The 1153433-nt window shown below is 46.1% G+C and overlaps 1 protein-coding gene and 1 long non-coding RNA gene across 7 annotated transcripts; one reads left to right on the top strand and one right to left on the bottom strand.

The window, feature by feature from the left end:
* The first annotated feature begins 131935 nt into the window (after positions 1 to 131935).
* LOC138515542 (uncharacterized) lies at positions 131936 to 133217 on the top strand. Its single transcript, XR_011282063.1, has 3 exons — positions 131936 to 132012; positions 132688 to 132758; positions 132852 to 133217. It is a non-coding gene; the product is annotated as an uncharacterized lncRNA (long non-coding RNA).
* A 344944-nt stretch (positions 133218 to 478161) lies between these two features.
* GAB1 (GRB2 associated binding protein 1) lies at positions 478162 to 1012312 on the bottom strand. 6 transcript variants are annotated; one of them, XM_069631205.1, is made up of 11 exons: positions 1011766 to 1011995; positions 772501 to 772795; positions 755379 to 755601; positions 725014 to 725603; positions 685141 to 685226; positions 655770 to 656073; positions 556913 to 557002; positions 523578 to 523677; positions 523279 to 523402; positions 497628 to 497750; positions 478162 to 479754 (listed from the first exon to the last, which is right to left on the bottom strand). In XM_069631205.1, the coding sequence occupies exons 1-11, from the start codon at positions 1011853 to 1011855 to the stop codon at positions 479596 to 479598; spliced, it is 2184 nt and encodes a 727-aa protein (XP_069487306.1). In that variant the 5' UTR covers positions 1011856 to 1011995; the 3' UTR covers positions 478162 to 479595. The 6 variants fall into 6 exon arrangements, with proteins under 6 accessions (XP_069487306.1, XP_069487308.1, XP_069487304.1 ...); XM_069631207.1 differs by lacking the exon at positions 1011766 to 1011995 and adding an exon at positions 832355 to 832373; XM_069631203.1 differs by lacking the exon at positions 772501 to 772795 and having other exon boundaries at positions 1011766 to 1012312.
* Positions 1012313 to 1153433: the final 141121 nt, after the last annotated feature.

Here is a 1153433-nt window from a genome sequence, read left to right as displayed (position 1 = left end):
GTGCCATTTTACTAAAGGAATCGATTGTGACCATAACTGCTGTAAATCCCAGAAAGGGAGGAAAGTCGACTACAAAGTCAGTGGATATGGTGCTCCAAGGCCTTGTGGGTGTTTTGTCTTGTTCCAATAGGCATATGGGTTTGCTCAAGCTATATTTGCACTGAGCACACAAAGGATACGTAAGTACAAAGGGTTTCACATCCTTTGTCATGTGAGGCCACCAAAATGAACGTTGTATGAGATCTAAGGTAGCCTGATATCCTTTGTGACCGGCCGTCTTTCCGTCATGGCACCAGGTCATAACCTGCCTTTGAAGAGACTCCTGGGAAGGACATTTGCTTTTCTCAAAAAAGAAATCATTCCTTCTTGGTGAAAGGCTGAAGAGGACCACTAGCTATAAAGTCTGAAGATGCTTTCATTACTTGTTGGAGGAAAGAAGTCACAGTATATATTATTCTGTTCTTGGGTAATATCGGTTCAGCTCCGCCAGGATTTGCAGATTCAGAATGAAAGCTCTGTGATAGACCATCGGCTACTCTATTCTCAGAGCCAGGAATGTATGTGACCGTAAAATCAAATTGCGTGAAGAAATAAACCCAGCGAGCCTGACAAGCATTGATACAATCCATCTGCTGAAGCATGCGCAAGTTGCGATGGTCGGTTCAGATTTCAAAAGGGTGAGCAGCCCCTTGCACTAAATGTCAGCATTCAATAAAGCATTTTTCATGACCAACAGCTCCTTCTCGATGACCAAATAGCTGCGTTCACTTGGGCTGAATGTCCTTGAAAGGTACGCAACCGGATGTTCCATTCCGTTAGATAGTTGTTTCAAAACTGCTCCTAAAGCGCCCGCTGAAGCATCAGTTTCCACAATAAATGAAACACTTTGGTCAGGTTGCTTGAGTATGGGTGTTGTACAAAACGAGTCCTTCAGTAGTTGAAACGCATCTTCAGCCTATGGTTTCCAAACAAAAGTTCGGTCTTTCTTCAGGAGATTGGTGATCGGGAGTAGTTTTTCTGAGAAATTAGGGATGAATTTTCAAACCCTGTATCTCCTTCACTGAGGTGGGAGCAGGCCATTTTAGTATAGCTCATATCTTATGTGTGTCCATTTCAATTCCCTTATCCAACAGCACAAACCATGGGTATGGTACCGAAGTGACCTCCAACAAACATTTCTCTGGTTTGATCAATAGCCGGTTAACGTATAACCGATCCAGAAATTCAGTAACATGAGCGTGGTGGTGTTCGGCGTATCTGGAAAATACCAAAATGTCATCCAAATATACAATGACCGTCATGAACAGTAGCTCTGAAAATAGTCTGTCCATAAACCGCTGAAACACTGCTCGCACATTCACCAGGCCAAACGGCGTAGCCCTATATTCATAGAGACTAAAAGGGGTCCTAAAAGCTGTCTACCACTCATCCCCTGAACGGATCCTTAGGAGGTGGTAGGCTCCACGCAGATCAAGCTTGGTAAACAGGACAGCCCCTTGCACTGCTTCTAAGATGTCCTTGATCAAAGGCATCGGGTATCTGCCTCGTATTGTGTCTCTATTGAGTCCTCTATAATCAATGCACGGCCAGAGCTCAGAAGAGTCTTTCTTTGGGATGAAGAACAATGATGCCCCAGCTGGTGATTTGGATGGTCTTATGGTGAGGCCTTCCCATTTTCTGTTAAGGCACTGCTTTTCAGTTCCATTCCCCCTTTTATCTGTAAATGCTGTGCTTTCCAGTGACAAATAGGCCCTTCATGGTCTCCATCTTTTCCCATACCTTTTCAGTAAAATGTTCCTTTTTGTCTGTTCATGTTCTGTCTTTTTATGGAATTTTACATGCAGGCCCTTCAGGATCTCCATTATGTGAGATTTGGGGGATAGCTCTGCTTTCTAAAGCTTGACCATGTAAAGGTGCAGTATGTGCCATTTTGGGGGTAGCTCTGCTGTCTGAATCTGGTGCCTGGGTGAGTGAAGCTTGTACTGCTGTGGCCCATGCTGTACAAGTTCTGTGTGAGGGAGGCTTACCCTGTTGTGGCTCTTGCTATACCCATTCTGTGTGATTGAAGTGTGAGAAAGCAGAAGGTGTCTCACCTGTTAGTCCCCGCGGGTCTGTCTCTCTCTCAGTTGGCCAGGGCACGGCCATCACCTTTGGATCCAGACCCTGGTGGTAGATCAGTGCAGGAGGATCACCTAGGTGTGGGGTCTTCGGGGAGTGGAAGTGGAACACCTGATGGCGAGATGCAGTATCCCTCTCCCTGCAACACCTTTACCCCATCATACCCGGTAGGATATATGGGAACTCTGCCCCCTCCCCTCCTTCCCTGCACAAACACCTTCCCATGGACAGCCCACTTTGGGAGAAAACAAACTCACACCTGAGCAGTGTACCTGAAATGTCCCACTACTATGGTCAGGCAATCACTGGTAACCATTTACACTTGACTTCCATTAAGCTTCCCCAAACGGATAACAAGAGCACACTCTGAGCAAGGCAAAGCAAACGAAGGAACAGCAGTTTCGAGACGGTAGCTGAATGAGGAAGAAAGATGGCAAACCAAGAAGGGTGCAGAAGGAGGGAGATACCCTTGACCTTTCTGACGGAAAGCCGTTACTTTCTAGAGACCTTCGGATTAAAAGGCATGAGGCCATAAAACCTGACTGAAGAATTCTGCATTGTGTGTCGGAGCTACCCGGGGCCCTCCGGCATGGCTGACCGAGTCGGGAGAAGCACCAGCCGTTGTGGTACCATCCTTGGATCAACAATCAAAGAAAGATCAACACAGCTGGTGAGTTGGGGAGACCGATGCAAGACCGGTCTGTGTTGAAGTCAAGGTTGCAAGTGGCAACATTGTATGAAGGGCAAAAAGATAGAGATTATTAACGGGTGTGATGAAAGACGTGAGGAAAGACTAATGGCAGATGGATGTATGAACTGTAGCAAAGACGATATTCGTGACAGAGTGGTCCGGCACCGCAAGTATGCTCAATTGAAGATCTCTGTGAGGTATTCAGCCAAGGAGTGCCAAAAGCGAAAGTAAAAGACAAAGAATGGAAAATGGAGTGAATCAAAGTGGTCCTGTAAAGGTTTAAACAAACTCCATTGCACAATCGAAAGTCTTCGGTTTTTGATGTAAAGGGGTCTGAGTCTGAATGAGGGAGATCTGTGGTCCAAGCCCAAACGAGGGAGACAAATTGCGAAAATTGTGCTAAAGGGTGTGTGAGCCCGAATGAGGGAGATCCATGGTCTGAGCCTCAAAAAGGGAGACCAGTTGCGAACATGTAAATGGGAAAATCCTGATAAGAAAGGAACTTTGGTGTTGGTTTGTTCCATTAGGCACTCTGCAATAACAGACTGTCATTGGGAGAGAGACTTTGGCAGAAGGCCCTGATAGCTGTGCTTTTAACTGTTTCCTTGTGGCCAAGAAGCCAGAGTGTTTGAGAAGCTCAACGTGCCGCCTTGTCCTGTGCTGAAAACGTGAGGAAGGGAAGCCAACTGCTCAACTATCCTGACATATTATTTCTTGAACACCTTTCTTTTGCCTGCATTGGTGTCCCACACCATTTGTATTTAGACATAAGGATGGGCAATAGGTTTATTATTATAGGCCTTTTTATTTTGAGAGACTCCACTAGGACTGCGTTACTATTATTTGATGGTCGTAGCTTGCTCCCATCTTTAGATTTAGGATTAGGTAGGCGTTCAACCAACCCAATGAAGTTCAATAAACACCCTTGAACTGTGATCACTTGTGTTTGTGTTCACTGTTTGATACCATGCCTTCCTTTCAGAAGCTTGTCCTACCGTGGCTCATGCTATACCTGTTCTGTGGGAGTGACGCTTGCCATGCTGTGGCCCACGCTGTACCTTAACACTGTGTGGATGAAGCAGGCCCTGCTGTAGCTCTATCTGTTCTGAGCGGGTGAAGCATTCCCTGTTGTGGCGTATGCTGCTCACTGTGTGAGTGAAGATTGCCCCCCTGTGCCTCATCCTTGTCCTGTTGTGGCCCTTGCTGTATTTTGTTCTACGTGAATGGAGCTTGACTTGATGTGTCCAATTTCATGGCTGTTATGTGTGAGTGACCCTTGTCTTGCTGTGGCCAACGATGCACCTGTACAGTGTGAGTAAAGCTTCCCCTGCTGTGCCCCATTCCCTAACTGTTATGTGTGGGTGAAACTTTACTTGCTGTGGCCTATGTTACACACACTGTGTGAGTGAGGCGTGTACTACTGTGGCCCATTCTGTACCTGCTCTATGTGAGTGAAGCCTTCCCTCCTGTGGCAAAGGCTGTTAACTGTGCGAGGGAAGCTTGCCATGTTGTGGCCCTTGCTGTACTCGTTCCATGTGTGTGAAGATCGCCCTGATGTGTCCCATGTATTGCCTATTTTGTGTGAATGACCCTTGCTGTGGCCCATACTGTACCTGCACACTGTATGCGTGATGCTGCCCTTCTATAGCCCATGCCCTAACCGTTCTGTGCGAGTGAAGCTTTCCTTGCTGGGGCCTATGTTGCACACTGTGTGAGTGAAGCTTGTACTGCTGTGGCCCATGCCGTTCCTCTTTAATTTAAGTGGAGTTTACACTGCTGTGGCCCTTGCTGTACCTGTTCTGTGTGAGTGAAGCTTGTCCTGATGTATCCAATGGTATACACTGTGGGAGTGAATCTTGCACTGCTGTGTTTCATGAAGTGCATGTTTTGTGTGGGGGAAGCGTACTGTGCTGTGGCCCTTGTTGTGCCTGTTTTTGCCTCAAAATAATCCACAAATCAAATCAAGGGTACAGGCCATAGTCAAAGCTGGGGCAGATCAGCAGTTTCAGATCCACACACAATAGCGTGACAGGAGACTACTTGTGGAGCACTTGTCCCATCAAGTCTACAAATTACATAACAAAAGAGCAAACAATAAGGCCACATTTGGGTTTTTGGGGAATGTTGTCATTCTGCAAGTCTGATAGCACCTGCTTCCTTTTTCTTGTGGTGGATAGCAGCCTGTCTCCACGACCGAGAGGAAAGACCTTATGGAAATTGGAAGAGCTGCGTATTTGGTAGCCTGTGCCAGCACCCCTACAGGCATGGTGTGGCACCCTGAAACAAAAGTGTGACTATGTTTTCCTAAGAAGCCTCCAGGGTTTGCATAACTTGTCTGAACAAGAGACGCAGGTAGAAGATGGCACAGCATGCAAGTGAGTACTGCGGATGAGTGCCAGGAAACACACATGAGCATGGCATGCGTCCCAAGTAAGATCCAGAGGGCGGTAACCTCCCCAGTCAATATTTTTCTCTGGACTACAGAATATAGATGCCATGGATCTCTTATTCATCCTTATCATGCAGCTGGACTGGGAGCGGAAAAGTGGAGGATCCAGTGCTCGACAATAAACACTACCCAGATTAACAGTGCAGGGTGTCTTGATTCTAGTAAAGCCACATAGGCAAGCATTATGTTTCCATTTATTTTACTTTTAACTCTTCAACTGCCATTTATTACAACATGCCTTCAAATTTAGCTTGAAAAAATGCTCAAAAAGGAAACTAAAACTACATTTCCGAATAGACTTCCATCTGTGAGTAGTTCTTTACATTCTTCTTTGGCCAATCCAATACTTGCCTGCCTGCTTATTGCAGTTCCTGATGATTACTCCTCCTCTTCTTTTGATGATATCACCGCTGAAGTTACATAAATCATCAACGAATCAGTCCAACGAAACAGGGCACTGTAAACTCTCCCGTTGGAAAAATGACTTTGAGGAACAGTTTACCAGCAAACTCAATCTATCGCCCCCTGCTTAAACTTCATGTATTCTTCGCCGCACTCTTTGATACTCCCCAGGAAGACAGCTAGACATCAATTAGGGAGGAGCAAAAGCAAATATTCAAACTTTCCAAAAGTATATTACTTGTCATTCTATTTCCCTGGACGGATATGTTGAAATCTCTCATCATATCCAGGGTGGGATAATGCTCACCTGTGTGTCGTTAATAGAATCAAGACTATTTGCACTGTCGGTCTGGTGTGATGAATCATATGGCATCATCACTTCTTCTCCTGAGACAGCCTCTGCCCATGTGACCAGTGGATGACAGCTGCTACTTGATTCTGACCCTGGGGGTGCTACATGAGGGAGGATCACCTGGGGGTAGGCGACCCTCGGTGGAGGACACAACATCATTGGATGAAGTCACATAAACCCCCATTCCTTTCAGTGATGTTCCATTCCTTCCTCATGCCTTGATTGCATAATAAAATACTCTCTCTCCACCTCCTGCCAAATCTACTTCAAGAGTTCCCCAATATCGTCCAAAGAACAGTGTATCAACAAAAGAGATGAGGAAGAGGCTGGGAACGGTGAGGATTAATCCCAACAAGAACCAACCTCAGTATCCCCAACATCAAATTTTAATAATATAAAAGGGCAGATATATGTTTGTTCTATGTCGTTGTGTTGGGGGTCGGCCCGTAGAACTCACCAAAAATTACAAAGTAGTCAAAAAGGAAGAAGTAACGCAATATTATTCAGTGCCCCAGGAGCAGCGGGAAAAAATATTCATACAGAATGCGGAACAGAACTGCATGAAAAGGTACTGTCAAAGAACCACCCTCAAAATGAACTTTTATAGAAAGTAAAATCACCTCTTCCTGACTTCTCATGGAAACGGCTACCCACCACGACACCACCAGAGCCTTGGCCCAAAGACATACTATTGAATAATTGTTGTATATTGGGAACACTCTAACCCTCTTCCCGGGAAAATGGTCTGCTGGTGATTTGAAACTGCTGTGGGTCTTTCCGACTTCACTAGAAAATCACATTTCATAAATGATTTTGAATTATAAAATTTTTATATATTCCTTTTTTATTGGCAGACCCTGTACGCTCTAATCAGTTGACCTTGCAAAATAACAACCTCTTTGTGCTTCTCTGAACGTTTGGCCAGGGATTGCATGCTCTGTACTAATCAACCGGCTGCAGTGGCCTTTGCCGCGAACAAAATGCTTGCATACGTTTAAAGCAGAAGCAGGCTCTTGGGGCCTATTTACCATGCTTCATTCTAACACTAAGTTTGATTATACTTACCTGGGCTCCAGGATTATGGATTCATTTTATTAGGTTTTCAATTTCGCAGATATCACAAAGAGCCCTACTCCCCTTTTAATAGCGCTACTATCTCAGCTGATAAGTGCGTTACTTCATACTGTGCTGGACTTGAAGTTTTATTAAATTATTCCCCCTGTTTATTAATTTATTAATAACTAAATCTTTTTGGACCTCCCGCTTTCTTTTAGCAACTTCATCTTTATCGATCCATATTTTCTCTAACCGTGTCATGTCTCCACCAGTCTCTTCCCAGCCATTCAGGTCCTCTCCAAACCAGACACACTCTGACCCATCTTTTAGGCATTGGATCCAATATTGGTTATAATTTTCAACATCAGCAGGCTGTGTAAACTCCCATCCATCAGGATCCTCCACTTCGTTTTCTCCCACTACTTTCTTCCTGTTTTTCATTGTAATGCTATTTTTGTCAATACTCAAGGGTAACATCAAATGTCCTTTTTGCTTATTAAAACATATTTTAAAAGTGTTCTTAATAATGCAGAAGGTGATGAGAAGCAGCACCAGCATGGGGACAGTCACTTGGAACAGTCCAGAAAGCCAGGTGGGCACCCATGCAAATACTCTGTCCAACCAGTCTTTTGCTTGCACTCCATTAACCTCGCCTGCCATCTTTCCCTGGAGTGTCCTTATCTCTTGTATAGCTGCACTTAAAGTTCCATTAGAGGCCTCACCATCAGGGTCCGCTGTCCACCAGCTTGACCCAAATCGGGCTTACACACCTCCTTGAATGTCTTTTAGGAGGTCCAAGACAAACCTATTTTGAAGGGCCACCAAGCTCAAGTCCCTCATCTCTTCTTTGATTGCGTTCAGTTCCTTCATGGTTAAATTAGTTAATTACAATAGCTTGTAGCAAGTCAGCTGCAGCCATTTCACATTGGCTGCAGTTTGCACTCCTGGAAGTAGCAATGAGGTGAAAATAGTCGCCTCAGAAGAAAACAGGAGATACTCCTCCGGGATAGCAGCCAGGTTGTCGGAACCTTTCCTGCAGAAGTAATTGCTTCCCCTTTTCCTTCTTCTCACTATTTTTCTTTGCTCATTTTGATGTGGCATATTCCCCTTCATAGCAGTGCTGTTTTGAGGCAGCACAAGTGCAGGGCTGTGCAAAGTGACGAGGGCGCACACTCCATTCCAGTTAGGCGGAAGCTCGGCATATGCTCTGGATCCGCTGGCCCACCACACATTCATCAGTGCTGCAGTTCCCCGTGCAAGCGCCGCATTCTGCAAAACCTTGGCACAGCCCGAATTGGCACCCATGAAAATCAACCAATTTGACCTGAAACTCAAAGGGAATCGTGTAAAGCTCCTTATTTCAACTGGTTAATGTTTTTCATGTAACCAAGTTAAGGCATGGGCATACTTTCCTCAGATAATGCAGCAGTTTCCATTAACCTTGGCTACCACATTTTGCTCAAAACCCACCAGTCCCTCAGGCACGACATTGCATTATTCCCCCCTCCCATTTGTCCCCATACTGTTTGTAATTCTCCCTCTTTATATTTTATCACTTTGTGCTTTGTATCCTGATTTTGGAGCATTCACGTTAATTTAACATAGTTATTTTTCTCCTTCATCCACCCAGGGAACAGCTACTTTGTTTCCCTTGAATAAACTTTGAGTTCTACAAAGAGACAGGTGCATCAAGCATCCAGCCTCCTCATAGGACATAACCTGGGGCAGAAAACCTTGGCCATCCCTACCACGTGTGGAATCAGAGAGCACACGTAGCACGCGCCATTTACTCTCTATCTCTTCCCACACACATCATTTCATCATAGCAGACATTGGAGGTCATCATGATTTGGGCGGTAGTCCTTAAATCCGGCGGAAATGGTATTAGCGCCGACAATACTGCGCTGCTGGATCACGACTGCAAATCCTGGCAGCGCTATTATAGTCGGTGCCAATACAGCCGGCTGTAACAGCGCTGGCTGTAATAGCACCGGCAACCAAACGTGCTATTAGAGACCCATCACAAGTACAGCGTTGGTGCTCTTAGCACCGGAAAACCGGTGCTAATACCGCCAAAAATACCCCCTGCCAAATGCTGGAGGTAAAAGAACACATGAGACAGCAATAAGGCCCCATGTTGAAACAATGCACACAGGAGGCCTACAAAAGACTCACCCATACACCATTCACCCTTCCCAACCACATGTTCACATTAGGAGCTGGGAGCCATGAAGTGGACATCCACATGCTGCGCCAGGAGCTACAGAGGCCTGACCACCAGGACAGGGCCCTGGGAGCACAGGGGAGGGTTGGGGAAGGAGGAGGAGGAGACCCGCACCAGCAAGGCGGCCAGCAATCCCCAGGGTCAGGCCAACACCTTGCGCCCTGACTCATGGGCATTTGGTGTCTGAGTACAGGCCGGACAGGGCAACCATCACCCAGTTGATGGACACATTCCAGGGTGACATAGGCAGCCGGATAGCCATCAGCTCCTCTGTGCTCCCACTTGTGAAGCCTGTGTTTGTCCTACAGTACTTCGGAGACTGGCAGCATCCAACACACAGTTGCCATGATGCATGGTATGGCCCAGTCCACCTTCAGTAGCATGCTGGGACAGGTGCCGGATGCACTGCTGTTGCATGTCAATAAGCACATAGCATTGGCAGCCACACAGGCACAGGTCAACCAAGTCAAGGCATAGGTCCATGCCATTGGAAACATTCCGAATGACATTGTAGCCCTAGACTGCATGAGGCCAACGCACTTGGATGTTGGGTGAGTAGAAATCCGGCATGAAAGGCATGCCAACATTCACCAGATGAAGGGGGTGGGGGGCAGACACGTAGGAATTCTTGCATGCCACCAGGAGACACTGCTGTTACGCTTACCTGGTATCCACGGGGGCATCACACAATACTGGATGGAGGTCGAAGCGCTATCCCAGACCCCTCTCTGCTTGGTTAAGTGCCAGATGTTGGGTAGCGCCTACAACAGGAGAATGGAGGGTTAAGATACTGGTTCTGTGATGAGTGGACTCCCACCTTCCTCTGGTCCAAATCCCCTCCCTTGGGGTTATTGCTCACCTTAGGTTTTTGTGCGTTGAACTCTCCGTCCTGCGTCTCTGTGCAGGGGCGCGTGGTTGGTGCGGGCGTTCCGTGGACCTAGTTGATTCACTGGTCCACGTGCCCTTATGTTGGGTCCAGATCAGCTGTCTTCCTGCTGAGTTATAATGGCTTTACCGTCTTTATTCTGTCTCTTTCCTCCCCTCCGTTTTCTCTATCTTCTTGGCGTCTTGCTCCACTACGCTGTTCCCTAACAATGTCTCTTTTTGTTTTCACAGGGATGGTTGCGATCTGGGAGTTGCCGCGCCGATGGCAAAGACCACAGTGAGTTTTTGATGCTCAGAACGCTGCGCTTTTTATTGGTGTTAATTGCTAACATGTGTTCTCTTCCCTTCTTTGTACAGGTTGAGGTGATGTTCCGGAGTGATGAGCGATCGAAGCGCTGCTTGCCAATGTAAGTGCTTTGTTAATGTTGACCTTGTTCTTTCTCCCTTGCAGGTTGCGGTGAAACCCAGAGATGGGTGAGGTAAGAGAAGCGCAGGGTGCTGCCAGGACTCACTGCTTGCCCAGGTAAGAATTGTTATTAATGCTGTCCTTGTTTCTTTACCTTTGCAGGTTGCTGCAAACTCCGGAGATGGGTGAGGTAAGCAAAGCGCAGGATGGATTCAAGACCGGTTACTTCACAGGTAAGTGTTCTTGCTCGCTAATGTTCTTCCAGGTTATTAATGGAATCCAGATCTAGGGCTTCAGGATCGGGCCGCCGGAGAAGCAGATGAGCAGGAGCTGGACACGCTGAGCGTTACGCTGCAGGAGTGCAGAATAACGCGAAGCGTGTTCTGCTGTTTGGGTGTGGTTTAAATATTCCAGGTAAAGTAGTTCCAGGCCAAGTAATTCCAGGCCCAGCCACACCCAAAACACTAGACCGCGTGGCTTGGTTCTAAAGAACTGAGCTGTGTGATAGGCCTCCATGTTGGATTAAGGTCCAAAACTGGTATTGCTTTATTCTTGATAATGAGCCTGGCGCCAAATGCCCCAGGGCTGACTCCATGTATGTTTCTGATGGAGTTTTAAGGCCATTGGGGCCAGTGTGAAGGGCTTTAGCCCCACTGCTGCCAGGGGACTGTTATACCTGAGGGGGTCAGGGCATGGATCGTGACAGAACTCCCCCCTAAGGCCCCTCTCAAGATATTTTCTGTGCCTGGCCCTGGTTTGGTTGGATGGTTCCGATGAAATCATCTTACCAGGCGTGGCACATGGACATGCTCGCTAGGCTCCCATGTCCTGTCCTGAGGGCCGTATCCCTTTCAGTCCACTAAGTAATATAACTTGGACCTGGTGAACTTAGAATCTGGGATGTCTTTGACTTCAAATTCGGGTTCTCATTTAACGAGTACCGGATTTGGTGGTGTTTTGACTCGAGTTCCAGGCAGAACAGGTTTTAAGAGTGACACGTGGAATACAGGATGGATCTGCATATTTGATGGAAAAGCTAGTTTTACTGCCACAGGATTTATAATAGCCTTGATGGTATAGGGCCCTAGATATATGGGAAGAAATGTTCGAGTTCCTCTTATGGGCACGTGCCGAGACGCCAACCAGACATCATCTCTGACTTGGTAGTCTGGGGCTTTTCTTCGGTGTTGATCAGAGAATCCTCTCTGTCTTTCTTTGGCTTGGATCAAGTGTTCTGCTGCTTTTTTGAAGACTTGAGTGATGGTCGTATGTAAAGTCTTCACCGTGGGCATTTCGAAGGCCATGGGGCTAGTTCGGAAGTATGTGGGTGCCTTCCATATACGGTATAGAATGGACTCTGTCCGGTACTGGTGTGTAGCGAGTTGTTGTAGGCATATTCGGCTATTCACAGCACATCCTTCCAGCTTTCTTCCACTTGATGTAACATGCACTGTAGGTATTGCTCTAGTGTCTGATTCGTCCACTCTGTTTGGCCATCAGTTTGGGGATGGTGACTAGTGGACAGAAGAATATCGATTTGGGCAATTGCACAACTCTTCCTCCAGAAGTTAGACATGATCTCACTCCCTCGGTCAGAAATCAGGACGGAAGGGAAACCATGTAATCGTACGATTTGCTCTAAAAACACCTTTGCCAGACTGTTGCGTTTGGTAGACCCTTAAGCAGAATGAAATGGGCCATTTTAGAGAATAGGTCAACAACCACTAGGATAGTGTGGAACCCTTGACAGGGAGGCAGATCTGTGATGAAATCGAGGGAGAGTGTGTGCCAAGGTGCAGGTGGAATTTCCAGGGGTTGAAGAAGGCCTGCAGGTCTTTGTTTCTGGTATTTATTCTGTGCACAAATGCCACATGACAGGATAAACTGCGTAATGTCCTTTCGCCAGGTCGGCCACCAATAATTTCTTTTCACCTTGGCTAGGGACTTGGCAATTCCTGGATGTCCTTCTATCAGGGGGGTCATGATAACCAGAAATGACTTGTTCTTGTAGTGCCTTATTCGGTAGATATAAAAGCCCTCTGAAATACGGGAGTTGGTTCTTTGTTGTGTAATGTTCACCTTGAGTGGTCTAGTCTTGTAGAGCCTCAGTGTTCATTAAGAGCCGAATTTCCTTTTGGAGTTCGTCCAGAGATAACATGGTTGTAAGTCCTACTAGTTTGTCACCTGGAATAATGGCCATCGGGTCTGGGGTTGAATATGCGTTCTCATCGATACCCATGAGGGATAGGGCGTCAGCTTTTCCGTTCTGGACTCCAGGTCGGTACGTAATTATGTAATCATATTCTGTAAAGAATAAAGCCCATCGTAGTTGACGGGATGATTGAGCCTTTGCCGTCTTGAGGTATTGTAGGTTGCGATGGTCGGTGATTACTGTGATTGTATGTTTGGTGCCTAGGAGGTAATGCCACCAAGCCTTAAAGGCTGCCTTGATCGCTAGGAGTTCCTTGTCTGTTATTGCATAGTTAAGTTCAGGTGTAGTAAATTGTCGCGACCAAAAGGCCACGGGATGTAACTGCCCTGTTTCGGGATCCCTTTGGGAAAGAACAGCCCCCATTACCATGCTGGAGGCATCTGTTTCCACTACATATTGGAAATCTGGGCAGGGGTGACGTAGCACCGGGGCTGAGATAAATCTTTTCTTGAGTTCCTGGAAGGCCTTTTATGCCTCTTCTGTCCATTGGAACATTTTGTTGTTTTTTTCGTAATAAAGAAGTGATCGCGTGCACAATCTGGGAGAAACCCGGGATGAATCGGCAATAAAGGTTTGCAAAGCCGAGCATACTTTGGACACCTTTGACTGAAGAAAGTGATCGCCAGCTAAGGATGGCGTCTACTTTGTGCATATCCATCCGGGGGCCTCTGGAGTGAGGACAAAACCAAGGAACTCGACGTCGTTGACATGGAAGGAGCATTTTTCAAGTCTGGCGTATAGCTGGTGCTGTCGGAGTTTTGCAAGGACGGAACGAACGTGCCTGACATGGTCCTGTTTAGACGAGGAGTACACCAAGATGTCGTCGATGTTAACTAGGGCACATACGTCGCTCAATTCCCGTAGTACATCGTTCATGAAGTACTGGAAGGCGGTGGGAGCGTTGCAAAGCCCAAAGGGCATCACCTGATATTTGTACAGCCCATACTTAGTACGAAAGGCGGACTTTCATTTGTCGCCTTTCTTTAAACGCACAAGATGGTATACCCCCTGAGGTCCAATTTGGTGTAAATTTGGGCATCCGTGACTTGGTCCAGCAGTTCTGGGATAAGGGGTAGAGGATAACAGTTTTTAACTGTTACCTGGTTTAGTGCGCAGTAGTTGATGCACATTCTCAAGTCCCCCTCCTTCTTGGGTACGAAGAATAGGGGCGAGGCTGCCAAAGATTTGGACGGGCGGATAAAACCGTTTTCCAGGTATTGGTCCAGATATGATTTCAAGTGGAGATTTTCAGGTTCGGTGAGTGCATAAATTCGACTACACAGTATTTGTGCACCAGGTATGAGGTCGATCTGACAGTCATATGGCCTGTCTTGGAAATCGTGGTATTCGCTTAGTATTGTACTTGTTACACCTAGTACCAACGCCTATTCATCTTGGACAGGTGTCTCTGAGTCAGACGGTGGCATTTCCACTTGGTAGCACACATGAGCACACTCATTGGAGAAGGCTAATTTTTTGGCTCGCAAGTCGATGTTAGGATTGTGAGCCACCAACCACGGCATTCCTAGAATCACCTGGAACTGAGGGGCCTTGATAAGGTCGAAGGCAATGGCTTCCCGATGTCCGTCTTGGCACAGAAGGGTCAATTCTGCTGTGCATTGAGTTGAAAGACCAGAAGCTATCTCTGTGCTGTCGACAGTGGAGACCTTCTCAGTTGTCGTTTTCTGACAGAGGGGAAGCCCCATCCTTGTTGCCAGGCCTTGGTCTATGTAGTTACCAACGGCTCCGCTGTCTATGTATGCCTCCACAGCATGCATCCAAGAAGGTTGTTGGTGACTGATCAAAATCACAGGCAGGGCAAGGTGTGAGGTCTGTGGCTCTTTTCCTTCGCTCGACAAACGGACCTCTATGCTTGCTGGGCCTGGAAGTTTTCCGACTCTTGTTCTCCTCCTTCTTTCTCTGTAGCTCCAACTGTTCTCCTAGGGGTTTTACCAGACTGAGGAAGTGACCTGATTTCCCGAAGTACAGGCATAATTGCTGTTGTCTCATTTTGTCTCTTTCGGCCTTGGTTAATGGGCTCTGTACCCCTCCAATTTGCATGGGTTCCGAAGGGTTTTCTGATATATGCAGAATGTTCTCCTTTGAGCATACATACACAGTCCGATTCTCCGTTCTGGTTCAATCTGTCTTTCGAACTTGCAGCCTGTGGTCTAGCTGCACCACTAGGTTGATGAACTCTGCACAGTCTTTTGGCGGGTTTACCACCTGAGTTAGGACGTCTTTCGATTCCCCCTGTAATCCTCGATGGAATAACGTTGGTTGTTTCCTAAGGCCGCCCAGTTTCAACGACAAGTCTGCTAAAAGTGGCGATATATGTTAACAAATCTTGGCTGCCTTGGAGGAGGTACAGAAGTTCGTTATCCAGAGCTTGGCCCGGGTATGTCGGGCGAACAGCTTTTCCAGCTCCTGTTGAAACCCCCTGAAATCCTGCATCCTGGCTTACTAACGGTATGGACCAATCCGCAGCACTGCCACTCAGATATGACAGAATGAAGGCAACCCGCAACTGATCGTTAGGAAAGGCTCCGGGTCTACAAAGAAAATGGAGGCGGCACTGGTTCATGAATACTGCATATTTTCTTGGGTCCCCCGCAAAACGTTCTGGTGGGGCCAAAGGAACTGCCCCAGGGAGGACCACCTGCACTGGCTTGACGGATGTGGCTGGAACCAATGGAATACTTCCTGGCAACGGAGCCTGCCCAGCCTGTGTTTGGAGCAATTGTCTGGCTAAATCATTGGTGCGGTACTTGGTGACAATCAACTCCCTCCTAAGGGCGTTGGTTTCTTGCTGGGCGGAGTGCACCTGGGCCCATAATTCTCCCAGTAACTGGGCTAGTTGGTCAGTCTCTGATGTTTCCATGACTCCTAGGTGGATGTTTTCAATTGAGGCTTCATGTTCTGTTGCGCTCACCTGGTATCCACAGGGGCGCCACACAATACTGGATGGAGGTCTGAGCGCTATCCCGGACCCCTCTCTGCTTGGTTATGTTCCAGATGTTGGGTAGCGCCTATAATAGGAGAATAGAGGGTTATGATACTGGTTCTGTGATGGGTGGACTCCCACCTCCCTCTGGTCCAAATCCCCTTCCTTGGGGTTATTGCTCACCTTAGGTTTTTGTGCGTTGAACTCTCCGTCCTGCGTCTCTGTGCAGGGGCGCGTGGTTGGTGTGGGTGTTCCGTGGACCTAGTTGCTTCACTGGTCCGTGTACTCTTATGTTGGGTCCATACCGGCTGTGACTCTGACTCTGCTTGCTGTCTTCCAGGTGAGTTATAATGTCTTTCCTGTCTTTATTCTGTCTCTTTCTTTCACTCCGTTTTCTCTGTCTTCTCGGCGTCTTGCTCCACTACTCTGTTCCCTAACAATGTCTCTTTTTGTTTTCACAGGGATGGTTGCGATCTCGGAGTTGCTGCGCCTATGGCGAAGACCACAGTGAGTTATTGATGCGCGGAGCGCTGCACTGTTTATTGGTGTTAATTGCTAACCTGTGTTCTCTTCCCTTCTTTGTATTTGTTCTAAATACATATTTATATATTTGTAACCTCCACGAAAACCACATACAAGGATTGCATATTTTATGGAGTATCTGTTTATCAAAATCCCCGAGCTGTGAGACCTTGTTTCGCCTTTTTGCAGTGATGTTCTGGAGTGATGAGAGATCGAAGCGCTGCTTGCCCGGGTAAGTGCTTTGTTAATGCTGACCTTGTTCCTTCTACCTTGCAGGTTGCGGTGAAGCCCAGAGATGGGCAATGTGAGAGAAGCGCAGGGTGCTGCCAGGACTCGCTGCTTGCCCAGGTAAGAATTGTTATTAATGCTATCCTTGTTTCTTTACCTTTGTAGGTTGCGGCGAAATCCGGAGATGGGCGAGGTAAGCGAAGCGCAGGATGGATTCAAGACTGGTTACTTCACAGGTAAGTGTTTTTGCTCACTAATTCCATTCTTGTTCTTCCAGGTTATTAATGGAATCCAGATCTAGGCTACAGGATCAGGCCGCCGGAGAAGCAGATGAGCAGGAGCTGGACACAGTGAGCGTTACGCTGGAGTAGTGCAGAATAACGCGAAGCGTGTTCTGCTGTTTGGGTATGGTTTAATTAGCCCAGCTAAAGCAGTTCCAGGCCAAGTAGTTCCAGGCCCAGCCACACCCAAAGCACTAGACTGCATGGCTTGGTTCTAAAGAACTGAGCTGTGTAATAGGCCTCCATGTTGGATTAAGGTCCAAAACTGGTATTGCTTTAATCCTAATAATGAGACTGACTCCATGTATGTTTCTGATGGAGTTTTAAGGCCCTTGGGGCCAGTGTGAAGGGCTTTAGCCCCACTGCTGCCAGGGGCTGTTATACCTGAGGGGGTTAGGGGCATGGATCGTGACAACAGCCAGCACTATCACAGCACCATTTTCCATGCATGTGTGTCACACAATGACCCCTGCACATGTTCCCCATAGCATAACACACATAAGGTGAATTGCACACACTTGTGAATGTACACTCACACACGGAAACCCAACAAACTCACCATGACACCAAAGAGCAATTTGACCCTGCCCACTACACAGGAATGCCTAGTGAGTCCAATCGAATACACATCCACAACACCATTGTAGATGAGCAGGTGAAGGCACAACCATGTACGTCCCCGAGATAGTGACCCCTGAATGGACATTCACATATCTGTCCAAATATAGGCAAATGATCCATCTACCAAAGACTCCAACAGCCACGGAGATGCCACAACCCATCACTCAACAACATAGTACGTAAGCAGGCAAATATGACGGGAGCCCCATCCTGAAGTAAGTGTTGCACCACAGTGGCAAAGAGACACAGGGTGTGGTGCATGCAGTATGGTCACCATAAAGGAAATGGGGCACATTGCAGAGCACACACTATGCACATGAAGACACAAGAAAGGACAAATGGAAACATGAACGTACTTGGTCAGCATGAGTGTCACACACATATCCATAGCCTTTGTTACACTGCTGCATGTACATTGACACCAAGCGCATGCATATGTAACCTGCCACATGTGACCTTACTCATTTACACAGACTGAATGTATAGGTCAGCCCATGCATGTCCCTAAAGATGGTGGATGTATACAGATATTGCAATGAGATATCATGTAGCTGTTGCACACATAGTCATAGTGCGTAGGGAATGATGTGTATCCCTTACACATCCACTGAACCAACCTAGGCCTAATGTACAAATCCTTTCCCCTGCTGGTGATTCTGGATACCCGCAGTACACCTAGCACATGGCCCCTGTGCGTAACCCTCAAAATCCAGCACAGCTGCCATATAACATTGCCCATAGGCATACACAAATTTGTCTTGGAATGGCATTTGGTTTGCTGAAGGCATGTTTCAGGTGCCTAGACCGTATAGGAGGGCACTGCTGTATGCACCTGAGGAAGTGGGGAAAATTGTACTCACCTGTGCAATGCTGCACAACATCAGCTGCCACAGGCATGTGCCACTGCCCCCGGATGCTAATGGAGGAACACCTGGGGATGTGAGTGACGGTGAGCATGCACCCATAGCTGAGCCCAATGCACACAGCGATGGGGTGAGGGAGGGGAGTTTGGCCAGACAGGAGTAGAATGACAATTAGTTCCGAACTTGTCGATGGGTACATGTCACAAACATCACTTGGCAAATAAATAGCACTTGAACGCAATCATGAATGTCCAAGCCTTTTATTGTAGTATGAACAGGATTTATTTTGTGTTGAACAAACCCCCCACGCCCCACCAACGCCCCAACACACATTCCCCCTCCCCCCTCCAACATTCCCCCCACCCCCTTCAACACCCCAAAAGAGTGCATGTGGGTTCATGTGACCGGGCCTCAGCCCAACTGTGTACTGTCCATCTATGAAGGACGTCAACGCTTCCCACGACTGGGGCCCTCTGGTGAGCGGCGTTGGGGATGGCGCAAGGAACGTTGCCTGGGCGAACCCTGCAGGGATCCCTCTGTGGGTGTCATGGAGGTTGATGGTATTGATCTCGCCAACTGCAGCCGCTGGCGGAGGAGATTGTTGGCCTACAGTATCTGCTCGGCATGAGCAGATTGGACCTCACAGAGCTCACAGACTCTCTGACCAAATCCAGTGAGGGCCACAGTACACCCCTCAACCATTCTACAGGTGCAGGGATTGTCCTGCACCATGGTCTTAGCTGCCCCCCGAATAGCACGGCTACAGAACAAAGCCCTCAGAGCAGCCCTAGGCATCAAAAAATCTGAACATATCTCCAACACCAGAAGAGACCACCACTGCCAGAATCCTATTTAAAACCTTGAGCATCACACATAAATGCATGGCCAACAAAGCCCCAAATACCTCAACAACACAGTCATGAAGAAACCCCAGACCAGACTCCTCAGATCCAATAAGAACGCATACCTCGAAATCCCAAGATACAAAAGAGAGAAAGCGGGCGGTAGCAGCTTTAAAATTCTGGCTCCCAGACACTGGAACTCTCTACCCGCCAATATTATGAATGAAACATCTTTCCCAAAATTCAAAAGTTCTCTGAAAACCTGGCTATTCAACAGGTACTAACTGAACCTAGAGCACTATCTCGCTCTAATTAATTGTACATATCTGACTGTAATGTATATAATTGACTGTTTTTCCTGTGTATCTCTGTGTTCACATTTAAGATTGCATTCTACCAATGTCTGTAACTACGCCGTGAGACCCCCGGGTCTGGGCGTATAACAAATGTAGTAAAATAAAAAAAATAAAAAATAATCACCTTAATGTGGTGGTTGTGCTCACCCGCCATTGCCTCAATTCTCCTCTGACGTTCCTCGATGATGTTCAGCCGTCCCATTACTGCAGCTCCCGTGACGATGGGTCTGTCAGGTGTGGTGTTCATCGGCCTGCCAGGTCTACGTGGGGTGGTAGGGGAGCTGTTATTGGACATGGCGGCCTGTCTGGTGGGGCTGCTGCGGGTGGAGGGGCTGCCTTCAGGTGACCCATATGAAGGGGTGTCCACATCGGGCAATGGTATGTGGGCCCGACGTCCACGTGCAGGACATGGGGAGTGTGTATTTCTACTGCCACTTGTTCTGGGGTCCCTTTGGGTGTGGCCATTTCCTGATTGCCACTCTGGCTAGGTGAGAACACTGGTGCACCATGTTGTCCATCAGTGGATGTGTGGCCGTCCTCTGTGTTAGTCCCACTGGTAGCTACCTCCACATCCTGCAAGCCCCCTGGTGGCTTTGGGCGTTTGAGGCGGTGACACCCCGATGGCTTGGGGACGTTGAGACGGTCTGAATAGGGTGCTGTGGGGTGAGCTAAGGTGTGTATGATGCCTAGATTTCTCAGGCCGGTCCCTTCTGAGGGTGGTGGTGCTGGTTGATGCGCATCTGGGCATGCATATGGATGGGCCTGCTTCCTCTTTGTCAACATTTCCCTGCGATGATCGCTGCGTGCCTGTAGGGTACATAGGGTCTGGTATGAGGAGATGTATCATGCATTTCATGGTTTACAGGGAGTGAGGGCACATTTTGTATCATGCTTGGCCATTATATGTTTGTTATTCACTATGTTGGGATTGCTGGCACGTACTACAAGGGAGGGACACTGCTCGTTCATGTTGGTGTGGCATATTCAGATGTCTGATGTGAATGCACAGCTCCCATGGCGCTGTACGTGAGGGGGGCTTTGATACACACGCACACATCATGTTGCTGTGGCCAGGCCATGGATATGTTTTCCTTTGGGGTAACCTTGATACATTGGAGGTGCTTCAGGCTACTCTGGATAAATAGGAGCACTAGGGTACGGTGGTACAAGGGGCCACTCATGGGTGGCTGTAGTGCATCACATGTATTGCAACCACAAACATTCACACTGGGTTGGAGGGGTCGGTCAGACACAAAAATGCATCCTCCTGGGTGCCAGTGCCTGCCTGCTTCCACTCCTCCAACTCCCTCAATTGTACCCATGTCAATTAGGGTGGTCATCTGCTCCTCCCACGGTGTGAGCTCCGGTGGTGGGGACCCTCCTCCAGTCCCCATGGTCTCACTCCTGTGCTGGGCCAGGAGCCCACGGACACGAACCCGCAAGTCATTGACCCGCTTCTGGCAGTCCTCCCCGTCCCTGGGCACATGGTCCACTGCTGTCACCTTCTGACTGACTGCTCTCCAGATCTGTGTGCGCTGATCTTTCACTGCTGCGGCCCATACAGCTTATCTTGATGGCCCATTACTTCCTCCACGAGTATAGTTAGTTCTTGGTCAGAGAACTTGGGTTTTCTGACCCTGTCCAAGGCAGATTTGCCCCTGGTACGCTCGTAGGACATTTTGTAGGATTTTCAGTAGTGGATGGCTTCCATAGGCTGCGATTTTCAGCGGATTGTGACTTCCAAAATGGCCACCGCTTTATTTCCTGATCCGGCGGTGATGCATTTCTTGCGGTGCTATTAGCTAATAGCGTGGACTAATAGCCCTGTTCCCAGCCACTGTTTCCGCTGGGCGCTATTTGCGTTAACGCCAAGGCCTTGTGCACATGCACGCCAACTCTTGATCTGACGTTCTTTACGCCAGACATCGCAGCGTTAACGCAAATATTGCTCGGCGCATAGAATGCCCGGATACCGCCCAACTCATGATGACACCCATTGTCTGTTAATGAACTTTGCTCTTCCTCAGCGTCGTGGTGGATGCCCTCCCCATCCCATTTCTCTTTTTGCATTCAACTGTGTTTTTGCTTTTTTCTATGAAAAACATATAAAATAAAAACAAGAAAGCTATACTAAAACATGTTGGGCCTCATTACGTGTTTGGAGGTAGCCATGGTGCTATTAGCGCCATGGCTGCCTCCAAAATCATGTCTGGGTCTGGGTTCTGTGAATGAGGAATTACTGGGTCATTCCAACCATGGAGGACCTGGTAATTCCTCATTACGGGCCCTTTATTAGCTCCTTGGTCCCCTTACGGGACCCGCAAAGGATGTCTGGTCTGACCAGACGTTCTGTGCGGGTCCCGCAAGGGAACCTTGTAATAGGGCGGAATGGGTTTACCGGCACCGGCACCATTACCAGTGCCGGTAAACCCATTCTGCCAGCCTCGTAATGAGGCCCATTATCATTATAATACTCAAAAAACCTAAACATTTCTTTTTCTGTGTCAGAAAAATGCCTAATCCAATCCTAAATCTTAGATGGGAACAAACTACAACTATCAAATAATAATAAGGCAGTCCTAGTGGTGTCTTGTCAAATATAAAGGGCCTATAATTAAAAATAAATATTGCCAATTCTTACTGCTAAATTACAAAATAGTGTGGGATTATCTTCACCAGAAAAGAAAGACGTTTTCACAAAATGCTAAGTCAGGATGGTATGGCTGGGGTCTCCCTTCCACATGGTTTTGGCACTGGACAAGGCGGGACTCCTGAGCACAGCACACTCCTGGGCCTCGCCAGCATGATGTTACAGTTTGTTTTCAAAATATCAAAAACAAACATTCTTTCAATAAATCTTCACAGGGTGATTACTCTTCACCTTAGGATCCCCCTCTGCCGGGCTCCGATCCCTCGTGCAATGTGGGCCTCCCTCCGTCAGGTTTACTTTGGCCTTTCATTCACAATATAACATTCAAGAGTTTCAATGTCTTTTTAAAAAACCATTCACTGTGGACAACCCTCAGCCGAGTTCACTCTTTTCAACACAATGTTCACAGGTGTATTACTGTTCACCGCCAATTCACAGGCATCCCTCAGCCGAGTTCAAATTTGCCAAATACACTGTTTACTGTGCTTTCTCACAATGCAGGATTCACTTCCCTTAGCTTTCCTTCTTGTCAACATGTCAGAGACTTTTGATTGTACAAGGTGTTTGACTCGACCCTTGTATGACCCTTCTGACTCCTCAAGCCAGTCTTTCCTAGGGCCTCCTGCTACTTGTAGTTTCAACAAAGGGGACCAACTAGAGTCGTTCGAATGACCACCCACGTGGTGCCTGACTACTCTGCAGTTGGTCCTGCACTCCTGTCGATGCACGCTACACAGTCATGCACATAATCTCCTTCTACCTTTTTCTGCAATGAACTCTGCTGGGTTTATTGTTGTACACCTCAGCACTAATATTGCTGGCTTAGTTGGTATTACCTCATAGCCTGAGGATATCTGGGTAGTCAGTGTTGATTTTGTTTTCTCCCGTAATTCATATAATGCATGTTCCACATACAGAACTACTGGGCACCCCATGGTTATTGTGGAAGCTTTTTCAATAGCGAATGTAGCAGCTGCAAGTGCCTGCTCACATGAGAAGTGTCCCTGTATCACTGCATCCAAAGACCCACTGTAGTATGCGAGTGACTTGTGTCCCTGACCCTTTTTCTGTGTCAGTACTGCTGTCATTACTTTTCCATCTGTATGTGAATGCCCAGATGCCCCAGGGTTAGGTGCGCTATATAATGCATAAATAAATTAATAAATAAATAAATGTGAAAACTGGTGAACATGTCCTTATAATTGGGATTTGCTAACACTGGTGCATGTGCTAGTTCATTTTTCAGCTCATAAAAATTCTCACCCATTTCGGCTGTCTATTTTATGTATGTCTTGTTTTTCTGTGCTTCTTTTAATGCTTGCAACAATGGCCTGGTGGAGGTGGAGTAATCAAAACCCCATGCTCTACAATAGTTGCACAAACCCAGAAATTCCTGCATCTCTTTTGCTGTTTTTGGTCACGGAGTGCTGTGTATGTCATCTACTCATTCTGGTGTTATTTTTCTCCCGTCTGCTGACACAATCTGACCCATGTACACCACTTCTTCTTATTGTAATTTCTCCCTGCCCATCTTGTATCCTTTGTCAGATAGCAGTGTTAGTAGTGCCACTGAGTCTTTTCTACACTCTTCTTCTGTTGTGCTGCACACTAACAAGTCGTCAGCATATTGTATTACTGTGCTCGCAATCTGTAAGTTGCTCAGGTCCATTTGTATCACTTTGTTAAAGATGCTAGGCCCTTCGCACTACCCTTGAGGCATTCTAGTATGTTCAAACTGCGTTACGCGATATGTGAAGGCGGTAAGATACCTGGAGTTTGGGTGTAGTGCAAGGGAGAAAAAATTATTCTTTAAGTAAACCATTGTGAGAAAGTGTGCCTCTGAAGGAACGCTGCTAAAAATTGTCACAGGGTTTGGAACCAATGATATTGTGCCTCAATAATATCATTCAGAGGTCTTAAATACTGTATAAAACACAATGCCCTTCCCTTTGCTTTCTTAATTGAATAGATAACAGTGTTGCAAGCTGACGAGGTCACCTTTATTATGCCCTACTGCCATAGGCATGCAATGTCTCATATATGCCCTCATCTGCCTCTCTTGATAGTGGGTATTGTTTTACCCGTGGCAATGGTGCTCCTTCTTTTAACTTAATGGGTACACGCCCTGCCGCTTTAAGTATTCCTACATCATGGGGTACTGTTGTCCACAAGCTCTTGTTCACTTTTTTCAAATCTTCCTGTAAATAGTAGGTTTTCTGTTTGTTATCTGGATCATTTGGGGCACTGCTCTTTCTGTTACACGAAGTGGGCAAGGTAGACTCAGCTCGAACACTACCTCTCCATCTTCGTTCTCTTTTGTTGCAAATAACTCTGTGTCATTTACTCCCATCACTGTCAGTGTAGGATCAATACATAATATTGATCCACATTCCATGTTGCTCTCATCAGTAGCAATCAGTATAATCATGTCTTTCCGTACTACTTTTTCCTCCAAGTATAATAGAGTGTGTGTTCCTGCACTAACTGTGGAGGGACACTGAGGCCTAAACAAAAACTTCTTGGACAGCCGCAACACCTTCCCCTCAATCCTTGGCAACCATCCCAGCAACATGAGCACTCCATATACAAACACCTCTATATGTGTGGGTATCCCTCTCATTGTGCTGTGTACATGGTATGCTTGAATCAGTACTACCAACCGGCTGGGTACATTCCTTTTTCTGAAAATGAAATTGTGGCATTCAATTTACTGAGTAGGTCCTTCCCCAGAATATTGATGGGAGTGTCTTTTGAATACAGCAGAGGTGATACAATGTGCTGTGTCCCTATCGTTAAGGGTAAATCTTTCGTCAGAGGTACTTTCAAAATCATCCCTGAAAAACCTTGTGTGTCCAGATATTTGTTAGATCATGGAAATTCTTCTTCCTTGATGCATGATCTGGTTGCCCCAGTATCTATAAGAAAGGAAAATCCCATCTGTTCTATCTGAACTGCTCCTCTGGTTCCTCCTCAGGGTCTTCAGTTACTGCTAGAACAGGACACCCTTGCACTGCCCGTGGGCATCCCTATTGGGAAACAGTATTTGTGGATGATGCAAATGGTTTACCACCCACCATTGTCAATCCAGTATACTGTGGTATGGCGTTCTGCCCCAATTTTGTTACCCCTTCGGGTATCTGTGTCTGCGCTGGTGCCTGGAGTACACTTACTGTACCTCGAGTTCCCGCCATTTCCCCATTTGTACCTGCACTTTTCCTTGGGTAGTAATACCCTGTGTTCGTGCAGGCTATATCTGCACTTGCAGTTGCTGTGGTATTACCTGCACTTGCTGTGAAGTCTGCGGCATATATGTCTTCTGTTGTTGTGGCATGAACTGCACCTGTTGAGGTGTCTGCTGCATGTATGCCTGTTGTTGTTGCCCTCCCTGTGCAACTGGTGGGCATGTTCATACGACATGTCCGAAATTCCCATATGTGTAACATTGTACTCCAAAACGTGGAGTCATTCCCCTGTATCCCATTCCTCTTCGACATATGTAGTATCCTCTCCCTGTCTGATACTGTCCCATGTATGCACCTCTCCAGACTGCCTGCATAGCCCTAGGCTGCTGCATGTTTATGAATGCTAGTTGCTTTTGCATCAGTAACGCCCCCCACTGCTGGTTGGGTGGCACCTGTGTGTTGCCTCCTGGTGGCATCATCGCAGCCACTGGAAGCCCCCCTTGCTGTGCCTGAGGACCCACTACTGGCCCTGTGAGTACTGCTCCCTCATGTGTATTTTTGCCAGTTTTTTCTGAACCAATTTGCTTTCTGCCTCGGTATCATAATCCACTATCTCCTTATCCTTCTCCTGTTTTTTCTTGCAAAAGTGCACAATTGTCACCTGTATCTCAGGCCACACCTTTACCTGAATTCCCACTATCTTTTCTAAAGAGACTTGTGCATCTGCTCGGGGCCCCTCGCTAGGATATGGTAGAACAAAGGTTTTTTTTATCCTTATCCTTCTCCTGTTTTTTCTTGCAAAAGTGCACAATTGTCACCTGTATCTCAGGCCACCCCTTTGCCTCAATTCCCACTATCTTTTCTAAAGAGACTTGTGCATCTGCTCGGGGCACCTCGCTAGGATATGGTAGAACAAAGGTTTTTTTTCATCCCATGACGGCTTATTTTTCTGCGTCCTTATTTCCTGTATGGATCGTATGTATTCTGCAGGGTCCTCATCAGGCTTCGCTTTGCGAGCCATTATAGAACCCATATCGGACGTGTCTGGATAGAGCTCCCTCAGAGCCTTCCAAACATGTGCTCGATAGCTGTTAAAGGGCCCTCAACGTGTATATTAGAGCTTAACTTCACCCCGGAGTATCTGGCCTGTTATCATATTTTGTCTCTTCTCTCCACGAACTGCCATCAAACATTTTATATCTTCTATGGCCAATGGTATTCCAGTTGTCTAATTCTCAAAAACATTAATCCACTTGCTCTCCCCCGCCATCAATGAAGGTAAACTGTGAACTAGATTATCCCTGTCCATTGTCTGCCATGGTATGTAATGAACCTCGTTCCTTGCTTTCTGTAAAAGTGGCATTTGTGTGTGCGCTCTGCATTTATTACTGTGTTGTGGTCTTTTTGCTACTGCTATTTGGTTTTTCTGCTGCACAGCCTGTTTCACCAGTCGACCAATGATTCTTCCCTTTCCTCCTCTTCTCTTTCAGCCCTTCTCCTTTCCTGTCTCTTATGTGTCAAAAGGTGGGTGTCTGTTTCGTCCTCCCCTTGATCTCTGTTAGCACTGTCATCCCAGTCTGATATGGTCAGCCCTTCGTCTGCCGTGTAAGTTTCACTATGGTCCGAATCCCATCCCCACTTGTCTATTTTAAATTTGATGCGTCCTGCTGTCCACCCCTGTTCATTTGTTCCCTTCTCGTGTTCCTTTCCTTTCTTCTCTATTTCCCTTTTCATAGTTTTTTCTGCCTCCTTGAAGACACTGTCAAGTTGTTGCTGCGCACTCTTTTATGTATTTCAAACATTTTCTCGTTCCTTTTCTGTCCTTGCTGATAACGCTTGTACTGCTCCTGTCTTGCCTTTTATGTGTTCCGTCCTTGTCTTGACTGTCTTGTTTAGGATTTGTATACCATGCAGCTGGTTTTAATAATGGGTATATCTTATACGGTGGTGGTGCACTTCCCTGCTCCTCCTCCTCTTTCCCTTTCTCCGTTTCTTTCTCTTCGTATAAATTCCAAAGCTCCAGAATATCCTGTCTCTTTTTAAGTTTTGCTCCTTTATATGCAGCTGCAAAGTACTTTCTATAATATCTCTATCGAGCGTTACCTCTCCGGGCCGCTCTTTATAACACTAGCCCACTGTGTCATGCACCCACTCAAAATGGTCCTGGGCAACTTCCTAACCATATGTCAAAGTGGGCATCCATGTAGTATGACGTAATTGCCTCCGCCTTATTTCTTTCTTTTTAAAATATTCTTCTCTCCTACCCCCTTTCTTCTTTTTACACATTTTTAAAATCTTAAACAATGTCACTCTTTCTTCAAACAATCCCACTCACTCAATGTTTAAACTTACCACTTTACTTAAGCACCTTATTTTCATCCACTCCGGCCTTCTCCACAGGCCCCACCCTTTCACACCTCACATTTAGCGCTTAGACACAATGGCCTTCTCCACAGGCCTGCCTTGTTAAAATCATAGTAGTATAAAAGTGGCCTTCTCTGCAGGCCCACCACCTTAACAATAAATCCCTTTATTAGTGAGTTAGAATACATTATTACTCTTCTCCATGCTCCACTGTATCAGCAACTTGAGCTACGCGGCTTTGCGCTATTTACACGTTAATTTGGCTCTGGCTCTTCCACCCCTTCCACAGCCACATAAAGCGAACACTACGATCACTTTTCGCAACACTGAAAATCGAACTGCTGCTTCTAACAAACATGGGCACACATATGCCCAAATAAACTCTTCCCCAAGGAAAAAAGAAATCATGCAACTATACCAATTTCCAGCTCTACATGCAACACCTGTCTAATAAGGTCCTCCACTTACTACGCATACCTCTGCTCTAGCGCAGATGTGCCACCATCTACCTGCTCCCTATCGGAACAGCAGACCTAATATCTAATACTAGCACAGTCAATCGCCCTCTTCACCACTAACAAGGGCGCGTCCTATACAACATAAGAGTCCCTCCCGCCGCTGGTGCTTTCATGCACGAGTACACTCACGTATCCTTTTAGGAGATTCTCCACTTTTTTTTCATTTATTTATTTGTTTTTGGTTTTGCAAGAAAACCTTTACAAAAACTATGGTCAAAATTCAAATCATACAAGAATCAAATATACATTCATCCTTAACAACACAAAAGATGGTCAATTACAGACTCAGAATAAAATTTCAAATTACGATCTCAGAAACCAGGGAATAACTGAATGGACCAGTTCACATTAACCAGGGAGCTCACTGGCATAAGCTGTCTTTTGGTAGTTCATTAGTATGGTAAGTTTCTCCAAAACTTTCACTATCGCAGCAGTGAGCATAATTTCCTGCCCGGAGATCAGTCTATTCCAGAATGCATCTTGGACTAAGCTCTCCTCTCTGGTTACGAATCTCCTCAGTGATGACGCTCTTATGGCCCATGTGCCTTTGCACTCCAGCAGTAGATGTTTGAGTGATTGCAAATTCGGAGAGTTGCAGACTTTACAAAATCTTAGAGCCTTCTCTCCCTGGTTTCTTTGAGCCAAGATTTCGCCTGTGTGGGCTAAATTCAATCTGAGTCTGAGAAAATTGTTTCCTATTATTTGATCGGGGAACTTTTCCAGATAACGTGGCATGGTGCTGAGTTTCCTGTCCACTGTCAGGAAGAGGTTTGGTGGTTTAAGACTTCTGACTCCTGCGATTGTTTGGATCCAGTCAACCATTTCTAGTTTTTTTTTTTTTACTTTCAAGGGGTTTTGCACAAGGATTTCTGTTGTTAGTTCCAGCCTGTGCAGAATGTGTCCATTTTTTTTCTAGACCAAGAAGTTGTTTTGATTTTGCTTTTTTAGGTGTTGATTTATGTCAAAAAAGAGAGTGGACCTACTGGCTGTAATTATGTTACGATAAAGGGACAGAAGTTTCCACTCTGCACGGCAACTCAAAGAAGTCAAATCCAATTCAAATCTCAGGCTAACAGAGGGAGTGCACATTGGGAGGTGAATAGATTATTTCCACAGGAGACCCTCAATTTTGCTCCAGTCGTAGTTCCACAGCAAAGGCTCCGCCTTAAGGCCATAAAGGAGGACCGGAACTGCTTTGCCTATGTAGAACTTCTTGAGTGGAGATAATGTGAATTTGCAGAATTTTCCATTCAGGTTTTTCATTTGTGCAATGATTTTTCCAAGGATAGATGGTATCACCTCGTTTGAGGTTGGATGAGCTAGGATTTCATATCCCAGATATATGAGCTCGTCCACACGAGGGATTGCCTTACTGTGCAGGACCCAGTTCCTTGAGGTCACCTTTTTTTTTGGATGTTTAAAGATCAGGATCTTAGATTTTGATGGATTAATTATCAGACCATTTAGTTTGGCGCATTCGTTGAGTTTGGTCAGAAGATGCTGCAACCCTAGTGCTGAACCGTCCAAGAGCACTAGGTCGTCCGCGTAGGCTAACCAATGGAGTCTTCTACCATTGATCCTGGGGCAGATTAGCGATGCCGAAGCCAGAAAATCTCCAATGTCCGATAGAAATAAATTGAAGAATAATGGTGCACCCAAACATCCTTGTCGTACCCCCTTAAGGACCTGGATTATTTCTGATAGGTTACCAAGATCATCCCGCCTCACGCTAATCGTGGTGTTCTTGTGAAGCTCTATGAGCAGGGCCAGGAGGGGAGCAGGTATCCCCCAGTTATGAAGTTTCTGCCAAAGGAGGGATCTGTCCATGAGGTCAAATGCCTTGGACAGGTCAACCCAAGCCCCATACAGCGGAGAGCCTTCTTTCTCATTTGAACTTTGCTCAGCAGGTTCAGGATGAGACCGTTAAGACTGGTGGAAAGGCCCTTCCTAAAACCTGTTTGGTGCGGGTGGAGAATCTGTTTTGAGTCCACCCATTGAGAAAGTTCTCTCAGTAATAGTCTCATGAATATTTTGCTATCTATATCCAAGAGGACGATGGATCGATAACATGTTGGACTTAGCCTATCAACCCCCTTAAAGAATGGAATAATAAGTGCGTTCTTCCATGATGGTGGGAAGATTTTTTCCTTTAGAATTCCTTGGTAGAGATGAAATAATAACTTTGCCCATAATTTTGGCTGATTTTTTAACACCTGGTAAGTGAGGCCATTAGGACCTGCCGCCTTTGAGGTAGAGGATGATGTTATAAGATCTTCAATTTCTTCTTCAGTGAATGCAAGGGACCATATGATGTTGCGGGGGGTAAAGTCTATGGAGCCAGTTGCTTCAAAGGTTTTGGACAAATAGTCTACCCACTTGTACTCCAGGACTAGATTGCAAAGGGAACTGTTTTGGCCAGTTTCAAGTTGGTTTAGTGCCGCCCAAAAGTTTCTGCAATTGTTTGCACTGAGAAGAGAAAGCATTCTCTCCCCATCTTCTTGGAGTTTTTGATGTTTGTGATTTTTAGACCAATTTCGGTAGATTTGTTTGGTCTTTTTAAGCTTTTGCATACAGCCGAGAGGGTCTTCTGCTCTATTCTGTCTTATGCGGCAGGGTTCTTTTCTTGTTGAAAGTTTCCTCGTCAAAATGATGAAGATGTATCTGTTTCTCCACAATTTTTACCTCACTTGGATGGCAAATGGACCACACAAACTTTCAAAATTTTTCTGGATGGATGTCTTCAGCCCATGTTTCGGGGAGGACTGCTGCTAAAAGATTTTTTTTTTTTTTAAATATTTTTATTTTATTTTAAGTGAAAACAGTATAAACAAACTTGTGACATTATACACAATAAACCAATGAAACACTTAACAAAGCACAACACTACACTCCCCCCCTCCCCCCCAAGAGCTCATCCACAGGGTAGTTCCGTATCGACCTGGTGTGGCCGGGTGACTTCCTCCTCCGAGGCAGTAGATTCTCCTCGTACCCCAAACAGACCAGTAATTAATGACCTCCAGGCTACTAGGTTGCCCACATCCTCCTCCCCGCATTTACTGCATGCCTCTTGCCAGACCCTGGTTTCAGCCTCCGCCCATTTTTGGAGATCCCTCCACCACATCTCTATCCTTGGTTTGCGGCATTGCTTCCAGTTCATAGCTATCCTCCTCTTAGCGAGTATGTACGCTAGGTCTCTCAGTTTCCCCAGATGTCTGGTGTTCTTTGGTCTGGAGAACCCCCCCAGAAGGCAAGCCCAGGTCGTGTCAATGCTTATCGAGACCCCTTTGTCAGCCAACTTCTGTGACACTTCTCCCCAGAAGACTTCAATTACTGGGCAGGACCAGAACATATGCGTCATGTCCGCGTTCTCCTCGTTACACTTCGGGCATGCTTGCCTGCTCGAGTTAGCAAACCTAGCTATTCTCTTGGGGGTCAAATACGCTCTGTGTGTGATATATAGTTGGATTTGCTGTAATCTAGCATTCCTGGACACTTTTTTATGATATCCCAGAGCCCGTTCCCACATCCCATCCGTCATCTGAACCCCCACCTCCATTTCCCATTCCAGTCTCAAGTCTGTCAAGTCCTTTCCCACTCGGGACATCACCACCTCGTACAATCTGGAGATCTCGTGTCCGCCCTCTGATATGTCATATATTGTGTCAATCAGGGCATCCGGATCCTCCGCTAACACCGTCTCAGGCCAAGATTTTCGGATAATCTGTACCAACCTGAAGTATGTAACATATTGGCCCCCATGTAACCCAGCTTCTTCTTCTAAGTCTGCAAAATCCTTGATGGCCCCATCTTGCCATATATCTCCTAACGTGGCCAACCCAACTGGTTCCCAGTACATTCTGATCAATGACTGCTGCTAAAAGATCATTCAATTATTTCCCTCCATGTTTGTATTTAACTACTTTCAATTTTCCCTTTGAGCCTTCCAATTCTTGTGCAGTGTGGGTATTGGAAGGACTCTGAATTTCGGAGAAATAGAGTTCCAACCTGGCGTGATCACTCCCCCCCCTCCCAGTCTAGGGTAAGGCAAGGGCAGTGTAGGGTGAGGGATGATGAAACAAAAAAGTAGTCTAGAGTTGACTGCAGCGTCCCTTGGCGCCATGTTGGTCCGGCCATTCCCACACTCCTATTTTTTTCAATTATCATGTCGACATCCCATGACTGAAAAAAGTCCTACCATTGTTTGCCTTTCTGTGTGGTGCTTTGTTTGATTTGGCCATTCCTCCTATTTCCTGGGTTAATATGGTCTGTATTCAGATCCCCCGCAACAATGATCTGCGCTCCCTCGTAGTTAGTCTTAGCCGTGGAGAATAATTCATGAAGGGTATCTATGAAGTTTTGAAGTTTCGAGCTGGCTGGGTTCCAATAGATGTTTACCAGAATGAGAGTGAACCGACAATCATTCTGCCCTATCTCTGCTTTACAAGCCTGGATACCCACCATGTTGTTACATAGCGGAACAATATTTTTTTGTGAGGCCTTGAGGTTTTGTACTGTGAAGCCCTCTATCTCAACGGAGTTGGCTAACCATGTCTCCTGAAGCAACAAGATATCATTGTGTTCTAAAAGGTCGTTTTTAAGATGCTTTTTCCTCAAGAAGCTCGGGTCTCTCGTGTTCCAGGAGACTAATCTAAGACCCCTCCGTCTAAAGACTGTTCTGCTCCTCACCGAGTTTCAGGAAGATTTGCGTAATGATTTCTGGGAGTTTTGTTTTCAAGTTCTCATTTAGTTTGAGACCAGATGATGCATTACTTTTGGGCCCTCTGGCCGTTCCGGCGGAGCCCATGGTAGTAAGTGCGTCCTCCACTCCTGACCGTTTTAACCCCGAATGGTTTCCGCACCTGCCTTCCTCCTCTGATTCGTATACCCAAAGACCTTCTTTGGCCAAGTCATCTTTGTTGATGATAAGTGCCTGTTTTGCCTTTCTGGAAGTAAGCGCTATCTCTACAAGAACAGTCTTCGCTAATCAGAAAAGTAAGGTACTCGATGTCCTCTGAGGCAAAAAGAAACAGGTTATAGTTTTTTTTGATTTCCGACAGTAGGACAGATCTACATAGTGATTTATTTTTATTCTGTTTCTCAAGTCTGAGCCATACTTTTGGAATTGTAAAGTTTGATGTCACAGTTTCCTCTTTTCTTGTAGCAAGGTTATGCTGATTTTGTTCAGGTTTCTCTCTTCCTCCATACTGAGGACATATTTCAAGATTTTTGGATTTCCCAGACCCATTCCGACAGTCAACTTCATTGAGTATGGAACTTAGTGGCATCTCGTCTTGGGTAGCTGACGCGGGAGATGCGTTGATTAGTGGTAATGTAGAGACAGTTTTCCCTAGCGGTTTTAAGAAGATTGGGGCCATTTTTATGGCAACTTGTCTGGGCTCCAAATTGGCTTCCTTTGTTTGCCCCTTGTGTGCGTTTTGTTTCAAAAATATTGGGGCAATCTTGATATTTGTATGAGCCAATTTTCCGTTTTGGTTGTTGGGAGCTGCAGGCGGCAAAATTATAGGAGCCATTTGCATAACGAAGTTCGAGGTTTGAGCTTTGGTGTCACTGGGACCTCCTTGCATATTGAACATGCCTTTTTTTTTCCTGTTTTTCCCAGAAGCACACTTGATGGCCAGGGAGTCATTTGGATTTGATGTCTGTGAAGGATTGATGACTGGGGATGCAATTGCAGTAGGGTCAGCTGCCTTTTCAGCTGAGGGAGTAGTCAGATTTTTCAAGAATGTGTTTTTCCCTATTTTTTTTTTAGCCTTATTTTTCTGATTTTTTGGTTTCTTCATGGTCTTATCTAATTGTGTGTAGAAAGTAGTCTCTTTTGGTTTGACCCCTTTATTCCTTTTCTGCCACTTTTTACGCTTAAGTTTCTGTGGTGCGTCAGAACTCTGGCTTGAACTACCAGTCGAGTTTTCTTTTAGGCTTTCTTTATGAGCAATTTGAGTGCTATCACTGATTTCTTCAATCACGTCGATGTCGACATTTGCCAGTTCTAACTCTTCCAGTATTGAATCCGAGAGCGGGGTATCATCAAAAAAATCCTTAGCCCCCTCTTGATTCAAAATCTCGTTCTGATTTTGGAGATTTTGAATTTCCAGAGGCAGTTTCTTTAGAAGCTCATGGGTTGTGGCATTGCCTTTTGCCCCCTCTTTCAATAGGTTTTGAATTTGGGCGATGTCCAGCCCTTGTTTAACTCCCTCTATTTGTGTTTCTTTTAGGATTGGAATCAGAATAGTATTCATGATGTTATTTACGGCTACCATAGCTGATTCGTTTTTAGTGATTTCATGTGACATTTCCAAAAGAAGGCCTGCTTGTTTTTGTACTTCTGTTTTTAAGAGTTCGAATAGTGAGACCAAGGAATTGAGTACATAACTCAAGGCTGCCAATGTACTTTCGGGAGCTGGAGGGGACCCTTCTGGAGGGGTGGCTATTATCTCTTCTTGTTGGTCTCGGTGGATAGGTGAACTCACCATATTTTCTTGAATAATGTCTGTGGATATTGAGTTTACTTGTGAGCCTTCTATAGGGGTTGTGCTGGCCAAAATGGTATGATTGTGAACTGGTAGCTGCCAGGTGGTGTCGATAATGTCGACCAGATCATTAGCACTCTTGTTCCTTTTCCTAAGGAAGTGATCATTGATTCTTGTCTGGATTTTTTCAGTCGTCAGAGTGTACTCCAACCCTCGTTTACAACTTTTCTGAATGTGGAGGTTAGGAAACCTCCCCTAAGGGGTTTGCTGTTTTTCTATATGGCTCGAAACATGGGTATTGATTGAAACCACCTGTGCTGGGGCTAGGCCAGAACCATTAGAAACCCCCTTGCCAGGTTCCCTCCCTGCCTCCAGATACGTCCATCTCTTCCTCAAAAGGTGAGCTCCATAATCTCATTACAGATGTAATATGTAAGATTTTGTGGCGATAGTGAGTGATAAACCCTGAATTTATTTACTTTTTTGGTGCGACCCCGGTGCGCCAAACAGTCGCTCAACAGTCCCTGGGCTTGACTCCTGACGGGCTTAACGCTGCAAGGGTGGTAGCCTTCCTCCTTTGAAGAGGCCCACAGTCACGTGGTCGGGGCACGTGTCACTCTCGCCCCGCCTCCTCCAGGAAGCTCAATGTTGCGTGGGTGAAGCTGGCAAGAGCCCATTGTAGCTCCCAATGCCGGGTACACAAAAAGCAGCCTCTGCGCAATGGGGAAAGTTCGTTTTTCAAAAGCACGTAGAATTCTCCACTTCTTTCAACCTGGAAGTCTCCCTTTAAAGGCCTACACTTTCGGTCAGAGTAAAGGCAGTGCTGGACCATGCAGACTTTTGGGAAATGGGGTTGACGGACCTCTCTTGGGCTCCTTGTACTGGCCAATAGATGCTGCCCCGCACTCCTCCGGGAGCACGGCTGGAAGTCTTCACGCCTCGTTCGAATAGCAAAGATATCTTGCTGGGGCCTCCAGAGATGTGTTGGGGGCTGCCTCGTAGAATTCACCAAAAATTACAAAAGTAGTCAAAAAGGAGTGTACGCTGGTGCAAGAAGTAACACAATTTTATTCAGGTCCCCAGACACAGCATGGACAGCAAATTCAAACAGAACGCAGAACAGAACTGTATGAAAAGGTGCTTCCAAAGAACCACCCTCAAAATAAAAATGTTTATAGAAAGTAACATAATTAGCATTTGTGATCGTGTGACACAGTAAAAACCTCCCCACACAGAAACGATTGGTCCTCGCACTTTGGACGCATAAAGAACTCCATATGTTGCGATTGATCCTTGGGTCCATGAACCTTCCCCCACTGCCCTCAGATACAAAAATGTAATGTCACAATCCACCCCCAATTCCCACAACAAACAATTATATAATTGAAACATTTGGGACGACCAGCGGAACTTCATTATTCTGCCCTGATTTCCTCTTCTTGACTTCTCATGGGAATGGCTACCTACCACGACACCGTCAGAGCATTGACCCATGGACATACTATTGAATAATTGTTGCATATTGGTAACACTCTAACCCTCTTCCCAGGGAAAAAGTTCAGGAAGCGATTTGAAACTGACGTGGGTCTTGCCGGCTTGACTAGAAAATCCCATATCATAAATGATTTTGAATTATAAAATGGTCATATTCCTCTTCCACTGGCAGACCCTGTACTCTCGAATCAGTTGACCTCTAAAAATAACACTTGGCCTGGGATCACATGCATTATACTAATGAACCGGCTGCAGTGGTCTTTGCCGCAAACAAAATGCATGCACATGTTTAAAGCAGAAGCAGGCTCTTGGGGCCTATTTACTGTGCTTCATTCTATCACTAAGTTTGATTATATTACCTGTGCTCCAGGATTTATGGATTTGTTTTAATAGGCTTTCAATTTTGCAGACATCAGAAAGAGCCTCCTCCCCTTTAATAGCGCTACTCTCTCAGCTGTTAAGTGCATTCCTTCATACTGCGCTGGGCTTGCATTTTTATCACACCGTCATGTGCAGTAGAGCCTGTCTGAATGCACAGAATGCTCTGCTAGGGGGAGCTGTTCCCTTAGGATATACAGTGGTCCAATTTGCATAGCTTTGTCTGTTGTCACCGCTGGAGGAATCTGTTGCTTTAGGATATATAGTAGTCCTACTGCGTGAATGAAAACCTGCACTTTGGCTCCTGTACACGGGCTGTAACACTAGTAAGGAATAATATACCAACAACTAAGACGAGGAAGAGGCAAGGAGCAATGATGATTACTCCTAATGCAAACCATTTTCAATGATCTAGTCGCTGGCGAAATTCAATTTGCCTGACATGGTTTAAAGCCATGCTGAGAAGAGAAGCATGACGTTCTCCAGTGCAAGGCAGAGCGAGGTACCAGTGGCATCGGAGACGGCCAGGCAGCAGAACGGAGTGAGAAGGAAACCCATTGTGCAACGTGCTCAGGGCAGCCATGCGGAGGCCGGGGTAGGATGCGAGGAAGCAAGTTGTGATTCCTGAGTGCCGAGGGAGCTGGAAATCTGACCGAAGACTGAATGCCTGTCAGAGGTTCTAGAAGTGGCCGCGAGAGACTTGAGAGGCAGAGAAATGCCCAACGTGTATTTGTCAGGCAAGAGAATGAAGGCACTTGACAGTGGAACTGGGGTCTACGCCCGACAATATGAACTTGGGGAAAATCAAAAGAAAGAAACAGAAGGGACTTTGGGCCTCATTACGAGTAATTGGCCATTCCTGGGCACCAGAAAATATTCTTCCTCATTCTCATTTGAGCCACATAGGGCTCAATGGGAATGGGGAAGCCGGATGCACCGGCACCGTTACCAACGGTGCCGGTGCATCCGACATGCTTTGCTCGCAGGTGCCGATATGGCCGCCAGGTCAGACCTGGCGGACGCAATGGCACCCGTGAGCAGAACTCATAGTTTGCCTGTACGGGAACTACAGTATCGGAATGCTTACCAGTACCGTAGTTCCCTGACCGGCAAACTTATAATGAGGCCCATTGTGTGTTAGGATCTGGCTGGGGAGTATACCAGATCTTTTGTAAAGCAAGCTGAATGAACTTTTTACAAAAATACAGGCCACACGCTTTATAACGAAAGTGCATGAAAGTCCTGGCTGGAGAATATAGCAGGCAAAGTCAAGTGTGTGAAACCAACTGTATAAAAGTCATGGCAGGATAGAATACCAGGCCAAGGCAAGTGTATACAAAGAACTGTAAAAGAGAATCCCAAGGAAAACCCATGCCTTTGGGGATTTTGAATTGCATTTGAATGAGGAAGATAACCTGGCAGGGGTGTATACCAGGTGTCCCGTGAGTCTGACACCCACATCATGGATGTCAATTGCAACCCCTGGTGACTCCCCTGCAACCTCTGGTACTGCTTCTGCAATCCCTGGCTCAGGAGATGCAGAGACCGTGTGAAACCAAAGGTAATAAAGACTCTAATGAGAGCCCTGTTTACTTTCGGCTGCTTCCACAAGCACATAGAGAACACGAGCAATGTATTTGCTACTAATGTAGCAAATAGTTCCCAATACCACAGAGTGAATGGCAACAATATGGGTGATCTACCTTAAGCTAGATTCGACACCAGATATATTAATAGGTTTGTAGAGCGCCATTACGCAATTAAAGCACTGTGGTTTGGAGAAGTGGATGGGTGAAGAAATGCAGAAAAGGCATGCTCTCTTTGAAAGTACAGCTTTGTTAAATGAAAATAAATTCACATTTCATCAGTTATTTTGGCTCCCGTGTTCTACGAATTTGTATGTGTTGTGACTCTCAGTGCTGTTACAGCAAGGAGCCTCACGCTGATGGTGTCAGAGCGAACCTTACAGTACATGGGTCCATTTATAAACGTTGAAAGGGTTTTGTCATGAGCACTCTACAGATATAACGCTACCACAAGGGAAAAGTGAGTAATTGTATAGCACTAATATTGCACACAGTAAATTTTGCTTGCAGTGTGCATAGCTGCCCATAGCCCCCATGCCATATTAGTTTTCTTTTGCATGCCCTCATTTTTGGGAAAGCAGTCATGGAGGCTAAAACTACAGGTACCAGAAAGCAAAATGCTGTAGAGACAGGGCTGACTGTCAGCGACCACGCATCACATGACACTTGTGCTAGCTACTGAATGATCCACATTTGACAGCTCATGGAAGCAAACACATGTGCAAGGGGAATTAGAAAGCCCCTGCAGTGGTTCACAGTAGACCATTTAGCCTATAAATCATTTTACATAAATTAAGTTAAATAAATACAATTGCCATATACAACCCTGAAATATTTTCCGACAGCAAACACTCCGAAAATTACTCATACTCTTTATGAAAACGAGTATTTCCGCAGTAATGGATTACTTAATATTTTCTGTGCTCCTCCTTCCGTGTCCTTTCTCTTTTGTGAAACTTCACATTTTTTTATCCCAGTGTTATTACAGATCAGATACTGTACCATTCGGTTATCTACATTGAGGAGATGGTAAACAGCTAAAAATGAAGATATGTTCAAAGAAACATATATGCCCAATATCATTCTGAGAATGACTATCAAGTCGTGTACTTTTATTTGCATTCTGGGACTTGTAAACAAAACTACAAATCCCAGAATGCAAAGAAAAAAACAGAACTGGATCTGGATAAATCTCTCCTAAATTCTATGTTGCATGTTGGTATGTATAGTGCAATTCTAATTATTTCCAACCGATTGTGTTTTAAAGGACATGCAAGTCTTGGCAGGGAATATAGAACACTTAGAAAAAAATATTTCAAACAACTTCTACTAAGTTATGTCATCCTAATCTATTCTGCCTGTTGCAGATGTCTGTGCCACATGCTCTTGGTATTAATATTTTATTCATATCGCGCTCGTACACAAGTGTTTCAGAGCGTGAAAAGGCAAAGGACGGGCACAGGGGAGAACAAAACAGCGATCTTACTAGGCCCAGTGACATTGAGAACGCGCAAGTGCACGGGGGAGGGGGAAAAGTGCATGGAAGGGGGGAGAAGTGGAAAGTGCGAAACAGAGGAGAAACAGATAAATAACAATAAATAAATGATAAAGGCAACAAACAGTGGTAGTGCAGCCAGCAATCTGTAAGTGCTAGGTTTAAGGCAGCAGACAGGGTAGGTCTGATAAGTGCAGGAAGAAAAAGAGGGGGGCTGTATGGGTACAGATACAGACCCCAGTGCAAGGGGTGGCCCGGAGGCAGTGCAGGAGGGTGGCAGGGTGAGCAGGTACCTGGGCCCGGAGGACAGAGGGTGGCCAGGTGCACGGTGCCAAGAGAGAAGAGATCAGCAGGGGAGAGGAGGAGTGAAGGCAGAAGAAAAGAGGAAGCTCTTGAGGGGCTTCCGGGACCGGAGATGGTTCTCCTCAAATTTTAGAGTGGCAGGGAGGCTGTTCCAGAGGGAGTCCCCAGTCGAAGACAGAGATCTACCCCAAGCTCGTTTCTTTGAAAAACAACTTACCCTCTTGCATAAGTGACCCTGCACCTCTTCACAAATAAACCAATGTTTAGCCTGTGCCTTTTCCATGCCGCTACTTTTGCCTCGTGTGTCCAAAAGAAATGGGTTATATGCACGCATTATGATTGTCATGAGAAACATATGCAGTATAAACTGCATGTTACCCTGTGTAAACTGTACTCTATTCAACTGAAGGAACATATATGATGGTTACTCTTGGAGGGTGATGATGACAGTATGTGCTCAGATTTCAGCAGATTTAGTGCAATGGCCACAATGGTGATGGGTGGGTGTACATACCTGTACTATAAGTGCTAGAAGTATGTGGCACTCAAACGTAATGTCATGTGTGTATTTGAATTTCAGTTTTCAGAATATGTCTACTCTGCATTCCTTGAGGGGCCATTAGTGACTGTGTATGCTGTTGTGGGGTGGAGGCCTTATTGAGATTGGGCCCCCGCCCTGGTAATGATTCACACGGATACCTTGTGCTCGTCTGAGGTCTCCAGATGCACCGCCCTCGTGCTCCGGACGTCCTATATTTATTAACATGGCCTTGTGACTTAACACGTCACACGTCTCTTAAGAGACATCTCACACGCCTCCTTTTTCATAACCAACATAACAACATTACATTTTCAAAACAGTCACAACAGGTGACATTACAAGGTTTATAAGGCAGCGTTCACCACAACGACCTGTTCTGCTGAGGCAAATCAGGGTTGTCCTCAAGGGATATCGACATGGGTGTAATTTTAGGGGGGGACACAGGGGTGTTTGTCCCCCCAACTTTCATGGCACACCATTTTGTCCCTATTCATTTGGCTTGGACACCTTTTCTTCAGATGTCATGTCCCCCCCAACATTTTAATCAAAGTTACTCCACTGAATATCGACTTCAAAATCCTTGAGGTAGACCGGTTGCCGGCAACATTCTCTCACCGGGTATCTTCTGTCTCTCTCAGGATTCTCCTCCCTCAGAGTCATGCCCCCTCCTTGATCTATGGATTCTTCCTCTCCATCGCTGAACTCCAGTCCTCTCATATCAGACTCATCACTCACAAAACCTGGCCACTGTGGGGGACTCGCTCTCCTCCCTCTGATAGGGTTTTCGCTGCCGCCTTCCCCAGAGCGACTGGCAAACTTGCGGAAGAAACTGAGTTTCTTGTTACTTCAGTTTGGCCATCTGACGCACTGACCATTGTACCTTTGTTAAACAAAAAGAATGGGTGCTCTGTTGGACTGGTAGCAGATGGGGCAGAAAGACCTAAGAAACAACAAAAGGGGACTGCTACCGTTGTTGGTACTTGGTTGGTTATTAATTTTAACCTAATTGTATCAACATATTAACACAAAATGTTTGTTTCATCTCTTTTTATGCCTACAATATGTCATAATAACCACTCGAATATGATAAATGAACCAAAGGTTTAATGTTCCTCAGTGAAACACATGAATGAAACGTGTACAATTAAAACCTTCTATTTGAGTAAAAAGTAAAATTCAATGAGACATAGAGAATTAAAGCGGCAGAGAGTCGTGATGCATAAACAAAGAAAGAGAAGACCTAGGGAAAATATTAAGCGAGGAAATCACAAATAGGAGGGGAAATATACAAAAAGACAAGGTAAAAACTCATGACAAAGGTTTGGAAAAAAGCTAGCACGTAAATTAATCATCAAAACTGTGCATACTAGATAGATGACAATATGAGTTCTGAAGTTGTACAGCCTATACCATTTTTTAGACATAGGGCTTCATTAGGAGTGTTGCGGTAAGGCAACAACGGCGCCGGTAGTGCTAGTAGTCCGGTCAGACCAGGCGTGCAGAGCGGCACCCGGGAGCAGAAGAGGATGGTAGCAACGGTACCGTTATGAACGGTACCGCTGCTACCATCCTTCCCATTCCCATTGAGCCCTATGAGGGCTCAATGGGAATGGGGATGTACCAGGTCCTGCGAAAGAGAATTCCTGGGCCCTCCAAGGTCGGAATGGCCCGCTAAGTCCCCTTTTGCGGGACCCGAGTTTGGGGCTACCTCCAAACTCATAATGAGGCCCATAGTAGTTGAAGCAGTGATTATTGCCGATAAAGCGCATAACGTGAAAACAGTGGAAAATCACATACATTCCAACATTAATTTAACTGATGAGGGATAGTTGCTCCCAAGTAGGGTCCATTTATATCCCTTTCCGATTTAAAAGGGGATTTTTCTGAACCAAAGAAAAAGAAACTAATGGGTCTGCCTCAGTGACAATGAAGGGAAACTTATTCCAGTGCTGGGGGTGGGGTTGTTTTAGACGAGGTAGGAGGGGACCCTCAGTCCAGGTCACGTTTCGGCGGGGTTCAGCTACCTTTGGTCATCACCACATCCATGGGTGTAGGCTCATGGGGTAAAGACATTTTCCCTCTCAGATATCTTGACTATAAAATCACCTTGTCACCTACTTCCAAGTGCTGGTCTCATTACCCTCTCTGACATTTTCTCTTTTATTTGCCCTTCTTCTTCGGTCCCTCACCATGTTGTCATCGATCACACCCGGGCTACGGATTGGGTGATCTGGCAACAGTCCTCTCGGGCATCGCTGGAACAGGGCCTCAGCTGGTGGTACCCCAGTTGAGCAGTGCAGGGTAGTGCGGTATACCGACAAGAACTGATAGCTAGACGCTTGCACTCTCCTTGTCCAGGAGCAATGCAGAATACTTTATTTAGGGTCCTCATCATTCTTTCCGCTTCCCCGTTTGCTCTCGGCCACACTGGGGTGATCTTGCAATGCTGGATCCCTAGGCGCTGCAGGTACTCAGAGAACCCTCCGCTCTGAAAAGGCGGCCCATCTTCTCGAGAACTGGTATTACGTTTTCAAGCGAGGTGGATTTTACAAACTCCTCCTCTGAATACCGTGACCATTGATCTATGAGCACCATGAAATGATTGTCCAGGCAGGTGGACCCAAAGTCCATATGCACTGTTCTCCATGGATTCGATGTGGGGGCTCCCGTTGATGTGGAAACGCTGCCTGACACCATACACAGGCTCGGACAAACTCTTCCACTTTTTCTTCAAGACCAGGGAACCAGACTTTCATTCATAGCTGGGCTTTGGTTTTGGCCACTCCCTGATGTCCCTTGTGGGCCAATTTCAGCACACGCGGCACCAGACTAGAAGGGATGACCATTTTCGACCCCCTGAGGATCATCCCACTGTCCATGAATATCAGTCCAGATCATACCTGCCACATTTGCTCCAGGATTCTCCTTGTATCATGAGTGCGCTTGTTTAGCTTCTCCAGTACATGTTTCCACTCGCTTTGCGTCCCTGCTGACTTGAGCAGTTGGAAACAGCTGTTTTCCACAACAACTCTTGTATTTCCTCAAGAGACGTTGATACAGATGTAGCCGCCAACATTATGGTAAGTAGGAACTTTTCTGTCACTTTTTCCTCGTTGTCCTTCCCCACTTCCTTTGCCTCTGGCATCTACAATGATCTCTGCCTTCTTGTTGGGGTCAAAGAACGCCACTGTGTCTTCAGTTGTAAGCGCGTTTTTAATCTCCTCGAATGCACTTTGCTCGAGGGCAGTCCATCTCCAGGCGTAGATTGCAGAGTGACTGTGATAATAGGGCCAAGTTGCGTATGAACTTCTCGCAGTACATAACCATACCAAGAAAACTACGTACTTCTGAGGCATTGGAAGCAGGGCCTGCCACCTGGATGTCCCTCACTTTTGCAGGGTCTGGAGAGATTCCTTCTTCCTGGAACACAAACCCAAAGAATTCGATTTTCCTTTGGATGAATGCACATTTGTCCTCATACAGCGTGAGTTCCAGCTGCTGAATGGGTGCCAGGACGTGCCCTAGTAGGTCCAGGTGTTCCAGTTCCGAGCTGGAGTAGACCATGATATCATCGTTGATGTTGATAGCTCCTTTCAGCCCAGCCAGCGCATCGTGGATCGTGTTTTGAAAAACTTCCGCGACAGAAGAGATTCTGAAGTTGAGACGCTTGTACCGATACAACCCCTGATGAGTAGTAGATGTCGTGATGTATCGGGACATGGGCTTGAATATCCGCCAGGATGTCGTCAAGCGTCAGGGTGATGTACCTTTCCCTTTTGATAGCTCTGTTGGGGAGTGGCATGTCCACACAAATTTGATTCGAGTCTAGTTGTTTTAGTTGGTTGGCAATCACAATCGGAGAAACCCACGGGTAGATCCTTCCACCTCTTCGATAATGTCCATGCACACGTTTTCGAGTTCTTTCTCCGCCATCGCTCACAGGTGAATTGGCAACCGTCTGTGTTTCAATGCTGTCGGCTTTATCGTTGGGTCGATGTGCAGGCGGACTGGCTCTCCCGTGGACTTCCCTATCCCTGTGAAGACCTTTGTAATTTTGTCAAGAAGGATCGGACATCTTGAATGTACACTGTGAATGCAAAATTTACGATATGCAAGGCCTCTTCCGCAGCACATCCCAGCAGGGTAACCTTGCTCACTTTGGTAACAAAGAATTTTGCTCTAATGGTGGTGTCCTCAAAGCGAACAGACGCAATGAAGACACCCTCCAGTGACAGTGGCACCTTTGCACTGAACGTGTAAATTGGTACTTGCGTCTCCTTCCGAGGTGGGGCCCCTGTTACTGACGGCAGGGCCAGCCGAATAAAGCATCACCAATCTTTTTGTACCTTCATCATCCTTCCCTGATTCTGCCAGAAACAGCTCCAGATGCTTCACACATCAAACTCTTGTAAGGGTGCAAAGGTCATCGACAGGCGTGGCATCCTGGCACCAGCCGGTACACCATCATCTTCATTCGCCATGATAACTTGTGCAGGATGTCACTGAACTCCCAGTGGGAATAAATGCTGCCTGTTCTCTTGTCTTCGCTTTGAGGACGTAGGGAGATATACCTCTGGTATGGCGTAGGTGCGCAGGTGGCGTGCAACTCGGTGCACAAGCCCTCCTGGTAGGAGCTGCAACCCAGGCAGGGGTGGTGGAATGGGCCAATCAAATTGTGACGTTGTTCGTTGTTCAGTTGTGCGTAAGGGCAGGGCACACAAATACTCTTAGAAGGAGCTGCAACCCATGTGCTAACACAGGTCAATATGGGTGTCTCTAGCAAACCACAAGGCAGCTTGTGTATTCCTCGCAGGAGGCTCTCAAGGCCTGCAGTCCAGTACTGGCACTGCAGGGTTCAATGTGACGTTTCATTTCATGGGCCTGGCGGCACTCCAAATAGGGCCTTGGCACACGAGGGGCAATGCCTCTTTCCTTCCACATGGGCCTTGGGCTGCAGGAGGAAGGCTATGATCCACCGTGTGTGGCAGGTGGCGTGCAGCAGAAGGACTTACTTTTCTTTTTTTTCCTTACTCACTGCCGGCGGCCCAGGCATCCCGCGGGGAAAGAAGGTAGCAGGCCGGCCGCAGGCGAGTCAGCGTTGCCACCGGAGCGGGCCGCTGTACATCCTCCACCAGCAGAGGGACATTGCAGAGACATGGCACAGCGTGTCAGCGGCTTCGCATCCACGTGGGTGACGACCCGACGTGGAAAACCGCCTCGTCACCAATGTGGTGGGGTAGAGGCCATATCTAGATCGGGCTTCCTCCCCTTGGTAATGGTTCACACGGACCCCTTGTGCTCGTCTTGGGTCTCCGGATTAACTGCCCTCATACTATGCTCCGGATGTCCCATATTTATTAACTTGGCTTTGTGACTTAACACGTCACGAGGCTCTTAAAGAGACACACCACATTTGGGTAATTCCCATTGCTTCACCTGAAGAAAAAAATGCACATTTTGGGCTTTAAACTCTTTTTCTTGTGGCCCCAAGTTGACCATACTGGGCTGTGACATTAAGACACCAGGATGCCTGTTTGGAGATACATGTCATTTGGGGTCAGTGAGCAATCCACGGCCAGAACCCTGGGACAAAGAGCCTTCTCCAAAGACTGGAGTCCCATCTCTTGTGTAAGAACCGTCTGTGTACCTGTCCCAGATGAGAAAATCATCTACATCTGAGGCCCACACTAGAACGTTTCTATGTGGGGGAAGCATGCACTAATTTAGTCTATGCAGCACCTCTTTCACGTGAGGAAGCTTGAAGTCCAAGCAGCCCACAGTGACCGATAGGACACATGTAATACATATGTTAAACGAGGGAAGCTCAAAGGGTATGGAGGATGTTCACACTACACAAGAATGTTGGCACATGCCAGACACTGGGTTAGGATTGGGGATGTGCCGATATGGTCTTTTACATAGGGTGCGAAAAATCCTTGCATCAGCCCTGGCCATCGAGAGAGGCAAGAAGAGAGAACGCTTGTTGCCACCCACACTGCATCCTACCAACCCTTCTTCACGTAACAAGTGTCATGCATTCAGCATGTGGCAGAATGTGCTCTCTAATTGCATACTTCAAAAAATGCAAACTCGTCCCAGTGTGTACTCCAAGTTGCACATGAGGATATTCGTAACAGCTACAAGCAGCAATATATTTTGTTGATGATCTTTTCTTGATGTTATTTAGAAACAAAAAGAGTGTATCTGGCGTAGTGAAGGGGCAGGACAGTACATGCAGGATGGGGACAGCACCAGCAAGTCTGGTATTCTGAAATATCAGAAAATTCAGTGAAGTCTAGTGCGCATTGCGGTTACAGGCCAATTCATGTCTGATGGGAACAACAGCACCTGAGCTGGTGTTCAGAAGGGATGACAAGAATGCAGAAGAGATCAGTCTACTCAGAAGTGATTTTCATATGTTATGCACTTGAATGTATGATGCATACTGTTTGGAGCCTAAAGAGAATCCTTTTTGTGTTTGTTCTTATTTTTGGATTCAATCAATTGTTATTTTCTCAATAATGGGCTTAGATCAGTTTTGTCTGTGATGTCATCAAGGACAAAGTTCACATCACAGTTCCACTGTCTATGTTATGGGGTCAAAGGTCATCTGGCATCACTTACTGTGTGATGTCACTTCCACTACCCCAAGCATTTTGCAGAATCAATGTCAGTGACCCACACCCAAATTGCAATACAGTTAAAAGAGAATCCCAAGGAAGGCTCATATCCTTAGGATTTTTTAGTTATCTTGAATGTGGAGAGAAACCTGGGGAAGGGAGCCATTTCCCCAGGAGTGGATTACAGCAACAAGATGAACAAGAAGAAGGAGTTCTCTTGAACTACAAGGAACTTGGTTTATTCTTTTGTTTGGCACTTCACATTTTGTGGAGAGAAATCTGGGGAAGAGAGTCATTCCCTGGAGCTGTGAACATTGACCATTTGAAACTTTTGTGGTGGAGTTTCAACGTTTGTGTTTGATTTGAACATTTGTGCGTACATTTACTTTGAACATATTGATACTGGATAATGGAGCCTTAGTTTTGGTAGAGGTAGGAAAATACCTCCTAAATTAGGGACAGTGAGGCATTTCCAACCCCTTTTCATTTTAATAAAGGTCTCTAACCAAAACCATGAGTCCTCTGTGTCTGCATTTCATTCCTGGCTCTTAACACTGGGCAATCTTTATTCTACATCAAGATGGAAGGCAAGCATTTTTTTTGTTAAAAGCTTTCCATTACTACGGAGACCATAGTTGAAATTGGTTTAACATAAAACGTCTTAAACGTAGGATCACAAGACAAATCTGCTGACTTGAAGGTGCCCTCCAATCTAGCCCCCATGGTAAAAGCTTTAAATGACAGAGCACTTCTAAGAAAATGCACACCAAACATTGACACATCTATGCCTACTTGAGACAATACCTTCATAACCCATCTGGCTAAAGCAGGAGTGAACACTGGCCTGAAAGATTCCTAAGCGCAATCAGCAACTGAGTCACACCTTGTGGCTTGTATTCCTCTGTCATTCTCGCTCATACGCGTTAACACATGTCACCGGGCATAGCTTACTATTCTCTAGTAAGTAATGGTATGAAATAACTCTAGAATGGGACTTAATAAGTTTTGCAACAGTAAACACAACTCCCTGGGCCTCATTACGGGTTGTAAAGGGATTTCAATCAGGCACACACCCAAGTCTCGCCCAGCATGTAGTGCGCACATGAAAATCTTATTTATTTTTATCTATAAGTTCAATATTCTGAATGATATATCACTCACATCACACCCTTCTCCTGATACCCCCCGGTCACACTGAACCAGGAATCAGGCCAGTTTGCAAAGGTAAATATTTATTTATTTATTTAAAATGTAAGTCACAATGTATTTAATAGGTAACAACAATCACCAATAGGGTGATAGAACACTGACTAATATCTCTAATGCACTGGGAATCAGGTAATGAACACAAAAATAATGCAGCACAGAAAAGAATCCAATTCTCCGATTCTCCCCTCACTGGAGTCTTCCTGATCAGAGAGGCTAGCCCTGATATTTGGGAATCTGTAGATGGATGACCACCCATCCATTTCTGGGAGGCGCTGATCTGTCAGTACCATATTTCCCATTGTGCTGAAGTCTACCATCCCTGCGGCCCTTGGTTCATATCAGCCAGTGAGCATGAGGGTGGCAGAGTCCATGGGACTGAAGGGATTACAGTCCCTGATGACAGGGGTCCCGAGGTTATGCTCAGGGGTTTCTCTGTCCCTTCTTACCTCATCTCTTTCAGCCCCTATTCCCTGATGAAATGCCAAAATGCCAAAATCTGACCCTTCTGCTTCTCTATTAATGCCTTACTGGTCTCAATGATCTGCTCCTGCATGGCTATCTGTTTGTGGAACCTGTCATTCTTTTCACACAGAGGCTCATTGTCTCTCTGTGCTTCCTAACTGGATTTGAAATACTGGGATAATTTTTGCTGCAGGAGACTCACCTCCTGAGTTTTGTCCTTATTGGAGTGTTCTTTGCCAGAGCATCCTCCACCCGCCTGGTGTGCTCTAGTAGCTTTTCATAATCAGTTTTAATTTCACTAAAATCCTGAAGGGCCAGCTTTCTTTCTTCTAACTTAGTTTTTAATTGGCTGAATTCCTGGCCTAAGGCATCCCTCTCCTGAGTTAGAGTACCCCTCTGCTCAGCCGGGTCGTCCATCTGTTTTTTCAATGCACTAGATTTCTGGTGCTCCTTATCTAATTCCTCTTGAGAGTGGATATCTTTAATAATGAATTTATTGTTTTCCTCTTTTAATTAGTCTATCTGGTCCTGTATGATGACTACCTGTTCTGCGCAAACTCTATTAAAAGTTAATTGTTGCGCCAGCTTTTGTTGACTCTCTTGTAAAGAGTCAAGCCTTTCTGACATTATTTTTGCAGTGTCTGTACTCGAGTGTTTTGTTCTGCATTCTCTTGCTGCAAGAGAGCCAGGTGTTGTTTGAGTTTGGTGATATACTGCCTAGCCTCTGTTTCTGATTCTTTGCTATCCTGGAGCCTCTGCCCTGCAGAGTCCAGATTGGACCGGGAATCAGGTAATGAACACAAAAATAATGCAGCACAGAAAAGAATACTTTTGGGTTGGTTTGAAACAGATAGCGCTATGGTTAGAAGTTCCCCCGGCAGCACCCCTCCACCCACCAATAGGCAATTTAAATAGCGGTGAGGAGAGAGCAGGAACTCAGGAATAATATAGATCAACAGAATATCACTTACGCCTTCCCCCTTAAACAAAAGAGAAAAACTGATTTGACTTTTCAATTGTCAGTGGCTTTGAAATTGGCTGAGCAAAAACGTGGTCAAAACCTCTAAATGTGGTTTTATAATGCTTAAATTATTATACAATTCTACGGGAGCCACTTTGAGCAGATGCAAGCAATCACAAGCAATGATTTAATCAAAAGAAAACATTTGCAATCTCAAAGGCAAGGAGGGAAATAATTTTAAGTTAATTCACACGTGTAAAACTTTGCAAAATGGAAAATCGCAGCAAACCTTTACTATGTGATTTTTGATAAGCTATTTTGCAATGTGGTTGCAAGCGCCTCAGCGCCTTCCCCCGGCGGAACCAGTCCACACACTCGAAATGAGATTTCTGGATTAGAGTTATACAACTAAAAATGACTAAGAAAGTGATGCTTTAGCAAATAGACAGAATAAGATAGCACGAAGATTTTGACACTGTTACTAATTATTAAAGAAAAGATAGTTCAGAGATATAGGTGGGACAAGATAATGCAAAGTATACAATAGTTCTCTAGCATCTTATTAATACTCACAATCCACTGGGATTTAAGATTTTAGGCCCATCAAGATTCTGGTGAATGGATCGGGTCTATCAAGGAAAGACAGCACATCAGGCACGGGACAGGATCAGCTAGGCCGGTCACTGGAACTGCACTGGATCTGCCCTTCTTGTTTCTTGATATTTCAGATCAGCGGGATTGCGAGTTCAGCAGGCAAGCATTATGGTAGCAAGCCAGTTAGTTTCAGGATGCTTTCCTACACCACATTGCTTCACTGGGCTGTAAGGATAAATTGAGGATTGTGGCCTAGCTGAAAATGATTCAGCTCCTGCTTGGCCTGGTCCTTGGCATCTGGATCTGGAAGGATGTTAAGCTGGATGTTAAATGCTGGAACAAAGTGCTTCGCTGGAATCAGAAGAGAGAGTCTGTCTGTGTGTTGTCGGCTGTCTCTACTTATCCTTTCAAACAACATCACAAAAATGGGTGTATGGCCGGCTTAGATTAACTCGCCCCTGGGAACTGGGATTGGATCAGAGCCTCATCTCCGCCTTGCATTCGCGTGATTGGTTCAAAATACAGATGATGTCAAATTCATGGTTTGATTTTTACAATCCTTAGAAACCTCCAATAGTCACTTGTATCAAAATCAAATTTTGTCCTGAATACATATGTACACATTTGTAACCTCTATGAAAACCACATACAAGGATTACATATATTATGGAGTATCTGTTTCTCAAAATCCCACAGCTGTGAGACTTTGTTTTGCCTTTTTGCAGCATTTTGTCCATTTCACCATGAACACATTTTCCATTTTTTCTCGAAATTTCCACAAATATGCATGTTTACCATAGGCATGTGTTTGCAAAGTTTAACAATTCTAGCATAAACACATTTCACTTGAAACCACATATATTGCCATTCCTGTTCCGAATATGTTACACATTTCCACTACATCTTGAAATGTAGAGCCAAAAATTAGACTAACAAATCTGTACTTTTTATTTTTTTCACCATTTCTGATAGCAAATTATAAGTCTCTAAAGAAATGTTCATTATACATTCTTAGCAGCAAATGGTCACCCTTTTGTCTGTCTCTGGAAGAAGGAGTAGCCCCCACCTTTTTTTGATTTTCCTCTGCAGGCCAAGTTTACGACCCTTTCACATGTCCATTTCCTGGCTTGGAGAATCTGCCATTGTTCAGTCCTTGGCTGCAGACAAAAGTCTGTCCAAACCTACAATTATCATGTGTCAGTGAGTTTCTGCTGAGAGGAATGCCCTCCCCTTGGGTGAAAACCTGTTTTGAACTCTGGCAGGCCCAGCCAGCCTAAAACAAACTTGTGGCATTAGATGACATGGATAAATTACATTCTTAAATTTAAACCTGTGGAATCAAAAACAGCTGAGATCCATGTTCCTTTCAGCAACAATCCTTTTATATTTGCTAATCCGGCAGATCTTTAGTTTTAGGCAACTTTAAACTTTAATCAGAAGAGCCCATTTGACAGGAGCTGTCACTCAGGTGGCCCAGGGTGTCTGCACACAGATTTTTGACAGGAACCGTCATTCACAGGCAATCCAGTTTTGCTGAGAAAATGTTTTGCTCTTAACATTTTAGGACTTTGTAAATTCACAGTGCTTCATTAAATTGAATGAATTTTAGCACCAAGCAAGATTTTGAGTTTTGTACAGTGTTTTGTACAGGCATTTTGGAGTTTCAGCAGCAAAGTAAATGTCATTTACAGGCACAAATTATGAAGTTTCATTTGCAAAGTGCTGCTTCTCCCTCTGTACTCCATGTTTATATATCATGGAGTCCACTGGCGCTTTTTCTGCATCATGTGCTCTGTTCTACCACACATGCACCCTGGGTGGCAGGTTGTGCAGCCATCTTTTTGTGAGTTGAAACACGGTTTTGAAGGTTTTTGGCACGCACAAAGGGTTTTGCCTCAATTTTGCTGTTTTTCGCACCATAGAAAGCAGAGTGAGACCGCATAGTATAGCAGAGTGGGTTAATACATCCCACAGGGTCTGGCAGTAACCCTGCCAGTGCTACCGGCGGGTTACCACCAGACCCGTAAATAATTACCGGCGCCTGACTTCCCGGTGCTACTGGGCTATTCCAAGTCAGGTGGCTGGGAAGTCAGGCACCAGCAATTTCGTTAATCCCCATTCCCATAGAGTGGCATAGGACTCTAGGAGAATGGGGACATGGAAGCACCAGCACCATTGTTAACGGTGCCGGTGCTTCCGTTACAGCTTTGCCTGCCGTGACCGCTGTGCCCGTCAGGGTCAGACCTGTTGGGGACAGCGGCTCCGGCAGGCAAAAGCACAGTTGTTACCGGACCAGCAAACTTAGAATGAGGCCCAATATTTCCTGTTTATTTCATGCACTGATATCTGAGATGTAACAGGGAAAGAGAAAGATTAAGAAGAGTAGACTTAGGTTGTCAGCCAGTCTAAATATCAGGGATAGGTTCTGTGTGGCGAGTCAAATTATTGTGCAGCACAACCATGCCTGACCTTTGATGGTGCCACCATGGTCCAACTTTGAAATATTTCTCGCACCCTCTGTGTCTACTTGTTTTTTCTTCTTTCCTTAGTTTTCTTGGAAGTGGGCTAGTTTAGGTAAGAGGATGTAGCCAGAAGCAAAGGCAAGGATATAAAATAATTCACGGGGAAAAGGCAATAGGAATAGACAGGGACAAAAAGGGTGCTCAGCCACGAATGTACTTTTGGGCGTCTGCTCCTCGCCTGTCCATGGTTAGCTGTGATGGTGAACTGTTGGTATTGGACTTGCGTATATGGCTTGTTTGGTCATTAGTGCAACCCGGGTGTTTAATATTCCTTTGCATTAGGAGACCAAATGTCTTGACAATAAATCTTGTTCATGTAGTTTTCATTTGCTATTTTGTTTCCTCTGTTTTTATTGTTTTTAATTTTTTCCACGCATACTTTTCTGTTATGGCTTGTGTAAAGGCCATAAGTGACAGAAGATTGTGGTTTTGCATTCAAGTACCAGAGCAGCAGAGACTGCTTACACTCGCTAAATTCTTCAAATTTCTTCGGATTCATATGCTTGTATTATTCATGTCATGTATCGTATTTGTATTTATTTTTTATTTATTAAACAGTAGGGGTGTCTTTTCTACCAGAGGAGGTACAGAAGATATAGTATAGATAGTGAGCACATTCCCTGGGTGGGATGCCTTTCCAGTAAATGATGGGTTGATGGGAGAGAGTGTACCAGGTGTTGAAGGTGTAGAATATTGTGATATAACCCAGAGCCAGTTACTAGGGAAGAGACATAAATAAGTTATACATTATTTATTAAATGCATAGTTCCAAAGTCTACATAGGAGCAATTTACATATTTACATACATGTCCCTGACATTTAACATTGTGCAAGTCCTGAAAGGATGTAACATATACTATGTTATATATACTATATAAAGCAAGATCAAATCAAGTGACGTAAGACTGCTGGTGTAAACATCCTTGTCATGGCAGGTGGAAAGCAGGTGGAAAAATCAAGTTTGTATTATGATCATTTGAACAATTTTATGTATTTAATGCTCAGTATATATTTAGTCAATATATTTATTTCTGTCTTTGTAAAGGTTGTTTAACCATATACAAATACAAAATAAAAAAATATTTACATACATGTTTGACATGTCAGGAGATGTGGGCAGGGTGTCGGATTGGGAAGAGTGGAGTCTGGTGGTAGGGGGCGCCTGCGTAATATAAGTCACAGAATGCATATGATTGTTAATGAACGGGTAAAATAGGAAGACAGTTTCTTCTGAATTTCTTTCCATACTTCACTCCATATCGTACTTACTCCACTTTGCACATTCTGTCAGTGTGTGTCGTGCACCGTTGTCCTGAAGTACATGGATTAGGAAATGTCTTCATAGCAGCAGGACAGGGGTCTAATTTGAAGAGAGAACTAGCCATAACTGCCAATATTCAGATCTTGGGGGTAATTAATAGAATTCAGCACAGAAGTAGCGCACGTGGGCAGCGCAGAGAGGGAGCGTGCACCAATGTGCGCCAGCCATGTGCGCCAAACAACATTCTGACGCACCGCATATTCATGGATTTCCCAAGCCATTTGCAGCCGTGGCGCAGCGAACATCCCGCAGCGCCAGTTACGCCCCCAAGAACACCCCTTGAGCAAGGAAAAGCCATAGAAATCCCCAATACGTCGCATAGGACCATGCTAACCCTGGACCAGCTTACAGGTCCCCTACACTGTAATCGTGTGAAAAACGACGTGTTTTCCGCTCGCCGGCAGACAAAACACGTGAAAATGTACTTGCGCACCCCCTTGAATACACGTACCCCACTCGCGGCAGCCAAAATGCGTGAAAATCTCCCCGCGCACCACCTTCAATACGCGTACCCCACTCGCGGCAGCCAAACACATGAAAATCAACTTGCGCACCCCCTTGACTACACGTACTCTGCCTGAACAAGGCAAATTGCATGGAAAAAGTCCCCCCTGTGATGTGGGCTGCCTGCGGGTCATGGTCAGGGGTGATGGGCTGCTTGTGGGTCATGGTCAGGGTGAATGGGCTGCCTGCGGGGCATGCCCAGGGGTGTAGGGTGGTCCCCTGTGGTGTGGGCTGCCTGCAGGGCATGGTCAGGGTGGATGGGCTAGCTGCAGGGTATGGTCAGGGATGTAGGGGGGCCACTGTGGGGTGGGCTGCCTGCAGGGCATGGTCAGGGTGGATGGGCTGCCTGTGGGTCATGGTCAGGGTGGATGGGCTGCCTGCGGGGCATGCCCAGGGGTGTAGGGGGGTCTCCTGTGGTGTGGGCTGCCTGCAGGGCATGGTCATGGTGGATCGGCTGGCTGCGGGGCATGGTCAGAGGTGTGGGGGGGCCCCTGTGTTGTGGGCTGCCTGCGGGGCATGTCCAAGGGTGTAGGGTGGTCCCCTGTGGTGTGGGCTGCCTGCAGGGCATGGTCAAGGTGGACAGCCGGGTATGTGTATTCCGGGGTACGCAAGTGAGCTTTACATGTGATTTCGCTGGTGCGAGTGGGGTACGTATATTCCGGGGTACGCGAGTGACCTTAACACGTGATTTTGCATGCGCGAGCAGAGTACATCTATTCCGGCGTATGCGAGTGAGCTTTACACACGATGCCGCTGGCGGGAGAGGGGTATGTGTATTCCGGGGTAGGCGAGTGAGCTTTTCACGCAATGTCGCTGGCGGGATCGGGGTACGTGTATTCCGGGGTACGCAAGTGAGCTTTACACACGATTTCGGTGGTGCGAGCATACCCCACTCCCACCAGCTACATTGCGTTTACAGCTCACTCGCATACCCCGGAATACATGTACCCCGCTCGCGCCAGTGAAATCGTGTGTAGAGGTCACTCGTGTACCCCTGAATATACGTACCCCACTCACGCCAGCAAAATCGCATGTAAAGCTCACTCGCACACCCCGCAATACATGTACCCCGCTCGCGCCAGCAAAATCGTGTGGACAGCTCACTCGCGTACCCCCATATTCATGCACCAGTGTGGTGAGGAGCCACATTCACCCCCTGCAGGAAGCCCACACCACAGGCCCCCCCTACACCCCTGACCATGCCCCACAGGCAGTCCAACCACCCTGACCATGCCCTGCAGGCAGCCCACACCACAGTGGACTACCCTACACCCCTGGGCATGCCCTGCACACAGCCCACACCACAGGGTCCCCCCCTACACCGCTGACCATGCCCTGCAGCCAGCCCATCACCCCTGACCATGACCCACAGGCAGCCCACACCACAGGTCCCCCCTACACCCCTGGTCATGCCCCACAGGCAGCCCATATACCCTGACCATGCCCTGCAGGCAGCCCACATGGCACCATGCACTTGTGAGCCCCACACAAGTCCCCTCTACCAGTGACGGGCACCTGCCAGCAGGCCCCAACACATGTCCCTTCCCACCAGTGACGGGCACCTGCCAGCAGGCCCAGACTCATGTCCCCCCACCAGTGACGGCACCTGCGAGCAGGCCTCGACTCATGTCCCCCCCACCAGTGACGGGCACCTGCCAGCAGGCCCCTACACATGTCCCCCCACCAGTGACAGGCACCTGCCAGCAGGTCCCGGCACATGTCCCTCCACGCCACCCCCATTGACGCAACCTGCCAGCAGGCCCGACTCATGTCCCCCCAAACACCACATCATAACAATACAGACCCATGGCCCTAATGCCAACCCAAATCCCACCCCCCCACACCCCACTACAAACATGCAACCATCCACTGCACACACTCCCTAGTAAATTACCCATGCCATGAGAGTCTGAAAAGAACCAGCATGCCCATGAATAAATGTCCTACAGAGCCACACAGTGGCAACACATGACTGAGCCAATGCTCAGAGATGTGCACGAAACCAATGAGAGTAGACCACACCAATAATGAAGATTTGTGGAATGTATTAAAAAGAAAACAAAATGACAAAATGAAAACCACACATGCAAATGAAGAAATTATGAATGCAATATCAAAAAGAAAGTAAAATCCAAGAAAGAATTAAAATCCAAGACATGAAAAATGAAAAGTGGTCCATCGCCAAAGTCCATAGAAATAAATCCAAAATTGAAAACCATAAAAAACCATTATGCCACTGGATGACGTAAAAAAGAAAGTATGTACATGTCCGGAACTATATACAATGTAGGTCACAAGGGTCCATGATCCCAAAAATAAAAATATATACAAAAAGGAGAAGCAAAGTCTGTGGACTCCAAATCATAAATTAAAAGAAAGGAAACCTATGCCTAAATAACTATGTACAAAGGCGGCGGGCTAGTCCGATGGCTCACTCACTCATGTTCCGGGCCACGGCATCATCGAACTCCATGTCGATGTTCCGGAGGTGGGGCTGTTCCCTGGCCTCGAGGTCTCGCAGGGATGCAGCCATGGCATCCACCAACTTGCTGCGAGTTACCTCAAGGCACTCAGAAGATGGTATGGAGGATGACTGGCGCATAGGGGGTTCAGTTAAGGAGGGGGTTGCAAGAAGACCCAGCACACGGAGGAACCCAGTGCTGATGGCCTGTCCTAATAGTTCGTCGCGCCCAAACAGGTATTTTGAAATGACGTGCATTGTCCTGACGAGAACCCTGCACGTCATCCCGAATACCATGTGTGTGCAACTCCAAACCAGCTAGGACAGGCTCAATCCGGTCATGGATTGCCACGTCCGCAGGGAGAGGAAGCCCAGTTGTTGTTCGCGCATCCAAACGGGTCTGGACGAAGGCATCCTTGCTGTTGCCGGATGATGCAGTCAAAGGATCGGGGACAGGATTACACACAGGCACCTCCACGGCGGCCTGTGCTGCCTCCTGTCTGTGCCCCTGGACTGCACCACTAGCACCAGTGGAATCCCCCCTTCCAGGCCCCGTGCGTGGGGCTGTCACGGCCTCCTCCTCAACCAAACCCCCCACCAACCTGGATGACTCTGTACCGTCTTTATCCATAGGCCCCTGTGGGGGCTCAGTTGCCCCTTCTGAGCTGAGGAGTCCACCTCGAACCTCCGCCTCTTGGACCTTCCCTCGGCAGCTGCGGCCATGGACGCGGCACCAGACTCCTCACTCCCGGAAGATATAATTACCTGGGAGGGGAGCTGGGGCTTGCATCTCTGGCTGGCGGTGGCATCCCTGCCGCTGTGCTCACGACACCGTCTCCACCCTCTTCATCAGTCGACTCTGCAGACAGGGAGAGATAGAACACATGTTCCTTGGGCATTGTACAATGGTCTGATACACACATGACAGTTGCACATGAGTGGCAGTGTTAAACTTCACAGAGGGCATCACACTCCCCAACACTCATATCATTTGAACCCACACACATACACAAATTAACAGGAATCGTGCAGCAGGCATCAGCTGTTAGGCAGAATCCTGTGCAGTGCCCTTAGGGACCACTACACACAATTAAGACTACAAGTGGTAATGCAAGTTCACCTTTAGTACAAGCCTGTACTACTATGTTAAAGTGGTATCAGTAGCGGAGCAGCCAGGCTTATCTCAAGAGTATATGAGCAGTAGCAGAGATTACACAAAGGGACCACAATTACTGTGACTCAAGTAAACACTGACTCAAAGTTTCAGGTAAAAAATATAGGTAAATCTATTTTTAAACCATTTGTAAAACACACACTTCTATTAAATCAAAACCACACGTAACATACACTACCAACAACCAATTCTCTTGGCACAGAATAACTCAAGGTAAGTATCTTATTTTTTGGTCGACCGGTGTTGTGAAACAAAAGACGTTACCGGGAATACATATGCGATCACTTTTTGACAGCTCGGTCGTATTAAAGAAACACGTATCCGTGGTAAGAAATGTTACCGGGGCAAAAACACACTTAGCACCTGGACTAACCAGAGAGAGTTGGGGGCAAAAATCAAAGGAAATACTTTTGTCAAGGCAGACAGAATCAGAGAACACTCGCTGACAGAAATACAAAAGTCAGTAGGCCGGAGCCAGTGTCAAGTGGAGCCGGGTTCCTGTTGTCCAGTTTCACACAGTTAGACAGTTCAAGATTCAACGTTGCCAGGAGTACTTGGATATTGTCAACAGAGGAAGCAAAAGTTATAAGAAGGAGGGAAGACAAGGGCAAGCCTTGGAGGAGGAGAAAAGGGATTTACCGTAGTTCCTCAAAGCAGAACACAGTACCTTATTCAAGGAAGAAGCTGGTGCCACAGCAGTTGTTCCTGGTAGTTTCCTGCAGACCCACGGTTCCTGGAGCTTTGGCAAGAAGGAGGATGTCTGGAGGGGTCTGCACCACACAGGGATGAAGCCAGCAGCAGCGACAGTGAATAAAAGATGCGCTCCTGTAAAACAGTAGAGGCTCTTCAGATGGCTATCCGGACCACTACAGCAGTGTGCAGCGATTTCGACCACGAAGAGGATCCTGTGGCTGTGGAAGATGAGCTGGTTGACCCCACCAGGCTCAAGGGAAGAAGACTCCAGAGTAGATCTTCTCTGGTCGTCGAAGGGTAGATAGCTCAGGACTGCAGCAGGGCTTTACGGGGATGGGGTAGTTGCAGCAGTCGTCTTCTTCTCCGCTTCTCTTCGGTTCCTTGTAGTTCCAGTGGCGACTCTGACTTCCAGCCCAAGAGTCCTGCCTTTTATGCGAAAATCCCCCATTCACACAGCCTGGCTGTCAATCAAGCAGAAGGGGGGGTTGTCCAGCCCGGACATCCACCTCAGCCAATCATGGCAAAGTGCGACTTGGTTTTCTTAGGATACCCTGTGCAGGGGGTGACTTTACCCCTCCCTCACATTCAGCCCACCTAGACCCAGAAGAGGGCTTCTTGGCAGAAGCCCGCCAAAAGACGGTGAACAAAGAAGGCAAACCTGGTTTGCCGCACAAAGTAAAACACAAGAAGGACTTTAACAAAAAGAAATGGCGAATAAACCTGACCGGAGCCAAAATAAAGAGTATTTGGTCAAGCTGGTTTATGTTCGAGGCTAATATAATAGCCTAAAACAATACCATGTTTATATAGTATAATCGCGGTAGAAAAGTTAGGGTAGATACCACTGCCACCAGCCAAGTCTAAATGTTAAAAGAGCAAAACAATGCTCCAGGAGGGACAGATAAAAAGGGCTAAGGATTAACCCTTTCCAATACTCCATGTAAGATGGGGTGTACTGGATCTGTGGTTATTTGACTATGTAAAGTTAATGACAACTTTACCCTTTTCTGGGGGACAGTAGTCAGCCCCAGAAATTGAGTCGTGGGGAAGTCTCAAAGACAACCCTGTGTCACTGCACTGAAGGTGCTGTGTAACCCACAAGAGAGTGGGGCTACTGAAGTGGTGTGCTCCAGAGGCTATAATCACAAAAACAGATGAGATACGCATGGCAAAACTCAGGTAAGAGTGGGGGAAAAGCTCACACTCTTACCAAGTGGAAAAAAGTAAACTCCAGAAATCCAGCAAAGCTGCTGAGGGACTCACTAGGTAAGGGAAATTAGCCATTGAATGAGAATTCTCCCTAACATCAGCATCCATACACACGCAACTGCATGAACATCCAAAGGTTGGCATGACATCACAAGCAACATGGGGAGTGCCAAACACATGCACACACGCCACCAGACAGACATGCATGTGTACATCTCCACCAGTTGTCACAGTGCAATCACCGGCAACTATGTCACATCTGCCAATCGGGTACATACATGTCTGTGTCACATGCATCCATGTGTCTCACAGTCACCCCCCCAAACAGACACACACCCATGTATACCGTGCACGTACATGAAGGCGTGACGAGCATCCATGTGTCACACCCCAAACATGGCTAAGTACATACACAGGCATGCAAACATGTGTGCATCTTCACATACAGTTATGCATCATGCTTTGGAACAAATACACCATTAATGTGCATCACACATGACTGGACTCACATACAGCACGGTCATGTCCCTGCACATACACATCCATACATGGGCCATGTCAGACATATGTCCAAGGTGCACACTCCTGGCACACCTCAACATGCACTGCGTCCAATGAGTATGCATGGACACTTACTGCTCGACTCCAGACGGGTCTGCCTCTCGAGGATCTGGAGGTGAAGCGCTGGGTGAATGCGTTCCAGGACCCTCATCTGGTCGGTGGTAAGCAGGACCCGGCACCCCACTGCATCCGCTGCGTCCAAGAGGTGCCGGGCCTTCCTGAGGGTCCTGGACCTGAAGTCCTCCCAGCGCTTATGGACATGTTTCAGGTTGTGGGTTGCCACCCCCTACGCGTTGATGGCACCCACGATGTCCAACCAGATACTCTCCCATACATCTGTGTCGGCGCATGCTTGACCAAAGAGGGCATCATTATGCACCAGGACTTGCTCCACCAGGATGCCAACGTCTCCTGAAGTGAAGCTGGCAGCCCTCTGCCTCTCTGCCGGGGTATCACCACTGGTCCCAGATGGTGTTTGGCCCGACATGGCAACCCTGAGGCAGGTGTGGGTGGGCAACTGGGTCCTGGGGCTGGGCTGTGGAGCAGTCTGGGGAGTCTTCTGTTCCAGCAGGGGTGGTTGCAGCAACTGCAACCCTGCAGATGGGTGATGTGCAGGCACCAAATAGCAGGGCACATAGCCAGTAGTCAGGCAGGCAGCAGCAGATGGCTCGTGGGAGGCTGCTCGGGGCTCTGAGGGGCAGGAAAATGGCCTTCTGGGCAGGAGCGTGGTCTTCCGTGTGTTGTCGCATGGCCAGCTTGATGGAGAGTGAATCCACACGTAAAAATCATCACGTTTGTGTGAGAATTGAGGAAAAGCCCTTATCGCATAAGCACGTAAGTGACGTGGCACACATAGGCGTTGCTGTGCGCAGGGGTTAAAGGTCTGCGTAGGACACCATTTTCTTGTATGTGCTTTTTGTGGAGAGCGAGCGCGTGATTCTTGTACTTCTTGTCGGTTGACACACGATTACGGTTGTAGTGCGTACTCCTTGTTTACTGAGGCAGAGCTCAATTCTTCTTTTGGCAGGGGGGTTGCCAACACGCGTGTCTTTTTTCCATTCATTCTCCAAGCAGACAGTGAGTCGCGCACATACTTTTCCACTGTGGTTGCCCCTGTGTGTCGTGCACCCATTCAGAGGTCCTTGTAGCCTGCGTGTACCACGTGTATGCATTTCTAGTGTTTCTGGGTGCCACAGCGTACTGCGGGTCCTTCATCCCACACACATGGGATACCAAGGGGTTGCATGCACGTTTGCTTTTGTTTTTGGGGTGCCTGAGCATAGCTTGACCCGTCATTTTTCACCAGGGGTCACAGACAGCCTTGCAAGAGCACATGGGTACCTGTTCTATCTAGTACCCTGCCCCCTCACCCCAAGTGCCCAGGACAATTGTTTTCTGCACATCCCATTCGCACAAGTACATCAATGCCATGGTTGGGAGGCGACCAAGTCATGAGGGAGGCAAATTTGGCGGCCCTCCAAGAGGTGTCCGTGGTAGGGGACGTGGCCAGGATGAGCAGGGTGGCCATGGTGGCCAAGGTGGCAGTGGTGGGCAATGTGGGCTGGGTGGCCCAAGAGGGCAGTGTGTCCAGGACCATTCAGGGACACCTATGCCCCCCCCCCAGTGGCTCAGGGAGATACAGCTGACAGCATCCCAGCTCAGGCCCTGCTAGCCCACACTGGATTGGTCACCGACAGGCATGGGATGACTCACAGGCCGACTTCCATGTCACGAAGTCCAAGCCACGTGTGGCGGTGAAAGTTGCTGTCACCAGGCCGCGTGGATCTGGCCCAGCAATTTCATCTGCTGCCCCGAGTAGCAAGGGTGAGGAGGCTGCAGGGGCAGCTACAGCTTATTCCACCCCAGCTCTGAGTCACCCAGCCGGGACAGTGTTGGTCCCGGACCCTCACATCAAGGCAGTTGTGCCACTTGGTCCTGGCAACAGCACCTAGAAGCCAATGCTTGCAGTGAGACCTTTGGTCATCGTGCCATTGCCTGCTTCCAGTGGCCAGTCCACTTGCGCTTCAGCCCCTACAGACCGGAGCGGCGTAAGCCACTCAGGGTCTGCACCACCTCTCAAGAGGAAGAAGCATGCTCTTGCGGAACCGACTGGGTTCCCCAGACACGGCTCGTCCCTCCGGCACGTCAAGGAAGCAGAGTTTCAATAATGTGGAACTAGACACACTTGTGGGCTACGTGTCGGAACATGGCCGCGACATGCTGGTGACAGTGGGGTGCAAGACTACGACTGCTCAGTGTAGAGCCCACTAGCAGTGCATCGCAGACCACATTAGTTCCCTTGGATTTGTGAAGTGGACAGCTGATGATTGCTCAAAGCATTTGAATGACCTGGCTGGCTTCTAATTACGCCTCTACTCTGGTGACTGGCAGTGAGTCACCACCAGAGGAGGATGAACTCACAGAAAATGAGGCAATCGCTGGAGTGTCCATTGCAGAGGATCAGATCCAAGGCGTGGGAGACCTGCCAGATCTTGCGACAATGTCCAGTGAGTGCTCATGCGTGTGTGTCCATACCATGTGTATGTTGCTTGGGTGATGTGTTGTCATTGAGTGCCAGGTCAGGCTGTGTAGTCATAACTGCTATATGTGACCCATGTAGTGCCTCCAAGCCATCCCCCGCCCTTGGGTTTGGGGTTCACTGTATACCTACTGACCAGTGCAAACACTTTGCACATGATGACTGCACTTTCCCTTAAACTGCCAATATGCCACAACATTGTTATTACAGTTTTTCTCTTTATTCTTCCTGATTGATGAAATCATTTGCATGCTGTTCTGCCCCAAAATCACCTTACTTCAGACAGGGATTTTCGCCCACAAAGGCCCACAAATGTGCACTTTTTACGCAAATGATTTCATCAATCAGGCTGATTGACTGCTGTGCACCTACACATGCACTGCACTCAATCACTTTTGAGCCCTGTTTGAATCTTCAACATGACAATTGGCTTGTGTCCAGAGGCGGACCAGCCCCCGCAGAGGGCGCTAGAGGGACAGCCTACACAGCGGGCTGTCCCCTATGGCCGCCCCCTTCTGGGGGGTGGCCAGCCTCTACTCTTCCTCCCCCAGTGAGGCGGAAGAGGCGTCCCCCAGGGCCTGACTTCCGGTCGGGTTCCCGGGGGACACATGTAAGGCGGGAGCTGCAGGCAGTCAGTCTCTTTATCCTGCAGCTCCCGCCGTTCCTGATGGAATTACAGTGTCTGCAAGTAATTTAACATCATTCAGGAGATGGCTCCAATACCAGGGTAATGGTAATGGCCAGACTTAATTAAGTCACTAGGCCAGAGATTCAGCTGGGTCGAGCAACAGGTCGCAGATGCTGACAGGCCGGGCATTCTTACATAGGCATAGCATGGCGCCTCTGCCCATAGCATCCTGGTGTTAAATGTACGAGGAGATGGGTTCTGTTCTCCTTGATGTTGCTAGCTCACTGATCTGCATATTAAATGTGTGTATAACAGCTTTTGATTATTTATTATCACAGGTAATTGGGATAATTGAGGATGTCAAAGGACCACATTGGTCTGGCCCCTGGATGATGGCCAGGAGCACGCATAATGATACTGACCACTTGGTAAGCAGTGGGACACTCCCACAAGGGACATGCCAGGGTAAGACTTGATGGTGGCTTATGTTCCCTGACAATTTGAAACTCTGGTTTATGTGCAAGTTAAGGGTCTGGCCATTTACACAGCACTGGGACCTTGAAAGGTTTGGTAAACTGGGGACTTCCCACAATGTACATACATATCTTAAAACTGGACGATGGCATAAGCCATGTAATAATTGAAAGGGTGGCTTGGTGCAAGTGAAGGGCATGGCCAGGAACGTCCAACAACTGCCCCTTTAAGTTGGGTAAAGTCAGCTGGGTATACTCAGGCAAGGTACACGCCGTGGTAAGGCTCCCAGTGATGGTGCACGTTCCTTGAGAGTTTAATCTAAGCTGCAACTTGTAGATCTTACAGCAAATGGGCAAAGGTTGGTAAGCAGCAGGATTCCCACATGACACGTGGCTATAGGGAGACTTGGATGTTGGCGTGCACGGACTGATAAAACATGCACTGACAGGTAAAGAATTGTAGTGAAGTAAGTACAACGGGTATGTCCGGCCAGCAAATATAGCACGATGACCACGTAAGGTGGGCAAGCTGGCGACACTGCCATAAGGTACACGCATACAGTAAGGCCGGATGATGATGCAGCTGCACTGATAAATGGGAATTACAGAGATGTGCCTTCGAGTGGCTGGACTAACAGACTGGGACACTGCCAGGGTCGGGCGGGCCACATTGGCCTTCATTGGTACCAGTGACGATGTAGTCTTGGGCCACCGGGTACCGGTGATAAAGTATTCCTGGGCCACCGGCAAGTGTGACGGGGCAATTACCGTGCCAGCATGGATCTCCTAAGGCAACGGAGTGAAATCAGGTTGCAGGGTGGCCCCAGTATGGCCCCAGTCCAAGCACCCCCTAGTATGTGGGGGTTTTAACTAAGTGAACCTCGGACTCAGAGGTGGAGCATGTGCCACCTGCAAGCAGCTGGGCACTTCTGATGCCAGGACTGATCTCCAGGGGTCATCTAAGTCCTAACTGGTCAACATGCGTTGGGAAGAATTAGATGAGAGGTTTAAGGTGTGAGTAAATGGGGTAGGGGAGATTTAGGACAAGAGGAACAAAGGTATGGGGCATTTTGGGCACCGAAAGCCACCCCCAAAGCGTGGCGGAGTATCAGAGCAGTCCTAGCCAATGAGGGAGTTTCACGCTCTAGCTTCGGCAGCAGCGGCTCAGGATTGGCCGTGCTCGAGTCAAATCCATGTACGAGCACTGACTCCCCTGTTTAGGGCTTTTTATGCCAACAACCTCCTTGTCAGTGCTCCAAGTGTTCTACTGGTAGTAACTGGTGTTGGCCTGGTAGTAACCAGAAGCATTTCAACTTGTGCCTTTGGCAGGTAGGGTGACATGGTTCACCCTTACCTGAGTGTAATGTAATGTGTGGCTGGGACCGTCCCAAGTTTATTGTTGCTCCAAATAAACTGTGACCTTGTATATTCCAAATAACCTTACAAAAGTTGTCTGTTATTATTTCATGGTGTGTGTGATATTCTGGACACAGGAGATGGGGGCAACCAATGGGGATCTCCCCGCTATGTCCAAGTGACCTACCATTGATGTATCCATGTGCCTCCCATCACTGTATTGGAACACACTGGCGTTGCTGCAGCATGTGACACGTGTGTTTTGTCCCACTCTTTTGCATGTTCTGTTTGATGATATGCGTTGACATGGATGGAGGACAGTAGTGATTGACTCCAACTGGGTGTCCTTGTCAGTTCTGGCATGGCTATGCTACGTGCCATCTGTGTGCTGGCATGTGTCATGTTTGTGAATGGTCCATGCCACTCATAGGCTAATGTGTGATGCAGGTGCTATGCACCATGCAGCACATGTGTTGCTTTTTCATTTTGTCGTCATCTGTGTCTGCTTTCAGGGTCCCCTTCCACTTCATTGTCACTGCATGCATGGCTGAGTTTGTATCATGTGTGACATGTCTGATTAATGTATTGGATGTGTACATTGTGATGCCTATGTGTGTCGGCTATGCTGTTCATGCGTATCTTCATGACTTCTCTTTTCATTTTGTGCAGGTGATGAGGCACTAGATGCTGTGGAGGAGGAGGAGATGGTGCAGGAGCAGGAGTACTCAGAGCACCAACCAGGCACCAGTGGAGGACGTGGGGTGGTGGCGCACGAGAATCCATTGGTCCTACAGACCATCCTGTCCACAGGTGTCTCTGGGTACACCTTCGATGATCTCTATGGCTGAGGTGCTAAATCAGGTATTGACACAAATGTCCCATCGCAGGTGAGTGTATCTGGCTGGGATGCTGTTCTATCCAACACACCTGCACTGGGGGTAGACCCCTCAATGGCCCATTCAGTGTTGGAATGTCTGCCTGTGGCAGTTACGGATGCAGGGTCACACTCCCCAATATTTGCTCCTGTTCCTGGGGCAGCAGATCAAAGGAGGAATGCAGTCCTGCAGTCCTGCAGCCATAGGCAGTGCCAGCACAGCAAGGTGCACATCACCTTGGGGCCAACAGGTGTCGTGTCTGGCAATGCGGTGGCCTTGCGCCACCGGGTAATACTGTGTGGGAGAACTCCATTTATGCAAATGCAGCACAACAGGGGGCATCATGTGAGATGATGGCTCAGGCCGTGGATAGGGTGGCCACTTCCATTCTCCCCCCCAAAAGGCAGGTGGAGCTCCAGCACAGGCAACGTGGTCCACGTGCCGCTCACACAGGCAGGACATGTTGGCCACCAACAGGGACTGATGGGCTGAACTGGAGGCTCTGCGCACAGCCAGATCTGCAGAGGCACGGGCCCACAGGGATACCCTGAGGGAAGAAAACAGCTCCCTCAGAACTACTCTGGGTGCACTTGAGGTGTCCCAGAGTACACAGTCAGAACAGCAGCTGGAGCAGCTAACACGCACAATCTCAGCTGAGCTCCAGGTAACCCGTGAGGAGATTTGTGCATCACGTGAGGCCTTGCAGGCAGAACTCTGTGCTACCTGTGAGGTGCTGCATTGGGACCTGCGGACCATCATGCTGCAGAACCAAACCTTTCAAACCCGCATGCTTGCTGCCATGGAGGAGCATGGCAGGGCTTTTAGTGGTCTGCCTCCCATACAACACACACCTTCTCATGTAGCACCAGAGGGTGATGACAGCGATGGCAGTTCTCCCACTATCGGCTAGCCGTGCAGGCCATGAGCCCATGGAGGGTATTTCTTTTCTCAACATCCACGCATGTGGGTGTTGGGGTGCACCCTGCACCTCCTCCCTCCTGGGTCGACTCCCCGCCCCCACGGGTCGACCCATGGGCATTTTTGATTTATTTTTAATTTTACATTTTTTTCCCTCTTTTTTGTCTATTGTGCATTCATGTTGCAGTGTGTTGCTTTGTGTGGCACTCATAGGCATCCACTGTGTGTTCCAGCTGGGCCCATGCAGGCTTGTATTGTGTTTGTGTTTGAGGCTTGGGGTCCAGACACATATGCCACTCCTGCTTCTCCTTTCCATGGGCTCACAAGGGTGGCACCGTGTGACAGTAACTTACACAGAGGCATTGGGCTTCCATCAGTTGTGTGGTAAGACTGTAGTCCAAACTATTTATACACCCCTAGTGGGGATTACTGATGATTTCTCCACTGCATGGTTGATATGTATGTTGTATTAGATATTGGTCATTATGCATATTTGCATGTAGATTCTTCATGTTTTACCTTGCCTGTCTCCATTGCAGATGCTGTTCATGTTGTATGCAATACCCTGCCACATTTACCTACCACCAACACACTGGAGATGGGAGGGGTCGATGTGCTGCCTTTGTCAGGTTGTCACACTTGGACTATTGTGATTGGTTACTGTCAGACGTTGCCACTGTTGGGTCCTGTATTCATGTTTTGTCATGATGGTAAGTTTATGTTCATGTGTGTTGCTTCTTTTTCATAGGTGAGATGGAATTGTTTGTGGCCTGTTTCCATTTGTGATGGTGCACTTTGTGACAGTTGTGTCATGTGTTGTGCATTCATTTGGTTGCTTTCACATTGCATGCCATTCCATGGTGTCTCGGGCGGGTGAGATGGGGTTTGGGAGGGGTTGGGTGACATACCAGTATTTTGGTGTGCTGTTGTGCAAGGTGCTAGTCCTTCATGCAGCATGAATGTGTGCCTTTTACTGACACAGCATTGCGGACTGAGGGGCGTGCAGTCATGATCGCCAACACCTGGTTTAGGCAGCGTGATGGCGTGGGCTGTGAGACGCCCCCAACTATGGCACTTGTCCACTGAAATGACCCAGTGGTCAAGAAATGCAGTACATTGAGCATCTTTTCCAAGCACAGGGTCGGTGATGTAAGGTCATCCTCCCACTCAGCGACCAGGTCTAGGATGATATGGGGTGGAAACCTGTACCTGCCATAGACCTGGTCATCAGGCATCCCAAAAAGGCTGGTTCTGGGTAAAATAATGCGGGGCCTGGCTATCCTCCTCCTCCTGCGGTGCCCCACGACCACTGCTGCGAGGAACAGTAAATTCATTGCAGCGGTATGAGCTTGTTTGTTGTTTGCGCGAACTTTTATGCTGTGCGGGGTGCTTACGCCAGCTTCTGCCTGGCGTATGTGTTTCCGGATTAGCGTGTCTTTTGTGGCACGTGGGTTTCTCCTGTTTGATTCCATGAATACGTGTTGTTAGCGCACGTGTGGGCGTTGCAAGGATTTGGCAGCGGTACTACCCCCGTAACGCCCACATTTTAACGTGTTGTTCCCCATTCCGCGTGTTCCGCCCCCTTTTTAGGTGTGTGCACTGCACTGTGTGCTCCTTCATTGGCCGTCTCACACAGCCATAGGCATGTCGCAATGATGTTTGCGCCACACGTGGCTTCAGCGCAGATCACAGGTAAGCCACGTGCAGCACCTTCTATGAATCGACAAACGGGCGCTTGAGTGGCTTTCGAACGTGTGTGCTGCGATTTTCACGCTTGCGCACCATTTTCAGCACACATTAATTCCATGAATTACCACGCTTGTGTTTAACGCGTACTTAGGTTGTTGCGAAGAAAGGTCTTGGGTTCTGCTACAACGTGTAACCTTGTGTAACATCACAACTGGCTCTTTCCAACCAGGATTTCTTTATCACTTTAAATCACTGCCAGCCTGCACAGAACGGCCATGTAAATTCTGTTCTCTATTTCAGTTGCTCTGAAAGCGGCTCTCTGAGGAATATTGTACACTTGTAAATACATTATTTTATTAACCAGATTTTATTTTGCTATCAACTTGGCACATTAAGGAGGTGAGGCATTGAGAAATAAAAGTATCACAGTTTGGTGAGCTGGGGTGATATACGTGATTTTTTTGAAACTATTTTACCTGATGGAGAAGTGACCAAATTTATTGAACCTAAAAACGAAAATCACTTTTTACTTTTTCTTTTTTTCATAATGCGGGGGGAGACCTCCTGCAGCTCCCCCTTGCCCCTCCCTACCCTGACATATACCCTTACCCCAAACCCCACCTATTATGCACTATACATATACCACATTACCTACCATTTTCGGTCAAATAAATTCGGTCACTTCTCCTTAGGTGAAATTGTATTCAGTGAAATCTACGGCAACGGAGATCGGAAGCCGACAGTCAGGTCTAGGCATGCAGTGTCCAGAATTAGCAAATTAAACACCAGAGCACACCTTCTCTCCGAGACACACTCACACAGTACTATTACAAATATCAAATAACATAACATAACACTCCGATATCCCCTTTCTGACTCAAGACAACAAGTAACCCAATTTCGTTATGTCCACTTTGATCGCACCCTTCATGTAAACAACATTGGTGGCTGAAGGCTTGAGGATTCAGTAGAAAGTCCCATACTAGCCTCCCTAACAGGAAATGTAGTTTGGCAGGGTTACATGGGATTAACTGCTGTAGGTTACCAATGATAGCTTTTCTGATTACTATGCAACGTCATAACACTGAAGAACGGTACAGAACTTGATGGAACATGATAAATGGCATACTTTTCTCCAAAAGCTTGTTCGCAGTGTAATATGGCACCTGGTCCATACACATGTTGCTAGCGGTGGCTGGTGATTTTTTTAATTGCAGGGGCGTGGATGGTTGCTCCAAATAGGCGGGAGCAAGTGAGCATAGCTATGGAGCCTGAAATTAACCAATGGGGTACGGGGACCTCTACCTCTGAGAAAATGTTTTATTGTTTAAAATGGTGCATTTTGCAGCACTTTCTCTGAAAAAATGGATAAAAGCCCACACAGTTTACAATTGGTTTTGTATGGCACCAAATGAAAAAATCCAATAGATTCAAGTAAACAACAGCGGAGATGAGCTCTTTCCAATGTATTTTCATGATGCCTTTTCCCACAATATATGCCAGTATAAAGCATTTTCATGACAAGTGCCAACACATATCCATGCAAGCTCCAACAATATATCCTAGTTTTACTATATACGAATGTACCCCTGTTGGTTTGCAAGCCTGTAAAAAATGCCATGCCACAGAAAGAAAGTATATCCAGACTGGCTGTATAAATGTAGACTAGTCCAGCCATGTAATAACACTTATCATGTTTGCTTTACCCTTGATGACCAGTAAAATATGCCATACCACCATAAGAAAATATATGCAGACTGGCACCACCAATGTAGGTCAGTCAAACCATGTAATTACACTTATCATGTTTGCTTTATCCATGATGCCCAGTCAGAAATGCTACGCCACAGTGTAGAGGAGGTCCCAAATGAAGCTTGCACTCCAGTCGCCCATTTTGAAGTACCAGGAACGTTCACACCGAGATATGTGACGTATGATGGGCAAATAAACCAGCAGGGAGCCGCAGTAGGGCTCTGCCCTGTACCTATCAGAAGAACAACACCTATTGAAGTACCAATACCCAGAAAACCATGGATAGTAAGGTAAACCCACCAGCAAATGAGATGAAATGAAGAGTGCCTAAGTACAGTCCCGCAAGAAACCAAAAAGATCTTAATGGAAGACGAATGGTGACATCACGAGGACCCGAAAGGTCATACCAATAGAAGGAACGAACAGTAGCTACATATAATTGAAACTTAAGAACAGAATATCCTTTCTCTGAAAGGTCAAGATAAGGAGGCATAGGCAAGCTAAATAACAATCAAATACACAAATTGAGAGAAACTAGATGTAACGCTCACCTGATTCCCGCAGAGGCGCCGGTCTTGACTGGGTGAATGCCGTATCTTCAAAGGTGATGTGTAACACACGGTTGGCTCTTTGGGCTGGACCTCTGTGCACTGTATGTCTGACTCGAAGAGTAATATGTCTGCAGATAGAAAATATGGGATTAATGAACTGGGGTTATTGGGTGCCTCTCTCCTCTTCCCTTTCTCTTCTCCTGTAGAACCCCAAAGGTTAACACCCTCACCTTAGGTAAGTGAACGCTGAGCTCTCCATCTGCCTCGGGGCAGGGTGCCGTAACCAGTTTCTTCACTGGATAAGGGTGCAGGCCTCTTGACCTCAGAGGACTGCTGTCCGTCGTTAACTGCACGAACGGTAAGTTCTGGGCACTTCAAATGTCTTAAAAGTCTTTTGTAATGATGTCTCTTGTTTTGCAGGGTTCCGGCGATGGCGGATGGCGGGCTGATGAGAGTTGAGGATCGAACCCGCGTGAGGAATAGAAGCGCCTGGAAGCACATAAGTAAGCGCTTGTAGCCTGCTTCACGATGCGCACTAACTGTCCCTTTTATCTTGCAGGTACAAGTTCGGAGCTTTAGAGAAGCTGAAGGGTGCTGGAATACCCACTGGATTCGGCGTGGGAAGGAGTAATGGCACGTGAGTAATAAAGTTGCCCAATGTCTTTAAACGCACCTTCTTTTGTCTTTCAGATGCGGGATGCAGCGCCGAAGGCCTCCGGAGCGTGCGCAGAGCTGGTAAGCGTTTGTCTTTCAGATGCCGGAATGCAGTGCGAAGACCTCCGGAGCATGCGAAGAGTAGGTAAGCCTTTGTCTTTCAGATGCCGGAATGCAACGCGAGGCGTTGGTGACAGCCGATGGACCAGGTAAGAGATGCGCTGCCACTGAAGACCGTAGTGCTAACCTGTTCTTTCTTTGTCTTTACAGGTGCTGCTGAAGACTGGATTCCAGGATGGTAAGCCTTTGTTCCCTTAGGCCCAGGATCAGAAGCAGAAGACACGATGAGCGTTCTGCTGCAGAGAATGCAGAATAACGCAAAGCAAGATTCATCCATCGGGTGTGGTTTAAATAGCCTCCTGTAGTGCTTAGGTGTCTCCTTCCACAGCCACGCCTAGGTAAGAAAAGAGTTCCTGCTTTCCAGAAGAGTTCCAGTGTTCTGAACCTAGGGAGTGGCTCCTGCCCCACCCAACAGGAAAAGTAGTCCCAAACAGAAGAGGATCAGGGGTTCAACTGGCAGGTAAGTAAGCAGCATGGTCTGCTGCAGGTAAGTCCACCCAAGCATTATGAGCCCGCCGCTTCCAGCGCTGGGACTGGGCATCTTTATGAGCCTGGTGCCACTGGCGCCAGGACAGGGTCCAAAAGGTCCCAATTGGGACTGGCTGGCACTCGGAACCGGGGTTATGGGTCTGCTTCCACGGGAGTCAGGCAAGTCCTGATCTTTTGGAAGCAGAGATCATGACAGCACCCCCCCTCAAGGCCCCTCCCAAACCGGGCTTCTCCGGGGGTTTGGGCTTGTTAGGAAATGTTCGATGAAATCTTTTGATTAAACGAGGCGCGTGGACATATTCTGCAGGTTCCCAGGATCTTTCTTGGGGACCGTAGCCTTTCCAGTCAATCAGGTAAAATAGTTTAGATTTGGAGATCTTGGAATCCAGGATGCTTTTGACTTCAAACTCCAGTTCTCCATCAACTAGAATAGGTTTTGGAGATGTAGTTAGTCGGGTTTGAGGTTGCACGGGTTTTAATAGAGAGACGTGGAAGACCGGATGTATCTTCATGTGAGGGGGCAAGTCCAACTTGACCGCTACTGGATTTACTATGGTAGTGATGGAATAGGGACCAAGGTATCTTGGGTTGAATGTGCGTGGTCCTTTTAGAGGTAGATATTTGGTGGATAACCAGACTTGATCTCCTACTTGATATTGGGGGGCTTCCTTCCGATGTTGGTCTGCTCCTTTCTTGTATTGTTCTTTAGCCCTTTGAAGGTGAGAAACGGCTTCCTTAAAGGCTTGGGTGATTGTAGAATGCAGGTGGTCTTCTGCTGGTGTTCCAAGATCTTGGACTGGATCCAACTCCGAGGTTCGAGGGTGACTACCGTATAAAAGAAAAAACGGGGTCTTCCCAGTTCCCGAGTGGACAGAGTTATTGTAGGCATATTCGGCTATCCAAAGGATATCTTTCCAAGTTTTTTCAGTTTGTTGTAGCATGCAGCGCAAATACTGTTCCAGAGTTTGATTGGTCCTCTCGGTTTGTCCGTCGGTTTGAGGGTGGTGGCTGGTCGAAAGTCTCACATCAATTTGAGCCGACCGACAGCAACTTCGCCAAAAATGAGAAATAAATTGACTACCTCGATCCGAAATTAGAACTGAAGGAAAACTGTGCAGTCGGACGATGTTTTCGAGAAATTCTCGGGCCAGAGTTGCTGCTGTTGGTAAGCCTTTGAGTGGAATGAAATGCGCCATCTTGGAGAATAGGTCCACGATTACCAGGATCGTATTGTATCCGGAGCATGGAGGTAGATCGGTGATGAAGTCCATAGAAAGCGTATGCCAAGGGCGAGGCCGGATGTCAATAGGGCGTAAGAGGCCGGCTGGTTTTTCCTTTTGACTCTTGTTTTGGGCGCATACTCCACAGGACATTATAAAGTCTCTGATATCTTTTTTCCAAGACGGCCACCATAAGTAGCGCTTGATCTTTTCCGAGGTCTTGGTCATACCGGGATGTCCTTCCATTAAAGAATCGTGATAACAAGAGATTACCTTTTTCTGTAAATCTGTGCTGGGCAGGTATAACCGTTCTTGGAAATATAATAGGTTGTCCTTCACCGTAAAGTCCTTTCCCTGCAGATGCCAATTCTGTATGTCTGCTGGAGTTACCAGTAGCCTGGCTTTATCCTTAACTTCCTCTATGGATTGTGTGGCGATTACACCTAGAATTCTTTGTTCGGGAATGATAGGTACAGGTTTAGGATTGATCAAATGTTCTTCCACTCCCATCCGAGAAAGGGCATCAGCTTTACCGTTTTTTGTACCAGGTCGATAGGTATTTATGAAGTCAAACTCGGCAAAGAATGGTGCCCAACGGAGTTGCCTAGAGGATTGAGCTTTTGCGGTTTTCAAATATTGCAGGTTTCGGTGATCTGTAATCACAGTAACGGTGTGTCGGGCCCCCAGAAGATAATGCCGCCAAGCCTTAAAGGCGGACTTGATAGCTAGAAGTTCCTTATCAGTAATAGTGTAATTGATTTCAGGAGGCGAGAATTTGCGGGACCAAAATGCCACGGGATGCAACTGATTGGTTACTGGGTCCTTTTGTGATAGAACTGCCCCCATGGCAAGGCTCGAAGCATCAGTTTCAACGATGTAGGGGAGTTCTGGGCGAGGATGTTTTAAGATCGGTGCAGAGATAAATCTAGTCTTCAAATTCTGGAAAGCTTGTTCCGCCTCGGTAGACCATTCAAAACGTTTGTTTTTCTTTAACAAGGCGGTGATGGGCTGGACTATTCGAGAGAATTCGGGGATAAACCTGCGGTAAAAGTTAGCGAAGCCTAACATGCTTTGAACACCTTTTACGGAGGATGGCGATGGCCATTTGAGAATTGCATCAACCTTCTTTGAATCCATACGCACTCCGCTAGGTGATAATATGAATCCCAAGAATTCAACTTCAGTCACGTTGAAAACACATTTTTCCAACTTAGCGAAAAGTTTGTGTTGACGCAATCTCTCGAGGACCATTTTCACGTGTTTCCGATGTTCAGTTTCCGATGAAGAATAAACGAGGATGTCGTCAATGTAAACAACAACACACACATCTATGAGCTCTCTGAGGACATCGTTGTCATGATCTCTGCTTCCAAAAGGTCAGGGTTTTCCCAACTCCCTTGGAAGCAGATCCATAACCCAGGTTCCGAGGGCCAACCAGTTCCAATTGGGACCTTTTGGACCCAGTCCTGGCGCCAGTGGCACCAGGCTCATAAATGTGTCCAGTCCCAGCGCTGGAAGCGCCGGGCTCATAATGCTTGGGTGGACTTACCTGCAGCAGACCATGCTGCTTACTTGCCTGCCAGCTGAGCCTCTGATCCTCTTCTGTTTGGAACTACTTTTCCTGTTGGGTGGGGCAGGAGCCACTCCCTAGATTCAGAACACTGGAACTCTTCTGGAAAGCAGGAACTCTTTTCTTACCTAGGCGGGGCTGTGTAAGGAGACACCTAAGCACTACAGGAGGCTATTTAAACCACACCCGGTGGATGAATCTTGCTTTGCGTTATTCTGCATCCTCTGCAGCAGAACGCTCATCGTGTCTTCTGCATCGGATCCTGGGCCTAAGGAAAAAGGCTTACCATCCTGAATCCAGTCTTCAGCAACACCTATAAAGACAAGAAAGAACAGGTTAGCTTTCCGGCATCTGAAAGACAAAGGCTTACCTACTCTTCGTGCGCTCCGGAGGTCTTCACACTGCATTCCGGCATCTGAAAGACAAAAGCTTACCGACTCTTCGCACTCTCCGGAGGCCTTCGGCGCTGCATCCTGCATCTGAAAGACAAAACAAGGTGCGTTTAAAGACATTGGGGAACTTTAATACTCACGTGCCATTACTCCTTTCCACATCAACCCCAGTGGGTATTCCGGCACCCTGCAGCCGCTCCGAACTCGTACCTGCAAAATAAAAGACAGTTAGAGCGCATCGTGAAGCAGGCAACAAGCGCTTACTTACGTGCTTCCAGGCGCTTCTATTCATCATACGGACTCCATCTTCAACTCACTTCAGCCCGTCATCCGCCATCGCCGGAACCTGCAAAATAAGAGACATCATTGCTAAAGACTTTAAAGACAATAGAATTACTCGAAACTTACCGTTCGTGCAGTAAACGACGGACAGCAGTCCTCTGAAGTCAAGAGGCCTGCGCTACCGATCCAGTGAAGAAACTGATTACAGCACCCTGCCCCGAGGCAGATGGAGAGCTCGGCATTCACTTACCTAAGGTGAGAGCGTTAACCTTTGGGGGTCTACAGGAGAGCAAAAAGGGAAGAGATAGGGACACCCCCAAAAACCCCAGTTCATTAATCCCATATTTTCTGTCTGCAGACATCTTACTCTTGAAGTCAGGCATACAGTGCACAGAGGTCCAGCCCAAAGAGCCAACCGGGTGCTACACATCACCTTTGAAGATACGGTAGTCGCCCAGTCAAGACCGGCGACTCTGCGAGAATCAGGTGAGCGTTACAATCGTTCATAAAATATTGAAAGGCGGCCGGGGCATTGCAAAGTCCGAAGGGCATGACCTGATATTCAAATAGCCCATACTTGGTGCGGAAGGCCGTCTTCCATTCATCGCCCTCTTTTACTCGTACCAAGTGGTAGGCTCCTCTAAGATCCAGCTTTGTATATATGCATGCTTTTCTGACTTGGTCCAGGAGTTCAGGGATCAAAGGTAACCAATATCTATTCTTAACGGTGATCTGGTTCAGGGCGCGAAAATCTATACAAGTTCTAAGGTCCCCTTCTTTGTTTCGAACGAAGAACAAAGCTGAGGAAGCAGGGGACTTGGAAGGACGAATAAACCCATTCGCTAGGTATTGATCCAGGTATTGTCGGAGGTGAAGATTCTCAGGCTCGGTGAGGGCATAAATTCTACTACAAGGAGGAGTAGATCCAGGTATTAGGTCTATCTGGCAGTCATAAGACCTATGAGGAGGTAGAGAGTTAGCCTGATCCTTCCGGAAAACATCTTGGAATTCTAGGTATTCAGGAGGTAACTGGGGAGCCTCCGAGGAAATTGCTGCCAGTGCAACACCAGGTCGAGGGTGACAAGTAGAGACACATTCTGGAAACTGAACCGTTCTTGCTCGCCAATCGATCTGAGGATTGTGCTTATCTAACCAAGGAATTCCTAGAATAATCTGGAACTGAGGGGCCTTGATCACATCGAACACGATCTTCTCATGGTGTCCATCTTGACTTACTAGCGTCACTTCTTGGGTGGTATGCGTTACTGGTCCGAGGTTATCTCTGTACCATCCACCGTAGTAATGACGTCCTTTACAGCCTTTGGACAAAGAGTCAGATTCATCCTCAAAACCATTTCATGATCCACATAATTGCCGATGGCACCGCTGTCGACGTAAGCTTCAATCGCATGTAATCGATCCGGATGTTCAGGGCTAATGAGGACCATAGGTATCACGAAATGCGGGGTCACGGAACTGGTTTTAACGTTCGGCAAGAGGACCTCTATTCTTGTCTGGCGAGGTTGTTTCCCTGCTCACAGTTTGTGACCCTGGTAACTGCAGCTCCTACTGCCTTCTTGGCTGGTTTCACCGGACAGTATCGAAGAAAGTGCCCCGAGTTTCCGCAATAGAGGCATAATTGCAGCTGTTTTCTCCTTTCCTGCTCCTTTTGTGTTAGTGGTCCTTTCAGGCCCCCTATTTGCATGGGTTCCCCAGAGTCTACTCCTTTGGTAGGAGTTGGTGGTTTGGAAAATACTCGAGCATCAAACTTGGAACGATCGGCCTTCCTGTTCTGCAGTCTGTGGTCAATTTGAACGACTAAGTCAATATAGTCTGAACAGTCTTGCGGGGGATTCACTACTTGGGCTAACACATCTTTGAGCTCTCCACGTAGACCTCTATAAAACAGCGTAATCCTTTTGTCCTCAGGCCATCGAGTTTCCACTATCAGTCTGTTGAAAGACGCAATATAAGCCAAAAGGTCTTGATTACCCTGTCGCAATGAAAGGAGCTCATTGTCCAAGGCCTGCCCCTGTGAATGTCTTGCAAACAGTTTTTCCATACTGAGCTGAAAAGCTTGAAAATCATGGAGAACCGGATCATCTTGATTAACTAGAGGGATCGACCAGTCTGCCGCATTGCCACTAAGGTACGAAAGCACGAAAGCTACCTTAGCTTGATCAGTTGGAAAGGCTGCTGGCCGGCATAAGAAGTGCAACCGGCACTGATTAATAAATACTGCAAACCTCTTTGGGTCACCAGAAAATCGTTCTGGCGGAGCCAGAGGTACATTCCCAGGTAGGTTGATCTGCACTGGGTTCGTAGAGGATGTTGAAGGAAGATTTGCCCCTGATGCGGGTAACGGAGTTTGTCCGGCTTGTCCGGCTTGTGACTGTAGCAATTGTCTAGCGAGATCGTCTGTTCGCTCCTTGGAAATAATCAGTTCCCTTCTTAGAGCATTCGTTTCCTGACGGGCTGCATGCACTTCTGCTCTTAGTTCCCCAAGTAACTGGGCTAGCTGGTCGGTATCCGAGGTTTCCATAGCGCCTGGGTGGGAGTTTTGCGATTGGCTTTGCTTTCTGTAACGCTCGCCTGATTCCCGCAGAGGAGCCGGTCTTGACTGGGTGAATGCCGTATTTTCAAAGGTGATGTGCAACACACGGTTGGCTCTTTGGGCTGGACCTCTGTGCACTGTATGTCTGACTCGAAGAGTAATATGTCTGCAGATAGAAAATATGGGATTAATGAACTGGGGTTATTGGGTGCCTCTCTCCTCTTCCCTTTCTCTTCTCCTGTAGAACCCCAAAGGTTAACACCCTCACCTTAGGTAAGTGAACGCCGAGCTCTCCATCTGCCTCGGGGCAGGGTGCCGTAACCAGTTTCTTCACTGGATAAGGGTGCAGGCCTCTTGACCTCAGAGGACTGCTGTCCGTCGTTAACTGCACGAACGGTAAGTTCTGGGCACTTCAAATGTCTTAAAAGTCTTTTGTAATGATATCTCTTGTTTTGCAGGGTTCCGGCGATGGCGGATGGCGGGCTGATGAGAGTTGAGGATCAAACCCGTGTGAGGAATAGAAGCGCCTGGAAGCACGTAAGTAAGCGCTTGTAGCCTGCTTCACGATGCGCACTAACTGTCCCTTTTATCTTGCAGATACAAGTTCAGAGCTTTAGAGAAGCTGAAGGGTGCTGGAATACCCACTGGATTCGGCGTGGGAAGGAGTAATGGCACGTGAGTAATAAAGTTGCCCAATGTCTTTAAACGCACCTTCTTTTGTCTTTCAGATGCGGGATGCAGCGCCGAAGGCCTCCGGAGCGTGCGAAGAGCTGGTAAGCTTTTGTCTTTCAGATGCCGGAATGCAGTGCGAAGACCTCCGGAGCATGCGAAGAGTAGGTAAGCCTTTGTCTTTCAGATGCCGGAATGCAGCGCGAGGCGTTGGTGACAGCCGATGGACCAGGTAAGAGATGCGCTGCCAATGAAGACCGTAGTGCTAACCTGTTCTTTCTTTGTCTTTACAGGTGCTGCTGAAGACTGGATTCCAGGATGGTAAGCCTTTGTTCCCTTAGGCCCAGGATCAGAAGCAGAAGACACAATGAGCGTTCTGCTGCAGAGAATGCAGAATAACGCAAAGCAAGATTCATCCATCGGGTGTGGTTTAAATAGCCTCCTGTAGTGCTTAGGTGTCTCCTTCCACAGCCACGCCTAGGTAAGAAAAGAGTTCCTACTTTCCAGAAGAGTTCCAGTGTTCTGAACCTAGGGAGTGGCTCCTGCCCCACCCAACAGGAAAAGTAGTCCCAAACAGAAGAGGATCAGGGGTTCAACTGGCAGGTAAGTAAGCAGCATGGTCTGCTGCAGGTAAGTCCACCCAAGCATTATGAGCCCGGCGCTTCCAGCGCTGGGACTGGGCATCTTTATGAGCCTGGTGCCACTGGCGCCAGGACAGGGTCCAAAAGGTCCCAATTGGGACTGGCTGGCACTCGGAACCGGGGTTATGGGTCTGCTTCCACGGGAGTCGGGCAAGTCCTGATCTTTTGGAAGCAGAGATCATGACACTAGACAAATTCACGGTGTGGGAAGCACGTAAGCAGGCGAGAGAGAAGAAGCACGGGTTCACACCTACGCTTAGCATCCGCCCAGCAGAGATATCAGAGCTTTTCCAGACGGAAGATGCAGTTTCGAGGCCAACAACAGTGAAATAATTGACGCATAGATGCTGAAGCAATGATTGATTGTAACCTTAATTAGAGAAAGGCCAGGTTACTAGAGGGCACCCCGCACCTGGCCGACAGTTCTGCATGCTGCTAAGCGAAGTGAAAGAATATGCATGGGGTTGGTGCCAACCCAATCCCAATGGACCAAATAATCTGAGGGTCCTGTAGTTAGTGGAACCAATAGGACGTCATACTTTCAGTGATGTCTACAGTAGTCATTTTTGAACGTAGGGCTTAGATGCCCACCTGACAGTGTTTACCCAATCCCCTCATCTGTTACAATATACAGATATAATACCTATATTAAAGTTACCTTTTCCTAACCAATAGAATTGCATGTTAACTTTTGAGTATTACACGTCAATTATGATGAGTTTTGAGAATAAATGTTACAACTTGTATGAAGTTCGTTGGAGTTGAAGCGAGAAGGACGATCGCATCACTGCTGATTTCCATGTCTCCCCGGTTTTTGTACTTGTCATTAAATGGACTCCCTTTGCCAAACCATTGAGTTGTCCTTATTGATTGGTGTTGGAGTAATACATCTGCACCCCCATCCATCTCAAGGGTGCAGCTATCGTGTCTTAAAGTACTGCGGAGCAAACCTCGGCTCTATGGGCTGGCCGGGGGTCTCCGGAGTACACTTGGTAGCAGAGATTGATGGTTTATCGATTATCGATTCTTGATTAGAATAAGACACCCATTGACCGTCGACATAAAGTAACTCTAGGTCTTTTGCAATATCACAAGTCCTTTGCCATTCAGCTGAGTAGACCGTGAAGCTCCCCGTAGACAGTGGTAGTGTAAGAAAAACTGCAGACCAGGGCCTGAAGGGACCCATGTTCCCCACGTCATCCCTTCCCATTCCTACGGGCAGCTGAGCGGGTGAAAAACTGAAGAAGGCGGTAACAAAGGTGGTGATCCCGAGGGTCCAGAGAGGAAAAATGAGAACGGTGAGTAAAAAAGATTGAGTGTTTTGGCAAAGGTGCATGCTTTAGAACAAGTAAAGGGAAAAAGTAACGAAGGGAAGGCGGTAAAACAAAATATAGTTAGAAGTAGAGAAGAATGTATATTTAAATAAGGGGATAATGACGCGAGAATAATTAAGTAAATAAAGGTTACCAGGGGGCCACCCGAGAAGAGAGAGGTTAGCGGGGAAGACACCCAAGAAGTGAGAGGATTCAACTTATTCCTACTCTTTTAATACAAGCGGCTAGAACAAATGTATCCCCATAGTCCCAAAGAAAGGGGAACAAATAGACTACCACGACGATTAAAGACGCCTTGAAAGGGGTACGTTTAGACTCCATGAAGGGGTAATGATTAGAGGCAGAAATACCTGCGTCGAGCTAATGTTCGTCTAGTCTGTCAAGTGTCTGTTTTACATGCTTCTTGTTGGGACGCCATACATTGACAACATTTCTTGGAGAAAACTGATTTAAATTTTGTGCGATTGAATAGCTGAGATAATATTGCATACGAATTGATGTTTTTTGAGTAAAATAAAAGGTATAAAATTTGTGAAAAATCTGGATTGGAGCTTGCGATGTTGGTGCTCGCTCATATTGTTGCAACTGTTTAAATCACGCAAAAGTGGTCACAAGTGTTATATAAGAAGAAAGGGAATAGATTTAAGCATGGAAGACATAACTCCATTGACACATTCATTTTAGAACTGTGGAAAATATCTGAATAAGAGAAGGGAGAGGATCCGCCAATAGATTTGATACTTAATGTATGCACAGAGGGAGGGTGAGACTCATACGGCGCCACCCGCCTCATCTGAAATGAAAGTTGAAGAAAGTAAAGATGAGGGATTGTACCCGCTGAGAGAACTTAAAGCAGCTACGGGGCATAGCAACCCTGCATGAGTCACCTACGCAAAGTAGTGATGCAAATCAAGGGAAAGATAAGGATAAGGATATTACCTCTACAGTCCCAAGGGACAAGGGGAGACGCGATGATGAAAGAAGGGATCAGGCACAGACAAGTGCGCCTCTCGACAAAGAGAGAGAAGGAAAAAGATGGAAAGGAAGCAAAGACAGAACTGATGCGATAGCATTCGCAAAAAATGAATGGACGGGAGGGCAAATTTTATTGAAGCTTGATGGCAACGACATTGATGACGCGAAACAAAAGGAGAGGTTAGTTGATGTACAGAGAAAAGGGAAAGAGAAGGAGTTAAGAGACGAAAGTATAAGAAACAAAGACAGACAAAGGCGAAAACAGCTATATCGCGAAGTGCAAGAAAGACAGCTCGATCGCAAACAAAGAGCAGAAAATGATCATGACAGACAGGAACAGCAAAGGCCAGAGGAAGAACAAAGAATACGAGAGAAAAGAATAAAGATATGAAGATATGAGGAAATTCAAAGGGCAGATGAATGTAAAAATGAAAAGAAAAAGGAAGAAGAAAGAGTAAGGGAAGAGGCGAGGAAGTGCAGAGAATTCGATGACAATGTAGAAAGTAAGCAGAGACAGAGAGCACGCGATCTTGAATATCTGGGGAGAGAGGTCAGAAAACCTGCTCCAGTAGTAGATTGCGAAGACATAGAAGAATTCTTTCCTGCATACGGTTCAGTATCAGGCACGTCTAGGGCAAATATGGAAGATGACTTCAACACCAGAAGCATCGGAGAAACGATCGATAAAATATGTGATGAAATGGGGCTGGAACAAACACCCCAAGGGGAGGGGAAAGATGAGCGCCTGGAGAGCACCCAGCTTTACGACACTGAGGATGTCACCCAAAGCAGTGGGAATAGGGAACTATCCCTGGATAGATTAGAAATCACTAAGAACAATGAAGATACCAGAAGTTGCACGAATTGAGGACAGACTATGTCTGGCTCGTAAAGGGACGAACGTGAGGAAAATGAGGAAGGGAGACGAGGCGCAAGGCGACTCCCAAGGGAAAAAGGAATAAGATGGTCAGACACTAGTGAGTCTGCACAAAGAGCATCAGAATCACCCACACAATTAGACCAGCATTAAGAAGTATCTCATGGTCAGAGGTGGGTGTCTTCAACGCCCTACAGAGACAGACTTATGTTCCTACAAGAAACTTGAAAATAGATAAGAGTTATAATTTTACTCTAATGGGCCAACCACTTGTACTGAATTTATTTCGGTGAGTATTCTCATAAGATGAAGATTCGGAGCAAAATTCCATAAATTAATGATTTAAAAAAGCCAATTCTATGGTTCCATAATTCCATAAATTCATTATTTTTTCAATTTTCCATATGCTATTTTCCAATTCCCAGTTTTTCTCTCAGTTTTTCTCTCATCACATGCGAACATCCATTTATTTTTTCAATTTTCCATATGGTTTTTTCCAATTGCCAGTTTTACTCTCTACACGTGTTTCCCCATCGCTTTTAGCAATGGTTCTTCAGGAGAGTTTATCACAATCTTGATAACCTTTTTTGTTGAAAAAACAATAATAATAAAAAAATGGAATAATAATTAACAAAAAGACCATTGCCACTTGATTTGCGACTTCATGTTTTTCTTAACATTCTTGTTCATTTGATAATTGCTATTTAATACTCACCACAAAAAAAAACTTATTCTTGTTCAATTACCCTTTATTTTGAGGTTACTTTTCATTCCAATCCTTATTTAAAGTATTTATTACTGTTTCAATAGACCTCTACTGTCAGTTTCTTTCAAGATCTATGGGGGATAGAGAAGGTCTTGTAGAAATTCAACAAATTATTTGGCTTTTGGAGTCCCTATTATTAACCACTAATTTATATTCTTAAGCTATATGCAGACAAAGAATTCCTCACCTTGGTAGTTTCTCCTTTCAAAATCCTCCTGTTTGTACAGATTCCATAGCAGAGTGCTGCCGGATGCTTTCGCGGCTACTCTGTGACCTGTTTCTCTATTTATAGCACTCGTGCAGGTCGCGTAGACGTCGTCACGCGTCACATTATTTTGCGTGACGTGACGACGTCATCGCGTACACTCGCGCTATGGCGGCCATTTTGTTTTAAGTGCGTGCCTGTCCGGACTAGAACTACACGAGCTCATGCAGTTAGTGAAATCTTGATACAAAAAGCTGTAAAGCTAATTTGTTTTGGTTATGCCTAAGTGTTAAGTTTATAGAGAAAGTTTCAATAGTTTTTTCTATAATTGTTTCTAATTAAAGTATTTAAATTTAAAATTTATATATTTAACTTTCCAAGCGAATACTTTTTTCTCATATGGAATTATATTACCAACCAAAATAATAAAAAAATGTTATATCCTCAATTTGTTTGACATTTTTTTTAACGTAAACATACATAATACTTATGTTAACCAAACAATTTACACACTTCACTTATGCAAGTTATAATTTCATGGCCACTTATGTCATTATTCAAAAACATGATATCATAGCCAATTATACATTTCAGTATCATTGTTTAAACCAGTTATGCATGTGTCCATTATGCATATCCACTTGCACTCCTGTTTTCTCAACATATCTTCTTTGTTCCCACCTCTTGGTGGTAGGGAAATTTTCTCCAGGCCAAATATTCTCAAACTTGATATATCAAGCATAGGATGATTTTCCAAAATATGCATTGCAATGGGAGATCTTAGATCCCGGTTTTGGATAGCTCTTAAATGCTCAAATATTCAGACTTTTAACTTTCTTATCGTACTGCCAATGTAGAGTTTTTTGCAGACACATTGTAGTCCATAAATTACAAATGTGGAATTGCAGTTGATAATTTGTTTAATTTGTTTCATGTTGCCATTAGGTAGTAAAATTTCCTTTTTTCCTGTGCTCAGATACGGGCATAATTTGCAATGTCCACACTTTTGAGTATTACCCCTGCCATAGATAGAAGAACCATGAGGGACGAGAGAGAGAGCTATACATCCTAATTTCCGTTGCCCAAGAAAGGGGGAGTAAGACCACAATATATTCCATGGCCACACATGGATCGAGAACATTTGAAGAACAAGCTTCCAATGCTGACATCGGTAGCCGGAAAGTGGATACACGAGTTAGAGAAAATGACAGAAAACGCTGGCTATAGGTGACATCAAAGGTCTCCTAATCGCCATACTTGGTGAGAGGGCAGACGATGTGTGGGCACGAGCAGGCTACCCTGGTGTAACCACAATTAATATTGTGCATGACGGAGATCCATTTAACAATTGTAGAGTCGCAGTATGGAAAGTGCTACGAGTGCTATACCCAGATACTTCTGACATGGGAGCTATAATGACACGAAAAATTAAGGCATCTGAGGATCCGTTAATTTATATACAGACTTTTCAAGACACATGGGTGCTCGCGACTCATGAATCTTGGACGAAATCTATACCTGTGTTCTACCATATATTGTACCAAGGGTTGCCAGAGCCGGTACAGAAACAGCTCAAGAAATTGGTAGGAATTGAGGCTAAGCCTTGGGCAGAAATATAGCTGACCATCGCACACTATTGCAGATTGCTGCAAGAAAAGAATCGCAAAAAGAAAGCTGCACGAAAGGGGGAGGAAGCGAAATTGGTGCAGAGGAAATTATCAAAATATGCTCTTGAGGGAGCCATGATAACTAGCGCAGCTGAATCGAGCATGCAGCAGGTGACTAATTCACAGCAGAATAGTCAGGGCAGTACTGGGTTTTATCCCCGGGGAAGAGGATTTAGGGGAAGAGTATGGCACAGTAATCAGGGAGGTTTCCAGAGTAATCAAGGAGGGTTCCAGAATATGCAAAATGGCAATCAAGATATGTCAAATGGGCAAATGATCCGACCACCGCCAGTATGTAGGTTGTGTGGAATGACAGGGCACTTAGGACGCACATGCAGAAACCAAGGCATGATGCAGAACGGCCAAGGGGCAGTAGCAGGCATGGCGAATCCACCTGCAGTTTTACAGCAGAGTGTTGCACAGAATCACAAGGTGCAACAAAAACCGCCATGAGTGCAACAAGGCATGCAACCTCAGAATATGGGGAATTTTCCACAAGGACAATCCCAACAGGCGCCAATGCAACTATCACAGACGATGAGCACAGGGCAGACCATGAACCCTGGAATTGGAAGTAGCAATGGGAATGGGGGAAATCCACCAGCACACAGTGGGCCAAATTTGTAAATGGACTAGGACAGCTCACTGGGAACCCTGATGTGTTCTATCCTATCAGTGACACCAGACTCTCGCAGGGAACCTAGTGTGGATGTCGTTATAGGGGATAAAGAATATTCCTTCCTAGTTGAGACAGGTGTAACACGCTTGTGCATACGTGAAGGCAAGTTTTCCTTGTCCGGCGAGGCCATAAATACTCAGAGTTTTAAAGGAGCTACAAGTCGTGTTCCCTTCACAAATGCACTTCCAGTCTCCATAGGAGAATGTGAAATGAATGTGCCTTTACTATATCTAGTCAGACCCGAGTAAACATTTTGGGTCGAGATTTAATGACAAAGTTAAATATGACAATCACGTTCACAGAGGAGGGCATAATATGTTCAACTCCAGGAATGCACTATTCAAATGTATACAAAATGATCAGAGCATACGCGGGACACACAGCCATGAGGGCTATAGCATTAGAGCCAGAAATATCCACATATGGTATGCGAGTGCTTATGGCAGGACTGCCAGGCCTTGCAGACAGAATCATGAGAACCCCTGATGAATTTCTATTCAGACCAAGAATACCGATGCACGAGGAAAAGGGACAAGTATTTCCCTTGATGATACACACAGCTGCAGTACATGGGAGAATGGCCTTGATTGATGGGTATGATGACAAGGGCCGACAATGGTGTTCAGTAATTTCCATTGAAGAAGGATATTGATTGACTGACATCACCGATGACGATCTGTTTGAAGAACAAGCAGATAAGGGAGAGAGAATGGTGGAAGTGAGTCTCACCTTTTGGGTAAAAATGATCAAAAGAGAAGTGCCTCAGAGAATGATGTTGGCACAAAACCGTCCTGAATATATTGATGACGACATGGCCCAGGTGCATGTCTCAGTATGGACTACAGGACCCTATGACTTAGGTCGCTTGAAGGGGGTTGGAGAAGTGAAGATTAAACTGAAACCAGGTGCCATTCTACCAAAAGCCAGTCAGTATCCCATGTCCAGAGAGGTAGATGAGGGGATATTTAAGTCAATTTCTGCAATGATGGAGCAAGGCATCTTTGTGACGTCAGAATCATCATGCAATACTGCAGTTTCTCCGATCAAAATACCAAAGGGAGGGTCTTGGTGTTTAATCCAAGATCTAAGGCCAATAAATGATATTGTTGAGGCCGAGTTCCCTCTAGTCCCTAACCTGGCTACAATCATATGTAACATACCCGTTGAGGCAAAATATTTCACGGTGATTGACTTGAAAAATGCATTTTTCTCAATCCCTTTGCACCACGACTCACAAGATCTGATGTCATTTACATTCAGACAGATGTGTCTGAAAAGCACGAGAGGGGTATTGTAAGTCTCCATCTATTTTTAATAGAGTCCTGCAGATGGACTTGAGCAATATTGCACTAAAAAGTGTTGTCCTGCAATACGTGGATGACATCTTAATTTGCAGCATAACAGAAGAGCAATGCAGGTACAATTCCGTTCAGCTATTGACTATACTGGCTGAGAAAGGATATAAGGTTGACAAGGAAAAGTTACAATATTGTCAACAGGAAGTGCTGTACATAGGCCAGCTGATCTCACATGAAGGAAAGAGAGTGACCCCAGAAAGGGCTGAAGCCATACTGAACACGGCTAAACCACACACGATAAAACAGATGCAGAGCTTTGTAGGACTATGTACCTATGTTAGGGCATGGGTCTTTGACTATAGCTCATACACTAAGCCTTTACTTCAGGCCCTAAAGAAAGCCCAAGTGACAAAAGAAAAGATTGAATGGTCTGAGACCATGGAGAAAGGATTTGCTGAACTCAAGCTATTTGCACAGCAGCAGTCCTAGGGAATCCCAACTATGCAGATGAATTTTACCTGTTTTTACACACGAATGGCAGCGTTATGACGGCAGTACTCACACAAAGGACCACATCGGGGTACAAGCCCCTGGCATACTACAGTAGGAATTTGGACCCAGTAATGAGAGGTCATTTTCCTTGCAAACAAAGTTTAGCTGCTGCAGCATTCGCCATAGAGAAGGCTACAACCATTGTGATGGGATGCTCCATGACGCTGTATGTCGAGCACTCACTATTTGCCATCCTAGAGAAACCAGAGGACACATTGACATCTCAGAGAGCTTCTGCTTATGAAGTGATCATATCAAATCCATCGATTAAAGTAGTCCGATTTAACACAGTGAACCCAGCCACATTTATAGCAGAGCCAGTCACTGAAGGGGAGCCAATACATGACTGTGCAAATTATGAAGAATTCTATGATGAAATTCCCAGGGTGAAAGAAAATGCCTTGGCAGAAGGAGAGATCGTCTTTATTGATGGTTCTTCGAGGTTCGATCAAAGTGATGGACAAAGATATACTGGCGTTGCTGTGATGAAGCATACAGCAATTGGAGAATTTTGAGTACGTATTAGTATGCAAATACCATCTCACTATTCAGCACAAGTTGCAGAATTATTGGCGTTGATACTCGCCATTGAGAATCACACAGACCAGGAAGTAACTGCGTACAGTGACTCCACCTATGTGACGTCAACAGTGCATGCAGGCTTGGCGCACTGGAAAAGGAGGGGCTAACTCCGAGCAGACGGGACGCCAGTGTAGCACGCAGCCTTACTGGACAGGCTGATCAAGGCACTACAGCTCCCAATGGGCATAGCGGTCGTGAAATGCGCCACCCACACGAAAGGGACAGATTTTATCTCATGCGGAAAGCAAGCAGCAGACACAGAAGCCAAGCGTATGGCATCCAAAAGTGAAACAATCATTCAAGTGGAAGTTATCCATGCCAACGAGGGAATGATGGTTGCATGAACTGCACCTGAAAGTTACAGTAATTTGGGGCAAACACAGCTAATGGAACTCCAAGGGGAGGCACCACATGAGGAAAAGAATCTTTGGAAAAGTCGATGGTGTTCTTTAAACCCCTCTGACAGCTTGTGACAACAAGACAGCACTGGTAAACCAGTAATGCCTGTAGCCCTATTAAAGATAGCACTGGAACAGTTACATTATCCAGCTCATATGACAAAAGAGAATCTAGCAGCAACGCTCGCTGAAGACTGGTTCACACCGAATTTAGCTGAGCATGTTGCATTCTTTATAGTAAACTGTGTAATCTGGCAGCAATTCACAGCTGGGCACACATTAAAAGTAATAAGAGGAGTCATCCCAAGGCCAAATAGGCCTTTTCAGCACTTGCATGTCGATTACGTCGACATGATTCAAGTATGTAACGGGTACAGATAGTTAATTGTTGTGGTGTGTCCATTCCCTAGATAGATTGAGGCAGGTCCATGTACACACGCAGATTCTACCTGTGCGGCTAAACGTTTAGTGAGAGAGGTGTTCCCTAGGTGGGGGGTGTGTGAAGTCATGAGATCAGGTGACAGAGCTCATTTTGCAAACGAGACATTTGAACAGATTAGCTTGCTGCTTGGTATAAAGCACAAGTTATCATCGGCGTATCATCCGGAAGGTAACGAATTCTGTGAGAAGTTCAACGGTTTGTTAAAGGAAAGGATAGCCAAGTTGAAGCTTACTCTAAAGAAGGGATGGTTGCACTGCCTTTTTTTGGCACTGTATGCGCTCCGGAAACAACCCAGTGCTGACCATCATCTTACGCCACACGAGATAGCCACAGGAAGAAGTATTAGAACCCCTTTGACACCCGAGATAGAGCTAGATGTGATGCCGAATCAACAGGAGAAATTTTAGGGTCTGAAATGCAAAACTACCTGAACTGCATGTCATCTTGCCTTACTGTAATTTCAGACCAGCTGCAGCGATGACGAAAGGGGTGCAGGGCAGCACGGAATACAAGGAGATACTACTACAGACAGAGCTCCAGGACTTTGTGTACCATCTGTTTTCCCTGGAGACACTGTTCTTGTAAGGAATCATACGAGGAAAAAGTGGGACGAGCCAAGATTTAACAGTCCCTTCACAGTGGAGGACTGCACTCCATCCGCAGTGAAACTACAAGGCAGGATAGCTTGGATTTTTCTGGGCAATATCAAACCATACATCAGAGACGGACCCCTGCCTGCACCCCAACAAGAGGAGTCTTCGAGCGACGGGGAAGAACCACAGCCCGTGCAGACGAGATCCATGATGAGGAAGAAGGACGCATGACCAGCCAGACAAAGATAAAGAACTTTTTGTAAATTGTGGCTTAAATTGGACACTTCCTCTAAGAAAAAAAAGGGAATAAGGACATAAAAACGGACACTCTGTGCATCCTAGTTGCAGGGTGAAAACGAAATTGCACGTATAAACCACCACATAGTCTGTTGTCTTTGAACTTTGGACTGAGGCACACTTAAGCCTTGATGAGAAAAGAATATGCCAAATTTTGACTGAGGACACTTACATTGGAAGCAACTACAGTCCACACCAAGACCCTAGTCAGAATCACTTATGGTGTCCCACAGTAGTGACATCACAAAAGACGTGATCACTTATTTTAATCTACTGCTAAGGTCATACACTTCATTGGTGGGAAGGCTCACCAATGTCACTGACTTTCTTCAAGATCCTGAAAACGAAAAGATAATAAAGAGATTGCTTACTGTTATTGCCGAACAATATCTCTTACTTCCTGAGTACAGTGAGACAGAACCAAATGTCTCAAACACAGATGGAAATAAATGAGCTTATCAACACATTGTTCTTTCGTATAATCGAAGACTGTCCAACTCTTGTCAGAAGAACAACAGACACACTCCCGTTTCTTCGAGATCCAGCAAATACAGAGCATCTAAGCCAACTTCTAAATAAAATTGTGATCTTAGTTGCACTCCACGTGAACGGACAGTGCAGACATTGTTTACATTAAAGAGAAAGCATACAATCCTGAAAAACTCAGCAAGACAGGATGGATTTCACTGTCACTAGAAGACAACAGGGTAGCTCACAATGTCGTTTTTTGTCCAGTCACTGACTTTCCAGAGCTAGTGGGGAGACCGTTCGGTGTTGACGTCCTCACATTCATCAGAGATCCAGCTAATGTTGCACAGATGGGCATGCTATTGCATGGAATCGTGCTAGAAATAGAGCTCTTGAACTATCAGCAGAACTATCTGAGGAGATACTAAAAGCCTTCCGCCGAGGGACAGATCGAGGAAGCAGTGCCAAGGACTTCACTTACTGCATTTGTTGTTATTTTGTCCTAACTCTCCATATTGACCAGCATAAAATATGTCCTCAGGACTGAAGCAAATTCGAGGAGTGGACTGGGAGCTTACTTTGAACATGCACAGTAAAATGACGTACGAGGAGTTATGTGATTTGATTTTTTCCCATAGCCTAGCAAAGGAACTGTATCCTGAGATAAGAGACAACCCATCACCCGCAAAAGGGGGGACACTTGTGGAGCACCTAACACTCTTAAACACAGAACCCAAAAGACGATATTGTTTAAAGGAGTACAATAAAAAGGTAGACATTTGGCGAATGATCGAGATGGGGATCTAGAGGAGCAATCTGGTTCTCCCGCAGGAGGAGAGACAACCACGTTTCTCTGGAAGTAAATGCTGCCGTCTGACTTACAGGAGCATAATGTATTTGTGTATCATATTCATTGTTGTTCTACTGTCATCAAGGATCAGAACTGCTTTTTTTTATTGGTTCACAAAACGTTCCAATTCCAGTGCACCCACCTAATGATGCACGCATGAAACCCACAAAAGCACCCAGACCTTACATAGTCATTCCAGTCCCTAGAAGATGGAGGAATGAATGAACTTGAAATTTATGTGATTAGCAATGACACACACACACACACACTTGTGGTAACAACCAAACAGAAAAGCCGGAGACAGGGTCGACAATGAATGAATGAGGAAAGGTTACAGACAACCACATGCATGCAAACACTGAATGTACACAAAACAGGCCTAGTGTGAATGACTGCAGAACCACAAACTAAAACAGTGGAGTAGAAGAGACTGCTTACGATAAGAAACTCCACAGCAGAGGGTGTGGAAAAACAGGGAGAGTTGGAAAAAAGGCCAATAGAAGCAGCCACATCCGAAACTCTTAAGAAAACAAGAACCAACTCGGAGAAGCTCTCTGCACGAACACAACTGATAGTAGACTCATTATGGCCGTCCATAGCCAAAGCAAGGAGAATACAAGAGGAACAGAAGAATAAAACCGCAGAGACTGTATTGCCAAACATATATGTCCTAACACAAGGGACAAGTACCAGTTCTACGATACAACCATGCACCAGACCAGTGTCAGGGTGGTTGAAATGGATATTTATAACCAACAGGAAAAAGATGTACGATGACCAAGGAAGAGCTGCCAGCTCTTGTCCACTCAAATGGCACCGATGAGGAAGCCTGCACTATGGACCAGGATACCTGAAAATCCTCCAGCCAGAAAGAGCCATACAGATGCATTCAGGGATGTAGTTATAGCCAACTACAGGAAAACACTAAGAATCAAGAGAAACATGCATGGAGATGACAACAAACTAAACGACTACCTAGATAGCACAGCACATCTGGGAAACAACATTTGGTACCAGCACATGAAAGAAGTTGGAAGATGAAATTCAGAAGGGGAGTGCTTTGTTTGTACATTCTTACCATACAGCATGGGGAAATCCAAGATCTTCGTAGCTGTAGAAATTGATGTCCAGACTGCATACTGTCTTTCACACATAGCCATGTGCAAAACTAGAGGTCAGTTTATGGGAAGTGACGCGTCCTTAATATGGGTAACTGAAACAGCCTATCCCGACAAAGATGATTATGTTCAAGACATTAAGACAAGAAACAGAGCTCATACTAGGAATCATGTGATCAAGTACGAAAAGCCTGGAGTTAAAGGAGCAGGGATAAGATGAGATGTGAACCCAAGACTAAGAGGGTAATTCATAGAAATTCGCATTAAAGTGGCGCACGCGGCTGGCGCACAGTGTCCCCGTGCGATACACTGCGCCAGCCGCGTGCGAAAAAATCCTTTTCATCGCACAGCGTATTCATGGATTTTAGCCTCCGAAACCATCCGTTGCGCAGAGTGGCACAGCGACCCTGCAGCAGCGCCAGTTACGCCCCCAAGAACGCCCTCGCAAAAGGAAAAGCCTTCAAAATTCCCAAATCATCGCAAAGGGCTGCGCTAACCCTGGACCAATTCACAGGGCTGCCAAACAGCAAACGCCAAGTGGGGGAAGTGTATTTCAGTAGTTCTTGGGAAGTTTCACACGCGATTGTCCTGGGTACGTGTACATCAGGGGTGTGTGGGAAGTAACACACGCGATTCCATCAGGGCACGTGTATTCCAGGGGTGCGCGGGAAGTATCACACGCAAAAACAGCAGGGTATGTGCATTTCAGGGGTGCGCAGGAAGTATCACACGAGATTCCATCAGGGTACGTGTATTCCAGGGGTGTGCGGGAAGTATCACACGCAAAAACAGCAGGGTACGTGCATTTCAGGGGTGCGCGGGAAGTATCACACGCCATTCCATCAGGGTACGTGTATTCCAGGGGTGCGCAGGAAGTATCACACGCAAAAGCAGCAGGGTATCTGTATTCCAGGGGTGCGCGGGAAGTATCACACGCAAAAGCAGCAGGGTACGTATATTTCAGGGGTGCGCGGGAAGTATCACACGCAATTCCATCAGGGTACGTGTATTCCAGGGGTGCGCGGGGAGCACCACACGTGAATTGCACGTGTGGGTCCTCCCAGGTGTTCCCTCTACACCCTCCACGGCCCCTGCAGGGCGGCCCACACCACAGGGGACTACCCTGCACATGTCCCGCAGGCAGCCCATCCACCATGCCCATGCCCCCCAGCCAACCCACATGTCACCTTGCACTACTGCTCACCAATGCATGTCCCCCTGCACCCCCAGCCCCCAGCATCCAGGGGCACCCTCCACCAGGCCCCCACTCATGTCCAACTCATGTCTTCCAGCACCCCCACGCCCCAGCAGTGCAGAGCACCCTCCACTAGGCCCCCATTCATGTCTCCCATCACCCCCACCCCCCAGCATCCAGGGGCACCCTCCACCAGGCCCCCACTCATGTCCAACTCATGTCTCCCACCACCCCCACCCCCCAGCAGTGCAGGGCACCCTCCACCAGGCCCCCACTCATGTCTCCCACCACCCCCACCCCCCAGCAGTGCAGGGCACCCTCCACCAGGCCCCCACTCATGTCTCCCACCATCCCCACCCCCCAGCAGTGCAGGGCACCCTCCACCAGGCCCCCACTCATGTCTCCCATCACCCCCACCCCACAGCATCCAGGGGCACCCTCCACCAGGCCCCCACTCATGTCCAACTCATGTCTCCCACCACCCCCACCCCCCAGCAGTGCAGGGCACCCTCCACCAAGCCCCCACTCATGTCTCCCACCACCCCCACCCCCTAGCAGTGCAGGGCACCCTCCACCAGCCCCCCACTCATGTCTCCCACCACCCCCACCCACCAGCATCCTGGGGCACCCTCCACCAGGCCCCCACTCATGCCCAACTCATGTCTCCCAGCACCCCCACCCCCAGCAGTGCAGGGCACCCTCCACCAGGCCCTCACTCATGTCGTCCAACTCATGTCTCCCAGCACCCCCACCCCCCAGCAGTGCAGGGCACCCTCCACCAGGCCCCCACTCATGTCCAACTCATGTCTCCCAGCACCCCCACCCCCCAGCAGTGCAGGGCACCCTCCACCAGGCCCCCACTCATGTCCAACTCATGTCTCCCAGCACCCCCAGCAGTGCAGGGCACCATCCACCAGGCCCCCACTCATGTCCAACTCATGTCTCCCAGCACCCCCACCCCCAGCATCAAGGGGCACCCTCCACCAGGCCCCCACTCATGTCTCCCATCACCCCCACCCCCCAGCAGTGCAGGGCATCCTCCACCAGGCCCCCACTCATGTCTCCCATCACCCCCACACCCCAGCATCCAGGGGCCCCCTCCACCAGGCCCCCACTCATGTCCAACTCATGTCTCCCACCACCCCCACCCCCAGCAGTGCAGGGCACCCTCCACCAGGCCCCCACTTATGTCTCCCACCACCCCCACCCCCCAGCAGTGCAGGGCACCCTCCACCAGGCCCCCACTCATGTCTCCCATCACCCCCACCCCCCAGCAGTGCAGGGCACCCTCCACCAGGCCCCCACTCATGTCTCCCAGCATCCCCACCCCCAGCATCAAGGGGCACCCTCCACCAGGCCCCCACTCATGTCTCCCATCACCCTCACCCCCCAGCAGTGCAGGGCATCCTCCACCAGGCCCCCACTCATGTCTCCCATCACCCCCACCCCCCAGCATCCAGGGGCACCCTCCACCAGGCCCCCACTCATGTCCAACTCATGTCTCCCACCACCCCCACCCCCAGCAGTGCAGGGCACCCTCCACCAGGCCCCCACTTATGTCTCCCACCCCCCCCTCACCCCCAGCAGTGCAGGGCACCCTCCACCAGGCCCCCACTCATGTCTCCCATCACCCCCACCCCCCAGCATCCAGGGGCACCCTCCAACAGGCCCCCACTCATGTCTCCCATCACCCCCAACCCCCAGCATCCAGGGGCACCCTCCACCAGGTCCCCACTCATGTCCAACTCATGTCTCCCAGCACCCCCACCCCCAGCAGTGCAGGGCACCCTCCACCAGGCCCCCACTCATGTCCCCCTGCACCCCCACCCCCCAGCATCCAGGGGCACCCTCCACCAGGCCCCCACTCATGTCCAACTCATGTCTCCCACCACCCCCACCCCCCAGCAGTGCAGGGCACCGTCCAGCAAGCCCCCACTCAAGTCTCCCATCACCCCCACCCCCCAGCAGTGCAGGGCACCCTCCACCAGGCCCCCACTCATGTCTCCCATCACCCCACCCCCCAGCAGTGCAGGGCACCCTCCACCAGGCCCTCACTCATGTCCCCCAGCCAACACGTCATCACAATCCAGATCCCAGGCTCCTATGCCCACCCAAATCCCACCCCACGCCACCCCAGTCCAAACACCCAACCAAGATTTACATCCATTCAAAATGGAAATACCCATTACATGATAGCTAACAAATAAGCAGTATGCGCATGAGTACAAGTCCGTCAGACCCACACAATGGCAACACATGACTGTGAAAACCCACATTGTGGCAGGCATGAAACCAATGAGAGAAGTCCACACATTGAAGTAAGAAACAAAAATGTATTACAGTGTAAATGAAGTGAATGAAATCAAAAGAAACAATAATGGGAAAAAAAATCAAAATGCTGCATGTCCACCAAAATAATAAATAATGAAAATGGGAATCCAAAATAAACGTAATGAAATTGTGTCCAAAGTCACCGTCCAACAAAGCAAATCCAAAGGGAAATTAAAGTGAAAATCCAATGCTCCATGGTGAAAAAATAATAAAAGATGAAGGCCACAAATCCACTGTCAAACTATGTACAAATAGCAAATCCAGGGTCCATGATCCCAACTATGTAAATGAAACCTACAATAAAACCCACCTAACTAATAACTATATACAAAAAAGTGGGGCATAGTCCAAGTGCCCCAAATTAAAAAAATAAAAATAAAACCTAACACTCCTGCTCAATGTCCCGGAGGCGGTTCTGTTCCATGGCCCCGAGGGTCCGCAGGGATGACGACATGTTCTCCTCCAACTCCCTGCGGATTGCCTCGAGGCACTCGGCCTGCCTCAGGGCCCTCCGCATGGAGTTCTCTACCCTGACAATCGTGAGCCGTGCCTCTTCTGTAAGCTGCCGCTCCGCATCTATGGCGTGCCCCAACCGCTGCCACACGGAAGACACTTCCCGTCCTGGGTCCTCTTGCCCTCCGGCCGATGCCTGCCCCTCCAATGTCGAAGGCCCCCGGGCCATCGTGGCTCCCACCTACAGCCTCCTGCTGCTGCTGTCCATGTGCCCTGTCCGATGGTGCCTGTACATCTTCCTCCAGCTGGGGTGCAGTTGTTGATGTGGCCACCCCTGCTGGACGTCTGACTCCCGACTGTGGCAGGGATCCGTTGTCCACCAGCCTGGCCGCACGGTCAGAGGTAGCTCCACAGGGCACCCAGGTGATACATGGGTGGGAAGATGGCATGGAGGACGACTGGGGCATAGGGGGTTCCGTTGAGGAGGGGGTCGGAACAAGGTCCAGAAAAAGGGAGGAATCCGGCCATGGTGAGCTGTACCAGTGGGTCAACGCGGTCAACGAGCCATGTGAGAAGACGTGCAGTCTTATCATGGAAAGACTGCAGGTCAGCTCGCATGGCCCGTTGACGCAACGCCACCCCACCCTGGACAGGCTCAACCTATTGCAGGATAGCGACATCCGCAGGGAGAGGAAGGCCAGTAGGTGTAAGCCAATCCCCTCCCTGAGGACGGGTCTGGAGGTAGGCATCCCTGCTGGTGCAAGATGATGCAGTGACAGGAGCAGGGACAGGATTGCACACAGGCACCTACGCGGTGGCCTGTGCTGCCACCTGTCCCTGGTCCTGCACTGCACCACTAGCATCAGTGGAATCCCCACCTCCAGACCCCGCCTCTGTTGCTTGCACGGCCTCCTCCTCCACCAAAACCCCCACCAACCTGGATGACTCCGTGCCATCTTCCTCCATTGGGCCCTGTGGGGTCCCAGCTGCCCCTTCTGCTGCCGAGGAGTCCAACTCCAACCTCCGCCTCTTGGACCTCCCCTCGGCAGCTGCGGCCTCGGACGCGGCACCGGACTCCTCACTCCCCGACGAGATCACAACCTGGGAGGGGAGCTGGGCCTTGCGTCTCCGGCTGGTGGTGCGACCCCTGCCGCTGTGCTCCACAGCACCTTCTCCGTCCCTCTTCATCAGTTGACGCTGCAGACAGGGAGAAATAAAACACAGGCATCAGGGCACTGTATAATGGACTCATAAACACATGACAGTTGTACATGAGTGACATTGGCAAACCTCAGACATGCCATCACAATCCCCAACACACATGTCATTTCAACTTGCACACATGAGCTATACCACAGCCATATCGCAACAGCCAGCACCATCCATACACATACAACAGCATGAGCAGGCAAAGGTGAGACAGACATCACATGTGACACAGGGAGTGCACTACACATGCACACACACCACCACACTTGCATGCATGTGTACACCTCCGCCAACTGTCGCAGTGTTCAGATCTGCATCTATGTCATACCTGCCAATCATTTTTCCACATCCTTTGCCATGCAAGCCTACACACACAAGCACCATCCATGTGTCACACATGAGAGCCCTCGCATGTGTCAGCCTCACGGCCCTGTACCCCCCCCCATACTTGGCCACATAAAACCACATGTGCAACCTGCACACTCCTGCCACACCACCACACGCACAGCTCACAATCAGTATGCATGTACACTTACCGCTCGACTCCAGACGGGTCTGCCGCTCAAGGACCTGGACGTGGAGCGCTGGGGATATGCGTTCCAGGACCCTCATCTGATCTTCCGACAAGTGGCCCCGGCGCCCCTTAGCATCCGCTGCTTTCAGGAGGCGCCGGGCCTTCTTGAGGGTCCTGGACCTGAAGTCCTCCCAGCGCTTCTTCACATGATGGAATAGACTGACTGCCACCCCCTCCGCATTGATGGCAGTCACAATGTCCGTCCAGATCTGAGTCTGTCCTTCCTTGTCAGCGCGCAACCTTCCAAAGAGGACATCATACTGCCCCAGGACATGCTCCACCAGGACACCAACTTCGGTGGCAGTGAAGCTGTTCCCCTCTGCCTCTCTGGCCGGGGGTTGCCACTGGTGCCAGATGTTGCAGTGCCCGACATGGCAACCCCAGAGGCAGGAGTGGGTGGACAACTGGGTCCTGGGGCTGGGCTGTGGAGCGATGGTATCCCAGTCGGGAGTCTTCGGTTCCAGCAGGGGTGGTCACAGCAACAGCACCCCTGGCTGATGTGCAGGCAGCAAATGGCAGGACACATGGGCAGCAGGCAGTCAGGCAGCTGCAGATGGCAGGTGGGAGCGTGCTCGGGGCTCTAGGCGGCAGTAATTCGGCCTTCTGGGCAGGAGCGTGGTCTTCCGTGTGCTTACGCATGGCCAGCTTGATACGGAGTGATTTGGCACGTGAAAATCCAGCTCGTCTGCGTGTAATTCGAGGAAAGGCCCTTAGCGCGTAAGTGCGTCAGCACACGTACGTTAATTCATTGGCCCAAAGGCCCCCAGGCGCATCTATGACGTCACGCGCATGGCCGTAGAGAATGGCGTGTGTAAAAAAAAATATACACGTCCGAGTGTCAAAGCGGGTAATTGGTGGAAATGGCCTCATCGCGTATGCGCGTCTGTGACGTGTGTATAAAAGGTACGTGGAGAACGCCATTTCCTTGTACGTGCTTTTCGTGGAGAGCGAGTGGGTGAAATCTGTACTTCTTGTCGGTTCACACGCGATTTACTTCACAGCGTTTCAAGTTCGTACTCCCTGTTACCTCCGACAGCTTTTTCTCTTTTCCTCTTTTTCCTGGGCCTGTTTCCTCAAACAGCGTTCCCTTCTACTGTTGTCCTGTCTCCTCAGACAGTGTACAATTCTTCTTTTGGCGGGGGTGTTGCCAACGCGCACACGTGCATATTTTTCACGCTTTTATTCCTGGCAGACAGTGAGTCGCGCAGGTATTTAACATCTGTGCTTGCCCCGTGTGTCACATACCTCTTCAGAGGTCATTCTAGGCTGCGTGTGACACGCATACGTTCATTCTTGTGTTTCTCGGTGCCACAGCGTAGTGCAGGTTTATTTTTCCACATTTATTTTTCCACACACGTCGTCTAGGAGGGGTTGCGTGCACCTTACTTCCCTTTTTTGGGGTGCCTGTGCGTTGCGTGACCCGTCATCTTTCCCCAGGGGTGACATACAGCCTTGCTAGAGCACTAGGGTACGATTACCATCTGGTACCCAACCCCTTTGACCCCCAATTGCCCAGGACAATAGTTCACAGCGACTCCCATACGCACAATAACATCAGTGCCATGGCTGGGAGGCGAACAAGCCGTAAGGGTGGCAAAGGTGGCCGAGCCCCAAGTGGTGGCCGTGGTGGATCCGGTAGGGGATGTGGCCGAGCATTGCAGGGTGCCCCTAGCCCCCCATGTTTGGAGGACCAGTCAGGGATACCCATGCCCCCCCGCCCCCCGGTTGAGGGTAACGTGGCAGACACCATCCATGCTCAGCCCTTGTTGGACCAGTCCACTGTGGAACCAGACCTGGCACAGGGTGACTCCATGGCTGACTTCCAGGTCAGCAGGTCTAGGCCACGTGCGCCGGTGCATGTTGGTGGCTTCAGGCCACGTGGATCAGGGGCAGCTAGGTCATCTGCTGCCCCGCGTAGGCAGGCTGGGGAGGCTGCAGGGGCAGCTGCGGCTCCATCCACCCCACCTCTCACACACCCAGCCAGGACAGTGTCGGTCCAAGTCTATCCTGCTGACATTCCCCCTGACACCATCACACTTGAGCTAATGCCTGCACCAACTCCCATGCTGAATGTGCAATCCCACACTCCTAGTACAGAGTCCACCGGGGCTCCTGCCCCTAGTGTCCAGAGCGGCGTAGGACACTCAGGATCCCCACCACCTTCCAAGCGGAAGAGGAAGAGTGCTCGTCCAGTAGAGGCTGATGCCCCAGACACGGCTACACAGTCCGGCCCGTCAAGGAAGCACAGCTTCAATGAGGCCGAACTGAATGCACTTGTAGAGTATGTGTCCGCACATGACCGCGAAATGGTGATTGTTGCAGGATCCAAGACCACACCTGCACAACGTCTGGCACACTGGCAGACCATCGCGGACATCATAAGTGCCCTTGGAATCGTGAGGCGCACAGCTACTGAATGCTACAAGCGCTGGAATGACCTGAAGCGCAGGGCAAAGAATAAGCTGGCCTCAAGTCATGCCGCTACTTTAGTGACTGGAGGTGGGTCTCCAGCAGAGGACATAGAACACACTCCACATGAGCATGTTGCTGGGACCTACGTCACGGAGGAACAGATCCAAGGCGTGGCAGATTACGAAGGCATTGTCCGGTGAGTGCACATGCATGTGTCATCCATGTGCATGGTGTGTGTGTGAGGGCTTCTGTTTGGGTGCCAGGTGAGGGTGTGTGTGCCTGAGTGGTTTGGGTCACCCATGTGCCTCATCCAATACATTCTGCGCACCAGCATTTGGGTATAGCAGTATCCCTTCTGCCAACATTAGACATCTAGCCAAACACCACGCCAGTTGCCCTTGAAGTGTCATCTTGCCACAACATTGTTGCTTATTTTTCTCTGTTTATTCAGGCAGATTGTTTGCATACCACCACTTTTACTAGGCATTTCTCAGTCCTATTGTCACATGTCTGACATGGCTATGGTACAGTGGACTGACTTTGTTTCCTGGATATGATTTGTTTAGACATGTCCCTGTGCTATAGGACCATTTTGGGCTGGCAGCTCCAGGTTAAACATTTGAACCATTTCAATGAAAAAATCAATTTCATGAGCAAACTAGACTGAATGAACAATTGGTGCCCTCCTCTCCCTCTTCACTTTATGGCTAGGGTACATGCCATCTGTGTGATGGCATGTGTATGCGACCTGCCAATCACAGGCCAATGTGTGATGCCACTGCTAGGCAGCATGCAGCAAATGTGTACATCTTCCATCTTGGTGTCATCAATGTGTGCCATCTGCCTCCCCTTCACACGGAGTGACGGTGCATGCATGGGAGGGTTTTAGTCATGTGGGACATGTGTCAATCAAGTACTGTTTCTGTAGCTTCTCAGCCCTAATTGGGTGCCATAGTGCTAATGCCTGTTTCCATTTCTTTTCTTTTATGTCTTTGCAGGGGATGACGCACATGATACTGCTGGGGTTGTGGAGATGGTGCAGACCCAGGAGGGGTCTCAGTGCCGACCGACCACCAGTGAGGGACGTGGTGTGGTGGTGGGTGAGAATCCACAACTGCTGCAGGTTGTGCTCTCAAGGGGTGTCTCTGGCTGCACCTCCCCCGAGCTGTATTCAGGTGTCGATTCGGATGATGAGACCTATGTGCCGTCGCAGGTGAGAGTTCCTGGGAGGGATTCTGTTCTGTCCGACCCACCTGCACCAGGGTTAGAACCCTCAATGGGGATGTCAGTGTTGGCAGGTACGCCTTTGGTGGTTACGGATGCAGGGTCACACTCCACAACATCTGATCCTGTTCCTGGGCCAGCAGATTAGAGGGGGAATGCAGTCCTGCAGCCTCAGGCAGTGCCGGCACAGCAAGGCGCAGTTCGCCTTGCCCCAGACAGGTGTGGTGCCCGCCGACGTGGTGGCTGTACGCCACCTGGCAATACCGCATGGGAGCAATCCATATACGGTATGGCAACCCAACAGGCAGCATCATCAGAGATGATGGCTCAGACCATGGATAGGGTGGCCACTTCCATTGTCCCCCACGAAAGGCTGATGGAGCGACTACAGCAGGCAACAGACTCCATCTGCCAGTCAGACAGGGATGACATGTTGGCGTCCGACAGGGACAGGCGGGCGGCACTGGTGACTCTGCGGGAAGCCATTTCCATAGAGTCCCAGGGCAACAGGGAAGCCCCGAGGGTGGAACTCCGTCACCTCAGGACGACTCTTGTTGAGCATGAGGCTTCAACAAACACAAGGACAGAACAGCAGCTGGAGCGTCTCACACGTACGCTCTCAGCTGAGATGCAGGCAACTAGGGCGGAGGTCCGGGCATCCCGTGAGTTGTTGCATGGGGACCTACGCACAATTATCCTCCAGAACGAGACCTTCCACACCCGCATGCTTGCTGCCATGGAGGACCAGACTAGGGCTTTGCGTGGGCTGCCTCCCATAGTGCCACCACCTCCTGATGCAGCTGCAGAGGGTGAGGAGAGCGACAGCAGTGATTCTCTCACAATAGGGTAGCCGTGCAGGCCATGAGCCCATGGAGGTGTTTTTTTCCGCAAGATCCACACAGGTGGGTTTTGGTGTGCACCATGTCCTCGGACCTCCTGGGTGGCCTCCCCCACCCCCCCGGGCCCATTAATGGCCATTTTTTTTTTAATTTTTTTTTTATTATTATTTTTTTTGGACAGTGTGTTGCCTTGTGTGGCTCCCGTGGGCATACTCTGTATTGTGGCTGGGCACATGCAGGCTTGTCATGAATGTGGGTCAGATGCTTGGGTTTGTGTGACACACACCCCTCCTGCTTCCCGTTTCCATGGGCTTGCAAAGGGTGTGCCCAAGTGACATTGACGTACATGGTGACGTTGGACTCCCATTTGATGTGTGGGCAGTCTGTAGTCAATACTGTGTATACATTCATAGTGCATATTGTTGTTGTATTGTGCACTGCATGTTGTATTGATATTTGCCTCTGCATCCATCTCATCCTCCTAATTTGCAGGTCCATTTCTCATGTCTTCACAAGGCGGTCTACCTTGGAACTGGAGTCCATGTTATAAGCAGTGCACCTACACTCTTGCGTGGTGCTAACACTGTATACTTGGAAGTGTTCGAAGTGCTGGCATTATCAGGTAGTGAGGCTACCAATTGTTTAAGTCTGTAATGTCATGTTTAAGGTAGGTTGGAGGTTGTGTAGGTGATTGGTATTCTTGGTAAGTATTTGGTAATGTGTGTTGTAGGTCCGGCATTACTGTGAACATTTCATGTGTGGCCAGTTTCCATTAGGGACACTGTAGGTGGTGACACTTGGGACATGTTGTGGGGATTAATTTGTTTGCTCTCACATTGCATGACATGCCATGGTGTGTTGTGTGGCCGTGCCGAGGAGGGGTTAGGTGACATGGCACTGTTCTCATGTAGTACTTTGCAAGTGGGTATTCATTTCTGCTGCATGGAAGTGTGTCTTTTGATGACACTGCATTGGTGGTGTTTGTGTAGGTAGGGATGCACACATTGTGACACTTCCACATGAACAATCTCAGGCTGCTTTGGTTCTGACAGTTGACTGTCCCTTTGTTCGTCATAATTGTCAGGTCGAGTCATCATTGCTTATCAGATGGTATGTGCCAGGGCTGTGTGCACTCCACAGGGGTGTGATTTCTATGTGAAGTAATTAGCCACCAGCTGCGTACGGGCTGCCTCACCCCGTGCCCTTTCCCCTCCCATGCGCAGCGGGCGTGCATGTGGTTGGGGATGTGGGGGCACCACCATGTCCACAGCCAGGCCCCGGCGTGTTGCAACATTGTGCAGGACACATGCTGCCACTATGATCCTGCACACTACTGGGGGCGCATATAACAGCTGCCCGCCAGAATGGTCAAGGGAGCGAAAGCATCACTTGAGCACTACGAATGTGCGCTCCACTATGCCCCGGGTTGCAATATGGGCTGTGTTGTATCTTACCTCGGGAGGCGTGATGGGGTTCCGAATTGGCGTCATCATGTGGGTGCTCAGAGGGTAGGCACTGTCCCCTGGTGAGGAGGTGATGGGTATCATTAGTGGGGTAGTGACATAACTCTGCATCTGACATGCATGCATGTGCAGTGGCATTCATACTCACCAAGCAGCCATGTATCGCCATGCCGCCTAGCTTCTAAGTCCCGGTTTAGGGTGGACATTCGGTAAATGAAGCTGTTGTGGGTGGACCCTGGATAGTTGGCATATACTGAGGTGATGATTCCCTTGGCATTACATACTACCTGCACGTTGATGGAATGCCAGTGCTTGCGGTTCCTATAGATGTGCTCAGATGCCCTGGGGGGACGTAGTGCCACATGGGTGCAGTCAATGGCACCTGCACTTTGGGGAATTGTGCCACACCGTAGAAATCCAGGGCGGCAGCCTGCCTTTCTGCAGGTGTCCTGGGCAGCTATATGTGCCTGCGGACTGATGGGCGTGCAGTGATGATGTTCAAGACCTGGTGTATGCAGCGTGACTGCGTGGCCTGTGACACCCCACCCACTATGGCACTTGTCTGCTGAAATGATCCAGTGGCCAAGAAGTGCAGTACATTATGGACCTTCTCCAGGGGGCTGATTGCTTGGGAGCACAGGGTGGGTGATGTGAGGTCATCCTCCCACTCACTCACCAGGTCCAGTATTATGTGAGGTGGAAACCTGTACCTCCCATACACCTGGTCATCAGGCATCCCAAAAAAGGCTGGTTCTGGGAGTGAAAATTCGGGCCCTCACTACCCTCCTCCTCCTCCTTTGGTAACCCACGGCCACTGCTGCTAGGAACGGTATATTCATCCTGGCGTCTGAGCTTGTTTGTTGTTTGCGCGCACTTTTATGCTGCACGGGTCGACGTACGCCTGCTTCCTGCTGGCGTATGTGTTTCCGGATTAGCACGTTTTTTTGTGCGCATGCCTTAGCCCCATTAAATTCCATGGATACGTGTTGTTGGCGAGCGTGTAAAACTTCCCGCTGTAATACACATACCCAAGCAAATCACGTGTGAGAATTCCCGCACACCCCTGTAATACACGTACCCAAGCAAATCGCGTGTGAGAATTCCTGCGCACCCCTGTAATACACGTACCCAAGCAAATCGCGTGTGAGAATTCCTGCACACCCCTGTAATACACATACCCAAGCAAATCGCGTGTGAGAATTCCCGCACACCCCTGTAATACACGTACCCAAGCAAATCGCGTGTGAGAATTCCCGTGCCCCCCTGTAATGCAAATACCCAAGCAAATCGCGTGTGAGAATTCCCGCACACCCCTGTAATACACGTACCCAAGCAAATCGCGTGTGAGAATTCCCGCACACCCCTGTAATACACGTACCCAAGCAAATCGTGTGTGAGAATTCCCGCACACCTCTGTAATACACGTACCCAAGCAAATTGCGTGTGAGAATTCCCGCACACCCCTGTAATACACGTACCCAAGCAAATCGCGTGTGAGAATTCCCGCAAACCCCTGTAATACACGTACCCAAGCAAATCGCGTGTGAGAATTCCCGCACACCCCTGTAATACACGTACCCAAGCAAATTGCGTGTGAGAATTCCCGCAAACCCCTGCAATACATGTACCCAGGCCAATTGCGTGTACGCGCACTTTCATCCAATTACACGCTATGATACTCTGACGTGCAGTGTTTCCATGTGTGCTCTGTCATCACGTGCTATGAGGGAAACACCCGCGCGCGTCACGTCACAGCCACGCTTACGCGCTAAGGCCCTTTCCTCGAATTTCACGTTGACGTGTAGGATTTTCACGTGCCAAATCACTCCGTATCAAGCTGTAAGCACATGGAAGACCACGCTCCTGCCCAGAAGGCCGAATTACTGCCACAGGAGCCTCCCACGAGCCATCTGCTGCTGCCTGCCTGCCTGCTGCCAGCAGGGGTCCAGTTGCTGTGTCCACCCCTGCTGGAACAGAAGACTCCCGACTGCTATACCATCGCTCCAAAGCCCAGCCCCAGGACCCAGTTGCCCACCCACTCCTGCTTCTGGGGTTGCCATGTCGGGCACTGCAACATCTGGCACCAGTGGCAACCCCCGGCCAGAGAGGCAGAGGGGCACCAGCTTCACTGCCATCGAAGTTGGTGTCCTGGTGGAGCAAATCCTGGGGCAGTATGATGCCCTCTTCGGATCGTCACGCGCCAACAAGGAAGGACGGAACAGGATCTGGGACGACTTGGCGGTTGCCATCAACGCGGAGGGGGCGGCAACCCGCAACATCCAGAAAGTCAAGAAGCGCTGGGAGGACTTGAGGTCCAGGACCCTCTTGAAGGCCCGGCGCCTCGTGGAGGGGGGCCGGGGCCGTATGAGAACCATCCAGGTGAGGGTCCTGGAACGTGTAGACCCAGCGCTCCATGCCCAGATCCTTGCGAGGCAGACCCGTCTGGAGTTGAGCGGTAAGTGGGCAAGCATTGCTGTGTGAGACAGGGCATGTTGCAGTGTGCTGGTTGTCTGATGCTTGCCTGTATGTGTGACATAGGCCATGTACGCATGTATGTGTGCAGGGACATCATGGTCATGCATGTGAGACCAGTAATGTGTGAACCACACGGTTGGTGCATGTGTTTAAATGCATCATGGGGAGCCCTATGCGGATTGGACACATGAGAGCATGCCAGTCTCTGTGCCTGGACATGGGTGGGAGTGAGGGATGGGTGCTGATGCCATGTACATGTATGGTATCCATGTCTGTGTCTCTGACCCGCGTGTCTGTGACTTGTGAATGCCATGGATGCATGACACATGTCTGTGACTATGTACAGATTCACAGATGCTGCCTAGTTATCCTTGTATCCACTGTGTCTGGGGTGTACAAGGCCAGATGGATGAAATTACGTTGATGTGTGTGCATGTGATAGGCATGACCCATGATGCATGTGAGTTCCATAACAACATTGTATGTTTGGAGAGTCCCTTGGACATGTATGCAAATGTCCATAGCATGTGCCATGCCTGTTACTGCGTGTGTTTTGCCTGCACTGACCCATGTTTTGTGGAAGTGATCTTTGACAGTGCCACTCATCTGCTATTGCTTCCTGTCTAGGGGACCATTGTACAGTACCCTGATGCTTGTGTTCTATGTCTCCCTCTACACAGCGGCAAGTGAAGAAGAGGGCGGAGACGGCGCTGTGGAGCAAAGCGGCGGGGATGCCCCCACGGCTGTAGCGGAAGGGGTGGGTGAGCCCCCACAGGGGCTTGCAATGGCGGAAGACGGTGTGGAGCCATCCAGGTGGTGGTTTCCACAGAGGAGGAGGAGGCCGCTACTGAGGCGCACATGGGGCCTGGTGGGGGCATCCCTGCTGGTGCAAGTGGTGCAGTCCAGGGGCAGGGGCAGGAGGCAGCACAGGTCGCCGTGGAGGGGCCGTGCATGTCACTGTCCCTGACACTGTGACTGCACCACCATGCACCAGCAGGGATGCCCCATCCCAGGCCCGTCTGCAGGTAGGGGGGATGTCCATGTCATCTGACTCCCCTCCACCTGCAGACGAGGGGACCCATGGCCGTATGGAGACAGTCCTGATTGGTGTCGCGTTGCGCACGGGTGTCATTCGTTATGACGTGCATGCATCCCGGGAGGAGCTTGCACGTCATCACGAAGAGCACCGTGCCAACGTGGCCCAGTTGGGATCGGCCGTGGTCGGGGGTTTCATACATGGGCCGACCAATCTGGCGGCCCTCTCCTCCTCTGTGGAGACTGTACGCCAGTCGTTCTCCATGCCGTCTTCCAGCCCAGATGCCACCAGGGCCCCTTGTGGACCTGCCCTGACCAACGCAGCCGGCTTGGTGGGGATCCCTGCCACAGTCGGGAGTCGGAGGTCCAGCAGGGGTGGACACCACAGCAACTGGACCCCAGCAGATGGAGGATGTGCCGGCATCATTGGGCACGGCATGTGCCCGACGGCGTTGGTGGATTCCATCAGCCTGGATGCCGTCGTGCTGGCAGAGGCAGTTGCGTCAGAGGCAGCAGCGGAGTCAACGTGGGAGGCATCATGGCTCAGGGCAATCTACATCGGAGGGGCAGGCATCGGCCGGAGGGCAGGAGGACCCAGGACGGGAAGTGTCTTCCGTGTGGCAGCGGTTGGGCCAGCAGATAGGTGCGGAGCGGCGGCGGGCGGAAGAGGCGCAGCTCACGATGGTCAGGGCGGAGAACTCCATGCAGAGGTCCCTGAGGCGGGCCGAGTGCCTCGAGGGAATCCGCAGGGAGTTGGAGGAGGACATGTTGGCGTCCCTGCGGACCCTCGGGGCCATGGAACAGGACCGCCTCCGGGACATCGAACAGGAGTTCGATGATGCCCTGGCCCGGGACACCACAGAGTGAGCCGCTGGACTAGCCCGCCGCCTTTGTACATAGTTACTTAGTGTAAGGTTTTATTTCTTTTTTTTAATTTGGGGCGCTTGGACTATGCCCCACTTTTTTGTATATAGTTATTAGTTAGGTAGGTTTTATTGTAGGTTTCATTTACATTGTTGGGATCATGGACCCTGGATTTGCTCTTTGTACATAGTTTGACAGTGGATTTGTGGCCTTCATCTTTTATTATTTTTTTCACCATGGTGCAATGGATTTTCACTTTACTTTCCCTTTGGATTTCCTTTGTTGGACAGTGACTTTGGACACAATTTCTTTACGGTTATTTTGGAGTCCCATTTTCGTTATTTATTATTTTTGTGGACATGCTGCTTTTTGATTTTTGTTGCCATTATTGTTTGTTTATATTTCATTCACTTCATTTACACTAATACATTTTTGTTTCTTACTTCAATGTGTGGACTTCTCTCATTGGTTTCATGCCTGTCAGGATGTGGGTTTTCACAGTCATGTGTTGCCATTGTGTGGGTCTGACGGACTAGTACTCATGCGCATGCTGCTTATTTCTTATCTATCATGTAATGGGTATTTCCATTTTGAATGGATGTAAAGCTTGGTAGGGTGTTTGGACTGGGGTGGCGTGGGGTGGGATTCGGGTGGGCATAGGAGCCTGGGATCTGGATTGTGATGACGTGTTGGCTGGGGGACATGAGTGGGGGCATGGTGGAGGCTGCCCCTGACTGCTGGTGGGTGGGGGTGCAGGGAGACATGAGTGGGGGCCTGGTGAAGGGTGCCCCTGACTGCTGGGGGCTGGGGGTGATGGGAGACATGTGTGGGGGCCTAGTGGAGGGTGCCCCTGGATGCTGGTGGGTGGGGGTGCAGGGGGACATGAGTGGGGGCCTGGTGGAGGGTGCCCCTGATTGCTGGGGGGTGGGGGTGGTGGGAGACATGTGTGGGGGCCTGGTGGAGGGTGCCCCTGACTGCTGGGGTGTGGGGGTGGTGGGAGACATGTGTGGGGGCCTGGTGGAGGGTGCCCCTGGATGCTGGTGGGTGGGGGTGCAGGTGGACATGAGTGGGGGCCTGGTGGAGGGTGCCCCTGACTGCTGGGAGGTGGGGGTGATGGGAGACATGTGTGGGGGCCTGGTGGAGGGTGCCCCTGGATGCTGGTGGGTAGGGGTGCAGGGGGACATGAGTTGGACATGAGTGGGGGCCTGGTGGAGACTGCCCCTGACTGCTGGGGGGTGGGGGTGGTGGGAGACATGTGTGGGGGCCTGGTGGAGGGTGCCCCTGGATGCTGGTGGGTGGGGGTGGTGGGAGACATGTGTGGGGGCCTGGTGGAGGGTGCCCCTGACTGCTGGGGGGTGGGGGTGCAGGGGGACATGAGTGGGGGCCTGGTGGAGGGTGCCCTGCACTTGTGGGGGGTGGGGGGGATTGGAAACATGTGTGGGGGCCTGGTGGAGGGTGCCCCTGGATGCTGGTGGGTGGGGGTCCAGGGGGACATGAGTGGGGCCTGGTGGAGGGTGCCCCTGACTGCTGGGGGGTGGGGGTGATGGGAGACTTGTGTGGGGGCCTGGTGGAGGGTGCCCCTGGATGCTGGTGGGTGGGGATCCAGGGGGACATGAGTGGGGGCCTGGTGGAGGGTGTCCCTGACTGCTGGGGGGTGGGGGTGATGAGAGACATGTGTGGGGGCCTGGTGGAGGGTGCCCCTGGATGCTGGTGGGTGGGGGTGCAGGGGGACATGAGTTGGACATGAGTGGGGGCTTGGTAGAGGGTGCGCCTGACTGCTGGGGGGTGGGGGTGGTGGGAGACATGTGTGGTGGCCTGGTGGAGGGTGCCCCTGGATGCTGGTGGGTGGAGGTGCAGGGGGACATAAGTGGGGGCCTGGTGGAGGGTGCCCCTGACTGCTGGGGGGTGGGGATGATGGGCGACAAGTGTGGGGGCCTGGTGGAGGGTGCCCCTGGATGCTGGTGGGTGGGGGCACAGGGGGACATGAGTTGGACATGAGTGGGGGCCTGGTGGAGGCTGCCCCTGACTGCTGGGGGGTGGGGGTGGTGGGAGACATGTGTGGGGGCCTGGTGGAGGGTGCCCCTGGATGCTGGTGGGTGGGGTGCAGGGGGACATGAGTGGGGGCCTGGTGGAGGGTGCCCCTGACTGCTGGGGGTGGGGGTGCAGGGGGACATGAGTGGGGGCCTGGTGGAGGGTGCCCCTGGATGCTGGTGGGTGGGGGTGCAGGGGGACATGAGTTGGACATGTGTGGGGTCCTGGTGGAGGGTGCCCCTGGATGCTGGTGGGTGGGGGTCCAGGGGGACATGAGTGGGGGCCTGGTGGAGGGTGCCCCTGACTGCTGGGGGGTGGGGGTGATGAGAGACATGTGTGGGGGCCTGGTGGAGGATGCCCCTGAAATCTGGTGGGTGGGGGTCCAGGGGGACATGAGTGGGGGCCTGGTGGAGGGTGCCCCTGACTGCTGGGAGGTGGGGGTGCAGGGGGACATGAGTTGGACATGAGTGGGGGCCTGGTGGAGGGTGCCCCTGACTGCTGGGGGGTGGGGGTGGTGGGAGACATGTGTGGGGGCCTGGTGGAGGGTGCCCCTTGATGCTGGTGGGTGGGGATGCAGGAGGACATGAGTGGGGGCCTGGTGGAGGGTGCCCCTGACTGCTGGGGGGTGGGGTGATGGGAGACATGTGTGGGGGCCTGGTGGAGGGTGCCCCTGGATGCTGGTGGGTGGGGGTGCAGGGGGACATGAGTTGGACATGAGTGGGGGCCTGGTGGAGGGTGCCCCTTGATGCTGGTGGGTGGGGATGCAGGAGGACATGAGTGGGGGCCTGGTGGAGGGTGCCCCTGACTGCTGGGGGGTGGGGTGATGGGAGACATGTGTGGGGGCCTAGTGGAGGGTGCCCCTGGATGCTGGTGGGTGGGGGTGCAGGGGGACATGAGTGGGGGCCTGGTGGAGGGTGCCCCTGATTGCTGGGGGGTGGGGGTGGTGGGAGACATGTGTGGGGGCCTGGTGGAGGGTGCCCCTGACTGCTGGGGTGTGGGGGTTGTGGGAGACATGTGTGGGGGCCTGGTGGAGGGTGCCCCTGGATGCTGGTGGGTGGGGGTGCACGGGGGACATGAGTGGGGGCCTGGTGGAGGGTGCTCCTGACTGCTGGGGGGTGGGGGTGCAGGGGGACATGAGTGGGGGCCTGGTGGAGGGTGCCCTGGATGCTGGGGCGTGGGGGTGCAGGTGGACATGAGTTGTACATGTGTGGGGGCCTGGTGGAGGGTGCCCCTGGATGCTGGTGGGTGGGGGTGTAGGGGGACATGAATGGGGGCCTGGTGGAGGGTTCCCCTGATTGCTGGTGGGTGGGGGTGATGGGAGACATGTGTGGGGGCCTGGTGGAGGGTGCCCCTCGATGCTGGTGGGTGGGGGTGCAGGGGGACATGAGTGGGGGCCTGGTGGAGGGTGCCCCTGACTGCTGGGGGGTGGGGTGGTGGGAGACATGTGTGGGGGCCTGGTGGACGGTGCCCCTGACTGCTGGTGGGTGGGGGTGAGGGGGACATGAGTGGGGGCCTGGTGGAGGGTGCCCCTGGATGCTGGGGGTTGGGGGTGCAGGGGGACATGAGTGGGGGCCTGGTGGAGGGTGCCCTGCACTGCTGGGGGATGGGGGTGATGGGAGACATGTGTGTGGGCCTGGTGGAGGGTGCCCCTGGCTGCTGGGGGGTGGGGGTCCAAGGGGACATGAGTGGGGCCTGGTGGAGGGTGCCCTGCACTGCTGGGGGTGGGGTGATGGGAGACATGTGTGGGGGCATGGTGGAGGGTGCCCCTGGATGCTGGTGGGTGGGGGTGCAGGGGGACATGCGTTGGGCATGAGTGGGGGCCTGGTGGAGACTGCCCCTGACTGCTGGGGGGTGGGGGTGGTGGGAGACATGTGTGGGGGCCTGGTGGAGGGTGCCCCTGGATGCTGGTGGGTGGGGGTGCAGGGAGACATGTGTGGGGGCCTGGTGGAGGGTGCCCCTGACTGCTGGGGGGTGGGGGTGCAGGGGAACATGAGTGGGGGCCTGGTGGAGGGTGCCCTGCACTGCTGGGGGGTGGGGGTGATGGGAGACATGAGTTGGACATGAGTGGGGGCCTGGTGGAGGGTGCGCCTGACTGCTGGGGGGTGGGGGTGGTCGGAGACATGTGTGGTGGCCTGGTGGAGGGTGCCGCTGGATGCTGGTGGGTGGAGGTGCAGGGGGACATAAGTGGGGGCCTGGTGGAGGGTGCCCCTGACTGCTGGGGGGTGGGGATGATGGGCGACAAGTGTGGGGGCCTGGTGGAGGGTGCCCCTGGATGCTGGTGGGTGGGGGCACAGGGGGACATGAGTTAGACATGAGTGGGGGCCTGGTGGAGGCTGCCCCCGACTGCTGGGGGGTGGGGGTGGTGGGAGACATATGTGGGGGCCTGGTGGAGGGTGCCCCTGGATGCTGGTGGGTGGGGTGCAGGGGGACATGAGTGGGGGCCTGGTGGAGGGTGCCCCTGACTGCTGGGGGTGGGGGTGCAGGGGGACATGAGTGGGGGCCTGGTGGAGGGTGCCCCTGGATGCTGGTGGGTGGGGGTGCAGGGGGACATGAGTTGGACATGTGTGGGGTCCTGGTGGAGGGTGCCCCTGGATGCTGGTGGGTGGGGGTCCAGGGGGACATGAGTGGGGGCCTGGTGGAGGGTGCCCCTGACTTCTGGGGGGTGGGGGTGATGGGAGACATGTGTGGGGGCCTGGTGGAGGATGCCCCTGAATGCTGGTGGGTGGGGGTCCAGGGGGACATGAGTGGGGGCCTGGTGGAGGGTGCCCCTGACTTCTGAGAGGTGGGGGTGCAGGGGGACATGAGTTGGACATGAGTGGGGGCCTGGTGGAGGGTGCCCCTGACTGCTGGGGGGTGGGGGTGGTGGGAGACATGTGTGGGGGCCTGGTGGAGGGTGCCCCTTGATGCTGGTGGGTGGGGGTGCAGGGGGACATGAGTGAGGGCCTGGTGGAGGGTGCCCCTGACTGCTGGGGGGTGGGGTGATGGGAGACATGTGTGGGGGCCTGGTGGAGGGTACCCCTGGATGCTGGTGGGTGGGGGTGCAGGGGGGCATGAGTTGGACATGAGTGGGGGCCTGGTGGAGGCTGCCCCTGACTGCTGAGGGGTGGGGGTGGTGGGAGACATGTGTGGGGGCCTGGTGGAGGGTGCCCCTGGATGCTGGTGGGTGGGGTGCAGGGGGACATGAGTGGGGGCCTGGTGGAGGGTGCTCCTGACTGCGGGGGGGGTGGGGGTGCAGGGGGACATGAGTGGGGGCCTGGTGGAGGGTGCCCTGGATGCTGGGGGGTGGGGGTGCAGGTGGACATGAGTTGTACATGTGTGGGGGCCTGGTGGAGGGTGCCCCTGGATGCTGGTGGGTGGGGGTGCAGGGGGACATGAGTGGGGGCCTGGTGGAGGGTTCCCCTGACTGCTGGTGGGTGGGGGTGATGGGAGACATGTGTGGGGGCCTGGTGGAGGGTGCCCCTCGATGCTGATGGGTGGGGGTGCAGGGGGACATGAGTGGGGGCCTGGTGGAGGGTGCCCCTGACTGCTGGGGGGTGGGGGTGGTGGGAGACATGTGTGGGGCCTGGTGGAGGGTGCCCCTGACTGCTGGTGGGTGGGGGTGCAGGGGGACATGAGTGGGGGCCTGGTGGAGGGTGCCCCTGGATGCTGGGGGTTGGGGGTGCAGGGGGACATGAGTGGGGGCCTGGTGGAGGGTGCCCTGCACTGCTGGGGGGTGGGGGTGATGGGAGACATGTGTGTGGGCCTGGTGGAGGGTTCCCCTGGCTGCTGGGGGGTGGGGTTCCAGGGGGACATGAGTGGGGGCCTGGTGGAGGGTGCCCTGCACTGCTGGGGGTGGGGTGATGGGAGACATGTGTGGGGGCATGGTGGAGTGTGCCACTGGATGCTGGTGGGTGGGGGTGCAGGGGGACATGCGTTAGACATGAGTGGGGGCCTGATGGAGACTGCCCCTGACTGCTGGGGGGTGGGGGTGGTAGGAGACATGTTTGGGGGCCTGGTGGAGGGTGCCCCTGGATGCTGGTGGGTGTGGGTGCAGGGAGACATGTGTGGGGGCCTGGTGGAGGGTGCCCCTGACTGCTGGGGGGTGGGGGTGCAGGGGGACATGAGTGGGGGCCTGGTGGAGGGTGCCCTGCACTTCTGGGGGGTGGGGGTGATGGGAGACATGTGTGGGGGCCTGGTGGAGGGTGCCCCTGGATGCAGGTGGGTGGGGGTCTAGGGGGACATGAGTGGGGCCTGGTGGAGGGTGCCCCTGACTGCTGGGGGGTGGGGGTGATGGGAGACTAGTGTGGGGGCCTGGTGGAGGGTGCCCCTGGATGCTGGTGGGTGGGGGTCCAGGGGGACATGAGTGGGGGCCTGGTGGAGGGTGCCCCTGACTGCTGGGGGTGGGGGTGATGAGAGACATGTGTGGGGGCCTGGTGGAGGGTGCCCCTGGATGCTGGTGGGTGGGGGTGCAGGGGGACATGAGTTGGACGTGAGTGGGTGCCTGGTGGAGGGTGCCCCTGACTACTGGGGGGTGGGGGTGGTGGGAGACATGTGTGGTGGCCTGGTGGAGGGTGCCCCTGACTGCTGGGGGGTGGGGATGATGGGCGACAAGTGTGGGGGCCTGGTGGAGGGTGCCCTTGGATGCTGGTGGGTGGGGGCGCAGGGGGACATGAGTTGGACATGAGTGGGGGCCTGGTGGAGGCTGCCCCTGACTGCTGGGGGGTGGGGGTGGTGGGAGACATGTGTGGGGGCCTGGTGGAGGGTGCCCCTGGATGCTGGTGGGTGGGGTGCAGGGGGACATGAGTGGGGGCCTGGTGGAGGGTGCCCCTGACTGCTGGGGGTGGGGGTGCAGGGGGACATGAGTGGGGGCGTGGTGGAGGGTGCCCCTGGATGCTGGTGGGTGGGGGTGCAGGGGGACATGAGTTGGACATGTGTGGGGTCCTGGTGGAGGGTGCCCCTGGATGCTGGTGGGTGGGGGTCCAGGGGGACATGAGTGGGGGCCTGGTGGAGGGTGCCCCTGACTGCTGGTGGGTGGAGGTCCAGGGGGACATGAGTGGGGGCCTGGTGGAGGGTGCCCCTGACTGCTGGGAGGTGGGGGTGCAGGGGGACATGAGTTGGACATGAGTGGGGGCCTGGTGGAGGGTGCCCCTGACTGCTGGGGGGTGGGGGTGGTGGGAGACATGTGTGGGGGCCTGGTGGAGGGTGCCCCTTGATGCTGGTGGGTGTGGGAGCAGGGGGACATGAGTGGGGGCCTGGTGGAGGGTACCCCTGACTGCTGGGGGGTGGGGTGATGGGAGACATGTGTGGGGGCCTGGTGGAGGGTGCCCCTGGATGCTGGTGGGTGGGGGTGCAGGGGGGCATGAGTTGGACATGAGTGGGGGCCTGGTGGAGGCTGCCCCTGACTGCTGAGGGGTGGGGTGGTGGGAGACATGTGTGGGGGCCTGGTGGAGGGTGCCCCTGGATGCTGGTGGGTGGGGGCGCAGGGGGACATTAGTGGGGGCCTGGTGGAGGGTGCTCCTGACTGCTGGGGGGTGGGGGTGCAGGGGGACATGAGTGGGGGCCTGGTGGAGGGTGCCCTGGATGCTGGGGGGTGGGGGTGCAGGTGGACATGAGTTGTACATGTGTGGGGGCCTGGTGGAGGGTGCCCCTGTATGCTGGTGGGTGGGGGTGCAGGGGGACATGAGTGGGGACCTGGTGGAGGGTTCCCCTGACTGCTGGTGGGTGGGGGTGATGGGAGACATGTGTGGGGGCCTGGTGGAGGGTGCCCCTCGATGCTGGTGGGTGGGGGTGCAGGGGGACATGCGTTGGGGCCTGGTGGAGGGTGCCCCTGACTGCTGGGGGGTGAGGGTGGTGGGAGACATGTGTGGGGGCCTGGTGGAGGGTGCCCCTGGATGCTGGGGGGTGGGGGTGCAGGGGGACATGAGTGGGGGCCTGGTGGAGGGTGCCCCTGACTGCTGGGGGGTGGGGGTGATGGGAGACATGTGTGGGGGCCTGGTGGAGGGTGCCCCTGACTGCTGGGGGGTGGGGGTGATGGGAGACATGTGTGGGGGCCTGGTGGAGGGTGCCCCTGGATGCTGGGGGGTGGGGATGCAGGGGGACATGAGTGGGGGCCTGGTGGAGGGTGCTCCTGACTGCTGGGGGGTGGGGGTGCAGGTGGACATGAGTTGTACATGTGTGGGGGCCTGGTGGAGGGTGCCCCTGTATGCTGGTGGGTGGGGGTGCAGGGGGACATGAGTGGGGGCCTGGTGGAGGGTCCCCCGACTGCTGGTAGGTGGGGGTGATGGGAGACATGTGTGGGGGCCTGGTGGAGGGTGCCCCTCGATGCTGGTGGGTGGGGGTGCAGGGGGACATGAGTGGGGGCCTGGTGGAGGGTGCCCCTGACTGCTGGGGGGTGGGGGTGGTGGGAGACATGTGTGGGGGCCTGGTGGAGGGTGCCCCTGACTGCTGGTGGGTGGGGGTGCAGGGGGACATGAGTGGGGGCCTGGTGGAGGGTGCCCCTGGATGCTGGGGGTTGGGGGTGCAGGGGGACATGAGTGGGGGCCTGGTGGAGGGTGCCCTGCACTGCTGGGGGGTGGGGGTGATGGGAGACATGTGTGTGGGCCTGGTGGAGGGTGCCCCTGGCTGCTGGGGGGTGGGGTTCCAGGAGGACATGAGTGGGGACCTGGTGGAGGGTGCCCCTGGCTGCTGGGGGGTGGGGGTCCAGGGGGACATGAGTGGGGGCCTGGTGGAGGGTGCCCTGCACTGCTGGGGGTGGGGTGATGGGAGACATGTGTGGGGGCATGGTGGAGGGTGCCCCTGGATGCTGGTGGGTGGGGGTGCAGGGGGACATGCATTGGGGCCTGGTGGAGGGTGCCCCTGGCTGCTGGGGGGTGGGGTTCCAGGAGGACATGAGTGGGGACCTGGTGGAGGGTGCCCCTGGCTGCTGGGGGGTGGGGGTCCAGGGGGACATGAGTGGGGGCCTGGTGGAGGGTGCCCTGCACTGCTGGGGGTGGGGTGATGGGAGACATGTGTGGGGGCATGGTGGAGGGTGCCCCTGGATGCTGGTGGGTGGGGGTGCAGGGGGACATGCGTTGGGGCCTGGTGGAGGGTGCCCCTGACTGCTGGGGGGTGAGGGTGGTGGGAGACATGTGTGGGGGCCTGGTGGAGGGTGCCCCTGGATGCTGGGGGGTGGGGGTGCAGGGGGACATGAGTGGGGGCCTGGTGGAGGGTGCCCCTGACTGCTGGGGGGTGGGGGTGATGGGAGACATGTGTGGGGGCCTGGTGGAGGGTGCCCCTGGATGCTGGGGGGTGGGGGTGCAGGGGGACATGCGTTGGTGATCAGTAGTGCAAGGTGACATGTGAGTTGGCTGGGGGGCATGGCCATGGTGGATGGGCTGCCTGTGGGACATGAGCAGGGGTGCAGGGTAGTCCCCTGTGGTGTGGGCTGCCTGCAGGGGCTGTGGAGGGTGTAGAGGGAACACCTGGGAGGACCCACACGGTCAATTCACGTGTAGTACTACCCGGCACCCCCGAAATATACGTACCCTGCTGAAATCACGTGTGGAACTTCCTGCGCACCTGGAATACACATACCCTGCAGGGTTAGCGTGTGGAACTTCCTGCGTACCCGGAATCCACATACCCTGCAGAATTAGCGCGTGGAACTTCACGCGCACCCCGGAATACACGTACCCTGCAGGATTAGCGTGTGGAACTTCCCGCGCACCCCGGAATCAACGTACCCTGCAGAATTAGCGTGTGGAACTTCACGCGCACCCCAGAATACACGTACCCTGCAGGATTAGCGTGTGGAACTTCCCACGCACCCCGGAATCCACGTACCCTGCAGAATTAGCGTGTGGAACTTCACACGCACCCCGGAATACACGTACCCTGCAGAATTAGCGTGTGGAACTTCCCGTGCACCCCGGAATACACGTGCCCAGGCCAATCGCGTGTGGGACTCCCCACGCACTCCGGAATACACGGACCCAGCCAATTCGCGTGTGGGACTTCCCGCGCACCCCGGAATACACGGACCCAGGCAATTTGTGTGTGGAATTTCCCGTGCACACCGGAATACACATACCCAGCCAATCGCGTGTGGGACTTCCCGTGCACCCCGGAATACATGTGCCCAGGCAAATCGCGTGTGGGACTTTCCGCGCAGCACATAATGCACGCACATGCTTTTTTTCACACAGCGGGTGTCCGTGTTTGTCGCATACCCCTTTGCACGTCATTTGTCTTAGAGGGCCACAGTATGTGACATTCATCATAGCTGTATATGGGTGCTTTTTGTTGGCGCACATTTTGGCGCACATTTATTTCAGGGGCAGGACACTACCGCCTGCTTTCTTGTGGCGGACGTGTTTGGGCCTGTGCGCTGGTTTGACCGTGCGCTGGTCTGCCCTATTGGATTCCATGAATACGTGTAGTAGGCGAGCGTGTGGGCATTCCGCGCACTTGCCTCCTGTACTTCCCCCGTGACGCCCACATTTTTACGAGTTGTTCCCACTCCGAGTGTTACGCCCCGTGTTCCGCCTACTTTTGTTGTGTGCGCCACGCTATGTGCGATTTCGCTGTGGCCGTGGCGCACGCCGTTAGATATCCTGTGCGCCGGCGTGCGGCGTGCACTTTTTCAGCGCACATCCGATATTTTTCTCGCGCACGGCCTTCCATGAATCGATGTGCGCTGGTTTCCCTGCGATTTTCGCACTTGCACTGCGATTTTCGCACTTTTACTGCGAATCGCATGTTTTGACACCTCTGCGCAGGAATTTTCGGCGCACATAAATTCCATGAATCGACACCTATATGTCCAACGAAAAACTCCAAAGTGGAAAAACAGAGCCACAATGCAGATTTTTATTATACGAGTATATAATCACCGAAGTGATTTTTACAAGAAGATGAACAGAAATTTCTCAACATATTTGTTCAATCCAATGCAGATTTGGGGAACAGTGCTTTCACCAGACAGATGGGAGAAAGGAGTGGTGATCTGCAGAGCATGCGTGATCACTGGACTCTACAAAGAAACTGTTGACATTGTGCAGAATGGACGCAAGCCATTATGGCCAAAACTTGCAAAACTGCTGACATGGGTCAAAGACAGAGGCGGACCCTTACAGATAGTGCCACTAGAAAGCCCAAAATTCTGCTTCAGAAATAACAGCACAAGAAAGATGGGAGAGAATAAGAACTGTGGATGAGTGGATGGGTGTTTGATGCTCCAGGAATGGTTCACGGAACTGCAGTAATTATGGATCATTATTGGGCATGCAGATCTAAAGCATACATCAGACTGCCAAGAGACTGGGGAGGCATATGCACAATAGTGAAGGTCCACGTTCCAGCGTTAGTGATCCCGAAAAGTGACTTGAATATTGACGGTTTCCCCAAAGCAGATGCTCACCTGAGGAAGAAGAGATCTGTGGAACTGATAACTCGAATGAAGAGAGAGAATTACTTCTCTGCTAAATCAGAAAAGTCCTTTGATGCAATCCCATACGAACATAGGCTGTTCAGCCTCACCTCAGCAGTGTTCACAACGATCTTCATGCTGAGAATCCAAGTTGGAGTAAATACTAAATGGTTGCAGATAACCAGATGGGAGCTACTGAAGTTCATCAACACGACCATAAAAGAATTCAATGTGATCAAGGAAGAGTTAAGAGCCATCCGACTGATGACTCTCCAGAACAGATATGTCCTTGACATGATCACAGCTATGGATGGAGGAGTTTGTGCAAAAATTGGAGAATCATGTTGCACATTTATACCATCTCACGATGAGGAGAATGGGACCTTAACAGAGGCCATAGATATGCTGACAAACCTGCAGAATCAGATGATTGATGAAACTGACGAAGTTGATGACAGTTGGTTTGGATCACTGTTCTTATGGGTCCCACAATGGATGGCGGATGCATTCAAGTTCTTGGCAGCCCTATTAGTGATGATATTGCTAGGATTATGTGTTATCAAGATAATAATCTCTCAGTGCTAGAAGACTGCGAAGAAAGCCATAGGGATGAAGATCATGATTGATGTCAAGCCAGGATGGAAGCCCAAAGACCTAACTGATGAAGAAATAAGAGACTTCGTGAAGGCCAGTATTCACGCACCAGAAGGGACAATGTTTCTCTATCCCAGGAAGCACATAAATTATGTGGGAAGATGGGTTTACTGCAGCCCAAATGGACAATGTCAACTAATGACATGGAATAAAGACGAACACGTAAGAACAGCAGGAAGCCTGAAAGGAGTAATAAAAATATGGTTTCAAAAAGACACTTCTTCAAACCTTCATGTATAGACCCAGAAGATGAAAAAAGAAGGAATCCAGGCAATGGAGTGAAGATAAATACAGAAGAACCGAGTAAGATGAATCCAAAAACTGAGGTGAAAGTGGTCGATGAATCGCCCAGAGGGGGGAGTGTAGAGGAGGTCCCAAATAAAGCCTGCACTCCGGTCGCCCATTTTGAAGTACCAGGAACATTCACACTGAGATATGTGACGTAAGATGAGCGGATAAACCAGCAGAGAGCCGCAGTAGGGCCGCTACCCTGTACCTATCAGAAGAACAACACCTATTGAAGTACTGATACCCAGAAAACCATGGATAGTTAGGTATCTATTAAGAAAACCCTACCAGCAAATGAGATTAAATGAGGAGTGCCTAAGTACAGTCCCGGAAGTAACCAAAAAAGTCATAATGGAAGACGAATGGTGACATCACGAGGACCCGGACGGACTCACAGATAGAAGAAATGGCGACACGAGAATGACCCAAAGAGACAAGACGCCATGAGAAAAGAGATTGCAAACTTAAAGTGAGAGAATACTATAAAAAACGTAAGAGAATTAAGCTGTAAGCAAAATGAACACAGTCGATCAGTTTACACCTGTACATATGCTTGGAACTGCAAGAAAGCTAAGAAAACAGTACGGCTTGCTATGCTAAGAAGAAGAATAGTGCGGCAAGCGCCATTATATATTAATCTACCTCAAATGAAGTACGTTAGTATAAGTATATTCCACTTTTCAAACAAAGCAGAATCAACTCAGGTTACTAAAGGCTGAATAAGCAGAGATTCATATTCTAACAAAACAAGAAGAGACAGCTGAATCGAAACTCGGCAGATGCAACTCGTGCCAGGAGAGCCAAGGTCATACCAATAGAAGGAGTGAACAGTAGCTACATATAATTGAAACTTAAGAACAGAATATCCTGTCTCTGAAAGGTCAAGATAAGGAGGCGTAGGCAGGTGGCAAGCTAAATAAGAATCAAATATACAAATTGAGAGAAACTAGACAAATTCACGGTGTGGGAAGCAAGTGACCAGCTGAGAGAGAGAAGCAGGGGTTCACACCTACGGTTGGCATCCACCCAGGCAGAGATATCAGAACTTTTCCAGACAGAAGATGCAGTTTCGAGGCCAACCACAGTGAAATGATACATAGTTGCTGAAGCGATGATTGATTGTAACCTTAATTGGAGAAAGGCTGGGTTACTAGTGGGCACCCCGCACCTGGCCGACTCAAGCAAAGTGGAACAATATGCATGGGGTTGGTGCCAACCCAATCATAATGGACCAAATAATCTGAGGGTCCTAAAGTTAGTGGAACCAATGGGACGTCATACTTTTAGTAATGTCTACAGTAGTCATTTTTGAAGGTAGGGCCTAGATGCCCACCTTACAGTGTTTACCCAATCCCCTCACTCCGTTACCATATACAGATATAATACCTATATTTAAGTTACCTTTTCCTAACCAATAGAATTGCATGTTAACTTTTGAGTGTTACACGTCAATTATGACGAGTTTTGAGTATAAATGTTACAACTTGTATGAAGTTCGTTAGAGTTGAAGCGAGAAGGACGATCACATCACTGCTGATTTCCATGACTCCCCGTTTTTTGCACTTGTCATTAAACAGACTCCCTTTGCCAAACCATTGAGTTGTCCTTATTGATTGGTGTTGGAGTAATAAATCTGCACCCCCATTCATCTCAAGGGTGCATCTATCTCGTCTTAAAGTACTTCGGAGCAAACCTCGGCTCTATGGGCAGGCCAGGGGTCTCTGGAGTACAACAGTAAGAATGTATATGCAGACTGGCACCACCGCATTAGGCCAGTCAAGGCATGTAATAATGCTCATCATGTTTGCTTTACTCTTGATGCACAGTAAAAAATGCCATACCACATGGACAGTAGGAATATGTGGACGGACTGGTTTCACAAATGGAGGCCAGTCAAGCCACATAATAACACATACCATGTTTGATTTACCCCTGAAGAACAGTAAAAAATGTCATACTCCACTAAGAATATTTGGCCAGACTGTTGCCACCAACGTAGGCCAGTCTAGCCACATAATAATATTTAGCATGTTTGCTTTACCCTTGGTGTGCAGTAAAAAATGCCATGCCACAGTAAGAACATATGGCCAGACTGGCACCGCCAATGTAGGTCAATGTAGGTCAATCTATGTAATAACACTTATCATATTTGTGTTACCTTTGATGCCCAGCAAATAAAAATGCCATGCCATAGTTAGAAAGTATATGTAGACTGATGCCACTAAAGTAGGCCATTCTAGCCATGTCATAACACTTATCATGTTTGAGTTACCCTTGATGCACAGTAAAGAAAGACATGAGCCTAGAAGCCCCCACCCTTAAATTTAGTGGCAAGCTCTCCCTTCACACAGGCAGGCAGGCACACACTCACATTCACACACATTCATATAACATACATTCTCTCATTTACCCACGCATTCATGCAGGATTCTGACAACTCCTTTCATGCACACATAGATAAAAACATACAGGTGCACATACAAATAAACACACTTCATATACATTAATCATACTTCACTTAACTGCTTGTGCCCACACAAGACCTCCCCTACACTCTTATCGGTCCAGTCAGTGTTAAATGCTGATAGTGCAATAATGAGAGGCAGCGGGCTAGACTTCCTATTCTCTGCAGGCCTCTCATTATGAGCTATATTTTTTGTGGGGCTCAAAGGGCTCCTCATTACAAACAATATGTACCGGGTAAACGCTCCCCTGTTCAGAGGCAGTCAGCACAGTCCCCTGTGCAAATAAAGCATTTGGGTGGTCTGTGCAGCCTGGCACTCAAACGAGCGGGCAGCGTCCACCCCACCCTCAAAGAGGAGCTGACACTGCAGTCAATGTTGTAATTGGACACAATTTCCTTGGATTCGGAACCAGCGAAAATGGTCTCCCCGGATTCAGAATCTGGAGACATGAAAAGCTCATGAATGAGCTGATACACACTGCAGGTACTGTGACAATGGCGGAGCGGGGCCCCCACAGCCCCATCGGTGTGGGGGGCCCTGCTGCTGCATGTCTGAGGTGTGCCACGTGTCAGCCCCCACCATGAATAAAGTCAGGGTGGGGCTCACTGCAACTGTCTGGTGCGTGGAAGGCAGTGCTCTGCCTCTGCTTCCACTGAACATGTTGGGCAGGAACCAGGAAGCTCTCACTCCATTTTGGTTCCTGTCTGCACGGAGCGCAGAGGCCTGGAGAGATGGCGGAGCTTGAAGTCCATAGAAAGCAGATAAGAAAGATTATTTTTTTTAAATGTGTGGATGTCTGAGTGTGCATGCGTGTCAGATGTGATTCTATATGTATGTAATATATTCATTTATATATATGCCAGAGTGCATGTGATTGGTGTAAGTATGTATGGGTGTGAGTGCACATGTCACGTGAATGAGGATGACGTGTGTAAATGTTCTGGAGGTGCATATGGAGAAAGCTGTGTGAATGTGTTTGCTGCATGGCGTGTGTGGGTAAATGTGAGCGTCTGGGAAGGTGTATGGGTGAATGAATAGTGACTGAATGGTTCGGTATCAATGTGATTAAATGTGTGTGTTCTAGGCGCTGGGAGGCCTCTGGGAAGGCATGACATTTCTTACTGGTCATCTATGTTAAAGCAAGAGTGATGCATGTTATTATGTGGGTGGACGGGCATTTTGGTGCAGCCAGTCTAGCCATTTCTTACTGTGGTCTGACATATTTTACTGGGCATCTAGGATAAAGGAAGCAGCATAAGTGTTAATACATGGCTAGACTGCCATTTCGGTCTACCCAGTGTAGCCATTTCTTACTGTGGAATGGGATTTTTTCCTGAGCATGTTTCCATGATAAAGCATGCATGATATGTGCTATTACGTGTCTATATTGGCCTACATTGTTGCAGCCAGTTTGAACATGCTTTCTTATTGTAGCATGGAATTTCTAATTGACAAAACCATCAGGAGTATGTTTTTATGTTGGGGTGCTGTCATATATTGGCAGATCCAGCTTGGGCATGTTTTTGTATCGTGCCATTACTGGCAGCATGTGCCAAGCAAACATGGGTAGGTTCTTATATGGAATATTGGCATATATTGGTGTAGCCAGCTTGGAAATATATGGGCATAGCCAGCATGAAAATGTTCCTATACTGGCATATATTGTGGGGAAAGGCATAATTGATGTGTGTTGGGGCATGCTCCTGTTTACTATTGTTGACTTGCATCTGTTGTGTTTTTTATGAGTTACCCTTCAAAACTGATTGCAAACTGTCTTTTTCACAGAAAGCGTTCTGTATAATGCAGCAGTTTAACTAGTTATTCAAAAATGTCCTCCCCTTAAACCCACCTTGTTTGGTTTGGCTCCATGGCTACGCTCGGTCGATCTCACATATTTGTGGCAAATATTTGCACCACTCCAATTAAAAAATTCACCAGCTACGGCTGGTGGCTGGTACATTCGGTTGCCAGGGGCCAGGCACTGCACTCTTGTTTATGCGGTCGGTGAAGGAATTATGCTTTAATTAAAATAAACATACTTACAGCTTTCTCCTAGTGCTGTGTGCAGCATTCCCCTGCAGCAGCATTATCATCATGTGCATTGCGCTTCCGTGCCAGTCCATACCAGCTTGGATTGCGGCACGACCCCTGCTTTGTTGAGGATTTTGCGAGGGGGTTTCAGCATGGCCCCCAGATGTTGTGCTATGCCTCTGTGCAGTTATCCGTTGTTCCCAGTGCTTGGAGAAAACTCCAGAGCATAGAAAAGCTCTGCTATGGCTTGTTTTTGTTTTACATTTAAGCCCATTGTAGTGCAATTAACTTAAGACTAGTGCGCCCTGAGGCCTACAGGCATGTGGCGCATTATAAAAATTAAAATAAGCAGAGACTGATCATGGAGAAGCCTGCACTCAGTGAGATTCTAGGGTAGCCGAGCAACTAGTCATCGCAGTAGACAGGTAGGTCAGCATGGGAGAGGAAGAGAGAAAGCAGAGGAGAAAACAAAGGTCTTGAGCTGCTTCTGGAACTTCAGGTGGTCCGGCTCAAGAGGGGCAGGGAGGCCATTCCAGAGGGAGGCACCTGCAGAGGAGAGAGATCTACCCCTCTGCTCTCTGCCTAACGAAGCGTCTGACCCTCAGAGAGTTTGAGGTAGCTGAGCGAAGGGCACAAGAAGGAAGGTATTTTGGAAGAGAGAGTTTGTTGTGGTGCAGGTCCTGGCCCAAGAAAGCCTTGTGGACGATGCAGAGGGTCTTGAACTTGATCCTTGTCGCAGGTTCGAATCCCGGCAGGGCCAAACTCAGCCTTTCATCCTTCCGAGGTTGATAAATGAGCACCACACACCGTGGGTAATAATGAGCAGCGCTCAGATACCTGGGGGTTCGTAGCACTATATAAATGCGAAATTATGATTAAAATTATTATTATTATATAGATTGGGTGATAGTTTGCCAGACAGGTAGGATCGGCAGAAGGCTTTTTCGAGGAGGGCCTGCACAAGGGAGTGCTTGAGGAGAATGGGGAAAGATCCAGTGGTGAAAGAGTGATTGCAGAAATCGGCCAAAGCTGAAGCGAGTGTGTCAATGTGTTCATTGATGCTTCTGGAGGAGCAGGGGAGCACCGGTTTGGACGACACTTTCATAGATCGAACCTGTCTAGAAACATCATCAGGTGTTGTCAGAGTGAAGGAGGAGAAAGGAGAAGGAGCAGTAGAGGGCAAGGAAGAAGAGAGACACAACAGTCTGTCCTGAGTTTTAGTGGTGAAGTGATGAGAAGCCAGGGCCCTACAGAGGGAACAGGAGAGGTGAAGACTCCAGAAGGATTGGTCAGCTCCTTGCAGATTTTAAAGAGTTTGGTCATTTTCTTCAAGGCCGCAGAGATGCAGGCTTGGATGTGGACTCTCTTCTTGGACAGGACAGAGAGTCTGCATTGCCTTTGGAGCAGACGGCAGGCCAGTTTGTCAGAGGATGCCCCCGAAGTCCTGCACTTCCTCTCAGCCAACCTGCACTTGCGTTTCAGGGCTGCAAGGTCAAGGTGTCATACCAAGAGTTGCACATGGAGGTAGGCTTCAGTCGGATTCTCATGAGAGGGGCAAGGATGTCTAGAGCGTTGGAGATAGAAAGAGGCAAGTTAGAGAGGGCTGTGTTGGAGTGTGAGTCAGTCGCAGGCATAGGAGGAGCAGAGAAGTTAGAGGCAAAGGTATCCACTGACACACGCTTCATGGGACGAATGACTGAGAAGGTGGGTGACAGTGCTGGGGTGGGCTTAGCCTGGGGGACAGAGAGTTTCAGGTGAGAGGAGAGCAGAAAGTGGTCAGTCCCAGAGAGAGGAGTGGTGACAGGGTTAGAGAGGGGGATGTCTGAGGAGATGAGAACATCCAGGGTTCATCCAGCAGAGTGTGTCGGACCACAGGGTAGACTGGAAAGAGAGAGAGAGTGTCGCCTAGGTTGCGGAAGAGCTCAGAGGAGGGATTAGAAGCAGATATATAGGGTAGATCACGCTCAATATTTTTTGTTGTCGGGGGAACGTGTTGTAATAGAGCGGAAACCATGTAGAGAACAAGTATGAAACACGATCCACCCCAGTCTCCTGTTTTTCAACTTAGTACACACCACCTTTGATACATATTTTTGTTATATTAAACAAAATATGTGACCGTACATCGCCCAGATTTAGAAAAATAATACATTTATTTGTCTTTCACCATAAGAAAATACACAAACACTTTTTTTTCTTTTTTCTCTTTTCTCAGGTTATCTCATTGCTGACTTTCTTGGTTTGCCATCAAATTGAAAAACTATTATACCATTTTCAGAACTGAAAATAATTCCCCACTTTTTATACCAAATAGTCTTTGTTCAGAAATATAATAACATTTCGTCAGGATGATATGTCGACGCATTTCGGCCCATATTTTTACAGAATGAACCCCATCCTGAAGTGGGTTCTTCAATGTTGTTCTAAAGGTCTTCTTCAGGACAAGTGATGAGTTGGATTTTATATAACTAGTTGGTCTTCTAACCCTTATTTAATTGTGTATCTACAAAATATAAAAACAATAAAACTAAATCAGTGGGCTGATTAAACTAATATGTCAGATGATATAGGTCAAAGTAGGTGTTGGTCTACTAACCTTGTTTGAGTAGACTTGAACAGGGACTGATAGTCATCAACTTCCGTTAGCTGAAGCCGAATGTGTCACTACTAAATAAACATATAGGGTGTTTGTTATAACCCACATATCATTTTTAGGATTTTTCATGATATATATCACTTCCTATTTCTTTATTCATGGGTAAGAATCCCTACCTTACTCGAGTAACAGAGGTACATCCATCACATGGGTCGTAGTTAGCCAGGAAGTTTCCCTTCGAAAGGAATATCTCTGGGGCAAATCACACCTGCATTTACTTTTCTATCAACCGATGTATACAGTCCTCAAAAACATTTTACATTTATTTCAAAAGCAAGGACTTTTTTTAACTGCCCAAGGTACTGTTATTTCCTTAGGAATTGTTTGTTTATCATTTAAAATATATCTCCACCATTCGCGTGTTACCACGGCTGGGGCGCAAACTGCTTCCTTTCTTTTTTTGTCTACCATTCGCATGCTAACACAGTCGAATGAGACACTGCCATTGTTATGCTACTCGAGTAACCAACTCTTTCCCTTTTCCCCCCTTCGGGATAATTTTTCTCTTCAGGATTGTTTGTATATCATTTTAGGGCAAATTGGCACCGTGCGCATGTTACCGCAGCTGGAGCCCCAACCTTTCTTCATCTCTACCCTGTACATTTTAACGTGGTAGAGTAATACACTGCAGGTACTTGGGTAAAAAGCCCTTTCCCTCGTGTTTTTCGCGTACCTCGTTCACTTACCCGCTTGTTTCTTCCTTTGTGTCTCGCTCTGATTTGATGCAAATGTAGAGAACAAGTATGAAACACGATCCACCCCAGTCGCCTGTTTTTCAACTTAGTATACACCACCTTTGATACATATTTTTGTTATATTAAACAAAATATGTGACCATACATCGCCCAGATTTAGAAAAATAATACATTTATTTGTCTTTCACAATTGATTCAATACATAAGAAAATACACAAACACTTTTTTTCTTTTTTCTCTTTTCTCATGTTATCTCATTGCTGGCTTTCTTGGTTTGCCATCAAATTGAAAAACTATTATACCATTTTCAGAACGGACAATAATTCCCCACTTTTTATACCAAATAGTCTTTGTTCAGAAAGATAATAAGACCTGGAATCGTTACATTGATGATATTTTCACTATCTGGACTGGAACAAGACAAGCTCTAGATAAGTTTAAAGAATGGTTGAATAATGAAGATCCGTTTTTGAAATTCACGATGGAAGTAGATGACCAGACATTACCATTCCTCGATCTAATGATGAGAGAAAGCCATTTTAGGCAAATTAGAAACTGTGTTGTTCCCGAAACCGACCGATAAGAACACACATTTACATTTTGACAGTTACCATACAAATTCTTTGAAACTCAATCTACCTTACGGTCAATATCTTTGAATCCAAAGGAATTGTTCAAACACACAATAATTCGATGAACATGCACATGATCTAACTAATCGGCTGAAACAAGGAGGTTACCCTAATGAATGTATCAGAAATGCCGGAAAAAGAGCAAGAAACACCAGACGGGAACTCTGCTTCACCGAAAACATCAAAGACACAGAGGTAGAAAAAATGACATGTGTTACCGCATATAGCCCAATAAGCTCTGCAATCAAAAAGAATATACTCAAACATTGGCCACTGGAGAATACACCTGATTTTCCCCCTCCTAAACCAAGATTTGCATTTAAGAAGACCAACAATCTTAAACAGATGTTAGTGCATAAATATAAGGAGGAAGATAAAGTAAAACTAAACTAGATCACATTGTGGACTTTGCCACCTGTAATAGGACATCATAACTGGGGGCAGTGTTCTTGTTTAGTTCTATACTTTTCGCGTTGGTTGTCAAATCACAAACAGATCACGTGTAAATTGAATGAGTTCACGAATTGCAAGACTGCGTGGGCAATTTACGGTATTAGATGCCCGTGCAATCTTTGGTACATAGGGAAGACGAAGAGACATGTGCGGCAACGCATATGTGAATATTGCTCGTGCCTGAAGAACAATGTACCTGATAAGCCCCTGGTTGACCATTATCGCCATAAAAAACACACATATGCTGACTTTAAATGGTATATGATTCAAACTATAAAAGTGAAAACCAGAGGGGGGAGGGCAAATATCTTGAATTAAAAAGATTAGAACAGAAATGGATAAAGAGAATGGATAGTGTAAAAACTGGTCTGAATTCAGCAATAGAGTAGAGCCTGTTATTTTAAATTCATTTACAAAGTCAATAATGTTTAAAACAATCAGGACCTGTGTCTCTCCAGTTTTCTCTATTTGTATATATGAGAAAGGAATAGTTGTATGCATCAACAAATAATAGTAATACTGTGGTTGATGCGAAATGTGACTGAGATATCAACGAAACAAGAACCAGTATGTTTTGTACAACAAGAGTCATCTGTAGAAACATTTATCTGTATAAGAAATTATTGTGCATATAATATCCATTGGTAAGGGAAAACTCGCTACGTGTTTTGTTGGTGGGCGCTTTGATCATGTCGAAACATCATAAATGAATGAATGCAGAAAAGTGTCTCTGAATACGACTGGGTGTTGAGCATGATATTATTAAATCCTGTATCAAATGTGCGTATTGAGCAATGCAAAATGTGTAAAGAAAGATTTATATTTCATCAGTGTCCTGTGATATATCATGCGAGTGAAAACAAATAGACATCTGCTAGTCCCAAGATGGACTACACATGTAGGGAGAGTCCTACACCTTTACCGTCGCCTTCATGGCCGTGAATACACAGAGAAAAACCAGCCCTATAACATCTAAAGAACTGCGTCACCCTGACTAAGGATCTCTAACTAGGAGATTGCATATAACACAGGTATGCCGCCTCACCCATATAATACAGGTATTCCCCCTCACTCATATTCTATCAATCAACAAAAAGAAATGTATAGTAAATCGAGGTGAAAGACCACGCTCAAACGAGGGGAACGTGCGCTCTATGGTGACAAATGAGTGATGAACATTAATGAAATAAATAGAAAACATCTTCTTTTGTGGTAGCCATGTACTGGAATTTATATTAGCTTTCTATTGAGGGAATAGTATCTGAATAAATCCTCTGTTTATGTTGATGAGGCATACTAATCGAAAGGTGACGGTCCCTTTAAGAGACAATCCCGGAAACCGCACAGGTTAGCGAACTTGGGAACAGTTGGGAGCAGTTAATGAAAGCGTCACGCCTCAAATCAGAGTGAGACACAAAGGAAGAAACAAACGGGTAAGAGAACGAGGTACGTGAAAAACGCGAGGGAAAGGGTTTTTTACCCAAGTACCTGCAGTGTATTACTCTACCACGTTAAAATGTACAGGGTAGAGATGAAGAAAGTTTGGGGATCCAGCCGCGGTAACATGCGCACAGTGCCAATTTGCCCTAAAATGATATACAAACAATCCTGAAGGGAAAAATTCTCCTGAAGGGGGGAAAAGGGAAAGAGTTGGTTACCCGAGTAGCACAACAACGGCAGTGTCTCATTCGACTGTGTTAGCATGCAAATGGTAGACAAAAAAAGAAAGGAAAACGTTTGCGCCCCAGCCGTGGTAACACGCGAATGGTGGAGATATATTTTAAATGATAAACAAACAATTCCTAAGGAAATAACAGTACCTTGGGCAGTTAAAAAAAGTCCTTGCTTTTGAAATAAATGTAAAATGTTTTTGAGGACTGTATACATCGGTTGATAGAAAAGTAAATGCAGGTGTGATTTGCCCCAGAGGTATTCCTTTCGAAGGGAAACTTCCTGACTAACTACGACCCATGTGATGGATGTACCTCTGTTACTCGAGTAAGGTAGGGATTCTTACCCATGAATAAAGAAATAGGAAGTGATATATATCATGAAAAATCCTAGAAATGATATGTGGGTTATAACAAACACCCTATATGTTTATTTAGTAGTGACACATTCGGCTTCAGCTAACGGACGTTGATGACATTCAGTCCCTGTTCAAGTCTACTCAAACAAGGTTAGTAGACCAACACCTACTTTGACCTATGTCATCTGACATATTAGTTTAATCAGCCTACTGATTTAGTTTTATTGTTTTTATATTTTGTAGATACACAATTAAATAAGGGTTAGAAGACCAACTTGTTATATAAAATCCAACTCATCAATCGTCCTGAAGAAGACCTTTAGAACAACATTGAAGAACCCACTTCGGGATGGGGTTCATTCTGTAAAAATATGGGCCGAAATGCGTCGACATATCATCCTGACGAAATGTTATTATATTTCTGAACAAAGACTATTTGGTATAAAAAGTGGGGAAATATTGTCTGTTCTGAAAATGGTATAATAGTTTTTCAATTTGATGGCAAACCAAGAAAGCCAGCAATGAGATAACCCGAGAAAAGAGAAAAAAGAAAAAAAGTGTTTGTGTATTTTCTTATGTATTGAATCAATTGTGAAAGACAAATAAATGTATTCTTTTTCTAAATCTGGACAATGTATGGTCACATAGTTTGTTTAATATAACACAAATATGTATCAAAGGTGGTGTGTACTAAGTTGAAAAATAGGAGACTGGGGTATTTCGGGATTAGAAGCATCCACGTGGACCTTGAGGTCTCAGAAGAGAAGTTGAGAAATAGAGGCAAGGAGAGATGAGGAGATGTCAGCCCACTCTGAGAGGAAGAGTGTGACCTGGCTGGGTGGCCTGTAGATGGTGGCCACAGTCAGAGAGAGGTCAGGGGAGATTGAGAGTCTGCAGACTAGGCATTCAAAGAAGGAGTAGGCCTGCATAGGAATGACAGAAGCAGGGACCCACGCCGGGAAGATGAGAGCTACTCCACCTCCGGGACGGTTGGTTCTGGGTTCAGAGAGGATCTTGTAGTCATCAGGGAAGAGAGTGTTGAAACTTGTGACAGAGCTTGTTGTGAACCAAGATTTGTTGAGAGCGAGTTCATCCAGGTCAAGGTCTTCGAGGAGGTGGCAGATGTCAGAGGAGTGTTTGATAGCAGTGCGAAAGTTGAGAGTAGGAACATGGAGCAGGTTGCCACATTTGAAAGTCTTCTGGGATGGAGAACAGGCTAGAGGTACACCCAATCAAAGTGGTAAAGGGGCCCGGGAGTGGGCTGAGGTGGTAGCAGGAGGCGGCACAGTAGCCAGAGAGGTGGAGGGAGGTGCCAGAGAGGCGGATGAAGCAGTAGATGGCGGAAGAGCCAGAGAGGTGCTAGTGGGAGTAGCAGGAGAAAGAAGGAAGTTGATAAGGCGTGAGTGACGCCTATCAAAAAGGAGGAGTTTGGGCTTGGGGCCCTGGACCAAGACAGTATCATTCAGATAGACATTTATGATGGTCTTGGAGGAGTGGTAGGAGGCCAAGAGGACCTCCCTCCAAGTGCCACCATTAATGGGCGAGGAAGAGATAGAAGAGAGAGCCGAGACCATATGAGGGGACCATTGGTCTGGTGATGAAACGACAAAGAGTATGTCAGTAGGAGTCTGTGTGGAGGAAGAGGTGATGTAGGTATCAGCGATGGGGAGGCCTCGTTTGGAGACTAGGATGTCCTTCTTGAACTTCTTCCTTCCAGACTTAGTGAGAGGGATAGGATAGGCGATAGAGTAGCAGTTATAGAAGATGGGAGAGACGGAAAGCACCATAGAGGGTTTGGGGAGGAAGGTAGACTGGAGGAGCCAGAGAGGGAGAGAGACAGCCCAGCGCTGCACACAAAGGAAGCACAGAAGGCTGCGATGAGTACACAGGAGGAGCGGACAAGAGACGCACAACATACAACCGTAACCCCAGCGGGGTGGGTATCTAGAGAGTGGGAGAGAGGATGATGGGAAACAGTTATCAGTACCACAGTAACCACAATGCAAAACCAGATTCGACTTTCCTAAAAGAGGGAAAGAGGCCTAGTTATAAGCACAGCAGCAATTCAGAAATCCACCCAAATTCTACTTTCCTAAAAGAGGGGAAAATGCCTAGTTATAAGCACAGCAGCAATGCAGGAAACCACCATGATTCGACTATCCTAAAAGAGGGGAAAAGGCCTAGTTATAAACACAGTAGCACAGTAGCAATGCAAAGCGATTTGTCTAGGGAAAGGAGGGTGGCTTAACAGATACAATTACCTGAGGTGCAAAAGGGTGGAGTGGTAAGCAGAGAGGAATAATGTGAGGCGTAAGTCAGATTAGTGGAATGGAATGGTTGCTACCTCCCGAACCTCACTGCACCTACTTGGCTGGCAGCAGCAGGATGATGGCTGCAGGCTTCTTGCTTCCCTGGCTGACACCGGAAGACACCATCTGGAGGTGTTTCAGTGGAGCTGTTCTTTGCTTCAGGGTCCTTTGCGAGGGGGCTGCCAGTCAGGGGCTGCCTGGAAAGCTGTCAGATAAGGGCCCAGTTCACCAATGGGAGCGCAGTGGGCGGGAGGAAGGAAAAGGGAAGCGTGGACAAGGGGGAGGGAGGAGCGGGAGAGCAAGCGCTGCAGCGCTGAGAGCGCCAACTAATCAAAAAATTGAATGAATAAAGTATGTGCCTGGAGCCAGGTGCTGTGGTGATAGAACGCTGACTTAATTAATTAAATAAGTTGGAGTCTGGTGCCTCGGCAGCAGGAGCACTCACCCTTGCTAGGAAGTCCAGAGAATACAGACGCACAGAGCCCGGAGGATGTAGACCCTCGCTAGGAACAGGCCTGTTCACCAATGGGAGCGTGGTGGGCAGGGAGGAGGGGGGTGAAACGGAAGCTTGGACAAGGGGGCAGAGGGAAGGGGGAACAGGGGCCCAGGTCCCCAATGGGAGTGCAGTGGGTGGGAGGGAGGAAAAGGGAAGTGTGGACAAGGGGGAGGGAGGAGCGGGAGAGCAGGCGCTGAGAGCGCGAACTAAATTAAAAATGTAATTAATAAAATATGTGCCTGGAGCTAGGTGCTGCTGCGCTAGAACGTCGACTTAATTAATTAAATAAGTTGAAGCTCGGTTGTTGAGCAGCAGGAGCATTCACCCCAGCCAGGAAGTCCAGAGAATACCTTGTACCGGCTAAACAGGGAGATAATACTTGAACTAATTAACCTAATCCAGGACGACATAGGGAGCAGGATCGGCATCTGGACAGCCATACCACCACTGTTGAAGCTGGTGACCGTTCTGCACTTCCTCGCCACAGGCACATTCGAGCACTCTGTGAGCCAGCTGCATGGCATATCGCAACCTGCCTTCTCCAGAGTACTGCTGGAAGTACTGGAGGCCCTTGTGCGCCATGTGGGCCAGCACATCGCTCTCCCAACCACCCTGGCATAGGAAAATTCCACCAAGGCTTGCTTCCACGCGCTCACAGGCATGTCAAATGTGCTTGGTGCATCGGACTGCACACACGTAGAGCTGGCGGCCCCCATGCCACAGAGGAGGTGTACAGGAACTGGAAGCAGTACCATTCGCTCTATGTCCAGGTGACCTGTGACGTCGACCTGACCATCACGCACTGCTGCGCCCGGTTCTCAAGGTCAACCCACGACTCCATGGTTCTGCAGAACAGCACCCTGCCAGCATACATGGTGCGGTACAGAGGACAAAGGACCTGGATGTTGGGTGAGTACATGGACAACTGCACACACATTGCTGCATGGGTCACAGGCCAAAGGGGGGGGCATGACACTGATGCATGGCCCACAACCACCATGCATTAGCGGGAAGAACCAGTGCATGTTCAATTGTCAGGCCACAATACACCGGTGTATCATCAGACTGTTGCAGTGTCAGTCAGTGACAAATCCATACCTAAACCATGAGGACAAAAACAGGCAGCACACTACAGGTACCAGAATGTAACACTGCCACTCCACCAAATCAAGTCCTGCAGTACACTGTCCCACCCAGGCCCAAGAGGGCATGTCCTTGCGAGGTGCACACATGCATACATACACTGACTGTGTAGAACCCTCAGTCACAAGCAACATCATTGCTGTGCACCATCTGCCATGCATGTCCATATTCAATGCGAGCGTAAAAGGGCCTCATGTAGTGCACTATTGCTACTCGCGTGTACGCTTGGTGCTCAAGTGTGACTGCAATCTGACAAGCATAGGGTTAGTAAGTCAGTGGATTAAATGGGAGATGGCCGAAATGTCCATGTAGTGGGTTGGCAGCTTCAGTGATGCCAAACCTGTCATGGGTTATCCGGTCCCACTGTGCATGTAAGCTGTCATGTTGCATTGATGCATGTCAGTGAATGTCCAGACTGCAGTGCGGGTTTCATGTAGTGTGTGCAGACACTGTTAGGACAGTGGCATAGCGATTACCAGACCAGACCATGGGGATACGCATGCAGGGCCTGTTAGTGGCTAGTGTAGTCCCACCCAGAGCAATCCATCCCGTGGAGTACAAAACTGCACAGTATGGATGATACACATTGGCCATCACAAGGTGCAGCACAGTGCAGGAAGCACGTACTTACCACAATCCAAGATGCATGATGAAGCAAAAATGCACAAACGTTCTATGAGAACGACAGTCCTGCAACATGCATGCCATGACTCACCTTGTGTTCCCCTCCTTGCAGGTGATTCTGGTTGTCTGCTACTGCCCTAGCTAATGACCCCCCATGAGCGATCCGCAGACACCGGAGGGGGTGGCATACAATCGTGCCCATGTGCGAACCAGGGCAACCATTGAGCAGACCTTTGGACTATTGAAGGGGCGTTTCAGATGCCTACATCATTCAGGTGGTGCACTTATGTACAAGCCAGAGAAGGTGGGGCACATAGTCCCGGCCTGTGCAATGTTGCATAAAATCTGCATCAGATGAAACATATGCCTACCCTCAGACATGGACAGGCCACCTCCAGAGGCCGGAGATGATGATGGTGGCGAAGCAGTACCAGCCAGGCACAGGCACGTGCACATGGAAGCCAGGGATGGGGGTATGGTCTGGAAAGAACTCATAGACAACGTCTTCTGAGGCCCCCACACTGTGCACTACCCATGCTACATTACTGCATTCAATGTGCTCACTCAATACGTTCCACCACATTAATATAGACTATCCACTAATTGCTTCAAGTGTTGAATGAAATGCATTGAAATAAACTACCATCTACAGTACAGAGAACAAACCGTGTTCACCTTACCCTCCCACCACACCCACTTCCCCCTACCAAAATACCCTCCTCCCCCTCCCCACACACCCCAAAAACAAAGTGTCTAATGTGCTTGTCCACAATGTCACCGCCTATGCCTTTTCATGGCACAGCCCTTGCCATGGGTGGTTGTGACCGTAAGTCACTAGGAGCAGCGCCTAGGACTTCTCTGGACTGAGCTAGCAGGGGTGTTGGCACTGGAGGGGGGGATCAGATCCCTGAGCCCCCATGCGCTACTGGTTGGCCTGCAGGGAGAGTGCAACAGTTGCCCTCCCGGACTCTGTGTGCGAGGAGTAAGAAGGCTGATTTTGTGCGGCCCAGGGCAGGGCGCAGTGCTGGCTGCTGGCTTGGACGCACTCCTGCATCATCCTGGATTCAATTAGCTACTGCCGTACAATGTCTGCCATTTCTTCATGATGGGCCTCCATGGAATGGATCTGTTTGTCCATTTCCCGTATGCTGGGCATTGGTGGGGATGGAGGGCTGTGGTGGGTTGAGGAACTGAAGGTGGGGGTGGGATGTGGGGTGAGGTCTGATGAGGCATCAGTGGCTTCCCCTCGATCCGTTGCCCCAGCCTTTTCAGAGGTGGTACTGTGATAGGGCGGGTGCTGATGTGTAATGGGCACATAGTATGTGTGCCTTGGCTGTGCCACTGGCTAAGTTGGAGGTGGTGGTGGCTGTTCAGCCTAGGCCACTGGCTGAGTTGGTGGTGGCTTTTCAGTCTGAGTCGCTGGCTGAGTTGGTGGTGGTGGTGGCTGTTCAGCTTAGGCCACTGGCTGAGTTGGTGGTGGCTGTTCAGTCTGAGTCGCTGGCTGAGTTGTTGGTGGTGGTGGCTGTTCAGCCTGGGACGCTGGCTGGGCTGGTGGAGCAGGCGTTGTCAGGGACTGGTGGTGGTGGGCTGTTGGGCAGTCCTGACTGATCTTGCAGTGTCGCTGTCAGTGGATGTGCCTGTTAGCATTAGATGAGGAAGCGGTTTGATACCTGTGTGTCCGTTTGACGCACTTGCATTACACAAATAACACATTGTATGTTCCCTTGCCTGGACATGATGTCCGGGGAGTCAATTGTGCAATGATTCGTGCATGCATACGTGTGTGGTGTGAGTCCATTTTTGTGGTAGTTATGGCACTGTGGCTTGTTGTCTGTGCATTGGGGATGTGGTAATTGACCAGTCATGCCATTGTGCACATGGCCAGTCCTCATGTGCGTGCATGCTTTCGGTGCATGATGCACCTCCACCCCAGGCATCTATGTCTGCACAGTGACCTTTGATGTTCACGTCAGATTTAGTACCTCTTTCCTTGGACACATTTCCCTGATCTGTTGGGTGTGTTCACAATTTGTGTCATAATGAGCATACAGGTGTGGATTGTTGTACTCACCGCCATCTCCTTTGGTCCCTACTCCCACCTCTGCAGATCCAATGCCTTCAATTCCATCGAGATGCATGATGGTACTGCATCTGTCTTACCACGGCATCAGCTTGAGGAGAGAGGCCGCCCGCCTCATGTGGCCATGGATTCCTGGCGGTGTGCTACCAAAAGATTCAGACTAGCAGGCGCAGGTCGTCACAGCTTTTGTGGCAGTCTTTGGGGCTTCGGGGGGCAGGCCCCACTGCAGTGACTTTGCGGGCCACCTCCTCCCATATGGCCGTCTTGCGCCATTGGCTTGTGCAGCGGTTGCCCCTGCCAAACAGAGCTTCTGCATTTGCGACAATGTGATCTGTTAGGGCGGTAAGTTCTGCCTCAGTGAAGCAGGGCTTGCAGAGCCAGACCTCAGACAGCCGTGATGTTGACCCTCCAGACATCTTGCCGGTGTTTCCGTCGATGCATGGCAACAGGAAATGCCCGATTTGAAATCGATTGAGTTTTCCAAAATGGGCACCCCCGAACTTCCAGTTCCTGCAATGACGCTGTTTCCGGTGCCGGTTGTTACCATTATCGGTGTTTCCGTGATGATGAGTGCCGGAACCGCAGTTACTGGCATGTTTTCTCACGGTAGTACCAGCATTTCTCTCTTTTGCTGTTGTTACCGTCACGCTGGTAACAGCGTTTCCGGTATTGCAGGGTGCACGCGCCCACGCATTCGGAATATGCCATTGATTCCGTAGCTGGAAATGATACTTCCGGATTGACGGTATCACCGGCATCCTTCCAGATAACTTGTAATGAGGGTCAATGACTTTAATCAGGTGATCATAGTGCATGTTCTTTCACTGAGTTGCTTTCAGTCTTGAAACTACATTTAAACCTAGATTAGATTGTTTTGGCTGAAATTACTTTGTATTCTGGTAAAGCTAGGTTTCAATACAGGAAATGGAAAACAAAGCTACTGTCATACTCTAACACACTATAACGATTTTCTACAATTGACTGCCTTGACTCCACTCTAGCCCCACCCTCATCGCTCCGCCCACACCCCCGTCCCCCAAGTAAAATATTGTTTTCTCATCTCATGCACTGCTTGGAGCTGAGGCTACATTGCTAACATGAATTGCTGACAAGACACAGTGGAACAGATGATTTTTAAAGGATTCTTTTAAAAAATCAAGCAGTATATAGTTCAGGAAATAATAGCAAAAGCCCAAGACCGCGTTTATGCCTGCATTTAAATTGTAAGAGGCGTCAAAGAGAGCATTTTCGCGTTCCCTCATGCCATGCGTTTGACATATTTCTTGAGCTATGACTCATCCCACTTATGTGAAAAGCCAAGGACGACATTTCGTTTCACCCCATCACCATGACATCCACCTATGATAGCATACGAATCGGAAGGGCGGCCTGAACCCCCAGGCGCTGCATGGAATATTAATGCACCTCATTTCCTCGATCTACACCTCCGTGGAATACTAAGAGGGGTCTTGTTTTCCATAAATGTATTGGACGGCCGCTTTCCCAGAGAGAAAATAACAGGGAGAGCAACAAGCAGATGAGGCCAGGATGGTGGACACAATATAGGGCCTGACTCACAGAGCGTTTTCCAGTGGGATTGCGCCATTATACAACGCTTCTGTGAATCAGGTCCATAATGTGAGTAGTACTGCATGCATGGATGAATCTCCCATGGGCCACTAAGGGGCATGTGAAGTGTATGTGGAGTCCATGTCTGGCAATATTTAGTAATGTTAAAAGCAAGTGGTATGCAGTGGTCGGCGTGTATGAAAAGAAGTCGTGGAACTATGTTCCCTGCTGGGCTGCCCCAGCTCCCCACAAACCCCATCACCACGCCCCCTCCCATGCGTAATCCAAACCCCCAAACGAACACGCCTGCTGTTTAAGGGAATGTTCAGTGCAAGTTTCAACTTCTACAACCAAGCCATTCCTGAACGGTTTCTTTTTAAAATAAAAGTAAACAGTCAGACTTAATTTAAAAAAGTAGGGGCGCACTGCTGTCCACCGCTTCCACCCACTTGTGATATGGCTGCAATGGTCACAACCAGTGGTATTATAAATGGCAAATGGCTTCTATTTTTCAAATACCATCTGATTACAGGTTGGCCTCACATGCGAGAGTTACAGCGTGTTATACAACGTTTTCTATTTTGTACACATTTTTTATGCATCCCAATACCGTAACTATCACATGCAATCCCAACCTGTAATTAGGTGGTATTTGAAAAATATGAGATATTTAAGATACCACTTGATTTTACGGTTACAATCGTACCTGTGATTTGTTTCTTATTATTTAAATTGACTTTCTATGAAAGTGGGGGTTTGAATAATTACACGCTGAACGATGACCCCCAGTTATTTTCGGATTCATGTTTTTGATTATTAATGCACTCGAGGGATCAGGGGGCGTCAGTGATTTAAGGGGAAAGAAAATGGCACTCCTACTGCGTGGACATCCTGTGTACTAGAACGTCCCATTTCTATTCATATTAAATTCGTTTTTCTTCAACAAAAAATAATTACCTAATGAAGCAGAAAGTGATTAGGTACACAACTAAGAGACATGTACATATGCAAACAGTGAAATTGACAGTTCTTTTGATCACAGCACACACGGGGTATCATGGCACTAAGGGCCTGATTCACATAGCTTTTTCCAATGGGATTGCGCCATTTAAAACGTTTCTGTAAATCAGGCCTTAAGCTTTCTTCACCCGCTCTACCTGTCGCCCTTGTGTTGCACTCGATCTCGCTACCCAGTCCTCTTCACGTTCACAAGCATACAGCAACAACCTTCTTTATGCCTTCGCGCCCTAATACCTTCGGGTCTGGTGCGCAATATAAATAATAAAAACAAACAAACAGTATAAAACATGATGGCTCAATGGTGCTCATTTTCCATGTTCATGGAATGTAAAAAACGTGAATAATGTTACTATATCATGTTTGTGCGTTGCGTGATAAATGTCCATTTACAGGCGGACAAATTTAACGGAAATAAGCACCCGGGTGAGGTTGGGGCAGTCAATCTGGTTGCTCAGACCGCGGGCTGAATCCCACGATCCAAGTCTGTGTTACAAACAACCTGATGGCTGCTCCCCTCCTCTGTCATCTTCCTCTCACTCCCCTTCCTTTGGTCACTGTTCTCTCCCCTCCCCACCCTGCACCCCGCTCACCTTATTCTTTTGGCTGTGATTTTGTCAGCGGCTCAACCGCTGCCACTGCACTAGCCTCTCGGGCCGCCATGGAAAACAGGCCCGCTTGGAGCCCCGTCTTCCAGCTCCACGGCAGCCATCTTAGTTAAGTATTTTGTATGAATGTTCATTTATACAAAATACTTTGTTGTTAGACGCCTCACCCCCAGCCCCCCGGTTTCCGGATTGCAAACCCAGGGTGCTAATAGCATTAATACCAGTGCAAGGGCCTTACCAATGAGCCCCGGTGCTGTTACTACACGATTATTGCTTAAATATGTGCATAAACCTTGTTCATGTGACACAGTTAAACCACACAGGTTAAACGTAAAATTTTGCTATTTCAAAATGCACAGGTTTTAGAATGTAGGCACTTAAAATCTGTACACACATTTGTTTGGTGGTGCTAAAGATGCACCATTACATGTATTCTAACACCAAATTTGCTCATAGCAATATCACCTGCTGAGAGCATGCTGAAGTAGTCTGAAGTAGGGAATAGCACAAGAGGCCCATATCACTAAACCAGCCATGCCAGCCCCTGTTACAAGCGACACGCTGAACTAAATAATAATTACGGTTTGGGGTACAGCACATAAAGCTGAGATTCAAAGCAGCCTTACTTTTCCAGACCATGGAAGGGGCAGCTTGCTTGTCACTCTACCTGAGACATCTCCCGGGAATCCTGGTTCGTGCTTTTTTGGGGCAAGCTTCCTATCCCCCAGCAGCCAGCCCAACCCCATCTACCATGCTCTGCAGCCCCCTCTAGGCAGTCCACCATCCTCACCTTCAACTGCCAGCTAGGCAGCCTGTCACTCTGCCGGCATTTCCCCCAGCAACAGCACCAGGCCAGGAGGAGGTGCACAGGAGCCAACCCCTTCTGGTCTGGTGCTGCTACAGTGTGCTGTCCTGCTTAGACCTGTTGAAGTTCCACACGGTCCTCCACTTCTGTACCACAGGCACATTTCAGTACATTGTAGCCAATGCGCATGGCAGCACCCAGCCCTGCTTCTCAAAAATCTTCTCACAGGTGTTAATTGCCAAGATGAGGTGGATATGCCATCACACTGCCTTCCCTAGTAACCGTGTGGCCATAAACCCTATAAAGGCAGAATTGTATACAATAGCGGGTTTCTCAAAAGTGGCACTCACACACATGGTACTTATACCACCCAGTTACCGCAGGGATTGAAAGACCCTTTTCTCGCCTCCCACTCGGCCGTTAGTGCTGCGTCCCACAGAACACAGCTGAGCCCCATGAACAATTTGGTCCAGTTACAATTGGAATGAGGATTCAACAAGGGAACCCTCCCGTCCCCTGCACACTTTAGGATGTTTGGACTAAGTCCACTACTGTTTTCTCATATTAATACAAAAAACATATAAACCAAAGAGTTCAGTTGTGTGTTTTTATAGCAAATGTTTATATCTAAAGTGTCAAATACACAATATTTCAAAAGGAGAAACATTTACAAATTCAAGAAGCAAAGCAGTGCAATAGTAGGTCACAATAAATTTGAAACAATGGTGGAGTCCAATTCATGTGGCGACGCGTTTCGAGGATACTTTCCTCTTCTTCATATGGCCAAAATTGAATTCTTCATACAAAAGGAAAAAAACAAAGGGGAGAACGTTTGTACAAGTTTTTTATACCTTGAGGTAATTCATTAAACTCATGCTGTACATTTCAGTCTCATCTGTGAGCCAGAACAGACTACATTGTCAGAGAAATTGTAATTAATCTAGTGCCACAAGGGCACATTAATTCCCAGTTAAATTCAGGGTGAGGGGAGAAGAGGTTCAGAGAGACGTTTCTAGTCCAGTGCAAGAGAAGTCGTCGTTCAAAAGTGTTTAGAAAGAATGTAGGTAGGTAAAGGAGCCATATAGGACAAGATATAAGAAAGTATAATTACCAGTAAGCAAAGTGTTCGAGGGCATCGGGTGCAGATAGAGATCCTTGGTGGTGAATCAAGCGATGTGTAGATCCTCCACGGGAAATATAGTTTGCTCTAGTCAAGAGGAAGACACAGCTGCAACTAAAATGAGGAGCAAGTGAGTAGAAATCAAACTATGATGAAAGGTAAGTTCAACCCTAGGCACTAGAAGAAATGTAGTACCTGTGGAGTGTACAAGAGGAGTGGCAAGTGCTGGAGAAAATATTCGAATGGCGTGGAAGCCTGATATATTCGGGGTTAATTCACATTAAACACTGTGTAACTTCTGTTCAACGTTCATCAAGAGTCAGCAAAGCACTTTAGAGAATACGACATAAGTGTGAGCTTGAGAGGAATATTAAAACAACATATATTGATACAATGCTATCCACAACTAAAGTGTTAGCTGATGAAAAAAATACCTTGTGGTATACGCTTAGCAGTTATGGTGCGCGAGCTGTCAGGCACAGCGTGCTGGCAATGCGCTTTCTTCAGTGCGCAAACTATGGGTAAACAATGTGTACAACAGCACGTTAGGAATATTCCGAACACCACTAATAATATTAAGATCAACTTCCATCCCCAAGATCGTAGTATTCCCCAAAACCAAGATCCTATTCCCCAGCTCCCTTCTACCGTGGGGAGTTCAGAGCTTAGAACGTGCATTTTCTTTATTGCTTCAAAGATCGTGGGGGAATAGTCATTGACATAAACGCAACATGCTGATCCCACTATTTTGCAAATTCCCCCACGATCAACCAGGATTACATCGAGAGCCATTATATTTTGCAGCGTCATTAACCTGATTCCTCTTTCTTCCAACGTCATGTTAAATAATATATCTGTTGTTGTGTTTATTGTATTCTTTAGGATTCTGGACAGTTGCCTTATATTATAGGAGTTCACTATCTGTCCTAAGAATGTAATTAATGATTTTGCTACATCAGTTGCTATTAAAACACCTTCGTCAGTCCTCTTGACTCTAGTTCTGGATAATCTGGCCATGGCTGCTGTTTCCAAGAGGAATACTCCTGGGAACAGTAGCCCTAGGTAACATGTACCTCCCCAGTTTCTGGGAAACCAAGGGTATGCTTTCTCTCCACATATAATATAAACTGGATCACCTACGTATACTGGTTCTATTTCCCATTTTAGTACCACTGTATTCATACAACCAGTATATGTTCCGACAGAAAAAGAGCCTTTCTTTTTTAGACAAAAAGGGACAGTTCTTGGGCTATAATTCACTGTGTAAAATGGGGAAATCACATCTTTGTTCACTTCTGTTCTTACACGAAACGTCATTACAGATGTTTTTTCTGGCCGGAACAATCTATCTCGTCTATTTTGTCGTGTTATCTTTCGTGTACTTTTCCTCGTGGGCTCTGGGGCTATTACTTGTGCTTTATGAAAAATGGAACAACCCACAGGCTTCATTATTATCTCCTCAAACTCATTCATGTTGGTTCTGTCTAATTGACCCGTATTACTCTCATTCCACTTCCCATAGAACATTGCACCTAAAGATGCACTACATGCAGAACCTAATGGTAATGGCTGCACATACCACCCTATTCCTTTTCCGGCATGCTGTGGTAAATGGGCACATACCCAGCAGTTTGTTTTCTTCAGGACTGCATGTGTCATGCTCATTATCAGAAGTAAGTTGTTATTTCCAAAACCTTCCCTGTGTTTTTCTTCATTGGGGGTAGGGTATAAGTGATCATCTGAACCGGGCTTTCAGTAGTGGATATATTAATTATTGGTAAAAACATTTCTAATGGGTGTATTGTTTCTACCCACCATAATATTAGGGCTGTCGATATTGGTGCTATCACGCTCATAAAGCACATTATTGTCGTAAGTGCCAGCATACAATTTGTTTTACCATGCGTTTTTCTTAAACATATAGGGGCCTCATTACGACCCAGGCGGTAAGTTACCGCCTGGGCCGTGACTTTACCACCATGGCGTAAACTACGTTTACGCCATGGTGGTTGGCGGACTTACCGCCCCATTCCGAGTTTGGCGGGGCGGTAAGTCCCCAATCCCCATTTACCCTTCCCCATTCCCATTTTTGCCCCATAGGGCATAATGGGAGTGGGGAAGGCGTTAATTACGCCACCGTAAATTACGGTGGCGTAATTAACTCCATGGTCCCTTAGCGCCATGGATTTTAACACCTGCTAAAAGCAGGTGTTAAATCCACCATGGCGCTAAGGGACCTCGTACTCAGGCGGTAAGGGTCGGCGCTGTTTACGGCGCCGTAAACCCCTTACCGCCTGAGTTGTAATGAGGCCCATAGTCTTTATAACTGACTCATTCTCAGCGGTTGTAGTGCAGGAGGAGGCTGGAACCGGTCCCGGCATGTTTTTCGTCATCCTTCTTCCTTATCACAGTTCGTTGTGGATATCTTGCTTCGTCGCGCTTGCTCTGGTGTCTATAAGTTCAATGGAATTCTCACAATTCAGTTTTGCCTGTCCTTTTTAGCCTGGATTCGATTATTCGTTTTTAGGCGAGATCACTTGTCCCTTCTTATACTGCTCAGAAGACCTTTGATCAGTTATCGCCTCAGTATCATGTGCGCCCAGCTTGTCCGCTCTGGTTCTGGACACATGTACTGTTATTATCTTACTTGCCATAGTACCATGTGTGCCCAGCTTGTCCATTCTGGTTCCGGACACATGTACTTTTTATGATCGCACCGAGGAGCCGCGAGTCTTGAATTGTCCGATTTGCACAATTCTCACGCTTCTCTCCTCTACACCCCTGGTTCCTTCTCCGTCCATGAGCTGAACCAGAGGTTGACATAAACACCAAAAAAAAAGAATGCGGATCACTTTGCCTTCCGAGGCCGCAGGTTGTATCGCCTTGCTCCTGGTATCGTATGATCCGTGAACAGTGCTGGTGCACTTTCAGATTCAGGCTTGAAGTCAGCCTGTGGCGCTACTGCAGGTGCTGGTGTGCGCCGCGCCAATGATGCAGATCTGTTTTTTGGCGTGCTGGTGGGCGCCAAAGGGGTACACGATTTGGTTTTGCTGGTATCTGCAAGGCAGATTTCACGTCGGTCAGCAGTGATGTCGATTCTGCTGGGCAACGTTGGGGCACTTTTTGTCCTTCCCCCTTTTTGGCAATCGTCTCAGGCTTTGTTTCGAGTTACACTTCTCGTTTTTGCAAATTAGGTGCCTGCTCACTGGCAACAGTTTCTTTAGTTTCTGGGACCGCTGTCTCTTTCCGGTCAGCAGTGTCAGGCAAGACTTTGGAATCTTTTTTGCATGGGTGGCATGGATCCACGACTTCCTTCCATCCACCCGTATAGCCGTCTGCGTCGCCAAAAGTACTTGATGGGGCCCGCGCCACCTGGGTGCTAATGATGACTTTCTTTCAAAGTTTTTTAGCAGCACCCAGTCTCCTGGCTCCAGCGCGTGCCCCGGACCGGTATACCGTACGGGTAATGCCTCGTGCACCTGCTGATGAATCAAACGCAATTTCTGCATTAAAAGGCCACAAAAAGTACTAAGCACAGGATGTTCTATCTCACTGAGTCGTTTTGGCTGAGGTGCGCACCAAACATTTGTCGGCCTCCCCATTACTATCTCGTATGGGGAGAGCCCAGTTTTAGCCTGTACAGACGTACGCATGCATAATAGTGCTATTGGTAATGCATCCACCCAATTCAACTTGCTTCCCGCACAAATCTTGCTAATCTTTGATTTAAGAATCCCGTTGTGCCTCTCCACAAGACCGGCAGAACTCGTATGCCTTGAACTATGGAATCTCTTATCAATCTTAGACCAGCACTTATCTGTAATACCACTGCACCCACAAAATGTGGGCCATTATCGGACCATAAAACACGGGGCAAGCCAAATCTGGAAAAATACTCCTTCAACATTACTTTTGCCGTAGTCATTGCTGTGCAATCCTTTAAAGGATATGCCTCCATCCACTTACTGAATGCACAGATTACCACCAAGACGTATTTCAGGTTTTGGCACCTCTCCATCTCTATGAAATCAAAATGAACTACCTCAAACGGCATGGAGGGCGGCCCAAAACTGCCTGTTGGTGTCACTGTTCCCTTTCCTACATTGTGTTGTAAACACGTGATACAGTTCTGCACCAACCTCTCTGCATTCTTTATTATGTTTACATTCTGCCATACTGTAGAAAGGTGCTGTTTCATTTTCTTTGCACAGATGTGCGTAGGGCTGTGGGCCATTGTGACCATTGCAGTCACATATGAATTTGGCAACATCCAGTTTGTAGTTCCCTTGTCCACCCAACAACCCTCCAAATTCAACTCAGCAGATCCCTCTGCCCATACCTGTATTTCATCGGCCGTAGCCTCGGCCTGCATTTCTAAGACAGTCGCAACTCCATCTTCTATCATACAGGGTACTTCCTCTGTCTGAACCGTCATCATCTTGGTATTCAAATCAGTGGCAGTTTGTTTCGCAATTCTGTCTGCAAACACGTTTCCCTCTCCTATTTTGCATGTTACTTTTCTATGTGCCTCGCATTTCACTATTGCTAGGAGCTTTGGAAACGTGAGTGCAGACAGCAATCGTACAATCAAAGGGCCATGTTGAATTCTGGCACCATGTGATGTCAGAAACCCTCTCTCAGCCCAGAGTCGACCAAAGTTATGAACCACTCCAAACGCATACTGACTATCAGTATATATATTCACATTCAAATTTTCAGAAATCTCGCAGGCTCTAGTTACTGCTATTATTTCCGCAGCTTGTCCTGAATTGTAAGGGATTCTTTTACTTTCTACAACACTCTCTAGGGTAGTGATAGGGTATGCGGCAGTTGCCGGGCCATCTAGTAATTTAAAACATGAGCCATCACAAAATAACTCTCCATCCGGCTCTTTCTGTGGAATATCACTTAAATCAACTCTCCCCTTGGTTTCTACCTCAGTGACCATTAAGTAATCGTGGCGGGGTGATTCATTCTTCCCAATTTCTTTTATGGTTAGTGGCATTAATTCTGCAGGATTCAAAGCGCTACACCTCATAATTTGGATATGGGGCGCGAACAAGATAATCTCATATCTTGTCAATCTAGCAGAGGTGAGGTGCTGCGTCTGTGTCCTATTTAATAGAATGTCTATGGCATGTGGCACCATCAAAATTAAAGTGTGCCCCAATAACATCCCTTCCGTTTGTTTCACTGACGCAGCAGCCGCCGCGACAGATCGCAAGGTAGTGCGCGCTACAGGGTCCAGCGCAGAAGAAAAATAGCCGCACGGCCTATTTCTTCCACCTTGTTCCTGTGTCAAAACCACCAATGCACATCCTTCACTTTCACACACAAATAGTCTAAAAATGTTCTTATAGTTCGGCGTACCCAAAACTGGAGCCGAGCATAATGCAGTTTTCAATCCATCAAATGCTTTCTGACATTCCTCATCCCACTGCAAAGGCATAACCGCATCTTTTCTAGTCAAATTCACTAATGGTTTCACAATTAACGCAAAATTACCAATCCATTGTCGGCAATATGAAGCCATGCCTATTATGGCTCTGACTCCTTTTTGTGTCTTTCGAATAGGCATACAAGAAATACTTTCTATGCGTTCTGGCGTTAGTCTTCTCCCTCCTTTCGAAAGTAGGTAGCCCAAATAAGCTACCTCCTTTCGATTATACTGAAATTTCTTCAAACTAGCTTTACGGCCATGTGCCGCTAGGTGTGACAGTAGTAATTGAGTGCTTTCTTTACAAATCTCCTCTCTGTCTGCAGCTAGCAATAAATTGTCTATGTATTGCAAAAGTACACAACCCACGGGTAATTCCAGCATGTCTAGCTGTTCTTTTAATGCTCTACTGTAAATACTTGGGACTTTCCGTATAACCTTGCGGAATCCGCATAAATGTAAATGATCGTCCTCCTAATGTGAACGCGAACAAATATCTACTGTGCTTGTCCACTGGAATACTAAAGAATGCGTTTTTCAAATCTATTACACTAAAGTATTCTGCTGAAACAGGTATCATTGTCAATATTGTAGTGACTTCTGGCACTAGAGGAAATTGCGGAATTACTACCTTATTCAATGCGCGTAGATCAATTATGAAACGGTATGGTACCTCATTACCTCCTTTTTTATAAACCGGAAAAATCGGGCTGTTGCATGTACTACCTGTGATTTCCTCTATTACCCCTAATTTCACCAAATCGGTAACAATACTCTTCAATCCTTTCTCACCTTCAACCGAAATTTTGTATTGGGGTATTCGCGGTAGGGTAACACCTTCTTTTAAAATAATCTTTACTGGCTCTATCTTTAAACATCCCACATCGTTATCATGCATTGCCCATATACAGGTTGGTACTTCACTTAGTTCCCCTGGTAACGCTTCGGACATGAATTCTGACACAGAGGCATCGTGTGGCCATATCGTTAGAAACACTCCGTCTGCCGTGCAATGTATAACAGAACCTAGTTTTCTCAACAAATTTAATCCCAACAAATTTTCTCCACAATTGTCTGTTAGAAGGAAAGGACAATGTTCGGTAAATGGTCCTATGGTAACTGGGGCCGGTTTGGACACTGGGTTTATGACTGGTGTACCTGCGAACCCTACGGAAATATTCTTTTGCCCTGGCAGTGGTATATTCGGAACCAAGTGATGGTCTATTGAACACTTCTGTGCTCCTGTATCTACAAGAAAGCGGTGCTCCTCATTCCCGACTCTCATTTCTACGTAGGGTCCTCTCTGATTCACGGGAATAGACACTGGTTCCGACCTCTGTCCTGGGCTGTCCTATTGGGGAAATAACACATCGTCCGATGTGTAATCATTACTATTACTGTAATACGTGTTTGGCTGTGTATCGAAAACATTTCCACTCTTCCCTCTATTTCCCCCACTCTGATTTCCATATTGTTGATTTTGCTGTCCCTGACTCTGGTTTGGGGCATTTTGGTTTTGGCCTTGGTTTTGATTACCTCCGTTATTATGATGCTGTTGCATACTATTCTTATTTGGTCCATTCGTCCATTCGCTCCTGGGTGTCCTCTATGCTGTCTCCTCTGACCAGACCCATTTCTATTCTGTAGATGCGGGCATTGCGCTCGCCAATGTCCTTCCTCTTTACAATATGCACACTGATTCGGCCCCACTGTTCCCCCATGCATATTTGAACTACTCCTTCCTTGTGCGTTCCCTCGCCCTCTATTATGTCCTACTACTTGCTGCATTAATACTCGTGTCTTTAGATTTACCCTATCCCTCTCTTCTTTTTCTTTTCCTGCAGTCACTCTGCGCTCATAATATTGGGCCATATGCAGTACTTCGCCCAATTTTTTGCATGCCATGCACTCTCTGATGTCATTATGAGATCCTCAATTGGAAGTTTTAACCCCCTCGCATATTTGTCAACAAATAACCTCTTTCCTGCTTCTGAATCCACATCCTGCCCGCTGAAGTCTGTGAATACTTCTTCAAATCTATTAAAATAATCTGTAGCCAACTCATCTTTGCCTTGTACACATGCAGTCAATTTGTCCCATTGGATTCTTTTCTCTGGGACAATTGTTTTTAACTTCTGTACTATAGGTGCTGGTTATGCCACCAGGTTCGGTCCTGGCCGTTGTGTCATCTACCTTCCTTATTTGTTTCCATATGTCTGCTGGCAGGATCACCGGGAATATTAGATCTATATCACCCATGGTAAGCACGGATGACTGTAGGCAGGACTCTACTTCCTTGTAAAACCCTGCAGGATTCTTTCTTATATCCGGAATCGTCTGCTTTATGTTGTTCACCTCTTGTCTGGAAAAGGGGACATGCACATATCGGGCAGTGCAATGGGCTGGTGTTACCTGCGCCTCTACATTGCCCGCTGCGGGAACCTCCACTTTGGACACAAAGGTAGGTGGGACCTCTCTCATAGGAAATGCCCCACTTACCGTCCCTCCCCCTTCTCTTAGATGTAACAATATTCCCAGATCCAATGATAGGGCTGTTTCTCCTGTCCCTCGTTCTAATGTTCTTCTATATACTGCCATTATTTCAGGCGGGCTGGCCTTATCTTTATCTAATAAATGTTCAACCATCGATTGTAGTGCTTTTCTTTTCATAGGCATGGAATATTCATCAAATATCTCGTGTATCTCCATTGTGGGAATACTAGGATCTGACATCCATCTAGACGCTTTTCGCATACATACTTTTAACTTGTCGCCCCTTTGTACTGATGACATCGAATGTCGTCCCTGTATATATGGCTCTACAGTTTCCTTTCTATTTCTCCCAATATCTTTACTCCTTTACCCGGGTGCAGTAAACATTTCGGCATAGTCATTATCTAATTCATCTTTAAGCTCAAAAAGTCTATACACATGTTCTCTCACTTCTTCATCCCTCTCCCTACAGCGTGCTAATGCATTCAAATCTAACAATCGCTGCGGTGGTAATTAGCTGTTTCCATCTCTCCACCAAATATTCACCCATGCATTCCAACACTACCTGTCTTTCGTTACTTCTACGAAAGTCATATATCAAAGCCAATGTTGCCGTCCCATCATTCCGTCTATATATATCTCTGCCTGTTGCTGCAATTCCACCTTCCTTTCTTTGCTGATTGTGCTGCGGGTTACCCTCGTGCACTCCCGTTGGTCAGTCCTGCCTCTTGCCCCCGTGGTTTCAACTTCAACCCCGAGAGGAACGGATGGTACCGAGTCTGTGTCTAAGGCGGGAGGTGCGGATGGGACAATGGGAACAGCGAGTGTCTGTTGTGGGCCTGGTTGGCTAGTAGGAAGTGTTACGTGCGCGGTCTGTGGCTGTGGGAGGGCTTGAGCTACCGGAGGGCGAGCTTGGGCTACGGGCGGGGTCTGGGCAATAGCTACTGACGTATCTGGTCTTACTTCTGATCTTGGGCTTTGTTTTGTATGGGTCTATATATTTTCTATCAATTCATCTGCCATGTGTAATTCTCGCTGTGGGTATATCTTTTCTATTTTCAACTGGTCACGCCTGCCTGCCCTTCTTAGACTCTTAGTCCACTCCTCCTCTTCTTCTTCTTCCGCTACCTCACCTTTTGATTTATGCCTGTGCACATGCTTTGTTCTGCTTTTAAATCGGAGCATTGCTTCCTTTCTCCAGTCTTTAATAGTCTCAAATGCTGCAGGACGCGCTTTCTTTCTTATCAACACCCTTTCCAAGCTATCTATCCTCGCCATCTCAAAACTACCATTAATCGGCCACTGATGGTCTTGTTGCTTTCTGGTTTGCCTATGCCAAGTCTCACAGAATATTATCGCACCCACTCCATACTTCACATACATCTCATACGCCGGCGTTCCCCCAGGTGGTACAATTTGGCCATTTTCCAAAGATTGTCTATCACAGCAGAAAAACCCCGGTATGGTGGACAATACCCCAGGCATGTTTCAACCTTCCCCCTGGTTAATCAACCTTACCTAGGACGTTTGATTTTGCAAAGTCAACTGTCAACCAATATCAGGATGCTTTCAATCGGGGAATGACTCACCTGATAAATCAAGTTGTCTGTATACTGACGCACCAAAGGACGTCGTGTCTGCGTTTCTTGGCTTCCGCCTCGTTTCGGGACCCTCGCCTCCTTGTTCTCTAGCCAGGCACGTCGATCAGGGATCAGATGTGTGCAGATCTGCAAAGGAGTCTCTCATCGCTTCTACAGGGCACCCCGAACACCTCTTGATCCCGGCTCGATCGTCCCGTCTCTGCCTTTCTCAATTACAACGTTACGCGAAGGAACAAGTGGGGGAGGGTCTCTATTCGGGCGCCCTCTTGAAAGGGGCCCCTAGGGGACCCTGACATCTATGGAAACAAGGCAGGTCACCACACAAGCTAGAGACGCCAGACACAAGGTTGTATTCCCAAAGCTAGGGTTTTATTGCAAAGCAAAAGTCTCAGTTGGCCAACTGGGTCTCACGCCCCGCGATGTGTATCTCTAGACCTCGAGGGACGCAAGAGAGTGAATTACGTACATCAGTTACATATATACAAAATGCATATCAAACAATCAGCTATGACATGTTTAACACCCCCCCTTTATTGGGTTTCTTTGAACTTGGTGTGATGATGGACATCTCCGACCACTATGACACCTTTAAACATCTATTCTAGTAACAATTTGCAATTTGGGAGTGCGTAGGCATCTTTCGGTTACAGAATAGAACACATAGCTTCTGTTCTTGGAAGGAAAAAGTTCCTCAAGGAAAAAATAAGTAAAATAATAAAAATTAAACTAGGAAAGGGCAACTCAAAATAACCATGGACTGGGGGTGGGGGGCCACCAAGGAGGGGGGAGGGACAGGGTAAATGTCAACTTTCACATGGGTGGATGTAAAAAAATGAAAAAAACAAAAAACCCTCCATGGGCTTATGGACCGCACGGCTATGGTGGACCGGGAGGCCTGTCTCTGCTGGCACCACCATCCTGGGTTGAATGAGAAGGTGGTAGTGGTGCTTGAGGCTGACCATGCAGTGCCCTGGCCTGGTCCTCAGTGGCAGCGGCCATGCGTGACACTGATGAATGCACCAGCACACTGAGGGCTTGGAGGTCACCATGCACAACCTCACGGTATGCACAGAGTTCCTCCAAGATAGTCTGCCTCAATGTTAACATCTCCTGTTGGAACAGTCTCCTGGTGGCTGCCTCTTCCTCATGGATTGCAGCTCTGTGGTCGAACAACTCTTGCCTAAGGACTTCCCTGTGTGCCAGGGATGCTTGCAGAGACCTCAGATCTGCCTGTCGGCTCCAGATGTTGGCCTCCATGCGCAGCCTGTGGGAGCAGCATGTGGACCTCATGACCTGCAGCTGTTGCTCCACCTGTGCTGCTGCTAGGATCATGGAACTGGCCACCCTATCCATGCCCTCAGCCAAACTCTCATAGGAAGCACCTGTCGGTGTGCGGAACACAACATCTGCTGCTCCCACTCGGTCTGCCCAGGCTGCACATGTCCCCCACGTGTGTGGGGCCCACACCTGCCTGACCCAAGGGACCAGGGCCCTTGCTGTGATGCTACTGTCTGTGTGCAGGACTCCAACCTTCCCTTAGACATCTGCCCCAGGACCAGAAACCAAAGCATGAGAGCGTGGCCTTGCATTCGTAACCACTTCAGATGGCCCTGATACCACTACCCGGCCTTGTGAAGGCACCGGACTCCCTGCAGATTCACAAGCCCCAACTGCTCCACAAATTGGTGCACTCACATCCGCCAGCATTGAGGGCTGCACATCCGATTCAGCATCAGAGCTACTGGAGCCGGAGGAGTCAAAATTGTATGCAGCAAGGCCCAGGATGGTCTGTAGCACCAGTGTATTCTCATGGCCTGCCACGCCACATCCTCCACTGGTGGTCTGAACCACCACAGACTCTTCATCCTCCTCCTCCTCTGCATCTGGTGCCTCCTCACCTGCACATGGACAGAAAAAGTGTCTACAGTAAACAGGTGTATCACATTGCAGTCATGCAACAAAATGCAGGGCATGTCACCATGAGAGAAACAGCATCCACACACTTATCTGATCATGGCATAAGCAGAATGGCAACATCATTCCCTGCTCAGGACCATGCTGCCAGTGGACAAATTGCCAACATACAGGGTCATTAGCAAGCACACTATGGCACAGCGAACTGTTGACTAATACCAATGAAATGGGCATGGTCATGTGGTTCAGTGATGTGCATTTACATGACATGTCAACAGTCAGACACACATATTCACATCCAAGTCTGCATCCATCACATGCCACACCAGTGTTGACCTTGCACAGGGACTGTACACAATGGGAACATGCCGTAAGTGTGGAAAAAAGGTAACAGTCCCAGTTGATGCATGACTGTAAGAGTTACACCTAGACAAGGTCTGTGAAGTGGAGAGAGTAAGTAAATGTACTTGGAAATAAGCACAAGGTACAGTGACCCACGGAAGGGACTGGGCTGTGGACCCATGGAGTGTGTGCTGAGTGTGGGAGGGTAACAGGGATCAGGCCTCAAAACGATTTGACTCAGGAGCCATTGCCATAGTGGCTGCGGGGATGTGCACAGTCTAGACATATGCACACTCACTCAGGGCATGCCGGAACACATGTTGGTTGTAATCTTGGATGTTCTATGTAGCATGGAAGCACCCATGTACATGTGTGAATAGAGAACCTATACCCTGCAGTGCATGAAGTGTAACTTGTTTTTCAGACACAAACACATGTCTAGCAGAGCAGAGTCACTGTAATCAAGGATTCAACTAACAAGAGGGCAAGTTGTGGTATCATGTTGCAGATGTTGGGTGGGTATGCTAGTGGGGGATGAGTACTGCAACACGGCCATGTTCAACTGATGTACAACACATGGGTTGCATCTACTTTTGAGTACACTGGACAGGGGTCAGTAAACCACGACATGGTTCACACAGGGCAGTCATTCAAATGCAGCCAGATGCGCACCACAATCATACATATTGGTGATGCTTCACTACACATACTCGGGATGCACAATCTTGGTCACTGACTGGACGTGCCCTCGTAATTTGGCAGGCCTCCCATGCCTTGCTGCTCCATTAGAATCAATTGGCTCATAGTCTCTTCATGCTGGGTGAGCTCGATCTCCTCTGGTGACCCCCCTCCAGTTGCCATAGCAGAGGCGAGGTTGGCACCCAGCTTGGACTTGGTGCGATGGGTGAGGTCATTCCAGCGTTTCACTACCTTTGCAGCAGTGCGCTTCTCAAATCCTAAGGCATTGATCTCATCCATGACATGCTGCCAATGCACCATATGATGAGCAGGCGGGTGTGTGCTCTCCAGGTGCAGGCATGTGTAACGGTGGTGCTCGGTCACCTAGTCCATGAGGATCGGGAGTTCATCATCATGGAAGTTCCTCTTCCTCAACATGCCACTGTCCTGTGCCGTGCCATGGGGTTGAGCCTGTTCCTTCTTTGCAGGCTTTGCCTTCTTGCCACGTGGTGTTGGTGTTCACCCTGTGTGGCTGGGACCACTGTGGGCTCCAGATGCCAGACCACTAGTGGCCTGCAGCATGGCATTACACCCTGGGACTGGGACAGCTGCTTCAGCTGCACGTCACTTACCCTCTGGGGCTGGGACAGCTGCCTCTGCAGGAGGTCCCGGACCCCTGCCACCTCTGCCCCCTTTCCCTCTTGGGGCCTTTCCACTCATGTTCCAGGTGTAAGTGAACAATGGATGGCACACCAAGCAATTTTCCTGGGCAATTACAGTGAGGGTGACAGTGTACATGATGGAAGACATACTTCTGTGGTCCACCAAGGCTCAAAAGTACCCCAGGTGACAAAAATACAGGATGCGTAATGCACAGGCACCCCAAAAAATGAACAAATGTGTACGTGAGACCAGGATAGCTTCCGTAAAAAGAAAAAGCGTTACGCGATACGCAATGGCACCCAGCAACACAAAATGCATACGCGAACCCCGGAAAGTTACACTAAAGGTAAGAATAGAGGTACGAGATACACAGGGGCACCCAAAGTAGGACAAATGCATACGTGACTCACCGTTAGCCTCGGAAAATACAAAAGTTGACACGCGTATGCACAGAGGCAAATCCTCCACCAAAATAAGAAGTCAGTACGGTCCCTGAAGTGAATGGATTGCGTGGCACCACAAAATTCGCAGTACTCCACTCGTTCATCTCCTCCCCTTTGCACGCACAGTCAGAGTTGTTTCTACGTGTACTTATGTATCCCCGATTCTGGTATGCTCAACGTCAGTGTGCAGCGTGTGTCACGTAAGTTACATGCCAAGGGCCTTTCCTTGGATTTCACGTGTCCACGCTAATTTATTTTGCGCAAAGTCCCATCACTCTGTTTCCAGCTGCCATCCGAATAATACACGGAAGACCCACGCTCCTACCTCTGTGCCTTTTTACCTGCCTCGTACTACCCTGTAATGCTGCCTACTTAGCCTTTTGCTGCTGACTGTCCAGTGGGTGTGCCTGCTGCCCACTTGCACTGTGTTTGGAGTGCCTGCTGTCCAGCCATTGCCAGTGCTCCTGTCTTTGGCCTTGTGACCACCTCAGCTGCTTCATCGGACTCCTACCATGCCATACAACCACCAACGCTCCACAGCCTAGCTCCAGGACCAACTTGCCCACTCACACCTGCCTCGGGGCCTGCCATATCTGCCCCATCATCTTCAGACCAGAGCGGCAACCCCATGACAGTGAGGCAGAGGGCTGTGAACTTCACCGCCAGGGAAGTTGACATCCTTGTGGAGAAGGTACTGGAGCATTATGATGCCCTCTTCAACCCAGTGATGCAACGCGGCAAGGAAAGACATCAGCAGAATTGGGACAGGATAGCAGATGTCATCAGCACAGAGGGGGTGGCATCCTGCACCTTCAAGACCGTGCACAAGTGCTGGGAGGATCTGAAATCCAGGACCCCCAACAAGGTCCTGCGCAACATTCATGCTGGTGCCACCGCAGAGGTTCACAGTTCGTGCAGGTGCCGGATGTCTAATACCAACATGCGGGTCCTGGAGAAGTTTTACCCGGCACTGCACACCCAGGTCTGCGAGTTACGTGAACGTCTGGAGTCGACTGGTGAGTATCCAGTTTGGGTATGTTTGACCGAAGTCAAACTGACCGTGGCAAACGGACCATAAAGCAATTCAGATGGTGCCTTTTTTGTCCCCACCTCCAATTTTAAGGAAGCGAGGGACACCCCTGCACCCCCAATATTGCTAAATGCCAAACCTGAATATCAGGGTACTCCCCTGCAACCCCCACTCTTCAGGGATGGCATGTAGCAATATATGCGGTCAAATTGGCCAGAAGGGCAAATAACCCATATAATATTCAGTCAAATTGGTCATTCTGTCAATTTGCCACGGTCAGATAGGCTAACACCGAGTATCCATGTAGTGCAATGCCGTACGGCGCATGTGCATGTTGCTGCATGGTGGCAGTGAGCCCCTTAGGCTTGCAGCAAGTATGCATCTGAGACGGATGTCTGCGTGCATGCCCCAGACATTGCTCTACATGTGTGCATTCAGACGATATGTATTTTGAATGAGAGATCACTTGCATTGTGTGTTGTAGTGCTGCCTTTCAGACCGTGCACATGTTTTGTTTCTTGTGTCTGAGAAGTGCCAGTGTGACAAGTGCGACACTTAAGGTAGTGTGCATGCATGATGTTCATGTGTATGTGCCAAAGATGTGAATGTGTGACTGGCCATCACTTATGCCTGGATGCAACATTTGCATTTGGACATGTGACATAGTCATGTAGAGGGATTACAGTTCACAGGACTCTGATGTGATTGGTCATCACACTGCTTGGGAGCTCTCAGTTGATGTGTGTGCATGACATGTGTATGTACTTGTTGCTGTGGCATGCTGACATGTGCAAATGATGCATGTGTGTTGAGCATACACAATAGATTGGTTGTGACAGTGGCAAGTACCCTGATGTGAATGTCTGGAGTGATGGGCAGGCATGCATCTGCATGGATGTGGATTGCATGTGTATGTGTGTGGGTGTGGAGGCTGATGGTTGTTCCCTTCACTAGTCATTTTCATGTGTATGTTGGTATTGCCATGCCCGAATTGGAGCAGTACACTGATGTTTCTGTTCTGTGTCTGCTTTTCCACAGTTGCATCTGATGAAGAGGGCGGAACCAGTGCTGTGGAGCATGGCACCCGGGATGCTTCCCCCAGGCAGAGGCACAGGGCCCAGCCACACCCCTATGAAAGCACATCTTTGGGGAGCGATGTGGCTGTGGCAGCGCTGGTAACATCAGGCATGGCTGCTGGGGTTAGGTTCAAGAAGGTGAAGGTGGGAGTGGACTCCTCAGCAGCAGTGGGGACAGGTGATGCCACACAGGGGCCATCCATGGCAGAAGACGCCCCAGAGTCATCCAGGTTGGCGGAGGGGGGAGGAGGTGGCCGTTGCAGCCCAGCCCATGGGGTCAGGTGGGGGTGGTGAGGTGGGCCTGCCTACTGCAGTCCTGTCCCAGAGGCTTGAGGCTGTGCAGGCCACCCTGGAGTTGCCTGTGCAAAATGGAGTCCCTGGGCCATCGGATGCAGCTGTATGAGCCTGCTGAGATGCCTCCACCCAGTCCCACCACCCAGTGTCAGCTGATATGTCCACCCTGACAGACACCATCTTGTGTTGCCATCCGGGACTATGTGCTACCCCTAAAGGCCGGGGTGGTGCGGCTTACAGCTGATATTTGTGAAGATCGGCAGACGATAGGTAGTCTGCTTGCACATCATCACAGTGAGGTATGCCACCTCATCACCTGGCTTGCAACATGCCTGTTCCTTGTGTTCCATGGACTGTTCACAGATGCACCCCCCTCCTTGTCTTCCTCCTCTGTGCATCGGTCACCCCCCAGGGTGCCTTCCGGCCCAAATACCACCAGGGCCCCCTGTGCACCAGTCCCACCCACATTGCCCAGTCTGGTGGAGCCAGCATCCCTGCCCGAATTGGGAGTCCAAGGTCAATCAGCTGAGGTGGTCACTGTGCCTACCCAGGTACCGACAGGCTCACTGGCAATGGAGGGACAGCAGGCACCCAGAAGCAGTGCACAGGCCGTACGCCCCTGGGTAGCATCATCAGCTCGGAGAGCATACACACATAGCAGGCAAGCAGTGGCACTGAGGCAGCAGGTGGCAACAAGGAGGAGACAGCATTTCTCATAGCAGAACATCCAAAGGGGGCGGTTGCGCGGTGTGAGGTCCACGTGGACCTGAGGGACAGGATGTCTTCCGTGTTCTGGAGTTATGGGCAGCAGATCAGAGCAGAGAGGCAGCAGGCTCGGGAAGCGAGGATTGTGTTGGCCAGGACTGGGATTACACTACGTTGGGTGAGGAGGTGGGCTGCCATCCTTTAGGCCACTTGCAGGGAGGCTGAGGTGATAGAGACACAGATGCTGGAGATGCTGCAAGCCCTCCAGGCAAGAACAGAGGTCTGCATGAGTGAGGACGTGGCACTGGACTCAGCCCTGGAGGAAAGGCTAAGTGAGATTGGCAAGGAGGAGTTGGACTAGCCCACTGCCTGTGTACATACTTCTTTAGGTGTAGGTTTCCTTTCTTTCTTTATTATTTTTCCCAAGACTTTCCAGACATTCCTTCCCCGTTTTCTTTATGGTATATAGTTGTTTAGGCATAAGTTAATGATTTTTGTACATATTCAGCATGTGCTATTTTTAGGTCCATTTGAAGTTTATTTTTGTACATATTTCTTTAATATACATTGTTATGTTTGTTACATTCCACGCTTCGTGCAGTTCATTTGTGTGTCGGCCTCTTTACTAGCTAGTTCTATTTTCAGCGAGTGCATCTCTCCATTGCAAGTCATGTGTCTTGTGGCGTGCAGGCTTGTGTACTGTTGTTGCTTGTGTATTTTTAGGTTAGCATTTACCTGTGCTGCATTACTGTGTTTTTGCCATTAGTGTAGTTGGGGTGGAGGGAGGTGAGCTCACTGTGGGAGTGTTCCAAGGTCACGTTCATGGCACATTAGTTTGCCACATTTGTTTGCCATTGCTGTGTAAAACACATGCTGTGCAGACACCTTCACCAGCATGTGCAGTCACACAATACCTTCTCTCATGTGCTGCTCAAACTCTACCATTGGAATGCAGTAGCGGGCCATATTTGCTCTTCCAGAGTGGCTGCACAATTCCCCTCTGTCATGCTCTCTCTTACTGCCCTACCATCGCCCATGCATGGCCCTGTCATGTGATTGTTCCCTGACAGGTGTTTTGCCACCCAGCTCACTCATGCTCAGGCTGTGACCCGTGTGGCCATTGTTTGTGGATCTTGCAACAGTATTTGGTATGTTTGATTCTGTCATGAGCACACATTCTGTCACTGTGCTTTGATGCCTTGGCAATGTGCCATGTGCAGCATGCACATGTTTTTGCATTCACCTGTCATATGTGTATGATGGGGGATGATTAAGGCCTGGAAGGGTGTGTGAGCAGATGCTCCACTCATGGATGGACCTCAGGTGATTCCAGTTGGTCGGATTTGCAGACTACATGGTTGGTGTTTCAATTCATGATGCTGTCAGACCACAGAGGTTCAGGTGAGCAGCAGACATGCATTGCACTGGTAATGTGTCAGACTGTCAGGGTTCTGCCTGGGGGGGTGTTACAGGTGAGGGTGGATGGGGGTGGTGTCCAGTCTGGAGGGGGCAGCCTGTGGGGGGTGTCCGGGTGTCACAGGTGTGGGGGCTGGGGCGTGGTGTCCGGTCTGGAGGGGGCTGCCTGTGGGTGGTGTCACAGGTGAGGTGGCCTGGGGGTGGTGTCTAGTCTGGAGGGGGTGCCTGTGAGGGGTGTCACAGGTGAGGGGGATTGGGGGGGGATGTCCAGTCTGGAGGGGGTTGCCTGTGGGGGGTGTCCAGTCTGTAGGGGACTGCCTGTGGGTGAGGGGGCTGGGAGTGGTGTCCACTCTGGAGGGGACTGCCTGTGGGGGGTGTCCAGTCTGGAGGGGGCTGCCTGTGGGTGGTGTAACAGGTCAGGGGGTTTTGGGGGTGGTGTCCAGTCTGGAGGGGGCTGCCTGTGGGTGGTGTCCATTCTGGAAGTCTAAAGGATGCTGCCTGTGGGGGGTGTCCAGTATGGTGGTGGCTGCCTGTGAGGGGTGTCCAGTCTGGCAGGTGCTGCCTGTGGGTGGTGTCCAGTCTGGAAGGGGCTGACTGTGGGGGGTGTCCAGTCTAGAGGGGGCTGCCTGTGGGTGGTATCCCAGGGGTGGGGGACTGGGGGACTGGGGTGTAGTGTCTAGTCTGGAGGGGGCTGCCTGTGGGTGGTATCACAGGTGAGGGGGCTGGAGGTGGTGTCCAGTCTGGAGAAGGCTGCCTGTGGGGGGTATCCGGTCTGGAGGAGGCTGCCTGTGGGTGGTGTCACAGGTGAGGGGCTCTGGGGGTGGTGTCCAGTCTGGAGGGAGCTGCCTGTGGAGTATGTCCAGTCTGGAGGGGGCTGCCTGTGGGAGGTCTCCAGTCTGGAGGGGGCTGCCTGTCGGTGGTGCCACAGGTGAGGGGGGCTAGGGGGTGGTGTCCTGTCTGGAGGGGGCTGCCCAGTCTGAAGGGGGCTGCCTGTGGGTAGTGTTACAGTTGAGGGGGACTGGGGGTGGTGTCCAGTCTGGAGGGGCTGCCTGTGGGTGGCGTCACGGGTGAGGGGGTTTGGGGGTGGTCCTGTCCAGAGGGGGTTGCTTGAGGGGCGTGTCCAGTCTGGAGGGGGCTCCCGGTGGGGGGTGTCCAGTCTGGAGGGGGCTGCCTATGGGTGGTGTCACAGGTGAGGGGGTTTAGGAGTGGTGTCTAGTCTGGAGGGGGCTGCTTGTGGGTGGTGTCCAGTCTGGTGGGGGCTGCCTGTGGGGGTGTCCAGTCTGGAGAGGACTGCCTGTGGTGGGTGTCCATTCTGGAGGGGGCTGCCTTTGGGTGGTGTCACAGGTGTGGGGGGCTGGGGAATGGTGTCCAATCTTGAGGGGGCTGCCTGGGATCTGGAGGGGGGCTTATTGCTGGGGTGCAGCCTGGGCTTACAAGGGAGGGCACTGGTTTTCTCTGCAGTGTGGCCTGGGCTTGTGAGGTAGGGCACACGTTTTCTTTGAGGTGCGGCATGGGATTGCGAGGTGAGTTGTGTGATTTCACTGGGTTGCGGCCTGAGCTTACGAGGGAGGGCGTGCATTTTCTGTGGGATGCGGCCTGGGATTGCGAGGTGAGGTGCACGATTTTGCGGGGGCATGGGCTGGGCTTGCGAGGGGAGGCGCACAATTTTGACTGGGCTACTGTATGCTGGGCTAGGGGTGGCGTGGAGGCTTGCGCCGTGTTGGTCCTTTGGCTTGCTTTTTGTTGTGCGTGGGAGCGTGTTCTGGGCGATCCTCGCGCAGCTTGTTGTGATTTGCACGACAGCAAGTAATGCATCTTGAAATCCATCAATACACGTGCCATGACATTTTTTTCTGGCGCCACAGCTAGTGCAAGGTCCTTCTCGTCGTGTGGCCCTTGCGCCATTTCTGCACCAGATTCCATGAATCGGGCCATTAGTCTGCGTTCCCCACACTGTACACACAACTGAGAGCCTGCACAATGACGTGGTGGGGCACGCGCTGCACCAATGATCTGGGCAATTCCAATAAATAACACCACATCTGTGTCAACGTGTCATTTTTTAGTAGAATAGTCAGTCCTGGTTGTATTCCTTGTATTCTGGGACTTTCTGTACCCCTTAGCCGTTTGAACGGAATTATCGCGGGTCACAGAATGCAAGAAAAAACACAGGACTGGACGGCCCACTGAAGCATGGCAGAAGGGACCCGAGAGCCAGGCATGGGGCACTCTTGACAAACTACCAATCATGTCGTCTTGAAGCCCTGTTGTGCATGCCCCTCATTGGCTATCATTGCGCCCCAAACTACGAGTATGCATGTTTTTGTGGGCTTCAGATGAACGGTTGGTCCGCCTCCGTGAGACATGCATGAGTCTCCACTATCCTTCATGCACAGCAGAAAAGCATATCGCTAAGAGCCGAACATTCACACTGGACCTTGCAAATCAAATAAACCAAATAAATGTGCACATTCAGGTTTCAAGGTCACAATCACTGAAATGCATATCACATAAAAATGTCTGCATAAGGAGGCTTCAGCCATAACACTCTTTCACGTACAGGAAGGTTTTATTTTATTTCTATTTTTATGACAATTACATCCCTCTTCCCTCCTCCACAAGCGTCTCTTGGCTCATCGCACCTCTATAGTGAACCCTGCTACAGTGATAGACATACCTGGACTTGCAATCCCATTAAATGGGCATTTGTTATTCTAAAGAACTGCTTCTAGTGTCTTTACAAGAGCGGTGGTGCACCAAACGGAGCAGCACTGCCTCCTTCTAGGTAGCCATGTGTTGCATGTTGCCAAACATTGCCATCAGACTCAGTGTGCCCATGCCCAAGAGGCCAGTGATGACGAGAACTCGGTTGATGGTGGCCATGGCGAGCAGGCATCAGGGCCTTGGCAGCAAGCAATCCATGCAGAATGGACTGGCTCTGCGAGAAGGAATGATCAACAATTTCTTGACATAAAGGTGAGTGCATGACTAAAATATAGAACATGCCCTCCACTCAACTGCTTCTCAATGGAAAAGTTAAAACAACTCAACAAACAGAATTTTATACAATGGAGAAAGGTGGACATATCACTGCTGAGGGGCATGTCTTGGCGGTGCTGGCAGATATTCATATGGTTGTATACTAATTGACCTTTTCACAATTGACCTTGGGAGAATTGACCTCGGGAGAATTGACCTAATTTAGAAGGTCAATTAGGACATATATGTGGGGCACCCCATGCAACCTCTCACCCAATCCAAAACCCCCTGCAAACCCCCACCCAATCCCCTTATATTATTTATAATCCAAAAACAGCCCAATACATGTATAAAATAATATAAAGGTCAATTGTGCAGAAGGTCAATTAGGACCACTATAATTAGGTCAATTGTGCAAAAGGTCAACTGTAAAAGGTCAATTTGGGTAATACCATTGATGTCACTTGGAACATGCATGTTTTTTTGTGTGTTTGGGGTGGTGCTCACTGTCGTGCATATGCACATTTGTGTCACAGGTGGTCTTGTCCACTCACACATGGCACATCCCATCATAGAGTTTTTCCATACACTTGGGCAGTGTACTCTCCTTCCACCCCAGTATCCACTCCTCCCATCGGCTGACATAGTTGACAGTCAGCCCATGCTGCTCCACCAGATGCAGCTTCAGAGGTGTCAGCAGCGAGACACCTCTTCTGTCTAAGTTCTCCCTGCAATTGTTGGCGACTAGATACTGGGCATGCATCCTTAGGTACTGATAGTGTTTGCCCAGCTGGCCTTCCATGGTATGGCACACCGGCAGAGTGGGTTCTCATGGTATTCCGGTCCTATCAGCCACATTGCCTCCTCCACAACACTATCCACCAGTGCCTCTAGCCCAGCACCCAAGAACTTCGGGCATCTTCCTCTTGACATGTTCCAGGAAGCTGATCGGTTGTGTAGGGAAAATAAGGAGGCAAGCTGGTCAGACAGGAAGAGGGCAACAGAATCTGCGTCAGGGACAGGGAATTGGCAGACAGGCAGTGGTTTCTGTTGGGGTAACTGAGAATGGAGAGGAGAGGACCCAGCGGCAAGCCAAAGACATTGTATGGAACGAGGGCAGATGGTGGTGTCAGAAGTGTGGGAGACACAGACGTTAGAGGGGAGCAGGATGTTGGGGGGTGAGCAAAGCAGGGAGGCAGAGCATGCATGGAGGGTGCTGTGTACTCATAAATGGCTTTGCAGCAGTCAAGGAGGGTCCAACTGCAGTTAGGGAGTGGGCAAAGAGAACAGCAGCATTGAGGGAGAAGGCACAGGGAGCAGCAAGGGAGCAGCAGCAGTCAGGGGACTTTGGACAGGGAACAAAAGCAGCAGTCAGGGCAGCACATCTGCCGGTACTGGGAGAACATATTAATTTGACGTTGGGCCAAAGCTATGAATACACTTTGTTGAAGGAAGGCTGGTGCAGGGGCTTGTACTGGTGGGTGTGTTTGAAACAAGTATTTTTTTCCAGTCTCGGGCCCAGTTTACAGCTTCAAGAAGCCAGTCGCAGTAAAGTGTCTTGCTGCTCCCTGGCTTTAGTTTCGCTTTGCATGGCCACAGTGACTAAGTGACACTATCATTCCATGTGGATTTTATGCACCAAATGACTGCGTTGTTTATAAACACAATGGGCCTCATTATGAGTTTGGAGGTAGCTATGCCGTATTTAGCAGCAGGGCTACCCCCAAACTTGGGTCCGGGTCCCGCAAAAGGGGCTTTACCGGGCCATTCCGACCTTGGAGGGCCCGGTAATTCCCTTTCGCGGGACCTGGACCTAGTACGTCCCCATTCCCATTTGAGCCCCCATAGGGCTCAATGGTAATGGGAAGGATGCTAACAATGGGCCCGTTAATGACGGGCCTATTCCTAACATCCTGGTCTGCTAGCGGGTCCCGCTCTGCACTTCTGGTCTGGCCAGGCGTCCAGAGCGGGACCCGCTGCAGAACTCGTAATGTGGCTGCCCGGAATGAACGGTGCCGGTCCTTTACCGGCCACCGTTCATTCCGTAGCCGCCAGCCTCGTAATGAGGCCCAATGTTAATTATTTGTTCTTCATATAAAGACTGCTGCATCATCCAGGAGCTGTACTGGCTACCCCTGCACACATGCATCATTATCAATTCTGCCTGTGTCACCCACAAAGCAGACACAAGCAAAACACCACTCTACTTGGCTGAGAATCTCTCCATCTCCAGAGACCCGTGTGCTAGCAACAGCCACATCACCAGGCTGGAAACAAAGAGATGCAAGAGGGAAAACAATGAAACAGGTGGTCTTTTTCTGCTATGCACCCAGTCTCTGGAATAAGTAATCAATGCAGATATGACTGCCCCCTCCATCCCACATTTCAGGTAGGACTTGAAGTCCCTACCCTTCAAAGTACATATTGTCAATCATTGATCGCTCCGCTCAACCTTTTCTGCCCTGTTGAGTTACCTTCCTCCCCTATGACCAATACCAATTCAGCTTCTCTGCTACTCCTGAAACCTACCTGGTATCCCTGGGTATCTCCCCTTTGTACAGTTTCTCCATTGCTTCCAAGAAAACCTACTTTTCGATTAGAAAGTACATTTGGAACGAGGACTGTGAGAACCTTGCCGGGGAATAAGCAATCCAGGGACTGTGAGTGCTAGGGCATTGTTTGTGTTGACCAAGTGATCCTCATAGGAATACGAATGTGGAGAAATGCAGGCGAGTTATGAAATGAACTCTTAGAAAATCGTCTATAAAGTCAAGTATGATATAAGCTGCAAGTAATAAAATGTAGCTCACGTTGCAATCAATTTGGAGAGTAAAGTTGTTAGGATTCATTGTAGTTGTTCAGGTGACCACTGAGGGGCTCCTTTGTATAATATGTTAAATAGCTAATGGTGCCCATTCACTAAAGAAAACAAATCTTCCTGCTGCCCATGTTTGGTTATAAAAGCAAAATCGATTGGTTTTGGTGGATCGCGCTCTGCCTCCTTGGAGTTAGTTGTACATAGTCCAAGCAAAGACAAGTCAATTCTGTCAAAATATCTTCTGATGGCGTTTTTCTTACCAAAAAATCAACCGACGCGTGTTTCGACCTGAGTCGTCTTCAAGACCTTAGTTTCCAATATTTCGTGTAATAACCAGTTTTATGCGTTGTGGATGTGTGGAGTGATTCCTTATGTAGAGTCTCATAGTTCACATTGACGAAGGATTGTATCCTCAAAAGCACTGTCGGTGATGGGCGCGCCGATTAAGTAAAACCTCCTTGGGTTGATCTGTAGCAGGTATTTTATATGCTGGGGACCGGGGAGTCAGCCCATGGACTAGGAAGTTTTCATTCAAGGCACCATTGATGGTAAAGAATTCTGATATTGGGACTTACCTCAGCATATGTAATACCCCCTACAGATCAACCCAAGGAGGCTAATTTTTGCAGAATAAAAACACTATTAGAAGATATTTTGACATAATTGACTTGTCTTTGCTCGGACTATGTACAACTAACTCCAAGGAGGCGGAGCGCAATCCGCCAAAACCAATGCATTTAGCTGTTACATACATTTAAGGTCTTTGTGGGTAGACCTTCTGGTATTGGCGACACAGCTCGCTGCTGTAATAATTTTTAGTGGTCATAGCGCACTCTAAAGGGTTTGGACCCATACACATCTTCACCATGTTTGGTTACAGTCTCCCTCCGTTGGCTTTGTAACAGTTATCTGTTCCAATTAGAAAAAATACTTTTGCATCCAAAAATAACTGTTCATTTTCCTCGAACCCCCAGATGGCAGGATTCAGTGCTTGTAAAGACTCTGCAGAATAGAGGGAAGGGTCTGAAAAAGGAAGCAAAGAACTTAAAAGATGATAAAAAGCCAACGTGAAAAACCCACAGGTTGTGCAGACAAAATCCCTCCATGCATAGTTGTGACCAAAGGGGCTCTTCAAGTATAATGAGCATGAAGGAGTTGACTCCTGGAAAGATCCCTCCCGCTCCCTTTCAGCTAGACTGTTCTGCGCTGTAGGGCTGAAAACGGAGAAGAAGGAATACAAGCCCCAGTCACTGTGCCATATGGCCCACAACCAGAAACCGTGCCCTGCTTTCACTCTGCCATGCTATATCGGGTATGGTAGGATGGCGAACCGGCCAGTATTTTGCAGGACTCTCCTACAGTTGGGGCCTCTGTCCCGCAGTCCGCAGAGTGTCTGTGCAGAACCCGGGATGTCACAACTTTCTTTCTTCACTCATCAGAGTTGCCCCCCTACAACTCACGAAACTCTCTTGCCCCTGCTCTCAAAGCCAGGAGACTCAATTAGTGCATTCAGGCGATCCTAGCAGTGCTCAGGCCCCAAGTGGAGCTGGTCCTAACACATCCTCTGGGTGGCCCTTTGCCATTCTCGGGCTAACCAAACCGGTGAATCCTCACTTCCCGTTAAGTCCTTCGGGGTCAAACCCAACTCTGGTAGCCTTCCTACAAGGAACAGTCTCATAACTCCCATAACCATGAATGGAGCGAAAAACCCCAGGCCACTGCAGTTGTTGAGGAGTCCAACTGTCCGTAAGGGTGAAAGTGCCTGTCATACCCTCCCTGGCTCCTGCAGCCAGCAGGTAATGCCTGCGTATAGCATCGGCAGAGGAATTCCTCCTCAGCTAAGATCAACTTGCAACTCCGCCAGGCTTTAGGGGTGGCCACCTGGGACCCCCAATTCCCCTGCACCTCTAGTTTTCATATTCACCTTATTTCCTACTCGCATCATGCCCTCTGAAGGGCACCACAAACATCCAGTAGAAAATCTCCATGCCCTCTGTCCAATAGGTGTACCTCATCCTGCGAGAAAGTGGTTGGGGCTATTTCTCACTGCAGAACCCTACTGTGCTCCTCGTACTTCCTGCCTGGCAATTATTTCAGACCAGATTCTCAGTGCCCCTCAACAGTTGTGCCAGGGGCCTTCTGACCTCCCGCATCTGGTGTAGCAGCCCTCCTTTGCCTAGCAGTGCAATGCCATTACCCTCAGGTGGATTGCCAAACCACAAGAGCTGCGGTCCATCTAAAACACCATCTCGACTTTTACCAACATAGACCTGTCGTTAAACTGGGCAGTCTATTCTAATAGTCAACCAATGGGCGATCCCAGCATCACCTGTTCCCCATGAACCATACTGAAATTCCTTCCTTCCGGTGGCCTTTTGCCATTCCCAGTCCTCCACCGCCGTGACATCTGTCTCTTTCGGTTTTACTTAACTCTGGGTGGCCGTTTGTCATTCCTGGGAATTTACTCCCATACCCTTTATGGAGTGCAGCCCCGGGCCACTCTGCAGTTGTTGTGGAGTCCAACTGCCCCTATGGTTAAGAGTGTCTGTCGTATGATCCCGTACTCACTTCCGTGTGGCCCTTTGCATTCTCGGGAATTACGGGTGGCCCTTTGCCATTAACGCTCATCCACATCCGGGGACGTTGTCACTTCCGATCTTACTTAAACCCGGGTTACCCTTTGCCATTCGCCGGTAATTCACTCCCATACTCTGTATGGAGAGTAGCCCTGGGCCACTCTGTAGTTGATGCAGACTCAGTCCAACTGCCCCCATGGTTGGGAGTGCCCTTTGCACAACCCCAGCCTCTATCGCTCAATGGTAGTCATTGCAGTTGCCAGCCGCGTAATCGTTCTTCATCAGCTGGGATCACGCTGTAATTCCGCCACGCCTTGTGTGTGGTCCAAACGCAAACATCGCTCTAAGTGTATATGCGAACCAACCTTTTTTTCAGTAATTTCCTTTCTCTATTCCCCAATGGTCAACAAACGGCATTCATTTTCCTTCCGAACGATACCATATCCGGTATCACTGAACTGTATACCAGGTGGTGCTAGCCCACCTCTGGGGCCCATTTCCCTCCCCCTTGGGGTTAATCCACTGGTGTCACTGTTGCTCAACACGTTGTTTCCTAACACCGTAATCCAAGAAGAGGAAACCTACTAATACACTTTTCTGCAAGGAAAGAAACATCACAAATACCTTTCCCAAAAGGAAGCAATATCCTAAATACGGCTGCCGCTGCCCTTCTGTTGGCATCCCCTGCCCTCCTGCCAGGTGTGTTATTTCTATTTTCTAAGGCTGCTGCTTCCCTTCCTAATTAATTACTTGGTAACCGCAGGAGTAAACCCCTCCATGGCCCTGCGATCGCATCACCCTCGGGTGGACCTAAAACATCTTGGACACATGGCCATTACTGGATGTGTTTTACCAGCGTGCAACAGGGCGCCTCACTCCATCCCTGAGACCCCGAGCCAAACCCCTTAATTCACTTTCAACCAACTGCCACCTCTGCCCATGCAGGGCACTCCTCCTTGCATGTGCCAAACCAATGGCCGATGGCCCACCTTTGCATCGGCTGTAAATAATAAAAAAAGTTATTCCAATCGTTACCCATCTTATCAGCAAAGATGCCATGCGTTATTTACACTGCAAGCAAAGAAAGAAAACCTGCTAATACACTTATTTGGCAAAAAGGAAACATCACACATCAATGTTCTCGTAGGAAGCAATGTCCAATTTGCAGCTGTGCAACACCTATTGGCATCCACTGCCCTGTGTACATTTCCAACACGGTTCCCTTTAATCCTCGTATAAATGTGGGCATCTTTTGATATTACTACATCCATAAGCACATCTGCTTCTGTGCCTTACTGTTATAGCAAGCATAAGGTCCCTCAGACCACGGGGCACTATTCAGGTTGCGAGCTACTAACCAGCCACGACAAATGACCTGCCACATCAGTTGTCTACATCCACCTGGCACACCACTCTTACTTCTTCAATATGAAAACTCTGCCTTAGAAGGCAGTGTACCCCATGTTTACTCGCCAAAATCAAGATTATTTTAAATGTATCTTTTTATAAACATTCTGCCTTAGACGCCATTACCTGGACAACCTGTCCTCCACATCCTTCTCGTAACTACTCTCTTGCCCTGTCCACTATAACATCCCATACGCACGGGGAAAATTGGGAAGCCGTCTAGCCCCATGCATGTATCCTTGGTTAACAGAATCTGATAATCTGCCCCAAGAGCGAATAGTTCTGCTGCCAAGCTAGCATGTTCAATGAACTGCCGCTTCTCCCCAGAGAACCACTGAGATGCCCCTTAGTTTTTAATCTAGTTGCCCTCGCCCTACGTGGCGTCCAAACCCGCGACCCTGAGCTTATGAGTCTCATGCTCTACCGGCAGAGCTGGCCGGGTGGCAAATGAACTTGGACCACTCAGTGTAAATTCAAGCATTATGGCCAAACCAACCTATTGTAGCATTAGCAGACAATTTTCCACTTGCCAATGGTTTTAAGTTAAATGTTTCATTGAGCGGACATGGTCTATTGCCCTTGCAATATACTCAGCAGTGTCCAGGATGTCAAGCTACAATCAACACCACTTTAAAGGCATGGTCTAGTAAAAATGTTTATTTTCCCTACGGGTCGGCCATGTTTTTTTAAGCCTAAGTGGCTCGATTTTAGAAAACTTTCCTATGGACCTTACCCGAGTTTTCATCCATTTAACGCACGTGAAAACAAGCACCAGGGACCTGCCATTTTCTGATAATCCTATCTTTTCCCCCATCGCCCTGGCTGACCTGCTTTTGCGGCACTAAATCAATTCCCCCGCCCCTGAGCCTGTCATCACCAGACTCGTACCGCCCATTTCCCAACGCCAAAGCACGTCTCGTGTCAACATTCGCTGCGCTTCAGCTAATGACGTGTCGCCATGGAAATGGCAGGACGCCTCTTTCCTCAATAAGTATAAACAGACCGTTTCACAACACACAGCAGCAGATTTTCGATTCCATTCCTCTCTCTGTGTTACTTTGAGTATTCTGTGACTCGTTTCAGTGCTCTGGTCAGTTACCTTCGCCGCTTGTAGCCCGTGTGAACAGATACCAGTACCACCGCTATAAATTATTTTAGTTTGTTTAACACACAATGGCTACAATAATGCCCTACATGTACGAGCCCGAGTATACCGAGGAGGAATTACTGGAAAGGGAAGCACGCAAAAACGATGGGGATTCGGACAGCAGTTGGCAGGACGAATCAACAGATGAAGAGCCTGGGCCTAGTCGAATGGACGGCGTCTCCACCTGGTGCACATGCAATCGGTGCGAGCTAATGCCAACTGAGGACGAGAACTGCTGCTGCCGAGAAAACTCAGGATGCCTGGCCTACATTTCGGAAGGCGAGCCACGACCGCAATGCATCACCGGGCTGCCAGACTTCAGGGCAGCCTGCCTCACACGGGCCGTGTTGAGAATAATGATGGTGCTTATGCACGAACTTCGCGCAACTGTTCGTCCTAGTAATCCGAGTAACGAGTAAGTATACTCTGCTTGTCATGCCACTCCTATTTCATGTTCTTCTACTATATCCAGAATTACATCTACATATCATTGTAACGCATGTAAGTCGTTCAATAGTGTGCATTGTCTAGATAGCATTTGTCCGTGCAGAATGCCATTAGTTACAAGAATTGTCATTGACAACAAACGTTTATTAAACTTATCTTGGTAATTTAAAAACAGTTTGTTTCATTCCTTTTCACAGGTGTTACAGGCTGGTGGCCTATCGTTCCTTTACATGGTGGCTCCACGGGAGGCTTGGACACCGCGTTCGAAGAGTGATACCCACCTGTGCCGTTCGTGCCATTAGAGAAACGTTCCCGAGTGACAGCGGTCAGTACATGGGATTTTCTCTCGCTGTGCTGCAACCTGACCTGTATAATCTTTAAAGTCTTGTATTTTTGTGTCATGAAAATAAGATACAAAATAAAACAGCACATATATTTTAACAACGTTTGTTTCGATTTTTTAAATGAATCAAGTGTGTCTCCATTCAAGGATGGACGTCAGACATCTGTGCTCCGAATGGGTGAAGGTCTGGTCGCTGTGAAGCAGGGTGGTCACTATCTATCTAAGCTAACATAACATATTCTCGATAATGCATGCACTAAATAACACTTGTTGAAAGTCTTTCAGTAGGTTATGTCTCTATAAAAGTCACACATATATCTATACTAACAATTACCATTGGATTATACAGGCCTTAGGGTCTTGACCACTATAATACACCGGTTGAAGTGTGGGTCTGTGCTCACAAGAATCTCCGGTATGTGGCATTTGTTATTGATAAGCAACAATATACTATCATTGATATAAAGGCAATATACTATATATTGATATAAAGGCGGTTCGCGCCAGTGGATGAGCGCTGGCATGGGGGGCTGTCAGGGGCGCGAAAGTCCAAGGTGCCAAACTACATGTACACTTCAAAAGGTGTCCCACGCCAAGGGGCCATCGGTCACATGGCCTCCTCAGACCCCGTGTCTCCAGCCAGGCCCCCCCTTGAAGCAGGCCGCCCCCCTGCAATCCACATAAGTGTGTCTCCATTCAGCAGTCTTCCTGTGCCTTATCTGCACGCCCCAGGCCCATCCATCCCACCCCCCTGTATCAAAGGCGGTTCGCGCCGTTGGATGCGCGCTGGCATTGGGGGCTGTCAGGGGCGCGAAAGGCCAAGGTGCCAAACTACATGTACACTTCAAAAAATGTCCCACGCCAAGGGGCCATCGGTCACATGGCCTCCTCAGACCCCGTGTCTCCAGCCAGGCCTCCCCTTGAAGCAGGCCGCCCCCCTGCAATCCACATAAGTGTGTCTCCATTCAGCAGTCTTCCTGTGCCTTATCTGCACGCCCCAGGCCCATCCATCCCACCCCCTGTATCAAAGGCGGTTCGCGCCGGTGGATGCGCGCTGGCATGGGGGGATGTCAGGGGCGCGAAAGGCCAAGGTGCCAAACTACATGAACACTTCAAAAGGTATCCCACGCCAAGGGGCCATCGGTCACATGGCCTCCTCAGACCCCGTGTCTCCAGCCAGGCCTCCCCTTGAAGCAGGCCGCCCCCCTAAGACCACGACATACATACGTCATTCATTCACAAACACACCCCTGTTTCTAATACTTTATAACCCACTTGATATGTCTCATGAGAACATCTTTGTGCTTTGCAAGTCAACTCCTGAACGTGTTACCTGGCAACCACTGAGAACTACGCTAATCTGCTCGTCGTCGTGCTATCCGTGAACTTCTGTGACCGCTTAGAGCAAACCCATCAGTGTGCTACCTGTGACCACCCACCTATTCTCCTGCAACATATTGCTCTGCTTGCTGAATCCAACTGTTTGTTGGTCAAGGTAAGGCCATGTATCCTAGTCATATTTCGCAGATTTTTAAATTTCTATCTATTTGCGAGTTGAGTACACAATAGTGCTAGGTTCATTGGTCTCATTGCTATTGACTTGAGTTGAAGAAAAAAGAATGGGCGGACCCTCTTTTTTAGGGGGCCTGACTCGAGAGGGTAGAGAAGTACAGAGATACGAGGGGGTTGAGTCAAAGGTTTCCCAAGCCAATAGCTTGATAGGAGGTCGCTGCAGCCTTGCAGGAAGAGCTAGATTATTACTAGCTCAGAACAAAAAATCACCGTGGAGGAACAATACAATATAAATTTATTTAACAGGAAGACATTTTTGAGTTTTTTTGTGCCATTATATGGCATATATGCATACAATAGATCTGCATTATAGTGGACAATGTACAATAGTGACAGTCTATTTTCTGTGTTGTTTACTTTCACAACACATTGACATTGTCGACACTTGAGTATGTGTTTCTGGTTCGGTAAATAGATGAGATGAGGCAGTGGCTGATAGAATTGGAGCAGCGCTGCACAGAGGATACCGAACTGTCTTCATGACTTGGAGGTCGATTTCAGACTGGGTGAATGAGTGGGGCGTCATCCTATAGTAAAAGAGGCTATGTTAAAAACGGTGAGTGTAGATTATGTACACTAATGGTGAGAAAAGCAAGGCAAGGGACCTACCATATGAATGTTGATTAGCGCCATGGCTGTGGTCTGAGTAAATAGCAGCTGCTGGAAATGCGGCTGCAGGGGTCGATCTGCAGATGTCAGAGGCCCCGATCTAAGTCAAAAGGGAGTCAAAAATGACTGGTAAGAATTAATCTGTGCAAGGGCCGTGACTGTGCGAAAGTCTTCATCGAGCTTGTGTACAGTGGGCGGCCAAGACTAGGTGTTTGAGGTGAAGAACACTCATAACTGATCTCCAAAATTAAGAGAGAGTTAAGGTGAGGCAAGCGTTGGATTGATACAAAAAACGCAATAATTGCAAGTCCGTTATTTAGTGTTGTTTTAATTATGCTAGGAGACCGATAATGTGCAGACTGTTTAATTATCAGTGTAGGGCGCGAGTAATCCAGGGATCTGGACAACAAGGGTGAATTGTAGGAGTGGAATTTAGGCGAAGCCCTCTGTGATGCGAAGGTTGGTGCACTCAATATGAGGGGAGAGCTGTGCCGTGAGACTTACCAGTGTCCGAGTCGAGAAAAGAGCTGTGTCACTGTCGTCGGTTGCGCTTGACTGACTGCGCATGTCAGTAGTTAAAACGAGGCCGTAGTGCTCGCAGGCACTGCGCATGCGTCTGGGGATAGTGTAAGTGGTGGACGCGGTCGTACTCAGTGCGTAGGTTCGCGCATGCTTGTTGGTCATGTGTGGTAGTGGACATAATTGAAACCTGGAAATGCGTAGGCCTTTTCACTCCTTGAAACATCAATTAGGAGATACAGTTACCGGCATGCAAGCAGAATTATTTATAACAATAAAGTCAATAGGTACTTATACTGTTATGATGCCAACAGTGTAGGGTTTCATTTCTAGTCATGTGTTTCAGTATAATACAGAGAAACATTGCGGCACTCCATAACATAGTGCCTCCGGAAACATTACAAATATAAACAGTATGCAATTGCTGTATCTTTTCTGTACAGACAGATGACCTTAATAGAATGCTCTGTTTTACTAAACTGAGTAAACTCTAAATTATGGGCAGCTGAAGGCTGAAGGGAGCGTACTCCAATTGTTAGAGGAGACACATGGGTGCATGGGTAAACATGGCAGGGTCAAGGCTCAATGAAGGGAGCAATTGGATATGGCTTCACTTATTGAAGAACAGGTTCCATTCGATGGAAATATTAAGACCCTGTCTCACAGAATCCAGGCGATAAATCCATTTTTGCTCAAGTTTACGAAGGGCAAGGTCCCTGTTGCCTCCGCGGGAAGGGTTGCCTACTGTTTGCAATATTGCCCAGAAGATGTCGTTATGGGTGTGATTCATCATCTTGAAGTGTGCCACTAGTGGTTTGTCTTCTATTTGGTTTCGCACGCAGGAACGGTGTTCGCAAATCCGTTGTCGAATTTCTCTCTTTGATTTGCCTATGTAGATGAGGTCACAGGGGCATTTGATGATGTATACGGACCATTTTGTTTTACAGTTGGTGAACGAGTTGAAGGTCCACTGGTTTCCTTTCAGATCAATGGTCTTGAGGTTGGCCGTGAGGTTACAGACGGAGCAATTGCCGCATTTGAAATGGCCTATCACAGGCGGGAGGTTCCACAGTGTGGTTTGAGTACTGTTAGGAGCATCCACTTCTGTGTACGTGTGTACAAGTCGGTCTTTCAGGTTACGACTTCGTTTAAAGGCGAATCTTGGTTTTTCTGGTTTAAAAGATTCTGTCTGTAGTATGTCCCAGTTTTTTAGGACTGCCTTTTTGATTGAGTTACTCAAGGGAGTAAAAGTGGTGACGCAGGTCATTTTAGAGTTGGATTGATCTCTGGTGGTGGGAGTGAGGCAAGTCTCCCGATTGGTGTGTTTGACTCTTTTTCTGGCCTGACGGATAATATGGCTAGGATATCCCCGTTCTTTTAGACGGGTTGCAAGTTCTTTGCTCTTGGATTCGTATTCCGTTAGTGTGGAGCAATTACGTCTGATACGTAAGAATTGGCCGTAGGGTAGGTTGGTTTTTAACCCTAGAGGGTGGAAGCTGGAATACTCTAGTAGAGTATTTTTGGATGTGGGTTTGCGATATAGAGAGGTGCTGAGGGAGTTGTTTAGGTTCTTGGATATTGCTAGGTCCAGAAAAGGAATTTGATTTGGACTGTACTTCATGGTGAATTTGATGCATTCATGTTGTGAGTTTAACCAATGCAGGAACACGTGGAGATTATCTTCGGTCCCTTTCCAAATCATGAACACGTCATCAATATATCTTAGCCAGCATCCAATTGATTCTTTAAAGGTGTTGTGTTTATTGTAGATGGAGTTTTTTTCAAAAGTGTCCATGAACAAATTTGCCACATCTGGGGCAAAAGTGGCTCCCATGCTGGTCCCGTGGCATTGTTGGTAAAAAGATTGTTTAAAAATGAAGTAGTTTTCCGTTAGAGCTAGTCGGGTACACTCAAGGAGAAAAGCGGTGGAGGGTTCTCTTGTTCGCCTGTCGTCTAAGTAGGTTTTAAGGACTTGCAGGCATTCAATTTGAGGGATGCTCGTGTAAAGTGATTCTACGTCCAGGGTAACTAGTAGGTCCACTTGTTCGGCTTGTATTGTGTCCAGTTTTTTTATCATAGACGTAGTGTCTTGGACGTAGGAGGGCATCTTGCTGATGAAGGGCCTTAGGAAGTGATCCACATAGATTGATAGGGGCTCTAGGACTGATCCGATGCCGGCCACGATAGGTCTCCCAGGTGGATTGGTTATGTTTTTGTGGATTTTTGGGAGCAGATAGAATGCTGGAATAATCGGATGGTTGTTGACCAGGAAAGCTTTCTCGTCCTCGTCGATCCAACCTTCGTCATATGCGTGACACATCAGGCTGGTGACTTCGGACAGGATCTTAGACGTGGGGTTCAACGGTATTGGTCTGTAGAACTTGGTATTCGATAGTTGTCTTATTACTTCAGTGTCGTATAGGGTGTTGCTCCAGAGAACGATACCATCGCCTTTGCATACTGTTTATATTTGTAATGTTTCCGGAGGCACTATGTTATGGAGTGCCACAATGTTTCTCTGTATTATACTGTAACACATGACTAGAAATGAAACCCTACACTGTTGGCATCATAACAGTATAAGTACCTATTGACTTTATTGTTATAAATAATTCTGCTTGCATGCCGGTAACTGTATCTCCTAATTGATGTTTCAAGGAGTAAAAAGGCCTACGCATTTCCAGGTTTCAATTATGTCCACTACCACACATGACCAACAAGCATGCGCGAACCTACGCACTGAGTACGACCGCGTCCACCACTTACACTATCCCCAGACGCATGCGCAGTGCCTGCGAGCACTACGGCCTCGTTTTAACTACTGACATGCGCAGTCAGTCAAGCGCAACCGACGACAGTGACACAGCTCTTTTCCCGACTCAGACACTGGTAAGTCTCACGGCACAGCTCTCCCCTCGTATTGCGTGCACCAACCTTTGCATCACAGAGGGCTTTGCCTAAATTCCACTCCTACAATTCACCCTTGTTGTCCAGATCCCTGGATTACTCGCGCCCTACACTGATAATTAAACAGTCTGCACATTATCGGTCTCCTAGCATAATTAAAACAACACTAAATAACGGACTTGCAATTATTGCGTTTTTTGTATCAATCCAACGCTTGCCTCACCTTAACTCTCTCTTAATTTTGGAGATCAGTCATGAGTGTTCTTCACCTCAAACACCTAGTCTTGGCCGCCCACTGCACACAAGCTCGATGAAGCCTTTCGCACAGTCACGGCCCTTGCACAGATTAATTCTTACCAGTCATTTTTAACTCCCTTTTGACTTAGATCGGGGCCTCTGACATCTGCAGATCGACCCCTGCAGCCGCATTTCCAGCAGCTGCTATTTACTCAGACCACAGCCATGGCGCTAATCAACATTCATATGGTAGGTCCCTTGCCTTGCTTTTCTCACCATTAGTGTACATAATCTACACTCACCGTTTTTAACATAGCCTCTTTTACTATAGGATGACGCCCCACTCATTCACCCAGTCTGAAATCGACCTCCAAGTCCTGAAGACAGTTCGGTATCCTCTGTGCAGCGCTGCTCCAATTCTATCAGCCACTGCCTCATCTCATCTATTTACCGAACCAGAAACACATACTCAAGTGTCGACAATGTCAATGTGTTGTGAAAGTAAACAACACAGAAAATAGACTGTCACTATTGTATACAAATCCACTATAATGCAGATCTATTGTATGCATATATGCCATATAATGGCACAAGAAAACTCAAAAATGTCTTCCTGTTAAATAAATTTATATTGTATTGTTCCTCCACGGTGATTTTTTGTTCTGAGCTAGTAATAATCTAGCTCTTCCTGCAAGGCTGCAGCGACCTCCTATCAAGCTATTGGCTTGGGAAGCCTTTGACTCAACCCCCTCGTATCTCTATTGACTTGAGTTTCCATTGCTATGCTATCAATAGATCTATTTTCATCTGTGTGTATTGTCATCGAATTGCACCCTTCGGGGGTCCAGTCTATAATGTAAGCATGTTTCCTTCTCGTGCAATACAGAACATCCAAGGGATGAGTCACATGTTCAGTTTTTAGTCACATAATTTATACATTTCTGCAACTTATGCAAATACTAAACCACACTTAATGAACTGGTATAGTTCCTGCGACCAAAACAAACCTTGCATTGATCATTGTATGATTCATTTACTTTTGTATCAAATCTTTATTCTTGAAGATTGTATAATAATGTCGATATTTACTTTTCAGATTTATCAACAATGCCTGCCTGTTCGATTAGCGGTTGCCCTTCGAAGACCCCTGCTAAATCTGAAGGCACTACAATGCATGTATTCCCGAAAACTGTTGATCGAATAAGAGAATGGGTCAGACATTGCGGATATCCACTGGATGAGCTGGAAAGTAGAGTCCAACAAGTCTTACAGGACAAGAGCGGTGATCGATACAGCATCTGCAGCCGGCACTTTTCCTTGGACATGTACACAACATCTTGGGTAACAAAGAAGAATAAACGGCGAAAGACGTGGAAATTGCTCAAACGCTATTCCCACTCTATTCGTCCACATTCCGCCACCGGTGAGTCAAGTGTCCGGATTTAGCTTTAGGCCTTGCGGTAGTGTGTAGGTATCCAAACTGATTAATTGATATTGTAGGTGTTCTATCCCTTGTAATAATTTCGATATTGATATGAGTGTATAGTTTTTTGAATAATGACATTTACCAATATATTCTTTTTCGATTTCATAACCCACAAACGCAATGTATATATATGGGAACAGGGAACTGTGCTGTATTGAGCATTTTACAAGTATTCCGTCGCCTTACATGGCTATTTTTAATATTGGCATTTCATTATCAATCATTAATTTACCTTTACAACTTCTTGACTATCCCTTGAATCTGAAGCAAGAACATTCTACATCCTTGACGTGGTCGCAGTTATCAACCACTTCTAGCGCGTATCAGGTAATCTTACTAGGCTAATCCGCTACAGACTTGTTTTATGCATGTCAAGTAATATTTTTATTTTATCGTGTAATCATTTTACCGAATGTTTGGTTAGTGCTTTCCAATTGATATACACCTTAGTTATCGTCCACTGGTGTTTGTTTTCAGTTATAATTAGTGTTATCCATACTAATGCAAGTACTGTCTTTCAGGGAGATGCTGAAGTGTCCGCCACATCTACAACATTTCTAGATGTTCTTCAACAGCAGGAGGTATGGATACTGACAGCTCCATCGAGCGTCATTATCAGAGCTGGAATTCTTGTCGTTTGATTGTTCTACACAATGTTTCATTCGTGGTTAGCCGTTGATATGTACCTGTGCTATCGACCCCAGGTGTGTGTTATGTTTTCAATATTGTAATCCTCACTAATGCAAGTACTATGTTTCAGGCAGTTGATGGAGCGTCAACCCCTGCACTTGATGCAGAGCCTGACATTCAAGTAAATCCAGGGGAAGTGGAAGCGGGACCATGCGTATACGAATCGGCGCAACAGCTTTCGGAAGTGCGCACTACATTTGCAACATCCATAGATATTCTTCAGCAGCACGAGGTATGGATAATGACAGCTCCATCATGCGTGATCATATAAGGTGATTCCATTTGCTATACTTTCTTCCCTATTAACGCAAGTGCTGTGTTTCAGGGAGACGACGAAGCTTCCACTACAATCACAACATCCAATTTAGATGATGCAGATGTAAATAAATCGGAGAAATAAGTCGATGAAATGTGCTCATATTTAGATTTTCCTTGATTCTTTTGGACAATGCATCATTTGCGGTTATCTCTTTATATGTACCTGTGCGTTCGACCCCAAGTGTGTGTTATGTTTCCAATATTGAAAACCATACTAATCCAAGTACTGTGTTTCAGGGAGACGACGGAGCTTCCAGCACAATCACAACATCTCATTTAGATGATGCATATGTAAAGGAATCATTGAAATAAGTCGATGAAATGTGATCATATTTGGATTTTCCTTGATTCTTTTGGACAATGCATCATTTGTGGTTATCTCTGTATATGTACCTGTGCCATCGACCCCAAGTGTGTGTTGTGTTTCCAATATTGAAAAGCATACTAATGCAAGTACTGCGTTTCAGGGAGATGCGGATGCCTCCTCTCCAATACAACCATTCATGGCAGTCCATGCAGAGCCAGAGGTATGGATACTGACAGTTCCATCGAAATAGATCATCACTGGTCGAATACTTGTCGTTTGATTGTTGCACACAATGTTTAAATCGTGTTTGGCTATTGAGATGTACCTGTGTGTTCGTCCTCACGTGTGTTTTATGCTAACAATATTTTGATGCATAGTAATGAAAGTACTATGTTTCAGGGAGACGATGGAGCCTCATTCCGTGCTGTCTATGCGGATACAGAAAATATAGTCGTTGCAGCGCAAGAGGAAGGGAGGACATGCGGAAACGAATCGGAGCTACAGCGTGCAGATGTTGAAGGTCGAGTCAAAAAAGTTGCAAAGAAAAAAAAACAAAAAAAGGTTAGTTACAAACAGTTCATAACTTGAAAAATTTTTTTGTGCTGGGGACTATTTTATGTTTTTTCCAGTCAATTCTACTACACTCAATCTTGTGTTTAAACTGAACATCCCTTTTCCAATCTCTCCTCCAGTTACCCGTGGGTGTCAGAACTATACACACACAGACAGTGAAGCGAATGAGAGATGTGGCTTGCCAGACCGTGTACACTATGGAGGAACTATTAATTGAGGCGAGGTGTGTTCAGGCTCGAGATGCTCATGTCCAATGGCCAGAACATGAATTAACTGTGTTTGGAGACTACAGCAAAGTTGCATTGGACCATAGCTACAGTGCGACCGCACCACCACAAGAAGATGTTATTGAATGTATTGAAGATAGCTCTGAAGTAGTTGCAGATCAATTTACACAATCTACACCCGCCAAAATTTTGCCGCCAAAAAACCTGTCGACATTGTTGTGTTCTCCCATCAATGTTGAAGTAATAGATGTTTAAATGACAGAGAATGAACCAGCCGCAGCATCCATAGACTCATCAGAACTTGATATCAGCGATATTACTTTTCAATGTGTTGAAATCTCCACAACGTCACAGGCCGAAACAACGTTGACGTAGGATGACAGTCTAATGAAAGAGAGCAAATACATTGTATTCGACAGTTGTTTGATGGAAATTATAAGTATGCTGAAATGTGTGCATTCCATTAGAGGGAAAGTATGTGGGAAGCCATTGATTAATGTGACTCGTCAAATAAAAGGCAGTAACGTCAAAATAAATGCCGCCTGTAGATTAAATCATAGGTTCTCATGGTCTGCACAACCGATGCTGGGGAAACTGCCAGCAGGCAATCTACTGTGTGCAGCTGCATCACTTTTTAGTGGTTCCAGTTTTAGAAAGTTAGAGGCTTTCTTTCAGTTTGTGGGACTCCATTTCATTTCTAAAGCGCTGTACTATAAATACCAACGTGATTATCTGTTTCCGGCCATTAGTGATGCTTGGAAAATTGAACAATTGTCTCTAGCAAGTACATTCGAAGGCAAATGATTCAGGCTAGCCGGCGATGGACAGTGCGACAGCCCTGGATTTTCTGCCAAGTACTGCACCTACCACTTTCAGGACATGGATAGTAAGAAAATTGTGAGTTCGGTGGTCGTGCAGGTAACACAATGTACATCGTCAGTGGCCATTGAGAAACTAGGATTTATAAAATCAGTGGAATATCTACAATCAAGGGGAATGCACATCGACCTCATAGCCACGGATAGACACGTTTCAATTGCCAAGACAATGAGAGAGCAGTTCCCACATATTAAACATCAATTTGACGTATGGCATCTTGCTAAATCAATCAATTAGAAAATCTCGGCTGCAGGGAAAAAAAAGGTTTTGAAAGTATTTTGCAGTGGTCACATTCAATCACCAACCATCTTTGGTGGAGCTCAAAAACTTGTGAGGGGTCAGTGGAAATACTACTTGAAAAATGGCGGTCACTGATGCACCACTGTACCAACGTTCACCGCTGGACAGCAAATGAACATTTCCACCAATGTGAACATGGCCCTTTGTCCCCAGAGGAGGCACGGAAGAAGAAGTGGTTGATTCCATCTTCACCGACACACAAAGCCATTGAGAAGATTGTTTTCGACAAAACTCTATCAAGAGATTTGAGAGGACTGACGGAATTCTGTCACACAGGAGATTTGGAGGTGTTCCACAATATGTGCCTAAAGTACAGGCCAAAGAGCTTGCATTTTAGCTTTCAGGGCATGAAACATCGCACTCTACTAGCGGTCTTGGCCCATAACAGCAATGTCGGACGTGAACAATCTAGGACTAGGGGTAAAGTAAGGATGCCTCGCTACACTAAGGTGTTTTCAAAACGAAGTAAGCAATGGGTGATCAAACCAGTCTATGATGATGCAGTTTGACTTTGTGAAAGGCCTTATTGTTGCTGTGTTAGAGAAGCACAGATATGGAATTTTGGCCGTTTCTGTGCTGAGCAGTGATCCATTGCCACCGAACATTGCGACTGTGCCATGCCCACCCGACGCACAGCTGATTGTGAAGTACAAATCCTGGTTTAAATAATTGCAATACGATTGTTTTTTTGTAAATAAATGTTATTGTACAGTGTACCTGTAAACCTAACCCCTACCTTCACCATCATGGGTGGCGAACAAGCTGGGTGTCATCTTTGAATTCTCTCCATTCACCTCACATATGTGTATGGATATATTTTTCTCATGTCTCATCTCATGTAAATGTAAATGCTGCGCACTGTTAACGGAGGGGAGGCTTGCGCATTGCAAATAATAAAACAAACAAACAAACAATAAATCTCACTTTTAACTCAACTCCTGTGGTACTTCATACTTTCCCTGACCTTCCGCCAAAAATTAAATGTCTCAATTTGGGCTGCAAAGCTCGCAGACAACGGGGACAAAATTGGGGCACTTAGAACGCGCCAGCCAAGCGGGCCGTGGCATTTGGGAGAGAAGCCAGTTTGCATTTGCACATTGAGGCTCACTACATCGACGGATTCTAAACTTCAAGTTCTCACAGATGCCTATACTACGTGATGTTGCAAATTAAAGAATGAGAAGGACAGTGCCCAGATGAGGCCGACAAGTCGCACTGGAAGTATAAGGGTCTATTGTTTTTTGACCTTGAGACAGGGACCATGCCGAAAGAACTACATTTGAAGGGAGTGCGCAATAACGTAAGAGACGATAAGGCAGAAAATTCAGAAACTAGACCGAGTTTCATTTTAGTTCAGTATACGAAAAATCGTTGTCAAGCGCACGGTCCGGTTTACAGACTGCATTACGAAGAGACACAATGGAAATTTCAAATATAATGTAAGTAAATCTTTACACGCTTTTATACCGGAATGAAGATTTAATGAATGGATGCATGAATAAATGAATGAATGAAGAGCTAGGAAAAGCAAGTAAAACGTGTTCGTAGTGGGCACATAGGCATGCAGGTCCACTGGTCTCACCGATCTCGGTGCTTGGCCCAGCCGCTTTTCCCTGCACTGCCTACCTGCACTACAGGACTGTCTCTGTATCATTCAGCCCCTTCTCCCGGCATTTACCTTGCACTTGCCACCAGCTGGCCCTATTATTTAATTTGTATTCAACTAACCATGTTCAGCCCTTCCCCATGCGTGGTCTGAATGACACCTGGCCTAGTAGGATCGTTGTCTGTCTGCCGTTGTTCCCCACCTGCCTCGTTACGCCTAGAAACACTTGAGTATAGGCGCGTTACAAATGCCATATCATATATCATGTCATTCCTCACGCATGCAGACTAACTGTCATTTATCATTGTGTGTTGGCCTCGATTTATCTCGTTACTTTTCGCATTGATTTTAGAGACGAACATACTCCATTGAACTATCCTTGCAAGCAAATAGTTTCTGATCGGCCGTAATAAATAAAATGAGTAATATTAATGAAGTTCGGCTAGCGAAACTAATTATAATTTTTTTGTTTTCATAACAGGTATCTGATCCCATTCTGCCACTGCGATCTGTTTGAGACACCGGCGGATGGATTCTTCAGCAGACACCTGCAGCTTCGTGTCAACAACTGGAGCACGATCACCATATTATGGGACGATCGCCAAGGGCCCACATGCCCTTACGCTGTACTAGTGGCTAGAAGCAACATATCAACCTTTACGCTGGACTAGTGCCTAGTTGATGGAACAGCCTTGCGGTTCACCGTGCTTCCAAAGTGATTCTTTTCACGAAAATGAACACCCTGTGTACCATAAAGGAACAGCGCGTGACTCAAGATGAAACGGAACAGTTATTGCGGATACAGATAAAAGAAAATAAATGGCTTTCGGAGTTCATATGGCAATTGCTGAATATTCTCTAAACATTTAATGTCAAATAAATGTACTTTACCAAACGTACTGTGTTGCTGTTTCATTTTAAAGTACAGTTTTATATTCCGAATTGTGGCGCGCTGTGTTGTGAGTTGATCTGTGTTGGTTTCCGGGTTCTGTGTGGAGTCGCGCAGAAGACGACTGGGCGCGTTTGCCTACGCAGCACAGTAACGTCACGGAGAGAGGCGGGGAATATGAATGTTTTGATAATGTCAGGCTCAGGGGCGGGGGAATTGATTTAGTGCCGCAAAAGCAGGTCAGCCAGGGCAATCGGGGAAAAGATAGGATTATCAGAAAATGGCGGCTCCCTGGTGATTGTTTTCGCGTGCGTTTAATGGACGAAAACTCGGGTACGGTCCATAGGAAAGTTTTCTAAAATCGAGCCACTTGGGCTTAAAAAAACATGGCCGACCCGTAGGGACAATAACATTTTTTACTAGACCATGCCTTTAACCCATCATCAAAGTCTTAAAAACACCAAAAGGCATGACATATGTGCTCGGACACAACTATTTGGCAGGAGGTGTGATGCACAGCGCTTGATCTCAGCCTATCCCACTTTTAGACTATTGACCAGTCCTGCTCGTCGGCTACAACAAGATCATTGGGCATCTATGCTGTTTTTCTTTGTGTTTGATTTTCCCGTTTTATAGGGGTGCACTTGTAGTATGCCCCTGGCTTCAGATCATAATATATACAGTAATTCACAAAAGGGATAACACACCAATTTTTGGAAGTAAACAGGCTGCGTTTTATTATAGAATTTTTCACAGCACTTATGACGGGGACCCAATAGTTCTAATCTGCCCTAGGGTTACCTATATAAAATCCAATGTCCAGCGGGAAAGTCCAAACGCCCAAGCCTGGACTAAAAATCCAACCAATGGACAATCAGAGGGGCCACCCACGCTGTCCTTGTCTGCTTGGGCCATTGGACACGAGTGGACCCCTCAACCCACAACCCGGGTAGCAAATTCATGGTTCTTGTTAATGCAACCTTTTGGTCATGGTCCGAACATGTTATATAATCTGTTGTGTAGGTCCCCGTCCACAGCGCCACAAGGCTGATCGGGCTACTGTCCGACAGCCCTCCCACAACTGCTCGGGCACAGACATTGCTGTGTACCCCCTAGTAAATCGTGAATGAAAACATCCACACCCTCATGGGAGAGATGAACACCATCTCCATGAAAGAATACTGGAGAGGAAAGCCTTAATAGCCCATGCCTAAAACTGTGGAGCCGGGGCGTGCACATGAACTTTGCCAACTCCATGTTCAATGTTCTTACTGACGAGTTCATGGCTGCGGGGCTCACCCACTTTCCCCAATCACCCCCCTCGATCATTTCTGACCATATTACTACCATACCCCTAAAATGATGCGCTGGAAAAGCCAGTTCATTAATGATAAATTCCCTCACCCGCTGCCTACCCTCCCTTGGCATGTCATTCCCCCAACATGAAGCACCAACACCTCGGGGTGAGGCAACCGTCCCTGTTCTAAAGCCTCCAACAAAAATTCCTGGAGCTGTTTCAGTCGCAAACCCCCAGCTCCCAACTAGTAACACGCAAATCCCTTACACATTTGTTTGTCATCCCACATCGGGTCTTTCAGCCTCGCAACCGATCTCAATACAAATGAATGGCAGCATATCCAAGCCACCTTAGGCACGGGCCTCACTTCTGTAAGAAAAATTTTACAGTTTTAGCAGGGCTCTTTTAATGCAGCTTTAATGCTATACAATAGTCGGCCGCACATAGCATTTAAAACATTCCGACTTCTACCTCCCAATAGGCTGTAATGATTGCATAGGCAGACCCACACCCGCCGCTTCGGTTGCCGCCCATATGCAGAAGGAGTGGGAAGTGAAACCCACGGTAGGTAAACCTAATGCCTGGCATGCTTTCTGCATCACCTTAGTAAATTGGAATTGTGTCAAAGGACCCATCTCCCCCACCCCCCAGCGTGGAACAATAAGCTCTGATGACCCCCTACCGGCCCCACCTTCAAGTAGCATTCCAAAAGGAATTTAAGGCACCACTCCTGGTTGGGCAGCAAACAATGTGACCCAGGCCCTCCAGCCTAACTTGTCCGCTTTAGACTTGGAAAAGTACAACCTTACTTGATCTCGGAAAAGCTGCGTTTAAACCCATTTCATCCCTCCCACCTGGTCTGCTCTGGATGATGCCACTAGCTCACTCACCTTAAATGCACCAAAAATTCCAAACTATATGCAACTGAAAACAGTACACCCTCATATGTAGACTCGCACACTGCTGGTAGAACCCCCAAAATACTCTGCAGGAGGGCCAATGTAATCAGCCTGCGTGAATCGGGGGGAACTGGAGCCGTCCTAGCACAACCCTGGAATGCCTTTTTATCACGAAATGAGTATCAAATCATCATCACCCAGCAACTTTGAGAAAAAGATAATAGCTGAAACCTGTTTCTTTGCGAAAGTCAGCAACCGTCTCTGGTTCCTCAAACACTGCATGTAGACAGCTACATTATACCAGTTACCCATCTCAATCAACTTGTTGTCAATGCAAAATCTGGAATCAGCCCACACCGCCACCTCATATGCCTTATTTGTCTTCAGGTGCACAGCAGAGGCTATTAATGCACCGAGTACTGGGCTCCAATGCCCCATAAATCCACCGGAAACTGCGCCATCTGCTCGTCCGCCATCGGACACCACTTCCGAAACTCCACCATCTTTTCTTTTTTTTCAATATCTTCTTTTTAATTTTCATTTATGGCATGTCAAGTACAAAACAACAAGAACAGAAACAATAAGAACAGAGAGAGCTAGTATATGGCAGTATATGGTAAGGTGCAGTCGCAGTTGTAAATAAAAGTTAGGCGCAAACCCTGGAGTATTTTTGTCCAAAGGGTCAGTTCTCTGGTGGCTTTGCTGCCCCACTCCCACCTGCCTGCCAGTTGAGTCAATATTTTGAGCACCATCGGAGGGCTGGGGGGTTTACGCACGGTCCCCGGGAACTGTTCTGCATAGTCGAAAAAGGGTGACCAGGTGTGGGGAAATTTCCCCATGTTGTTCATGGGGGCCAATGTGATTTCTTCCACCACAGCTGTATCCCAGCACTTGGCCCACCACATTGAGATTGCTGGACCTTCTGGGGATTTTCAATGGCGGGCAATGGTGATCATTGCCACCGTGAGGAGGTGGGTAATCAGCTGAGACATGAATCCAGATAGCGGGAACGCCCCATCCCCTGTCTCACCTGAACCCATAGACCTAGGATCCTTTAATTACAATTGTAATTGGTTATTTATGACGGTTTCTAAGTGCGAACCTGGGGATCGAACCTGGGTTGCTCAGCGTCGTCTTGCTTCCAAGACAAGCCCATTGCGCCTGAGCTATCCTCCTGAGAGGAGTACAAGGTAGCGATACTTTGAGATGGATGGGGATGTAGAAGTCACTCAAACATCAATAATCAAAGTGACTCAGAAAGTTGGCAAAATTTGGTGCCGTTTTATTTGCAATTGTATAAAAGAGGGAGTTACAACAGACATCAACGGATGTTCGCGCGATTTCTCTCAGCAAACATTTCATAAGTGACGTCATACTACGTGGCAAACTACAAAAACCTACTTGGGGATGTGATATGATTACAGGGAACATCTAAGTATACGTTCCATACTGAAGAGGGTTGTGATTGGGTTTCTACTGTCAGGTGGGCAACTAAGCCCATCCCAAGTGCACGTCATCTTTTTTTTTTTTTTTTTTTTTTTTTATTTGCATTTGGTTCATAATACACAACAATTCATGCAGAACCTTTACAAAATTTAAAAATATTACAAATGATCGTTTTACAATTACAAAAATAGCTCTAATTCATTCTCGATGTATTTACAAAAACTTGCCAATTCATATATTAAGGGTTTGTGACATCCCTGCATCATTCTGGTCCATAAAACTTCAAGACAGTCCTCAAATTCATTTTCCGCAAATTTCCTCAATTTGAGTGTCCTTATATTCTTAAAATGCGGACAGTACAGTATAAGATGTTTCAATGTTTCGTACGATTCATTACATTCAACAAATCGACATCCCACGCGATCATTTAATTTATTCATATCCCAGTTTTTAGTCCGTTCCCGTGTATGGAATAGATTCAATCTAAAGCGAATATATACTTTTCGGATATTTTCGCAAGGGAATAACGAAACATGGTCATAACGTGGAATGCGCTGTTTTACATGCATACTGTATTCCTTATATAACACATAGTTTTTAATTAAATCAATAGTAATACACCAATCCATTTCAAAAAGTTTTTTCTTAACATAACCGGGACGATATTGCATGTCCTCCACGGTTGTGTTTATATTACCTAAAATTTGTTGCATTTTCAATTGATAATTAAAAAGGGATTTTGGATTTTGCATACCCAACATTTTATTTAAATCGGTATACAGTGAGTTAATGGGAGGATAATGAATTTTAACGTAATTGGACAATTGTCTCCATTTCCAGCGAGTTGATAATGAAACCAGACCCAGTTCGTGTCGAATAATAGCATTAGGAGTTGACATCGGGAGAAACATTGCAGATTTTAAAAGAGAACCCTGTATACTGTCAAGCACGCTAGTCATGTCACACAGACAGATATCTAATGTGTACAATATGACACTTTCGACTTTCAATATCATAAAGTCTATTAGCGGGATTAAAGAGAATTTGCAGTATTGGCTATAAATCCTTTTCATTTGAGACAACAGTGGTCGAGTTTTGTTCCTAATAATATTTGACCATGCGTTAATCGAGTTAAATGCTGATATGTAATACCCTAGATAGATAGCATTGTTCACTTGGCAAATTTGTGTATTCAATATTTGCCATCTGAAATTCGCGTTTTTTGATTTCACGCCAAAGGTCATAATGGCAGTTTTTACAGGGTTAGGTGTCAAATTATGTGCTTTTGCAAAATTCTCAAATAATGAGAGTTTGGTTTGGAGCCCTACTGGAGTAGGGTCAAACAAAATAATATCATCAGCAAATGCAATCCATTTCAAATGAATACTCCCCACTTTAACAGAAAATAAGTCTCCCTTTTCCCAATTTTCACCGAGATCGGATAGGTATAAATTAAATAAGGTAGCCGCGAGATTACAGCCCTGTTTTACACCTATTGTTGTACGTATCGGGGCTGTGGTCCCACCTTCTGGGGAAATTCTTATTCTATACGAAGTGTTAGTGTGCAACTTAATAGTCCAATACATCAAAACAGCTGGGATCCCTAACTTCAACATTTTCTTCCACAATAAGTTACGGACCACCGTGTCAAAAGCAGAACTCATGTCAATCATTGCTATATATACAGGATTAGAGTTCCTTTCTTTTACTCCAGCGATAACATGCGACATGATAAAAGCATTTAGGGTTGTACTCATAGACTTCCTGAATCCAGTTTGATATTTCGAATACATATCATTCGCCGTGATAACTTTCTCCAATTCATTTAATAGAAGGATAGAAAAGATCTTAGCCTCAGAATCAATTAACGATATCGGACGATAATTTTCTGGGAGAGATGGATCACCCTTTTTAAAAATTGGTACTATATTGGCAGTAAGCCAAGAGGGTGGAACTTCCCCAGATTTAATAATAGAGTCAAACTTAAGTTTTATGATGTCAGCCCACAACACGGGATCTGCCTTATAAAGACAGGGGGGAAGGCCATCAGGACCTGCAGCTTTTGAATAGGTCAATCTGGAAATCGCCCATATAATATCGTTACAATCCCAGTTCAACCTTGGGATATTAGAATATTCGAGAGAGACATCAGGGACAAAGCGAAATTTGCAAGGTAGTTGGTATTTTGCCTTTATGAAGGCTTGCCAAGTGTGCTCAGGAATACAATTTAACGAAAACGTTGCCACGCGTCTATTATCAGCTTTCAGTGTGCGCCAAATTACTCGTGTGTCATGAGCTAAGATGGCACGAATTAATGTACAATTAGCATTGTTATAATTTGATATACGAGCAGATCTCAATTTATGTTTGTAGGCTAATAGTATACCATTCCTCCTTGTCTTACTAACTTCGCTGCCCAAGTTGCCTCTCTTTAAATGTCTCAATGCCCTGTTCTTCTCCCTTTTCAATAGTGTACATGTATGATCATATGGATGTGGATGTTGCACATTACTTTGTGTATTGCGGAATCGTTCAAGAGCTGTTGCAACTATGTCTGAATACTGCATATACAATGTATGATCGTAATTTCCCCCTGCACTTCTAATCCTCTCAATCTCTGAGGAGATTTGTGTAACAACAAAGTTGCATATTCCTTGATTCCATCTAATGGAATGGAAAGGACGATCTATTTCAACCATTGCCAGAGTAATGTTAGGTGTAAGCGAGTTAAATTTTAGTTGAAAGAAGGTAGAAAGTTGTGCATGATCACCTATCGCGATCCGACCTATTTCTAGGGGTGCCATATGCATAAACAGATTATGAGATACAAATATATAATCTATCATTGATTGCATAGATCCTCTTGACCATGTATTACCAAGACTCATGTCGTTTCTGACCATCAAGTCCATATCCCACTCCGTGAGGAGTTCTCTAAGTTTGCCTCCTCTGCTGCGTGAAAGAGTGGATGATTTAAATTTATTGATTATAGTCAAATCTCTACAATCGGAATTAAAATCACCGCCTATAATGATTTCACAAGTGCGGTATCTGATAGATATATCCAATAAACATGCATCTAATTCATCTAACATTTCATCAATTGAGATGGCAGCTGGATTCCAATATAAGGAAATTATCATAAGAGATGAGTACCTAAATGAGGGTATTACAAGATGAATCGCCAATATACTGACAGATTCCCAAGCTAATTCTGATTGAGCCTGCAAAGAGATCTTGACTCCAACCAACAAACCCCCAGATGGACGACCTAACAAAGATCTCCTTGCAGGAGATGTAAAAGTTAAATATCCAGGAATCACAAATGGGTCAGTTTTCATCGTTTCTTGTATCATTATTATAGTAGGTTGTTCTGAGTAGGTTAGGGCAGAATGCCATTTCATCAGGTTTGCAAACCCACAAGAATTCCATGATAAGAATTGCATGCGTGTATCAATGCATAGCTATTTCGCCGGGATCGGAGGATTCGGACATAAGATTGCCGAGAGCATAGGTTCCAACCATGGTAGGCCTTTTGTATTAGCTGCAAGTTTCAAAATTTCCATCATTCCTCCCTCCAACCCTGATTCAAGTTGCACGCACGGGCCACCTGCAGTTTGAATTTTATCAGTACCCTTGCCCGGAGTTTCTAGAAATATTAAGGCCTCCGATTCACAATCAAAAGCGAACAGCGTCAAACCCTCCTTTTCTATTTCCTCACGATTAAACCATATAAATTTCATTATAGCTTCAGAGGCGAGATAGCAGATAGCCCTATGATTATTTGTACTTGCCAGAGAAACCCTTGTAATATCTTCAGATTTGATTATTCTCAATTGAGGAATTTTTGAAAATACAGAGAATGTATAGGATCGATTAATACGATTACCCGCCAATATCTTTGCATCTCCCTCAAATCCGATGATGCATTGAGTTGCCAATTCACTTCGATGATGCCTAATAGCAGGTGTACTTTTTTCTATGTTCGTTAGAGATACAACCTGTGTAGTTGTCGTAGAAACCGCACAGGGATTCGGCTCAAGTGAAAATGTACTCCTACTAGCAGGTAAAACGTAATCCCTATTTGAGTTAATAGTGTTAATTTGATTCTCAAGTAGGGACTTACTCATTGCAGGACCATTGATGGAGATGTGGCTCGGGGTGAAAGGGGTACTCACGTTGTTTAGATCAATTGTTGATAAATTCCCCAAATGCGTCGTGGAAGGTACTTCAGATAGCTCCACTTTTTTCCCCCGTCCATTTATCATCACTACATTTTCCTTTTTATCAGGTAAGCAATTATCCGAAATTATTGCATCTGCGCAACTTACGTTCGTTTTGTTACTATTTCCAATTCCTACTCCTGATTCCATTACATTGGTCATTCTATGTGCCTTATTTACATGTGTTTGGATATTCGAGGCACTAATACATATCTCACTATATGATTTCCTCAGAGGTATTTTTAGGGGGACACTAATTCCTCCATCCTGATGCTTAATCTGATTTTTTGACGTGCAGCATCTACCTACTGAGGGGAAATATTCATTTAAGGTGATTTTAGGTGAGTTTTGAATAATGCAATCCGAGTTAGGCTTTACATTTCGATTTCCCTGTATTAAGTGGGCCTTTGGAATAGTTGTAACTGCATCTTGATGTATTACAGCTTTAGAAATTAGGGTTTCCTGAGTGTTCGATTTTTCCAATTGTGTAGTATAAGTTTTGCTCTTTCCCATATTCTTATGCACATCTACCTTCAATAATGCAGATGTGCCAAGGCTCCCACCCTTTGTTTCTACACTTGGTTCAGTTGCAGGTGTAAGGGCATCCTGACTCACTTTAATGAACTGATCGAAGTGTGTAGTAGAAGTTTTGTTCTTTCCCATATTCTTATGCACATCTACCTTCAATAATGCAGATGTGCCAAGGCTCCCACCCTTTGTTTCTACACTTGGTTCAGTTGCAGGTGTAAGGGCATCCTGACTCTCTTTGGACAACTGATCCAAGTCAATGATCTCCTCATCTGCAATTTCAAGGATAGAAGTAGATTTTATACACTTCTCCTCCCTCCTTTTTTTCGCAAGTCTTTTCACAGCACGCATATGCATCCTTCTAACCCGACGGGACATAAAAGTTGAAGTTTCCTCAGTGTGCAAGTTTTTGATTTCGGTCTCTTTTTGCTTCTCAATTTCATCTAACAAAGCTGAAGGACTATCAGGCTGATCCAATGTCAACACTTGGGAAGTAGGACTATGCAGCATATCGCAAGGCTGTGGTTTACTAAGTAGTTGTGAAGCTATTGTGTTATTTAATGCAATTATTGAAGCCTTAATCTCACTCAAATCGTTCTCACAAGAGCACTTCAAAATCTCTGATGGCACCCCATACATTTGCCCAGAGTTGTTACATTCTGGGTGATCAGAGAGCGAACATTGCGTGCTTTTCTCATGACAATCATTTGTAACTACTCTGGGTCTTTGTCCACCTATTTCATATTGCAAATATCTCATAGTATCGATTGCAGTTATAAAGCCCTCAATTTTATCCATCTTGGAGCAAAGAAAGTGCATAGTTGCCTTTAATTCCTTTAGTTCCAAGTGGGTAAGTTCATGGCCCTTATCCAGAAGATCTAATATTTTTGTGATCACAGGGAGGGGACTAGGAGATTGAAATTCAGCAATTCCCTTGTCGATTGTACTGCCCTCAGGGTCGTCATTTATAGACCTACTATGGGATTTGAGTTGCGTCATCTTTCGTGTCACACTAATACTCGACACTCTATTGGTTATACAAACTATAGAGCTCTTTGATACATGGCCCTCTATCATTGGTTTGGCATCCTTGTAGCCTTCTGGAATATTCCACACATTAACAGCAGGCAGGGTACCATACCAGGTGCAGGGAGAGTCGGCGTGACCATGCCCCCCCACCAATTAGCCCAAAATCTATCATCACTCTTGCAGTCTGCCAGTCAATTAAGGCTTTAAACGTGGCCTTGTAGAAGCTCTCTGTGCCCGAGAAATAAGGGGAGTATCTTCTTGGTTTCGGTGTAGCTCATCCCAATGTCTATTTTGATCTTACCATGTGACTTGGAGACCGCATTTTCAAGCTCTTTGCAGCATTTAATTCTATTAAATGATAAACCTTTGACGCCTTCAGTCTTTTTCCATTCCACCTCAAACAGGAGTTTGTTTCTTTCTCACGTTCATGTAACTACTGGATGGACAACCAGGCTCACGGTGGCCTCAACTTCTTGGTGCTGGGCCAGCCAATCCTTTTTTGTATTTCTCCATCGCCATCAGTTATTTTCCAACTGCACCACACTGGAAAACCCTTTCCAATCATGGGGTTTCAAGCCTTGCTTAAAGTGCACTTTGGAATATCTAGGTCCTATACATTCCTATGTATTATACATTGGCGCATCACTGCAACTATTCACTACATAGCCAGCCTTAAGATGACTTTGTCTACCTGCGTTACTGCGTCTGTACAAGTGTAAACGGATTTGTATTTTCTTCAGCGTTTCTGTAGCATGAGCATCTTCATTTCGAGCCTGAAATGTTGCTCATCTTTACCATCTCCTTTTCAGAGCTTATAGATTGTCTATGATTTTTTTACCTCCTGCACCTTTTCAAGTTGCATCTGCTCCATTCCGCATGACGTCACCAGTCTTCTCTTTCACTCATTTCCACACTTCCTCCGGGACTTTGTCCAGAAGGCCGTTATTTCTTCGTGAATGCATATATGTTTTTCTCAATGGATACCTTGTTTCCAAGATTTTCTGCGGCAGAGGCATCCTCACTGGAACTGCACGTTTTGCAATTTATGGTTCCCAACATATAGGCAGCATGTGGGCGGAGCTTTTGGTGGGGGTACTTGACTCTACCTCTACACTCCCCCTTCTGGACAATTCATCGACCACTCTCTCATCAGACTTCACATCATGACATCCTCGACTGAAGAAATGCTTCTTTGGGACCCATATCTTTATGACTCCTTTCAGGCATCCTGCTGATTTCACATGCTCATCAACACTCCAGGTCATAAGCATACATTGTCCATCTGGACTGCAGTAAATCCATCTTCCCACATACTTCTTGTGGTTCCTGGGTTACAGGAACTTCATTCCCTCAGGTGCATGGATAATGGCCTTAATGTACTCTCTGATTTCTTCATCTGTCAGCTCCTTTGGTTCAAATCCTGATTCAACATCAATCCCAATCTTCATTCCTACTGCTTTCTTTGCAGTTTTCTTGCATTGTGCGATTATTAGCCTGATCACACAGATCATCACCAACAGGGCTCCAAGTAACTTGAAAATGTTCACCATCCATTGTGGAACCCATGAGAATATTGACCCAAACCAGCTGTTATCACCAATGTCTTCCACTTCATCTTCCATCTTGACATGTAGGTTTGTCAGCAATGTTATGGCCTCTGTCAAGGTGCCATTCTCGTTATCGTGAGAAGGTATGAATGTGCAACATGATTCTCCGATTTTGGCACAAACACCTCCATCCATAGCTGTTATCATGTCCAGAACATATCTATTTTGAAGAGTCATCAGTCCTATGGCTCTCAGCTCCTCCTTGATAGCATTGAATCCGTCTACAGTGGTGTTGATAGTCTGCAGAAGCTCCCATCTGGTTATCTGTAACCATTTAGTATTTGCTGCCATCTGGATCCTGGGCATAAAGATTGTCGTGAATATTGATTAAGTCTGATTGAACAATCTGTGTTCATACGGGATGGCGTCAAAAGCTTCTATTGACTTGGCTGAGAAATAATTCTCCCTCTTCATTCGATTCAGGAGCTCAGTAGGTCTCTTCTTCCTCAGGCAGGTGAGCATCTGCTAATGGAATTCACCAATGTTCAGGTCGCTCTTCGGCATTACCAATGCTGGAACATGGACAATCACTATAGACCATAGTCCTCCCCAATCTCTCGGCAGCTTCATGTAAGCTCTGTATCCACAGGCCCAGTAGGGATCCATTATCACTGCTGTTCCATCCTTCATTCCTGGCATATCAAAGATTCGTCCACATTGCTGATTCTCTCCAACTTTTCTCATGCCATTGTTTCTGCAGCACAGTTCTGCACTAGCCAAAGGCACTTACTGCAATGGACCTCCTTTGTGTTTGTCAATAACTTTGCAAGCCTCGGCCAGAGAGGTTTGCATCCATTTTCCACTCATTCGATAACTGGTTTGTGATGACCAGTTACTGCTATAGCTCTGCATATAACTACACATTCTTCCCATCCGTCTAGAGAAACCACTGTTCCCCAGATCTGCATCTGGCCTCTTTCCTTGCAGCTTCGAACCTCTTCATCGGTTTTCTCTTTACAATTGAGTCTTCTGTTGATTTCCCATCTGATTCCTCCTCCCTTCATACCAGGCCGTTTGTATCTTATCACATGTTTCTTGGTGTGTGATCTCGCTCTTGTTTTCAAATCTTGGACATAATTATCTTCATCTGGCACTGACCATTCTGTTACCCATACAAAAGATGCTGTTCGGCCCTGGAATTGACCCTTTGTTAGGCAGAGTCCAATGTGATTAAGGCAATGAGCCGTTTGAACATCTATTTCAATAGCTATGAATATCTTAGACTTTCCCATAGCATAAGGCAGGAGTGCACATACATAGCAATCCTCCTCAGAAGTTCACTTTCCCACCTCTTTCTTGTGCTGATGCCACATATTGTTCCCCAAGTGCGCTGTACTGTCCAAATAATTGTTCAGTTCATAATCATCCTCCCTTGCACTTCTCTTAGGTCTCTGTTTCATTCTTGCCAAATGATTCTCCCTATGATGACCATAAAGTAAGTCAAAAACGGATCTCCGTCCAAAAGGAAGGTTTGGATTTTTTGTCACATAGGTACCTCTACATGAGCTACTGGAGTAGGGATAATCACATAAAGCCTTGACTGTCTCAAAATGTCTAGTTCTGCCAAGGTAACTGGAGTGGGAAGAATCAAAGGGACCATTGCTTTCTTGGGACCAACGAAATACACATTGTGAATTAGAGGAATCAGAAAAACAATGATAAAAGTAGAACAAGCATATATTATGCACCAATACATGAGGGTCCACCATCGACGCCTCTCCACTCGTCGTTAACTCTGCTCGCTTTCTGGATCTGCAATATGCTCTATGGACCACATGTTTATTTGCTTGTGATTACTTTTAAGGAAGGAAAAACTTTTTATTCAGGCAAGCTCATCAGATGCTCCGGTAGTTGCTGAATCTGTTCAATAATTTCTACAAGTAACTGGCTGATTGCTGGACAGTTTATGGAATCTCGCATGAACATAAAAGTGTTGGCGTCTCACCAAACAAGGTAGGGATGAACTTGAAGCAAATAGTAAAAGATCATAACAAGTAGCTTGTGGGCATCGTCATTAGACAGGACCATCTGTACCTCCAGTAAGATGCTCAGGTAATAGTCTGATCTGCTCCATTATTGCTGCCAATAGGTGTCTAATAGTCGGGCCATTCTTAGGATCCTGATAGAAAAGTATGGATGTCGGTGCTCCTCCCAACAAGAGCAGGGTAAGCTCGGAGTATAAATATGAAGACAGCAAAAAGTAGTCTGTGTACATCCGCATCGGACAGAACCATAGGCCCCTCCAAAAAGAAATTTACTAAGAAAGGAATCAGGGAACTGCTCCCTCTTCCAATCGTCAAACACAAAGTCCAGATCTGGCATGTTATATTTTACTTTTGCACTCCACAGTCCAATGTCAGCAAAGCTCCTGTGGCTCAAGAACAATATTTTTTTCATTTCTTGCTTAGCAGCTGTAAAGAGTGTCTCAGAGGAGCCACAGTCCAAATGTGCACGTTTATCTGTCTACTCGACAGTCTCTGCGTCCTTCTTCCTCGTCATCGATTAAGTCTGCACGTGCTGAACTTCTTCTTCTTGACTTGCTTCTGAATGGGTTGGGGGTGATGTGGCCTCTCCAGCGCAGACTCTCACATCTCCTTGGTGAATCTAAGCTTGCCTTCCTAGGACTTTAACTGCTGATTGAGTGATGTCCTCCACTAGGAAAGGGCAGCTGAAACGGGGCTTGTGCTACCTTCGTGTAAAGTTTCTAATTAAAACCTGATCCCCAGCAAAGATTTTTGGTACACATAGTTCTTTAGCTGTGGTTGCTGTATGGTCTTCATCTGGGTTCTGAGACCGACACCCCGCCCGCTTGACTTGATATGAAATGACAGAAATACTAGCCGTCATAGATGTTAAGTAAGCACGTAGCTCATCACCTAACAATTCTGCAGTTGTCTGGGCATCACTTCTAGTCCTCGATGGAGGAGTCAGAGGCGTTCTCATTTGCCTGCCTGTAACTAGCTCGTGGAGTGTGAGGTAGTGGTCAGAGCCGGGCTGATTTCTTAATGCATATAATGCCAGGGGCAGGGAGTGCAGCTACCCCTTTTGTCAGTTTCAACTTAGTCTTGAAAACAGTTGAGTCTCTCACATACCCTGTTCGCTTGCGGGTGATAAGCAGAAGAAAACTTGTGTTTTATACCAAGCAATAAGCTAATTTGCTAAAATACCTCATTCACAAAATGGGGGCCATTATCTGATCTCAACACCTCACATACTCCCCATCTGGGAAATACTTCTCAGACTAAAAACCTTGCAGCGCAAGGGGCGTCAGGGTGTGTGCATGAACCGGTCTCGATCAACCTAGAGAAGGGGCACACCACCACTATCATGTATCTGTATCCATTACAGAGCTGCAGCATATCAACATAATCAATATGTAAATGCTGAAAAGGACCATTTGGTTGAGGAATGACTCCTCTGAATGTTCGCAGCATATGCCCAGCAGTGAACTTTTGACATACGATGCAATTTACTACATAAAAAGCAACATGTTCTAGCAGGTTCGGTACAAACCAGTCCTCCGCAATGGTTGCTGCGAAGCTCTCCCTAGTGACATGCGCAGGGTAGTGTAGCGGTTCTAATTCCACCTTTAATAAGGCTACAGGCATCACCGCTTTACCAGTGCTGTCCTGTCGCCACAGTGCCGCAGAAGGGGATAAAGAACACCCCCTCCATGACCACAGGTTTTTCTCTTCCTGTTGGGATTCACCATGAATCTCCATCAATTGCATTTACGATAAGTGATTAAAACTTTCATTCACAATCATCATCACAACAATTTTTTCTTTCACATCAGGCGTATCAAAACTCATTATGTCAGATGAATATGCAACCCTTTTTGCCTCCTCATCCGCAGCTTTGTTTCCACGTGAAATAAAGTCTATTCTCTTAGTGTGCGCTGCGCACTTGACTATTGCAATGGCTACTGGGAGCTGTAGTGCTTTGATAAGCCTATCCAATAAAGCAGAGTGTTGCACCAGAGTGCTGTCTGCGCTGATGTAGCCCCTCCTTTTCCAACATGCTAACCCTGCATGCACGGTTGATGTCATGTAGGCAGAGTCACTGTACACTGTTACTTCCTGTTCTGCGTGTTTCTCAAGCACGACAATCAACGGCCCTAATTCTGCAGCCTGTGCTGAAAAATGAGACGGTAGTATTTCACTCGTTATTACTTCAAATTGCCATCAGCCTTGTGCTTCACTAAAGAGGCACCTGAATGCCTTACTCCATCAGATTGATCCTTGAAGAACCGTCAATAAAGAGAATCTCCCCTGCTGCCAGAGCATTTTCCTTCACTCGGGATCTCGTCATACAACTCCTCATAATTTGAGCAATCCTGCACTTGTTCATCCTCTGCCATTGGGTCAGCTACAAATGTTGCAGGGTTCACCCTTTTACACCTCACCATTGTAATCGCTGGATTCGATATGACTACCTGATAAGCAGAAACTCTTTGAGATGTCAGTGTACCCTTGGGTTTCTCCAAAAGAGCAAACAAGCATGCTCAACAAAGAAAGTCATGGAACACACCATTACTATCCTGGCAGATTTCTCAATAGCGAATGTGGCTGCAGCCAAAAATTGTTTGCAAGGGAAGGGAGCTCTCATTACTGGGTCTACAATCCCACTGTAATATGCTAGAGGTTTGTACCCCAACATAGTTCTCTTTGTGAGCACTGCTGTCATGACTGTTCCATTTGTATGCGAGAATAAAAGAACTCCTCAGAATAATTGGGAATTCCTAAAACTTGCCTTTTTTAATTAATCAAACCCCTCCTCCATCTCCTCAGTCCAATCAATTGGTTCCTGATTCGCCTGTGCCTTTTTTAGTGCCTAAAATAAGGGCCTTGTTTATGAACTATAATCAAATACCCATGCCCTAACATAATTACACAATCCTAAAAATGGTTGCATTTGCTTTATAGTGTGCGGTTTTGATATTTTCCAAATTGCCTCAGCTCCTTCAGGCATAACCTTCTTTCCTTCATGTGAGATTAACTGACCTATGTACAACACCTCTTCTTGTCAATACTGCAATTTCTCTTTGTCCACTTTATACCCTTTCTCAGCTAATAGCTAAATCAAGTCTCATCTACACTCTTCTTGAGGTGCTGCAGACCAAAATATCATCTACGTATTGCAGCACAACACTTGGCAAATCAATATTGCTTAGGTCCCTCTGCAGGACCCTATTGAAGATCGATGGAGACTCACAGTACCCCTGGGGGAAACGTGTACTTTTCAGCTTGGTCTGACGAAACGTAAATGACATAAAATCTTGGGAGTCCTTATGCAATGGGATTGAGAAAACGCATTTTTCAAGTCAATCACTGTGAAATATCACACCTCAACTGGGGTACTACATCGTTGCCGGATTTGGAAGTAGGGGAAACTCTAAAATTTCTTTCATCGGCCTCATGTCCTGAATTAAACACCACAACCCCCCTTTTTGATTTTTTGATAGGGTACACTGCGGTATTGCATGGTGACTCTGACATCATTAAGACGCCTCAATCCATCATGGGTGATATACTCTTAAATTCTCTCATCTGCCTCTCGAGACATTGGATAATGCCTTGCTTGAGGTAAAATTCCTCCTGGTTTCAGCTTAATCTTAACTTCTCCCACACCCTTCAACATGGCTACGTCATAAGGGCCCGTAGTCCATAAAGAAATTGGCATCTTCGCCATGTCTTCATCAAAAAATGTGAGACGCTGCCGCACTATCAACATTTTCTGTGGGACTTCTCGCCTTTCTGTCCTGTTCCAATAAGTAATGCTCATCTCGAACACTACTTCGTCATCTGACGGGTCATCTCTAAACATATCCTAGTCAGTAACATCAGTCAATCTACATCCTTCCTCAATAGCAATCACTGTTCTCCATGGCCTACCTCCATCCCAACCTTCAAGCATGGCTAGTTCTCCTCGCACTATGGCTGCCTTCAATTCCAAGGGAAAAACCTGTCCCCCCTCTTCGTCCATGGGTATCTGTGGCCTGAACAGAAACTCATCAGGTATTCTCATAATCTTGCCCACTATACCGGGTAGCCACGTTAACAAAATGCGTACCCCATGGTGAAAAACATCTGCCTCTAAAAGCGCTCCCAGCAAAGCTATTTGTCCTGTAAATGCCATGATAAATTCACCTACATTTATATGGTGTATTCCTGGTGTTGCACATACTATGCCTTCATCAGTGAAGGAGATCATATTTAGCTTCGTCATTAAATCTCGGCCCAGTATGTTAACTGGTGTCTGACTTGAATACAACAATAGAACGGACATGTCACATTCTCCTATAGCGACTGGCAATTTCTCAGTAAAAGGAACTCTACTTGTAGCTCCAGAGAACCCTTGAGCATTCATGGCATTATCTGATTAGGAAAATTGTCCCCTGAGCGAGTCGACCCTGTGTCTACTAAAAAAGAAAAGGATTTGCCTCCTATGGGAACGTCAACCCTCAGTTCCTCTTGAGGATTGGGTGTCACCGATAGTATGGTCAATTGACAACGTTAATGTATTGCCATTTCAAGCAATACATGAAATATCTTTGTCACTCTGCCTACTAACCCACAATTATGCAGACCATAATGTACTCTATCATGCATTTCTTCAGCGCCACGGCGCAGTTTGTAAACATGTCTTGTTCTTTGTTAGTCTAAATTAAAGCTTTGTATTGTTTCGATATTTCTGTACCTTAAGGTGTCTTCCTCTCGAGCTAGTAGCTGCCTAGCTCCGCTGCAATTCTGTGACCCTATGTCATGCCTTTGGTTAGGGCAGCTTTGACTCACTCCAGCTCTGTATGGTGTTCATAGTGATGGTTAGAGGGCCCCCGTCGGGCCTGCTTAAGATTATGAAGTGCGGATGGTGGGATCGGGCTTCATTACTCCTCTATTCGTTTCCAGCTTGGAGGATTCACTGTTTCCTGCAATGTGAAGGCATGAGACAGCTGGGCCACCAGGCAGCATCTAGTAATGTCTGGGACCCCTAAGCCACCTGTGGGTGTTTCACAGAGCATGACCCTTTTGGCCACACTTGGCTTTTCCCCTGATCAGATATATTTTAGGATCTCCTTTGCAGGGCCTCGAGTTCCTTCCTGGGGACTGTCACAGACAATGAGAGACAGTGGTATAGGAGCCTGGGGACTAAGTTCATTTTAAGGTCTGTGATCCTCCCAACCTAGGAAACCTCTTGTTTGTGCCAGCGCTTGAGGTCCGACTGTAGTTCCCTGAACAGATTCCGGAGGTTGACTTGGTATACCTTGTCAATTCTATTTGGGATTTGGACGCTTCCAGGTATGTAATATCGCTCCGCACCCATGGAATCGGTCCGCTGCTTGCAAGTGTTTCCCTCCACCTGCAGGAGATGTTTACCCGAGGGTGCTGGACTTTGAAAGGTTTACCTTGAAGCCAGACGCCTCACCAAACCGCTGTATCTCGCCCCACAGTTCCCCTAGGGAGGAGTCCAAGTTTGTGATGGAGAGCAGCACATCGCTTGCGTACAAAGATATTTTATAATTATCACCCCCAACCTGCAGCCCCTAAATAGTTGGGTTAGATTGAATTCTAGCGGCGAACAGCTCCATTGATAGGACGAATATGAGTGGGGATAAGGGGCACCCCTGGCGGGTGCCTTGGGTGCTCAGCAGCTTCTGTGAGTGAAAACCAATCACTCTTAGGGTCTGGCTCGGGGAATGCTAGTTAGCCAAGACCCATTTTGTAGATTTAGGGCCGAAGCGTGTCTGGGTTTTACCCACATAGCCCCAGTCGAGTAAATCAAATGCTTTATGTGCGCCCAGTGAGATAACGACTAATTCTGTTTCATCTCTGCTGGCGCATTCAATTAGATTGAGGATGTGTCTGATATTGTCAGTGTTGTGCCGCCTGATTCCGGGAAGGAGTTAAACAGGGTAACCAGGTGTTGGGTGAGAGTGTGGGAGTATGTTTTATAGAATCATGTGGTAAACCCATCTGGGCCTCGGGCTGCGTTCTTTTAGAGAGGTAATCGCTTCCGATATTTCCTCAAGTGAGATCGGGGCTTCAAGGGGGTCAGTTAATTCCTGCCGGGTTTCTCCCTGGGGAGCCGCTGCCAAGTATTGCAGTGCCTATTATAGGGTCCCCGGATATTGCTGTCTTATTGTGTTCTTTCATCGCTGCTAACTTATCCCCTTCTGTCACCCAGATGCTCGATTCGGTCCCCTTAGCAAGTGAATATTGTTCCAGGAGTGTATTCTTTTCAGTTTATATACTAAGAGCCGATTTGCTTTATTGCTGTTCATGTAGTAAAACAGTTTTGTGTATGCCAGGGCTCTGGCAGATATATCCGCTAGGTGCATTTCTAGTTTAGATTTAGCCTTTTCAGGTCTGCCTGTGATTTGTTGGATTGGGTGCTTTTATGTGTTTTTTTCAGCTCAATTACCCTCTTTTCAAGCTGTAATTGCTGCATTCTCCCTACTCTATTGCGAGCGCTGCTTTTGCTATTAGTTCCCCTCTTATAACTGCTTTCATGGCATCCCAAACCACCGGGAGGGGGCGCCCTTCTAATAGATTTTCGTTGAAATAGTTGCGTAAAGTGCTAGCAACGACGTCCTCCCTAACAACTGAGTCCTGCAGCAGGGAATCTTGTAGCTTTCATGGTTTCGGAGCATGAGCGGGGAGGCCCTTTCGCGCGAATACCTGCAAGCCGAGTGCATGATCTGAGATGATCCTAGGTAAAATATTAGTTCGCCCCAGTCATGGAAAAGGTGTGCTAGACATGAGAATCAGGTCGATTCTGGATAAACCCTTGTGAACATGTGAATAAAACGTGTACTCGTGCCTTATCGTTAAATAATCTCCAGATGTCTACAACCTCCACCTCCCTGATGAAGTCAGCAAATCCCACTGCTTTTGCATAATCCTCATGTGTGGGCTTCAGTGTTTTATCATTATCTGGATTCGGAAGTAGGTTGAAGTCCCCTCCTATCCTGAGACGGCCCTCGGCAAACGCCACTATGACAGGGCTGATAGCATTTAGAAAATAGGTTTACACGCTGTTCAGGTGATAAATCGATGCAAATGTAAGGAGCTGCTCGTGTAAGTACCCTTTGACCAGGATGTACCTTCCCATGGGATCCCTCTGCACCATAACCCTTGTGAGCGGCATATTCTCGCTAAATAGAATCGCAACCCCTCTTTTCTTTTCCCCAGCCGTGGCAAGGAAGCTTTTAGGAAACCTGTTAGATTTAACTCGCTTTTCATCTAGGGCCAGGAGGTGGGTCTCTTGGAGACAATGTCCGCTTCCAGTTCCACCAACCTATGCGTTACTGTTTTGTGCTTCCCCTGGAAATTGAGGCCCTGGACATTCTATGTCACCATAAGATCTTTGTCAGGGTCGCCAGCCATAGGTGTGTGATAGTAGGCTAAGTGTATACCCGCTGGACGTTATCCTCCCCTGCGGGCACCAGGTGGGCTGATACAAAATGCTATGCAAGTAATGTCCCACAACCTGCATTGTTAACTGATTTCCAGCTCTCTCGAACTCCCCCCACTTTATACCTCCCCTCCCTCCGAACCAAAAATATAATAACAAGCACCTCAGCATAGCTCGTATGCACTGGGGCTACTAGAACCAGCCCCGGCAACCAAACATACCATGCTAGGAACACATTCTTTAGGCTGCGTCCCTTTGTCCTGGGCTCCACATCTCTCTCGCACAGCACCATGAGACTGCTGGTTGCATATTTAAAATAAAGCTCCCCCGAGGCCTCATTATGTTTCTCATTTAGTGTCCTACTTGCTGCTGCCAGAGAGTTAGGTAATGCAGCTCAGTCCCACCCCATCATGGGAACATATCGGTGCCAACCCCAAGCATGGATAGTGAATTCAAGACTCTCAGGCTATTTTGTCTCTGCAAGGTGGGCCCTTCAGCTTTCGTCTTCTGTTTACCCTTGTCCTAAGGAGGAGCTATGGGCTTCTCCTTCGAATTCCGGCTCGCTGCTGGCTCTTCGTCCCTTCCCTCATTAGCGTCTGCTGGGTTCAACAGCTTCTCCGCCTTTTTCATAGTTCGTATTCGCCAATGTCTGTCCTCGGCCATGAAAAGTAGCGCTGTAGGGAAGCCCCATCTGTATGTTATATTCCTCTCCCTCAGCCAGTCGGTTGCTGGTTTTAGGCCTTTTCTTTTCATCAGTGTTGTAGAGGCAAGGTCATGGTGCAGGGCTACCGACATGTCCCTTAACTGGAACCGGGGAGAGTCTCTGGCCTTTCTCATTAGTTCCTCCTTCATTTTATAGAAATGCACCCTTGGTAGGACGTCTGGCGGAGAAGGTAGAAATTGCCTCGTTTGCGTGTGGTGCACCTGGTCTAGCTCCATTGGGGCCTCATCAGGGAGAGACAGCAGCTTTCGAAAGAGGTCCTGGACGAAACCGTGAAGGTCAGACTCGGGAACTGAAGATGGTATGCCCCTTATGTTACGAAGGGATTGGTTTTTTATTGTCCTCTAGCTTTATTTCCAGTGCCTCACATCTGGCTTCAAGTGCTGCGATCTTATCAGCGCCTTCACCGATCTGATAACTCTGTCCGCACAGTGCTGATTCCACCTCAGCCATTCTGCCTTTGACCTCCTCTAGTCTTCTATCAAGGCCTGTCATCTTATTCAAGAGCTCCTCCATGCCTTTTTGATATTATCTGGTCATGGCTGCTAAGAGGTCCTGTAAGTCGTTATTTGGTAACAGACTGCATTTGTTGCTCAGCGGGTGTTGCGACTGCACCTGCGTGTATCAGAGCCTCCACTCGCTCCCCGCTCTTGGTTTTCTCCACTGCGCCCGCCGTCAGTAAAGTGGAGATGTCTGTGTGTTTGGTGGCCTTAGAGGATTTAGCCATGTCGATTTATGTTGGGAGGAGTGGTATCCCCTGCCGAATAGCGAGTCCAAGAGGTTACGGTTGACCCCAGGATCCACCACCCCACGCTTGTGTGATTGGGTTTGCAAGACCCTAATCAGCTCGGTTGCCCATGGAGAGCGTTGTTGCTGGTTGATAGGTTAGTGGGGCGCAGTTTTGATTGCCTTAAAGCGGTGGCGTGAGAGTGAGGGTACTCCGCTGCTGTAGTGCTTTGTGAGGCCGCAGAGTATGGGGCTTTCCCACACCGCCCGGGTTTGCCATCTGCTGGGCAGACCTTTGCGCTATGTCCAGTGTGAAGATTCAGAGTGTGTGGCAACAGGGGTTATCATCCGCAGCAGCCCAAGGAGGCTAGAAATCCACAGGCTGGTTGGGGGACTTCTGGATGAGCTAAAGGCTCATTCCGTACCTCATATCCTGCTTCATGAGACACCTGCCTGGACTTAGAGGCCGTGCCTCCCCAGCTGAGTGGATACACCCGGGTCGAGCTTCCCTCCCTCAATGCCGGGACCTGGAGATATCATGGAGATATCAAAGCTCTTCCTGCGAGGGTGAGCGCTAATGCGAAACACCACCATCTTAAAACGAGGCAAAACATCTGCTGCATTATTAAGGTCACCCGGGACATGGCACACCCTAAACACGATCCCATATTGCAAACAGTACAGTATCAGCTTCTTCAGTAAGCGCAGGACCAGCTCACATTTTGCTGTTTGCCCGTTAATCAAGTCAACCACTGACATGCTGTCTGACCAGAAAACAATACTTTTTGCTACCAGCTTGTCCCCCCACACCCGGACCGCCACCAGTATTGGGAACAGCTCCAAAAATGTAACATTCCTGGTTAGACCAGACTCTGACCATCCTGCCGGCCTGAACTGCATGCACCACCATGAACCAAACACTGCCCCAAAACCCATGGAGCCAGCTGCATCCATGAACAGGGCCAGCTCGCTACTTGTGGCAGGCGGGGCAGGCCACATCACTCTCATTAAAGTTTTCCAAAAAAGTCAACCACAACCTTATGCCTTCCTTCACTCCTTTAGTCAGTCTAGTATCGTGGTGTTGTTCTTGTAAACCAGACATGGCCCTAACGATGTTGCGAGAAAAAGGCCTGCCCATTGGAATCACTCGTAATGCAAAATTGAGCTGGCCTACCAGCACCTGCAACTACTTAAGGGTCACTTTCTTTGCTTATATGTACCTCTCCAAAGAACCCCAGAACTCTGCAACCTTTTCCTTGGGTAGCTAGATTCCCTGGCAACCGAATCCAATTCTATACCTAGAAAGGTCAAACATGTAGCTGGCCCCGGTGTCTTTTCCGTTGCCAGTGGTACACCCAAAGATGTTGCGATTTCAATGACTGTTCTTAGAGCCTCCTCGCAAGACACCTTCCCTGGCCCACCCAAAAACAAGAAATCGTCCAAATAGTGAATTACTCTTTCATGAGCTGCGCTATCAACAAAGTACCATTCCAGAAAACTGCTAAACTTCTCAAAATAGGCGCATGACACTGAACACCCCATCGGCATACAAACTGGAAACCCAGGAGCTAAAAATCTGCCCGGTGCAATGGCAATAACCTAAAAGTCTATTGAATATCGGCCTTAGCCATCAGGGCCCCTTTCCCCAGGGCCACCAGCTTGCTTATTGCCAATTCGAGTGATGCATAACGCACATCACACAATTTCTAATCAATTCCATCATTGACTGATTCGACCCCTCGGGTATGACAGGTTGTGAATCAGCCTGAATTCCCCCACCTCTTTTCTGGGTACCAAACCTAAAGGGGAACAGATAAAACCCACGAACGGGCAGCATTGAGTTGCCCCGCAACCCTACCCAGAGTAAGTTATTTCCCGATTTTTTTCCTGGCTGTCTCTTAATCTAGCTGCAAAGACTCCTGATTCCTCGGGATAGACCCATTAATGGTGGCAGAGGAAGGAATCCTAAAACTCTTGCGAAAACCATGATACAAAAAAATGTGCATCTGCTGCACAGGGGTAAGTACTCAACCGGAATGCCAATGCCTGAAAATTGATAGGGGATTTGGCCACGGAAAACTCAGCTACATTTGCTGTCCCTGATTTCCCCCGCCTCAGCCCGACCATCACTTCTGTTCCCTATCCTTTTGCTTCTTGAAGCACTTTCTTTCAGTGTGGGAGGACCCTCCGCAAAAGGAGCATATGTGCTTAAATCTACAGGCAGCCCCTTTTATACACAACTTCATGTTGAACTGCCAGCATGCAGATTTTGGGTCGAAAGCCCTATTTGTTGGGCGAAAAGCATTGGATTACGCTGAATTGAAGGAATTTGGGGCCCTGTTATGCACTCCTGTAGGGGTCATCTCATCTAAACAACTGTTCACATCCCTTTAATCCCATCTCATATCCGGCTGATTGGCCTTCATCTGACAAAATTGGGTGTCATACTTCAGCTAGCTGCCTGATCGTACTTTCGCTGAGCGCACACAATGGTGTTAAGGTAATAAAATAGCCCACCGCCCAGTTCCGGCTTCTTTTCTGTCAGGACACTGGAATATATGGCGAAACTTGTGATCCAATCGGACCTTACTCTTATATACCCATATCTTCTTAGGCTTGAAAGATTCATCATTACCCTCCTGCCTCTTCTCGGAATTGGCCCCCCAATGGATCAAATCTAACACATCCAGATATTCGGCTCTCCATATTTTTTCCTTCATCTCATTAGTTAAATGCCAGAATAAACTACCCCCAGGGACAAACAGCGTGCAATACTCCCAGATGCGGTAATCAGTATAGAAAACTTTCCCTTGACCTCCCGACTAACACTGAGTAACTGCTTGTTCCCCTGCTTTGCCGGCCCAAACCTCGATGGGCGAAACCATGGGCCCCACCTCCCCCAGCCGGCATTGACAACAGAGGAGCGACTGTAGGCAAAATGTGGGGGGAAGGGACAGAGCCCCGCACCCCTGCAGAAACTAGCCCCTACAGCACACCAGGTGACCGCTGGATACTGGACCCTGCTACTGGCTGCATGGCCCCCAGTTCCACATAGGCTGCCCCGATGACTGGCTTGGGGTACTCCCCAGTCCTGCAAACATTCTGCCCCAATTGAAGGTGGGCAAAAACATTGAACTCTGGTTTGGGGGTGTTAAAGGGACCCCGTGGAGACCCCCAAAAGTATTTGTCCCATTCCGCCCAAACATTGTGTGTGGAAATTGTACACCCGGCCAACCCGGGACCTGTGGCCCACCTAGCGCCACACTGGGGGTTACCGCTTCTATCACATCGGGACCTGGCGCCTCACCAACAATCTGTCACATTCCTGGCCCTTGTGCAGGTTGTCCCAGCTCGTTAACTAGCGGGAGCACAGGTTAGCTCGCTGCCGGGGCTTCCCTAGCTGTTGCAGCCGTTAATGACCCCCTTGATGGACCGGCTAATGGAACTTCTGGGGCTGCAGCCCCAGCCTTTTCCTCTTCTTTGTTGGTGGCTCACTGCTGGTGCCTCCTGGGGCACCTTAGTCTTTCTCATTCTCGCACCAGGTGCCCTTGTGGATGGCCCCTGCTCGGGTGCCACTTCCACATCGGTGGCCCCATCAAGCATGTCATGTGCATGCCCTTCTCCTTGGAGATATCAAGAAACCTAGCCATCACAGCTAATTGTTCCTACGCCGCGCTTTTCCTGCGCACCGGTGCTCCTGCTTTGCTTTTTCTTGGGGCCATACCCTCTGGGTTGTCGCTGCCCAAATGCACTGTGCCGTAAAACCAAAAAGAGCAATGGCGAGGATACTATTATGACTCCCGCTCTCCACAAATACATACACCTTCATGACTGCACTGCACCTACCCCCTACAAGTGGCAGCAATGCAACCCATAGATCAACCAATGTAACCCGGCATTCTAATCGATTTTTAAAAAATGTTTCTACCATCCACCCGCTCCGTTGAAAATGTGTTGCTCTGCGCCGTCCTGCTTCCAAAACAAGCAAGTTGTCACCACTACACAATCCAAGATCAATTCTAGATCCCCCCATGCGGCACTCAAAACTCCCCCTCACTCCTTTCCCATCACTGCTTTCACATAAATCCCACAATTAAACAACTGAAAATGATATAATGTGGCTCATGCAAAATGATGCCTTCCTGTGAACAGAACAAATGAAGGCGCATCAATACACTGACTCCTGGACAGGAAGTCGCAGGAGAACAACTGCGGAAAAGCAAGAGGAGGATTCCGAGGGCAGACCCACTTATATACCTGGATCCCCCTGTCTCTACCAGACTGGACTGGGAGCCCCCGTTGCTAAGCCCACCCCACGCCCCCAGGAAGTCCCACTGAATGCAGGAGGCGCTGCCATGGGCCACGAGGCAGTCCCTAATGCTGCTGCTCCTGCAGGGTCATGGCGGCGCCTCCAAATTCCAGACTCGAGTCCCACTACACACCACCCCACCCCCAAGACAGCAAAGTCAACACATAGCCCTTTAACTTGGCAGGAACACTCTGCAACCGTGAACTCTTCCTAGTTCCTTCTGCTTGTTGAACTGTCCCACGTGATTCAGACAATCCAGCGCTGTTACCGTCACTAGCACATGGCATGACATCATCGTTCACCGCCCCTTCTGTCACTACTACAGGTTCTACGACTGTCTCTGGACAGCGGTTTCAGATGACTCAGGTAACAACCCTTGCCTTCCATCTCCAACACTTCCAGACCATCCTCTCACAGACCTCTCAGTTCCTAAACTAACCACCTCTGCACTGTTCTCTCCAATCTCACCACCCAGCGATCCTTCTATACCCTTGCTCTCCATACAAACGTTCCACCCGCTTTGTGGCACTTGACAAGTTGTCTCATGTTTCATTTTGTAGCAGCATCTAGCACTACAACAGTACCCAGCACTTGTCCAATTCTCTTGGGGCTCAACAAGTACGGAGTACACGTCCCTCTCACCCTGGCATTCCTCACATGCACTTTATCAAATACACGAAACGGCTCCACATAAACCTATTTCCTTCCATCAAACCATCTCTTGTACCTCTCCTGGCGCATCTCCGCTCTCTGAATAAATGCTGCTCTCTTCATCTTCCAACTACTCCGCTGCTAATTCGCTGACTGGTGTCCTGCCCCTCTAGGAAACAAACGGGGACACCCCAGTGGTGGAGTGTGTTGTGTGGTCCTGTAGTCCCACACCATGTCTCTCACAGTTGCTACCACATCCAATTTTGACATAAGAGCCCACTGCAATGTCACCTTCAGCACTTGATTAAATCTCCCCACAATTCTGTTCTGTCTGGGACAACACAGGACCTTAGTCTCCCGTTTCACCCCTGCGCTTCTTAGATGATCATCAAACACTATAGACTGAAACGATCCCGTGTCAGTCAGTATAACTGACAGAAACCCTTCCTTTCAAACCCTACAGTCTACGAATTCCACCACAGATTTGTCCGCCACATTATCCGCCCAACCTAAATATGGCCATTCACTGTGATGATCTATCAGGACTAGCATACATCTCTTACTCTGATAATGGCCAGGCAGTGGGCCTATAGTGCCCAGTGCCACTTTCTCCTATTCTCCTAGGGCTGCATCAGATTCTTGACGGGACTAAGGGGCCGCTCTCATGTTTACAGTTAAAAAACGTGACCATCACTTCCCAAGGACAAACCATTAGCACTGGAATTCAGTCGAATGGTAGTGCATTTATTTATTTATTTATTGTGTATTTGTAAGGCGCTTATACAAGTAAATTGTGTTTCAAAGTGCCCGCAGGGCAACAGGGAGGGAACATGGGAGTAAAATTAGATATACCACTGTAAGATAGAGGCGGACCTCCTAGGCCTTGTGGGCATTCAGAATATGCAAGTGCAGAGAGAGAGAGAGAAGGGGTGGGGGAGTAAGGGGCAAGTGCTGGGCTTATCAAGTGGGAAGTGCTAGGTAGTGAGCAGCTGTAAGTGCCTAGGTGGTGTATACCACCAATAAATAGGTAAGTGTAAGCCTGTGGTGGCACAGGCCATTGGATGCCAAGGCAAAGTGCCGGGGGGTTTGGGAGCAGAGACTGTAGGCGATTGGGTGTGGGAGGCCATGACCCAGGGGGTCACATAAGGACCCTGGTCAACCAATCTTAGAAGCTGCAAGATTTAGCAGAGGAAGGAAGAAGGGAAGGAGGAGATGAAAAGGAAAGTCTTGTGTAGCTTTCAGAATTTAAGGAGATCTGGCTCAAGACAAAGAGTAAGGGGGAGGCTGTTCCATAGGAGGGAGCCTGCTAAGCAAAGCGATCGGCCAACAGCTCACTGTTTAGCGAAGCATTTAACACACAGAGAGTTGGTGCCAGAGGAACGTGAAGATCTGGAGGGAGAGTATTTAGAGAGAACTTTAGTAAGTTGTAGATGGTGTGGTCCCCAGCCTCAGACAGCCTTGTGGAGGATGCAGAGGGATTTCAATTTGATCCTTGCAGCAACCGGGCACAGTGGAGAGATTTTAGCGCTGGAGAGATGACTGCATTAACAGTCATACACCAGTTGTTTAGCTAACAATTCGGGGAAGGCTGTAGGTGAATGATGCCATGGCGTCATCACCATGTCCCGCAAAATAATATTAGAAAGTGGGCCACCTTAGTAGCGTGGCCAGCTGTCCCGTACTTTGACTCTCCTGAATTTGGGGCCTCTGTCTTGCATCCACAGAGTATCTGTGCAGGACGCTGGATGTCCCAACTTTCTTTCTTCCCTCACCAGAGTTGTCCCCCCACACCTCACCAGGCTCGCTTACCCTTTCCCTTAAAGCCAGAAGACCGAAGTAGTGCATTTTAGGCAGCCAGCACACATTCGACAAACTAAGTATTTACCTCAGTTTGTGAATAGGTGTGCTGCCTGCCTAGAGCGCCCCTCCCTCCTGCACAGAATGAGAAGAGCCCTCAGACCAACTCTGCCTGCTTTGCTTCCCTGGGACTCTGCTGACTGCTTCCCGAACGCTGGACGACGACCTTTTCCCAGCCCTCACTGCCTCGAAACCACTGTTAACACCGTGGCACACGGGAAACCGTGCTGGACTGGCCAACAGGAAGCTCTGGAGATTTCCCAGTAGACCTCTATGTCATTGGTCTCTTTTGTATGGATACCCTAGTTTTCTGCTCCTCTTACCCTCACTCCCATACATCCAGCCCACTTTCTACCATCTCGTCTCATTCTCCACTTCCCTTTGAGGTTTATTATAAAGCTTAACATGTAACAAATGTTATGTTACATTTTTGTTATGGTTAATTATATTTTAATCCCTTTATTTTGAAAAATGTGCTTCATAATTCACTATTTTAGGCCATTTGTTTCCAAATATTCTTGTGGGGAGACCCCCCAAACCGTTCGTACAGTGCAAAATAGGGCCACTTTGAAAATAATTTCTAGGGCCACTTTTGGTTCCCAGTCCAGCACTGCTTAGTTTCCAATGTTAAGGATTTGGTTGTGATGGTCATGTTCACAGTTTTTAAAAAACATGACCATCACCTCCCAAGGACAAACCATTAGCATTGGAATTTAACCGGTTGTTAGTGCACATTTATTCACCAATTGTTTACATAACAATTTGGGGCAGGCCAAAGGTGAATGATGTCTTGATGCCATTGCCACGTCCCTCAAAATTATGTTAGAAAATAGGCCACCCTACGGTGTGGTACTCCCTGGTTGTCTGTATAATCCGGCATAGAGGTAGGGGATTAAATAAGAGGAAAGCTGTTGTCAATTATTCAACAGAAATCAGTCCAGTGACTGCTTCCGCCCGCTTACTGTATTCTTTCTGTGTATTGTCCACCAAGTGGTTGTCTGGATTCAGATCAAACCTAAGTGTGTGGTGTCTGGGTCTCTTTGAAATTGATTTAGTTTCACCATTCCATGGGTTTCAACTACACCTCATCATGTCCAAGACATCATGATGTTTACCACTAGCGTGAAAACTTGAAAACCAAACTGCCACATTGATAATGGAAGCTGATTAGGGGATGAATATTTATGTCTCCAGAACTCTTGTTAGACAGTACTCACAACCTGGCACCATTCATGTTATGAATTCTTCCTGGTCATTGGGAATGTTGTTTATGATGTCCACAAGACTTATATATTTGAGTTATTTTTGCCTGAGTGCCTCCATGTCACCTGTGATGAATCGAGGGATGTGGTCACTTCCCCCAAGGGGGGCGCCCCTTCCTGTGAGGCTAGGGAGGTGAGCCCACTACGCTACTTTCCCCTAAGGGTAGTGGTAAGCGGGACATCACAGGGAGAGACTACCCTCTTGGGGATTAGGACTCTCTTCCGAATAAGGAACTCTCTTCTTATTATCCCCCAAAACCAAGTACAGCTTCATTAACTCACAGACAACTTAAACTCCTCTTACATGTATTATTGTAATAATAACAGAAGAACAATGTCAATCTGATACTGTGAAGAGTAAGAACATGAGCGTAATGAGGAATGCTTGTCTGTCAAATACTGACACGAAGACGTCAGCAGGAGGCATAATGACTTTGATTCCAACACAAAGGAAGGACTTTCCTTGGAAGGTGGGGAAGCCCCACCTGTGCATCATAAAAGGAAGGGGGTCAAAAGAACAAGGAAGTGAGAAACAGGAGTATCAAACTGGCCGGATCGAGGAGGCTGGGAAACCGAGGGAGACACTGCCTTGCGTGTCCAAAAGCAGCTACAGAGAAGAAGGGACAGCAGCACGCTGTCTGATCAGCAGAGTGTAAGAAATCTATAAAAGTCCCTGGAGGGACGATCGAGAAGGGCCAGTGAAAAGCTGTATCCTTGGCGTGCCGAGTAGGTGATACACCAAACACAGACCTGAGCAGGTCTGTTCATGGGTGGAGAACACAACCAACATACCAAAGGAAGAAGGTGGTGGTATGGAACAGAGTCAAAGGAAAAACCCTTTCCTCACCAAAACCGGCAAAGAACAACAAAGTGTGTTGGAAGAGCGACACTGGAGGAATCAGAGAATCATTCTGACCGACCACAAAGAAGAGAAAGAGAATGCCAACCCGGAGGCGCAGAACCCCTTCAGTACAGGTACAGGGGAGAGTGGGAGAACTGGGGAGTAAGGTGTAAAGAGTAAAAACGACTCAGCGCCCCTGCATCCTTGCCCCAGAGATTGGCAAAAGTATATAAAGGGTGAAGATCACTCAGGGACCCTGCATCCGCGTCCCAGTGATTGGCCAAAGTATATAAAGAGTGAAGATCCCTCAGGGACCCTGCATCCTCGTCTCAGTGATTGGCAAAAGTATATAAAGAGTGAGGCTCACTCGGGCAGCCCACATCCTGGTCCCAGTGATTGGCCAAAGCATGTAAAGAGTGAAGATCAGTCAGGGACCCTGCCTCCTCAACCCAATAATTGGCAAAAAATATATAAAGAGTGAAGATCACTCTGGGAACCTGTATCCTTGTCCCAGTGATTGGCAAAAGTATAAGAAATAGGTAAGAGTATATGAAACCTGTTTGAAGTAAGGAAGAATTTCAAAGCTGCGGTATGTATTATATTGTTCTTTTATTATAATATGTGTGAGATACAAGACCCCAAGGGCATAGCTGCAAGGCAACCCCTGAATGGCAGTTGGAGAAAGGCACTGCTTACGTCATAGCTTTGGTGTGCAAGGTGAAACCAGCGAGGTGATCCATCGCGAGCACCGAGGACATATACAACATACCCCCTATAAAGGTAGCATAATGAAATACAATGGTGATTTACAAGAAAAATGTGCAAACAGGTAACCAGAAGGATGAAGCTACAAAAGAACGCTCAGTTATACAGTTCAAAATTCAAAATTTGGCTGGTCTTTTCCTCATATGGCTTGTGATCCTCACACTTTCTGTAATTTCCAGCCTGTTACTTCCTTCCTCTTCCAATTCCATAGGTTGAAACCCACCACCCATATATTCATTTAAAATGGTTTCCAGTTCACCAGAGTTCAGGTTTCCCTCTACTTCCTTACTGTATTGAAAACTATCCGATAATGATCCCTCTTTGAACCACTCATCCTCCTTGTTGCTGTGACACATACTTTCCTTAACACTTTCCCTCACATCAGTATTTTTCATCACTGCAACGAGGTTCAAGCTCCAACATTTACCATCACTGGTTATCACATGTTTCTCACTTACTTTTATAACTTTTATTGTGTCATAGAATTGTAAACACCCTTTTGATATTCAGAAAGGTTTTTTGATTCTCACCATATCACCCACCATTATACCATGCTGCCTTTCAAATGATCGTGATTCATCTCCCCATATTGAGCCATCACCCAATCAGGATAAGAATCAGAACTCATAGGCCTTCTTCTCATTACTTGAAATGGAGATATTTCCATCAACACATGTGGGGTTAAACAATGAGCCATCATCACATCACACAAACAATTTTTCCAATCCATCCCACTCGCTTTAGACAACTGCATAGAATCCTTGATTATGCGATAAGTGCGTTCGGCCAACCCATTTGCTCTCGGGTTGTATAATGCTGTGTGATGATTCTCCATACCGTGTTGTTCTAAAAACTTCCTCATTTCGTTTGATGCTAATTGTACACCATTCTCTGATACAATAGTTTTTGGATAGAGCCTTCCCTTCCAAACAGTTTTTCCAAATAGTCAATTACAACGCCTGTTGATATAGAATCTACAAATTCCACTTCAAACCACCTCAAGGTATAGTCAGCAACCACCATTTCAAACCTGTTCTCACAACCAAGAGTTGATATAGGTCCCATGAAATCCATGGCAATCTTCTCCCATGCTCTATCAGGAATATCCACACTACCTGTTTCCACCTTCAATGTTTTAACTAATTTGTCGCCAACAGAACAGGGAATGCATTGCCCCACCTCAACATCGACCATTGCGTGCATGCCAGACCACCAAAATCTAGACCTAAGTCTCTTTTTTGTTAAACTTTTCCCCAAATGACCTTTGTGGGCCCGCCTGATCAACTCGCCCGATAGAGCAAACAGAGGTACCATTCTCTCCCGACGGGCTAAACCCCATTCAGAGCTACTCAATTCATCCTTGATTTTGTGGAAGATTTCCTGGTCTCCTCCGACTTCGAAACTTGCTCCATGTGTACTATAGCCTCTCTTATTTCGTGGTCCTCAATCACTGCATTCACTCATACTTTTTTTGAAAAAACATTGTCCACATGCTCAATCTGAGCAATCCACTCCTCCAATATATCTTTGGCTGAAACCCCACCCTCCAAAGGAGCTCTGGATGGACAATCAGCTACTGTATTGTATGCACCAGGAACATATTAATTAAATTGTAGCTTTGTAAAGCAGGCACCCACCTGGCAATCCTGGGGGTCGCTAAACCCGAACCCTTTGTGGTGAACAAATGAGCCAAAGGCTTATGATCACTTCTAACTTTGTAAGGTATTCCCCAAATGTATGTCTAGAAATACAAAGACACCCAGTAACATGCAAGGCTTTCATGTTTTATTGTGGAATACCTGGATTCAGTGTCTGAAAAGGTTCTGGATGCAAATGCCACTGGCACTTCTTTGCCATTCCTGATCTGACTTAAAACAGCTACGAGACCATACACACATGCATCTATTGATACAATTGTTTCAGCTAGGGGATCAAATCTGTACAATGTGGGAGCATTCGCTATTTCTTCCTTAAGTCTCCTAAATGCCCCCTCCTCTGCCTGGCTCCAACAAAACTGCTTCATTTCCTTCAACAAGGAACATAAAGACTGTTTTTTTTATGGCACGATTCTCCACAAACTTAGAATAAAATTCTATAAGTCCTAAGAATGATTTTAACTCATCTTTGTTAGATGGCGCATTCACTTCCACAATGGCATCCACCTTTTCCGGTCACGGTATCATTCACTCCTTTGTGAGCCTATGTTCCAAATAGGATACCTGATGCTCTTTGAACTGGCATTTGGCTATTTTAACAGTTAATCCCACCTTTTCCAAACTCCGTAACACTTCCTACACTCTGGCATCAAGTTCACACTCATTTTTGGCCCCAGTAAGAATGTCATCCTGGAAACATTTCACACCAGGAACGTCCCCCAACATATCTTCCATTACTTTTTGGAAAACGGCAGATGCCGATGACAACCCAAATGGCATTCTTATAAACTGGTAAGCACCTATCGTAATGGAGTAATGAAAGCTTTTAAGGTGCGTGATAAGGGGTGCAAATCTACCTTGTAATATGCCGATGATAGATAAAGGGTACTAGACCATTCAGCATCTTCCATGGTCATGAGCATCTCACTAATCTTGGGCAAGGGGTGTCTGTTTACCCAAATCGACCTATTGAGATCCCTTAGGCCGACACATAATCTAATCCGCCCATCAAGGCTTTGTGTGACAACAATGGGGGACAACCACTCACTGCTCTCTTTGGGTTCAATTATACCCTGTTCACATAAACCCTGCAATTCTTCTCTCACATTCTCTCTCTCTCAAGGGAAGATTTCTCACTTTGTGCACACATGGTTTTGCTTTCGAAGACAATTGAATCTTATGGCAGTATCCCTTTAGTTTACCAATGCCTTGCCTAAAAACATTCTTAAATTTAGTTCCCGGTTCCTTAACACATTTTTCTGACCTGTCCATCCCCACCGATCTAACTTGTAGTTCTTTACCTGGGTTTAATTCAAGGCCTAATTTACTTTGCTGGCACCAACCCAAGAGACAATCCCCTTTGACAGCCACATACATGTTATGTCTTATGATTCTGTTGAGGGATGCTATGTCAACTCACACAAAATCCACAATTTCCATTTTACCACCACAATATGCTCTTAGCCTTATGTACATATAGTGTAACACATGTTTCTTTTCCCCAAAAATGTCTTTGTATTTGTCTTCAGAGGTGATGGTATATGGGCACCCGGAGTGAGTTAATGCTTTTAAAGAACACCCTGCTACCACAATCTCAACTTCTCAAGGAATGTATTGCTCTTCCTTATCCTCCCCTATTTCACCAGCAATGTGCACAACTTTGTTGCCCCACTCTGCTTTCTCCTCCCCCACAAACTGTACACTTCTATCTCCATCCTGAATCGTTATTGAATTTGCACAACCCTGAAAAATGGCCCATCTTGCCACACCTCCTACATTTAACTCTCATTGCGGGGGATTCTTTGGGATTCATTATGTGTTTTTCGAACCCACACCTGGAACATTGCCCCTTCCGATTGTCATGTGCTGAGGTATTGTTCCCTTTTGTTGTTGAAGACCACCCATCACCATTACTAGCCCTGCCAGGTTTGAAGTTCTTTTACACAGCACAAACTGTTGTTTCTTCACCCCCACTTACATTTTCACCCGCCGTATCTACTATGGCATGTACCAACTCTTTATTCACTTTAGATGTAACCCCCTTAAGGCACTACTTGACAATTCAATACCCTTGGCTATAGTCAAGGCTTCTAGTAGGGGAGGATTCTTCGCTTGCCCCAAATGTTCCTGGATTTTTGGATTTGATGTGTGCATCATTAGCTGGTCTCTAATATTTTCTTCCTCATTTGCTGTGAACTGGCATGATGCCAATAATACCCTTAGGTCTGCCACAAATGAATCTACCACTACCCCCACACCTTGTTTTCTAGAGAAAAACGTGTACCTTTCCAACACAATATTGATCTGTTTCCCAAAATGCAACTGTAACTTTTTCATAGCCATACCATATAAACCCTCTCCATCCCCCCTAGGCCCCTCTTCTGCCCCCTCATCCACCAATCAGGAGGTTTTTTAATTATTCTCACAGCTTCTGCTTCCAAGCAACACACTAAAGTAGAACATTTCCTCTCATCAGAATACCTTTCCCCACCAGACGCCACAAAGTAAAATTTAAATAAGTCTCTCCAATCCTCCCAAGGAATTAATGGTTCCCCACGTGTGGCCAAAAACTTGGGTGGAGTCTCCAAATTCTGCAAGCTTCAGACAGGAGTATCTCCCACTGTCACTTCCAGATGGAGCTGGCACAGTTCCTGAGATTGTGCCACTGTTGTATATTACACTCCTCACTGCTGATGGATGAAATGGTTCCAAAAAGGAAAGTCTTGCCAAAATGTGCACAACAACGTGTGTGCTGTATGCAGCAAATAATATGCCTGAGGACAGTAACTTCCCACACTATATGGGATCAGCTGCAGCCTTTCCGAATGCCAAGAATTCAGTATGTTGTATCATGCTAGGCCACCACAGGGAGGTGCAAACGTGCAAAAACCTTATGATGAGTTGTATCACCCTAGGCCGCCAAATGGGGGAGCCAACGTGCAGAATCTTATGATGAGGGCCTCCCTGCAACCTTCTGTCTCGTTGACACACAAGAAATATGCTATGACGTCCAACGAAGCACACAGAAAGTTCTCCACACAATATCAGCTTGAATGGAAGAGGCGACCTGGCTCAGCTCCCACTAGCCTCTCAACACACAGGCAATAGGGGTGTAGCCTCTGTCAACCACGCTTTCACAGTGACAGAGGAATGCTGGAATTCAGCAACGCCAGACACCTTGCATGTACCTTCCACCACACAACGTGCGCCGGCTTCCCCGCTTGGTGCCGCAACATAGCAAACACTGCCCACAGGTAATGGTGCCTCCACTTTCGGTGCTTCGATGACTGGCCACCCGCTCTCCCCTCACCCACTGATAAGTCATAATAGTGTGGGCACTTTCACCATAGAGCTGCCTCCAGAGAGCTGTCTAATTTCTCCGATGGGACACCCTCAACTGAGCGGTGTGACAGATCTCCGTCACAGTGGCACCAACACACCTCACCACCGTTAGATGTCCGGTGAGGCTCATATGTACCAAACTCGATCCTCGCCACTGCAGTCTACCTCCTCCGCTGGTCTCCTTTGCTGGTTCCGCTTGTCGCCAATGAAGTAAGGAAGAATATCAAAGCTGCGGTATGTATCATATTGTTCTTTTATTATAATATGCAGGAGATAAAAGACCCCAAGGGCATAGCTGCTAGGCAAGCCAGAATGGCAGTTAGAGAAAGGCACTGCTTACATCATAGCCTCAGTGCGCGAAGTGAGACCATGGAGATGATCCATCTCGCGCACCGAGGACAGATACAACATTGTTCCTGCGAGTGGCAAGACTGTGAGAGGAATAAGAGTAAGACAGAGACTTTGTCTACACATTTCAAGAAGAAGAAAAGTGTTTGGAGAAACCCGGTGAAGGAATAGTAGGAGCTATTACAAGGAATAGATAGAGACTATTTTAGGATTTCATATTGAAGAGGCTTGTGTTGTGTGAGGGAAGCATGGTATCACAAGTAGACACCGACACAAATGCTGCAAGTTTCAAAACTGTTATTGATGGTTTAAGAGGAGTTGCAATACTCCTATCTTGCCCTATAATTAAAATGGGAGTATTCTCGACCACCAAACAAAAAGGAAATACAGTCCTAGTCAGTCCTTAGTCAACATAAAATGGCCTATACTAATAAACCTACTGCTGGCCCTCTTTCTAATACAATATATGTGTAGAGTGAATGTGTAATGCAAAAAGGAAAATCAGTGTTCAAAAGAAATGTCAGTATGGCTGAGTAAACTCGTTTTATAGCACATGGTAAGGTGGCACACTTGGACTTTGCGTCACACTCTTACTTCAGACTCAAGGATGCAGTTTGTTTCGTGGACCAGGGCCCACTTGGCATTTCACGAAAAGTCACTAGTTTATCTGCTGGACCTCTCAGCTTTCTCTCACTCCAGCTGAGGTCACCTTTTAGCTTGTATTACAATTTAACAAACGTTTGTTTCTTTCTGGTTACCACAATTCAGTACAGGTTTCCTTCTGTAGGCCTCAAGCCTCCTTTTACTTTCCTTCTGCTGTCGAAGACTTTCAATACTGCAAGGCTTTTGCTCTTACCTTGGCATGACCACTTCAACCTTCTTTCCTCATACGTCACTTTTTCTCTCCTACACCAAAGCCTCTGGGTAAATGTAGTTTCACATTCAGGTTTAACTCTGCCGCGATCAAACCTCACAACAGTTCAAATCTTGCATCTCTGTCTCTTTCTCTTCCAGTCGCTTCTACAGCATCAGACAGAGAGCTAATAGGTACCAGGTGTATGTAATTAACATCAAGTGACTGACCCTGCCTGATCTCATTAGTGGGACATGTCCAATGCATTGCATGGGTGGTACTCCTTTTAGCCTCAGACTTCCTCTTCCTCAGCTCAGTGTTTGTGTGGGAAAAGGGGGGGGTCTGGGAAGTTGGAATATCCTAAAAAATAGGATGGGACAGGGGTATCTGGAAAGGGCGGATACTATGTCTGGCCATCAGGCATTCCTCCTCCACTCCCTGACTACCCCTCACCAAGGTGATCTCCCGCGCTTGTCCACCCCCAGGGTCTGGATCCAAAGGCAATGGCCATGCCCTGGTCACCTAAGTAAGGGATCCCTGGGGTCTAGGCAGTGAATCACCCTCTGGTTTTTCACAGCTGAGAAGCATTTCCAGGAGAAGGGAGTCATTCTGCTGGTCTTCTGTTATGTATTAATAGTGGTAGGGTTTGTAGAAAATGGGTACTCCCTGTTTTTGGTATCGAGATCAACTCTATCGATGGGAGGGTTATATGTCACCAAAAACAGTGATAGGTCAACTACCCCTTCCTTTAATCCCTGAGTAACACCAGGCTGAGTACAAGGTAATCTAGTTAGCCCTAAGATTAATCATCCCACAACTTCTTGACTTTGAAATAATGTAGTCATTTATTTTGATGCATTTTATGCAAAATTTAAAAAGGACTATAAATAAGTCCTGATCACAAAAAAACTAAAACAACCAAATCTGTGCTATCCACGTACAATCTAAATGGTGTGGTTGCACCATACCTTCCATAGTGAATAGGAACAAATGCAAGTAAACAAGGAATAATTCTTAAAAACGGGAAAAGCAGTATAAAATACTGTTGACAAAATTAGTTTCTTCACCAATTCTGGGATCAATGACCTTGATCCCTCCTGCATTCATGCATGCAACAGAGGTCTATAGAAGCAGTTGTTAATTTGCTAATTTAATATAACTCTTTTACAACCACTCTGTGTTGTTCTACAATGTGGATATAGGGTATAAAGTTGTACATTCAACAAAACTACCCTTTTTAAGTTCTTTGTGTGAATTGAGAGATAGGAAAAAGGTTGATAAAGATTTCCTAGTATAAAGTCGACATATGTTTCGGCCCTACTAATTCATGCGGTTCACTCTCACAGAGCCGTTGGTTTTGTTGGTGATGGCCGTCTTCAGTACAGAATAACAAGTTTGTTCAAAATGGTGGTTTATACTTTCCCAAGTGCTTCTATTGCAATCTAGAAAAATGTAAAAGAAAAGTTTTAAAAAAGGCTCTTTGTTAGAGCTTAGCTTAAAAGTTGTGGTAGTGGACTGTTTTTACTCTGCCACTTCATGGACTAACCTGTATATGTCTCAGATTCCTTTGGGAGGTATTAGGAGGAATCTTAATAGGATGGTTCTTAGCAACACCTGGCTCCTTAACGGATGCTTGATTCACAAGGTGTGTTCATTCATCATACCTATGGATATACATGGCTTTATCAGTGTCATTCTCATTAAGAATAAAGTGGTACATCGTCTGGTGTACAATGCAGCAGTTAATTGATAATATGGAAAAGTACTTTAGATATCTGTTATAGGGCAATCATTATTGTGCTGTCTTCACGACGTAACACTGATAGGCTAGCTTAATTTTATCAGTATGTTGTTAATTCCGTCTTTTCATGTGAAAGTGCACCAGCAAATATGAAAGATAAACAACAGGACATAGATTCCTATCTTCATCTAGTGTGCCTTCGTACATATATTATACTCCGAAAGCCTTTTGCATAGGGTGGCAGTTTAACTGTCATATAAGAGCCATTCAAAATATTGGCCCCATCTATTTCAAGACTGTATTTACTCGTCTGGGCTTATTAACTGCCGGGGAGCATGTAATTGCAAATAAAGAATATATATATATATGCCTGCTAAAGTTGGGAAACCACATACAAAGATTTGCAACAAAAATAGACGGTGGTGTGTAAAAAGGAAATCTCACTGCAAACGCCCTGTCACCAACGTACGACAGAACGTGCCGATGTCCTAATTATGGCGCACATCTTTCGTTTGAAATGTTTTCTAAAATGAAGACAACGTGGTAGCGCTTACCTCAAAGTGCCATACCCCCAGTTCCTAGTTGTGGTACGAGTCTGCTACGCAAGCGGTTTGGTCAGATCCATTCATTCCCTTCCTTATTTGCCGGAAGTGAAAGGAGCGATCACGTGATTCTACGTCACGTGGGCGTATTGATATGCAAGGAATACATATCTAATGGGATATGTAATTCAGTGCTGTAGTTCGGAACGATACATACTAGATATTAAACTTTCTAAATATATACGGTTAGTGAAAGTGTGGTATTAGGACCGTACTGCACTGTCAAACCACTGCAACATGACAACAAGAAAAATCTTTGTTAAATAATATCGGCACATGGACATATTGATGCGAAAGGACTACATGTCTGATGGGATATGTAGTTCAGTAGTGTGTCGACAGGATGCCTAGTAAATATTTAACTTTCTATCTAAAGGTGGTGTAAATATGATATTGGAGCAACACTTCACTTTCGGACGGCAGCATCATGACGCAGGGAGAACCTTTGCTGAAAAAAAAAAATCGTTATCATTTTTTGGGCAAGACATTGTCCCTGTGTTTTATTTATTATTATGCAAAAACATGAACACTCAATGGAGAGTTAGAATCTTGTACTTGTGCTTGTGTCAGATGTGGTCCAACTATGTTGTTACAGTTAGCTATTGGTCATATGGGCTGTACTAATGCCCGTACTTCTATGGAGGTTTAATTCGACAACGTACAGCCCGCATACACTTAGTATTCGAGATTAGTCTCATTACAGTCTATATTTATCATATAGCCTTTTGTAAGAGCCTGCAAGAGCATATATGAAGAGACAAGTGCTAATAGTGAGAGGTTTCACTGCATCCTGCAAGGATGTGTACATGCTGAAACTATTTGGATCGGTTCCCGAACAAACTGCTGCATTACAAAGGCGATAAAGGCAGTATTTGTAAGGCATTTTCGTGAAAAAGAGGAAAATTGGTCATAGCGGTACATTGGCATTGTTGAAAATGTCCAGCACAAGAAGGTGTACTTTATAAAAAATATGTTCCAATCGACCGCCACATTGAGGCCTTGCTTGACCGAGTTAGTATCGTAAATCCATCTTTGTTCACATTGTGTCAGGGCCAGATCGCGGTTACCTCCTATAGGTGCCTGTTTGACAACTTGTAGGACACACCAGAGCATATCTGTGAATTTATGCTGTTTTTTCACATAATGGGCTACCAAGGGTTTGTTATCTGTTTGATTTTTAATGCACAATTTCTGCTCACAGATTCGCTGTGTCACCTGTCGCTTTGTTTTCCCGATGTAGACTAAGTTACACGGGCAAATAATGGCATAAACTGCCCAGGTGGTTGTGCAATTAGTAAACTCCCGCAGTTGGACAACTCGTGTGCCTAAAGTGATGTTTTTCATGTCCCTGGTTTGCGGGAAAACTGAATATTTGCCACATTTGTGGTGGCCTGTCACAGGAAGTAAGCCCATAGCTTATTTTGTGTGTGTTTTGGTGTGGATGGTAGAGGATAGATGTGAACCAAGTTGTGTTTTAGATTTTCTTGCCTTTTAAAGACGAACCGTGGTTTTGAAGGGTTAAAGTCTTCTGTTTTCATCATATCCCAAAATTTGAGAATAGTTTTTCGAAGGGGAGCACTGATTGGACTAAATGTACGTACACATGTGATCTTATCCAAGAGAGTTTTCTGTGTGGTGTGTAGACATGTCTCTCTGGTCATGTGCTGAGCTCTCCTATAGGCTCTTTGTATTGTGGGTTTAGGGTAGCCTCAGTCTTTCAGTCTGGTCTTCAAAGCTAGACTGTGAGTTTTATAGTCAGTGATCTGAGAGTAATTTCTACGGATATGTAAAAATTGACCAAAAGGAAGTCCTTCTTTTAGACTTTTGGGATGAAAACTGGAGTAGTTTAACAACATATTCCTATCGGTGGGCTTCTTGTAAAGCACTGTTTCAAGTTGTGTCATGGTCTGTTTTAATGATTTCCAGGTCTAGAAAAGAAACCCTGGTGTTGTTTTGTTCAATGGTGAATTGAATACACAGGTTTTGAGTATTTAGCCATTTATAGAATTCCATGAGTTGAATAATGGAGCCTCTTCAGATCATAAAAACATCATTGATGTATCTCTACCAGGGTTGGATGTTAGATTTAAATGGATTGTTACAATGATAAATTGACTTGGTCTCAAAATCGTCCATATAGAGATTGGCCAGATCGGGGGCAAATGTAGCCCCCATACTGGTCCCTTTGTAGTTGGTTGAAAAATGTTGTACCGTATAGAAAGAGGTTTTCCCTTAGTGGTAAGTGGATGCATTCTAAAATGAATGCCCTAGGCACTTTCATTAAAGTAGTGATGCGTGAGTCCAGATATTTGGCCATCACAGTGAGGCAATCCTGTTGGGGTGTACTTGTGTAAAGAGCTACTACATCAAGAATGACAAGTATGTCTTCTGATGTTGTATGGATGTCTGTGATAGTATTGATCATACTTGTGGTGTCTTTTATGTACAATTGCTTCTTACCAACGAAGGGCCTCAGGAACCAGTCAGCGTACATCAACAAAGGTTCAAGAATAGAGTTTATGGCCGCTACAATAGGTCGTCCAGGAGGAGGTATGTTGAATGAACACACCTTGTGAATCAAGCATCCGTTAAGGAGCCAGATGTTGCTAAGAACCATCCTATTAAGATTCCTCCTAATACGTCCCGAAGAAATCTGAGTCATATATAGTTTAGTCCATGAAGTGGCAGGGTAAATACAGTCCACTATCACAACTTTTAAGCTAAGCTCTGAAAAAGAGCCTTTTTTAAAACTTTTCTTTTACATTTTTTCTAGATTGCAATAGAAGCACTTGGGAAAGTATAAACCACCTTTTTGAACAAGCTTGTTATTCTGTCCTGAAGACGGCCATCACCAACAAAACCAACGGCACTGTGAGAGTGAACCGTATGAGTTAGTAGGGCCAAAACATGTGTCGACTTTATACTAGGAAATCTTTATTTTTTTTTTTGTTGCAATTACATGCTCCCCGGCAGTTGATAAGCCCAGACGAGTAAATACAATCTTGAGATAGATGGGGCCAATATTTTGAATGGCTCTTATATGACAGTTAAACTGCCTCCCCATGCAAAAGGCTTTTGGCGTATAATATATGTACGAAGGCACACTAGATGAAGATAGTAATGTATGTCCTGTTGTTTATCTTTCATATTAGCTGGTGCACTTTCATTTTAAAAGACGGAATTAACAACGTACTGATAAAATTGAGCTAGCCTATCAGTGTTAAGTTGCGAAGACAGCACAATAATGACTGCCCTATAACAGATACCTAAGGTACTTTTCCATATTATCAATTAACTGCTGCATTGTACACCAGACGATGTACCACTTTATTCTTAATGAGAATGACACTGATAAAGCCATGTATATCCATAGGTATGATTGTAAAGACGCCGGAGGGGGGTGTCTGCACTTCCGCTCTCTATATGGTAGAGGAGAGGCACAGAGGATCCCAGCCCAGATTCTCTATTATTGGTGCGTGGTCGAGCAATCAAGGCCTAGCTTCTCAGGAGGTGATGCGGGCTGGTTCTTAAGTACAGTGTAGTCCCCAAGTACCCACAAAGGAATGTCTGCACACTGTATAGATTAAAACACAGTCTTTATATAATTAATATGCAAAGGTATATACAATATCACGATAACGCACTGTGTGCTCGGAAAATCAACAATGGCAAATATATACAGTTCTAAAGTGGTACCACAACGATTATTAGATCTCATTAAAGTGCATCAATTATACTGTCAAAATGTCACACAGATCAATAAAGAGGGAACCAGCAGTAGAGAGAGGAAGGAAAGCAAGATCGTTGAACAATTGGCAGAATGCTGGCCCCTTACCACTAAACACAGTTCTGTGTCGAGATCCCACCACCTGGGCAACCTGTAGGATAAAGATACAAGCCCAGTCCATATATTGTTCACACTAGACTTCCCAATAGTTCTGCAACCCCAAAGTACCTTGCGTTGTAGCGTTCCTCGCCGGGGAATCGACGGCCCTTCTTGAGTGCCCTCCCTTTAAGGCAGGAGTCACGGGTCGTCGAACGTCAAACGGAGAACAGGTTGAGCTACGACGGTGAAGTGGCCGCGTCGTTCCTAGCGGTGCCCGTTGACGGGGAAGCGTAAATGTCCTGCAAGGAAGAGGCGTGCGGGGCACCTCAGTGTCAATAGTTCTGGACCACAAAGAGTTTGAAGAACTGTGGCCCAGCAAGGGCGTCGAGTTGTCGGCATCTCTGTGGTCTTTGGGTGGTGGGAAAACCCACCGGTTGGATGCTCCTTGGCGCGTTGATGGTCAGGCATTCTCCAGCAGGATACAGCGGAGACGATGCGGACGAGAGCGTCCTTAGATCAATGAAGTTCTTAGGTAAACGGGAGCACGGCAGCTCCAGTCGGCGATGGCAGTCGTCCACAGTGGCGGACAACAGTCCAGGTGCTTCTCCTTGTGATTCCGCGGCGGTCCCCGTCTTGGGTCAGCAGCCTGTCGAAGGTCTGTCTACCAGGGAGCTTTGGCAAAGTACTGCTGGTGCACGATGGTCCCTTGTAGCTCAGGAAGAGGGCACCTTACCAGGTCCTCTCTGGGTCAGTCCTTGGAGGCACAGCAGCTTTCGTATTGTGAAGGAGAGCAACAGCAATTCTTCTCGTCCAGCAGGGCTTCAAGGTCCAGCAGGGCTTCAAGGTCAAGCTTCAGTTACTCCAGTTACTCGTCGTAGGGGACTTCAGCTTCTGAACACGCTTCCTAGTAGTGAGAGGTCCCCAGATATACTGTTGATCTCCCATTCATTCCGCTGGGTCCCACTCAAGCAGGCAACCAATCAGGTGCATAGTGCATTCAGGCCATTCACTCCTCTACAGACCCTGACAACAAGTTATGTGTATTGGGACAAGTACCGAGCCATTCAACACTCCGCACTGCATTCATACCGGTTTTGGGAAGAGCAGTCTCAGTCATTGTGTCAACCACCAGATACTAGACACCCACAATATAGAATGCGTATTCGTCACACACTCCATTCACCCAGGTCCCACCCACAGGCATACCCACAACATACGGTTGTTGAGAAAGCTCCAGCCAGTCTTGTCGGCACTTCCATACACTACCACATATGGAACTTCCACCCAACAGCCAGTCAGTGGGAAGGGACAGAGGTAGGGCTTCTCAGGACTTCCGGAAGATCAAGGTAACAGGTGATGGAAGGCAAGAGGCCATGGGGGCCATTTTGTCTCCATCAGGAATCTACCGATTCCAATGACAGGGCATGGGCATCCCAAAATGGAGGACGCTCAGGGCACCAGTCATTTCAGCACGGAGCTGCCACCAGCCCATACCCTGCTCTGTGGGTCACACACAGGTGCCCAGAAACATACACTAGGGGCACATGGCTGCACCCCTACCCATGAGTGCCATAAGGGTATCCCATGGGTCGGTTCACCAAACCAAGAGAGTGAGCTGCACCGCAAGGAGTCCCACATGAACTCCTGCGTGGAAAACACAACAGAACACATGATAAAAAGCAGTAAATGACAAGGATACGGAGGCCCTGTCCCTCCGATGCATTTCCAGCATCACAGTCGCCCACCCCCAGACTGAGGTTAGGGTGCCTAATCTCCCACGAGATGGACACCCTCATCCAGACGGTCAACATACCTTCTTGAAAGGCCATCTGCATTATCGTGACTCTTCCCTGTTTTGTGCTCTATGGTGAAGTCTAGCCCTTGCAGGCTAATGGACCACCTGAGCAGTTTTGGGTTTTCACCCTTCATCTGCATAAGCCACTTTAGAGGCTTATGATCTGTTTGGACCTTGAAGGTAGACCCGGTAAGGTAGGGTCTAAAATGCCTAAGGCTCCAAACTATACTAAAACATTCCTTTTCAACAGTAGCCCACCTAAGTTCCCTACCCTTAAGTTGTCTACTGATGAATATGATTGGATTTTCTCTTCCTTTGTCATCTGACTGGGACAAGACAGCGGCAATTCCAGTGTCGCAGGCGTCAGTTTGAACGACAAAGGGCTTGCTGTGAACAGGCGCACACAACACAGGTGCCCTACACAGACTTCCTTTCAAGCCATCAACGGCCCTCTGACAGTCTTCAGTCCAATTAACCTTCCTAGGCTGTTTGGGCGAAGTCAGAGCTGTCAGGGGTGCAGCTATGGTTCCATAGTCTGCCATGAAATTGCGATAATACCCAGTGAGGCCCAAAAAGGCTCTCACCTGGGTTTGAGTAGTGGGAGTCTCCCAGTCCTGTGCATCCTGTACCTTACTGGGGAGAGGTTGGATTTGACCCCCTCCTACCTCATGACCAAGATACATGACTTTCCCCTGAGCTATCTGGCCCTTGGTGGCCTTGATAGTGAGGTTAGCCCTTTTTAAGGCCTGCAACACTTTACTCATATGCGTCAAATGCTCTTCCCAACTGTAGACAGGAATGTCGTCTAAGTAAGCCACACAAAAGGCTTCCAGCCCACTGAGCGCATGGTTGACCAATCTCTGGAAAGTGACAGGGGCATTCTTCAACCCAAAAGGCATGACCTTAAACTGGTAGAGTCCCTCTGGTGTTGAGAACGCCGTCTTTTCCTTGGCATGGTCCATCAGAGCTATTTGCCAATAGCCTGAGGTAAGGTCGAAGGTGCTCACAAATTTGGCAGCACCTATGGTGTCCACAAGCTCATCAGCCCTGGGAAATGGGTGCGCGTCAGTTTTGGTGACGGCATTGACTCCTCAGTAGTCCACACAGAACCTCTAATCCTTGGTACCTGACTGGGAACTTGCCTTGGGGACAAGGACCACGGGACTGGACCAGGGATTGGTTGAGGGTTCAATAACACCCAGATCCAACATCTTGGCGACCTCAGCCTGGATGTGGTTCTTTACAGTATATGACATACTGTAGCACCTGCTTTTGACAGGCACTCTGTCACCAGTGTCAATCTCGTGCCTACACCACGGTGTAAGTCCTGGTGTCAGTGAGAACAGAGAGGCGTACTGCCAGAGCAAAGTCCTGCAGGCCTTCTGCTGCTCGACCGTCAGGTCGGGAGAGAGATGTACTCCCTCCACTGAGCCATCCTGAGGGTTGCTATGCAGCAAATCAGGAAGGGGCTCACTCTCATCCTCTTGTTGCTCTGAAACTAGTAAGAGACATGAGACTTCGGCTCGCCTGTGGAAAGGCTTGAGCCTATTAACATGGAATACCTGAGGGACTACCCCCGAGGCTCCCAGCTCAACCAGATAATTGACCTCGCCCATCTTGGAGATTATCCTGAAGGGTCCAGTCCACTTATCCGCCAAAGCCTGAGGCTTGGTAGGCTCTATCACGAGGAACTCCTGTCCTGGAGTCCAATCCACTTGCAATGTTTTAAGGTCATGCCAGTACTTGTTCAATTCCTGGCTGGCCTTGAGATTCGCTGTTGCCTGACCCATCATCTGTGTTAGCCTCCATCTGAGGCCTAACACATAGTCCCCCACTTGCTTGGCGGGACCTGGAGGGGTGGTCTTCCAACCTTCTCTGATTAAGGCAAGGGGCCCCCTCATGGGATGCCCAAAGAGTAACTCAAAGGGGCTGAAACCAACACCCTCTTGAGGTACCTCTCGGTAAGCAAACAGCAGGCATGGCAGGAGAAGATCCCACTTCTTCCTTAGGGGCTCTTCCAAAGCGCCTAGCATGCCCTTGAGAGTTTTGTTAAATCTCTCACCCAGACCATTGGTCTGGGGTGGTAAGAGGTGGAGAATTTATAGGTTACCCCACACTCTTTCCACATGGTTTTCATGTAACTCAACATGAAGTTGTATCCTCTGTCAGAGACAACCTCCTTAGGGAATCCAACACGGGTGAAAATGCCCAGGAGAGCCCTGGCTACCACCTTGGCAGTAATAGTTCAAAGGGGTATAGCCTCAGGGTACCTGGTGGCATAATCTACCAAGACCAGGATGAACCGATGTTCACCTGACGTGGGAGGGTCAAGGGGACCAACAATGTTGATGCCCACCCTCTCAAATGGTGTGCCAATCACTGGCTATGGTTGCAGTGGGGCAATGCAACGGCCTCCAGTCTTGCCAGACAACTGACAAGTTGGGCAGGTCCTGCAGTCGGACTCCACTTTACTCCCATGCGGGGCCAGTAGAAATGGGCAGAGAGCCTCTGCTTAGTCTTCTTGGTACCAAGATGACAGCCAAGGGCACCTCATACGCCAACTGCAGCAGGAAGGGCCTGTAAACCTGGGGTACCACCAACCTCTTGAGGGCACCAGGTTCAGGTTTAGTGGGCTCACTAACAAGGAGCTCACCCTCCCAATAAATCTGAAATGTCCTAGGCACTTCTCCTTGTGCCTGGGACAGGGCCTGTTTCCTCAGACCCTCGAGAGAGTGGCACTCTCTCTGTCCCTTACAGAAGTCCGCCCGGGAGGGTCCCCCTTCAGATAACAAGCATTGAAGGTTGGGATGATCCTCCGGGTTGAGAGCCTCTCCCACAGGAAAGTCTTCTGGCTCTTCTCTCACAGGAGTTGAGACGGGATTCACCACTGGACCCAGACCATCCGGAGCATGGATCCCAATGGGTGCTGTCGGAACAGCAGGAAGAGCAGGGGCTCCCTCCACAAAGGTGGCCTTCGTACTCTTCCATTTCTTTCGCGCCTTTGGTTTCCCCGTCACAAGGGTACCGGGCTCGCAGCCGGACCCTGTGTGACCTGCGATCAGGTGACTGCCACAGCAGTCATGGGTAGACCATCCGTGATCATCCCCAACTCGACCAAATCGTTTCCCAACAAAATGTTTGCAGGCATGTTGTCCTGAACCTGGACCCGAAGCTTCACTGCCTTGTCTCCAATCGTAATGTTGACTAAGGCTACAGGCGATAATTTGGGAGGCCCACCAGCTAACCTGGTGGTTCTCGGAGGAGCACCTACATAGTCCTCTGGCTTCAGCAGGGTCTTGTCCACCACTGTCACTGTCACCCCTGTGTCTCTCAAACCAGTAGAAGGCTGGCCATCCAAGAGGATACTTCTCAAAAACCTACAAGTGTTCTGTGGGATAGTCGCCAGTACTTCTGCGTACTGGTCCCAGGCCCCAAGGGACACTAAGGAAATCTCTACGGGAGCACCGAAGGTGATCCCAGTAGAGGAGGGGAGGACAGTGGCCTCTGCCTCAGGTACAGAGTAGGGATATAGGGATAAGTCAGGCTGACAGCCTGGACTCCAAGTACCTTACCCTTACACTTGGGGTCACCCCTTCGGTGATCCAGAGCCTCACAATCCCAACAAGTGCCAGGAGTGCGGGGTATGGTACTGGAACCATTGGGACCCTGCTTTGCAGCAGGCGGACCACTACTCTTACTCCCACCCACAACAGACTTATCCCCACTAGGTTTTTGGGTCTTCGGAGAGGAAGGTTTTGATTTACCCGACTGTGACTCCTTTTGGGGCTCCTCAGATTTCTGAAAGGCCCCCTTTTCTTTGTCCTTGTCCTTCCCACTGGAGTCCTTAGGGAAAACCCGGTGGGAGACCCACTTGTCAGCCAACCCAGCCAGCTTAAAGGGGTCCAAAATATTCTGGTCAGCAACATACTGACGCAGCTCTGGTGAACAGGCTTCCGAATAATTTTCAAAAAACAAGAGGTGGGACCATTCAACAAAAGTTTTCACTTTGTAACCATCAATCCACCCCATCATTTTCATGTGTGCAGCACTCCCCAGTCAATCCGAGACACATTCTCTCGTTTCTTAAAATCCCTGAACCGTTTAAGGTATTGGGTCAGTGTCTTGCCAAACTTGGCAATTAAAGCAGACTTCATGCCTTCATACTGACCCCTTTCTTCTGCACTCAGTTTCAGAATACAGTCATATCCAGTTTAAGGCACTTTGCTTAACAAACACTTAGCCCAATCTCTTTTATGAACATTGTGAATTGAACAAGCCATTTCGAACGCTTCAATCCATTGGAGGATACCAGAACCCTCTGCATACACACCAACCAAATCCTTCAAAAACTTGGTTGCTGGGGACCTGACACACTCAACTGGTTTAGCTGAAGTCTCCACTCGAGCTTTCTCTAACTGGATTCGCCGACATTCAGTGTCCTTGTCTTTGAGTTCAAGAACCCTATTCTTGAGTGCCACTTGCTGTGCCAACTCCTCTTTCTTAAGCTCAGCATCGATTTCCAACTTGCGATATTCAAAGTAACTCAAGCTCCAAGGAAGTGCTGGGGTTTGGAACAGAGGCAGCAGGAATGGTGGCATTCCCAGAATCAGATTCGGCGACAACCCTCGGGGTAGATTCCTCATTGGTTGCATCCCCCCCTTCAAGAGCTTCACAATCAGTCTGGTACTCCACCAGGGCCGCTATCAGCTCAGCCCTAGACTTATCCACAAAGTCTAACTCCCTGGCTTCACAAGCACTCTGTAGAGCCTCTAAGCTCATCCGAGTCAATTTACCATTCGCAATAGATTCCAGTGCTTGTAATGCAGTTATCTTGTACAAAACTAAACCTTAATTTAACAAAGTGCAGATATCCTTCGTAAGTGGCACGGTTATACACTGATTCTTAAAACCATAAGCATCCCACCGCTGCCACCAGTGTAAAGACGCCGAAGGTGGGTGTCTGTACTTCCGCTCTATATATGGTAGAGGAGAGGCACAGAGGGCCCCAGCCAAGATTCTCTATTACTGGTGCGTTGTCGAGCAATCAAGGCCTAGCTTCTCAGGAGGTGATGCGGGCTGGTTCTTAAGTACAGTGTAGTCCCCAAGCACCCACAAAGTAATGTCCGCACATTGTATCGGTTAAAACACAGTCTTTATATAATTAATATTCAAAGTTATATACAATATCACGATAACGCACTGTGTGCTCGGAAAATCAACAATGGCAAATGTATACAGTTCTAAAGTGGTACCACAACGATTATTAGATCTCATTAAAGTGCATCAACTATACTGTCAAATTGTCACACAGATCAATAAAAAGGAAACCAGCAGTAGAGAGAGGAAGGAAAGCAAGAGGGTTGAACAATTGGCAGAATGCTGGCCCGTACCACTAAACACAGTTCTGTGTGGAGATCCCCCCCACCTGGGCAACCTGTAGGATAAAGATACAAGCCCAGTCCATATATTGTTCACACTAGACTTTCCAATAGTTCTGCAACCCCAAAGTACCTGGCGTTGTAGCGTTCCTCGTCGGGGAATCGACGGCCCTTCTTGAGTGTCCTCCCTTTAAGGCAGGAGTCACGGGTCGTCGAACGTCTGACAGAGAACAGGTTGAGCTACGACGGTGAAGTGGCCGCGTCGTTCCTAGCGGTGTTCATTGGCGGGGAAGCGTAAACATCCTGCAAGGAAGAGGCGTGCGGGGCACCTCGGTGTCGATAGTTCTGGACCGCAAAGAGTTTGAAGAACTGTGGCCCAGCAAGGGCGTTGAGTCATCAGCGTCTCTGTGGTCTTTGGGTGGCGGGAAAACCCACCGTGTGGATGCTCCTCGGCGCGCCGATGGTCAGGCCTTCTCCAGCAGGAGAACAGCACAGCAGCTTTCAGATTGTGAAGGAGAGCAACAGCAATTCTTCTCATCCAGCAGTGCTTCAAGGTCAAGCTTCAGTTACTCCAGTTACTCGTCGTAGGGGACTTCAGCTTCTGAACACGATTTCTAGCAGTGAGAGGTCCCCAGATATACTGTTGATCTCGCATTCATTCCGCTGGGTCACACTCAAGCATCCAATCATGACTAAGGGCATTCATGCAGGCAGGCAACCAATCAGGTGCATAGTGCATTCAGGCCATTCACTTCTCTCCAGACACTCACAACAAGTTATGTGTATTGGGACAAGTACAGAGCCATTCAGCACTCCACACTGCATTCATACCGGTTTCGGGCAGGGCTGTCTCAGTCATTGTGTCAACCACCAGATACTAGACACCCACAATATAGAATGCGTATTCATCACACACTCCATTCACCCAGGTCCCACCCACAGGCGTACCCGCGTTTAGAAGGCTCCAGCCAGTCTGGTCGGCACTTCCCTACACTACCATATATGGAACTTCCACCCAACAGCGAGTCAGGGGGAAGGGACAGAAGCAGGGCTTCCCGGGATTTCGGGAAGATCAAGGTAACAGGTGATGGAAGGCAAGAGGCCATGGGGGCCATTTTGTCTCCATCAGGAATCTACCGATTCCAATGACAGGGCATGGGCATCCCAAAATGGAGGACGCTCAGGGCACCAGTCATTTCAGCACGGAGCTGCCACCAGCCCATACCCTGCTCTGTGGGTCACACACAGGTGCCCAGAAACATACACTAGGGGCACATGGCTGCACCCCTACCCATGAGTGCCATAAGGGTATCCCATGGGTCGGTTCACCAAACCAAGAGAGTGAGCTGCACCGCCAGGACTCCCACATGAACTCGCGGAAAACATGACAGAACACACGATAAAAAGCAGTAAAGGAAAGGATACGGAGGCCCTGTCCCTCTGATGCATTTCCAGCATCACAATGATGAATTAACACACCTTGTGAATCAAGCATCCGTTATGGAGCCAGATGTTGCCAAGAACCATCCTATTAAGATTCCTCCTAATATGTCTCGAAGAAATCTGAGTCATATACAGGTTAGTCCATGAAGTGGTAGAGTAAATACACTCCACTACCACAACTTTTAAGCTAAGCTCTGAAAAAGAGCCTTTTTAAAACTTTTCTTTTGAATGTTTTCTAGATTGCAATAGAAGCACTTGGGAAAGCATAAACCACCTTTTTGAACAAACTTGTTATTCTGTCCTGAAGACGGCCATCACCAACAAAACCAACGGCACTGTGAGAGTGAACCGTATGAGTTAGTAGGGCTGAAACGTATGTAGACTTCATACTAGGAAATCTTTATCACCCTTTTTCCTATCTCTCAATTCACACCAAGAACTTAAAAAGGGTAGTTTTGTTGAATGTACAACTTTATACCCTATATCAACATTGTAGAACAACACAGAGTGGTTGTAAAAGAGTTATATTAAATTAACAAATTAACAACTGCTTCTATAAACCTCTGTTGCATGCATGAATGCAGGAGGGATCGAGGTCATTGATCCCAGAATTGGTGAAGAAACTAATTTTTTCAACAGTATTTTATACTGCTTTTCCCGTTTTTAAGAATTATTCCTTGTTTACTTGCATTTGTTACTATTCAATTTGGAAGGTATGGTGCTACCACACCATTTAGATTGTAGGTGGATAGCACAGATTTGGTTGTTTTAGTTTTTTTGTGTACAGGACTTATTTATAGTCCTTTTTTAAGTTTTGCATAAAATGCATCAAAATAAATGAATACGTTATTTCAAAGTCAAGAAGTTGTGGGATGATTAATCTTAGAGAGAACTAGATTACCTTGTACTCAGCCTGGTGTTACTCAGGGATTAAAGGAAAGGGTAGTTGATCTATCACTGATTTTTTGTGACTTAATAGTGGTAGTGCCAGTTTAGGCTAGTTTTGACAGAGGATAGACAATTAAGTTTGGACTACATACCTGACAATGAGCAACCTAGTTTATTTTTGGTATGTAAGGGCATCCGTATACTAGGGTTAGTGAGGCATTTTCTTAATTATTTAAATAAAAGCAAGTTGAACATGACAATTTATCGTCCGTCTCCTCCTTCTGACCTACCACACACCCCATGCCTTGAATGTTTTATACCTTTTCAGTTGCTGTCCGTCGCAATTTGGTGACATTGTGTTTCACCTGGGTAAAGTGCTACACTTGTTCAGTGGATATTTGGTGAATGCAAATTCCGCATGTCCAATGTTTGTTCATACGGATGGACACTTTTCCTTTGGTTAAGCATCCATATTTGTGCATGTAATACTGAAAATCTTGTTAACAGGATTATAGTTTAAAAATACTTGTGTCCTCACCACAAACTGCCTGCCAAATAATACTGAAGACAAGCGGCCTCATTACAAGTGAGGTGGTAAGGGGTTAACGGCGCTGGTAAAGGTGCCGGTGCCGTGAACCCTGTACCGCCTCATTACGAGGTCCCCTCGCGGGACCCGCTCTGGACGTCTGGTCAGACCAGACGTCCTTTGTGGGTCTCGTGAGGGGACCAGCACACTAACAACGGGCCCGTCATTAACGGGCCCATTGTTAGCATGCTCCCCATTCCCATTAAGACCTATGGGGTCTCAAATGGGAATGGGGATGGTCCGGGGGCCCTCCAAAGTCGGAATGGCCCGGTATTTCCCCATTCAGGGACCACGGACCCAGACCCGAGTTTGGAGGCAGCCATGCCTTATTAAGGGCATGGCTACCTCCAAACTCGTAATGAGGCCCAATATGATTGTCTGAATTAAAGTACAATGTATACACGACATTTGTTTCCAAATTCCACATACTTTCCATCTTATTCACTGGTTCCCAATAAGTATTCAAAACAAGATTCTTATGTAAGTTTTGATTCTTCTCAAAAGTGAAAAACTGAGTGCTTCTGATCTGGCCATGAGCATGTATTAGGAGCCAGTTACTTTTGACTAGTTGGGCAATAGGTGGTCCTGCAGGCATTTGTCTCTATGTTACTGTAATAAAGCTGTCTCACACAACTGAATTATGATATGTCTGTTTATTGAATGATGTTACATCTATGCAGCCCCCAGCCATCCAGCCTCCTTCATTTAATCTCACCAACAGTTTCTCTCAGAACCAGGGGAGTTGCTAGGTCTGGAAAAGACCCGGGGCTAAGCTGATGTCATTACTGTTGGGACTGGGGGCTAGCTAGTCTTTTGGCTGTAGCTCCTGAGATTCTATCCGGGGCTACAACCAAAAGATCAGGGGCTATAGCCCCCTTAGCCCCCCCCTAGCAACGCCCCTGCTCAGAACCTATCTACCTCAAAGGGGCTCTGTAACACGCCGCATTCCAAATTCCCTGAAGATCTTCTCATGGTCACCAAACCCAGATACTACACACCTCCCTTCCTTCCTCACTCTCCCCCATTCAACCCTCTGCAACTCCTCACTTTCACCACCCTTCCCAAATTCCAAACTTGCACACCCCTGATCCTCAGAGCACCCCTCATCACTTTTCTGACTTGCAGCAGCTCACTATGCAACAGATACCCCTTCCTTATCCTCACCCAATCACCAGCGCATATTTCACTTACGCTCTCCTTTCATTTACGCACCTCAACTGCTCCTCCTTCTCCTCACATCTTCAACGCTAATCTCTTATACTCTCTCCCTTCCTAGCCGAGAGGGACATTTCCTAGTATTTCCCTTTCTCCCTCATCATCTTGAATGGACTCACCCCCGTCCATACATGTGGTGACAATCCTTAGAATATATATTCGCTATCTCATACACTCCTTCCTACTTTTGACACATGCGCCCGCTAATAGTATTGCATCCATAATGCTCCTGTTTACCCTTTCAACTGCACCATTACTCTCTGGATGATACAAAGTCATCCTCTTGTGCACAATTCCACACTTATTCAGATACTCACCCACAGCCCTTCAAACAAATTGTGTTCCAGTATCAGTATGACCACCTCACATGACAGAGGATTTTGAGGTCCAGTACGTGTGATCTCTAGCAGTGTGTAATGCAGGGTATGTCAGGTGCACTTCTTCAAGCTTTCCTGATTCTCTTTCCTGTCTCATAGACTTCCAAACATCATGACCCCAACACTAGAATACTATGGGCCTGATTCACAGAGCGTTTTCCTATCGGCTTGTGCCATTAGAAAACGCTTATGTGAATCAGGTCCTATGTCCCTTCCCCCAATTCAAGCTCCGGTTATTGTATGTAGGCTGCCCTAACTGGAAGCAAGTAATGTGCCCAAGGAGAAGCCAGTAAGGTGTTCTTACACACTTTTGAAAACAGGTATATTGTTGTCATCATCCATAGTGAAATCCTGAAAGGCTCATACACCAAACAATGAATGGAAACGATTTTATTAAATCACAGTTCTTTGCACAAGTTAAAGGAACATCAGTGGGTGCTACTTTTGTACTCTGTGTGGCCAATTTGTACATTGATATATATAAAACAATGTCATGTGCTGTATGATGGTAATACCGTTTTTGAACACATGGAAATGATACATAGATGATATGACATGCTTTGATGATGGCAATAATTGCAGTTTTCCAGAAACAGTTAAACCCCCTGAGTTGGGTGTTAGCTTATGACCAATGTCTCAGAATTCTGAGGAATTGTCAGGGAATGGGTGATTGTGAAACTAGTGTAGAGCAGCTCAAGACCAACCTGACACAACAAGGGTATCCCCATAAAGTAAAACATAAGCAAACCTGAAATATATGCAAAACATGCAGACTAGAGTGCTCTTTTGACTAAAACACAGGTCCAGACTAACTGTTATATCTGGGGTTGGTGACCACGAGAAGTGCAATGAGGAATGTGAGAGAGCCCCTATGAGGCTCATGGGGTTCTAAGAGAAACTGTTGGTGAGGTGAGATGAAGGAGGCTGCATGGCTGAGGCCTGCATAGATGTAACTTCATTCAATAAACAAATGTGTCACAATTTGATGGTTATTACATTGGTGATGAGGATGGGATTGGGAGAGTGATGGTGCCTAAATCATTGAGGGAAGAATTGATTGACATTGCCCATGTGGAGAACATTGGGATTTCGAGGACAAATGCTGTGTTAAGAGAGGATTATTGGTTCACAAGTTTTGATAGGGCAATAAAGAAGAGGCTGGAACTTTGTATTGAGTGTGAGAAGACAGGAAAAGTGGTGAAGGCGATGTCCCAGCCATTGATTAAAGCAGATGTGCCAAAAAGGCGATCCTGGCAAAGTCTATTGTTGCATTACATTGCATTGATTTATTTTCTGTCCTTCACTTTTAGATGTATATTGTTTGCCCTAGGGCCAGATCTTTTATGGTGCTCAACCGCATGTTTTGAGAAGCCATGAAAGCATATTTGCTAGGTCTATGTATGTCGTTTTGGGCGTGGAAACTCTAAAAGCTCAGAAAGATGAAACTACTTCTGATAGCAGAAGTGGTGGGATTGGTAAAGCCAATCACAATAAGAAGGTGGTCTCACCCCAAAAATGGATTGTACTGAATAAAACCATACACACATTTAGATTTTGTGTCTCAAAAACAATTTTTCAATGAAGAAAGATATCTGCCAACTAGTTAGATAGTCTACTCCGTGAAAAAACCACAACATGTCAATACAATAAAATGCATTCAATTTGATAAGGGGGAACTGGTATATTGCAACAAAAAAATGTATCTCCTTTTAATTACACTTTTCTGAACACAATAGACAATGGAAGCAGACTGCGGTCGTTTGAATGACCCTTTCTCTAAAGAAGAAATAATGGCAGCCATATCTACTTAAAACAAAGGAAAGGCATGTGGGCGAAAGGGTTCCTGATAGATTTTCATTCAATGTATCCCAGATGAGGTGGCCCCTAAACTGGAACCAGTACTTCAAGACATTCTGAAAAAGGAATCCCCGCCGATATCATGAAAGAGGCCACAATCATTTTGTTCCTAATACCTGATAAGAATACACCGAATGTGGATCACATCGATCTATATCTCTGCTAAATTTTGAGTATATATGAATTCGATACTATGATATTTGGACTTGAGTTCTTGCTGTTCATTCTATTTGTATTTTATTGCATGATTACTTGATTTTGTTTTAATAACAATGTCTATTTTATACTATGTAATTAACAAATGAAATGTATTTCTTTGTATGGTTTGTTAAAGGTTATTTTAACCAAATAACAATAACAAAAAAATATATATCTCTGCAAATACAAACTGAATAGTCTAGCGAAATGCCTGATATCAAGATTGGAACGCAACATACTACAACAGGTTCATCAAGGCAATGGGGGTTTTCTAAAAGGGAGGTGTTTGGTGGAGAATATGTAAAGGCTGCTAAATATTATTCAAGGTTTTAAGACTGAAGGTCGATTGTCGCTTTTGCTCGACCTAGAAAAGTCATTCGACAACGTCCACGGGGATGCCCGAAGGTTTCACATTTTTGGCCCCTTAAAGTTGTCGATCACTGTACTATATAATTGCCTAATAACCACTGTCCTGACTAACCGCAGGGCTCCATACTCATTTGTTGTTCAAGGAGCCAATGATTTCTCACTCAAAATGCGTGGGCTAGACTAAATTAAATCTCTTAGAATTGTGTCAGTACATGCAAAACCATGCAAAACCACTGGCAAACATCAATAAGAACAAAACGGGATTGTTTGCTCTATTTCTTCAATTATCTGCTCTGCTCTTTACAATCCTCATCCTGGTGCTGGCCCTTGATTTCCTACTGCTTGCCCTATGTGACGAATATGGACAAACGTCCCTTCTTCCCTGGGGGGAGCCACCCCCATTGAGGCTAGGGAAGTGAACCTTTTAAGCAAGACCCTCTCTAAGGGTCATAGAAAGCAGAACCTCACTGGGAGTGACTCCCCTCTAGGGGACAAGGACTTCCATTCCTACAAGGACCTCCTTATGAAGAATACTCTGTGCGCATATACGGGAATAGAGGACACTGATGTTACTTCTGGAATTGATTTTACATCATTGGCTCAAGGTAATTCTGGCATTCCCTTGAACTCAGCAACTGACAAAAAGCAACATACCTCTTTGAAGTACGGAAGCAAGAATAAAGGGACGAGGAACCTTCAATGGAAGATGAACAATACTATGCAGAGGCGAGCCTCTGTCGTACAGACGGCCTGGAGGGGCTACACCACAGAGCCAGCATTAGCATGGAGAGAAATGCAAAGAGAAGGCAGAACAGTTGGAAGGCTGGCATTGAGAAAAGCGATACAACCAGATAGGAGATGGTGACAAATGTACCTTATTATCAGGTGGCGTGACCACGCTGCAGCTGTAGTGGGTATGGGACCCAGGAAACCTCACTGAGGCGAAGACAAAACAGAGGAACAAATCATCCCCTTGCAATGCGAGTGGCACAGAGACTGCCAAATTGGGTAGAAGCAGGGAAGTAAGAGATGGGGACGGAAGGACCGCCTTACCTCGTGGCATGACCACACTTCAGCCGTGGTGGCTCTGTGACCTGGGAAACTATGCTGAGGCCAGGACAGAATGGAGGGACGAATCATACACTTGGAATAAGACGACCGTGGAGACAGCTGAATCAGGCAGAAGAAGAGAAGCAGATGCTTAAGTGTCGGTGACGCCGTGGACAAAAGTGAACGGCCACATCCCCACATGGTCGCCATCCCGCTGGTGCACACCCGAAGGCAAAGAAGGTACCAGGGCTACCCAGGGTAGAAGAAGGTGAGCAGGACCAAACAGAGAGAAAGAAACTGACAAGGAGGGTTATGGGAACCCTAAAAACCTGAGTATTGAATTCTAGCAAGAAGCACATAATAGACTGTGTGAAAGTTGTTCCTGTTGGATAATATCCTTAATGCTTTTGAATTAATGCGGTGTATCACAATAAATTAGCACAATTCATAAAAAACATTTTTTGCCACATCAATATATATTCAAAAAGTGTTTTGTCCACGTCAATTTTATAAAGGGATATATTCCATCAATCAATTATAAAAAGCAACATTTTTAAACAATTATGAAGCAAGTATTCAAACAAGGTGTGCATGCTAAAAGTGAATATTGATATTAATAAATTAGCACAATTCATAAAAAACATTTTGTGCCACATCAATATATATTCAAAAAGTGTTTTGTCCACATCAATTTTATAAAGGGATATATTCCATCAATCAATTATAAAAAGCAACATTTTTAAACAATTATGAAGCAAGTATTCAAACAAGGTGTGCATGCTAAAAGTGAATATTGATATTAGTGAAATTATATTTTATGGACATTCAATATAAGGTAAGTTTACATGTTTACATATTTACTGAAGGCATTGGGAGAAACAGTGTACCTTCGCACCAACAGGTAAAAACAAAGAAAGGTAACATATGTACTGATTACATATACAAGAGATGAAAAAGTCCTACAAAGAGTCTCAAAAATACAGTGGTAGATCCCAGTGCTCAACTGTGGCTGGCACCAAAGACAACACTCTCCTCTGAAATCAATTTGAGTGGAGATAGGCAAATTAAATTCTGACAAAGTAGATAGAGAGCAGGGTCGAAGTCTAGGACGTTTCGGCACCAATCTATTATGCGCCTTCCTAAGGACCAGGTCTCTAATGATGAGGACCATGTGTAGGTAAAGAGTAGAACAAATTCAGATGTGGGCGAGTAGCAAAAGAGTTTGCAGCTGGGAGATGTAAGTGTAAAAATAAGTGTGAGAACTAGTGTGAAAACGGAGGACTCACCTACAAGGGGTTTGTGGGCGCAGTGGGAGTAAGAAGAGCAAAGACTTGTTCGGGGGTTCAGAGGAATCCTGGGAGAGGAAAGGATGAATGACAAAGTCACTTCTGGTCTCCCTCAGTCGGGCTGAGACCATTTTCTTGATGTCGAAGACTTTCAAATGTATGTGGCATTTTCAACAGACCGCTGCAGAACCATTTTCACTTTCTCTTTCAGGTCACACTCTTGTGCTATTCGCCCCAGTGCTTCTTTGTCTGGGTAGTCCAATATCGTAAGCCTCAAAGTTCAATGTTCATCTTTTACTCTCCCCTTTCTCTGAGTTAATTTTGATCACTTTGCTTTTACAGTTCATTCACTTTATCACTACAAACATTTGACCTTTCATAGAGTCTTTTGGGTGGGCTACTTCCTTTCGCCAGACCACTGTGTTACTCAGTATTGCTGGTTTCACAGTTATCATTACTTCAAAGTTAATTCACAGGTCTGCCTTTTTTCACGTCTCATCCACATGCGTGCAGCATTCAATTGTGCGATATCTTGCACTTCAATCTTTCCTTAACACTCACCGGCTGTGTGTGTTTCTTTCTTGTCTTTACAGTTTTTCAATTCACAAGTCAAGATTAGCACCACAGGCTTGGCCTCGCCTCCCCAACTCTGCCGTTCACCCAGGAGAGTTGTTGGCGTCCTTCAAACACAATGCAGCCTTCTTGTTTGGGATTTGGCCTTCTCCATGTGTCGTTCGTGGCCTTTTGGAGGCAACAACCTCTTGCAGGGAACTCCTGGGTTCTTTACCCTTTTCTCCCATCCCTCGATCTGTTGCTCTGCTCCAGTAGGTTTGCTTGACCCCGGAGGTTCTGCTCTTACTCGTGTTCCACCTTGCTCAGAGTGTGACTATATGTTCTGCATTTTATCTATGTGAGGAGAGCTAATTGGTATCAGATGTATGCACTTAAAGTCAAGTGCCTGCCTTTGCCTGACCCAATTAACGGGACATGTGCAATACGATACATAAGGGATAGCCTCTTTACTCTCAGTCACCCTCTTCCTCGACTCACTGTTTGTGTTTAAAAGGGGGAAGTTGGGACATCAGAGAATCCTATGAAATAGGATTGGTCATGGGTATGGGAAAGGGGGGAATACCACATTTGACCATTGGTTGCCTCATCCCCACTCATCGAAGAGCCCTTACCCAGGTTATCCTCTCCCACAGGTCCACCCCCAGGGTCTGGATCCAAAGGCGATGGCCATGCCCTGGCCACATGAGAGAGAGATCCCCAGGGACTGGTAGGTAAGACACCCTTTGGTTTCTCACACTCTCCAGTAGCAAAATCACACATAAAACATCTCCTGAATGTATAGTTGAGCTTATGATTATTGTCCTTGAGAACAACTATTATAACATTTGATTGGACTTTCTGCAAATCTGTGGCACCACTATGGTTGCTACCTTTGCACCCGCTTGGCCATTCTATATATGGCACAATTTGAGAGAGATTTCATTTTTTCTGCCCCAATCCCTTTGTGACCAACATAAGGTTGTGGAGGAGTTACATTGATGATATTTTGTTTTAGTGTGACATGGTAATATGAACGCTATGGAGCCCTTCAATAACTAGCTCAATGTATGTAACACCAACATCAAGTTTTACCTTGAGTTCAGGAACAACACTTTACATTTTCTTGAATTGAGAATCAAACATAGTGATGGCAAACTAGACTGTGCCTTATTGAGAAAACCCATGGATTAGAACACGCTGCAGCACTACAAGAGCTACCATCCAGGCAGCACAAGGGACAATCTCCCACTAGGCCAATACTTGCGAATTCGCAGGAACTGCACCTCCTTGGATGATTTCAAATCCAATGCACAAATACTAGACACCCGTCTGTTGGCCAATGGTTACCCCAAGATGTCAGTCAACCACTTACTAAAAAGGGCCAGACATAGCCCTAGGGAATCCCTAACCACACCCATAACCTGATCATAGGACATGAACAGAACGACATGTGTGACTACATTTCGTCCTAACACCTTGGACTTAAAGAAGATCAACCGTAAACATTGGCACCTAGTCAAACGAAGTCTTCCACATGTTGAAGCGCCCCTCTTTTCCCTGAAAAGGTTGAGAAATCTTGGGGATAGTTTGGTCTACTCCCAATATAGAAAGAACAACAATTCTCTGACCCTTTGGAATCCGGGACCCTGTGTAGGCCATCATCAATGTGAGAATTACTCAGTGTGCAGATTCACAAAAAAAGTTAAATACTTTACCATCAGAGACAGAGAACGGACTCTTAATGAAATGATGAACTGCAAGAGCAAGCAAGTTTTGATTGATTGATTGTTTATTTATATAGTGCCTATACATAATGTGTTTCAAAGCGCTTCAAGGAGGGAGGGAGGGAACATGGGAAAATACAGTTACTTTCTTAAAGTCCTTGAAACAATACAGAATGAGAAAAATAACTATTGTAATAGGCCTGGCGACATTTCAGATGCAAGTGCATGTAACAGATAAGGCAAAGAGGGAAGGGAAAAGAATGAGAACAAAACAAGCAGTAACATTACTATGCCTGACGAGAATTGATGTAGTGCATTAGGTATACAAGAGGAAGGGGAAGGGGGGATTGGAGAGAGGGAGAAGGAGAGGAACAAAACAAGCTACTGTCCAAATAGGTCAGAGACAAATTGTATAGAGCGGGGGGGAGCGGCCGGAGAAGACAAGGAGGGAAGGAGGGGAGACAGACAATGCTATCAAAAGTCACGGGACAAATGATAAGAGTAAGTGCATAGGACAGTAAAAATATGGGGGTGGAGGAGGAGGGGAGGGAAGGGAGGCTGCAAAGCCAGGCAGCTACGATTACTATGCCTGATGGCAATTGGGATAGTGCCAGGCTTAACAGGAGAAGGAAAAGGAAAAGGAAAAGGGGGATAGGGGTTGAAGGTGGCTGCAACAGACAGGCAGCTATGGATTTTCTGTACCTTACGGCAGTTGAGGTAGTGCCAGAAGTTAACAAGGAGGCGGGGAGGAGGGAAGAGTAGGAGAGGAGGAGGAAAAGAGTGGGGTGAAGAGTAGGAAGGAGGCAAAAAAGGGGGATTCATGGAGGAGGGAGGGGGCAGACAAGCAGTTCAACAAGGGGCATGGGGGGCACAAAGACACTCACGTGAGGCATGGGGGCACACAGACACTCACAGGGGCAAGGGGGTACACAGACACTCATGGGGCATGGGGGGCATACAGACACTCACAGCGGCATAGGGTGCACACAGACACTCATGGGGGGCACACAGACACTCATGGGGGATATGGGGGGCACACAGACACTCACAGGGGCATGGGGGCACAAAGACAATCACGGGGGCATGAGGGCACAGACACTCACGGGCGGCAAGGGGGGCACATAGACACTCACGGGCGGCAGGGGGGCACACACTCACGGGGGCATAGGGAGCACACAGACACTCATGGAGGCACACAGACACTCATGGGGGTATGGGGGCACACAAGACACTCATGGGGGCACACAGAATCACGGGGGGCATGGGGGCACACAGACACTAACAGGCAGCAAAGGGGGCACACAGACACTCACGGGCAGCAGGGGGACACACACACCAGGGGGCATAGGGAGGACACAGACACTCATGGGGGCACACAGACACTCATGGGGGTATGGGGGCACACAGATACTCACAGGAGGCTTGGGGGGCACACAGACAATCACAGGAGGTATGGGGGGCAAACAGACACTCACGGGTGGCAAGGGGGGCACACAGACACTCATGGGCGGCAAGGGGGGCACAGAGACACTCACAGGGACACGCAATCTGGCAGTAACGTGGTGGACAGGGGTAGACAGGGCCCCCGTTGTGGGCCTTAGGTGGTGAGACTGCCTCCCGCCTCCCGGCTGCAGCTATTGGCTAAAGGGGCCATGGCAGCCAATGGGAGGGGGCAGGGGCTGGACCACAACAGGACAACATAATGCATACACTACATGCAAAACAACGCCCATCTTAGAAAGCCTCAAAGCATGGAGGCAGCATACGGCAAGAAATTGAATGTTAAGGAACCCAAGTGGGTTCTGCACAAAGTGCGCCATGATGGCCACGTGGGACCAACGAAAGTCAAGCACACTCAAAAGGTGCAATTTAGAGGCATTTTGAAGAATCACTCGCCGTGATTCAAGTAAAGTCGGCAATAAGTCAATCCTTACCCCCAGCAATACGCGGATTGGTGGGGAATTCTGCGTGATGATGTCCGGTGCTGGGGGGCAGAGGGAAGGGGCTCCATCAGGGTTCAGAGAGGCAGAGAACAGAAAAAGTTGTGTCCTGCATTGAATGTCCATTCAAACAGAGCTACGTGGGCCAAACCATACCAGCTGTTAACACACGCATCTCTGAACATAGGTCTCGCATCAGATGCAGAACCCCCAATGCACTTCTTGTTCACCATTATACATCAATTAACTATTAACCTGAGGGCATGGTCTGGTGGGGTCTTGAAAAAGCTTCTAGGACTGAATTCTGAATTAGCACTCCTTTACAAGGAAGCCCGTTGGATTAACCGGGTCCATCTCACATCTCAGGCCTAAATGAGGACCTTCAGCTACCCTACCAATGAATATTAGGGGTGAAAATATCCATTTTGCCTCTGTAAGGGATCAAGAGTAAGACTTAGACATAGTAATGGGTTTCACTATCCAACAGAACCATTTATTGTGCAAATAATAAGATGGTTAGGGAAAGCCTTACCTGTCCCTATGACTATGAGGGTTTTGCCCTACCTCAGCAAAACTAAAGAATGCCTGTGTCAGGACGTAGATTCAAAGAGTGTCCTGTGTCCTGTATCCAAACCCTAAACTGTGCCCTACATGCTAAACTCAGAATAATGTGTACAAGTGGAATCTGCAAGCTATATGGATGTAGCTTTGTCGCAATGGTTCAAAGTAAAACGTTCTTAAGTACCCAAAACAGAAGAAATACAACATTCTACTAGAACACAAATGGGGAAGGACCACCCTTACCCTATGTCTCTTTTATTCTTCTATTAGCTTTCCAATACTTCAAAAGAAAGTTTATTAATGTTCCATGATTCTCAAAAAGGGTTTCCACCCCTATATTCCTTTCTTGATTCAGTAATTTTCTGCATAGTTCATAAAAGGGACATCTTATCCTGTGAGCTTCTCCAGTACATTATACCTTTGTAGTCTTAGGAGAAGTACTACTTTCCCTTTTGCTCCATTCCTTCTCACAGTTCAATCCTTTAAAAGTATTACTTTTACTCCACTCAGGGAGTGGTGGGAAAAAGGTGAATCTTTTCTTGAATTTCCTTGTATCTATTCAACCCCATTTAATATTTCAGTTCTCTTACTTTATATCGCAATCGTCCTTAAACGAGTATGACTCTTCCCTTCTCTTTTAACAGCTCCTTCCTTTTACCCTGGTGTACTACATTGCCAGGGTGCTTGCCACGCTCTCACCAATTTCCAAACAGGGTATGGCTCTTCCCATTTATAATTAGTTACCACAATTCCACAATATTGTTCTCTTCCTTCCTTGTGTGCCCTTATACCAGGATGTCACACTCTTGTCTCTAAAATATAGTGTCACGTTCTTTCTTTACGTCTGGTTTACTCTACTGCTAGGCTGATTCACTCTTGATTCACAAATATACCTTCACTTTCTTTCCTTATTCCTGGTTCACTCTCCTGCCAGAATGTTTCACGCTTACTCCACTATTTCACTTTCTTTCCTTACTCCTGGTTTACTCTGCTGTCAGGAAGTTTCACTCTTGCTTCACACGTACAATTTCACTTTCTTTCCTTGCTACCGGTTTACTCTCCTGCCAAGCTATTTTAATCTTGATTCATAAATATAGCTTCAATTTCTTTCCTTACTCTTGGTTTACTCTCCTGCCAGAATGTTTCACTGTTATATAACGTGTGAGTCCCTGCCTCACTATTTGCTTGGTTCACTAGTCTACCAGGACTTTTCCAAACTTCAATCTCTTTCCTTTTCCTCCACAAAATAGCATTGCTCCAATATTGGGTCACTGACCCTTTCTTAGAAAGGTTTGTAATGAAATTAATTACCCCTTTCAATCATTGGGTTCTGGACACTTTTCCCACAGTGTTCGGGTTAGTATCAGCCTCTCTTCCCCAGTACCAGATCATTGATCCTTTCATGACATTGGGCCTCATTATAGGTTTGCTGGTCTGGAAACAAGGGTGCCGGTAGGCTCACCGGCACCCTTTTTTCCAGACCGGCAAACTACGTGTCTGCCTGCCATGGCTGCTGTGCCCGACAGGTCTGATCCTGCCGGGCGCAGCAACCACGGTAGGCAGACTCCTCACAGAAGCACTGGCACCATTTACAACACGCTTCTGACTCTACGGGAATGGGGACTTACAGTTTACCAGCGCCTGACTTCCCGGGCCACCAGAGTTGTAATCTCCCGATGGCACCAGGAAGTCAGGCACCGGTAAAATATTACGAGTCCAGGGGCACTCACCGGTAGCACCGGCAAGGTTACTGCTGGACTCGTAATGAGGCCAATTGTCTGTAAATGTTTTAGACTTTTTCCCCCCAGACACCGGGTTACAGCCCCTTTCTCATATCCATTTGCATCCGTCTCTCCACTGGTTTCAATCACTCTGTTGCGTGCTGGCAAGGTGGCAAGGAGACCCAAGCCTTGCTGTTAAGCGCTCCGGTGACCCATTCTCTTTCTTTGGGCTTACACGCACCCTTCAGCATTACTTGCGTTCTTCTGTTCTTCTGGTCTTCTCCACACTGGCTGGGAGTGCGACCCATTAGTCGCTCGGCTCCCGCTTTCCTATCTGCCGCTTCAGACAGCTCTGACTGCTTCTCACACTGTGCAGCAAACTTCTCCTTGTCTTGTATGTTACCACTCTCTTCAGCCTCTGTAATAATGTTCACAGAGGGCTTGCGCTTCTGGTTCCGACAAGTGCCAGCCCAAGCTGCGTCCTCCTCCAGATTCTGTCTCTCTTCCAGTGTCTGATCAGCTGCATTGGTTTTAAACTTCCCGGTCCTTATGATTACTTTCTAAAGACTAGAGTGCAGTATTTGTGTCCCGCCTCTAGTGGTCCTCATTGTTCTATCCCTCTTCCTCATCTCAGTACTAAAAACGGGGGGTCTGGTCTGATCTTCTCCTCTTCTTCCATACTCTCCCTTACCTTGCCTCCTCCTTCGCTCTCTCTATTACCTGCTCCTACTACTCCTACCTCCTTTCTGTCACCACCTCCGGTCTCACTCTATCTTTCTCAGCACACTTCCTCCTTCATACACACCGCTAACGTCTCCCCTCCTTCTCCTCTCATGCTCTCTTTCCTATATCTCTCTCTGTCACACACACTCCCCCAGCCACACTCTCCCACCCTCACTAAACTAATTGGTACCACTCTCTCTCACACAAATAATCTTACCTGCACACTCTCTCATACCACCGCAAAAAATCTTCGCAACACTTCTCTCTACTCTCCCCTCTACACTGCCTGCTCTATTGGTCCACCAACTCTGCCCTTGACCTTGCCAGAACACCTTTCCACCTTGTTGTTTTTTTATTTTTTTATTTTATTGTTTAAAGTGCACACCTAGCTCGTGAGCAGCGGGCCGCTGTACAGAGTGTGGGCAGCCAGCATTTGGGCTGGCATCTTTTAACAGTAGTGGAGTACTGTGAGTTGTGGTCATTGCATCAGTATGATATGATATATGATATCATATAACATTTATTACGTGCTTATACACGAGTGTTTCAAAGAGCGACGAGGCAAAGGGGTAACAAAGGGAGGACAAGACAGCGATCTTACTTGGCCAAGTGACATTGAGATCGCGCAAGTGCAGAGGAGAGGGAAGGGGAAAAAGTGCCTGGCGAAAGGGAGGAGGAGCACGTGCAAGACATAGGATCAAAGTGTTGAAAAAATAAGTGCAGCCAGCAGGTGGCAGTGCATGGGTTAAGTGCAGACAACAAGTGTTACATAACTGCAGGTAGGGGGACTGTAGGATTTCAGAAACAGCCCTAAGTGCAGGGTTACCAGCAGGCAGTGCAGGTGTGCAATTTGGAGGGCAGAGACCTAGGCCCGTGGTTCAGAGAGTAGCCAGGTATCCAGTGCAGTATTGGACAGGAGATCAGCAGGAAAGAGGAAGAGAGAAGGAAGAAGCAAAGAGGAAAGTCTTGAGCTGCTTCCGGAACCGGTGATGGCTCTGCTCAAGTTTCAGAGAGTCAGGGAGGCTGTTACAGGGGGAGGCGCCAGCCAAAGGGAGATATCTGCCCCTAACTCGTTGCTTAGAAAACCGACTTACCCTCAAGGAGTTGGAGGTGGAGGAGCGAAGAGTTTGAGTAGGAAAGATACTTCCGAAGAGAAAGCTGGGGCTATTGTGGCCCCAGGCCCAAGAAGGCCTTGTGGACAATGCAAAGGGTCTTGAACTTGATCCTTGCAGCCACTGGGAGCCAATGGAGAGATTTCAGGGCTGGAGAAATAAGATCCCTAGGCTTGAAGCCAAGGACAAGTCTCGCAGTGCTGATCTGGATGAGTTGCAGAGGACGGAGAGTAGAGGCGGGCAGATTTAAAAAGAGGCTGTCAGAGTAGTCAAGCCTAGAGAGAACCAGAGCTCTGGAGACAGTGAGCTTCTGGGGGAAGGAGAGGAGGTGAAGAATACCTCTGAGGAGGTGCAGTTGGTAATTTGACTACTTAGATATGTCAAAAATGTGAGGAAATAAGGAGAGTGTGGAGTCAAAGATAACCTTGAGGTTATTAGCCACACAGGTGGGAGCAGGAAGAGGGCCAAGGGAGGCCGGCTAGAGAGTGGTGGGAAAAAGGGGTGCAGGTTGGCCGATGAGGAGGATCTCTGTCTTACTTGCATTCAGGTGGAGATCCTTGATGGCACACCACTCCTGGATTGCAGACAGATAATCTGGGGTGAGAGAAGGACAAGATGCGGCAGAGGGGAGCCTGAAAGCGAGCTGACTGTCATCCGCATAGCTCTGGAAGTTGGAGCACAGAGTGGCAATGTGGTGGGCGGAAGGTGCAAGGTATTGGTTGAACAACCAGGGAGAAAGGTTAGACCCCTGGGCATTACCAAAGGTGAAGAGAGAGAAAGAGGAGAGTAAGGACCCAAGTTGGACCTGAGAGGGTTGGTCCGAGAGGAAAGAAGTCAGCCAGGCCATAGCCTTGCTCAGTGATACCCAGGTTTTCACGGAGCCAGTTGAGCAGATTGGCATGGTTGGCCGTGTCAAAGGCAGAAGACAGATCAACTAGAATGAGGACAGAGTGGAGATTAGAATCAAGGCTAGAGAGCAGGTCTTCATGGATGTTCAGGAGAGAAGTTTCCGTGCTTCTGGCTGCTCTGAAGCCAGATTGATGGTCATGGAGACAACCAACATATTCAGTGTGTGTATTAAGCTGGGAGATGGCCAGCTTTTACAAGAGTTTGCCCAGGAAGGGAGTGATAGAGATCGGGCGATAATCAGCCTGAAGGGAGGGGACGGCTGAGGGTTTCTTGAGAAGAGGGTGCACAAGAGAATGCTTCAGGGGGGAGGGAAAGGTTCAAGAGGCAAAACAATGTTTGCGGAAGTCAGCCAAGGCTCGAGTGAGGGTGTCAATGTGGTCCTTGATGGCTTTGGAAGAACCTGTTTTGACAAGTTTATTTTTTAGATTTGACTAGTCTAGAAACCTCGTCAGGGGAAAAGAGAGGAAAGGCAGAGAATGGAGGGGGGGAGACCCTAGGGGGACCAGACAAGGAGAGAGTGGAGGGAGAAGCAGGAGAAGCCGAGAGTTTGGGCAGGATGTCCTGGGTTTTAGAGATGAAATGAGAAGCCAGGGCCATACAGAGGAGAGGTAGAGACTGTGGCAAGATTGGCCAGCTCCACACAGATTTTAATGAGTTCAGCCAAGTTGCTAGATGCCGCAGAGACACAGGCTTGGTTGTGAGCTCTCTTTTTAGTGAGGACAGAGAGTCAGTATTGCCTTGGGAGCAGGTGGCATGCCAGTTTGTCAGAGGGTGTACAAGAAGCCAACCATTTCCTCTCAGCCACCCTACACTTGTGTTTAAGGGTGATGAGGTCTGAGTCATACGAGGAATTGCACTTGATTTTATGCTTCATGCAGATCCTCATGACAGGGGTAAGTGCATCAAGAGTAGCAGAGATAGCAGAGTGGAGCATGTAAAGGGCTGTGTCAGGGTGTGAGTCAGACAGAGGTGCAGGAGGGGGAGAGAAAGATGCAGTGAAAGGCTCAACTGACATACACTTCATGGGTCGAATGACTGAAACTGTGGGTGGCAGTGTGGGGGTGGGCTTGGCCTGAGGGGTAGAGAGAGAGAGATGGGAGGAGAGGAGAAAGTGGTCACTCCAGGAGAGAGGGGTGGTACGAGGGTTAGAGAGGGGGAGGTCTGAGGAGAGCAGAACATTAAGAGTGTGCCCTGCAGAGTGAGTCGGGCCAGAGGGAAGAATGGTGAGAGAAAGATTTGCAAAGGTTCCAAAGAGTCCTGTGGTGGGACAGGAAGCAGGTGGATGTTGAAGTCACCAAGGAGGAGGAGTTGAGTGGTTGAGGCCAGGAGGGAGGAAGAGAGGTCCGCCCACTCGGAGAGGAAGGAGGTGATCTGACCAGGAGGCCAGTAGATAGTAGACACTGTGAGACAGTGGCAAGAGAGAGAGGAAGCCTACAGACCAGGCATTTGAAGGAGGGATAGGCCTGCATAGGAATGATAGGGCCTCTTCCTTAATCTGCCTCTTTCCTCCCTCCGCCCTCTTCAATTAATCCAGAACATGACTGCGAGACTTATCCTTGGCCTAAAGTCCAGGGACCGCATCTCTCTAGCCCTAATAACTCTCCACTGGCTCCCAGTGGATGCACGGATCAAATTCAAGACCCTCTGCATCATCCACAAGGCTTTCTAGGTCCTGGGATCATTCTACATCCAACTTTCTCTCTCTAAATACCTGCATGCTAGAGTCCTTTGGTCCTCTAGCTCAAACTCTCTGGAGATCAGACGTTTCTCTAAGCAGAGAGTGGGAGGCAGATCTCTTTTATCGGCCGGAGTCTCCCTGTGAAACGCCCTCCCAACCCCTCTCCAACTTGGGACGGATCTCCTTGAGTTTCCGGAAGCTTCTCAGGACCTACCTTTTCTCCTCTTCCTTCCCTCTTCCCCTCCCTTGCTGATCTCCACCTGCCATTGCGACTGGTTGCCTGTGTCCCATATGAGTCTTACTGCATCCAGGCCCTCCCTTAACCAGTCCTCCCCTTCACCCCTTACCAACACTTGCCCCGTGCACCCTTCCCTGCCGAGCCTACTGATTCTGGTCCACACCCACCCTTGCACTTACCGTACCCCTACCCCTGGTCCAGCTGCTCCCTCACACTTAGCTTACCCCTAGTTTTACCCAGCACTTGCCCTCCTGGGCTCCCCCTAGCCCTTGACCAGCCCATGGGACCCCCTACTATGGCACTTCCTCCTCCTCTCCCTATCCCATCCTTTCCCCCTACCCCCCTCCTACCGCCACGCACTTCTTGTTATTGTACTTGCACAATCTGAATATCACAAGGTCTAGTAGGACCGTTATTGTTTTTTTCTCCTCTGCCCCCACACCACCTTTTGTCTTGTGGCACCTGGAAACACTTTATGCTGTATAGGCGCCATACAAATGTTCACTAAATAAATGAAGATGTGCTGCCATTATTCCAATTAAAGAACTCCTTCCTTGTCATTCCCAGGTGATGAGGCCTTCCCTTCTCTTTGTACAGGGCTTTGTGTATCAGCTTGTGTCTGGCTATGTGTTAGGGAGTTTTGCAGGTGTCAGATCCGTGCTCGTCTCACAATGAATGACCAGTGTTCTAGGTGCCTTGAGCACGTGTTAGAGGCCTGTGTTGAAGAATGAATGTCTTCCTATTTATTGGACCTTTCAGCTAATTCTAGCATATGTTGCATTTAGTTTACTCTCTATATCATCTTTTGGCATACTCTTCTCATGCATCTGGACATCAATGGCTGGCTGTGTTCCTATTAATCTAATTACTTGGGAGGCTGCTGTTTTGCATTCTGGGAACTGTTATCTTCCTTCTAGGTTCTGTTCATCCACTACTCCCTTCCTGGAGTTCTGACCTTGGTGCTCACTGTGCACTGCTATCTGTGTAACTTCAAAAGCTTCTAAAATAGATGTCTTTTTGAGAGTTTTACATGTCTGATTGTAATACTTTATCTAATTATTGGGCCTTCTACAGCCTCCAAGTTAAGAAAAAAAATTCTGCACTTATTGCCTCCAGATTGGCGACCTATATTCGTCTCTGGTCATGTTACATTCACCTTGTGAATCTGCCATACGTTGGGCTCCCTGCCCATTTATGCTGCATGTTACCTGCCTATGATTTCAACTGACCTATCCGTGTAGTGAGTCCCTCTCTTGGTATTCCGGAATCCTACACCCTTCTTTGCTATATACAGCACACTACTTGTGATTTCTGCTATCTAACTATGATTCCCTACTAGTGTCGCACAACCTAACTAATTCTCTATGGCAGAAGCGTATACATTGATTGTTTAAAACATTTTACTGGCGCCCGGGAATGGGCAATTACCGGGTCTGGCGGGCCGTAATGCCCGGTAATTGCCCATTCCTGGGTGCCGGGAAAAAAATGATTCCGGCGTTAGCCTTGCCAGTTCTACCGGCACGGCTGCCGCTGGTCTCATAATGAGGCCCATTGTTTCTTTGAATCTTAGTTTGTCTCATCTTTCACCCCAAGACTCATGTGGGGGTAGGGCTCTGCCTCAGCTGGTATCGTTTCTCACCTGTACAGTAATTTTGAGGCGTAGGGGCAGGAATTGGTACTTGCATATTCATCCAGTAGGGGCAGTAAGTGATACCTGCATATTCATCTCCCCCATTACAGGGGCGTTTAGCCTGACCTTTGTGAGCCGTAGTTGAGTGGTCACTGATAGTGGGATGGCAGTGTGGTCAGACCAGTCGAGTGGGATTGGGTCTGCGCAGGTGATGAGTGGGGGGGTGATGTGAAGGCTAAGTCCTGGGTGTTGCCTTTGTTGTGCGTGGGGGAGAGCAAAATGTGCTTAATGTCCATGGTCCTGGTCAGTATAAAATGCAAGATTCGAGTGTGGTTGTCGGCCTGTGACTCTGGTACATTGAAATCTCAGAGAAAGACATTATTCGATTGTGCTAATTTGCTAAAGCAGAGTTGGAGATGTCGGCAATGTCAGAGTCACCTCTGTGAGGTGGTGTGTAGATAAGTTAGAAGGTCATAGATTCCTTGTGCGATGGAGGGACTTGGCAGGCTAGTGATTCAAAAGAGCTTATCTGGGAAAGGAGATGATGAAGCATGGACAATCGCTGCTGTGAATGATTGTCACTCCACCTCCTGCCATCCCTGGCCGGTTGCCATGTTGGGTACAGTAGCCTTAGGGTAGGGGGACGATGAAAACATGTGGGGGGGGGGGGAGTTTTGGCTGGCTGGCCTTTTATAGCCCAGCCAGTCATTTGTGTCAGTGCTCCCCAGGGTTGCTACTGGATGTTGTGGTTACGTGTCTTCTGGGGCCAATAAAATCCTTTCTTTTCCCATCCTCTATTTTGTCTATATGGCGTTCTGCAAGCTGGCAGGGAAGAGTCTGCTTTCGCTGTGCGTGTTTGCCCCAGTGTGTACGTTTGTCACATTTCTTTTCTCATTTTCCGTTGGCATAGCAATGGATAGAAGCCACTGTGTGACTAGGCAAGCGCTGTTTGATATTCTGTTTTCTCATGGGGTTCTTGTTCGGATTCTCTCTGGATCCACCCAGAGTTTTCTGGTATGGGTAGCTCTGAAATAGAAAGAGAAGCGATGTGGGCAGAAGGGAGGCTACAAGTCATTTTGTTGAAGACAATGGTACCAATGATGTTACACCAAATCAAACTCTCAGGGGACTCAGGTACTTGGCCCTCCGCCCCAGCTCCCTCACCCAGCCTCTGGGGTAGGATTGGCTTTGGCAACTGCCCTGGTGGGCCCGCTACCCCACGCTAGGAGAGAGTCTATGCTCCCCTTTGACGGGGTCAAGAGCCAGACCCTGTCACAGCAGTCATGAATCCACACTAGTGCTATTTGTGCCCTGTCCCTTTTTTCATTGGTGATTTACAATGGGGTGATTTGCTCGCAGGAACTCCTTTCAAAAGCTGCTGTGTGGTAAAATAAGTATGAAAATTAAGCAGAAAAGGCTTACACCTGTCTTTATACTTGCTTACTTGCTCCAGAGCACTTTAAAATCTATTGTAGGCGGAGTGGGAGACTGGAAGAGGAATACTTTTTCTCTGTCTTATTCCTACTCTGCCTGCAAAACCACCTAGTTTTAACCTGCATGATATTTTTATGCTGATGTAAAACAATTGTTTCCTGTGCATTCAGCACCTGCTAAAAGCAGGCAAATTCAATAGGAATCCATTGTAATTGTTGCCTGCAAAGCATAAGCTGCAGACGACATTCACTTTCTTTAACAAAATGGATAGTAAAATGAAAGTGTACAGGAAAGTTTGCCTATATTTACTCTATACTTTTGCACTTGATTTAGTGGAAGATGTTAATGCTCCTCCACTAAAAATATTCACCTGCCGCCACTGACCTCAAATTTCAATGGCAGTGCCCCCTCAGGAGCAGCTATCACCCCTGGCACCAAAAGCTTCCTCCACCATAGCAGCCACTTGATATTACTGGCTGCACACAGTGGTGGCTTGTACGTTTCAGTGCCAGAGGCCAGCTCCCCCCCTCTTTGTTTCTAGACCAGGTGACAGATGTAAGGTTTGATTCAAAGGGCCTGATTCATGGAATTATTTGCGCCGTAAATAGGGATTTTACGTGCCAAACTGCGTGCAAAATCCCATTTGTCGATTCATGGAATCAAATGCGCAGCACTTTTTCATAATTTGCTGGGACTTCGCGCTGGCTCGGCACGTCTCTGCGAGTTGACGAATGCTTTTTAGAAAATGAGGATGAACAAGGGAAAATGTGGGCATTACGAGGGACAGCCTGCAAGCAGTCCATCGCACGCCCACTATTGCACAGAATGATACGTATTCATGGATCTGATCGTGCAACCTCTCGGCAGGGAAATGGTCACGCAAAGCCTGCATACTATCTGCCACTGGAAGGCAAGTTGAAGGGGGGAGGTCGAATTATGTCCCCCGTCCTGGAAGACACCCCAACTGGAAGAAGGACCAAAAACAATATGGCCGTCGATCGTACAAGCTAGCACCAACCCCCACTGCGCACACGATGGACAAGTGTCATGAAGGAGAAATACCCTCTCAGTCGACCCTACAAACCAGGACCAGTGAGAACATTACCGGGAGTGGATAAAGACACACAAGACGGAACCAGAGACAGCTATAAGGATAGAATCAACTAAAGCACTGAGAAGCCATGCCTCAAGTTGTTAGAGACCACATGCCATAGCAGTGTCAGACATGAAGCACACGTGCCATCTGCACATTCAGGACACCCACGCACCTAAATACACGAAGAACACATGCGTACAGTTTTATGAGATAGAGGACAGTGACATGCACATACTGTCTGCACGTTTATTTTGCCACTAGCTTATTGCAGCAACGCAGAAACCGCCAGAAGCAAGAAGATCATGTGTACATGCTTACAGATGCTTACATGCAAATAATCCCATGGAATGGCAGAAGCAGTCAAGGAACCTGACAGAGCCATAACGCACTAACCCATGGATGCAATACAGAAGACACATACGGGAGAACCCAGGCTATGGTTTAGGGAATAATAGTAGGCCACAATCGTCTCAGAAAACCTGAAGCCACGCTGAGTGCTGTGCAAGCAGAACTACCGCGTGGGGAACAAGGCCGCTGCCAAGGTTGGGATGTTGCAAGGCGACATTCTTTAGCCTGAACTGAAGTAATACCAGCAGTAGAGAAGCATAATCCCTCTTAAATGCAGAATAATTCAGAACTCCAGAGCTCACAAACACAGTCTATCGGCACGTGACCCAGCCAAGCTGACAGTGGGCCAAGAATTGGCAGCTGGGAAGAAGCAACCATCTCACAGACCAGACAATGGTCGCAACAAAGTTGTTACTCTTGAGATACACTTGTGCACTGGGAAAGGCGCACTCTCAAAGCAATGATGGTCTACACACGGTTACATCGCAGACACATAGTTGCACATAGCACCATGAACAGGTGCAGTCCAAGCTGGGAATTGATTTTGTCCCAGGCCTGGGGGCTGAAACTTATGGCCCTAGGGGTGGGTAGCTGGGGCCACCGTCCAATCATCAAGTCCACATACTGTAACAATTAGTAACGGTTTTCGGCCATGGTCCAGGCCTGACACCTGACATAGTAACATCCAATCCACTAATCTCTATAGGGGTTAGTATAGGGGGACTACCACTCAATAGCCAATCAGGGCTGGTGATAGGTTTCTGGAGAAGGGGCCAGGGTGTGACGTACTTGTGATGTAATATTCTATCAAAACTGGCCTGCGAGCCAGAGTTCTTCGAGCTGTGCCTGAATTTGCCTCTGTGCATTTGATCCCTGTTGGTTTGTTGGCTGTAATAAACCTCAGTTGAACTTGCTACTTGTCTGGACTTGCATTCTTTTTGGGAATGGGAAGGAGTTAGGCCTTCCATGAGTTCGATGTCCGCAAACTACTATCGACCCCACAGCTTGCCCGGGAGTTCTCCCTAACAAGTTGGTAGCAGAAGCAATGGTTTGGGGCGTCAGCCTGGCCAGAAGCTGCCCCCTTCGCTGCCGGACCTGAAAGGCTTTGGGACCTTCACGGGAATTGTGAGAAAGTCGGAAAAGCGCTGAACCGGGGAAAGGCCGTCGGGAGCAGTTTGGACATTATCCCGCCCACGATCGGTGAAGAGTCCAAGGCAGACCAGAAGAGCGAGGCGAACGGTTGATGGGGGGGCCAGTGGCCGAGCATCCCCAACAAGCATAGAACGTAAGTATTGGTCCAGGCAATTAGCAACGGAAGGTGTGAGGTAGTGTTGTAATGTATAGTACTGTGTAGTATGTAAAGAGTATTGGTAGCAGGTGCGCATGGAGTAGGGACTGGAGCGGAGGTAGAAGTCCCTTTTCTATGTCTAGGGTACGTTCAGTCTTCAAGGTAAAAGGTTCCGGTGGTAAACCGGGACTATAGACTTGACAGACTTGGACTATAGAAGTAAGTAAAGAAAGTATTCCTATGAATTGGGCATTTTAGTTCGGACCATAGATGACGGTATCCCTGTAAGGGTTAGCTGGAGCTATCCTAGATTACGGAAGGTGAACTAGCTGGTTACGTCTCCTGCAGAGAGACATTTCACGCGTTAGGCGATGCAGCGGGTGCAGTTAGTCACAAGAAATAAAAGTACACTCTGTCCTGGAGAGGCGGGAAGACAGCTGTGGTTTTTTTCTAAGGGATTTGTGGGGTTTTGTGGGGCCTTGTGTGGGATTGGAGCAACGGGTCGTTGTTCTATGTGTGCACAACTTGTCTACCTACCTGTTTGAACTTTAGCTTGGCGATGTCACCCATAGGTCGGTGCATAGGACAGAGTGTTGTGACGGTGAGGAGCTAGCATTGTTGACTTGAGATTGGTATAGAGGTGAACGAGTGGCGGTGCGCAGAAGGCACATACGCAGGATGGAGGTGGTGTGCCAGAGAACAGCAGAGCTGGGGAAGGAGGGGCTGTACATGTAGTACACAGTCTAAAGTGCAGAGCCGCTGGGCTCGTAGCAATTGAAGGCGACAACCACTGCATTGTAACTTTCTCCATCTGACAGCGTATTATCAAAACCCTCATTTAGAGGTCCGGTAAAACATCATAATGTACCCGATGAACCAAAGGATGGTGGGGGAGTAACGCCAATACAACATCTGTGCAAAACCACCTTATAAGAATAACATTGTTAAGTATAGTATACAGTGGTCAAAGGACACTGAGGGGAAAAGCATGAACCCATGGCCACCTAACGGCAGTTTCTCCAAGGACTTGCTGCAATCACTAATGACCCACTTACAGAGCACATACAAGGGGAAGAAGTTAGCAAACCAAATGGCCATATTCGAGGTCTGGCGCATGTTGCAGGAGGGGGTGGCAGAGAGGGTATGGATGATGAACCAGCAGGAGGTGAAAGCGGATGGCTCTGACCATTCCACACCTCCTGCAGCCCTCCCTGGTGTAATATCAAATGACATGGATGATGAACCAGGAATATATCCACTGAGAGAACTAAGGGCAGAGGAGGGGTATTCAAACCCAATGTTTAAACCAACACCATTTACCAAAGACGAACAAGAGTGAGGTACAGGGCAAGCCGCCAGCAGCACTGACCAAAATGAGGAGGGGCTGCAGTGTGCAAAAACAGAATTTGTGGGAATGGGGGCAGAGGAATGGATAGCCATGTAGATACTCCTGAGATTAAAGGGAAAAAAACAGAGGTAGCCGAAGGGGCAACTGAAGCAATAGAGGGATTGTTATTGGAACAGGGAAGGCGTGACTGGGTAGCGCAGGTGGAGGAGGAGGAACAGCAACGAAGTGACAAGTAAGCAAGGCTAGAACATGAGGACAGGGAACGGAGGAGGGAAGAGACATTGGAAAACGAGGAGCAAGAGAGAAGAAGGGAAAAGGAGCTGGAGATAGTGGAAAGGGAGCAAAAGGAGAAGACAGAAAGGGAACAGAAGGAGAGGGAAGAGTGGGAGAAGAAGGGGAAAGATGAGAAGGAGGCAGAGATGGCAGAATGGAGGAGGAAAATATTAGTGCAGGAAACACGTAAGTATGAGGAGAGAAGGCTGAGGAAGTTACAATTGGAGAGACTGGCAAGGGAATGGGCACGGGAAGCGGAGGATGCACGGGCAATAAGGGCGGTAAGTGAACAGATTGCACTAGAGTTGGACAGGAAAAGACGGGAATGAGGAGAGGCGAAGAGAAACAGGCAGCGCAGATATACATAGGGAGTGTTCAGCAGAAAGGGGCACCGCCCATCTGGGGACACGAGAGGGGGCGAACAAATGTAATTTTACAGACATCGATCTCAATGCAGAGCATGGCCCCAACCCAATCACGCCGAAATTTTATTTTTTTTGAAGGATTACTGTAGCAACATGGATGAAGGGTCTGACAATGACGTCGAACACAGTGACGACGAGAGAGGGGGCACAGAAAACTCTATCTCACAATGACAGGAGAAGAGACATCATAGGAGAGTAGGTCCCAAGGTCAGAAGGCAGGAGGATCAGATCGTGGAGAACACACACACCAGGCAACTGATGGGTGCTCTACACAGAACTCATACATCAACAGATTACGGGATCTCACAGGGCGCAGGATGGAGGAGACTGCACTGGCCCACTCCAAAGGTGGACTGTCTAGAGCACATGACAACACAAAATGAATACCAAGGATAGAACACACGGAAATATGTACAGACATGGAGGACGAACGGGACCCTTTCAAATTAGACAATACAGAAGAACGCCAGAAGAGAGGGAATCATATTCACAGATGCCCCTATTGGAGAGGGGCAGGACACGACCTCAGAATGTACCATGGAAGCACACAGACAAGGAAAATGCAAATGCAGACTACCCTCATTAAGTGCAGGAACGGGGAAATGGATATACGAGATGGAGAAGTGAACAGCAGGGCACAGGCTAGCAGTGCGAGACGTCAAGGGACTCCTGGTATCCATATTGGGTGACGCAGCTGATGACATTTGGAAAAGGGTGGGATCCCCAGGGGTGACTATCCAAAATACTGCCCATGATGGGTCACCATTTGCAAAGCAGCAGTATAGCAAGCATTGTAGACCCAATACACAGACACGTCAGACATAGGGGCTATTATGACATGCAAAATGCGTGACGATGAAGATCCCGTTAGTTATATTCAAGAGATTCAAGAGCTTTGGCGCCTTGAAACTCGAGAGCCAATGGACAAGACAATAGCAACCTTTTATCACATCTTGGTGCAGGGGTTACCAGTACCTGTAAAGAAAAGTTTGAAGAAACTGGTGGGGATGGAAGCATAGGGCTGGCCAGAGATAGGGCTCACCATAGTGCATCATTGTAGGTTATGTCAGGAGAAAGCTAAACAAAAAGCAGAAGAGAGGAAGGCAGATGAGGTGAAGTTAGTTCAAAGGAAATTGCCAAAATATGCACTGGAAGGGGTGGTAATAACAAGTCCCACACATCAGACACAAGCAGCGGCACCACAGCCACAATACCAACCACAACTGCCGTACCAGCCTGTGCAACTATATCCCCCGCCCCTGGGAGGAGGGTACAAGCGTAGGGGTGGATACAAACAGGGTTATTGCGGGGGGGATTCCAACGAGGGCGTGGCTTCAGGCCCCAGTCCCATTAACACTCAGGAGGATTTCAGGGATACAACCAACTGATGCCACAGGAACCAGGACTCTTTACAGGAGGGTTCCCAGGGCAGGGGAGGGAACCACTCCAGTGCAGGACCTGTGGGCAGCTAGGACATATTTCCAGAGCATGCAGAACCGAGGTAGGGGTGCAACAAGGGTGGAGAGATCAGGGGCAGCAGGTCTACTAAGGAGAACAGGACGATTATTATGCCCAAGACGCACAGCAACAAGGACAGGTGCAGAACACCCAACAACAGGTACCACATCCAATACAGACCTAGCCTCAGGCTGCACCCATGGCAGCCACCAAATGACAGCACCACAAAGGACAGCACCACTACCCCAATATTTTCAAGCAGAACAACAGTTAGCACAAATACAGGACCGCCACTCCCCAGAACCCATGGACACCGTGGCAACTGTACCAGTCAGAAGGTCGGGAGGAGTCACCATGGTTGGGAACAACCCTTTCACAGGAAACAGGTTATCTATGTTTCCCCTATAGGACAGCCCACAGACAAACTTGTGTTCCATCCTGTCCGTCACACCCAATCCTGCAGAGGAACCTCCCATAAGGGTGGCGATATGTGACAAAACTTTTTCCTTTATTGGTGACACTGGGGCGACTAGGTCATGTATTCGGGAAGGAAAATATGCGATGTCCGGCAATGCCATGAACACTCAAGGATTCTCTGGGCTCGAGAAGTGGTTCCTTTTACTGATAACATCGCCTTCTCTATAGGAGATCATGACTTATCTTTACCCTTGCTCTATTCCCGATAAGGACCTGTAAACATCCTGGGACGTGACATAAGGAGCAGACTGAACATGAGCATCTCATTCACAGACATGGGCATAATAAGTTCTACACCAGGAATACACATGCTAACTGCAAGACAGATTGTCCAAGCATATTGCGGGAACACGGTACAGAGGGGGGTTCCATCAGATCCCAAGATATTTCAGTACGGGACAGATGTGGCCTTGCATGGATGCCAGGTATAGCAGGGAAAGTATGGAGGATACCAGGTGATTACCTGTTCAGACCAAAGACACCACTAGACGAGAAGGAGGGAACAATTGTGCCTATAGACATCGAGGCAGTTGTGGCAAGAGAGGATTGGGTTGCAGCACACGCAACAGATGAACAAGGGTGTGCATGGAGGGCAATAATTGCAGTGAAAGAAGAATGCCGGCTGACCACAGTAACAGATGAGGAGTTGTTTTCGGAAGAAAGAGGAGACAGAGATGATGTTGGAAATGAGCGTGAGGTTCTGGTTACAGATTACCTACAGAGAGGTTGCACAGAAGATGGCAATGGCTTTGGAAGGGCTGCCGCCATTCTGGGAGGAGGATTTGGCAAAATTACCCGACAGTTTATGGACCACGAGTCCCTATGACGTAGGGTGCATAAAAAGCATAGGGCGAGTGAACATTAAATCAAAACCTGGAGCGATACTGCCACGAGTGAAACAATACCCCCTGACCAAAGAAGCAGATGAGGGCATTTATGAAACAATCAATGCCCTAATTGAAAGAGGCATCCTGGTACCATCAGAATCTCCATGCAACACTGCGGTGTACCCTGTACGCAATGCATGCAGATTGAGGGTCATGGCATTTTATACAAGATTTACACCCTCTTAACCACAGTGTAGAGGAAGAGTACCCTGTAGCAGCAAACCCAGCTACAATGCTGTGCGTCATTCTGGCAGAAACCACCTGCTTCACCTTGATTGATCTCAAGAATGCCTTTTTCTCAGTACCACTGAACCCAGACTCACAAGATTTGACTAGCTTTATGTACCGCAACCAGAGGTAGAAACATACTAGGCTGCCCCAGGGGTACTGCGAGTCACCCTCTATATTCAACAGGGTGATTCAGATGGATTTAGGCAACATTACCATAGAAAGCACAGTACTACAGTATGTAGATGACCTCCTTAATTGTAGCAAGACAGAAGAGGAGTGCAGGGCAGACTCAGTACACATACTCACAGTACTAGCAGAGAAGGGGTACAAGGAAGACAAGGCCAAACTCCAGTACTGCCGAAAGGAAGTACTGCACATTGGACAGCTGATATTTAAGGACGGCAGGCACATTGCCCCAAAAAGAGCACAGGCAATACACAACACACCACAACCTAAAACAGTTAGGGAGATGGAGCAATTCCTCGGGTTGTGTAACTATTGCAGAGTATGGGTTTTTGATTACAGCACCTACACCAGGTCACTACTAATTGCATTGAAAGAGGCTCAGAGAGGAGCTAAAACACTGTCTGGACACAAGAGATTACTGAAGCATTCAATGAGCTGAAGGAAGCAATATGCAAGACTCCAGTATTAGGGACTCCAGACTACAAAAGGGAGTTCTTCCTGTTTTCACACACCAACGGTGTGGTTATGACAGCAGTACTGACACAAAACCCCAGCATGGGCCATAAGCCAATTGCTTACCACAGTGGACAGCTTGACCCAGTAATGAAAGGACGCTATCTGTGCAAACAATCATTGCCTGCTGCAGCTTTTCGCACTAGAGTGGGCATCAACAATAACAATGGGGTGTACAACCACCCTTTACTTGGAACACACCCTGTTTACTGCACAAACCAAAGAGCACATTGACAACACAAAGAGCATCAGGTTACAATATAATACTATCAAAAGTAGAGCTAAGGATAGTAAGATGCAAGACTGTAAACCCAGCATTATTCATGGCAGACATCTATCAACCAGGAGATTGGGCTCATGGCTGTACCAAGAACAAAGAGCAATTCACTGAAACACACAAGGTAGAGGAGGATGCACTTGAGGGGGAGAGGTGCTCTAATTAATGGGTCTTCAACTATCTATCAAAGTGATGGGATCAGGAGAACGGGGGCTGCTGTAGTGAGACTGATGGAGGATTGGACAAGTGAGGTAGTGGTGAGTTCCTGACTACCACCTCATTATTCAGCGCAAGTAGCAGAACTAGTGGCCCTCATATTGGCTCTACAAAACAGTGTAAATAAGAGAGTGACAATATACTCGGACAGTTCATATGTCACGTCCACAGTACATTCTGGTTTGGCACGGTGGCTCAGGAGAGGGTACAGAAGGGCGGATGGGACTCCAGTACAGCATGCACTATTGTTGGGTGAACTGATTGAAGTGATAACATGCACACAAGAGTTAGCATTGGGAAAGTGCCAGGCACACACCAAAGGGGAAGATGCAATATCAAGAGGGAACAAAGCAGAAGACTATGAGGTCAAATGTGCGTCATATTTTGGAGAATTGTGGGAATTGAAGGAGAGGACACTGGCCACGGGAGGAGTAAGGCAAATGGTATTGAAGGAAGGGTGCAATTACCTACCAGAAACACGAATCATGGAACTGCAAGTAGCTGCACCCAAGGATGAAAAGGAACTCTAGGTAAAGAGAGGGTGTTCAATGTCCCCCACAGAATCCCTACGGCGACAAAACACTGGGAAGCTGGTCATGCCACTTGCGTTACTGAAAACAGCATTGATGCAGTTGTATCATCCAACGCACACAGGGAAAAAGGTAATTGTAGCACGTATTGGAGAATCATGGTTCTGTCCTAACTTAAATGCGCATGTGGCAAATTTTATCCGTAACTGTTTAACATGCCAGCAGCTCACTGCTGGGCACACACTGAGAGTTGTGAGAGGAGCCATACCTAGACACAAAGGCCCATTCCTGCATCTCCATGTCGACTACATGGACATGATCCAAGTATGTCAAGGATACTGCTACATGATAGTGGTTGTCTGCCCATTTTCAAGATGGATATAGGCTGGACCCTGTTCCCATGCCAACACTCTGCGAGCTGCTAAATTTCTGGTCCGGGAAGTATTCCCAAGATGGGGTGTTTGTGAGGCACTGAGGTCTGACAATGGCCTTCACTTCGCCAGTGAAATGTTCCAACATATCACTACCCTACTAGGAATAAAACACAAATTTGCATGTGCATACCACTCACAAGCGAATGCGTGTGTGAACGCCTCAATGGCCTCCTAAAGGAGCGCATTGCCAAAACTCAGCAGAGCACCAAGCTGAACTGGCTCCACTGTTTTGCCAATGGCACTATTCAAACTGTGCAACAAACCAGAGTCCGATCACCACTTAATGCCCCACAAGGTGGTGACGGGATGGCTTCTCCCACTGGGCACTAAAGGATTGTGAAAATGTTGCTGAAACTTTGGGTCAAGAAATGTTTGATTATGTCACTTCACTGGTTTCTAGCACTTCTTTTAACTCTCGCCAGATACAGCAGACTCAGGGATCATGCAGGAGAATACTGGAAACACAGATCAGGACACCCCTAAAGTGGAAATAGGTGATCTAGTGTTGTTAAGTAACTTTAGCAGGCTCTGGAACGCGCCCTGGTTTACAGGGTCTCATGTTGTTGAGGCAGTAACAGACAGAGCAGCACTCCTAGAAGGAAAGACTGTTTAGAACTACCTACAGGACATCAAGCCCTACAAAGCATCGGCCTTGCCCAGAAGCACAACTGCAGAGATCAACAGGGCCAACGTTACAATTACCAACAATCCACAAACGCAAATACCCCTGAACTAGAGATTACTGGCCACCCTATGGTCAGGCGTTCCCAAACCACTCAAATACCCACAGCACTGTTGGTGCAAATTGACCAATAAGAAACACTTCTCTGCTCCCTGCCCAAAACATATGCCATCGTCAAAACTACAACTTGGCTGCCTATATACATTTGACAGCAGTAACACGATTTAACCTTCTCTTCTCTCGCACATGCAGGTTATGCACATTTGACAGCAGTAACATGATTTTACCTTCTCTTTTCCTCGCACACGCAGGTTGATGCGACTATTGATAACATAGTTAGGAAAGTAGTTTGATGTTGCCTCCCATTTATCACTCCAAAGCATTTTCCAACCAATTAATTCACGCTATAAGAAGACCCAGACGCTTTAGAGCACGGTCCCCTATACTTTCTGGTATTTCTGGTATTCATAGAATATTTGACCCAAACATACCCCCAACTCTAACACAGCGTATACACCGTCCTGCCCACATTACGCAACCCATCCATACAGAAAATCTGGAAGGAAATCTTTGCATGCGAACTTAGTGATTACCTAGTTGGCGGAGCTTGAATGTTAGTCACAATTACTAAACAAATAACGCTTTTTATTACGAATTTCAGGCGGGCAACTTTATCATCTCTTCAACTGCTCACAAAAGCAGCATAAGTGGTTATGATGAATAAAATAAATATTGTAATGACTGTTGTGTGGTTCGTATTAGCCACTGGGCTTTTGGGTACTGTTTTCTGGCAGCTGTATTTTGCTTTGCTTGCCACCACTCTGTCCCTTACTAACACTCCCTCGGCCCAAGCAGCAACGACAACCATGTCAGGTGGAAGAGAAGACACTGCTGATAAGGTAAGGAGAGGTAAGCGCAGTGTTAGCACAGACATGAAGGGAGTTAACATGTATCTCACAATCACAGCACATGTAACAAATAACATGTGGTACAAGCACATATCCAAAATTGGAAAAGATACGATCAGGGAGAGCTGTTATGTCTGCTCTTTAATCCCCTATGCCACGAGTGCATCCAGAAGCTTTATGGGGGCTCAAATGGGAATGGGTAAATTGAATGAGGAATTACCGGGTCCTCCAAGATTGGAATGGCCCGGTAATTCCTCATTCAAGGAACCCGGACCCAGACCCGAGTTTGGAGGCAGCAAATAGCGGCATGGCTACCTCCAAACTCCTAATGAGGCACGTAGTAGTGGGAAGCAAGGCAATATGCCTCATTACAACTTTGGTGGTAGCCCTGCCGGTAAAACCGGCAGGCTGCCACCAAACATCCGAAAATTTCCGCGCCTGCGAATGGGCAATTACTTGGGCATTCCGGCCCTGCTGGACCCAGTATTTGCCCTTTCGCGGGCACTGGAAAAAAGATGCTCCCCATTCCCATTCAGCCCAATATGGCCGAATGGGAATGGGGAAGTTGGATGCACCGGCACCGTTAGTAATGGTGCCGGTGCAGCCAACATGCTGTGCTCACGGGTGTCACTCTGCCCGCCAGGTCCGACTTGCCGGGCAGAAAGGCACCCGCGAGTACAACTCATAGTTTTCCGGTCTGGGAACTACAGTACCAGCAAGCTTACCGGTACCGTAGTTCCCGGACTCACAAACTTATAATGAGGCCCAATGACTCTAGCAAAATCTGCAGTAAATAAGGTACAAGAAGAAAATGATAAATGCCTCAAGGAATGGGGCAGAAGCGCTAGCTTAGTGACATGGGTGGATAATGAAGCTGGATCACTGCCTATAATCCCCTGAAGACACTAGCTCTCTATTATCAACACAACGGCGATGAAGAAGTAGGAGAAAATGTAGGGTGCAGAAGGATACAGAAAATACCGGAAATGGGAGCAGGAACAGCAGTACTGGTGGACCACTATTGGGCTTGTGGATGCAAAGCATATAACAAGCTGCTGCCAAACTGGGGAGGAGTATGCTCCCTAAAATCTCTGGAGTACAGACATATGCAAAGGCCAAGTGGTTACAGATCACTCATTGGGAGTTGATGGTAACTATAAACTCAAAGGTGAATGGGTTCAACCCCATAAAAGAAGAGATCGGAGCGATAATGTTGGTGGTGCTCCAGAATAGTTTCTTTCTGGATCTCCTGACAGGTATGGAAGGAGGAGTTTGCGCAAAGATAGGGAGTTCCCGTTGCACATTGATACCTGCCAACAATGAAGATAACGGAATTCTCTCAGACGCAGTTACACAATTGGCCCTGATGCACACAAAGATGGAAGACGAGGCAAGAGGAATAGGGAAATACAACAGCTGGCTGGCATATCTCTGGTAATGGATGCCGTCCTGGCTGGCTTATGGATTGAAAGTGATAGTTGGAGCTCTAGCACTGGGAGCAGCATCATTGTGTGGAATCAAGATATGTACTGCTAGGTGTAAGAAGATGGCAGAAGAAGTCATAGGGATGCAAGTTCTAATGGAGATGGAGACTGGGGGAGCAATAGACGATATTGTGAAGGGAAGCGAGAGACTAAGAGAAAAAATTGCAGAATTTGAACTATTTCCGCCTGGAATGAAGGTAGACAACCGACGCAACCGAAAGAAATACATAGGGAAATGGGTTTGGTGGAGAACTGGAGGTGGGTGCATTTACATGTACTGGTCATTTGATGATCATGTAAACTACTATGGACATCTTGCAGGGATAACGAAGGTGTGCGGTTGGTGGACGATGGAGGAGATTGTGGTAGTTTGGTCGACAAGTCGACCAGAGAGGGGACTGTAGAGGGGAGGTCAAACTATGACCCCCATCCTGGGAGACACCCCAAATGGAAGAAGAACCAAAAACAATATGGCCACCGATCGTACGAGCTTGCACCAACCCCCACTGCGCACACGATGGACAAGTGTCATGAATGAGAAATACCCTTAGTCGACCCTACAACCGAGGACCAGTGTAAACATTACCGAGAGTGGATAAAGACACACAAGACGGAACCAGTTACAGCTATATGGACAGAATCAACTAAAGCGCTGAGAAGCCATGCCTCAAGTTGTTAGAGACCACATGACATAGCAGTCTCAGACATGAAGCACATGTGCCATCTGCACATTCAGGACACCCACACACCTAAATACACAAAGAACACATGCGTACAGTTTTATGAGATAGAGGACCGTGACATGCACATACTGTCTGAACATTTATTATTTTGCCACTAGCTTATCACAGCAACGCAGAAACCACCAAAAGCAAGAAGATCACGTTTGCATGCTTGCAGATGCTAACATGCAAATAATCCTAGGGAAAGGCAAGAGCACTCAAGGGATCTGACAGAGCCATAACACACTAGCCCATGGATGCTATACAGACGACACATACAGGATAACCCAGACTATGGTTTAGGAAATCATAGTAGGCCACAACCGTCTCAGAAAACCTGAAGCCACGATGAGTGCTGTGCAAGCAGAACTACCGCGTGGGAAACAAGGACACTGACAAGGTTGCGATGTTGCAATGCAACAATCTTTACCCTGAACCAAAGTAACACTTGCAGCAGAGAAGCATAATCCCTCTTAAATGCAGAATAATTCAGAACTCCAGAGCTCACTGTTAGGCAAGGTTTGTATGCACTACCCTTAGGGACCACTACACATAACTAGGACTACAGGTGTAAGCAAACCAACCTTTGGTATAAGTCTGTACTACACAGTTTTGGTAGCATTGCTGAGCGGCCAGGCTTATCTCAAGAGGGGAATGTGAGCTGTAATGATGTTACACAGAGGTCTACAATCACAAGTATAGACTCTTACACTCAAGGTTTCTTGGTAAAACACTTATTAATTTATTTCACAGTCAGTTATAAAACATTCACTAGAAGGAGGCAATATATCACACAAATATACTACAGTACTTTACACTGTGTGTTTCTGAGGCATTTAAACTACTTCGAATGGGGAGCAAAATGGCATTCAGAGTACTTTGAAGTAGGAGCAAAAAGGCATAGGTTATCGGAACATCACAAAGAAAGATCACAATTATTCTTAGACAGTGCAGTTACTTTCAGTTCACCAGAAGAGTCAATAAAATTAATAGGTTAGGCCAAATTCAATGGGCTAAAGTCTTGGATAGGATAAAACAGTTCTGGTAAGTAATACTGTAAAGTCTCTGTAAAAGTTCTCAGAAGTAGTTTGCGAAAAGAAGAATCATATGTTGGGTCACAAGTTGCAAATGTTTCAAGCACTTACGCAGTGAGAGGTAAGTTCTCTCGGTCGGGTTTTCACAGTACCTTACAATGAAGAAAAGATGCAGTTGAAGACTTCTGTTCCTGGCAGTTGCTACAGATCTCGCTGTTCCTGAGCCTCAGTCGTGGGGACAAGAGGGAGACCGTCGGGTGTGTAGAGGAGGCGCCAAGCACGATTTGCAATCCAACTGCCCATTTTAAAGTACCAGGAACATTCACACCGAAATATGTGATGTATGATGAACAAATAAACCAGCAGAGAGACGCAGCTGGGCTCTGTCCAGTACCTATCAGAAGAACAACACCTGTTGAAGTACCGACACCTAAGAAAACCTGGACAGCAGTAAGGTACCCATTGAGAAAACCATATCGACAACTGGGACAGAATGACGATTGTCAGAATGTAATACCTGAAAGAGCTAAAAAGATGCTGAAGGAAGACGAATGATGACGTCGTAAGAGCCCGGACTGACTCACATATAGAAGATATGATGACCTATGAATGATGAAAAGAGACGAAACACCATGAATAAGTGACATCCTGAACCTAAAGTGAAATAAGTGATGTCAAGATGTCAGAAATGATGCCACATGCACAATGAAGATATTCAGTTAGTTTAAACATGTACATATGCAAAGTAACCACAAGAAGAACAGAAATCGTGTGGCTTGCTTATGCTTAGTAGTAAGATAGATTGTGGCAAGCGCCACCTATACATATATCTACCTCAAGGAACACTTTATATAAGTATACTTCCACTATGCCCAAGAGCAGAATCAACCAAAGGTTACTAAAGGTCTCAAGAGGAAGTTTTGCAGCAAACAAATCGAGAATTAAAGACGCAGAGAAACTCAGACGAAGACAATCATGCGAAGAAGTCAAGGTCGTATCGGCTGAAATAGCCCAACAGTGAATACAATTAATGAGAAGAAGAACAGAGCATCCTGTTCCGAAAGGTCAAGATAAGACAGAGATGGCAGCTGACTGGCAGAATTAAATCAAATACATGAAATTGCATGAAGAATAAGACAATTTCATGGTGTTGGAATCATGTGCCCAGGCAAGCAGAGGGGATGAAACTTTCACACCTACGCATGGCCCTTGGCTATGCACGGACACCTTAACTTTCCCAGACAAAGAAGCGGACTCGAGGCCAACCACAAAGAAATAATTGACACATGACCACTGAAGTTATGATTGATATTAGCAATAATTGGAGGTAAAGTGGGGGTGCAGACAAACCCCCTGCACCTTGTCGGCTATTCTGCATGCTGCTAAGCAAGTGGAAAAGTATGAGTGGGGTTGATGCCAACCCAATCATAATGGACCCTGTAATCTAGGGTCCTATAGTTAATAGAACCAATGATATGTCATACTTTTAGTGACGTTTACAGTAGCCATTTTGAAGGAAGGGTTTAGTTGCCCCACCTGACATTATTTATCCAATTTCTTCTCTCCGTTACCATATACAGATATAGTGCATATATTAAAGTTACCTTCCTAGAACCAATAGAGTTGCATGTTAACGTTTTAAGAGTTACACGTCAGTGATGACGAGTTCTGGGTATAAATACTATGTTTTTTCTGAAATTAATTGGAGTTGAAGCGAGAAGGAAGATCGAGCGATTGCTCATATTCATGAACTCCCCGCTTTTTGTAATTGTCATTAAACGTGCTCTCTTTGCCAAACTATTGAGTTGTCATTATTGATTTGATGCAAGAGTATTAATCTGCATCCCCATCCATGTCAAGGGTGCTGCTACTCATCTTAAAGTGCTGTTTGGGAAACCCCCAGTCCCATGGGCCGGCTGGGGTCCTTACTGCACACTTGGTAGCAGAGATTGATGGTTCGATTAGAATCGATTATATAAGACACCCATTGGCTGTCAATATAAGTATCTCCGGGTCCTCGGCAATATCACGAGTCCTTTGCCATCCGGCTAAGTAGACCGAGAGGCTCCCCGTGGATAGTCTAAGTAAAAACCCTGCAGGTTGAGGTCTGAAGGAACCTGAGCTTTCCCCCACAAACCCCTTCCCACTTCTGTGAGCAGCTGATAGGACGAACAGCAAGGAGAGGTGGTAACGAAGGCGGTGATCCCGAGCATCCAGAGAGGAAAAAAATGTGGACAGTGTGTGAAAAAGACTAAACGCTTTGGCAAAAAGTTGCATGTCTTAGAACAAGTAAGGGAAGGTAACGGAGGGAGGTGGGACAAAAATAGCGACAGAATAAGAGTATAATATATATATAAAGGGAAAATATTGACTCGAGGGTAGCCGAGCAATAGAGAGATACCGGGAGGATACCCGAGCTAGAGAGAGATACCAGGAGGATACCCGAGCTAGAAGATAGGCCCAGATACCTACGTTTTAATATAGCACTAGAAGAAGCCTGCATTTAAAGTCCTGAAAAAAATAGGATGCTATAAGAGACCAAAACGATTAAAGACGTTTTTGAAAGAAATGGGCTTACATTCCCTGTCAGAATAATGATAGGGGCAAGAGATTTATGTAGCCGGCTGGATTCTGTCTAGTCTGTCGTGTCTGTCTTGTGTTGTTTTTTTCTCTGACGTCATGAGGTAAGAAAATGTTTTGGGGAAATAGCATGAAAAGTGTGCGATTACATAGATAAAATGTTGTATGACATGAATTGATGCTTGTTGTCTGAAAAAACCAAAGTACAATTTTTTGTGAAAAAATGGGATTGGAGCATGCGACGATTGGTGCTCGCTCATATTGTTGATTTTGTTTGAGAAACGTAAAGCATAACAAAGTGTTATATGAGGAAAAGATAAACAGATTTAAGCATGGAAGACATTACACCGTTAGTACACTTGTGCAAACAGTTGCCAAAATATGCACCTAGGCTTAAAAAGTACAGTGCAGAATGGGTTAAAGGAACCACCCACAAAATGTTTATGCCATGGCCCCAAGGCAGATCTTTATCTAAAACGGTCCTGCAACACATGACATATTTGCACGCCACGTATAATGGCAAAAAGTTAGATAAACGCCTAGCTAGTTTAGAGCTTTGGAAGATGTACCAAGAGGAAAAGGAGGAGGAGCCACCGTTAGATTGGATACTTAATATATGCACAGAGGGTGATGAAATGCCTTCCGCGTCACCCACCCCATCTGAAACGAAAAGCGAAGCCAGTAAAGACGAAGGATTATACCCGTTGAGGAAACTTAAAGCAGCCACGGGATATAGCAACCCGGCATATGAGTAACCTATGCACAGTGGTTCCTAGTGATAGCCTCGACATCCAAAGCATTGAATGCAAAAGCCTCGAAAAAAAAATGTATCGAAAATATTATTTTTTTTTCATTTTTTTTAATGGGGGGGTTCCCCCAACCACTGTTTTTTTACCCCTATTAAAACCCATTTTAATAAAATAAAAAAATATTATCTACAAAAGAAATGCATTTTTTCAATGCATTTTTTTCAAGGCTTTTGCATTCAATGCTTTATATTCGAGGGAATCACTGGATACCACGCATAGTAGTGACGAAAGCCCAGAGAAAAATAGAGATATCACCTCCAAAGTCCTGAGGGACAAGAAGAGACGCAAAAAGGAAAAAGAAGATCACACACAAGCAAGTACATCTCTAGATACGAGTAAAGAGGGAAAGAGATGGAAAGGAGATGAGGATAGAACTGATGAGATGGCATTCACACAGAACGGATGGATGGGAGGAGAGATTTTATTGAAACTCAATGTTAAAGGCATTGAGGATGTGAGACAAAAGGGAGAGTCAGACAATTCAAAAAGGAAAGAGAAGGAAAAGGAAAAAGTATTGAGGGGTGAAAGAATCAGGAAAAAAGATAGACAGAGAAGAGAGCAGTTGTATCACAAAGACCAAGAAAGGAAACGCAATCATAAACCAAGAGCAGCTAATGATCAGGACAGGCAAGAACAAAAGAGAATAGAAGAACAACAAAAGATACAGGAAAACAGAATAATGAGACGAAGGGATGAGGAAATACAAAGGGCAAATGAACATAGAGATGCGAGGAAACAGGAAGAAGATAGGGTCAGAGAGGAAGCTAGGAAGCACAGAGAGTTCGATGACAACATAGAACGTAAGCGAAGACAGAGGGCACGAGATCTTGAATATCTGGAAAGGGAGGTTAAAAAACCCGATCCAGTAGTAGACTGGGAAAATACAGAAGAATTCTTTCCTGAGTTCGATTCAGTACCAGGCACGTCTAGGGCAAATATGAAAGATGACTTCGACACCAGAAGCATCGGAGAGACGATTGATAGAATATATGATGAAATGGGGCTAGAACAGGTACCCCAAAGGAAAGGAGAGGACGAGCGTCTGGAGAGCACTTAGTTGTACGACACTGAGGATGCCTCCCGAAGTTGCAGAAATAGAGAACTGTCCCTAGATAGGTTGACACTAAACAGAAACAAGGAAGATGAAAGTAGTTGCACGAGTTGTGCACAGACAATGTCAGATGCAGAAAGAGAGGAATATGAGGAAAAAGATGAGAGAAGATGTGAAAGACGCTTCTCTAGGGGAAAGGGAATAAGATGGTCAGATTCTAGTGAGTCTGCACCTAAGGCATTAGAGTCAGCCACACAATCAGACCGACACAAAGGAGTATCTTACGGTCAGAGGAAGGTGTCTCCAACACCCTATGTGAGCAGACTAAGGACATTGCCAGGTAGACAGCGATGCAGGAACATTACCCCTGCAGTGCATAGGAAAATGATGAGGGAAGAAAAGGAGTGCCATGTGTTACAATTCCCGTTACTTGAAAAAAGGAGGAACGAGGCCACAGTATATACCCTGGCCACACATGGATCAAGAAAATCTGAAAAATAAGCTTCCAATGTTGACATCGGGAGCCGGAAAATGGATACATGAGTTAGAAAAGATGAAGGGAGGGAGCACGTTAGCTATTGGGGACATTAAGGGTCTTTTAATTGCCATACTTGGTGATCGAGCTGACGATGTGTGGACACGTGCAGGTTACCCTGGCGTAACTAGAGTTAATACTGCGCATGATGGAGCTCCATTTAACAATTGCAGAGCCGCGGTATGGAAAGCATTACGATTGCTATACCCAGATACTTCTGACATGGGAGCTATAATGACACGTAAAATGAAGGAGTCAGAGGATCCTTTGCTTTACATACAGAATTTCCAAGACGCATGGCTGTTGGAAACTTGCGAATCTTGGGGGGAAGTCCATACCCGTGTTTTACCATATTATGCCAAGGGTTGCCAGATCAAGTACAGAAGCAGCTCAAGAAATTGGTAGGGATTGAGGCCAAACCGTGGTCTGAAATACAGTTGACCATAGATCACTATTGCAGGCTGTTGCAAGAGACAAAATTGCAAAAAGAGGCTGCACTAAAAGCTGAAGAGGCAAAATGAGTGCAGAAGAAATTGTCAAAATATGCCATTGAAGGGGCAATGATAAGAGACGGATAGAACATACAGCAGGTCAATAATCATAGACAGGTTGATCAAGGCAACAATGGGTTTTACCCCAGAGGGAGAGGCTTTTGAGGAAGAGGTTTCCAGACTAATCAGGGAGGTTTCCAGAGCAATCAGGGAGGTTTCCAGAGCAATCAGGGAGGTTTTCAAAACATGCAAAACGGCAATCAGGATATGTCAAATGGGCAAATAATCAGACCACCGCCAATATGTTGGATGTTTGGGATGACAGGGCATTTAGCACACACATGCAGAAGCCAAGGCATGGGGCAAAATGACCAAGGAACAAGAGTAGGGATGGTGAATACACATGTGTTTTTACAGCAGGGTGGACATGGAGTTGCACAAAATCACACGTTGCAACAGCAAGCGCCGGGAGCACAGCAAAGCTTGCAACCACAGACTATGACACATTTTCCACAAGGACAGTCTCAACAGTCACAGATGCAACTGGTACAGACAACAAGTACACGGCAGGTACTGAATTCTGGAATGAGAAATAACAATGGTGTTGGAGGAAGTCCATTTACTCAACATGGGACAAAGTTATATACTGACTAGGACAGCTCACTGGAAAACCTGATGTGTTCTATCCTATCAGTGACACCAAACCCTCACGAGGAACCCAGGGTAGAGGTCTTATAGGGGATAAAGAATATTCCTTCTTAGTTGACACTGGTGCAACACACTCGTGTATACGTGAAGGCAAGTTTTCCTTGTCCAGCGATGCCATAAATACTCAGGGCTTCACTGCAGCAAAACATTGTGTTCCTTTTACAAAAGAACTTCCAGTTTCCATAGGAGAATTTGACTGATGAATGTGCCACTGCTATATTCGAGGCAAACCCCAGTGAATATATTGGGAGGAGACCTAATGACGAAGTTAAACATGACAATCTCGTTCACGGAGAAGGTCATAGTATGTTCAACTCCAGGAATGCATTATTTGAACGTATGCGAAATGATTAGAGCATACGCAGGACAAACAGCTATGAGAGCTGTTCCATTGGAACCAGATATATTCGCGTATGGAGTGCGTATATTAATGGCAGGGCTACCAGGCCTTGCAGGCAAAACCATGAGAACCCCTGATGAGTTTTTATTTAGGTCAAGAATACCTATGCACGAGGAAAAGGGACAAGTGTTTCCCTTGGCAATACACACAGCCATCGTGCAAGGAAAGATGGCACTGATCGATGGTTGTGATGACGAAGGCAGACAATGGTGCACAGTAATCGCCATTGAGGAAGGATACAGATTGACTGACGTCACTGATGCCGATCTGTTTGAAGAACAAACAAGTGCAGATGAAACAACAGTTGAGGTTAATCTCATTTATTGGGTGAAAATGATCAAAAGTGCCCCAGAAAATGATGCTGGCACAAAAACGTCCTGAATATTTTGATGACCACATGGCAAAAGTGCCTGCCTCAGTGAGGACTACAGGCCCTTATGATGTAGGCTTGTTGAAAGGAGTGGGAGAAGTAGATATTAAAATGAAACCAGGAGCAATTTTACCAAAAGCACGACAATATCCCATGTCTAGGGAAGCAGATGAACGGATTTTTAAAACAATGTCTGCTATGATGGAGCAAGGCCTCTTAGTGACGTCAGAGTCGTCATGCAACACCGCGGTTTATCCAATAAAAAAATCAAAGTGAGGGTCTCAGCGTTTAATCCAAGATCTAAGGTTGATAAATGATATTGTAGAGGCCGAGTTCCCTCTAGTCCCTAACCCGTCCACAATCCTATGTATATACCCGTTGAGGCAAAATATTTCAGGGTGATTGACTTGAAAAATGCATTTTTCTCAATCCCATTGTACAAAGACTCACAAGATTTGACATCATTCATGTTCAGACAAATGCATCTGAAAAGTACCAGGTTACCTCAGGGGTACTGCGAGTCTCGGTCAATTTTCAACAGAGTCCTGCAGATGGACTTAAGCAATATTGCATTAGAGAGCGTTGTCTTGCAATATGTGGACGAGATCTTAATTTGCAGCATGACAGAGGAGACGTGCATACACGATTCTATTCAGCTATTGACTGTATTGGCTGAGAAAGGATATAAAGTTGAGAAAGAGAAGTTACAATACTGTCAACAAGAAATGCTGTACATAGGCCAACTCATCTCACATGAGGGGAAAAGGGATTCCCCTGAAAGGGCTGAAGCAATATTGAACACAGCTAAGCCACACACGATAAAACAAATGCAGAGTTTTCTAGGATTATGCAATTATGTCAGGGCATGGGTCTTTGACTACAGCTCATATACCAACCCCTTGTTACAAGCCCTAAAGAAAGCACAGGGGACGAAAGATAAAATTGAATGGACTGAAACCATGGAAGAAGGGTTTAACAAACTGAAAAAGGCCATTTGCATGGCACCAGTTTTAGGGATTTCCAATTATGCAGAGGAATTCTACCTGTTTTCACACACAAATGGCAGTGTTATGACAGCAGTACTCACACAGAGAACCACATTGGGGTACAAGCCCCGGGCATACTACAGTGGGAATATGGACCCAGTGATGAGAGGTCACTTCCCGTGTGAACAAAGTTTGGCTGCCGCAGCGTTCGCCATAGAGAAGGCTACAACCATTGTGATGGGATGCTCAATGACGTTATTCATCGAGCACGTACTATTTGCCATTCTAGAGGAACAGAAAGGCCCATTGACATCTCAGAGAGCTTCTGCTTATGAAGTTATCATATCAAATCCATTGATTAAGATAATTCGATGTAAAATAGTGAACCCAGCTATGTTTATAGCAGAGCCAGTCACAGAAGGAGAGCCAATCCATGACTGCGTGAACTATGATGAATTGTATGATGAGATTCCCAAAGTGAAAGAAAATGCATTGGCAGAAGGAGAACTCGTCTTCGTTGACGATTCTTCGAGAATCGATCAAAATGATGGGCAAAGGTATACAGGCACCGCTGTGATGAAGCACACAGCAAATGGAGAATCACGCAGACCAGGAAGTGATGGTGTACAGTGACTCCGCCTATGTGACCTCAACAGTGCACGCAGGCCTAGCGCACTGGAAAAGGAGGGGCTCCCTCTGAGCAGATGGCACGCCAGTGCAGCACGCAGCCTTATTGGATAGGCTCATTAAGGCACTACAACTTCCAGTGGGCATAGCGGTTGTGAAATGCGCCGCCCACACGAAAGGGACAGATTTTATCTGACGAGGAAATCAAGAAGCAGACACGGAAGCCAATAGTGTGTCGACCAAAGACGAAATAATAATGAATGTGGAAATAACTAATCTGCATGAGAGAATGATTGTTGCACAAAGTGAACCTGAAGGTTATAATCATATGGAGAAAACCCCAAATAATGGAGCTCAAAGGGGAGGCACCACAGGAGGAGAAAACCCTTTGGAAGCGGCAAGGGTGTTCTTTAAAGCCCTCCGAGAGCTTGTGGCGACAAGACAGCACTGGTAAACCGGTGATGCCTATAGCTCTATTGAAAATAGCACTGGGACAGTTACACTATCCAGCCCACATGACAAAAGAGAATCTAGCAGCGACAATTGCTGAAGACTGGTTTATACTGAACTTGGCAGAGCACGTTGCATTTTTTATGGTGAACTGTATAATCTGCCAACAGTTCATGCCTGGGCATACACTAGGTGTAATTAGAGGAGTCATCCCAAGGCCCAATGGACATGTTCAACACTTGCATGTCCATTATGTCGATATGATTCAAGTATGTAACGGGTACAGGTACCTAATTGTTGTGGGGTGTCCATTCTCTAGATGGATAGAAGCAGGTTCATGTACACACCCAGACTCTACCTGTGCGGCCAAATTTCTAGTGAGGGGGTATTTCCCAGATGGGGAATATGTGAAGTCATGAGATCATATAATTTCTTCAGCGTATCATCCCCAAGGAAATGGGATATGTGAGAAGCTCAATGGCTTGTTGAAGGAAAGGATAGCCAAGTTGAAGCTTACTATAAAGAAGGGATGGTTGCACCGCCTTCCACTGGTACTTTATGCGCTCAGACACCAGCCTGGTTCTAGCCGCCATCTCACGCCGCATGAAATTGTAACAGGCAGAAGGATGTACACGCTACTGACACCTCGAGATAGAGATAGAGCTAGATGTGATGCTCAGCCAACAGGGGAAGTGTTAGGATCAGAAATGCAAAATTACTTGAATTGCATGACATTTTGTCTTACTGTTAATTTCAGGACAGCTGCAGTGATGACAAAAAGGGTGCAGGGTAGCACAGAACACAGAAGGAGATACTACAACAGACCAAATTCAGGATTTACGTGTTCCCTGGGGACACGGTCCTGGTGAGAAACCCACGAGAAAAACGTGGCACAAGCCAAGGTTCAACGGTCCTTTCAGAGTGGAGGACGTTACTCCCTCTGCAGTCAAGTTACAGGGAAGAAGAGCTTGGATCTTCTTGGGTGACATGAAGCCATACATCGGAGAAGACCCTCTGTCCTCACCCTGACACGTAGAGACTACAGACGACAGGGAAGAACCACAGCACATGCAGGCGAGATCCATGACGAGAAAGAAGGACGCATGACCAGCAAAACCAAGGCAAAAAACTTTTGTGCAAAGTTGGGGTTTAATTTTGGACATTTCCTCTGAGAAAAATAAGGGGATAGGGAAATATACACGGACACTCTGTGCATCCTTGTTGCAGGGTGAAGAAGAGAAATTGCACGCATAAGCCACAACATAGTCTGTTGACTTTGAACTTTGGACTGAGGCACACTGAAGCCTTGATAAGAAAAGGATTTGCCAAATTTTGATCGAGGACATATAAATTGGAAGAAAATACAGTATCCAGACTCTTTCAACACAGAGACTTTATTCGGACTCGCCTAAGGTGTCGCACAGTAGTGACGTCACTAAAGACGTTTTGATCTACTTCGAGTTAGTATTGAGATCGTACCCATCATTAGTGGGAAGGCTCACTAACATCACTGAATTTCTTCAAGATCCTGAAAACGAAAAGGCAATAAGGAGGCTGCTCACTGTGATTGCCGAGCAGTTCCTTTTGCTTCCGGAATACAGGGAGGACAAGACAAATGTCCCTGTCACCACAAGATAGCAGACTAGCAAGTAAAGTCTTCTTTCGCCTAATTGAGGACTTTCCAGAGCCTGTGGGGAGACCTGTCAGTGTTGACGTTCTCACTTTCATCAGAGACCCAGCGAACTCTACACAGATCAGCATGCTCCTGCATGGTATTGTATTGTGATGCAGGTCGAACTTTCTAATCATCATCAGAATTTCAGGAGAAGATTGTAAACTTTCCGACGAGGGACAGATCGAGAAAGTGTTGCCAGAGACTTCACTCTTGTTTATACTGACAAGGACATGACATGTCTTCTGGAGTGAAACAGATAAGAGGCATTGACTGGGAGCTTGTTTATTTTGAACACGCACAGTAAAGACTTGCTAAACCTATTACATTATTTGACATTTTCGTATACAAAAAAGAGAACTGTTTCCAGAGACAAGAGACAATCTATTATTCCGGCAAAGAAGGACAATCGTTCCAGTATCTGCAACCTACAAGCAGAAACAACAGAATCCAGAGCTAACGATATTACCTAGAATGTATTAAAGAGTTATTTTTATTTCCTTAGATGATTGAGATGGGCAACCAAAACAGCAATCTTGTCATCCCTCAGGAGGAGAGGTGCTCGTATTGTCCCGGAACTATGTGTTGTAGGTTAACCTATAGAGGAATCATGTACCTATGCATTGTATTCATTATTGTTTTACTGTCAATGACGATTCAAACTGCATTTTTTATTGGTGCACAAAGTGTTCCAATCCCAGTGCACCCACCTAATGATAAAAACATGAAACCCACAAAGGCACCCAGACCTTACATAGTCATTCCAGTCCCTGGAAGGTCTAATAGCAGAATGAGTAAACTTGAGATGGATGTGATTAGCAATGACACACACACACTTTTGGTAACAAGCAAGTTGAAAAGCCGAAGACAGGGTCGGCAGAGCAAACATGAGAAAAGGTTAATGAAAGACACACATATGCAAGCGATGAGTGCACATACACCAGGTCTAGTGTCAATAACTGCAGAACCACAGTCCAAAGAATGGGAGAAGTTTGAACAAATTACAATAAGAAGTTTCAAGTGAAGCCAAAGGACAAATGGAGAAAACGGAACCTTTAAAGAGACAAGAGGAGTTGGAGAATAAACAGAGACAGCATTGACAAGCACCCCCAATCCAGCAATGAAAGGGACAAGTGCAAGTCCTGCAAAACTGACACGTGTAGAGATGATAGCAGAATCAATATGGCAGTTCATAGCCCGAGCCAGGAAAACACAAGAGGACAAGGAAAGAATTACCAGACTGTCTCCTACTCAAATGGTACAGATGAAAATGCCTAGAACATGGATGGAAATGCCCGAGAATCCTCCAGCGAGAAGAAGCTATATGGATGCTATTAAGGATGTGATGTAGCAAACTACATGAAAACCTTGAGAATCAGCAGAAGCACACAAGAAGACAACAACAAACTAAATGACTACCTGGACAGCACAGCACACTTGGGAAATAACATCTGGTACCAACACATGAAAGAAGTTGGACAACTAAATTCAAAGGAAGAATGCTTTGTTTGTGCACTCCTACCTTACAGCATGGGGAAGTCGAAGATCTTCGTAGCTGTTGAAATAGATGTACAAACATCACACTGTCTATCACATATGGTAATGTGCAAGACCAGAGACCAGTTCATGGGAAGTGATGCTTCACTCAAATGGGCAACTGAAGCAACTAATCCAAATGAAGATGTTTAAGTCCAAGACATAAAGACAAGAAACAATGGAAAAACAAAGAACATTGTGATCAGATATGAGAAGTCTGGAGTTAAAGTAGGAGAGATCATAAGAGAGGCAAACCAAAGACTGAACGTTCAAGGGAAAACTCCAGAAGAAGCTTGGAGTTGGAAGAACAGAGGCCAAATGCAAATTTGGGGAACAGTGCTTTCACCAGACAGATGAGAGAAAGGAGTAGTGATCTGCAGAGCATGGATGGTCATCGGTCGTTACAAGGGTACCATTGACATAGTACAGAATGGATGTAAGCCATTATGGCCGAGACTTGCTAAACTATTGACATGGGTCGAGGACAGAGGAGGACCCTTGCAGATAGTACCATTGGAGAGCCCAAAATTCTGCTTCAGAAATAATGGTACAAGAAAAATGGGAGAGAATCATAATTGTGGCCGAGTTTTTGACGCTCCAGGAATGGTACATGATACTGCAGTGATCATGGATTATTATTGGGCATGTGGATCCAAAGCATACATCAGATTGCTAAAAATTGGGGATGTATATGCACACTGGTGAATGTCCATGTTCCAGCGTTGGTGATTCCAAAAAGTGATTTGAATATTGACAGCTTTCCGAAATGCAGATGCTCAGTGGAGAAAGAAGAGATCTGTGGAACTGATGAGCCGAATGAAGAGAGAGAATTACTTTTCTGCTAAATCAGAAGAAGCCTTTTATGTGATCCCGTATGAACACAGATTGTTCAGCCTAACCTCATCAGTGTTCACAACAATTCTGATCCCAAGAGTTCAGTTTGGAGCAAATACTAAATGGTTGCAGATAACCAGATGGGAGTTACTGCAGATCATCAACACAACCATAACATAATTCAATGCAATCAAGGAAGAGTTAAGGGTGATTCTGTGTTATCAAGATAATAATATCTCAGTGCCAGAAAACTGCAAAACAAATTGCAGGGATGAAGATCATGATTGATGTTGAGTCAGGATGGAAGCCTAAGGACCTAACTGATGAAGAAATAAGAGACTTTGTGAACGCCAGAAGGAACAAAGTTTCGATATCCAATGAAACATAGAAATTATGAGGGAAGATGGATCTATTGTAGTCCAAGTGGACAATGCCAACTAATGACTTGGAACAAAGATGAGCATGTAAGAACAGGAGGAAGCTTGAAAGGAGTAATAAAGATATGGACCACAAAGAGATATTTCTTCAGACCTCTATGTGTGGACCCAGAGGATGAAGTAAAAGTGGATCCAGAGGATGAAGTAAAGGTGGATACAAAGGAAAAGGTGAAAGTGGTCGATGAATCGTCCATAGGGGGGAGTGTAGAGGAGGCACCAAGCATGATTCACACTTCAACCGCCCATTTTGAAGTACCAGGAACATTCATGCCAAACTATGTGATGTATGATGAACAAATAAACCAGCAGAGAGCCGCAGTTGGGCTCTGTCCAGTACCTATCAGAAGAACAGCACCTGTTGAAGTACCGATACCTACGAAAACCTGAACAGTAAGGTACCCATTAAGAAAACCATATCGATAAATGAGACAGAATGACGATTGTCAGAATGTAATACCCGAAGAAGCTAAAAAGATGCTGAAGGAAGACGAATGATGACATCATAAGAGCCCGGACTGACTCACATATAGAAGATATGATGACCTATGAATGATGAAAAGAGACGAAACACCATGAATAAGTGACATCCTGAGCCTAAAGTGAAATAAGTGATGTCAAGATGTCAGAAATTATGCCACATGCACGATGAAGATATTCAGTTAGTTTAAATGTGTACATATGCAACGTAACCACAAGAAGCACAGAAATCGTGAGGCTTGCTTATGCTTAGTAGTAAGATAGATTGCGGCAGGCGTCACCTATACATATATCTACCTCAAGGAGCAATTTATATAAGTATACTTCCACTATGCACAAGAGCAGAGTCAACCAAAGGTTACTAAAGATCTCAAGAGGAGAGTTTTGCAGCAAACAAACCGAGAATTAAAGACAGAGAGAAACTCAGACGAAGACAATCATGCCAAGAAGCCAAGGTCGTATCGGCTGAAATAGCCCAACAGTGAATACAATTAATGAGAAGAAGAACAGAGCATCCTGTTCCGAAAGGTCAAGATAAGACAGAGATGGCAGCTGACTGGCAGAATTAAATCAAATACATGAAATTGCATGAAGAATAAGACAATTTCATGGTGTTGGAATCATGTGCCCAGGCAAGCTTAGGGTATGAAACTTTCACACCTACGCATGAACCTGGGCCTTGCAAGGACGCCTTAACTTTCCCAGACCAAGAAGCAGACTCGAGGCCAACCACAAAGAAATAGTTGACACATGACCACTGAAGAGTTGATTGTCTACACCCCCAGCTTCCCTCCAATTATTTCTACAAACTCCCTGCACCTGGCCGGGTATTCTGCACCCTGCTAAGCAAGTGGAAAAGTATGCGTGGGGTTGATGTCAACCCAATCATAGTGGACCATGTAATCTAGGGTCCTATAGTTAGTAGAACCAATGAGACGTCGTACTTTTAGTGATGTTTACAGTAGCCATTTTGAAAGAAGGGCTTAGTTGCCCCACCTGACATTGTTTATCCAATTCCCTCTCCCTGTTACCATATACAGATATAGTGCCTGTATTAAAGTTACCTTCCTAGAACCAATAGAGTTGCATGCTAAAGTTTTACGAGTTACACGTCAGTGATGACGAGTTTTGGGTATAAATACTATGTTTTTTCTGAAATTAATTCACGTTGAATCGAGAAGGAAGATCGAGCGATTGCTGATATTCATGAACTCCCCGTGTTTTGTACTTGTCATTAAACGGACTCCCTTTGCCAAACTATTGAGTTGTCATTATTGATTTGATGCGAGAGTATTAACCTGCATCCCCATCCATCTCAAGGGTGCTGCTACTCATGTTAAAGTGCTGTTTGGGAAACCCCCAGTCCTATGGACCCACTAGGGTCCCTGCTGCACAGGGGAATCCTGCCCTGCACTAGGACTGGTCAAAAAGCTGGCAAATCTTCAATTCCGGTAGCTGTAGTCAAGCACATAAACTGGCGTCCCTCTCCCTGGTTATTCGGCTTCCTGCAGCACTCTGAGGAAAATACAACCAGCTCCGAGAATGGTATCCTGGTGGCTTAGTGTCGAATTGATTGGTCCCACCAACTCAAAGGGAGAAGTCGTCCTTGCAGGGGCTCCTCTGTCGAGGTGAACTTGGCGATTCAAATCTGCCCCAGGGCTTCACTGGGCAAACCAACGGCCCAACAGTTACAGTAGCCGTCCCCTTCAAGCTTATCTTCGGTTCTTTCTTTCCAGTGGTTGACTCTGCCTTCCAAGCTGAGAGACTCGCCTTTTATTCAGTTCTCTCCCAATTCATTCCCGCCTAGATGTCACTCACCAAGGAGGGTGGCTGTCCTTGCTGGGCAGTCAGCCAGCCAATCATGTCAGAGTGCTTTTCGGTCTCCTAGGAGACTAAGCACAGGGAGTTTCGGGCGCCTCCCTCACTTCCTGCCCACCACAGACACTCAGGCACCAAAGGGGGTCTTCAGTCGTGAAGCCCGCCAAAGGCGAAGGAACAAAAGGTACCAAACCTGGTTTGGTGCACAGAGACAAACTCTAGAAGGACCTTTCCAAAAAGAAATGGCAAAAAAGAAGATTGTGACCTGTTTAAACAAAGGGGGCTCAGACGCCATCTTGAAAAGCATGGCTCCTGCGATTTAACGCTACCGGTCTCCGCGGTCGGGAAAGATCATGGTAGTTCTTTGTAAAACCACTGCCACCAGCCATTTCGAGAGAAAAGGGTAGCTTTTGACTGCTACATGAGTTTTTAGACACAGGGGATACTAAGTAACCCCTCCAGCACTCTATTGTAAGATAGGGTGTGCTAGGTCTATGAATTTGAAAAGACTATTAAAGTCAATTTCACTTTACTTTCTCTGGGAAACAGTAGTTTATCCCAGAGAAGGTATTTAAACCTTGGGACAGCCTAAAAGGCTTCCCTGTGTCACTGCAGTGAGGATGCTGTGTGACACAAATGAAAAGATGCCGCCTATGGAGTTGTTTTGACTCCATAACCAAATGAAACAAAAGAATAAAACACATCAAAATACATGAGAGTGGGGAAAAAAGGCTCACACTCTCTCCAGGTAAAAAAAATCAAGTCCTCAAAATCCAGCAAAGTTGCTGGGGGTCTCTAGGGTGAAGGGAATTGGCAAATGTCTTAAAATTCTCCTTAACACTCACAAACACGTTCTCTGGGCACGTGACCCAGCCAAGCTGAAAGTGGGCCAAGAATTGGGGAGCTGGGAAGAAGCAACCGCCTCATGAACTTGACAATGGTCGCAGCAAAGTTGTTACACTCGAGCTACAGATGTGCTCTGGGAAAGGAGCACTCTCACAGCAAAGAAGGTCTACACACAGTTACATCGTAGACACATAGTTGCACATAGCACCACGAACAGGTGCAGTTTGAGCTGGGAATTGAGTTTGTCCCAGGCCTGGAAGCTCAAAGCTCAGCCAATCACCACTTATGGTCCTAGGGGTTGGTAGCTGGATCACCGACCAATCATCAGGTCCACATACTGTAACAATTAGTAAATAACGGTTTTCGGGGATAGTCCAAGCCTGACACCTCACATAGTAACATCCAATTCTCTAACCTCTATAGAAGCAACTATAGGTGTGGAGATAGGTTTCTGGAGAAGGTCCCAGGGTAAGTTAGGCCTTCCATGAGGTTGATGTCCACAAACTCCTGGCAAACCGCCCTGCTTGCCTGGGAGTTCTCCCTAACAAGGTGTACAGACACTTGCGCAAACGATTCACAGCGCAGAGGTAAGATCGAGTGTCGGATTTAGGGGTGCGTGTACACATCCAGGGTTCCGATCTAAGTTAGGGGTGCACGTACGCAGTGTAGCGGGATACAGACACAGTTTATGGGTGTTTGCATGCAGATTTTCGGAGTTTTACCCGAGATACGATAAATATTATGCATGTTGTCGGGTGCCGGTATCAGTTACGGAGCCCCACCGCAGGGTCACGAAGTACAGGCCTGCTTGAAGGAGACATCATGCACTGTTTAAAGTGTGCATGTACTCGTGCCTGGGGGAGCACGCAAAGGTAGCTTTTTCTGGCTGTTTCTACTTTGCGTGGGGGCGTTCCGGCCGCAACTTGCGTACACAGTTACTTTGCGCGAACAATTCCATGAATATGCGTTCTCAGCACGCAGGCTTTGCAGGATCTTTGCGCACTATTCCATGAATCAGGCCCAAAATCTTGCCTGCATCTTTCACCTTGTGCAGCACTCAGCTGGCCCCAGCAGCAGCATGATGATCATGTGCATTGCGCACCTGCAACCGTCCAGGCCGGTTCAGGAGTCTGTGGCGCGGTATCCACTTCTTCGAGGAGCTTAGGGGTACCCCTTTAGCAGGGCTCATGCGAGGGGGCTTCATTTTATGTTACGTCACTGCAGACGGTTTTCTTTTCACTTTAATTATGCATAGGCATTGGGACAGGCCACCAGTGAACATTGTTTGACGAGACCAGCTGTGCATTGTGACCAGATGAACCATGATGAATTATGTCACAGTTCACATTTATTAATGTTCAGCATTTTATGAAGGATGTGAGCTTCTGAGCACTGATAGCGCAGCCATTGCTCAGTCTAGTTTGGCTTCCTCTATACCCACTGCAAGGCTGGAGGTGGTGTAAATGCACCCCATGCCACGGCTAATGAGTGCTCCTTTCTTAGAATTCATAGGTCAGTTAGTACTTCCTGTTTTTAACAGCCAAAGCCCATAGGGGCATGCCAGCATGAAAGGTGTGAAGGCAAGCTCATCAGACCTGAGTGACGTGGGCAGGCCTGCTTGTGAAGCAGAGAAAGTCCAGCATTCTGCGTGTCAATCGCACTCTGCACACCGGCCCCCTATGAAGATGATGATTGTGTCAGTGGTTCTGGCGGTGGTTGGGTTGCCCAGCAATTTCATAATCATGTTTGTGACCTGCCAGAATTCAAGGAAGCTGCCCGCGGCGGACCTGCTGGTCATGCACATCTCGTCCGGCAACATCCTCCAGCTCATCGGCAGGGTCTTGACCTCCTGCTTGCCACTGACATTTTCCGTCTGCTACCCCATGCACGAATTGTGCAAATTTGCAACCATGCTGCTCAACACAAACCAGAAGGAGAGCGTGTGGTGCACTCTTTTTCTCCGTGCATTTTGCTTGTCTAGGTTGCATGAGATGAAGAAACTGCACGTCACCAGAGCTGAGCCCTGCACCCATCTCCAGATCGTTTTACTTTTGCACTGGGTGTTTTGGGGACTCCTGTATTTACTGTTTGCAGTGCTCATCTCCGGGGACAGCCTAGGCCCCAACGGGTCCTCCTGTGCCTGCTCCCTTACTGAAGCTGTCAGTCAGGGTGATGTCTTGATGAACAACTTTGTGGTCGTTTATGGGTTGGTGACTCAGTACATTGTTGACGTCCTCCTGTCCATGGTGAACCTGAAGACCATGTGGATCCTGCTGAAGCACCGGAAGACCGTCTTCACAGTTGCAGAGGACAGCCGACCAGCGCACCGCGCACAGCAGGAGCTGCGCGCCGCACGCGTGATCGCGGTGCTCGTCATCCTCTTCGTGTCCTGCACCCTGATGAGCGCTGTGCTCCGGCATTTCTCAGGCACGCTTAGCGCACTTGTTGCCAGCAGGATCTTGGTGGACATGTTTGCTTTTGCGTGTCCATACATCATTGGGGTCGGATACAAGAACTTCAAGTCAATACTGCAATCCATGGGTACCAGCTGGTGCCCCCGCAGGGCAAACAGGGATTTGCTACCTGGCCTCACTCTCATCGAACGGATGTAAATTCGACAAACCTAGGCACCGATTGGATTTACTCATGCCCTCCAGTATGAACAATTATTGGGACCAGAAATGGTTATGTAGTTTGAAAGACACCCGTTAAAGTAGCTCAGCGGGTTGAGAGTGTCCTGCCCGTGATTTGCTACCGGCAGGTTCGAATTCCGGCAAGGGCAACTCAGCCTTTCATCTTTTTGAGGTTGCACTGGTGATCAAATGTCCTAGCACAGTAAACCGGTCATCATTTAGTGCTGGCTGGCAAATCGGAAAAATGTCTGCCCCAAACATATCCCTTTAACCATTTATGTGATGTTATGTATACATGTATTTATGGTGATTTGCACACTGCCACATTCTGCCAGGAGGACGTTTCTGTATTCGGTACACTGCGTAGAATCAGTCGATTAAAAACCAACATATTAAATAAGTGGCCCTGCTCTTCTTTACCAGCGTGGGTGCATGTGCCTTCAGATCGCGCTGTATTCCTGTTCACTGGGGTCAGAATGCAGTCAGTGTGATGATATGCCACTTTAGCTCAAAAAAGCTTTTATAATTATGCATTGGAAAAGCTCAGACTACCTTTCAAATGTCAAGATTTGCTAAACAATGCATTATCTTAAAAGTAATTTGTGTTTTCAGGGGTGTTGCTAGGTTTGGAAAAGATCCAAGGCTACGCTAATGTCGGGACTTTGAAAACCATGGCTCCCACGATTTAACGCTACCGGTGTCCGCGGTCGGGAAAGATCATGATAGATTGTTGTAAAACCACTGCCACCAGCCATTTCGAGAGGAAGGGGTAGCTTTTGACTGCTACATGAGTTTCTAGACACAGGGGATACTAAGTAATCCCTCCAGCACTCCATTATAAGATAGGGTGTGCTGGGTCTAGGAATTTGAAAGACTATTAAAGTCAATTTAACTTTACTTTCTCTGGGAAACAGTAGTTTATCCCAGAGAAGGTATTTAAACCTTGGTACCGCCTAAAAGGCTTCCCTGTGTCACTGCACTGAGGGTGCTGTGTGACACAAATGAAAAGCTGATGCCAATGGAGTTGTTTTGACTCCATAACCAAATGAAACACAAGAGTAAAAGACATTACAATACACGAGAGACTGGGAAAAAGGGCTCACACTCTCCCCAGGGAAGAAAAATCCAGCAAAGTTGCTTGGGGTCTCTAAGGTGAAGAGAATTGGCACATTTATGAGAATTCTCCCTAACATCCCCCCCCTACCCCAGACCAAGGGACAGGATGATTTAATACACCCCTGGATGAATCTCCTTGCTCCAGTCAGTCATACATTCTGGAGAGTCCATCAGCATTTTGGTGATCACACCCTGGCCTGTGTTCAATGGTAAAATTAAATCCCTGTAGGCTGATTGACCATCTTAACAATTTAGGATTTTCCCCCTTCCTCTGCGTTAATCATCTCAAGGTTTGGTGGTCTGTCTGAATCACAAAGGAAGATCCATACAAGTATGGTCTAAACTTCTTCAGAGACCACACAATGGCAAAACACTCACGTTCTATGGTTGCCCACCTTGTCTCAGGTTCCTTCAGTTTCCTACTGATGAAGCGGATAAGGTGTTCCCTGCCTTTCTCATCCAGCTGACTCAGAACTGCACATATACCTGTATTGGAAGCATCTGTTTGCACAATGAAGGTTTGGCTGTAGTGGGGAGCTCTTAAGACTGGAGCTTGACAATGGGCTTTCTTAAGTCCTTCAAATGCCTTAGTGCACTCCTCATTCCACCTGGATTTTTTGGGGGAATTTGGGTGAGGAGACCACATTCAAGGCAGAGGCTATGGACCCATAGTTCTCTATGAAGTTCCTATAATAACCAGTGATACCTAAAAAAAGGCTGTTACTTGGGTTACTTGGGTTTGAGTAGTAGCGGGGGCCCATACTTGTACAGCTTGTACTTTGCTAGGCAATGACCTGATTTCCCCTCCTCCTACCTCATGTCCAAGGTAGACCACTTTGATCTGACCAATGTGACATTTACTTGCTTTTATGGTCAGATAGACTTGCTCAAGAGCCTGCAATACATATCCTAAGTGGTCAACATGTTCTTTCCACGTAGGGCTGAACACTGCAATGTCATCCAAGTATGCCACGCAGAAGTACTCTATCCCATTCATAATTTGTTTAACCATCCTTTGGAATGTAGCAGATGCATTTTTTAATCCAAAAGGCATTACCTTAAACTGGTAGAGTTCTGCTAGGGTCGAAAATGCAGTTTTCTCCTTTGCATTGTTTGTCAGAGCTATTTGCCAATAGCCTAAGGTTAGGTAAAATGCACTGAGGTACTTGGCTGAACCAAGTTTGTCCACCAGCTCATCTGCCCTAGGTAAAGGATGGCCATCAGTCTTTGTGGCTGCATTTAGAGTTCTATAGTCCACACAGAATCTCAACTCCTTGGATCCTGCCTTTGACACTAATACAACTGGACTAGACCATGGACTTGTCGATGGATCTATTACCACGAGATCAAGCGTCTTGTTGACCACTTCCTTTATGTGGGTTCTTACATTATCTGACATCCTGTAACCTCTGCTTTTAACAGGTAGAGAGTGACCAGTGACAATATTGGGCTGGCCCCAAGGGGCTAAGCCTGGTGATAGTGAACACAGAGGGGCAAACTGATTTAACAGAGATTTGCACTCCTCCTGTTGTTCCAGTGTCAGAATAGAAGGGACGTGAACTTCTTCTATCATCCTATCAGAGACGTAGCCAGGATTGTCTAACAAATGGCGCCTGATGATAATGTAGTTGGGCCCACTGCACTGACACAAATATCTGTAAATGCCCACACAGCGCTGCTGAGTGGGCATTTACAGATTTTCGGTGGGCCTTGCCCCTCAGGCCCTACCCTGCCTACGCCTCTGCATCCCATCTAAAGGTTGTCCCCTGAGGAGGTCAGGTAGAGGTTCACTCTCCTCCTCCTCCTGAGCAGAAGCTAGAAGCATAGCTCCCACTTCTGGTCTAGAGACATAGGCTTTGAGACGGTTGGTGTGAAAGATCCTGGGGGCCTCTTTGGGATTGCCTAAGTCCACCAAATAATTAAGCTCTCCAAGTTTTCCCACAACCTTGAAGGGTCCAATCCATCTGTCCTGTAAGGCCCTCTGTCTTGTAGGTACCATAACTAGAACTTGCAGGTCTTGATAAAACTCAACAATATTGGCCTTCTGCTCATGCCAATGCTTCACCAGAGCCTGCCCTGCTTTCAAGTTATCAGATGCTTCTGTCATCATGTGTGTCATTCTCCTCCGGAGACCTAACACATAGTCAGTGACTCTCACTGGCTTGGGGGAAGGAGCACTCTCCAACCCCTCCTTAATTAGGACCAACTGACCTCTAACTGGATGAACATAGAGGAGCTCAAAGGGACTAAATCCAACTCCCTCCTGAGGGACTTCTCTATAAGCAAAGAGAAGGCATGGCAATAGAAGGTCCCACTTACTTCTAAGGGGTTCCTCTAAAGCACCTATCATGCTCTTCATAGTTCTATTAAACCTCTCTACCAACCCATTTGTCTGTGGGTGTTCGGCAGTTGAGAACTTGTAAGTCACTCCACAGTTGTTCCACATGGCCTGCATGTAGTGGGACATAAAGTTTGATCCCCTGTTAGAGATGACTTCCTTAGGAAAACCTACCCTGGTAAAAAAAATACCAAGTAGGGCCATAGAAGCTGTCTGAGTAGGAACATTCCTCATAGGTATAGCTTCAGGATACCTAGTAGCATGGTCTACTACAATCAATATAAATCGATTGCCTGAAGAGGTTGGAGGGTGTAAGGGACCAACAATGTCGATTTCTACCCTCTCAACGGGGGCGCCCGCCACTGGGAGAGGCACCAAAGGTGCCACATTCTTGGCTCCACTCCTGCCAGATGTCTGACAAGTGTGACAGCTCCTACAGAACTTTTCTACATCAGACTCACTCCAACTTAGGCCAGTAGAAATACAGAGAAAGCCTTTCCTTGGTCTTCTTAAAGCTTAAGTGAGCAGCTAAAGGAATCTTGTGGGCTAACTGTAGGAACTTATGTCTTATCTCTAGAGGCAACACCAAGTCTTCTGTAGTCCCCTGGGATAGACTAGGTAGGTTCACTGTAGAAGAGGCCATCTTCCCAGTACAACCTGTGCTTCCCTGGCTCTTGCCCGTCCAGCTGGGATGCTGCCTTTTGTCGAAGTCCTTCAAGAGTAGGACACTCTCTTTGACCTCTGCTGAAGTCTGCCCTACAGGGGCCACCTTCTGCCAGTAAAGACTGCAGCTCGGGGTGGTCTTTAGGATCCAGATCTCCAACAGGGGGAAGGTCCTCTTCCAGCTCTGAATCCTCAGCAGATGATTCAACTTCCCCTGGTTGTTTCTGGAGCAGTCACAGGTGTGGCTTTGGACAGTCCTCTTTGGGATGTCCTTGTTGGATGCACAGGAGTGCTATCTTGCTTTTTTCCTTGAGACCTTGCGTTTCCCATTTGTCTCCTTCTCCTTGGAAATAGAAGTTGCCATTTCCTGTGGGCTGGGTGTTATAGGTTCTCCTGTAACAACCTCTTGAGAGTCTTTTAAGGTACTCTCTCTGGCCTTCTTTGTCTGTTCCTGTTTCCTTTTACTGGGAGGCCAAGGAGTGCTTGATACAACTCCAAGAGTTTTTAAGTCATTCCGCAGCAGGACTCTCCCAGGAGCCTCACTTTGTACACTAACGTCTATTCTGACAGTCATGTTGTTGTACTGGATGAGAGCTGGCAGTCTTCTTGGAAGCAGTTGGACAGGGCCTCCAGCAAGCTTAGTGAGACCTGTAGGTGCCTTAGCAACATCATCAGGTTTGAAAAAAGTTTAATCCACCACTGTAATGCTGGCCCCAGTGTCTCTAATGGCAGGGGTCTCCTGACATTTACGACCATTTACAAGTACATAGACATCTAAATGCTGCTGTCCCCACAGACCCAGGGACACGAAAGAAACACTGGCAGAGACTCCAATGGGGTCTTCAGCGAGTAGTTGAAAGTGTCCACTTGCCATATGTACGTCTCCCTCTGGGGAAAAGGCTAAGGAGGCAGTTTGGACCCCTGAAGGTTTACCCTTGCATCTGCGATCCCCTTTCACATGGTCAGTTGGCCCACAAGCATAACATTTTCCAAATGTTTTGACAAATGGGGGGTTCTGCTGACCTCTCTCTGGTTTGGCACCAGAGATTTCACTAGTCTGATTCGGTTTCCGTTGTGGCTTACCCTTTTTCTGTTTGGGGCCCTCTTTTGGATTGGAGTTATTAGAATTTTCTTTGCTATCTTTCTTTTGCTGCTTCCTTTCCTCCTTTTTCTGAGTGGCTTCAGAATCCTTGTGAGTAGCCCTGTTGGCAACCCACAAGTCAGCAGCTTTTGCTAGTTTCTTGGGATCAATCTCTTTAGAGTCAGCCAATTCTGTCTCAGCTCAGGAGAGCAGGCATCAAAAATAGATTCTAACAAAAATAGATTTCTCATTCCTTCAAAAGTGTTAACTCTGTAACCCTTTTCCCAACCATCTAAATTCTTCAAACATTCACACACCCAGGTAGCCCAAGGGGTACCAACATGCTATTTGAGGGTCCTAAACCTCTTAAGGTACTGAGAAGGAGTTTTCCCGAATCTAGCTATCAAAGCTAGCTTCCCATTTTCATACTCCAATCTTTCAAGTTCCCCCACCTCCCTTACAGCATCAGTTGCAACCTGGGGGAGCCTAGACAAAAGCCAAGGAATCGACTGATTCCCTGTGAAACCCTGAATCCCATAGGTATACTCAAAATCAGCCAACCAATCCAAAATATCAAGCTTCACCATATATATATTCACACCTTCCTTGGGCATGCAAGGCCACTTAGGACTGGACGACCTAGAAGACCCTGGTTTAGAAACATTTTCAAGAGACAATTTCTTCATTTCAAGAGCATGTTGCATTTCCATTTCCCTTAGTTTGAGTTCATGATGCTGGTTTTTAGCTTGGATCTGTAATCTTTTGAATTCTAACTCGTCTCATTTTCTCAAGAGAGACAAATTATGATTAGGCCTGCAAGTTGCATAAGTTTCAAGCACTTTTGCAGTGACAGGTAAGTTCTCTCGATTGGGTTTTCACAGTACCTTACAATGAAGAATAGATGCAGCTGAAGACTTCTGTTCCTGGCAGTTCCTGCAGATCTCGCTGTTCCTGAGCCTCAGTCGTGGAGACAAGGGGGAGGAGGTCCGGGAAATCCTGCACTGCAGTGGGATAGGTCAAAAAGCTGGAAACTGGCAAATCTTCAATTCCGGTAGCTGTAGTCAAGCACAAAAACTGGTGTACCTCTCCCTGGTTATTCGGTTTCCTGCAGCACTCTGAGGAAAATACAACCAGCTCCGAGAATGGTATCCAGGTGGCTTAATGTCGAGTTGATTGGTCCCACCAACTCAAAGGGAGAAGTCGTCCTTGCAGGGGCTTCTCTGTCAAGGTGAACTTGGCGATTCGGCCCTGCAGCAGGGCTTCACCGGGCAAACCAATGGTCCAGGAGTTGCAGCAGCCATCCTTTTCATGCTCGTCTTTGGTTCTTTCATTCCAGTGGTCGACTGCCTTCCAAGCTAAGAGACTCACCTTTTATTCAGTTCTCTCCCAATTCATTCCAGCCTAGTTGTCACTCACCCAGCAGGGTGCCTGTCCTTGCCAGTCAGCCAGCCAATCACGCCAGAGTGCATTTGGGTCTCCTAGGAGACTAAGCACAGGGAGTTTCGGGCACCTCCCTAACTTCCTGCCCACCCCAGACACTCAGGCGCCAGAGGGGGTCTTCAGTCCTGAAGCCTGCCAAAGGCATAGGAACAAAGAGGCCAAACCTGGTTTGGCGCGCCGAGACATACTCTAGAAGGACCTTTCAAAAATGAAATGGTGAAAAAAGAAGACCGGGACCTGTTTAAACAAAGGAGGCTCAGACGCCATCTCGAAAAACATGGCTCCCGCGATTTAACGCTACCGGTATTCGCGGTCGGGAAAAATCATGGTAGTTCGTTGTAAAATCACTGCCACCAGCCATTTCGAGAGGAAAGGGTAGCTTTTCACTGCTACATGAGTTTCTAGACACAGGGGATACTAAGTAACCCCTCCAGCACACTATTGTAAGATAGGGTGTGCTGGGTCTAGGAATGTGAAAAGACTAGTAAAGTCAGTTTCACTTTACTTTTTCTGGGAAACAGTAGTTTATTCCAGAGAAGGTATTTAAACCTTGGGACAGCCTAAAAGGCTTCTCTGTGTCACTGCACTGAGGGTGCTGTGTGACACAAATGAAAAGATGATGCCTATGGAGTTGTTTTGACTCCATAACTAAATGAAACACAAGAGTAAAACACATCAAAATACATGAGAGAGTGGGGAAAAAAGGCTCACACTCTCTCCAGGTAAAAATCAAGTCCTCAAAATTCAGTAAAGTTGCTGGGGATCTCTAGGGTGAAGGGAATTAGCACATTTATGAAAATTCTCCCTAACACCTCACAAACACGGTATCTGGGCATGTGACCCAGCCAAGCTGAAAGTGGGCCAAGAATTGGGGAGCTGTGAAGATGCAACCGCCTCATGAACCTGACAATGGTTGCAGCAAAGTTGTTACACTCGAGCTACAGATGTGCTCTGGGAAAGGAGCACTCTCACAACAAAGATGGTCTACACACGGTTACATCGCAGACACATAGTTGCACATAGCACCACGAACAGGTGCAGTTTGAGCTGGGAATTGATTTTGTCCCAGGCCTGGAGGCTCAAAGCTCAGCCAATCACCACTTATGGCTCTAGGGGTTGGTAGCTGGATCATCGACCAATCATCGGGTCCACACACTGTAACAATCAGTAAGTAATGGTTTTCGAGGATAGTCCAAGCCTGACACCTGACATAGTAACATCCAATCCTCTAACCTCTATAGGGACAACTATAGGTGGACTACCACTCAATAGCCAATCCGGAGTGGAGATAGGTTTCTGGAGAAGGGCCCAGGGTAAGTTAGGCCTTCCATGAGGTTGATGTCCACGAACTCCTGGCAAACCGCCCTGCTTGCCTGGGAGTTCTCCCTAACAAGGTGTACAGATACTTGCGCAAACGATTCACAGCGCAGAGGTAAGATCGAGTGTCGGATTTAGGGGTGCGTGCACGCATCCAGGGTTCGATCTAACTTAGGGGGTGCACGTACGCAGTGTAGTGGGGTACAGAAACAGTTTACGGGTGTTTGCATGCAGATTTTCTGAGTTTTACCCGAGATACGATAAATATTATGCATGTTGTCGGGTGCCGATATCAGTTACGGAGCCCCACCGCAGGGTCCCAAAGATACAGGCCTGCTTGCGGGAGACCTCATGCACTGTTTAAAGTGTGCATGTACTCGGCCCCGGGGGAGCACGCAAAGGTACCTTTTTCTGGCTGTTTTTGCTTTGCGTGAGGGCGTTCCGGCCGCGACTTGCGTATACGGTTACTTTGAGCAAACAATTCCATGAATATGCATTCTCAGCATGCAGGCATTGCAGGATCTTTGTGCACTATTCCATGAATCAGGCCCAAAATCTTGCCTGCATCTTTCACCTTGTGCAGCACTCAGCTGGCCCCAGCAGCAGCATGATAATCATGTGCATGGCACACCTGCAGCCGTCCAGGCCGATTCAGGAGTCTGTGGCGCGGTATTCGCTTCTTCGAGGAGTTTAGGGGTACCCCATTAGGAGGGCTAATGCGAGGGGGCTTCATTTTATGTTACGTCACTGCAGACGGTTTTCTTTTCACTTTAATTATGCATAGGCATTGGGACAGGCCACCAGTGAACATTGTTTGACGAGACCAGCTGTGCATTGTGACCAGATGAACCATGATGAATTATGTCACAGTTCACATTTATTAATGTTCCCAGGTAATAGCATTTTATGAAGGATGTGAGCTTCTGAGCACTGATAGCGCAGCCATTGCTCAGTCTAGTTTGGCTTCCTCTATACCCACTGCTAGGCTGGAGGCGGTGCAAATGCACCCCATGCCATGGCTAATGAGTGCTCCTTTCTTAGAATTCATAGGTCAGTTAGAACTTCCTGTTTTTAACAGCCAATGCCCATGGGGGCATGCCAGCATGAAAGGTGTGAAGGCAAGCTCATCAGACCTGAGTGACGTGGGCAGGCCTGCTTGTGAAGCAGAGAAAATCCAGCGTTCTGCGTGTCAATCGCACTCTGCACACTGGCCCCCTATGAAGATGATGATTGTGTCAGTGGTTCTGGCGGTGGTCGGGTTGCCCAGCAATTTCCTAATCATGTTTGTGACCTGCCAGAATTCAAGGAAGCTGCCCGCGGCAGACCTGCTGGTCATGCACATCTCTTCCGGCAACGTCCTCCAGCTCATCGGCAGGATCTTGACCTCCTGCTTGCCTCTGACCTTTTCCGCCTGCTACCCCATGCACGGATCGTGCAAATTTGCAACCATGCTGCTCAACACAAGCCAGAAGGTGAGCGTGTGGTGCACTCTTTTTCTCAGTGTATTTCGCTTGTCCAGGTTGCATGAGATGAAGAAACTGCACGTCACCAGAGCTGAGCCCTGCACCCGCCTCCAGATCGTCTTACTTTTGCACTGGGTGTTTTGGGGACTCCTGTATTTACCGTTTACAGTGCTCGTCCCCGGGGACAGCCTAGGCCCCAACAGGTCCTCCTGTGCCTGCTCCCTTTCTGAAGCTGTCAGTCAGGATGATGTCTTGATGAACAAATTTGTGGTCGTTTATGGGTCGGTGACTCAGTACATTGTGGTCGTCCTCCTGTCCATGGTGAACCTGAAGACCATGTGGATCCTGCTGAAGCACCGGAAGACCGTCTTCACGGTGGCCGAGGACAGCCGGCCGTCCCACCGCACGCAGCAGGAGCTGCGCGCCGCGCGCGTGATCGCGGTGCTCGTCATCCTCTTCGTGTCCTGCACCCTGATGAGCGCCGTGCTCCGGCATTTCTCGGGCACGCTCAGCGCGCTTGTTGCCAGCAGGATCTTGGTGGACATGTTTGCTTTTGCGTGTCCATACATCATTGGAGTCGGATACAAGAGCTTCCGGTCAAAACTGCAATCCATGGGTACCAGCTGGTGCCCCCGCAGGGCAAACAGGGATTTGCTACCTGGCCTCACTCTCATCGAACGGATGTAAATTGGGCAAACCTTGGCACCGATTGGATTTACTCATGCCCTCCAGTATGAACAATTGTTGGGACCGGAAATGGTTATGTAGTCTGATAGACAGCCGTTAAGGTAGCTCTGCGGGTTGAGCGCTTGCTGCCGTGATCTACAGCTGGCAGGCTCGAATTCCAGCAAGGGCAACTCAGCCTTTAATCTTTAGGAGGTTGCACTGTTGATCAAATGTCCTAGCACAGTAAACCGGTCATCATTTAGTGCTGGCTGGCAAATCGGAAAAATGTCTGCCCAAGACATATCCCTTTAACCATTTATGTGATGCTATGTATACATGTATTTATGGTGATTTGCACACTGCCACATGCTGCCAGGAGGACGTTTCTGTATTCGGTGCACTGCGTAGTATCAGTCGATTAAAAACCAACATATTAAATAAGTGGCCCTGCTCTTCTTTGCCAGCGTGGGTGCATGTGCCTGTTGGTCTTCAGATCGCTCTGTATTCCTGGTCACTGGGGTCAGAATGCAGTTAGTGTGATGATATGCCACTTTAGCTCAAAAGAGCTTTTACAATTATGCATTGGAAAAGCTCAGACTATCTTTCAAATGTCAAGATTTGGTAAACAAAGCATGATCTTAAATGTCGTCTGTTTTCAGGGGTGTTGCTAGGTCTGAAAAATATCCAGGGCGACGCTAATGTCGGGACTCAGGACGTCATTTAGGGGTCGCCAGAGGTTGCGCCTGCAACCCATGAGGCCTCCTTTGTAACCCCGTGGTCTCCGTTTCTACCCCTAAAAAAAAAAAAGACACTTAAAAAAACCCATTAAATCGAGGCTCCTGGGCTGTGGCCTGCAGCATGTGGCTCTTTGTTTCTGGAGTGGCTGGTTTTCTGGTAGCTATTGCCGCTAAGATAGCTCCGTGGGTTGAGCACTCGCCGCTGCAATGTGTGTGTGATCTGCATATTGCAGGTTCGAATACCGGCAAGATCAACTAAGCCTTTCATTCTGCTGAGGTTGATAAATGAGTACCAACACAGGTTGGGTGATGTATGTATATTTGTCTATATGAAATGCTTAAGCGTAAGTGCTATATAATAACACAACATTATCGTTTGGCCATGGACGTCTGCTTGCATTCACAGTAATTTGGTAATATGGGCCTATACACGCTGATAATAATGATACATATGGTGATCCATTCTTGTATAAATGTATATCACTTTACAGCGATATCGTACCCATATTTTTTATAGTGTACTTTGAAACAATGCTATGTGATGCCACTTCCTGCTTTGTCAGAGGGTGAAAGGTCGTGTTCCATCGATTCCTGTGATGTCACTTTGGGGTAGGGTCAAATGACATCACTTCCTGTGATGTCATCATAGGTCAAGGGTCGTGTGGTGTCACTTCCGCTACCCCTGGCATTTTGGTGAAATTACATCCCCGCTCATGGCTAGCTAGCCTTTTGCTTGTAGCCCCGGAGCTTCTATCCAGGGCTAAAACCAAAAGACCTGGGGCTATAGCCCCCTTAGCCCTCCCTAGCAACGCCTCTGTTGTGCTTGCTTTCACACGATGGCCCTCATATTCTAAAGTCACGGCTCTCAGAACCACATTTGTGTCACACACATCTATTTTTGTGTTATTTTATAAAAATCAATCACACATACAAAACATAATATAAGAAATAAAATCAACGGACACTCATCCAGATTCACTACCCGCATTCAAATCAGGAAAAAAAGGTTTGCAAAAAATGTATCACAATGAAAATTAGGGATACAGGTCGGTCTTCCACATAACACATAAAAAACTCCTAAAAATCATTGCTACATTGTGAACGAAACGACCAAAAAGCTTTTGTCTGCCACTCAAAGTCATGTATCATTGGGTCTCTCTGCCGCTATTTTCTACTAGTCCCTAGCTCTTCCTACGTGAACCCAGTCACTCTCTGGAGTCCCTGCACCCCTCTGCCCTTTTCTGCTTACCCATGCCACATGTTTGACTAAAGTTCCCCTTTCAGCACCTCTGGCAGCCCCCCTCCTTCCTCTTCCACTGTTCTCTCTACCTTACCGTCTATCAACCTGTTCTGCAGACCTTGCTGTTTCTACATTGAATAACAATCTGCTCACCACTATGGACATATTCCACCCTCCTCCTATGTTTTTTTCCCTTTGTCATAAACCTTCACGGCCCTGGCTAACCCTTGCTCTCAGTTGGCTTCACTCAGCCCTCCGTAAAGCTGAGCGACGTTATATATATGATATGGCATTTATAACGTGCCTCTACACAAGTGTTTCAAGGCGCGACGAGGCAAGGGAGGGGAAAAAAAAACATTGTAAAAAATCCCACTCTCAAGCTGATCTCGATCACCTGTCTGCCCTTCGTTCTTCTTAAGATTACTCTCTTTCGGCTGCCAAAAAATGCTTCTCCTCCTCTCTAACAGTTTCCCTCTCCTACCATCCTTGCCTCCGTTTACAACGTATTAATAAACTACTTTCCCCCTTCTGCTGATCTCTTCGCCTCATCTATACTCTCAGCCTCAGAATTCTCGAATTATTTCACAACAAAAATGTCTACTATTCGCTCCTCTTTTTCTCAGACTCCTCCCCCTGTACCTCCCCCCTTCCTCTTCACAAACATTCTACAACTACTTCCTCCTTTTTTGGCTTACTGCACAAAAACCCAGACTCATTTAAAAGTGGAAAAGGTCACTTTAATGTGACAGGCCAAAGCTTACAATCAAAACGCTTAACTGGCTCCATGGCCTAACAAACTAAAGAGATATTTGAACAATCAATTAAATAACTTAAACATTTTCATTTTCATTTTCCCACAACAATTAAATAATTAAATAACCAATTTCCTCCATAATGATCCCTTGGATCCTACTGTCTCCTTGCCCCTTTTCCAGGCGTCCCGCGTTCTCCCAGGGGCCATGCCCCTCCAGGCTCAATACCTGTTCCCCCGGGGTGACCTGCTTGTGCAAACAGCGCCACCCCCTCCTTTCCCGTGTCATTCCCCCATTGTGCTTCCCTCCCCCACATCAAAAGGGGCCATGCCCCCGGCGCCCCGTCCCACTTCAACCCCTTTTAAACTCCCCTCTTCACCAAACTCCCCCTTCCTATGACCTGCAGCCAGCCTGACCTGCCACATCAGCAACATATATTACACACAAACTTTCACAATGCCCTGACCTGTCACACAAAACTACCAAACCCTACCCTCATAACAGACCCCAAAAAACCATAAACTCCCCATGACATCTAGAAAACCCCCCGCATAATCCCATGAACAATGGACCCCCCCCTATTCCATAACTGACATTACCCTAAAACCAAAATGAAGGGGTGGGAGGGCGGGACAATCACCAAGTCCTAACCGTCGCCTGCCTCCCGAACCTTCCCTGAGCCCTTAAGTACCCCCCCAGGGAGGCGCTCTGCACCCCCACGGCCACTCGCTGGCCGTGTGCAGCGCCAAAAACTCCCCGGGGGGAAACGCTTCGCGTTCTACCCGGGGCCCCACTTCTACGTTAACTGAACTGACACTTCTAACTTTTTATCTCAGGCTCACCCTACAGCCTCCCCTCTTAATCCCCATTCCTGCCTCTCCTGTTCCTCAAATGTATCCATCGCTACTTATCACTACTACTCTTATTAGCATGTTTGAAAGAAGAAGGAAAGATAGCATTACTAATATTCCTATACTTACAAAACCTTCCCTGGATTCCTCAATCCCATCGAACTTTCACCCTATCTCCCTTCTTCCCTTTCTTTCTAAACTCCTACAATGAGTGGCTTATTCTCAAATCTCTTCCTATTTTTGTTTTATTTATTGAGCATTTATAAGGGGCACTGTATATCAAAAAGTGTTTCTAGGCGCCACAAGCCTGCAGGGGGGGAGAGTCAGGGGTGGGCAGGTGATATAAAACAACAATAAGGTTCCCACTAGGCCTTGTGACATCCGGATCGTGCAAGTGCAGAAGCAAGAAGTGCAAGGGGGGTGTAGAGGAGTGGTGGGGGAGAGAGACATAATGCAGGGCATAAGATGCAGGGGGACGGGGTGGGGAGGGCCCATGGGACAGGGGCCAAGCAAGTGCTCAAGGGGGTGGGGGGATCCTACCTGATTCAACACTCTCTTCTACCGTCTACTTAATCTGGTTTTCGTTATGCTCACTCCACTGAAACAGCTCTTCCCCCCTGTAGCTAACTCTATTCTTTCCACTACACACAATAAAGCCTCTTCTATTTTAATTCTTTTAGATCTTTCTGCCGCCTTTGACACTGTCGATCACCCAACTCTCCACTCAGAACTGTCTTCTCTGGGTTTGTTTGGTTCTGCTTTGTAATGGCTTAACACTTCCCTTTCTCAAACTTCCTCTGTCTCATGGTCTGGCACTACCTCTTCCTCTAGCCCCCTCTGTGGTGTTCCCCAAGGTTCAGCTTTGGGCCCGCTCCTCTTTTCTATCTACACAATACCCTTGCATCTCTAATTGAATCCTTTAATCTTTCGTGTTCTTTCTATGCAGATGACTCTCAGATTTTCTTTTCTTTTTCTGATTCTCTTCACTGTCGTGTTACTTCTTGTCTCCAAGCGATACAACAGTGGATGTATTTGCGTTTTTAAGCTCTGAACCGCTCTAAAACGGACATTCTCTTCTTTCCTCCACTTTCCATTCCCTCAATCTTTTCCCCCATCCCTTATTTCCCGATCTCCTACTGGACTGCCCATAACGTAGGGTTTCTTTGGATTCTGCCAACACATCTCGTCTACCGCCTCATCTGCGGTTTTCATCTCTTTAATATATGTACAATTTGCCCCTTTCCATAGCTCTCAACCATTTGTCTCGCAAAGGCGGGTGAAATCACCCGATATTGTTTTTGGGGGGTGAGACACCCATTGGAATTAATGGGCGTGCAGGAGGTTTGCCGGGTGAGGCAGCCCTTTGCAAGGCGGGTGACACCTGCCAAAAGCGGGTGAGTTGAGAGCTATGCTTTTCTTTCCTCCCAGACCACTTATATCCTCTTGTTCTCTCCTATCTTCTCTAGACTTGACTGTTGGTCAGCCTGACTTGTTGGCCTGCCCGCCTCTCATTTCACCTCTCTTCATTGTATCCTCAATTCTTCCGTTCTCCTCCTCTTTCACCTACTCCCTCGTTCCACTCTTAAACAATCTCTTCCTATCTCCCTTCTTCCCTTTGACTCCCACCTTCTTTTTCATGTTCTTTATATTGTTTTCCAATGCTATCATGGTCTTGCTCCTCCCTATATCTCTTCCAATTTTTCTCCTTACATTCCTGCACGCTCTCTCCGCTCTCAGCACCTTCTTACGTTTCTGAAGCCTCCCTGTGCTCCTTCGCATTTCCGGTCATTTTCACTTCTGGCATCTCAACTATGGAACAATCTACCGCCTGACATCCCTGCCTCTCCCTTCCTTCATATCGTTCGATCCTGTCTTAAAGCCCATTTTCTACTGTCTCTTGCCTCTGATGGATCTATCTTTTGACATGCAACATATTTTTCTTTACCATTTTTTCTCATTTACTGTAAAGCGCTTTGGCGAAGCGAAAGCACTCAATAAATGCAAATAATATCAAAAATATAAATACCTTGATGTATGTTTAATCCCTTATCACCTGGTGACCTGTTGTCTGAATGTATTGAGTCAATGTACCTGCAGCGGGTCTCCACTTCTGGTCCTCAAGAGCCAAAGCCACTCCATATTTTCCAGATACACGCTGAAAAGGCATCTGAGCATAGTGACCGTAGTTGGCAGTTATTTAGCTAGTACGCAATGGTGTGGTCAAACCTTCCAGGAGCGGACTTGGAGGCCCCTGCCTGCTCCCCTGCTTGTACTGCCATTCGCACACGTCTTCCATGGTCCCTCTGAAATACCCATTTCCCCCGACTAGGGCAAAGTTAACAAATTCTTGGGTCTAGTTACTCGAAAATGAAAGGAGGGAAGACACACTTCTGGAGCTGTTGACAAAAGTGACTTCAGATATTGCAGAAATCAAAACAAAGCTATTTAACTCAGAGGAAACATATGTTGAATTGGCTTCTAAAGTTGACTCAGTGGAGGGTCATTTGAATACAAAGGATGAAAGCACCCGAAAAATGGCTGATCAGATCAGAGATTTACAGATTCAAAATGAGAATTTGACCCTCAAACTCTGAACAGGAAAACGTTTCCAGGAGGAATAATGTGCATATTGCTGGATTTCCTGAGAACGTGGAGAAGGGGTGTCCAGTGGATTTCCTGGAGAAAAATGTGGTTACACTTTTGCACCTAGACCCCAAAATACCCTTGGAAATGGATTACTCTTTCAGGGTGATCTGTGCTGTGGCCTTAACTCAGCGCTGAAGCGGCCACCTCTCCCTTTCAACATAGGGTTGGGGTGGGACCATAAATAGGCTTGTGCACCAAAAAAATACCTCCTCCCCATTTTTACTGTGCAGTTTGTTACTTTGTGTAGTTGGACCTGTGGACGCATCTTTGTGAACATTTTTGGTAAATGGTGCATTGTTTGGGGGAAGAGGGTTGCAGTGTATTCAAAGATAGGGTGTGAAGACAGAGGGGGAGGAGACGGGTGATTGGCATTCGGCAAGGTGCCCATTGAGGAGCGGTATCGACAAATCCTTCCTAAAGTGCAGGGGAGAGGAGTGTGGCCTGGCGATTATTGGTATCCATTTAAGCCCTGTTACAGTTTGTTTCTAGATTGGCCGTTTTTGCTTACCAACCTGGCAAGGTCATGGTTTTTGGTGTTTGCGTTACGCAGTTACAATCCACACGACACTGACATAAGCAGTGGACAAGAATCCAATTTTTCATGAGTGTCCTCAAAGAAAAATCGATGTCCTTACAGTATTCTTTTTTTAAATTATTAATTGGTGATATATCATGGGATGCAGAGGCGCTTCACTTTCTCGCATCTTACAGCAGTGACGTCAGACCTTGTGTAAACTGAAGCTTAGCACAAGCTGCCTGAACTCGCTGCTGTTGCATTATAGTTACCAACAGGAAACAGATACAGAAGGGTGGATGAATAAAAATAAGAAACGGGGTGCTTTTAACCAGGGGTTTCATCAAAACACGGAAATTGCGTACAGGAAGTAGTTGCCAGTGCTGGAAATGGAAAATAGTAATTGGGGGACCAGAATGTGCAACACAGTATCTCTATATAGGACCCAATCCTGGCTATTTGCATAAAAGCAAAGAGCATTATGGGAGCAACAGCATTATAGGAGCAACGTAATGTAGACCATTTTAAATGTTAACCTTGTCATATAGTGATTCAATAAGAAAACCTTTTAGGCAAATAATGGAATCTGCTGTTTTGATTGGTCCCAATATTCACCCTAATAAAGAGATGCTGTAAAATGCAGGATATATATTAGTTTGAACAGCTGCAAAACTGTATGTGAGGCTTGGCAGTGTCTGTGTGTTCTGAACGCACATAATGAGCAGACTGGATCTGCTCGATGGGTTGTGTAGGGAAGGGAGCAGCCTGTGCTATAACGAGACTCTGCACAAACAGCACAAACGCTAGTCTTCTGAAAGCCTCCATGAGGTAGTCGTGTTGTGGCCTGTTTCCTACAGTTGCCTATATTAGTCCTACAGTTCAGAATATAACTTGAGCCCTAGCAGCCCTGTCTTGCCCTTTGTGGTGAGGCCTACTAGACCCCTGGGACCACCAATCACTGTAAACAGTGCTTTGTTGCTTCCAGATGTGTATTATTTTTAATTTGTGTTTATTGGTTTATCAATCAAACCTCACACATCATCCTATAAAACACATAACATTCTATAAAAAAAGGCTGTAATGACTCATAACATTATAAAAATTCCCTATATAATTAACTATCCCAATTACTAAAAACAAAACACAGTCCAATAACCGAATCATTAAACAATATAATTAACAGGCGACACTATAATGCTGCCTTCAATTATCGCAATATCCTCCTGTTTAGGTTGCTCATATGCGTTAATATCCCAATCTAATCCTAAAACATCATTAACAAAATGCGCCACAGCAACACAAAGAGAAATGCGATTCCCACTCATTTCCCCCCAGATATCCTCCTCTTTCTTATGTGTACAGGAGCCTATTAATTTGGGAAAGTGTGGCATGCGTCTCTGTTGCAAGGCTGGGCAGGCCACGGTCAGATGTTCTAACGTTTCATGCACTGCCACTTCTACGCAATATCTGCACGAGCCCACCTCTTCCTTTACACTAGCTCAGACGTCACTGATCTCACAGGTGAGAGGCAGCTTTATCTCCACCCCCAATTGGGTGATTTTCTCAAGTAAGGGGAGATAACGCCAGGACCGTTCTCAATTAGATGGGAAACACGAAACCATTTACTTTTCGAAATGTCATCTCTAGTTATAATCCAGACCGACTGTTGGAGATTTTTTTTTAAACACTTAAGCGACATTCAATCAGAGCTTCTCCTTTCCATCCAAACTGCATTAGAATCTGCATCGTTTGGACCCACTTGTTTACAAACGGACGTGATTGTTAAGATCAGAATCTCCCGTAGTTTTGTGTATAGCGAGTCAGTCGGAGGTAGCAACACTTTACTATACAGGATCAAAGATCCTCACTGTTGGTATGATTTGAGGGATCTTAGACCAAATTCAGAAAGTAAGTTCTCAATTGGCACCACGCCCCTTTCTTTGGGTAAGTTTAGGAGGGATTTCCAAATCAAACCTTCCAGTTTGTCCCATTGAGCTCTCAAAGGTTGAGATTTCGCCCGTACATAAGGCAGGGAGCAATTTTCCCCTGTAGACCTTGAGAAGGGGCTCTATGGAAAATGCACCACAACTTTTATCAATTGTTTTTCATCTACGCCAAAAGAGGTAGACTTTTCATATGTGCATCATTGTAAGCGCTTGTAGATGAGATATGTTGTCCAAAATAGATTCCCTTGTATGTCAACCTTATCACCTGTTGTAACTTTATCTCATTCAAGTACCACACAAAATTACTCTTTCTAGCCATTTTGGGTTTGAAGATTAAGATTTTAGTTTTTAAGGGATTTATTTCAAACTCCAGGTCTCTTTGTTTTACGCAATTGTGTTCGAATTGCGCTGGAGTCCTATAGGCGTCTGGTCCAGCAGAATAATGTGATGTTATGTTAATGGACATTTGTATAGCGTCTTTCACCGTTGGCATGGTCTCAACGCGCTACGTCATATGCGTACGCCAAGTGCCTGAGCTAGCAGGGAAAGTGTCCCAGGATGCTAATATTGATTCCATATCTGCTATACATAAATTAAATAACAAAGGTTCAAGTATGCACCCTTGTCTCAAATAGGCACCCTTCTCATGACTAGATGTGTGCTACAGAAGTAATTACCATTCCTATATCACGCCAAAAGCAAAGACTGGAAACATCAATTGCTGATACTTTCCATTTTTGCTGCTGAAGGCAGCTGCAGTGCCCTGTCATACTGGAGAAGTCTGGACCCCTGTTGCTGCTGATTGCCGAGGCACCTGTTTCCTTGTAATGATGCAAGATGCTGCTACTGGGCTGCCAAGGTCACAGAAAGGCGCAGAGAAGCTGTCAGGAAGCAGTAAACTGAACCCACGTCTCTCTGTGCAGCTGCGTTCTGAATGTCCAGCAGAAGAAGCTATCTGATGCTGCAACATCCCACCAGTGTACAGTCATGTGCACAGAAGAAGAGTGTTCAAGAACTTACCCTCAGCGGACAAACTGACGGGAATACTGACTGAAAAGTTTCTGAAGGAAAAGAAACTGGGCAGAATAATGGACACCTTTGCATCGCCTCCAGGGGACAATTTCATAATACCCCCCAAAGCCCCGGGTGTGGAACTCAAGAAGGAGCAAGGTAAATACCGGCTCATTCTTTACCTCTCATACCCTTGGGCAATTCGGTCAATGACTAGCTTGACCCGTGGAACTGCTCTGTGAGCTACGTCACATTTGGTCAAGCTTTTGGCCTTGTCACCTGAATGGGCAAAGGAGTTCTCTTAGCGAAATTCAACCGAGTGGGCTTTCCGCCTTCTGCCAGCTCCTAGCATATCCACTAATCCACAAAGGAAGAAAAGAACCAACCCTTATGTTTGAACGCTTTATGAACAAACACGTAGTGCTCACTTCTTTTCCACTTTTCACGTTCAGGAGGGTGGCCATGGTTAGGGGGTGGGCTTGGGATGCATTGGAAGTGCAGGTTCAGGACTTTGTGTCCTGGGCACGCAACACGGGAAAGTCTAAAAGTTGGGTGACTGAGCAGTTGGCAGCGGTGGCATTTTACATCGAGCTGAGCGGTAAGGAGGTCCCCACAAAGAGCTTTGTGGTGCGTACAGCACCCCAGGGCTGGGCAAAGTTGGAAGGGCCTCAGAAGGATGGTCGCCTGTGCATAGATTTTGTAGCACTGACTGCACTCTTACGAGTAATGCCTGAAGTGTGCTACAATGCCTTCGAGGAGGCATTGTTCAGGGCAGCATTTGCCATCGCCTTTTTTGGAGCATTACGGATCAGTGACTTAGTGGCACGGAGTAAGAAGGACATGACGGGCAGGGCACTGATGTTGCGAGATGTTTCCTTTCATAATGGGGGAATGGTGATGACGGTTAGGAGGCCCAAAATGGATCAGGAAGGAAAGGGGAGGAATAGAACATTGAATAGCTCAACAGATGCAAGTGGTTGCCCCGCTACGCTGCTTTGCAGTACCTGGCTGGCAGACCGGTCATGGGGGCATATTTGCTAGTGTACGAAGATGGTTCCCTGGTAACTTTTTGCAGTTTAGGAAGGTGTTGGCACTGACGCTGAAGAAGTCCAGGTTTCAGGGGAGTGGTTGGTCTTTGCATTCTCAGCAGGGGATGACCAGCCAGGAAATAAAGAGGTTGTGCGGATGGGAATCTTACAGGTATAAGCTATATATTGCCCGGGGTGCTGGAAGGGTGGGAGGCCCGGGTCCCACTTGTAGGTCAGTACATGGTCAAGGGTGACATCAGTGGTTGATTGGTGGGACAGCCAGGCCTGGGTTTAGGCTGTCCCGAGGACTGTTTATGTTTTTCTGTAGGTAATTTCAATGACTTGCCAAATATCGCAAAAGGTGTGCTATGCAAATTATGATTAACATGGTGATAGTGACGTATGTAAATAAAATGACTTATTCAATGTTAATTGATGTGTGTTTTAAAGTTTTCTCATTACCTCAGCAGATGAAAAGGTTGAAGTCATCGGGCATTCCTTTGTGACGCAAGCAGAGATGAGAGCTCGTCAATGGCCTCGGAGGGGTAGTGAAATTGGGTTGAAAAGAACAAAGATGGTTTGGCTTGGTGTGTCAGGCATGTAGTGGGCTTCCCTGTTGCCCACTGTGAGAAGGCATTTGAGAGTGACTGCATCTCCTATGGTTTTGGTGATCCACCTGGGGCGTAATGACATTTCCTCGCTGGGAAGTGGGCAGCTGGTGCGTCAAATGCTGAAGGTCATAAGGACTCTAGAACAAATGTTGGATGAAATATAGATTGTCTGGTTGGAAATAATTCCCAAGGTGGGAATGGCGAGGAACATGGCCAAGTTCTGCGATTGAAAAATCAAGGAAGAGAATAAATAGGGAAATGGAGAAATGTATGCAGATGAGGGCCTGGGCTTTGCCAGCGTAGGATGCTCTGTGTGAAAGACCTGATTAACTTCGTGCCTGATGGGGTGCACCTATCAGACAGAAGACACATTGTTTTCCTGCTGGATGTTTTTGGGTCCCTTTGGAGCGCAGGATGCGGGAAGGAGCAAAGTGTGGGGATATTGGGGGTCACAGGAGGGCTACCCCCAAAGCATGGCAGAGTTACTGGCCGATCCTATCTGAGGAGGAATCACACTGCGGTTGTTAGCCACGAGCATTAACCGCTGGCTATAGGAGCTACGGCGGGCGCGATAGGCACTTTCACCTTTAAGGACATTTGGGCTCCTCAACAACTGCAGTGGGCCGGGTTTCTCTACATACAGGGGAATGGGAGTTATGGGACTGTTCCTGGTAGAAGGCTACTAAAGGCGTTTTTTGACCCGGAAGGACTTAAACGGAAGTGACGGGGTCACCCAGAAGGAATAATAAACTGAAGTGAGGGTTCATCAGTTTGGTTGAAGCTCAGAAATGGCAAAGGGGCACCCGGAGAATGTGTTTAAGACTAGGCCCCCTTGTGATCGCCTGTAAACTGACTCTGAATAAAGTGATCTGTTTTTCCTCCAATTAATTGAAAACATATAAAATGTGCAGTGGACCAGGGGCTAGCCCCGTATGCGTGCAGCTGCTTTCTGCATGTCTAGCAGAAGAAGCTGTTATCTGCTGCTGCAACATCCCACCAGTGTACAGTCACATGCACAGAAGTGTCTCTTCACAAGGACGAAGAATAAATAACAGCTACCTCACGCAATGTATCCGGGTGACTAATGTCTGTCACCTTCCAACAGCCACTCACTGTCGTTATGTGGAATTGGGTCCAGGCGCTGTGTCCACATCACGTGACCTTTAGTCATGTTGCGTGCAGTGCGCGAGAACCCCCAGAAGACATTTGGATCTCTATCTGGTAGGCAAAGACGGGCTCCTTCCAGTCTGAGGATGTGGCGAAAACGGGATGCATTTCCAAACATGTCCAATCCTTTCATCAATTGTTCTGGTTTAAAAAGATAGGACCTTGTATAGCATAGGGGAAACTATTTAAAGCTTCTGGCGAGGAAACCTCGTTTGCTCTTTTTCCCATTAATCATAAAATAAGTGGTGCTGGTTTTGTGAGTGGTGTGTGTTGGGTTCCAGCCCGCGGTGTGCGCACGCGGGGGCTGGAGTGTCCGGGCTAGGCCGCACGGCCTGTGGCGCAGCACCAGCGCGAGCTGCAGAGACAGACACCCGCACGCGTTGCTGGTCTGCCCCAGAACTGCCTCCCAAACGCGGGGGCGGGGCTTTTATTAGAGACGCCCTGCGTCACCGCGTAGCGGGACGCAGGGCGGAACATAACATTCCTCCTTTATTATAAAACAAACAAACACAATACAACTGCAATCAACTGTACGTTCACCGTTAGTCTACGGGGTGTGTTGGCTACCACACATAGTCACTTAGCTTGGCTGGCGGCCTCGTGGCAGTTCTCAGGCCGTATCGCCCTTCTCGGGGACTACCCCCCCTTGGCCCCTGATCTGGCTCACCTTCATTGGTGGTATCCTCGAGGCTAGGGGCATCCGGCGGTTCCCAAGTCCTGTCCCCCGCTCCTGTCTCGTCCGGGATGGATCCGGGCTCCTCTTCGCTGGACCGAGCATCCTCTTCCTCCCGGTGGTCCTCTTTGTCTGTCCACATGGTGTGGGGCACCGCCTTGAACCACGACGAATTCCTCGTCACTTGACGGCGTCCTCGTGTCACTGTCACCATGGTTCCGCGCCGATCACTGACGGTCCATGGCAGTTCATCGTATCTGGTGTCGAGTTTTGCCTTGGTGGGGTTGCGTAGCATGATGACTTGATCCCCTACTTGATGGTTGGACGGCCTGGCTCTCCTCTTGCCGCTCATGTGGGCATTGGCACTCCTTCTCCTCATTTCTGTGCGTTCTTCGTTGACCCCGTCCGGGGTCCTGCTCGGATGGTGCGGAATCGAGGATCTGATAACGGTGCCGAACATAAGGTCCGCCGGTGGTATACCGGTTGTGCTGTGGGGGGTGACCCGATAGTTTCTGAGGAAACGGTACAGATCAACTTTCCATGGGCTGGCATTCGCCTTGGATACCCTTAGCACTTTGTTAATTGTTCTCATGAACCGTTCCACATCCCCGTTTGCCTGGGGCCATCCCGGCATGATGTGGTGATACTGTATATTGAGTTCTTGCAAATAGTTCTTGAATTCCTCCCCTGTGAACGGCGGCCGGTTGTCCCTTTTGATGGAGGTGGGTAATCCGTGAGTTGCAAACATCTTCTCGATGGCCGGAATGACCACTTCCGCCGCGGTGGATTCGACTATTTCCACTTCAGGATAGCGCGAGTTATCATCAATGGCCACCAGTAGGTAGAGGCCTTCTCGTAGCTTACAGAAGTCAATGCTGATTGCCTCCCACCGAGAGCGGCCGCGTTCAGCCGATAGAATTGGTTCCGGTTCTGGCGGGGCTCCCGTTATCTGACAGGATAGGCACGTGCTGATTAGTGCCTCTACACGTTCCTCGATCTGGGGAAACCATACCCTGTGCCTTATGCGGGCCTTTGTTCTAGCCAGTCCTTGGTGTCCTTCATGTGCTAGGGCCACAACCCTGGCTTGTAGTTTGAGAGGAATTACGATGCGGTTTCCTCGGAGTATCACCCCACCTTCAGTGATCGACAGATCTTGCCTGACGGTGAACATGCCGGACAGAAACCCTTTCGCTTCCTCTGTCCTGTTGTGGGTGTGTCTCATGAAAGTCTTCCAATCACTCGAGATGATGGCATCTTTCACCAAGTCGCAACAAGGGTCCTTGTGGGTTTCCGACTCAATTTCCTCGATGCTCACCGCCTTAGGCCTCATTGCGCGTACCACTTGGCATATGTGTTCCTCAGTCTCTTCGGCCACTTGGATCTCTTGGTGGGTCGCCGCTCGCGGATGTCTCGAGAGAAAATCCGCGGGGTTTCCACTGCCTGGCTGGTAGATGAGATCAAAGTCGTATTGCTGAAGGTGTAGGAGCCATTTGGTGATTCGTGCCGGAGGGTGCGACGATGTCCCCATGAAGATGGGCAGCAGGGGTTTGTGGTCGGTGATTGTCGTGAACCGACGCCCATATAAGTAGAGGTGAAAATGCCGGCACCCCCACAACACGGCGATGGCCTCCTTTTCGATGTGAGAGTACCTCTGTTCGGTCTCCGTGAGGGCTCTCGATGCGTACGCTATCGGCCTTTTCTCTCCTTCCTTTGTTCCCTGCATCAGGATGGCACCGAGCCCAACCGGGCTTGCATCCACGAACAGTTCAGTGGGCAGCTCGGTGTTGTAATATGCCATTTTGGTGTCGACAGACAGGGAGTCTTTGATGCTTTCGAACGAGTCCTGGATTTCTGCCCCCAGTCCCACTTGGTGTTGGCCTTCGTCAGTTCCCGTAATGGCTCAGATAGGGTGGCCAGGTCTCGGATAAACCTCCCGCAGTAGGTGGCCATGCCTAGGAAACTGCGTACTTCCGTGGGGGTCATCGGTGGGCTTGTGGCCTGAATGTCTGCGACCTTCTGGGGGTCAGGGGAGATGCCCGTGCTGCCAAACTTGTAGCCAAAGAAGGTGATCTCTGATCTGAGGAACTCACACTTCTCCCGGTGTATGGTGAGCCCAGCCTCTTGTAGTCTGTCCAGTAAGGTTCAAAGCCTCTTGATGTGCTCTTCCGTGTCGGGGGCGTGAATCAAAATGTCATCGCTCACATTGAGGACACCAGGGATGCCCCTGATGACCTCTTGAATGGTTTGCTGGAATACCTCAGCTGCCGACGATATCCCGAAGCTCAGGCGTTTGTATCTCCGCAGTCCCAAATGCGTCGAGAATGTCGTGATATAGCGAGAGTCCCTGTGGAGTTGGTGATACCCCGCCTTCAGGTCAACCTTCGAGAATACACAGGAACCCGTGAGGTCAGCCACGATTTCATCGATTGTTGGTGTGATGTGGCGCTCTCTTTTAATGGCAGTGTTCGGGAGGCGCATGTCTATACAGACCCGCACTTTTCCAGGCTGTTTGGGTTTCCGCGTTACCACCATTGGCGAGACCCATGGTGTGGGTCATGTGACCTCTTCTATGATGCCGGCTTCTTCCAAAGCCTTGAGTTCCTGCTCCACTTGCTCTCTCATGTGGAATGGGGTTCTCCGATGTCTTACGGCCTTGGGCTGTACTGTTTCATCAATGTGTAGTTTGATGGTTTTGCCCTTCAGACAGCCTATTCCCTCTTGCAGCTGGGGGTATTGCCTCAGTATGTTCTCCACCTCCTCGCCCTCATCGACGTGGCAGACGAATTTAACCACTCCCAGATCTTCTGCTGCGTCCCCACTCAGGAGGCTTTCAATTCCTGCCCTCACGACATAGACTTTCGACCATAGTCTATTTTCACCGTGTTCCAGCATGGTGCGTCATCTGCCAATCACTGGTAGGGGCTTCCGGCTGCCGTATGCGTATAGCAGCGTGTCTGTGCTTTTCAGCTCTGGTGGAGGGTTTAGAGTCTGGAATGTGCTTGTGGGCATCACATTCACTGAGGCGCCTGTATGGCGGTGCAGAAAATAAAAGTCTCGTAGTCCGGGTTTAGTTGAGGGAGAAAGTGAGCCGTGAGGGCATCTTTCGCACTTTGGTATGCATCTTGGCCATCATCAACATTGAGGGAGTTGAAAATGCGCAATACCTCGTCACCCACACTGAGCAGTAGGTGTGCTTTCATCTTCCTGGCCGCCGTAATCTCCTTGCACTCCATCGCCATTTCAAACTTCTGGATCCACAGCTGCCATCTGGGTCCGCATGACGATGGGTCCGTGAAGGGGTCAAACGGCTGGATTAGAGTTGACGACCCTCCTTGCGTGCGCGGCTGGGGGGATGACAGCGACAGGTTTGCCGCAATTCTGGATGGCGTGGTGGGCCCAGGGGTTGATGTGCCGGCCGCCATGTCGACGTGTACCTTGTCGGTGTTGTCGTGATTCGCTTAGATCATCGCCAGTGCCGTGGAAATGGGCCTTCTCTGGACGTGCTGCGGTCCCCAGCCACTGAGTGATGAAGCGCAGGACCTGGTGTCTCCACGTTGTCCTGGTTGGCAATCCGTGTCGCTGCACTCAAATGGGGGGTGCCAGATGTTGAAATGGCTCCACCATGCCCAGCAGGAGATCGTGGAGCGAAGGAGAAATGCAGAGAAAAAAATTTTATTTATTTTTTTTTTTGGGGTGGGGGGTCACGCGAGTGATCCACCCCCCACCGAGTGTCCAAAAATGTCACCGCGATGGCTGTGGGCCATCGGTATGCTTTACACGCCGAGCGCGTGTTGAACTTCGTTCCGCCTCGTCGCCATTGTTGGGTTCCAGCCCGCGGTGTGCGCACGCGGGGGCTGGAGTGTCCGGGCTAGGCCGCACGGCCTGTGGCGCAGCGCCAGCGCGAGCTGCAGAGACAGACACCCGCACGCGTTGCTGGTCTGCCCCGGAACTGCCTCCCAAACGCGGGGGCGGGGCTTTTATTAGAGACGCCCTGCGTCACCACGTAGCGGGACGCAGGGCGGAACATAACAGTGTGGTCTGAGTTTTGTATATTTTCTCTCCAATTTTGAATTTTGTAAAACTTAATGAGTCTGGGACAGAAAGCCAGAGAGGAAGCTCAGCCGATTCGGTGACGGTTCCTGAGAACTGTGGGTACTTTGAAAACCACATCTAACGGTTTGCTGGAAATTAAACACCTGTATGCTTTAATCTAATTTACAGGTACTAAGCGGTTGATAATGGGGTGAAATATAACCGTATCATGGGATGCTAAGTGATGTTGATTTCTTTGAAAGTTGAGCTGTGAGTGCTGAGTTGCTAAGCTGGGAAAGCAGCTCAGCTGGTTCAGCGACTACGACTGAGCTCTGATGGGAGTTGGGGGATATGATTGCTGGGTATGTGGGTTGGGGGCTATTGGGATAATGGGTCTAGGGGGGCTATTGGGTGATTGGGTCTAGGAGGCTAGGGTGATTAGGCCTTAGGAGGGGGGGTATTGGGTTTGGGTCTAGGGCTACAGTGATTGCGTCTGGGGTTTAGGATCTATGGGAATGACGTCAGGGTTTTGGTGGGGTCATGGGGATTGCGTTTGACAGGGGCTATTGGGCTTGGTTATAGGTGTGCTATGGGGATTAGGCCTGGGTTTTTTTGGTGCCTGGGGTTTGGGGCCTATAGTGGTTGTGTCTTGGGGGCTTTGCTGATTGGGTTTGTGGTGGGCTTTCAGGACTGTGTTGAGTTGTTGGCTATGGTGATTGGGTCTAGGGGAGCGGGCTACAGTGATTGTGTCTGAAGGCTAGAGTGAATGAGTCTGGGGGCTGTATAACAGCCCAGGGATCGACAGACAGCACAAAGCCTATATGTGAGTCTACTTTCTTGAGAAGATACAACAGAAAAACAGGAGATTAGGTTTGACTGAGAACATGGAGTGGGGATTACAGAATACAGTGAAGGAATCCTCTTGTTTTAGGACCATGGTCATGAGTCCTTCCCTCGCTCCTCTAAACAAATCCACCCTCTTGTTGGCAAAAGGCAGGTACTCACAGTCTCTGGAGTTTTCAGTGCCCCACACTTCTTTCATGGCACTTTGTAGAACCGTTCTTGTCTTGGTTAGTAGTTGTCAGGATGTTGTGTTGGTCCCAGGTGCCTTCGGTCATCTTGGCAGTAGTCAGGCGCAAGGCTCTTATGCAGGTGTGGTATCTCGGGATGTATAGGCTTCTCTTGCTGTTGTGGCGCCGCTCTGACTCAGCTGGATGATTTTCCAAGGCTCCATACACAGCTCAAGCTCTCTCCACTGCTGGATTAGTTGGTAAATATGCTTGAAATGTTGGGGTCGTTCCCTTTTTGCCTTTCAGGTCCTTTCTCCACCTCCCGTCTTCGTATTCCTTCGTATTCATCCTCTTCTAATTTCTTCTCGTTTCTCCTCTTCGTTCCCTCCTTCCTCGGGCTCCTCATTGCCTCGCCATACAGCTCGTTCCTTCACTCCAACTGTCTCACCTTTTTCTCCCACAGCTCTCTCTTGTACTGTTCTACAGTCCTCCACTCTGCTCTCTCTCCCTCTCCCTCTCTACACACACTCTTTTTCTCCTCCTTCTCCTGTGTCCATAACTTTATTTTTCTCCATACCCTCTCGCCACCAAATCCTTCTGTCTTCTATTACTTTTGAAATTGTCACTCTTTCTTCTCCAATCTAATGTTTTCCTCCTTCTACTCCTACTACTCCACACTTCGCCCTTGTTTATTAAACCTCCACTTTGTTCTCTTTCTCCTCCACTCTTCTCCTTACCCCTCTCTGATAATTTGTCTTCCCATTCCTCCCCTCTCTTCACCTCTAGTCCTCTTACTCTCTCCTCCGCTCTAAATGCACTCCTCCTTTCACCTCTGCTCCTATCACTCCCCCTTTTCAAATCCTGTCTGGTTACTCTTTACTCCACTCCTCCTTTCACATTGGCTGCATCTTACATCACTGCTCCTCTGCCTCCGCCCCCTCTCTCTTTTTTCCATTCTTCCTTGCTGTACCGTCATGCTCCAAACGACTTCTCGCTCTCCCCATTCCTAACTGCCACATAGACTGTCACATTTGCTCTCCTTTTTATCCATGTTTTTTGTCCGACGGACACGGGGACTATGATGGGGCAAATGAATTCAGGTGTGATTATGTGGCTGTGTCGGCCAATACCATGTAGAATACAGAAGTGCCAGCTGTAAGCACCTGGATCCAAGACCGCACTGAGGGTTCCTTCTCTGCTTTCCTTTCCATGAGCATGCCACTACCTCTGTGATATCTGTAATTTCTCGCTCGCAAACGAGGATCAATTCCTGCAGACTCGGACAGCTATGTGGGTGCATAAGTGGGCGTGATTCCTGCACCGCTGGGGGAACCGTGCTCAGGAGTTGCTGTCTTCAGTCCTAGAAAATATGCAGATGCACCAGCAGGCGGTTCTGTGGACTTTATGGGGGTTGTAAGGCTGACGGGTAGAGTGCCCACACTTAGACCACCACAGATTGTTGGGGACAGTATGGCGGGGAATACACACAGGGCTATGGTTCAAGGAACCTAGGGTCCCATCAAATACTTCCTCTGGGGCCTGCATCATGGAGTGGGTGTCGGTCCCCAGCTTCCAGGGTCATCCTAGTCCCATCCATTAGCCCTGAGTTCGGGACATTGTCACAGAGGAATATATCGATCGAGTCTGGGGGCTATGGGAATTAGGTCTGGAGCAGGTATGGCGATTTGTTCTGGGGGGCTATGTGGGTTAGGTCTGGGGGTTGGAGGCTACTGTGATTGGATCTGCTGGGGGACGAGGTTATGGAGATTGTGCTTGATTGCCTATGGTGATTGTGTGTGGGGGGTGGTATATAGCGATTTGGTCTGAGGGCTATGGCAATTAGGAATGGAGGTTGAGGGCTATGGTTATTGGCTCTGGGGGCTATGGTGATTAGGCCTGCAGATATGTTGATTGGGCCCAGGGGTAGGAGGATATTCCGATTGGGTATGTGGGCTATGGTGATTGGATCTTGATGATTTGGAGCATTCTGATAGGCAATGCGGGGCTACAGTGGTGGGTTTAGGGAGCTACAGTATTTGGATCAGGGATGGGAGGTTGTGCTGATTTGGTCTGATGGCTATAATGATTTGGTCTGGTGGCTATAATGATTGGGTCTGGGGGCCATAGTGATTTGATTTGAGGGATGTTCTGATTGAGTTTTGGAGGCTATGATGAATGTGTTTGGATGGTCACTGTGACGAATCGAGGGAATTCCACACTTCTCCATAAGGGGGAGACCCCCCCAACCCCAGGTGAGGCTAGAGAGGTGAGCCCATTCCACAACACCTGCCCGAGGGGTCTAGGCAAGTGGGACCTCAACAGGAGAGACTCCCCCTTTGGGGACAAGGACTCTCATTCCTGTGAGGAACTCCCTAAACCAGTACAGACAATGGCCTACATGCGACTTTCTGGAAGGCCAAGAAGTTTCAAGCCGCAAGACTTAGATAAAAGAAAAGTTAACATATGTCATTTGCAACAAGAAAGAGCTTATCTCTTTAAAATGAAAGTCTCTGATCCACAGAGACGAGGACGTTGAATGGGGAGCGTATATTGAACGAGAAAGAGAACGAGAGAGAGAGACACGCATTCACGAGCAGGGGAAGGTCCCACGAGCGTCATAGCAGAAAGAGGAGGAGCGGAAGGGAAGCACAGAGAAATGTGGGGGCAAGGTATAAGGACAGGGAAGTGTAGGGGGGACAGGAGGTAAATGGGAGCAGGGGTGATCTTGGTGGCAGGAAATAATACAGGTTGAGGGCACATAGCAGAAATATGATGATATATGGAAAGGGAAGTGTGGTAGGTATTGGTTGGGGGTGATCATGGTAGGAGAGTGGGTCTTATAGTAGAAATATAGGGGCATGGTATAAGGGAAGTGTGTGAGTGGCACTGGTGAGGGTCATCCTGGTGGCAGCAATACAAGTGGGAGGGGTGAAACTCATAGCAGAAAATTGAGGCAAAGTACAAGGAAAGGTAACTGCATGGGATGGAGGGAAATGTAAGTGGGGGTGATCCTGGTGACAGTGATATAGCAAGGTGAAGTGTGAGGTAGGGTGGGGGTGATCCTGGGGACAGTGATATAAGGAGGGGGTTGCAAGATGAAGTGTTAGGTAGGGTGGGGGTGATCCTGGTGACAGTGATATAAGGAGGGGGTTGCAAGGTGAAGTGTGAGGTAGGGTGGGGGTGATCCTGGTGACAGTGATATAAGGAGGGGGTTGCAAGATGAAGTGTGAGGTAGGATGGGGTGATCCTGGTGACAGTGATATAAGGGTGGCGTTGCAGGTTGAAGTGTAAGGTAGGGTGGGCGTGATCCTGCTGACAGTGATATAAGGGTGGTGTTGCAAGGTGAAGTGTGAGGTAGGGTGGGGGTGATCCTGGTGACAGTGATATAAGGAGGGGGTTGCAAGATGAAGTGTGAGGTAGGATGGGGTGATCCTGGTGACAGTGATATAAGGGTGGCGTTGCAGGTTGAAGTGTAAGGTAGGGTGGGCGTGATCCTGCTGACAGTGATATAAGGGTGGTGTTGCAAGGTGAAGTGTGAGGTAGGGTGGGGGTGATCCTGGTGACAGTGATATAAGGAGGGGGTTGCAAGGTGAAGTGTGAGGTAGGGTGGGGGTGATCCTGGTGGCAGGAATACAAGTGGGATGTTGTCTCATTGCAGAAATATGGGGGTACATGGAAAGTGTGACTGCGAGGTGTTTGGTAGGGTGTGGTCCTGAAATTTGAACGATGGTGGAAGTCTGGGTGGATGGACCAGTTAGGACAATGAGTGAAGAGGGCTCCTGACTGCATTACTGGTGTTTGGGTGGAAGTGGGGCCGTCTAGTAAGGGATATGAATTGATTGGGGTACAGATTCCAGATGAGCAACTGGGCGGAGGTGCAATCAATTTAATGTAAAGAGTCCCAGATGGGCCAGGTTTAACAGAACAGTGTTTCGCTCTGCCTTTTCTGTTGGTCGTGCATGTCTATTTTATTTTACAGTATGAACTTCATTGAGCAATCACGCCCTTTCTCCCAGTCTATTGCACTCTCACTTAAACCTCTCTCCCAATGTGGTGCTCGCTCCCTGTTTCACAGAGACACCACCTCTCTGGCCCTTCACTCCCTCTCTGGCCTCAGGTCCAGCACTGATCGTTCCCTCTCTGGCTCCCTCACTGGCCTTTTGCCCACTTCTCCCTCACTGGACTCTTGCCCATCACTCTCTCCCTGGCCTCTTTCTCATCACTCCCTCCCTCGCCTCTTGCCCACTGCTCCCTCTCTGACCTTTGGCCATCGAGCCATCTTTGCACCACTCCCCCGCTCAAATGTTGCCTTCCCTTAGCATGGCTATTTACTGCAGGCTTTGTGTATTTCCTTGCAGTTTTTAACAACGGCCGATTTTGCGCCTTTTTTTGTTGCGATTGCGAGGGTGTCTGACTAATGCTCCTATAGGTGGGCTCCAGTTGGCCTTTTAGCCCTAACGGCCAGCTTTCTAGTAGGGATAAATCAGAGACCTGAGGACACTGCTGTTTTAGTGTGCCATTCAGCCTGCAGGTCACCATCGCAGAATACAGCCCTGAGGCTGCTGCCCGAGCAATCGTTGGGCCACTGGCAGCAAACCTATGAGGATTTATGGGGCGTTGTCGAGACTGCGCCCCTTTTAGGAAGTTGCTGGGTTCCTCTGGGATTAATCTGCATATGTACTGCCCCTTTCCATGCACTTCCCTGAGCTGGGAGTGTGTGAGTGGAAGAGGGAAAGGTAAGTAAGGGAGGCGGAGGGTGCCATGACGGCAAGAAGGGCAAGAGAAGCATGGTGAGGGTGAGGAGGATGGGGAGAAGGGCGTTCGGGGTGCGTGGGGGTGCTTTTAGGATGGGCAGTCCAGTACTGAAACGCAGCAATCTCAAAGTTACATTATCTCCGGCCTCTTATTAAGTACTTCTCTTTGCCCAAACTCCTTGGAAAGCTTTGTGCTAATGATACCTGGGAAAGAGTAGGTATGTGGTACTTTTAGTGCAGTCTCTCCAGTCTCCAGTGACACCCAGGGATTATCACATGCACAAGGTGCACAGGGGAGGGGGGGCCCAGGAGCCAGGAAGGAAACGTCTCAACCACCAACAGCTATTTGCACTACAAAAGGGGAAGGAGGCGAGAGGAGGCTGCCTTCGGAGCAAGGTGGGGATATCGCATTTGCACCCCAATATCACACTTTTCCACATTTCAGTATGATTTGTGGGATACTTGTCAAAAATGCAGCTTGCATACTTTAGTCAATCCTGTGGATAAAAGTTTGCCAGTCACTTTTACTTCCCAAAACCAGGCAAATCCTCCCACTGAAAGAACATGGAGTAAAACAATCACCCCCTATCTTCCTACCAAACTCTGCCCTTCCACTCGCTTAACCCTCCCCACATTCTCCTTTCTGCCAGACACCTCCTCCAGCCAATCCTTCCCATCCTGATTTCACTTTCGCCGTTGCCAGATATGCTCCCCTTCTGCCAGACACTTTCCCCACACACTCTTGCAGCAGGCACTCCCCACCCACCCAGACTCCACTTTCCCAGAAGACACTCACCAGACACCACCTCCACGCACTCCCCCAGGAGCCCCACACACACTCCCAGCAGACTCCCCTCACCCACTTCCCCAGCAGACATCCCACTCCCTTTCCCCCCACTCTGTCAGGCACCTCCTCCACCCACCAGCCCCGACACACTCTCCCTGCAGACCCCCCTCATCCAGCAGACACCCCACTCACCAGACACCTCATCCACCCCCACACCATCTCCCTGCAAGCCCTTTCCCCCACTCCGCCAGACACCCCTCCAAGCCCTCCAGCAGACCCCCCACACTCGCCCAGCAGATCCCCCTCTCCCACCAAACACTCTTCACCCCCACTCTGCCAGAGACCTTCTCCAACCACCCTGACTCCACTTCCTCAACAGACACCCCGCACCTCTTCCACCCACTGCCCCCAGCAGACACCACCCACTCTGATTTCACTTCCCCCATTGCCAGACATGCTGTCTTTCTGCCAGACACCATTCCACCCACTCTTGCAGCAGACACCGCTCCCCCACCTTGACTTCACTTCCCCAGCAGGCTCCACACTCACCAGACACACTTTCCACCGCTGCCAGACATGCTCGGGCTCTGCCAGATATTACCCCAGCAGTCACCCCACACTTCTGGGCATTCTCCCACTTCTACCTCTTACCGGCCCAACATCGCACCCACTCACACATGCTCCCTCCTGCGCAGACACAGGTCTCGGAATCCTGACATGGGAAACTCTACATCTGTGATACATACGTTGAATGCAAAACGCAGCAGCCCAACATTTTTGGCTTTATTGCAGCTCAGCAACGTATCCGTGGATTCAGATGGGGCTTAAAATGTTGCTGGCGTGGAAACACGGCCATGTACGTTGTGTGCATGTAAAATGCACTTTGCAGAGGATGTTTGCGCTTTATGTGAACATGCAAATGTTCGGAGTTGCCGATGTCGCCAGGGGTGACAGTTTGCAGAACTGTTCCGTCGGCATCACATTAACGGATGCCCCCTTGCCAATTAGTACGGGGACGTCCGCGGACAGGATTTGCACGAAGCAGCGTGGCCGGCGCCATTTACCTAGTTTTATATTTGATAGGGCTGATATTAAAACCGCATCTTCTGCGTTGAATGTATCGTCGTCAATTCTTTCCTCCATCTCCAGAGCTTCCTGGGACGCCAATGCAACCCAGGTTAACCTCTCTTATCGCGTGGGCAATGGCATCCCTTAGGGCGGCGGGCGGGGGAGGCCACACTGCTCTACACGAAGCGAAGTGCTTTATCTTATACCGTCGCCGGCCTTTAACAAGGCAGGCTAGGCCACGCAGCAGCGTATTTCTTCATTTTTCACACTAGGAGTTTTCCCCTTCATGCCGTTGTTGGCCTCATCTTGCCTTCCTTGCATCCTCCATGTGAGCTGCCTGTGTCCTTGCCAGTTCTTGAGCTCGCCCAGCTCTAGTACTCTCACTGAGGGTATGTCTGGCTCTTTCATTTGCTTTCTCAGCCGGAGGAGAAGCATTTCTGTATTATTCGCCCTCTAATTTCCCCCGCTTCATTGGTGAATGCACATGTGCACGTAAACTCTCGTAATCTGGTGTAAAACGCACCCAGAGATTCCATCAGACCCTGTTGCGCTTGACGCAACTGGAACGGGAATCTCCCAGTCTATATTCACCTTTGGGGTGAAATAGTTTGTCAGGACTCTACAGGTGTTCATACATGAACCATTGCCTGGTAGCAGGGGGTTTGAAGAGGCGGTGAACAGAATAGCATCAGAGACCTTTTCGTGACATCACCTCGCACCCCTGCCACAGCAAAGAACATGTCCACTCTCTCGCACCACACAGCCCATCGTGGCCCTAACGAACCTAGAGCCCCGTAAACACTTGTGGTAGCCCTGCCCAACCACAGCCACAAAGGGCTGCTCCGCAGATAATAAAAGATGACATGGACACCGCCATTTCATGTGCACCTTACTTTATTCACTCTATAGAATGAACCGCCCATGCCCCGGAAACCCTCCGTAGCCCAACTCACTTCCCTCTCCCAGCCCGAACGTGGCCCCTCCCCTAGCCAAACGACAGTGCTGACCTGTGCACCTAGTGCACAACATTACATCTCCCCCATTTCTTTTAACATATTAGATAAACATTGTTACCCCATCTCTTCGATCAGTCTGTGGGGTTTTATGCGCGACCTCTGAGGGCGTCTCTCTTGTCCTGACTGTGCTTCCCCAGGATCAAACCCTTGCTTGGGTGGTTCCTCTTTATTTTCGGACAACTCTCCACCCCCTACATACGAGTCATCAGAGTCGGACTCATGCCGGTAAGCTCGGGTGTCCTTGTTAGGACATCTGCTGAAGGGCGAGGTTTCACGGGTGATAGTCTTGCAAGACCCCCATTGAGCTGTCAGATTTGTGTCTCTTTTGTTGGTTATTTCCAGCCGCTCCAGTGCAAAAGCGGGAACCTCCATGAGAGTCGAGGCTGTTGCACTACAATCTGGTCTCCCACCTCTATACTGCTTTCCTTTGCGCCTCGTCTGGTGTCTGCCCGGTTCTTCATTTTCTCCTTTTGCACCTGGTCACAAGCCCTAGCTTGTTCTAGCGGGCTTATCGGATGAGTACTCAGGCCTTCTGGCAGGTGGGTGTGGATGGCTCTCCCAAACATGAGGTCTAAGGGACACACTCCCATGGTGCTGTGTGGGGTGTGCTGATACTTCCGAAGTAGCTGGTAGAGAGTCTGCTTGAATGGGCTGTTGGTGACGTTGGCCACCTGCAGAGACTGTTTGAGCTTTCCATGAAGTGTTCTGCAATTCTGTTGGCCTGTGACCATAGTGATCTGATTCTCCTATGTTGAAAGCCCATGTACCTTGCAAAATTTGTGAAGTCCTGGCTAGTGAATGGAGGGCCATTGTCCGATTTAATTACTTTATGGATGCCATAGGTCGAGAGCATCTGATCCACCACGGGTATGCCACACGTGGCAGAGCGGGAAACAATTATCTAAGCATCCGGGAAACGGGAATGTTCATCAATCAGCACTAACACGTGTGACCCATCCCTTAGTGGCCCGAAGAAGTCCATGGCCAGTTCCTCTCAAACTCCCTGCAGGAGTGGGGACATGTGTAACGGACAGGCGTGGGGTGGTGGTGCAATGACACGACATGTGGCGCAATCCTGGACTGTGTCCTCTATCATGGCGTCCAGCTTGGGGAACCAGACCTTCTGCTGTAGCAACCGTTTAGTGGACATCACCCCTCGGTGCCCCTCATGGGTGAGATGGACGATTCACTGTCGGAGCATGCTGGGCAGAACGACTCTGCATCGTTTCAGGACAATGTGGTCCTCGACCACTGTAAATTCCTCCTGCATCAGCTCTAGGCTATGGACGTCATCCTGTATGGCCACAGCCTGAGTTTTCGCCTGCGCCCTGGCGCGTTTCATTTTGTCCCCAGATAAACCGCTAGCAATGATGCGTAAGGCTGTATCACGTTCTGACTCACTTCTGAGGGTGGCCCACATAGTTGAGGTATGCTTCTACGATGGAAGGGCCGGCCCCCACCGGTCCCATCGGGTGACGAGACAGGTAGTCAGCCGGGTTTGCGTCTTTCCCAGGTCGGTGTGAACTGGATGGTCTCCAGTCAGCCCTCTGACTGGGGATCTCCATAAAGCCCTTTAAGATGAGTAGCAGTACCCTCAAGATATATGGGGATGCAGATTCATACTCATGCATCGAATACAGTGGTCGAAGGGAGCGGTGCTCCTATACTTTTTTAAATTACCTTTTACAGCTCCTATACTTTTATTTTGAAAAGAAACCATTCCAAAATGGTTTTGTTTAAAAATAAAAGTGTAGGAAGAAGTTGAAACCTTCACTTTCAGTGTGCTGCACTGAACGTTCCCTTAAACAGCAGGTGCAAGTGTTTGGGGGGGGTGTTTTGTGTGTGGGAGGGGTTGTGGCAATGGGGTTTCTGGGGAGAAGGGGCAGGCCAGCAGGGAACATAGTTCCACTATTTCTTTTCGTACACTTCGACCACTGATCGAATAACTATGACAACTCAATAGTTTGGCAAAGGGAGTCAGTTTAATGACAAGTACATAGAACGGGGAGTACAATGAACATCAGAAACTGCTCAATCTTCTCTCTCGCTTTCAACTCCGCTTAATTTCAGAAAAAAACACAGTACTTCTAGCAAAAATTCATCATTATTGACGTGCAATCTTAAAAACCTAACATGTCACGTGATTGGTTATAGGAAGGTAACTTTATCATAGGTACTATATCTGTATGTGGTAACGGGGAGAGGGGACTGGATCATAAGTGTCAGGTGGGGCAACTAAGACCTTGCTTTAAAATGGCCACTATGAATGTCATTAAAAGTATGACGTCCCATTGGCTCTACTCTCTATAGGACCCTAGATTACACGGTCCACTATGATTGGGTTGGCATCAACCCCGCTCATACTTTTCCACTTACGTCTAGCAGCATGCAGAACCACTAGCCAGGTGCAGGGATTTAGTCTGCACCCCAGCTTCCCTCTAATTATGTTACAATCAATCATTACCTCAGTGATCATGTGTCAATTACTGCTTTGTAGTTTGGCCTCGAGTCTGCTTCTTGGTTTGAGAACTATTAAGGAGTATGGGCATGGCAGAGATCCATGCGTAGGTGTGAAAGTCTCACTCTTCCTGCCTGCCTTGTCACGTGACTAGGACACCGTGAAATCAGCCTCTTCTTCATGTATTTTTCGTGTATTCGATTTAATTCTGCTAGTCTTCTACCATCTGTGGCTTATCTTGACCTTTCTGAACAGGATACTCTGTTCTTTTCTCCTTAATTGTATCCACTGTTGGCCTTTTCCAACCAGATACGACCTTGGCTTCTTGGCATGGTTACCCTCAGCTGAGTTCCGCTCCGTCTTAATTCTTGATTTGTTTGCTGCAACACTCTCCTCTTGAAACCTTTAGTAACCTTTGTTCAGTTCTGCTCATGTGCGAAGTGGAGTTTATACTGATGTATAAAGTGCTTTTGCGGTGTATATGTGTATGTACATGTTGGCGTTTGCCGCAATCTATTTACTATTGAGCATAAGCAAGCTTCAAGATTTCTGTGCTTCTTGCAGTTTCTTGCATTTGTACACGCTTAAACTAACTGAATATCTACATCGTGAATATGGCATACATTTCTTCATCTTGGGTTCAAGATGTCATTTATCCATATTATCTCCTTTTGACTTTTTTTTCCGTCAGCATTCTCTGGTCTTTTATCAGCTATATGTGTGTCCGTCCGATGTTTTATGATGTCATCATTCATTTTCCTTTATTATCTTCTCGGCTTCTTCGGGTATTCCATTCTGACAACCGTCATTTTGTCTTGACTGTAGATATGGTTTTCTCAATGGGTACCTTACTGTCCAGGTTTTCTTAGGTGTCGGTACTTCAATAGGTGTTGTTAATCTAATAGGCACTGGGCAGAGCCCAACCGCTGCTCTTTGCTGGTTTAATTGTTCTTCATATGTTACATACTTTGGCATGAAAGTCCCTGGTACTAAGAAGGGGCCGCTGGAGTGTGGTCGACACTTGGCACTTCCTCTTCAGGTGCACAATGGTAAATTTGTAATCCTGCAGCCGCAGGCCCCACCTTGCAATTCTTGGGGGCATCCTGTCCTTGAGGTTGCCGAAAATAGCCCGGGGGGCTTGATGGTCTGTAATGACCGTGAAAGTTTTCCCATACAGAAACAGATGAAAATATTCACAGGCCCAAACAACGGTCAAGCACTCTTTCTCAGCCTGCGAGTATGCTTGCTCTGTCTGCGTGTGGCTCTTACTGGCATATGCCACTACAAAGTGGTGGTGTAGATTGTCTCACTCCTGTTGAGTTGAGATGGCACCCAGTCCGACTGGGCTAGCATCCACAACCACTTCCGTGGTTCTATCAGCATGAACAAAGGCCACGTCTTCCGCTTTGGAAATGGCATTCCGGATGTTTTCGAAAGCTTTCTGACACTCCTGTATCCATTGGAACTCCTGGTCATGTTTGGTGAGTTGTCGGAGGAGCGTGCTGATGGTGGCATAGTCTTGCAGGTACCTAGAACAATACCCAAGAAAAGATTGCAACTCAGATATGTTCTGCGGTCTTATGGCACTGTTGAGCGCTGCCACCTTGTCCGGGCCAGGGCTCATTCCTTTTTTGGAGAAAATATGACCAGAAAATCTCAGTGATCCCTTGCGAAACTCACACTTGTGTTTATTTAGTTTCAGGCCAACGCCTTGAGTGCAGAACATATCCGGTGGAGGGCAGCATCGTGCTCCTCTGCGGATTTAACAAAAACCAGGACGTCGTCTGAATAGTGTAGGCAGTATGGTATGTGCTGAATGAACTTGTGAATTTCATCCTGAAAAATTTCAGCTGCGGACAATGTTCCAAAACGGAGCCGTTTGTAACCGAATAGGCCCATGTGCATCACGAATGTGGTGATGTATCTTGATTCCAGGGCAATTTCTAGCTGGTGATACCCTTTTGTGAGATACAGTTTTGAGAAGACCTTCGCTCCATGGAGCAGGTGAATCATGTCTGTGATTCGAGGCATCTGGTGTCTCTCTCTTTTTATCGCCTCATTTGCTCCCCTCATGTCTACACATAATTAGGTGGATCCCTCCGCTGCCTTCTTGGGGACTGGTACTATGGAGGATACCCAGGGTGTGAGCCCTGCAGCCCGTTCAATGATTTGTTGGTCCAGTCGTTTTTTGAGTTTATCCTCCACTTGTCTCTGCATGCTGATCAGGGTGCCCCGATAATGTTGGGCTATTGGCTTGACATTTGGATCTATGTGAATATGTATTTTACAGTTCTTAAGCTTACCAAGACCTTTGAATAGAGTTGGGAATGCTGTTTCGATGTCAAACAGTTTTGTCAGATATTTATGCGCTGGTAGAGGATGTGTACCAGCCCCATGTCTACTGTGGTCTTGAAACTGAGAAAACATCTGCTGTTGGTCTCCGTCTTGAGCATGTTTAGTTGGAGACGTGCTGCATGTGACTTATGTGAACATACTGCAGAAATGACACCTCTGCATGGCAAGGCTGTTGTGGACCCATATGGGTAAATGTCTATGGTCGATGGTCTCAGCTTTGGGGTTTGTGGAGACTATTATATGCCTCTTCACGCAGGATGTTAACTGTCACTCCTGTATCGATGATGAACTCATCAGGGGTGTCATTGACGTCCATGATAAACATCGGGCTGTGCTCCTTGGCCACCTCATTATTTAGAGTCCACACATAGCCCTTCTTTCTTTGATTATCCGTAGATGATACAGAGTCGCTGCTTGATGGTGACCGCACCTCTATGTATCTGACATGTCATCTGGGGTGCCACTGTGCCCGTCCGTCCGATGTTCGGTGTTCACTGCAGGGGTACAACCTGGTGCTCTCACGGTCCTCCACTCTGTACCTTCTTGTTTCACCACCAGCCCCTGCTGCGTGCTGGCTGGTCTGTGTGGCTCTCCATATTTCCTTTGGCATTCTACTCCCTTGGGGTGGAAGAGGAGCGTTCTTGCAAACGGCCTGAAAATAATGTTCACCTCCGGAGGCCGCACACTTTTGTCCTTTTGTCCTAGTGCCCGCATGTGGATATTCATAGCCACATTTGAAACACGTGGCATCTCTGTGTCTGGGGGCACTGCTGGTGGTTGCAGTGAGTTTGTGTACAATCTCACTTTTCTGTTGAGGCTGTATGGTCACTTTGTTCATATTGTCCATTTGTTGATCAATGGCGGATTCCATGCAGGCGAGTGCAAGTATTTCTTCAAGAGAGCGTTGTTTCTTCAACAATTTCTTTCGGAATGCCTGGGGTTCTCACCCTGCGATGACTTGGGAATGCAGCCTTCATTGTTGGTGTACCGGTGGAATTCACAGTGTTTAATTTTGATGAGCAGTTTCATTACAAAATTGTCAAGGGTTTCGCCCTTTTCCTGGGATGTCGTGTGAAAAATGTGTCTCTCATAGTCCACATTCGTGTGGGGTGCAAAATACTTAGACAGCGTTTCATGCAGATCTCGGGAATGATGCTGTTTCTGTGTCGATCACCTCTCCTATGATGTCCCACTGCTGAGCCCACTGCGAGTGAGAGCATGTTCCTCACCCTTGTGTCGTCGGTGAGACTCATGGCACCCACATGGAACTTGAAGTCTTTGAGACATCGCACCCATCTTGGTCCTAAATTGCTGGTTTGCACAGGTCAAATTCCGGGGGGAGGTGCATGAGTTGTCTCACCTGGTGTTTGCTAAAAAACATCTGATGATTTTGCTGACCCCGTTGCTGAAACCTCTTTGTCTAACATGATGAAGTTTCCTTTGCTGGTGAGGTGAAATGTGTGGTTGGCTTACTTTTGCAGCATTTCCTTTCCTCTAGTCATACAAATTGCACAGTCTTGCCTGGAGGCGTTTTCTGTGATTTCAATAGTGTTTTCCTGGCTCTTTTCCCTTCTGTTTTCTGAAGTACTGGTAGTTTATTCTGTTGCAGCTGTGGGTCACTACTGCTGTGTGGATATATGGAGCATTAGCATCTCAGTCTGCTTGATAATGTGCAATGTCCGTTCCACGCTGTCGCCGTAGGCCAGCGGTGAGTCCCTCTTTCTCGCATCTGGCGGGGCTGCGCGTAATTATATTCCCCCAGGTGGTGCCAGCAGTAGCCGCTGCTAATTTCCTCGGGTCGTGCTTTATTCACGTTGTGCCAGTCATACCTTTTGTTTAACGTTCCTCAACGTGACAACACCACCACTAGAGGTGAAGCAGATAATTAGGGCTTAACCCGTTGTGTGTACATGCGGATTTCCCTTTGCCTTGCAAATGCTATAGTTGCAAAGTAGCAACTTTCAAAGTCACCCAACTCTCAGAAGCAAGCATTTACTGATCTCCAGAAGATCATGGCAACAGCAGCTCTACTCTGTGACTATATGTTATTTTATAATGACAATCCTCTAGAATTTAACATTCCATCAGCAACACTGAAACCTGTTGCAATTTGTTGTGTTGTGCGTCCGGGGCTAATCGACCTTGTGAATGGATCCCTCACAGCACACTTATCAGGCATACAAATAAGGCGCGGACAGCTAGGATAAAGATCGTGCGTCTTTATTCTTCCAACTCCAAACTAATCCGACTCCCGTTCTTCCGCCCACACCACTCCCCTTGCACATCACTCTTGGGCTCTTCATCACCATCGTCGATGTATCGCAGATGTGGGAAACGTTACTCCCACAGACAGCCATTCAAACCATACCCGACTGACAATATGGAGGAGATAGAGTTGTCATCAATTGACCAAGTCGACTGGAAGAGTGGGAAAGTGCCTATCCACTCAAGGTAGATGGAGGGAAGCTGTTCCCATCGAACCAGAGGTGGAAAAGATACAACTGGTACTCAGTTTAATATCTGAATTCACTGGCTGAGGTGATCAGAGATGGCAACATGATGGAGCACACAGCAGCTCTGTGCTCGTTCAAATGACCTTGAAAGGTCAACTCAGTCTGATAGCTGTCCAAGGTCCCAAGGCAGGGAAGACACATTCTGTCCAATCTTTAAGTACCTTTCACATTAAGACATATTATGTTGCTGTGGGCAATAGTTTCTTCACTTTCCTGCAACTTTGTATTTGTTGTATGTGGAGGTGGTCCCAGGAGGAGCCACCAGATATTGCTATCCAATAATCAAACTAGCCCCTTTATATCGTATATGTAGTTTCCCTAAACTGACCAACCACATCCCTGATAGGTTTTGAGGGATGTAACCTGTTTTTGTGATGTCACTCATGGTTAAAACGGTGTGACACACGTTTGGATGATGAGAGCTATTGAAACAATATCCTGCTCTAGTGTGATCCCTGTCATTTTTGTTGGATAATAAAAACAGTACATTCTGCCCTACGGTTGCGTCTTCCGTTCTTGCGGCAGGGATTTTGTTGGGGCCCAAGTATCCTTTTGCTAGTAATCGAGGTGACTGCTAGAGAGCCCCTCCCGCTCCTTTACAAGTGGTAACAGGAGGATGGTCGCTTTGGGCATTAAACCCGCCTCGTCCCGCTGCATGCTTGCAGGGCTGCGTGGCGATCCACGAGGACTGACACTCAAGACTACGTGTGGGATAAAGTGAAGAGGTCGACAGGAGCCGCTTTGGAGGAAATTCCTGCCTGCTCCCCGTGGCACTCAAAGCAGATCAGATTACAGAGTGGCAGATTGTACGAGAGTGGGTGTCCGAGTGGCTTCAGGGAACCACGGACTGTAAGTAAAGACTCAACTATATGGCAAATATGGGGGAAGGAAAAAATCTGCTCAATATTATGATTCTGTGGTTTTGTCTAAAGGTTACCCGTTCTTTAGGTGGTCAGTGTAGGTGGTCATCTTAGACTGTCAGCTTGGTTTACGGATGAAAAATGAAAAAATATTATAAAAAGGTTACCTGTATTCGAGGCATCAGCTTGGTTTATGGACGGAAAAACATTCAATTTTTTTTTAAGTATACCCATGAGTTAGGCAGTTTAGCTTGGTTCACGGATGATTATGTATGGTTATCTGTGTACAGGTATTAGCAGGAGAATCTAACTTATATCACAGAAGGTGGTTTCATAATTTATCTCTTGGAGATGTATTCTTTATGCAGCAGTATAGAAGAGGGACCACGTGATTTTGAGGATACCCTGTTAGGCAGGAAGGAGGCCGTGTGTTACGTCATGTATCGATATTGTGTTTTTTGGTGAATAAAGCAGACATATATAGTGACGTACCAAGTATCGGGGACTTTTTCCTCTAGGCAAGTGATGATGTCACCTGTGAGGTGGTCGAGTGGGACTTAAGAGGGTACAGAAGGTAGTGGATTTCGTTTGTCGAACTGTTGCTTGAATCATTGAAAAGTGTCATGCCATTTGGGTGGCACTCAAGGAGCACATGAGTGGAGTTGTAGTCTGGGCCTTAAGGGCGTAAAACGCTGTGGGGGCAGTACGCGCAGCACGCCCTTGTTGATGGTGGTGAGCAGGAGAGGCTGTTGAAAAGATTCTATGTATTGTCATGGTTCGGAGAAATGTGATTAAAAGGTGGTGTTTATTATGTGAATTGCAAATTGACACAGTAAATTGGATGTGTTGAAATCCCGATTTGAGGTCAAGTAAGTATTGATGACTATAAAATAACGTGACAAAATGAGGGATGCACCCATTCAACATTTGTGCAAGTCCCTCCTGCGGTATCAAGACAAAATACGCAAGTATAGCACGGAATGGACTGCAAATTGGCAAATCCATGGCCCAAAGACGGAAGCTTTTCCAGATATGACCATGTATTTACATGCATTTATAAGGGGAAGAAATTAAGTAATTGGTTGCCTATATTAGAGCTATGGAAAATATTTCAGGACGAGGAAGGGGACTCCATCCAAAAGCAATGGATGCTGAGTCAACGTGATATGGAAGGAGAACCGCCTTCGGCTCCTCCTCCTCCTCAAACCGCAGACTTAGATCCGGCTGCAGAAAGTAAGGGATTTTACCCTTTAAAGGAGTTGAGAGCAGCAGCAGCAGGATATACCAATCATACTTTTGCACCTCCAGCGTATAGCAGCGAAGGCACACTAAGTGGCGCAAAGCAAGCGAATAAAAAAGCACAGGCTAACGGTGGCAAATGTAAGGAGCACAGCGAAATGCGAGCGAAACTGAAGGAAAATGACTTGGGAAAGACTGGACATAGCGGAGGTCATGAGGCAATAGTCCCGCCAAATGAATGGGTAGGTGGACAGATGTTGCTTAAACTGGATGGGAAGGCCACAAGCGAGATGGGGCATACAGCAAAGGAAGCTCCAAATCGTAAAGATACGGATGAGGAAGCTAAGGAATCGGCAGAAATAATGGAGGAGGTACAGAGAAGGGAAAGGGAAGAGAAGAAGGAAATTGATAGGTTGATAAAAAATCAAGAGCGAGCAGAAGAAAGGAGAGCGAGGAAATAGGAAAGAAAAAGCAGAGCGACATAGAGGAAACAGCGAGCAGAAGGCTGAAGAAGAGCAGGAGAGACAATTGCAAATAAAGAGGTAGAAAAGAAGGGTGGAAGTCGAGCGACTCGTTAAAGAGCTCTGACGCAGAGAAGAGGAGGAGGATAGGAGAAGTGAGCAGGAAAGAGACAAAAGTAGGGAGAGATTGTTTAAGAAAGTGGTGGACATTAAGACAGACTTGACACGTCTGAATGACGATGAAGGGGAAGGGAAACAAATTAGACTAGGGGAACTTTACAGGAGCAGGAGTAGGTGTACAACAGTGCCCTCGCAGAAGGGGGAACGTGGTTCTCTGGATCAGGCGAAGGGATAACAATGGGAGAAACCGATGTTAAGGAGACTTAGTTTTGAGGATGAAAGAGAGGAAGACAGTGGACCTCATTACAGGTCTGGCGGTAACCCCGCCGGTGCTACCGGCGTGTTGCCACCGGACACGTTAAAATAATTACCGGCACCAGTCATTTTATTAATCCCCATTCCCATGGTGACAATAGTATTGGCACCATGGGGTTAGATGAAGACCAACGGCAAAGCGACAATGACGAGGGGGAGAGGTCTTACCGCCGCTCCAGGGAAACAAATCACAACAGAGACACAGAATGGGGAGAAGGAGAAGACGTGGGAAGAGAAGAGGAAGACTAGAGCATCCTCGGGACAGGTGCAGACGAAATTACCATGTATGCCCAGAGACTCTCAGCCCTGCCAGGACAGAAACAGACAGAGATGACAAGGGCGTTTACAGCCACTAAAGACATTGGGAGATGGGATGGAGGAATGAGACTGACACCGTTTCCATTACTAGGGAAGGGATGACACTGGCAGTGGGCGACATGAAGAGCCTTCTTTTAGCCATCCTTTGGGAGGTAGTGGATGATGTTTGGAAAAGTGACAGCACAACACATGGCATATGACAGCGCACCGTTCAATAACTGCTGAGCTGCCGTATGGCAATAACTGTTGAGCAGCCGTGTGGCAAGCTCTGAGAGTACAGTATCTAGACACATCAGACATAAGCACGAGTATGGCACACAAAATGAGAGAAGATGAAGACCCACTTCAATATATTCAAGAGATTCAAAAACTTTGGCGTCTCGTGACGAGAGAGATGTGGGATAAAATGGTGGGTTTATTTTATCACATATTATGTCAAGGGCTGCCAGAACAGGTACAGAAGCAGCGGAAGAGGTTAGTGGGGATTGAGGCTAAACCATGGTCTGAAATCCAACTAACTATAGTGCACTATTGTTGGTTAATGCAAGAGAATGCGAGAAAGAAGCATGAGGAGAGAAAGCAGAAAAAAGCGAAGATAGTGCCGAAAATGATCGAAGTATACAATGGAAGGGGTGATAGTGATGAGTGGAGAGGGAGTAGTCACCCATAATATACAAAATCGACTGCAGGCAATAGGAGGAGGTTTCGCAGGAAGGGGTCACGCAAATTGATGGCCAGGGGGATGGGGAGGAGTGCCCCGGGGAAGAGGGTTCGGAAATCCGATGCAACAGAGAACAGATGCTTTTTTAAGGGGAACAGCCAAGACCAATGGGGGTCCAATACAATGCTGGCTATGTAGAAGGATAGTGTCATGATGCCTACTCTCGGGAAGCCAGTTCAGGGCCAGCGTCCCCGAAAGCAGACATCATGTCCCCAGGGAGGGACCCAGCAACCCCTTATAGGGGCTGTTTGGACATTGTCCTGGCACCTTTGGCGCCAGGCTCATAGAAGGCATCAGTCCTGGCACCATAGGCGCCAGGCTCATTATGGGAGTGCTTGGCTGGACTTACCTGATGCAGACCATGCTGCCGGATCCAGACTTTCTTGAGGTCTGAAAGGGACTATTTTACCTATGGGACTATTTTACCACTCGGGCGTGGCTGAGGAAAAATACTTACCTGGAACTACTTTGGGGGCTATTTAAACCACGCCCAGACAGCAGCTCACGCTTCGCGTTGTTCTGCATCTAGCAGCTGGAGGCTCACCGTGTCTGCTCCTGCATCCTGGCTCCAGCCACACCCGCCTGCAACCTGGAACACCTGAAAAGGAAGGAAAGGAGAGAAAGGTGAATAATTGAACTTTACCTACCTCCATACGGAGTCCGGAACCATCACTCTGACGATCCTGAGAAAAGACATTATTTTTAGAAGCACATCGCAACGCTTGCTGCAGCCCCGCGTTCCACTCACCTTCACGAGGCGCCCTCGGGCTCTTCAGCGACCATTGGCACCATCCGTCGCCTTTCAGTGCCTAAGGAGAAAAAGAGACAAAACAAAGGTGAGCGAAGGAACAGATTGAGGAAGGCCTGATTCTTCCACCTTAAGACTTACCTGATTTTTGTTGGGACAATCTTTCCACACCTCGGGTCGGCGCCACTTCTTTGGCACTGCCATACCCCGGCCCCTAAGGAGAAAAAGAGACAAAACAAAGATGAGCGAAGGAACAGATCGAGGAAGGCCTGATTCTTCCACCTTAAGACTTACCTGATTATTGTTGGGACAATCTTTCCTCACCTCGGGTCGGCGCCGCTTCTTTGGCACTTCCGGCCCCTAAGGGGAAAAAGGCACACGCATTAGTGGGTGAAAGCAAGATCACTAAGGGAACCATCCATCAAAAAGACTCACCAGAGTTACCTTCGGCGAATCCATTCCTCTACGCGGATTCTTCATCCTACATCTGAAATAGAGAAAAGGACAACGGACAATTAAGGCTTGAACTTTTGCAACTGAATACTTACGGCCTCATATCGGAAAAGTCAAGCGGAGTTGAATACTCACCAAACCCGAGATCCAGTGAAGTAACTGGAAATCAACGCGCCCCTGCATCGGGAGCAGAATGGAGAGCTTGTCCTTTCAGACTCTAAGGTGAGACTCTACGGGGAATCGCGGAGGGGGTTCGAGGAGTGTGAGAGGGGGGAGGGGGGGAATCCGACACATTATCCAGCAGAAAGTTAATCCCCTTTTCCATCTACAGAAGGATTCTTCTACGGGCCAGACAGGCGAGGTTTGGGGGTCCGGTCCAGTCCGTCTTCCGAGTCCTGCGCATCACCTTAGAAGAGGTCATAGCAGTCCAGAACAGATCGGCGCCTCTGTGGGAATCAGGTGGGCATTACAGAACGCGAAGCCTACCTACAATTTCCCACCTGGGCGCTATGGAGACTTCCGAGACAGAGCAGCTGGCCCAGCTATTGGGGGAATTACAGCTGAAGTTCATTCCGCTCGCCAGGAGACGAATGCCCTCAGGAGAGAGTTAATTGTATCTAAAGAACGAACTGATGATCTTGCCAGACAGCTATTACAAGGTCAGGCTGGTCAAACTCCTTTACCAGTTTCTGGGGGTAATTCCGCCCCAGTGGTTTCAAATAACCCTGTGCAAATTAATCTACCTGGAAATATGCCACTGGCCCCACCGGAACGTTTTGCCGGGGACCCCAAAAGGTTCGCCGTATTCATGAATCAATGCCGATTGCACTTCCTCTGCAGACCTGGGGCCTTCCCTAACGACCAAACCAAGGTTGCTTTTGTACTATCATATCTCAGCGGCTGTGCTGCGGATTGGTCAGTTCCACTGGTTACTCAAGATGACCCAATTCTTCGGAACTTTCAAGCCTTCCAGACAAGCATGGAAAGACTTTTTGCACGGCATTCTCAGGGACAGGCCCTGGACAACGAGCTTCTATCCCTACGACAGGGTAACCAGGACCTCTTAGCCTATATCGCAACCTTCAATAGGTTAATTGTGGAGACTGGATGGCTGGAGGATAAAAGAATCACGTTATTCCATCGAGGTCTACGTGGAGAACTTAAGGATGTCCTGGCCCGGGTCGTAAATCCACCCCAAGACTGCTCTGAATATATAGACTTGGTGGTCCAATTAGATCACAGGCTTCAAAACAGAAAGGCAGATCGGTCCAAGTTTGAGACCCGGGTTTTGGTCAAAACCCATGTTAACCCCAAGGGTGCCGATGTTACTGAACCTATGCAAATTGGAAGGGTTAAAGGACCTTTAACTCAAAAAGAGCGTGAACGAAGACGGCAAATGCAATTATGCCTTTATTGTGGGGCTTCTGGACACTTTTTACGAGATTGCCCTATAAAACCGTCTAAGAAGGCGGTAGGAGTCGCTGATAAGAACCTGATGGAATCCGAGTCGGGAAACGACCACGCCCGACAAGTGTAGGGGTCCGCTTGCCGAGCTTAAAAACAAACTCTCTGACCTCGCATTTCATCATGCCAATGGTCCTCGTAAATCCGAAGCAGCCTGGGCGGTTACATGCCATTAAGGCATACATCGATAGTGGGGCTATAGGAAACTATGTGGATCGTGAATTGGCTTTCAGGATCAACCTCCCTCTTTGCCCTAAAACTAGTAAGGTTGTCATCACCAAAGTGGATGGAACCGAAATCGCCTCTGGGCCGGTAACACACTCCACTACTGAAGTGACATTGTTGGGTCAAGACGGACATCGGGAGGCAATTGTGTTTGATGTAATCAAGGCTCCGCAATTTCAAGTAATTCTAGGAATCCCTTGGTTGGAAACACATAATCCTCGAATTGACTGGCGAGCAAAGAGGATAACCTTTCCAGATTGTGCACAAACCTGTTATCCAAGAAATCCAAATATTGGCCTAGCTACAGTAACCCCTGTCATTTTGCGAATACCGCCAGAATACCAAGAATTTCAAGACGTCTTCCAAAAGGAACAGGCCAACACTCTACCGCCTCACAGGTCGTACGGTTGCCAGATCGATCTGTTGCCCGGTGCACAACCCCCTTGCAGCAGGATCTATGCCCTTACCGAACCGGAGAATCTTCATTTACGACAATATCTAGATCAGTACCTAGCCAATGGTTGTCATGATGCCTACCCCCGGAGCACCAGGCCAGGCCCAGCACCCCCGGGAGCAGGCATCACGCCCCCGGGTAAAAGCCCAGCGGCCCTTTATAGGGGCTCTTTGGACTCTCTCCTGGCGCCGTTGGCGCCAGGCTTATGTTGGACATCAGTCCTGGCGCCATAGGCGCCAGGCTCATAAGGGGAAGTGTTTGGTGCACTTACCTGAAGCAGACCATGCTGCATACTCACCTGATGCAGACCATGCTGCATGAAGAACCAAGCCAAATGAGGCTTAGGAGGGACTATTTTTCTGAAGGAACTATTTTGTTACTTGGGTGGGGCTGTGGAAGAATACTCACCTGGAACTTCTTCCAAGTCTATTTAAGCCACACCCGGACAGCCACACGTGCTTCGCGTTGTTCTGCATCCCAGCAGCTGAACGCTTACCGTGTCAGCTCCTGCACCTGGACTCCAGCCACGCCCGCCTCGAACCTGGAACACCTGTAAGGAAAGAAGAGAAGAGAAAGGTGAAAACCAAGAACTTATTCAACCTTCTTACCTGCATCCGGAATCTTCACGCCAGCATTCCTGAAGGAAGACTTCCATTTAAAAGCACCGCGTTGCTCGCTGCAGCGCCGCGCTTCACTCACCTGTTCCCGAGACGCCGCCCGGCTCCATCGCGGCTCTCAGCACCGGTCGCCACATCCCTGCACCTAGGGGAGAGAAGAAGAGACAAAAGGTGAGCAAGGGAACACAAGAGGAAAGCCGAATTTTCAGCCATATTACTTACCGGCTTTTCTTGGTGAACCATTCAACATCTCGGGTCGGCGCCGCATCTTTGGCAGGTACCGCACCCCGGCCCCTATGGGGAAAGGACAAAAGACATTACTGGGGAATTATAAAGACATTTAGAGGGGTCGCCCTCAGCACTAACTCACCTGATTTTACCACTGGCAATTCATCCCCTCAACCCCTCAACTCATCGCCTTCGTTCTGCATCAGAAATAAAGGACAGATCACAGGTTAGGAAAAAACAACATAAAAGGAGGCTCACACTTGAACTTTTGCATCTTCATACTTACGGCGTATCGCTCAGAAAAGTCAAGTGGATTTGCCAGCGCCATTCTGAAAACCAGTGAAGTAACTGGACGAACGCGCGCCCCTGCACCAGAAGCAGGATGGAGAGTTCATCCTTCCAAACCATAAGGTGCGCTTAAACCGGGGGTTTTGGAGGAAGTCAGAGAAGAACGAAGGGGGAAAGGGGGGAGCAAGCACACTATTCAGCAGACAGTTAATCCCCTTTCTCATCTGCAGAAGGATATTCCTACGGGCCAGACAAGCAAGATTTGGGGGTCCTGTTCAATCGGTGGTCCGAATTCTGCGCATCACGCTTGAAGAGGCCACAGCAACCCAGACCAGACCAGCGCCTCCGTGGGAGCCAGGTGAGCGTTAGAGAACGCGAAGCCTTCCTACAAATTCCCACCCAAGCGCTATGGAAACTTCTGAGACTGACCAGTTGGCCCAACTACTGGGGGAATTACGGGCTGAAGTACACGCCGCTCGTCAAGAGACTAATGCTCTCAGGAGGGAAGTGATTGTAACAAAGGAAAGAGCCGATGACCTGGCTAGACAGCTTTTGCAAGGTCAAGCTGGACAAACTCCTTTACCCGGTTCCGGAGGGAACCCTGCTCCTGTGCTTTCCAGTAACCCGGTGCAGATTAATCTACCTGGACACATGCCGCTGGCCCCACCCGAACGCTTTGCTGAGGACCCCAAACGATTCGCCGTATTCATGAATCAGTGTCGTTTGCATTTCCTGTGCAGACCTGGGGCCTTCCCTAATGACCAGACCAAGGTAGCCTTTGTATTGTCATATCTCAGCGGCAGTGCTGCCGATTGGTCAGTTCCACTGGTAACTGAAGATGACCCGATTCTTCGTGATTTTCAAGGATTTCAAGCAAGCATGGAAAGGTTATTTGCTCGTCACTCCCAGGGGCAGGCTCTAGATGACGAACTTCTATCTCTGCGACAGGGCAATCAAGATCTCCTTTCCTACATTGCAACCTTTAATAGACTAATTGTGGAAACTGGGTGGCCAGAGGATAAAAGAATCACGTTATTTTATCTAGGTCTACGAGGAGAACTTAAAGATGTCCTGGCCCAAGTTGTAAATCCGCCCCAAGAATGCTCAGAATATATAGACTTAGTGGTCCAATTGGATCACAGACTGCAAAACAGAAAAGCAGATCGGTCCAAGTTTGAGACCCGGGTGTTAGTCAAGACCCACGCTAACCTCAAGGGGGCTGAAGCCTCTGAGCCAATGCAAATCGGAGGAGTTAAAGGACCTTTAACTCAAAAGGAACGTGAAAGAAGATGGCAGATGCACTATGTCTTTATTGTGGTTCCTCTGGACACTTTCTACGAGATTGCCCGGCAAGGCCGCCCAGGAAGGTGGTAGGAGCCGCTGATAAAATCCATGAAACCCCTGTATCGGGAAACGACCCCGCCCGACAAGCGTAGGGGTCCGCTTGCCGAGCTTGAAAACGAACTCTCAGACCTCGCATTTCATTGTGCCAATGGTCCTCGTAGATCCGGAACAGCCTAAGCGGTGGCATGCAATAAAGGCATACATCGATAGTGGGGCTATAGGAAACTACGTGGATCGTGAATTGGTCTCCAGGATTAACCTCCCTCTGCGTCCTAAAACCAGCAAAGATGTCATCACCACAGTTGATGGTACCGAAATTGCCTCGGGACCGGTAACACATTCCACAGCTGAGGTGACACTTGTAGGTCCGGACGGCCATCTGGAGGCAGTTGTGTTTGATGTAATCAAGGCTCCACAGTTTCAGGTTATTCTCGGAATCCCTTGGTTAGAGACACATAATCCTCGAATTGATTGGCGAGCAAAGAGAATAACCTTTCCGGAGTGTGCACGAACCTGCTAGCCAGAAAATCTGAAGATCAGTCTAGCATCAGTAACCTCTGTCTCCATGCAACTACCTCCGGAATATCAAGACTTTCAGGACGTCTTCCAAAAGGAACAGGCCAACACGTTACCTCCTCACAGATCGTACGATTGCCAAATCGATCTGGTGCCCGGTGCACAACCCCCTTGTAGCAGGATTTATGCCCTTACTGAGCCGGAGAATCTGCATTTGAGACAATATTTAGATCAATACCTAGCCAATGGTTTCATTCGCCCGTCAAAGTCTCTGGCATCCTCGGCTTTGTTCTTCGTGCCAAAAAAAGAAGACGACCTTAGAACTTGTATCGATTACCGCGCATTGAACCAGATAACTGTTAAAAATCGTTACCCTCTGCCTTTGATCCCTGAACTCCTTGATCAGGTGAAGGACGCTTGCATATACACCAAGTTAGATCTCCGGGGGGCTTATCATCTGGTACGAGTAAAAGAAGGCGACGAATGGAAAAACGGCCTTCCGTACAAAATATGGACTATTCGAATACCAGGTGATGCCTTTCGGGTTGTGCAACGCGCCTGCTGCCTTCCAATTCTTCATGAACGATGTCCTTCGGGAACTCATCCATGTCTGTGTTGTCGTGTATATCGATGACATTCTGGTGTACTCCTCTTCGGAATCAGATCACAGAAAACATGTCAGGGCAGTTCTCGAGAAATTGCGCCAACACAAACTATTTGCTAAACTTGAAAAATGTGTTTTCCATGCCACGGAATTCGAGTTTCTTGGTTTCATCCTGACACCTAAAGGAGTCCGCATGGACTCACGAAAAGTGGATGCTATCCTCAAATGGCCATCGCCTAGCTCCGTGAAAGGTGTTCAAAGCATGCTTGGCTTTGCCAATTTTTATCGCAGGTTTATCCCGGAATTTTCTCGTGTGGTTCAACCCATCACTGCGCTCTTAAGGAAAAATAAACGTTTCGAATGGTCTGAAGAAGCCGAGCAGGCCTTTCAGGAACTAAAAGCTAAATTTACCTCCGCACCTGTATTGAAGCACCCGCGCCCAGATCTCCCTTATGTCGTCGAAACTGACGCATCCAGCCTAGCCATGGGAGCTGTCCTGTCTCAAAGAGATCCCGAAACTAACCAACTGCATCCCGTTGCATTTTGGTCCAGAAAATTCTCGGCACCCGAGGTTAACTACGCAATCACTGACAAAGAACTGTTAGCCATTAAATCCGCCTTTAAAGCCTGGCGGCATTATCTACTTGGCGCTAGACATACCATCACGGTGATCACCGACCACCGGAACTTACAGTATTTAAAGACCGCCAAGGCTCAGTCATCTCGACAGCTCCGTTGGGCTTTGTTTTTTGCGGAATTCGATTTTGTAATCACCTACCGCCCTGGCTGTAAGAATGGCAAAGCGGACGCTCTATCCCGAATAGGAATGGGAGAAACTGATACTAACTCAGAACCTGTACCGATAATTCCCGAACAGAGAATTTTGGGCATGACTTCTTTACAAACGCTTGAAGACATTGAAGCTAGAGTTAAACAACTCCTGGACCCTATTGACTTACAGGATTGGGTACAAAAGGGATCTGACTTTACTATAAATAATGATTTACCTTATTTCCAAGGGCGCTTATTTCTGCCACACAAGGAATTACAAGAGCTCGTTATTTCTCGTTATCATGATACACTAATAGAGGGGCACCCCGGTATTGCCAAGACGGAAGAAAAGGTGAAATGACAATTCTGGTGGCCTTCTTGGCGAAAAGATATTAAATCATTTGTGATGTCCTGTGGTGTTTGCTCCCAAAATAAAGGCCAAAAGAAAAGACCAGCCGGTCTCCTTCAACCTTTAGACATTCCGCCAGCACCTTGGCACACCCTGTCATTGGATTTTATTATGGACTTACCTCCTTGTTCAGGATATAACACTATTCTTGTTATTGTGGATTTATTTTCCAAAATGGCCCACTTCATTCCATTGAAAGGTTTACCTTCAGCTTCAGTTCTAGCCAAAGAATTCCTTGAAAATATTGTTCGTTTACATGGATTCCCGCCTGTACTAATCTCAGACCGGGGAAGCCAATTCATTTCCCACTTTTGGCGTAGATGTTGTCAATTGGCACAAATCGATGTAAGATTATCGACTAGTCACCACCCTCAGACCGATGGTCAAACAGAGAGGACGAATCAGACCCTTGAGCAATATTTACGGTGTATGTTGCAGCAATCTGAAAGTAACTGGAAGACATTCTTTGGATAGCCGAATATGCATATAATAATTCGGAACACTCTGGAACTGGGCAAAGTCCTTTTTATTCTTTATATGGGCATCACCCTCGAACCTCAGACCTCGACTCGCCTCAAGGCCTCGAATGCCCGCCGTGGACCATGTGCATTCTACAATTACCCAAGCCTTCAAAGAAGCAACTACACATTTACAACAAGCCAAGAGAAAATACAAGAAGAATGCTGACCTGCATCGGAGTGAAGCACCACAGTACCAGATTGGGGACCAAGTATGGCTGGCTACCAGGCACTTATCGCTCAAGGGACCTCGAACTTTTAATCCAAAATATCTGGGACCTTACTCCATTACGGCCATAATCAATCCAGCGGCCGTTAAACTTGATTTACCAGCTAACATGCGAATTCCCCCTGTTTTTCATGTGTCACTTTTGAAACCAGTGCAACCTGGAACCAGACTAATCAAGCCTCCAGAACCCATTCAAATAGATGGAGAAACTGAATTCGAGGTGAAGAACATTTTAGATTCAAAGATGTTAAGGTCAAAACTTTTCTATCTAATCGATTGGAAGGGATACGGGCCTCAGGAGAGGTCGTGGGAACCCAGTGACCATGTACATGCACCTCGATTAATTAAGAAATTCCACCGGATCTTCCCAAACAAACCAAAACCCCCGGAGGGAACAATCTTGGGAGGGGCCTTGGGGGAGAGTGCTGTCATGATGCCTACTCCCGGGAAGCCAGTTCACGGCCAGCGTCCCCGAAAGCAGACATCATGTCCCCAGGGAGGGACCCAGCAACCCCTTATAGGGGCTCTTTGGACATCCTGGCACCATAGGCGCCAGGCTCATTATGGGAGTGCTTGGATGGACTTACCTGATGCAGACCATGCTGCCGGATCCAGACCTCCTTGAGGTCTGAAAGGGACTATTTTACCTATGGGACTATTTTACCACTCGGGCGTGGCTGAGGAAGAATACTTACCTGGAACTACTTTGGGGGATATTTAAACCACGCCCAGACAGCAGCTCACGCTTCGCGTTGTTCTGCATCTAGCAGCTGGACGCTCACCGTGTCTGCTCCTGCATCCTGGCTCCAGCCACGCCCGCCTGCAACCTGGAACACCTGAAAAGGAAGGAAAGGAGAGAAAGGTGAATAATTGAACTTTACCTACCTCCATCCGGAGTCCGGAACCATCACTCCGACGATCCTGAGAAAAGACATTATTTTTAGAAGCGCATCGCATCCCTCGCTGCAGCGCCGCGTTCCACTCACCTTCACGAGGCACCCTCGGGCTCTTCAGCGACCATTGGCACCATCCGTCGCCTTTCAGCGCCTAAGGAGAAAAAGAGACAAAACAAAGGTGAGCGAAGGAACAGATTGAGGAAGGCCTGATTCTTCCACCTTAAGACTTACCTGATTTTTGTTGGGACAATCTTTCCACACCTCGGGTCGGCGCCGCTTCTTTGGCACTGCCATACCCCGGCCCCTAAGGGGAAAAAGAGACAAAACAAAGGTGAGCGAAGGAACAGATCGAGGAAGGCCTGATTCTTCCACCTTAAGACTTACCTGATTATTGTTGGGACAATCTTTCCACACCTCGGGTCGGCGCCGCTTCTTTGGCACTTCCGTACCCCGGCCCCTAAGGGGAAAAAGACACACGCATTAGTGGGTGAAAGCAAGATCACTAAGGGAACCATCCATCAAAAAGACTCACCAGAGTTACCTTCGGCGAATCCATTCCTCTACGCGGATTCTTCATCCTACATCTGAAATAGAGAAAAGGACAACGGACAATTAAGGCTTGAACTTTTGCAACTGAATACTTACGGCCTCATATCGGAAATGTCAGGCGGAGTTGAATACTCACCAAACCCGAGATCCAGTGAAGTAACTGGAAATCAACGCGCCCCTGCATCGGAAGCAGGATGGAGAGCTCGTCCTTCCAGACTCTAAGGTGAGACTCTACGGGGAATCGCGGAGGGGGTTCGAGGAGTGTGAGAGGGGGAAGGGGGGGAATCCGACACATTATCCAGCAGACAGTTAATCCCCTTTTCCATCTACAGAAGGATTCTTCTACGGGCCAGACAGGCGAGGTTTGGGGGTCCGGTCCAGTCCGTCTTCCGAGTCCTGCGCATCACCTTAGAAGAGGTCATAGCAGTCCAGAACAGATCGGCGCCTCCGTGGGAATCAGGTGAGCGTTACAGATAGGTCATATAGCTCCAATTTGCAGAAGCAGGGGCGGAATGCAACAGAACAGGGGGATGCCGACATATCAGAGAGAGCAAACCGACTATTATGCCCAGGATCACACACAAGCATATGCGCTACAACCGGCGCACACACAAAACATGCAAGTGCAGCCATATTTTTTTTTTGTATTTGGTTTAAGTAAATCTTTACAAAGAAGACATCAACTTTAGGAACAGTTACAAGGAAATATGGAATATAAAAAAGTGTTATCAAAAGACTTAAATTCATCTAACAATTTCAAATCTTAAAATTTTCATTGTAAAACACAGAACACTCCCTAAATAATTTCAAATATATAGAATTATTAATTGTATCAGCTAAAAATAGGACAATAAAACATTTCGGCCCAATAGAAAATTCACAGCCCTGTAATGTGCGATTCAATGGTTAAAAAACGAGTTAAAGATAAATCAGAGCAACATTCTCACCCCACATGAGTCTAGACCAAAGGAGATTTTGAGCATATTCAGGTTCAAGATCTACCTCAGACTTAAACAGTCTGAGTCTAATGTATCTAAAGTGGGGACATTCAATCACCCAGTGTCTTAGTATTTCCAGGTGCTCAATATGATTGCAGAAACGACAAAAAACCTAATGCCTTCGATGATGCACAATACTTTGTCAGTTCCCTGGTAGCAAAGTGATTGAGCCGGAAGCACATATGAAGTGCATGTGCTTTATTGCAAAGGAAACATTTTATGTATGTTCAAAGATGGTCCCTCTTCATAGGGAATAAGGAGTATTCCCTGTGGAGACTATGGGTTCATATAGAATTAATTGTGTTAAGCCAATAATGACTATAAAGTTTATTTTTTACACTACAAGCACGATTGATAAGTAAGTCTTCACTTGAATCAATAACGCAAAGGAGAGAGCACATCCTTTGTCTATAAAGAATGACAGAATTACAGGAATATCCCACCAACATAAGACCCAAGTCAACATGTAGTGAATTACAGAGCGGGTTTAGAATTTTGAAAAATTTAGGAGCTGCATCCATCGATATCTAGTACATAGGGAGATAGGTCCCAATTCATGCCTAATGATGGCATTCGGCAGAGAACTAGAAAAACACAGCACCTCTTTCCAGACCCATCCCTGCAAGCAGTTCAAATAATCGGCCAGATCCAATAGACACATGTCTAATACATAGAGTAGGATAGGCTCAATCTTCATCAAGTAATAATTTGAGAGTGGTACCAGTGAGAATCTACACATCCTAGTATATAGGCATTTCATATCCGATAAAAGAGGTTGAATGTTTTCTAACAGGGAATTCCTCCACATGCACATGGAAGAGGAGTTGCACAAGTTGTATCCCAAATACCTAATTTCCAAGACTTGTTCAACTTTCTCTGTACCCATAACCCAAATTCATTGTTTTGAGTTCATGGGATTTTGAGAAAATGACAATTTTGGTTTTGAGGGCATTAGCCTGCAAGTTGTTCGCCACTGCATATTGCAAAAAGAAGTTTCATTTGGCTTGCAGCCCCAAAGCCGTCCTATCAAAAAAGATTAGGTTGTCAGCGGAAGCCAACCAATTCAGTCTTAAGCTGCCTAATCTCACTGGTATTATCTTGGAAGCATTCCACAACTTGTCAATATCACTAAGGTAAAGGTTAAACAAAGTGGATGCCAAGGTACAGCCTTGCTTAACCCTCGTGAACGTGATAATGGGACTTGTAAGGGTCCCCTGATGAGTGATCCAAATTCTGAAAGAAGTATTCCAATGTAATACTGCCACACGCTGTACTAAACTCAAGGGGGTTTATTATCTCAATAATTTGTTCAATAGTACATATATAATCACGCAGTCAAAGGCAGATGACTTATAAAGAGAGACCATTTAAATTGGACCTGATTGACTGTGCTTAACATTGTTTAAAAGATGCGCCAATATGGTAGCATTTAAGGGAGTCCCCTTCTCTTTCTGAAAAGCCAACTTGAAACCGTGAGAAGAGGGCTGACTGTTGCATAACCATTTCCAAATCCCTAGGAACCAAAAGTGCAAAGACCTTAGAAGAGGCATCAGTAAGGGCTATGGGCCTATACTTTGAAGCATCCAGGGGATCATCTTTTTTTAAAAATGGGAATTATAAGAGATTGAGTCCATGAAATTGAAAAGCAGTTAGATGTAAATATAGCGTCACATTTAATTTTCAGCAAAGGGGCCAAAAGGAGTGGATCATTTTTCTAAACAGATGAAGGAATACCATCTGGACACACCACTCTGGATGGATTCAATTTACATAAGGCCCATAACATATCCTCCTTCTCCCAGGGGCACGGACCCTGTATTCTAGTGCTCTCACATGGATTCATCACATCAGCAAAAGCTTGCAGTATTTTGTATTTGTCAGTAGAAAATGTAACCCATGCATCTTCAGAAACCTGAGACTCCATGATACCCTGAGAATTTCCAATAGTTTTGTTAATAGTAGCCCAAAAAGCTCCTGTATTATTATTACAAAGATGTGTAAGCATTACTTGATTATCCCTTATATGGATATCTATTCTTAGAGATTTGACAAGATTCTTGTGCGTCTGACAAATGCGTTTTTTTCCTTCAACATATTGTACCTGAGTAAGACTTTTGTTTTCCAAATTTCTAATTTTTCTGTTTTTGCGTTGTTTAGAAGCAGCAGTTTTCTCATCAAAAGCATACAGAGCTGGTTTCGCAGAAATGGCCATAGTTGAGCCAGCAACCCTCTTTAAACAAAGCATCACAATCTCAGTTAAAGTAGCAGCCCTATCAGAGGAAGACAGATCTACGTTAAACAATGCCTCAGATGATTCTACCTCTGATCTAAGTAGACAGGTACATTTATTACTTAATTTTTGGTTCCGTTTCAGTGAGATTCCTGATCGATCAAACGAAAAATAAGCGAGTGTTGGATTAAATTCAAATACTGGTACTCTAACTGGGAAATTAAACTCCAGCATCAGATGGTCTCCTAAACTCGGATAACGAATGTTCACTGGTCCACAATTCACCTTAAATCATGACAATACATAAAAGTAATCGATTCTAGAATGGAGGTTTCCTTTATGCCATATATGCGTGGGGAAGACAGATCTAGTGGTCTCCCCCAATTGATGAAGAAACAGGCCCCAAACCCTACCTCTTTGACCACTTAAAAAAATTGCAGGGCTGCATATTGAACCTGTGTTAAATTTAAGACCCTCTGAGCAATCACAATTGAAATCTCCCCCTACAATAATTAGACAATCTGGGCACATAATAACCAATTTCTCCAATAAATCTGATCAATTCGGAAGAAATCCCTCCAATTTATATTTGGCTGGATTCCAATACAGATTAACAAATAGAATTAACCATTTTTCTTCCAAAGAATTAATAGATACTGCTAGGAAACCTTTAGATGAATGGACGTATTGTAATGCAATTTCTAGATTAATATCAATTGCTATTGCTAATCCCTCCCTTGGTCTACCTGATTCACCTCATATAGCAGGAGTAGCAAAGGTTACAAAACCTCTAAGATGAGAGTGGGAAATGGCCATTGTTTCCTAGAACATGAGAATCTTACATGTATCTAAGGATCCTGGGTTGAGAAACCATCTATTGAGATTATTCAATCCACAAGCATTCAATGACAAGATGCTAATAGATCAGAGGCTAGGATTGAGACAAGCCCTGTTTGATGTCCATAAAGCTTTTTAATGCTGGTTCAACCAACAAACAATCCTGGCCTTCCTTGGTTAAACCTGAAATTTGACCCACCACTGAATCGGCTAAAGGCGAGGCATTGTTACCCAACTGCAGATCCTTGGTTACAACGGTTGGCATTTGGGTGCCATAAAATACAAATACATTAGAATCCTCCAAAGAAGCAATACAACATAGCTTACAAAGCTGCTCCCAGATGAGATTGGCAATTATATCAGATTGAAGACCACAAAACATGCGGTTGTTGTTAACCAAAGGCAACGTAATCCACCCAACGTCATCAGAATTCAATGGTCTGAGTTCTGGGATCAGTTTCAATAAATCCAGCAGCCTGGATCTATTCAGTCTACCTGTTCCATACATTTTTATATCACTCTCCCATCACATAAGCTTTGAGGTATAATGCTCATGGCTTGACTGCAGTTGATCGCTCTTAGGTGAACAGACTAAGGAGGGTACTGTCTGGTTTGTATCCAACAGTATGAGGGCAGTAGTTACATCCAAGACACTTAAAGGAAGTGGTACATGTAAAGCAATTGGAGTAACACGTCCTAAGACCAATGGCAAGTAAACTGGAGGGAAAACCCTAAGTGTTGGGAAGGTCAGGTTAAGGGCATCAAAACTGCTGTTATACAAACAAGGAACTGACCATATCCCATCAAAAATATTACTCTTTTTACACACACTGTTTTTTCGTGTGGTGCTCTACGAACAAAGGCTGAAAACTAGTACGCCTATAAAACCATAAATGTTGGACCCAAATGCTCTGGATATCTAATTAATTTGATATCTCAGGCTACCCTGGAGCATCGAGTGTTACTACCTTGGAGCAAAAGAAAATATATAGAAAAAATATAGAAAAAACTGCTGTGATAGCTTAGTGGCTATTTTTAATTGTACAGTTGTTGTTTAACAAATAAACATGATCTCCCAAAGGAGCATTTACAAAAAAATGGTACTTTCAAAAATCGAAACCATGAACATTAAAATGCACAGTGAATGACATCAAATACTATGGAACATACATTCTGGTATTTGACAAGAAATAAACATTTTCAAACCAAAAAACCATCCACACAATGTGTGATTGAATCCACAGCCTATATGATGAGTTGAAAAAACAAAATGAAGAAAATAAAACAACAAAAAGAAAAATCCTAACACATCCTGATTTTGTGTGATAGGGCAAAGCAACCAAATGCGACCCCCACCAGAGTCTGATGTATTGGTGGCCTCGGCCAAAGGACCGATTGTAAAGTCCTCGGGTTTGGAGCCCAGGGCATGTGTGGTTCCAAACTAATGCCAGAGGTCAGGTCCTCCTGATGACTTGGAGGGTCAGCTGGTGAGAGTTTATCAAGAGACCAATCCTAGGTCAACGTCGGTGGTTATATTCCTGCTGATTTGAAAAATGGGCCGTATAGCAATTACGTGTCCAATAAGACGTTTCGGCGGGCAGTGAAGGCTACCTTCATCTGGACCTGCGGATGTCGCTCTGAACAGAGAAGAGGGGGAAAGTGGAAAAAAGCTCCAATGGTCAGGGTGACCAAGGAGACGGCCCGTGCCAAATTAGCACAGGTACTGTATGGAACCGTGGTTCCAAAAGACTGGTGCCTCCGTGGGGTCCCGGAACCAGTCGAGCAGAGGGTGAGTTAGAGACCCGATGTATCAAAGCTGGGAGGCTACAGACATGTTGTAATTCGTGTCAGGATCCGGTGTGTGCGTCAATCAGTCAAACCTTGTACTTGCAGGTAAGTGGATCGTTCCAAAGAAGAAATCAAAGTGTAGCTGGAGATCCTGATCTCAGTCTTGTGCCAGACGGCTGATGGTTGAAGGAAATCGAGTTTGCTGAAATTTAGTTTTAACTTGTGTTCGGTGCTGCACCGTAGAGGTAACCCAGGAAACGGAAAAGGAACACATTGACAGATAGGAGGATAAGGGAAAGGTTTGCTGAAGGAGGAGACTTGCAAACTCAGCATCGTGGGGCGGGAGAATGCTAATGGCGGAGTATTGGAATTACACCCCGCAGGAAGTACTTGCTCAAATCTTTTTTCACCTCTCCCTGAAGGACAGGCACACCGTCTTCCAAGTGTGCAAGCAGTGGGCGGAGGCAGTCTGCACCAGTTCCGTCTGGCACAAGACTGAGATCAGGATCTCCAGCTACACTTTGATTTCTTCTTTGGAACGATCCACTTACCTGCAAGTACAAGGTTTGACTGATTGACGCACACACCGGATCCTGACACGAATTACAACATGTCTGTAGCCTCCCAGCTTTGATACATCGGGTCTCTAACTCACCCTCTGCTCGACTGGTTCCGGGACCCCACGGAGGCACCAGTCTTTTGGAACCACGGTTCCATACAGTACCTGTGCTAATTTGGCACGGGCCGTCTCCTTGGTCACCCTGACCATTGGAGCTTTTTTCCACTTTCCCCCTCTTCTCTGTTCAGAGCGACATCCGCAGGTCCAGATGAAGGTAGCCTTCACTGCCCGCCGAAACGTCTTATTGGACACGTAATTGCTATACGGCCCATTTTTCAAATCAGCAGGAATATAACCACCGACGTTGACCTAGGATTGGTCTCTTGATAAACTCTCACCAGCTGACCCTCCAAGTCATCAGGAGGACCTGACCTCTGGCATTAGTTTGGAACCACACATGCCCTGGGCTCCAAACCCGAGGACTTTACAATCGGTCCTTTGGCCGAGGCCACCAATACATCAGACTCTGGTGGGGGTCGCATTTGGTTGCTTTGCCCTATCACACAAAATCAGGATGTGTTAGGATTTTTCTTTTTGTTGTTTTATTTTCTTCATTTTGTTTTTTCAACTCATCATATAGGCTGTGGATTCAATCACACATTGTGTGGATGGTTTTTTGGTTTGAAAATGTTTATTTCTTGTCAAATACCAGAATGTATGTTCCATAGTATTTGATGTAATTCACTGTGCATTTTAATGTTCATGGTTTCGATTTTTGAAAGTACCATTTTTTTGTAAATGCTCCTTTGGGAGATCATGTTTATTTGTTAAACAACAACTGTACAATTAAAAATAGCCACTAAGCTATCACAGCAGTTTTTTCTATATTTTTTCTATATATTTTCTTTTGCTCCAAGGTAGTAACACTCGATGCTCCAGGGTAGCCTGAGATATCAAATTAATTAGATATCCAGAGCATTTGGGTCCAACATTTATTGTTTTATAGGCGTACTAGTTTTCAGCCTTTGTTCGTAGAGCACCACACGAAAAAACAGTGTGTGTAAAAAGAGTAATATTTTTGATGGGATATGGTCAGTTCCTTGTTTGTATAACAACACTAAGACCAATGGCAGCAACACTCCCCTATTATTAGCTTTCCCAGCAGATGGGGAAAAGGAGGTCAATTTACTTTGAATTGTCCCAGCACCCTTCTGTGGCAAAATAAAGGGTAAAATCATATATTCGGCACAAGAGATGTTATGCATAGGAGCTGATGAGACTCCCATGGCTACGGGAATCCCTGTGGCTAAGCTCATCTCCTATGAGATTGCGAAACAGTAGAACTTTGCTGCATCTTCAAGGAGGATGCCTTCCCCTTAGGATCGACCCCTCACACCCCTTCTTGTTCATGAGTATAATTTGAGGCATTAAGAACAATAATCTCATCCTCCATGGGTAAATTCCGTAATGATTTCAATGAAGAGTTATGTCCATGCATTTTCACTGCTTGCCTATTTTTAGTGTTTTTCACATTATTTTTCTTAGAGTTCCTGTTCGCGTTTCTTCTTGCTTTGCTTTAACTGCGCTTGATTCTGCTGAAATCCAAGAAAACAGAAGCTGGAGAATGGGGAGGCACTGCCTGGGTCTGGTTGGATGGACCTACCAGCCCAGTATCCGAGGTCTCATGAAGTTTCACAATGAGATACACAAGGGGAGTAGGACTATTCAGCAGGGAAAAATCTGACCCTGGAGGGTTTATACAAGCCTCCACCTCGAGCAGTCCCATAATAGATTCCCCATCCAGTCTAACAATAAGACTCTGTACATCCCTCTCCAACAAGGTCAATTTGAACGTATTAGTAACCACAATGCCCCAGAGGTCATCCCTACTCCTAGGTGGAGGGTCCACAGAGGAGTGCCCAAATGGTCCTTCAGGTAGTTGACAATCACCCTTCACAGGATTTAAGCCCAACAAAAGGCTGACCCAACTTTCCTGACACGACGATACCTGGCCAGCAGAGAGCAGAGAGTAGATGTTGACATTCGTCACCCACCAAAAGAGTATGACAGGCAACCGACGTTACCAACCCCACTTTCCTCACATACCCATCATGCACATTAGCCATTTTATAGCCACAAGCCAGAATGAAACCCTCCAATAGGTTAATTTTTAGCATAGATCTCCTTCAAAGATAAGCTCACTTCTCGAATTTCACATTGTGTAGTGTCGTGCCCTTTGTCTAGCTAATTCAAGATTCTAGCGAGAACAGGACATTAACAAATGACAATAGGAGTAGGTTCCTGTGGATGTGTACCACTCCCGAGTGGCGTTGAAAGAAGATCCCCCTGGCTTGAGACGTGGACACCCTGCACAGGCTGTAAGGAGCGTAATAAGCCAGAAGAGCCACTATAGTGCGCAGTGCTCTCAATTTGGGATGCCAACATAGACTGATTAAAGTAAATATCTGGGAGATCAGAATATGAACAGTAAGTAGGCAATTTCTCATAGGAGACCCCACCCAGGAATCAAGGGCTGAGTGTCAACGTGATGATATAAACAGACCTCATCAATCACAGTGGTAAGCATAGAACCTGATGTAGGTGGCCGTAAAGACAACCGCACTTGTTTTCCCAATTCAGTTAGCACAACAGGGGCCAAGATTGAAACATCTGAAACAAAGTTGTTATCAACACAATTCAGCAATAACAAGTCATCTATTGAAGTCTGTATTTGTTCACTCATTTGACATTCGCTCACTGCATGAGGGTTGATTACATTGTAGGCCCTGTTGGCACTGTACACATTGTCCACAACCAGCGAGGGGAACACCCACAACACTTCTGCCACACTTCACCCTGCTTTGATCATCCCTCACATTAAATAGCCCTTTTTTTAAAGGCACAGAATCTGTATCCAGTCAGAGGCAATTGAATGTAGAGGACAAGGCAAGTCTTGCTTCAAGGGAGTTCCAAAGTAAACTGCACACCCAGAACACTTCCGCCACACTTCACCATCGTGCAGCCATATCAGTCCATGGCACATGTCCCACAAACACAGGCACACATGCAGCCATCTCAAACAGCACAGCAAGCCCTGAGGGCAATCCATTTACAGGGACGGGAATGTCATATCTGCAATAGGACAGCCACCAGACAAACCTGATGTGTTTGATCCTATCCGTTACACCTAACCCGAATGAGGAACCATGTATAGGGGTGACAATAGGTAACAAGGCTTTCTCCTTGCTCGTGGATACAGGGGTGACTCGATCCTGTATTAGGGAGGGAAGATACCCAATGTGAGGCATTGTCATGAATGCGCAGGGATTCTCTGGGTTTCAGATTTGGGTGCTTTTACAGAACAACTCCCACTTTCTATGGAAGAACACAACCTGACTATGCCATTGTTATACTCCAGACAGACACCAGTAAACCTAATGGGTAGGGACATGATAAGCAGACTCAACATGACCATTTCATTTGCAGACCAAGGGATAGTGTGCTTGACACCAGGAATTCACTACATGAACGGGAGGGAACTAATTCAGGCATATTGCATGCAGACTGTACAGAGTGGGTGCCAGCAGACCTCAAGCTTTTCCAATATAGAGTGGGAGTGCCAATAGCGTGGCTTCCAGGGATACAAGACAGACTATTGCACCTACCCAACAAGTTTGTGTTTAGACCAGAGATTTATCTAAATGAGAAGGAAGGACAAGTCATACCGATAGAACTAGAAGCGGTTATAGTAAAAGATGAGAGAATAGTGTTGCATGGAATTGACGACATGGGACGATCATGGAGGACAGTAATTGCAGTCAGGGAAAGGTACATGTGAGGAACTGTTACAAGACAATGGTTCAGATCACGAGACATTGTTTTTCATGAGCATTACACATTGGGTAAGGATACATTATAGGGAAGTGCCACAGAGAATGGTTCTGTTGCAGAGGGCACCACCACCATTCCTTGATGAACACTTGGGGCGAGTACCCAGCATCCTATGGCCCAGCAGTCCATATGAAGTGGGCCTGTTAAAAAAGATAGGGGCTGTCAAAATAAAGCTCAAGCCATGGGCTATCTCACCAAGGGCAAGACAATATCCCCTATCAAGAGAGGCAGATGAGGGTATTTTTGAGACGATTGTCGCATTAGTTAAGCAAAATATTCTGGAACCTTCAGAGTCGCACTGTAACACAGCTGTGTACCCGGTGAAGAAGATAACAACAGGATCAAAGATTTTTATTCAGGATTTGCATCCTTTATATAAAACTGTTGAGTAAGAATTCCCGGTAGTCCCCAAGCCTGCGACAATTCTATGTAGCGTCCCGCCAGAAGCTACTCATTTCCTTCTTTTCGATACCACTTCATTTCACCAAGAGTCACAGGGCTTGACTTCCTTTCTATATAGAAACCGGAAGTGGAAACACACACGCTTACCACAGTGGTACTGTGAATCACCCTCCATCTTTAATAGGATTCTCCAAGTGGACCTCGGCAACATACAGATGGCGAGTACCGTTATTCAGTATGTAGATGACATTTTGATTTGCAGCAAATCTGAATAGCAGTGTAAAAATGACTCCGTACACTTGCTGACAGTATTAGCAGAGAAGGGTTACAATGTAGACAAGACTAAATTACAATATTGCCAGGAGGAGGTGTTGTACATTGGACAGCTGATATCGCAGGAAGGCCAAAGGGCAACTCCAGAAAGGGCGGAAGTGATCTTTAGAACGCCGATGCCAAAGAGTGAGAGAAATGAAGCAATTACATTTTTGGGCCTTTGTTATTATTGGAGAGCCTGGGCATTTGACTACAGCATTTCCATGAGACCTATATTAAGTGCCCTCCGTGAGGCACAGAGAGGGGATGGTAACCTATTATGGACACACAAAATGAGTAGAGCATTTGAGGAGCTGAAGAAAGCAACATGCACAGCTCTGGTGTTAGGGATTCCTGATTACCATGACAAATTGTATTTGTTCTCACACTCCAATGGAGTAGGGATGACTGCGGTGCTCAAACAAAAAACAATCTTAGGACACAATCCAATGGGTTACTATACTGGGTGTTTAGACCTAGTGATTAGAGGACATTCCCCGTGCGAATAAGCTTTGGCTGCTGCTGCATTCACAGTAGAAAAGTCAGCGAGTATCACAATGGGGTGCCGCAGCACACTTTATGTAGCGCACCCCCTCATCGCGATCCTTGAAAAACCCAAAAGCACGTTGATTACTCAGAGAGCATCTCGATATGAGGTAATTATCTTGAATCCAGCAATAAAGGTAGTAAGGTGCAGAATTGTAAAACATGTAACAATATGATGACATTCCTAAAGTGAGGGAGAATGTCCTTGAAGGGGGGGGGGGGGAGTACTTCATATTGGCGGGTCCTTGACGATAGACCAGGCGACGGGAGAAAGACATACTGGGATGGCAGTGGTGAAGATGAAATCAGGCAGGACTGTTGAAGTAGTAGCAAGCGAGAGATTGCCTTCACATTTGTTAGCACAAGCAGCAAAATGTGTGACTCTCGTAATGGCATTAGAAGTGCGCAAGGACCAGGAAGTTGCAGTGTATTCTGAATCTGCCTATGTAATGTCTACAGTATACGCTGGACTGTCACAATGGCAGAGGAGTGACTTCCGACATGCTGACGGCACACCGGTGCAGCAAGCGCCCCTATTGGGCACGCTCATAGATGCACTACAACTCCCATCAGCCATAGTGGTCGTGAAGTGCCAAGCGCACAAGAAGAGGGAGGACTTAGTGTCCTATGACAATGAAGCCGCAGAAGTGAAGTGTGCAACATATTTTATGAGTTCGATACTCCATTGAACTCACGTATACACGTTCAAAATATGATCTTGAAGGAAGAATGGAGCGCATTGCCAGCCACACAAACAATAGAGTTCCAAGAAAAAGCACTGGTAGAAGAGACAGAGCTATGGCTAAAGAGGGGTAGTTCAATATCCCCTATACATGTCTTGTGGCAACGGGAGAACACAGGCAAGCTAGTGATCCCAGTAGCATTATTGCAGATTGCACTCACACAATTGTATCATCCCACTCATCTAGGTAGGGACGTACTTGCCACAGACATTGGGGAAGAGTGGTTTGGTCCAAATATGGCGGATTATATAGCTGCATTCATGGAAAACTGTATTGTTTGTAAGAAATTCAGTGCGGGCCATACTTAACGCATAGTGCGAGGAGAAATACCCCACCAAATTGGGCCTTTACACCACCTCCATGTAGATTTTGTTGACATGATCAAGTATTGCAAGGCTACCGCTACATGATAGTGGTGGCAGTGTGCCCATTTTCCCGATGGATCAAAGCCGGTCCCTGTTTACACCCTGATGCTCTCAGAGCTGCACAACTCCTCTTTAAAGAGTTATTCCCACGATGCGGGGTGTGTGAGGTTCTGCGGTCTGACAACGGACCTTTCTTTGTAAATGAGACCTTTGAGCATATCACGGCTCTACTGGGGATGAAGCACAAGTTCTCCTGTGCTCATCACCCACAAGCGAATGGAATATGTGAGTGCCTGAATGGCCTGCTGAAAGAGAAGATAGCCAAAATAACAGCCACATTGAAAACCTAACCCCCCCATGAGGTGGTGATGGAGCGACGCATGCAACTCCCACTTGGTCCTCCCACTAGAGCAGTGACATACGCCCACAGTTCTTCTGGTGTCCTAGAAGATGAAATGCATGAGTACATTGCTTTCGATGATTGCTAGTGCTTCTTTTATCTCTCAACAACTTCAATCCTGGTGGGAGAGATCGAAGAAGAGTGTGGAAGACAACACCACAGAAACAAATCAAGAACTTGTTAAACCTTCACGACTTTATCCAGGAGATACTGTTCTCTTGCAGAGTTTTTTTCAGCCTTTGTTCAAGCCAAGGTTCGAGGGACCCTATCTTGTCAAATAGGCTCCTGACTGTGCCGTTAAGCTGAGTAGCAAAAAAGCCTGAAACTATATCGGAGCCGTCAAGTCCGGCTGAGGTGAGATCTACTCCCACCAGAACAAAGAGGATTTGATGCAAGACGAAGAACCAGACAAAGGGGAAGCACCACAGCAAAGACTAACCTGATCTACGGCTAGAGTTAGGGAAGGACAAAATGCACAATTAGATTAGGCACACTATCTTTTCTTCACACTAGGTATTCATCATGAAAGTAAAGAACTGGGTCAAATACATGATTCCCTACCTGCACACAACCTTTGAGGAGCACTTTATTAGATCTGTAATAGAATCAGAGACTGAATGGATGATACTGCCTCAATTGTTCTTTCATGCTTTTCTGCTTTATGTCGCACAAACCTACCCACAGAGACCCCTCTATCATAACATTGCTCAGAGACAAAATTGTAATTGGTTATTTAAAACACGCTTAATACCCAGAGGTTTCTAAGCACGGACCCGGGGTTTGAACATGTGTTGCTCCGCGTCATCTTGTTTCCAAGGTGAGTGCATTGCCCCTGAGCTATTCTCCCGAAAGAATGAGTTTGATATGGGAGTGGTTGTTATATGCACCGCTTTCCCAATATGTTAGATGAAGAGCTTAAATAATAATAACACACTTTTGAGGTTTTGCAGGGCATTTTTACAGATCTTTGGAGCAAAGGAAGAGGACATTCTGTACTACAAAAATGGGAACTGTTATTTGAACTGCGGTATTGATGTTTTGTGCCTTCTGTTGTCTCTACCTCCTTACCCTCTTTGAATTATGATGAATTTTATTTTTGCATCCACATGCCTTGCCCTCTATTACTGCGACCCCGATCCATGCTTTTACAGAAGCCATATCTGGGCAGATGACAAGCACTGCCAAAGAGGTAAAAGACTTAAATGCAGTGCAGGCGTAGACTTTGTCCAGGTAAATTCATACTTAACAGATTCAGCACATATTTCTAATAACATGTGGTACAAGCACATGACCAAGGTAGAGGTAAAACCCATGAAGGAAAGCTGTTAAGTATGTTCTCTCATTCACTATGTCATGAGTACATCCAGAACATTCGTAGCAACGGAAATTCCAAATGCCAGAGTACAATGCCTCATGCACTTGTCGCTTTGCACCACCAGAGGCCACTTTCAAGGGAGATGGGCTACATTAAGGTGGATGTCGCAGAAGACGTTCCTGTATAAAGATAGTTATATCAAGCCTCAACACATGATAGATGACTACTGCAGCACCGACAACACCATAGAATACATTTCTGATGGTCCAAACAAAAGAGAAGCAAAGATAGTGACACAAAAGGAATTACAATGCCCCAGGACAGGACAAAAGGAAATCAGAGGAATGCCAGGCTGCTGGGAAAGGCTGCAGTTACTACTATATGGACAAATCTACACAGCAGAAGGGTGGAAAGAGGGAATGGTTGGGAGCAAAGCACACACATTCTTATCAGTCCCAGTAGAAATAGTGCAAAAGGAAAACGACATTTTCCTAAAGGAATGGGAACAAAGATCAAAGTTGCTCACGTGGGTAGAAAATGAAGCAGGTCCCATGCCAATTCTACTACCAGAATGATGGGCCAGTGAAGCTTGGAGAGAATAAATAATGCAAGCAAATCTCGAAGATACCAGGCATGAAGGTTGCTTGTGCAGTGCTTATGAACCACTACTGGGCCTGCCGGTCGAAAACATACATGCAATTGCCAGCTAATTGGGGGGGATATGTTCTCTTGTACAGGTAAACACACCAGCATTAGTAGTGCCCTGGAAAGACATACAAGTAGATGGATTCCCCAAAATGGATGCTCATCAAAGGAAGAAGAGATCTCTAGAGCTGGAATGAATGAAGAGAAGGAACTATGCATCATCAAAAATGGAAGATGCATTGGATGCAATACCACCAGAACACAGGCTGTTCAGCAGGACCGAGATGTTCTATGCGTCCATTGTTCCATCAATCCAAGCAATTGTGAATGCCAAATGGCTCCAGATCACGCGTTGGGAGCTGATGCAGACAATAAATTTGACCGTTAAAGGGTTCAATGCCATCAATGAAGAATTGAGAGCTGTCAGGCTAATGACCCTCCAGAACCGATATGTTCTGGACCTCCTAACAGCCATAGAGGGAGGCGTTTGCACCAAGACTGGGCCTTCTTACTATACTTTCACACCTGCACACAATGAACAGAATGGGACCCTGACAGAGGCCATTACCCAACTATATGAAGTACATGCAAAAATTGAAGCAGAGACGAACGCCGTAGGAAAGCACGATGGCTGGTTGTCATACATATTCTCATGGATACCATCATGGATGGCCAATGGAATGAGGGTACTTGTAGCAGCGTTGGTACTGGTGGTATTCGGCTTCTGTGTCATCAGAGTAGCAATCCTTTGCACCTTGAAACACTTGTGTATAGGCGCGACATAAATGCCATATCATATCACAACGCAGGAAGACCACGGAAAAGACCACATGGATGAAAGTACTACTAGACTTAGAGACAGAAGAAGATGAAGAGACAAGGACATGTAATGCACTGAAATCACAGTTGACACAGTGTCCCCTGTTCCCATCAGGAACAATGTTTGATTTTCCCGTCAACACATGTGACTATTGGGGAAAATGGGTATGGTGCAACCCTAGTGGAGACTGCAGTTACCTGACCTAGAGTTTGGACGACTATGCAAAGTATCATAGACATCGCTGAGGAATAACAAAGGTTTGGCTCCTGAAATTGTATGTGAACAGAGAAGGTTGTCTAGGTAATGTGGTCGACTCATCGACCAGAGGGGGGATTGAAGATGGAGGTACAACTGTGGCCCTTGTGAGCCCTACCTGACTCACAGCCGAAGGCAGAGAAATGACAGATGTACACTCTTAGGCCCTTCACCACCATTGTCGATGTATCGCAGCTGTGAGAAACGTTACTCTCTCAAATAGCCATTCAAACTATACCCGACTGATGATGTGGAGGAGATAGAGTTGTCATCAATTGACCACTTCGACTGACTATAACTGGAGAAGTTAATGACATAATCACTGACATCTCGATGTAGGTGCACGTAGACATGAAGTACATAGGCATCAATGCACTAAGCTAAGTGAACATATATTGAATCATTGCAGGTAGACATGAAACAAATGCTTATGACGCACGCAGATAGATGGACATATATTTATATATACATATATATATATCCTTTGCCAAAGCAGAAACAGCAAGATGCCAAGAATACATGTATCCAGCTTACACATTCTTAATTGCAACTAACATGAAAAGCCATAAGAACAAAAATGGAAGGCGTAGGTGCACTGCAGTGCATGGGGAATAGCAGACAGACTTTGAATACATGGAGGGGCTGACACCTGATTCTGCTAAAGGCAGGCATAGATCTATTGAAAGAGAGGGCGTTGGACTCAGGAAAAACACAATATTTCGCCTTCATGGACCTAGAGCAGGCCTTTGATGGTGTCATCAGGGGGAGGCTTTGTGAAAAATTGAGAAGATGGGGATGACCGATAGACCTGGTTGAAGCCATGGAAGTCAGAGACACTGATACTTCCGTCCGGATCCGGCTGTCTAACAAGGGGACACTATCGGACAAAATTAACACCATCCGTGGACTAAAGCAGGGGTGTGCATTGGCGCCACTTCTGTTTTATCTATATATAGCGGATCTGGCGGAGTCACAAGAAACAGTAAGCTCTTTTCCACCAAAGATCAACGGGAGGGTGGTACCGTGGGTCCTCTTTGAAGACAATCCGGTCTTCTTAGATCAGACGCAGATCGGCTTGCAGAGAAGACTGCCTTTTGAGCCTAAATGGCATGAAGATTAATGTCAGAAAATCTAAAATTATGGCTATGAAAGCCACTGGTAAAAAGAAGTGCAAGAAGTTCACTTGGAGACTAGAGGGAATTCCCTCAGAAATTGTTGACACCATTATTTATCTTGGAGTGACAATAAATAAGAGTAGAAGCGAACTAGATCACTATCTATACCTGCGATCTAGGTTGTCTATACTGATAAACCAGGGAAGGAGCTTTCAGAAGAAGTATGGGAAGTTCACACTCATACCGATAATCTCATTTTACAAACAAAAGGTGGCCCAAATTCTAACCTATGGTGTCAGAGCTATCCTCCATCTGTCCTCCACTGTGTGGGACAAGCTAGAGGGTTTGTTCTGGCGTAAGGTCCGGAGGCTCCCTTACAGCTTGCCAACTTGTGCGATAAGGCTAGAACTAAAACTGGAGTCACCTGAATCCATGGTGGTATGGAAAATGATGGCTTTATATCGGAAATGCAACAAAGAGTCCCCTGCACGTCCATTTGAACTATTGGAATGTGGCAATGAGACTAGTGATAAACATCTAGGTGGTTGGGAACTTAAAGTAGAGTACATTTTGAAGGGGAGGGACATTGAGATTATGGAATTAATGTCCACCCCGTCAAAGGTTAAGAAAAAGCTCCAGGCCTGGGATTGGATAGATACTAAAGAACGCTGTAGGAAAGATACATTTGGGTGCATGATTATTGAGGATGGGAAAGGTATAAATGTGCTTCCAAGCTACTTGCAAAAGTTTCCATCCCCAAAGATCTGAGATATACTGCTCCGCTGTCATTTAAACATTCTAGATACAAGGGAGGTGCAGTGGAAGAGGAAGATCCCAGGGGTCTTAAATTTGCATTGTAGATTCTGCAAATTGGCTGAATCAGTGGAATGTCCTATGCATTTGATAATGGCCTGTAAATCACTAATCCAAGTGAGAAATTTATTTTTGAAAGGATACATGGATATGGGGGTGACCCTGGGCCCACTGGATTGGTGGAAATGGGTGTTTAGGGGTGAGCAAACAGTACTGGTAATCGCTGCAATTAAAATGTTGGAATTTGTGTTAACAGGAAATGGAGAGGTGGGAGAAAAGAAAAAAATGATTCCTCTTGCTAACATGATAGTTGTGAGTGAGGTCTATGAAATTGCAGAAGCAAATTGCCGATGAACTACGAAGGGTTGATTGGGATAGGCGACTGCTTAAATTGTGTTGATTTTCTTCTTTTAGGTTCTGAATTTAATTCTCAAGAGGATGATGTTGTAAATGTTAAAGGTTTTATCATATCTTTTTAGCATTTGTTTGTTCTTGATTTTTAAACCAATAAAACATAAAAAATAAAAAGAAATAAAGGCAGGCATACAGAGCTTCCAGTGCAGACACAGTGCACACCCCAGCCAAGGATGAGCAGAGACAGAAAGTTTCCAGTTACCAAGACCATAAGACACCTGCAAGAGATATAGTCTGAAATCCTCATAATTACAAGCAGGAGAGCTCCATTTCATTGTCTCTACACACGTGACCTGGAAGAGTGAGACAATGCCTATTCACACAAAGTAGATGGAGGGAAGCTTTTCCCATCGAAGCAGAGGTGAAAAGATGCAACTGCTATGCACGTTAATATCTGAATGTACTCTCTCAGGCGCAGGTGATCAGAGATGGCAACATGACGGAACACACAGCACCTCCATGCTCGTTCCAATTGTCTTGAGAGGTCCACCCAGTCTGGTAGCTGTCCAAGGTCCCAAGGCTGGGAAGACACGTTATGTCCAATCCTTATTTACATTTCACGTTAAGACATATTATGTTGCAGTGGCCAATAGTTCTCCACTTTCCTGCAACTTCGTATTTGTTGTATGTGAAGGTGGTCCGAGGAGGAGCCACCAGATATGGCTATCCAATAGTCAAACTAACCCCTATATATCGTATACATGTAGTTTCCCTGAACTGACCACTCCTCATCCCAGATAGGTTTTGGGGGACGTAACCTGTTTTTGGGACCTCACTCATGGTTAAAACGGTGTGACATACGTTTGGAGGACGAAAGCTGTGGAAATGATATGCTGCTCTAGTGTGATCCCTGTCATTTTTGTTGGATAATAAAGACAGCACATTTTGCCCTATGGTTGAGTCTTCCATTCTTGGGGCAGGGATTTTGTTAGGGCCCAAGTATCCTTTGCTGGTAATCAAGGTGACTGCTAGAGAGCCCCTGCCACTCCTTTACAGTGTGTTAAAAGAGAGTATTGGTTTGAGCAATGTTACCTGTAAAAATAATCGAGTACTGTTACTTTGCAACATTTTTTACTTGTTTTGCGATGTGTAAATGCCAATGCCCCTGTGCCTTGTATAATGTGTTGGGGGCATGGCAAGAAGTGTGGGGGCAACAGATAACTAAGTAAACATCATTCAGACCTATGGTTAAAGAACACACAGTCCAGCTTGGCCACACCTTTCACGATCTGTGGATACACCGTGGTAGAATTGCACTTAAAGGTCTTAGAATGTGTTAAAATGCTTGCCACGAAAACTCTTGGAGAGGCACTTTTGAAACAACAAAAAATCCACCAACCAAATGTCTTAAAACCTCTTTTCTGCTCTGGGCATAGTTGCAGATGGGGAAAATCTTTGTTGCAGGAGTTTCTATCCAGCTGTGAGCGATAGCTTGCAAAAGTAAAAATTGAGCCAAGTTCCGTGGAAGGAAATCTGGGCGTAGTAAAAAGAAATTTAGAGAGTGGGACAATATAGAAAATAATTAGAGCTTAATTAAGTTGAAACTTTAAAACATTGCCTCCCCATTCTAAGGTCGCCTATGACATACGCCCAAAAATGTCCATCCTCTCGTCTCAGGGCTTGGTTTCTAATGTATAGATTTAATACCTTACATACACATGAATTGTATTGGACTTAGTTTAAAAAAAAGAACTATGTATAAACTTTACGTCATCTAATTTTGGATTGTCAATTTCTTGTCCAAAGACGCCTCTTCCACTTTGAGAGAATTACAGGCTTCTTCCGGATGCTCTTAATGAATGGTAGGCAGCTCTCCCATCGCTTTGGTATCCTTCCTGAAATAAACATTTCTTTCCTTGGGGGGAGGTGGATCCTATAGCTAGAAGCTTAGTGCTAAGCTACGGGTAGCAGATGTTTGCTAAACTGAATGTATGATAACTCGTCACTTGAAATGCTATAACTTGGACTGACACGGTTTTAGCCGTAGTTTTTTTAATGAACTTAGTGGAATGGCCCACTTAATCTTGGAAGCAGGATCTTTGCCCTCTAATGTTTCAAACAGAATTATTTCTGGAAAGATCATACTTTAATTTCATGGAATGCTTGGTGCATGGAAATAGTGGAAATGTTTTTATGCATGTGAGCTTGCTTTTATGTGCCAGCAGTTTTACAGCAAAGAGTCTGTTATGATAAATCACAGCCAGACACCATCGTGGATTCAGGAACGTTTAGTTATAATCAGGAGAACCCCCATGACGCAGGCTGTCCCCCATAAGCTCTTACACTAACTGTTCTCCTGTGTTGTTCTCCAATCCCCGTGGGGAGCTCCAGAACGACACAGTAGACCAAACCATAACATCTCCCTTCCATAACAATTGAAAACAAATTGATGAGGGAGTACCAGAGGAAAACAATGGAGAAAGAGGAAAAGCAGGGTGGGGTAGGAAGAAGCAAAAAAGTTGAAGTCGTTTGATAGGTAGATCAGATGCATTCTATAAATGGGACATGTTATCAACAGTAATTATAGTCACTCTTGAAGTTGGGAATGATCCTTCTGCTCCTCAAAGGCATCCTTTTGGCCAGATTGTTGCCTCACATCGAATGTGAACTTACTTCCTCTGTCGACAGCCCAGGTTTAGGAAGCAGTCTGGTACTCTCAGATGAATGTACCACATCATCAAAAGTTATAGAAAAAGGATGGGTATCCCCCTTCATCATGGACCGGGGGTGCTTCTATGATTAAAAAAAACAGGAAAAGTGGTCACACGGGCGAACAATTATTTAGGAAATTAGCAAATTGAATTGACTCAAATATGTGAAAAAGGGGATACGCTCGGCCAGTAAATTATATATTCATATTTTATTCTTAAAGTACACACAATTGTATAAAAATAGACACATTTTTATCATAAAATGTATACAAAATTCAAAAAATTGTGAAAAAGCATTTGATACTGCTTACGATGGAAATGTCTAATCTATCTATGGAGAGATCAATACTAAATAGCGTCTGTAATAGCTAGCCACCGATCACTATTATCGGGGTTTGTAGCTATATTTCTCTCAAATTGAAAATGTCATATTGCCGCAATGGACATAAATGATGGTAAAAAAAAATTCAAAGTATCAAGAAGTGCTATAACAATGCATGGCGACTCACAAAAGGGAGTGCTAAATGTCTAAATTTCATATTGCCTCAATGGACATGAATAATGGCAAAAAAGTGCTAAGTATTATAAAGTGCTATAACAATGCATGAAAGCTCACAAGGAGGAGTGCTAAATGTCGACTACAAGTACCTAGCATGTGCTTATTTTGTACATATCTCAAGGTCTCTAAATGTTATGTAGTTTTGATGAATACTTATATCTAGTTCAGACCAATCCGACAAAACGGAGGAGAGAACTGATATTCATCTTCATAAGGACACAAACAAAGCAAGCTAATGTTCAACAATCAATGTACAAGAACATGTACAGAATTTAGTTCATATATAGGCTTGCTCATATATAAATAATCAGGTGGCCTTCCTCTAGAATCTTTTTTCAGTCCACCTCTTCTTGTTACGTCCAGTGGGAGTATTAAGAATAAATGCTGGATACCACCACCACGGCAATGAAATAGATAATGAAGAAATGTATCTCGATGAGCATGTTAGGAGAAGCATTTTATCCTCATACATGTACCAAACTCGCAGGAAGGCTCCCGATTTTGTTGCCGTCACGTACCATTTGCCGTCGGTTTACTTGGAGGCTTTGTATTATGGTCTTTGATCTTAACGGTTGACCGTTTTCCTGTTGACCGTTTTCCTGTCTACAAACCCACTTGGTAGCTGAACTAGATGCTACATATATGAAGATAAGATGCTTCGTCGAAGTACATAACAATTAGAGACCTTGAGATATGAGATATGTACAAAATAAGCACATGCTAGGTACTTGTAGTCGACATTTAGCACTCCTCCTTGTGAGCTTTCATGCATTGTTTTAGCACTTTGATACTTTGCACTTTTTTGCCATTATTCATATCCATTGAGGCAGTATGGCATTTAGACATTTAGCACTCCTTTTTGTGAGTTTTCATGCATTGTTATTGCACTTTTTGATACTTTGAATTATTTTTGCCATCATTTATGTCCATTGAGGCAATATGAAATTTTGAACTTGAGAGAAATATAGCTATGAGTTAAAACAGGGTTAATAGTGATCAGTGGCTAGCTATCACAGACGTTATTTAGTATTGATCTTTCCATAGATAGATTAGACATTTCCATCTTATGCAGTATCAAATTCAAATGCTTTTTTAGAATTATTTGAATTTTGTATATATTTAATGATAAAAAATGTATCTATTTTAATACAATTGTGTGTACTTTAATAATAAAATATGAATATATAATTTACTGATTGAGCTTATTCCCCTTGTCACATATTTGAGTCAATTCAATTTGCTAATTTCCGAAATAATTGTACGCCTGTGTGACCACTTTTCCTGTTTTTTTTCCACATCATCAAAAGCCCATCTTCTTCCATCATCCAACTTAACACACTTCCTTCCCACCTTTTCCACCATCTGACCATCTCTGAATTTGAAAAAGGCCCTTGAGGACTTTCTTTGGTGCTTTCACACACACCCAGTCTCCTTCCTAAAACTTGGAATCACTTGTACCCTTGCTACAGTCATAATACCCCTTGTATTTTCTTTGCCTTTCTCTCACTCTGTTTAGTGCATCCTCTATATCAATCCTCTTGATATTCTTCACAGATAACCATGACCGGCTCACTCTATTGCTTGGCAGCCTCCCCCCTCATCATGACAAATGATTCCACACCTGTTGTGGAATGGGGAGTCAACCTATAGGCATTGAGAGCTACCTTGAGAGTATCTTTCCATGTAAGGAACATCCAACTGCTAACTGAATTATATTTTTCACAAACACCTTTCGTGCGCTCTACTAGACCATTCACTGTGGAATGGTACAGAGATGTAAGCTTGTGGTCAATCCCCCGGTCTTTTGAAAAGGACTGTGTCTCTTCAGAAACAAAGTGAACTCCATTATCAGTCACTATCTCTTGTGGATCTCCTTCTCTGTTGAAAACATCTTCCAAAAACCTCACAACTTTCCTTGACGTTACCGTGTCCTCCATTGCACCCCATTCAACCCACTTGGAGGTATAGTCCATTAACATCACTATGTAGATCTTGTGTGCTTCCAAAGTCTCATATGGTCTAGCAATGTCCATAGCCAGTTTTTCCAAACTGAGTCTGGAACCTACACCGGTTGCAGTGGTGCAATATGACTTTTCTTAATTTTGTCACTAAGGGCACATGCTTGGCAATTGCTCACCAGCTCTTCGGCTTCATTTAGTATTCCAGGCCATCTGCCTGGTCTGTAGAAGACTCTTATTTTGCACTGCATTAAATCGGGAATGCATCTCTGTATCCTTGGGGAAGCTAAATGTGAGTTCTTAGAATTCAAAATGTGTGTTAATGGCTTGCAGTCAGTTTTGACAATCACTGGTAAACCCCATGATAAGGTCCTAAAGTGCTCTAAAATCCACTTCACCCCTAGTGCTTCCTTTTCTATTGTCGAATACTTCAACACTGCTGATTTAAAGCACGCAAAGCAAATGCAATTGGTACTAGGCCTTTTTCCTGCACTTGTTCGAGCACTTCACCTAACCCTACATTGCTGGCATCAACTGTAATACTATTTGAGGCAGTCGTACTGGACATATTGAGAGTTGGAGTCTCATTTATAACTCTTTTAATGTTCTCTAGTTCCGTTTGACGTTCGTTAGACCATAAAAATCTTGTTGATTTTTTCCTCATTCCTCTCATGTGCTGTGTTCTGTCAGTGAAGTGTGGCACAAACTTGGAGTAATACTCTGCCATGCCAAGTAAACTTAACAACTGATCCTTGTTGGTAGGGGCCGGCATTTTATATATTGTCTCCACTAAGTCCTTCTTAGGTTTGATCCCTTCAGAATTAATGATATGCCCTAGGTACGTCACTTCCTTTACTTTTATTTTGCATTTATCCATCTTTAGTGTAAGTCCTTTTTTCTTGGATAACTTGTAGAACACCCAATAATTTGGCGTCATGTTCATCCTCCGGTAATATCGCTATAAGGATACCATCTTGGAAGTAACAGACACCCTATAGGCCCCCTAACAGTTGTTACATCAGTCTTTGCAAGACGGTTGCAGCCGATGCCAGACCAAATGGCATGCATGGGTATCCAAATGCACCAAGAGATGTGACAAACAATGTTAAATTTAATTTGCTTTGAGTCTCCATCCAACACCACCTGGTGTTACGCTGACAATAGATCCAATGTAGTAAAATATTTGGTTGTCTCATAGTTACTAACATCTCGTTTATGTTTGGCAGGGGATGTTTATCTATCCAGATGTTGGTGTTCAAATCCCTGAGATCTATGCACATTCTTAATGGGTTGTCAGGCTTGTGCACTATTACTATAGGGGATAACCATTCTAAGATTCAATAGGTTCAATGATGCTCTGTTCACACAATTTTGTCAACTGCTTTTGTAAGGCATCCTTTGTGCCAATGGGAATGTTTCTTACTTTGTGTAACTGGTCCGGCACCTCTCTTCAGTACAATCCTATGCTTGAAACCTTTGAGCATTCCAATTCTTTCGTTGAACTCGAGAGGAAATTATTTGGCCAAACCTTCTTTGGAGTTAAAATCTTGATTTGTCACACATAGAATTGGAGTAATCTTGCCTGCATGTATTTTGATCCAGAGAGCTGCCTGCTCCTCTCATCCCACCACAAATCCATTTTCAGCAACGTATAGTTTGCAGTATGTTTCTCTGTCTTTAAATTTGAGATGGACTCACTTATATTCAATTATGTCAATGGGGCTCTTGCCGTATCCCGTGGCTCTGACATTTGTAAACATACAAGGAGTTACACATATACCCTTGGTGTCATCTAACTGATGGTGACGGTGCCAATGTACAGCAAGCGGGTACTTGGTCTCTTGACTGGATATCGTACTCATGTGTTCTCTTATGATTTCCTTAAGTGCACGGATTGCACTACTATGTAATGTGCTCCACATACAAATGTACATTATATAACTTCATCCTTATGATGTGTGGATTTAAACCATGTTCTTATTACTTTGTATGCAACCTATGATTTGATTATTTTGTGAATATTAGCCTGAAGAAGAACGGTTGGTCAAAAAACATGTCGGCTATATTCATCTTCAATTGTTTTATTCATAAAAAATATTTTGCAGTTGCGCAGTGTGGCTGTGTAACTCCTTGTATGTTTTCTCACCTTCGACACCTTGGGCAAAAGTTCCATAAAGACAAGACCACTTGCAGCAGACACTCATTTCCCCTTCCAATTAGGACCTGATCCACTAATTGCCTTTGGCATAGACAAGCACACTGGGCTCCAGTCTGTTGCCCCCTATGGTTTTGACTCTGACATTTGTAATCCTTAGATCGCCTAGTTGTCCTTTCAACTCTTTTTCATGCATGAGGGCATCCACCATTGTGTACGAAGATTCTGTATTTACCATGATCTCTTGCGGAAAGGTATCGACCTCCATGCATTACCATGGTCCATTCTTTTTTTTGGGAACATACAGTAAGGATTTGGACAGAATCTTCCTCCTCATAGTTTGATTCATTCAACAAACTGCTGGGATCACCTATATCTTCTAGAGCTTTAATGCTGGAGCTAACTCTGCCATTTCTTTGTTGCTCCTACATACTCTTACATAATGTCCTATGTTCCTGCATTTGAAGGACTATGCAGTCACTGCTGGATATTCTTTTTCTCCATTGAAGTCCCTGTTGTGCCCACACTTCTAACATCTCCATTTTGAATGAGTATTCTGAGCAGTGGCATTACTAGGTTTCTCTTTCTTCCCTTTATCTGGTACACTGGATTTGATCTTTAATGCTGCCGTGGACATCTTCTTTATTAAGGCTACCATGGCGTCCTCACTTTCCTCATCATCTTCCACTTGTACTTTCTTAACTTCAAATTGTATTGGGTTTGTGCTGGAAGGCTTTCATGCATCTGTCTCCCAACTCCATCGCGCTTGCGATCTGAATCGCCTGATCTAACTTTGGATCCTTGGCTTTCCACAACTTTTTACAGCGCTTGTCAGCTCAGACCCACTGGGCCGACACCGCTCTTTGCTGGCGCCTTGGGGTCCTCCACCTCACACTGAGCTAGAACTCGTCGCCAAAATGTTGTGATGAATAACAACCAGACACAGTCATGGATTTGGGTAGGTTTATTTATAATCAGGAGAACCCCTACGACGCAGGCTGCCCCGCATCAGCTCTCACACTAACTGCTCCCCTGTGTTGTTCTCGAATCCCTGTCGGGAGCTCCAGAACAACACGGGAGATTAAACCATAACAGAGTCTGCTAATGCCTATGTTTATTATATGGCTTTAATGTACTTTGTGTTTATAATTGTTTTATGTTAAAGGTTTAATTTAAAACCCAAATCGCAATTATTAAAAAAAAGGTCTTAATGGGTTTGTTGCTTGGTCTTTGTTTTTTATAAATAAAGGCATTGGGTAGTGGCCAACAAAGGATTCAATAGCAATGTTTGTTGACGTGATGGATTTAGTATGTTTTATATGTTCATTAGAGTTATATAATAAAGGTGGAGAGTGGGAGCAAGTGCACTGGAAATAGTAGAATCCATGGTACACCTGGGAGTAGTTATACATAGGAGCATGAATGAAAAAGGGCATTATATCCACCTAAAGTCTAGGCTAGTCTCCCCAACTAATCAGGGAATGGCCTTTCATCAGAGATTTGGGAAGTTCTCGATGATTCCTATTATTTCCTTCTACAAGCAGAAGGTAGCACAAATTCTAATATATGGCGCAGAGGCTATCCAACAGCTATCATGGAAAATTTGGGGAAAGCTGGTTCTGGCGGTGAGTTTTGTGACTTCCAAATGCGCTGCCTATGAGCTCAATTAAAAGGGTTGTATGTGTGAATCAGTAAATACATAACAGACATAAGGCTTGGTGCTCACATCACTGTTCACAACACTCACCCTAACATTACAATGTTTGTAACCATTAACCATACACATGCATTCAGACAGATTAGGTTTTTGGATGTGAGGATAAAATGGTTGCAACATCAGCCACTCAAATGGGGTAAAAGGTCTCTTTTGCTTCTGGAGAATTTTAGATGAGGAGGGGCTGGGTCTCAGTCTGAGCATGCCCAGTCCCCAATACAGAAACATCTTTAGGGAATTATATCTATAGACTGGAACAGATACCCTACAAGAGACTCCCAAATAAGACAGAAAAATGTAGAAAAAGGATTGCACTTCTTACAAATGTTAGCCTGAACATTAATAAGCGGATGAAGCGTTTTAAACAAAGCTGGCTTCTGATACGTGGCATTGGGGCCTACAGTTCCTCAGCCAGTACCTCCCCACCAATGCGCAGGCCACAGGGGCTATTTCTGCAAAAAAGAGTAGGCCCATGCTTTATCTAACAGAGCTGGCATCAGCATCTCTTATTAGTGTTGGCTTGCAGCTAGTGAAAATCATGGTAGTGTAGTGTAGAAAGGGTGTTTGGCCCAGTGGGTATACGGTTTGAAGCAACTTCTATGATTACTTTATGTGTTTAAGTGTGGGGACAGTATAGCACACTCTTTGGAGCCACACACACAAACAATTCCAGTGTGCTATTGTATGGACACAGGACACATCAGACAAAAACAGCCAAATGTGCTGTTACATAGAGGAGCAGCTCATAGACGCCTTAACAAACAGGGCAATGACTTGGGCCGCGCACAGATCATTGCTGCACACATCACTGCATGGGTTTGCCACAGGCAATGGTCTGTACGGTGACACAATGAACCTTGCTTTCCTAATCAAGGTGCCAAATCACACTGAGGCACCATCAGGCAATGGTTGGCTTGTTAAGAAAATGAAAAGTTCTTTGATGCTGAGCGGATGCATTTAGTCCATGTCCCAAAGCAGCCACTAGTCCACTTAGGCAAGAACATGACACCTAACTTACTCTGGCATGCGCCATATTTAATTAAAAAGTAATGTACAAAAAAACGTTGTGGTGTGTGCCAAAGACATGAAAATAAAGAACACAGTTTGAAACTTTTTTCTGTGTGGCTTCTCTTTAAGAATGTATAGATTTGGTCAACTAACTGATGCTTTGTGCCCCATGTTCAGTTCTTATCACTGGGGTGTAAAAACAATTACTTGTTAAATGAGCCATCACTTATAAATTGGTCAGGCGGCTCTGTCAACAAAAAGCGGCGACTTGAAGATGTCTGCGTGGGCCCCCTCCTACACCCTCACCCAGAGTCTTAAGCTCTGCTCCCTGGTCAGTCGACCCCTCTGGTCCGACCCAAAGAAACAGGGCTGTTCCAAGTAGTGCGGATCAGTGGGGCTAACCAGTTCAGTCCATTTCCAGTCACGTTGTGTAGACATGGTCAGGATCTATGATTTCCACTGGGGACATCCTGCTTTTTGAGGGACACCTTAAGTCTTTTCGGACCTCTCTGTGAATGAGCCTGTTTCTCACACATCCAGTAATGATGCACACAGGGGCAGAACCAGCATCCAAATTGGGGGGTTATGGGAGGAGGGGCTGGATGGCAGTTTTAAAAGATGGTATTGAGTGCGGCGATGCAACCCACTGCGCTATCGAACCCTGCACGCCGGTCCCTTCCTCTGAGCCCAGATGGATACATTTCCTTTGGCCCATTAGATGCATCCCTCATCCCAAATCATAGGCTGATAAAGATGCTAATGATTGGAGGCGTGGGACACCTAAGCACTGACCGGTGCAGTGAAGTCTTTGGCTTCATCATAGTGGTCTATTAATATTGCCTGGGCAGGCTTTTGACCTCTGCCGCTGTATTTTGTTGCTGCCATCACGAGGTGAGAAGTTTGACATGCTCTTGCCATCGCACCCTTTGGTGTCTGAGCCCGGGACTGGGCATCACAACAGAGGGATGACTTCTGCTTCAAAGTGGAAGGGTTTAACCACTCGCACATGGATGCACACCATGTTTACATGTCCAAGGAACACATAATACATGCATCTTTACATGATTCTGGCCTTTTTCCACAAAATATGTGCAAAATGAGATCAGGTGTCCACTTCCATGCAAACAGTTAAATGAGCCACCATGCACAGCTATCTGGCACCGGTTTTGATCTTACCTACATAATTGTTCGTGAAGCAGCCTCAGGGCCTACAAGTCCCTACATCACGAATGCGGATATATAGATGTGTAACTATTAATAATGAAAATCTATTCCAGAATTAGGACCTTTTGAGGAAAGTTCAGCTTGGATCAGGCAATCAGGAATGATGATTCCACACACATTCTGGGCACCATTGCCCAGTACTTGCCCGGAATCTATGCTCTTGTTCTGCTGAGCCAAGCAGAAGACTCCCTGGTGCGGAGGTTCACTCCAACTGGCATGGCTCGTCCCCACCCTCTTCCTTGCCTGTTCCACATTCCTCCTCTGCTAGTTCAACAGCATGGGTGCTGATGAACCCTTTTTCTGGTTCCCGCAGTGTGCTGGAATCGTGCTGTCCTCATGTTCCACAGCACGCCCTATGGGTTGTTCCCAGAGAGGCCATGGGAACATGGCTTTCACTGCAAAGGGGATGCTGCATTGAGACCGGTGCTGTTTTTAGGGTTCGGGGAAGGTTTAGGCTGTCCCCGGGCGCTTGCAGCCTTGGCACCCAGGGAGGCTGGACTTTAAGTCAAGCTTTCGGGCACCGAAACGCCAGAGAATTACAGTCCCAAAAGGTCCTAAACAGATTTAATCTCCGGGCATAGCCCAAGCTCCTAATCTCTGGGATTTTTCCGACAGTCCAAGCAACTCTGACCATACGCCGATGTGATTGGCTACGAACAGACCAGAAGTGGCCAATCACATATAGGTGCTCTATATCCCATCCACACAGTAGGGTCATGTTCAGCTTTTTTTTTTTTTTTTAAAGAAAAACCTGTGGGTGGGGCAGTTGGGTGGATTCTTGAATCCATATAGTCATGGTGTTGGATGACGTCAATATCCGGGTTTTTGTTTTTCAAATGTAGGCAGGTCTGGTGCTAAGGCTTAAATGGGATACAAGAGGCATCTGCTAGACCGAATGGATGCTAAAGTAACTCCCCTGCGTGTGCGTAATAAACGGGCTGGTCCTGGCATTGGCAGTGTGACTGTGGAGCCCAGACAGAGAATACTGTGTCGCCCGTGTTCTGTGTGCTGGGGATCACTGGGCTGGATGGGTGTACCAGCAACATACCACATTGGCAACAACCTCGATCCGACGCGCAAACCCGCAGGGCTAAGGCAGTGAGGTTTCTCTGGGCTTTTTCTCATGAAATCCATGCCGCGGGGTCGGGGATCCCAAAACAGACGGCCACCATTTTGCCTACATGTGGTGGAGAAGATTGCAGCTCCCTTGGGGAGTGCTTGTGCCCCTCCCACGTTAATTTCTGGAAACCCCCTCTGAAGGGGGTGATATTCTGTTGCTAAAAAGACTGAGCTTGAGGATGTTCAGGACTTTTTCTCTTCGTGGTGGAGAGGGGTGAGGCCTATGAAAATGTTTCTTCTCTCTCTCTTCTCCCATCCATTCCGATTTTTGGGGACTCTGCTGGAGCGCTGGGAGAGGCACTTCCTGGCTGTTTGGACACTGTCAGAGGGGTGTATTTTTACAGCATGCCAGGGGGAGGAAGGGCTTCCTGCCTACCAATGACCATTTGGTGGAGTGTCGCTGTTTCAGCACGCTCAATTTTTCTGGGTGCAGATGGCCTCGAGGAGAGCCTTTGCAGCCACAGAGTCCAAGTGGAGTGATCGTGCACTCACCACCATGGGTGACCAGCAGGATGGTGCAGGAGCACAGGTGCCAGCAGGGCCCACTGCCCCATTGGGTGCATGTGTGTCACGTCAGCAGGGAGCGCTTACACCAATGCCCAAATTTGATGTTTCCTGGGCCCTGTCAAGCCTTGGACGGAGGTGGAGATTCTGGATAGACTGCGTGGACATGTACTTCCGGGCTACGGGTGAGACTGATAAAGACAGTAAGGGGGCCACCCTTCTGTACTCGGCAGGACCGGCAGTGCACACCATTTTTTCAATCTCTGGAACCAGTGAATGCATCATACGCGGAGGCCAAGAACATGCTGCACGAATGCTTTATGCCACTTGCCAATGCGGACTATGAGCATTTCGTCATGTGTAGCGCCAAACAAAAAGATCTCATGCGCCCGGCAGAATGCCCCACACAAGGGAAGGCATGTGGACACTGTGGCGCACATGATCACTATGCACGCATTTGCCGGGCACCAGTGCTGGTGGTGGTGGTGGTGGTGGTGGTGCAGTGAAGGACAGTACAGGCAGGTTTCTTTCGACAGCAGCACCCACCTAACGTATCATCGGTGGACCAAGCAGAAGAGAGACGGACTCAGAAAGTGGAGGAAGAGGACGATGAAGAAAATATATTTTTCATCTCCAGCGTCAGTGCGCTGTGGGCAATCACCAGAAGACAACCACAGTGTTTGGTACAGGTCAATGAGTCAACAGTGCCTGTGCTGGTGGACACAGGGGTGTCAGTGAACGTGATGGCAAGAGTACATTATGATGCCATGGTGGGGATGGCCACGCTACATAAGCCGAGAGTGTGGATCTTCCCGTTTGACGGCGAACAGCACATTCCATTGGCCAGAGCGTTTGTGGCAAAGGTCGAGCATGGAGGCACATCTATTAAGGCCTGTTTCTATGTGACAAGTGTAAGCAACAACACTCTCCTGAGCTGTGCAGCGACCGTAGCATTGTGAGTTTCATGTATGGGGTGTATGTGGAGGACGTGCAAGGAATTCTCATGAAATACAGTCGGCTGTTTGAGGGGATAGGCTGCATGGCTGGCGAAACCGTGAGGCTTCACGTAGACAAATCCATACAACTAATAGCCCTCAAGCACTGCAGAGTCCTGTTCCATCTGCAGGACCTGGTGAATAAGGAATTGGAAACTCTGGTGTCGCTAGACATTATAGAGAAAGTGGATGGACCTATGCCATGGGTTGTCTGTCGCCCATAGTCATTCCACAGAAGCTGGAACAGCCTGATTCGGTGAGGATCTGTGTAGACATGAGGCTCCCGAATAAGACCATAAAGCGAGAGACACCCTTCATGGCCATGATCAACAACATCGCATAAACTGCAAAGTGCCAAGTTCTTTTCAAAACTCAACCTGCCTACTGGCTATCATCAAGTTGTGTTACACCCGGACTCGAGATATATCACCACTTTCACTACACACTGAAGCCTGTATCGTTACAAATGCCTGAGCTTTGGTGTGTCATCTGTGGCAGAAGTTTTCGAAAATATTATACGAGGAGCCTTGGCAGATCCGGAAGGACGTTCTCAATATCCGTGATGATATTGTGGTGTCCACCAAGACGGAGGTGGAACATATGCAACAGCTGGTGAACACACTGGAGCGGCTGCAGGCACTGGGGCTATCTTTGCACAAAGAGAAGTGTGAATTCCTGAAGAAGAAGATCAAATTCTTTGGGTTCGTCTTCAAGGAAGGGTGTGTGTCTCCCGACCCCTGGAAGGTCAAAGACATTATGGAGGCAAGACCTCTGGAGAATGTGCCTGAAGTCCAAAGCTTTCTGGGGATGGTCACCTAATGCGGCCGGTTCATCTGCAATTTGGCCTCCAGGTCGGAGCCCCTGTGAAGTCTCACTAGGAAGGACTCGACCTGGCAGTGGCGTGCCCTAGACCAAGCAGTGTTTGAGGACGTAAAAAGGGCACTAACAGGGGAAGACACAATGGCGTTCTTCGATCTGCCTTTTTCATCGGAGGTGATGGTCGACAGCAGCGCGTTTGGTCTAGTTGCGGTCCTTACCCAGACGGACGCACAAGGCGAGATCAAGCAGATTTCCTATGCGAACAGGGCCCTGTCTGAGACGGAACAGCGCTATTCACAGATTGAGCGGGAAGCCCTGCCAATCCTGTAGGGGTGTCAGCATTTTCGACTCTACGTGTTCGCTGGCCGGTGACTGTGGTAAAAGACCACAAGCCTCGCTCCCGATCATGGCCGGTTCAATATCAAAACCCCCGGCCCGCATTGAAAGGTAGATGCTTGCGCTCCTGGAGTATGGTGTCTCGCTGGTGTATCGCCCAGGCAATAACAATGCAGCAGATTATTTGTCGAGGCATCCAAGGTGTGGTGTGGAAAGAATGGAAGACGGTGCAGAGGAGGCCGACAAGCACGTGCAGCTGCTTGTTGAATCGGCAACACCGAAATCAGTGCCGCTACAAGAGCTCAAAAAGGCGGTGGCGGATGCATGCTTCCTGATATTAAAGGCGGTGCTTCAGCACAGGTCATGGAGGTCAGTGGTTGACACCCTGGTGCAAAGAACCCAAGAGGCGTGGGTGGCGCTGGAACAGTTGTGGAGAGTGAAGGATGAGCCGACGTTCATGGAGTCAGGGTTTTTGCACTGGGGGGACCTGGTAGCAATGTGCAAGATCCAGCAAGTCATTGAACTGGCGCACCAGGGTCACCAAGGGATGGCTGAGACAAAAGCGGGGCTACATCAGAAGATGTGGTTCCCTGCTCCCGAGAAACGAGTGGAGGAGTTCGTTTGGGCCTGTGTTTGGTGTCAGGCAGCTGCCCCGGTGCAGAGAGAACCCCTCATCGAACCCATGCCCCGAGGATCAAGACTCTGGGAGAGTGTGCATGCAGACTTTGGGTCCACCGGTAGAAGACACTCACTTCTTAGTGGTGGTGAATGAGAGGTCATGTTACCCCGAGGTTGAGTTAATCGAGTCGGTGTCATTTGACAAGGTGGCAGTAGCCCTGGGGGAGATCTTTGCCACGCATGGACTGCCTCAGACCCTGTGTTCCGACAATGGACCACCATTCCAAGGGGACAGTTTCACCCAGTTGATGGGCGAGTATGGCATACACCACAGGAAGATTACACCAGTCTGGCCCTGTGCAAATGGCGAGGCCGAGCGGTTCATGAGCATCCTCAACAAAGTGTTTTGGATCGGTCATGGACAAAGCCAATGCCTACAACAGGCACTGTATCAGTTCCTGAGGGAGTATAGGGCCACCCCATATGAATCAACTGGAGTGGCCCTGGTGGAAGCAATATTTCGACGATGCCCGAGGGGACTGATACCTGAAGCGGGGGAGCAGGAACCAGCAGTGATCGATGACGCTCAAGTGGAGCGAGAAAGAAGGATGAGGACGGAAGGAGGGAACATCAGAAGAGGACTCAGACCATATCAACTGATCCCCGGCGATTAAGTTTTGGTGAAGAACCGTCATCCGCAGGGCAAGCTATCACTGATGTGCGAAGCTACTCCCATGGACGTGGTTGCCATGCATGGCACGATGGTGACCACGTCGGATGGAACTGCCACTGTCACCCAAAATGCCAGTTTCTTTAAGAAGGTGGGGGAGACCAAGCCGGAGGCAACCCTGGGACGAGACTGTGATAAGGTTCCGTGACCTGGCCCATCCACGAGTCCCCTGGGTCGAGGGTACGCAGGTGAGGAGAGTCCGATCCGGGAGGCGGGCAGTAGGTATGCCCAGAGGGCAGGGAGAAGGAAGCCTGCCCATCTCAGTGACTATGTGTTGGACCCCTGAACTGGTGTGCCCGGTCCATGGACTGACTACGGACTTGTGGGCCTGGGACTAAAGTGACAAAAAGGGGTGTTTAGAGTTTTGCAGTGTAATGGTTTGAGTTATATGTGTGTGCTTTCTATTGTGTGTGTTTGTTATGAAAAAGGAGGAGTGTGGTGCCTGTACTTTTAAGGGCACACACGCGGCAGAGTGACGTAACCCCGCCATGTGTGCGTAATAAACAGGGTGGTCCTGGGATCACCAGTGCGACCGTGGAGCCCGGACAGTGAACACTGCGTCGCGTGTGTTGTGTGTGCTGGGGGGCTCACGGTGCCGGATCGGCATACCGGCAACATACCACGATGATGTCACTTGGAATCCAGAGGTGTAATGAAACTTGTTGACAGTTGCCCATTTACAATTTTATGTTTTGTAAATCACCCAAAGTGCCCCTTTTCCATCGCCTGCAGTGTCTCCATAGAGCAGAAGTGCAGAGGGTTGCTAAGGGAGGCATGATGGGTGCCTGGACAACTTGGGCCAAATAAAAATGTATGGGGTCTTTCCAGAGGAGTTTCCAGCATGGCAGGAGTGGGGAGAGGTGTGGAAGGTGAACAATCAAAAAAGTCCTGTTTTTTTATGGGGACATCAGGTTCCCTCAATTTGTGGTCAAAGAAGGTAGCAAAACCTAACTAGTCGTCTTTCTGGGCTGTCATGGCCCACTTGACAATAATACTATAGTCTAGCAGTTGCAGCAGAGGGATGTAATTGTATTCCCTGATTTGAACCAAGCAAGCACAATCCCAATGTCACAAGGACTAATTGGATTGCTTGTCTTGTCTCCCCCCTGTCTCCCCTCCCTTGTCTTGGGGCGCCTAGAAAGACTTGTGTACAGGCGTGTTATAAATACCATATGATATATCATATCAAGCACACCTGAAATAATTCAGTAAGGGTTTGGCTGGTGCTTCCCAGTACACATTTTTTTAAATAATGGATTAAAATTGTGCATTTCGCAGCAAATACTTCAGCCAAATGGGCAACAATGTGGAATGTACTGTTGGGTCTGCAGAGCACGCACAAAACACCCCAATAGGTGCCAGGACATTAACAACACACAATAACATTTTGGAACAAGGTGTTGATGCTGGCGGTCCCAAAAGGAAATCAGCACTGGCAATTGCAACAGTTTGGGCTTTTGTGTAGTGTGAACGCATCATGAAGTAGACACAGGCAACACAATTAAAGTTTGGGCTATAAAAGTTTACTCAAAAGAAAAGAAGGTTGGAAAAAGGCCTAACCTGCCCTATGCTAAGGTGGGAGTTCCCTACCTAAAATAACAAAGGATAGTTTGTGTCAGGAAGTCCAAAGCAAATGTTTACCTGGATCCAAAACCTATACTTGCCCTCACATTTATTTGTATACAATGTGTAGGGATGTCTGCCTCAAAATAATGTGTTCAAATGAAAGTTTAGAGCTTCGTCCAGCTATTGGTTTTGAAAGGTTTTCTCTTCCCCAAGGTTCAAATAGTTCACAGTGCAGAAAGGGGTTCCCTTGGCCATAATTTCAAGTCTTTCAACACAACACAATTCCTTGGGATACTTCCCAGCTCTTCTGACTTTTCACCATTTTCATAGAGTTACATTTCTTAATTTCAAATCACATAAGATTTCCCTTAGAATCAAACACAAGCTTTTTTGTGGTGCTTTAAGTGGCTTTTCCATGGATGGCTGTACTCGGTCTAGGCGCAGTTGTCGGACCACACAGTCTACCTATTACAGATCACACAACTCGCACACCTTACTTGCTTCTTCTCCATATGCACGTTACCACTGCTTCAGCTCTACAGTGGTGCTTGGTTCATTTTCATTTCACATCTATCATTGCTTGTTTTGCCACCATTCTCTTGTTGCGCTTTCACTTTCTCCTGCCTCTTGGCAATACATGTTCACTCCAGTTACACAGTACCTTTTACTCTTATGGCTCTTGCCAATGCGTGTTCTCTCAAATTACACAGTGCCTTATATAAGGAAGTTCCACAAACTTGCTTTAAATCAATCAGTGTTCAAAAAGTGCTTACTTTCATTTTCATTCGGATCGAAAATCAAAAAGTACTTGCTTTCATTTAGTTAGGCATTCATTAAAGTGTTCATAAGCTTTACATGCTCGCCTGCCGTCCCGGTGTCCCCCTGCCTAGGTTGAGTCACTGGTCAGTGCTAACAGCATTCCAGTGAGGCCTCCAGCTGCCGTGAGCTCTTTCGATCTCGTGCGGCACCTCGCTCCGCCTCGCCAGTAGCTCTCCGTGGCTTCGCTCACACTACTGATGCAGCCTGGGCCTCGCACTGCAGCTTTGCCTGGTCACACCGCTTCCCTTTCTGCGGTCTGCCACCGGCCTCTGGCGTCTTTCAGCCATTCTTCCCGCTGCATACACTCGGCATCTACCAGGAGTTCTCAAGCACTGCGTCTGCCACGTCGCCTTCCAGGAGAGGTCTGCTCTCGTCCAGCAGTTTGTAGACCTGCTTCCGCCGCTGACTCAATTTTCTCAGTTCTTTCTGCTTTTTAGCCTCCTGTCGGCTGATTGGTCCAAAAAGGACTAGACCGTTCATTGCGGACTTGGAAGTCCTGCATTACTCTTGCTGGCCTCCTCCTCGTCCCAGCACATAACTGGCGCTTGTATATGTGTGTGTCAATAAAGAGGATGTATTTCTCTAGTTGGTCTCTTCCTCGTCTCAGTACCAAACTGGTGTCTATTGAGGAATGATTTAGGGGAAAAATAGGGAAGGGATTGACATAGCCTACAAAGGCTTGTGGGACAGTGGACTCATGGTAAAAATGGAATGAGGGGTACCGTGTCTCACCTAAGGGTGCCTCATCCCCACTCACCAAGTCTCCTCCACCAAGGTGACCCTCCCTCGCATATCCACCCCAGGGTCAGGATCCTATAAAAACAGCCTTTCCCTGGACATCTGCAGGGAGGATATATGGGGGAACAAAATGATGGCGCCATCAGATTCCTCACAGTAGGCATGGGAAAGGCACTTGCCAGACAAAGCCATAGTGATATTAACTGGCCAATGATGTTAGAAAGTACAAAATGGTGCAAGTACCTGGCCATCTAATAGCAGTGCCTGGCAAATGCCTATTATGTATACACAAGCCAATGCTCATTTTTAACAGGACTTGAGTGAAGGACATACATTGTGCTTACAAATCCAGTGGCAGAAGGCAGACCTGGTTAAGACATTTTTATTACACCAGTAACAGGTTTATAACTCCAATTAAGTCATTAACTCTCAGACGACTGCTTGGAAAAAACACTGGCAGGCACTTCAGTGCAAAGTTTGATGGTTAGGCTTGAGTAACGCGAGCTCACAGAGTTCCCCCGAGGAGGTGTTTGAGCAGGGAGGGGAATGAACTGGGTGGGAATGGCCACAGGGATTAGCCTGGCCATGGGCAGGCCAATGGGTGGGCAAATACCAACACCTACAAGCTGTGTGTCCCATCTCATATGTCATTTCTCCCTATCTGTACTCTAATGCAATCATTTATGCTTACAGGTGTTGCAAGCAAGACCTAATAGCCCAAACTAAAAATGGAGGCCTCTCTGACCTATATGTGCCAGCACTGCACCACTTTCAAGTACGTTCTGCCCCCTTTCATGCTTGTGTCCAGAGAAAAAGTAATGAGGGTGTTCTCAACAATACATATCAGAATTGCCCATGTAAAACACTTTTTCATGCTGCTAGTGCCCAAAAAAAGGGCCATCTCAAAATTATATGCCTACACGTCCCACCTTTCATAATGCTAATGGCCAAATCCGAATATATGCACATGCTGACCCCAGTTCTACATCATGTCGCGCTCAGTGGACACAAACTGCACCCCACATGCATACACGACACATGCATGCAAACAAACAAACTGTTTTTAAACATCCATTTTTTTCTTTGTTGAGCCTTTAAGCCACAAATGCTTAATTAGGTCACAGCTTACATTTGAAAACAAGCTCAAACTGTCCAATACAAATGAGTACATTCAAGACTTGGACACCTCAAGCAAAGCCTTTGTGATGAACCTATTTGCATGTAGTCGTTGTTTAACAAAGGTGTGTACCATGTACACAACATTTGCGCATCAAACTATCATCTGTAACACTTAAGGAGAGCTGAGAGTTTTGAGAGGAAAGGGCTACTCTTTCATTGTTTGCTATTCTTCTGTCAGAGACACAACTACATCGAAAATTGGGTGCTGGGCTACACCAACGTTTCAAATGGTGGCGTTGACAGTTGGTGTTTCATGGTCTGTATCCATCTGTAGTTTACCATAATCCCATGCAAGACTGAGTGACACTACAGTTAGAGTGTCTTTGAGTTGTCAGTGGGCAGTCAGAAGGGAGGACCCAGGTAACTGAATAGAAACTGTGGGCCCTGAATTTGTGCCATGGTATAGTGTCAACTGACGTCACACCACTTAGCCTAGCATCCTATAATATGGCATATTAAAGGAGTAGTTCGCTCAAAAATATTTTTGTCCCAAAAGATGGGCAATAATCAAAAACATGCATTAAAAATAATTAAAGAATGTTCCTATTTAATCTTTTGAGAAAACGAAGCTCAAAGAGTTTACATGGGAGCATCCATCTTGCCATTTCAGGCAGCCTCCTCAGTCCATCTTAAGCTCTGCCCTGTTGGCACTAAACAAGCAGCAAAAGCTCCCTACTGGGAGCTTTTGCTTACTGCGGCCAGAGCAGAGCTCAACATGAGGTAAGGAGGCTGCCATTTCATTTTACGTTTTCGGGGCTCCCCAAGCCCAAGGAAGCACAGAAAATGTAAAATGAAGGCAAAAAGCAAAGGCGCGGCAAATATAAATACAAAGTTGTTGTATTTCTGATTGCCGTGGTTGGAAAACCACGGCAATCAGAAATACAACAACATTGTATTTCTGACTGCAGCGGCTTGCGCCTGGAGTCTCCTGTACTCCCCAACCCGGGGGAGCCCCGGAGACTCCAAGTGAAAGCTGCTGCAGTCAGAAAATACTGCAGCATTTTCGAAACACAACCGCGTTGTATTTCTGTCTGCAGCGGCTTGCGCCTGGAGTCTCCTGTACTCCCCAACCCGGGGGAGCCCCGGAGACTCCAAGTGAAAGCCGCTGCAGACAGAAATACAACACGGTTGTATTTAAAAATGCTGCAGTTTTCTTTCCAAGTTTCTCATGCTCCTCCGGCTGGGAGGAGCCCGAGAAACTTAGAAAGAAAACAGCAGCGTTTTTAAATACAACAATTTTGTATTTATGTTTGCGGTAGCTTCAGCTTGGAGCCCAGGGGACTCCAAGCTGAAGCCACCGCAAAGTGAAAGCCTCTGCAGACAGAAATACCGTGGCATTTAGAAACACAACTGCGTTGTATTTCTGTCTGCAGTGGCTTTCACTTGGAGTCTCCTGGACTCCCATGGGGGAGCCCAGGAGACTCCAAGTCAAATCTGCTGCAGACAAATACAACATGGTTGTATTTAAAAACGCTGCTGTTTTCTTTCCAAGTTTCTCGTGCTCCTCTGGCTCGGAGGAGCCCCAGAAACTTAGGAAGAAAACACCAGTGTTATTAAATACAACAACGTTGTATTTATGTTTGCGGTAGCTTCAGCTTGGCGCCCAGGGGACTCCAAGCTGAAGCCACCGCAAAGTGAAAGCCGATGCAGACTGAAATACTGTGGAATTTAGAAACACAACCGCGTTGTATTTCCGTCTGTAGCGGCTTTCACTTGGAGTCTCCTGGGCTCCCAAATGGGAGCCCAAGAATCTCCAAGTGAAAGCCGCTGCAGACAAATACATTGCGGTTGTATTTAAAAACACTGCAGTTTTCTTTCCAAGTTTCTCGTGCTCCTCGGCTCAGAGGAGCCTGAGAAACTTAGAAAGAAAACCGCAGTGTTTTTAAATACAACAACACTGTATTTATGTTTGCGGTAGCTTCAGCTTGGAGCCCAGGGGACTCCAAGCTGAAGTCACCGCAAACAGTAACAGAACGTTTTAAAAGCTGCAGTTTTCTTTCTAAGTTTTCCAGGCTCCTCCGTCCCGGAAAACATAGAAAGAAAAACACAGCTTTTATATTTGCAGTGCTTATTTAAAAAAAGAAATAAGCACTTACCTGGATGCAGCTTTCCTGCCTGCATTCTCTGGTCTCTGGCACCAATGAATCAACAGCCACCAAGTGGTAGCATTTGTTTATTACAGCTGGCTGGCTTTTGCTTCATTAGTGCTTAAAGGGCAGAGCATAACAGATGCACAGGAGGCTCATCCATTTCACAAAATGGATGCCTCCTAGTGCTTCACATTTTTGAGTTGGAGCCTCATTTGCTCAAAACTTTACATAGGGACTTTGTTTAAAAATATTTTTTATATATATTTTTGGTTATGGGCCATCTTTTTAGCCAATAATATTTTTGAGTGAACTACTCCTTTAAGGCATGACCACTGGTGAAAGAATGTTTTGCATGGATATACACAAATACATGTGACCAAATGGGATGTTTTCAAAGTAAAAAAGATTGTCCCCAGTTGTTGGGTGGTTTTTATTGGGCAAGACATAACAATAACCACTTCAAAATCAATTTACCTCCCGCCCTAAGAAACAACACATCTCGTCACACAACTCCAGCACCAGAGCACAGGTTACACAATTTAACATAAAAAGCATGAAGACCCGTATCAACACTCAATTTCTCCCTACACACCACACTAACTCGCCACAGATAGAGCCACACTGCTTACCACAATCCATAAACACCTGTCCTATGGGCACCACAGACAAACCCACAATTACATTTGCAACCTGGCAGATTTGCAACCTGGCAGATACAATTAACCACTGCTCCAGACAACACACAGAACATCTAAAACGTATACACCACAAACAGCCCTCTCTTTTCATATCTGCACATAACAAAGCAACCTTGCCTTGCCGCTCCCCTCTTCTATGTTAGTCCACTACCCCCACCTCTTGCAGAGAATGAAGTTCCAAAAACCTGTGAAAGCAGCTGAAGGTGTCTGATGCATAACTAAATAACACACATCCCAGAAACTATCAAAGAGTTTCACTCATTCGCATTTAGGGCAGTACGCTACTTTGGCAATTGGCAGCAATAGGGAGGAAATTAGTGTTGGTTCTGCTTCAATTAGTCCTCTAACTTCTCTGGTGCACTGACTGGCTGGTGAGGCTATGTATCTCCCTGTCAAATCAAGTATTAGTGGACAGAAGGAGAGTCAGCGAAACAATAACGCAATTCTAGGTGACCGTCTCAGATGCTACTAGCAGAAGAGTGCAAGCCTTGTTTCCATAAACTCATTAAATCTGCTCTGTGATGCTGGAAATGCATCGGAGGGACAGTGCCTCTGTATCCTTGTCCTTTACTGCTTTTTATCGTGTGTTCTGTCGTGTTTTCCACGCAGGAGTTCATGTGGGACTCCTGGCGGTGCAGCTCTCTCCTTTGGTTTTGGTGAACAGACCCATGGGATACCCTTATGGCACCCATGGGTAGGGGTGCAACCCTGTGCCCCTAGTGTACGTTTCTGGGCACCTGTGTGTGACACACAGAGCAGGGTACGGGCTGGTGGCAGCTACGTGCTGAATTGACTGGTGCCCTGAGCGTCCTCCATTTTGGGATGCCCAGGCCCATTGGAGTCATTGGAATTGGTAGATTCCTGATGGAGACAAAATGGCCCCCATGGCCTCTTGCCTTCCATCGCCTGTTACCTTGATCTTCCCGAAGTCCCGGGAGGCCCTGACTCTGTCCCTTCCCCCTGACTGTCTGTTGGGTGGAAGTTCCATACATGGTAGTGTGGGGAAGTGCTGACCAGACTGGCTGGAGCCTTCTCAACAACCGTATGTTGTGGGTACGCCTGTGGGTGGGACCTGGGTGAATGGAGTGTGTGACAAATACGCATTCTATGTTGTGGGTGTCTAGTATCTGGTGGTTGACACAATGACTGAGACAGCCCTGCCTGAAACCGGTATGAATGCAGTGTGGAGTGTTGAATGGCTCGGTACTTGTCCCAATACACATAACGTGTTGTGAGTGTCTGGAGAGAAGTGAATGGCCTGAATGCACCGTGTGCCTGATTGGCTGCCTACCTGCCTGAATGCCCTTAATCGTGATTGGATGCTTGAGTATGACCCAGCGGAATGAATGGGAGATCAACAGTATATCTGGGGACCTCTCACCACTAGGAATCATGTTCAGAAGTGTTCAGAGCTGAAGTCCAAACTACGAAGAGTAACTTGAGTGAAACTGACGCTTGGCCTTGAAGCCCTGCTGGAAGAGAAGAATTGCTGTTGCTCTCCTTCGCAATCTGAAAGCTGCTGTGTCTCCAAGGACTGACCCAGAGAGGACCTGGTAAGGCGCCCTCTTCCCGAGCTACGAGGGACCATCGTGCACCAGCAGACCTTTGCCAAAGCCCTGGTAGACAGACCTTCGACAGGCTGCCGACCCGAGACGGGGACCACTGCAGAATCACAAGGAGAAGCGCCCAGACTGTTCTCTGCCACTGTCTACGGCCGCCGCCGACTGGAGCCACCCTGCTCCCTTTTGGCCTAAGAACTTCATTGATCCAAGGACGCTCTCGTCCGCCTCGTCGCCGCTGTGTCCTGCTGGAGAAGGCCTGACCGTCGACGCGCCGTGGAGCATCCGCCGGTGGGTTTCCACCACCCAAGGACCACAGAGACGCCGACGACTCGACGCCCTTGCTGGGCCACAGTTCTTCAAACTCTTTGCGGTCCAGAACTATCGACACTCAGGTGCCCTGCAAGCCTCTTCCTGGCAGGATGTTTACGCTTCCCCATCAACGAGCACCGCTAGGAACGACGCGGCCACTTCAACGTCGTAGCTTGACCTGTTCTCCGTCCGTCGTTCGATGACCCGTGACTCCTGCCTTAAAGGGAGGGCACTCAAGAAGGGCCGTCGATTCCCCAACGAGGAACGCTACAACACCAAGGTACTTTGAGGTTGCAGAATTATTGGGAAGTCTAATGTGAACAATATATGGACTGGGCTTGTATCTTTCTTCTACAGATTGCCCAGGTGGAGGGATCTCCACACAGAGCTGTGTTTAACGGTAGTGACCAGTATTCTACCAATTGTTCAACCATCTTGCTTTCCTTCCTCTCTCTACTGCTTGTTTCCACTTTATTCTGATCTGTGTGTCATTCTAACCGTATGCACTTTAATGAGATCTAATAACGTTAGTGGTACCACTTTAGAACTGTATATATTTACCATTGCTGATTTTTGGAGTACAAAGTGAGTTATCGTGATATTGTATATACCTTTGAATATTAATTATATAAAGACTGTGTTGTAACCGATACAGTGTGCGGACATTCCTTTGTGGTGGCTTGGGGACTACACTGTACTTAAGAACCAGCCCGCATCACCTCCCGAGAAGCTAGGCCTTGATTGTTCGACCATTGCTACCAAATAGAGAATCTTGGCTGGGGTCCTCTGTGCCTCTCCTCTACCATATAGAGAGCGGAAGTACAGACCTGCCCCCACTGGCGTCTTTACATATTCCATTATAGGAGTTTGTTTCCCAAGTGTGAACTGAATCACTTCTAACGACTTCAATGTCTGCAGTTAACGCACAGTGATATTGCATTAATATCCATAGATAACACACCTTGGTTAAGCAGTGAAGCCAGGATTCTGTCACGCTCTACAATTTAGGCACTTGACCACGTACTTTCCAAGTTTTACTTGATACAAACATTTAAGTTTTGACTTTCAAAGACTACAATAAAACTGTCTTATATTGACTATTTGCAAAAACACATGCATCAAATAATTAAACAACCTGACAATATGTAAATCCATATAGAAACATGTCAAGCCAAAAGATTATTATTGTGGATTTGACATCCAGAATGGAAAATGGAAGGTCCCACTCTAAAAATGGCCTATTTTACACTACTGTAGCAGTTTAAGACACACATTAAAATACATTTTGCAGTAAGGTTACCCGAGTATAGAGATTGTTGGTCACAAACTTTCAGCTTGCTCTTATGCATAATCTTAAGAAAATTGGACTATCCACATCAAAAGAAACCCATTTCTTGCATGCCAAGCAAGCAGCCATCATGGATATAAATGAATATGCATAAGGAGCATTACTGTGTTCTTCACTTTAATTGTCTTAATAGCAGACGGTAACTGGAGGGGAGTGGGCATCTTTCATTCTGGAAATGCCCATTCACTGCAAAGAGACTAAACACTCAGGCTTAGGAAAGGCACTGCTAACAACAGGAATGTTTCCCAACAGTAATTGCAAGGCCATTGCTATGGTGCTTTTTGTTATCTGCATTTCGTTCCTGCTCATGACAGCTGTGAAGATGAGCAGGTCCCTCACATACAGCTCAGAATGGAAAGAGGAGTAGCTTTGACCATCGCACTAAGCTGCAGTCCACTAGCAGGTCATTGCTAAAAACAAAGTGAAAACTGTACTGCTAAGGATGGCAGCGTAATGTGCGGCCGAGCCACTTTCTCCCAGCCTCAGGGCCCTGCCGAGGCAGCAGCTGGGGGAAAACTCAAGGACTGCCTTGAAATGCCCCCATTTCTGGCCACTGTGAGTGAAACCATGTGCAAGAGCAAGCTGTACCCCCTGCATCGGTACACTATTAGGGAGCTCATTTTCTAATGAGCCCTAAGGTCAATGGAAGATGTAAACGCCTTCTGTAAGGCTTTCAGGCCTTCCATTGACACCACGCCTCATTTCATTCATTTCTATGGCAGAGAGGAGAGGCGGAACACAACGTGTGCTTCTGCAGTATCCGTTCCTCTCCACCATACAAATGCCCCAGCATTCGAACAGGCATGCATTTTCATGCTGGAGCCAATGCTGGGGATATCTATGGAGCTTGTATATACCAGTATAAAGCAGACAGACTCCATAGGGATCCATGGCAGGAAGCATTCCCAATGAAACGCAGCCCACCATACTTGCATGACGGGCAGCTTTAAATTACAAATAAACTCTCGCTGCCATGCGTGCTAGGAAGGCAGCTTTTGATTTACTCATTTGCATGGTAGAGTGCAAATGTGCAGGTAAATAGGCAGCGTACACTTGTTTACACCACCTTTTGCCCTGCAATTTGCTCTCTGCCATGCAAATGACAAAACATTTGGTGGCAGGGAATCTCCTACGTATATGTCTACATGTAACTGCTCCCCGAAGCTAAACTGCAGGAAGCAGAGACAGTGGTGTATTCCCCTGCTGTTAGGTCACACCAGTGGAATATGACACCCATTGCCAGTGGCTTGATGCCATGTCGGCTAAAGTACTTCGAGAAATCTTTACGTGCTTAATGATTCTAAGCCATACAACTATTTGTCTATAATAAATTCCAGTAGATGGCAGTACTCGCTCATTTGTCTGCAAACACTTCTTTATGGCTTATACAGCCACAAAGTTTTATTCAAAATTCCATCTAGCCAATCGATGTTGATGCATCACTCACGGCCAGAAATTCAGTTGCTCTCGTTAGGTCATCAAAATATCAGAATAACAGGAAGAGCATTGTTCAACAGAACTAGTTATAGCATCTGGCAAAGCGTGATCAACCAACAGGCAAGACCGGAGGCATGCATTATGCTTCTCTCTCTGCAATGCCAGAGAACAGCATCCTTGAACAAAACACTGAACACTGTCATGTCCTGGCAAATACACAGTTAACAGGGCCTCGGAGGTCCGTCACACAAAGCTCATGAACCAGTTAGTTTAAGCGCAGTAGGGATCCCGCAAAGCGGCTCAGTTTGCCACAGAGAAGAATAAAGGAGGTTTAAGCTGCCAGAAGCTCCCGTCATTATTGTAGGCCTGGGCCTGCTCGTGTGCATGTGTGTGACTGCATTCTCCCTGCACATCTCCTCTCAATGAGGGATAATTGCAAAAGAACCTAGGAAGACATGATAATGGCAACGAGGATGGGATTTTCTTTCTGAAAAGAAGGCCCTCAAAGTCACGCAAGCTGCAAACCAGGTCACGAAGTGTCGCCAAAATCATCTGATCGCTGAAATGTCAGAAGGTGAAGATGCATGTAGCGCAGCAGCCTTTCGCCGGCCTGGACCCTTCAACATGGGTGACCAGCAATACCTGGGGCCACGATGGGAGAGATGGATCCGGAGGTTTGAAAACTATTTGCATGCCCATGACGAAACCGCGCCCGACAAGTTTTCTAGACGGTTGGCTGCTGGAGAATCCAGTGGGAGATGAAGTAGAGGATCTCGTACCTACTTTCCCACTGGAAGACGTCAGGACATATGAAGGCCTCACAAAAGTGCTGAGCAAATACTTTGACCCACAGTGCAACATTGATCACGAGAGGCACACGTTTAATGTGGCATGCCAGATGGCAGGCAAATCCATGGATGCCTTCGCCACCCACCTTCGTAAACTGGTGGTACACTGTGAATTCTATAAATTCACGAATGAGGAGGCAATTAGGCTGAGGATTAAAGGCGGATGCTGTCGTCATTCAGAAAAGAACGACTCCGCAAACCACTTACTCCGGCCACCATACTACAAATGGCTCGGACGGAGTCTCGAGCAGATACTCAAGGCTCGCAAATTGAAACCCTCAATACCCCTGGAAGAGAACAAGTAAATCAGGACTCATCAGCAACTCGAGGTAGGCCTACAAGCAGCAATGTATCCAGGGCGTCCTCTGATGGGAAATGCTATAGATGTGGCCTCCCATTGCCTCATCAGGAAGGTGTGAAATGTCCTGCCTTTGGACAAGCCTGGGCCAAGTATGGCTCAGAGAATCATTTGGCGGTCATCTGCAACTTTCCACCTGGATGGTCACAGGGGTACAACTCCATGCCCTATAAACCGGAGTCCAGCATGCGCAGCACTGGCCCAAGGAGAGATGCAGGCACAAGGAGGGACCTCATAAGACATGTCAGGCAAGTGACAGGAAGATCTCCATCTCCCTCGCCTTCTACATAGGTCATCCAATGTGACTATGTCTACATGGTGACCGTAGTGACCATGGTATCGGAGTGCGACATCACCCTACTGGTGTGCTATCACAAGGCCAAGTTCCTCATTGACACGGGCGCCACCTTAAACTCAATGTGTATATCAGAATATCGCAGGATGACAACTCCACCGCAGTGAAGGCCGGCTGACCTAAAAATCTTTCCGTGGACAATGAGAGGGCAGGTGCGGAACCACAGGAAGTTCTTCATAACAATCTGCTACAAGGCAAAATGTGCACAAGTTAAATTCCGCGTACTGCAAGGGGAAGTCCCCAGGAATAACCTAATAGGCCGCCCCACTGCCCTTGAGATGGAGATTGCAGCTGTGACCTACACCATGCGGCACAGACTGTCAAGTTACACACGCCTTCCCAACTCTGTTCGAGGCCATCAGATGCCTTAAAGGAGACCCCGTGACACTTCACATCGATGAATCCATAATGCCCGTGGCTCAGCACCCGAGGAGAATACTGATTCATCTGCAACCGCTTGTGGAAGAAGAGATACAGTGCTTGCTGAAGGAAGGCATGATAGAACAGGCTGACGGTCCAACCCTCTAGTTGTCCCCCATAGTGGCTGTACCCAAGAGGGGATCCCCAGAAAAGATATTCATATGCGTGTACATTCGGCAAGCAAATAAGGCCATCAGGCACAAAAGACATCCTGGCATGCAACTGGATGACACGATCAGCCTGCTTATTGGGGCAAAAGTGTTCTCAAAGTTTGATTTGAACAAAGGCTATCATCAGATCATGATAGACCAACAGTCCAGATACATCACTACTTTTGCCAGACCTATTGGGCTCTTTAGATACAAGAGACTCTGATTTGGCATCTGCTCTGCAGCTAAAATATTCCAGGAGAGGATGCAGAGAGTCATTTGTCATGTGAGTAAATGTTTCAGCTACAGTGATGAAATCCTGGTGTTTGGATCCACCATCACTCAGTATGAGCAAGCTCTTCAACAGGTCTGCACAGCTCTCTTGGAGGCCGGTCTGACACTGAATAGAGACAAGTGTGCCTTTCACAAATCTCACCTTAAATTCTATGGACACATCTTCTCACACAAAGGCATGAGCCCTGACCCAAGCAAAGTGGCCGCCATCTTTGACAGTTCAGCTCCTCAGGATGTTGGCAAGGTCAGGTCCTTCCTAGGGATGGCCAGCTATTGGAGCCGATATCTCTGGGGTTCTGTGACTACCAGTGTCCCTCTCAGAAAACTCACCAAGCAGGGTAGGATATTCCAATGCTCACAGCAATGTGAAGAGGTATTCGCACAGATAAAGAGTGACATTGCCTCGGCTGAAAGCATGGCTTACTTTGACCCAAGTATGTGCACGGAAGTAACTGTTGATGCACAACATCGACCAGGGCGAGAATCCCCCAGAACAGCAATTGCCTATGCCAGCAAGAGCCTGTCGCAAGTAGAGGCATGATATTCGCAACCTAAAAAAGAGGGACTGGCAGTTGTATGGGCTTGCAAGCACTGGTGACCATTTACGACAGTGCCTAATGCAAGATGCCATCACTGATAGAGAGATGGGGCCTGCAACTGCAGGACTTCGACTTCACAATTGTTCACAAACCGGGAAAGGACTACAACCCAGCAGACTTCATGTCTTGGCACCCACTATTGGACACGTCCACCAATAACTCAATGGCAGAGGAGTAAGTGGACTTCCTCACCCATCACGGGCCCCCAAGGGACATCACACCAACAATGATCTTGGAACACACAGAACAGGATATGATAGGATATGATATGATATTTTATTTGTATTGCGCTCGTACACAAGTGTTTCAGAGCGCAACTAGGCAAGGGAGGGTAACATGGAGGAACACAACAACCACAACGATCTTACTAGGCCCAGTAACATTGAGAACACGCAAGTGCATGGGAAAGGGAAAAGGGAAAAAGTGCATGGAAGGGGGAGAGTGGAAAGTGCGGAGCAGCGGAAAGCAGATAAATAATAATAAATAAAAATAAACAGAAAATGGAGGCAATAAACAGTGGTAGTGCAGCCAGCAAGTGGCAAGTGCTGTGTTTAAGGCAGCAGACAGGGTAAGTCTGATAAGTGCAGAAAAAGAAGAAAAATGGGGGTGGCTGTATGGGTACAGATACAGTGCCCAGTGCAAGGAGTGGCCAGGAGGCAGTTCAGGAGGGTGGCAGGGTGATGTCATACTGAAGCGGGTGCAGGACCTGATCAGGTCCGGAAGGTGCAGAGACACAGACTTCACAAACAAGCAAGATGGATACTATGCCACGATAGAACTTCAGGAACATAAGAGAGGAGCTATCAATATCAGCAGAAGGGTTTATCATGTGAGGACACAGAATAATGATTCCACAGATCTGTGGCAACAGGTCATGGATCTAGCCCATTAAGGACACTGCGGGATGGTGGCCATGAAGAGACAAATGAGACACCATGTGGTTCCAGGACTAGATCGGATGGTGGAACACATGATAAGTGTTTGTCACCTGTGTCAGTGCACATCCAGGCTTAATAATCTCGAACCCTTAAAGAAGTCTGACATGCCAGAGCTCCCTTGGAACCACCTGGCAATTGACTTCTTCTGCCTCATTGGGGAGAGCAAGTACTGGTTAGTCAACATGGATGAATATTCACGATTTCCTCTAGTACACATGATACCATCCACAGCTGTTAGCACCGTCATACCAGTGCTAGATAGCATCTTCTCCGCATGGGGCATTACAGAGGTCCACAAGTCGGACAACTGTCTGCCATTCAGCAGCCTGGAATTCACAAAATACAGGGGCACCCACCACAGAAAGATAAGTCCCCTGTGGCCACTAGCGAACGCCATGGTGGAGATATTCATGGGCAGCTTAAAGAGGGCACTCCAACAGAATGAGTTACGGTCCCTGTCACTCAGTCGGGCCCTGTGTAACATGTTGCGGGACTACAGGAACTCCCAGCATGGCACGACTGGAAAGTGTCCCTCAGAGTTGCTATTTGGAAGACTAATAACGACCAGATTTCCTCACCTGGCAAGTGACCCGAGCGAGGATGCGGAACAAACCAGAGTGACAGATGCACACAAGAAACAGGACATGACGACATATGCTGTTAGCAGGAGGCGAGCCAAGAGCTCTGGCCTGCAAATAGGAGACAAGGTGCTTGTATGCAGATAGCAGGACAGAAAACCAGTGACACATAAAGAGGTGGGGGGAATACTATATTTATACTGCTCAACTAAACTTGCCCCCTAATTTAGGAAAACCTTAAAGTACTATACAAAGGGTTTGGTGGACAGTGAGGTAACACAGGTGAACGTCAACCTCTCGCTAGATCAGACTTCCAGACCAGGGGGTTTTCACAACCCTAAGGTAAGGAATCAACAGCCATGTTGTCAATGCATAATACACATTCAGAAGAAAAAAACATTTTCAAAGGAATATTTTATTAAATAGGTTAACAATAGTTAAAAATAAACACCTTCAAGAGGCTGTTAATGTTCAGTAACACAAAACAATACACAGTGCAAAAACAAGCAAGAACAAACTCAGGAACACAGTACACAAGGACAATAGGACTAAAGGGAACCACCTTAAATCCAGTTCCACATTCAGAGTAAGAAAGAAAAAATATTCTATCCAAAAATCACACAAAATAGTGTTAGACCTACATTAAACTTAACTATACTCAATAACGCATAGAGACTCACACTGCACTGTACCCAATCAACAGGACAGGAAACCAGACTCGACATTTGATCCAGACTATATGACGGTATCTCATGTAAATGGAACAATGGTAACTGCTCACTCCCCTACCAAGGTGGTCACTCGAAATGTCTCCCAGTTCAAGCTGTACAAGGAAGAGGATCAAGAACAATATGAGAGAGACAGCTCTCCAGCCTCATGTGATCAGCCACTGAGAGAAGACACTGAAGAGGAGCAGGAAGAACATTGGGTAAGGCTGATCAGAAGCATTAGAAGACCTGTGTGCTTAATTGAAGAGATGTAAGGACAGAGCTGTAAGTGACTTCGTTTTGCTCAATGGGGGGGGGATATGTCGTGTCCTGGCAAGGACACAGTTAACGGAGATTCGGAGCTAAGGAATGCAAACTGCGTGATCTTGGTGTAGAGACGCAAGAGCGTACTAATCAAGATGGATTCGAAGTTAGATAACTAGCAACATCTTAATCAGGCAAGAAAGCAGAGGGTTTCCTTTTTGGTGATACCTTTGTCAAGGAAATTAACAGATTCGCAAATACATATACAGTGATAGCTAAAGCACAGCTATCAATGAAAACACCAAGATTTTCGATAGGGCAGTTTGAGGTTGGGCAGCTCCACCAGCTGGTTTCCCCATCAAAGGTTCGACAAAGCGCGTGGAGGAAACCACAGAGTATTGGAACACACATCCCTTTTCCCCTTTCCGCAGAAGTGGCAGATGGGATAGAAGCAACTGCCAGCTCCTACAGGTGAGAAATAGTTTGGTTCAGGGACCAATTGGGAGGCAGCAAGCTCACAACAGATGCGTGGGTCTTGCAGACAGTGCAAGGTTTTCGGCTACAATTTCTGACAGAGCCTTATCAATGCATCCTCCTCCTCTGATCAGATTCAAAGTGCAGGAAATGCAGCTAATGGATGTAGAGGTAAGAGCTGGTCGCAAAGAACACTGTATGGCAGTAGCTCCTCTGGAAGACGGCTTTATCAGTAATGTTTTTCTAGGTCAGAGGAAGGGAAAGATCAGGTCAATAATTAATTTGAAAGAACTCTGTGAACATCTGGACCACAGGCACTTCAAGATGGAGGGCATTCACCTCCTCAAAGAACTGTTTCAGACATAGGTCTGGCTAGCTTGACTAGATTTCAAGGATGCATATTTTAGCTGTTCAGATCTATCCTTTGCACAGGCAATTCCTGAGGTTTATTTGAGCAGGTCAGACTTCTGAGTTTTCCAGTATGCGCTTCTGTTTGTCCTCGGCCCCCTGGGGCTTCACGAAGGTTCTGAAGGCAGTAGCAGCCAAGCTTCATAAGCAGGGCATAATAATGATAATTTATCTAGAGGACAGATCTTTTAACGGCACAGGTTCAGAGGGTGGTATCCCTTTTGCAGAACCTGGGGTTCCTGATAAATTGGGACAAGTTAGATCTAGTGCCAGCTTGCATGATGGAATTCATGGGATTCCAGCTGGATACAAAAGCAGCGCCGCTCAGCCTTCCAGCACACAACATGCAGTCGTTCCGCAGGGAGCTAAAGATGTCAATGAAAGAGAAAACTCCCTCAGGCAGCTAGCAAGCCTAGTGGACCTTTCGGCTTCCTCAATCCAAGCAATATTCCCAGGCCCATTGCATTATCAAGCTCTGCAGAGGCTCAAGATGCAACATTTTCACTGAGGACTGTGGTAAGATCAGCCCATCCCAATATCCAACGATGCAAGAACAGATATGCACTGGTGGTTGAATCATATGGAAGCGTGGTATGGAAGGGCAACCTTCTGAAGCCTCCAAAGTAATCCCTACTAGGGAACGTTAATAAGGTCTTAAGACTGTTGCTATCTTGGCCAGATAACTAGCAACTGTCCAGGAAGGCACTAGCAGCAAAGGTAACTATGCTTCTATGCCTGATATTGTGTAGGAGAGTTTCAGGTGTGAGAGCATTAGATATAGCATTATTAAGACCAACATCTCAACTGCGTCTTACCCAGATTTTCCTGATCGACCTAAACTGTGTGGTGCTAAGTGCCTCAAAGTGTATGAGGAGGTAACGGCCGAGCTTAGGTCGATCAGGGAATCTCAATTACTAATAAGGCGTACTAAACCGCATAAAGCAGTGTCATGCACTACCCTGACGAGATAGGTTAAATGGATCATGGAACAGACAGGAATAGACACCCAAGATTTTGGGACACACTCTGCTATAGGAGCTATGGCCACTAGATTAGATCAGATTTTATTTGCTCTTTCATCTCTTTGAGCCTTTCATGACAGCATAATAAAATACAAACAAAAATGCATAACAAACAGTTTGGTACGATAAGATTGGCAGAATAAAGGTTTATTCCCATTAAAAAAAAGTACGCAATAGCAAAGAATTCTGCTGCACACAGAGCACTCTGACGAAATAGACACGGGTGGTAACTTATAAAGGAAAAAGCATCATAATTGACGTATATCACATAGGTTACAGATCCACATAGCTAGTTGGTGAGACCCTATACACATAGGCGGCCTGCTCCAAAGGGGATGCCAGGTCATTGCTCCCAGCTTCTCCCGTCTGTCTTCTTCGCGTGGGGTTCTTCTTAGCGCGTCATTGGGCACCCAGTTCTTAATTGGCAGTTAAAGGTTATAAATCATAGCATGCCATATGCGTTGGCCTAGTTTGGAGGTCAAACCAACAAACCCCTGCTCGATCCCAGATGCGTCAGCCCTTTTCCAGTTTTTCCCACCCAACAAATGTGTTACTTTCCCTCCGTGGCACCTTGCAGCACAAATCACTGGGGTATTTTGCTATGATCTCTCGAATAGATAGACAATCTAACAGCTTTTTGGTTGGTGGTCTGCGACTAACCTGTACTCTGGAATTGATATTGATATTTTATTTCTATCACGCTCGCACACAAGTGTTTCAGAGGGCGACAAGCGAAGGGAGGGGAACAGGGGAGAGCAAAACAGTGATCTTACTAGGCCCAGTGACATTGAGAATGCACAAGTGCATGGGAGAGGGTGAGGGGAAAAGTGCATGGAAGGGGATAGAAGTGGAAAGTGCGAAGCAGAGGAGAAACAGATAAAGAATAATAAATAAATAAATAATAAAGGCAACAAACAGTGGTAGTGCAGCCAGCAATTTGCAAGTGCTAGGTTTAAGGCAGCAGACAGGGTAGGTCTGATAAGTGCAGAAAGAAAAAGGGGGGGCTGTATGGGTACAGATACAGACCCCAGTGCAAGGGGTGACCCGGAGGCAGTGCGGAAGGGTGGCAGGGTGAGCAGGTACCGGGGCCCGGAGGACAGAGGGTGGCCAGGTGCACGGTGCCAAAAGAGAACAAATCAGCAAGGGAGAGGGGGAGCGAAGGCAGAAGAAAAGAGGAAGGTCTTGAGGAGCTTCCGGAACCGGAGATGGTTTGTTTTGTATAAAGGTTAAATGCTTTGTGTTTTGCTGGTTGCTATGGTGTCTCTGTTGCAGCTATGTCATGCCAAGCATGCCACCTGTAATTCCAGAATGGATACCTGCCTAGTGTACCATTCTGGAATGATGTTACTTCAATATGTTTACACTTGAGTTTAGTCAGTTGTTCCCTGGATGCTGGAGTTGAGGGTCTTATGGTATGCTACTAAAGATAAGACAAATAAACTGTCTACTACAAACCTCTGGCTCTGGTGGCTTCTTTACAGTTCTCCTCAAGTTTTAGAGTGGTAGGGAGGCTGCTCCAGAGGGAGGCTCCAGCCAAAGACAGAGATATGCCCCTAGCTTGTTTCTTTGAAAAACAACTGACCCTGAGGGAGTTAGAGGTAGAGGAGTGAACAGCTCGAGAGGGGGGAGGTATTTGCGGAGGGATAGCTGAAGGTATTTTGGACCCAGGCCCCAGAAAGCCTTGTGGACAATGCAAAGGGTTTTGAATTTAATCCTTGCATCCACTGGGAGCCAATGGAGAGATTTCAGAGCTGGAAAGATACGATCCCAGGACTTGAGCCCAAGGACAAGTCTTGCAGTCCTGTTCTGGATTAGTCGCAGAGGGCGGAGAATAGAGGCCGGTAGATTTAGAAAGAGGCTGTTACAATAGTCCAACCTAGAGAGAACCAGAGCATGGGATACCATGAGCTTCTGGGGGAAGGAGATGAAAGGCAGAGTACCTCTGAGGATGTGCAGTAGGAAGTTTGACTTTTTAGTGACCTCAGAGATGTGGGCGGAGAAGGAAAGGGTGGAGTCAAAGATGACCCCGAGGTTCTTAGCCTCGCAGGTGGGAGTAGGAGGAGGGCCAAGGGAAGCCGGCCAGAGAGTGAGGGGAAAGGATGGTGAAGGTGTGCTGATGAGGAGGATCTCAGTCTTGCTGTAATTCAGACAAAGATCATTGGCGGCACATCAATCTTAAATGGCAGTTAGGCAATCGGAGATGGGAGAGGAGGTGGCTGAGGGCAGCAAAAAAATGAGTTGAGTGTCATCAGCGTAGCACTGGAAATTTGAGCATAAAATGGCAATGCAGTGGGTGAGAGTTGCCAGGTATTGGTTGAAAAGCCAGGGCGAGAGGTTAGACCCCTGGGGAAAACCACAGGTAGAGAGGAAGATGGATGATAGGAAGGACCCAAGTTGGACCTGGGAGCATCAGTCAGAGAGGAAAGAGGTCAGCCAGGCCAGAGCCTGATCAGTGATACCCAGGTTTTCACGGAGACGGTTGAGCAGGATGGTATGGTTGACTGTGTCGAAGGCAGAAGAGAGATTGAGGAGGATGAGGACAGAGGGAATGTTAGAGTCAAGGTTGGAGAGCAGATCTTCACGGATGTTCAGGAGAGCAGTTTCCAAGCTTCTGGCACCTCTGAAGCCAGACTGGTGGTCATGGAGACAGCCAACAGAATTGGAATGAAGGTTAAGCAGAGAGATGGCCAACTCTTACAGGAGTTTGCCCAGAAAGGGAGTAATGGAAATTGGGCGATAGGTAGCTGGACAAGAAGGATCAACTGTGGGTTTCTTGAGAAGAGGATGCCCAAGGGAGTGATTCGGGGGGGGGGGATCCTGAGGCAAAGGAGTGGTTGCAAAAATCAGCAAGGGCCGGAGCGAGGGTGTCAATGTGGTCCTTGATGGTTTTAGAGGAACAGCGATGAACTTGTTTTGACAAGGCTTTTATAGATTGGACTTGCCTAGCAACCTCGTCAGGGGAGAAAAGAGGAAAGGACGAGAAGGATGTTGGGGGTGGCTAAAGGAGGGTCAGCAAGCACAGATGGAGAGGAGGGGTGGGGCTGGAGAGGGTGGACAGGATGTCCTGGGTTTTTTAAATGAAGTGAGAGGCAAGGGCATTGCAAAGACCCTGGGAGGCAACAGTAGGGGTAGAGACTGCCGCAGGGTTGGCAAGCTCCTGGCAGATTTTAAAGAGTTTGGAAGAGTTGTTAGATGCCGCAGAGACATGAGCTTGAATGTGGACTCTCTTCTTGGTGAGGACAGAGAGTCGGTATTGTCTCTGTAGCAGGCGACACGCCAGTTTGTCAGAGGATGAACAGGAAGCCCTCCATTTCCTCTCAGCCGCCCTACACCTACGTTTAAGTGTAGCTAGGTCAGAGTCATACCAGGAATTGCACTTGGCTTTGGACTTCAAACGGATCCTCATGACAGGGGCAAGAGCATCAAGAGTATCAGAAATTGATTAGTAAAGCAGAGACAGGGCTGTGTCAGGATGCAAGACAGCCAGAGGTGGAGGAGGGGGGGAGAAAGTAGCAGCAAAAGCCTCAACTGACACGCACTTCATGGGCCGGATGTCTGAGAAGGTAGGTGGCAGTGTTGGGGTAGGCTTGGCTTGAGGGGGGGGAAATGAGAGGAGAGGAGAGAGTGATCACTCCAGGAGAGAGGAGTGGTCAGAGGGATGGAGAGGGGGAGGTCAGAGGAGATCAGGACATTGAGTGTGTGCCCTGCAGACTGAGTCGGGCCAGAGAGGAGGATGGACAGGGAAAGGGAGTCGCAGAGGTCATGGAAGAGTACAGAGGAGGAACAAGGAGAGTCTAAATGTATATCGGGGTCACCAGGGAGGAGTTGAGTGGTATAGGCCAGGAGGGAGGAGGAGAGGTCCGCCCACTGAGAGAGAAATGAGGTGATTTGACCAGGAGGCCGGAAGATGGTAGCCACAGTAAGAGAATGCGTAGGCGAGAGAGAAAGCCTACAGACAAGGCATTCAAAAGAGGAGTAGGTCTGAGTGGGAATGATAGAGGCAGGAACCCACTCAGGAAAGATCAGGGCTACCCCCCCACTGGACCGGGAGGATCTGGGTGCGGAGAGGATCTTGTAGCCATCAGGGCGGAGAGGGTCAAAGCTTGTGACAGAGCTGGCCATGAACCATGTCTCAGTAAGACCAGGATATCAAGGTCTAGTTCTTCAAGGAGGTGGCAGATGTCAGAGGAGTGTTTGATAGCAGAGCGAGAGTTGAGAGTGGCAATATGAAGAAGGTTGCTAGCCGTAAAGACCTTCCGGGGAGGGGTACAGATCAGAGGTACGCCCTGCGGAGGAGAGAGAGCCCTAGGAGGTGCAGAGGAGGAGAGAGAGGGCAAGGTAGCCAAGGGGGGAGCGGAGGGGACAGCAGGAGATGAGAGGAAATTGATGAGGCGAGGGACGCACCTATCAAAGAGGAGGAGATTGGCCTGAGGGCCTTGGACCATGACGGTGCTATTTAGGTAGACATTAATGATGACTTTAGAGGAGTCGAAGGAAGCCATGCGAACTTCCAGCGAGTGCCTCCATTAATGGGAGAGGAGGAGATAGGACAGAGCACAGAGATCATATGAGGAGTTCATAGATCTGGCGAAGGAACGACAAAGAGGATGTCGGTGAGGGTCTGTCTGGAGGAAGCATTGGAGTAGGTGTCAGCGTTAGGAAGACCAGGGTTAGAGGCTAAGATATCCTTTTTGAACGTCTTCCTACCAGACTTAGTGAGAAGGGAAGGATAGTTAATGGAGAAGCAGTTGGAAAAGATGGGAGAAACAGAAAGCGCTATGGGGGTGGAAGTGAGGAGAGGATGGAGAAACTCGGGGGGCTAAGGCAGGTAGGTGTGGGACAAAAGAGTGGTGAGGTCACTGGGCTGGCAAGTTACAGAGAAGCATCAGTATACAAGCAAAATACAGAGAATTTTGCAATGGGCAGCAAGATTTGTTGGGGTCTTGGGACAGGGGCATCTGGACACTATAATTTAGGATTTGGCTGGGGTAGGTCAGAGGCTCATGCCCTCCATCTCGTGAGATAGCTGCTCACAGGGAGCTCTCTGCCCCCTCACAGCCTTGAAGGGTGCATTCCTTCTGAGTTACATGTGCAGTTTGTATGAGACAATGAGAGGTTTATGTATCCCCATGGATTTTTGCCATCCCCACTGCTGTTCAAGCTACAAACAGCTCCTGCATTCACACACACACACACACACACACACACACACACACACACACACACACACACACACATATATCTACGTTTGGCGCCTGGGCCTACTATCTTGGCAGCTGTGCAGCACCAGGCCTCGATTCCAAGATGGCTGCTGGTTCCCTAAAATGGCATTTCATTTTCTAGTGCACTCTACTCCAAGGCACACAACACTCTACTACAAAGTCGACTTCTATTGACACCCTGTCCACCCTGCAACATTCCCGAGCCCCTACACTGCACTGTTAGGCCTATGTTGCATTCAAAACCTCTTAGGGTCTGGGACGATTGCCTCTGCTTCCCAACACAACAGAACAACACAATATATTAAAATAGTTTAAAACCACCACTACGATCCTGGAAAATTAAATAAAAGTATGTTAGAAGCCCTCCACTTGAAAAAACCTACATAGCAAGGGATTGAATCAAAGTAAAATGGACGCTCTAAAAAGTAAAGGCCCAAGGGCCATTTTATGCAAAAGGGGAGAGCGAGAGGTGGTCAACGCTAGATAACATTTAAACACATCTCGCTCACAGCCCCAAAAATCCTGTATCTCAAAGACACTAAACTCGGAGGCTACTAGACTTCTTTACCGGGTGCTGCCAAGCTCCATAAATAAAACATGCAGTTGCTTTGGTGATATTAGTATCCACGGCCCCCAAAAGAAAAGACAAGGCAGCATTGGGGTTATCTAGAAGTCCTTCGCTTCTTAAAAAGAGGAGGATACGTTGTGCCCTAAATGAATCATAAGCAGGACATACAAGAAGAAAATGAAGATCTTCTCTGCCGTACACATCCTTCCATTTATTGATGATGGAACCTAGAGGTAGAATGTCTACTCGAGCAAGAGTGAAGAGAAGTCTGATCTGCGGGTTGGCAAGTGTCGACAGATACGTTTGATGGCCTCTCCCACCGCAAATATGTCTGTCCAGCGTATGCAGGCCAAGCCTGCCAAATCTTCCTCCATTATCCTCTCCTTAGTCTTATTTCTTGGGCTTATTTAGGTTTATACAATAGGGGCCACTAACTATCTGTTAGATGGTAGTCTTGATTTTTTGTTGTGCACTAGCACAGTGTACAAAAACATATATAAAAATATGCACATTCAATTCAATTCATATTTGCAAATAGACAATCAGACCAATACAATTATTTTTAGAAAAAAAAGGGAGGGAAGGAAAAAAAGGGGGAAAAGGAAAAACAAAAAAAAAAGAGAACATATAATACCTTACATAGTGTAACACATAAAACATAACAGGATCTTATTATTTGCTTCTCCACATATTTCTAAGTTTGCTACAAAATAAAATTCCTTCACAATTTTGACCACTTCGGCAGTCATGAAGATCTCATTACCTAATGATAATCTGTTCCAAAACTCATCAGTATTTAACCAGCATTCATCATGGACAAATCTAAAGAATCTTTTTCCCTCAAGTCCCAGGTACCAGGACAATTGGAAAGCAGGTGTTTAATTGACTGATGTTCTTCATTGTCACACGTATCACAAATTTCACTGGTACCCCCTTCTTTATCTCTGATGGATAATATCTTGAGGGTTGGCATTAAATTGAATCAAAATCTCAAGAAGGATGATAGTCTTGATCCCGAATATAACAACCCCAGTTCAGTGAGGTCCTTGTTAGGGAGATTCTTCATGTGTATGCCAAATCCCCTCTGCCTGCGAGACCCTTAGTACTTTTTGCTGGACTCTTGGACCTTTTCCTTGTTCTCCTGAATGAGGGAAGCCTTTTTCTTCCCCAATTCATTCTTGTTGCTGTGACCGTTTGAACCCTTGTTCATTCTGTTTTACTTTATTTCAATGAGCGTTGCTTTCCTCCATACTTTTTAAGGCATCTGTGCTTCACTTTTGCAGCATACTGCACCTTTTGTCCTGTGTTGCTGGGAGCTCTTTGGGCTCTCCTTTTTTTAAAAATATTCTTTTACTTTCCTAAAGGACTACTGGTCTCAAGGTCAGAGGGATACTTTTTATGCTCATCTTTCCCTTTTGTGATATCAGCACACACCACCCTATGTGGAGTGTTGAGGGGTTACATACTAGCCCCTTTTTCACTGCTCCTGTAACATTTCTGTTACAGTGACAATCATATCAGAATAGCTGGTGGCAGTGGACACATTCTACCGACTTTTGTGGGTTTTCTTTTACTCGCAGGCTATCTTTGCAGCTGCGGTTACACACAGAAGGGTCGCCATTGACCCAAAATGGTGGCCCCTTCTTTTTTCACAATTTCTTGTCCAATTGTCCTTTTGTTTTGCCTTCTTCTGCCATCCTGGGTGGGGGAGGTCCTGGTTTGACTTTTGTATTTGGTTGTAATCCTTTGTGAAGCCTGCAGAGGCTCCAGTGTGTCTGCGAGGACGGGAAGCAGGGGAGGTGTCTGAAACTCTGCTGTTCTTTGTCTCCTGGGATACCTGCCTGGAACCAGTTCCCCCCAAAGTTTGAATGTAGCATGAGTGTTGATTGGCTGGGTTCCTGGATAAAAGGCGAGGATCCTAAGGCAAAAGACAAGTTGACCACTGGAACAGAAGAACCAAAGAAGATGACCAGAAATGCCAACAGCCCTTTCCAGCGAGGTAAATTGGTCGGACGGGAACCGTTCTTCATTGGAATCCGTGAAAAGGCACACAAACTGCAGACCGACAATGGAGAATGAAGAATCCTTTGCTGAGAGGCTTTTCTCTCGACTGCTGCTGCAACATCCCTTCCAGAGCCCCTCCTTCTGTCACCACGACCAAGGAACAGCAGACCATGTGTTCACCCATACCGTTTGCTGACACCTAATGCTTGTGCACCTGTAGGGACCCTTTTCCAATGTCCCTGAAACCTCTTTTACCAGACAAAGTCCTTTACTTACTTATAATTGAAGAATTTGTTGCCTTTTCTGCATCTGTGCATTATCTGCTTTACCTCCAATCTGACTTTGAAGAACTCAAACCTAGATAGGGATGTACTGCTAAAGCCTTAATGCCTCTGAAATGTAACAAGTCTTTAAAAGTAATGACCTGTTGGTGTTGCTTGACATTTTTATTCCTACAAAAGAACATTTTCTGAGTTGCTATAAAACGTGATTTTACTTACCTGAACAGTGTTCATTAACTGTACAAGTCTTAACTTATGCTTTACTCACCTGAAGCATTGGATTGATTTTCTATTGTGTTTTATCAGTTTGTAATAGTACTTACTTACCCAAGAGTTAACTTTAACCATGTGTACATAAAATAGATACCTATTCTACTATAACTACAAGTGTGTGTTTCCTTGGGGCTATGTATATACTGAGTTCTTTGTTCTCACCTACAGCTCACATCTCCCTCCTAAGATATGCCTGGCTACTCTGCCATACTACCAAAACCTTGAGTACTACAGACCTATATCAGAAGATGGGACTCTGTATACCAAGGGATATTGTTATAAAGTCTTACCACAGGTAGACTTTAGGGAGAAAAAAAACAAACACTGGTGTTACGGCTGGTGGGATTGAGTAGTGTTGGATCACATAGATTCTTAGTAATATTTGTGTCCAGAGAATCCATCCACAAGGCTAGTTCTACCTAAATAGTAAATACTAAAACAGCTGTAACATGGACAACTTTAAAGTAGAGGATCTTGTAACTCTTACAGTAGAAAAACCTAAAGAAATGTGTAAATCAAGAGGCCTCAGTTGTAAAGGGAAAAAAGTGAATTGATCCAATCCTTGTTGGATCACCAAAACTCAATCAGTAGGTCTGTCACCCCTACTGCTAATATTGATATGGGTGACGATAATGTGGGTGAAGATATAGACCTAAGCCCTCATCTACCCGAGGGTGAAGAATCAGAGGAGGAGGAAGAAATTATAATGCCCAGTAGTCCCTCTCCACCTCTTAACTCAATTACCACATCCTCCTCTAATATGACCACAGAGGTCCTTCTGGAAATAGAAAAGATGGAACTCCAACTAGAATTCAGAAAACTGGAAATGCAATCAGAAATGAGAGACAAAGAACTGGAAAAAGAATTTTAGTCTCAGAGAGAAGGAAATGCAGCATGAGTATGAAATGTCTCTTGACTCCTCTTCCCTTTCAGGGCCCTCTTTGTCTGATGCCTTCAGGGTCAGGAAACCACATCTCCCCCTAGATTTGGTGAGTGTGTATGATGTGAACACTAATAATCTTGACTGGTTTGGAACCTTTGAGTTTACATGTAAGGTGCAAGGCATATGTGACAGTGAGATAGTAGCTTTGGTCATCTCTAGACTTCCCCAGAATGTTTGTGATGCTGTGATAGAGTTGAATACTGATGAAAGAGAAGATTACCACATGGTTAAATTAACTCTCATAGACAGGTTTGGGAAGACCCCGTCCCAATACCTGAAAAGGTTTAGAGACCATAAGAAAAAGGATGGTGTGTTGTGGGCAACTTGGGTGTGTGAGAGTCTGAAAAATGTAGATGGGCGTATTAAGGGCCATAAAGTGAGTACTTTTGATGGCATAAGAAGTCTTGTCATGCCGGAAAGCATTTTTATGCATGTTCCCTAGAGCTGAGACAGCACCTAGCTGACTCTAAAGAACTTGACCTCTAGAAGTTAGCACTAGCTGCTTGCTTTTGGGTAGTCAATAGGGCTACCGCGAGGGGTCACAAATGCGAGATGACCACAAAGGTAACATTTTCCCAAGGTTAGCCATGTATTAAATGAAAAAGGGTGGGATAAACGCTATCCTTACTTATCCTAACAAGGAGGTACCATCCAAGCAAACTAAAACTAAAGAAAAATGACCTAGTGTCCAAAAAGTCTTTGACCCTCACACTTCTACACACAACGCAATTATGCAAGGTAAGTATGGCTAACTTTAGTTCAGCAAAACAATTTATAAGTTCAAACTTAAAGGTTTTAGAAAGCACTCCTTGTGACCAGGATTGGGCTCCCTTCCCCTGGATCAATTCAGAAATTGAGCACAGTTCTGATTCAACAAAGTTCTATTCAAAATGACACAAAATATTGCTTCCAACCACTGTGTCTTTTGTTGTGACACAGCAAATGTCTTTTCCACAAATGTTTGTTCTGGCTTCAAAAACAACTGATGATTTCCACAAGATCCTTCTAGGAAAGGTAAATGTCTTTCTTTCATAACACAACTTCAAAAACAAAGTAATTGTTCTTTGCAAAAATGTTCAACAATTTTTAACATATTACACCTTCTTCAAATGAACTAGTTTTGTCAGGATTGCACTTCAACTTCTCTTGATGAGGCCACAACCTGACAAACAAATGTTAAGGTAAACAAGTTCTTTGATTCAACAAAGGTCTTTCATCCACACCTCTTTGCCACAAATATATTTCACCAAACATCTTCTTTCCTGTTTTACTCGCATGCCAGGACTAACTACTATAATTCCTTTCCTGGTATACCCGTCTGCCAGGAAGAAAACTACTACATCTAAACTGGGTGGTAATATTGAGCCCAAGATTCTCCACACCAATCTCTCTTGGAAAGAGGAATGAACAATAATTGCCTTTCCTTATGTTCTATTGACTCTTGGTAATGTGTGTTCCAATTTTCCCCAAACTCAATATAGAAGAATAATTTTCAAAGTGTCTCTTCTTGACAACCTTTTTACTGTTGGCAGTTTGGGTTACAAGTTTCCCCAGTTGATATCCCAAAAAGGGAGAGATGCGCTCTTGTCACCTCTGTATGGTTTCACAGTCTTTTGGCTGTCTGGAGTGTGACAGTGCGGGATATAATCTTTCCCCAATGTATATCTCCAAAAAGGGGATTTATACCTTTGTTGGTCTATTGTGTTTTTCTCACAACCTCTTGGTAGTTGGTAATGCTGGTTATAGCCTTTCCCCAATGGTAGTCCCCTACAAGGGAACTTATGTTCTTGCCACTTCTGCTCTGTTGCTTTAAATTTTCGTTTTTCAAAGTAACTAGGTTTCTGCTTTGCTTCATTGATTCATTCATTTTTCGTTATTCAAAATTGTTAGGTTTTTACTAACTTTCTTGTGCGCAGTGCCCCACAGTCAGTGTTTACAGTTAGCCAACTCACTGGCTCTCTTTGGCAGCTCATTCTCCCAGTCAGGTGTTGCGGCAGACCTACGCATCCTTCCCGCTCTCTCCTGCTTCCTCCGTTGATCTACTGCGGCTCCACCGACATGCCATGTGCTGAATTGGGAGCACATCTCTTCATCAGCTGGGCTACTTCTTGACATGCCACTTCCTGCTGCACGTACTCTGCTCTTCTGATCACCTTCGCCCTTCATGATGGCTTTCGCCCTTGTCACCTCGGTATGGTCTCAGTCTTTTGGCTGTTGGGAATGCAGGATATAAGACTTCCCCAATGTAGATCTCCAAAAAGGGGATTTATGCCTTTGTTGGTTTACTGTGTTTTTCTCACAGCCTCTATGCTTTTGGCAGTGATGATTATACGTTTTCCCCAAAGACAGTTTTAATCGGGTTTTCTCACAACCTCTTGGCTGATTATAAGCTTTCCCCAATGGTAGTCTTATTAGGGGTTTCTCACAACCTCTTGGCTGTTGGTAATGCTGATTATAAGCTTTCCCCAATGGTAGTCTTAATAGGGTTTTCTCACAACCTCTTGGCTGTTGGTAATGTTGGTTATAAGCTTTCCCCAATGGTAGTCCCCTACAAGGGAACTTATGTTCTTGCCACTTCTGCTCTGTTGCTTTAAATGTTCATTTTTCAAAGTTACTAGGTCTCTGGTTTGCTTCATTATTTTTTCGGTATTTAAAATTGTTAGGTTTTACTAACTTTCTCATGCGCAGTGCCCTGTGGTCAACGTTTACAGTTAGCCAACTCACCGGCTCTCTTCAGCAGCTCATTTTCCAAGTCAGGTGTTGCGGCAGACCTCCGGCATCCTTCCCGCTCTCTCCTGCATCCTCGTAACCCCATTAAGCTGCGCGTCTGCCTTCTGGAGCTCTGACAGCTCCGTTGGTCTACTGCGGCTCCACCGACACACCATGTGCTGAATTGGGAGCACATCTCTTCATCAGCTGGGCTTCTTCTTGACATGCCACTTCCTGCTACACATACTCTGCTCTTCTGCACACCTTCGCCCTTCATGATGGCTTTCGCCCTTGTCACCTGGGTATGGTCTCACAGTCTTTTGGCTGTTGGGAATGCAGGATATAAGACTTCCCCAATGTAGATCTCAAAAAAAGGGGATTTAGGCCTTTGTTGGTTTACTGTGTTATTCTTTCAGCCTCTATGCTTTTGGCAATGCCGATTATACGTTTTCCCCAATGACAGTCTTAATCGGGTTTTCTCACAACCTCTTGGCTGTTGGTAATGCTGGTTATAAGCTTTCCCAAATAGTCCCCTACAAGGAAAATTACATTCTTGCCACTTCTGCTCTGTTGCTTTAAATGTTTGTTTTTCAAAGTTACTAGGTTTCTGCTTTGCTTCATTAACCGTTTGGTATTCATGATTGTTAGTTTTTTTTAAAAAAACGTTCTCGTGCGGAGCACCCCGGGATCAGCGTGTGCAGTTAGCCAACTCACTGCCTCTCTTCGGTCACTCCTCAGTGTCAGGTGTTGCAGCAGACCTCCAGCGTCCTGCCTGCGCTCTCTCCTACATCTGCATACCCTCGGTAAGCCATGCATCTGTCTTCTGGTGCTCTGACACCTCTGTTGATCTACTGCAGCCCCACCGACACTCCATATGCTGAATTGGGAGCATGTCTCTTCATTAGCTGGGCTTCCTCTTGACACGCTGCACATACTCTGCTCACTTTGACCCTTCAGGATGGCTTTTACTGGCATTCTTCTTTCCGTGGCTGCTCCTGCACTTCGTACAGACTGCCTCCACAGCTATGCCTTCTGCACATCCTTCAGCAGCTCCTTCGTCTTCTTCCTCTCCTTCACCTCCTTCCAGCAGCTGTGCCTGATTTTGGGATTTAAATGTCTCGCTCAGGTGCCTTGGTCTGTAACAACTAGACTGCACCTTTTTTTGAATCCTCATTGCGTCTGGGCCCTTCTTCCTTGTCCCAGTACCATAAGGATTATGGTTGCCTAAGTTCATATGCGATTGTGCAACATTAGTTTGTTCTATTTTACTTTCAGTCAGTTTCAACTGTTTTAGGTACTGAAAATTATTAAAGACGGGGAGGTTGTGAAAAGGGTTTGTGATTCCCCCTTGGTGTGAGGACTTCTACTTAAGGCGGAACTAGGACAGTTCAAGGATTGCACCTTTAGTTCTTGAACTCCTAAGGCACCAACTTTATTCTGTCTACATGATTTTCCATGATGGGTTATTTGGGTAGTTATATGGGAGTGACTTGTACATCTATAACATGCCATTAGGAATATGGGAAAGATTTGATTTTCATCCTCGGAAGAAGATGAATACCATGTCTCTCTTAGCAGAGTCTCCACTTTCCCCTAATAGCCGTCTCCTCCCATGTGATACCCTCCCCCACCCCCGATACCTTCCCCAGGGTTAGGATCAGGTATCGGCTGCCTTCCTCTGGCCACATGGGAGGAGACTTTAGGCTGGGGTTTGGTGATGACTCCACAGGATTTATCACAGCTACTCACAAGGATTTGGGACTCCTCATAAAACGGAGGAGGGGAAAAAGCATAAGAAAGATGGGAAAGATGACTCCACTATTCCTCCACCAAAAGAGACCCCACCAAAAGAGACCCCAAACATCATAAGGGTAAACTCCCTCAAAATCCTCATAGGGCTAGTGAACCCTCTGGAGCCAAACCAGAGGGTGGTTACCAGAAACCCCCATTCCAAAGAACCTTTGGTAAATGTGTGGTTTGCGGCTCTGGTGACTATATGAAGAGGGAGAAGCTCCAATGACAGGTGCAAACTTTCATACTCCCATTTCTTTAATGTCCCTGGGAACAACAGAATATAGATGTCTGTAACACCATCCCTGACAATACCAAAGAATATTATAAGGACAGTGTACTTGTAAATGGCTAGGATACTCGTACCATCAGAGACACTGGGGCTAGCATCACTGTGGTAGATTTTTTTTTTTTAAACTCGTGGATGTAGCTAAGCAATCCAGAAGGCCCACTGAGTTTGTGGGAGGGCCTCTCCAAATGTGCCCAATAATGGCAGCAGCCATTAAGTGCAATGGTATGACTGTCAGGATTCCTGTTAGTGTTCAGTCCAAAGTGCCTGGTCTGGAACTCCTGGGAAATAATCTGAAGACTCTGGGTGTAGTCTCCAGCACACACAAGCCCCCTAGTGAGAAGAAAAGAGAGGTGACTAGAAAGGATAACACAGAATGGTATTGGCACTAGGGAAACCTTCACCCTGGTGCATAAATGCATAACAAATATACCTTTTTTGCATTAGGGCAATTTTTGCCCTCATGATTATAATATGCCAAACTGCACTTGTCAAGGTGCAACAGTTTTCTAATATGTCCCAGTGTTTTCCGAAAAAGGGAAATCTTTGCCCTAGTGCTAATACCGTGCAATATTTCACTTGCTCTGGTGCAAAGTTTCTGTAATCTGGCTCCAGGTATCATCCCAATACCGCATCAAAGATACGAGGGATGTTATGCACTCAGACAACCATATCGAATGTACCCTCGCACTGATGCGGTTGAAAGATGTCTGCATACACCATTGGACATCCAAGAGCTATAAGTATAGTCTGGCAAGAGCAGAGTGATGTCATGAAGAGAAGACACAAAGATGCACCAAAACAATATGAGAATAATTAAAGAATAAAGATGCAAGTGAAGTAACAAGAGAAACATGTAATCGAATATAAAGAAATCATGTGCACCAAAGAAATAAGTGAGAAGAGACGAAGTGACTGTACATACGAAGAAACGCAAGGTAGATGAGACAAAGAAGCTTGCTGCAGAAGAAAATGTAACACAAACAAAGCGGCCATGATGAAAAGATGGACGCTGGACTTTTGTTGAAACCAATCAAGCTACCTCGGAGACAGACCAATGCTGCAGAGTCAGTAGATGCTGGAAAAACAGCTTTGTGTGAGGAACACAGAATATCTATTGGCATGGGATCAAGGATGCCACATCAAGAATAATTACAAGGCACAAAGGGAGTCGAGAGGATAAGCCATGTGCGTAAGCTATATTTGTCTTCAATTAAGCAAAGAATCAAACATCTGCAAGTGCCAAGTATTGGACAATCAAAGATGCAGAAAACTTATGTGAGGTAGAGAAACCAAGTCTCCAGAGACCAAGAGGAGTAATGACATCCATCCAAATTGAATTATATAGCACTAAATAAAAGGTTGAAATGGACAAAATTGTGGTCTCCTCACACGTGATTCAGAACTTGAAAACAAGGCCTATTCATTAAGCTCGAGATGAAGATAATTTTGTACCAACACTCCTTTGAAAGGCCCAGAGCAGAGAACAGTCCACAAGGTCAACTACAAAGAAGCAGCTTTGGCTTGGGGCCTGACCGATGAGAGATGATGGACTAATTTGGCAAGTGGGTAGTAGTCCGACATTGTTCTCTGCACCCGAGTATCATTTTGCTTACTTGCTGCTTGCGAGCCGAAAGTCCAAGGTTGGGAGAGAATGCCAACCAATCATAAGGGTCTATGCAGCAGTGTGGTATACAATGTTGCAGAAGCCAATATGCTGCCATTATTCTGCTATAATCTGTGTTATATACGTATTTAGAGGTAGTTCAAGGCGTGCCTACCAGGTAAGGGGCATCCAATAATGATACTAATACTTATATGATATATAGGTACATATGTTCCCTTAACCAATCCATCCCTTCAATAGGTTTTACAGTTTGTCACGTAAGATGATGTCATAGCTGATACATATTAAGGTATAAAGCCTTTGTATAATCAGATTGTTATTGTGAGTGTGTGGACAACAAACAGCTGTTCACCAGATTGCCCTAATTTATTAAACTGATAATAACGTAGTATTTTGCCATATTCTTTCAGTCTGTCCGGTTATTTGGGTCTGAGATCATTATTGGTCATTCCATCTGACACTTGGAATGCTTCAGGTGCTAATGCACATTTTGGTTGTTGTGCGGATGGTTCTGTTCCAGTCGGCCGGGCCCAGATCCAGACTCTCTGACTATCGACAGCTTCCACCATTAGCTGGAACATCACAGAGTTTTGTGCGGAGAATGGAGTAACGGGACACGTTTGACAGCGAAGCAGTTGTCAGGGGCCTCTGACAAAATTTCTGTCCGGTCCACGCAAGGGTCCTATGGACAGAAGGCGAAGTGGTTGATTGGGGAAGGGTCGATACCAAGGGACTCAAGCTGAGCAGCAGATGTAAGTAGAGCATCGAAAGTGGCAAATATAGGGGGAGGGACTGTGTTATATATATATATATATATATATATATTCATATAAAAAACTTTGCTAAAGGGACGTTATGGTTAAGTTGCGCTACTAAAAACCTATGAAATTCAGTAAATAAACTTTGTTAAAGGGACGTTATGGTTCCAAGTAAAACCGAAAAACACCTGAAATTTGCCAGTTATGGTAAGCTAAGCAACAATAACTTGCGCCACCACCGTGCATTGCTAAGACTAACACCCAGGACATCAAAGATGACATCACAAAAGTCATTGATGACATCACTGATGACATCACATGTGCATTTACGTTTCATGAAAAGTCTGTACAAGGGATTCTTATTATACTGTTGACAAAGAAAGTGTCAAGGATCATAGGAATAGATATCATGAGCTATGTAGTGCATTAAGCAATGCATTGATATAAATAGCATTCTATTATGAAATTCTTTACAGTATAGTAAGCTACTCATGTATAAACATAAGCATTGTGTGCAGCATACATGATGGTGGTGCAATATTCATAATCTTCTCATGTTGAATAGTGAAATGATAAATGCTTTCATATTAGAGTTTTCTGTACTGTGCAACATGTAATAAGTAGCTAATAAAACCCACTTACTACATAATTTCATTATTACATCCAAAACACAAAGACACAACAACACATACAAATATGAGTATATACAGGGAAAGTGAAGTATACAAAAAAGCAGCAGTAGAACCAGAAAGTGTTCATAACCTAGCTGATTATCTTTATGCGCAGAAATGATTGCTCTGCTTCAAACCTACTACTTCCCTATGTATAACTATCACATGATGTGACTGCACCCTAAAGAAAGTAATGCGAATACAAATATGAGCATATCCAGAGAAAGTACAGTAATAAAAAAACAGCAGAATAATAAGAAAGTGTTGGTAACCTTACTGATTGTCTTCATACACAGAAAGTATTGCTATCTTTCAAGTGTGTATTTTCCCTATGTATATGTTTCATATTTTGTGAGTGGACACCACGTGAATTATTGTTAGAACATATTTGAAGTATAAGTGTACAAATATAGTACTTTTAGATTTTTTTGTTCCTAACTATTACTGGCCAAGATATATCACTAAAGGAAAAAAGAGCGAGTCAGACATGTGATGTCATCAATGACATTCGGGATGTCATCTTTGATGTCCTGGGTGTTGGTCTTAGCAATGCACGGTGGTGGTGCGAGTTATGGTTGCTTAGCTTACCATAACTGGCGAATTTCAGGTTTTTTTTGGTTTTACTTGGAACCATAACGTCCCTTTAACAAAGTTTTTTTACTGAATTTCATAGGTTTTTAGTAGCGCAACTTAACCATAACATCCCTTTAACTATGTTTTTTTTAACTGAATATACATATACATAGTGTGAATTTGATAGATGTTTACTAGGATTCCCGTATTTATATACATGTAACATAGAATATACTGAACCCCTGCTAGTAATTTGATGTCCGCGGACTGTGCGTATGTCTGCGGACAACATCAAGACTACCCAAAAACTCAGAGGGTATCTTAGATTGTTCTATCATGCCATATAAACACTGAAGAAATTCAAAAAGCAGCACATTAACACATTATATGTAATAAATAAGAAGTGGAACCTATATATATATAAAACACATCAACCGTCCATTTTAATAGCATATGTACTAAAATGGAATATACCAAAACAAAAAAGATATGCCTCCAACATGATTACCTCACAGAAACTGCACAGCAAGAAACAACAGCAGCCCTACACAACAGTAACAACAAAATTTACCAGAAACTAGTAAGTAAACTTCATTTTTCTTATATATTTCTAAACTTTCTGTATTAGGTACACTAAAAGTAATGTATTTTTTTTACACAGAAATGTCCAGTACTTTGGAATGGCTTGAAGAAAATTTCCCACGTGATGAAATGAGTGAAGACAGTGATACTAATGGTAGACACTTCTCTATATAAGCCAATTAATAATTACTTTATGTGTACTTAACACTTTTTTTAACAGACCATACAAACAGTGAAAATAATATAGCAAAAGAGATATTAGAAAGTTATCTGCAGCGCATGGAACAAAAAATGGATATGCTAATGGAAAATTTCAATCTTTTAAAACATTTTGTGGCGGATCACATAAAAGAAAAAAATAAATATCATTCTCCCACATGTACCTGTTCCCCCCTCTCCATGTCCCAGTCAACTATCCCCAAACCCTCACCACCAACTAAAACGTTATGAGACTTCCATCCCTTCATCCCCTCCCATCCATCCATCCCCTCCAAACCCCTAATTCCCCTGTATTTGTGTTAGTTTCTGCTTCCCCCTCTCTTTCATAAATTTTATATTTGTATTTAACAAAAAATATCATGTGTGTTTTAATTCAGTCCTCTGTGTCTTTCTTTTAAAAAAAAGGCAGTTACTGTGTCTGCGGACAGCCTGGGTGTCTTATGTCCGCAATTAACCAAAATGGGGGTGTCCTAAGGACACTATACCTGTCCGTACTGTCTGCAATCAAGATGGAACTGTTCTTAGAACACACTCAGGCTCCGGAATGTCTGCAATTAACCAAAATGGAGGTGTGCTAACGACACTATACCTGTCCGTACTGTCCGCAATCCAGATGGAACTGTTCTTAGAATACACTCGGTGTCCGGAATGTCCATAATTAACCAAAATGGAGGTGTCCTAAGGACACTATACCTGTCCGTACTGTCCGCAGAACATCTACGCACATGCGCACCACACCCATAGGTCCTACGAATATCGCGCCTATCGGTAACTGTCTGTCGCACGTGTGTCACACTTTTAATTAGTTTGAGGACCCGAACACTGTCCGTAGAACACCCGCACGCATGCGCACAACCGTCCCTGCACATTTGGTGTCCTGCGGACAGCCGTCCCATTCGGACCGTGTTCACGATGTCATCATGTGACCGCGCCCACGCTGAGCATGTTTCCTGATTTGCGGACACTGTCCGGGTCCCTGAACATTTTAAAAGTACTTTTTTTGGGCAATCCAAAGTATTTTACAGTAAAAGTTCACCGTTGCACATGTCCCAGACAATGTCCCTGGCGATCTACAAACTTTGAGCCTTTTTTTGGTGTTTGAAGTGTCCACGGATGGCGTGGGTGTCCGCGAAGCATGCCCCAGCACCCCTATAAAAGGCCACACCCCAGAGCTGATCCTCATTGTGTTTCTGGCTACCTGACAGAGCATTGTCTTTCTAGTACTGCAGATTAACCTGGCAGATTCACCTGTGTTTGCTGCTTTTGCTTCCTGGTAACTGATGGCATCTCAAATTGCTTCAGCTTTACTGCCTCAGCATCAGCACCCCCACCCCCTCCACCACCATCACGTCCACAAGGGCCTGCAGAGGGGAACAGGCGTGAGGATGTAGGGGAGACGGATGAAGAGGATGAGGTAGTGGAAGTCCCTACTACTAGCACTCACTGTGAGTCTTGGGTGTGGCGGTTGTTTACCACACTTGATGAGTGCCAAAAGCTTGTGCGAATAAGGTCACCTGCTACCAGAGCAAAATGGTGCTGAGTCGTGGAAGGCCTGGTTCGTACAGCTTTGGTACGACATCAATGGAGCATCCACGGTCAGTTCAAAAGTCGTTCCATGGTGGGGCTATTCGCAAGGTTGTACCTTGTGATAAACATTGTAGGTTGAGTTCCTCTACAACTTCCTCCTTTTCCGCTCCTGTCACCACAAGAAACACTTCTGTGGGACAGCGCATCCCTTCAGCTGCCTCTAAGGCCATACATGATGGTATTGACCCTTACCCTTCGAGGGTCACAATATTGGGTATGAACTGCGACACAATACTCTGCAGGGGGGAGAATCTTCTGAGTGCTTTCAAGACTGCGGTCAAGGAGCATGAGAAGATTTGCCACCTACCTAAATAAGGCCCACCCTACATCTTCCTCTCTCCACCTGCTCTTTCTTATCCCCGTGGTTGGTGTCCCTTCCTTACCCTCCTTTCCCCTCCCTTCCTTGTGTGTTGAGATTTAAAAACAAAAAAAACAAATATAAAACAACAAAAACCAAAGAAAAAAACTTTTCAGAACCGCCTTTCACAGTTTAAAAATAGAACTGATAAATAGTGCATGGCCCTGTGTATTTTTTAGAAGTCTACAGACAGTCTGCTGACATTTATTTTTGGGGGTGCTGCCCTATCAGAACCATTGCACTTTTCTATGGGAAGAAGTGGTGGCTCTGAAAAGAGCCTTTTGGTGGTGTTTTTTTGTGTTTCAAAAACTTCAAATGATTAACACCTACTGTTAAATTTATTGATGTAATTACAAAAAAGGTTGCAATGCATTTTGTATACTTTGCAGAAAAATCTGATTGCCAGCATAAGTAAGATGTACTCCATCTCTGCGAAAAATGTATGTGCTACGAAACATAATATTATCATTGTGAAAAGAGGACATGCCAACATCTCTTAAAAAGGCACAAAAAGCCTTATTGACATTGCGCCTCACTTTCTCCATTTGTGGACCAAACGAAGAAGAACGCAGCCACATTTGTGTCTGCGCAATACGAGAAAAAATTACTTGGGAATTTGGAAACATGTCCATGACCTTCGCAAGTCCTTCTTTCATTGCAAATTGAAAAGAAATTCCAGACACATGTCCTAAACTGTTTCCTCCACAATGAATAATAACTATGTCTGGATGACGCTGTGTCTCCAAAATAGAACAGAGAGGTACCAAATCCAGCCACTTTATTCCACGCACTCCATGCCAGTGCACTTCCACATGAGGGAATCCAGGATGTGCAGCTACTCCACAGCGTTCTGCATGCACCTCCAACCAATGTATCCATGAGTCTCCCAAAATCCAGATAATCTGTTTTCTGAAACACACAGCCATAGCTATCTGTTCTTCTCTCAGGAAAAATACTTTCTGACAAACTCTCTCCTTACACAACACACCCAGTAAACCTTATTAACCAATCCCTTGATCTGCTCATTCTCATTTGCATGCCTCTCAACCCCAAAATCCCTTACGTAATACGCAGTGTCCGCGGACAACCGCCATGTCCGCGGACATATCGAAAAATCTGAGTGTGATGAATTTAAATTTAAATGATGTACCCCATTTCCCCTTTGAGGTTGGCTCTGAAAGACTTTTTTTTGCAGATGCTTGAGAGACACCTGTTATTTTGTATTTTTTTAAAATTTTGTTTCTTACTTTAGTCCTAAAATCTTCACATAAGCTTCTCCAAAGCAACCCTTATGTTCCAAAACAGCATGGCATTTCCCATAAAAGATAAAGAAATGCCATCTTCTTTAAAATAAACAGCATTACTAGAATCAATGTTCTCGTTATTACAAAAGAACATACCAGCTCTAAGCATGAAAGCAAACATGCCTTGGATGATTGCACACCTAGAAATGTTTTGCTGAGGACAAAAAACAGAACTATTGTCCCATATTGCCCTAGGTACTAAACCAGAAAAAATAACTGGCATTTGGAAGGACATTCATTACTGCTTGAAGCAAGTGTTCTTAATCTGCCAAAAAAGTAGGGGCACTGACATAGCCCAAATGCAAAGCTACGGCGGAGCGCTTAACTCTTAGACAGCCCTTCTACCCTTTCCACTTCACTCTCTGTGCCATTCCCTCAATGGATACAGCTAAGCAGTCACACAACCATCCACCAATCACATCCAAGACCCCTCTACATCGAACTCCATCATCATAGTTCAGCACTTCAAATGTACTGTTGATTACTCTGAGTACAAGTCTCATGTCATTGGAAAGCACCTACTACAAAAACTACTGTACATGTCTCCAAGATTTCTACTTGCAGCTGCATGCATATCCACATGCATGAATACAAACTACAGGTATGCATATTTTCTGCACAGTACCTGTACAACTCTTATAAATGCATATAAACAGGGTAACTGCCACTTAACCTGTATAACCTATAAAATGAACTGACTGTCATTTTTCCCCCATCTGCTATAATCAACTGTCACTTCCAAACCTGTCTGCTATCTAAATTCTTTTTTTACACACACAGCTATCTATAAAAAAGTGTAATTTAATATTAAAAGATGGGAGAAATAACAGTATAATTGTAGAAATACACTTAGTAGCGTATTATAAAATTACACACAGCCAGGATGAGTCCATGCATCTTTATACACTCACACAGATAGACACTATCATTAGAAAAGCTCCCAGCTGAAATAACACCACTGCCTCTACATCACATCCTTCTACTTTATTACCCACACCTTCACAAATGCATACATTCCATGCTTTTCTATACAGTTTCTGCCATTTAACCTATAAAAATAGCAAAATAGGTATATGATTATTTCTTCCATCTCCTAACATCCAACAACACAGCCCTAAGAAACCAAGTGAGTTTCATACGCTTAGTATTATACTAATTTGCAAAGCATGTTCAACTAACAGATTGTAAGTAAAATATAAAGGCTGCACATAGTCAAAGGAAACTGCATGCACAAACTATGTTCAGTTATCAAACAACAATACTACTACAAAAACATAAAAATCAACATCTAAATTAACAATAGTGCTATAAACACCGAAAATTACTATCTTCTTTCTTTTACAATTGCAGTGAAGACCACTCTCCTGAAAAGCAGCAGCATCTGAAGTACAAACAACAACTCAGAAGAAACCTGCTCATTCCAAACAAAAAAAGGTAAGTACAATACTACCACAATGTTCTAACTGTTCCTCAAACACACTGTGGGGTTGATTCATGAAATTTGCGTGCTGAAAAACAGGGATTTGTGCACCATTCTCCCCACAAATCGCCATTTGTTAAACAGGGATTTGCGGGCAGAATGGCGCACAAATCCCAGTTTTTCAGTGCACAAATTCCATGAATCAGCCCCTAGAATGTTAGTAGTGCAGAACAAATAACTGTTAATTCTATACCATTAAATTTAGTATTAGTGCTTCTCCTCACCACTAGCTTACTTTGTATTGTCATCTGAACCCCAAGTATAGTAACACACAAATACAAGAATAGCCTTCCCAACTAGTTGTAGCTTCCCATTGCACAATCACACCCCTCCACATACATCCTTACCATCATACTCAGACACTCATGCACACAGCACACATACATTGCAGAACAGCCCAACCCATACCTTCTTTTTTTCCAACAGACCCCAAAGAATGCCTACAAAAAAGCAAGTCAGTAGACAGCAACAAAGTAGAGCAAATCAAAATAAAAGTGTCCAAAATAAGCATCCATCTCTAGCAGAATTTGTAAAAAAATGTTCTAACAAAACATCTAATACAGTCATTAAGCGAAACAAAACAAGCTTCCAGTACAGAAACTTTGCCTCCTCTTTCAAAATGTAAAACGAAACAGAAAGTGATTAACAAGAATTCAGCTACCACTACTGCTAACACTGCTCCTATAAATATTGATGTAGTGGCAAGTAACCATACCAAAAAAACCATTCTACAAAAATGTTTCCACCGCAGAGTCCTTCAGAATCTTATAAAAACAGGAGAGAAATGATGCACAACCTTAAAAGCCTACCGTAGAAAATTAATCTTAGAAGCTCTCATAGACAGTGCAATCCTTCTCAAAAGGAAGTTATTTATTTTAGTGTTAAACAGAATGAAACCACTAACAAAACTAACTACTAAACTACAAAAAAGATTTCTCAATAAACGGAATGTCAACAAAAATAACTTCTTAAATATCTGTGGAGGTGAATGGAGTCACACCACGAGCACAGAACCATATTTCAATGAAGAAGCATACAAACAAAAGCAAACAAACACAATTGCCATACATAGCAGTGGACGAGGATATGGAAAACTTAATACCATAATGGAACAAGAAATGCTGCTTACAAAAATATCCCCAGAAAACTCAGCATCACCTCTCCATCCGACTGAACCAAAACCTCCAGTGTACAAATGGCCGTGCACGTCAATGTATAATATTGACAAAAAATCTTTCAAATCTTTACACCAGTTCCTCAATCAGCATGTGAAAGGCAAAGACACATTCAAAACTACTACAAAATATGGATACCTGTCCAGTGCACAAATACACAGGACTACAAGGACCTTCATTAGCCTGCATTTCAGGACCTATTTCCAAAAGCACCTTCCATCATATCAAAATGATATCAACACATCATTCAACTATAAGAAATCTAGCCCATAAACTGTACCATGCTAAAAGTCCTGCTTTAGCATTAGGCAATTTAAATAGCAATCTTCTACATGGTACAGCCAAAGACCTGCTCGAAGAAATAGAGCATTTCCAGAGAAAATATTTTGGAAGGTAAAGCCACTTACAAAATGCAATAGCTTTACAACAGATTAGGGACAATTGTACAAATGGCAACCTTCTACTACACACATACAAAAAAGGAATACTAAAATTTAAAAGTACATCCCCTGAAGTACCAAACCATGTGTGTGTTGCCGCAGAATTTTTTATAAAAGTAATACAAAAACTGTAGCCATAACGTACAATATAGAAGACAATGAAGATTCCAAATGGTTTGAATTAGGTCTCTACCTTATAGCAGAAAACAAATAAGAAATAACTGAATCCCTTAATACTTTGCAGTTACTGCACTGCAAAACTTGACAACAACCAAACTCCTTCACGTGCTATCACAAATAACTTGGAATTATTCCCACTACCAAAACCCCTGCAACAACTCAATTTATATGAGAGCATCATAATTCAAACAGTGCACCCATTTCAAGCAATAATACGACTTCAACCAAAAACAGCAACATTACCTCCCTCTGAATTAGTGAAAGGCATTTGTGGCAAAGTAGTTTATTTACCATTAGGTCTCAAAGAAAATGTACACACTCTGGGAGTGCAACGTCCAATAGATCAATCTTTAATTGTCTTAGTAAATGGAGTACCTACAAAAGAAAGAAATTTGGCAACAACTCGTGGACTTAAATAAAGTTAGACAAGCCTTGCAATATCTAAAAGACAATAATGAATACTACAAAGAAATTAATATTGAAGAAAACCTGAGGGAAACCACTGAAATAATTCAAGAGTCACCAGAAACTGGTCAATTTCAACTTCTAGATCCTGCTACAGTATCCAATATTTTAGACCATTATACATTTCATCCATTACACTCTAAAGACACCATAGATGATGCACTAGAAACATACCAAATGCGACAAACCAAAGGATCACCAATCAGCATATGGCAAAAAAGTATAGAAGCACATGTCTTTCCTCTACTCTTTCCTACTGGGAAAGGAGGAAGGTACGATGATAGACCCACTCAGATAACAGCATCAGAATACCGCTCATTACAAATGTATTCTGAAGATCCATATTTTGTCTAAATCTGGGAATACATATTCCACCTACTCTTTGGAAGTGAACTAGCAACTCTATGCTACAGAGTTGCACACACATTGAAATCAGGTACCCATTTTCAAAATATGTCAGCTACGCAATTAATACAAAAAGTGCAAGAAAAAGATGAGGTTCTACAATCAAGCATAACAAATCTGTTAGCAGACATGCGTGGTACAAAAGAATACTGGTTCCGACGTCACAGAGATGTACGTTGTATGAAAAGAAACCTTGGCCCACCCACTTGGTTTGTTACATTAAGTTGTGCAGAATATGCATGTGAAGATTTACATGATTTCCCACGCATATCAAACAAAAACAAAACAGATATACTAACACCTGGAGAACTCTGCTCTCTAGATCCTGTTAATGTTTCTAGATATTTCCATCATCGCTTCATTGCTATGCTACACTTTATTTGTAATAAAACTGTTCCTCTCCTCGGAGAAGGGCATCACTTCTTTTTGAGAAAAGAATACCAAGCCAGAGGAGCACCACATATCCACATGCGTTTATGGATTAAAGATGCTCCTAAATTTGGTCAAGACAGTGATGCCACTGTTTTACAGTTCATCCAAAAATATGTCACTTGTGAAATTCCTTCACAAACAATAAATAGTGACCTTCATGCACAAATTTTATAATTTCAAAGACACAAATGTGAGAAATATTGTTGTCGCAAATATAAAAACAACGGGAAATACTACACCAAATGCCGCTTTGGTTTCCCTAGATCAGTTACAACAACAGGTCAAGTAAACAACTTCATGTCTTCAGTTAGACATAGTGTCAAAGGTAAATCACCTAAGAACACATATTACATAAAAAGGACAGAAGAAGCAAGCAAAATATATCAATGATTACAATGCAATCATTACCCTCTTATGGAATGCAAACATAGATGTGCAATACATTGCAGACAATTCCACTGCAGTTGTATGATATGTTACAGCCTACTTAACCAAAGCAGAAAAAACAGAGCTTCAAGACCTCTGGAATGACCTATCATCGGACAAAACACTGTCCCAGAAATTGTACAGCTTAGGCATAGAAATGCTCTCTCATAGAGAATGTGGCTGCTATGAAGCTGCAGACCGTTTAACCGGTACTGCTTCGTATGGAAAATCTGAAAATATAGTATGGCTAAGTCTTGGTCCTGCTAAATCTAGAAAAAGAGTTCTCAAATCATACGATGACATAGAAACAATAGCCAAAATGATCCCAACAGCCAAGACATTTTGAAAAACAATTTACTAGACACATACTACCCAAACAGGAGTACCACTTTGGAAACCATGTGTCTATACCACATAGCCCAAAACTTCACATACAAAAATAATATAAAACCAGATGAAAACAAAGGTAGATACAGAGTGACAAATTGTGAAGGCAGCTTAGTGAAACTTACCAAACAAAGCTTAATTAATCATATCAAATTGTCATTAAAAACTCCTCAACATAAAGAACTATATTACATGTCCCCGCTACAAATTTTTTAAACCATGGAGAAAAGAAGAAGACTTACTAGATATCTATGACTCCTATGAAGACGCTTTCAAAGCAAATGAAAGCACTATAACAGATGTAAACTTTACACAGTACAAAAAATTGTTACACAGTGAACAGCAACACGAAGACGAACTCCAGGCCCAACTAGATAAGGACACTCCCGACAGTATTCAACCTTCTGTAACAGGAAGCCAAGAACCACTGGGACAGCCACTAATAGCAAATGAGGCAGAATTAGCTATGACAGAAGTAGAAAACACCATGTCTCACTATGAAGAAGATACAGAAGACTTCACTGTACTGAAATCAAAACTGAACAATGAGCAGCGTAGTATTTTCCAAGAAGTAACAAAAGAAATTGAACAAGGTCTACAACATTAAAATAAAAAGTGTACCTGTCAAAACTACAAACCTAGACTGCTATACGTCAGTGGTCAAGCTGGTTCAGGAAAAACATTCTTAATCAAAATCATCAGCAAGTTCCTTCAACAATTGACAAACAACAAACTGTCAGCTGTTGTAACTGCCTCCACAGGTTTAGCAGCCTACAACATAGGCTGTGTCACTTTACACCGATTACTACTCCCTTCCAGTAGAACACCAAAACAAATTAGATAATTACAAACTTTCTACAGAAGCTGCAATGGAACTACGCAGAGTTTTCAAACAAATGAAAATGCTGCTAATAGATGAGGTGAGCATGGTTTCCAACCTAATGTTGGCTTTGATTCACCTCAGATTACAAGTACTCAAAACAGACTACGAAGAGCTCTTTGGAGGAAACACATTATTGTTTTCAGAGATCTTCTTCAATTAACACCAGTGAAAGGTGAACCTATTTTTAAAACCATAGGGCACAAACTCTGCCGTTTTACTGTTGGCAGCATAGGAAATGTCAACCTTTGGCAACATTTCCAATACAGAGAATTAACAGAAAACATGCGCCAGTCTGCAGACGTCACATACGCCAACATTTTTAGTATTAGAGTTGGTGTACTATCTCAAGAAGCACAATCAATATTAAAAACCTGACACATCCATGCACTCTATGGCCATAACTCATGTGCTACTGATGTCATAGAAAAATTAGCACACAAAAATGTCAATTGTATGTCCTTGATGCAAACTCTTGCAAGCTGTTCAAAATTCAATGAAACAATGTTGAAAAAAGAAATGCAACCAATAATTGAAATTTGCTCCACAGACAAACTGGACGTACATGGTATGACACTACCCATGTGTCAACAAGCCACAGCAAGACTAATTACCTTAGAAAACTCTATCTCCAACACAGCTGGTTTGGAAAAAATATTAAAATTATCTTTAAACTGAAGAATAATGCTTAAACGTAACCTTGACGTGGAGCAAGGACTAGTTAATGGAGCACTTGGTACAGTTGTTGGCTTTCAAACATACCCATGTGACAACATCATTCAGTTTGTCAATATTGTCTTTGACAAACTATCAGAAGTTTAAAGGATAGGACGCTCAATAGCCCTATTCCTTCTTTTCAAAGACATGTATGTACGCAGAGAACAATTTTCTCCAACTCTAGCATACGCAGTCACCATTCACAAGTCGCAAGGTCTTACTCTAGATGAAGCATTGATAGATATTGGGAACACAGTCTTTAAAGAAGGCATGAGCTATGTAGCACTATCACGCTTACGTACACTTGACGGTCTATTTCTAATGAACTTTGATGCAAGTAAAGTAAATGCTGATATTCCTTGCATTCTAGAATACAATAGACTACGTTCACTGTACAGCCCATCTAAAAACCTATCTTGTTCCACAAAAAGCAAAACATTGTAAAAGAAAACTACTTCAAACAGAAACAAAACAGGATCTCACTGCAAATCCTCCAAAGAGAGTAAAAGAAGCTAATACTTCATCAATTACTACAACCAAAGAAGAATCTACTGCTCAAACCAACTCAGGTACTTCTTCAAAGAAGCAGCACACACTCCAAAAAAATGACTTGGACACAGAACTATCAGGTCCATTCAAATTTTCAAATATAACTGGTGTACATTGCTACACAAATGTAGCAATAAATATTCTATTCCAATTGCCACCAATTATTGACAACATTTACTTACACAATGCAGAACAATTGTCTTTGCAAATGTTAGTCCTTCATAGAAATGCAACCAACAATCCTGACAACACCTACAGTGTTAATGGAATAAGGCAAGAATTGGACTATTGTGCTGGAATGGTCAAATTCACTATAAACTCACAAGAATTTCTAATGTACTTACTACAAGTACTGGAAAACAAAAACATACCTATAAATGAAATCTTTCAGATTTCATACATGTGGAAACATACATGCACTCTCTGCAGCCATGTGGCACAGGAAGAAATCCCTAATATTAGCTTCGTGTATGTATCAATACCCAACTGTGAATCCATTCCATTTCAGCAACTTGTACACAATGCAAACCATGGCAGATTATGTACTACCTGCAATTCAGATAATCGCTCCACCTTACAAATACAAACACATAGTAAATACATAATACTAATGCTTTTACGTTACAATGCAGATGGTACCAAAAACAACTGCAAACTGACTGGATTCACACATGGTCAAGTATCACTTGGTGAGAAAACCTTCACAATAGGTATATCTAATCTAATTATAGGTATAATCTACCACGCAAGAGCCACAACCAATGCAGGTCACCACACTGCATATATAAAAAAAGAATTGTGGATGGTTCGAATGTAATGATAGTATGATTACTCTAAAGCAGAGATTACCAGCAAATCTTATAAACGCTTATTTAATATTTTTAAAACTAAAATGTAATAACTAATCTGTGCATAAACAGTAACAAAACTTCAATCAGAAAACTATAAACAGTTAGAATACGCCAACAGGTATCTAACTGCCCCAAGATTCTGCACAACCAAACAGATAAATCAATACCACTAAAATATAAGAAGAAATGAACAGTTAGAATACGCCAATAGGTATCTAACTGCCCCAAAAAATCTGCAACAAGCCAACAGATAGAGCATTAGCCAGAAACAACAAATAAACACTGAAAACAAAGAAAGAAATATATTGTACCATAACAAAAAAGTTTTTTTTTAATCCAGCATGGATTTTTTTTCCCACAGACCCAATGAGTTTATAAACAAACACAGAAACTGAGCAAATTGCACAGTACACTTCGTAAACTACTAAATATGAGGGTCAAAATAATGCAGAAATGTCTATTATGCAATGCAATAACTCATTATGAACTACCCACACTAACATGATCTTTTCTTTTATCATAGAAATTGAAAAAGAATATCTGCTCCAGTTACCCAAGTCATGAAACAAATATATCCAATCACAAAAAATCAAACAGTAAGTATATAATAATTCAACTCACAAATACTGCTCCATAACACAACCATTGAAGCAAACATCTAACCATACACCACAATCCAAAATGTTTACTTCCATAGATATGTTATACTGCAGTGCTTGTTACCAAACTATACAATCTTAATTGCATGATTTAGCCAAAACTGCACATACACACTATACAAATCAAACAGTACACAAACTTTAGATTTGTGGATATTTGATGGATGTTTGATTCTATGGGTGTGTTATGCTGTGGTGGTTGTGGCCAGGGCCTAGAGTCTTGGGTGCATGGCCTATGGCCTACGGCCATGCACCCAAGACTCTAGGCCCAATATCATACTACAGTAAAATAGCCAGAAGTGTTTTTTTTATGTCCGCGGACAGCTGCAGTGACCGCGGACATGACATGAACACATCAGGGGGCACCTGCCACCCAAACAAATACAGTATTTGACACATCTCTTACTCCCTCACCATCCCCAAGCACTCTTACACACCAACACACTCCCCAAAGTTGTATTTTTCCCCCATTCGCCACCACGCTGTCCGCGGATGTCTGCACATTCCAAGATGGCGGACGCATCAAAACAATGCGACGCACCTCACGCTTCAACCCAGCCAATCAGCGAACACGTCATATGTCCGTGGACATGACGCATCCGGGAGCGAACAGGGAAATGTGTCCGCGGAGCAGACATAGATATCACACATTTTTTTAGACCCACTTTTTGGTTGTTTAAAAAAAAAACTACTGGACGGATTTAAACCAAATTTTCAGGACTAAGCCGCTGCTCCTGCCACTAATTTGGTGCAAATCCGTCCAGCGGTTTGAGCTGTAGGCGTGAGCAAAGTTTTTTCCCCCATTCACTTTATGGGAAAAAAAGACATTTTGGCAACCACTTATAACTTTGCCCTCCCTGCACCAAACCTCACTAAACTTTGATAATTCAGAGTGGTTCCAAGAGGGGCGGAAGGGGATGCACTAAACTCCATGTGGGGGTACTATTTAAGGATTCCTGAGGCAAGGCCAAGATGAAGAGTGAGTATCAAACTCCAAAATGGGGTACAAAGTGAGCTGAGATACTTTTATTAGAGATAGTAAAAGAAGGTGTATGCAAAAAATTAAAAGTGCACATGTCTATAGGGTTATAAATATGTCAGCGTAAAACCTTTGTGTCTAGACTAAGATATATAAAACAATAGTAATAATTAAGGTGATCATCAGTTTTTAAAATCAAAAGATTGACATCAAGAAGGATACAAAATAAAAAGAGAATAATCGATAAGTAAAGAAGAGATTCTCAGACTATCGATAGTAAAACAACGGGACAGCAAGAATTGATAGAAATTGTAAACAAAGGAATAAAAAGAACATTATTGCATAGATTTTTAACATTGGTTACAAACTTGGTTTTCTGGTCATGGGCGGTGATTCATGGTGCTGGCCCGAATAGATCAGTGTGGTATATTTGGTAAAATTAATAAAAGGATAAAAGATATGGTAAGCATTGACAGTCGAAAACCGACTTGTTACTATGGGGGACACTGAGTGGGTCAAAGGCACGACCAATAAAACACTCATGCCGTGGCATCAAGAAGGCTCATTATCAAAAAAAAATACTTTGACACATGACAACATACTTGCATGCTACATATAAAAGAAAGAAGTTACAGAAAAGGTTGGCTATCTTAAGTTATGGAAGATGTACCAGAGTGAGAAAGATGATCCCGCTGAGAAGGAGTAGATGCTTCATCAGCATAAAAGGGAGGATGTAACTCCTTCGGCTCCTCTTTCCCCTTCTTAAAACAAGATCGCAGATACAGAGAAGCAGGGATGTTATCCCTTAAAGGAATTGAAAGCAGTGGCATGGTATGTTAATCCAACATCTGAGCCCCCCGCTTATGACCGTGAGGACATTATGGAGGAGAGCAAAAGTAAAGAATGCAAATATATGCTAACATGCAATGAAAATAGACAGCGTGATGAGAGAAAGGACAAACAGAGATAGAGGAGGAAGTAAAAAGACAACGAGAAGTCAAGGCCAAGAAAATGACAATAGTTCAGAATTAATGGATGTGAGGACAGATTATTCCAACTAGATGACAGGCATTAGATGAGGGCATTGAGGGAGTTCGTGAAAGAGAAGAAAGGGAAGAGATGGAAAAGAAAGAACGAGAGAAAACATACATAGAAAGGAAAAAGAGGAAACAAAAGGAAGAACGAAGAAGATTTGACAAAAAGAAATTTAAGGAGAGACTAGAGGGGAAGAAACGAGAGGCGATAGAAACAGAAAGAACGTAGGTTGCAAAGAAGGCAAGAGGAAGAAGAGAAAATAGAGATGAGAAGGGAAGAAGAGATGAACAGAAATAGGGGACAAAGGGATGACGAAATAGATTATTCAATAGAGGCATGATGCCGATTAAAGCACGGGAACGATGTAAAGAAGAGAGAGGGTCACAACAGCCCCACAGGGAGCTAAAAGGGATACAGAGAATACAAACATGGGCTGATGAACATGAGGCAGAAGGCATAGGGAAAAGGATTGGAGATGTATATAGGCAAATGAGGGATAAAGACAGTTATAAAACCAAAGAGAATATTGAGGGATCTCTATCGAGGTAAACAGGAGGTAGGTCAGACAATGTAATGACAGACTAGCACAGAACGTTATCTCTAGGTAGACTAGATTTTGATGATGTGGAAAGGGACGACAGCCATACAAGTTGGGTTATAATGATGTCAGAGAAGAAGAACATGGAGGGAGCGCAAAGAGAGGGCGCATGCGGTTTTTGGAAAGACTCGAGCTTAGAAAAGGGGGTAAAATGGTCAGACTTCGAGAACCCTAAAAGAAAACCAACACTAAACACTGAGTGACCACAAGTATTATTGCACAGTGCAGGGGTCATATCCCCACCTTATGTAAGCAGATTAAGGTCACTGCCAGGATGGAGACGAACAGGCGCGGCTAGCCCCACCTGCAAAACAAGAAGTATAGGTGGGTATGATCGTACACCAGGATTTACACATTTTGCATTATTAGAGAAAGGGGGAGGATGACCATAATATATACCGTGGCCACAAATGGATAAGGGTCAGGTGCAGGAAAATGGATTTATGAGTTAGAAATAATGATATCAAGAATTACATCAACAATAGGTGACGTAACAGGCCTGCTAGCAGCCATTCTAAAGGAGAAGGCTGAAACATTTGCACTGCACAAAACATGATATACAATGGAGAACCATTTAATAATTGCAGAGCAGACATAAGGCGGGAGCTCAGAGTAAAATATCCTGATACATCAGACATGGGTCAAGAAAGCTGGCGCCTCGAGACGAGAGAACCGTGGAATAAAACAGTGGCATTTTTTTTATCATATTTTATGTCAGGGACTGCCTGAGTCAGTGCAGCATAGGGGTATCCTACCACAGGGTACGTTTTATGACAATATTATATTCATGATATGTTTACTCAGAGTTTAGGAAAATATCTAGTAGCCTTTAAAGATTGGCTATAAGTGCCCATGATAGACATGATCTTGAATGATTCAGGATCAATCGACATAAGAACCCACAGACTTCTATTTGTTTGTAAAGCAGCTTTATTGAAATGGCTGTCAATTAATTCAATAACTGAACCACTTCCTTTGTAATTTTCAATCCATAGTGTTTAGTACTTATGTCGATTGATCCTGAGTCCCAGAAATAATATTAAAAAGTTGGCTTTGCAGTAAAATTCAAACATGCCCAGGCAAATAAGTCCCGAAACATCAATGGACCTTCATGCACCCAAACATTACATTGCGTGCTCATTTCCTATTCTTCAAATCTGTCTCAAACACCAAAATTCAATTGATTCCAAACGCTTTAGGTGTACCCTTCTTTTCTTCATGAAAAAATGATAGTCCACCTAGCAGGACTGACATGCACCCACGCTATCACAAAAAACAATCTCCCCCCTGCTGCATCCCTCTCATTTTTTCGTCTGTGAAAACGAATTCCTCTGTTCCATGTTTTTAGCTTTCCCTTCACCTTTTTCTTTCTCAGATTGAGGTCGTTATTTCTGGCTGGGACACACGTCTTTTGATGGACAAGCCAAGGTGCCTAGGCTACTGGGGTGGGGTGACTTGGTGCAGTATAAAAGCCTCATAACTTAATGTAAGGGTACAGAAGAATATGCAAGTACCAGCTTTTGCCCCCGGTACTTACAAGTACTGAGCAGGCGAAAAAAAATAAGCTGAGACAGCCTTACTCAATTCTTGAGATATAAAAATGACATGTGCACATGCACTAACAAGCAGAATCCTAAACTTACATTTAAGTAGGTAATGCATGTGTTAACTGCCATAAAGAAGTAGTTATCTTAAAATGACATTAGTTTAAAAACAAAAATTAGATACTGTGGCCTCAACATTTATGGAGGAGCTAGGTTCCGGCATATATTAGAACAAGGTCTCACTACATTGGCAAAAGGGAAAGATTTAAAAAAATGCATGCAGGCGCAGATGCTGAATACGCTTACAGGGAATGCATTTAATCCCAGTAAAATACAGCAGTGGAATGCTAGCATGTGAAGTACATGTGAGACAGCCATTGCCATCTTTAAAAGTATTGCAAATGAAAAGCAGGTGTTTACAAATCTAGTTAGACGTTAGGCCCCAGAGCTCAAATGGGCCAGGGAAACGAATAAACCTCAAGCAGCCTGAAAGCAGCTACACAATCCAGCAGAATGGAATGTGGAGGATGATTGCAGGCTGGTGATTAATTAGCTTCAGTGCAAAGCAGACATACTTGAAGTCCAGGTGCAAACACCAGAAACATCCTGCCGACCATGACTGTTTCAAGGAATTTTTCGACGAGATGCATGGTCAGCTGTAGTTAAAATATGAATAAAAGTAGGTATTCCGAGCTGAAATATGGTTGAGGAAAACCAAATGCTATTTCGTTCAAGGACATGTGAAGTTAAAACAATAATTGGATTTCTTCATACTAAGAAGTGTAAATCTACTTTGTTTAACATATATGTTTGTCCTTTCTTAGTTTTTTTGTAGACATGGTAATAGCGATGTGCTGTTCGATGCTCTGTTGCACCCTAGGACATTTTCTGTAAGAAAAGTGATGCTTTAATTTCTGTCTAACTTAATGCATGTCTTCAAACTCTTTGATAACTGTGATGCTGGAAATGCATTGGAGGGACAGGGCCTCAATGTCCTTGTCCTGTACTCCATTGTGTGTTCTGTGTTGTTTTCTGAACAGGAGTCCATGTGGGATTATGACTATGTTGTGGGTACACCCTTGGGGTGGGACCTGGGTGAATCGAGCGTGTGTTCAATATACATTTCAAGTTATGGGTGTCTGGTTTCTGGTGTGTGACACAATGAAGACAGCCCTGCCTGAAACTAGTATGCATGCAGTGTGGTGTGCTGAAAGGCTGGGTGCTTGCCCCAATCCACATTCCTTGTTGTGAATGTCTGGATAGAAGAGAATGGCCTGAATGCATTGTGAGCCTGATTGGCCGCCTGCCTGTTTAATGCCCTTCTGAATGATTGGCTGCCTGAGCTTGGCTCAGCAGTGTGAATGAGAGACAGCACAGTATATGTGGGGACCTCTCACTTACCAGAATTGTTCAGAATCTGAAGTTGAAACTTGATGCTTAACCTTGAATCCCAGCTGGAAGAAGAAGGTTCTGCTGCTGCTTTCCTTTGATGCAATCCTAAAGCTGTCATGTCTCCAAGAACTGATTCAAGAAAGGACCTGGCTAGGAGACCTCTTCCCGAGCTACGAGGGAACATTGTTCAAAAGCTAATCTTCTTCAAGGTGTCCTGGAAGTCAGTCCTCGAAAGACTGCCGACCGGAGACGGGGTCCGCCAGGAATCTGAAGTGAAGCACCCAGACATCAAAGTCCATCGTCGTCGACCAGGGTTCAGAGGTTTGCCGTAACTGCTGGAAGCCTGTTGAGTCGTGTTGCCCAGAAGTGGGGACAGCTTGACGCCGTGCTGATCGTCGACTGGAGCCGCAACGCTCCATTGCCTAAGAAACTTTGAAACAAAGGACTCCCTTGCCTTCACAGTCGACTGCTTGGTCCCGCCGGAGAAAGTCGAGGCTGTTGACGAACCGAGGAGAATCCACTGGTGGGTTTCCTGCCAACCAAGTCCACAAAGACGCTGCCCAAGATCCGAAAGCCAGCCGTGATCGAGTTCCGATCGTCGACACCAAACGCCGACAACCCGACGCCCTTGCTGGGCCTACGTTCTTCATCGATCTGCTTTGCGGCAGCAAACTCTTGTCATCGAGGTGTACCGCACAACTCATCTTCACAGGACGTCCACAACCGATCGTCGACGAGCACCGCAAAGGTCGAAGCTGCTCCCTCAACAGCAGTGTTCACATATCTTTGTAGGAATCTCGAAGACCCATGGCTCCTGCTTTAAAGGTCCACTCAAGAGGGATCCGTTGACGAATCATCGAAGAACTCTGCTAAACCAGGTACATTGGGTTAGTAGAACATTTTTAGCAGGAAACAAGACAATCTTAAACATATATGGACTGGGCTTGTTGATACACTTTATTTACAGGTTGTGGGGGGATACTCACACAGAACGGTTTCATGGTAGTGGGATAACATTTTCTGCCATTGTTTAGCCTAACTTATCTTCTTTCCTATGTCTGACGTTGATTCACATTACTGTTTGGTTTGTATGCCATTGAAACTGTCAGCAGTTGGTGCATTTTAAAGGAGTCAAGAGTGAACTGTGGTACCACAGACATTGTACATATTTACCATATTAGAATTGCCAGAGTACAAAGTGTGTTATTGATTGTGCATATATATTGAACCTTATTTATATAAAGAACTGTGTTATTGCCTAACCTAGTGTGGGACACTGCAAAACAAGGGGGGGTCTGGGAATCTCTCTACCAGCACGAACACAGCCCAATGACTTGTTCTTGGGTGAGTAACCCCTGGGAGAGACTCTACCAAGTCTTTAGCTCACTGTCCTTTTCACAGAGAAGAAATTTCCCTCCATATCAGTCTTTGTCCTGCCCAGGGGCACTCCAGCACCAAAATACTAGGCAATTCTCCTCTGAACAAGAGTACCAACAGCAACCCCATACACGTGTTTCAGACTTGTTGGGCATCATCAGTGAGGTGAAGCTGCACCTCTCTAAGAACAGTGAGCAAGGGGTCCACGTCTGGATTGCCCTTTTAACTTAGGGTGAGAACCAAAGTAAATTCATGCAAAACAAGGGGGGGTCTGGGACATTACTTTGTGGGGGCTTGGTGATTACACTGTACCAGCCCGCATCATCTCCTGAGTACTTAAGCCTTGATTGCTCGCCCATTGCTACGGCATAGAGAATCTCTGCTGGGATGCTCTGTGCTTCTACTCTGCCATATAGAGGGCAGTAGTACAGATACCCCTCCAGTCTTTACAATAACAGTAATACAGCAGATATGTACTAACTCACTGCTCTGGTTTCTGTATGTGTTTGTGTGTTTTGTTTCCCTCTCTATCATTCATCATCATCATTATCATTCATTGATAATTAAAAATAATGTCATGTATGTAAACAAGAAATAAATTACCCTAGGAACATCCCCCTTTGTTAGGTTCTGGTAGGTGAGTGGACCAGGTGGAAGACATTCAAGTACTGTGGTGTGGTTAGAGCTGTTGAAGAAGAAGTGGCAAGACCACAACATCTCATGGTTAATCTTTGCAGAATCATCTTGACAAATCAATATTGCAGATGCAAGAAATTTGTGAACTGTTACAGAATTATCTTGACAGAAGTCTTTTTGTTGCTCTTGATGAACTGTGGAAGTATACTTATTTTCCGAGGAGATGTTATTTAGAACGCTCTGCCCCAAGTAGAGATCTCAAAGATGTATTGAACATTTTGAACTTTTGGTCAAGTCCAAGTAAGAAACTTATTGGAGCAAGATGAACTTAATTAGAACTTTGTTGCAAGACAGAATTTCCTTATTCCTTTGAACTGTTGATTCTGATTTAATCAGGGCAGCCCTCTTCAGGATAGGGATACTGATAGTGAGGGGTTTATCAAGCCCTTTTAATTAAATGGCATCTTTTTGAAAAACCTTCACAAAGTTGTCCGCTGTCACGGTACTTGCCCCCAGACAGGGGAAGCAGACCAACCTGCCCCAGGACTACTCGAGGGCTTCCTGGAAACGGTCCTGGTGCCGTTGGTGCCAGGCCTATACTGCCCTCTCAAGCAAAACAGTCTGCAGGAGAAGAGGGACCATATGCAGCCTAGTCTGAGCCATACTGGAGGGACTACTTTACCTGGAACTACTTTGAAAGGGTGTGGTTGGAGGGACTACTTTTTAGGCTATTTAAACCACACCCTTGGAACAGAACATGCTTTGCGTTATTCTGCACTCCTGCAGCGCAACGCTCACCGTGTCTGCAAGCTCCAGTCCTGTCTTCAGCCACGCCCGTCCTGGTCATCGCGATCCATGCCTGCAAAGGACGGGAGAGTAGAGAATAGAACAAGACCCTTACCTGATTCTACATCTCGATCGTCCGGGAGTCTCCGCATCTGTAGAAAAGGAACACCAGGTTAACCGCGCAGAGTAAAGAACCACTTTAAAGACATTGAGCATTGCGCAGCGTAATACTCACCTGAATGCTGTTCGTTCTTGCGATCCAATGAGGTACACGCACGCGATCGCCGCTCCGGAGCTGCCGCACCTGCTGAATAGAAAAGAAAACATCAGGTGAGCTGCACCTCTCTAAAGTCATCCAATCTCACGCAGCATAAATACTCACCTGAAGCTGCATTCGCTTGCGGTTCCACGAGTCACCATCACACGATCTTTGCTCTGGAAGCACCGCACCTGCAGAATAGAAAAGGGACAGCAGATTAGTTGCACAGAAGAACAATATCGCATGTTTAGACATTATCGCATTGTGTAAGTATAGAAACTTACCTTGGCATTCTAATCACCATTTCCGGAGAGGAGTCGCCTTTCATCTGGTGCATCCCAAAGGGGAATCTGCAAAGGAAAGGCACAGGAGTGAACTTTTGACAACTAGAACTCTAAAGCAATCCATACTATTGAGTATTGGGATAAAGACTTACCTCAGAGTCATCGTTGTCTGGAACTCTGCAATAAATCGACAGGATCAGTGAAGTTAACTGGATCCCTGTATCTCGACGCACCCCTGCATATAGTCGCAGGATGGAGAGCCCGCCATTCATAACATTAAGGTGAGACATAGTAGAAGGGTGCACAAGGAGGTCACGGGAGGTGGAAGTCGGTCCTCCTCCTTACAGCTAGTTAACATATCATTTCAATGTTTTAGGCAAATCTTCTTTCGTGCCAGAAAGACGAAACTGAGTGGGCAGGTACAATCATTCAACACTTTGCTACGAGTCACGCTGGTGGAGACCGCTGCAGTCCAGCTTCGTTCGCTGTCCCTGTGGAGACCTGGTGAGCGTAACATCCGCCTCACATTTCTGACCCCTCACAGGTACAAACTAACGAATGTTGGAGATAGGTTTTGTAGCTTGCTGTCATTGTGACATCATCAGCGACAAGTTTGGTCTTAAAAAATATTTGTCCAGCAATTGAGCACTGGAAGAAAACCTGAGTGAGGGCACTCCTGTGGATCTCGTTTATCCTCCCACCCCCAGCTTTTTGGGTATTCTGAATAAAGAGCTTGGAATACCTAGAACATAGCATATTCCATCCAGTGTCGCTTCTTTTATTGGCAATTGCCAGGTAGTGGGCTGAGTGAATTTTTTTGGGCCCAGATTACATTTTGGTAGCAGAGAGAGGATGGTTCTTTAGGGCTTTTTTGGTGGATTTTTGGGACTCCAGTCATCCTTAATTTTTGGACAGCAGACTCGTCTGGAGAGTGGAGTTTTGTGCACAACTGAACAGGATTCCGCTTTAGAGTGAATTCCTGCCAAGTCTTGGACCCGCCACTGGACTCCGAGGAGGAGCAAGCAGATTGATGGGGACCCCCCCCTCCTGACGCCAGGAACCCTCAAAGGTCCGTAAATGTGAGGCATGTTATATGCTGCGTAACACTTGGGGGTGGGATCATTTATCATGTATTATTCATGAAACAGAAGTGAATAGAAGATTAAGAGAAATCCCTTGACAAGGGTTAGGGAAGGCTGCGCAGCAGGGCACTTGCGGGCACGTCCTTCTTCGGGTGGTTAAAACAGATAGAGAGACAAGGATATCCCGGAAGACAGCTGTATTTTGCTTAAATTGATTAAATTGTTGATTGCGAGTGTTGTGATGCGTTGTGAGACAGGTCCTGTAGAGGTGTTTTTCTTTGTGTATTGTTAAAGTAGCAGGTAGTATTGTTTGATAGAGGTTGATGAGGTAAGTATGAATATTTAGATTGCAAGCAGGTTTTGTTGTTGTGATCTAGAGGTAGGATTTGAACATTGAGGCGTGGACTCAGACAATAACCACACATGGTTGAATTGTAATGGAGATTTGAAAAGGGGTGGAGGTGTGAATAAGGGAAAAGTGTGAGAGAACTGTGAAGAACATTTTTGTCCTGATTATTGGTACGGTCAAAATTATTTGCATTGTTTATTAGTGTAGTGCTAAAATGCGCACTGCCCATGGTGTCACTATGTCTGATACACCTATCATACACCAATGAAAGGCGTTTCCTAGATATAATGCAAAAAACACCAAGTACCATGATGACCGGGTGAAAGATGCCGCTGGCAAAAGGTTTATGCCATGGCCACAAGAAGGCACTCACTCGAGGGCTGTACTCCGGCATATGTGCACATACCTACATGCCATGCATAAGGGTAAGAAGCTTCAAAGCATGTGGAAAGCATTTGAGGAGATTAAGCATCCATTCCTTCTTCGAATCTCAATGTCCGCCCCATAAGGAGCGCGCTCGAATGCAGCCCACAGGCCCATCTCTGCCAATCAAGGTAAGCATTTGCACACAGCCCACAGCACTGCCGCCTCCAGAAAAGAGCATCTTGACCCCAAGATTTAATAAATAAGAAATAATTGTGACCTTCTTACCCCCTTTGGGGGTTTAATTTGCTAAATATGTAGATGATACATAGGTGGGGGATCGAATTAACAGGGTCATACAATACTGACTTGGGAAGAGTTAATGAGATTTTTCAGGCAATCCAGTCATGGATGGCTGTAAACTCTTTGGCTCTGAATAACTAAACAGAGTTACTTATTCTTGGCACTCAGCAGAAGTTGAAAAAAACTTGATCAACAATATAAAATCTTCTTGTTTGCAGGAAATGTCATTCAAGTTTCTGAATCTGTAAAAACACTGGAGTTTTCTTCGCTCCTCATCTATCTTTCAAGAAACAGGTACAAAGACGTTTTTATGGGAGGGCAAAAGGGGCACTTGCCCAGGGCCCCCACCTTGAAGGGGGCGGGGGGGGAGAATAGGCAGTATGATCTAAAGAAGTAAGATTCCATAGTTCAACAGACTTAAAAAGCACATGTCAGGATATTGTATGGCATGCTGCTGAGGTTCTAAACCTATTGCCTGTCTGTTTTGACAAGTACATTCTGCATTGATCAATTCATCATGTAATGGCTTCTGTGTTTACTGTGGTATACATACTTTGTGTGTTCCAAACTGCACAGCTCTGTAGCATTCTTTCCTTCCTGTGGGGATTGGGTTGATCATGTGCAATAGCTAAAGTTGAAATGCATATTGATAAATTGAATGCCACAATCCTTTAGAAGTTAGCTCAGTGTGTTAAGCACTCATTGCAGAGATATATGTTCATATGCAAGATTAGAATAGCACATTCCAGCAAAGCTAGCAGAGCCTTTCCGACATTTGAAGTTTATAAACCTGCCTGCATATGTACCTGGTGTTTTAGCACAACAGGGGCTATTATCAGCAATTTACCTGCACCAGTTAGGGGTTGCTATAGAAACTAACATATCATCTGTATGGTGAAGGTCTAGACATTGGTTTGTTCACATGGGGTGTTGTAATACCTAAGCAATCACCTACAACAATGAGCATAAACTGTTAGTCCAAGAGGTGAATAAGTATCCAAATTCAAGACTGTGGAACAAAAGCGTTCATGCTTGCATCCTGGCTCTGTCAGCAGACGATACAGTGATTCTGGTCAAATCATCTAATATCTCTTACGTTACTGTGCTGTCTTCTGTGAGGTTTGCCTTTGTGCATGAAGTGGTATTGTTTAGCCCATTACTTGATCTTTTTTCTTATGTAGGCCATTTGACTGGAAGGGGTGGTAGACAGAAGACAGTGGAGCAGATGTTGCAGTCCTCGGGCAAGCATATTTTAAGGTCTGCTCGTTTGACACAAGAAACGGTTTGCTTTTTTGTAAAAGTCAAACGTTTTTGACAATGTCACAAGCCATTGTTTTGGAAGTATTTAAAGTTTTGAAATATGAAAGAAAAACCCAGATTAAATGTGTTAAATAACATTGATTCGTATGATTCTATACTTCCCCTTGATGATGGAGAGAATTAATCTAGAATCATTCCCATTTTACGTAACACCATTCTATAATATTTTATTTAATGGTCATGTTTGCTAATGTGACTTGTATACTTTCCAATTCAGTTTTATGAAATGAGATTGTTTTAGTTCATTATAAGAACTGGAAAAGAAAGTGTTCAAATGCAGAAATTGCAGAGTTGGCATACATCCACCCCTTAACCAATGTGTGAACCTGGCCATCTCATTTAATCTTGTATTGCCTAACCTCTCAAAATTGCCAGTCCCCAATCCTTTCAAAATTGTCAGCCCTTCAGAGTGATTTCCTTTTCAGGGTCTGATCTTCATAAAAGCCTAATTTATGCTTTCACTGGCTATGGTGTTGCTTCCACTAGCATTGATATATTGCACACCACAGGCACGTGTTCCTTTGATCTCTAATGGCAACACTATTTGAAAACCATATCCCACTTTTCTCAGTCTGTCTGGTTACAGACACCCTCCTATAGCTTCTAATCTGCATCCACTATCCATGCTACGGTATGTGTAGCTTTCTCCTTCCTTCCAATTGGTCTCCTCTATCCATGCTTGAGCCCTTTTGCATTCTGTGAGGCAGTTACTGTGAATTCTCTGTCTATTCTGGGTTAAATGTACCTTTTACATACGGTCCTGAATTAATACTACAGGCTGCATACCTTACTGGATGCTATTGATAAAAAGTATCCTGTATCTATACTAGAACAGAGGTAACCTCTTTGTAGACTGCTAATGTTTACCTTCAAATGCTACTTTTTTTATCATTCTGATTAGAGCAAGAATGAAGAGGGTAAGGGGATTTAAAGGGAGTAAACAGGCTTATTTTGAATGCTGCAAGGCAGCATATCAACCTATAGGTTGTGATCGCGACAAGGACATCAGGGGTGCAACCCGATATTCTTGATCACTTAATTCCTTTGGTTTGGTGCAGAGGGGGCCCCAAAGAGGTCTGTGCCCAGGGCACCAAAAGTGGTTAAGATGGCATTGAACAGGTATCCCATCTTACATCCTCATGTTCCCATTATGTTAATCTTTTATGGCAGATTCAACCCTATTTATCTGAGGGAAATAGAGCATTAATTGCAGCAGCAATTATTAATACAAAATTGGACTATTGCAACAGCTTATTGGTTGGGGCCTCTCTAACCAACATACAGAAGCTGCAGGTGCTCCAAAATGGAGCTGTGCACGCTGTCTGTGGACTCGGCCGTAGATCTCACGTGTCAGAGGCCCATAGGAAGCTGCATTGGCTTACTGTTGACCAGAGAATTCAGTTTAAGGGCTCTTTGATGGTGTTTAAATGTTTGAATGGTGAAGCACCTTTATATCTCACGCCCAGAGTTCCGAAAACTATGCCTGAGCGCATCCTACACTCCAATAATCACTTACGACTTTTCCAGCCTTGTGTATTATTGAAAAAAATACATGGTACAAGTTTCAAGGCGTGGGCACCTGCCCTCTGGCACATTTTACCCCTAGAACTTTAAGTATGTATAGCGAGAGCACAACTTAAACCTCTAAACACCTTTTTATTTGATATAGGAAAGGGGTAAATCCTTTTAAGTCCAGTTTCTGTTTTCTCTGGTAGAACCAATCTGCTTATCTCACTTTCTCTGTTCTTTGCATGTTTGTCTTGTGAGCGCCCTGAGGCCCATGGGCGAGTGGTGCAATAAAAGAAATAGATTATCCCAGGAATATGCCCATTACAAGAGGCAGCAGTATGATACAGCTATAAATCCCCTGATGACCGTGACGAGAGGAGGAGGGTGAAAGTAGTGAGACAAAAGGTGCCACTATTGCCAATGGAGGGTAAATCACAACATAGCTTAGAGGCACAACTAAGAGATGTGAATGACAACAGAATGCTATACAGCCTAGAAAAACTAAATGAAGCTAAGTAGGAACTCCAGCGAGTAAGGGAGATGAGGACAGGTGGTGGGGAGAAATCAAGGATGAGTAGCGTACTGACAGGAAGTGGAATAGTAGAGAGAAAACGCTTGAATGAGAGAAGTGGGTAGGAGGAAAGACGATACTTAAACTAGATGGGAAGGACACAGAAAATAATTATGGGAAGGTAGTAGAGTATGAAGAAAGAAAGGAAGTAGCGAGAGAGGAGTTTAGGAGAGAGGCATATGAGGCCATAGAGGAAAATGCAAGGCGAGAGGAAGAGAGGGAACAGAAAGAATAGAAAGCACAGAGAGAGGAACTTGAAAGGCTAAGAAGGAAAAGCGAGGCAAGAGAAAGGGATTAGTATGTAAAGAGACTAAATGAGAAAAATAGAACAAGAGAAAAAGAAGAAATTGAACAGAGGAGAAAGGAGGTGAGATAAAGGTGTGAGCAGAAATACAACCCCAGAAATGTGGGGAGAAGGAAGTGGGACAATAACCCCAGAAAACAGGGGCAGAGATGTGTCGCCAGAGGTAATGATTGGAACATATGTAACGGAGCCTGTTAAGTGAGTGAATTTTGATATCATAATTGAGGATGACTGGAGTGGAGAAAGTGACAGAGACAGATTGGGTAGACATTGATGATGAAGACTTGGAAGAAGAGGTGGCGCAAGCCCCACTAATGTATACCAAAGGACCAGCAGTAGGCGAGATAGCAGATTTGTTGGGATCACATTTAAGCATATATCCACCCCTTACAAAAGTACTCCCAATTAATGAAGATCACATAACACCATATTTATTAAGAGACTTGCCAGAACGCCAGCATAACTGTGTAGCTGAGACAGTTAGGAGAACTCATGCAAGAAAGGGATATCACATTTCCTGCTACTCCAGGTGGGGACCAGGGCTGCCACATTATACGCCATGGCACCAGACAGATACAAATAATGTAATGGATACATTGCCATAACTTACTGCAGGAGAAGGCAAATATATCTACTAGCTAGATTGAGATACAGCTGGGATTGCATTAGCTATAGGTGACATGAAAAGCCTATTGGCGTTCATATTAGGTGAAGAGGCAGAGGACGTGTGGAAGAGCGCAGGCTATTGAACAGTGACAGAACAAAATAAAACACCAATAAATAGGACGGGACACCATTTAATAATTGCAGACCAAATGTATGGAAAGCACAGATGGTGCTATTTCCAGACCAGTCAAGTCAGACATCAGTGCCATAATGACTAGAAAGATGGGACCTAGTGAGGACCCTGCGGCATATATTCAGGACATGAATCATAGGAACCAAAGATCATTGTGACAATAATATACCTGTGCTCTAACATATTTTGTGTTGGGGTCTTCCTGAAGTACAGGAGGCAGCTAAACAAGAAGCTAAAGAAGGTTAAAACAGGAGAAGGACTAAAATAAATTTGAAGAGAGGAAGCTAGAAGAGGCCAAATTGATACAGAAACAATTATCTAGAATGGCAGTAGAAGGGGCAGTATTAATAAAAACAGAAGGGCGCAATGGGCAGGGAACTGTCATGCAGCAGCAAGGCATGGGTGGCCATTTTGCAACAAGAGGGGAGAAAGAGGGTTTGTCCCGAGAGGGAGAGAATTTGGAGCACCACAAGGAGGGTTTTGTGGGGGACAGCCACGCTTTGGAGGGCCTGGGAGGCCCAGAGCAGTATGTTGGACATGTGGGAAAGTAGTTCGGGCTGGACTCCCCATTTTGGGGTGGGATCAAGCTTGATTTGCATATGGTATTTCCCCCTTTGTAATGGCTTGGCAGGAGAGGAACGATGAGGTGCCCAGAGCAATGGCAGAGGTTAAGAAGAATTCTAAACTTTCCAGCCATCACCTCTTTTGTTTTGCTTTAGTCACCCCGAGTGGGACTGGTATGCTCAGATTTTAGTCCTGTGCCTACTGGGCCTAGAGACCCGAGCTACTCCTCAGTGATGAGGCTCAACAAGGCCAAAACATGTTTGGGGATGCTTGTGGTCTCGTGCAGAAAGGATGTGACCTTGCAGTTCGGTCTGGACTGCCCCTTTCGGGGTAAGGTCAAGTCTGATTTGCATATGGTCTTTACCCTTTTGTAATGGCTTTGCAGGCGAAGAACAAAGGTCTGGAAGGTTGCCCAGCGCAATGCCAGATGTTAAGATTAATTCTAAACCTTTCACCTCTTTTCTTTTGATGTGGCAAAGTAGGATACATTTCACCAGTGTGCAGGAGTAGAAGAGCAATGCAGCAAAGGTACACTGCAATATGGGGCACGAGGGGATGGCATATCCACCACCACATGGTGCATCACAGCAAGGTTATGGTTCTTATGATTACACACAATAGCCACACGATCAGACACAAGCACAGCAGATGCAACCAATGCATCAACCGCAAATGCCTTTCTTTCTTAGACGACACTGGAGCAACAAAATCCTATGTCAGAGAGGGGACATTTCCAATGTCAGGAATATCTATGGACACACTAAGGTTCTCTTGGGCAACAAATATGGTTCCATTCACTAAAAGCTTGCCTATGACGGTAGGACCCCATATAGTAGCCATTCCATTCTTATACTCCCGAAAGACACCCGTTAACACATTTGGGAGAGATATCATGCAGAAATTAAACATGACAATATCATTCATAGAGGACAGGATAATATGTTCAACACCAGGCATACATTTCCAGACAGCAAGAGAATACATACAAGTGTTTTATGGGCAGAACGTGCAAAGGGGAGCGCTAACAGATCCCGAAATATTCCTTTATGGAGTATAAGTGATGTTAGCATGGCTTTGCCACATTACAGGACAGCTATTGAGTTTACCCGCAGAATTTATGTTCAGAGCAGAGGTACCTACAGATGTAGCAGAAGGAAAATTGATTGTAATTGAATTGGAAGTGGTTGTAGTGAGAGGGGACAGAGTGAATTTACAGGGAACAGATGAAGAGGGGTGAATTGGTGAATAGTGATAGCCCTGATGCTACCAGCAGGCTGACCGACTTGACAGATGAATTAATTGAAGACAGTGACTCAGATGATGAGGTCATTTACGAAATGTCTGTACCTTATCAGTTGAAAGTAGAGTACAGGGAAGTGCCACAAAGGAAAATAGCTAAGTATGTACCATGGTTTATGGAGGAATATCTGGCAAAAGTGCCTAGCACAATATGGACAACCAGCCCTTATTATGTGGGGTTGTTAAAAGGGATTGGAGTAGTGAAAATAAAACTGAAAAAGGTGCAATTTTACCCAGAGTGAGACAATGCCCTATGTTCAAAGAGGGAGACAAGGACATATATGAAACAATAGAAGCCCTCATGAAGCAGGGTGTTATCATGCCATCTGAGTCTCATTGCAACACTGCTGTCTATCCAGTAAAACATAAAATCCACAGGAGTGTCGTGGAGATTCATACAAGATTCACACCCTATGAATAATATTGTGGAGGCTGAATTTCTGGTAGAGCCTAATCCTGCCACAATATTGTGTAATATACCACCTACAGCCATCCATTTCACAGTGATTGATCTGAAGAATACATTTTTCAGTATACCCCCACATGAAGATTTGCAATATTCAACAGCGTTTACCTATAGGGGAGTTCGATTAGATATGAAAAAGTAATTTATAACGCGCCGGTACACAAGTGTTTCTAGGTTAGACAAGACAAGGGAGGACAAGACAAACGATCTTACTAGGCCTATTGTCATTGAGATTGTGCAAGTGCGAGAACGAGAAGTGCAAGGGGAAAGGAAGGGGGAGTGCAAGGGAGAGGGGAGGGGAAAGCAGAGCAGCAATTCTCTGAGTAAGTGCAGCCAGGGCAGCGCAGCTCTGGGTGGTGCAAGGAGAACAAGGGACTACAGGGTTATAGTTACAGCCCCTAAGTCCGTGGTAGGCCCAGAGGCAGTGCAGGGGTGACTGATAAAGAAAGAGGCTGGCACCCAGTGACAGTCTGAGGGTAGCCAAGCAACCAGTCGGTACAGCAGACGGGTAGGTCAAGTATGTTAGCACGAGAAGGAGAGAAAGCAGAGGAGACCAGGACAGTTTTGAGCTGCTTCCGGAACTTCAGGTGGTCCTGCTCAAGTTTGAGAGGGGAAGGGAAGCCATTCCAGAGGAAGGCTCCTGCAGAGGAGAGAGATCTACCCTTACTCTGCCTGGAGAAGCATCTAACCCTTACAGAGTTGGAGGTAGCTGAGTGAAGGGCTCGAGAAGGAAGGTATTTTGGAAGAGCGCGTTGGATGTAGTGCGGGACCCGGCCCCAGAAAGCCTTGTGGACAATGCAAAAGGTTTTGAACTTGATCCTTGGAGTCATTGGGCGCCAGTGGAAAGACTTCAGGGCTGGAGAGATACGGTCACTGGTCTTGATGCCAAGGATAAGTCTTGCAACTCCTGTTCTGCATTAGGTGCAGAGAGTAGAGGAAGGCAGATTGAGAAGAACAAGTTACTTACCAAACTGGTAACTTTCTTTCGACTGGATGTTCCTCCAACGTATTCCTCATCTATGACATGTAATGTCCACAGCTGTGCTGCTTCGGAATTTTTTTCAGCAGAGGGTATCCTTGCACCAATGGCGTCGGGTCGATGTCCCTCAAAGGCCTCCATCGAGGGTGACATTAGTGGATGTTATAAGTAGCACGCACAGCACCCGTAGCCTCAGTTGATGTTTTTTCCCCCTCACAACGTGTGGCACACATGCCCTGAACACCGCACAGACTGCACTTAGCCTTGCGGGACGTAAGTTGTAATGGCATGGGAAATTCTTGAGAGGGTTAGGCTGGATAAGGAATATGTTGAAGGAACAGCCAGTCGAAAGAACGTTACCAGTTTGGTAAGTAACTTGTTCTTCGAATGGATTGCGTCCTCCAACATATTCCCCATTCTATGACAGACTCCCAAAGCAGTATTAATGATTGGAGGAGGGAAAAGAATTTACACATATCCAATTAAATGGCAAGAGTAAAGTGCTGCCTTACCAAAGGCAACATCCTGAGCATGGGAAGTATCCAGGGAGTAATGCTTAACAAACGTGTGTATAGAAGACCACATTGCAGCGTCACAGATTTTTACCAGCACCCTCCTCTGGAGGGCTGTTGAAGAAGCAATGCCCCTGGTGGAATGAGCCCGCAGACCCTTACCAGCCAACCAGTAGAATTCTGAAATAGTGAGGATAATCCACCTAGACAAGGTCTGCTTAGAAACAGCCTATCCTAAACAGTGGCCAGTGTACCCCACAAAGAGCTGGTCGTCCACTCTGAGTTTACCCATCCTGGAGAGATAAAAGCTCAAGGCTCTTCTAGGATCCAACCTATGGAGCCTTTCCTCTCCCTTACAAGGATGAGGAGGAGGAGGAGGATAGAAAGCCGGGAGTACCACCTTCTGACTCAAATGAAATTCTGACACAACCTTAGGTAAAAAGGACAGACGTACTCTTAATACAACCCTGTCCTTGTGGAACAAAGTAAAGGGTGGCTTAGAATAAAGTGCCTGCAACTCGCTGACTCTTCTAGCAGATGTGACTGCAACCAAGAAAACAGTTTTAAGTGTCTTATACAATCTTAATGCGCAAGAGTGCAAAGGTTCAAACAGAGCACCCATCAGAAATGTTAAAAACCAAATTAAGGTCCCAGACCGGCACCTGAAACGGCGATGGCGGGAAAACATTTGTGAGCCTTTTAAAAAACGGAGTGATCAGTAGAATTTTAAAATAAGAGCATTCCTCTGAAGAGCGCTTAAATATAGACTGCGCTGCCAAATAACCTTTAATGGTGCCCATTTGAAGACCCTTGTGGGCCAAAGAAAGCAAGAAGGAGAGAACCTCCGGAATCTTGCACTGAAAACGATCCACATTCTTGACTCTGCACCAGTCGCAAAACTTACACCAACGGTACAGGGGCTTTGTTGCCGGCTGCCTAGCCGAAAGCAACACCTCCATCACGTCATCCGGGAGGTCCCAATCCTTGTATCTCAACCTCTCAGAAACCATGCGTGAAGGTTGAGAGTCTTGACCTCTGGATGGAGAACCCGACCTTCCTTTCACGATAGAAGATCCTCTCGTTGGGGAAGACGCATTGGAGGACAGATGGACATGTCTAGAAGGTCTGGGTACCACGCTCTCCTGGCCCAATCCGGAGCAATGAGGATCATGTGAGTCACAAACCTTCTGAGAACTTGAGGGATGTCCGGGATCGGAGGAAACGTGTACAGTAGCAGGAAGAGCCACTCCACGACGAACACGTTTCCTCGAGCTCCTCTCGGAGGAAATTCCCACAAGCAGTACCTTTTGCACTTCTGGTTGGCACCAGTCGCAATAGGTCCACCTGTGAGGTTCCCCAAAGAGCGAAGTTCTCCTGAAGGAAATTTGTTTTGCCATCCTGAAAAGTAGTAGGACTTTCATGTGCCTTATTCAAACCAGCATTGCGGAAAAAATAATTTGTTTTGCCATTCTGAGAGACCTCCTCTTTTCCTATTAAATCTTGTGGAAGGAACATTTGTTTTGTCATCCTGAAAAGAGTATTAGGTAAAAGTTACATTTGTAAAGACTTTACGAGACTGGTTTTGACACAACATTGTGACTACTTTGTGACTATTTTACTTGAAATAATCTAGGGGAAGGAAGCCAACCCTTGGATACAAGAAGTATTTTGGTTGAAGTTCTATATTGATATGTTATTTCACTTTTATGTTGAGTTGAACTTTGAAACATTTACCTTGCAGATTTTGATTGTATGCATTAGTGTGAGGGTCAGATTGAGTTTGAACACAGTGATTTTGCTTTTGTTTTAGTTTAATAGCAAGGGACATTCATGTTAGGATAGGGAAAGTTAGGCCTTTATCTAAACCCCTTACTGTTAATAAAATGGCTAACGCTGAGAATGATTATGTGAGGGCTTAATAAAGTGAGGCGGACAACTGCTTTCAGTATTCTCAAGATTAGACATTTTATGAAAGAAGATGTTTGCAAATAAAGCCTCACTTGCCCTACTCCATCAGTGAATTCCCTACCTATTCTAAAGGCTAAGGGAACAACTCCTAACATAGGTAAACTGGCCCTTGCACTAAACAATAAAACATTCAAAGAATAAAATTAAACAAGATAACAAACAAGAATTGAACAATATCTGAATGACCTTCACCTGCCCTGAGAAAATACCTTACGCAGGGCATCTAAAGTCAACCTCCCAAATGCTCAAAGGAAAAGAAGTCTTGAACCAGTTCTTGTTAGTTACAAATTAAAACAAAAGTCCATCAAACAAATCCACTGGTAACAATTCTCTCGTTTCCGTTGAAAAGATCCCCTTCCAATTCCAGCCAAGAAAATTGCACCAATGGTAATCCAGGATCTCTTCTTTCCAAGAGTATGCGCCACAGTTCAAATAATATGTATATAGCTTCTTCTACAACTTTACAATTGGTTAGAATCTCTGCAGTACATTTGGTATAATTGACAGGGTGCTTCTGTTTGGTTTGCTGTTTCCCACTACTATTATTAATATGAAAACAGTCACTTTTGTCCCATAGTATACCACTACTCCAAACCACTTCAATGTGACGTCCACTGACAGTATTATATATCAACACAGTTCAGGTACTTCTGCTTCAGTTTTAGATTTCAGAATTGTTGGGCATGAGATGACAAGACACTTTGACCTCTACAGGTAGGCAAGGCACTCTTCCTTTCTATGCTCCAAAAAAGGGCAGCCTCTGTCTTCCATCTGTCTTACTGACACAAATATAACCTGCCTCTGCCTCAAGATTGACTTCCTCTCAGCTTCAGCAGTCCTTGGCATTACAGGTTATTTTCCTAATCTGCTATACAAGCACCCAGCTTCACGCACACCATCTTGGTTCCAGTAACTACCCCAAAGCTGTAGTGCCACTCTTTTAGCTTCAGGTAACAATGTCACACTTGTATCAGCGGCCACTGGACCTTTAACAACTTTACAAATTAAGTGGATGGGTTTAAACAGAACTTGTTTCACTATGGAAAGGGGTTGCCTCTTGGCTTGGGTAATGCTTGCTCACCTCGCCATTATAACCACTTCTAGAATAAAGAATGAGTGTTCAGTATACTACAAGGTTCAGTCTTCAAAGGAAAAAAACATAATTAGGCACACACCACCACTGTTTAAGATCGATCTGTAACCGTAAAGGGTTGCAAGTAATTTTATTTCCATAATATCACAGACGATATCAGACTTCTCTCGGGAAACACAATTGGCCACATGTGACATTCCTTTGATGATGTATTCACTTGTATCTGGGACTTGAGAAAAGTCAACGTTAGCTTTCGGAATGGTTTTAACAAGCGTTCCCTTTTCAATTAATTACACGCGACCATTCGGGCAACAGTGAACATTTTCAACAATGGATGCAATGTTCTTTACCTTTTACGCAAGCACTATGGCTTTCACAATCAGTGTGCGTGCTATATTTCTATTGTTAGAATGGGTCTTCAAAACAACCGTTTATACTCACTTTTAAGTATACGCAAGTTACTTTAGAGCTGTTTATAATTACCGGCAAGGCTTGCTGAGTGAACATGAACGCCAATCTTTACTCACCGGCTCCAGGAACACTGAAGTTGCGGGCTGCTTCACTCTTCAGACTTCCTTGACTTCTACTACTGCTTTGGGCTCACTTGGGACCCACACCTTTTTGCAGCACAGGTGTTTCTGGTCCAACGTTAAGTGCGAGTCTCCTTTCCTCCCCAGTCCCTCGGCTTGCCTTCTGCTTCTGGCCGCAGGCCTTTTCAGCACGGTCACGGCTGTGCAATCACAGCAACTCAGCGCACATGGGGAAAACTTCACTCTCAGCATGTCTTCCTTGGTGCAGCCACTGCTATACATGTTTTGAGTACACAGGACTCCCTCAGAACTTGCAGGTGAAATCTGCTGTCTCCACATTCTGGTGTGCCTTCTGTGTTCCCACTTCCTCGTGAATTGCCAGCCTCGTCCTTCTCTGCTACTACTACTGCCAGCCTTCCAACTCCTGCTCCTTCTTCTCCTTTCCTGCTGGGCCTTTTATGCCTCACAGGGTTTGGCAATTGGCTTCAGGTGTAAGCCATTAGCCTCAATTGCCCGACTTCTGAAATGGCCGTTAGGCTTAATTGCCCGACTACTAGATCTACACGCTTCTTCAATTCTCTTCCTCGACTCAGTACCACTAGGATTCTGGGACATGTAGTTTGTTTCATCAACGCCAGGATTTTCTACTTCTTATTTTTAAGGGTAAATTTAATTGCCTTAATAATTTTAACAAAGGGGGTATGATGTTTAAACTTGTCTAAAGGAAGATGGTTTAGAGAAGACATTTCCGCCATCCTTTCTAGTGTACCCTTGGAATTGAGGTGGGCATTTCATTCTAGAAACTAAAAAGAGTCTTTCTTTTGGCACTGTATGCTTTGTTGTTACAACCTATGTGTTCACCACCTTAACTTTAATGGGAGGTTGAGAGACATTGAAATGGCAATAAGCCATAACCTCTTTTGGCACAGTGTTTAAGAGTCTCCCTGTCAGAGGAAAAATACTGTGTCTCATCCCATGAAATCTCCTCACTACCCTGGGCCCAACCTCCACCCAGGCGATCCTCCCTCAGTACACCACCTCCAGGGTTAGGATCAGGAAGCATTTGCCTTCCCCTGGCCTGGCCCTCTGGGAGGAGATTTCAGGAAGGGTTTCAGTGAGGAATCCGCAGAATTCTTCAACATAACCTCATTGTGTCCGCCTCTCATTGCTGACCCCTCACAGTATATAGCCCAGCTTGTTATATCCATGATATATATATATATATATATATATTATATTGTTTTCTATCCCCATTTTATAGACTTTTTATTGAGGCCTTAATATATGCAGGAGACTGCATCTTCAAACAGTGGACATTATAGCGGTCAGGATTGTTTTCATTTTCTCTTCTTGCTGTCTCCATTTCCTATATTGTTTCACCACACAGTTGATTTATGTAGGTACTGAGAAGAACAAGTTACTTTCTTACCTGGTAACGTTCTTTCGATGGGATGTTCCTCCGACGTATTCCACATCTATGACAGTAATCACCACAGCTGTGCTGCTTCAGAAAATTTTCGGCGTCTGCGTCGATACGCCCTTCAAGGACCTCCTCCGACAGCCGACGTCACCAGATGTTATATGTAGGACGCATGACGCCCGGAGCCTCAGTTGTAGTTTTTTCCCAGAACGTGTGGCACCAATCTTCTGCCAGTATGACTACAGAAAACCTTGCGGAAACGGAAGCTGCAATCGCATAAGAAATTCTGTAAAGGGACATGCTGGGAGGGTGCGATGTGGAATACGTCGGAGGAACATCCATCGAAAGAACGTTACCAGGTAAGAAAGTAACTTGTTCTTCGAAGGGATTGTGTCCTCTGACGTATTCCACATCTATGACAGACTCCCAAAGCAGTACCAACGTATGGAGGTGGGAAAAGAATTTAGATATTTTAGAATGCCCAATCAAATTGCAGAATAGAGAACCACCTTACCAAAGGCTAAATCTTGCCCATGGATAGAATCCAGGGAGTAGTGTCTTACAAAAGTATGGACAGAGGCCAGATATTACGAATGGGAACAACCCTATGTAGAGCAGTAGAGGCAGCCACACCCCTAGTAGAATGGGCCCGTAAGCCAACCGGAGGGTCCATACCCGCCAGACGGTAGCATTTAGAGATTAACAAGATGATCCAACGGGACAAGGTCTGCTTAGAAACAGCTTGACCTAAACGCCTTCCAGCGTATCCAACAAAAAGCTGATCGTCCACTCTGACCCGGGACATGCGTGAGATATAGAAATTTAAAGCTCTCCTAGGATCCAACCTATGGAGCCTCTCTTCTTCCTTACCAGGATGTGGAGGAGGATAGAACGCCTGGAAGAATGACCACCTGGCTCAAATGAAAGTCCGACACAACCTACGGAAGAAAAGAAGGACTGACCCTAAGGACAACCCTGTCCTTATGCAACACCATGAAAGGTGGCTTGGCGGATAGCGCCTGCAACTCACTCACTCTGCGAGCAGAAGTAACCGCAACCAAAAATACAGTTTTAAAGGTCAACAGTCTCAAAGGACAAGAATGTAAGGGCTCAAACGGAGCTCCCATTAGGAATTTCAGAACTAAGTTCAAATCCCAACCGGGCACCTGGCAAGGAGATGGTGGGAACACATTAGTTAGCCCTTTCAGAAACTGAGAAATCAAAGGAATCTTAAAATAAGAACACTCCTCAGACGAGCGTTTAAATATAGACAGCGCCGCCAGGTAACCCTTAATGGTACCGACTTGCAGGCCTTTGTGGGCTAACGAAAGCAAAAAAGACAAAACCACAGGAATATGCACATGAAAAAGGATCCACATTCTTTACCCTGCACCGGTCGCAGACTTTCTCCAACGGCAACGGTACAGGGACTTTGTTGCAGGCCTTCTGGCCGAACGCAACACCTCCATCACGTCTTCAGTCGGTCCCAATCCTTATACCTCAACCTTTCAGAGACCAAGCATGAAGGCTGACAGATCTGACCTCTGGATGGCGAACCCGACCCACCTCCCGTGAGAGCAGATCGTCTCGGTAGGGAAGACAGCGTGGAGGGCAGATGGACATGTCGAGAAAGTCCGGGTACCACGCTCTCCTGGCCCATGCTGGAGCAATGAGGATCATTCGCGAACCGAACCTCCGTAACCTCCGCAACACTTGCGGAATGACGGGGACTGGAGGAAACGCGTACAGCAGTGGGAAGGATTACTCCACTATGAACGCGTCCCCCAAGGCTCCTCTTGGAGGAAATTCCCGCAAGCAGAATCTTTCGCACTTCCGGTTGACACTGGTGGCGAAGAAATCCACTTGTGGGGTCCCCCAAAGGGCGAAGATCTCCAAGAGAACTTCCTGAGCCAGCTCCCACTTGTGAGAGACCGTGCCCTGCCTGGTCAGAGCGTCCGCCGCCTCACTTTCATCTCCGGCCAGATGAACTGCCAAGATCGAAATTTCCTGCTGGATGGCCCAGAACCAGAGCTGCATCGCCACTCTGCACAGTGGGAAAGACCCTGCCCCCCCCTTTTTGTTGAGGTAGTGCATGGCCACTGTATTGTCCATCAGAATCAGGACATTATTCCCCCGCACAGACGGCAGAAAAGCCTTCAGGGCTAGCCTGATGGCTCGCAGCTCCAACAGATTGATATAGAGTCTGGACTCCGACGGAGACCAACGACTGCCGACTGTCAATTCGTTGACATGTGCTCCCCATCCTTTGAGGGATGCATCCGTCACGATCGTTACCTCCGGCCATGGTAGCCAAAATGGAGCCCCCTTCATCAGATTGCCTTCGACGACCCACCACAGAAGATCCTGGGTGACCGAGGACGGCACCTGAACGGAATCCGACATCCTGCCGGAGGACTGCGACCACTGCATCTTGAGAGCCCATTTCAGAGATCTCAACCGCAACCTGGCCTCTGGCACCAGTAGAATGCAGGATGCCATGAGGCCGAGCAACCTCAAGAACTCGAATGCCGGGAGACTATGGGCATGTTGAAACTTGTGCACCATCTGCAGAATACGATGAGCCCTCACCTGGGGAGGCGAATACAGCCCCAGGGATGTGTCGAGCACTGCTCCGATGTACTGGAGCCGCTGGGTAGGCATCAATTGGGACTTCTTTAAGTTGAGGTAGAAGCCCAGCCCGTGAAGGGAGTGAAAGGTGACTGACAGATGATCCAGGACTTGCTCGGGAGAGCACGCCCTTATCAACCAATCCGCCAGGAAGGGGTAGACGTGAATCCCCCTTTTCCTGAGATACGCTGCCACCACCACCCTGAGCTTGGTGAAGACCCTCAGGGCAGAGGTCAATCCGAACGGCAGGACCCGAAAATGAAAATGCGAGTCGCCAACCGCAGGTAATTCTTGTGCTTGGGATGAATTGGCACATGAAAGTAAGCATCCTTGAGGTCGAGAGACATCAACCAGTCCTGAAGTTGAAGGGCCTGGAAGACTTGAGAGAGAGTAACCATCTTGAACTTGTCCTTCCTGAGGAGCTTGTTCAAACCACGCAAGTCCATGATGGGTCTCAATCCCCAGTCTTTCTTTGTGATCAAAAAATATGGGGAATACCATCCCTTTTTCCTCTCCGCTACAGGCATCAGTTCTATGGTGCCTTTCTCCAGCAGACATTTGATTTCCTGCGCAAGGAGCGGATCCGGACTCTTCAAAGAGAGCTTCCCTGGTGGATTGTCATGAGGCCTCTGCCGGAAAGGAAGACAGTAGCTGTGGGCTATGATCTCCAGAACCCACACATTTGAAGTAATGCCACGCCATTCTACAAGATGCTGCACCAGCCTTCCCCCAACTGGCAAACCATAGGACATGACCTCATGACTGAGCTGAAGCGGTGGCGGCAGTGCCTGAGGGCAAAGAGGCAACTGCCCGAGCAGCTTTGGCACCTCAAGTACTCCTACATTGGCCCCTTTGACTGGCAGCTCCCCTCTATCTACCAAGAGTAGTATCGAAAGGAACCTCCCCTCCATTGCTGTCCGCTAGGACGAAAAGGCAGAGGTTAACGTGCTGCAGCGCTAAACAACTTCGCTGCAGCTATGGAGGTCTTCAACCTTTCAAGGCCCTCGTCAGCCTTGCTGCCAAAAAGATGGTCACCATCAAAGGGCATGTTGAGAAGCCGGGACTGTACATCAGGAGCAAACCCAGATTTCCGTAACCACGCAAACCTGAGCATCACGGTGCTCGCGCCATGGACCGGCTAACACAGTCTGCCACATCCAGACCCGACGGAAAGGATTCACACATGGCATCCTTGCCATCCTGAACGAGGGCAAGAAAACCATCCCGTTCTTCCCCTTCAGGAATATGTTCAGCCACCAAAGATACACAATTCCACAGAGTGTGAGTGAATCTTGCAAGGGCACAAACGGGATTGGCTGCTTTTAAAGCCATACCCACAGAAGAAAATACCTCCTTCGGCCAACCGTCAAAGCGTTTGTCGTCCCTATCAGGGGGGATTGTAGGATATGACACATGCTTCGCTGGGGCCATAGCCGCCTGTACCACCAAACTTTCCGGAGTGGGGTGCGTGGACAAGTAGCAGGGGTTGCCACTGGCTGGACGGTATTTTTTCGATAACGACTTATCTACTGCCGGAAGACTCTCTGGAGCAGTCCAAGCCGCCACCACCCTTCTTTATAAGGCCATATGAAATGGCAACACCAGGTCAGTGGGTGGAGCTTGGTCGAGGATATCCGTCAGGTCATCCTGCAGAAAATCCACAGGTGGAGCAGACCACCCCAGATACTTCGTCACCCTCGACATGAGGTGCCTGTATGAGGAGTCAGCATGTGTACCAGGCTCCGGCCTGCCAAACTCAACCTCCGGGGAGGTATCAAGACCACTTGCGTTATGTAAAGATTGACGAAGCTCTTCCAATTGGCTATGACCAGACAACAGGTCATCAGGAACCTCAGGAGGAACAAACTCCTCCACATCTGACCCTTCATCCACCTCATAGATGTAATCCAAGGGCTGGAAAAAAACCCTGGATGAGGGTACAGAAAAAGACTCAAACACAGGCCTCAATGACTTACTCAGGGCTTTCCTCAGGGTTTCCACCGGTCTCCGGGGCACCTCCGATAAAGCCACCTCAAAAGGCGGCGAGGGCATCGACGGAATTGGCGTTGACACCCAACGAGGCGCCGCCGGCTTCAAGGCCGGAGCCCTGAGCTTGTCGTTCGCGTTCCTTGCCGGCTTCCCTCGAAGGCGCGGACGGAACGGAGCCCTGCGATTCAAAAATCGCCATCATCTCCTTACGAAATGCGTCCCATTCCGCTGGAGATTAATGCTTGTTGGGACAAGCTACCCGCCGTCTGGCGGAGTCCTCGTACGAGAACGGGGAAGGCGACCGGTGACGGGGCTTCTGCAAGTGCCTAGAAGAGGCAGAGGAATGGCAGGAACCACACCGAGACCCCCTGGACTCACGCCGACGCGGAGAGTCGCCCCTCGAATCGTCAGTCGAAAGCCCAGCGGATTTCGATTTATGGGGTTTGGAAACCCGACCTACAGAAAGCTTCTTTCACTCCCGCAAGGCCTTCGATGTTAAAGACTGGCATTCGTCGCAGTCATCGGTAGCATGGTCCTTGCTGAGGCACCACAGGCAGACGTCATGCGGTTCCGTAAGCGATATCTTGGAACCGCAGCCGCGGCACTTCTTGAAGCCCAACCTCAGGGTAGAAGAAGAAGAAGAAATAATTCGAACAAGAAACTAAAAACGAAGAACCGATTCAACAGGTAGAAGAACCGAGGCGCACCGAGATTCAGAAGCAAACACGTTCACAGAAAAAACGTAACTGAAGCTATGGGCGTCGCACATACAACATCTGGTGATGTCGGAGGAGGTCCTCGAAGGGCGTATCGACGTCATCAATGCAGGACACAGAACATTTCTAAAGCAGCACAGCTGTGGTGATTACTGTCATGCATGTGCAATACGTCAGAGGACACAATCCCTTTGAATATGTCTCTATGGTATAAAGTTAGTGAAGAAGTAGAGGGCAAGCATATTTCCAGTTAAAGCGGGGGGGAGGGAAAAGAGAGAGAGAGAGAGAGAGAAAGAGAGAGAGAGAGAGAGAGAGAGAGAAAAAGAGAGAGAGAGAGAGACTTTGTTTGCTCACTTATCCCATATGACATGATTGCCTCCGGAGTATTTATACCTCAAGAAGTACCTGAACCCAGAGCACATTGCTTGGTACATCTTGATCTGTGCCACACAAGAGGACAGTTCCAAGGACAATTGGCCATGATAAAGTATGGAACAAGTTACTTACCTGTAACTGTTGTTCTCCAGCATGGGTATGGCATGGATTCACATGCTCATCAATAGTCCCCGTCGTCAGGCTGGGAATCCTCAGTAAAAGAAAAAACTGTTTGTTTTGTTTCTAAACTGTCTTTCTCCTATAAACCAATCACTGAGCTCTGGGTCATACTGCCCCCAGCCAATTACTGCCCTCTACCTAAGCCCCTCCTCAGGCAGCCATCTTCAGATTTGGTAGCAAGTAAAGTGGCAGCAGGACCAAGAGAAGAGCCGCAGAGGGGCAGGCGGGAGGGTTCGCATGTGAATCCATGCCAGACACATGCTGGAGAACAGTTACAGGTAAGTAACTTTTTTCTTCTCCAGCATGGGGTCTGGCATGGATTCACATGCTCATGAATAGAGAATACACAGCAGTACATAATTATACCACCACGGGAGGTGGCAAAGGCTCAACAGAAGCAATCTATTACCTACTCACCAGGCTCACCCTCAAGCGAAAAGGTTGGGCAGCACTGCTTGGCTGACTCTGGACTCCTCCCTAGAATCCCTGTCGACGCAGTAGAATTTCTTGAAAGTGTGCATCGACCTCGATGTAGCAACCCTGCAAATGTCCAGCAGGGGCACACCAGACAGGAACACCATCATAGCAGCGATCACTCTGGTAGAATGGGCTCTCGGACGGCCAGGCAGCGGTCGGTTTGCCAACCAGTGACAATGAGTGATGCAGCCGGAGAGCCACCTGGAAGTGGAAGCCTTGGACAGGGCCTTCCCCAGGTTCACAGGACCAAAGTTCACAAAAAGCTGAGAAGTTTTCCGGAAACTCTTTGTGCAGGTCACATAAAACTTCAGCGCTCGAGCCACATCCAGCGAGTGCAAAGTCCTTTCAGCCAGCGACGAAGGAGTCGGAAAAACCACAGTTAACACCAAGGACTCGTTGAGATGAAATTCCGACTGAACCTTGGGCTTGAAGGAGGGGTGTGTCCGCAGCACCACCCTCGTCTCGTGGAAAGTCAAGTACGGCCGCTTGCAGGACAGTGCCTGGATCTTGCCTACTCTTCTTGCAGAGGTGATGGCCATGAGGAAAGCTGTCTTCCACAACAGAAACTTGAGCGGAGATGAATTCATAGGTTCGAATGGGGCCCCCATGAGTCTAGTCAGCACCACGTTGATCACCCACGCCGGGGCTGGAGTTTTCACTGGCGGGAACGAATGGAACAGTCCCTTGATGAATTCATTGACTAGATGGTGCGACCACAGTGAAGACTGTCCCAGAGACCTGGAGGGGTGCGCAGGCCCAGATTTAGCCAATGACAGTAAATACGGAAGTACTTGAGGGGCGTGACCCTCTAAGGATTGATTTTGTGCGACCGGCACCAAGTTGCAAAGCACTTCCATTTGTGCCCGTAGCACTTCAAAGTCGACAACGCCATGGCCTTGGTGAGTATCTCCCTACAGTCCGCCAGAAGCTCATAACCATCAAACTCTAATGCTGCAGGAGCCAGGCCTTCAGGTTCAGCGATCCTGGGTCGTGGTGCAGAATTGCACCTCCTTTCCTGGCGAGGTGTTCAGTGGCGACTAGCAGTTTGACTGAAGGGGACGTTGACATGCTGAGCAGGTCCGGGTACCAGATCTGCCTTAGCCACGCTGGTGCGATGAGGATCATCCTGCACTGGTACCATCTGAGTTGACTGATGACTCGAAGCAGTAGTGGCAACAGAGGGAACGTGCACAGAAACAGGCTTTCCCAAGGGAAGGAGAATGTGTCCCCCATGCTCCCCGGCTGGGGGAACCTGCTGGCAAACCTCCAGCTTGTGGTATTCATCGCTGTCGCAAACAGATCGATCTGGGGACTTCCCCATTTAAAAAAAAGGTTGTCCACTTGATCCTGCCGAAGCACCTACTCGGGCAAGAGCACATCTCCCTACTGAGGGAGTCAGCAACAGTGTTCTTTACTCCTGCCAGAATGAGGAACATCCCCTGGGTGACAGCCCAGTGCCACAAGTCCTTCCTGCGCCTCTTTGGAGAGCGCTGGGGATCTGGTGGCCCCCTGCTTCTGGATGTAAAACATTGTGGTGGTATTGTCCGTGAAGACCCTCCCCACTTTGCCCATGAGGGATGGCAGAAACAACCCCAGGGCAGAAAACACTGCCCGTAGTACCAGTACAGTGATGTGCAGAGTCTTCTCTTCTGGCAGCCACAGGCCTCTGGCATGAAGACGTCTGGTGTGGGCTCCCCATCCTTCTAGGGAAGCATCCGTCGTGACCGTCTCCTGGTACGGGGGGCTCTGGAAGTCTGTGCCTCCGGCGATGTTGGAGCGCATGCCCCACCACTTTATCGCTCGACAGAACTCCTTGTCGAGCGCAATCCTGTCCTGGAAGCCTCCAGACATCTGAACCCAATGGGCATCGAGAAACACCTGGAGTGGACGCATCCACAATCTGCAGAGCCGAATCAGGTATATGCATGACGACATCATGCCAAGCAGTGACTTGATGGTCCTCACTGTGGCGATCTTCAGTGCTAACATAAATTGCTGTGGTTGTCACATGAAAGCGTGTATGGCAAATCCAGTTGGTTCGTAGAGCCAATGGCTGATGAACGTCCCATTAATAGGAAGTTGTGGGCTGATGCCTGCGTTCTGCTCGCTCCTACGAACCAACTGGATTTGCCATACAAACTTTATCAACTGCCTTGATAAAGACCCTCAGGGGTTGAAACACATGTCGCCAGACCTTCACCAACTAGACAACTTGTCTAAACCTTATGACAATACAAATAAAAACTTTCATGTGACAACCACAGCATTAACGCTTGAGATCCCTCTATTAATAAGGGCCGACTACTTATACTGCAAGGTAACCAGGACATTCTCTTTGAAATTTCCCTGCTAAGTGGTATTGGGTTTACCTCTTCCAACCTGTGACCTTGCAACCAACAGAACAATTCAAAGAGAAATATACACAGAGCTCAGCACAGGAGTGTTCCTCAACTAGAACCCATCCTCTACTCTTTACCTAAAATAAGTTGCACCTTGCCCAAGATGGCCACTATCCTCTCCTCCGACGGATATGCCAGGCATGACACTGTGTGGAGCCTGAATCCAAGGAACAGCGCCTCCTGCGATGGAGTCAAGCAGGACTTTGCATAATTAACTGAGAATCCTAGGTCCATCAGCAGTCGGACGGTCCTTGCCGTGTGATCGGATGAGCCAGTCGCCCAGTTAAGGATGCACATGAATCCCCTGTTTTCGTAGATGGGCCACCACCGGGGCAAGCCACTTGGTGAAGACTCTGCGTGCTCACTTCAGTCTGTAAAGAAGAGCCTTGAACTGGTAATGCTTCCCTTGTACGACGAAGTGCAGGAACTTGCTGTGCTTTTCTTGTACAGAGACGTGGAAGTACGCGTCCTCCAGATCCAACGACAAAGTCTCCCTCCTCCAGCTGGCCGAGCACGTGCTGCAGCGTGACCATCCTGAACCTCTGGGACTTTATGTACTTGTTGAGTCGTCGTAGGTTGAGAATGGGCCTCCAGCCCCCGGTCTTCTTTCTTACAAGAAAGTACCTTGATTAAACTCTGGAGCCCCGGACTTGCTTTTGAACCAGCTCTATTTCCCCTTTTCTTAACATGGCCCGAACTTTCCAGCAGCAGGTAACTGAACCAGGGATGTGGTGTTCTCGTCGGGCCACCAGTGGTATTCGCAGACACTTCAGTTGAAATTCCAAAGTGTGTCCGTGGGCGAGAGCGTCCAGCACCCATCGATCAGTGGCGATGATCTCCCACACGCTGACGAAGTTCGCCAGCTGGCCTCCCACCGGGGTGCATGGGTGGGGGCCCGACGTCTTGACCAGTTCAGTCCTGCTTGGAGGTCGGCGCGCCTCCCTGGGGGTCTTGATGACAGCAGCCACCTCTGAAGGCTTTGGAGCGACCCTTGTTGGCTTCCTGGGTCGAGGAATGGGGGTTGGCAGTAAGAGGAAGAGTCCCAGCCGAAACCCTTCGAAGACCTGCTACACTTCCCTACTGAGGAATGAAAGGACGGCCAGTGTTGTTTCAGAGTGCCCAAAGCACAGGCCGCCGTCTCCGTGTCGGTCTTAATGGCCTGGAGAGATTCATTGATGGCCTTCCCAACAGTTTGTCTCTATTGAACGGCATCTCCAGGACCCTCGCCTGGTCTTCCTGTCTTAAGTTGGTGGCCTTGAGCCAGCCACGACGTGAAGGCAAACCCTGTTTCCCATCTGGCGGAAACCTGTGTCCACAATTTCCATGGCCACTGTGATGGCATGGTCCAACGCCACTTCGCCCTCCTGGAGGATCTCCAAAGCCTCGACCTGTTTGTCATCGGAAAGGAAATCCAGGAGTGGAAGCTCCCAGCCGTATCTGGCCACAATCGCCAAGGCGTTGGCTGCCATGACCGTCGTCGTCAGTGAGTAGATGGCCTTTATACCCATGGAATCCAATTTCTTACCCTCGTTGTCAGGGGTCCAGATGAAGAAGCCGACAAGCTCGAGGATTTCTTTCTGGCAGCCGCCGAGACCACGGAGTCTGGCAACAGAGGAGACCGCAGATACTTGGGTTCAGACTCCGGCACCCGGTACTTCTTTTCAAGCCAGTCTCTCTTTGCTGGGGCTGAGACAGAGTTTGTCAGCAGAGCCAGCCCCTCATCCCAGACGTGATCCAGGAGCAGGACCGACAGGATGGTCTTCCTCTTCGCCTTCCAGCGCTGGTACAGGAAGCCCTCCTTGGTCTCTTCCGGGGCGAGCTGGAAAAGCTCAGACGGACAGGCGATCATGGAATGAAAAAATCCCACTTCATCCGGTAGAGAAGCTCTCAGCGGCGGTGATCTCCCATCCCATCGTCGTCGTCTGTGTCCATTGTCAATGTGTCTGTCCCCATCCACCTGGGGGTGGCAGTGGCGGTTGGAAGGGTGGTGTAGGACATCTCCACCTCTTCTTCAGCCGGTGGTTGCTCCGGTGTCAATGGGGTCACCACTGGTGGTGCCACCGTCGGCATCCTCCTCTGAATCTCTGACACCAGTGTGTGGAGGGTCGAGAGGATATCCTGCGATATGTCTCTCAGAGGCACCTGGGGGCTAGGGTCGCTAGGCCCAGCGCCCATGTCATCCCCGTCGACCTTGTTGTCGCCTCTGGCGGGTGCCTCCCCGACGTTCCCATCGTCGTCATCACCACCCTGAATGGTGTGGGTGTAAAATATATCCTCCTCGTCGGACAAAGAAATGTCTGTGCCTTGGGAGTTATTCTCCACTCCCCGCCCCCCTTTTCGGGTCCTGAGGGGTCGGTCCTGGGCTAAGTTCCTGGATCCTCTACTCTGGAGTCTTCTCTACTGGCTTGGCCGTAGCCTCCCGCCTGGGAGGAAGCACCACTTTGGCTGCCGCTGGGACTCCCCAGACCAGGTCTGCCGCCTTTGAGAGGGCGGCAGCAACCATCTCGATGAAAGATGACGTCTTGGTCAGGACCGCCTAGGCCTTAGCTTGAAAGGATGGACACCTTGTCCTGCTTGGCCTCCTCCGGTTTCTCCCGCAGCTTCCCCGGGGTAGCTGACTTTCTCTTGGATGGAGAGCTGGAGCGGTGGCTGGAGATCGAGGCAGACGGAGACGATGAACGTGCCATGACCGCCGACGGAAGTGGACTTGCGGTGCTTGGCCTTGTGTTGGACCCCCACGGATGGACATCCCTCAAAGGACTAAAATGCCTGCTCAGGTTGGCTGGATCTGGCAGAGGCATGCTCCTGTGAATCACCCGGGGTAGAGGCCCTGGTCTTGAGCCACGGCGCCAACCGGACGAGTCAATCCTTCATTGTGTGCTTGGTGAAGCCATGGCAGATCTCACAATCTTCTTATTTATGCCTCGGGCGTGGAAAATACAGGCACTGGGAATGCTTGTCGTCCTTGAAGACATTTGCGCAAACCGCAGCTGGTGCACAGCTTGATGAGGAACGCTCCATCCTTCTCCTCCGACATGATCCGGCACGGTGAAGTCTGATGAACTTCTGGAAGCTTCCAAGAAGAAACCCTCCACTTCTGCCCTTGAGGGGCGATCAAAGATGCCGAAAAATAGGTCCCCATGAATCGGACGATTAAGCGATGGAGCACATGGACTCGATTGAACCAAAAACAGTTTTCCTACCAAAAACGTGAAGAGCAAAACACGAGGATTCGCAACACTTGAACGTACGGTAAAAATCTGAAGATGGCTGCCCGAGGAGGGGCTTAGATAGAGGGTAGTCATTGGCTAGGGGCAGTATGACCCAGAGCTCAGTGATTGGTTTGTAGCAGAAAGAGAGTTTAGAAACAAAACAAACTTTTTTCTTTTACCGAGGATTCCCAGCCTGATGACGGGGAATATTCATGAGCATGTGAATCCATGCCAGACCCCATGCTGGAGAATTGACAGTTCAGTGGATCACCAAATATTAAGCAGAGATGCCCAGCGAAATGAGATACCTTATTGCTTCAACAGACCTCACTTGCAAATAAAAGGGAAAGTATTCCCCTCCAGAGGATGGGTTGACAGAATAACGGGATGCAAAGCAGAGGCAGTGGCATCTGCATCAATAGAGCTGATAAAAAAAACACAGTGGAAGATGAAGCAGGACCACTACCCATTCAAGCACCAAAGTCATGCTCTAGAATGAATGGTTCAGTGAAAGTTGTTAAATGAAGGGTACACACTCACTATGGATTTACCAGGTATGAAAGTTGGCACAGCTGTACTCATGGACCACTACTGGGCCTCTGGTACAAGAGCCTACATGCATCTTCCACCTAACTGGCATGGCATATGTTCAATATTATTATTGAATGCACCATTATTGGTAATACTGGAAAGTGAGGTTCAAATTGGGACTTTTACTTCCATGGCACTCAACAGGAAGTAAAGACCCCTATGCCTAAAGCGCACAACAAGAACTAACTACTCCTCCGAGAAGGCCAATACAGCATTCAATGAAATATCCGATGAGAATACATTATTTGGTAAAACAACAATGTTCTTCACATCCTTTCTTATGCCTGACATGCAAGTGGCAGCTAATGCACAGCGAATCCAAATAATTAGATGTGAGCTGTTACAAGCTACTAATGACACAATAAAAGACTTCAATGCCATCAAAGAGCCGTTAAGAGAGGTCAGACTGATGACCCTACAGAACAGATATGTTCTGGACATCCTCACAGCTATGGATGAAGGAGTGTGTGCAAAGATAGGCCCAAGTTGCTGTACATATGTACCCTCACACGATGGGCAGAATGGGACCTTGACAGAGGCCATATACTCCTTGCAAGACCTGCACAATAAAATGAAAGAGGACATGAATGGCATTGAGCATGAAAGCTGGTTCAGTTATCTGTTCTCCTGGATGCCTACTTGGTTGACATACATTTTCAAAATACTGTTGGCAATCTTGGTAGTGGGCCTGCCAGCTTTTTGCGCCAAGAGAATAGCAATAAGCCAATGTAAAAAGGCTGGAAAAAGGGGCACTCGAAATGACAGTAATGATTAATATGGGTGACAATGTAAACCAGCACACTCAAACTGATGACAGTCACATGTACCAATTGGGCCATCCAGTTGGACCGCCTAGGGTACCGTTTACATGCTCATAAGATGCCCACAACTACACAGAGCGCTGGGCGAAGTGTGCCGAGAATGGTGAGTGCTGGTTTGTGACATGCGGCCCTGCAGAATACATAGCATAAGGAGAGAGCTTGAAGGGGGTCAGCAAAGTGTGGTAGCCCAAGAATGGCTTAAATGCGTTGAGAAAAAAATTAACCAGTGGTCTATGAATCAACCAGAGGGGGGGGAGTAACAGTACGAATGAATATGCAAGTACCCGCTTTTTCCCCCCAGCACTTACAAGTACCGAGCAGGTGAACAAAGATATATGCTGAGACAGCCTTACTCCACTACTAAAATATAAAAATGACGTGCTAAAAAGCAGAATTCATGAACCTAGATTTAAATAGGCAATGCATATGTTAACTGCCATAAAGAAGTAGTTATAGTTTAAAATGACATTAGTGTAGCAACTAAAATGAGATAATAACTAAATCACACAGTGTGCTAAACATTTATGTAGGAGCTAGGTTCCGGCATACATTAGAACAGGGTCTCACTATATTGGTAAAGGGGAAAGATTTTTAAAAAATGCATGACGTAAGATGCTGACTACACTTACAAGGAATTAATATATGGCAGAAAATGCATGTACTCCCATTAAATACAGCAGTGGAATGCTAGCATGAAATGTACACGAGAGACGGCCATTGCCATCTTTAAAAGCATTGCAAATTAAAAGCAGGCTTTACAAATCTAGTTAGGCGTTAGATCCCAGAGCTCAAGTGGGCCAGGAAAACAAATCTCTCATTCAGCCTGAAAGCAGCCGCACAACCCAGCAGAATGGAATGCGAAGGCCACAGTCTAAGATAAGCATGGCAGGACACAGGAATGATCGCAGGCTGGGGACCATTACAATTAATTGGCTCCAGAGCAAAGCAGACAGCCAGAGGCAGGAAATGATTCAGAGAATAGTCTTGGACATTCGCAGACATGGCACTGAGATAATGAAGAGCTGTTCTTTAATTGCAAAAATAAGTGGTACACTGATCTCTCTACCCTCAATTTAAAAACTCCATATTTCATCACACCTGGTCAGTACAAGGTTGAACACATCCTATGCCAACCAATGAGAGCCCACATTACCTCAGTCTAGTGCTAGCCTATAAGCTGTAAGAGAAGTGATGTAAGCGTACATGTTATCTAAATGTGGGTTGGCCAGTAGATAATGACCCTCCAAAACGGATTGTTGCACCTATTGGAAGTATATGTACCCTAAGGGTACAAACCAATGAACGTTGTAGCTTGCTTGTCTTTGTGACATCAGCATTGGCAAGTTTGGTCTTTAAACATAATTGTCCAGCAATGGCACACTGGGAGAACACCCGAGTCAGGGCATGCCTGTGGGTCTTGTGCCCCCCGCAGCTTTTTATCTATTCTGAATAAAGAGCTGGGATTACCTAGCACTTAGCATATTCCATCCACTGTCACCTCTTTTATTGCCAGTTGCCAGGTAGTGGGGCGAGTTACTTTTTTGGGCCCAGATTACATTAGCATAAGTAGTATATCGGGTTGCATTTGTCAGAGTGAGTGAGGATTAACACAACAGAGCAATTTGGTGCAGAAAGGGTGTAGATGAAAGGAGATGCCTTTCAGCATGAGTGGTGGGGACAAATTAGAGCATTGGTCAAAAAGGCATATCAGAGACCCAGGACAGTAATTATGGCACAGGAGTGAAAACCAAATTGGAAGCACTGCGTATTGCTATGTGCAGGAAAACTGAGCTATATAGAGGGACCAACTTGCGGTTATCTGCCTTTAATTTCTAGTATACTGTGTATGTTAGTATAATGGTATTTCTTGTTCTCAAATTCACAACAGTTGGCCAAAACTGCAGTTACAATTCACTGCAAAAGTCATATGCATGTTGCAAAATGTAAATATTGACAGTGTTGCCTATTTCCAAATGAATCAAACTTTTCAAAAGAGTGAGTAGTTAAAGCACATTGTATAGGTTAAGAGACCATTGAACAGCACTAACATGCAAGCATGTTCATTGCACAAAAAACATTTTATTTTAGTTTTTAAGTAAAAAAGTGTTAGTAGATTTCAAATTCATAAACAAGCATTACAATTATTAAGTAGGCTACTTAGAGAAGCAACACTTTCTTACAGATGGGAGAATTCAAATAGTTCTGCACCAGGGGAAACGTACATTTACAGTGAGGTGGTGATTAAAAGGGTCACAGTATAAAAGCCTTACATTTCACTACGGTATAGGAAAAAAGCATTAGTAGTTTCAAAAGTAACTTTTGCAGGCGCAAAAAGCGGTATGACCTATTTTACAGCGGTGTCATTTGCATATAGTTCTATTAAAATGTACATAAAATTAACAACTGCATAGGGATTTAAATAGAAGGCCAAGCAATATTTAAGTAAAATAAAGATCTTTGAAGGACACAGGTTTCGAAGAAACAACCCTTCCATCTAGAGTAATGCACATCAATTCTGCCTATTTAACAGTCACAGTTTGTTGCTCGTATTACAGACAGTAAATAGTAACTGCCCCATTAATTTCAAAGAGAAAACCCCCTAAAAATTAAAATATAAAACTAAAATTCATTGTCTAAACCTGATCAGTGTAATGGCACAGCAGTGCTTAGTACGTACCTGATTATGAACAAACGCTACCTCCTGTAAAATAATGTTACGATTACCATTTGTTAATTAACGCAACCATCAGCGGTTTGCAGGCTTGCGCCACATAATAATAAAATCTTTCCAAGCGTAAGATCCCACCCGGCAGAATCTCCGCAAATGAACCCCATTGGGATCATTATCGCGACATAATACCGCTTATATTCCCCCTGCCATACCTAAATGTACACATTAGACCGCTGTGGCCCAAGACGAGCAGTCACAACCTTTCCAAGGGAGACAACCTGTGAACTCCCGCCTTCCTCTTCGTAAATACTAAGTATTGAATAGATTATTCAAACATAAAATTACATCATTCATCATGAATGAACTATGACTGAATATTAGTTCCAACCAAATGTTTGCTGTACAAGTAGCTTAATGTAACATCCGATGGACAGTGGTGTTCGAAAATCAGATCAGAGTGAGAACAGACATGGTTTTTATGTTTTAGCTGTTGTCAAAAATGCATTTTAACACCCAAGCCAACATTTTAGATGAAAAGTGCTTCAACATTAGAAATCCAGGAAAAAAATGTTAAAGGTAAGAACACGCATGTCCCTGGGAGCTAGTCATTATTATTTTACACATTATTTACATATAGTACAAATAACAATGTTATCTGTTGGTGTGGGTCATTGATACGCCTGGCGAATTTACAACCCTTCAATAGTCCAGCTGGTGGGCACAGGGAGTGCCATTCAGCAAGCGTTGCTTTCAAAGTCTTTCGTTTCTTTCCGGTGAAGAATAGCTTTCCTAGACCTTTGTTTTCAGAAAAAAGTAGACTATTCATTTGAGGCTCTTGGTTGGCGTTTCTGTTTCTGTGGATTGCCTCCCATCCGTCCAGGCCTCTCTTGTGCTTTTGAGTGCCTGCGTTTTCTGCTGGTCCACCACCACATAGTCCACTCTTTCATCAGCTCCGCTGCTGCCAGACCCACAGCTCTTTTTCTAGGAAATGGTGAAAAGCACAACATATATTTATATATAGACAGGCAACCGTTACGGTATTTCCAATAGCAATGGCAGAAATCTACCGACAGCTATTTGAAAAAAATGGCCTAAAATATAGCAAAGGAAAATCTGTTTAATTCTAGAACATGCATTATATGTGAATGCTTTCTCTGTGAGGGGACAACGTGTATGTCAAAAACAAGTTGCCAATTACAGTGTGTCCACAACCAAAGCTTCCACCTGCTTTTATGACGCATCCAAAGCTGGTGCCATTTCCAGTAAAACTCACATTGCACAATTAAGAGGGACACATTTTATACATGCTGGATTACTTTACCTCAAAACAGAATCAATAAAAAATAATGTTATTGATATTGTAACTTTGCATTCAATAGACAGAAAACCATGAATGAACTATCCTGCAGTAAAAACGCTAAAGAGTGAAGTGATTCAGTTTCAGGGTTTAAATCCTTAACTGACAAGCCAAGGACACAAACTTTCAGATGATCGCTGCAGATCTCTGATGCTACTGTTGGCCAAATCGTGTCTCCTCCTTCCCCAGTGCTTGCAGGGAATTTTAGGTACTCTGACAGCATTTACACAGGGAATCCCTAATGTGACACCAGGAGAAACCCTTTGGGTTTCCCGCTGAGGCCCTTCACCATGCTGCCCATAATGTTCAGTGGCACCTCATCATGGGCATAACCACAATTCTTTGCTTAGGATTCTTGGTCCCTGTATCCCTTCTCAGAAAGATGGAACTGGTAATAAAGGAAATGGGGAAGGGGAGGAATGACCACTTCCCGACTCCGCTGCTGACTTTGGGCTGAGGTCCCTAAAGAAGCCTCTAAACCACCACCAATGTGCTGTACAGGCAGAATCGTGGACAAGTAGGCAGTCACAGGGCAAGGCTACTCCTGGCCAGGTGATGTCTCAGCAGCCACCCAAAACTGCTTGACCCCGAGGAGGCCAACCAGTACATTATTTGCCATGGTATCAAAACCCCCAAACAAAACACCATTTCTCAACTTCAGGAACAAACAAACCATGACTAACCTCAGTGGCGCTCAAATCACTCCATACTTCAAAGCACTAGCTGGCACTTCCTAATTATGGCATAGTACTGAAGCGGAAGAATGGTTCACTGTCAGGTGCACTGGTGACTAAGGCTTTGAAATCAGACCATAGGACAGCACCAGCCACAGGAAAGTCTGCACCTGTCTGACAGAGTCTGACATGCCATGATGATACAGGATTGAGGAACAAAGACACCGTGGTACCAGGGAAGTGGAATAGAGAAAAACCAGGGACATCTCGTGCATGACCTGGGTTCCAAGATGCCCTAAATGAAAGAACACAACTTTCCTGTCCAAACCACATTTCTCACCCAAGCATCTGGTTTGCATTCTCCTGCATTGCACAGCTCTGCACACAGAAAAATCTGGTAACATTATACATTTATGTACAGAAGAAATCACAAGGAGTTTGGGGAGGGGAGGTAGTAGGAAGGAGCGGCCGTTGGGAGTATCGATGGATGACTTGCATTACGTGATCTGACGTGCACTGATGGCACATTTTGTTTATTTGTACTCAATGCACTTTCGGCATACCAAAATACTTATGAAAAAAGCATTTTGACTTACACAAATTTACAAGAAATCCCGGACAATAGATCATCTTATCACGACTTGCGTTCCCTCAGGTTAATGAGGCACAGCTTATGCCCGCCCTACATAATATTAGCATCCAAGAGGGCAAATAAAAAAAATGCGTGAGAAGGCACCTGAGCCGCTTCTCGGATACAATGAATGGTCAGTAAGCTTTCCATGAGTACGAAGCATTTCTGAAAGATAAACATACTGAGGAATTCAGTGCTGGGACACTGGGTTACCTACCCACAGATTTCCACGCAGTGCAGAATTGTGAGAATGGATATCCTCAACCAAACTATTGTACATATTACTATCCATATATGCATTTGAGGGTGTAATAGGCCTGCTAACTCTGTGGCCAGTAGGACACCCAGTGCATGGGAGACCCGACAGGAACCTAGCATCAACTAATTCTGGATTACATTTTTAGCTCTAAAGGAACCTTTGCGGTCAAGGAGGAGTAAAAGAAGCAACTTCTTTTAATCTAACCTGTATATGCCCATAATGCAGGATTAAAGTTTCTTGTTCTAGAAACATTACTTCGGACCACTGAGAATCCACAAAGCTTTGAATAGAGACCTCCAGCAGCATCTGTATATAGAGGGACTCAAGTAATGAAGGAGTTAGGGACTTCTTTCTCAATGTATGTTGTATTTATTTTTATTTTCTTTAAACAATTTTTATTAAGTTTTACATACCCATGGCAACTTGCAGACATGTTACATCATTACACCATGTTTCACATTCAATTTTGTCAGTCTGACCACGCCGACCCCCCCTACCTACCTCCTCCCCCTGGCCTTTTACACCCCCATGCTCCTGAATGTCTCTTTTATTCTTCATCTCCCTCCCTAGTCCCGACACCCTCTTGTGTGCAAGTCACATCTCTATCTTTATCTCCCTGTTCCGAGGTCACCAAATCAGCTATCAACTGTCTCCAAGCCTCCACCCCTCCCTCTCCTTGTTCCGTGTTCGTACCTATCGCTTCTTGCCATACCAACATCTCTGAGTTTGCCCATTTTAACAAGTCCCACCACCACATCTGTACTGCTGGCCTTGTCTGTGCTTTCCATCCCATCGCTATCCTGCGTTTCACCAGTATATATGCCAGGTCCTTAAGCTTACTTACATGTCTAGCACTTTTGGGTCTTGGGAATCCTCCCAGCAGACAAGCCGTGGGGGATCCGACGTCCAAAGTTATATCTGCCTTTGCCAATGCATGGGCTACTTCTCCCAAGAATCTACTGATTTCTACACATGCCCAAAACATGTGCAACAAGTCTGCATTTATCTCCCCAAATTTTGGGGATGCCTTTGCTGCAGCCTGACTAAATTTGGCAATTTTGTTCGGGGTCAGATATGCCCTATGAGTCGCATATAATTGGATGTGTTGTAGTTGTGCATTCCTCGACACCTTCTTATGATATCCCATAATTCTGCACCACTTACTGTCCGACATTGGTTCTGGTAAGTCTGCTTCCCACATCTGCCTCGTCTGACTCAATTCCCGTCCAATCTTAGACATTATTAGTTCATATATCTGTGAGACTACATGCCTTGCTTCTGCCAGGTCAGGTCTCTATAGTCTCATCCGGTTGTGCGGACATTGTAGCCTTAGGCCATCTGCGCCTAAGACTCCTTTGGAGGCGGGTGTAACGTAAGGTGTTGCTCTCTGTGCACCCCCATGTCTCGTACCAGTTCCTCAAAATCTTTGGGCACTCCCTCTTGCCATATATCTCCCACCATCGCTACCCCCTTTGGTTCCCGGTACTTGCTCAGAACAGGACCGCAAGACTTGTCCTTGGCCTCAATCCCAGGGATCGTATCTCTCCAGGACTGAAATCTCTGCACTGGCTCCCAGTGGCTGCGAGGATTAAGTTCAAAGCCCTCTGCATCGTCTATAAGGCCTTCTGGGGCCTGGGGCCTCAATACCTTCAACTCTCTCTCCCTAAACACCTTCCCTCTCAAGCTCTTCGCTCATCTACCTCAAACTCTGTCAGAGTCAGTCGCTTCTCCAAGCAACGAGTTGGTGGTAGATCTCTTTCTTTGGCTGGTGCCTCCCTCTGGAACAGCCTCCCTGCCTCCCTGAAATTTGAGGAGAATCATCTTCAATAGGGAAGCACCTCAAAACCTTTCTCATTGCTTCTGCTTTTTCTCCTCCTCTCCCTTGCCGACTTCCTGGCTGACACTGAATTTGCACTGGTTACCTGGTCACCATCTGATCTCTGGCCCAGGTCCCTTCCCCTGCCAGTAACACTCCTGCACTGCCTTCCCGGCTTCCCCCGCACTTGGGGACTGGTTCTGTGTCCCTACAGTCCCACCACCAGCACTCGACACCTGATGGCTGCACTTTCCTTGCACTTGCCACCTGTGGGTCGTACTTTTACTTACTATTTATCTTTATTTATTTATTTCTTTCTTTTGTTTGGTTCTTATCCCATGCACTGCATTGTCCTCTCCCCCTTCTCCCTCGCACTTCTCCTCCTTCCCCTTCCCATGCACTTGCGTGATTGGAATGACACCTGGCCTAGTAGGATTGTTGTCTGTGCTTCCTTGTGTACAGGCGCGTTATAAATGCCATATCATATCAAACATTTAACCTCAATTGTTCACCCACCCATTCCAATACCACAAGCGGGATCTGCGGGGAATACAGTGTCGAGTTTCCTAACAGCAGACAGGCTTTGTGCCACATTACTCTCCTCAACAAGTGCGAGCTAATTGCGCTTGTGTCAGTTAGCCATATCACTTCGTCCAAAAAGAATGGAGTACTTTCGGTCCGTAGTAGCCTTGACTCTGGCGTTTGGCCCTCTGACAGCCATTCGGCCCTGAATTGTAGCCGACTTGCTACAAAGTATACCTCAAAATTAGGCACTTTTATGCCCCCTCGTTCATATGGGTTGTGGAGCTTCGACAGCCCCACTCTACACCTTGTGTTATGCCATAAGAAGCTCCTGCATATACTATGTAGTTTCTTGAAAAAAGATTTTGGTATTGCAAACAGGATATTTGTATTTGTTTAGAAGTTGACTTGCAATGTGTTGAAAATGCCGATTGGGGTTCCTGCTACAATAGCGGATAGCGACACATTTTAGGCAAACCCCATGCGTACACTGGGAAATCAATCTAAAACAGCTGCTTTGGTCAGCCATTGGCCATCTGAAGATGTGATGTCGATGGGCAAGGGCAGGGTTGGTGAAACCCTCACAGAGAGATGCTCTGCCCTGAAGGCTATGTTCACATTTGTTACAACCTGGCTGTCATCCTTTTCTTCAGCATGAGTAGTTTGGTTCTTCTGTTATGGGTACCTTTGACTCTGCCACACCAAACACTCTAAAAAGAAATGTGCAGCATTTAATTGCAAGGGGGCAGGGGGTCTGCCGAGACAGCAGACTGGTCTCCCGGTCTCATGGTCCCGAGCCCTGTAGTGGCCATTCCCAGATTGAGTTGACTGGTCCTCCAAATGTCCCCTTCCTCTAATCCAGTGGTCTTCAAACTTTTTTGGCCAGGGCCCCCCTGAGCAAAATTTGGGCAGGTCGGGACCCCCCAGAAATGCCAAATGGACAGTATATATTGCGCGCCGTCACCTGCTCCCATCAAAGTCGCTGGGCTCCCTCATCCCACTCCTACCCAGTCGCTGGTCTCTCCCCACCCCATCACACACCCAGGGCTCTCCCCACTCTGCTCCCATCACTATCCCATGGTTCCCGCCCATTGTGCTCCCACCATAGTCCCTCGGTTCCCCCATCCCGTTCCCAACACAGTCTGAGGGCCAGAGGCGGCTGGTGAATCTTTTTTAAGTGGAGGGGCATTAAGGGGAGGTTCGGGGGGGTTTCCCCCTGTGAATTTTTTTTTGAATAATAGGTTAAAATGTTGCATTGTAGAGCATACTTTTAACAAAAAATGGGTAAATAGCCAAACAGTTTGCAATTGTTGCTGGGAGTCCAGGGGGCAGGCATTGATATTTTATTTCTATCGCGCTCGTACAAGAGTGTTTCAGAGCGTGACAAGGCAAGGGAGGGGAACAGAGGAGAATAAAACAGCGATCTTACTAGGCCCAGTGACATTGAGAACGCGCAAGTGTGAGGGGAAAAGTGCATGGAAGGGGGGAGAAGTGGAAAGTGCGAAGCAGAGGAGAAACAGATAAATAACAATAAATAAATAATAAAGGCAACAAACAGTGGTAGTGCAGCCAGCAATTTGCAAGTGCTACGTTTAAGGCAGCAGACAGGGTAGGTCTGATAAGTGCAGGAAGAAAGATGGTTCTCCTCAAGTTTTAGAGTGGCAGGGCGCTGTTCCAGAGGGAGGCCCCAGCCGAAGACGGAGATCTACCCCCAGCTCGTTTCTTTGATAAACGACTGACCCTGAGGGAGTTGGAGGTAGAGGAGTGAAGAGCTCGAGAGGGGAGGTATTTGCGGAGGAATAGCTGAAGGTATTTTGGACCCAGGCCCCAGAAAGCCTTGTGGACAAGGCAGAGGGTTTTGAATGATAGATGTCCGGTAAAAAGATACCATCCCTGTCCCCTGGGCCCCACTGGTCCTAACACAATGAACATGATTATGTGTATATGCAAGGCGCTGCACATTCATACAGCAATCACTCTATCATTCACATGAGCATCCATCACCATACACTCACCCATAACGCATCCATACACATGTTTAAATAAAAACAATGAACATAAACGTACCTTCTGCATTGGCCTGTGTGTGGGTGCTGAAACGGCCTGCTCCAGCTGCTCTGTCCGTATGTGCGAGGAGGCGCAGGAGCTCCCCCTCGGACATACAGACATGCAGTGCCCCAGCCAGCATTTCCAATGAGCTATGCAATGCTGGCGAAGCAAAACGCCCCAGCACTTGCATGGCTCAGTGAGCATGTGCGGCTGGGGAACTAAACTGAACTGTCAAAGGGAAACAGTGTTTCCCTTTGACAGTTCAGCCAGCCCAGGAGCACTCCATTAGCTGGATAAAGCAGCTGAGGGAGTGCTCACTGTTTCACTGGGCTGGCTCCTTAGCTCCTCCATAATGGGTGAGGGGCCACTGGGTGGGCGCCTCTTGCCATTATGGATGAGCCGCCAGGCTCGGACAGGCCTATAGGGCAATGCCTGTACCAAAAATGTAAAATGCTAGTTTGGGCCAATCAAAATGGGCCACCATTTTGGCCAATGTGGACCATTTTGATGAGTTACTTAACTATGCACTTAGTAATGTTGACCATTGTTGCTGAATATATCACAATTTACTTACATTTTAACACAAAGCACCCCTTTGGGTACTATTGAAACAGTGGGCTTCATAACTACTCTGGCGGTAGCTGTGCCGGTAAAACCGGCACGGCTGCCACTGGAGTTGCATCCGGGTCTGGCACCCGCGAATGGGCAATTACTAGGTCATGCCGAGTTAGGCGGACATGATAATTGCCCTTTCGAAGGTGCCGGTAGATCCCCATTCCCATTTGAGCCCCATATGGCTCAAATGGGAATGGGGAGCTCGGATGCACCGGCACCGTTAATAACGGTGCTGGTGTATCCGACGAGCTGAGGTCAGACCTGGCGGGGGCTGTCAAGCACCCACGAGCACAACTCTTACTATGGCGGAACGGTAGCAACGGTGCCGGTAGCTTACCAGCACCGTTGTTACTGGTCCGCCATAGTAGTAATGAGGCCCAGTCTGTGACTAAAGGAATGAATATCCATTTACAACTGTGGGCCACTTTTTCATTGTTGCCCGAGACAGTTTCATGCTTCAGCCCGCCTATGTGGGCCACCCCTGCCCATTTCTTCCAATCTAAAAAAAAAAAAAAAAAAAAAAAAAAAAAATCTTTTTTCATGCTGGGCCCCCCTGGGATGCACCCGCGGACCCCTAGGGGGTCGCGACCCACAGTTTGAATACCACTGCTCTAATCAGTTATCACGAAAACCTGCTTCGCTTCACCTGTTTTTTGTGCTTTAGCAACCAGGGTTCAATACTCATTGCAATTTGTAAATGTTGATGTTATCTTTCAACTGGTTCCAGTGTAATTATCAACAATGTCACTTCCACCTTTGATAAAGGTTTCACACTCATTAACTCCGGGTACGCCACCTACAAAGGAACTTACTTCATTTGTGGGGTCAATGCATGCTCTTGGGATACCCATGGACTGGCAGGAAGTTATTACAGGGGTAATATGTCCTGCCTTCCATACGTTACTCCAAAAGATTTTCTTCAGTCCCACTCTGTAAACATTTCTGGGTGGAAATGTTTTACTGATGGTGTGGGTTATGTCATTCCTGGACTGGAAGTCAAACTGACCCGGGACTAACTGTCAAAACTGTCCATGTTACTGGACGAGATTGCAAATGATACTTCGTCTATTTCTCTTCTTTCTCATGAGCAAGTAGCCATGCGCAAAATATTGCTGCAGAATCGAAATGGCACTGGGCACCATTCTAGCATCAAAAGGGGTGTCTGTGCTCTCGTGCAATCAGAATGCTGTACTTGCATATCTAATCCCGATAGTAATATCACCAATATTGTCTCCCACATACGCAAAACTGTAGAGGCCCTGCCTGATAACTCTTGGCTCTCAAATTCTCTTGGCCCCTTAGGAACATCAATACTACACACTGCACTGTTAACTCATTTTCTACCTGGGTGTTTATGTACACACCTTACCATCAGACATTTGTTTACCTTTATTCAGAAGAGATCTCATAAGCCTTTGAGATGATCACAACTGTTGTATCTAGTGAAAAAGGCTGAATAATTACAGCACCGCGATATGCGGTTTTACAAAAAGTATGCTCCTGAATTGGTAAATGGATAAGACGGGAGTGAAGATCTCATAGGAGAGGTTTGTGGTAGAAATCGGTAATATGCTGCAAGAAATGTAATGCTCAACTCATCCCTGTCCCTTACTGCAAGTGAAAATCTCTACTAGTGCCTGCCATATTAACTTGCAAGGCTCCCAAGTTTAGAATAGATCGAACCAATGTAATTGTGCACATGCTCTAGCGAAGACGCGTCCCCGTGTAGGCTGGATAATGTGTCCCGCTTCGCTGCCTCTTCATACATACTTCATTGTGCAGATTAGCAACATTAGGTGGACTAGGCCCTGCCCGAGTCCTGTGAGAACCATAGTCTGGACAAGATCCTGCCGACTTGCTATAATTGTATCGATGTGCATCTGCTTCACGCAGCACAATGTTCATACATCAGCGTGAGTACTGTGACGATTCACCAGGTCTCTGGATGATTGATGGCGGGCACCGCCAATTATTAGACAATATTCTTAGTGTAAATTGTGAGAATTGTCAGAGCACACCTTGAGACCTAGGCACAAGGTTGCGTATAACTGAAAGAAGAAACAACTAGAACCTAATCTAGTTCTAGGTGTGCTCACGTTACGCTCTCCTCTGGAGTTGCAGTGGGTTATGCAGTCATTCTTGTTTGCATGTTTTATATGCCATTAGAACAAAAGCAAGGAGCTCCTTTGGTTCATATTGCACTTCAAATTTTTAATTTTTCGAAGGGAAAATATGCATCCAAAATATCAGTGCCAATGTGTAGATTTGCTGATGCATTTCGGACTGAGTCCATCTTCAGGGCTAGGGCACTGCTTATGCAGCCGTGTGGCCGATGCGCTTACATATGTCTAAGACATTGTGCTTGTGGCGCTGTTCCAATTACTTGCATCATTTGCAGTTTAGATTGCTGCCTGAGTGAAAGCATTTATTCGGTGCCACTTGTGAAACCATATTTACCAGGTCTCGTCACTTCTCCCCAGAGGGAAGCCCTTTCCTGTGCGGCTCAGGTGGTGAGGCCGCTAACCAAAAGTCCCCCTAGCGGTGGTAATATCTGGGACGACCTTATAGGGAGGGACTCCCCTCCTGGGGATAAGAAAGTCCCCACCTGGGGAAAAGCCTCCCTAAAGCCTCCCTATAACCATGTCACAGAATCCGCTACCCTCATGGTCTCCCGTTTCTCTCACCATTCATAATGGAACCATTTGTTATAAAGCCACGACTGCGACAAATGTAGAACATACTGGGATGAAGAACAGCATGAGAAGCCATATGCAAAGCTAGCCAAGTACTGCAATGAGATGGCTCACTGGAGGCCTGAAGATTGCCAAAGAGACTTTCCAAGATGGTGTTGACGTTACGCAAGGGCGGAGGCAACAGTATGAAGTACAAAGCAAGAACGGACTAGAGAGCTCTCATCGCGGAAGCTAGCAGCACGCAAGTCCTGCCCGGGAGATTTAAACCGCGAGGACCAGAGAGACTGTTCCAATGTCCTAGGAGCCGGCTTGGAGCCGACTCGCCAGAGGGAACAAGCAATCAAGGTGGTGGCACCACTGCAGAAAGGTGGACCGTGAGGTCTGGAAACAATGCCAAGACCACCAGCTGGAGCCTGCCACGGAGCCGCTCAGGTGTCAGAAATCGCAGAGGAAGGAACTCGCTACCCTGGGAAGAACCACAGCCTTGTCCAGAGAGAAAAAGGTAAGAGGAATGGCGGGAAGACTGGAAGGGGTCCAGGAAGCCAAACCAAGAAACCAGTTATCTACCTCGTCACAGTGGGGACAGCACGAACCATACCATTGAACCAGAGTGCATCAGGAGTCATCTGTCTCGTCGCAGTGGTCAGCATAATATCACTGCTCAAGCAGAGTATCGGGTATTATTTCCCTCATCGCAGTGAGTCGCAGTGGTCAGACAAACATCACTGTCCAAGCAGAGTGCATCAGGAATCATCTCCCTTGGCGTAGTGGTCAGCCAAACGCCATTGCCCAAGCAGAGTGTATTGGGAGTCACCTCCCTCATCGCAGTGGTCAACTTAACACTGAGCAAGCACACTGTGTTGGGAGTCTTTAATTTATAATATTTATAACACGCACCACTGACCCGCAGGCTTAAGGGCGCAACAACACAACAAAGTTCAAACCAAAAAAACAAATAAGACGGACACAAAACCGAGTTCAGGAAAGTACAGAAACATGTATCAGAAGCTGGTCAGAAGACAGTGCAGATGTCTACTACTATACAAACCGAAAGGTCTTTAGCCTTTTCCTGAGCAGGGCATTTGATTTCTCTTCCCTAATATCTGGGGAATAACATTCCATGCCATGGGTGCTGCCACAAAAAAACTCTTTTTACCTGGGTCATCCTATGTAGTGGGAATCCAAGTTGGTTGGTGTTGTTTGTTCTGAGATAGCATGCACTTATTTTTCTCTCCAGCACTTCACTCTGGTATAACGGTGATGATCCTATCAAACATTTCTGTGTTATTAGGAGAAGGCGAAAATCGATTCTGGCTTCGATAGGGAGCCAATGCAGGTTCCTTCTAGCCTCTGAGACATGATCCCTTCTTATGAGATCCATGATGGTTCTGACTGCATTATTCTGAATGACTTGAAACCGACCTATGGCCAACAAGCAAACTGCCACAATAATCAAGCCTGGAACTAATTATGGTACTAGCTAATATCTCACGGTTGGGTCTAGAGATGAAAGGGTGCACTTGGGTCAGCAGTTTGATGGAGTAAGAAGCTGAGGACACCAACCTGTCGACCTGTGCCTTCATATTGAGATTACAGTCAAAGTAGACCCCCCCAAGGTTTTCACTTTGTTTTTGGTTTTTATATCGTAGCCATCAATTCGGAACTGGGCGTACTCCTTTCTCACTTTCTGTGTTTTAGCCGCAGTGCCCTACCAATTTGTTTTTGCCGGTGTTCAGAGCCAACCTATTATTACTCATTCAATGTGGATCAGTCCATAAATACAATTGATGGTTTTATCATCCTCAGAATTATTGCTAGAAAGGGATAACACACTGTGTATAGGCTGTGTAGTTAGTGCAATCAATATTATTTTCCTCTAGGTCAAGGAATGGGGCAGTAAAAATGTTATAAAAAGTGAGAGATGAAAACGCCCCCTGGGTTACCCCATGTGTGAGCACAGCAGGTTTTACATCAGCCGAAGTGCTGCTGACTCTACACCATCGGTTAGTAAGAAATGATTCAACTGAACGGGCCGCTGATCCTGAGAACCCTGCCACCTTTCTCAACCGCGAGAGCAGTAGTGCGTGATCTAGCAAATCAAAGGGGGTGGAGAGGTCCAGCAGCATCAGGAAGGCTGTCTGCCTGTTGTCCATGATACGGAGAAGTCTGGACTTCAAATCCAGACGGGCAGTCTCTCTAGAATTCATGGTATTTAAGGGGCATAGACCTGGCCTTTTAAGCATAGCCGTGATCCATGTATTATTTCACTGAAAGAGGCATTCACAAATTTACACAGGATGCGGATCAACAGAGGGGAGCATGTTTTTATGACCATCGCAGGGCACACATCCCCCTTGCAGGAAGTCTGCTTCAAATGTTCTATTAATGAAGCCAGTTCCAACTCAGATATGGGTTTAAAGTAGAACTGTTCATCTAGCCCCCACAGTTTCTCGGTAGTATTAACAGTAATCTCTTCAGTCGGTGTCATGGATTTTTTGGCAGGTTCAATGTTAAGTTTCATGGTATTTAATTGCGCACCATTTAGCATCCCTAGTAGAGAGCAATGGGAGCCATCTCCCTCAGAGTGGTAAATGGAAGCCAAATAAGGCTATGAGTTTTTCTACTTCCTGGAAGGAGGTAAATCCGAGTTTTCTGACACAGTGGTTAAAGACCACTGTGGAGAACCTTTATAGAAGGAGCAGGAGAAGGGAGTCATTCCCCTGGCTTTTTGTGTTACTTCTACTATAAGATGGAAGCAAGAAACCAGGAGAAGGGAGTCATTATCCTGGTGAAAAAAACACAAACTTCATCTTAGTTAAAGACTTTTGTTGATAGTGCTAGGGTTAGATTAGTTGGTTTCTGGCAGAGAGCATTTCATTTTGACGGACATTCTGACAACTCACTAAAATGTTCCTAGGTTGGGGCAGGGTAAGCGTCGTAGAAGTAGGGTGAGATAGTTTTTAAAATTAATTTAATAAAGGTTTGTAGCCCTCAAGATGACCCCTCCTGGTCAGTCTCCTTAAATCTACACCCTCACAGTATGTAGTTAAAACCTATGTGCCAACCTGTGTGAAGACTGAAAATGTATTATGGGTAGGGGTTTTTCTGTGCTCTGTCTGGACCTCTGGAATTGGGTGTCTACATGCAGTCCCGTCCAGCTGATGTCTGCTTTACGGTTTGCTGACTGACATTAAAGATGCTTACCAACCCCCCCGTCTCTTGGACTATTGCTGAATGGTGGATTTCCCCGACACTTTCCAGCAACCAAAGAAAAAAACAAAACCCATTTCAGACAAGAACGACAATCAGAGAGCAGCTCCTCCTCCATGGCAAACAGGTGATGGGTTGGAGGGTTTTGGGTGGAACCAGCAACTATATTTGGGATACAACACTGCAGGGTAAGGAGTCTTCCAGTAGACATACAAAAGATAGACCGGTTCAAAATGTAGACATTTTAAGGTGAACGTATAGAGCTGGCTGATAAATGTAAAGAGCAATGGGCCTGGGTGGGAATGAGCATGGAAGGAGTGGCAGGGGGTGTATCCACACCCGCTCCCACTATAAAAACAATGTAATCTGGATGCAAGGGAGAAACTGAACACAAGTGTGCATTACAGGGTTTTCAGTTCCTCTGGGGCTGCACAGCAAAAGGTGCAGGCAAATGAGGTATGGGGGGGGGGGTGAACCCTTAAATATGCCCATCTATCAACATGACAGTGTTTCCCTGTCGAACAATTAAAGCATTTTCATTTTAAAGTAGACATACCGACCTTTGTAGCAGTTCGAATTTGTACTGCCTATCTTTCTTTTGAGATGGAGACCTTTTGATATACATCACACGACATAAAAGGCATGGCAACCTTTGTAGAAAGTCGATTTTTTACGCCCTATCTTTTAATATGGGGATCCTGTGATGTAGACCAACAGACTACAGGATGTGCTCTTAATACCATCCACTCTGATCTGTGCAAGTTCGTCCACCCATCAAAAGTTCCAAGTATCAGTCATGGCACTACCAATCATTGGTCTCAGGGGCCGGAATAAACTTGCTTTGCACTCAGCGGTTATTCTGAAAGCAATAGTGAAGGTCAAGGCACAGTACACACGTGAAAGGGGCCGGTCTGCAACTATAGCCCCAAGCTGGGTGTCCGCATAGGGTCCCTAAGACAATCTTTTCCTCTTCACATAAGCCCCATTGGGGTGAGCGCTGCATGTGTACCCCCCGCCTGGGAGGGAGGGCCAGATTGACAGGGATCACACGCTACGAAAATACAAAGCAGGACAAAGTCAATCTCATTCCATGATCTGCAGGGGGCAAGTCACTACACAAGTAGTGCTGTGGGCGCAAATAGTGCATATAAACTGCTAGTTGGTTCAGGAATCATAAACCGCTATATAATGAGTTAGAAAAGTAGCCCTATCTGTTGATTTGATTTTGATTTGATTATTTATATAGCGCCTATACACAAAGTGTTTCAAAGCGCTTCAAAGCGGGGAGGGAACAAGGGAAAATACAATGACATTCTTACAAGTCCTTGATACATTAACAATGAGAAATTGACTATCATACTTGGCCTAGCGACATTTCTGATAGTGCAAGAGGATTTGACAATAATAAGGAGGCGAGGAGTTGGGAAGGAGAAGGAGACAGACAAGCGGCTACCTCACTAGGCCTGACGACAATTGAGGTAGTGCTGGAATTTAACAAGTGGTGGGGGTGAGGAGCAGGGAGAAGGAGAAGAACAAAACAAGCAACTACCGCACTAGGCCTGATGACATTTCAGATAGTGCTGGAGAGGGAGGAAAAAACAAACGAGGGAGGGCGGGGGAGACAAACAAGCTGCAATCATACAGGTCAGGAGACATTTCTGATAGAGTAAGAGCTATTGACAATGATGGGGAGGCGGGAGGGAGGGAGAAGGAGACAGACAAGCAGCTACCTTACTAGGCCTGACGACAATTGAGGTAGTGCCGGAATTTAACAAGTGGTGGTGGGGGGGAGCAAGGAGAAGTAGAACAACAAAACAAGCGACTATCGTACTAGGCCTGACAACATTTTCAGATCATGCTGGAGATGGAGAGGGAGGGAAAAACAAATGAGGGAAGGTGGAGGGGGACAAACAAGCTGCTATAATACAAGTCAGGTGACATTTCTGATAGGGTAAGTGCTAAGGCTGAAACAGTGAAAGGCAGAGGGAGAGGAGAGGACACCAGGAGGAGGGGACAGACAAACAAGCAAGCGGCAGGCGGGTGGGGGGGCAAGATACAACAGGCAGACAAACAGGTGACAATGGGGGGGGGTGAAAAAAAGGATAGAAAAAGAAGCATAAAATGCCATAAGGCTTTGCAAATATGATTTAGATAAAAGATGTTTAACTGGAAGACTGAAGCAGGACTTTATAACACGTGACTTCGTCGAGGCAGGCATGAGCAAGCGAGCAATGGAAATGGACAGTACTGTTATCCATTTTTTTTTAAACAAGGCAACGAAAAAAACTATCTTACTCCTCACCGTCAGTTATATAAAACTATAAAACACGCTTGCTCTGTATGATAAGGGGGTTCATTTGTTCTGATGGGAATACTCAACAGTTTTTTATTTTCATTGCAATAAAAATAAACGTACCTGTTGCATTCCGAAATCCCCGAGTGGAGTGTTTGCTTTGACAACGCCTCAAGTTAGTGGAAAGATGTTCATGGGGGGTGCAAGCCTCTTCCAAAAAGGGAGTACGATGATTGCTTTTAATAGAAGACAAGCACATATGGCATCTGGGGGGCCAGCTACAAAATCCTTTCTCAAAGAGGATAGGGGGGGCTTGGCAACAACATTTTTTTAGTCAAGAGGGAAAGGGGGGAGGGGCTTGGCATTAAAACAAATTTGAATGCCACTGACCTACCGTATTACAGAAGGATCCTTGAGGACCCTAATGTAATGCAAGTGTGCACTCACCTGCAACGCAGATAGGGCCTGCCTTTGCCCAGACAGTGCACGGTATGAATTATTTGTCACTCTCCAAAGGAAACATAAATCTTGAAACACACAGAAATCTATATGAAACACTTCATAGCCCCATGGCAAATCATTGCTTGTCTGCGTTTCCTTCCCCAATGTCATGACTTGCTACATTACATTCAAAAACACCTGCAAGACTCAACTTAAAGACCGTGATCAAGAAGCATTTAGTTCTAAATTTACAAATAGGGAAAATGTAGATTTTTTTTAAATAGAAGCGGTTTGACGATGCACAGAATAAAGACTCGACACACTTTGTGTTCTCTGAGTTTAATGAACAAAACATGATTATTTATTGCAAAAAATGATTTCGTGAGATGGTGCATAAAAATGGTGCCTACTTATTTTCGGCCATTTCAAGAAGTACTGGATTGTCAAATGAATACAGGTTAGCAACTACATACATTAGAAGCCAACTGAGATAAACCACACCTTCTGTAATTACCCACTGCAGTCTCATGCTTTTCACCTGGAGGCAGGCTGTCCTGGCATACATTCCAGTTGAGTACTCCAAATTGTTTCTACAGGATCAAGTTGCTCACATCTCTCAAACTCCCATCAAGAAAGATATAGGGCTAATATTATTGTATCAGGACAATACCATTATTAAAACCGATATGTTGAACTGGATCCAGTAGAAACAGTTTCGTAGATGTGAATTTGAAGTTTCTATAGCATGATCTACTCCGAAATGGAAATGTAGCACTTGAGATATCACACTGGGGTCCTCAGGTTTTTTACTTGAAGGTAGGATGTCCTGGTGGATATTCCACTTCACCATTTACAAATGGTTTGCGCCAGATCCAGTTGCTGGCATGGATCTTTGTACATTTCCAGAACTGCTATGAAGAAAGATTTAGTGGTGATCTTTGTCCGCCTCTCTGCAGTGCAGTACACCACCCTCTGCCTCCAAGTCTGTACACCTGGAGGCAGTGCTATGCAAGCTCCCCTCCTTCCATTTTCTCGCTTTCCAGCACTACCTCTCTTTGCCGCACTCTGCCCAGACCATCTTTGCAATACACATTCCATAGCTAAAGTTATTGGTTTTGCCAATGCTTGTGGTGTTTACATGCATCACTCATTAAGGTGGTCACCATTTCATGTGTGTCCAGTTTTGACACTTAAGTGGACTGAGGCAGAGCGAGAGGTAATATGTACAGGATCACAACATTTTGGTAATGTACGGAATGCATCTGTCCAGGTTCCAAATTGTACAACTGTGTCTGCAACAATTTGACACAAATAAGCATTTCCCAAAAAAAGCTGAAGAAAAAAATATCAATTTTCATATCATGAAAACGTATCAAGATCCCCCTGCCCCAATATGTATTAAGCAGAAATGATTAGTGCAACTAAAATGTCTAACATGGGAACGCAGCACATCTTTCATCTATTGTTTGTTCTATTTCGTAGACCGATCCCCGGGGGATCTCCAACACCCCTACTGCCCCCAAATGTTGTAGTCTACCATTTGATGCACAAAAATGGAAAAGGATCCTGCTTCTTAAGCGAGCCTGACACACTACAAGAGGTTGCCATAGACACATGTCAGACAAAGCAGGCAGGTCTCCCCTTCAGGGGAAGAAATACACTCAAGAGACGCCAAATCTTCAAAAGGCACTGCAGGAAAACAGGTGGATTCAAACATTAGAAATGGATCTGTGCAATTCTACCAGGCGATGCATTAAATGCTAGGAAGGAAGGCACCGTGGGGGCGGGGTGAATTAAGATACGAGAAGCTCACCAACTCCCTCAACCAAAATATCCTTTCATAAATCAATGGCAGAGATGAAATGCAACATGTGAAAAAGGAAGAGGGGACCACTCGTGTCAGCGTCTGCTCACAGCCTACATGGCTGTAGACCGCTGCGGGCACTGATGCATGCATTCCTTTCAATTGTGCCCCCCAGTCTGATGGTCATGCGGTGAGAATGGTCTCCCGTGCAGAAGGCAGGCCCGGATGGCAAAGCAGGCTGGGGGGAGTGCACACACTTTGTTAATAGAGCTCCAGGTGAACGAGTGATTAGTTCCTTTAGAATGAAGGAAGACCACAGCTCCCAGAATGCATAATTATTTTTCATCAAAGTCCACGACGGCAGAAACGGTGCCCCAAATACGTGGAGGCATCTAGAGCTCAGTGGAAAAGAGCCGACAAGGCCACATGCAAGGCAATTATTAGAAGCAAAGATCAGATTCTTATTTATAAGGTATTGTGCTATATTCACCTTCCGGGGTGGAGTGGATTTGGCAGATTCTAGATCCAGATCTAAATATTCCACCTGCTTGTCACCTTTCGGTTTCACCATTGGGCTGCTTCCTCCATCCAGGCTGCTGCTGCCCAACAAGTTCTGAAACGAGAATGATTTAACATCCATGAGTTACACGTGAGTATAACGGCGTATAACACACTTTCATAGAACAGTAGTGTACGGCACATGTGTTCCCGTCAATACGCTTTGCACTTTCTCAACAAAGTACAATACAACCATGAATGCAAATTAGAAACGCAGAGTTTATAAGAGGGCAGCAACATGTGTGTAGCAATGCAATACAGACTTCTTCTCAAGGTGCTTTGTAATGAGTGCAAAAATACGACATCTGCCCTTGCTTTGCATTTGGATAAATGATAACAAGAAATATGTCGTGTTGACAAGGAAATCTGCACACAGTGACCTACGTAGAGCTTCGGGCAAGTAGAGTAAAATAATTAGTTCGTACATTACATGGGCGGGGGAATAGCTCAGGGGCAACTTGGTTTTGGAACGGAGGCAAGACAACGCAGAGCAAACAGGTTCGAATCCCGAAACATTATATACTGGTTTCTGGTATTAAGCGCGCAAAATAATAATACATGAATACAAATGTGGAACGTACCTAGTGTGATGTGGAGAAACTAGGTGAACAAGATTTGCCTTAAGGTCAAGGAAACCCTATCTGTAATGAGCAAAAATGGGCAACATGTGCTGAATACCACCTTCCACAGTAGTATGTATCCCTTTGGTAAGATTGAGATGCTCATGGTCTTAACAGGTAAGGCGGCCTCTCAACGTGGAATGGACCCGATGGTACGTTTCCGCAATGCTCACGCCAGGCTTTGGACTGTGAGAAGGAGAGGTGCTCCGTGTGAGCTTTCCGAAGACTTGAGGTAGAGGCAGGCTCGGACTGGCCTGCAGGGCAATGCCCGAAGTCCAGTCCAACTTGCTAGTGTGGGGCCGTTTTTTTTTTAAGTCAAAGAGGGCCAGTGTGTTGGGTAAAGTGGGGCAGTTTGAATTCAGTGGCACCGAACAAAATAGACAATTTGAATTTTTTTTGTTACTGAAGATCCCCATTGGTACCGTACATGTCCAGGAAGGAATTGCTATTCGTGACTGGACCACTTTCATTGCTGCCCAAGCCAATTCGATGCCCTAGTCCGACCATGGGTACAGGTTTCTTGGGCCTGTGGTATAGTGAGCGGCATTAAGCTACGCTGAGAGCAGGGTAAGCAAGGGCTGGTTTCTGGCCTGTGAAGGCTGCACAGCTCACATATGGGGGGGGGGGGGGGTGGAGAGGGGCTGCCAACAAAACAGTAAGAGGAGTAGAAAGTACAGTTACAAAGCAACCATTCAGACTCCCAGGTGGGGAGTCTTGGGGCTAAAAGCCAGGTGCCGTTTTGACGAGAGTGGCTTTCTTCAACAAGCAGACAGGCACAGACCTGCCATGAGAGATGCAAATACACGCCTGTAGGCAATGCACCAACGTTAGTGGGCATAATAGGTCATCTGCATATCAGAGCGTGGAGGCTGGGGAATGTAGCGTGGAGGCTGGGGAATGTAGCGTGGAGGCTGGGGAATGTAGAACTGGATGGCCGCAAATGTTTGCTCCGACTAAGTGGGAGTGAACTAGTGCAGCATGGTAGTCTGAACCAATCAAGCAGAGTTCGGGGGTTCTAACGTCCGGTACCCCGCTGCCCCCAAGAACATTTCTAAAATAATGTGTTAAAATAATGCGCTTTCAGTGAAAAATTGGGAAAACGCCACACAATGTGTAATCTGTTTTATATGGTAGCACATGAACAAACCCAATAGATGCAGATCACCAAAAGTGCACAGGAGCATTTTCCAATGCCTTTTCTCTCCGCATATGCCATGCCCATGCAGGCTGCACCAATATATGCCAGTATTACCATATAAGAACCCCCACACTGTCTGTCCCGACGTAGGCCAATGTACCACACAATTATACTTATGCTTGCTTTTGCTCTTGATGCCCAGTACAAACATGCCATGATACAGTAAGAAGGTAAATGCAGACAGACTCTGCCAATGTAGGCCAGTCTAGCCACAGAACACTTATGTTTGCTTTATCCTTGATGCCAAGCAACAAATGCCATGCCCATTAAGAAAATAAAAGCAGGCTGGCGCTACAAAATTTAGGCCAGTCTAGCCGCTTAACACTTATGTTTGCTTTATCCCTGATGCCAAGTAAAGTATCTTTACAGAATGCCATGTACCCAGCAGTCCCAAATCCTAAATGTAGCAGCCCTGCTACCCCTTCACACACGCTTTCAAACAACACTCTCACCTGAGCATTCCTACATCATTCAAACCACCCTTGCATGCACACATATAAAAACAAACACACCAACACACATTTCATTAAAAAAAACACGTACTTTACCTGTTCACTCCTTCAGCACACGCCACGACACCAAGGACGACGGATTGCCCGCTTCTACTCTCCACACAACATGAACACACTGACAGAAGAGGGCTCCTTTCCTGTCAGTCGGCGTGTGACGCAGTTATGGAAAGGAGAGGCAGCGTTGCCATACTTCCGATTCCCCACCAGCCTCTCAATATTGTCCGCTGTTTTACGCATACAAAAAAATAGGGTGGTGCGGCAGGCGGCTCTGCCCAGGTCTGCTCAGATGCAGGCAGCACAGTCCCCCGTGCAAATAAAGCACACAGGTGGACTGTGCTGCCTGCCACTCAGGCGACCAGGTGGCACCCCCACCCCCTTCTTTAGTGGTGAGTCACCACTGGAAAAAGAGCTTTTTAAAAGTGCAACAGGTCACCCTAAATGTAGACACCTTCGCCGCAAAACAAAAAAAGGCAAATGGCTACACTTATCAGAGGCAATGACATTGTTATGCGTCAACAGCTAAGACCTTCAAATAAATGGTTTACCAAAGGAGATTTCAAGTAACAGAAAGGAAAATATTCATGGCAAAATTATTTGTGTTGCAAAGAATACATTAAATGGTATGCACAACTTGAATGCAACCCATTTACTCTACTTAATTTTAAGTCGCCCAATTAAAATCCAAATTCCACACAACTGCTGACTAGACACAACATCCGTGACACCTACCAAAAGTCTGAAATAACTATTTCATGACGTGTCCCAAATCTCTACCGATAGAGACACTGATTACATGCCCTAATAATTTAGTGAACTAACTAGCTCAATTAACCTACAAAAGAACCCCAGGCGTTCAATCTGAACGGAAACACATACAAAATAAAGTGAAATCAACCGACTAAAATCATGCAATGCAGAAATTGGGGAAATTAATAAAGATCAGTAATACCCATTTATAGTGGTGAAAATCTTTGTAACGTTTTTTTCAATGGCACATTGTATGCACACCAGACTGGTCCCCCTCCATGCTACTTCAGAAATGACCTACAAGCCCACCCTTCCAAGAAGATTTTGCTAATCGTGCCCCTCAACCATACTTTTCCCACTTAATTGCCCTCTACCCTATGCCAACAACCCATCACAGCTACCTCCAAACTCCACAGCAGATTCTCACATGTGACATTAACCAGGGAACGTCTCTGGAAGCTGCTTCCAGTATTTTACTCTCAAATTACAAGACCTTTGATGTGTGACTAATTCTAGAAGAATATCAATGAATTGACCTCGAGATAGCACTCAGGGGTGCAAGCATCAATCATGGTATTTATTACTAGTGTCATTAAAATTGGAAAACTAAAGCTGCCACACATTGGTTTCAATTGGATTATTGAAATTACTCCACTCTGGCGCCAAGACGGGATCAATTGAGGAGCCACAGCCAAGGCACCAGAACTGTAGGCCTCTATTCATCTTGTGTGTATAGTACTCCACTCCTTCCAGGCTAGGCTGACACTTCATAAACTCCCATACACACACACACGTACACACACACACGCATCCACACACACGCATCCACACACACGTACGTACACACACACACACACGCATCCACACACACGTACACACACACACGCATCCACACACACGTACACACACACACACACACACACACACACAATCACATTTAGAAAAAAGAGGCACGGCTGTGTGAGCCAGCTAACAACCGTGCAATGATCATTATGGTAGTCCAGTCTTTTATCAAATTATTTCATCAGAGCTCTTTTTTGCCACCAATTTTTTTAACTGATTTTATTTACCAGAAAGTGCAAGGGGGTGGGGGCGTGGATGGTTAAGGAAATATGGGGTGAGGGATAGGTGGGGGGTTAGTGTGGGAGAGGGTGGCGATTGGGGGATGCAAGGGTGTGGGATATTACCCTCATTTTGCGGTTACAAAACAAAAATGGTACAAAACTCTCGGCAAAAAAAGATGTGATTAAAACATTTGCGATATAAAGACATGGAAGCGATTGACATCTTTCCGATGAAAAATAAAATTAGCAGGCTTTCATTAGGAAAAAACAGCACATTGTTACTGATATGTGCCTATGGCTAGCTTCTGCTATTGGAGCACCACTTCACGCATCATAGTTCTGGAAGAAAATAAGAGCACTGAAAGAACTATATTGTGTGAAAAACAGTGCTCCAGATATCGGTGTATTTAAGCACTGATTGAATCGGGTTTCCCATGTTAAACACATGTGCAGAATGTGCAATTCTGTAGAAGTATCAATTTCTTGGCTAACACCTCAAGGCAGACTTGTTCCAAATACTCACTGTTAATAATACTAATAATAATCTAGCATTTATATAGCGCTACGAACCCTCAGGTATCGGAGCGCTGCTTATCATTACCCACGTGTGTGGTGCTCATTTATCAAAAGGATGAAAAGCAGAGTTTGGTCCTGTCGGGATTCGAACCTATGTCGGCAGGCTCTGCACAGATATCGCGCCTTTGCAGCATGGACCTCTGAACCCCCGGGAGGGCAGGTGGAGCTTTCCTCACTTATGCATAGAGAGTTGAATATAGGCTATAAGCACGAGTGGGGAAGTCCATTTGAACCAGGTGTGCTTTCATTTGTCTTTGTCCCGATTTCGAAACCCTGGGATTCAGAGACTGAACAGGTGGATACAAACTCTTCATCCCTCAAGAAAGATTTATAAGGAAGAGACTCCCCAGCCATGAGCCTAACTAAAGTGCTTATTAATCGGAGAGCTCCATTTCAGACTTATTCAGTATAGATTCAAATATGAACCGTCAGCCTCTATTAAAAACGTACTCAATTTACTGAAAGCAGCAAAATCGAGTACCCCAAATTTATCAGACGGACGTCAATAGAACTTCCTGGAAATGGTCTCTGTGAGGATGAGTCTACCCAGGTAAAAAATATTAGACTCATGTTACAAGTACTGCAACAAAACAATGTAATTGAAATTGGAAGGTAGAAGTAAATAAAATGCTTCAAGTGGGGCAAGGTGCATTGAATCTTCTGAGATCATCATATGTGGTCAATCTCGCGAACAGGTAGAGTCGACTGTGTAGCGTCAGCACGAGGAGCAAAAAACATGACTAATTAAGTAGTTTTAGCAGAAAACCACTACCGTCAAAACAATATATGGCTTTGGGTTATCTTAACAGATTTACGCAATGATGAACTGGGAAGCTATGTACAAGCTTTGTTCAAGATGGGGCTCGAACATAGGTCATGTTGGAGAGGGGAAACCGAGTTTTCTCCATCTTACAAAAGTGCATGATAGCCCTACCAGCGTTCACTCCTTGGTAAGGTAAAAAGCTCATCACGAGTAGAGTCAAAATAAAGGGAGACGCCTCTTTCAGAGGTGCAACCATTCACCTTTTCCAGGGCATAGTTCAAGCTACAGGACTGATGCGATGCTCTGTAAAGACAACATCCTCATGCTTTCAGATGAAAGGTTTAACCATAAAGATGCATCTGCAGTTTTCTTCCTTCCAGAAGGCACAAAGCATATTTGCCTCAGGTTCTTTAGCCGCTTCTCACCAGGGCATACATTCTGATGACCCAGAAGCTCAGTGATTTTGGCTTAGCGTGGCAGAATGGCTGGACCTGGCAGGAGTGCAAGGAGACAGAAGGCATTACCCTTGAACAGTCAGGCATAGGGCACGAGATGAGCGTAAATTCTGATCTGTCCGATCGGCTCCTGAACTTGCCTTGTTGTTTTATCCTAGTTATCAGAGTTGTATAGTTCTAGTTAATGTGTCATTAAGAGCTGTATTTGCTCACCTCATACTGGTTTAACACCATGCCCAAATATTTCCAAATTAAAAACTGCCTTTAACTTAGTACTCAATTGTTAATTGTTTCTTTTTATTAACAAGTTACGGGCTCACTGGAACAATATCCTTGTAGGTATTTGTGAGCTTTGCTAATTCAGGGAACCATGTCAGTGCCGAGATCAAAATAAAAATCTGATGATCAGGCACTAAAGCAGCTCCTCTCTATCTGGCAAGTACCCAGCGGCCACCAATCTGCTTTCTATGGGTTTGGCAGAGAAACCTGTGAGCATATTATCCATGCGGAAGAGCCCAAGATCTGAAAATACAGCACTTTGAGTTTTAGCAGCAGATATGGGAGAGTGATGAGACTAAAGAGAGCTTAGTCATGGCTTGGTACGTGTTAATCTGCTAATAGTTAGGCTTGTGGCAGCTGTCTGTGGGAGGTATGTGTTTCTAGTGTAAGGTAGAAGATCTAGTGGGGGGACTCGTTAGTCAGTGGAAGGGGGAGTATGCCGTACAAAGCAAAGCAACATACAACCTTAGCATAGCAAAGAAAATTCAGACAGCTAGTAATCAGCTCTCCCGCTTGCGGAAAGTCAAGCCCTTAATCCCTCTGGACAGCTTTATATCCACTGTTCAAGCACTGGTCCTATCCCATCTGGATGGGGGATATGCCCTCCTTAAAGGCCTCCCGTCAGCCTCCTGTCACCCTCACTTGTGCCCATGAGAAGTGTCCTACACGTGGCTGCACGCCTCATTAAGGGTCTACGCAGATACAACCAAATCACCCTGGCCCTCATGGACCGTTCCCTGGCTCCCACTGCATGCACAAATCACCTTCAAGTCCTCCTGCATCATCTATAAGATATTTACCCTCAAGTCACCCAGCTACCTCGCTGAGAAACTCAGGATCTCCAGCGGACAGCACACCACCATAAGCCAGGACACATGCAGACTCGAAATCCGCAACTGCAAAAAGGAAAGGACCAGAAAACAAGTCTTCTCTGCCTACATCCTAAGACTATGGAACACTGTCCCCGTCAGCATCAGACTATACTCCACGCTCCTACAATTCAGAAAAGAACTCAAGAGCCACCTCTTCAAGGAGTCTCTCCTCCTGAACACCTCACCCATCGCGTTGCCCCCGTCGCCACATAATTGGCTAGATGCCGTCCGCCCCTCTCCGCCCCTCTGTATCCCAACCCCGCTGTATATCTCTTTTGTTATTACTTCTGAAAAGCACTCTGTTATACATCTGTACTGTTGTATACCTCTGTAAACGCCCCGTTGTGTATCTTTATTGTTGTATACCTCTGTAAAGAGCTCTGTTGCGTCTGGAAGCTAGGTCTGCACTAAAAGAATACAATAATAATACCATAATAACCTTGTACTGCCAGCAGGGGCCTCTTGCAGACATGTCATTTTTCACAAGCTGACATTTTCCCTGTCCATCTCAATCTCTCTCATTGTCACTCTCAATCACTTTCTCTCTCTCTCTCTCAAATAGATGCTTTGCATCGCGTGTGCAACAAAACCAGCACCTGCGAGCTGGGAGATGAGGGGAAGGGAAAGTCTGGAAACGCCACTCAATTACCGCAAGCTACACTTGCTAAGAGTTAGGGGAGGCAAGCACCTTTGCTTTTGCCAAAGAATCCATCAGAAGGTCACCCTACAGTCTTGGAGATAGTATCGAGATCTCCCTGTTTGAGCCAACACTCGCAGAGGCAGCAAAAATGCCTTTGAACACAATCCACGTACCAGATCAGGATCACTGCGGTTTATGCTACAAGACCAGGATGGACATTCCAAAAGAAGTGTCCCATTCCCAGACTTCCCTTACCAGCCACCTGAGGTATTAGGAGAGTGTGCCACTCTCAGTTGTTTTTTGGGAGTTAAGGATAGGAAGACCCTTTACCACTGTTCTAAATGTGATTTGTACTACACAGGATTAACCTGTTGAGGGGAAGGTGACCTGCAAAATAACTAACCACCTCTGGAGGGAATCCACACAATACATCTCAGCGGGGTGTTCCCATTCAATTTAAAAAAAGCAGCACACAACACTCAATAGTGGATTGAGTGCGTGGCCAAACAGTGCAACTAAGGCTGGGCAGAAAGTTATCATTGCAGGAAGGAGACACAATCTCGTTGCAACATTTTGCTAAGTGCAAACGGTCCTACTCCATTTGCATTCTTGCATGAGGAACCACTCCTAAACAGGACCTGAAAGCCCAGAAGCTCCTGGTACTAACAGATGGGAATTTGTGCGCATTAGAGAAATAGTTTTGTAGTACAGTCAAATTTCAAGACAGTTTCTATGCTGGAAGGAAGAGAGGCGGGACATACCTTTCATGAGATGTCGCAAGTCTGGTCTGAAAAGCTGGAACCTTGAACCTTAGAAGGCACTAAGATGTTGAAGAAAAAACTCAGCTTGATCAAGCATTCAGATTACAGCGCTAGGCCCCGAGGCAAGCATTATCATACATTCATCCAAGTACAGATATTAATAGACTTACTGCAGATGCAGAAAGGTACAGTAGGTGTCCTTGCTGAACTGGGTCATGAAGAAAGTGCCCTTAAATTGAGCTATTTAACAAGATGCTAAGTAAGACTAAACAAACCCTGGTCCTTGCGATCATAAACATGAATAGGAGTGGAAACCCTTTGCCCTCACAAGGTTAGAAATTACCCCATGCCTACTTAAAAGAGGCCATTTTGGCTATTTGCCATACTTTCTGGAGAATTTGAGTGGTGGACAGGGGCCCAGACTGGAGAGGATGTGTGTGATGTATCCAGTGGAGTCATCACGAATTCCCCAACTCCCATAATCGCTCAGGTACTGAGACGAGGAGGAGGAGTTTGTGAAAAATCACAGGAATCCAATGTACAATGTGTAGGCTACTTGTTTTTCAAAGCCTAGAGTGCGCCAGACATTTAAAGATGGTGACCACCCTAAGAGGTTGAGCAGGAGAGGACAATACACTCCAGGCAGAAGCTCATGAATGCGAGACACACAGATAAGGATACCGGGACAGAAGGAGGGATGCCGCAGATGAGCAGGAAAAGCTGTGGCGACAAGAGGAGCTGGACAGAAGCTCCTGGGTGTTGGGCCACTCGTGGAAGCAGTGTTCGTCAGTCCAGACCGAGAGAGGAAGTCACTGTGTGCTCGCAGTGCCGCACAGAACGCCAGGGAGTCCTCTGCTGACTCCAGAGTGGTAAGTGAATGAAGCAGCTGTTGCACAAAGGCGCGGGCAGAGTTGGAGACGCTGGAAGAGACCGGTGAGTCTGCCCAAAGCAGCTGGGGACCCCGGGCTCTCCGATAAACACATCAGCCTGCATCTGATAAATATGAGATTTGTAACGATGAAGAGTATAAGAAGAATATTTGTATGCAGACAAGGCACAGTACAAAGACAAACCCCAATGCAATACAGGTGCACAAGGTCCCAGTGTGGGGAAGAAGTTTGAGCAAGTGCTACCATGGGCAAATATACCAAGTACCTGACGGTATAGGCCATTTTTGTATAACCAAGAAACTGTGTATCAAATAAAGTAAGTCCTGGCAGGCGAGTACACCAGGCAGTTGAAGTTATGTAATGATTCCTGGCAGGAGAGTATAGCAAGGATATGAAAGGAACTATAAAAGAAATCCTGGAAGGAGAGTATACCAGGTGGATGTGATTGAATGAAGATTCCTGGTAGGGGAGCACACCAGGCAATCTGCAAAATTAAAGCAAATCTTAGAGAAAGACTGTTGCAAGATTTGTGATTGAAACAAGAACTTTGTGAGTCCAGTGAAGGGACAAAGGAACTGTTAATAAAAGTGGAACTTTTACCATCCTAACTAAGAAACCAAGGGTAGGTACCACCCTCTGGATCCAAAGGTCTCTACCTTGGAGAACATTTTTGTTGGAGTCATTATTATAGTTTGATTTTGAACACTTTTTGCTAACATCAAGAAAAAGACATTTCCTTGCGTCCTTTTGTTGATTTGTTTTAGTGTGAGAGTCAGGATAGGACGTTCTGGACACAAGGACAGCCTTTCAGTTACTAATTTCCCGACATAGACTGATCCTTAGTTTTGATTTTTAGGCAGGGAAACTCCTCCCAGAATAGGGCCAGCTACGCAGTTTCCCAACCCATTTTTGTTTCAATAAATGTCTTTACTTGACATTATGAATACCTTGTGTCCGACTCATTCCTGATCGCTCACAATGTGACAGTTTAGTAAATTACCCAGAGTGCCCATTTTTAAGCACCCAGTTGTCTTGGGTGACCAGGAGCCATTGTGGTGGTTACCCCAAAAACTTCCCTTCTCCAGAGTTAAGTTTGCATTCAAGAATGGGGGAATGATAACAGACCACTCGGAGTCACTGGGAATTCTTTGCCTTAGCCAAGTCTTGGAGAGGAGGCTTGAACTTCCCTCTGTAGCTTTTTATCTTGGCTGTATGCTTTTTATCTAAAGTTGTATGTTGAAATCTGCAAGGGCTGTACCCCTTCTCAAGAAGCCCTCACTCGATCCTACAGTCCCTGCTAATTTTCGCCCTATCTCTTTGCTCCCCTTTCTGTCTAAACTGTTGGAATCACTAATTGCCCCTCTACTATCTTCTTTTCTGGAATCCTCAAAGGTCTTTAATCCTGCACAGGCAGGGTTTAGACCAGGCAGAGGCACTGAGAGTGTGCTTGTGTCTGTGCAGGATGATATGTCCAGAATGGTTGACTCAGGTGGAGTTGGGGCCCTAATTTTGTTAGACCTCTGAGCTGCGTTCGATACTGTCGCCCACCCCATCCTTCTGTCACGTCTGGCCCAGATCGGAATATCTGGCCAGGTTCTTGCTTGGTTCACCTCTTTCCCAGCGGACCGCACACAGACTCTTGCCATGCCTCCTTTTCTCTCTTCACCCTGCTTTCTCACTTGTGGTGTCCCGCAAGGCTCATCTCTGTCCCCGATTTTGTTCAATATTTACATCTGGGCACTGGTATGTCTCATCCGCGCCCATGGGCTCAACTGCTGCACGTATGCCGACGACACCCAAATCTTGATCCGACTAGATCAAGATCAGGTAGAGGTGTCGTTGTGTCTCCGTGACTGCTTGAGTGCCGTTGGCGAGTGGATGGAGCAGAATTGGCTCAAGCTTAACGAAGACAAGACTGAGGTGCTGATGGTGGGTTGTCCTCCTGATCCCTCATTGTGGGCTACTGCCTTCTGGCCCGCTACTCTGGGTTCCCTCCACTGCCCAGTAAGCAAGGTAAAAAACCTAGGCGTTATTCTCTCCACTTCTTTTTCCATGTCGAACCAAGTCTCAGCTGTGTGCCAAACAGGCCACTACCAACTTAAGATTTTGAAGAAGGTTCTACCTATGATACCTGAACCTCTGCATCTTCCGGTAGTTGCAGCACTAGTTCTTTCCTGCCTGGAATACTGTAACTCGCTGTTATCTGGCTCAGCCGATCGGCCTGATACAGAGGTTCCAACGTATACAGAATCTGGCAGCCAGGCTGGCTACAGGCACCCCATATGGAGCTCACATCACCCCGGTGCTGCGCTCACTGCATTGGCTGCCGGTCAACCAGCGTGTCAGCTTCAAGGCCTTGTGTATAGTCCATCGGGCTATTCACGGTCAACGGGCAGAGTTTTTAAAGGCCAAATATTCTCACTATCTTCCAGAATGGGACCTACGCTCTTCCACCGTGGATCTTCTTGTTTTGGTGATTGGTGGTCGGGCCTTTTCCATAGTTGCATCTAACCTCTGGAATGGCCTCTCCTCTGAAATGAGGAAAATCTCCAATCATTTAGCTTTTAGAAGGGTGCTTAAGACTTCTAGGTCTTTATCCTGTGGCTCAGCTCTGACTGTTCAGATCTCCCTCTCCAGCGCCATGCCTCCGGGCGGCCGTGCGCTATATAAGTGAACATAACATAACATATGGATGCACTCAAAACCTAGCCATTACTTTGAAAGTCTTGACATGTCCAAATACCATTTTCATGAATTGTTGAATGACCTTGTCTTGAGTCTCCTGCTTGAGGCCAAAGGGCTTAAAGTGTGTACTAAATCTACAGATCTTCATTTATGGCAAGTTGATATCCTTGGACATGAGCAACATTTGCTTATCAGTTTCCTTTACCAAGTTGAGCATTCGTCCTAGACCTGCTGTGGCATCTAAAAGGAATATTTGTAAAATCATGGAACAAATAAAGGTCATACCCTATCATTATGAATTTGCAAGAGCCTTTTTTTATAAAAGCCCACCAAAATGACAGAACCTTTATTTGTCATATGTGAGAGGAGGAAGCCTTTCCATGCAATGAATTGGATCTCAACACTGCCAATGGGGCTGGTGGGATGCGGGATGCATAAATTGGCTCTTCTTTGGTTGCTCCAAATTAATTAGTTATGGACCTTTATTATTAAAACCCTGCATGGGGTCCTTCCATATCTCCAGGTCCTTCTTCAAATCACAGGGGTCCACATGGAAAAGGTTTTTCTGGAGGAGCAGATATTGATACCCGGACAGAGATTACCTTGTACCCCAGCATTGGAGCTGATGTATTATTGAATAGTTTAGAGGCTTTGACAGGATTGTGAAGTATCCGCAGATGGATTTAGATCTTCTGACTCCCAAATCATCATCACTGAGGTCAGCTTCCTCACTAAGGTGCGGGATTGCAGTCACAGACCATTTCTGAGAACCTCAACTTGAAGAAAAGTCTCATCGAGGGTGAGTTGATATGGGAAAGGTGGCTGGAGGGCACTGAACTCAACCTGATGCTCAGTGCCATTAATGCTTGGTCAGCTGTGCTGGCTATGACGAGCTGTCTAGGTGGCAAACTATTCCATATAGGCTAACCCCCAAAAGAAAGGAACAAGTTACTTACCTGTAACTGTTGTTCTCCAGCATGGGTCTGGCATGGATTCACATGCTCATGAATATTCCCCGTCGTCAGGCTGGGAATCCTCGGTAAAGAAAAAACCAGTATCAGTTTCGTTTCTGATCTGTCTTTCGTAGTAACAACCAATCACTGGTCTCTGCGTCATACTGACCACAGCCAATGACTGCCCTCTACCTAAGCACCGCCTCTGGCAGCCATCTTCAGATTTGGAAGCACGTGAAGTGGCAGTATGACCAAGTGAAGAGCCGCAGAGGGGTAGGCGGGAGGGTTCGCATGTGAATCCATGCCAGACCCATGCTGGAGAACAACAGTTACAGGTAAGTAACTTGTTCCTTCTCCAGCATGGGGTCTGGCATGGATTCACATGCTCATGAATAAAGAATACATAGCAGTACACACATGCACAACCACGGGAGGTGGCAAAGGCTCAACATCAAGCATCACATCAACTCAACATTAAGCATCTTACCTCCTCACCAGGCTCACCTCAGGCGAACAGGTTGCGCAGCACTGCTTGGCCGACCCTGGACTCCTCCCTGGAATCCCGGTCGACGCAGTAGAATTTCGTGAAGGTGTGCGTCGACCTCCACGTAGCAGCCCTGCATATGTCCAGCAGGGGCACACCAGATAGGAACGCCGTGGTAGCTGCGATCGCTCTGGTGGAATGGGCTCTCGGACGGCCAGGCAGCGGTCGGTTTGCCAACCGGTGACAGCACATGATACAGCCGGAGAGCCATCTGGAGATGGAAGCCTTCGAGAGAGCCTTCCCCTGATTGACAGGTCCAAAGTTCACAAAGAGTTGTGACGTCTTCCGAAAACCCTTCGTGCGGTCCACGTAGAACTTCAGCGCTCTAGCTACATCCAGCGAGTGCAAAGTCCTCTCAGCCGGCGACGAAGGCGACGGGAAGAACACAGGTAACACCAAGGGTTCGTTGAGATGGAAGTCCGACGGTACCTTGGGCATGAAGGAGGGGTGCGTCCTGAGCACTACCCTCGTGTCGTGGAAAGTCAAGTACGGGGCCTTGCAGGAAAGGGCCTGGATCTCTCCCACTCGTCGTGCGGAGGTGATGGCCACAAGAAAAGCTGTTTTCCACGATAGAAACTTCAACGGGGCCGAGTGCAGAGGCTCGAACGGAGGTCCCATGAGCTTGGTCAGCACCACGTTGAGCTCCCACGCCGGGGCCGGAGCCTTCACCGGCGGGAACGATCTGAACAGTCCCTTCATGAACTCTTTCACCAGACGATGAGACCACAAGGACGTCCGCCCCGTGGTTCTGGTGTATCGGGAGATCGCAGCAAGATGAATCTTGATGGACGCGTGTGCCAGACCAGCTTTGGCCAGCGTCAGCAGGTACGGCAGTACTTGGGGAGCCGTAATCCGTAGAGGGTTAATCTTCTGTGCGCGGCACCAGACAGAGAACCTCTTCCATTTGTGTCCATAGCATTTAAGAGTCGAGGACGCCCTGGCCTTTGCAAGAACCTCTCTGCAATCGGCCGGTATGTCGTATCCTCCAAACTCTAGCGCTGCAGGAGCCAGGCCTGCAAGTTCAGCGACTTCGGGTCGTGGTGGAGGATGGCGCCTCCTTCCCTGGAGAGTAGATCCGCGTCCGCCGGCAGCTTGATCGGCGGGGACGCTGACAAGTCCAGCAAGTCCGGGAACCATATCTGCCTCGGCCACGCAGGTGCGACGAGGATCATCCTGCACCGTGACCTCTTGAGCTGGTTGATGAGCCGGATTAGCAGAGGCAAAGGAGGGAACGCGTAGAGGAACAGGCCCTCCCAGGGGAACGAGAAAGCATCGCCCATGCTCCTCGTCTGGGGAAACCTGCTGGCGAACCTCCGGCACTTGGTGTTCGTCGCCGTCGCGAACAGGTCGATCTGGGGTGTGCCCCACCGTCGGAAGAGGCGATCCACCAGATCCTGCCGTAGTTCCCACTCGTGGCACGAGCGCAGCTCCCTGCTGAGTGAGTCGGCGATGGTGTTTTTTATCCCTGCCAGATGAAACGGCACCAGAAAAATCCCTTGGGCGACGGCCCAATGCCACAGGTCCTGCGCCTCCTTGGACAGCGCTGGGGACCTGGTTCCGCCCTGTTTCCTGATGTAAAACATGGTGGTGGTGTTGTCGGTGAAGATCCTCACCACCTTGCCCTTGAGGGACAGAAGGAAGGACCTGAGGGCCCAAAACACTGCACGGGGCTCCAGGACGTTGATATGCAGGGACTTCTCCGTCGGGAGCCAGAGTCCCCTTGCGTGCAGATTTTCGGTGTGCGCTCCCCACCCTTCCAGGGAGGCATCCGTGGTCACAGTCTCCTGGTGGGCTGGGGCCTGGAAGTCCATGCCCGCCGTCAGATGCGCGCGGGTGCCCCACCACCGTATCGCTCGTCGGAAGCTCTCGTCGAGCTTGATCCTTTCCTCGAAGCTGCCCGTCGTCTGGATCCAGCGCGCATCCAGGAATTCTTGCAACGGGCGCATCCGGAGCCTGCACATGGGAATGAGGTAGATGCAGGAAGACATCATCCCGAGGAGGGACTTGATGGACCTCACTTTGGCCGCGTCGGCCACCAACATCCGTTGCACCTTGCCCAAGATGGTCCTGGTCCTCTCCTCCGACGGGGAGGCCAGAAGGGACACTGTGTCGAGCCTCGCTCCCAGAAACAGTGCGACTTGCGCGGGCACCAGGTGGGATTTGGCGTAGTTCACGGAGAATCCCAGGTCCGTGAGGAGTTGGACGGTCCTTGCCGTGTGGACCACGGCGAGCTCCCTCGTCTTGGCGCGGATGAGCCAGTCGTCCAGGTAGGGGTAGACGTGAATCCCCTCGCGGCGCAGCTGCGCCGCCACCGGTGCGAGGCACTTGGTGAATACCCTGGGTGCCGACCGTAGTCCGAAGGGAAGGGCTTTGAACTGGTAATGACGCCCTTGGACCACGAACCTGAGGAATTTCCGGTGCCCCTTTAGGATGGGAATGTGGAAGTAGGCATCCTCCAAATCCAACGACGATAGGAAGTCTCCTTCCTCCAGCTGACCCAGGACGTGCTGGAGGGTGACCATCCGGAACTTCTGCGCCTTGATGAACTTGTTCAGACGTCGCAGGTCTAGGATGGGGCGCCATCCTCCCGTCTTCTTCTTCACGAGGAAGTATCTCGAGTAGACTCCGGAGCCCCGAAGCCCCTTTGGGACGAGTTCGATGGCGCCCTTCCTGAGCATCGCCTTTACCTCCAGGAGAAGTTGAGGGGCGTGAAGTTCTTTCCTGGCCACGGGGGGGGACGCGCGGGCACCTTCTTTGAAACTCGAGCGCGTGGCCCCGGGCCAGGGCGTCCAGCACCCAACGGTCGGTGGAGATGGACTCCCACACGCTGACGAAGCCCGCCAGCCGGCCTCCCACCGGGGTGCTTCGGTGGGGGCCCGACCCCACGGCCGGTTCAATCCTGCTTGGACGCGGCCTTGCCGCCTTGACCTCCTTGGCGACGACGGCGGGGTCCGCTAGACTTGCCTCGTCCTCTGAAGGCCTCTTGCGACGACGAGCGGGCCGCTTGACGGTAGGAAGCGAAACCGCCGCCGGAACCTTTGGAGGCGCCCTTGCCTCCGCTGCTCCGAAAGGGCGTCCGTCGTTGCTGCAGAACTCCAAGGGCCCGGGCCGCCTCAGTATCCGCCTTGATGGCCTGAAGGGAATCGTCCACTGTCTTCCCAAACAGATTGTTCCCGTCGAAGGGCATGTCCAGGACTCTGGTCTGGACGTCCTGCCGGAAGTCCGTAGCTTTGAGCCATCCACGACGTCGAAGGCAAACGCCGTTGCCCAGCTGGCGGAACCCAGTGTCGGCGATGTCCGTCGCCACGGTGATGGCGTGGTCCGAGGCCACCTCACCTTCCTGCAGGATCTCCAGGGCCTCCGCCCTCTTGTCGTCCGGCAGAAAATCCAGCAGGGGAGCTATCTTGTACCAGAGCTCCCTGTCGTAGCGAGCCACGATAGCCAAGGCGTTGGCCGCTTTAATCGTCGTCGCTGCCGACGAGATGACTCTACGTCCCATAGCATCCAATTTCCTTCCCTCGCCGTCCGGCGGGGAAGTCGATGTGGAGGCCGCACCCCCCCCCCCGCTTTCTTCCTGGCTGCCGCGGAGACGACGGAATCCGGGGTAGGCTGCGCCCGGAGGCACAGGGGGGCCATGTCCGGGACCCGGTAGTTTTTCTCGTACCGGTCTCTTCTAGCTGGCGTCGTGGAAGGGTTCTTGAGGAGGGAAAGGCCCTCATCCCAAATGTCGTCCAACAGAGGCACTGCGAGGACCGTCTTCCTCTTGGCCTCGCGCCGCTGATAAAGGAAGCCTTCCTTTTTCTTCTCCTCAGGGCAGAGTTGGAAAAGCTCGGAAGCCCTGGAGATCATGGAGTGGAAAGATCGTCGTATGCCTCGTCGTCCGTACCCGTCGCTGCCGTGTCAGTCCCCGTATCATCCCCTCGGGTGGACGGGGAGGAGGGCTGGACGGGGCGCGACGGTAGAAAAGGAGGTGGTGGATGGATCCTTCTTTTCTTGGTAGGGGGAACACCAGAAGGTCCCGGTTCTGGATCCCCCGACGGGAGAGGTTCCTCCGTCGGTAACGGTAGCCTCGTCCTTATCTCGGAGCATAAGGACTGTATGGCCAACAAAATGGCCGCCGAGTTGTCTTGCGGCGCTGGCAGAGGGGAGTCCGACGGGCGAGCAGGGGCCCCGTCGGTATCCTCGACGATGTCGTCGTCGTCACCTGCGTCGGGGTCCATTCCGACGGGCTGGCCTTCTTCCACGCCTAGGCCGTGGCTTAAGACCTCGATCAGCTCCTCTTCTGAGGTTGAGGCCGAATCTACGACGACGCCCTGCCCCCCCTTCTTCCCCACGGAGGGTTTCACGGGGGTCCTATCGATGGGCACAAAAGAAGACTCCCTCCGAGGAGGCAGGGAGATTCTGGGCCCCGAGGTCGCCACCACTGGTGCAGCCTCCACAGGCTGAGCCGGGGCCGCCGCGACCGTTTCGATAGAGGGCTTGGTCGGATGGATCAAGGCCTTCACCACCTTAGGTGCGCTCACCGCCTTATCCTTGAGGGAGGGGGCACTGCCACGCTCCTCCTCTGCCTTAGAGCTCGACCGGGGCCTCTCCAGGAGCTTCGCCGGGTGCTCGGCCTTCCTCTTACCCGACCCAGAGCGTTGGCTCGTGGTTGATGGTGCCGGGGAGGGTGCGCCCTGCCTGGCGCCCGTAGAGCCCGACCGTTCGGCGCTCCCGGTGCCAGCGGACTCGCGGTGCTTAGCCTTATGTTGGGCCCCCGTCGCCGGGGCGCCCTCAAAGGTCTTAGAAGACCGCTCGGATTTCTTCTTCTTCTCGCCAGACGGGCTCTTACCCTCCAGCCAGTTGGCGAGACGTTGATGGCGGTCCTTCATGGTCCGTTCCGACATGTTGCCGCAAAACGCACAGTCCTTCTCCACGTGCGTCTTGTCCTCATGAAGGCAGTAAAGGCAGAAAGAGTGTTCGTCCTCCTTAAAGACGTTCTGCAGCTGGCATCCAGGGCAGACCCTGAACAGCTTTCCGGGCGTCGAGCTTCCCTTCTCCTGGGCCATCTCCGAGACCGGGCCTGAGAAGCTTCTGGAGTCCTCCGAAGTGTAGCTCGACGAAATCTTCACCCTTGAGGGGCACAGACGAATCCGACACGGGTCCCCGTTGATCGGATGTAGGATCGGTGGAGCTTGAGGCTCTTTTGACCGAAAGAATCGAAGTTTTTTGTGAAAAAGCGCGAAAAATAGCACTAACGCTCGAGAGCAATAGCACGAGGATCCCAACACATGAACGTGCGGTAAAAATCAGAAGATGGCTGCCAGAGGCGGTGCTTAGGTAGAGGGCAGTCATTGGCTGTGGTCAGTATGACGCAGAGACCAGTGATTGGTTGTTACTACGAAAGACAGATCAGAAACGAAACTGATACTGGTTTTTTCTTTACCGAGGATTCCCAGCCTGACGACGGGGAATATTCATGAGCATGTGAATCCATGCCAGACCCCATGCTGGAGAACCACAGTACCAGTACCCTCTTTAATGGAGAGGGACCGAATGTCTGGTTAATGTTCTACAGCATTACGCTCTAAACTGACCGTAGGCATTGTGACACACAACTGCATGTCCTCCCGTATTTGTGAAGGGTGAGACCAGTGAAGGGATTTCGTAGTACAAAATCTGCTCCTTTTTGGTGGGTGTAATGCCAATTGGAGGGAAAAGGCTTCTAACGTTCTTAAAGGGAGTGAACTTGTAGCTGGGCTTTGCAAATAATGCAGAGAAAGAAACAAAGTGGATCTCACCAAGAAACCTGAAAGGCTAGTGCCTAGAAAAGGAGCTGTGCTCTCATCCCTGAAACAATTTGAACAAGTCATCTAGGCTTGAAGAGATGCTATACAGGAGAAATCTGCGAGGGGGCTGTAAAGTCCATAACGCTGTGCCATGAACTAGAGGAATGGTCGAGCCTAAACAGAACTAGCCTAAATCAGACAATATGACAGGTTCTGCAAAGAACATGGTGCCCCAACGGGCCCCATGAGCACATTTGGTGTCCTTTTCCATGAACCAAACTGACCAGATGAGATTGGAATAGGTAGTTAGTTAGTTTGAATGGAAAACATGTTATACGGCCTAAGGATTACCTGAAGCCTCTGCCTAGTTCCTGAGTGGAAAATGTCCCAGCAGGGGGAGCACAGACCATGGAAAGGGTCTCTCAATATAGCATTAGTCTTTGGAGCAGTTGGTGTTCAGGCTCTAATTTCCTTCTGGCTTTTACACCTCAAATTAAACCCAGTGTTTCCTGTGGAATGGAACCACCATCCGAATGCACAAGAAAAGGAGTTGTTGTAAAGGGCTTGATTGCTATTGTGGTGCAGAGGGAGAATGTGTAAACTGGGTGGGTTTTCACAAATAAGTCTAAAGCGCTGTGTAAGAGGCTGTAAATTGTTTAATGTGTGTAATGCATAGTTTGAATGCATTCTACAGGACATTAATCCATTGAATCCAGAATATTACAGAATTGGCTACTCAAGTTTACATTAACCAAGACTGGTCAGCAAGGCACTGTAGTGCTTTATAGTTATTGTTCTTAACAAAATCTATCTACTGGGGGTTCATAGGCACATCCTGACAAAAGGGTCCTGCCGATAACTTGCTGGAATCAATACCCCAGTCACGTCTGGGGCAAGAGAAAATGTGGTGAACGGCGCAGAGAAGCAAAGTACATGAAGGCAGAAAAAGGGAAGCTAACTTTATTTTTGCTGTTTGTATCTGTTTTAGAGCCCCATGATTTCATAGTCTGCATCTAGTGGTTGATAAAAAGCATTACACTTTACTGGACTTTAATCTAGGTATGGACAGGAGTGAGTCTGGGCAGGATCCACGTATGAGGTTTCTTTCCTACTCAAAAACCTGCTGGTCAACAACCTCCTCGAATTGTTGATATTCCCCAATCTGTGTGTTGTAAAACATGCTTATGAGAAAAGATGTAGTGAGGAAATGGAACTACTGAGATGTACCTGCATATGTAAACTTGTTCAAAGGCATATCACTGCTATTAGGAATCGAGCAGGGGTCCTAATGCATACTGGTGAAGAAATTGCTCTCTCTGGAGGAATTTTAGGAGGCATTCTACTCCTCCAAGATTACTGCACACCAAGCGTGGACAGAGGACTACCGGAATTAGGTTGGCCTGTATTGGTTCAGGCAAGGTGAGACGGAGTGGATGGGGAGTCCAATCACCGCCCAGGAGATACACAGTGCCATCAAGGCTCTTCCTTACGGGAAGGCACCTAGGCCGGATAGGTTCTCCACAGATTTCTACAAGGCTTTTGCAGCAATCCTGGTGCCTCATCTCTTGCAAGTGTATCAGCAGGTGGTCACGGATGGTATTCTTGTAGAATCCTAGTAGCATGTAGCGGTTGTAACTCTGCTTTTGAAACCTGGGAAGGCAGCAGAAGAGTGCTTGCCGTATAGACCAATTTCCCTCAAAAATTGATACGATATTTGCAAGTATTCTAGCGGCTAGACTCATGCTTCTAATGTCCAAGATTGTTAAGGTGAATCAGGCTGGCTTTATTCCCGGGAGGCCCACATTGTATGGGTTACGTAGAGTATTTGGCCTGCTTTCGTCCTTAGATCAGCAGTCGCAGGTAGTTGCAGCCCTTCCCAACGCTGAGAAGGCCTTTGTCTCGGTCGAGTGGCCCTTCTTATTCACGGTACTTAGGAGGTATGGGCATAAGTGAATCATTTATTTCACTAGTGACATTGTTGTATCCATATCCTGTGGCTCTACTCCGAGAGAACGGTTGACTCTCTGGCCCCATCCTGATGGGTCATGTAACAAGACAAGGGAGTCCCCTCTCCCCATTGCCGTTTGCACTCACCGTGGAACCTTTGGCCGAGTTAATAAGGTCCAAGCACATCCAAAGGTGAGTCAGCGGGTTTACCCACAGATTGGTGATTTCATTATATGAAGACGTGATCTTATTAGTTACTGACCCAAAGGTTAATCTGGCGGCTATTATGGGGGATGTCTAGGGTTTAGGCAATATTCTGGTATTAATGTTAACTCCGTAAAGTCAGTGCTGTTTCCATTGACTGACAGCTTGGTGAAGGACTGTGATGGTCAGGGCTTTCAGTGGCATGAGGCGAGCACTCGATTTTTGGGAACTGAGCTGGCACGCTCACATGAGATTCTCCTTCAGAAAAATGATGTAGTCAAGCTCACCCAGGCCGGATCCATGGTGGAATGGTAGAAGTATCTCCTGCTTTCTTTGTATGGACGTATATCTCTGGTAAAAATGATTGTCCTTCCGCGGTTGTTGTACACGTTCCTGAATTTACCTATTGAGGTTCCCAAGTCTTTTTTTTAAAGAGGCAAAATCCATGGTATTGGGCCTCATCTGGCAGGATAAGCAACCTCGTATATGCTGGGAAAAGCTTACGGCCCCTTTGGATAGGGGTATGCTTTGAGTCCGGGTAGATCGCATCGTTTACTTCTTTCCCATTGGCACCTGCGGTGGCCCCACTTCTTCATGGTTTGATTAGCACAGAGAGAAGCTGGTTTCCCCATTTAAATGCCAAAGGCATAGACAATACAGTGGGGCTGGGCGATTCTCGTGGGAAATGGGAAGATTCCCCTGGGGTCCCTATTCTGCACCATGTATGGTGCAATTGTTGTAACCAAACTAATAAGATTTCACTCAATAGTAGACTCAGACTGCTACATTTCAAATTCCCTCACCAGTATTATGTTACCCTCCTTGTCCTGCATAGATTCTTCTCAGGGTTGTCGGATGCTTGCCTGCAATGCAGGTTCTACCCCCGCCCCCCACCCCTGGCCATGTTTCTGGATCTATCGTAGTAAAGTCCCTGGATTTCAGGCACAATGAGTGTGATTGTGGGTGAAAGTGTTGATCCTTCCCCTCTGATTGCACTATTGGAATACACTGGTGAGGCTGCAGGGCATGTGAGATGCATTATGGGTCTGCTGTTGGTCCTAGCAAAGAGGAGGGTAGCTATGGGATGGGCTAGGGGTAGAACCCCCTCGTATTAACCTTGGAAGTCTGATATACTGTACTGTCATGACGTGGAGGCAGAGTAATGTGCCACTCTACACCCCCAAAGCTAGACCCAAAAATGTAGGGGGACCTTATGTGGCCTACTACCCGCGATTCCAAAGACCAGAGTGTTGGCTCATGCAACTGACCTGTATGTTAAATGTTTGTGATACGGTTCAATGTTTTACACCTGCTGGACATTGTCATCTTATTTTTTTGTATGAAACGAAGATTTAAAAAAAAAAAAAAAAAAAAAGAAAGGCTAGCACTATTTTCCTAAACTGATAAACTTCACTGGAAACAGGAATCCACCAAGATTTTTTAAGACAGCATATATTGAATCACTCCTCAAAATCACCAATACGGACCTCTCTCAAACATACCCCAACCACAAAATATTTTATGGTAATTGCTGAATAAAGCTGTGTAACAATATTTTAGAAAGCTATGTATATTGCCAAATCCTGAAATACGTAAAATCCAGCAACAGTCTAAATGAGACACGTAATTTTCAGGCCAATGGGAGAAACCAAATCAGCACTGGTATCTTTCTGGGATGACATCAAAATCAATGCAGATGTGAACATCATATCATTCCTCATACTCCTCGACATCTCAGAAGCTCTTCACATGGCCAACCATGGATCCTTAAATAAGGACATTGGAAGAAGTTGGACAACATTACAGTGGATGGAATCTTTCCTCTGGACAAAACAAATCACCTAGTTCCCCACTTCCACGCCCAACTCACCAAACAATCTGCAGAGTCCCTCGAGGATTGAACCCATCACACTTTCTTTTTTAACATACATGGCGCCACTTTTGAGTTTCATTAAAAAAACCTGCTACAAATACACAGACAACACAAATCATCTTCAAAATGACCATCAACAATGACAAACACACATCAACTGCCTTGCACAGGTGAGTTCATGGATGAAAACATAAAACTTAAAACTGGACCTGGACAAATAATAAATCTGATGCTCCATCAGTGAGACAGTCACGAAGCACCACTACCTTGGCCTACGGAAATGGCCATCTCAAAAACCTCAAAAGAAAACAAGAATCTCAGGATTCTCATGGACAATTTGCTCACCGTGGAACCACAGATCCAGACACTGGTCCATCTTTGCTCAATCAGAGGGATTATGTAATTCATCACCTTCTCGCACAGGACCCTAGCGCTCTCTGCGCTGGTCATCTCAAGTATTGACTAGGCAAGCAGCTTGTACTGCGGCATGCCAGGCTAGCAAAGAAACTTCGATGCGTACAGAACTCAGAAGCATGACTACTGCTTAGGATTGACTGGAGGGAACACAATTCCAGCAGTAAGAACAATCAGCTGGTTAAAAGAAAATTCTCTTCAAAGCACTTTGCTTTTGCAGAGGATCTATTTTCTCCAGCATTGTGGCCAAAATCTTCCAAAGGAAACATGAACGATCCAGAACCACCTTACTTTCAGGAAGATGTTAAAGGCTTTGCTTTTCAATGCCCATTCAACCAATAAACCGACCAGCAACCAAAAGCCAACTGCATCTTACAATGGCCACAACCCGGCCCAGACAACAAAACCACCCGAACTTTCACCAATCTCTCAAGAGAAAGGTATACAGGCCCCTCAAACCCTAACATCTCAAGGGAATGTAAAAGCAGCTGCTTCCGCCACCAACATGCACCATAGCCATGGCCATCTAGGCCCCTCACTAATGTTATTCAACGTCCACTCATTATACCCCAACCCATGAAGCCATTTGCACATAGACATTTCAATAATCCTCCCAACGGATATCAAACAAAAGCACATTAAACCTCTACACTCAATGTACACAAGTCTGGTCTAATGCAACCTAGCACCAAGGGCATGCAAACCTCCCGGATAGAAACAGAAATACCTCCATGTTCTCCACACGAGAAAACTAGAAACAGGCCCGCATGAGGAGCACCAGTGTGAATGCATCCACAGAACAGCAGAGGTTCTCCTCACCAACCAAAGAGAACCCTCTCCTCCTGATCTGCCGGAGCGCATGGAGGACATGCAAATAACAGAAGTGTGCCGTATAAATCCCAATAACACAACAAATTATGCATGCTCATAAATAAAAACATCAGTCTTGGATAAGGAAACCAGTGCAGGGGAACTACTTGATGACTTGCTTGACACACGAAAACTACCCTGTGATACTGAAGAATCAGGATGTGGGATGCCAGAGTAAAACATGAGAAAAGAGTTAATAAATGGAAGAAGAGAAAAATGCAGATATGGGCTTGCGATTTTTTTAAATATTTATTGTGACAGATTGATCATATTCACTTTAATATCAAATGAAGAAGAGATATTACATCAAATGAGTCAACACCCCTGTACTCTCGCTCATCTTTGAAGAGCAAGTTAATATTTCACTGCTCTCCGTCGGCCTAGTAGACACTACACTTGAGGTTAGAGCTGACTTTCGCAAATTCAGAATTTTTAGCGAGAAATGTTAACATATGAAAAATAAATACAGTGTTATTGATATACAAGCACAGTAATTGAGTAGGTTTTCAAGAATGGTAAACAGAAATAGCATGAGAATTTCAATTCCATTTCTTTACGCAAAGTTTTTATTCATCATTAAACTTCAATCAAAGTATTTAGCATCAGATTGTATGTAGAAAGGCAGCATTGCGGATAATGTCTAGATGCCAAGAAACATTTAGGGTTTAAGAAACAATTTATTTCAATGCCCCGGGAGGATAGGTCAGCGGCAACGTGCTCGCCTTGGAAACAAGATGGCACAAAGCAAAACAGGTTCGATCCCGGGTCCGCGCTTAGAAACCTCCGGGTATTAAGCGCGTTATAAATGCGCAACTAAGAGACCTATTCCTCTAACAGCGCCTCGATGCCCCGGGCTGTGCGAGTACTTTAAACATGCAAATAAATAAATACAAATTGCAATACAGGACTATACTGCTGACAGTAAAATAGCACGCAGATGTTACATACCTGTTCCTCCACGGGCAGGTTTGGATTCATTGGTACATAGCTCTCTTCGCTGTCTAGAGAGTCGGTGCTGGAAGCCGTGCTATGAATAGACGCCGGTCTCGATGGCATTGGGAACCTAGAGGAACTAATAAAACAGGCCTTTTAGAAACAACTTTTTAAAATAAACCCTTTATCATTACCGCCAAAAGTTGAGCTCTATTTCAAGAAATAATCATTCAATAGCTGTTCATGAAACTCAATGTTGGGGTAGGTTGGAGCAAGGCAGAGTAGGCAATTCTAAATTAAAAGACATGACTTACTCTCTTGTAAAGCTTCGGGTGACAGGAGATCGGATTGGAGTTTGCATTTGCATTTCTTCCCACTCGGAGAGAGGTTTTATTACTAAAGGAGCTGGTATTCCTACATGGAAAACAGACAAACCATCACTGTTGTTTCTTCAAGAAAGACATAAAACAAACATGACAGCATCTGAGAAACCTCTAAAAACAGTCCAAGCCTTTGCGCTGAATAAATAATGAAACATTATGCACTTGAAGATGGACATCATTTGTCTGCATGATTAATGCCATCACTTGCCAACTATATAATGGAGTAAAAAGAGCCCAACAATACCATTTACACGTTCTTGCTGGATGCCCAAGACCAATATTTGCATACACATCATTCAGAGCCCTCTTATGTTATATGAGAAATGTATGTATTAGTTTTAATTGCTGGCAACATTTAGGTACAAGATAGCAAGATAGTTTTAATTGTAAAACGGAGGCCAGAATAGTAGCAGCCACATTTTTGGGCTTAACTTATGGATAGTGGAGAAGGTTTTCTGCCCAGTGGTGTTATGGTTACCTGGTGGTAGAGATCATTATCACTGAGCCGAGAGTACTGCGAATATATGGCTCCAATGGCATGCCATGTAAATAAGCAACTCGTTGTTACTCTGCAGTTGCTTTATCAAAGTTGGTTCAGCTGACTGGGGTAAACCAACGACCATTTTAAGACCTACCTTAAGCAGGTTTGGTGGTGTTTCGTAAGGGGACGGAACACGGTACCCACAGTGCCTGGCTAAATGTGTGTTGATTCGGAACAATTTTATTTTTAGCAGGTTACAGTCAGATAACTTGTCATGAGGCACCATGCACCGCCGCTCCCCTGCCCCAAGGCCCAAAAAAAACAACATCCCCACCTGGCAGAATCAAAATATTATTTGCTCTGGTGGACTGTAATTTTATATAACAACAACCATCATCTCAAGAAATGGGAACTGGTCACTTGTGGGCATTATTGAACAATCATTGAGAAGGAACAAGTTACTTACCTGTAACTGTTGTTCTCCAGCATGGGTCTGGCATGGATTCACATGCTCATGAATATTCCCCGTCGTCAGGCTGGGAATCCTCGGTAAAGAAAAAACCAGTATCAGTTTCGTTTCTGATCTGTCTTTCGTAGCAATAACCAATCACTGGTCTCTGCGTCATACTGACCACAGCCAATGACTGCCCTCTACCTAAGCACCGCCTCTGGCAGCCATCTTCAGATTTGGAAGCACGTGAAGTGGCAGTATGACCAAGTGAAGAGCCGCAGAGGGGTAGGCGGGAGGGTTCGCATGTGAATCCATGCCAGACCCATGCTGGAGAACAACAGTTACAGGTAAGTAACTTGTTCCTTCTCCAGCATGGGGTCTGGCATGGATTCACATGCTCATGAATAAAGAATACATAGCAGTACACACATGCACAACCACGGGAGGTGGCAAAGGCTCAACATTAAGCATCACATCAACTCAACATTAAGCATCTTACCTCCTCACCAGGCTCACCTCAGGCGAACAGGTTGCGCAGCACTGCTTGGCCGACCCTGGACTCCTCCCTGGAATCCCGGTCGACGCAGTAGAATTTCGTGAAGGTGTGCGTCGACCTCCACGTAGCAGCCCTGCATATGTCCAGCAGGGGCACACCAGATAGGAACGCCGTGGTAGCTGCGATCGCTCTGGTGGAATGGGCTCTCGGACGGCCAGGCAGCGGTCGGTTTGCCAACCGGTGACAGTACATGATACAGCCGGAGAGCCATCTGGAGATGGAAGCCTTCGAGAGAGCCTTCCCCTGATTGACAGGTCCAAAGTTCACAAAGAGTTGTGACGTCTTCCGAAAACCCTTCGTGCGATCCACGTAGAACTTCAGCGCTCTAGCTACATCCAGCGAGTGCAAAGTCCTCTCAGCCGGCGACGAAGGCGACGGGAAGAACACAGGTAACACCAAGGGTTCGTTGAGATGGAAGTCCGACGGTACCTTGGGCATGAAGGAGGGGTGCGTCCTGAGTACTACCCTCGTGTCGTGGAAAGTCAAGTACGGGGCCTTGCAGGAAAGGGCCTGGATCTCACCCACTCGTCGTGCGGAGGTGATGGCCACGAGAAAAGCTGTCTTCCACGATAGAAACTTCAACGGGGCCGAGTGCAGAGGCTCGAACGGAGGTCCCATGAGCTTGGTCAGCACCACGTTGAGCTCCCACGCCGGGGCCGGAGCCTTCACCGGCGGGAACGATCTGAATAGTCCCTTCATGAACTCTTTCACCAGACGATGAGACCACAAGGACGTCCGCCCCGTGGTTCTGGTGTATCGGGAGATCGCAGCAAGATGAATCTTGATGGACGCGTGTGCCAGTCCAGCTTTGGCCAGCGTCAGCAGGTACGGCAGTACTTGGGGAGCCGTAATCCGTAGAGGGTTAATCTTCTGTGCGTGGCACCAGACAGAGAACCTCTTCCATTTGTGTCCGTAGCATTTAAGAGTCGAGGACGCCCTGGCCTTTGCAAGAACCTCTCTGCAATCGGCCGGTATGTCGTATCCTCCAAACTCTAGCGCTGCAGGAGCCAGGCCTGCAAGTTCAGCGACTTCGGGTCGTGGTGGAGGATGGCGCCTCCTTCCCTGGAGAGTAGGTCTGCGTCCGCCGGCAGCTTGATCGGCGGGGACGCTGACAAGTCCAGAAGGTCCGGGAACCATATCTGCCTCGGCCACGCAGGTGCGACGAGGATCATCCTGCACCGTGACCTCTTGAGCTGGTTGACGAGCCGGATTAGCAGAGGCAAGGGAGGGAACGCGTAGAGGAACAGGCCCTCCCAGGGGAACGAGAAAGCATCGCCCATGCTCCTCGTCTGGGGAAACCTGCTGGCGAACCTCCGGCACTTGGTGTTCGTCGCCGTCGCGAACAGGTCGATCTGGGGTGTGCCCCACCGTCGGAAGAGGCGATCCACTAGATCCTGCCGTAGTTCCCACTCGTGGCACGAGCGCAGCTCCCTGCTGAGTGAGTCGGCGATGGTGTTTTTTATCCCTGCCAGATGAAACGGCACCAGAAAAATCCCTTGGGCGACGGCCCAATGCCACAGGTCCTGCGCCTCCTTGGACAGCGCTGGGGACCTGGTTCCGCCCTGTTTCCTGATGTAAAACATGGTGGTGGTGTTGTCGGTGAAGATCCTCACCACCTTGCCCTTCAGGGACGGAAGGAAGGACCTGAGGGCCCAAAACACTGCACGGAGCTCCAGGACGTTGATATGCAGGGACTTCTCCGTCGGGAGCCAGAGTCCCCTCGCGTGCAGATTTTCGGTGTGCGCTCCCCACCCTTCCAGGGAGGCATCCGTGGTCACAGTCTCCTGGTGGGCTGGGGTCTGGAAGTCCATGCCCGCCGTCAGATGCGCGCGGGTGCCCCACCACCGTATCGCTCGCCGGAAACTCTCGTCGAGCTTGATCCTTTCCTCGAAGCTGCCCGTCGTCTGGATCCAGCGCGCATCCAGGAATTCTTGCAACGGGCGCATCCGGAGCCTGCACATGGGAATGAGGTAGATGCAGGAAGACATCATCCCGAGGAGGGACTTGATGGATCTCACTTTGGCCGCGTCGGCCACCAGCATCCGTTGCACCTTGCCCAAGATGGTCCTGGTCCTCTCCTCCGACGGGGAGGCCAGAAGGGACACTGTGTCGAGCCTCGCTCCCAGAAACAGTGCGACTTGCGCGGGCACCAGGTGGGATTTGGTGTAGTTCACGGAGAATCCCAGGTCCGTGAGGAGTTGGACGGTCCTTGCCGTGTGGACCACGGCGAGCTCCTTCGTCTTGGCGCGGATGAGCCAGTCGTCCAGGTAGGGGTAGACGTGAATCCCCTCGCGGCGCAGCTGCGCCGCCACCGGTGCGAGGCACTTGGTGAATACCCTGGGTGCCGACCGCAGTCCGAAGGGAAGGGCTTTGAACTGGTAATGCCGCCCTTGGACCACGAACCTGAGGAATTTTCGGTGCCCCTTTAGGATTGGAATGTGGAAGTAGGCATCCTCCAAATCCAACGACGACAGGAAGTCTCCTTCCTCCAGTTGACCCAGGACGTGCTGTAAGGTGACCATCCTGAACTTCTGCGCCTTGATGAACTTGTTCAGCCGTCGCAGGTCTAGGATGGGGCGCCATCCTCCCGTCTTCTTCTTCACGAGGAAGTATCGCGAGTAGACTCCGGAGCCCCGAAGCCTCTTTGGGACGAGTTCGATGGCGCCCTTTCTGAGCATCGCCTTTACCTCCAGGAGAAGTTGAGGGACGTGAAGTTCTCTCCTGGCCACGGGGGGGACGCGCGGGCACCTTCTTTGAAACTCGAGCGCGTGGCCCCGGGCCAGGGCATCCAGCACCCAACGGTCGGTGGAGATGGACTCCCACACGCTGACGAAGCCCGCCAGCCGGCCTCCCACCGGGGTGCTTCGGTGGGGGCCCGACCCCACGGCCGGTTCAATCCTGCTTGGACGCGGCCTTGCCGCCTTGACCTCCTTGGCGACGACGGCGGGGTCCGCTAGACTTGCCTCGTCCTCTGTAGGCCTCTTGCGACGACGAGCGGGCCGCTTGACGGTAGGAAGCGAAACCGCCACCGGAACCTTTGGAGGCGCCCTTGCCTCCGCCGCTCCGAAAGGGCGTCCGTCGTTGCTGCAGGACTCCCAGGGCCCGGGCCGTCTCAGTATCCGCCTTGATGGCCTGGAGGGAATCGTCCACCGTCTTCCCAAACAGGTTGTTCCCGTCGAAGGGCATGTCCAGGACTCTGGTCTGGACGTCCTGCCGAAAATCCGTAGCTTTGAGCCATCCACGACGTCGAAGGCAAACGCCGTTGCCTAGCTGGCGGAACCCCGCGTCGGCGATGTCCGTCGCCACGGTGATGGCGTGGTCCGAAGCCACTTCACCTTCCTGGAGGATCTCAAGGGCCTCAGCCCTCTTGTCGTCCGGCAGAAAATCCAGCAGGGGAGCCATCTTGTACCAGAGCTCCCTGTCGTAGCGGGCCACGATAGCCAAGGCGTTGGCCGCTTTAATCGTCGTCGCTGCCGACGAGATGACTCTACGTCCCATAGCATCCAATTTCTTTCCCTCGCCGTCCGGCGGGGAAGTCGATGTGGAGGCCGCACCCCCCCCGCTTTCTTCCTGGCCGCCGCGGAGACGACGGAGTCCGGGGTAGGCTGCGCCCGGAGGCATAGGGGGGCCGTGTCCGGGACCCGGTACTTCTTCTCGTACCGGTCTCTTCTAGCTGGCGTCGTGGAAGGGTTCTTGAGGAGGGAAAGACCCTCATCCCAAATGTCGTCCAACAGAGGCACTGCGAGGACCGTCTTCCTCTTGGCCTCGCGCCGCTGATAAAGGAAGCCTTCCTTTTTCTTCTCCTCGGGGCAGAGTTGAAAAAGCTCGGAAGCCCTGGAGATCATGGAATGGAAGGATCCGATCTCGTCGGGCGGAGAAGCCCTGGTGGGGGGCGACGACGGAAAATCCTCGTCGTATGCCTCGTCGTCCGTACCCGTCGCTGCCGTGTCAGTCCCCGTATCATCCCCTCGGGTGGACGGGGAGGAGGGCTGGACGGGGCGCGACGGTTGAAAAGGAGGTGGAGGATGGATCCTTCTTTTCTTGGCAGGGGGAACACCAGAAGGTCCCGGTTCTGGATCCCCCGACGGGAGAGGTTCCTCCGTCGGTAACGGTAGCCTCGTCCTTATCTCAGTGCATAAGGACTGTATGGCCAACAAAATGGCCGCCGAGTTGTCTCGCGGCGCTGGCAGAGGGGAATCCGACGGGCGAGCAGGGGCCCCGTCGGCATCCTCGACGATGTCGTCGTCGTCGCCTGCGTCGGCACCCATTCCGACGGGCTGGTCTTGTTCCACGCCTAGGCCGTGGCTTAAGACCTCGACCAGCTCTTCTTCTGAGGTTGAGGCCGAATCTACGACGACGCCCTGCCCCCCCTTCTTCTCCACGGAGGTTTTCACGGGGGTCCTATCGATGGGCATAAAAGAAGACTCCCTCCGAGGAGGCAGGGAGATTCTGGGCCCTGAGGTCGCCACCACTGGAGTAGCCTCCACAGGCTGGGCCAGGGCCGCCGCGACCGTTTCGATAGAGGGCTTGGTCGGATGGATCAAGGCCTTCACCACCCTAGGTGCGCTCACCGCCTTGTCCTTGAGGGAGGGGGCACTGCCACGCTCCTCCTCTGCCTTCGAGCTCGACCGGGGCCTCTCCAGGAGCTTCGCCGGGTGCTCGGCCTTCCTCTTACCCGACCCAGAGCGTTGGCTCGTGGTTGATGGTGCCGGGGAGGGTGCGCCCTGCCTGGCGCCCGTAGAGCCCGACCGTTCGGCGCTCCCGGTGCCAGCGGACTCGCGGTGCTTGGCCTTATGTTGGGCCCCCGTCGCCGGGGCGCCCTCAAAGGTCTTAGAAGACCGCTCGGATTTCTTCTTCTTCTCGCCAGACGGGCTCTTACCCTGCAGCCAGTTGGCGAGACGTTGATGACGGTCCTTCATGGTCCGTTCCGACATGTCGCCGCAAAACGCACAGTCCTTCTCCACGTGCGTTTTGTCCTCATGAAGGCAGTAAAGGCAGAAAGAGTGTTCGTCCTCCTTAAAGACGTTCTGCAGCTGGCATCCAGGGCAGACCCTGAACAGCTTTCCGGGCGTCGAGCTTCCCTTCTCCTGGGCCATCTCCGAGACCGGGCCTGAGAAGCTTCTGGAGTCCTCCGAAGCGTAGCTCGACGAAATCTTCACCCTTGAGGGGCACAGATGAATCCGACACGGGTCCCCGTAGATCGGATGTAGTATCGGTGGAGCTTGAGGCTCTTTGACCGAAGAATCGAAGTTTTTGTGAAAAAAGCGCGAAAAAATAGCACTAACGCTCGAGAGCAATAGCACGAGGATCCCAACACATGAACGTGCGGTAAAAATCTGAAGATGGCTGCCAGAGGCGGTGCTTAGGTAGAGGGCAGTCATTGGCTGTGGTCAGTATGACGCAGAGACCAGTGATTGGTTATTGCTACGAAAGACAGATCAGAAACGAAACTGATACTGGTTTTTTCTTTACCGAGGATTCCCAGCCTGACGACGGGGAATATTCATGAGCATGTGAATCCATGCCAGACCCCATGCTGGAGAACCAAGTTTGTATTTTGTAGGGCTTTGATTTCTATCAATTATTTTGAAAATGTTTACTAGGTACAACCTAGTACATCTCTGATTTAGCAGACGCTGGGGTCAGGTTGCTTTCTATCCACTTCTTCAACCTTCTAGAGCGCTCAGTTTCATATACATTTCCATGTCAGACTTCATAGTGGAAGCTGGGATTCTAGCCAATACCAGGTGCACATGAAAGCTCTCACAGAGTTGGCCAGGCCTTGCCATTGGGGGAGCAGATCAGAGGAAGTGGTGGGAACTAAGAGAACTTGCAGAGGATGCCCGGATCATCAAAGCAGATGACTGGGACTGCATTTTAATTGAGTGAGCCATCAAGGTTTGTAACTGCAATTAAAGAAACATGCATCTTAAGATGGACCCAATTTACAATTAAATGTATTGTATCTGATATTATATTTAGTTTGACTTTTGTCCCAAGAGGATGTGGAATCTACTGTAAGGCCCTCTACAGTAAACGTGAGAGGCACGAAAATACCCTTAATCCTAAAGAGGTGTAGAGTCATTTATAGTTTGTTGGGAATGTCTAACAGCATGATCGGAGGGGCGACCAAACCCTAATGTTTCAGACTAGCGTGGAAAAAGAGAGAGAAGGGAAACTGGCAGGAGAATGACCATACTTGTGAGTAGTGTAAGAGGGGAATTTAAGGACTTCTGACTTGGCAGTGTTTAACATCGAGCCATTCATGCAATGAACGGTAGAGCTAGTCAGCAACACAATAAAACACTTCTATGAATCAGGCCCAAAATGTCAGTCAATGGACTACAATCATTTTGAATGTTTAAGAGAAGGGATGTGAGCACCCAACAGCCATCGTTTGCAAAATGGCTGCAGTGATCTGCAAAGGTATTTGACAGGGAAGGTGAATTTGCAGAGACTGCAGGATGCATTGAAATTCAGGCACCCTTTGCACAATTTAAGTAGGGCAGGATTTTGGGAAATTGGCCAGGCAGAGGCCCATTGGTGGACTGTTTAAGAATAGGGAGGAGAAATTAGGGTGAGTTTTTATGTCTGAAAACAAGAGTGGTAGTTGGGGTGGGGAACAGGACAGTGCTGGTCACATGGATAAAGAGATGATCAGCATGCCAAAGGTCCTACTAAGGGGAACTGCAGGAAGGTACAAGTTGAGGATAAGCAGGATACTACTGTGTCCCAAATCTAAGCGTCTCTCCCACTGCTGAAAGGTCTCAAATCTAGATGTTTCTCCACTTACTGCTGTGTCTCAAATTTGATTGCCTCTCCATTCACTGCTATGTCTCAAATTTTTGTGTTACTCCATTTACTGCTGTGTCTCAAATGAATGTGTTTTTCCATTCATTGCTGTGTCTCAAATTAGGCGCTACTCCATTTAAGAATAGTGGTAGAAGCACCGCAATGTGATAGAACTAACGCCAACATCACCACCGCAATCATACAGATTGGGATACGCTGCAGGAATTCATAATAAGTCGGGCTGCCATGGCCGTATCCCAAACCAGCAGGCCAGGTGCAACACCACAAGAGGGCAAACCTGAACCAGCTCAACATTGCTCTAGAAGTAATGGGGGGGAATAGGTAGATATTAGCACAAATATGGACCATGGAATGGGCAGACCTTGAAAATAATTAGTATAGTTTAATATCCGAGTTTGCTTGCCACCTGACCCACCTAGAAGAATCTGGAAGCGCAACCCGTACGCCTCCTGTGGCGATTAGTTGGAGCATAGACTGTTGCTGCTGTCAACCATTTTTATCACAGCCGCAAGAACCAACAGAAGAAGCCAAATACCTGAGCGGGTGCCCCATCAACCGAGCCATCATGGCAGCAGGGTACATATAATACACCACTCCACTGGCTATAGGCTTGGCTATCCAGCTATCCACACACATCAGTATACAGCAAGGACTATGACAAAATGCAGTTGTGCTGTTCACAAACTCTCCACCTCCTTACACCAGACTATGCCTCAACACCTCGGACAGCAGAATGCAATGCAGACCTACAACAAATGTGGGCACGCTTAACACATAGCGAGTCTCTAGCAGTGGCGCCACCCCTACTCCTCTCAGCACCCTTCCACATGCCTGACCACATGGGTTGCTTCTGTACCGGAGCCTGGCCAGCCCTGTTAAGCCTTTTTTGGCCAAATGCGCACATGCACACTAATCGTGGTCCATGACCGCCAACACTCTGGACTCACTAACAGTGCATTGAGACTATAATAATGCTAAAATTGGTGCTATACAAATACAATGAGAGCGAGGAAGTGAGCAGGTGTGTGGAAGTGAAGGAAGGACCCAAGTGTACATGCACACACATTCGAATTTGCTAAGGTGCTACGGCGCATCTCCTTTCTTCTGGCAGCAACTGTCAGTAAAGTGCCGTTTGTGCTCCTTGCACTGTCATGTACATCTGTTTTAATATACTTGCGCCTCGCAGGAAATCTGCATTTAGAAGATTTACTATTTTCAGCTAACATGGTTTTTAAACTTCATTTTACGTACATATTTCTGATAACCCTCACGTTATCCAGTGCAGTCTCCTCTAGGTTTTATACCTGCATTCTTGCTTCAATGTTTCCTGCCACGAGTGTCCATGAAGCTATGCCTGATGTGGAACGGTAGACCTCCGACGCAGCACACTTTTGGTTGCCTGAAGAAAAGGTGCCTTTTATGTTTAGCGCCAATGCCCAGAAACACAGTATGCGGAAGAGCTCTAGGTCCCAGCGAAGTCCAACGATTCCCTCAGGGGCTGTTCATTCATTATGGGCGGCGCAGTGCTCCCCGCGACTCACTATGCACGAGCCAAAGCCGGCACAGTGAATAGTGACTGATAGCTGTGCGAGGGAAACAAGGTTTCCTTATACCTGGATTACCTCAGCCATGCATACCCAATGAGCCATGCAAGGTTGGTGGCATTTTGCTTTCCTAGCCTTGCATGGCTCATGGATTACACTAACTGCACCCTAAAAAGCCTCGGGCGCCCCACCTGCGCCTCCCCACTGATTAGGAGGGCCTGGGGAGTAGAGATATTGCCACTCTGCGCTTAGATCAGGAGCCAGATTTCAGAAAGAGATGTTTGACATTCTCCCCACCCACACCGACCCCTCTCCTCCAGGCTTCTTGGCTTCAAGGTGCATTGGGCAGTTAATTTGGAGGAGCTGCAGAGTGACGGAGTCTGGCACTGCAGTGAAGACGAGGTAAGAAATTAATTTCAAAAAAATGTATACATTAATTTGTGTATGCTCGAGTGACTGTCTTGTCTGCAACTGCAATGTGTGAGTGCATGCTGGTGTATGCAGACAGGTGTGCGGGCTGGTGAGAATTAACGCTTATAAATGCTTGCGTGGGAAGGAGGAATCTCGCTTACACAGCAGCGTGGACATGGGATATTTACTGGCCTTATCCACACACCCATCGTGGACACATTATTGCTGGCATTATGGGCAAAGCCAAAGTGAGTTTTCTTACCTGAGGATACAGGCATGCATGCGCACAGCTAGCATGGGCAGGTTTCCTTACAGTGGCATGGCATTATTGGCAAAGCAAAGTCAACACAAGAATACTCGCTCACACAGGCGTAGCAAACGGACAGGTTTTCTTGCCGTTGCATTATGGGCAAGACCAACATGAGAATGTTTGTGCTAGCATGCATGGGAATGCTGGCATATTTTGGCACAGCCAACATGGATTTTTTTTTTTTTTTACAGTGGCATTAAGAACAAATACAACATCAGTACGCCCTTAAGAGGGAACACTGGCATATGTGGTCACAACTAGCACCGTCATGTGTTCAACAGTTGGGTTACCGTCATTATGTGCAAAGCCAACATGAGTGTTCTGATGTGGAAATACTGCCATATTTGCACAGCTATTATGGTCTGGCAATATGGGTAAAGCCAACATACATGTGTTCTTATGTGGGAATACTTTCACATACTGGTGCAGACAGCACAGCATTGGCTTCTCACAGTGGCATTAGATGCATTATTGGGTACGGGCAGCATGAAAATGGCTTCTTGCATTGGTAGAATACTGGCATATGTTGTGGATAGAGCCAGTACAAAAAAAGTATTCTTAGACTTGCAGAATACTGACATACAGAGTATACATATGCATGATAATGCTTCTGTGTACTATTGGTGAGCTGGTATCTTTAGGATTGTTTTCTCAAAATTAATTGTAAACTGCATTGAACCCACATTTCACAAAGTGTCCTGAAAATGCACATTTTAACAGGTTTCAAAAAATTCGTCAGGGGAAAACCTCCCCACAATTAATTGATTGGTTGGGGCTTCCTTGCTATTCTCAGTTGCTGGCACACACCTGTGGAAATGTGTACACCCCACCATGGACAAAAATTCACCAGCTGCCATTGCCACATGTTCCAGATAATTTCATTGCAAATAATCGAGAAAGCTATTGTTATCTATTAAAACCCCTTTATGGCCATTTAGCACTGCCAAAGTGGACTACGCGTAGGCTTTTAGCAACTGAGAAATCCTTCCTACCCTAAACTGAATGAGAGTATGAGAAACTGAAACATGCAGGCACGTGCTTCTTGCAATTTCACAAATACCTTCTGTACATCCAGTAATATCCAAGACAATAAATGACAGGTCTACCAATCTGAAGAGATTTATGTTCCCAATACATTGCACTATTTAATGCAACATAGCACCGTTTCGCCATGCACTGCTGGCACCTTGCTGCGACTCTCACACTATCCTCTCTCTTCAGTTTTCTCCCCCATCTCCTCCCTCTACCGCTTCCAATAAGCAAGGCATTGTGACTGTCGAGAGCTGGTAAGGGGGCACAGTTTCTCATTGCATTTTGCCATTTCCTGTCACTACTGTTGCGTTTGTTGGTTGTACTCGCAATGTAAATGCAGGTTGTCCTTGCTCACATGGCTAGGAGAACCCCCACCTTTCCTCCTGGTCGCCCACTTCTTTTTTTTGGCGATGTACTATTGCCACTTGCCCTTTGGATGTATAATGTCACTCACCCTCTTGTGGCGTGCTTCCCTTTTGCCCTTCCTCTGCTCGCTTTGCGGTTGCTTCTAAGCCTGGCACCATCTAGTTGAATCAACTGAAATCTATCCTGCGATTTCAGTTACCGAAGATGAGCAGAAGTTAAAAGCAGCTCCTCGATATCTGGAATCATCCAGTGAGCAGGCAGGGGCTACATCTGGGTAGGAGGATCTAGTATATAGCATGGGACAAAGTCCATATGAGATGTAAGTTATACCTTCTTGTCCATCGTATATGATACATTACACTTTACCATCTTCTTGATGCAACCAGTAATAACAATTTGGGGAGAAAGCTATGCCTTCCATGCTAGGGAAAAGCACGCTTTTGATAATATTGTTCCTTATGGTTAGTGCTGCAGCCAGATACCAGAGCAGGCTATCCACCCTATGCCTGCAGTGCTATTTATCTATACTTATTCCAAGTACTGGAGTTCTGAAGCTGTGCTCAACATATGAGTAGATGTGCTTAGTTGAGAATATTACCCAAAATATATAGATTAGTACTTTATGCCTTTCAACAAACTAGTCTCTGACTTGGTTTAAATGATTTCCTTTCTTTATTAACTGTTGTAATGCATCCTTCCACCTGCACGTTTCAGGTTCTACCCCTCATCAGGGCACATTTAGATTTGGACTGAGACTTTTCTGTTGGCCATATCGTTTGGACGTTTCTGTTTAGTCTAGAATAATCTCTGAAGGGGCCAGTACTTATTGGAATGGATTTTGGAAATCTATGCTTCATCACGAGTGAAACCTTGGGGGCACAAAGGGAACATGTTTAATTTAACCCATCCTGATGCAGTCTTATTTAGAAGTCTTTTAACTGAAGAGGTTCCCGAGTACCTTAAGGCGTTTGTCAAACCCAAACCCTCACCCCTGTATATTCTGACCTAAATAAAGATACTGTTAGAAATAGCCTTTGCGTCTATGTTGCATCACTGCCTCGTGTTTGCTCATAATGTAGCACCTGACACCTAGTGGTTGCCAAAGTGCATATAATGCAAAGTATTGCAGATCCCTCATATCATGTAATTCTTCTCCGGTAATGCACTGTACTGTCTGCCATGTGTTCGGACGGTCGCCCTGCATTGACCAGACCTCAATCTACAGAGTATGCATGCAATGCAACAACACAGATGATATGTCCTTTAAGTTGAAAAAGAATTCCTGCAACTTTATGACCAAACGTAAGTCTGTCAATTATACATGCAATGCAAAGTACTGTTTGACATGTAATGTTTACCAAATGTACATGTGAAGTGTTGCAGAGCCCTCAACTGAGATCAATTGCTAGAGATAGTCACTTATATACATGCAAATGGCTCCACCTTTTGGTGTAGCATCCCCATGTTAGTTGGCCGAGTCTGACACCCAATTAAGTCCTAATGTCCGCAACACCATACTCCCAGACATCATAAAATCACACATCACCCACACACCCAGCACATAAAACTGCTAAATGTAACTTAAAGTACTAGTCATTGCTGCAAAATAAAGTGCAATGGTAAATGTATAGTATAATATAATGTATTTCTATTGCAACACAGTTTACGGTTTATCAGTGTTAGAAGGAATTTCTGAACTCTACTCTGGTGAACAAACAGATGTTCAGGAGGCCACCCTAGTTTGGTGAAACAGGGGACACTTCTGTAGAGTTAGCCGCCAGGACAATTCAAGGCTAAGTCTCGGGAGTAGTGGGGGTGATCTATTACTCTTGGACAGTAGTATATAAAAAATATCCATTTATTAGGCCCAGAACAAACACAGGTGAATAATGAATAACACAGTACTACTACTACTTAAACACACACTAGGTAAAATAATATGTACAGTCACGTTTCGGTCAATGCGGTAAAGTGCGGATTACCGCCAAAACCTGTAAGGAGGGAAAGCACAAACTTTAACACAATGACCAACTACAGAAATGGATATCCCTACCTTCAGAAGTCCAGCCTTATGAAGATTGAAGCCTTGTGCTCAATGTTATGTTCGTGAGTAAAAGTGCTCGTTGATGCGTAAAGCTCACAAGGGACACACTTCAATGGGAAGGAAAAGTTAGAAGAGGACACTGGAGTGTGAGGAATTTGGTTCAGAGAGTCAGAGGCAGGTCTGCTACGGAGAACAAAACTGTCCCCAACTTTCGGGCAACTATAGGAAGCCAGAGCCACTCAAGTCAAGACAAGGACCGCAAGGGATCCTTTGTGCATAAAAATGGTATGGATGAATTAGGGGCCACCAGTAAGTGGTATGATTACAACGCCCTTAGCTCACTCAGGGTTCAAACTTGGCAGGTTTCAAGAAGGTCTCCTGGACTATGAAATCCCCTCCTTGTTACGCTTCAAAGTGTACAGGCGCTGCTGGTGCGGATCAGATTTATATCAAGAGCTGGATCTCTCGTCACAAATGCAGGACAATGAAAGCACCGATGCAGCTAGTCTTCACTTGAAGAAAGGCAGGAAAGTCGCCAGCAGTGACCGCCACTGTTGCGAAGTGATGCAGGAGCACCCAAGTCTCGACGACTGACGCACGCTTCTCTCTCGCGGCCCAAAGCAGTAGGGAAGATGAGATTTGGCAAGAAGGTGCCTTGCACTGCTAACTAGGGTTCTCCCAAAGCTCGAGCCAAAACTTGATGTAGCAACACTTCAGCATGGGTGCCAAGATACAAGCTGGACAGTCCACTGGAGGACCCAGGGACACCTTCGAGAAGGCTCGTTTGCAGCGCACCGAGGAGCCGTTGAGAGTGATTGGTCCCACCACTCAAAAGGGTTGAAGTACCTTTGCAGGTCTTCGAAGATCGAGCACAAAGCAGGGCTCTACTGGGACAACAGGTTCAGGGCACCAAACCTTCTCTGCGGTTCCAGACAGTCCTTGGATCTGCTTCGCTTCTAAGGATACTTGGCTCTGTGAAGAGGTCGATTCGGACCTTAGGGTGATCTGCAGGTCTGCACTCAGAGCCCCTCCTCATATCCTTAAGTCCAGTAAGTGCTTGCACCCAGCTGGCCAATGAGGAGATCTGCCACACTCGTGCATGCCAGCAGTAGTCCAATCAGGGACCACTTCAGCTCTCGTGCACACCAGATATTCTGGCGCCAGTAGTGTGGATTGGGACCAGACAGCCCCAACCCACTTCCTGGGTACCCGCACACGTGACATGCATTAGCTGGCAAAAAGCGTCTGCTTTCGCAGGTGAATGCATGCCCAAATAAGGACTCCCCGGGTCACAAAGAGCAAGGGGAAGGCCAAAGGAGAAGACAAAAGACCTTGTGGCACGACCATGACGGACATTAGGCACAGTCATGAGCCAAACGCAGTAAGCGCGGTATGGCTCGGTAAAAGTTAATCAAAATACACAAACAGCTTCTGCTGCCACCAGTCTACTCCTAGGCACATTGTCCAGTTACAAAATCCTTAAGGGATGTCTAGGGCCCAAAAACGCAAGGACCCCAGTGTGCGGTACTGTAATGTACATTGCGCACTGAAATACAGTTGCCAAAAGTGGCAACAAAGTCATAAAACAAAGGTAAAGAATGTTTCCCAGTACCGACTGTTAGAAGAACAAGTCAGTTTCCCCAGAATGATGAGCGAAAGCCCAGTGGAGCAAAGCTTAAGGCTGTGCTTCACTGGCAGAAAGTCAGGACAGGAGGCTGAAACAGAAGCAAAACGTTGCGGGGCCCACAAATATAGAGGTAATACAGCAGTAAGTGAAATTTTACCTGACAATTATGTATGTGCAGATTATGGTCAGATGATTGCTGAGACAAACTAAAGCATCTGGATGCCATGACAATGGGAGTGAGGCTCTATGCAAGTATCCCATTACAGAACTCCTGCTACACTAAAGGTTGCAATCTTGCAACCTTGTAGCAATGGTGTTAGCCTCAGGAATTCCAGCTGCCAAGTGCAGCCTCCCTGATGGCAGACCTCAAAGTATAGGATGGGAGGGTGAAAAGAGGACTTGGTCTGCTCAAAGGCTCACAGTGAAGATGAATACTAGTCCTTAGAGGAGAAAGTCTTCCACAACAAGAGACTGATGTTGGATTGATGGGTAAAAGTAATGACAGAAAGTTGCAAGGAAATCGGAGTACTCGTATACATCCCCCATGCCCCCTAGACATGGTGACATGGCTTTTGATGTTCAGGCTCACTCTTCCCTCAAGGGAACTCCGACTACACCCGGAACACAGAGAGCACCTGAAGAGCTACGCAAAGAAGAGAAACTGGGAGCACGCAACCCAAACAATAAGAACAGTAGATAGACTTCAGTATAAATCAGATAGTGATGGGTGCTTGGAAGTATCCATTTATACTGAACCATACTCAGTAGATTGGGCTTTCTCTGGTCTAGTGTACCAAATTATTTCATTGGGGTTAAGCTAAGAGGGAGATGGCATGTGAGGAGGGGCTTGCAGTTTGTGGGCTTTTGGTTATTTACCCGCTCACTGACTCCCCCTGGCCATGCTAATTCCGATGGTCATTTCCCTCCACGACCTGCCTTCCCCTGCCTAAAACACACCCTCCTGGGATGTGTTCAAGATAGCTCCATCAACCGGAAACATCCAACTGTGGCCTGCATTCTTCAGAGAGTTCATGGCTTAACCGCAGTGGTGTGATATAAATGTCTAAATCAAGTGTGCTTTCAGTGTCTTCAGACGCTTGATTTATGTGTGTTCCTTGCACCGATATCCTGTTAAAATAAAGCATCGACAAAGCCAACAAATGTGGCTTTTGTGTAGGCATGGGGAAGGCATTTTCCAGACATTCCCATCATTTGGGTAATTGATCACACAATTGTCCAGTAGTTGCCAAGCTGGGGCCAGGTAGTACGGTTATGGCAGTGCCTGGCAAATGGTTATTCCATGTACAAACACAAAAGCCAAAAAGGTTGGCTTTGCCAATGCTGGTTTTAACAAGGGGTCGCTTCATGTGCATGTGTGCAGGAAAGCCTCAACAATAACGTACATATGGTGCCCAAGCACCAAAATATGCCGCAAAGGGCAATTCATATTTACTTAAGAGGGAGAAATGGTAATGGGTTTTCTTTCTACAGAAAATATTTCTTTGCTTTTAACTGATATATAAGATGTAGAACATGGAACCAGGATACATGGGTTCCAATCCTGGATTTCTCATCGCCATACTCGTGGAATCGTGGACAAATCGAATCATCTTTTTTGTGCCCCAGTCCACCTATCTGGGAAAATTGACCACAAACTGTGAGGTCCCAATAAGAATGAATAAGCATAACAAACAAAAAATGCTATTGTTTTCTGCGTAGGCACGTTTACTGCTAAACTGCATATTGATAAATGAGTAAACCTGGGCTAAAATCCCAGATTCCTGACTTGACCAAATTCGCCGTCTTCTCATGCCTCATTAATTGCTAAAATTGGGATCATCTGGAAGATTTCAGTGTTTAGCTATCTCGTTACTAGCTAGATGGCTCACTTATACAGCAGCATATGTGTAATCATTACACTAGTGACCGAATGGGCATGGCCAAGGATTCCAACCTATGAAACATGCATCAAGGCAGGCTGTTCATTCCACTTCAAAACACTGCCCAGACACAAAAGAAAATATGCGTTTAAAAAACGGAAGTAAACATAGAAAACAGACGGACAAAAAGTAGGTAGGTGCAAGATTACAGTCAATAGGCTACCCTTTTAGTATTCTTGGCGGTAAAGAGGTGTTCTCCATGCTTCCTTGATCCCACTCCATTCCAGGGGACATTGTCTTCAACAGTTCCCCCGGAACTTAACCCCTCCTATTTCCGTCACTAAAAAGCAAAAGAGGACTAATAGAATCTTTACGTTTGGGGGGGCTACAAGCTCGGCGGGATGAAGCAAGGGTGCAGTCAACTTGCACTAGCGTTGTCAGAAATGGCAGTGACACTGCTATTCCACACAACTACAGTGTTTGCTACTTTTCTACACATTAATATGCAGATCAAGTACTCCAGCCTCACCCACAAGGCAACCTCCAGAATCTTGTTAAACAATGGAGGTTGCACTGGGTGGCACCTCTGCACCTATTTTGACCATCACCTCAGTGATCAATCAGGGGATTTCATACCTTCTTCCCGGGGGGTGCCTCCCCCTCCAAGGTTAGGAAGGCAAGCTTGCTTAGCAAAACCCTCCTTAGGGGTTTGGGAAAGTGAAACCTTACTGGGAGTGACTCTCTTTGTGAGGACTAGGACTTCTATTCCTCTAAGGAACTCCCAGTCACAAATGCCCCATCAGCCTATATGGGACCCTCAAATTGGAAGCAAAGACATACTAATCTTATTTCAGCACATTTGTCTGAAGGTAATGCTGTATACCAACATAACATAACAGCAGAGAGATGACGGCACGCCCCCTGGAGGGACGGCGATACGAGGAGTTTCTATTCATGAATGGACACGAAGAGGGAATCCTACGCAGAGGCAAACCCCCGATGTAAGAATGTTCCCGACGGGTGGATCCGCGCAGGGCTACATAGGTGGTGCTTGCGAGGGGAAGCCAGAGCGCGTAAGGGACGTCAAACTCCCGGTTCAAAGAAGCCCAGAAGTTCCTAGTCGAAAGTGGTAGAAAAAACACTTTACCTGGTTGCATGACCACACAGCAGTCGCATTGGGCTTGAAGCCCGCAAACAAACGCCAAGATGGAGGAATTAATCCTCCGTTTGTGGAGTAGGTGAAGAGAGCAAATGCCTCTCCCTCAGGGATGCCGGAGGGACCGAAGAGTGGCGGCCGGGTCCCTGAGACGCCACCCCACTACCACTGGAGCATACCCAAAAGAAGTAAAAGGTAACAGGGTTGCCCAGGCTGGAGGGAGACTAAGTGCAGACATGTTAAAAAGGAACAGAGAAGTGAGTGGGCCGAAGCCACCTAGGAGTAGTCAGACTCTCCGAGAAAGACTATCCAGAAGGGTTTAGGGAACCATGAAATCATGTGCATTAGAGATTGGCAAATAAGAGGAATCAGCTCCTGAGACTAAGAAAGACAAACTCAGAAGGACTTGCAGAGTCCTAAAGGGTTCAATCAGTAAAAGCAGGAACACAATGAAGGGGAAATTGTGGAGCTCCTTTTGTCGAACCAAGAGAAAAGAAACCGATCCATTTGTGTAGACGGATTAAGAAAAGCATACCCCCAATAAGAGTAGAGACATTTGGTATATTAAAAGACTTGACCTTCTCATTGAGCAGCTTGAGAGAGACTTGGGGAACTTTTTATTTGAGGAATGATATCCCTATTTTGAAATTACCATACCAGATAAGGCTGGGGCCTGAGATTCAAAGTGGGGTTTGAAGTAAAGCAGTCGCAATAGATCACGTGGCTCCAACTACAGTTTTGAGTTATTTTTTGATAAAGTCGTAATGCCATTTAGATTATGGGTTTTGGACCAAGGTCTTTATTTTTATTTGACTTACGATGAGCACCCATAGTATTGTTTTGCGCGAAGGGAAACCCTCATAGCAATAGGGTTAGTTAGGTTTTCTTTTTTTCTTTTAAAAGTGAATAAGCACCCTTGAAATATTTCTGTGAGTGACACCCAATTCGACACCTGCCAGACCCTGCATCACACAAATTATAGTGTCAGACAGTAGCTCTCGCACCTCAGACCACCGCAAGAGCAGTGACTGGTGGGACCTACTGCATGACAAGAAGCGGGATCATTTAATTGTAGATCTTTCCTCTCATGGGGCTGTTAACACAGGAAAGGTGCAAGCTCTTCCCAGACACAATTTCATACTTATACAGAATAAATTCTCATTGTGCCATAGTGCCAAGTGGACATTTTTCAGTTTGATGGAAGGAATCCATTGTCAACGACTAGATCTAAAACACCAGCACAGCGGATTGGCAGATGTCAACGCCATTTGCAATTATTTTCCAACTACAGCTCGTCAAATCAGTGGCTAAACAGAAGCTCATGACAATATGTGTTGAATGCTCTCACACTGCACAGGGATCAGTGTTACTGCCACTATGGGCATAGACACTGGGATGCTGCTTTTCCACCAGCCTAAGGACAAACGTCCCACAATAAATAACTCTACAGAATGAATAATTTTCCAAAATGAACTCTTGTACATAGAGCAGAAGAGACACGTCCCTCACTAGCCTCCCATCCTACAAGACAAGGGCAGAGTAAGCCCAGCATGTTCTCGAATCGACCCTTTAAGGACTTCGTATTTGGAAGTAGTAGAATACAAAATAGCAACTCCAAGCAACTCCACCAGGCTTCAACATGCTCTTTTCAACTTAATGAAACTATAGCAAAGTGATTGACTCACATGCCCCTTTGAATCCACATTGCTTAAGGCTTAAATACTCCACGCCTTGTAAACGGAAGAACTAACCAACAACAAGCACACAATCTGGTCACTCAAATGCTGGTGTAAAAAGCAGAGAACAAGGACCTCCTCAATCCAAAGGCCTCACACAGTCTGCACTGGTCTCTCATTATCTAAGACAAAACTGCATATTACTCATCAACTATTCTGACGCCCACCGACATGAGAGAAACTCTCTTCACGAAAATTAAACACTCCTCAAACCTGCTGGCCAACCCAGTAAAACCCGAGTCTGCAGAAAAATGCAAAACCATGAACATCTTTTTCATCAACAAGCTAGGTAAAATATGACAAAAGACTAATAAAACAAAATCCATCAACCCCCTCACTCAATTCTACAATGCATAACAGTCACAAACCAGGACCGCCTTCATTCCACTTTTCCCAAAAGATCTTGTTGACATCCTGTCACTCAAACCAACCATATCAAAGATGACACCCTAGCTACTGGCTGCCATCATCAAGCATACAAAAGGGCCACACTCACCCCCTACCTTGAAATAGTACATGCCTCCGTAACGCAAAGCATCTTGCCTAGCATCCTAAAACAGAACTCTACTTCCCACCCCTCAAAAAACCTACCTTGGAGCCAGATCTTGCGAACCACAGAACGATGACTAGCCTACATTACATTGGAAAAGGCCTGCTCCTGTATTACCAACCTGGGTTCAGATCAAGCTGCTATTAGGTTATAGAGGACGCTGTTCTAATTATGGACTAAGGCAACTCATGTCACCTACATCTCATAGCAATGTTTAACACGGCTGGGCATCTTGCTCGGACCAGCCTACTCATCAACCGAAGCAGCTTTTGGTCACACTTCTCAATTTACCTCTCAGACAGGCATCAAGACTTTCCAGTTTGGCAAATTCAGGCCATACCAGATCTGGTAATCTGTGGAATCACTGAAGGCGCAATATTCTGTGGTGAGCGCCTCAGAGTATTTTATTTATTTGGACACGGGAGCAGGTCCCTTACCCATTTCTAAGCATCATGTAACTAAGCTCCCCGCAAGTAACAGCGCATCGATGCCCAAGGCCTGTTTGTGCGCTATACAGATGTAATAAATAAATCACTGTAAAGAATTGTCACACTTCAGGGAGGTTTGTCTGTCTGCAATGATGTTTCACACGATAAAAGAACAGCGCTTCATTTGTGGCTACAACACGTGCAGCCGTGGAAAAGCCAACCAATCTTTGGCAATGATGAAGACTTAACAGAATCAATTGCAAGAATCCTTGGTCGAGTTGGCACAGCAGACTTCACCAAAACAGAACCAGAGCTGCAAATTAACTGCTCAGAAACGCTTCGTTCAGAAATCCTTTCTAGGACCTAAAACAGAAGAATCAGCAGTTCCAGCAAAGAATTCAGCCACTACTGTCTAGCAAATGTTTTAGTCCAGGATGAAACATTTGCCAGGAAGAAACCACTTCACAGCAGATTGGAAATCGATGCATTTCTAGGCCGTGACTGAATATTACAGGTTCAGAAAATCCAGGCACTGCAAACCATTCGCCATAGAGATATTTGCTTCCATAATCAACTTCTAAGAGTATAGCCCTTGGATACGGCAGTTACAATGGGTTGTTGGAAATGTGAATATCAGATTTATTTGTGTGTCGCACACAGCTGCATGGGCGTGGCTTTGCAGCACTGTATCCTTGGCAGATAGTTCAGCTGATGGGTTCATGGCGCCTTGGAGGCTGGTTGCCTGCATATAGTGACTTCCAGGTTTATGTCCCATCAGAAGAGCACTACAAAGTGGAGCTAAGTGGAGCTGTGAGCTTGGTGCTTCAACTTGGATGTGCTGAGGGAGGCTGGGAGATGAATAGTGCATGCAGTGTTCCGGCGCTGGAATTGGAACCACACGTGCTTGGGGACGGTGCGCACTGAGCAGAGTGAAAGCGGGAGGGATCCCGTTACCAAATCTTTGTGTAGGGCGTGAAATCAGTGATGCTGGACATGTGCCGCACACAAGTGGCTGCATAGTACTTCTATGCCATTTGTGCCATGCACAATGGTGCTGTACTGAAGCAAGCTTGTTAAAATGGCTGGATAATGAACGGCCAGAGTAAGGATAGCGTGGCAGTACTTAGCAGTTACTAGACTTGTCAGAGCAAAAATCATTTTTCAACAAGCCATTAATAAAGGGAACAATTTGCAGACGGGAGATTACAGTACAAGCAACATTTTTGAACCAGCATTTTATTTTCATTTAATTTAACGTTCATTATCTAGTATTTTTGACAAATCACTTCACATTGCGAAATAACAGTGCACCAGAATTCAGAAAATTACAACATAAAACTACAAAAATTTGAACAAAAACGAGAGAAGCAGGAGGTTTTTACACAAACTGTTGATGGCACTGAAGAAGAGGGTAGCATGAACTGAGGCAGGCAGGGTATTGTAGATTCAGTGGCATTAAGTTGGAATGAATAAAAAGTGGTGTTGTCGATTGTGAAACAAGGAGGACTTGAACAGAATACCAAACTGTAGGAGAAGGTACATGAAAGGGATTCGTTTTTTTAGGACCGGTAAGAGGGAAACAGATGAGAGGCATTTAACCAATGCAACAAATGGGCGCTAAATGGCAAATCGGTAACAACACAGACATGTGGGTTGTGTGGAATAGGGTAGAGAAGACCAATGGATGAGGCAAAGGCCAAGGTGTGGGGGAGCTATAACTGCAGAAAAAACAAAAAGGGCAAATTAACAGTCTTCAAGCTGAGCAAGGACAAGAATTGTTTAGTCTGGAAAGAAAGAAGGTGACAATCACAAATATTGTATAATTTAGGTCTCCAAGTTTGTCAACCGAAGAAATACGAGCAGAGAAAGTAAGGATTCGGAGAGGACACCCTTATTACAAGTTGCCTAACAAAGTGTAGTTGGGAAAAGTAGACCAGAGGTTGCAGAAGGAAAGGCATATGAGGGAGAAGCAGGAAAGAACCAGATTCAGTTGTACTGAAATGGCGATATAGTAAGTGGCAACACATCCAAGGCTGAACAGCAGTCAAGCTAGGAAATCATTAAGTAATTAATGACAGAAAGAAAAGGAAATAATGATATAGGACTCATCGACATAAAAGTGACAGGAAAGGTTGATGGCAAAGTTAATAGAGGCAAGTGACATTTAATCCTTGGCCAAGACAAACATAAGTCTTTAAAATAAAAGGTAAACCAGTATAGCACAGTCCCAGAAAGAAAATACAGTACCACAGTGGAGTAATTGCCATATTGAATGTTTTCAACAGCAAATCTGCATAAGAGATGAATTATTTTACATACAGGATTACAGTAGGAGCCTACAAAGTAGTAAACAACAAAGGGGGATTAAAACAATCTTTTTCTGGCAAGACCTTGTTGAGTTAGATGAGTAAAATGTATTGTCTGTAGGAGCAACGTCATGAATTTAGGGCACAAAAGAAAACAAATCAGTGGATAATCCAAGGAATTGCATAATGGCTCAACAAACAAACTTCAATAAACATTGGTTTCTCAAGTTTCAAAAAAGTAGTGGATTATCAATGCTATTATTTTATAGTGGCATTACAATATCCCATGTCTCCAGATAAGATTTTGAAGTGGGAGTATTTTAAATTAGGAGTAAAATTATTTTTTAAGGGGTAAAAATATAAGTCCCACTCCCCATGGGAGTATTTTATAAGCAAGGAAAAATATGTTAACAGCTATAAAGGTAAAACACAAAAATATTTTGTAACAAATATTTTTTTGAACCCATTTTTTTTTATTGGCTTCAAATGGTTCGCAAAATTGAAAACCTTAAGACATCGCTATAGACATAAAAAATGAATTCAGTAATTTCTGCATTTATAAAATCAACAACACATTTCATTACAATCCTTTTGACTCGATCTGCTGCTGCCTTTTAACTTATGGTGGTGGTTCTACCCTCGCTAATTCAGCTGGGTCTCATTCAGTTCTCTTACGCCATTAAGGTCTCTGGTAGTTCTTCAAAAGTTTTGAAGATTGCTATTAACAGTTTTACCAGAGCCAGATTAATGTGTATTTTCTCCCCTTCAGTAAAAACATCCATGCCGCCTGCTTTCGATCTTCTGTGTGTTACTTCCCTGGTGGGTAGGATGTTCAGGCGGAACCGCATGAGTTGTGAACGCAAGTACCAGTTTGGAAAAAGTTTCAGGTATCCAGGTGGTACATTTAGTTTTCTTGGAACCGACCAGAAATCTTCATAGTTTTTATATTTCCATAAGTCCTCTTCAGACTGTATCCAGTCTCTTGTGTAGTTTTTTGGGGGTTTTAGAGGGGTTGTTTAACAGGTCCTCTTTTGTCTCGTTTAGGTCTTCAAGGATTGCTTCACACTTTTCTTTCCATTCTTGCAGGGTTTGGTCCGAATTTTCCGTCATTGCGTTGTTAATGGCCTCAAAACCCCCTGTCAGGGCTTTCTCATAACATTTCCGGTAGAACAAGATGATCTTCCAGTCCACTACAGCTTTTAATGAGGTCAAAGTGAGCTCTCTTCTTATAGCTTGGATTGGCAGTGATTTTGGCAGCTGTAACACTGACCGCCAAAATATCCCCTCTAGAATGGGCCAGGTGTTTGCTGGCAAACCAAATGCTGTTTCCACTCCATAGGCTAGTATTGGGATTACTTTCATTCTGTAGAAGGTCATCAGCGGGATTAAGGTAAATCTACAGTATCTCGGGAATAAGATCTTTCCTTGAGCCGCCAGGTTTACTGCTTTCCTTCTCATCAGGTCTATTCTTGGTGCCTTGCATTTACTGTTTATACAGGCTACCAGGTGCCTCGCATTTACTGTTGTTGATACAGACTCCTAGGTAGATAATGGAGTTTACCTCAAGTATTTTTTCACCTTTCAAAACCCAATCAAACTTGGTCTTCTTTTTCTTGTTATTTTTAGATGTTGTCAATTAAAATGCGAGATTTGTCCCGGTTGATTATCAGGTAGTTTAAATTGACATATACCTGTAGTGCTTCTAGCGGACGCTGAAATCGTATAGGACTATGTCGTCTGCATACAGGAGCCTCCCAATTGACGTTCCTGCCACTTTCGAAGGAAACAAACTGGTTTGTTGGAATGCTTTGTCAATGTCCGAGACGTAGAGGTTATATAATTCTAGGGCTAAAGGGCACCCTTGTTTTAGACCTGTGGTGGTGCGTATGTGGTCCAGTTTTGGCAAGTCTTACCCTAAGGGTCGTGTTTGTGTAAGTCTTTGATGTTTGTTCTCTAGGATTATCGAGGGGCAGTTCCATTTGGATAACTTACACCATCGGTATTCCCTCCTGACCGCGTCGAACGCCTTCGACAGGTTGACAAAAGCGACACATATTTTCTTTGGTTTTGAATATTCTGGCTTCCAGTAGGTTGATAAAAAAGAAGTTAAGTGAAGTACCTCTCCCCTTGACGAAACCTGACTGCCAGGGGTCTCTTCTACCTACTGATGCACTCCATGTTGTCAAAGCTTTCAAGAGGATGGCCGCAAAGATCTTTCCCGACACGTTCAAAAGGGCTATAGGACGATAGTTGTTAGGATTTGACCTAAACCCTTTTTAAAAAATTGGGACGATTATTGCATCCTTGCAGGAAGTTGGCACTTTGCCCACTGATATTATAGGTTTGATCAGGTGATGTAGATATGTTGCCCAGTCTGATGGGTTGCTCTTCAGTCTGGCATTCGTCAGCCCGTCCAGGCCCGGAGCTCTTGAATTTTTAAGTTTCATAATTATGACTTCGATAGTTTCGATCTCTTTATCTAATTGTACATCGTCTGATGTGGCATATACCTTTAGTGCCTTCCTTGTGTGTCTTTTCGGTTGCAACTGTGTAGAACTCGCACCATGTTGTTGCTGTCCTAGGGTTTGCCATCAGGGCATCTTGTGGTCCCTCCATTTCGTTGATTGTTGACCAAATTTCTGTTGTATTCCTGCTTTTGATTATTTCTAGCATTTGCACCGAGTCTTGGTTTGACATTGTTTTTTGTGTAACTGAAGCCAGTTTCTGTATTTTTGTTTGAGTCTGTGTATTTCATTCAAGATCCCGAGATTTCTGTTCTTCCTTAACCTTTTGATGCATTTCTTGAGCGTTCTCTTCCGCTCTACTATCAGCTTGTCGTATACATGCCTCTTCATAGTTTTTGGTTTGTTATCTCCTATTTTCTGGTCAGTCCCGAACTCCTTCAGTAGGGGGAGATAGTCAATACTATTGGTTCCCTCTTGAGTTAGCATCTGGTTTATCAGGATTTTTAGGTTTGCATTCAGCATGAGGAGTCTCTCAGGCTTTATTCTTAGTTTATTTCTGCCAGGGTTAACTGATACGGAAAGTGATTTCCCATAGATAACTCTTATATTGTGACTAATAATTTTGCACGCGAGTTTCAGAATATTGTGGTCGCTTGCTGATTTTGGATTATATGCGACATGTTAGTAGAGGTGCATATATAGTCTAGTATGATTTCTGTTGAGTCGACTCCATTCCAGGTAGGTCTTGCAGGGACATCTCATTGTGTGATTCCGTTTAAGACTACACAGTCTCTTGATTGAAGTGAATTCCTCCACTGAATGCCTCGTTTTTGCTTGTTTGTAGTTTCCACAAGGTCCTGCTCTATAGGTTGGTTAACGGAATTCAAACAAGAGCAATTTACGTCACCCGCTATTATGAACATTGGGTCGTGCCATTTCTCCCTCTGGGTGTCTAGTAGAGCTACTATGTCTTCTGGTAAAGAAACATTCATAGGGATTACCGGATTCCAGTAGACGTTTAGTATTATGAGTACACACTGTGTTGCAACTGGATCTTTGTCCAGCTTTAGTGCCAACAGCTGTATGTATGGAGTTGGATTCAGTGTGTAAACCAAAGACCAATTAAGGTAATTTTTTATTGTAACCAGAAGCCCAGATGTTGGCCTTCCCTTTGGGCTTTTAAGGCTAGGTTTAATAAGATTTTGTATCCTTCTCAAATCGGGGGCGTGGGGGTTGAGGTCGGTTAGCCACGTTTACTGTGCATAGAATGTGCGTTTTCACGATTTGCAGTTCGCCTTTTCTAAACGGGTGGGTGAATCCTCTAGTATTTCAACTTACGAACGTCCATGGCTCCCCTGCAGTTTCTTTTGGGCGTTATTGGTTTTATATTTTTTTCGGCTGCCAGGTTGGCCAGCCATTTCCATTTTGCACTTTCACCTTCATTCTCATTACTTAGGTTTCCTGTGGTCGGTGGGTGTCCAGGGGTCCTGTTTTTTTCTTGAAGCTGGCGCATTGCCAGTGTGCTTAGTTTTTTCAAATGTCGTGACGTTTGTTCTTTGTCCTGTGTGTGTTTGCTCTTGTTTTTTAGAAATCACGCCGTTGTTTTCACATAGGCCTCTTCCAAAAGTAATTGCTTTACTAGCCTTGAGACTGTATGTAGGAGTACTTGGTCAGTTCGCTCCTCTTCAGGGAACTCTACTATTGAAAAGTCTGTGGAAGTTATTAGTCTTAACGCTGGAATGTGGTGCAATAGTCTTACCACGTTTGATCTGTTAAGAATCATCCCTTCGTCATAGTATAGCATCCTTTGCAGAATCAAACCTTCTGGCTGGTCAAAGGACATGCCTTTGTCCTCTTCAGGTCATCTGTTCTTGTTTCCATTATAAGGTAGATGACATCTGGCCTCGGTCCACATCGGGGATACCAACGAACTTCTCTTCCTTTGTACTTTCCTGTTCCATTGGGACGATTTAGATGGTTGTCTCTCCGGTCGCTGATCGTCACCCTCCCGGGTCTCTCTCGTTAGGGTGTCAGCGTTGGGCTTGTTGGTCATCTGTATCATTCCATTGGGCTCTCTGTTTTTTTTGTGCTCAGACGTTTTGGCTTTTGTTCAATTAGAGGGACGGCACCGCCCAGCGTTTGGTTCCGGTAGCCTTCTTGCTGGTTCATCTGTTTCCTGGGAGTCCTCCACCCCCTCCTCGTATAAACCGCTCATGTCACTTTCGTAAGTTGTTTGATTGATCTCATGATCAGTATCAGTGTCATTTTCACTTAAACTCTCCTTTTCCCTTGCCTCATTTTCTGAGATGGAATAAGTCGATAAATCCACTAGGGCCTGGCGCTTCCTATTATGATAACTCCTCTATTTGTTGTTTTTTTTTTTTATCTCTGGAGCCTTTACTCTCAATGCTCATCACCACCACAGATCCGTTTTTAGAGTTGTTATATTCTTTCAGGAGGGTGAGCTTTTTGATGAAGGATCCGCTAGTTCTGAGTTTTTTCCCCCTCTTCTTTAGTGTAGTCTGTTTCTTTTCTTCCTTATTTCAGTTTTTTCGTAAGGATTTCAAAAATGTTCGCTTCCCTGTCGGTTTTACAAGTTTCCTCGTCCTCTTTAGGAGTTTCTGGATCTGTACCCACTGGGTACGACTTTCTTTGGAGGGTCATTCTTTGGTTGTTTGTTGAGCTCTTTTTGCTCTCCTTTGTTGTTTTACCCGCTGGAAGGTTCAGCATTTCCCGGTCCATCATCCCCAAGCCTCCACATTGGGCGGTCCCTAAGTTTTGTGTCTTTTTCTCTTGGTCTTTCTTATGGGCTTGCGTTTGTTTTTGCACCCCCACTAAAAGTGAAGGGGGCGTTTGATTCGCCATCTCCGTGTCATTGTTGTTTGCGACTCTTCTAGTGCCGACTGACTGGCAGATGTTTGTTTTCTCTCTTGGCCTGTGTTATCACTGGTAGGAAGTTTTGCTTGATTTACTGTTTCTGTCCCAAAATTGATTTCAATCATGGACAGGTTGTCTCGCTTGCCCTGAAATGAAGTCGCCATCTTGCTGCCTGTCTTCTGTCTTTCTTTTCCTTTATTATTGGGTCAAGGATATCATGCAAAATTTGTGCCACTTTTGCATTACTGTTGTCAAAGTTGTTCTGTACAGAGGATAGAACCCTACGATAAATATAGTCTTTGAGTGGTCCATAGCCAATAAAGTGGTATGGTCTTGAAGGGTACATTCTATGTCTGCATAAAGTTTCATAAACAGCGCTAGAATCGCCATCATTGTGGATACCAGCAGGAATTATTCTTATGGGTAACCGTATAGGTTTGGCCCTTCTTTTGTGTTCCCTTTATTGGGCTCACTTGTTTTGATGTCGTTGTTGGGCTAACCGTAACTAACTCTGAAATTTGCTGTGTATCCTGCTCACCTACATTTTATTGCAGAGTTTGGGTTGCATTGTCTTTTAGGAGAACCATTGGGATGTCACTTTTGTTTTGAATTATTAAGCTATTTTTGTGATTTTGTCCTAAGGACGATTCCCTGTTTTCCATAGTTCTAGATGATTCCAACAGGACATAATTTGGAATTTCCAGATCTGCGGCATCTAACATGAGTTGGACTGCTCGGGAGTTCTTTACCTTAAGATGCTCAAGGTCTTCTGGTAACTGTGCTCCTATAAAGGTGAAACGAGAAGCTCCCATAGAAGCCGTCAGATGTTGTGGTTTCCAGAGGTTTCTGCCCTGCATGGGGATGCCAATAGTTCCTTTTTGTGGCGCTGGCAGGGGCTTGTGTATTCTTTTGTTAGGTAGCCACATTCTTGGTACAAGTCTAGCTTCGCTACGACCACCAGAGCTGTACGGTTTTTTTTTTGGGCCAGTTGTAGGTTTATAGGGTTTGCCCTTGTATTGGGCGTGACTTTAGGTGGCTGAACGGGACCTTCCACGGTCTCCATTGGCCTAATATCTACAGGATTGTCCCTATTAAAGCGGTCAGCAACCAAATCACTTTTTCTTTTCAGTGTTAGTCCTGTACCTGAGCAAAACTTATGTGGTTCTTGGGCCGTGGTTCCCTTGTCTGTTAGATTCCGCCCTGGAGTTGTTCCTCGGTCAATTGTTTTACATATATGAATATTGTCAGTGCGAGGCTTAGGTATGAGGTCTTTTTAATTTCCTGGATTTAGATGGGGTTGTTTTTTCCCCTTCAGTTGTTTCTGCTTTCTTCTCTTTGCAATCCGAAATTTGCATGCTGTTTTTTATCATGCGGACACATGATAGTGTCTGCCAAAACCATGCCACTTGTAAAGGCATGCTTTTCTGTATCAAGTTCCTTTATATTGTCTTTGTCCTGGGTTCTTGTTTCGACTCTGTTAAGTGTCTCCAAGTTATCTATATATGATGCCGTACTGGCTCCTATGTTTACTTTAATATTGAAAGGGTGGACCTTCGCTCCTTCCTTGATGATTTGCTAGTCGGAATAAGACAACGGGGTACATGCTTCCGCCACCCAGGATGGCATGGAACTTTCCTCTGTCTGCGGCTCGTCCAGCTCCTCCATTGGTGTTTCCTGAAGTATGAGGGGTTGTGATAAGTCTTGCCGGAGTAACCACCGTGCTGCGGCGAGCAGGTTTCCCGCTTCCAGCGCAGACGGTACTGTTTGAAGGTAAGCTTGTGTCGCTACTTTCAGGGTTTCTTCTGTTTTTTCTTTTGTCTTTCTGCTATGGCAGGGTGTAGTAGAAGCAGTCCGCTGTCACCTGACACTCTGCTAGGCTTTGCTCCCAGCCCAGTTTTTGTGGAAGGGTGAGCGTCAGCGGAGGCCGGGCAATCCGGTTCAGGCAACAGCAAGTGTAGAGAGACTGGAGCTCATTATGTCCTCACACCACTTTGCTGTATGCTTTTTCCAAAGTTATATGGGAAAACTCAGTCGTCAGGTAAAGCAAATCAGGGTCCACGGCACACCGCACACTCCGATACACTCTTTGAACCTAGTTTTTCATGCACATTGAAAGATAAAGGTTTAGCTCATTAGATCAGGCAGTAACAAAGAAGCTTCATCCTGTGGCAGTACGTGTACTAATGGTCCAAAAATATCTGCTGAGTTGTACGGGGAAATGCGGGGGGGGGGGGGGCAAGCTCCTGTGTTTTGGGTTCTTATTTTCGGTTGGGAATAGTTTTACTCCCCATTTTTCTTTTTCTGAGTATTTGCCTATTTCTAGGGAGTACAAGTGGCTGAAACGCCCCTTATCTGTAGGGCTGCATGTCTCATTTTACTTTTTTTTTGTTGTACCAGTGTTTAAATAAAAAGTAAGCAAATTTGGAGCTGTTTTTTCAGACCTGCAGAAGATTCTACAAAGGGATCATCTGGAGGCGGCAACTTGGAATCCATACATACTGTATTACATCGATCATGGCCAATAGAAATTAAAGTAAGAACCACATGAATGCAGAACGCCAACTGCACAATTCCTATATAGGTATGCAGTGCACAGGAGCTCAACAAGCTTCAGCTGCTAGAACTTTCCAGGAGAATGGGTCACAAGAACAGACTGCAAGACCAGGATCAGACCTATAACCATTTATTACAGCTATACAAATTGTGAGCGCTCAAAACAGCATGCCGTTTGTAACTATGCCGTAAGGAGTATGTATGGGACAGAACCACAGCTAAAAAGGCTTCAGGTACGGTTTTGAAGTGCTTGTATTTTACTCCCCAGTTTTTCCAATTAGTAAAACGCTTTACGGGAGTAAAAAAGTAATTGCCATCGCCAATAGCAGCATTTTTAGGCGAAAACATAATTGTTCTTTATGCAATATCGTTTTGTAATCCATACATCTGTGCACCATGGAAGTCATGCAAATTAAAATGCACACTTCAATCCACATTCCTCGTTCAGCCAGGCAGTAACCACATCCAAGTTCCCCCCTATGGCACCAAGGGTCATGCAGTTGTGTGGGTGGAAGCAGTGGGTACATTCTTATGATGTATTGGTTCCTATTTTTTTGTATTGTAATGTTACTCCCATTTTATTTTGTTCAGTGTGTTTTGCTGTTATGGGAGTGGCTGCATATCTGCAGGGCTGACGATCGGGAAACAGTTTGGCCACGCAAGCACACTGCTAGCAGGGAGGGAAAGTAAGTCTGAAGAAAAAGGGAGAAGTCAAACGAGGTACAATGGTAAGGAGGGGGGGGCAAGACCGGTGCAGAGAAGAGGCAGGGACAGGCAGAGTAGGGTCATAGCAAGGGCCGTTTCTGACGGTATTAATAGATGAAGTGTAGGTGTTACATTTTAGCAGGTTAAATAAGTGGCAGGATCAGCATAGGAGGGGAATCGCGACTGAGTAAGGTTAGGGGGCTGGTTCACTGGCGCCCTTTCCACTGCATATCTTCTGAAACACTGTAAATGTCTGACTATAATAACTTGGAGCTGGGGGCCACAACCGGTGCCTCTCCAGATGCTTTGGACTTCCCTCTCATGATCCATCGCTCCCCATTGACTATGATGGCTAGGGCTATTGGGAGTTGTAGTCCAAAACATCTGGTGAGCCTAAGTTTGCAGACACCCAACAGTCAACTAACACTTCTTGGCAGGGGCGGTGAGCATATCGGGTCAGTGCAACATTCGGCTATTCTTCAGAAATAGACTGCTGCCCTGCTGGTCGCTTCATTCAGCTATTACAATAAAGGAGGATGCCTTGATAGAATTCACACATTTTTATTTGGGCATTTATAGCTAATGTTATATTGCCATGTGATGCAAGCTGCCCTTATCACAGATGGTCATTAACGTGGCTGTCAAAATGTGACTTTTTGTTAAATGCATTTCAGAATTCAACATTACATAAACACAAATACACACAATGCATAGTCAATACGATAGAGGCACACATGACAATTTTGTTACGCCATTTTGTAATGTGTTATAAACCCATAGCAATGAAAGCAAACTATATATATATATATTTTTTTTTTTTTACTGGACACAGGTATAGACAAAGGCACTGTTTTCGCTATATCGGGAAAACTTAACACAACGAGAACATTTGCTGGAAACAAATTCCTTAATTTACTAACTTGAAGAACAGTACATTTCAAAGTCCCACACATCATGCGGTGCTCAGGTACATACCCCTTTTTCTTGAGGGAAATTCCCCTATGGTTTGTGAATCAGTCCGCTCTAAAGCATGTGCTTTAGGCCTTAGAGTTTTAGGGCTTTGACCTAATTGGTAAAAAGAAGACTCTTAATATACGAGGTCCACGTTCAGAGAGGAGACATGGAATCCTGCAGCGCAGCAGCAGCAGCAGCTGAGCCGAATGCAGCAAGATAGCTATTAGGAGCAAAAGCAATGCGCGGACGTAGACTTTCACCGGCCCAGCAGGACTCAAGCTAGGGCAAAGCACCACATGAAAAAGGCAGCATGAAACCGCATGCAAACAGCAACCTCCAACATGGCAGAACAGATACTCGGTTTGAAATGCCCTGCTTGCATTACAGCAATTTTACATTTTAGTCAAAATAGATCCATTGTGTTGACCAATATATTAACTTCAACCAACAAGCATTTTTTTCACCCTTCACAACATCCTTACCTTTTGCCCTTCTTGGAATTAGATTTCAACGCTCCTTTCGAAAAATGTTTAACATTTGAGATGTTCTTCATAGAGCCCTGTTTTCGTCCCAAAATACCAACCAACTTTCAAGTATGTAGCATAGAGAAAAAAGGCAGTTTTTTTTAAAAAAATGTTTAAATCTAATGCATACAAGTCTCTGAGCAAAATTCCAAACTCAAAGTTTTCCCCAATTAGGGGTATGGTAACTTTGAACAGTATGGTGGGGGCGGCCATCTATCCGGCTTGCACCTCAGAAAATCCAATCTCGGTTTCTGAGGAGATGTGCAAACCTATTATATTATTTTACACGGCAGATGAGTCTTCTGCAAAGCCAGAATTGGGGTCGCCTGTGGTGAAATGCACACACATTGGACAATACAGGATTCGTTACCAATAAACAGTTCTATATCCGTAACAAAATGAACTCGAACAGCTGAATGATTCGTTAGTCGACAGAATAAGTTACATTTCCATTCACAATTCAAAATCGCATTCAATGCCCCTTCATTATAGAACACCTAGACATCGACAAACGGTGAATCATCACGTTCATGTAATTATTCCTAAACCAACAAATGTCTTGAATTGGAAGCCCTGTACAAGACAATCAACTTGATTTCCCACTCAGAATTTTTACACGACCACCTGTCTTCTCCAGAAAGGCTGCATTAAAGATGGCCGTTAACATCTTAATTCAGAACCTTTTAGAAACACGTTTCATCAGAGCATGTTTGTTCTCCCAGTATCCCACACTTCACAAGACTTGGCTACTCCGCACCTCACTTATGCACTGAAATGGTCTAACTGAAAACCGTGCACGGAGGGTTTCAGAGCTCATTCCAAAGGAGGAGAGCCCACAGTGTAAAGTTTCACCAGAAGAAACCACATGGGCATCAGCAGCCTAGTTCAGATGCTAATTTTCTTGTAGACCAAAAGGAAACCTACCAACGTATCTATTTATTGAAGCTAGTACATTATTCAATAAACAGTGCTTTCAATTTCGAGACGAAGAAATCCTCCTCCAGATGTCTTAAGTGGAACCTGAAAAACAATCATTAGAAATAATGTTGTTGGCCCGTACCTATGAACTAGAGAGGACATGAATAAATACTAAGTTACAGTTAAAGACATTTATCATAAAGGACTGCCTATGTACAGGCGTAGGGGCAACTGTGGAGGTTCGCTCTAGCGAGATCACGCAACTGTTGCACGCGCAGCTGCTCGTGCTATGGCAGTCAGAGCGCAGGCTGTGCAAGAGCACATGCACCCCGGAGCTCCTCAATAGACAAAAACGGGGCTGTGCAAAGAATATTGTGTATACCACAATGAAACCCTACTTAAAGTCTCCTCCCAGGTGGCATGGGGAAGGTAGACCCTTCCTGATCCCAACCCGGGGGGTGGTCTACTGCGCGAGGATCACCTCGGTGGAGACCGGGCCCAGGGACGGGAGGAGATTCCGTGGGATGAGACGTGGTATTTTTCCTCTGGTAGGGAGACTCTTAATGTGCCAAAAGAGGTATGGCTTATTGTCATTTTAATGTCCCTCAACCTCCTATTAAACCTAAGGTGGTGAACACTAAAGGTTGTAACAACAAAATGTACTATACCAAAAGAAAGACTCTTGGTATCTAAAAAGAAATGCCTCTTCAATTCCAAGGGTACACTACAAAGGATTGGGGAAATGTTTGTCTTTTCTAAACCATCTTCCTCTAAAAAAGCTAAATCCCACAGCCTCTCTGTTAAACTTATTAACGGAATTAAATCTACCCATACAATTAATCAAGAAGTAGAAAAAGCTAACTTTGATAAGACAAACTACATGCCTCAGAATGGGACTGAAATGAAGAGGAGGGCTGAAGAGGCATGTAGATGTAGCAACCAGGCAATTAAGAAAATTGCCATTTCAGAAGTCAGGCAATTGAGGTTGATGGCTCACAACTGAAGCAATTGTCAAAATTGTGGGGCATAAAAGGCTGTGGCAGGAGAGTAAGAAGGAGCTGGAAGCCTGGCAGTAATAGTAGTAGAGGAGACGCACAAGGCTGGCAATTCACGACGAAGTAGGAACACACAAGGGACGCCGGAACATGGATACAGCAGATTTCACTTGCAAGTTCCGAAAGGGTCCTGTGTTTGCAAAACCTGTATTGCAGAGCCAGCACATAGGAAGACGTGCTAGAAGTGAAGTTTTCCCCATGTGAGCCGAGTTTCTGTGATTGCAGAGCGGTGATAGTGCGGGAATCGAAGACCAGAGGCAGAAGGCAAGCCAAGGGTTTCAGGAGCGAAGTAGACTCCCAATTAAGGACGCCGGACCGGGGACACCCGTGCTGGAGAAGGGTGTGGGTCCCAAGTGAGCCCAAAGAAGTAGCAGAGGTCAAGGAAGTCGGGAGAGCGAAGCAGCCCGCAACTGCAGTGTCCCCGAGGCCGTTGAGTGAAGCTCGGCATTCAGACACACCTAATAAGCCTTACCGGTAACTGTAATCAGCTCCAAAGCAACTTGCGAAGAGTTGAAAGTCAGTAGAAGTTGTTAGTCATTTTCAAGTATACCGTTAACACTGAAAATATATCACGCATGCATATTCTGAAAGCCGGAATGTTAGCGTCAAAAGTAAAGACCATTATATTCATTGTTAAACACTTTTCATATTACCGGAGGGGTCGTGTACCTTTAATTGTGGAAAAGGAATGCCGTTTGAATAAATTCCGAAAACCCAGAGATACTGTCTTACAACAGTTAATATTGAAACAAGCACAAAGGAAGGCCACATGTGACCAATTCAGTTTCCCGAACGAAGTCTGAAGTTGCCTCTCATCTTACATTTGAAACCAATTTCATTCAAGTATTTAAGTTTGAAAATCTCTCTTAAAGGATGGTCGAGTGTGCCTTATTATGGTTCCACTTTGAAGCCTAAACCTTGTAACATTCTGAATTGACATTCTTTATTTGATGAAGTGGCTATACGGAAGAACATAACAAGCAATTCCCAAGCCAAAAGGCAAATCCTTTTTCCAGTGAAGCAAGTACTGTTTAAACCCCTACACATACAATTTGAAGTTGTCAACAGTCCAGTGGCCTTAAGTCTAGGGGTGGCATTGTTACCTGAAGCTGAAAGAGTGGCACTACAGCTTCTGGGTAATTACTGGGACAGAAGGGGTGTGAACAAGTCTGGGGAAGGGGAACTGGTTGCTTGGAGACAACATTGGGGAAATAACCTGTCATGCTGAAGACTGCTGAAGTTAAGATGTAGTCAATTTTCTAGGCGAAGACAGGGTACCCGTAATGGCAGTCAGACAGAATAGGCAGAGAGGCTGCCACCTTTTTGGAAGTCACTGAGGGGAAGAGTGCCTTGCCTACCTGTAGAGGTCAAAGAGTCGTGTCATTACATGGCTAATAATTCTGAAATATAAAACTGAAGCAGAAGTACCTGTATTGTGGTGGTGCATAAAACGGTCAGTGGATGTTACATTGAAGTGTTTTGTGGCATACTGTGGGGCAAAGGTGACTGTTCTCATAGTAACAAACGTAGAAGGGTGGTTGTTAAGAGGGAAGCAGCAACCCAAAGTGAAGCATCCTGAAAATTATACCGAATGTACTGCAAAGTTTCTACCTAATTGTAAAGATGTAGATGAAGAAATTCTATTCTTTGAATTGTGGCAATCAACATTGAAGTGAAGATAGCCAGTATTACCCTTAGTGCCATCTTCTTGGCTGGAACTGAAAGGGGATCTTCTCAACCAAAACCACAGAATTGTTACCAGTGATTTTTGTTTGATGAATGTTTGTTTTGCCTTGGTACTGATGAGAACTGGTTCAAGACTTTTCATTTCCTTTTAACATTTTTAAGTGACTTTGAAAGCCTGGGGAAAGGGATTTTCCCAGGACAGGTGAAGGTTATCCAGATATTGTTCGATTCTTGTTTAGTATCTTATGTTGCTCTATTATTATTCTTTGAGTGTTTTGTTGTTTAACGTGAGGGGCAGTTTACCTATGTTAGGAGTTTTTCCTTTTGCCTTTAGGCTAGGTAGGGAGGGAGAGTAAGGCAAGGAAGGCTTTATTTGCACATTTTCTCTTTAATAAAATGTCAAATCTTGAGAAAACTACAAGCAGTTGTCCCCCTCGCATTACTGATCCCTCATAACTGGTCTTCCTTGTAAAAGGTTATATGCCTCAAGCATACGTTTTCTGCATTATGTACATGGTGCCACAGTGAAGCAACTGTGGTTAGCCTTCCTACTGTCTCAGTGAGGGAAATAAAGAAGCAACACTCAGTGTCCTCTTTACAGCCACAAAATAGGTGACACAGAGAGGCAGACATACCCGTAGCAGACAAGATGCAGGGTGCGACACCACCCCTAGCCTTACTACAATCTCCAGGCCTGCCTGCTATACCATGGCCTCAATGGGAACCGCTGTTTGAAGCATACCTGGAAGCATTGGGAGGTGCCGACTACGCTGCAGTAAGGAAAAGAGTCATGCTGCTAAACGCTTTCGGCGTAGAATTGTTGCTGGGTTGAAGCTGGAGGTTGTATTTGATACAGATGTTTACAGAGAGGCTGTGCAGAGGATTGTTAAGCGGTTCTCCAGTAAAAAGAACATAGTACTACACACGATATCATTCTACAGCAAGATGCAAGAACCTGCTGAACCAGTGGATGACTATGTAACTAAGATAAGAGAGCTGACTGTGTTGTGCGCCTCTGGAGATACTGCAGAAGAAAGGATTTGTGACATGTTGACGGTGCACACTAACAGCAGGAAAGTGCAAGATACTTTAGAAAGAGCTGCAGCTGGAGAAGACTATTCAAATTGCCAGGGCAGTGGAGGAGATGTTGTGTAGACGCAAAGAATTGCCAGGAAGTTTGCTAGTACCGGATACACATGTCGTGCAGTTCAAGGGGAAAACAGACAAGTGGCAGTCAGACACCAGAGAAAAGAAAGGAGGGAAGGGAGAACCCTTGAAATGCCACAGATGCACCAGCACCCAACAACTTGCGAATGACAGTGTCCAGCAAGGAACAAGGAGTGCTCGAACTGAAGAAGGTTTGGCCACATCTTGATAGCTTGCAAATGGGGAGGTAAGAAGATGACGGCATCTATGATAAGCGATGGGGAGTCATCGGATGAAGAGGGGAGTCCCACAATAATTATGGTGAACTGTGGGAACGCACGAAAGGAAAAGCCACACCGCAGAATCAAGGTGGATGGAAACAAGATGAGAGTGATGGCGGACTCGGAGTCAGATCTTACGATACTGCCCATTCGCACGTACAAGGACATGGTTGGCAGAAACAGGGTAGAAGGGAAAGGACGAAGCTCAAGCAGAGTCTTCGGAAGCGCCACCGTGAGTCTGTTGGGGTATATCCGCAGCACCATTGAATTCAAGGGCAGAGTGACGTGACCAGGGTGTATTTTTCAGAGGAAGGCCTAGCTATGTCAGGGTGGGATGATCAGGCCAAATTGAACATCTGGATGGATCCCGGCACAGCAGACCAGGTACTGCTGGTGAATGCAGGAGGAGCGTCTGTGTCCAGGGAAGAATTTCCACGGTTCTTCTCTGAAAATCCAGGGAGAATAAAGAATGATGTCCACAAAAACATGTTGAAACAACGCAGTTCCAGTAAAGCACAAGGTGAGAACGGTACCAGTGAGGGCAGCCCTACAGACACAATTGGAAAGGATGTTTAAGGACGGCACAATAGAGATGGTAGAATCGACTGAATGGCTGAGCCCAGTGGTCCTAATAAAAAAAAAAAACAACACTCAGTGATATCAGAGTGTGCATTGATTTGCATAGCTTGAATCAGGAGGTGATCACAGTTACCCTCTCCCATACATAAAGAAGCTGGTCCTCACGATGAAGGAAGCCAAGGTGTTCTCAAAGCTGGATATGAGGGATGCATACCACCAGATAAGCCTACCTAAGGAATCAAGGCGTTCATTACACCATTTGGCACGTATCAATTTACCTGCATGCCGTTAAGTTTGTTGTGTTGTGTTTTCAAGACGACATTCTGATGTATGCTGAGGGTGTTGAGACCCATGACGTTGTACTACAGAAGGTCCTCACCAAATTACAAGAAGCTGGAGTGAGTGAGACTACACTACGACAAGGGTGTGATCAAAGCTAAAGAGGTGGAGTACTTCAGCTACAAAATTTAGAGGGAGGGGACCAGCCCGAAGATTAACTTATTACAGGCCATTGTGAGGGCCCCAGCGCTGCAAACCGAGGAACTGAGGTCGTTTTCGGGCCTCGTGGAATACTATGCAAAGTTTGTTCTCAGGTTTTCAGCTGAGGGAATTACTTAAGAAAGGGGCACAGTACAGCCGGCACCAAGAGCAAATGAGGTGAAATAGCTCATTATAAACGCCCCGTCCCTCCAGCCGTTCAGTCCGTTGTGGAAGACTATCACGACAACTGATGCCAGAGCGTATGGTCTGGGGGCTACCCTAACACAGAAGATACAGTGGTGTTTGCTTCGAAGGCGTTGTCTCAGGTGGAAATTTACTATTCCATGGTGGAAAAGGAAATGTTAGCCTGTGCCTTGGCAGTTGAATATTTCAGAACACTTGTTGGGCACAACATTTCAGTTGATTACAGATCATGAGCATTGATTCACATGCGGAGTCCAAAAGAGGCGAAAAAGTTAACAAGCCGGCTGGCCCGCATTGCTGCCAAACAGGAGTACACCTTTGAAGGCTGTTGGAAAGAAGAATCGGTGAGCGACTCAACCATTGCGAAACTGACAGAATGGTACAGGAAAGGATGGCCTGAATAAAGAACGGTTCTGGAAGGCCTAAGGTCATACTGGAAAGTGGCCGATTACATTTTTGAGATGGAAGGCCTAGTGATGAGGCGATGAAGTCATACTGCTCGTGGGGATGAGGATGTCCTTATGCCGAGGGCGCATGCAGGGCAACTGGGAAGCAACTTGACAAGGCAGCACATGAGGGAGTCGTATTGGTGGCTCGGCGTGGACCAGGAGATATGAGTCATGTCATAGAGGTTTTCTGAGTGCTTAAATAGTGATACAAGGCTAAAGGTTAGGCAAGCACCTCTGATTCCAACCAAGATACTGGAAGGAGTATGGTACAAGCTGGGGTTAGACTTCATTGGTCCCCTCGAAGTGATTTTGCTGGAAAAAAGATGCAGAGTTGTCCTAATCGACTATCTGTACAAATAGGTGGATGCTGAATTTGTACCCGACATAATGGCCACCATTGCGGCTGTTCTCACAGTAATATTCCAGAGAGAATGCTTGCCCAACGAAATAGTAAAAGACAATGGCATTAAGCTAGTGTCCAGAGAAATGGAAAAACAAGAGGGAATAAAATATCACACAAGCAAAGGCTTCCTTAGATCATCCCCAGGCCAATGGACTTGCGGAGAGGACTAACAGGTTAATCAAAGGTGCATTACAACAAGCAATGGCATCAAGAATGGACCCGTACACAACGGTAAAGGAAGCCATAGCTGCGCCTCGGATGCCCCCAAATGGGACCACCAATATGAGGCGCAGCTATGGCTTCCTTGACCCTTATGTACGGGTCCATTCCTGATCCCCAATTGCTGTGTGCTATAGATACACATCGGGAGCATACTTGCCTCAGTGCCCCATGTAACTTGTTAGGTGTGATGCACCGATACAGGCTGACAAATGAAATGAACATGTTAATGGAAAGGCTTATTTGCAGAACTGCCACCAAACCATATTGATGGGACTCGAGAAAGGGATGGACCATGGGACTTGCTCGAGTCCTATATCAGATGGGCCATAGCATGCAGCTCTGAGTATTAAAGCATGTCTGCTTTTCATCTGATAACATCCTGATCTTAATTTAGAGATGTAGTTAATGGTGGTTGGGAAAAATCACTGTGTTAATCGCATGTTAACATATGTTGTTTGCTCCACAATGTGCGGTGCTGGCAGAAGATTTGGGGGGGGGGGCTTTTCAGAATATTTTTGGGCCCCTTGCATATAGATGGAATAACTTGCTTGTATACGTTAACAATCCATTTATCCGATATAATTTAAGGTGTTCAAATGCAGGAAGAGAGTGGAAAATGTGTAACCACGGTTTGGGGGCACAAGCAGTTTTGTTTCGCTAAGCATATATTTGATTACCCAATTAATATAAGCAATGGTAAGAATTCATTAATTTAATCTAGGTAAAGGACTTCAGTTGGGGGGAGGAGAATCAGAGAATAGGTTCCCTAAAACAAATCGCATGGGTAATTTCTATGTTGTTATCGTTCAGGTTGTATAACATGGGTGACAAATTGAAGACATTGAAGTTTATTGATTTCACAACATATTTGCTGCTCTATGCCAAGAGCTGAAAGCAGGATCAATAAATCAAGTCTGATTCGTGAACACATTTTGCAGAGGTCTGTCTTTGGTCAGCAAATGCACATTTAAAGTGACCAAGCCTCTAGTGTGAGAGACTGGTGGCTCTTTAGGTATTACCCAAATTGACCTTTTACAATTGACCTTTTGTCCTCATTGACCTAATTATAGTGAATATAAGGGGATTTGGTAGGGGGTTGCCGAGGAGTTTCCCCCACATATATGTCCTAATTGACCTTTAAATTAGGTCAATTCTCCCGAAGGTCAATTCTCCAGAGGTAAATTGTGAAAAGGTCAATTAGTATACAACCGTTCTTTACGGAATATGTGCATGCTTCAGCCCCATTGTATGGCTTCATTTGGGGGCAAAATCCGAAATAAAACACTACACAGAGGTTGGAGTGGCTCTAGATTAGAAAAGGGCAGATCTAATGGCCTCTGCAAAGCAGAATAAAGAAAGGCACCTGGCAAAATAGCTGAAACACTAATTGGCAACTTGAGAGAAGGTATTAAGCTAACTTTTTCAATCACAGGCAGCCCCTTATGAAAGGCCCCAACATGGCCCTGGTGGTACAAGTGGCTGTTGAGGCGATCTGTGTGTAACCTCCAAGTAGCATGTTTGACTTCCTGCAGGGCTCACTCAGCCTTTAATCCTTTCCAAAGTACACCCTACATAACAAATCATTGATAAATCGATACACGACTTCTAGTTTCTAAGCCCCACCTACATTGGTTTACAAGATTTAAACCCATGACATGGCTGGAGGGTCAGTCAGACCAGCAGAGCATATTTAGTAGTGTTATGTACGAGTATGAGGGACCACATACCTGCCAACATTCTCCAGGGGCATTAATATTACCCAATTCAATGCTACTCAAGTTATTGACCTCCGAAGCATAAAGGGCTCAGTTAGTTCTGCTGGGATCCAAACCTTTATCAGCAGGTCTCAGAAACATGCATTGCTCATTGAGACGTCTTGTAAGTGAATGTGATTTGCGGACATTACGGATAATATGTTCATGTTTCTGAACCCTAATCATGGTAATGTTGGCATGAACCACAGAATTCTTTGATATTTTTGCTTGGATTGTTTAGTTGTCGAATTAGCACTGTATTGTATACATTAGGGGTTACTTTGGTGGGAGATGAAAGGTGTTGCGACAATTCGCCATGGTTGAAAAGATCAAATAATACCTCTATGCCCATCATATGCAACATTCACAGCAACACAGTATCATTACTTTTTTTGGAAATATTTCAGTACTATCTATGCTCAATACAAGTTGCTTTGAAATATACCATTGCATCAATCAGAATAAATAACCATCATTAGTATCTATAACCAACTGCTTTTAAGACAATTCCTGTGTGAAATTGTGAATTAAAGTGCTTAATTTGTGCTCTATATTTCCAACATGTTCTCGAATCCCTTCTATAGGTTCTGGGCTTGCTCACTGTGTTGGCTCAATCTCAAATGTAAGGACAAGCATTTCCACCCCACCACTTCACAGAGTTACCAGCCGTCACTGGACTTGTACATTTTTTTATGTATTTGTCTGGATTGAGCACAGATGAACTTCAAGATCAGAAACTCTTCCCCACCAAACAACTGGTTTTCCATCAGTTCTGAATCCCATGCACCGAGGAACAAGCATGTTATTGATCACAAGTGATGGAAGAGTGGTAACCTGCATAAATCACATGCTGCACTATTCATAGGCACAGGCAAGTAACCCATCAATCCCCATTACCGTATTGCAGGTGCCCACTTATTGCGCACATTCCCAGAGTTGTACCGCCAGCACTTGGGGATGGAAAGATGCAAAGATCCTAACAAAGTATTCAGTGGTCCGGCGCTGCAAAAAAATGGCAACACAACCACACCCGACTGATGACTCTGGGGTAGCCCTTTGCAGATATTATTGGAAATCTCTGGCACAGGCATTAGTTTCTGTATTCGATCCTTTCCCAGCTTGGATTCCCTGTGGGAAAACTGCATCAGCATTTTCATAGTATAACATTGAACAATCTACATGGAAAACAATTCATTTGTCCAGTGAAGTTTTACATCTGATCTGAGTACACCTATCAAAGAAAGCAAACTAAAAGGATGAATGTATCACTTAAATGCCAAATTAAGATCAGATATGCAGGAGCTAAAAGCAGCTCTTCAGTATCCAACATTAACCAGTGACCAGGAGCTACCACAGCACAACAGGGAGCTATAGTGCACAGTGGTCTGCAAATCTCGCTTCCACATAAGATACAAACATATATTGACCATTATTTAAGACCCCCTCTGCTTTAAATGCTGTATAAATGTGTCCCAATATTCATTTATAGATTGTCCCAAATGCACAGTGTTAAATTCACATAGGTGTGATTGTTCGGCATCAGTTGACCGGGGGAGACAAAAGTAGCTCCTGGTAGCTCTGGTGTCAAGCTGGTATTGTACGATTTGTCCGTATCCAAACGGTTGCATGTACAAAAAGTCCTAAAAATGCTACCACCAAAGGTTTAAACCTTTGGTGGTAGCATTGTAGGTAAGTATCAACAACACAAAAAGACTGCAGGGGTGTCCCCCGCAACACCCCGCTCACTATACTTTAAAGTATAGTTTAAAGTATAGTGAACGGGGTGTTGCGGGGGACACCCCTGCAGCTCACGAAAAAAAAAAAACAGGCTGTGGGGGTGTCCCCCAAAGTGGTGCCGCAGGGACTCAGCGTGAAGAAAAAGGTAAGTAGGGTTTGTGTATGTTGGGGGCATGGGTGGGGGTGTGTTGAGGGTATGGATGGGGTGTGTGTCTTGGGTGTGTTGTGAGTGGGGCTGAGGATAGGTAGAGGTTTCAACGTGTGTGTGCATTGGAAATTTGCAAACCTTTGGTGGCTCGCACATTTCTCATGCAAACTTTCCGGCCGCGGTAAAATCTGCCGCGGTCGGATCACGTAGATCCGTCAAGCTCACCAGGTTCTTGTAGGATAAATGGCTCCAATCTCTACTGCATTTCGAACCCTGCAAATTAGAATGCAAGATCACAAATGAAATAATTTTGCCTAGATTCTCAACTCTCCACAAACATAAGCCGTGACCAGAGACTACTGTTAACCTTCATGTCCACCGCCTCTGGAACTGTATTTCCCTACAAACCCTGGGCCATGATGACCCCAATTTCTTATAGGCAAGCCTTTAGAAGCATCCTCTTCATATGAGCAAAGCTCCTCTGAGTCAGTGGCAGCTCGACAGTACATATATGAACCATAATAACCTGGATGGGCAGCTTGAAACTCTTCCCAGCCATTGTTTCTTCTGAAGTTAACCGTCGTATTTGGACCTCAATATTCATTTACCACTGTAAATGCTGCATTCACTGATACAAACTATAGACATCCACAACAAAATATTCAAAATCAGACATCTCAATCATGCTTATGTTGAAGAAAAACAGGGTGAAGAGACTGGTAGAGGCAACTGTACACAGCTCACGAGACACAGGCCATTACAAGACACAAATCAATAGAAGCTTAAACGAGTCCCGAAGTAGATCGATAGGCGGAGAACGTTTTGCAACTTGTGCTTTTAAAATTGTTACACACAATCAATAAACAAAGCAAATCTATCACTGGTTTGAGTACCGCATGTTTGACACCTCCACATCAAGGCTACATTATTATTATTCTTTTTATTGTTTGGTTTACATAAACCTTTTACAATTTGCAACTTTTTCATACAAAATTTCAAATATTTTCTTAAATATACACATAGTTACAACCACTGATATTTACACACTAAAATCATATACTTCGATCCTCTAAAATTTTATCAAAACATACTATACAGATAGATCTTTACTAAAATAAAACAATCAAACTTGTTCCCATGCTTTCATGGAGCCAATCAATTTACAAACCATATTAACAATTCATCATTGGCGTACTGCTTTTTGCATTCTATTGGGTGCTAAATAAGAACATTTTAATGAACATATGGTTATTAAAAATGATAGCCCTTTCAATTCCAATGCTGTTGAATTACCATGTAACATATCGTGCCATCATTTGTCTCTGTTAACATACAAAGTGTCCCTTACAAACCTAGAAAGGTATTCAATTCTTGAATCATTGAGACTGGTACACACCAGTAACAAATGTGCCAGTGATTCCTTCACCCGGGACCTTTACAGAATCTGCATCCAATAAAGCCTGTAGCATTTAATCCTCCAATTACAAGTCTTTGGTTACTGTTCAGAACATGAAAACGAAAACGCATCATCCTGTTTCTAAACAACTTTGAGGGATATTTTAACAAATAATTCTCTGGCTTTGGACACCAGGATACCACCTGTGCATATAAATTCGAATTCAACAGTATAATATTGTTCTCTATCCAATCAAACGCTTTTACTGTTTCTTTTACTTTTGTTGGTTTGCTTATCAAGGATTGAAACTTCATTCCCATACCTACCAGTGTCTTCAGACATGACGCATTTAAGGACATCATAAAATTACTCTTCTTGTCTGCGTGCATATAGTAATACAAGGAATCATTTTTTGCCATCATACATTTTCTCATCAGAGATAGTTTTTTAATCTTTATGATGCAGGCCAGAGAGGTTAAACCCAGCTCATATCGAATAATCTCAAAAGGTACGCATGTTGGTATAAAGAATAGGATTTTATGCCAAGGCTACATTAAGCATGGATCAAGTTTCTATTCAAGAGTTGCTTCTAGTGATCAAGTGCAGGATTTTACCTAAGAGTAAAAGTGAGGCTTAGCGCCACAGGGTGTTTTTATCCTGATGGTTTCATTCGGGCCAACTGAGGTGAAATTTGTGAGATGGACTTGACATTTTTGGGTGGATTTACGGTTGTCCAGATGTGAGGGAGAGGGGATAGCAATGGAGATTTGACGGTTTGGAAAGGCAAACATAATTAAGTGTGGCCTGGGTTACTATTTAGTTGATTATTTAGCATGTGTGTCAGCAGTTCGGGGTGGAGGATAGGGTTCTCAAACTGGGTGAGAAGTCCTAAACCCAATTTTTGGGTTTAGGAGGCTTCTTGGTTCATGAAGCACTTGTTACATTTGCAAAAGGCTCAATTTTTCTCAGGTATTCGTGTTTTATGGCTATGATGAGATTTATCAGTGCGGTCACGTGAGTTCTTAGATGTGAAGTTCTTGCTTTTGAGGTATTGTACAAAATTACCTACTCCCAAAAGTTTGATCCCCAATTTTCCACATATATATATATATATGTTCGGGGGGGGGGGGGGGGTAAGTGAATAAAAAATGTATAGGGGTAAGGTGGGGGAGTTGTGGGGGATCTCCCCCACATATATATTTGCGGAAAATTGAAAAAACAAAACTAAAAAAAACAGACTTTTGGGAGTCGAACTTTCCGGCTCGGTAAAATCACCTAGATCCGCTTTTGAAACAGGCTTTTATGGTGTTGGTATACTTTACTCTGTAAGGGGTGGGGGGTAACTTAATTGTCCCTTGTACTCAGTCTAAACTGTTGGGCTACGATAGGCGAGGTCTATGGTTGAACCAAGTGTGAAGCCCTTTAACGATCTGGAGTTTAAAATTGGCTTTGTTGAGATTAGACTTTGCGAATTGAGCAGTGTTGTAGGGGGCTGGCGATGTGTTGTAGGAGGCCGAGTTGTATTGTGGCTTGATCCAGAGCTCAGGGGTGGCATTATGGTTAAAAAAGATGTCTTGTGGATCAGATAGGCCCTGTTTGGAAGGGATGTTTGAAAATTCTAGATTGATATTTAGAATACATTTTAAGGTATCGCTTCAAGTATTCATGTAATGGGTGGTCTGGGGAACTGGTTGTACAAGTTGTTGGTGTGGTATTAGTCTGCAGGTAGAAGTCACTTTGGGTGAGTTGAGATGTTAAACAAGTGGTCATCTCGTACTCCTATTGTACCAGAGTGACATTTGAACATACTGCTTTTTCCTTGACATTTCATAGACACTTTGAGGGTCTAAAATCTCTCAGCGATTTGACGCCAATTCACCTGCACTAAGATCTGTGCATCGGTTCCCACTAGTTGCTTCCTTGTCCTTTAAGAGGCACATATTGTAGGAGAGCATTGGTAGACTACAGGTTAGAACACTGGCCCAGAGTAGCGAATAGCTAGGAGTGCTGTTTGACCCCCATCAAGGATGCTCTTTTGTTCCAGCCATTTAAACTTTTATAAAATAGGGTCTGCATTTGAGCAGTGACATATGTTAAAATGACATTTTTCAGAGTATAAATGTTAAACATTAAGTACGTACTGAAAACCTGATGGCCAGATTGGGGCATGGTGTTAGTAGTGTAGGTGAACGGATTGAACTCGTAGAAAGGCAAACTACGGTCAAACCCAGTGCTGCGATTACTTCTTATACTCAAAATGTACGTTTGTTGGAAGGATTGGTTTCTTTTTTAGGAATGGTCGGTGCTAAGAATCCCTAACTCAGTCTCTCTTTAATTCATTCAATTAAACACCATTTCTATTGTAGGATTTAAGATATTTGTTTCTTCTTTGTATTAAGTAGGGGAGCGAATGGTCTACCCTAGCTGGACCCAGCAGCTAATGTGATAAACTGTTAAACAGGAATACGGAGGAAGGGAACCTACAATCAGGTCTTTTATTCTGCCCTCCTCTACATTCGAATTTGCAAGGCAAACTCATTTAGATAATGTCATCTTATTACAGTATACTACCAACAATTAAAGTACTATACTGTAAACAAATATTGAGTAACATATATACATAGATCCATCATATGCCTTTTTTTTTAGCATGTCTGATACTTTTGAATGTTTGGTACATTTAAGTAGAAAGAAAGAGCATTGGCAGCAAGGTTCAAACCCACCCCCCACAGATGCTCCCCTTTTCAGGTCAAGTAGTCAAACATCCAGCCCACAAATGCTTTGGTTGTGAAGCATGTAAATACACATTGTGCATTACTGTGCACTGGGCAACACATACTCTTTTCTTTATTTTGTACAACTGAGCCAATCGGTTTTAAAAGGAACTGAACATTTTAATCACAGTGAGTTATAGTTGTAGCAGGGGTATAAAAATCAAGTAGCAAGTTACTAGCCAGCTATACAAAGTACGTTTCCACCTCAAATTAATACATATACATAGCGCACTATTTGTCACTTACCAAAAGTCAAATATCACTAGCCAATGGCTAGTAGCGGGTCAAATGTTGCACCCTGGTTGTCGGCCATTGCCTTTAACAGTTTACATTAAAGAAACAATAAAACTGCATACAAGATCACATTACCACACACCAGTGCCACAATGAGGACATGTTGGGTATGGCTGAAGCTTGTGCATGGGTAGTTCGCTGTGCACGTAGCGGCATACTGTGGTGAGTTGATATGTGCAGTGTTCTTTTAGGCTTTTCGCCGAAAGTGAAAAAAGGAGTACATGTGGGAGGTAGCTCTCCGAGATGAGTGATATTTTATTTCTGCAAAGAGCACTTAGGGTTTTGCCCGAGATTGCAAATGTCCATGACAATCACTGTATGCATCTTTTGTCTAACCTTCTCAGCACTTGTAGTGTGAAGGTAGAAGTTGGATGTAGGTTTGCGACTAATGGTTTGAACAAAACACAAAGATTGTATTGGGAATTGTGACAGGGACCCCTCCCAACCTGGGGCAAGAAGCACACTGTGAAATTAGCCAGAGCCACCCTATCCCAAATGTGGAGTTTGGGGGGCGGCCTATACCACCCCTCCCTCCCCCATGTGCCATGAATGTTATTAATGGTACCACACTGTCCCGTGATGCCTCCTGGTACTCTTTCTGGCCTGTGTTCTCATTTTTGTTTCAGGACTGCAGCTCCCAGCACTTGAGCACCACCAATACAACCCGAACTGAAGCCCTGGAAACACTAATTTGGACTTGAAGTCCTCTTGTCAAACAGGTTAGACACAAAACACCCGACCTACCAACCACAGGCAACCCCAGGCACCCGGGTGGGGGGGGGCAGCAGAAAAAGAACTGGTTGTTAGAAGAGACTGCAGGAAAACAGCAGAGACTGAAATTCTCCCCAAACCGAATTTGAAACCAACCACCACCACAGCAGGAAAATCACGAGAAAAACAAACATCCCAGACCCACAGCAAGCTGAGAGACCAGCAGATGCTGCAAATAAGTTTTTTTAAAATCTTTTCACCTGTGTGACTCAGCCCCTGGGGAAAGGGCACCAACCAATTGGCCATTGGAGTCAGGTGAGGGCTGAAGCCAATGGCGGGGGTGGTGCGGGGGGGTTTGAGGGAGGAGTTGGAAGCAGGAGCCACCCAGTAAATAAAGGGACATAATGAAGGGAATGGTGTGGGTGGCAGGGGCGAGGTTAGGAGGTACACCAAGAGACCAGGCTGCGGAGGACGGACAAAGGAGGAGAGTCCTGAAGAGTTGATGGAAGAGTTGGAGAAGAGTGCAGGTGAGGTATTTGAGAGAGAGAGTGGCACCAGCTGTATGTGTAGTGTGATGGGGGTGTGTAAAAGTTGAGTGGGAAAGGAGAGTGAAAACAGAATGTGTGGAGGAGGGAAGGAGGAAGTGTTGGGGAAGGGAGGCAAAACAAAGAGTGATTGAGTGTATGATAGGAGGGGTGGAGAGTGCATGGCAGTAGCGGGAGGGCAGAGTGAAGCACGAGGAAGGGGGGGGGAGTTGAAGAGATAGGCAGACAGTGTGTGGTGGAATTTGTGAGGAACGATTGGGGATCCCTTAGGAAGTCCTCACCACTAGCCAGAGACGTTATTAGATAGTAGTTGTACAGAAACTCACCCTGGGAACTACTTTTATACTGTCCTTTTTAGTTACCCTTTCACAGATTTAAAAGCTGTGCAGCACAAGCAGGTCCAAGGGTTGGACCACATTCCTTTTCATCATATTTTTATACGCCTCGGTATACATGCGCCCTCCCACTGTCCAGGCTACCCCATAAAACCCTATGCGCATGTCTAACACATACTCTGAGGGGTAGGTAATCTGAAGGAAGAGGGGAGTAAAGACACAAGTTAGAGTCCCTACTGTGAACAACTTGCGTTCACCGATTACACAAAGTCCCTCATCATCCAGACGCTAGGGAGAAATGCTTTACCCAAGACAACAGGGGTTTTAGACCGCAAGCATAGCAAGGGGCTAGAAGCCAAGCCAAATACACAGCTTGTTAGATGTACTTTGCTATATCTTAATTGGACAGCAATAGCAGAATGCTTGAAAAAGACACGAGAAGTGGCCCAAGCCGCCTCTTTGTAGATATTAAGGGTTAAGTGGAGCAGAAACACCACTGGATACTTCAGTGGCCTTCGCAGTATGTACAAGGCAGCATCAGTGGCATTTCTGCTCCACTTACCTCTTGGTAGCTACAGTGCCCCCAAATAGGGCCCATTCTTATGCCTTTTGTAAGCTTGTGCTATTGCTCTATAGTTATGTTTGGACGTTCAATTCAGTCATGGCCAGATAAATACTAGATAAAACTACAAGCAAATCACACAAACTAAGGTATGCCTTTGAAAAGGAGGATGTTATATAAAGGATTTCTTCCTATATTTCTAAAAGCTTCAATAGCTACCAAATATGGCCTACATGTTTTAAAAGCTGGATACTACTTCTTGCAAGCTCAAACAAGAGATCCATGAAGATTATTCTGGCAGAAGCCTAACGGCAAACATACTGAGCCACCTGTTCTTGAATGTACTCCTCACAGAGACATAGCAGGCTAATAGATTTTGTTTAGGAACTCGAGGTTTTCACAGACTGGTTGCTTTGGAGTAATGCAGCTTAGTTCAAAGATGGAAAGGAGGGCTGGGGAACCTTTCTACAGTCAGATTCTGCTGGTGCACAATACTCATCTGAGGTACAGGACACCATTCCAGGAAGTCACAGAACCATAAGCATCACCCAGCATAAACTGAGTGAGTTGGTAAACCTAGACATATACCCTACTGAGATAACACAGCATTTCCCAAAAAGCCTTTCTAAACTGCGGAATCTGTATGACAGTGGTGGGCCCATATAAGGTGATTCTATATATCCCTAGAAGGCCTATTTCAACTCGAGCCATCTGCAGTGATCTACAATTATGTTTTCCTACTATGCAATGGAAAAAGAGCAGGATCTAAACAGTGTAACATTTAAAGCAAATGAAAATTAAATGTGATTGTTCGGCCTGTCTCCCCTGCAGTGAAGCCCTTAAGCCCGTGAAGGAGCTCCACTTCAAATGGGACAACTGTTGTTCAACCACATCCTAACGTTGGCATGAACCACGATAGCTTTTGACTGACAGCAGTGCACTGAACATTGCATCAAAATGTCCTTCGTGGTCATCCAGGATCATAACCTCTTGGCTCAAATGACTCAATAGTGGAGGTCATGGTGATGTATCTTCCAGTGAGAATCAAATTTCACCAACCTGGAAAGAGTAGAGGGTGGGATGTTTTAGAGATGGACGCCTGTCGTGGAGATCTGAAGTTGGGGTGAAGGTTTTGGCAAACTAATGGTGCTGGGGGTACAGCGTTGTTTCCAACTTCTGGAGGCTGCACCTTTCCAAGACTGCTGTGGCCAGTTGGTAAATGGAATGAAGGCAACAGAAAGAATACACAATCACACTGAAAACTGGTTAAATGTTGCATGGTAACAGGAGCGAGAGTGGAAACCCAGGCCTCAGTCCTGAGCATCAAATTGGAGCTGGAACACTGTGTACTGTAAAGATGGTGGCACCCTGGCCAGTAAACCTTGGCAGGTCATATCATCCGACGTCTGCAGCCAGCACAGGACTCCATCTTGTGGTACCTTTAGACCAACATGAGGTTAAGGAGAGAAGGTGTGGGGTTCAATGTGATAAGGCAAAAGGGTGGTTGGGTGGTGGGTGCTTGTACAGAGAAGTGACGGATCCAGAGAGTGACGGATGGGATTCAATGTGCCAGTTTGTGGGATTCACTCCCAAGCACTCCACTGCCAGTCTATATCAACTAACACAAAGATGTGGAAATGCGTCTTGCTTCTTATGCCTTTATGCTACAGGACTAACCCCATAGATATTAGGTTTAGTTCTTATCCCGTCAATTGATTGGTTGGCGTTCGAGAACACAGGCCATGTGGCTCAGGTCAATATAGGTCTTGTTGGCTTTTTCTGGGGAGGTATAGGGTATTTGGTGCTTCAAGAGTATCGCTTCTTGGACTCCCAAACCCTTCTTTTTTTGCCCACCAACTACTTGGCAGAACGTCCAAAATAGATTTCTGGGTACTTTGGGTCTCTGGGGTTTTTTCAAAATATTTCTCAGTTAATTCAGTAATTTGGCTAGGCCTTTTGAAAAAACCTGGTCTCCTGCTGGGATCAGTTCTTCGTGGCCACTAGGGCAGATGCTGAACTAGTTTTTTGTGTGTCAGAATGATAATTATGGATAGCTTTTGTGGTGTTTGCTAGTCTTATTACGCTCGCTATTCTCGACCTATGAGCAGTTGGATTGCCATTGATTCGTTTTGATAACCTCCCCGGTGTGCAGTCGTAGATACTGAGAGGGAGAGTTTGTGGCGCAACAAGCTGGAATGTGCCAGAATGCATGCACCCAACTGGCCATATCTGCCGTGCTCCGATCCTGGACTGTTACTGTATCCCATAACAAGCAATGCTGCAACTGCATGAAAGTCTATTTGGCCGAAATTGTTGCAATAAACTTGTCAAAATGGGCTACTGGTGGAGAAATGTTTTTTGCTCTATAAACTCCATTTTAAAACATCCTTCTGAAGAGAAATATATTTTTCAGCACACATCAAATGGAAGACTTACTTTATTTTTTTTTAGCACCACTAGCAGGTACTCAGTTAAATTGAGAAAAACTGACATTTGGGAATGATCTTCCAGTCCTTTCATCTCACCTTCAGAGTTACACTCAGTACCAAGGTCATCAGTCAGGACCACGGGGCTACAATGACCTTTATATCTTTAGCTGGATCCAGGTCTGCAAGAGGAACAGAGGTGTTTTGACCCTCCAGCACAAGAGGGATACTACCATGACTTGCACAACATGGGTCGAATTCCTGATAAACCAGCGCCAAAGACTGCACTGGGGTTAGTAATAGCAACTCAGTGAAGACTGATCCATCAGGCACTTTAGATTATGTACGATAAGAGGTTCTGACAATCCAAACTATTTTAGGGTGGTGTGGCGAATTGAGGGAATTCATCCCTTCTCCCCAAAGAGGAGACAACCACTCCACCCCCTGTGAGGCTAGGGAGATGAGCCTGCTCGGCAAAACCCATCCCCCTCCCTCGAGGGGTCGAGGCAATTGAGACCTCACTGTGAGAGACTCCCCCGTTGGGAACAAGGGCTTGCGTTCCTGTGAGGAACTCCGTGAGGCCCTCAAAATGATGACCTATCTGAATTTATCTAACATAACGAAACATTATAAATTCCATAAAGATGAAGGGAACTTATGCTATCCACAACAGGAAACAGACTATTCCTTTAAAATCAGTCCCTCCAACGGACTGTGCCAAGGATGCTGAAAAGGTATGATATGACAAAAGATAGGGAGAGATGGCAGCCGAGGAGAGAAGCCAGAAAGCAGAGAGAACCCGGTGAAGCTCCCTGTGTGTATCAAATTGGGAGGTTGAGCTCTTGCAGAACTCAGAGCCCGCGTAAGTCAGTCATGCTCTTATGCACAACCAAAGATGCTGCGAGACCGGCATGTGAGAACAGAAGAAAACATTATGCGATTGAAGAGAGATATGTGGTGGTGTGACCACAGCAAAGCAGTGGTGGGCAGTCCACTCGCAGAACAGCGCCGATATCGCTGACATGAGAAAACCACTGAGGAAACCACTCCCGACCCAAGACAGAGCAAGTTTGAGTCAGAAGACAAGAAGGAAACACATGGGAACCAGAAGGTACGACAAGTGAGACGCACAGCCAAGAAGAATTGGAAGAGAGCCCAAGACCTTACCAGTACCGGTCACGTTACCCCTCGGAACATAAAGTAATACTGATAACTTGATTACTGGACAGTTAATCATAACAAAAAAAAAAAACTCATCCCAGTGCTAATGAGAAACTTATTGGAAATAGGCTGAGGCACGAATCATATTCAAGAAAGGCATAACTACATGAAATACACAAAGTGGGAGAGGAGTAAAGTTGAAAACTTGTTGCCTTGGGAGAAGGGAAAAGTCAACCCCGGTCCCGAAGATGAGAAAGAGAATAGAATAAAGACTTTTGGGAAAATACACTCAGGAGTCCAGGAAGTCAAAGCTCATATGAAACAGCAATCTGGAAGGAGAGGCTAGAACCCGATAAGAAAGACAGAAGGAATTTGTACAAAAGTAAGACTGTTTGCCCAAAATGTCCCCTACAAGAGTTACAGAACTTAATCCAGAACATAACAAGAGACTACTTGTGTATGGTCTATTGAGTGGAACCAAAGCACATGGAAAATTCTGTGACATACCACAGCAACCAAGAATAGGGAGTACTACTCCTGTCCTTAGTTACATTGGTGGTAGGGTCAGTTAGGTTAGATTTGCACAGTGGACATGCTTATTTTTGGACATTCACCCTGACCGACTGGCACCTTTGTTAGTAAAATAGGTAATGTACACCCCATAGATACAGGAAGAGTAAGGCCTTATTTTACTTCGCAATAAAAGTAAACCTTAAAATGCCTCCACAGCCTGTCTTTCTTCTGATCCTCCACAGAGGAAAAAAAATGGAGTGGTGGTTGAGAAGTCAAGAAAGAGTTAAACATCAATGGCATCAGACCTTTGATATCGTTAACATCAAAGGATCTGGCAGTGCCTATAGATTTGAGTCCATAAATGAGAAGAGAAAACGACGCAGGTGAGAAGGTTGTCACAGAAGAGGGCATCAGGTAGTTCTCAGGGCACAACCAATTCCCAAGCACAGGTTGCAATTAACTCAAAAGCTATGAATGTGGAGTTACTCTCTTTAAAGGGGTAACTACAAATTAACAAGCACATAGGTTTCCTTACTTTTCCACAAAGATGAACAATTTACAATTTTCTACTTTGTTAATTTTATAGTTCACAGTTCAATGCGTTCCTCTTTTGTCACTTGTGTGGCTGTACTTGCTTAGTGAATAAAGCAGAGCAGGGACATATTTAGGCATAACTATACCAAAAGAAAGTGGTCTGGCCACCACACACTAAGTCATCTATTTTTACTAGATAACCCTATCTACAAGTGGAAAGAGTCTGGACTCAGCCTGTTTTCCTGCAGGTCTCAAAAAAGCAACATGATGCAAAATACAACTTATGGAGTTTCTCTGGCGGAATGTCGTGTGCTGATCCATCAGTGCGGCCCCCTGAATACCTCCAATCATCCATTTAAAATAAATGGTTGCTTTACTCAGTGCAGTAGAAAGAAATTAGCAGGAGAACTTGTTGTGTACAAAGTACTAACTTGTGAAATTTCATCCCTGAGAATCTGCGTCACAAATGAACCTCTTAATTTCAGATGACAGTAAAAACCTACTAGTTCCCCACTGCGTAGTGGCTGCATTACCCGCAGGACTTCCAATACCTACATGGAACATGAACCAGGATAGCTTGCCTGTAAAATTTACTAATCTTCTACTAAATCGGGTTATGTGAAGCAGCATGAGAGCTAAAAAGACAACTGAAAATAGGATATGCTAATAAAGAGGTACCACCAATTTTAGAAGTAGAAATGGAAGAAGCAAATGCGTGACTGGAAGAATACATTATTCGTCATATTCAAAGGAAATCTATTTTTGATACACAGGGGGAAGTGATGGCGTTCAACCTCCTATGAATAGTGACTTCACGTCAGTGGTATGCCAAAGCACATGAACTGATTACACAGATCCTCAGGTTTGTCCCGTCGGGTGATTCCAACAGAAAAACAATAATCTATGCACCTCATGCCACAGTAGTGAATTTCAGAAAGATCAACAACTCTTTCAAAATTTGACAATCCATCAGCTATGAAGACCATTTGTCTATAATACAAAAAAGCAAATTCATACCAGCAGGAACATTTGGCAAGCTCATACATCAGGCCTCACAGAGGGTTGATGGCCCTCAATAACCATGGACAGACCACAGCACTCGAGTAAACCATCTGCTATAACCACCTATGAACGTCATACGTACTTGTGGGTCAGTCATCGCATGGCAGGTTTGCCATTACCCCATCTCCATAATGAAGTAGTAAAGAAAAAAGTACAAGGAATGACCTGCTGAATGAAAGTATGCACCCGTGGAATTTACCAGCCCCATACAGGCCGTGAATGAAGCAAGTGCAATAAGCATGGACGTTCTGAACCTCTACTTGTCTCAAGTAAATCAGATGAGCATTAGAAAGTCACTGCATTCTGGCTTAGGCAGCACGTCTCAACTGAGAAATATGCAGAGCATCAGCAATGGCTGCCAATTGTCAGGATCCAAGGCACAAGAGCAAGGCAGAAGAGGAGCTTGACAAGAAGGGGAGTCCAGGGAGGTTGGAAGATCTGGTACAGATGGAAATTGCGTGGAAAGGCAGCAAGGAGATAAAGGGAAAAATGTCTCTGCTAGGTTATGGATAAGGTATTTTAGGGAACCAATTTCCAGTCCAAGATGGCATCCAGATCATATTTGGAATTAGCAGATAAAGGACTAGTCTTACTAAGGGAGTCTGGCTTAAAAACAAATAAGCAGGACAGCGGCAAGAGATTTGCTTGGCAATGTAATTCCATGCATCTCTTCTGTGGTTTGTTTCTGGCCCCTTGAAGCTAATCTTGCCAAGTGTGTGCCCATACTAGTTTGCCGCCCCTGACCATACGATCTGCCCCCCCCCCTGTTGGGTTTGAGGTGGGCCCGGTTTCCCTTTTTGCTCCTCTCCTTTGCTCTCCTCTGTTCTCTTGATACCACCCGCTTCACTGTTCCTGCTTCCCTCTCATGCAGCATTTATCAAGCGCATGATCAAACTGCCGTGTTTTTCGCTGCACTGGCCATTTCCTTACGGCGCTTGCTTTCCCTCAGAAGATCACTGTCTCCAGAGCTCTGGTTCTCTCGAGGCTGGACTACTGCAACAGCCTCTTTCTAAATTTGTCTGCTTCTACTCTCCGTCCACTGTAACTCATCCAGAACAGGACTGCAAGACTTGTCCTTGGCCTCAAGCCCAGGTATCGTACTGGCTCCCAGTGGCTGCGAGGATTAAAACCCTCTGCATTGTCCACAAGGCCTTCTGGGGCCTGGAGCCTCAATACCTTCAACTCTCTCTTCCTAAATATCTTCCTTCTCGAGCTCTTCGCTCATCCGCCTCCAACTCCCTCAGGGACAGTCGCTTCTCCAAACAACAAGTTGGTAGCAGATCTCTTTCTGCGGCTGGGGTCTCCATCCGGAACAGCCTCCCTGCCTTCCTGCCTCCCTGAAACTTGAGAACCATCTCCGGTTGCGGAAGCACCTCAAGACCTTGCTCTTTGCTTCTGCTTTCTCCCATCCTCTCCCCTGCTAAACTCCTGACTGAAACTGCACTGGTCACCTAGCTACTCTGATCTCTGGCCCAGGTCCCCTCCCAGCCAGCTGCACACCTGCACTGCTTCCCAGGCAACCCCATGCACTTGGGGGCTGTTCTGCATTCCCACAGTTCCCTCCAGTTCCTGACACTTGATGTCTGCACTCAGCCCTGCACTTGCCACATTTTGGGCGCACTTTTTACCTATTGTTTGATTTATTCTATTTAATTTTTACTGTGGATCCTATGTACTGCACTGCCCCCGTCCCCTTAAACCCTCCGCACTTTCCCTTTCCCCCCCTTCCCTGCACTTTTGCAATCTCAATGTCACCTGGCCTAGTTAGATCGTTGTCTCCGTCTTCCCTCTGTTCCCCCTCCCTTGCCTCGTCGCGCCTTGAAACACTGGTGTATAGGCGTGTTATAAATGCCATATCATATGCTACCAAACCCCCTTTGCGGTTCTTCCCTGCGATGCCCTGGTTACGCCTCGTTGCTATGCCTGCTAAGTGTGAACAAATCTTTCTGCATGTTTTTTCTCATTTGGCAGCATGTTGGCTTGCCCGATTTTCAGAAATCTTTACTTCCCTGCATTTCTCCCATTAGGTTTCCGGCACCCCCCTCTCAGAGGTCAAAGTATTCCAGCTGCAATTTTTCCCTGCACTTCCAAGGGTGTTGCTATTGCAACATTGAACAAAGAGGTAAAGGTGGGTGTTGGCTGGGCATCATGCCCTTAATCCCTCTGAGTAGGTCCTCCGATAGATACTTAATTATTGGTCATTACTGTTCTATGCAGTCAAGTAATGCATGTCCTTTTGTCTCATGTGAAAAGGTGAAGAGACTGCCCCTAATCTTCCCGTGTTTTGACGCCCCGCTGTCCCCAGGTCAGTGAAATTCTGTTGTGTGGTCCTCATCAGTGGGCTCTAGGGTTCAGGGAAAGGGAAGGCTTGGCATCCGGGTGCGCTGCCTTGATAAGGGGACACCAATGGATAGTAAATCATTGATTAACAGCTGTCATTAATCTAGGTGGTGTTTATAACAATAAAACACACAAACATACACAGGAAATCAAAGTGCTTGAATTTGGACTAAAAATGCTAAGTGGTATTAAGCACTTTCACAAACACCACTAATGAAAATTAGATGTAAATTTAAAATATTTCAGAAAAATCAAACTGGACTCCTGCTAAGTACTTACATTTTTAACATTCATGGAGTCAAAAGAATTAATTTTCCTGGCATTGTGCAGTTGAAAGTCTGCCATGTCCACACTCTAAAGTGGTATCTAATACAGTGGGGATTGGGCTAAAACATCTAAAAGATAGGATTTGATTTCTGAAGTACTTTGACATCAAAAAAGGCCACTAAAGAGTCTGTGAGAATCTGCCAATACCACATTAAGCAATCTGTGCAATTTTAATGGAGAGAATGGAACACTCGCCTGCATCTGAACCCAATTCTATGCTAATTTCATGCTGTCAAAATAAATATGTATATAAACGTGTTTTGTATGTGATATGTATATGTAGCCATGTTAAACTAAAACTACCTCGATGGCCAATTCCTCCGATTACAGGTTATGGCATACAATCAAGTTACCTACCACATTTCACTTTGAAACTGTTGAAATGATCGACGAAATGTTTTGTACATTTAAAACGTTTATTCCATTTGCTTCGATTCCAATATGACGGACATTCAAATGACGAGAGCATAGAAAATTAAAAATCAAAAAGGCTGACAATGTCTATTGATGCAATGATACATCCACACATCTAAATTCGCCCATCTCAGGATAATCAGTCCACTTTCAATGTTTGAGTCATAATGATGAAGAGAAAGCTCCAGTCAATCTAAATAGCAATGCTAATAGGTAATCTTTCAGGTTCAGCTGAGAATAAACCTCCTGTTGCACTCTGCTGAGTATTCAAGAGTCATTCCTTGGGTGACAACATCCGAAGGTTCTTCAAGATATTTGTTGGCCTCTCGTTGCTTCCTAACATCATGGTTTACGATCCGTATACAAGCTCGGATTTATAGATCAGGTGTCATCATTCGTAGTCCTGTAGGAACTCTGTTCGGCTGCACAACGTAGAATATGTGTTGGTATTTTCGGTTGCGCAGAATCCTAATCCACCACAAAGAAAATGCAGGATAGTGGTTTTAGAAAAAAATGGCAACATCTCTTGTATTATCGACACAAAAAAGTAGCAAAACACGCAAATGTCCAATCTTCTACTTTTCCAAGGAAAACACGGAAGATACGCCTATTTTCAGCAAGGACCCGTTCAAGAAAGGTGTATCTCATAATACATGTGTAGGGCTTTTACTATGGTACAAAGTATCACAAATTCAACTCTTCATTTGCCCATCGTCAAACACAGGTCCTAGAAGAGTGGCCAGAAATTCCAATGCATGCTTCACGTCTGCACCACTGTTCACTATTTGCCCATGGATACATTTGAATCCGTCAGCAAACTGAGTTTAGCATATTCAAGAAAAGTTCAGAAGCTAAACCCTGCATCAATCCTTTACACCCACCCTTCACAATACCAAATCTGTCTGCCACCTTCTCATACGTTGAGGCATGTAAACGTTACGATTAATTTAGTCCTATGGGTCTACAGAAATCTTATTACTTGATCTGTTTTCCCTATTTTTAAACAATGGGATTCGGGCTAAAATAGACTACCCAGCTTTTGCAGTTTAGCCCTCATTTCCTATATATTTATAGTCAATCAGGTCCACAGGTTCCTTGTGAAGGCTAGAACTGAAACACTTGGTTTTTAGTCATTCCTATAAAACACACCCTACCCCCTTTCAATATTAATGTTGTCCTTCACTGAATTTCCAAAACATGGCCAAAGCGTAGTTAGTATACTGTGGTAAGGATTAAGTTACTTACCTTTAACTCCTGTTCTCCAGCATTGGTATCGTGGTTCAATTCACATGCTGTTGAATATACATGGTCAGGTTGGGAATCCTCGGTAAAAAAGCAGTTTTAAAGAATATAAGAAACTGCACTCACTTTTAGTGTTCCATTAGACATGTTTTATCATTTACCCTTTACTCAATAGGCAGTGCCTCCCTTAGATCCACCCCTGGAGGCTATATTGAAAGATACCTATGCTGAAGAACAGGATTTACAGGTAAGTAACTTACTCCTTGTCCAGCATTAGATCTTCCATAGATTCACATGCTGTTGAATAGATTACAAAGCAGTAAAAATGTGCATATATATGATACATTACTCACCGTAATCGTATTTCTGATGCTTGTAGCTGTTTAGATTCACATGCAATGCATAGGCTGACATCTAGTGGTATTTGCAGAGTACTACATGATTTGTTTTCGAAACTCGAAAAAGGGACGTCGACTGGGTGTGTCACTAATACTATCCCTAGTGTGGCGTCTATTGTACCCATGGTCCTTCACACATCGAGGTCCCTCAGATTGTTTTGTTTCTGACATCGTAGTTGGACGCTAGTTTGCAGAGTTCTTCAGGCTGATGCCTTTGATTAGAAAATGTTTATCTTAGATTCTATTCTTTCCATAACCGCCCATCGCCCCATATTCTGCAGCGGAGTTTGACGGATGGCGCCATTGTCGACGAGGAACAATCGCCTCAAAGGACACGGACCGTGGACTTCACAGGCCTTACTGGGCCACGGCCCATCACAGCAGGGAGAGTGGGGGGAAGCTATACTACTTCTCCTTTTAGAGAATGCCTAATCTCTTACTCTCATTTCCTTCTCTTCACTGTGCTGCCATTTCCATTAACCATGGAAAAAACACTAAGTTTTTCCCTTCCTGTAATAGGAAGTACCCCATGGGTAGAGACAAACAGGGTGTGTAACCACCGTCTCCCAGGGGATCACCCCGAAAAGAACTGCAAATCTTGCAAGCTCTTTCGAGCCAAAACATTAAAGGACTGTAGAAATAAAGGTGGGCCACCCACTCCATGCAGGATGAGGCCTCCATTGACGTCGAGGGAGCTTCCAGTGATGGCATCGTCGGTGTCCTAAGTAACGCCAAGGGCGAATGGGATTCGACAAACTACCATGTGCGAGCCCGCGGCTCCAATAAGCAGGCTGTCGGTCCTATTACGAGACTACACCCGGTGACTCAAGCACACACACTACATGCTACACTAAGCACACATCCCACAGCCGACCATCAACGAAGCCGTCAACTGTTGAAAGCCATGCAGTGTCAAAGGAAAGGTCCTCTAAAACATCCCTGTCCTCTGGGCCATCGCATTCGCCGCATGACAGGCTTCCGAAACAGACCCACAAGTCAGTTTCTAACATGCGCATAAAACATACAGCCTTTCGCGCGCCAAAGGCACGAGTCGAAAGGCGCTTCGATGGCCCCTTCCACTACATCTAAAATTAGAGAACTCATTAAAAAAACATCCTGGCCCTCTACATCGGGGGTCAACTAAAACAACTCCTTGGTGGTTACCACAACTAGGAAAAGAGCAAGCACACCGCTAGCCTCTGCAGAGTCCCCACCAGATAAAGAGAGTAAAGAAATGTAACCCTTGTCAGGAAGGTGGCTTCCTCTGCTACCTATCAGACCAGGATAGCCAATAAAACTACTCTTTTGGCTAGCTACAGTTGCCATAAATGGGATGAACTGCTACTACAAATTAAAACAGTCCCAGAACCTACAAAATCTCAACTCCTAAAAACTATAGCAAACAAGTTGCTAACTGCATCCTAAAGAACAACCTGGATGCTGCGGACAATGCAGGCCGTATTATAGCCATAGGTACGCTCATTAAGCATCATGTCTGGCTTAGACAATCAGGTTTCAAACTTGAAACACAGGCCACGGTACTCAACATGCCTATTGAACCCAATGCTTTGTTTGGCCAAGCTGTTGAGGATGTCCTTAAAAGTGCCAAAGGAGAGTATGAAACCCTAAAACCGCTTGGGCAGTTGTCCAACAAGCCTTTCTTGCAGAGAGGGACTTCCAACACAAGACGGTTCCATGGACAGGGTAATCAATTACCCTGGGTCAACTCACAGGGACAATCTTCCTCCTCCAATTTTCAAAGAGGCTATAAAAGATCCAGAGGTTGAGGCTCCTCAGCCAATCCAAACAATGACACCCTGCTCCTGCTCCCCCTCCCATGCCACTGCAGTAGGAGGTTGCATTTCTCAATTCACCCACACATGGGAGGAGATCACGTCAGACAAGTGGGTCTTGTCCACCATTGCGGGCGGATGTTGTATAGACTTTCCACAAAAACCACCCAATCACCCGCCAAAGCACAAGAAAAGGACACGGGAAGAAAGGCTCATATTATTGGAGAAAGTAAAAGCCCTACTGGAGAAACAGTTTGCCCCAGCAAACCAGGTAAACAAGGTTATCTATTCAACGTACTTCCTTGTGCCAAAGAAAGACCTAACAATGAGCCCGGTACTAGACCTGCTCTCAGCAAAGATGTATGTTAAGTCACAAAGATTTCGCATGACAACACTTCAGGAAGTCATTCCCCTTCTAAAGTAGGGGAACTACATGGCAACATTGAAATATCAAAGTATGCATCTTTCATATCCAATGTTCCCAGTGCACAGAAAATACCTGCACTTCCAGATAGCGGGAGAACACTACCAGTTCAAGGTGTTCCCCTTTGGCATATCCTCGGCTCCAAGGGTGTTCACAAAAGTGCCAGCCGTAGCGGCAGCACAACTACGCAGAGAGTCCGTCCCAGTGTACCCTTATCTAGATGACTGGTTGATAACAGGGGAGAACCCTCAAATTTGCAAATTCAACACGCAGCAAACTATTAACCTTCTATTCCAATTAGGCCTCTCCATCAATGAGAAAAAGTACATTTTGTACCCAGTCAAACAAAACAATTCCTGGGGGCAACTATAAAGACAAGAGAAGGTCTGGTCTTCCCCTCAAACTAAAGAGTTCAGGACATGCTTCTACAGGTACATCACTATCTAGGCGGTCACCAGATAACTGTATGCAATGCAATGCGCCTGCTTGGGATGATGGCTTAATGCATCTACCAAGTTCCACATGCATGGCTGCGCATGCGCCCAACGCAAGAGTGGTTAGCGAAACAATGGTATCAGGCACGCGGACAATGGGACGATCTAGTGCTCGTTTCCCTAACCCGGGTACAGGCTCTTCGTTAGTGGTCCAGAAAAAGGAAAACCCTTTTGCAATCCACCATTACAGGCAATACTAACAACCGACGCCTCACTCTCAGGATGGGGAGCTCATTTCCTGCACCAGACAGCTCATGGGCAGTGGACACGCACCACAGCCCAAAACAACATCAACCTCGTGGAACTTCTAAAAGTTCTTAAGGCTCTGCAATCTTTTCAATGGCATCTACTAGGTCAGACAGTATAAGTCCTCACCGAAAGAACTACTGCCATGTTCTACCTAAACAAGCAGGGAGGCACACACTCTCCAAGTCTGTCCAACTGTCCAAAAAGATTTGGAGGTGGGCACTCAAGATTTCAACAGGTGGTGTTGAAGAAAACCAGAACGACCAAGGGCTTGTTCAGGTGATGCGAGGATGGCACCTTAGGTATGAACTGTGAATTGGTCTGTAAGAGCACTTTGTTTTTAGGGGACATGAGGCAAGGTGGTTGAGAGGATAGCGCCTGAATCTCACTCACTTCTAGAAGAGGTGATGGCCACCAACAAAGCTACCTTACAGGAGACTAACTTTATGCATAGGTTCAAATGGGGGTTCAAACAACCTGGTGAGAATGATGTTCATTTTCCCAGAAGGGAAAGGGGCAGGCATGTGCACAGGAGGAAGTGTGAAAGAGTCCCTTCATAAACATCTTAACAAGTCTGTGTGACCACAGAGAAGGTACCAAAGATGTACATGGGTTGCGAGAAATGGCAGCCAAATGAACTTTGATGGAGTAAATATCACGTCTGCTGGTAGCCAAGGAAATTGAGTATGATAGTATTTGGTGTGGCAGGAAATTAAGGGCATCAACCCAGTGGCTGGAACACCAGACGGTGAACCTCTTCCATTTTTTGTAATAACAGGAGATGGTACAGGGGCCGTTCCCTGGGCAGAACATACACAAATCCTATAAAGCAAAATTGCAGGTAACGCCCAGACCCGGAGGTTAATCAGTGTTTGAACAGAGGAAACAGTAAGACATCAAGCAACAGCACAGTGCAGAGTGACTTTAATCATATTTGTTGACCAACCAGGTTTTCACAAGGCTCTTGAAGGTAGGGTCGGAATGCTAATTTCTGATGTTTGGCACTAGGGAGTGCCAGTGATGGAGCATGTTGATGTGCCTGAACTCTAGGGACATCTGAGCCAGGCTTTGAGGTTGAGAGAAGAGGGGTAGTGGTGGAGAACTCTGCCCCCTTTCCCTGTATGCAGGCAGGAGTGTGATGGTGGAGCTGTGGAGATATCTAGAAGCTCCGAGTACCAGCATGGTCTTGGCTCTGCAGAAGTTCCCACTGGTGGCAGGAGCAGAGCTTCCTGCTGAGGTAATCTACCACTCCCAATTTTAGGACTCTGCAAATCTGGTCTTGTAGGAATAGTTGGAATTGTTTAAGTCCAGACTTTCTAAGGGGCTTAGAATGTACATGCAGATAACGGCATCTAGCATTGGTGCAGGTCGTCAGACCATTCCTTTGAATCTGGCTTGGACTTTAGTATTGGAGGCGAAAGGATTGTGATGGATTCAACCTGGATAACTCCTCTTCCTCAAATAAAATAATCTTCTGGACCTTAGAAGTCTGTGTCAATGGTGTGCTCCAGGATAACCTGAAGAGCAACATTGAAAGGCTAAAAAAGTATAGGCGTAGCATAAGGCTGGAGTGTGAAAATGGGCTGCTCTTCTAGGTGACCTGAGCAGTGAAGTATCAGGCAGCTGGCACATCAATGACAGGAGCATAGACAAGGGTGTTGATGAAGCAAATGTAGACGGGATGAACATAGATGGTCGTTTATGGTGGTCACCGACAAGCCGGGTGTCGTAGCACAGCTCCTCACTTGAGCAGGTCTGAGGCCACAGTGCCTTCCTTAAGCCAGAGAACTAGTCTTCTGTGTATCATTTAAAGTCTTGTTGAAGAAAGACTAACAAATGGATCAAGCAACCAGAATGGTCAGGGTAAAGGCAGTAAAGGCCCTCCATGTCGGTTTTCCACATAGATGCTCTTTAGGCTGCAAGTAGAACAGGTTTTTGAAAAGGATCTTTCTGGTTTTGGTAACAGTCACCGATGCTACCCAGAGTAAATCTATGCTCCTCTTAGGGGAGTACTGTAAGAAATCTGAGGGTATCCTCACTCCTACTCCACCTGGATCCTCTTTTCAGGTGGCCAGGGAAAGATCATCGCTTTTGGATCCTGACCCTGGGGGTGGAAAAGCGAGGGTGGATTACCTAGGTGGAGGGTCCTTTGGGAATGGGGTGCCCATGGGCGACACATGGTACCCTTGCTTCCCTAGATAAGACAAAATAACCCTCCCCCAGCATTTATAGCCTATTGTAAAACCTCTCCCCTCATTTCCCCACATTTTACCTCAGACAATACTGAGACGAGGAAGAGGCTACTAGGAGTAATAAACACTAAAATCTCATTTCACCACTCTAGTACTGGATGAGGAAGATGCATGCAGAGTGCTTTAAAGGTTAGGTATGTCACTTTAACTATAGTCAGGCAAACCCAATTGAGAGTCCACACCTGCACCCTATCAAGTGGTTGCAGGTGTATAAAGGGAGACCAAAGGAACAGCAAGGGGAGCAACAGTGAGTCCTGTGTGGGAGAGACCAGCAGGGGACCCTTCTCGTGAGGAGGCAGCCGTGGTAGGTCCAGAGGAAAATCCAGGATGCTGGCAGATGTCCCAGAGATCCTGTGGAGACCAGAGCGAGTCAGGATGTTAACTGTGGAGAAGAAGCGCAGTCGCCGGCGTGTCAAGAAGCACAGGGAGAGCGAGCAGGGCTCTCAGGCACGGGCCCACTAGCCTATGAAGCCGACTGGAAGAGTAGCCGAACGGTGAGTGCAAAGGCAGGGCACTCTGAGCCGGGGTGCTCCTAGGGGGCTACGCATAAGCACCGAAGTTCTGTGTGAATTATTTTGTATTCCGAACTGAATGAAAACCTGAAGTAAAGCTAAATCGCGCAAGTGGAATGCCCAACTGAGGAAAGCTTGAAATTAAGCTAAATTAGGTAAACTGAATATCAAACTGAATTAAACTTTATGGGCAAAAGCTGATGAAAGCCAAAACGAAAGTGCCCGCAAGCAGTCTATGGAAAAGAGTGCAAGTGTGAAAGAGTGTGACAGAAAGGTGGGGAATACAGAGTCAATTTAAAGTGAAATGTATGGATGGATGCAATGTGGCATGGCCAAAGACTGGTGTAAGACGTGTAACACACAATGGCAAATCCAAGAGGCTAACCAGGAGAAGCCAGGAGATTATTAACCTGCACAACAAGCTAAGAGGCCAACAAGGAGAAGCTAAGTGAATGTGGCTCAATACACAGGTGCAGGTACAGAGAAACCTGTGTATGCTGGAAAGCCTAGAGTTTCTGGTTGCGCGACCAGTGATAGGTGGCACGTATGGTCTGAAAACAGTGCCTAGACCAGGGAACCTTGAATTTTAAAAGCCAAAGACATTGTGAAATAAGCCAAGAAGGAGCACTGCGAGTAAACTGCTAATACAATCCAGAAGGAGGGTCAAGTTGACCTAGATTTGCGTTGAAGTTTGAAAGATTGAAACCAGTACAAGTTGCTATGTTGAAGTTTTGGGGAAGGGAACCCCGGGCTGGATGAACTGCAAATACTGTCAAGACCCTCTTTTCGTTTGAAATGTGTTGCACTGAACTTGGGGAAGAGAACGCCAAGCTTTTCGTTTGAACTGTGTTGTATGGAACTTGGGGAAGGGAACCCTGAAAATTGTGTGGAACTATATTGCCTTGAACTTGGGAAGGTAATCTTCAGACTTTTGTGCAACCGTTTGAACTTGGGGAAGAGGAGCAGAAGAGGAAGCTAAGAGCTGGAAGAAGCTTTGAATTTTGTGCTGGTCGCCATTTCTTTTATTATTGACATCCCAACACATTGTTGATCTTTAGTTGTGAGGGCAAGGATAGGATTTGGACACAGACAAGCTTTTAAATAGAACTGTTTGACTCAGACTTTCCTTAGTTTCATTCAGGTAGGACAATCACCTTAGCATAGGGCAAGTTAGACCTTCACCCATCCTGAGATTTGATTTAATAAACCATTTGAGTTTGAACTTTGAATCTGTTGTCTGTGTCTTGCTTCATGATGCTTTTGCAGTACCTAAATAAGGGGTGATGGAGCTTCAACACAAATTAGTAAAGTACATATCTGTAGCTTTCAAATGATGTAAAAGTTGAAGCTGTGGTGTGAAGAATTCTTCAAAAGAAAAGTTGAACACAGTGAAGACTTTGGGGAGGATTCCAAACTCTAAAGGTGTAGTAAAGAATCTGAAGGGGTGGAGCTAAGGGAGGCACGGCCTATTTTCTAGAGGGCAAATTACCCAAAATGTGTCTAATAGACCACTAAAGTGAGTGCGGTTTCCTGTATTCTTTGAAACCGTTACCGAGGATGCCCAGTCTGACGACAAGGAATCTTCAACAGTATTTGAATCTACAAAAGATCCAATGCTGGAGAACAAAAATGAAACCTCATTCTAAATGTGCACTTACCAATAAAACACAGTTGAATTCTGAATTCACAACTACTCCCCATACCTCTCCATAAAAAACATTACTGCATATGGCCATTTGTGAATCAGACAAGTACAAATATTTAGTTTGTAGTCTACTATTGGACCCTGACTCTTCTCACTGACTGCAAACCAGTCATTTGTAGTCACTTTGCAACGTTTGGCCCTAAATGTATAGTTTTATCTTTCAATTAACTGTCACACCATGTGCATCAGCTCAGCTTTATAGTATATCTACATTTATTCAATTCCTCCACATTCTTCTGTGTTAACTGCCTTTTCAATTTCGAGTTGTCAGCAAAGATTACAATAAAACTAGGAGCTAGATATTTTACCGTAGGGGCCCGAGCAAGGACACTTGAGGCAACTCCAATTTAAAGTTTACAATCTGAAGGGACAGTATAATGGCGTTCTTTATTCATCCATCCATATCAACACTCCATGACAAATTTCATGTAGGTTTTAGTCTGTCATGTGATCCAGTAACGAATTATTAAGGCAAGCTACACAAATTCGACCTACTGTAAGTGTAGCAAATGTTTAACTATTTCGAACAAAATTCTGAGAGAACAATAATTATATTAGTGTTGCCTGGTATGCAAATGGACTGAGTGGAACATTAACTTCTGATCAGACTGATGTGTACCTCCTAGCATTGCAGTTGGGCCACCAGAACTACAATTAAATTTCATTCAGGCCGAAAGTAAAACTCTTGAACTCATCTCTTTGGCCACTACAAGCTGGAGATACAGTCAACCCTCACTGCAGAGCAGGAAGTGCAATTGTGTTCCTTGTAATCTTAGTTGATCAGCCTCCCACATGGTAGCAAGTTCTGGGCTGCAGCAGAACAATCGCCATGAGCAGGTGGAATTTACTGTGCATCAACAGGTTGACTGTAGGATGTAAGCCTCATTTTATGCTTCCAGCTGAGCTGTATGGTACCTTGAGTGCTAATGTCTGAATTCTACCTGTATTAACCACACAACAAGATAAGGCCAATCTATTTTTACACATACTAGAAACAATCATTTTGAATATCTGGCGCTAAAAAGTCACTGTCTCTTTCCCCATAGGAAGAACTATTCTTTCCCTCAACGGTCCACGATTTCCCTAGTACACTTTGTTCCCGTCAATCTAGGACAGTGGACAAAAGAGAGCTAAACCTACTTTTTAAGCACCATCTGTACAGATGTAGATTATCTACATACTCAATTCCAGGGGGTGAAAGATAGCGCAGGGGTGATAGATGGCGCAGGGGTGATAGATGGCGCAGGGGTGCCACTAGATGCACATTAACCTGAACATTTTACTGGGAAAATAAAATGTCAAACAAAGTGATCCCAAAAAAATAAAGAGATACCAGACCCTCAACTAAATCACTTTGCTCCCACAAATCCTGAAAGCAGCAAGTCCTGAAGAAGGCAGTACAACAGACCAAGACCGCTGAAACCGGTGAACTATTAAAAGGGATATCATTATTGGAACTTAGATACCCTAGATGAATTAATTTGTTGTGGAGACCACAACATTTTTTTAAAATTCCTTTTGTTTACATTTTTATTGTTAAAGAACATAGATGAAGGAATAATAAAGGATCTATTCACCTCCTTGGTCCACATTTTCTCATTTTTAACTTTGATCCCTTTTTATTCAGGTAATGCCCACAAAAAGGTGTGTGTATCCGTACAGATGGTGCTTAGAAAAGTAGGTTTAGTTCTCTTCTATCCACTTTCTTAGATAGGCGGCACAACACCGTGCCCTAGACAAACCGTGCACTGGTGAGGGAAAGAATCGTTCTTCCTATAGGGAAAGAGACAGTGACGTTTTAGCACTTGATATTCAAAAATAATTCTACCTGTGTCAGCACAATGGAAAGTAGGTTGGGAACTTTCTTAACCTCTACAAGGATTTCTCAGGAGACTATGTGGTGTCTTGCACCACAGAGGGCAAACTAAGAGTCTTTGGCTAAGGCCAATTTGAAATAACAAATGAAGAGGATCCTTAGTAACATGAATTTAGGGTTTTATAAGAAGCAGCATTGATGGCCCACAAGGAGGATAACTCCTTGATGGTTGGAATTTAGAAGTGAAGAGACCAGACTACAAATTCAGCTTGGTTACCTAGATTCCAGACCAGTCTTTTTTTCTCCCCTCCAATCCCATCTCCCCCTCCTGAGCTTTTTCTCAACTGTTCCACTTTATGCACTTGCACTAGGAGAAACGTCATCAGGCCTATTATGCTAGTTTTCTGTTTATATCATTCGGAATCTTCAAGGCCAAAGAATTATCATTGTATTCCCTTGTCTCCTTCCCGCTTTGAAGCGTGTCACCCATGTATAAGCGCTATATAAATAAACAAATAAATAAATAGCACATTACTAGCTAATGAATACCAGGCGTCAAAATGTGCCCTAGCCACTAGCGATTGGCAAGTGGTGAGGAAGAAACGGTCTGCTCTGTGCATGTGGAGAACTGAGGTGATAAGGGATTTTTATGCCTGGCTAGCAGCTTGCAACCAAAAGGTTTACCCCTGTGCATACCTTCCTCCTGGATTTGTATGTAGACCTAGCTGGTATAGCTATGCACCGTTGATCATTTTCAAAACCAAGACTTTGTGGGGCAGTAAACAACCATTGGCAAAACATCCAAGTGGCAGAGAATTGTGGCAATGAGAGAATGACCCAGGTTTCACAGTACCTATTTTACACCTTGCAAGGATTAAGTGTATGGAAGAATGAAGCAACAATCAAAGGCAAATGACCCATTCATAGAATTTTGCATTAGCAGTGAATCTTGCTCGAAGGAGAGATTCACCTCACGATATATAAATGATCCCACTCCATGACTTGTAATGAGCCTGAAGGAAATGCACATGGCCAACCTCCTGGCAGCTCTATATACTTCACTGGAAAGTTCAAGCGGCACTTCTGATTAATTACCCTACAAGACTATTTGTGCTCAATTCCTCAGCGGTCTCAGTTGCTGAAGCTCAAATTAACATAATAAACCTCTCAAATATTGCTACGTATTGTGAAGAATCCTGCAGATCCCTCACTGAAATCCTGCTTAAAGTCTCCTCCCAGGTGGCCAGGGGAAGGCCGACACTTCCTGATCCCAACCCTGGGGGTGGTGTACTGCGGGATCACCACCTGGGTGGAGATGAGGCCCACGGTAGTGAGGAGATTCTGTGGGATGAGACATCAAATTTTTCCTTTGACAGGCAGACTCTTACCACTGTGCCATAAGAGGTTATGGCTCATTGTCATTTTGATGTCTCAACCTCCTATTAAATCTAAGGTGGTAAACCCTAAGGTTATAACACCAAAGCATATTATACCAAAAGAAAGACCCCTTACAAGGGTACACTACAAGAGATTGTGGAAATATTGTCTTCTCTACACCATCTTCCTCTATAAAAGTTAAAACCTACAGGCACGCTGTTAAGATTACTAAGGGAATTAAATCTACTCTTAAGAATAATCAGGAAGTGGAAAAACGTAACTCTGATGAAGTAGACTACATGCTCCAGAATCATATAGGATTAAGATGAGGAAGAGGCATGCAGATGTAGTAGTCAGGGAATTAGGCCTAACAGGCAATGCAGGAGTCGGGCAATTGAAACTGATGGCTCACACCTGAAGCCAATTGCCAAACCTGTGAGGCATTAACGTCCCCAGCAGGAGAAGAGAGATGAAAGGAGCTGGAGCAGGAGTTGGAAGGCTGGCAGTACTAGTAGAAGAAGAGCAGCACAGGGCTGACATTTCACGAGGGAGTGGGAGCACAGAAGGGACGCCGGAACGTGGAGACAGCAGATTTCACCTGCAAGTTCTGAGAGGGTCCTGTGTTCTCAAAACCCGTTTTGAAGAGGAAGACGTGCTGAGGGTGCAGTTTTCGACATGTGCGCCGAGCTGCTGCGATTGCAGCACCGTGACGGTGCTGAAGCCTGTGGCCCGTAGTAGAAGGCAAGCCGAGGGACTGAGGAGTGAAGGAGACTCCCAAGTAATGTAGCTGGACCAGAGACACCCGTCCTGCGGAAGGGTGTGGTTCCCAAGTGTGCCCAAAGCAGTAGAAGTTGTGCAAGTCAGAAAAGTGAAGCAACCTGCAACCGCAGTGTTCCTGGAGCCGGTGAGTGAAGCTTGGTGTTCAGGTTCACTTAGTAAGAATTGCCGGTAACTGTATTCAGCTCTAAAGGAACTTGCGTATGGTTGGAAGCACGTACAAGCTGTTTGTTGTACTAAAATCCTTTCTAAAAATTGAAATTTAGTACGTGCACCAATAGTGAAAGCCGTCGTGTTCACGTAAGAAGTAAAGCACATTATCGCCATTGTTGAACATTTCTTTCTGTTAACAGAGTGGTTGCATCTCCTTAATTGAAGAAGGAACGCCTGTGAAAACCATTCTGAAAGCTTAACGTTAACTTTCACCAGAGTTACAAGTGAATACAATATCAAAGGGACGTCCGCATGTGGCCAATTGTGTTTACGTGGAGAAAAGTCCAAAATCATCTCAGTGAGATTGTCTGGGAATACAATTACTTGTAGTCCTTTAAGGTTACAGATCTACCTTAAAGAGTGGTCACCTTTTCCCTTTGAAGAGTGAACCTTGCAACATTCGGAACAATCATTCTTTATTACCAGACGTTACTATACAGATGAGGATACCAAGTATTACCCAAGCCAAGAGGCAAACCCTTTCCATAGTGGAACAAAGCCTGTTTAAATCTATCCACCTAAACTATGAAGTTAATAGTCCAGTAGCGCCAGATACAAGTGTGGCATTGTTACCTGAAGCTGAAAGAGTGGCACTACAGCTTCTGGGTAGTTGCAGGAGCAGAGAAGATGGGAGTAAAGCTGGGGAAGGCAGGTGGGTGCTTGTCAAGAATATTAAGAAAACAACCTGTAATGCTGAAGCTGACAGGAAGTCAGTCTTGGGGCAGAGGCAGGTTATACTTGTGGCAGTGAGACAGACGGAAGAGGCAAAGATGCTGCCCTTTTCTAGGAGCATAGAAAGGAAGAGTGCCTTGCCTACCTGTAGAGGTTGACGTGTCTTGTCAATATATGCATAATAGTTTGGAGTAGTGGCATACTTTGGGAAAAAGGCGACTGTTCTCATAGTAACAAAAGTAGAAGGGTGGTTGTCAAGAGGGAAGCAGCAAACTAAAGAGAAGCATCCTGAGAATTATACTGAATGTACTGCAGAGGTCCTAAGTAAGTATAACGTTGTAGAAGAGGTTTTGTATCCATTCTTTGAATTGTAAATCTTGGAAGGAAAGATCTAGGATTACCATTGGTGCTATTATCTTGACTGGAATTGGAAGGGGATATTTTTAACCAAAGTCACAATTGTTGCCAGTGGATTTTTGTTCGATGAAGTTTTGTTTTGACTTGCAACTTAAAAGAACTAGTTTAAGACTTTCCTTTCCATATGTTTGAAGAACTGATAAGAACTGGTTCAAGACTTTTCTTTTTATTTGAACATTTTGAGGTTGACTTTGAAACCCTGGGGAAGGGATTTACCCAGGACAGGTGAAGGTCATCTAAAAACTGTTTAATTATTGTTTATTATAGTATGTTGTTTTATGATTACCTTTGCATGTTTTGTTGTTCAGTGTGAGGACCAGTTTACCTATTTTAGAAGTTGTTCTCTTAGTCTTTAGACTAGGTAAGCAATTCCACGATAGAGTGGGTCAGGCAAGGATTTATTTTCAAACTATTACTTTAATCAAATGTCAGATTTTGAGAAAACTTCAAGCTGTAGTCCGCCTCGCATTACTGACCCCTTCACAGTATTCCAATTGCCTGAAAGGCCAAGCTCACATTCTGGCAGTATATATACAAAGACAACATCAATAGCCTCTGGGAGATGATGAAAGTGATGCATACATGTAGCTCATCACAATGTACCACATCGTCTAACCCAATAAGCCAAGACCTCTGCAAAAGCTCCAAAGTAACAGAAGGGGTAAAAGAAATGGGGCCACCAATCACTCACACCAACCATGAATCTGACCATGCATTAAATGTATTCTCATTTTCAGAAGCACATGCTAATGATGTAACGACAGACGAGTGAACGAGGCGGGTGACCCCTGCCCAGTGACCACTGCAGAAGCCCACATTGAGAACCCGTCGGCCGCAGCAATCCCTTCGTTATCACTGCATTCATTTACAGCTCACTGACAGAAAGGCCAAAGTGCCCAAATCACTAGGGCCACTCCAAACCTAAAAACCATCCTTGCATCCCAGCAAATAGGATTACCCCATGACAGGGCTGCAGTGGAATTCCCTGATTATACAACACCAAGCATACAGAATGAAACACCACAGTGGAACCATCCTAAAAAGGACTCTGGACTAACCCCAGAACATAACAGAACTGGTCTCATAATGGGATGGCCTCCAAGAAGTCATGCTATGCGTCCCCTTATGTCATGTTAAGACATGTGATGGCGTATGTCATGGTATGCCATTTGTCCTGTCATGACAGCTTATAGCAGGAGTTTCATGCCATGTCAAAATATAGCATAGCATTGCATAGGGTTCACAATTGGCTCCCAGATTGACATCTCCAGTAGGTTAACATTACCCGTAAACTCCCAGCTTGGCATTCCAAGTAAATGTGGCATTCTCAGATAAGCATGAAGCTTGACGTTCACTGCGAGTTCCCAGTTTGACATTCACAGTAAGTTCCCAGTTTACACAACCAGGATAGTGCATAAAAATGGTTGTAATCAGCCACATACATGGATGGCAAGAGGTCATTGGAGAAACTCTGCTTGCGCAGCTTAAACTAATCAAAGAGTAAAAGTAGCATAGACTATAATGGCAAACAGCACTATGTCTCGGGACCCATCACACAGACAAAGCTTCCCAAATCCCGAGGACAACAGTTTCTACAATACAACAAAGTGACAACAGTGCTTCTGTTGTATGCATATAAATGACTTCACTTTCACTTTTTCCACTGCAGGCAGTGAAGCGGATGCCTAGAAGGGAATGGTGGGGGTGTTTTGTGAGTACTATGCAAGTTCACAGAAAGTAGCAACACAATTCTTTTCAATGCGTGTAAACCTTTCTTTTAGGGCACAGTTACCAATAACCAGTGAAGTATCCAACCGCTACCATAGGCATGGATATGTATTGGAAGTCTAAGAATGACCAAAATGTCAAGATCTGGGATTACAAGGCAGAATAAAAGTGAAGTGCACAAGACGTGCCTAATAAAAACAAGGTCTCTTGGTCAGCCAATAAGAAGGGGAATGGTACCCTTTCACTGGTTTATCACTGACATAAAAAATTATTTGAGCTCCGGTATGTTACATTAAAGCGTCATTTTCCATTACCGTTCCCAATCTTCCCAGCACAATAGCAAACTCATGGAGACCATGGCTCCTTTAATATTTTGCATTTTCAGACTCCCTAAACCTGCTGGGTATGGTAGCGCTAGATTCACTTTGTTTTGGTAAGCTAGCTCAGCTCTTCAGATGAGCACCTATATCAATTGTACAATAATTGGATGTCATTTTCTAATAAAACGCAGATTGGGAAAATGCACCACATAACCTGCAAATTCCTATGCATCAGGTAAAATGTACTAATAATTATCTTAATATGGCTACTCCCAGGTTGCATCAATGAAGATCACGATTTATTTGAAAAATACAATATATAGCTTGTTGCTATAAATTACTGCAACAAGTATTTGTAGATATCGCAAACACTGGCTCTTGTGTAAGCACAAATCTTTGCATTATAGGGATTAAGCAGGATTTATTCTATGGGTAAAACAATTGCTTAGGGGGGGCGGGGCAATTATATATGAAACAAGAGTCCCCGAATACTATATTATAAGGTTTACACAGTTTATAAAAACCATTTGCAATTCGGTCTCTGGCTCTCCTGAAAATTGAGTTTCTCAGTCTTTCATTTGGGGAGATTTTCCTTTGTTTTGCTCCCTCAACCAATCAGGGTCCTTGAAGTCTTTCTGCCCGCTCTGGGTCTCCTCTCCTTCTCACTCCCCAACCTGGGGCCCTGTCCTCCTTTCCCCAGTCTGGGGGGGGGTCTGCTTTTTTCTCTCTCCTCACTCTGGGCTTGTCGGGTTCTCTTCCCCCATGCAGGGGCTGGTCTCAGTCTCTCTCCGAGCGAGCTTCTCGATGCTCTCCCCACTCCGGGCTTGTCTCAGTCTCTCTCCTCAGTTCATTCCCCACAACGGGTTGTCTGTCTTTCTGTTGATGGCAGAAGGAAATGCAGGACACACAATCCACCATGATATGGAAGACTTCGCCAAAGCCTTCCCTGGTCCAGTCGGGACAAAAGAGACAAATAATTGGTCCGTGAGACAGAGTTACTTAGTAAGTGCAACATAGTACTTCAGGGCGTGCACCACATCCAACAAATCTAATGCCTGCTCAGCTAAGGACGTTGGCCTGCTGAAAAACGCAGGTAAAACCACTGGTTGATTCAGATGGAAGGAGAACAGCACCTTAGGCATAAATGTGGGGTTAGTACAAAGTATGGCCTTCTACTTGTGAAGTGTCAAATAGGTGGTTTGCAAGAAAATGCCTGGATTTCACATACCCGCCTGGCTGATGTAATGGCCACCAAGAAAGCAGTCTTCCAGGAAAGAGGTTTGATGGATGCCATGTGCAGGGTTTCAAAAGGCTGTTTCATGTGTCTTGAGAGCAGCACATTTAATTCCTGAGCTGGGGTTTGGCATCGAATGGGTGGAAAAGACCTGAACAGGCCACCAACCAGTTGGACCACAGGGATGGCACGCCTGTGGAACGGTTTTACCAGGAAATAGCAGCCAATGAAGAGCGCGTCAAGCCTGAATTAGTCAAGGATAACAACAAATAAGGCAATAAATCTTGTGGCTGGATGGCATTAAGCCGCAAATGCTGACTTCCACACCACACTTGGAAGCGTCTCCATTTGCTCTTGTAACCCACCAAGGTGGAGGGTGCCCTAGCACGGGCCAGAACCTCTTGGCAGTCTTGTGAAAGGGGAAATGCTCCGAACTCTAAGAACACAGGAGCTAGGCTGTCAGATTGATTGAGGCCATGTCGTGGTAGACCACTGCCCCTTAGTTCCTGGACAGGAGAGCTTGGTGTGGGTTCAACTTGAGAGGAGCAGCTGACGAGGAGTCCGAAGTACCTAAACTGTCTCGGCAGGGGCCACTAATATTAGTTTGCATCGATATTGTCAGAAAGTGTGGATGACCCGTGGGATCGGAGGAAATGCATACAGGAACTTCCCCTCCCATGGAAATGCAAAGATGTCCCCAAGCCCTCCGGGTGCATGAATCGGCTTGCGAAACTCTTGCACTGACTGTTGTCATAGGTGGCAAAAATGTCGATCTCTGGTGTGCGCCCACGTATGGAACAGGTGAAGTTGATCTTCGTGCAGCTCTCACTCGTGGCAAGAGAACTCCCCCCTGCTGAAGGAGCCCACTAGTGTATTCTGAATCCCTGGTAGATGGAGGGGAATGAAGAACATTTGGTGTTGCAACTCCAGTGCCAGTTGGATAGTTGGATAGCTGTGGAGAACTGGTTCCCCCTTGTTTGTGGACATAAAACATTGAAGACGTATTGTCGGTGTAGACTCGTACCACCTTCCCCGCTAGTAGGGGGAGGAAAGACTTTAGGGCCCATAAATTGCCTGCAACTCCAGCAGGTTGATGTGCAGACTTCTCCTCTGCGGAAGAGAGGCCTCTCGTGTGTTGCTCCCGACTGTGGGTGCCCCAACCTTCCAGTGATGCATCCATCGTGATGGTGGCCTGAGGGTCTTGCATCCTGAATGGGGCACCCTTCACCCTACGTTACCTTACTGACCACCAGCGAAGGCTCTCGGAAGCCTTGCGTCAGTATTATGTGATCATTCCAGGACCCCAAGGCCTGTATCCATTGAGCTTCAAGGAATTCCTGCACCGGCCGCCTGCACAGCCTGCAGTGAGTGATCAGAGGAATGCACAATTATATAATCCCCAGTAGGGACTTGTAATTGAGGACTGGGGTCATCTGGGCACTGCTGAGTTAATGCACCTTTGCAAGATGCGCCACCACCCTCTCGTCCGAGGCGGTGCAGGTCATAGGTAGAGCAACCAATCTTGATGGCACTAGGCACGACTTTGGAAAGTTGATGGAGAATCCGAGCTGCTGTAGACACTGGATGGTGGATGTGTGCTGCGTTCCACCAGTGGGTAGGAGGGGGCTCTCACCAACCTGTCCAAGTACGGGTATACGTGGATGTCCCTACGCTGCAAAGCACTTGGTGAATACCCATGGAGCTGAACGAAAGCGAAAGAGTAGGGCTATGAATTGGTAGTGCACTACTGCCACTACAAAGCATAGGTAGCGCAGGCGTGAGCGGCGAATAGGTATGTGAAAATAAGCGTCCTCGAGATCGAGGGACGCCAAGAAGTCTCTTTGTTGAGGCTGGGACAGGACCTGCTGGAGCGTTACCATACGTAACGCTTGTAATTTTAGATATTTGTTGGCCACCCTTAGTTGTGCTCCAATGCCCCCCGCCCGCCTTCTTGTGCAGTGACTTTTCTCTTACCAAGAAGTAGCTCGAGTAGACTCCTGTAGCCAATTCATCCTTTGGCACCCTCTCCACCGTCCCTTTAGCTAGTAATGCCTGCACTTCTTGGAGGTGCCGTAACTTCTCTCGCTTGTGTGCGGGTGTAATATCCGGTGGAAAGCGGATTAACTCCAGCGAGTGGCCCTGCTGGAGAAGGTATAGCACCCATTCGTAGAATGTGATGATTCTCCATTCCCTGACGAATCGTTACAGCCCCCCCGCCCCAGGGTGCTGAAGCAGGAGGACAGGACCCTGGGCTGGTCATGGTTGCTTGCCGACTGGCCCCTGGATTGGGAGGACCCACGGAAGCGCTGAGAACCTCTGGAGGACTGGGACCTCTTCCTGTATTGCTCTCCTGAGGAGTATGGTGACTTGTACGAGGAAGACGACTGGTACGTGGAAAGGTTGGCAGGTGAAGTTCTACTGCAACATCCTTTTCCGGGGTGAAAGGACTGGCGGTCTCAGTGTCCTTCTTGATGGAGAGTAAGGCCTCGTCAATGTTTTTTCCGAACAGGTCTACACCATTGAAAGGCATGTCGATGACTCTGGATTGGACATCAGGCAGAATATCTTTGGCTTTGAGCCACCTTTGTCTGAGGAGGACTGCCCCATTAGTAGCTTAAGGGTTGTTGGCTTCAAAGGTCAGGTCGATCAAGGCGACATATTTTTCGATGAACTTCTGTTTTTGTGTCCTTGAAAAGATTTTTACTCCAGGAGTTGCGTCTTACTGGGTTTTGGTTCAAACAAAAGCCAAAAAAAACACAGATAAAAGGTAAGTTAAGAAAGAAACCCAGAAAAAAGACTGCGCCAAATATGGGTTGCAGAGTTAACAATGTTTTTATTATTATAACAAAAACTGCCCTCCTTGATGACACGTGTTTCGGCTTTTATTAAAGCCTTTTTCAAACCAGGGCCTCTTAACTGATTATTCAATGCAATCTGTTGCCAAACATTTGATGTTGGTGGTAACCAACAAACAGTTCAATGGAACATATTTCAAACAAAACATCACAAAATCAAAAGATTGTCATTGATGCATATGTAGTAGGAAATTATCAGATTAGAACATTTGTATCAAAAATGATTGTAAATTAAAAATAACAAAAAATGTAAACCAAAATAAAATTGAAAAGAAACAAATCCAGACACAAACGGGGTTGGTGATGGGGAGGATATATATGAAAAGAGAGAGAGGGAGAGAAAAGGTAAATTTAGTCCAACTTGTTTTGTATTTATATTGCCAAAATGGCACAAGCATCTATTTTCCAAAGAGGGAATCAAGGGGTTAGTTAAATTTTACCTTAAAGTCTTGTATGCCCCTATATCTTAACTCGCTTCTGCTCAGCAGTGTCTGGGTTCAATCCCTTCAAAATATAATATTCATCACTTTAGTGGGCATTTTCATTAGAATCTGCTAAGGCATTGTGCACTACAACGTTATGTCTTATTCCCTCAGCGTATTTAGTTGCCTTTAGTTTACTTAAATGTGCGCTCGTATACTAGTTCAATTTATTGCTTGAGCATTAGTTAGTGCATTCAGTATTTACTCATCAATGATACCGCAATGTCGTGCAAAGACACTGTATAGTTTATTGGTTCAAAGAGACACTTCATTTAAAGTTCACCGTTTCCTGCCGCATTACTTAATTACGTTGCGCAGGATCACGCAGTAAAATAGGTCCTGAAATTGATGCTGTATAAAGTATTCAGACGCTACGTGATGATTGTTAAATCTAGTCTCCGCGGTAGAAAGAGCTATACTTTGCTAAATGAAGTGTCTCTTTGAACCAATAAGCTATACAGTGTCTCTGCACGACATCGCAGCATCATTGATGAGTAAATACTGAATGCAATAACTAATGCTCGGGCAATAAATCGAACTAGTATACGAGCGCACATTTAAGTAAACTGAAGGCAACTTAATACGCTGAGGGAATAAGACATAACGTTGTAGTGCACAATGCCTTAGTAGATTCTAATGAAAATGCCCACTAAAGTGATGAATATTATATTTTGAAGGGATTGAACGCAGACACTGCTGAGTGGAAATGAGTTGAGATATAGAGGCATACAAGACTTGAAGGTGAAATTTAACTAACCCCTTGATTCCCTCTTTGGAAAATAAAGACACTTGTGCCATTTTGGCAATATAAATACAAAACAAGTTGGACTAAATTTACCTTTTCTCTCCCTATCTCTCTTTTCCTATATACCCTCCCCATCACCAACCCCGTTTGTATCTGGATTTGTTTCTTTTCAATTTTATTTTGGTTTACATTTGTTGTTATTTTTAAATTACAATCATTGTTGATACAAATGTTCTAATCCGATTATTTCCTACTACATATGCATCAATGGCGACCTTTTGATTTTGTGATGCTTTGTTTGAAATATGTTCCATTGAACTGTTTGTTGGTTACCACCAACATCATATGTTTGGCAACAGATTGCATGGAATAACCAGTTAAGAGGCCCTGATTTGAAAAAGGCTTTAATAAAAGCCGAAACACGTGTCATCAAGGAGGGCAATTTTTGTTATAATAAAAACATTGTTAACTTTGCAACCCATATTCGGCGCAGTCTTTCTTCTGGGGTTCTTAACTGCCCCATTAGTAAGCTGGTGAAATCCAGTGTCAGCGATATCCACCGATACTGCAATTGCATGGTCTGATGCCAATTCGGCCTTGTGGAAAATGTCCATTGCCTCCTTTTTCTTGTTATCAGGCAGAAACTCTAGGATGGGGCCCAGTTTAATATTTACATTAAACAGCTATGTGTCAAAATTGAAAAACTCTGCTTACAGTTCATCAATTCTCGCTAGCACGAGACGACTGTCCCACTGGCAGTTTCCAGGTCCGTCGATGGCCCAGTCTCATTTCCTTAGAAAGTCTCTGGCCTTCGGGCCTGATGTGTTCAGATAAGCAACAAAAACAAAAGTTCCTTTAACAAATGAAAGTTTGTTCCCAATATTCGCTGGGTGATGGGTTCATCCCTGGGTCCCCCTCTTATGGGCTGACCCTTTCTCAGTCGTTTTCCACTTAAAGTCTTGATTTAAGCTTCACCTTTGGATCTCCCTCTGCCAGACTTGGACCTAACTTGACTGTCAGTACTCTGTTGACTATTTCCCCCCTGGATATCCCTCTGCCGGGCTCAGAGATCTGTTGACTGCTAGTACTTGGGTGATAGCTTCACCTCTGGCAAACCCCCCCCCCCTACAGGGTTCACTCTTGCCATCTCTTAACTTTTGCTTTGGGGTGATGACTTTTCACCCATGGATCCCCCACTGCCGGGTTCTGACCCCTCTTGATTCCTAGCCTCTCTTTAACGGGTTTACTAAGGCTCTCGAGCAGGGTGATAGTGGCTCACCCCTTGGTGCCCCTCTTCTGGGCTGACCCCTCTTTACTTTCAATGTTCTCTTTCTTTAGCTTTTATACAGTTCAAAGGTTTTGGGATTCACTTCCCTTTCTTCCTCACCATTTAACGAATCAAAGTCTTCTAATGTACGGGGCATTTGCTCGACCCTCACATATGACCACTTTGAATTCCCTTGGCAGCCTTCCTACGGCCTATAGTTTCTCACTATGGGGCTCAACCAGAGTCTCTCGAATTAGCACCCACGTGGTGCCACATTTCCTCTGCAGCTGGTCTCCCCCTCGCACATTCAACAGTTTCTTTAAAGTTTGCACTTTGCAATTCTCGCTCAACACGGCCTGGTGCTTATCCATTCTCCCCTCGACTCACTGGCTGTGATGAACCGCTTTGCTTTCGGCTTCTTTGGAGTCAAGGCCCACTATAGGCTTGCCCCTTGTACCATCGACATCTGCGGTAGGACATTTGCGCTATTGTACGCGGTCTCAGATTCCTCTCCCCGAAGGTTCTGCGGGCTGGGATGAAAAGCGCAAGGTTGCTTCCCTCCTTCTCACAGTCTCACCCCCCGCTGCCTTTTTCCTTCTCTTGAACTGCTAATTTCTATTAGCTATCTCCTCATGCTACCTGTCATAGCCATCTCCTCATGTTGCCTGTCGTAACCGCCTTGCTCGTATTATGCTCTCTGGTTCCATCTTTTATCCCTGTAGGGAAGGCAAAGGGCCGTCAGGTGTGTGTGTGATTCTGATCAATTGCCCGACTTTGCCTGGCCTTTGTGTCAGGACATGCCAGGTAAACAGTTCTAGGGTTGTGTTGGGTGGGGGCGGGGGGCGGAGGGGGGAAAGTGTGTGCTGGGAAAAGAAGGTGGTAGAGTTTCTAAGTATTCTACCGAGTCGGAAAGGGAAGGAGGTGTTACATGGAACAATAACCCTTGTGTCAAGGGTTCTCAGAAGGGTAGGTCACTTTTTTGACTGGAACATCAGAGAATGACAATCAGGGGAATGGGGTTGGTGAAACACACAGGAATAACTGGGATTGTCTTTTGTCAGGATAAACTGGGTGTTTGAAAAGGAATAATCAAAAGGATGTGGAGAAGAATGAATGAGAGTAGTTGGATGGAAAGTAGAGGAAAGGTTGGGCTTCGGGGAGATGTGGTTTTCCGGTTTAACAGGGCTTGTACTTCTAGATCTGCCAGATGGAACAAGTTACTTACCTGTAACTGTTGTTCTCCAGCATGGGTCTGGCATGGATTCACATGCTCATGAATATTCCCCGTCGTCAGGCTGGGAATCCTCGGTAAAGAAAAAACCAGTATCAGTTTCGTTTCTGATCTGTCTTTCGTAGTAATAACCAATCACTGGTCTCTGCGTCATACTGACCACAGCCAATGACTGCCCTCTACCTAAGCACCGCCTCTGGCAGCCATCTTCAGATTTGGAAGCACGTGAAGTGGCAGTATGACCAAGTGAAGAGCCGCAGAGGGGTAGGCGGGAGGGTTCGCATGTGAATCCATGCCAGACCCATGCTGGAGAACAACAGTTACAGGTAAGTAACTTGTTCCTTCTCCAGCATGGGGTCTGGCATGGATTCACATGCTCATGAATAAAGAATACATAGCAGTACACACATGCACAACCACGGGAGGTGGCAAAGGCTCAACATTAAGCATCACATCAACTCAACATTAAGCATCTTACCTCCTCACCAGGCTCACCTCAGGCGAACAGGTTGCGCAGCACTGCTTGGCCGACCCTGGACTCCTCCCTGGAATCCCGGTCGACGCAGTAGAATTTCGTGAAGGTGTGCGTCGACCTCCACGTAGCAGCCCTGCATATGTCCAGCAGGGGCACACCAGATAGGAACGCCGTGGTAGCTGCGATCGCTCTGGTGGAATGGGCTCTCGGACGGCCAGGCAGCGGTCGGTTTGCCAACCGGTGACAGCACATGATACAGCCGGAGAGCCATCTGGAGATGGAAGCCTTCGAGAGAGCCTTCCCCTGATTGACAGGTCCAAAGTTCACAAAGAGTTGTGACGTCTTCCGAAAACCCTTCGTGCGGTCCACGTAGAACTTCAGCGCTCTAGCTACATCCAGCGAGTGCAAAGTCCTCTCAGCCGGCGACGAAGGCGACGGGAAGAACACAGGTAACACGAAGGGTTCGTTGAGCTGGAAGTCCGACGGTACCTTGGGCATGAAGGAGGGGTGCGTCCTGAGCACTACCCTCGTGTCGTGGAAAGTCAAGTACGGGGCCTTGCAGGAAAGGGCCTGGATCTCTCCCACTCGTCGTGCGGAGGTGATGGCCACAAGAAAAGCTGTTTTCCACGATAGAAACTTCAACGGGGCCGAGTGCAGAGGCTCGAACGGAGGTCCCATGAGCTTGGTCAGCACCACGTTGAGCTCCCACGCCGGGGCCGGAGCCTTCACCGGCGGGAACGATCTGAACAGTCCCTTCATGAACTCTTTCACCAGACGATGAGACCACAAGGACGTCCGGCCCGTGGTTCTGGTGTATCGGGAGATCGCAGCAAGATGAATCTTGATGGACGCATGTGCCAGACCAGCTTTGGCCAGCGTCAGCAGGTACGGCAGTACTTGGGGAGCCGTAATCCGTAGAGGGTTAATCTTCTGTGCGTGGCACCAGACAGAGAACCTCTTCCATTTGTGTCCGTAGCATTTAAGAGTCGAGGACGCCCTGGCCTTTGCAAGAACCTCTCTGCAATCGGCCGGTATGTCGTATCCTCCAAACTCTAGTGCTGCAGGAGCCAGGCCTGCAAGTTCAGCGACTTCGGGTCGTGGTGGAGGATGGCGCCTCCTTCCCTGGAGAGTAGATCCGCGTCCGCCGGCAGCTTGATCGGCGGGGACGCCGACAAGTCCAGAAGGTCCGGGAACCATATCTGCCTCGGCCACGCAGGTGCGACGAGGATCATCCTGCACCGTGACCTCTTGAGCTGGTTGACGAGCCGGATTAGCAGAGGCAAGGGAGGGAACGCGTAGAGGAACAGGCCCTCCCAGGGGAACGAGAAAGCATCGCCCATGCTCCTCGTCTGGGGAAACCTGCTGGCGAACCTCCGGCACTTGGTGTTCGTCGCCGTCGCGAACAGGTCGATCTGGGGTGTGCCCCACCGTCGGAAGAGGCGATCCGCCAGATCCTGCCGTAGTTCCCACTCGTGGCACGAGCGCAGCTCCCTGCTGAGTGAGTCGGCGATGGTGTTTTTTATCCCTGCCAGATGAAACGGCACCAGAAAAATCCCTTGGGCGACGGCCCAATGCCACAGGTCCTGCGCCTCCTTGGACAGCGCTGGGGACCTGGTTCCGCCCTGTTTCCTGATGTAAAACATGGTGGTGGTGTTGTCGGTGAAGATCCTCACCACCTTGCCCTTGAGGGACGGAAGGAAGGACCTGAGGGCCCAAAACACAGCACGGAGCTCCAGGACGTTGATATGTAGGGACTTCTCCGTCGGGAGCCGGAGTCCCCTTGCGTGCAGATTTTCGGTGTGCGCTCCCCACCCTTCCAGGGAGGCATCCGTGGTCACAGTCTCCTGGTGGGCTGGGGTCTGGAAGTCCATGCCCGCCGTCAGATGCGCGCGGGTGCCCCACCACCGTATCGCTCGTCGGAAACTCTCGTCGAGCTTGATCCTTTCCTCGAAGCTGCCCGTCGTCTGGATCCAGCGCGCATCCAGGAATTCTTGCAACGGGCGCATCCGGAGCCTGCACATGGGAATGAGGTAGATGCAGGAAGACATCATCCCGAGGAGGGACTTGATGGACCTCACTTTGGCCGCGTTGGCCACCAACATCCGTTGCACCTTGCCCAAGATGGTCCTGGTCCTCTCCTCCGACGGGGAGGCCAGAAGGGACACTGTCGAGCCTCGCTCCCAGAAACAGTGCGACTTGCGCGGGCACCAGGTGGGATTTGGCGTAGTTCACGGAGAATCCCAGGTCCGTGAGGAGTTGGACGGTCCTTGCCGTGTGGACCACGGCGAGCTCCCTCGTCTTGGCGCGGATGAGCCAGTCGTCCAGGTAGGGGTAGACGTGGATCCCCTCGCGGCGCAGCTGCGCCGCCACCGGTGCAAGGCACTTGGTGAATACCCTGGGTGCCGACCGTAGTCCGAAGGGAAGGGCTTTGAACTGGTAATGACGCCCTTGGACCACGAATCTGAGGAATTTGCGGTGCCCCTTTAGGATGGGAATGTGGAAGTAGGCATCCTCCAAATCCAACGACGATAGGAAGTCTCCTTCCTCCAGCTGACCCAGGACGTGCTGGAGGGTGACCATCCGGAACTTCTGCGCCTTGATGAACTTGTTCAGACGTCGCAGGTCCAGGATGGGGCGCCATCCTCCCGTCTTCTTCTTCACGAGGAAGTATCTCGAGTAGACTCCGGAGCCCCGAAGCCTCTTTGGGACGAGTTCGATGGCGCCCTTTCTGAGCATCGCCTTTACCTCCAGGAGAAGTTGAGGGACGTGAAGTTCTTTCCTGGCCACGGGGGGGACGCGCGGGCACCTTCTTTGAAACTCGAGCGCGTGGCCCCGGGCCAGGGCGTCCAGCACCCAAAGGTCGGTGGAGATGGACTCCCACACGCTGACGAAGCCCGCCAGCCGGCCTCCCACCGGGGTGCTTCGGTGGGGGCCCGACCCCACGGCCGGTTCAATCCTGCTTGGACGCGGCCTTGCCGCCTTGACCTCCTTGGCGACGACGGCGGGGTCCGCTAGACTTGCCTCGTCCTCTGTAGGCCTCTTGCGACGACGAGCGGGCCGCTTGACGGTAGGAAGCGAAACCGCCGCCGGAACCTTTGGAGGCGCCCTTGCCTCCGCCGCTCCGAAAGGGCGTCCGTCGTTGCAGGACTCCAAGGGCCCGGGCCGTCTCAGTATCCGCCTTGATGGCCTGAAGGGAATCGTCCACTGTCTTCCCAAACAGGTTGTTCCCGTCGAAGGGCATGTCCAGGACTCTGGTCTGGACGTCCTGCCGGAAGTCCGTAGCTTTGAGCCATCCACGACGTCGAAGGCAAACACCGTTGCCCAGCTGGCGGAACCCAGTGACGGCGATGTCCGTCGCCACGGTGATGGCGTGGTCCGAGGCCACCTCACCTTCCTGCAGGATCTCAAGGGCCTCCGCCCTCTTGTCGTCCGGCAGAAAATCCAGCAGGGGAGCCATCTTGTACCAGAGCTCCCTGTCGTAGCGGGCCACGATAGCCAAGGCGTTGGCCGCTTTAATCGTCGTCGCTGCCGACGAGATGACTCTACGCCCCATAGTATCCAATTTCTTTCCCTCGCCGTCCGGCGGGGAAGTCGATGTGGAGGCCGCACCCCCCCCCGCTTTCTTCCTGGCTGCCGCGGAGACGACGGAGTCCGGGGTAGGCTGCGCCCGGAGGCATAGGGGGGCCGTGTCCGGGACCCGGTACTTTTTCTCGTACCGGTCTCTTCTAGCTGGCGTCGTGGAAGGGTTCTTGAGGAGGGAAAGGCCCTCATCCCAAATGTCGTCCAACAGAGGCACTGCGAGGACCGTCTTCCTCTTGGCCTCGCGCCGCTGATAAAGGAAGCCTTCCTTTTTCTTCTCCTCAGGGCAGAGTTGGAAAAGCTCGGAAGCCCTGGAGATCATGGAGTGGAAAGATCCGATCTCGTCGGGCGGAGAGGCCCTGGTGGGAGGCGACGACGGAAAATCCTCGTCGTATGCCTCGTCGTCCGTACCCGTCGCTGCCGTGTCAGTCCTCGTATCATCCCCTCGGGTGGACGGGGAGGAGGGCTGGAAGGGGCGCGACGGTTGAAAAGGAGGTGGTGGATGGATCCTTCTTTTCTTGGTAGGGGGAACACCAGAAGGTCCCGGTTCTGGATCCCCCGACGGGAGAGGTTCCTCCGTCGGTAACGGTAGCCTCGTCCTTATCTCGGAGCATAAGGACTGTATGGCCAACAAAATGGCCGCCGAGTTGTCTTGCGGCGCTGGTAGAGGGGAATCCGACGGGCGAGCAGGGGCCCCGTCGGTATCCTCGACGATGTCGTCGTCGTCACCTGCGTCGGGGTCCATTCCGACGGGCTGGCCTTCTTCCACGCCTAGGCCGTGGCTTAAGACCTCGATCAGCTCCTCTTCTGAGGTTGAGGCCGACTCTACGACGACGCCCTGCCCCCCCTTCTTCTTCCCCACGGAGGGTTTCACGGGGGTCCTATCGATGGGCACAAAGGAAGACTCCCTCCGAGGAGGCAGGGAGATTCTGGGCCCTGAGGTCGCCACCACTGGTGCAGCCACCACAGGCTGAGCCAGGGCCGCCGCGACCGTTTCGATAGAGGGCTTGGTCGGATGGATCAAGGCCTTCACCACCTTAGGTGCGCTCACCGCCTTATCCTTGAGGGAGGGGGCACTGCCACGCTCCTCCTCTGCCTTAGAGCTCGACCGGGGCCTCTCCAGGAGCTTCGCCGGGTGCTCGGCCTTCCTCTTACCCGACCCAGAGTGTTGGCTCGTGGTTGATGGTGCCGGGGAGGGTGCGCCCTGCCTGGCGCCCGTAGAGCCCGACCGTTCGGCGCTCCCGGTGCCAGCGGACTCGCGGTGCTTGGCCTTATGTTGGGCCCCCGTCGCCGGGGCGCCCTCAAAGGTCTTAGAAGACCGCTCGGATTTCTTCTTCTTCTCGCCAGACGGGCTCTTACCCTCCAGCCAGTTGGCGAGACGTTGATGGCGGTCCTTCATGGTCCGTTCCGACATGTTGCCGCAAAACGCACAGTCCTTCTCCACGTGCGTCTTGTCCTCATGAAGGCAGTAAAGGCAGAAAGAGTGTTCGTCCTCCTTGAAGACGTTCTGCAGCTGGCATCCAGGGCAGACCCTGAACAGCTTTCCGGGAGTCGAGCTTCCCTTCTCCTGGGCCATCTCCGAGACAGGGCCTGAGAAGCTTCTGGAGTCCTCCGAAGTGTAGCTCGACGAAATCTTCACCCTTGAGGGGCACAGATGAATCCGACACGGGTCCCCGTTGATCGGATGTAGGATCGGTGGAGCTTGAGGCTCTTTTGACCGAAAGAATCGAAGTTTTTTGTAAAAAGCGCGAAAAATAGCACTAACGCTCGAGAGCAATAGCACGAGGATCCCAACACATGAACGTGCGGTAAAAATCTGAAGATGGCTGCCAGAGGCGGTGCTTAGGTAGAGGGCAGTCATTGGCTGTGGTCAGTATGACGCAGAGACCAGTGATTGGTTATTACTACGAAAGACAGATCAGAAACGAAACTGATACTGGTTTTTTCTTTACCGAGGATTCCCAGCCTGACGACGGGGAATATTCATGAGCATGTGAATCCATGCCAGACCCCATGCTGGAGAAGAAGGGATGCTGGCAGATTTTGGCATGGGAGATTTTATGGGAGACAGGGGGGCCCAACTGTGACATAGCCCATAAAGATCTCAGGGGTTTCACCCTCTTGGTCCGTGTCCCCTTTAACATAACACGTCTCACCTTGGGTATTCCCCCCCCAGCATAACCCCGGGTTCCCCTACCCAGGTGCTCCTCCCCCACTGGTCCACCCCCAGGAACTGGATCCAACAGCAATGGCCGTGTCCTGGCCACCTGAATAATGGAATACCGGGGTCTTACTGGGAGAACAACCTCAGATTTCTCACAGTTGATGGTCTATGGGTCCAAGCAAGCTAGCAAGGGCACTTTTTTATCATGCATATAAACATTTTTAAATTGAAGGATGCTGTATCCCAGTTGTTGACAAGGTAAAAACACTTGGCACATGCATGGATGTATCATTGAATGCTGATGCCAACATGAATTATGTAGTAAATAACTCATTATTATTTGAATGTTTTGAGGCAGATCGGCCCTCTGGATACCCAAAAGAACTGTGAGAAGTTGGTTAGGGCTATTATTTTACCGAGACTCGATTACTGTAACTCCCTTCTAGGTGGGGCAAGGAAAGGGTGCTTGGGGAGGTTGCAGAAGATACAGAATGCTGCTGTCTGTGGGATCTGTAATATTTCAAAGGGGCCCAGAAAGAGCTCCACTGGCTCCGTGTAGCGGCCGGAATACAATTTAAAATTTTTACTCAGGGCCATAAATGCTTGTTCTGAAATGCACCCGCTCATTTGAAAGAAAGATTGGAAATGCAGAAGCCACGCCGTAATTTGCAGTCCCTTGATGCGCAATTATTCCACGATTTAAATGAGTCGGAGGGAATGGTCGTTCGTTTCCCACGCTGGTCACACAGGCATGGAATATACTACCTATCAAATCGCGAAAGAAAATAAATAAATAAATAACCTTACGTTTAGAAAATGTTTAACAACCATCTTGTTCAATTAGAATAAATGAGACCATCTTTACCTCCTGTTCTGTTGACTCCTTTGTCTTTGTATGTTTTTGTAAGTGCCCTGATGCCTACGGGCTTTGGCGCTCAATAAATAAAATATAACATATCGTTAGCAGGCCTGATACTCGTGGCTGCGCTAGCTATGATTTTCTTGCTTAAGGCATATAGGCGTTGTCCCTCCTTGTCAGGAGGAACAGAGCAGGTAGACAACGGGTTGGCCGACCTCCCAGACACCCTCCAAAAGCGGAATGGACATGACTGATTTCCTTTGTTGCTACCTCCACTGGTACAAGACACTGTCCTTGCGCTGCTCCTCTGGGGTGAGGCCGAACATCTTGGCCGCTCTGCCCATGAGCGCTTGGAAAGCCCCCACTTCATCAGGTGGAGAGTCCCTAATTGGGACTTCATCAAGTCATCAGCAAATACGAAATCTTCAAACTCGTCGGTGTGAGATGTGTGCGTTGATGCCACATCATCCAGGTTGTTCGGATCTGTGTCCGTCCCTGTCTCCTGACAGTTGTACATTTTTTTCAATATTTATAACGTGCTATATGACCATGGGCCTCAGAGTGCACATAAAGGGGTCAATAGCCAGGAAGTGTAGGGGGGCAGAGCCGTACTTAACCTGGGTTAAGATTGAACAAGTAGGTTTTGATTTGCTTCTTGAACAGCACAATATTGTTTGCCAGGCGTATAAGCCTGGGAAGCGTGTTCCAGTGTAAGGGAGACTGGATATCAAACGATATCCCCACAAAGCACACCAGCATGCATCTGGGCTGGGCAAGGGTGTGGTAGGTGGAGGACTGAAGTTGTCTCCCTGGTGTTTGGGCCTTCACACAATCCTTTAAGTATGTTGGGTAGGCATTAGACTGGCATTTGAATGACAGCGTGAGAATCTTGTGAGTGATCCTGTGTTGTACTGGTAGCCAGTGTAGTGTCCTCAGAGCGTCAGATACATGGGCGCAGAAATGCCATAAGTGGCACGAATTGCGCTATTCTGTGCAACCTGTAGCGATTGCGTGTTTGAGAGTGCGGTTCCAGCCAGCAGGCTGTTACAATAGTCAAGTCAGGAGTTTATTAATGCTGAAGCTAGCAACGCGCAGTTCTTGACAAGAGAGAAATGGGCGGATGCAGTTCAGTATTTTGGAGATGAGACCACAGGAGGATTGGATGTAAGAGACGTGTGGTCTCATGGTCAGTTCAGCATCAAGAATGACCCCTAGTGTCTTGACTTTTTTTGACACATTTATGATGTTGCCGGCAATACAAAAATTGGCATAGATTGGATTCAATTAATTAAGACGGATCTGGATGCTACGATCAGGAGCTCAGTTTTGTCGCACTTCAAGGCAAGTGAATTGCCTGCCATCCAAGTCTGTATCGTAGTTTTTTTTTATGGCAGCTACATCCTGTTCATACTTCCTGCTCAGCTCAGGGACGACCTGGGTGTCGTCAGCATAATTCATATACTGTACACCCATGGAGTCCAATAGGTCGAGCAGGGGCCTGATGTAGACATTAAACAGGGTGGGTGATGAGCATGAGCACTGGGGAACGCCACATGTTTGAAGAACAGGAGAGGAGCATGCCTGGCGCTCAACCGTTTTAGGGGGTCATGGAATGTCACAGTCCCTGGATGGACCAGGGGCATCTGCGGGAGGCCGTTGTGGCGGACCCAGGGTTGTTGGCAGGAGCCTTTTTTGCAATGTAGCCACCAGTGTAGTCAGCGTGGATAACATGTCCAGTGACCCGTCCCTCGGCGGAGGCGGCAGAGGCCATTCATCCCCTGTAGGGGTTGGATGCAAGGGTGGCAATACTGGTAGCCTTATGAGGCTTGCCTTACTACGCAGCAAACTAGGCTGCTTCCTAGGAGGTAGTGTCCTGGGTTGCACGGAAGAGGGAAGTAGTAGTTGTCTAAGTCCTTCGATGGGGTAGCCATCATGCTAGTCTTCATCGTCGACGGTGTGGATGGCTTTGACGTGGACGATCTGGAGGAAGACAGCCGCCAACTTCAAGGATGTCGACAGGGTAGATTTGACAGTCGACAACGCAGAGTAGCTACCAGACTTTGAAGTGGATTTGCTTGACAGGGTTGCCTCCATCCGGCGGGGAAAATGCCTCGGCTGTTCCTTTCCTTGGAAGCCCCCTGCACACTGACCCATCTATCTACTTTTGCTTATAAAGCGTCATAGCCCTCAGGCATGCAGGCGCTAGTACAGTAAAACAGACAAATAGAACTACAAAACATACACACTAAGATCCATCCTAAGCAAACAACCTAATCTTCAGAGGTTTCCTGAAAGTAGAATGATTTTCTCCCTTCACAGGTGATTCAGGAAGCTCGTTCCAAGCCTGCACCACCCAAACAGGGAAGGAACGACCATTACCCCAGACTCTTTTAAAAATCGATTAACCTTCAGGGTACAGGCCTTTGCTGAACCTAGGTTCCTACTGGGGCTGTAGATCACTAGTTTCTCTTTCAGATATTGGGGTTCAGACCCAAAAGGACACTTGTGTCCTAGTGTCAACAACTTAAAAAGAATTCTGTCTGCCACCGGGAGCCAAGGAAGCTCTCTACGGGCTGCTGTTACTGATTCTCTACATGCGATATGATAAAATATGCACACTGCTTTGTTTTGCACTTTCTGCAATTTATAAATGCAGTCCTGACTGCCTCCACCTAGCAGTGAGTTAAAGTGATCAGGTTGCGGTAAAATTATGGCTTGTACCAGCTTAGCTCGATTTTCCCTCGTGACCATGGGACCAACCAACCAATCTCAGTACTCTAGTAATTAGTATTCCTAACTATATAGTCCACGAGCATCTGCATTAAGCATGGCCTCCGCGAAAGTGCCATGGGTTTTAACATTACTAACTACCAGAAGGACCTCCATCAATGTGGAAACTTAGAAATCTTGTCCTAAACCCTCGAGTGTGCTTGGACCCATGAATCATAAACTTCGTTTTTCCAGCATTAAGGCATAGCCAATGTATGGACATCCAATTTTTTTATGACCATGCAAATATTATTTACCCTCTCCTGATCATCCGCATGGTTTCCACTAGGTTCCATGGTAAGCTGAAAATCATCTGCGTATTTCACAAAGAACATCCCCAATCTCTCTAGTTCTACGCACAGTGGGTGGATATAGATATTGAAGAGACAGGGATAAACAAGCCCCCTGCAGGATACCGCAAACAATAGGTTCAGTGTTGGATGGGGCATCTCCCCAATGGACCCTGGACCTACGCCCCTCCAGGAAGGACTTGATCCATATAACAGCTTCCCTAGAGAGACCCCCTATAACAGCCAATCTCTCCACAGTTTATTATGGTCTAGTTGATCAAAGGTTGCTGTTAAGTCAAGCAAAATTAGCAGCCCTGATCTACCCCTTTCCAATACTGTTAGCATCAGAGTTTGGAACTCGACTAGGGCCGGAAAACCAGACTGTTTCTTATGCAGCACACCCTCTACCTCCAAGTCTGTCACAGTCAAGAGATTAAACTGAGGAGGACAATCCACCATTTCTTGCTCCTTCGGACCAAAAAGGATTGGATCGAAAACCATTTTTGTTGCCTATTTTCAGTAGTATCACTAACAATTGGAGTGTTTAGTTTGTTCAGCTCTTTACAAATCTTTACTTGGGCAAGTACGACTGTCTGCAAATGCCCTTTGAACCCTTAGACAATCCTCATTTTTAGGATTGATATTTTGGTTAAGGACTTTGGGCTTTTCCCAGGTTCTGAAGAATTAAAAAAGTTCTTTAGTTTCATTTCCAGCCCTATTTATTTGTTCATTATAATGATTTTGTTTAACTTCTATGATCCTACCTGTATATTTCCTCTCCCTGCGTTTCCATTCCTCTTTGTTCTTGGGAACTTTATCCTTAAGCCATATGTGTTTGGCCTGCCTTTTCCTTTGCTTAAGATGAGCCAATTCCATGGTTAACCACTGTGATGGTTGGGGAAATACCAAACACTCCGAAATTTGTTAGGGGCAATCCTATCCAGCAGTGCTGTCATATGCCTATTATAATTTTCCACCAGCAGGTCAGGGGGATCTAAATCAGTAGGCTGCATCATCGGGTTATTCATGCATCACAGGTCGGCTGATTTAATAACCAAGTAATTTCTCCCCTGAACTTTATGTGGTGGCTCATGTTGCTGGCAAAAGGGTTTAGGAAGCTGTATCTGACCAGTGAGAAAGAAATGATCCGACCACACATACAGGATAGCGATAACATCTATCAGTGTTATAATCTACATTCAGCCAGTCTAATGTATTATCCTTTATATGTGTAGGGCCTCTGTTATGTACAGTTATATTTCGCATTATTCAATAATTTTTCCAACTCAAGTGCTTTCTTATCTCTCGGGTCTCTGGGACCTTAGGTGATGACCAGTCTTTGTGTGACTCGGCTCGTCGCTGGAGGCTTCCCGGTCTTTCTTCCTGCTGGCATAGACTTGATGCGGCCTAGACTCCTTATTGAGAAGCATGGCTCCATACAGAAGAGTCAGGTGCCCCACCGGAATCCTCGAGCCATGTGACGAGATGCCGGCAGCGATCATGCAGTGTTTTGTTGGAGGACTGGCAGATCTCGCAGTCCTGTATAACGTGATGCGGGTGAAGACAGTCATTGTGGTGGTCTTCGATGTAGACATTCCTCAGCCCACAGCGGGCACAAGCCATGAACAGGCTTTTCCTCGTGGACTCAGCCACAGGTAGGCCCAAACTATGTAGTTGATGAAAGGCAAAGTTTACAAACAACAGGAACGGTCTACAGACTTTGCAGCATCACCGTCTGTGCAGGTTGTCTGAGTCATCGGAAAAAGTGCCTTTTTCAATCGAAATTGTAATTAAAGTCTATTTTTGAAGATTATTATCTGTAGAGAGAAAGATTGAAGATGGCCGACAGAGGAGGAGTTAAGGGAGATTTTCCTATTGGCTGTAAGCAATACGACCCAAAAATGACTACTAGAGCACAAAAGTGACTGAAAGTTTCAGTTACGGTTAAACTGCTCTATGTTACCGAGGATCTCCAGCCTGATGACCCGGAATAGTCACAGCATGTGAATCTATGAAAGATCCAATGCTGGAGAACTCACTCGGACGCCCGAAGAGCAATCGCACAAGAACACACCCTTGATTAATTCCACGCATGGATGGCAAAGGTGATAACAATTCACTGATAGGGGCATATATCACTTTGATTCCCCAGGTCTAAGTGACGCACTTTCAAGACGTTCAAAATAGAGGGTGATAGACCTTTTGATTCAAGGAATTCTTATACAAGAGAGTGGGTGATAAAGTCAAAGACACTAAGAATTTAAGCATAGAAAATGACAGTCAGGTTGTTAACCTAAAGCTCTGCATTTGAGGACTACTACCAAACATTTTTGATCCTGGCATGTATTGGTGAGAAAGGGTATTATGATTTTTTTGTGGCAAACCCAGCATGACATTTATTTCTCCAATATCCCCCTGGGTGCTGCTAGTGATCTGTCATCTATTGGAATTATTGCACGAGTTCATCATCATTGTGCGCCTTTCAGGACTGCAGGTGATTTGGCGCTTTATGAAGAATTTAAATAAATAACATATTGCACATTGACCATTCATCTAATTGTTTTGAATTATGTGCTGTAGAACACATTTCATTTTGCACCGCTATAAGCTCCTTACCGACCAATAAGGTGCCAAGCACAGATGGTTTTTAGAATGCTTATTATAAAACATTCAGAGGCCAGTTAATACCGCCACTGATGTGGCTTTTTGATACAATCAGGGAAAGTGGGGTGATTACGGAGGACATGGCCATATTCACCACATCACTAATTCTGAAGCCAGCGAAGAACCAATAGATTGCGCTATTGCCCAATCTCGATGCTCAATGAAGATGCTAAAATCTATGCTAAGGCTGTCCGGGAGACTGGCAAAAGTCTTGCCGACAATAATCCACAGTGATCAGTCGGGGTTCTTTGGAGATAAGCACAGGACAATATTTAAGGCGCGCCATTGATGTCATATATTTAGGGACCCGAACAAGACAGACATTTTCCATAGTGGCCCTAGATGGGAGACAGGCTTTCCATCGTTTAGATTGGGGGTTTCTCAGAGACACACTGGTTGCATTTGGCTGCCCCCCAAAATTCGTACGAATGGTGCAGGCCAATTTCCAAAGTCCATCCACATTTCTGGTTAATGGCCGACTTACAACATGAGTAGAGATTAGATGGGGAACATGCCAGGGTTGCCCACCATCTCCTTTAATTTATGCCATGGCTATGGCAGTTACATGTGTTTATAACGACAACAAAAATAACAACTTTTTCAGTGACACCTAAATAACGAAAACATGTCGACTTTCACTCATTTAATTTGGGGGTCACCCCAAACCGTTGTTTCTACAGCTTCTTTACCCACCTAATTACCGTCAGACTGTTTAATCCCTTACCCCACCCCCCATATATACTTTTACTAAAACATTCAACATTTGTTTTGTTATTTAGGGGTTACTGAAAAAGTTCATTTTTCGTTATTAACACTGTATGCCGGCTATGGAGCCCTTGGAAGCCCTAATTAGACAAGACTGGGAGATCTTGGGGGTTGAATGCAAGGATGGGATGCACAAGGTTGCGTTGTATGCGGACAACGTCCTGCAATTTATGAGGGATATGAAGCAGATAATGCCGAGAGTGACGAGATTGTCGGACTTTGCGTTAGTATCTGGGTTCACTATTAATTACACTAAATCTAAGGCCCTTAATATAACTGATGTCTCCAGGAACATAATAGAGCTTGGTAATAGATTCCGGTTGGGATTAGATTGTCTGGGCATAATTTTAACAAGGGGCAGTACGGGGCAAAAATACCCCCCCCCCCCCCGGGAAGAGACCGACGGAAGACCTTAACAGATGGGATGCGCAAGAGTTATAAGAGTTATGGTTCACTTGAATAGCGGCAATAAAGATTACATTATTTCCACGCTTGAGCTATAAAGTGAGCTCTCTACCTAGTGGAATCCCAGGCCAGATGCTAAAAGCGCTGCAAGCAGATATCCTCTCTTTCATTTGGCATAAGAAAAAAACAAGGTTCCCTAGGGCAGTTTTATTTAGGACGCCACTGATTGGGAAATTAACTGTGCCCGAGGTGAAACGATGTGTGCTGGCAGCCCAGCTTGAGCCAATGTTGTACTGGTCCGGAGCAGAATTGGAGCAGAGATGGAGTAAAATTGAACAAAGGGTCGAAACGATTCCATTGGGCACGCTACAAGGCTTTGGGAGCCAGAGTCCCGTTATTGGAGGCGACCAAGAACACACTGCAGTATTGGGATCAAGCCCTAAGGTGGAAGAAAACATCCCCGGGTCTTGGGCCCTGTATCCTAAAGGGTTAAAAGGACTTCTACCTGGGTGGAGCAATGCGTTCTAGGAGAGTTAGGGGTGGTGGGGGGGGCCTGCTATGATGGACTTCTATCATAATGGGGAACCATTGCTTTTTGAAGACTGTAAGGATACATTTCATGTGGGGGATGGTGAGCATTTCAAATATATACAGATAAGACAGTTGGTCTCTCAAGGGGTGGGGAAAAAGGCACGAGGGCGCCGCTGGGAAAGGAGCAGACTATGCAAGAGGGGTTGGGGTTGAAGGGTACCTCGCGACTACCACCTATAACACAGGGTGCAGCCGGAAGATAAGCTCCCATAGATGGACTGGTGGGAAAGGGACCTGGGTATTACCATCACAGAGTAAGAATAGGGGCAGATCTGGAACAGGGCTCATAAGGTTTCTAACTGCGCGACCATTAAGGAATCGTCGTATCGGATTCCACAGCATATACAAAGAATGAACTCCCAATTCTCACCTCTTTGCTGGAGGAAATGTGACAGCACGGGCGACCTTGGACACATGTGGTGGACTTGCCCTAAAGCAAATTTCTTTTGGAAAGAAATATTGGAGCATATCAAAGATATTACGGGGGTGGCGTTGCCTGCTTCCCCCAGTGGTGATTTTGTTTGGTTCGATTGCAGAGTAATTATATGCTGCAAGTGGAGCCATGGCAATACTCATTACACAACTATTGACAACTGCCAGAATGACACTGGCCCAAGGTTGGAAAATGGACGAGGGCCCGATGATGGCATGGTTGTGGGTCAAGGTTTGGGCATTCTGGACATGGAGAAGGTGTGTGCATTTGTCGCCAGGACCTACCAGAAGTTTCTTAAAGTCTGGTTCCCCTTTTATGAGTTTGTCAAAGACAGGGCACAGCAGTTCATAAAACAGGTTTGCTTAGAAGCTCATACTGTAAACACAGGGAATTTCAACTGGATTCAAATGCTCCATAGATCGGATGTTAAGCTATTTTGATTAGCATTTGTTGTTTGGGGCCGGGGGGATTAACTGATTTTATATATGCCAAATTAATTGTCACTGAGGAGTGAAAGTTGAAAGATGGCTTCTATTCTTCCAAATGTATGCCTTTTTCTTTGCTTTCTGGAAGCAAAGTTTAAATCTATGCGGTCAAAATCGACAGGTGATGTACCACAAATAAAGTGTTTCTTTAAAAAACACATTTCATTTCGCATCATTTACAACTTTTGGGGTACAAAACCTACCCCTCAACCACACGCCTGCAATAGTAGGTTCAAGCGTTTTCTTTTGCCAATTTCAGGAAAAATTTGTCACCACTGGGGGAAGGGATGTTTATGCAGGTATAAAAGGAAACAGCATTTAATATTTCAAGTAATTTTCAATGAAATATATACGTGTAAAACAGTCCAGCAATGAAAACCACAAGACAAAGTGACATAATACCTCAGGGGAGATCACCGAGATTGTCAATTTGGAACAAAATGGCTCTGTCTAGCTCATCGTGCCTGTCTCCTATTCCCAATTCTTGTCCCAAACATGATAGGACAGGCTTTTTTTTAATAGGACGAGTTGTAAAATGTGGTAGCAGAGCATGAAGCATTGGAATTTAAATGTAACCCACTAAGGCATCACTGCATGTGAACAAGGGCTTTCAAGTGGTCGACGCCACGAAATTAACTATAGTGCAACTTTTGTATGCTTACAGCACCGAACATCTACCATATCACCACTGTAGCGTTCAGTGACCACCTTTGAAATGCATCGAGATTACAGAAGGTGCATCACCCTTTCTGTGCCATACGGACTGCATTGTAACATGAGAGGCCTAGAACCCAGACAGATTGGAACCAAAAAAACGTTGTGCTTCATTATGAACAAAATACACTGATTTCAACTGAACTCTTGGCTCAGAATAGTGCATCATCTTTTGTTCTTCCAGAAAAGGATTCAGAGAGGGCAAGTGCAATCACAACTAAAAGAGAATACACCATAATCCTCAAATACTACCAGAGAAACAACCGGCCATTTCGTTGTCTATTGAAAATTCTCTGTGAAGACAACATATTACTGCATCCCCAGGTTACATAAATCGTAGCACAAAAGTGGCCAGTTTAGTCTAGGGGCAGTATGACATTTGAAGTAGTAACTGGCATGCGAGATGAACTTTGCTTTAATACTGGAAACTGTAAGGAAGGCATGGTATCAATGCAAGACAGACACGCAAGTAATCACAGTTCAAGGGTGTTTATTAAACTGTAAAAATGGGTGAGATAAACGCCTAATCTAAACCTAAATCTAAGATGGGAGCAAGCTATGACCATCAAATTATAATACAGTCCTAGTGGAGTCTACTAAAATAAACAGGGCCTATACTAAAAAAAAAAACTATTGCCAATTCTTACCGCTATGCTTCAAAATAGTGTGGGATAATGTTCACAAGAAAAGAAAATGGTAAATCAGGATGTCATGGCTGGGGTCTCCCCCACGTTTTTAGCACAGGACAAGGCGGCAATCGCAAGAACAGCACACTCCTGGGCTTCTCCGGCACAAGCTTACAGTTCCTTTTCTCTATATCAGGGCCTTTTGTGCCCAAGTCTCTTCTCATGCAAAGTCTCTTGCTTCTGAGTGGGCCTGATATGCCAAAACCAACAAAATAAACAGTTCCTTCTGGTAACCTTCACGCCGGGTGATTACTCTTCACCCTAGGATCCCCCTCAGCTGGGCTTCAATCCATCTTTCAGCGTTAGCCTCTCAAAGCACTTGCCAATTTAAACAGAGGCATCCAAAGGGCGATCACGTCTCATTGAATCACTGTTATTCTATGGCAAGTGCGTGCTTCACAATAACACAGTTTGCACAGCGTTCCCCTCAACCGGGCGCAAACGCCAGTTTCACAATTCCCTCAGTCGGGTTCACACTTTCCACAGTTCACAATTTCGACATCTCATCAGAAAGCAGGGGTTCCCTTCCCCTAGCTTCCTCTTGGCATTCCTCTGTCGGATTCACATTTGCCACACTTCAACAAAAAGTAGTGCCCCTTAGGTTATTCCCTTTACCCAAGTCCGGGTCTCAGTCCCAAGTCAGGATTTCTCTAAAGCCCCCAGTCAGGCTTTGTACATTTCATTCATCCCAATGTTCTAAGGTGTGTCAGGTTCACCCCAATTCACAGGCATCCCTCAGTTGGATTCACGTCTGCCTCCACAACATGTCAAAAGACTTTCGACTGTACAAGGGGTTTGGTTTGACCATCCCATGACCACCTTGACACCTAGTGCCTGCCTCCCCTAAGGCATCTTGGTACTTGTTTGTCCTGGTTCAGCAGAGTGGGCACCAGCCTGAGACCGTCGAATGAGCGCCCACTTGGCACTGGACTACTATCTCTGGTGCCAGTTTCACTCACAAAGTTCCCAAGGGTCTTCCTCTGCCAGGCTCGGACTCCTCTTATGGTTCACAAAGGGCCTCCATCTTCCGGGCTCGGACCCTGCTCCCAAAAGTTCTCTCCAAAAGTCCACAAGGTCTCCCTCCACCGGATATGGACCCGTTCACAAGGGTTTCCCTCTGCCGGGCTCGGACCCCTCTCCCAAAGTTCGTAAAGAAGCCTTTCCTCCACCGGGCTAGAGTCTACACTCTTGCACCTCTCAGTTTTCAAAAAGGGTTTTGGGACTTCGAGTCCCAGAATGCACCATCAGGATTTTTCTCCCACTTCTCAGCTCCACAAAACAGCATTTTGCATTAGGAGCTGCAGGAGTTAAAAGGGGATATTGTGCTGGGATCAGGGTTTCTCCCACCGACACTCAGTGACCTGGTTAAGCCTGACTGGCCCAGGGGAAGAGTCCTGCTGTGGGTACCGCCAGGCAACCACACCTGCCCCTGGTCTTGCCTTCTGGAGGTACACCTCCCTCTACACAGTGGAGTCTCTCCTGGACTCAAAGGGCCAGCGTCACAGTGGTTCTCCTCCTCCAGGTCTCCCCATGTCTGTGCAGCTCTTCTGGTCTTTCTCTAGCTTTGTGAACCTTCCAGCATCCGCAGCTCACTCAAAGTGTGCTTTCCTGCCCAACCTTTTATACTTCCTAGGAGTGGTGATTTGGTTCAGGTGTGCATGGTTGGAAGGGAATTCCTGACCCTGCCTGTCCACCTTAGCGGAACATGGCGGCTGTCCATAGGAGTTAATGGCACAGGGATTCTTATGGGTAATCCTTATTCCTCCTTATTGCTTCCTCTTCTTCGCAGTATTTGAAGGACAGAGTGAATGAAGGGGATTCCTGGAAATGTAGTGGGTTGCATATTGTGGAAGAAAATCGTCTGAATAATTGTTAAAAGGTTTGTCGACAAGAAAACAGGGATTATGGGGTTTGCAGTGTTCCACTGAAGAGGAGGGAAGGTTATTGTCAGAAAGGGGAGAACAGATTGGTCGTTGTGGATAAATGAGGTTTCTCCTGCCTTTTCTTAAAGGAAAGTACTGGGGTAGGATGGGGCTGTGGTGGCAATATCCCCTAAAGACTGAGGGGTTGCCGGGTAGGGGTCTATTGTAGAAAAGGGGATACCACATCTCGCCCAAGGGTGTTCCTTCTGCGGTCCCCAAGGGGCCCTTGCCCAGGTGATCCTCCCTCGCTTGTCCAACCCCAGGGTCAATATCAAAGCGCAATGGCCTTCCCCTGGCCACCTGAACAAAGGATCACCGGGGTCTACTAGTGAGAACTCTCAGGTTTCTCACAAAACCCGCCTGCTCTTTTCTCTATGTAGCATTATTTGGGCCTCTAAATGTAAAAATAAATGAGGTAATTAAGTTGAAGGTGGGATGGCACAGCTATCGAGCGGAGTGGCCACAACACTGAAATATGGTAGATTGTTTGTCATCGCCATGTAACTGTCGCCATTTTCAGTCCAACCTCTCCCCCACCCCTTAAAACGTTTTACATGGGATATTAAAACTTGCATGTGGTAAATTTGAAATGATTGCCCAACATTACGTACTAACTTTCCTATTCTTCAGTGCTGTCTTGGAAACAAACAAATTATAATAATTAAGACCTATGCTCCTTTCTGCAGCTTGGAACGAAGTTCCAACTAACAGGAACAACATGCACCCACGCTATTACAAAACATCCCTCCCCTGCTGCATTACTCCTTCCCTTTGTAGCATCTTTTCCCTCTCTTTCATCCTCTTATCTTCAGCCTGTGCACTTTTCATTCAACAGGCTAATTTCGGAGTACTCAATTAGGATCGGGAGGGGGGTAGGCGGTGCGAGGACGACAAAGGCACAATACACCAACCTACAAACAATCCTAGATAATCTGAAACCAGTAGTGTGGTGGTGTGCTTTGGCACAGTATAAAAGAATATTAATATAACACCCCCTGTTTTGTTCAAATATGCTCCCTCTCTCTTGCCTCTATGGGAAGGCACAATGCTTATCTGGATGGAAAGGTCACAGCCATAGATGCAGTGCTTGTAGCTCACATTAGTAATCTAGCAAGCTTTCTGGAAAATAAGTTAGTTTTGCAACCAGATAACAGAAGCAGAACAAAATGTGCCTCCATTATATATGATGTATTGTTTTGTCCATCCATTCAACGTCCAATTACTTGGGCCTCAATTGTGGGTTTTGAAATGGTCCCGCCATCAAATACAAAGGTCGTTATCAACTTTCCATGGTTTGGGGAAGTGGGGGAATTGCACTATGAAGGCAAGACTTTCCATTTTGAGGGAAAAATCACCCTTCTCTTTCAACATGATGATGTGTGCAGACTCCAACCCTGAATTTATGGCAGAGAGTTTCCTCCACTTTTATCCTCATTTCTGATCTCCCCAACAGAAATACAAGTTGACCCTGAGCCAGAGAAAGATTCTGATACATTGTTGACAGACCACTGCGAAGTAATGGAAGAGGACAGACCAGGGTACACGAGGAAATGACAGGGAGCTAGCAGCAGATTGGGAGGTGACCACAGGCTAAGGAGGCACCAAGGTGGAGGCAATCTCACCAGTTCAGGGGAGTTTTGTACTACACATGCTCCACCTCACAAGAGCCTGCATAGCATGCACATGCACAATTTACAGGGTAATATAACCTTCCCAACTAACAATATACAGTAAAGGTAATTACCTTAGATGCGGGAAAAGCTTTTGATTGTCTAGAATGGCAATATCGATTTGCTACACTGAAGTGGCATGGAATTTCCGAATTCCTTTCTCAACAAGATTAAATTGATGGTTGTACTCTGCCCCCAAGCTTTCTCTTGCCATACACTGCTTACTATCACCATCCTTTAAACTGACTAGGAGGTACCCGACAAGACAACCCCTTTTCACCAATTCTCTTCATAATGGTCACTGAACCCTTACTAGAGTCCATCGGAGGTGACCAAGACATTACGATAATCGGTTGTGGGGGGACTGAATTCAAATTGGCTGCATACAACAATATTTTCTTATTCATCTCGGATCCTTCGGTATCCATTACAAAGATTATGTCCCATTTTAAGACAATTTCACAGGCATCAAGGTATGCACCTAGGGTAAAGCCAAAATCCTTCCTCTTACCCCCTACCCCTCACTTGCAATTAACTTGATATCCATGTAGATGGCTTGTGCTGGAACCAATCAGCAATAAAAGATCTGGGAATACAATCTCAGAGCTCTCAAAGCCACTGTTGAAAACATCCAAACAATAATTTTAATGTTATATGGAATTATCATTGCAATTGCCATCATCACAGTGGGATCAACTTGATGCAATACAAATGATGGCGACTTAATTAATGCTCTACCCTTTGGCGATGTTCACAAAACCTTTGCCTGACAAATTCTAGAAGGAATTAGGACTTTTAATCAACTTTCTACATGCCACAAAGACAGCCAGAATCTCCCTTAAACTACAGGAACCAAAATCGGCAGGTGGAGTTACATTTCTTAATATTACGAAAAACTATGAAGCCTTTACATTAAAGTAACTCTCCCATTGGTTTTCCAAACCATGCAAGACTAAAATGCCCCAATGGCTCATCATGGAAGAACAAGTGTGTAAGCCAATTCCTCTCTCTTCTTTAAGTTCCATGCCTAAACCTAATGTACATGTCAAGAATTCAGTACCGATTAACTCAAAAATTTCTGCTAAATCTAAACAAGTGTTATCAACATTCAAGAAAAATAAATGTTAGAATCGTCCATATGGCACAACCCCTCAAACAAAAATACACTAGAATGGAACCATGGTTTGATGATTGGATAATGTGCATTAAGCATGTAAAAAATGAAAAAGAGCCCCTTAACTTAATTCTCCTACCAAAAACATATGGCCTACCAGGTAATGAACATCACAATTATTTGTGAATTAAGAACATTTTAGGGAAAAGTAAGTAGTGCCTATCAGTCTATCATCGGTGCCTAATGACTCCTTTAAAGACCTTCTATAAGAAGTAAAAACTCCAGACCAAGGACATTTTATGTTAATAGAATTTCCCCACTCAAAAGCTTAAAACTCAGGTGGGAGGAGAAAGTAGACATACATTTCAGGGAAGAGCAATGGAAAACTATACATGACAGGTATAGCAGAGCCTCAAGGGCTGCCAGCATGCAAGGTTCAAATACTAATGTTCACATTACATAGAGCATTATGGACTCCAGCCCAATTATTCAAAGCAAATCTCGGACAGAGCGACTGGTATTGGAGATGCGATGAGGCATCTCAGGGCGGTTCTCGGAAACACGTTATTCTTCTGCTCTAAACTTAAAAGTTAAATGTCACAAATTTCTTTTCACATTTTAAAGATCCTAAACTTTAATGTCAATCTCTGCAGTCAGTGAGTAATATAAAAGGGAACACTATTATTTCACCTTACACGCCTTGATTTCTAGACAATATGCTTGCAACTGCTGCACAAGGCATAGCTAGTGATTGGAAGAATAAAGAGTCCCCTCAATTCATGCTCTTGAGGAAGACACTATGCCTCACACCTACTCAAGAAATCACTTGCAGCGATTCTTCATTCTCTTTAATCGGTTTGGTCTCCATTAGAGAATTTTCTCATGACTCCCCGACCCAAAGAGTTGAGAACGTATAGCAAACAAGGTATGTAAAACCCCATGATTTGCCTACTCTCTGATCTTTTAAGTGATTTACACTTGTTGTAAATGCGGTGAGATTCTTAGATCATGGTTTATTGCCAGATAAAACAAAAAACCAGCACAACAGTGTCTGCTCCTATCGTGCTTCCTCCCCATTCCATATGATGATATGCCTTCCAAAGAAGAGAATCACATAATACACCCATTTCAAAGATAACAGATCAAATCTTGCTCCTTTCCATCCTCCATTTTTTTTCTTCTCTTTTCTCCCTCAATTTGCCAAATCGGGAAATCTTTAGAATATCTTAGCCTGATCTATCGCAAGCTAGTTACATTGGTTCTATGCAAGTTGACCGTTAACTTTATGTATGCCCAAACTAATCATTTAATTACTATTGGAAATGTTGTTATTCTCAGGCTGTGATACGTCTGTCTTGATTGTAGTAACTGATCGCTGCAGTTTCTGTTGCGTCAATAGTTAATTCTAGTTGGAACATGCTGTGTCTGCCAATCAACGTTGTAATTCTTTCAAAATTATGATATAGTTCAATTTGATCTTTTCACAATCTTGAACAAATCATTCTAAAATATTATACAATCACATCACAATTAATCATACCCTAATATACACAATGACTCCATTATAAAAAGAGTTTTCTAAGAATACATACCTAAAAATCATATCAGAATAATCAAAATTACACATCATAAAACCCATTTACTTATCAGCAGGCTCCCCATCCTTATTTAAAACAGATTTAAGAATTCTCACCAAATTCAGTTTCAGGCCTACTTGAGAACAATCCAGAATCACTGACCAAAAATTAGTTAGAGCATGATTTCTCAAAGCATTCAAAACATTGCCCAAAAATGTTAACCATAGAATTTTTAAATTCCCACATTCAAGGCGAAGGTGCTTTAAGGTCTAATTTTCAGACCCTTTACAAAGCCTATACTTCCTTCTCTCTGGATTCCCAGCCTTGCCCCCAAGAATTTCCTGGTCTCTAGAAAGGTTCAACCTTATTTTTAGAAGACACATCTCCAGCGTGCGTCAGGGAATATCATCATATAGTTTGGTAGATTAAGAATTCCCCCCACCCCCCTATCTAGAGAAATATAATGGTGAAAAGTGCAAAATCAGGTTTTTCCAGCAACATATCCATAGTTACCCAATAATCGGTTAAAAATTTAGGACAGGTTATTTCCCAATCATTCAACACTGGCAGTTCCAATTTAGAATTAATTGAAGACAACAAGAGAACGATTGCTCGTTCACGATTACAATTTCCTGTAAAAAAGATAAAACCTTCCAAACTATCAATGCTTGAATGCAGAGGAGGTCTAGCTCATAGCAAATTAATTCAATGGGAGTACCCACAGGAAGGCTCAATACTTGCTTCCAAAATAGGCCCTCCAGTCGTTCCCATTTGATCTCGTCCCATCCCAACAAAGTGTCTGGACTGTATGTTAAGACTGGGGTAATCTTACAGAACTGTAAAGGTGGCAAATACTGGAAATCGTCCATATCGATGGTCAAATCATTTTAGCTTGTGTTAGCAACACTTTAAGGTTATCTTTCAAATGAATAAAGTGATTGAGGGGTTTACCGCTCTCAAATATACTAAACCCCAAATACACACAAACATTTTCAATAAATTAATATCCATTTAAAATAAAAGTTCTGATTGTTATTATAAGGCTTTAAAATCAACACACTAGACTTATTAATATTAATTTAAAGCTCATTGGTCTCAGTATACTGCTGTAGGGCTAACATGTGACGCTGCAGACCAATAGGTGTTTGGTCACATAGGACTATTTATTTTTATTTTTAATGGCAATAAAATTAGTTAAAGAAAAAAAAAAGAAAAAAACCATTGTTAGTCCATATTGCGGAAAATTATCAAAGTAACAGTGGCACCAATACATGCCAAACACTTTGCAAGTTGCCATACCAAACAACTGTTCTGCTTCTCATTACCCCTTCCCTGCTCTGGTCACAAGGTGGTGCAAAGGTGCCACCTGTAAGAAACTCATGGTGGCAACAGTAAAGACAGACACAAGTGATCACAGTTCAAGGGCGTTTATTAAACTGAATAGGCGGGTTGGGAAAACATCCAATCTAAACCCAAATCTACGATGGGAGCAAGCTACGACCATCAAATAATAAGGCAGTCCTAGTGGCGTCTTGTCAAATAAAAGGATCTGTAGTAATAAAAATGTATTGCCAATCCTTATGCTAAATACAAACAAAGTGTGGGATAGGGTTCACAGGAAAGAAAGAAGTATTCACAAATAAGTCAGGAGGCGGAAGTCGTGGTCTCCCATCCCCAACTTTTGAGCACGGGACAAGGTAGGACTCCGGAGCACAGCATCAATCTAGCTTTCCCAGCGCAAGCTAACAGTTCCGCTCTCAACTATCGGAGCCTTCGGTTGTTAAGTCTCTTTTCTACAAAAAGTCTCTTGCCTCTGGGTATCTGATGTGTTCCAAAATAATAAACAAAAGTTCCTTTCTGCTTGCACGTTGCGTAATGTCTTTTCACCCCTGGATCCCCCTCTTCCAGGCTCAGACCCCTCTCGAATGTCAGCCTCCTTTTCTGTCGGGTTCACTACAGCTTTCAACACAATCTCCTCTGTGCCTTTCATGAATCTCAATGTCTTTTTAAACAGTTCACTGTGGACAACCCTCTGCCGGGTTCACTCTTGTCAACACACTATACATTGGGACTTTGCCCCCTGTTCATCGACATTCCTCCATCGGGTTCACTCTTGCCAACTTTTGCAATTCACACAGTTCCTTAAACAGTTCTTATGATGCAGGATTCACTTCCCTTACCTTTACCTTCATTTTTCGGTCAAAGACTTTCAACTGAACGGAGGATTTTACTAGACCCCGTATGACCATTTTGACCCTTTTCTCGTGCCGTTCCCAAGGTCTTCTGGTAACTGTAGTTTCGACCACAGTTTCTCAAGTGAACACCCACGTGGTGTCTGGCTCCTCTGTAGCTGGTTTCCCCTCTCGTATCAAACAAACAGTTCTTTGTACTCTCTTCAATTAGCTGTTTCGCTATGTTTGTTCAAACACAGTTCAGTTTCTTATTGGCTCTCCCCTCAACTCAGCGGCTGTGATGAAGCACTGAGCTTCTCGTCTCTGGAGTCAAGGCCGCTACCACAGTGGCAAGAGTCTCCCCTCTGCTTGGTTATCAGAGGAGGAAGGCCTTGTGTACCATTGCCATCTGCTGCAACACCCGCTGGCTATTGTTCCCGGTCTTAAGATTCCTTCTGTGAAGGTTTCACAGGCCTATCTCGGAAAGGGCAAGGTCGCTTCCCTCCTTGTACGCCTCTCGGTTTGCGCCGTCTTTCTCCTTCTCTTGAACTACTGTGCTGAGTTAGACCTCTCGTTGTGCGGTCTGCCTTGCTCGTATTGTGCTCTCGTGCTCCACCTTTCATCCCTGTGGGGAAGGGCCGTCAGGTGTGTGTGAGTCTGGTCAATTGCCTGACGTTGCCTAACCCTGGCGTTAGGACATGTCAGATAAATGGCTTTGGCGTTTGCCAGTCTTTCGTGATGTGTGAAAGTGTTAGTGTCAGAAAAAGGGGGTGGGGTTGGTAGAGTGTTTGAGTATCTAACGGGGTAGGATGGGGAAAAGGTATAAGAAGGAGGATATTGCGTCTCACTGGTTGGTTTCCCACTTCCATTCCCCAAGGACCCCCCAACCAGGTGATCCTCCCTCACTGATCCACCCCCAGCAACTGGATCCAATAGCGATGGCCGTGTCCTGGACGACAGCTCCCCGGGGACTAGTCAGGGAGACACCTTCAGGTTTCTCACACACCACACTCGCTGTAACCAAAAATAAGCAGTAAAACACTCCCACTTCAAAACCTTACCGGGAGCCCCGGGTACTTCCACTCATCCCATTTCTAACGTTCTTAATTAAACCAGCCACTCTCAATTATTTTCAGTGCATCAGGTGAAGGTGAAATGCTGGGGCTGAAATTTCCACTGCACTTTTAAAAGTCTATGTTCGGAAACTGCAAGCATAGGTGACTCTAGACACATCTATACCACACTATTAAATTAGGAACCCACTATTAAAGAACATTATGAAGCTGGCATTTAGGAAAACATATGCTTAACAATAGATAACTAAGCTTTCTGTGGCATCCATCTAATCTCACATATAAAGTCGATGACTTGTTTTAAAATGCACATGCAACATAAAAATAAAAATTAAAGAATAATTTGCATTAATATTTACCGCTAGAATAAGTATAAATCTGCGTGGGGTGCCTTTATGCGCCGAACAAAGATGGCCGCCTAGTCCCTGAGCTCCGTGGCTTGTAAGATCCTGAAACAACAAATCCTGCGGAAAACGGGTGCTGTCAAACACCAGGTGTGCACAGAACGCTTGCTGAACAACTAAGGAATATACTGCAAGAATTCCTGGCGAAATCGGATCCCAGAAGCCGGAGAAGATCGACTGCACTGCCGGACCCCCTGCCCCCATTGGTGAGTGCCAAATAATACCCGTTGGAATCCCCCCAGCACCGGAGCAGAGTACGAGCGCGATCAGCCGGCTGCCGACAACACTTGCGTCCTGAACAGAGAACATTGGGACCGAAGGTTGCTGCTGCAGATACAGAGGCCTGACCCCCACCACCCTGCCCCGCCGCGGGAGTGCAGCGTCTCACGGACGGTTGTGGTGGGCTGGGCCGGTCCACCAGGGGAGGCCAGCAGACCAGGACATCCACCCTCAAAAGCCCCGACAGCCCGCTGCAGAGAACAGCGATCCGGGTGACAGCGGGGGCGCTGCCCCATCCCCTGACCGCCAGAGACACTAAGCTGCACCAACAGGACTGGAAGAGAGGGGAGCGCCTGGCCGAAGCTCTCGTGGGCTCCCCATCCCCCCCTGCGGCACTGTCTTTCGTGCGAGGACGGCTGGGAGCAGACATGGCTCTCCCCCCTCCCCCCCCCCAATCAGACATGGCTAAACCCCACAGTGTCAGCCTGCAAGAACAAAAGTCCCGCTCCGGGTTTCAGCGGAGGCGTGGTGTGGTGAAGGGCGGTCGTTGCACCAGCGCTGCTCCGCTCCCCGGCGGCAGCGGTATAATGTGGGAAACACCAGGACAGGCCGTGCAAAATTAAGGTATGTGGGGAGGAGGTGGGGGCCAGGGGGGACATCGGAGGAAAGCAGGGTTCACCCCCCTTGACCATACCCTTGAGGATAAAGGTAACAACATAACATAAGCCTGACTGACAGACAACATTCAACACAGCAGACTGTGGGGTGCACCTGCTGGACATACCCCCTATGAACAGACACAGCAGCGTTGACCCCGCGCCCCGGGGGCTGGACTGAAGGGCAGGCATATACCCAGGCAGGCACAGAGCTGAAGCCAAGGGGAGGGGATCTAAATAAATGTTTTAAAAAAGAAGAAAGGGGGTGCAATATTGCCCCAAACATCAAGGCCCCCCCAACAACAGCACGCAGCCAAATACCTGAGCTCTGGCTGCAGACCACTGAAATATAGTACAATAACCCACTCTCAGCCAACAGGGCATGTACAACTGTATCTGCCCACCTGCCATATCGAGTGAATGAGACACAGGTCCGTAGTGCCAAACAGCCACTCACCGGGAATACTCCGGGGCAAGGGAGCTGCAGATCTCCACTACAGCAGATCATTCCCTTCCCGCTGGGCAAGAGAGCCCCCCCATCACTGTCAGCAGTTGAAACACGCTCGGCGATGTAAACCCCAGACCCCATATCAGATGTTCAATAACCACCCTCCGCCCCCTGAGGTACGGGGGACCAGAAGGCCAGCGCACAGGCATGATTGGATTATCCAAAAACAAGAAGCGGGGCCCATGGACGCATTCGCTAATACTTCCACACTGGACCCCGAGCCAGATACAGCACCCATCCCTAAGGGTTCCCATAGCGGACCCTTAGGAACAAAACATAGGCCCATACATGACAGCAATGGAGAGAGGGTTTGCTGCAATCAACACTAAACTGGATAACATCGGGGAAAACATCACCTCTATCCGGGCCGACATCAGGAAGGTCAACGCCAGAGTGGCCGAGGCAGAAGGGTGTCCACCCTGGAAGACTCGACGGCCACACACAAGACTGTAGGCCAAATCCAAAAGGACGTCAAAGCCCTCCAGCACAAATGTGAAGACCTAGAATCCCGAGCACGGCACAATAACATAAGGGTGGTCGGGGTGGCAGAAAGCAAAATCAACACCTCCATGGAGCGTTTTCTCGAAGAGATACTTCATACCCTATTCCCTGAAGCTCAGTTTTTGAAAAATTCCTAATCGAAAGGGCACACAGAACACTTACCCCTCCGCCCAAACCAGGAGCGCCACCCCGAACGATCATTGGAAGACTACGTAATTACTGAGATCGGGATCTTATCCTGAGGCTGGCACGTGAGCAAGCCTCCTTGTCCTACGACTCGAGTCGCAGTCGCATCTATCCTGACTTTTCAAGTGGGGTTCAGGCGGCGAGACGCTCCTTTGACGCAGTGAAAAAAGCGCTAAGGGAAAGGAAAATAATATATGCAATGTTATTTCCAGCCAAGCTACGCATTCAACATGCTGACAGGACACACTTCTTAGAGACAGCGGAAGATGCCATGCTATATATAGAACACTTCACGGCAGTGCAGAACAAAAACTGAATTTAGGAACCCAAGCGGCAATGCCCGCAAAGTTGAAAAATACACAAGGCAAGATTCAGAACCACTACGACATTACACCATTCCGATAAACAGACACAGCCACATCTCCGGAATGGACAGCGGGACATCCAGCCCCCCTCTTTTCGCAAAGTTGCAGATGGTTCAATGGGCTACACCGCCCGATTGTGGGGATGGTGAGGGTGGGGGGAGGCAAGAGATCCAGGCCGGTTGCCTGAGAAGAATTAGATCCGCATTACTATATGCATATGCGCTCACAAGTGTGAACAAAGGATCAAGCTGGGGGGAAGTTACAACAGTTAAACGTTCAGTTGTAAAGTTAAAAAAAAAACTGGCATCAACAGATGGGAAAGGAAACCACTATAAACCCACCCTGATGAGAAGTTATAGCGACGGATGGCACAACAACTGAACAACGGCATTAGACTCCTGTCATGGAACGTCAGTGGTTTGGTCAACCCAATCAAAGCCAGGAAAATCCTAGCATATGCCAACAGGCATGAGATAGACTTTCTTCTACTACAGGAGACCCATGATACCGAACGTACATCCGGCGTTCTAAGTTGTTCCTGGGGTCCACAAATATTTGCGACTGACTACGCGATGCAAGCAAGAGGGGTACTGATAGCGATCCACCGCAGAACAGGCTTTCAAGTGTCAAAAAGCAAGGTGGATACTGAAGGCAGATTTGTAATACTATGGGAACAATTCAAGGGCAAGAAGTAATTATAGTTAAAGGATAGTTCCGGGACTTTTTTTTTTATTGTCCCTACGGTTCGGCCATGTGTTTTTAAGCATAAATCGGTAGATCGTAGAAAACTTTCCTATGGACCTTACCCGACTTTTCGTCCATTAACGCACTCGAAATCAGCCGCCATTTTCTGATAATCCTATCATTTCCCCCCATCGACCTGGCTCACCTGCTTTTGCGGCACTAAATCAAATCCCCCGCCCCTGAGCCTGACATCAGCAGACGCGTACCGCCCATTTCCCAACGCCAAAGCACGTTTCGTGTCAACAATCGCTGCGCCTCAGCTAATGAAGTGTCGCCATGGAAATGGCAGGACGCCTCTTTCCTCAATAAGTATAAACACACCGTTTCACAACACACAGCAGCAGATTTTCGATTCCATTAATCTCTCTGTGTTACTTTGAGTATTCTGTGACTCGTTTCTGTGCTCTGGTCAGCTACCTTCGCCGCTTCTAGGCCTTGTGAACACCTGTACCATCTCTGTAAATTATTTTACTTTCTTTACCACACAATGGCTACAATAATGCCGTATATGAACTAGCCTGAGTACACCGAGGAAGAACTACTGGAAAGGCAAGCACGCGAAAACGATGGGGATTCGGACGGCAGTTGGGAGGACCAGTCAACGGATGAAGAGCCTGGACCATGTCGCATGGACGGCGTCTCCACCTGGTGCACGTGCAATCGGTGCGAGCTAATGCCAACTGAGGAGGAGAACTGCTGCTGCCGTGAAAATTCCGGGTGCTTGGCCTACATTTCGGAAGGCGAGCCAAGTCCGCAATGCATCACCGAGCTGCCAGAGTTCAGGGAAGCCTGCCTCTCACGGACCGTGTTGAGGATGATGATGGTGCTTATGCACGAACTTCGCGGCACTGTTCGTCCGCGTAATCCGAGTAACGAGTAAGTATACTCTGGTTGTGATGTCAGTGATGCCACTACTATTTCATGGTCGTCTCCCACATATAAAATTACATCTACATATCATTCGAATGCATGTAAATTGGTTCCATATTGTGCATTTTCTAGATAGAATTTTTTTCAAAGCAGAATGACATTTTTTACCTGAATCGACAGTGATAAGAAAGTTTTGTCATTTTAATACAGTTTGCATCTTTCATTTTCACAGGTGGTACAGGCTGGTGGCCTATCGTTGCTTTACTTGGTGGCTTCACGGGAGGCTCGGACACCGCGTTCGGAGAGTAATACCTGCCTGTGCGGTACTTGCCATTAGACAACATTTCCCCAGCGACAGTGGACAATACCGCGGATTTTCCCTGGATGTGCTGCAACCGGAACTTTACAATGTGTAATGTTTATTATTTATGTTCAATTGAAATTAAGATCTAAAATAAAACCCAACATATATTTTAACAATGGTTGTTTTGATTTTTTAAATGAATCTAGTGTGTCTCCATTGAATAGTCTTCCTGTGCCTTGTCTTGTCACACCACATGTCTCCGGCCAGCATCCTCCCTCACGCTGGCCGCCCACCTTCAATCCACATAACCGTTGAACCCATATGCAGCAGACATACATATGTTATTTTGCGGGTTGGCATCAAGCCTCCCGGCCTTGCCTCCTCCCCCAAAAATACTTACCACACCACTTTGTTCAAGCGTTGGCAATAAAAGGCCGTTGGATTTTATTGATACAAAACATGGTTATAGGTAAATAATCAATATGGTTGATCATAAATCATCCTTTTGGGCACCGGGTACAGCGATGACCCCCTCTGGCCCGTGCCGCCTTGCCACCACAGGCCAGCCTGCTGCTGACTAACTGCCTAGGCATCCAGGGTCTCCAGGGTGAACTGCACCCATATATTCTCCTGGGAGGGTGAGGTATTTATAAACTCACCCCCCTGCCTTCCATGTACTAGATCCTGCAGCCTGCCTCTTACATGCAGTTAGATGGCCTCTCCTTGGTGAGGCCCTGCGGCAAACGAGTCTTGTATGCACTACCACCGCCCCAATTCACCCCCCCGCCCTATCAAAGGCAGTTCGCACCGGGGTACTTGCGCTGGCAAGTGGAGCTGTCAGGGAGCGATAAAGGCCAAGAGGTGCCAAAGACCATGTACACTTCAAAGTGGTCTATAGAGCATGGGTTGTTGTTCCCATGTCTACCTCCAGACCCCGTGTCTCCTGCCAAGCATCCCCCCTCACGCTGGACGGCCCCCTGCAATCCACATAAGTGTGTCTCCATTCACGAGTCTTCCTGCGTCTTGTCTGCACGACCACCGCCCCAATCCACCCCCCGCCCTATCAAAGGCAGTTCGCACCGGGGTACTTGTGCTGGCAAGTGGAGCTGTCAGGGAGCGATAAAGGCCAAGAGGTGCCAAAGACCATGTACACTTCAAAGTGGTCTATAGAGCATGGGTTGTTGTTCCCATGTCTACCTCCAGACCCCGTGTCTCCTGCCAAGCATCCCCCCTCACGCTGGACGGCCCCCTGCAAACCGCATAATGCCACGACATATACACGTCATTCATTCACAAACACACCCCTGTTTCGAATTCTTTATAACCCACTTCATATTTCTAATGAGAACTTCTTTGCGCTTTGCTAGTCAACCCGTGAAGGTGCTGGTTATCTGCTCTTCGTCTCTGTGAACTTCCGTGACCACTTCGAGGAAACTCGTCAGTTTGCAACCTGTGAACTGCTCCCTGTTCTACGACAAGAAACTACTCTGATCCCTGCATCTAACTGTTTGTTCGTCAAGGTAAGGCCATGTACCATAATCATTTTGCGTCCAATTTCTTTTCGTTCAAGACAGTACATGCAAGGAACTAGTCACATGTTCTGAGTTTAGTCAAATTATTTTTCTATTTTTTTAAAGTTATTCAAATACTTATCCGCATGTGAATAACGTGTATAGTTCCAAGAACCAAAACGAACCTTGCATTGAACCTTTTATGTGTCATTTAATTTTTTAACACATTGGTATTCATAGAGAATTGTTGATCTTTACTTTTCAGAACTTTCCACAATGCCTGCCTGTTCCATTGGCGGTTGCCCTTCGAAGACCCATAATAAATCTGAAGGTACTATAATGCATGTTTTCCCTAAGACAATAGATCAGATAAGAGAATGGGTCCGATATTGCGGATATCCACCGTCTGAGCTTGAAAGTAGAGTCCTAGAAGTCTTTGCGGACAAGAGGGGTGATCGATACCGCATCTGCAGCAGGCACTTTAGCTCAGACATGTACTCCACATCATTGCTAATAAAGAAGAACACACCGCGAGCGAGGCGAAAATTGCTCTCAACCGCTATTCCCACTCTATTCGTCCACATCCCTCCACTGGTGAGTCAAGTTTACGTATTTATCTCTCGGCCTTGCGGTAGTGTGTAGCATTAGCTAACAATAATTTCCCCATTTATGTATCCACTCAATATGAAGGCGGAAGATTCTCCATCCGTGTCGTTATTGCAGTCATCAGCCACTTCAAGCGCCTATCGGGTAATCTTACTTAGCTATTCTGCCACTGACTTGTTTTAGGCATGTAAATCAATAGTTTTAATTTATCGTGTAATTATTTTACCTAATGGTACACCCTTGTACTCGTCCTCTAGTCTTTGTTTTCAGTTATAATTATTGTTATCCAAAATAATGCAAGTACTGTCTTTCAGGGAGATGCTGAGGAGTCGAACGTATTGACGACAACCGTTGATGTCACTCAGATGCTCGAGGTACGTTTTCGGACAGTTCCATCGATGGAGATCATCAGATCTTGCATTCTTGTAGCGTGATTGTTACACACAATGTTTCTTTCGTTTTTAGCCATTGATATGTCCTTCTGTCGTCGCCCTCCTATGTGTCTTCTTTTTTCAATATTGTGTTCATTACTAATGAAAGTCCTATGTTTCAGGGAGTCGATGGAGCATTAGTCCAAGAAGAAGGGGGAGCATGCAGTTACGGGTCGGCGCAACAGCTTGCAGAAGTGTGCACCGCAGTTACATCGTCCCTTGATGTTCTTATGCATTTCGAGGTATGGATACTGACAGTTCGATCAAGCGAAATCATATGACGTGATTACATCCGCTATACTTCCTTCTTTATTAACGCAAGTACTATGTTTCAGGGAGATGACGGAGCTTCTTCTACAAGAACATCACCCCTAGTAGTTGATGCAGATCTCTGGGTGGTGACACTTCCAACGATCGAGCAAATCGAATCATATTTACATATCCATTATTTATTTTAGACAACTGATCTTTTGTGCAGGTCTATTTAGATGAGCCGTTGACGCCTGCACAAAGTTTATGTTCTTTTTAACAAAATAGAAAACCATACTAATGCAATTACTGTGTTTCAGGGAGTTACTGAAGCATCATCTTCAATAATATCATCAATGGAAGTCTATGAGGAGCCCGAGGTATGGATCTTGACAGTTCCATCTAACTAGATCAACTATGCGTGAATAATTGTCGTTTGAATGTTCTACACAAAGCGTTCATTCGTGTTTTGCTATTGAGATGTACGTGGGTATTGGTCCCCAAGTACATTTTGTGTTTTCAATATTATTATACATACTAATGAAAGTTCTATGTTTCAGGGAGTCGATGGAGCGTCAGTGCGTGATGGATGTGCTTATCATGAAAATATAGTCGTTGCAGCGCAAGAGGAAGTGGAGACATGCACACACGAGTCGGAGCAACAGCGTCCTGATGTTGAAGTTCGAGGCAAGAAAGTTTCAAAGAAAAGAAAGCAAAAGAAGGTTAGTGTCCTGGTCACTATATTATGTTGTTTTTCACTGTTAATAGTTCAATACTGTAAGTTGTGTTTAAACTGAACATCCCTTTTCCAATCTGTCCTCTAGTTGCGAGTGGGTGTACGAACTAGATCTACACAGACAGTGAAGCGAACGAGAGATGTTTCTTGTCAAACCTTTTGGCAGGGACTTGAGACTGGAGATGCATCGTGCCAATGGGAAGAACATGAAGTGATTGACAACGGAGCTATACCACCACCAGCCATTGATAGTGAATGTCCTCCTGGTAGTTCGGATGCAGTCGGAGATCAATTTACAGAATCCACACCCGCAAAAAATAAGACCGCGAGAAAGTTGAAGAAATTGTTTTATTCACCCATCGCCGGAGAAGGAACAGATGTTGCAATGGAAGAGAATGAAGTGGACGACAATGAAACACCATCAATATCACTGAACATAGCGGAAGACGATATCAGAGATTCTACCTTTCATGTGAGTGACATGTCCTCAACGTTACAGGCCGAACCAGCTGGGATGCAGAGTGACAGTATAAGGAAAGAGGCCAAATTCATTGTATTCGATAGTTGTTTGATTGATATTATTATTCGGATGAAATGTGGGCATTCGGTTGGTGGGGGAAGTATGTGGGGAGCCATTGATTAATGTGACTCGTGCAATTCGAGGTACTAACCTTAAAATACATGCCACCTGTACAAAATATCATCCTTTCTCATGGTCTGCACAACCCATGCTGGGGCAACTGCCAGCAGGCAATCTACTTTGTGCAGCGGCTGCACTTTTTAGTGGTTCAAGTTTTAAAAAGTTAGAGTCTTTCTTTCAGTTTGTGGGAATCCATTTCATTGCGAAAACTCAGTTCTACAAATACCAAACCGATTATCTATTTCCAGCCATTAGCGAAGCTTGGAGAATGGAAAAAATGTCTATTGATAGTACATTCGCGGGCAAACGGTTCAGGCTAGCCGGTGATGGACAGTGCGACAGCCCAGGATTTTCAGCCAAGTACTGCACCTACCACTTTCAGGACATGGAAAGTAAGAAAATTGTGAGTTCGGTTGTCGTGCAGGTGTCACAAAGTACATCCTCAGTGGCCATGGAGAAAGTTGGCTTTGTAGCATCATTGCAAGAACTACAATCGCGGGGAATGGTGATCGACCTGATAGCCAGGGACAGACACGTTTCAATTGCCAAGACAATGAGAGAAGAGTACAAAAATATAAATCACCAATTTGACGTTTGGCATCTTGCAAAAACAATCAATAAAAAAATGTCGGCTGCAGGTAAAAAAAAAAAGATATGCAAGGTATTTCACAGTGGTCCAAGTCAATCAGCAACCATCTTTGGTGGAGCTCAAAAACATGTGGAGGGTCGTTGGAAATTCTACTGGAAAAATGGCGGTCAGTAATGCTACACTGTAGCAACGTTCACCGCTGGACCACAAACCAACATTTCCACAATTGTGAACATGGCCATTTGTCCACAGAGGAGGCACGGAAGAAGAAGTGGTTGATTCCTTCATCACCCACTCACAAAGCCATTGAAAAGATTGTATTTGATAAAACTATAACAAGAGATTTGAGGGGACTCGCGGAATTCTGCCACACAGGAGATTTGGAGGTGTTCCACAATATGTGCCTAAAGTACAGGCCAAAACGATTGCATTTTGGCATGGAGGGCATGATAAATCGGACTCTTCTAGCGGTCTTGACACATAACCATAATGTTGGCCGTCAACAAAGTAGGACGACCGGAACTTTAGGGACGCTTCGCTACAATAAGGCCTTCACTAAAAGAAGTAAACAATGGGTGATCAAACCAGTGTTTGAGGATATGCAATATGAGTTTATTGAGAGACTTATTGTTGATGTCCTAGATAGGCACATACATGGAGTTGTGAACGAACCTGTGCAGGGGACAACTGCATTGCCACCCAACATTGCCTCTGTTCCATGTCCACCTAAAGCAGAGCTCATTGAGAAATACACATCACGGTTTAAATGATTGTAATTTGATTGTCTGTTCTCTCGAGTCTCCTCATGTCGCAGGCCCATTGAATATGTGTAGCTATGTATTGTGTAAATAAAAGTGATTGCTCAGTGTACATGCAATGTGTCTCTCCACCCTTGTTCATTTGCGCATTAAATTAAACCAAACAGTAATATATAGAATGTCTCCGTATTTATGGTTCGCTGGGGCTGCAAATGCACGCAGACAAAATGCAAAGATGGAGTGTAAATTTCAAGTCCTGTGAGATGGCCTTACACTGAATGTAGCTAACTAGGAATGTGTGCTCGTTCAAAGTGAAGGTCAGCTGCTTTGATTTTTTGCTCGGGTGCCGGAATGGCCCACGACTCAGTATAAAGTTCTATTGTTATTTGACCTTGACAGGCCGGGACCATCCCGAAAGACTTCTTTTTGGGGGGTGTGGGGCAATAACGTAAGAAACGATAATGAATATAATTTCAGAAACGAAAGCCATTTAATGTTCGTTCATTAGAAGAAATAACGTCGGCATAGAAGGAGTGGTATTTCGGGGCTGCCCTACGCACAGACACAATGGAAAATGCAAATATAATGTAAGTAACTCTTTAGATGAGTTTATACCGCAATTTAATTACTATACAGTAGCTTTAAAGACGGGTTAAGTTGTACTTGTTCGTTCTATGTGGCATATTGTTTTGTACCGCACACTATCTTGAGGAGAACCATCTCCTTTTACGGAAGCACCTCAAAACCTTCCTCTTTGCTTCTGCTTTCTCTCTCCCTCTCCCCTGCTACAACTGGTCCACTGTCTGCGACCTCGGTCCTGGGCCCTTCCACTCTCCACCTGCACTGCCTCCCTGTCAACCCCTGCACTGGGGGACTGTCTCAGTATCCTACAGCCCCCCCTTGACGTATAATACCCAGTTGCACTGTCCTAGCTATGAAATAATTTCCCGACCTAATATATAAAATGAATAATTTTAATAAAGATCTGATGGTGAGACTAATTTCATTTTTTATGTTTTTAAAACAGGTACATCCTTCATTATTGTATGTGTCACGAGTACCAGACACCGGCGGATGGCTTTTTCAACCGCCAGTTGCTTCTCCGCGTGAACAACGTTACCACCCTGACCATTTTATGGGACGATCGCCAAGTACAAGTATGCCCTTACGCGGTACTAACGGCTAGATGCAACATACAGACCGTTGTGGTGGCCTAGTGCCTCGTTGTTGGAACAGCCATGCGATTATCAGTGCGACCGAAGAGCTTATTTTATCGTAAACCAACACCCTGTGTACTGCACACGAACATCGCTTGCCTCAAGACTAACTATTTTGGATCGAGAGCAAAGAAAAATGCAAATCGCTGAATATTCTCTAAACATTTGATGTCCAATAAATGTACTTTGCCAAATGTAAAATCTTGCCGTTTGCTTTTAAACCACAGTTTCATATTCCGAATTGTGGCGCTGTATTGTGAGATGATCTAAGACCCTGTGTGTACAGCAAAGGAACATCGCGTGCCTCAAAACAAACTTTTTGGAACGTGAGCAAATAAAAATGAAAATCGCTGAATATTCTCTAAACATTTGATGTCAAATAAATGTACTTTACCAAATTTACAATCTTGCGGTTTGATTTAAAAGTATAGTTTCATATTCCGAATTGTGGCGCGCTGTGTTGTGAGCTGATCTGTGTTGGTTTCCGGGTTCTGTGTGGAGTCGCGTAGAAGACGCCTGGGCGCGTTTGCCTACGCAGCACAGTCACGTCACGGATAGAGGCGGGGAATATGAATGTTTTGATAAAGTCTGTTTCAGGGGCGAGGGATTTGATTTAGTGCCGCAAAAGCAGGTGAGCCAGGTCGATGGGGGGGAAATGATAGGATTATCAGAAAATGGCGGCTGATTTCGAGTGCGTTAATGGACGAAAAGTCGGGTAAGGTCCATAGGAAAGTTTTCTACGATCTACCGATTTATGCTTAAAAACACATGACCGAACCGTAGGGACAATAAAAAAAAAGTCCCGGAACTATCCTTTAACACATATGGCCTCAACATAGACTCTCCTGAATTCTACCAGCAAATAATTGCATTAATAATGCCGATAGATGATGCAAGAGTGATTTTGGGAGGCGATTTCAACACCACGCTCGACCTTTCACTTGATAGGTCATCAACAGCTCAGAGGGCAGATTCAAAGGCAGCAACCACTATCAAACAAGCCATGACAATGCTACCTCTTTCGGATGCATGGAAAGAACTGCACCCACTTACCAGAGAGTATACGTTTTACTCACATGTTCACAGATCGAGTTCCCGCATCGATTACTGGCTTTGTTCTACTGACATTATCCCGGACACAAAGGAATGCACAATATTGCCCCGAACCTTATCAGACCATTCCCAGATTGTCTTGCAGATCCAGATAGGGGTACCCATACCAACCCATCGCACATGGAGAATGCCCCCCGACCTCCTACGAGACATCTTTACATGAACAGCTGAGGATCGAGGTGACCGAGTTCTTTGAGCACAACCGGGACTCCGTCAGCTCACAATCCACGATCTGGGAGGCCTTCAAAGTGTGGCTAAGGGGACACCTGATGTCCAAAGTCCACGGCACGCTGAAAGGAATACACATGCAACTGTCGCGGACTGAGGAATGCATCAAAAAAGCGGATGAGTCATACACCGCAACACCAGGACCAAGAACCCTAGCTCTGTTACAAGATGCTCTGGCTGAGTTTGAGACATTGGAAGAGCGAGAGGTCTGGTACTTGGCACAACCCACCAAAGCCAGGAAATATGGGAAGGGAAATAAATCCGGTAAGATGCTAGCTAATCTAATCAAGTCTGAATACGGTCATCAACAAACTACCAGCATTACAGACCAGATGGGGGTGACCCAGGTAGATCATCAAAGAGTAAATGAGGAGTTCCAGAGGTTCTACACTGAGCTCTACACAAACTCAGACCAAGTTACAACAGATGAGCTGTGACAATACCTGGACTCATTCCCGCTCCCCGCACAGATCCCAGAAGACAGTACTGCCATGGACCGTCCCCTATCACTGGAAGAAATAGTACAAGCAATTAAGGACCTCAGGGCGGGCAAGGCGCCTGGTTCCGACGGCATACCTGCGGACCTCTACAAGACCCTCACTGCAGAGCTAGCTCCAAGGCTGCTAGAGGTGTGGGAGGCGGCCATGGAAACAGGATCTCTCCCGCCCTCAATGAGAGAAGCCATCATCACAGTCCTACTGAAACCTCTCAAGCCCCCTCAAGATCCATCCTCATACAGGCCATTATCCCTAATCAATGTGGATACCAAAATCTTCGCCAAAGCCATTGCAAACAGATTGTATCCACATATGTCCAAATTAGTACACCCGGACCAGACAGGCTTTGTGCCTGCCAGATCTACCGCTCTCATCCTGCAGAGATTCTTCGCCATTGCCTCCCAGATGGACCCTCAGGCCAAAACAGTGGCGGTTACCCTGGATGCAGAGAAGGCATTCGACTCCATATCCTGGAAGTTCATGTACGCTATGCTACAAAAGATGGGGTTTTGGAAATGGCTTTCTCCGTAGTATATGGGTGCTGTACTGTAATCCTACCGCTAGAGTGAGGACCAATAAGACGATATCACCAAGCTTTAATCTACAAAGGGGCACCAGACAAGAACGCCCCTCTCATCTAATTTTCGCATTAACAATTGAAGGAATGGCATCCTACCTACGTTTCAGACACGTCTGGACTGGATCCGGATCATGGGGAACCCCCAGTTCATAACGATACCATGCTGTATCTTAGAAACCCTGACACTAATCTGCCACCCATTATGAAAGACATTGATACCTTCACAAAATACTCTGGATACAGGATAAACCAGGCTAAGTCAGAAATAATACCACTATCCAGCTCTACAACCAGAACCACGTCCATGGAGGGCTTCCGTTGGTCCCCCACCGACGCACGATATCTGGGCATCATAATGGCGACAGACAAGCGCACCCTCTATGAAAATAACTACGCCCCGTTCCTGACGCAACTCGAAATCAAACTGAAAACATGGATTAAACTGCCGCTGTCCCTATACGGACGCAAATCCCTCTTTAAAATGGTGATAGTACCGAAACTGCTATACCTCTTCAGTGGCATCCCAATATGGGCAGGAGGTAAATTTTTTGATACACTACAGACAATGGTCTCTAACTTTGTCTCGGGGGGGAGGTGCGATCAGACTCGGCTGGCCAAAGCTATGTGAGAACTACGACATGGGGAGGGGGGGCTGGCAGCTCCCGACTTTCTCCTCTATTATTACTCCGCACAGGCATACTTTGCCAAATACTGGAACAATACTGCAGAGCAATTTGCTCATATACGCGCCGAGGAGTTTGCAGCATCCCCCCTAAACCTGAAGAGTATGATATTCGCCAGGGTCCCAGAGGAGAGGGTACTGGCAGACCCGCTAGCCTCAACAGTACGGGCTTGGACATGGATACTCAAAAGAGTGAGTTGTGACATACCGTACAGGCCACACCCACCACTAAGGCACTATCCCACACTTGAACCCACAGCCGACCACACCATACAAAAGGAGATGGGACCCAGATAAGAAGGCAAAAATCGGGGATCTCTTCCCTGAAGGAAGATTCCTTGCCGCTGCCGAAATCCAAAACAGAACGGGCCCTGGCCTGTTCACAATCCTGCAATAGCAACACCTGAAAACGGCCTGCATGAAGAAATGGCCATCCTTCCCAATGGCTCCTCCCACACAAATTCTTATCCGATATCCAGACAGAAGGTGGTTTTACCAGCAAAGTCTCCACAATATATCAAATGGTACAACGCAATACCCCATCCAAGAATAAGATGAAAGAAAAATGGGAAAGAGATCTTAATATGGTGATTGACGAACAAAAATGGGTAAATTACTGTACATATACCAAAGACATTTCTCTAAGTGCTAACTTCAGACTCATACAGCTAAAAATACTAAATCACCTGCACATAACCCCAAGTAAGATCGCCAAATTCGATCATACTAAACAAACTGCATGTCCTAAGTGCGGGTAGGTAGCCGCCAACTCAATTCACATGTACTGGGAATGCCCCCCCGATCAAGCGATTCTGGGAGGAGATAGCTGAAACCATGAGCGACATACTGAACATGTGCATCCCAGCCACGCCGCAGAAGTATCTACTGGGGGATATCGGGAAGGCCTCTATAAAAACTCGCAGACTATTTGCAGTGGGAGGAGCTGTGGCCAAGCGCAAAATCCTTAGGAAATGGAAATCCAAATCCCCTCCCCCTCATGACAACTGGCTCCGAGACCTTATGTACAAGAAAACGAAGCAACACATATCCGAGGCATCCAAACCACCCCCAGACCAAAAGACATTTGGGGTCCCCTCTGGGAGTACTTACGAAGCGGAGAAGACCAATCCGATGAATGAACTGCCTAGACTGTAAAAGGAAAATACACCTGACCCTTATCCCCTTTACCCCCCCCAAAACAATCTTAACAAATGCACTGTATGATGATTTATGTCTAACTGAATTAAATGTGATATGAATTCCTAATGTCATATATGATGATCCCTGTACTGTAAGATGCCAGCAATAAATAAAGTTTTTTTTTTTTACAAAAAGTATAAATCTGCCGTATACAAATGCTGACTTTTTCTATAATGTATTTATATAAAATGCCATGGAATTGAAGCGGCTCAATAGATTTTTCATGTTTCTTGCATGGCTATTGTTTACACTATGGTTACACCACTACAAAGAAATGTACACATTGATCAAACCTCAAAATCTGCACTTGTAACCAGCCTTTGGCAAGTAGAAATACTGTCCTGTTTGCATGTGGAGAGAACTAACAGAGCAAGTGACTTGATGCCTGGCTAGCAGCTTGCAACTTGAAATATTTACCCCTGCATTGATTTTTATTTTTAGGGGATTGACGAACAGAAAATGTACTGTCATCTGACTTTTGTCTTTAGTTAATGCGTTTGTATGGTTAGTATTTGATAGCTGCAAACCTGCTGATCTTTTGGATCACCAAACAAAGGTTTTCACTAGGCCGGCTCTTTACAAACACGTGACAACAACATGTAACTAAGAGCAAGCTTCACACTTTAGGGAAAAAGTCCATCTAAGCATTCTCTACATAAAAGATTGTTTTGATATCAAGAAACCATTCAGGGTTGTCAACTCCAGGTCCCAATGCCCAGAAACATGTCAGATTTTCAGGATCGCCCTCATTAATATTCATGAGATAAATGTGCACACAATGATTCTGAATGTATGTATATTTATCTCATGAATATTAATGCGGGATATCGTGAAAACCCACCAGGTTTGTTGGCCTTGAGGCTTGCAGTTGCACACCCTTTAATCTATAGGACCAACACCAATTGCTAAAACAGGTTTGGTCTCTCGTTGTGTAGATCCAATGAATGCAAAGTAGTGCATTACAAATGAGTACAGTAATACAGTGGTGCATGCTCCTTGAGACGGGGACATTTGATGCACAACCCAGGCAATTATGTGAATAGTTGGAACTGATGGAAAACCCTGCCAATGGTGCGAGTACCTGGGACTCTGATGACAATTGCCGATTTATACATAATGTGTATATATGTTATCTTAGCATATAAAACCAAGTAGCATCAAAATGATATGGTATTGAAATAGAGCAGCTCTTAACATGCATGGCTCAACTAAACCTTTAGCACAAGCGCAATTCGTTTTTAGACCTAGAACTATATGTACCTATTACAGCTTGCAGTACAAACCAGGGAAGGCAAACACTACACACATGTATTGGGCACAGAAGGAGCACAATTAGCAACATTCCATTTGTAGAGATAATCCGAGACAAAACAACCCGTAGTTAACAAAAAGACTATGAAATGGGAACACATCTCAGAGGAACGGTTCATAACTCGACTATATGATGAAACCATTATCAATCAATTAAAAGCACTCAGGAAAAACCCAAAGAGACAACCGATTAATGTTTTTAGGTGCGAGAACATTTCTGACCCAGTTGCATTTCATCACAGCATGATTTGGTCAAGATGTTGAGGACATTTTGGTATATTTGGGACTTTTCACAGACATACAGGATGCGCACTCGCATCCCAAAAATATTCTTAGAGCAAGCATACGTACAAACATTCACAGTACATGCCATTTAACAAGTATTCATGAAGAGAGACCATATGGCTATGAACAAAAATATTAGGATTCCACAGAATCAGGCCCCAAAACCAAGAATTATGACCTTCATCAACTGCCGTACACCAAGTGATTTTTTGCATTAGCAATACATGCTCTGTAAGTAGCAATAATAGAAGCACTCAAAGAAAGATTCCATTAATATCGGCGAGCCGTCAGGAATTGAGATCAAACTGTATCCTCTACCTTTGCACTAGTGCACTGAGCAGAAGGAGGAAAAGGTTCAAGGCATTAGATTCACAGGTATAGTATATGCACCAATGGCACTAAGAAAAATCGACCGGGAACACCTCTCCCAAAGATTGCAACCAGGATCAAAGATCTTTCCTCCAACATAACCTTTTACGGCTCAAACCTAAGGTTTTGAAAGAATGTAACTGTATGCTATTCAGTGCTTTGAGATAATCATCACAGATAAAGCTAGTCACAGAACAGCTGATACTATGATATGCCAATTATAACACGCCTATAAAAGTGTTTCAAGCAGTATAACAATATTTGCTATTTCATATTAATATTTCAGGTAGAAGCAGTACAGCAATATTTAATGCATTCTCAGCAACATATTCAACAAAAGTTGTTGATTTGTACACTAAGCCAATACGGATCCTAAGTTGATATATATTCTGATCACAAGCCATTGTCTGTTTTACTGAAATACTAATGACTACACAGTGATCATACTGGTCACCCATTAAAATCAATGAATGAAAAACAAACGCACGCTGAGCCTCAGATTTATCACATATCTATACAATAACTGCAAATTGACAGTGTCATAAATCTCTTGACAACAAAACGAAATCAGCTCAGTACGGATGGCATGTTTACGACAGACAATCCCACTCATGCACCCATGATCCGTGTAAAAAACATTATATGTAACGATGCCCTGACATTTAACATGCTATGCTTTTTCAGTATTCTGTGCTTATTCACAAATAAGTAGCTTTACATAATCATAAAATCAGTGTTATTAATTTAGCACAGAACACTTTAAGACAGTATATTTTATGTTATACAGCACTCCATATCTGACTGGAACAGGTTCATAATAACTTGATACTAGAAGTAATATAATTGAAATCGCAATGTCTAATGAAGTGAAGAGGGTCAATTGAATAAAACAAAAAGGTATTAGTCACACATTTCATAAGTATATCAGCCTCATACTTGTATACAGCATCCCCTCAACATCGAGATCAGTACATGGGTTAATGATAACAAAGATATAAAAGACTGTTAAAATGGCAGGTTTTTTTTTTTTTTACAACAATCAGATCACGCGTCTTTGACCAATACTAATGAATTGGAAGAACATCAAGGGGCATGCATGTAATTGCGGCCAGTTGATGCATTACATAATACACTGACACAAGGTTATTCCAGTTTTAATTGCATTTTTGCCTATCACCTTCATCAAAGAAGTTTAGTGATGGCTTTTCTGTTAAATCCACAGTAAATTGGTTATTAAAACTTCACGGATTTCTAATCTAAGCCTAATCAGGATTTAGGAAAAAATAGCCACAGGAATGCATTTCAACTATCACAGAGTTATCTAGTATTGAAAGCTAAAATGTGTTTACTATATGCAGTGCTAGGGATAAGATTTGGGAGTATTTTATGTCGTATTATTAAGTTTTTTTTTTTTTAGTTAGGGAGTTAAAAAGTAAGTTCAATTCCCAATGAGAGTATTTTATAAGTGAGTAAAAATGTTTTAACAGGAAAACAGAAATGTTTTTCTAATAATTATTTATTTGCATCTAGTTATTCATACACAGTAAAATACATATTTACTTATTCAAATCAGCCCGTTGTAACAGTAGTTTCTTTGTGTGGTACGATGTGCACTAATGGTCTAAACAGATCCATGTAGCGTGTGAGTGAAAGCAGTGGCACAAGGTTCTATGTGTCTGGTTCCTATTTTTTTGTTGGGAGTATTTGTAGTGCCTATTGTGTTTGGGGGGCATATTTGCCAATTTTTACAGAGTAAAAGTAACCGACACACCCCTTTTCTGTAGGGCTGACTATACGTTTAGATTTTTTCTCCTGCCCGCTGAACGTATTCACATTTGTTGCCGTTTTTTAGATTGCTCTTAATTATCAACAATGAGAAAGTGCTTCACTGCATGAAACACGTGCCCACTGGATATTTAAATGAACACTTACATTTAAACTGACACTTTCAGATGAACAGTACTGTTTATTTAACTTTTAATCTGGCAGGATAACACTGCAACAGAGTAGGTTACCACTTTAAGGACACCCTCTTTCTATACCGCGGCATATGACGACAATAGCTTTCATCCCGTCCCTACGTCATTCTGAACTCTCCTTGACCCTGGGTTCATGTTTCCACCATTCCCTAAAATATCTGGTCTTCAAGTCACATTCTCTTACCGCATTGTCAAGGACCCATATGTCCTCGGCTCTGTTAACAATGTTACATTTAGCAAGCATTTTGGGTCAAAAATGCAGTGCTTGACCTGTGGTTTCCATAAATGAGTAAGTGCTTATACAATGCTTATTAAAAAAGGCAAGACTGCTGACAGTTAATGCATGTGTAAAATATTTACAGTTTTATTTTACAGATGTTCTCACCAATTTTAACAGTGTGAATAAAGTATTCCAGGGACTGCACTGCATTATCACCCACTTTCAAAGCACAAATTAAGCACATGGATGTGCTGCTACTGTACTTCCTTCAAAACATACATAACTCATATGTGTAAACATTGGATTCAAACTGTGTAATTGATCAGAGACTATGCATAGTGTTTAATGGATAATAGATCATCAAGAAATGAGAGAATTGAACATAAAAGTACTTTTCTCTGGTACTCATGAACAGAAACTGTTCTTGGAGACTAAAGGTCTTAACCAGTTATGCTTAATTGAGAAGTGACAATCCTTAAATATCTAAGAAATTATTTGAATAATCAAACAACCAACTTGTTAAAACAAGATGCTGCTCCGAGTGTAGTTCTGCTAGAGAGCCACCGCTGCAGCACAGCATCAGTCCTCACTGCAGAAAAGATCCAACTAAATCTTTGCTCTTACAAGTGAACTCGCCCCTGTCCCGAGTGAGTGAGCAAGAACCAGAGAACAGCGCCTTGGCTTACTCTGTCCCAGACACACAGATCTTGGGTGATCATGGGTGCTTTGACAATTAACATTTTCAGTTCACTGCCATTTGCTGCTTTTCTTAATGCAATGTTGTATATTTTTGCAACAGTAGGTTGTGTTGGGTAATTAAAATAAGCATAAGACTTTCCGAAATACCATTTGTGATGCTAGAGGTCAGTCTTGGATTAATACATGTTTAATACGCATTTACATGCTAAAACAAGCTCAAATACAAGTCCCTTTATTACACGGTCAAGCAGACAAAATCATGTTTAATGACAGAACATGCGTGTAGCTCCAATAAATATTTCTCACGAAAATGTTCAAAATTTATGCTCTATAAATTGTGCCCAGCTGTATGCTAAATAATGGTAGGCCGCTGAATAGTTCTTTTATACCACAATGGTATTTAGTAAAGCCATAAGTCTTATTTTGCAATTCAAGCAGAAGCAGGAATATAGTCATTTTTGCAGTAAAAATGAGAACGCATACATAGCAATCAATAAATAAAACAAATTAATTTAAGCCGGTTTACATCATGTCACATTGGAAATGCAAGCAAGCAAGCAAAGCATCAGCAAGTTTGTTTTGATTTGCTTTCCTGTTGAGCTGCTGAACAAGCCCACCCAGTGTGTTGTCCTTACCTTTTCTGTGTGGTTTGAGATTGCGATCAACAGGCGGTGGCTCGCAGTCACCAACAGGGACAGCCCTCTTTTGAGGTGTGTTTGGACTTGGCCTAAATCCCATGTGGACAGGCGGAGGGACTTGCATGCCAAACGTTGATATGTCAAACGATCCAGGAGTCATTGGCACATAGTTCGTTTCTTGAATTGGTTCAATTAAGCTACTGGAATGATGCCTTGGTGGAGAGTTTGGATTCATTGGAACATAATTTTCACCCAGGTCTTCACTTGACATACTTCCGATGGTCAACATGCTTCGATTTTTCTACAACAAAAATACAACAAAAACACGAATGAAACAATTAAAAGGACAGTCAAGCGCAATAGGACAGAGAACATTTGAACTCTTATTACTTCACCTTACCATCTTAGCCCTAGGCTACTTTTAGGGTGAATCGAAAAAGGGAAGGGCTTAAAAACATAACATGTTATTTTTTTCTAAAAACAGATTACATTCTGGATGTTGGTGCAGATGAAGGGGCAGAGAACAAGGGTTGAATAATCTTCATCCCATACATTGATGTCTTTTCAGTTGCCTGTGTAGGTCAATCCAGGTCCCAAAGCTGGACTGCAAATTTAAGTTAAGGTGACCCCTGAGCAGCCATAATGAGCTGAGCTCATTAACAATCTTTCCAAATGAGTGAGTTCAGGCTTTCCTTTTCCCACTGGTCAGTTTAGCTGTAAGGATCTGGAGATTGTGGATGGTCCATTTGAGGAATGTGAGTAGGTTGCATCAGTCACGTTCCCGTTACTAGCTATTAGGGCCACACAAAGGCAACCCAAATCCCTTAAAACAAAACAATGCTCAACATAAATAAATAGGTAGAAATGTTAGACAGACCAGGTCAGTTCTGAAACGTATGCCAGAAGTAAATGATGAACAAACCTAAATGTATGGAAAAAAACACTGAAAGCTTTGAGTTTGCAAACGAAATATTACTGCAAAAGAGTGAACCTGTCCACAAAAGGTTGGATTTTATTTAGAAAAACAATGAATTAAAATAATAAACTTCAGTTTACATGAAAGTTTGTGCTTAGGTTATTGGTTTGTATATGAAGCTGTAGCTACGACCACGCAAAGCAATGAAAGAGGTGATGGGTAGATAGTTATTAGTGAGTAACATTTTGCAATTAGTATTAAAAATGGCCTGGGCCATTGTCGGGCAACCTCCAAATTCATTAATAAAGATAGCTAAACGCAAAGCATGAATTAGTTTTCACAAATTGATTAGCAGACATACCCATTTGATTGACAATATTAGTACAAAATTGTTAATGTCACCAGTAGTTATTTGTACCCAAGACATGAAATGAGAAACAATAGAGTAGTTTTTGCCTTGCTAACTCTTTAAAATTCGGGTACACCTGCAGGTCGGCTGACTTAGTTTACGTATTCAACATAAGAGAAATGCACTTGACCCATAACAATGGAGGGCAACACATTGAAAATGCTCTCTCTGTAAAATGGTGCATGTCAGTACAAACGCGCTTTATATTTGGCACACTGCTGCCACCCAGAGGCCAGCCATACACAGTGAATTGACATTTACTGAAAATAAAGTAAATGCTAAATACAAGTTTCAAACTTCGCTTACAAGTGCTAGTCATCCTTCATAAAATCTACCCGACTATGGGAGCGGGCGAAAAGCCTTTGCGAGCCATAGATGAGTGGCTGTAAAATAGTTATCTAAGGGAGAGGATAGAAGGGGAAGAACACACCAAGTAATAGAAGACCATTTAAACTGTGTCTGGATTATTTTGTATTAAAATGCAATTTGCATTTCGAAATGGCCATTAGCTAGCGATTTAAATTAAATAAGAAATAATGTATAAATAGTTACTTACTCTACCGCCTCCCCACTATTGAAAATGTAGTTACACTAGTTATGTACACCCAATTAAGATTGTTTTGGGCAAACCAGATTGCTTTTATAAAATCAATAGTTTCTACCCGATTAATATATAGAAAATGGTCAAATTCTATTTGTAATTTAAATTCTGTAACCAAATTGAGGGTTATTTGCTTTGATCATACTGCACTGAGAAACTTTCAGTCCCAAACAATGAAGTTGTGGGCATCTACAATAACAAAGCATATCCTCCATTAAACATGGTTTTCTTCTCTTGCAGATCCAATAGTAAGGATTTTAACAAGGTCTTCCTACCTTGATTTGGCTGTAGAGCCCTGGAGGAGCACAATATTAAGGAAAGCATAGCATGGGTAGAAAGAGGTCCTGCGTAACCTGAAATGCTATTATCTCCTTCGACCAGGTTCCCCCTAAGATAAGGAAATAGTTCAACTGTCAATGTCGACAATGCTTAAAGTAATAGAAGGTAAAGCATATGTGGTTTGTTTTTCTGCTTTGCCAGACACTCATCAAATGTAACATTTTTATTAGCTCGGTAATTGTTATTGAGAACTCTGGGAGAAAAACTCAGATCGATATATTAGGTTTTATCCTGCCAAAGTATTATTCCAGTCCTCAACTACAGTAAGTGGACATCTCATTTCCAGCAAATGTGAAAATTATGCACGCAAGACGAATCACTTGTATTTATTGCATATAAACAATGGCCATCTAGCAAACATATCTGAGTAAGGCTACAGATTGACAATTCCTTTGTGGGGCAACATTGCAGTTGACCATGCAGCAGCATACGAACTATCAGTTATGAGAGGCAGCACCAATCATTTGGGGAGCATCTGTAAGTGTAAGGTCCGTTTTAGTGGGGAAAGCGGTCACTGGTCTTGTGTCATCAAAAAGTTATAAGATTAATAATTTCCACTATGTGAAGCAAGTAGGACAGATAATTTAATTAAGATGGCCACCAAAGAAACTAAAACGCTTTAAGTTCTCTGCGATTTATGGAAATGTTAATTTCTAATGTCACAATTGAAAGGTACTTTCAGGACTAATGGAATATCTGAGGTAAAAAAATGGAAGTTCATATCCTCAAGCTCAAGTGCAGGGTGCGACAACAAAGCGGCAAATCCAACGAGGTTGGTATATCGCTGTCGAGCGGTCGCACCGAGTGAAGCAGACGTCTCCACGGAAGACACAGAGCCACCAGCCAGCTTGTGACAGACAGACCTCCTCCAGCACACAAGGAGTAACCTGGCCCCGTTTCAGACATCTCTGAAACTTTTGGATTTATCTTCCTTCTTTGGAATCATTGTCCTGAGGAAGATGGCCCCAATTACGAGTGCCATTGAAACCGGTCGACCTAATAGGTCATGAGGGCTCTCATGACCTACACCAAATATCTGTATGGAAAGAGATCAGATATTGCCACAGAACAACTACTCCTGCGCACACCCAGATGAAAAGAGTGTGCAATTTTTACAAGAGCTTCACGTCATCATTTTGGCCCCTCGGCCACTTTTATTTGTGCATCTCCAACTGTTGACCCCTAAGTTTTCTACCTACCTGTGTCCCACGGGAACCATTAAAATAAATAACACAGGAAAACAGAATATGAACAGTTGACCTTTTCTAGGTTGAAGCACCATCATACAGTTACCGCAGTTAATCTTTATTTCTGGACAGCGATATACCAACCTCGTTGGATTTGCCGCTTTGTTGTCACACCCTGCACTTGAGCTTGAGGATATGAACTTCCATTTTTTTACCTCAGATATTTCGAATAATTAAACATTTTTCCTACACAACCGTTGTTTTTGTGCTACCACGTCTAACCCCTTTTAACGGTTAACAGGAAACCAACGGCTTGCCCGTGCCCTCCCTTGCTTTTTCCACAACAACGTAACCCTGTTTGTTGTTCTACTTTCAGGACTAACACATTGTACTCTTGAATTATGCGATCTAAAGATGTTCATTTTCATATTATGAGACTTCATTTGTACTTTTAATTGGATGTTTCAGAGGAAACCAAACCCATCAATATGACATTTTTGTAATTGCTACTTTAACCTGTGAAATTTGATTAAATGCTAGGACTGACCTGTTAAAATTGCTAACCTTCAGATATACAGTATACTTTAGTGGGTCACCAATTATGATCAACCTCATCTTTGCTGAAATCATCTTCGCTGTCAGTTCCGTACGAGAATCAACACAGTTCATAACTTTATCAACTCCAAAACATATGTATATTGTGTATGTTTGCTAAAAATGTACATGGTAAACGTTATCTGTTTTTCACAAACAAACATTCTAAATGCAGAATTGAGTCTGAAGCAAACTGCACATCGCAGAAAACAAAAACAATTTCTTAATTTCCATGTTGTACCCCTGTTCAGTGGGAGATGGTCATCTTGGTTTCAGATCATGGCCTGGCAGTTAAGTCTTCACTGTGGATACTGTGACGAATTTGAAGACTTTGTCCCTTTTGCCCTAGTGGGAGCCACCCCCTTTGAGGCTAGGGATGTGAGCCCGCTTTGCAAAACCCTCCCTAAAGGTTTGGGAAAGTGGGACCTCAATGGGAGTGACTCCCATTAAGGGGACAAGGACTCCCATTCCAAAGGGGAACTGCCTATACCCAAGGCATTATCTGCATACATGGGAATTAGAGAAACTGATGTTACATTCAGCTGTGGGACTGAAAGTGCCTTTGGATGTTGCATCGACTTGACAGCTGAACATAAACAAAACGCCACTTTTTTGTCACGGAAACAAGAATAAAGGTGCAATCACCCTTCAATGGAGGAGAAGCAAGACGCAGAGGCGAACCTCCAATGTGAGCACGTCATTGAGGGGTGGAGCTGCGCTACAACGCGGATACAGCTGTGGAGCAGAGAGACGCAGGAGAGAAGGAAAGACAACGCTGACCCGGCACAGACCCGTGCAGAGTCGGCGAGGCAAGGCAGAGTAAATTCAGCCTTAACCAGAGGCGCAACCACGCAGAGGACCAGGTGGGCCCTGTCCCGGAGAAATGAAGCCGAAGCCAGAACTCTAGGGACGAAAGAATCCTCCGCTCACAATGTGAGGGTTGATGAGCAGAAAAACTGACACGAGTGGAACACAAAACTCACTTGTGTCCAGAAAGCTGTGACGAATGCCACCACTACTGAGCAGATGCCACCTTACTGGAGCAAACTCTGACATAGAACGTATCTGGGTTGCTCATACTGGAGTGGAGCAGGGAGACCAGAGAGAGAAAGGGCAAGAAGGAAGGATTAGCCTAACCCCATGCCAGGGGCATGAAGGACCAGAGAGAGAAATAATTAACAATAATTGTTACAGGAGCCCAAGAATCCTGAATATTTGTAATCAGCCAAACGGCCCACAGAAACTCCCGAGAACCAAGAGAGGCATATGAAAAGAGGGGTTACCAATATTTCCAGGAGATAAGTGAGACATTGCGACAGAGAAACTAGAGGGGGCCAAATAAACCATGTGAAGAACAGATTTGAGGGGAGCCGAGAGGCACCCAGGACGTGCACCAAGTGGGGGGTGTGATGCTTGAAATGCAGCTGAGGGACATGGCCGTAACCTTGTCCTTTACTGCTTTTAAACGTGTGTTCTGTTGTGTTTTCCGTGCAGGAGTTCATGTGGGACTCCTGGCGGTGCAGCTCTTTTAGTTTGGTGTGCAGACCCATTGGATACCCTTATGCCACCCATGGATGGGGGGGTACAATCCTGTGCCCCTAGTGTATGTTTTTGGGCACCTGTGTGTGACCCACAGAGCAGGTTATGGGCTGGTGTGAGCTCCATGCTGAATTTGACAGGTGCTCAGAGTATCCTCCATTTTGGGATACACAGGCCCTGCCATTGGAATCAGTTGATTCACGATAGGAAACAAGATGGCCCCTGTGGCCTCTTGCTTTCTATTGCCTGTTACCTTGTTTTCCCAAGGTCCTGGGAAGTCCTGACTCTATCCCTTCCCCCTGACCGGCTGCTGGGTGGCAGTTCCATATATGGTGTTGCTGCAAAGTCCAGGCCAGACGGGCTGGAGCCTTCCCAGTGACTGTATGTTGTGGGTACACACTGTGGGTGGGACCTGGGTGAATGGAGTGTGTGACGAATATGCATTCTGTGTTGTGGATGTCTAGTATCTGGTGTTTGACACAATGACTGAGACAGCCCTGCCCGAAACTGGTATGAATGCAGTGTGGAGTGTTGAATGGCTGGGTACTTGTCCCAATACACATAACTTGTTGTGAGTGTCTGGAGAGAAGTGAATGGCCTGAATGCACTATGCACCTGATTGGCTGCCGGCCTGCATGAATGCCCTTCTGACCGATTGGTTGCCCGAGTGTGACCCAGCAGAATGAATGGGAGATCAACTAGTATATCTGGGGCCTCTCACTGCTAGAATTCATTTTCAGAAGCCGAAGAGAAACTGGAGTTGAAACTGAAGCTTAACCTTGAAGCCCTGCTGGAAGAGAAGTCTTGATGTTGCTCTACTTCATCAATCTGAAAGCTGATGTGTCTCCAAGGACTAATCAAGAGAGGACCTGGTAAGGCACCCTCTTCCCGAGCTACGAGGGACGATCGTGCACCAGCTGAACTTTGCCAAAGCTCCCTGGTAGGCAGACCTACGACAGGCTGCCGACCGGAGACGGGGACTGCAGCAGAATCCCAAAGAGAAGCGCCCGGACTGTTGTCTGTCACCGTCGATGACTGCCGTCGCCGACCGAAGCCGCCATGCTCCCATTGCCCAAGAACCTAATTGGATCCCAGGACGCTCTCGCCTGCACCGCCGCCCGCCTTATCCCGCCGGAGAAGGGCAGGCAGTCGACGCACCGAGGAGCATCCTCTGGTGGGTTTCCCGCCACCCAAAGACCACAGAGAGACTGAGGACTCGACGCCCTTGCTGGGCCACAGTTCTTCAAACTCTTTGTGGTCCAGAACTATCAACATCGAGGTGCCCCGCACGCCTCTTCCTTGCAGGACGTCTACGCTTCCCAGTCGATGAGCACCGCTAGGAACAAAACTGCCACTTAACCACCGTAGTTCACTGTGTTCATCGCCGGACGTTTGACGACCCGTAGCTCCTGCCTTAAAGGGAGTGCACTCAAGAACAGCCGTTGATTTCGCGACTAGGAACTCTACAACACCAGGTACTTTGGGGTTGCTGAACTATTGGAAAGATTCTTGTGAACAATATATGGACTGGGCTTTTGATATATCTTTATTTTACAGGTTGCCCAGGTGGGGAGGATCTCCACACAGAACTGTGTCTAGGTAAAAGGGGCCAGTATTTTGCCTATTGTTCTAACCAACTGCTTTCCTCTTATATCTATTGTTGGTTTCCTTGGCAAACTGATTTGTGTGACATTTAACCATACAGTTGATGCACTTTAAAGAGAACGAAAAGTAATTGTGGTACCACGTAGAACTGTATAGATTTGCCATTATAGATAACCGAGTACAAAGTGAGTTATCGTGATATTGTACATAACCTTGAATATGAATTATGTAAAGACTGTTTTAACTAATACAGTGTGCGGACATTCCTTTGTGGGTGCTTGGGCACTACACTGTACTTAAGAACCAGCCTGCATCACCTCATGAGAAGCTAGGCCTTGATTGCTCGTCCATTGCTACCACAATAGAGAATCTTGCCTGGGGTCCTCTGTGCCAATCCTCTACCATATAGAGAGCAGAAGTACAGTCACCCCCCTCCGGTCTTTACATGGAGAAACCCACCCAAGTGGTGGAGAGGGATCAGAAAAAATTTCCCTTCACCCAAGACAAAGTGGACATTTTGTCTTTTCAGAAAGTTCAGTCTTTACTTTGGAAACTTGAAAAGACCTTTGGAACTTTGACAGACTCAAGAAATGTTAAACCAGGGAGAATGGTTTTCTTCCAATAGGCATTGGATCCAGAACCAGGAGGGATTCCTGGAAGCTCTCAGGGAGGGCGGCGTGAACAACAGAGGGCATGGCACTCTGCCTAGTTTTTCTTTTATATTTTTTGAAAGTGATAGGACCAGTACAGAGGTCATCCTTTTGCCCGGCGGTATAAGACCTCTAATAGGTCTCTATAAAGGAGTGCGACACCTCACGCACCCCTTGGGACTACAGTTACTAGAACTCTGACTTGTCTTCAAGCCCAGTTTAGCCCCACTTCCATGACTGTGTCTGTAATGTATAATTACTGTATGTTGAATAATTGAGAAGCTTCCTACATGCACGTTTAATTTATGTACAAAATTGAGCTATCAATTATCCTATGTTGAACATTAAATCAACTGTACCCACCTTTATTGTTGTTATTGTTATGTCTACATATTGTATTATGCTGAATGATTCAAACAACACTATTTTCTGGACCCTTAGAAAGACCCGATCAGCAGAATATGTATAAAAATGTAAAATAGTACCGACAGCTAAATAATAAAAGCTGTCCAAACATTGATGAGATTAAAAGTGTTTTTCTATGTTACGCCCAGGTTATAAGTGAGACAAAAATGGTCTTGTCTTAGTGATACATTAGAAAGGTGAATACGTTTACACAGCATAGCATAACCTTTAAGCTCAATGTTTATTACCAATGTGAAATGTACTCTGTAACTCGGTTTACATCTGTAAACACATTCCTATGCTTGTGTTCATGACTAAGTCTGCTGTAACAGCGCCACGATGCCCCAGGGCAGTTCTGTGCGCTTTATAAATGCAAATAAATAAAATAAAAAAAAAAATAAAAGTTGATGTAAATTTCTAAATATTGATGGTAGGATGCCCCCCATGTTTCAATTCAGTACAGAGGATAGATCTGTACATAGGTCTTTTGCTTTTAATTTTGACATTGCTAGCCCATTAGTAAAGTTTGTTGGGAAGGGAACTCCCCTTTTAGCAATAGGAAGCATTTTTTTTTTTTTTTTTTTTTTAAGTTAAATAGAACTCTTTGACAACATGTCCTCTGGCCCGAGTCCTTCTGGCTTGCCACAATATGAAAGTACTTTGTGTAGGTGTTTCTTGGAAAACAGCACAGCGAAACTCTGCAAGTTCAGTTATATAGGTTTTGGCTGACTACTTTGCAAATGAATGCTTCCAGTTCAACAATTTGTTATTGTGCTCCTAGTGAATTAAGTGCCAAAAGGGTGCCTTCAGTCACCTTAGCAAATGCTTTCCAGTATGAAATTGCACCTTACCCAACAAAGTAACTGTGCAAATACACCCAGAAAAGGCAAGAAACACAGGTATGATATAATATGATAGTTTATTTATATAGGGCCTATACACAATGCGTTTTAAAGCGCTTCAAGGCAAGGGAGTGAACATGGGAAAATACAATGACATTCTTACAGACCATGAACAGTAAGGATGTGAAATTAATTATCGTACTCGGCCTGACGACATTTCATATAGTGCAAGAGCTAAGACATAGATAAGGAAGGGAGGGGTAGAGTGGGAAGGAAATGGAAACAGACAGGCGACTACTGTACTAGGCCGGACAACATTTCTGGTAGAGCCAGAGAAAAACAAAAGGTGAGGGAGAGGCGTGCAGAAAGGGAGGGGAGGAACAAAACAAGCGACTATCATACTAGGCCTGACGACATTTCAGATAGTGCTACAGGGGGATTGGGGGGGGTAACAAGGGAGGGGGAGGAGACAGACAAGGTTGCTACTATACTAGGTCCAGGGACAATTCTGATAGACTAAATGCATAGAAGTAAGGGGAGGAGATGGGAAAAGGGAGAGGAGGAGAGAACAGAGAAGCAGTCAAAAAGAGTGGAGAAGCAAGAGGGGAGACCGAATACAACAGCAGAAGTCAGTAGTAACATAATGTTGCAAGTCAGGATACAAGATGAAGATGGGAACAGCATGACTCAGGGCCACCATGAGTACAAGATGCAAAGGAAGTCCAGCATGAGAGTTGAGACGCAGCGTGAATCAATCAAGTCCATAAAAGTCAAATCCAGCATTGGCCACAAGACAGTGATGGTGAAAGCAGAATGTATCACGACACACTCCTGCAGAAGTAGGCTGGAGGAGGTGTGGGGTGGAGGGGTTTGCAGGGTTGGAAAATCAAGCAAAACAGGCAACGTCTGTGTTCGAGAAGGGTAGGGGGCACAAGGGAACATCACGGGGGGACCAGAAGGGGTGGGGATGGCGTGTGGCGACAGAGGGGGTAAACACATGTTAGAGCATGCTAATCTGCTGTCTGAGCAGGGGGGGTCGGACCCTGGGTCCTCCTGGTCCAAACAGGAATGCAGAAGCCTTCAAAGAGCCTAGTGACAAGAATAATTCTACAAATTAAATGTCTTTTGAAGTAGGCAAAAAGACTCAGAGGGGTGGGGAGGGGTTTGGATAAATTCTTATAGCAAGAAGGAAAACATCAGTCTTCTGTGCAAATATATAGAGTTTTGTATTGATATATTGACTTCTAACGTGCAGAAATCTGACAGCATGAGTGTCGAATGCCTGCAAGTGGAATTGGGGAGTAAGCATTGCCAAATAGTCTCATTAGCCAGAGAGAAACTGCTGGAAGTGCATGGTTTTATCAATTTCCGAAATCTGCCAAGACCAGACCACAACCTAAGCGAGGAGTGTAGCGTGTTCCAGATTTTAGTACTTTGTACTGCAAAATGTCTACCCCCAGCAGTTAAATCGGAACCTAGGGGGAATCAGTAACAGAATCTATGAGGAGCTGCATGGACAAAATTAAAGTTATTCACTGTAGTGACTAGAGTACAAGTCCATTGTCCCCTTTCCTCCATCCAACATGGGGACAGTACCAGAACCTTTGGCATCGAAAAATTGAGCTTCCCCTTTAAATGTATTATAGCTTTTAATTTAGTATAGCGCACAGGGGTGCAGCCTCGGGCGTGGGAACGACTCACCAAGGTCCTGCCCTCCGGCACCTCACAGAGTGCGTGGGTACCAAGACCAGGAACGGGCAGTCACATGAGGCACATCTCGTGAATCCTCCTGCGGCAGACATGCACCAGGGGAGGCGAAGCACCAAAGGGAAGTAAAATAAGAATTGATAAAACAAACTGTGAGCAAGCGGAAAGCTAAAAAAAGTCTCCACACTTGCTGGCAGGTCTGACATCATTCGTGCAGAAAAAGGGACTGAGGTGAGGCGCCGGTGTGTGGAGCATCCTATGCCCAAGGCCGCACCCTGCACACTATACTAAAATACAAAAGGGAGACTCGATTTTTCCCTGCCAAAGGTTTTGGTACGTCCCCATGTTGAGGGGGCGCCCGCAAGGATGGAGGAAAGGCAAAGGGGCATATGAGTAGTAAGGTATACAAACCCTATCTCAGTCAATATGATAGGGTTCTACCACACAGACATTTATGTACAAGTGGGGCAATTTTGAAAATGATACTTGTGGAAACTGAAAGCCAGTGTAGTTGCCTACATGCAGGAGTGATGTGACCGAAAGGAGAGGTTTAAAACAATTTTGGCTGTATTTTACTGGAGGACCTGGATCTTGTTGTAAAGGCATTTTGGAAAGTCAGCCTATAATTAAGTACAATAATCTTTTTCAGAACCAGAAATTGCAAACACAATATTAGATAAATGGGCAGAAGACATTCATGGCTGAATCAGATTGCAAAGACTTAGGTAAGTGGTATTGCTCATTGTCCAATTAAATGGAACGGAAAAATCTAACAATGGGTCCAAGTAGACAACAAGAGATTTAACTTTAAGATAGCAATACTGTAGGCCTCCAACTGAAAAGAAAAGAAGAGGGTAAAGGAATACAAGAACTAAGGAGAAAACCAGGTAAATCAGGATCAGCTGTGTTTATATTGTGTTAAGGATGAGCCAGTTGTGTTGCATCCAAATCTTAACTTGCCAGAGGATGTCTGAAAGCATGAGGCCGTCAGAAAGAGGACAGCCAGAAAGTTTAAAAAAACATTTGGATGTCACATCTGAAGCACCCTGAAATTCAAAATCCATCAGAGAAAAAAGACTGATGAAAGGTTTCACATAGATGTTGAACAATAAAGGTGATAGGGCAGAGCCTTGTGGGACTCCATATTTACAAACCACAAACTCGGTGGCTAAGCCATCAGAAGTTAAACAGAACCTGTGTCCTGTGATAAAGGAATCAAACCACTGCAATGCAGCGTCGGACATTAGCTTCCGAGGTAAGCTTCTGTAGAAGTACCTGGTGATTCAGTGTGTGAAATGCCACTGATAGTTCAAGCATTATGACTAATGAAGTAAGTTTCTTATAAAGGTACCAGGGAAGTCCAGAGAGCTGCAGGTGCTTTAACTAGAAAGCCAGAAAGTAGAAAGTCCCTCTCTCTGTGCCATTGAAGGCATGAATAATTATCTGTCTGCCTCTTCTCGTGTACTACTTAAATCAGGAGGAAATCTCTGAATTACTGTAATTTATGCAGATTTTGTAAAGCCCCGGGGGTGATTGAAGATTTAAAAACACCTGTTTCTACTTTGCCCAGTTACATTGCCACACAGGATATAATGTTTTGCAAAATGTGTCAACAGCTAACAAAGGGTAGATGTGGAGTACCTGTGGTTGACCATATTGAGTGGACAGTCTGTCCCATTGGTTGTAGCAATTATACTATTTTTGAAATTATGTGAACTTGACGCTTGAAAGAATAATTTTTGTCAAAATTGTGGCACTCAGAATATGTTCATCTTCACGTGCTGTTTTTATACCTGTGATTTTAGGATAAAGTATTGTGAGCGTATTAAATTGTGCTCGCTTTTGGGGATGCACTTTAAGATTATGAATTGAGAAAAATTGTTTAGATGAAAATGTTTTTTTTTTTTTGCACTACTTAGTGGAAACTTTAGAGGTTTGAACAATTTGTTCAAGCCAAACAATAAAAAAAATAAGACAGTTCATTGAACAATAAGAGGCAGTCACGTCTGTATGGCACGGCACTACAAGTCATTTGTACGTGCTGACACGTTTTTGTGCTAGGTAAGCAGTAAATACATCTTTGGTCTTACTGTGTAAAACAAAAAAACAGGTTTTTCATATTATATCATCTGTTTTTGTGAGGACCACGATTTTGAAAGTGGGTTGGCACAATTCCATGGAGCCTCTTTTTCCTAGTCAAACTATTGATTGAGTTTTCCTAGTATGTGTCAAAGAAAGTATTTCATTATAATCCCAGTAGTACTTATGAATGTTTTTGTTGAATGCTTTGGCCAGATCTTTGAATGTCCTTTCACTTATCCAAAACGTATACTTCTGCCATGCCATCTCCAATTTCAACAAGTAAGATCCTTTCACGTACAGTATGTGTAATTGCTTTTGTTTGAATGGTTTGTTTTCTGTTTGTGTTGCTGCTTTGCGGTGGGATCTACTTCAAGAGTTCAATCAGTTTGCATTTTTGCAGGCAAAGATGTAGAATTCCATCATCAAGCAGTGATCACGAAAAAGCAGAATTCATAGAGCACTAATGTCTACTTCTACGTGCCTACTTCTGTCCATCGCTCTTAACTAATACTGAAGAGGTAAACGATCTTCTTGGCCCATAAGAATTGTCCATTGGTCTAAACTTTAAATTACAAGTAGAAACTTTACTCCCTTCCTCAGTTCCTTTCCAAGTTACCAAAACAAAGTTGCATCTTGTGGTGTTGGTGTTGTTAAAGTTCTCATTCAAAATATAACAGATAAAGTTCCAACTCAAACATCATTCCGTATTGCCCATAGTTTCCTCCACTATTGGGTCCCTGGTGAATGCCTCCCTTCTCCAGGTATCTTATTCTCAATACTTTCACAGTGCCAGGGTAAGGACTCCCTGGCCCGGGCCATCCATGGCATTGCTTCATTGTACACACGATCAGGGGGTATGGCTTTCTCCCCTGATTTCTCTTGGCATCGCGGTACAAAACAACAGGGGCTGTGGCTTCCTTCCCCTGATATCTCTCAGGTTCTTTGCCACAGTTTACAAAGGCTGGGGGATTGCTTCCCTTCCCCAGGCCATTCTAAGGCTTTCCGATGCAGTTCTCAATGCCAGGAGGGGGGGGATGACTCCCTTCCCCTGGCTTTGGTGTACCCAAAATACTTCTCCCTTATCTTGGTACTATATTTTCACAGTTCTACTCCACCACTCTTCCCGTGGTTTAGCTTTCACCTGAAGTGTGGGCCCCAGACCCCCTAGGATTCTACTTCTTTCCTTTGGCAGATCCGGTTCACTTTCCAGCCAGGTGCTGCGCAGAAGAGGATTTGTGATGCTCTTTTCAACTGGGTGCGGGTCCCAGACATGACTTTTGTATCTCTTGGACCCCTTTAAAGCCCCTCCAAGTATCTCGGCAACCCTGGTACCCGTACCTACACTCTCCGGTGGTGTGCGGCTTTGTTAGCCTTTCCGTGTGCTGTGGAGTCTCCACTGCACTCTGTTCCTCACCAGCAGCACCTCTGCCTCTGACAGCAACATCCAGCGGTCTTCGTCATCTGAAGGTTGGCTCTCGCAGCCTTCCAACCTCAGCAAACAGTGAGTGAGCTTTCCAGCAGGTCAGTAAGTGTGCCAGGGGCTGTCTAAGAGTTCCAATGCCTTCCTCCAGGGAGGGCCGAACACTCTTTTTGAGTCTCTCCTCACTTTCTATGCTCATACAGTGCCCATATTGACTGGCAAGCTTACTTTGGTTCCGTGAGGCGTTCCTCATGGCTCTGCGCTTCTTCTTTCCAGTACTGGCATTGTCAATCTCTACTTGGTTAGTTTCCTTGTCCAGTCCTCAGTGTACTTCAGGTAGGTAGACCCTACTCTTCCTCGTCTCAGTGTTTCTCATGAGAGTTGTGCTGTCTACCATACAGAAATACATGGAATTGTGGGGAACTAGTGTATCCTGTATAGGGTAGGAAAACGAGAGAGATACTCTGTTCTCCCCAGATAGTTGTCCCTAGTCCCATAGGGGGATCCCTCCCCATGAAATCCACCCGCTGAGTACCACTCCCAGGGGGACCATCGGGGAGTGGCCTCTCCTCCCTGGCCTCATGGGAAGGGGCTCCCCTGAGGGGAAAAGGGACAACATCCAAGGTTTCGACACAGATTTAATAATACCTCTGAGCTGATCAATGTCTTTTGCAATACTCTCACTATAAAAAGACCTTGGCTGCAGTGTTACGTTCAAGTGTATCAACTGAGAATGGATTTCAAGATCAGTTAAAATTGAAAAAGCAATTAGTTCATTAAAATATGCTTTCCATTTACTGCTTCTTTAGTATCATAAGGTTTGGCGATGCTGCTTTCATTGGTATCCCTGCCATGCACACTGTCTGTTCACATTCAGTGGTGTTTTAGGATGTTTTTCTGCACCTCGCAAGACAAACTGTACAATGTTCATCTAGCATACGCTCCGATAAGTCATGAGCATCTTTTGGACTTATGCGCCTACTTAACTTCAGTTCCATTGGCCATTTTCACTTTACTGAATAGAATCATACAGCTTCAGACCTGCCATCCTCAGTGCAAATAGTTTGCAATGGATGCCTCCTAGCTTTAGTTCCATCACAAAAGAAGCAGGCATTGTTTCATAATTGCATTCCGATACTTTGGGATCTTAAGAGAAGCTCCCTTCTGCTCACTGAGCGCTCACCAGAATCTTCATGTTCTGCCAGTTGCGTTTTATATCTGGCCTGTAGTCTGTCAAGATTACCTTTGTGTATGCACTTCTTGCAACAGGACAGAGGGCACCCTGCATTACATTTGTTTTAGTTCTTCTGCAAGAAGTTTATAATCGCCATCTTCACACCTATTTCGAATTCTTGCAGCATCAAGTAGTTTTTCAGAAGACGGTTTTGAACTAAAGCTCTTGTTGGCGTTGACACAAACACAAAATGAAAGTTCATACCACGCGAGTGATCAGGCCACAAAATGTGCACTTGCCACAGGCTAGTGGTAATTGACTCCCGAGTAAGAAATTAAGGGGCGAGAGACTTTTTATACCAGACTAATAGCCTCCAACTTGACATTTTAACATTACATCTTCCATAACCTCAGAAAATGGTGCCAGAAACAGAAATTAATTTAAAAAAGGAAGACCAGCATAGCACTAATACTGTAATTGCATAACTGTTCGATAAATATTGAAATGTTTGAGAGATTATTGAGATTGGAGTGAATTTTAGGTCCTCATTTTTACGCCTGAAAATATCTTTTCAATGAGACCGTAGGAATTAAAATTCGTTCATAAATAATGCTGCATATTAAAGATTTAATATACTTAGTGGACATCTTGGGGACATCAATAGTTCGCACTATGAACCACAACATGGAAGTTATTCATCTAAAGCTAGTTTCTGAGGACACAGAACCAGTCCAACCTGTTCCTCACTAAAAGACAAAAAGCATGTTTTTTCTACATACACTACAGCATTACATGGTCTAGCTAATCGGTCTTTTGAAAATGGTTTGCTTCCATTATCAGACTGGCACGAGTCTTATTATATTTGACTGGTTGAAGCACCGTTTTCCTTTTCTGTTTATTTTTTTCTACGCATTGAAAGGTAAAGAACCACCAAAGGTGGTCTCTTAACACTTCTTTGATTTCTTCTAGGGTGACATTGGATTGATATGCTTTGAAGTGGAACGGGTTGGTGTGTTAACCCCATTTCACCCCAAAAACATGCACTGTGAATCTTAGCACCCACCCTGACACCCCCACCTGCTCTTTTGTGGGTCGCATTGTGTACACTTCTATTGGAGTCGTTATGGAGGATGACTTAGGTCAAGTCTGGTGGACAGAAGAAAATAAAAATAAAGGGTAGAACGAGAGGGGGAAAGTGGGTTAAGAGTAATAGTAGCACAGTCAAAAAAATATTAATTTAGAGTAAGTTATCAGCTATATATCCGTTAATTTATGAATAAAGTCATCACATGCGAAGTACTAACTTCATCCTAAGCTGCCGGTTCTGAGTGCTTGTGCTCAATTATTCCCCACACAAAACATAAGGATTATATATTCTATTATAGCCGTCGCAAAAGCCACAGAGATACTACATACACTTGAAGGTCTAAGATTATAGGCCTACTAGCGCACATCATACGGAAATAGTACTCCCACATGATTGAAAAAAAGAGTCAAATTTACCTCCATGACCCAACCTGAACAAGATATTCACATTGTCAAAATTAGTTACACTCCTTTGACAATGAAATAAAAGTGAAACAGTAGCAGGAAATGCTACAGTTTAAGAAAGTAAGTCAGCAGAACATTAGAGTAACCACAGATCCAGTACTAGAGAAACAGGAGTATTAGTTATTATTGAAGTAAGTTATGGAATACCATAATAGGAGTGATTGTTATTGTTATTCCACAATTATTAACTGTGTCCCCAATTGATGAACAATAGGAGAAAATACCCTACCAATTAAAGCTCAGTTACTTAGCTTTAAAGAATATTCGGTCTTGTGAGTGGATGTTCTTTTAGGAAAAGGGACTCTAAAGAACATGGCTGCAAACAACCAAATTCTGGTTCCATGCGATAAACACAGAAACCAAAAATATGTGGTTTATCCCATTACCATCTGATAAAACCATCATTAAGAAGCCAGGAATAGTAGCTACATTGTGTGGTTTAGTAAGACTTCCTCCTTACTAAGCCATTTTTGGGCTCCTCTGGGAATAATCAGTATATTTTCCATCCGTTTCCAACCTCCCTTCTGGTGATGTGGTTGCTAAAAAAATCTAACAGATGGCGAAAAACGTGAACCTAGAGAACATTGGTAAAATAACAAAACACATTGGTAAACGGTCATAGGCAATGATTCAGAAGGATAGGTGTCTTCCATATAGTGTGAAGAGAAGAATAAGGTACTTGATGATCGGACCATCCAAATGAGAAGAAAAAAAAAATCAGAGCTAGTTCTAACTTAAGAGGTACTTACAAGTAAGCTTAGATATGCGGTCCATACAACTGACCCCTTAATAGACTTTGTTTGGCACGATACAAGTGCAAACACATTTTACTATCCTGGGTAAGAGTTATGCAGAACATGAACCTGACAATGCTTATTTACCGGTTGCTATGCATGCAAAGTAGTTACCAAAACGTGGCGACCTCAGACCTATGATAAGCAAGAAGGGATTTACGGGAAGGAATATCTTACAAGATGGAGAATCCACACAGGTCCCATAAAATCAGTCTTAGAAAACGATGTTGAAGAATAACCTAAAGAATACCACGTGAGCCTAACTCTTGGCAACTGAAGGCTGACATGGTCTGGTTTCTGTTATTTTCAATGCAAATTACTGATTTAGCATGTAAGCAAAAAACATGAACAAGCCTTCCCACAGTAACTAGGACAAAAGTGAAATAAATGAACTGTGTAGCATGTAAGAGGAAGTGTGTTCTCTCACCTTGATCTCAAGTGAACACAAACTCTTAGTGATCACCCTGACAGAGAATGTGTGCATATTTGTATCTATTTTTTATTTATTATTATTTATTTATTTGATTGTTTAAAGAGCTGACCTAGTTAGAGAGCAGCAGAACACTGTATAGAGTGTGGGTAGCTGGCATTTGAGCTGGCATCATTTAACAATAGCGCAGTACTGTGAGGTTGGTGCGTCCATTGGAATTCATCCCTGGTCAGGTGTTGTTGAAAAAGCCATGTTTTGAGAGATTTACGAAATTGGTGCATAACGCCAAGTTCTAAGTTTGCCATCTCTTAGCACTATAACATTTACTACTATCCAATTTAATGGTACTTCTTAACAATAAAAAAAAACTGAAGAAGGCTCGTCTGATTTTGAATGTATTTCCTATAATACATTCAACATAGATCCCAGCAGTGGGAACTTGACTCACTGATCTATTTAACCAACAATATGTCCCTTCGCACACAAGAATCTGCCCGCAGACGAACAAGATGCCCTCACTTGATTTTCTTAAAATCTTTACAACACTGCAGCTAGGTTAGCAATTAAAAATACTAAAATAAATAAAATAGAGGGTAAAGAAAAAACTAGAACATCTCCTAGAGGTTTGTGTCCCAAAAACATCGAAAACAACACTCCTATTCCTCTTTCATAAGCCTTGTAGATAAATTTGGAACATGAAAAGAAATGCCACATTGATACTGCAATGCTGAATATCAGATCCCAGATGACTAGCACAAATGACAATGCATTACTTACCGTAAAAGCATTTCTGATGGTTGTATCTGCTTAGATTCACATGCTGTGCATAGGTCCGACATCCAGTGGTCACTGCGGAGTATTGCATTTTGTTTTTCGTAGTCGAAAAGGGGACGTCGACAAGGCGTGTCTGTAACACTATCCCTATAGTGACGTGTGTTGTACCCACAATCCCTCACGCGTCGAGGTCCCTCTGTTTGTATTTTTCTGCCCTGAGGGAGCCTTCTAGACGTGAGTGAGTACAGAAAAGAGAGAAATATAGAAAGACGTCTATGTTCCTTCCATCCAAGCGGGGAGGAAGGGTGGGCGCATGTGAATCTAAGCAGATACAACCATCAGAAATGCTTTTACGGTAAGTAATGCATTGTCTTCTGATGTTTGTTAATCTGCTTAGAATCACATGCTGTGCATAGACTAGCGAGCAGTACCCGGAGTTGGCGGTGGGTTATGAGAAGGAACAGTAGAGAAAAGATGTCTTAATACTGCCTGTCCCACCTGGGAGTCAGATCTAGAGTGTGCATCTAGACAGTAGTGTTTTGTAAAGGTGTGCACAGAACTCCAGGTAGCCGCTTTGCAGATGGACTCAAGGGGAACATTTGCAATGAATGCTATGGACGCCCCCGTGCCTCGAGTAGAATGTGCTCTTGGCCTAAAGGGCAGTTCTCTCTTAGCAAGAGTATAGCAGAGAGTGATGCATTGAACAATCCATCTAGAAATAGTGGACTTTGAAACTGCATCCCCTTCTCTTCCTGCTGCCACCGAGACGAAGAAATGATTAGTCTTCCTCAGTGGTCTGGTTCTTTCCATGTAGAACATGACCGCTCTGCGCACATCTAGTGTGTGCAGAGTCCTTTCTCCAAAGTTGGAAGGATTTTGAAAGAACGCTGGTAGTTCTATAGACTGGTTTACATGGAATTTTGAGATGAATTTTGGAGCAAACCTTGGGTGAGTGCGTAGAACCACTTTATCTTTGTGAACTGTAACAAAGGGGTCTAGAACAGAAAGAGCCTGTAGTTCACTTACTCTCCTGATGAAGGTGATAGCTATTAGAAAAGCAGTCTTAAGAGTGAGGTCTTTAAGAGATGCTTTGTGCATGGGTTCAAATGGTGAGCCCATGAGTTTGGTAAGTACCACGTTAAGGTCCCATCCGGGAGCTGGGTCAGCTATCGTGGGGTGTATTCTCTTTACTCCCTCCATGAAGGCCTTTATAACAGGGATCTTCCACCACGACACTGAGTTGGGAAGTGGTGTATGCAGAAAGTGCCGCTAGGTGGACTTTAATGGAATTGAACACTAGACCTGAATCCAATAAATGGGTCAGGTATAGAATAATATGTGTGGGAGAGCAGTCAATTGGGTTGATGCTCTTTCCTCTGCACCAAATGACAAATCTCTTCCATTTGCTAGAATAGCAGTGGCGAGTGTTAGGTTTTCTGGCTTCCCTGAGGATGTCCATGCATCTCTGTGGGAGCTGTAGATGTCCAAATTCTATGATCTCAGGAGCCAGGCTGCTAAGTTCATGTTCTGGGGGCATGGATGCAGAGTCCTGCCCTTGTCTTGTGACAGCATGTTGTACGGGCAGGGGAGTTTCACTGGGGGAGATAGAGACATCTCCATCAAGTGAGCGAACCATGGCTGTCGGGCCCACATTGGAGCCACCAGTATCATGGTTACTTGTTCTTGGTGCATCTTGTGCACTACCTTGTTGAGAAGGGGAGTCGGGGGAAAAGCGTAAACAAATCTCCCTGACCATTGAATCGACAGACCGTTCCCCCTTGGATTGGTTCTGGGGGTACCTGGAGGCGTAACTTTGGCATTGTGAGTTCTCCAGGGTTGCGAACAGGTCTATTTCTGGGAACCCCCATTGCGTGAAGACGTCGAAGACGATGTCTTCGTGCAGTCGCCATTCGTACTCTTCGGGCAGGGGGAAATCTCTGCTGAGTTTGTCTGCCAGCAGATTGAGTTCCCCTGGTACATGTTGTGACAGAAGGAACATTCTGTTTGAGAGCCCACTTCCATATGTTTTGGGCCAGTTTGGACAGTCCTGGAGAGTGGGTTCCCCCCTGTTTGTTGATGTAATACATGGCTGTGGTGCTGTCTGTAAGGACCATCACTGTCCTGCCTTGTAGGTGTTCCTTGAAGGCTTTTAGCGCCTTGAACACCGCTAGTAGCTCCAGAAGATTGATGTGTTTGGATGCTACGTTCGGAGTCCACTCTCTGTGAGCAGTTTGATGGGATAGGTGAGCCCCCCATCCTGTGAGGGATGCGTCTGTGGTTAGAGTGGCTTCCGCCGCGGGTGTGGCAAAGGGTTTCCCTTTTTCTAGGTTTTCTTTTGTCCACCACCGTAGCGAGAGAACTAAGGCCTGCGAGACCACCACTAGGTCGTCCCATAGTCCGCTGGCCTGACACCACTGGCTGTTGAGCCACTCCTGCATTGGGCGCATGCGCAGGCGCACGTGAGGTACCAAATAAATACACAACGCCATCATGCCTAGCAAGCGCATTGCTTTGCGTACCGTCACCTCTCGACTGGTCACATATTGAGGGATCTGAAACAACATGTTTTGGACCCTCTCTTTGGAGGGGAAGACGAGGCCGTCCTTTGTTTGAATTAGAGCCCCTAGGAATTGTTTGATTTGGCTGGGGTCTAGGCTGGACTTCTTTTCGTTGATGGAGAAGCCCAACTGGAACAAAAGGTCTACAGTCTTTTGGGTATTGGAGAAGCATGTTTCGTAAGAATCCCCTGTTATGAGCCAGTCATCGAGGTAAGGGTAAACTGGGATGGACAACCTGCGCAGGTGGGCTGCTGCCACTGCCAGTACCTTCGTGAATACCCTCGGTGCTGATGCTATGCCGAAGGGTAGCACTCTGAACTGGTAGTGTTTGCCCTCTATCATGAACCGGAGGTATTTTCTGTGCGCTGGCAACATTAAAATATGAAAGTATGCATCTTTCATGTCCAATGTTGTCATGTAATCTCCCTGTGATAGCAGTGGGATCACTTCCTGTAGAGTCACCATACGAAACTTTTGGGGTTTGATAAACTTGTTCGCTGGGTGCAGATCTAATACAGGGCGCATGGTTAGATCCTTTTTGGGTACAAGGAAGTACACTGAATAAATACCTTCCGTTACCTGAGATAGAGGCACGACCTCTATGGCTCCTTTTTCCAGCAGTTGCTGTACTTGTAGAAGGATGGCAAGATGTTCCGGTGACATGCGTCGTCCCCTGGGGGGTTTGTATGTTGGGGAACTGTTGAATTCGATGCAGTATCCGTGGGCTACGGTGGAAAGTACCCAGCGGTCTGACGTTATACCCTCCCATGCTGGAAGAAAGGATGTTATCCGGCCCCCGAGCGGTGTTGCATGGGAGGGGACGCGAATCTTCGCGTCACTTGGTGTTGTTAGGGGTTTGGGAACCTCTGGGGGTGGACCCTCGCCCTCTTTGGCTGTACTGGCCACTATTGGTCTGGAAATTGGTGGCAGGGTACTGTTGCTGCTGGTTTTGTTGTTGGCGTTGGCCACGAAAAAAGCGTTTATTGCCATAGCCGCGCCTGGTAGCGGGCTTAGAGATTTGGTCAAGAGTTTTGATAGTATCGAACTCTTTTTTAGCCATCTCCAGAGCCTCATCCACCGCTTTCCCGAAGAGGTTTGAGTCTTCAACAGGTTTATTTATTAAAGACGCCTGTGTCTCCGGTTTGAACCCTGAGTTGCGCAGCCATACGTGTCGTTTTAGAACTTTTCTCTGAACTAGGGAACGTCCCGCAGTTTCTGCCGCATCCAGAGAGCTCTTTACAATACTCTGGTTGACCTGGGTTCCTTCGCCAATAGTTGAAAGCAGGCGTGTACGTAATGGTTCCGGCGCTTCTCCGGCGTCTTTGCACAGTTTGGCCCACTGCGCGTCCGCATAGCTAGCGAGCAAAGAATTGTTGTTGGCAATTCTTGCCGAAAAGGCGGCCGAGGATGTAATTCTTTTTGCAAGGGCATATAACCGCTTGCCCTCCTTGTCAGGTGGTGCCTCACTGGTGGAAAGTGGTACCCCTGCCCTCTTTCTTGTGTTGGTTACTACCAGGGAATCCGGAATGGAATGTCCCCTGATGTACAGCGGGTCTGAGGGTGAAGGAGTGAAAAGTTTTTCAATTCTAGGATTGACCCCTCTGATTAGTGCGGGTGTGGACAGCGAAGGGATGATTCTTCTCTTCACCGAAGCGAGGAGGGGAATTGTCTGACTGACCGGGGGTTTCTCCTTAATTACCCTTTCTACAAAGTCTAATTCAGGGGAGAGCTCCCCAGTGTCCAGTTCGAAGTGTGCTGCTGCTCTGCGCAACAGGGCATTAAATGTGGGTTGATTGTCAATGGGAGCCGTGTTTCTAACAGGTGAAATGTCAGGAGGATTTAGGTTCAGGACATCAGTGTCGGAATATATTGATGGTGATTGCCAGGGGTGAGAAGGTCCTTCTTCTGGATTTTCTCCGAAGCCTTCTCCTACCAAGTCTGGGCTGTCTTCCAGACCTTCCTCCTGGTTCCGTCCGTCTTCCTCGTCCATAAAATCATCCTCTTCCTCAAAATAATGTTCTTCCCCAGTGAGGTCATACACACTATGGAAGTCTGAGGCTGTGTCCTGGTGGGGATTGACTAATCTTGGAATTTTGGCCCTGGGGTCCTCCTGAGGCCCTTCTCTTATTCTCTTTGGAGTGGGAGGGTTTTGGGCATTCATAAACCTCTCCATTCTTTCCATGCAGAGATGGAGCCTTTCCATGGTTTCATGGGGTACCCCTGAGCGGTCTAGCGGGGGAAAATTGGTGTCTTGTAGCTGAAAACGGCTCGACCTCTCCCATAACGTCGAGGAAAGTGTCCCGTCGCCCTCCGAAAAGCCTTCAGGTGTGCTGGGAATCCCTTCGACTGAAGGAGATCGTCCCTGTGTTTTCGGCGTGCCTTTCGACCTTTGCGTAGCGCTCGACGTGTCTTTCGGCGTACGCTTGTGGGCGTCGGCTACCACGATCCTCGCCAAGCTCTCAGCGACTCGTTTGTCAGCGGAGAGCTGTGGTTTCGACGTTATGGGTGTCGAACGCTCTACGGCGGCATGCGCTTTCTGCTGATGCGCTCCGGCCGATGATTTGGGGGCGGCGCCCTTATTTGCCGAAAGCCCAGTCGCTGGTCGCGGCTGCGGTTGCGAGAGGGGCTTCGAACCCGAACGGTCCGAGGAGGCCGCCGGTGAAACCTGCGTCTCCTTGGGCGCTGATGCTCTCTTTGCCTTCGGCAAAGAAGAGCCATGGGTTGTGTGCTTATGTGTGGTCTTGTGTGCGTCAATGTCGCCGGGGTGTTCATCCCCATAAGCAGGGCGTGAGCCGAGCCCGTCGGGGCCGGGGACAGACGACGAAGTGCGTGTGCCTCTCTAGGGGGGTTTTCGACTTCCGTAGCGGAGGTCGTGGTATCACGTTCCTCGTCACTGTCGGAGGTAGCGACGGTGGGTGGAGCGTCGGCCTTTGACATAGCGTAGGCCGCCCACCTTTTGACCCTACGGTCTTTTAGAGTCTTCGGCTTAAGCAGCCGACAAGCCGTGCAACCTTCCTCCTTGTGATCGAGGGGCAAGCAGCGGTTACACCGTGAATGCTTGTCCTTCCAAGTAAACTTGCCCTTGCAAAGCGGGCAAAACCTAAAGGGTGTCCTCTCCATAGCCGAGGCAATAAAACGTGATAACCACCCCAAGGGAAAGGAAGGGGAAAAGGAAAGGCATTCTCAGAAAAGAATTAGAGATGTCCCACGACCCCCACTCTCCCTACTGTATTTGGCCTGCGAGGCCAGGCCACGTGTTCGGCAACGCCGAAGGATCTCCTCCGCTCGTCCCCTCCGTCGAAGATCTTGCTCGGCGGAGACAGCTTCACAACAGCGCCGAGGGGGGGATCGATATGTTCTATATTAATATAGGAAAACGACCAAAGGTCGAGGAGATGAAATCTGCAATGTCTCTCGAGGAGCTCCGCGTAAAGGCGACCAGTAGCTGGGCGGAAAAAAACAATCTGAGGGACCTCGACGCGTGAGGGATTGTGGGTACAACACACGTCACTATAGGGATAGTGTTACAGACACGCCTTGTCGACGTCCCCTTTTCGACTACGAAAAACAAAATGCAATACTCCGCAGTGACCACTGGATGTCGGACCTATGCACAGCATGTGATTCTAAGCAGATTAACAAACATCAGAAATTAATTTTCGAATAGGATTACAACTATGATTAAAAGGGAAGATGTGTTTTCAGCCTTTTGTAAAAGGTCGTGATTTAGTGCAAAGTAGTAATATGCAATATCATCCCAGGATAACCTTTTTAGTAGTCGGGGACCTGGGCTTGAAGCTTAATATTGGCATTTGCTCTGGAGTCATAATGTAGACGGTAATACCTACAAAAGGTATGAAACAACCTTTGAATCTCTAGAAGACACCCCCCAAAGCTGCCACAGTTGCAAACTTAGTATTGGTAAAGGGGAATCTGGGATTACATTGGAGAAAATATATAGCCAGCTGGCAGCAGTATTTCAGGCACAACACTACATAGAAGGAATGAAGGGAGGAGGGCTGCCTTTTCCTTAAAGGAACATTTTAACATTTCTGTTTAAACACTGATACGGAGCGTCATAGAGGCCAGTTATTTCTTTACCACCCTCTGGGGGTTTTAGAAGCACTTCATAAAAACAGTACTTGTCTGGGCTGTGCATCTCCTGCTTAGGTTCATGGGACACCTGTCTCAGGATGTGGGATGTCTCAAGACTGTAAGCAATTGATAAATGTATTAAATAAATAATAAAATAGAGCCTTTGTGAAAACACAAACCGGGACTGTCAATTTAGAAAGAAAACCAAGGTAGAATGTATGTTTTTTTGGGGGTCCAGGGGCTCAGAGGGTAATTTCTAAAACTCCTAATAAGAGCTGCATTTAATGCATCCTAATGAAAAGAACCCTCTCCCAATTCAACCCTAGACACCAAGTAAAAGCCATTTCCAATCTGCCTTTGTCACATTCTTGAAAAGTGAGACCACCCGACAAATTAAGGATTACATTGAGAACAATCTGTAATTTGTGTAGTTATGCTTGAGATTTTTGTCCAGATAGGGCCCATGAATCTTTCTGGGATGACTGTTTGGGATAATGAACCTGAATTGCGATTGGCATTAGTCCTTTTTGTTCTTGCCATACATTGTGGTGTTTAACACCACCTTGTGGCCAAAACAATGCCAACGGGTGGGCAGAGAAGAGAACGGGTGTGAAGTAATGACATTTATTGGCACGGCAACCGTCAGTGCTATTGGTGTGCAATGGCTGCATTGCAGGCATATTTATGTCTGGTCACTCACCAGGCTTTGTTTTGCAACCATTTTTAAGCACAGACACAAGTAAACAAAAGAAAACTACAGCTCCTTTTAACTTATAGAATCTGAGACTATCAGTCCATCAGTGTGGGGGGCTTTGGAGTGACACTTACAGGCAAAGACTGTAGAGTAGATGGTTCAGTTGTCCTGGAGGTAAACAGTAAATCATGAACACTACTCACACCTTTCAAAGCCAGAAAAGGGCGAATGTGCTTCACACTATCAGATCACGCTTACATCAGTTATCACTAGCATGTTTACACAAACGTGGGTGTCCTCTTTGCACGGGCATGGATGGTAAATTGGAGCTGGGTGTTGATACCACACAACAATCTCTTCTTGCTGCAAATGATCATTATCAAGCGGTACATGCCCTCCTACACATGGTCTCATATGATATACGTCTGTATTAAATTTCAGTGGTACAATCCTACTTTTTCGACTGTAGTATACAAATTCTAAAGGGTTGCCCCGTTCGGTTTGACATAGATCAACGGTATCTGGGATTTGGTGGTGCCATGACAGAAGATGCTCAGATCAAATCATTGTAAGGGATTTGCTAATCTGCTGCGTAAGCCACAGGCTTCCTGCTGTAGCAGCCGATGAAAAATGTGAAACAAGATACTAACAACCAACAGATGCTAACTGCTCATACAGCAATAGTTGAGTTGTGTCCACCCCTTCACCCTGCAAGTTCTTTAAGAGGAGCCCATTATTTAAGAGTCACACAAGACTGTATGCAATAACCAAATGCAAAAGCCAAAACAACCAGTTTTGCCAATTCTTGTGTACCTATTTGTAGCATTGCAGTTCCTTCTATCTCGCTGGCACAGTTAAAGATGCTAAATGAATTGCCTGCAGCATTGGATTTCGTGCCTTAGTTCTCATCGGTTTAGTGCTTTCATCTGTGGATTTCTGCAAGTTGGTCCTTTTGTCATTGTTAGTCTTCTGCCTTCACCGTTTATCCAATATAATCTGCAACCACCATCGTAAATATCACCTTGAAATTGATTTCCCAAAGGGTCTGCAACGATTCACCCACAGACACGCATCGCCTTCCTTAAAACTCAACAGTAATGACATGAAAAACATCATCCGAGAATGCAACACCACCTGATCCACTTGTACTTTGTAACTTTTAGTATTAGGTTTTTCCGGTCATTAAGTCCGTGTTGCTACAGTAGTTGGTCCTCAGAAATATTCCGTTTGAAGCTTTGTGCTTCGCCAATAGAAAATTTAGTTCCTATGGCATTATCCAAAAGCAAATTTCACCATTCACCAGGAAATTAGCAAACTGATTAAAATAACAGTTTGTAACATCCACAACTTGCTAGACTGCAGGTTACATAGCCTTAAATTACTGACTAGGTATACTACGCTTCTTTGAGTTTTTTTGCATCGAGATATTACACACTATTTTAGATCCGTTTTCTAACTACCCATTTAATCCAGAATCACTTCAGTTATCCCAAATGTCCATCAGGCAAATGTTCTGACCACATTCGTATTGTGTGAGCCAGGGTTTAAATCCTTAAATATATACATGAACCTAAGTAACGAGAAGACAGTGAGGGTGGTGGGTACTTTTGCAGGCGCGTTAAGGAAATCTCCCATATGAACTTCAGCTTTGAATGCCCCAGTCTTGAATATTGTGCCCCTTACATATCTAGTTTTTATCTTTTCAGCATACTTTTATTAGGCCCCCATTCCTCTTTGCTGAAGGCAATGACGGACATTTGATGCATGCGTAATTGTAATGGGAGGCCGTGCTCCATCCCCTGCAGGATTACTGGAGCAAGAACGTGGGCGTGTATCCAACAGGTCCAGCCAGTTCACACCTGTGTTTACACAATGGACTGCTGTATGCTGCCAGATTCGTCATCGGGCGGTAAGCGGATGCCCCTCGGCTGATTCAGCAGACCCAGAAGGATTTTCCTGGAAGTAATCTCCACCCCCTCCATGGGGTGTGTCAAGCCAGAACTGTATCACACATCTGTGAACAGGCGATGGTCACCTAGATGTATGACTAGAGAGCTTCATGTTCATTCATACCCAGTTATTTTTTTCGCTGCATATTTTGCAGAAATTCTTTGGCTGAAAAAATGCATCACATTTCTTTATTTGGGGGTCCCCCATTGATTCAACCCTATTTGTTATTCCCCATACCCCCACCCTCACCCTACCCCTTATATGCCCTTACTACCACCCCCTCCATATTAATGGATGATTTCTTTCGACAAATGTTTTTTCGATGAAAAAAAAGGTGAAGGATGCACATTTTACTGAATAGCGTTATTGTCCTCAAAGGTGGGGTGAATTAGTTGGAAGCCCCAGTAGGTGGGTTTCTCAAATATTCCATGAAAAGGGTATATAAATGCCAGGCAGGGAAGGCAGGTTCGGTTAGCCAAGTGGGATTGCTATGCTAAACTCCTTTAATTTCAACCCAATGAATAACACTCTGCGGTTTGCCATCATAATAAAACAAATGCGACTGACTTCTTCCACAGAATCTTATTGAAAATCGCCAATGCTATTGTAACTGTAGGAATCCTATCAACTTCATTGTGGTTACTTGTATATTCCCTAAATACAAAGACATCTCTACACCCGGGAGACAACCCTCTTTTGCAAGTATTCTACCCTAGGATATACGCTTGAAAAATAAATCAGATGTTTTCTATAAAAGGAGGCTACAAAAGTTCTCTTTTATATGATCATTGCATATCAAATTTAGTTCTCTGCACTTACTTTCTAAACCTCTCGTGCCATTCCCTGCTGTATTTGGGAATATGTGCCCCCTAGACCCCTTCTACTCACTAAAAGAGGTTCAGTGAGTTTCTTCCAGATTGTTAAACATACATTGTTCGAATTCTTTTTGTCCACAAGGAATTCATTAGCAACACTTTGAAGAACATGGTTTTTGATGAAAATTAAACCTTCCACTTGAAGACTAACTAGGCATAGTTTTCATAAATACTCACAAAGCTGCTGTTAAATCCTTCAAGGGAGCTAGATCGATCATTGGAAAACGTCCGTGGAATATTATAGAAATCATCAGAAGACGCATCTAAAAAATAAAGTAACAAAAGTCAATTGCTACATGAGTAAAGCACATGAAAACATTTTCCAACAAACATCATTGAAACAGATTTTGAAATATTAAGCCTATGGAGGCCAGCCAACTAGGTCTAATAGATATCAATAAGCAATTCAAACACATTGGTAAGAATCTATTGTTTTGTCAGATGACATATAGTTCGAATGGCAAATAGCCCTTTCTTGTGTTTTAGACTTTAAAACATCCTAGGGATGGTTCATTTCCAAGTATTGAGGCACAGGATTTAAGATTATTCATATTTGATTTGATAGCTGGTAATGTTTTCAAGGCATGCTACTGTACTGCAATGCTTTTAATTCACTAATTAACATTACTGATTAGAATTTATGAAACCCTAAAGTACAAAATTTCAAAAAAGCTGTAAAACAAAAATACACGAATGAAAACAGCCAATACAGGATAAAGTTAAAATCTTAGTGATTGCCGATAGCAAGAACCGGAATTTTAAGTGAAGCTTAGTAAGAGCCAAAAGTGGAGTATAAGTACAAAGGGTAATTTTGGGAGCAATACAGGAGAATGAGTGAAAACAGTACTTGGCACAGGTAGGAAAGGAGATGACTGGAAGGATGAGAGATGAGGACTGAGGGGGTAGAACGAACAGGCAAGAGAAGAGCTAAAGGGGAACTATGTGATTAACTGAATACAGCGGGAATACCATCATAATATTAAAAGAGGCGAGTTTGGTGAAGTCTATTTCATTGTTGCGATTATATACATACAAGGATATAGGGCCAGTCAAGGTATAGAGGTTTAGTGCGTGGTGGTAGAAGGGTGGGCAGGCAAGGTGGTGGTAGGAGGGGGTATGAATGCAACCATTTAACCATAAAAAAAAAGAACGCTGAAAATGCAACTATCAAATGGACTACTTTTGATATTATATAGGTGAAACCACAGAGCCTTCATGAACACATTTAAAGATAGTACAAAGGTAGAGAAACTAAAGATGGACAGTGAAAGAAAACCAACCATGGGAAGCTAACAGGGGATAGATAAGGGATCAAGATGAGAGCAAGAATAGAAAACAGATGGTAGAGCTTAAAACTAAGTGGAAAGAATGCACAGGCCAGAACGCCACAAAGAAGTGAAGAGCAATAATCTAAACTGGAAAGGATCACTTTGAAAACAACATCCATAGAGGCAGACAAGGTAAGAAAAGGACGAGGTGTGCAGAGGTGTGCAGATATTTGAGGCAAAAACTACAGGAGCAAACAAGAGAAGAAATGTGAGGCGAGAGAAATATTAGTGGAGGTTTTCGTGGGAATTGGGAAAATAGCATCCTTAAAAGAAAGAGGGGCGAGATTAGATGAAATCAAAGAATTGAGGAAAGGTTAAACAAGGAAGCAAATAAGGATATACTGAAGCGATAAGGGCAGACAGCTGAGGTTCCGGGGTGGGGACAGCAGTAGGATTAGGACGTTGGAGCAAGAGCCACTTTAAACTGTAGTTCTGAATTTTTCTTTCTACTGGCCCTTTTAGAATGTAAATGGCACAGACCACACAAATCTCCCGATTATGAGCAAAGTATGTATTCTTTTGGATGGTTTAATCAACTAATTTCCAATAGCGTATGAAAACTTAGGCGAATTGTATGTACTCAAACACATACTACGCTGGAAGTATGCTTTAGCTTTGAAATAAAAAATGGGCCTTTTTTCAAGTGAAGAATGATAGTCTATGTAGCATGCTGCATTACACTGCGTCATTGATTTTAGTTGCATGGGGAAGAAAGCACGTTTTTAGGTAATGTCTTTCACCGTCTACACAATTGAAATGCTGGGTGGTGTTGACAGGTGGAAATCATAGAAACTATTTTGAACAGTTCACAAGTGTGGTGTTTTGTTTTGGTAATTTAAGTGATACACAGATTATTTAGTGATGGGCTTTTTAATGTTTGCCATGCTGGTTCTGCTCATTGGGTTTCAGGTTTAAGAGAGATTAAGCAATACAGGGGTACTTGCCTCAAGGTGCCTTGCAAAAAGGAAGCGACCATGACCATAGTTTCCAAAATGTAGATTCTATAGGAATTGAGGGGCTTGTTTAGGTTTTGTGATGAAGCAACGTGAACATAGTGGCCACCGTTTTGGAAGAGGCACAAGTTTAATTTCTTTTAATTATGTGGCCAGCCTTGGGGGTGTTGGGGGTAATACTTTTCATCCTACCCGCCCATGTCCATAATCTTAAATGAGGCCCCAGCACAGGAAGAATTAAAAATCTTCATAGAAACAGTTCACTACTAACACGATTAAGCGGGGCCCACTATGGTCCACAACTGCTCCATCCGAGCCACTTCTGAAGTTATGATGACAACAAACAGCTTCATACATTCTTCATGACAGGTCATTAAATCACTTAGGCTAAATTTGAACACAGGCCAGGGTCCCGGCTTACTTCATGCAGCTGTTGTCAGGCTATTTCAACTCTCTGGAGCCTGCTCCAAGAAAAAACATGTATATGCAAACCACAAAAGGGCTTTCCTTTTCTTGCAAGGCAAGCACAGACCAACTGATTAGAGAATCTGTTAATTCATTTTACAAAGTGCCTACAATATTTGTTTATAATTTCCCACAGTATTCATATTGCCAGTTTGCATTAGACGCTGGTCATACTGAAGGAATGGGATGGCTTCCCGATTGCTCCATGATAGGAAATTGTGTTGCTTTAATTTTGTGTTGCAATAACAGGCCAAAGGCATGGTCAGAAATACAAGTCCGTCTTGAACAGTTGCAGAACAAGCCAGTATGGATGCTCTCCTGCCATTTCAAACAGCAGACCAACCGTCATGGGTCAGAAATGTACATTTTGCTGCAACATCTCACCCATCTGTTAACGATTAAGGACCACCAAAGCCAGAAAAAAAAGACAACAGAATACTGATCAAGGTGTATAAAATTAATATGATTTTTACAAAAGGTGTGGGAGCCGCTCTACCGAGAACAAACATAGGTCAAATAGCTATGTTGTAGACCCGCCAGGGTGGAATTTATTCCACCCAGGAGGGTCTACCACCACCTTTTAGCTCACTGCAACTTTCACAGAGGAGAGATACCCATTTGCATATCAGTCTGGCCCCATCCACTAGGTCAGTTTAGCACCGAAATGCTAGGCAATTCTCCGCCGAACAAGAGTGCCATAGCAACCCCAGACACGTGTTCGGCCTTGTTGAGCCTCATCAGTGAGGTGAAGCTGTGCCTCTTTGCGGGATATTGATTGGTGCCTTGACTAGAGCGCTCACAAATTCCCCCATGGTATTTAAAATAAAAGTGAATCAGAACACCAACCACTGCAGTTCCCACCAAAGGGTGGGGAGGAAAAATAGCAATGTCCTACCCCAGCTGCAAGAGAACGCAAACATTAGGTCAGCAATGGGCAGCTGGTTGCAAATGAAACAAGACCACAAGAGTACCTTACCAGAACAAAGTCCAGCCGGGAGAACCAATCTATAAGAAGTGACAATGACCTGGGAAAAGGGGAGAAACTGAGTTCCAAAAGTGGTGCAAGCATAAAAGGGAACAGTTCCAGTCCAAGAGGAGAGACACAAAAGGTCAGTTAAGTTTCAGTTCAATCTCCAAAAGGGTATATCTTGAATTCCAGGCAAGAGGCATGAAACGTTTGCAGGGCATACATACTGCCATTCCAACACCAAACCCAGTGACAAAAGAGGAAAGGAAAACAGGCTGGCTGGAGGAAAAACGGAGCCAATGGAAATCCTTCCAGAAAGACGGGGAGAACCTCCATGTCCTTGGAAGGCAAAGGACTGAGGACTGCAAAGTTACTAGGCAATCCAAGGGAATATTAAGAGAGAGAGGATAGATGTCGAAAGCATAGGCCGGGTCCAATTACTGTTTGGCAGACAAGTACCAACGCCACAGAGTAGTGGCAAAGCAATCAACAAACTGAATTCCAGTAACTATCTCCAATAGTGTTAAGAAACGCCATGCTGCAGAAGTGTATCCCGGACAGTAGGGCCCATGCAGTGATGTCCCGCACAACACAGTGATGTCAAATGCCAGGGCAGTGTGGTGAGTTGGGAATCACAGTTCAGAGCGGTACTCACAAAACACCAGTCCTAGTTCAAACGCCAGTCCTGGTGACCCAATAGCATGAGCATGCCAAAAGAAGGGGGATAGTGTATGGGTTTTAGTCTATACAGCACTGGGTGCTGAGTTGTGCGTAACTTGGTTCTTAAGAGTGTGCGAAGACTGTACTGGGGCATAACAAAATCTGCTTAACCTATCTTCTCGAAAAGCTGGCAATACGATGAACAAATATAATCAAGGATAGGGAAGAGAAGACCAATGCTGCAAGGGCAACAACTCAGGATCCAGCCATGCAATAGAGTCTAGGTGAATGGTTTTTCCAATCAACAGTGCTTCTTTTGCTGAAACCTCCAAAATGGCCTCTTTAGCCTATAAGAGCAAATGTTAATACTGTGATCTTCAGATAGTCCTAACAGTTATCTTCAAAGCACACATATTCCATAGAAATTGCCTATCGGCATGGTCTAAGCCATAGCATATCAATGAGGACAATGTCCAAGAAGGCTGAATTGAGACTGGGAAGAATTGACTTTGAGGCATACAATGGTCCTCCACATTAGTTGGATATGTGCCAGCAGTCATTCACAGAACAGCAGACAGGAGTTTAAAAATACATGACTCAAGCTCTTCAGACTTTTGGAACATTAAGCAATAGTGAATGGGCTTTCCAAATTACAAAAGGGTGAGTAACACCTGAACTTGTTCATCAAACATACAGCTTCCGACACAAACCCTAACGGAAACCAGAGGCGTTGGGGGTTGTAAATCAGTTGCCGAAACCTTTTCACAATAGAAAGCACAGATAATAGAACAGCGACATAGTTTAACCCAAAAAAGGAAAGCAAGTTGTGCAAAAATTGATTAAGTACCTGGAATTGAAAACATTCTAATGACAGACTCAAATGGTGACATAGGGCCAAACAAAGGTTTCCAATCATGGAGACCAAGTAGGGCATGTTCCCGTTGAGAGTAGACATTTCAAACTACAACAACTCTGCTCTGGGGCTCAACACAAAATCCTTATCTGAAGTGCATTGAACTCTTAGTTATTTGTTTGTTTATACAGCGCCAGCAACTCACAAGCATCAGGGCGCTGACATGTACACGCAAGGACAAAACATATCACAGGACAAGGCGCTCGAAAAGTCATTAGGGGTATCAGTTTCTTAGGACGGGTTTATCATTTGAACACATTTTTTGAGTTTTCTCCAGAAGCTTGTGTATTTTTGTTCTAGTCTTAAAGTGATGGGCAGGTTGTTCCACATCATGGATGTTTTAATATGGAAGGCTTTCCCAAGTCCGTTAGCCTTTTTCAATCTGACAATTTCGATTTGACCTTTTGAGTCCGACCTGAGTGTCCATCTTGGTACGTTCGTGACCAGTTTGTTTTTCAGGTAAGACTCAGCAGTCCCGTGGATGCATCTGTGTGTTAGCGTCATAGCCTTAAATGCAATTCTTTCCTTAACGGCTAACGAGTGTAGATTCCTTCTATCCTCGCTTATGTGTTCCGTTTTGGACTTCCTTTTTATAATCTTAACCGCACGGTTTTGGATATTTTGGCATTTGGCGATATGACCCTTATTTGCTCCCAACATAAGGGCGTTGCCGTAATCCAGCCTTGATGGTGGCTCTGGCTATTGTTGCGCAATTGTCTTCGCTCAGGTAGGGGCGTATTGATTTGAGGAGACGAAGATGGTAAGCGCAGTTCTTGTTCAATTGGAGAACATGGGCTTCGGCACTCATGGACGAATCCATGTATATCCCTAGTGCTTTTACTCTGTCTACCACTTTGATTTGGATGTTGTTTATGTGGAAGGATTGATATGAGCTGTTAAGTTTGGCTCTGGCATGGCTTGGACCGAAGACCACTAGCTCTGTTTTATTTGCATTAAGACACAGCCAGTTGTTGTTCATCCAGTTCTCAATGGATTTGTAAACTTCTTCCAGCCTTGCACTATCCTGTTCGTAGTCCTCGCTCAATTCCACCACAAGCTGTGTATCGTCGGCATAGTTGGTGAAAAAGACATCTAATTTGTCGAGGGCCAGACAAAGGAATCTTGTGCACAGGTTAAAGAGTAGTGGAGACAGGCTGGCTCCTTGAGGCACGCCGCAGTTAATTGTCTCCACAAATGAGAAGTTGTTACCCCAGTGAACCCTAGATTTTCTGCCTGACAAGAAAGAGGCTAGCCGACTAATTGCTTCTGGGGAGCAATTAGCAACCTTCGCTAAAGCCAATTTGAGTTGGTTATGATCTACGAGAATGAAGGCCTCGCTAAGGTCTAGCAGCATGAAGAGACCAGTGTTCCCTTTTTCCACAATGCTTTGCATATGTGATCGCAGGTCCAAGAGTGCGGTCTCAGCACAATGTGCTGTGCGAAATTCGGATTGCTCACCATGTAGTACATTGTTGGATTCCACTTAAAGTTGGGCAGTTGCTATCTTGTTAAGTACTTTTAGCAAGAAATTGCAGTTTGATATTGGTCTCAGATTGCTGGGGTCTCTTTGATCTGAATCCGGTTTCTTTGCTAAAGGCGTGACCGACAAATTTGATGCTTTCTGGGACATGTTCATCACGGAAGGATGCGTTCACCATTTTAGATAGGAGTGGAGCGAATATGTTGGCGTTTTCTAAGATATGTTTTGGGAGAATGGCATTTTCTGCACATGTGGTTAGTCTCATAGAAGTTAGGGTTCTCAGTATTTCTTCTGTGATGACATTTTTGAACTGGAAAGGTTCTTGCTGGCTTGTGATCGATGCTCCTACTGATCGATCTATTTGATCAGCTCGTTTTTGAGCCTCCCGAAGCAGGGTCCTGGCTTTGTTGACTTTGGCAATGAAGGCTGATTGTACATTGTCACAGTCCAACTTAGATGGAGTAAAGGGCGGAGCTAATGCCGTGGGTCTTTCTATTGATTTTAGTATTTCAAACCATTTCCTCGTGGAGTTACCAGCTTTATTAATTTGCTCATTGTAAACATTTCTTTTGGTGTCGCATATGCTTTTGTTCTGTGACTTTTGCAACTCAACAGCTCAAAGACATGTATGCAAACTGTGATGGCTGGTATGTTTTCCCAGTTCTCAGTTTACGCAGAATGTGGGTGTCACCAGAATACTTCTAGAAAGTGCAGCCAGAAATATAGCCAATGCCCTTTAGAACTCTGAACCTAACAGATGGTGCCAAAGATAGGAATTGCAGCTTTGAATTGCTCATGTTATCTCCAAATGAAAGAATCTAGAGCTAAACCATGGTACTTTACTGGTACAACCAACCTTGCAGAGCACTGCAGGGCCTTGGAGAGGGCTTTCCTGTCTGCTGGAACTTGGTCAGACTACACAAGATGGCAGTTGCTGCCACGCACAAGTTTTCTGCTCTCAAGCAGACGTCTGAGCTGCAGAATACATAGGGAGTGGACAAAATGAAATGGGTGGTAAGCGGTCTGTGATCCGCTCCCTGAGACTCTGCACTGAAGTGGGGTGAGAGCACAGTCCAGGAGATGCACAAAATCAAGTTGTGTGAAGGGCACTTAATTTCCCTCTGAACTCTCAGCACCCATCGCAGACATCTACAGAACGGCACCAGCTCTTTTCACAGTGCAGAGATAAGCGGCCAGCCGGGAAATTGTTTTAAAGACATGCTGTGCCAAAGCAGGAACTTCAGACGCGTGTAGAGCTCAGTGTATTTATAGTTAGGCATTAGAGGCAGGCTGTCCATTCATTGTTAAGGATATAATGTAAGTGGAGCGGGACAAAGCCCAAACCACAAGGACTGGCCAGTGGACTGGGAAACTGGTCCTCACTTACAGTCTACAACATTAGCCCTTGTTGGGGCCTTTAAGACTCTTATACGACCGGCACTGCAGCAGCAGAAGGACTGCCATTGTAGCAAGACTGAAAGGCCTCTTCACACTATCCAAGGGACAAGGCTACGGAAGGGTCAGCATTGTCAAAGACAGACTAATTCACCCACTCACTGCCCAAACACTCCGCCAATGCACTGGAAAACCCTAGGCAAGGCCTCTTCAATCAAATGCATGATGCAAAAAAGTGGGTATCACACAGACAACTAAAATGCTTAAAGAAGTGCTTGATAACAGGAAAACACATGAACGTGAGCCTTAAACAGAGCAGATCACCTCAAGTGGCAGACAGGAAGTTCGAGGCCAAGATCAGTGTATTTTCCCTGAAAGACGGTGTTGGTAACCAAAGATCCAAGAACAAAATGTAACCAAAAAAAAAACCTGCTGGATGCAAGGTGTAAGACATGGAGCAATGTTTCAGAAGGAACAAAGACCACCTGCTCAGCCACCCCTGGGAAACAAAGGACTAAGCATGAAGGGCTGGTTGATGGATATATTGAACTTTATTGTGGTGAGGGTACACCTTCCAAGTGGGGAGGAGGCCCCAGGGACACACTCTCCTTCTTATGACACCCAAACTGCTGACCTACAGGGACACCAACGTTCAGGTGGCATGACAGACCCCATTATACCGAGGAGCTTAGTGGCTCAGATTAAGAGGTGGAAGGATCCACTTCTTTAGGATGCAGTCGTCATCTTCTCAACAGGCGCGGTCACGTCTATAGTCAGTGCATTCAGCTGCCAAGATCGTTGAAGCAGCAGTGTGACGTCTCGGATGTCGAGGATGCATCCTCGAAGTGGATCCTTCCACCTCTTAATCTGAGCCACTAAGCTCCTCGGATTCGACCACATAGGACCCTCCACTCGTAAAGACACTCCTGTCCTGTGGAAGGCCTACACCATTAGAGCTCACCACGCAAAATGGCTGAAACACTGTTGTGTTGACATGCATTATATGTTGTTGTTCAACTCTTGATTGTGCCCACACTCTATGGGCCCCCCACCTGTTTATGATTCCACTGAATTCTCTAAGCTTCCTTCCCAAGGAACCTATAGAGAATGAACAAACTGTACAAGTAGATGTCTCAAATATTGACTACTTGATCATTCGTACTTAGGTACTACACTTTGTATGTCCTCAAATGTGAATGTCCTATGTTTTTTTAAAAATACCAGTGTATTACTACATCACTGCACTTCAAAATAAAACCCTTTTGTGCAGAAGAACAGTTTCATGAGAATTCTGTGACCACCCACACAAGGGGTCACCCACTCGGGGTGTAGCAGTGGTTACTCTTCAGCAGAGATTGACCTGACCTTGCTCATTCGTTTTTTGATGTTAACCAGCATCAGACCATAACCAAGATCCTTAGAGGTGCCAGAGAAATACAAATTAAATGACCGGGCCTGTGTATGGGGTTCACGCCCAAAGGGGCAACCTCTAAATGGTGAATGAGAAAAAGCCGAGCCTGACGAGCACCCAGCTGAGAGGAGAAACTCCTGCTGATAATACCCTGAGGCGTCCCTTAAGGCAATGGGGAAAAATACATGGCTGCTGGTAATCATGTAGTATAACAACCTCTGAACGTTCAGCATACTTCCCAACATGCTACAAACCTAAAATTTGGAATGCAGGTAGGTTTCATGGTGTATGTTAGGCAGAAACCTGTGCAGTTCCCCTAGGGACCACTGCAAAATGTTTAAGACTACAGGAGTAAGCAGTAAACCCAATTGGTAGCAGTCTGCACCACCCAGATTTACCTGGTAGCTGTGGCTGAGCAGTCAGACTTCTCTCAAGAAGAGTTAGGCAGTATATAGAGTATACACAATAGGGCTAAAAATACAGTAGAACAAGCAAACAATGACCAAAGCTTTGGTATAAAAGTGTATAATTATTTATTTAAAAACACACTTATGAAAATACACTGGCACTAATATATCAAGCAAGTTCAAACACATTCATTATAAGTATATACACTTCCCTAATTTATTATTTGACAAGTCAAGGTTAAGACACCACTTATTTAGCAAAACACAGGTGAGCGCGTAACCGTAGATGGCACTCCAATAATATGTTTAAAAAGGGAGAGAAAAGGCAGAGTAGGAAAATAACCCAGTACCAACACTTTTAAGAAACCACAGCAAGTCAAGAAAGGCAGAGTCTACTGTAGAGCAAAAAGTTCATAGGCCAGGCCCACTCTTGGAGAGAGCAAGGCGGAATGTGCCCAAGATCACACAGTGGAAATGCACTCAAAAGTCTTTGCAGAAAAGTCAAAAAAGAGGTTGGATCAGTTCAGAAAGGCAAAGTTAGTAGGTCTGAGGTCAACCCAGTTAGAAAGTCAAAGATTTACGACACCTTGGACAATCTGTTGCAAGGGAGACCAGGCGGGACACAGTACCTGAAATGGTGAGAAAGCTCCAGCGGTGGCAGTTGTTCCTGGCAGCGGGTGCAAGTCGTGGCTTCGTCCAGGGGGAAGAGATGATCTCGACGAGGAAGAAAGCTGGAGGTCGTTGCACTGCCAGGGAAGAAACCAGCCGCGGAGTTCCCGATTAAAAGGTACGACCCTTTTATTTGCGGTAGTGGTGAAGCGTAGCTATACGGCCGCCGGGGTGCTTGGCACGGGCAATTCGACCACGAGACGTTCCAGGAAGGCGAAAAAGGAGAACTGGTTGGTCCCACCAGCTCAAAGGGAAGACGACTCTCCTGGAAGAAGATCTCCTCTGTCGTCGGGGAAGTGGTGAATTCGTACAGCAGGGCTCCACCGGTGGTGTCGTCGTTGTAGATGGCTCTGCTTCTCCTCTCTTCGGATTCTTTAGGTCCTATGGCGACTTCTGAAGTTCCAGTCCCCAAAGCCCTGCTTTTATGCAGAAAAACCCCCATTCAACAGCCTAGCTGTCACTCAAACATGCTAAGTGGTGAGCCGGGCGGCTCACCACTGGGCCAATCACACAAGAGTGCGACTTGAGTTGCCAAGGCAACTCAGTCCAGGGTGCCTAATCCCCCTCCCACACATCCTGTAGAACCCAGACAGAGTGGCACCATTTGGAGGGCTTCTGTGGAGAAGCCCGCCAAAAAGTGGAACAAAGGGCTCGACTTGGGTTAGAGTTTCAGAGGCGAACACAAACGCCATTTTAAAACAGAGTCCTGGCAAAAAGACCCAACCGGGGAATAAATATTAAATAAATAACCCGGCGGTATCTTTGACATTGCACCAAAAAGTGGTGCGTTTAAAATCAATGGGAAAATCCCATAGGAAATATTCTGGTGGAATATTTTGCGTGGTATCCACTGCCACCAGCCAGAAACTCGACAAGGGGGGACTGGACAGTGCCCCCTTGGAAAACAGACCCTGGGGCAATCGAATTACCCCTACCAGTACTTCCACAATATGATGGTTTGTACTGGTTCTGTTCACAATTTGAGACTAGTAAAGCCAATGGTGACTTTATATGCCCTGGGAGACAGTCAGTCCCAGGGTATGGAGTCTATGTTTGGGGGTCACTATGACACCCCTGTGTTACTGCACTGAGGGTGCTGTGTAACACACATACCAAAAACACATGAAGCCCTATGGAGTAAAAGACCCCATAGCCCATAAAACACATTCACAGTCAAAGGACATACTTAAATCATGCCTAGTTCTTCGCGCCGTAGTTCTGCTGTAGTTCTGCTGTAATTGTTCCTAAAGTTCAACAGTTCATGAAAACGTCATTGTTCCTAAACTTTACACACTATCAGCATTTTAGCTGACATTAGCGGCACTCACTTTTGAAGTCATGCGGGTGACACAAAACGATTCTTTTGTAGCAATGCGGGTGACAGGAAACCGTGCATGTCTCTTCATACCACTACGCCCCGTCCCCTTTCCTCCATACTTGTCTGACATTCCGTCCTTCGTGACAGAACTGGAGCCCTTTTTTAAAAAGCATCAAAAAATGTTATTTGTTGTCCTTTTATTTTTATGCGAGGTCACCGCACATGACCGTAAAACCCGCCTTCCTGAGATCCGCTCGGCGCATCGCCCTACAATCCTTTTCTCCGTGCTGTCGGGGTCGGACGGACTTGCATCACTGGGAATATTTTTCTTTTTGTTCCCTTGTCCTTTATTCCTGCTCCGGTTCCACGCTCATCTTTCCACCGTCTATACCGGAGCGTCTGGGATTCGTGTTCTGGTCATCATGCGAACGTCGTTTCACGACGGCGGATCCCCACTCTCTTTGCCTGGCATGTTTAGGCCCACAACATCGTTGGGACTTGTGGTGCTACTGCGACTCCCTCTCCGTCCAGGCACTCCAGCGCGGCTCATCAGTTTTACAGCTCTTCATTGAAGAAAAAATGAAACGCCCAGTGAGTTCCTTTTAAGGGCACCCCGGCCGGGGGACTCCTTCCTGGGGTCTTCTGGGTCCAGGAGGGGCACAAGTGGCTCTATTATTTATTATTATTTTATTTATTACATTTGTTATACGCCCAGACCCTGAGGTATCACGGCGTAGTTACAGACAGTGGCAATAACAATCTTAGGATATAGTAAGGCAATAAAAGAAATAAAACAATAGTACTTTTATAACAGTTATGTACACATGGCATGTGGATTGGGTATGTGGTAGTCAGGTTCTGTATTCATATTATAATTGATTGAAAAGCCAGTTTTTTAGCAACTTTAACTTTTTAAATAATGGGTAGGAGGTTTCGTTCTTCATATTCCTGGGAAGGGCATTCCAATGTCTGGGGGAGTACTATGAAGCTACTACCGCCTGCTTTTTCTCTTTTGTATCGTGAGATGTCAAGATTTTCGCTGTTATTTGATCTGAAGATTCTGGTGTGATGTTTCTTACTGACTGTGTTGAGAAGATATTTTGGTGCTTTGTTAGTTATGCATTTGTGTGTAATGCTAAGGGTTTTGAACAATATTCTAGCTTGAATGGAGAGCCAGTGGTTAGATCTCCTGATATTAGTGATGTGGTCAGCTTTTTTCATACCTAGAACTGCCCGAAGGGCTTTATTTTGCATAAAATGGAGTTTGGCTAGATTTGTGTTAGAAGTGCCCAGTAATAGGATGTTACAATAGTAGAGCTTCGAGAGTATGAGTGCTCTTGCTAGTGTTACACAGTTTTTGGCAGAGAGGAATTTGCGGCTGAGTGAAAGGAGTTTGGCTGTGTAGGAGGTGGAGGAGGCAAGAGTGTTGATTTGTTTGGTCATGGTTAAGGTGGCGTCTAGGAATACACTGAGTGTCTTCACTTGTTTAAGTACAGGGATTGTGGTGCCATGGATGCTGAACGATGAATAAACCTGCTGTACAGAGGCAATATTAGATGCTGAGCCAACTATAAGTAACTCTGTTTTGTCGTCATTGAGACAAAGGCTATTGATAGCCATCCAATTTTGGATTATAAAATAGATTTTATTTATGAGGAATGTGCCCTGCTCGTAATTCCCTGTTAGAGGTATAAGGATCTGTGTGTCATCTGCAAAATTGGTGTAGATGACACCCATCGCGTCCAGAGCTGCAAAGAGTAGCTTGGTGTAGGCGTTAGAGGGTGGGGGATAGGCAGGATACTTGTGGTACGCCTAACGGGACTCGTAAGGGATCGGCTGCTTCTTTGCCTATGGCCACTCTTGATGTCCTGTCTGAGAGGAAGGATTTGATCCAGATAGTGGCATTGTAGGACAGGTTGAAGTTATTGGCTAATGTTGCACAAAGTTTGTCATGATGACCAAATCAAAGGCTGCTGATGGGTCTAGTAGCATAAGTAGGCAGAGTTTGCCTGCTTCTCTGGAAGCATCCATTTGGATCTTCAGATCGAGTAGGGCTGTTTCCGTACTATGGTTTGGGCGGAATCCTGACAGCAAGTCTCCTAGTAGATTGTTGTGTTCTAGGTGGTTTTGGATCCGAGAGTAAGCTATTTTATCGATAATTATCAGAAGAAAAGGGACGGTGGTTATGGGTCGGTAGTTCGTGGGGATTGTGGGGTCCAGGGTTTATTTTTTTAGGAAGGGTGTTACCCATGCTTTTTGATACTAGCTGGGACTATGTTGGAGCTAAAGGATGCGTTAACAAATTCGGTGATGATGGGAGCTAGGGTCAGGGCACATAGTTTAACTAGGTGAGAGGGGAATTTGTCTTCTTTGCAATTGGATGCTTTAAGTTTAGGTATTGTGTCTAGTACTTCTTTATTAGTGACTGGGGTGAACTGAAATGGGGTACATGATGGGGTGTTAGTATGGCAGGTGTTGAAAGAGGGAGATGTTTTTCCAGCGAGGAGTGATTTTTTGCTATCGATTTTCTTTTGTAGGAGTTTTATTTTTGAAGCTAGTGCATCTTGGATTGTGGTACACCAGGCTTTGCTGGTATTGAGGGGTGCTGTGACTTGGCCGGGGTTTTCAAGTTCTCTGAGGATAAAGAGCTCTTTACTGTCAGAGTTGGCATTGGCTATACGCTGGTTAAAGGCGTCTGCTTTGTGAGCAATTATCGCTAATTTGTATTTCTTGTTAGCAGCTTAGAAGGCCTTTTCTGATTCTGAACTATTGGTTTTCCTGTGTAAATGTTCAAGTGATCTTTTCGTTCGTCTGAGGGAAACTAATTCTTCATCAATCCAAAAGCTAGAATATTTGTCGGGTTTCCTCGTTTTGGTGGTCACTGGGGCGAGAGCATCAATGGTTTGGGTAAGGCTTTGTTGGTAACATTCTGATAAGTAGTCTGGATTGTTCGTGTTAGGAGTGATGTTGACTAGTGCTGTTCTCATGGGTGGGGATAGATTGTCTGCAGAGAACTTTTTGATGTTTCTGGTTTCAAAGGTGTCGAGCGGCTTGGGGCTGGTGAGGTTGGCATTACTATATTCCAGAGTGAATCTGATGACAAAGTGGTCTGACCATGCTACCGGGCAGATGGAGGGGATGGTGATTTGGGAGTTTAGTTTGAGGATCCAGTCCAGTCCAGTGTTCTACCTTTAGAATGCGTGGGTTCATTGATCATTTGGATGAAGTTCATATCTGACATGGCTGAGTGGAAGGCAGATGCGTCTGTGTCAGAGGGGTCTCTGAACCCTAGGTTGATGTCCCCTAGAACGATACATTTGGTTTTTGGCTTGATGATGGCTCTATTACCAGGGATCTCCCTAAAGTGTTCCGAAAGGGATCCAATGGGCACTCTGGAATTTACTCCGAGGACTCCTGCAAAGGGGCTGCCAAAAACCAGATCTTCTTCCAAGGTTCCCCTTTCAGGGGCTAATGTTGGGCCCAGTACTTCTGGGGCTGTTACCGGGGTCAGCCCAGAGGTTTCCACATCTGGAACTAAGTGTACTGAGTCTCTGCTCAAGTTCACTCTCCAGGTGACTAAACATACCGGGGTTACTCCTGAGGTTTCCCATCTTGGGGCTGTATCTAACAGCAAGATTGAGGGGGCGCCTTTGAGGGTCCTGGCTTCAGGGTGTGACTAAGCCTTCCCACACTCAGACCTGTGGTGGAACCAATCCTGCTAAAGGGGCAAAGCAGCACCATAAGTCTTCCAGTACCAGCTCGGCTGAGGGTACCCCACTTAGAGCTAATTCATCAGCAGGCCCCAAGGTGTCCCAAAACACTCTAGATCTGTAAGCACCGGCTCTGCTGAGGTTTCTTGTACCGCGGCTAAAATGGCACATAAGACCCCCGACTCTCCTGTGGTGACAAGGGCTCACTTACTCCTGTGACACAGTTCGCCTCAGGCGTTGACAAAATGTCAGCCCAACCCCCGCAGTCCACGGGAGCCATTTTGACTACCTCTTTTACACCAACGTTCACCACAGCTGGTGCTGAGGGGGCCTGTTTTTGGGGCAGAGCAGCCTTTTCCACGTTTTGTGGAAAGTAAAAACCTGTTCCCTCCTCCAATGGGTTGGCATCCTCGAACTACGCTGCTGCATACAGTATGGTTCCCTCAAGCGTCCGCGCCTTTAATCTACGTGGATCCAATTGGTGGGAGACCATCCTGGCAACCATCCTCTTTACGATCCTGGGGGTATGCCCCTTCTGAGCGGCCTCTGCCCACTCCAGCTCCTAGACCATCATCCGAGGATGCAATTTTTGGCAAGTTTCAGACACTTAAGCATTCTGATCCCATGAAGGAGTACTTTAAGGATTTATTTAAGGAAATGTATCCTAAACTACCTGAACCGGCCCCTGCTCTGGCAATCCCCATGCAGGTTCAGATAGTGGCACTTCCTCCACTTCTCCCTGTGGAGCCTCCTCCCCCTCTGCCTCCTCTGCCTGCTCTTTCCCCTATGGAAAAGACTCTGGTTGCTCTGCCAACCACCCCTTAGGGTCTGAGGCGCCACGTGCAGCGGATCAGTCTTCTGCTCCCGCCTCACTGGATGAGGACCAGACGGACCAGGACGGCGATGAACCGCCCCGCTCTATTAGAGCCTTTCACGGCCGGGTGCTGGATATGATGGCACTGCTAGACATCCCAATACCCGAAGCCCCAGCTGCACAAGAGGGGATACTTTCTAGAGCCTTCGACACAGCAGCACACCAGGCTGTTCCTTCAGAAAGAATGTCCTGGCCAAGGCCCTTAAGGTCTGGGAAAAACCTCATTCCGGGCAGCACCTAAACCAGAAAATTGATGCTCACTATAAGCTTCATGCATCCGAGGACATATCCGTGTCCTCATGCCTGCTCCCCTCCTCGATGGTGGTGGTAGCAGCTATGCTCCAGTCGAAGCCGGCCTCTACTTCCTCTACTGCAGCATCTCAGATCCTTTCCAAGGAGGGCAACCTTCTTGACGCCATTGGGGAAAAGGTTTTTTCCAATTCGGCCTTCAGCTGCGTCAGGCTAATACCGAACTTATCCTGGCAGCTGCCAATGTCAAACTGAAAGGAGCTAGCCGAGTTTCAGGAATGTATTCCACCTAATAGGCTCAAAGACTTCAAGGGCAGCTTATCGGACCCCAGGGTTCTGGCGCAAGATCTACTTGAGGCTGCTGCCCATCACGTAGACACTTCCACTCAAGGCCTTATAGTCGGGGTAGACATCTCCAGCCAAGCATGGCTGTATGCTACGAAGTTGTCAAAGAAAGTTCAGGACAAGGGGCTTAATCGCCCCTTCAAATGTAAAGAACTGGTCACTCCTCCACGGATGACGAACTCACGAAGACCAAGGCAAGCACTGAAACTGCCAAGTCATTATCGGTCCTTGCGATAAATCCAGCAAAGGCACTTTATACTCAGAGGTCAGGGTCTCAAATGAGGTCCTCTGGTTTCAGAAGCCTTCAGGACCACTGTGCGCATCAGGAAGATGCTCTGGCTGGTGGCCCCCGCCGTAAACAGCAACGGCAAGGTGGCCGATTTTTCTCTCAGCCTCCTCTTCAGCAACGGGTGGTCTCGACATCTAAATTCTATTTTTCATCGGTCGCACGAAACTCTGGTGGAAGGACGAATTTCGTCTCATCTGGAGGCGTGGCAGACCATCACTGAAGACCGATGGGTTTTGTCAGACGCTCGGATGGGCTTCTGCTTGCCCCTCCCCCGTAACCCACCCTCCAACTCTCCCCTCCAGCAGACTGGGTCGCCTTCCCTCAGAGCTGAGGTACAGAAACTTCTAGACCTCATAGCAGTGGAACCTGTTCCTTGCGGTAGCAAGGAGAGTGCTAGTACTCCAGTCTGTTTACAGTGCTCAAACCCAACCAGGCTGGCCTGCGCACTATCCTCGACCTATTCAAGTTCAATATCTTTCTACCACAAGAGAAATTCAAGATGATTACACCCTGTCGGATAAAGTCCTCTCCCCGCAAGGGTGATTGGCTCAGTGTGGTAGATGTTCGGGACGCATAAATGCACATGCTGATCTGTAGCCTGCATCGAAAATATCTGTGGTTCTCCGTGGGGACGGAACACTTCCAGTATCGTGTGCTTCCGTTTGGTCTCAGCTTGGCACAGCGTGTCTTTTCAAAGATGATGTTGGTCATCACAGCATTCCTCAGACTTCAGCGGGTTCATGTAGATCCATATTTGGATGATTGGCTCCTGCGCAGTCCTTGCCCGCAGGCCGCTGCGGCCAATCTTCAGTCACTCCTTCAGCTCCTGTTCCATCTTGGTTCGTCAGTGAACTGGTGGAAATAGTCAATGACGGTCGCTCAAGACCTGCTCTTTCTGGGTTTCCATTGGTGTTCCATCAGTACCAGAGTGTTTCTGACGGAAGACAGGATTGCAAACCTTTCAACCATGTGCCAGCTCTTCCTCCAGTCCTCTCACATGATGGATTGGTGGTTTCAGAGACTCTTGGGCCTCATGACTTCTTGTGCGTTAGCTCTACCTCTTGCACGCCTGAAAATGAGACGCACTCAGCTTGCTCTTCAGAGCAGCTGGTCCAAGGCTACAGAACCGGATTCCAAGATGATTAAGGTCCCATCCTGCATGACAGACGATCTTCAATTGTGGTTATCCGCCAGCAACCTTTCATTGGGGACCTCCTTCCAGGAGCCCTGCCCACAAGTAACTTACTACAGACTCCTCCCTTCTGGGATAGGGAGTGACACTGCGTCACCTCGAGGTGATTTGTGGACGCCTCAAGATAGGCGGTTCCATATCAATTACCTGGAGCTCCTGGCAGTTTTTCGGGCGCTCAAGGCTTTTAAACCCTCTATCACCAACAGTGTGGTTTGAATTTGCACGGACAATTCCGTAGCAATGTTTTACATCAACAAACAGGGGGGCACCAAGTCTCCCCTCCTGGTGGACCTTGTGATCCAAATTTGGAATTGGGCTATCCACCACAATGTCTGGCTCCAAGCTGTGCACATTCCGGGCCACATCGATGTGGATGCAGACTCCCTCAGCCACCAATCTGTGACGAGGTAGGGTGGGAGATGAACACAGATGTTCTCACCAAGATTTTTCAGCAATGGGGTACTGCAGAGGTGGACCTCTTTGCGACATCATTGAACAGATAACTTCCTCTTTGTGCTTCCAGGGACGGGCTCGGAGTGTCTTCTTTGGGGGACGCCCTCGAGATTCCTGTGGGACAACATGAAAGCTTACGCTTTTCCACTGATCCATCGGTCACTTTGGAAACTCAGGAGTGCATCGAACTACCCTCTCCTCTTCATAGCTCCTTGGTGGCCAGCCAGGTTCTGGTTTTCGGAACTGCAGCACCTGTTGGTGCCCCCCGACCCGCCACAATCAGGTTGCGGCAGATTCCAGACCTCCTTCACAAGAGCAATCACCAGTTGTGGCACCGCTCACCACAATCGTTCAGCTTTGCGGCCTGGTGCCGAGTTCTGATCATTAGAGCAGTTCAACCTTTCTGAGGACAACACGTGTATAATTCAAGCGGCAAGAGAGCCCTCTACAAGAACTCAATACAGGAGCAAGTGGCTCCGTTTTTGCCATTGCTAAACAGCCAAAGAGCTCGATCCCAGACAAGCCTCTATTGACACTTTTCTGTCCTTTGTATCCGACCTTGCAACCTCTGGCATAATCATTCAGGAAATATTTGTCCGCCATTGCGGCTTACCCGTCTACAGACAGCTGCTCCTTTTCGCTGGCTAATCCAGTCGTCAAAAGGCACTTTGCAGGTCTTCTCTGTCTTTTTCCACTAGTACGGGCCCCTCATCCCAAATGGGATCTGAATGTGGTCCTCACTGCATTATGTCATAAGCCTTTTGAACCCATGGCCACTACCGAACTCGAGTACCTCTCTTGGAAGGTGGCTTTTTTGATTGTGTTAACATCTGCAAGACGAATAAGTGAGCTTCAGGCTCTTTCTGTGGAACATCCGTTCCTAACTTTCCATAAGGATAAGGTTGTGCTTCGCACCCACCCTTCCTTCCTTTCTGAAGTGGTTTCGGAATTTCATTTGAACCAGTCTATATCTTTACCGGTCTTCTTCCTGAACCCGGTCTCCGATGCCAAAAGGGTTCTGCACAACCTAGACGGGCTCTGAATTTCTACCTTGACAGGACGAGCAAACTCAGAAGCTCTTCACAACTATTCATTACATTTGGTGACCCCAAAGGGGAATCCAGCCTCAAAAGCATCCATCTCCCGCTGGGTTGCTTCATGTGTTTCCACGGCCTACAAGATTCAAGGCCTTCAACCACCAAAAGGCACTCATGCACATCTGGTCCGGGGCAAAGCGGCTGCTGTTGCCTTCCAAAAGTACGTCCCTTTGGAGTCCATTGCCAAGGCAGCTACGTGGGCCTCCCCATTAGCTTTTTGCATACATTACTGTCTCATCCCGAGCTCCCGGGCTGATGCCCAATATGGCCAGGCAGTTCAAGAATTTGTTCCAACAAGGGACATTTTCATCCACCCATAATACCTATGGTCAGTGCTTGGGAATCTCCCACAAATATGGAGGGAAGGGAACAGGATGCAGGAGTATGACAAAGTTACTCACTGTGGTGACTACCTTACTCCTAGTCCATAGTCCCCTTTCCTCCCTATGCCCCCCGTCCCCGCTAATAAGTATCCTCTATTGTTGCTTAAATGGTGTCAGACCTGGCGATAGAAAAGGACTGAAGGGCGATGCGTGGGGCAGAGCTCAGGAAGGCAGTGTTACAGTCACGTGCGATGGCCCCGTGTAAAAATAAAAGGACATCAAATTAAATGTTTTTATGCTTTTTTCTTTTTTTAAAGTGCTCCGGTCCCGTACTGAAGGATGGAATGTCCCCCAAATATGGAGGAAAGGGGACTATGGACTAGGAGTCAGGTAGTGACTACGGTGAGTAACTCTGGCAATAGTGTCCACAATGATGTTCTCCATCACATCATAGCATATCTCTCATGATGATTACAGAAACTTTATTTCCCACGGAAGTTGATGAATGTATGCCATCTCAACAGTACAAACCTTACATATGCTTCAGCCGTACACGTACGGCACTTATGTTGAGGACGCTGCTGTCTCGGCTGTAGATCGGGACACCAATAATGTTGCTGCACAATCTCAACGCTCCAAATCAAAATAGCTGATACCGATTTACAGAATTCATGCTTTTCTCATGGTCAGCTTTATGTGGCTCGATCCAGATTTAAAAACAAAGAAAATGTGTTCACACTAGTTCCTACAGGAAAGGCTAGCAATATTGTCTACAAAGAAGCACTGGTTTATTTTATTAAATAAAATTCAAACTAGGACTGAAGTAGTAATTACTGTGCGAAGCACGGGACGGGTACACCTGCTAGTGTGCATATAAAGGGTTTTGACGTGAACTGGGGTCTTCAGTTTTCGGTTGATCCCAGACCTTTGCAGTTGCCACTGCATACACTGCTCAGTACTGGGAGAAAGTAGGACAACATAGTGCCAAAAACTTTCAGCGGAAATTGACACCCAGAACGTCAAGCAATTCGTAAAAGGACCAACAGTTGCAGCTGGACACATCCCAAACTGAGTGTCCTGCAATAATAACACTACCAGTTCCTGGTGCCACCACCCAGCCTCCCCGTTTACCATATTCACATCAAATGCACCACTACTAAAAAGTGTCCCATATCCTCCCAACATTGATTGAACCCTGAAAGATGGCAAACTTTATATGTTTAAAAAAAATTATTAGACTTGTTTGTTTTACTTGAAATTTACACCAGATTAACTCCACAACCTTTGCACGTCAATTCCTCAAACACTTTAAAGCGTAATCTACTGGCCACAAATAACCCTTCAACCACTAACCCCAAGAAAAGGAAACAAGTTGCTGGGTGTTTCCAAACAAGAAACAAAAACAGGTGGCTGGAAGAACCTGGATGAAAAACCCATTCCCAATGGACAAAACTACTCTCCATCGACTAATCTAGATCTACAGCAGGGTTTGAAATTGAGGGGAGTTGAGAGCCATTTAGCTCCAGCTTCTAGCATAGTAGATCCTGGTCGTCTTGAAGCCAAGAGCTACCAGGAGCTACATTTGGCTCCTAGGGCCAAGTGGTGTCTTCCAAACATGGAAATGTGACATTAACTGAGTATTTGAGAATGTTAATAAAGAAGAGTTAGAACACATCTAATACACAAGGTTCATACAAAATGGACAAAAAGTTAAATGAGTATCTCTGGTAGCTCCTGGCCCCCCCTGCGGTAGCTCCTGTCTACTGGGTGATGCCAGACACCCACGAGCTGATTTTAGCTCTAGCTCACTGAATCTAAATATGAACCCTGTAGAGAGGGAAAACAAATGTGAACAAGCTCATGATGCACACTCCATAGAGTGTTCACAACACTGAGATGTAAATGTACAAAATAAACAAATAATTAAAAACCCTTCACCACACCAACCCCTTCTCAAAATCTGACTCCATCTCCACAAAGTTGAGCAACAAACTTATGCTGATACAAGAACACCTAAGGAAGCGAAGCAAAATCTCAACCCAGGGTGGAATTACTACACAGTAAAACATCAATATTGGCACTAGATGCGATTCACCCCTTCTCAATGCTAGATTTCATATACACTGTCAATGTTCCTTCAGGCAGACCCATGAACATTTACAGAGCCATAAAATAAGAGCACAAATTTGCTTCCCTGTTCCAATTGCTCAACAATTCATCAATCGAATGAGGAGTCGTCCTGCGATCCTTCTAAGGTTTTCCGTTAAGCTTGAGCTCAAGAAAATAACTATCTTGGATGACCCAGCAAGCCTCTCCTCCAACACAATTCACTGATTGATTGAAATCTTAGAAAAACGAATTCATCAACTAGTCTGGGACCACGTGGAAACCAACATCCTTCTGCGCAAATCACAACAGATTTGTGGCATTTGCAGGACACATGATCAACCCTCCCTTCCATATGGCACATACTAAAAATAGCAACGCCAATGCAAACGCACCAAGCGTCCATGCTCTCCTGGTCATCTGCGCCACTTTCAGAACTATCAGCCACACATTCTCACTAAAAAGACTTGTGTATATCGGGATAGAGCCACACTATGCTGAATCACTTAATTGTTCACAGAAAGACAGACAGACACATACCCTTTAGGTAAGATACCAGTAACACACCTGGGAAGAACCCCAAGGATCCAGCTTATCTTACAATTTTCTCTTCAACATCTACTGGATGACTCGCCATATGAATACCATAAACACAGGCCTTACATTGTTCAACTACACTGATGACACCCAAATAATCTAAAAACTCACCAACACTTTAAGTGCTGCCAACCAGATTCCTACACCTGCCTTACCCAGAATGACTAATTGATAAAGCCAAATCCACAAACCTGACCAATCTAAAGCAGAACAGGTGGTCTACAGCAGCATAACAGAACACACAAGGATCCCAAGACCTGAAGAAATGGGAACCTGTCCAGAGCTAACCGTGATGGTTAAAAGTCTCAGAATTGTCAGAGGCTTAAGTTGTAACCGCAGGTTAAATCATTGTAAGAAGCTGTTTCCTTCGACCCTGAACCATTCATGATATGCGAGTTAATTTCTACACAACCATTGCAATCGATGCATTAGCACTCTCAATGCTTGCCCATGGAAATAGCCTTTACCTGCGGCTCCCACAATGCTTACTAAACCACTTACAAAGAGCCCAAAATGCTGCAGCTAGACTCCTAAGCCTGCCACTTTGCGAACACATTATCCAAACACTTCATTGGCTTCCGGTGGAACTTAGAATGCATTTCAAAACTCATCATCACACACAGCACCATTCACAGAAGGGGCCCAGAAACCACCAGAAGTAGCTCATCGACCACAAACTAGCCAGACCTCTTTTCTTCTGCAAAAGCCTCCCACCGGAAACAAAGGATCCTACTTCTCATGCCTGTGGACAAGCTATAGGACTCATACCCAGAAAGACTAAGATCACCCACCTATTTAGAAAATCCTTCAAAACGTAGCTATTCACAACATAGCTATATCCACAGCAGACTAGCCACTCCAGTCAGTGAGCAGGGTAATTGATACTTTAAAGGTGGGATTAAATTAGCAGTAAGGCAGACTTCAGGAGATAAGGGGTCATGTAGTAGTGCAGTTCACTCAAAAATAAAGCACTCAAATATAATGGGTAACGGAGTACACAAATATTCTAGTTCATCAGACCTTTAACTCTAAAGAAGCAGGGCAAAAGTAAAACAATTACTACCAAAACACACACTTGCATAGATGTACACAGTTAGGGATCGCAAAGTGAGTTCATCCACACATTGATTTAATTTTATTTTGGCATTTATAAAGCGTACCAAGCTGGCGCTGGTTACAATCAGGAAAAAATACTAATGTAAAACAGGAGGACCAAGTGAGCATGGGTAGAGAGCGGTGTTTCAGTAGAAGAGGTGTGTTTTGAGTTTTCTTCTGAAAGGTGTGTGCGGAGCTCTTTCCAGAGAGTGGTGGCCCGGCAGGGCAAGCTAGAGCTTCTTGCTCTTTTGCAGATTAATCTGGGGGTGGCAAGGCAAGGGTTGTAGGCTGCTCGTACGGGTCTTGCTGTAGCATGTCTTCCTTTTATTTGCAAGATATGGGGGGGCGTTGTTTGAAAAACAGCGATGTGTGATGGTGAGAATTCTGAAAGTAATTCTGTCCTTTACCAGGAGCCAATGGGCAGATTATCTGGCCTCTGATGTGGTCACACTTCCCGATGTCTAGTTCTGCTCCAGTGCATTTTTAAGTATTGTTTGAAGTTTTCTTAAGTTTCTGGTGGAGGTGCCACTGAGCAGTAAATTGCAGTAATCGAGTTTGGAGCAGATGAGGGCGCGAGCCACCTCGAGGTGGTTTTCTGTGGACAAAAAAGGTCTGCTTGCATTGATAAACTGTGTGGCATATCCTGATGTTGAGGCAATATGATTGACCTGGCGTGACATGTTAAGCGAACAGTCCAGGTAAACACCAAGGGTTTTCACTGCCTAGAATACAGGGATGATGTGGCCGACCAATGAATGCTTTGTATGCCGGGTGATGCTTAGCTAGGCGAGATGGGGGGCCCAATGATAAGAAGATCTGTTTTATCATCCTTGAGGCAGAGGGTATGTGTGGCCATCCAGAATTGGTAGCATGTCTTCCTTTTATTTGCAAGGTAGGGGGTCGACCAAGTCGAAAGCTACAGACAAGTCTAGGAGGAGGAGGAGGGAGATGCTAACTTGGTCATTGGCATCGTCAATCCAGAAAGGCTGACTCTGTTCCTTGTTTTGGCAGAACCCCATGAGTTTCTAGGAATTCCTTGATTTGTAGGTACGCGACCATCAATAATTTTCAGCAAGAAAGGAACCTGTAGTAATGGGTCGGTAGTTGGTGGGGATGGCTGGGTTGAGGGATAGACATTGCAATTAAAAACCGTTAAAATCAACAAAACATTGAAAACTGCAAGCAGTAAAGTGAGAAACCATGCATTTAAAACAGTAACCATATACCTTGCCTTATAATTACTATTTCCTTCACTGCGTCCCACTATTCTCCATCGTATCTGCTTAGTAGAGCCAAGGCATTTGCTACCCTAACACTATATGCTGCCTTGTTATACAATCTTTTGCCATGGAGTATATATAAACTCTTGCTTTTCCCTTCCGTGGGTCACTCTGTTGTGGAAGTCTGTGCTCTATTTCTTTACCTTTAGCTGTACTTACTACCAGTGACCCAACTTTCACTTGACCCCTGAATATAACCGGGTCTGACGGGTAGGGCTTATATTTCCTTGATATGCATTTGTTGATAGGCTTGCATTTGCAAGAGTCTTTGAGTTGGTGTTTCCCACACTTCATAGGTGGAATGTATTGTGCACAACGTTTTGAATGTTCTAGAGTATCTTTCTTTAATAGCTTTGTTAAAGATTTTAATTCAACCTTCGACAATTTAAGCAGTGTCCCATAAAGTGAATTGATCCTTTGTTGGTAATTCTGATGTTGGCAGAATATTGTAATCCCGAGTATCGCCGCAGTCCTCCTCATCTATGTCAGTGCCTTGCTATTCTCCAAGGGTAGAAGTAAAGTTTGTGTATACTTGCTCCTGTATCCTCAGGACCTCTTCTTTCCTTTTCTTACACAGCAAAGTAAACTCTGCTAATGTTTGCAAAAAGGCTTGTTCTTGCCAGGTGGGTGTAAGGTCTTCTGTCCGATCCTAAATGCCATCCTGCCCTGCAATGTACTCCTCATACTCACTGTCTTCTGGCTCCTCCTTCGAGAAGTCTTGGTCCTGTAATCCTTGTGTGTGAAGCCTGGTATAAAATGTTTTTTTTACTGATATGTAGATGCTAGATGGTTTTAAAGTGGTCTCAAAAAGCTTAGAAAAAGTTTGAGTTGGCTGCTTTTAGTTTTCAAGATGTCTCTGGGCATGAAAAATTGATCAGCCATGTGTTTCGGCTATTGTTTCTCTATGTAAAGTATCTTAGGGTCATGTGTTCTGTTTTGCATGCCCTTATATGTGCTCATTTGTCATGCACCATGTATTTCGCGGTCATCATATCTTTTGGCATCGTGTCTTATGGCATCCTACTAGGACGGTTAAGTTATATTCTCAGCATCTTTGCCGGTTGCCCCCTTTGTTTTCATGTTTACCCCTTAGACTTTTTAGTCCAACATCCTCAATTGCTGTGGGTGTGACGCTCTTCTGTATTTAGGGATGGACAGACTTAGTGCTTGCCCTAGGCTATAGCGTTATGCCTTGCCCATGTTCTTTAGGCACGGATTTTAGAGTTTTATTCCCTGCAGCATTTTGGACGCCATGTCATGACTCCTTATCGAGTCCTCCAGTGAGTTCTTGGAATGATGTTCAACTGCTTAGGTGCCTTCTGGGACCCTAGCTGCAGTGAATATCGTTAACTATCTCCTCTGGGTCCATTAGCGCGGTCCTATGGGTTTAAGGCTTATATTTTTGGCAAGCAGCGTGCCTCTTCAGCAGTGTCTGGCCAAATGCTGATTGCACACTACATTTGGTATCTAGGTGGAAAAGTGTCTATAGCACGTTGGGCAGAATTTAAAGGCTGTCTTATTCACAGACAATATGAAGGTCAGCTGTTGGAGAATCAGTCCTCAACCTGGGAGTCCCGGGAATAGTTTGAGGATTTAAGGCTATATAGCACAATCTTTAAATGCCATCTCAATGTTGATGTTTTCTGTTTCCGCTCTCACTCTCCTGACCACATCCACGGCGTAAAAAAAGAACTTAAGGGTGTAGGCAACAAGGGGCATTGTGGATACCTGCAACCGGAGGGTATAGACAGTGTGATGATCTTATGTCTCTGTGGCTAAGAGGCTGACTAAGCAGAGTTAATTCTTTAAGTCACTTTAAAGCAACGTCTTTAAATTGCTCTTGCATTGTACACCAAAGATTAGAATTTATTTTTTACAGGATTTATATTCTTCGCAAACAAAATTGTTCTGTTTTGTAAAGGCTTTTGGTTTGGTTTTAGAATGATTTTGTGGTAGGAGACAAATGTTTTTGTGGACGACGGTATGTTTTAGGCTGTTCCCCCCCCCCCCCCATGGATCCAACACACTATTCTAATGTCACCTGTTGAATGTGTCACATTGCACATGTGTTCTTACAAGATTTTACTTTGATTAGTATGACGGGAAAGCACCTGTCAAGGACTGCTTTTATTTTTGAAAATAGACTGTTATCTACCATTAGATGGCATAATATGCATGAGCATGTAGTTCTAAACCGATTCACAAACCCCAGAAATATATACACAGGCACCCCCACCTACAAAGTAGCTTTGTATGTCGATGCATGTCTGCCTAATCATTAGCCTTATCACAAGCCCAACTATGCCAGAGGTCACCTCATGTCATCTAATAGATATTGGGTTCTCCACTTTGGACAAAACTGTCAATGCCACAAACTACACAGAACCAGGACGCTGGTACTCATAGCCTTCACTGAACACTTGTGTCCGTCAACCCCTCTATCCCACCTATGCTTTTAACACGTTGCTTTTAACACGTTGCTTTTAACACGTTATTCTTGCAGAGCCACGCCTAACAAGGCCACCAATATGGCAGAGGGGCACAATACAAGACCATTTAACATCAAGTTAAATTGCATCACCATCACAGACTAGATAAATGGTTTGATGGAAGAGTTAGCAAATCACATCTGTGTAGCTGCTGCAGAGGATTTGTGATTAGGAGTATGGTCAGCCATACCTACTATGCAGCTTAGTGTTAAATTGTTCAAAAACCTTCAAGGATCCTGGCCATTGTAGACTTGACCCAAACATGAAACAAATTCGCATTAGTGACCATCTGAAAAATATAAATAGCAAAGATCTGTGAAAAGAGACATACTAGAAAGGCATGCAGCACCTTTTCTCCCAGCAATTAAAAACTGGACTACGTGTCCATTAGCAGACACTAGTCGCATAGATGCGCACTAGTGTTGGGTAAGATTTGCACAGAACTGGTAAATCTTCCTTTCCTGGTTCAACCTCAGAACATTTTCCTTTACTAGTGGTATATTTTTTCAGTGAGTGGGAACCTTTTTCCACACTCACATAATCTTTAACTCTTTTTATGGGTGTCATTTTAAGACTCTCCGTAGTGTCTTTTTAAAGTTATCCTCTTTAACAACTTATTGGCAATAAGTTGGGTTGCCCTATAGGCTCCCCCTCTTGACTTTCTTTTGCTAACCTTGCGTGAACTACAGTTCCCAGGGGTAGAAAGGATCTTTGGATCCCTTTTACATTTTTTTAAGTGAAACCAGCACACCCCACCTTATGTGGAGAGCTGGGGAGATACAGTTTTAAAGTGAAAGGGGATACATTGTAACGATTCTGTTACAATGACAAGCTAACCTTGAATGGCTGGTGGCAGTGATACCTTGTATTAATTTGGTGCACCTTTACCGCGGGCTGTGTTCACAGCTGCGGTAAATGGACCAAAGGGTGTACCCGTCTTCTTTTTTCACCATTTAGTGTTTGTCGTTTCTTGTTCCTTGACCACTGACCGGGTATTTGGCTGCAGACCATGAAGTTCTCCTGCTGCAAAATGGTCTTCAATGCTGAGGTACTGTGTTGGCTTGGGTATGTACTTACCTTAAGCCTGTCAGGATTTCTGTGTAGCTGTGGGTTGTTTTCTCTGATTGGGGAGGCCTCTCATCCACCGCACCCAGTCCCACTGCTAGAATCCTGCTAGGGTGTCTTCTGTGAAGCCCCTGGACCCTCTTCTAACCTTAAAAGTGAAGTACTCGCCTGTTTGCCCAGTTTTCCTAAGGAACTCTGACCTTTGCTACTAAAGAACCTATTCTGACACTGCCTGTTGGTCACTATTGCTAGTGACCCCCCTTCTGCCACTGAGAACACTCATGCTCCAAGAATAAGGGAAAGAATTTTAAGGGATTGGGACTTCTGCCTAGGAAAAAAAAACGTGTTTCAAAGTTACTTACTTGTGAAGAGTTGGTTGGTACCTGTAATTCTAAGGGTGAACAGTTATAAAAGTTCTTACTGATCTTGAATGTGTGATGCACTATTTTTAAAAGGATGGTTAACATTTTTTCTTCCTTAGCAACTGTTTTGCCGGTCTAATAGAAAGTAGAGGTGAAGGTATTTTAATCTCCTGTCATTAGGTTGTGCCTGTTCCCAAAAGTAAAGTGTTGGTATCACAAGTCCTGTGAGGATAATTGTATTAAAATAAATCCTTTGTGTCCCCCCCAACTGGGCCTTGCTTACCCTGACTCGCTGCTAGCCTGTCCTTAATAAGTCTGTACTAGGTTGTTGCCTACCTAGAATACCCGAGTCATTCAGTAAAGTGTGACATTGGGTTTTACTTTCCCCTTCATTGTGAAGTTAAACAAAGTATGTGGGTGTTACTTACCCTGTGTTACCTGTGTGCCATCCAAAAATAAGTTACTGCTTACCTCAATCTGGTGTTCCCAGATTTCAAAAGCACCAATTGTTTAGTACATCCATAGGTTTTACTCACCTAGTAGAACTGTTAACACAAAAGTAGTTATACTGCACCTAGAATAAGTGTTTGACTATTCAAACGTATATTGTCCAGTTGACCGATTAAGTGATTTATACTGAGAATCATTATACAACGGGGGGGGGGGGCTACTGCCCTTGCATTACTGAATGTAATTGTAAAAAGTAACCATTGATTTCTACTCCCCAAGAAAAGGCTTGATCTATACTGAATGTGTATGAAAAGGTTTTGACTCCCCTAGCTAGAACTACTGTTAGGTATTTCAAATAATATCTATACTAGGGTCTGTGTACTTTCAAGTTTAGTTTTGTGTTTTTATACTGTGATTTCATATAATGTTTTCGTGCTTACTTACCCCTAGATGTACCTGGGCCTACCTGTATTTAATTAAATCCTTTATTTTTACAATGCAAAGTGTTTTAGTGTTTCTTTGGATCATTTGTATTACAATTTAATTTGTACTGATTCTACAGCCCTCTCTCCCTCCTTAGATAAGCCTGGCTGCTCTGTCTACGCTGCCATGAACTCAGGTGGTACAGCCTTATACTAAGAGTGGAGTCTTGTACTGCCTCAGTTGAATGGTTTTACTAAGCCCTTAGTTGGACTTCCAAAAACTGTCTTAACACTTATGGAGTAGCAAAAAGAGGTCTGAGCTCAGCTCGTGGAGTGCAACGTGTCCATGAGCAGACACGAGTCGCATAGACGCGCATTCTTTCAAGTGCATGCTTCCCCATTTCCGGACGCTGGGTCCAAAAGGGAAAACTTGTGTACACATGTATTTGTGTCCATGCAAGTTTCTTCCTATATCCGTGTTGTGTGCATACAGTTAGAGTTGTGAGCCATTCTTACTCTGTGCACATTTCACTTGTTTAGTAGGTCTGTAAAGATTCAACCAGGAATCCCATTTGATAGCAGGTACGAAGACATCACGCTCACGCTAGCATAACACGGTTTACCTCACCACAGGACTAGGTCATCTTTTACAAGACGCTCTTCACCTTACCATACATAGTCAACAGAAACCATCAAACACCTACTATGACCAATCCTACTTGTTGCACAGACGTCACCCTCGGCACACTGGGGACATGACCCACTGTCTTTTATAGCGTTGCTGGAAATTGGTTACTCAGGATGACTGGACGCGGGCAACCAAGAGCTCCTATGCCGTCTGTGTGTGCAATAGTTGCCTCATACGCATGCACTAGCCAAAGCAACACAGTATGCAGGTGGACAGCCCAAAACATATTTTACATTCCAGCTCACCAGAAATACTACCTCACCACCAGACTGCGGGGGCCTGTAAGAGCTCCTCTACCTGAGTAACATCCACTTCTGGTACATGGACAAACAAAGCAGCAACAGGAGTGTCAGCTGGCATGGCCCATGACACATTCCAGACCAGTGGTCTTCAAACTGGGGGGCCTGAAGGATGTCCGGAGGGGTGGGGGTCAGAGGGCATACTCTTTAGAAAGGGATGGAGGTGGCGGTTTTTAATATAAAATAAGTGTATATTTTCAACTGCTTACATTTTCTATTAAAAGCAGTCACCTTAATCCTTTTTTCAAAGAGCCTGGGCCCCACCCGGACATCTGTTGAGCCCCTTAAGGGGAGCCAGCCCCTAGGTAGGGGGGGCCTATGAACAATATTTTTACTCAAGTGGGGGCTAGGTATGAAAAGGTTTGAATACCACAGCTCTAGACCATAACACAGAACACCCTCCAAATCTAGGCCACTATCCCAGTACTCTGAAAACACCACATTGTGGCTACTGCTGCTCGTACATGCTCCAAGTCTGACAAACATTTACCACTCATCCACACACACACACACGTCAGTGACAGTAGAAACCAACACATTACGGATCATTGAGCACGACACCATCATCCTCCAAACACTAGCTAGAGGTTCCCTTGTAAACATGCACAAAGGGTACAGTCTTCTGCAGCCCGTCATCTTGCAGTATGGCACTACCCGGCACACCACGAGGCCACACCGACAGCAGTTGCAAGCTATTCCAATTCTAAAAAAATACGCTTTATGGGTACAGACGTAAAACACAACTAAAACGGTTAACGGATGTTTAGTGTCCCCTCAACTCTAAAGTAGCTCAGATGTATCCGATGATTCACACACTGCAAAATAGGTGTAGGACTTCAAAAGTCCACAGAATACAATATTTAAAATAACAGGTAACCTTAACATTTGATTTCTCGAAACAAAAAAGGTGGCAAGTAATGCACATTTCCAGCACTGAATGCCAGGTCCACAACCAAATATATCCATGTGACTAAGTCTGGCTACTGAGGTGGTCTGAGTATTGGCTGATCGCAGTCTGCTACTCAATGTGCCTTGTGGAGGTGGTGCACAGGAGGATTCTCCAGAACATTGCCTCCTATGCCAGTTCATCAGGCTTACTTTCCCCGTAAATAGGTTTTATATCTAGCACACAGGTACTTGCTGTTCAGGAAAAACAATAGTTTATCATGGACGCCATATTCCTTGGTCAGTAGTTTCAAATGCCAATCATTCAAATATTTGTCTGGGAACTGTGGCTGTGAATGCCAGTCAGTCCTGCATGCAAGTGCGGCACTACTGGTCATGCTGCCTTCATACTCCTGACAAAATCAATCGAGTGTTCAAAGTTACAGCCTAGCTTGTGTATGTTCTGGATCTGTGATTCCTGTAACAAACCAGCAACATATGCATCATAGCTGACTTTTCACTCCAACTCAAAACTTGGGGTTCAGACTACTCCAACTCGCACCCCTCTAACCCACTGTCTCCAAACCTCAACATCCTCCACAGAACAATGATTGGAGAAAAGGTGGTGCTGCGCTGATCTTCTCTGATACTCGCAAATTTAAGCTTAGCAGGCCCGGGTGCAACTCCTTTATGAAGAGGAAGTCACCAGCGAGTGCATAATCGGATATCTGAATCCATTCTTCGCTTTCCTCCTCAAGTAACTAACAAGCTCTACCCACCAGCTTAAATTGTGGCTCAGGACTTAAAGACACTGGCCAACCAAGCTTGCCTTCAACATTACCACAAAATCTAAAGAGATGACATTCAAAGCATCAAACACAAGGGGTAATCATTGTTAGGGACTGTATCAGTGTGATCCATGGTGTTTGCATGTGTTTGCTTTCCGATCACGTCATCGCGCCAGGTTACGCGACGGTCTTAACAAATCTACGAGATACGTTTTACTACATTGACAGTAAAGGAACACAAGATTTAAAATAACGTACATTGATGTTCTTGATCAACAAGGGAGTATTAACTATTCTTTACAATATTTAGAGATTTATGCTGCAACACGTTACATGGCAGTTCAGGTGACGTCTCAGCAAAGCACGCCGTGCAAATCATGTGAGCAATATCAGCAGTATAACACGAGCGCACAGCACGACGCTGGTTCCCAGCTGTTCCTGCCCTGCGACTCGTGATGAATGACATGTTACGGTGAGGATATGTTTGAATTCATATTACGGAGGGCATTAGATTAGAGCATAAGAGAAGGGGATGAAGGTCCTTCTTTGGATCTTCTCTTTTTGCAGAGCTGGTTTTAGCCTGACCTCGAATTGAGAGTCCCAGAGAGCAACAATATTGACTCACCCAACACCAACATGCAGCGGGTAAGCTGGGAACTGTAGGATATCTGTGATGACATTATGCATAGTTTTCATAATTAATAGAAGCTTTCTGGCTTTGTTTTAGAGCATCCCTTATAGCAACTGGAATTAGTGGGGCTTTACACTTAAAGAGAAAGCTTAGTGGAGCTTTTGATTTGGATTAGTGAAGATCATCTCTGCTTGCAATCAATACCATAGTCACAGTCACATTTATTTTCAATCACTATTTTAGGAAGACAGCTCATAACCACCTGAAGAAGGAATTACAACATTCTGAAACGCATAGTGACACCAAGAGCAGTTTGTGAAGAGCAACCTGATTGCTAAACTACTCTTGAGATTATGGTGACTGCCAACAATATGACTACCAGGCTGTAGTGAGCCCTTGTGATTATTGTTTTTTTTTTATCTGTTGCTTATTTATCCAATTAGACAATGATGACACGATACTTGTGCAGAAAGGAAAGGAATTGTTTGTATTGGATTTAACACAATTTTGTAATGCAGACACATTGACTTTATTTTTAGAATTGTTTTTTGTAAATGTATTAGCACAAACACCACACACTACTCCAAATCGAAGTTGATCAATGTTACATTCCTTTAGGGTACACCTACAAGATTGCCTGGGTATCAACTGATTTTTCAAGGAGCTTTGAGACTACATTGGCTTTTTGAATATGCCCACCAGCTTCCATTGGACATACTCCTTCATTCTTTACCCCTTCGCTTCTAACATTCCTCACCTTACGCCTCATTCATCCCGCCTGAAATACTATTTTACTTACAGCACTCCGAAGCAGTTTTAGACCTTTGTAATAACCATATCCCAAAACTGTCCCTACTTTTCAGAAACATGTCCGACGTGCATCCTCAGCTGCTATGCAGGCAGCAATCACATGTAAGGCTGCGTATCAGAAACCCAAGGTCTGCTTCCCAAAAACCTACCTCCCATCCACCAACTAAACTGCAAAAATGTTTAGGGCAGAGCCCTTTATTATAACGAATTAGAACATTAGAACGAACAAGCACTGACGCATTCAGTACCGATGAGTGCGTAAAATGGATGAGTACGTTGAGCTACTGAATGCATAGAGCATGAAACAGAGTACATGGCTGGGGCAGTCAAGCGTGCATGCCTGAGGCAGTCAAGAGGGCATGCGTGGGGCAGTCAAGAGGGCATGCGTGGGGCAGTCAAGAGGGCATGCGCGGAGCAGACTAGACCGCGCAGGGCGGACCAGAGTTTATTGGACCAGACTGGGGTGCATTGAATAGATAGGTGTGCACGGTACGGACTGGAACACATAGAATTGCGTGACGTATACAGTATGGTTTAGAATGCAGAGAACGTTTGAAAGAGCATATAACTCATATCACACCACCACGCTTACCCTCTCCTTTACATCACCACTCAACTAGAACACAGGGATACTATGACACCATTAGGTATAACTGTCCTCATACCAACATCCGCCGCTCACTCCACATTATTCTAAACTGACACTGCTGGTCTCACACCCCCCCCAGCCAGGCGTTCGCCTCAGGCCTAACGCAGCTGCAGCCGTTCTGGATAAAACCTGCCTGAACTAACATATTCTCCTGATTTCTCAACCACCACACCTACCGCTAAGAAGCAGCTACTACACGGATATCGCACGAGCTGCACACATACCTGCTGCACATATGCACCTTTTGACACTCTCTACTGATCTGAACTTCGGTTCCCAACGGCGTTCAACCTACCAGCGCCTTCAGACCATACCAATGGTATATAAGGCACTATATAAATGCAAAATAACATAACAAAGGCTCTTCAGTCTGGCTTTGCCGTATGCTGCCCATGTGCTACCCATCAATCTCAAACGAAACACTACGAAGTCCCAAAAAAGTAGGAAAACATGATTTATTTTGCCTTTGCGCTGGCCCCAAAGACATGGTGATCCCATCTGGACTTTTCAATATCTTCATCTCTGAAAAAATATCAATCCTACTAGAACACTTCTAAGCATCAAATCGGTAATTTGGGCATTTTCCAAAAACCTCAATTCATAAAACTACCACCATTTAACTTTTTTCAATGTGGTCCCAGTTTTGGCAAAGGAGAGTTGTTTCGACAGAATTCATTTTTGGGGGTTGTCTTCTCCATTTGTATGGGTTCCGCTAAAGAATTAGCTTTTCCCCTGCTAGTTTTTCTTGATCTGTGACTTTATATTTGTAAACGAAAGCAATTCAACTGAAGTCCCCATGTCACAAACCCTTTTTCATGCGCTTCCTTAAAGTTAATCCTAAGAAAGGGGTGCTTTTTAAGCACCCCATTTTGGTACCAGGGTGATACCACCACCCTACAAGAGTTATGGAGGCTGATGGCGGCAGCTGTGATTAAGTTTGCCTCCAGCAGGTGGGGTGCCATTTTTACTGCGTTAGTAACTTAATGTACAAGTAGGGTAGACATTGGGGTACTATGACCTACCCGCAGCCATCTTATTTTGGAACCCGCATTTGTCTGTGTAGCCCACAAGGCATGCCTCAAATGGATGTTGCACTGGCATGGGCTAAATCTGACGCCTGTATGCTCAAGTGTGGTTTAAACTGTCTTAGCCTGGTTTTCTGCCCCAGGCAAGCCTGAACAAATCTTGTGTAGATGGACCCAACAGTTGAGTGGTTTTTAGGGCCAGCCTTATTGGCTAGCGGCCCAAATCTGCGTGTGTGCGAGAGAATGGATAACGGGGGCTGATGTCAGAGCCGCTGAACCCGAACACAGAGTAGACCCATTCATCTCGGACAGCGCTGGAGATGCCGTCCCCGGACCTGGAGGAGCCTTATTCAATAAGGTGGAGGAAGCACTGCAGTGGCCGAGCTCGGCAAGGAAGAGGTTCGCAATAAAGCCAAAGGCTTTACAACCTTCAAAACTACACGCAGCGAAGATGCATGCAACAAAACCACCTTAAACACACCAGGCGTGAGCGCATGCACCATGGGACACCATAGAACGGAACAACTTGAGCTCGTACACAGACTCACTCGATGGGGATTGAAGGGCGCAGACCACTGGAGAAGGTGTCATGGCAGCCCAACCCAGCAGCAGGCTTTAGTGGATAAGGGGGGGGCAAGGTCTGTCACCTGATAGGCCGGGAAGAAACACAGGTGAAAAAACGCAGGATTTGGTCCAACCGAATATATGTTATCACTTTGCCGCCTGTAATTCCGCCGTTGAAAATGTTAACTGCAATCACGGCGCGGTGCAGTGATCAGATAGATCACTTTTGCCTGCCTGCCTGCCTGCCCCAGCCCGCAATCTCAAAAACCACACCCCCCACTTACCTTTAATGCGGCACACTCCTGTATGCACCACCGAAATCCTTGTAGGACTGCGGCATCAGCTCCTCCCACTTACGTGGGGCAGCACTGACACTGCAGGGTCCTGTTTTCTTTTCTTTAATCTTATCCCTCCCGCAACTCCCGACCCACGTTAGTGCATTGGGCGCAGTAATAGAGGGGGGCAGGGATTGGTATTTTTGTACCATGCTCAGGCGCAGTTTTAGTAATGTTGCCACATTCGTGGCAACATTATGGTACGATTCTGTCCAACCCAAGTACCACCTATATAAAAACAGACCAAATGGATACATTGTGTCATAACTACTCTCTTTATTACTGGAGGAGCACAATACCAAGAAAGGCTAAGTTCACTCGTGGGCCTATCCAATGGAGTGACCAGACAGAGAAGGATAGAAGAAACTATACCCTCCTGTACTCTCTGCCTAGGTGGAGGCTGAACCAAATTCCTACCTAAGAAAAGAAGCGAAGCAATGTAACCGGCCTATACTGAAACAATCCTCAATAAAAGCATTTACTTCACTCAACTTGAGTATGCCTTCTCTAATCCCAGTGTGTCGGCCAGATGTGAGGGTGAGGGACATGCTTAAGCCAGCCCCTGAGTAAACAGTCTCATCTAGTAGAGACTCTGCACATTCCTATCTGAATTCCTGTTGGATTGCCAAGAAGATGAGCTACTGCTTCTGAGGGCTGATTTGACATATTGGCTGGCCTCTACCATTTGTCCTTGGGCCCGGTTTCTTCTTTAGATGTTGGAATCTCTTGATGAGCTTTTTCTCATTATCCCAAGGTCCTCCTTTCTTGCTGGACTGGCTGTTCATTTCTGGGTTGCTGCTGTGTTGCTTCCTGGCAAATTCCTCCTGTACCAAGTGCTTCGAAGTAGTGAGCATCAATGACCTAGAAGAGTGGTTGGTCCTCACTAATCCCCCCCCCTCCACTCATACAAGGCTGTTTTTGTGGGCTGCTTGCCTCATCTTGCCACTCGAGCAGCCCGGATCCTCTTGGTCGGGTTCCTTCATCTTCCTGGGGCCTCCTCATTCACCACGACTGGCTGATTGGTCACCATTTCCTGGAACACTAATTATTGTTCTTTTTGTCCGGCTGGGTCATCATTGCTGATCTGAGATTAAATTCCCTTGGTGCCAAATCCTTGTTACATCCCTATAAAATAAGCATTGTACCTAGTGAGTTGCCCCACCACCTCTGTGCAAAATGATTAGTGACTGCCAGGAGTACTTGTCACCAGGTCCTGAGGTAGTCATTGGAATCATCTTGAGGGGTCCCCTGTATTCGGGAGTAGTGGGGTTTTGCGGGCCCCTAACATAATTTACCATGGACTTTCATTCTCCTCGGATGTATCCCGGGGGTCGGTTATTTCTTTTGCCACACTTGTGTGTTGCAGATAAATACCTGGCTTTAACCCATAACACCCTAGTTTCCTACGGATGTTGTCCTCTTGATTCCAATGAGAACACTTTCTAGTACATTTTGAACTCTTGCAAAGTGACTGAAAAGTTTACTTACCACACTTGACATTTTTCATGTTCCACCCTTGAATCACTTCTTACTACAGACTGAATTTTTATCAGCACACTGAGATAGTTATTGACCTCCCATTAGCTAATCAGAATTTTTAGAATGCAGTCAATAACGTACTGGTATTGACTGCATTATGAACATTTTGTCTTCAAAAGCAGACCGGGAAACAATGCAATTTCCAGGCAAGGTTTCTTTCAACATAAACTACCTTTAAGGAAGGAATTATTTTCACAGCATGATCCTACTTAAACACACCACAGAGAAAGCAAAAACATGGAAACATGCTTTCACTTTCTCTAGAGATAAACCGTTTACTTTTAAATGACGCCTAATCCATTCTGATGTTAAACACACTTCTGTGTAACCACGTTTGCAAGTAAAAAAATCATCCTTATGAAGACAACATTGTTAAACACTGCGCATTAAAACCACATTTAATATACCGAGTTTGTCTATTTACTTTACTCGCAATTAAAGCAATGTGTTTACTTCACTGCCAAACTCCAAAACATTATTGGCACTACCACTACGTGCTTTTAGCATTTTAGACCTTGGGGGCTGGGGTGGGTCGTTATAGCTTGGGAGAATAGCCCCTTCCCCCCACTTATGGCCCTCGCCTTCATCTTGAGCCATAACTTGGTGGGAGTCATTATCCTGTGATAACGACTCATCCCTCGGTCTATAAAGCTATGGTAATTCCATGTGAATTATTAGAGTATTTAAACAATAAACAACTGCACTGGTGTCCATAAAGATGCTTTAGGATACTGTATCTAACCTTCATTATCTTGTTTCCAACTATTTCCAGGAGGGCATGGAAACGATTTAGGTCTGGTAAAAGTCTATTTTTGCATGCCTCTGTGGAATGTATTTTACTGACGTCTAGTGACCCCTTTCCCCATCACCCTTTTTCATTGTGATTGAAACCGGACTGCTATCGTTGCTACCCAAAGAGTTTGGTCTATCTTTCGGTTGGAGCGCCGTCTCGCCCTTCTCATATTTGGCTTTACACACCCCTCAAAGCACTGTAGAAAAACCTCCCTACTAAGGGGACACACTCAGCAAGATCAAATCATTTAGCTAGGATAACAATTTTGGAAAAGCATAGAGTCCAGAATTACAACGGGACCCAGTGTCAATAGTTTAACCGCTAGACCACATCTTCCATGATGCATGCCATATGCCTACAATACCTGTGTATGAACTATTATACCTCAATTTTGGGGATTGCAGAAGGTACAAGGGCACACTTAAGCTACCCAAAACAGATTAAAAAGCACATAATACTGTGTCAATACCACAAGCAATCATGAGAACATTGAAAAACCGGTTAAAACATTGCATTTAGAAAAGGTTTGAGTAGTTTGAAACACCTTAATGGGCCGGTTGTTCAAATGTATACATTTTGGCAGAAATGACCCCAAGGGTATGATCTTCCTGCATATAACACAGCAAAAAGTAGTGCCTCATCCTATTACCATCACTCCAGTAATGAGGAAAAAAACTGACCTTTTCTCCATCGGTTTAGATCCCCAGTAGAAATTGTATTACAGCGAGATGCTGGCATTCCCGACGTTGGAATACAGTAATTGTTGTCTGTTTCTGAGGAACTACGTGTGGCCGTGTATATTTCCGCAGGGGACCGTTCAGGAGCGTGAGAAGGTTTTGGGGGCCTTGGAGGAGGGACATCTAGAATAGTCTCCAACTTTGACGGAGACAGTGTTCCTTCTGGGAAAGTTCGTGGAATCTGGTAGGTGCCTCCAGGAGTGGGAGGAATGTCATAACTAAGAGAGCAATGTCTCATTTGGTTTTCCATGGATGACATTGCAGGTACATTAAATGTATATAGTTCTCCTTCAGCATCTTCGGATGGAGACGTGGTCTTTGGGGAGGCATCCTGTGAATAGCTCCTTGGAAGGTTGTACAGGTTGGACTCTAGAGAACCAGCACGAACAGGAGGAGAATCATAAACACTCTGCTGCTGGAAAAAACCATTTACTGCATGCTTGCTCATTGGCGGTGCAGAGTGTTTGTGAGATGGTACATTGTCATTGCAGTCCGTTTCGGAGGAGGTGGACTTCACAGAGTCTGCATGCGATCTAAGCAAAGTATATTAATGAGACAGTCAATTGCCAAGACATGGCCCCTCAATCAAGCATACGAAGTTTACATTAAAAGCAAAATAAAACAGAAAATCAAGTATTACTGATTGTAAACAAGCATAGAATACACAATGGACGTAATCATGTAAAAAGTATAAATTAACATAAGCCCGGGCATTTCTCAAATATATAAACATTCAACACATTTCTAAAAGTTATGCCCCAATGTTCCTGCAGTCTACCTAGCATGCCAAAAGGACACAACAAAAAGCACAATATTTACACATCTGTAAAGATATTGGTGCACATTGCTATTTTCTGTCAAAACCTGATGATATATTTTAGTTAGCATTGTTATTTACATTTTTCATTGACAACAAAAAGCTATACATTATTTTAAGTATCAAGCAAGCGTACCAACATCTAGAGTTTCCTTCTAGTGTAGAGTTGGAATTAGAATGAATGGTGTGAAGGATCTGGAACGGGTAATTGACTGCTATAAAGGGCTACAGGGAATAAGCTTAATTTGTGCAAATTACTGATGCATGAAGTACTGTTATGGACTTACCTTGTTGTTTGTCTGACTACCACTACTTCACTTGCACCGAAGATGAAATTCTACTAATGTGGTGGTGTTGGTGTAGCAACAAAAAGGAATGAATGATTTCTCTCCGCACCCCCACAATTTCTGGGTAGCGAGAACATGGGGCAATTCCCAGTTGGGGAGCAAATATGGCCAAGTGGGAAAGATCTTGGACTTTTTCCCAGCCTTGATTGCTCACGAGATGTAGGGCAAGAAGAAAAAACGTTACTCACCTTAGTGACTTCTGTACTCCTACTCTAATCCTTTTTTCCTTCATACTTCATTTTGGGCGCCTGTCTGATTAAAACAGGGACCAGATATTTTCACCCAGAAAATAGCCAGTTCCTCAAAAGAAAATCATTTGGGAGCAAGGCCAGAACATGCACAGGGTATTACCTTGACAAACACTAGGCCTGCCCACCAGCAACAACAGTAAGTGCCATTTTTTCCCTGCTTCAGCTCTGCCAAACAAGCTCCCTCTTTTTAGGGCAATAGAGGGGTGAAGGAAGGGGACTAGGAGTACAGAGGTCACTATAGTGAGAAACTTTCAATCTCTAGACCTCTGCTCCCCTTTCCTCCATACTTATGGGAGATCACCACGTCTATATCTCCAACTGTGAAAGGGAAATATTTAATCAAAAAGGTTCCACAGTGCAGCCTTACCAAAACCAGTTTCTACTCTTGACCTAGCATACAAAGGATCTATGGTCTGTCCACTGTGCATAACCCATCCGTTTCTCTACTAGAAACAATACTGTATAACCTTTGGTTAACAATGTGTGTCTTGGGTGAGACAAGGACCTAATAGTGAATTGACTATCAAAGATATATCAACAACACAGGCTCTAACATGTATCTTAGAAAATAATGACGAAGTGAATGAATTAAGAATACTACAAGAATATTGAACCAAAACATGAAGGAACAGTTGAAAAATGTATCCAAATTGTGTCCCTTAATTGGAACAGAGAATGCGATTGATTTATTTCAAAAGGCTGTTGTTCAGGACATACATAGAAAACAAGATGGAATAGTGAAACACATCAAATGTAACAACTTGAATTTAATGGAGAAATGGGCATTGAAACCTTTAAAACTAAATACTGAGATAGTAATCAAACAAGCCGATAAAGGTGGGAATGTAGTAGTAATGAATACAGGTGATTATACCACGATGGGTAAAACACATTTGAGTACACCTGACTTATGAGAAACTAGAGTCCAAAATAATTAAAGGAATAAGTAAAGAAGCTGGAGACTTGATTGAGAAATGGATGAGGTCAGGTTTGCTTCCTGAAGAAGAGAAACAGTATCTGAGAGTGGACAATTCCAAACTGCCCCCCACATATTTCTTACCCAAAATATATAGGGAATTTAGTAAGATCCCAGAGGGCAGGCCAATTGTGCGCTGTTTGGGCTGGGTAACAGAAACATTCTCTAAATATTTGACGCCACTTTGGTGGAGGCGGTCCATCACCTTCCAGTGTATTTGGAAGACACTATGCATCTTCTACAATTGGTGAAAGATTTTGAGTGGGACAATGAATATTGTTTAGTTACATTGCACATTAAGACTCTGTATACCTCGATACAACATGAGTTTGTTTTCAAGACAATAGACCATACTTGCGCAATGAGATCAGCGTCATATCTATTACACATTATGATAAAGGACATGTTGGACTTTACACTAAAAAACAATGTATTCCTATTTGATGAATGCCTGTATAGACAACTCAGAGGCGTGGAAATGGGAGCCAATTATGCACCCTCCATTGCAAATTTGTTCATGGGTTTCTTTGAAAATAAGATCTATTCTGAGAAGATCTATAGACCAAGAATAAAATTGTGCAAGAGGTTTATAGATGTGTTTTTGATCTGTCATGGCAGCCAGACTAATCTCCGCAAATTTATAACTTACCTAAATGAAAATGATATGGGCAACGAATTGACATGTAGTAATAATCATGGCCAGATATATTTTCAGGATACCAATTTATATGTGAGCAGTAATCGTATTATATCCAAAACATTTAGAAAACTGACAGAAGTAAATTCAGTCTTGTTGGCAAGCAGCTGTCACAAATCGAGTGTTATTCATAATATACCTACTGGAGAATATGTGAGAGCTTGTAGGAACTGTAGACAAGATGTGAATTTAAAAATAATAATGTGATAGCCTCAATATTAGATTAAGAAAAATAGGGTATAAAGAGGAGTCTCTTATGAGAGCTAGAAATAACAGTTGGAGACTGAATAGACAGGACTCGTTAAGACCCAAGGACAGGAAGAAAACTATTTTCCAGAAAGTAACAATGGTAGCACAATATTCTGTTGATAGTGAGTTTATAGCATTCTGAGCAGTCATTGGAAATTACTTACCCTAGATAAGGATCTAGCAGATTATTTTGAGAATAAACCTACAATTGTATATACCAAGGCACCCACTCTAAAGAATCATTTAAGTCCCTTGTTTCTAGAGCCAATTTCAAAAAATGCAACTTGGTTGCACCAGACTTTGAATGGCTTCCATGTTACGCTCACCTGGTATCCACAGGGACGCCACCCAGCTGGGTTACTCGCTGGTATGCTTCTCAGCTTTGCCCCGATGTGGTCTGCGGGGAAGGTTCTGCCTGAAAATACAGGAGGGCTGTGTTCAAGACTGACCGACTGGAGTACGTATCCTCCCTCCAACCCCGTATGATTTCAGTCCCTCTGATGCCTTCTCCTCACCTTGTGGTAGAATTAGGCGTGCTCTCCGTCCTGCCTTCTTTGCAGGGGCGCGTTGTCTTTCATGGCCGAGTGCGGTCCAGTTACTTCACTGACGCCGGCCCGTTTGATATTGTTCAGGTAGGTCTTATTGCTGTTCTTTAGTTTTGTTGCTATCCTGCATGCCGTTCTTTGTTTAAAATGTCTTTTTTCTCCCTTAGGTATGCGGAGCTTCAGCGCGGCGAACTGGCTTGGTTGAGCCATGTTGGTAAATGAAGGCGCATTAAGAGCGCTATGATGCGGTAAGTAAGCACTATGCGCAGCGGTGCAAAGTCCTGCCTTTGGCAACATGCGTTTTCCTTCCTTGTAGGTCACGGTGTTCTTCAGCACGAGTGGTGCCAGCCGAGAGGCGACCAGCCAGGTAAGCCTTTTGAGGAGTTCGTAATTTGTAAATGTCTCTACTGCTTTCTTTAATGTTGCCTCCATCTTCCTCTTTCAGGTCGTTCTGTCCGGGAGGCGTGTAGATTCGAGGAAGCTGTTCTCAGTAGCTGCAAGTGTTTAAAGATGAAGACTGCAGGTAAGATGCTGCTAATGATATTCCTTTTGTCTCCTTGCAGGTTCTGCTTCTCCGTGGTTCGAGGGAATAGCTGGACACGGTGAGCGTCACGTTGCAAGCTGCAAAGTAACGTGAAGCTTGTTGTCTTGCTTGGGTGTGGTTTAAATAGACCCAACAAAATTGTCCAGGTAAAGTAGTCCCTAGGCTACCACACCCAAAACACTAAACCGCATAGCTAGGTTCTTAGGAACCAAGCTATGTGGATGCCTCCATGTTGGCTGACAATACAATAAAGTAGTTCCCAAGCACATTGTTTTTCAGGGCTTTTGAAGAAGATGCCAGGCTCTAGAGGCCCGAGTACTGACTCCACCTGGCCAATGGGTTTGCCAGAGGGGATTTTGGGTGAGGGTCGTGACATTCCACAAACGTGGACACCGCACCATGTGTCAGTATACACATCAATGTCAGACGTTGAAAATCAATATCCAAGAAGAAGTGCTTACACGCGAGTTCATTAATTGTAGAACAAACTATGTGGTGTATGCCATAATCTGTATCTGTGGATTGGTTTATATTGGAAGCACAATAGGAGAACTAAGTTTCAGAGTTAGGGAGCACATCCACACTTTGCAGAAAGAGGAATCGGGTTACCGTTGGCCACACATTGGAAGGTACAATACCAAATGGAGAACAAAGCAGGGATTAGATTTACTGGGTTAAGAATAGTGTCCAAGAACCCAAAAGGGGGAGATAAACAGAAAGAACTTTGCAAACTAGAAGCAAGAATGATCTGTAAATTTATAACAGTGCTTAGTGGCCTGAATTCAGATCACAAGATGGGGGTTTTCCTATAAAAGGCATGAATATTCTAGATTAACTGCCCTCTATGAATTGTTTGAAGAAAGTATGAAAGTTTGAAATAATATGCGAGGAGCTATCTATCAACACTTTACAATGAAAAACCATTATATGCAACCTTATATAAGATGTCCGGTTGTCAAACCGATAACTACGAGTTGTATGATGTAGAAAGATTTCAGAAAAGATTGTAATAACATGGATTTATAACATAATTATTTGGAGATTGATCAGATGTAGCTGGAAGTGAGTCCATCGGTGTGTCCATAACCAGTGAACATTATGTTTGGTTAAGTTGGGAGGGATAAGCTTAATTGTGGCAGAGCAAGCAAGGCTGTATATCACATTCAATGCATGGACGAAAAGTAATTCATTATTGGACTTGGAGCAGGGACTGCGTAGTCTTGAATGATGTGATAAGTAATATTTTTTAACTGAGGCTTTTAACAAACGATCATCATTTGGCACATAAGCATAGCAAGGCACAGGAGTTATGTATAAGAAATGAGCACAGCTATTCTAACAACCACAAGAACAGTGGCGATAAGATGCGTATCTAAAGATGTGAATTAGGAATGAGAATCCTTGCGAAATAGTACGTTGAAGCGCATGCACAAGGAGGTAGTGTCAGCAAGTATAACAAATTGATAAGGGTGACCAAACAAAAAACACACTATAGGGTTCATTGAGGAATTAAAAAAAAATCATAAAAGTCATTCTTTTAGGTTAAAGAAATCAATTTTAGTTTTAACCCAACATTTCAAAACATGTACATTTGTTGTAGGACAAATTTCAACAGGACAAACAGTGGTGAAAAATACAATGCCCATATAGTATGGAGTAACATTTTTGTTTGGTTACCCTGATCAATTTGTTATTTTTACTACGTGACCTTCCTGGGTAAAATCAGGGTTCAGCCAGGAGCCCTTTTGATTACTGGTATTCTCAGCAAGACACACGTGCAGTAGAAAACCGTAGTGAATAGTGTTCGATGTATGACCTAGTTGGGTACCCGCTTGGGTAGCCTAGCAACTACATAAAGTTTGGAGGCGTTGGCGTAGTTGCACAAAGCCATTAACTGAGAAGAGAAGCAGAGGTCCATAAGTGCCAACAGGAGCGTTATATAGGTAAGATAATGGCCATAGGAATAGGCCGATGTTAAATGGGGCTATGTATTCTCATTTACCTTTGATAATATACATGAACCTTATTGCGAAGGACAGTGTATTAGGGAAACAGATGACAATTAGAGGTAACAGGCTAGATATGTTGAAGTCATTCCATTAGATTAAATGCGAATAACGCACAAAATTGCAAAAATGTATCCTTTGTGTAATTATGCACTCATAATTTGCAGGTTAACAAGAGACGTACATTCGGGAAAGACTTAAGAAAAGTGATATAGTTATGGTTATAGTCCGGATGTCCATTGATGGTTCTGGAGAGGTAAGGACTTGTTTTTATTCAGATCGAACACCCCTGGTGTTTGAATGAAAGTGGATTGACACTCATTGTGTTGTAGGCTATCTAACTAGCAAGCTGGCTCAATGAGTCCTTAAATCTCAATACTAGAATAGTATCGGAGGCAGCGCCTCATTGTGAAGAAGAGCGGTAAGATGATTAGAGAGCTTGGGATATATGTAAAATCACTGATAAATGGCGATTAGGAATTGAATGATCCAAGCATGAATTTGTGTCATGTAGATTGGATTTCACATGGTGATAGGAGGATGACATAATTGTCAAGTGAACATTGGCATTTAAGAGGGTGGTGGACACACCAATGCACTGCAGGTGAGTTTTTTTAACTCAAAAGTGTACATGTTAAGAGGAACACACTCGCAATGTATACTAAGTGTATGGCACTTGCCCTGGGAGGTTAAAATACAATTTGAATTACGTTTAATTTAATAACCGGCTCCTTAATATTCTTATGTATTTTTCATAATATTTTTGTTTCCCCCTGTTGTGGAACAAACCCCTGGTACATGACCTGGTAGGTATTCAATTGTTATATACTTTTGTCTTTCTTAATTCAATATTGTTACTTTTATTGATGAAAAATGAAATGTGATGAAGACCTGTGTATTGTGAGGTCGAAACACGTGTTGGCAGGAACATAAAAATCACCAGAATGGAATAAAATATCAAACTAAGAATATAGAACAATTGAGAAATTGTTTGATTAATACCCATTAGTGGTTATCTAGTAAATTGGAGAGCATATTAATCAAAGAGTATACAAGATTATTTATAGTAGAGAAACTGATGGGTTATGCCCAGTGGAGAGACCATACATGCTTCGTATGCACTGTCAGAGTCAGACTTGTTAGGGGACTTTGAGTCTGTTTTGGTAGTCCTTGCAGAAGTAGTTTCCCACATCTTAATTCAACTATAGGTTTTATAATACCAGAAGCAACAATATAGTGGCATGTGCAGTGGAGCATAGGTTTCCCTCCCCCACAGATGTGGGAGGTTTGGATTGGTTAGTACTCTAGTGTCCATAGAAGTGCTTGCAAAAGGCAGATGGGATAGACCACGTTGCAGCCTTTGCAATCACATCCCAGGGGACTCTTTTGGAATACTACAGAGGCTGCCTTAATCACAACTGCAGAAGCGCAATGGCCTTAGGGACAGGTCTGACCCACAAGCATATGCTTCATTGATATAGATGACTGTCTAGCAAGCAATAGAATCCTCTGCTCCCGTTATCCGTGCAGATGCCTTTGCCTTCTGAATATAGCTCTTAAGAGCTCTACGAACATAACAATTATGCAGAACCCTCTCAGCTTTGGAATGCGGGCTAGGAGGTAAGACTGGGAGAGAATTTCTCGATTGATGTGGAAAGATGAGACAAGCTTCAATAAGAACTTAGCAGTGTGAAGAATCACCTTGTCCTTGTGAAAGATTAAGCTTCCGAGCAGGCTTCATCTCACTGATCCTTCTAGCCGACGTCACTGCCAGCCAGACGGCCACTTTCCAAGTTACAAAGATGTCTATTGTGTTCATGGGTTCAACGGGATTGAGCACAATGGCTTAAAGAACCACAGTGAGGTCCCATACTGGATGCAGAACCTTTGTGTATGACTGGAGTGGAAGCAGAAAAACTTTTTGATGGCACCTATATAGACTAAGGCCCTTATTCACAGAGCGTTTTCCAATGGGGTTTTGCCATTATAAAATGCTTCTGTGAATTAGGCCCAAAAAATGTGTGACAGGATTCAACCTTAAATGTATGAATCCACCAGGCTCAGGGCAGCATTCAAAGAGCAGGGGTCTTCAACCTTTGGCACTCCAAATGTTTTGGACTATAACTCCCATCAGTGCTAGCCAGCAAAGATAATGGTGACTGATCATGGTAATGGTAGTCCTAAACACCTGATGAGCCACAGGATGCAGACCCCTAAAGTACAGTATGCTCTCTCTGTAAAGAACAATGACAAAACTGGAGCCATCTGGGCGTGTACTGTGCTTGAGTGAAAGGTGTGCAAGATGCCTGGATGATTTTCCTATTATCTGTCTACAGACCGAGATGACAGAAGGTCAAACTTTCAGAAGCTAACTGACCAAGTTCCAAGATTGAGGCGAGGGGTGAACAGCCTCTCTATTGGGAGAGCATGTCTGGGAAAAACAGCATACAGAAAAGTCCTTGTGACGAGAAACGTATCAGAATGGAGAACCACTTTCCATAAAGCCAATGAAGAGTATTCTAGCACATGGAGGTGCTTCTTTTGAATACCACTGTGAATCACAGGAATCAGCTGGAAGTCATACATCACTTGATTGACCCAAGAAATGAACAGGTCCTAGCCCAGAGAGCCTGAGACCACAGCCTCCCAGAGAAGCAAACTACACTTCCTGTTGGGTGCTGTGACAGACACAAACCAGGGGATCGCCCCATGTCCAAGATAGCTGATGAAGGAGAGTGTCGTGGAGCTTCCATTTGTGATTGCCATGGTGCAGTCTGCTCAAAATGTTTGCCTCCGTGTTCTAGTTTCACAGAAAGTGAACTGCTCCGAGGGACACTCCTGACCAAGAGCCCACTCTGCCTATTTGCTGCCACACTGCAGTAATGTACTTACTTTGGATGTACTATGTCAACTGCATGTACTATATCAACTGCAGGGAACAAGTCCTTCCCTGATTATTCATAAATTGCATGCCGATTGTGTTGTCTTTCTGAATGAGCACAATCTTGCCAGAGACTACCAGAAGGAACACTTAGTGCTAGAAAAATAGACAGGAGTTACAGCATGTATATGTTGTAGGTCGTCTACACTGTACTGCAGGCTATAAACTTTAAGGTGGACCTGAACCCTTAAAGGAGAAGTATGCTGTAATGACCATCTCATGTGGGAGAACTGTAAAGGGAACAAACCACCTTTGTAAGATTGGCCAGCAGCTCCACCACATGGAGGTCCTGCAGAAGGGTTTCCGAAATTGCAACGTTAATAGACTGATGGTCCTGCACCGGATTCCACCAAATGCAACTATAGGAGTCTCCTCTTTAGCCTGGCCAGGGGTACCACAACAAAACAAGACACCATCAGCCCAAGCAGGTGTTGAAACCATGCCACTGGCAGGTGTGATCTGGAAAGAAACAGCATGACAGTCTGCAAGATCCCCGTCAACCTCTTCTCTGTTGAGGAAGCCCCACAGAAAGCCTATAAATGTAATCTTTTGATCAGGTGTCACCTGGGACTTCGCCATTTGCAAATAACCCACATGGAAGAGGGGCTGATGTAGTTGATGCATATCTACTGAGTCTACCTCGATCGCGAACGCCAGGAGCAACCAGTTGATGAGATATTGTTGTATGTATATTTCCCAGTTACCTCCAATGTGACTAATGACAGCCATTTGTTTGGGTGTCAATGCAGCCCAGAGTTTTCACAAAGTCAGAACACAGTGATGGAAGTGAGCATCTTCCAGCAGCATTCATACTTCCTGTGTGGAGGCAAAAAAATTAAATAAAAAAGAGAGGGCAAATAGCCATGCTTCAGGTTTACTTTACATAACGGTATCCAGCCATTTTATTGCAAACATTACAGAGTGGTACATAACAGAGCATACAATAACACAAAAAAACCACAGAAAAGATTAAATATATAAAGGGAAGTGGAGTAAGGGGTTACAATGGATCGGGATGGGGTTAGGGTGACGTTACAAGGGTAGAAAAATCAGTGGCCTTTGGGGGGACCCCACTTTCCCCAAAAATCACATATAACCTACATAACCAATCTCCCTATAGGATGGTGTGGTCATGTTTAAATTGCTCTAGGCAAAGGAAAGAACTGAGAGGAGACCAGCCCAGAATCATTTGCAGACCTACCTGGTTCTTTTTTTGAACAGTAAACATCCTGATATAAATGCCCTGACCGCAGTTTGATGGGGGAACTGGCTCCAAAGTATTAGTGTTCAGGAGGTTTTGCACTTCTTCCTGAAGTACAGATGATCGAACATGCCTCACTTCAAGGAAAGGGAAGAAGAGGAAAGGCGAGCTTGCAGCCCTTTGTGACCACCGACCTGACAGGAATCCACTTGCATGGAAGACAAAACGGTTGCAAACTCTGAGATTCTGTCCAAACGAAAACCCGTGGACCCGGACGGCACCCACATTTCTGTTTTTCCTTCTCTGGGAGGTCACGACAAAAGCATTATCTGAAGAAGTCCTTTGTGCTGGTCTTTTACTTCTTCCAGGGAATGCTTAGGGGGCACTTAAACCACCGGAAGAACTCGATAAGAGGTCTGGTCTGGATATCAGAGGAAAACTGCTTCTTAGGGGCCTTGGTTAGAATTCACAGCGAATTAGCTGTCAAGGTTAAGAGCTTTTTCTTGGTAAACTAGTCAGTGGAGCTGGCCAATAATTCTGCTCCCTCAAAAGGGCCATCGAGAATCTTCTGAAGCCTTTCCTGTGAAACATTTCTGGACAAAGTGCAAGTTGATCTAAACATCTGTCAGAATGCACATCCCCCTCAATGCCGTTTCAAGATGGTGAGCTGAGCCCTCTGAGGTCTTGGGTGATAATTTTGGTATCCACCAGTCCAGGTCCAACTATAACCTGCTGATTATGTGGAAAAGTCCCCCTGAAACTCATCCTACTTCTTCCAAAGGTGCAGATTGGCTGCCACCAATAAACCACTGGAATTGGCTTGCCTCAATTGCCACACAAAATTAGAAAAGACCAGTCACATCAATAACCGGGGAGGCAGGTGGAGGGACAAGGACAGGTTGGATCAGAGATGGCAGTGGAGGAGGAACAAAAGCATGTGGTGATGGCGCGGTTACAATTTGTACTGACAATTGAATGCTTGCGACTAACCTGAATACAGCAGTGAAGGACACAGCAGGACTCTGCTAGATGGTATGGCGTGGCAATGAACTAAGCCCAAAAGTATCTGTCGTTCCGAAAACTGGAAGGATGTGTGCACTCTGGGCAAAGCCCAAGGGAAAAAAAATGGGGGAAAAACCCTGATATAGTAGAGGTAGGTAGGTAGATGGTAGCTGTGCAAATGGCGTTCTATTGGGATGGCAAAACGCTTCCCCTCAGTGTGGGCAGAATGAAAGCCAAAGGGCAGATGAGATATCTTTAGCAGAGAGCTGCAAGAAGATAATGCAAGGCACTGGGAACCACTAGAGAGCCAAGGCGAAGAAGGGAATGACTGAGAAGGCAGAAGGCATAAGGCAGAGCGGGGGCATGAAGCAAGGCAGAACTTCGAGCAGAGCTATCTTAGAGCGGATAATGAAAGAAGGCAATGAGGTAAGAAAAACAAAGCAACAAGGAAACAGCCACAGTGCTCCTAGAAACGAAGCGATGCAACCTTACTGACTGGGTCCTAATATACAATCCCCGGGAAACAGTTTTCTGAGAGCAACATCATCCAGTGAAGTTTACTCGAAGGCTGGACTGCATACAGTTCTGGTATGTCTAGACATGCCGCCATCTTGAAGGCTCTAATCTCCCGTAAGGATGTGCTTTCCACCATTGCTGCCAGAGGGAACAAGGGTGGATCTTTTTCCTGACAGGAGTGACCAGATAACACTGGAGGTAGAAGGTTCTTAAACAGAATTTTTAAATGACCCATCATAGCAGGAGCGCTCATGAGCATCCTGAAGCACTTAAAAAAAGCAATCCTTGCTTGCAGCCTGCAATGTAGTGTCTGAAGCCGGAGTTCAAGTCGCTGAAGTTGCCAAAGTTCAGGCAATCTATTGAGCGGGGTAGCAGTACAGCTGTTGAATCAAAGCAGACCATGAGTGAATATCCGAGACTCCACCAACACTGGAGAATAATGAATCAAAGTTGGGGGCGATATTGTAGATCAATCGGTTAGTATATAAAAATAATATGCATCTTTCTTAGATTTAAGCTAATCCCTTTTTCGAGATTAAATTCCCGTTATTTTAGTAGTATTTAAAATGGGGTCGCATTTGTCAGTCATTGAGTAGGAACAAAATAGAAATGTTCTTGGCTTCCTCTGTCAGTCATTACAAGAAAAGACTGGGTCTGTGTATAGGGCATGTTTTAGTTTCCTGGCCTTCACTGATAAACGTAGGTTAAAACAACATTAAGGACAGGTCCCTCTATCTAGCGAAGTAGGTTAGGCTGTTCCAATAGGACTCTATTCTCTTCTTTAAATGCTATGTAAACGCTGACTGCACCAAACAGAAGTTAGATACACATTGAGTCAGTGTTCAACATTCCACTTTGTTAAACGCATGAAAAGTATCTTTTTAAGGTTGTACAAATAGGGTGACCATTGTTGGAATGGAGGGCAAGTGGATTCTGTATTTAAGGCCTCATACATAAGTCACCGTCCATGAACTGGCAGAGAAACCTTGTAATTAAAGCCGTAACTAACAATAACATCTGTTGAATATGCAATTTATTCTGCCTTCTGGGGATTAGGGCATTATGTATGTAGTCTGAACATATTTGTGTTGTTATCGCTTGCAAAGGAATAACAAAATGACCTATGCTGATGCAAGCTTAATTTCTTGTATAAAAGGAGAAGCCGTGTACTATTCAGGCACTTCACTTCTCCACGAAATACTGGTTGTGGATGAACTTGAAGTCTGCTCGAGTGTATGATATGCGCAAAATAAATCTTACCTTTCAATTTTCAAACTCTGTCTCAGGATGGTTCCATGTGTTAAAATCGCAGCAAAAAATGGCCGTGAACACAAAATATTGCAGCAAAAAGGCTGTGGTTTTGCCACCACAATCCATATAAAGGATAAGGGGGACACCCCCGCAACCACAGACCCATTATACCATTTAAGAGGAGCGGGGGACACCCCCACTCCCCTTAAATGGTGTAATGGGGTATACCTTTAACAGGTCAAACCACAGCATTTTTGCCGCGATTTTTTGTTCATGCGACATTTTTGCTGCAATTTTATCACTGCATACCCTCAGGATACTCTGCTTCGTTTGAATTATATCGCTTAGAAGTCTAAAATGGCACCCAACGTGTGGCCCCACCGAGGATGAGGGCAACTTGGCTAGACGTGACGGAGAGGAACCTGCCGAATGGACTGCTTGGTTTTGGAGATCCCTGCCATCATATTTACGCGCAGCTGACACTAGCCTCAACCGGCAGACTTCTCTCCATAGACGCCCTCTCCCGGCTGGGGCCCTCGAACTGCACGCAATATTTCACCAAGAGCAACTGAGACAGAACTTTGTTATTAAGTATAGCTGTTTGGCAGGTAAGACTTGATTGGTGGGGTTAAACCGAAGTTATTTGCAAATACCTTCTTTTGCCAGGAAAAATCTGAACGTTTTTTAATGCCTGGTCCTGGTAAACTTTGTAAATGTTGGTCCGGACTTTGTTGCGTTCGCTCAGTTTGGCCAGCCTGCACCCCTAGAAGGTACCCCGGCATATGAGATGCATGTCAAATACTGTATTTAACAAGTTCATGGCACAAACAGACTAAAGATACACCTAGCTTGCGATGGCCAGAAAATTGCTCTTTTGATGCATCTATAATTCAGTATTTATAATCTGTATTATTAAAGAATAAGGCTAGACCCTCCACCTTTGATGCTATCCGCTTAGAAGTCTCAAGTCCACCATTGGTATAAATGGACCCTTCGACACAGTCGAGGGCAATGGAACTTCCTTGGCTGAGCATTTGAAACCATTTCATGTGGCAAGTTGCCCGAATCTTGTGGTGATGGCAACACCAATCTCGTGCCAGTCATCAAAATGTCACCCCATGACTGACACGGTCATTTTGAGACCTACCACCTGTGACGCAGATGAGGACTTTGTAGTGCCAGCAGACCTGTTGTCCCTCACCAAAGGCTTTTTGCCCTCAGGACGAGTACTGGTTGTTGAGGTAGCAACCCTCTTGTTGTAGCCGAGAAGCGTGCTGATCTTGGGACCTGTCCCGCAAGCAGTCTTCCCAGAAGACGCCAAAGGACCGCTAGCAGGCCTTGGCAAGTCGATCCTAGTCCTCTTCACATGTGCACATAGCATACCTCTTGGTCCTCAGGGCTGCCCCAGGTAGATCCCTTCCAGATAAGAGTACTCCCAGGAAAGAGTTGCTGTGGTGGGATGCCCTAAAAACAACTTGGTCACTGACCTTATATGCTGTGATTCCACGAAGTACCTCATATTTCGGAGGCGGAACATGGAATATTTCTTTTCAGTAGGTGAGTCTCTTCCTCAGGGCCTGGTTGGACAGGGAAACAGGCCACGTACATGTCCCAGTGGTCATCAGGACCCAAGCACACCAAGCAAAAGGAGTGTGGGTTGCACGCTGAGCGGCACAAGCATGACCGCCAAACAGAAAACACTACCTTTACACTCAGGGGAGCAAGGCACAAGGCATGGGAAGAATTAAAATGACATGGAAAAAAGAAGCAGATAGTCACTGAACTAGTAGCCACAGTACACAGAAAAAGGAACTGGCAGACATTTCGAGAGCAACAGCTCACTGGTGCATTGGCCCTGCCCTCAAATTCTGAAAATTGATATTTTCTGGTGAAAAAGGGGGTCCTCTCTCCCCACTTGTAAATATGGGCAAAAAATTGGACGAGAGAGCAAGAGCCAGAGAGAGAGAGAAAGCAAGAGAGAAAGCAAGAGAGAGAGGGCAAAGGAGGGCAAAGGAGCAACAGAGAGCGTGAGAGCGAGAGAGCAAGCAATAGCGAGAGCAAGCAAGAGCGACAGCAAGCAAGAGCAAGCAAGAGAGCGTGAGCAAGCAAGAGCAAGCAAGAGAGCGTGAGCAAGCAAGAGAGCAAGCAAGAGAGCGTGAGCAAGCAAGAGAGCAAGCAAGAGAGCGAGAGCAAGCGAGAGAGTGTGAGAGAGCACAACCAAGGTTGAGAGTGAATGACAAAGGGTTTGAGGGAGGGCAAGGCTGTGTTCAGTGACATGCAATCTGGAAATACCAGTGGACCGGTCTGTTTTAGATAGGACTTTGGCGGGAATGTACCTGGCACCCACTGGTGGACTGCATACGCTAATCAACTGTGTTAGGCTATAACAAGACCACAGGTTATTTTGTTGTACAGAGCAGTCGGATGTACGGCTCTCATGCAGTACGATTTGATCATTCTACACTGACTTTATGCGAGAGCAAAGCAGCCATCAAGGGCGGTGCATAGCTAAATCGATACACACACTGATCTCCTAGAGGAAAATGCTTCAAAGGAGGAGGACCTGGATGTAGCATTGTAGGAATCAATCGAGGCTCTATCAAGGCTCTCACTACTCAAATGGAGCAGGTCTCCCATAAGCTTTCTGGGCAAGAACATTTGCAAGGCTAAATTACCTGCATCTCTAGTTTCGCCAGAAGGAGTGAACATGGGTACGCGATTGATTTTCTGAAGAAAAAACAAAAAAACAAAAAAAAAAACAAGCGCCTCCAATTCCCTCTGAACAAAAACTGAGATTTAAAGGGGACCCAAGGCCCTGGGCCGTAAACCAGCTGAAGCCAAGAAGAGCTCATATCGAAGTACCTTCATTTTGCTGTGAAAGAGATGCTATTGAAAAGCCTGAAACTTGAAAATGTGGTATGCGGCCAGATGACGCCAAGATTACGTTTTTGCATATTTCAGTAAGGATCTTCTGGATAAGAGCAATCGTTGCAATCAAAGGTCATGGCTAAACTGAATTGTCTGACAAACTATATGGTGTATCTGCAAGTTTTAAAGCAGTGACAGAGGAAGTTACTCAGGTCTTGTCGGACTACAAGAGAGCACCGGAATTCTTATAATTCGTATGTGGTTCAGAGGTGGAGCCTATGCAGCACCTTCCTGGATCCCCTAAAAGAATGGTGGTAGCCAGGCTCACACATCCTGGGCTAGTAGAAAAATTCCTCGAGAATCAAAGTTGTTTTTCAATTGCAGTAAACTACTCGTTAATTTGCTTACCCACTTGATTAACTCATTGTTGGCTATAGTATTGACTGATTTCAGCACTGCTGCACATGATTCTAGAATTAATATCACCCCTGGTTACTTGGTTGCATTGGATGCCTGATCTAGGGGTTGCATGTACATGTGTACATATGTTGCTATTGTTTTATTTTGTTTGTTTTCATGTTTTTCCCCTACTAAAATAGCAGCTACGGCTTTTTATTTTAGAGCAGTACATGAGGGACTATACTGTGTAGTCTACTTTCAGTTGTGCTTTTGCGGTACGCAGGGATTGGAAGGCTTCTATACCAACACTGATGTGGGGATTAGACTACGGAGTAGAAAATAAGTGATGTCCAAAGAGAACACCACCCATGCTTTGAACAGGGAATGGTGATTCAATTGTCTCTTAAGAAGTTAAACTGCTGAAATGGAAAGTGGGGAGAAAGACAATGGTTAAAACATATAAAGGCCTAACAGATTATAAGGCACATCAGCAAAACAATCACACAGACTTCATCAGCACATCCCTGCCCCTGGGGCAATTGCACAACAAGAGTCACAGGAAAAACAGCAGTTTAACTCCCTTAAGAGAGGTTTTATCCAATATGAAAAGATACGAGCAGAAAAAGAAAAGGGGGGCAGCTAGAGGGACCTCAGACCACATTTCTACATCCAGATTCCACCAACAAAGTGGCGGCCAGGGATGGCTGCGGGTGAGGACTTTGCATCATATGGCGATTTGGGAAGTCGCGTGGAGGTGAAAAGGGTATGCAAGCACAGCCAATGGACCGCCAATAGTAACACCAGCAAATCCAGAGGGTTGGGGAAGACTGCTCACACTGATGGTTGCATCAAAGAAAGCCCAGGGGTATTGGCTACAGAGAGGAATTATGAGGTAGAGATGGAGTCCTGCTGGCAGAGTTTCTGGCCTCAATTTCAGGGTGCAGTCAGAGAAGGTGCCTGTAAATTATATTCAGGATCCCAAGGAAGGAAGGCCTCATGGAGGATCAATATGCTGGAGAAGACACGCGATGCAACTGGCAGTGTGTGCAGTCTTCGGGCAAACAAGCATGGGTCTGACAACAAAAAGGCAATGACAAAGGACTCCATCTTTTGAAGGGTAACTGGAAGCACAAAGCAGCAGTAGAGTGTCCCAAAGGGAGTATCAGGGACCGCAGCTCTATGTCGAGGTTCAAGATAGGAACCCTGCTAAGGATGTGCAGACCTTCCAGACGATGATCTGTGTGCTTTCTATGAGACAAGAGCAGGAAGAACAAATAGTTATCCCCACTGTCGCAAGGGAGGCGAACACCTGTGGTAGGTTTGTCACCAAGCTTTTACTCACCAAGCTTTCAGTTCACCCCGTCAGTGTGTTACCTATAAAGGACCCTGTTTTATTTACATGTCATGCTAACACAGCTAACAATGTATGTAAGGACTAGGGGATGCTGTGAAGACAAAGAGCCTTAGCGGAACAACTGTTATCGCCTCTCCCTGCTAGAGTACTTTGTTTGATGAAAATAAATGTATCCATGTGACTCTTCTTCTGTGAAAGTGTCTCATTCTTGGTTTATATTCCAGGCGGGAAGGACCTTTTAGGAGGGGCTTACAGCCTTGATCCAATTTGCACCTTTTGACTAGGTGGGAGAACCAGACTTGCATTTCTTGGATGTAGGGATCGGAGTGGAGAACAATTCCTTTGTCACTAATGTGATTATGCAAATGGAGCAATCGTTACGTCATAACATTGAAATCAATACTTCCTTTTTTGAAGATGTGATATAATTTGTGCACATTAGTGTTATTTTGGAAGAAGAAATTAAGGACTGAAATCATTAATAAAGCATCTTTTGAACTTTATATAAGCTACAATAATTTCAGTGAATTCTCATGGTTGATTGGCTATTGATGCCTTAACAGAGTGCAGGGGACTAGAGTATCTCAATCATTGGGATCCTACTTTTTTGCATGTCAAGAGAGGCAGAGCTGTACCTTACAGCAGCTAGCTAGGCCAATTATGACATCAGTCCCAGCATTCTTAAAGGTACACTTTGGGTGACCCCCGCAGCCCACTTAGCAAAGAACTTTTACCATTCAAACTATTAGTTTATCTAATACTAAATAACTGGCTTGGAAACACTCATGATGTTAGTCAAGGTGTCCAAGACCCTAAACTAGTCTCACTTCAAGTTCCATGTACACTGTGGGCCTTCTAGGGCTTATGGCAGAGCCAACGAAAATACATGATCATATATGCCCAATTCCTACCTCTGAACAGGACAGAACCGCAAGAATTATCCTTGGCCTCAAGCCCAGGGACCGCATCTCTCCAGCACTGACATCCCTCCACTGGCTCCCATTGGCTGCAACGATCAGGTTCAAGACCCTCTGCAAAATCCACAAGGCTTTCCTGGGCCGGGGCCGCACTATCTACAACGCTCTCTTACTAAATACTCTCCATCTACAGTCCTCCGCTCATCCTCCAACTCTGTGGGTGAGCCGCTTTCACAAACAGATTTGGGGGTAGAGCTTTATCCTCTGCAGGTGCCTCCCTCTGGAACAGCCTCCGTGCCTTTCTCTGCCTTGAGCCGGAGAACCTTAAGTTCTGGAAACTCCTCAAGACCTTCCTCTTCTCTTCCTCCTCCTCCTCCTCCTCCTTCCCCGCTAACCTTTTTCTCTCCTTCTCCCCAACTCTGTTCAGTTTTTGCTGACTGGTTGCCTTGTTCACCTCCAGAGCATTACAGGTCCCACGCTCCCCCGCCAGTCTTTTTGCACATGCCTCTGGGCTGCTGCACTATGTTCAGCATTACTGCACTTTCCGCTTACTCTACATGAGTGGGGCAACCTCTCTGCACTTAACCCAGGGCCTTGCTGGGCTGAACGCGTTTGTTCCCCTCCCCCCCACCACTACCCCTCCTCGCACCTCTGTCTGTACACATGCTTGACCTAAATGTACTAGGACAAGTAAGTTAGTCTGTCCTGTCCGTCCCTCCCTTTTTTTGTCCCCCCCTCCCTAACTTGGTCGCAACTGTAACTCCTCATGCATTTGCACTAGAAGAAATGCCGTCAGCCCTAGTATGCTAGTTTTTCAGTTTAGATCATTCAGAAACTTCAAGACCTAAGAATGATTACTGTATTCCCTTGTTCCCTTCCCGCCTTGAAGCGTTTTGAAGCACTCCGCCGGTGTATACGCGCTGTATAAATAAACAATTACAATAAGGTCAAAGAAAGACTGTGGTTTGCAGAGATAGGGCTTAAAAAGGAAGGTAGCCATTTTAACCATTGTTTGAACCAAAAAGGAATTTTTTAGTAAACATAAAGGAGCACAGTCGCGCACCAGTAAAATAAAAGTGAAGATACAGTACCACCAGCAGTCGGGCAGCAGCACACTATATAATACACTTTGGGGAAAAAGAAATGAGACAGTAGCCCCAAACCCCAAGCACTAACATCCCCAAGGGCAGAAGTAGCGCAATACAAGATAGAAATAGGGTGCAGGGTCTCTTGTAGCAGCCAAAGGTACTGGCCAGTACTTGTCCCAATAAGTGATTTTGAGGCAAGTGGGGTGGACGTGTCAGGAAAACTAAATAAGCCAGCAAACATACTGGGAATCCCCAAATAATGAGGCTAAAAAAGGCAGAAAAGACATAAATCTTTCCTAACTGAAATGTATACAGGTTCCTGGCTTCTCCTTGCAGCACGTGTTAGTTGTCCCAAAGGAGCGAGGTACTCTCACCGTCCCATTGATTTTATCATTTCAGTTTGAGACTCATGTTTTTTCTCTTAGAGGACACATTTTGCCAGGGAATGGCTTATTTTGATGCCAACCTGCCATTGCTGTGCTTATTACTGCAAGAATTGAAGAGGGGCTGGGGTGCCACTCATTGTCTACCCTCTGGTGCTGAATTGGGGATTGGGCCAGGAATGGTTGACAATTTTAGAACAGATGCATGGATTGTTATTTTGATGGCTGTGCTACTGTTATAGAAAATGGAAGGTTATGGATTGAGATGTGCTGAGTGGAGGGTGCAACATTAGATTTCAAGTCTACATGTTAGTGTTTGGGGATTGGTAGGGAGGCAACTTTCTTAGGTGTTTGCAATTCTAGAAAATATTCAGCTATGTACATATGTTAATGGGATAAGTGGAACCCATCTACTTGGCACCAGTATAGTTACTGGCTGGCAGTGGCACAGCGCCGCTAACATAGCGGTGTGCCACCATGGTTATTTTCTGATGTGTCCTTATGTTGGTATGTTTGGCTTGCTTTTCTGTCAGCAAAGTGGTTTTCGACTACCTGCTCTGAGCTGTGTGCATCGCAAGTACCTGTAATCCAGATGTGGGATCATCTCTGGCCTTGTTGCCAGTCGGCCTTGTGGCAGTGTAACTTGTGGTCAAAGGAAACCCTCAGTTATAGCATGAGTGACTACATTCTTTCATATGCCTTGAAACACATTGTGTATAGGTACATTATAAATACACAATAAAATAAATGGAACGTGTAGGGCTTAAATCGACTTGTAAAGATGGACAATGTGCTGATTCACTTGCAAAGGTTCAAGTTCACAGTTGCGGAAGGAAGCTGTGCTCATCATCAGGCCAAAATGTAACATGCTCTTGTGTGGCAACACTCTGCTTGAAGGAAGTAAATACACAAAATGGCACAAAAGCACTGCAAGGCAAATGTTTATAAAATATCTTAAAATTACATTTTAAACAGTATTTAAACTTTTTGTAAATGGCAGTATAAAATGTAGGACAGCCAGTTAAAGTAAAACAATCTGCAAGAAACTAGATCCTAAACAAGAGATAACCAACAAAGTTATCCAGCTGCTATTAGCCGAATTCAAGAGCGGTTGTCATCCTGTGATGCAGACTCTTGAGGTTTAAGGAAAGCTCTGTATTGAAGGACAGAGAAGGGAGGTTTGCATTGGGGCATAAATAATTGGATATCTACGAACCTAGAAAAATATTTGAGGAGCTACCATCAGCTTTGTTCAAAGAAAGGTGTCCCGATGCGATTTTAGGAGAGGACCTGAAAGTGGTCTTGATGGCATAATAAGACTGGTCAAGGTGGTGCCTTCACTGTCAAGTTGACTGCTCCTTATCCTGGACACAAATGCGTGACAGGTTTAATTTGCACAATGTATGGCAGATGAATAACCCCTCAGAAGGGCAATATTTGTTTTATTTTGCCTGCGTCTGAATAATGACTACATTCATATCTCCCAAGAACCTTGTTAATGTTGTGCCCAGATAGGAGATTCACAAGATGGAGACTTCAAGCAAATGTTAATTTGTCTCTCGGGATCACTGGGTTAGAGGTAGGTGGACATCTACTCCATTCCTGGCGGGTAATCTGGTAATTGAGAAACATATTTCTGAGAAAATGTAACACTACAGGAGAATCATGATTGGGTGCATAGGCAAGAGAGACTGAGGGCAAAGGTGAAGGATCTTCCCTATGTGGAGACAAAGGGCATGCTTAATGAGATTAGTTTAGGAAGTTGCGAAGATGAATTAAACTCATTGGTTTCCATGAGTACTGGAAAGTGAGTGCTTCTCACATGCCAAACGTACTGCGACAGGTGGGTTGGTGTGGAAACCAGTTGGCTAGTCGACTGTCAAGGCTACATGACAGGAAAAGGTCTATGTGGCAGGTGGAAGTTTGTTTCTTCTAATTAGTTTATGCATGCATGCATTAGTTTAGGATTTCTGAGCATCCAAACTTGAGGGAATTTGTCGCCATCTCTTAGTGATGTAGGGCAAGCCTGTAGGGGCCCTTATACAGTTCGGTAATTGAGGATATGCACCTTGCCAAGGCATCAGAGCCCAATGGGTATGTAGTGGAGTGTTATGGGATATACAATCACACCTTGGAGCCTTTCATGATGAGATTGCTTAATGATTGCCTTATTTATTTTTTAACATTAATAAGAATGTATTTTAATGTAAAATTGTAGCTTCCATTTCTATTCAAAGACACTCAAAACTAACTTGTTTCCTTTACTTCGGACCTCTAACCAAACTGTTGAGACTTTTTTGCCCATTTTACTTTAAGATTAGAATCACCAAGCTAACAAAAACGTATACAATACATACTCTCTTATATGACTGCCTTTAAGATGTGGAGCTGTCCCTGTCCATGCAGAAAGTGGCAATTACCTGGAAATATGTAAAAACTGTTCTTATTTTGAGAACTATAGGACCATCTCATTGTTGAACACTGATTTGAAGGCTTTTGCAAAGACATTGGCTGGACTGTTTGTTCAATTAGGTTATTGGGCATGCTAACAGACAAGTCACAAGTGGGTTTTATGCTTTGGTAAGCAATGCAATGCGAACAACCAAACTATGAGATCTAATTTGTGTCTACAGAAAACCTCCATCCCGCGGCAGCAAGTGTCAATGCTCAGGAGGCTTTTGACCAGCTGTAGTGGTTCTGCTTGAGGTATGCCCTGTGAAGGTTTGGAGTCTGAGGCTGGTTTGTTAAAGCTTTGAATGTCAGGGGCTTGAGGGCAAAGACGTGCCCACAAAGCCGCTGGGAGAAAAGTGCACAAGAGACAGGAGTGTCAGACAAGAAAGGACAGGCAAGAATATAGATGGGCAGTGAACAGCAAGGGGCAATTAGTAAAAGACAAACACGTTGGTTGTTCCACTTGGGGTGTACACAGAATGGGGGAAGAGTATCCCGCAGGGTCTGCTGAAACTCTAGCCTTCTGAGCTGGTTACAGTTACAGGGCCCCCCCATCTATGAATGCTCATGGAAATGAGGAGCGGGCGTCTGTATCTGAACCCTAAGGCACAAACAAGGAAACAGTACGCACATAGCTGAAGAACGTATGGGTCCAGCAGGAACTGAACAATGACTGCCGCCTGAAGCAGGAACCAGCACACTAACAATATGGCACAAGGTACAATACTGAAACGCGACAAAGGAAAGGGGCAGAACTTGCCTTCTGGTAAACCCAGCAGCCAACAAAGGAATTACACAAGTACAAGTGAGGACAAACAGTACAAGAAAGATCCAGGGAGGAATAGGAAGTCAAAGTAAGCATGGTTCAGGATAGAGACCAGGAATGAAAGAGGAAAAGCAAGAAGAAAGGAATCTACGTGCAATGGCGCAGGAGACTGGAACTGCACACTAGAAACTAAGAACCGGAATCAAAGAAATGCGGATTGAACCATAGACAAGGAATGAGAAAACTCAGGACTGAAACTCTGGACTAGGAAAGCAAGGACTGAATTGCAGACTGGTAAAATACTGCCCTTCCCTGTGCTGAAGCAGACTCATTAGCAGTCCCTGGAGCAGCACACATGAAGGTTATCTGCCTCCTCCCTCTCTGATCCTGGGAAAGTGAAAGCAGCACTGATCTCTAAGGCTAATGGGTATTGTAGTTCTAAGACTGCTGCATAGGAATAGCCATGGAATATGCACTGCCACAAGGTGCGTTATGGGATATGCAGTTTGTCAAATTAAATAGGGTGGTACCAAAGTCTTGCAAACAGAAAATAAAGAATCATATTTGTCCGGGGAGGATTATGGTGATGAACACGTTCCAAATATTCCACAATGGGTGCCATTTGGTGCTCCAGTGGCATAGTTGTGACATTTTCTCGGGAGGATAGCTCAGGGGCAACAAGCTCACCTTGGAAGCAAGGAGACACGGAGCAACACAGGTTTGATCCCCTGGTCCGTGCTTATAAACCTCTGGGTATTAAGCGCATTATAAATAACCTATCACATCATATCATACCACTGAGACCCTGTACTCTAATTCGAGGAACTAATGGGCTGCTTTCAGATCTGTTTAAGTTGGAAGAGACCCTAGACATGGATGCCCAAGTCGCCTCTCTTGTTTAAGATGAATACGGAGCCTCAAATTGTGGCGATTATATAGTGGGCAGATATTAAAGTCCTGCCCACCGCTTGCAGTCCTCTAACACCCAGCTGTATGCAGTCTGTATGCTTGTACAAGTTGATGTCCCTGCCAGGCCCAGGGCTCCAGTGATAGCATTGATTCAAAGGCACTATGCGGTTCCCAGATGCAGGAAACATTTGGGGAAATCTGAAACCTTCCCCATTTCAAAAGCCTGCTGCAGGAGTCAGTTTGAGGGTTTGTAATTGGCGTGATCCTACAATGAGCTTTCATTCCTGGGATTCAAAGTGGACAGGATGTGAAGAAGCTGTTTTTCTGTACATTTAGCAGCTCTGCTCGATGAAATTATAACTAATATTGCCAGATGGGAAAAGATTCAATTTACCGTTTGGGGCAACATTATTACCATCATAATGGGCCTACTGACAAAGCTCTGTTATGTTATGCTGGCTTTTTTGTTACCATTTCTGAAAAAGGATGAGGCTACAGTGTAGCAGTTTAAGAGGTTCCTGTGGGACAAAGGGGAAAAGCAACAGGCACCCAGATTGAAAACCAGGGAGGGTATTTGGGTACCCACAATTAGGTGCATATCACCAGCTTCTGTTACAAGAGATTCCAGACACTGGCTGGTCCAGGTGGGGGCATATACCCAACGTTAGTGGACCCTGGAGAAAGTGCTGCACCCAATACCTGCAAGGTACTTCAGTGTCCATGGACAAAGTGCCAAAACCGGCTGGTATCTTGATAATGGTGTCCTTGGCTATTAAAGCATGGAGGGGGAATAGCCTTTACAAATTCGGCGAGGAGGTCTATTTATGAAGAGGGGTCTATATAGGGGGAACCCAGCTTTAACATTCAGAAAAGGGGTCTATCATTGGAGTAGTTGGATTATCGTGGGGAGATCCTAAGGGTGTGTGATGTCGGGAGGAGGCTATGGTATGGAGGGTATGAGTCTATTTTGAGTACTCCAAATTCAAATACAAGTTGTCCAGGAAAGAGAAGTAGGTAAAAGAATGTGTGAATTATTCCAGAGTAGAGTGGGTATGTTAGGTGGGGATTGGGTGAGGGTCCACCAATTCTCAAGCTTCTCAGGCCAAGCCTTACTTTGGCTCCTACGTTTTTGCCACTGATTGAGTGGAGACATGAAGGGGAAACAAAAAGAGAGGACTAGTTGTCTGACATGGGTGTGACTTGGTCACATACACAGTGGAAAATGGTTTGTAGTTTAGACTGAAGTATAACTTCCCTACAATGGTTGAAGTATGCAACAACCAGCAGAGTATGTGGTGTTGGTCTGCAGTATGGATGCACCATTTGGGCCATAGAAGGAACTTTCTTCGTTGCCATTGTAAGAGGTCAAATGGATCCTTGCAACACATGCTGCGGGCAGATGTGCTCAAGTGGATCAATCTGAGTAGTGATTAGTTAGTACATTAGCAATTTGCCTCAGACTATTTAATTGCCTTTTGTGATGAATCCAGCGAGATCATCACTCCCTCTCTGGGGAAATTCTTTCTCTACCCATATGGCCAGGGAAGGGCAGCCGCTAACGGAGCCTGACTCGGAGGGTGGCTGCCCGAGGGAGGATCATATGGGGGGGGGGCTGAGGGTGGAGGACCTCAAGAGCGGGAGAGAGACTGGTTGCAAGAAATGTGGTACCCACCTTTCCATTCTGGGTATAACCCCCGTCCCCCACCAGGTTCACAGACTGTTATAGCTTATTGTGGTACTGAACTCGTCCAGCCATCCTTTACCGACATCAGGGTTCCTTTCGACAAATGATGCTGAGACTAGAAAGATCGGAGTGATGAAGATTACTAGAACCAGGAAACCTAACACTGTGCGCCTTAGTTGTTTGCAGGAGCTACATACCAGTGAGATATTTAAATACCAGTCAGAGAGACGCCACAGGAGGACATTGTTGTGCACGCGAAGCCAGTCGAAGCAAGAAAGCAATCGCAGTGCTGCCCGACCCCAGAAGGCTGCTGGAAATGCTGTCTGGACGAGGCCGAGGAAGCCAAAGGTCTGCCATATTGATATTGAGAGCAGTGCAAGGGTTTCAGGAGATGCAGGAGACCAGGCGAGAAGCCAAGAGGGGGCGGAACACTGCACTGAGGCACCGGCAAGCCACAACAACCGCAGGATGATGCGAAGAAAGCTGCAACAGCCAAAACAAACCAGTGAGCCCAAAGGCGAAGACGGGGCTTCAGGGCAAATACTGCACACTGTGGGGAAGGTTAAGGAGTCTGCTAATGCAGGGTGAAAGCCCTGCGACAAGGAATGAAAATAATGAATGAGAAGGTGGAGGATCGCTAACCTAATTGACAAGAAGGACATGGACGAGGCTGTTGCCTAGTAAAGTGTGCAAGTCTGAAACCCTTCAGAACAGTATGAAAAGTAAACCAGGGACTGTGCAAGTTTAGGATCCACACCAAAATATGTGTGTGGAACACTGTGAAGGAGATTCTGGAGACCTGCAACTGAAAAGAAAAGTAACTTGTTGTGAAGTCCTGGCAGGAGATTAAACCAGGCCAAAAACTTAATGTGTAAATATCATGAAGACCTGGCAGGAGAACAAGCCAGGACAAAGAAAATGCGAGTCCGGAGACCCACATTTTAAGAGTGTGAAATCTAGGGTAAGGGAACCATACCCACGAGTGGAAAAATTGTAAAAGAACTGTAAAGAGCTGTGGACTGTAAAGAACTGTGGAATAAGTCAAAGAGGTGAGAAAGAACCCCGAGTGTGATGCTAGGGCAAGGGCATCATACCCTCCCCATTGGAATGAGGTATTTTACAAGGAAAAGAAATACGGTAGTGCTGAAGGGAAGCTGAAAACTTGACGGAAGGGAAGACCTTCCCCCATCATTCTGAGAGCAGTGAAACCTTTGGCAACTTTAATAATTTGTCCACCTTCTGGAACTTTATGTTGGCACATTAAAGAAGACTACAGATGGCCAGTTGAAAGACTTTTTCCCTTTGCTCTTTTACTTATGTTTTGCTTGTAAGGGTCAGGATAGGACTTTGGACACAGGAAGGAGAACTCTATATATTTTGACATTTTGACAATGACATGCTTTATTTTCGTTGAGGCAGGGAAACCCTACAGTGTTAAGGCGAGATCGGTCTCTCTCCAACCCTTCTTTTACTTTACTAAAAGTTTATAACAACCATCACAATGTCTCCGTGTCCGAGTCTTACTCCTGAATCATTACGCTTTCCTGCACACGTGTTTGTCTAAGTTAGAAAAGGCTCTGAGACTGTGGTCCATGAGATCTTACGATAATGGAAGTGCGAGTATAGATCGACTGCCGAGATGTGGTTGGAGGTTACAGTCTGAGATGGAGAATGTTCATTTTGAATGCTGTGAGGACTTGGAATGGTATATGACTCAATATGGCGTTCCTTTGGCGCCCAAACAAGGGTAGCTAAAACAGGCCGTTGCTTGATGCAGAGAATTGACAGATTTGTCTCTGTGTTGTTCTTCCTTTTGTGTTTTTTCTTGGCTTATTTCCCATAAAACAAAGCCTCGGAAAAAGTGCATTCGTTTGACACTATCAAGCCATGTTCTTATGACGTATACATTGTATTTTGGGCACTACTTTATATGCCTCGATTGTATTGTTTTTTCCTGTTGCTCTATGCTTTCTGAATACACCGTTGCATTCAAAAAAATATTTTAAAAAATCATAATTGGGCTGCCTGGACCCAGCTGGACTTGTTGCCTGATGGGGTAACACCTGCACTGCTGTTAACCGATAGCAGTAAATTGGCTGAAAATGCATGGCATGCTTCTAGAAGTCACGCATGTGCACTGATGCACGAGCAAGATGGTAAAGCATGGCACTTTGGTGTGTGCTTGTCCCATTTCGCCTGAGCCTAGCATGCAGGCAGGCAGGCAGGCACCTGGAATAGCCTGAGCTTTTGAAGCACTGCAGCTGCCAGGTAACGGACACACTGCTGAAGGAATCACTTTCTACAGCACAAAAAAGCAGGAAAATGACTCGTGTTTGGTTAAAAAAGTGACGTAGACAGGGGGCCATATATTTATCCACTCTTGGAAATGTGGTACCCAGAAGCAAATTAGCTTGCAGTGTGCGCAGTATAGGTCAAGTATCAAACCATACACTTCCAGCAGTTGCAGTTCGGGAATTGTTGCAGGACATACAGCCAAGCCCACCTATTTTCCTGGTCCACCAGAGCAGCTGAAGACCAGCAAATGGTAGCTATACACACTATAGAGACATGTTTGCAAGTGGAAATAATGTAACTGCCTTACTTTCTTCTTTTTTTGGACAAAATGTAGAACCCCTCTCCCCGTTTTATGCCAGCTCAGTGGATGCTGCAGACTTGACGTATCTAGCAGCATGCAGTAAATGTATGGGCAGGGCAGAGCCCTGCAGGGAATAGTTATTGCTGCACACTGGCAATTTGAAAAGCAAAAGTGGGAGACGAAACCTGTTGGGCCAAAAATTCCTAATTTGCAAGAAATGCCGACTACCATCTCTAGTACACAATAGAGATAAAAAGCATCATCTAGTCAACTTGTCTAAGGACTTTGTCCATTAGGCTTAATAGACAAAATAAGAAAAACACAAAAGGCAATCGTATGGAGTAAGCGAGAGAAACCCTCCCATGTTGGGAAAAGGTGATCCATTTCCAGAGGAACAAAACAAGGTGAGGGAGGATCGCTTTTAAGTCAGACAGGGGCAACACCACAAACCATCACCCACGTATGGGCATCACGACTCCCATATATGAAGAAAGCGTGAGCAGGTGGAACTCTAGGGGAAAGCGGAGAAGAACAAAGGCCTGAGGAAAGCATCTGGGAAGTGAGCATAGGAGCATGCGTGAAAAAGTAATGTTATTTTTTTAAGGATTTGTTTTCCAATGGGAGGAAGGTGATCAGATACAAGCTCTTAAAAGATTGAACTTTACAGTAATCCTTTCAATTAAAATTAACTACCAAAATATAATAACTTTCAAAAGAAATGAAAACCTACTATGGGGACAGATTTTTTTCTCTTTGTTTTTAAACAAAAGACTGGATGGCTATTTCCAGAAAGATGTATAAAGCAAATATGGATAGAAACCTAAAGTATACATTGCCAATAGTGTTAATACATAAATGACTTTAAAATCAACAGCATCAACTATATCTGCCTTGTATTGCATTTTCCCCACATTTTTCCCCACATTCTGCTTAGTGTTTCCCACACCCATACCTTACAAAACACCCCTCGCTAAGAATTTGGATCACACAATCTACGTCTTCTCAGTAGACCTTGTATGCTATCAGACTCACAAACCACCAATGGAATTGCAGTCACCCCATTTTTTCATTGATACGGACTTTGCAATTTATTTTTGGCAGGTTGGGTTAAGAGGTCACAGTGAGAATTGTGTATTGCGAGAGATGAGCAGGCGAGAGGGCACGAGGTAACTGGTGGACAAATAGCCTTGTCTGTCCAGGTTACAGAACTGAAATCACTTTTTTAAACTACCCCAATTTTATTGGTTTGCATGCACTATTTTGTAATATTTGCTGCAATTGAAAGCAAGTTGGGACGCGCAATAAATTATCTTAAGATGTTAAGGGAGAGACTACACTTGCACAAAGAAGGAAAGGATTTGCAACCCCAGAGATCAGAGGAAATGAGGTTCCCACATCCACTTCAGACGCTTATCTGACAATCGCTGCCTCTATAAGGATTTGTTTGGTGATGGAGCGTGCAATGGTTCAATCCGCCCTTGCCATTCACAACTGTACATCCGTCTCTTTGCAAGAACCAAAAGTTCCCCATGATCAAGGAGCTCGCTTACCTTGTGGACTGAAGCTTCGTACTTCGACAGTTGATTAGCAAAAGGTAATCCGGAGGGTCCGACTGACTAGACGAGGTTTCTAAAACAGGTAAGTTGATGAGCTGATATGGAGGAGGAAGGGTGCCAAAAGGAGCAGCTCCCTGCATGCTCGGCTCTGCAGTAGTGGCTGCCGAGGGTAATTCAGCAGGTGTTTGCAAAGGGAAGTTTGGTGGCTTCACTGCATCTGAAAAAAAAAATCAAGAACACATGTATGTATTGATCAATTGTACAAGAACATGTTTAACTTACTAAACTGATCAACACGTTGACCAATCGTTTAGTTCAACCTAGTCTACACTATGTAAAAAAAATACATTGAAAAAAGAATAGGTTACTAGAAAAAACATTCCCTATCGACCAGTAGACCCCAAAATATGCCTCATTGTCTAAGATTTTCACTTGAATCGTGGTAGTTGATTTTGGGAATCATCGCATTTTGTCAAATCATAAAACACAGTTGGCACGCTCAGGCAGTCCCAACAAGTATGAAAGTGGGACAAATGTGAAAGCAATTAGTTCCCAATATATCCTTCCCTTGAATTTGAAACTTTGGTTGCTGTTAACTAGGCCTAGTAAGAAAGTTTGTTTTGTGCTCCCATGGTCTCCCCTGCCCTGTATTGTCACGCCTATAAACACTTGTGTACAGGCATGTTATAAATTACTTATATCGTAAGACACGCTGTAAAAGATGCACGCATACAGGTACCAGCTGGCAGGCAAAACAAAGTGACAATGACGTATCCACTGTAATCTTTCATAGCGCATGCAGCAGCTAGCAAACATTCGATACGGGATAAAGTACCCCCTAATGTATATTATAAGGATAATGCAAGCCAATGAGTAATTTCGTTTCCAAATAGAGGAACGAGGTCAATGGCAGAGTTCCTTTATAAGGTCATGGAACTCCAAGGTGCAATATAATTTTTTATTCCTTATAGTACATGGCCACACACGGCCATTCCCTTTAATGCCTTGTCTCTTTCTTAATGTAAAGCTATTCCATTTGCTGATCAATAGAATCAATATAGAATCTGTTTGGATTTAACAAAGCAAAAATGCAGCTCCTAATGTGCTGCAGAAAAATAGCTCATGCAGTTTAATAAAATGTATTGAAAAAAACGTTAATTTTGGGGTTTAAAAAAAAAAATATCTTGCAAATTCTTGCTCACACGAGTTTAACTCCAGAAGTGCACAAATTAAACATGTGCACCCGGGAAAGGCAAAATAACCAATCACAATATGCCCTTTCTGGGCGCAATTGTGCATTCAACAATCGCGGTGAAAAGAAAGAAAAAAAAAAGTCCATAAAAATGTTGGAACCTGTTTTCCATGGCCACCGTCATCCCCAAATGGACTAGCTCCCTTTTTGGATGACCCCGACCATTTTGGAAGCTCTTTTCCATGCCACAGTCATCCTATTTTAATGGCAAAAGGCAATTATTTTTGACGTTTTTTAAAAAAAATTCCGATGGGAGTTGTGCTTGCGCTGAGCACATCCCCAGTCTGAAGAAAAGAAAAAATATGAAAACCATCTGCAAATATTTTGATGTCCCGGCTGGGGGGCAGGCATTGACATCCCATAGCCCGAGCTGAGGACCTCACTTCGCACGGGCCCACAATGCTCAGGCTGGCGGGCAATTAAACTCCATGTCCGCCCCCCCTTAACACCCAGCCGGGACGTGCAAGCTACCTTCTACCATAGTTCCTTGCCAATTCCCGTCTACTACCCTGCAAACTGTAATTAAGTGCTGCAGTGACTACATAAGTTCCCTGCTGGCTCAAGCAGGAAGCATTGTGACATCACAACTGAAGCGTACTGACTGATGGCGAGGAAGGATAGCACAGGGGCAACACGTTTGTCTTGGAAGCAAGACAACGCAGCGCAACACAGGTTTGAATCCTGATCTCGTGCTGGTATTAAGCGCGTTATAAAATAATTATAAATTATAATTACAGGGCAGTTGTGATGTGATGTGCTTATTGAGGTCAATTGTGATGTAAAAACTAGCCTGTAATAAGAAAATGATTTCCAGACTTTTATTCAGATATTCGAGACTGCCATATATTACTATGTAATAAAGATCATAATATATGTTGTCACTTCATGCATTTGCACAGCTGGCACTATGAATAAAAACAAAACTCTAGGTGGCAGCATAGGGCCGCTTTATGTGGGAAAATATTAAAATGTTTATATGATCAGAAGGAGGCATACTAGGCGATTTCATGACATGCAACACATCAAACTCCACTTTAGGAGCACATACAGGGGGGTGCCAGCTTTTACATTTATGGATGAAGCACAGATGGGCCTGAACTTTCTGGCACAATCTTTGACACAGGTGATGTCAGGGAGGTGATCGTGAAACACCAGCTAGGTCTTTTATTTTTTTCATGACGGTCTGCTTTTCACCAAAACTATGAAAAAAAGTGCCCGATAGGTCTCAAATGAATTACAACCACTAGCACTGATCTGGGCAACCTACCAAACCACACGTTGGTGGCAGGACCAAGACTGGTTCGCGACTGGCTGGTCCCTTTCTCTAATCGAGCAGACAGGGGAAAACAAAATGATGGCATGGAAGGCTGCCCACCACAATGGTAGTGCTCAGGATTAATTCAAAGTTCGCATCCACGGTGTCCAGTCAACTGGTCGACTGCAATTTGGTCGACACCATTTGGTCGAATGCTAAATGGTCGAATTTTTTTTTTTTTTTTATATATATGTGTTTTGTGGGTTTTCGTGTGGGGAAAAAAAATAAAAAAGAAAAAAAAGGGGGTTGGGGGGGACCCCCCCAAAAAAAACCAAAAAATGGGTAAAAAAAAAAAAAAAAAAAAAATTCGACCATTTGGCATTCGACCAAATTGTCTGTCGACCAAATGTTTTCGACCATTTGACTGGTAACCCGCATCCACTACTTCTGTAGTACAAAAAGGCTGACTGGTCATATTATATCGCAATACTTTTTAATTTTACTCCACATTTCCCGCTAGAATGACTTTTGTCGTAATTCAACCCTAATTTTTCACATTTTCAGACTGTAAACTCACAGAAAAAGAATATCTGAATATATGTAGCAGTTCAAAGAACCATTTCTAGGGGATTCCAATTTTGACAGCCGAACAGAAGAAGGTGCATTAGGAATAGCGATTTGCCCAGAATGGCATAGATTAGTCGAATGGGGAAACCTGACCGCAAACACAGGTTTTCTGTTAACACAGTTTGCACATTTGTGCACTTCACTATGCTCATTTTCCTGTTGCACTTGAGTTGTGTAAAGAATGGTTGCTGGGCAAAATCTGGCTTTTTAGCTTACATCATTCTGGATGCTTGTACAGTATTTGTAGTTGTATTTTACCAGTATAAAACACAGGGCTGCGTATACCAGAATCAGGGGCATTGTGGCAGATGAGTACAGGTGTTTCCCTAGATTGCATTTTTTAGTCCTCCGACTCCTGTTTGTTAATAACTGTTGCACTGCAGCCACGTATAAACTTGAGCGGTTGTGTCTCTTATCAACACGACTCCTCGATTATGTGTTATACCCTTGGATGCTATGCATCCTAGTCGTTGTGTAAGTTTTTGCTAGCGTCCTAGGTTGATTGGGGGCCGCTTCTAGTCAAATGTCCCAGGTTTGCTAACAATGCAGTGGAGAACTTTAATGTTACTGGCAATGGGTAGGTGGGGTCTGGATGTTTCCAGCCCTCACCAGGAAAATCTGGGTCGTAGTGTGAGCCCCCTCCAAAGACGGAAACATGCGGACCATTGGAGCACTAGTCTCAAACTTCTTTAGCGAACCTTTTCTTTGTTTACTCTGGCCCATGGCTGAGAGCAGACACAAGCAGTCATCAACTGTGTGAGGGAGGGCCATTAATACATATGTGCGACATTTCCACTTGCTGTCACACACTGCTATCTGAAGCAGAGCAAACACATGGTTCAAAACTGTGGTGAGCTCAGAGCCATTTAGCTACTGCTTGTAGCCTAGAAGAGCCTGGTTAACTTCACACCAACAGCTACCATGAGCTACTTTTGACTCCCCAGGCTAACTGATGCCGAACAAATTCACCTTTGTGAATTTTAACTGTGTGTTTGGGAAAATCTATAAATAAGTATTAGAACACCTCTATACAACTTTTAAAAGCATAAGGTATTAGAAATAAAGGACAAAGTTGTAAGTTAGCATCTTAAGTGTAAGTTCGATTGGCAGAGTGCTGTGTACTAGCTCTTGAATCCTCAGTGGTAGCTCCTAGCCACTGGTTGGATGCCCAGGAGCGGCTTCTGGCTCCTGCTTATCCAATCTTATAGCAACCCTGCAGCATCTTTCAAAAGGGTGGACAGCTGGTTACCGTGCCCACAAAACGCTCAGGGATTTGCAAAAAACACACTAATGAGCACAGGACTATCTAGGTGGCTACAACTAACATACCTCTAACTCGGGGAGTGGATGCTCATGCAGAGGCCGCTAGGATGTACCTCCTGTCAGGATTACCTCATATCATCCGTTAACACCAAGCTGACATTTTAATTCCGAGCAAGTTAACTTTACAGCAAGATGCAAATCTAATGCACACCATGACAGTGGGGTGCGACTGCCATCATCTCCTAACTTTAGTCCTTCCACTCCGCTACGTCTCCTTTGTAGACCCCAATAAAGAGGGGTCCAGATAAGAATTTAGAGTAAGAGTATTTTACTCCCTATTTTCCGAAGCTGTGAGTAAATGATTTTTGAAGCAGCAAAAAAGTAATTACCATTGGGAGTATTTTTCAGGCGAGTAAAAAAAAAAAAAGTGTGTCAACTCTGAAACTGGTCATCATTTTGTAAAGCATCATTTCCTGGACATCGCAATTCATAATGAAAAGGTACATTTTTACTGCAAAGTTGCTCTCCAGATCAGGCAGTAATAAAAGAGTTCCTTCCTTCAGCGTTGCTCTTCTGGTTCGATAATAAGGCAGATCGGCACCAAGTCCAGTGTTCAACAATACAGATTGATCCAGGCTTCGAGTCTATTACACAAGCAGCACTACACTGGCTGAAAGCCTTTCATTTTCCGACGACGAAGCAACCAACATTTGAAGTTTATACAAGGCCATGACACTATAATTAAATCTAAAGAGAAAAGACCGTTCTTTAAGCAATTGGAATATTTATTTAAAAATAAAACACTTGGAATTTCGTTACATGCAGTTTGATTTTCACTAGATGCACTTACACTGGCTGAGCATTTTGAGAACAAGAGAATCCCACGTGGTTGGAGAATTTTATTACGACCCACACTATGAACCAACACGCATTTCATTTAAAAATGGGAAATTATACTTAATGAAAGTTCCTTGAACTTGTTGCTACTCTGTTAAGGAGCTTCAAATTACCTTCGAAAGTCTCGAAATAAAGCACCCTGAGACAGCATCCAACTTAGAAAAAACAAGATTTCTAGAAGGCTAGTCAAAAGTAAGAAAACCTTTCGATGAAATAATTCAATACTATATCATGGAAGTAGTGCTTGTGAAATCGAGGAAGTGTAGACAGGACACATTGGATTGGCGATTAAATTGTGTTCACTCATTTATGGATGATAAACCAGACTCACGGAAACAACCATTTTACACACAAAAAACAAATGAATGAATACACATTCTGATTCATCAGCATCTTCTAGCATTTCTTTAAATACAGAAGGAGTTAAGAATGTCCAGGCCGAGGTACAAATCATTGAACCCCCCCAGAAGGGAAGGTCTCAACAGCCATCAACTTTGATAGGCTCAATAATAACTACAAAAAAACAAACACTAAGGAGAAAAACACATGTTGATGAGATTATGGAAAGCACAAAAATATGTTCCCAGGGAAAAGCTCTATAGAAGTCAATTGATCCCAGAGGTCGATCACTAGAGTGGGACAAAAAGTTCTGGAAAAGGTTTGCAATTCCAACCCCTCAAGTAAATCTATTTCAAGCTCAGACTGAATGCCCTACCTTGTTTAGAACTTTGCAACGCAAATTGTATTTTCAATGCAAACTGGCTGGATAACAATAGCCTGCTGTATTCAAGGATTGTCTGCATGAGGTAGGTTCTCAAATGAATTGCATAAAGGTGTACGCGCGTTCACCAAAAGATACCACAGAAGATGGCAGTCTATCATTAAGCCATGGGTACAGACCGGTCTAGATCTAGGCCAATTTTTTTATGCTGCTTGCCAAACATACATAAAAACACCCGACTACCAGCAGGAAGTATTTTTGAGCCTTTGTTACTATATGTAGATTACTTCTTACAACAGTTCATTGAATATCAAAAATATACAAGAGACTACAGATTGTATAAATACAGTGGAAAGTCTTGTTTTGGATATTGCAGACACTTTTGTTTCATGTGACGTAAAATCTTTATATACCGATATTTCACAAACTACCAGCATTACGTTTTTTAGACAAATGAAGTTCTTCCTCATCAAGGAGCCCAATCATACATTTCGTATAATGTTGCAAAGCATTGTTTTGAGGATTTGTTTTTTTAAACAAATTAAAGGAGTTTTGATAGGCTCAATTTTTGCACCCAACTATGGACACATCTATATGCAACATTAGACGTGGCCAGCAGGCACAGTGAGAAGATGTACAGCAGCGAAGCTCCCGAAGGATTCGACAAAATGTAGGGCCGCTGGGATTGTAAAAGCTGTCCGAGCACGGCACGGTACAGTATGGCGGCATAATACCGAGACCTGCAGCGAGATATAGAAACGCTTGGAGGCACTTTAGAAAGCAGACAGACTGAGCAGCTCTCAGAGATCGCATCACACAAGATGGTGTAGAGATGGTCCGAGACAAGTCTCCCTGCCACAGCACAGAGACCGGGAAACAACCCTCTGGTGACGGTGTCTGTGCGCCTGAGAAAAAGGGAGAAAGGAGAGCTGCAAAGGTCAGAACGCTGACTGAGAGGGGTAGGTGGAGCACATACACAGAGCCGGTAAGCAGTAAAGCCCCCCTCGACAGGTGCTGGCAACAGCTGGGTGTAGGGGGAGGTGGAGCACGCAGGAATCAGGCTGCTTAGAGCCGGCGATGTACGGAGGTGCGGCCGTGAGACACAAAGCAATGAAGAGCATGCTGAGCAGGAGAAAAAAAATAAAAAAGACATATGCAATATTCATCCACCCGGGGTGCCATAGAAATGTGGATTCAGCTCTGTGACCTCATGGAGAATACTGCAACACTCCCTCATACGGCGCATACACAGCAGGGGAGTAGGGTGGGGGAGTCCCCACTATGGGTGTATAGAAAATTCTCACAAAGGCCCAACCAGATAAAAGGCCGGTTGCGAAGGCCAAACAAACAAAGATGGAAGCTTTCCCCAGGAAAAAAGGAGGGTAGAGCAGCTTCCCCCACGACTCAGGAAGACACTGGGGGTGGGGAAAGAGGAGGGAGATAGTTGCATCCCCGTCGCCAGGAGCGAACACCCATATGCTTGAGGCCATAGCTGCCATGCGTACCTCAATGGAAAGCAGAATAGACAGTCAAAATTTATGTAGGCCTACTGAAATGATGGGCGCTCCCTGGCCGAAAATGTGCGGGCCAGGGGTTCATGGAAGTGAAAATGCAAGATACCATGAAGACCAACAAAGAGCTGAAATCGGTGGTGCAAGAATTGGTCACAAAGGTGCGGTTCCCGGGAAACAGAGCGGAGGACGCTGAGGGAAGGGAGAAGCAACATATGAATCTTAGGCCTACCAGAGAGAGAAGGGTGAGCACCCATCCGCCCATGTAGAAAATATGTTGCTTCAAGAAGTGGGCCCCGGAACAGCGACACAGGGATTCATGGTGGAAAAGGCACATATATCCTTAGTGAAGCAACCACCACCGGGTGCTCACTGAGTCTGCTGATTGCCAACATTCTGAACTTCAAGGGCAGGTAGCACATTTTGGCATTCTCCAGGGGAGGAGTGATTAAGAGGGCGTCTGCGACGTTAGCAATCTACCCAGATTATACAATGCAAGTGCAGCAGCGTAGGAGTACTTTCGGTCTGACAAAAGAAACACTGTCACCTGGTTCTAAAATACATGGTGCTTTTCCCTGGCAAGTTGAACATTCTACATAATGAAAAGGAGCAGTTCTTCGAGAGCCCTGAAGCTGCAAACCAGTGGATCAATGCTGACAATATGGCCAACAGGTGAGTAAAGCATGACCCTAGCCGCTGAAGTGTGCCAATATTGTGGCAGTCCTATTTACTGCAGAGTCAAATGGAGGATAGTTCATGAGTTTTAGGGGATGCAGGTCGGGGTAATGGTTTGGGAGGCTGAGCGCAGTACACGCCTCAGTTGTGGTTACAGTAGTTGTAAGGTTACAGTTCGGTTGTCCAGGCTGCCCTACAGCAAGTTTAATTAGCAACACTGATTTAAGTATTCGCCCACCATCCTCTCCCAATGGCAGATGAGGTCCAGGATTGGGAAGGAAGAAAAGTTGATACCTCAGATTGAAGGAGCGGAGTGGCATGAATGAGACACCTGGCAATGGACGGGGAGGGAATGGGAGAGAGTGCCAATGGCTAGCACACTTACAATAGCCTCCTGGAATGTAAGGGTTTTGAACAGCTACATTAAGCAGACTAGAGTCGGCATGTATTTATGTAGAAAACAGGTTGGGATAGCGTTGCTTCTAGAAACGCACCTCACCCCTGAAAATAAGGCTTTGATTCTAAAGAAATGGGGAGGGGTCCAATAAGGCACGACATACTCTAGGTATACCAGAGGTGTCCTCATATAGCAAGGCATAAATTAGTTTTCAAAAAATTGATTCGCAGACTTAGGAAATTACATTTTTCTTGATTAGCAAACAAACCCATTTGATTAGCAATTGTGTACTGATGTTTTTAATGCCACCAGAAGATACTTTTACCCAAGATATAAAATGAGCAACAATACAGCAGTTTTGTATACCGCTGAAGTAAGACATTATTGAAATAAATCAGGCCTTGCAAATTCTTTTGGTAAAATCGTGCAGGTCACCACAAACCCACTTTAGTTTGGCACACTGCTGCCATCCAGAGGCCAGCCATGCACAGTGAAAGTTTTATTTGACATTTACTGCAAACAAAGTAAAGTTTAAATAAAAGTTTCCAACATTCCCCGCAAATGGTACTGGCCCTTCTTAAAATCTACTCGACTATGCGAGGGGGCAAAAATACTTCGCAAGCCCTGGATGAGTGTTTGCAAAAAGGTTAGCTACATGAATGGACACAAATAAATAGATATGATAAAAAGGCTCTTAAAACAGTTTGGTCAGCTTTCTCTAGGTGCAAATATATAATGCAATTATAATCATAGAGCAAAGTGAGCTCCGGAGGCCAACTACAGTGTACAGTTTTGCAGTAGGTTTGTAGATTTACAGACTGGATGAAACTATTGATCGCTACTTTAAGTAAATATCAAGTTAGCTTTGTGAATTCATTATGTAAAAGACTAAGCAGAGTGGATGGCATAGCAGGCAGAGAACTGGGCAAACTAATCAGAATATTGTAATTTGCAGCCATCTCACTTTCAGAGTAGCGGGTATAAACCAACATGGTAAGACAGAATGTCAAGGAGTGTGGGATAAGCTCATGGGTTGAGCACCAGTTGCAAGCTGTATGTAAACAGCAGGCCACATGACTAGGTTTGCCATCCAAAGATTTGGCTGCATGGTCATGTACATGTTCAAAGGTGTCCACTCGTCAATATGATGCATCTTCCCCAAAAAAATGAATTCTAGTTGTCACAAATTTAGATACACTTCACTGTAAAGCATGGAGACAATGCAGTGTTTTACAGTAGCAATACTGAAATTACGCATTATGTAACCCATTTTTAGAAAAGGAATTGAAAACCTTTTAAAAGAAAATAATGCATACTGGTCTTTGGCAGACAGTATACAGTTAGCTTAATAACAGTATTATCCCGAATATTTGAAAAATACAAATAAAATGGGCATATCACTCTCACACAGGCCTTTTGGCACATGAGCGAAGGGGGTGATTACTTCTGCACTCTCTCCATTAGCCCATTTTAACTTGCAGTGAACAGAGAAAAGAGGGTGGGGAGAGCTCTGAAGGCAAGGGATGAATGCAAGGTGAGCTGTACTTTAATAGAACAGGGTAACTTAAATAGCTAACATTGCTACACAAGCGTCAATTTAATTAGCAAACCTCAGAATTGCATAGCAAATTGCTCTGCGACACTGCTTATTTTATGCCTTGTAGCGAGTTCAGGACTGACACCAAGAAACAGAGTGACTAACTACTGCAAACTTTAATCAAACCGCCCTACTGATCTCCCAGAAGTCACCCATCACCTTCACCCCAAAAAAGCATCCACCTCATCTACACATAGCTTTCATTCATCTACCCCCTTATACCAGAAAAATAAACTACTCCCTTTGAATGTCCATCACTTAAACCACACACATTGAGCTAGAACTAAGCTCTCCTCTTTAGCCCCATCACCCCTCTACAAAAACAGCTATGCCATACTCAAAGTGCTGTAACCTGCCAGATCTTGGGCTCCCCCTTTGAATACATTTCCCAAGTTGAGCCACCAAACCCATAAAAGCAAAAAGGCAATGAGAACTCAGGCACTTCCGACCTGCACCCATCAACATCACATTTCACATCAGTCTCTCCCGATGTACGGCTAACAACAACAAATGGCAGAAGGGCGTTACATGACAAACGCTACTTGCACAGTAACAGTCTTTCAGGTGTGTGTATCTGTGTAGAATCACGATCTAAGCATATCCAGCCATCTAGCAAGTTGTGCAAAGCATTACAGATGTTTTCTTCCAAAGTCAGAATGGCCGTCGACAGGGGGTTCCTGTCAATATCCCTATCCTGCGTGTACAGATGCCGACAATGCCCTTGTGTGCCTATGCCCTCAGATTGCTTTCCATCCACACTTATGTGAGAGCAGTGAATGTGTTTTCACAACTGCAGGGATTGTTTTCTGTTCCTCATCATGGAGATGATGGGTGGGTGAATGAGTTTGTAAACCGATATAAACACCAAAATGATTGCTACTGAGTAAGTTATGTTCGTCTTCTGGGGCTTCTGAATCAGTTTAAATTCACAAGCTATGCATAGATTTGTGAGCAAGATGTGTCATGGTACTGTTGAATACAGATTGTTGAATAATGCTTGTCCCACCTGTGAATCTGCTCGTTGGTGTCTCTATGTAGTATCTTGTAAAAGTGTATTGAATTCCAGTGCTGCATTGCAAATGTTTGAAGTGGAACATTTGCTAAGAAAGCTAATGTTCCTCCTGTGCTCAGTGTACAGGTTTACCATTGTTTCAAAGTGTAGAAGTGTTTGAGCAAGTGCACAACATTATTATATCCATCTTGAAATAGTGATTTTAGTTAATTTTCAGGCACACTATGGGCCTGTTGCAAATGATATGAAAAGTTGGCTTGTCTTTCATGTGGATTTTGTTCTGTCCATATAGAACATGACCACCCTTCCTGACATCTTGAGTGTCTTGATGCATGGTAAGAAATGTCTTGTTCACTGAAAGCTTGCAGCTCACTAACACTTCAAATTGAAGCGATGACTATTAGGAATGTTACCTTTAACGTGCAATGTTTTAAAGAACTTTTCTACATTGGTTCAAAAAGAGGGCATCATTTTCATGTACAAGACTGCTAAAATCCCACCCATGAAGGATTAGCCACTGCTGGGTGTAAGAATCCAAGGCATTCATTACTGGCCTTTTACACCATGAATGTTCATTTTGAGATGATGTACAGGCTCCCTGGGCAGCAAGATGAATCTTGGTTGAATAGAAGACGAATTCTGTGCTTGGCAGTTACACAATATATGCAAGAGACATGCAATAATGTTGACCTCTGAGTAGTTTAATGTTGACATGTTTTCGATTACAAATCTCTTTCACTTATTAAAATAGTATGCATGTGTGTTTGGTTCAGGCACCTCACCAAGAATGTCAGAGCAAATTTGCAGTAGCTTTAGATGGCCAAACTCTACGATCCAAGGAGCCAACGTTGTCAAGTTCATGACTTTCAGTTTTGGGTGCACAATCTGATGCGTTTGCTGTGTTAGTAGATCTCAATGTGGGAGTAGTTTGATTGGGGGGTAAGCCTCCAGTTGCAGTAGGTGAGGGTACCAGATTTGTCATACCCAATTTAGTGCGTTGCAAATCAGTGTACTATTTTCCCGTAGAACCTTGCGCATCACCTTGTTTAAAAAAGTGGTGCTGGTGAAAAAGCATAAGCAAGGGTACCCGACATGTCATCCACATGGCATTGCCTAGCCTAGGCTAGGGATCCTGCTTCTGGCAATCTTGATGAGAAGCTTTGGTAACTTGCAGTAGTACTCGTCACAAATAGATCTGTAGCTGGTGTCCACTGTTCCTGCTTTGTCTGTGGAGACTGTCTGCTAAATAGTTGTCCACTCCTGGAACATGGTGAGCCTTTACCATCGCCAAATTGCTTGTGCTATAGTTTAGAGAGTGGGTACCCCCTTGTTTGTTCAGGTGGAAAATTGTTGTTGAAAAGATACTGAGGTTTCCCCAAAAGGAATTAACAGTTTGTGTTAATTCCAGATTAAATGATGTGCAGTAAACTGTTTGACAGTGAAGCCCCATGAAAAGGATTATAGAATGTTTTAAATTTTAGAAATGTGCTGGCCACTTGAATCTTGAAATAAAGTAACAATGAATGCTGATGCTCGGCCGGTGCATCACAACAATAAAAAGTAATTATTTAACATGAGTACCAGACTCATTCAGTTTCTCATATTTATCTCGTAACTCTTGTTACTACGTTAGTAATCAGTAATAATCCTCCAAATTGTGGGCAAATACAGTGTCTTTGATTACAATGTCAATGATCAGTTCAGTCACTTTTACTGGGATGTGTTGTGTGTATGTTACACTTAATAGAAGGTCATATCAGACTCTCTACCTCACTGATTACCCAAACAATTCAACTTCCATCATTACGCAAGGTTCCTTCTTGGATCTGACGGGTTAATTTATCTGTCAGTGAGCTTACTGCACGACAGTCTTTTATGCCTGCTCATTTTTCCAAAGCTGTCAACCAGTTCATCCAATTTCTCTTGCTTGTACCTTCCACTCCTTCCCCCAGAAGCTCACTGTCGCCTAAACTCTGGTTCTCAATATGTTGGATTATTGTAACAGCCTCTTTCTAAATTTACCTGCCACTACTCTCCGCCCTTTACATCTAATCCAGAACAGGACTGAGACGTGCCCTTGTCCTAAAGGCCTGGGATCGCATCTCTGCAGCTCCGAAATCCCTTCATTGGCTCCCAGTGGATGTAAGGATTAAATCCAAAACCCTCTGCATTGTCCACAAGGCCTTCTGAGGCCTGGGTCCAAAAAACCTTCAACTATCCCTCCGTAAATACCTCCCCTCTAGAGCGCTTCGCTCTTCTACCTCCAACTCCCTCAGGGTCAGTCATTTTTCAAAGAAATTAGTTGGGGGTAGATCTCGGTCTTCGGCTGGGGCCTCCCTTTGGAACAGCCTCCCTGCCACTCAAACTTGAGGAGAACCATCTCCGGTTCCGTAAGTACCTCAAGACCTTCCTGCTTTGCTTCTGTCTTTGCCTCTCTTCTCCCCTACTTATCTGTTTCTCATTCTGCACTGTGCACCTGGCCACCATCTGTCCTCCGGGCCTAGGTACCTGCTCACCCTGCCACCCTCCTGCAATGCCTCCGGGCCACCCCTTGCATTGGGGTCTGTATCTGTACCCATATAGTCCACCAGGCGCTTTCTTCTCTTCTGCATTTATCATACATACCCCGTCTGCTAAAGCCAGCACTTGCCACTTGCTGGCTGCGCTACCACTGTTCATTGTCTTGTATTTATTTTACTTATTTCTTATTATGTGTTTCTCCTCTGCTCCACACTTTCCACTTCTCCCCCCTTCCATGCACTTTCCCCCTTTTTCCCTTTCCCATGCACTTGCGCGTTGCCAATGTCACTAGGCCTAGTAAGATCGTAATTTTGTTCCGCCATGCTCTCCTCCCTTGCCGCGCTCTGAAACTCTTGTGTACGAGCGCAATATAAATAAAATATCAATTCAATAATCTAGATGTATTTCAGTGTTTAGGTGTGTTCTGGGTGCTCCATGGGTTTGTGAGCTTGGGCTCTCATTTTCACCCCCTAGGTGCGCTTTGGCACAAGTAGGTTTTTGCAAGTTGAAGATCACATTTTGCCACTTTGGAAGGAAACATAGGCTGCAGATACATACCAACTGAATGTCTACCATCTATAAGACAAAGGGTAGGGATGAGTACTGATAGCAAAGCTGCTCTGAATGCATCTTGTGTTGCTGTGGAGAACTGCAGATGTCACAGAACCTGGAACTCTGGACCCGTTTTCCTAATCAGTACTTCCTCACTTCCAAGCCTTATTCCCACAAAATGGCATTGTGGGCCTGTTCTTGTCGGCACTTGGGCACTAGGAGCAGTACTGCCCTGTGAAAGGCCAGAACCCGGAATTTGAGGCAGACAGAGAACCGATTTCAACTCATGGCGTCTGTGCCAGATGAGTTCAAATGAGGCCTGAGATGGTTCTGCTGCAGGTTCTTCTCCTCCCAGTGGTAGGTGACATCTATCAGCAGGTAAGGTGGCCCGGCACATGTGCCAACCATTTATCTGGGTGGGTACTACGGAGGAAGGAAGAACAGGTGTTAGGGCACACTCATGGTAACACTATTGCTTTAGGTAACTTATTAACAACTGTTGATGCTAAAAATGTAAAATAGTTGTCACCACAAGTTGCAACTTTACTGTCCTATACATAGTAAGCCCACCCTGCATCTTTAGGGAAAGCCACGCTTCAAAAGGCCCCTAGAGAAATCTGGTTCCCTGCTATGCGTCTGGTCAACTTCACTTCTTTGCACCATCGATCCTCATTAGTAATGCTAGGAGTCTGGAGCTGTACCGCAAAGATTGTGGGAAATGTATAGTCGGTGGCGTGCCTGACTGGTTGGCAGCCCCATCACAACTAAAACCACAAGGACCGCAACACCATGCACTGATGCACGAAGTGCACAAAGCAGGATTGGCAGGTGGACTACTTTAGCAAGAAAAGCAGTAGTTCCAGAGACTGGAAGAAGTGAACATCACAGGTCCCAAGGATTGCAATCTGAAAACATGCCACTACTAACCAGAAAAGCTATGGTTGGAATCCACCCTCACCTATCCCAAAAGGGAAAGAATTATTCATGCTAATAATGTGGCATGTTGCAGGCAGATTCTATCATTTATTGGTTGGATATTTAGAGTGCTCTTTTTTATAAGGGTGCTTTGAAACAGTATTTTACTTGCTGCATAAGCGCCTAACAAGCAAACAATAAATAAATAAATGCAAATAAATACAAGACCATAAAGTACCTCTCTGAGAATTTCAACGTGGAATTCTGGTGTGCAACTCCAACTCTTGCACCCAGAAATTTTGGGAAAACATGTGCCTCCTCTCCCATGTGTCTCAAGAGGAAGATGCAAGTCTTCTTTTGGTGGAATTTCTGGAAATCGTCCCAAAAGTATTCAAAGTTAAACTAGAAAGGTTAAAGAAGCTTGAATGCATACAGTGGTGACTTCCAAACGAAAGGATTATCATTTGTAGGTAACGCCTCTAAAATTAAGCAGTGGAAAATATAAACTGCCATATTGCCAAAGACGTCATTTTCTGGTGGCTATTAAATTGTTTCTGGTGCTGCGTTTGAATCTTGGATGAACCAATTTATATTTCGGATTTTGCCTCTTTTTAGGGCAAAAATCGGTTTAAACAAGGTCATTGTGTTTATTGACAGAAACTAACGCTTTTTTCAAATCAAGTGTTTAATTTGTGGTGTATATTTAGACTATGCAGCCACACACATTCATTTTCCTTTAGCTCGATTAGTTCCAGAGAGTAGCATTTCCCCATTTGTAAACCATGCTTCTTGCTGGCGGCTTTAAAAGTCATTGGTGGAGGTTGGCACTGCGGTATAACATACAATTTCCTCGTCACTGTAAAAACTGACTTCAAGGCAAATTGTCCCCCTGACATTTGGGCCATTGGTACACATAAAACACTGTGTTGCAGTAAATCTTTATCGTAAAAAACGTAGTGACACCCCTCATCATGTCCTATTACTACATGTAGAAAGAGTTTGCATGGCATTTTTACCACCATCATGAAATACCACAGGTTTGAGTTGGGTTTATTCAAGCATTCATTGTATGTATTCAATGTGGTCATACCCCCTTTTCAGATGGCAAACATGATATCAGAATATTTTTCAGCAAATAATATTGCTGGAAAATTGATGTTCAATACAAATATTTCTCAAAATGCGGCAATAGCCAAGTGAGCCCCAGCCATGGCCATTGGCAAAGCACAGGGCCAAGCCTGCACTCCAGAGCTGTACAGTTAACCTGTAGGAAATGTTACTAATAACATTTCAAAAAAATCTCACACAATGCCCCCACAATTCAATAATACATCCTGTGGGTACCGCTTGAGAAGTCAGCCTAGTTTCTCAATGTTCACAAACTACATCCATCGCTTCACTCTTTGGGAAGTGAAGCCACGTTTGTCACCAGGATTTCATTGGTCTCACTAGTTCCATCTGGTTCTATTGCTTCAATATAGAACGCACAATATTTCTATTAAGCAGACTTGTATTAGTTCATGTCCAACGTCGCGACTAGCTTGTCTATTTGAATGTTAACATGGGCAAAAGTGGTTGTGTTTTTACAAATCCAATGGTTGCTTACAAACACATCTTACATTAAAATATATCACCAACCTCAGTTTAGGAATCTCTACACCAGCATTCACATCCAAGAGGAGGCCATAGTTAATGTAGGATAAATACTGGATCAACCAGAATCTTTATGCAATCAAATTCATTAAAGACACCCTTAAGAATCGCAAATAATGTTTCTCAAGAGCTGCTGAACAATGCCACCGATTTTGCATTGGCGTTTTCTTTAGGATTTTGATTTCACATTTGACTGTCTAATGCTACACATAGAATGACCACTAGGGGAGCAGTTTTCAATTTGGCAGGATAAAGGAAAATGGGCTTACCTTCTTCTGTGGGATTAAACCCACATATTTCACAAATACATCGAACCCACTTATTCATCTCCTCTTCACTGTCTGCAACCAGGTAAAATGTCCGGTCAATGGTTTTGATGTCAAAAATGTAACTGTTTTCAAATTCCTTTTTGTTAAAAGTCAATCCAGCATCCACCTGCTCGCACAAGTTTAAATCAATAATTCGTATTGGTTTCTTTGTGTGGTCATTTTTGTAGTACTCCAAAACATCTGGATCTCCCGTTAAACGTCCGCTGCGAAGTATGAACCATCTCCTCTTCCATGCCTAAGAAACAGAACGGGAATAAGTAAGCTCAGTAGCAATTTAGGGATATCAGGATGTTTTATGGGACTACGACAACAACAAAAAAAAAAGAAATCCACCAAACTAAGCAGGAGCTGACAGTAGCCATTGTATATGAAATGGGACATCCTTAAAGCTACGGAATCAAGATAAAAGAAAATTGCATTGGCAGCTTGCAATTCACGGTCTATAACTTTCGAACACAAAGACCAGACTATGAAAATATATTACCCGTAGAATTAAAGGTATTTAATGCATGGATGAATAAGTCTATAAAATTGACAAATATGCGTGGATTCAAGTACAGGATGCATCAATCCGTCCATAACAACAGTAACTACAATGTTGTAGCACTGTTTTCATACTAGACAGCATCATGCGTGTGTCAATGCAAGAAAGCATGAAAGGGGTGTCAATCCCACGGAATTCTACGTTGGTAATGGACCCAGAATTATTCTCGGGAGTGAAATGCAAAGATTGATAAATCAGAGTCCATCAGCCAGATTATCCAAAAAGAACGCAAAAGAAAAAAGCGGACATGAGCATCTTTTTAACTTGCATTCCTTTCATAAATAAGCAGGTTACCTTCTCCTCAAAGGTGACCTGTGCATTTCATGGGGGCTGTAGAGCAGAGCAAAAGATGCAGTGGTCATCTCCATAGATGAATGAATTACAGACTCCCTGCATCCACTTGGGTGACATGAGCCAAGACAGGCTCTTTAAGATGCACACATCCAGATGCCCTTTGTGGACTGGAATGCACCTTGTTTGGCGCAGTAGCTAGCGCACCTCATCAATTGCGGCAAAAATAGTTGTGAGAATCTGCCCCATTGTCGTTATATTTGGTCGTGTACAAGAGTAAAACATGCATTCCCCATCACCATACGGCTAGCGGCCTACAACATTAAGTTTGGCACTCAAAGTAGCCTCACTAAATTCCTTTTCTGAGCTGTCACAGCCTCTGCACTTAGTAAGAGTATCCATCGAAGGGTGCAGAGGAGCTGGGAGAATACGCAAGCTCTTGGTGGAGAGGACAATAGAAATTGTATTTGAGGCATGACTATGCTCATCAAATGTTTAGGATATAATTAGAGGCTCAAATCTAAGCAGTTTAAAGCAACGACTCAATCTCTGGATTTTATCCAAATCATATTGAAAAAAATGTCTTGGGTGAGGGACAGTCCAAGCCAAGTTATGCAGAAATGCAAAGATGCTCAGGCACGTTTCTCTGCGATCCCAAGCGAAGCATGTAACTGCTGCATGCTTAGCAATGTTGCCTCTCTGCGATCCCAAGCTAAGCATGCAACTGCTGCATGCTTAGCAATGTTGCCTCTCTGCGATCCCAAGCTAAGCATGCAACTGCTGCATGCTTAGCAATGTTGCCTCTCTGCGATCCCAAGCTAAGCATGCAACTGCTGTCTGGTTTCTTCAGCAGTGAAGTGCTCCTGTGGTATGACCCATTGTAAACGTTAAAAGGTTAGTTGTAGGTACATTACTGATGTTAAAAGCTTTTAAAATATCTAGCAAGCTAAAAAGAAAATCTGTTGTATGATTAAAAACGTTTCAAATATGGCTGCAATGTATTCTGTAATCCACACAAGTTGCAAGTCACCAAAAAGTGACTTAAATACAATCCACATATCGGTGCATTTTCTTCCGTAGACAGCGGACAAAATGTTGTGGGTCGCTTTTAATGATGAAACAGTAACAGCTAGACCCTACCTACATGCCTTAAATTTACATTTTAAAAAGGAACCTACATTTTAAGGTGGGAATACACAGAGCCATGCTAATCGTCGGTGAATAAATATCTAATAAAGCAAACTAATTTTAATCATCCCACAGATTGCACTCTGCAAGCTATCCTGCACACAAAAGCAAGCCTGTAACACAAGGGGCACCCAGAGCCTGAAATACCCTCCCGCCCCGCACCCATAGCTCATCTTCCATCGTCAACCTCAACGCATGCCTCTTTCGACACACCTAAAACCAGTCAGACCACCTGCCCTGCGATCCTTTTTCTATCCTAATCTTCAGAGCCTATTCTGGAAACATGCAAGTTCTTTTTTCGCAACCTGCTTTTTAAACTTTGTAGGGCATGCCGAGACCCTTTGGCTGGGGTCGAGCGTTGCAAAAAAAGTTTAAATAAAATGCATTAAAAGGGAGACAGTGTGCCGCGCCTGTGCCACACATACCCACTACTATTTTGAGAGCTCAATTTTCAGTTCGGTACAAGGTATGGGAGCATTGGGTGAAAAACAAGAAATGAACCTCTGGCTGATGTTTCTGTCCCTTTAGATGTAAAGATGACATGTAGGTTGATAAAAGATCCTTTAATGGTAATAAATGCATAGGGCTCCTCTACACTGTAAAACTGGGACGCCTCAATCTGGTTTGGGTTACAATCTGCTGCTGAAAGCGGACTCCTCCTTTAAAAAAAAAAGATTGCAAGGTAAATAAGGGAGAACATGCAATTCATGAAAGTGCTGGGTTACTATGCTGTTGTACTGCACCGAGGTACCACAGTAGTACTTTCAAAGCACCAACGCCTTGTCCTAGGCATACTGTGACCCTACTGGGGTAACCAGGCCATAGTCTGCTTGGTGGAATAACAAGAGCAAAGGTGAAATCAGGGGGAGGGAAAGCGGGAAAGGAGTTTGCAGACACAGGGGGTGTGTTCACAGGAGGAGATAATTGTATTAGTGTTACACAGAAGAGAATGTGTTGAGCTAACGTGCATTGGGATTCCAAGGCAGTTTTGATGGGCGCGGGAGAGGCTCGAGAGCATGGTCGGGCAATCCTGGTTGATTTGTAGGCTTAAAATGCCCATTGTGGAAGAGAAAAAGGAACACTGTTCCACATGAATAAGGGCTGTGATAGGGTTCAAGGGTTTTGCAGAGATGTACTAGATATGGTGTTACACAGAGCACCCTAGGACCCCCATTCATACTGTTGCACTGTCATGCAGGGAAAGTTGTGGGCTGACTAGACGATATAGTCAGTGGATTGACAAAGCATTGATCATGGCACCAAAATAGCTATTGAAAGTTTGTAAAACTAGAAAGAAACAGCAAATGGAAGACTGGTTGAACGGATTGCTTGCCAGGTCAAGCTTTGAGAAGAATCTGTTTTTGAAGCTGGATTGGGAAGAACTATATCTGGACTTATGGACACCTTTTAATGCCATGCGAATAGGGACACAATGGGATATGTTTTGGTTGGAGATTAAAAGAGGTAAGGGGGCGTTAAATTGAATAAGTGTTTATGTTTGGTTTTTTGTATTGCGTTTGTCTTTTTTGGATACTGCATTGTTCCTTTAGGGTTAGTTGATAGTTAGAATGTTGAAAACTATGGGATGTGTTCTGAATAGTAATGGAATGTGCTGGTGAAATTAGTTTATTACAAATGTTGTGCATTTCAGCCCGTTTGTGACATTTTGTATACTTGGTATATAAAAATGCATAAAGGTTGCCAAAGAAATACCCATTGTTTCCATTTTTGTCACCGCAAATAAGTACTTAAATAATAATTAATTGGCTGCCACAGCAACTCAAAGGCAGCCTAATTCAAGAGTAGGACATGTGTGGTACGACCTTTGTTGGTAAGAAAAGGGCAAGGGGGTGGCATTTACAGAATTAAGAAAGTCAACATGTCATGTCTGTTATGAGATGGAAAGAAAACTATTTTAGCACCTGGTATAACAGACTCCACTGAGGAGTGGGTACAGAATCTTTCAGCCTGGGCGCCAACAATGTAAACACCAGTATGCCCAAAAGCAAGGGGCACTCTGCCCCCGAACAAACAGTTCCATGGTAGAGGTATGTTGAAGCCCATGAAGACACTTCTAGGTTAGCAGGGAACTTTTATACTGAAAACTGAAATCCATCCTAAGGACATAGCCCCAAAACTGCTGTGATGAGTTGTGCCGTTTCTGTAAAAACTTGCAGGACTCTTGTGTTGTTGTGGAGACTGCGCCCCTCTTAGGTGGTTGCTGGGCTCCTTGAGGACTAATCTGCATATGTATCACCTTTCCAATCTCTTCCATGAGCTGAAGTTCGCTAGTTTCTCCACCTCAGCCAATATATTTAAACAAAATACTGTGAGATTCAGACAAGGGCAAATGTGCAACGTATATGGAATATCGTCCATTCAGATATGCAAAACCTTTGTCCTTTTTTCCCCCCTCCAATTCTTAAACTGTTCATGCAAGGTTAACGCATGCATTTATGTACTCATGAAGATCGGTAGGTTTCTGGCTGATCACACAAGGGCGAAGCCTTAATAAGCATCTTCAAAAGCACAGATAATGCTATCACTTGGGATTTGCAGATAGTTTGAGGGAAAACAGATACACAGTCAAGGGCATCCCTATACTTACATCTGGGCCAAGCCACACGCTTCAATACACTTCTCCCTGGAATCTAACCTCAAAAGACCACAATGGTTAGAAGCCTCCACCCTCAAACTAGCACAGAGGGTCTGAGACGGCATTGCATCATCAGATACTTTCTAAAAAGTAGAAAAGCTATTTTATTAGAAAAAACTGCAGGTCACTAAAGAGTAGTTTAGCTTCAGGTACAAGGAACAAACTCAAATGTATTTAAACACTTTTGCCAAACAAATATAGGCTTTTAAAATGGAACGACTATCACCCACTGTTTTGCTTCTATGCATAAATACACTAGAATCATCGTGGGGGGCGGGGGGATCACCTTTTGGACCAAATGAGCCAGCCTCTGCTTTCAGTTAATCAATGTGATTAGATAACATTAGACAACACATCCACATTGTAAGGAACTTTGTAAGGAACTTTGGACCTAAGGGAAAAGGGCCTAAAGTGAAACGATAACCAAAAAGAAAATACGTGTTTATAGAGTGAAATGATGTCTCCTGTTGGATGGCGCATCTTGCTCATTGCCATGACGAAAAGAGCACTCCATATGAAGTGAGAGGTGCACATAAGTGCCTGCACACCCGAGGAATGAACAGCAACCATTTCTGAATCCATGAAAAGAAATTCCAGAGACTGGCTTGTCAATGCATTATTTGAACTAGAACTTTCTGCATCAAAAAATGCAACAGGCTTGATTTCACCTTCGAATATACAAATGTAAAATCATACATTTCTCCAACTATTGCCTGATCAGTATATGAAGACATGCAGAAAAATGAACTGTACCACATGTAAAATAATCTGTACGGGTTCAAAAGAATTCAGCAGGTCTTACAATGTTTACTGCAATTATAAATCTACTCCATGGTACCTGGAGCTGGAGTGGACCCGATTTCACCTCTTCTCCTACAGCCCATACCACATCACAAAACATGAAGTCCTATTAAGGCCCCGATTCACTGCGTTCATACCAACGAGGTCAAAAAACCTTTGCCACATGACTGGCTAATGTATAATCAAAGAAGACTGTCAATTGCATCAAGTGTAGGCCCCACATAAAATCCATTTAGCTAAAGTCATGTAGCAGCTTACTCTACTCCGACAACTGGCCTCAACATATATTCATATTAGGAAGGGAACTGTATATGGGATGCATCAACAGTGATTTCTGTTGGCCAAAGTCAACATTCCTTTAATTATAAAATGAATAGGAACGTTACATGTGTGCAATTTAATCACAAAATGTAACCATTAAAAAACTTTACAAGGGAAGCTTTTCGAAACTAGGCCAATTGCAATTTCACCCAGCCTAATATTCTCATGGGGTGGAATGGAAAAATTGAAGATAAATAGGGAAAATGATTCTCTGGAAACACTCAATGCATAGACATTCTGTATTTTGCATTCTTCATCCTGATGTTAAAACAGAATATAGGTCAATAAACTCTACACCAGTACATGTTAATATGCAGTTGTTGCAATTAAACAAAATGTATCTCCATAACATGAAGAGTGGAATTCCCTTCACCTTTGCAGTCACAGCACCTCCTTTCATGCCACATGATGTGGAGAGATGAGGATTATAAAATAGCTTGCACAAAGAATTGATATTATGAACCTTGGGAGATTAATATTGAATAACATTTCTGGATACAACTGGAAGGAGGTGGCTAGGGGGGCAGAGCTGAATCCATTTGGATGACCAATTCCTAGGCATGCTCGAGAAACCCTTCCAGAGAGAGGTGATCAGCCCATATTGGAACCTTGGTTCCAGACAGCCAGTGGAAAATGACCTTAAATGAGGCAGCAGCTCCAGATTTATGATCTAAGAAGAGTCCCCAAAATGAGAAGCCACACTTAAAATGTCAGTAGAAACCCACTATAACTCCAAATTGTCCCTAAAGACTGTCCATGGTAAATCCTGGACTACAGTGCTGGGAGCCCAGGGAAATGCTAATGTAAGAAAGATAGATGTGCAGTGTTAAATATTGTGCCATGTCACTCCCATTTACATAAAGAACACATCGAGATATCCTTTCCTTAAAACCCAATGCATTTTTGTACTGAGAGGTGCAATTTCAAACTGACCATATTTTGGTGCAACTTAAATGCAGAAGTGTTGTTGTAAAATCAAGCATCATTAAATAGAATCCTTGTGTTATGCCAGCATAGAATCATGCGGGCCATAGTACCAACATGATATACTATTGCTTAATGCAATGTGCTATCCAAAATTTGCAGCCGGTAGGTGTCATAAATTATGTCTACACAAATACAAATGAGCCTAGAATTAATCACATTCACAGAAAATCGTGCGTGTTAAACCTCTGATAACCCCGATATTGAAATGACCAGGCAGACCCATGTGTAACGTGAAAGGGCAAGGGTGTTTGGATATGGTACATTTCACAAGAGAAGGAACAAGTTAATTACCTGTAACTGTTGTTCTCCAGCATGGGTCTGGCATGGATTGACATGCTCATGAATATTCCCCGTCGTCATGCCGGGAATCCTCGGTATAGAAAAAAATCAGTGTCAGTTTCGTTTCTGATCTGTCTTTCTTAGTAGCAACCAATCACTCGTCTCTGGGTCATACTGCCCCCAGCCAATGACTGCCCTCTTCCTAAGCCCCGCCTCTGGCAGCCATCATCAGATTTGGTAGCACGTAAAGTGGCAGTATGACCAAGTGAAGAGACGCAGAGGGGTAGGCGGGAGGGTTCGCATGTGAATCCATGCCAGACCCATGCTGGAGAACAACAGATACAGGTAAGTAACTTGTTCCTTCTCCAGCATGGGGTCTGGCATGGATTCACATGCTCATGAATAAGAGAATACATAGCAGTACACACATGCACAACCACGGGAGGTGGCAACAGGCTCAACATTAAGCAATACAACAACTCAACATTAAGCATCTCTTACCTCCTCACCAGGCTCACCATAAGCGAACAGGTTGCGCAGCACTGCTTGGCCAACCCTGGACTCCTCCCTGGAGTCCCGATCGACGCAGTAGAAACTTGTGAAGGTGTGCGTCGACCTCTACGTCGCAGCCCTGCAAATGTCCAGCAGGGGCACACCAGACAGGAACGCCGTGGTAGCAGCGATCGCTCTGGTCGAATGGGCTCTCGGACGGCCGGCAGCGGTCGGTTTGCCAACCGGTGACAGTGCATGATGCAGCCGGAGAGCCATCTGGAAATGGAAGTCTTCGAGAGAGCCTTCCCTTGATTCACAGTCCCAAAGTTCACAAAGGAACAAGTTACTTACCTGTAACTGTTGTTCTCCAGCATGGGTCTGGCATGGATTCACATGCTCATGAATATTCCCCGTCGTCAGGCTGGGAATCCTCGGTAAAGAAAAAACCAGTATCAGTTTCGTTTCTGATCTGTCTTTCGTAGTAATAACCAATCACTGGTCTCTGCGTCATACTGACCACAGCCAATGACTGCCCTCTACCTAAGCACCGCCTCTGGCAGCCATCTTCAGATTTGGAAGCACGTGAAGTGGCAGTATGACCAAGTGAAGAGCCGCAGAGGGGTAGGCGGGAGGGTTCGCATGTGAATCCATGCCAGACCCATGCTGGAGAACAACAGTTACAGGTAAGTAACTTGTTCCTTCTCCAGCATGGGGTCTGGCATGGATTCACATGCTCATGAATAAAGAATACATAGCAGTACACACATGCACAACCACGGGAGGTGGCAAAGGCTCAACATTAAGCATCACATAAACTCAACATTAAGCATCTTACCTCCTCACCAGGCTCACCTCAGGCGAACAGGTTGCGCAGCACTGCTTGGCCGACCCTGGACTCCTCCCTGGAATCCCGGTCGACGCAGTAGAATTTCGTGAAGGTGTGCGTCGACCTCCACGTAGCAGCCCTGCATATGTCCAGCAGGGGCACACCAGATAGGAACGCCGTGGTAGCTGCGATCGCTCTGGTGGAATGGGCTCTCGGACGGCCAGGCAGCGGTCGGTTTGCCAACCGATGACAGTACATAATACAGCCGGAGAGCCATCTGGAAATGGAAGCCTTCGAGAGAGCCTTCCCCTGATTGACAGGTCCAAAGTTCACAAAGAGTTGTGACGTCTTCCGAAAACACTTCGTGCGGTCTACGTAGAACTTCAGCGCTCTAGCCACATCCAGCAAGTGCAAAGTCCTCTCAGCCGGCGACGAAGGCGACGGGAAGAACACAGGCAACACCAAGGGTTCGTTGAGATGGAAGTCCGACGGCACCTTGGGCATGAAGGAGGGGTGCGTCCTGAGCACTACCCTCGTGTCGTGGAAAGTCAAGTACGGGGCCTTGCAGGAAAGGGCCTGGATCTCTCCCACTCGTCGTGCGGAGGTGATGGCCACAAGAAAAGCTGTTTTCCACGATAGAAACTTCAACGGGGCCGAGTGCAGAGGCTCGAACGGAGGTCCCATGAGCTTGGTCAGCACCACGTTGAGCTCCCACGCCGGGGCCGGAGCCTTCACCGGCGGGAACGATCTGAACAGTCCCTTCATGAACTCTTTCACCAGACGATGAGACCACAAGGACGTCCGCCCCGTGGTTCTGGTGTATCGGGAGATCGCAGCAAGATGAATCTTGATGGACGCGTGTGCCAGACCAGCTTTGGCCAGCGTCAGCAGGTACGGCAGTACTTGGGGAGCCGTAATCCATAGAGGGTTAATCTTCTGTGCGTGGCACCAGACAGAGAACCTCTTCCATTTGTGTCCGTAGCATTTAAGAGTCGAGGACGCCCTGGCCTTTGCAAGAACCTCTCTGCAATCGGCCGGTATGTCGTATCCTCCAAACTCTAGCGCTGCAGGAGCCAGGCCTGCAAGTTCAGCGACTTCGGGTCGTGGTGGAGGATGGCGCCTCCTTCCCTGGAGAGTAGATCCGCGTCCGCCGGCAGCTTGATCGGCGGGGACGCTGACAAGTCCAGAAGGTCCGGGAACCATATCTGCCTCGGCCACGCAGGTGCGACGAGGATCATCCTGCACCGTGACCTCTTGAGCTGGTTGACGAGCCGGATTAGCAGAGGCAAGGGAGGGAACGCGTAGAGGAACAGGCCCTCCCAGGGGAACGAGAAAGCATCGCCCATGCTCCTCGTCTGGGGAAACCTGCTGGCGAACCTCCGGCACTTGGGACTGGTAATGACGCCCTTGGACCACGAATCTGAGGAATTTTCGGTGCCCCTTTAGGATGGGAATGTGGAAGTAGGCATCCTCCAAATCCAACGACGATAGGAAGTCTCCTTCCTCCAGCTGACCCAGGACGTGCTGGAGGGTGACCATCCGGAACTTCTGCGCCTTGATGAACTTGTTCAGACGTCGCAGGTCTAGGATGGGGCGCCATCCTCCCGTCTTCTTCTTCACGAGGAAGTATCGCGAGTAGACTCCGGAGCCCCGAAGCCTCTTTGGGACGAGTTCGATGGCGCCCTTTCTGAGCATCGCCTTTACCTCCAGGAGAAGTTGAGGGACGTGAAGTTCTTTCCTGGCCACGGGGGGGACGCGCGGGCACCTTCTTTGAAACTCGAGCGCGTGGCCCCGGGCCAGGGCGTCCAGCACCCAACGGTCGGTGGAGATGGACTCCCACACGCTGACGAAGCCCGCCAGCCGGCCTCCCACCGGGGTGCTTCGGTGGGGGCCCGACCCCACGGCCGGTTCAATCCTGCTTGGACGCGGCCTTGCCGCCTTGACCTCCTTGGCGACGACGGCGGGGTCCGCTAGACTTGCCTCGTCCTCTGTAGGCCTCTTGCGACGACGAGCGGGCCGCTTGACGGTAGGAAGCGAAACCGCCGCCGGAACCTTTGGAGGCGCCCTTGCCTCCGCCGCTCTGAAAGGGCGTTCGTCGTTGCTGCAGGACTCCAAGGGCCCTGGCCGTCTCAGTATCCGCCTTGATGGCCTGAAGGGAATCGTCCACTGTCTTCCCAAACAGGTTGTTCCCGTCGAAGGGCATGTCCAGGACTCTGGTCTGGACGTCCTGCCGAAAGTCTGTAGCTTTGAGCCATCCACGACGTCGAAGGCAAACGCCGTTGCCCAGCTGGCGGAACCCAGTGTCGGCGATGTCCGTCGCCACGGTGATGGCGTGGTCCGACGCCACCTCACCTTCCTGCAGGATCTCAAGGGCCTCCGCCCTCTTGTCGTCCGGCAGAAAATCCAGCAGGGGAGCTATCTTGTACCAGAGCTCCCTGTCGTAGCGGGCCACGATAGCCAAGGCGTTGGCCGCCTTAATCGTCGTCGCTGCCGACGAGATGACTCTACGTCCCATAGCATCCAATTTCTTTCCCTCGCCGTCCGGCGGGGAAGTTGATGTGGAGGCCACACCCCCCCCCGCTTTCTTCCTGGCTGCCGCGGATACGACGGAGTCCGGGGTAGGCTGCGCCCGGAGGCATAGGGGGGCCGTGTCCGGGACCCGGTACTTTTTCTCGTACCGGTCTCTTCTAGCTGGCGTCGTGGAAGGGTTCTTGAGGAGGGAAAGGCCCTCATCCCAAATGTCGTCCAACAGAGGCACTGCGAGGACCGTCTTCCTCTTGGCCTCGCGCCGCTGATAAAGGAAGCCTTCCTTTTTCTTCTCCTCAGGGCAGAGTTGGAAAAGCTCGGAAGCCCTGGAGATCATGGAGTGGAAAGATCCAATCTCGTCGGGCGGAGAAGCACTGGTGGGAGGCGACGACGGAAAATCCTCGTCGTATGCCTCGTCGTCCGTACCCGTCGCTGCCGTGTCAGTCCCCGTATCATCCCCTCGGGTGGACGGGGAGGAGGGCTGGACGGGGCGCGACGGTTGAAAAGGAGGTGGTGGATGGATCCTTCTTTTCTTGGTGGGGGGAACACCAGAAGATCCCGGTTCTGGATCCCCCGACGGGAGAGGTTCCTCCGTCGGTAACGGTAGCCTCGTCCTTATCTCGGAGCATAAGGACTGTATGGCCAACAAAATGGCCGCCGAGTTGTCTTGCGGCGCTGGCAGAGGGGAATCCGACGGGCGAGCAGGGGCCCCGTCGGTATCCTCGACGATGTCGTCGTCGTCACCTGCGTCGGGGTCCATTCCGACGGGCTGGCCTTCTTTCACGCCTAGGCCGTGGCTTAAGACCTCGATCAGCTCCTCTTCTGAGGTTGAGGCCGAATCTACGACGACGCCCTGCCCCCCCTTCTTCCCCACGGAGGGTTTCACGGGGGTCCTATCGATGGGCACAAAGGAAGACTCCCTCCGCGGAGGCAGGGAGATTCTGGGCCCTGAGGTCGCCACCACTGGTGTAGCCACCACAGGCTGAGCCAGGGCCGCCGCGACCGTTTCGATAGAGGGCTTGGTCGGATGGATCAAGGCCTTCACCACCTTAGGTGCGCTCACCGCCTTATCCTTGAGGGAGGGGGCACTGCCACGCTCCTCCTCTGCCTTAGAGCTCGACCGGGGCCTCTCCAGGAGCTTCGCCGGGTGCTCGGCCTTCCTCTTACCCGACCCAGAGCGTTGGCTCGTGGTTGATGGTGCCGGGGAGGGTGCGCCCTGCCTGCCGCCCGTAGAGCCCGACCGTTCGGCGCTCCCGGTGCCAGCGGACTCGCGGTGCTTGGCCTTATGTTGGGCCCCCGTCGCCGGGGCACCCTCAAAGGTCTTAGAAGACCGCTCGGATTTCTTCTTCTTCTCGCCAGACGGGCTCTTACCCTCCAGCCAGTTGGCGAGACGTTGATGGCGGTCCTTCATGGTCCGTTCCGACATGTTGCCGCAAAACGCACAGTCCTTCTCCACGTGCGTCTTGTCCTCATGAAGGCAGTAAAGGCAGAAAGAGTGCTCGTCCTCCTTGAAGACGTTCTGCAGCTGGCATCCAGGGCAGACCCTGAACAGCTTTCCGGGCGTCGAGCTTCCCTTCTCCTGGGCCATCTCCGAGACCGGGCCTGAGAAGCTTCTGGAGTCCTCCGAAGTGTAGCTCGACGAAATCTTCACCCTTGAGGGGCACAGATGAATCCGACACGGGTCCCCGTTGATCGGATGTAGGATCGGTGGAGCTTGAGGCTCTTTTGACCGAAAGAATCGAAGTTTTTTGTGAAAAAAGCGCAAAAAAATAGCACTAACGCTCGAGAGCAATAGCACGAGGATCCCAACACATGAACGTGCGGTAAAAATCTGAAGATGGCTGCCAGAGGCGGTGCTTAGGTAGAGGGCAGTCATTGGCTGTGGTCAGTATGGCGCAGAGACCAGTGATTGGTTATTACTACGAAAGACAGATCAGAAACGAAACTGATACTGGTTTTTTCTTTACCGAGGATTCCCAGCCTGACGACGGGGAATATTCATGAGCATGTGAATCCATGCCAGATCCCATGCTGGAGAAACAGTGCGTCTTGCGCGGGTACCAGGTGGGACTTGGCGTAGTTCACGGAGAATCCCAGGTCCGTGAGAAGTTGGACGGTCCTTGCTGTGTGCTCCACGGCGAGCTCCCTCGTCTTGGCTCGGATGAGCCAGTCGTCCAGGTAGGGATAGACGTGGATCCCCTCTCGGCGCATCTGCGCCGCCACTGGTGCAAGGCACTTGGTGAATACCCTGGGTGCCGACCGTAGACCGAAGGGAAGGGCTCTGAACTGATAGTGACGCCCTTGGACCACGAACCTGAGAAATTTTCGGTGCCCCTTTAGGATGGGAATATGGAAGTAGGCATCCTCCAAATCCAACGACGACAGGAAGTCGCCCTCCTCCAGCTGACCCAGGACGTGCTGGAGGGTGACCATCCGGAACTTCTTGCCTTGATGAACTTGTTCAGCCGTCGTAGGTCTAGGATGGGGCGCCATCCTCCCGTCTTCTTCTTCACGAGGAAGTATCTTGAGTAAACTCCGGAGCCCCGAAGCCTCTTTGGGACGAGTTCGATGGCGCCCTTCCTGAGCATCGCCTTTACCTCCCGGAGAAGCTGAGGGACGTGAAGCTCTTTCCTGGCCACAGGGGGGACGCGCGGGCACCTTCTTTGAAACTCGAGCGCGTGGCCCTGGGCTAGGGCGTCCAGCACCCAACGGTCGGTGGAGATGGACTCCCACACGCTGACGAAGCTCGCCAGCCGGCCTCCCACCGGGGTGCTTCGGTGGGGGACCGACCCCACGGCCGGTTCAATCCTGCTTAGACGAGGCTTTGCTGCCTTGACCTCCTTGGCGACGACGGCGGGGTCCGCCTGACTTGCCTCGTCCCCTGTAAGCTTCCTGAGACGACGAACGGGCCGCTTGACGGTAGGTGGAAAATCCGCCACCGGAACCTTTGGAGGCGCCCTTGCCTCCGCCGCTCCGAAAGGGCGGCCGCCGTTGCTGGAGAACCCCGAGCGCCCGGACCGTCTCCGTGTCCGCTTTAATGGCTTGAAGGGAATCGTCCACTGTTTTCCCAAACAGGTTGTTCCCATCGAACGGCATGTCCAGGACTCTGATCTGTATGTCTTGACGAAAGTCAGTAGCCTTGAGCCATCCACGCCGCCTAAGGCACACGCCGTTGCCCAACTGGCGAAATCCAGTGTCGGCGATGTCCGTCGCAATCGTATTGGCGTGGTCCGACGCCACCTCACCTTCCTGCAAGATCTCCAGGGCATCCGCCCTCTTGTCGTCTGGTAGGAAGTCCAGCAGGGGAGCCAGTTTGTACCACAGCTCCCTGTCGTAGCGGGCTACGATAGCCAAGGCGTTAGCCGCCTTAATCGTCGTCGCTGCAGACGAGATGACCCTGCGCCCCATCGTGTCCAATTTCTTTCCCTCGCCGTCCGGCGGGGAAGTCGACGTGGAGGCCGCACCCCCCCCCCCCCGCTTTCTTCCTGGCCGCTGCGGAGACGACAGAGTCCGGGGTAGGCTGTGCCCGGAGGCACAAGGGGGCCGCGTCCGGGACCCGGTACTTCTTCTCGTACCGGTCTCTTCTAGCCGGCGTCGTGGATGGGTTCTTGAGGAGGGCTAGGCCCTCATCCCAAATATCGTCCAGTAGAGATACCGCGAGGACCGTCTTCCTCTTGGCCTTGCGCCGCTGATAAAGGAAACCTTCCTTCTTCTTCTCCTCCGAGCAGAGCTGGAAGAGCTCGGATGCCCTGGCGATCATGGAGTGAAAAGATTCAATCTCGTCGGGCGGGGAAGCCCGGGTGGGAGGAGACGACGGCAGATCCTCGTCGTACACCTCGTCGTCCGTACCCGTCGCGGCCGTGTCAGTCCCCGTATCATCCCCTCGAGACGTGGACGGGGAGGAGGGCTGAACGGGGCGCGACGGCTGAAAAGGAGGTGGAGGGTGAATCCTTCTTTTCTTAGGAGGGGGGCTGCCCGAAGGGCCTGGTTCCGGGTCCCCCGACGGGAGTGGTTCCTCCACTGGTAACGGCAGTCTCGTCCTTATCTCTGAGCATAAGGACTGTATAGCCAACAAAATGGCCGCCGAGTTGTCTTGCGGCACTGGCAGAGGGGAATCCGATGGGCGGTCAGGGGCCCCGTCGGTACCCTCGACGATGTTGTCGTCTCCTGCGTCGGGATCCCTCCCGACGGGCTGGTCTTCTTCCACGCCAACGCCGTGGCTTAAGACCTCGATCAGTTCTTCCTCAGAGGTTGAGGCCGAATCCACGACGACCTCCTGCCCCCCCTTTTTCTTCTCCGTCGGAGGTTTCACGGGGGTCCTGTCGATGGGCATAAAAGAGGACTCCCTCCGCGGTGGCAGGGAGACTCTGAGCCCCGAGGTCGCCACCACTGGTGTAGCCTCCACAGGCTGAGCCAGGGCCGCCGCGACTGTCTCGATAGAGGCCTTGGCCGGATGGATTAAGGCTTTCACCACCTTAGGTGCGCTCACCGCCTTCTCCTTGAGGGGGGGACACTGCCTCGCTCCCCCTCCGCCTTCGAGCTCGACCGGGGCCTCTCCAGGAGCTTCGCCGGGTGCTCGGCCTTCCTCTTACCCGACCCAGAGCGTTGGCTCGTGGTTGATGGTGCCGGGGAGGGTGCGCCCTGCCTGGCGCCCGTAGAGCCCGACCGTTCGGCGCTCCCGATGCCAGCGGACTCGCGGTGCTTGGCCTTATGTTGGACCCCCGTCACCGGGGCGTCCTCAAAGGTCTTAGAAGACCGCTCGGATTTCTTCCTCTTCTTCTCGCCGGACGGGCTCTTCCCTTCCAGCCAGTTGGCGAGACGTTGATGGCGGTCCTTCATGGTCCGCTCCGACATGTTGCCGCAAAACGCACAGTCCTTCTCCACGTGTGTCTTGTCCTCATGTAGGCAGTAAAGACAAAAGGAGTGTTCGTCTTCCTTAAAGACATTCTGCAGCTGGCATCCAGGGCAGACCCTGAACAGCTTTCTGGGCGTCGAGCTTCCCCTCTCCTGGGCCATGACCGAGATGGGCCTGAGAAACTTCTGGAGTCCTCCAAAAGCGTAGCTCGACGAATCTTCACCCTTGAGGGGCGTGGACGAATCCGACACGGGTCCCCGTTGATCGGATGGAGAGTCGGTGGAGCTTGAGGCTCTTTTGACCGAAAAAACCGAAGTTTTTGAGAACAAACGTGAAAAAATAGCACTAACGCTCGAGAGCAATAGCACGAGGATCCCAACACATGAACGTGCGGTAAAAATCTGAAGATGGCTGCCAGAGGCGGGGCTTAGGTAGAGGGCAGTCATTGGCTGTGGTCAGTATGACGCAGAGACCAGTGATTGGTTACTACTACGAAAGACAGATCAGAAACGAAACTGATACTGGTTTTTTCTTTACCGAGGATTCCCAGCCTGACGACGGGGAATATACATGAGCATGTGAATCCATGCCAGACCCCATGCTGGAGAAAGACGACTCCCTCCGTGGTGGCAGGGAGACTCTGGGTCCTGAGGTCGCCTCCACAGGCTGAGCCAGGGCCGCTGCGACATCCTCAATCGAGGTCTTAGCAGGGTGAACTAAGGCCATCGTCACCTTCTGTATGCCTGGGGCCTTCACCTTGGGGGGAGGGTCTGAGCCTCCCTCCCCCTCTGCCGGAATCTTCGAGATCGACCGGGTCCTCTCCAGAAGCTTTGCCGGGTTCTCGGACTTCCTCTTACCCGAGCCAGAGCGTTGGCTCGTGGTTGATGGCGCCGGGGAGGATGCGCCCTGCCTGGCAGCCAAGGAGCCCGACCGTTTGGCGCTCCCGGTACCCGCGGACTCGCGTGCTTGGCCTTTTGTTGGGCCCCCGTCGCCGGGACGCCCTCTCAGGACTTAAAAGACTGCTCGGACTTCTTTTTCTTCTTCTCGCCTGACGAGCTCTTCCCTTCCAGCCAGTTGACGAGACGGAGGTGGCAATCCTTCATGGTCCGCTCCGACATGTTCCCACAAAACGCACAGTCCTTCTCCGTGTGCGTCTTGTCCTCATGGAGACAGTAGAGGCATAACGAATGCTCGTCCTCCTTGAAAACATTCTGACGCTGGCATCCAGGGCAGGTCCTGAACAGCTTCCTGGGCGTCGAGCTTCCCTTCTCCTGGGCCATGTCCGGGGTAGGCCTCGGAACTTCTGGAATCTTCCAAAAGCGTAACTCGAGGAAATCTTCACCCTTGGGGGGCGTAGAAAACTCCGAAACGGATCCCCGTTGATCGGATGTGGAAACGGTGGAGCTTGAGGCTCTATTTAACTGAAAAATTAGAAAAATCTCCTGAAAAAAGCGCAAAAACGCAGCAAAAGCTCGAGAGCTACAGCACGAGGACTCCCAACACTTGAACGTGTGGTAAAAATCTGAGGATGGCTGCCAGAGGGGGGGCTTAGGGAGAGGGCAGTCATTGGCTGGGGGCAGTAAGACCCAGAGACCAGTGATTGGATACTACTAAGAAAGACAGATCAGAAACGAAACTGATACTGATTTTTTTCTATACCGAGGATTCCCGGTCTGACGACGGGGAATATCAGCATGTGCATCCATGCCAGACCCCATGCTGGAGAATAGTACATCTCCAACTCAAAACCGACAGACCTGGGGGCAAATGAATAGGAATAGAATAACTAATTTTAAGGGGCACACAGATTGAAATTAGCATACACATGTTAAGAGAAAGGTGCATATACATAGTCTGAAAAGTCTGCATACATGTTTTCAAATAAGAATGCACAATCCATGCACATTTTATTTTCCTAATCCAAACCTGTAAGAGTCAGACACACTTGGTTTTTGCCTACATTTAAATGACCTGCTCGTAGCCAATACATTCACAACCATGCACTTACACAGGGGAGCTATGTAGGATGAATATGTGTTTCTACATGTTAATTCAAGTAACTTTTCTCTGATACCTTACTTGTTTTGATACTGGAGAACGTGAAGTGTTTTTGTTTGAAGACTTTCTAAATGGTGCTATATGTGAACATACCGGCTGAAAAGCAGCAATACATGGATGTAAATTGTGTTGCTTATATAGAAGAAATCATAGGAGTGTATTTACAATGCCCAGCATATTTTAGAGTATATTAAATACCTAGAATTGGTTATGGAAATTAATGCTTGTGTGAATTGAAGTAGCAAGATTCATATAGGCAGGGAAACATTTGTTTTGTTAACTAAGCGTTTATGAGTCTAGAACATGGCAGTGATTTCCTTGGTATAAAGCTGGAGACTTTTTCTGAAGTGGACTTAATTCTTTAAAAATAAATTTCAGTTTTTGAAAACCGTCAATTTTTCATACACATAACTGAGGGTTGAGATTGTAAAACAGAAATATATGAGATTAGTTATGTGGCACCAGGGGCAGCAATAAATATATATTTCTATAGCGCATGCACACAGCCACACCCTCCAGACACCGCTCTCAACTTAACCACGGCAGTCCTTATATCCATTGCCTGGTCCATATCTGAGTGATGCCTACTTTAGTGGGGAACGAGGGAGGGCATATGGAGTAAGGGGGACTATGGACTAGGAGCACAGTAGTCACAACAATGAGTAGCTTTTACTCAATGCAGACATACCGCGCCCCTTTCACCATACTTGTGGGAGATTACACCACATACACGCACATAGAAGGGAGGTGGACCTAAAAAAGACTAACCAAAAAGGTCGGGCAGTACTGCCCATCCAAAGGTGGCATCAGCCCAAGAGCTTGAATCTAAGAATTAGTGCCTAAAAAACGCTGAAGATGAGGCCCACGTGGTGGCCCTGGCAATGACCTCCGAAGGAACATGCCTTTGGAAGGCCACAGACACTGCCATTGCTCTTACCACATTTGTGTGGAAGCCCTAGGGAGGGTCCATCCCTTGACATTTGTAGCTTTCACTAATACAAGAAACTATCCACCAGACGATGGTGGCCTTGGAAGCCAGAGGACCATTGGAATGGTCTCCGTAAAGAGTAACAGCCTCTCTGAGGACCCAAACTCATCAGTTCTGGCAAAGTAAAAATTAAGCACTAGGACATACAATACGTGCAAAACCTACTCCCCCTCCGAAGACTGCTTAGCAAAAAACATTGGTAGGGAGAACTCCTGGATGATATGGAAATCGGGCACGATCTTGCACAGAAAAGAAAGATGGATCAGAAGGACAACCTTGTCCTTATGGAATCCAGAAAAAGGGTCACAGGCCAAAAGGGCATTAAACTTGCTGACTCGTGAGTCGAAGTACCCGAGACAAGAAACTAAACTTTCCAGGCAACAAAACTAATGTACACCATGGCCATGGGCTCAAACGGATTGCGAGCCGAAGCAGAAAGGACAACATTGAGGTACAAGGCAGGATGTGGCCCTCTGGCTTGGGGAACGGACGCGTCAGCCCCTAAAAGTGCCTTTTCATGACCGCATTGCTAAAGGAGAATGAATTGCCACCCGCATTCCTATATGACTCCCCACAAAAACATAGGTGCGGCCAGATTCACTGGATCTGCCAGAATTAGATTCAAGTCAAACATTCATCTGAGGTGTGAGTCGAAGTCTCAGTTTAAAGGATTTAAGTTTCAATCATCCCCACAATAACCAGAAAATTGACCATGCAAATGGTATTCACCCTTCATCAAGTCTACTCGCCAATGAGCTAGTACATTTTGCAAGCCCTGAAATTATACTACACGAATTTCCAATACAGGGAGTTTACTACAATAAGAACCAACTACGTAAAATGTAATCATGCAAGTGTTTATCATATGCTTAAACAGTTCACATTTGAGCAAACCCTTCCATCTACAGGTTTAATGTAGTTCAGTGCGTTTGTTTGCAAAGGTCCCTGGGAGTCATACTGAACAGGATTTGAGCACATGTGGAAGATGAACGAGCCATGTACAACAGAATAAGACCCCTGCCACACTAGAGCACGCGCCACAGTGAATACAAGCTTGCAGCAACCTCCCAGTACCTATTTTCCTACTCAGATGGCACAGGCTGTTTGCTACAGCGTGAGTCACATGCAAAGTGGCACGGATGACACTGCATAATAACAAAGGAAATTAAATAAACTGCACACTTTTGTGCAGCAAATACGACGGTTCTCTGGATAAGGGCACAAAGCATAACTTAGCTGAAGAATAAAGCCTGGTGCGAGATGAGAGAACTGACATCAGCACCATTGCTAATCATAGCACAAAAGCCTCTTTATACTGTGTCAAAGTGCAGAAGAGACCACATAAATCGCCCTTTGTTATGTGAAAATATCTGGGATTCTTAAACCGGGTCCTATTTTTAGCCATGGACTGCCTCTAGTCACCATGAAAGAAGTGCATTATCCAACAGCCTCAACAGATTATAAATGCACGGCTGCTCAATCAAATAGATGGTTCATTTTCAATTCACAAACTTGAATTAAGCTCGAGTAACAAAGACAAAATACAAAAAGAAAATCTGACCAGTAAGTCTAAGTAGAGATGAAATGTGTTAGTAATGTGTTACAATGTCCTTTTCTTTCACAACAGAATCAAACCACCTCGAGGACTAGCCACTGGCTGTAATCGGAGTGCAACATTTGCACTCGCCAGTAGTCGTTGGCTAGTGCTATTCGACTTATTGAGTAAGAAATGGTGTGCTGTGTGTATGTTTAGAATGGAAGAGGCTGGCTAGGCCTTGTAACCTTGCTGTAATAGCTACTTACTCGCTGCTCTTGTACCCCCTTATGTCCTATTGTCCATAAATATTTTTTTAATTGTCATTTTAGCCAATTTTAGGCTATTTCTGGCTCTTTTACGACACCTATAAAACTAGTGGCGTAGGAGTACAGATAAGATGGAGACGGGACACGGCCTGCATGTGGGTGACTGGAATTTTACTCACCCATTAAACACCCATGGCATGCTAATTCCCATCGCCATTCTCACCTCACCCACCTTCCTGGGATCTCTTTAAGCTAGCTCTATCATGCAGTAGCATCAACCTTTGAGCTTTTGTGGGGCTATTAAATACCTTAACCAAGCGTTTAGACACTTAATCGTTTTAACAATGTGTGCGCCTGCACCTCTATTCTTTGCATCGAATTCCTGTTGAAAACCAGCATTGGCAAAGCCAACACCTTTGGCTCCTTTATGTTACTTGCTTCTTTTTCTGCTGAATCACCACCCTAGTGGTCTTCGTACACAGAGTTCTTGCCAGTGGGTGAGCAAACTGTAGCCCAATCTGGGTGTCCTTAGTCTGTTGAAGGAAAGGGGAGAAAGGTGAAAGGGATAAAAGGTAAAGCCGGAAACTCAATTATTCACATAAGGGCAAAATAAACAATAGAAAAAGCGATGGTGTAGGCAGGGATGGTTTGTGTTTGGTCGGAAGGAAAGGGTAAATTAGTAGGCATTTGCCAGGCACTGCCATCAACTGCCAAGGTACTTTGACCATTTGTCAGAGTTGCCCTCTTATGGCCAGGGAGCACCATTATGTCAGTGCCTGGCAAATACGTGTCCCATGCCTACACAATCACCCAAAATGTTGGCGTTGATGATTCTTGCTTTTTTATAGTGCCCATACTGACTGTTGGCTGCTTCAAGGTGCTTTGAATGGACGGTAGGTGAGGCGGGGGAAGAAGGCTTGCAACTGAGCAGGGAAATAACCAGTGCTGCAGATACGATTTTTTGTATTTTACGCCCTATTTTTTAAAGTTGGGAGTAAAATGATCATTATTTTTTTGTAACTTTTTTTACATTTTGTTTTTAAAGGGAGTACAAATGTACGTCCAATTCCCAATGGGGGTATTTTACAAGTGAGTAAAAATAGGTTTTAATTGAAAAACAAATGTTTTTGGTAATATTTATTTCTTTGCACCTAGTTATTCATGCACATGAAAAGATACACGCTGATGCCTTCCAATCAAGCAGTTAAAATTGACAAAGTTACTTACCGTAGTGACCAACTTACTCCTAGTCCATAGTCCCCTTTCCTCCATACTTGTGGGACATTCCGTCCTTCAGGACGGGACCGGAGAACTTTAAAGCATCAAAAAGCATTTTGCGTCCTTTTATTTATATGCGGGGCCACCGCACGTGACTGTAGCCCTGCCTTATTGAGCTCCACCCCGCGCTTCGCCCTTCAGTCTTTTTCCATCGCCAGGTCATATACCATTTAGCAACAATAGAGGAGACTTATTAGAGGGGACGGCGGGAATGCGTGTGGATGAAAGGGACTATGGATTAGACATAAGGTAGTCACTACGGGGAGTTACTTTGTCATACTCCTACGTCCCAGCCCCTTTCCTCCATACTTGTGGGAGAAAGCACACGATACTGGAAGCTTTCCGTTCCCACTATTTTCCATGCAAGCTCCAGATCAAAATATGCATGTAGGCATCCTGAAAGTCTACTACGCTGAGCCAATCGCCCTTTCAGAGAGGACCTTATCTGGCTGGGCGTAATCATCTTGAATTTCTCTTGGGGTAGAAAGAGATTGAACTTGGAGGGGTCGAGGATAGTGTGCAGGCCAGCCTGGTTGGATTTGGCACCTGTAAACAGATGACGTAGTAGCCCTCCCCTTGCTCCTGCAAGGAACAGGTTCCACTGCTCTGAGGTCTAGAGGTTTCTGTACCTCAGCTCTGTGCGAGGGCGACCCACTCTGCTGGAGAGGAGGGCGAGAGGGTGGGGTAGAGGGCAAGGGCAAGCAGAAGCCTGCCCGGGCGACGGCCAAAACCCATCGGTCTTCTGTGATGGTCTGCCATGCCTCCAGTTGAGATGAACTTCGACCTCCCACCGGAGTCTTGTGCAACCGATTAAAAACATCTTTTAGATGGTTTATCGGCAGGGAGACCACCCACTGCTGAAGCGGAGGCTGATGACCGAGAGAAAAACTGGCCACCTACCCTTTCCTGTTTACGGAACAGGCCACCTGTGGGAGCCTCTGCCTGGCATGCACGTCGGTACTGAAAGCCTCTGAAACCAGAGCGGGACCTCATTTGAGACTCCGACCTCTGACTATAGGGGGCCTTTGCTGGTGTTTTGGCAAGGACAGCCAATGACTTGGCAGTTTGGGTGCTCGTCTTGGCAAGTTTGTAGTCAGTGGAGGAGTGGAACAGTTCCTTACCCTCAAAGGGGAGATCAAGCGCCTTGTCCTGAACTTCCTTCGAAAACTTTGTAGCATGCAGCCACACCTGGCTGGAAATGTCTTCTCCGACCATAAGGCCTCAAGCGGAGGTGTCTACATGATGGGACGCGGCCACCAGTAGATCCTGCGCCAGAATTCTGCCATCAGATAAGCTGCCCTTAAAGTCGAACCCATCAGGAGGAATAAAAATCCTGGAACTCAGCAAGCTCCTTCCACAACTTGACATTTGCAGCCACCAGGATAAGCTCAATATTAGCCTGACAAACCTTCTTTCCAATGGCATCAAGAAGCTGGTCATCCTTGGAAAGGATCTGAGATGCTGCAGTGGAAGATGTAGAAGCCAGCTTCGACTGCAGCGTAGCTGCTGCCACCACTGTCGATGAGGGGAGTGGACACGCAGACTAGGCTGTGTCTTCAGACACGTATAGCTTGTAGCGAGCATCAATTTTCTTGTTTAGGTGTTGCCTGGAATTAGGTTTTTCCCAGACCTAATGGGCCTCGGCCAGGACGTCATCCTGAAGCAGCAGGCCGGTGCGCTCCTTTATTTCGACAAAGTAAAGGCTCCAGAAAGTACCCCTTTTTGTGGAGTTGGGGGCTCGGCTATTGTAATATCTAGCAATACCAACATATACACAACCGGGTTGTGAAAGGCTCAAATAGAGTGGGGCATCGCTGTCATGGTCCGCCCATTCATCATCCAATGAAGCAGGGGCAGAAGTCTGATCTGCCGTACGTGGTGCCTCAGGCCCCGAAGGCACGCTTGACTGTGCAACAGGAGTCTTTTCCAAAAGGGAAAGTGGAGGCAGAGGAGGAGGTGGCCCCACAGGAAGTGGTGGAGGAGGTGGCACTACTGGGACCTGCATAGGGGTTGAAGGAGCAGCAGTTGGTTTAGGATACATTTCCTTAAATAAATCCTTAAAGTACGCCTTCATGGGATCAGAATGCATCATCCTCAGACGAAGGTCTAGGCGCTGGAGTGGGAAGAGTCTGCTCGGAAGGAGCATACCGCCAGGATCGCAAAGAGGATGGTTGCCAGGATGGTCCTCCACCAACTTGATCCACGTAAATGAAAGGCGCAGACGTAGGAGGGAGCGACACTGTATGCAGCAGCGGAGTCTGTGCATGCCAATCCATTCGAGGGTGGAACAGGTTCTTGATATCCACAAAAAGTGGAAAAGACTGCTCTGCCCCAAAAACAGGCCCCTCAGTACCAGCCGTCTTGAACGTTGGTGTAACGTAGGTAATCAAATGGCTGCTGTGAACTGCAGGGGTTGGACCGCCATTTTGTTAACACCGGAGGCGAACTGCGTCACATGTGTAAGTGAGGCTGTGGTCAACACAGGGGAGTCAGGGGACTTATGTTCCATTTTAGCCTTGTGACAAGGAACGTCAGCAGTGCCGGTGCTAGCAGATCTAGAGTGTTTCTGGGACACTGTAGAGACCGTTGTTGAATTAGACCCATTGAGGTAAGAACTCAGAAATCTACCATAGTTGTCAAAATTCTGCATGCATTCGGGTGCACGTTCATGCAAGGAGCCAGCCAGATTTAACACTTCTTAGGTTCCAGTGCACAGATAATTTCAAGTGAAGAAGAGCACTGGAAATGAGGCTGTTCACCATTACAATATATTCTGGAAAAAGAAGGAGCATCCAGGTAGTTGTAAAATGTCGATTTAATCCCTAGACCCATATGTTCTGAGGTTGCTGCCTGAGCCACTACCCTGGGATTAAGATGATGTTATGTTTGCTGACCCGGAAGACCAAGAGAAGAGTTTAAAGGTCATCCATAGCATCCTCCTCCACCTCTTGTAGTAGTCCTTACTCGGATTCTAGATCTACTCATGTTGTAGATTACCTTGATGCTTAGGAGTTCAAAAATATCCATACAAAGCATGGTTACATGGGTGTTTACCTCTACATTCCCAGTCTTTAGAGCAGGAGAAATGCTGACTGCAGAGGACATATTTGCTTCTCCAAGTGAGCGTCTAGGAGTGGGGAGCAGAGGTGAAGACCAGCAAGAAGAAAAATTCAATAGGCTGCACAGAGGAAGTAGCCTACTCCAACTTCAGAGCAAGGGCCTGTCTGCCACAAGGTGGAGCTTGGAGCCTGAGTGGCATGATATATGATATGATATGGCATTTGTAACGCGCCTATACACAAGTGTTTCAAGGCGCGACGAGGCAGGAAGAGGGAGTTGAAGGTATTTAGGCCCCAGAAGGCCTTGTGGACAATGCAGAGGGTTTTGAACTTAATCCTCGCAGCCACTGGGAGCCAGTGTAGAGATTTTAGTCCTGGAGAGATACGGTCCCTGGGCTTGAGGCCAAGGACAAGTCTCGCAGTCCTGTTCAGGATGAGTTGCAGAGGGCGGAGAGTGGAGGCAGGCAGATTAGGATAGAGGCTGTTACAGTAGTCCAGCTTCGAGAGAACCAGGGCTCGGGAGACAGTGAGCTTCTGGGGGAAGGAGAGGAAGGGAAGAATACCTCTGAGGAGGTGCAGCTGGTAGTGTGACTTCTTAGAGACGTCAGATATATGAGGAGAGAAGGAAAGTGTGGAGTCGAAGATGACCCCGAGGTTATTTGCCTTGCAGGTAGGAGCAGGAAGAGGGCCAAGAGAGGCTGGCCAGAGAGCCGCAGGGAAGGAGGGAGTGGGTGTGCCGATGAGTAGAATCTCAGTCTTACTGGCATTAAGGCAGTATGACTATCAGGTGTATTCTGAAGCGCCTCATTAGCAGAGTCAAAGAGCTCCAGTAATCTGGGCAACTACTGCAAGGCAAAGGCTCCAGTCCCTTACAGATGCTGGTGCCAGCCCAGTGAGAGGTTTCACAACACAGTCTAGACAGCAAATGGAGGAGGCAGCCAAAGAAGTCTGGGGGCGGCTCTTCCTATTGAAACAGAGCAGGGAGGAGGTTCTTTGAATCTAGAAAGCAAGCTCACATGTGGCATAAAAACATCAGCTTGGATGCTGCACTCTAAGAAATTAAATTGCATGCGCCCAGGGAAGGTTCAGCTGATCTGCTCTTCTTGGCAGGGGGATAGCAAGCTTTTCTGTTAAATAAATGTGTTTATCAGGATGTTATTTCACCACAGTATACAACAAGAAACAATGCAGCAGGTACGTGAACATATTAGATTATAACAACTCATCATTCCACTAAGTCTAGGTGATTGCTGCGCAAACCACCCAGAAACAGGAGATCTGCCTTGGCAGTCTGTTCTATTTTAGGGTTGAAAGGATGGTACAAAGAATAAAGATCAGCCTAAATCAAATGAATGCTCCATCTAACAAATACACTTATCTTGGGTTCATCAGCTTGTGCCTCCTTGCTAATATAGCCGAATGGCAGCTTTTCTAACTGCTCCAGCTTCCAAGAGATAACACACACACTGCTAGAGCTTAAGCAAGAGATCAAGCTATAGCAAATACAACTGAACAAATCAATTTCAAATTGGGACAACACACTGCTAATGGCAAGGCGAGTTGGCCGCCAAGAAAAGCTTATGTGAACAAACTCAAGAACAGGCAGAACTGGTTCAGCAAGTTCTTCAGTTGGAAGACACCGCAAGGTTATGGCAGACAAAGTATATGCCAAAATTCGCTTCCATCAAAACAATATCCAGCTTAGGGATATGTCAACCAACATACCCAATGGCATCAAAGGCCAACTTAAGAGCTCTGTTGAGGGAAATATTGGAAGGGGAGGATCGAAATAATACATTAGGCGTGACTGGTAGGGTTTCATCCACATTTCAGAAGCATAACTTCTTCCTATCTGGTGTGCCAACTGAAGCTCATTACTTCCAAACTAAAGAAATTATCATGAGTAAGACTTGGAAGGGTAATGTCTTTAGAGGAGCGAACATCTGCCACTTTCAAGAGACAATCCAGAAATTATGCTTCAAGAAACAGATCAAGACTTGGCTTTTGGCAAAAGCCATTGCATAAACATGAAGTCACCCGTACAAAATCATGTGTTCCTCCCTGAGGGAACACCGGCTTCGCTCCTGTGCATACATTTGGATATATCAAAGATTTGCAGAATAGTTGGTCTCAACAAGAACCACAAGAGGAGAAAAGATGCAGGCACTGCAGGTGCATATCTACGCAACAGAGTGAAGAAGTTACCCCAGCTTGAGCAACGTTTTCTAGGTTTTTCCTGGTCCTTTAAGTTATCGGTTAAAAAGGTTTTAATGTAATGGATTAGGTAGCTAGAGCCTTGTTCAAGGTCTTGGCTATTCTCAAGTTTCTTGTTGGTTTAAAGGCTCTCCCTTTCAAATGTTTATTTATGGTTCTCACTTCTGCTTTTCTGTTTCAGTTACAGAGGTGTAAGGGGTGGAGGCCAATCACCTTTGGTATTTTACTCTCACCATTGTTAATTGTGGGAAATAACTTTAGAATTACAGTAGCAAGACCAGTTTAGAGCGTAGGGGTTGGGAGGGTAAAACTCTGCCAACAGTGGTTTTAGGCACATCAAACTGGGTGACATGCTTTTACCATACACACAATACAAGTTGATTGCTGTTTAAAGGGCGGTCTTCTAGAGGGTTTGACTGTCTATATTACTTTAGGCATACACCATATTACACAGAATGTGGTATTCTGTAGGCAGGTATCCACTAAACATAGGCACTGCCTAGTAAGCAGGAGCAACCTCTGGTCAACAAGAGGCCAGCCTCTGTTCTCACATTTCCCTCTCCCATTCTGGTAGTCAAAATCCATGGTTTTCAACTGCACACATTCAGCTCTCATTCATTACATTAAAGTTGCGTCATTTTGCTTTCATCAACTCGGCATCCTTCACCTAATCATACATTTTCTTTCACCCACTGCATGAATATCTACGATGCCCTCATCCAACCCCCACCTAGTCTATGATCTTGAGCTTCCTGCTTGCAATCTTCAGTGTTTGGATATACGTTTTTAATTTTCACATGTCAAAAGCAAGTCACACAAAACACAACTGTAACATCTGCACAATCAGCACTGGTGCACAAATAGACAGTCAAGAAGAATCAAGCTCGACAAGTATTCACACCTAAGTAGACGAAAGATAGAGAAAGAAAGAAAAAGGATATACATAAATGAAAATCTAGCTCACAGTAATATCATTGAATGAGTTTACATAATGAAAACATTAGCCATATGCATCTAGGAATGATCCTCATATGTCCATGAACGGATCAGGGTCTCCAGACTGCTTGTAGATGGCGTTCTCGTATGTGGATACAGTCAACAACTCCCCCACCCAGTCATCAATACAGAAGGAAGTGGTTTACTTCCATGTCCTCATGATCATTTTATTAGCAATCATACAGCCAGACTCTTACAAAATGGTACTTCATCCAGTGGAAACGCATCCCTGAGAATCAAGACTGATGTTTTCATTGTAATAGTCCAATTGAAAACCAAGCCCAACCTTTCACAAACCCCAACCCAGAAGTCTCTTTTCTTTTTTTCAAGTCCAGAGTAAATGACTCAATTAACCCCCTTGCCTGTTTGCACTTCCTACATTGGTCACTCTCCAAAAGACTTCTCTTGAACATGCGTTCTGGAGTCCAGTATGTCCTAAAGAGGATTTTAGTTTGAGACGCTCTTAGACCCCAGTCCATGCGGACCAAGGAACAAGTTACTTATCTGTAACTGTTGTTCTCCAGCATGGGTCTGGCATGGATTCACATGCTCAGGAATATTCCCCGTCAGGCTGGGAATCCTCAGTAAAGAAAAAATCAGTATCAGTTTCGTTTCTGATCTGTCTTTCTTAGTAGTAACCAATCACTGATCTCTGGGTCATACTGCCCCCAGCCAATGACTGCCCTCTCCCTAAGCCCCGCCTCTGGCAGCCATCCTCAGATTTGGTAGCACGCCAAGTGGCAGTATGACCAAGTGAAGAGCCGCAGAGGGGTAGGTGGGAGGGTTCGCATGTGAATCCATGCCAGACCCATGCTGGAGAACAACAGTTACAGGTAAGTAACTTGTTCCTTCTCCAGCATGGGGTCTGGCATGGATTCACATGCTCATGAATAAAAGAATACATAGCAGTATACACATGCACAACCACGGGAGGTGGCAACAGGCTCAACATTAAGCAATACAACAACTCAACATTAAGCATCTCTTACCTCCTCACCACGGTCACCTTAAGCGAACAGGTTGCGCAGCACTGCTTGGCCGACCCTGGACTCCTCCCTGGAGTCCCGATCGACGCAGTAGAATCTTGTGAAGGTTTGCATCGACCTCCACATAGAAGCCCTGCAGATGTCCAGCAGGGGCACACCAGACAGGAACGCCGTGGTAGCAGCGATCGCTCTAGTCGAATGGGCTCTCGGACGGCCGGGCAGCGGTCGGTTTGCCAACCGGTGACAGTGCATGATGCAGCCAGAGAGCCATCTGGAAATGGAACTCTTCAAGAGAGCCTTCCCTTGATTCACAGACCCAAAGCTCACAAACAGTTGCGACGTCTTCCGAAAACTCTTTGTGCGGTCCACGTAGAACTTCAGCGCTCTAGCTACATCCAGCGAGTGCAAAGTCCTCTCGGCCGGCGTCGAAGGCGACGGGATGAAAACTGGTAACACCAAGGGCTCGTTTAGGTGGAAGTCCGACGGCACCTTGGGCATGAAGGAGGGGGTGCGTCCTCAGCACCACCCTCGTGTCATGAAAAGTCAAGCATGAAGGCTTGCAAGATGGGGCCTGGATCTCTCCCATTTGTCGTGCGGAGGCGATGGCCACGAGGAACACTGTCTTCCATGACAGGAACTTCAAAGGCGCCGAATGCATAGGCTCGAATGGGGCCCCCATGAGCCTGGTCAGCACCACATTAAGCTCCCACGCCGGGGCAGGAGCCTTCACCGGCGGGAATGATCGGAATAGTCCCTTCATAAATTCCTTCACCAAGTGATGAGACCACAAGGACGCCCGTCCTGGTATATCGGGAGATGGCAGCCAGATGTACTTTGATGGAGGCGTGAGCCAGTCCAGCTTTGGCCAGCGACAGTAGGTATGGCAGTACTTGAGGGGCCGTAATCCGCAGAGGGTTAACCTTCTGTGCACGGCACCAGACAGAGAACCTCTTCCATTTATGACCGTAACACTTGAGAGTTGATGATGCCCTGGCCTTTGCAAGAACCGCTCTGCAGTCAGCCGGTATATCGTACCCTCCAAACTCTAGTGCTGCAGGAGCCAGGCCTGCAAGTTCAGCGACTGTGGGTCGTGATGGAGAATGGCGCCTCCTTCTCTGGAGAGAAGATCCGCGTCCGCTGGCAGCTTGACTGGTGGGGACGTTGACAAGTCCAGAAGGTCCGGGAACCAGATCTGCCTCGGCCACGCCGGTGCGAAGAGGATCATCCTGCACCTGGACTTCTTGAGCTGGTTGATGAGGCGGAGCAGCAATGGCAACGGAGGGAACGTGTATAGAAACAGGCCGTCCCAGGGGAACGAGAAAGCATCGCCCATGCTCCTCGGCTGTGGGAACCTGCTGGCAAACCTCTGGCACTTGGAGTTCCAGGTCGATCTGGGGTTTGCCCCATTGTTGGAAGAGTCGATCCACTTGATCCTGGCGCAGTTCCCACTCGTGGCACGAGCGCAGCTCCCTGCTTAGTGAGTCGGCGATCGCGTTTTTTATTCCTTCTAAGTGGAAGGGAACCAGAAACATCCCCTGGGCGACGGCCCAGTGCCACAGATCCTGGGCCTTCTTGGAAAGGACTGGGGATCTGGTGCCCCCTTGCTTACGTATGTAGAACATCGTGGTGGTGGTGTCAGTGAAGATCCTCACCACCTTGTCCTTGAAGGACGGAAGGACCGACTTGAGAGCCCAGAACACTGCTCGGAGCTCCAGAATGTTGATGTGGAGACCCCTCTCCTCCGGGAGCCAAAGGCCTCTTGCGTGGAGATCTCCGGTGTGGGCCCCCCCAACCCTCCAGAGAGGCGTCCGTCATCACAGTCTCCTGAAACGCTGGGGTTTGGAAGTCCGTGCCTGTAGTGAGGTGAGCACGGATGCCCCACCAAAGGATCGCCCGATGGAACTCCTCGTCGAGAAGGATCCTGTCCTCGAAACAGCTTGTTGCCTGAAGCCAGCGGGCGTCGAGGAACTCCTGTAGCGGACGCATCCGAAGTCTGCAAAGGGGTACAAGATAGATGCATGAGGACATCATCCCGAGAAGGGACTTGATGGACCTTACCCTGGCCACGTCCGTGGCTAGCAGGCGCTGCACCTTGCCCAGGATGGTCTTGGTCCTCTCCTCTGAAGGGGGGGGGGGCCTATTGCCCCACTGTATCGAGCTTCGCTCCCAGAAACAGTGCTACTTGCGATGGAACCAGGTGGGATTTGGGGTAGTTGATGGCGAACCCCAGCTCCGTGAGCAACCGGACGGTCCTCGCCATGTGTTCGACGGCGAGTTCCCTTGTCCTTGCCCGGATTAGCTGGTCGTCCAGGTAGGGGTAGATGTGGATCCCCTGCAGGCGCAGCCACTGGTGCCAGACAGTTGGTGAAAACCCTGGGTGCCGACTTTAATCCGAACGGTAGGGCTCGGAATTGGTAGTGGCGTCCCTGAACCACGAACCTGAGGAATTTCCTGTGCCTTTTTAGAATGGGGATGTGGAAGTAAGCATCCTCCAGGTCCAAAGACGATAGGAAGTTGCCTTCCTCCAGCTGTCCCAGCACGTGCTGGAGGGTGACCATCCCGAATTTCTGCGCCTTGATGTACTTGTTTAACCGACGCAGGTCCAGGATGAGGCACCAACCGCCTGTCTTCTTTCTGACGAGGAAGTACCTTGAGTACACTCCGGATCCCCGGAGCCTTCTGGGGACGAGCTTGATGGCACCTTTCTTGAGCATCGCCCTTACCTCCAACAGCAGTTGAGGGAACGTGATTCTCCTTCCTGGCCACGGGAGGAATGCGAGGGCACTTATTTTGGAATTCCAGCGGGTGCCCGTTGGCCGGGGTGTCCAACACCCAACGGTCGGTGGAGATGGACTCCCACACGCTGACGAACTTCGTCAGCCGGCCTCCCACCGGGGTGCTTTGGTGGAGGCCCGACAACACGGCCGGGTCAGTCTTGCTTGGAGGCGGCCCCCTTGCTTGCCGCGACCTCTGTAGGCCTCCTGGGAAGAGGAGCGGGCTGCCTGGCGGTAAGTGGAGGAGCCACCGCTGGAACCTTTGGAGGCACCCTGTCTGCCTCCGGAGCTCCGAAAGGGCCGTCGCTGTTGAAGCACCCCTAGGGTCCGAGTCGGTCTTGATGGCCTGTAGAGTCTCGCCCACCGCCTTACCAAAAAGGTTGGTAACGGCATGTCCAACACTCTGGTCTGGACGTCCTGGCGAAAGTCTGTCCGTTGCCACTGTTATGGCGTGATCCGATGCCACCTTGCCTTCCTGCAGAATTTCTAGGGCCTCCGCCCTCTTGTCGTCAGTTAGGAAGTCTGGCAGGGGAGCTATCTTGAACCAGAGCTCCCTGTCGTAGCGGGCCACGATCGCTAAGGCATTGGCCGCCTTAATCGTCGTCGCCGAGATGACTCGTCGTCCCATGGAGTCCAACTTCTTGCCCTCGCTGTCCGGCGGGGAAGTGGAAGTTGAAGCCGCCGCACCCGCTGCCTTCTTCTTAGCCGCTGCCGAGACGACAGAGTCCGGCGTGGGCTGGGCCCTGAGGCACAAGGGGGCAGCATCGGGGACTCGGTACTTCTTCTCGTACCTGTCCCTCTTGGCGGGTGTCGTGGAAGGGTTCTTGAGGACAGCAAGACCCTCGTCCCAAATGTCGTCGAGCAAAGGCACCGCGAGGACAGTTTTCCTCTTGGCCTCTCGTCGTTGGTACAGAAACCCTTCTTTTTTGTTCTTCAGGGCAGAGCTGGAAGAGCTTGGATGCCCTGGTTATCATGGCGTGGAAAGAGCCAATTTCGTCGGCTGGAGAAGGGTGGGGGGGTGATGACGGGATGTCCGCTGTGTCATTGCCGCCGTCATCGTCCGTTCCCGTCGCCGTATCCTCTCTAGGGTCCGGCGAGGATGAGGGGGTCCACAGGTCTCGCAGGCACGAAGGGCGGAGCGGGTTGGACTCTCCTCTGCTTGTTCGGAGGGCTTCCCGACGGGCCTGGTTCTGGATCCTCCGTCGGGGTCCGTGGTAATCTCGTCCTTATCTCGGTACATAAGGATTGGATTGCCAACAAAAAGGCCGCTGAGCTATCCTGGGGATCGGGTAATGGCTGCGACGGACGGGATGGCCGCTCCACTGGGCCCTCTACATCGTCACTATCTTCGATCACGTCAGCAGGGACTGCCCCTGGGATCGAACCTCTCGTTGAGGCCTATGAACCTCTTGTTGAGGCCTATGGACCTCTCGTTGAGGCCCTTCTCGGTTTCCACCAGCTCCTCCTCAGAGGCTGATTCCGAGTCTGTAATGGGCACCGCCCGCCCCCCCTCTTTTTCCGTCGGGGGCTTCACGGGGGTCTTAATGATGGGCCGGAAAGAGGATTCCCTCCGCGGTGGCAGGTATACTCTGGGCCCAGAGGCCGTTTCCACTGGCGTAGTCTCAGCCGGCTTCGCCAGGGTCGTAGCGACCACTTCGATAGAGGCCTTTGCCGGCTGGATCAAAGCCCTCACCACTTTAGGTGCGTCCTGGGCCTTTGCCTTGGGGTGAGGGTCCGCGCCTCGCTCCCCCTTCGAGATCGACCGGGTCCGCTCCAGTGGCTTACCCAGGTTCTCGGACTTCCTCTTCCCCGAACCAGAGCGCTGGCTCGTGGTCGAACGTGCCGGGGAAGTAGCGCCCTGCCTGGCAGCCGAAGAGCCCGACCTTTCGGCGCTCCCGGTGCCCGCTGACTTGCGGTGCTTGGCCTTCTGTTGGGCCCCCGTCGCCGGGGCGCCCTCACAGGACTTAGAAGCCCGCTCAGACTTTTTCTTCGCCTTCTCACCTGCTGTGCCCTTCTCCAGCCAGGCGGCGAGGCGGGAACAATGATCTTGTTTGGTCCGTTCCGAAAGGTTCTTGCAGAACGCACAGTCCTTCTCCACGTGCGTCTTGTCCTCATGAAGGCAGTAGAGACATCGCGAGTGCTCGTCCTCCTTGAAAACGTTTTGCAATCTGCATCCAGGGCAGCACCTGAACAGCTTGGATCCGGGCGTTGAGCTTCCCTTGTCCTGGGCCAGGTCCGTTGAGGTAGGCCGCAGATCTTCTGGAATCCTCCAAGAAGTGTAAACTCGACTAAATCTTCACCCTTGAGGGGCGTAGAAGAATTCCGAAACGGATCCCCGTTGTCGGAAGTAGAAACGGTGGAGCTTGAGGCTCAATTAAACCAAAAAAATGAGAAAATCTCCTGAAAAAGCGTGAAAACGGAGCAAAAAACTCAAGAGCTAAACACAAGGACTCCCAACACTTGAACGTACGGTAAAAATCTGAGGATGGCTGCCAGAGGCAGGGCTTAGGGAGAGGGCAGTCATTGGCGGGGGCAGTATTACCCAGAGATCAGTGATTGGTCACTACTAAGAAAGACAAATCAGAAACGAAACCAATACTGATTTTTTTCTTTACCGAGGATTCCCAGCCTGACGACGGGGAATAATCATGAGCATGTGAATCCATGCCAGACCCCATGCTGGAGAAACTGACATTGTTATAGCATCTCTGCCAGTTGCCTGGGTCAACTGACTCACCTGTTACACCAGGCAAGCTTCGGATCCCCTTTACGGTTGGATTGCAATACTCAATACATTGTTGAAGCCGGATGTATCGAACGATTGGAAAGCTCAAGCGCTGACCACTCTGCAACATTGATGGTTGCACAGGATCGATTATGGCAGCAAGGATTCCCCTCAATTGTCTGTACTCTGCATAGGTGCCTTCACTCAAGTCAAAATCTCAGCTGAAACGTACGAAGGGGATCCATTTCCCATTGTCAACCAAATCCTTGATGTATCCAACCCTCCCAGGAACCATGATGTCCAGAAGAGTACTTTCCCATGTACGGTCAGTGCCAGATTCAGCCAAATCGATGCATCTTGGAACAAGTACGGATCACATGATCAGACATGCAGCAGCAGCATTCATGCAGGAAGGCTGTCGGTGGGTTCTATGGGTGAGATGGTTTCGTAACCGTCTTCAAGTTGGTCTTGGTCAGACTTTTTAACACGACATGCCTAGCAGTGAACGCCAGAGGATAGCCGAAGTTCGGCAGATTCATACCACCTTGTTTCAGTGGAAGCTGCATCTTCCATAAGGCTAACTTGGCCGCTTGCCATCCCCCAGGAACCTCTGTATAACAGTATCCAGTTCTTAGAAAATATTTCTGGGTGTCTTGATGGGAAGCATTGAGAGGATATAGTATACTGTTGGAACCATATTCATTTTGGTGCAGTTAATTTTTCCCCACAGTAAACGTTTCAGAAGTGACCACCTGGCTACGTCAGATTTTAGATTGGGTATTGTAGAGTCAAAATTGATGGCAAACTCTTCACCTCTGGACCAATCCATATTCCCCGGTATTTCATTTTCTTTGGACACCACTTAAAGTCAAATTGGTCACTATGTTTCATGCGTTAGTGAGGAGATGTATCTCAGATTTGATCCAATTCACCTTGTAGCCAGACACCTCAGAGAAGCACCGAATATCTTATTACTACCCCTTAAATCCTCTTGCGCCTTAGTATTTCTTTCATCCCTCCATTGGCTCCATTGACTTCACCCATCGATGCCTTCCCAATCACTGGCATGACTCATGCATGTTGAAAGAGGGCATCCTGTCTCTAAATGTAAGGAGTGTTGCTATGGTCACTCTGAAGAAGTGGCTAGGGAATCCAATGGGCTCTTTCCAGGATGCTTCTTTATGGCTAATGTTTCCCACCAGCCATTTTTTCCAGGAATAATTTGTTTGATGTTCCCTCAACCCGCTCTAGAAGAACAACTATATGGATGTTATTTTTCAATGCCTTACCCTCTGTATCCTCTGTTCACTCCGTTTTCTGTCCTTTAAAGCATCCATTTGCTCTTTCAAAGTAAATGGATATGAGTGATAGGTTGGCCAGGCTCCAAGTACATCAATCTCAATAACATATGCACACCCACCAGTCCAGCAGTATTTATGTCGGAAGTAAGCAATCAGATCCTTCGGGCGGTTCTTGGAACGAAGATCGTTGCAGGAGATTTTAATGTCATCATGGGCACGACCCAAGACAGGCTGACACAGGGTGCCGGGCAGATTTTGGAGCCCAAAAATTACAGGCACAGGCAAGGGTGTTGTGGATGGGAGGTGCATCTAGGTTAATTAACCAAGAATGTGGGGCTACCAGGAATCTATGTCATCACTGCGCCGACCGTAACTGCGCCGATGAAAACAGTGATGCCAATTACGGCGCGGCACAGTGATAAGATAGATAACTTTTACCCCGCAATACTCCAACCCCCCCCAACCCCACTTACTTTTACTGTGGTGCACTTCTGTGTGCGCCGCTAACTCCCTTGTACCCCTGCAGCATTAGTTCCTCCCACTTACGTGGGGCAGTGCAGACGCCGCTGGGTGCTTTTTTAACATTTTTTGCCTTTTCCTGTCCAGGGCTTACCATAATGATCAGCGGGGAACAGCCCTGCAACCCCCGACTCCCATTATTACAACCAAGGAGGGCAGGGGACACCCCTACAACTCCCGCTCCACTTGGGCACAGTAATGGGAGGCAGCATTCTTTAAAATGCCGACAGCACAGTAAAAGCGCAGTCAGCATTTTAGATTCGCAGTATTAGTACGATTCTGCTACACCCCACTGGCTTTATACCTGGCAGGTTCAATCATATGAATATCAAGAGCTTGGTCAGCACTTGGTGGAAATGAAGCCCTGCCAGTCACTGGCCTTGTTTCCACACAACACAAAAGAGCTTGAATTCGGTTGAGTAATGTTACCACTGGCCCAATTTTTAGAAGCTGTGTATAAAATCAGTGGTTAGATTCAAAGTAAAAGGGCACACTTTGCTGGAGTTTCCATTACTGAGTCAAACAGGGGTGCCCCTTTTCCCCTTTGCTCTGATTGTGGAACCCTTAGCGGATTGGAACTGGGGTGATCCCATACTTGGAGGCGTTGTCAGGCCCTCAACGGTGTAGAAGTGGATGTCAGTTTAGACCAGCATTCTGGATTTATTTTAGTAATTCAAATGTTTAATTCCCAAGGGTAAGAGCTCTGGACATAGGGGGATGTCAGATTAACTGGATTAAATCAAGTTCTTACATAGTAAAGAGGGGTGTTTGTCCGAATCAGGATGTCTATGCTTTAAAGTGTAATATACATACTTTAAATATCTGGGATTTTAAGGAAGTCTTCTTTAAATGCAACTGGCATCCATTACCAGTGGGATTTCCAGTGCTGGGCACAGTTTCCAGCGGCACGACCTGGAGGGGTTATATTGTTTAAGATGATAGCATTTGCATGCTTCCTCTATATCCTGCAATCCACCCCTTTGAAGCCCCGACGCTGAGGTTTTAGAAGCTGGAGTAAGGATGTGTTGGGAAGTATGAAGTATAGAAACCCCCAAGGTGGCAGTGGAAAATCTGACCCTATCAACTTGGGGCAGAGGATTGGGCCTTCCTGGTCTCTGTAAATATGGCCAATGAATGGTTCTGCACCTAGACACTGGAATTAGGCTGGACAGGGATTTGATGAAATCCTATATGCCAGCTCAAGTGCTTCGTGGCAGAATTAGAACATTGCCGCTTCCCTGCACGGGCAACTTGGCAGTACAAACATGGAAAGCCCTTACTAAGAAAGCCCTAACTTTGGGGTAACTAAGAGCTCAATGAAATAGAGATTTCTGAGATTAGATGGCTGGACATGGAAGGGTAGAATATCTTTGGAGAATGTCATTGAATATGACCACCTTAAACCATTTGTGGAGTTACAGGAGGAATTCCTCTTGGAAAGGACTGCATTCGAGCAATATTTACAATTCGGCCATGCCTTGTTCTTTAAATTGAAAGGGAAATAAGACTTCCCGTTTTCCTCAATCTCGAACGCTATGCGACTGGAAACCAAATCCAGTGATCAGCCCATTTCCACCATGTATAAAATGATTAAGGGCAACGCAATCCCCCCTGGCCCCTTTTGCCAAGTGGCGAGCTCAGTGGGAAAGATGTTGGAGCACTGGAAGATGAAGAGTAGACTGGGGCAAGGTGTGCATAAATGGAATCTGCTGCACGTGCAAGACTAAAAAAATAGTAATGGATGCTGCACCGGATTGTTCATGCAACCCAGCTTTCTCATGGACCGGAAAGAAGGCAGAACTCATTATGTGCACATTCCTGGATGAAGATTGAGCCTCCCAATCACATGGTCTGAAATGCTCTGAACTCTAATGTTAGTGAAAACGGATGTGGGCTGAAATTAAGGCAGTTTTAGAATAAGAGCTGATTACAGAGCCGAATTAAACACTCTGGAGTTTTAGGACAACTGGACTGCACAAAATATGATAAATTAGTTCTTGCACTTGCTTTAGTTACAGAAAAAAGGGATAATGCAAGAAAACGCATGACAGGCTTCAGGAACAGCAGGGCCAGTTCAAACAATAGTATGGAGTTAGAGAAACCGATAAAGAAATGGGATGGCCAACAAAGCACGATAAAATATGGGCGAAGTGGCAGGCCGCACTCTAACAAAGGTTTTAGACTTTATAAATTGCTAAAGTTGTCAGAAGTGCCAAATAGGGAGAGGTTGTCAAACGCCTTCTTTACTATTGATATAAACATGATAATATATATATAAACTGATAAGTGCTCAGTTAGTCTCAGTGGATGTTTCCGCTGCAGGGATGACCGGGTTCAGGATGCAGTTGTATACTTTCACTGGTTCGCCTGTGTTAAAAACAAATAGAAGTTGTTTGCTTAAAGAAAGAGATCATAATAAAAGGTCAGAGTCCAAGAGCAAGCCAAGAAAAGGGATCTTGTCTGCTAAATGGGCGACTCCGGGCCACACAATCCTACAGATGGGCTGTGTGCCAGCAGCTTTTGATTCCCAAAATTAGACAAATATCCCCCCACAAATAATTTGCACAAATATTCAACAAAAACAGGAAACAGCAGAAAGATTGCAACATGCACCGGCCGTCACCCGCACTGCACCACGGATTTGTTCAGATCAGTTGAATCAGCTGACAAGTGCAACAGGAAGGAGCACCAATTTTATAAAAGCCGGAAAAGAAAAGCAACTTTCAAGGTAGCAATGCCTTACTTCTTTAAGAATTGTTGGGTTAAAAGTAGCATGAATTACAAGATGTTAACGGTTTTAGGTTCAAAATATATATTTTACTTCTGTAAAATGCCTACATTTGTTTGCAGGACAACTAAGCAACTTTACTTAAATAATTCAGATAAACTCGATAGGTTACTTGTCTACAATTTGAAGGCTCGAAAACCAGGAAACTTAGGAGAAATGGTGTCTCACCAGCTGTTCTACTGCTCTGAAGAAGCCACTTTAGCAGACTTCTCTGAATATCACCTTAGTCTGTGTGCCTACCATGAACAGGATCAGTACAAAAAGGAAACCCATTGAAACGCAGAAACATTATCCAAATCTCTCAAATTAACCAGAAGCACAAGCTAACGAAAACCCCAACTTAGCTGTCAGGAGGCCGCTTTCTCTGGGACTTTAAAAGAGGTCCACTTAATGCCGCTGCTGCATGGACTATTGTGGCAGGAGTAGTATACACAGAACCAGGGTGCTCAGCATCCACACTAACTTTCCCAGAGGCCTACTGTGATGCCATCCTCGCGTCGGTATTTCCTGGAGTTGGCACTCAACAGCATTTGTTTATTCCATTGTGTGCACACTTGCTATTCTGATAATGTAACACTTCCGCCAGACTCCCTGTGCCCTGAGATTATATCTTGTCCCCCCGCCTGCATTCTGCCGACATTCACCTGCCGACCGCAATACCTCTGTGCTCCGTGGCTATTGTTGCTGCCTGCATCTTGCTGAATCTGACTAGTTAACGGACTGCCTTTTTGCTCCTTAGCTCAAGTCACTGCCTGCACCTTTCCTTGAGCTGTCTGCCTGCTGGGACTGTCCTCATGTTTGTGCTGCTCAACCATGAGCCTCATCTCTCCACATCCTACCTCAAGTAGTAACGTGCTTGCATTCTGGTTGATATACGATTTCCTACGCGGTTGCCCTGCCCCAAGGCATTTGGACTGTACCTTTAATCACCCACTCCATTCCTCCTTGCCCTCGAGTTGTAAACTGTGGACTAGTCCTTGCTGCTTCCTTTGTAATGGAGACAGTATCTTCCTTGGACCTGCAGATTCCTGTTCCATGATTTTTGCAACTGGTTGGACTGCCTCCGTTGCTTCTTGGAACACTGGACTAGACATACCCTGGAGGGGGATTCATGGGTTCACAGGGCATAAGAAGAGATGTCTTTCCGGAGAGTTCTTAGAGGAGCAGGACGTTCACTATATCCTAGTCACACCATAGAAGGCAAGCTGGTTGAGAAATTGAGGTACAAAAAAAAAATTCATTTAAAAAAAAAAAAACATACCGTCCTGGTATTACCATAGTTTCACAAGCTAGGAATCTCAAAATAAATTCAATAGGATGTAGTGCAGGGGAGGATAATAAATGGACTGTCAGTCAACCCAACAAAAACCATTGACCAAAACTAAGCCAGGTTAAAACCTGCATCCACAAATACACAAGAGGTACAGAATCTGATGAATTGCAGTTCAATCCAGCAATGATCCAGCAGTCCATCAGCCCAGGAGCCTACACTGGAGTAGTTGTTTTTAAACTTCTATTCATCCCCACTCTACTTCTAAAACAGCAGTGATCTCAGTCATGAAGGTGAAACAGCCACAACATTAATGGTATAGGTCCTTTGCCTCTTAGGACAGCATTGGCCAAGGACAGGTTATGCTCTTCCACAGGGGTGTGAGCTAGCGTGAAAACATCCAAACAGTATGATGGGTACCAAAATAAAATGTTTAATCAAGGTTCTATACAAATAAGGAACTAAAAGAACAAAAACTATGAAAAACCGAAACAACCAACGCTGTAATTGAAATACCCAGTGAATGCAGACTTCCATTGAAAAGGGCACTTTGGTGATGAAGAACAGGGGTCTGCAGGCAACAGTCTTGTAGAAAAGTCAAACAAATTTAATTATATGTCTTATTGTAGAACGTTGGGTTCTAAATGTCACTAGAGCCCATAGAACAAAGGTAGGTGGACAAAACAACTGTTAGACACTGTATTGTTGTGTTTCAGGAGCACTACGTCCACTGCGTGGTTTTCTGGGTATTTTCCAGTGCATCAAATCTGGTTTGAGTCGGACGAGTTGGTTCGACGGGATTACACAATGTGATGCAATTCAACAAATAGCAACTTCTCGAAGAAGGTTGGGACAAGAAGTGAAGTTCAAATACATGCGGCTCGAATGTTCGACCGGGTCTTGGTGCAGGAAAGAGCGGATTACATTTAAACAGTGAGCTGGCTTGACTGGGTACAACAAAGCAATGCAGTTCCACAAGCAACACCAGGTCGAGGCCAGAAGCAGCTTGGGACAGGCAAGAAACGTTCTGTTTAACGTGACTCTACAGCACGTCAAGCATTTTGAAGCATAGACTGACAAAGGCAGCTCGTTGTGTCTTTGCAGCTGCTCAAATGGGTTTGAAGGCACTTAAACTGGCTCAAAGAAGTTTGATGATGCAGGGAGAGCCACAAGGCATCTTGATTTGGTCCTGGGGTACTGTGAGACCATCCAGAGTTTCTAAAGAAAGGCAAGTCAATCTTCTGCAGTTCCTACCCAGAATTTTCAACAGGGATGCTTGCAGGGTTTGCCAATTCAGCAAGCAGAGCCCCGGGTGAAAATGCACAGCAGCAGACAGCCTCCCCCCCCACCCACACCACCCTTACAGCAGGTCACTTCAAATGTTCCCCTGAAGCCATTAGGGAAAGAGTCTTCACTCACCTTTGAAGTTATCACCCAGTGCATGAGAGTTTGGGCAGCCTTTGTCCCAACAAAGTTCAAGTGCAATCTTCTTCAGAGAGGACTTCAGAGTGATGCTTCAAGGTGATTCTTAAAGAGGTGTCAATTAAAGGAGGACGAGGGAGCACTTATCACTGTTCACAGTCATTTTGCCACAGTGGATTTGGTCCATTCCAAACCTTCTGCAAGGGGCCATTTGTTGCTTTTATAACATTGTTATGTCAACTTGGTTCAGAGGTGAAGAGTGCCTTGACTTTAGGAGGGGTCTCGGGAAGTAAATGTTGGTGTCCATATTAAAGATGGCTTGGCCCGTTTTCTGTGCTCAAGTGCTCTTCCTAGCTACACTAAACCGTCCCACCCTCATGTCTGTCTGAGATCTAATGCACTCCAGTAATAATCTCACTGGTGTGACATCCCTTAATGTATTGCAGAGATCTGTTTGAAGCCATCAGCTACTATCCCAACCCCCCAGAGGATCTCCGTTTGCTCTACCAGGAAGGTGAAATACCTTCCCCAGAACAGAATAAAGAGAATCGTGGGTTGTCTCCCAAGAACAGATGCAATATACAAATAGAGCTGCTGCTACAAGGCTCACAGGAAACCAGTTAACAAAATGACACTGTATTGAGATTTGGCAGTTTACAGTGCATCTTCGCCTATATATAGTTTTATGTGTAGCCAAAGTTTTGCCACAAATCCATGAGGCTATCCAGTTAAATATAGTTTGAATCATGGGTGCACACTGTTAAAGGCAGCCCATTGCAGTTGGAATAAATGTGATTCCAGCAGGCTATTTCAGGAATGCACATGTTGCCAAACCACATTGCAGATCCTGGGTGTCAGTAGAAAGGGCCCAGAAAAGTACTCATGGAGCATCTGGAAACTGAGGTCTGTTCAGCAGAGCTCATTTCTGAGAGAGAGAAAACCTGTATCATTTTGCATAGCAAAAAAACAAATAAGCTCAGCATTGCTCAATGTCTGGTCACACAGGAATATACACACAACACAAATTAAATTCCTCTCGATGTGCTCCAATCAAACAAATCTAAAGGTGTTGCAGAGAGCTCTCTTGGCCACCATTCACTCGGAACTGCTTTACCTCTTAGCGCTAGGTTTTCTATGTTGATGGAGACGGGTATAGCAGCCCTCATTCAAGGGTGGGGGGGGGTGGGGAGAAAAAAAAACTTTATGGAAGTTCAATAATTTCTTCAACACCATTAGCCTAGTTTTTGGTTACCCATTTAAGATGTACTCTACGTTCTTGTTTGCCCCCCACCATCCCCTCTCCATTTCTGGGAGACAGACTTGATATTTCTAAGAGAGGCATTAAACACTTAAAGAACAAACCTAACATTCATTCAGACAGAAGGTGTCTGATGTAGCAACTATTTTCTCTTAATTCCGAGTTGTTTTCCAGGAAGTTACATTTTTACCAACTAAGCAAAACACGGAAAAAACAGACTGGATGGAAGTTTCCATTCTACAAGCGATCATCCTGTTGAACAGTTCCAAAAGCACAGAAGGCAAAAATATCCTGTTTTTCAAACGCTTGTCGCATTTTGCTGGTCTTGCAGTCAGTTCTAACTTTGGAAACTCCAAGTAAACACACGTATAGGCTGGAAACAACGCATAGTAGGGTTTAAAAACGTAATTACTACAATAGATTTGACTTTTTAAGCTGTTTTTGTATTTTCTAACGCCGCAAGGGAATGTTACAGAAGTGTAATGAGGTGTCCACAATCAGAACATGCAATTCACATACGAGCCCTTCCAAGGTCGCATGCAAGTTACTGTTGGCGTCGGGCTGCTGATGGCAGCCAACTCAAGGCCCTCATTTTGCATCTCAACTACTCCGCTCACTGGGCCATTTCCCACGGGTGCGTTTATGTAAACTTGAGCAAGTACATGCTTTTATGTTAATCATGGATTGTCGTGCCACGGGGTTTATGAACAATATCAGCTTTTGAATCTCGCACGTTGTGAACACAAGAATGCCTGGCAAAAATATGAGGAAGTCTTTTTCACGCCGCTTACTTTACCTCTTTAGTCTAAATACATGAATATTGTGGGGTTGGTTTAGTGGGAACAGGACCCTCCAGAAATCATTGCTTGTTTCCCCCAATGGCTATGTGCTGAATGTGTCTTTCTAATGTGCAGTTAATAGAAATGTTTGTGCAATTTAAAAACGTATTTCACAGCAAATAGGACTACCACAGGGACCAGTGATTGTGAAAATGACAGAATGTTCCATGTGTTAAAGAGTCACGGAAATCTCCTTTGGTTGTTTTCACCAACTAAACCTTACCAAAACCATGTGCCAACCGGATTTCTCTTTGCATGCCCCCTAAAATATTACAGGCAAATAGTTTCATTTGACTGGCATCATATTTTATTAAACACAATTCTACCTAATGTTACATTGCTCACACATGACCAGCTGAAGATGGGTCACTATTCCTATTCTCCGATACCTTTTTCTGTTCATTTCTCCATGGCAACATTGACAGTTAAGAAAAGACCTTTGTACGTGGCCAACAAGAGGCACGTAGCACTCCACAAACACATAAAACAATAACACACATTAGCATCAAAGTTGCTGAAGAGGGCCACTGCCCACAAAGCGGACACGTAACCTTAAGCATAACCAAACAACAGGCTATGGAACGTTCTGCTGCTATTTCCCTAGGCTTGTGGAACATTTTTATAATTTAAAAGGTGGTTGAAGTATATGCGGTTTGAGTTGGCAAATGAACAGGAGCAGAATACGTGCCTCCGGTCAGCACATACTCTTCATAACATGTTAAACAAGTTTGAGCCTATCGCAATGTCTTGCGCTGCTCCGCTTTTATACTGAACCAGTCGACATCATTTTGATCTTTCAGCGCAGCGTCTTGCCAAAAGAGGGATACATTGTTACCCGGCCATGGGTCTCCAGACGTTGGTCTGGGGAGCGGTACAAACGGGAAAAGGAGGAGAGGTTAAAAAGCCTTTTTAACGAGGAATAAAGAGTGCCTAAGCATATTACAATGGTATATTTCTTTAAACTCATTTTATACACAAGTTGTTTGTAGAAGAACGTGTGTCACCCATGTCTTCTGCTTTAAGATTTGAGATTTCTCAAATTGGGAAATTAAGGCCTAAGCCTGCGAGAGATCCGCCTGCTGTGAGATCAAAAATACGGTTTCCTGCTCAGGGAGCCAGCCAGAGTAATAGGTCTGTTGTCGTCATCGATTCAGACTATCTTCCCGGGTCCTCTACATTATAGGGCCTATCAAAGGTTAAAGGCAATACATCTGAGAAGGAGCCTCTTGCGCGCACGAGCAGCCCTCTTCCAGGAAGAGAAAGCGCAGCTTCACTGCTGTAATATCCGGGCCTTCTCTGCGGCAGCACTAGACATGGTAATAGAATTATATGGAAGGAGGGGAAGGCTTGGGTGCCCGGTGGCAAGGAAGTGGCAAGCACGAGAAACAGACGTGCATATAAACTTTTTAGCGCTCCCGACAGTATCTCCCCCCCCTGCCCTCCCCCCAAGGACAGGGTCAACTGCTTTGCACTACTGAAGACGGACAAAGTCTCTGCAGTGGTTTATCAGTCATCTCAGTGATACACGATTAAACCTTCTGGAAGAGCAGTGCAAAATGTACATGCATTACTGTCTCGACGGACCGAATTCGATTACAGCAGAATACCTGCCAGCAGTCTCCAATGTAGTGGCACATTGGAGTTGAGTTTAAGATCTATCATGGACTACAGCGACTGGAGACTTCAACAAGGTTGTTTTTGAGAAACTGCAGCAACTATGGGATAATTTTCATACAAATCTCTCCCTCCCGTCAACACTCCTCCTCTGATTTTACAGTTGTGGACTGACTCGGAGACAGCCTCAGATACTTTTCTCCAGCCTTAAATGCACAGGGTATAGTATGCGTTTCGGTAGTTCATCCTTATAGCCCATGCATTAGCAACGATTCTACAGAGGCCGGCAGGGGCAGTGCAGATGGATCCCTGTTGGATGATTTAAGCATGTTTTCCAGCTCTTCTGGAAATTTAAACAGATTTTCCAATTTGACTCGTCTTCAGCTTCTTTCAAGTCCCAAAGGCAACATCCTTTAATTGTAGAAGAATCACTGATATGAACAGCCTGGAGGATTTCCCAGAATTTAGAAGCATGCCAGGTCTTCCTGAAAAGCAACCAACCCAATCTACAAAACCTGGCCTCTTCTACATCCGAGTGGTACTCGGCCTCAACATGTGCATACAGTTTCAGCCCCTCTAGCTGGTGTTGTGCTCTTCTGTCAGGGATGCCAAAAGATGCAGAAGGCATCAACAGATACCGTTCTGCTATATCGCTAGGCATGACCAAGTGGAGGGGAAACCCCATCAGGGAGAAGCCTTTGGTATGTTGTATAATGAAGAGCATTAGATTGACCATCCACCTGCCCCCCCCCCCGACCCCTCCCCCACGTTAATCAGTGTTATGGGATGTTCTTGCAGTCGTGAAATGGTTTGTCTTGAAAATAGGAACCTTTGCCACATAGCCACGCCCAGTATGTTGAAAACTATCACATCCACTATCATGTAGAAGAGTATTGGATGCCTGAGTGCTAGATATTTGAGAACGAGCATAGTAGCTAGAAGGGGTCTTTTTCACACATCGAGGCACACAGTAATTCCCGGGTGCTCACCTACAAATATTTCTTGGACCATCCAAAATTGTTTGATCCCTTGTTTCAAAACAAGAGGGAGCCCCAAAAACACTGTACAGACCCAACAGGTCAACTGCTCAATTTATTGAGGAATCCACATAAAGCCACCTCTCCTTCACTCTCATGCCATGTGCGCTGGGCATTGGCACAGGCATGGGACACAAACCTCTTTGGTGCCCATTCCACAAGATGGGCAAGTGCCTCAAAAGCCTTTCAAGTGTTTGTGCATCTGGAAAACATTATGAAGAAGGCAGACCGATGTGGTGAATCGGAGCATATGGCCCGCCACAAGTCTAGACACAGAATGAAGGTTTTCCAGAATAAGTCTGGATTCTATGAAAGACAGAGACAAGTATTATCCCATCCATTATGAAGTTACTGTTAGGTTTATGGTAACTAATGCTTTGTCACGATCCATTTCTAATTCGCAGTTATCGTGGTACTCGATATGAGCTGTCTCACAGACACACACACACACACACAACACACACACACACACACACACAGAGAGAAAATGCCCTCCTTCAGGTGCATAAGTAAAGAAGGCCTACATTGGAACAAGGGGTACCATCTAATAAATGTAGAGTTTAGGAGGTTGCAGCCAGTTCAAAATGAGTTTGTTTGGTTTTGTTACAGACCTACTGGGAGCCCTTATGCTAGAGAAAGAGGACTGAGACCAGAAGGAAGGCCTTCATGAGCTAAAAGAACAGTGATTGGTGCATCAGTACCAGCTGCCGCGAGACCAACTACGCACATTTTCCAAAGAAAAACACCAAATATAGTTGTTACAGTTTAAGAAGGTGTTTGAATTATATGGTGGTCGAGTGGTCGAAGGAAGGAAGAGAATCATAATTGATCACCGCTGTTTCTTTAATAGAATCAAGACGTTCCTACTAGTTATTCTGGAAAATCATTTAGTGGTTTGTTCACCATTTTTATTGAAGGATATGGATTACTTGTTTTACCCTATCATCTTTATACACAAATACGACGTATTTAACTAAAACAAAGTGCAATTTCCAGTCACTTGCCACCAGCAGCCCATTTATTTCCATCCCCATGCCCATTAAAAGAATCCACTGACCTTTCCCTCAATTCAGAATCTAAACCACAATGGCTCGTGCAAGTTTCTTCAAAGTAGCTAGGCTTAGATGGGGTTATGAAGAAAAGGAAGAGGGAAAACTGCATTCAACATGGTCTGCAACTTGCGATCTCCAAATATTTTTGACTACAGCTCCCATGATCCCTCACTTGCCTCTGATGAGGTCGGATGGGGGTTGTAGTCCACAACATCTGGGAAGCCAAAGATTGTAAACCGGTGCAGAGCATAGATACACAGGTGAGAAACATGTTCACCCCTTTCATCATAGGCCATATGAAGGTAGTCCCTTTTTAAATGCATTCCCTTAGCAGATACCGTCTTCCCAATGGGAGGTATGCCTCTGTGGTGTGGATATCCCAGCAGTAGGCTGTTAGTATAACAGTTGTGGGAGAACTGTAGTTGGCCCCAGCATCAACAACCATATGGTAATGTCATGTAAATGTATACATGTACGACCATATGGACGCTCTGCTTGCTCACATCACTCATTAAAAGGTTTATGCAGTAGGCACTGGGGACTGTCTATCAATCTGTGGTATAAAACAGGTTGCATATAAATGTTAATTTTTTCATGAATATTTTTGGTGTTTCGGCTCAGGCAGAATGAAGTACAAAAAAAAACAGTTTCCTCAGATTCCACATGAAACTAAAGTGATTTAAGTAGAAAGCATCCCTTCTGAGGGCTAGCTACTAGGTTATCTTTTTGATTCAAGACCTGGGCTTTCCTACAGGACTAACTTGCAAGAATACATTGTGCATTTAATTACTGCGGAAGGGGTAGCACGACCTAAAAATAAGGTCTTTATTCAAGATACTGCTGCAGAGTCCATACCCCAGCCGAGTAAGTGCAGCTCAAAGAGGAGCAGGAAGGAGGAACGGTGTGTTGCAGTTTCTGTGGGAAAGGTGTAGAGGGAATCTTCAACAAAGAAGACTAACAGAGTGAAGACTGCCAGCCATCTCTGCAGAGCAACAGCTGATTAGATGGGTTTAGAGATTTGGGCAACGTGACAGGTATTGTTATCCTGCTGTTTTCAAGGGGAAAGTAGTGTATATTTACGGCAGGGTTTTTAATTGTTTAAATATAATTATTTTAGCGTTGTACGGTTTATTTTTCTGCAAAACTGCAAATTATATCTTGCATTATATTTTTTGTCAAATTCATGTTAGTTCCGTCTGAGAAAATGAAACACATTTGTTTGTAGCAGCAGCTCATCACTATGAGAACTAACTCTAGTTACATTGAATAACTGGGTGCCAATTGCATGCGCTTTCCTTGGGTTTGACATATGGTATATGCGCTTAGCTATAGCTAACGTTTCACAGGCGGTTTCAGATAACTTTGCTCCTATAGAAGCGGGTTACAAAGTTTGCGATTGAGTCTGGTTTCAGCCCAGACGCGCAGTGGACCAATTCGGAATTGGACAATCCTACTGCCTCATCTAAGTGTTCATAGGAGGTACCTAGAACCCTGTGACATTATCGGATGGGTATACGAACATTTCACAAGTGTCTTAAGTGTACCTCCATCCCAAAGAGCACCTCTCTGAAGGATAGGACATTCTTTAAAAAGGCACTCCAAAATTGAAATGGATGCTCCACGAAATGGGTCAAACCTGGTAGAAATGAAGCACCCACTTCAAAACTCTCTCAAAACATACCTGTTGGTCAATAGCTTTTCCCTGTGATGCAGCCTGCAATGTAACAAGCAGGTCCGACACCTACTTTCAGCAGTGTTACATGAAGTTGAAGTCACTCAGTGGCAATGAGAGGCTAGAATTAGGGGCACACTCAGATGTCCAATTCCTGGCTGTAGAAAGGAATGGCAGGTTAGGAGAAAATGCAACCCCACTGCCGCTCTACCTGCAGTATTTGGGTGTAGGAAATCTTTTCAGTAGTTTTTTTAAATTCTCATATACTTAGATTGGCTGAAATTGATGCAATTTCAGCCAGAGCGCACATCATTTTTTGACCTTACAAACGGCATAATATTTGGCAGCCGGGTGCATAAAACACCACAAATGTACCACTGATTTAGTATGCATCCAGCAGCAGATGGCCTCGGAATTTCACCGCTGCGGTGGAGGGTAGGCTGAATCCTCGCATTCAATTTCACCAGCAGAAAATTCCCCCATTCCAATCTATCATGTCAACTAGTCTGCATTCAAACCCCGTTTAAATGTGGGTAAAGCAAAGGTAGGGCCAGGTGCTTGTTGCGAGGTGGGAAAAAAATCCAAATGAGCATTTAGGCATGTTTAACTTTCATTGCAGATTGAGAGCATTTTGAATTCATAAAATGTAGGGCTGGTGCTTGCCAGCAAGGATGATAGCTATTTTTGGCTTGCTACCTGCCATTTATTTTTATTTATATTTATATAGCGCGCAAACAGCCCAGGGGCATTGAGGCGCTGTTACTTGCAGGAGCTTAGTTACAGGGGTACAGGAATGGTAGCAGTCGTTGGCACATTATGATTGCTACAAACATAGTTGTCATTACAGCTTATGCATTTGATCATTACAATGCAGATTATGCAGTGGGACATTTGATTAGTATTCATGGTGCTGTGAGGAACCTTATGTGAAGAGGATGGTTTTCATAGCTTTACGGAAAGCATGTATGTGTGCTCCAGTGGCTAGTAAGCTCTTGCTTTGTAGAAAACCCTTTCCCACACTAAATGCACCCATAGGGTTTCCCACCTGTATGTTTTCTCTGGTGGTGTGTAAGATGTCCCTTCTGAACAAACCCTTTCCCACACTCAGTGCACTCATAAGGTTTTCACCTGTATGTGTGCTCTGGTGGATAGTAAGCTCTCCCTTTCTAGCAAACCCTTCCATTATTTGTGTCAACACCGCATTTTTTCCTGAAAGAACTGTGCTAAAATGTAACAAAACTGAGGTCTTTACAAACTGTAAACAGAATATATATCACAAATTTGCTAACAGCTGTGAAGGAATGCTATTCTTTATAACGTCCTCACAACTAAACACCTTAGCAAGCCAAAAATGAAACATTCGCACTTGGCTTGGCCTACATGCTAATATTATAATGTCCTCGCACATTTTCAACATAAATACATTTTTCTGAACACAGCATGATTCATATTTTCAATCTGCTTCATTGTAGTCCTTTGTGAGTATATTCCATGTAACCAGATTACAAAACGGCTTGAAGCAAGAAAGTTCCATTTACATTTAAAGTTGATTCATTTTTAAAAACCCCAAATAACCCCAGTTCCTGTAAACTTCTCTCCTGCATTACTATCTTATCTAATGAGGTGTTTAATGAACAATTGAAATATTGCATCCAGCACAACACGTTCACAAAGTCAATTTCCTAAAGAACCACATATTTCTGAACACACACATTTTGGCCATCACTTATCCTAAATAGAGATTTCATGCTATCCTTTAGCAAGACAGAAAATCAATTATTACTTATTTCAATAATTTTTCCAGTCGACTCACTGATGGATTAGTCGGTTGAGGATCATACCACGACTGACATTGACCTGTCGAAAAAACCATCTCAACAAATCTGGGAAGGGCTTCACTGGCATTTTAACTACAATTCCCAAACAAATAAATTAAAAAACCAACCACTGCCAAAGTCCACCATTTTGACTTTTGTATAGACCATATATAGGTATCTGATTGGCATTGGTCAGGCATTCACCATTTGTGAGCTATTGCAGGCATATGTCCAGTTTCTACCATCATGGCATGTTGCTATAAAATACCAGCTAATTTTGTCAAGACTTGTATTAACACCAATGCTAGGGCTTCCCAATAAATGGCTAGGCAGCCACACAAATGTCCAGGTATTGGGATTGTGGGATGGAAAGTGAAAACATTCCTTCATGTCTGCAAGACACTACCACCATTTATTCTGTAAGGGTACACGCTCTGCCGGCCACGCGAAGCATGCATGCTATTGTAATCTGTGCATCCTCTTAGGTTACCCTACTTATATGCAGAAATAAACAGTACAGAATATTTGGAATGCAGTACATCGTCTAGTTGATCTACTTGGTCTTCTAACACAAACATGACATGTCCTCAGACGGATTGGTTGGTTGAAAGAGTCAATCAAACCCTTAAGAATATATTGAGTAAATTGATGGCGGAGGATGGGGAAAAACTGAGGAGCTGGTCCCAAACTGCAGCCCGGAAAACCGCTGCAGCATCAACCAGTTTTACCTCATTCAAGTTTGTATATGGGAAACCACTATCCGATGGGTTAGACATAACATTTGGAAACAATAAGGGGATTCAGGCACCAACAATGCCCAGTTTGACCAAAGAACCAGGAAAAAGAATGACCCTCGTTAGAGACTTTTTACAGCAACATTTACAACAAACACGGTATAAACAGAAAACTTTGTATCACCAGGCAGCAGGGTTAATAAAGTTGCAAATATGGACCAGGTCACACTTTTGCTGCCCACAATAGACAACTCCTGGCCCAGTAGCATGGGCAATATTTGTGCAGAGGTCTTTGGAGATTCAACAACCAGAGAGAAGGAAGTAAAGCCAAGTATTTCATGTGAACTGACGAAAAAAGGAGAGAATCACAACCCCACTCTTATAGCTTCTACAACATTAACCCAGAACTAGGAGTCTTTTCAGACCCATGCCTCCAGATACAGTGGCATCTTCCAGATCTAGAAAACTAAACATTTCTGACATTTTTCAGAACTGCCATGGAAAGTCCAGAGTCTCTGCCATCAGATCTCCACATCCTAAAGCAAATCAGCTCCACTTAGGACACACCGTTTAGCCTGATGCCCATAAACCCAGGTACTGAGGAACGTCACAAAGATTTAGTAAATGTTTTGAAGAACATCTCTTTAGGCCTGGAACTAATTGGTCAAAGTGACAGAACATGCATAGACTTCTTGGACCAGTACATTTATGTCAGACAAGGGAAACTATATACTTGGACATTCAGAATGCCAACAGAAGTGAATTCCACTCTATTTGCAACAAGTTACATAGAAAAGCAACAATAGATAACATCCGGGTAGGTGAATTTCACAGAGCAAAAAGAAATCGCAATGAGGACATAGTATTTCAAGAGGAATGTGACATCATAACTCAAAGATTCCGACAGAAGATAATCAAGGAAATGTGTCACCCAAGCACAGGACAAGATCACCAAAGTAACCAATCAGCATTGACTATTAAAACTAACAGTCGATAAACCCAATATCTGAATCATCACGAGATATTCAAAAGACAACAATGTATTATACCAACTTGTAAAAAGGCATTGCCATCTTCTAACCTTTGGATCCTGAATTACAGGAAGTAATAGACCTGAACCAGGATTCATCTTTATGAGAGCGCCAATCCTTAAAACCAAGCAAAGGCCATCTTTTCTGAAAGATATTGTAGAATCAGCAAGTGCAAATATAGAATGGCTAAAACACTCATGTAAAGGGTTTTACAAGTGCAGTAGCTGCAGTATGCGTAAACATATCCACATCATAAATTGTAGAAGCAAATGTGTTGTTTATGCAATCATCTGTATGCAAGAAGCTCTAGATTGGGAGCACAATCTGTGAACTAAGGATACCAGGGAAAACGCATTCACTCTCAGCAACCAAGACTCCTGCTAGCCAATCACTGTCAGCAAAACCACTAGCTAGATGATATAAGGGACATCAAAAGGATAAGTCTGCAGCTAGCGAACTGTGGCAAGCGAGGAGACCGGAAATTGCTGCTGCAACAAATGGAATCCAAACTTATATGCAGACTACGTAGTACGCATATTGGCCTAAATAAAGAGCATGAAATTAATGTATTTTTATGAATTATGTCAGGAAACAAGGAGTTTCCTTTAAGAACTTGAATAGCCTACCAAGGTAAAATAATTGCTCATAATTGGTCAGCTGATATTGATCACTAAATTATCATTAAACACAACACCATAACTACATGATGTTTCAAAGGTAACAGCTGCCACGCAGTTAGCAGACCGATTACCAGAAGCAAGAGGCACATAGTGGCACTTGTCCACTAACAACTATGAATGTGCCTACCAATAATAACTCAGATCTGCCACCCGTAGAGTAGGCAGATATTACTAACACTGTACAATAAGTAGAAAGAACCCTATATGTTTCAATGTACACGGGTCAGTTTGAACAGTATCTTTAAATGTCTTACATGAAAGACAAGATTTGTATACATGTGTTGGTTAAACATAGCAAGTGAATTTAGAATGCTTATAAAAGGCTGCTTATCCGTGAGATGCCATATACAGCAACATGAATTTAACCATGGGCCACTTTATAATTGTGGTTCTTAAAGAACGAATGAAGAACGTATTGAGCAATACAGAACGAACGCACATTAGCCAATAAGGTTGGAGTGAATAGTCTCCATTGATATGCGATGTGGTTTAAGCATAATGGACTACACATAAGGAGGAAGTTGATAAAAACTCATACCGTGATGCTAGATTGTGGAAGATTAGGGAGCTGTGGAGATACACAACCCTGCCTTAGTATACTAGTATATAAAGAAGAGGATGTAACTACAATGTAGATCATGATGTAATGCTACCAACAGCAAGTTGTTATGTTAACAGAGAGTTGATAATGTGATAGGTAATGGACTCTTATATAAAGCTGTCTTCTCACATTCATTTTAAGACAACAGGATGTAGACAAAACAGTTATTGAGATCACTTTATAAGTAGATGGACACACAGTTGCCATTCGGGCCAAAAGCCTGAATGCGAGAACAGACGCGATGCAATGACATCACGCCTAGTAAACGCGCAACATCATCAGAACGTACATCAACTAATGAAACAAAATGGCGGGCAGCTAATACAGCATGTTGAACGCTGAGCGAGTGAAGCCAAGTGAACCAAACGGGGCACTTCCCCTTAGAACACACCAAGGTAAGCCAAATCGATATGGACAATCTAGACCCTTTCAAGAGGGCACCTAAATGAAGCTTATTCTCACCATATAATGTAACGTTATTCCCCAGATGTATAGAGAATCAAATTAAGTACTCGAAGGAAAGGAACTTCAAATCAATCAGTCATCTTCACACATTTAGGTGAGCATTTTTTATTGTATAGGCGCACCAGCTCACTGTGACCAAATGCCAAAGATCCAGGGATTAATCTACCCTTTATCTGCATTGCAGCGTTTGAATGTTACTCCATCAAGCATACTCTACTAGGATATTAGAGACACTATTGATGTATTACAATCAACAGCTGGTGACTATACGGGTGAGCCATTTATCTGAACATTAACACTAGGATTATAGATATTTAAAACTAAAATGCCATTACTAATAGCATTTATTCCCAGTTTATAGATTTTGGATAACTCACTAGCGTGGATACCTCACCGGCCTCAGGCTAATCACCATTGGCCACATGGCATTATAATAGGTGAGTTTATTACTACTTTTTACCGAATTAAGATTTTATAGAGACACTGCTAGGTCGACTGTGGACACTAACTCAGCACGTGAGGACTACATCTCACTTTCACCCCACTGCCCTCCCATATCCCACACAATATCGCAGACAGGCACCAATTATACGGTGGAGTGGCACTAGGGCACTGGCAGCCCAGAAGGCGCATGTGTGTTCATCACCATGAATTGACCAGTGCAAGTGTATTATAACTATGTATTATTTTAGCAGGATCACCCAATTACAGCTTTTTCATTGTTTTGTCATTGGCTTTGTCTTTTTGTAATTATCTATTATATGGTTGATTGATCTAAATTTTGATATTGTAAATATCTTTATGACTGAATGAAATTCACTGATTTTGGATTGGGGTTCTCTCCCGATATAGATTTCTATTATTTGTTTTTTTGGAATTTCAATCATGATGAAAATTTGAAATTGCACCTTTTTATTTGGTCGACTGATTGACGGTCAAACCATTAATGTTGGTAATATTTGTGTACATATGCATTCTCGAAGGTTAATTTTTGAAAAATACTGCATATGGTCGAAACACGTGTTGGCTTTGTAAGCACACCATGCATTTGTCAATACAGTAATATCACAAACACGCGTTTGAATATTAAATTCTAATAATGTTGGGCTCAGCGCAGTAGATTTGGTGTTCATGCTCTTTCTTATGCATGTAAATCAAGAGGTTAGGGCATCCCCTCTTGAACACTGAAACACACAGCAGGCATGCGTTATTACTTATCTAGGATGGACTAAGACTGCAATAATCATTAAAATGTCACCTTGGCGCATGAAGGTGGTCATTCTCCAACCGCAGATCCCAAATTCAGAATAAATGGACACACCCCAGTAGGGAATGAGACCAGGAGATAGATTGCAAGTAGAACAAAGTTTCTATCAGGTAAAAGATGCATGCAGAGGACTCTGCTGCCCTGAGAGCGCTCTGCCAAACAATACATGAACAGTACATTATAAAGCAAAAACGCGTCATGACCGAGGTCATGACCTACAGTGAAAAATAACAATGTTCATTGGTGGGCCCCTATGTAACAATAAACAGTGCCAGCCTCCGATTGGTTGCTGTGGCGGTCTGTGGGCATGTGGGTCAGCTGGACTCATCTCCGCAGGGTGAAGGTCAGGCTGGGTCCACAAGATGCAATGTTTCTAGCTAATCTAAACTACCCAATAATTATTGGCATGCAAAGAGAAATGCGGGGCATAAAACTTGTCCCAGAATGAGGGGTCGCTTATAAGTCGTGGGCAAACATACACATTCTAACCCAGCCCTTAATGGGGGCAGGGGTCCAGTTGTCCTTTTCCCCAGGTGCCTCATCAGGGGGAATTTGATCTGTGATTCATTCTCCCTGGTGCCTCATGGTTCAATAGACGGATTGATGGGTCCAAGGAGAATATATGCTCACACAGGATTAGGTATATGGGGGGCAATTTAGGGTGGTCCGCGGGGGAAGGGCCTTTCAAACCGTTACATGAAAGAAGAGCCGAGGGGCAAAAGGTTGTGCAGGCAGTAATTTCTAAAGGTAGGGGTCAAATGAGCAGGAGCAGGTTTGTGGAGACGGATGAGTACACAAGTCAAGATTTGCCCAGATCACACGCAGGGCAATGAGCTCAGAGGAAGAGAAAGAATGCTGTTTCTGTTTGAAACAATTCGTGCCTGGGCTTCCGTGAGAAAAGGGCCGGTGCGGCACATACAGGGGAAGAGGTGGAGGGGGTGTCAGGGCTGGGTGTGCCCAGCGCTGGACAATGGGAAAGAAGGCTTTTTAGAAATCATTGTGCAGCCTAGTAAAAAGATGGAGTCTGGGGTGGCACAAAATGGAGTCTGTGTGTCATCCAATGGCTTCCTTCTGTTGTAGTCAGAGGAAAGACAGAGGGGGACGTCTCCCTGCGATAGGATGAGCAAACAGGTTCCTTTCATGCAGAATGTACAGGGGGAGGGCAAAAAGACCCTTCCTCCCTTACACACAAGACACTTGGTTTGCCCTGGATATCTGTTTGTCAGCCATTTCCATGATGTGCCTGCGCATTGAAGCCAATTTATAGATATTGGCATCCTGTACTGGGGCACTTTCACCATAATGCAGATTATTCACACTAAACACTCATGCGTTCACACCATTTGGCCAATATAATTTTAAGTACCTAAAGAAATTATACCAATATGGCAGTAGGAATGCTTCACCTCCGCCTACCTACTTAGGTTACAAATGCCAAAACGTTCTTTGAAGCTATTTCAAAGTGCTACTGAGGAACACAACCTAAGTTTGCTTTAAATATCATGGAACTTCCCCTTACCCCTCCCCTACCCAGTGTAGGAAATGGGCCGGAACACCACAGAGCAGCGCTGCGGTAAAAGAAAAGTCTTACCGGAGCACCGCTCCATCCTCCAGACCCAGGGGATCCCAGGCACAACTCTCGCAGATCCTGTGGCTCATCGAGCAGAGCGCTTTCAGAAGACTGAGCGTTCATGACGAGTCCTCTGAAAGCAGTCTGCTCGTTGTAGCCCAGGCTGCTCCCGCTGCACAACCCATTCCTCAATGAGCGTTCAGAACACACAGTACTGGAGCCTGCATACAGAAACTGCCGAAGCCTCGCATACATACAGCTGCAGCTGTTCAAACTGGTATATGTCCCGCATTTTACAGACAAAGTCCATTATTTTCTTAAAAGGTTTTCTTAATCACTATTAGGCATGGTTAACATTTAAAATTGTGGACATTATGTTGTTCCCATAATGCTCTTTGCTTTTATGGAAATCGCCAGGATTGGATCCTATATGGAGATCCTGTGTTGCAAACCTGGCCAGGGGCTATGCCCCTTGTCCCCGCCCCCTCCTTCCCAAAGCCCCACCCCTCCTAAGAAGTGACGGTTTGCCCCAATAAATGTTTTACATTTCCACCAGTGGCCCCAACCCACTGCCCATCTCCATCCCGTTCTTCCACCCCCCTCATCCATTCTTCCCCTGGAGTGCTTGAGCAGTGTGTTCACCAACTAGCTGAACTGAGCTATTGGCTCTTGCTACACTTTGAACTGAGAGAAAAAAAATATTTGTTGAAAAAATAGATTACAAAACAGCAGTAGACTTTTTGCACTGCAACATTCAAGAGTGCCCGTCATCCAGAGGTCTGTAACACGTGGCTCTCCAGATGTTTCGCACTACGACTGCCCCGATTCCTCACCACGGACTTTGCTGGCTGGGATTGATGAGAGTTGTAGTCCAAAACATCTGGCGAGCCAAAGGTTCCAGACCCCCAATTTAAACAATATTTAACAAATATGGGACAATGAATAAATTCATTTTTGTAATACTGTCTGTTATTTTTTACTTATTACTTTCAAGTACAAGCCGATAAAACGTGATCTAAATGGCAATGGTGTAATGATGCCGCAGAGGGAGTGCAGTGTGAGGCAGCAGTATGGGAGCAAGGTGGGTGTAGCATTCCCTGCTGGCAGGGACGCCACAACACCTCTATGCTTGGATCCACGCCTCAGCACCACAGGGTGACGGTGTGACGGTGCACCGGTGACAGTTGCAGTACAAATGCTGATAAACATAGTTGGCATTGTGCGTATGTGTCACAAATTAGTCAAAATTCATTGCACAACATTTGTTCTCGATGGGTAACAGGGGTTATTCGTTCATCAACCTTGAGGGGATGTTTGCCAGCCTCCACCCTGTCGGGATTACATCCTATGACAGCAGTTTGCACAGGACGCATTTGCAAGCAAGTTACAGGGTTGGAATTTCTACTCTGGTCAGTAATCTGCACTTCAGTAGAAAGATCAACTATTCAAAAGGGCTTGTTCATTGGGACAAACCTAGCACCCATATGCGACAAACCGCACAGCTGCGCCATATTTTAGTTTACGTTTTAATAAAACGGAAGCGAAAGACAAAGGGGAAAATGGGGCGTTAATAACTAGGTTTCATCGAATTTCTCGTGTTGTTTAGAGGCTGAACAGATGTATTCTTGCCGCGAGACAAACAAAATAAATGAGAAGCTAGATTTGATTTGCTGAATAGAAAGTGGCAGAAAATGAATCGCACTGACGAATCCTAAAAAACAAACAGTGAGAGCGGAAGTCGAGAGACGAGAAAAGAGTGAGATGAGACAGGAAAGGGATAGGAATTGGCGACGTGAAGGAGGGGTTGGAAAACGCAGACAAACAACGGTTATATTTACCAGAGAGCAAAGCCCTCTGACCATTTTTTTCTTCTCATTAACGAAAAATCGTCATTCAAACCAGCAGCTCCGGCACGTGATCACAGCACACATGTCAATGTTTGTGATTTGGACAATAGACATTATATAGGTATAACACCCCTCATACTACACAAGTTCAGTCTTCTCAGAACCATAAACTAGTCCTTCACCAACAAGAACAGAGCAAAGAGCAACGCAACATCGGTGCCTTTTTGTACGAATGTAATACGACATCCAGCTGTACTAAGTTACAGAAAAGCATCAACGCCCAAGCCACTAAACATCCATATAGTCAGATATTTAACACGTCAAAAACCTCGTTTCAATTCATGTCTAAAGACCTGCACTTACCAGTTTTCCTCAAGTGACAGAGGCACCTCTTGTGTCTGTGCAGTTGCTTCCATGCGAAAGGAGGCGACGCTTTCTGTGCACTCCACAAGTGAGCTTCCCACCCCATACACCACCCTATCCAAATGACCTCTGACCGACAGGAAGTAGACACAATGGGCTGAGAATAACAGCAACTGTAAGAGACGGACCACTATGAATTAACACGAAGGGGTGGGGGCTCTAAGTACTAAAAAGAAAAATGTGCTCAAAGAATTAGCCATTTTAAACAAAATGTGTAGACTTTTTTTCATTCGTTATATGAACATGCAAACAAGGGAATTCTACTTTTTTGAAAAAGAGTTGTAGTAAAATAATCTCCTGCACCAACATAATCATAAATGCCTGCCCCAACATGAACCAAACCATAAACATACGAGTCAGGAAATTACCAGAGAAATAGGCGGGACAATCATTTGTATTTGCATTTATTGAGAGGGGAGAAGCGTTACTGCTGTGCTGTGCTGTGCTGGTCCGTGTTTCTAGTTGGCCTGTGTGCTAAGGTGCATGTGCATGCATCACTGCAGTGATGGGTCGACCACCAACCGGCACACCTGAAATAGGTTAGTAATACATTCAACCATGCCCACACCCTGCAGCGTTAACACAGCTGCATGTAGTCCTACCCAGCACATGCATGTGTATTGGTCCCCGTTCATTTCAATGTGTAGCCTTTATTTTTTACCACTCTGCTATTTTCGATCCCTTCCTCTCACGATTTCTTTTTTGTTTGGGGCTTTAGTGTACGATTCGTACACCAAAGAGTAGCATGGTGCCATTTAAAGTGAAACAGCTATACAATTACGCAAATTGCTTCCTATTTATCACAAAGCCCCGTTTTCACCGCTTTCCCAAAAAAATCACTGCTAGTGAAGCAGATTGCTCAAGATCGCTTAAATACAGTGGAATGTGTGCGCCTTTACTATACAGGACCGTATGCACCAAAACAGTGCATTGGCACAGAACGGCAATGAAGCTTATGCAAGGACTTTGTAAAACAGGCCCAGAGACACAATTTCAAAGTCCTCTTGCAGTTAGAGTTTGAATCTTTCAGGCAGAGAATGAATCGAAATAAAAGTAGTTGCAATAGTCCGGCCTCGCAGAAATTCGGCAATTCATAATAATCATCCGCATTTGGCAGAAAGTACTTTAGGATCCTACGGCGCTGGCAGAGACGATCGAACCCTCTCTTACGACATTGGATATCCATCCGGTAAAAGATAGGCTAGTATCTATCTTTACACAAGTAGTTTTCTTTATACCAGATACACTCGTGTAGGACAAATGACCATACAAAAAAGGTACAAAACTCACCGGATCATGTAAATCACGTTTCTTTTACCTACAGTAATTCGCTTTCATCCCCATTCAGTTTTAGTTGGTTGAAACTCATCTGTGTCCACTGATCCCAGGCAGGCACGAAGATTACCAGAAGAGCTGGTCAAATCACGATAGGTATACAACCACAAAAAATGATAGCCTTTATTTGTGCTCTCCCAGCCCATTAGTGGCGGTTTTGACACTTAAAAGGATAATCTTAGTTGAATGTATAGGTTGCCCAGGAACAAAAGTTAAAAACAGACACGTATACAAGACCCACCATGTCTTTGCTACTGACAATACACACAGATAAACAAAATTACATCTACTAGAAAAACAATATTCAAAGATGAATAAAATGTATACCCCTTTCTTGTTGTAGTTGTGCCATAAAAGTGTTTTGTTCACATTGCTGAAAATGGGTATCAAATCCAATAGGTAAGTGACTTCTAAAAAAAACATTTAGATCCTTCAATCCCGCTGATAGATTATTTGAATCCTTAAGAGTTTCCGATTTATTTTGGCCTGGTGGCTCTCAGAGTAAGTAGCACATGCTTAGCATCAGTCATTCCCTAAACGCATTGCAGGACCTTCAAGAGGAAACGTGGCATCTTAAAGTACAATGAAAAAGGGAGAAAAGGTTTTTTGTGGTTTACATGTTTTTTTGCCAATTTCTAAGAAACGTAGAATTAGTAGCAATGTTTACACTTCAAAGGAAGAGCTGAAGAAAAAGAAAATATTGCAGAGTCCATTCAAACGTGGCTCAAATATTAATCCTTTGAATCAAACCTCTTTCCACCATTTCAATGTGTGGACCAGAGCAGCCAATGAGAACACAGTGGTCCTGACTGACTACACTCTAAGGGAGTGAAAGAGGAAAATCACTAAAGTCTAACCACACAAGACAAAGTGGTACAACTACTAAAGTGACCGATACAAATGACAGCAATGTATTCACCCACAAGGGCACACAGACTTGGGGGGATTGGGATACCAGTTCTTGATATTTAGTTCTAGATTTGGTAGCCTTGGGAATCATCCGTTTCCATATAAATTATCAGCCCAAATGACTGAATCATGTGGCTATGGAGTCCCAATGCAGAGCCTTGATTGTAACCACACTACAGAGGGGACCAAGAAAATGTGAAAGGGGAAATGGCAACTGTCTTATTTTGACCCGAAAGAAAGGATTATCCGTTTGTATACATTGCCCCTTAAATCAAGATGATTAAATCTGTTTAGGAGCAAAAGATGGCCCAAAGCAGCACAAATTCTACTATTCGTTTGCACCTCTTTCTCCCCATCGTTGATTTGCCCTTAATCCCGTTAAATGCTTATTGCAGTTCCAGCAAGACCTCAGATGTTGGCAGACTAGGGAGCCTTACTTTGCTGCTTAAAATTTGAGCTTTCAAATGAACTCTGCTTAGTTGAGAGACAGCTTACCCACCAGATCCTGAAATGGAGAGCAGGTACACTAACCGCTACGAAATACAGCTACAAAACTTAAACCCAGGAATTCAAATTCAGACAATCACTTGTCTAACAAAGAGCTTAAAAACATATTTTAAACTATTCCCCAACAATGTTAGTCGATTTGGCTTGGGTAAAGAGGCAATCCTTGGAGGGGAGCTAAGCATAGTAATCCAAAAAAAAGAGCTTCTGATGCGTTTTTACATCTTACTTTCAGAGAAGTCCTACCATTTGTAAAGGTTGTTCTGGATGACGGACACACCATATGGGAACTTGCCAGGATAGAAGTGTGGACTTCTACGCCCTCTGCAGCTGTGCAAGCTATGCACCAAGGAAGTCAAATCAGCAACCATGTCTTTCTACTGTCTACAGACTATGAATCCAAAAGTCTTCATTTTATTCCTGTGTTAAATAAGTACAAATTAATGAATGAAGCAAATTTTGCATGTTTTTGATTCCTGATACTAAAGAGGTTTGCATGAATGCAAATCATTTTTTGCGAAAGTGTAAATTGCAAATTAGGATGATTACATGAGACATTGGATTGTAAATTGAAATTAGCAGGGTTCTATGAAAATGGGAGATTTTAAAATATGTAATTTCCTGTGTACTTGTTTCAATTGTTTTTGTAATAATGTATTGCCCTTTTCCTTAACTGGATTTATAAAGTTGTTTATATGGTTTCATCGAAAAGAAAATGAACTATAAATATAAAGTTGGCATTAGGAAATGTTACCCACTGTAGTGACTACTGCTCTCCTAGTCCATAGTATACTTTCCCCCATACTTATGGGGTAAATCATCCTCTGGGTATGCAACCAGAGTGTGACTGCAGGGCAGCACAGCAAAAGCAAAAAGTAAGAAGTCAATGAAAATGCACCTTTCCCACGCTGCAACCCCCCCCTGTGGATACAATATCCTCCAAACGTCAGTCCTTTCCTTTTTCTGCAAGTGGCATATGCGAGTCATGACACTTCCAGTGGTACGCTGGAGTATAGTCGTCACTATGGTGAGTAACATTCCCTTACCCCCATGTCCTGTCCCCTTACTTCATATTAAGAGGCACATACCTGCAATATGGAGAGCACAAGTCCTCTATGTGACATCCAAGCTAGAGTGCCTGCAGAAGGTTAGAGGGATTGCCCAAGTCACCACCTTGTAAACTTTCTCAAGAGGAATGTGCTCTGGAACACCAAAAGGATTCCTTTGCCCCCATAAGAAGAGCATGTAGAGGCGAGAGTCCATTTAACTTGTAACCCTTAGGATGCAATAAACCACTACCTGCAATAGACGATTTAAAAGCGGTAGAGCCAGGCATCTGCCCTCCATAGGTGACAATGAGATGCTCCAGAGATCTTACATGGGATGCCCATCTAGGTAAAACTGGAGAACCCTGGAAACATCCAAGTTATGGAGGATCCACTTGGGAGCCAAAGTTGGGGAAGCGGCCAGCAGACAAATCTCTTGGTTTATAGGGAACTTAAACAATTTTTGGCAAAATGTTCAGTCTAGTAACGAGGACCTCCTTTTCTCTGTGAAAGAACATGAAGGGGTGGTGGGGAAAGGGGGGGGTGAGTGGGAGGGGGCAGTTCCACACACCTCCTGCCTCAAGCTGATCCCCCTAACTGAGGTGATAGCAACAACAAAGGTGTCAGTGTCAGGTGACTACATTCAGATCAGCGGAGGCCATGGGTACAAAGGGTCTGCTCGTGAGAGCCACCAAAACTACATTAAGGTCCATGGGAGAATAGGGTTCTTCATATTGGAGTACAATCTAAAAAGTCCAACAAAATGTCTTTATAGCCGGGTTTGATATGGACAAAATCTGTTCCCTCTTTCGATAGTTAAGCACGGATGGCTGAAAAATAGGTTGTGCAGAGTCAGTCTTGAAGCTAGTGCCTGCCAAGTAAGAAATGAAGGAGAGAACAATTCTGATTGGCTAAAAGTGGGCTCCTGCCCTAATCGATGCACCAGTGACAACCCATGGACTTTTATCTTGTGGGATCCTTACAGGCTACCCTCAGGAGTTGCAAGTTCATTTGCGACAGATTCAAATGGCTGTATGCTAGATCCTCAGTATTACGGGTGCTAAAGAGCGTGGAGATTGATGAAGCACTCCTTCCTTCTCCTCCCACCACTCTACCCCCCCAAAACCCACAAAACCCTCAGCCGTCCTGTGTTCAAAGATCTGGCCTGAGGGGCAGCAGAAGGTGAGGTCCATCGAACACTTGACGGTTTTTGTACCAAAAACCTTTTGGGCCACACTGGTGCAATGAGAATCATTTGCCTGCTGTGGCAAAGCTTGTGAGTGGGGGGTAAGAAGGGAGAAGGTCTGTAATTGGCAGTTCTCATAGGGTGTTGAGGGATGTGATTCAGAAGGGTGCTGGACAGAAAGGGAGTATTGGGAAATCGGAGCGGTTGAAAGGTAGGGGAGGGAAGAGGGCTTGCCCATTAATGTGATTTGATCACCAGTAACAGACATTTGTGAGGGGACTGGTTTTGCATAGAGAGACAACCAGCATGAAGGAGTTGTGGAAAGGTGGGTGAAGGAAAGGGAAAGATGCACAGGGTTCAAGTGGCAAAGATGGATTGGAGTTGAAAAAGAAGACGGGAAGGCCCAGGGAGGCTCAGGCAGCAGTCCATTCTACCATTCTACATAAAACCTCATTGATGCGGTTATAGATCAGAAAGGCAGATCTTACAGAAATTCAACAGATTGATCCAAACAATTGTAGTAGCAGACATAGTGAACTATTTTAGCTTTAGAGCATGTTCACAACGGCCCCATGACTGCAAGCCTTGAAGGGAATGGGGTGGTGACAGAGGAGCAGCAGAGGGTATTGGTGATGGGGTGAGAGGCTTGGCGTTCTGGCCAGTGCCCTAGAAAACTTCCATCTTCGAGGACAAGAGAGTGAAGTGCTATCCAGTTGCAGATGGCTGAGAGACAGCCAGATTTGAGGAGAGATGCAGGGTGAAGGCAGGAAAAGAAGATTTCGTGTTATTCTCAAGAGGTCGAATGAAACGCCAAAAAATATAAGCTTGTAGAGGGAGGAGCTAAATAGTTGTAGGACTAAGACACAGCCTGGTTTGACCCTCACTAGGACAGGGACGGCATCATGAATGTCCATGTGCCAGGAGATGCACAAGGTTCGATGAGAAAAGGTAGGAGGCACTTCAGGCAAGTTCTTTCCATTGGATACCCTGATCAAGGGGGGCCGGGTGTAGAGAGGGTGATTCACATTCTTAAAGACTTTGGGAAGGTAAAGGAGGAAGAGGATAAAGTAGTGCTTAGAGGTTTCTCGCCACTACCGAGAATGTTGGGAGACATGGGTCAGTGATGTAGATTCAGAGTGCAGGTGGCACAACACAGATTGAAGAGATTCACATAATCTGTTTTTAGCCAAGTAATTGGTGATCCTGTTGAAGACCAAGCATTCCAGTAGTTTAGAGTAATGAGGTAGAGTAGTGGCCAGTATTTAGCGGTCGTCTTTGGGTTAACAGAGTGTCCTTTGAGGATAGTTTGTGGCTACCTTCAAGAAAGCAGGAGAGATTCCAGAAGCAGGGCAGGAGTTGAAGTGCAAAGAGAAATATGAGCAGGTTATAGGTGCAATGTCTTGATGGTTTGTGATGCAAAGGGATCCACATCCAACTCAAAGCACAAAAAGTTAGCAGTCCAAAAAAAGGGAGCCAGATCAAATGGTGAGATGGGTGGGGAGAGGGACAGCACAATGGAAGGAAAGAGTAGGAGTGAGGAGAAGGAGGGGGTAGGAAAATGTCACAGATCCTAGAGATCGGATGATAATTAGAGGGCAATGACATTAACGGAGAACACAGAGGATATAGAATGGGATTGGCATGGCGAGCATAGTTTGGAAGGTATAGGACAGTTTTCAGCGATGACGAAGAAGTGAGTTTCTAGGAGTAGTTGGAATAGGCTGGCATACACAGCCATAGTGAGTACGGCAATGGTAACCTTGTTGATGGGTAGGAGTGTGGGGGAGCAAGATTTGTTGAAGTTGCTAATCTCTGGGGTGGTCCAAGGCTGCAGGCAAAGGGCTGCTGAGAGTAAAGGTGCAGGCTTGGTAGTGGTTTACAAACAGTGATCTGAGAGCCAGGATAAAATCCTTTAAGTCTTGTTCAATAGAGAAGGTAGAGGTCAAGAAAGAGTAAAGGGAGTTGATTTGAGCGCGAATAGATGGGAGGCGAATGAGACAGTTTCAAACGTTTCTTAGGACGTAGAAGGGAAGGTGGAAAGGGGGCTGGGGTGAAGAGAGTTGGTTAAGTAGAGATGCTGAAATGAAGGTTGTGGTCAGATGCAAAAGGATCAAGAGTAAAGCTAGGTGTGATCAGGGAAGCAGATAGAAAGACTAGGTCAAGAGTTTGAATTTGAGTAGGTAGGTTGTGACGGGAGGTCCAAAATAAGATGGCCAAGTTCAGGTTGGGGAAGAGGATATCTATGGGAGATTGAAGTCACCCATGAGACCAGTACGGCCATACGCGGGAAGGGAATCAAGCAGTAGGTTAAGGTGCAGGAAGAAAGTGTAGGGGTAAGAGGGGATCTGTAGCTCAGGATTGTGAGGGGGTGGGAGATAGTCCGATGGTGGAGGGGTGGTGGGGGGTTGGCTTTATCATGATCACACACAACTACTGCAAATACGATCTACTGTGTATTAAGCAACTACAATCACAGCAATTTTGCTTTTAGTTAAATGCATCCTAGAATAGCCCACTTTTTTCTTTATTTCTCTTCTGAGCCAGATAATTTCAGTCTACATGCATCAAATCCGTCCCAAAAAAATACACTCTGCCCGCCCTCTCCTAGAATCTGTCTCCAATACGCGATTTTAATTTTTACCTGCTCCCGCTTCTCCCTCTAGTCTTACCCACTTTTCTTTCCTTCAAAGAGCATGGTCTTATTGTCCCAGGCAGGGTCACAACATACCACCAAGAGGCCGTCTGTACGGCAGTGAAAGTGGCTTAATCTTGGGGAGAAATCAAGTTTCTGGCATACCCATGGCCGCAAGCTGGGGGTTGTGGATTGTCAAAATGGACAGATATGAAGGATGTATTTTTTTTATAAAGTGATTAGGCACTCCATAACCCAAGAGTATGACTATTATAGGAAGAAGTGGAGGGGGAGGAGCGAAAGAGGGGTGAGTGGGAAGAGGGTAGAGCTTGCGATGGGTGGTGCGAGGAACAGAAGAGGTTGGAGCACAATTGTAAGGCAGGATGCCTTTTGTGATGGTGAGGGAGCGGGGATGGGGATAAGAGGGTTAGGAGAGGGAAGGGATAGAGGCGAGGGGAGAGGGAGGGTGAACCTCTATGACAGTTTGCCTACAGACACCAGGTAAAGGCTAGGGAAAGATGTGAATAGGAGAATGAGGGTGATAATGCATGGTAAAGGATTATGTACTAGTATAGGGCCGCAGGTGACGACATTACAGCTAACTAGGCCACTAGCAACCCGAGCACAGGTTCCATGGTCGCTAATGAGCGTGTCTTGGCTCCAAAGTCTGTAAAGTAGCTCAGTAAGGTGTAGAACAAAGATCAATAAATGAGGCATTCTTCGGCTCCTCATGTATCAAAGCTGTCCTTCTATAATCTTTGGAAACCGTTTGTTTCTCCCTCACACCTTTTGCAACAGAGCAGGCTTTGAGGCAGCTCAAGCCCCTCCCTCGTGTTCATGCATCTCTGCCAGTGGCTCCTCGTCTCCTCTGCTCCATCAATCATCTCATGGCACATGCTCTCATTGGGAGTATGAGTGATCAGACCACTAAGGCTGGTAGCACCTTTCTTGGGCTTCCTTTCAATATAATTACCCTATTGCAGAGTGCAAGGAAGAAAGCACTTTCGAATGGCCATCAAGGAGCCCCACCATGTTCGCACCATGTGTGTGTTTCAACTAAAATGGCTACCCAGAACTTAACCGCACGACTACATATCCCTCTTTTCAAAGTGCTGTTGATAAAAAACAGAAAGCTGCTGACAAAAAAAAAACAGAACTCCAGGAGGACACCCGAGCGAGTGTGCAACTCTGGTTCTCACCTCACTGATCGCGCACATCCCTCAACTGACACCAGCAGAAATTGTCTTGCTCCATTTTTTCCTCCTCGTACATAAACAGCTTAGCCTCATTCTAGTTTTAAACCTCATTTCTATGTGTATGCTTCTGCTCCACGTTACCTGTACTACAAACAACATATCACTCTTCTGCCCGAGCCCATGGATTCTGTATTGTCCGATGTCCTATAAAAAAAACACCAGTCCAACTCCCGGCCCTGCGTCTATCTAAAGTGCACATGTCTGAAAACATTGTGCTAGGGAAAATAATTCAAACCGTTTTGTACTACAAGTTGCCAATGCAAACCGAATAATGTCCCAAAGCGGACACGACTTTCTCCATGAGGCGTATGTGCAGCACTTTCCATTTTTATAGCAATGTCATTGTCCAAATGCAGGACATCAGATGCACAGAAAATGGCTGTAGCGGGAAGGTTTTTTTCTGCTCAAGGGAAACGGATTTTAACGTGTTGGTTGAGCCGATCCCTTTATCCGCTGCCTCCAACGAGAGCACTGGGAAATGCATGAAGTGAAATGTCTAACAGAGGTACCATAGAAAGATATTTTCTTCATTTTCATGGCATTTTAAGGGTGTACGACAAACAGCGAAATCCCCCATATTTAGGCACGCTTCTTACTGGTCTCTTGGGATAGGACTGAACAAGTCTTCCACCTAGATTTGGGAAGTTCATGCAGAGATCTTTGTACCAATTAAAAACGAAACTTTTCCAACCGTCTCTCACCTTGTGTGTAGTTTTTTAAAAGGGCAAAATAAAACAAAGAAATGATACATGACTTCTAGTTTTTTGCATTGAAGGAAGACCGACAAAATCACTGACTGAGCAAAGCGACGACAACCTCCAGCTTTTACTAAGAATATGATGATCAGAGTCCTCTGATCAGACTGGGGCCTGGGCAACTCTTCCATTACTGGATCCCATGTTCCGTCATTGCTTTTAAGGACAAGTGCCTTAAGCTGATCCAGTGCATTGAGCCACACCATCAAGTGTCCCATCCATTTGTAGTGGCTTGCTATACTAAAAGTGTGCTCACATTGATCAAATATGCTAATACATTCATATAAATATGTTTTTAACTTACCAAGATCATTTGACTGCCTCAATAGCATTTCAGCATGCCGTGTCTTTAACTGCATGCCTATGAATAATAATTGTCCTCATTGCATATGCCAATCTGAATCTGGAACATCAAGATGCTAGGAGAAAAAAACTTAGAATTCTCACATTATTTTATGTCACAAAGCCTTTATAAAAGGCACAAAATCGCCACCATAGTGGTTTCACAGCACCATGGCTTGCCCATGTAGTGTGCTGTTATGTACCCAGCAGGGGATGGAAATAGAAAAGGGAACCAGCATACCAGCGGGATGAAGAGGGTACAGGATTAGACAAATAGCTCTGGAGAAAAGAACAGAAGAGAGGGCAAGAGGTAATTTTTGTGCAACATGGGAAGCATGCTGATCCAACCAGTACATCGAAAGAAGAGTGCAGAATTAGGGATGCGCGTTAGCCTGTGCATGTACTAGGAATGATGTTATTGGGAAGGCAGATTCCCAATGATAGGCTTCTAGTACTACGTGAATGTATGGAAGGCCCCAAAATGTGCTTAGCCAACCCCTGAAGCCTCTCTGCAACCCAACAAACCCCAGAAATAATAATTCAGGGAACTGCCGAGTCTGGATGAGTAGTAGGGTAGATAGAGAGCAGAGTGTTGTAGGTTGTAATCAAAGGCCCCAAACTGAAGGGCCATATGAAAAAGGCCCGTCATTACCAAAGGAAAAGCAGCATTTTAATTCACAAAGGCAGAAGAAATTCAGAAGTCCCTTTCACAAGAAAAACAGGATTTTTAAACACCGACACAAAAATGGCTTTGCATGTGTGTTTACAAGTTAAAGCAAGACATGAAAAAAATGTCCCCCTGCCAACATAAATGTGTCATGGAAAAGTTATCCTGGGACTTAAACCATCCAACTGTAAAGGTGATCAATGCCCTGCCCAATTGAGTAAGGATGCTGCGAGAGAATTATCGCCATTCATAACCAAACTCATCAACTCATCCTTTACCACATGCACCGTACCGAATAACCTAAAAGAGTCTTGGGTACTGCCACTTCTAAAGAAGCAAACCCTTGATCCGGCCATTCCTACCAACTTCAGGCCCATCACGACCGTGCCCTTTCTTCTAAAAAATCTTAGACAAAGTGGCATACATGCAAATACAAAACTTCCTTGAATCCAACCTCTTACTCGGAACCCGCCAATCCGGATTCCGCCCACAGCATGGGACTGAGACAGCCCTAATCGATCTCAAAGCCCAAATAGATCAATGCAGAGACAATGGCCAAGCAGCTCTACTCCTACTGCTAGACCTCAGCGGCCTTTGATTTAGCCGACCATACAGTCTTATGTAGCAACCTAGACTCTGTAGCCCACTTCTCCAAAGAGGCCATAATATGGATCAAGTCTTTCCTGAGCAACTGAACTATGAGAGTCTTCTCTCCATCAGCCTCAGCAGACCCGATCCTCATAACATGTGGTGTACCTCAGGGATCTTGTGTGTCACCCACCCTCTACAATGTATTCACAAAGCCACTCTTTGACGAAATGGATCATCTGGGTATCGCCTACACCAATTACGCAGACGATAACCAAATCCTCCTTCCGCTTTCAGGAGACGTCAGGGATCTGGCCTTAGTGAATAAAATCTACAGCATCGTTCAGGCATGGATGGCCACACACGGCCTATGCCTGAACGATGACAAAACTGAACTCATTATCCTAGGCACCCCAACATACATAACCAAACTCAGCCCTGATTATGCCAATTTCATTATCGATGGGAACAACATAAAAGTAGCGAAGGAAGTGAAGACCCTAGGCTTTTACCTAGATGCCACCTTGAACTTTGCTAAACAAGTTAACTCCCTAGCCTCAGCTACTACATACACATGCAAACTCATCAGAGCTAGCAAACAATTCCTCTCTACAGACAGCTGCATCACGCTTGCCAGAGCCCTCATACTATCCAAAACTGGATTATTGCAATGGACTATACATTGGGGTTAATAAACAGGCTATCCACAAAATCCAGGTCCTCCAGAACAATGCCCTGAGAGCAGCTCTCAAGATTAACAGAAAGGAGCATATATAACCTCGGTAAGAAGAGAATATAAATGGCTATCCACTCAGGATAAAATTCTAGTTGCCTCCCTCACCCACAAGTGCCTCAACAACAAAGCACCACCATACCTCAAGGATAGGCTAACACCTAAGAACCTCGACTAGACCCACAAGAACAGCAAATGCTAATTGCCTACAAGTCCCGCAATTTAAACTTGCGACTATAGGAGGACACAGCTTCCCAGTCAAGGCAGCACAGTTGTGGAACTCACTACCCCATGGCATCAGAGTACCCCAGCCCTTTGTGAAATTCAGGCAGAACTTGACCAATTGGCTGAGAGCAAACGACACCCAACTACCCTGACCTAATTGTATCTATTGGAAAACTAACCTGAAGTTCTACTTGCACCCTTTACCAGACTATCTGAATCAGCCTCTTCTTGCATTGGAATGTTCCTGGTAACTGTATATTATTACTGTATATATCACTGTATACTCCCTCAAGTATACCCACACCTGTATAACTTTGTTTCTGGACCTAGATCCGGCCGTGTATATATATATATATGCCTACTGTATATTGTATGATAACCTTGTACTGTTCCTACTTAATATGTACCTGTAACTAAGTTGAGCATATTCTTGTCCTGTGCGCCCTGATGCCCCAGGGTATGGCGCGCCCTGTAAATAATAAACTAAACTAAACTAAAAGACATGGTGTTGACAAAATGTAAGGTAGATTAAGCTTCACATTCAAACAAGGCCTAATTAGGCAGACTAAGCAGATGTCTTTTTGCAAGGGAAATCCAGAGAAGGCTAAAACAAGAATGTAATCCAAGTGCAGAATGGAAAAGCACCATCACATTACTGGCTGAGATATAACCAACATTTTCACTGAAATTGCCACCCATCAAAAGGTGGTGCATTGTGACAATTCAGACTCACTTTTCAGGAGAAAAACGAACTGCAGATAGTTAAAAAATTAAAAGTGTATTTTCTTAATGACAGAAAGAAATAGCCCTGTACTTTCAGCGAAAACAAAAAGTGGACCCTGAAAACACACCATATGTCAAGGAACCAAGGCTGATGTTTGAAAACGCAACCATTTCCAGTCCATTTCTGCCAAGGACAAATGGTGGGGCTCTGGGCAAACCTCAGAAATAATTCACCCTCTGCAAGCCTGGCTTTTACAACCCCCCAGCTGTTCATAACTGCAATAAAGTGTGACTGCTAAGAGGTGTTGAAAACATACTTTCCCTAGACTTGGTGTCTTTGAATGGAGAGTTCTGAGCAGGCCAAATGCTCTAGCTGGTGATCCTAGGTATTTACAACTTCAACCACCCAATTTCAAAGAGACTAATAAAACACTGGCTGCGAGAGACAAATGGCTTGAAGGAGGGGAATCTCATACTTGCACATATGAAGATTCCCTTTGTTTGAAAAGACTATTATAACTTCAGCCTTTTTCTCAGCAACCTTAAGACGTACTTTCTTGATTGACATGTGTAGGGTAGGCACGGTATCACAAGTAGTGACACTGACACAATGGATACAATTTGTAAAACCTTTATTGAAAATGTTGGGGTTGGAGAAACACCTATTCTGCCCTATAACTAAGACAGGAGTAGTATTGGCCAACAAACGATAACAAAACAGTCCTAGTGGAGTCCGTCAAAGCAAAATGGCCTATGCTAACTAAACCGAATGCCTGCCCCATCTCTTGTACAAAATAAGTCTAAATTAATGCAAAGGAAAAATCAGAGTTCAAAAGAATTTAAAAAAAGGTAGTTGAACCAGCTCTCCTCCTCACATTAAACCTCACGGAGTAAGGCTGTCCCTGTGGGCAGGATGACACACTCTGGCTCGGGTTTCTAATGCTCTAAGCAGTTCCAAACCGTGGATTGAGGCAGGCCTGGTCTTCCACCTTTAAATCTTTGACTTTCAAAAAATGTTTTCCATTGTAAAGGATGCACACAGTTCACTTGGGGCCCCCCTCTCACGAACTCAGAACTCTCGTATCACAGTTCAACATAAACTCCCTTCTCCATGCTTATTGTACTTCAGATCTCCCTCAATCAGGCGTGGCCCCCTTTCGGATGTCAAAGACTTTCAAATGTGCATGCCACTTTTACAGACCACCGCAGGACCACTTCAATTCAAAGTTCACATTTACTTTAACTTAATTCACTCTTGCAGTTTGTTCGTCTTTTAGCTCCATACAATGTACCTTTCACAGAGACTTTCCAAATGGGCCACTTCCTTTTACTGGCCCACTCTGTTAATTAGTATCGCTGATCTCACAGCTGCATTTTACTTTAAAAATCATTCAGAGGTCTTGCGTCTCATCCACTCACGTGCAGCCTCCACTAGTGATATCATGTTGTTACTTCATTCGCTTTAACACACGGTCTCTCAGGTCGCTTAAAAACTCACCAGCTGTGTGCGCTTCTTTCTTGTTTTGCGATTTCCAATTTACAAGTCAAGGTTAGTACCACAGGGTTGGCCTTGCCCCCCCAACTCTGCCGTTCACTCGGGAGGGTCGCTGGCATCCTTGAAACACAATGCAATCTTCACTTGTGGGATCTGGTCATCTCCACAAGTCCTTTGCAGTCTGTCAGAGGGAACGACCTCCAGTAGGGCACCTTGGGGTTATCAGCCCGCTGCTCTCATCCCTTTGTCCGTTGCTCTGCTCCAGCAGGTGTGCTTTTGTTCTGGAAGATCTGCTGGTACTCGTGTTCCGCCTTGCTCAGATTGTGTCTTTAGGTGTTGCCTTTTATTCGTGTGAGGAGAGCTAACTGGTATCAGGTGTATGCACTTAGTGTAAAGTGCCTGAGCCGATTAACGGGACATGTCCAGTACAAATGTGAGCTAGTTAGTCTGGTTACGCTCAGTCACCCTCTTCCTCGGCCCAGTGTTTGTTTAAAAAGGGGAGGGGGCGAGTTGGGAGTTTGGAAAATCCTAAAAAATAGGACGGGGTAGATGAACAAAAGAAATGGGGGAATACCACTTCTCACTATCGGCTGTCCCACACCCACTACCTGAAGACCCCTCCCCAGGTGATCCTCCCGCACTGGTCCACCCCCAGGAACTGGATACAAAAGCGGTGGCCTTGTCCTGGCCACCTGGATGACAAGTCCCTGAGGACTGGTGGTTGAGACATCCTTGGGTTTCTCTCATGCCTTGGTATAAGGCACTATATAAATAACAAATAAGTACAAACAAAATGCATGTCATTCCTTAGGTCATTTTCAGGCGATTTTGGCAATATAAAAATCCACCCACCTACGACTCAGGGAACTGTAATGGCCATCTAAAATGGGTTTCTGGCTGATCTGAAAATATTCCAAATATGAAAGTTGGTGAACCAGTGCATTGTAAAATTAGGAATATGCATGTTCCGAACTGTTCTGCTTTTTGTAAAAAAAAAGGCAGAAAAGGGCCAAACAGCCGTGCAATGGTGTGCAGACCTAGCTGTTTTATTAAATTCTCTCCCCCACCCCTGATTAGCTGAATAGGAACATATATATTATGGCAGTGACAAGTAAATCACAACGTTCTTGATACATAACTCGTTTTTGCCAAACATCTGACATGAAAACAAATGGCGATTACAAATCGGAATTGCCATACGTCTGCTCCCGACTCACCAATCCTTAAGAAATGGGCTGGAGTTGGGAGGAGAGAGAAGGGTAACTGTCCAATCCTATTTGTGAGAACTCTTCTAGGGTACTCCCCGAGAGTGTAAACTTGATGGTGTCATTGCTGCTATATAAAAGTGCATGCACTAGGAGTAAAGGGACAGAGCTGCTGAAACTTTCCATCGGGGGAGCTGCTGAAATGTACCACCCGGCAGCCGCAAGGAAACACCAAAAGGAGACTTTGCAGAGATTGCCTCTGGGTGGAGAGGTCTATTTCTGGGAAGGACCAACAGCTGACTGGGTCCTATGTTGGAGTGCTGGTGGCCATCCTTTAGAGTAGAGTGACCAGACCCCTGCCCCATCATCCAAGGGGGACCTGAAATGCAGCTGGCTTTCCTGAACTTCAAACAGAGGCTTTCTATGCAAGTAGAAATGAGCCCTGGGAAACCAAAAGGTGGGTAGAATCTGCTGGCCTTAAATCCTTTCCCGTTATGGTTGGGGTTGTGGGGTCAAAACAGTGTAGATCCTTATCCTATTTAACAAAAAAACAATTATTTAATTAATTCCCCTTGGAGGAACACCACAGGGTGATTTTTGTAAAAAATCTAAATTAACAAAGCTCATTCCTGATATGCACTGAAAACTATAGACTGTAATTTAATTGGGTGATCCCATTTGTTCTGTTGATGTTAGACTTCTTTAGGAAGAGGGGTGTCTTTCTGGGTCGGATTGGCCCCTCTGCCTTTCGGACCGTGACTGGGCTGAAATCATCCCTGGAGAGTGGGGGCCGGTTTCTGGCCATGCCTGGGCTTGGAGAAAAGAAATTTGAAGAAAAAAAAAAACTATATATATATATATATATATATTTTTTTTTTTTTTTTTTTTTTTTTTTCTAATCTTTTTATTTTTTGAAAAAGCCTTTTATCCTTCTAAGGTGGATAAATGAGTACCAACACCGGTTGGGTGATATTGTATGCATATTTGTTCTATGAAAAAGAGCTTAAGCGTAAGTGCTGTACAATAATATCATTTAACATTGGATGTCTGCTTGGATTCACAGTAATTTAGTGTACTTGGGAACAATTCTATTTGATGCCACCTCCTGTTTTGCCAAGGGGAGAAAGGTCGTGTTTCATTGCTTCCCGGGATGTCACTTTGGGGTGGGGTCAAAAGACACCACTTAGGGTGATTTCATCAGAGGTAAAGGGTTGTGAGGCGAGGCGTGGGCCACTTCTTTCGGGTGCGTGGGCCCATTTCTTGTCCCAGTCCGACCCTGGTGCCTTTGTCCCTAAAGAAACAAAAAAATCCCTAAACTGCCAGCTTCCCAACACAGGCATTTAAGTGGAGGCTAGACTGAAATCCAAAATTCTTCAGTCATCCCAATTTCTGTCCGACTTCCCTAACACAGACAAACGTAGGGGTGGAGTGAGAGTGGAAAAACCCACTGCTAAATCAGCCTGTGCTTATTTTGAGCAAAGGTTTGGGTGAAATCACAACTGTCCTATTTATTTTATTTATTTGACATTTATAGAGCATGCTGAACCCAAGGGCATCTGGGCACTGGTTACAATACACACAAGAGACATTAAGTACAGTAATGCAGTACAATAAAGACATGAAACAGTAAGTACAGTGGTGCAAGGGTGGCAGGGCATGCCCGAGTGCAGTACGAGGTGATCCGTAGGTCTTGCGTGAGGCAGGTTTTGAGTTTTTTGCAAAAGGGCCAGTAGGAGGCGTCTGTTCTAGCGGACAGAGGGAGGGCATTCCACTGCTTAGCAGCCACAACTGATAAGCTGCAGCCCCCTGCCTTTTTTCTCGTTTGAATTTTGGTATGGCGAGTAGGAGCGAATGGGTGGACCAGGTGGGTCTGTTGGGTTGATATTTGGCAAATTTGTTGGGGAGCTATTTGGGGGCAGTGTTAGCTAAGCACCTGTGAGTGATGGAGAGGGTTTTGAAGTGGCAGCCAGTGGGCATTTTCTTGGGATGTTCAATGCCGCTCTTAGGGTGTTATTTTGGATGACTTGTAATTTTGTGATGTTGCCAGAGGTGGAGCCTGCAAAGAGGGCGTTGCAATAGTCTAGTTTAGACAGGATAAGTACTCTGGCTAGTGTAACGCAGCTTTCATGGGTTAAGAATGGTCTGCAGTTTAGCGGTGTAGGCTGCCGCTGCGGCTGTTACATTTACCTGTCTGGTTAGAGAGAGGGAGGAGTCCAGATAGACCCCTAAGATTTTTACTTCCTTCAGGACAGGAATGGTGTTCCTATCTATGGTGAAGGATTTGTAATCAGCATTCAGTTTAAGCGAGATTGTGACCTTACTAGAAGCAGTTCCGTTTGTCATCATTCAGGCAGAGTTTGTGTTGCGCCATCCCCGTTTGGATAATTTTATATATTTTGTTGAGGGCAATGGTGTCAGTGTTGTAGTTACCAAAGATAAGGGGGAGGAGGAGGAGGATCTGTGCATCGTCTGCGTAATTGGTGTTGGAGACGGCTTGTTTGTCCAGGAGGTCAAAAAGGGGCTGTGTGAAGATATTTTAAAGTGTTGGTGAGACGCACAAGCCTTGGGGCACGCCACACAGGACTGGGTCTGGGATGGCAGCAGCTAAATTGGAAAAAACCCTCATTGTGTGGTTGGATAACAAGGACTCAGTCCAGGCTATGGCTTTGGTGGAGAAGAGGGCTGCTGAGGAAAGGTGTTGACATAGTATTTGTGGTTCACTAGATCCAACGCAGCGGAGAGGACGAGCAGGAGGAGGATGGCTAAGTTTCTCTTGTCAAGATCGCGTCCATTTGGATTTTTAAGTCTAAGAGCGCCGACTCCAGGGCGGAAACCAGATTATGGTAAGCTGAGAAGGTTGTTGGACTCTAGGTATTTCTGTATTTGCAGGTATGCGACTCTATCTACTATTTTAAGAAGGAAGGGAACGGTGGTGATGGGGCGGAAATTAGTGGGGATTTTTGGGTCTATTGTCTTTTTTTAGGAGCGGCTGGACCCAGGCATTGTTAGGTTGTACTTATCTCAGAAAAATTAGTCGAGAGGAATCTGATTTATAAAGAAAGTATCAAAAGGAATTTTATTGAACCTGAGGCATCATTTGAACAAACAAATTAATCATGATTTAATCAGCACTGAATAGATTATTCACATTGCAAGGGAGTTGACTATTAAGAACATTTCATACAATCGACACTAAATCAAACGCTCATTCGTCCACAGACAGCCACCATACATACAACAATCCATAAAAGTAGTACCCAAACAGATAATGCATATGTGGTAGAACCTAGAAAACAACATTGTTATCAAATACATTTTTTTAAAGTAAATTCAATGTACAGGACCACTAAAAGTTATATCCTATGTGGTCTACTTCTTGAGTGGATCAATAGGATGTATAGCATGATCGCATCCCCAATTTCTCCGTTAGGTTGTGCGGCATGATACCCTGTCCGAAGGAGTTGTTGATGAGCGATGTGATGAAGGGGTCGAATTCTGTCGCACAATCTTTGATGAAGGGGGCTGGGCAGATGTCTCCTTGGCATCTTGAAGGCTTTAGGCCTTTGATGATCTTGGTGACTTCTGGTGGAGAGATTGGTCTAAATTCGAATAGCTTGGGGATTCCTGCAGTGGGGTGGTGGTAGTAGGCGTATCTGATGGGCGTAGCTTGGATTGTCTATCTAGGAGTGCTTTTTGAATATTTGTGCACAATGTGGTGTCTTTGAGGCAGCTGTCTGGGGGCGTGACGGGGGTTTCAAGTTGTCGTAAGACGGCAAATAGTTCTTTTGAGTTTGTTTTTGCTTTTGCTATTCGCTTGTTGAGAGACTTTTCGCTTGGATTATGGCTTGTTTGTAAATTTTGCCCGCTAGGGTGAATTGGTTTTTATTGGCCCCCAATGGCGTCACTTTCCTTGTGGTCTCTGCAGCTCACTTTGTAGTCCATAGGGCTTTAAGGTTCAGTGTGTACCAGGGATTCAGGTGAGCTTTTGGTTTAGGTTTGCGAGTGCTCATCTGAGCTACGTGGTCTATGGCTAGGAGGAGGGTTTGGTTGTCGAGCTATACCATGCGGTAGGGATCGCAGGTTGAGTGTTGATGATCTATGATTGGGTTCAACAGTGGCAGCACATTCTCTGGTCTGATGTTGCAAGTATTTCTTGACTGCATGGCAGATGCGGTAAGTCTTCAATTGTGTATTTGGGAATGGAGAAGGTAATGTTGTGGTCGGACCAAGGGTACGAGGTGTTGGATATGATGTTTGTCTTTCCGTTCATGTCTGCCAGCCTGTCTAGCGTGCAACCTTTGTTGTGCATAGGGCAGGTGATGCGCTGTATTAATCCCAGTGATTCCATTGTGTTGGTTATGGCCTGGGCATTATTTTCGGGGGTCATGGGGGCCTAGGTTAACGTCACCCATCAGGAGGATTGGTTGGTATTGTTAAGAGAAGAGTGATGTCTTCATTGAAGCATAGTAGTGGGGCTGGGGGCCTGTAGATTATTTGGAGGGTTAGTGCGGCAGTGTTGGAGAATGAAAATGTGATCGAAAGCAGTTCTCCAGAATGGAATGTTTGGTTGGGCAGTTCTCTAAGAGACGGGTGCATTTTGCCAATGAGGGCCACGCCTCCTCCTGTAGATGGTGTAGCCATCCGGTATGGCCAGGGAAAGGGTGGGGCCAGAGGCTGCATGCAGATACGTTGGCGATGATGAAGTTGGAGATATCGAGGGCATGGGCTGGAAGTGATCTAGCAATGATCAGTGCTTCTTGGATATTTGCTATTTCGCAGTGGTTATTTCTTGGAAGCTAGTTATGCGAGTGGTGGTTCGGAGGTTTGTGGGTTGTAGACTAGTGTTTGGGCGTTGAGCTCTGTGGAGCAGGCAGTGGTGTGGGTGGAGAGAGATGCCAGGTCCGAGTCTCTTGTGGTAGGGGTATAGGTGGCGTCAGGGATTGGCTCATGTTTGAGCGGGGCAGCAGACTTGGGTGAATAGGGCTCATACAGACTATTAGCAGTGGGCTCAGGTGAGCGGGGCTCATACAAAATATTAGCACCCATAATATTAGCACCAGATTCAGATGAGTGGGGCTCATACAGGGCTACAAGGGCTGGTGTGCAGGAGGCGTGTGCATCATGCTTCGAGCATAGTGTTTTTCTTTGAATATTGTTTATTTGTTTATTTTATTACTTGTATTGCGCACCAGACCCATAGGTATCGGGGCGCTTTTCATAAGATCACTCACAGTTTAGTTGCACATAAACATGTACACTTACATAATGCAATTAGGTTACACACGGGCAAATTATATACATACAGGCAAATTATATACATACATGTGATTCAGACTACAGGCAGAGAGCAGGCACATGGCAGCCTGGGAGAGTCATGGTTCATAGAGTGGTAGTAAATGATGTGCAGGAGACAGTCACTGATGTGACTAATAGATAGACTATTTACAGTATTGTAGGCAAGTTGGTCTAGGGTGTCCTAGTCCAGCCTAGAAGTCAGCGTCTTTGAGCCAGTTTATTATGCTCCAACGGAAATTTAGGTCCGATTGATCTGCTCTTAGTGGGGTGGGTAGCGAGTTCCACAATTGGGCTGCCTTGACCTGGAAACTGCTACCTCCAACTCTAGAAAATTTAAATCTAGGGACCAAGAGGCAATTCGTATTAGACATTGTATTTATTTCGTATTGTAGGTGCTACAGCCGCACGAGTGCTCCGAAGTGTAGTGACCCGATGGGCGGACGGAAGAGTGCCTATATAGAAGTTTACTAACAGATTTTTTAATTGGTACAGAAAAATCCTGGACAAGAATTTTATAAGAGCACAGGTTTCATCATGAGTCATGAGAGGGGTCAGATAAAAAGGGGTTGGGAGGTGGAGGAGAAGGGTAAACCAGCGAAGCATCCATGCCACAGAATAAAAAAACAAAGGAGGTGCACAAATCTGGGCTAATAAAGGAGGAGGATAGTTTGTTCTTAATTCGTGCATCAAGTGTACGTTGCTCAACAAAACGTCAGTTGAATAGGGATGTCTTGTGAGAGATTTTGGGATGCAGAATCCAGGTCTAATCTTGAAAGCTTCTCTGTAGATTACTGGCGTTGTACGATCTTAACGGGATGTTGCTTTCCTAATCTCAGCTTGATAGAATGCAGCTTGGTGTTTGTTCCTTTGTTTTCTAGTGACCATTGTGTTGTTGGGCATTTCTTAGGTCTTCATTAAACCAAATAGGCTTGCGAGATCTTTCCCAGAGTTTGCTGTGTTTGCGTGGTGCAATGGATTTGAGGCATTCAATGATCCATTTGTGAAACTCCTTAACTTCAACAACTGGCTCAGAGATGAGAAACTCTGCTGGTCATAAGAGGGGTAGTAGTGTGGTTAGGTAATTACCTTGACTGATTTTATTTACGAATCATTTGCTCCAGTAAAGAGCAATGCAATTGGTGCAGGAATGTTCATGGCAAAGAATAAAGCTGAATGTTCGGCCCAGAGTGGAATAATAGGAGAAACGATAACAAGGTTGGGAGGTCCAAAGATGACATTTAAGGTGTGTGCAACTATATGGGTTGCATCATAAGAAGGTTTAACTCCCCACATTCTAAGTTGGACATTAAGTACTTAGGTCAGCCTATTATTCTGTGGTTGTTCCAAAATTGAAATCCCCTACAATCCAAAGGTTTATGGTGGGAAGTGAGGGTGCAAAACCATATAACTTGTGTCTCAATTTTGAGTTCTAACCAGGTGGCCTATATCAAGTCACCTATGAAGAGGGAAGATGCAACCCTCCAGCCCATGAACATTAATTCATGTGTAATATCACAGATGATGGAATGAGAAGATGGAGAATGTTTCTTTATAAATCACTGTGGTTTATCTCTATTTCAGTGGCGGCAGCACCTTTGGATTTCATTTTTCCCAGTCCGCTCGTCACAACCCCATGCCTGCTCTCCCTCTAACAGCTAGATAGCTCAGCAGCCTATGCCCCCACCCGCTCTTGAATGATTGCTTGGTCTCTGTGCCCAGCCTGATCTCGAGTCAGCATCTCAGTCTTCTGTGCCCACAGAACAAGCAAGTCGTTTTTGACCGTGTGCAGTTCCTAAACGTACTGGGCAACCAAAGATGCTGGCTTTCCTGGTGAGCTGGTGGACGGGACGTGAAGGCAACCGTGGGCAGTACAAAACAGAAGTGTCGTTCATCCAACTGAAACGCCTGAAACCACTCCTACTACTACAAGGCTCAATTAAAAGCACTGCTGCTTTGTTTCGCTTTCTACTGGCGATTTCTGCAATGCTGGTCTGCAATATCAGACCAACCTATACCTAAACAGAACATTCCCAAAGACAGGCCCCCTCCTCCCCAAGTCACCACCAAAAAGGTGAACATAATCTCCTGTGCGCACCTTTCTCTCCTAAGTAAGGCCTTATGAAATGCACTTGCAACAGCACATGGAGGAAACACTGAATAAAACAACACTGATTACATGAATCGAAAGCTACAATGAGAGGGAGTCACGTATACTGCATGGCACGGACATTTATTTGTAAATGATCGATGAAGGGCCCAATTCTTGAGACAGACTGCAGACTGAGAACTGGAATAGGGGACAAGCAGAACAAAGACTTCGAGGATGCATTGGATGCAGAGGTAAACCATCGAGGATGCATTGGATGCAGAGGTAAACCATTGAGGATGCAGTGGTAGACCATCGGGGATGCAGCGGTAAACTATAAGAACAGCTGCAGAAAATGGCGACTTTAAAGCGAATCCAAATAACTGATCTGAATCAGACAATCAAATGCGTGCAAATGAAACTCGGGCATCCTCAAAATCAGGATGCGCCGGCGGCGAGTTCAGAGAAAGAGTGGAGTGGACTCCCTGTGCTAAGTTCAGGCTTTCCACAGCGTTGGGCCCAACATTACAGAATAGAAAATGTAGGCACAACACTCCCGGGCATCCTCTTGCTCCTCAGCATAGCACCTCCTTAATCGCCCAAAACTTAAAAAATGCGGGTGAGCTGGTTGTCTTTTTGCAGTCGCAGCAATCAGATTATGGAATAGCCTACCCCTTCACCTCCAAATACTAGACAACAATCTTCAGTTGTGGAAGACCTTAAAGGCGTCCTATTTGTCAGATAAGGTTGCCTGCCACTTTAAATGAGATGGTCCATCACAGTTCAACCCCTGCTTCTCGGCACTAGGTAGAACGTTTTACTGCCCGCTGTCTCGCTCTACGAAAGACATCGCTTGCTCGTGCCCATCTTCTCTGACAAATTAGCATTTACTATTAGGCAATAGTAAACTTTTTGGACGTCCTTAAAATAAATTGCAATAATATTTTCCTACTTTAGAACAGCTCAACTGAGGAAGGAAGTGAAACGGGATAAGAGGACAGCATTACAAGAGGAAAGGTCATACGAGCACTCAACAAAACCATGTGCCTTAGGAGAAGTAACATTTAAAAAAGCACAATATGCAAGATACAGAACTGGACTATGAGAGGTATGTCTCCTTTGACTACAGTTCTGTCTTCCAGTAAAGCCAGGAGTGGAATATCGTAGCAAATATTAGGTTATGTAGTGGGATTCGTAAAGCAGACCTCTGCCATTAGCACAATCTCATGGTGCTGACGAACACAGTCATTGTGGAGAACATGGCCAAAGATTAAAAAAGGGGATTTCAAGCTCTCGTGCAGAGGAGCCACTGTCCACTCTCCATCGGAGCAGTTTAGAGGTCCCAGTCTCTAAACCTGAATCTAGGCCAGACATATCCTCGTACACCCACCCAGTCCCCAAGCACCGAGCTCTGGTATTGTTAGTTGGTTCTGGCACAAAGCTTTCTCAGGAGCACAGGGATAAACCAGCACCTAGAAAAGTGCCCGAGATACTATAAATGAAAGATTGCAGTGTTATTAGACTGTCCATCCTCTCCTGCTGCCCCGTCCCCACCCTTTTTCAGTGCCTGCATGCTTCTGCTCACCTTCCTGCAGCGCCAATCCACACCTAAAGGTTGGTGCACTTGGCTTTGTGGAGCATTTTGAGGAATCCAGACTCCACCTTTTATCTCTTCTACTTCCCATTTCACCATGAAGTAGCCCCGGCAGGGTTTCAGCATCATTCAGAAAAGAAAAAGTTACTTGTTGTCGTGACTACTGGACGCCTAAATCCATAGTCGCCTTTCCTTCATACGTCTGCAACATTCTGTCCCCATTCCTTCAAGTGTAACACATTATTCCTCAAACTGGGGGTTAATGAGGTCAAATAAGACCATCACTGTTTGGGCTTTGGTTCGGAGTAAGGGAAGGTTGGAGGTCCTGGGAAGAAGCCCATGGGAGCAGTGTGATGCTGCTTCTTCCTTCGTCTATGCTCTTATTTCACTTCTTCCTTCCCCCAATACCTTTTACTCTCCTGCTCCAGATTCTGCATCCTCTGTCCGGTTTTTGGCACTTCTAGACACTTATCCTTTATCTCATCTCAAACCTGTATGAACCCTTTGCTCCAATTGCTTAGATGGCTTCTACGTTAAGTAGAATGTTGCTGGAGCAAGTCTCACTTGCTTAGTAACCTTGCTTCTCTGTTCTCTCTTCACGCCACATTTGATTCTCTCCTACAAAAAAGGAATATCTCACTAACCCTCTAAGCTTCTCTTTCTTCTCAGCCCCATCACTGACTTTGTACTCCTAATCGCATACTTTCACCTCCTGTTCCCAACCCTGCTACTCTTTCTACCCTCACTGCACCAGACTTTGCCAGTTTCTTCACCCCTTCAAGGAAGAGGGAAAGGGCTTCAGGATTGGTTTCGCCAGTACAGTGAGGGCCTTGGCTGTGTGGGTGCTGCTAGTTTAGTTTGTTTATTTGTATAGCGCGGCCGAATCCTAGGGTAACTGGGAACTTTATCCTTAGGAGCAGCAGTGATTACAGAAGGTTGCACATATAGAATACCACAAAGGATGAAACAGTACAATAAATAGTATGAGGGACAGGGTTACAGATTGGTCCTTGAAGAGGCATAGATTAGCTACAAGGATGCAGGTGGCAGAGTAGCATATCTGGTGGTACAACTTAGATGTAAGGATACATTAGATACCAAGAAAACAGGGCGTAGGATTTGTCTAAGTGAAATTAACAGTCTATTGCTGAGTTGTGAGTAGTTCCCTGACCTTGGCTAGGATTGACCAAAATGTGTCAGCTCTGATTGTCATTGGTAGTGCATTCCAGGATTGCTATTTTTTTTTCTTTTGCAATTACTCATTAGCAGATGAGTGAAAAATCTATGCCAGGGTTTTACAACCTTTGGCTCTCCCGAGAGCCAGAGGTCGCGGCATGCAGAAGCACACACATCTGCTCCGAACAGGTAAGAACAGCCTTTCACGTCCGATCGCGGATCGCACATAAAGAACAATTACTCACAGGAGTCCCTCAAGCCCAGAACTAATCGTATTTACACTATTATAGATTAACGAGGCAAGCGCCGATAAAAGCAAGACATATTACGGGCCGATTGGAAACCTGTAAATTCTCCAACATCAGACCAACACGGAGAAATCAAGCAATCTCGTGCACGCCTATAAGGTAGGCAAGATAGAAAAAGGTGGACAACTATGAAAATATATTTACTTAATGTCAACCGCATTTAGCACAAATCTGAAAGATTTATGCCTGATGTGTTTTCAGGTTTTCCCCGAGATTGAAACAACAACATAGGAGACAGTGGCAGTTAACAATAAACTCTACTACTTAACCAGTGGTGAGTTTAATATGTAATCCTTTAAATTGTGTACCATTTTTAGAACTCTCATGTATCGGGTGATGTGCAGGGGGACCCAGCACTAATTACAGCGACTGTTCCCTATTCACACCACCGCTCCACAAAATCAATATCACTTTATGGTGAAACACATTTTATTCTTATTCCTACAGCCTTTGAAATTTACCCTGTTTGGGCAGCAAGCCTTTCTTGAGAGGGAGATATGAATTCTAAAGGTTAGTTTATCAGAATTGAGCTAGGGCAAGTGTAATTTTTAATCTTCAACAAACAGATTATAAATTAAGTAATGGAAACACATCAATTTATGTCTTACAGAAAAGAATCCAATATTCTTAAAAACCTGACGAAGGGCATTAATTGCCCGAAACGCGTAGTTTAAAAGATAGGAAATAAGATTGGAAACCTATCAAGACTATTGGATCACGTGAACAAATAACATTTGGCAACATATGAGAAAAATATGTGAAAGAAATGTGTATTGTTTAAAAAACACATATGAGTAAATATGTAAATGTTTTGTTTATGATGCACAGCTGATTTATTTTATGAAGTAATGTTCCTTACGCAAAAAACAAAAAATAAATATTTTCTTCTATCTGAAAAATGTTGAATATGAATGAACAGGTATCTATTGAATAATGAACTATATGAGAGTACTTCTAGTAATTGAATGGAATTCTAAGCAAGATTTGTTTTGCCTTATGCTGTGCCTCAGTTTCTACAACAAGGTTTTTGTTGTACCATTTATCTATCACAGGCTAAGCAAGAGGACTCTGCAGTCAAAAGATGGTATCACCCCCTCCCTCCAGCACTTTCTGAAACGTTGTCAGGCCTAGTACAATAGGCGCTTGTTCTGTTCCTCCCCCTCCCTTTCTGCACCCCTCTGCCTCACCTTTTGTTTTACTGCAGGCTCTACCAGAAATGTCATCAGGCCTAGTACGGTAGTCGCCTATCTGTTTCCATTTCCTTCCCACTCTCCCCCTCCCTTCCCCTCCCTTCCTTATCTATGTCTTAGCTCTTGCACTATCTGAAATGTCATCAGGCCAAGTACGATAGTTAATTTCACATCCTTACTGTTCATGGCCTTTAAGACTGTCATTGTATTTTCCCTTGTTCCCTCCCTTGTCTTGAAACGCTTTGAAACACATTGTGTATAGGCGCTATATAAATAAACAAACAATCATATCGTATCACAAGTCCACCTTACTATGGATCCTGAATGGGATATCTGCCAAAGTTCAAGGGCTTCCACCGTCACGTCCTATTGCAAAGAGGCACCCGATTTTTCTCCAGATTCGGAGGTAAAAATGCCTTCTAGCAGCCAATCTTACCTAGGTGACTTTCGGGCATGGCTAGGTCTAAAAACTCAAGCAGTCCTGAAACCCTTTATGAAATGCTCTTGCTGAAGATGGCAATTCCTCCTCCAGGCCATAAATCGAATCACCTAAATCTGTCCATGCTGACAGAAGGTCTGACAAAGGTGGCAGAGGTGCAGCTGCAAGAACTGGAGGAGTCACCAGCAGGGGCCCAGGTAGTAAAGGTCGTTGCACCGTGGTTGGTGCCACTGGGTCTTGTTCCATTGCGAGGTGTTTAGCGATGGAGGCTGTCACAGAAGCAAAAAGGACTGCTGGCTCTAGCAGCATCATCTCCCTGATATCCATGAAGTGGAGCCTCAGGGCTGATGTGCGCTTTATAAATGTTAATAAATAAAGTAGCCTCTGATTGCTGATTGCTGGAGACTGCATGAGCCCTTGAAAATTGTTGAAGAACCAGTCTTCCGAATAGGGCTGTTGCGAATGAGCAGAGCGATCCCCACAAGGACTGCGAAGCAGTGACCCAAAAAGGCCCCCTCCCTCCTGGCAATCACAGATCGGAAAATACAAATGGCGAGGAAGAGGGGGAGGATAGGAGGGAAAACATCCACGGTTGGAGGCAACAACATTCTTATAGCGCAGACCACTGCACCCTTGTGTCGAAACCCTGATTATGGCGTGGGTCGGAGCTCTCTTGGAACGGTCTGTTCACACACAAAGGGATGACCCGAAGACCTATGAGTTTCCTGTGCCACAGACTCTGTGGTCAAAGTGGCAGCCATTTAATGATTTTTGGCACAATTGCCTTTTAATCAGGCTTAGTTGGATTTGATGCTTTGAAACCATCCTTTGCAGTTTACAGGGAACCACGCCGCGACTACTGGTCACTTTGTCTGACATGACCCCCTTGCATGGTACCTTTCCTTTCAGCCCTGCTGCATGGGTACTGAGGGGGCAGTCCACTATTAGCCCCAACAAAGATAATGTGTTGCATTGGACGTCATCGATCATCTTATCGAATCACCAGTCCCAAATCTATCTTGTACTGACGGTTCTTGGCTGCCCGAGTTCACCGTGACTGTGCTCCGGCTATGGTGCTTCCACCATTTTCATACTATTCTTTCTATGCCATCACATCCATTAACACAAGCCTCAAATGCACCATGAAACGGGCAGGGTGTTGAAGTATGCATTCATATCAGAGGCCGATGGTATACAGACTGATGCTTCCCCCCCTTTTGAAAGGCTGCAAGATTTTGGCCCAGGACAAAACGCAAATTTTCCCTATGCCAATGTGGGTCTTTCAGACGTAGTTTTAGTCTTTGCGGTCTGGGAGTTGTAGTTTTGCTTTTTCCACTTTAACTTCAGCGCTACAAGAAATGCAAATGAAAATCTGAAATGGAGCACCAACTTACATATGGAAGAGGGAAGCTTGAGGGCTCTGCTCAGTGTGGCCATCTTGAAACAAAACAGAAACTGCAGTCAGGCCCAGGATGCTCAGGTGGGCGGCAAAGAAGATATAGGTAGAGTAATGCAGTGTTTCAGAAAGGTCTGCAGCAGAGAATGAAGACTGGATGAAAGTTGCAACAATTGGAACAAACAAGCATCCTGCCATGAGCAGCAAAGAAGAGGACTGAGCTGAAGGGAGGGCCAGTTATGTCTTACCGACGTCATTTTCTTCAATACTATTTTTGCTCTGAAAAGGACATCTGGTACACTGTCCTGCACCCACATCCCATAAGCGAGAGAAAGACAAAATATCCAGATCTAAAATCCAGCAATGGCAGACGGTAGAATGGGGTTGAACGTGATGATAGATAAAACAAAAAGCATTGATTTGATTTTTAGATTTGGAACGCGTATATCCCCAGAGGGTAGCGTGGCGGCAATCTGCATCTGGGCACAGATTAAAGTTCAATAGGATGGACATAGATTACCTGTACCCGTTGGCCCACAGAATTAACAGGTACGTTTTCAATTGCTCCCTGAAACCACTTTAGGAATTAATTTGCCATAGCTGTGGTGGAAGCTAGTTCCAGGCACGAGGGCCTACAAAAGGAAAAATCTCTGTTGGCCCAGGTAGTCATTCTGGAAGAAGGGTCAGGGCGGAGGGGAATTACTAACAAAACCTTTTTCCATAGATTGCAGTGTGCGAGTGGGACGGTGAGTTACAATCCTAGATGTCAGGTAAATTGGAGCAAGGCAGCGGATACACTACAATTTTGAACTGTATTCGCTGCTGCACTGGGAGCCAGTGAAGCCCTTTTCGAAACCCTGAGATCAGTGTTTTTAGTGATAATGAGAAAATCATAACGCTGAAGTCTGTGTAACCTGAAGTCGCTGAAGTTGGTATTTAAGTATGCCGGCCAAAAGGGCATTACAGCGGTCCAATTTGGTGTTTGTAAGAGCTCCTACCACGGTTGGACGATCTTTTTCAGAAATGAACGGGAGTAAAGTTTTTAGGAGTTTCATTTGAAAGCAACAAGCCTTGATAATTTGGTTCACCTGTAGGTTACAACTAGACTGCCAAATGCTGCCCAGATGTTTTATTGTTTGTGTGTATTTAGTGGCCATTACAAACAGGGTTGGACAGGGAGCCAGATCTAAAATCAGTTTATTTTTTGGACCAAAAGCAATCATCTGTTTTAGAAGGGTTTAACTGGAGTTTATTTTCCAGCATCCAAGATTGATTTTTTTCCCTGCACCCGTTTAATATCCGCTCCAATGGTTGCCTGAAACAAACATATCTGAGTATCATCCACATACCACATATGAGTGGTAACGCAGATCAAATTGGGCAAAGATGTTGAGTAGTGGGCGGATTTATGCATTGAAGAATAATGGTGACAAGGAGGAACCCTGCGGAACTGTGCCAGTGACGATCATCTGAATTTTAGTATGATGAAATAAACTGTATCAAAGGCTGCCGACAAATCGAGCATGACAAGCATGCTGATGTCACCATTGTCGGCAGTCTCGAGGAGATCATGCCAGACGGCAAGTAAGGCTGTATCAGTCCCGTGACCGGCTCTAAATCCTGACTGGTAGGAATCTAAGATGTTATTTGCCTCCGAGAAACTCTAACTGGGTACTAACTATCGTCTCCAGGATTTTTACAGGCCACAGGAGGCCCGCAATGGATGATAATTACATAGTATATTATGATCCAGCGAGGGCTTTTTTAGCAGTGGAGTTAAATAAGATTATTTTAGTTTGACAGGTACACAGCCTTCAACAAACGAGGAATTCACCAAAGTCTGAACAGGCTTGCTAAGGGCATGAGCATGCTGTTTGGCCAACTAGGCCGGAATACGTTCATAATTATGATTGGTTGATTTAAGCTGGGCAATCTGTAACTCATACTTTCTGCTGTAACCAAAAAAAAAAGTAAACTCAGGCACAATCACTTGGTTGTCAGAGCATGTATACTTAGTAGAAGCCTCGGTATAATGGATTGTTGTCTGAGCATCAATGTTACTTCTAATCCGGTCCATGTTTTCTGAGAAAAATATATTGAAAGCATGGACCATTTTTTGAGATGCCAATAAACTAGCTTTTATGCAGATAGGTTTAGAAAAATGTCTAATGACCCTGAACAGGGCTTTTGGTCGATTACACGCAAGGGCAATCTCTTTTTGAAGACATTAGGATTTAGCTAATAAGATCTCTTCTTTGTATGCCTTCGATGTGAGCTTGACCTTAACTCAATAGATATCGGCTCTAGTCTCGAGAGACATTTTTTCTCGGCTTGCCAGTATAATCCTTTAAGGATTTTCAGTTGTCCATTATACCATTGGTTATTTTTGTTGTGCACTACTTTAAACTTTTTCAAAGGGGCAGTAGTGTCACAGTTGACTTGCAGGTGTGGCATCAGATTTGTATATAACGCTGCACAGATAGTATCAGTTTGTGCAGTTGTTATATTGCCCAGTAACTCGTAGTTCGAGAGAGATACAATCAAGATCTTTTTCTGTGACATATTTTTTATTTTAACATTTGTGCAATGCCCAGACCCACATGTCTCACAGCGTTTGGACAGAGTAATAACATAGTGAATAAAAGCTTGTGATTAACTTCTGTCTGATTAAAAACTGATTAGAGGTCATGGTAAGGAGCACCATCAAATGGTTTGACCAACTAACTGGTATATTGTCATTATGACAGACTTAGGCCTCTAGACAATATATGATCTAGACAATGTCAACTTCTATTTGTCTGTAACATGGATAAGAAGCTAAGATTATGAGACGCAAGAATGTCTCTCAAATGTCTGCAATCAGTTTCCCAGGCTCATTGCACCATTAAGTCACCCAAGACAATTAACTTTGAATGGCAAAGTGCTTCTGTCCTCAGATAAGCATCCAGGGCATCTAAAAAGAGACTGACTGAACCTGGGGGTCTATAGCATAGCATTATTTGACAGGAGTCATTGGGAGAAAACTGGCAAGTGAAAGGCAGTACCTGGAATGTGGTATCCCAGTTTAGTGTATGGAGGTTCTGTAATTCAAGGGTGTTTTTATACAGTATAGCAACTCCACCGCCTTTATAATTTTCCCTATTAAGCCACTTAATCTAGTGATTATCTGATACCAGAAGGTGAAAAGAAAATGTACAATTAGAGGTAAACCAAGACTCGGTTATAAAAAGGACATCTAAGTCAGTGGTCTGAATAAAATAATTTATGGCTGTAGCATTCTTAATGGCTGATCTGGAATTAAGTGCTCTTAAGAGCAAGAGGCTGCATACAAATATGTATACGTTTTACACCACACAAAAAGCTTAAAGTGAGGCTAGCCAGATATTCCTGGAAAGCCTGAACAGAAGCTTTGAAAAGGCAGAACATTCTTTGTGTAATGAAGCTCTAAAGAGGTGCTCACATAAGCCAATAGAAGGACATTTTCAAAAGAGTATTGCTCCTCTGCGACTCCTCTTTAGGAACACAACTACCAACAATAAATACATGTATTACATCAGATAAAAAGGTGGTATTGGTCCATCACAATTTAACACTTTTGGCTAATCAAGTACAACGAACACACTCGAGATAGCAGCCCACACACAATACATTTTACTGCTCCTTCTCCAAAAGTAGCCCAGCAGGCCTATTGCCTGTCCCCAGTTGCTAAACTGGACAGGTGAGGACCAGAGTGTATTTGTATTTGTATTTTATTGAATTTATATAGCGATTTAATCCAAAGTGCTTGCAGGGTTAGATGTCAGTCACAACTTCTTTGGCAATGTGATGCTTACCATGCCTTGAAGAACTCCCCAGATTGGAGCGAGTGGCAAGGAGAAAAAAGACAGTCTCGAAACGCCAAATATCCCAAAATGGTAGCTGTGAGCAAAATATTTTAAACGTGCAACCACCCAGCACTGCTCTCCCACATCAACGACCTTGTTTTTGTTTCCGCTGCATACCTTACCAAAGACTGGAAGTTGGTTTTGATTGTTTAATGGAAACCTACTATCTTCAGATTCTTGGAAGGACTTCTAGCGATTACCCCGGCACCCCTTAGAGGTGTTTGCATGCTCCAGCAGGACTCAAATGACCACATTCCCCCAGCCCTCATCAAACTGCACCGGCTCCCACTGCAAGCCTGCATCATCTTAATATCCTGCAATATCATCTACAAGGATGGCACCCTGAAGTCCCCAAGCTACCTCACTGAGAAATTTTTGGAGGCCTACGATCCACCTGTGCAGACAACCTGCGCCGGTTCAGGAAGAAAAGAACCATAAAACAGACCGCCTTCTCTGGCTATGCCACAAGACTCTGGAACCTCTTCCCACGTCAACATCGGACTCGCCCCCTCACCTCTACAGTTCAGGTAGGAGCTTGACTATCCACCCTACCCGAGTCTGGGTGATCATATCCCCACGGTTTCCTCCCCCCCACCAGTTGCTTGTAGAACACTTGCTGACAAATTGCCCACCTTCCCCCTCCCCTGCTCGCTCCCCACTCACTTGTTTCTCTGCTCCCCTCACCAAGTTCTTCCCCCTATGATTAAGTTCTCCATGCTTCTCGAAGCTAGGTTTGCACACCAAAAATACCCTAATAATGATTCAGACTGTTTCAAAGTGAACTGCAGCAAACACAACAAACTTCTGTGCACCACAGGGTTTGTCCTGGGACCCCATGTCCGAGGCCCTTCAGAAGATACAAAGGCAATAAATGCCTGGTTCAATAGCAGGGATAGCTAGGTGGCCCCATAATCACTCAAGTGAAGGTGGGCTTCAATTGGAGTCTTCCACTTCCAACTATTACCACTTTCCCTCCACTTTCCCTCCAAGAATACCAATGTAGTCTCCCTCCTAAACCCACTTGAAGGGATACTATTCTCTTGTCCCTTCGAAGTAAATGGGCGCAGTGGTTGGAGGAGTAAAAGCAGGAACGTAGCTTAACAAAATCTAGAATGCTGTTACTGGGACAGAGACAGAACAGATGCATAGGAAAGCATCCCCCAGAAGCTCACTGTCTCCAGAGCTCTGGTTCTCTCTAGGCTGGACTATTGCAACAGCCTCTTTCGAAATGTGCCTGCTTCTACCCTCCTCCCTCTACAACTCATCCAGAACAGGACTGCGAGACTTGTCGTTGGCCTCAAGCCCAGGGATCGTATCTCTCCAGGACTGCAATCTCTGCACTGGCTCCCAGTGGCTGTGAGGATTAAGTTCAAAACCCTCTGCATTGTCCGCAAGGCTTTCTGGGGCATGGGGCCTCAATACCTTTAACTCTCTCTTCCTAAATATCTTCCTTCTCAAGCTCTTCGCTCATCCGCCTCCAACTCCCTCAGGGTCAATTGCTTCTCTAAGCAACGAGTTGGTGGTAGATCTCTCTCTTCGGCTGGGGCCTCCCTCTGGAATAGCCTCCCTGCCTCTCTGAAACTTGAGAATCATCTCTGGTTCTGGAAGCACCTCAAAACCGTCCTCTTTGCTTCTGCTTTCTCTCCTCCTTTCGCCTACTGAACTCCTGGCTGAACCTGCACTGGTTACCTGGCCCCCCTCTGATCTCGGGCCAAGGTCCCCTCCCCCGCCAGTTGTGCTCCTGCACTGCCTGCCTGGCAATCCCAGCACTTGGGACTGTTTTCTGTATCGCTACAGTCCCATTCCCAGCTCTTGACACCCATTGTCTGCACTTAGCTTGCACTTGCCACCAGCTGGCCGTACTTCTCTCAGTTATTTATTCCATGTACGGCACTGTCCCCACCTCCCCTCCCACCCTGCACTTTTCCCCTTCCCCCCTTCCCCTGCACTTGCGATCTGAATGACACTCGGCCTAGTAAGATTATTGTCTCCTTCTTCCCTCTGTTCCCCCTCCATTTCCGCGTCGCCCCTTGAAACACTTGTGTATAGGTGTGTTATAAATGCCATATCATATCAGAGGGTGTGTGCAGTGTCTACTCAGAATGCAATAGAACTGTGGTTCAAGGTGTGCACACATGGGGTCAAATGACGTAGCGGGGCTTATTTTTCTACACCATAACAGAACAGGCTCCTAAAGTGGATGTTGGATACTATATAAACGATGTACACTTAGTATTGCTTGTCGAATATTGAACTCCTGACGCTTATATTAAGTTACAAAACTGTAAAAGTTAATATTGCTGCAAAGAATACCTAATTTAAGGAAAAAAGGAAAAAAACTTTAACCCCTCCTCTGCAGAGATGCAATGTGCCTCAAGTTTCAACATTAACCCCTTCTAACAGAAAAGTACATTTATGGCACTGGAGGTTCCCCAAAAAGCAACGTAATTCTATGCCATTATGGCACTCACAGAATTATATTTTGGAGAAAAAAACGATGAGAAATATTAAGAGGGCACTGTTCACTCGGACTTAAAGAAGCTGCGAGAAACAAAGTGCCTGGTGTGTAAATCACACAAAACCTCACCAATCGGTAACCGTCATGGTGCCCTTTTTAGCACAGGCCTTAGATGCTATGGAGGAAAGAGTTAATAGAAAAGGAACCAAAAGAACGAATCCGATAGCTTGATTAAAGATTATCTCCCAGGCTAACCCCAAATTCACCAATATGTCAAAAGGAGAGCATTAGGCAATAGTCACCCGTGTCCAGTGCAGGAAATGGACGGGAACAAGACGGAGCGCGCTCTGGTAAAACTGGTCTTGCCGTAGCACTGCTGTGTCCCCAGACCCAGGAGCTAGCGCAGGACACTCAAAGATCTGTTCTGAAGCAGAGTTCTCGCACGCACAAGCAACCCGCGCTAACGAGGCCGTGTTGAAGCGCGGGGTTCTCGTGGGTGCGACCACTGAGCTTCATAACAGATCTGTCGCGGGTGCCAGGGGCTAGCACAGGACGCTCCCAGCAAAATCAGTTCTGAAGCAGAGTTATCGCATGAACGAGTAACCCACGTTTCACAGGGCAGGTTGCTTTCGCATGACTGAATACGGAAATTGCCAAAGCTTCACAGTGTTGTAGCTGTCAAAACTGGTATATACGTGATATGTCAGGGCGAGTATTGTGACCACAAAAATGGCAGAGTCCAACTTGCATTATTCGCTCAAAGGGGTTTCTTAATGAATCACCACATGACATGTTTCGAAATTGTGGGCATTCTTATGTTCCCATAATGCCCTTTCCTTTTATGCAAATCGTCAGGATTGGCTTCTATGAAGAGCTACCGTGTTGCCTGGCCTGGGCCACGCCCCTCGGCGCTGCCGCTCCAATGACGAGGGTTCCCCCAGTAATCCCCCCCCCCCCATTTCCAGCACTGCCTGTGTCACGATTATCAGGAAGAGAACCCCAGAAAACAGAATGAAAGGTTGCAACTAGCTCCTAGAAAATCCCCAGTCACTGGGTCAAAAAAACAGTTCCAGTAAGGGTGGGGTAGGGGGGCGAGAGAGGAGACGGAGCCATCAGCCCTAGCTTTGGAAATAAACGTACCCCGAAACACTGCTGCGTTTGTACTGTATGGAATAGAAATGAGGCTGGCCTTCTTCAGCGACCCTCGAGTGCAGCATATTTGAAGGTCTGCAGGCCTGCACTCGCAATCAGGGATTCAATCAAGTGAAGGGATGAGGTAATCAGCGCGGTTTCACGGTGCACTCTACATGGCAGCCCATTAGGTTAGTCCCCTGACACGCTGAAATATCCCCATCAGCATCAAATCTCTTTACGCCAATAGCCGCGCGCAACTAAAGCAGCCGCCCAAAGGTAGACGCTCCTACAAACGACCTGACCATCTAAATAGCAAAGGAGGCTCCGTGCATGGCAATGCGGCCATGCCTGTGCCTGTACCTCCAGACAAACGCGCACAACAACCAGCCTTCATTAGAATGAAGGTGTCGCATAAGCTGCATCTAGTTCCCACACAAATGAGGCATGCCTGGGCACTGCGAGATGAAAAGATCGCCAAGGATGGAATAACATGGCAAGAGGATAGGGTGAGAAAGGGAGGCAAGGAGGCCGTGCATAACAGATAGTGTGTGTGCAAAGGAGGGAAGAGTTATACTTCAGGGTCGGGCAAATAGTCTACCGCACCCATGCATTGAAAAGCAATGCAACTGGAACCCTAAAGGATTTTGATATTCTCTCAAATACAAATATTCAGGGTTCCTAAAGGTCTCACTTTCCAATTAGGATTCAATTAATAGCTTGTCCTGCTTGCTGTCAATGATGAAAGTAACTCCCATTAGTCCTTCAGTAGTGTTGCCTGGCAGCAGAAACCTAGCAATGACCGATATTCACTAGTCAGTCGGTTAGTAAAATGTAGGTGTTGGGTATGGTAGTGTAAAGAAGAAATAGCTCAGTGCCTGCATACAAGTGAGATAAGATAGACTTGAGAGTTCATTTGAAACTGTAATTCATGGAGCAGTAGTTGGAAGTCGCTCCTGTGTGTCGGGATTTCCCTCTGACCAAGAGTCACTCAAGTCCACTCAGGAAACAGTAAGTGAAGGCTCCCAGAACAGTGCACTTTAATAGATTACTTGAATTGGAAAACAATGCTACTTTTGTCTAGCGAGTTAACATTCAGAGAGACCCACAGGTCAGAATAGCCACTTTGAAGTGCCTGAAAGATGGGGAAACCTGCTTTTTTCTTAAAATTCTAGCATGAACCCAAGAATGCACACACCATAAACCCATCTTTCTGTCGATTCCACTCAGTCTGTACATTTCGTTCACTTTTCTAACCTCTTTACATTGCTTTCCCTTTTATTTCCTCTTTAATTTGTGTTTTTTTTACAGGTCTCGGGCTTCCTACTACCTCTCATTTAAACGTTACTTCTCTTCATCACTACAACCACAACTGTCAAATTGTGTTTCTTAACCTTCCTTGTCTCGTTTGCCAAAAGACAACGGCCTAGAAACATTTGTGTACAGGAACGTTATAAATGACATGCCATATCAATTGTCACCTCTGCTGCAACCTCTTTCTGGATGCCTACTCGCCCACTCTTACCCTCTGCTGCACAATAAGAGGTTAACACATACATTGCAGCATTTAAAACAAAGTACAGATACAGTTTGGGAAAAGGGGTCATTTTGTTTTCAGGGTGGAGGTTAATGGGGTCTGCAGTGAGCTCCCACTATCCCCCTTGCATTTTGCTGCTGCTCCATATTTAGGAACAGTGAACATACAAACATTTAACATTTGCAGAATAAATTGGTGGCACAAACACATGACGCCATTCCATGTAGTGACAACAGCAAAAGTTAATGTTTTTGACACAGGGTCCAAAGAATATTTTATCAATATTTCCCTCCTTGTGAAATGACTCTCCTGCCATCACAAGAACCTGGGACGGGTAGTTGGGCACTTCAACCGAATGATAATTTGGGCATTTATTGCCTCTTATATAAAGCTTAGTGCTTCATTTATTGCCAGCTACCCCTCCGACTCTCCTTTGGGTCAGGCTTCACCTCATTCTCGTCTTTTGAGCCATTCCATTGCCTAGTTTCCATGAACAGGCACTCCTCGCCATTTCCTGTGGGTATATTCTCCTGCAATGCCCACCACATTGTCCATTTTGTTTTTAATAACGCGTTATTTTGTTATTATTTGAAATGACAGATCATACACCCCACCATATTCCGGTACACAATCTCCACTAACACATCAGTGTCTGGGTTTGAAATTGAAGGGAGCTATTTAGCTCCTGGTTGAAGCTTAGAAGAGCCTGGTTGACACCAACAGCGACCAGGATCTACGTTGAGCTCTGTAGGCCCATGGATGCCGAAAAATACGCGCCAATGTGAATTTAACTGTGTGCATTTGGAGCAATCGCTAAATAAACATTAGGACACATCTATGCAACATTTAAAGCTTAGGGGTTGATATATAAAATGGATAAAAGGATATTTCTGCATTTTGTGTGGAAGGTAGTAGGATTGGGGAATACAAAGTGCTAATTCCTTGTTCCCCAATGGCAACTCTTTAGGTCCTGCTAATTAATTTCAAGCCCCGAGTGGTCTCCCACATTTCCCTTCCTTCATCTTGTGTCTAGTACTCTGGCCCCGCCCATCCTTCCCCTCACCTCCCACTACCGAAAAAGTAGTGTCCTTTAAGTTGGCCACTGGTATCTCTTTCAAAGTCTACAGGAGTGATGGAAGCGGGGAGGGGTCACCCATCTTCTATTTGTTGACCTTTGATATACAGCAGTAACACCTTGACCCAACGGCCGAGATAGCATGTAACCTCATCTCATGTGTGGGCATATGCAGGGGTAGACCGTAAACATGAAGGTGGCAAAGGGAAGCCCTGAAATGCCCAGTTGACCAGTTTTCCCTGTGAGGTAGAGGCGGCCATTAACGTTTCAGATGTAATCGCAGGAGAAAGAAAAGTAGAAGTTGGTTCATGTTCCCAATACAAATTATCTCTGATGTAAGTGCCAGGCCTGTTCAAGCGTTGCCCCCTCTTGGAAGACAGGCATGGCTGCATCCTGCCTAAAGTGGGAGGGAGCACATAGAAGGACCTACTGTTTTGGAAACAGGGGAGGGAGTGGGGTTTAGGGGGGTAACTCCAGCTTGCTGCACGAGTAGGAAAATGGAAAAAAAGAAAGATTCCATAATTGAAAAGTGGTCTGCGCCATTAGAAGTCAGGGCATATTTTCTTACCTTCCTCAAAAGTAGGCCGAAAACACAGCTTGTCTGCAATCGATTTAAATAAAACTGCATCGTTTATATACGGGTCGGGGGGGGGGAGGGTGCCGCTTTTTCAATGTTACCAATCGGTTGATGAATTCCTCATTACACCAGGACCACAATCCTCTGGGAATGCGGGCACGGTCAGTGGAGCTGGCATGTACATATGGATTTTGTGAGATTACATCTCCTGTGCCTTTTGCAATGTTGCGCCTGCCCGCGCATCTTCCTCTTGCTAAATGCTTGAGGCTGCACCTACTGCTGTATTAAACTGTACTTCATCTAACCACTGCCACCGTTGTTATGCCATTTAGAATAACGCTTTAGTTGAAATGCGAAGAGAAGCAGCAAGGCTGGCATTCGCAATTTTTTTTAACTCACGCGTTAAACAGTAATAAACACTGTCTTGTTCGAAATATACAGAGCTCCCTAATCTAGTGCCAACTTTCGCCAGTTTGACATTATCCCGCTGCCCATCTGAATAACAAGTGCGTGCTTTAGAGCGCGCCTCATTCCCATGTTGAACGAATCCAAGAAAGTTGGCCCTCGTTCCACATTCCTCGCTGCAAACGGACAGTCGTTGGCTCACAATCTTTGATAGCGAACACACAGCTGCATGCTACATTAGCAAAGCGTGGCTGCGTACGCAGGCTCTCCTACTGTGGGACAAGTTGGCAAATATGTTTACAAAAATTAGAATTGCTTTGCTGCCTTTGCAAAAAAAAAAAAATAATAAAAAAAAGGACATCCTTCAGAATCCAGTCTGCCTCAAAAGAAACGAATGCCACAAGGTCTGCTCAGCTTCTCATTTCAGCAATGTTGTATGTGTGTGTTTGGTGGCTCCCACGCATGTGCCTCCATAGTCAGTATAATAAGGGAGAAGAGTCAAGGCTGCATGTTCATGGCGCCCAGCAGCAACGTACACATTTAAATGACAGGTTATGTGACCGTGGATGGTAATGATAGCGTCACTGTGCGCCATACACCACTGGTCTGCTATAATCCACAGCAGTTTATCATGTTATGTTGCTTTATACCGCGCACCGCTACCACCCAGCGGCAGTCCCCAGGCGCTCACGTGCTTCTGCAAGAGAAGAGGGTGGGGTCTGTTAGTGAGGATAGGATGCGAGGATAGGTTCAGAACCAGGAGTAACTGGCATCTGTGTGTGTGTGTGGTCTTGCCTGTGGGAGTTGGTAGACTCCACCTGCCAAAGGATACAGATCTTTTTGGACCTGGTCATCTGTTTTAATCTGTACAAATGCTACCTATATGTTCTGATGAATTTCTTTATCACTATCGAGTGCATTACAAAAGAGTTCAATGGCACCCAAGGATTTTTCTGTATGGTGTTTATAGTAATGGATGTTGGATTGTTTTTTGGTATTTCGGTTTGGGCACAGTTGAAAAACACACAGAGGAAGATGTAACAATCTGGTGTTAATTACTAGACTAAAAACTAAGGGGATCAGAGTTGGGTGGATATCCATTTCCATCTTGCGGCGGCAGGCGCGGCAGGCACTGTGCTAAGTTAGTTTAGTTCTTTCCCTAGCGGAGCAGGCTCAATCGTTTTATCTTTCTTCCCATCAATCTGCTGCGGCCGCTCTGATCTGTGGGGTTCCTCAGGGCTCTTCCCTTTTCCTCCCCACCACCCCCATCTTGTTCAACGTTTATATTCAGCCACTTAACAAGCTCGGCCAGTCCCACGGCTTCTTGTTTTACTCGCATGTCAACGAAACTCACATCATTGTCGGCTAGATCCTTCACAGCTTGAAATTGCCTTAGGCTTCAGGCTCTGCCTGGAAGCTGTGGGCAGCTGGAAAAGTGACAACTGCCTGAGGCTGTCCAGGTACAAGACGGAGGTGTTGGTCTTTGGTCCTCCTTCGGCTGTCTCTTTCTAGACTCTGTCGTGTTGGCCTCCTTTGCAGGAGTCTTTTCCTACACGTTTCGGTGGTTAAGGATCTTGGCTATGACATCTCTGCATCCCTGTCTATGGAACACCAAATTAGTGTGGTATGCCAACCTGGCTACTACAAACGAAAGATCCTCCAGAAGGTCCTTCCCTACTTAACGGCCCGCATGCGTGCACAAGTGGTAGCTTCTTTAGTTTTTGGAACTACAGATTATTGCAACTCTTTCAAGCACAACCGGCATATTTAATTAATCGTCTGCAAGTTTTGCAGAGTTCGGTTGCTACTCAATCCCAGTATCGGACCTCTGCTTCTCCTTTGTTGCGCTTGCTTCACTGGCTTCCGGTTCTTAGTCGCATTAATTTGAGGTGTTTATGCATTGTTCATCGTGCCTTCCATTGTATGGGTGCTCAATACCTCCAAATCCAAGGTCCGCCAGTATACCTCTGCCCGTGCCCTTCATTCCCAAGATGCCCTTCTCATCCAGGTCCTTCTTTTCAGACGATGACAGATTGGAGGACATGCTTTCTCACTGGCAACAGCGGCCCCCTAATGGAACAGGCTATCGAAGATCATTTTCTTTTCTGTCGTTCCCTAAAAAAACATTTGTTTTAGCCGTAGGGATACCCATATAGCTATTGCTTCTTTTTGGCTTTATTTAGCACCATGATTCCTTGATTGGTACAAGTTTCACGCTCTATAAATAAACTTGACAAAAACATAACGGTTGAAGAAAGTTGTCACCGCTGGTGGTATTTCAGAAAATCCACCCTCTTGCCACCTGCAGAGGTGGCATTTCTGGAATTCCTCCAGGGCCATTATGAAAATGCGACCTCAGGTGGTGGTAATGTCAATCTTTCTAAAAAAACATTTCTTTCAGCCATTTTCACCATCAATGTGAATGGAGAAATGGATCATGTGCAAGAGTGACTCATAACCACACTGGCTCCTCATCCGAGAAATAATCTTATTCAAGACACTCTCAATCACTCACAAATGCATCTCCATATGTGCCCACCATACCTGGTTCAAAGAATTGTTAAGAGACACTCGGCCAGACCCACTAGAACCCCATTACACATAGTTTGGTTCAACCCAAGTTCAAACATGCCAAAGCAGGGGAAACAAACCGCCCAGTCACTGCCTCCAAGCAATGGAGCTCACTCCCGGCTCGATCTAAGGGCGGAGGAATCCTACTTGTCCTTCTTCAAGACCCTCAAAACCTGGCTGTTTGAAATGTTAAATGTTGCAGAATTAGTCAAACACTGAACCCACTATTGAATTATGTGACAGTATTATGTAACGGATGTGATGTGCAATACTTGCTAATGTAACCACTATGCAGAACATGCCCATGCAAGAAAAATGTACTTTATTATGCTTGCTCACTACCTCTGGTCTACATGCAACTCGTTCTCTCCAGCTCCCTTATGCCTGAGGGTTTGTGCTGCGCTATACAAATGAAATAAATAAAATAAATACGGATATTTTTTGTAAAAAAGTTTAATAATTTTGACCTCATGCATTACATGCGGAAGGCAGCGAGGGGGTGGCAGGGAACAAAGATGGCAACTTTTACCCCTTGACATGGCCATTGGTAAAAATGGGTTGCACTCTATTGAAAGGAAGCAGCTGCCCTTCCCTTCTGTACATTTAAAAAAAGAACACATCCTAGATGGAGGTAAAAATAGGTGTATTTTCTGCAGAAAGTCTGCTTATAATGCCAGAGTCTATATTCCCATCGAATACAGCGGATATTTGATCAAACCTTGAATTGGGTGCACAGTAAAATTGGCAGTACTTTGAAAATACTTTGTATTTTACCCTTACTACCAGACTAATCGCCCTCTAAATTCTGTGATTGTTCTGGATCGTCTTGTCCACAACATTCTTATTTTGTGATAAAAAAAACATGCAAATTAACAGATTCAGATATCCACCCTATAATATAAAAACATAAGTGACGATTTTCTGTAACTTTTTTTGTAACACTTTAAATTGGGGTATTGTATCTCCTACAGGCATGGGTCTGGCGTCATTCCGTTCCACATTTTGGCCACTTTAATAGTATACTGTCCATATACTTCCTAAGGCATTTGAAGTCCTTTCACTGGAGTTTATTCACGGATGAAGTTCTGTATAAGTGACAATTTCATGTAACGTTTCGCAGGAGACTGCTGGCATTCCGTTTCACATGCATCCAACCTTGGTGTACTGTCCAAATCTATAATTCCCAAGGTGTTTGAAGTTAATTAACTGACAATAACTAATGAAGTTGTGTGATGCATTTGTATAAGTAATAAGTGACGGTAGCATAACGCTTTGAATTGGGGTCATTGTACCCCCAAGTATAGATATAAAGTCACATGAGCTGAGATGCATCCTTCACATGTACACAGTCACAAATGCACTGAAACACATCACCCCAGTCACAGAAAGTGAAACACACACACACACACACACACACACACACACACATTTCCTCCGCCTTACTTGAAAGCACACACATATAGCAAGTACATTTTAAGTTACTTTCCTCTAACTATTCTTCTCCCGCATAGGTCTGGCATGGATTCACATGCTCATGAATATTCCCCGTCGCCAGGCTTGGAATCCTCGGTAAAAGAAAAAAGTTTCACTTTCATTTAAAAATTGTATTCCTCCTTTAAACCAATCGGTGTCCTCTGGGTCATACTGCCCCCATCAAATGACAGTCCTCTCCCTAAGCCCCTCCTCTGACAGCCATCTTCAGATTTGGTAAGCACGAAAAGTGGCAGCATGACCAAGAAGAGTCGCAGAGGGGTCGGAGAGAGGGTTCGCATGTGAATCCATGCAGGAGAACAATAGTTACAGGTAAGTAACTTAAACCTTCACCAGCATGGGGTCTGGCATGGATTCACATGCTCATGAATAACGAATACATAGCAGTACAACATTACACAACCACGGGAGGTGGGAAGGCTCAACAGAAGCAATTACATTTACCCCTGAAACAGATTCACCTCAAGCAAACAGGTAGCGTAGCACTGCTAGGTCGACTCTGGACCCCTCCCTGGAATGCCTGTCGACGCAGTAGAATTTTGTGAAGGTGTGCATGGACCTCCATGTAGCAGCTCTGCAGATGTCAAGCAGGGGCACACCATACAGGAACGCCGTTGCAGAGATCGCTCTGGTTGAGTGGGCTCTCGGGAGGCCAGGCAGCGGTCGGCTAGCCAAACCGATGACAGCGAGTGATGCAGTCAGAGCCATCTTGAAATGGAAGCCTTCACAGGACCAAGGTTCACGACCAGCTGTGAAGTCTTCCGAAAACTCTTTTTGTGCGTCACGTAGAACTTCAGGGCGCGAGCAACATCCAGCGAGTGCAAGGCCCTTTCCACAGGAGAAAAAGGTTTTGGGGAAAAAAAACAGGTAACACCAAAGGCTCGTGGAGGAGGAATTTCGACAGAACCTTTGTCGTAAAGATGGGGTGCATACGAAGCACCACCCTCGATTCGTGGAAAGTCAGGTATGACTGTTTGCTGGATAGAGCCTGGATCTCACCTATCCTTCTGGCAGAGGCGATGGCCACAAGAAAAGCCATTTTCCACGAGAGAAACTTGAGTGGGGCCTGATGCAGAGGCTTGAAGGGGGTTCCCCCCACCCCCATGAGCCTTGTCGAATCATGTTGAGTTCCCACACCGGAGCAGGAGCCTTCACTGGCGGGAAAGACCTTAATTGTCCTTTGAGAAACTCCTTGATGAGTTGGTGGGACAAAAGTGAAGATCTTCCTGGTGTAGTGGGAGATAGTCACCAGATGTACCTTGATGGAGGCATATGCCAGTCCGGCCTTGACCAAAGATAGCAAGTACGTCAGGATCTGTGGGGACGTGACCAGCAAAGGGGTAATCTTCTGTGGCCGGCACCACGTATCGAACGCTTCCACTTGTGACCATAGTACTTGAAAGTTGACAATGCTCTGGCTTTGGCGAGAACCTCCCTGCAGTCCGCTGGCAACTCATATCCTCCAAACTCTAGGGCTGCAAGAGCCAAGCTCTCAGTTTCAGCGATCCTGGGTCGTGATGCAGGATTGTGCCTCCTCTTCTGGTGAGAAGATTCAGAACCACTAGCAGCTTGACCAGAGGCGACGCTGACATGCTGATAAGTCCGGGTACCAAATCTGCCTCTGCCACGCTGGGGCGATGAGTATGACCCTGCACTGATACTGTCTCGAGTTTATTTATGACTTGTAGCAGGAGGGGAAACGGAGGAAACTGGAAGGAGAACGTGTCTGCCAGTCTCCTCGGTTGGTGGAATCTGCTGACAAACATCTGGCATTTGATGTTCACCATTGTCGCAAATAGATCGATCTGGGGCCTGCCCCACTTATAAAGAAGCAGTCCACCTGATCCTGCCGAATTTCCCACTCATGGCAGGAGAGCAGTCCCCTGCTGAGAGAGTCGGCAATGGTGTTCTTGACTCCAGCTAGGTGAAGAGGGACGAGGAACATCCCTTGTCCGACGGCCCAGCCCACAAGTCCTGCTCTTCCTTGGAGAGGGCCGGGGGATCGAGTGCCCCCCTGTTTCCTAATGTAGAACATGGTGGTTGTGTTGTCCGTGAAGATCCTCATCACCTTGCCCATCAGAGACGGAAGGAATGACTTGAGGGCCGAGAACACTGCCCATAGCTCCAGGATGTTAATACAGAGATCCTTCTGCTCTGGCAGCCACAGACCACAAATGTTAGGACGCCCGATGTGGGATCCCCAGACTTCCAAGGAAACGTCTCCTGATTTTGAAATCCCATGCCCTGGGAGATGTTGGGGCGGATGCCCCACCATACTATCGCCTGACAGAACTCATTGTGAGAGGGATCTTGTCCGTGAAGTTTCTGGATACCTGTATCCAGCATGGCTCCAGGAATTCCTGTAGGGGAGGCATTTGCAACCTGCAGAGCTGGACGAGGTATATGCAAGGCAACATCATGCCCAGTAACGACTTGATGCTCCGCACAGTGGAGTTCTTAGTCGATGACAGCCGTTGCACCTTCCCTTGAATGGCTGTTATCCTCTCCTCCGAGGGTGACGCCAGGCAAGACACTGTATTGAGTCTGGCACGTAGGAACAGTACATTCTGCAATGGCGTTAAGCAGGACTTGGAAAGTTGACCGAGAATCCCAGATCCGTCAGTAACCGGACGGTCGTCAGTGTGTCTGTGGGCCTGCCCCCCCCCCCCCCGAGCAGGCATGAATCAACCAGTCATCCAGGTACGGGTATACGTGTAAGCCCTGTAGACACAGATGGGCCACCCCCAGTGCCAGGCATTTCGTGAGCACCATGGGTGCCGACTTCAAGCCAAAAGGTAGAGCCTTGAACTGGTAGTGCTGTTCCTGCACTATGAAACGTAGAAACTTTTGATGGTTCTTGTGAATGCGGACGTGGAAATAAGCATCCTCCAGGTCCAACAATGTCAAGCTGTCTCCTTTTTCCAGTTGGCTGAGCACGTGTTGCAACGTGACCATGCTGAACTTTTGGGACTTTAGTCATTTGTTGAGATGTTGTCGGTCTAGGATGGGCCTCCAACCCCCACTCTTCTTTCTGACCAGAAAGTATCTGGAATAGACTCCAGAGGCCCAGAGCCATTGGGCAACTAGCTCTATCGCCCATTTTCACAGTATGGGCCGTACCTCTTCCAGGAGCTGAGGGATGTGTTGCTCCTGCCGGGTAACTGGTGGGATCCGTGGACACCTGCGTTGAAACTCCAGGGTGTGTCCTTGGGCGAGAGTGTCCAGCACCCATTTGTTGGTGGTGATCTTTGTTCTCCACTCGCTGACGAACCTAGTCAGCCAGCCTCTCACCGGGGTGCACAGGTGGGGGCCCAGACGTCCCGGTCCATTAAGGCTTGCATCGACCCCGTCCTCCACTACGGTAGGCCTAGGAATGGCCTGTGTAGGCTTCCTGAGTTGTGGATCTGGAAGCTTAACGGTACGATGTGAGAAACATTTTGCAAACCGGCTCGACTTTCCCCTGGAGGAGCGAAAAGAGCAGTATTAGTGGAGAGTGCCCAGGGAACAGGCCGTCCGTCTGTTTTGATGGCCTGGAGGGACTCGTCGACCTCCTTTCCAAACAAATTCTCTCAGTCGAAGGGCATGGCCAGCAGCTCCGCTTGGACCTCCTGGCGGAACTTTGTGGCTTTCATCCAACCCTGGTGATGAAGGCAGACACCTTTCCTCATCCGCCAGAACCCTGTGTCAGTGACATCCAATTCCACAGTGTTGGTGTGATCCGACGCCCCTTCCCCTTCCTGGAAGAGAGTGATGGCGTCCATCTTCTTATCGTTGGGGAGGAACTCAAGAATCAGCCCCAGTTTGTACCACAGCTCCCCATCTTACCTGGCCAGGATCTCCAGTGAGTTGGTTGCCTTGATAGTGGACGTGGTATGAACCCCTTCTTTCCCATGGCATCCATCCTTCTCCCCTTGCTGTCCGGGGGGACCGCAGACGACGAATGACAAGGACGGGTTGGCCGACTGCTTCCTCACAGCTGCCGATACCACCGAATACGGTGATGGCTGCGACCGCAGGCACTTGGGTGGGCAATCCGGCACCCTATACTTCTTCAGCCTATCATCCTTGGCTGGAGCCATGCACAGGTTCTTCATGAGGGCCAAGCCCTCCTCCCAGATATAGTCCAGAAAGGGCACTACCATTATCATTTTTCTCTTGACCTCGTGCGTTTGCAGCATTCACTGTCTGCCGTGACAATGTCTTAATAATCATCATCATCATCATCATCATCATCATCATCCTACGTCCTACGTCCTGGCCGTATCAGTGCCCGTACCCAGTGTCTGGGTCTGTCTGGAGGAGACGGGACCAGACGTAGAGAAGGAGGTGGAAATGCGGGCATCAAATGACACTTCCTTTTTTTTGAAGTTGGCTGATCGAGGACCTGGGGGACCACAATACCGGAGCCGGAGGCATCCTCATCTGGATCTCTCACACCAAGGTGTGTAGAGTCAACAGGATATCCAAGGAAATGTTCCTCAGCTGAGCAGGAATTACAGGAAAACTGGGCCCTGCGCCGCTGTCCTCTTCAACGTCCTTGTGGACCATGTGTAAGGACTCCTGATAGTCATCGTCCGTACGAAACCTCCATGGCTTGGTCAACCGCTGGGAGGGACGTTTCAGAGCCAACTCGCCTCCTCTTCTTCCCCCCCCCTCCACACCCCTCCACCCAAGGGTCTTGCACGGGGTCAGAGCCGGTTTCACACCATCTGGCGTGCCTGTAGACTTTGCCAAAGTCACTGCAGCAGTGTCACACCTTGAGGGTAGGGACACCTTCTGAACCATGGGGGCCACCCTCGCAGGATCAACGCCCTTAGCTGCCATGGAAGTAGCACTAGTCAATGGTGCCACCGACAAGGTCTTAGCCTGCGACGGTTGAACCCGTTTGGGTTGTTCGGCCTTTTTATCCTACTGTGCCTGTCCCTCGATGTTTTCTTCGAAAATATGAGGCAAATCTTATGCTACCTCCTTGTGGTCCAGGTGTAGGCAGTAGAGGCATTGTAAGTGTTTGTCCTCCACAAGCACATTGTGTAGTCTGCATTTGGTGCAGAGCTTCAAGAGGGACTTTCCCTCCTCCCCCTCCGTCATGGTCGGAGGGCGCGAAGTAGGCCCAAACGCCTGTAGAATCTTCGACGATCTTCGTCCTTGATGGGCATGGATGTTAGCCGACAACGTATCCCCACTGTCGGTAGATGAAGAGCGTACAGGCTTTTTTGAAACAAAAATAGAACTTTTCCATAAAAAAAACAAAAAAAACGTACAAATAGCTTGGAGAGCAAACTCGAGGACTCCCAATACTGAAGCAGGCAGTACAAATCTGAAGATGGCTGCCAGAGGAGGGGCTTAGGCAGAGGACTGTCATTGGATGGGGGCAGTGTGACCCAGAGGCCAGTGATTGGTTTAAAGGAGAAAAATAGTTTAAGTGAAAGTGAAACCGTTTTTTCTTTTACTGAGGATTCCCAACCTGACAATGGGGAATATTCATGAGCATGTCAGACCCCATTCTGTGAACTCATGCTCTCTCTCCATCACCATATCCCAGGTGAATTTCCATTGCAGTTCCGTTTGTATCCATGAGTTGAACTATGCAGTCAACTTTCCAAGAAAGTGCAACTTCGAAGAACAAAAAAGCCAAGTCCCCTCAGCGTCTTTTCACTCTGCGGTTTCCAGGAACTGACAGGTACGGACACCATAGGCACAATTACCAGCAGGACTGCAACCGCAGCTTCTTGTGTCCGGCAGAGGCTGACTGCAAAATCATGGTGATCTACAGTTTACATGTGGTACAGGGGCAAGGAAATGCGGTGAGGGGCAAGTAATGGGCTTGGTATGAGGGGCACTTAAAGGGGGTGATTGGTAGGGAAAAGGTGACTGAGCAATGAGGGCAAGGGAAGAAGTTGTGTGAAAGGGAAGAAGCTGTCGGGAAGGGGAATGAGCTACAAGCTAAAGGATGGATGGAATAAAAGGGTAACAGAGGTCTGAAAGTTAATTGAAAAGGAACAGAGGGGCACCGAGAATGTGGTGAAAGGGAAGGATACCGGTGGAAGATGGGTAAGGACAATAATGTAAATTACACAGAGGTACACATCTGGAGAGGTCAGCAGGTTGACAGACTGTTGCAAGTATACATCACTTTTCTGACCAAGTGATGTATACTTGCTTTATGAACATATGTTTCAATTTAGGAGTTCTTATATTTTTCAGGTTGCTTTATCATGTGACTTGGTGCTTTTAAAGTACACATAATTGTACAAATTTAGATAATTATAGTGAGTTTTCATTTTTATTATAATCTCAGTCAGTACAATTGTACGTACTCTCAGATTTATTTGCCTCAGGATATAGACTATTAGGCTTCCCTTTTGCAGATAGATTGGTGTGTTGAAAGCTTGATTTATTGAAGAGTACTAGTTTATCCCCAATACAACAACTTTCCAACAAGTGTTTTATTGTTTTGAATATTGCAGACGGATTAGAAGAACTTGAAGTGTGTCCTGCTCTCTAAACTGGACACTGTGAAACCAGAAAGTCAGGGCCCACATCCTCACCTTCCACACTCATACATTATGGGATCCTGGCCAAATCACTATCAATGTGCCTTATTTTCCTTAACCCTCTGTAGAGAAAGTCTCACTCATATGGTTTTATACTCTATACTGTTAATCTATAAATAATTACAATTTTAACCATGTATATAATGTGCACTGGTAGGGAGGCAGGAAGTCAATTCATGGTCTTATGTTATGGGGCTTGGAATACCCTGAAATCCAAGCTTTCCCATTCCACCAATGAAATTATCAAGGTGACTTTTTTGCCATTTTTGGACTGAGACCACTGGAGCTTGAGTGCCCATTGCAAAGATCTCATCCGCAACGTGGCCTCTGGCACTAGAAGAATGCAGGATGCCATAAGGCCGAGCAACCTCAAGAACTCGAACGCCGGGAGCGTCTGTGCATGTTGAAATTTGTGCACCATCTGCTGAATGTTAAGAGCCCTCACCTGGGGAGGAAAACGCTGCCCCTGGAACGTGTTGAGCACTGCTCCGATGTACTGGAGCCTCCGAGTTGGTGTCAAATGGGACTTCTTTAAGTTGAGGGAGAAGCCCAGCTTGTGGAAGGAGTGGCAGGTGACTGACAGATGATCCAGGACTTTCTCAGGAGACCTTTCCTGAGGTGCGCTGCCACCACTACCATGAGCTTGGTGAAGACCCTCGGGGCGGAGGTCAATCCGAACGGCAGGACACAAAACTGAAAGTGCGAGTCGCCAACCGCAAATCTCAGGTACTTCTTGTGCTTTGGATGTATCGGCACATGAAAATAAGCGTCCTTGAGTTCGAGAGACACCAACCAGTCCTGAAGTTGAAGGGCCTGGAGGACTTGAGAGAGAGTAACGATCTTGAACTTGTCCTTCGTGAGGAGTTTGTTCAAACCGTGCAAGTCCATGATGGGTCTCAATCCCCAGTCTTTCTTGGAAATCAAAAAATAAGGGGAATACCATCCCTTGTTCCTCTCCGCTACAGGCACCAGTTCTATGGCGCCTTTCTCCAGCAGGGATTGAATTTCCTGCGCAAGGAGCAGATCCGGACTCTTCAAAAAGATTCCCTGGTGGATTGTCTTGAGGCCTCTGCCTGTAAGGAAGACAGTAGCCGTGGGTTATGATCTCCAGAACCCACACATCTGGAGTAATGGCGCGCCACTCTGCAAGATGCTGCGCCAGCCTTCCCCCAACCGGCAAACCATGGGACATGGCCTCATGACTGAGCTGAAGCGGCTGTGGCATTGCCTGAGGGTAAAGAGGCAACAGCCCGAGCGGCCTTGGCACCTCGAGTACCTTGTTTTCCACCTCTGGCACTCCTACGGTGGCCCCTTTGACTGGCAGCTCCTCTCGCTTTACCAAAGGATGAATAATAACGAAAGGAATTTCCCCTCCATTGCTGTCACCTAGGACGAAAAGGCGGAGGTTGTCGAACTGCAGCACCCAACGGCTTTGCTGCAGCTTTTTAGGTCTTCAACCTCTCAAGGCTCTCGTCAGTCTTGCTGCCAAAAAGATGTTACCCGTCAAAGGGCATGTGAGGAGCCGGGCCTGCACATCAGGAGCAAACCCCGACTTTTGCAAACACGCAAACCTGAGTATTACAGTGCTCGCCGCCATGGACCAGCTGACGCAATCTGCCATGTCCAAACCCGGCTGAACGGCCTCACACATGGCATCCTTGCCATCCCGAACCATGGCAAGGAAACCATCCCATTCATCCCCTTCGGGAATATTTTCAGCCGCCAAGGAAACAGTTCCACAGAGTCTGCGTGAAACATGACAAGGCACATATGGAGTTGGCCGCCTGAAGCGCCATACCCCCTGCAGAAAACACTTTCTTCGCCCAGCCATCAAAACGCTTGTCGTCCCGATCAGGAGGGATGGTAGGATACGATGCCTGCTTTGCCGGGGTCGTAGCCGCCTGCACCACCAAACTCTCCGGAGTGGGGTGCTTGGACAAGTAGCAGGGGTCGCTACTGGCTGGGCGGTATTTTCACGGCAAAGACTTGCCCACTGCTGGGAGACTCTCCAGAGCAGTCCAAGACGCCGCCACCCTCCTCTGTAGAGCCATATGAAACGGCAGTACCGGGTCAGTTGGTGGACCAAGGTCGAGGATGTCCGTAAGATCATCCTGAAGAAACACCCCTGGGGGAGCAGACCATCCCAAGTACTCTGTGACCCTAGACATAAGGCGCCGGTACAAAGAATCGGCATGAGTGCCAGGCTCAGGCCTAACAAAACTCCACCTCGGGAGAGGTGTCCAGCCCACTGGCATCGTGCAGCGACTGTCGTAGGTCCTCAAATTGGCTATGGCCCGAGAGAATCTCGTCTGGCACCGTATCAGGTACCATGCCATCATCAGAGCCCTCATCCACCTCTAAAATAAACTCAAGTTGGCGGGAAAAAGGCACAGAATGGGAACCAAAGCCATGCTTGACCTTGGCCAGAGGCGTCGAGACACTTCATCGGAGGTGGAGCCTCGAGAGAGTCCGTCGACGACCTCGGCGCCACAGACGTCGATGTCTTCTTTGAAGACCTCACAGTTTCATGTGGCCTCGAGCGCGTCGAGGACCGGGACCTGGAACGGCATGACGAGAACGATTCCCCTTGTCCGAGCGGAACCTCTCCCGCGAATCATGCCCACCACCTGAGCCCGAAGGCATACGAGCGGTCTCTCTTTTGACCGATCACGACCGACCCCACTCGGAGGCGCGGACGGGCCGGTGCCTTGCGATTCGAGAATTGCTAACATTTTCTTCCCAAAGGAAGCCCATTCCTCCGGTGTCGCATGCTTGGTGGGATAAGCGACCCGCCGATGGGTGGAATCCTCAGATGAGGACGGGAAGGCGACCGATGCCGGCGCTTCCGGGAATGCCTCGAAGAGGCAGGACCGATTCCCGGAGCGAGACTCACTGGACTTCTGACGACGACGCGGAGCGTCGTCCGTCGAAATCCCCGCAGACCTCGACTTCCGGCAACTTCTTGCGCTCCCGCAAGGCTTTGGACGTGAGCGACTGGCAGTCAACACAGTCATCAGTGTCATGGGCTTCCCCGAGGCACCAGAGGCAGGCGTCGTTCGAGTCCGTCACCGACATCTTGGACCCGCAGTCCCCGCATTTCTTAAAGCCCGGACGCGGGGTGGAAGACGAGGTAGACATCTTCACAAAGAAAAAACTTCACAAAACGAATAGGCTCCGAAGAACCAAGAAACAGAAGAGTCGAGGCGCGCAGAGATTCCCGAAGCGAACACGTTCGCGGAAAAAACGGAACTGAGGCTACGGGCGTCGTGCGTCCTACTTATAAAATTCAGTGACATCGGCCGTCGGAGGAGGTCCTCGAGGGCGGCGTACCGACGTCATCGACGCAGGAGCCGAAATATTTTCCGAAGCAGCACAGCTGCGGTGATTACTGTCATAGATATGGAATACGTCGGAGGACCCAATCCCCTCGAAGTGGCCATTACGGAGGTCTGTGTAGTAGTGAAACACTGAAGCGGACCGCTATTGGTTTCTCTGAAATTAGAAAAGTGTTTGCATCGGCCATTAACCGCCTGCAATGAGGCATCTGAACACCGAATGTTGCTTGAATCAACAGGCAGCATATCCGTATGTGCTGGAGTGCACAGTCTGCCAGCTTAAGGACTGTAGGCCCTCCAGGATATTGCGGCATGAAATGGCAAATTTTGCGGCACAAAGCTTTACTTATTGCTGCATTTTTCACAGCACATTTCTCATTGTCTGGAGGGTGTAAGATTGGTACATTACAGGGAAGAGGCAGTGTCCAAGTCTCCAAGAGAGCCAGGGTGTCATTATTAGTACCTTTTCTATCAATTTAATAGGAAGGGTTCCCAGATATCTCTGGCTTGGCAGAACAATGTTGGTTTTGGCTATGGTTTTGGTTTAATGTGCAATTATTGGCAGCATTGATCCTTAACAGTTGTAATGCTGAAAATATTCCCCTTCCATGTGCTCCAAAATACTAACACCCACACACCTCTCTCACCAGCACACCTCACACATCTTACCAATTCCCCATCACAACTTGCATTCCTGAACCTCTCACTCCGTCATATACACTCACGTGCTCTGTCACACTGCCAAGTCACAATTTGCACTCTCCAGTCCCTACCACACTCCAAATCATACTCCAGCTCACATCTTATGCTCCCCCAATTCCACCTGCAGTGAATTATTTTCCCTCATTCTTTTGAGCTACTTCTGCATCTTGCAACCATTCTCCCATTCTATCACACTCTTCCCTCATCCTTTCTCCCAATCTGCAGCTCACTGCCCCTTTCCGGCCAACCGCTCCCACTCTGATTTTTGGCCCACTGCTCCCTGGGCCTATGCTCCCTCTACTTTCTATACCTCTGCTCCAGCTCTGCTCTCTCCCGGACGTCTGGCCCACCGCCCCAGTGCTTTTTCTCTGCTCTCTTGCCCACTACTTTGCCCACTGAGCCACTGCTCCCCCCCTGCTTTCTTCCCTGAACTCACCGATCACCTCCCCCCGCTCTTTCTCTCGCCTGTTCCCCCTCATATAGTGACCATTTTTACATTTAAAATAAAAAAATATCTAGATTTAAGCCCAGATTCTCAAAAAATGGTGCACCTAATAAAAGAGCAGAGGATCTTTTATTTTTAGGCAACCCATTTTTGGAAATGAGCATGTCACCTTATTCTAAAAGGTGACGTACACATTTCCACAGGGCGGAGCTGTGGGCCAAATAATGCGCTGGCCAGCTGCCTTGAATACATTTGTGTTGGAAGTGCTTTCCTGACAATGTTTTATAGGCTCTGTGAGAAACCAGAAGTTGTCTCACCCGCAAGTCTACAGGGATCGGTCATTCAGGTGTCCAGGACACGGCCATCGCTTTTGGATCCAGTTCCTGGGGGTGGACCAGTGCGGGAGGATCACCTGGGTGAGGAGTCCTCGGGGAGTGGAACACCAGATGGTGAGATGCGGTATTCCCTGGAACTCCTTTACCCCATTCTACCCAATGGGATATTTAGAAACTGCCCCCCCCCCTTTCCTGCACGAACACTTGCACGGACAGCCCACTCTGGGAGAAAATGGACTCGCACATGAGCCTTGATTTGGACATGTCCCAATACTATGGTATGGTCAGGTCAGGTAATTATCGACAATCACTGACACCTGACTTCCGTTACACTTCCCCACACGGATAAAAGGCTGAGCATGAGAGCACACTATGAACAAGGCAAAACGCACAAAGGGACAGCATTTTCAAGTAGGCAGCTGAACGAGGGGAGAAAGATGGCCAGATACGAGAGGTTTGTAAGAGGGGCAAGACCCTTGACCTTTTTTGACAGGAAGCTGTTATTTTCACGAAACCTTCAGGGCAGAAAACATAAGACCAGGAAACCAGGCTGACGAGAAAAAACACCTGCATTGTGTATCGGAGACAGAGGGTCCTCCCGAGTAGCTAACCAAGGTGGGGAGGAGCAAAAGACACCATGGCATCGTCCTTGGCTCGAAGAACAAAGAAGCGACAGAACACCACAGCCGGTGAGTTGGGAAGACCGATGCCAAACCGATCTGTCTTGATGTCAAGGTTGCAAGCGGCAACACTGTAAAACGAAAGCTGGACCGAACAATAAACACCCTTGAACATTGATCAATTGTTTCTGTCTTCACTGTTTGATACCATGCGTTCCTTACAGCTCCCACTGCATTTCTCTGGGGTGGGCCTTTAAGGTGCCTGCCACTGTAAAATGCAACCCGAAAAACGCATTTCTATCTTTGAGGAACAGAAATGCCCGTTAGACAACAGCGGTCCATAACTCTGCTGTCACACTCCCCCCAAAAAATGCACCAAAAAAAAACACAACAATTATTGGATGCCCAGGTCAGGAAGACCCTATCATGCAGTGGCACCCACTATGTGCCTATGTGAAGCCGGCGCATAGGGTTCCCTACATTATCTGCACATTTAAAAGCGCATCTTGTCAGAACATTTGGGATGAGCTTTTAAAAGTGCAGAACCACCTCTTACTGCCTGGTATCACAGGTAAACGTGTATCTTTTAATGTGCATGAATCACTAGTTAGAAATACATTTTTATTACAAAACATTTTGTTATCTGTTAAAACATCGTTTTACTCGCTTATAAAATACTCAACGGGACTTGGACTTAATGTTTTACTCTCTAAAAAAAATCACTTCCCAACTTTAAAAAATAGGTAGTACATACAACACTCCCACATCAACATATCTGAAATACTGGCTTCACCACGTGCCTTAACGTGTCAATCAATGGATGTCATTATGCTATCTGATGCTGAACTCTTCCAAAATGGAAGTAATTTCTCCCTGCCTCCAATGCTAATCCCACTCCCCACATCGCCTATCTCCTTCCCTCTCAACATCCTCACCCAGTCACCAAAGGCTTGCAAGCTTTGGGTTCTCTTTGACATGGATCTTAAGACTCCAATATTTCATTAGTCGCTGCACAAGAATATAGTTTATCAGCATTAGGAAAATGTGTTGTCCGAACACCACCCACCACTAACCTAAAACACTAATCACAGCTCTTGAGATCAATAATTGAGATTACTGCTCATGCATACTCCTTGATATACCCCTCTACTCGCGCTCTGCTAGATTTCTGAACTTTGCTACTTGCGCCCTCTACAACCTACCTCTACCCATCATCGTAATGCTGTGCTGGTTCACTTTTAATGTACAAATCACCCTCTTTAAATTCCTTCTTTTGTATTTCACATCCATGCACGGTCTAGTCCCATCACCCCTCAATCTTGCTGTTTCTCCAACTTCACCACCTTGCGTCTACACCATCGTCTGCTCTTTCTCCCCAATAGCTTCCTTCCTCTTAAGCCCCCGCCTTGCCAATATCAAAGCAATTTCATCTGTTGAACAAATCAAAACCACACTCAAGCTGCACCTTCTAACAGAGTGAATGGGCTCCTGCCACCCTCTCCAGTTAACGAAGGACACCCCCTGCTACTCTACCCCAATCTGATGTCCCATTTGTGTGTATGGATAATATGGTCTACTGCGCCTCTAGCACTATTTAGGTCAGTTCGCTAGTCTATGTCTCAGGCTTGTATGTCCTATTAATACCTGGCGAAGGCGCAATCAAAATGAGAGAGTCATTCTGATTGGCCCTCGTCGAGGCATTACCCCGGCCGGGATTCCACAGCCACTGTTCCCGGCGTCGGGTGTGGCAGCCCCTCAGCCAATGAGGAAGCTCGAAGCGGTGCCATCCCGGCTCCGAGCCTCCACAGCTGGGAAGCTGCCTTCGCTCCCTGCCGGGGACTCGGGTACGTTTTTTTTTTTTTTTTTTTTAACTTTCCTCCCTCCCCCCCCTTCCCACTTACCTTCAGCCTGCTTTGTCCCGGCGGAGGATGATGGAAGCCTCCAGCTGTGTGGAGACTCAGAGCAGGGCCATCCCCGCTGCGAGCCTCCACATGGCTGGAGGCTTCCATCGTCCCCCACCGGGGACCCAAGTACAGGTTTTTTTTTTTTTATTCATTCCCTCCCCCTCCCAACCCCACCGCACTTACCTTGTCTTTTTTTTTCCGGGAGTGGACGCGCTGGGAACAGAAGTGTTCCCAGGGCGTCCACTCCCGATGGCTGCCATGGTAACGGAAAACTGACTCATTTACACTTTCCCGGCGGCCATTTTCTTGGTTGGTTTTTTTGGGGTTTTTTTTTTGTCCCGAACGTTTCGAGACAGAAAAAAAAATGCTTTTAGTGCCCCTGGCACGCAGATCATGCGGGCCGGGGTACTAATAGCAATATGACCCTCATAGCGGGGCATTACCAACTCATGTTATGCCCCGGGGCCTTCGTTAAGGCCCTCGCTTCGCTCGGCCCTATAAGTATGGGCTCCGGGGGAATTACCCGAGTCAGTAATGCCCCCGTTGCGAGGGTCATATTGCTTAATTAACTACTAAATCTTCTTGGATGCCCTATATTTTTTGTAAAGTCACCCTGCCCGGGGAGGGCTAGATTTCGAAACTCATTAGCTCTCTAGAGAGCATCTCTGAAAGGAACAATTATAAATATGCACAAAGCTAAAGAGAAATGCCATCTACTTCTAATGTCACTATTCGATTAAGACACCTTTTATCTGCAATTATGGAAGATTTCTACCACCACCCTTGGACAGAAATAAGGCTCTCTAGCTAGGCGTGCTTCCCTCCAGTACAATTACCCCAGAAACATCCTAAATATTTGCCTTCAAGTATAATGCTATAACGCGAGTAGAGTGTATATTGATTTCCCGTTAATACATTATTTATCAGTAACATAACCCAGAAACGTTTCCAAGCAGTTTTTCCTTTTAAACTAATTGTGGGAAAGAAATGTAGTATAGTGCAGAGCACTTAAAGAAAGTCCGGCACGAGGCTCCTTGCGCAGTATTTACACGCCAGACCGTAAAACGTGTAACAGTGATCGAGCCAAAAAAACAAATCAATGTCATGAACTCTGCCAATATTCATTACGCTCCTCATGTGATCATGGTCAAAAATACGTTGAGAAATAGTTTACATTTTGAATAAGACAACGTTGACAAGGAGGTCACATTAAAAAATTGTGGTAAAACTCCACTTGCCTCGTCATTTACATACCAATGTCCTAAAAATAGACAAGGTGCAACAGATGTCCCAGTTCTCATGTAGTAAAACGCAGGTTCTGCGCATCGAAAGCCTCCGCCCAAGTCACAAATTATGTGCGCAGCGCCACACCCTCTTCTAGGCGGAGCTCTATACTATTTCGCATTTAATCCCCGGAAGCGCTTGAAAGGCATGCTCAAAGAGGTGGGGTGTCTTGCCAATTCAGTGCAAAGATCAAAGTGCGCCAGGTTTTGGTAGATTTGCACCACTGGTGACAGTAACATTGCCTAGCAGATACGAATACTAAGGATTTGGTTTCTTATAGAAGTAGGCATTTACTTACTAGAGACTTCTCCCATTGGGGTTAAAGCATTCTACTTTTTTGAATTGCCCGACAAACGTTTGCACAATACAAAAGCACAAAAAGTGAAAACCGAGATATTAATACATAGGTTGGCCATACGCATAGGAGGCTTCCAAATTTGCACTGCAAGGAGCCATTGGTGAGTGAGAATTATTTGAGTATATGAAATGGTGTATGTCCATATGGACCCTGCGTACACCTAATATTGCAATATATTATTTCAAATATAAAATGACCCTCTCCATAGAAATTAATATCAAGACACAAAAAGTTACATCTGCATTAAAAAAAAAATAAATAGACCGCAATTCAAACTAGGACAAAATAGCAACAATATTACAACTGAACTGGTGCCTTGTTCCAAATATTACAAACATCTCATTTCTTAACCTTTCTATGTTTCTGAAAAATCATAGACCTGTTGAACCACAGCAATTGCTTACATGTTAAATGTACATGGCGTACCATGTTTCTGCATAAGCATCCCAACATCATCCCTCGACGCAGATGGCCTACAGTCATTGCCATGCAGTTACTACCTCACCTTACTGCGCGAGTGTTGTTGTAAAGAAATCCGGGGTACAAATGGAGAGCAAAGCAAGAGGCAATCTGTTGACCCAATACACGAGACAGACCTGAGCTCAAATAAAACATGCGACTGTAAAGGGAAAGTAGCTTAGATATGCAGTGGCGAAAGGATAAACCTATATATTTTTTAAATAAAAAAAAAAAAAGAGCTCAAGCAAAGACAGCATAGCACACACAATCTTGCAGAATTAACATGTTATTGAAACGAGGAATATGTTGCAGTCCCGATGAAGACTGTGTTGAAAAAAGAAGGGAGAAACCGTTCATCCCCCCAGTAACTGAAACAGTGTCAACATTTTTGTATGTTATCAATGTACGCTGTCCAACTGTGCCAGAGAGACTAACCAGGGTACACACTAGAAAAATAATTGGACATCCGAGTCTTTCAAAAATATATACGCGACTCATACTGTGCTTTTATTGATGCAATCACCACCTATGCAAACCACTACCACACCATAGCTTTAAAGTGTGAAATTATATCGGTTGGAAATGCAATTTTGGATAAAAAAGCTCATAATAAACAAATACTCTGCAAGAGTTCAAGTCCCTCTCCCTCCCTCACTCTCTCCCTCCCTCACTCCCCATCTACCCCCTATCCCCCCACAACGCAGTCCACAGCATGTTTACTCTGAACTCTGGCCTTTTGTTTGTTTTATTCATTTATAATGCGCACCAGACCCGAAGGTAAGAAGCCGCAGCAGTAAGGATATGCGAGACATAGGTTACATAATTACATATGAAAAAATTATATACAGAGTGTACTACAGTTTTTACTGGTGTTATAACAGCAGGGTGAGGGGGGGATAGGAGGTACTGGCTAGATGATCAGTTGCTTCAGATGGTTAATGTAGTTGGATCTGAATTTGAGGTAGGATTTCTCCTCACATAAGGTGTGGGGCAATGAGTTCCATACTTGAGCCGCCTGGACGGGGAAGCTGGCATCTCCAACCTTAATCAATTTAAATCTAGGGATGAGGAGTGTGTTGGCATAGGAGATTCTTGAGGGTCTGGAGGATCTTTGTTCAACAAATCTATCCATTAGATAGGGGGGAGCCGCGTTGTTCGGGACTGTGTGTGTGAGGGAGGCAACTTTCATTAAGATTTTGTCTTGGGTCGACAACCAGTTATTACGCCTTATCGTAATGTATAAGCGTCTAGGGATACCAAGAGCTGATCTCAAGGCATTGTTTTGTAAAATTGTAGTCTATGTAGGATGTGTTTGTTGGACCCAATATATAAGGCATTGCAATAATCGATTCTAGACAGAACGAGCGCTCTAGCTAGAATCATGCAATTGTCATTAGAGATAAAGTGTTTACCTGCTCTGATGAGCTTACATGTGCAAGCTGTAGCTGAGGCCAGTGAGTTCACCCGTTTGTTGAAGGAGAGGGTGGCATCTAGATGGAAACCTAGAGTCTTCACTTCCTTGGCCACCTTCATGGCGTTCCCATCAATCTCAAAGGCAGAGTAATCCTGGCCTAGTTTTTTGAGATTGGAGTGTGTGCCCAGAATGATTAGCTCTGTTTTGTCATCATTCAGGCATAGACCGCGAATAGCCATCCATGCCTGGATGATGAGATATACCCTGTACACAAAGGCCAAATCCCTTTGGTAGTCCCCTGAAAGCGGGATGAGAATCTGGGTATCATCTGCATAGTTAGTGTAGGTGATACCAAGAAGGTCCAGATCATCAAAAAGGGGCTTGATAAATATGTTGTATAATGTCGGTGATACACAGGAGCCCTGCGGAACGCCGCATGTGATAGGGATCAGGTCCGCTTCATCTGAGGGAGAGAACACCCTCATAGTCCTTTCGCTAAGGAAGGATTCAACCCATATTATGGCTTCCTTAGAGAAATGTGCAGCAGAGTTAAGGTGGTTGCAGAGGCCTTTGTGATCTACAAGGTCGAATGCAGCCGAGAGATCCAAAAGTAGGAGGAGGGCTGTCTGACCTTTGCCTCTTAGCTCATCGATTTGAGCTTTCAAATCGATGAGCGGTCTCGGTCCCACATTGTGGACGGAAGCCTGACTGCCTTACTCCTAGGATCTTATGGTTTTCCAGGAATTTTTGGATTTGGATGTATGGAATCTTGTCCAGGATTTTTAACAGGAAGGGGACTGTCGTGATGGGGCGGTAGTTGGTGGGAATGAGGGGGTCTAAGGATTGTTTTTTTAGCAGCGGCAGTACCCAAGAATGTTTCAGGATGGACGCCACAGTGCCTGATGTGAATGAGGCATTTACAAGTTTAGCTATGAAGGGGGGAGAGATTTCTGGCGGCATTGTCTTTTGTACATATATCAGGGATGGGAGTAGGCGACTCTAGTTTCCTTAAGATGGTAAACAGCTCCCTCATACTGGAGTTGGCTGAGGTGATGCGTTTATTATACAAGTTGCGTTTGGCCAGGATAATTTCCTTCTTATATTGAGAGGAGATTTCTAATAGTTTGTTTTTGTGGTCTTCTGATGGGGTGAGTCTCCAAGTGGATTCGCAGTTTTTTTTTAAGTTGATAGAGATCTTTCAGTTCGGGGGTGAACCATTTGTTCAGGTGGGCTTTGGGTTTGCTTTGTCTAAGTTTCAGTGTGGTTCGTATAATTTTATTATATTCTTCAGCGAGCATCTATGGGTCTAGATGTTCATCGAGTTGGTTTAGGATGGGTAAAATGGCAGGAATTACTTTGTCCTTAGTGATACTTTTTTTGCCCCTGGTAGGGCATGAGGGTGCCATATTGGCTAAATGAGGGAGTGGCCTAGTGGTAGATAAGTCATAGGTTATCAAGTAATGGACCGTCCATAGTTGAGGGGAGATGGAGGTAATGGAGGCAGAGCAGTTATAGTCTGCTAGCCAATCGAGGGTTCTCCCTTTACTATGGATGTGTTCCGTAATTTTGGGATTAGTCCTAATTCCGTGAGGGTATTGGCCACATTGACGGTCTGTCTGATGGGTCATTGTAACCTAAAACCTCCTAGAATGAGTAGTTGTTTGGAGGTTTTGAGGTTAGAAGATAATAGGCAGTTAATGTCTTCTTCGAATGTATCCACCGGGCCGGGGGGCCTGTAGATAAGGTAAATAGTCAGAGTCTGGGAGTTGTGCAGTGGGAGTTTGATAGCGCACACGCAGACTTTTGAGTCTGTAGTGGAGATAGTTCTCATGTTTAAATTAATTTTGGCAATGATGGCAATGCCACCATCTCGCATGTTATTTCTATCTTTTCTCAAAATGGTGTAACCATCTGGGATTGCTAGAGATAGTAGGGGTCCAGCTGCTTCGTGCAGCCAAGTCATTGGCATGTGCCGTTAGGGTCCTGGTATTTATTAGTCCGCCTTTGAGCGGAGGGGCCGCAGTGGTGATTTTGGTTTGTTTGGTTTTGATAGTAGAGGTTGGCGATGATCTAGTTGTACAGTTAGCTGTGTTAGTTTGCCGATTTATGGTTCTTTTATTAGTGGCAGGGATGGATCTGGTTAATGGCTCATGTAATCTGGTGAGTCTTGCTCTGAGTCTGGAATTTCCTGTGGGGGGGGGCTGCATGGTATGCTTAGAGGTTCGCTGGTAGATCCAGTCCTGAATCCAATGGTGAGGTTAGTTTGCTCCATGGTGGTGCAGAGGGAAGTGGCAATATAGGTCAGAGTGTATGAGAGTCTTAGTGGTGAGGTGGAGGCTAATACCGGAAGTTAGGCAGGTTAGGAACAGCATGTAGGTGATACACCATGAGCATCATAATACCTTGCCTTTGGTCTATCTCTGTTCGGGGGGTATATGCTAGTCCTAGGGCAATGCTGAAACGCATGTATGGAGGGGGAATATCCCAAATGGTTAGTCTTAATACAGCAGACTAGATAGACGTGAGGGTTGCCCTTGCAGCAATCAATGGCAGGCACATATGGGCTAAGTGGGACAATCAATAGCAGGCATCTATGGGCTAAATGGGACAATCAATGGCAGGCACATATGGGCTAAATGGGACAATCAATGGCAGGCACATATGGGCTAAATGGGACAATCAATGGCAGGCATCTATGGGCTAAATGGGACAATCAATGGCAGGCACATATGGGCTAAATGGGACAATCAATGGCAGGCACATACGGGCTAAATGGGACAATCAATGGCAGGCACATACGGGCTAAATGGGACAATAAATGGCAGGCACATACGGGCTAAATGGGACAATCAATGGCAGGCACCTATGGGCTAAGTGGAACAATCAATGGCAGGCACCTATGGGCTAAGTGGAACAGTCAATGGCAGGCACATATGGGCTAAGTGGAACAGTCAATGGCAGGCACATATGGGCTGAGTGGAACAGTCAATGGCAGACACCTCTGGGCTGAGTGGAACAGTCAATGGCAGGCACATATGGGCTAAGTGGAACAGTCAATGGCAGGCACATATGGGCTGAGTGGAACAGTCAATGGCAGACACCTCTGGGCTGAGTGGAACAGTCAATGGCAGGCACATATGGGCTAAGTGGAACAATCAATGGCAGGCACCTATGGACTAAGTGGAACAATCAATGGCAGGCACCTATGGGTTGAGTGCAACAGTCAGTTGCTAGCACATATTGGCAATGTAGATAATGCCAGTAGGTCCGGGTAGATATGTGGGATACATAAAAGGTAGCAACTTGATTACTAGGGTTGCTGGGGGTACGGTAGCGGGCTATTGCAAGGTAATAACGGTGGCCTGCAGTCAGCTAGAATTCAAGTGGGCGGTTTCACAGAGAGCAGGAGGCTGTGGCGGGCTCATTCAGCTAGGATGGATCAATAGCAGCAGTGGGCTGTAACGTTAGCATAAAGCCCAAATAATTGCAGGCCTGGCAGGCTAAAAAACGGTACAAACTAATATTTTCGTGACTATATATGTTAACAAAGCGGTGTTGCAGATAATTACTTACACAGTGATCCTGTTGTCGATATGTGTGCACCTCATATGATGGATTAGAGTCAGTGTTTTTGTTGCGGGAAGGCGTTAGGCCCCTAAGTAGCAGTGGCTGAAAGCAGATGCGTCTTTGGAGGTACCAGTATGCAATATCATAACAATGGGCGCTCCCATGCGCAAACAGGGGCAAACAGGGACAATTGGCCTTAAGAGGCCGTCGGATGGCTGCCGGCTCTTCCGCCTGCCGGCGGATGTTTGTGTTCAAAAGGGAACACGGACGCGCGTTGCCTAGCAACGCTGAGGCATCTCAGCCTCGTTTCCATCCCGCATCATGCCCGACATTTTGAATTTGTAAAATGTTGGCGTGTGCAGATTAAATGCAGAATCTGGGCCCATGAAGGTCGAGGGAGGCACTGTGGAGCCCAAGCAGGAAGCAGCCTCAGCTGGTGCTACTCCGCGCAGGGGGTGGAGGGGTAGCCACTCGGGTGTGGGGCACAGTAGGCAGCTTCTTGGTGAAGGAGGCCTCATCCTCGCTGGATGTGGGGGCTCCTGCCCTCTCCACGAATGGGGACAATTGTATGCACATGGGTCCGACATTATGCATTTGAAAATCACGTGTACCAACACTGAATGCCTGACCTTGTGCTCCAATCCAAATATTTATAGACATTACAGGAGCATAATATGATCTACAAAAGTACAATGCCCATCAATGCCAATAAAAATGTGGATGTCTTATGAAGACAAACTTAAATACAGGTGAAAAAGAACGAATTCACATCGGCACATCCACAAATCAAAACCTTCTCATGCCTGCGTTGGATTCAATGGCGTTTTTAGCATGCACAGCAAAAAGAATACGCTGCCTATTCAATGGCAACTCGATCATTAGAATGTTCATCAGTACATTCCAGACAATCCAATGTCCATACATGCAGACAGATTTCACAATCAGAAAACCAATCTGGAAAAGGTTACAGTAATTGCCAAATATAACCCACCAGCAAATATACAGAGGGTGGCCATTCTAGTTAAACTGACGACCCCGCCTGCAAGCTGGGTGTGGTGGATAGATGAGAAAGCCAATCGGGACAATACCTAAGGTTTTACTTGACTGTATAATTGTCCATGTGCGGTCTCCGTTCAAGGCAGTTCTCCTGTATGGTGCGTTTTCTCTTCCATCACAATCGCAGACTCCTCTTGCCCCTCTGTGCTCTTCAGCACCCAATGCAAGTGGTTGACGAGGAGCGCAGAGAAGTGGAATCTACAAAAGTGGCGTCATCAGAAAAGCAATTGGACTAAATTATACCCACAGTAAAGACATTCAAAGCTATACAAATTAGAGGACACAGAGAGCCTTTAACACAAGGCTGAAGCTCAGGTGACACTTAACCAATTCTATAAAATCCTGCAGAGCATATATGTCTTCTACCCAGTATGCAAACCATTACAACATCTACCATCTGGAACAAAGTGTCGATTGTGCCTAAAGAGCAAGTCACGGGCTAGAAATGTCACCACTGTCTAAGAAAGGCACTGCAGTGTCTCTACCAGGCCTATTTGTCCAGAACATCAGGGAGGGAACGAAAGCACACTCCAGTCTACGAGGTCTGTGCCAAAAGACGAAGCTGCAGATTAAGGTTTCTATGGCAAGCAACCATACCGCCAGAAGTCATCAAAACTAGCTCTGGAGAGTACCGTGGCACTACCTGAAAATATGGTGGGCTGGGGAAAGGGTCCGGTTTTCCAGCCAACCACCAAAACATGAATTGCGCGAGCATGAAAAAAAAACATAACTAAATTGCACTCCCTCTGCAAAAGAAAGAAACAATTAACACAATACCATGCTTGATTCAAACAATTTGAGAAGCTTATTACAATAGCAGCCAGGTCGAACTGTTGCAATTTATGGACATTCAACGTGCAAAAAGTGCTCAACGCGTGTGTTTGACAAGCAAGGCACATTCTATGGCTAAAAGAAACGAATACGGAAAGGAAAACGAGCCCCACCTCAGAGGAGATGAGAATTCTCACAAAATGTGCTCCGAGGAATCAGTGATAAGCATGAAATAAAGGGGAAGTTTCCAGGAGGGATTTTGCTTACTCAACGTTTTTTTTTACTACAAAACTACTTAAGAGTATGAAAAATCCGATGATCAACCACAGCATATAATTGTGCCCGGTTCAGTGAACTTTGCCACTGCCAAAATGGCGCTTTTTACCATGAAAATAGAAATAACTCCAAAAGCTCAGCGGGGCAGGCTGCCACTGAACTCGCCATGCTCTTGCCTTCCAGAAAGCGGTGTATATTTACGCTCAGCAGCCTTAGGTCAACACAACTCTTGCATTGAAACAAGTTATTTGCAAACATCCTCCCAGACCTAGAAGCCAACCCTTATCTGCGGGTATTTACACTTCACAATATTTAGGGGGTCTTGCTGGTCCCACAGGACACTTCATGGAACACTGTGAACTAGGTTTAAAGTTGATATAGCTCTGGCGGTTATCTGATGTTTATTCTACTATTGAATCAATGGTCAGGTTTCATAATGTATGTGCATACTTAATTACATAATTCTTTATGAAGTGCTCTGATGCTGTCGGGTGTGGGTACTAAACAGTGGTAGAAGTGTACCAAAAAAAAAGAAGTGGAGCTGTGGTCTTGGCAGGGGAAAGGGTAGGTGGAACATGTGACAAGTGTTGTGGCCGGGCATGGCAGTAGTTTAAGCGACTAGTAGCTATGGCTGCTAATACATCTTTACACTTGCACAGGCAAATCCTCTATGTATAATGATGAATATGGTCATAAAAAGGAGAGGAATGGTAAACAGAAAAAATAAAAGTAATGGAACGCCGCTCCCGATCGTTCCCGCTCACTTGGATCACGGGTACTAAAGCCATTTGAGTTAAGCAAATTAAAACGAGCAACAGATGCAGATTTTTTCCTGAGCAGTCTCGACTGACGCTCTGGGTATATAAGGTTTTTAGTCCCCATCCCCCAGCGCCTCAGGCGGGTGCGCTTGCAAAGACTCTTGATCTGCGTGACACAGACAAAGGCGGTGCTTGTTGGGAGATTCAACTGGTCCGCAAATCCAAGGTCTAGGGCACAAGAGTGCTCTGTCTGCTGCTCCTGCCAATGTCCTCGGCTGGCACAGACTGAACTGCAGGGGGCTCATTGGAGCAGAGTGCATTATTCAAAATCCCAAGCAAAGAGATGCGCTTTTCACAATGTATCGCTCTCTGTAGCTTTCCGGACTTTCAACACTTGGAAAACGCTTGATGCGCAGTGAGCGTGATGTCTTCGTTCCCTGAGATCCCTCGTATCAATGTCTGTCTAACTCTACAGAGATCGAGTAACCTCATTAACAGCAGCAGCAAAGCTTCTTCAGATCTGCAAGGCCCACCCTTACAATGCACACGGCAAACCTCTACATGCGAGTAGAGATAGTTACGCACAAAAGAGAACAAAATGCCTTTTTCTAAATATCTACATTTGAAAAAAATTGTCCTGACACAAGTAAGTTTGAAAAGAGATGGCGTCATTTTTGACACGATATGAACAAATACATCAACTTAAGAGTCAAAGTTGAAAAAACACATTTCTCCTCTAAGAGTGACAGCACCCCTTCTAACCTAGTTTGCAGTTGGGTTGTAATTATTAAAGTCAGCCAAGAGGTCTATATTGCATTGCTATTAAGAGCAGACCGATTCTCTACCATCTCCAACTAAAAAGGTTAAAAAGCACAAAGATCACAGATCCCCCAACAGGTAAAAACAGAACATTCGCTACTGCATTACTGCCGCTAACAGATTTTCACGTAGGAAGATGCTGTCAAACCAACAAGGAGCATAAACTGCGCTTACACGCGAAAGAACAAATCCATGCACCCACCTCGTATCCAGGCTGCCTGAGAGATAATGGACGTGCTCATCTCCGCATCCCTTCAATGCACTGCTCATCACTGGGCTCTCTGCAGAAGCCACTCAGAAAGACAGCGCAAATCTCTCTGCTGGCCCTAATCCAAGATGGTGACTTCAACCTCTCCATATTAATACAGTAACGGAGAAAGCACACAGGGGAAAGGAACACAAATGGAACAGGCTGGAGGAACATCCGTCTGCGGAAAAACAGGCCAGTTGCATCACAGCGACCAGAAAACTACTACTAGCCTGTACACCTAATTGTTGAACTTTATCAAACACATACTCCATCCAACAAATGCGCTTAAATTATACCAGTGCATACCATGTGGATATGTAGATTTACAAACACACAAAAATATTCCCGAGAAAGAATGCTAGTCATCACATGAGGTTTTGAGCACTTTAGTCCTTTTGGAGTATTTCGTTTAAGAATTGGTTTTATTTAACCTTATTGCTATGCTCTACACGCAACAGTTGTACTAGTATAATATTAAATCACAATGTATACAGAAGAGCCCTGATGAAGATCATATATATATATATATATATATATATATATATATATATATATTTATATATTTCTGAGTCTTGTGGAATCTGCTTAGATCACATGCTGTGCATAGGCCGACATCTAGTGGAAGCTGCGTCTCTCGGCAACTGAAGATGTGCGATTCACAATTATACAGTGCTCATTTAAATCGCTCTTGGCAAACTCAATCCTGATGGGATTTGAACCTGTAAGTCATTGGGTGGTGGTGTATCCCATGCGTTCTTCAACCAGTATATTTTAGGGACTTTGAGTATATCTAGACAGTAGGTTTGGCAACAAAAAATCAAATAGTAGAAGAGGAAAAATATACATATGTAGGCCCTCAGCATACAACATGCCTTGTGAAGCTTCAACTCAAAATGATTCTGGATGCAACTCAACCTGTAATTAAAGGGCGAATTCAAGCCAGACTTGGTAAGAGCAGGAAGAAGACCCTTACCCTTACTTCGTTCAGACATTCACCCCAAAGACAGCCAAGACCTATTACTATAATTAGGCAAGAGAGTCTTTGTACAGCACGGCTGAAAAAATGCCGATCGCCAGTCTGTCCCAAAACCTAATGAAGATCAGGTGACTAACACGATGATGGACATAATCCTTTCACAAGTGTGACAAATTCACCTTAGTGAATTCCCTTTAGAACTGAGGGGTGCTACTTGCTGCTGCGCAATGTGCTACTTGCTGGTGGAAATGGGGAATTTCTCCAGAGCAACACCATGTTCTTTAGCCATTCCGGTTGTATGCTATCAGGAATAAATGTTTGTGGTGCCTCCAAACTAAGTAGCAATCAGTTGAAGAGGAGTCACCTTCCCGGTCCACCCATGAAACCGGGGGAACTTACTGGTTTGTTCTCAACAGTTCCCCTGGAGAGGCCACCAGCTTGCAAGCCGCTGCTACTGCAGCTGCCTTTACTGCTCAAACTTACAAGTCCTGCACTATGTACAGTGCCAGGACTCTAAATTGCTGCAGCGAGAGAGAAGGGGGTCCCCTTAAAATAAATCCACACTTCTACCTGACCGGCGGATTCTTTAAACCATCAGACGCCACTGAACCAAACAGCAACTGAACCAAATTACTAAAGAGGCAATGAGTGGCAACAGCTGGTATTGATTGGGACAGGAGGAAACACCTGGAAAGGACTAACCGGAAAAGAGGAATAGGCAATCCTGGCTGGGAGACTAAAATGGATCAGGGAATAAACAATCTGTACCAATATTGAATAATCTAGGCATCAGGAGCTATATAAAAGTACTGTGGTCTTTCAATGCATGATGGGACGGTCGGAGACTAGGAGGAGAATAAGCATGAGCTGTGTAGAGAAGCCAGGAGGAAGGAATACTGGCTAAGTCTGCTGTCCACACCAGGCCCTTTTGAACTGCTTTGTCTGTGGTTGTGCGGGGATGGGGTGTAGAGGGTTTACACTAGACTGTACAAGCCCTAAAATGAGAGATATTAAAGAGCTTGTTGAGAGGTATACCTCCGACTGGAAAAAGCTAGATGGAAGAATCTGGAGTAGAAGTGGACAAGTGGCTAGAGGGTATGAATATTAATACCCAACAACGTATTCTAAGCAGGTGGCTGAAACATAGTGTGTTATGGAAAGCTGGGGAGCCCAATATTAACATTGGTAGGACGCGGGGACATTTGGCCCAACCTTAAACCTCAAAAAAGTAGTACTTCATCTAGCACAACTCCCATTGGCACAATAGGTGCTTTACAATACATGACAAAGTTAATGATATTGCACTTGTACTACGGACTTCTGTGTTCTGTTAATTCCTCAGTTACATTGTTAAAAAAGAGCCCCACCGCAGTTGAGGATTAAAGTCCCTAGGCAAAATAATTGGGTGTTCAATAGCCTTTAAAACCTACAATTTACCCTTCCAGTATTCATCTATCCCTTGCTTTCACCCCATCTTCAGAAAGCTCCGACAGTCAGATTATTGGTAAATAGCAATTTCATTGGAGAATGTCAATTGCTTTATATGAAGTTAAATTCTCATTACTGCTTAACCATTTCTGAACTGACTATACAATGACTAGTTAATGGCAAGAATGAAACGGTTTCAAATTCTGTGTCTTGTGCTAGAGCACGCGTCACTCCTGTTTCGGTCTTTAAAGGGCTCTTCTAGAAGACTAAGGTAACATCTAGACCCCAGACGCCAGAATTAACTTTCCCAGAATAGCCTGAGGTTTTGGTGTGGATATTAGTGACGAGCCATCACAGCTTGATCTGTCCTCTGTTTTCTCATGCCAGGGAATGCACAATAGATTAAGGAAGCAGGTTGGGGTGGCTGGAGAGAAATGAAAACAGCAGGTTATACAAACTAAATGCAACTGCAGTTCAGAGACTTTGAGTGGGCTATACACAGCCATGGGAGAGCATGGCAGAGCTTTGCTAAACTCCGGCCTATAACAATCAATAGTGTGGCTAGCCGAGTTAAGGACATTTTTCCACCCACACACACACTGTGGACGCATACTTAACTTACACTTCTGCACTTCCAAACTGAAGGTAGTATTTGTACTCGCATTTCGATTTTTCCATCAACCTCTCTGAACATGGCACAGATATCTTTACAACAGGTACCTTGGTGTTGTATACAACTTTACTATCGTCATGCTAACGTTAAAAGAATGCGTCTATTCGGAGTGTCTTGCTGCCCTCAATACCTGAAGGAGGTTAAGTCCGCCTTACAAATCTACTCACTCACTGAACATACACCGGTAGAGGGCAAAAGGCATTGTACTGCAGAAGAAATTCTTGTCCTAGCTCTGGTCTTGTTGAGGTGACATTTCTTGGTGATTATAATACTTAGAAGGAAATCATTTGGCCTCTACTGCACATCTGCATGCATTCATTTCAGACAGTGGTGTGAAGAAATGGCAAGAGTCTTTGCAAAAGGTAGACATTGCGAAGACCGAGACTATTAGCTGTGATTCGCTTACTGAGAAAGGGCCACTGGTTCCCAAGGAACCATCTAAGTAGCAAAGGTGAGGTGGTCTCCTTAGTCCTGAAGCTAAGCAGCAGCCTAGATCTAGGTCTGTGCTTTGTACAGTTTGGGTCAGCTTTCCTTGCACCATTCTCACGGGCCAGGTGTATGGGCACTTGACCATCCTTCTGCTTTTAAACTATTGCAGGCGCTTCCGACCCTCCATGGCTGATTTGGCTACTATATCTGGTACCAATCCGGTGTTTATTACATGTCCCTAGTCACATTTTCCTTCCATATATATTTCAATTAATTTAGTGCCAAAACCACTTTAGTTGAACACTTTAGAGGGGATTCTGTGGGAACAGGGCTTATTTGCTAGGGATGATCATAGTTTTTTTGTTGTTGAATGTTTTGAGCTCAGATCTGCCGATACTGTCTTTTTTCTTATAACCACTAGCCATTTATTTTCCCCTCTGTTCTAGGGGGTTGAGGGTGTGCTTCACTTACCCGTCAGTTGTTTCAATCTGACCACTCCCAACTGACCCAATTTTACGAACATGGTGTCCTGTTCCTTCAAACACTGTTGTCCCCTACAGAGGGGCCATCCTTTCTTTTGATTGACCCAGCCTGCCCACATGAAGCACTGGCAGGGGGTACACTACCAATGGTTGCACTGGGGACACCCTGGGCTGGGCCCCGTCGCTGTGGATTCATATTGTATCCTTTGATCCCCACATTAAAGGAAACGCAGGGGGACAGGTGGGTTGTGCGGTAAATCATGGGTACCCAGCTAACCACTGGGCTGAGCATCTAGAACATTATGATCTACACTGGCGCCACATTCCTCAAGGGCCATTGCCAACACAGGACTGGGGGCGCTCGTGTCCTGCAGATCTTAGGGGTTTGGGTGACTCTGCTGTCTTTTCTCATTTCATTGGTACACAGCATTCTCCACCAGACAGTCTTAATAACATGGGTGGTGGAGGCCAACAATACCAGGTTCTTACGTTTATTTCCCCAGTATCTTGAACCTTTAATTGTGTGCAATCCATTCCCATGACAACCCATGACATCACTGAAAATTAGCATTGACTGGCAGGCTGTTCTGTTCCACCTAACCTGTAAGGTAAATGGGGGCATTTTGATCTCTGAACTTTCATCATATGGACCAAATTATTAAGAATGCTCAAATAGATCCAGGGCCCACTCAGCAGAGTCCAAGGTCAGAAACCCAGAGGAAAGCAGTTACCAAACCTTCTGCGTAGCGAAACCCAAGTGCCTTTTTGCTGTTGAAATTACAATCAAACCATTATAATATAAATGCAATTGCAAACTGCATGCACAGAAGAAAAATCCTTTGCATAAAACATCACTTATCCGATGCTAGAACTAAAAGGTTTCATGAATGTTAAATGCCCAGAGTTATTCATTAGGTCTGGCTTCACTGAGGAAGTGGAACCTCTCAGCAAAGCCAATGCATCCTTGGAAACGTGCCAACAGTAGAATAGATGCATCTCTGGAGATCCAGGACAGGGTCGGGTAGGGGCGGGTGGGGGTTGGGGGGTATTTGGAGGTGTTGCAGTTATTTATTTGGAGCTGAAGTAGGAGCAAACAGGGTAAAAAAAATAAAACATTGTCTTCATAGCTAAGAGAATACCTGCCCTCCTCCCCCGGCAACCGGCCCCTCCCTCTCCCCGGCTGTGTCAAAAGAAGAGCTGCTGGGGCAAGTTTCATAAAACTGAGTTGCTGGGGCAAGGGGCAAGCGTCACCTGTTGATAGGCAAAGACAGACGGTGCTAGGGGTATGAAATATGGACCAACACAATATAGCCTTATAAACCGCGGTGGAGGGATTAGCACATCATAATAACTTGCAGATGCTTATGGGCCAAGGCAGAGCTGATGGCCGTGGGTTGGTGTAGTCCGGAGCAATAGAATAGAAAGGTTATACCTTTTGGAGTCGTGGCGGTGAAGTGAGACAACTTTAGATTAATTGTGAGTAAAGTAAATAGACAAACCATGCTAGTAAATTGTATGGTTCTACTTTGTGGTGCTTAAATAACAAGGTTGCTTATACAAAGCCAAGCGGTTCAATTGTAAGCTTAGTTTGACTGAAACAGTTTTAAAACACGCATGCATTTGCTAGATTATAAAAGCAAATCCCTGATATTACGGCGAAAACATTTCCCCACGCTTTAGCTGTCCTTTTTGGTGTGTTCTATTTGATGAACCCTGAAGTTGCAGTGAAAAACGATCCTCCGAAAATCTTGTTGAAAGAAACCTTGATAGGAAATTGCTGTGCAGGTTCTTTAATGCAGGGAAATGTGGTCTGCTTCTGAAGACCTAATGTTTGGAACGTAATAAAAAACTAAGCATTATTGCTCGCAGCTGCGGGCAATGTGGGCTCTTGTGTGCCTGTAAGCCTGCTAAAAGGGCAGAGCAAGGGTCAGAGGTCTTCAGAAGCAGACCACATTTCCCTGCATTAAAGAACCTGCACAGCAATTTCCTATCAAGGTTTCTTTCAACAAGATTTTCGGAGGATCTTTTTTCACTGCAACTTCAGGGTTCATCAAATAGAACACACCAAAAAGGGCAGAGCAAGGCTATTACCACCCGCGTCAGGTGCTTGGCGGTCACCATGAAGCCCCAATGTATCCACCTTCTCCCTTGCTCCCCCGTGCATCTGCCTTCATGCCATGGAAATGAAGCGCGTACGTAGTCATTCCCCCCTCCCCCCAGTGTCCTCCTGTACGCGCAACACTTTCACGTGCCAGTATGGGCACCTCAGGTCTACACATAGGGGAAAGCGAACCGCAACAGGGACTACATAAACATCAATGTATTACTCTGCCCACTACGTCCATCATGGGGGGTGGTCCACATTTTATTCAGCCCGACCGGATCGATGCCGTATCCGACACTGGTCTCAGTACTGGCCAGCAGGATAAAAAATGGTGATTGCAGGACTCAGGAGGTTACAGCTGCTGACACCTGTTCAGCTTTGCCATTATGTCACTCATCCTGCCTTTTACTTAATACCAGCTCTATGATTAAACATTCTGTAGAACTAGCAGCACACATCGAAGAGCACGACATCGATATCTGTGCCTTTACTGAAACTTGGGCACATAATGCTGCGGGCTCCTCTCTCAATCTAGCGGTTCCGGAAGGATACTCCATGTTGAGAACAGATAGGGCATCCGGGAGGAGTGATGGAGTGGCAATGAAATTTTTAATCTCACATTACCATCTGGGGCAAATCAACTAACATTCTAGAAGGTATTGAATCCCTACAGGTCAAGATAAGTATAAATGCTGAGACTACTATTAATCTACTATTAATATACAGGCCCCCATCTCATGTCGAGGACTTCACTACTGCGCTATCTAACCACTTTATAGCATGTCTCTAACCACTTTTTAGTTTTATTGTTCTGGGTGACTTTAACCATTGGCTTGGCCATCAAGATGATCCAAGAGGGGCAGACATAGAGTCTACCATGGCATTCTTGGGTTTTACCCAATATAATCGCCACCTGTCCTACCATCTTGCACACACCTTCAACTGGCTAGCAGCAGTCAATGTGTCCATAACAGATCGGACCACTATACCTTGTCCTTGGTCAGATCATTACTTTGTCAATTTTGTAATCTGTTCAGCCTTCCCTGTTAAACATAAAAGTAAAATGTCTCCTCCTACAAAGGGTCGTAATCCCAAATTGCTTACTTTGGAAAAAATCTCCCCTTTGGTCACCCATCTGACCAATGAACAGCTAATGGACTCAGCTCAGGAACTTGCCACAACTCTTATGGAAACCTTTGAGGATAACACTAATCGTCTAGCCCCTGAGAAATTGAGAAAACAAACTAGCTCCCCACAATAAACCTTGGTTTACACCTGCGTTACGCAAACAAAGTGTTTATGCGCAAACAATATTATAGCTAGAAAATTAACCATTCTTCGGACCTGCTCCTGGTCTACCAAGAGGTGGCTAGATCGTATAAAGCCGCCATATTGGAGGCCAAGAAGAATTTCTTTAATGACAGGATCACCACAGTTCGGTCAGAGGCTAGAGAGCTCTTTAAAATTCTGAAAGAGCAAGAACTAACATCGGCCCTCAAGGTAGACGAAGCAGTGAAAAACAAAGCATGGTGCCAGGCGATTCAGGACGCCATGGGTACTAAACTTCAGGGTACTAAAAAGGCTAACACATACAGGAAAAGCAGCATCACTGAATGCCAGGAACCTATCGGATGTCCCACAATCCCTGAATTTTCATTTTCAGCAATCACGCTGGAGGAATTGACGGAGGTGGTGAAAACATCTGAAAACAACCAGTTGCAGGGGTGATCCATTTTCCGCCATCGTCATTAAAATATGTTCCCCTACAGTTGTGAATGCATCTTTCAAAGAGAGCACTGTGCCTGATGTACTCAAACGTTCAGGGGTGACACCTCTATTGAAGAAAAAAAAAATCAGGCCTCCCTAAAGGGGACCCATTGAACTATAGGTCCATCACGAATTTGGCCTTTCCGATGAAAATTCTGGACAGGGTCGCAAACAAACAAATAGCCAAACATATAGAAAGCCAGCCCATTCTAGACTGCCGACAATCAGGTTTCAGAGCAGGGCATAGTACTGAAACAGCCCTTCGGGAACTCAAATCCAGGCTCCTAGCCAACATGGATAAGGGAGAGACCACATGCTACCACCATGCTTATGCTGCTGGACCTCTCAGCCGCATTCAACCTGGTTGACCATACGTTGTTGATCACCAGGCTAGAACAAGTCGCATCATGCTCCTCAGAAGCTTCGCAGTGGGTAGCTTCCTTTCTTAAGAATCGGGTTAGTTGCGTTTGTTCAGACATATCTGAAGCAGACACAATTCTGATTGAATATGGAGTCCCACAGGGAGCAAGCCTTTCGCCCTGCTTTTATAACACCTTTACTGTTCCCTTTTTTTCCATGTTGGTGCAAGAAAACATCTGGTTTACGAATTTTGCGGTTGATACGCAATGTATCATTCCTTTGACTGGAGACCATACACGAGAAAGAGTGTATTAATAATGCCTACACACGTATTGAAAATTGGATGATGCAGAATGGACTAGCACTAAATCGAGCTAAAACCAAGCTCATGATTGTGGGATCCCCTTGTAGGATTTCTAAGCTAGATCCCAGGTACAGCAACTTCCAGGTTGGTGAAGTCAAAATTGATACCCTCAAGAAAGTCAAGCCTCAGGGGGTGATTCTTGACCAACACCTTTCCATGAAAACTCATGTGGGAAGTGTGGTATCTGGCGCGGCTTGCTACTTAAAACTTTTCGCACACCTTCGAATCATGATCTCCCAGACAAATGCAGAAGCTTTGGCTAGAGCCATAGTGGAAGCCAAAATGGACTACTGCTGCAGTCTGTTGACTGGCATCAGTAAACCCGACATAAATAGACTGCAAGTTATTCAAAACGGAGCAGTGAGGGTGGTTACAGGTCTAACCAGACGTGACCATGTCACACCAGCCAGAAAAGCTCTACACTGGCTCCATGTAGAGGCCAGAATCCATTATCGCCTACTACTCATTACCTTTAAGAGCCTTTTGGGTAATATACCCCGCTACTTGAATTAACTGATACTACCTAAGAGTACCCGACGGTCTCTTAGGTCGCAGGAGACTAAAATGTTATGACCCCGAGAAGTAAATCCAGGAAAGCAGAAAAAGGAGCTTTTGTCATAGCAGCTCCGACAGCCTGGAATGTTTGCCGTTGGACCTCAGGCTGGAAACTAAACCTGAGCTGTTCAAAAGAAAGCTTAAAACCTGGCTGTTTGATTAAAGTTTTTTTTCCTGCTTTAGTTTATGACTTCGTCTGACTGCTAACTTTTTCTGTTTCCTGTCGTGTTATGCCTTGGCTGCGCCATCATGCCTACGGGTTCATTGCTGCCCATTATAAATTAATTAAAGTAAAGTCCCTAAGCCACAGAGGGAGGTGAAGTCGGTTTTTCATTTCCATGGCATGAAGAGCAGCCAAGGGGGAAGCCAAGTAGAAGGGAGATGCACGAGAGCGGCAAGGGTTAAGGCACAACATATCACGCTTTAGGTATATCATTATTGCGTGCGCCACGGGGCTGACGCTCTGGTGACCACAACATCACATGCCGGATGGTATGTGGCATAGCAGTCACGGAAGGTGATCGGAGCGCAACGGGACAACATAGTTCTGGTGCTTTTCAGATCACACTTCGGGACCATTGGCAACCAGCGAGCAAGCCGGTATTTAGGAGTCTCCAGTGAGAAATTGTATAATTGCATTAAACGAACCTGTCAATACACACGGAGCGTGTGAATCATAGGATCACAAGCTGTTATTACGCGTGGAGCGTGTGAGGCAATTTGATCACAAAAAGGCTTCCAGATGGCTTGTACGAGCGGGCACAGCGGCCCCTACTGACTAAGTGGCATTTATCAGTAAATATTTGTGACAGACATAGTCCCTAGTAAAAACAGAGCTGAGAACTCAGCAATACCCTGACCCGCTGAAATACATACTGTACGATAATATTTTGACGGGAACAGGCCCCGGTGTATAAGATCTCACAATACTCACTGAGCAACACAGTTCAGCCCAGCATGGGCCACGTCATTCAAAATGCTAAAGGGGCCAGTCTGGGACATGGGTCTCACCAATTATCTCTCATGAATCGACATTTAAAACATTTTATTTCAAACTGATCAAAAGGATTGCAATGTTGGTGGTAGGTAAGCTTTGAACAAGCATAATCCGAGCCTCCGGGTCTTCACATAGAATTCATATTTTCAATACTAACATTATAGAAAGTCATAATTCTATTAAAGACACAAAGGCGAAGGATGATCTCACCCTAGCAATCGTGAATGTTAATGCATTGATGTTTCTGATGATGATGATGATGATACTGTATTGTTATATGGATGATGCGGTGTCACGATTACCCACCCTGATAGACTGGAGTCCTGAGATATGTTTCTATGTTGTAGGCTCCAACGCAGACAGCAAGCCACCAGGGACCCGAGTTGCCTGGACTTACATTTTCAGTCCGCATTTAACGGTTGGGACGCAAATAGTTCTAAGAAGGAGCAGCGAAAGAAAGGGGATAAAGACAAGATGGTGTCAGTGTTTATGGGACTAGTGATGTGATGATTGGTTTTGAGGATCACCCGTTTGGAGAAAGACCAATAATATAGGAACTACCAAAGACTCAAACTAAATGGCAGTTCTAGTTTTTATGCTTTGTTACGGAAGTTGAGAGAAGGCATAATCCTTCATCTTCATGTAGAATTAGGACTTTCTAGAACGTAAGTATGGAAAATCTGAATTCATGCAAAATGTATACATCCCTTTTAAACCTTAACTGCAATATTCAGAATTATAAATGGGTAACTATTCGCTACAGGGACATAGTGCTCAGAGTCAAGGGTCAAGTCCTAAAAATTAAAGTGGGGGGACTCATCAACAAGCGCAATGGGATGTGATGTCACCAGAAATTAGCATGTCAAGGTGACAAATGCGCATTTCATTAAATTGGCTTTGCATAACCACCCAAATTGCAAAGGACGAATGGCATTTGCCTTTCATAAAATCAACACACACACAAAACCAAGAAAGGATATTTTCTTCTAATAGTGTGCATATTTTAAAATCCAAGAACCAATACAAATGTTTTCCCTGAAACGTACAATACCGAAATAAGACATTTCACCTTTAGTTAGTTAGTTTTCATCAGGTTACATAGTGCAGTGGTGAAGTGTCCAGCCTTCAAACCTGACGAGGTCGGCAATAATTCATGAATTCAAAGAGGACAGTTGATGATTCTTATTTTAGCAGCGGGGGGACGGAATCCACCCTCTGAAAAAAGTGGGTGGACTCCGTCCACCTGCGTGTTCCCTCGACTTGAGCACTGCCCAGAGGTCATATTAACATTTGGTAGACAACAAAAGTGAAACTCGTGTTGTCTATGATGTCACTTGGAAATCCAAGGAGGAATACAACCCTTAGTTGAAAGCTACCGATCTATGAACTTTAGGGTGTTCATGCCCACCATCCAATCCCCAAAGTGTTTTCCACCTTCTGTGCAGCACCAAAACGCCCAGCATTACACGGGGTATGGAAGAGACTAAATATAACATATACAAAAGTCTACTCTTCGCTTAATCCTCGCCCCACGGAAACCTAAAAGGGAGAAAACAAGCAGGAAAAAAGCAGCATCACCCATGCTGTGACATCACTGTAGTCCGTCAGGAATTCCACAATCTTCTTCATGAAGTCACAACATCCAAAAAAGGATGCATTAGGTACTAGTTCTTATGGACAACATGCCCAATATTAAGGATATTTATAAAAATGTAGAAGCTCCTCTACGGATAAGGAACATGGCTCAAATTACATGTTCCATGGGATGCTTCCCCCTGAAACCACGTTTTAGCTCACTGTACCTTCACAGAGGAGAAATATTGTAGATCGGTCTGACCCCACCCACAGGTGCAGCCTTGCAACACAACGCTAGGAAATTCTCCTGTGAACCAGAGTACCATGAGCAACCCCAGACACAGGTTTCTGCCTTGCTGGCCATCATCTGTGGGGTGAAGCTGAGCCTTTCTGAAAGCGGTGAGCAAAGAGTCCGTTTGAATGTCTAAATTATCCTTAGAAAAGTCAGAGGAGCTTTGAAATGGATATTTCTCCTCTGTGAAAGGTAGTGTGCTAAATCGTGGTTGTAGACCATACTGTGTGGTAATCTATACATAGAACAGATCATTTGGCCAAGTTCACTCTCCTTATAGGAGCTCCCACACCACTGACAACATAAAGCTAGTAAGATTGCACCGTGACGAAGTCCTGTTCCTTGCTTTAGGAACCTTCGGTAGGGTGACCAAGCACCCCCAGTGCTTCCATAAGCTAGCCGGTTGATGGTTCCATCAGTGGTATTGAAAGATCTCTTGGTCACTCCCACTTAGTACCTGCATGACTCCCCACATCTACAGAGGGGCATCAATTAGGATACGAAACCCTCCTGTCCTCAGGTCATCCCTCCCACCAGACCTCCACTCTGAAATTGTTAAAAACTTTGAATCTAAGGAAGTCCACCCACGGGTAAAGGCATGACAACCAGATAGGACGCCTAAGAGTAGGAGCCGACCAGCCCAAGTCCCACATCAGAACTGGAAGCCATTCTCAGAAATGTGGCCCACCAGCTAAACCCTACACCAGTCACTGAAGATAGATGCCAGACTTCCCATACACCAGAGAAATGTGGGAAACCATGGCCAATGCAGAGAGCGACAGAGACAGAGAGAGAGAGAGAAACACCCATGGGGAGTGACAATCTAATCCCAAGTTCAATAGCAAAGCTGCAAGCCATCTCGAGGGTTGGTGCCAGACAAACAATCCCTAGCCCAGCTAACACACCATAGTCCTCTTTCACCAGAGAGATGCCGAAAGTTGGGGCCAAAAACCTCTAAAAGCTCATAAGCTCTATTGCAGTGTAGGTGTGTGGAGTAGGAGCTAGCAATGGGAGAGCAAAGGCAGGAGTTTGTTTGGAAAAGGCACTATATTGAGGGTGCTGCCCAAAGGGACACAGGTGGTGTTCAGTAGAGTGAAGAAACTAGGAGACTCTTGGCCAGACATAAATGGTGTGCTTTCTGTATGTGGAGAACTGACTGAGGGGGTAAGGAACCGTATACGCCTGGCTAGAAGCTTGCAATTTGAAAACCTAACCCCAGACCCAGGTATGGGAAGATGACACACAGTTCATTTGCCCGCAATAGAAGTACTCCATTCCTGCCTCTTACCGCCCTACATTGCCAGTGGATGGTTAGCCACGTTGGGTGCATTTATATTCTAAAGACATACTGCAGCGTTGCGAGAGATTTAGATGTTTATAGGTTAAAAGGAAGGAGCAGCTGCTGCTGGAATTTGTTGGGAGGGGAATGTAGGCAAAATAGAAAAACATGCTAAATGCTTAAGCCCTGAGATGGCATTTTTAGAAAAGGTTAATTATGCAGGATAAACCCTATGGGTGCGCTTGCACTGAATCGTACCCTGAACGGAATCCTCATAAGAGACTTCCAGTAGAGCCAGGTAGTCTTGATTCCTGAGCCAGCAGCTGCACCATCCTTAAGGAGGCCAAAACCCTACGGGAGGTTGGCTATCTAACTATAGAAATCCGGTCCTGCTAAATGAAAGGAACTAAAGTAACGAGTTCCAGGATCACTTTAGGGAAAATTCATGACTGCTCTGCTTATTACAAGTCTGCACCCAAAAGGGCATACCACCGGCACATCACTCTGCATGCAAAGCACCAGATTCAAAGAGGAGAAGTGTGTGCTGGAGGGAGGGCGTTCTGCAAGCACACAGTATTCACATGGAGCCACTCCCTGCACGTGGGTCTGACTCACCAGAAAAGCATATGCGTTGAATACATGCATCCAAGTGGGTGGCAGCCTGGTGTCAGGCTTCCCCAAAGTCATGTAGGTGCAGAAGGCATGTTAACAGTGACCTGTCTGAAAGGGCCCATCACTGAGAATTTTATTTTTATAAAGGGGTTGAAAAGTAAATAAAATATATATATTTATGTATATATTTACAAAAAGGGTGTAGGAGCCGCTCTACTGAAGACGACCATGTTCAGAGGAGAATTACCTAGCATTTCAGTCCTGGACTGCCCAAGTGGGTGGGACATGAATGATCTGCAAATGGTAATTTCTCCTCTGTGAAGGGAGCAGTAAGTTAAAACGTGGTTGTAAACCCTTTGAGTCCAAGACATGCCATAGGACCGGATTTTTGACCCATGTTCGTTCTCCGTAGAGGGGCTCCCACACACTGGTTTAATTACTGTATATATTATACAAGAGTGTTTCCATCCGAGGCGTTTAAATGCAGCTCTGATAAGACACTGATCTGCGTTGCATTTCCACTCTCTGGCCTGCAACAGGGGAAACCAGGCACAGAGGCGCTTTCTCAAATGCCGAGCACCCGCTCCCACAGCATGCAGCTAATTCTGCATGGGGGATCTGTCAAAGGAATCTGTACGGGCAGATTTAAGTGTATTATACTTGTGATGTGCACAATTGTCACAGAGACGGCAGGACACCTTTTGGAATCGGAGAGCAGCTGGCAGAACCATGCCATTCAACTCCAAAGGGAATTCTAATAGACCAGCGGTTTCATCAGACAATGCTGCTGGCTTTTACTGCTGTGCCTGTGTTGCAATCCACTCCCAAAAGACCTCCTCGAGCACTGACCAATGGCCTGGTCGGTTTAGTTGCGATTCATCCAAGTGTTGGAAACTGAAAAGTGATCTATTATTTTGTTCTATTATTTAGTGTTTCTGTCTTGGATTAAGAAGGGTCCATTTTTGTTTTTCTAAGGACTATTATACAAGCACTAGCGAGTGCAATTCGATCAAAGGAAGCCAACCCACCAGACATAGCGCAGAGCGGATTCAAACTGGTCACCCGTACCATGAAACTATCATTTGCAACCAGAGTTGCTTTGAGAAATCTGGTACTAGAAACAGATTCTCCACAGTGGCATACCTTGGAAAATGTTTGCATTACTTCAGAGATCTTTAAATTCATCAGACGAAAGACTCTGCATGTACAAGATCTGCATTGCCTGTGCTGTGCGACGCTTCCGTTCAGAATAAGTCCCAGGACAGATGTAATCTGTGATGCGTAAATCCAAGAACTGTAGAAGTCACTTGCAATCAATTATCAGCTCCCTCATACTTCTCACTCACTGCGTCAGATCCTAAGTTCAGCACCCAAACTCCCACATCATGTCATTTTACAAAACGACTCCATCCCAATCTGCTCTTGACAAAGATGCCAAAAGGAACAATAAAGGTCAAACACATATTGGATCCAATTGAACCCCACTGAAATCTGCAGTGTTGTATGGGTGAATCCGGGAATCGATACCGAAGAATCCATCACACTCAACTGACCTGTAGTGCAACAGGTCAAACAGCAACATCTTTAAATAGAAAATATATCTGTATCCAAGTCTGCACTATCTGGAGGCTTCTTTGTATTCTGAGTGGCACTCGAAAGGTGAACAATAATTTTGGAGGTGATGGATCCCTTTTCTGAACTTTACGAGGAAGCACTTTAAAGACTTTTCATGCCAATGAGGCCGAGAATGCTTAACATGTTTCAGACCTAGAACTAACACTTTCTCTTCACTATTGTTTTTTGTATTCATGGGAGAGGTTAGACGAATAGTTCTACTACTATAGTACCAGAGAGATCAGGGAGGGGTAACTAAGAAGAAATAGGGAGATATTAACAACAATTATGTTTTTTTATTTCTGTTTTTTTTAAGGTGTGCCTAAACACCTTGACCAAAAGGTGTCCTCAGCCAAACGATCGTAGCCCTCCACAAATCTTATGAACTTTAGGTATGTATGGGCAAGCATAGAGTACTGTATTAGAATATGCCTATTGGACTCCCTACAGTTATTACTATTCCACAATCTACAGTGGCGTTTAGACCTGGGGATACCCTGCCAGCTGCCAGTAATTGCCAGAGTCGGAGGTTGACCCAACCAAATCAATAAAATGATTCTACGGTGGGTGGGTGAGGGATGGATTACCAAATAGCTTGATGGTGTGAGGAATTTCCTATGAAGCCAAGTAAACTCGTTGTAGCTCTTTGGGTTATGGAAATTAGCCTGTGTTTTTATGTATTTCTGTATTTCAAAAATGAATATAAAGTATGGATAAAATTAATGAATAGTTGTACAGTGTAAACAAACAGCTGCTGAGGATTTCTTGCTAAATTCCTATCCACCACCATTCTCAGTTCGCAGTATGCGTTGCTGTCAAGTGGTTCCAATGCTTGCATGACGCCTTTAGCCCATCCCGGGTTTTGCCCACTGCATACTAAGATTTGTAGGAAAACGCAAGACCCAGCATGCAATAGGCATACATAACCAGGGCTGGCTGATGGCACCGCACATTTTAATGGGCCATTCGGTACTTATGCGTATAACAGAGGATATCTGAATTCAGGGCATCATTGATGGCTACCAGTGATATCCCACGTGATGGGCCATGGCAATGGCATGCCAGGAAGATGGAGCCAGGATAAAAACGCTTGAGAGACTCACGCCATTGCCATCTACACTGAAAAAATTCAAGGCACAATACATTTCGCGAAACTGGACAATAAATCACGGTCCTATCGTTAAGTAAACCATGCAAGCATTTTTAACCTTTCCCTTAAACTTTTCGCTTCGGATTTTAAAAACACACTTGGGAGTTAGAAAATATCAAATGGCTGCAGGCAATGTTTATGACAACGTATAATGCAAAAAGTTTGACAGAGTTATAGATTAGAAACAGCCCAAATAATTATATGTATATTTTAATGACAAAGTAGATGGTTCACTCCTATAGCTGAGGGGGTCAGATCCTATAGCCGTCAGGACTACAGAAATGGAGCTCCTGTGCCGGACGCAGAGTAGGGCCCATGATATGATATAGGATAGTTTATTTATATAGCGCCTATACACAATGTGTTTCAAATCTCTTCAAGGCAAGGGAGAGAACAAGGGGAAAATACAATGACATTCTTACAGGCCATAAACAGTAAGGATGTGAAATTAACTATCCTACTCAGCCTGACAACATTTCAGATAGTGCAAGAGCTAAGGCATAGATAAGGAAGGGAGGGGGAGAGTGGGAAGGAAATGGAAACAGACACGCGACTACCGTACTAGACCCGACGACATTTCTGGTAGAGCCAGAGGAAAACAAAAAGGTGTGAGGGAGAGGGGTGCAGAAAGGGAGGGGAGAAACAAAACAAGCGACTATCGTACTAGGCCTGAAGACATTTAAGATAGTGCTGGTGGAAGGGGGATGGAGAGGGCGGACAAGTAAGGGGACGAGGGAGTGGCATAAAAGGAATAGCCCAGCGCTCCATCTTTAATGAGCAGCAGATAAATCACAACCCCTCGTGTGCATGTATCCACCTTAAGTGCTGCAATGTGCTTCAGCTTAGAAATAAACAATCATTTTGCTGTATGACACCAATAACCCAAGCAATCAATGGGTTTCCATCCGTTGCCTCATCCTAGCATTCTACGCAGGGGGAGTCATCACGTGATTGCTTTCAAAGAACTTCGACGAAAAATATAATCTAAGGAAAATGTAGCATGACGTAAAATATCATTTGAAAAGTAGCACAGACAAAAGTAAACAGTTTTGGCTTTTCCATAGTAAACCTGTTTTCTGCATCGCCATTACATGTGAAGGAACTCCCGTCACCTGTTAGATATTCCTACATGTATCAGGCGTGATTGCCATCAAATGACCAGTATGCATCAACTGAATAACAGATTATCTTAGGTTTATAGGCAGGAGAACCCATCAAGAAGTGCTACACTAAGAAAATGTGGTCCGTCATCAAAATGACGTGAGAATTGTGAGGTTTTGCCAACAAATAGCAGTTTTCTTTCATCAAATGCCCAGAATGTGCCATCTGGTGCCAGGTATAACCAGGCCCTCAAGTGCTCACATCATTATCCAGGTATTGTCTTTATATGCCTAGGTCCTAAATATTCAAATTTAGAACATAGGTACAAGAGTACAGCATCCCTGCATCCACTCTGCTGTGAGGTGCCTGCACCAATGCTGGTAGAGGAGCAGGCTTATCAAGAGGATGCAGGGAAGAGGCAGAATAGGTGCTGCACTCAGTCGACATGCTGAAAGCACCAGTAGGGAAAGTATGGAGTTGTTCAAAGTGCAGTGTTTTAGCTCTCCCCTCCTACTAAGTACGTCAAGGAAGGTAACCGACTCACTGTTCCTCTCTGGCTGCAGCGTGAGGGAAATGGGACAACCCACACATTCCAGTCCCGATGCCCCACCAGGCTGTACATTGCCTGGATGGCAAGACAAAAATCCTCCATCCCGGCAACCCAAGCAATGGGAATTATTAACGCCTCCCGTACCCTCTCTCATGCCCCCTGCACCCTCCCACCCCAAAGGAGTGTAGGCCTCCGCAAATCAATGTGAGGCAACCAACAGTAAAATATTGGCAATTTGGTAGCACATTCGGCAACCAAGTGCCAAAACATGCAACTTGGGCTAACTGAAGGAAGGTCTTCACTCAAGCGCAAACCTTAGTTTAGCATTTGCCTTCTGAAAATTAGCCGCTTTATGGATGCAGAAAATATTTTAGCAATGCTGTGACTGATTAGAAATGTACAATGCTTCAAGCATTTTTGACATCAACGCATTTTTTCATGTATTTGATTTTATATTATTTGAAATAAAATAAAGAAAATCATACACTATGATTTCACCAGAACTGTACACGGAGCGTTATGGAAAGGAAGTGTCAACTCGCCAACACTCCCCAGAAACCCCCCCCACCCCACCAAGATCAACCCACATGCATATGCGCAAATGCCTATCAAAGTTCTGAGACATACAAGTACAGGCTTGAAAAGAATTAAAAGGGAGTAGAACTGAACGGAAGTTGTATGTAGTGAACAAGGGCGAATGTATCCTGGGATGGGACGAGCAAGCTGCTTTGGAAATAGAGAAACGCCCTGGTAAAGCTATTCCGGTGCCGAGTGTGGAGGATAGAGAGCGAATGCGATCAGAGGGAAGTGTCTCAGCAGATTACTTGAGGAAATCATATTCCACTGTGTTTTTGGAACATTTTGGGCATGTTGCATGGTTTTTCTCATAAGATTTTATTGAATAAAGAGGCCATTTCTAAGGCCCATAAAAGTCAGGAAGGTACTAGTGTTGGCCAGAGAAGGACTAAGTGTGAACTTACAAAACTTAAGGAGGCAGAGTTAATAGAGATCGAGTGCTCGGAGTGGTTGTCGCGTGTGGTCCTTGTGCATAAGCAGGATGGTGGCCTCAGGATGCGTCGACCTTCGGGAGCTCAATACTAACATCTGGTATGACCGCCATCCCTTACCTAGTATGAATAAGCTTTTAGTGACCATTGGCCAGGCACTCATTTGACTTCCCTTCAGTATATCATCAGATTAACCTGCACAAGGAGTCCTGTCCACTTACGTCATTTGCAACCCCATTCGGAGCATACACATTTTGCTGCATGCCATTTGGCTTGGCGTCTGCATCAGCTGTTTTTCAACGGCTGATGCAGACACTGTTTGGGGAGGTATGCAGTGTAAGCTACTTCTAAGACAATATTTTAGATTGGGGAAAGGATCGAAATGAACACGATGATAGTGCTTCGTGTAATGCAGATTTTGCAGAAGAGTTGTTTGACTGTAAAGTTGGCAAAGTCAGATGGGTGTTTCCAGTGTTACTTTTTAAGACACACGTTGGACATGAATGATATAAAACCTAGAGAAGGTTTGGGCAAGGTGATGAGGGAAGTGCCTTCTCCTGTGAATAAGGAACAGCCGTGGTCGTTCCTAGGAATGACCAAGAACTACGTGAAATGTATTCCATCGTATGCTGAGAAAACCGTGTGCATGTGCGCTCTTTTGAAGAAAAATGTCAGGTTTGAGTGGTGACAGATTTGTCAGGAGGAGTCTGTCAGATGTGGATAATGCTCCCTCATTGAGTTTGTTCAATCCGAAAAGTAAGACTGTACTTACTGTGAATGCGAGTGACTTTGGCCTAGGTGTGGTGCTGGAGCAGTGGCAGGGGGGGAGGTTAAGACCTATTGCGTTTGCATCTAGAGGTCTCAGGGATGCCGAGAGGCATTATGCTGCAATTGAGAGGGAAGCTTTGGTGGCTTCTTGGGCATCTAAACATTTCAGGACGTTTCTGTGGGGTATCCTGTACGTAATTCTGACGGATCACAAACCTCTCACATATGTATTGACTAACAAGGGCATGAGCGGTCTGTATCTCAGAGCATAGCAAAGTGGATTTAAGATTTACAAGAGCTCAATTTCAGAGTGGAATACATTACTGGTTCTAAGAATGTGGTTGCAGTGGTTGGTTCCTTTGAGGAGTTGGAGGGTGAAATGAGCACTCTGGATGCATGCATCCTTCCTGCTGTTGACAAGAGTGAGTGGGAGAGGAAGAGTGCAGTTGATGCAGAGCCGACATGGATCAAGGATGGCTTGTGGGTCGGCTGGGAGAATGTGAAAGTCAAGTGAAGGCATATATGCATATTCTTAGTGAGCTGGCAGAGGGCCTGTGGGTCATCACGAGAGTTGATAGGCTAGTTCCACCTCTCAGTTTGAGGCCCTGACTGGTAGAGTTGGTGCACAAACGTTATTTGGTTAGGTCATTGTCAGATGATTGGGAGAATCATACTGGTGGTCGGGAAAGGAGGAGGTGGATGTAGGCAGCCGTGAAAGTGTGTGGCTTGTGCGGTAAGTGACAAAAGCAAGGTGCTCCATCCGCAGCCTATTTATGCTGTAGAGGTTTCAGGTCAAGTGTGGTCAAAAGTGGCTTTGGACATCATGGGCCCCATGGATGAAGATGGAGAGTTAAGGTTTGTGGTGGTTTTGATGGATTACACTTTGCAGTGGGTAGAGGCGGCTGCGTTGGAAACGGTGACAACTGAGAAGATTATAGAATTTCTCAGCAGGGTGTTTGACACGGAAGGTGTTCCGGCTAGCACAGTCACAGACAACAGAGTTCACTTCGTTTCAATCCGAATGCAGGAGTTTTTGCAGAACTTGGACACCAGGCAGTATAGGACCTCTTTAAGCAATCCTTCTGCAAATTGGTTAGTGGAAAGGATGAACCGATTTTTTAAAGGGACAATTTAACTGGCTGTTGCCAATGGTTTGGATTGGTGTGGTGTCTTGTCGGAAGCATTGGCAGCCTATAGACGTACGCCATCAGCCTTTACGAGTCGCACACCGTTTGAACTGATGAGAGGTAGGAAGGCAGGCTCAAAGTTGAGGATGGCTGCCCTTGGGGGTTGAGTCCTCGCCAAAGCGAATATGTTAGAGGTGTTGGAGAGAGTGGGTTCTCGACAAGGGAGTAAGGGTGCAACATTCGACTAAGAAAGGTTGGCGATAGTGTCTGCATGAAGAACCCAAGATTTGTATCCACGGGTGGAAGTGCGTACATGTCTCTGTTGACAGTGAAGGTTGATGAAGGTTATGTGGTTCTGGATGACTGGTCGCGGTGGAAAAAGAGGGGGATTGTGATTGAGAGTGTAGCACCCGTGGTACCGGAATCGAGTGACATATCGGGTTTCACTTTGGGCCTAGTTTGGGTCTGAGTTAGGTTCTTGAGGTGGGTGTGGGTGAGGAGGTAGTTGTGCTTTGGGAGAAGGATACAGAGGCTGTGGCAGAGAATGCGGACCAGTGTGGTTGTGCTGTGGAGTCTGCTGCTGGCGCTTGTGCAGATTCTGCCAGTGGTGGCCACATTCCTAGGATCAGATTGCCTCTGTCAAATCGAGAGATTATGTTTGTTGGGGTGTTCGGAAATTAGCTCTTTGTTCTGTGCTACCTTTGCAATGCATCCTTTTGTTCCCGTTTATTTCTTTCCCTTTTCCCCTTCCCCATTTTTCTGTGTAGTTTTGCTATTGTGTGTTCTCGTGTAGCGTCATTAAGGGAGGCTGGGGGCGGGGCGGGGGGGAGGGGTTGTAATGACACCCTGGCGTGTTTACTCGGGGCCAGGGTTCCACATTCTATACTGTTGTGGGGCCTGGTGGCTGGGCGGTCAAAGGGTCAGTTTTGCTACAGTAAATATGTGATTCAGGGCTGCCCCCTAACTTACTTCACACTAGCGAGACGTTGCCTAGTAGAACATTAAAAATGCTTGGACACGCAGTCACACATTCCTCATGCCATTATGCCATTTTCTATAGCGCGTGGAAACATTTATGGATTCATGCTTTCAAGTACATTTCAAAAACATTTCAGAATGTTTAACATTCTGCTTTCTTACGGGTACGGGCTGGATATCATCCAGTATATAATAACAGGGTAACATCTCATTTTGCAGTAAACTAAACCTGATCCTAGCCAGTTGTTAATTTGTGAAAAATCAAAGAATCTCTCAGAGCTGCTCGTTCTGCACGAGGCAATACAGACTTTACATAAATGGAAAAGGCTCACGAACAAGGAAAAATACATGATCTCTATTATTAACCTGCTAAAACCAGTGGAGGTGGAATAAATGAAGGGGTTTCAAAAAATGGTGTCAGATGCCATTCTGAAGGCCATATAAAAGGCTAACCTGATGAAAGATATAAATCAGACTAAATATTTTCATAGACAGTTAAGATTGCACGGTAAATATGTCATATCCTAAGACCGTGTCCAGTTCTTCCAGTGGTCCTATTTAGAAGGAAAGAACATCTAATATGTAACAGGCCGAGGACGATAGAAAGTAAGGTGTGTCTATCCAGGGAGGGCAGGTTTCAGCCACGCTTCCAACTCGCTAAGAAACGAGAAAGCACTGGAATTTGTGAGTCATAATAATAAACACAGCCCGTCATTGCATTCCAGTATCACTTGGAGAGTTCAGCCTAATGATACCTTAGCGTGCCCCTAGAGAAGCCCGCGGAAAATACACTTTTGCAAATCAAAGAATGAACTTCAGTTTCTGACAAGTGAATCAAAAACCTGATCTTACATTCACATCAAAAACTCAATTGAATCAGCCAGACAGCATAATTTACCAGCACTAAACACCCGAACAGCCAGCAGCTGCACCCAGAGTAGCACACCTCAGGCACGCAGGTGGTAGGGTAGGCTGGGATAATGCAGCATACACACCACCCACCACTGGCATTGCTTCAGTATCGGACTGCCTCCTAAATATATACATTGCCTGCTGAGTGGTAAAATGAAGTTCTTTCCCATGCCACGGAGAATCCTGCTTGTATTTGGTAGGCCTTCCTCTCCTATGGAAGCCAGGCACTACTTGGATGGATCTTCTCCGATGAGAGGTCATGCCCTGCTGTGCCATTTTTCCTGGCACAGACTGCATCAAAGACGACAAAACCTTTTAAAATAAGAATTAAAGCTTCAGAGCAGCAGGAGGGTGTGGTAGTTACGAGGACAGGATAGCTGAGAAGAGGGCGAACTAGAAGTATGAGATGAAGAAAACAAAATGGTCAAATTTGATAGTATGGAACATGCACAGCTGTAGGTACTGCACGTCTAGATCTGGATATTCGATTCGGGTTCAGACAAATAACTGGCAATAGTAGTCCATAGTTTGAGTATCGCGACTACAATTGCCAATTGACTATTCTGGTAGAAGCATTTTAGGATTACTTCTTTCTTTTTTCTGTATTTTACACACAAAAACGAAGGCAAAACACATACAACTCCATAAGGAACAAAACCGTGTGAATGAATGTTTATACTTCGTTTTAAAGACAATAATTGTGACTTTTCTACTGGCATTAACTAGGCACTGGCTTCCCCCGTGGAGCACTAATGCCTCGTGTTGCAACCTTCTGAAAATTATTTTTATTTATTTATTTCCCTCCGCAGGCTTTTCAGCTCACTGCTGTGTATTAAAGTGCTAGCAAGCAAATGTAAGACAGCACGCTGGGTCCATCGAGAAAGACGAAAGAAAGCATGCCATTTCCTGGAAACCTCCATCTCTTTCAAATGATTAGGCATGCCTCATTTGCAAAGAAGGGCCAAAACGGTTCTCCCTGTGGCCAGGGGACAGCACATCTTGATGAAATGAAAGAGCTATTGGTCTCGGGGATTTCGTGGTCTGGTCCTCCACTTGAGTTCCCCATATCCATTTTGCCAGTCAACCTTCAGAGGAGAAAACCTCCCACCCCAAAATCTTGGTGGATGCTACCTTCTTAGCGTGGTTATGGTGGGTTGCGCTTGCTGTGCAATGGCATGTTTTTTTCTAATGGGGCCGCGCTAGGTCACCCTATGTGAGCTCACTGCGCTCTGCCCTTCTTTGAAATGTTATGATCTGTCACGTTTAAGCTGCAGGGACATTTATCTGTTGGGGTGCATTTTTTTTTCCCCAAATGCAATTTTGTCGGAAAGTTTACTGTGCTTTTGATGTACACCTTTTGTTTTAGGTAGGTGCCCCCATTTACCCCACTCCCTTTGTTTGGTTTATATGCAGTGAGTGGAAGTCTAAACCCAAACTCTGTTCCACCCTTGAGTTTTTCCATTTTAATTCTCCTTTACCAATTGCAATCCTGTAAGTAACTGGAGTTGGGAGAAGAGTGGGGAAGATTATAAAATATCGGAGGCAAAGTAGAGAGGAAGCAGAGTGGCTGATGAGCAGGGTTAGTAGGAGTGTCTTGGTGGCGTTGTAGGTGATGTGGGATTTTTCTGATGTTAAGAAGGTAAATCCTAACCTGCTTGAATCAGGGGAGGGATAGAGAAATGGGCCAGGAACAAAGACAGGAATCACTGAAGACAGATTAATTTGGTGTAGGCAATAACATTAGACATTGGAGTGCCAGACTGCAGACAGCCAAACCTGCAAGGAAAAAGGTCAGCAGTAAAGGTAGCGAAGGAAAAGAAGATGTGCGTGTCATTTGCAAAGAGGTGGTATACAAACCCAAAGGAGGAGGAGATCAGTTGAACAAGGGAGGCGGCGTAGAGTGTGAATAGTAAAGGTCCAAGGGAAGTCTTTGAGACACCAACTGACAGGGAGGTTGTCTTAGAAGTGCCCATGGTCCACAGGATGTAGTAGGACCAAAAGGGAAAGGTAGGAGGTAATCATTCAAGAGTTGTCCGGGATGCCAAGATCAATGAGGGTCCAAGAAGGAAGCAGTGGCCCTCTGCACTAAAGGTGGACAAGTAGTCCAGATGGTTGAGGGTAGAGACATCCAGATTGCAGTGTGTCCGGGAGAACACCAGTGTAAAATAGTTGTTCAAGAATATTGGACTACTGAGGAAGGAGAGATGCATGTCGCTAGTATGAGGGATTCTTGGTGTCAGGTAATGGATTTTTGAGGGTTAGGACAGTTGTTACTTTGAAACAGGTTTCAGAGTCCAAGGGAAACCCAGATTGAAAGAAAAGAGGCAGGAGCAGATGGGAGGTGCACAATCCTCGACCGTCTGCATGGTAAACTGGTTGGCAGGGGTGCAGTCTTAACTATGGGTGTCAATTCACAAACAGAAGTGGCGAGTAAGGAGCTTAAGAATATGGTGGAGGAGAAATAAGCAGGTGGAGGGAGGTATAGGAAGATTCTGACGGTGATAGTCACATACGTTTTGAAACTGTCCTTTGCCCACCTCTCGAGTTTGATCTGTCACTGTGGTTGACTTCAAAAAGGAAAGCACACAAGATGATGGCACGGGAAAATATTGGTCTCCATGTCCTTCAGTAGATCTCATGTCGCAATACAGCATTTCATGAATCCCAAGTTCTTCAGCTGGCTTTGTTGGTGACAAATTCCTTTCATACTAAAAGAAATGTCAGTGTGGGATTTCAGATTCATGGCATACCCTGCATACCTTTGCAAAAACGTATCTATTTTTTGTGTTCAACCAGAAAACATTATGCTGTGGGGAGAACATTACGTGACCTGGTAGGAGGCTGGTATCAACATGGAAATCAATGATAAGCATTTTTGGGGCTGCATTGCCTGAATAAGGTACAGAGCTACATAAGTGAGTACTTTCAGAAAGCAATCCAAGGATCGAAATTGCTGGGAGTCATTTAGCTCCTGCTTGTAGCCTATGAAAGCCTGATTAGCTTGAAACCTGCTCACAACAGGTGCTACATTTGGCTCCCAAGTCCAACTTGTACCATACAAACCTGCATATGTCATATTAATTGAGTACTTGAGAATGTTAGCAAAGAAAAACTAGAGCACATTTCAACATAATGGGTCATATATAACGGGCTAAATGTTAAAGTTTCTCTCTCCTGTGAAAGTTAGATTTTCAGTGCATTGTGAACTCGTTCCTGGCTCCACACTAGTAGTTCCTGCCTACTTGGTGATGCCCAAATCCCAGGAGCTGGTTTTAGATCCTGCTCATCAAATTTTAATTTAATTTTCGAACCCTACAATGCTTAATGTTAACGCCAAGGGAATAGCTCTTGCCTCGTGGGAGTGTAGCACTTCCCAAGCAGCAGCTCGCAGGTAAGACCCCATGAAAGCAGCATCTCGCGCTGCCTTTATTCCCATCTTGTCCCCATTTTAGTAAAATGAGGTGCACTCGGCAGCTTCCCTTTCCAAAACCTGGAAAGCAGCATCTTGCGCTGCCTTTATTTCCATTTCAGCCCCATTTTAGTAAATTCAGGTGCACTCTGCACTTTCCCCCCTTCCAAACCTGACCCTTCCACCCCTCTCCCATCCCTTCCATCACCCGTGATTGGTCTGTGCATCTGTGCACAGAAACACAAGGCCAAGGGAGTAGCTCTTGCCTCATGGGCCTCGAGCACCTCCCCACACCTCTCTCCCGCCCCACCCCCTTATTGGGTAGCTGCAGTACTTAATAGTCCATCCCAGGGCAGCCCTCTGCATGGCAGCCCCTGTGACTAAGGGCCCCAAGGCAAAGGGCGGCTCTGACATTGCCGGCTCCAAGTTGTGTCAGCAGGTGTCTGCAGGGGAAGTCAATGAAGCCAGCAATCAAGAGACACCGACAAAAACTGCAAGTGTGGCATGGGTGGGGTGTAGAGCAATTACTCTACTCCAAAAAGCTCCTGCCACTCTAACTTACATTTCCATAACCAAGGCTCACACCATGCATTCTTAGAGAGACATGTGACCACAAGCTTAAATCTATTCATGGCTGGACAGCAAATATTGCCTGCATCACAATGTTAACTAGTACCATACCTAGAGAGAACCATGAGGATTAGCCTGTGCCACATCTAGATAAAACTGTAAATGTTAGCATGTGTCACAACTAGATAGAATTGTGAATGTTAGCATATGCCACACTTAGATGGAATTCTTAAGTTTAATCTGCCCCACATCTAGATAGAAATGCGATTCAATGATTGACATACAATTTACCTGCCGAGCCTGGACCAATCGTACAATCATGAATCAATAACTAACTCACTATCAATCTTACCCCTCTGCATACACCTCTCAAACTCTAAATAAACACAACCACAACTCTATAGCACAACAAACTGCACAAACTTCACAAGACTGCAACAACAAAACAAAACAAACACACTCGCACAACAGTACACAACAGCTACCGAACTGAAAGCACCCCAAACCCAGCCAATGGACCCACCGGGCTGAGGCTGCCAACAGCACATCACTGCTCTCTTGCACTTCTCCAGCTTATTCCCACTAACTCACCCCCCCTTCTTCAGAGGCACCAGAGCGCCAGGGGACCACTCTGGTGGTGATAGTGCACGGTACAAATATCCATTAACATTAACTCCCGTTCCTTTGATGAGCTCCTAGACTCTCCTAAATTTACCTCTTCAACCATGTCCCACAAGCACTCAGACAAGGAAGGAACCAATATATGTTATTGCGAAACTGAAATTGTAAATATTCCTTTAAAGGGAAAGACTTTATTCTACAAAGACGAAAGTGATGAATTGCGAAGAGCTTCAAGAATCCAACAGGTGCTGGTTCTTTAGGGCGTCTATCTCTGCCAAATAAATCATTCTAGGGAGGTGGAAAAGTGAGGAAAGGCCACATTTTTCAGAATGGCTGTGTGATCTGGCTAGAATGGAAAAAGTTATTTTTAGAGATAAGAAAATTAATTTGTTTGACCAAATTTGAGGAAGATTCCTGGAACTGTAAAGACTGATTTTATCTCTTCGTAACTCTGTATATTTTATTTTAAGCTGCTCGACTGCTTTCTGTACTTTTAATGTATTTTTATAAGTATCGGGTACTCCGATGTGATGAACTTAGCTTTGTGAATTTTATCTTTGCTTGTCTGTTTACATGTTTTATGATTTTTGTTATGGTTAAAATATAATAAATATGTAAATATAACATTTTTAAAAAGAGAACCCATGGCAGAGAATTAGAGAGGAGAAACTATGCCGTGGAGGGCCCACTGCATTCCTTAGATGGGGGAGGGGAATCACCCTTTTCGTTCGAAGGGGGTCCCCTCTTCAATCCACTGTCATGCCCCTTGCTCTCCATCACTCACTTTCCGATGTCCACCTGCTCCCCGCCCATCTTCCACCCCTACCCTGCCTGCTCCACTCCCCTAACCCACCTCATCCTAGCCCCATCCCGACCCCTAATGCACCATTAGCAGCGTAGCATGTACCTATTTGCAAATTCAGCATGGTGACTACCTGTGCTACTAATGTCAGCGTGGCAAAGACATCTCACCTGCAAGATGTATCTGGGTCTTTAAGAATCTACTGGAACACCTCCAAAGGGTACAAAATGTTATAACACGGACGTTGCTAAAAATTCCAAGGAGAAATCCAGCTTCAGCTGCTTTCAGCCAATGCACTAGCTTATATTGTCAGGGGCTATACATGCCTGTATGGAAACATGTAGACATTTGACCAGCTAAACAAGACATTTCTGTGGTTTGGGCTAACTGGATTAGAAAAATGTTCACGTTCCGATATACTCCACCAGAGCGTTCACTTCAGCAGTACAACCCCCTGCACTTGCACAATCTGAATGACACTCGGCCTAGTAGGATCACTGTCTCCGTCTTCCCTCTGTTCCCCCCTCCCTTGCCGCATCACGCCTTGACACACTTATGATATGGCATTTATAACGCACCTATACATACACATCATAACCAAGGTGGAGATTCAAAAGCGGGTCGTGATAAGCAATCGCTCCTATCAGAGATACTGCTCCAGACGGCAAGATCTGTGTTCTTGGGCTTTTCAAGAAAGAGTGAGATAGTTTCCAGCCTACCGTGAAAGGCCTCTGAATGGCTGAATGAAAGCATCAGCAGGAAATGATAGGTCGCTACTGTGGCCACTGTGGTTGAAAAGAGGCATCCTCATATGCCACGTCTGGCCACTGTGGTTGAAGAGAGGGATCCTCCTATGCCAGGTCTGGCCACTGTGGTTGAAGGGAGGGATCCTCCTATGCCAGGTCTGGCCACTGTGGTTGAATAGAGGCATCCTCATATGCCCAGTCTGGAAGTACAGCTGCATGTTATCAGACTGCTCAAATTGTAATGCTTTGGCCCATGTGTGTTGAGCAACTGGATGTGGATCAGTGAGGCATGTGTTTACACATTCGTTCTTGGCTGGGGACATAGTGAAGCGTGAAACGAATACAAAAGACCATCCTTATTCTACCCAGAGGGGACAAGTGGGGTTCTGATGGGAGTGGCCATTACAATAGTCAATGACTGAAGGAATGGAGAGTCGTAGTATCAAGCTACAGGAGAGTTAGCCCCGACAGACACCTCATCTTTGTAAAGTTGAAAACATTCCCGAGATAGAATTGGACACAGTTGGGACTGAAGGACAATACCTCATTGCTGGAGATATGGAACACCTGAAGCAGGCTACAAGCATGTTTTTGATGATTGTTCTCCTGCCAAAGACCTGTGGAGAGATGCATTTCCAAGAACTGAAATGGTCACTGGATATAGGTGTCCCCAAGCCCTCACTTAATAATCCTAGGAGACCTAAGGAATGTAGTCATGGGCTGCGGGAAAAAGAACAATTGGACAATGAGAGATCCACGTTCCTGATTGCAGGACCTAGGAAGTTAAGGGTGGATACAAATCGAAAAGTCAATGAGCAGTGGATAACAAAGGAAATTAACCCATCAGGTTTTCCTGGAAAATGTCACCTACAGAATAAATGATTTGATGGCAGAATTCAAAAACATTTGGGAACCATTCATTCAATTTTACACGGAATGAACAATGTTACTGCGCATGCATGATCGTGATATATTCAGTGTTTTTAGGGGACACGTTTGGAACGTACAAACTGACCTGTGGTTAATGTGAATCCCTGAAGAATAATTGCTTTAAGGGGCATAGACTCAATGATAATGTGGAAAGAAGTTTTGTTATACAGGGAGAAAGTTGGGGAAACCACTCCAGTCATGTTTTTTGTGGCAACCGAGCACCTACCCGTTTGAAGGTGAATTAATCCCTCCAACCCCCATCTTGAAGCGATTTTTTTTTTTTAAAAGGAGTTTGAAATTTAGAAAATGGAAACAAACAAAACTGCATATAGAAAAGCCAAAACTGTTGGATTTGGCAAAGTTATTTTTTTTCTTAACTGCAAAGGTTTGCCGATTGCTATGTTTAGAGATGTAGAGAAGCAGTGAGACTCAATGGGCATAGGTTTTCAAATGTGTAGGGCCACCCCAAAATACTGAATAGGATGCAGGTCATGCCTTCGGATGAAGTCACCCAACAGCCCAAACTACACATTGAATAACTTCAGTGAGAGGATAAACCAGGGTCAAGGACATAAGCGAGACAAAAGGGACCCATGCTAACCAGATTGATTCACCCCACCTAAGAGCAGTTCCCTTCCCCTGATCCCTGGTGTGTCACTTACTTTTTTTGTAAAACTAATGGATTTCATAGTACCGTAGTTTAGAAGCTAATAGTCGGAAGGAAGTGGGCAATATATGTACATAGATGTTTCATTGTACTTGTTCCAGGGGTGCAGTTTGCCACATCATGTATATGGGATAGTTTCACAACTAAACTGTGTCACATTGCCATATTTGAGAAGGGCTGCCCTATATTACTGAAATGGCAGTGTGCCGGTGTACACTTTTCAGTGTCCATTTGTTAATGATAGAACAGAGCCAAACTGTAGGACAGTGAGGAGAAGCATAGTACTGTTGCACCCTGTTCGGCATATGGGTTTCTGTCCTGCTTACCGTGTTGGATGCGAGTGGAAGGAAAGGATTACGTTTAGGATGCTATCCAGGAGTTCACTGCATCTGGAGGATCTTATGGAGCAGACCAGTGAATGCACAAAGGCCTGCAGGAGATGTCATGGGCAGTTATTTTTTTTCCGAGAAAAGGCTGTGGTTTTTGTGGGTTTTAATCAGCAGGGTTCAATTCACACGGCACTCTTTAGAAGCATTATGGTTTTGGTAAGACATCTAAATTCAGTCCATCGCACCATTGGATGCTAGACAAAATTAAACGAAGGCCGTTCAAGCACAAAAAAAGATGTTGACAACATGATCCTTCGTGGTCTAATCTGAAGAACTGACTTTTACGAAGCTTATAAGAGCTAAAACTTCTCATTTTAAGAATGAAATTGCCACCGCTAATACTGGACCAAATACATGCTTTGAAGTAATTAGACTAGAACCAAATCCTCTGCCCATTGGAAATTCCTCATCCTAAGTATCAGAATGTTCCCAAATTCTTCAATGAAAAGAGTCATGATCATTCTACAAACCATCTAGACTCCAGCTTCTTCCCAGAGGCCCAGTTCCATTCCCAAGAAATTGAAAGAAATCCAACATTTACAACAGAATACTAAACACCTTAAAATCCTCCTGCTACACGGTTGACCCCATTCCTGCAGAGATTGCGAAAAAAGGACACCTAAATACACCAACCCTTCTTAGCTTCCGATTATAAACTCCTACTTAAAAAGGAGGGTGTTGGGGGTGGTTGTTGAGGGGGGAGGGAGGAGACTGGCAGTAAACCAGGTACCCCAAAAACTTGCCAGGAAAACCAAAAACAGATCTAGGAGACCTTCATATTTACAGTTCAATCGCAGCAAATCCCTTTCTCACAAAAGCAACTGAAGCTCAATTTACAGCCCAACTTCAAAACAACAATCTCGTGGCTTCCACCCAGACAAGAACTCGCAATATAGTGAAAGACACTTCACATTCTTGACAACTGAAATGCATAACATGGCTTCCTTCTAGTAGCATTTGACACAAACCATCATATCATGCTAAAGACTATGAAAATATGTACAATCTTAGACAGAACTGTCCTCCTTCACTCTTCAACTTGTACATCAATACTTTGGGTGTTTTAATACACAAAACACTACTCTTAATCCATCAAAACGCGGATGACACACAGTTTCCTATCAACTAAACAGAGCATTAGCCAGCTTGAAGAATGTGTAGAACGGATGTCAATTCAACATATAGAAAGCAGAATTTTTACTTGCAATGTCACCCAAATAACCTCTGTAGATCACTTCCTCACAAACGTTCCCAATGTCATAGCTACGACTTCATAAATGACAATCACCTCCCCATCACACCAAGTATTCAGTAAAAGGGGCTCCATGCCAACTTTATCAGGTAACACACAAATCACTTAATAAAAGATCCCAAGGGCATGATTCTGGTTAGACTGGTTACGCATATTACATACAGAAAAAAAGGTTGTGTTCCTTTTTCACAACATCCATGATACTCTTCATTTTGATAGCTAAAGTAGCCCACACTGCCACTTTTGTAACAAATCATTCTTTGTTGAGAAAGTCCCTTTTCCAATGTTTTGCATCTACAATCAGCACAACAAAAAACAAAATGCTCATTTTATTTGTCTGTGCTGTACTAATTTAAAGAAATGTAGTGTGGTAAGTGCAAAGCACCTATTTCCCATTATATTTACATGCCCCTGTGGACTAATTTAGCTATCAGAATTAACAGCTTTATGGAGGGTGTGAAAAGATAATGCAATCCTAATCCCCTCTCCGACTCCCTTTTTTATGCTTGGCGAAAAACAGACTTTTACTTTCCGATTTGTGCTCAGTTATTCAAGCCTTGGTAATCTCGAGACTAGATTATGGAAAGAATGTCGACCAGTAACGCAACATCCTGCCTGGAAAGCAATGCAAATGTGGCAGCTAGACCGATATTGGGTACCCGCAAACACAAACATCACCTGGGTACTTATTGCCTTGCACTCGCTCCCACTGGCAGCAAACTGCATCTTCAAAACAGCCTATCGCCTATAGGGGCGCACACTTGAGCAAACCTGAATACTTAGCAGGTAAACTCAATTGCAGGCTGCTCCAGAGCAGTCTGCAGCAAAGTGGATCCATGTCTACAAATCCCAAACTACAAGGGCAAAACTCGCTCAATCCTTCTCCGGCTGTTCACCTAGAATTTGGAACACACTTGCTGAAGATTTGTAGCGAGCTCCCTCGCTAACTATCAAGAATGACATGAACACATTTATAGTCCAGAAATGAGTATGAAATGTTTGCACGGTTGATAGCTTTCCGGAGATGCACCTGGATGTGTACTAGGCTGTAAAGCATAAGCCACATGCGGCACAAGGTACAGAAAGCATCATTCAAAATATTTACCTACTTCTAATTAATTAAAATGTTAGCATACATTGACCTTGAAGTTTAGCACACAGTACTCGCCAAACAAGAAAGGCAAGTTTGGAGTTACCAGCAAGTAAACAAACCTGCAGCAAGACAAGTTGAAAATTAGTCTTCCCTTACTAGACACAGTTTGTTCCTGTAATTTGGCAAAGCCCTTGCCATTTTAACACAATATTGGACAATTTACTGAGTAAACAATGTTTCTATTTGGCTGCTGCAGTTAGGCAGTGCTGTCGTTCTTCACACCCCATACCCGATGGCTTTTTAGTAAGGTCTGATAGTTGGACATGCGATTAAAAGCAAGTTCTTATATGCCTTTGTATTGAAATTGGAGATACTACATTCATGATTCAAAACCTACTCATTGAAAAGCATTGGCAATGCCAACAGTTTGTGCTTTTGTGAAGGCATGGGAAAGGCACTTGCCAGGCACTGCCGTAGAGGTATTAATTGGCAATTAATGGTAGCAGGTGCAAAATGGTGCACGTACCTGGACATCTAACAGCAGTGACCGGCAAATGCCTAATGCTTAGACACAAGGAAAAATGGCTGGCTTTGCCAATGCTTGTGTTTAACAGGACGGCAGTGAATTACATGCCTAGTGCCTTTAAAAATTGAGTGGCTGATGGCCGACCTGGTTAAGAAATGTGTATTACACCAGTAGAGCGTTTACTGCTCCAATTAAGTCAGCAACTCTCATGACTGCTTAAGAAAAAACTGGCAGACACTTCCAGTGCAAAGTTTGAGGGTATGGCTTGATTAAAGTGAGCTCACAGAGTTCCCATGATAAGATGTTTTGAGTGCGGATGGGCAGGAACTGGGTGGGAATGGCCATATGGATTAGCATGGCCGTGGGCAGTCAACAGGTGGGCAAATAACCAAACAATACAAACTGTGATCCCCCGTCCTCCCCATATCGCATTTCTCCTCATCTGTACTCTAATGCAATAATTTCAGCGTATGGGTGTTGCTAAAAGGGGCAAGAAAATAAATATAGTACGGCTAACCATGCTCTTCAACACAAAATGAAGTTGAGCGAAGTAAAAACACAACCTCCATGATATACCAGCGACCCACATACTCCATCACCAAATAAAAACAATGTTGGCAACTAAAATCAGGAAGTTCTGAGCACACTATCAGATGAAGTGCATGCACTTCAAAGAACCCAAACAGATCCTTGCGTTCTCCTCATGAGGGAAACCACTTATTTGTATACCCGCCTGTGATCAGAAAATAACTTTTAAAGCACAAAATGAAACACCTGGAACAGAATTGGTCTTATTCTCAGAGACAGGTTTAATTATATAGCTGCAGCCATCTCCACAAGGTCGTACAATTTACCATGGGAACCACCTGCCCTCATTATCCATCTGTGTCTGCTATCCCCCATTCAAAGGAGAGCCTTTATACATTTTACAGCCAGCAAAGTCTTTCAAAAGGTCTTTGACCCTGGCTAAATTTGCACTCCAGCCAGGGTGTCAACGTACTCTCTCGCAGCTGTTCCTAGGCTTTACAACATACTAAAACTTGCTCTGTAAGCACAAGTGGCCAGCTGAATCCATACATAGTCATTGACTTAAATTGCAAGCTCAGGAGTTCTAAAGCAAGATATGTTCGCAGTTTTCTGTTTCAGAGAACCTATGCCTAAACTGGCTTCCAAATCCTACAAATATTTAATACACAGCTCACACTCACAACATTGCTCTCATTCTTCCATAAAAGTATGGCTCAGTAAGGCACAGGTCACTTAACCAAGCATCCCCACAGGGAACGTTATAAAGCACCCTTCCAAGCCCAATTTTGTAATCTAGCCCCTCACTGTGCATCGAGAAAATCCAGAACACACTCCACGTGTACGATGAAAGACCTACAGTGCAAGGTAAAAAATGCCAGTACATGCAGGAATGTGATTACCTAGGTTATACATGATCAATACGAGCAAAGAAAATTGAGAATGTACACGGTATTAATGTATTGGTGGCATTAAATACAGTACACAAGTTAAGTTGCTTCAAAGAGCCAACAGCATATAGAGGGACAAAGTCTGATCAAGGTAAGATAATGGGGTGGGAAGAATGAGGGGGTTAGAGCTATATATGGAATGAAGATAAAAATGCACTTGCAACAGCGTGGCATTTATTTGCATTCGATGTGGCAATGTATAAGCTATTTAATCCAGGGCTGAGCCAAAGAAGAGACTCAGGATATGAATAAGAGGCAACACAAATCAAACACAAATTGACTCCAAAAGTATCATGTAGGATTACTTATGAGAAGGACTGTTTGCGGGTCTTCTCTTTGCGGGCTGGTTTTGACTCCAACTGTTTATTTCTAATATTTATAAAATTAAAAAGGAGAAGCACATCCAACAATATAAAATGCCAGATGTAGGTTTGTTCTGTATGTTTGTCCTATGCGGTCATGCGCAGTTGTCACAGCTAGAGGGAGCCATTGCCTCAGGATGTGTAGTGTTCCTACTGTGTCAATAAAAACCTGCACTTTGGCCCGTGTACACGTGCTCTTACACTAGTCATAGATAATAAGACAAGTCCCGAAATACAAAAATGTAAAACAATAAATGGAACTAGATAAAATCAATGGCTTTTGTATAGTTGCATGGCACACATCGACACCCTATCCCTAGGTAGGCACAGTATTAGGCAGCTATTGCAGGGCTAAGGAATTCTACCATTTGCCAGATCTTGAATTCGGATGTGCTAGTCAACATGTGACAGGTACTGCCACTACTAACAGCCCAAGTATTCCACGGTTTTCAGGTTGTCACCAAGAGCACAGGTGCTCATATACTTGACATGCATAGGAGTAGTTAGAATAATAGCGCAAGGTTCAATTACAGAGATTAAATTAACTGAGTTGGTTGGTCCTACTTGCAGAACAAAAAGAACCCTTTTAGGTTAACATAGCTGCTACTTTTGACTTCAAGACAATGGATGTTGTAAAAATATATACATGTAAAAACAATCACAATAATAAATCGGAGACTTCATGCTCAAGCACCACCTAAAACAATGTTGACTACTACAATCGGGGACTTTTGAGCCTATGAAAAAAAACATTAAAACAAACAATCGGGGGCGTGGCTAACCGCCATGTGAAGGAGACATGCCTCTCTGAAGCTACTGCAAAGATAAGCAACACGCGGTGCACATCAAACATAATAAAAAGTGGAAATCGGGAAAACCGCTTTGATACCAACAGAGAGCACTCGGCTGGGCTCTCAGAAGCACGGACTGCAACTAAACAAGAGGATTTGTGTGCCACGTGAGACAGAAGCTGAAACAAAATGGCGGCGACCAGCGAGTAACGCGCCAAAATCACTTACTAGTTGAAGCCGTCATATCCCTGAGGATCTGCGCGGAGAGCAGTAAGACGCATCAGCAAAATCCAAGCAGACTGCAAAAAGGAAGCTGAGAGGCGCTCAACGATCGGACCCCGCGAGCCAGGCAGCCCGGAGGCAAGAGAAGTGAGAGAAGACTGGTAGAGCAGGGAGGGACTCTGCAAGCTGCAAATCACGTTCCCAACTCTGAACCTCCAGATAGCAGCAGTAAGGAGCAGGATGAGGGAAGGAGGAAAGCAGCCTCACTGCAGTGACAAGGGAGTGTAGCGAATGAAGACTAGGTTAGGGAGTCTGACTAAAAAGGGGTATGCATGTTCCACAAATAGATACACAAAGGAGAAGCCGTATATATTTAACAGGGCGGACACTGAATGAAGTACAGACAAGACTAAACGAGGAAGCAAAATAAGTAGAAATAAGCCAGCTGCAATAAAGACAACCCAGGAGGTGGGACAGAAGGTAAACACGCAGCCCCTCATGAATAGAGCAGACGCTTATGCATAAACGGGCCCATAGCACGGAAGGGCCAGGAACCAGGAACAAGAGAGTCAAGCTACCAAACATAATAGGGACGGAACCGGATAAAACGAATTTTTAGCCCTGAGATCCACAACTAAACAACTAGCACATAGCTGACACAAGCACAGACCTGCAGCACAGAAGGACCAGATGTGACAGAGGCAAACCACCAAACACAAAGGGTGGCGAGACCGAGGTGGGCAAAAAGAGTGAAGAAGCCCCAGCCTGTATAACTAGCGTGCACCAGGGACCAAGCAAAAAGGAACCAACAAGCCAGTGCAGTGAAAATCCCACACATTTAATGGCGACTAAAGGCAGCAAAACCAAAGGCAAACAGACTTCTATGGAAGAGTTTACTAAAGGTTAAGACAGCCCTAAAAGGTAAGACGGCAGTCAAACCAGTTCAAGGCATGAAAGAAAAGTTAGAAAAAGGAAACCAGCAAATACTGGCAGCCATAGCAGCACTACAAACAACCTTGGAAGCAAAGATTGACGCAGTAAGGATCGATGTGGGACTCTTAAGGCAAGATGTGAGGTCGCTAGCTTAGCGTATGGGACAGCGGGAAGTGCAAGTTAGAGAAAACACTAAAAGAAGTGGCGCAAACGACGACAGACGTCGGTATACTACAACAGAGAGTAAGACTGCTGGATGAAAGTGGAGACTATGCAGAAACACGCACGCAGAAACATTAGGATTCTGGGGCTTCCTCAAGGCATGGAGGGGTCTGACCTAACTAATTACGTAGAAAACCTGCTGCTAAAGGAACTGGGACCAGGGAACCTCACAAAAGGATTCACAATTGAGCATGCCCATCCATCCTTAGTCAGGAAACCACCAGCAGGAGCTCCCCCTAGGCCTATCATAGCCAAAATATTAGGACTGGGGGCTCTATACAAAGAGCTGCACCATTCAGCTAGAGAAGAGTCCAATTTATAGCCACAGAGGAATGACTGAGGAAAGCAGGTCTGAAATATATGCTAACCTATCCGGCGAAGCTGAATATACTACATAATGATTGAGCACTGTTCGCCGACAGCCCAGCAGATGCGCAAGACTGGATGACAGTGTGCAAATACTGACAAATGAAAAAGACTGACCACCAGAGGTGCTTGAGGCAGGAACATGCCCCGAGAGCAATATAAAGCAAAGGATCGAATAGCCGAAAAGTCCAATGAGGCAAGTCTTACGCACCAAAGAACAAAATGACTATAAAACAGAAGCGAGACCAAACCCAAGATTACACATTATGAATGCTGTATTCGGAAAATGGCAAGGAACAGGAAGGCAGAAGAGAGGACACACACTTCTTGGGAGGATGATCACGGGACAGAGGGAGTCTGATGATGAAGGCAGAATGGTAATGATCCAAGGCATCCTGGAAAATAGGGAAATATGTATAGTGAACACATATGCACCAAATCATGATGCCACAACTTTTTTCCGGTCCTTATACGCAAGGTTGGGGCCGTACAGAGCTGGAGTCATCGTATGAGGGCGTGTGGGGCTTCAATTGTAAACCCAATCCAAAAATTGACCGGTCACAACAAGTTCAAAAGACCAGCTTCACCAGCAAAAGTGCAGAATGCCCTCCTGCATTCCTTCAACCTGGTGGACATATGGAGAACACTCCATCCATAAGAGAGAGATTACTCTCACCACTCCACTCCACACAAAGTACACACAAGACTGGACTCACCGTTTGTGGGGGAGGAACATATGAAGGAATTCGAGGAAGCGGAATATAAAGCAAGAGTACTGTCAGATCGAAGGAAGGAACAGTGCTGGCCAAGACTGCTTGAGCGAAGAAATAAAATGGAGACACAAGTGCCTGCCCCAATGGGACAGACTGGGCAAATTCAGCTATGCACAATACCTAGAAAAAACACACGCGCAAGGGGATAACACTGGGAAGCTGCTTGCTTGGTTATATAAGAATGATAACCGGAAAACACCAACACACTCGATCCAAAATGCAGAGGGTAACATAAGTAATTATCAAGGCGGGGTGAACAAGGCATTTTATGACTAATATAGAGAGTTATATAAGGATTCCCATGTAGAGAGAAACAGGGAACTGCAAGAAGCATTAGACCTCATACTTGCAGCATCTAGGAGGAGCACATATTAGAGGAACCCATAACCACAGAAGAGGCGACGTAATAACACTGCCCTCGGGTAGGGCACCGGGCATGCATGCGCTGCCAAACAAATACTATAAATACATAGACAGCCTTGAACCGGTCCTGACAAGAGTATATAATGAAGCGTTCGAAACAGGTTCACTCCCAGAAAACATGAGAGAGGCAGTATTAATCCCTCTTGATAAACCCCCAAAAAAAGAAGAAGAAAATAATAATAAAGAGTGGAATGGGACTGTTACAGGCCCCGGTCCCTATTGAACCAAGACAGCTAAATTCTTACTGCAGTGCTAGCAAACAGGCTCAGGAGAGTAATAATGGAGCTCATACACCCTGATCAAACAGGATATGTTCCAGGTAGTAACATTTCCTGGAACCTAAGGAGGTTACCATGTTATTAGAAATACTGAAGGTAGGAAAGAGCATTTTGCGGTGGCCTCACTAGACGCGATGAAGGCATTTGATTTGGTGCATTGGGACTGGCTCTACGCGACAATGGTTAAGCTGGGTTTTGGACCAAATTACATGAGATGGGTAAATGGATTTATACTAAACCAATGGCTAGAGTTAGAAGTGGAGGCAACTTCTCTGACAGATGGGAGTTACAGAAGGGCACCAGAATGCTTTACATTATCGCAATGTAACCAATAGCAGCATTCCTGTGACAGGAATACAAAGAGGCAGGAATAATAATAGATGGGGTGATGCATATAATGTCAATCTATGCGGACACGTTATTGTACTTACAGAACCCCAAAGAGAACCTACCTACAACATGAAGTAGACAATTTTAGCAATTTGTCTGGAATCGCAATCAACAGAAATAAATCCTGTTTATTCCTGCTAGCCAAACTAGCTGAGGGCAACAAAGCAGTGTTGCTGACACGAACACTCCCGTGGGAAAGAAACATCTTTGGGTATCTTGGACACACACAGACACCAACGGACAAAGACAGACACAGACTAAAAATAATGGAAGGGCTAGTAAAATCAATGCAATTCTGGGGGAGGAAGTTACCTCGGTCAGTAATGGGGAGAGCAGCGCTATTAAAAATGGTGGCGCTACCAAGGGTGCTACATTGATTTGTAAATGTCCCATACAACATACTGAGGCAATTTTTTATAAGACTCGAAAAAGAGTGCAGAAGCATTCTATGGCAGGGTGTTAGACAAAGGGTGGCACTCAACAATCTGCAAAAGACCTTATGAAAAAGGGGGGGTGAGGATTTCGAACTAGATTAACTAGTATGCCAGATGCAATATGTAGTGGGCTGGCTAGCAGATGACCCCACAGTAGACAGCACTCACCAGCAATTCAACATCTATGCTTGAAAGACCTAATGTGGGTCACCCCGCCAGAACCACATGGATATCCACAACTAGTGAAACTGGGCTTGCAAATATGGTGTAGAACTTGCAGGAATCTAGAGATCAAAGACCTGATGCCACCTCAGATACCCCTGATAGCAGTAATGACAGATAGTAGAGGACTGAGAGCTAGAGAGCGCGCACACGGGGAGACGTACAGGATCATTAACAATGGGGACCTGAGGGAAGGAAATAACTTATTATTATTTGCTGTAATTCTTGGAATTTCAATAGGTATACATGGAGGGCAGTATCGGCAACATAGTTCTGTAACAAACGCGATTAATTGTGGATGGCCATCTGTTGAGGAAGATACAATAGGCAGCGAAGAAGTAGAAACAATAATAAATATCTCAGAAGGTGAACACACCATATCAAGACTATACGATGTGTTGATAGAACAGCACTCCAGAAGAGAGCTGAGAATCAGGGCAGGATGGAAGGTAGAATTGGGTAAGTCCTTTAAGGATAATGAATGGCTGAACGTAGCCAGCTATCAAAAGAAGGTCTCCAGGAATTCAATATTGCTGCTAATACAATTATATTTAATACAGAGAGCTTACCTATCTTCAAAGGGGATTGCCAGATTCAAAGGGAAAAATATATATTACAGATTGACTACCCCTCTCTTCAAGTCCTGTATGTAACACAGGTAAGGGTAAAGGTTAACCTGTTTAATTCATTAGCGGGATAAACACCTTATGGGGGGAATTACTAAAGCAAAGCAACTTTGCAAAATATAAATCTCTTTAATTATCTTTCATAAAAACACATTAAAAGACATTACAGGCATTTTCTAATGATTATCAATCATACCATTCAATTACCATGCTCCTATTCTAACAAAGGGGTACTCTAACTTGAAGAATCTTTTGTGCATAACAGTTGTTGTAAATATGCGTACAAGACATAGGAAAAAGAAATTAGATTTTCCCTTATCGGTCAACATATGTTTCGGCCCTTGATGGTGTACCACTTATGTCAACAGTGGTCACTGAAATAGATGTTGGGCCATCTTCAGGACAAAGGTTAATTCTAGAAGATCAATCTTGTTCCCCATTTGACACAAAATAACACATCTGCGGTCCATAAACTGTAATTTGGACTATTGAGCTGTGTGGGACACTTGGATGTTGCAGTTCAAATAAAACACATCTATGTGTGTCTTCTTATCCGGTCTTGATTATGCCAGAATCAAACAGAAGTTGAAACCACGTTACTTCTCTCACCAGCTGCCGGCGGGAGAAGTAACGCGGTTTCAACTTCGATACAAGCACGTAACTGATGAAGGCAGTTTACCAGCTCTTGGAACTTTCGTCTGTACTGGCCCTAACAGTGAAGCCCATAAGCAAATAAAATGGACTTCCGTTTGATTCTGGCATAATCAAGACCGGATAAGACGACACACACAGATGTGTTTTATTTGAACTTGAACATTGGACGCTAAATTACTGCAACATCCAAGTGTCCCACACAGCTCAATAGTCCACATTGCAGTTTATGGACCACAGATGTGTCATTTTGTGTCAAACAGGGAACAAGATTGATCTTCTAGAAGTAACGTTTGTCCTGAAGATGGCCCAATATCTATTTCAGTGACCACTGTTGACATAAGTGGTACATCATCAAGAGCCGAAACATGTCGACCGATAAGGGAAAATCTAATTTATTTTTCCTATGTCTTGTACGCATATTTACAACAACTGTTATGCACAAAAGATTCTTGAAGTTAGAGTACCCCTTTGTTAGAATAGGAGCATGGTGATTGAATGGTATGATTGGTGATCATTAGAAAATGTCTGTAATGTCTTTTAATGTGTTTTTATTATGAAATATATTTTGCAAAGTTGCTTTGCTTTAGTAATTCCCCCCCATAAGGTGTTTATCCTGCTAATGAATTAAACAGGTTAACCTTTACCCTTACCTGCGTTACATACAGGACTTGACGAGAGGGGTAGTAAATCTGTCTGTAATATATATGTTTCCTGTGTAAGATTCTCCCTTCCAACAGATCTGACCCCCCCGTAAACAAAACATTAGGGAGTACCCATTTATTTAAACCAGATTCAAAAGGTGCAAGCAGGCAGAGTTCCCCCAAATGCAAGGTGAAAAACGCTGGAATGGTACACGCTTTGGGAATGCAACACTAAACAGCAATTCTGGGGCGAAGTTGCACATAAGGTTTCCCAGGGAGGGATAACTTTAGATATCCAATCCCTGGAGGCACGCATGCTGGGTTTCTTCCCGGAGGGGTAAAAAGGAGAAAGCACTTCGGAAGTTCAAAGACCTAATATATGTTTTAGACAAACGCAGTATAGTCATGAACTGGAAATCAGAGAGGGGGCCCAATTGTGGAGAAATGGTGAAAGGAATTGCAAAAATGCACAATAGCAGAAACTGGTGTATGGAAACAGGCGACTAGCGAGCAAAAACATGACCCAGGAGAAGACATGTTACAATGGACTACCCTCACATTTACCTTATTCAACCCAAGTGCGAGAAAAGACCAGGACTAAATGCGTAAGAATGAAAAGACAATACCGAAGGAAGTGCACAGGACCAGTAGATATGAGAGTAAAAGAACTGTATTTTGGCTAGTTAAGGAGTAGGGAGGGATGCAGGGGGGCGTTCGGGAGGGAATGCAGGTAACTTGAGACAAGAAATAACGATTATGATATGCTTGATGCTTGCACCTGTATGCTGTTATATAAAATGAAATAAAGATATTAAAAAAAGAAATCTCCATAATAAGCAATAACCATGCATCTTTTTGCTCTTCTCACTGTTTCCCGCTTTCCAGCCAATCAGCAAACTTGAAAAGCAGACTTTAACCACCCGTAAAAGCCTAGATTACAAGCTTCCCTTTGTAATGCACACAGTGCGTACTGGTTAATGAGAAATGGACTAGCTCTTTCACAGGAAGCACCAGATGAGGCTTCTTTTTCTATCCACTGCACAAGATTTAATAGCATTGGAGCCTTCATCATCAGGCAATATTTTTTGCTAAATGACCTTCACCCTCGTTAGAAGCACTCTCCTTCTGTTCAGGACTATCAAGTTGGGTGGTTTGTTTTTGTTTTGTTTGTTTTTTATTTTATTCGTATTTATATAGCGCACAACAGCCCGAGGACATCGTGGCACCTGTTACAGTACAAAGCTTAGTTACTTAGTTACATGGTCATTAGCAATATATATACAGGTTGCAATATAGTTACATAGTCATTAGCAGTATATATACAGGTTACAATATAGTTATATTACATTTGTGTTATATTACAATATACATGGCAGAAGTGGAGGAGGCAGTCCTCCACTTGCAAGTTGAGGAGAGTGGCCTTGAGGTTGCTGGGGAAGACAGAGATGGAAGTTTCAGCTCTAAGGGTGGCAGGGAGTGAGTTCCAGAGTTTCGGTGCAATATAGGAGAAGCCTAGACCTCCCGCTGTGGCTCTCTTTATGCGTGGTATGTGTAGCTGGTTGGTGTACTGAGCTCTGGTGGGGCGAGTGGATGTGGTTCTTGATATTGCTTCAGATAGGTATGCTGGAGCGGTTTTGTTGATGCACCTGTGAGTGATGGTGAGGATTTCCAGAGTAATACGGTCTTTGACCTGGAGCCACCGTGCTTCACGTCTGGCGTGGGATATATGGTCTCTTCTAGGGATGACCGTGGCGGCTCTGAGGGCATTGTTTTGTGTGGTTTGCAGTCTGTGAATGTTTTTGGCGGAGGTGCCAGCTAGAAGGGCGTTGAAATAATCGGGTTTGGCTCCTATAGTTGCTCTAGCTATGGCCAAGCGGTTGGGGGTGGATAAGTAGGGTTTAATGGCATTGATGATTTTGGTGCTGAACGCTGATGCAGAGGCTATGGCGCTTACTTGTTTGTTCATCGATAGATTTGCATCAATGTGAACACCTAGAGTCTTGACCGAGGATGATACGTAGATGGTGGAGTTGTCTTTGTTGAAGTTGTTGTACTTGGTGCTTAGTTTCGATAATGGGTTTGTCTGGCCCAGGATGAGAATTTCAGTCTTCTCCCCGTTAAGACAGAGGCCATTGATTGCCATCCAAGCTTGGATAGTGGCATAGATGTTGTGAAGGGCTGTGGCGTCTTGGTGATAAAGTCTAGATAGGGGTAAAAGTACTTGAGTGTCGTCTGCATGGTTTGTATATGGAACACCCATGGAGTCAAGTAGGTCGAAGAGGGGTTTTGTGAAGAGGTTATATAGGGTGGGAGCTGTACAAGATCCTTGGGGGACACCGCAGTTTATAGTGGTAGGATCTGCGTTAGCTGTGTCGGAGTAGACCTTCATGGCCCTTCCTTCAAGGAAGGAAGTGATCCAGGATGCTGCTTGATTAGAGAAATGGGCTGCATGGGTGAGGTGGGTGGTGAGTGTTTGGTGATCTACCAGGTCGAAAGCAGCTGATAGATCGAGGAGGAGGAGCAAGGCAGGTTTGCCTTTGTCCATGATCTGTCAGATTTGCAGTTGTCCCCTACCACACAATAGGGCCCTCCGGCGCATTTGAACGCTTCATTGGACCCAGTTAGCAGACTGAGGCCAGAAACATTAACGCACAGTTAGCACAGCCACAAAACGTTATGCCCATTTAGTACAGCAATACCAGGTTCGGTTACTCAGATTTAGGACAATAGTGCCAGCATAATTATGGTTAATTCGAAAAATAAGGCTGGATAAGCCAACTGCAAGAGAAAAGCCCCCAGCCTCCTCCACCTCCTTAGATATCCTACCATACCCAGCTGCCCAGACTACACGGTGCACAAAACGGCTTCTCCTGCGGTCATTGACAGAAAGGCAGAGGGAAGCGGGCAAAGCATCAGAACGGCCAAGAGAAATACAAAAGGGGCTGGGGTAGGAGGGACAGAAGTGAGCAAAAAATATAAAATAAAAACTTAAGGATTCCACTGCTTTGAGCTGGAGTTGTGCATAGCCGAAAACCTACTCTCTGACAGCACTATGTGCCTGCTGTCACATTGCAGAGGGAACACCACTACTGATACTAGAACATGTTTAAAGGGTTTGATTAAACAAAAGTAAAACAAAATATTGCATGGAAATAGGTTCCGGATAACTGTAACAAAGATTCTTGGGAGACGTAGTCCTTGAATTTAGAATTATAATAAGGCAGGACCGCAAACAATGAGGCATTCAGAAAGTTCCATACAGAAAGGTCTCAGGTTTTAGGGACTCTAGCACTCTGTCTCAATCACTTTTTCTGGAGACATCAAGGTCTCTCTGCATTTAGGGATTCCTCCCTTTTTCAAGAGTCCCCAAAGACCTCCCCTTCACTGGGGATCTCCTCTCTGTTCCTTCCCTCCCTCTTTCGATGGCCAAGGCACGCTCTGCTCTCCCTCTGTTCTTTTGCTCAGGGTATAGTGCCCTACTCATTAATCCACACCCAGTGATAATATGCCCTGTTCCCTCTCCCAGGGATATAGTGCCCTGCTCTCTTCCTCTCCACTGTAGCACACCCCTCTCCTAGATTCCAGGGCCTCACCTCTTCTGTTACACATCCCCCTCCTTCTAGGGTCCAAGTCACTCTCTCTTACTGAAGCACACCCCTCATCTGGGGTACACAGGGTTCTTCTCCCCCCCCAACACTGGAACACTGTATTCTGCAGTTCAGGGGGGGGCTACTCTACCTACCCTTCATTGAAGCAGATGCCTCTTGGGTTCAGGGAGGTCTCTGCTCTCCCTCACTGGAGCACAGGCCCCTTCTGGGCTCAAGGGACCCCCTGCTCTGTTACTCCCCCGCTTCCTCAGCAAACTCCTCTCCTCCATGCCCAGGCCAAAATTACTGTTTCTTAGCCTGTTATAAAGCCCTAGCCATTCTCCCATTGGCTGATGCAAACATTTGAATTCATTGGATAGTTGACTTCCCATTCCAAGACAGAGGAAGAAGTCTTAAAAGTCTTGCCGCCATCTTGGATTTCTTTCAGTTGGTTTCCAAGTGAAGGAGCTGGCGTTTGTCTGTTGATCCGCTTCTGGCTTTTCTGCCTTGCTTCCAGACCATCCGCTTGTGCAGATGTTCCTTTTGTGGGTTTCTCGAAAGGCCATCCCAAGGGACAGGAAATCTTCTTTTAAGATCCAATCTGTGCAAATATCACACTCCTTTTGGGAAAGGGGAAGGACGTTCTCTCTTAAATGCTGAGTCTCCTTCATATTTGCTGCTTCTGCTGGAGCAGGTGTGGGACGGGGGTTCTGCCATAAGTTACATTTTTCCTTTTCAAGATCCATACCAGTTGACTAAGGTATCCCTCTGGATGTTCTAGTGTTTCCCCCATAGTGTACGTTTCTCTGAAAGACACTCCATAATCTTCTGTATCTGGGTTTGGAATCTCTAAATCTGATGCATCTTGGATACAGATACAGTCCTAAATACCTAATTTCATGGAGACCTGGTAGTTTGCAACTAGTTTCTCTCTAAGGGTTTGGGAATTGTTGATGACTGGTTCCGACAGTCCTATTCTCAGGAAGACCAAGGGACTGGAGCCCATGTACCAGTGTCACAGACTTGACAACAGGCCCAAGAACTGGGGCAAAGGGCAGTACAGCGAGGACCAAGAAGGAAGGAAGAGTATGAACACCATGGTTCTCATGCTTCCTTTCAGCAAGGGAAGGGCATGGCTTCCCTACTCACCCCATTTCTTGATGTGGGTGTGGGTGCATAGATTGAAGAAGACATGCTGCACTCTGGCATGATTTGAGTCCAAGTGCAGTCCATTGTGACAAATCCCTGAAAGCCTGTACAGCAAGAGATTCCTTTTTTTGCTAGCGGCGCCAGCAAGGAGCCAGCATTGAAGCTATTGTGGGGGTGGGGGGGATAAGAGGCCTAAGGCTAGAATTGGGTTATCACATTCAAAACCCGATTAACAATCTCTTTTGCGCTATCCACCAAGGTCAAGGAACAGAGTTACAACTGCTGCAGTTTTGTTTTTGCCCTCTCTGCCAAAACCTGTTAGACAAGCCATGTATGGCCAGAAGAATTAGATTTCAATAATCAAGAAGCATTCGTTACTAGCCAGTCCAGGACTGCAGGCATACTTTTATCTGTTCTTTTAAAGGTTAGATCCTCATCTTCACTTAAAAAGCTATACAAACAGCAGAAGCATAAAGGTTCAGCAAAGACAGCTTTTCATTACATCGGTAGCGTCAGTGTGGCAAATAATGTGTGTATCATAAAAACACCATAAACCTGGCATAAGGGTCTCCTTGACTAGTCAAGCTTGTGCAAGCGCAGAATTAGCAACACAGCCTTCCAAGGACGTGGAAGGGGCCAGGGGGTGGAGATATGGAAGAACACAGACTGTGATAATGTTGCTAGAAGAATAGTAACAGTTCTGCTGCAACAACATGACTGTGCCTCTAGAATGTGCCATCCAGTTCTTCTGGTAAATGCACAGTTTTATCTTATCGCCGAATTCCAAACAAATTCCTTGCATCCGTGGGTAACAGTACCTGGAAATCAGATGGACCCTTCACAATAGGGAGCCAGCCGCCCCTGCTTCATTCATCCTTTTCCAGACACGCATTCATCTTTAACTTCTCTTCACTGAACGTATGCGTACAGCTAACTGTAATGCCATAAAAAGCATAGCGCCTCACAGGAAATGCAAATGGTAGACATTGCCTCCGCTGACGGGTTTGCAACGAGCTATGCCAGTGCCTCAATCCAGTGTAAGGTCTCTTCACCGCAAAGTGTCAGACACCCAGGTGTCGCTCAAGAGTTTACTCGGTTAATCCCAATATCCATCTCAGCCTGGGAAGTTTTGACTTTTCTGAGATTTAGCCAACCGAAGCTTTAAAAGAGCGCAGAGATTGAGAGCACCGAAATGCAAATCCCGTCCAAGTACATATCAGAACTTTAGGAGGCAAGCAGAAGAACGACAACCTATATCCCCCACCTTTGCCGCTCCTTTGGCCTGAATTTCAGAGCTCCGGCCCCATATGGCCCCACAGAATCAACGTCGCCGATGTGTATTGACACAAGAGTGCTGCTGCTTGCTGAGGCTTGCCCCTGTGCAGCTTTCCTCAGTACAGGAATCTGTTGCACAGCCCATTCAGGATTCATACATCTCACTCTTTAAAATGAAATATTTTATTTATATCCCGCTCATACACAAGTGTTTCAGAGCGCAACAAGGCAAGAGAGGGGAACATGGGAGAGCAAAACAAAGATCTCACTAGGCCCAGTGACATTGAGAACACGCAAGTGCATGGAAAAAGTGGGAAAGTGGGCGAGAAGTGGAAAGTGCGGAACACAGGAGAGAACAGAATAAATAATAAGTAAAATAAATAAACAATTCAATTTAGCGCTTTGTTCTCCTGAAAGTACTTGAGCACGGGATTGGGCTGAACACAATGAAGCTGTGCTGCCCCCTCTCTTGCCCATTGCAGCCAGCCTGTGACCACTGGGGCGCATACGGTGATGTTCTAGACTCAAGCATCCTCTCAGATAAGAATTTGGGCAGGTCGCACTAGGCTGCAATAGCATGCTCATGGAGCAGCAGACAGCTGGAACCTCATTGGTCCAGAGCACCTATGGGTGGCTGTGAGCAAAGAAAGCCCAGCAGAAAATGTGTGAATTTGGACACTGCACCATTTCCTTGTAGGTGAGTGAACGGTTTGAAGTCCGAAGTGATTAGGGGTAGGTTAAGATTTGTTTTACTCTCTTTGGGCACTTTCCAGAAATGAATGTGCTAGTAGAAGGGAAAGAGAGTTCCGTTTATCAAATCAACCAGATCCTTCAGACTTTTGCCAATGCCCAAGTTCACCACATGGGAAGGAAACCTGAAAACACAACACAGGGCGGCTGTGAGGGGCTTTCCTAGTCATACTTCGATAAAGGGCCCATTTCTACATCTTTGACATATGGTTAACCTTATATGGCAGCACACTTCGCAGTGTAGAATATAGTATACTAACTATTTGACACTACAGACCAGAAAAAATAGGAACTGACATACTAAATCCATCAGCAGGCACACCAAGCAGAATAACCACACCTGCATTTTAACTGGGAACACTAGACGCTTGCCCAATTCTTTCCACCTTTTAGTTATTCCGTTGCATGTTACTCGACCAGAATTTGGTAGAGCTTCTTGAGGGACAGAGAGGGAGACGGAGAGCAACAGAGACAGAGAGAGGGAGAGAGAGAGAGAGACGCACAGAGAAAGAGTCCTAGAGAGACACACGAGAGCGCAACACCGAGAGCGCGACACCGATGATTTTATCTGCATTTAATTTTTCTAGAGTGTCAAAGAAGGTTCTGCTTTAGATTTACATCAATTTGTAACGACTGTAAGCTTTACAGATTTTAATAATATACCTCTCATGCGGTGAGAGGCCAATAACCCATGGATTAGCGGATAAAAATTAGAGGTTGGTATGAGCTAGTCCACAGTATAGGCATTGTTCAGACAGATGAGATGAAAATTAAACAATCACCCCACCTTGAAGTGACTTTTAAATGAAACTCTGCCATACGAATTTGCAAAAATCTTTAAAAGGGGTGCACAGCATATCATCCACCCTTGTGGAGATAAAATAAAGATCCCCGTAGGAAATGGGAGGGAGCTATTGAGATCAATGAACTGGTCCCATTTTGTCGACATAACATACAAAATATTTGCACCGCTGTCTCCACACATGAGGGTCTACCTCTCTGAAGTATATTTTCTTCCTCTGTGGAAGACTGGGTCGCCCTCAATGATCTGTAGACCCTTTAGTCAAATCTAGTCAGGATACAATGGCATGTGTTGCAAAGGAAGCAATAGCTAATGTTACATGATCAAACCTGGAACTGTGATTGATTTTTTTTTTTTTTTGCAATATAGCCTGAGCATGTGGGGGGGGGTTGCCTGTCAGGTAATGACCCGGACATCCGCTATAAACCCAAGTGAAGCAAAGGCTTTAACGAGGGTTTTATTGCTATTAGTGCCCTGGTACAACGTGCCAGGGTACCAAGTGTTTTTATTACAAGTTGAGAACTGGCGCATTGTCATTTGTCAGCTCGCGATAAAACTACAACAAAAAAAAAAAAGAGGGCTGCCATGGATCAGTGAGAAGGAGACTACATGTAGTCCCATCTCCCTTTCCATGGTGGCCATTCGAGAGTCAGATGAGCGGTCCACATTGCTGTTCCCAGCGCCGGAGATGGACAAGTAAGCGGCGGATGGGGCCTAAATATGTGGAAAGAGGGTATAGGGGGCACAGGGGAACCACAGGCAAGCACACACACTTACCTGGTTCACAGTGAGGGTAGATGGTGGCCTCCTGCTCTGAGGAGACTCCGAACAACAGGATGTTTACTGTGTAGTAAACATCCCATACTGAGACTCCTCTGCCACACACACCCTCGCAGGGTACTAATGGACAGTATTGTTATTTTTAAAAAAAGAATGTTTGTTCAGTTGGCATGTTTGAGTGAGTGGTAGCCATTCTGAAGTAGATGATCGGGAAATTGTGTTTGGTATCTAAACAGTTAGAAATGTCAACTGTTGCAATTACAGAATGCAATGTAAATTGTGATAGTCTCTAGTTGTGTAAAATGTTGGCCTTAGCAGCAGCTGTGTTGATAGGTCTGGAAAAGACCCGGGGCTATGCTGATGTCGGAAATGTTGGGACTGGGGGCTAGCTAGCCTTTTGGGTGTAGCTCCCAAGATTCTATCCGGGCTACAGCCAAAAGACCAGGGGCTATAGCCCCCTTAACCCCACCCTCGCAACGCCTCTGCTTAACAGAATGAAAAATCTTGTCCAATGTTTGTCGTTTGTATGGTATGAAATGTTAGTCACTGAATCAACTCACGCAAACATAATACAAAGTTATAACAACAGCAATAGGCACAACAGGGTGGGGTGGAAGGAAACTCGCTAGTCCTAAGCATTTCCGTTTGGTTTCATATTAAAATAATGCTTTTGTAGGACTGTTTTTTTGCATGCTTTTTCTCCAGAAGACCAATTAGAAAACACGACGACCATTATTAAAGCCCTAAGAAAATTGAGGAGGTACAGACATGTTGATGACCTCATCGAAGGCAAATCAAAAAGTAACATTGGCTGAACCATAGTGGATTGCTCTCTCAAAACGAAGAATGTATGTTGTCCTATAAAAATGGAGACTACTCTAACATTTTAAATGTCTGAACTGTGATGTAGCTCAAAGGAATCTCTGGTCACCCCAGAGATGAACATGGAAGCAGACAGAATAGGCTTCTGGTCTCTTGATCTTGGGTGCGAGATCAAAATAAATGAATGGTGTTATGGTGGCTCTGCAGAGGACGGTTAAAAGTTCCCCATGCAGTAAGTTCCCCATCTACTATTTAGATGAGGCCCAAAGTGAGAACTTGCTAACTAAGCCCCTCTGTCCGCATTAGACAAGTCACTATGTTGGGCTAATCTGTAATAGAGAATTGTAACAGGTGGACTCCGAAAGACTGAGGATCGTCCATAATTAAACCGGGAGACTTCTTGTCATTTTCTAAGAAAGTGTGCAAGAGATCCTTAGCGCCGACTTTGGGGAGGACGACGTGTGCCTGCATCCGGACTGATGTTATGTCACATGGAGCACTTGTGATGCAGTCACAGGCAGGTGCACCTACAAAGAAGATCGTAAGGAGCTTAACCTCCACCAAGATTCAATAATGAACCGGTTGCTTATAGCTAAAAGATGCCTTCCTACAGCATACAGGAAACTTAAAATAATGACCAAACAGCCGCACGTATATGTATGACCTTGCAAGATTGACATGTGGCCCAATAACCGAAAGAACTTCCCATTTCATCCACATGGCATTTTCCTCTATTACCCCCCACTCTTACAAACATCCACAGCATCGAACCCATGCAAGTATCCAATCAATAATTGAAGCCATTGCGGCCTGTGCCTAAATCGCTCCACAGAATACCAGGCCTAATCAACGGAATTCCAAAAAGGCAACATGCAATGAAACGGTTTGTGATGAGGGGAATAGTTACAAAACTAATGGGATAGGTGTATTATGTTGTACATAGCTCATAAAAACAGACCTACTGTCAGGCTCCAGGGTGAAATGTATACAGGGTCGGTAATATACAATTCCTATCCAGGGTTTAGCACCTGTCTTCCAGAACCTTATGTACAAATGTAGCCCCCCAAAAAATAATCAGAAGACTGGCTTGAAAACTAGAAAGCAAATACTGAATGCAAAACTAACATTTCTAGAGACGTACCAAAACACAAATAACAAAAGGGGTTGTGCCATAGAAGAAGACTGGAAAGTGAAATGTACTAAGATGTGTGCATTATAAAATAATGACAGCAGTTAAAAAGTGTACCAAGTGTAATGGAAATGAGTCTACAAGGCTTATCTTTCATCTCTACATTCCTTATGTCAATAAGGGCAACTTTTATCAAGGGAGGCAGGCAATTTTGCTTTTCCCACTAGAAGAAAGCATCATTTAAAATGTTGCACCAAACTCATATGCCTTGAGGGAGAAGAACAAGTTACTTACCAACTGGTAACGTTCTTTTGACTGGATGTTCCTGCAACATATTCCACATCTTTGACATGTAATGTCCACAGCTGTGTACTTCCGAATTTCTTTTTCGGCAGAGGGCATCCTGCGTCAGGTCGATGTCCCTCGAGGGCCTCTGTCAAGGGCAACGTCACCGGATGTTATAGGACGCACGGCACCCGTAGCCTCAGTTAATGCGTTTTCCTCCATAACGTGTGGCATGCTCGTACACAATGCCTGCTTGACTGCACATAGCCTTGAAGGAACGTAAGCTGCAATAGCATAGGAAATTCTCCAGAGGGGCAGGCTGGGAGGGTGATGTGGAATACGTTGGAGGAACTACCAGTCGAAAGAATGTTAACAGTTGGTAAGTAACTTGTTCTTCGAATGGCTTGTGTCCAATGTATTTCACATCGTTGACAGACTCCCAAAACAGTACCAGAAAATGGAGGAGGGAAAAGAATTTAGCATACCCTATCAGTTGGCAGAATAAAGAACTGCCATACCAAAGGCCATATCTTGACCATGGAGCGTGTCCAGGGAGTAATGTTTGACAAAAGTGTGGATAGAAGCCCATATCGCTGCATCACAAATATTCCTAATAGGAACACCCCGCTGCAGGGCTGTGGAAGTAGCCACGCCCCTAGTGGAATGAGCCTGCAACCCTTCAGGCGGGTCCTTGCCCGCCAGTCTAACATTCAGTAATGGTGAGGATAATCCACCTTGACAAAGTCTGTTTGGTAACAGCCTGGCCCAATCGGTGTCCCGCATACCCCACAAAAAGTTGATCGTTCACTCGGACCCTGGACATTCTAGAAATATAAAAATTAGAGCTCTCTAGGATCCAACCTACAGAGTTGCTCCTCTTCCTTACCCGGATGAGGGGGATAGAAAGAAGGAAGTACCACTTTCTGGCTTAAATGAAACTCAAGACACTACCTTAGGTAGAAAGGAAGGACATACCCTCAGTACAACCCTATCCTTGTGGAACACAGTAAAGGGTCGCTCAGATGAAAGTGCCTGCAATTCAACTCACTCTGTGAGCAGATGTAACCGCAACCAAGAACACCGTCTTGAAAAAAAAGCACTCTCAAAGGACAAGAGTGCAAAGGTTCAAATGGAGCACCCATTAGGCATTTCAAGACCAAATTGATATCCCAAACTGGCAGCTGAAACGGAGACAGCGGGAACACATTAGTGAGCCCTTTAAGAAATTGTTAAATCAACGGAATCTTAAAGTAAGAACATTCTTCAGACGAGCGCTGGAAGATGGACAGCGCCGCCATGTAACCTTTAATGGTACCTCTTGAAGGCCCCTGTGGGCCAAAGAAAGCAGGAAGGACAGAACCATGGGAATGGAACACTGAAAAGGATCGACATTCCTCTGCACCAGTCGCAAAACTTACGCCACTGGTACAGGGATTTTGTTGTCGGCTGTCCGGCCGAAAGCAACACCTCCATCACGTCATCCGGGAGGTCCCAATCCTTATATCTCAACCTTTCAGATACCAAGCGTGAAGGTTGAGAGTCTTGACCTCTGGATGGAGAACCTGGCCCCTCCCCTCCACTCCCCTCCCCTCCCCTCATGCAAAGATCCCACTCCCCTCGTGCAAAGATCCTACTCCCCTCGTGCAAAGATCCTACTCCCCTCGTGCAAAGATCCTTTCGGTAGGGAAACCGGCGTGGAGGTCAGATGGACATTTCTAGAAGGTACGGGTACCACGCTCTCCTAGCCCAATTCAAAGCAATGAGGATCATGTGGGCTCCGAACCTCTGCAACCTCCTTAACATGTGAGGAATGACGGGGACTGGAGGAAATGAGTACAGAAGTGGGAATGACCAATCCAGGACGAGTGCGTCTCCTAATGCTCCTCTCAGAGGAAATTCCCTTGAGCAGAATCTCTTGCACTTGCGGTTGGCACTGGTCACGAAGAGATCCACTTGTGGGGTTCCCCAAAGGGCAAAGATCTCCAGAAGGACTTCCTGAGCCAACTCCCACTTGAGAGACTGTGCTCTGACTGCTCAGAGCATCTGCCGCCACACTCTCCTCTCCGACCAGATGAGTGATATTCCCTGCTGGATTGCACAGAACCACAGCTGCATCGCCTCTCTGCACAACGGGAGTGACCCTACCCCCCCTTTTTTTGTTGAGGTAATGGCCACTGTATTGTCCGTCATGATCAGGACACTCTTCGCTCGCACAGACCGCAGAAAAGCCTTCAGGGCCAGCCTGATGGCCCTCAGCTCTAACAGGTTCATGTGGAGTTTGGACTCCGACGCAGACCAACGACCACTGGTGGTCAAATCGTCGGCATGAGCCCCCCATCCTGTGAGGGAAGCGTCCGTCACTACAGTCACCTCCGGCCATGGTTGCCAAAACGGCTCCCTCTTCATCAGGTTCCCGTCGTTTGCCCACCACAGAAGACCCTGTGACACCGAGAGTGGAATGTGAACGGGATCCGACATCTTGCCTGAGAACTGCGACCACTGCATCTTGAGGACCCATTGCAGGGATCTCATCCTCAGCCTGGCCTCTGGCACCAGAAAGCTGAGCAACCTTAAGAATTCAAAAGCCAGGAGACGCTGGGCATGCTGAAACTTGTCCACCATCTGCACAATGTGATTGAGCTCTTACCTTGGGAGGCGAGCACTTCCAAGAACGTGTCCAACACAGCCCCAATGTACTGGATATGTTGGAAAGGTGTCAGATGCGACTTCTTGAAATTGAGTGAGAGGCCCAGCTTGTGGAGGGAGTGGCAGGTGAAACCGAGATGCTCCATCGCTTGCTCGGGAGAGCATGCACGGATCAGCCAGTCGCCAAGGTAGGGGTACACGTGCATCTCCCCCCCCCCCCCCCTCGCCTGAAATACGTTGCCACACCACCATTAGCTTGGTGAAGACCCTCGGGGCAGAGGTCAATCCGAATAGCAGGACCCGAAACTCAAAGTGCAAGCTGCCAGCCACAAACCTTCTGTGCTTTGGATGAATCGGCACATGAAAGTAAGCATCCTGTAGGTCCAGAGACACCAACCAATCCTGAAGTCGAAGGGCCTGGAGGACCTGAGAAAGAGTAACCATCTTGAACTTTTCCTTCCTGAGAAGTTTGTTCAACCAACGCCATGATGGGTCTCAATCCTCTGTCTTTCTTTGGAATAAAAAACATACGGGGAATACCATCCCTTGTTCCTCTCCGCTACAGGCACCAGTTCTATAGCCCCTTTCTCCAGCAGGGTCAAGATTTCCTGCACAAGGAGCGGCTCTGGAAGCTTCAAAGAGAGATTCCCCGATGGAATGTTGTGCGGCCACTTTAGGAAGGGAAGGCAGTAGCTGTGGGCTATTGTATCCAGAACCCATGCATCCGAAGTAATAGCTCGCCATTCTTCGAGATGCTGAGACAGTCTGCCCCCAACCGGCGAACAATGAAACATGGCCTCATGACTGTTTTGGAGCAGCTGCCTGAGCGGCTTTGGCACCCCCATTTTCCCCCGACCACTACGGGTACTTTTTCGCTGGCTCCTTTGACTGGCGGCTCCTCTCGTCCTACCAAAAGAGCAGTGTAACGAAAGAAAACTCCCCTCCACTGCTGTCCCCTACGACGAAAAGGCAGAGGTTGACGCACAACTGCGCTCAAAGATTTAGCCACAGATTTTGAGGTCTGCAACCTCTCAAGGCTCTCGTCAGCCTTGCTGCCAAACAAATGCACGCCATCTAAGGGCATGTTCAAAAAACGGGCTTGCACATCCGGAGCAAAACCCGACTTCCGCAACCACTCAAATCTGCGTATAACATTGCTCCCAGCCATGGACCCGATAACACTGTGGGCCGTGTCCAATCCAGACTGTAGGGATTCACACATGGCATCCTTGCCATCTTGCATGAGAGCAAGGAACCCCTCCCGTTCTTCCCCTTCGGGAATATGCTCAGCCGCTAGAGAAGCACAATTCCACAGAGTGTGTGAAAATCTTGCTAAGGCACAAGTGGAGTTGGCTGACTTCAGCGCCATACTCCCAGCAGTAAACACCTTTCGTGCCCAACCATCGAAGCGTTTGTCGTCCCTATCAGGAGGGATGGTAGGGTACGCCGCCTGCCTCGAGGTGGCCATAGCCGCCTGAACCACCAAGCTCTCGGGAGTGGGGTGAGATGAAAGGTAGCTGTGGTCGCTACTGGAAAGGCAGTATTTTTTAGTTAATTATTTGTTAACCGCCGGAAGAGATTCCGGTGACTGCCAAGCAGCCACCACCCTTTTCTGCAGTGTCAAATGAAAAGATAAAACCGGGTCAGAGGACGGTCCTTGGTCCAAAATATCAGTTAAGTCATCCTGAACAAAAGCTTTTGGAGGACTAGACTAACCAAGATACTCAGTGACCCTAGCCATCAGTCTCCCCTCGGATGACTCTGCATGAGCCCCAGGCTCAGGTCTGCCATACTCCACCTTAGGAGACGTGTCCAAGCCACTGGCATCATGAAGAGATTGACGTAACTCTTCCAACTAACTGTCCCAGGAAAAAACAGGAGCCACATCCAGCTCAATAGGGTCAAACTCCAAATCTGACCTCTCCTCATAGATATCATCCAGAGGGAGAAAAAACTCCTGCCTCGGAACAGAAGATGGTCTTGAATTCTTAACAGGCCTCACAGATTTGGAAGTAGCCTTCCTTGGAGGATCCATGGAACCAGGGACCTCCATCGGCAAATTCTGTCCAAAAGGCCCCAAAGGCGTCGAGGGCACAGAGAGCTTCAGCGTTGAGGGTGTCGACGGCTTTGGCGTCGAGAGCTGGTGTGAAGGCAAAGCTTCGACATCCGTATCCGACAGACACGGCGCTGACGGAGTCGATGCTGACCTTGAGCCCTTAGCAGATTTCTGCAGTCTCGCCGGGGGCGAGGACCGAGATCTGGAAGCATGCATCTGGCGACCAACCTGAACCTTGTCCGAACGGGACCTCAAAGGTTCCTGATGAGAATCGCGCAGAGGAACCGAGCCACGGACCGACACCATTCCCTGCTGGCTCCTTCCGAAGGCGCCGATGGAACTGTGCCCTGGGACTGAAATCATCAGCATCTGCTCCCCGACGGCTGCCCATTCCTCTGGTGTCAAGGACTTCGTAGGACAAGCCACTTTCCTCACAGCGCCATCCTCCAAGGAGGACGGGGAAGGCGACCGGTGATGGCGCTTATGGGAATGCAGAGATGAGGACGACGAATGGAGGACTGAAATCCCCAGGACTCCTTCCGCTGTGGAGTCGCCCATCGAATCGACAGTGGATATCACCTTAGCAGCTTTACAAGACTTATTGGGTTTGCAACTTCCCCTTATGCTCCCGCAAGGCCTTAGCAGTCAGAGACTGGCATTTGGAACAGTCGTCTGTGTCATGACTCTCACCCAGACACCACAAATGCGATGCGGGTCCGTTATCGACATGTTAGACTTGCAGTTCCGACAAGTCTTCAAGCCAGACCGTGGAGTCGGAGGGGTCAAAGAAGAAGACATATTCACAAGGAATACACGAGGCGCGCCGAGTCTGCTAAGCAAACAAGTTTGCGGAAAAAACAGAACTGAGGCTACGGGCACCGTGCGTCCTATTTATAACATCCGGTGATGTCGCCCTCGACAGAGGCCCTCGAGGGACATCGACCCTACGTCATCGACGCAGGACGCCCTATGCCGAAAAAAATTCCGAAGTCCACAACTGTTGACATTACATGTCAAAGATGTGGAATACGTTGGAGGACACAATCCATTTGAATTAAGTATACCAATCCTCACCCATAAACACTGATTCTCCTATCTAAACCGACCTAGTTAATATTGGGACAATGTGGGTGTCATTAAAAGTTTGGGTAATACAGCCAAAACGGAATTACTTTTATGGAATGCAGTAACTTGTATCGGGATTCCGCCCTAGTAACATTGGCCTCAGTACACTTTGTGGAAGCACTTGCGCCTATTCCAATATGGCCGCCACATTCATGCTGTGCACACTACGCACCTTGTGGGCATGATGACGCTTCCACTTTGGCAATGATCATTAAGTAAAAGGAATCGATCCTCACGTTGCAACGCTCTTCACAGGTACACGGATGCTCCTCCTGCAAGTTGCTCCTTGTGCTATCTCCTTTTGTTTCCTGGCCTCCTGGCCGCTGCCTTCTTGCTCATGGGGCTCCTTGCCTTCTTGTTGGGCCTTCTGACCCTCTCACTGGCTATGCTGCATTCCTGTCTTCTCCTGTTGCTTGCCCATTCGCCCCGTGTGCTGTTCAGGTTAGCTCTGGATTAGAGTTTAAGCACACTCTTTCAGGACCACAAGTGAGGGTTTTTCTGGGTCTAGTTTTTCCTACACATCTATATCCTTTCCATCCAGAGGGCTACCTCGGCAGGAGTGTTTTCATTAGCTCTTCTTGTCGAGGTGGCTTCCGGGACGGACTGGCCTTACATCCATCACGCTCATCGGAGTAAGAAGCAAGAGGTAAGACCTGTTGGTGACTTCTTGCACGTTTCAGAGTCAGTCCTGCAGACCCTTCCGTTATTCCCCATCGTGGCTAAACGAAGGGCAAATGTAACTCATTGTCGATAAAAGTACATTAACCATCTCGTTACCACTACTTTCTCACCACACTGGCAAACTCTTAATGAGGCCCCAAGCCAGGGAAGGAACCTGGTGCAATAAAAATTACTGGCAAGTAATTGCGTCATTACCATATCAGCCAAATTATTTATGCTAGTCCTTCATTAAATAACGACATGCCAAAGAAAACACTAAAATTGGTACTTTCCGGAGACTCATGACAATGATCTGATGCATCACTGGTACGTTTCTTACAACAGTCAAATCATGAACTACTCTGTTAGAAAGTAGACCAAAGGATATTGGCATTAAGTATCTCAATCAGTGACCAACCAGGACGTTGAGACCAGGAGACTGGAATGCACCTGATGGATGGAATATGCGCTCACTGGAAGATCCGATGCCACTAGCTCACAGGACATGCAAATCACCAGCCGATTCCCTTCTCTCAGAAAAGTTAGGACGCCTCAAACCCATTCCATAAGCCACAAAAGGTTAAAATAATGGACTTGGTGGAAAAGTAGTATCGCCATCTGGCTGTGACTTTTTTCAGCCGTGCCCTTATTAAACTATTCCAAGTCCTATATAGCACAAATGTACCCATTTGCTTTCATCGCCTCATCTTTTTTGATCTTGACACACTGAAAATCAACCCCTTATTATGAAGACCCTACAGGCCTTTCTTACAAGGGCATTTCTTACAAAGACCGGTTGGAAAAGAAGATAAAACCATCCCTGAGCAAGAAAGAAGGTGGGGGTATCTTCAGAGTATATTGTAAGAGTGTGGAATGAGGAGACCGACACACGTGGCATTCTTTTGTCATTCCTTTGTCTGTAGACTTATTGTTTTTTTTTAAATAAAGAGAAAACCCTAACGTTTCCACTATTCTAAGAGGGGTTTCCCGGACTCAACCAAACTCACTAAAGCAGTCTGTCAGGATGTTTAGGAAAAATAAAAAGTTCACTGTCCTGTGTCAGAAACCCATTTCCTTCCCTTACACTTATAACTAACTAAAGATTGGTGAGTCTTCTTCATGAAGAAGAATGGCTCCAGTTCAAAGTTTCTGAAACATCAGCATTCCTTATTGACCATTACTGATTTTACTGTTGGATCCCTGGAGAGAGAATCCCCCTCTCTAGGTGTTCTGCTTCTATCCCAGGGGGTAGGACTCTTCTCCTGGATTTTATGTAGCATTTATTCTGTGGGCGTATATTACACAAGACTAGATGGGATGAATTTTCAGCACCATGCCCTTCTTCCCCTGGTTCTTTTCAGGCTTCTCACAATGCCGGAAGAAATTACTACCTTTCCCTTGGCTTTGCTCCAGCTTCTCACAACACCAGGGGTAATGACTCCCTTCCCCTGGTATTTCTCAGGTTTCCCACAATGCCAGAGGAAATGACTCCCTTTCCCTGACTTTTCTCTGGCTTCTCCCAACACCGGGGGGAATTACTCCCTTCCCCTGGTCTTTCTCAGACTTCTCTGCCGATCGTACAGCAGACCCAGTTCACCATCCTGCCAGGTACTGCGATCCTTACTTCAGGTGCCATTATTAGTTCAGTCTCTTTTCGATACCCTCTTCTCAGCCCAGTTCTCTACGGTACTCCCACCCTTCTTTATAGGGACCCAGGCCCTTCTTCTGTCCCCACCAGCTAGCCCCTGCATGTCCCTACCTTCAGTGAGCTTCCGTTCGGGCTCCGGCCAGTCCCAGAACCCCCATATCTTCCGTCCCACGTCCTCTGCGTGGTCAGCTACGGCGTCTCTCTAGCTGCTGTTCCCCGCTGGCCTGCTTTCCGGGTGTGGACCGTATGGTCTGGGCTCTTCGATTAGTAACAGCAGCCTGCTTCCAGTCAGAAGGGTCCTTCCTCTTCCAACCCTTTTCAGAGGCTTCTCCTTCTCACCTCGTGTATCGGTTCCCTGGTTGTACATTTGCCACACTGCCGACCTGCTTGCGGCTCCTTGAGGGAGGGCTTAACGCCCTCTTCCATCGTGCTCCCCTTTTTATGTTCCAGTTGCTCACATATTGTCCACATCAACTAGAATGCTGGTTTTGGTTCCGCATAGCATTCTTCATTACTCCACACCTCTTCTTCGTCTTGGTACTGATGTTATTCTCAACTCAGCTACTTGGATTCTTCTTTGTCCCAGTCTTCACATAGGACTCACATAGCTAGTCCCTATTCTTCCTCATCACAGTACTTCTTAAGGAGGTTGGATGATCTACCTTACACAAGTACATGGGTCGAAATTAGGATTTGTTGACCAGGAACAAAAGTCAGCTGCTGGGAATCTGGCATCATCGTTTAGGCAGGAGCTACCTCTGCAGAACCAGGAACCAGTACATAGTGCACAGCAAATCTACGATATATTATGCTATAAATATCCCTTAGGGAGTCCTTTATTTCTTTTTTATACACCTTCCCTTACCCTCTCAGTTAATATTGCATGACTCGGTTTGTAAAACACAACTTCCCCGGGGAGTCAAAAGTAGCTGCTGGTTTCAAGCTAACCAGGCTCCGCTTGGCTATACACCAGGAGCTAAATGATTCCCAGCTCTTGGCAATTTCGAACCCTGGGGTGTGGGGGAACTATGACACCCTGTATAGGGTAGGAGATGGAGGGAGGTTGTGGTATAGTTTAGATATACCGCATTCTCCCCAGATAGTCATGCCTAGTCCCATAAGGGGGATCCCTCCCCAAGAGAGGCACCCACTGAGTAACAACCCTAGGGGGTTGTTACTCAGCAGTAGCACCCTCACCTCCCTGGCCTCACGGGAAGGGGCTCCCGCCCACCCGCCCTAGAGGAGAAGGGACGACATCCAAGGATTAATCACAATATCCTCTCAGGCATTGGCAGGGACCCACTAGTTGGTCACTTGCTTCCTATTTTGACATGTATAGGTAGAAGATGCTTCCCTTTCCCTCCTGCTGCCCACCTAGCCAGAATGTGAGGCGTGCTCATGCTTTGGCCCAAGGGGGAACAATTTCAGAAAGCATAAGAACTAGCACAACCCAATAATTTACCCAGAAAGAGGCTCGGCGGTTGGGGAGGGGAAGGGGTGCCAATGGAAAAAAGATTGGTACTTCCACAAAAGATGGGCCCATGCATGTCCTCACACAGTTTGCCAGTGCCACAAGAAGAGACGAATAACTTAACAAGAAGAGCAAGCAGAGGAGCGATCAGCTTTACATGGATGGACAGAGCTAAAAGGTGATGCATACTGAAATCAATGCCAAAGACTCCGGTGTCGCCACCCTGATACAGTCTTGAAGGAAAGTAGGCATTGTAATCTTCTAAGAAAAAGTGTTCTCCGTTAAATCTTCGATGAACGGTCAGCTCTCTACCTTCAAGGCCACTAAGTCCCTAACAACCGTGTTTTGAGGATGATGAAGGAGATCCAAAATACGTTAAAAAATGTGGGTGCAGAAAAGCGGTGGCTAAGGCTACATCATACCCTGGTCATCAGTCTGATGAAGTACTATTTTTAGTGGACCCAGAAAAATGACCCCAGAGATTTGACTGAGAGACAAATATGAACTAGTCATTTGCGAGAAAGCAATGGTGTGCAGGGTGCATGTTTAGAACGGGCATTCATGCCCGGGGGAAGAGTGACTTATGCCTGCCAATGGCATCCACCTTGACTGCTCCAGGGAACACAGACTCAAAACCACCAAGTGGAGAAAGCTTTAGCAAGCACAAGGCAGGATTGACATGTCTGGAATACTGTTGCTAAATGCATGGAGAGAAGGGATGCAAAGGGAGTTTGTTGCTGCTGCTCAAAGAAGACACTAATATGCCTTTGAAATTGACACCGTTGGTGGATAAACCTTAGAGAGCACGAAGTGTGCATGCACATGTAATACACCTTATGCTGGGGACACAAACTTACCAATAGCTCCCAGAGACAGAGAATGGAATAATGGGAAACAGGAGCCACTGAACTGCATGGAAATAAAGCAGCAAAGCAGTGCACCCTCAAATGCCCCAATAACTACATAGTATTCCTAGTATAGTCACCGTATGGTAATATCTAACCCCAGAAGAGCTTCTGCTACCAGCATATGCCATGTGCGGCCTCATTACCCGAATAAAGTACTACACAAAACGTCCAGATATGAAACACATGTATAGTCATGTGGAAAATCCTGGAGTAAGTTGTGAGTCATCCAAGTGCCCTTTTCTCAGGAAGTCTACCATTCCACCTTTACCCGACAGCATCTTGGAAATCCTTTTTAAATAGTCCTTTATAAATTGATAGTTTTACTCAGTAAACGAGAAGAATAAACGAGAAGAAAAAAGTGATTCCGTCACCTGCCAACTGAATTGTGGATGTGTGCATAGCGTGTTCTTCTCCCATTTCCTTTTCTCCACTTTTGGTATGGTCTGCATATGCATGGAGAGGGAATCGGTGGGTGTATTGCTTACAAGCAGGGTGAAAGGTGACCACTTAAAGCTGTGTTCATAGCAGTTCACAAGTACCAAAACCATTATGTCGGCAGCTGAATCCAGTAGAAACCTAATCAGAAGGTCGAATTTTTACCAGGACCACCTGCCTTCAAATATATATAAAAAAATAAATAGAGGGCAAGAGTCACCATCACACGTGGGTTCATGTCAGCTGCAAATGGCTCACGCTAGTGTAACCTCCAGTCACAGGGGAAGCATGGCAGTACCACAATTATAGCGCAATTTTAAAAACACATCGCACATCCAAGGCACAAGTTATGGGGAGATTCGTGAGGAAGGCGCCCACCCAGTTTTTTCAAGGAATTAAAAATAAAATAAATGCTGCACCCGTTTGCAGCCGAATGAGTCAGCCTGGACTGGAACCCTGGTCTCGCGGCTCAGAGGGCAGAACCACAAGAACAGACAAATCAACCAATCATGATGCAGTAAAACTACCCTATATAGGACATGCTCTGTTGACAAAGTTTGGAAATAAAAGGGGCGTTATAAATAGCAGGTCATTTTTTATAAGAAAATCTGTTCTCCTGGCAAGTGCTTGTTTGTCCTGTGCAATTACTGCAATCGGGAAGGACAAATGTTATTAACCGTTGCATATTTCACTTTCAGATATATTCACTTACTGTGACGTCACTTTCCATTGGGTATGTCTTTAAAAAAAAGAAGAAAAAGGACTCGACCCCGGAATATCCCCGTTTATATGTACCAAGCATTCTTGGAATGATGCCCAAAACGATATTCACGTCTAAAGCCATCAGAAAGTACCGGGGTACTTTGGGAGCCAAGAGAGCAGCGGGCATCACAGCCCCGTGTCGGAAATGCTAAGGGCACGCACGCGAGAGTAGAAGCACAGCCGCCGCACGCGCCACTTGACAGGCGTGATGATGAGGAAGACCAGCGGCTAGATTAACAAAGCGGTCTTCAATGCGATCAAACTCCAGGATGGTAAAGTAAGTCGCAAAGCATTTAAAGAGAATAGATCCAAGTGAAGCTCCGTCCAGTGGGAGCAAAATCGTAGTGGAGAGCCGCTAAAACATAGGTTTTCATACTAGTTGAAAAACCAAACGTGCCGATACCAAAGTCGTAACCGCATTCACAGCAAGCGCCTGTTCCCAAAAGCATGTCTGTGCTAGATTGGTGTAAATGCATCCAGTGGGCCACTTTACATTTTTTTTAAATAAGTGTTCAAAATCCACCCGGCCATTTTCTGGGTCCTGATTGGCCAATTGTCCAAGGTCTGTGAACTTTAGTAAGGATCAACCAGCGTTGGAAAAATAGGCAATACTATAGGTTTGGGGCAGAGCGCATGTTCCGAACAGCCGCTGCTGTCTTTTGTTTCAGTCAGGGCACCACAACAATAGAACAAGTGTCCTCTTACTTTTTGGCATATACCACCCGTCTGGGACGTACCCGTTCAAGGGTATGGAGGTCTCCAGAGGTTAACTCGCAGAGCAGGTCTAGAACCGCCAGGTGCACTAGGGATGATGGGCGTGGCTAAATGCCCAGTAGGTAGATTACGTTTGTTTGTTTTATTGATATATGCCAGAGATGGAAAAAGTTGTTTCAAGAACTTTATGCCCGCAGCGAACAACAACACATCTGCAAATATTCAGCAGTCACGGTTCCTAAAGGAACTAACATTCACGCACTGCCATGCACTGCTCATTCCGTTACACATGCAATCACAAACTATATGTACATACACCCAGTTCCTACAGGACACAAGAAACAATATGAGCCAAGAAAAAGCAGTTCATTTAATTGGTCAATGCAAACAGCCCAAACGAACGATAAAGATGGTTTTAAAGAGCCGACCCTGCATGTGCACTGCACGGCAGTGACCGAGTTATGGTTGATCTAGGCACCACAATTGGTAATTATGCCAGGCTCTATGGTATAGTGCTGCAACCATCATGTACCATTAACCATCTATATACTCATCATCTGGGTTTTACATAGCACTTCTTGCAATATTCCTCCCGCTTCCAAGCACTGTAGTAATAACTGGAAGTACCCAATTTCATGGTCCTCAGTTTATCAACCTCAGAAGGCTGACAGGCTGAGTCGCCTCGCTGGGATTAGATCTTGCAATGTTCAGGTTAGCCCCTCGTTAGATGAAGCACAAAACGTGTGACCCGCAGAAACAATGGAAATTCACCCGATAAACGAAAATTCCCCCCTAGAAAGGTGTTTGATAGATATTGAGATGTAGATTACCCCCATACGCAAGCACCTGGATCCAGCAGAAACCATATAGACTAAACATTCTTTCATTTATACCCTACCCGGGCACCCTGTCATTAGGTAAAAAACATGAGAAAGTAGTGCCCATTTCCAGCAAGCGTGGCATATCTCACAAGGCTCCTAGTCATCTTTGGCAAATGCAGCTGTAGGATTTGGAGACATTGTGACATATTGATCCCTCTAATTAACAATCGCCGTTCAATTAAATCAATAAAATCACCACTGGAACTTCCTTCATAGCAATTCGGGAGCTGTGCCAACACCAATATGTCAGCAACTAGATCTAATAAAGTGCCCATTACCCAAATAGAACAGCAAGTTCCAAAATCCGAATTGCTTCATTCCTGCCCTCTATGAACTTAGCACACGACAACATAACTGGTAAAATAAAGCAATGCTCGATATAAAATAATCTTCTGTGTGTGCATCAATCGTGCCATCACAAAGTCACTAATAAAAAGGCTTCATTTCTTTGGCCAAGATGCCGTCCATCTCCTATGCATGGTTTCATATCACCAAAGGCCGTTAGATCGCTGGTAATGAAGCGATGTGTGTAGAGAAAACTCAGATTTAGCACCCCCACCCGCCCGGCAAGCTAACACCTCTAAAGCCCATTAGCAAGAAACAAATAGAGATAATGAGACAGGCGTCAGACGACTGTTGCTGCAATTGAACTTCGGTTCTCTTCCAAAACAAGTCACACCAGAGAGAACTAAAAAAGCTTATGAACGAGCCAACAGCACGTCCTATTGTAACATGGGCCACCAGTGAGTGGGGGCAAGTCCAAAGCACAGATGTAGCGAGCCGAGAATGCCATCCACCCCTGCTCCTAATCATAGCATTTGTTTTCGGCGACATCTTGGATCCAAAACCTAATTAATAAAGAGGGGGAAGCTGCCCCATATGGTCGGCAGAACACACAGAGATAAACAATGCCCACAACAGTGAAGTGAAAGTGATGCTGAAAAAAAACAGTCCTACTCCTGTCTGTGACAGCAAGGAAAGAGAAAGGGCATAATAGTGGAGCGTGGCCGGGGAGCAGCTCTACATCCAGAGTTCAACATCCAGAACGAAGGTACCCAGTGTAGCTAACAGACCCCACTAAATGTGGGTTCTAGAGTTCTAGTGATGGGCACACATGGGCAGGGTCCACAATAAGACACATGTTAACAGCGCAACAAAATTGATCTGAAATAGGCAGAGTCGCTCCCGGCACTAACACACACCAATCGTCTTGTATATAAAGACACAATTTTTGGCCTAAAACTATTAAAGAGATCTGATATTCTAAATGTGTACATTACTAGCCCAGACATTTTACGCTTCCTTCAAAAGACCATATCCCCTAAGGAGTTCACTAACCTACACTACAAGAATGTCTAAAGCTGCATTCTCAGACTTTACTGGTACTCTAACATTAGGAGCTAAATGGTGTGGCTCTAGGGTCTTCCAAGTGGAGATGAACATCCTTTTTTAGCAGGTAAGATTGTTCAGAGGGTTAAACGCATGTGGTAGAGATGCGTGAGCAACTTGCACGTCTCAACGTTGAAATTTGAGTCTCAACTCTATTTTGCAACCTTCAGAAGCCAACAAGTGCCATTAAGTATGGATAGTAAACCTCATCCAGCGCTAAAAATCTGCAGGTTTTTGTAGATCAGCTCCTTAAAAAACTGCATTACTATAAATCATCATTGCTATTATTTTTGTCCTGCCGCCCAATAGCACAACAAAGACAATTTCACAGCCAAATTTGTTCCAATCTTTTTAACGCATCATAGAAAAGGCTGTTCTTTTAAATAAATCGATTCCAGACTTGTTTCAGGGGTTAAAAGTTCACATTGGGAGCCATTAGCCAGGCATAAAGAACTCAGGCCCTCCATTCTCCACATGCACACAGAAAGCCAGTTCTAACTCAGCAAGAGTTAATCATCACTCACAATGGCTAGTGGCAAGTGCACATTTTAAGGCCCGGTTATATTATCTGTTTTCCAAATCGGATGGAAATATTGCTTTTTCTAGTCCCTAGTCTGAACTGACTGTCACTAGGCGTAGACCTCCGAAAGGTTTTGGGAATCTCCTATTTTGATGTTCATTAAGAGGTCTCTGTAATTGACCACTCGTCATTGATAAAATTGTTATGTCTGAACAAGTGCAGGTTATTAAGCAGGCAAAAGTGTTTAAAGGGGGTGAAACCTCGTTGCACATGTAGGACTGACTCCCCCGGCACCTGCTCCGATCTAAATATTTACCCAAGTCTTTCTCCCAACCACTGGGGCCCATTGAGTTTTCCAGCTTTGTTTGGAATAAAAGCCAACATGCTATTTACCTCCACTTAATTCCCCTCACCAAGACATTGTAGTTTGTTCATTTCAAAGAAAAAACATTAGGCTTCACTCTTACACTGCATTACTCATAAGTGCGCCCAACCTACTGAAATGCCTTGCATTCAGACATTATGTCTGCTTCAGATCACCACTGCTTATTATGCAAACAAAGTGTTAGTGGTCTAAATAGATAGTGCATCAGTTAAGGAAGAGCAGCCTACCTTGGTAGCAGAGTCCGGAGGATGTCCCAATTGATCAGCAGTGAGTTCAATCCTACCTTGTCAGGGTCTTAAGTACTTCATGGTGACCACTCAACAGACAGGCTCTCCTTTGCGGTAACAATTATAAATATATATATTTTTTTTTTTACACATTCCCTCAAAAGAGAAGAGTACAAAAACCCTTGCCATCCTTATACAATAATCCTGGACCAGTAGTGCACAACACGAGCAAAACAAAACCCTTTACGGGGACGGGGAGGCAGAATGTATAAATGTGACAATGAGAACGACTCTCTAATGAGGATTAGACGTTTGTGATCAGCACATTAAGCCCCTTTTGAGGTTATAGTAAGCATAGCCATGGGAGTTTGTCAAACCCCACACAGAGTTAACGAAACAGCAAAAACGATTTGAAGCTCCTCATCCACCCCCCACGAAAAGCAAGGATTTTTATGTTCTTTCACAAGTTTTCCTCTTGAGATTTGGCTGGCACGCGGTTTTACGCGTTCTGCCCTTTTTTCTCTTTCAAACAAAAATGTATTGCGGTTTCATGAGAGTAAACAAAGAAACCATGCATTTCAAAGCAATCAACATACAACGTAGCAAACAATGAATGCCCATTTTGCCAGTCCAGATTGCCCACACTCTCCACTTAAGCCAACCTCAACTACAGGAGCGACCTTCAATTATTGTAGTCTGTGCCATCTGAACATTTTAAAAAATAAACCAATTTCAATAATAAAAATGTATTAGATTACAATTCTAGCTCGATTGCTTAAACTATATAAAATGTTACATTGAATAGATCTGCGAACTGGCTTCCCTTTGTATACATCATGTTTTGAACTCATTTTCCATAAGCATTGAACTGTTTTCCAACCTTCAATTCAGAATTACAATTCTTTTCATTATTTGTTCTGAAAGGTTTAGGAGATCTACCACAAGCACTGGAATTACATAGTGCATCTGGGTTGCTGACTTTATATACACTCCATTCTTTCATAAATATTGAGTGCTAATGGATTATTTTAATCTGCAAGGCAGATGTGAATTTATTTCCGCGTAGAGATCAACTTCTTAAGATAAATATAAGAAAGCAAACCAACCCCCCTGCTGCCCCTTGCCTCCCAAGGACAGGCTTACGGAAGGCAAATCCATGATCCCCCAGAAGCTTAATGTGGGTAGACAAAAGTGATATGGGGATTCTTCTACTTGGTCCCTCTGCAAATCTCTCATCAAGGACAACCCCCTCCCCATCAGTTTGGCTCAATGGGCAGCCGTACCCCTTATGGACTGACCCTGAATTCCAGGAGGGATATAAACACCCAACTGCTTGATTCATTTTCTGGAGATCTTATTCTTTTTGTGAGAAATCCCAAAATTGAAAAATAAGAAATCACCTTTCCCAAAGGAGACCCTATGATCCAGGTTGATGAGCAACACACTGATAAAGGGGATGAAGAACCAGGTCTTGATGAAGATGAAAATCTGATACCATCTCCAGAACAAAAGAAGGCGAAGCATTAACAGCAAACACTCAGGAAGGAAAGAGAGAAAGATAACCCAGGTAGACAGGGCCCCAAGTCACCTCCAACTTTCCGGCTGAAGAAATGGCAACCAAAATAAGTTAAGCAGTCAGTAACTACAGGTGGTTTAAATGGAGAATTTTGAAGGAAGTGCCTTACAGACCGGAGGCAAATCCCCAAAGGGAGATTAACTGTTTCTAGAGAGCTTTCCAAAAGCCAAAAAGCATATAGTTTGGTGTGCACTATTGATTCCCATGGTTCAGAACATTGATACTTCTAGCCCCTTCAGAAGGGGTTTCTGAACAATGGGAGAATCACTGGAAAGGGAAGAGTGACCCCCCCCCCACTCCATGATGTAAATGTACACCCCAAAGTCTAGTGAACATTTTCTCCTAGATTGTAGAAGAGCAACCTAATCAGACATCCCCTTTAGCTGTGGCGCTCTCATTTCAACAGCCAGACAGGTATATTAAGTCAAAGGCATGGAGAACCAATACTAGGGGTCTGGGGAGGGTAAAAGTGGACACTCAACCAGCCACTATCTGAAGAATTAAGGAAACCCCGGGATTGCTCTACAACGGACGAGCCACTAGGATCACTGAGACTCTCAAACTCCTAAAGTTTGCTAGTTTCCTGGGGAAATCAGAGGAAACAACGGAAATGGAAACAGAAGCCCCCTGCTGCCACGTGTACGACATGGAGTCCAGGACAAAGATCAGGGGATCTGTTTGCATTGAGCAGTACATTGCTGAAGGGTATCTGGACTGGATAAACTGTGCTCAGAGATTTCAGGTAATGGCAGGACAGATCCACCAATGAGGGGGAAGATATGCCTCTTTGTTCTCTACACCCGCCTAGCGGTTCATCTAGATTTTGGCAATATTGTCTGTGCACAGCAGCACAGCCTTTCCTCAGATGAGATGGCCAAAGACTTGAGGGGCCCAAAAGAATGTAAGAGAACAAGATGACTGATTGGCTTACTGTTCAAACCATCTCCGGTGGGTACCTTTGTGATCCAGGGTTGATCTCCATCCTTTAAAGCTAGCATCCATTATCACCACAAGATTGTGGGTCTTTAGATCTACTCCTATTGAAAGATGCTGTTCACCATCTGAACTCCCTCCCCAAGCAAGTTGACATGGTAATATCAGAAGAGTTCTCTGAATCCAGGAACCAATGGTGAAGTAGCTGTTTGGCCAGTGATTTTATAGGCATCAAGGCCCAGTCAACTAGAAAAATTGATGCTGCCTTGCTCGTGGAGCCTTCTGATGGCAAGAACTGACTCCAGTGTCATGATGGCATTAGGACATACAGGCGCGTTGCTACACATTGCTGTGGAAGAAAAACACTAGGGAATATTTTTGAACCCTGCCCCATTGAATTCCAGGTGGTGACCTGGAGTTCGGAAGGACTTCTTTTTGTAAACCATCCAATCAAAACACCAGAGAAGTTGACATCTCTTGGGTGTCTTTTACTGAGGATACATGAATGGTGAATAGATTAGTCAATCACCTAAGCAAAACGACCCTCATCAAGTGAAGAAGTCCAATCAAGAGAGACATTAATTTCCTTAACACACAATGTGCACACCTCAGTCCAAATGTAAAGTCCTGAACTAGAAAAGGACCCTTGGGGGTTGCAAAAGGGAAGAAACACTGGAGTTGACAAAATAAAGGCATGTTGAATTATGCATCTCCCAACTGTATAAATGCCAGGTACTCTTACAGGTTTGGTCATAGGCATAATAAGTTGAACTGGTTCAATTCGGATAGTTGACCACCTTAAGGGACAATAGACGCCTTGCAGATCCATGAGCAGTCGAAATTTGCACAATGGTGTTTGCACCAGATATACAATGGAAAGCACCACAGAAGTGCGAAACATTCAATTTGGCCTCCTATTGACAGGAATGTTGCGTAGATGGGAAGCTGGGGGCACTGGAGAAGGAGCAAACTGGCCTCTGGGTAGTGTAGATATCCACATACTCTGCCTATCGGGCTAACTGATTTTGATTTTCGTTTGGTGGGGGAGGAGAGAATCTTGATGTAACACAATACCTAGACTATGTATTTGGAAGGTTTGGAAAGGAAGAAAGCAAGCAAGCGCAGACAAGGGGAAGCTCTGAACCACATAACATGAAGAGAGAGAGGAACTCTAGTGGCAAGGGAAGACCTCTAACCGTCTAATGCTGCCATGAGGCGGAGTGAGCGTACGCAAGGAAGCCCGTGAGTTTCAACCTCACCCGATACGAGAGCGGGACGCCAGAGCTACGGCGAGTCACCAGAGAAAGAAGCTGGGAAGAGAGGAGTCCGAGGAGGAGGGAAGACCTCTAACTGCCTAATGCTGCCACGAAGCGGAGTGAGCATACTCAAGGAAGCCCGTGAGTTTCAACCTCACCCGATACTGGAGAGCGGGAGGCCAGAGCGACGGTGAGTCACCAGCGAAAGAAGCCAGGAAGAGAGGAGCCCGAAGAGGGCTGTGGCGAGACCACGAAATATCCATGGTGGAGAAGCGGCCCGCAAACCATCACAGATACCACTGCAGGTATCTCACAACAAGGTGTCTGGTAAACCCATGAAACACAGACACTGAGGGAAGAAAAGGAAAGCACAGCGAAAGGAAGAAGGCAGAGACAAGCCAGCAGCAGAGCGAAACAAGAGCGGTGGTCCCCAAGGTATCTGGCTCCCAAGCATGTTCCCCTTCACACGCAAAGGTAACCGGGAGAACAGGAATAACAGGAGCCCCAGAGGGAATCAATTATGCCATGCAAGCCACTCATCAAATGGGAAATAATGAGACAGTGTTAAATCAGAAACTGATGAACTTATGACAAGAGAAAGGATTACTCAAGAGTTGAATATATAGAAGAGTGGATAACAATACCCAGGGAAAAGGGGAAAGAAACTCGACATTTGGTGCAAGAAGCACATAAGAGAGAGAAGAGAGAACATTATGCGACAAACTTCAAAAGGAACTAGTCAATTAAATCAAACACAGAATCAAGTGGAACAGATCATGTGGAATGATAAGTCTCCAGGAAGGAGAGCCTACCAGAGGAATAGCATTTCCCAAGGTATGTTGAAACCAACAACCCGCAAAATACATACTGTATCAGATCCTCAAAAGGGAGTCCTAAAGAGAAGAAAAGGGGCAAGAATCCATTTGAAGAGTTACAAAAAGTGATCCAAGGAATTACAAGAGACTATTTAATGATTTTGTATAAATCAAGATTTCAACAGACTGATATTAGAAGGTAGTCATTCTCCTAGTTTAAATTCGTTTTTATAGTGGTTGGGTCAGTGAGTTAAACGTTGGACAGTGGAATCATTTCTTTGGACATTCACGCATGACTGACGGGCACCTTAGCAATATAGGCAGAGACCACCCATAGCGAGAGGGAAAGATAGGACTTCTTTTATTTGGTTTATAGTGAAAAGGTCGAATGAAAAAAAGTCGAATGTCAAAATCTCGCAAAAAAAATCTCGCAAAAAAAGGTTGAATTTTTTTAAGGACTTTTTTTATTCGAAATGGGGTTTCCCCCACCCCAACCCCCCCCCCCCTTTTTTTTGTTTTACCCATTTTTTTTATTCCCGGACCCCAAAATAAAAAGATCGAATTCGACTTTTTTTTTTTTCGAGATTTTGACTGGATACCATTTTATTTAGATAAAATGTCTTACAAAATGCACTCAGTCTGCATCCTCCTTCTGGCTCGCCAAAAACAACTCAAGTTCCTATATCATCCTTCATTTTCACAAATAAATAAAGACTAGCTCCTTCGTGTTCCAGTGTATAATTTCCAGCCACCTCTATGATTTGGAGTCACAATTAGGGCTGTGATTCAATCCCATGCCTGCCTAAAGGAATCCTCCATGTGCACCCAGCTGCCAGACTGACCCAGTGGGCCAGGACAAGGTGGGGAAAGTGTGGGGGAAGGGGGCAGGAGTTTAGCATAGTGCAGGTCCATGTCCTGCTGCCATCCAGACCTTCTGAACAGGACGACATCTTACCAAACTCACTAGCCGCCTCAAAAGTCATACAGGAACAGAGTTCACAGCCCTTACATGAAGGGGCTGCAACACTAAATTTAAAAGAAACACCAAAAGATGGTTTTACCTACTTAACTTGACCCGTAAATGTGTCTGTAGGGCACCAAAGGCAAAGATATTCCCTAAGCAAAGGGGTAAAAACCGTCAAGTTTCAAGCTACTAGCCAGTCATAAAATGTCATTAGCCCCATCATGTCTCCCACTTATAGCCAGCACACCAAGGATTACTCGCCAAGTGTCAATTATCACCAGCTAGTAGAGAGGGCACATTTTGAGGCCCGCAACTAGGCCATGTTGTAATTCCCTCTAACTCGGTAGCACACATTTACCTCCATGCCTCCCTCCCTGATACTGTGTCCCCCACAAGTTATATAGGGATACCCAGGAGCCAAACCAGAGCAGGGTACAAACCAAACTGGGAATCCAACGAGAAATAGCAAAACAAGGCATGAACCACATCAGGACCCCCAGAAGCAACAATACAGTAGGGCAAAAATCACTGTTGAAAGCCTGGGGCAAAAATCAGAAGCACATGAACAACATTAGGACCCATAGGAACGATATCAAAGTCGGGCACAAACTACATTTGGGGCACACAGGAGCAAAAAGATAGTACGATTGATTGATTGATATTTTATTTCTATTGCGCTCATACACAAGTGTTTCAGAGCGCAAGCAGGCAGGGAAAGGGAACAAGGGAGAACAAAAACAACGATCTTACTAGGCCCAGTGGCATTGAGAACGTGCAAGTGCAGAGTAGAGGGAGAAGGGGGAGAAGTGCATGGAAGGGGGAACAAAAAGGAGAGTGCGGAGCGAGAAGGAAAAAAAAACAAAAATAATAATAAAATAATAAAAAGGCAACAAACAATGGGAGTGCGGCCAGCAAGTGGCAAGTGCTGGGTTTATGGTAGCAGGCCGTGTAGGTCTGAAAGTGCAGGAAGAAAATGGGAGGGCTGTATGGGTACAGATACAGACCCCAGTGCAGGGGGTGGCCCGGAGGCAGTGCGTGAGGGTGGCAAGATGAGCAGGTACCTGGGCCCAGAGGACAGAGGGTGGCCCGGTGCATGGTGCCGAGGGAAAGCAGAATCTACAGGGGAGAGGGGAGGAGAAGGCAGAAGCAAAGAGGAAGGTTTTGAGGTGCTTCCGGAACCAGAGATGGTTCTCCTCAAGTTTTAGAGTGGCAGGGAGGCTGTTCCAGAGGGAGGCCCCAGCCGAAGACAGATCTACCCCCAGCTCGTTTCTTTGAGGAACGACTGACCCTGAGGGAGTTAGAGGTAAGAAGTAAGTTAGAGGTATGGCAATAACATTGGAGTCTCCAGGAGCGGGGGGTGGGGATGGTCAACATTTCAATTTACGAGCTACTAGACATCCATAAAAAGTCACTCGCCCTCTCATTTCTCGCGCACAGCACACAATGTATTACTCGCCAATGGCGAGTGCAGATTTTGAGGCCAGCCAAGGTGCAATATCCATGCAGAGCGCACCCTACTCTGGGGCACCCAAGAGCAAATCACATAAGGGCATGAATTACATGGGGGTCCCTAGGAGCAATGACACAGAGCAAAGATTACATTCGGCATTTAGGAGCAAAATAAAGCGGAGCCCATATTACGAATGTCTAAAAGGTCCATTTAAGTTAAGTTGACCCAAAAGTACTAAGGGGTATCGAAATGAGCAACACCCATCCAAACGTGTAACTTGCAATATGGTCATACAGTTTAAGTAACCTCCATCAGAGTACTATAATACGCAAAATAACCTAGGCAACAATAAGCACGGACAATACTATGCACATTGTGTAGAACATCAGAATATGAAAGAGTAAAATAGGTGGCAGGACCCACTGGATTAGCAAGCGAATCAAGGTATTGCACTTCACCATAGATCCAAACTTGCCTACTTGGATGGGACATGGCCATATTTAAGGGATCCCAGTTCAACCGATGAATGTAGGACTCCCACAAAGCAGATTTGTTTTCACATATTTAGCGAAGTGTGTACACGCTGGGAAAAAGCAGAGACAGAAGACAAGACTTGTCAAAAGCGCTGGGATAATCTGTTTGAGGGAGCATGTATTATGCCAATTTGACACCTAGGATTCTGTGGAAAGTGTAGCGGTTCCACTCACCCCAAAGGAGAACATTTCAATACGGGTTTTATTTTATTTGTGTACTCTGAATCTTTATAACCAACAAAACCAATGAACATTCATTTTCATAGTGAAACTAGACCAATGCCTGTTCATGGACAATGCCAGAGGCCGTGTTACCATGGTTGGGTTTGTCTTGTTGAGAAGGTAATCTGTGCAGGGGAGGGCACAGGACCTGGCTCGGTTCTGCCCCACGCCATACCACCGTTTTGCCATCACCAGCCACTTGAAAGCACCAGAGAGTCATTGGCACTCCCGCTCCCTCCTTTCCTGTAGCCCTCTGGCCGGCCTCTCTTGGCCCTCTTCCTGCTCCCACCCACAAGGCTAAAAACCTCGGGGTCATCTTCGACTCTACACTCTCCTTCTCTCCTCACATCTCTGACGTCTCTAAGAAGTCACACTACCAACTGCACCTCCTCAGAGGTATTCTTACTTTCTTCTCCTTCCCCCAGAAGCTCACTCTCTCCATAGCTCTGGGTCTCTCCAAGCTGGACTACTGCAAAAGCCTCTTTATAAATCTGCCTGCTTCTACTCTCTCCCCTCTGCAACTTATCCAGAACAGGACTGCAAGACTTGTCCTTGGCTTCAAGCCCAGGGATCGTACCTCTACAGGAATGAAATCGCTACACTGGCTCCCAGTGGCTCCAAGGATTAAGTTCAAAACCCTCTGCATCGTCCACAAGGCCTTCTGGGGCCTGGGGGCTCAATACACTCAACTCTCTCTTCCTAATTACCTTCCTTCTCGAGCTCTTCACTCATCTGCCTCAAACTCCCCCAGGGTCAGTCGCTTCTCCAAGCAACAAATTGGTGGTATATCTCCTTCGGCTGGGGCCTCCCTCTGGAACAGCCTCCCAGCCTCCCTGAAACTTGAGGAGAATCATCTTTGGTTCCGGAAGCACCTCAAAACCTTTCTCTTTGCTTCTGCTTTTTCTCCTCCTCTCCCTTGCCGACTTCCTGGCTGACACTGACTTTGCACTGGTTGCCTGGCGCCCTCTGATCTCGGGGCCAGGCCCCCCTCCCCCTGCCAGTTGCACTCCTGCACTGCCCTCCTGACAACCCTGCACTTGGGGACGGTTTCTGTATCCCAACAGTCCCACTACCAGCACTTGACACCTGTTGTCTGCACTTACCCTTGCACTTTCCTCCTGCTGGCCGTACTTTACCTACTGTTATTATTTCTTATCCGATGTGCTGCACTGTCCTCTCCCCTTCCCACTCTGCACTTCTCCCCCCCACCTTCCCATGCACTTGCGTGAACTGAAAGACACCTGGCCTAGTAGTTTCGTTTTCTGTCTTCCCTCTGTTCCGATCCCTTGCCTCGTCGCGCCTTGAAACACCTGTGTATAGGTGCGTTATAAATGCCATATCATATCATGGACATCCATGTGGAAAAGGAAACATGCACTTCAACATTAGCAGAGTCAGCTTTTGGGGAGGGGGGCGATAATAGTGAGCACTGGGCACCAGGGCGGAGCAAAGGGGGAGCTGCTGCCCCACACTGGCTCCGCCACTGCACTCCAAGCCATGTGTCATGGCGAGAAGCATCCTATGGAATACCAATGAGAGCGAGCGCCGCACACGCCTTCTTGACAAGAAGACTTACGGCAGCCTCCATTGATTTGCTCATTAGAAAAGCATGGGACTTCAGAGGTCGAGCATGCACTTCTCCATTAGAGTGCTACAAAAGGAAGCCATGGGCACCCATGTAAGAACAATCATTTAAAGACCGCCATGCAACACTCCGACATACGCAAATGTCGGTCCTCCTACAAGTCGAGGATCCCGAGGGACTGGTTACTGCTGCGTTCAGCTGTAGATATGTGGTTAGCACTTTGTAATCATGTTTATGCACACAAACAACCAAGACTAACACAATTACATTTCCCATTTGCAACGAAGCAGAGTTGAAGTGGGTCCAATCAAAAGATTGTCGGTTCTCCCCTCCCCCCACCCCCCACCCCCCACCTCCAATCGTGCTCAGGCCAGGATATGTGTAGGTACTTTTCGTTTAATTACACTGCTCATGTGGAAGCTACAATTTGCAGGCATACCTCGCATAGTCTGATAAACACTGCTGGAAGAAAAGACAAGTCCGCAAGACAGGACTCTGGAAACTGTGTCAGGCTTCTGGATGAGTAACAGACATAGGATCATCGCCTTATTTTACCACAAAATCAGGAAGCACCAGTCGATTTAAACATGAGCCATACTTTCTTCGGCATTGGCTAATGGTCAGGGAGGGAGTAAGAGAAGTCAACTGCACGTCTGTCTCTATTGCACACGAACACGTGGGGCTTGCAGACCCAGACACTGTGCTTACAGCATCAAAACAGAGTGCTGGGAGGAAGGTTCAACCTGGAGAGCTGAAGGAAAATAGGTCGTGCGCAGAGAAGGGGTACTTTTAGCAGCTGAAGGCCTGGATCAGAGGCAAACATTTCTGTACTCAAACAACAACGTGCGTTTCCGGTACTCGTGAACTATAGGGTGGTTAAATCCCTTTCTTTTGCTAGAAAGTGACAAATAGCAATGGTGTATTCTGATCTAACCCTCGGAGCAACATAGGCCCAGCTGTTGCAAATACCCCAAAACAGTTAATAAAAAGGTTACTACCTAATGTATTTCTCACGTTGCCCCAGAAGCCAAGAATGGCGGTTTCTCCCGCCGGGATGCAGCAGCCTGTAAGGAGATTAGCGGAGTCATTCTGAACTACTTGCAGCCATCTCATTTTGGCCTTTTTGGAGAACACGATAGAGCAGGTTGTCGAGGGTAACACGGGTGTCGGGTCCAAAGATATGAACAGATTGGAGGGCCGGAAGCTTTGCATAGTGTTCATGTACAGAATTCTGTGATGCCTGTTAACAGAAACTCCACACAGCATCGCCATTTTGATAAAGAACGGCAAGGAGTAACCAGGTTATTTATGGCCATCATCATTACTCAAGTCCTACGCTGCTTTACCCTTCGCAGGAGATCGGAATCCAACAGGTGACACAATCCAGCATTGCATATTCCTTCTACCATCCCAATGCCAACACATCCGGCTGACTACATGAGGCTTACAGGGCATCCCCAGCAGGCTCGATGCCCAGTAAAATCAGAAGGTTGCGGAGTAGAAAGTAGTTTGTGTGACAAGACTGGGAGCAAGGAGGATTCCCAAAAGGTAATCTGGCCATTATTTTTCAGTCCCTCTTTCTTGGTGCCTTCATTATTCTTTCATGAAATACTACAGCAATAAACACAGCGAGTCACATAAAGGAAGCCATACCCACAGGTGCTGCTAAATACACTTCAATGGATAACAGCCAGTGCATAAACTCAAAACGTGGGTTCAAGGGTGAGCTGAACTAAGTCTTGAAAAGCCCAGTCTTGAAAATGGAGGCCCTTTAGCTGACAAATGGGATCCAGATGGGCAGAGGGACCAAAGCCTGTGTAGCTGCCAGACAAATATTATTCAGTCCCAACAGAGTCCCAATGCATTTGTGAGGAACTACTGCTCTGACAGAATGTATACCCGAGAGCATGACTGGGGCACAAGTCTGGAGGGAGAGACGCATGTGGTGTCCAGTCCCTGCAAGACACCAGCAGTGATGCTGCATGGGAGCCCGGTGTCCGTCGAGTGTATGCTTTATATAATGTTCCATGTATGTGACATTAAAAGGCTGTGCTCAAGTTTGAGGTGGCTGGTGGGTGTCCCTGTTGCGAGGTGGAACGGTCTGGAAGTTCGACCGCTTTATATGTTGTGACCCTCAGTGCAATTACTTATGCATAGGAGGCATCCCACTATTTCACATAATTCAAATGTCTCCCTGGGCAGCTATATTCCCATAGTTAGGGGCGCTTGCGAGTGCGACGTCACAGGTTATGACCTCTCACATGTCTATTGTCCCTACATGTACTTAAAACTTTATCAGTTTCTCAATTCACTTCACTCTAAAGTTGAGCTTAGCTACCCGCTTCCTGAGCTGTTCTAGGAAATCTGGCCTTATTGCTTCATAGCACTTTTTGCTTCCACCCAAGGCCCCAAAAACTCTGAGGAAGAGGGGGCGGGGGTGTTTCGGTGTAATGACTGCCAGAGAAAGGACTGCCACAACCACACAGTCGGCTTGGAGTAGCCAATGATGAGCTGCCTGGTAGACCAGAATGAAATGGGCAAGGAGTCGGGACATTCAAATTTGGGGAACTCTGGCCAAATCCACTGTGATCGTCGAGTGCATTTATTATAATCTCATGGAATAAGGCAATAGAGAAATATAAAGAAAAATACTTAGAAATTATTTGATTTTTGGGGCAGGATCTTTGAAAGAAGAGACATGACTGACCCGAAGAGATGCATGCTGGGGGATGATGATATGAGGAGGAGCATAAACGCCATGAGTATCCCAGATGGGGAGCAGAAATGGCCACTGCTAAAACTTCCCCAACCCGAGGGCCAATGAACTTGGAACTGTGGAGAAGCCGCAATGCCTGAACTGTCAATTGCGGCCAGCTCGCCCCCCAATGTTCTTGAAAAGGTTCAATCTACACCCCACTGGTCCCTCTGGATAACAAAGCAAGGAAACATAGAACCCTTTTGCACCAATCTTGAAAAGACGACCAATGCCCCAGGCATGACTGGGATGAAAAGCTATTGCTACATCCTGGGTTAAACCCAGTCACTGGATGAACCTTCACTCATCTTGCAATGCAAGAAACAGAGGCAAATAAACTCTTCTCCAGGAGAAGAGGTGATTCCAAAGCACATGGGCAACAGGGAAGAACCCGGCATCAGAGGACTACCACCCTCCTGGACTAACCTGGCTCTCCTGGACTTCAGAAGCACAAAGGTTTGAACGAGGGGGTTGCAAAACACAGGAAGGAAGAGGCATACAGGAGACCCATGGGGCAGCTAATAATCAGGGCAACCACTCCCGACACCCAGGAGTGTGGCGACCTAAAGGAAAAAGTGAATGTTGGCAACAGGAGGCAAACAGAAAGAACCAGTATGTCACATCAACAAAATAGAGAGGAAGAGCATAGGGAAATGCATCATAGTCTCTCTGCTCCTGCATCCTTAACCCACAGTATGTGTACTTCCACTAGAAGGAAGGATTCCTTTCTGCTTACGTGCTTAACTTCAATAGGTCGTTAAGCAATAGAGACCACATACCACTCTTCCAATCACACAACTAAGCATGAAGGGTTTTGACTGAAACACGTCTCCTTGCCCCCCGCCCCCCAAGCTGTACTTTGCAGTCAGCTCTTTCCAGTTGAATGAGCAATGAAACCTCTACACAATCCCATCATCTGCCCTGATCCTGGCAGGATAACCAATAGGGTTCCCAGCACAGAGTGCTGCATTGGTTTTCAAACTTAACAGAGAAACAGGAGTCAGGGAACAGCCCATCGGTAAAAGCTCCCAGCTCATCCACCATGATACTTGATGGCAAGAGGCGCCGACAGGAACATTCCAACAATTAAAGCTCTGAAACAACATGGAAAGAGGAACAGACAGGGCCAATGGAGTTGAAGAGTCTTGCAGGCATGTCTCATTTGGAGCCGAGCTACAACTATACTGCTGCCAGGGACCTCTCCATAGGATCATTTACGATCGGTTTGGAGCTTTAGCATGCCTCATTCTGCAAGAGAACGCATGCCTGGTCTGTCCAGAACCTCAGCCCAAAATACGAGAGCTCTTGTGATGAAATAAGTAACACTTTTGCCAAGTTCAGGAGCAGACAAAATTTCATTGGCTGGGATGTAACCCCACTACAGCTGCCATAATCTTTGGGAATAACAGAGGACATCTACAGGCCAAAAAGAGAGACCATGAATTGATAAAGTTAGTCCTGGACAGAAAACCAGACACATTGATTGGGAGGATGCCAAAGGGGAGTATGAAGGTAAGCATCTTTCAGGTTTGGTCAGATACAAAAGGGAGTCTAAAAGATTAGTTATGGAGATGGAAGGATGAAGACGACAGCCCGCTGTAGTAAGAAGTCTGACCTGCATAGGTCAGAAACAAGCCCTCTATATTAGATCATAGATCCGGTCATCAAAAGAACAGCTGCCTATAATGCATACATTTAAGCAGAGCAGGATTGCTCCAGATTTTAGTTTTTGAGTCACAGATTAGGTCTACCAAACACAGTAGCACCTAATTCCATGGCGATAACTCAGCAATTCTCCCAGGTGAATTCTGAAATCCACTCCACTTGCCTCATTATAACCTGCAAGACAACCATATACTTTGTGAAGGCATCATGAAGCAAGACACAGACAACAGATTCAAAGTTCAAACAAAATTACTTTATTTAACTTAAATGTCAGGATGGATGAAGGCCTAACTTTGCCTAAGCCAAGGTGGGATTTCCCTACCTAAAGAAACTAAGGACAGTCAGTCAAAGAGTTCAACCTAAAAGTCTGTCTGTGTCCAAAACATACGCCTGCCCTCACAATGAAAGCTAACAATGTCCAGAGATGTCGGCAATAAAAGAAACAGTGTCCCAAAAGGTTCAGAGCTTCCTCCAGCTACTGGCTTACTTCTCAGCTCTCCTATCAAGTTGAAACAGCTCCACAAAACTCATGGGGTTCCTTCTCCAAGTTCAAGACAGATAGTTCACAGTTCTCAAAGGATTGGGATCCTCCCCAACCCTCTTAGCAAGGGTAATTTATCTGGTTCACCAATGCACGTCTGCTACAACACAAGTCATATATATATTATCTTAATTGACCTGCTCCTTCTGGGTATTTACACTCTTGATTCCTTCTTTCATTTGCTTTCCATGCAGGGAACTCTGTCTAGACGCAGTTGACAGAACACCCGGTCCTCCCATCACCCATCACAGGTCACGCAACCGATACCCGTCTTCATTACCTTTTGCAACAATTGTCCACTGCTTTCCCTCGACAGTGAAAAGTACTTCTTGTATCAGAATTCTCTTCTGAAAAGACTGTTGTGGTTAGCTTGGTCACCATTCACTTGGTTATGCTGCTGGCCCTTGCCAATACAGGTTTCAATTCAACCTCTAGTTCTTTCACCACTTGACTTGTGTCAATATGTTTCTCTGCTCACAACCTTCTTCAGATGTTACTGGCTTTGCCAACACTTGCATTTCAACCAACTTGTGTTGTGGTATTTGGCACCTGCACCACGCTGCTTTTGTGTCATTGAAAACATTCTCATAATTTGCTTTATCGCCTTGCGCCATTCAGAAATGCTTATTCAATCATACTTTCATGTTGCTTTAATTCTGTACGGTATTCAATAATGCTTTCAGTTTGTTCGGTATTCAAATATCTGTTTGACTCTAGAAACTATCTTCTCTTTATTTCACAATTATAAGCACTTGCTTCAGTATTCAAAAGTACTTATGATGGTTTCCCCAATGTTTGACATTTAAGAAAGGATTGTTGCCGGTTTTTGGAGCACCTGGTAGGAGCGTTTCCCATCTGCACTCACCGGCTTCAGACGGCAGCTGCTGTTGGCTTTGTTCCTTTTTTCACGGTGTCTTTCCTGCTTCCACGGCCTCTGCTGTTCTCTCACAGAGGTTGGGGAAGAGTGCTGCTCACTCTTCCCCCTGGTCCGCGACGACCGGAGTGCTTCGGAGCCTCACAGCTCCCGCTTGTGCCCGACACGGCAGGTGCTAGGGACTTCCCAACCTTCTCGGAGCCTGCCTCGACCCTGGGGTCTCAGGTTCTTGCTCAACACGGCTTCCCACACTCGTGTCTCCCGCCTCACTGGTTCGCCAGCTCCCAGCTCCAGGCGGGTCCACGATCCAGCCTGCTGTGCGACGACCCTTTTGTGAAAAAGCCTGCATTTTTTGTATTGGTTTGGCTTTCTAAGTGGCCACGGGTGATAGTCACTTAGTCCAATTGCCTGACCATAAAGGGACATGCCTGATCTTTACAATACTCTGCAGGCCTCTTCCTCATCTCAGTACAAGAGCGGTGAAATGACCTGATAGTATTCATCACTCTGAGTTGCCTCTTTCCCGTCCCAGTACCATAATGTTTTGAATGATGGAAAATGTGGGGAAAGGTGTTACAATACCCCATAAAGGCCGGGGGAGGGTTAGGCTGGTCTTCAATAGGGAAAGCGGGATACCATGTCTCCTTATTAACCCTCCTCTCCTTTACCCACCTTCTGTGATTTCTGGATTTATAATATTTCCTTATGTCACTCTGGCCAGAGCAAAAGGGGTAACAACCCATGAGTACACCTGGGATTTCATTATGGAATGGGAAAGGGGGAATACAGCGTCTCTCCCAAAGACGTCCTATCTTCTCAGTTCACCACCAGGGTCAGGATCCAAAAGCAATGGCCTTTCCCTGGCCACCTGTGAAGAGGACCCATGAAGAGTACAGTTCCCCTCAGGTTTCTCACAAATCCCAAACATCATCAAATGAAGGGAACAAAGAAAGATTCTGTGTGTCTTCAAGCACTGAATCAGTTGCATTTGCAATGTAAATTCCTGACCTAAATGCCAGGATCCAGTGGGTAGACGTGGGACAAAAAAAAAAAGCAGCAAGGTCCATCGGTCCAGAAGTGGGAAATGCCCCTCGACAATGGTTGCCAATGTAGGGCACACCCATTTGCGGTCATGAACGTTCAGGAAAAGGTTTTGGCTTGGACCACCCCCTCCACCTCCACGCTCAGCCAAACCGTAAAATCGTCCTGAAAAGGGTAGCAATGAGGAGTTAAATACATTTTTGAATCCAAGACCGTCATAGAACAGCTCTTTGTGGTGTGCAGGCTACGAATTCTGGAGCTCCCTGGCTACGGATACTTTCTTTTCACAATCCTCCATGCAGATTGCATGCAGACAAACTAATTAAGCACAAGCTAGCAAAAGGACTACTGCCATGACATTACTTTTACTGACTTGGGTAAGAGACCCTGTTGCATTACTACATGCTGGAGCTCAATTTCAATCTCCGGTTGCCTACAGTGCTGTCAGAAATCTTGCACAGGCCATATGTCATTTACTAACAGTGAGTCGCAGAAAAGTGGTCACCTCTGTCCAGTCTGCATTGGAGGCAGAGGATGAGTCGCAAGCGACAATGCTATAGACATGTAGGGAATATGATATTGTAGTCCAGTCACATATTCCCCAGCTTTACACACGGTCTGACCAACGTAAGCGCCCTTTAAATAGGCACACTGAAAGGACTTTGCCAGCGGATGTATAAGAGGTGAGCCCTTAGAACTCAGTTACAAGCACCACTTGATCCTGCAAGACAAATCAAAGATTCTGACTGAAATGAGGAATACTGTGGCTTCTCTCCCACCCAGTGCGGGTTTCAGTGGACTTGTGCACCCGCTCTACGATGCTGTGCCACTTAAAGGATTCTAAGATTGCACTTCATTCAACTCGAAGCTGAATGGCACTGGCTATTTTCTTCATGCACCTGGAGAGGGGGCGGATGAGGAAATGCTCATCTGATTAGACACCAATGCATAATACCTAGCTGTTTGTGGGACCCTCGTTTCCAAAAATATGCAAAGCTTGTATGGACAGTCTGCAGTTAAAGACACTGAAAAGCGTGACAGCATGGACTAGGACAAACAGCTAGATGACACTGGCACACTAGGCTCTGCCTTTGAAGGAGACCGCTAGGCAAACCAGGCTTAGTCCTGCTACACCAGATGCAACCTAGGGAGTTGAGCGGTGTGAGGTGTGGCAGTACTGGCACTTTGCAGACTGGGTAAGATGTCACAGCAGGGTTTGTCGAGTATGGTGCAGGAACAAAAGTTTGAGGAGGGAGTTCTTCAAGTGTAGCACTCTTAGAGAAGCCAGATTGGAACGGATTTAGGGAAGCACTGAGGCTTTTGTGGTGGCTGTAACATGTTCATATAGTTTTGTATTTTTCTGCCTCCATCTCTAGTAGATTGTGCTAGATGCATGAATATGTTGAAGAGGTAAAAGGGAGGACCCAGACTGCGGATGAGGTTTGGCCTCCTCGTGTGTCGACAACTACAGAAGCAGGGACGATTTCAGATTAGACTTAAGAGTCAAACAGTCTTTATCAGACATTTTCTTTACAATCCAGCTTTTTGATTTTCCCAGTGTTCTTAATTGAGTGGTACTCTTGTTTTTGTCTAAAGGCTCACGTCAAACCCCTGCCGGTCAAAAAGTTTCATTTGCAGTAGGGTTTAGTGCAGACCTGGAATCCTTTGTAAAACCCAAGGCTATTACTTTTAGGTTGCTAGCTACTAGCCAGGTACAAAAAGTTACTTGCCCTCTCAATTCTTTACTTGCACGCAACACATCATGTCTTACTCGCCAACAGTTGATTGTCAATTACTTAAAGTAGCGATTTCAAATTTTGAGGCCTGGTAAAGGCAATGGGTTCAATGAAACAACGTGAGCCTAGTACATGATTATGAACTGGGGGGCATAAGGTTATTTTGAGGATGCACAACAGGTTACCTGCAAGAAGCACTAGGCAGTGCAGTATCAGTGGTTGAACAACCTTACATTTTGTGTTGTGAAGTTCGGGGAATGTTATCTTTGGAGACCAAGAGGTAGGTAAAGCTTGACATGTAACCCATTGCCCATAGGATGGTTACTAAGTTAATACTATACATATTTTTTACGAATTTCACTCAATATGCGTTAATGATTATTTCCTACTGCATCCAACAACCGCAGAGATCCAGGAGCATCTTAATAAAACTACGTATGTATGATAGATTTACTTTTGCACAACCAACCAAAAAATGTAGTATAAACTAGACGAGATGGTTGCAGGGTTTAGAATGAATCTTAACCACAGGTGCAGCTCTGGGCAACCATCCTGACCATCGTTTTTCAATCTGCCAAGCCACTACAGATGGGGAAAGACCATATGCAAATCAGGCTTGGTCCCACCACAAAAGGGGCCGTCCAGCCCAAACTGCTAGGTCACATCCCTTCTGCACGAGACCACAAGAACCCCCAATGCAGGCTCGGGACACAAGTCTGGGCATACCCATCCCACTACTCAGGGTGACATGATCAAAACCAAAAGGTGATGGCTGGAACCTTCCACCGACCACTTTTCTGGTTATAGTTCGTCGCCCTGTGTGAGAGAGGGCATGCCCAGACAAGGGTTCCTCGCTTGCTGCGTCATAGGGAACCAAGCTGCACCTCACTGATGAGGACCAACAAGCCTGAAAAATGGCTGGGGTTGCTCGCGTTTCCTTGCAGAAAAAACATGCCCTAGCAGTTCAGGTTGGCCTGCTGCCTTCGGTGGCAGTACTTGACTGACTTGCATATGGCTGGACCCCCTCTGCAATGGTGCAGACAGGCTAAAAAAAAAAATGTTGGTGTGGAAGGTTGCCCAGAGCAGGGCCAGTGGTTCAGATGGAATCCAAGTGATTAGCCCGTAGCAGAAAATACCGCGGGCAAATCGTGCGCATGAGAAAGGTGCGAACTACCAAATGTTTGCACCTTTCTCATGCGAACACACATACATTCTCACACAACACACCCATAACACCCCTCCCACCCACACCCTCAGCACACCCCCACCCACAACATAAACAAACCCCACTTACCTTGTTCTTCACGCTGGGTTCCTGCAGCGCCAGTTCCCTTTCACTTCCGTGATCGGGAACCGGCGCTGCAGGGTCTTTTTTTTTTTTTTTTTTTAAATTTAAAAAATGTAAACGGAAGGCTGCGGGGGTGTCCCCCGCAACCCCCGCTCAATATACCATTAAGTATAGTGAGCGGGGCGATGCGGGGGACACCCCAGCAGCCCCCGGTTTTTTTTGCTACCACCCAAGGTTCAAACTTTTGGTGTTCGAACCTTTGGTGGTAGCATTTTTAGAACTTTTGGTCAACGCGACCATTTTCTTTCGTTAATTTCAACCTAAACCGTTCAGATGTATTCCAAACCTTCCACCCATCACTTGTTTTGTCTTAATATGGGTTACAAACTGAGTGGTCTTCAGAAAACAATTTTCAGCTACCCCCTTCTACCCAGCCCACCTTCCAAAATGGCACAGACACTGCAGCCGGTTTCAATACATCCAGCCCCCCAAAGACCCCTTAATTTTGTCCCGGGTGGTTTCTCTCCCCGTCAGCCACAGGAGTTGCACTGGTGCTCCGAACACAAATAGATGCTGTAATGGTTGTATTTCATTACATTCAAATAATTAATCTTATTCTTTGCAACGTTGTATTGTTGTTTTCAAGGTCTATGCACCAAGGTAACATTTATGCAACTGAATTGTGGAAGAGTTAGCCTTACCCTCTGACACAATGTGAAATAACATTTTCAGAGTTGTTTTTCTGTCCTTGAGTAGCAGAACGAAAAATAGGAATCCTGTCTGTGTGTGATGCATAAAACATTGGGAACTTCACACCATCATTTCCTATGTGCCCATTGCAGGGTAGTGAGAAGTGTGGCAACTGTGCTGAAAGAATGAAATCGCTGAAGCCAAACCTGTGTAGTATGCAGGAATGTGGGAGCCCCTCAACTGAGATGGAACTTATTCTATGGGTAGCAAGACAAATTGAGGGATTCCGTCACTTCTCCCCAGGATTGAGCCTTTTCTTATGAAGCTGGGGAGGTGGGGGGGGGGGGGGTGATCCCGCTATGCAACATTCCCCTCAAGGGGTGGAGGCAAGTGTCACCTCACAGGGGGGAAAAGACTCCCCCCCCCCCTCCTGGGGACAAAAACTGCTGTTTCCAACGAGGAACTCCCTTTCCATCACTATCAGAAACACCATGAGGCTATACTATTTACAAGAAAACCAGACTCCCCCCCCCCTAAATACATTATTGTAACGGTCTACAAAAGGTCAGTACTTAACAACGAGACGAGTGGAAACCTAAGAACAAAAAAGAAGAAATTGCCCGACACTGGGATGAAGAAACCCAAAGGAGTCATGCTGAGCAGGAGTCCTGCACAAAGAAAGGACTATGGCTGGGAACTAGGGAAGCTCAAGGACAGCATCATAAAAAGGGGTAGAGCCAGAGAGAGACAGCCAGGAGTTACTAATCAGCTGATAACCGGGAGAGAGTGCTGCTCTAAATGCAAGAGGGGATTTGGAATCCTGAGTTGCGTGAGCGGTACTGTGTGAAAGCTGGAGCAGAGGAAGTACACACGAGAGGTAACAGGTTTCTGGTGGGACAGCTTGGAAGAGAGAACCCATGGATGGGAGACACCCAAACCACAACAAAACACAGAGAGATTACTTAACTGGAGACAACGAGCATCCACATTTTCATGCCGGGACCACACAGGGAGAAAGACACTGAAGCGTGTCAGAGCGAGAAGACAAGTCCAACGCCGAAGCCATTCTGACAAACTAAGAGGAACGCCAAAGGCAAGCGCCAACCTGGTGACGCAGCCTTACTACAATACAGGGAAGAGCAGGAGACCCGGCAGACAAGGCACAGATCAAGGAAAACAGAAAAATCTTAAGCATAGTAATAGCAGAAACTAATGTGATGATTCAAATAAACCTACGCATCACAGTAAATGTGAATATTTAAGAAGAGTGATAATTACAAAAGGGACTCAGCCTACCCATCCCAGTAAGGGTAAACAAATTACTAAGAGTAATAATAATAATAATAATAATAATGAGTTCAACCAAAATATCCTAGTGAATGGAAAACCTATAGAAGGACTGACACAGGCACATTACACAGAGCCACGTGTAAGGAAAAGGATATCACATGGAATACCCAATAATAATTCTAGGAGATATAAAGTTTGAAGAACTGGTGTCAGGAAAATAACAGTTTCCTGCAATAATTGAGAGGAGCAGAGTAAAGAAATGTGTGGAGGTCTAAGCGCCTGGAGAGAGGAACTTGAAAATACAAAGTAAAAAAAATAAAAAAATTAAGTTAACTGGTGAAATCGGTTGAAAGAACTCTACGAACTGGTACAGGAAACAGCAAGAAGCTACTTGAAAATCATATATTAAGAGACATTTGCTGGTAAAGCAATTCCAGGAGAAGGGAGTCATTCTCCTGGCCTTTAGTTGTTTCGGGTAAGCGTTAGGGTCAGTAAGGATTAGATTTGGGACAGACTACAGACTTACATTGGAATTTAGACAAGACGACGAGGACCCTAGTTCAGTTGAGTTAGGTAGGAAAACCCTTAGAATAGGTCAAAGGTAGGCATTCTTTCATTATTTTCAATGAACATCCTGTAAAAATGGAAAACACTTGTCCGTCTCCTTCTTCTGATCTACCACAGTAGGTTCCCACGCTGAAGGGTTCTTTAAACACGTTTTTAGCTCACTATATTTCACAGAAGAGAAATGTATTTCCATATTAGCCTGCTCCCACTCAAAATGACAGTCCGGCGGCAAAATGGTACACACCTCTCTAAGCAAGAGTACCAACAGCAACCCCAGAAACGGGTTTCTGCTTTGTTGGGTGTCAGTGATTGGACGCTCTGCCTCTCAATGCGCTGTAAGCAAGAGGTCAAAATCTGCATTACCCTTAGTAACTCAGGAATAAACCAAAATCAAACATATGCAAAAATGTATCAGGGTTAGCCCCTCAACTGAAAACGTACACGGCCCAATAACCAGTTACCCATTCTACGGGATGGAAACCACACTGGAGAGTCTTGTTCAGGGGAGAATCACCAGGCATTTGGGTGCTGAAGTGTCCTTGTGGACGTGACCAAGCAGCTTTCCAAATGGAGATTTCTCCTCTGTGAAAGGTAAAGTGAGCTAAATCATAACTGTAGAGCCTAAGTGGGAACATCTGTGCTGAATCGGGAGTGACTCCCCCCCCGTAGGGGGCAAGGACTCATTCCCACAAGGAACTCCCTATGCCACCCAACTTATCTGCATATATGGTACTTCAACAAGAAATAAAATACCATTTGTTCCTTTGGCTTCAGGCAATGCAGGTTTTTGTTACGAATCCTGAAGCAAAGAGGACTGTGCCTTCAAACAGAAAACCTGTATGTAAGGAAGACGGGTATATCAGGAAGAGGGATCTATACTCAGGGCAACCCCTGCATGCTTACAACATCTTGGAGGGTTGGAGCAGTGTCAAGCCGCCGAGCCGACAACAATCACAGAAGTGAGAAACGCCAAGAGGAGAAGCCAGAGACCCAGCTAAACCAGCAACGGGTGAACCATTGTCCAAGCTGGTGGCGTGACCACGGAAGCACCAGGGTGGGCCGGGTGCCTGCAGAACTACGCAGAGACCACCATCAAGCAGGAGCGCTGGTACCTCCCCGACAGTGAGCGGTCGCTGAGCCATACCCTGCACGGAGACGCTAAGAACAGGACGGAACTGAAGTCCGATGTGGAGGGAAAAGAAACCGAAGAAGGAACCCCGAACAAGCGTCTAGCCCCAGAAAGTCAACCACACCTTAGGAAGGTACAGGGAGATTTTCTTAATGGTGAGGCCACCAGGGGAAGTTAAGAAAAGTGATGAAAATTGTAAAAACTGTTATATTAAGTTTGGAACACTGAAAAGGCCAAAAGGATGTTCGGTGTAAAATACTTCAAAGGCTAATCATAATTTAAAGACTGAAGCTTGGATAACGCCGGAAAAGTCCTACCAATAGCATATTAGAACAAAAGTGAGAAACCTTTAAAGAGAGAAAGTGAGAAAGATGGTGCATCACAAAAATATCCAGAAACAAGAAATCAGAGACCCAGCGCAGTGGAGAGAACACAGGGGTGGAGATGTTATGCACCTGGCCAAATATAAGAGGACATATGGAGGAAGAGTAAAATAGTCAGAGGAAGGACTATAAGAGAGTATCGCCAAAAGGCTATTAAAGAACTCTGAGATACATCATCAAGTATGGATCATTAAACCCATGAGCCGCTTACAGAATACATCATTAAGGCGAGGAACATAAAAAGGAGATCACCCTATGTCTGGAAAGTGACATTGGTACCGCTGATAAAAATGTAAATCAAGCACACCCTGAAAAGAAGCCGAAGAGAGAGAGACGGTCAAAGGGAAGCAACAAAGAGTGAAAAGAGATTCTTTTGGCCCATTGTTTTTAGTTATATTTAGTAGTAGGGTCAGGTAGATTTAGGTTTTGGGCTGTGGACATTTTTGATTTGACATCCTTAGTTTTGCTGGGCAGGAAATACCCCTATAGAAATAGGGCAAGAAAGGCACGCTCTTTATTATTTAAATAAAAGTTAGAGAAATGTTTGAAGTGTGACTGGCTCGTTCCTCCGACCCACCACACTTCCCATAAAACAGGTTATTTTAGTGGATTCGTTCTCACTCAAGGGGCTCCCATATTTTGAAAAACCTGTGTAATGTTTGAAACAAATTCACTAATCGAAGTGCCAATTCAACAAGAAAAAAACCAGGAAGCAAACATTTATAAAAATGGTTCCCGCCTTGGCTTTTTAATCACCAATGGGTTTGAGCAAGGTAAGGTGATCTCACCAGATAATCCCAATTGATCCCAAAACCCCTCTTTACCAAAAACCAACCCTTCTTTCCCATCTTCAGATAGGGACAACATCCTTTGTTCTACAGTAATCAATACCTCATATCTGACTAGATTACCAGGCAACACTGTTGGTTTTCCATATAAAGATTACACAAGTACTGTGAAGAAGATGGCAAGTAGGATGCAGATCACTCCAGAGGAGCGGAGTGAACGGTCTAGTTTTCCACAATATTTGATTGGTCCAAAGATGGTGTATTAACGCATCACTTCAGTGGACATCTGTTGCAGACAGACTCCAGTAAGCATCCCAATTCCTAAACTTGGCCAAATACACACACATGCACTTTTAGCCTTTTTCTGAGAATGTTCCCATACCTGGACTAAAGCCCGAAAAAGCGTTCCCACCACAAAGCACGTTGAGGCCATACAAATAGGTAAAGGTGCTATATGAATAACAACTACACTACACTACAGAACAAACCAACAGGTAAGTTTGGGGGTTCAAATCCCTGTCAGCTGGGACACCAAGAGAGAGCTACCCTCCGAGGAGGAGAGTGGAGATCTGCTGGCAGCTGACAAATAGAAGCGAGAACCGCACCAGCAAGCACGGTGGAGAAGGGGGGGGGGGGAGAGACGATGCGCACGGAAGACAGGTACGCCACTGGTAGTCTAGGAAGAAGGGACAGTGCAAGCAAGTACCCAAATCAATCTTTGGACGTCCCCCATACCGGAGAGTTGCAAAGCGGAGCCGAGCTGCTCCGAGAAGGACACTAAAGTTAGTCAAGTAAATAGCTAAACCAAGTCTCCACATGCTGCCGGATCCTCCGAGGAGTGCACCGTTCCTCAGGCGAAGTGAACCAAATGAAAAGGTACGTGGACCTACCGAGAAGGACTGGAGGTGCGGGGTAGCCGGGAAAGTAGTGTGAAATAATTTGAGAAGTGTCACGGACCCTGAAAGCAGCATGCGAGAAGGGGACGCGCACCCCACTGAGAAACAGAGAACAAGAGGGTGTAGGACCTTGAAAGTACAGGCGGAAGTAAAAGAGAATCACAGGCTTGGCAGGAGAGTGGACCAAGCCATGGTGAACACATATTGCGAGCATGATGCACGCACCCAAATAAGAGACCAATTCAGAACACCACAAGAGGGTCTGGGAGCCTAAAGAGTGTTGAAACATTTGAAAGCGACGGACATACTTGGCAGAAGAGTAAAACAATTTGTGGTGACGCTGCATTGCGATTATAGGACCCGCACTCACATCAGGACACAAGAAGAGTGTCTGGGACCCTAAGAAAAACAGACTGTCCAGAAGGAAGTATATGTTTGTCAAAAGAATAAATCAACGTTTTGTGATAAAGCTTTGTGAGTCTGGGCCCCACACCCATAAGAAGGCCTGGGAATAAGAGGGTCTGAAAACCTAACAATATAAAAGACTGTGCATTACTGAAAAGGGGAAGATAAGCTCCTAATCAGAAACCGTTAGAAGCCAGGGGAAAAGAGCCAAACCCTGGTCACTGGAATATTGCTTGTTAAGAAACAGAATATTGGTTTTCCATTGAACACTTGAGAGTTTGAAGTGGCAAGAACTGTCACTACTAGTTTACTTTGAAGTTCTTACACATTAGTCATTAAAGTGTTGGGGTCAGAAGCAGGGTTTAAGGACAAGACAGCGACAGACTATTTTCATTTGGACATTGACAGTTTTCCTTAGTTTCTTTGAGGCAGGGAATCCCCCTCTTAGTTTTAGGGAATCGAACGGAAAAGAAAATTCAAATAACTTTCTCCAAACCCTTTATTGTTATGAATACAAGTTCATAACCAAAACAATGTCACGCTTGTATCTGAGCCTTACTCCTGGACCCTCACAGTAAAGGCGACAAAGATTGAAGGTGCAAGCTACTAGCCAGCCATCAAAATGTTACTCACCACCTTAATTCTATACATACACACAGCACACACTCTCGCCAGCGGCAAAGGGAACATTTTCCACACTGCATATATGTATGCATTGTATGCATGCAATTTGTACAGAGTGAACCTAAGCTAGAAAACAACAGAGTACTATAAAACTATGGTGAGTAGAACGTAGTGGGGAGGGGGGTTCTTTTGTCAGTCTATGGTCCTTGCTCGAGAAGTGTTCCTTGAACAGCAGGGTCTTCCAATAGCTCCTGAATCCCAGGAGGGGGGAAGCCAGCCAGATGTCACACTGAAGGTTGGTTAGGGCATGAATCATAGCAGAAGAATGCTTGCTTTCTGGTCTTCTTGCCATAGCATTTCTTGGATTCAAGTCTGGGGATATTGTGGCTCCTAGATTTGCATGGACCACCCGAGATGGTGATCTTCAGCAAATATGATGATGTCTTTGACATTAGAGCTTTGTTGGCGAGTAATGTAGGTGATGCGAGGTTGGAGAGGTAACCAGTGTAGTCCCTTGAGAGTGGGGGAAATGTGGTAGAATGTCTTCAGTCCTGCAAGGTGGCGTGCTGTAGTGTGCTGAACAGCGTTCAGAGGGGCCAGCGGAGGGGTCAGAAGGCCATTTCCACTATCCAGGTGCAAGAGCAACAGGACCTGGTGCGGACAACACATCTGAAGTTTGAGGTAGGACTGAAGAATTTGATTCAGCACAGGAGTGAGCTGGTACCATTCCAGGTCTTCTTGGCAATGCACGCTTTAGAGGACAGGTTACAATCGATAGTGAAAATTAGGGACTTTACTGGGGCGAGCTGCAGGCAGGGGGGATTGCGTGTGCCATCGTGATTCATCCTTCTGATCCAGTTTTTGAACTTCGGTGCGTTTGGTGGCATCCCGTAGGATGGTGACCTTAGTTTCCGAAAGACTGAATTTCAAGTAGGCACTTGACATCCCGGCATGAATGGTGGAGAGTCAGTGTTTCAATTGTTGAATGTCATTGAGGCAGTTGACCTTTAGATAGCTGTGCATCATCGTCCAACTGATGGATTTTGGTTTGGAACTAGGGCCTGTATTGGTTCCATGTAGATGATGAAGATAAAAGGGGAGAGGATGAAGTCTTAAGGGACTCTGCAGGTCACTGGGGGTTGCTGGGATCTGCACATATCCATTTGAATGAAATGGTGTTTGGTGAGTTAGAAGTCTGACCACTGAAGGACTGCGTCATCAGGAGGACACAGTGTAGACCAGCCATTTGTGGTCGACCAGGTCATATGCAGCACAGCAGTGGAGTAGGACTTGGAGACATGGGCCCCCCTAGTCCATGATGAAGAGTGCCTCATTGATGACCTGGATGGTGGCAGTCTCTGTGCTTTATTTTGGTCTGAACCCAGAGAAGTATTCTTGAAGTGGACTGTGCTGGATGACGTTTCTTGTACTTGGGAGTGTGACCGTCTTCTTGATTATCTTACCAATGAAGAATAGATGGGTGAAGGGTTAGTAGTTTGCTAGGTTATCAAGGTCAAGTGTGGGCTTTTTTTAGTAGGGATAGAATGTGGCAAGTTTTAAATGCGTCATGAAAGATGCTTTGCACAAGTGGGCCAGTGGTATCGTGGAGAAGAGTTGGAGGCAGACTATTGACATTCTTCTGCATGAAATCTGAGGCGACATTGTACTTGTAGGAGAATTGCTTGCGAGACCTTTCAGTGTTAGGGGCTTTTTTGGGGCATGTAGCAGTGGTATGACAGGGGTGTCTATCGCAAGTAGGGTTTTGTTAATGAAGCTGCAGATCTCGTTAGTGGTCAGTGAAAAACAGGATGATTGCATCTCTCTGTGGATTTAGGCACTCCCAGGGCTGGTAGAGGACTGATACAATGTTTGACAGTCTTGACGAGGGCCCTGCTCTTGCTGCAGGCTTCTGTTAAGGATGCTTTGGCTCAGGTGAAGGTCATGTGTGCCGAGCAGAGGCTTTTCAAGGTAGCAAGATCTTCTTCAAAGTGTGTGTGTTGGTCACCAAATCTTCTCTTGCTTGTCCATGACACTTAACTGTCTTTGAGTTGTTGTGTGACAAGTGTGCAGATGGTTTGGTTCATTTGTGGTTTCATTGGTGCACATTGGCTAGTTGACGTCTGATGAAGGAGTGAGCACGGAAGCCAGGTTGGTGAGATTGTTTGGTAAGTTTGAATGAATGTCGAGGTGGCTTTGTTGGTTTCAATTTCCCTGGATAGGAGGGCTTTCAGGGCTGGAGGTTGATGGGTAGCACTGCGTGGTCAGTCAAGTTGTGGGGTGGAAGGCAATTGATATCTGGGGATAAGGTGGTTGAGAGTGCTGCCTTTGGTGTTGGTGGAATCAGTAAGAGGTTGTGTCACGTGGAGGGTGTCCAGGAGATTGAGAACTTCTTTGGATTTCTTGGTCGATTGCATTCCTGGGATATTGAGGCCTCCTAGGAAGATGTTGATGGGATGGTTCACAGTAAATGCAGTGATGAAGTTGGTTATTTCATCCAGGAAGGACTGTTATTCGGTGTTGGGCGTAGTGTAGGTGCAAAGTAGCAGTTGAGGAGTGGGAGAGTGCCGAGTGCCATGTCAGGTGTTCCATGGATTTGAGGGGTGGTGGATCTTGAAGTGCGCATGTCGATCAAGTCTTGTGGGTGACCGAGGCTCCCCACCAGAGTTCCATGTATGGATGACATGCTGATGTGGGTGGAGGTGGGGTGAAAGCCATGGTTCCGTTATTAAGGATGCATCAAGGTTGTGATGGGTATAATATCAGCAATGTCTGCCATGTGCAGTGAAGCAGAGTGAGCATTTATGATCATGAGGTTGCACGCGTTTGGGTGGCGTTTGTCGAGTGATTGTATGGGTTACAGCCGTGATGGTGCGTGTTGAATGTTTGCGTTTGAGAGGTAGGGTGGATAAAGTGTATAAGGGGTGATGCACACAATGGTAGGTTTCGTTACAGTGTTATGCCGGGACTCCAGCCCTTAGCAGAACCCAACAGGGTCAAAGAAGATGCTGTAATGCTTGAAGCCCTTGACTCCGTCAGCCTATTTGGTCTTGACACACATACTGCGTTTTCACAAAAAGACAATTAAAAAAAAAAAAAAAAAAAAAAGGTCATCCAATGCATGAAGACAAATAAAATACAAAGACAACTTCTCAAACAATGCTATCAAAAGAAAAGGGGGCTGGCATACCAAAAGCAACTTCACAAAACAATTCTGCAAGCAGCAAACAAGCACAACGAGTGTATTCCCTGTAGTTCAGATGGCTGAAATTGCTCCTCAACGGCATGTGCGATGCCGCATTTGTACATGCTCATAGCACACACCTTGTGCAGTGGTGCACACATTGAGAGTTTGGCGAATTGTGTGTCCTTGGGACACCTGTACACAATTGTTGTTTCAGGATAGATTCCTGTCGGTTGGCTGCATCTCAGAGGCGTGGCCAGAATTGTCTAACAGGTGGGGCCTGAAGCTAATGTAGTTAGGCTCACTGTAGTGACAAACATCTGTAAACGATCACACAGCGCTGCCGAGTGGGCATTTACAGATTTGGGGTGGGCCTTGCCCACTCGGGCCCTACCCGGTCTACGCCTCTTGGTTTTCGTGCTAGGCGTATTACGTTTGTTTTAAGAAGGGAGGTTTTTGTATCTTGAGCGCCAGGGAGGTGTGTTCAGAGAGGCGAACATGATGGGTGTTGAGAATGGAATAGGGGGGGGGGGGTTGATGTGTGTGTGCTGGTTTGTGCGAGTTGGTGGTCGGAGGCACAAAGGGTGGGATCGGGGCGATGATGGTTTCCTTGCAGAGAACCTCTCGACTACCTGCAATAAAGAATGACCTTTTGTATTCGGGAAAGTGCTGACTGGTTCCCGCACCATGTCTCAGGGACCACGTTACTACAGCGCGTTTCCAGAATGTTGGGGCTTCGTCCAATTGAGCGTGTGCAGGGTACAGGCAAGTGGACACTTTTTGCGAATAGGTCCTGAAGTGAGGTCTGCAACTGTTTTTCATGTACATATTGTTGGCTGCATCTTCGATAATCGCCTATATGGCTTAAGCCCAGTCAAACAGCAAGCCAAAGAAACCTGAAGAGGCCGAGTTCGTCTTGGTTTTTTAAAAGCCACTGTTTACGTGCGTTTGGCACGCGAGTGTAGCACATGACGGCCTTAACTGCTTTTCCGTCGGGCACAAAAACGGAAGGATGATTAGACGGTCAACTATAGGCGGGCGAGAATTGCTTCAGCCAGCGGAAAATTAATCACGGATGGAATGATGAACTTTGGAATATTGGCCATCTGTGAACGAAAGACACACTGGCAGCATTGTTGCACCGTGAAAGGACGCCATAGGCTGGCGAAAGAAGGCCGGAACAAGCCAAGCAGTCTTGGAACGGGAGTCCAAACTAAACTACCAACAGGGCGACAGGCTTCAGCCCTAGTGACGATAGGGACTCGACGGAAGACCAACATGGCGCTGGGACTGGGTCCCCCATTGTGGAGGAATGCGACCCTAAAACCGCGATTGCACACACATGAGCTGGAGGACGGGGGAGTACTATGACCCAACGCAGCCATTTACCAAGTAAGGTCGTTTGGGCACAGACCGAAAGATAGAGCAGTGCACGGCCAGGCCGAGTAACCACCAGAGACTCCTAGCAGGACTAATGAAGGCAAACACAACAGAACTCACAAAGACTCGAGGCCGAGTTGGCAGTAGCCGTGGTTGCCATCAAGCGAATTGTAATACCAGGAAGCCAAGTCGGGGTTTTTCTGCATTGCGGGCATGATGAATAAAGGACCACGAGAGGCTCGACTGCAGCGAAACTCACTCTTTCACTGCACTTCCTTTTCGGAGTTTTAAAATCGTGCTTGTGTTGCAAGACATACCGCTCAAAAAATATGGCAAAGATGCAGTGCCCTTACGATCAATAATGCTAAAAAGGCTTTAGTGCATGCTCCGTTAAACATTTACTTTCTTTTCTCTGCACCACCAGTGAAAATTGCCACCATCGCATCCAAGTCACTATGGAACATGGGGCTTTCATTCTGGCGGCCCGTTTTCCATTTGACAATGTATTGGGACTTTCAACACAGTAACGAGCTGACCTTTTCCAGCTGTTTTGCAACAGTCTGTGGCGGTGTTTTCCAAACTGTGGGGCTCGGCGGTGGGGGTGTCCAGGGGGTGCACGAGGCTCTTCCAAAAGGGAGTATGGCGACTGCTTTTAATAGAAATTATAAGCAGAAAAGCAATAATAATTTAACTCAAGGGGGCTTGGCATAAAAAAGTATGAATACCACTGGTATGAGGTGTGCGCTCACCAATGCGCTTTGGGACTTGATGCACGTTCCCCGAGAATGCTGGGCAGTCTTTTCAGTTATCCACGAGTGTCCGGATTGTTACATACATTATTTTATCTTTCGCTTGATTGGTGCATTTTCTTAATTTTCCTTTTCGGGCACTAGAGGCTGGCCGTGGACACTGTGGGTGTGCTACTGTGGTGCTTTTAACTGTCAGCTCTATTAGTTACTGCCACTGGGGATTTTTGTGGTTATTCTGGGTGGCATTTTGCCTTCTCTCATTCCATTGGGGCAGCAGGTGTTCCACTGATGAGTGCAATTTGTTTTTACGACACCTTGTTAGACCAGATTTCCCCAATTAATGTTGGTCTCCTGATCATTTTCTAGGACTTTTTGAATTGTATGGCCCCAATTGATCTGTGAGTATGGTTCCAATTACTCTGGAGTACTGTTACACAAATTTGTCTTCGTTTTTTAATTTATAGATTCCAAATATGTTTCAGGATTTCTTTTTCCATCTTGATGGCTAGAGTCTGGTCTTAAAAGTTGATGAAAGGGAGCAGGTGGGCAATGTATAAAACACACCTGGAAAATCATTGCCACGCTAACAAATCCCGCTGGCACCGACGGGTATAAGAATTTGAAAGGTGCAGGACTTTTGCTCACCAAAGTTTTGAAGACCTGCTTTTGTTCTAAGGAAATCTGAATTACCCTTCAATTAGATGAAATGAGAGGCTTAAATAAAGAAACCCTCTATAAAATACATCGCTTTTTCTGGACTAAGCAGCGCATAGACAAGATTCCCTTCAAGTAAGAGTTGAGACCTATGCACCTACAATAAGAAAGTTAAGGTTACTTGATGACCTGGTCATTATGGGAGACCCTAATCCAGCCCTAAACTTGGATTTTACTTTTACCCGTTTGATTCAATTGAAGAAACCCAGTACTAAACTCCCAGAATGAAACTGAGGGAGAAATAAACGCGCAGGACTCGCGAGTCCTCTGGTAACCTTGAGACACGTTTAGCAGCTCCATATAGATGGGAGTAGACATGCACATGCCAGCCTCCATGTGAGAAGGCATCCGACATAGAAGCAGTATGAGCCCGAGGATCACATATGCCCGCCTCTTCTCTACCAGTCACGTCCCATAAGAAACACCGTCTTCTACAATGCTTAGGAAGGGAGAATACTTCCATTCTGGCCAGTGGTCGAAGTGAACGGGAGCGCAGTTCCACTACTTTTATTTTTTTACTGTTACCAGTTCCACTACTTTTTGAAACCATCTTCTCTGGTCCAGATCTGTTCTTTTTGAAGTTAAAGCACACGTCTAAACGTTACCATCCAATAGCAGTTCCAGCTAAACTGGCTGTCGACCAGCATGGCTGCCACCCTTCAAAAATGTGTTGCACGTTGCTCCGCCCCTGCCTACCCTGTTCCCCACCGGGGGTCAGAGTTCCACTACTTTTCTGGTACACTTCTACCACTGATTTTAGCCCAATCTGCTTTGAAACTAATTGAACAGAGGTTTCCATAAGATTTGGGCTCTTAATATCATTCAGGGAAAACGTCATCTGTGTGGCATCACAAGTAGGCTGGACAATGTACTGGGAAATCTAAAAGTGCTGTCCGGGTCATTCTTTTGTTGGTTGTGTTGTGGAAAGTGTCAAGGGGAACGGCAACAAATCCCACATTTGCCCTACCCATGTGACACCAGTGAGAGGAAGGAGGGGGAGGTGGGTAACGTGCAGAGCCAGCAACCTAAATCTGTGTCAGTTCAACCTATAACGGAAGACCTTTGTGGTCTTCCTTGGACACGGTGAAAGCAGTGGTTGAGGTACGAAAAGAAGTAGTGGAACTATGTTCCCTGCTGCCCTGTCACCACTCCCCACAAACACTAAAAACCCCTAAATAAATGCGCCTGCCGTTTAAGGGAATGTTCAGTGCCGCGCACTGAAGTGCAAGTTAGAACTTCTCCCTACGATTTTATTTTGTTTTGTTTTAAAATAAAAGTATAGGAACAGTAAAACTTATTTAATTTTTTTTTTTTTTTTTTTTTTTTTTTTTATTAGGGGCGCACCGCTCTCGCCCACTTTTACCACCGAGTGAAAGGCGAAGTCTGGCAAAACCAGGAGTCGCAGCAAAGCAGGGTGGAGGGGGTGAAGGGGGAGGGGGGTGTGCGGGAAGGAGCAGATGTTGCGCACTTATCATTGCTGAGATAAGGCACAAGGCTAGCATTCCTGCACTTATCTGCCGGATAATCTACGAGTAGAAGAGTTTACATTTTCTTTAAACCTAATTGCAAACTATGCTAATCTTGTTCCAAAAAACGGAAGACACATGTGACTTCCTGTCTTCAAACATCACGACCGGAGCGCGTTATTAGCCCTTCTAGCTGCTCCTTCCTTGTAGTTCGCGCACCGCTCTCCAGGGGCCCGTACAGGGCGCAGCCGTTGCCCTGCAAGGTGCGTCAGATCCGGAGCATTGGGTTCCTTCCGTTACTGGCTTTCTGTCGGGGTCCGTTCCCAGGAATCCTCTGAAGTCACCTGAGACGATGGCCGACTGTTCCACCTCAGCCATGGGCTGCACAGCCAGCACGCGCTGGAACTGTGATCGACAGCTGTCTGACCCCTGCATCTCCGCTTCCGGAAAGAGACGAAGTTTGCATACCAAGAGTACATCTTGGTTAAGAGCCACAACAAAGTGTGCAGGGCACCCCGGTGCCCGTTGCTCCCGGTGCTACTACTCGCACACAACATGTTCGAAAGAAATAAAGCAGTCTAAAAGCCAACAGTTTAGGCTACTTTTTGTAGACCTAGGTTACTCTTTTGCCACGTACTGCCACAATTAGTAGCTGGAAAATAGTGAAAGTGCCTGGGTAAATGATGAAAGCGCTTGGCAAATGTGATGCTTACAGCAGAGCCAAAAACGAACTGTGTTACAAGGGGTATGTGATGCAAGGAATACATGCAGCACACATATTGCTTTAAAATGAAGGGGCTAAAAAGGCACACCTGGTTAACACCAGGAGCAGATTTACAGCTGACATTACCGTTCAGAAGGTTGCTCGACATAATGGCAAAAAAAAAAAAAACATTTTGATGTTATGGTGTGATAGAGCAGCCCAAAGAGATGCAAGGAGTGTGTGTTGTGGGCATGCAGTGGATAGGAACGGCTATAAGGATAAGTATGGCTGTAGGCTGGCAATGGTGGCTTAAACAAATACAATCATCCAGAGGTCGTGTATCCCTGCTCGCATTTAGTCTCACTCCCGTTACTCCTACCCCAAAACTTGTGTTTTAGGTGGCGGTAAAGCACCATCGAATAGCCAAAACTAAAAGTGCCTAAACTCTTGGAATGATATGATAAGTCATTTATAACGCGCCTGTACACAGGTGTTTCTATGCGTGACAAGACAAGGAGGGGGAACAAAAGGAGGAAAAAACAAGGATCTTACTAGGCCATGTGTCATTCAGATCGCGCAAGTATGGTGAAGAGGGAGTTGAGAAGTGCGGGGGAGGAGGGGAGGGAGAGAAGTGTGGGTAACTCAATAAGTGCAGCCAGAGGGTGGCTCATTAAGTGCAGAGAGAAGGCACTGTAGGGTTGCAGATACAGACCCTTAAAGTGCAGGGGGAGCCCTGAGGCAGTGCAAGGGCATCTAGACATGTAGGAGCCTGGGCCTGTGTTCAGAGGGTGGCCAGGTGAACAGTGTGTGGAGCAGCCAGGGACATCAGCAGGGGAAGAGGAAGAGAGAAAGCGGAAGCGAAAAGGAAGGTCTCGAGTTGCTTCCGGAACCGGAGGTGGAGACCCCAGCCGAGGAGAGAGATCTACCCCCCCACGCTCTGCTTTGAGAAGCGTCTGACCCTCAGAGAGGTGTAAGAGCAGAGAGCTTGAGAAGGAAGATGTTTATGAAGAGAAAGTTCAAGGTAGTGCGGTGCCAGGCCACAGAAAGCCTTGTAGATGATGCAAGGTGTCTTGAACTTGATCCTTGCCGCTACAAGGAGCCAGTGAAGAGATTTGAGAGCTGGGGAGATACAATACCTGGGCTTGAGGCCAAGGACAAGTCTCACAGTCCTGTTCTGGATAAGTTGTAAAGGTCAAAGAGTAGGAGGTAGGAAGATTTAGAAAGAGGCTGTTGCAATAGTCCAGCCTAGAGAGGACCAGAACAATGGAGAAACTGAGCTTCTGGGGGAAAGTGAGAGAACGAAGAATACCTCTGCGGTGGTGCAGCCGATAGTGTGACTTCAGAGATGTGAGGAAAGAAGGAGTAGGTGGAGTCGAAGATGACACCAAGGATCTTAGCCTCACAGGAAGAGGGGGCGGCCAGAGAGCAAGATGAAAGGAGGGAGCAGGTGTCCCGATGAGAAAGATCTCAGTCTTACTGGCCTTAAAACAGCGATCATTGGCAGAACACCATTCCTGAATTGCGGCCAGAGAGTGAGAGAAAAAAGACCCCAGTTGGACCTGGGAGGGTCGGTCATTGAGAAAGAAGTTCAACCACGCCAGGGCCTGATGAGCGATACCCAGGTTGTCACAGACGATTGAGCAGGGTGGCATGGTTCACCATGTCAAAAGCAGAGGATAGGTTAAGGAGAATGAGGACAGAAGGAAAAGTCAGGATAAGAGAGCAGGCCTTCACGGGTGTTCAGGAGAGCAGTTTCCGTGCTTCCGGCAGCTCTGAAGTCAGACTTGTGGTCGTGGAGACAACCAAGAGATTCTGTAGATTAAGCTGGGAGATAGCAAGTTTGCCCAGGAAAGGAGTGATGGACATCGGATGATAGTTAGCCGGACAGGAAGGATCGGCAGAGGGCTTCTTTAGAAGGGAGTGCACCAGGGAGTTCTTAAGGGGCGAGGTGAAGTTTCCAGTGGCAAAGCAGTGATTGCAGAAATCGGCCATGGCTGGTGCAAGGGTGTGGTCCTTGATGGTCTGGAGGAGCAGGGAAGAACCTGCTTTGACAAGACTTTCATAGATCGGATTTGTCTTGAAACATTGTCAGGGGTGAACAGGGGAAAGGAGGAAAAATGTCCGAAGACAGAGTAGAAGAGGAGGTAGAGGAGGAGAGGGTGGACAGGATGTCCGGAGTTTTAGTGGTGAAATGAGAAGCCAAGGCTGTGCAGAGGGCCTGGGAGGGAAAAGGAGAGATAAAGACTGCAACAGGATTGGCCAGCTCCTTGCAGATTTTGAAACATTCAGCCGAGTTGTTAAATGCCTCATAGACTCAGGCTTGAACGTAGGCTCTCTTCTTAGAGAGGACAGAGTACGTACTGCCTTTGGAGCAGGCAACAGGCCAGTTTGTCAGAGGGCGCGTCTGATGCCCTCTGATTGCGTTGAAGGGTGGCAAGGTCGGAATCGTCAAGAGCTGCACTTGGATGTGGGCTTCAAACGGATCCTCATGACAGGGGCAAGGACATCCAAAGTGTTAGAGATGGAGTGTTGAGGGCTGTGTCAGAGTGGGAGTCAGCCAAAGGTGTAGAAGGAGGAAAGAAAGTGGCAGCAAAAGCCGCGCATGACCAAGAAAAAGAAAGGAGCATAATTCTGCATTTCAGGTGGCTATCATTATCTCAAGCTCTATGGGCACAAAGATGGTGCCTACAGGCCACCATGAGGCTTCTTTATAAATAAGTTCAGACGCCAAACATATTACCATCTCGATGATGCTTCAATGCCCCCAGGCTGTGTGAGCGCTTTCAAAATGCAAATAAATAACACTGGTTTCAAATGATAAATGATGGCCACATTAACATTTTAACCAGTGCTGAAAATTAAGCAAAAACACTCACTCCAGCGTTGCTGCTTGTGTGATAGAGAATGGAGCAAACAGGTTTTCACCCATGTCTTGCTACATAAAGATTTTTGCAATGACTTTGCCTACTTTTTACACTGGCATATAAGAGAGCAAATAAGCTGTGAAGCAAGATGGCAACCATTTGTACTTCCCATGCAAACCCCAAACCCCTTTGGGTTTGCCCCACAGGAAGACATTGGATTTAGCGTTGGCAATTTTATTGCATCTACATAAATCAGAAAACATATTTGTAATGTATTCGTAAATTACACTCATAATAAAGAATCTCATCTCTCGTAGCACTTTTGGGCACTTGGGCCAGAGGGTGTCCCCCGGTGGCCCATGCTGCCATCTTCTTCCCACGACTTAGGAACACTGTTCGTTGTCCTTGTTTTCTCTGCTCCTCCTCCTTCTTTCGGGGTGGGTGGGTTCTGAGAAAAGAATTGTAGTCTCTTGCGTTCGCCGGATGACTTATGGTGCTCCGTACAGAGCACCACAGAGGACTGGAGTTTCCCTCCATATGCCGCTCCTTATATTCGCCTTCCATAGCCTGAGGCCATGTCATTTGTCTTTTGTTTTGGGTGCTTGGATGCACACCCGGCCGGCTATCGCTGACAGCCCTACACTCCCTGGTGTTAAAACCTTTCTTCCTTTGTTGCTGGTGACCTTTCCTCCCTGCTCCTAGATTTTGTCACCTATGTGTTTGTTAGAACCCTGGGGTATCACCCTTCCTGCCTGCTGCTGGTGACCTGGGACCAGGTGTGCTGTCTGGGGTCCTGCAGGGAGTGCTGTGCCTTGCCGTTGCTTATGGCATTATTTATTTCATAACTTAAGGTATTGCCCTTTTGCCCCCCGCTTATTCGCCCGTGCCTTCGAGCTCCTCATTGCACGGCACCGGCCATAAGCTGGGGAACAACATGGCAACCATTTGTACTTCCCATGCAAACCCCAACCCCCTCTGCGTTTACCCCACAGATGAATGAGAAATTGGATTTAGTGGTGGCAATAAAAGGCTGTGGATTTTATTGTATCTACATACATCATAAAACATTAATGAGTTATTTGTAAATTACACTCATAATAAAAAAGTCTCATCTCCCGTAGCACTTTTGGGTACTTGGGCCAGAGGGCGTCCCCCAGTGGCCCGTGCCAACACACCTGGATGGGTTATCGCCCATTCAGATTCCCCCCAAAAATCCTTACTATATAGACCGCCTTTTCCCACCTTGCCCTTGTGTCGCGGATCCAGGCCTGCCAGCTGTTGGGCTGTGCCTGGCGATTTCAGCTCCCTTACCACCTTGATCAGCTTCACCTGTGTGGTGCATGTTGCCCTGCAATAGCTGTTTCTTACCCCGGCGGCTAGACCGCCCTTAACATCTTGATCCATGCCCCCCTAATACCATGTACCGCCAGCTTGTCTGGCCTCTTATTCCTGCATCCCAAAGCCCCCTTGAACTCTGGTGGCAGTCCCTTAAATGGTGCGGGAGCCCCGCTACCCAGCCTGAGCTTCGGGTGCATGTCTTACTGTTGAGCCCTCCAAGCTCTCGGTTTGAAAATTCTGCCTAACCCCGGGTTTACGGCCTTTGAGCCCTAGCCGTATTCCTTTCAGCGCCTTACCGGCCCTGCAGTGTTGAGGTATTTGCTCTTTTTCTTTCCACAGCCGTTCGGCGCTGTGAACCAGTGACTTAACTCCCTGCCATTGAGGCCCTTGTCGGAGCCCTTTCTTTTCACCCCTCTTGTTGGTCTTTTAGTGGCTAAATTCTCTGGTTTTTATGGATGACCCTGTAAATTGTTAATACTCATCTACTGCCCTTCTTTCCGGATTACCACCCCTCATGCTCCTGGTGCCCTACCAGGCTGTAATGGTGTCTTCCGCCTGGCCCTTGCTTTCCCGACCTGACCTGGGTGGGGTTATTCAGGTTTTGCACCATCTTTTTGCTTGCATGAAGTCCTACCTCGTGTTTTTTCTTGCAGCTCATCCCAACACCCATTCTGTTTGGCCTTCTGGGTTCCTATGCCTTTTTCCCCCCAGGGCTGCTACGCCTGGACATGTTCTTACCTCTGTGTACTGCTCTACTCCGCCATGACTCAGCCTTGTATTGTATTGCCTGCTGGCTCTATGGCAAGTTTCTGGGCAAGATTCCCGCATCCTGCCATTTCTGTTCTGTCGGTAAGTGCACCCATCCTTTGGGTGCCAGCCCCCCATCGCAGCCTTCCCCCTTGTTTGACCCATAGTTTGAGGCATCCTTGCGGTCCCTCTTCCTTATATGTGTGGTTCTTCTTTCTCTTTTGGTTCAGTGTTCTCGACTAAGTTGCCCTGAACCTGGACGGGTTTGTTCTTGTGGTCTTACTACCAGGGGTGTTGCTAGGTCTGGAAAAGATCTGGGGCTACGCTATTTTTGTGACTGTCGGGACTGGGGGCTAGCTAGCCTTTTTGGTTGTAAACCCTGAGCTTCTATCCGGGGCTACAGCCAATTTACCTGGTGCTATAGCCTCCTAAACCCCCCTTAGCAACGCCTCTGCTTACTACTTCCTGGTTTTTAGGCGGCTGTAGCTTCTTGCCCAACATAAGTATCGGCCCCTGGGATGTCACCCTTCCTGCCTGCGGCTGGTGACCTGGGGCCATGTGTGCTGTCGGGGAGTGCTGTGCCTTGCTGTTGCTTATGGCATTATTTATTTCCTAATTTATGGTATTGCCCCTTTTCCCCTCCACCCGCTTATTCGCCTGTGCCTTCGAGCTCCCCGAGTTCCTCATTGCATGGCACTGGCCATAATGCTCCGACCCTATTACGTAACCAGTAAAAAAAAAAAATAAGCACATACTAGCTTTTTGTTTCTGCAATAAGGAACCGAAATAATGTTGCTCCACTGACTGTTCTGGTATTTGTAACATTGGTGTACTTCTGTTTGTGGGCAAAATGTGTTCATTTTTATATCACCGATTAAAAACATCGTACAAATAAGGATAGCTTTATTTTTGCCATTGAACAAAAACAATATATGCAGCGTTGACAACAAGTTTGGCTTCAAACTGAACACACAGTGATTCCTAAATATGGGGCGGAATCCGCGGAAACTTGCAGTTAAGGTCACCTTACAAATACCATCATTAGAAAGAAGGAAACAATTGACGCCAGCTTTTAAAAAATAAATGAACTGTGCTCAAATGCAATTTGTAACAATTTCAACCAAAACACGGACACGATGTATTTACAGGGACCCGTTTCTGAAAACCACTACACGGGACACAGAAAACACAGTGCGGCCGCGTGTGGTGGACAGTCAGCCCAGCCACTTCCCTGATCGGCCTGCACAGATTGCCACCCTGCACAGGCTGAGCTGGCTCGTGTGCACTAAACTTCGGCCTGCATTTCCTTGAGAGCAACCAGTGCTCGGTTATTGAAATGAGGAGGTAGCGCTCCAGTGGAGTGCCGGGCTTACACCGGACCAGTCCTGCCCTGCCCCTTCCTGCCGTGACTATTACTTCCAGTGGGAAGTTTAGGCCTACGCACACTCCTCCCTCCGCGGACTGGCAGCAAAGTTTGTCAACATTGAATCAAAACAAATCAAAAAGCCTGGCCTTTTTTTTTTATTTCGTTATTGAAATGCGTCTCAGCCCCGGCAGACGGCCGGTAAACTCCTTGTGCTTGGACCCTTCCACAAGTGTCCACCTAACTACCCCCATGAATTGCTGAGAGAATGTTCTGCACCCCGTGTTACACAGCTCCCCCAAAGGGCCCCGTCTAACGTGACGGGACATTCAAAAGCGGGCGAAGCTGCAGGGAGCCCGAGGCCGAGGGAGTTAAGATGGGGGTGCTCATACTTACATAGCGCTTCAACTTTTTCTCGGGCGGAGACTTGCGAAGCCAGCCGGAGCAGACGACTTCTCCGCCGCCACCTCCTCCGGAGGAGCTCATGGCGCCAGTGACCCACAGTGCCGGTCCCGCCGCCGCCGCTCTCGGGCCCAGCAGGGAGGCAGGGCGGGCGGGCGGCTGTGTAGCGTGTGCCTCCGGTAGCCGCGGTCACATCCCGGCCCCGCTGCCGGGAGTCTGTTTTCCCCTCGCTCCCTCGGGCGCTGGAGGCTGGAATACCTCTGACGCTTCTCCCCCAGATCCTCCGTGAAGAAACTTTGATCTGCTCCTGAAACGCCGGCCTGGATCTGGGCGCCCCGCACGGCGCTCCCTCTTCCCCGCCGGCGCTGGGGCGGCCGCCGAGCAAAGAAGCGCAAGAAAACAGCCAGCGACGCTCGCTCAGCGCCTGCTCCCTCCTTCCCTTTCTTACACTCCCTTTTTTCCTCCAGCAGTTCGCCGGAGCTTCTCCCCGCCCCTTTCCCAGGCTCTCTTGCCTGTCCGCCAGCATGGGAAGCCTCGGCGGCCCATCCCTCCGGAGTGTATGGTAATGAGAGGCCGAAGGCTGCCGGGCCCAGCGCCCTGCTAGCTAGGCACCACCTGTGTTGTGGTGAGTGACAACCAGGGGTTCTCTGTCCCTCGGGGGTCCCCCACTTCGCTAAACTCATTGGGTGTGAAGTTAACGTCTCGCATGGAAGGCAGAGACTCGCACTTGGCCAGTCTGAAAGTCATTTGAACACCTGAATACCGTAAAAACACGCCCAATATTACTGTGATCCAGAACCGATTATCGTATAATGAAGATAGGACTTTAGGAGTATTATGAACTCTATACTTACACACAAACTTAAACAGGGAACATTAAATGGGATTGCAAAAGAGGGTAATATTTTTGATGTCAGGGAGTACGAATGATTGGGAGCAGGTCAGGGGTTATGGCGATGACAATATTTTTTATTCAGGGGGGCTCGGTATAAATAACTTTTTAATACCACTGGTGTGCAGTATGTGTAGATAGCTTATCAGTTAAGGGCTCCCCTCTCACCTGTGGCTAGCTTTCTCTTTGTAGGTTGAATTCTGCTCAGCCCTTCATCTTTCCCAGGTTCATACGCTGTGTAAGTGTTAAAGTGGGTTATAGTAACACCAGCTATTAAAGTGCTTGCCAGCAGGAGGAAGCTGCCCCAGGAAGCTGTACAAGAACACTGCATGTTACTATAGAAAGGGAATATTATTATTAGATTTTTTGTATTTACTGTGCCTGCTCACCACCATAATAGTCTCAAAGTGCATACACTTTATCAGAGTTAAGGTGCATTAATTCCCGTCCAGGGGCAGCAGGACCGTTGTCGTCTTCGGATGCATTGACTGGAAAAAGGTGTTGATATACAAGGAGAAAGATGTGTTGAAGTTAAAGCGTGTGTGGAGCATGAGACCGTGTGTAAATGTTGATACATAGGTGGAGTTTGCTGTATTTGTATGTTAAGTCTGCGTGCCTGAGGGGCTCCAGGTTTGCGTGGGATATCCTACGTAAAAACACTGCAAATCGGCACTCTTTTAAAAACAACACTATAGTCTGTGGACTAGCAGTATAATAAATGTTTATATTTATAAAAAATGCCCTTATAACTAGACTAAAATATGTTGTAATCAGTGCTTATCTTACATGTTTCTACCCACATATATACCCATCTAGCCAGGACATTCATCAGAGGGTTTCCTTTTCCCATATCTGTTCTTAAAGAGACTCAGACAAGCAGATCCTTGAGAAATAAATCCTTCTTGTTGACTTTTACTTTCTACAAGAATAACACAACACAGTATCCATATTGTCCACCTTGATATCAATGCCTTGTTATATTAGAAGGAGCTGAATACATAACAAAATACCTTCAGAATGTACCCCACATTACTTAGAATACTTTCTTTAGTTACCAGTTAATCACTCTGATTAGGTATGAGACCTTCAATTGAAAACAACAAATATTGCTATAAGACTAATGCTAAGACATCCATCTTATGCAGATATAATGTTTTGATACATCTGTCACCTTGTCATTGTGTCTTAGTATAATATGTGAGCCTCAATATTGGGTCTTTCTAACCTTATTGCTAGTTTTTCTCATACATTCTCACATTAGTGAGACTTAAAGTGCTGTAGTCTATCTGATCTTGGGCTCTTCCCTATGGATAACATACTCCCAAGTTTTTCTGCCACAACCATAGAAAGCAGATTAGCACTCAGGAATCGGGTAGTTACAACCTGCACCCACCAATGCCACGTTTCAGGTCTGCATTTCCCACTAAAGAACCCTACCCCTTTTTTTCTTACAGAGCCAAGCGCAGTGAGGCCTCCAATAGTACCAGACAGACGCTATACTGTCAGACTTAGTGCAATCACGGGTATGGCTGACCTGTCGCTTCTTTCAAGAGGACTTGCTGTGCTCCTTTCCCTGACGACTCTTCTGTTTGGTGCAGGAATCATGTAGGTATGGGCGATCCTCCCCAGACGCCACCCTGCCTGGTAAGTGTCTGCTCAGGCTAGGTGACCCCTGGAGGAAGTGCCAAGTGCAGGAAAAAAAACTCCCAAGGGAAGGAAAAAACCTGTGAGTCGCAGCAGGAGCGATGGTTCAATGGAGCAGAAGAAGACAGGAAACAGAATGGTGAGTAGTCCGAAATCCAAGGGAGACGAAGAAACAGGAATCAACACAAGGCGGGAGCAGAGTAAGGAGTAGAGCAGAAGGAAATTAGACCTAGAAGGCAACAGGAATTATGGACGACCTAGGAGAACAGAACAAGCAGAATAACACTATAAGCGCTGAGCTGGGTACCAACAGAATTGTGAGCGTTGAGACGCGATGTGATCTCAGCGTTCAGATAAGTAAACGTGCGCTCAAGCAGCCAGTGTAAGATTGATCGAAAGACTAGATCGCTCTATCCACTTCTGAGTGGATAAGTGGAGCGCCATGTTGGAAGGAAAAATGCTGCCCATCACCCGAGACATCAGCTTCTAGGAGGACCCCAACTACCAAGGTCGGTAAGGCATGACATATACAAGACTACTTACATTACATAATACCTACACAAAAGTGAAAAACTATTACCTTTGTTAGTACTCGCTTTTAACAGGACGATGGGTAGACATTTGTTTCAGTATGTTGCAGATGTGATTGACAAATGAGCATGGTGATTTCGTGTTGTCATTGTGCTTGTGGTTTAGCGGTAGGCTTGTGGTGGTCCAAGGAGATTGCAGGATTGCAACAGGAGCATAATACTTCACTGGAATTCTCACTAGCGCAAGGTCAGGCACACATGACTCCTCCAGGTGAGGAGATGGATATTCAGGGGCTCAGGTGGGGGGCGGTAGCAAGTGGTTTTTGCCTCGTGCACCAGGAGTCTTGGAGATTGGTGATGTCATTGAGGATCGTGAGTGGTCAGAAATGTGAGGCAGACTACTTTGTGAAGGTTTTTCATAAAATGCCATTTTATTAACTCAAAAGTGTTTGATAAACACCTCTATCCATACCCTAAACACTCTAACAAAGGAAACACGCTAACAAAAGGAATCTGTCCCTCACACTTGTACATACAACATATTAATAAGGTAACATGTAGCTATTAAAATGTAACAGAAATAACAGTTATGTTCAAAACCTGATAATTGTTTCTCCATGTAAACTGGGTGATTTCCTCTTCCCCAGATTCAAATAGGATTTTCATTCAACAGTTAAAAATAAGGAAATCCCATTGTGCAAAAAAGTTCCAATAAAGTTCCTCTTGCTCCAGCAAGTTTCTCCCTTGGACTTGACCAACAGTTCAAAAATATTCAACAAGTCTTTTATTTCCCCACTGGTGGCAGAGAGTTCCACATACCTGCTTCTCAGAAAATAAGTATCCTTCTACAGTTCATCAGTATCAACAAAAATGTTTCTGTCAGGATGACTCCGCAACAGTTCACAAATTACTTGCATCAGCAATTTTGATTTGTAAGCATGACTCCACAACCATTCACAATGTACGTTAGTGACCATGCCTCTTCTCCATCTGCAACACTTTGAATTCACCTGGTATACTCACCTGCCAGGTCTACAACTACAAGGTCCCTTGCCTTGGTGTACTAGCCTGCCAGGACTAATGAAACTACTAACACTACTACAAGTATTTCTGTGGCACAGTTTACTTCAAACAACTTATAACGTCGTTTGACTTTCCACAAAATCAGTTTTGTCTACTTCGTCTGGGAAAACATTGGTGCTGTTTGTTCCACACTTGTGATTGCCACATGCCATACAGATTATGCTTTTATACTCCTGAATAAAGACAGCTTTCTAGACACTCTTGGATTAACCAAGTGCTGATAATGGTTTTCTGTCACTCTTGCTCTTCTTTGGTTTAGGCAATGCTTGGTTAGGTCAGTTCCCCCTATTGTGTCTTTCTTCCTCTAACAATAAACAACTTGCTTCTTAATTGCCCTTTCTTGGCTTTGGCAATGTTGGTTCTTTTTAGCTTGCTTAGCTATTGCCCTCTTTTGGCTTTGGCAATTATTGTTTGTATTGGTTTTTTAGTAACATTGCCCTCTCTTGTTGTTTGCAATTATTCTGACCCCCATAAACACAATGGCAATTTTCTGGCCTGTTCACCAAGTTCTTATTCTGCCACTTTCTCGTCTTATCAGCTCAGCATTCAACAAGATTATTATTCTGCTTTACATAAATTCAGTATTCAAAGTACTGTGAGAAACCTAAGGGTATTCTCACTTCTAGATCCCCTGAATTCTCTTCTCGGGTGGCCATGGAAGGACCATCGCCCTTGGATCCCAACCCTGTGAGTGGAGAAGCGAGGTAGGATCACCTGGGTGGAGGGTCCCTGGGGATTGGGAGAGAGATGCTCTCAGGAGACACATGGTATCCCTCGTGTTCCCTTCAGGAAGAAACCCCTATTCCAGAGGTGGTTATGGTATATTGTTCCCCAAGTCTCATGGACCCAGAAAATGAAAGGTGATATTGTAAGCCTAGACGTGTAAGAAGCAGGAGGAAAAGGACTAAGGGTAAGTTGGGTGAGACATAGAATCCCCCTTTTCCTAGTGACAGTCAACCTAACCCTCCCCCAACTTTCATAGGCTGTTACAAGCCAGTCCCCCTCCTTATTCCACACACAACACCTGTTAGTGCTGAGACGAGGAAGATGCAACTAAGAGTGATGAAGATTACCCCTCTATGCCACTCAGGTGCTGGGACGAGGAAGATGCATCCCGGACACTGGGAAGGTCAGGCATGTCTGTCTAAATATGGTCAGCCAGATCCAATTGACCAGGCACACCTGCAGCCTGTTAGAATGCTGCAGGTATATAAAATGGGAGGCGAGAGGAAGAAGAGAGATCTGAAGAGAGATCCTGCAAATGAATCAGCAAGAGAACCTGTAAGGAGGACCATGAAGAAGAAGCAGGGAGACCGGCAGGGGACCTGCTCTTCGTGGGAGCAGCCAGGGTGGGACTGGATGCCAAACCAGGGTGCTGGCAGACCCGGACCACAGAGGACGCTGTCTGAGTCTGTGAGAAAGCAGAAGGGTGAGCAGGGTTTGCATTGGCGGTGTTCACCGCCCCAGAAGTGGAGCAGAGACAGCAGCAGAAGCTGCCAGGAGAAGGAGCAGACTGCTGGTCATTGCCAGAGGGGCACACAGACATCAGGAGTTCCAAAACAGACCGCAGGCAAGTGCCAGTCCATATACTGAATAGCAAACTACATGAAAACTTTAACATTGCAAGAAACTAAGGTGTACTGAATACTGAACTACATGAAAACGTAACCTTGCAAGAAACCAAGGTATACTAAATAACGAACTACATGAAAACTTAACATGGCAAGGAAACACAGGTATGCTGAATACCGACCTATATGAAACTTTTATGCTGAAATGAAACCAGTGCCTAGTGAACACTGCATTATAGGGAAACTTCTAATTGAAGTAAACAAGCACATTGAATAGCGAACTTCAAAATGCTTTAACTTTGAGACAATGTGAGTGTGCAGTAAAACTTGAATCTAATTAAGCAACATAGGAACGCTTTTGAACTCTGAACTGAAACCCAAATCATAGTAAACCTATGTTTCACAACAAGGTACATCTAACCCTACAGTTGACTACATGAAAGGCTAAATAAAACGTGAACAATGAACTTTAATGAGTGATTGCAGTGTGGCAAGGCAACAACTTGGCGAAGGGTGTGTGATACATGGTGGCAGGGCCACAAGGCAACCAAGGATAAGCCAAAGGAATATAAGATTGCATCCTAAAGCCACGGGGGCCAGTACAGAAGTGGCAAGTGAAAGTAACTTGGCGCACAGGAGCCCATGCCAAGGAACTTGTGTGTGTGTGGGGCTGGGGAGTGCAGGGACCCTGGTTGCGTGACCTGTGATGGGTGGACCGTGTGGTCTGACAACTGTGCCTAGACCAGAGGACGCTGAATAGTGACACCTAAAGGACGCCCCAAAATAAACCCAGCGAGAGTCCAAAGATCCTGGTTGTGCGACCTGTGATGGGTGGACCGCCTGGTCTGACAACTGCGTCTAGACCAGGGGGCCCTGAAGGGTGAAAGCTAAGGATACCACAAAACAAGCTCAAAAAAACCTCTGCAATACTTTTGAAAAGACTAAAGCGAGTGAAGTCTTGGGGAAGGGAATCCTGAGACTTGAGGAACTGTACTTGTTGTCTTGGGAACCGAGTACTGGGAGCCTTTTGGTTTTGGATTGTGCAACTTGAAACTTGGGGAAGGGAACCCCAAGGATTGGTCATGAACTATATCGCCTTGAACTAGAAAAGGTAACCTGTGAGACATTTTCTTCAAGGAACTTTCTTATGCTTGGGGAAGGGGAGCTGCAAGAAATCTGTGAGCTGGAAGAAGCTCAGAACCTTGAGTTAAACACTGTTTCCTTTGAGTTTGACATCCCTACACATTAGGTTATCATGGTTGTGAGGGCAAGGATAGGTTTTGGACATGGATAGACTTTTAAGTTGAACTCTGACACAGACTTTCCTTAGTTTCCTTCAGGTAGGGAAAACCCACCTTAGCATAGGGCACGTTAGGCCTTCAACCATCCTGACATTTCAGTTAAATAAATACCTTTTATTTCAACTTAAAGTCTGTTGTCTGTGTTGTACTTCATGATGCCTTCACAGTACCTGGACCTGTCCAGCGGGCGATCACGTAGTGCTACGGGGTCACAATATGCTAGTGAACTCACCAGGTCTTGAATGCTCGTCCGCTCGCTCCAATGCCTCTGCTTCTTCTGCTCCGCTCAGCTCAGCAAATTGCTTCTTTCTGGTTTCCGCGGCCCGCTCTGGTTGGAAACGGAGTATTCCTTGCTCCAACGGCTCTCTTATGCTCGCCTGCCACCGGAGACCGACTTACTATGGGGAAAGCTTCTCGACCACGTGCTTCCCGCCGCGTGACCTCTGCAGCTACGGTCTTAAGGGCAAAAGCTTTCAAAAATCACTCTTCCTGTGGTGCAACCTCTTCAATCAAGGTCTCTGAAGGTAGAGACCTTCTTAGAAACAGCATCTATTCAGCAAATGACAGTGGCTCCCGACCCTCTGCTCTCCTTCAACTGCAACTGCAATGTGGAGTTTCTGCAATAACTCCACCTCCCACTACTGATCTCTATAGCCTGCAGCTGGGGGGGTCTTTTATGCCTCCCAGTCTCCCTCTATCAAGGTGTGTTCCAGTCCAGCGCGGACCTGGTGGTCTTGGCGCCTAGATTATGCAAGTGCAGGATGCCACGACACGCACTGGGAAAGAGGGTTAGGGTCCACGGATTGGATAGGTTGGGGGTAGTAGGAAAACCGGATTGAGGTTTAGAGAAAGGCAATGGATAAGTAAAGGGATTTTAGGAAGGGCATGCTCCTCGGCTCTTGGGTAGTGAGCCTACTCAAAAGTTGTGCTGGTATGCTACTTCGGTCAGTTCCAGCATATTGTGCGTTTTCATGCATTCATTGCACCACACTCATTCATTCATTCCCCCTATTGGGGCGTAGCACTCAGTTATTAAACATGCACTGAGTTTTCCCCATGCTCTCCTGGTGAGGATGAAGCCCCCATACCCTTATAGCATAGCACTTCCTGGCTACACCTTATGCATAACAAATGCACAAACAAAAATAATTGCATGTACCAATGCGCCTAATCTGAAATGTACACTAGGAATGATGCACCATGCAGTGCTTACAAATGTAAACCTGAACAACAAAAGCTCCAGTGCTGAGGCAATGAAACATTTAGCTTCAAAAGAGAAATAAACACTTAGCTTTGGCTTCTCACCACGTCCGTCCTCCGAGAGTTGCCTGTAGTTCGTGGCCCTGCGATCGCAGGGCTCGTGGGCGATGGGCGTCTGACAAGAAGGGGAGATAATTAGCATGCGCTCTTATCGCGTCTCAGTATGCATTCACTTTAGTTTAAGATTAGGGGTGTGCCCGAAACTGCGCGAGCGCACAACGCATGCTGTTAGTGTTAGTTCCGTAATTAGAGCGTTGTTCCAAAAACACTTTTATTCCCCATGCGTTCCGCGACTCTTCCTAGACAGCTGACAACTGGAACCCCACCTGTGTAGATCAGCAGGTAAGTAATAATAAAGGTGCTCCGTTCAAGAGGAGCATATTAGCACTTATCTTAAGGAGCGCAGGGTCCTGAGGTTCGCTTTCATGCGAGGACTGGCCCCGCAATAGGCATCAGTGCTGGAGCTCTTCAGGATGCGTCCGCTCGGTAAGGAAGTCGAGCACGACCAAGCGTGTGAAGTGCGCGCATGCGCAGATGCTCTTCCGCGCATGCCCGGTAGTCCGGGCGTTGGCTTGGGCGTTGTCCTGCTAGTTTGTAGGCTCCGTGTGCCTAATTGGGTTGGTAGTGAAATCTGGACAGCTGGGGTTGCAGTCCTTGGCCCCAGGCCTGCTGGCAAATGTAGCTTTTCCCTGGTTTTGTCCATTCTGGGTTTTCTGCCACACCTAAGACACCAGCAAAAAGGACAGATATGGCATCTACCTTGTGATACAGCCCCCACAATGTGTTTTCTTTTGGGATTCATGACAGTACATCCCCTCCCCACTGAAGAGCCTGGTTTAATGGGATGGCTACGGTGAAACAATCACAAGAGGCGAAGAGCATGTACGTTGGTGGCGGGTTCCCAGGACCGGTCTTCGGGCCCTATCCCTGCCCAGTCAATTAAGTTGTATACATGACCTCCCTTTACTCGTGAATTGAGGACTGCCCGCACTTCATGTTCAGGAAACTCTTCCACATGGACGGGCGGTGATCTTTCCATCCTTGTATTTGGTGCTGCTGGTTTTAAAGGTGCCACATGAAATATTGGATGGACTTTCATATGGGAGGGCAATTGTAATTTTATGGCCACAGGATTAATGATTTGTGCAATATGAAATGGGCCAAGAAAACAGGGTTTTAGTTTGCGGAAACCGGGCAATTGTAGGTGACGTGTTGAGAGCCCGACTTTATCCCCTACTTTGTAATCTGGACTGGCGTGGCGCTTCTTATCTGCGTACCTTTTACTGGTGTTTTTGGCGATAACCAGATTTTGATGCACTTTTTTTCCAGGTTTGTGTTAGCAATTCCACTCTTGCCTGTACCGAGGGTACTTTGTCCGTGACATGGACTTTTGAGGGCTGTATGTGAGGGTCATAACCATACGTTGCATAGAAAGGGGAGTATCCTGTTGAAGCATGATGGGAGTTGTTGTATGCTAACTCGGCAAGCCAAAGGGTCTCTACCCAAGCACCCTCAGCACTATACGTAAAACAACGTAGATATTGTTCAAGTGTTTGGTTCAGTCTTTCTGTTTGCCCGTTTGTTTCGGGATGGTAACTACTAGACATGCACAGCTCTATACCAATCTTCTTGCAGAACAGGCACCAAAACCTTTATGTGAATTGTGACCCACGATCCGAGATGATGTGCTGTGGAATACTGTGTAAATGAACTACGTGCTGCAGGAACAGATCCACAAACTTGCTAGCTGTTGGTAGACCTTTGCTAGGAACAAAATGAGCCATTTTGGAGAGGGAGTCTATTATTACTAATATTGTGGTGTAACCTTGATCTGGGGGTAACTCTACAATGAAGTCCAGAGACACAGTATGCCAAGGTTGCGTGGATGTGGGCAAGGCTGGAGGAGCCCCATTGGTTTTCTATGGTCTGTTTTATTTCGGGCACATACTTCACAATCTTTTACGTATTGTTAGATTTCCTTGTGGAGGTTAGGCCACCAATAATGTCGTTGGATTAATTCTTGAGTCTTGTTTACGCCCGGATGTCCAGCTAGAGGTGAGTCGTGACACCATTGCAGAACTTGGGTCTGCAACTCCTTGGTCGGCAAATACACAGCAGTCCCTTGATACGGCAATCCATTGCGCAATTGGCGTCCCAACTTCGGATCCTCCCATTTGAGTAGCTCTTGCGCGGTCATTGCATCCCCCATCTGCTCGAACAAAGTGTTGGTTACACTATTTACAAATTGCATTGGTAACACAATAGGTTTAGCTTAATCCTGCTCGGCAGGGGCTGGTGGTTCCGGGTATCTGGACATGATATCTGCTTTTTTGTTCTCTTGTCCTGGATGATAAGTGACTACGAAATCAAAATCCGCAAAGTACATGGCCCAGCGTAATTGGTGTGGCATGAGAGCACATGCTGATTTTAAAAACTGGAGGTTACGATGGTCCGTCAGTACTGTTATAGTATGGCGTGCTCCCAGCAAGTAATGTCGCAATTCAGAGAAGGCAGCCTTGATAGCAAGTAATTCACATTCTGCTATGGTGTAATTTTGTTCTGCCGGATTTAATTTCCTGGAGTTCTACACCACTGGATGCAAATGGCCTGACTGATCTCGCTGGAGGCGTCTGTCTCTACTAGAAACGGTTGCATTGGGTCCGGGTGTAACAGGACTGGAGCGGAGGTAAAAGCTTCTTTCAGTTGGTTGAAACTACGTTCTGCTTCGGTATCCCATACAAAAGGTGTTCATTTTCTGAGGAGGCGTGTAATGGCTAGGCTCTTCTGAGCAAACCCTTGGATAAATCGCTGATAAAAATTAGCAAAACCTAGTACTAATTGCACCTCCTTAATGTTCTTAGGGGCAGGCCAGTTTAGGATCGCTTGCACGTTATGGGTATCCATTCTAACTCTGTCTGATGACAGAATAAATCCCAGAAACTCCACCGTAGAGCAATGGAACGTACATTTTTCCAGCTTAGCGTACAAATGATGTTCTCGTAAGCGCTGTAGAACGGATCTCACGTGTTGTATGGGTTATTCATTACTGTGGGAATAAATCAGGATATTGTCGATGTAGACCACGACGAAGATGTCTAAATACCCTCGAAGGACTTCGTCCAGGAAATGCTGGTAGGCGGCGGGTGCGTTGCAGAGACCGAATGGCATGACCTGATATTCGTATAGTTCAAATTTCATCCTGAAGGCAGTCTTCCATTTGTCTCCTTCACGCACCCACACCAGATGGTGTGCTCCTCATAGGTCTAATTTGATATATATATAGTGGCTCCCTGGACCTGATCCAACAGAACTGGTGTAAGTGGAAGCGGGTAATGGTTCTTAATCGTGATCCGGTTTATTGCACGATAATCAATACAGGTCCTGAGATCACCAGTTTTCTTCAGAACGAAGAATAGTGGAGATGAAACACGTGAGGTGGAATGGCAAATGAATCCATTTTGCAGATTGGTGTCAATATATTCTTTGAGGTGTTGGTTCTCTGCCTCCGTTAACGCGTAGATACAACTGCATGGCAAAGTTGTCCCGGGTTCCAAGTCTATTCTACAGTCAAATGACCGGTGTGGAGCCAATGTTTCTGCAGCTGATTCACTGAACACATCACGGTAGTCTGTGTATTCGGGGGGCAGGCCGTCCATGCTTTCACCTGTCGTGGCCTGTGTGAGACCCAGAACGTTCACTATACAACTCTTATCCTTAGTGCAGTGACTTCTGCAGTAGTCCAAAGAGAAGCATACCGTGTCACATGTCCAGTTGATAACCGGATGTAGTGCCAGCCAAGGGAGACCAAGTATAAATCCAAACTGAGCAGCTGCTATAACGTCAAACTGGATAAGTTCCTGATGTCCTTGGATGTCCAACATCATCTCCCCCGTACGTTGTGTCACTGGTCCAGACTTCAATGGGGATCTGTCCACAGAGCAGACCGCTTCAGTACTTTCCTTGGGAATTATGGGTAAACCCAACTTCTGTGCATGTTCGATGTCCATGAAATTCCCTGTGGCTCCTGAGTCTAACATGAGAGTTACTGACTGGTTGCTTTGGCGCGTCTGCAGGATACCCGTGACAGTTACATGGGCCTTATGTACGTGAGTCACGTTGGCTAACATGTGCACAGGGGTGATGTGATGATCTTGGCTCTGCAGCTCTACCCCACTTACTGGCCAGCGTTGGCATTTCCGAACGACCAAGTTCCTTTGGGTTTCGCTCCACACTCCTTCACGAAGTGTCCGGACTTGCCGCAGTACATGCATAGCTTGTCCCATCTCCGCTTATCTCTCTCTTCCTTGGATAATGGCCCTCAAACTGTTCTGATCTGCATGGGTTCTGCTTCTGGGGTCTTTTCGCTCTTACCAGAGCCAATTGGGGATCGTTGATAATCTAATCTTGCTGGGTTCTGCCTGCCTTCCCACTTCCTTCTGTCTTGTCTTCTCTCACCCTGGCGATGATCTAAGCGCAAGACAAGGTCAATCATTCCTGTGCAAGTCGTTGGCTGGGGGTCAATCTCTGCGATGAGGTCTTTTAGTTCTTGCCTAAAGACCTTTGTAGAAGAGGGCAATCCTCTTCTCGTGTGGCCATTCTGCCTCTACACTAAACGATTGAATGCAGTCACATAGGAGATCAAGTCTTTGTTGCCCTGCCGTAACGTGAGTAGCTCCCGGTCCCATAGCCACGAAATTGCTCTCTGATTTAATATCTTTCCGAATTTTCTTTAAAGCTTCTCCAGTCGTATAAAACAGCGTCATCTTTCTGCACTAAGGGTGTGGCCCAAGCTGCAGCATTCCCCGTGAGATAGGAGATAACAAAAGCTGTGTGTGACTGGTCTGATCGGAAGATGGTTGGCTTAGTTAAAAAATGTAGCTGGCATTGTGTGATGAAGATAGAGTATTTCTGTGGATCCCCCCATACCTCTCCGGGGCGGCTAGTGGCATGGGCGGTTCCGTAGTTACTTGAACATGAACTGGACTCCTAAGGGCCCCCTCTGGAAGCGGGCTCCCCTGGGCTGTGAGCACTTGGACCCGAGTGGCTAATGTAGCATAGTCCTACCTAGTGGCCTCCAACTCGGACTTCAACTCATGCAGGACGCGAGCCAATTCCTCCATGGCGGCCGGAGTCGTGCTACTTGGGTGCTTAGAAATACGTGGGTTTCACGCTACTGTCAAGGCGTGTTCCAGTCCAGCGCAGAAGCAGCACAAACTCCTTCCTCCCCCTGGTGGTCTTGGTGCCTAGATTATGCAAGCGCAGGATGCCGCGAACCCCACGGGGAAAGAGGGTTAGGGTCCACGGATTGGATAGGTTGGGGGTAGTAGGAAAACCAGATTGAGGTTTAGGGAAAGGCAATGGATAGGTAAAGGGATTTTAGGGAGGACATGCTCCTCGGCTCTTGGGTAGTGAGCCTACTCAAAAGTTGCGCTGGTATGCTACTTAGGTCAACTCCAGCAGATTGTGTGTTTTCATGCATTCATTGCACCACACTCATTCATTCATTCCCCCCATTGGGGTGTAGCACTCAGTTATTAAACATGCACTGAGTTTTTCGCATGTACTCCTGGTGAGGATGAAGCTCCCAGACCCTTATAGCATAGCACTTCCTGGCTACACCTTATGCATAACAAATGCACAAACAAAAAGAATTGCATGTACCAATGTGCCTAATCTGAAATGTACACTAGGAATGATGCACCATGCAGTGGTTACACATGTAAACCTGAACAACAAAAGCTCAGGTGCTGAGGCAACAAAACATTTACAGTGTAATTCTTTCAGCGCAGAGGCAGCGCACGCGAGCAGCGCAGAGAGGGAGCGTACGCCAGCCGCATGCGCTAAACAGCATTCTGGCGCACCGCATATTCATGGATTTTCCAAGCCATTTTGAGCGCTGGCGCAGCGAACATCCTGCAGCGCCAGTTACACCCCCAAGAACGCCCCTTGCGCATGGAAAAGCCATTGAAATCCCACATGCGGCGTAAAGGGCGCAAAGGGCCGCGCTAACCCTGGACCAGCTTACAGGGCCGCTACACTGTAATTGAAAATACTACGCGTACCCCGCTCACGGCAGCCAAAACATGTGAAAATGTACTCGGGCACCCCTCGGAATACGCATACCCCGCTCACGCGAGGTAAATTGCATAGAAAAAGTACCCCCTGTGGTGTGGGCTGCCTGTGGGGCATGCCCAGGGTGAATGGCCTGCCTGCGGGGCATGGGGAGGCTGAGTGGGCTGCCTATGGGGCATGCCCAGGGTAGATGGGGTGCCTGCATGTATTTCGGGGGTGTGCGGGAAGTTTTACACGCGATAGTCCTGGCAAGAGCAGGGTACGTGTATTTCAGTGGTGCGCGGGAAGATTCACACGCGATAGTCCTGGCGAGAGCAGGGTATGTGTATTTTGGGGGTGCGCGGGAAGTTTCACACGCGATACTCCTGGCGAGAGCGCGGTACGTGCATTTCGGGGGTGTGCGGGAAGTTTCACATGCGATAGTCCCAGTGAGAGCGGGGTACGTGTATTTTGGGGGTGCGCGGGAAGTTTCACACGTGATAGGCCTTGGGCGAGCGGGGTACTTGTATTTCGGGGGTGTGCGGGAAGTTTCACACGCGATAGGCCTTGGGCGAGAGGGGTACATGTATTTCGGGGGTGCGCAGGAAGTTTCACACGTGATAGTCCTTGGGCGAGTGGGGTACGTGTATTTCGGTGGTGCGCAGGAAGTTTCACACGCAATAGTCCTGGCGAGAGCAGGGTCTGTATATTTCGGTGGTGCGCGGGAAGTTTCACATGCGATACTCCTAGCGAGAACGGGGTACGTGTATTTCAGGGGTGCGCGGGAAGTTTCACATGTGATAAACCTTGGGTGAGCGGGGTATGTGAATTTCGGGGGTGCGCGGGAAGTTTCACATGCAATAGTCCTGGCGAGAGCAGGGTACGTGTATTTCGGGGGTGTGCAGGGAGTTTTACATGTAATTTGGCATTGTGGCCCTTCCCAGGTGTGCCCTTTTCCCCCCTCCCCATGCCGTGCACGCAGCCCACACAACAGGGGACTACCCTACACCCCTGACCATGCCCTGCAGGCAGGCCACACCACAGGGGACTGCCTTCAACCCCTGACAATGCCCAGCAGGCAGGCCACATGGCACTTTGCACTTGGGAGTGCACTTGTGAGCCCCGACTCATGTCCCCCACCCACCCACCATTGACGGGCACCTGCCATTAGGCCCGACTCATGTCCCCCACCCACCCACCATTGATGGGAACCTGCCAGCAAGCGCCGACTCAGGTCCCTCAACCAACCAACCCACCATTGACGGGCACCTGCCACCAGGCCCCGATACGTGGCCCACCAAATACCATGTTCTAACAAAAGAGACCCATGGGCCTAATGCCCACACAAATCCCCCGGCCCCCCAGTACAAGCACGCAACCATCCACTGCACCCACTCCCAAAGTCCCCATGCCATGAGAGCCTCAAATGAACCACCATGGCCATGCATAAAAGTACAACAGAGCCACACAGTGGCAACACATGACTGAGGCAATGCTCATTGAGACATGCACAAAACCAATGAGAGTACACAACACCAATAATGAAGAAATATGATTTGTATTAAAATACGCAAAGAAAAAACATCATAAAACATCAAACTTGTAAATGAAGAAATGATGAAATCCAAAATAAAAAGAAATCCAATGTAAACCAAAAATCCACAAAAGGAAAAAACGGAATTTGTCCATTTCAAATGTACACATAAAGTACATGAAAAAAAAAACATTGATCCATGGGTTGACAAAATAACTAAAGTATGTACAAGTGTGGAACTATATACAGTGAAAGTCCAAAGGGTCCATGATGCCCAAACAAAAGGAAACCTACCAAAAATCCTAAAAAAATAACTATGTACATAAAGTGGAGCAAAGTCCATGAACAAATGAAACCTAACCCTAAAGAACTGTGTACAAAGGCGGCAGGCAAGTCCAACGGCTCACTTTTTGATGTCCCGGGCCAGGGCATCATCGAACTCCTCTTCAATGTCCTGGAGGCGGGCCTCTTCCCTGGCCCCGAGGTCTCGCAGGGATGCAGCCATGGCCTTCTCCAACCCCCTGCGAGTTGCCTCGAGGCACTCTTCCCACCTCAACGCCCTGCGCATGGAGTTCTCCACCCTGACGATAGTGAGCCGTGCCTCTTCCACCCGCCGCCGCTCCACATCTATTTGCCAGCCCAACCGCTGCCACACGGAAGACACACCCAATCCTGGGTCCTCCTGCCCTCCAGCCGATGCCTGCCCCTGTGCTGTTGATGGCCCAGAGCCATCATTGCTCCCACCTTGAGCCTGCTGCTGCCATGCATGTGCCCTGCCTGTCGATGCCTACACGTCCTCCTCCTGCTGGGGTCCAGTTGTTGGGGTGGCCACCCCTCCTGGACCTCCGACTCCCGACTGTGGCAGGGATGTGTCCTCCACCAGCCTGGCCGCTGGGTCAGGGCCAGCTCCACAGGGTACCCAGGTGATACATGGGCATGAAGATGGCGCGGAGGACGACTGGCGCACAGGGGGTTCAGTTGAGGAGGGGGTCGATAGAAGTTCCAGCACACGGAGGAACCCAGCACTGCTGACCCATCCTAGTAGATCGACGCGGTCAATAAGGCATTCAAAATGACGTGCATTGTTCATACCAGAACCCTGCACGTCATCCTGAATGCCACGTTGACGCAATGCCACCCCAGCCAGGACAGGCTCAAGCCGGTCCCGGATAGCCACGTCCGCAGGGAGAGGAAGGCCAGTTGTTGTTCGCGCATCCCCTCCCTGAAAATGGGTCTGGACGAAGGCATCCCTGCTGGTGCGGGATGATGCAGTCACAGGATCGGGGACAGGATTACACACAGGCACCTCTGCGGCGGCCTGTGCTGCCTCCTGTCTCTGCCCCTGGACTGCACCACTAGCACCAGTGGAATGCCCCCCTCCAGGCCCCATGCGTGGGCCTTCCACGGCCGCCTCCTCAACCAAACCCCCCACCAACCTGGATGACTCTGTGCCATCTTCCTCCATAGGCCCCTGTGGGGTCTCAGCTGGCCCTTCTGCTGCCGAGGAGTCCACCTCCAACCTCCGCCTCTTGGACCTACCCTCTGCAGCTGCGGCCGCGGGCGTGGCACCAGACTCCTCACTCCCCGAAGAGATGACAACCTGGGAGGGGAGCTGGGCCAAGCATCTCCGGCTGGCAGTGGGATCCCTGCCGCTGTGCTCCACAGCACCGTCTCTGCCCTCTTCATCAGTTGACACTGCAGACAGGGAGAGACAGAACACAGGCATCAGGGTACTGTACAATGTTCTGATACACACATGACAGTTGTACATGAGTGGCAGTGTCAAACTTCACAGATGGCATCACACTCCTCAACACACATATCATTCGAACCCACACACATGCACAAATTAACAGGAATGTTGCAGCAGGCAGCACCGTCCATACACATACAACAGCATGAGCATCCGAAGGTTAGCCTGATGTCACATGCAACACAGTCAGTGCTGAACACATGCACACACGCCACCAGACATACATGCATCTGTACATCTCCACCACCTGTCACAGTGAAATCATCGGCAACTATGTCACATCTGCCAATCACCCTCCTACATGTCGGTGTCACATGCATCCATGGTGTATCACAGTCCAACACATGGAAATACACACACACACATGTACACTGTGCACGTACATGAAGGTGGAACCAGCATCCATGTGTCACACCCCAACCATGCCACAGTACATACACAGAAATGCTAACATGTGTGCATCCCCACATGCATTCGTGCATCATGCATTTCAACACATACACTATTGGTGTGCCTCACACATAACTGGACTCACATGCGGCAGGCTCATGTCACTGCACATACACAACCATACATGCCCCTTTCCAGACATATGTCCAAGCTGCACACTCCTGGCAAACCTCAACATGCACTGCGTCCAATCAGTACACATGGACACTTACCACTTGACTCCAGACAGGTGTGCCTCTCAAGGACCTGGAGGTGGAGCGCTGGGCGTATACGTTCCAGGACTCTCATCTTGTTGTCGTTAAGGCAGACCCGGCACCCCTCTGCATCCTCTGCCTCCAAGAGGCGCTGGACCTTGCTGAGGGTCCTGGACCTGAAGTCCTCCCAGCGCTTCCAGACGTGTTGTATGTCGCAGGCTGCCATCCCCTCCACGTTGATGACAGCCACGATGTCCTTCCAGATCCTCTTCCATCCTTCATTGTCGGGGCGTGCTCTTCCAAAGAGGGCATCATAATGCACCAGGACTTGCTCCACCAGGATACCAACTTCTGCGGCACTGAAGCTGGTAGCCCTCTGCCTCTCTGGCTGGGGGTTGCCAGTGGTCTCTGGTGGTGTTTCCCCCGACATGGCAACCCCCGAGGCAGGTGTGCATGGACAACCGGGTCCTGGTGCTGGGCTGTGGAACGATGGAACTTCAGTCGGGAGTCTTCTGTTCCAGCAGGGGTGGTCACAGCAACTGGACCCCTGCAGATAGCTGACGTGCAGGCACCAAATAGCAGGGCACCTGGCCAGCAGGCAGGCAGCAGCAGAGGGCAGATGGGAGCGGGCTCAGGGTTCTGGGGGGCAGGAAAATGGCCTTCTTTGCAGGAGCGTGTTCTTCCTTGTGTTGTCGCCTGGCCAGCTTGATACGGAGTGATTTGGCACGTGAAAAAACTGCACGTCAGCGTTTAATTCGAGGAAAGGGCCTTAGCGCGTAAGCGCGTCTGTGAAGTAACACGCACAGGTGTTTCCCTCCACACGGGGGCATAGTGATTATACACGTGCAAAAACTGCACGTCCTGGTGTCACTGCGTGTAATTGGAGGAAAGGCCCTTAGCGCGTACGCACGTAAGTGACGTTGCACGTGTGGGCTGGGTTAAAAGGTACACGTAGGATGCCATTTTCTTGTACGTGCTTTTTGTGGAGAGCGAGCGGGTGATTCTTGTACTTCTTGTCAGTTCACACGCGATTACTTCACAACGGTTCCAGTTTGTACTCCTTGTATACTCAGACAGCGTTTAATTCTTCTTTTGGCAGGGGTGTTGCCAACGCACACACGCGCGTCTTTTTCACATTCTTTTTTTAGGCAGACGCTGAGTCACGCATGTATCTTTCAACTGTGGTTGCCCCGTGTGTCACGTACCCATTCAGAGGTCATTGCAGCCTGCGCGTACCTCGCTTATGCTTATTTTTGTGTTTCTGGGTGCCACAGCATAGTGCGTGTTCTTTATTCCACGCACGTGGGCTACCAGGGGTCGCTTGCACGTTAAATTTTGTTTTCAGGGGTCACACACAGCCTTGCTAGAGCACAAGGGTACGTATTCCATCTATTACCCTGCCCCCTTCACCCCAATTGCCCAGGACAATTGTTTACTGCACCTCCCATTCGCACAAGAACATCAGTGCCATGGTTGGGAGGCGACCAAGTGGTAAGGGAGGCAAAGGTGGCTGACCTCCAAGAGGTGTCCGCGGTAGGGGACGTGGCCAGGATGTGCAGGGTGGTCCAAGAGGCCAGTGTGTGGAGGACCAATCAGGGACACCCATGCCCCCCCCCCCAATGGTTCGGGGAGATGCAGATGACACCATCCCAGCTCAGGCCTTGTTAACCCAGCCCATATTGTTGATCGAACTGGCACAGGATGACTCACAGGCCGACTTCCATGTCACCAAGTCAAAGTCACGTGTGGTGGTGAAAGTTGCTGTCACCAGGCCACGTGGATCTGGGGCAGCAATGTCATCTGCTGTCCCAAGTAGCCAGGGTGAGGAGGCTGCAGCGGCAGCTGCAGCTCAATCCACCCCAGCTCCGAGTCACCCAGCCGGGACAGTGTTGGTCCAAGACCATCACACCAAGTTTGGACCTGCCAACATCACCCAGCAGCCAATGCCTGCAGTGCGACCTTTGGTCATCATGCCTTTGGCTACTTCTAGTCCCCAGTCCACCTGCGCTCCAGCCCCTACCGACCAGAGCGGCATAAGCTACTCAGGGCCCGCACCACCTCTCAAGAGGAAGAAGGGTGCTCTTGCGGTACACGCTGGGACCCCAGACACGGCTCCCCCCTCCGGCACGTCAAGGAAGCAGAGTTTCAATGATGTGGAACTAGATGCACTTGTGGGCTACGTGTCAGCCCATGGCCGCGAAATGCTGGTGACTGCATGGTGCAAGACTACGACTGCTCAACGTAGGGCCCACTGGCAGTGCATCGCGGACCACATTAGTTCCCTTGGATTCGTGAGGCGCACAGCTGATGATTGCTCTAAGCGGTGTAATGACCTCAAACACAGAGCAAAAAACAAGCTGGCTTCCAATCATGCCTCTACTCTGGTGACTGGCAGTGGGTCTCCACCATAGGAGTAAGTACTCACAGAACATGAGTCAATCGCTGGAGGCTTCATCACAGAGGATCAGATCCAAGGCGTGGGAGACCTACCAGATCTTGAGGCAATGTCCGGTGAGTGGGCATGCATGTGTGTGCAAACCATGTGTATGTTGCTTGGGTGATGTGTTATGATTGAGTGCCAGGTGAGGCTGTGTAGTCATGGCTGCTATGGATCACCCATGTGGTGCCTCCAAACCATCCCCCGCCCTTGCGTTTGGGTTTTACAGTATCCCTTCTGACTGCAGTTAACAATTTGCACCTGATTACTGCACCTGCCCTTCAACTGCCATCATGCCACAACATTGTTCATACTGTTTTCCTGTTCATTCTGCCTGATTGATGGAATCCTTTGCATGATTAACACACATTTTTGTGCCATTCTGACCCAAATTCAACATACTTCAGACATAGATTTCACCCCACAATGCCCCACATTTGTCTACTTGTTATGGCAATTATTCCATCAATCAGGCTGATTGAGTATTGTGCACCTACTCATGCCCTGCACACAATCACTTTGGGGCCCTGTTTGAATGTTCTACATGACAATTGTCTTCTGTCATGTCCAAGTGACCAACCATTGAGGTATCCATGTGCCTGCCATCACTGTATTAGTGAACAATGGCTTTGTTGCAGGGTGTGGCACATGCGTGTTTTGTCACACTCTTTTGCATGTTGTATTTCATGATGTCCATCTCGCATGGATGGGTGACAGTACTGATTTGCTACCATCTGGGTGTCCTTGTCAAATCTGCCATGGCTATGCTACGTGCCATCTGTGTGCTGCCATGTGTCATGTATGTGGATTGTCCATGCCACTCACAGGCTAATGTGTGATGCAGGTGCTATGCAGCATGCAGCACATGTATTGCTTTTCCATCTTGGAGTCCTCAGTGTCTGCTTTTCGGCTCCCCTTCCACTTCATTGCCAGTGCATGCATGCCAGAGTTATTGTCATGTGTGACATGTGTCATTTATGTACTCGATGTGTACCTTGTGATGCCTATGTGTGTGGGCCATGCTGCTCATGCCTGTCTTCATTACTTTTCTTTTATGTTTTTGCAGGTGATGAGGCACTAGATGCTGTTGAGGAGGAGATGGCGCAGAGGCAGGAGTACTCACAGCCACAACCAGGCACCAGTGGAGGACGTGGGGTGGTGGTCGGTGAAATCCATTACTCCTACAGACCATCCTGTCCACGGGTGTCTCTGGGGACACCTGCGAAGACCTCTATGGCTCAGGTGCTGAATGTGACATTGAGACAAAAGTCCCGTTGCAGGTTAGTGTTTCTGGCAGGGATGCTGTTCTGTTCTGTCCAACCCACCTGCACTGGGGGTAGACCCCTCTATGGGGCATTCAGTGTTGGAAAGTCCGCCTCTGGCGGTTACGGATGCAGGGTCACACTCCACTATATTTGCTCCTGTTCCTGGGCCAGCAGATCAAAGGAGTAATGCAGTCCTGCAGCCTCAGGCAGTGCCAGCACAGAAAGGTGCACATCACCTTGCCCCAAACAGGGTGGTGCCCGCCACCGCGGTGGCCGTGCGCCACCAGGCAAAACTGTGTGGGAGAACTCCATGTATACTATTGCAGCACAACAGGGGGCATCGTGTGAGATAATGGCTCAGGCCATGGATAGGGTGGCCACTTCCATTCTCACGCCTGAAAGGCAGGTGGAGCTCCAGCAGCAGAGTCCATGTGCCGCTCACACAGGGAGGACATGTTGAAGTCCAACAGGGACCGACAGGCTGGACTGGAGACTCTGCGCACAGGCCGTTTCTGCAGAGTCAAAGGCCCACATGGGATGCCATGAGGTTAGAACACAGGTCCCTCAGAGATACTCTGGGTGCACTTGAGGTGTCCCAGATTACAAGGTCAGAACAGCAGCTGGAGCAGCTAACACGCACACTCTCAGCTGAGCTCCAGCCAACCCGTGAGGAGATCCGGGCATCACGCGAGGCCTTGCAGGCAGCAATGCGTGCTACCCGTGAGGTGCTGCAATAGGGATCTCTGTACCATCATCCTGCAGAACCAAACCTTTCAGACCCGCATGCTTGCTGCCATGGAGGAGCATTTAATTTATTTATTATCTTTTTTCTTCTTCTTTTTTCTATTTATTATTTTCATTTTACATTTTTTTTATTTTCATTGAATTTTTTTATTTAAATTGAATTCTGATGTTTACTTTATTATTTTATTTATTTGGTTTACTTTTCATTTCCTTTTTCTTTATTTACTTTGCATTTACTTTTTTGTTCATAACCATTTTCTTTCAGATTGTGAATACATGTTACAGTGTGTTGCTTTGTGTGGCTCCCGTAGGCATCCACTGTGTATTCCAGCTGGGCACATGAAGGCTTGTCCTGTGTTTGGGTTAGACACTTGGGTTCCTGACACACACGCCCCTCCTGCTTACCCTTTCCATGGGCTCGCAAACGGGTGTGACCAAGTGACAGTAACTTACACAGAGGCATTGGGCTCCCATAAGTTTTGTGGGCAGTCTGTAGTCCAAACTGTGTATATTGATTGATTGATTGTTTATTAGATATACATGTTGCCACAAGGCTTTGTATAACACAAGACATACAATACATATGCAAAAGACAATACAAAAGCTACATAAACATCTGACATCATATTCATATATAATCAGTAAGGGCACTCAAAACTTATTGAAGACCTTTAAAAATACCAACTACATACATATATATAAAAAAATGTACAATGTGATAAATGAGATTAATATCATTTCCTTGCATAAAAGCAGACCATAAGGAGGGAATTTCATTCATCATTATTAGATTATTATAAGCTTTAAAAAACTTCATGCGCAATAAAACCAGAGATTTGCATTCAATTAACAAGTGAAAAGCGGACTCATTCACCAAATTACCACATAGACGACAAGATGTATGGCAATCAACTGACTGATTACTCAGGTTCCTGGATAATAAACCCATTGTAGCATTGAATTTAATTAATAAATAGCAGCGAAAAATATGCGGGCTTGGATATGCAGTAATATAACAGGGAGGAGAGATTCTAGATATTCTCTCAGAACAATAGTGACAGGTTGAGAGCCTATTCCCAATATGAAGCATATTTTCCATAAATGCAGCGCTGCATATCTTAGTCTTCAACCATTGCTTAATGTCTCCAGATATATAGATGGGGCTACTCTCATATAGCCATTTCATATGTGTCATACATCCCTAGTGGGGAATGGTGTTGATTTATCCACTGCATAGTTGATTTGTACATAGTATTACATACAGGACTTTTTGCATATATACATGTAGCTTCTTCATGTCTTAACGAGCCCGTCTCCATTGCAGATGCAGTTCATGTTGTATGCAGTACACTGCCACATTTGCCTACCAGCAACACACCGCAGTTGGAAGTGGTTGATGTGCTGCCTTTGTCAGGTTGTGACACTTGCACTACTTTCTTCTTTCACTGCCATACGTTGCCCCTGTTGGATCCTGTAATAATGTTTGTCTTGCTGGTAAGTATTTGTTCATGTGTGCTGTTTTATTTTCATTAGTGAGAGGAAATTGTCTCTGGCTTGTTTCCATTTGGGACAGTGCACTTTGTGGCACTTGTGTCATGTGTTGTGCATTCATTTGGTTGCTTGCACATAGCATGCCATGCCATGGTGTGTTGGGTAGCTGAGATGGGGTTAGGGAGGGGTTGGGTGACATTTTGGTTGTAGTATTTTGCAAAGGGGTAGTCCTTCATGCTGCCTGAATGTGTGCCTTTTACTGACACAGCATTGGGTGTGTTTAAGTAGCTAGGGATGGCCAATGTAGCACTTCTAGGTAAACAATATCAGGGTGGTATGGTTGTGACAGTTGACTGTCCCTTTTGTCATCATCATAAATTGTCAGCTGGTATGTGCCAGGCCTGTGTGCACTCCGCAGGGGTGGGATTTTAGGTGAAGAAATTTGCCACAAGCTGGGTACGGGTTGCCTTACCACGTGCCCTTTCAACTCCCATGCGCAGCAGCCATGCATGTGGTTGGGGAGGTGGGGGCCACCATGTCCACCGGCACGCCCCGCCGGGTTGCAACGTTGTGCAGGACACATGCTGCCACTATGATCCTGCACACTACTGGGAGCGCATATAGCAGCTGCCCACCAGAGCGGTCAAGGGAGCGAAAGTGTGACTTCAGCACTCCAAATGTTCGCTCCACTATGGCCCGGGTTGCAATATGGGCTGTGTTGTATCTTACCTCGGGTGGTGTGGTGGGGTTCCGTATTGGCGTCATCTTGTAGGTGCTCAGAGGGTAGGCACTGTCCCCTGGGGAGGTGATAATGGTTGTCATTAGTTGGGTTTCCCCATGTGTCAGTGTCTGACATGTATGCATGTGCAGAGGCATTTGTACTGATCAATTAGCCATGTGTCGCCATGCCTCCCAGCTTCCAGGTCCCGGTTTAGGGGTGACATTCGGAATATGAAACTATCATGGCTGGACCCCGGATTGTTGGCATATACTGAGGTAATGATTCCCTTGGCATCACATACAACCTGCACGTTGATGGAATGGCGGTGCTTGCGGTTTCGATAGATGTGCTCAGTGGCCCTGGGAGGACGTAGAGCCAAATGGGTGCAATCAATGGCACCTAGCACTTTGGGGAAGTGTGCCACCCCGTAAAAGTCCTGGACGATGGCCTGTCTTTCTGCAGGTGTTCTGGGCATGTATATGTGCCTGCGGACTGAGGGGCGTGCAGTCATGATCACCAACACCTGGTGTAGGCAGCGTGACTGCGTGGCCTGTGAGACACCCCCAACTATGGCACTTGTCTGCTGAAATGACCCAGTAGCCAAGAAGTGCAGTACATTGAGCACCTTTTCCAAGGGGCTCAGTGCTTGGGAGCACCGGGTGGGTGATGTGAGGTCATCCTCCCACTCCCTGGCCAGTTCTACGATTATTAGTGGTGGAAACCTGTACCTCCCATAGACCTGGTCATCAGGCATCCCAAAAAGGCTGGTCATGGGTAAAAAAATGCGGGGCCTGGCTATCCTCCTCCTGCTGCGGCGACCACTGCTGCGAGGAACTGTATATTCATCGTACCGTATGAGCTTGTTTGTTGTTTGCTCGCACTTTTATGCTGCGCAGGGCTGCTTACACCTGCTTCCTGCTGGCGTACGTGTTTCTGGATTAGCACGTCCTTTTTGGCGCACGGGTTTCCCCTGTTCGATTCCATGAATACGTGTTGTTAGCGCATGTGTGGGCGTTGCGAGCATTTACCTCCGGTACTTCCCCCGTAACGCCCACATTTTCATGCGTTGTTCCCCATTCCGCATATTACGCCCCGTGTTCCGCACCCTTTTCTTGTGTGCACTACATGTTGTGCGCGTCGCGCACAGCATTTAGTGACGTTTGCGCCCGTGTGCGCCACCCACGGATTTGGCGCACATTCCAGGGTTTACACGTGCAGCGATTCCATGAATCGACGAACGGCTGCGTGCATGGCTTTAGCACGCGTGCGCTGCGATTTTCACGCTTGCACTCCCCTTTTCGGTGCACATTTATTCCATGAATTACCCTGTTGCTTCAAAAGAGAAAGAAACACTTAGCTTTGGCTTCTCGCCACGTCCGTCCTCCGAGAATTGCCTGTAGTTCGTGGCCCTGCGATCCCAGGGCTCATGGGCGGTGGGCGCCTGACAAGAAGGGGATATAATTAGCATGCGCTCTTATCGCGTCTCAGTATGCATTCACTTTAGTTTAAGATTAGGGTTGTGCCCTTAACTATGCGAGTGCACACTGCATGCTGTTAGTGTTAGTTCCGTAATTAAAGCTTTGTTCCAAAAACACTTTTATTCCCCATGCGTTCCGCGACTCTTCCTAGACAGCTGACAACTGGAACCCCACCCGTGTAGATCAGCAGGTAAGTAATAATAAAGGTGCTCCGTTCAAGAGGAGCATATAAGCACTTATCTTAAGGGGCGTGGGGCCTTGAGGTTGGTTTTCAGGCGAGGACTGGCCCCTCAATAAGCATCGGTGCTGGACCTCTTCAGGATGCGTCCGCTCGGTAAGGAAGTCGAGTGGGAACAAGCGTGTGAGGTGCGCACATGCGCAGATGCTCTTCTGCGCATGCACGGTAGTCCGGGCGATGGCTTGGGCGTTGTCCTGCAAGTTTGTAGGCCCTGTGTGCCTAATTGGGTTGGTAGTGGAATCCGGGCAGCTGGAGTTGTAGTCCTGGGCCCCAGGCTTGCTGGGAAATGTAGTTTTGCCCTGGGTTAGTCCATTCTGGGTTTTCTGCCACACCTGCAAAAAGGACAGAGATGTCATCTACCTTGTGATACAGCCCATGGGATTCATGACACCCTCAGGTGCAGGTCATTAACCCTATTAGGCTGCAGTCCAGTACCACTGCACCCTTCTTCTTCGTTCTAGTACTTTAGGTAGTCTGTGACTTGAAGTCCCCAATGTACAAATCACCCTTTTCCACAGTTTCAATTTTACAATAAGCCATTAGGATGGAGGGGTCTATGGGAAAGTTATCAAAGGGGGTTTCCCATTCCTCCTGACCTGATTTCCTCCTCCAACCCCCATGTGATCCTCCTGCAGAACACAACCCCCAGGGTCAGGATCAGGAAGCATTGCCTTTCCCTGGCCACATGGTAAGGGTCCAAGGACATGTTTTCTTGGGGAATCATCTTTGAGTCATCACAGGATGCAGCCATATTTTTCTCTATAGATGACTATGTATTACTGCTGTCACGTTGGTATCCAATATAAAACATTTGGACTGCAATAAACTGATGGTAGAGACAAGAGGACATGCACTGAATGTTTCTTTGACAATTGTGCATATAATCTGCATGTGACTGCATGTTTGATTTCTCCTGTAGACAGTAACCCCAGGACAATTTATAATACCCATTCCCTGTCTTGAACTGGGACCAATATAATCCAGTACAATACATTCCAGTCGAGTCCCACGAAATATTCGATCCAGCTGTCACAGTCACCGAAATAAGCCATCTGTTTGCACCTGAGCACAATGCCCTACATGATTTTTTTTTATAATTTATTAAACTATCTCTGCTAGTAAATGAATAGTTAGCTAATTCTAATGACTATTTTCATGCAATGTAATGCTCTTTTTGTTCATGTTTGCACAGGTTAGGGTCTTCCAAAGGGGGTTGCATTTGACCTCCTCCTGTTACAAATATTGAGCAAGACTGCTCTAAATCCAATCTCTCTACATTTTCTTTTTTTATGTTAAAATTCAATATAATTACGTCTCTCTCGTTTCAGTTTTTACTGATTTTTACACATCACTACAGATGGAAGTTTTCTCTCTGCATTTCTTTATAAAAATGAAAGAAAAACAGAAAAAGAGCTATGCCTGCATGGATCCCCATGCTATCAGTCGTGACTTGCAAGTAATGTTTTTGGAAATTGACAACTTCTGAAGTGCAAAACAATTCATTGATATCTCATTTGAAGCTGTTTACATTTCTGCCATGAAGTGCCGCAAGCCAGCAACCATCAAAGATGTATAGATTTTTAGAATGTAGTTGGATTTGATGTGCAAGAATCCAGCTCCATTTATCTACCATATGTATGTGGGTGTGCGTGTTTTTTAAAAAAAATGTTTTTTGTTTGAAAATATGTGGAAAAATACTGGTTGCAAATGTGTTTTTAAAGAAATAAAACAAGCAGAGTGTGGGGGTGTAGATCTCTCCTCCGCAGGTGCCTCACTCTGGAATGGTCTCCCCGCCCCTCAAAGACTTGAGCCAGATCTACTTAAGTTCCAGAAGCTTCTCTAGACCTTCCCTTTCTCTTCTTCGTTCCCTCTCCCCCTCCCCTGCTAATGTCCAAGTCTGCATCTTCACTGGCTGCCTGATTCCTTCAGAGTCTTACAGGGCACCAGGCCCCCCTAATCCAGTCTTCCCCACGACTTGGTCTCCTCTGCCCCCCCTCTACCTGCACTTGCCCTTCTGAGCCCCTCCTTCTGCACTAGCGTGGCTAGGTCTGCAAACTTGTAGCCCTTCCAGTCCGTTTCCTCGCACTTAGCTCATGGACCTTCTTTCTCCTGCACTCTCTGCTTTCCCCTGTGTGAAAAACCTGTTCTCCCACCTACTCCCCCGGGATCCTCTATTCAGGTGGCCAGGGAAGGGCCATTGCTTTTGGATCCCAACCCTGGTGATGGACAAGCGAGGGAGGATCACCTGAGTGGATGGTCATGGGGGATTGGGAGGAGACTGCCCAAGGTTGAGACATGGTATTCACTCTCTGCCCATTACACCTTAAGACCCCCTCCCTCAGCTTTTTTGGGATATTTCCATCTCTCCCTTCCCTTTTCCAATAAGTACTGGGATGAGGAAGAGGCGACTAGGAGCAGTGCAGATTACTGTAAGGAAGGCATGGTATTGAGCAGTAGACACAGATGAAATTGATACAAGTTTCAAAAACCTTTATTTATGAATTTGCTTGGGATGGTTGAATTCCAAACTGGCCTAACTCTAAAATGGGAGTAATCTCAAACTATTAAACAGTAACAAATATGTCCAAGTCATTCTCGTCCAAATAAAAAGTCATATACTAAGTAAACCTAACCTTGCCCTCGTTCTCTAGATTGCAAAATGTGTTGAGAGAATACAAAAAAGGAAAATAGTGTATCAAAAGAAATGTCAGAATGATTCAGCACCAACTCCCTTCCCCAGGTTCAATCCCACGGGTATAGAGAATCTCATAATAAACAAAGGATAGGTGGATGGCACAGTTCTATCAGTCTTGCACACTTTGGCTTACTGGTACAGTTCAACAGTTCAATCTTTAGGCTTTCACTTTCTGGTAGTTCAATCCCTTCCTTAGTCTTCACGCGCCGTGTCATCAATACTCAGTTCATATACTCTCAATTTCTCACAGTTCTGCACAGGCTTCCCTCTGCCGGGCTTGAGCCTGTCTTGTTCTTCACGGGGGTTCCTTTCTCCCCGTTTTATCTTAGATCTCATTCACTATCAAAGATTTTCGAAACTGCAAGGAATTTACATAGACCTCTGCATGACCACTTCGACCTCTCTTTCAAACTTCCTTCAATTCATAATCCATACTCAACATGTGATTCCAATACTTCTTGGTACTCACAATTCTCGCTCTCTTTGGTCTGCCCTCTTGGCCTGTTCAAAGGTTCAAGTGTTACACCAATGCCTCATTTCGTTTCTCCCAATGCCTCTTGGCACTTGTTGTTCACTTTTGTCTTTTCCAAAGTTCATATTGAACACCAATACCTCTTGGTATTTCTTTCCTACCAATGCTTCTTGGTACTTGTAGTTCTTATAGTTTTACCTTTTTCCTTCTTGGCATATTTCACAATTCACATCTTTTCTTGCAGCACCAATGCCTCTTGGTACTTGTGGTTCTTGTTCTCTTTCACTTGCCTTCTTGGCCTTTTCCAAAGTTCTTATATTTTACTTTTACCATCTTGGCAAGTTTCACATTTGCCATATTTCATTTTCCTCTTATTTAACTTTGATTCCTTTGATATCCACTTGTAATATCTTTCAAAAGTTCATAACATATCACCAGCGGTCGAAGTGTACGAAAAGAAGTAGTGGAACTATGTTCGCTACTGGCGTGCACCGCTCCCCACAAACCCCATCGCCATCCCCCCTCCAATGCACAATGCAAACCACAAAACACATGTGCCTGCTGCTTAAGGGAACGTCCAGTGCAGTGCACTGAAAGTGCAAGTTTCAACTTCTTCCTACACTTTTATTTTAAAACTAAACCATTCCGGAACGGTTTCTTTTTAAAATAAAATTATAGGAACGGTAAAACTTAATTAAAAGAAGTATAGGAGCACCGCTCCCAACCACTCCCGTCCACTTCGACCACTGCATATTACAGAGACTTTCGAATGTGTGACTTCCTCTCGCAGGACCACTCTGCAACTCTGTATCCTTTTTGTGTAACAATTGCTCTCTTCATTTGTGTTTTTTTGGCACACGCACAACCTTCAACTTTCAAATCACAGTCACTTTCCCTTTAACATCAACCAGACTTTTGTTGTGCTCGCTAACTCACCGGTTATGTTAAATGATTGTATTTAATCTTTTCCTAGCAGCTCAAGACCATTTCCAACACCTCCTCTGCTCCTCCCCAACTTCTCCATTCACCCGGAGAGTCATGGGCCCTTTTCTGGCACCTTGAAGGTTTCCTTCCTCACAGCCTGGTTCGCATCAGCCTTGCAAGAGCTGTTTGTTCTCGTACCCAGCCTCACTCAAATTGTGTCTGTGTGAGCCACCTTTTATAAGTGGCAGGTGTACATTATTAGAACTACGTTCTTGACACTGCCTGGGGAGGTAATCCTTCTGTCCTCATTCTACATCTTCCTTGGTGCAGTACTTTTGTCAAGACAGGGTGTTAAGGAATTATGGGAGTTGTACTTTCTGTGAGCTGTGTATTAAATATTGTAGGCTTTGGAAGCCATTTTGATATAGGTTTTCTAAAACAGAACACTGCAAACATGTCTTGCTTTAGAAAGCCTGAGCTTGCAACAACATAGAATGCCCATGTATGGATTTAGCTGCCCACTTGTGCTTACAAAGCAAGCTTAGTATGTTATATAGCCAAGGAACAGCTGCGAGAGAGTAAGTTGACACCTTGGCTGGTGTTCGGCTTTAGCCCAGGAAATAAAAACCTGTGTCTCTGATCATTAAACAAAGTTCTGTTCTAGTGTTTCATTTGCTACAGTTATATTCCGAACAAAGGCATGAATACTAAAAAGTATTTTCTTACATTTCCCATAAAATAAACAAAGACAGGGGTTAGATGGGTTGTGGCAAAGGGGGAATACCATGTCTCAACATTGGGTGCTTCTTCCCCACTCCCTGACAACCCCCTACCCATGTGATTCTCCCTCGCTTGTCCACCTCCAGGGTCAGGTTCCAAAAGCGATGGCCTTTCCCTGGCCACGTGAGTACGGGATTCCCGGGGACTAGGTTGTGAAACACCCTCTGGTTTTTCACATTACCCATAGACATAATAGTGAGAAGCAGAGAGAGACCTACCACATTACACTACTAGGCTAGCCTGTCCAACTAATAGAGTCAGGCAGTTTACCATAACCATTCACACCTAACTCCACTTGACCCTCGGTAAGGGTATAAAAGTTGTGGTTCTGCACAAAGGTTGAACAAACTGGGGTTGCTGGTTGGAATGTGGAGGCTGCAGCACAAGAAGCCTGGAAAGTCTAGAGGAGAGCTGACGCCGATACACTGACCCTGTTTGGCTGGAGGGTTGCAGCATGGCGAGGGAGCCGTGTCTCCATGCAGCCGGAGTGAGGCGAGTTGCAAATTATTGGCCATGTCCATGCCAGTGCTCATTTCCCTGGGATGTGTGCCAGTCCAAGGGGTTCCTGAGGGGCAGAGGGTGAGACCCTGACCTTGACCCACAGATCCCAGAAAGCTGCCCGCCAGCGCAGCACTCGATAGGTGAGTCTTATAGCAGGCGAGAGAGAGAAACCCAGTGGCGTGCGTGTGGCTGGAGCGGGAGCAGAGATTTGAAATTGGAAAGTGGCACATTAAAAGGAAAGCAAGGAAAACAAGGTGCATGAGCGGTGCAAAGATAGAGAAAGACAGAAGAGAGGAAGCAAGCGACCCGAAAGCAGAAGAGAGGGCACAAGTGACTCGAAAGACAGAGAAAACACATTTGAAAGTTGAAGAAAAGCAAAGACAGGGCACAAGCGACCCAAAGGCAGACGAGAAGGTCCGAGCGACCCGAAGAACAGAAAGAGTGCATTTGAAAGAACTACAAAGCAAAGGGAGGATGCAAACGTCCTGAAAGCAGAAGAGAGGGTGTGATCGTCCCGAAAGTAAGAAAAGAAGGTGTAAGGGTGCACAGCAAAATTAAAAGAGTGTGCCTGGAGCACGACAAAGCAAGAGGAGTGTGCAAGAGGCACAGCAAAGAAAAAGAAGGTGCAGGAGTGCACTGCAAAGTGGAAAGAAAGGGGAAAGTGAAACAAGATGGAAGAAAAGATACAAATCGTGTGGAGAAGGTCAGAAGCCATAGTGGCCGCGCAGGGGTGGAGCTAAATCTCGGCATTTTCTAAAGTCTCTTACACTGCCCCATGGAAGGAACTGTGTGAACTTTTGTTTGCGACCAGAGGGGCCTAAACTTGGGAGGGGATCCCTGAGAGGCATGCAGAGACATTTATAATCTTTGCAGCAGCAGCCTAGACCTGGGGAAGGGAACCGTGAGACGCCTGACATGAACAGTGCCTTTTTCTGTTTGGAACCGGAAGGAGTAAAGCTTGGGGAAGGGAGCCCAGGTGACCCATAGACATTGTGAACTTTACTTGCTAAAAGATCCCTATGTGGAAGGTTCTGAGGGCAACCCTGTTTGTGTTGAACTATCTTTTTGAAACTGGAAGAACTAAACCCAAGGGTATGGCCACCTGAAACCAGTCGTGGTTTACATTCCTTTTTGAGACACCATTTTTTCTTTTAGAAAACCCCAGAACACATTCTGCCTAAGAGTGAGGGCAAGCATAGGTTTTGACAAAGACAGACTTTGGTTTTGGACTCACAGACATTGACAGCCCTTAGAAACATCAGTTGAGGGAACAACCATTTAGAGTTAGGACCAGTTAGGCATTACACCTTCCCAAGGAATTGTTACAATAAAGGTTTTCAAACTGTTACTTTCGAGTCTGTGTCTCTCCCGATACCATGACTGTCTCACACCTGGCTCTGTCCATCTGACCTTCCCTGGCACTCATTTCTGTCATGGTCCCTGCCTCCCTGACCGGCACTCCCCCCACTTTCTGCTGTGAACTTCTCTTTACTGCACTTCCACGATCCGAATGTCACAGGGACTAGTAGGATCGTTTTTATTTGTCCTCCCTGTTTCCTTCACCCTCTTGTCTTGTTGCGCCTCGAAACACATTGAGCCTCATTACGAGTAGGGCGGTAAGGGATACCGGGCACCGGTAAGGAGACCGGTACCGGTAATCCCTTAACGCCCTACTACGGGTTCCCTTAGCGGGTCCCTCCTTTAACGCCTGATCTGACCAGTCGTTATGGACGGGACGCGCTAAGGGACTTCAGAGCTAATAACGGTACCGCAAATTGGGGTACCGTTATTACCTACTTCCCCATTCCCATTGAGCCCTATGGGGGCTCAAATGGGAATGGGGAATGGTTTTTTCAATGGGGGCTTACCAGTCCCGCAAAGGTCGGACTACACCGGTCAATCCCCATTGAACGAGGCCGTTACCGTTATTGGAGGCCGTCATGGCGCAAATAGCGGCATGACTACCTCCAATCTCGGAATGAGGCTCATTGTTTATAGGTGCATTATAAATACCCAATAAATAAATCAAAATAAATAAATATGGATAAATCCAGAAAAAGTGAACACAAAATAAATGTGGATAAATACAGATGGAAACAATGCAAAAATAAATACCTTAAAACTTGGAGCCTTAAATATAATTACAACTTACCTATAATTCTCATTTATTGTATCTCCAACTCTTGTTCTTAATTTTTCTTCATTTTGGATTGAGAAATTGAAGCAATTGATCTTGGAAAATAATAGTTGTCTATCAGTCCTTGTGTTTCTCTCTCTATCTCTCTCTCATTCTGTAACTTATTAAAATACATAGAGGTTAGCTGCTCTTACCTCATTATGGTGTCTTTGTGGCTCTCCGATCTCTGATTTACCAACTCTAAAGCGGCGGCCGCCTGTTGGTCCTTACATGGGTTTTGTGCTTGGACAGTGTGAGCTGCCATCGGTCATTGTGAACAAGAGAACAGCCTTTTTAGTATCACATCAGAGATACAGGCCGCACATTTCACCATGTTATCCTGCTGAGTTGCTTTTGAGAACTAAGGCCCCTTTAATTGAATTTAATTTTGTGGTGAGTGCAAACCCCGGTTCCTATCTCTACAGTGGTTTATGAGTTGGGGGCCGAAAGGTCATGGTACAAACCAAGGGTATAGAACACCGGCTACTCCTCTGAGGTGAAAACGCCCCCGCCTCACACTCATATCTCTTAACATACAAGGGCTGGGGCACCCGATCAAAAGGAAGAGGATGCTCAATCTTATGCTGGATCTGAAAGGTGACATCATCTTCTTGCAGGAAACCCACCCACCTAAACACAGTAGAGTCGGGGAAAGCTGGGACGGTGCTGGGGCGAGTGGGGGAGCAATACACTCCCCTTGTCAGGGCAAGAGGGGAGTGTCCATCTTAACCCATAGGCGGATTCAATTTCAGGTGGGACAGGTTGTGGTAGACAGGGGGGTAGGTATGTTTTGGTACAGGGTTGGATCGGCCAGCAAGGTATTACCCTCCACAATACCTATGTACCCACGACAGATATACCAACCTTCTTCTCTCACACCTCCACTAGATGTGCTCATAATATGGGGGCGCTGCTAATAGTGCGGGGGTGACCTTAATGTAGCGCTGGTCCCAGACGTAGATCACCAACACTCTTCTGCCTTAGTGCAAGCACCCCCAAGGAAACTCGCTGCAATCCAAGCCCTCATGGCTGAGCTCAAGCTCAAAGATGTTTGGAGAGTTGAACACACGCATCAGAGGGACTACACCTTCTAGTCGGCCAGACACAACAGCTACTCCAGATTAGATTACTGGTTTATGCCCTCACACACCCTTCACCTCATGCACTTGTGCGACATTATGGCCATCACACTCTCCGACCATGCACCCGTGGTACTACGCATAGACTCGCTGAACTCCTTTACGAGGAGACAACACTGGCGCTTGAATTTAATTGCGCTGAGCTATCCAGATTTCAGGCAACACCTAGAGTGGGACATGGACATGTTCTGGCATGCAAACCTAACATATGATTTTAATGCAGTGTCCTGCTGGGGCGCATTTAAGGCATACCTACAGGGCAGTGTATTTCCAGGTGGTCTTACAAATTAAAAAGCTGGGGAGCACAAAAGGAGAGGTTGAGAGACGATTTTTTTAGCACTGAGAGGCTACACAAGAGCACGCGAGACCCTCACTCACTCGCAAAGCTGGGTAAATTAAGGCTAGTACTGAAGCGTGTGACTACGGCTAGGGCCCAGAAGTCCTTCTCCAGCTGGTTGCAGGCGTACTATAGCGACGGGGACAGACCCCTACATATGATGGTGCTCGCTCTGCGTAGCAGGCAGGTGACCCAGAAAATTGACTCCATTCATAATCTAGATGGGCGAGAGCTCGTGGGCGAGGGGGCCATCAATAGAAGATTTGCACAGTTTTATAGCGCATTATACACTTCGGCGTCCCCAATGGGGCTAGCACCTAAAGGCGGTGTTTGTGGACGCCGTGGCGCAAGCCTACCTACCAAAGTCCATGCTAGACGCTAACATTATTGTCTTCCATATGAAAGAACATGACCCGAAAGAAAGTGGTTCATACGGGCCAAAATCACTAATCGATGTCGACGCAGAAATACTCACAAAATACCTGGCGCACAGACTAGAATCCCTGCTACCCTCACTCATTCATAAAGATCAAACAGGGTTTATCCAGGGCAGGCACTCGGCGGACAATGTCAGACTTCTTTTTCATGTTATTACCAGAGGGGCGGTCTCTGAAGAAGTGAAGAGGGGATTTTGGGGCTGGACGCGAAAAGGCGTTTGACAAAGTCCAATGGGACTTTATGTTTCAGGTGCTAGACAAGTTTGTTTTTCCCGCGGACTATATCGATATGCTGCGTCTCCTGTACAAGAAACCCACCGCTACTGTGACCTTCAATGGTGTCACCTCCCCCCACTCTCTCTTCACTCGGGTACGCGCCATAGGTGCCCGCTGTCACCTCTTTTACATGCACTTTACGCAGATGACTTATTAGTGTATGTCAGTGACTTTAAGGCGTCCTCCTTAGGCTGTGAAAACTGCTCGAAGACCTGGGCCCCATCGCAGGCTATGTCATTAACTGGGCAAAGTCAGAATTTATGCCGCTATGGCGGATATCCCCTAGGATCCTGGCGGCGTTGCACCATTTAAACTTCAACTCAAGAGCATCACGGATCTGGGTATACAGATATGCCCCAAGTGTCAGGATATAATGGAGCTAATAATAATGGCGTGGATCAGGATAAGGGCTATCCTGGCAATCGGACTGTAGCAGAAAATTCTCCAGGTGCAAGAAACTATCTGCGCGCAGGTCAGAGCCATGGATTTGTTCAATAACCGGGCACCCCTTCCCTTTGCTAAGGTCGGACAGGTGCTGGGGATGAGCGAAGGCCACTGGCTCCAATATAGGACCATTCTGGCGGTTATCTTCAATTACACCACAGAGGAGTCCAGGTAAGCAGCCCCAAGCAGGAAATGGAGGGCTTCTTGTTCATCCTCTGACAAACTGGCCTGCCACCTGCTCCAAAGGCAAAACCGACTATCTGTCCATACTACAAAGAGAGCCCACATCCAAGCCTGTATCTCTGCGGCATCTAACTACTCGGCCGAACTATTCAAAATCTGCAAGGAGCTGGCCAACCCTGCTGCAGTCTCTACCTCTCCTGTTGCCTCTGTGGCCCTTTGCAAAGCCCTTGCCTCTCACTTCATCTCTAAAACCCAGGGCATCCTGTCCACCCTCTCGTCCCCTCCCGCTCTTCTCCCTTCTCATTCTGCGATCTTTGTCCCTCCTCCAGCTGCCCCCCACCCACTTTCTCTTCCTTTCCTCTTTTCTCCCCTGATGAGATTTCCAGACAAGTCCGATCTATGAAGGTCTCGTCAAAACAGGTTCTTCCCTGTTCCTCCCAAACCATCAAGGACCACATTGACACCCTTGCTCCTGCCCTGCCCGATTTCTGCAACCTCTCCTTTGCCCCTGGAGTCTTCTCCGCTCCCCTGAAGCACTCTCTTATGCCCCCCCTTCTCAAGAAACCCACAGCCGACCCCCTTCTGCCCGGCAAACTATCGCCCGATCTCTATCACACCTTTTCTTGGCAAACTCTTAGAAAAGCTGGCCATCTCACAGTTTAAACTCCACTCTGATTCTGTTGGTTGTCTCCATAATCATCAGTCTGGTTTCAGAGCTGCCAGAAGCATGGAAACTGCTCTCCTGAACATCTGTGAAGACCTACTCGCCAACCTGGACTCTAATATCCCGTCTGTCCTCATTCTACTTGATCTCTCTTCTGCCTTTGACACAGTCAACCATGCCATCCTGCTCAACCGTCTTCGTGACAACCTGAGTATCACAGATCAGGCTCTGGCATGGCTGACTTCTTTCCTCTCTGATCGACCCTCCCAGGTACAACTTGGGCCCTTCCTTTCCTCGATCTCCCTCTTTACCTGCTGTGTTCCCCAGGGCTCTAATCTCTCTCCCTGGCTTTTCAACCAATACCTGGCAACTCTCGCCATTCGCATTGCCTCCTTCTGCTCCAATTTTCAGTGCTATGTGGATGACGTTCAACTCATTTTCACGCTTCCCTCTGCCACCTCTTCTCCCTCTCTCTTCTCTGATTCCGTGTCTGCCATTCAGAAGTGGTGTACCGCCAACAATCTCTGCCTTAATGCCAGTAAGATGAAGATCCTCCTCATCGGCACTCCTTCACCCTCCTTTCCTGTCACTCTTTGGCCAGCCTCCCTTGGCCCTCCACCCCCACTTGCGAGGCTAAGAACCTCGGGGTCATCTTTGAATCCACGCTTGCCTTTTCTGCCCACATCTCTGATGTCTCTAAAAAGTCAAACATCCAACTGCACATCCTCAGAGGTATTCTGCCCTTCCTCTCCTTCCCCAGAAGCTTACTGTATCTCAAGCCCTAGTTCTCTCTAGGCTGGATTACTGCACCAACCTCTTTCTAGATCTACCTGCTTCTACACTCCGCCCTTTGCAACTCATCCAGAACAGGACTGCAAGATTTGTCCTGGGCCTCAAGCCGTGGGATCGTATGTCTCCAGCCCTGAAATCTCTTCATTGGCTCCCTGTGGCTGCAAGGATTAAATTCAAGACCGTTTGCATTGTCCACAAGGCTTTCTGGGGCCTGGGTCCAAAATACCTTCAACTCTCCCTTCACAAACACCTTCCCTCTCGAGCGCTTCGCTCCTCCTCTTCCAACTCCCTCGTAGTCAGTAGTTTCTCAAAGAAACATGCTGGGGTAGATCTCTGTCTTTGGCTGGGGCCTCCCTCTGGAATAGCCTCCCTGTCACTATTAGACTTGAGGAGAACCATCTCCAGTTCCGAAAGCACCTCAAGACCTTCCTCTTTGCTTCTGCCTTCTCTCCTCCTCTCACCTGTTGATCTGTTTCTACTTAGGCTTCATGCACATGGTCACCCTCTGATTTTGGGCCCAGGTCCTTGTCCACCCTGCCCGACTCTGGCGCTGCCTCCTGGCAACCCTTGCACTTTGGGGTCTGTATCTGTAACCCTATGGCCCCCCCCCATTTTTTCACTGCACTTATCAAACACCCCTGGTCTGTACCTTTAACCTAGCACTTGCCACTTGCTGGCTGCACTACCACTTGTTGTTTGTTGTTGTTTTTTCATTCCTATGTTCAGCACTTTACACTTCCTCCCTGCCCCCCCGGCACTTTTCCCCTTCGCCTCTCCCCCACACTTGTGCATTCTCAATGTCACTGGGCCTAGTAAGAATGTTGTTTTTCGTTCTCCCTTGTTCCCCCCTTGCCTCGTCACGCTCTGAAACACATGTGTATGAGCGCGATACAAATAAAATATCAATATCAACAGCTGGGGAATTAGAAATGAGCCAGGATCTGAATATCTTCCCCAAGCATCAGGCATTTTATTCTACAAGCATCCCACGCAATGTTGGCTGTAACCACACCCAGGCGTTTCTTTGGGCTGCGGACCTGGGCACTGAACTTGATGTAGGGGATATTTGTGAGCTCTTTGAGGCCAGACTCACAGTCTCGTACTGTGTCAAAAATAGAAACATCCAATACAAAATTGTCCAACGGCTCTACTACACACCGAGCAAGCTGTTCAGGATGGGGATTACACAATCTGCCCACTGCTGGCACAAATGTGGAGGGCTTGGCACCCTGGGGCATATGCTATGGTCCTGCCCATGCATCAAGGGCTTTTGGCTGTCGATACACCGCAGAATCAAAGGGATAGGGGGCTGAGGTTCCACTATCGCCGATTCAGATGTTATTTGGGGGCCAACCATGAAGATTGGCACGAGATACACCCAGGGCGGGGGTTCATACACACAATGCTCTTTGCAGCTCGGAAAATCCCTGGTCCTGGCATGGAAAGATCCTCGCCCACCCTCTTTAGCAACAAGGGAATCTCTTTTAACCAATATGTGCTACATGGAGCATACTGCCCTCAGGTGGCAGGCCAGAACGATACCTGGGGACAGTAGAATAATTCTTAGGATCAACACCTACACATAGCGGTTAATTACTCATGAACGGGGCCATCCACTCAATAAGGAGTTTGTGGGGGGTTCATGGGGAGGTTGGGGGGCAACATAACCTCTCGGTGCAAGGGGGGCCTCTTGTATGTGTGTATACAGTTTGGGTAACCATCTCAGAACCACCACCAACTGTGATTGGTTGTAGGCAGTTATGTAATCTTGCATGGTAGAGGAGGACGGGGGGAGGAGGGGGTAAAAAAGGGAGGGAGAGGACAGGGGTTCTTGATCAATTCCGTCGGTCCAACATAGCATTGAGCATTGTTGATTGCTGATCTTTTGCAGTAAATTGACATTGATTCTTTTAATTAATGTACCAATGCACTGACATTTCTGATCGTCTTGATTTGTTTGTTTTTGTTGTTGGAAAACTAATAAAAAGAGTTTTTAAAAAATAAAATGAAAAAAGGATGCTCCATTGCCTACCTGTAGCCCTTTTTGCATTATGCAATCAGCCCGGCTTAGACCATCACCTGACTCCTCAGGAGCTGGTGACGGGACGCTGTATTCCTATACCTCTTGCTCTTCACACTAGAGCACGAATTGATGCCCATAATGCCACTTCTGTTCTTGGTGCTGAAATGCCATGAATTGTCGATTTTATGTCACAACAGCTTTGAGATCGGCAGGAGAGGTCAAAGAAGAATGAGGAAGACAGCCAACAGTTCAATCCTCAGGCTTTGCTCAAGCCCCCCGCCCTATATCCTGGTGATAATGTTTTCATAAAAATGTTCACAAGGAGTTGGCACAAACCCAGATCTGAGGTTCCCTATGTTGTTGAGGAGGTGCCCCCCACTGCGGTCCGAGTACAGGGTAGAAGGGCCTGACTTCATCTTGGCAACATCAGACGCAAAAAGGTGAGATTCCTCTGCCGCCAATCCCTGAAGTCGAAGACAAAGACGAGGTGACGCGGATGCAGACGCGATCAGCCACAGGAATCAGTCAGCAATCAGCAGATGGAGAAAAGCAATACACTGTCCTTTCTCACACAAATAAATAACCAGATCAAGTGAACTTTCTCCCCCACGAACATTTACCTGCATAATAAAATGGCACATGCACTTTTGAGAGGATAAGTATACAAATGCTCGATGTTGGCATTAAGAGTAATACTGTATGCAATTCTCTCTTTCATAGTAGATAGCTACCGTGCCTTCAAAACAAGTAAAGTACTGCTTATTGCTCTTTTGGTAGATTCCAAAACAAGGTTTATTTTCAAAAGAATTCTTGGAGCTATAATTGTGCAGTTTTTCTTGTAGGTACTAACAATTTGGCAACAACATGAAAATATCCAGTGAAAATGTATCTTTTTAATTTTGTCAAATATAAGCTTTTGTCGCGTAGACCGCTTAACAAATGTGCCCCCTTTCAACACGTGGACCCACCAGCAGTAATTATTGTAGCTGCATTTTTTAATTTCTGCGGTCTCTATTTCTTCTTTTGGTGTTACAAGAACTGGTCCTCTACAATGTACCCAAGCCAGTGTATACTAATGTGAACCCCATTCCCACGTTGGATGAAGCAACAACCCAACCTTTCTCTGTTGCTACTAAACAGATGAGAAGATTAAAAAGAAATACAGACAATAATTTCCGACACATAATGTCAACAAGGCTGACTCTGCCAAAGTCACTAATAGTATGTGGTATCAGCACATGAGCCAGGTGGGGAGAGGGACATCTGATGAGAGCCGCTATGTGTGTTCTCTCATTCACTACTCCATGAGGGCTTCCAGGACATTTGTGGCCACAGAAGTACCTGCACATGATGCACATTGCCTAACCTATTAAGCACTCTGCATGACTAGGGGAACGTTTGAGGATGGGCTACTTTACGATGGATGTCAAAAGACGCATTGCCCTACGAAGATAGTTGCATAAAAACAAAGGCTATGATGGATGACCCTATATGGACAGCTGTACACTTCAGCCGGATGGGTCGAAGGTATGATGGGGTGTAAAGCACAAGCACTCTTGTCAGTACCAGTAGAAGTAGTGCATTATGCAAATGACAAATGTCTCAAGGAATGGACCAAATATTCCAAACCTCTCACATGGGTAAAGGATGGAGCAAGCCCCCTACCCATAATTCCTGTGATAAATGCCACGTTATGCTTCAATAATACTAGCCCAGTGAAAGTAGGGGATAACCAAGGGTGCAAATGTGTTTTTGATGTGCCCGGCATGGAAATAAGAACTGCCGTATTGATGGCCCACTATTGGGCTTGTGGGTCCAGAGCATATATGAAGTTCCCTCCGAATTGGGGAGGTCTGTGTTCCATAGTGCTGATAAACATACCCACATTGGTAATGCCTGAAAGTGACGTACAGACTGCAGAATTCCTTAGAATTAATCCACACATGAGAGAGAAAAGATCCCTAAACATCGAACAAGCTACAAGAAGTAGCAATTATATCTCAGACAAATTGAAGACGCACTTGATGAAATACCATATGAGAACAAATCGTTCAGCAGGACAGAAATGTTCTTTGTCTCCGTTATTACCGGGGTGCAAACACACACATGCCAAGTGGTTGTAGAATACCCACTGGGAGCTGCTACAAACAATTAACACAACAGTAAAAGACTTTAATGCTATAAAGGAAGAGCTGAGAGCAATAAGGCTCATGACTCTTCAAAACAGGTATGTCCTTGATTTGATAACAGCCATGGAGGGTGGCCCATCTTGCTGCTCATGATGAGGAAAATGGGACCCTCACAGAAGCCATAATGCTGTTAACAGATCTCCACACCAAAATGGTAGAGGAGGTGGACGAAGTAGAGCATGACGACTGGCTCTCTTATCTATTCTTCTGGATCCCCTCCTGGCTGGCTAATGCATTCAAAGTACTAATAGCAGTACTAGTGTCAGTACTGTTAGGATTCTGTATCCTGAGAATAGCCATAAGCCAGTACAAGAAAATGGCTGCAAAGGCGTTAGGGATGAAAATAGTGATAAACGTGGACACAAGGATGCACCATCGCACACAAACCCATGATCTATTTCATTTGGATGTAATGCTCAAAATGTTGTTATCCCCAAGGCCCTCGTAATTACGTGGGACATAGGGTATTCTGCTAACCAGATGGGGAGTTCTGCTATATGACCTGGAGTGTGGATGAACATATAACACGTTCAGGTGATCCGAGGTGTGTGACCAAGATATGGACCTCCAAGGTACTCCAATGGGGAGAAGGCCGTCCAAGAGATGTGGTTGAGGACCCGACCAGAGGGGGTAATGTCGAGAGGCAGATGAATGCATCATTCATGGTATTGGCCCCTTCCCCACCTCTATATCATAGGAACGAAAGGAGTGCATAGTTTATGGCATCTTTTCCCACTCTGCCACCATACCGAAAGTACGAGAGATGCTATTCACTAAGACAACCCCACCAACCTCATCCTGGAGCGATCGAAGAAGAGATTAATTTGCAAGCTCTAGTAGACATGAACATGTTGTAACCAAAGATGATGAGAACAAGTGACATCATAGCCGAAACTGACCCATGTAGATGCATTAAACAGGAAGCAGATATGCACTCACCATGAAGATACACGGACACTAGGTCAAAACTCCATTTAGACATGAACAATGTTACCTGCAACCAATAGACATAGGCCAAAACGCAAAGCAAATAAAATACACACACAGCTGCATAATGTAGAAATGCAAGGGTAGCAAGTGGCCATTTTGGATAAAATGGACGGTGCAGCCACGTTTGAGTGAATGGAAAGCAACGAAGAAGCCTCGAAGCTGCAGGAAGAGTAGACTTGCTGAATCAGCTGAAAACGCAGATCCAAGCAGACCAGACTATAGCTGCACAACTCCTGCCAAGGTTACTGTGGAAAAGGGAGGTTTGGACTAGTACCAAGGAGAACAGAAGATAATAATTCCCAAGCGTAAGACACATTTCTCTTAGATTAAGTAAAGAAACAAACAAACAGTGAAAACTAGGTGCTCAGTAGTTAAGGCTTAATGGTGGAAGAAAAGCAGCGCAAAGAAGTCTCCAGAGGACAGGAAGGGTAAAGACACCCACATTAAATTGGGCTAAAAAACAAGTCAAGCAGAATAATTCAAAATGTGGTCTCCTCAAAAGTGACTTATTGTTGGAGAACAAGGGGCTATTTACTATCTCCAGACAAAGATAGACTGAGGCCTTAACTCCCCTCAAATTCTGAGATCAATGATACAAGACAAAGCCAAGTTCAAAGCTCAAAGTCCTAGCTTGTAGCTTACGAAATCAGAGATGGTGTCTTACAATTGGAAAAAGCAGCACCTTGATGCCTCTCCCCCTTCCACTGTTGTTGCTCATGTGTTAATGGCCTCCCAAGTATTCAAAGTTGGTAAAGCGAATGCTAACCAATGAAAGTTCTCAAATGATTCCTTCTTGTAACTGTTGCAGTAGTCAATAGTTAATTTTGTGATGATGTTTTTTTACCTGCAATGAATTTATGGGTGGTCTCAGGTGGAGCCATCAGATAAAGCATAACCAATAAGAAAACTAACACCTATGCATTACATATATAGATGATTCCCCTAACCAGTCCTACCTTCTCGTAAGTTTTTGTAACGAAGATTGCAATAGACGTCAGTTGTGATGTATTTGTATTCTTACACTGTTGTCAATCTCGAGAACGATGAGAGCTTGGAGACATTTTTGTGTTCATTGCTGTCCCTGTTTTATCTGGATTATTAATGAAACATGCCTTTGTCAATTAACTTGTTTTTCGGTGCAGGATTTTCCTAACAGGGAATTTCAACCCCTCTATTACACCATCAAAGTTAAGGAACTGTTACATGTTGGTAATTGTGGATTATGCAACTAGATATCTTGAAGCATTCCCATTATGCATCATACAACCCAGCAAAATCTCAAAGACTTCATCCGGCTTTTCTCATGAGTCTGGTTCCCGAAGGAGATCCTAACGGACCAGGGAACTACCTTCATGAGTCGACTCATGGCAGAGGTGAAGAAAATCCTGCATATAAAATCTCTTAGGACTTCCCTTTATCATCCACAAACTGACAGGTTAGAGGAGCGATTCAATAAGACCCTGTAGCATGTCCTAAAGAAGTTAGTGGAGGCCGACTGCAAATTCTGGGATAAAACACCAACTTGGGTACTTTTTGCAGTCCAAAAAACACCTGGATCCTCAACCGCATTCTCTCCATTCGTGTTATTATATGACAGAGAGCCACAAGATGCCCTTAACATGTTGCGGGAGACTTTGGAAGAGCGGGAGAAAGCCACAACGCTCCTTTCCCAACCCTATAGAAGAATTAAGACCCCTATCTATCATGTAAACCTCCTCAAGGAGTGAAGAGAGGATTCTGTTGAGAACACTACCATAGCATTAACTAGGTTATTGACTGAAGAATCAGTTACAAATGCCCTAATTCCTTCCCACCTAAGCCATAATCGGAGAGAAGATCTGTTAGAATTGCTAGAACAATTTCCCAATGCCTTTAGCTGTGAGCCAGGAAGAATGAAAGGGGTTTTTCATCACATCCGGACCCCCCACCCCCAGGAAAAGTGGTCCATTTAAAACCCTACCGGATCGCAGAGGTCAGAAAATGAATAGTCATAGAGTAGGTGGAGAATATGCTAAGATCCTCCCCTCATCCACCTAGGAAGGGTACTGAAGAGATTCTAACATGATCTGTGCGTGAACCATCAAGATCTGACTTACCATCTAAGACTCATGAAAAAATCTTCTCAGACTCTACCTACAAGGTATTCAGAGCTAACTTACCCTTAAAGTCTTACCCAGACCGTAATTACATGTACAACATCATAAACTTCCATTTCCATAACTGCAAGAATACTGGGACCAGGAAGATGAGCCGAGTAATGCAGAGTGGAAAAGATCAAGAGTACAGGATTCTCTCTAGTTGTTGTGAGCACATACCTGTAACGGGGAGATTTAAACAGCAGCCACATTTGACTGATGTGCACTGCTGGAGGGAGAAAACCGCTTCTCATGTGATGGATCGGGAGACTGTAAGGCTGCAGAGAGTGCCATGGAGCCACGCAGCTCTAGAAGGCAGAAGAAGAAGGTTGACCGCGAGAGAGAACATGCTGTGGAAATGCTGTGGGAATGCTAGAAGCCGACGCAGGGCTCCTGGGTGTTCAAAGGTGTTAAGCAGCAGCATTTACCTCACCGGAGCCTAATGCGAAGCAGCAGATCCCAACAGGAACCACAAGAGGGAGAGAAGCCCAGGAATGAAGGCGGCAAGACAGGAAGAGATGCCTAGCGACGGCCACCAGATTGCAGCGGAAAGCAGGAAGTATGCCAGCAAGAGCTGGTGAGTCCCTTAAAGGGCAGCAGGGACACTGGGGCATATTTCCAGTCATGCCACATGCGATTAACTATTGAAAAAGCAAATAAAGTGCTTGAAAGAGAAGAAACCAGTGGGCATTTTGTTTAAAGGAAAACAGAAGTAAAATAAAAGACTTTCAAATATTTCAAATCTACACATATAAGAAAAGCCCCGGCAGGATAGTATACCAGGCAGACACAGTATCAGAAAAAGCAAACATAAAAGCATATCAAGTATGGAAGTGTGGGTAGAGTCCACATCAGAAAAGCCCTGGAAGGACTATACACCAGGCACATTAAAGTTGCAAGTGTGTGCATTTAAGAAAGCCCTGGCAGGGGAGTGTACCAGGCAGTTGCAAGTGTGTTAAGAAGGTCCTGGCAGGAGAATATACCAGGCAGTTGCAAGTGCGTTTAAGAAAGTCTTGGCAGAAGAGTAGCCTAGGCAGTTGTAAGTGTGCATTTAAGAAAGCCCTGCCAGGAGAGTATACCAGGCAATTGCAATAGTGTTCATGTGAGAATGTCCTGGTAGGGAATCCCACCAGGCAAGGACAAACTGAACAGTGTATATGAAAACACTGAAGAGAGAGAAAAAGGTAACATTATTTGAAAACCTGGAATGCCTAGGTAAATGTCACTTCAAAGATGCTAAATATCCCTGGAATTTGGTATGCTAACCCTGGGGAGCAGTGATGGGCCGCCTATCAAGGTGAAGGATAGAAGGAGAAAACTCACCCTCTCTGAACTACTTCATTCAAGATGTATACAAATGACCATTAAAAAGGTGTTCTGGGACTCATATTTGGAGCAAACTTTATTAGTTAATGCCCGCACACCGACTAAAAACTCAGAATTGTGTATTCAATTAGAAAGCCTCCTAAAATTGGGGCAGACTGCTGTTGATACCTTCTGCACAGCGTCTTCTAATTCTGTGCGCCACTTATCCGTGCCTTAGTTGTCAAATAAAGAATATGGCATAAAGAGAATAAGTCAGGAGAAACCTTCACTTACAATAAATGTGAATGCACATTTATGGGAACAGTCTATAGCGCTACTTAATACATCCATGTGTGTCAACCGGTTTCAGTGGAAAGAATTAATGTATACCATCTTCCTCAGGACAGTCAGTTCGATGAGGGTTCTGAACCATCTTATTTCTCATTCGGTTGCCAAAATGATGCAGAGCACAGACAATGTCATGCTACATTAAGCACCCAACGTTTGGGTACCTCCTTAGCAGTGTATTCCTTTTGTCTTTGTCAAGAATCGGGGATATTTTGTGCTATATCATTTTTTTCATCCAATGTTTGTATATCACTTTTCTCTTTTCCTGCAGTTAATCACTGCGTGTGCATGTCTGCCAGTGTATAAGAAATACAGCACCTCAAGGTATGCTGAGGAGGATATATCAGGACTTCGAAAAGACTGAATGAAACCATTTCCCTTTCCTTCAGCTCTCTCCACCAACTGACAATATTGGAACAGAAACAAGAAACTGAGAAGAAACATTCTATGACATCATAAAGGATACCATATAATATATGAGGCTACTTACAATACATCTCAGACAGGAAACTTCCCTGCCCTAGGAAGAAGCAACACAACAATTTCCCCACCCCCTTATATTTTAAGTCTTTGACCAAGACCATGAATCCCTTGAGTTTGAGTCTCATTCCTGGCTTCTCACACTACATACTCACCCCCAACCATCAAACACAATATACATCTACATCCTCCACAGCACAACCTTGAAACCACACAGCAAACTGCACACCCCCTGCAACACCAAACTCAACCGAAGAAACTAAACCTCCACAGAAAACCACACCACAAACTCACAAACAATCCATACAGATATGCACACCAAACCAGCACCAAACCCATACCAACTAGAAGCTAACACAACACAAAGTGACCGTATTTTCCGAACTGAAGCTACCAACATCACAGCAAACACTCTCTTTCACTCTCCCACTCCATCCCACTAACTAACCCTCCTTACTTTTCAGATCTGCCTGAGCACCTGGAGACCATTAAAATGGCAGTGATGTGCAGTATACATTTCGGTAACATAATATAACTGATGTGCTTCCAAAGCACCAGCTAACACAGTTTATGTTGATAGTTGCAACTTATTATTTTGGAGTCATTTGCAGATTTAGAAAAAAAAGATTGCACTAATGAAAGCTGGACTGCATGTGTGGTGTTGCCTTTGCCCAGTGTGTGGTGTTAGTTTTGCCCAATTGCAACACCTTTTGCACATTTCAGCCTTTGTAGGGGCATAGATGCTGCCACAGACAGGGAAACAGGCAGCCTGGCTGAACCTGCCAGTCCTTATTTGACCTAAGTATGCCCATACATGGAAGGCAGTTGTTCCATAAACTAGATGCATATAAATATAATATGCATAAAACCAACAACGTTGAGATGTGTCCTTTTAAAATAGAGTACGCTTTAGCTCTGATTTGCACATCTTTCCTAATTGAGCATCCCTTTTGGGAAACACGTCAATACAGCTCTTTCCAGGCAACCTTTTAATCCATTACGGTATTAACTCCATCTTGCATGAGCTATGCAGTTAAAAGCTGCTATGGAATGCATAGACCGACTTTGCTTTGAGTGAGAGTATACTTTGCATCATTTTGACATGTTTACATAACAAGCGGTTCTTTGGAAGGTCCTGTATTGGCTTACATTTTATTTGGAATGTTTAATCCATTGTAGGACTGCAAACAATTTGAAAAGTGTGGAATTCATGATAGATTAGCAAGTAGATGGGAAAAGGCAGGAACAAGAAAAGAAAGACCTCAAGCTTTCAGGTGCAAAGTTGGAAACATTACGAATGGCAAACATGGTCGATTACCAAAGGAAGTTGAAACACTGGCCCAAAATACACAGATCATGTTTGATGAAAAATGTGTATGTATGTTGTAAGGAAGGCATGGTATCAAACAGTGAAGACAGACACACGTGATCACAGTTCAAGGGTGTTTGTTGAACTTCAATGGGTTGGTTGAACGCCTATCTGAACCTAAAACAAAGGATGGGAGCAAGCTACTACCATCAAATAATAATAACGCAGTCCTAGTAGAGTCTTTGCTTAAAGAAAATGGCCTATACTAATAAACCTATTGCCAATCCTTACTTCTAAATGCAAATGGTGTGGGACAACAATGTATGCAAAAAGAAATGATATGTCAGGATAGTTGAGCAGTTGGCTTCCTTTCCCCACGTTTTCAGCATGGGACAAGTCGGTAAGCTCGAACTTCGCACACACTCTGGCTTCTCTGACCCGAGGATATAATGCAAAGCATAGGTATCGGGGCCTTCTGTGTCAAAGTCTGTTTCCAAATAAAAGGTCTCTTATTGTGGAGGGCCTGATGTAACAAAACAAGCACCAAAGTTCCTTTCTTGTCAGGATTTTCACATTCACAATTGGCCTCCCTCATTTGAGCTCAGACCCCTTAAACACAATGTTCACAATTGGTCTCCCTGGTTTGGGCTCAGACTCTTTATTTCACATTCACAATCGGTCTCCCTCATTCAGGCTTGACCTCTTTGTTTCAAGAATCAAAGACATTCGATTGTACAAAGGGTTTTGCTTAAGCCGTTGCAAGACAACTTTGATTCACTTCATTCCTCATTCTCGCTCTCTTACTTTCTTTTCTGCCACTTCTTGTCTGGATACCTTACAGAGACCTTCGATTGAGCACACTCACTGTGCTGGACCACTCTGTTACTGGTATTGTATCTTTCTTCCTTTGAGTTCAAACATCCATCAGCAATTAAGCTTTCATTGCGTCTTTAATCACACGCGTTACCAATCTTCGTATTTGCGCTCCTTATACAATGTTGCCGCTTGCAACCTTGACTTCAACACAGAACGGTCTTGCATCAGTCTCCCCAACTCACTGGCTGTGTTGATCTCTTTGGCGCTGCTTTGTTCTTGGAGTGAAGGAGGATACCACTATCAGCCATGTAGGAAGGCCCCGGGTATCTCCGACACACAATGCAGGATTCTTCAGTCTAGTTTCCTGGCCTTATGCTCTTTAGTCTGAAGGAGATAGAAAAGTCACGGTTTCTTTCCAGAAAGGTCAAGGGTATCTCCCTCCTTGCACACCCTTCTAGGTTTGCCGTCTTTCTCCTCTTGTTCAGCTGCCATCCAGAAAACACTATTCCTTTGTGTGCTTTCCCTCGCTCAGAGTGTGCTCTTGTGCTCCGCCTTTTATCCATGTGGGGAAGTTTAATGGAAGTCAGGTGTGAGTGGTTACCACTAATTGCCTGACCTTGCCTGACCATAGTAGTGGGACATGTCAGGTACAATGCTTGGGTGTGAGTCTGTTTTCTCCCAGAGCGGGCTGTCCGTGTGAAAGTGTTCGTGGAGGGAAAGCGGGTGGGGTAAAGTACCCTGCCAGGTAGGATGGGGTAAAGGTGCTAAAGGGAAGGGGATACCATGTCTCGCCATCAGGTGTCCCCCTCCCACTCCTCGAAGACCCCTAATCTAGGTGATCCTCCAGCAGTGGTCCACCACCAGGAACTAGATCCAAAAGCGATGGCCGTGTCTTGGCCACCTGGATGACAGACCTCCAGGGACTAGCGGGTAGGTGTTTTTTGGTCTTTGAAACATATGGGGTGTAAATGCCTGCTCCCAATTGGACTGAGAGTACCAGCAAAGCAAGCCAGCCCATCATCACGATAAGAGACTAAAGGGGTTCAGTCCCAAGGAATATTGTGCAATAATGGGCCAAATGGTGGATTTGTAAGCATTAGCACTGAGGAGGTGTGGGTCAGGGAAGGGGAAAGCCTGCCATTAGGAGCTGTAAAAGTCCCACTTGGGGGTTCCAAGCATAGCAAGGATCATTTAGGAGGGCTAGGAGCACCTAAAGGCTAATATCGCTCCTCCCATTGGAGAAACCTCAGTATGGAGTCATGGTCAAGAAGTACCCCTAACCGCACTACTCTCCTGCCTGAGGTAATGGCCTCAAAGAAAAGGACTTTTAAGGATAAGATGTTAAGAGGGACTTCTTCCAGATGTTCAATTATGGATGCAACAAAGAATAAAAGGAAGATCTTAGGTGGGGAAAGGGGACCTGACCTTTGGATACCCTATTCAAACTACAGAGGAGACAGGAGGCTTACTCAGCAAGGCTCCCTCAAGGCGTAATCTACAACAAGTTGGTATATATGCATAGATACTGATGTTTACATTGAACCCCAATTCCTCAGGAAATCTAGGATAACCATAGGATTACACTGGATCACAGAGAGACCCATAAGGGAGAACCATCTGATGAATGTCTGACATTGTCTAGAATAAACCTTAGAGATGGAAAACCCCTGCAGAGGCCGTGCCCTTCAATACGAGACCCCTCCATTCAAGAGTCATGCCATTAGATTCATTCACCCCAGGGGCTACCCGCAGAGAACTGGCCAATGCTAAGGATAGGGAACCAGAGGCAGTGGAATGCGATTTTGTTAGGATATCTGGAGAAGAAGAAACCAGCATGTGCTTCTCCACCTGTGAGCCGCTAAACTAATCCTTAATGTTTCTAGTCTTATCTTGATCAGAGTGTCAGAATCATCAGTGGATTGGCTCACCTGACTCTTAGTGCATGATGATTTGGCTGTAGACAATCCTTGGTGAGGCTTCTGTCGGGTTCAGGTATCGGGGAGAGATAGGCGAGACTCTCCGGTCGCCACCCTGCCCGGTAGATGGAATTCCCAGGATGGGTGGAGTCTGGAGTAGATAGCCAAAACCAGGAGAAAAAACCTTCCTCAATAGGAAGGAAAAAAACCTGAGATCTGTGATGGCTGCAGAAGATAAAGTTCGTAGTAATGCAGATTCGAAGTAAGACAGGTAAGGTTAAAGTACCAGTGTACAGTATGCAATCCACCAAGAAGGCACTTCAAAGGATGGTAATTAGAGACAGGAATTCAATAAGGAGCAGGAATTGAGCAGGGAAAACGGAACAGGAACAAGGAGCACTGACAAGGAACAAAAAACGGAAGAGGAAGGAAGGAAAAGGAGGACACAGGCTGCACAAGGCAAGGAAAACAGGATATCACCAAAGCGCTGAGCGAGGCAGGGGAAACGTAATACCAAGCGTTGAGACGCAGGGGTCACAAAGTCAGTGAATGGATTCAATCGCGCATGAATCGGAAACTGTTCTGTTTCTGGCCTGGAAACACTACAGTGGAACAATAGAATACCTGTGGACACGCCATCCGCCATGTTGGTAGTAAAAATTGTGCCCGCGATCCATGGACGCATCCTCCAGGACAACCAGTCAGACCAAGGCTGGTAAATCGTAACACAGAGCCTTTTAAAGGAGGGGAAAGGTAGGGAAGGCAAAAAACAATTTGTTAGGTCACTGGAAGGATAGACCATCTGAGCACGATGTGTGGGGGGGTCTTTCGTCCAACAGCAGTGCATAGGAAGAATTACGGTCCCCTTTGAAGTAAAAACATCCAACATCGGCATCTCAAACTCCCTGTGTATTGGATTAAAGGCCTGGTGTTACAAGGAGAAGTCTGAATAGGCTACGAACAACAGAGTATATCAGCTTGGATATTCTTCACTCCTGGAATTTACGATGACTGAAGGGAAAGTAAAATATGTTCAGGCCATGCCATGACAACTGCTGCTCCTTCTGCCTGGGATCTGGAATTGGTGCGCCATTGCTCGTTTATGTTTCACTTGGATAGTAAGTTGTATGTCGTGATCAGAAAAGCTGTTCCTTGGAGTTCTTTCTTGGAATAAATCATTGCCGTTAAAACAGCTGAGGGCTCCAAAGTCCCTGATCTCCCCGGTCCTTCCAGGTGTCCCTTCAACCTGTCAGATTGGCATTGATTGTCAGGATTGTTGGCGCCCGGGAACCCTGAGATATACCTGTTGAGTGGTGAACAGTGCCAATTCACCAGTGAAAGGTCTGACAGAAGATGTGTTTAACTGGGATAGATGCCTGGTAGTCCAAAGAAGTTTGAGACTAATGCTGGAGCAGACGGTATAAAAGGAGCATTAGGTGCATTCACACATATAGTACTGCTAAGAGTGTGGCAGCCACGTCTCCCTTGTCCCTCAACCATGACAATGTTGGATATGATTTCAGTGCAAGATGGGCTGACAGTCTTGACTAACTTTGGATCATGGTTATGATGAAGAAACATCCTGCTCTTGGAGGTGATGAAATGGGCTCCTCTTAACTCCACATCCTTAGCCGGCAAGAGGGAAGATTTCTTCTCATTAAGATTCCGGCTAATCTCAGTGTGCAGAAGCCCTCATGAGTAACCTTTAGGGCTCTATGGTAAGAGGTTGCTTGGATCAGTCATCCAAGTAAGAGCATCATCCCCTGCTCATGCAGAAGGGCTACTAGGTTGTCAAGACTTTTATAATCACCCTTAGGACTAATTGAAAGGAAAAGGTTAAGACCCCGAATTGGAACTGGACTGATGATGTTGCAAATCTCAGGAGGCTCTGATAAAAGGGATGGGTAGGGACATGGAACTGTGGAAATGATCATCTTCCAGATTTGCCGATATAAAAAAGTCTCCCATCTTTAATAGGTGAATATTGTTTTACAGTGTCTCCATCTCAAATGGAGTATCATGGAAATTGTTGAGGAGTGGCTTGTAGGCTTCAGATGGCTTTGGGGTAAAGAACACTGTTGAAAAGACGCCTGTCAGTAACTCTTTCAGTAGAACTGAGTTTACTGTCTCCTTTGATGTTAGAGTGTGTACCTCTTCTTTGAGAGACCATTTATTGATAAGGTCCTAGGGCCATCAAGTGAGGTCCACGCCTGAGAATGAGATAAGACAAGAAAATTACTATGTATTACTTTTAATGCGCAACACGCCCACAGGCTTCAATGCGCACACAAAACATAAGACAAACAAAGGCGAGACACAAGAAAAATCCAGTGCAAATTAGATGCCAAACCTGAGTCAGTAAATACGTAAACAGAACAAACTGCTAACACAACATCCAGTACCTAAGTGCCTGAGATGTCTTCAGCCCAAAAACGTAGACGCTTTTGGATTCTGCCCCGATGGGGACAAGCTGTGCTGAATGGATGGTCTGCCAGTCAGGAAGGAGGTGGAGTTTATGTTTGAGGGAATTTTGCTGTGTTGGCAGTAGATGATCCGTGTACTTGGTTCTTCATCTGAAGTGGCCTGTGCCAGTTGGTGCTACATTCAGCCCAATCCTAGAAGAGTTCTCAAAAGTTGGTTTAGGAGTGGAAAGAGCTTGGTATCTTTTGCTGCCAGCTTGCATCACTCTTCAATTTTCACTCCGAACACTTTCTGTCCTAAGAAAGATAACTTCATAAGAATAGTTCTATCAAAATCTTCCCATTTCCAGGCCGGAATCCAGTATGGTCTTAAACTCTCCACTAAGATACTGTAATGGTGCAGATGAATCCGCTAGTACCTCCTTTTAACCCAGTACTTACCAGTACCGAGCAAGTGAAAAAAGATTCAAGTTGAGGCAGCCTTATTGCTGGATATTATATGATATGATATGATATGGTATTTATAACGCGCCTGTAAACAAGTGTTTCTAGGCCCGACAAGACAAGGAGAGGAAACAAAAGGGAGGCCAAAACAACAATCTTACTACGCCTTGTGTCATTCAGATCTCACAAGAGCAGGGAAGGGGAAGGGGAGAAGTGCCGAGGAAGTGGGGAGGATGGAGAAGTGTGGGATCAAAGGAGAAACAAGAGTGCAGCCAACGGTTGGCAAGTGCGGATACTCATAAGTGCAGCCAACGGGTTGCAAGTGCGGATACTCATAAGTGCAGCCAACGGGTGGCAAATAAGTGCAAGAGAGGGGACTATAGGGTTACACATACAGACCACAAGTGCAGGGGAGGCAAGAGGCAGTGCGGGATGGATAGGTAGGGACCTGGGCCCAAATTCAGAGGGTGCCCAGGTGATCAGTGCTGAAGGTATGCATACATATGTAATGTTGTGCTCACACTTGGAGTTTGTACTAATCACCATATGTGTTAAAAGAATGTACCCTTTGTTAAAAGAAGAGGCCTTCTCTTTATACAGCGGCATTTAAGACCTGCTGACCTGGCAAGAACTTGTTTTTAACAGAAGAATTGTGTTTGTTCACTGTATGTCGAAGCATGCTGAGCCTGCTAAAACTATCTGCAGATTACGGGTGGGGAAGGAATGAGTAAGCACAGCCTTGTGCACAGAGATAAGGACACAGAGGGGCACGAGAGAGAGCGAATAACAGATAACAGGAAACCACAATAGCAGATGTTGAACTGTTGACCGTTGATGCAAAGTCATGACTGGGAGGAACCGCCTTGTGGTGGACATAATCTATGTGCAGCAATGTATGACAATGTAAAACAGATGGGTATAAAAGGACCACGATGTGCAGGGGAAAGGGCGGCACTTTGACGACTTGCTTTGCGAGACGGTTGAACGTGTGTCCCATTCGCGAATGCTTGTGTGTTAATAAAGCAATGCTTACTCAACTCTTTTCTGTTTGAGTTTTTATAGGGTCCCTCTTGTACTGGTTATGGTGACGGCGAGAAATCGCACCCACAATTTTGGTGTCAGAAGTGGGATGCGAAGGAGCGACAGTCCGTCACTGGGTGAGGAACGCCGCGGCGGAACCGGAGAAGGAATTGATCACGGGGCCCCAACAACTGAATCCGCACCTTTGATTGCAACCAACGCGTCATCCTTGTTTTTCCGGCTCCGTCGGCGGTGGAACAGCAGGCTGTCGCCCTTCGGGTCCGGAACACTCTGGCGGGACCCTTAAGATAAGTGGTATGGACGGATGCATGATGGAATAAGGAAATAATGATTCAGGGTTTGTGAAGAGGACGGTGGTAAGTCCGTCTATGAAGAAGTAATGTTGAAATGATGATATGATATGTTAGATACGCCAGGAGGATGTATTATTATTATTAGCCAATAGGTGCATATTTGGGAAAGGTGAGTGTTTTAGGCAATTGCGGTATACCGCCAAGATGGGTCAAACGGCTTCCCACAAGGGAGGTATAGGCAAGAGACACTATGCCCCCCTTGAAGGAACCCCTGCATTTGATATGTTGATTAAACATGGATTGAACTCGACATTGTTTTTAAGGGAGTGGTCTGAATATACAAAAGATTCGATTGAACATAATTGGCCAGATACCGGGTCCTTTGACATAGACCGCATATCCAAAATAGAAATAGAGTTAGTAAAAAGACGGGTTAGACCCGCACAGTTTGAGGCTATACGACTATGGAGGGTAGAAGCAATGCGCAGGCGCAATGCTCAGAATAAACAAAAAGCAAAGGAGCAGAAGAGAACGGTAAATCAAAAATTACATGATCTAGAGATAAAAGAGAAGGGTGAGAGGCTAGATCAGTTGGATAGACATATGATGATTAAGAACAGTGGGGGTATGTATCCTGCCGTGCCGGTGCCTCGATATGAAGATGTGATAGGGCTAGAAGCAGAACAAACAACGACTGAATTATTGTTTCCAGGAGCTACAGCTCCACCGGCAGACAGTGAGGGTGAAAGGGTGGAATTCCCAATGAAGTATGGAGACCCAGATAGGTTGATAGACCATAGGAGAACGACTACTGTAGAAAAGGATAGAGATGGAGACTTGCAAATTCTTATGACCGGGCTGTATGGCATACCCCTCAATGACAGCCTACGGGACCAATTGGGGCGTTTGACACCTTTGGAATTTAGGACAGTGGCCACTAAACTATATACCTTTCATGAGGGTAACTGTAAATTGAGAGGACAGAGTACTGCGGATCTGCCCTCAGCATATCAGGACGCTGTTGCGTTACTACCAGTGACTGCGTCCAGTGTTCAGTTATGGGGATGTATGTCCGACATAATAGCGGAAGTCATAAGGGGCGGTGTTGAATGGGAGAAGGAAAAGAGGGCATGGGAAAGAGAGGTGAGGGAAAGAGAGGCTAAACTCAAAGATGCAGACCAGGCGGGCCAAAACGTAGCTAATCGTATGATAGCATCCATACACTCGCAGTCCATGTCCACCCTGGTGAGTCTGATGGAGGGCCTTGGCTGGCCTATACAAGTAAACGTAATTAAATATCTTCTTATTAGGGTGGATGATATAGAAGAGGAAAAGGAGCCTAGATATGTGTCCCAGTGGAATAGGATTAGGACGGAATTGGATAAGAAACTGCTATCTAATATAAGAGTGGATGATTCTGGGGCGGAAGAATGGAGAATGGCTAAGGTGGAGAAATTGTTAAAAGATTATAAAAAAAATAAAAGAGAAAAACCTTAGTCACCAGTCCTCTGCTTCATCACCAGTGCAGGCCCTTGTAAGTGAACAAACAAACATGGAAAAGTTACTATTAATGCCAATGAGAGAGTGCCAACCCACCATAGAGGCAGCCACTGGTAACATGATGCGTACCTATGTGTATGTCCCTTTATCCCGAATTGAATTAATGCATATCACCAAGTCCATCCCCGACCCCCGTATAGACCCGGCAGGATTCTACAAAGAAGTAGGAAAGTTATTCAGACCAGGGTTATTTACCGTAGAGGATGTAGATAACATATTGTTAGCCATTGTCCCAGAAGAAATATGGACCCCCTTTCGTGCCAAAGACAATGAAACAATAAAATGGAAAGATGTAATGGATGCGAGCAAAAATAGAAAACTGCATGAGGAATATCCTGAACCCCTAAGGGGGCATGGCATGGCAGTCCTGAGGGCTCTAGAAAAGGTGTTACCACCATTTGATGTGAATGTGGAGAAACTGTCCGCTGTGATACAGGGTGCAAGTGAGGAAGTAACACAGTACTTTCTGCGTTATGAAGCAGCATTCAAAGCGCACAGTGGGCTAGAGATAGGGTCTGAAACGGGCCAACAGTACTTTGCCACAAACTTTGTAGAGGGGCTCCACGGGCCAATTCAGGAGAACATTAGGAGGGCAGAAAGTACATCGATGACTAGAAACCCCCAGGATCTCCTCGAAATGGCTAGGTATTACGAAAGAGGGGAAAGAGTGAAGGGACAACAAAAGGCACGACAAGAGATAAAAGTAAGGTATCAGTTGGATTTGGGGGAAATCCAATAAAGACTCCTGTAAGTGAAATAGTAGAAGCGGAACTTCATGGGGTAAAATGGGAGAATGGGTGGCTGTTGACCAATCACTGCCCAGAAAACTTGTTAGGTATTGATGCATTAAAAACGCAAGGGGCCACAATATATTGCTCCCCCCAGGGAGTGAGAATGACCATAAGCAAACCTATGAGTATGATAGGAGTAATGCAAACCCTGTCCCCGGAACTCCAAGACATCCTGAATGAACTATGGGCCACTCATGGGAATGATGTAGGAGTGTTGGATGTTTCCCCAGTAGTAATCAAACTAAAGCCCGGTGCCAGGTTGCCCAGGATAAAACAATATCGCATATCACACGAGGGAGAGCAGGCACTATATCAAATAGTACAGGACATGATACGGTTAGGGGTGGTAGAGCCAACAAATGATAGCCCTTGTAACTCTCCGATCCTCCCAGTACACAAGAAAGGTGATGAAGCCGTACCCTATCGTTTTATTATTGATTTGAGAGAAATAAACAAAATAGTAGAACCCAGATATCCAGTTGTCCCTAATATTTCAAGTGTACTCACTTTAATTCCCAAAACAGCTAAATGGTTTACGGTAATTGATTTGAAAAATGCCTTCTTCAGCATTCCTATTGCCGAAGAAAGCAGGTACCTGTTTAGTTTCACTCTTCGAGATAGACAGTATCGATTTACTAGAGCCCCGCAGGGATATACAGAAAGTCCCGCCATATTCAGCCAAGCACTAAAAACACAGATGGATAACCTAGCCCTACCCACTAACACTGCTCTGATACAATATGTTGATGATTTGCTATTATGTGCAGCCACCGAAGAGGAATGCCATTATGTGACCAGATTGGTGCTAATGCACTTAGCAGAGAATAAGCACAAGGTAGCCCTAGCCAAAATGCAGTATGTAAAACAAAAGGTCCATTATTTAGGCTTTGAGCTGTCCGAAGAGGGGCGAACCCTGTCTACTGATCGCATTGCTTTGATACAGTCCATAAAAGGTCCATACACGGCAAAGGGTCTCCGAAGGATAATTGGTGTTTTATCCTACTGTAGGCACTGGATTCCTGAATTCTCTGTATTGATCCAGCCCATGCTAAAAGCCTTAAAATAAGTACAAGAAAACGGCCCATTAGAATGGACACCTGAGATGGAAAAAGCCCTGACAGCTATGAAAGATGTTCTATGCCACGCACCGGCCTTACGCACACCTGATTATACTAAGAGATTTTGCCTTTTTGTTGATGAACAGGAAGGTTGCGCTGTGTCAGTCTTGACACAGGAACAAGGGGGTAAACAGAGACCATGTGTATATTTTTCTAGCACTCTGGACTCAGTAGCTCGAGGCCTACCCCCATGCATGAGAGCAGTAGCTGCAGCAACGACAGCCCTAAAAACAAAGTGCAGGTATCATCCTAGGGAGTGAAGTAACAGTAAAGGTTCCACATACGGTAGATGTTCTTCTGAATAGAGTGCATACACAGCATTTGACCACAGCTAGACTCACACAGTATGAGATGATCCTGTTTGCCAGTAATGTAAAAATTGAACGGTGTAACACTTTGAATCCAGCGACACTGCTTCCTTTGCCCACCTCACCTGATGACATTAGGCATGATTGTGTGATCCAAATGGAAGAACACACTAAGGGTAGAGCAGACCTGCAAGACACCCCGCTGGTTGATAATGAGGGTATATTATTCTGTGATGGTTCCTGTTTCAAACTGCCAAATGGGGAGACAACAGCAGGGTATGCAGTAACTACAGGGGAACGGTTGATTGAGAGTGGGAAAGTGTGTGAAGAATCGGCCCAGGCAGCCGAATTGATTGCGCTAACGAGAGCATTAGTGTTAAGCAGCGGTATGAAAGTGACAATTTATACTGATTCAGCCTACGCTCATGGGGTGGTTTCCAGTTTTGGTAAACTCTGGGGAGAGCGTGGGTTTTTAACCTCCCAAGGTGATACTATTAAACATGCCCAATTGATTGCTGAATTATTACAAGCCCTTACGTTGCCCAAGATGGTGGCCATAGTAAAATGCCCAGCGCATAAAAGGACTCTAGATTATGTCACGCAAGGAAACTCCTTAGCCGACCAGATGGCTAAACTAGCTGCCACAAGGGATACACGGTGGGAGGCCCGGCTACTCATAGTGGGGAGGGATGTGACTATGGAAGGGACGAAGGAGCGCGTAAAGGAAATCCAAGCAGATGCAACCATTGAAGAAAGACTATCTTGGCACAAGGATGATCAATACGAGGAGACGGTAGATGGGCTATGGGCACATACCAATACGAATACTTGGGTACTACCTGATGCATACTTACCTGTGATAGTGAGTGTGGCTCATGGTCCAACTCACGTTAACGCAAGGACTATGGAAGAAGTTTTAAGTGCTGTGTGGTACAACAAAAGATTGGGAATGTATTGTCGCCAATGGGCAAAACAAAGTGAAATATGTGTTCTATACAATGTGGGGAAAGGTGTACCAGCCCCGGCGGGCCACAGTAAGTTACCCACCTGCCCTTTTGAGGTGGTGTATATGGACTTTATACAGCTGGAGCCTGTAAATAAACATTCCTACTGTTTGGTGATGAGATGTGGGTTCTCAGGATGGGTGGAAGCATATCCCCTGCGGGACAATAGTGCCACCTCCACAGCACAATGCATATTGAAACACTGGATGCCCTTGACTGAAATGGCCGGATGCATTGCCTATTGCATTATTGAGTATGCGTACTATGCCTAAGCGTACACATGGTTTATCTCCTTTCGAAATTGTTATGGGGCGTCCAACAAGTATTGGGACCCCCATATCACCTAAGAGATTGTCTGAGCAAGCATGGCCTGCATTACAACAGTATTGTATTGGGTTAACTAATAGACTGATTTCTATTAATGCACAGGTGAACGCAGTAGCTCCATCTCCTCTGATAGGAGAAGGTCACGACATGCAGCCCGGTGACTGGGTTGTTATAAAAGCCTTCGATCGCACCAGCGGACTGCAACCCAGATGGAGGGGCCCGTTTCAGGTTCTCCTCGCAACACAAACTGCGGTAAAAGTTGATGGCAAATCGCACTGGTACCACGTGAATCACGTCAAGAAGACGCTTCCATTACTGATTCCTCCAGAAAAGGGAACCAACCAACCCCAGGTTGCAACAGTACTGCCAGATGCCATTAGTAGGTGTGCCCATCACCTCCGATCCCGTGACGTGTATGTGCCAAGCAACGTGTAAGGACACTGTTTTGAACTTTGATCATTAGGGAGATGAACATTTGGACTCTCTTGTTGGTTTTAGCAGAATTGTGCCTTACTGAAGACGACGGGCTTGTAGCCTGAAGGGCCTTCGGCGTTCCCCTCCTGGGACAGGCACTACGAGACGTGGGACAGATCGGATGAAGGTTTTCGGTGAGACCTACCACTACTAGAGTAATAAGGACACTGGTGCTTTAAATAGGGGATATTGCTATATCGCTAGGTTGCAACTGATATACGCTGTATACTGAGCCATATACTGAACTATGTCTACACCCGTGTATGCTGGTTTAGTCCCTGAACGGATAAGTGTATGCTCCTCAAACACAGAAGGTAAGAGGAAAATACCAGTTTGTACCACAAGAGGCAAAATTTGGTTTTCTGTATGCACGATAGTAGTACTAATAGCATTTGCCATAATATTCTGGTATCTGGAACATCCATCTAGATATGAATTAAAGAACCTGTTGCCCGAGTCAAATGAAACAGGGAGAACAGATTGGGTCAAGAGCAGGAATCGAGATGCCTATGACCAACACGACCCGGAAGACTATGCTAAAAATGAATACGTGAAGATAATAAACACAACATGTGGGGTAGTGAATAAAACTGATTGCTGGATCTGCACCCACATGCCCCGACATAGCAGTGAAGGCATCCCAGTGTACGCATCGCCAGTTACTGGGGATGCCGGGTGTACATTAATTTACATGAGAATAGTGTCAGCACAGCAATACATGATACCGAATACCGCTTGTTATGTTAGAGGAGAGAACAAAACCCTTCTAAAGGAAAAGATACGCTATAAAATCAAAACTGAGGGAATCGGGCTTGCACCTGCTATGGTACAGATAGTAAGAGAACCTCCTCCCCCTATCACAATCACACAAGAGTTTAGGCCAAAGAATATATGTTTTAAGAGGAGCGCAAGAGGTAATCAAAGAATGATCTCGGGGTGCAGTCAAATGGTGAATCTAAATAACTACACGAAGGGATTGTTACAGATTGAAGGACATGCCTACGTCTGTAACAAGAGGGCTTATTTGTGGTTAGCCAAAGATTTTGTTGGGGTATGTTACATAGCCAGAATAATGCCGGCTGTGATGGTATATTCCCCGTCTACTCTGCATAAAGAAATACACAGCAGAAATAAACGAGCAGTAAACCCAAAAATTCCTACTTATCAACCTACAGGATGGGAAACGTTTATAGATCTGATGGGGGTCCTGGTTCCTCCAGCGGGCATCTTTATGAACAGTCAAGAAATCCAAAAGCTAAACAGGGCCCTTGAGTTCGTAATCGAAGAATCTGCAGACCTAATGGGAAACATCACTTATGAAATGAAAGCAATTCGGCTAGTGGCTCTCCAAAATAGGTATGTCTTAGACATACTCACTGCAGAAAGGGGCGGAGTCTGTTTTTTGGTGGGATCCCAATGCTGTGTTTACATACCAGAAGGGAGTACAGGAATCCTGGATGGAGTAAACAAACTGCATAAAGTGGCGGATAGCATCCACCAGGAGGAAGGGTCAGGAGATAGCTGGTGGATGAAGCTCCTGAAAGAAATTGGATGGCAACTTCTTACGCCTATACTGGTTCTAGCGGCAATAGTTGTAGGAATTTGTCTCTGCATCCAATGCTTCCCGGTATGTGTGTCGTGCTGTGTTTCCATGTGTTCCTCCACCGTAACACGCCTAAATGCAACAAACAAAAGCCATGTACAACAGGAATGCCTGGACATGGGAGGCCTGGAGAAGATTATGGTATACACATTATGTGATGATTAGAAATGCCTAAATTGATGCTCAAGTGTGAGCAAAGGGTGGATTGAAGGTACACATACATATGTAATGTTGTGCTCACACTTGGAGTTTGTACTAATCACCATATGTGTTAAAAGTACCACAGTGCAAGGATCAGGCAAGTGATCAGCAAGGGAGAGGAAGAGAAGAGAGAAGGCAGAAGCAAAGATAAATCTCTTGAGTTGCTTCCCGAACCAGAGATGGTTCTGCTCAAGTTTCAGAGAGGAGAGGCAGGAAGGCTGTTCTAGATGGAGGCTTCAGCCGAAGAAAGAGATGTGCCCCAACTCTTTGCTTGGAAAAACGATTTACCCTCAGAGAGTTGGAGGTGGAGAAGCAGAGAGCTCAAGAAGGCAGATTCACAGGAAGAGAGAGTCAGAGGTAGTGTGGTTGCAGGCCCCAGAAAGCCTTGTAGCCTGGCGCCCCTCAAGTAGTCACACTTCCTTGTGAACTTCCAGCCTTGTGCTCTGCTTCTTCTCCTACTACTGCCAACCTCCCAGCTTCTTTCTGCTGCAGCCTTTTATGCCTCTCAGGTGGCGCAATTGGCTTCAGGTGCAGGCCCTTGGTGTTAATTGCCTGCCCCTGGCAAAGGTTGTTAAGCCTGCTTGCATGTCCTTTACCTCTGCATGCCTCTTCAGCCCTCTTCTTCGTCACAGTGCCTGAGAGATTCTGGGACATGTAGTCCATTTTAAGGAAATTAGGTTTTTCCATTTCTTTAACACTTTTAAGGGTGGTGTTAATTCCCTTGATATTTCTAGAAGAGGCATTGTGGGCTTACCCCTATTAGAGACAGATGAAATAGAAAGGGCCAAATTTCCATCATTCTTTTTGGTATACCTTTGGAGTTGGGGAGGATATTTAATTTTAGGGGTACAAAAGACCTGTTCTTTGGATACAACAATTTGTTTGGTTACACCCTTGGAGTTTACCCTTCCATCCTTAGTAGGAGGTTGATAGATATCAAAATAACAATAAATCAGTTCCTCCTTTAATGCAGTGGCAAGAGTATCCCTCTCAAAGGAACAATCGTGTGTCTCACCCTGCGTAATCTCTCCACTACCCTAGGCCTTGTCTCCACCCAGGCGATCCTCCCACAGTACACCACCCCCAGGATTGGGATTAGGAAGCATCTGCCCTCTCCCCGGCCCCCTGGGAGGAGACTGTAGGCAGGGTTTGGTGGGGATACCCAGGATTCCCAACAGTACTGAGATGACAGTTTGGAGGGACATATCCAATGGGGTAGATATTTGATGGACAGCTAGACTCTGGTACCAACCTCCCAACAAGGATTCTTCAGCCTATGCCAATCAGCGTTCTTCTTATAGATTTTCATAAACAGTATGGTGATTGTGAAATATAGTCCTCAGAAGCAAATCAACTGTAGGCATATTAGTAGAAGGTGGCATAGTGATGGGCAGAGACCTAGGATGAACGCCTGCAGCACCAAAAAAGGACTCATCTTGGTAGCTGAGTGGACTGTATTGTTGTAAGCAAACTCTGCTGTTGGTAACATCTCAACCCAGTTATCTAGACTCAGGGAGGAAAAGCAACAAGATACTGTTCTAATGTGTGGTGAACTCTGCATTTGGCCATTAGTTTGAGGATGATAGCCACAGACAACAGTGTTCTATCAACACCAAGCCAATTTCAAAGGTCCTTCCAGAATTTAGAGGTGTACTGTGGTCCCCTATCAGACCGAATAGTCAAAGGCAGTAAGATGTTGGCCATTTGTGGGGAAGACGTAACTCCTGTCAATGGTGTGAAATGGGCCATCTTGCTGAATGAATCAATGGTGACCATTATTGCAGTGCAACCATGTGATGGAGGTAAATCCACTGTGAGATTGGTAGATACGTGCAACCATGGGCCCTGTTGAAGCACCCCTAAGGGTTTTGCAGTGGTATACTTGCTTCAAGAACAGACAGGAGATGTCAGAACGTATTCTTATACATCCTTCCTGAGAGTTGGCCACCAAAAGGCGTGTTTAATCAACTTGCAAGTAGCTCTGACTCCCCTATGTCCTGCAGTCTTGGAGTCATGATGCCAGGACATGACTTGTTCTTGCAATGATGTGTCTGGAACGAATAGCACATCCCCAAAGTGAAACAATCCATCCCTCTCCTTGATCTCCTTTTCTAGAACTTCTAAAACAACTGGTATCGAGGTCAACAGTAGCTTTTCAGACTGCTTGCAAAAAGGAATTGATGCCAAATGTGAATGTTTTGTCCAGCAAGATCTTCTCTCCTTCAGGTGGGACATTACTGCTATGATCCAAACTATGGGATACACTACCGGCAATGATGTTCTGACTGCCTGGTAAATAGGTTAGAACAAAGTCATATTGAGAAAAGAAATAAGGCCAGCGGGCCTGTCGACTGTTATGGCATTCAATGTTTTGTAGGAACTTAAGGTTTTGGTGGTTGGGTCTTACTTCAAAGGGATAAAGCGCCCCCAACAGAAGATGTCACCACTTTGAGCAGGATTGTCGGATGGCGAGTAACTCCTTTTCAATCACGGACTAGTTCATTTCACTGGGGGTCAGAGTCCTGAAGTAGAAAGCCACTGGATGTTCCAACCCGTCGGTACTGACATGTTTGAGTACTGCATTCAGAGAGGCCTCTGTTTCTACTACAAAAGGCAACGACTGGTTAGGTTGGATAAGAATAGGTGCGGAGCTGAATGATTGTTTAAGATGCTGAAAGGTGCGTTCAGCTGTTCCATTCCATTCAAAGTTGACATCCTTCTTCAACAGATTAGTAATAGGGTGAACAATGGACGAGAAATCCCTGATAAATCGCTGATAGAAATTTGCATGACGAAGAGGGAGAAGGCAATTCCAGAATGGCCATGGTCTTACGTGGATCCATCTCCAGTCCATGACAGAAAAGAATAAAGCCTAGATATAGTACCAATTGTACTTCAAAATGAAACTTTTTTGGTTTGGCATACAGGTTACGTACACGTAAACGATGAAGTACTACTTTGAGATAGTCTTGATGTAGGCTCTCATCACTGGAATATAACAAAATGTCATCCAGGTTGACAATTGTGGAGTGAAAGAGTAAGTCGGCAACAATCCTGTCCATAAACCTCTGTAAGACAGCTGGAGTATTCACCAAACCAAAGGTCATTACTTGGTATTCGAAATGGTCAAATGGTGTGCAGAACGCAGTCTTCCATTCATTAGTCTCGCAGATATGAAGGAGATGGTAAACTCAGCAAAGGTTGAGCTTGGTGAAAACTGTGGCTCCCTGTACTGCCGCCAGAATATCATTGATGAGCGTCATAGGATAACGGTCTCTTATGGTAATCTTGTTCAGACCCCTGTAATCTATGCAGGGTCGTAGTTTGTTGGTGTCTTTTTTTGATACAAAGAAGAGCGATGCTCCTGCAGGGGACTTCGATCGTCGTATTAGCCCATTCTGGAGGTTGTTGCCCAGGTATTCTATATGAGTCGTGATGCCGTCAACACTGTCCCCGCAATTGACTCCAACAGTGCTACCATTGCTGCCAGCACAGTGAATGGAAACAGCGGATGCCGTGCCTGAAACACTGGCATGGCGGTAGTACGGGCACATTCTGAGTACCGACAACACTGAAACACTGGCATCGCAGACCAGCTGTTAAACAGTCTCAGGTGTGCAGCAACAGGCTACGGGTGGCCATAATCAGCCCATCTGCACACCATGAGCACTGTGAATGCACAAAAGGACCACATCCACACCCCACACACCTTCCAACACAACCATGCTGGCAGTAGAAGTCATGGAGCTGGGGGCCTTGCATGCAGGAATCCAATATGAGATTGAACTGGAAGTGGCAGAGAGGTAGAGGAGGTGGCGGAGGCACATGAGGAGAAGGAGGATGATGATGGTCATGCACATGAACAATGGCCATCAGGTAGCACCCCGCAGGCAGCCACCCATACCCTGATTAAAGGCCACACCCTGGTGCTATACAGATCCACACCCTATATCGGCTGGACAAGGAGACCATTACCTACATAGTCAACTTAATCCAGGACGACATTGGGAGCCTAATCAACATTAGGACCGCCATTCCCCACTTGTTGAAGGTAGTATCAGTGCTGTTTTTCCGGCACTTTCCAACACACTGCAGAGAGCTGCACGGTTTATCCCAACCCTGTTTCTCCAAGGTGCTATTCCAAGTCCTGGATGCCCTCCTGCGTCACGTGTCTGACCACATTGCCCTCACCAGAAACACCTGCCCAGGTGAATGCCACTAAAGTGGTGTTGCATGCCCTGGCAAGCATACCCACCGTGATAGATGTGTTGGACTGCACGCATGTTGAGCTGGTGGCCAGACATGCCAATCAGGCAGTCTGCAGAAACAGGAAAATGTATCACTCTCTCAATGTCCAGGATGTGCGTGATGCAGACCACCTCATAACCCACTGCAGCGCATGTTTCCTTGGATCCACACACAATTCCATGGTGCTGCAGAACTTCACACCCCCAGGGTACATGACATGTCACAGCAGAGAGCACCCCTGGCTGTGTTGAGGGAGTAGAGGTACCATTGCATGTGCACTGTGGGAGGGGGGTGCTGTTCACTGTCACCAGTACATGTGCATAATGCAAGGTCATGTACACATATTGCATGCATGAGCAGAAGGGCATGTCTGGCATGTGGTATATGGGCAGATTGAGCATACCCCATCACAAATAGTGCACAGCTGGACAGGCACATCAAATGCACTACAAGTACCAGAATGAATCTCACCAGTGCCACATACCACAGCAATAATACACTGTGCACAACACCCACCGCCTGTGTCACAGCCGTGTCAGACTAATGCAACCCATCTCACCACCAGCAGTGTACCCCACAGCCTGTAGCCAGACCACCTGCCTGTCACAAGTGCACAAACCCATATGCATGTGACATGAATTCAAACAATGTCGGTACACAGATGAACGAATGGGTGAGATGGCCGAAGTACGACATGCAAACTGAACCAGAAGTGGCACACACAATGGACAAAGCAGAAGCTGGTGTAGCCATAGGGGTAATGAGTAAGGTGGGTGTGATATGGTGCGGGAAATGTGTACACAACCCCCCCCCCGCATTACAATGCACTGTATACTAGGGTCATCTGTGCCATTCGCTACATCTTGTGCCAATCCCATGTGACATAGACCAATATACAGACATGGCTTCCATGTCAATGACTTTACCCCCTGTGTCCCTCACATGCAGGTGATGCCAGATTCCCCTTGATACCCTGGCTCATGACCTCCATCAGGCAACCGCAAACCCAGCACTAGCATGCGTACAACCGTGCACTCATCCGAACACAGTGCACCATTGAACAAACCTTTGGGCTGCTGAAGGCAAGGTTCTGCTACCTGAGTAGATCTGGGGGTGCCCTCATGTACATCCCTGTGAAGGTGGGCAAGAGAGTCCTTACATAACATGCGCATCAGGTGCAACATTCCCTTCCCCTAGACATGGACATGCCCCCAGCGGAGACAGAGGACGCCACTGACAGCGAGGATGAAATACCATTGCCCAACGCAGGGATCCCATAGATGGGCGTGATGCACATTATGAACTGATCACCCACTACTTTTGAGCACAACACACATGCACATGGCCTAGGCCATCAACCACTATTTACACTGTACACCGAATAAATCACACTCTCACATGAAAAATGAATGTCCAGACATGATTTCAATGCAACAACCAGTGTATTGATATGTATGATCAAATATAATAGGTGGGCCAACGCCCCCTCCCCAACTATCCCTCCCCAACTATCCCTCCCCACACCCACTCCCCTACTATCCCTCCCAACCTCCCCTCCCTAACTATCCCTCCCCAACCCCACTCCCCAACTTGTGTCACATTGTCCATGATGTCTCAGCCCACGACACACCCATGGCACATATTAGTCCTTGGACTATTTACGGACCCGCTTGCCACCTGGGGTGCCCTTGTGTCGTGGAGCTGACAGGCACATCAACCTCCATGATGGGCTGCCATGGAGAGAACTAGCGGGCGTGGAGCTTGTGGCTGGTGTGTGGGTGGGCTCACTTCCCCGTCAATCTAGGGCCCCCTGCAAGGACATTGCCAGCGGCTCAGCGATGGCCAACATTATGCCATTGCCCTCACGGACCCCCAGGGCCAGGAGCACTATTGCAGATGTTGCACATCCAAGGGCACGTGCCCTGCTGCGCCTAATGGCCTGCACACGCTCTTGCATTAGCTGGGCCTCAGTGTGGAGCAGGGCTGCCTCCCCCCACATCAGGCGGGACTCCTCCAGGTGCTGCTGCACAAGGGCTAACAATCCCTCCTGCCTTTCTTCGATGTGGCGCAAGCAGCTGTCCATGTCCCCGACATTGGGTTCATGGGGCTGAATTCAGGCCGCTCATAGGTGGCCTGGTTGGTGGTGTCCCCCTTGATGTCTCCTGCATTGTTAGCAGCCTCATCTTTGCTGGAGTCATGGACATATGTATGTGGCTGCTGTGGTGGGGGTAGTATCCGTCCTCTTGCTGTTGGCCTTGTAGGCAATAGCACCACCATAGGTGCTGCCATGGCGGAGGAGCAGCAGTTGTAGGCACTGCAGGTGCTGCCAGAGTGGAGAGGGTATCAGTTGTAGGCACTGCATGTGCTGCCTGGGTGGAGGGGGGCAGCAGTTGTAGGCACTGCAGGTGCTGTCTCGGTTGGAGGGGCAGTTGTGACAGTCACAGTGGTTGCTGCCATATCCTGGGTGGTGGTCCATGGGGTTGACCACCTTTAGCATCTGGTGCCTCTTGAGGTGCCTGGTTCGCCTCTTTCGCTGTCAGATGATGTGCCTGAGGATTGCAGAAAGGCATGATGTTAGGGACCAGTGTGGGCTCAAGATGCACTGATAAATACAATATGTTTGTTGTGAGGCGTGCTGTAGAGGGGGCATGCTGTACACATGCTTCTGTTGTGCAGACTCAACTGCAGGTCATGGAATGTTGGTACATGATACACGGCTCTACTGGGACTACTGGCGCAGAGTCCTGACATTTGCTGGGGACGTGGTATGGGGGTGCCTGTCGGTGTGTGGGGTGTTGGGATGTGGAGGGGGTAGTTTTGAGGTGGGGTTGGATGTGGCAAGGCTGGGCTTGATGGCTGACCCAGTTGCAGGGCCAGTATGTGTATTGGGAATCTTTGGTAGGTCTGGCAGGAACATGGGGGACACATGTCGTTGCCATTGTATGGGAGGGTGGCCATGTGTGGGTGAAGCTGAGGGATGACATTGTTGTGTTGTGGTGGCAGTGGTGGAATGGCCGGAACACATGCAGTATGCTGTGGCAGGGTGCCATGTGTCTGTGTGGGGGAAGATGCTTCTACACTTGGCAGTAGAGGGTGCCTGTGCAGTGTTCAGCATGTATTGCAGGCATGGGTCATTGTGAGGGGGCCAGGGTGTATGGTCATGACATCATCCTGGATGTTAGGTCAGTTGTGGGTGTATGTGCTTTCAGGGTGTGTTCTGGGGGATGGGGACAGTGCAATTCCCATCTCAGTGATATGGTGGTACGGTGGAGAGAGCAGGATGGTCAGGGGGGGTGTTCAGTATATTGCGGCTACGGTGTACTTACCGGCCTCGTCAGGTGTCCTGGCTTCAGTCTCCGCAACACCAACCCCTTCATTGGCCTCCATGGGCAGCACACTGCTGCACTTCTCCTACCAGGGCATGAGTCAGATTGGCGAGGAAGGTCCTTCACCTTTGGCCATGCTTTGTCCGGACCCTCGGGCGGAGGTTGTCGCACTGCTTGTGGCAATCTCTGTGTGTGGGGTTGTCCCCACTGCTGACACCTTCTGTGCCACTCCATCCCATATGGCCTTCTTCCTCTGCTGTGTTTGGCAGCGCTGGTCTGTGTAGAACAACTCCCCTGCATGCAGGACAATGGTCTCTGCAAGCATGTGCAGCTCAGCCTCAGAGAAGCGCGGCTTGCGCTGCCGGGTCTCATGGATGCGAGATGTCATGGTCCTCGATAGATTTCTGCAGTCAGGAGGGGTGGATGTAAACTGGATGCTGCAGATTGCAATGGATTGTGTTTTTATCATGATCGCTGGCCTGTTTCCTGTTCTGGCGATCACTTTTTTTCTGGTCAAGGTAATTCCGGCACTGCTGTTTCCGGTGCCGCTGGGTCCGGCATCGTGATGTCGGATCCGGGGGCACCGGCACCAAGGGCGATGGTGCAGGCGGTTTTGGCCACTTTACACAGTGTTTATGTGATGCCGGTGCCACCGTTTCCGGCATGCCGGAATGCGCATGCCTGATAACCCGTGAACATTGTTGTTTCCGGCACCAAAGGTTTCCAGAAACAGTGGGACCGGCATCACAGAAACTATATTTTCTTACCACCAAACTTCTAATGATTGACAATGTATACATACAGTCAAAAGGTACAATACTGTCTGCCTATGGATCTATTGCACAGTCTTCAGGTCGATGATGTGGGAGTTCTTTTTGCACCTTATCTTCATAGACATCACAGAAATCCTGATAGGATAGACGGATGCAATGAATAGCTGCCGACGGGCTGTGTTCCTGCACAACCACAACTTTAGACTGGTTAGCAAGGGTGTATTTGAAGCAGTGTATCTGACACAAAGCAGAAGTAAATTACACTGTGTTGTTGGACCAATCAATCTGAGGATTGTGCTTGTGAAGCCATGGTATTCCCAGTACTGTGGGGAAGTGAGCAGCATGAATGAGATCAAATATTAGTGTCTCATTGTGGTTATCAGATGTCTTAGTGAAGCATTTTCATCCTTTAATTGCTGATTTCCAAAGAAAGTCCCTGTACAGCTTGCACTAATTATTGTAGCTGCTCCATCTCGATAGAGGTATTGGGCATTGCAAACTCTCAGAAAGGTCATCAGAGCTCTCACCTGATTCTTACATTGGTTCTGGACTTGAGATCTCCTTACTGAGTCCCTTCTCTCATCTCCATCACACTGGCAGGCGCTCCTTGTAGAGCAACAGTATGTTCCTCTCAGGAGCCACTGTGCCAGTCTGGTGTTAACAGACAGACCTACGGAATGCCATTAGAGAGATCAGTGGGGGAAAAGCCTGTGAAGGCAGAAAATCACCCAGATGGAAGACTTTTCTCTGAAGAGCAGGAATCCCCTCCGAGGGATAGAAACCTTGTGTAAAAACTCTGGAAGGCAGAACAATGCGCTCAGTGATCCATAGCTGGAAGTGTAGACTGAAGCAACGAAAACATCCAGTGGAAAATATAACAGGGAGCAGGAGTCCCTTCCGAGGTATAGAAACCTTGTAATGTAACACTAGAAGGTAAGCAATGTGCATGGCAGTCCAGCACCAGGGAGCAAAGGCAGGAGCAAGATGAGTATCCAGCGGCGGGATATGACATGGACAGAAGAGGAATGGCAATGCACCAGAGGGGAGAGACAGAGCGAAGGTAGATCTTCAGGAATGGATCAGAAAAAAAAGCAAAAGAGTGAAAATTCACAGGAGGTGCAGGAAAGAAGAATAGGGCACTGGCATCTTATCATGAGAACAGCGAGGTTTGCAACGCTTCGCGTTGCGCTTAGTTAATTAAGAGATATCCCTTGTCAAGGGTCTGGGGAGGCTGTGCAGCAGGGCCCTTGCGGGCCCAACATCCTTCAGGGGGTTAAAAGAGATAGAGAGAGAAAGGTATCCCGGGGGAACCCGAAGACAGATGTAGTGTATTGTATTGTATTGTGTTTACATTGATTAACTTGTTTGATTGCCAGCATTGTGTTGTGCTGGGAGACGGGTCCTGTATAGCTGTTTTTCTTTGTGTATTGGTAGAGTAGCAGGTAGTATTATTTGATAGAGTTTGATGGTGTAAGTATGAATGTTTAGATTGTGAGTGGATTTTGTTGTTATGAACCTGTCATGATGCCTACCCCCGGGGAACCAGACTAGGTCCAGCAACCCCGGAAGCAGGCATCAAGTTATTTTGAGCAAGCCCAAAAACCCCGTCTAGGGGCTGTTTGGGTGCGGTCTGGGCACCTATGGCACCAGGCTCATATGGAGAGTCAGTCCTGGCGCCATAGGCGCCAGGCTCATAGAGTAGAACTTACCTGATGCAGACCATGCTGCAGAGCTCCAAGCCAAATGAGGCTTGGAAGGGACTATTTTACCTAGGGACTATTTTTTACTCGGGTGGGGCTGGGGAGGAATACTTACATGGGACTACTTTGGAGGCTATTTAAACCACGGCCCGAAGAGCAGCACACGCTTTGCGTTATTCTGCATCCAGCAGCGTAACGCTCACCGTGTCTGCAAGCCTGCATCCAGTCTTCTGCCACGCCCGCCTCGAGTCTGCAGCTCCTAGAAAAAGGGAGGAACAGAAGGAGAAGAGGTTAGAATAAGAGCAAAACCTTCGATCCTTACCTGATTTCCAGATCTACCGCGCCTTCGAGCTGGAAGAAAGAAGCCTTTTACGCGCGCCGCCTTGCATGCTGCAGCGCCGCGCTGAACTCACCGGCCTTTCCAACATCCTCACGATCCACCGCATCCTTCTGCACGTTCCCGCTGCACTCTGGCACCTAAGGGGAACACAAGAACAGCAAAGTTGAGCCAAGGGAATAAACAAAGGCAATGGTAACTACCCCCATAGACTTACCTGATTACCGCCGGGGGTACTATTCCTCTTCACGGGTCGGCGCAGTCTCCATTTCATCCTCGCCATACCCCGGCCCATAAGGAGAAGAAAAGGACAACAAGGTGAGACGAAGGGACAAACAAGGGGAACTCTTCTCACCACAATAGACTTATCTAATTTTACCACCGGAGGCATTATTCCCCGAACTTCATATTTTCTCTGCACACCTGAATAAGGGAGCAAGCCAGAGGTTACATTCTGGCCTTATTTTATTGAACTGTGTAGGATAAGCCAAACCCTAACCTGAACTTCGTCAGCTACCACGAGGAACTCTTTGCTGGGGTCAAGCTGCAAACTGCAAGGAATCGGAAAACTCAGCAATTCCTTCAAGCCAGTGAAGCAACTGGTTATCAATGCACCCCTGCGCTCAATGCAGGATGGAGAGCTCATCTTTTCAAACCATCAGGTGAGACTATAAGAGGGGACATCAAAGGTGATCTGTGGGGAGAACAGCGGGGGTGGGGGGATTTACGCTCAACCCCACGGGTGGTTAATTCCCTTTCTCCATTTACAGAAGAATATTCCTACGGGCCAAGTAAACGAAGCTAGGTGGCCCAGTCCAGTCCGTCATCTCGGCCCTACGCGTCACATTGGTGGAGACCGCAGCTGTCCAGTTCAGATCGACGCCTCTGTGGGAGCCAGGTGAGCGTAACAGACCCAGAGGTAGGATTTGGACATTGAGATGTGGCCTCAGACAAGGACCACAAGTGGTCGAACTGTAATGGGGATTTGAAAAGGGGCGGGGTGTGAGTAAGGGAAAAGTGTGAGAAGACATTTTTTTCTGATTATTATTAAACTCCCTATTATTTGCATTGTTTATTTGTGTACTGCTAAATTGCGCACCGCCCATAGTGTCATTATGTTTGATACACCTATCATACATATATGCAAGGTGTTCCTAGATATAGCGCAAACAGGATTAAATATCATGCTGAGTGGATGAAAGACACCGTTGGCAAAAAACGTATGCCATGGCCACAAGAGGGCACTCACTTCAGGGCTGTACTTCAACATATGTGCACATACCTACATGTCATACACAAGGGTAAGAAGCTCCAAAGTAGGTTAGGCATACTGGAGCTATGGAAAGCTTTTGAGGAGGAGATAAAGCTTCCTAAGGAGGAATGGATGCTTAATGTCCACGAGGAAGGGCACACACAGCAGACAGTGCTGCTGTCTCCTTCCTCTGAGGAGTGCGCTCATGTGCAGCCCACAGCCCCACTCCTGCCACTCAGGGTAAGTGTTTGCACAAATCCCACAGCACTGCTCCCTCCAGAAAAGAGCATCTTTACCACGATTATCCCAGGAATATACCCATTACAAAAGGCAGCAGTAGGGTACATAATTCCCAGAAATGAATCCCCTGATGATGACAGTGACGAGAGTAGGAGGAGGGTGAAAGTAGTGAGGAAGAAGGTGCCATTATTGCCAATGAAGAGTAGAGCACAGCATAGCTGCTTAGAGGTGCAGTTAAGAGATGAGGAGGACAGCCAAATGCTATACAGCCTAGAACAAATAAAAGCAGCTAAGGAGGAACTCCATAGAGTAAGGTATATGAGGACATGTGGTGGGGAGAAATTCAGGATGAGAAGCATACCAACAGGTAGTGGAGGTAGTGGAGAGAAAACGCTTGAATGAGAGAAGTGGGTAGAAGGAAAGATGGTACCTAAACTAGATTGGAAGGACACAGAAAATAATTATGTGACAGTAGGAGAGTATGAAGAGAGAAAGGAAGAAGCGAAAGAGGAGTTTAGAAGAGAGACATATGAAGCCCTAGAGCACAATGCAAGGAGGGAGAAAGGGAGGGAATGGAAAGGAGAGACAGAGAAAGTGCAGAGAGAAGAACAGGAAAGGCAAAGAAGGAAAGGGAAGGTAAGAGAATGTAAAGAGACTAAATGAGAAGAATAGGAGAGTAACAATAGAAAAGGAAGAATCTGAGGAAGGAGGTGAGACTAAGTGTGAACAGAAATATGATGCCAGAAATGTGGGGAGAAGGAAGTGGGACAAGAACCCCAGAAAAGAGGGGCAGAGCTGTGCTTTCAGAGGTAATAAGTGGAACATATGTAAAGGAGCCTGTTTTGTTTTGGATACATTATTTTTTATTGGTTTACAACAACAAGGCGGGCATGCCCGTCGTTCAAACAAACTACAAGAAACGGGATTGACACAGTTCAGTAAGAGGGTCGATCAGCTAAAACGAACAAGAACATTGCACATGTAACAGACAGTGGTCAAATAGGTCAGATCATCATGGGGTAAAGGAGCCTGTTAAGGGAGCGAGTTTTGATGTCATACTTGAGGATGACAGGTGTGGAAAAAGTTATAGAGCAACAGATTGGGTAAACATTGATGATGAAGATGGAGAAGAAGAGGAGGCACAAGCCTCACCAAATTGATACTACAGGGCCAGCAGTAGGAGCGATTGCAGAGTTGTTGGGGCCAAATTTAAGCATATGTCCACCCCTCATGTCAGTATTCCCTATAAATGAAGACCATAGATCACCATATGTATTAAGAGACTTGCCAGAATGCAAGCGAAACCATGTAGCTGAACTATTGAGAAAGAGAATTTGCACAGCTTCACCATCGCAGAAGAAATGGATATACAATACCCACTGCTCCATAAGAAATAAGGCTGCCACATTATATGCCATGCCCATCAACCAGATACAAATTATTTAATGGATAAATTGCCTTCACTTACTGCAGGAGCAGGCAAATGGATCTACCAGCGAGAGCGAGAAACAGCTGGAATTGCATTAGCTATAGGTGACATGAAAGCCTTTTTGCATCCATATTAGGTGAACAGGTAGAGTACGTGTGGAAGATAGCAGGCTATTCCATAGTGACAGAACAAAACACAGCTAAATATGATGGGTCACCATTTAATCATTGCCGAGCAAATGTATGGAAAGCATTGAGGATGCTATTTCTAGACCAGTCAGACATGAGTGCCATAATGACTAGAAAGATGGACGCTAGTGAGGACTCCACTGCATATATTCAGGACATTAAGGAACAGTCACACTTAGAAACCAAACATCATTGGGACAAAAACATACCTGTGTTCTATCATATTTTATATCAGGGTCTTCCTAAAGAATTACAGTGGCAGCTATACAAGATTTTGGAGATTGAAATGAGACTGTGGCCAGAGATACAATTGACTATTGTCTACCATTGTAGGTTAAAACAGGAGAAAGACCAAAATAAAACTGAAGAGTGGAAGATAGAAGATGCACAATCGGTACAGAAAATAATATCTATAATAGCACTAGAAGGGGCAGTATTAATAAATACAGGAGGAAGGGGATTTTCCCAGAGAGGGAGAGGATTTGGAGCACCACAAGGGTGTTCGGTGGGGTTAGGGGGCAGTCACACTTTGGAGAGCCTCAGATCCCTGGAGCAGTATGTTGGACATATGGGAAGGTAGGACACATTTCACAAGTGTGTAGAAGTAGCGGAGCAATGCAGAAAGCTGCAATGCAATAGGGCCAAGGGGTGGGGTGGCATATCCACCACCATATGGTGCATCTCAACAAGTAAATGGGTATTATGACTACACATAATATCCACTATATCAGACACAAGCACAGCAGATGCAACCAATGCAGCTACCACAAATGCCACATACATAACCACAGATAGTGCCACCACAGACACAGCAGACACAGTTGCCACAGTAACCACAGAATTTAGTAAACTACAACAAGCAGTGACACAGTGGTATGAAAAGATTTTACCACAGACACAGACCCCTCAGATAGGAGGGGTGATGGTGGTTGGATGGAATCCTTTCACGGGAACAGGACTGAATATGTACCCACAATAGGACAGCCCAAAGAGTGACCTGATGTACCCTATCATATTAGTGACTACAGACCCTGAGCAGGTACCGAGGGTGGGAGAAACTATAGGGGACAGGTCTCTTTCTTTCTTGGTTGATACTTGAGTGACAAAATCCTATGTCAGAGAAAGCAAATTTCCAATGTCAGGAATATCTATGGACAGACAAGTGTTCTCTAGGGCAACAAATGATGTTCCATTCGCTAAAAGCTTCCCTGAGACAGTATGACATCAGACGTTAGCTATTCCGCTCTTACATTCATAGAGGATGGGATAATATGTTCAACAACAGGCATACATTTCTGGAAGGTAAGATAATAAATACAAGCATTTTATGGGCAGAAAGTGCAAAGGGGAGTGCCAACAGATCCCGAAATATTCCTTTATGGAGTACAAGTGATGTTAGCATTGCTTCCCTCCCGAAATATTCCTTTATGGAGTACAGGTGATGTTAGCATTGCTTCCCCGCATTGTAGGACAGCTATTGAGATTACCCATAGAATTTCTGTTCAGAGCAGAGGTACCTACAGATGTAGCAGAAAGAGAAGTGATTACAGTTGAGTTAGAACAACTGTAGTGAGAGAGGACAGAGTGATTTTACATGGAACAGGTGAGGAGGGGGTGAATTGGCACACAGTGGTAGCCCTTGATGCTACACACAGGCTGACTGACTTGACAGACAGAAAATTGTTTGAAGACAGTGACTCAGATGATGAGGCCCTCTTTGAAATTCCTATACCCTATCAGATCAAAATAGAGTACAGGGGGGTGCCACAAAGGATACTGCTAGCTAAGCAAGTACCACGGTTTATGGAGGAAGATTTGGCAAAAGCGCTAGCACAACATGGACAATCAGCCCTTAAGATGTGGGGTTGTTAAAAGGGATTGGAGAAGTGAAAATTAAACTGAAGAAAGGAGCAATTTGACCTAAATTGAGACAGTACCAAATGTTCAAAGAGGCAGACAAGGGCATATATGAAACAATGGATGCCCTCATGAAGCAGGGAGGTATCATGCCATCTGTGTCCCCTTACAACACTGCTGTCTATCCAGTGAAAAAATCAACAGGAGGGTCATGGAGATTCATGCAAGATTTACAACCTTTGAATAATATTGTTGAGGCTGAATTTCCAGTAGTACCCAATCCTGCCACAATATTGTGTAATATACCACCCACAGCCACCCATTTCACAGTAATTTATCTGTAGAAAGCATTTTTCAGTAGACACCTCCATGAAGATTCACAATATTTAACATATATAGAGAGCGTTGTGACTGTGTTGTGAAATAAGTTACATGACTATATGATTTCCATGACTAAATACCCCTCTTTTATTTGTTCACAGGAAAGGGAAAGGCAGGGGGTATTGCTAAAGGCACAGAAAAACTTAATAGAAGTGAATACTACTACAGTTATCAAGTTTTCCTGTGGGTTGACATCACCAGCATAAGATAATACAAGAGTGCCCCCTCCCTGCCCACCTACCAAGGCCACAGGGCAAAGAGAATTGGGGACCCACCACATGGGCCAGAGCTGGAGCTACACAGAACTGTGACCTAGAAGTAAAAGATCCTTGAAGGGATTGTTTTCTATGATCACTGAGAAGGTTTGTTTTATAAAAAAAACTTTCTGGACAGGTATCAAACTGTGCCTTGCCACTGAAAAGCTACCAGCGAACACTGACTTGACAGGTCATGTGGTGGTGTCTGAAGAGTACAGTTCCAGGAGATTTAAGAGACTATTTTTGATAGCATATTTTTGCCTTATTAGTTTTCTTTCTTTTCAAATCCTGTAGTTTTTTAGTTGAAAATAAAAGTGGAAAATATATATATAATATTATGCCACTAGCATTGTTTAGTATAAAGTAAGGATTGTTTTAGTACATATTCATTAGTTATTATAGGTATATAGGTGAACTTGTTTTATTCATTTTATATACATATATATTACAGGGCATGCGGTGGCAGCCCTGTAGTTATGGTTAACTTGCTCAACTCATAGAAAGAACACTTTTTTGGGTGGCTTATAACTTTGTCCCCCCCTGATGAATCCTCACCAAATGTTGCAAACAAAGTATATGCCTCCCTCAGAATGATTGCAAAGTATGGTGAGGTTTCGTGCATGAACAATGTCCTTTGTGAACTCATTGACGTTTTTGCTGTCGTGTATATCGACGATATTCTAGTATACTCCTCTTCAGAATCTGACCATGTGAAGCACGTCCGAGCAGTCCTTGAGAAATTGCGCCAGCACAAACTATATGCAAAACTAGAAAAATGCGTTTTTCATGCCACAGAAGTTGAATTCCTCAGGTTTATCATGACCCCAAAGGGAGTCCGAATGAACTCACGAAAGGTGGACGCAATCCTTAAGTGGCCATCACCAAGTTCAGTTAAAGGAGTACAAAGCATGCTCGGCTTTGCCAATTTCTACCGCAGATTCATCCCAGATTTCATCGTCGCACATCCCATCACAGCACTCTTGCGAAAAAATAAACGCTTTATGTGGACTGAAGAAGCTGAAAATGCCTTCCAAGCGCTGAAAGCGAAATTCACGTCTGCACCTGTGTTAAAGCACCCGCGCCCTGAACATCCATACTTAGTGGAAACTGATGCATCCAGTTTAGCCATGGGAGCTGTCCTGTCTCAAAAGGACCCTGAAACTGGCCAGCTTCACCCAGTAGCATTTTGGTCCAGAAAATTCTCGGCACCCGAGTTAAACTATGCGGTTACCGACAAGGAGTTATTAGCCATTAAATCCGCCTTCAAGGCTTGGCGGCACTATCTTCTCGGTGCCAAGCACACTATTACTGTGATCACCGGATCTTGTTTAAAAACAGCCAAGGCCCAATCGTCACGTCAACTCCGATGGGCATTGTTCTTTGCCGAGTTCAATTTCGTGATAACCTATCAACCAGGTTGTAAGAATGGTAAAGCAGACGCCTTATCCCGAATAGGGATGGGAGAGGCAGAAGTGAACCCAGAACCAGTACCTATAATTTCCGAACAAAGAATTCTTGGCATGACTACTCTACAGACATTAGAGGACATTCAGGTAAAGATCCAGCAACTCTTTGATCCTACAGCCCTGCAGGACTGGGTAATGAAAGGCCCGGACTACTCTGTCACCAATGATCTGACTTATTACCAAGGGCGGCTAGTTCTGCCACACAAGGAACTACAAGGACTAGTAATTTCCCGTTATAATGATACCCTAATGGAGAGGCACCCATGTACTGCAAAAACTGAAGCTAAAATTAAAAGACAATTCTGGTGGCCCACCTGGCGAAAGGATATTAAATCATTTGTGACGCCTTGTGGCATTTGCGCCCAAAACAAAAGTCAAAAGAAAAAACCAGCTGGACTCTTACAACCATTAGACATTCTGCCTACACCATGGCACACCTTATCGTTAGACTTTATTACCGATCTACCTCCTTGTAATGGGTTTAACACCATTCTAGTTATTGTGGATCTTTTTTCCAAGATGGCCCACTTTATTCCTTTAAAAGGACTGCCTTCAGCCTCAATCCTGGCCAAAGAATTCCTCGAAAACATTGTTCGCATACATGGATTTCCATCCGTGTTGGTCTCTGACCGGGGTTGTCAATTCATTTCACATTTCTAGAAGAAATGTTGTCAATTAGCGCAAATCGACGTGAGATCATCAACCAGTCACTACCCCCAGACCGATGGTCAAACGGAGAGGACCAACCAGACTCTTGAACAATACCTCTGTTGTATGTTACATCAGACTGAGAGTAATTGGAAGGATATTCTTTGGATCGCCGAATATGCATACAATAATTCAGTACATTCTGGAACTGGACAAAGCCCCTTTTATACCCTATATGGGCACCACCCTCGAACCTCAGACCTTGACTCACCCCAACACTTAGAAATGCCCGCAGTGGACCATCTACACTCTACGATTACACAAGCCTTAAGGAGGCAACTGCACATTTAAAACAGGCGAAGGAGAAATATAAGAAAGATGCTGATCGGCATAGAAGTGATACTCCACAGTACCAGATAGGGGACCAAGTATGGTTGGCCACAAAACACATACCTCTCAAGGGAACGCGGACCTTTAACCCTAGATATTTGGGACCTTACTCTATTAAGGCCATTATCAATCCGGTGGCCGTCAAGTTGGACTTACCTGCTAATATGCAAATTCACCCCGTCTTTCATGTGTCACTTTTGAAACCAGTACAACCAGGGACAAGACTAACCAAGCCACCAGACCCCATCCTTATAGACGGGGAACCCGAATTTGAAGTTAAGAACATCCTGGACTCCAAGATGGTGAAGTCAAAACTTTTTTATTTAATCAACTGGAAGGGTTACGGACCACAGGAAAGGTCTTGGGAACCTAGTGAACACGTGCATGCACCTCGCTTGGTGAAAAGATTCCACCGAAATTTCCCAGATAAACCAAAACCACGGGGAAGAATGACTTTAGGAGGGGCCTTGGGGGGGAGTGCTGACATGATGCCTACCCCCGGGGAACCAGACCAGGTCCAGCAACCCCAGAAGCAGGCATCAAGTTATTTTGAGCAAGCCCAAAAACTCCTGCTAGGGGCTGTTTGGGTGCGGTCCTGGCGCCTATGGTGCCAGGCTCATATGGAGAGTCAGTCCTGGCGCCATAGGCGCCAGGCCCATAGAATAGGACTTACCTGATGCAGACCATGCTGCAGAGCTCCAAGCCAAATGAGGCTTGGAAGGGACTATTTTACCTAGGGACTATTTTTTACTCGGGTGGGGCTGTGGAGCAATACTTACCTGGGACTACTTTGGGGGCTATTTAAACCACGCCCAAAGAGCAGCACACACTTCACGTTATTCTGCATCCAGCAGCGTAACGCTCACCGTGTCTGCAAGCCTGCATCCAGTCTTCTGCCACGCCCGCCTCGAGTCTGCAGCTCCTAGAAAAAGGGAGGAACAGAAGGAGAAGAAGTTAGAATAGGAGCAAAACCTTCGATCCTTACCTGAATTCCGGATCCACCGCGCCTTCGAGCTGGAAGAAAGAAGCATTTTACGCGCGCCGCCTCGCCTGCTGCAGCGCTGCCCTGAACTCACCGGCCTTCCCAACATCCTCACGATTCACCGCATCCTTCTGCACGTTCCCACCACACTCTGGCACCTAAGGGGAACACAAGAACAGCAAAGGTGAGCCAAGGGAATAAACAGAGGCAATAGTAACTACCCCCATAGACTTACCCGATTACCGCTGGGGGTACTATTCCTCTTCACGGGTCGGCGCAGTCTCCATTTCATCCTCGCCGTACCCCGGCCCCTAAGGGGAACAAAAGGACAACAAGATGAGACGAAGGGACAAACAAGGGGAACTCTTCTCACCACAATAGACTTACCTAATTTTACCGCCGGAGGCATTATTCCCCAAACTTCATATTTTCTCTCCACACCTGAATAAGGGAGCAAGCCACAGGTTACATTCTGGCCTTATTTTATTGAACTGTGTAGGATAAGCCAAATCCTTACCTGAACTTCGTCAGCTACCACAAGGAACTCTTTGCTGGGGTCAAGCTGCAAACTGCAAGGAATCGGACAAGAGTGAAAGTCAGACATGTGAACTCTTATGAACTACATACTTTTCGGAGTCAATATTGTTCTGGAACTCACCAATTCCTTCAAGCCAGTGAAGCAACTGGTTATCAATGCACCCCTGTGCTCAATGCAGGATGGAGAGCTCATCTTTTCAAACCATCAGGTGAGACTATAAGAGGGGACATCAAAGGTGATCTGTGGGGAGAACAGCGGGGGTGGGGGGATTTACGCTCAACCCCACAGGTGGTTAATTCCCTTTCTCCATTTACAGAAGAATATTCCTACGGGCCAAGTAAACGAAGCTAGGTGGGCCAGTCCAGTCCGTCATCTCGGCCCTACGCGTCACATTGGTGGAGACCGCAGCTGTCCAGTTCAGATCGACGCCTCTGTGGGAGCCAGGTGAGCGTAACAGACCCAGAGGTAGGATTTGGACATTGAGATGTGGCCTCAGACAAGGACCACAAGTGGTCGAACTGTAATGGGGATTTGAAAAGGGGCGGGGTGTGAGTAAGGGAAAAGTGTGAGAAGACATTTTTTCTGATTATTATTAAGCTCCCTATTATTTGCATTGTTTATTTGTGTAGTCCTAAATTGCGCACTGCCCATAGTGTCATTATGTTTGATATACCTATCATACATATATGCAAGGTGTTCCTAGATATAGCGCAAACAGGATTAAATATCATGCCGAGTGGATGAAAGACACCGTTGGCAAAAAACGTATGCCATGGCCACAAGAGGGCACTCACTTGAGGGCTGTACTTCAACATATGTGCACATACCTACATGTCATACACAAGGGTAAGAAGCTCCAAAGTAGGTTAGGCATACTGGAGCTATGGAAATCTTTTGAGGAGGAGATAAAGCTTCCTAAGGAGGAATGGATGCTTAATGTCCACGAGGAAGGGCACACACAGCCCACAGCGCTGCTGTCTTCTTCCTCTGAGGAGTGCGCTCGTGTGCAGCCCACAGCCCCACTCCTGCCACTCAGGGTAAGTGTTTGCACAAATCCCACAGCACTGCCCCCTCCAGAAAAGAGCATCTTTACCACGATTATTCCAGGAATATACCCATTACAAAAGGCAGCAGTAGGGTACATCATTCCCAGAAATGAATCCCCTGATGATGACAGTGACGAGAGTAGGAGGAGGGTGAAAGTAGTGAGGAAGAAGGTGCCATTATTGCCAATGAAGAGTAGAGCACAGCATAGCTGCTTAGAGGTGCAGTTAAGAGATGAAGAGGATAGCCAAATGCTATACAGCCTAGAACAAATAAAAGCAGCTAAGGAGGAACTCCATAGAGTAAGGTATATGAGGACATGTGGTGGGGAGAAATTCAGGATGAGAAGCATACCAACAGGTAGTGGAGGTAGTGGAGAGAAAACGCTTGAACGAGAGAAGTGGGTAGAAGGAAAGATGGTACCTAAACTAGATTGGAAGGACACAGAAAATAATTATGTGACAGTAGGAGAGTATGAAGAGAGAAAGGAAGAAGCGAAAGAGGAGTTTAGAAGAGAGACATATGAAGCCCTAAAGCACAATGCAAGGAGGGAGAAAGGGAGGGAATGGAGAGGAGAGACAGAGAAAGTGCAGAGAGAAGAACAGGAAAGGCAAAGAAGGAAAGGGAAGGTAAGAGAATGTAAAGAGACTAAATGAGAAGAATAGGAGAGTAACAATAGAAAAGGAAGAATCTGAGGAAGGAGGTCAGACTAAGTGTGAACAGAAATATGATGCCAGAAATGTGGGGAGAAGGAAGTGGGACAAGAACCCCAGAAAACAGGGGCAGAGCTGTGCTTTCAGAGGTAATAAGTGGAACATATGTAAAGGAGCCTGTTTTGTTTTGGATACATTATTTTTTATTGGTTTACAACAACAAGGCGGGCATGCCCGTCGTTCAAACAAACTACAAGAAATGGGATTGACACAGTTCAGCCAGAGGGTCGATCAGCTAAAACGAACAAGAACATTGCACATGTAACAGACAGTGGTCAAATAGGTCAGATCATCATGGGGTAAAGGAGCCTGTTAAGGGAGCGAGTTTTGATGTCATACTTGAGGATGATAGGAGTGGAAAAAGTTATAGAGCAACAGATTGGGTAAACATTGATGATGAAGATGGGGAAGAAGAGGAGGCACAAGCCTCACCAAATTGATACTACAGGGCCAGCAGTAGGAGCGATTGCAGAGTTGTTGGGGCCAAATATAAGCATATGTCCACCCCTCATGTCAGTATTCCCTATAAATGAAGACCATAGATCACCATATGTATTAAGACTCTTGCCAGAATGCAAGCGAAACCATGTAGCTGAACTATTGAGAAAGAGAATTTGCACAGCTTCACCATCGCAGAAGAAATGGATATACAATACCCGCTGCTCCATAAGAAATAAGGCTGCCACATTATATGCCATGCCATCAACCTGATACAAATTATTTAATGGATAAATTGCCTTCACTTACTGCAGGAGCAGGAAAATGGATCTACCAGCGAGAGCGAGAAACAGCTGGAATTGCATTAGCTATAGGTGACATGAAAGCCTTTTTGCATCCATATTAGGTGAACAGGTAGAGGACGTGTGGAAGATAGCAGGCTATTCCATAGTGACAGAACAAAACACAGCTAAACATGATGGGTCACCATTTAATCATTGCCGAGCAAATGTATGGAAAGCATTGAGGATGCTATTTCTAGACCAGTCAGACATGAGTGCCATAATGACTAGAAAGATGGACGCTAGTGAGGACTCCACTGCATATATTCAGGACATTAAGGAACAGTCACACTTAGAAACCAAACATCATTGGGACAAAAACATACCTGTGTTCTATCATATTTTATATCAGGGTCTTCCTAAAGAATTACAGAGGCAGCTATACAAGATTTTGGAGATTGAAATGAGACTTTGGCCAGAGATACAATTGACTATTGTTATCAGGACTGGCGCTATGGGCTACGGGACTTGCTGGGTGATCAGCTATGTCTTCGTCTTCACTCGATTGATAACCCTCCCCAATCACTTCCTCCTCACCTGAAGAGTCCAGTTTCTTCTGGCGGGTAAGTCCTATGTAAAGCTTCTTCTTTTTTGGAAGATATGGTCTACCTCGGAAGGAAGCCACCGTGACTCCCAGACAGAGAAAACCCACGGTGACTCCCCTCCGCGACAGCCAGAGGGGAAAAAGCCACTCGAATGGCAAAAAACCCCTGGATCCAAGATAGTCGTGAGGGCTGTGGAAGTCGTCTGCACTGTAGTAGGTTGAAGGGGTCCTCCGCCGGGAACCCAGGAAATGGTAAGGTCGGCGTGTCTCTGCAGATCGAGAGAATAGATAGGGCGGTTTACAGGTAGGTAACCTCCGGGTGGAGGACAAGTGTGAACGGGAGAATCCGGGAGTATGAGAGTCCTAGAACGAATAAATTAGCAGCAGAATATCAGCACGGGAACAAAACACAGGAGAAGGCAAGCGGGAACCAGAGAAGGGGGGAAGAGCCCATATGAAACGGGAGGAGGAGAAAGAAAACAAGAAGAGTACGGAATAGTAAGGCAGAACCGTCAGAAGGGAAACTAGCGCAAGCAACAGGGCGAGGAATAAACACAGTTGCAACGCGCCGAGCCGCCGGCAGCCGAGTGATATATACAAACGGCGGCGGCCATCTTGAAAACAACTAGACCGAGTCTGGTAGGCGAGAAGGGACGTGACGGAACACTTCAATGGCGTCCTAGTTTCCACCTTTGCCACAAACCCCAGTCGCCGGCAGCAGTGACAGTATGCCCCCTCCGAAGGCTTCTCCCTCCCGGCCTTTCTGGATGTAGTCGGTGGAACTTGTGTAACAGTTGAGGAGAGTGGATGTGGAAATGCGGTTCCCAAGTGTCTTCTGAGGAGGGATACCCTTTCCAATGTACGAGATACTCAAGACATCCCCGATGATAGCGGGAGTCCCGTATCTGAGAAACTTCATATTCCTCAAAGGTTGGAACCGGCAAAGTCCATAGCTTGGGGGATGCTTGTTTCTGGGTATCTGGCACAAAGGGACGTAGGAGAGATGAGTGAAACACGGGGTGAATCCGCCTGAGTCCCTTTGGCAACTTGAGGCGGAAAGCCACAGGATTTATCCTTGAAGTTATCTCGAAGGGTCCAATGTAGCGGGGTGAAAGCTTCGAAGGCCGAACCCATCGAGGAAGGAACTTGGTGGACAGCATGACTTTGGAGCCCTTGTTCCAGGCCGGAACTTGACTCCGGTGTTTGTCGGTCTGCTCCTTATAATGTCTGCTAGCCTTAGAGAGGCTCTGACGGGCCGTGTTGTGGGCCTCCTTGATCTGCACAAGGGTGTTCTCCAAAGAAGGAATGTTAGTTTCTTCCCAGAAACTCGGAACTATGGACTGTGGGTTGTATCCGTAGGTACAAAAGAATGGGCTAATTCCTGTAGCCGTGTGGACAGCGTTATTGTATGCAAATTCTGCTGTGGGAAGCAGGTCCACCCAATTGTCTTGTTGTTTATTGATGAAACACCTTAAGTATTGCTCTAAGGTACCATTTAACCTCTCGGTTTGTCCATTTGTCTGGGGGTGAAACCCCGACGAAAGGGCTCTCTCTACGCCCAATGAATTGCACAATGCTGACCAGAATCTGGAGGTATACTGACTGCCCCTGTCTGAAATTATCTTTTGAGGAAGCCCATGTAGCCTAAAAATGTCCTTGAGGAATACATCAGCCATGACCGAGGCAGACGGGATCTTTGTCAATGGAGAAAAATGTGCACGTTTCGAGAAGGCGTCTACGGTTACCATTATGCAGGTACAGCCTCGGGAAACCGGTAACTCCACAATAAAATCCGTAGAAATGCATTTCCAGGGACCATGTGGGACTGGTTCCTGTTGCAACAGCCCCATAGGTTTCGAGGTGGGATATTTGCTTTGTAAGCACACCATACAGGATTGAACATAGGCTTGAGTGTCGGCCTTCATGTTGGGCCAGATGAAAGCTCTTTGGAGAAGTTCCAGAGTGCCTCGTACTCCTCGATGACCTGCAGTCTTGGAATCGTGGCACCACTGAGTGACTCGTCTTCTGAGATTACTGGAAGGAATAAACAGTCTTCCGTGGATAAAGTGCAACCCGTCCTTAGTGGTGACTGGTTGATTTCCCATATTGAGAGTAGGTTCTTGGAGGTAGGCTCCTCGTACTTCTTCCAAGAAGTTAGACACTGTCGATATGATCCGGGTATGAGGGAACATAAGCTCCATTCTGTAAGGGAAAATAACATCGTCTTTGCGGGAGAGAGCATCGGCAACTAGATTTTGAGAGCCAGGGATGAATGTGATGACAAAATCAAACTGGGCGAAAAAATGAGCCCATCTGGCCTGACGGGTATTATAACACTCTTGCTGCTTGAGTATTTGCAGATTTTAATGGTCTGTTCGTATCTGGAACGGGTGTAGGCTCCCTTGGAGCAAATGCCTCCACTCCACACAAGCCAACTTCATAGCAAGTAATTCCTTTTCTATGACTGAGTAGTTGTGTTGGCTAGGATTCAAAGTCTTGGAGAAGTATGCCACCGGATGCTCGAGGTCCTTGACTCTCTGAAGAAGAACAGCCCCTACAGCTGCTGCAGAAGCGTCAGTCTCCAGAATAAAGGGTAGTAGTTGATCTGGTTGTTTCAAGATAGGAGCTGAACAGAACTTCTTTTTTAAGCTGAGGAAGCTTTCTTCAGCCTCATTTGACCAGATGAAAGGACCTGTGGATTTCTTGAGAAGGGATGTTATGGGAAGAGTGAGTAAGGAAAACCTCGGGATGAACTTCCGATAGAAATTTGCCAGCCCCAAAAAACGTTGAATATCCTTAACTGAAGAAGGCGACGGCCATGACAAGATGGCATCCACCTTCCTTGGGTCCATAGTAACCCCTTTGTCGGATAGGATGAATCCCAAGTATGACAATGAGGATTGAGCAAATGCACATTTCTCAGGTTTTACCAGAAGACTGTGATGTTGTAGTCTACGCAGAACTTCCTTGACATGTAGGGTATGTTCCTCCTGGCTCCGTGAAAAGACTAAAATGTCATCCAGGTAAACCACTGTGTTAAGGTTCAGAAGGTCGGAAAACAATCGGTCCATGAATCTCTGGAAAATGGAAGGTGCGTTGACTAGGCCAAATGGCATGACTTGATATTCAAACAACCCATAGGGAGTGCGAAACGCCGTCTTCCACTCATCTCCTGTTCTTATGCGGAGTAGATGATACGCATTCCGTAGATCTAGTTTAGTAAACACAACAGAGCCTTGGACAGCCTCTAGAATCTCTGATATAATGGGCATAGGGTACCGATCCTTTATGGTCACTCTGTTTAGCCCCCGATAGTCGATACAGGTCCGCAACTCCTTAGTATCCCGTTTGGGTATGAAAAATAAAGAGGCCCCAGCGGGGGATTTGGAAGGTCTTATGAGTCCATTTGCTAAATTATCATTAAGGTAACTTCGGAGCACAGCCTTTTCCGATACAGAGAGGGAATACATCCTCCCAAAGGGGACCAATGCCTTTGGTACTAGGTCAATACCACAATCCTCGGGGCGATGTGGAGGAAGTTTGATGGGAGTCTGCTCCTGAAAGACTTCTGTGTATTCGGAAAGACGTTCCGGTATGCAATGGATGGATCTGCTTTCGACAGCAGACATGGTCTTTACAGTTGCGAATGTTGGTTCCGGAAGGCATTCTCGTAGGCAGAAAGCGGAATGAAAACTTAGTAGATTCTTAGACCAATCCACCGTTGGGTTGTGTTTCCTGAGCCAGCCTATTCCTAAGATGACCGGGAAGTGGGCCGCCCGTATAATGTCAAACTTTATGAATTCAGAATGCTGGTGAATGGATACCTGAATCTCCTCGGTGGTGTGAGTAATGAATCCTGAACATAGGGGTGTACCATCCACTCCTTCAACCTTTTGGTCCTCTTTTTTCTCAATCCTTAGCAGACCCACCTTATCAGCCCAAAAGGTGTCAAGGAAGTTACCAGCCGCCCCACAATCCAGTAGAGCCTGCGTCTCTACTTCTGTCTTCCGGAAGTGAAGTTTAATGGCGATAACCATGAGACGCAAATCTTCGCTCATCTGAGATGAGGCCACAGAAAGTGTAGTGTAGGAACAAGGTGTAGCCCCTCGATAGTCTGTTCCACTGACTACCGAGGGTGGTCGTTTCCCGATCTCCTTGGGGGCACATCGGGACAGTCTCTCAGCAGATGGTTGGCGGCTCCACAATATAAACAAAGGTTCCCTTCACGTCTCCTCTTCTTCTCTTCGGCAGTCAACGAAGGTCTGGTGGTTCCGACCTGCATGGGTTCATCTCTGGCGGGACGCGATGCAGGTGAGGAGGCTGACGGGGGTGTATCCAAGAAAGGATGTGGACCTCGAGCCTTCTTCCTTTCGTTTCTCCGTTCTGTCAGGCGGAAATCGATTCTTAGAACCGCAGTCTGAAGATCTAAAAAGGTTCCTGGGCACGGGATCCGGGCAAGCTCATCCTTGAGCTCCTCTCGCAAGCCCCTGCGGAATATGGCATACTGGGCCTGCTCTTGCCAACCTGCCTCTGCAGCGAGCTTCTTGAAAGTGGAGATATAGGATAGTAAGTCGGTACTCCCTTGTCGCACATCCAGCAGGTCTTCGCTAGCCACGTGTGAGCTTTCGGTTCGCAAAAAGGTGTGTAGTAGTAGTTCCTTAAAGGCCGCATAGTCCTGCAAAACTGGGTCTGATAGGGATACCAATGGCGTAGCCCATGACAAGGCGTTTCCCGTCATGTGCGTGATCATGAAACCCACCTTGGAATGATCTGTGGAAAAGGCATTTCTGCGGAAGGTGAAATGAATATTACAGGCTTCCAGGAATTCCTTAACTTTTCTTTCCGAGCCGTCGAATTTACCCGACACCAGGGGTAGTGGGGGTAAATCAGTTGTCTGTTGTTCTCTTGCAGCTACTCTTAGTTGGAGCGCCACGTTGTCAGCCTTTAGTGTTTGGACTTCTGCGTTGAGGGTTTGGACAGCCGTCACCAGCTCTTGCAGTTGTTGTGGCGTAGCCATGTCTTCTTCTGGGCGTTGCAAGCTATCAGGACTGGCGCTATGGGCTACGGGACTTGCTGGGTGATCAGCTATGTCTTCGTCTTCACTCGATTGATAACCCTCCCCAATCACTTCCTCCTCACCTGAATAGTCCAGTTTCTTCTGGCGGGTAAGTCCTATGTAAGGCTTCTTCTTTTTTGGAAGATATGGTCTACCTCGGAAGGAAGCCACCGTGACTCCCAGACAGAGGAAACCCACGGTGACTCCCCTCCGCGACAGCCAGAGGGGAAAAAGCCACTCGAATGGCAAAAAACCCCTGGATCCAAGATAGTCGTGAGGGCTGTGGAAGTCGTCTGCACTGTAGTAGGTTGAAGGGGTCCTCCGCCGGGAACCCAGGAAATGGTAAGGTCGGCGTGTCTCTGCAGATCGAGAGAATAGATAGGGCGGTTTACAGGTAGGTAACCTCCGGGTGGAGGACAAGTGTGAACGGGAGAATCCGGGAGTATGAGAGTCCTAGAACGAATAAATTAGCAGCAGAATATCAGCACGGGGACAAAACACAGGAGAAGGCAAGCGGGAACCAGAGAAGGGGGGAAGAGCCCATATGAAACGGGAGGAGGAGAAAGAAAACAAGAAGAGTACGGAATAGTAAGGCAGAACTGTCAGAAGGGAAAGTAGCGCAAGCAACAGGGCAAGGAATAAACACAGTTGCAACGCGCCGAGCCGCCGGCAGCCGAGTGATATATACAAACGGCGGCGGCCATCTTGAAAATAACTAGACCGAGTCTGGTAGGCGAGAAGGGACGTGACGGAACACTTCAATGGCTCCTAGTTTCCACCTTCGCCACAAACCCCAGTCGCCGGCGGCAGTGACAATTGTCTACCATTGTAGGTTAAAAAAGGAGAAAGCCCAAAATAAAACTGAAGAGTGGAAGATAGAAGATGCACAATTGGTACAGAAAATAATATCTAGAATAGCACTAGAAGGGGCAGTATTAATAAATACAGGAGGAAGGGGATTTTTCCAGAGAGGGAGAGGATTTGGAGCACCACAAGGGTGTTCGGTGGGGGTAGAGGGCAGTCACACTTTGGAGAGCCTCAGATCCCTGGAGCAGTATGTTGGACATATGGGAAGGTAGGACACATTTCACAAGTGTGTATAAGTAGCGGAGCAATGCAGAAAGCTGCAATGCAAGAGGGCCAAGAGGTGGGGTGGCATATCCACCACCATATGGTGCATCTCAACAAGTAAATGGGTATTATGACTACACATAATATCCACTATATCAGACGCAAGCACAGCAGATGCAACCAATGCAGCTACCACAAATGCCACATACATAACCACAGATAGTGCCACCACAGACACAGCAGACACAGTTGCCACAGTAACCACAGAACTTAGTAAACTACAACAAGCAGTGACACAGTGGTATGAAAAGATTTTACCACAGACACAGACCCCTCAGATAGGAGGGGTGATGGTGATTGGATGGAATCCTTTCACGGTAACAGGACTGAATATGTACCCTTAATAGGACAGCCCAAAGAGTGACCTGATGTACCCTATCATATTAGTGACTACAGACCCTGAGCAGGTACCGAGGGTGGGAGCAACTATAGGGGACAGGTCTCTTTCTTTCTTGGTTGATACTTAAGTGACAAAATCCTATGTCAGAGAAAGCAAATTTCCAATGTCAGGAATATCTATGGACAGACAAGTGTTCTCTAGGGCGACAAATGATGTTCCATTTGCTAAAAGCTTCCCTGGGACAGTAGGACATCAGACGTTAGCTATTCCGCTCTTACATTCATAGAGGATGGGATAATATGTTCAACAACAGGAATACATTTCTGGAAGGTAAGAGAATAAATACAAGCATTTCATGGCCACAAAGTGCAAAGGGGAGTGCCAACAGATCCCGAAATATTCCTTTATGGAGTACAAGTGATGTTAGCATTGCTTCCCTCCCGAAATATTCCTTTATGGAGTACAAGTGATGTTAGCATTGCTTCCCCGCATTGTAGGACAGCTATTGAGATTACCCATAGAATTTCTGTTCAGAGCAGAGGTACCTACAGATGTAGCAGAAAGAGAAGTGATTACAGTTGAGTTAGAACAACTGTAGTGAGAGAGGACAGAGTGATTTTACATGGAACAGATGAGGAGGGGGTGAATTGGCACACAGTGGTAGCCCTTGATGCTACACACAGGCTGACTGACTTGACAGACAGAAAATTGTTTGAAGACAGTGACTCAGATGATGAGGTCCTCTTTGAAATTTCTATACCCTATGAGAACAAAATAGAGTACAGGGGGGTGCCACAAAGGATACTGCTAGCTAAGCAAGTACCACGGTTTATGGAGGAAGATTTGGCAAAAGCGGTAGCACAACATGGACAATCAGCCCTTAAGATGTGGGGTTGTTAAAAGGGATTGGAGAAGTGAAAATTAAACTGAAGAAAGGAGCAATTTGACCTAAATTGAGACAGTACCAAATGTTCAAAGAGGCAGACAAGGGCATATATGAAACAATGGATGCCCTCATGAAGCAGGGAGGTATCATACCATCTGTGTCCCCTTACAACACAGCTGTCTATCCAGTGAAAAAATCAACAGGAGGGTCATGGAGATTCATGCAAGATTTACAACCTTTGAATAATATTGTTGAGGCTGAATTTCCAGTAGTACCCAATCCTGCCACAATATTGTGTAATATACCACCCACAGCCACCCATTTCACAGTAATTTATCTGAAGAAAGCATTTTTCAGTAGACACCTCCATGAAGATTCACAATATTTAACATATATAGAGAGCGTTGTTACTGTGTTGTGAAATAAGTTACATGACTATATGATGTCCATGACTAAATACCCCTCTTTTATTTGTTCACAGGAAAGGGAAAGGCAGGGGGTATTGCTAAAGGCACAGAAAAACATAATAGAATTGAATACTACTACAGTTATCAAGTTTTCCTGTGGGTTGATATCACCAACATAAGATAATACAAGAGTGCCCCTCCCTGCCCACCTACCAAGGCCACAGGGCAAAGAGAATTGGGGACCCACCACATGGGCCAGAGCTAGAGCTACACAGAACTGTGACCTAGAAGTAAAAGACCCTTGAAGGGATTGTTTTCTATGATCACTGAGAAGGTTTGTTTTATAAAAAAAACTTTCTGGACAGGTATCAAACTGTGCCTTGCCACTGAAAAGCTACCAGCGAACACTGACTTGACAGGTCATGTGGTGGTGTCTGAAGAGTACAGTTCCAGGAGATTTAAGAGACTATTTTTGATAGCATATTTTTGTCTTATTAGTTTTCTTTCTTTTCAAATCCTGTAGTTTTTTAGTTGAAAATAAAAGTGGAAAATATATATATAATATTATGCCACTAGCATTGTTTAGTATAAAGTAAGGATTGTTTTTAGTACATATTAATTAGTTATTATAGGTATATAGGTCAACTTGTTTTATTCATTTTATATACATATATATTACAGGGCATGCGGTGGCAGCCCTGTAGTTATGGTTAAGTTGCTCAACTCATAGAAAGAACACTTTTTTGGGTGGCTTATAACTTTGTCCCCCCCTGATGAATCCTCACCAAATGTTGCAAGCAAAGTATATGCCTCCCTCAGAATGATTGCAAAGTATGGTGCGGTTTTGTGCAGTGGAGTCAAAGTTATAAGGGGGGGCCTTAAAATGTGTAGATGCAATGGAAAAACATTTTTGCTTGCGCTTACAGCCCAAACCGCTGGACAGATTTTCACCAGGTTTGTGCCAGTAGCGGCAGCTTGGTCCCGAAAGTGTGCTTTTGTACATTTGGTTTAAATCCATCCAGTAGTTTTTTTTTAAAATGGACAAAAAGTATCTAAAATAAATTAGTGATATCTGGGTCTGGTCCGTGGATGCCTCTGGACCAATCTGGTTCCGAAGTGATGTCCACAAGCATCATATGCTCCTGCTAAATGGATGGTGAAAACCGTGAGCTGCATCAGATATTTTCAAGCGGTCGCCATGTTGGAGCCGGGGACAGCAGCCGGTGTCCGCGGATAGCCCAGTGGGGAAAAATCTGGAAAACACATTTGGGGTTATTTGGTTGCCGATAGAGGGACTGAAAAGGGTGGGGGAGTGCAATAAAGTTAACATGGAGCTGTTTTTATAGGTAAAAAAAGGCATGCAGGTGCGCCAAGTCTGCAGACATCGGCGTGGACAACATTGTGATCAAACAGTTTGGAAAACAGATTTGGGGTTATTTGGTGGCTGAAAGAGGGTCTGGAAAGGGTGGAGGAGTGGAATAAAGTTGATCGAGGTGTTTTTATAGGTGAAAAAAGGGTTTGAAGGTGCAGCTACGTTTGCGGTCATCTTTTGGATGGCAGGGGGTTCTGGGAGAGTCTTGTTATTTGATGGTGTATTGTAGTTACATGGTTAAATTATATTGTGGTGGGATTCCAAGATGGCGGCCGAGCCGGGTAGACGTGCGTGAGCGTAGCTCCGTCCCCCAGCTCGGGCCGCAACAATAAAGCACCATATTTTGAGAGCCCACCGAGCCATCCGAGGAAGGGGAGACAACCCCCCTCCGACGAGCGCCGGTACTTGGGGAAGATAGAAAGAGATCGAGCGCCGGTCCGGGCCCGCCCCTCCCCCGTGCGGAGCCGGGAGTCGTGCCACGCTCGCTCCGGGGCTCGACTCCCGCTGAAAGTACCAGCAGAACGAGGGAGGTCCATCGGGACAGTGAAGTAGCCGAGAAGAAGCCCTGTCAGAGTGAAGCGGACTCTCCAATTAAGCTGCCTGCGGCAGAGAGAGTGTGGGCGGAGAGCGACACCCAGGCGGACAGCGAGCAGGAGGAGGCGTTCCGGGCCCGGAGACGGCGCCGTACCCACGGGCGAGGAGAAGGACATCGGGAAACGAGGCCGCAAGAAGGACGGGACCAGACGGCGAGAGCCATCCCCACTCCAGGTGTCGAGCGAGCCCTGTGAAGAGAACGAGGGGCCCTCGGCTGGAAGGAGGTGGGCTGCAGGGCCTCGAGGAAGACATTGGAGCAGCATACGAAACGAAGGTACAAGGCAGGGGAAAGACTATGTGACAAGCGGGAAGGAGATATCCCCCACTAGACATTGGCGGCGAGGCCCCCCCCAGTGCGGAGAAGAGAGAAAGCACACGGGGGAAAGTGGAGGATGGGGAGATCCCCCCCCCCGAAATAATTAGTGGACATATAACCCTGCTCCACAACCAAGTCCGTGGGAGATTGGGGCCTCCACAATGGCAGACCCCCCCCCATTCTGAGCACAAAACTGGGATCGGGCACTCCAGGTGGCGTGGGGACGGGCCGGGGAGCACTGAAGCAGCAGTAGAAGGCACACACAGAAAGGGGAGGCCTTAAATCAGAGGCTAACTCGGGACCTGGCAAGAAACAAGCAACCGGGAATGGGAATGCAAGCTCCCAAGAGAATCGAAGCAGGGACCACTGGGAAGTACGTGAGAGCCCTCAGAGCACCACAAGCACAGACGCCCAGCAAATGGACATTCGCTAAGGAAGAACTCACCAAAGGGAACACAGAAGGGAATCATTAGCCCCAGAAAGCTCCCCAAAAGACTTAACGCGACTGCCCAAAATCAGGAGACTTCAAAAGATAGCCACAACTCCGATAGCTCCGGAAACTCCGAAGAGAGGACCTAGATTAGAAACACACGGGAAGAGGCTCAAACAATTGTCAAAAATCAGAACGAAGAGTGGGTCACAGGCAGCGGTGGCGGATAAAGGCGGATCCAGGCAAGACCAAGACCTGACCCAAATTAAGGGAATAGGAAACACGATATCCAAGCGATCAAACAAACAGAAAAATAAAGGAGGTGACCCACCAGAACAGATAGAAAGGTCAGACATGGCCTCGAGGGACGATATGAAATCCTGGTTCAAGGAATTCCAAGACCAGTTCATCGCATCTACCCAGGCGCAATTTGACAATCTGAAGGGCGAATTGAAGCAAGCAGTACATGAACTAAAAAAGGATATAGAAAACCGGAGAGAGAACAGACAATCTGGAAAGGGCGGTCCAGAACATGGACGAGGAAGCACTACAACAAGCCAAAGCACAAGACTGACTCACTCGCTTGGCTCTGGAACTGGAATCCCAATGCAAAGATTTGGAAAACAGGTCTAGAAGATCGAACATCAGAATTAAAAATATGTCGGAAACAGTACAAGACAAAGACCTCTGTATGGCAGCACAGCAAGTGTTCCAAGAAATTTTGCAGGAGGGTTCCGAGGAAGATATCCAAATTGACACGATACACAGAGTAGGTCCCCGCAGAACAGGGGAGCCCGGATCACGCCCAAGGGACGTACTAGTGGCCATGACGAGATACACACAAAAAGAACAAATTCTAAGGAAGGCCAGAACAATGGGGCAAATAAGAATGAATGGAAAAGAAATCCTGCTGTTCCAGGACCCAGCCCAATCAACGCTCAGAAAAAGAAGAGAAATGAGCCAGCTAACAAAAATCCTCTCCGAAAAACAAATTCAATATAAATGGACATTCCCATTTGGGCTCCTATTCACATGGGAAGAAAGACAACACCGAGTAAGTAATTGCAAGTATGGCCTTAAGATCCTGGGATGCCAGGAACCAGAGACCTCGAACGATAGTGAACCCCGAAGACAAAGGAGACAACCGAAGGGCTGGCAAACGGAGAAACAGAAAACAAGACTCCAATCCCGCAAACCAGAGAAATGCTAAGATACCAGAGACATTCTTCGCGAGAGTGGGCGCGCTTGGAGGGAAAGGCTATATCCGCATAGGCAAGACAACCAGGGAGGGTGGCGACCTCAAACGCGGCCGCGCCGGGGGACGGCGTTGGAAACTGCACCACAAGCAGGGTTTAGGACTCCCTGCGAACTGTTACTCCTGAGAAGTTCGAGGGCATGAAGCAAAGGCAATACGCCGGAGCAACCATAGGGCCCAGTGCCCTCCTCAGGGAAAAAGTTTGGGGGGAAGGAGGGAGGGGGCAGGGGGGAAAGCAGAGGGGGAAGTTCAAAGGGGGAGAGACTCCAATACCGGTATTAATGCACGCAACAGAGTCCCACAAGAGGAAACAATACAAAACTACAGACCAACCTAAAAGAATGGGGCTGGAAATTCTAACGTACAATGTTAGAGGACTGAACTCACCATTGAAACGGAAGAAAATAGAACACTTTCTGCACAAAGAAAAATATGACAAATCTCGCTCCAAGAAACTCATATACAGAAAAAAAGGAGAGGGCAGTTCAGGTTAAGAGGCTACAACCTAGTCCTACAATCAAACGACGAAGGAAAAAAGAAAGGAGTACTCCTTGCCTGTGCAAACCATTTACAGGTCATTTACACAAAACACTGGTACGCGATGAAATCAAATAAAGCAGACAAATTATTAGCAAGACAATTAAAAGGCAGAAGGCAGGAGCAAACGGTGCAAACCATAAAAGACGAACAAGGAGCAAAGAAAACACAAACGATAGACATCAAAGAAGTATTCCAAAATTTCTACCAGAACCTATATTCCTCACAGCACCCGAAAGAGCAAGAACAAGCGGCCTTCCTCAAAGACATCACTCTGCCGACAGTATCCCCTTCCAAAAAAGAAGCCCTGGAAGCACCAATAACGCCAGAGGAGGTGGGGAAGGCAATTAGAGATCTTCCTAAGAATAAAGCCCCGGCCCCGGACGGTTTCATCATGGGATTTTACAAACTATATGCAGAAACTCTGATTCCACATTTGACCACCTTATTCAATACCTTCAAGACATCGAATAACATCACTCCTTCTATGAACGAAGCAAAGATTCTTGTCTTCCATAAAAAGGGGAAAGACCCAGAAAACCCGAGCTCATACCGCCCAATAGCCCTAATTAATGTAGATGCCAAACTCTATACAAAGGTTCTTGTGAACCGGCTGGCGCCACTACTCCCCAAACTAATTCACCAGGAACAAGCGGGATTCATCCCTAACAGGAAAACTCACGACAACATAAGAAGAACAATACATCGCATTCAGAAGGCAGGCATCATGAAATTTCCATCAGCAATAATTTTGCTAGATACCGAAAAAGCATTTGATCGAGTCGAATGGACAATGTTATTCGCAACCCTAAAGAAAATGGGAATGGGGAACGACTATATCAACATGATCCGAGCCAACTACAACGCACCGACCGCCAGGATAGCAGTCAATCAGGAGCTCTCGAATCCCATCAGAATAGGAAGGGGCATGAAACAGGGATGCCCCTTGTCGCCCCTGCTCTACGCAATCTTTCTTGAACCCTTATTGGCAAAAATCAGAGCGACTCCAGAAATAAAGGGAATAGAAATGGGAGGTCAAACACATAAGACAGCAGCTTACGCCGATGATATGATGATGACCATCACAGAACCGAGTAGGACGCTCCTGCATTTTACCCAGCTGATAGATGATTACGGGGAAATATCGGGCCTGAAAATTAACAAGCAGAAATCGTCATTGGTTGTTTTTTGCTTGTCTTTTTTAACATTCAGTGTTAATGGGAAACCTCTTTTAACTGCTTTACACAAACAAAAAGGTGTTCATTTGCCACTCTATTGATTCTGTTCTTCACTATTCAGGAACTACGGCAACAATTCAGTCCTGCATCATGTACGAGCCTGAATACTCAGCAGAGGAGATTCTTGAAAGGGAAAAAAGAAGATACAATGTGGAATCGGATGAAAGTCATGAGGATCAGTCGCTGGAGGTTGAGCCTGAACCCAGTCGCATGGAAGACGTTTCCACCTGGAGCTTTTGCGTACTCTGGTGGAGAAATGCTGCTGGAGAGAAAACTCTGGCTTCTTGGACAATACAGTGGATGTATGCAGCTAGTACTTTATTTTTTGTGGAATAATTCCATTGATATTTCATTGCATGTCTTTTCTTCTTGACACAATCTTCTTTGTTTTATATATTTGTAACTTTAGATTAATTTGTGAGATACTCAAATAGCTCGAAGCAATGGGACGCTTACCGAACACACACTCCCATTGCATCTTTTTAAAATGATGTCATTTTTTGGGTAAATTACCATGTCTGTCTTTATGTAGACCGCACAGATGGAAGTACAGACCGTTAGCATACAGGAAACCACAGACACGTCCAACATCCCAATGGTGAGACTTGCACACAAACTTCTTTTTTTTGTTTTTGGTGTGCTATATGTTATAATACCAATGTACATTTTCTAAGGAACAATGTTCTGACTATTTGCATTGATTAAAGGATCATGATGCTACATTGACCACTATTATGGAGTCCACAACGACCCCACTCACCTTTCAAGTACATTTTTTAGAATAAACATTCACATGTGATTACACAAATTATGTATTTGTTCAAGTTACAACGAAAAGCATATTGATTATTCTTATGTATAGTGTTAACTTTTCGGCTTCTTTGTCAATAAAGACCTTTTCAGTGTATTTTTGGGGGATTTTGCTTTTACTTCTTTTTTATTTCAGTTGTCATTACATAGGCAGAGCCTCGAACTTCGACAACGTACTATTCTTCTACTGCAACCGGTCCGGAGGATGAGGTAATAGGAGTGAAAATGTATTGGTGTATACTAATGTTGATAGATTAACAATATGTTTTTTACATTTAAGTTGCCATTTCTTTGTGCTGATTTGCAATACTGTCAGCCAATTGCAAAGCATTACATCAACAAGCTTGCTGTATTTATCGCAGAAACACATGCAACTGTGAAAGTAAACCTTCAGAAAAATGTACTATGTCACTGAATAAGATAGACCCTTTCAGCATATTAATTGTGTTTCTATTAGTTCAGAAACTTTAGCTGCTCAGCGAAAAATGGAATGGATGAAACAAAATAACAATACAAGACCTTAAATGGGACACACTTTAGTCAATGTTTTCCAGGGTGAACTCGAACCAACTCCCTGTGATATCTATGACGGTTATCATGGATTCATTTTCTTATATGTATTTTAAAAATGTCACACATACACACATTGTTCGACTCCATGTTATTATTAATTTACAAATGTTAATTGGAGGATGAAACTTTATTTTTTATAGAGTTTAACTCATATTGCAAGGTCGACAATCATTAAATCCACTTTCTAAAGTTGTAGTTTGTGGGATCGAAAGCTTTTACATTATTTGAAAATGTATGCAATTTAATTTGAATTTATTATGTACAAGGACTGTTCTACTGAAGTGGCCAAAATTGAAGACACACAAGGACAAGAGGTATACGTAACACATTGTAAAATATCATTTATCATCCATTTTTACAGTAAAGTAACATTTAATATGTTTTAGTTGGTTCCTAAATGACATTTTGTTATATTTATATATAGGGATAAATGATTATTTAGGCGTAAGAGCAAATTTCAAGGTTAATACAATTTTAAAATATTGTTTTTCAGCTTGGTCTGGTGGTCGCCAAATCCAATTTGACAGTTCCAAGGAAAATCCACAAAAAAGGGTACATAACATAAAGGTTTTTAAACAAAAATAATGTCTGTAGGACTTACTCCATTGATAATACATTTTCAAGTTGTAATTGATCTATTTTGTATGTGTACTATGAATTAAGCATGTTTATTGTTCTAGGATGAAGAGGAGCATAAAGACTCAGAAAACTAGACTAACCAATGATGTTGGTTGCCAAATAGATGTGACTTGGGAGCAGCTACATTTTGAGGCTGTGCATGGTTCACGCAAGATTCAGTGTCGTGAGGCAGCAGCCAAGTGGCCAGAATTCGAATTAAATGTCAGCAGTGACCCATGGAAAATATGCCTGGATTATTGTTACACCACACAACGTCAAACAGAAGAGACGGACAAGACAGCAGATGTTGCTGAATTGCTTGCAGAACCGCCCACACAATCAACACCCAATAAACAAATTATTTCTAGGAAGCTGAAAATGTTACCTGTTTCTCCAATACATGTGGACATATCAGAAGTATCACACACAGAAATAACTGAAGCATCTTCGCCACTAATTGATGATTGTGCTTGTGATGTGGACTACACTCTTCATAGTGTTGAGGACTTATCCACCTCATTGGAATCGCATTCCACTGTACCTCTAGACGATTGGCTATAAAAGGAACCAAAATACATTGTATTCGACTGCTGCCTGATCGAGATCATGAAAATGCTAAAATGTAATCATAAATTGCATCAGAGTATTTGTGGGGAGCCATTGGTGGAGTTTACTCGTTTAGTTAAAGGCACCAACATGAGATCAAGGGTAGCTGTGTACACCACCATAACTCATTCTCATGGTCTGCTCAACGCACACTTGGAAAAGTGCCTGCTGGAAATGTAATGTGTTCATTTGCGTTGTTGTTTTGCAGATCAATGTTCAGTACACTTTCAAGTTGTTCTAAATTTGTGGGACACCAGTTTCTTTCAAAAACCCAATAATACACATATCAGAAGGATTTCATGTTGCTCGCTATTAGCCAGGCATGGACACTCAAACAGTTGTCAATCGACCATGCTCTGGCAAAAGGCTCTGGCTTGCAGGTGATGGACAGTACGACAATCCTGTTTTTTCTGCTAAATACTGCACTTACCACTTACAAGACATGGAAATCAAAAAAATAGTCTGTTAGGTGGTTGTGCAAGTAACTGAATATACATCTTCTGTTGTCATGGAAAAATATGGTTTCATCAAATCCATTCAACTTCTGCAATTAAGAGGACTGCACATTGACCTGATAGCCACTGACAGGCACGTTTCAGTTGCCAAGGCCAGGCAAGAGTGGTTCTCAGACATAAAGCATCAATATGATGTATGGCACGTAGCAAAATCCATTTAAAAAAACAATTACAGCTGCTGGAAAAAAGCCCACAGAAAACATTTTAAATTGGTCACAGTCTATAAGCAACAATTTTTGGTACAGCGCAAAAACTTGTGAAGGATCTGTTGATATTCTACTTGAAAAATGGCATTCAGTGATTGTCATGACCACCAGGAGCTCACACGATGTACGCACACCACATACGCTCGCACCACTTTTGGGGCCAGTAGGGCAAAGGAAATGGAAGACTGGGCTCTTTGTGGTGCACCTGGCGTTCCTTGGGCCATGAATCAGGCATTTAGTGTTGTTTGCATCCTACCAAGATGGGCACTCTAATAACCATCCCAATCCCACCAATATGGCTGACAGCTGGGCCATTGAGCTTCCTCCAAATTGGCAGCCTAGTATGCATGGGTGGGTATCTACTTAAACTACACCCAGGCATGTGTCCTTGCTTCGCGTTACTCTGCCTTAGCAGCGTGACACTTACATAGGCTCTCCGGATGGAAACCCAAACCTGCAAATGAAAGGATACTGTTTTAAGATTGAAACACCATAATGGATCAAAGTACAGAACTCTAACCTGTTGAGTTGCCTCCGCATGCAGCCCCCGAGGTTCCCGCTCGCCTCTGTGCCTCAGTGCCATCTGCTATCCCGCTCCGAGCTCCGGCGCATCTTCTTACCTTCAACAGCTCCGAGCTCCCCAGGCTCTGGTCCCGGCGTGCACCTACAAAAACAAAGGAGAAAGCAGTAAGAACGCTCACAGTGCTTCCTGCAGAGGCGAACTCACACGCTTAGTGCAACGGGCAGCAGAACAGTCCTCATAAAGCACGTACAGGAAAAACATAAGACAGAAACTCTCGACAAACAAAAGTGAACTTCTTTTAAGGCAAACACAAAGTGAGAGAAAGGAAGAATGAACTTTATTAAGGCAAATAAGAATTGAAAGAAAGGACAATTGCTCTTCTCATAAACCACAGCTGATCTGGGCTTATCGAGGGAGCTAACTGGATCAGAGACACAAAGCACGGAAAGAGAAAGCAAGAATCAAACACCCCTGCCACAGACAGCAGGACGGAGAGCGCCATAGTGCAAGCCAACAGGTGCGCCCAGTCTTCCGTGGGAGGGGGAGTCATGGGGTGCATACACAAACCTTGTACATGCATGACACACATGTTCTTGTTTAGGGAGAAGTCCAGAGGACACGACCTGCAGCTACACAACCCCAAACCCTGAGTGTGGTCCATTCTGGCGCTACACAGTGCCAAGCTGCTGGTGGTGTCAGAGGGTCCAAACGCTCCTGCAGGGTACAAGGTAAGCGTTACAGTGATGCAACATTGTTCCGACGTACATTCTTGGCAAGAAAACGAACATTTCCATGAATGTGCACATGGAGTATTGAACAAGGAGGAAAAGCGTAAGAAAAGGTGGTTGGTTCAAGGCTCCTCACCTCACGCAGCACTTCAGAAGATTGTTTGTGACAAAACGCTTTCAAAAGACTTGAGGGGACTCACCCAATGTTGCCAACAGGAGATTTAGAGGTTCCACAATATGTGCCTTAAGTACAGGCCTAAAAGGTTACATTTCAGCATAGACAGTATGGAGGCCAGAACAAGACTGGCTGTACTTGCACACAATAAGAACATTGGAAGGGAACCAACAAAAACTGCAGGAATGTTTTATATGCGCCGTTACAACACAGAGTATATCAAAAGAAGCAAACAGTGGGTGGCAAAGCCAATCTACCAGCAGATAGATTTTGAATTTGTGAAAGATCTGACATTGAATGTGCTGGCCATGCAAACGCATGGAATTGTACCAGATTTAGTTTCTAGGGTCCAGGTCGTGCCTCGTAACATTGCAAAAGAGGTTTGCCCTCCTAAACTTGAACTTGTGGAAAGGTTGACTTTGAGATTTAAATGATGAGTGCCTCTCTTTACAATGTTTGACAAAGGCAGTTTCAAGCTTCCGCACAGTGCTTGCAAGCAGTTTTCATTGTACAAAAAATCAAATAGTATGTTACTTTTGGTGTAATAGACAAAGCTATGTGCTTTTTAATAAATTACTGTTTGTGAATTTCAAGTGTTTCACATGAATGTGCTCTGTCTCAATGCCAGCAAGACTGATATCCTTTCAATTAGGACTGCTGTTCCATCTTTCCTCAATTAACTGTGTCCCTCCTCTTCCACTCAAGCCAGAAATCTTGGAGTCATGTTCGACTCCACCTCTCCTTCTCTCCTCACATCACAGACGTCTCTAAGAAGTCCAACTACCAGCTGCACTTCTGCATACTTATTCTTTCTTTTCTCACTTTTCCCCAGAAGATCACTGTCTCCAGAGCCCTAGTTCTCTGTAGGCTGGACTATTGGAATAGCCTGGTGCAAGGCACAACTCTACAACTAGCTCTCTCTTCCTAAGCACTTTCCTTCTCGAGCCCACCGCTCATCCACCTCCAACTCTGAGGGCCAGACGCTTCTCAAGGCTTTGAGTGGGGGGTAGATCTATCTCATCGGCTGGTGCCTCCCTCTGGAACAGTCACCCTGCCTCTCTCAAAGTTGAGCAGGACCACCTCAGGTTTTAACAGCAACTGGAGACCTTCCTTTAGGCTTCTGCTTTCTTTCTCTCTCTCTCTCTCCCCTGCTCATGTTCTCATTTGGCTGTGCTAACTGGCTACCTGGCCACCCTCTGAACCTTATGACCAGTGCCGTGGAATAAGGGGGCACTCCCCATGGAGTTCAAGGGCACAGAGCAGCCCACGGGGTACCGAAGGAGGGAGAGGGGGAAGAAAGGCGACAATAAGGCAACACACTCCCCCTGCCCCTCCACTCCTGTTGTTTCCTGAAGCAGGGCTAACAGGAAAGCCTGACAGGGAGGGGACTCAGGACATAACAAAAGGTGCTATCAGTCAGGTTGCGCCTACACCGAAACGCCCAGTGTCTCGCCCTCTGTTCAAAGGTGGATGGGATACTCTAGCAATATGAGAGGGAAAAGGCAGGAAGCCACGCACATAGGTGCGAAGTGACTCTTGGCACAGGCCAGTGATTTGGGGGGCAGTATCAATATGCTGGCCTGGCCCCAGGGCATATTTGCCCTATATAGGAAGAACTGCAGGAGCAGACTTGCAGAAAGAACACTCAGACCTAAGTGTATCTGGACTCTGCATTTGCAGACCCAGCCTCTGATTTGCCCGGATACCACCCACCCCTGGAAAAGGTACATGTGGGCAAGCACAGGACAACAGTCGTTGTATGAAAGTCATGGAAAGGAAAAGAAGAATAGGCATGGGCCTGGAAGGAAACTGCCATTAGGCATAGGAGTGCTCTTCAGCCAATTTACAGGTCCCAAACACACGGACCTGGGAGATCACGCTGGCGACACCCTGTGAGCAAAGAAGGACAACTTCCACTTCCTGGCACAAGTGCCCAAAAGTACAGAACTAAGATAGCACTGCACACCTGTTGTTGGGGAATACCCATAATATTAAGTTATGTTTTTAGTAGTATTAAAGTTAATAAAAAGACACAGCCTTTTTATTGCCAATTTCTGCATATTGCGTTATGTATCTACTATGTACAATGCATGCCATATAGGGTTAGCGGTTCCACACCTTATGGGGACCGGGCTCCCTAATGACCAGTAGCCCCATGCACTGCCTCGGCCCTACGGCGCACTATGGACTGTATCTGCAATCACCAAAGTCCCCTGCCTACTTGCACTTACTTAGAGCCGGCCACCCCGGCAGCACTTACTCGAGCTAGCAGTTTGCACTCTCCCCTTCCCTCCCCCTGGCACTTCTCCTCTCCATCCCCCTTGCACTTGCACAATCGGAATAACACAAGGCATATAAAAATCATTTGTTCTGTTGCCCTTTGTCTTCCCCTTGCTTGTTTTGTTGCACCTAGAAACACCTGCGTACAGCATTTAAATAACAGTGGAAGGACTATGCATTGCCAATGTGCATTATGAACCTGCGCCGGTGGCCTTTGCACATTTACATCTTACTGTGAAGTCTCATATGTGGATGACAACCAGATGCACCTGCATCAATGCAGAAATCAATATGATTGTGGGAATAGATCTGCACAGAAGCTAATAAGCCTCCACTGACATCTGCCTCCCTCTACAAAACTTTGATCCCAACGCCCTCTCTCTCAACGAGATGTGCTTCAATGTCAGCTTTGTCACTGCTTTTGCTCACTCCTCAATGATGTCTACAAGATCCTCTCCAAGCCTCGGACCAACTGATCTGGAGGTGGGGTAGCCCTGTTCTACTCTGAGTTGGTCCCTACCTCTTTCATACCCACCCAGCACATTCCTCCTTTGAAAGCCTTGTCTGCAAGATGGGTGTCTCTCCGACTCAGCCTTGCCACTATGTACATACCCCTTGGCCCTGAGTCTATCTTCATTTCTGTATGGGATGACTTCACACCCGCTCCTGTGTCTTCTGCATCCAAACTACTCCTTCTTGTTGACTTCAACATACGCCTGGAATGCAATGTTCATGCCTGTAGACTCTTCCATGATCCTTGTACCTCTCTGTCTCCCTCACTAATATCCCTTCAGGCCCCAGCCATTCTGTGGGACAAACTAAGTAGTGGGAGCAGGAGCCTTGATTACCCTCAACATTGAAGTAAATATTATCATATGCGGTGTATTTGAAATATTTTGTTATTTTTCAGCATACTGACCAGCACTAATATTGTTCATTTTTGTGGCATGTTTTACCGAAAATGAAACTTACGCGGGCGCCCTGTGAACGCTGGATGAAAGGTCCCATTGTTATGTGTCCTTGGATCCACCGCACTATGAATTTGAAGAACCAAATGTGTCAAAAATCCACAAAGAAATTATAATATTCACTATATTGAAAGCTTACACCCGAAAATAAAGTTTCTCTATCTATCTATCTATCTATCTATCTATCTATCTATCTATCTATCTATCTATCTATCTATCTATCTATCTATATTTTTTTTTGTATAGAGCCACTCGCCCATAGGCCTCAAGACGCTCACATTGACATAAACAGACATATAACACAGAAGAGCGAGGGCAGTCAGAAAACTGTCTTTCGAAGCGGTTGGTCCTCCATCACATCAGACGAATGGAATCTCAAAACACAATGTAAGCAACATTTTAAACAATATTTATTCAAGTGTGGCTGGAAAGTGTGCTGTGTGCGACATGATGAACGTTGTGATGGATGAATGTTCAATTTGATGCAAAGAATGGACATTGTGTGTGTTAAATGTAACTTAAATGTATAGCCAACATAAGAATGTACTGTGTATATTCAGTTATAAAGTGGGTACTGAAATATGTTTTTGCATTCTCGATTTTACATAGTTATCTGATCCCGATGTGTGCCTGTCATGGGTACAGCCTACCGGCCGACAGCTTCTTCAACAATATTTGGACAAGAATAATCAACTATGAATATATCATAACCATCATCTGGAACGATCGCCAGACAACAATCTTTCCATTCGTGGTTGCAGTAACAAGGAGCAACATGGCAGCCTATATGTTCTAGAAACATGCGGATGTGAAAGTGTTGAATTTAATTCAATTTTAAAGCACTAATTTCTCCTCTGAAATGGAGCGCCATGTGTGTGGATTACTCGTCGGCCATGGAACATACCCTTGTTTGAAGGAAGGGAAAGACTTGGATTAATCGATCGATGATCGGATTCGGCATTAGAAGATCAGCATTCACAATTACACCAAAAACGAGAAGGATGCGAAGTTCGCTAGCTATGATGAACTGTGTTCGAAAAATGTAACAATGTTTTCGTGAGCTTTGCTATTTTCATCGTTGTGTCGAAATGAAAAGTACTTGTTCCAATCCTGACTATTGCTGTTTTCTTCAAAATAAAATGTTTCTATCAGTTTTGTAAAAGCAAACAAAAGTTTGGTGTTTTTTGTGGATGTGTGTGAATAAATTCCTGGTTCTGATTTAGATGACGTTGGTGATGACAGGGTAAGTTTGGTTACGCTGCCTACTAACGTCCATTGAATAGGTGGAGCTCATCTGGAGAGTCTAGTGATGTTAGCATTAGGGACGGGGTGAATCAGTGCTGCAAAGGCACTTGAATTTAGGGTGATAGATAAACGGATAAGAATAGCACAAGATGGCGGTACCCGAGCTGTCATTTTCGCATTTGTGTTAAAGTGAGAAAAACTTGGGTAAGTTGCATTGGAAATATATTTAAGAACGATCGATGTATGCTATGAAATACATGCCCGATCTATTAGGTCAATAACATTTCTAACCGCACTACCCCTTTAACTCCTTAAATTTTGGACCTTTTCAAGAAGGCCCACTTTCAGCTTCACCTCCTTACATGCATTCTACCTTTCCTCACCTTCCCCCAAAAGCTCGACATCTCTAGAGCTCTGGTCCTGGCTTGGCTGGACTACTGCAACCGTCTTTTTATCACCCTCCCCATTTGTTCTCTACCTCCCCTTCAGCTAAACCAGAATAGGGCTGGAACACTTATCCTTTGCCTCAAGCCAAAGGATCGTATCTCTGCAGCCCTAAAATTGACAAGGCTTTCTGGGTCTTGGGACCATGCTATCTCCAGCTTTCTCTCCCTAAATACTCCTCTGTTAGAGCCCTCCGCTGCTGTAACTGCAATTCTCTGCTTGTCAAACGCTTTTCCAAACAGAGAGCGGGAGGCAGGGGTCTCTATTCAGCTGCTGCCTCTCTTTGGAACAGCTTACCTGCCCCTCTCAGAGTTGAGCTGGAATTCCTTAAGTTTTGGAAACTTCTGAACGCTCTGTTTTTCTCTTCCTCTTTCCCTGTATCCCTTCTCTGCTAAGTCATAGGTCTGCTACTGAGACTGGTGGCCTGGTTCCTCATAAACCTCACAGGTTACAGGCACTATTTGTGGTCGACACCAGTACCTCACCCCTTCAGCAGGTACCTTGCGGGTTTACTGCCTGGCGGCTGTGGACTCCAGCCTTGGGACTCCTCCACCCCAGCAGGTAGCCAGTGGCCTTCCACTTTGGCATCCCTTGGCATTTCCGTCTTGGGCTCCCATCAGCGCCTGCCCATCCTTACTACCCCTACCATTCATGCACTTCTGCCACTGCAGAATGCATATGTGCATTTGTAGCAGTACTGTGTACAATTTCTTTGTATAAGTAAGGGAAATGCAGATGGAAAAGATTTGTAGAATATTATAAAGTGGCAGTTGGTGGGTGGAAGTTTAATATGCTAATAAGGTTATATGTAGAGTTTTTGGAAGTGTTTGGTGGATGGATGTGTGACTGTTTCAAATCAGTCAATGAGGGAGTGTTACAAACATAAACGTAAAAAGGTTAGAAGGGCTGTCCTGTGTGATGGTGTGCATTTGCCATCCGGGTCTTTTAATGATGCATGTCCTGGAAAGGGGAATGCTGAGACGGCGGATAGTCATGAAGGTCCGTGGATTATGGTCCTATTGTATGCAAGAGAAAAGATTTTGGACAGAAAATTGTTTCTGTCCTTTTATTTTTTTGTCTGATATACAATTGTCAATTATTCCATTAGCACAGTACAAACTGCTAATAGAAATGTTGAAGAATCTTATTGAGTCTCACTACTTTACTGAAAAAAGCAAAGTATATTTACTCTATAAGATTCTTTTTTTTAGTTCTATTCTTTAACTGTGAAAGGTGGTTCCTAAAGGAACCTTTTTTGTGTTTTTGATTTTGCATTTTGTTTTGCAGGAGAGACCAGGAAGTAAGGTGGGGGAGAAAAATGAGGGAAGCAGCACCGACCACAGATATCGAGGGGCAGGTGGACAATGGGAGATGCTGAACGTGTGTTAAACCTAAGGTAGGGGGCAGTGTTTCCCATGCTCCTTGATTACAGCCTCAAAAGCACTTCTAAACTGTTCCCCCTTGCACATTGATGTGTTGCAGTAAATACAGAGAACTCTTGTCTGGGAAAGATATGGATCAACACCCTCTTTTATGGCTTACAAGGTAGCTGATGGGATCTTTTGCCCTACAGTTGTAGCCTGTGTTGTGGCAGTATTGGTTGAGGAAGATGAGGTAGATGGATACAGCCTACTACTTCTTGAGAAAGGAACAACCTTTCTCAGAGCATCACAGTGATTGGATTTGGTGTGGCAGCGCATGGAGTTGGTACCATAGGAGTACTGTCCAGGTTGTCCGCTACTGAGTACAATGTTGCACTCAGTGCATTTTACCCTGGTAGCTTTAGCCTTCGGTACACCCCCAATGGTGCTAAAGAACCACCACACCCTTGATTCTTTCTGGATGCTGGAGGTAGGCATTTCTTCTATCTCATCTTCCTGGTACTTTTGATTGTTTTCTGCATGATTGCACTTTTTCTGTTGTCCAGTCCCTAAAGCTGGCAGTGGTGGTGTTGGTGGGTCCTGGGGAGGAGGGATGGCTATGGCTGATGCATTTTCTTAAGTTAACTAGCAGTTGTGCTAATATTCCTCCAAGCATGTGTTCTATCCTGTATTGCAGATTGGAAACCAGTAAGAATAGGTCTAGGAGCTGTGCAAGGGTAGATTTTCTGCTTGAAACGTCCTAGATTAATATGACATGCTGTTTTATTTATATCGTGCTCCTACAGATTGGCTGAAAATGCATTTTTGAACTGGTTGCGAAGCACACACCCATTCGCAAACACATCCTCATGCCACGCACGTGCGTACATCCACGCAATGCTTTTCGGGAAGTCCTTGGTGACGTCAGACGTTAGTGAACATCGGCAAACAAAAAACAGTGTAGAAAGTTGTAGAAAGTTAATAGAAGTGTTTAGAATGTTTCTAGGGGGTGGGGAATGGCACAGTTTTTGCTTGAAACTTTCTAGATTGGATGACAATTATGATATATTGGGGTGAGTATGATATTAGGAAGTTGTAGCAAATTAGGGTGCACTGGTAAGAACCTATGAAATTCAGTGAAAAAACACTGTTAAAGGGACGTTATGGTTAAGTTGCACTAATGGTTATAAGTAAAACTGAAAACCCCCAGAAATTCAACAGTTATGGTAAGATATGCACCCAGGACGTCAAAGATGACATTCATGGCATCACTGATGACTTCACATATGAAATTAATTTTGATGAAAAGTCCCTACAAGAGGTTGTGTTTACAATGTTGATAGCAAGATGTCATGGTGATTGGGAGAGCTCTCATGAACTACTTCATGTATTAAAAAATGTACTCATCTAAACAAAACATTATATTGGAGTGTTGTTGTTAATACAGGAACCTAACAATACATACATTTAGCAATGGGTGCAACATGGACCATAAAAGTACAATATTTCTAATCTGGTAATATTGCCAGTAGAATAATCAATACAGACCTATCACAATGTTGACTAACATTAAACTTGAAATTAATAGTTAACAATACAAGACTCACTACACACTTGTGTGAGTAAAAACAATGCATATGCACAGCGACATGCATACAATTTGGAGGCACATACGGGGAAAATCCAGTAAGGAGGAAACAAACAACATCACCAGAAAATAACAATAACATTAGAGTTGATGATCATGTACACAAATTAATTGGTTTTTGAGGCATGGTTATTGGCCCATTTAAGAGAGGGTCTCTGGAATGGCCCTTGTGCCGCGTATGCGCATGCCAGCACGAAGGATGAGGAACGACAGATGCCAGTCGCTGTTTGGCCAACCCCGAGGTGGACCGGTACATTCCATGTATGTGAGCAGATATTCTCTTAGGCAACCGTTCAAACCCTATCCAGCTGATGTCTTTGTGGATACAGGTACACCATCACTTGAACAGGCAGACTAATGATGAATATCCAGCCGTGCTGACATCATTAGTGACACCATAACATAGTAAAATTAGTCACAAAGTAAACTTGCATCCCTGCACGAAGATACACAGACACACGTGCACACACGAAAAACATGCATAAACAGTTCTGTAGATAGAGGACAGATACATGTACATACTGTCAGAAGCATTTCCTTTTTTACCAGCCAAACAAAGAAACGCAAGAAAGCAAAAGTCACACAGGGCAAGCTTGCAACCGCTTTATTGCAACTAACGATATGGAGTTACAGGGACGTATAAGGAACCTGGAAGAGCCGAATACTATGAACCTCTAAGGAGAATAATACAATATATAAATGGAAACCATAGAATGACTGTGATGAATTCACATGAAGCCGCAGGCCTCAGAATAAGGGAAGAAGAGATGCAGCATGAAGCACAGAGCCAGTTTGTTTGTTTCTTTGTTTGTTTATTGATTTGTAATTCGCAGCAGACGCAAGGGTATCAGGGCGCAGGAGATACAAGAACATTTTCAGCTTAGGTTACAAAAAAATATACAGAAATACAAGTAAGGGTATGCAATCATAAAATGTACAGTTAGCAGTAGGTGCATTCATACTGAGGAACAACACTATACAGTAAAACACGATTTCAAGACATAGTCAGAGAGCTATTTACAGTGCAGGGACATTTACATGAGAGGTTGTTGTCTTTGAGCCAATTGATAAGATTCTATCTAAAGTTCAAATATGTTTGGTCGGCTCTCATGAATGGAGGTAGGGAGTTCCAGAGCTGAGATGCTTTGACTGGGAAGCTGTTTCCCCTGATTGTAGATAGTTTGAATCTTGGGACAGTCAGGCAGTTTGTGTTGGCTGTTCTAGTAGGCCTACTAGAAGTTATTTTCTTGAATCTGGCAGTGAGGCAGTGGGGCGCAGCATTGTTCGGATATTTGTAGGTAAGTGAGGCAGTTTTCAGTTGGATTTTGTCACTGGTAGAAAGCCAGTTATCCTGCCTCCATACTTCTGATACATGCTCATTCCTTGCTATGCCCAAAGCAGCTCTAAGGGTATTATTTTGGAGTGTCTGTATTCTCTTTAGAATGAACTTGTTTGCACCAATGTACAAGGAATTACAGTAGTCCAGTTTGGACAAGATTAGGGCTCTGGCCATGATAATACAACTATTCTTGGATAAGAATGGTTTACCAGGTCTGATTAATTTGCATGTATATGCAGTGGCAGAGGCCATGAAATTTAATTGTTTAGCAAAGGTGAGGGTGGAATCAAGGTAAAAGCCTAAGGTCTTTACCTCTGTGGCATCTTTAATAGAATTTTCAGCAATTTCAAAGGAGGTGTATCTAGGGCCAAGCTGTGGATGTGGTGACCAGGATGATGAGCTCAGTTTTGTCATCATTCACGCATAGACCGTGGGTGGTCATCCATGCCTGGATGATGAGGTAGGCTCTGTTTACTAAGGCCAAATCCTTGTCATAATCCCCAGTAAGTGGTAAGAGAATCTGGGTATCATCTGCATAGTTAGTGTAGGTGATACTAAGATGGTCCAGATCATCGAAAAGGGGCTTGGTAAAAATGTTGTACAATGTGGGTGAGACACAAGAGCCCTGAGGCACTCCACATATAATAGGGATGGGGTCTGCCTCTGCTGAAGGTGAGAAGACTCCCATGGTCCTATTGCTCAGAAAGGATTGTATCCAGGCTAGAGCCTCCTGAGAGAAATGCGCTGCTGAGTCCAAATGGCCACATAGGACTTTGTGATCCACCAATTCGAACACAGCCGAGAGGTCAAGGAGGAGAAGTAGGGCTGATTTCCCCTTGTCCCTAAGCTCGTTGATTTGGGTCTTGAGGTCAATTAATGCTGTTTCAGTGCCGTGTTGAGGTCTGAATCCTGATTGGCGGACTCCTTGGAGCTGGTTATGCTCCAGAAACTTCTGTATTTGGATGTAGGCCACCTTGTCTAAATTTTGGAGTAAAAGATGGCACTGTAGTGAGGGGCCTATAGTTAGTCGGTATGGGTGGATCTAATGTCTGTTCTTTAAGGAGGGGGAGTACACAAGACTCTTTAAGGTTACGTGGGATGGTGCCCGAGGAGAAGGAAGCGCTGATCAACTTCGATATGAAAGGGGCTAAGTCTCTTGCCGCATCCTTGATAATTTGGGCTGGGCATTTATCACCCTGGCAGTTTGAAGGTTTGAGTGATAAGATGATTTTTTCAACTTCGATAATAGACATTTTAGAAAAGCTAAAGCGGAGAGGGGGTTTAAGACAGGGCATTGGGGTCTTGTCTCGTGTGGTCGTATTAGTTAGGGTAGCTTTTTTCTTAGCAATCTTATCCTGAAGGGTGGTGACTTTGTTGGCTAGGGCTTGCTGGATGTTGGAGCACCAGGTTGTGTCCTTCACACAGTTGTCCTGTGCTGGGATTGGGTTTTCTAGTTCTTTTAAAATTACAAATAGTTCTTTCGTACTCGAGTTTGCTTGCAAGATTTTATTATTGTAAGTTTCTTGTTTTGCCAGGAGTATTTCTTTCTTGTATTGAGAAGATATATTCATGAGGTTGGTTCTATTTTCAGCGGAGGGTGATAACCTCCAAGAGACTTCACACTTCCTTTTTTCCATTCTCAAGATTTTCAAGTGTGGTGTGAACCAAGAATTGAGGTGGATTAAGGGCTTGCTTTGTCTCATTTTTTGAGGGGCAATGGAGTCTAGTGCTGCCATCATATTTTTGTTGTATTCATCAACTAACACATTAGGATCAGTAGTAGCGGGTAATGAGTTGAGGGTGGGTGGGATTAGGGGTAGGAGTTTATCTACCGCAATATTCTTTTTGTTCCTTGTTAAAGTAGGAGGCGCGGATAGGATATTTTTAGTGGTAGGCCTTTTGGTTACTAGTATGAATTATAATAGGTGATGGTCAGTCCATACCTGGGGGGGTTATGGCAGTAATCGAGGCACTACAGTTGTAATCTGCCACCCAATTGAGTATTCTACCCTTGTCGTGTGTGGGTAGGTTCGTCCTTTGGGTGAGGCCAAATTCAGAGAGTGTATTGGCAAAGTCAGTTGCTTGTTGGTCTTTGGGGTCATTAAATCCCCGGTTAAAATCCCCTAACAATAATACCTGTGATGAGTTTTTTAATTTGTCAGAGAGAATGGTGAAGATATCCTCCTCAAATGAGCCCAGGGGTCCTACAGGCCTATAAATGAAGTGTATGGTAAGTGTTTTAGAGTTGGCGATAGGTAATGTGGCAGTGAGGGACTCACAGGATTTAAGGTCTGGGGAGGGGGCTAGTCTCATGGATAGTTTTGAATTGCAATGAGAGCTCTGCCACCTCCTCGAAACTGTCGCATCTGTCTACTCTAAGAATAGTGTAGTTATCATGCACTGCTAATATAAGGACAGGACCTGCTGCCGCGTGATGCCATGTTTCTGTGATGGCGAGAAAGTTGTAGTTCTCTGCCAGGATAAGGTTGGATATCTCAGTGGCATGTACGACTAAGGATCTGGCGTTTATTAAAGCCCCCTTGAGGTTGGAGCTGACTGTGAGAGGAGGTGCAGGATGCAGGGGGAGTGCAATTAGTATCTCCAGCATCCTGAGATGCAATATTGGGTTTGGTATGTAGAGATTTTTTACAGATAGGACTGTGTGGTGTGGTAGTGGTGGCGGTAGTAGGACTGGACTTTTTGGTGGTAGTAGTTTGTCTGCCATGTAGGCTTTTCCTCTTAAGGTCTGTATTAGACGTAGATTTTGCGAGTGGTTCAAATAGTTTGAACAATCTTGAACGGAGCCTAATGTTTCTGGAAGCTATCGAGCAAGGTCTCCTAGAGTAGGGTAAGCCCCATGTGTAGTCCAAAAAACTTAGCGGTTGTTGATGGATCCGGTAGTTAGGTGGTGGTGGAGTGGGTGTATCAGCTCAAGTAACTGTCATGTTAATTGTGATATTGCTGTCTGATGATGGTAAGGTAAAAGGACTCGTAGGACTAGGCACTGGACTTGGTGCAAGTAGGGCGCCTAATAGGACTAAGTTTAACACAGTAACAAACATAGTGACTCAGATTTATTGCTCACAGCCAAGGACAAGGGCGGGAGGAAATTCCTGGCTCCCAGGGCAGGGGGCCACCTGCAAAATAACACAATAAATCCTCACTAATTGCAAACCGAAAAGCTCAGTTTTGCGGTCCTCACCCACACGACTCAGCTGAGCCAAACAATGGCCCTTTACCTGCAGTGGGAAGAGAAGCAGTTCCCAGCGAAGACAGACACATTGTTACATGTGTTGTCCAACAGATATTGCAACCTGCAGGCACTCTCCCAGGCTAGGTGGCTATACCAGTGGCAACAATGGGGACACACAGTCTTTCTCATTACCTTCAAAACTTACCCTGAGCACTGTGAACAGAACAGGGTCCCAGGTCTGGGGAGACCCGCTCCAACCAATCAGGGAGCATGAATCCTGGGGTGGTGTGTAGTGGGGCAAGGGCCAATGGTCATCCTGCGTCCATGCAACAATGTAATGGATAGTTTTTGGGGAAGTCTCAGGTGAACCCACCTGACATGGAAGGACCAGTTACACAGCTCATATAAGAGATACCTATAGCTGTTACTACCTGAGCTACCCAATACAGATGGCTCTTAGGATTTTGGTGAACATGTTGGAGACTGTGACATCATTACTAGATAAAAGCTTGTGACACGGGCTCAGGCGCTGTGATTGCCAGAGATTTTAATATTTCCTGTAGATCCCTGTATGTTTGAAAAATAAAAGACAGTTCTAATTTACCCTATGGCTGAGTCCTCTGTCATTGCCAGGTAAGGGTTCGATGGGCCCTGGGTAGTCTGCTAAACTGTGATTTGTAATGCGAACCCCTGGTTCTCTGGACTGCCTTAAAATTGGTAGCAGAGAAGAGTCTCTACATTCGATCAGCACAGACTCTTTCGTCTCAACACCTAGAGGGCTGTGATGTGACCGATGGAAAACGAGGACCACACGGAAGGTGCACCCCGTGAAGAGGCCCTCAGGAGCTGTTTGGAGAAAATCCAGGATTTCCATGGGACGCCCAACAGACCAGAAGGGCGCAGTGGCTGATTTGGGGAGAGCCAGTGGCTGAGGTGCATCAGCGGATCACAGAGTTTAAGTATTGACTGAGCCATACAGCAAATGGGGAGGGTGGTGAACAGATGTTGGGTGTGGGGAGGTGTTGAGTATTGGGTGGTTAGTAGCGTAGGTGGATGTTAATTGTTTGTGGTTAGGGAACATTCGATCTTGTGGCGATTAGTTGCAGCATTTGGCCTAGATGATTGACTTAAAGGTACGGATGACAAAAGTTATGTAAATAGTGGATTTCCTGTGGGTTTGGCATTGCAGCCCGGGTCATGACAGAAGTTATGTAAATAGTGGTTTTCCTGTGGGTTTGGCATTGCAGCCCGGGTCATGGATGAGTCTATGATTATCATGATGATGAGGTCATGATTATCCCTGTGTTTAGGGCATAGCAAGTGAAGCTAGCTTGAATCGCGGAAGGTGTTCTTCTGATTAAGTCTTGCAGAGGCATTTTATCTACAAGGCGACGCTGTAGGTACAGATTGAGCATGTGAAATATTGGTATCCCCTGTTAGGTGGCAGGAAGACCGCCATGGATATATGTTGTTTGTACTTGTCGAGGTCTCGGTGTAATTGGGAAATGTTTTCGGCAATGTTGGGAGTGGGCGGGTATTGATGATTTTGTGTCCTTCACTTATGCATTATAGAGATTACGTCACCAGTGAGGTTTGTTTATAGGACTTAGAGAGCACGAGGAGGTACAGAACTTTTTTCCGATCAAGATTTGACAGAGTTGTGGTGTGTTGAGGCAATGTGTGGAAGGCGCATGCGCAAGATTGGTGGGTGTGCCTGAGAAGCTGGAGGATTGTAGATGGGAGGTGCGCGGAGCAGTCCCAGGATATTGATTGAGAGTCAGAGAGGCTTGCAATTTTGTGAATTGAACTGTTCATTGAGACTTTGAAGTTAACATAAAGTAAAGTATATTTGTCTGATAACAGTGGAAGTGTCAAAAGCCCCGACTTGGGGTCAAGTAAGTATTAAAGTAATGTATCATGGAAGCAATGTGGGGGACACACCCCTACAGCATATGTGCAGGTCCCTTCTGCAATATAAAGACAATATTTGTGAATATAGTGCAGAATGGATACGAAGCACAGAGAGTAAACTGCCTAAGCCATGGCCAAAAGGTGGGAGCTTCTCCAAATGTGTGCAGCAACCATTACATGCGCAAATATACAAGGCTTACAAGGGGAAGAAATAGAATAAGCGAATGGCAATATTCGAACTGTGGAAAATGTTCCAGGATGATGGAGGTGATGTGGCGCAGCCGCACTGGATGCTGAAACAACAGGAGGCTGTGGGCAAAAACCCCTCGGCCCCCACCCCTCCTCCTCCTGAACATGACAGTGAAGGTGTGGCAGCGGGGGTCCAAGGATTATATCCAGTGCGGGAACTGAGAGCAGCGGTAGGGTACACAAATCCAATATCCATACAGCAGGAATGAGGGGCAGAACTAGGCCGGACAAGCGGCCGTGGGAGCTGAAAGCACAGGAGGCAAAAAAAGGAGTGCAGCGAGATCCAAGAATGCGTAAAGGAGAGCAACCTGGGAATAGAAGGGGGCAGGAAAGTCCAGAGAACATAGCACCCAAAGAGTGGGTAGGCGGACAAATATTGCTTAAACTAGATGTGAAAGGAACTGCTGGAGATCGGTGAGGTAAAAATAAGGAAATAATGGATTGTAAGGATACTAGTGAAGCAAGGGAGTGGGCAGCGATAATGGAGGAAGTGGAGAGACGAGAGAAGGAGAAAAAGAAAGAAAGTGTGCAAAGGGAGAAACAGAAGGCAGAAGTGCGAGAGTGCAAACAGCAAGAGATGCAGAGATAGAGAGAGAGAAAGTGAGAGAAAGAGTGTGAGATCGAGGACATGGTGAGGAAAAGGGCAAAAGGGCAGAAGAAGAGAGGGAAAAGCAAGTGAAGATAAAGAATTTGAAGAGGAGGTTAGAAGTGGAATGGCTCGTTATAGAGCAACAGTGCAGGGAAGAGAGAGTGAAATTGGGTTTGACACATTTTAATGATAACGAGAAGGGAGAAGAGCAAACGCAGCGGGACCGAGGAAGGAGATACAGTAGGGCAGCCACACTGTCAGACAGAGACAATATCGGGTCCTTCATGAGGGGGGACTGCAGGAGCATGATTGACACAGAAGAGGGGCAGCAGAGAGGTGCAGTGTTAAGAAGATTAAGCTATCAAGACATTATCAACAGTGATGGTGAATATACTGAGTCGGACATGAATTAGTGGGGAGTGAGGATGAGAAGATTGGCCAACCTGCCCATCAGTCTACAGGGAAGAGCCCTGAGCGAGACACAGTATGGGAAGCCGACAACGACATGCGTGGACTGTGGGGTGACAAGGATGAGAGTGCACACTGTTCTAGAACACTATAGTGCAGTGCAGATAGCGTTACTCCATACATGCAGAGGCTTAGGGACCTTCCAGCAAGGGGGAGGGGAGAATTGGTGAGGGTATTCACCACCACCAAAGACAACAGAAGGCAGGGAGAGAAGACAGGACTGACAGAATTCCCCTTATTAGAGCAGCGAGGGGGGCGACCGCCATACATACCATGGCAACAAATTGACAGAGACAACTTGAGGTGTAAGTTACCTTTGTTGACTGCGGGAGCAGGGAAATGGATGTATGAGATAGAAAGACTAACAGCAGGCACGACACTAGCGTTGGGGCATATGAAAAGTTTACTTTCAACAATCCTTGGAGAGGTTGCCGATGGCGTATGGAAAAGGGCCCGCTTCCCAGGAGTAACCTCCCAGAACACAGCGCATGATGGTTCACTGCTTAACAACTGATGGGCGGCTGTATGGAAAGCTCTATGGGTGTAGTACCAGACATCTCAGACATTAGCACGGCCATGGCATGAAGACCCCATGCAGTACATCCAAGCTATTCAAGAGAAATGGAGACTTGAAAAGCGAGAACCTTGGGACAAAACAGTAGGATTATTCTATCATATATTATGTCAGGGGTTACCGAGCAGGTGCAAAAGCAGATGAAGAGGTTGGTGGGGATGAAGGCAAAACCGTGGTCAGAAATTCAGCTCACGATAGTACACTACTGTAGGTAAAAGCAGGAAAATGCAAAAGAAAGCATGAGGAAAGGAAGAGGCAAGGTTAGTGCAGAAGGAATTGTCAAAATATGCTATGCAAGGGGCAATGTTAACAAGCATGGAAGGACAAAGTGCCCCACATGCGCAGTACAGACCACCACCCACAGGAGGAGTTTTCATGGGGTGGGGAGTTCAGAGGAAGAGGAGGGCCACCAAGGGTCTGAGGCTATGTGCACCAAATACAACAAGGCCCAGAGGGATTTCTAGCGGGATACCCTAAGCCAATGAGGGAACCACCCCAGTGCTGGGTGTGTGGACAGATAGGACACATTTCCAGGGTGTGTAGAAGCAGAGGGGGGGAAGCAACAGAATGGGGGGATGCAATATCAGCCCATGTATCAGAGGGAACATACTGAGTACTATGCTCAGGACCAAATACAACAACATGTGCAGACATTGAACGCATACCCTCAGGCATACCAACCCATGACACAGACACCCCTCATGCAGGTGCCTGCACAGCCATACCCACAGGCACCATCTGCATCGCAGATGCAGAATTGTACACAGTTGCCCTACACAGCACAGAAGCACAAGACTTTGCTGTGCACGGACTCTATGGGAATGACTCCCATTCGGAAATTGGGAGGGGCCATTGTGGTGGGCGGCAACCCATTCACTGGGAATGGAATGCCCATATCAACATAGAAGGTAACCTAATCACTGTGGCCAAAGAAATTAAAACTCTTGGGGTCTATCTAGACTCCACACTCTCGCTCAAAAGACAGGTGAACGCCACAGCCTCAGCCACAGCTTATACAAATAAGCTCATCAATGCCTGCAAACCCTTCCTCTCACATCCAGCTGCATTACTCTAGCCAGAGTGCTAGTGCTCTTAAAAATGGACTATTGCAATACTCTCTTTCTACATATTTAGACCAGAACTACCACTGGACGAGGAAGAGGAGACAGTGATATCACTAGAAATAGAGACAGTGATAGTAAGGGAAGACAGAATAACACTGCACGGGACAGATGACACTGGACAAGCATGGAGGACAGTGATTGCAGTGGCAGAAGGGCATAGGTTGACTAAAGTCACTGATGAAGAATTATTCAATGACAGCTGCTCAGATCACGAGATGGTGTTTGACATTAGCATTACATACTGGGTGAAGATACACTACAGAGAAGTACCGCAGAGAATGGCGATGATGCTACAAGCACCGCCATCATTTCTCGAGGAGGACTTGGCCAAGGTCCCCATTGTCTTATGGACCAGAAGTCCCTATGCAGTGGGGATTCTAAAGTGGATAAGAGAAGTGAAGATAAAACTCAAGCCAGGAGCCATTTTACCAAGAGCAAAGCAATACCCTCTGTCGAGAGAGGCAGATGAGGGCATTTACGAAAGCATTGCGGCCCTTGTTAAGAAAGGCATTCTACTACCATCAGAGTCATCATGCAACACAGCAGTATACCCTGTGAAAAAGGCAACAGGGGGGTCGTGGCATTTCATACAAGACTTGCGCCCTTTAAACCATATTTTCGAGGCAGAATTTCCTTTAGTTCAGAATCCAGCAACAATTTTATGTAGCATTCCTATGGAAGCTACCCATTTCACGGTTATAGATTTGAAGAATGCCTTCTTCACTATACCACTCCATCCAGACTTACAAGTTTTGACTTCATCCCTATACCAAAATAAGAAGTGGAAACACACGCATCTTCCACAAGGGTACTGCGAGTCCCCGTGCATATTTAATAGAGTCCTCCAGAGGGACTAAGGCAATGTAAAGTTAGAAAGTGTTGTTACACAATACGTAGATGACATCTTGATCTGTAGCAAAACCGAAAGTGCAGAAATTACTCAGTGCACATGTTGACTGTGCTCACAGAAAAGGGGTACAAGTTAGACAAGGCCAAACTACAATATTGCCAAAAAGAAGTATTATACATTGGGCAACTGATCTCACAAGAGGACGGAAAGTGACACCACAAAGGGCAGAGGTAATTCGTAAGACCCCAAAACCCACAACCATAAAACAAATGCTGCAGTTTCTAGGACTATGTATTTACTGCAGAGCATGGGTATTCAACTACAGCACATATACAAGACCCTTGTTGAGTTCACTGAAAGAAGCACAGGGAAGGGATGGTACATTACAATGGCAGAAGAAATTACTCAAGCGTTCGAAGAACTGAATGTATCAATATTTACGGCTCCAGTGTTAGGGATCCCAGACTATCAAGTGGAATTTTACTTATTCTCACACTCCACTAGAGTAGTCATTACTGCAGTACTGACACAGAAACCAAATATGGGTCATAAACCATTAGCATATTACAGCGGGAGGTTAGACCCCAGTGATGAGAGGACACTACTCTTGCAAGCAGGCACTTGCTGGTGCCGCATTTGCAGTGAAGAAAACAGCAGGTATTACCATGGGATGCAACACCACTCTTTTTGTAGCGCATGCTCTCTTTGCAATACTAGAGTGACCCAAAAGTGCGCTAACTACACAAAAGGCATCTTGATATGAGGTGATAATGTCAAATCCAGCTATCAAAGTAGTGAGGTGCTGACTTGTGAACTCGGCGATGTACGTCACCGAGCCCATAGAGGAGGACGACTATGTACACGACTTCACAGCAAACACAGAAAGCCACAACGACATCCCGAAGGTAAAATAGGACGCACTTTAGGGGGGAGAAGTACTTTATATTGACAGGTCATCCACAATAGAACAGACCACAGAAGAAAGGCATACAGGGATGGCAGTAGTGAAGCCAAAGAAGGACGGGACAAGTGAGGTGGCAGTAAGCGCACGCCTACCGTCACAATTTTGAGCACTCGCTGCTGAGCTAGTAGCTCTAATACTGGCCCTGGAGCAAAGCAAAAACAAGGAAATGACAATATATTCAGATTTAGCCTATGTGACATCGACAGTGCATTCTGGGCTGTCATATTGGCTGAGGAGGGGCTTCCGACGTGCTGACGGGTCACCAGTGCAGCATGCACTCCAATTGGGCAGATTGATAGAAGCACTCCAACTCCCACTGTTTATAGCGATTGTGAAGTGCCAGGCCAACACAAGGAGGGAGGATCCCATCTCCAGGGACAACGAGGCAGCAGACGGGGAACCAAAACGCGCACCATATTTTAATGACATCTTAGAAATGACACTCCATCCCAGCCGCGTAACCATATATGAACAATGGTGTTGGAGGATGGGTATAGCACACTACCAGTGACACAAATTATGGAATTGCAGGGAGCTGCACCAAAAGAAGAGACAGAATTATGGTTGAGATGGGGATTTTCAATATTTCCGACAGACGCCCTATAATGGCAAGAAAACACAGGGAAGGTGGTGATGCCATTATCATTATTACACACAGCACTGACAAAACTACACCATGCAACCCATATGGGGAAGGATGTACTTGCTGCTCATATTGGGGAAGACTGGTTTTGTCCCAACCTGGTGAAACATGTGGCACAATTCATGACTAATTGCCTAGTTTGCAAGCAATTTACTGCAGGCATACCTTGTCTACTGGGTCAATTTCAACACCTTCATGTCGACCATGTTGACATGCTCCAAGTATGCCAGGGCTACCGCTACATTATGGTGGTCGTGTGCCCATTTTCCCGATGGATCAAAGCCAGTCCCTGTTCCCATCCTGATGCCATTACAGCGGCAAAATTACTGGTTGGGGCTTGTGTGAGGTCCTGCGGTCTAACAACAGTCCTCATTCCCCAATTAGATGTTTCATCACATCGCAACCTTGCTAGGAATACAACACAAATTCTCTTGTGTGTATCGCCTGTAAGAAAACGGAATGTGTGAGTGCCTCAACGGGCTGCTCAATGAAAATATAGTCAAGATAAAGAAAACGTTGAATAAAAGCTGGCTCCACTGTTTACCATTGGCTTTATTAACATTGCGCAACATACCAAATTCCAACTACCATTTAACCCCACATGAGGTGGTATCCTGGTGGCACATGCAACTTCCCCAGGCTCCTTCCACTGGCTCCTCCCACTAGGACATTGACCAATGCTGAGAAAATGTCTGATGTACTGGGACAGGAAATCTATGAGTACACCGCTGCCTTGATGGCTAGTGCCTCTTTTATTTCTCGCCAACTGCAGAGACAACAGAAGAGGCCCAAATGAAAAGAAGAAGGTAGCAATACAGAAACAAATGAGGTATGACTAAAGCCGCCACAATCCCAGGGATACAGTGCTTTTGCGTGATTTTGCCAGAATATGGTTTAAGCCCAGATTTATAGGGCCTCCCCCCTTTTTTTCTTTTTTTCTTTTATTATTTGTTTTTGGTGGAAAACAAATTTACACCTTTATAAATCAACATCCAAATGTATGCTACTACAAAAAAAATCCTAAACAGTCATTTACATATTACAATTATACAACACCACTTGAGTTACACATTATTAATACCACAATTTGTTACCACAGTTAAAACAAGATCCCCTTTTTTCTCTCATAGGGGTTCATTACATATTGATCACGGTTTATTTCCTAATCAAAACATTTTCACTAATAATCATTAAAGGGTATTAGTATCATATAAAAATAAGAATAAGAATTTAAAAGCACTTGGGATTAGACTAAGACATTCCAAGTTATGCCACCATGCCTTTTCTGACACCAAAGATTTCACACTTTAACCCCTTTAATAGCTCTCATATTGTATCCAAGGACCGATTCATTCAATTGATCCTTCTGCTTTCAGTGTATGAGACGATCTGCCAAAGGATCTATCTTTCCAGAATTTTACCTATGTCAAAGCATCCAATAGCGTCTTCCACTTTCAATAAATAGAAAAAAAACATCTTTGATACAAACACTTGTGAAGTTGTGGCATGACTAAAACACCAACTTTTCCATTACAGATTAGGGTTCCCCAAACAGTACTGTCAAATATACGTGCAACTTCAAGTTTGTTAAATCAGGGTTTTTTACTTTTAGAGCAGCCTCAATTTTTCCCACAAGTCATACCGTAGCCAATATTATAGAGTTGCTACTTCCCCACATACAAAGCATCCAGACAGAATGACAAGCTCGGTTCGAAGCTATTCCTATGTAAGCACCTAAGCATTGATGTCTTTCACATTAAAAAAAGAGCAATACAAAAATAGGTGCTGAAGGGTTTCCGTCTCATTCGAGTTCGCACAGAAACGACAGTCAGAGAGAAGGTCGACATGCCATTTGCCAATTCGAAAACCCGTATGGATTAGGTCAAGTCGAAATCTCATGTACGTATTCCGAGCTTTATTGTCGGGAAAGCACAAGAGGTAAAGGCTGCGTGGTTTCTGCGCATGTCTAAAGCTGGCATAGTTGTTAAAGGAGACATAGCCCGCTATTAAATCCCAGTTACAGGCCCAAGCATTCAGATGGAATTGTTTCTTTACCAAGCCTGGGTGCTCGATGGTATATTGCTTGGTTAGATTAAGAGAGAGGAAAACCGTATTCATACGTGTGTGAAAGTTGGCAATTGATGCTGGATGATCGGCAGTCAACATCGCATGAAGATCCTCATATAATGAGTTTGGTGGAGGAGATACCATCTTTGTGAAGTTGTTTAACATTCGACATTCAAATCTATCAGCAAGTGCCTGAAGGCCCAGTTCGTGAATCAGGATGGGCTTTGGAAGATAATCCGGAAGCCCCAAGAAGTTTTCCACACTTTTCCCTGAGTTTTGTTTAATGTGAGGCCTATGTCCAACAGACAAAGGTCGAGCCCATACAATAGTGTAGGCTCAAACTTTAGCTGATAATAGTTTAACAGGGGAAGCAAGGAAAACTTGCAGGAGCAGTGATAAATTAGTTTCATATGAGCTATCAATTGTGCAACTTTAGTATTCAAAGATGTTTGCCATTTATTGAGCAGTTGATGTTAGAAAGCTGATAGCCCAGGTAGGTCATCTCGCTTTTTATGGTTATCTGCTTTGAGTCGACGTGCCACCTAAAACTAGGCAGATTCCTCTTTGCTGTAAAAACTATGATGTTCGATTTAGCTGAGTTAATGACCAAGTTGTTAAGTGTGCAGTACTGATGAAAATAGTTAAGCTGGTTTTGCAGCCCAAAAGGTGTACGGTCAAAGAGGATAATGTCGTCCGCAAAGGCAAACCAATTCAAGCAGAGATTTCCCAGTTTAACAGGGAAGATGTCGTTAACAGCCCATATGGTGTCAATATCCGCTAAATATAAGTTGAAAAGAATCGCTGCAGTTTGAATCCTTGCTTCAAACCAAATCTAGAGGGAATATGGTCAGACAGAAGGCTGGCAGAGTATATGAGGAATTTTTGTGTAGGAGCGCAATCAGCGCTACTAAATGTGCAGGAATTCCATATGGCAACATTTTCTTCCATAATCGAGTTCAAAGAACACTATCGAACGCTGATGAAAGATCCAATGAGGCCATATAGATGAGCCCATTGGATGAGTTACGTGATGACATCAGTAGGTGTGAAAGGATGGTTGCGTTCAATGAGTGCCCATCTCCTTGCGAAACCCAACCGGGGCTTTTGCTAAGATTGCAGATGTTGCTATGCATTTGTATTTGTATTTGTATTTATTTTATTTATAGAGCGCACCAGGCCCAAGGGCATCCGGGCGTGTAGTTAAGTTACAGCACGGACAAAGGAAGACAGAGCATTACAAAAAATATTTTAGGTTACAGATATATACATGGGCAGTAACAGAGTGAGCATAATAGTCATAACCTATATACATGAAAAGAGGCTAACGCATGGTGGGAGGTTAGCATGAAGCTGATGGGTCTTGGGCGGTTAGCCAAACTTTGGCCATGTTTTTGAATCTGTAGAAGGATGGTTCTGCTCTTAGTGGGTTGGGGAGCGAATTCCAGAGTTTAGCCGCCACACTGGGAAGCTGGCTCCGCCTGATCTTTGAAGGTTGAAGCGTGGTATAGAGAGGCAGTTAGCATGAGCAGTTCTGCGAGGTCTATTGGTATTGTGGAGGGCAAATCTATTGGCTAGGTATCCAGGTGCTTGGTTGGATAAGCATTTGTGTGTGAGGGCAAGTGTTTTCAGTGTAATTCGTTGATGGACCGAGAGCCAGTGAAGATTACGTCTGGTGTCTGAGATGTGTTGGTTCCTGTTGATGTTAAGTGCTGCTCTGATGGCGTTATTTTGGATAATATGTAGTTTATTAAGGTTACATTGGTTAGTGCCCAAGTAGAGGGCATTACAATAATCAATTTTTGACAGTACGAGAGTCCTGGCAAGAGTGACACAGTTGGCTGGTGATAAGAAGGGGCGGCTAGCTGTGATAAGCTTGCAGGTGTATGCCGCTGCAGATAAGACTGCATTAGTTTGTCTTGCCAGTAAAAGGGTGGAGTCAATGTAAATCCCTAGTGTTTTGGTGTCCTTGGAGGCCTTGATAATGTTACCGCCGATAATGAATGAATTGAACGCAGGGGCCAGTTTGGATAGTTTTTGGGGAAAGCCGAAAATGAATCTTCCAAGTCATTTAGTATAAGACTAGCAAAGATTTCCGCTGCTACGTCAATTAGGGCGATGGGCCTAAAGTTGGTCGGATTGTCCAGAGGGCCCTTTTTGTGGTTTGGGATAATTATTTCCATCAACCATGAGGGAGGAATTACTCTGGAGTGGAATACCAATTCAAACCGTGTGAGCTGTTGCTTTGGCCAAAAGTGCGGGTCGTCTTTGATGACACAAGGTGGGAGCCACTCCGGGCCAGACGATTTGGCAAATGTCAATTTAGAAATCACCCAAATTACATCCTTCAGCACCCAAGTACATGTAGGTGCGATAGTCATAGGGGAAGGTCATTTTCCTGATCTACGTGGCAAGGAGGCAGCGCATATTTCTCCTTAAAATACGCCTGCCAAGTGTGTCCATTTATAGCAGCAACCAAATGATTTATTGGTGCACGTGAAGGGTTCTGAGGGTCGCCCACAACTCTGTTAGATTTCGCTTACATAAGACATCGATTATCTTCTGATTGTCTAAAGTATGGCGCACGTGGAGCATTTCTTTCAATTTTTCCTTATACATAGCCAAAATGGCATTTTTGGAAGTTAAATAGAGTGCGAGAGTTGAATGCAGATGTTTCGCAGCTCTAAGATCAGATGGGCTATATCAGACAGGTACTTCTGAGAGTGATTGTAGTCCGAATGCCATGAGGGCAGCTTGGATAGAGCTATCAGATGATCACGTATCATCTTTAAATTAATGGCAGTGACTTCTCTAGATGGAGTGGTGAAGCCGTGTTGTCAGGGCTTACCAAAATGTCCCTGTTTACCCAAGGCACGAGTTCCCTGCACGTGCCAATATTCCAGCAGACAGAAAGGGCATATCTATCACTCTCAACAAGCACTGTTTCCTTTGATTTTTCAAAGGTGTTACAAGTGAATTGGAGATTGGTGAACAAAGCACCGTGGTCGCTGAGACCCAAGTTGGTGATCGAAATTGGGTCAAGGAAACCAGATAGCTCGCTTGATGCCAAAATGTAGTCAATTAGGGAGCAGCGGGTGTCTCGCTGCCAAGAGATTTTATTGCTATGGCCAGCTAGGGGAAGTGGATAAATACCCCAAAGCTTCAAAAAAGTCAGACCATAGTTTACCCCTATCGGCTGCTTGCTTTGCATGGGTTGTGGCATCATTAGAGACTGATCTAATTCCTTCCATATCCAAACTTGTATTGAGATCACCCCCAATCAAAATGTTGTGATCGGAATACTGCAACATAGCATTTGTCAATGCCACATTCAAGGATTGGAGGATTATCTCTAGGGATACTGCGATCGGATTAGAGTAAATTGAGACAAGCAATATAATCAGGATGGGTGTTTCTTCAATGGTTAATTCAACCATCACAAAAGAGTCAGTGTTGTCTAATAACTTGGCCGTAAATCTTAGGCTGTTCCTAATGAGGACCGCTAGACCAACACTATGATGGCCAATGGAAGAACAACGAGCTTGCACACAAAATGATGCATAGCCTCCCATGAAAATGTCTATCACTGTCATTGACATGGTTTCTTATAGAAATAAGATTTCTGGAACATTTTGAGCCTCTAGGAATTTGTGAGAGGCATAGAGATTCTTTGTCCCACAACAATTCCAAGAGAGGATCGACATTTTAGGTAGTTACAAAGTCAAGGTGCCTTCCATCATTGTAGCTGCCGCTTTGATGAGTGGCTCAAGCCAACTTAGACCATTTAGAGCCTTAGTGAGGGACGCGAGTTGAGTACTGCTTCACTGCTTGATTCCAATACAGCGGGCAAAGAGGAACCGTTTGGGGCATCGTCCTGCGGGGCCGGTAAGACATATTCCAAAAAGGACCAAGCCACATCCATTCCATTAAAAAAGTGTGGATAAAGGCCCAGGGTTTCAAAGTCCTCGCTGTGGTCGAGGATTAGCTTGGTGATAATTTGGGACTGAAATTTGCACAACACTCAATGGTTGTTTTGGTTGGCAAGTTTGACCCACTTGATATCCTTCGTGGATAGGTTGCATAAGGATGGAATCTGGTAGAAAGCGTTCATCAGGAACGATCTATTAATCCGTGATGTTCCATTCACATTTGACTCACTCACCCATCCAAGGATATATTTCATCTCCTTTGGTAGTTTTGGGAACAAGGGAGTCCGATCCTTTAAATGATCGGGTTCCACTTCGGAATTTGTTCCCAAATTCGCTGAAGGGTTGTTTCTTCCTGGAGTGTTACTCAATGAGTTGGGATCGCCTACAGGGGTTTCCTGCTCCACGTCCTTAGTCACAATCTGGATAACCTTCAAGTCTGCATCTGTGGCCAGCTGGTGGTTGCCCTTTGTGTTCGGAGCTAAGGGTACATCACGGTTCTGACTATTTTGAGGTGGAGCCATCGATGTTTCAGGGGTAGCTGCCTTTTTATTTTGCACAGATAGAAAGAAATTATGTAACTGAGATTTCGTCTTATCAGTACTTTTTACTGATAACCTTGAAAAAAGGCGCAGTAGAACCACCTTCACCCAAAACTTTGATTTGCAAGACTTTCTTACTCTCGTCATTCAGTTCCAATAGATTTAGAGCGGAATCATCCATCAACATCTGGGGCTTCGAGTTGAAGAGTGGGGCAGCATTAAAACTGGGAGTTCCAGTTTCATCGACCTTGCCATTCTTGACTCTGGTGGCTTTAAGCTTAGATTTGGAAAGATTCAAGCATTTTTGGGCTCTTAAAAATAATTTCTTCGTCTTCCGAGACATAAAGTGGGAACCTACTTGATTGGTGACCTGGTCACCTGTCTGCGTCGCTGGTTGAGAATTAATCGGCTTCAGGGAAGCTTGAGAGTCAATGATCTCAATCAGTGCGGATGGACTATCCGGAGACAATATTGATTCGTCCACAGGAGCCGACAATCCACTAACAACTTCCGGGCAAGGGGGATGTTGGGGGTTCAGGAGTGACTTAAACAAAATCTGCTCAACTTGAAGGAGTCAGTCGTGATGAAGTTTAGTCACTTCAAGCTAATTGATGGATTCATCATATGACATTTCTTCTAGAGAAGGTTGCAGGCCCTGCAAAGCTTGAGAGTATGATCTATCGGCATGACATGGGCCTATCACCACAGCATCCGTTTGGGTTCCCTGTGTTCTTATTTTGGGTGCTGAGGGCTGGGGAACTGTGGGTGGTTGAAGTATTGTCCACATTTTTTCCAGGTGGGTGACATTGAAGGAGTGGGATTGCTCCTGCGCCATTATGTAGCCTTCTATTTTGCTAATTTTTTCCATCATCTGTCCCAGCGAACCTTTAAGTTCTCTAAGAGAACAATGAGTAAGATCATGGCCTTTATCAAGTAGGTAAAGGATTCTCATGATTACAGGAAATTTCTGCAACTCATGTTCATATATGTTGTTTGGAGAATCCTCCTGGGTCGAGGAAGGAATATCCACTGATGTTGGTAGATGGGAATCAGGAGAGACCGATCTTTGGTCATGCTTGCTTAATGAACATGACAGTGGAGGACATGGGCCTTCTGGCTGAAGAGAGTCAATGTCCCTGTGTGGGAGGTGTTTACCAGGTTCAGCATCGTAAGAGCTCGGGCAGAGAGATTCCCTAGCAGGTACCATGAAATCATTGTGAATTAATTTGTCAGGTAGGTGTAAGTGAACTTGCGACACATTGAGTCACTTTTCTCAAGTGCTCAATCATGCACCCCCTTGTACTGTCTCTTTTTCTTTAGAGGCTTTACACCAGGCTTCATTACATTTCATTACAGCCTTTCTTGTATGCAGCAATGACTTTAAAGGGTTAGGCTTCTTGGACCATCCAACATTGGGCTGCTCTGCATACCTCCATTTTATCTAGTCGCTTCCTCACGCGACTCATAGGAGCTGCACCTGCCATTGATTTACGAGTGGCACAAGGTTGCAGTCACTCACGATACACCAGGCTTCATTACATTTACTGAAGCCTTTCTTGTATGCAGCACTGACTTTCAAGGGTTAGGCATCTTGGTCTAGCCAACATTGGGCTGCGTTGCACACCTTCACTTTATTTAGTCGCTTTCCTCACGCGACTCACAGGAGCTGTACCTGCCATTGACTTACAAGTGGCACAAGGTTGCAGTCACCCAATATGAGCGTGGTTCCGTTTTGCGCCGGTTCCTAGTGACCAACTCGCGGTTCCCTTCGAGCGCGGCTTTGCTCCGCGCGTTCAACGGCTCTCGTACACCTCCCTTCCCAGGGTGTGTGTCCAGGGGCCACGCTGTGATTGGACACGCCTCATGCACCAATCATGGGGGAGGTGTGTCAGTTCCCCTCCCCTTCGCGCATTCCCCTCCGTACAGGAGATGCGCCTTTTGGCACTGCTGAGACAGGATACGTCACGCGTATCCCTCCAGTGGTGGGGGCTGTGGCTTCTCCACACGCAGACGTTCTAGCCGAATCAGGATTCCTATTCGGCTGCCAGACCGCACGTCATCACATCGGCCGCTACTTATCCAGTCCCTATTGTATCTCTTTCCCTGCTGTCAGATCCTCGCTGACACCGTCCACTTCACAATCAGCGTGAGCTGTGCCAGATCCACTCTCAGGACTCCGGTAAGCACACTTTCGCTTTATTTTCAATTCTTTACCAATTCTGCAAGGAAGCCTCATTCACTGCTTTATATCTTGCACAACACTCCGGTTTAGGACTTGTGCATTTTAGTGACCTCCATGTACATTTGTAGTGAAACATCTTTCATTTTAAAAGGATTGCAATGGGATCAATCCTGCCTCTCTTTCTCTCTCTCTCGTTCTTCTGTTTCTTTCTCTCCCCTTTTCCCTTTCTCATTCTCTTCTTTTCTTTCCACCGGCAGGTATTTTTTACCGCAACACCCACCGGATACCACCATTGTTTCAATAAGGGGTATCCACTCTTCCATTCTGAAGATGGTTATTGATCATTGGGTTTCATTAATTACAGACCCCTATGCTGCATTTGGAGAGGAGCACATTATATTCTCTAGACTCAGGTAGTTTTTCCTTGTGTGCCCTTTCTCTCTCCACCTTGCTATTACTATATTTTATAGATTCTGTATTTTCCAGATTCACTGAACTATAAACTTTTTTTTAATTTTCCTTTACTTCAGTGTTTTTCTCCAGCCACTCCTGTTCATGCTCTGTACCGAGGTCTTGTTTGACGTCCTGACCTCCTGCCTTTGAAGTATTCCCCCTCATTCACTTAGGGTAAGGTTCCCCTTCTAGGCAGCTTAAATTAGTAGTCTTTACTTAAATTACTGCTTTTCCTTAAATTAATTATGTTTTTTTTTAAAAACTTGTCAGCTCAGGATTTTCATTTGAGAAGTATACAGCAAGTTATAGTGTGTTTTTGTTTAAATACAGCTTATTCTCTGCACAAACTACATATTTCGTTATGTGACCGAGTGTTTTGTCTGCTTCCCCGCAGGGAATTTTACTACTTATTTTGCCCCAAGGAAGGCGGTTTTCTAACATCAGTGGCCTTATAGGTGGCCCGTCGAAATGTTTAAGCGGTCTCCTTGTCTGTTGGAACTCATCTTTGTTTCCATTGTTTACAGATTTACTCTCTTTGAGACCTTTTCTTTTCATAAACAACCATATTATGTGAAAGGTTTACGTTGGCAGACCTGTATAAATGTTTCCACATCGTGTACAAATGTATTTACATCTTGCCTAATCAATTAGCAGACCTTTATAAATGCATTCACATTTTGTTTAAATCAACTCAATTCTAAATGAAAAATTGCTTTATTTCTTAATTGTATGTCTCTGTTTAAAGGAATGAATGTTATGTACTAGTTAAATACACCCACTTTTTGTGACATAAATAAGTAATACTCATAAATAAAAGATGTTTTTAGTGTGATATTATATTGCTCTATGCTTCTCATGGTCACCTTGGGTTGTTCTAAGTTAGAATAATCAGGATATCCTGTTGGATACCACTTGAATAGTAATCATAACTTTTCAAATTTAGTTTTTACGGCTCTTGAAACTTTTGTTATGTGAACTTGCGCCTGAGGAGCATTAGACCTTGACGCCGGAGAGGATGGACCAAAGGACAACCGTACGCGTTTTCCCAGCTCATTCATGATGGCGGAGCAAGCATCGAGGTGTCCGAAATAGACACAAATCCTTCCTGAACATCCTTGTGTGTACAACTCTCTAGTGGCCTCATGCATCGCTCCTACGCCACGCAAGCCAGTTGAGTTCTCTTTGATTAGTAACCCATTATTAAATGTTCCCTCATCCAACAAATTAGTGGAACTCACATTGGAACCAATGAACACCGCCATTAAATTGCTGGTGAAATTGCTGGTGAAATTATTTGAGACACTAATGATAAATTGAATCATCAAGCGGCCCAGCTTTCATCCATTATAGCTTGGCAAAAAACAATCGACATGTCCCTGGCAACAAAAATGAGAGCCGAATTAAATGCTCAAAATGTTATGCTAAATTTTGAAATGAAAAAAGTGGTATATCCCAATTCTGAGGACATGATTTATCAAAGCGAAAATGTAGAAACATCTGTCATGGGAGGAATAGTTACAGCTTCTGTTCCCTTTACAAAAATAATTATTTGTCCTGATAAGTCTGACGTAAGAGAAAAGGAAGTTTGCACATTAGATGACTCTCGCAAAGGCACCCAATCACTCACTGATATTCCCTCTAAACATGCCTATACGATTTGTTCAACAGCAACACACAAATCTCAACCACCATAGGCAATTCTTAAGACGTCGAATATGCAGCAGGGCAAGAAATCCAAAAGTACAAAATCAAAAAGAACAGTTCAACATCAAACACCAAGCACTTCTTTAAGTCTGCACAATTATGGATTTGCGAAAATCCGCTAGATTGTAAATGGAGGCGTAACCTCCACTTAAAACATTGATAATTTGTTAATTTCTCACATCCCCAATGGAGTCCTACCGGAATCCAAAATAGGGAATAACTAAAACTCTCACTAGTGCAGTTATTTATTAACCAAGCCTGATTTGCATATGGTCTTTCCCCTTTTGTAATTACTTGGAAGGTGAAGGACGATGGTCTGGAAGGTTGCCCAGAGCAATGTCAGAGGTAAAGATTAAATCTAAACCTTCCAGCCATCACCTCTTTTGTTTTGCTATTGTCACCCTGAGCGGGACGGGTATGCGCGCAGACGTGGGTCCTGTGCCTGCTGGGCCTAGATACATAAGCTGCTCCTCACTGATGAGGCTCAAAAAGGCCGAAACATGTTTGGGGATGCTTGTGGTCTCCTGCAGAAGGGATGTGACCAAGCAGTTTGGGCTGGACAGCCTCTTTTGGGGTGGGGCCAAGCCTGATTTGTATATGGTCTTTCCCATTTAGTAATGGCTTGGCAGACGAAGAAGGAATGGCCTGGGGGCCTAGAGCAATACCAGAGATTAGGTTTAATACTAAACCTTCCAGCCATCACTCCTTTTGTTTTCCTATTCAGTAACCCCAGGCTGGTATTACGGGTCAGTATTTAATTACCACATTGCAACCGCCAATCTATTCAAATAGGTGTGAGCAGTGTAGACTTGCTAAGTGAACTCAACACTTGGGAAATTCATCCGCCTCGAATGTCCCTGTCCACCCATTACAGACCCTCGCTGCACGACGGGGCCAACATCACTGGCTGATTTGATTTCCCCGGGCAGGAATGCGTGCTTGCGGCGGTTGCCAAAATGGCGCTTTGTAATGCATTTGCAGCCCGTGTTTCAGAAGGGCGGGCCCTGGTTCCCTCCTCCAAGGTGCCCATTAGGCAGCATCCCTGGCGGAGGATGGCATTCCGGGAATGCTCCACGGTACACGCATTACAGCATGCCGAAAGCCTGAAGCAGGAGACACACCCTGCGACGCTCTCCCCGAAGCCGAGTCACACCCCTGCACCGTGCCAGCCAGCCGAGCACCACAGGCCGGCTTTCCGTGCCGCCGCTTCTAGTTCTGGGACATGTTTCGGTGGAGCTTATCGAGTCGAGTGCTGTGTAAATGATTAATGACCTGCATCTTTTATTTATGTATGTCTGTGCATTTACGCCTATTACATTTTACAACAAACGATGTATCATTTACCGGCACACAACATCCCAACCGCACCTAGGCTATCGACCTGCGAAAGCCCCACTGCACGAAGCTCTATTCTAAAGGGTGTTTTAAATATAAGCAGCAGCTGAAAAACGCGCTCAAATTAAAATGATCAAATATAAAAGTGAAATAAAATCTAAATAGGTAAATGCAGGCTCCAGACCCTTTGCAGAAAATATGTGTCAAAACCACAGTATATGGTGGGGAAGTAAAATAGCATATTCTCTATATTTTCTCTTCAGAGAATAACCAAGCAAATAATCGAACTCCAAAAGTCTGAACCTGATGATATGATTTTAAGTATGTGTTATAGTGACATCTACTGGGGAAGAGCAGTATTGTCACTCATTTTAAGAGCAAGTTATGGAACATGCCTGGGCTGGTGCCCAAAACCACCTGAAGCCCTGTATTGTAGGCTTAACAATGATATGGCGTGTTTCTGAATGCCCTTAAACTTTGGCAGATGAAGGAGCTAGGACACATAGGGAATACACTTTGACAAAGTCAATAGGGCGGCTTTATTTGAGTGTAAAGTTTTATAATAGGGTTCATGTGGCGGTCTCTGGGTACATTTGTCCCTGGTGTTGAAGTGAATTAGTCTGCATGAAGGAGAACCAGGTTTACAGCATCAATTTCGTAATGTGGCAGTGACGATGGACTAGGCACAGTTAAAGTAGTGAGCGCTACAGGAGCAGAGGACAGACACTTGTCTGTGATTTGGTTAATTTGAAGATCCGAGGTCACAAAGATTTATTTTAATAGTATCTGATCACTTTCTACGGCAGGTTGCATTCCTCACTCTGAGAAACAAGTACACTATCAAGGGTGGGGTCTGGGTCGCCAGCCTTTCTTGTATATTGAGTGCCCCTTCTGCTCTGAAGATGGCCTGTCACGTGATCGTGGCAGCAAACAGGACAGCCCAGTCTCCCTGCAGAGTCCAGCATGTCACCGGCTAGTCTCATCACTTCAAAAGGGCGCAGCCCCAAGGAGGAGGGCATGCGCTTATTAGTATGTGAAGGGGAGAGTGCCAAGATAACGAGGCTGCAGTGGTTGCCCTACAGGGTTGTCGTTGGCCAGGTTGCATGCTAACGTGTTCGGGCATATTGTGGTGGGCGCGGGTCATGCTGTCGCCTCAATGTCCGCCCAGTCATGATGCACACGCTCAATCATGTTCTTACACATTGGGGTTGAATGACATGCTGCTGTCAATACAAATGGCTACCCCACTGTCACCGGTAAAGGTTGCCTCAGCAGGAGAAAAGTAGTCCTGCCATTACTGAGAGAGAAAGTGTTAGTGGCTGCTGGTAATTCTTTACTGGGTGGCATATATATTTTACAGTTGGTTTTGGTGGGTAACACATGAACAAATCCAGTAGATGCCAAGTCCTCAACAGTGCACTGGAACATTTCCATGATGCCTTTGCCCACAAAATAAGCTAGTACTTTTCCAGTGTGAAAAAGGCTGTATCCAAACATGTTCATGCTGGCTGTGCCAATAGATGCCTGTTTTGTTCTATAACAAAATACTCATGTTTGCTTTGCCCATAATGTCGGTAATGATACTATAAAAAAATGTCCATGCTGTCTGCCCCAACATAGGTCAGCTTCCTCACACAACACTCACTATGCTGTCTTTGCCCATCGTGCCAGTAAAAATGCTATGTCACTGTAAGAAAACATATCCACACTGGATTTGTCAATGTAGGCCGATCCCCACCACGTAAAAACACTCATGTTGTCTTAGTCCAAATAGAAATGCTCTGCCTGATGCCACTTTAAAAGGATGGGCCGGTAAGATAGCTCAGGGGCAACGCCAAGTCCAGCTCTTAGAGACTGGTCTCTGGTATTAAGCGTGTTATAAAATGTGAAGTCATTTTAATTAATTAAACACACACATCCACACTGGCTGCTTCAATGTAGGCCACTCTCCCCCCAAGTATGAACACTAATGTTGTCTTTGTCCATGAAGCCAGGAGGAGAAGATCAACACATTTGAAGGAAGGACTAGAAGAACAGAGAATATCAGAGGACTAGAAACAATCAGGAAGTGATTTGTTGAAAGGGGAGAACGCTTCAAACTTTGGTCAAGAATGTTTGGCCAGGTGATTAGAGACAGAGAGAGAACAAGGTGGTAAGACGATGTAAAGAGAAGATAAGGAAGGGTCAAATCATGAAAGTTCTACCAGGTCCCATTGGGCCTAGGCAGGTGTTAGAAGCGGGTGGAAGGACAAGCTGTCACGGTTCAACCGTGGAAGATATGGATTAAATGGCGGCTTCATTAGGCCGCCGCGGAATCGACAGCTGCATACTGGTGTTTCTCGTGCCTTTGTTTACATAGGCTGACACGCCCCCCTTACCAGACGCGCTGCAACTCTTTCGAACTGCCCGCGTCGGACCGCCCGGTGCTTCCTCCGTGCGGTTTTTTCTTCGACCCTACTCTTTTTGCCCTCTTGCCCAACCCTACTTATTGTCTTGCTTTTTTTTGTTTTCCCCCGTTCCGGTCAAGAATATTAATTATTTTTTTTTCCTTCTTACGGTCGCGCCCTTCCGCGTACCGTGTTAGCCTTCATTTTTTCTCTCTTTCTTTCTCCTCTCGCCAGTGCCTGCTTCGCACGCCAGCGTTTCCTTCCTCCTTCTTTCCGTGCTCTCATGTGTCTATTTCCCTTCTTTTTTCCTTTTCCTTACTTCTTGCATCTTGCTGGTTTGCCTTCTGATACTGTCTCCCTTATACTACTTTCCTATCCTACCATCCACCTTTTCTGTCAGCCCTCGCTCCTTTTGAGTTACCCATATTTTACCTCCATAGGTGGCTGTCCTGTCATCCTGGTTGGAACCTTCCTTCAGAACCTATTGGACTCCGTGCTCTCTGGATGGTGCCTCTTCCTGGAGCCACAGTCATTACTCCATTACGCCGTAGCTGTCCTGGGTTGCAATGCATCTCCCAGTTAAGGATTTGGACCTTTTCTTTGAAGCAAGACCTGCATCTGCATGCTGATTCCGCTCAGGGTTTTTTGCGCCTTATTCGGCTTTTTACCTGAATTTGGGGGTGAGCTCCCTTGGGTCCGCCTGACGATTCTCAAATCATTGTCAAGGTGGCCTCAGGTGGAGAGCGTCCTTTTCTCTATGAAAGAAGGAAGGGAAAGAAGGCGGTAAGGAGTGAAGAGGATCCTAAGGTACGCAGGAAAGAAAGAGGAGAGACACAGGTGAGGAGACACAGGGGGAGGCTTCTGCAGACTCTGATACAAGCACGGGGCAGGGAGTTTACCTCAGGTTCGGAGAGGTGTATAGGGGGGCCGAGACTGCCGGTGGGAAGTATGGTGAGGCAGAGGAGATTCTAGATGATCCTCCTCTGTGACTCCAACCACTACCCAGGGAGCAGGTTCCCCATGAAGGTGAAATATCAGAGTATGGCGGGCTGGATGCTCTTTTGGCAGAGAACTCCAACTCACTTTCTCCCTTCTCGATGGCTTAGAACGAACCCCGCCACACAAGTACAATCCTGTCTGGCACCTTTTCAGAGGGTGCGGGAAACCCTAAAATCCAAAACAGACTGCAATTGCTGGAAGGATTGGAGAACTCCTGTGAGCATGCAACACCAGGGTAGAGAACCTATGGAAAACCACAACAGAGGACTGAAGAAAACCTGCAGTCCCGGACTCATTATTACTGACTTGGTTGCGCAGGATAGGATACCCGAGGGGCACATTGTTTTGATTAATTGTCCCAGGCACTACCCAGATGCTGGAGTGAATATCTGTCCTAACAATTTTGTTTGCTAAAGACACATTTAGTTTGTCGTTCTAGCCACCATTTTGTGCACTTAACCAAAGTAAAATGTCTAGTTGACTGTACATGTGGCCTGACTGGTCTCTCTATCTCATGACCTACATGGCGGAGGCTAAAGTCACCCTAGAGTACAAATGGGGATGCAGTAGTAGGTCGAGTTCTAGGAAGAAGCAGTTGAAAGTGCCAGGCCATGATAGAGGAGGATATCTTTGTGGGATTTGATAGACATTAGAAGATGATGTGTCCAAAAGGCGAAGGGAGAAAGTCAGAAGGGGGAATTAGCAGGATTGGTAGGCATTGCTGATCGCGAGGGTGACTCCACAGCACTGTTTGGTCAGTCAAGGATAGTTTAGTTTAGTTAAAATTATTTGCAATGCACCAGTTAAGGCCTGTACACATAAAGACGCAACCAAGAAGAGAAGAACAGACACATAACAGAGGCAGCAAAAAGTAGTTCATGTAAACTACTCAAGAGAAGACCAATGTTTTCAGAGATTTTTTTAAAGGCTTTCAAAGATGCAATGTTCCTCAGGTCAGGTGGGAAAGTGTTCCAGAGCATAGGAGAGCAGAACATGATGCGTCTTTAGTAACCAAAGCTAGTTTGATTCTTGGCACCATCAAAAGATTGCTGCTATTTGAGCGTAATGGTCTTCTATTTAGAAGTCTAGCAAGACATTCTGGAAGATGCACAAGGCTGGAGCCATGTACACATTTATATGTTATGGTCCTTACTCGGAAGGAGAGCCTAGTGGCCACGGCAACCAGTTAACTTCTCTTCATGGCTTGGTCACATGGTCTCGCTTACTCCGCCCTACAACTGAGAGAACTGCGCTATTTTG

Source organism: Ambystoma mexicanum, chromosome 6q (assembly GCF_040938575.1).
Source record: "Ambystoma mexicanum isolate Mex_15411 chromosome 6q, UKY_AmexF1_1, whole genome shotgun sequence".
Lineage (NCBI taxonomy): Eukaryota > Metazoa > Chordata > Amphibia > Caudata > Ambystomatidae > Ambystoma > Ambystoma mexicanum.
Note: the sequence above shows the minus strand (reverse complement) of the source record. Positions and strands in the feature narration are given on the sequence as shown.

Coding starts and splice junctions, on each gene's coding strand:
- GAB1 (XM_069631203.1), bottom strand. CDS start 1,012,297: ATGCTGGCGGACAGGCAAGAGAGCCTGGGAAAGGGGCGGGGAGAAGCT. Junction 557,003..655,769: donor TCTCAAACCACACAGAAAAG/GTAAGGACAACA, acceptor TTTACCAATTAG/GTCAAAGCCCTAAAACTCTA. Junction 497,751..523,278: donor ACCTGCCCGTGGAGGAACAG/GTATGTAACATC, acceptor TTCTCGTTTCAG/AACTTGTTGGGCAGCAGCAG.